This window comes from Gopherus evgoodei, chromosome 6 (assembly GCF_007399415.2).
Source record: "Gopherus evgoodei ecotype Sinaloan lineage chromosome 6, rGopEvg1_v1.p, whole genome shotgun sequence".
NCBI lineage: Eukaryota > Metazoa > Chordata > Testudines > Testudinidae > Gopherus > Gopherus evgoodei.
Genome location: NC_044327.1, coordinates 131,751,652 through 132,621,051, shown reverse-complemented (window position 1 = coordinate 132,621,051; position 869,400 = coordinate 131,751,652). Strand labels below are relative to the sequence as shown.

General features: G+C 46.7%; 11 protein-coding genes and 1 long non-coding RNA gene across 21 annotated transcripts; 7 read left to right on the top strand and 5 right to left on the bottom strand.

The window, feature by feature from the left end:
* Window positions 1–8,468: 8,468 nt before the first annotated feature.
* LOC115654057 lies at window positions 8,469–12,460 on the top strand. Its single transcript, XM_030567991.1, has 2 exons — window positions 8,469–9,440; window positions 12,377–12,460. Exons 1-2 carry the CDS (start codon window positions 8,889–8,891, stop codon window positions 12,458–12,460), a joined length of 636 nt encoding a protein of 211 aa, XP_030423851.1. The 5' UTR covers window positions 8,469–8,888.
* A 4,316-nt stretch (window positions 12,461–16,776) lies between these two features.
* DNAI1 (dynein axonemal intermediate chain 1) lies at window positions 16,777–337,964 on the bottom strand. Of its 2 annotated transcripts, none has more exons than XM_030567426.1 (20): window positions 337,858–337,964; window positions 307,664–307,738; window positions 303,948–304,046; window positions 302,019–302,099; window positions 298,758–298,884; window positions 296,075–296,154; window positions 288,321–288,446; window positions 285,691–285,750; window positions 280,831–280,965; window positions 267,809–267,893; window positions 263,728–263,845; window positions 258,457–258,500; window positions 226,848–227,095; window positions 208,650–208,739; window positions 196,115–196,202; window positions 182,135–182,214; window positions 173,601–173,749; window positions 172,670–172,769; window positions 99,306–99,491; window positions 16,777–17,092 (listed from the first exon to the last, which is right to left on the bottom strand). In XM_030567426.1, the coding sequence occupies exons 1-20, from the start codon at window positions 337,888–337,890 to the stop codon at window positions 16,988–16,990; spliced, it is 2,109 nt and encodes a 702-aa protein (XP_030423286.1). In that variant the 5' UTR covers window positions 337,891–337,964; the 3' UTR covers window positions 16,777–16,987. The 2 variants fall into 2 exon arrangements, with proteins under 2 accessions (XP_030423286.1, XP_030423287.1); XM_030567427.1 differs by lacking the exon at window positions 16,777–17,092 and adding an exon at window positions 82,012–82,223.
* Window positions 337,965–338,352: 388 nt separating this feature from the next.
* FAM219A (family with sequence similarity 219 member A) lies at window positions 338,353–494,565 on the top strand. 3 transcript variants are annotated; one of them, XM_030565817.1, is made up of 6 exons: window positions 338,353–338,424; window positions 433,952–434,051; window positions 476,137–476,239; window positions 486,718–486,798; window positions 487,212–487,266; window positions 490,829–494,565. In XM_030565817.1, exons 1-6 carry the CDS (start codon window positions 338,398–338,400, stop codon window positions 490,985–490,987), a joined length of 525 nt encoding a protein of 174 aa, XP_030421677.1. In that variant the 5' UTR covers window positions 338,353–338,397; the 3' UTR covers window positions 490,988–494,565. The 3 variants fall into 3 exon arrangements, with proteins under 3 accessions (XP_030421677.1, XP_030421676.1, XP_030421675.1); XM_030565816.1 differs by having other exon boundaries at window positions 338,359–338,457; window positions 490,832–494,565; XM_030565815.1 differs by having other exon boundaries at window positions 338,359–338,457.
* Window positions 494,566–525,937: 31,372 nt separating this feature from the next.
* Window positions 525,938–549,854, top strand: C6H9orf24 (chromosome 6 C9orf24 homolog). Its single transcript, XM_030567472.1, has 7 exons — window positions 525,938–526,072; window positions 539,558–539,705; window positions 543,072–543,184; window positions 544,413–544,488; window positions 545,446–545,659; window positions 547,776–547,865; window positions 549,699–549,854. The coding sequence occupies exons 1-7, from the start codon at window positions 525,938–525,940 to the stop codon at window positions 549,802–549,804; spliced, it is 882 nt and encodes a 293-aa protein (XP_030423332.1). The 3' UTR covers window positions 549,805–549,854.
* Window positions 549,855–566,058: 16,204 nt separating this feature from the next.
* Window positions 566,059–597,921, top strand: LOC115653648 (myogenesis-regulating glycosidase-like). Of its 3 annotated transcripts, none has more exons than XM_030567150.1 (2): window positions 566,059–566,133; window positions 593,965–597,921. In XM_030567150.1, exon 2 carries the CDS (start codon window positions 594,149–594,151, stop codon window positions 596,183–596,185), a length of 2,037 nt encoding a protein of 678 aa, XP_030423010.1. In that variant the 5' UTR covers window positions 566,059–566,133; window positions 593,965–594,148; the 3' UTR covers window positions 596,186–597,921. The 3 variants fall into 3 exon arrangements, with proteins under 3 accessions (XP_030423010.1, XP_030423011.1, XP_030423012.1); XM_030567151.1 differs by lacking the exon at window positions 566,059–566,133 and adding an exon at window positions 576,227–576,231; XM_030567152.1 differs by lacking the exon at window positions 566,059–566,133 and adding an exon at window positions 586,212–586,515.
* Window positions 597,922–613,122: 15,201 nt separating this feature from the next.
* LOC115653647 (myogenesis-regulating glycosidase-like) lies at window positions 613,123–615,662 on the bottom strand. The gene has a single exon (XM_030567149.1). It carries the CDS (start codon window positions 615,396–615,398, stop codon window positions 613,302–613,304), a length of 2,097 nt encoding a protein of 698 aa, XP_030423009.1. The 5' UTR covers window positions 615,399–615,662; the 3' UTR covers window positions 613,123–613,301.
* A 23,848-nt stretch (window positions 615,663–639,510) lies between these two features.
* LOC115653649 lies at window positions 639,511–659,315 on the top strand. 2 transcript variants are annotated; one of them, XM_030567154.1, is made up of 6 exons: window positions 639,515–639,995; window positions 651,873–652,340; window positions 656,606–656,746; window positions 657,098–657,163; window positions 657,806–657,896; window positions 658,778–659,315. In XM_030567154.1, the coding sequence occupies exons 1-6, from the start codon at window positions 639,845–639,847 to the stop codon at window positions 658,980–658,982; spliced, it is 1,122 nt and encodes a 373-aa protein (XP_030423014.1). In that variant the 5' UTR covers window positions 639,515–639,844; the 3' UTR covers window positions 658,983–659,315. The 2 variants fall into 2 exon arrangements, with proteins under 2 accessions (XP_030423015.1, XP_030423014.1); XM_030567155.1 differs by lacking the exon at window positions 657,098–657,163 and having other exon boundaries at window positions 639,511–639,995.
* Window positions 659,316–660,415: 1,100 nt separating this feature from the next.
* NUDT2 (nudix hydrolase 2) lies at window positions 660,416–673,729 on the bottom strand. Its single transcript, XM_030566151.1, has 3 exons — window positions 673,671–673,729; window positions 667,562–667,708; window positions 660,416–662,162 (listed from the first exon to the last, which is right to left on the bottom strand). Exons 2-3 carry the CDS (start codon window positions 667,692–667,694, stop codon window positions 661,849–661,851), a joined length of 447 nt encoding a protein of 148 aa, XP_030422011.1. The 5' UTR covers window positions 667,695–667,708; window positions 673,671–673,729; the 3' UTR covers window positions 660,416–661,848.
* Window positions 673,730–673,953: 224 nt separating this feature from the next.
* On the top strand, window positions 673,954–714,099 carry KIF24 (kinesin family member 24). Its single transcript, XM_030566150.1, has 13 exons — window positions 673,954–674,068; window positions 682,029–682,668; window positions 689,046–689,235; window positions 691,015–691,112; window positions 692,555–692,770; window positions 694,977–695,064; window positions 697,616–697,737; window positions 698,924–699,029; window positions 701,633–701,704; window positions 702,374–702,483; window positions 703,326–705,809; window positions 706,842–706,935; window positions 710,479–714,099. Exons 2-13 carry the CDS (start codon window positions 682,043–682,045, stop codon window positions 710,617–710,619), a joined length of 4,347 nt encoding a protein of 1,448 aa, XP_030422010.1. The 5' UTR covers window positions 673,954–674,068; window positions 682,029–682,042; the 3' UTR covers window positions 710,620–714,099.
* LOC115653224 lies at window positions 676,150–697,700 on the bottom strand. The gene is made up of 3 exons (XR_004000878.1): window positions 697,589–697,700; window positions 695,765–695,842; window positions 676,150–676,390 (listed from the first exon to the last, which is right to left on the bottom strand). It is a non-coding gene; the product is annotated as an uncharacterized LOC115653224 (long non-coding RNA).
* Window positions 714,100–724,424: 10,325 nt separating the features above from the next.
* Window positions 724,425–787,261, bottom strand: UBAP1 (ubiquitin associated protein 1). 4 transcript variants are annotated; one of them, XM_030565937.1, is made up of 9 exons: window positions 787,100–787,261; window positions 765,938–766,018; window positions 749,553–749,593; window positions 741,500–741,624; window positions 736,854–737,756; window positions 731,530–731,565; window positions 730,756–730,956; window positions 727,691–727,792; window positions 724,425–725,697 (listed from the first exon to the last, which is right to left on the bottom strand). In XM_030565937.1, the coding sequence occupies exons 3-9, from the start codon at window positions 749,584–749,586 to the stop codon at window positions 725,557–725,559; spliced, it is 1,542 nt and encodes a 513-aa protein (XP_030421797.1). In that variant the 5' UTR covers window positions 749,587–749,593; window positions 765,938–766,018; window positions 787,100–787,261; the 3' UTR covers window positions 724,425–725,556. The 4 variants fall into 4 exon arrangements, 3 of the variants coding, with proteins under 3 accessions (XP_030421797.1, XP_030421796.1, XP_030421798.1); XR_004000856.1 differs by lacking the exon at window positions 765,938–766,018 and adding an exon at window positions 727,178–727,314 and having other exon boundaries at window positions 725,616–725,697; XM_030565936.1 differs by lacking the exon at window positions 765,938–766,018.
* A 31,507-nt stretch (window positions 787,262–818,768) lies between these two features.
* Window positions 818,769–856,989, top strand: DCAF12 (DDB1 and CUL4 associated factor 12). The gene is made up of 9 exons (XM_030568065.1): window positions 818,769–819,013; window positions 821,067–821,321; window positions 831,339–831,545; window positions 833,580–833,640; window positions 840,377–840,570; window positions 841,573–841,638; window positions 842,692–842,854; window positions 845,100–845,284; window positions 847,450–856,989. The coding sequence occupies exons 1-9, from the start codon at window positions 818,933–818,935 to the stop codon at window positions 847,606–847,608; spliced, it is 1,371 nt and encodes a 456-aa protein (XP_030423925.1). The 5' UTR covers window positions 818,769–818,932; the 3' UTR covers window positions 847,609–856,989.
* Window positions 856,990–869,400: the final 12,411 nt, after the last annotated feature.

Genomic DNA, 869,400 nt, shown 5'->3' with positions numbered 1-869,400 from the left:
CATCAGGTGGTAACTGCTTCTGGGTCCCTGTGACCAGGATGGCCCTATGCCCCGTTTCCAGCCCCATGGTCAGTCTCATGCAGCCAAGCCAGGGGAGGGCAGAGCGCGAGGAGCAGACGGAAAGCGTTTCAGTGAAGACATGTTCAGTACAGGGTCTCTGCAGAGCAGGGTGGAGGCCCCTGGAATGTGCCTTTCTCCCCATTCTGCTGGGTGTATGTAACCGTCCCTGTGGCTTAGCCCATGTCTTTGGCTGGCCACATTTGGGGACATGACTTTATCCTGGGGTGGGCAAACTTTTTGGCCTCAGGGCCTCATCAGGGAATAGAAATTGTATGGTGAGCCATGAATGCTCACAGAACTGGGGTTGGGGTGCAGGAAGGGGTGAAGGATCTGGTTGGGGATGTGGGCTAGGGGGTGGGGTTGGGGATGAGGAGTTTGGGGTTTAGGAGGGTGTTCTGGGCTGAGACTGAGGGGTTCAGATGGTGGGAGGGGGATCAGGGCTGGGGTAGGAGACGCAGGAAGGGGTGCAAGTTCTGGCTAGGGGTGCAGGCTCTGGGGTTGGGCTGGAGATGAGAGGTTTGGGGTGAAGGGAGGGCTTCAGGCGAGATCGAGGGGTTTGGAGAGTGAGAGGGGGATCAGGGCTGGGGCAGGAGATTGGGGTGTGGGGAGAGACTCAGGGGGTGCAGGCTCCGAGCAATGCATACCTCAAGCAGCTCCCAGAAGCAGTGGAATGTCTCTTCTCCAGCTCCTATGCGGAGGTGTGGCCAGGCGGCTCTGCATACTGCCCCATCCATAGGCACCGCCCCTGCTGCTCCCATTGGAGCACACAGGAGCCGGAGCAGGGCCATGCCACCGCTTCCGGGAGCCATGTGGTGCAGCCCCCGACCCAGCGCCCCGGTCAGAGCAGTGCTGAGCCGCATGGTGCAGCTCGCAGGCCTGCCCATGGGCTGTAGCTTGCCTACCCCTGCTTTATCCTGTTTGGCAACATCTCACTCTGTCCTCCTTCCCTGCCCCTCCAAGTACACCCTACTCACTGACCTGCCTTGGAAGTAATGAAAATTGCATTAGCCTCCTGCTGCAGCCACTGGCTATGGCAGTGCCTGCTGCGTGGGCTGGCTCAGCTCCCCAGAGAGCGCGTGAACTCTACTCACCCCACCAGGGCGCATGGCAGGACGAGGCATGTGTACCTGCAGCGTGTGGGGATCAGTCTGAGGTGAGACCTGGGAGGAGCCCCAGCGACCTGGCTGTCTTCAGGGTGCCGATGCGCCTGATTGCCAGGGGACACGCTGCTGTGGTGATGCAGGGCTATGAGCCAGTGGGGCATTACCACCACTCCCCAGGGGGGAATGAGGGCGAGCTGGAGGGGGTGGGCTCCAGGGCCTGCCTCCCCATGTGAATTAATGTTGTTTGCCCCCAGAGCCAGGTGCATTCAAGAACCAGCAGGGAGTTGGGGCTGCAGAAGTTCCTAGCAGCAGGGCCGGCTGAGGTGGTGGGTGCTGTTGCCACGGGGCTCAGTCTGCAGGGAGTTAGCCTGACGCCTGCCAGTGTGTGTTATCCAGTGAGCCAAGCATCACTTGCCAAGTTAATGACACTGTCCTTGTCTTTACCATCCCAGGCACGAGGGTGAGACACCGGGACGCGACTCCCTCGGCATCACAGCCGGGACCGAAGCTGCTGGAGATGGGACGGTGGAAGATCTGGGAGAACCAGCCATGACTGTCCTCCAGCTCAGAGAGCAGCCCGGGAGCAACAGCAGCCGACGTCCTGCCCCGCTGCAGAGGCCAGAGCTCCATGGCTCCCGCGCCTCTTGATCTGGGCCGCTCTTCTCCACTCCCAGCTCCCTGGGACTCCAGCACCATCCGATCCTGCTGTTGCCACCGCCTGTGGCCCCAGTGCAAGTGAATCGCTTGGCGGGGGGCAGCACCGTATCACACGTGTCATGGTGAAGGAGAGGGGGGTTGGGATCTAAAGCAGCCCCCCTACTGGGAGGAGACAGAGATTGGCTACACCTTCTTCATCCCCCCCAACAGGGGAAAGCTCCTCCCCAGGTGACGACCCCTGCTAACCTCTGGAATGAGACTTGGGCTTTAGGGCAGAAAACATCTGCGGCTTGCCTGGAGCCAGGCTTTCAAGACCACTTCTAGACCTGGCCGTTCACCTCCTCCCCTGCCAATGCATTTGGGGTGGGCACAGCCGTCTCCGTCGTTGGGCCAGGGGTCTCTCCCAGAGCAGGCAGACGCCCCGGGGTCGATGGGCAGAAGGGAGGCCTGCCTTTCCCAGGGGAGTGAGCGGCCTCTCCCTTGACTGCCTCCCAGAGAGTGGCGATGGGGTCAGGGCTGTCCACCGGAGCAGTAGTTGCGATTTCCTTTAACTGCGTCATTGCTTTGCTGATCCTCATCCTCTTCCTGATTCTGTGCAAGGCCTGCAGGACCCCGTCCTGCCCCAAGAAGAGCCTGGACGCAGATGAGATGAAGAACGAGGAGAAATACCTGCTCCAGCCTTGAGTCCCTCCATGGCCCAGGACAGCTGGGGTGCTGAGGAAGGCTTGATGGCTGGTCCCCTGGGCTCTCTCCACCACCTAGCTTCTAAGCCAGACCCCCCAGAGACCCCAGGGCCTGCATTCAGGAAGCTGCGTGTCCTGCCTTGGACCTGACCGAGGAATTTGAGCGGCCAGGCCAGCTGGCATTGGTTCCCTCACAGCAGCCCACCGAGGGAGAAGGGATTGTGAGCGTGTCGGGGTGGGGGTGCCCTGATGAGGGGCCTTTGCCGAGCGGCCGCTCCGGGGGAAGTGACTCGAAATGAAGAAAAGACCTACTGGGGCTTGGGAGGGAGTGTGGGAGGCAGGCTGGGCCTTCCACCAAAGGACTCGCGCACTCGAGGCCCCTCTGCCTCAGGACCGGCTGGACTCTGTCCTTGCTGTGGTTGGAGTGAAGCTGCACCAAGGAACCCTCGTTTGTGGGGGTCTTCCAGCCCTTCCCATTGCACTGCCTGGGTTGCAAACCATCCGGATGGGCGGGGGCACTGGCAAGTGATCCTCCATGGCAGGACGCGCCCCAGGGCGAGCAGGCTCTCTCCAAAGCCTCATCTAGCTGAGAGGGAGAGCCGCCTTCAGGCTGTTTCCTGGGGTGGCGTCCTCCAAGGTGCCAGCAGCTGCAGGGACCAGCCGTAAGGCCTAGCTTCCCCAGCCCATGTGGCACTGTGAGCCCATGCTAAGCAGTCGACAGAGTCTGTGCGCTGACAAACCCTGTGTGGGCGGCCAGCCGGCAGCAGGCAGCTTTCGGTCATTAAATATAGACGAGGGAGCTGGGTGGGTTCATTTGGGGCTGTGCCTGGCTCAAAAGAGCTCTGGAGTCAGATGATTTGGGCATGATGCCCAAAGCTATTCAGGTGCCTAATTCCCACTGCAATCAATGGGATGCTGGAGCTGGAGAGAGCTGCTGGCCCCTTCCCATACCCCACTACTCCCCTCAGAACTCTCCTCGGGGTCGGAGGCAGCCCCAGTGTCACGGAGTAGCCTGCTCAGCTGTGTCCATTCCATCCCTTCTCTCAGCCCACGGAGCCAGGCACACCCAGTCACCAGCCGCAGCAGGGGTGTCTCTTCCAGCCCAACGCGCTTGCACCCAAACACCCATGGACTGTGTGCAGTCCGGGAGTTGGGCAAGCCCAGCCTGCGTCTCCCATCTCTCCTTGTTACAGTTCTGCCATTCGCACCGAACGCCATGAAATTAGCCCCTGCCCTGCTGCCAGCCTGGTGGGATTTGGCTGTTCCTGGCTGCTCCCTCGCGGCACAACCAGTCCAGGAGGGAGAGGGGAAAGCTGGCCAGGTAGCTGGGAGGAGAAGGGTGCCCCCTTTGTAGTCAGTGTCTCTGTTTCCTGCAGCTGTACGGTTGGACAAAGGCGATGAGGATTTCTGCCATGGGACTAGCTGGGAGTGTTAGTGGTGCTGGTGCCCCCTGCCGTGGGCTCTCTGTGCAGCCTGCCCTTGCCCTCCCTTTGTGGAAAGTCCCAGCCTTGCTGGGAGCAGATGTGCTGGCTGCCAGGGCATTGCTGCTGGGAGGCTCTAAGCTGCTGCTGTAAAGTGACCTTTTAGGAACATGTGGCTCCTTTTTCCCCGTCTCGGCCCTTCTGCCCCCTCTGGAGGGTTGAACCCTCAGCCCCATAGTAGGGTCTCATTAACAGCTGAGGCGTCACTTCCTAAGACCAATTTCCCACTTGCTGGGGTCCGGGTTTCCCCATAGCCCTCAGGCCTAGTGAGGTTTGCTGCAGCCTCTGAGCTTGGCTTTTTATCAGCACTCAGTGGGCTCCTGCTGCGTATTCCTGCCCGAGGTCAGGCCCCAGTGGCTGTGATATCACATGCGTCGCCTTGCCAGCCCGCTGTGATGTCACGCCCAGGCGTTTGGGTTACAGCATTAAGAGTGAACTTTTGAAAGGCGAGCATGTCCCTGCCCCGATCCGGCCAGCAGCAAGGGTAGCTGGACCATTTACCAGGTGCTTTGGATCTGGCCATGCCTGGCCTGTCCAGTTGAATGGCGACATTGTCTGTGTGTGTCTGAAATGTCCAGCTGTACTTGGACTGGCCGGCGGTGTGCACGCTGCACAACAGACATGCTGTAGCTGGACCAGCCAGCTGCCCAGCAAGCACGTTGTCTCTGGCACGCTCAGCAGCTGGGGCTCCCTGGGCACACCTGAAATGTTGGGCAGGGATCAGCCCAGCAGATCACACTGGGCCTGTCCTACCCAGCTGCTGCCAGCTTAAGCCATGTCAGCTAGAGGTGCAGCTCTGCTTTCTACCGGGGCAGGCATGGGGAACACAGCGTTACTGCAGCTCCTGGGCCAGGAGTCCTAAGAGACCAAGAAGAATACGTGAAAGGATCTTCCATTAGCAGCCAGGGGTAATGAACAGGAATTCCTGCACCTAACCATCTTGCTGATTACAGGCAATTTCCCCCAAAAGCATCAGCATTCACAGGCCAGCGTAGGCCCCCCCCCCCGGCCCCAGTGCCCACCCCATCCATCCCCTGCCCTCACTTAGCACTGTGCATTATCAGAGCCTCAGTAAATCACCTGCAACCAAGTTTACAGCCAAGCAATAGGTAGGTAGCTGCTCATCAGCCAAAGGCCTTCGCAGGGGTCTTTGGTGCAGTCATCAACTCTTCTTCCCCTGCCCGCCCCCCCCCCCCCCAGCCAGCATAGCTGTTGCAATAAGCACGTGTGTGTCGGGTCTGGGTTGTATGCCCAACGCAGCTGGGTTGCCAGCAGGGTCCCCTGGGGCTGGATCTGTGCGCCTCAGCCAGGTGGCTTTTGTTTTTTCACTTGCAAAGAGGCAATGTGACTATGTTTCCTTTTGGCTTCTCATGGTAATGACGCACCGTCAGGTGTAACGTCCCTTTGCGGTTGTGTTCTTACTAGACTAATAAAACTATCATAGTAAATAGGAAGCTGCTATGTGCTCTGCTTTGATTTGTCACTGAGCCAGATGAAATCTAGAGCCAGATTCCCAGGGGAATGTGCTCCCAAGCGCTGCAGGCAGAGGGTACAGGGCAAGGCCAGGTCAGCATGTGGTAAGCGCATGGGGTTGGGGTTTTGGCTGCATGGCTGAGGCTACACACATTGCTCGCAGTGCCAGCCTCACATATTACACTTACAGGGTGTGGCCTCCAGGAGGAATGTGAGTCTCGTTACCACAGTGATGGAGCAAGGCTCGTCTCCCTTCCATCCCAGGCTGTGACCCCGGTAGAGTCACCAGATCGCAAGAGTGAACTATCAGGACACATTGGGCGAGTGTGGGGGGAGAGCCACAGGTGCACAGCCCCAACCAGAGCCATGAGAGGGGGCGCACAGACCTAGGAAGCTACAAGAGGGGTGTACGGCCCCCGCTGCAGCCCACACCACAAGCCACGGGGCAAGGATTCCTGGCCCTAGCTCCAGCAGAAGCCATGGGGCCAGGGGCACAGGGCTCCATCTCCAGCCCCTGGCTGGAGCCGCAGGACAGGGGTGCAGGATCCTGGTTGCAAAGTCAGACACAGTTGCAGGGTCGGGGGGGGGCGCGGCGAAGGGTCCCTGTTGTAGCCCTGGCTCCAGCCCCAGCCGCATTCACAGAGGGGAAGGTCCCAGTCCTGCCTTCAGCCGTCAGTGGCTGAAGCAAACCAAGTCACAGAGGTCTGGTGTCAGTGAGTGTCACGCCCCGCCCCCGACTAAATTATAGGGTTACACTAATCCCTCCCCAACCCTAAGAGCCAGAGGGGCCTGTCGGGGGTGGGGGGTCCCAGTGGTGCCTACCTGGGGCGGCTCCCGGGAAGGATCTGGCAGGTCTCTCTGGCTCCTTGGATCAGGGGCAGCCAAGGGGTCTCCACGTGCTGCGCCTGTCAGAAGCGCGAGCTCCATGGCTCCCATGGGCTGGGAAAAGCGCCAATGGGAGCTGCCGGAGCTGCGGAGTGGGGCTTGCAGGCACTGGCAGCGTGCAGAGAGCTCCCTGCCCCCCTGCCCTGACCCAACCCTAAGAGCCAGAGGGATCTCTTGGAGGGCAAGGTGGGGGATCCTGGCGGTGCTTACCTGGGGCGGCAGGTCCCTCTGGCTCCTAGGGTAGGGATGAGTCAGGAGGGTGGCATGGGGGGGGCGAAGGGCTCTCTGCCCACTGCTGGCGCCTGCAAGCCCCATCCCCACAGCTCTGATTGGGCAGCAGGGAGCTGGTGCAGCACGTGGAGATCCCTATGCTCCTGTGCCTAGGGGCTGCCTGCACTGCAGGCTCCTGCTGGCGGGCGCACGGGAGGGCGGGAGCTGCCCCAGGAAGGCCGCCATGCCAGCACCGGGACAATGGTGGTGATGGTGAGCAGTCTGTCCCCGCTATCCAGATGCAGGGCGTCGGGACGCGAGACAAATGGGGTAAAATTGGGACTGTCCCAATAATATTGGGACGTCTGCTCGCTCTAGGCCCAAGGAAGGTGGGCTCCCAGGGTCTTTAAGCTGGGACACTGCTGCTCTAGGACTGGGCGTGCTGGGTGGCTTAGACACTGGAATGCTGCTTCCTCATCACTGCCTTAAATCTGGCTCTTAGCAAGCAGGCCAGGGTGTGAGTGGGGCTGGCAAGGAATGTGGGGTCTGGAGCGTCTGTGCTGTGGTCACCTATGGCCCCGTGCTGGGGCCCAGCCTGTAGGCTGTCCTCAGCCAGGCAAATGCATGCGGGTGTCAGCAGGGAGGGCTCAGTACCAGTCATGTAGAGGGCCTGATCCGCTCTGGTGCTGAGCGTCACTGAACTCAGTGGGGGCTGACGGTGCTCAGGCAGCAATCAGCACCCTGCCGGGTCAAGGCTAGGTTAAGGAGGGGAACAAAACCAACAGGGCTAAGCCCTGGAGTCAGCCACGGCTGAGAAAGCAGCAGCTCTAAGAGAGGCTGCAGTGGTACCAGCTTGGCGTGGAGTCGAGCTGAGTCATGCATGAGCACAGAGCTGGAGCGCCTCGGCGGTCAGCGCCCTGGGGACCAGCAGCCCAGCTCTGCAGATCAGCAGGGCTGGCTGGCAGCTGCCACTCCATTCATGGGGCACAGACAAGAGAGGGTGTGTGGGCACATGCTACTGTGCAGGGATGTGTGTGCAGCTGTGGTTGTGGGTACGCAGTCAGTGGGGTGTATGAGCATGGGGCTGACAGGAGTGCATTGACCTGACATAGGCCTGACATGAGTACATGGGGCTGACAGGATACATGGGCCTGACATGAGTACATGGGGCTGACATAGAATCATAGAATATCACGGTTGGAAGGGACCTCAGGAGGTCTCTAGTCCAACCCCCTGCTCAAAGCAGGACCAATCCCCAGCTAAATCATCCCAGTCAGGGCTTTGTCAAGCCTGACCTTAAAAACCTCTAAGGAAGGAGATTCCACCACCTCCCTAGGGAACCCATTCCAGTGCTTCACCACTCTCCTAGGGAAATAGTGTTTCCTAATATCCAACCTAGACCTCCCCCCACTGCAGCTTGAGACCATTGCTCCTTGTTCTGTCATCTCGTACCACTGAGAACAGTCTAGCTCCATCCTCTTTGGAACCCCCCTTCAGGTAGCTGAAAGCAGCTATCAAATCCCCCCTTATTCTTCTCTTCTGCAGACTAAATAATCCCAGTTCCCTCAGCCTCTCCTCATAAGTCATGTGCTCCAGCCCCCGAATCATTTTTGTTGCCCTCCACTGGCCTCTCTCCAATTTGTCCACTTCCCTTCTGTAGTGTGGGGCCCAAAACTGGACACAGTACTCCAGCTGAGGCCTCACCAATGTCAAATAGAGGGGAATGATCACGTCCCTTGATCTGCTGGCAATGCCCCTACTTATACATGGAGCTGACATGCCAATCTGGAGAAAAACAGTTCTGATAGAACAGAAACAAACACCGAACCGATGACAATATTGTCAGTGGGCTGTGGAGATTTGAAGGCAGCCTGACTGCTACATCTCTGGGCCTCATAATAAATGATTGAGGAGTTTTGATGGGCTCTCAGAGTTTAAGGCCAAGCTCTGCAGACCTCCCAAGCTCTACAGAAATGACTAGATAGCACCCCAGTAAAACTAGTGCTAATGCAATTGAGCTGTACCAGTCAGCTCATTCTAGGAAACAGGAGGGAAGTTTGGGACCCAACTTTAATAGCCAGTTACATTTGTTGGAACAAAACCCCAGTGGATCCCTTCATGGTGGATGTTCAGCAAACACTGCCCCCTCCCCCCAAACAGCACTGCTCCCCCCAAACGTCCACAGGAAGCTGGCAATCACAGCTGCAGAGCAGACCCGGCCCGGTTCCCCCGGCTAATCAACATGCAGACAGGAAGATTCTGCTTCTGGTGTTAGCTCAACCAAAGCAGCAAATAATAATCCCTCTGCCTCAAAGCAGGAGAGCAGCTAAAAGGCTATGCTAATGAAAGCCCCATCCCAGCCCACAAGTCTTTGCTCAACAGCAAAAACAAAGGAACAAAAAAACCCAGCAAGACCTTCCGAGCAGAAGAACCAACCACGGCAGGAAAAGGCACAAGGTGCCAGACACGATACAACTGAGATTCAAGCCAAGAGCAAATCCAAGCTGGGACCACGCTGGCCTGCTCCCGAGCCCGACCCAGAAGGCTCATGGCAGCTAGTACCATGCCCCCGTCATGGCAGACTCTCCCAAAGAGAAGCCGTGACCACAGACTGGACGCGGGACATTGAGCGGCACAAGGCAGGCCAAACCCAGACAATGCGCCCAAGGGCTGGAGACAGAGTGAAAAACCTGCTTACTCCAGTGTCCCACATGGGGAGGGAGGGCAGGAAAAAGATTGCATCAGCTTCTCAGACGAGTGCAGACTTTTCAGCCAACAATGAAGCCAAAGTGCCCCTGGTGAAAGGAGTGAGACAGCATCCACGGTCTCATGCTACGGTCCAGCCTTCCACTGGATCAGGCCTGGACTGCAATGACATATGGACACTGGTGAGCAAAGCCTGAGTGTACCTACTTCAGCCACACCTGAGGGCTGGGGCCCACTGACACAGTGGCAAGGCCCACAGACATGTGAGTGGAAATGACATCATGTATGGGGCAGGGGAGTGGGGAGAGGGATTGACACTGCGAACTCTCCCAGGCTTTTCAGCAGACAAAGTCGTAGCTCTGATTGGTGGCTTGTCACTGGCTGCCTTACTGTTTTTATTTGGAGCAATGGTATGCAGTAAATAGGATGAAATTCAATAAGGACAAATGCAAAGTACTTCACTTAGGCAGGAACAATCAGTTGCACACACACAAATGGGCAATGACTGCCTAGGAAGGAGCACTGCAGAAAGGGATCTGGGGGTCATAGTGGATCACAAGCTAAATATGAGTCACTGTGTAGCACTGTTGCAAAAATAGCAAATATCATTCTGGGCTGTATTAGCAGGAGTGTTGTAAGCAAGACACGAGAAGTAAATTCTTCTGCTCTACTCCGCACTGATTAGGCCTTAGCGGGAGTGTTGTGTCCAGTTCTGGATGCCACATTTCAGGAAAGATGTGAACAAATTGGAGAAAGTCCAGAGAAGAGCAACAAAAATGATGAAAGGTCTAGAAAACATGAGCTAGGAGGGAACGTTGAAAGAATTGGGTTTGTTTAGTCTGGAGAAGAGAAGACATAGGCCTGGCTACACTGGCGCTTTACAGCGCTGTAACTTTCTTGCTCAGGGGTGTGAAAAAACACCCCCCCTGAGCACTGCAAGATACAGCGCTGCAAAGCGCCAGTGTAAACAGTGCCCCAGCGTTGGGAGCGCGGCTCCCAGCTCTGTAAGCTAATCCCCACGGGGAGGTGGAGTACCTGCAGCGCTGGGAGAGCTCTCGCAGTGCTGGCGCCGCGACCACACTCACACTGCAAAACGCTGCCGTGGGAGCGCTCCCGCTGCAGCGCTTTGGAGTTTTGAGTGTAGCCAAGCCCTGAGAGGGGACATGACACCAGTTTTCAACTACATAAAGGGTTGTTACAAGGAGGAGGGAGTAAATTGCTCTCCTTAGCCTCTGGGGACAGGGCAAGAAGCAATGGGGCTTAAATTGCAGCTAGGGAGGTTTAGTTTGGACATTAGGAATTTCCTAACTGTCAGGGTGGTTAAGCACTGGAATAAATTGCCCAGGGACATTTTGAAATCTCTGTTATTGTTGATTTTTAAGAGCAGGTTAGACAAACACTTGTCAGGGATGGTCTAGATCGGGGGGGGCAATAATTTTCACAGGGGGGCCACTCCACAAATTTGGTGAGTCGTCACGGGCCACACATTTCTACTATATTAATGGAGGGGATGCGGGGTCTGGGAGGGAGTTTGGGTGCAGGAGGGAGCTCCAGGCTGCGGCAGGGGGTTGGGGTGAAGTAGAGGGGATGCGGGGTCTGGCAGGGAGTTTGGGTGCAGGAGGGAGCTCCAGGCTGGGGCAGGGGGTTGGGGTGAAGGAGAGGGGATGCGGGGTCTGGCAGGGAGTTTGGGTGCAGGAGGGAGCTCCAGGCTGGGGCAGAGGGTTGGGGTGAAGGAGAGGGGATGCGGGGTCTGGCAGGGAGTTTGGGTGCAGGAGGGAGCTCCATGCTGCGGCAGGGGGTTGGGGTGAAGGAGAGGGGATGCGGGGTCTGGCAGGGAGTTTGGGTGCAGGAGGGAGCTCCAGGCTGGGGCAGAGGGTTGGGGTGAAGGAGAGGGGATGCGGGGTCTGGCAGGGAGTTTGGGTGCAGGAGGGAGCTCCATGCTGCGGCAGGGGGTTGGGGTGAAGGAGAGGGGATGCGGGGTCTGGCAGGGAGTTTGGTGCAGGAGGGGGCTCCAGGCTGGGGCAGGGGGTTGGGGTGAAGGAGAGGGGATGCAGGGTCTGGCAGGGAGTTTGGGTGCAGGAGGGAGCTCCTGGCTGGGGCAGAGTGTTGAGGTGCAGGAGAGGGTGACGGGTGAGGGCTCTGGGAGGGAGTTTGGTGCAGGAGGGGACTCCAGACTGGGTCAGGGGGTTGGGGTGAAGGAGAGGGGATGCGGGGTCTGGCAGGGAGTTTGGGTGCAGGAGGGAGCTCCTGGCTGGGGCAGAGTGTTGAGGTGCAGGAGAGGGTGACAGGTGAGGGCTCTGGGAGGTAGTTTGGGGCAGGAGGGGGCTCTGGGCTGGGGCAGGGGATTGGAGTGCAGGAGGGGGAGCGGGGTCTGGGAGGCAGTTTGAGTGCAGGAGAGGGTTCTGACCTGGGTCAGGGGGTTGGGGTGCAGGAGGGGGTGTGAGGTGCATGATCTGGCCAGAAGGCGCTTACCACAGGTGGCTCCCGGCTGGCAGTGCATCAGGGCTCAGGCAGGCTACCTGCATGCTGTGGCCCCACGTCACTCCTGGAAGCGGCCGACTGCTGGCACCGTGGCACGTCTCTGCACGCCCCTTGGGAGGAGGAGGCAGCAGGTCTCCGTGCACTGCCCGCACTCTTAAACACCACCACCCACAGCTCCCATTGGCCTGAGCGCCTCACTGCGCCACGGGACTTTCAGCAGCCCAGAGATCGGAAGGGGGCAGCCAAAGAGCCTGGTAGGGCAGACAGAAATGTTAGATGGACTGTATCTGGCCCGCAGGCCGTATTTTCCCCACCCTTGGTCTATGTAATACTTAGTCCTGCCATGCGTGCAGGGGACGGGACTAGATGACCTCTTGAGGTCCCTTCCAGTCCTATGATTCTATATTTCTATTTGCCTGCTGTTTGATGCCCAGTACAGCTGGCGTGCCCAGCCCAGCCCAGCCCAGCCGTAGTTTGGCCAGTGCCAGGAAAGCCACCCACTACGTGGCTCTGGGTGCTGCCCTGTTTGCAGTGGGGCACTGCTGGAGCACAGAGGATGGAGGGGAGACTGGAGGTGCAGTGATTAAATACAGGCAGAAAGTCTCACTGCTCAGTGACACAGGCCCTGTCTTTTCAGGGCACCCGTGGGAAAGAACCAAGAACACTGGCAGAAGGCGCCTGCCGTGATGAAGTATTGGAGCCCTCCAGAGTGGAGACTTAGCAGGAAGCCAGAGAGCAGCCAGAGGCCAGCTAGCAGAGGACGTGAGGATGGGCTCTGAGGGACACGGGCACTGTTGGGCCAAAGCCATGGGGCAATTCTGGACTGTATGATGAGAGAAGACGACCTGGTTAAGGGGGTGATTGTCCATAGGCTAAGAGGCAGCTCTAGGCCCCTCACTCCTACGGAAAGCCAGTGACCATTTAATTCCACTGTGTGCCTTTTAAAACCCCTCCTTAAATAGAAGGGACCCTCCATCGCTGGGGATGAGGCTGCTCCTCTAGGCTGCTGGCTGAAAGACATGCCCAGTGGAAGGCTTTAAAAGGCATTTGTTTAGGTTCTCCAAAGAGCTGGGCGGAGCCGCCTGCTGTGCTTTGGTGATGCCCTGAAACGTGCAGGAACGACAAGGTCATGCATTACTCAGACCTCTCAGAGACATACTATTAAGCTGAGCTAAATAAAGCCCTGAGTGAATCAGCGCCAGTGGGTGGAGTGACATGACAAAGACCTGTTTGAGGGGTGCCTCTCTCTCTAGCCCGGGGCTGCGATCCGCAGGAGAGATTGAGTATGTGAAACCCAGGCTGGTTCAACGTGCTACTGAGCGTATGAATGGCTGAGGATCTGCAGGGATCCCAGGGACTGCGAGGAGGAAACACATCCATATCTGCCATCAACACCTTGTGCTCTTGTGGGTGGGGATTTCCTTGCTCTGTGTATTGCCAATCAGCCTTGTTCAAAGATTATTCCCACCCTTTAGGGCTCTGGTCCCCTAATGACTGGGGACTCCACCCAGTCTTAAAGATGGCCCTGAATCACCCCTGGAGCTTCGGTCCTGAGCTGAACTTTGCAGCAGAAGCGGCCTTGCAGCTAGCTGCCGTTTCCACATGCCACACCAGTGGAATCAGAGTGAGCCTGTGTCCCTGGCATAAGCTACCTCTGCTGCTTGCTGCAGCCATGCTGGTGGTGGGGAATCGGAGACAAAGCAGGATGCTTAGGTGCTGCCGGCTCTCCCCCCTCTCAGCTCTGGGGACACACTATGGTCCCAACAGCCTTTTGGATGAACTGGGCCAAATCCATCGCTGGGGTACTTCTTGAGTCAGTGGCGTTTCACTAGTGTCAAACGTGACTCTGTTCCTTTGTGTGTGTAATTGTAACAGCCGCACTGTCGGCCCCCGGAGCCTCTGTCCCAACCGGAACCCTCTCTGTCATCTGTGATTAAGATGCTCAGCTCCTCATCTGCATGGCCTTGGGTACCTGTCAGTCACTGAGGCCTGGTCAGGGGCCACGGAGTCTTTCTAAAGGGGGGGAGGGGCATGAAGCCCCTTCCCCTCTGTGGCCCCATCCCTGCCCTTCCTCTTCTCCCCAAGGCCTCAGAGGGAAGAGGAGGGAAGGGAGCCAGGCAAAAAGAGGATGGGCCAGGCCCCCTGGTCCCTCATGTTCCAGCACCCCTACAAAGGTATTTAGACTCCTAACTCCCCTTAACTTCACTGGCAGTTGGGAGCCTAAATACCTTGGAAGATCTGAGAAAGACAAGGTAGGGGAGGTGATATCTTTTATTGGATCAACTTCTGCTGGTGGGAGGCACAAGCTTCCAAGCTACACAGAACTGAGGTGTACCAAAGCTTGTCCCTTCCATCCACAGAAGTTGGTCCAATAAAACAAATTACCTCACCTCCCTTGTCTCTCTCCTGTCCTGGAACCAACACAGCTACCAGAACACTGCAAACCACAATGTGAAGGCCTGGGCCTAAGTCCCCATCTCTTTGCTCTTTCTCCTCACAGCACAGAGCCCCCGACTTGCCTCCCGGGGTGGGCACTTGAGTACTAACAATCCCAGCTGACGTCTTGCTGCATTTACTCCAGACATTTTATTTTAGCTAGAGAGAGGAGAAACCGGCACAAGCCAAGAAATAAAGCAAAGCACCTATCTGAGTCGGATCTGGGCCAAGACTGCACCAACCCTTCCTACAGTCAGCTACTGATGGTCAGATTTCGATTTGGGATTTTAAGGCTAAAAGTAGCCATTTGATCATCTGGTCTGGCTGGCTGCCTTGAGCCCAATAACTTGTGTCTCGCTAACGCATCCTCCAGAGAGGCGGCCAGGTTGGATTTAAAGACTTGAAGAGATAAGACAAGAACTAGGGGTCACCAAATGAAATTAATGGGCAGCTGGTTTAAAACAAATAAAAGGAAGTTCTTCTTCACGCAGCGCACAGTCAACCTGTGGAACTCCTTACCTGAGGAGCTTGTGAAGGCTAGGACTATAACAGCGTTTAAAAGAGAACTGGAAAAATTCATGGTGGTTAAGTCCATAAATGGCTATTAGCCAGGATGAGTAAGAAATGGTGCCCCTAGCCTCTGCTTGTCAGAGGATGGAGATGGATGGCAGGAGAGAGATCACTTGATCATTGCCTGTTAGCTTCACTCCCTCTGGGGCACCTGGCATTGGCCACTGTCGGTGGACAGATACTGGGCTAGAAGTACCTTTGGTCTGACCTGGTATGGCCGTTCTTATGTTCTTATGGAGAATCCACCACTGCTCTTGGGACCTTGTTCCAATGGGCAACCGCCCACGCTTGTTAAAAATCTTCACCTTATTTCTCATTTGGATTTCTCTGGCTTTAACTCTGAGCCATTGGTTCTGGTTCTGCTTTTCGGCACTAGATTCAAAAGCACTTTGGTGCTTGGGATTTTCTTCCCATAAAGGTACTCAAACATCTCAAGCAAGTCCTCCCTTGATCTTCCTTTTGCGCTACACGGCTTGAGCTCTTTAAGTCTCTCATCGTCCAGAATGTCTTCCAACCCTCGAATCATTTTTGTGATCTTTCTCTATTGAGCTGGTGCTGGGCCAGGATCATACCAGCCACATCAGAGGCCATGTCTGCTCCTCTCCCTCTCTGCTCCCTCTCTCCTCCAGTTCATAGCAGGATGCTAAGGAAAGAGGTGGGCTCCAAGCCCGGGTCTCTTCCCCTGTCCAGGAAGAGACCAGCACTTAGTGAAGCACAGCTCTTTGTTGGTTCCACAGACACCCCCCAGCCTCGCCCTACAACATTACTTCATGAGGGCACATGTCCAGGTGTAACACCAACAGACCCTGGTTGTCGGCAGGTGGGCTTGAACCTGAGACCTCTGGAGTTTAGTGCATGAGCCTCTACTGCATGAGCTAAAAGCCAACTGGCTCTTTCCTAAGGCTGCAGAGCACATTCTTTAATCTCTAAGTGGTCTCGATGCCACTAGATGGGACAGAGCACCACAGCCAGAAGGTGTGTGGGTTATACCGGCATCTTGGGATTTGTTCCTTCTTTCCCCAGCCCCTGGGGACACATCTGCTCTAGGTACATTCATTCTCCACTCATGGAAGCTCTTAGTGGAGAAAGGGAACAGAAGCTTTTTACTGCTGTCTTGTGAGATGATAGAGGACTATGGGGGTGTTTCCCAGTGTGGATACACCTCTAGGGTACTACTACTCCCCCTTCTGCCACCAGCAAAGGCTGTGATGCTCTGAGGCTGCACAGCCAGCCTCCTCTCCACCAGCGAAGAGCAAGCTCGTCACGTCCATCACCTGCTCAGCCACACAGCGAGGCAGCCCCTTTCTCTCCAGGAACACCAGGTCTGAGGTACTCCCTAGCTTGTGCAGCCAGCACCTCCCACCCCATGAATTCCAAGCCCTTCACCTTGCCGGCTGAGAATTCTATGCTGGAGGCTGGGCAGCCAACACCTCCCAGCCAGCCCCAGCCTGTCACCGGACACCCACAGGGTACAATCCTCCTTCCCAACCCCTCCCACGAGCAACTGCAGAGCAGTTTCCTCTTTAGCACGTGAGGCTGAGGATTGCAAAAGCCACGTGGACTCAGGCATGGATGGAAGGAACGGGCAGGTGGCCCTTGCTCCCTGCACCACTTCCCTGGCTGGAGACAGATGGCATCACCGCCAGGTCTGTGCCAGCGCATGCGGAAGATGCTGGCGTGTCTGCCAGTGAGGAAGGGCGCGTGCAGGACAGGGGGTGGAGAAGGGAGGAGCGGTTGGACAATGCCGACCCCTTTGTTGTGGTACCCCACACCTGATCCGGGAACGCTGACCCCAGTGGGGGGCAGCAGCCCACCAGGACACAGGTGTGAGATGGTGGCACAGCACTCAGGTTGGAGCTTGATCCTACAGTCCCGAAGCAGACACAGCTCTTAGCGGAGTCCTGGGGAACACTGCCTAAGGACTGCAGGATGGGGCTTTGGCTGTGTGGTATGCCACGGTCTCAGAGGGTGGCCATCTCCCCCTCCCAGCCTGCGGGTGGCACGAAGCCAGCACAGCCCAAGTGACAGTTCTGCAAACTAATGTCCTTTCAACGCGTTTATTTGGATGTGGAAGCCAGTGTTCCTGCTGCGTATGAGACAGGAGGCTCAGAGAGATGCTACCTGCATGGCAAACAGGAGCTCGTCCAAGGAGAGCCTGTTTGCAGAACCTGACAGTTCCTGGCACGTGGATGGAGAGGGGGCACTGTGCAGCTGGGAGCGGGCTGGGCTTCCTTTCTCTCTCTCACTTCTCGGGCTTGTTTGCCGGTTCCCTCACCAGGTTTAGCAGCTTGTCCAGCTTCGTGATCTCCACCTCAGGGCCCTTCTGAATCTCTTGGCCTTTCTTTTCCTAGAGAGAAAACAGCAAGTCCCAGCAGAAAAGACCACACCAACTCACCCGGGACAGTGTGCCTGGCCACTAGGGCCAGAGAGGGAGCAGGGCCTCTTGGCTTTGCTGAGCCAGGAAGTTGATCCCAGAGAATGTGACAGTGGGAAGTCTATTGAGGCTGATTGGGGGGCAGCCCCCCTCCAACATCCCCCACATCAAGCCCAAACAGCCAGGCTTTGGGTGGGTGGGGCCCTGCAGGGCTAAGGTGGGTGCTGAATCAGGCTGTGCAGTAGGGTTATTGTACCCTCATCACTGCTTAGCTAGTGCTTGAGCAGTAAGTCCACTGGCCCCAACCTGCCTCCACAGGGGCCCTGCCACCAAATCCATCTCCCTGGTTGCCCACGGTGAGCCTGGGTGCTGCTGGTCTCCACATACATGGGCGACAAATGCTGTTTGCACAGCACAGCTCCCTGGGACTCTCCGTCTGGTGCGGCCAGCAGACAGAACCGGGCAATGGTTGGCTATTCCTATGGCACATTCCAACCCAACGGCTCCAAGCCACCTTCCAAAGCTACACCTGGGGACTCGCTTCCCCAGCTGGGCTGTGCAGCTCACCCGAGCGCCGCATGACAGTTTAGGGAAGGAAGTACAAAAAATAGCGTCTCAAAGCCCTCGTCCAGACTAACCCGCGGCATCGGCGGGTTAAAATCGATTGCTCGGGGATCGATATATCGCGTCTAGTCTGGACGCGGTGTATCGATCCCCGAGCGCGCTTACATCGATTCCGGAACTCCATCAATCCGAACGGAGTTCCGGAATCGACACGGAGAGCCGCGGACATCGATGGAGCCCCGTCCAGACTGGTGAGTACCTCGATTTTAGAAATTCGACTTCAGCTACGTTATTCTCGTAGCTGAAGTTGCGTATCTAAAATCGATTTTAATTCCTAGTCTGGACGTGGCCAAACTGGAAACGGGGAAGGGGGATAGGTGGGGGACAGGTGGGGGAAGAGGGCATTGTTCAACAGAGCGTGGGCACCCGGACTGGGATCTGGTCCTGGCACCACGGCTAACGTTTTGCAGCCACACAGACCCCTTGTATCCTTCGCCCATTCCTGCCTATGTGCCTCCTGCCACACCACACTAGTGTAGGTAAGAAATACCTTCCCAATCCCCTTCCTCATTGAAAACCCTCCGGCGTGCTGCTGCCATGGGGCCGACGAGCCACGAGTGATCACACACACTCACTGCAGATCGTTAGACGGAAACGGCACGTCCCTTGTCAAAATTGAGTGACCAGGTGAGCTTATTGTTAGCCTCTTGTCTTAACCCTCCTCCTCCCCAGCGTATGTATATTGACCTGACTAATGGTGTCAGCTCTAAAATCTGTATTTGAATCTCTGCAAGGCAGAGTTTGTGTATGCGGAACGTGCCAGGCAAACTTCTGGATGTTAAAAATGATTAATAACAATTCTCTTGCATGAGGTGCCATGGAATATTTCCCTGTTGGGATGTCAGCTCATCGGAAAGACGCTACGTCCCCCACACAGCGCCCCTGAACCCCACGCCGCTGGGGTGTTGTCCGTGGCTCATGCACCAAAGCAACTTCCTGTGATTGAGATTTGCTTGCGGCTTCCCTTCCAGCTACCAACCAATACCCCCGAACATGGCTTAGCATAAGAGATTGACTGGGCTTGCAGCATGCGGGGGCTGGAGCTGCACAACAGAACTTGGCTCTACGGTGGGGCTGGCCACTTTGGACCGCCTAGCTCAGCAGTGATGGTTTGTTTCGAGCCAGCTCACTGCTGGCCCAGCAGGAATAAACAATACCCCAGCGCTTTCGCCCATGCACAGTTCCAAGGACAGTGGTGGTAGCATGTGCTCTGCCTAATGGAGCCTAAGAAAAGAAGGCGCCACCCGTACCAAGTGCTGGAGCTGTCACAATCTTCTTGATTCTAGACACAGCGGCAATTAGGAAGGAGAAGGAGCCAGCTGCCAGCTCTCCTCTCCTGTTAAAAATAAAATGCTCAGACAGGGCCATTTGCCAGTTCAAAGAAAGGCAACGTCAGTGGGGAGAAAAGGGAGCACTTACATTTTAAAAAGAGCTCTATTTGCCTGCACGTCATACACTGACGAGGGCCTGGCTGATCCGGGGAAACGACACGTGATGAGCCTAGCGCAGTCCTCTTCCATAATCCTCCCGCCCAATTGGACGTCACAGATTCCAGCTGACTCACAGAGCGAATTTACTCGATGGCATGGATTACACACTGTCAGGAGTAATTCCCTGGAACAGCAACTTAACGGGCGCCTGGGAGGTAATTTTAGCAAACGAGCAGATGCCTCTATCACTTCCCCGGTTTTGACAAAAAGATAAACATTGGGAGAGGGAGGGTGGCAGAGGAGGAGAGACGGCTCAGCGCTAAATGTCAAACTCCATTATCTCTTTTTGTGTGTGAAGAATAAATAAATTCCACAGAGTGCAGATTTTGTTTGTATTGATGGGATTTTCTGTAGTTACTGCTAGATTAGACTCCAAAGACTCCTGCGTGCTGCCTCAGGATTAAGTGTCAGTGGTGATATGTACTGAACGGAGAACAACCCACACACAGAGTGCAGGGGAAATACCATCACAGCTTTCCATCCAGGTTGCTCACGTTATTTACACTGGTGTGGTCACATGCACTATGGCTAAGGCATGTTCTATACTGGGGTAGGCAACCTATGGCACATGTGCCAAAGGCGGCATGCAAGCTGATTTTTGGTGGCACTCACACTGCTGGGTCCTGGCCATTGGTCTGGGGAGGGCTCTGCATTTTAATTTAATTTTAAATGAAGCTTCTTATACATTTTAAAAACTTTATTTACTTTACATATAACAATAGTTTAGTTATATATTATAGACTTATAGAAAGAGGCCTTCTAAAAAAGTTAAAATGTATTACTGGCATGCGAAACCTTAAATTACAGTGAATAAATGAAGACCCGGCACAGCACTTCTGAAAGGTTGCCGACCCCTGGTCTATACCATTAGGAGACATTGAGATGTTTCCGTCTCAGCAGCCAGCCATCTCCTAACACGATGCAGATAACCATATTGTTCTCGTTGGAGACAGAGAACACCTTTGCCCAGGTAGCTCACTGTGCAGAAGTAAGCAACTGCATGACCAGCAGCTGGCTCAAACTCAGCACGAGTTGTAGGGCTGAGACAAAGAGGTTGCAGAATCCAGGATGGCTCTGTGTTTTGGTGACATCCATGCACTGATGGTCAGAGTCGCACTGGTCTCTGAGCTACACCTGGCTACCCACGCTACTGCAGTAGCCAGAAATACCTTTTTCCATCTGCAGCTGCCAAGATCCCTGCCCCCTCTTTCCCACCCATAAAGATCACACCCTTATTACTGCAAATCTGGAGTAACGTTGTGCCCTCTACTTAGGGCTAATGGTGGCAGACAGAGAAAATGCAGCCGGTCAAGAACAACCCGGTCAAGCAGAACGGTTGGTGTGAAAGTTGTACATCATTCCCCACACCGGCTCCCCATTCCATGTCAGATACAGTTCATGGTCCTGGTCCTCATCTTCAAAGCTCTTAGTAAGCTAGGGCCCAATTACATGTTAGGCCATCTCACTCTCTCCATCGGCCTCAGAACACTGATCACACAGGAACAATGCAGCTGCTGGTACCCAGAACAAGGCTTGATGGAGCTGAGGACAAGCTCAGCTTGGGGAAGAGAACCCAGCTATCGAACTATACAAGGTCTTGGTCCTAGGTCATATGCATGCCACCCAGTACCCTGTTTCAAGGCTCTGGCTGACCACCTGCATCAGGTGACCAAGGATGACGTGACAGCTCAGAGACAGCATTTCCTGTAAAAGGGAGCCCACCCAGTGAGAGACACGAAGTCAGGGCCAGGTGGAAGGTTGGATAGGATACACCAGCAGGGAATAGGGGTGCAAACCTCAACTGAGAAAAGCCAGGCAGCAGGTCCTTGGTTTCAGGAAGGAACTATAGAGTGTGTGAAAATTCAGGTTGAGTTGACACTGTAGTGTTTGTAAAATACACAAAACCTAAGAGACGGAAACTGAAATTCCGCTTCCAGGACATGCTGGCTGGTGCACCAGCCCACAGGTCACATGAACCGTTAGCCTCAGGAGATCCATTAGACCGCAAGGTAAGAGGCATCTGTTTGCACCTGCTGTAGCTCAGCAGAGGTGACAGCCGTATCCACAAAATTCCAGGCTTGATCACCACTGTGTTACTGCAGTTTTATGTTTCCATAACCCCACTGATTCCAACAGCGATAGACCAAGATGGAGATGAGGGACTGCAGTGGTGAATCAGTCCCCACTCTGAAGATGGAACAGTGAACCCAGGCCTAGGTAGGCCCACAGTGAAGCTTACCATCGCCGGTACCGGGTGCCTAGACATTACAGCAATTGGTGGAAGTTAGCTTATGATGGGAGCAGCCATAATGAGTTACCTTTGCCAAGGAGGGCTTGATGGCCTGTTTATTAAGTGCAGCAAGTCCCAGCTCCAAGAATGATTCTACAGCAAACGTCGGCAAAGTACCAAGGCCTTCCCTCCCTCTGGCTCCCATGACTGCCTCCGGGGTGTTAGCTAGTGGCAGTGGGGGGAGGGGCGCATGACCAGGGAATGCATTCATGGAAAAGTCAGAGCTCATCTGCCATAGTGTCCACCAGCTGTTCCCTAAACGTGGGGGTAGGACACGAAGACCACTCCTGCCCTGCTGTTCTGAGGTCTTTCAATAGGGAAGTATTCTTTCCCTCCTTCTCCAGAAAAACTGCCTAGGGAATAGCACATGGCACTTCGTTAATAGCAGTACGGGGCCTATGACACATAGCTGAACTAATCTGATTCTGTCTAGATGACAGTGGCATGCCTGCACATGCCCACACTTTAATCAGCTCAGCAGTGCTGGATGTGAGAGCCGCAGGAAGGCACCTCATCCTCTGGGGCAAACTGAGAAAGGAAATTAACCTTTCCTAGCAACAGCAGACGAGATCCAAGCTGGCAAGGTAGTTGTTTCTCCTTTGTGCTCAGAGGCGATAAGTGAATGTGCTGCTGAAGCTGTGCTGAGGCTGAGGTTCATCTTTCACAGCCTGAAGTCTGAGACTAGCACGGGACGAAACTGTGATGCATTCTGAGACTCACAGCAAAGATCCCCGCTCTGTGCTGTCCTACCTCTTCATCATGCAAGGGCCCAGGCTGCTGCTGCTCAGTCAGCATGGCCGGGGTCCCGGGCCAACACCTTCATCACTCCAAAATGCAAACAGAAGGGAACTGATGACTGGTCATTACAGCTCTCTGCAGCTACTAGAGCAAACCCAAAGGTGAGCACCTCAGGGGGTTACTCAGCATGAGAGAAGTGACAGCTTTCCAGTAACACTGAAGGAATGAAACTATCCAACGGATCTTTTTGGAGGGGGGCAAGTCAGAGCATCCCATTATTTGTCCTTCCAAATCTGCTCCTCTGTGAACAGCACAAACAACTGGCAGATCAGGGGACAGTGTCACAGGTCTTCCGAGCTGAGGTTTATAAATGGCAGCTGTTCATTCTGTAACGTGGAACGGCCAATTCCGGGGGAGATAAGGGCCAGCTGGCTGGGCAGCATGGCTAAGGGGCGAAAGGAAGCTGATGTCAGGAGAGCACATTCAGGGGAGCGGGGATAAGGAGCAGAACAGATCCAACAGGGCCATGAAATGAAGAGCAAAAGGAGACAGTGCATTCAGCTTCCTTCCAATGGACACAGCACTCGATGCACTAAAAGGGGGTAAGAATACCTGTAACCCACACACATCTGTCCCATCTAGTGGCACCAAGACCACTTAGAGAGAGATTAATGAGTCTGCTCTACAGTCACATGGCTTTTAGCTCATGCCGTAGAGAGCCATGCACTAAGGTCCAGAGGCCCCAGGTTCGATCCCACCCACCAAAAACGGGGGGGTGTCAGCGCTACGTAGCCAGCTGGGGAAAGGCTCCTTGGCCAGGAGAAATGCAGCATGGGCAACGGTCAGGTTTTCTGTCTGGGGAGGCTGGGGGCAGCACAGACCTCCTGAACGGTGCTAATCAGAAATGCGGCTAGCAACAGGGGCAGAGTGGGAGACCCGGGCTTCTGCAGTCTCCGGAGTCGGGCCTGAACGGAGTGATTGAGCACAGCCGCCAGGCATAGGGGCAAAGGACGAGCCTCGCTGATGTCAGCCACACAATAACGGCTTGGGAGAAGTGCCCTGCTTGTGTCTGAATACCTGGTCTATTTAGTGCATTGTGGTTACTGTGAAGGTAAGAGACTGGGTCTGGGCTTTCCAGAGACCGTTAGGAAATTGCACACACAAATGCAGTAACTGCACACAACTGCAGCTCTGCAATTGACAGACATTGTCTCACACACGCCAAGACCTCTAGCAACTGCACATTTCACCTACATGTCTCACGGCAGGTTTCGATTTGTAGCAGTGTCTTTAGCCAAAAATGTCCCCATCTCTCACTGATTTGCAACCTGGGTGCTATCCTCCCGCCAGAAATGGCTGCATTTCAGTGATGAGGTGATTGCTCTACACATTCAGGATCAGATCCTTGGCTGCAGCTGAGGAGCACACAGTGCTATGGGGGAGGGGTGTGCCAAGGTGGTGCAAAGCTCACCTCTGTTCTCCCTATCCTGCTGCCACTGTGGGAAGTGTAAGTTAGAGCAGCCCTCAGACTCTAATTTATGCTGCCTACTAACAGCCCCAAGGGGCTGAAACCACAGCTCAGGATTGGAGTACTGTAGAGGCATTCAACCACACCCCCTTCCTCTGGCCACACCTCCCGCAGGCGCTGAAGATGATAATTGGAGCCTCTACGCTAACTCTCCTTTCCCAGAAGATCTCCCTTGCACTGGGGTGATTACCCCCAGGGCCAACTACACCAGCTCTCCAGTAGTACAAAGGGGTTGCACTGGAAAGTGCAAAATGCTTTGGGGTCCTTTGGGCAAACTGGTGCTATGTCAGTGTGAGACGACGGCTCTGCCCTGATGAAACAAATGAGTGCCAGGCAGAACAAATTAAAACAACCTGAACAGGCGCTGAGGAGGAGAGTTTGTTAAAAGCAACACTCAATCTCGGGGAACGAATGCTTGGCTTGTGAAATTTGTGGTGTTCTAGCTTAACCTGATAACAGATGGAGCTGGGTCTGAGCTGAATGGGAATGAATTGAATTTTCTTCACTCCAAGGAAGGACGTCTTACTTCTGCAGAATTCTTTCAAGCTGGCCTAGTTCCCAAGCCTGTGAATGGTATCACGCTCCCCTAGCCCACCCAAGAGCCAAATGGGCATTTCCCATAGTTACTATGGGGCATATCTTTGAAAGTCTATCAGAGTTAGGCACCTAAATACCTTTACAGATCTGACCCTATTTCCATTGCACACAAGCGCTGAGTCTCTGATATGCACTGTAGGAATGCACATCTCAAAGTGGGAAGGTGTCCTATGCCCTATTGACACACAGAGGGAGCAGATTCTAAAGTCTCCCCATAAATGACATTCACCCCTGTGCTGTGCTGCGTGGGCCAATTCACCACTGCAATACTTTGTCTAGGTCTAGTGCAATTTCAGAAAGGATAGTGGAAATTTGCAGAGAAGAGCCACAAAAGCTTTTTCAGGGCTGGAGAAAATGCCTTCCAGTGAGAGATCAAAAGAACTCAATCTGTTTAGCTTATCAGAAAGAAGATTGAGAGGTGCCTTGATTACAATGGGTATGTATCTTCAGGAGGAGAAAATGTCAGGCCATAAACGGCTCTTCAATCTTGTGAAGAAAGGAATAACAAGAACCCGTGGCTGGACGCTGAAGGCAGACAAGTTCAAACAGCGAAGGTGACTATTGGAGCACACTCCTAAGGGAAGTGGAGGAGTCTCTATCTCTTGAAGTCTTCAAATCCAACTGGATGCGATTCTAGAAGATGCGTTCACCAAAAACAAATAATTGGACTCAAAAATGTTCATTGAGGCTTCATGAATCACTAGTGGCTGCAGGGCAGTAGAAGGGCAGTCCTTGTGTTTGAAAATGTCTTTTCCCACTTTTCCTTCTACACACTAAGATTCTAGGGTATTTTCATCGTATTATTGATTTAATTTAGGACCCAATCCTGCATGATGCCATTACTGAGAGACTTCTCTAGAAATTCAGGGCACTCAGCACCTGGCAGATTTGGGCCCAAAGACTATAAGCTCGAGGGAGGGACCTTGGCCCAGATCCTCAAAAGTATTTAGGTGCCTAAGTACCTTTGAGGATCTGGCTCCTTGTTTGTATCCACTTGTAAAGTGAACTCGGGGCATTTTTAAATCAGCAGGTCTGGATAACTTGCATCCAAGGTTTAAAAGAGCTGGCTAAGAGCTCGCTGGCCTGTTAATGTTGATTTTCAATAAGTCTTGGAACACTGGGGAAGTTCTAGAAGAAAGCTAATGTTGTGCCAATATTTAAAAAAAGGGAAAACAGGGTGACCCAGGTAATTACAGACACATCAGTCTGACACTAATTCCAGGCAAGATAATGGAGCAGTTGATAATTAAAGGAGGACAATGTAATTCATGTCAATCAACATGTGTTTATGAAAATAGATCCTGTGAAATTAACTTGATATCTTTTTTTTTTAAATGAGATTACAAGTTTAGCTGAAAAAGGTAATAGTGTTGATGTAACAGACTTGGACTTTTGTAAAGCATTGAACTTGGTACCACATGACATTTTGATTAAAACATTAAAAAGATATAACATTAATATGGCACACTTTAAATGAATTAAAACCTGGCTAACTGAGGGGTCTCAATATATAATTATAAATGGGGAATCATCATCAAATGGGTGTTTCTAGCAGAGTCCTACAGGGATCAGTTCTTGGCCCTATGCTATTTAACATTTTTATTAATGACCTGGAAGAAAACCTAAAATCACCACTGATAAAGTTTGCAGATGACACAAGAACTGAGGGAATTGGTAAATAATGAAGAGGGCAGGTCACTGAAAGAGAACGATCTGGATCGCTTGCTAAATGTGCTTTTTAATACGTGTTGTGGAAAAATTCACCTACGCATCACTTTTAGTTCAGAGACTCAAGCCTGAGGCCCATTTATTGATAACACACCAACGCATTGGTGGTAGCAGCACTGGAACTGCTTCCCCGATGTTAAGCATGCAGCAGCTTTTAAAGCTTAAAACTGCAAACAAATTACACACAGATAGGTAATGAGTATCCATATTAGGAATTAAGTTACACACACTTAGGTAATAGCAACCTTATTAGGAATTAGAGAAGTAGGGTCTCTTGGTACTTTCCATTGTTCTTTCACAACCTCCACCCAGTATGAGTGCAATTTGAGTTATGGTCTTTTTCGGTACTTTCCACCGTGGTTATACCCTTGCCTTTTGTGGGTATTGTCTTACACAATTGTCCTTTACAGGGCACAACCACACAATCGGAGGGGGTGGGGGGAACATCTAGAATTAATTTCAGATAATTGCTTCACACAAGCAGTTATTATATTTCATAAGCAGTACACATATTTTGCAAATTGTTCTGGTTTCGAGGGCTTTCCACCAACCCAACCTTTGCCCGCCACTGTCAGGGAGCACAATTCTTAGCTTAGCTCAGGTTTTGGGCCTGCTAGCTTCAGGGAGGCCTAGACCAAGTAAGTAAAAGGCTAGATTATCAGGGCTACCTTAATTTTCCACCACATATGACTACATGCAAATGTACACATCTAGGAACAAAGAATGTAGGTCATGGAGACTCTATCCTTGGAAGCAGTGACTCTGGAAAAGATTTGGGGGTCATAGTGGATAATCAGCTGAACATGAGCTCCCAGTGTGATGCAGTGGCCGAAAGGGCTAATGTGATACATCAACAGAGGAATCTTGAGTAGGAGCAGAGAGGTTATTTTACCTATGTAGACGGCACTGGGGTGACTGCTGCTGGAATCCTGGGTCCAGTTCTGGTGCCCACAATTCAAGAGGGATGTTGATGAATTGGAGATGGGTCAGAGAAGTGCCGCGAGAATGACGAAAAGATTAGAAAACCTGCCTAAGGACTGTTCTACATCAACGCTGTAAATCAACCTAAATTACGCTACTTCAGTTATGTATGTTACATAACTTAGGTCGACTTACTGCGGTGTCTACACTGTGTCGCTCTCCCACAAATTCCCTTATTCTTCCCAGGGAGCTGGAGTACAGATGTCAATGGGAGACTGCTCTTCCATCGACTTAGTGGGTCTTCACCAGACCCACTAAATTGACACCACTGCATTGATCGCAGCAGTGCTGATTTAGCCCTAAGTGTAGACAAGCCCTTAGAGTGATAGAGTCAAGAAGCTCAGTCTATTCAGTTTAAGAGAGAGACGTGTAAGGGGTGATGATTACAGTCTAGAAGTACCTACATGGGGAACAAATATTTAATCATGGGCTCTTCAATCTCGCAGAGAAAAGTATAATACGGTCCAATGGCTGGATGTTGAAGCTAGACAAATCCAGACTGGAAATAAGGGGTACTTTTTAATGGAAAGAGTAATTAACCATTGGAACAACCTACTAAGAGTCGTGGTAGATTCTCCATCACTGGCCATTTTAAAATCAAGATTGGATGTTTTTCTAAAAGCTCTGGTCTAGGGATTATTTGGGGAAGGTTCTATGGCCTGTGTTATATGCAGGTCAGATTAGATTATCATAGTGGTCCCTTCTGGCCTTGGAGTCTATGAATCTAGAGGTAACATTTTCAGTAGTGCCTAAGTGACTAGGAAATTCAATCCTTTGAAAGCTGTGGTGGGGCGGCTGCCCCACACAGGCAGAATGGTTAAAGCCATGGGGAGGCTGTGAAGAACCAAGCCAATTAGAAGAGGGCTTACTGAGCCAGTCAATAGGGAGAAGGCTTAGTGAAGCAGCCAATGAGGGCCAGGATGGCCCATATAAGAAGGGCTGCTGAGCAGAACAGGAGTTGTCTCTCCCTGGAGGCCAAGGGAGGAGGACTGGCTGCCCTGTAGGAGGGTTGAGAGAGACAGCACCACAGGCAGAGCAGTACTGGGTAGGGTCAGGGGAGCAAGAGGGAGCTCCAGCCTGATGGCTGCCAGACTGAGGCCCTGATACAAGAGTGGAGAAGGTGCTAGGGCTGTGGGGAAGTGGCCCAGGGAAACAGATGGTGGAGTAGGAAATGGGGTAGTACGTGGCTGCTGGCTATAGGGTCCCTGGGCTGGAACCTGGAGTACTGGGCGGGCCCAGGTTCCCACCCTTTGTCCTCCCACCCTGCCACCAAGGAGAGTGGCCAGTGCATGGACTGCAGTTTGCTACTGAGGCGAGTGGCTGGACTGAGGACTGTCAGGTCCCCCAGAAGTGTGGAGAGAACCGAGTGGGGCTTTGTCCAGGAGAGGACACTGTCGTCTGGGGAGCAATGTGAGTCCTAGAGGTGGAGGCGAGGTTGATAATGGGCGAGACACCACTAGACAAGGGTGCTCTGGTGAAACGAGAGCTAATTCCCAGGACGGCCAGCAGAAGGTGCTACGGTGGTGACTTGAACCCCATCACAAAAGCCAAGGGAACTTTGTCTCCCTAAGTCATGTAGCTACTTTTGAAAATGTAGCTCTACATAAATAATACATTTCTTCACTTCCACAATTCAAGTCCTGTGTGTTTAGGTAACACAAACACTCCTATCTCCGGTTTATAGAACAGGATTTCTTGAAATATCCGGAAGAATTCATCTCAGTGCAGGTCGTGGCTCAGATGCTGTCAGATCTGATGCAATTCGAATGCTGTGCATTTTTTCTTTAATTAGATGCTTCTATTCCTTCCCCAATGGAGCTATGCTGTTTATGAGCAGTTTAGTCATAAAAAAAATAATAATTAAGTGCTGCTTAGATCCTGCGCATATTTGGTCCGAGGATCAACCACAAAGAAAATAGCAAATGTGGGTAAGCCACAGCAGAGCAATCTCACAGATCTAATCCTCACTGGGCCAGCAAGGGTGCTTTCTCATTTCAGCGGCAGAATGAAGCAGAATGTGCTAGTCTACATGGGCAGAGGTGAATGGCACCAGCTGTTACTTTCCGGACAAGTGCTCTTGTAGTCCATGCTGGCTGGATGTGAATCATTTTAACAAGAAAATAGGGAGTGGAGTGGAACCACCATTAAATATTCTACTACTCTGGTCACAAAGCACCATCATTAGAGGAGTGAAGTTCTGGAACAGCCTTCCAAGGGCAGTAGTGGGGGCAAAAGACATATCTGGCTTTAAGACTAAGCTTGATAAATTTATGGAAGGGATGGTATGATGGGATAGCTTAATTTTGGCAATTGATCTTTGATTATCAGCATGTAAGTATGCCCAGTGGTTTGTGATGGGATGTTAGATGGGATGGGATCTGAGTTACTGCAGAGAATTCTTTCCTGGGTGCTGGCTGGTGAGTCTTGCCCACACGCTCAGGGTTTAGCTGATCGCCATATTTGGGGTCGGGAAGGAATTTTCCTCCAGGGCAGATTGGCAGAGGCCCTGGAGGTTTTTCGCCTTCCTCTGCAGCATGGGGCATGGGTCACTTGCTGGTGGATTCTCTGCAGCTTGAGGTCTTCAAACCACAATTTGAAGACTTCAATAACTCAGACATAGGTTAGGGCTTTGTTATAGAAGTGGATGGTTAGGGTTCTGTGGTCTGCTTTGTGCAGGAGGTCAGACTAGATGATCATATTGGTCCCTTCTGACCCTAAAGTCTATGAGTCTATCACTTTAACACTGTATAAAATGGTTCTCACTTCCATTAGCAGCCTCCTTCTAGCAGAATATGTCCTTAAAGTGAACCATAATAGGCCTTCCCTGGCAGAGAATTTGCCTATTTAGCATTATCCAGTGTCGTCATGTGCTAATGCAATGGCATAATACTACTGTTAAGTTCATCCCCAGGTAGCTTTCCAGTGACCCAAACCCAGGGCACTGGCATACAAGTGGTGAGCTGGAGAGCTGAGCACATCAATAGCCCCAGAAGTTATGCAGAGAAGTAACAAAAAGGGAACTAATAGAGAAATCAAATGGAGAAGGGAAAGGAAAACCCCACAGAAGTGCATTCAAAGCAGAGGAACAGACAGGAATAAAATGGCATGAGATGCTGCATACTGTCAGAGGGGAGAAGCCACCATGAGGCCTGCTCCAATACGCAGGAGCGAAAGGCCGTACCTGCCGCCAAGCCCAAGCACCTCTGCTGCGTGGAAGCAGCTCCAGCTTTCGGTGGTTTCTGGTTTTGGGACCCTACCTTGAGACGCTGTGCACCTGATTTTCAGAGAGACTTAGCACTCACTGCTCCCACTGACTTCAATTGCTCAGCACCTCTGAAAATCAGGCCCTGGGTGTCTCAAGTTGGGCACGAATTTAGAGGCCACGTGGGCCCGAGTTCTGTTCAGAGGTTCACAGTGAGTTTGGGTGCAGGACAGCATCCTTCCTCCACGCTACACTCACTAGTACGGCCCAAGGGCTACAGGCCCTCTGGCTGCCCCCAGCCTCCTTTAGGCAGAGAGAGTTGTTTGGCCAATGGATCTAAATACGCACGCTGCAGGTGGAGCCCCTGGACTGCACAGCTCGGTGATGAGCAGGGCATGCAGATCTTAGTAGCCTCACTGTCCCTGTTCAGTGCAGTGCCTGCTGCAGGATGGCTGTGCATGGGATAGTGTGTGTGGGTGGGTATGGAGAGGGGCAGGACATGGACCCTGCTCAGGAAATGTGAAATTTCAAATTCAAGGTCCTCTATGGCTGGTCCCTGATCTGCCACGATCATTTCAGAGAAGCAGCTGCTTTGCAGCAGGCCAGCTGAAGAGTCAATGCACCTCTGGTAACTGTGAAGTTTAACAAACCGGCTCCTGAGCTGATGGGACTACTCAGCCTGGGATTACAGCAGACTGCTGTGGAGGCTTGCTGTGTCCTTGGGCAGCTCAGGAAAACTCAGCAAAATGAGTCGCGAATGGACTTTGTTAAAGCTTTGATGCTGCTGGCTGAGAGCCACTTTGCCTGCACCTTGAATCCCGGCCTTGTGGCAATCTGCTGCATCAGTGGATCATCCTGAAGTGTGTTCTCCTCATGACTGATTCACTAGGGGGATCTCATGTGAAGTGCAAGAAGAAATAATCTATAAACAGGCAGAAGAAGCTTAATACCCTTTTACTCTCTTGCTTTGACAAATATCAATTCTCCTCTAATTGAGATCTGCTTGTCGACGGGGTCTGCAAGCATAGGAGGGATTAGATCTGAGGTGTAAACATGGTTCCTTTCTCCCTATGGCAAAGCAAAGGAAGAGGTGTCTGAGAAGGATGCTTACAATGGAATTGGCACGTTACCCAATCCAAGAGTGAACTCAGAAGATTTGCCTGCCCAAATCCTTGTTCCAGTGAAGTCAATGGGAGTTCTGCCGTGGAATGGACTGGCTGCTCTCCTTTCAAATATTTTCAGAGTCACAGTGCAGAGGATTATTCATGTGTGCGTGCATGCCCTCGTGTATGCACTCATGTGTGCATACGTGCGTACACCTCCCCTTCCCAAGACTGATGTAGTAGTGAAGAACAAAGTGCTCAGAATGAATCTGGAAGCAGCCAAGCTGGAAGAAGCCTTCGTACATGAGATGGCTCAGAAGCACAAGCAGAAAAGCGGAGCTGCATGAATACAAAGGTCATCACGTTCATTTAATCTACGGATGAACAAGCCTTTTGAAGCTTTTCTCCAAAAGATGAAGCATATGATAGAAAGTCATGGGTTATGTGATTCCTGGATTCTAGTTATATAAGTGAGAGTCTCTCTGTCTCTCTTGCATACACAGTCCTTTCATAAGTGTTGAGAATTCAGAACTTTTGCCACAATAGACAAATAAGTCAATCTGCGAATGAAAGACATCCCTGTTTGAAACATGAAGTTTGAAACCATTTGACATTTGAAAGAATCAAATTATAAGATTTTTTCCAGTGCTTCCTCCAGATGCGAGTTAAGCTCTGGAGAGATGTAGGGACAATTTTTATTTATTGATAGAATTAATTTCTTCGCTTCTGCCTTGTCCCATCAATAAGGGTCAGCAGCACTTGTTCTTCAGCTCCAAGCACTCTTGTCAAGTTCATCTTCCAAGCTGACACCAACCTTCTTCATGCCTGCCTTCAGCATCTCAAACCACCTTCTTCCAGGTCTTCCTTGGGGTCTTTGTCACGTGACTACTAACTCTTGTACCTTCTTGCCAACATATCCCACAACTCATCATCTTACATGACCCAGCCACCTCAGCTCTTCCGTGATGCAGACTGCCTGTCATTTCACTGTGTAGCCTATCAGCTCTCATCTTACCCAGCGTCCACCTGAGCTTTTGGCAGTGCAAAGTGGTTGTTCTCTCTTCCTCTGGCCAGCACTCTGACTCCAACACCATCGTTGGCCTAATTATGATCTTCTACACTTTGCTCTTCAGTTTATGTAGCACATTCCTGCTGCAGAGAATTCCCATCAACTGCCTCCATCTACATTAAGTGCTGTTCATGCAGTTGGGTGGAATCAATTATAACCATCTAAGCAGCTCTGCTTTGTGGTAAGTGTATTCATTTGACTGAAGAACATCGCTTGGGCACTACTAGGTTAGGATGTGACTGGAAAAACAGCAATGTTTATTGCCCAAGACACAGTCAAGGCATCTCTATAAGCAACCACATTGAAGACTTGATCCAGACTCTTACGGGAATGTAATGGTTTCTCTAACCGAGCTACAGCTCGGTCTGAAATGGATCTGTAATGTTCTCCTAGTATAGCTGGAAATTCCTAGGTGACAGAAGAGCATATTCTCTTAAACTCAAGAATTCAAAGGTTAATTTTGCCCTCCTTGTTAAAAGCAATAGCAACTCCTTCATTCAGCAGTCCAAAATTGGTAGAGAATAAACGCTGGTCCACTGAGCCCCCAGGCCACCCACACAAGTATGCCTGAATCCTGACCGGGCGAGACTACCTCTATGAGTGAGAGAATGGTTCATTTTCATTGGCCATTCAGTGGAGAATTTCAGTGGCTGCCACCAACAGTCTATGTATTTGGGTTTTTATACAGTGCCTGTCACCCTGGTATCTGAGTGTTGCTGGTTTTACCACGTAGAAGCAAGGAATTGGGCTAAGACCCACCAACTCATTTCAAATAACCTGATTTTATTTACAAATTGTTCTCTTTGCTGCGTTTTATCACACATCACCATGATGCACTGTAATAAGGCAACCAATAATGAGTTATACTGAACCAGAGCCTGCAATTTAATGCCAAATAACCGGAGGGGATGCAAGCACTGAAAATCAAAACTACAATTTCCTTATCAGGAGCACGCATTACACAGGAAGAAATCTTTGCTTCTCATCCATATCCACATTTAAAAGCAGAGGCTGCTCCCTGACTGTAAATGCAATGAGGCCGATGCACGTTGGTTTGTAGTAAGTGAGCACATAACACCTGTGGTTCTCTATTTCAGTGGCTGTATCGGCTCAATACAACTCAATGAGATTCAATTTCATTTGGCCTTTGAGAAGGCGGAACTTCTTCGAGTGAAGCAGAGTCATTTGTGATTTCCTTGAATGCTAGGGCAATCATTCAGCTCTTCTGAGTTCAGTGAATGAACCACTATTTCCTCATCATGAACATTACCAGAGCAAGTGCCTCTGCTCCCTCCGCCTGCTTTTTCCTTGCTTTAATAATGGGCTTCATCACCTTGCAGCATCAGCACCAGCTGCTGACTTTGTTTGCATCCTGGCGGGTGGCGCCCCCTGCGCCCACACCATTCCTTGATCATTTGAATGGGCCGCCACAGGAGGCCGGAGTTCAACAGCCTTCACGCCTTGCAGACAAAAGGAGCAGCTGGCTTTGGGGATGCTGATCGGTTTTTGGTGTCAGGAATTATTCGGGAAATTAGGGTTGCCCACTGCAGAACGCACAACAGGACACTGGCTTTTCACACTCTTCTAACGCATGGGTGTGTATGCCAGGCATAAGTTACCAGAGTGATCAGTGCTGGTTGAAATTGCTGGGTTTCATTGCCCAGGCATCAGATGAGACATCCCTGCTCCTACAGCTTTCAAACAATGTTCACAATGGTGCAAACGAATCCAAGAGGCATTTGTATTGGCATCTTGTACCATCCATGTCTCTGACAGGAGGTCGATATGCAGTGTTGTTGTAGCCATGTTGGTCCCAGGATACTGAAGAGACAAGGTGGGTGAGGTAACAGCTGAAGTTGGTCCAATAAAAGATATTACCTCACCTGCCTTTTCTCAGCAATAAGTCTGAGCATACACGGGAAGACCCGCCACAAGGTTCTGCTTTGATAATCGGGCCTCCAAATTTACCCTAATTGTGAGGTCAGCTGTAAAAAAAGTGAGTGAAAGTTTATAAAGTGTCAAAATAACCTATAATAACAAAAGTACAAAAAAAATCATAGATGGAAAGACTGAGTGAGTCCAGACAAAATGGCCTCCCTCTGCAGTTCAAGGACTGGTAAACAAGAACAGCTGAGACCGGAGAGCAATGAACCAAAATTGGGGTGTCAGAAAGCAGATCTAACTGGTGGACAAAATAGTGGGGGACGGGCCATTCTATCCACCAGTCCCTTTTAGGGTCCTAAAAAGAAAGAAGACTTTGGAAAGGGGATGAACATTAGCAGAGGAAAAAAGCTGGCTACGAGGATGCTGGCTGACTGAACAAGAGAAGGGGAAGGAGTGAGTGCCAACCCCCCTTGGTTTTTCGGGATCTCAGGCCTTCTTCACCCTAACCCTGAGATATGCCTTGACCAGGCCACAGAGAGGGACCCAGATGACATCGCCACCTCTACTGGCTCTGGCTAAATCCCGACCAGCGGTTGGGATGTAAGACATTGTTCCCCCTTCATATGTCCTTTTCCTTCTCTACCTTATTTCCTCTCTTTCCTCTCTCGTTTTTCCTTCTGTCTAATGAGAGTCTGGCTCAGCTGCTCAAGACTGAATATTTTGCAGCACTGCTGTAAGCCTATGACCCAAACCAGACCGCCAGAAGCAACGCCCTAAGCAGCCCAATGCTGGTACAAGTTTGCCAGGTCTCAGAACGACTGATAAGGTGGTGTACTGTGCCTGTGTTTGCCCAGCATGGAGTGCGCCCGTTGTGACGTTGCACTCTATATGATTTTATGAAAGGATGCTGATGAGTATGAATATAATGTAACTGGAATATGCTTCATGCAAAAGGTCTCTTGTAAGGTATCATTACAAAGCTTATAGTCTACTGAGTGTGGTCATCCTAGTTCTAGAAACGTATCACTCTTGTAGCTGAAACTAGAAATACAAAATATAACCCTGAGGGCCTATTGTAATTATGTAAAGTGTGGGCCATTAATGGTGATTTGGAATCTTGATGGCTCCTATTAACCAGGACAATTGGTTGCAGATGGCTCTGTTTTACCTGTGAGTCTTCCTGTATATGTGTGTGCTGGCAAGTGGGTAATGAAGTCTTACAGTGACATGTGATCACGTCACCTGAACTGGAACCCATCTTTACCCTGGTGCTTTTCCACTGGGGAGGGACGACAGGGGGGACCCAAAGGGACAAAGGATTCCCACCTTATGCAAAAGATATATAAGTGGGTGGAACAGAGTAAAGCAGCAGCCCTCATGAGAAATCCCCTAGCTACCACCTGAGCTGGAACAAGGGCTGTACCAGGGGAAAGGATTGTGCCCAGACTAGGAAGGTGTCCAGTCTGTGAAAGAAACTTATTGAAACATCTCTGAGGGTGAGATTTTATCTGTATTCAGTTTTATTGCTGTATTAGACTTAGATTTGCATGTTTTATTTTATTTTACTTAGTAATTCACTTTGTTCTGTCTGCTATTACTTGGAACCATTTAAATCCTACTTTCTGTATTTAATAAAATCACTTTTTACTTATTAATTAACCCAGAGTTTGAATTCATCCCAGGGCGGCGGGGGGGGGGGCAGGTGTGCATATCTCTCTATCAGTGTTATAGAGAATGAACAATTTATGAGTTTACCCTGTATAAGCTTTCTACGGGGTAAAACGGATTTATTTGGGGTTTAGACCCCATTGGGAGATGGGCATCTGAGTGTTAAAGACAGGAACACTTCTGTAAGCTGCTTTCTGTTAAGCTTTGGGACATATGGTTCAGACCCTGGGTCTGTGTTGGAGCAGAGTGGCATGTCTGGCTCAGCAAGACAGGGTGCTGGAGTCCCAAGCTGGCAGGGAAAGCAGGGATAGAAGTAGTCTTGGCACATCAGTTGGCAGTTCCCAAGGGGGTTTCTGTGATCCAACCCGTCACACACATAAAAGTCAGCACCAATGACAGAAGCTGCATTTTCTCTCTTGGATGCTCTTTTCTGTCCCCGGGCGGGTGTGTTTGTCTTGTTTTCTCCTCTAGGAAACAGGTTGGAACGTAGCAGCAGCAGTGACAATGCCAGCACCAGCCCATCTCCGCTATCTTCTTTGCTCTTCCCCAGGAGAGTGATAACCATCTTTGGCACCATCTCAGAAACTGTCACACAAGGGGGTTTTCTCCTTCCCAAAACTCTCCAGCTAAAGGGAGAGGGAACCCTGGATGCTGTTAAAACGAAAGCCTGGCGTAATGCTTGACACTTCCACTGCTTTAATGATTTGTCCTTCTCTTATGTACCATTAACAAAGGGTTAAAAGGATGTTTCATGGTGTGTTTGTGTAGCGAGGCGGTGTGGCTCCCCTCCTCCTCAGGGAGGGTCGAGCCCCGTCAGACACCTAAGGTGGCGGGGCCACAGAGCAGTGAGCCCGCCCCTCAGAGGGTTAGGAGGCGACCCGGAAGTATAAAAGCCGGCCGTCAGCGCTCAGTTGGAGCCCAGCCGCCGGCGGGAGCAGACCTGCCAGAAGGTGCTCATGGCTGGGAAGCTGCTGAGGCCCAGGGCTGTTGCCCTGACTGGCCGGAGCTTCCCCGCGCCCGCTACGACAAGGAGCCGCCGGAGCTTCCCCGCGCCCGCTACGACGAGGAGCCGCCGGAGCTTCCCCGCGCCCGCTACGACGAGGAGCCGCCGGAGCTTCCCCGCGCCCACTACGACGAGGAGCCGCCGGAGCTTCCCCGCGCCCGCTACGACGAGGAGCCGCCGGAGCTTCCCCGCGCCCGCTACGACGAGGAGCCGCCGGAGCTTCCCCGCGCCCGCTACGACGAGGAACTGCTGGAGCTTCCCCGCGCCCGCTACGACGAGGAACTGCTGGAGCTCCTGGCTGGGAGGGGCTCATGCTACTAAACTTCCCTGGGGCTGACACCACAGATCAAGTAGACCCAGAGGGGGAGATTGGAAGTAGCCCAGGGGCAGCCGACTCCAGTCAGGCTGCAGTGTACCTGAACCCATGTGTAGGGGATCCTGGAAGATATTGTTACGGTCTAGCTAGGGCCTGCGCTTTCTCAAGGAGAGGTTATTAGCGGACATAAGTTGCTAACAGCTGCTGCTTCTAACTGGTTAAAACTGCCCTGTGTGGGAAGCCCCAGTGTTTTGGGGAACTGCAGAAAGTCCCTGGCCTGAGGCCAGGGGAGGCGGCCATTGCTGTTGGAAAGTCCCCCATTGCATATGTAGAGGCTGCTTTGCATGATATTAGCATGATGCTATAATTGCTATGGGCTGGGGCTTGCGTGTTGGACTTCGCACCTGACCGAGCTGTTCGGCGTTGGACTCCCCAAGCCAGTGGCAGCAACGCGTGGAGTCCCCATTGCGGGTGTGTCACTTAACCTTCATTAAAGCCAATTAACTCACCTCTGTGTGTGGACCTCATCCTGGCAGAGCATCCAGGCACATAACACCATGTCAGTGTGTTGAGGTCAGGAACCCCACTGACCGTTAGCGGTGACAGGCGCTACTAGGGCCCCGGGCTGGAATGCAGTGGAGTGGGTGGGCCTGCGTTCCCCCTGCCACCCGTACCCGGGTGGCAGAATCCCCCTCTCCCCGGCCTAAGGAGGCCATCAAGCCAGAACTACTGACTGCTCGACCCTGAGCCACGAGAGTCGGAGCCTTTGTACCTGTGTGTTGGGTGCCCCGCCCGAACCAAGGGCCTGGGCCCCCTTTAACTGTGCCACTGCTCGATCCTGCCCCAAAGGGCCCGAGCTGCCTGAACTATTGACTGCTCGACCCTGAGCCACGAGGGTCAGAGCCTTTGTAACTGTGTGTTGGCTGCCCCGCCCGAACCAAAGGCCTGGGCCCCCTTTAACTGTGCCACTACTTGGTCCTGCCCCAAAGGGCCCAAGCTGCATGAACTATTGACTGCTCGACCCTGAGCCACGAGGGTCGGAGCCTCTATAACTTTGTGTTTGTCGCCCCGCCCTATAGCAGAAGGCCGGACACCGAGCGATTGTGCTGCGTCGCTCAGCCCTGAAGAAAGGGGCTGACATAGACGAAGTGTATCGAGGCCGGTGTGGCTCCCCTCCTCCTCAGGGAGGGTCGAGCCCCGGCCGTACGCCTTCACAGTTTGCCACGGCGCTAAGCAGGCTGAGGTCTCTGTGTACCAAACCCCGAATCTTGTTTGACTCTGTTTAGTGTTGCACAGTTTCAGGGTCATGTCAACACTTTCAATCCTTTGGGTCCATACATTCCATCTAAATTAATGCAGCAGATCTCATCAGACTGGGTAACCAGGTAATTAATATCGATTTACTTTTAACAGTGTTCTTAGCAGTATGACATGCTCCAAGTTGAAATTACAGGGAGGAGAGTGCAAGGAAAAGCCCTTGGGAAGGGAAAGTAGGAGCAATAACATCTCTATGCAGAGTCAGAGGCTGCCACTTTTGCTCGCATTGACTTCAGCGGAGTTACACTCGGAGTGAAGTCTTACTCCGTGGGGAAAAGAGTAACAGAATCTGGCCCACAGTAACAAGGCCACAGGCTTCCTACATGAAACCCCACATTGGAATGGGGAGAGGGGCAAGTATCCGCTTGGAAACCCACCCAGGCCCAAAGGGACAAGGGCACAGAGAGTGGCTATTCCCTGGCTCCTGGCAGAGCCCTGCCCTGAGGAAGTGTGTGTGGAGGCCAGGAGGATCACACGACCAAGCTGCTTCTCTGCCCTCAAACCCTCCAGTGTAAGGTCTCCAGTTTACTACATTTTCCTCCCTTCTGCACTGTGCAGTGGAAGGCAGCATGCGTCTTTCATCCCAAAAGATTCCCAAGTGCTCTGCCAATTGCTATACAAACAATGGACTATCAATGCACTTCAACCATCGCTGAAACGCAGCCACTTATGGGGCAAAGCCCAGCAGTTGTTTTAACAGCGGATGGCACCGCTGCACAGCAGTTTAGGACAGGAAGCAAAGAATACTGCATCCAATTCAAACTACAGTGGTATCTTCGTAGGCAGAATGTAATTAACTAAGTTCCAGCCTGGCCAGACAGCAGGGCTGACATTTCTTCTCTAGCAAGAAGTGCCAAGAGGATCTATAAGAAGCACCAAGAAGTCAGGGTCTTGTACTGACATTTTCTTTGGTTCTGGGCAGCACAGGTCAGATCACTGCGCTTCGCTTGGTGTTTCAAACAAACCCAAAGATCAAGGGAAGCTTAGTCAAAACCACCTCATTTCATCTGGTTCTATATGAAACATACAAAAGGGCCCAAGGGTTGCTCACAAGCTTTGGGACTCTTAGCGAACACAGGTTGAGATTGTGTGTAATGGGGAGGACTCTGGCGTGGCTGTGGGGGTCAAACGTTGGGACAGATGATGGGGGCTTGGTTAGAGGAAGCCAGCTTCTTTATCCTTAAACCTCTTGCTTGGCTCCGAGCCTCCCGCCACACCATCCCACAAACTGAAATGTAATGGATTTAGTGGCCAGAATAGGAGCTTCCTTTCCCCAGGCTTGGTGCTTTTATTGCTGACGTAATCGCTCCCTGCGAACTGTGAAACACAAAGCAAATGTGCTTTCTCATAACGCGAAGACAATGGCATTCTACAGCAGCCCCCTCTTTCCCTTGGTGAAACAATCATAACATGCCCGATGCAAGCTCTGCATTAAGCAAAACAAAATGGAGTGATGTTTTAAAGCATTAAGGGCCTGATCCAACTTGCACCAAAGTCAATGGAAAGATCCCCAGTGATGTGGCTGGGTGTTGGATTTGGACTTAAACTCTGAGACTGTCTATTCACTTCATTCCTGGGCAAGGAGCCACGCCTCTCTCCATGAGGGGCAATGGCAAGCAGACCGCACTGCGTCCCTCTGGAGTGCCTGAAAGTAATGGAGAGACATGCAGGGTCGCTGACCGCAGAGGGTGAGACATAGAGTGACGTTTACAAAAGAGATGTCAGCACATTTACAATGGGATTTGGGAGCTGAAAGATGCAGGTAGGTGCCTAGTGGGGTTTCATAAAGGGCCTAGGCGCCTCCTATTAACTTGCAATGGGAGTGAAGCACTGAAGCTGCTTAGATGTTTTTGAAAATCCCCTAGGTGCATTTTAAGGCACCTAAATCCCTTTGTAATCCTGACCAAAATGACTTTTGAAAATAGGACTTGAGCTCTGAAGTCACTAAGGTGCTTCCCTTTGCTTGCACCCACGAGTAGTCTCTGCTCACTCCTGCCCCGGAACAACTCTCCTGGGCTCCCTGCCGTGCAGAGCTCAGGATCAAGGACCTAGAGCGCCCATAGGCGCTGCACACCTAGTCATCGGCACATGCCAACATCTGGCTTCAAAGGTTAGACAAATTAAGAGAAAGCAGATGGTTCTCTGGATATCTTCCGGAGAGAAGAGCCCATTGCTACGTGAGATCCATGGGGCAGCAATCCTGCTCGTTTAGGTACAAAGCAAGATTTTCTCTTATGCGCCATGGGAAACTGACCAAGTAGGACTCAAACGGAAGCAGCACACTCTGGATCTTTGATACAGTCCCAAACTCATGCAGTCAAGTCTCAAATGCAGTTTATGCTGCCATATTTCAGGCAAACCTGGTGCTAAAGTACTCCACAGTATGTGACACCTAGCAAAGAAAACAAGGCTGGGCAACCATCAACTCTGTTTTTATCCAGGAATGTTCTTTAGACCTTAAAGAAGCTCCAATGTGCTTATCGACAAAGGAGGAAGCCTAGAGTCAAACTAGCAGTGGTATTTGACAGCTCTGTTTCTGGCCCATAGAAAGATAGCCAATGGAATGGTGATAAGTATAGTAAAAGCTTTGTTATCTAGCATGTTGGGGGAGTGGTGGGTGCTAGTTAATCAAATATTCCAGTTAACTGAGAGTTACACTTACCAATGGAATACCAATGCTCAAAGAATTAGAATACAATAAAGTACAAAATACAGTAGTAGAGTATACAGGTATTCACCAATCCAGTAGTAGCACTGCACTGCAGAGTGGTTGGTTTCTTGACACACACAGGTGTACACAGGTAAAGTTTTCTATACAGAAGGTTATCTTATGACACTACATGTCACTAAGGACAGTGCATGACGTACACTCGGATCATTAAAAATACACATAACACAAACTATACTGAACATAATTGAATCTTTCTTTGATGATTCAGAAGGCACTTCAGGATCTTGCAGTGCCTTGAGGTCATCATGATCAATATCAATTATCATTGTAGATGTAGAAGGTGTAGGAGACTGGGCTGAATCTGTAATGATCCAATGACACACCCTGGAGGCTGCTTTTTTGAATAAATCCTTAATATCAGCTTGCTGACTTGTCTTCTGCCTCTTTCGCATAAAAGTAGAGTACAGAATGTGCAATTGCATAACATGCTGGGCAGTATACTACTCCCAGTTACTAGATTGAAGATTTGTATTGGGAGAAATCAGAAATGCCGGATAACGGAGTTTTCCTGTTGAGAAAGTAACAGATAGCACAGCTTTTACTGTAGGTAGATTTATTTTGCCACTATTTGGAAATAAATGATGCAAGAGACATTTTACTCCCATGGAATTATATCTGCAGAAAAGCCCAAAGGGATGATGGATCCTTGTGCCCTTTAGACATCCTAGTGACCACACACAGTATCTGCAGAGACACTGTCCTTCACACCAGAAGAGCCACCCATGGTGCACTGTGTGGAAGATGGCACTGATGACCTTAGCACCTTTAGTCTCACTAGCTGACCAAAAGTCACAACATTTTGAGCAGAGTAAGCAGTATTTGCCCCCATTACAGATAGGGCTACTGATGCTGAGAGGTTAAGTGGCTTACATGAGGAACCGTTACCTAGAGGTCAAGGCACAGGGCTGGAATTTGGGACTCCTGGGTTCTGTTCCCAGCTCTAACACAGACTTTGGCACTGCACATAAAAGGAGATGCTTCTTTCTCAGTATCCAGTCCTCAAAGGGGGAGGGGGGATAGGGTGAAAGCACCGTAACCACACCCAAGCTCTATATATGCCTACCCAAGGGATGGTTAACTGCCCCAGTGTCTTCAGACAGGGTAGGTCTATACTGCAGCTGCATAGACAGATTTGTGCTGGAGCACCGGCTCTCAAGCCCACCTGACCCTCTAGGCTTGAGAGCCCAAGCTCCAGCCTGAGACACAATATCTACTCTGCTATTTTTAGCCAGCTAGCTCAAGCCCTGCTAATGGGAGTCTGTCTACCTAGGCTAGGATGCTCACTCCCAGCTGCAGTGTAGATTCACCCAAACAGTGAGCCAACGTCTTCACCGGTGCATCAACATGGTCTCCAGCAGGGTTACACCGGGAGGAGTTTGGCTCAGTCTGATTTAGCACGTCTTGCTCGTCGACACTAAATAGAAACCCAGTGTGTGAATGGCAGCCAAGCAGCTGTAGTAGTAAAAATTATTGTTTATATTTTGTATAATTTGAAATAAAAAATAATAAAATAATAACTTAGCATGAATTAAATGTACAGGTCTGTCTCATCTTACGTTGGGGTTACGTTTCGCAGTCAGCGCATAAAGCGAAAATCGTGTATAGTCAAAATTACATTGAGTGTAATGGCAGGCGGAATTGCCCGCACTACAGAAACAGTATTTAAATTGTGATTTTTCTCTTGTTTTGTTTTTCTCTTGTTTTTGCCGACCGCATAAAGCTGAAATCATGCATGTTAAATGTGCCTAAGATGCGACAGACCTGTACTGATGTATGATTTGCCAGCAACTCTTTTTAAATAGCAGACAGGAACAGCCTAATGGACCATTGGTAGAGATGCATCAGCCAGAATTTCTTTGTGTCTGGAATGATTTCAAGGTAGTAACAGACCTTTGAGGGTCGCCATTTTGTTGTAGGTTTAACATTTTAAAATAAGTAAAAGACAGGGTCACCCAGAGGATTCAGGTGGTCTGGGGCAGGACCGGGTCTTCAGCAGCAATTCAGCAGAGGGAAGGACCCACTGCCGAATTGCCACTGAAGAATGAAGTGGTGGTGGTAGAGCAGCATAAGTACTGTTGATCGCGGCTTTTTTTTTTTCCACCCTTGCAGTGCTTGTACTCACTGGGCGGCACTCTGAGGCTTCGGCAGCACTTCAGCGGCGGGTCCTTCACTCCCTCCGAGCCTTCGGCTGCACTGAAGGACTCGCCACCGAAGACCCGGAGTGAGAGAAGGACTCCTCGCCAAAGTGCCGCTGAAAACCCAGAGCGGCTCGCGGGGCCTCTGCGGGTCCCCGGGCAAATTGCCCCACTTGCCCCCCCAGTGGCCCTGGTAAAAGAATGCCATAATTGTTTTCTTTTTTGCATTGTAACTTGATGTTCCTGTTCAAAATGTTCTGTGTAAATTAATTCTGTTGTGTGTGTGAATGAGGAATGTGTGTGTTAAAAAATATGTGTAAAGGCCATCGCTGAACCAGATGGTCTAGGGTGGAACCGGAAACAGACGAAAGGGCTCCAGGAGGCTGGAACACGCCCCTATTAAAATGTCAAAAATGGGCAAATTAGCAACTCTAAAAATAAAAACAGGCACCTATCAATGTGGACAAAATAGCTGTAATCAAAACCACCATAGAGTAACTCCCTAAAAAAATTTAATTAAAAAAAATTTAAAAGATTAAAAAAAAAACCTAAGCACTCGTCAAACAACAATTAATTACAGCACAATCAGGGCCGGCTCTACAGTTCTCCCAGCCCCAAGAAGCGCGCTGAATTGCCACCGCGGGTGGCGGGGGCAGTCTGTGTGCCCTTAGGGCGGCAGGCATGACTCCGGCAGCAGCAATTTGGTGGCAGCTTCTACGTTTAGTTGAAGCTCCCGTGGACGGCTAAACATAGAAGCTGCTGCCGAATTGCCGCCACTGCGGAAATGCGCCTGCTGCCCTAAGGGCACAGGGACTGCCCCCCCAACCTGCGGTGGCAATTTGGCACGCTTCTTGGGGGCAAAACAACAGGGACTGCCGCCCCTTGTAGATTGCCGCCCCAAGCACCAGCTTGGAATGCTGGTGCTTGAAGCCGGCCCTTGGCACAAGGGTACAAAACTCATTGGTCCCAGTGAAGGAAAAATCACTATATGCAGCGACTGGATATGTATCAAACCTGATTGATAAGCCCAGGCCTGATGGACTGAGCTGTGAGCATCTGAACATTGCTGTAGTACATTGTGTTACCAGGACTTCCTGGTCTATCAACAGATGCAAACTCTTTCGAGGGGAAATAGTTGCAAGAGGTAATAAAATTGGTAAAATTCGGGGGGGGGGGGGGGAATTGCTATACTGCTGCGTTGTGAGTCTGATCGCCTGAAACTGACAAGAACTCTTTGGAGAATTGCACCGGATTTCCTTACTAAGGGTAATATAAATATACTGGTAATACTGCACACTCAGCACCTCTCTTCATCAAACATTAACTAATTAACCTCACATTAACATTGTGCAAATAAGAATGATCATCTCCATTGTGCAGGGGGGGAAACAGACAGAGAGTGGCCTTGGGTGCCCAACATAGGCACCTAAACAAGTGGCTTGACTTCCAGACATGCTTAACGCTTGCTGCTCCGATTGACTTCAGAGTAAACATCAGAACCTTTGATAATCGGACCAGTAGTTTAGTGAGCAAAGTGACTAGGCCAAGGACCTAGATGCAGTAAATGTCAGAGTCTGGGATTAGAACTCAGGAGTGCTAACTGTGTGCTCAGATCATTAGGTTGTGCTGCTCTCTTTCAGCTCAGACACTACAGTGAAAGGTGCAAGCCTAAAACAGATCAATACTATTTAACCCACTGATAATTTCTCATCAGTATCAATGACGGATGAGCTACAGAAAGCACCAAACACATTCCAGAAAGAGTGATAAATGAGTCTCAAGATGTCTCTAATGAACTCTTCATTAGACAAATGCTGAGAATAAAAGATTGGTCAGATCCTGCACGCCCTCTGCCTGCACTGATCTGGCTGGCAAACAGACTAGCATTCTGCCCTGCAGGGACAGATTTGTTGGCTATACCCGTTTTTTGTTTGCAACCCAAGAGTGCACTGCCATTCCGACGACCCTACTGAATGCCAGCCCAGCAGCAACAGGTGGAGAGGAGAGCAGGAACAAGAAGCACTGAAACACGCTGAAAAGCTAACTGTATTGTGCCACCCAACCTTTCCTCCCTTGTTCTCTATTCCCAGATGAAAACTGTGTTAATATGGAGGTAAGATTGAGTTCATATAGGTAATTTAAGGGTAAAAATGGTAAAACCAGGGATGTTGTAATTATCCCCCAAGCAAGCATTATAAACCCACAAAATTCAAAGATACAGTTCATTTAAAAGGAATCCAAATGTGCTAAGGACTGGAAATGCACAGCTCAGGCACCCAAACAACCTTAACTCTGCCCTATAGTGACACTGGCCCTGTATAATAACAATGATTCTGATTTGTGCATAATAGGGTTTGTGGTCCCAAATTAAATTAAACTGATTTTTAAAGACACACTGGATATTTTCTTTTTCATGACAATGGTTCCCTAGGTTGTCAGGAGCCACCATTTTCTCTGGGGGTAGCTTGACTTCACTCCCATTGTGAACAACAGGAGACGGTGGCCATTTTGAAGGAGGGCATCTTTCCTTATGGGCAGCTTTAGCCTCACTGTCACAGAGAATGATATGAGATGGCAGCCGTTTTGAAAAAAGGCAGTTCTTTGTGGAATCCTAGACAAATTGGAGGATTGAGCCAAAAGAAATCTGATGAGGTTCAACAAGGACAAGTGCAGAGTCCTGCACTTAGGAAGGAAGAATCCCATTCACTGCTACAGGCTGGAGACCAACTGGCTAAGCAGCAGTTCTGCAGAAAAGGACCTGGGGATTACAGTTGAGGAGAAGCTGGATATGAATCAGCAGTGTGCCCTTGTTGCCAAGAAGGCTAATGGCATATTGGGCTGTATTAGTAGGAGCATTGCCAGCAGATCGAGGGAAGTGATTATTCCCCTCTGTTCAGCACTGGTGAGGCCACCCCTGGAGTACTGCATCCAGTTTTGGTCCCCCCACTACAGAAGGGATGTGGACAAATTGGAGACAGTCCAGCGGAGGGCAATAAAAATTATTAGGGAGCTGGGGCACATGACTTATGAAAAGAGGCTGAGGGAACGTAGCTCAGTGGTTTGAGCATCAGCCTGCTAAATCCAGGGTTGTGAATTCAACCCTTGAAAGGGCCATTTGGAGATTGGTCCTGCTTTGAGGAGGGGGTTGGACTAGATGATCTCTTGAAGTCCCTTCCAACCCTAATATTCTATGAACTGAGGTTATTTAGTCTGCAGAAAAGAAGGGGGGGGGTTGATACCAGCCCTTCACCTACCTGAAAGGGGGTGTTAGGATATAGATATTCAGGCCTGTCTGCAAAAGCCTATACTTTAAGAATGTAGGTGTATTCTTATCACTTAGCTAGTTATAGAGATATACAAGAAAGAATCAAAAATCACTGTCTGTGTAATGGCCTTCTCTTACTGTGACAGTCTGGGGCCTGGTTCTTCAGATAAGCAGCAAAGGCAGCCATAAACTGGGAAGTGTATGGTCACATCCTCACATTCCAAACTAGTCACATTGAAATAAGGTGCTATTGGGCTGTTAGGAACACAATCCTATCCTGCTATTCCTATCACCTCCAGAGAAAGGGTAGAGCCTAGAAGATGTAAAAGGAAACTTAGTTTGATAGCATCCTGTCTGGCAAGAACTCACTTATCGATAGCTGGGATGTGAAACCCACACTTCTGTATTGTTCTATCACTGTAGTCTCCACTTCCCTATTGTTTGTCTGTATAATCTCTGTCTGGTTCTGTGATTGTTTCTGTCTGCTGTATAATTAATTTTGTTGGGTGTAAACCAATTAAGGAGGTGGGATATAATTGGTTAAATAACCATGTTACAATATGTCAGGATTGGTTAGTTAAATTTCAGTAAAATGATTGGTTAAGGAATAGCTAAGCAGAACTCAAATTTTACTATATAATCTGCAGTCAATCAGGAAGTAAGGGGGGGGATGGGAACAGGGACTGGGGATGGGGGAACTGGGATCATGTTTTGCTAAAGGGGGAAATGGGAACAGAAATAGGGACACAGGGAAGGCTCTGTGGTGTCAGAGCTGGGAAGGGAGACACTAAGGAAGGAAGCTGGAATCGTGCTTGCTGGAAGTTCACCCCAATAAACATCGAATTGTTTGCGCCTTTGGACTTCGGGTATTGTTGCTCTTTGTTCATGCAAGAAGGACCAGGGAAGTGAGAGGGTGAAGGAATAAATCCCCTAACAGGGGGTTCCAAAGAGAATGGAGCTCAGCTGTTCTCAGTGGTGGCAGATGACAGAACAAGGAGCAATGGTCTGAAGTTGCAGTGAGGGACGTCTAGATTGGATATTAGGAAACACTTTTTCCCTAGGAGGGTGGTGAAGCACTGGAATGGGTTCCCTAGAGAGGTGGTGGAATCTCCTTCCTTAGAGGTTTTTAAAGCCCGGCTTGACAAAGCCCTGGTTGGTCCTGCTTTGAGCAGGGGGTTGGACTAGATGACCTCCTGTGGTCCCTTCCAACCCTAATTGTCCATGAGTCTATGATTCTCTGTAGAATAATATTATTTTCAACTCCTTCTGAGAGGAAATTTTCACTTATGAAGAATAATGGGGGGAAATGGCCATGAATCTTAAAATGAAAGTCTTCAAGTGAGGTTAAATTGCATGGTAAATTTGAAGAGTCTGTTATTCTGTGAATAAGAATCTGGGACAACAACAACAAAAGTCTTCCTAAATTACCGAGAGATCCCATTTTAAAATTAATTGCAATTCATACTCATGAACAGATTTAAATGTAATTTCTCAGATAATTCAGTCTGTGCTCAATGGGTGAGATGCTTGCCTCTGCTCCAGCCCCTTTATGCTGGGCAGAATCACAGAACCATAGGGTTTTGGCTGCAAGAGTCACCTATCCACCTAGGGTGAAAGGGCTAGAGTGGTGTCAAAGGGCTCTACAAGCCCTGAATCCATCTGGGGGAGGATTTCCCCAACATAGGCACTGCAGAAGACAGCCACAAGGATCCATGATCAGGAAAATGCAGAATTTGGACAAAGCTCGGAGAAAGCTGCTTGTTTCTTCTTCTTGTACCCTCTGTCCTCCCAAAAGCCAGGCAAAAACTGGCCATAACATTACAAAATTAAGCACGTAAAAGTCAGGAAGTGGCAAAATTAAAGTTGCCTCTGTCACCTTAACTCTGCCCACTTTTACACATACATTATGACACCTGACAGAAGCACACAGGACAAGAAACCAGAGAAGCACTGGTGAGTGTGGCCCTGGGAGGAAGACAACAGAGACATGGATGGCAGGAAAGCCATCTTGGATTTGTGAGCAAAGAAACTGCCTCCTGTTTGTTCCTGGTGTATTCAGGGAAACAGGACTTTGTGAATACACTTTATAAACTAACACTAAAGAAATACCTGACTCAGATCATCAACTTTCCTTCCTACAGGAAACAGCTCAGCAGGGCCCCAAATATTGGCTAACCTCTTAGGTCAAAGGGCAACAGTACGGTAGTGGACCGAAGAAGTGGACCCAGTGCCTGGAGAAATTCCTGTTTGGTTGGCTAGGAGTCCCAGATTTTATAGGTCACTATCAATGAAAGCTTCAGCAAGAAATGCCATCTGAAAACTCATCCTATATTGTGTTCATCTGGTAAATGTTTGCAAATTTCAAACTCTTACGAGATGCAGGAGTATGGAGGTATGATCGGAACTGTCTGCAGAGGAAGTCGAGACTCAGTGCTGCTGAAAAGCGGATTTACACTTTGCATTCTCAGGGTACGTCTACACTACGGGATTATTCCGATTTTACATAAACCAGTTTTATAAAACAGATTGTATAAAGTCGAGTGCACGCGGCCACACTAAGAGCATTAGTTCGGCAGTGTGCGTCCATGGTCCGAGGCTAGCGTTGATTTCTGGAGCGTTGCACTGTGGGTAGCTATTCCATAGCTATCCCATAGTTCCTGCAGTCTCCACTGCCCCTTAGAATTCTGGGTTGAGAGCCCAGTGGCTGATGGGGCAAAAATCATTGTCGCGGGTGGTTCTGGGTAAATGTCGTCATTCCTTCCTTCCTCTGGGAAAGCAACGGCAGACAATCATTTCACGCCCTTTTCCCCTGGATTGCCCTGGCAGACGCCATAGCACGGCAACCATGGAGTCCGTTCAGCTTTTTTTTTTTTTTACAGTCACCGTATGTGTACTGGATGCCGCGGACAGAGGTGATACTCCAGCGCTACACAGCAGCATTCATTTGCTTTTGCATGATAGCAGAGACGGTTATCAGTCGTTCTGTACCCTCTGCTGCCGGTGTAAATTGGCAATGAAATGACGGTTATCTGTCCTTCTGTACTGTCTGTTGCTATCATGGGTGCCCCTGGCTGAGACTGGCTGAGGGCGCAAAGGCAAAACTGGGAATGACTCCCTGAGTCAATCCCTCCTTTATGGTTTCTAAAAATAGAGTCAGTCCTGCCTAGAATGTGGGGCAAGTGTACTAGAGAACCAGTGTATCAGAGAGTACAACTGCTCCATGTCAGATCCTGCAGAAATGATAAACTACATGCCGTTCACGGGGGGTGCCCCTGCAACAACCCCACCCGTTGCTTCCCTCCTCCCCAAACCTTCCTTGGCTACCGTGGCAGTGTCCCCCCCATTTGTGTCATGAAGTTATAAAGAATGCAGGAATAAGAAACAGTGACTTGTTAGTGAGATAAAATGAGGGGGAGGCAGCCTCCTGGTGCTATGACAGTCCAGGCAGGACATTAAGCAGTGTAGGGGAGAGGAGCCCAGCATCCCGCTGCTATGACAGTCCAGGCAGTACAGAATCTTTTCTTTACACAGGAAAGGGAGGGGGCTGATGGAGCTTAGCTTCCAGTTGCTATGATGAGGACAGTTACCAGCCGTTCTGTCCCATCTACTGGGAATGACCAGGAATCATTCCTATTTTTACCCAGGCGCCCCTGGCCGACCTCACCTGAGGCCAGCCAGGAGCACTCACGGGCTGATGGTGAAGACGGCTATCAGTCCTATTGTACCGTCTGCCACTGGGGAGGGGAGAGGAGCGGATACTGCTCTTCACTGCTGCAGCATCGCGTCTACCAGCAGCATTCAGTAGACATAGGGTGACATCAAAAGAAGTCAAGAAACGATTTCTTTCCCTTTTCTTTCACGTGTGTGTGGGGGTGAAGTAAATTGACGATCTATTCCCTGAACCACACCGGACAATGTGTTTGAACCTACAGGCACTGGGAGCTCAGCCAAGAATGCAAATACTTTTCGGAGACTGCTGGGGACTGTGGGATAGCTGGAGTCCTCAGTACCCCCTCCCTCCCTCCATGAGCGTCCGTTTGAGTCTCTGGCTTCCCGTTACGCTTGTCACGCAGCACTGTGTACCTGTAGATTTTTTTTTCAAACGCTTTGGCATTTCGTCTTCTGTAACAGAGCTCTGATAGAACAGATTTGTTTCCCCATACAGTGATCAGATTCAGTATCTCCCGTACAGTCCATGCTGGAGCTCTTTTTGGATTTGGGACTGCATCGCCACCCGTGCTGATCAGAGCTCCACACTGGGCAAACAGGAAACGAAAATCAAAATTTCGCGGGGCTTTTCCTGTTTACCTGGCCACCACATCCGAGTTGAGATTGCTGTTCAGAGCGGTCATAGCAGTGCACTGTGGGATACCGCCCGGAGGCCAATACCGTCCATTTGCGGCCACACTAACCCTAATCTGATATGGTAATACCGATTTTAGCGCTACTCCTCTCGTCAGGGAGGAGTACAGAAACCGATTTAAAGAGCCCTTTATATCGATATAAAGGGCTTCGTAGTGTGGACGGGTACAGCGTTAAATCAGTTTAACGCTGCTAAAATTGGTTTAAACGCATAGTGTAGACCAAGCCTAACTAAGCAGTTCAGCTGAGATGCAGTAATTTTTAAGACAATCCAGTCGTAGGTTGCCAATCTGGCTCCATCCCAAATCTTTGTACTAAGCTCCTTGACATCCTATTTAGAAATGCATTATTAAAATCTAATTGCTCCATGCTTATATTGCATTTTTAATTTGAACAGAAACAGCTGAGAGTCTGTGGCTAATAATCAATCAATCTCTCTGGTAATGATGTGAATCTGAGGAAGGAATCGGGCATTAGGAACTTAAAAAGGCCCATCCAAAACTACTGTATGAAACCAAAGAGACAGTCTCATTAACCGTCTGGAGTGACAACAGAAAGCGGCGATGACACATTCGAGAATGGCTTTGCTGTACCGTTCTGGCTTAGCTTTGAATTGCTGACCAGACTGTTGCACCTGAATTAATTCTCTGTGTTTATTGCCGTCTCTCTGTTGTACTGAAACATAATTACTTTAGTGCCAAGGACCAGTTAAATCCATCTGCGTGGCTGGCTGTTAAAATTAATGGAGCTTCTTTTCAACAGAGTATTTCAAAATAAAGACAGGCTGCAAAGAAAACACAGTGTAGAACTCATTAAGCTTCTAAAGGCAAGTGCTTTCCCAAGATAATCTCTTCATCTCTGTGCTCCACCACTTCCACCCATGGAGCTAGCAGAAACCAGCAACACTTTATTTCAGTTCCAACAAGACAGAGGGCAGGCTAACGGAGCAGATATCTGATCATTAGCTAACTGTTACATTCATGTACAAGACAGATGCTATTAGCAGAGGTTAACAGAAGCTGGTGCATGTACGTAATAAAAGCCAGACAAAAGAACATTAGTGATGGCAAGCAAAGCACTCCCAAATCAGGCAATAGAGTTAAGGGGGAGTTGGCACCCTTAATCGCTGCCCCTTGGTGCAGTATCTTCCCAGGCCAGATCCTTAGCCAGACTGCAGAGCTTTGCATCTCCAGTGTAGTCAGGAAAGGGAGCCTAGTCAGGGGACCCCTGTCCCCCAGCTGCCGCACTGGCCCCTGGAGGCCTTTGGGAGCCAACCCAAAGACTGGAATTGGCACACAGCAGGAAAAGGAAGGTCCAAAGGGCTCCTTTGCTGCCTGCTCCTCTTGAGCTGCGCCATTTGACAGCTGCAGCTCAGCATCTAGCCCATAGTCTTTTATGACATGATCACAAGCTAGTCTTCTGCAGAGCCGCTGCTTCATTCCTGGCCCAGGAAGGAGGCCCCTAGCCAATCTTTGTTTCCGCTTGTTTGCTGTGGCCCTGTGTCTCATTTGACACACACCAGGCCAGCCCCACTCTGAGAAAGGCATTGTTCTCTCTTTCTAGACTCTTTGATGGCAATCACACTGAAGTCTCTCTGCCCCTCACAAGCCTTGATGAATGTATCCTCCAGCTCCCTGGGAGGTCGGGATGTGCCATTATCCCCATGGTGCAGATGGAGAACTGTGACCCACAGAGATCAAGCAACTTGCTCAAGATCACACACGAAATCTGAAGCACAGGAATGAACACAACCCAAGTGTCCTGGGCCACCAGTCACTGCCTTAACCGCATAACCATCCTTGCTTTTCCAGCTTTATAACTCGCTTGCTAAATACCATATAACTGCGGGCAGTGAATGAGGGGAGGATGCTGGAGAAACCAACAACCTCACCCATGACACACATCCCACTGGTGCAGTGAATGAGACAGGGTGCTCTGGAACCCAGACCCATTCATTCACAAACTGGAGCAATAGTCTAAAGTAAACAGGATGAAATTCAATAAGGACAAATGCAAAGCACTTCACTTAGGAAGAAACAATCAGCTGCGCGCGCACACACACACACACACACAATGGGAAATGACTGCCTAGGGAGGAGGACAGCGGAAAGGGATCTGGGGGTCATAGTGGATCACAAGCTAAATATGAGTCAACAGTGTAACACTTGTGTAAAAAAGCAAACATCATTCTGGGCTGAATTAGCAGGAGTGTTGTAAGCAAGACACAAGAAGTAATTCTTCCGCTCTACTCCGTGCTGATAAGGCCTCAACTGAAGTGTTGTGTCCAGTTCTGGGCGCCACATTTCAGAAAGGATATGGACAAATTGGAGAAAATCCAGAGAAGAGCAACAAAAATGATGAAAGATCTAGAAAACATGAGCTAGGAGGGAAGATTAAAAAATTGGGTTTGTTTAGTCTGGAGAAGAGAAGAATGAGAGGAGACATGAGAACATTTTTCAACGACATAAAAGGTTGTTACAAGGAGGAAGGAGAAAAATTGTTCTTAACTTCCGAGGATAGGACAAGAAGCAATGGGCTAAAATTGCAGCAAGGGCAGTTTAGGTTGGACATTAGGAAAAACTTCCTGTCAGGGTGGTTAAACATTGGAATTAATTGCCCAGGGAGACTGTGGAGTGTCCATCATTGGGGATTTTTAAGAGCAGGTTGGACAAACACCTATCAGGGATGGTCTACAAATAGTTCTGCCATGAGTGCAGAGGACTGGACTAAATCAGTGGTTATCAACCAGGTGTACATGTACCCCTGGGGGTACACAGAGGTATTCTGGGGGCAGAGCAACTCATCTGGATATTTGCCTAGTTTTCCAACAGGCTACATAAAAAGCACCAGCGAAGTCGGTACAGACTAAAATTTCCTACAGACAATGATTTGTTTATACTGCTCTATACACTGACATGTAAGTACAAAATTTATATTCCAATTGATTTATTTTATAAATCTATGGTAAAATGAGAACATAAGCAATTTTTCAGTAATAATGTGCTGTGACGCTTTTGTATTTTTATGTCTGATTTTGTAAACAAGTGGTTTTGAAGTGAGGTGAAACTTGGGGGTAACAAGACAAATCAGATACCTGAAAGGGGCACAGTAGCCTGGAAAGGTTGAGAGCCACTGGACTGATGACCTCTCGAGGTCCTTTCCAGTCCTACGATTCTACGATTACACAACCCAGTCTCATTCGCCATCCATCCTGTACACTGAATGAAGCAGAGATCCCGCAGAAAAACCAGCATGCATTGTAATGCATAGACACAAATAAGCAGAGTTAAGGTTGTACAGGCTTTAGCCGCAGTACTAGGTGCTCAGTTTCTGTGAAAATCAGGCTACTTATTTGGGTGCCTAAATATGTATTTAAGGGCCTAACTCCAGGCACCGAAATTTGAGAATGTTGGCAGTAACTTCTAGCTGTAAAATGGAGAGAATGATACTGACAGGAAAGTTGTGAGGCTAAATGACTGAACATTTCCAACTCACCCTGAGATCTTTGGATGGACGGTGCTATGGAAGTGTTAAGGAGGAGGAGTAGGAGGATGCAGGCTAAACACTTCAGTTGAGAGAGGAGAATCGATGTGGAAATACTACAGCTCATTTATAATACCTTCCCCTAAACTTTGTAAATTAAAATTCCCCTTGCGGAGAAGTTCCATAGCATCAAAGAGGGAAGTTATTTCCTTTCTACAAGATTTGTTAAATCATATAGGATGGGTCACAAGTAGGGCCCTGTTTCCGAAAGGTACGTAAGTATGTGCCTATCTTTAGTCTCATTAATTATTCCATTGATTTCAGTTTTATAGATTTTACAGCCAGAAAGCACCATTAGATTATCTGATCTGACCTCTTCATAGACTCAGAAAGGACCATTATGATCTTCTAGTCTGACCTCCTGCACAACGCAGGCCACAGAATCTCACCCACCCACTCTTGTAACAAACCGCTGACCTATGTCTGAGCTACTGAAATCCTCAACTTGTGGTTTAAAGACTTCAAGGTGCAGAGAATCCTGTGTATCCAGCCAAGGAATTTCATCCAGTTATTTCTATATTGGCCCCAGTAATGTGTGTTTGACTCAAGTGACCTTCCAGAAAGGCAGCCAGTTGACATCAGAAGATTGAGAGCTGGCGAATCCACCCCTTCCCTTGGTAGTTTGTTCCAATGGCTAATCACCCTCCCTGTTAAATGTGAATGCCAATGCTCTTTTGTTTAAAGCTAGGCATGGGCTTCAGCACCGTTTTGGATGTGGGTTTATATCCCTGCTATAATGTGGGCCACAAAACCAATATAGAGGATCATCTCCTTCCTAAGTTCCACAGGACCCTACTGACTCTATTTCTATTCAATTCTTTAGGGCTCTTCCATAATGCATAATACTTGTCCGAAATCCCAAACTGTTAGCTAAGTCTGAAAGTCTGTGAAGGAAGCAGGAAAGCATAACTGAGAAGCAGGAGATGTTTTAAGAGGTCTCAGAACAATATATTGTTCTTTTCTGCCAATGCTGAACAGACGCAGTGAGCAGTGGAAGCAAATTCTAGATACACACAAAGGTATTTAAGCAAATGACAGGACTAAAACAGCTGTTGTCTATCATAACTCAGCAGTGGAAAGTGCCAATCTAGGAAACAGGCAGAAAACTCACAAGAACTACAATGAAGGTGCATCATTATTGTAATGGAATACTTATCTGATATGTGTTATTGAAGTAACTGCCAAAGGCCCCAGGTTGGATCAGGCCCCCACTCAGCTAGGCACTGTAAAAACACACACAGGAAGACCCCAAAACATTCCCCTTCCTCTCTCATTGTTGTTCAGGGTACCTGAGGCCTCAACATGATTTAAAACATAGTTCAGTCACGTCGCCGCTACAGGACAGCAGTGCGTTTAATCGCCCTAGCTTGTTAGAACTGTGTCCTGCAATGCAGGAGCTTTTCACAGAGAAAATGGGGCCTCAGAAAGAGACATTTTTGTATCCGGATACTGAGTAGAGAAAGAAAAGACAGTTAGAGAGGAGGAATTTACCACTGAGGAACTTTAACACAAATTTAAAGCCTGCAATTATACATTCATTCAGTTCCTCCAGATAAGTTACTGTAACAGCCTATTTGCATCAAACATGCATGACTGAGTATTTAAATCTCCACATGAAAATTGCAATAATTTAGATTGGGCAAAGGAAGCTAATTTGGGAAACGCTGCTGGATTTTTTTCCAGACTATAAAATCCTTTGGTGGTTGGATCCCTGGCATAGTTACTGCTTCCTATTTTATTTTCACCACTAAGCCCTGGAGTGAGCTGAGCAGCTGGAGATCTAGCAGATGATAATACAGAGCCTCACAGGTGCTGACTTTTAGTTTTCCCTGGGGGTGCTCCACCCCTGCTCTGCCTCAAGGCCCTGCCCCGACTCTGTTCCTTCCTCAAGGCCCTGCCCTTGCTCCATCTCTTCCACCACCTCCCCTGAAACCGTGCCCTCACTTGAAACCCTCCCCCAAGGTCCTGCTTTCACTCTGCCTCTTCCTGCCCCCACTCTATTCCCTCCCCCAAGGCCCCACCTCTTCCCGTCCCCATTCCACTCCCTCCGAGGTCCTGCCCTCACTCCATCCCCTCCCTGAGGCCCCCACCCACCTGTCATTCACTGCTTTCCACCTTCCCCGAGACACCAAACAGCCATTTGGTAACAGCCGCCAATCAGCTAATTTGAAGCACTGTCAAACATCTAACTGGGCTGCTGCCAAACAGCTGATTGCCGCTGCCACCACCACAGAACAGCTGTGCCTGGTGGTGCTGAGCACCCATTTTTTTTCCCCTTGGGTGCTCCGGGACTGGAGCACCCATGGAATCGGTGGCTATGCAGAGCCTGAAACATTGCTGGTTTAGTCTGAATTCCCCTGACCAAACTGTCAGCAAATGCAATGTTCCCATACGTGATTATCTAGTGCCTCAAAGCTAGGGTGACAGCCTTATTATGAGGCAGATTCTCTCCTGTATTCTGACTCCTTTGTGCTTCTGAAACCTGATCATACCTGGTGAAAATCAGCCCAGTGTGAGGGAGTTCTCAGCTGGCTCCTATGCCATGCCCCTCACCTCCTCAGTGTAGACACTCTGAATCACAATTAGCCTACAGCAGTAATTGGGGAGATTTGCTCAAGGGCAAGGGAACCAAAGTAACTGTGACCAGGTGCCAAATTCTAGGACTATGTGTGGATGTAGAGCTATTCTGCTGACCCCCTCTGGCAACCTGACCAGGCCGAGCTCGTTCGCTTCCGCTAATGAGTTTAAAAGATTGTGACTGACTATGAGGCAGAGAAGACGATCCTGTGAGGAGAAACCACAGGAACAGCCATTTTAAGCAAACAGGGTAAAGCTGATACAAGTTAAGGGGTGTTTGGACAATAACTCGTGTGTTTTTTGTGTTGAGAACCTATTTCTCGCAACAAAGCTGGAGATACAAACTGCAGAAGGTACATATAAAGCTGCCTGATCCTCTCTTTGATGTCCTTTCAAGGATATTCCCAAGGCAGAAATAAATTCATACATTTTAAGGTCAAAGGGACCATTACAATCATAATACAGGCCAGAGACTCTCACCTAGAAAACTCATCAAGCCCATAACTTCTGTTTGCACTCCACCATGTCTTTTAGAAAACCACTGAGTCTAGATTTAAAGACTTCAAGTGATGAAGCATCCACATTCCAAAGGAAGTTGTTCCAATGATTAATAATCCTCACAGGCAAAAGTGTGTCTTATTTCAAGTGTGTATTTGTCCAGCTTCAGCTTCCACCCACTGGATCTTGTTCTGCCTTTTTCTGATATTTTAAAGGGCTATCTGCTGTCAGAAATCTCCACCTCATGTAAGCACGTATAGACAGTGATTAAGCCACCTGTCAACTTTGTCTTATAAAAACTAAATGGAAAGAGCTTATGGCCTGGTCTATACTACAAAGTTAGATTGACATGAGCTGCCTTGAGTCACTCTACTTGTATATATGTCTACACTTAATTTGTCCCCCACCCAGGTAAGCTCTCCGTTGTGTTGACATAGTAACGTCACCTCCCCAAGCAGCATTATGTCATGGTCGATGTACAGAAGTCAATGCATCATAAATATTGACACTGTATTACTTATGTTGACTCTACTAGTCCTCCAGCAGTTGTCCCACAATGCCTGACACTGACCACTCTGGTCACTATTGTGAACTCCACTGCCCAGGGGTCATGGAGATTGGAAGGCCCCTGCCCCCATTGTGGTGCTGTGTGTAAGAAATGTGACCATTTATATCACTGATAGGGAAACTGCGTAAGTCTTGTACAAAGTATCAATGGAAAAGTTATGATTTACTAAGTGTGATTATCCTGTTTATATGCATGTATACTCTTTGTCTCAGAAGTTATGAATACTGGCTATGTATTTATATCTTAAAGATGTGTTGTACATGTAGCCGTACAACAAAAAGATGCAGGCAGTGGGGCCCAGGCGGAGCTGTTTGTTCATATATACAGGGATGTCCCTTGAATCCTCCATGAAAGTTTCATCGAGATCTCTCATGGAGGGACTCTGCAATCCTCTGCTGAGGGCTTCTAGGGATAGGAGCCTTATTTCTTCCTCCGTCATAGGACACTTTCCTGCCTCACTCAGTGATAACTCCAGCAGGCCCCACTGCAGCACACAAACTAGCAGCATATGGAACTGGGCAGCTTCAGGCCACCAGAAGCAGCTGTGCTCTCTGTATCTTTGTTACCCTCAGGAGAGAGACAGCTAAAATTGCCACCACCTGTGGAAAACAGTACTAGTATTCAACCACTGCCCTATATTCCTAGTTTCATGCAATTGAGCAAACTCCCTCTGCATTTCCCTCCGTCCTTGTGGGCCACACTCACCCTGGCCAGTGCTGCAAGTGGGGCTATGCACAAGCTCTCCGAAGCAGATGTGTCAATAAGCATGCCTTGTTTGAAACTTTAGGAGCGCACAGGGAGGAAGTTCTGAAACTTAACTGTCACTTTCCGTTGTGACTAGACTGACAACGGTACCTCTGTGTGTTTTATCCATAGCTGCCACTGCTGCGGCCTGGAGGGATTCCCTATCCACAGAACACCTGAGCCAGATAAGAAAGAAGAGGACTCAGGGCGACATGTTCTGTGAAATCTTGCAAGCCAGTGCTGCATCAGACCATGATCAGAGGGCGTGGCAGATGAATCCTGCAGACTGTACAGAGAAGGAAAGAGCAGACAGGAGAAAGGTGCAGGAAAAGGAGAGGGAGATACACCAGGACATAATGGGGCTTCTCCAGCAGCAAACACAGATGCTGCGGATTCTTGCTGTCCTACAGGTTCAACAGGAAAGCATCTCCCTACATGCCCCCTCAACATTTCATGTGGTATCAGGGGCTCCATCCCTCCCGCTCCCCCTCCTTCTGAGGGGACATTAAGGGCAATCACCGCTTCACATATACGGACCTGTGAGAGCCACAGCTGATGAATGTGTAGCTAAAATGGACATGAATGTTCCTTCCCCTTCTTTAAGCTCTGTTCCATACATTTATTACGTTTTGAATATATTTGCTTTTAACTTGCACAGAATTTTTAAGTGTTTGTTGCTCAATAAAACTGTACAGTTTGGAAAATAATTCATATTTACTAGTTCCCAACATATGTTGCAGAATGCCTGGCAGTAGTTAAAGCACCCACTTGCTATCATACACTGTGGCACAACTCATAGGATCAGTGACAAACAGTGTAATAATCATAAATGTACAATGAGCAGCACAAAATTAATAGGTGCATTGCCAGCGTAATATTTATATTCATATATTCACACAATTCCTAACAGGCCCCCAAACTTCAGGACCAGGTGGAGCACACAGTATTCCATAATACATTACCGTGGCTCGCTGCTAAAGTGATCTTCCAAAGCCTCCCTGAGCTTTATAGCTCTGTGTGGAGCCAGACAGCACTTGTGTCTGGCTGTTCAAACTCAGCAAACAGCCACTCCACCTCCACCGCGGTGGCAACTTTCCCTCTCTGCTTCACAGATATTACGCAGGACACAGCAGGCAGCTATAATCATTGGGATATTTTTCTCACTGAGATCCAATCTCATGAGTGAACAATGCCAGCACCCTTTCAATCTACTAAAAACACATTCAACTGTCATTCTACACCTGCTGAGCTGGCAGCTGAATCTTTCCTTGGTGCTGTGAAGGTGGCCAGTGTACAGCTTCATGAGCCAGGGGAGTCAGGGGCAAACTGGGTCCTTCAGGAACATTATGGACATTTCAACATCGGTGGTAATACACCAGTCAGGAAAGAAGTCTCTGCTTGTAGCTTTCTGAGGAGTTCTCTGTTCTGAAAGATGCGAGTGTCGTGCATTTTCCCTGACCAGCCAACACTGATGTCAGTGGAACGTCCCTGGAGATCAGCCAACACTTGCATAACCATAGAAAAACAGCCCTTTCTGTTGATGTGGTCTGTGGCAAGGTGGGCTGGTGACAAAATAGGGATCTGTGTGCCGTCTATAGCTCCACCGCAGTTCAGGAACCGTATTGCTGCAAATCTATCCACTAGGTCATGCATGTTGCTGAGAGTCACAGTCCTGCATAGCAGGAGACGATTAATGGCCCTGCACACTTGCATGACACTGGTCCCCACAGTGGGTTTTCTGACTCCAAAATGATTTCCCACTGATTGGTAACTGTGACATTATGCCAGAAAGGGTTAAGCAACTAGCAGGCTTAATGACACAAATGCAACCTTTAAAGACATATTAGAAAAGTATGTAAATAGTAATTAGGGCCATTCCACATAGAGAGCTAAGGTCGCCATGTTAAATAGACTACAGCTTTGAAATGCAAACCTGTATTGTTAGAGAATTAGAGGTAATACCCTTTGTATGTGTTTACGTGTATCTTGTTAGATGTTAGCCATGTAAAAATACTGTTCCTGACTGTTACTATATCTATTGATTCAGAGATCAAAAGGGAATATTAACCATTAGATTAAATTTGGGTCTAATAATGTCATTGTCTACATTTCTCTTTGAAGTTTTTGTAGAAAACTATCTATGAACAGCTTAATTACCTTATGCTGATGAATGCAACTAGTTACCTGTGTATACATAGGAAATAGGTAATTCTACTTCAAAGCTACTATTCTTCACCCAAGGAATACCTGCTGTCAAGAGGCTATCGTAGCCTGCCAGAGATCTATAAAAGAACTCCAGGGCCCTGATCCTGTATCTCAGATCTGCTTAAGCTTCATTATGGAAAGTTTGAGTCGCAAGACTGAGGTCCCCAGCTCCAGACTGAGTCACCTTGATATTGGACATTGGACTATGACCTATGGAACTAAACTTGATAGAATTCTCTGCAACTCTGACGCTCACCATCTCGACTATGAAACTGACCTAAGAACTCTATTCATATCTGTATGAATAATGATCTAACCAATATTCTCTTTTCTTTTAAAATATATTTTAGTTTAGTTAATAAGAATTGGCAGTAAGCGCGTATTCAGGTAAGATCTGAGATATTCGTTGACCTGGTGGGTAATGTATCTGATCTCTTGGGATTGGTAGGACTTTTTAATATGATGAACAAGGTTTTTCATAATCATCATATTTGACCTGGCTGTCTGGGCAGGAGTCCAAGGCTGGGTTGTCTTGAGGGAGCTGTGGCTTTGGCTTCTGGGTAACCAGTAAGGTATTGTAGAAGTTGTTTTGTTTCTGGCTTGGTGAATCTAAGTGTTAGAATAATCACCAGTTTGGGGGATTGTCTGCCCCATTCTTTGAGGTCTGCCCTGATTGGGAAATCTCTGTGTGGCCCCCTGGGACTCTGGTCACAGTAGCCACCTGGCACTGCAAGTTCCACAGTGCGATCACCACTTGTTTCTCCACTGTCAGGGCAACTCTCATTCTGGAGTCCCTGTGCTGAAGGGCTGAGGCAAGCTCGGCACACAGATCCAGGAAAGTTCTGCAGCCACTGCTCATCATCCCAAGTCTGCATTACAATGCGATCCCACCACTCAGTGCTTGTTTCTTGGGCCCAGAAGCAGCACTCCTGCTTCTGCAGCTGCTCCACGAACACCACCGACAACTTTGAACTGGTTCTCGCTATGTCCCTCAGTAACTGGCCCTCTGGGTAATCGTCATGTTCCTCGCAGCACTTCAAATATTGGAGGACTGTGCATCCTGTGTTTGCAGATCTCATGATGATAGTACAGAGCTGTGCAGGCTTCGGTCAGAGATGGTAGACAGAGGCGAGTCCCGTGCAGGTTCATGGGATTTTCAAGATAGGCGTGAGAATTATGGGCTAGAGATTCCATTATGGGGATGAAAAAACTGCATGATGGGAACTTGACCCCACAGTGCCAGTCACCTCTTGAGTGACTTGTTTCTGCCCTGCTATCCATTGCCATCTGTTGGATGGTGATGAGCTGCACACTGGGATATCTACCAACGGTGCACCACACTATGCATCAGAACAAGCACTCCTGCTGAGTAGGCATAGCACCAATACAAAGAGCCATGATGTTGTGACCAGAGTCCTAGTGGGGAGCCAGCTGTGGTCACTCAATTAGGGTGAGCTGCAAAGAATGGGGCAGACAATCCCCATAGAGCTGGTGGATATTCCAATACTTAGATTCCCCGAGCCAGCATAAAACAGCTTCTTTATCACCTCACTGGTTACTCAGAAGTCATTTGCAATAATATCACAAGTGCACATTTCCAATTATTTTCAATCATGCCAAGCATTTGGTTTAGACAAATCATTCTTTAGGTCAACTTGTTCCACATCCCCTTTGAATCTTCGTAGCTTTTTCTTGACCTCAGGGTCTTCCTTAACATAGGCTTTTAGTTTAACCACTTCCTTGGGGTTTTGGTATTTTAGGGTTAACCTGTGGCTTTTATTTGCAAGGTTTCATCCTTCCCTTCCTTTCTGTCCAGTAGAGTCAAAATCTGAACTCTTTTGCTTAACAGAATCCTTTGGCTGGATGGATGTGTCCTTTTTGCTAACAGCTACAGGCAAGTCTTTCTCTCCCCAGTCAGTCAGGTAATTTGCATCAACATAGACACTAGCTTGTTTACTAGTTTTCAAATCCTCAAGCTTTACCAATTCCAAGGCTGGACTCTGTCTTAAAGAGATACCATCCATTTTCACTAGCATGTTAGACTCAAGTAGGGTGACTGGACAGCAAATGTGAAAAATCATAAGAAAAAGACCCAAAAATCAGGACTGTCCCTATAAAATCAGGACATATGGTCACCCTAGACTCAAGGTTCTTTTGTCCTTCCCTTACCAACCTCTGCTTCCACATGGAATCAGATTTCAAGTCTACTAAGAGACTATAAGTCATATGCAAAATATCTGGAGATGAGAATTTGCCTGCTCTCCCCTGCATCCTTGTAACCCAGTAACCAGTAACCCGATCTTTTCTCAGTACCTGAGTCACAGACAGCTTAAAGAATCAACATGGAGACATTCATGTTCCAACAACATTGTCTCCTCAACAAACTGGTTAAGCTTATAGAGCTGTTTAAATTCCCTAACAATCTGTATTTCATTTGAAACTTTTTCAAAGCTATCCGTACTGGTTTTTTCTAAAGCAAAGTCAGTGGATCTATACACCTCAGAAAGACTCTGGCAGTTAGGAACTCAAAAAAAGTCTCCCAAACAAACCGTTGCTTTCTCTATAAAGTGATTCGCCCTGAGTTAATTCAATTAAATCACTTCCACACCCATCAGTTGCAGCAAACTGCTTGCAAAAATTACCCTAAAGATTTCTCTTCAGGAATCTTTCTAAGCAACAACCCATTTTTCACAGAAATTCTGCCCTTACCCTTTTCATTTAGGGCTTGCTCTAAGGGAACATTTTCCTGAGCAACAACAGACTCTTTCTGGGTTTCACTTAAATCCAGAATCACCTCTGTCGCATCAGGAGGATTTTCACAAAACCCCCTTTCAGGTAAACTGCTAGACTTAATAGTCAAAAGTTTAGAAGCATTCTTTTACTTAAAAGCAGCAAAGAGTCCTGTGGCACCTTATAGACTAACAGACATTTTGGAGCATGAGCTTTCGTGGGTGAATATCATGCATCTGACCAAATGGGTATTCACCCACGAAAGCTCATGCTCCAAAACGTCTGTTAGTCTATAAGGTCCCACAGGACTCTTTGCTGCTTTTACAGATCCAGACTAACACGGCTACCCCTCTGATACTATTCTTTTCCTTGTTACAAGTTTCAACACTGTCAGCGGGCAGCGTAGTCAAATTACCTTCATCCTTTCCTTGTGCCCTGGCTATGATATCACCCTGATCAGCCAAGGTTGTCATATCTTTACCCAGCAACGTACTAGCAACAGGCAAAACAGAAGCACCAGAATCACTTTGGGAGCTATTTATGACATTGTAACTAGGTTGCATCTAGTTGCAATGTCATCATCTCTAGCAGACACAAATTGAGGAACACTTCCTTCCTGGGCTTTAGTTGTATCCAGAATCAACTCTGGGTCAACTGATAATTTTTCAACCATCGTAGGCTGACAAGCTTTTTCGTTCTGCCTTATAAACAGAAAAGATCTGGAGAAACATTCCCCTTTAAAAGGCTAACAGCTTGGGATATCCTTTCCTTTATCCCAACACACCCGGCTATTCACAGACAATTGCTTGGAGACTGGGGTAGCTCCCTTCATAGGCAAGTCATTACCCCTAACAGACACAGGAACATTTCCTCCACTGTCACAATTTTCCACACTGGTAACAGCTAAGGTGTAGGAATACCCCTGTTCCACTAACCCTGCCTTCCCAAACTGCTGAATACACAAAGCCATCAGCTCAGAAGGCTGCCTATGCACATCTAAAAACGTTCTTTACCTTTCCTTCCCTTAATAGATAAGCTGCTGTTTTCCCACAAACAGTGTCATATTACACTGAGCTACTTTAAGGACATCACTTTTACCTGGATCAGGCTTACTTTCCCAAGCTTTACTAGCCTACATTCCATTGCCCATAAAAAAATTACCCTTTTGTTCCTCAGGGTATGGCTACACTGGAGAGTTGCAGCGCTGGTGGTGGGTTTACAGAGCTGCAACTTACTCACCGTCCACACTTGCAAGGCACATACAGCACTGCATCTCCCTGGCTGCAGCGCTGGCTGTACTGCTCTGCCTGGGGAATAACGATTGCAGCACTGGTGATGCAGCGCTGCTCCGCCAGTGTGGCCACCAAAAGCGCTGTAATTGGCCTCCAAAGTATTCTGAGGTATCCCAGAATGCCTGTTCAGCCACTCTGCTCATCAGTTCGCACTCTACTGCCCTAGCCTCAGGTGACCCACCCTTTAAATGCCCTGAGAATTTTAAAAATCCCCTTCCTGTTTGCTCAGCCAGGTGTGGAGTGCAATCAATGAATCTTTCCAGGTGACCATGCCTCCACATGCCAAACGAGCCCCAGCATGGAGCAATGGCAAGTTGCTGGACCTCATCAGTTTTTGGGGGGAGGAAGCTGTGCAGTCACAGCTGTGCTCCAGCTGTAGGAATTACGATACCTATGGGCAGATCTCAAGGGCCATGCTGGAAAGGGGCCATGACCGGGACGCAGTGCAGTGCAGGGTTAAAGTGAAGGAGCTGCGGAGTGCCTATTGCAAAGCCCGCGAGGGAAACCGCCACTCCGGTGCTGCCCCCACAACTTGCCATTTTTACAAGGAGCTGGACGCGATACTTGGGGGTGACTCCACTGCCAAACCGACGACCACGATGGACACTTCAGAGTGGGGGGGGAGGAGGGGGAGGAAACCGAGAGTGAGGAAACCGAGAGTGAGGGTACTAGGGTGGCGGAGTAGACACCCCGGAGTCCCAGGAGGCATGCAGCCAGGAGCTCTTCTCAAGCCAGGAGGAAGGTAGCCAGTCGCAGCAGCCGGTACTTGGTGACGGACAAGCAGAGGAGCGGGTTCCCGGCAAGCGGCTTTTATTTTCAGGATCGAAATGTTTCAGGAGAGGAGGGGGGGTTAGGGTTGCGTGCATGCATGCCTAGATGTGGAACAGCCCATTGATGTGGTCTATCACGTCGTGGTAATCGGCCTCGGTAATCTCTTCAAAAGTGTCAGCCAGAGCGTGGGCAATGTGCTTGCACAAGTTTATAGGGAGAGCCACTGTGGTCCTTGTCCCAGTCAGGCTAACGCGTCCGCGCCACTGTGCTGCGAGGTGTGGGGGGACCATTGCTGCACACGGGCAAGCTGCATAGGGGCCAGGGCGGAATCCGCATTGCTTTAGAAGACCCTCCTGCTCTTCCCAGGTGACCCGCAGCAGCGAGATATCTTCCAGGATTATCTCCTGTGGAAAATGTTGGGAGACCGTTCAGTGTAGATGCCCCCCTGCAGCAGTTTGCTTTCCCCAACGCACAGAAACCCCTGCACATCCCTGAAGCAATCAGTCCCCCTTACTCACCATTTTGTGGCTCCTGTGGATTATGCGCGCTCTGTTTGGTATGGGAAAAGTATGCTAAAGTGAAGACTGTAAACTCCTTCACTGTGTGGGAATAACTGTCTGGGTGCGATTATAAACAATGCAGCCTCTGTTAACTGTTGCCATTTTTGCCTTTCGAAAAGTGTCCTTGACTACTCGACTGCCCGTATCATCCACTGCTCAGAGGCTACAAAACCTCAGGAAGAAGCCACAAAAAAGCAAAGAAGACATGCTGAAAGCAGTTATGGATCACTCTGCCAGAGAGAGTAAAAAGCTGCAGAACTGGAGGGAAAGGGAAATCAGGCTCCGCCAGACAAATGCAGCGGCTAAGAAGAAAAGCACAAAACAGCTGATAAGCATCCTGGCACGCCAAGCAGACTCTATCCAGTCACTCGTAGCCATGCAGGCAGAGCACTACCGTGCCGCCACCCCCCGTCCCAATGCTCTTTCCTTTGTGCCCCAATGTCAGCTCCAAACCCCCCTCCCCAGTATCCAGGTTCTTACCACCACCAGCTGCCCCCAACACCTGTACATTCACCTACCTACTACGACCCTTACCCTCTGCACTCAACCCCCATCACCATGCAGTATAGGCATCCTGAAGTGCAGCAGTCATTGCACAGCACTCCAGCCAGGACATATTCAAACCTGTGACTGTACAGTTCACCACCCCACCCTCCTGCCCTTTTAGGTTCCCAAAATGTTGTGTGTCTGTCAAGAAAGTTATTTTCTTTTCAATAAATGAATTCTTGGCTTTGAAAACAGTCTTTATTATCTCAGAAAGTGAAAGATACCATAGCCCAGGAAAGAAACAGGCACTGCAAATCATTTCAGGAAAAAGCAGATTCCTACTAACATTGTAACCACTGCACTTCACTCCCGTGCAAGGCACCAAACATTACTGTTGTTTTTCAGCCTCAAATTCCTCCCTCAAGGCATCCCTAATCCTTGCAGCCCTGTGCTGGGCCTCTCTAGTAGCCCTGCTCTCTGGCTGTGCAAATTCAGCCTCCAGGCGTTGAACCTCGGAGGTCCATTCCTGACTGAATGTTTCATCCTTCCCTTCACAAATATTATGGAGGGTACAGCACACGGATATAACCGCAGGGATGCTGCTTTCCCCCCAAGTCTAGCTTCCCATACAGAGATCGCCAGCGCCCTTTTAAACAGCCAAAAGCACACTTCACTGTCATTCGGCACCGGCTCAGCCTGTAGTTGAACCAGTCCTTGCTCTTGTCAAGCTTTCCTGTATACGGTTTCATGAGCCAAGGCATTAACAGGTAAGTGGGGTCTCCAAGGATCAGAATGGGCATTTTGATGTTCCCTACTGTGTTCTTCCGGTCTGGGAAAAAAGTCCTGGCCTGCATCTTCCTGAACAGGCCACTGTTCCAAAAGATGTGTGCATCATGCACCTTTCCATCCTAGCCTGTGTTAATGTTAACGAAAAACCCACAGTGATTCACAAGCGCCTGAAGAACCATAGAGAAATACTCCTTCCAATTAATGTACTCGGATGCTAGGTGGGGTGGTGCCAGAATAGGAATATGCGTCCCATCTATCGTCTCTCCACAGTTAGGGAAACCCATTTGTGCAAAGCCATCCAGAATGTCCTGCACGTTCCCCAGAGTCACGGTTCTTCTTAGCAGGGATGCGATTAATGGCCTTGCAAACTTGCATCAACACAATTCCAGCGGTCGACTTTCCCATTCCAAACTGGTTTGCAACCGATCGGTAGCTGTCTGGAGTTGCCAGCTTCCAGATTGCAATAGCCACCCACTTCTCCTCTGGCAGGGCAGCTCTCAATCTCATGTCCTTGTGCCGCAGGGTGGGGGCGAGCTCAGCACACAGTCCCATGAAAGTGGCTTTTCTCATCCGAAAGTTCTGCAGCCACTGCTCGTCATCCCAGGATTGCAGGACGATGTGATCCCACCACTCAGTGCTGGTTTCCCGAGCCCAAAAGCGGCGTTCCACAGTGCTGAGCATTTCCGTGACTGCCACAAGCAATTTAGTGTCATACACGTCAGGCGACTCGATATCATCGTCGGACTCCTCACTGTCACTTTGGGGCTTAAGAATAGCTCAACTGCCAAACGTGATGTGCTGGCGACACTCATCAGCAAAGTCCTCAGCAGCCCGGGCTCCATTTCCCACAGAAATCGTGCTGCACAGAAACCGTTGGGAGACTCGCAATGGCGCCAAACGTGGATGGAAAAACAGTGACTGCTGGGATGTGAAGCGATGCATCACGGGGTGTTGGGACAGGAAGCGGAATGACCTACACCCTTCCGTCCCCTTCCCACAACCCATGGCGCCAAAATGGGATGAGGTGCTCTGTGGGATAGCTGCCCATAATGCACCACTCCCAACAGCGCTGCAAATGCTGCAAATGTGGCCACACTGCAGCGCTGGTAGCTGCAATTTGCCCTAAACAGCTTTTACCATTGACTTTTACATTCTCTGCATAAGTTATGGGGTTATCTTCACCCGAGCTCACAGTAAAAACATTTACATCAGTGGGTCTCAAACTTTATTACTGGCGACCTCTTTCATATTGCAGGCCTTTGAGTGCGACCCCCACAATAAAGTAAACACGCTTTTTAATATATTTAACACCATTATAAATGCTAGAGGCAAGCAGAGTTTGGGGTGGAGGCTGACAGCTCACGACCCCCATGTAATGACCTCGCAACCCCCTCAGGGATCTCAACCCCCCGTTTGAGAACCCCTGATTTACATAAAAGGTGGCAGTGTTGGGGTAAATGTGGTTACGCACAGACAACTGCTTAGTGTCAAACATACCAACATTGTTGCAAACTGGATAGATTCTATCCCCATCTTTCTTGTTGAAAGGAACTGGTTTTTCAGGATGATTCAGTTCCTGTTGTTCCTTTATTCTCTTGAGTTGGAGCTTAAGTCCGTCCACTTTTGCCTTGGCTTCTAGTTCCTGCAATCGAATATGCGCCATTTTTTGTTCACGTTCAAAACCCAGGCGTTCTCTTTCAGTAACTTCTCCTTTCATATCAGCTATTTTTCGCTTTAGTTCCAGTTCTAGCTGCTGGTTTCTCACTGGAAGTATTTTTGCTGGGTCTGCTTCCTCATCCCTAGCAATTAACAGATTTTTCAGTTCCTGCTCTGGGGCCTTTTGCTTAAAATAAAACCTTCTCTGTAAGCACAATTCTTCCAGGCTTTTTCTGTCAGGATCTTGATCATGGGTCACTCACTGTAACTGATTTTTAACCCCTAAACTCTCCAATATCAAAAATTATTTTTTTTGACAAGCTTGTGATTCTGATCCAAACCCACAATTAACCTGTGGTAATGTGTATTCAAGCGCAACTAGGCCGCTGTGACCGGGGTCCTAGTGGGAAGCCAGCTGTGGTCACTCAATTAGGGTGAACTGCAAAGAATGGGGTAGACAATCCCCACAGAGCTGGTGAATATTCCAATACTTAGGCCTTGGCTACACTTAAGAGTTACAGCGCTGGTGGTGGCTTTACTGTGCTGTAACTCACTCCCCATCCACACTGGCAAGGCACATACAGTGCTGTATCTCCCTGGCTACAGCGCTGCTTGTAATCCACCTCGACGAGAGGAATAAAGAGAACAGCGCTGGTGCTGCAGTGCTGGGGTGCCAGTGTAAACAGTGATTAATCTTACTACACTATCACTGACCTCTGGAACCTTCCCATAACGCTTTTAAGTAAAGATAACACTCTTTGTTTTGTTGTGATGCCTCTGTTTTGTTGTGAACTCGGGGCTCCCAGAGCTGCTTATAAAAAAAAAACAACAACACAGCTCCTGTTTGCTGTGAATGAGCTCCCTTTGGAACGCCCACAGCTAGTGTTTGCTTGAAGAGAGGGGAAGGGAAGAGGCTTGAGAGAAGCAGCACAGCGTGCAGGAGGGAGGGAGGTCTGTTTCGGAGAGGCTGCTTATCTGATCCGTGAGGAAAAAATACAAAGAGGGCTATTTGCTTCAGTGAGTGAGAGAGGGGGTCAGAACTTGCAAGGCAGCTGCTGACAGAGTGTTGGCTCCAAAAATCCACTCGCTCTCTCCCCCACGCTCCGTCACACTTCACTCCCCCCTTTTGAAAAGCACATTGCAGCCACTTGAATGCTGGGATCGCTGCCCATAATGCACCGCTCCCAATGCCGCTGCAGATGCTGCAAATGTGGCCACGACAGTGCGCTGGTAACTGTCAGTGTGGACAGACTGCAGTGCTTTCCCTGCACAGCTGTACGAAGACAGGTTTAACTCCCAGCGCTGCACAGCTGCAAGTGTAGCCATACCCTCAGATTTACCAAACCAGCATAAAACAGCTTCTTTATCACCTCCCTGGTTACTCAGAAGTCCAAACACAGTTCCATTAAAGTGATCCAGCCTCAGGCCTCCGTCCAGGTACCCACGTCAAATATGATGAAAATGTCTGTAAATCTTATTTCATCATATAAAAGAAAAGGTTCTACCAGTCCCAAAGGATCGGACACATCACCTCCCAGGTTAACGAACATTTCAGATCTTACCCAAATACATGCTATCGCCTATTCTTATTAACTACACTAAAATGTATTAAAAAACAAAAGAGAGAGAGGCTGGTTAAAAGATCAATACACATACAGACATGAATTCAATTCATTGAGGTGCAGATTCACAGCAGAGATGGTGAGCTTTATAGCTGCAAAGAGTTCCTCTAGAATTCAGGTCATAGTCCAATGTCCAGATCTCATATTCAGGGTGTACCAGCATAACTGGGACCTCAGTCTTGCAACTCAAACTTCCCCCAATGAACTCTAAGCAGATCTGACGTGACAGAATCAGGACTCAAGGATCTCTTATACGAATTAACATAAGGCCATCTGCCTGTTCCATTCACAGTACATTTCAAAGAGAGATAACTACTGAGATATCTGTGTTTACAATTCATTTACATGATAGGATGTTCTTTTGACCTCTGAATTATGAGAATACAGCATAGACAGGGACTGTTGATTATATTGTCCACCCTACTTATACATATGTAAATACACAAAAACACAAACATTATCTCTCCACATGTCTTATGAGGGTTATTTATTTTGCAGGATATAATAATAAAGGGAGATATATCAATCTCCTAGAACTGGAAGGGACCTTGAAAGGTCATCAAGTCCAGCCCCCTGCCTTCATTCGCAGGACCAAGTCCTGATTTTTGCCCCACATCCCTAAGTGGCCCCCTCAAGGATTGAACTACACAACCCTGGGTTTAGGAGGCCAATGCTCAAACCACTGAGCTATCCCTCCCCCTTCTAGCCATCTGTCACAGCTGTATCTGCACAAGCGATATACTAACTGTGGCAGCTTTATGCCAACATAACTTGCATTGGCAAGTTTGTAGTGACCTAAGTCTCTCACTAAAAGGCAGGTCATCCAAGCTTCCAATCATTCCTGTAGCTCTTTTCTGAACTCTTTCCAATTTGTCAACTTCCTTTTTGCAGTGTGGACACCAGAACTGTGCACAGCATTCGAGTAACGATCTCACTAATGCCATATATAGAGGTAATACCACCTCCTTCCTCCTACGTGATGTTGCCCTGAAAATGTATCCAAGGTCCATGTTAGCCCCTATAGCTACAGCATTGCACTAGAATCTCATGTTGAGTTGCTTGACCACCATTACCCTTAACTCTTCTCCAGATTATGGCATTCCCAGATGCAACATGAGGGACAGTAAGTGTGACCTGTATTCTTTGTTTCCAGATAACCTGGCATTTGGCTGTATTAAAACAGATGTTCAAATGAGACCAGTCTTACCAAGCAAGCTGGGTCAGCCAGTATAACTGTCTTGTTCCGATCATTATTTACCTACTACCCCAATTCTTGGGTCATCTGTAAATTTTACCAGCAATGATTTTATATTTTCTTCCAGATCATTGCTAGAGATATTGAATAGCACTGGGCCCATCTAGAGCAGGTCTCTGTAGGACTCCACTAGAAACACTGTCACTAGATGAGGATTCCCCCTTTACAAATTACTTTTGAGATCTATCAGCTAAGCAGTGTTTAATCTATTTAATAGGAACTAGATCGATTATGTACAGTGCTAACGTTTTTAATACACACTTATTTTTTAAATAAGTCTCCTGGTAAGCATGTGGGACTCACTCCTGCGGCACCTCCTGCTGGTCTCTTCTGAGTATTAGCTCTGCCAGCCTTGGAGCATCCTCTGCAGGCCAGTATCCCACTGCCACTTGGCCCCCGTGTCCCTCCCTGGAGTCTGGTGCCCCATTATCTGGGGTACTGCCCCCTGACAGTACACCCCTATCCCCACCTCACCCATAGGCTACTACCAGTCACCAACTAACCCCCGCACCCTGGGGCGGACTGCACTGTCAGCCACTCATCATAGGCAAGGTTGGGTGTGGACTTGCTGCCTCTCTCTGGAATCCAGTGCCTCTATGGGGCCTTGGACAAGGCCCTGCAGCCTGTGGAGTTGTCAGCCTGGAGCTCCACAGCCCCGCTGGCCTTTCCCCAGCCCTGCCTCACTCTGAGCACCCTGAGCTTCCCAGCAGCCAGCCCCTTCTCTCTGAAGGAGGAGAGAGACTGCTGAGCTCCTGGCTCCCAGCCTCTTATATAGGGCCAGCCCAGGTCTGATTAGGGCGTGGCCCAGCTGCAGCTGCTTCTCCAGTCAGCCTAGCAGCTTTTCCCCTGCCACAGCCCTCTCCCAGGGCTGTCTTTCAACCCCTCAGGGCAGGAGCGGGTGTCCACCCCGCTACACTCCTGCATTGGAACCTCACCCAGACAATGCCCTGATGGAACCATTTTTCTAGACTATGTCTTGCCATGTATTATTATGGGACTGATTTAAGCATCAATTGTAAACTTGGGCTGAAGGTCTGTGAAGAGAGCGAGAGGACAGGAGTGAATGGAATGGTGTTAAAGAGGCCTCATGTTGGTAAATAATTCTTTCCAAAGCAGGAAAGAGTCTAGGATGGATGAGTGTTTAGGTGTCCTATAATTCCCCATATCACATAATACAAATGATTGCACTTATTTAACACCTTCCAGCCAAGGTTTTCAAAGCCCTTTACAAACAGTTTTAATTCAAGTGGAGCCATAGAGTAGTTATGCTGGTTGGCTTCCACCAGAGCATACACTTCCGTATGTTCTTAAAAGTATAAACCAGGGGTTACAATGCAGATAACCACAGTGCACTTCCTACAAACGTCAGCAGCAGAATTCCAACCCCAGAGTTGCCCAGGAAGAGGGACACCAGTCTATTGTCTCATTTAGTTTTGGGAAACGACAAGTCCCCACGAGGTAGGGATTGTTATATCCGTTTTACAGAAGAGGAAACTGAGGCACGGAGCGGTTCTGTGACTCAACCAAGGCATTGCATGGTGCGTCAGTATCAGAGTTGGGAATAGAACCCAAACCCCTGCGCTAATCATGAGGCAGTCTCCCCATTTCCTTTCTGGTCCAAAACTACACTAGCGGGAATATCCTTCTCCCTCTCCCTTGACCATCCACAGCCACAATAGAGCTGCTGCCATCACACTGCACTGGAGAGGCAGGATTGGTGGAGCCTATGCAGTGCATGTTCTTCATCCTCATTTCTCTCTACATCTCCTCCCTGGGCAACAACATCTGTCCATGTGGTTTCTGCTGTCACTCCTGTGCCCATGACTCTTCAGCTCACGTATCTGCCTTTGACCTTTCCCCTCCTGTCTGTATTTTGGGCCTCTCTCCCTGGGAGCCCTGCCACCATCTCAAGCTCAACACGGCAAAAGCCCAACAACTTTTCCCCACAAGTCTTCTCCTCTTCTGCCAGTTCTGGCAGCCAGCTGACAACCTAACTCTTGCTAGGGTGACCAGACAGCAAGTATGAAAAATCGGGATGGGGTGGGGGGTAATAAGAGCCTATATAAGAAAAAGATCCAAAAATCAGGACCGTCCCTATAAAATCAGGACATCTGGTCACCCTAAGTCTTGCTTTTGATTTCTCGCTCTCCTACTCTGCTCCACGCACATCCATTCTGCTCCCAAACACTGCCTGCTCCTTCTCCGCAATTAAACAAATCTGGCCTGTAGGGCTGTACGGAGACTCTGGCAAACCAGTAAAGTGCTTGAAACCATTATGGCTTATTAAAGGCGGCCTAGTCAGCAAGCTGTAAATTGGCCATTCAGCAATCGCAGCTAGACCAAGGCAGGAGGGGACAAGGTTTTGGGTGCCACAGAAAGGGCAACTTGACCCTGTGTCCTTCCTGATAAGAATTGTGTTGAAGTTGTTGATACATTCATTGTAAAAGAGCAGGATGTGCCTCAGGAATGTCTATTGGGGTCTCAAGGCTGCAAACTCTGGAAAAATCCACACCTGGTTAATCGATAATCAGAAGGAGCCTCTTGCTTGATTGCTGAAACTGCTTACTTAACAAGGTTTCTTTAAGGGACCTGTTATTCTATTACTAATGTATATATAAGGGGGAAAAGCTTGAGACATGTACCCAAAATCACCCGTGACAATGTTTTTGCCCCATCAGGCATTGGGAGCTTAACCCAGAATTCCAATGGGCGGTGGAGACTGCAGGAACTGTGGGATAGCTACCACAGTGCACCGCTCCCTAAGTCGATGCTAGCCATGGTAGTGAGGATGCACTCCGCCGACTTAATGCGCTTAGTGGGGACATACACAATCAACTGTATAAAATCAATTTCTAAAAATCGACTGCTATAAAATCAACCTAATTTTGTAGTGTAGACATACCCTAGGACTTGAATCTGTCCCATCTCTAATCTCCTCCCAAGGTCTGCATTACCCACGTTTGATCTGGCAGGCAGATCCACTTCAGTACTATCAGTAGGAACCGTCCTGTCTTGATACACCTCTACCTCGATATAACGCTGTCCTTGGGAGCCAAAAAATCTTACTGCATTATAGGTGAAACCGCATTATATCGAACTTGCTTTGATCCGCCGGAGTGCGCAGCCCTGCCCTCCCAGAGTGCTGCTTTACTGTGTTATATCCAAATTCGTATTCTATCGGGTCACGTTATATCGAGGTAGAGGTATATCAAGACAGGACGGTTCCTACTGATAGCACTGAAGTGGATCTGCCTGCCAGATCAAACGTGGGTAATGCAGACCTTGGGAAGAGATGAGACATGGGACAGATTCAAGTCCTAAGGTAAGTCCCAACATGACCTTATGGCTTCTGAAGTGAAAATTAAGATGCATTTGCTTACACAAGCCTTCTTGCAATAGCATCCTCCGGAATATAGCCCTGGAGATAATCAGGAGGAAAATAAGTTTAAAAACAAACCTTTCTGTGCACACCCAAGCAGTGTATTATGCATGGGAATGGAGAATACCGAACTTTGGGTGGCTTTGCTCCCCTTTATTTCTGTTCAAGCCCAGATGTCACAGTGATGGGCACGCTATCAATAGACTGAAAGCAGGAAGTACCAGAGATCCCACCAGAAAGCTTGACCTTCTGAGATTTCATTCCAATTGGTCTTACATATAAGCTCCAGACTTCAGCTGTCTCTGAGCCTCTCTCAGCTGGGAGTGGTAGCACCAGCACCCTCCCAAGCTCCCCTTGATTTCGCCCCTGCTGAGCTCTGGGCATAGACCAAAAGCTTGGGTGTGCATGCAGATCTGCTGAATCTTTCCCATTTGCCCCTTTGCAGTGAATCACCAAACATCACTCCCACATCCGGCTCCTGGGCCAGGTGCTGCTCTGACTGAAGGATGAGCAGACACGCTTTCAAGGCTGAGCTTCCACGGTAGTTTTCAGCTCAAGTACCCCAATCCCCCTTAAGCTGTGGGAGCTCTCGGCAGCGCGGTTCTTCTCCTTGAACAAGCAGTTTTAATTGAAAAGCGTTAGTCAGCACTGCCTTTCAGGCCCAGGTTCTCCTCCACTATGAACTGTAACTATGAGCCACCCAGGCTGTTATTTAATGAGGCAAAGGATTCTGAATTATTAATCCTCTCCTGCTGGAGGATCTCGCATCTGCCTGTGCCACACAAAAGGAGATCACGGGAGCTTTTCCCTGCTCAACACATTTCTTTAAAACCCCAACAAATGGGCTCTTTGGTGGAGGACGAGGGTTCTGGACCTGTGCAGGGGAGATGCTCAGCACCCTTACACCGAAGGGATTATCTTTTCAAAAGGGGTTTCCAGTGATTCCATTTTGGGGAGCCCAACTTTGGACACTTAGGCAAAAATGTTCCAACTTAGGTGCCTGAAATTAGACCTTGAAATCCAGATTTAGGCAACTAAATGTGGGCAGATTTTCAGAGGTGCTGAGCAGCCCCACGTCCCACTGAAGATCCCTGGGTCTAGCTAAGTTCTAAGCCACCTTTTCCCCTTTTCCCTGACTCTTGGCCCTTTCCACAGCTAAACTCAGAGCAGCCTCTGGCCTGCTCTAAGTTATGCCAGATGGGGCAGCCCCCTAGGAACCATTCCACTTGCTGGGATTGCTGAAGTGCACTGCACTCCAGCTCTACCCCCTCTCACACTCAGCCCAACTCAAAAGGCCCCTACATATGCAGGACGGGAGTGGGTGGCATACAGCTGGCTCCACTTGGGAATTCCCCCTACATAGGAGGACTTTACGGCTGCACTATTTAGGCAGTTCCCTCAGTTCTTTGCATTGCCTGAGCAGCACAGGGGGAATGGAACGAGGGGCCAGAATCTGCAATGGATTTTAATGGGAGTAGAGGGACCTCTGCAACTCACAGGACAGGCCCCTGTGAATGTGGCCCAAGCTGGATGCAAAGCTGTGGGGGTAACATTCATTGCTCTAAGATCAGAAAGAGGAGCTACAGAAGAACGTTTTGGAGTCTGTTGAAGTTTTACCTGAAATTCTCTCAGCAGGTGATGCAGGACGGCAGCCAGCAGCCAGTCACACTGAGACAAATGCTGCTTTATTAGTATAACGGAGTGTACCTCCAGGAAATGCTTTGTATTGCTGAGATGCATTGATCTGGCAGGCTGCTATAGAACTCCAAACTCAACGGGCAGCACCATTCACAGACCCACCTCTAATCTGCTCCAGAGGATAAAAATAATCCTTTTGCATCAGTTCCATCACTGTGATCAGCAAGACATTTTATTCATCTGTGATTCCTTCTCTCGTCTCATTTAAACAATTCCTCATTGAGCCCATCAAATTAATTTGAGCAAAAGACAATTATGTGGACAGCCTGCCAGCACAGGTGTCTTTAACAGTTTTTTCTTTGAGAGGGGACTGGTACATCTCTCTCTCTCTCTCTCACACACACACACACACACACACCCTGTGTGTGTACAATTACAGTATGAAATAAAACTTGGGGACAGACACCTGTCAGGGATGGTCTAGGTTCACAAGAGCTGACTTTCAGCTGTCTCTGGGGTGCTCCACCCCAATCTGCCCCAAGGCCCCACCCTCGCCCTGCCTCTTCCTGCCCCTGCTCAACCCCCCCCCAAGGCTCTGCCCCGCCCCTTCCTGCCCCCACCCTAACCCTCCCTTGAGCATGCCCTGCCATCGCTCTGTCTCTTCTCACCCCCCCTCCTTCCCCTCTCCCCCAGTGCCTCCTGCCCGCTGCTGAACAGCTGATTGGCAGTGGGCATAAGGCACTGGGAGGGAGGGAGAGGTGCTGATCAGCAGGGCCCACCAAACAGCTGTTTGGTGGGTGGCTAATGGATGCTGAGCACCCACTATTTTTTTCTGGCCCTGGGGCACCCACCAAGCCAGTGCCTATGTCTAGGTTTACTTGGTCCTGCCTCAGTATAGGGGATGGACCAGATGACCTCATGAGGTCCCTCCCAGGCCTACATTTCTGATTCTAAGCTGTTCAGGGTCAGGGCTGTCTGCAAATTTAGATGACTACAGGATACAGAAAACATTCAAGGGGAGTCTGGAATAACTGTCCTCTGTGGATACATACGGGGATGTGCAAACAGACACACCGCCACTGGGAAAGGGAGTTACAAATTGCATCTTCTTAAGCCGACCTGGTCTCTTGTACTCCAGAGAGGACCCAGCAGGGAAGGCTGCTGTAATCTCTTGTAGGAGCAAAGTAGGAGTCAAAGGGGCGTGCCAATTCCAAGAATCTCTCTCTGGCTTCCATTGCCAGGGGCCCTCCGCCAAGGTCTACACTAACCGGGGCGTAAGCAGACTCTGGAGTGAATCTACCCAAAGAAAGCAAGATGTGCACAACAGGGATTCATTTTGCAAAAGTTCCAGGCCAGGGAAAGCAGAAAGGCCTGAAGCGTTGCTGGCTGCCCTGCAGAAATAACTTCGCTGCCTCTGCCCTCGCTCCGGAAATCACTGCAGCTTGCTAAGGGCTTAGTGAGGAACAGCAACAATGTGACATTGAAGGTCCTTGCAAATTAAAAGACCAACCAATCGTTTATCTTCCCGGCCTGAGTAATTTCTCTAGAGAAAGTGCCTCCAGCATACAGAATAACCACAGCCTGACCAGAATTAGTTACATTTTTCTAGCTGAGGCATGTAAGCAATGGAAAATGAGGCCAAATCCTGCCCGCATATGGAAATAGCCTGCAGAATATGCCACAAGGGCAGACTCCCGGGTTTATGGCGCATGCTGCCCGCTGGAGCAGTGAGGTCCCATGCAGGATGCAGAGAGAGAGATCTCTAAAATTCAGGGGTCCATCTGGCCGTGGGGCAAATTCCCTGGATTTCTGAGCCTCGGTGCACGGGGCCAGCCCCCATCATGTTCTCCTGACTCCCCCTCCACCCTGGCAGGACACAGCTCTTGCAGAGGGCAGGCACTCAGCAGGGGTTAACAGCACTCAGCCCTGCGTGACTAACCGCTGGGTCTCCACTAGGCAGGGGCATGTGCCCGGGAGAGTGGCTCCTCCACTGGCCCCACCCCTGTACAGACAGCCATTCATCCAGCTTTCAGCCGGACAGTCCTGCTCTTCTAAAGTTTGTCTCCTGTCCGGTGGTGAGACAAAACCGGACGCAGTTCATGCCAGTGGTGGCTGGGTGGTGTGCTCTTCCAAATGGCAACCTTTGTGTGGCGTGACCTCACCTGCATGGTGCCTGCAAGGTAATGTAGGCGGGGGGTAGGGTCACACAGGTAGGGGTAGTCCCACACCATTCCCAGAAGTACCCGAACAGCCGGTGTTCTGGGGGAACCTCCCCTCACCTCATTACCTCAGTCTGTGCTCTCCTCCACCCGCAGGACAGAAGGGGAAGTGTCAGGCCCTGGGTGCTTTGGTTCCCTAGGATTCCCTTCATCACAGCCTCCCTATTTAGGGCCTGATCCTGTAGGAGCTGAGCACCCTCATGTCATACAGAAGTCACACCGAGTTGCGGGAACTCAGGACCTCACACAGTTACTGAGTTCATTGGGAATGGTGAGTACACTGCCTTTGGAAAAGTCAGGCTGTGTATTTGGGAGCCTAAAACTGGTCTTCAAAAGGGATTGTGTTACAAACAGACATATAGGGAGGTGCCATTGACTGAGTGGTCAACCAGCCCAAGCCACATCTCAGCACCATCCTTATTCAGCCAGAGTCCATCATTAAAACACACTTCAGAAGGAAAAAAACAAACCAACCCCACCAAGCAGAGACAACTCCAAGGTGCAGTAATTTCTATTTTGTTAGAAGCCTACACACGTGTTCAGTGCATGTTGATCTGAACTCTGCTACTATATTTCCATTTCTGCTCACTACTCTCAATGATCCAGTGTCAGTTCATGCTGACTTTCCAGTGTGGAATCTAAGCGATCAGCAGAGTGGAACAACTTAAAGCTGGTCATGGCTGTTAACTGTTTGATAAGACTATTACTCTGAGGAAATTAATTATAAAATGGAATTAAAATAGTCTCAATGACAATTAGTTCAACAGTCACATTATAGGCAATTAGCAATGACAGAGAAACGTCAAAAGCAGAGGGGCGGGAAATATCCACAACAGAACTGAAAAGGTTCAGAATTAGAGGGGCATGTTCTCTGTGAGGGAGAGGCTCCAGGTTGTTGCAGATGGGGAAACTGAGGCACAGAGAGGTGGAATGATTTGCCTAAAGTCACCTAACAGGGCAGCGGTGGGAATATAATCCAGGTCTCCTGAGTCCCAATCTAGTTCTCTATGCACTGGGCCACACTGTCTCCCCATGACCGTACCCATAGTTTTTGGAATTAAGAGTAGTCTCATCCCTCAACTAAATAAAATGTATGGATTGAGGGAAGTGGGGTCTCTGAGCTGCAAAGCTTTTCTCCCCCAGGTCAGTAAAGGCCACGAGTCACTGGCCCCTGACAGCTGTTCAATAGCCTATGCAGAGAGAATGGGTAGTCCCAGTGTGGTTCCCCATGGACAGGTCTCCGCATTACCATTGTCACTAACAGATGCTTGTCAATTTCTGCCCAGAGGCCCAGGACTGAATAGCCCCTCCAGAACAGGTTTGATGCACACTGGCAGGGCTGGGTTTTTTTTGACTGCAGTGTAAATATAACCATAAAATATCTGGAGAGTGGCAGTCTCCCAGAAAGAAGCTATCAGCTGAAAAACATGTTTTTATAGAGACAGGAAATCTACCCCATCAATCAAACCCTTTTTGAGCCACTGTGCAGCCTCTCTCAAATTTATACTCTACCCAAGGGATGCTCAACTCATGCATCTTGAATTTCAATACATCCCATCCCGGTTAGTGCAAGAGCGGGGTATCTATGCACATGCATAATAGTACAAACACCCTGCCCTGAAAGCCCACGTATGCCACGTATGGAACGGATAAGCCAATCTAGACTTTAATAAATCATTTTTGCTGGAGAAGAATGATGCAGAAATCCTCATGAGTTAAAATCCCCAGTCCATCTATTCCAGATTCTTGCAGCCTTTATTCACAGGTACAATGGTTTTAAAGTTATGCCACTCATACAGATTTTAGTTTGATGTACATTTTGCAGGTCATTTTCCCCCCTGCTGTTCGTTGCTCAAAGAGCAGAGATTTGTAAGGTTCTTAAGTTTTTCTGGGAATAGTTTCAGTCATGTGGATACGAATGAATCCACAGAAGGCAATGATTATAAACAGGAAAATCAAAGGATGGGAAGACACAGTGCCTATCCTGTACTGTTCCTCTCTTTCAAAATGCTAGTCATTCTCCAGCAGTACCCATTTCTCAACTGCTAACTAGCTTCCTACTGAGTGTCTGGAGAAAGGAAAGAGGCTGGCTTTTGTAAGCCAGACAGATCTGAGATCTGGCTCACATCTATCTAAAAAAAAAGTAGTTTGAAGAAATCCAGCAGGACCTCTTACTGTCTCATATTTCACTTGTGTAAGTACAGGCTTTGAGGACACAGATGGGATGGTGGGGCGGGGGAAGGGGGCAGATGGTGAAATGAGGCTGTATATACAGTTCTGCTGCCTGCAGACAAACAAACAGAGAAGGGCCATTCCAGAGGCAAAACTACCTGTGGTTTGTGAGTGTTTCCCTGGATCAGTTCACCCAGGGCTCCTAAAAAGGGTCATGGATGCCAAGTATCGGTCAAAAGGTGTGTACACAGGCTACCCACAAGGAACTGCCCTGGATGGCTCTGCACAAAGCGCCTCTTACAGCACCAGTTGAAATGCCCAGGATGCTGCGGGGCTGGTTACACTTGCCAACTGCTTTCCCAGCTCAATCTGTTAGTCCAGGAGAAAGAAGTGAAAATGAATCAGACGATGCAAAGCCAAATCCTGGCCCCACTGGAGTCAATGGGAATTTGGCCATTGACTCTAGTGGGATCACGTTTTCACCCATATCTTCTAATCAACACGTTCCAAGGGCCACATTCTGCCCTCAGTTACACCCCTGTAAAACCAGACCACCACCAAGGTCAGCGGGGCTGCTCTGCGTCTGGAGCAGTGTACAGGACAGCAGAGTTCAGTCACTGATTTTTTGTTCATATAAATAAACACAGAAATCTTTTTCTCCCCAACTCTCTTCTCCAAATTCCCTAAAGTCCTTGCATGTATTGATTGCATTTTAAGGTGAAATGGTGTTTTATTTCACAAATCTCTAATTCAGCAACAAGGACAACATTAACAAGTCAAATTTAGCCCTAATGTAACTCTACTGGGCATCAAAGGAACTCAGCATCTCCCAAAGAGCAGCACGCCGCAAGATCGGGCTCATGCTTTGGAAATAATTTATAAGAACTATTGAATTCTCCTAAAATCCAGGGAAAATGGAACCTTTCCCTGCTCAAACCACTGGGGTTTCTATTTCACATACTAAGGCACTTTGTCCAGACCACTGGGAATCTACTTCAGCTTAAAATAACCCACTAATACAGCTGATGCTGTCTCTCTCTTGACAGACCAAAAAAAAAAAGTCAACCAAACTGACACTGGACAACAAAAATAAGGTTTGAGGTGATGTGAGGCCAAGGAAGAAGAAAAAGTAAAGCAAAAAAAAGTTTTCTTCCTCCCTAAGAGCATAGATATTGCTCACTGCACCAACAGAGAGGCCTGCTTCTCCTTTAACTTCAATTGGTGCAAATCAAGGGTAACTTCACTCCAATTATGGCAAAACTGGTGTAAATGAGAGAAGAAGCCGACCTTTCAGATCTATTTTTGGCATGCTTTTAGAGGTTTTGCCTTTCTACTGCATGAAACGTTAGCTCTCTGCTGGCATCTGCCACACAGCAACATTCGATCTGGCGTCTCCTCTAGACATCTTCTATGACTGTCAGCCCTTCACCTTCGATGTTTTTCAGAATATTCATGGTGGGGGAAGGATTCAGTGGGAGCTTAGGCGGGGGGGGGAGGTTAACTGTGAGGGTTTGCATGTGACTGCCTGGTGTGGCGGCAGGGGAGGGGGGTTGTTTCCAGGGTAGCAGGTGGGAGGGGAGGAGTAGGGAGCATGGCAGGAGAGGCAGGGGCCAGGATCAGTATTTATCTTTTGCTTCAATACACCTTGATCCTCCTTCCAACCAAAGTCACTGTGTACTTATGATTCAACAACTCTTCCCACCAAAAAGGTTGACGGAGAAGTGATGATCCTTAGACACTGACAAGTTGTCCCCAAGCCAGACCTGCACGCCACGCTGCTAATGCCTTCATTCACACTAGAATTAGCAGCAGCAGAAAACAGAGACTGGTGGCGTTCCTCTCCTTCTGACAGGAGCTTAAGTCATGCTGCATCAGTAGAGAATGAAAACCACAGGAGCAGACCCAGAACCTTACAGCCAGCCAGGGATACCAGATTGGCCGTATGCTACTTTCACATGGAGAATGGTTATCGAAAGAGAGAGCTGTATGTGTCACCGAGCATAGGAAGCACAATGGTGAGAGAATGACAACAAAGTGGAATCACTCAGCAGCCTTGTGACAGCTTTTATAAAGATGTCCAGGCTCCTCACAAATGAGCAATCTGTACCAAGTATGGCCAGCTTTGGGAGGAAAAGATAGAAGTCATAATTTGGGCACTTTCTTCATCCTCAAAGAAGGCACCAGCAGCATTGTTGGAACTAGCATTTGCACATCCTTCTCTGCAGGTCCTCCTGTGGGTCTCCAAGCCACAAGTTTCCAGCACAGACTAGTCCTTAAACTGCAGATTGCTGGTTTCCAGAATACAGTGGTTGACATCTGTGACTTGTAAATTACAGCTCTGTCTTGCGACATACAAACCTCACCAGGATGGGGATTCAGTTCAGATAAATACCTAAAAGCCCAGAGGATGATCCAGACTACCAACACCTCTTGGAATCCGGAAAAGTGGACTGGAAACCTGATCTCTTGGGAAATTTCTGACATTTCTTCATTCCAGGGCAGCTGTCTTTGGTACGTACAAGTCCCCACATTACCACTGTATCTGAGCGCCTCACAACCTGTAATGTATTTATTCTCACAACAGCCCTGTGAGGTAGGGCTGTGCTATTATCCCCATTTCATGGACAGGGAATGGAGGCATAGAGAGATTAAGTGACTTGCCCAAGGTCACACAGGAAGTCTATAGCGGAGCAGGGAATGGAACCTGGATCTCCTGAGTCTCAGTCTAGCCTCGTAAACATTAGGCCATCTTTCTTCTCTAACAGGAGAGAGACAACAAAAATAAAAACCTTACGGGAGAGGGACCGGGGGACAGACGTGGAAGTCAGCCAAACATTTTCAGACCTCAAAGTAGTGAGCTCACGTTTTAGGTCAGTTTATATTTGATCCAAACCAATTTGTGTCACTACTTATTATAGGCCTGAGCATCTTCTGGGAAAGACAATGCATGATTGAAAGAACACATGACATTTGAAAGGAACATGATGTACCACTGTCCTCTGCTGCTGGAGTTCTTCCAGTCAGCTGCTATAGAGTTCTGTACATTTGGGTCACCAAGCAATCAGTCAGTGCTGAGGAGACGTAAAACTCAGCTCAGCCATGGTCATGCTAGAGAGAAATTACTGTATGGAACTCTTGAGAGAAATAAGAGTCCTGGGTAAAACTAGCAAATACAGAACTCTTGAGCAATCCAGAAAAAAAACAGCTTGAGTGAAACATACTGGAGGAAAACAATGAGAGCAACATAGCTTGATTGATGTTTAAAAGTCAATGTCCACAAAATGCATTTTCACCCAGTTCTACATGGATTGCCAAACAGAGACCCTAGGATGCTGGAGCATCTATCTAATTTATTCCAGGGCCGCCCAGAGAGGGGGGCAAGTGGGGCAATTTGCCCCAGGCCCCGGGTCCTGCAGGGGCCCACAAGAATACAGTATTCTATAGAATTGCAACTTTTTTTTATGGGAGGGGCCCCTGAAATTGCTTTGCCCCAGGCCCCCTGAATCCTCTGGGCGGCCCTGATCTTTTCCACTGCCTTTTGTGCGTGTAGCCAGCCCCAGACAGTAACGGATCGTATCTCAGGTAACAGAGAGCAGTTTTCTCTCTGCTCCTCTGGGCAGCTTTAGCAGCTTCCCAATACCTCATGTGACTCAAGAAAGGGGAAAAGAACAGAAACTATCTATTGGTTCAGAGCTCTGGCAGGTATATGTTCAACTCAGACGACCCTAGATCACTGCAAAATGTATGTGCATCTAAGGCCAGTGGCATGAAAAGTAGTTAAATTTGGGACCACATTTGCAAACTGGATAATTGAATCTGCAAATGAGCCCAGGTACTCAACTACCCAAGCTACATCTGCAACTTTTTCCTATTGGTCTGTATTATCTGCATTGTGGTACCTCTAAGGGCCTCACACCAGGCTCAGAACATCACTGCGCTATGTGCAAACACACATCAAATTCTTACCGTAGCATCAAGGGGCCAGTCATGGACCAGGCCCCCATTGTGCTATGTGCTGGACACACACAGAACAAAGAGACGGTCCCTGCTCCAAGCAGCTGACAATCTAAGTATAAGGCTCTGTCCACACTATAGCCCTCTCCTTCCCGCAGCCCTCCCCTTGCCGACAGCAGCGAGCTCCGGGGGAGGGGCCTCGCTCTCCCCCCGACAGCACACTCAACTCGCACCACTGTCACTGCACATGCTCCTAGACAGGGCCGGCTTTAGCAAGTGCAGGGCCCAATTCGTACTCGGCACTCTGGGTCTTCGGCAGCGGATCCTTCACTCGCTCTGGGTCTTTGGCGGCACTCAAGGGCCTGTCACCGAAATGCTGCCAAAGACACGGAATGAGTGAAGGGCCCGCCGCCGAAATGCTGCCGAAGACACGGAGTGAGTGAAGGGCCCGCCGCCAAAATGCTACCGAAGACCCAGAGCGCTGCCGGGTGAGTAAAAATTAAAAAGGCACTGGCACAGGGCCCGATTCTAGGGAATTGGGGGAATTGGCCTAAAGCTGGCCCTGCTCCTAGAGCCCGTCTCAGGTCCAGGAAGCCCCCCTGTCTCCCCTGTGGTAGGGGCGGGCTTGTGAGGAGGCTGCCATCACATGTGCGCTTCTCCCCCGCTGCTGCCCCTTACTGTAGCCTCACTGTGGGTGGGGGATGAGGCTGCCCCTGCCCAGCATGGGGCAGGAGCGGTGACTGTGGGTGGGGAGCTCCCCTGTGCTGGTGGAGGGTCCTGCCAGAAAAGGGAAGGGTCCATCCATCCAAGGCGGAAGGGCAGGGACACGGTCAGCCTGCCCTGACACAGGGGGAAGGGGGGGAGCTAGGACCCTGCGGTGACAGTTGATGCCAGGAGCCGGCAGAGCAAAGCACAGCACAGAGCTACAGGGGGCAGCCACCTGCTGCCCAGGGCAGGCAGGGATGCTCAGGTGAGGGGGGCAGCAGGCAGGGCCGGGGGAGAGACCCAGCCCCAAACATTGGTTGAGCTGGGCCCCCTGGGCCCTGAATATTGCTGGAGCCCGGGCACCACGGGCCCATATAACTTGCTGCCCCTGTGAGGGGATGGTTTTGCCTCTCTGGCATCCTCACCCGTTCCTACACCAAACACAGCTCAGGCAGCCAAGCTAGCCTGGCCCAATAATGTTGCTGTTAACACAGCAAAGAATCCTGTGGCACCTTATAGACTAAGAGACGTTTTGGAGCATGAGCTTTCGTGGGTGAATACCCGCTTTGTCGGATGCAGCCACTCACTAGCCAGTTGATTAGCTTGTTTCTGTCTCTTCCCTGGGAGGGAAGAATGACTTTTTGTATGTTACAGCATAAAGAATTCCAATGCTGGGAACAGGTGTCCTCCATGAGACCTCAACGCTAGACACATTAACAGTATTGCTGCTCCTTCCTCTCTGTCATCCCTCAAGGCCTGCCCAAAGAATGCAATTTCTGGAGAGGTCAGCAAACACGCTTCGCTGATTATGACTTTCCTTCCTGACTTTCCACTTGCTTTCATTTTAAAATTTTCTTTCTGCTTCTTTTATTTTCTCCAATTTGTCTGACGTGTCAGACAAAGGGCCACTTTAGGAGCTTTATGTATTTTAAAACACTACATTCTTGTGTTTATGGTGACAAAATTCTTTAATTTCTTCATCCACTAGATAGGAAAAGAAGCCAGGAATGTTCACCCAACTGAAACCACATTCTTTCAGCATTTCCCCCAAGCAAAATTCCAACCTCTCTGAGTTTAGGTCAGATTCAGAACCTGGTGAAGTGATTCTTTTCGAAGTACCAGTAAATATGTATGTGTAGCTCAGAGCCCAAAAGCCCAGTATGTCCATGACAACAAACCGCTCTTTACACTTCCTTGATATTTCACTGAGCTCCATGTCGGTGGCCTCCTGAGTCCAGGAAGATTCAATGGGAGTCTTTATTGGGAGGAGGGGCCCACTTCCACAGAGCTCTTTGCAGGATCGGGGCATTGGGCTGTATGATCTGTAAGGGGCTGTGCCCACCCATGTATTTGTACAGCACCGAGCACATTTTAGGAGCTGCTGTAATAGAAATAACATACAGCACATGGTTCACACAATGAAAAACTACTTGTCTAGTTTGCACTGGGGCAGCTAGTCTAATGGAAGATCCTCGAAAGGGCTGAACTTTCATTTTCCACAGCAATTCTCTTTAACATTGTTATGCTAATATTAGATACAGTCCTGCTTCCACTGCTGTCAATGGCAAAGTTGCCTTTGTCTTCAATGCGAAAAGATGTAAAGCATTTAGCCAGAAGATCTGTTGTGCTAAAAATCCGGTAACTATTGGCCTGATCCAAAGCCCACTGAAGTGAAAGACTCCTGATAATGTCAATGGGCTCCAGATCAGGCCTTGAAAGAATGAATCTGAGTGGGAAGGTCTCAGCATACTTAAACTTGGTCATCCAGGAAGATGCAAATATGTAAGTGATGTGAGTGAATCTAAACCAAATTCATTCCTGACATGTACATTAACCCCCACCCCCCCAGTCAGCATGGCTCGCTGCTCTCCAGGGGGAATTAAACAGAGGAATGGCCAGTGGTGGTACCCCAGGGGTTCCAGTACATCTCACAGCCTCTGTAAGCATGCTTGTTCCTTGGCCAGCACTACCCACTTTGTGGCTGCACTGGTGGCCTACTGGCTAGTTATGCTTATCCAAAGGCAAGGAGCAAACAGCTACTTTCAGGCCTGGTCTACACTACGCGTTTAAGCCGAATTCAGCAGCGTTAAACCGATTTAACCCTGCACCCGTCCACACAACGAGGCCCTTTATATCAATATAAAGGGCTCTTTAAACCGGTTTCTGTACTCCTCCTCGATGAGAGGAGTAGCGCTGAAATCGGTATTGCCCTGTCGGATTACGGTTAGTGTGGCCGCAAATCGACAGTATTGGCCTCCGGGCGGTATCCCACAGTGCATCACTGTAACCGCTCTGGACAGCAATCTGAACTCGGATGCACTGGCCAGGTAGACAGGAAAAGTCCCGCGAAATTTTGAATTTCATTTCCTGTTTGGCCAGTGTGGAGCTCTGATCAGCACGGGTGGCGATGCAGTCCCAAATCCAAAAAGAGCTCCAGCATGGGCCGTACGGGAGATACTGGATCTGACCGCTTTATGGGGAGACAAATCTGTTCTATCAGAGCTCTGTTACAGAAGACAAAATCCCAAAGCATTTGAAAAAAATCTCCAGGCTATGATACAGAGTCCACAGCACAGTGCTGTGTGACAAGCGTAAAGGAAAGCCAAAGAATCAAATGGACGCTCATGGAGGGAGGGAGGGGGTACCAAGGATGCCAGCTATCCCACAGTCCCCGCAGTCTCCAAAAAGCATTTGCATTCTTGGCTGAGCTCCCAATGCCTGTAGGGTCAAACACATTGTCCAGGGTGGTTCAGGGTATATCTCGTCAATTTACCCAGTCCCACCCCCCCGTGAAAGAAAAGGGGGAAAAAAATCATTTCTTGACTTTTTTCAGTGTCACTGTATGTCTACTGCATGCTGCTGGTAGACGAGGTGCTGTGGCACTGAACAGCAGCATCCTCTCCCCTCCCTTCCCCGGTGGCAGATGGTACAGTGCAGAAGGACTGGTAGCCGTCCTTGTCATCATCCCATGAGTGCTCCTGGCTGGCCTCAGATGAGGTCGGCCGGGGGTGCCTGAGTAAATATAGGAATGACTCCAGCTCATTCCTGGCAGATGGTACAGAACGGCTGATAACCGTCTTCACCATAGCAACTGGGGGCTGAGCTGGATCAGCCCCCCCCCATGTCTAAAGAAAAGATTCTGTACTGCCTGGACTATCATAGCAGCGGGATGCTGGGCTCCTCTCCCCTGCACCGTTTAATGTCCTGCCTGGGCTATCATAGCAGCTGAAGGCTGCCTCCCCCTCATTTTATCTCACTAAAAAGTCAGTATTTCTTATTCCTGCATTTTTTATTACTTCATCACACAAATGAGGGGACACTACCACAGTAGCCCAGGAGGGTTGGGGGAAGAGGGAAGCAACGGGTGGGGTTGTTGCAGGGGCACCCCCTAGAATTGCATGCAGCTCATCATTTCTGCGAGATCTGACATGGAGCAGCTGTGCTCTCTGGTTCTCTAGTACACTTGCCCCATATTCTAGGCAGGACTGACTCTATTTTTAGATACAACATAAAGGAGGGAATGACCCGGGGAGTCATTCCCATTTTTGTCTTTGTGTCCCCGGCCGACCTCAGCGAAGGTCAGCCAGGAGCACCCATGACAGCAGCAGACAGTACAGAACGACTGATAACCGTCATCTCATCGCCAATTTACAATGGCATGGCAGATGGTACAGAACAACTGATAACCGTCTCTGCTATCTTGCAAAGGCAAATGAATGCTGCTGTGTTGCGCTGCAGTATCGCCTCTGTCAGCGGCATCCAGTACTCATACGGTGACAGTGACAAAAGGCAAAATGGGCTCCATGGTTGCCATGCCATGGCGTCTGCCAGGGCAATCCAGGGAAACAGGGCGTGAAATGATTGTCTGCCGTTGCTTTCACGGAGGAAGGATTGAGTGAAGACATTTACCCAGAATCACCCGCGACACTTTTGCACATCATGCATTGGGATCTCAACCCAGAATTCCAATGGGCAGGGGAGACTGTGGGAAGTATGGGATAGCTACGGGATAGCTACCCACAGCGCAACGCTCCAGAAAATCGATGCTAGCCTCGGTACATGGATGCACACCACCGAATTAATGTGCTAAGTGTGGCCGCGTGCACTCGATTTTATACAATCTGTTTTACAAAACCGGTTTACGTAAAATCAGAATAATCCCATAGTGTAGACATACCCTCAGTCTGACATACCTACAATTTAGGTTAAGAAAATAAATGCAGAGAACAATAGTAGAATCACAAAAGTGTAGGACTTGAAGGGACCTTGACAGGTCATCCAGTTTAGCCCTCAGCCCTCAAGACAGGACTAAACCATCCCTGAAATGTGTTTGTCTAGCCTGCTTTTAAAAATCTCCAATGATGGAGATTCCGCAACCTCCCTGGGCAATTTATTCCAGTCCACCCTGACAGTTAGGAAAGGTTTCCTAATATCCAACCTAAACTGCCCTTGCTGCAATTTAAACCCATTGCTTCTGGTCCTATCCTCAGAGGTTAGACAGAACAATTTTTCTCCCTCCTCCTTGTAACAATCTTTTATGTATTTGAAAACTGTTATCGTGCCCTCTCAGTCTTCCCTTTTGCGCACTAAACAAACCCATTTTTTTCAATCTTCCCTCGCAGGTCATGTTTTCTAGACCTCTCATCATTTTTCTTGTTCTTCTCTGGACTTTCTCCAATTTGTCCTCATCTTTCCTGAAATGGGGGGCCCAGAACTGCACACAATACTCTAGCTGAGGTCTAATCAGCGTGGAGTAGAGTGGAAGAATTACTTCTCGGGTCTTGCTTACAACACTCCTGCTAATACATCTCAGAGTTACACTGTTGACTCATATTTAGCTTGTGATCCACCATGACCCCTAGATCCACTTCCGCAGTGCTCCTTCCTAGGCAGCCATTACCCATTTTGTATGTGTGCAATTGATAGTTCCTTCCTAAGTGGCGTATTTTGAATTTGTCCTTAGTTTGTTCAGATCATTTTGAATTTTAAGCCTATTCTCCAAAGCACTTGCAACCTCACCCCCCCACAAGCTACGTATCATCTACCAACTTTATAAGTATACTCTCTATGCCATTATCTAAATCATTTATAAAGATATTGAACAGAACCTGTTACAGGACCAGTCCCTGCAGGACCCCACTTGTCATGCCCTTCCAGCTTGACTGTGAACCACTGATAACTGCTCTCTGGGAACCAACCAGTTATGCACCCACTTTATAGTAGCTCCATCTAGGTTGTATTTCCCTAGTTTGTTTATGAGATAGTCATGCAAAACAGTATCAAAAGCCTTAGTAAAGTCAAGATACGCCACATATATCGCTTCCCCCCATCCACAAGGCTTGTTACTCTGTCAAAGAAAGCTATCCTGTTGGTTTGACATGATTTGTTCTTCACAAATCCATGTTGACTGTTACTTATCACCTTATCTTCAAGATGTCTGCAAACTGATCATGTGATTATTTGCTGCATTATCTTTCCCGGTACTGAAGTTAAATCAACTGGTTTGTAATTCCCCAGTTGTCTTTATTCCCCTTTTATAGCTGGGCACTACATTTGCCCTCTCCCATCCCTGTGGAATCTCTCCTGTCTTACATGAGTTTTCTAAGACAATCGCTAATAGCTCAGATATCTCCTCAGTCAGCTCCTTGAGTATTCTAGGATGTATTTCATCAGGCCCAGCCGACCTGAAGACCTCAAACATTTATCTAAGTAATTTTAACTTGTTCTTTCCCTTTTTTCGCCTCAGATCCTACCTCATTTTCACTCGTGTTCGCAATGTTAGACGTCTAATCACTACCAATCTTTTTGGTGAAAACTGAAACAAAAAAGGCATTTAGGACTTCTGCCATTTCCACATTTTCTGTTATTGTCTTTCTCCTCTCATTGAGTAATAGGCCTACCCTGTCCTTGGTCTTTCTTTTGCTTCTAATGTATTTGTAGACTGTTTTCTTGTTACCCAACAAAAACAAACAAAAGGAAGAATTTTTTCACACAATGCACAGTCAAGCTGTGGAACTCGTTGCCAGAGGATTTCGTTAAGGGCAAGACTATAATGGGGTTCAAAAACGAACTAGATAAATTCATGGAGGATAGGTCCATCAAGGGCTATTAGCCAGGGTGGGCAGGGATGGTGTCTTTAGCCTCTGTTTGCCAGAAGCTGGAAATGGGCGACAGGGGATGGATCACTTGATGATTCCCTGTTCTGTTCACTCCCTCTGGGGCACCTGGCATTGGCCACTGTTGGAAGACAGGATACTGGGCTAGATGGACCTTTGGTTTGACCCAGTGTGGCTGTTCTTATGTTATGTACCCTTTATCTCTCTAGCTAATTTAATCTCATTTTTTTGCCTTTGCCTTTCTTATTTTATCTCTACATGCTTGTGCTTTTATATTCATCATTCGTAATTAGACTTAGTTTCCTTTTTTGGTAGGATTCTTTTTTGATTTTCAGATAATCAAAGATGATCATCAAGTTAAGCCAGAGTGGTCTCCCCGGGAGAGCATGCAGCGTGCGCATCCCCTGGAACAGTCTGCACTGAATGCAAAATGGCCTCCTGGCCCTGCAGACAGTACAATCCTTAGCAAATTACGGTGCAGTACACAGAAAATAAACAGATTCAGTACACAGAAAATGAACAGAGCTAAGCCATATGGACAAGTCCTACAGATTTTAACAGAAAATGGTAAACCATATCATTTAACCATCTTGCGGAATGGACTAGACAATTATATCCTGCTATATATAGCTCAAAATCCTATATGAAGAATATAATTTTTATTAAATTCCATCAGTTTTGAAAGTATCTCCTACAGGACTTCACTATATTTCTACCAAACTCTCTTGGTTTCATCTCTATTTAGTTCTAGAGGGCTTTTCCACGCATGAAATACATCCCAGTGCCTCTTACTACAGACGCTGGGTGAATTGGCGTAGTGATTTTTCTAGCACACTGGATACCAGGGGCCATGCAGGCCTTTCCATACCATGGCATCCTTCATTTACACCATATGGCAAATTAAATGCTTCATGTTATAGAAGCCTGGGTACAATTTTCAAATACATCCAGGTGATTTAGGAGCTTAGGTCTAATTGAAAATCTATGAGACTTGGGCTCCTAAGTCTCTTGGATATTTTTTCAAATGGTACCCAAGTCTCATGAAAGTCACTTGTGAAAATGGGATTTAGGAGCTTTTGAAAATTTCACCCCATTGCTTACTTGTTCTGCAAAGTGCTAATAAATGGAGCTGTACTAATGTTATTGAGAGCAAAATACGGGGCAATAAATAATATTTCTCCCTGGAGGATCTCGAAGTGTTTTTCACACATGAATTAAGCTGCACACTGCTCCTGTATGTTAGTTTAAAGATAGGGAAGCCAGCAACATGAGCTTGAGTGACTCAAAGACACACAGGGAGTCAATCACAGAGCTGGGAAAAGAACCCAGGAGTCCTGACTCCTTGTCCCCTGCTCTCGTTTTAATTATTAGACAAACTGGATTAAATTCAGCACTGATGTAACACCACTGACTTCATTGAAGCTGGGCTTAATTTTGCTCTGTGTCACCCCGCTGTCTCCATCCTGTAAATCCAACTATACTATACGGCTAAAAAATCTCCCAAAACATACAAGCCCTGCCTGGAGAACAGACAGCAATGAGCCTATTTTTAGAGAAAAACAGAGATTTTGGAATGGAATATTAAGAGTTATCTGTAAAAAGAAATGGTTAGGCTGCCAATCATATCTATCAGGAGCACATGTCCCAGCTGTGTGGGAATCATAGAATCACAGGACGGGAAGAGACCTCGAGAGGTCATCTAGTCCAGTCCCCTGCACTCACGGCAGGACTAAATATTATCTAGACCAGCCCTGGCAGGTGTTTGTTCAACTTGCTCTTAAAAATCCCCAATGATGGAGATTCCACAACCTCCCTGGGCAATTTATTCCAGTGCTTAACCACGTTGACAGTTAGGAAGTTTTTCCTAATGTCCAACCTAAACCGCCTTTGCTGCAAGTTAAGCCCATTGCGTCTTGATCTATCCTCGGAGGTTAAGGAGAACAATTTTTCTCCTTCCTCCTTGTAACAACCTTTTATGTAGTTGAAAAGTGGTATCATGGCCCCTTCTCAATCTTCTCTTCTCCAGACTAAACAAATCCAAATTTTTCAGACTTCCCTCAGAGGTCATGTTTTCTAGACCTTTCATCATTTTTGTTGCTCTTCTAAATAGAAACATCAGCGCAAACCCCCTTTTGCCACCTTGCATGTGCACACAAAGACCAACGAGAGGGAGAGGGTCACCAGCATATGCACAGGAGAGCCAAAGCCAGTCGTTTCTGACAGAACAGAACAGGAAGACAAGAAACAATATCAAAATGCACGCGCTGATTTCTAGGTGAACAGATGGAAGGTCAGTGAGGCAGCCATGCCAATGCAGAAACTACAGGATGCTTTCAAAATGCAGTTACTACACGAGATGCTGGCCTCATTTGTAAATAAGTTTCAAGTAGTTTTTTCAATGGGGTTTTGAGGTAGTCATGTGCAGGGAGTGTCTGAATTAGGAGAATAAACTGAATTCAACAGAAGGACCAGAAACCAGGCACAGAGCAAGGCACTGGACTGGCAAGAAGATGGACTAGAGGCTACAGCAGATGTTTGAGGGTCAGGATTCCTCGGTTCATTTTATGGCTCTTAGCACTCTTAAAAGACCTGTTGTGATAGCAGAGATCTGCCTCAGTTGTATGCTCAATGTGCGTAAGGGTTCATAAAATGTCACAATAATCTGTAACCATGAATGTTATTAGCAAAAAGTACAAATGGGAGACAGAAGGACTGAATGGACAAAAACCTACTGATATAACTCAAGGCGCACGTTAAGATCATGTCTTGTAAACAAAGAATGTGTTTTGTCTTCTAGGAAATGGTATCAGACTACAACAGCAGCACAACCCAACAACCTGGGCTCCAGACTCTTTTCAGCTAAGCGTTTCCCTAAACAGGACAGCTATTCCCATCTCTAATACAATCAACGAGACTGGCAGACAGGCAGTTTTCCTCATTCCCTCTTCCTTTACCTACAGAGTTTTTATAAGAGCTGTTGTTAAAATAAAAGCCTTACTTAATATTTTACATTTCAAATGCTTCAGCTGTTTTCCCTTCTTTTCCTGTATTTTTAAGAAAAGATTAAAAAGATCTTTAATGGTGTGTTTCCCATGGGACACAACATAACACAAGAACTAGGGGTGCCCCAGTGAAATTAATTAGGCAGCAGCTTTCCAACAAACAAAAGGAAGTATTTCTTCACACAATGCACAGTCAACCCGCTGAACCTGTTGCCTGGGGATGCTGTGAAGGTCAAAACTATAACTTGGTTCAACAAAGAACTAGGTAAGTTCCTGGAGGATAGGCCCATCGATGGCTATTAGCCAGGATGGGCAGGGTTGCAACCCCATGCCCTGACTGCCAGAAGCTGAGAGTGGATGACAGGGAATGAATCACTTGATAATTGTCCTGTGCTGTTCATTCTCTCTGAAGAATCTGGCACCGGCCACTGTCGGCAGACAGGACACTGGGCTAGATGGACCACTGGTCTGACCCAGTGTGGCCATTCTAATGTTTTTATGACTAAGCAGGTTGAGATCTCTGCATTCCAATTGTTGAACCCTGTTTAACTGTTTCATGCTGTGCAGTGCCACATTAACACTTTTTACTCTCTAGGCCTGTTTATTTCATCAAAATTAACCCAACAGATCATTCACCTATAAATCTACAAACACTTTGCTACTATTAATTAATGATACTTCTTACGGCTCCTGTGTGAGAGGACATTTTTTGCCCATTTTACAGCCCTGAGCCCCCTCCTACACCAAAACTCCCTCCCAGAGATGGCACTCCAACCCCCTGCCCCAGCCCTGAGCCCCCTCCTGCACCCAAACTCCCTCCCAGAGCCTCCATCCTGACCCCCAGCCCTGAGCCCCTTCCTGCACCCAAACTCCCTCCCAGAGCTGGCACCCTGCACCCCCCATACACACCCTGACCCCCTGTCCCAGCCCAGAGCCCCCTCCTGCACCCAAACTCCCTCCAGGAGCTGGCACCCTGCACCCCCCACACACACCCCGACCCCCTTCCCTGAGCCCCCTCCTGCACCCTGAACTCCTCATTTGTGACCCCACCTTGGAGCCCGAACCCCCAGCCCAGAACCCATATCCCCTCCCACACCCCAACCTCCTGCCTCAGTCCAAAGCCCCTCCTCCACTCCGAACCCCTCGGCTCCACCCCACAGCCTAAAGCCCCCTGCTGCACACCAAACCCCACACGCCCAGCCCCACCCCAGAGCCTGCAGCCCAATCCCCTGCCCTAGCTCAGAGCCCCCTCCCTCACTCTGAACCCCTCATTTCTGGGCTACCCCATAGCCTGTACCCCCCAACCAGAGCCCTCACCTGCTCCTGCACACCAAACTCCTGCCCCAGCCGAGTGAAAATGAGTGAGGGAATGATGGTGGGGGAGGGCGAGCAACAGAGGGAGGGGGAATGAAGTGCGGGGGGCTCAGAGAAGGGGCAGGACAAAGGTTTCGGTTTTGTGCAATTAGAAAGTTGGTAACCCTAATCTGCAGTAGACACTGAGTGTCATTAGTGATTTTATCCTTTTAAATTAAGAACTGGCTTTAGACAGAGGACGTGATCAGCTATTGTACTTGCCTGTAAATCATGCCTGATAAATCTCTTTCCTCTTCATATTTAGAGAAACATTTCATTCAGTGTTAAATGTCCCTTCAAATCTAACAGGCCCAGTAAAGTGGCAGACAGATAGCTTAATAACATCACAGCTTATAAAAAGGAGTCCATTGCTTATGTCCTATTTCAGACTGCCTGAAAAATGGTGCTTGTCATTCCTCAGTCAGCGGTAACTGGCCATGAAATGCCACACAATCAGATTCTGCAAATGACAAACACTCAGATTTTGCAAAAGCTGATTTGGAACAAGAGAAGCAAGAAAGAAGGCAGATTTCAAAAGGCCATTTTAGATATTAATACCTGCACACAAGGACGCTGCTAGTTGCTAGCACAATCAGGCATTCGATTTCATTCCAAATTGTGCCGTAGTGTTGCTGTGCGCTGCTAAATGTCTGCCACATTTAACCCCTGAGTTGGCTGCATTGCAGTGGTATGCAAAGCAATTAAATGATTAATTTGTGCATGTGCGGACACATGCTGTTTGCTGCGTGGCCTCTGCTTGAGGGATTTCCACTAACCCACACTGCTGATGGACTGGTGGAATTTTACAACAATCTCAGAGACAATAGAAACAACGGTTTACAAATGAAGAACTAACAAATCAGCAAAGGAGGAGCCGAGGTAAAAAACTTGCTGTGAACGAGGGCTCAGAGTCTCAAAGATATTTAGATGCCTAACTCCTGGAGAAGGCAGTGGGAGTTAGGTGTCAAATACCTTTGAGGATCTGGGCCCAGATGAATTGCAGCTCACAGATGTTATGTTCTGGGGTTGTGGTTTGTCTCTCTCCGTGGTAGCATCACATATATTAGAGACACAGACACGGGGTAATGTTTACTACCAGCAGGACTGCTATTCTGCTATTTTTCTTGATGTTATGTTAGTATAGGAAGAGATTCTGATCTAATTTACACCAGTGTCCAGTGAAGTCCAGTAAAGTCAATCAAATTTATGCTCGTGAGATCAGGATGTGCCACAGACTGTCATTAGTACAATCTGTTAGTAAAATACATAAAGCCCTTTGGGACCCATATGGAAGAAAGGTGCTTTATAAATGTAAAACCATCGTCATTAAACAAGATTGCTTTCTTGAGTCTGTTTTGCAAAACCTGAGACTATGGGGAAAAACCTCCATTAAAAGAGAGACAATAGGGTTCTAGCATTGTACGGGGTTGACAGAGAAGGACTCTGCTGTATAAGACAGCCCAGGACCTGACTGGATGGATTACACACCTGGAGCCCAGGGATTTATTCTAATATGAGTTGGCAGTGTTTGCCTGCTGGACCCTGCACTATTGGCTGGTGTTGATCCAGCTGAGAAAGAGTTACTTGGGTTTTACTGGCTCATGGAGGCAGGTACTTTGTTGCCTCATCTGGATATAAGTGAGGTGGAATGGCTCTCCGGAGAGAGAGGACATAAGATTTGGGCTGTGCAGTCCTCTGGGAGGATCCCTGGGAGCAGCCATGCCTAGGCAGGATTTTATTTAGTCTCAGTTTGAGTTTTTGTGAATAAAACCAAAACCTCAGGAAGAAGATTGGTTTTGATGTGCTATGCATGTACGTGGCCTGTGTTTGGAGCACAGTGAGGAAATCACCTGCTCACATGAGATTATTTCCTTGTAAAATGAAGCCTCCTTCCAACTGTCATAAAGGGATTTGAACTCTCTTCCCCCTACAGTAACAGAGAGTAGGGACTCGACTCCCCAACCATCATTAGTTAATACTTAGCACATATATAGCATGGGAAATCTGTAGATCTCAAAGAGTTGTGCAAGAGAGGCTCAGTAACATTATCCCCATTTTACAGATGGGGAAGTTGAGGTGCAGAGAGAGGAAGTGACCTGCATGAGGACAGTGGTGTAGTGGGAAAAAAATAAGTGGGTAAACGAACCTAACCTAAATGCCATACTCCACAACCAAGAAATCTCCATTTATCAGAGATATACCATACTGCTTATCGCCACACAGCAAGGCAGTGTCAGATCTAGGACTAGACCCTATGTCTCCTGTGTCCTATGCACTGCGACATGGTGCTTTACATTTACAGGAATTAACCGCTTGCTTACCTTAGGCATCTTGCGTAGGTTGGGGGAGAGTTTCAGGCAGGTGACGTGGCCTCGGTCATCTCCGATAATGATAATGGGGTAGATGGGGTTAAACTGGACATGGGTGATTTTGTTTTTCTTCTTGGCCACAACAGGCTGGCTGCAGATAGCTTCGTATTTATTAATGCTCAGATCAAACACATGGGCCTGGGGAACAAAGGCAGCAAACACAAAAGGGATTAATTAAGCAAGAACATCCATTCTGCAAAAAACAACACGCAGAGAATCACAGAAAGACAAAGGATCTATTAGGTCCCATCTAAATCCGTCTGCTGGGGCCGAGGGTAGAATTGCTTCCTACAGTCCATTTAAAACAGGGCAAGGCCCTGGAGAATAACTTGTGCGTAGGAGCTCGGATCACTTTCTTTGGCAGACAGACCACAGATGGGGTCCTTCCCTGGAGTCCAAGGCAAAGCTCCAACTGATTTGAACGTGAGTAAGCCTGGACCTTTCACTACCAGCCTCATGGGCCTTTAATCCCCAGCTCAAATATTTGAAGTAACAAGGCAATCAGATTCTAACACAAGATCAGTACGCAGAGTGATGCACAAGCCCCGGAATGTTTTCCAATACGCTGATTATCTTTTACTGCAGTGCTTTCCAATATTTAGGGCCTTAATAACACAATAAAAAGAGATGAAACACTAATTAATAGGAAAATTATGTGAACAAGCACAGTATACTAATGAATATTTCATTGGAACTATAACTGAAATACACAATATAAAACTGTTCAAGCCCAAACCCCTAGCAGGAACTCTGTTGCTTTAGACATCACCAAACCTGCACCATTCTTAGATATTATTTGGATCGTGGTAGGGCCTAGCTGCTCCAGTCATGGACCAGGTCCCATTGTGCTTGACGCTGAACCAACACTGAACAAAATTAGTGGGTACTTAGCATCCACCCTTGTTGTGACTACCAACCTACTCCAGACAGTATAAATAGCCCGTTCCAGCATTTGCACCCTGCCTTAGCACATGGTTCTCTGTATCTGAAACCCTCGTATAATGCTCCTGTTGCACTTGTTCCTCTCAGATGGCGTACAAGAGAGCGTCCTCCCAGTGTGCTGCTCGCTAGCCTCAGGCCGACACCAAAGTTCCTGTGGACCTCTGGTGTGAGGCCAGCAAGACCTATGATTTGGGGTCCTGGATCCAAAATCCAAAGTCTTATAATGTTATTTCCATGAAGCTAGCTGGAGAAGGGATCCACTGCACTGCACCTCAGTGATGGGAGATGAGATCCCTGAACAGCCTGTGCTACTATCCGAAGGACAAGAACTCCCCGTCAGGTAACTCCCCTAGAAAGTTTCTCTTCCATGAAGAGCTGAACCAGGTGCCCAGCAGTGCACCAAGCATGGAGCTGGGTGATGTGTGTAGTGACTAAGCACTGAGGACCTGGAAGATGAGCTGAAGCCAGGACTGGCCCTGGCTATAGTGATCTCAGCTGAAGGAGGAACAGAAGCTCACCTTGTCCAGGACTCCCAGGGCCCACTTGGAGAGGAGCTGGAGAAACAGATCCGGGGAGATGTGCCAGAGGAACCAGTGTTGCCTGAGCTGATCAAGTAGCATCCTGCCATTATTGTTATAATTAGTGAGAATCTGACAACACAAGGGGCCATTGTTGCCTTTTAGGACCAACTTCTATTACTGCAGTGCAGGCTTTTTATGCAGTGCCTCCTGTAGCCTCACTTTAAGGTGGCAGAACCACTAATTTCCTCCCCCCAACACACTTTCCCAGCCATGTTGGAACAGATTATGGGTATGTTTGTGTCACACTGTGAACACCATTTTGTGACTGTCACCTTCACTTTATAGTGTAACACTTCCATCCTGAGTTAAGTCATCCAGGTGGTGTTGAAAGTTAGACTTTGTCTACACTAGCACTTTTGTTGGTAAAGTTTTTGTCGGTCCAGGGTATGAAAAAAACCATACCCCTGACCAACCTATGTTTCACCGACAAAAGCACCAGTGTGAACAGACAACATAGCGCCACTGGTTGGCAGTGATCTAATTATGATGGCAGGAGAACTCTCTCCTTTTGGCACAGAGCAGCTACACAGGAGAACTGTGCCGCTGTAAGGCCTGTAGTGTAGACAAGGCTTTAGTCTCATCTTGACAAGGGCAGTCTACAGTGGACACTCTGAGCTGGTGCTTGAGGGTGGAACGTCACAAAGGGGCTAAGAATGAGAGAACTTTCAAGGGCCATCAATGCCGAATGACTCTTCCCTACTGGAACAATGAGTTTTCTACCAGCAGGGCCTTTGTCTTTGAAAGGACTTTACACAGAAACCTGTCTGGGAGTAGAGGCTAGAACCCCCCTGGTCTAAGAACTTGGGAGGAGAACTGCAGTTTCTCTGCCTGACCACCTGTCCAAAAAAGGAGGCTTTCCTTCAGCAGGCTGCTTCTCTGAGCAAGGGGCTATTCCAACACAACTTGTAAGCAGAAATTTCTGAGGAGAGCGAAAGCAAGAGAGATTCTGCCTGGCCTATAGATGCCGACAAAACCTCAGGACTCCCGAGATGATCACACCAGAGGGGTTGCAGTCAGGACTCTTTAATGTTTTCCATAGGTCTGAAACTCTTGTGATTTAAGAGTAAAGTGTCTGCTTCTGGACTGATATAGCCTGTCTTAAATGCAGATCCTGGCATTGAAGGCTGGGGCTAGCTCCTCTGACAGTTCCAGGAAGTTGGCCTTTCTCAGGCAAAAGTTCTGGACTCACTGCTTGTCTTTCCTCATCTGTCCCACCACTCAGTGCTAATGGCTCCAGAACTGCCAGCCAGGATAGGAGATTCCTCAGCTATGAAAATCCGCATGAGCTGTCTCCACTCCTCCATCCCGATGCAGACTCTGTGATCTCCTTAGCAAAGCAAATTGCTGCCCAAAAGGCCTTCCTCCATATCTCGGACCCCATATCTCCCTCCTGTTCCCAAAATGAGAACTCCACTACGATTGATGTTTGCTACAGGTCATTATTGTGAGTGAGCTCCGTGCCTTTATGCCAGAACACAGACATAAAACTGTGGTGCAGGGTAAGGAGTTGACAGGCTAACGCCACTGTCATAACATTTTTCCCAATTTGGACCTTAGTGTCCAAAATATGGGTGTTAGCATGAAAACCTCCAAGCTTAGTTACCAGCTTGGACCTGGTAAAGCTGCCACCACCCAAAAAATTAGAGTGTTTTGGGGCACTCTGGTCCCCCCAAAAACCTTCCCTGGGGACCCCAAAAACCCAAATTCCTTGAGTCTTACAACAAAGGGGAATAAACCATTTTCCCCCCCCTTCTCCCTTCCAGGTGTTTCCTCCCTGGGTTCCTGGAGAGATGATTCACAGAGCTTGCTTCTGTGTATCTAAACAGAGGGACTCCACCCTCCCCGTTTCCAGTCCTGGAAACACAAGCACTTCCCTCTTCACCCAGAGGGTATGCAAAGTCAGGCTTAGTAAATCTAACACAAAGAGATTTCCCCCCCCGACTTCTTCCCCCCACCAATTCCCTGGTGAGCTGCAGACTCAATTCCCTGGAGTCCCCACTAAAGAAAAAACTCCAAGAAGTCTTAAAAAGAAGGCTTTATATAAAAAAGAAAGAAAAGGACATAAAAATGGTCTCTCTGTATTAAGATGACAAATACAGGGTCATTTGCTTAAGAAAAAAATGAATAAACAGCCTTATCCAAAAAGAATACAATTTAACACATTCCAGCAACTACATACATGTAAATACAAAAAATAAACAATATAAACCTTATTGCCTTACTATTTTTGTACTTACAACTTGGAAACAGAAGATTAGAAAGTTGGAGATAGAAAGATCACTCTCAGAGCCGAGAGGGTCAGACCCAAGACAAAGAACAAAGAACTCACACACAAACTTCCCTCCCCCCAGATTTGAAAAAGTCTTGTTTCCTGATTGGTCCTCTGGTCAGGTGTTTCAGGTTACTCCTTTCCAGGTGAAAGAGACATTAACCCTTAGCTATCTGTTTATGACAGCCACTTCTGCCCTCATGCCCAGAAAGGACAGATAACTTCCCCGGCAATAACCAGGGATGGATTTCACAGAGCAGCTTCCACTAGTGCAGTGCTCAGTACCAAGGGATGTGCCCGCAGAAAGCCTAGAGCCCCTGCACATGCAGTAACTCAAGTCTGGTTTGAGTTACCCTGCACCATATGGAGACTCTCACTTGAGCGAGCCTTGGATCCAGTGGAGACACTCATGTGTAGTAACTCAACTCCCCAGTGAAGACATACCCAATGAGAGACAGCCACTGCCCCAAAGAGCTTACAATCGAAATAGACTGGAGAGACAAAGGGTGGGAGGAAGAATGTACTATTTGTCCACTTTATAGATCCATAGATTCCAAGGCAAGGAGGGACCGTTGTGATCATCTAGTCCAGGGGTGGCCAAACTGCAGCTTGCGAGCCACAAGCGGCTCTTTTACAGTTAAAGTGTGCCTCATAGAGTTCCCCCAAATCCCCCCCATTCTCTGCCTATCAGACTGGTGCGGGGTAGGAAGCTCAGGGCTTCTGCCCTGCAGTGGGGTGGTGGGGCTAGGGGCTTCTGCCCAGCAGGGAAGGGGGTCTCAAGGCTTCAGCCCTGCAGGGAGTGCCTCTGGAGTTCGGGGCTTCAGCAGTAGTGGGGCAGATGCCTCCCACATGGGGCAGAAGCCCTGAGCCCCAGCTGGCACACCTGGCTCTCGAACTTTTGAAGTTTATTCTATGCAGCTTGGAGGGTCATTACATTTGGCCACCCCGATCTAGTCTGACCTCCTGTAGAACACAGGTCATAGAACTGCCCTACAATAATTCCTAGATCAGATCCTTTAAAAGAAACATCCCATCTTGATTTTAAAATGGTCAGTGATGGAAAATCCATCATGACCCTTGGTAAATTGTTCCAGTAGTTAATTCCCCTCACCATTAAATATACATCTTATTTTCAGGCTGAATTTATCTAGCTGCAACTTTTAGCCATTGGATTGTTAGGCCTTTGTCTGCTAGATTGAAGAGCCCATTATTAAATATTTGTTCCTCATGTAAGTATCACAGACTGTCATCAAATCACTCCTTAACCTTCTCTTTGTTAAGCTAAACAGATTGAGCTCCTGGAGTCTATCACTATAAGGCCTGTTTTCAAATCCTTTGACCATTTCTGTGGCTGTTCTTTGAACCTTCTTGTTTATCAACAAGCACCAGAACTGGACCCAGGACTACAGCAGCCATCACACCACTGCCAGGTACAGAGGCAAAATAACCTCTCTGCTCCTACTCGAAATTCCCCTGTTGATGAATCCCAGGATCACATTAACCCTTCAGGCCAGGGCGTGGGATGTTAAGATAGAGAGATAAAGTGATTTGCCAATGTCACACAGAACCAATCCCAGACACCTAAATGCAAACCACAACCAGTTAACTCATGGTAAAAGGTGTTAACTTGCATCTGGAATAAAGATCATGGTTAGGTCAGGATTAGCTCTCAGTGGATGAGAATTAGCTCTCATGTGGTAGCTAACTCCATCCTCTCTTCCTTACCTAGAAGAACCCTTGGCTATTTTATTTCGGCAAGTCATTAGCTTCATTTCTCCACCACCTGTGCCATAACTGTCTGAAGGAGAAGCTGGATATCATAGAGGGCAAAACCAAACCAAACCAACCTGGGGAAAGGGTGATTATTAAGAAAAGTTGGACAGAGCAGCAAGAGGGAGGGAGCTATTTGCTGGGCAAAGGACAGGAGTGGGTGATCCATGGAAAACACAAGACAGTCTGTTCTACCAGAGGGATGGATTGTACCATGAAGGCATAGGCTGTGTAGGAGTTGAGCAGAGCCACACTGTTGTAGGGAGAGTACCACTGTGTGTGAATGAACCCACTGCCACTCTCCTGGCAGGGAACAGTGGGTGCTCTCCTCTGCAGCTGGCCAGCTGTTGGATTGTGTGGGGGAGGAGGCTGTAGCCCCTCTTCCTTCTCTCCCTGCTAGGAGGGAGCAGTCCATATTCAAGTGAGCGCAGGGACTACAAAGGTGTCTGACTCCTACATATGGGGCGCAAGGGATAGAGAAGGCTGCTTAGACTCTCGCCTCAGTGGTGTACCTGTACAAAAACTAAGTGAACTCTGCCAGAAAGGGAGAAAGAGAATACAGGAAAGGTCAGATCCTACAGACGTTACTCACGCAAAGACTCCCATTGGCTGCAGTAGGAATGCTGTCTGAGCAAGGACTAAAAGCCTAGGGATTGGGCCAGAAATGTATGATGTTAATAAAGTTGACACATGTTCACTGCATAGTTAATTGCAAGATAATGTATATTTCACAGTAACTCCAGTGGGAACAATGGCGATTACTCAAAACCTGGTGTTAATTTGACATTATCTCCCAATAATTGCAATTAACTCTCATCGTCACTGTTTGTGGAGGCTAATAAAATGTGACATTCCTGCCTTATCTGTTACGGAAATGAGTGGTCTCACCATAGGCAGGATTGTTGGCTAGAATCCACTACAGTGAGACTCAGATGGTGCTTTTTATTTTTTTGCCTTAAGCAAACTAAAAAACCAAACATTTGAAGCTAAAGAACTCAGAGGGAATATAGGGGGAAACTGTGATCAAACTACAGAAGCTGTCCTGCCAGTCATATCTTGTCTACCAGCATTTAGGAGCCAGATGATCCATATATTATTTCAGCATTGTGTCACGTTCATGGGCAGAATCTGAATCTAAGAATTAAAATGCCTAAAGTCAGACTGCAGTAGAATATAAATAATTATTGCAAATGGCCTGGAAAGCTTTGTATTAACGTGCAGTATGCGCTCACCACATACATACACAAAAGATGGGCTGCGTTTTATCTATGCCTGTGATAGGTAGCTTCCCTACATTTTATATCTGAGATGGTCTAATGTTCTGCCCAGCTGCTCATCATCACTCATAGAATCATAGACATGTAGGGCTGGAAGGGACCTTGAGAAGTCATCACGTCCAGCAGACCACTGTGCTGTGGCAGGACCAAGTAAACCTAGACCATCCATGACAGGTATCTGTCCAACTTGTTATTAAAAACCTCCAATAGCAGGGATTCCACTACCTCCCTTGGAAGCCTATTCCAGAGTTTAACTCCTCTTATGGTTAGAAAGCTTTTCCTAATATCAAACCTAAATCTCCCTTGCTGCCAAGCCCCTTATTTTTTGTCCTATCTTCAGTGGACACGGGGAACAATTGATCACTGTCCTCTTTATAACAGCCCTGAACATATTGGAAGACTGTTATCAGATCCCTGCAATCTGTCTGCTTTTTAACCTTTTCTCATAGATCAGGTTTTCTAAACCTTTTATCATTTCTGTTGCTCTCCTCTGGACTCTCTCCAAATTGTCCACAACTTTCCTAAAGTACAGCACCCAGAATTGGTCACAGTATCCCAGCCAGGCCCTCATCAGTGCTGTGTAGAGTGGGACAATTACCTCCCATGTCTTACATACAACACACTTGTTAATACATCCAGAATATTTGCCTTTTTCGCAGCTGCATCATATTGTTGACCCATTCAGTTTCTGATCCACTATAACCCCCAGATCCTCTTCAGCACTACTACCACCTAGCCAGTTAATTCCCATTTTGTAGTTGTGCATTGTTTTTTCCTTCCTATGTAAAATACTTTGCATTTGTATTTATTGAACTTCATCTTGACAAATTCAAACAAATTCTCCAATTTGTCAAAGTTGTTCTGGATTCTAATCCTGTCCTCCAAAGCGCTTGCAATCCCTCCCAACTTGGTGCAAATTTTACATGCATTCCCTCTACTCCATTATCCAAGTCATTCATGAAAATATTAACTAGTACCAGACCCAGGACTGATCCCTGCCGAACCCAGCTAGGTACACCATCCCAGTTACATAGCAAACCATTGATAACTATTGTCTGAGTATGATCTTTCAAATAGTTGTGCACTCACTTTATAGTAATTTAATCTAGAACACATTTTTCTGGTATGCTTATCAGAATGTCATGTGGGACTGTCAAAAGCCTTACAAAACGCAAGACATATCAAATGTCCTGCTTCCCCCCATCTACTAGGCCAGTAATCCTGTAAATGAAGGAAATTAGATTGGTTTGGCATGAATTGTTCTTGACAAATACATTCTGACTACTCTTTATAACCTTATTTTTGTCCAGGTGCTTACAAACTTTTAAATAAATTGTTCCAGTATCTTTCCAGTTATCAAAGATAGACTGGTCTATATTTTCCCAGGTCCTCTTTGTTCCCTTTTTTAAAAATAAGTACTATGTTTGCCCCTCTCCAGTCTTCTGGGACCTCACACATCCTCCATGAATTCTCAAAGACAATTGCTAATAGTGCCAAGATTGTTTCAAGTAGCTCCTTAAATACCCTAGAATGAATTTCATCAGGCTCTGCCAACTTGAATGCATGTTTCAAAGAGACCTAATCCCTAGTGATTCATCTGTGAAGAGATGGGTCGGGGGGGGGGGGCGAGGGAGAGGGTGGTCAGGAAGTCACACAAAGATTTTGAAGCAGCAGACTGTGATAATGTCAAATGCTAATGGGAACCACTGGCAAATGTAAATGTTCCCCCCTGGCTGGGAGGTAATAGGTCTTTTCCAGCCAGTGAATAGATAGTCTAGGATGGGTAGGGGGGAGTTTCCTCATCCATAAAAGTAACTGAATTTCTGTCTCTAATTAGAGATGATGCAAGCCACAACATTCAGATGTAGACCTGGATCCACATTTTGAACAGCTCTGCCCGCCAAACTTCTGGGATGGAGTCTGCATCTAAGAGTTTGGTTCAGCCCCTTGTAAATGTGAGATTCTATCAGCAAAGTCTGGATCTGGACCCTGAGCCCCCTCTGTTACAAAGCCTGAGGATGTTCAGATCTGAGATTTAGCCCATTATAGTGATAGGAGATAGCTTCACATTTGGGTAGAGATTTTGAACCCCAACAGAATTCAGAAGTTGCTTGGATCTAGGATTTCGTTTCAGACTCATCTCTATTTCTCAGTATCAAGGAAGGACTGAAAATCCCTTCCCACTACGCATGTTTCTGAGCTGTTTGAGATTGTAGAAGAATGTGCATAGACTCTCCTTGTGCATAGACTATCAAGGACAAATTAGACCTTGAGTGCTGTATATAAGTCAGTGCTCAATATCCCCCCATCCCACATCGCAGCATAAATAAGAGCTGCTTCCCTATGTCTTCACTTTATTCCTGGAAAGGAACAGGCCCCCTGGCATATTTACCAGACACTCCATGAAAGATACATATTGAGGGTCTAATTGTTTGGCTTCTTGGCGTAATTTTTTATTAACTTAGCTATGACTCTTACCCCTGATGACACAAGCTGGAGGCTAAGTGACGTAATAATCAGGAACCATGGAAAACGATTACTGTATAAGTAGTAGTCAATTCATCTAGATCCATGGGCGGCAAGAAGGAACTAACAATAACCTTTATTTCCAATTGCAATATTTTGCATCAGCTACTTTTATAGTGCTGATAATGCATGACATTTACATAGCACTCAAGGTTCTAGTCATAACTAAGGGTACATCTACAGTACAAAATTAATTTGAAGTTATTTTATTTGAATTTCCAGAATCGAGTTCATACATTCGATGTCTTGTGTCTCCACTAAAGCGCGTGAATTCGGCGGAGTGCATCCACAGTACCGAGGCTAGCATCGAATGATGGAGCGTTGCACTGTGGTAGCTATCCCCCAGTTCCCATAGTCTCTGCTGCCCAATGGAATTGTGGGTTAAGCTCCCAGTGCATGATGGGGCAAAAACATTCTCGTGGGTTTTTCTGGGTGTGTGCCATCACTTGCTTCTCCCTCCGTGAAAGCTACGGCAGATGCCATGCTGCCAGCAGACCGTGCAGCATGGTGCACCACCTGTCTCCTGGTATGTTGAATCCACTTCGAATGTCCTCTCCTCTTTCTATCTACTCTTTCATCTAACCATTTCCCACTGTGTCTCAGCCATCGTGAACAGAGCTGCACAGCTTCCACTGCTTTCTCCAGATTGTCTGTCCTGGGCTCCCGTGGAAGCTACAGAAGGCAACAAATCCCTGCCGTTTCTCGGCCATCGTGAACAGAGCCACTTTCTCCAGATTGTCTGTCCTGGGCTCCCGTGAAAGCTCATAGACTCATAGACTTAAGGTCAGAAGGGACCATTATGATCATCTTTCCTTACCTCCTGCACAATGCAGGCCACAGAATCTCACCCACACACTCCTGTAACAAACCTCTAACCTATGTCTGAGTTACTGAAGTCCTCAAATCATGGTTTAAAGACCTCAAGGCAACAATTCCCCACCATTTCTCACCCATCGTGAACAGAGCTGCACAGCTTTCGCCAGAAACTCTGCTCTTGCCGCTTTTGCCATGTTGTCGGTCCTGGGCTCCTGTGGAAGCTACAGAAGGCAACAATTCCCTGCCGTTTCTGGGCCATCGTGAACAGAGCCGCACAGACAATCTGGAGAAAGCGGCGGAAGCTGTCCTGGGTTCCCATGGAAGCTACAAAAGACAACCATTTACTGCCTTTTATCAGCCATCTTGAACCGAACAGCTCATTTCGTGCCCTTTTTCAAGGATTACCTGTGCAGGTGCCATTGCGCAGCAAACATTGAGCCTGCTCAGATCTCTGCTGCAGTTTTGACCATTGTAAATACCTCACGCATTATCCAGCAGTATGTTCACTACCTGCAAAACTGGGCCAGGAAGCGATGACAGTGCAATTACTATACTGATGAGGACATAGACACAGACGTTCCTAGAAGCATGGCATGTGGCGATTGGGAGATCATGGTGGCATTGGGCCAGATTCATGCCGTGGAACGCCGATTCTGGGCCCAGGAAAAAAGCACAGACAAGTCCAGAAACCAAATCAAAAGTTCGCATATGCCAGCTTTCTGGTGCTTGGGCAATCCTCTGGGGTTGTGTGGGTCCCCGTAGTTTCCCCCCTTGTGTACTTGGGCGTCTGAGCTCCTTGATTTTTGTATGACACTGCTCTGTGTCCCTGGAGTAGCCGCTTTCTGTCACGGCCCTGGAGACTTTAGCGTAGATATTTGCATTCCTTTTTTTGGAACGTAGTTCTGCCATAACAGACTCATCTCCCCAGCATGCGATGAGATCCAGTACCTCCCATTCAGACCATGCTGGAGCTCGTCTGCAAATCCGGGACTGCACGATCTCTTGTGATGGTGGACTCTGCATGGTTGCCTGTGATAGTGGACTGTGCTGATGGTCACCTGTGCTGCTGGTGATCAAACAGGAAATGAAATTCAAAAGTTCCTGGTGCTTTTCCTGATCACTTGGCTAGTGCATTGGAATTGAGAGTGCTGTCCAGAGCAGTCACAAGGGAGCATCCTGGGATAGCTCCCAGAAGCCAATAATGTCAAATTGCATCCACAATACCTTTAACCTGGGATTGCGATCTTGATTTACGCGCTACTCCACTTGCCAAGGAGGAGTACAGAAATTGAATTAAAGAGCCCTTTAAATTAAAAAAAAAAAAGTTTGGTCTTGTGGACTGAATCATTTTTTTTCGAAATAACTCTGCTAATTCCAAAACAACAGGATAGTGTAGACCAAGCCTAAGACAGAGCCATCTGTAGGATGCTGTTTTGGAGCACAGAGCAATCTATAAACAAATTATTATAGATGATGTAGTCCAGTGCTTTTCAACCTTTTTTTCATTTGTAGACCTCTAAAAAAAATTGAATGGATGTGTGGACCCCTTTGGAAATCTTAGGAATAGCCTGCAGACCTCCAGGGCCAACGGACCACAGGCTGAAAACCACTAATGTAGTCACTTCAAAATGCCACCAACTGCCATGTGGTGACCCTGGAATCCCATCAGTGCCAACTGGCAGAGGGCCCATCATACTGTAACAAACATCAGGCCTGACACACTCATTGTCCCAACACACCGAGCATGAACCCAGTCTGCCCTAGACAAAGGGATCTGTATTTATCTGTCTGAGCAGCTTAGTTGCAGGCAGAGGACAATAGAAGTACATTTACATATAAGGTAAACACAGCCATCAAGCTAAATAAGAGGGAGAGAAGACCCTTTAACAATCATGCCGGGGGATAGACTCTTCACCCCAGGAAGCCTTCCTGGTTCTTGGGGCAGAGACAATGGACTTTGAGTAATATAAGGGGAGAAAAAAGACCTTTTAATAAGAGCACAGCACCCATTGAGCGTATGAAAGCTGGATCTTCTAGGCCTGAAATGCAAGAGTTTGGGGAGACTTAAAGTAAGTGAGAAATCTGTTTAAACAAAGATTGTAACTTGCTGAAATTAAGGTTTAGTCACTAGAAAGAGTGTTTGGTTTGTAACCATACCTGTCTTCTATTCGTACATACTATCACTTACATCTCATTCTTGTTTTATTAAACCATCTCAGTGCTGTGTATTAAACTGGAGGGGGAGGGTGCTGTCAGTCCTCCACTACCCAAACGCTGTGATACATGTTCTCTGTTTCTGGAGCTGTGAACTTAATAACTTCTGTGAGTGCCCAGTGAGAGGGATTGGACACAGCAGTGAGACATCGCTGGGGAACTCAGGAATTGGGGTTTGTGGTAACAGAGTTCTGACGAGTTCGCTGGCAAGACAGACAGGCTATGTGTCAGGAGCTACCACTAGCACAACTCTCATTTGCTGAGGCTGAGAGGGATAACACAGGAGCTCACAGTTCTGGATACCCAAAGCAGGATGTCACAAATGCACAAGTAAAATGCCTGGGACAAGCACTGAAAAATGTTGGAAATGTGAAGCAGGTCAAATGTAATCAAGGCTATGAACTTTCCAACTATAAAGACCAACTTCTGTGAGCTCCCAAACACAGGGCTATTTTCATTTGTCAATGTGGCTGTGGAAAAGAAAGAGCTATTTTAGTTCTTCTGCTATAAATGTCAATTGTGCATGCAGCTGGCAGTCATTCCACAGTGTGTGGTCTGAGTGGGCAGAAAGCATTTGTATTAAAATTAGATTATTTTTATCAGTATCAGCACAGAAGTCCCCAAGCATTCCCAGGGCAACCACAAAGAATACTGTCACGGATACTTCTATGGCTTCTTAAAGCTACACAGTGCTTTACAAAACACATGAGATCAGATCCTCAGCTGGTACAAATCATTAACTTGTGGAGCTGTACTGGAGTTAAAAATTTTTACACCAGCTGAGCACTTGGCCTCATGGTTTAGGCAGGTCCCTTTACCCAAGAAATTTAAGAGTCTGAACCTATAACTATGCAATGAGTTCCATTTATTATATCAATAGTTCTGTTTGCATATTGATGAGGGTTACAGGACCAGGCTACAAATTTATTTCATGAATGTAGAGAAACTCTGCATTAGCACTTAGCTATTCTCTCTAATACAAAGACAGCTGTTCTTAATCATACCAGCCAGCAGTTGGCTGCTCAAATAGTGGATGTAGCACATCGTTCTCTCATAAGCCTGAAACCAGAAACTCTAGGCCTCCTTCTGCTCTCATGCTGGTGTAAATCAGGAGTAACTCTGCTGACTTCAATGGAGTCACATAGATGTGTGTGATCAGACTCTGGCTGAAATAGTTTGTTCTGTTGTTAAAATCTATGGTTCAGTCCAAAAGTGTATCCCTGGACAGCAAAGGCATACCCCAAAGCAGTCAATAGCCATGCTCCTCTTCAAAGCAGACCAGCAGGCTGCAGCAACTACCTCAACCAACACTTTGCTGGATGTATGCTCAACAGCCTGCTCATCTCTGGTGAGGGGTAGAGTGACTGCAATTGACTATTTTATGCAAATTAGGTACACCTCTACCCCGATATAACGCAACTTGATATAATACAAATTCGGATATAGCGCAATAAAGCAGCACTCCGGGAGCGGGGCTGCATGCTCCAGCAGATCAAAGCAAGTTCAATATAACGCGGTTTCACCTATAACACGGTTAAGATTTTTTGGCTCCCGAGGACAGCATTATATCGGGGTAGAGGTGTATGATGTTTGAACTCATGACAAGTTGCCAACATGGCCCTTAACCAGGCAAAGTTTGGCTGCTACAGTGTAACCTATTACAAAAATATGAGCTACTTTCTCTTTGCCAGCAATGATAAAACTCTGCGTCCAGTGGCTTCTATAAATTGCTCAAGTACCCACTGTGCTGTCCTTAACCAGTATGAGCGCGCTGAGTCTAAATGTGGCAGTCCAGACGACTGACAGAGGAATTTCACTGTCATTTAATATTAAAAATGATGCCCACTTACCGCATAGTGAGGGCTGCCAAAGCTACAATCCATCAGTGAGGTGATAAAAGCTACCCGGACATTTTGTCAGACAGCTGTTGCTGTATCGTTTTTCAGCTGAGAACTGATGTTCGGTGTAACATTTCAGTCTGTGCAGCAGCATTGCTCTTAATACACCTGCCATCACAGAATGAGTTACACCTTCCTGTGTTCCCACTAGTCCAACTCCAGGCCTGCTTCTATCTGTGTAGGCATTAATTCCTCACTCATTACCATGGAGTGTGATCTCCAGGAACAGTTCAATATAATTATACTTATTACTCACACAGCACCTAACAGTTACTTTAACCCTCATAACTCTCCTGGAAAACAGACAACTCACACTGTTCCAATCTAACTAACAGGAAAATTGCCATACAGGGACTTTAAGTGACTTGCCCAAGGTTACAAAGTAAACCAGAGGCATAGCCATAATTAGCACTCAGGATGTCCTTAGATCCCTGTGCCATACTCAGTCCAATAACTCACACTGCCACTTGGGCATTGGAACCATATAATACCCAATTAATGAACTAAGGCCTGAAGTTCAAAAAGCCAGCATTGACTAATGGGGGTCTAATAAAAAATATTGCAATATTCTTCTGGGAATGTATTTGCAGTCTACGGACCATATTAATCCTTGATGAAACACCAATGACTTCTATGGAGTTACATCAGATGAATTTGGCTCAAGATAACAAGCAAGTACCATTCTTCTCCTGATCACACCAGTGCAAATCTGGAAGAACCTTAATAATGGATTTACACAGGTGTGACAGAGCAAAATTCAACTCTTCATGTTAACAATAACGGCAGGGGAAATAGCTATTCTCCAAGCCCAGTTACTGAATGCGCTGCTAAGGCAACTGGTCTCATGCTAAATATGGCAGATGAAAGCAGGAGAGTTTGAAGCAGAAACACAAGGGTTCTCCCCTGCCCACACCTCCCTGTGGCTGCTTTAATAGGTTAGAAATGAACACAGTCAAAATTACAGGACCACACGTGAGGGGACACAGGCATAACACAGACATAGATATAGGCAGGAGGAGGGGGAGGGATAAATCACTCAGGTGGAGTGGAGTGGAGGGGGTGAGGTAGAAGTGAGAAGGCCAGCAGAGAGGCTGGCAGGGACTAGGCTGGAAGGTGAAAACAAGGCACTTGGATTTGATACAGGAGGGGTGTCATAAACAGATAGCTAAGGGTTAATGTCTCTCTGGAAAGGAGTAACCTGAAACACCTGACCAGAGGTCCAATCAGGAAACAAGACTTTTTCAAATCTAGGGGGAGGGAAGTTTTGGGTGTGAGTTCTTTGTTCTTTGTCTTGGGTCTGACCCTCTCGGCTATGAGAGTGATTTTTCCATCTCCAGCTTTCTAATCTTCTGTTTCCAAGTTGTAAGTACAAAGATAGTAAGATAATAGGTTTATATTTTTTTTTTTGTATTTACATGTGTGTAGTTGCTGGAATGTGTTAAATTGTATTCTTTTTGGATAAGGCTGTTTATTCATTTTTTTCTTTTAAGCAAATGATCCTGTATTTGTCACCTTAATACAGAGAGACCATTTTTATGTACTTTTCTTTCTTTTTATATAAAGCTTTCTTTTTAAGACCTGTTGGAGTTTTTCTTTAGTGGGGACTCCAGGGAATTGAGTCTGCAGCTTACCAGGGAACTGGTGGGAGGAAGAAGTCAGGGGGAAAATCTCTTTCTGTTAGATTTACTAAGCCTGACTTTGCATACCCTCTGGGTGAGGGGGGGAAGAGAGATTTGTTCTCTCTCGGTATTTGTGTTTCCAGGACTGGAAACAGGGAGGGTGGAGTCCCTGAGTTTAGATTCATGGAGCTTGCTTCTGTATATCTCTCCAGGAACCCAGGGAGGGAACACCTGGAGGGGAGGAGGGGGAAGGGAAATGGTTTATTCCCCTTTGTTGTGAGACTCAAGGAATCTGAGTCTTGGGGTCCCCCAGGGAAGGTTTTGGGGAGACCACATTGAGCTAGGCACTGTATAAATCCTGGCTGGTGGCAGCGTTATCAGGTCCAAGCTGGTAACCTAGCTTGGAGGTTTTCATGCTAACACCCATATTTTGGACGCTAAGGTCCAGATCTGGGAAAAAATGTTATGACAAGGGGAAAGGCAGAAAGTGGAGGGGTCTGAACAGCAGATGAAGTGGCAAATGAGACTGGATTTTAGCAAGAGCATTTTGGATACCCAGATTTGGGGGTGGGGGTTAAGGAGGTAGCACTCTACAAAGGAGGTGAGGCAAGAGATAATCAGGGGCAGGAACAGGAACTCGGTGGTGGGAACAGTCGGAAAGGATACACTCTCTGATCACTAAGGTGGCAAGTCTGTCACGGAGGTCACAAAGGTCACGGATTCCATGACTTTCTGTGACCTTTGTGACTTCTGGAGTGGCTGGTGCTGGCTCGGGGGCTGCCAGAGGTGGACAGTCCCTGGGCCAGCAGCAGCAGTTTGGCTGTGTGGGAGGGGGCTCAGGGCTAGGAGCAGCAGGTTGGGGAGTGCGGGGGGTGCTTACCTGGGGGGGGGCTCCCTGGATCCCACTAGCATGGCCCCCACGCAGCTTCTAGGCGGTGGAGGATCTTGCCCGCACCCACAGTTCCCACCCTGCACCCTCTGCAACTCCCATTAGCTGTGATTCCTGGCCAATGGGAACTACGGCAGCCAGTGCTTGTGGCAGGAGCAGCGGAGCCCCTGTATCCACCTCCTAGGAGCTGCAGGGACATGGAGCTGGGTAGGAAGCCCCTACCAACCCCACCAAGCCTCCCCACCCCAGCACCAGTTGGGGTACCGGGCTCTCCCAGCATCAGCGGGGGTCCTGGGCCACCTCCCCTAGCACCCATGGTGCCCCCCACCCAAGTTTCAGTCACAGTGAGGATTTTACGTAAAAGACATGGATAGGTCACGGGTCATGAACTTTTGTTTACGGCTAGTGATCTGTCCATGACTTTTACTAAAAATACCTGTGACTAAAACGTAGCCTTACCAATCACTATAACAGGGTGAACCATGAGCCCCAGCAGGAGTGCTCAGCACATGCGGGAAACAGGGAGCTCAGGGCCATCTCGAATTAACACTATGAGACAACTGACAACTGTGACACTATGCCCCATATTCTTCATAGAAATACTGTTATAATATGATTTTGGAATAACTAAGATGTGGTTTATGCAAGATGGGTCATGTGAGATATCATTGAAAAGGTTATGAATTACTGAATGTGATTATCCTATTTGTATGCATGTATCATTGCTGTCTCTGAAGTTAGGCATATTAACATTGTATCAATTACAGCTCATCAGACAAAACGCAATCAGTCTGGCTCGTTAGTCAATAAACCACTAGGGAGAACAATAGGACTTTGAAGATGCCTATCTCCCACCTTCCTGAGAAGCTTCCTGGGATGCTTCTTTGACACTGCTGGGTCATGTGATCATGTCACCTGGTACTGGACTCAAATTTGGACTACTTTCGTATTTTTCTGCTACTAGGGGTTGGGGATCAAACTTGGAAACAAAGGATTCCCGCCATATGCCAATCCTATTTAAGGCTGGGGAGTGAGTTAATCAGGGTTAGCTCTTCACTGAATCCTCACCCACGCTGACTGCTGAAAACACCTAAGACTGATCTGGGGAAGGAAGGACTGGACCAAGGCTGGAAAAGGTGTCTGGTCTGTGAAGGAATACCTGAAGTTCTAAGCTGCAAGGAGGCTTGAGGGCTTGGCACAGCAGGACAGGGTGAGGGAGTCCAGGCTGGTGGAACGGGCACACTCAGTGGGACTCTAGAACATCAGATGGCACCCCAGAGGTGTGGGGGGGGTAACCCACCACAACAATAATTTGCTAACTGTCACAAAAGCTCAGATCCTGAGCTGATGTTGTGAAAGCCAAAAGTATAACTGGGTTCAAAAAGGAATTAGATAAATTCATGGAGTCCATCAATGGCTATTAGCCAATGGTAAGGGATGCAGCACCATGCTCTGGGTGTCCCTAAGCATCCGATTGCCAGAAATGGGACTGTATGACAGAGAATGGATCACTCGATGGTTCCCTGTTCTATTCATTCCCTCAGAAGCACCTGGCATTGGCCACTGTTAGAAGACAGGATACTGGGTTAGATGGACCACTGGTCTGAACCAGTATGGCCGTTCTTATGTTCTTATTGTAGCTCCACTAATTTCAGTGAAGTCGGAGGAAATATGATGATTTACATCAGCTGGGGATCTGGCCCACTGACCAGTAAGAAACACAGGGTGCTCAGCACCTGAAAAATCAGGCCACTTATTTGGACACCTAAATATGGATTTAGGACCCTAACTTTAGGCACCCAAGATACTGGCCAATAATGATAACCATGAAGGATATTGCTATTAAAGAAAATCAGATAAAATCTGTTGTGCAGACTATATCCCAAGGGGAGCCTCAAGAGTCTGGTGAATCCCAGCTGTCTGGTCAAGCAGTTCAGCACGGCATTTTGGTTTATGATCTGGAGTCTGACATCAATAACTACCACTGGGGAATCAATATATGTGGCACCAATGTGCTGAATTGTCAGGCTGGCTGACGCTTCAGACAGAGATTAGAAGTCCATCTTCAGACAGACAATAGAAGAACCGATCTCCTGAATTGTATTGATGATTCAAATCAACAAACTAGATGTATTGATGATTCACAAGATGATGTATCCCTAGCCTCTGTTTGCCAGAAGCTGGGAATGAGTGACAGGGGATGGATCACTTGATGATTCCCTGTTCTGTTCATTCCCTCTGGGGCACTTAGCACTGGCCACTGTTGGAAGACAGGAACTGGGCTACATGGACCTTTGGTCTGACCCAGTAGGGTCATTCTTACCTTCTTATGATAGAAGTAAGGCTAATTATGTCTGACTGATAGATTTTCTAGCCATGATCTGATAACCCTTATAGACTGTGTAAGTGCATATTGTATAAAAGCAATTTATTTAATTACCTCCACATTAAGTATAAAGCCTTCATGCTTGGAGGGTGCAGTAACTTCACTGCTTCATAATGTATCATTAATAAAGGATACAATTGTGCTGCACTATAGGTGCAGAAAAACATCTCACATAAAAACAAGGTGCTTAATGCCAGAATAGAGAAGGGCTGATCTGAACTCCAACTCCTCCTTGTCCACAGGCACCAACATCTGCTCCACTTATGAGTTATGAAAACTCATTTCACCCTCCAAAGCCAGCGTGGACTTCACAGTGCATCTATCAAGCCACTCTAAAAAGGGTGCTGTGTGGGTTGTCGTGTCAATGATTGCTGGGTCAAATATGCTCAGAGCTTAATATAGTTTGTTCTCACTGCCAGCCAGCTCTGCAGACTTACCCTGGCATTTGGGATCAAGAGCGGTTCTTGCCTTCTCAACTATCATCATTGGTAATAAAGATTCTGTAGACCCTATTAGCATCCACTGTCTTCCAAATCTGTCGTCAGTGACTTCTGCATAATCTCACTGCTTTTACCAGAGTTACACAAGTCTAACCACTCCTGTTAGTGATGTACAAGAGACCTGCAGAGGGAAAGGAGGGGTTGCCTCTTCTGCAGCATGAGGCACAGGTCACTTGCAGATTTAAACTAGTGTAAATGGTGGATTCTCTGTAACTTCAAGTCTTTAAATCATGATTTGAGGATGTTAGTAACTCAGCCAGAAGTTAGGGTCAATTACAGGAGCGGGTGGGTGAGGTTCTGTGGCCTGCGATGTGCAGGAGGTCAGACTAGATGATCATGTTAGTTCCTTTTGGCCTTGAAGTCTATGAGTCTAACATCCTCTGGCAAGGAGCTCCACAGGTTGACTATGTGTTGTGTGAAGAAATACTTCCTTTTGTTTGTAGTAAACCTGATGCCTATTCATTTCATCAGGTGACTGCTAGTTCTTGTGTTGTGTGAAGGAGTAAATAAAACTTCCGTATTCACTTTCTCCATACAAGTCATGATTTTATAGACCTCTATCATATCCCCCCTTCATCACCTCTTTTCCAAGATGAAAATTCCCGTCTTTTTAATTCTCACATGGAAGCTTTTCCATACCCTTAATCGTGTTGCTGCTCTTCTCTGCAACTTTTCCAATTCCAATATATCTTCAGAAATCATGCGTTTACTCTCTTTTATACCAAACATCTTCTGTTCTATTTTCAACCCTCTCACCCTCCTTTGAAGTGACTGGCATTTTCTACTACATCATAAGGCCCTGGAATTGAAAAGTGAACTCATCTTCTTTAAAGGTACATCTACACTACCCATCAGATCGGCGGGTAGCGGCGACAGATGGAAGCAAAGTCGACAGGGGAGCTGCGGCAATCGACCCCGCGCCGTGAGGGCGCGAGGTAAGTCGAACTAAGATACGTCGACTTCAGCTACGCTGTTCTCGTAGCTAAAGTTCTGTATCTTAGGTCGATCCCCCCACCCCCTGTATAGACCAGGCCTAAGAGACAGAAGGTCATGCTTTAAAAAAGCGACAGGCTTTCCCCAGTCCCTCCACTACAGAGCAATGGCGCCAAGGTTTGCTCTCACTTATACCTGTGCTTCCCTATGGACACCAATGAGGCAGCAAGGTGTAATTGAGAAAAGGGCTTGGCCCATGATCTGCAACGCACACAGCCTCTGCTGTCCTGAAGCGCAGCTCTGAGAAAAGCTGGTTTTCTTCAGGACTTGAGACCCTAAGATCGCTAACCGCGGTTTATGCAATACTTGTGCCGTCAGCTCTTCTGTCAGCTCAATAAGAGGCAAAGATAAGCAGGAGGATAAGCTATAGGAACAAAGCAGCTACCTGGTAACTTGGCAACAAAGAATGAAATCGATATAGAAATAAAAAGTGAAGACTGATTTAATACTGAGCTGCCCTTTATGTCTTGACATATCTCTTACTGCCCAGCTTCCACCACCCTTGTGGTGGATTTTTTTTTTAAATCTCCTACAGTGAATCAGAACTCTGCCAAATCCAAGGAGGATTTCAAATCAGCACAGACGGCAGATCAGAGATGCAATAAATTTAGCAACTGACTGTGCATGGAACCGCTAGACACTGTCTGACATCAGCTAGAATGCCACAGCGTCCAGAAGGCTTCAGACAAAAGCAGGACCACCTTTGGATAGAGAAATTTGCTATTGCAACTCGAGACCTTGTTATAAGCCGTTTTGTTTTCACTGGGACCATGTGGTCAGGACAGGCTGAGCAGCTTCTTATATGCTACACTAGTCAAACTTGAATATTCACTCAAAAAACCCACTGTTGAGTTAAAAATAAATGGGCCCAATCCTCAGACTCCAGGTCAGCCCCGTTCTGGAGCGCGAAGGGGCCAAAAAAGGATTGCTAAGGATTCTCCTTATGGAGGGAAATCCTCACCCAGTTAGAGCCAGCAGAGCTGGCTCTACACCCTCTGTTCCTGACCCTACAGTAGATGTGGGGGATGGAAGAGGGAGTGTCAAAGGAGGGAGATGATATGATCAGAGAGCCAATGATCCTGGGCTGGTGAAACACCCTCTAGGAGGCTGTTGTGGATGGGGTTGTACTGGGGCTGCTCTAACTTACACCAGGTGCTGATGAAACCCCAGGTTGCCCACAGGGTCAGGGAGCATGCAGGCAGCCCTGAGCCATGTTGGTCCCTCACCCCTCCCAGGTTCTGCACCAAGCACAGGTCAGAGAGACTGAGGATATGGGCAGCATGAGCAGCCGAGGTGGCTCAGGCTGCTTGCATGCTCCCCTCTTACTGATCATGTCACAAATGAAGACATTTTAAAGCTCAAGTGGGCTTTTCAGCCAGTTTGTCTTCAGAAAGTCACTCACCTGGCCAGTGAAAAAGGCTAGTGAGTTTCACTTATTTCTAGCTAGTTTTGTTTCTGGTTCTCGTGCACTCGCACAAGGCTGCAACGTCTGGGTTGCATAAACCACAGGAGATCTTAAAATCCAAACTCTTTGCACTAAAATATAAAATAAAATCCAGACGTATTTTTACGATCTTTTGTAAAGCCTTGCTTTTATGGAGCCTATATTTGAGGGTTAACTCGGCCACGTTTGTATGGCACTTGGACCCAAATCCCCAAAGGCACCTAACTCCTATTTCAAGGATTTAAATGGGACTTGGCCACCTACGTACCGTTGAGGATCTGTGCCATTGAGATCTAGCCATGAGAAGGGCCACACACTGCAAATGCTAAGCATTACTCTTAAACGGGCAGCGTTCCTTCAATTTTTGTTCAGCCTAGAGGTGGACTCGGATATCTGCACTGAATAATGCACACAGTTCACCAGCTAGAGTAAACTCAGTAAAGAATTATTAAATGCTCCTCTTCAAGCCACAGAGCAGGATTAGGAGCCCTGGGAGGAAGGACAATAGCACTGGCCTTGGTAAGGCCGCTATGAAAGCAGCAGAGGCTCGAGAAAGGAATGCTGACCCAGAGGCACCCCCAAACACCAGTTGGGCCCCTCCAAACATACAGGTTTTCTGTTTGTGTTTTAACACTATTACAAATTTAAAAAAGGAAATAAACCAACAAAATCCATACTATGGGCACATCCAGAGATGGGTTTCAACCCGGAAAAACCAGGAGAAGTTAGTGATGCCTGAGGGTATGTCTATATTGTAAAAACAAGGTGTAACTGCAGCTTGTGTAGATGTCCCCAAGCCAGCTTTAATCTAGCTAGCTTGGCTACTGGAGCAAAGTGTCAGGCTGCACATGCTTCAGCATGGGATGTACAAGCCTGCCTGGAACCATGGGTGATTACTCGCAGGGCTACCTCTGCTGTAGGATGTGCTGCTGCAGCGTCACTGCCCCAGGACTGGAGCTAGCTAGATTAAAGCTGGCTCGGGTATGTCTACATGAGCTGGAATCACACCCCTGTGAGTGCAGTATAGACATACCCTGAAACTCTGTCCTGCTCCTGCTCTGCTGCACTTCGGAGGTCTTTTGAAGCATGATTGGGCTTTGTACTCACTGGGTCTGGTCCTCACTGCATCCTCATCCTGTAACCACCTGTGCAAAACAAGGTAAAGCACCAGCATTCTGACCTGGGAGTATTTTATACCCTCTTTGCACATATGAAAGTGATGATACAAGGTAAGAGGTAGAGGAAGATCAGGCTCACGGTTCTAAGAAGCAATGTGAATTTACATGGGGGCTGAGCTGGTTAAAAGCAGAGCGCCTGATTCTGGGCTCACCTACACCAGCTTTAACCTGTGTAGCACCCTGGTGAATGCACTCCTGATTTACTCTGATGCCAATGGAGAATCGAGCCAGTTTGTCCCTTCAGACTTGGGGTTAGTCACTTAGGTCTGGTCTACGCTGTGGGGCAGTGGGGGAAAATCGATCATGCAACTTCAGCCATGAGAATAGCATAGCTGAAGTCGATGTATCTTAGATCAACTTAGAATCACTTACTTCGCGTCCTCATGGCGCGGGATTGATGACCACCACTCCCCTGTCGACTTTGCTTCCACCTCTCACCAAGCTGGAGTTCAGCAATCGACAGGAGAGCCATTGGGGATCAATTTATCGCATCTACACTACATGTGAAAAATCAATCCCAGAGAGATCGATCGCTACCCGCAGAGCCGGTGGCTGTGTTAACCAGGAGTAACTCTGCTGACGTCAGCACAGTTTCAGCTGTGTAAAAAGAGACTCTTTTGTCAGCTCTTTTAGCCCCAACACATGGTACTGAGATTCTGCCAGCTCTCAAACTAAGCTCAGGCCAGTGCTTTGATGTGAGGACCTCATGGAACAGCTGAGTGCTGCCAGGAGCAGCAGGTTTGTTATAATTTTTGGTAGTGCCCAGAACGGGTCCAAGTCCCCACCACCACCACCACCTGCCTAAGGCTCTGGGAGGGAGTTTGGGTGCGGGAGGGTACAGGCTCTTGAAGGGAGTTTGGGTGCTGTGTGCAGGCTCTGGGCTGAGGCAGGGGTTGGGGTGCAGGAGGGGGTGCGGGCTCTGGGAAGGAGTTTGGATGTGGGAGGGGTGCAGACTCTGGGAGGGAGTTTGGGTGCTGAGTGCAGGCTCTGGGCTGGGGCAGTGGGTTGGGGTGCAGGAGGGGGTGTGGAATGCAGGCTCTGGGATGGGAGTTGGGTGTGGGAGGGGGTTTGGGGTGCAGGCTCTGGGCTGGGGAAGGGGGTTGAGGTGCAGGCAGGTTGTGGGGTTCAGGCTCTGGGAGGGAGTTTGGGTGCAGGATGCAGGCTCTGGGCTGGGGCAGGGGGTTGGGAGAGGATGAGGGATGCAGTGCTTACCTTGGGCGGCTCCCAAAAGCGACCTGCATGCCCCTCTGGCAGCTCATAGATGGGGGAACAGGGGTCTCCGCGTGCCACTGCCTACAGACACCGCCCCAGCAGCTCTCATTGGCCACTGTTACCAGCCAATGGGAGCTGTGGAGTCTGCGCTCCGGGGGGAGGAGGGGCAGCGTGCAGGAGCAGCGCTCGGAGACACTGCCCCTCTCGGGGGCCGCAGGGACATGCCGGCTGCTTCCGGGAGTGGTGCAGAGCGAGGTCAGGCAGGAAGTCGCCTCAACCCTGCTGCACTGCTGGTAGTGGCAGCAGCTGGGGGGCCCCAGCCCCTTTTAAATTGCCCAGGGGCTGGGAATCGCTCTGGGAGAGGTGCACAGGGGTGACAGGTGGGGCCGGGGGAGAGACCCGGGTCCAAACATTGGTGGAGCCAGGCCCCCAGGCTGTGAATATTCCTGAAGCATGGGCATCACAGGCCCATATAACTTGCCGCCCCTGAGTGCTACAGCAAGTGATGATGGTGGTTTAGTAAGCCACACTTCTCTCTAGGCTGGATCCTGATCTCCCACCACACCACACTGTAACTCCACTGAATTCCCGTTTTACCCCTATGTAAGTGAGATTAGAATCAGACCCAGTGAGTCAGTACCAAGCCAATACCCAGCGGAGGTGCTGTCTCAACAGTCTCATTCAGACAGGATGAGGAACTGAGATCCCAACTGCTTGTATTCTTTAAAGATCCCAGGTACTTCCCCCCGCTAAGAATATGGTGGTTTATCTTGGCCAAATTCCAACCTGAGTAACTAATTTCTGCCAACCTGCTTTCTCCCTGACATTTCAAATCAATATGTGATTCCCCTTCACGTCACAGTCCTAACCTGTTGTGTTTTTGTATGCTGTTAAATAGTTGCTGTTTTCCACCCCAGAGATGGCTAGAGTCCAGTTTGGCTAAATTGATTCTTACAGGTTATCTGTAAAACAGTTTGTCACGTTTGCAACATGCTTCGGAATAAGATGTGTTACCATTAATGGTAAGTTCATATTTTTCACACATCTCTTCACGAACAGATTCCTGCTTGCCTTATAGTTCAGTACTAAACAGAGTTCGTCGCCTGTCAGCCCCCAAAGGATATGGAAGAGAAACCGATTTTCCATATACATATATATTTAAAAGTAGTCTTAGAAATATACAGGGTGTCCTTATATTTTTATTAGGGACATAATTTTGTTCTATTAGACTGTCAGGTGGGATATGCGATGAAGCAAGGATTCAAGGGAAGGAAAATGGAAGAACTGATAGGATTGAAAGGAAATCTAAGTACCTTGTTGAACCACCACTTCAAAACCTACATCGGTGCAAAATCCTTTTGACATTACTTGTGCCACTCATCATTAAAAACAGCTCATTGGGGGAAGGCTCCTTCACAAAAAATGAGGCTTCCCAGCTGCTCCTGCTAGTATCTAAACAGAGCTGTGACTGGGGATGTCTACACTGCCCACTAAGCTTGGATTCTGACACAGGTTTCAGCCCAAGTCCCCCTTCTGTCCACACACAAATCAGTCTGACTTGGGTCAAGTCCTTGGACTCTGCTAGGGGGGAGGGTGGGACAGAGCCCAAGTCTGTGACTTGGGTCCAAGCCCTGTCACTTTGCAGTATGGATGCAGTTCAAAGCACAGATAGTGGGTGTCGTGCAGTATGGATCTGCTAGTATGGCTGTGATACTTGAGTCCAGCAACTGTAAACCCAGGTTTAAACTGCACTGTGGACACTAACAGAGGCTCGGAAACACTGAATCCATAAGCCCAGGTCTCCAGACCCGGAGTACAATGCAGTGTAGACATACCATTAGCATAAAGCAAAGGGTGGCTCTTTTCAGCCCTGGTACAGCATTGTAGACTTCTGGAGGCAGATGCTGAGCTGTAGTAAACCCTGGTAACGCCACGGAAGTCAGAGCTCAGTGACTCAGCTGAGGATTTAGCATGTAACACTTCCCGGCTGCTCGCTAACCCCCTAACTTTTCATTGCATTTACAGCATTCTGACATCTTAAAGTAGTATCGTCTGTTTTACAGCCCCTTTCTGTGGCAGGGATGGGGCACTGCTTTGATGAGGTCTGCAGCAAGATTCATCAGAGCACATCAGGTGTAGACATGCAGAGCCACAGATGTTAGGCCTGGACTCTGTCTAAAGAACTAGAGTCTTCCCAGCCTCCTCCCCAAGGAGCCCGCTGCTGAGGGGGGAGAATTCTGACCACTGGGAGGGGGCCCAAAGCTTGTGGAGTCCGGAGCAGGTGCCATGATAAAAAAAGAGGGCACTGGATGCAGAGAGCTGTGTGGGTATAACCCAGGGCAGCATTAACCCAAGGGATGGAGCCTTGACCTTAATTCTCCAAGTGCCACATCCTAATCCTGAACTCATAACACTCTGCCCTGCCTCTTCATTCCGTCCGGCAAGCATGGCCTTGAGTTATCATGAGCTGCAGCCCTTAGTTTAAAAACAGGCTTGTGCTCCAAAAGCATATTGGCCTAGGGAGTCCCAGGTGGTCTCAGGGTTTGTCTTCAGCGCATTGTAAACCGGGTCTGTGGAACCCACACTTGCAGACCCCGTGTTTCCAAGCCCATGCGTAGTACATTGGGTTTAGAACTGGTGGACCCAGGTCTCACTGCCACACTACCGTGTCCATGCTGCACTGACAGTTGCCGCTCCAGAGAGTGTGCCGGGGGCTCTAGCTTGCTCAGGGCAAGGGGCTTGCCGCCGCCACCTCCCCAGCCAGGCTGTCATAGGCAGCCATCATTCACACAGCAGCGACCCTGAGCGGCCATCCTCAGCTGGCTTCATCCCTCTCTCCACCCAGGCCCGGCTGCCAGGGACAGGGGCCGAACGTGCTGGGGGGCAGGTGCAGCAGGAGGACAGAGCCCTTTATTTGTTATTATTTTCACACCCCAAAAATGTGCTGGGCCCTGCAACCCCGAGAGAGAAATAGACAGTTCCTGCCTGAAGCGGTTCCAATCTACTTTACATGGCACACGAGGAGATGGCAGACAACAAGGTAGGAAGGGGACTGAGCAAGGACGAGGGTCCCAGTGATGAGGCCAAGCACTGAGTCTGTTCTGCCACGTGCCTAATGCAAGGCTCTGCCACATCCCATGGATGTTTGTCACTGTTTTTAATTAGCTCTCTTCTGGCAAGAAGATCCAAGTGAGTTTGAGGAACCACAGGACTGGAAGAGACCTCAAGAGGTCACCTAGTCCAGTCCCCTTCACTCAAGGCAGGACTAAGCATTATCTAGACCATCCCTGACAGGTGTTTGTCTAAAGCCTCTTAAAAATCTCCACAAATTCCCTAGACAATTTATCCCAGTGCTTAATGGTCCCTGTTCAGCTAAATGGAACAGAGGTAATGGGCCTGGTGAATTCTGCATTTAGGCATACCCTGATCTGGGATGACTTAGTCCCAAACCCTGAGGTTAGGAAGTTTTTCCTAATGTTCAACCTAAACCACCCTTGCTGTAATTTAAGCCCATTGCCTCTTGTCCTGTCCTCAGAGGCTAATGAGAACAATTTTTCTCCCTCCTCCTTGTAACAATCTTTCATGTACTTGAAACCTTATTATGTCCCCTCTCAGTCTTCTCTTTTCCAGACTAAACAAAACCAGTTTTTTCATTCGTCCCTCATAGATCATGTTTTCTAGGCCTTTAAACATTTTTGTTGCTCATCTCTGGACTTTCTCCAATTTGTCCACCACTTTCCTGAAATGTGTCACCCAGAACTGGACACAATACTCCAGTTGAGGGATAATCAGCGTGGAGTAGAGAGGAAGAATTACTTTTTGTGTCTTGCTTACAACATTCCCGCTAATACATCCCAGAATTATGTTCGCTTTTTTTGCAACATATTTAGCTTGTGATCCACTATGGCCCCCAGATCCCTTGCCGCAATGCTCCTTCCTAGGCAGTCATTTCCCATTTTGTGCGTGTGCAACTGCTTGTTCCTTCCTAGAGTGGAGCACTTTGCATTTGTCCTTATTGAATTTCATCCTATTTACTTCAGACCATTTCTCCAGTTTGTTCAGATCATTATAAATTTTAATGCTATCCTGCAAAACACTTGCAACCCCTCCCAATTTGGTATCATCTGCAAACTTTATAAGTGTACTCTGTATACTGTTATCCAAATCATTGATGAAGATATTGAACAGAACTGGACCCTGGGCCAATCCCTGCAGGACCCCAGTCGAGATTCCCTTTCAGCTTGACTGTGAACCAATGACAACTCCTCTCTAGGAATGGTTTTCCAACCAGTTAGGCACCCACCTTTTAGTAGCTCCATCTAGGTAGTATTTCCCTAGTTTGTTTATAAGAAGGTCATGCAAGACAGCATCAAAAGCCTTACTAAAGTCAAGATATACCATGTCTACCACTTTCCCCCTATCCACAAAGTTTGTTACTCTGTTAAAAAAAGCTATTAGATTGGTTTGGCATGATTTGTTCTTGATAAATCCATTCTGACTGTTACTTATCTTATCATCTCCTAGGTGTTTGCAAACTGATTACTTAATTATTTGCTCTGTCATCATTCCAGGTACTGAAGTTAAGCTTGATTGAATAATTTGACTGAAGAGAGTGTGGTGGTGAGTTGAGCAGAATGGGGAGGACATACCCACTGTGATGGGAAGTACAGAAAAAGCACTAAGGCAGAAGGCGAGATCAGAACCAATGGGAGCATCAAGACTTTTCCAGAGCAGCTGGGTTCAAGATTAAAGCTGTAGGCCAAAGAGGAAAGGTGCAGGGCTTTGAACTTGGCATGTAGGGTGATAGGGAGCCAATCAATGGATTCAGAAGGCAGGATGTGTAAAGGGAAGGATAATTTTTGGTAGTAGCATTTTGGACTGACTTTTCAGCACCATGTGGGAAGATGTGTCCAAGACATATATATATATAGATTCATAGATCCCAATTTCAGAAGGGATCCCTGTGATCATCTAGTCTGACCTCCTGTATAGCACAGGCCAGAGAACTGCCCCAAAATAAATCCCAGAGCATAGAGCATCCCACCTTGCCACATATTCTCCCCTAAGCAGTGGTGAGCACCAACATCTCCTATTGAAGTGAATGAGAGTTGAGCTTGCTTGTTACCTTTCAGAATCAAGCCCAGTGTGATACTTGCATGCATAGCAGTTGCAGGATTGGGTCTAACACACCTAGTAAGTGTTTTTAAAGCTAGAAAGTTTCTGAAACCATTTACCTGATTGTAACCATGCAGGACTCACCCCTGTGGTGCCTCCTGCTGGTCTCTTCCAGGAATGAGCTCTGTCAGCCTTGGAGCACCCTCTGCAGGCCAGTGTTCCACTGCCGCTTGGCCCCCGATGTCCCTCCCTGAACTCCAGGCCCCTTTATCTGGGGTGCCGCCCCCTGACAGTAACCCCTTTCTCTCAGTGTCTCCCCTCCCCAGGGAACCCACACACACTACTCCCCGCTTCTTTTCGGACTCCTCCAGCCACAGCCTGGGGCTTTCCAGGCTGGAGTGCCCCAGCTCCTCTGCCGCGCCCCAGCCCTGGTCTGGTCTGGTCTGGTCTGGTCTGGTCTGGTCCCTGCAGCCTGGTCTGTCTCTCTCTACAGCTAGAGAAAAACTCTGTGTCTGCCCCTGGCTTCCCTGGCTTTTATAGGGCCAGCTGAGTCTGTTTGGGGCGTGGCCACAGCAGAGGCTGCCTCCCAATCAGCCCAGCCTAAGGCTCCCAGCCCCAGCCCTCTCCAAGGGCTGGCTTTTAATCCCTTTCAGGCCAGGAGCAGGTGACTACCTTGCTACACTGATAAACCTTTCATACTTCTAATCGCAGACACCAGTGTTTGCCTCTGATTAATCTTAAGTGGGTAACAGCCCCTTAAAATGGTTTCCAAAATAAATATACATGCCAGCTAGAGCCAAGTATTCATCACCATGCCCAGGAAAGGACAGGTACCATAATGGATTATAAACCTCTCCTATCAGCATCTCAGGGAAGGCTTCACTGTAAGATACACAAGGAACCTGATCTTTGAGGTTTGTTATACAAAATAATTGTTCAGTAAAGTATGTTTACAAAGGCAGAAAAGGGCAAAGTCACTTGTAAAGTGTCAGGAAGTATTAGCTGATTTTCAGAAGATTGTGTAGTTTAAAATATTTCATATCTTGAAAGGTCAATACCTTTAGAGATGGGGAAAAATGCCCTGGGAGCATCAGTATAAGAAATGTTCTTTGCAAGGCATATGCAGCAGGATGCCATTTATCCTGAGGCCATCCATATTTACAGGAAACAGGTGTAATACCACTCTGCCTTCGCTGCATTCGCATCAGGAAGTAGCTAAGGCACAAAAACATGAAAGCAAATATCCGTGCACTTAATGAATGACATTGCTTCCCTTGTCCCAAGACCTGGGTTTTGGGTTGGTGGGGTTTGTTTGTTTATCTTAATGAGATTTCTCCACTGCTTTTCAATGCAACTAGTCTTTGCTTTCTTCTCTTGGAGATTATCTAGAGTGCATGGGCTGCTAATAGTCTAACCTCTTAAAGGTCACATCATTATTTTCCATTTAGTTTCCTTTCTAATGTTAAGTTGTGAGAGTGACAAGTGCATCTTAATCTTCTTTTGCAATTAAACCTTCAGCAAGGTTGGAAGAGATCTCAAGATGATTTTTTGCAATGTGTTTCCATCTGTTCTGCTGCTACTATTGGAATTCTCAAATACTGAAATCTGGAGTTCAGATTTAAAATAAAAATATCAGTCCACATATCTGTTTAAAAGGAACCATTGTGGGCTCTTCACAGAAAATAAGCACGAACTGAAATGCAGTTACCTTGCAAAAAATGCAACACATCTAGTGTGCATGCAGTGTTGTTGTAGCTGTGGTGGTGCTAGGATATTGGAGAGACAAGGTGAGAGAGGTTATATCTTTTATTGGACCAACTTCCGTAGGTGAGAGAGACAAGCTTTCAAGCTACACAGAGCTCTTCTTCAGATCTGGGAAAGGTACTCAGTGTCACAGCTAAATACAGGACAAAAAGGGAGCTTAAGTGAATTACAGATTGTTGTAATAAGCCATAAATCCAATGTTTTTATTAAGACCATGATTTTTAGTGTCTAGCCAAGTTATGAATTTAAAGCTTCCAAGCTCATCTTTTGAAAGTGTTGTGCAGATTTCCTTTAAGGATGAGAGCTGAGAGGTCAGATGCAGAGGAATCGCTTTGTGAAAAGTGCTCACCAACACACGATAAGTTGTTTTTGTCTTGTTTTCCTGTGTGGCTTCATTCAAGAGTGTAGTGACTGTCAGGTTTCACCCACAGCTGTTTTGGGGACATTTGGACGAGGTACACCATATGTTGTGATGGGCATGCGTAGGACCCGTGATTCTTGAAAGGCATGTTGTGGGAGGTGTTAATCACTGTAGCAGTGGAGCTATATCTGCATCTGTTGTTTTGGCAGGGTCTGGCACCACTTTGAGTAGGTGCGTCCTGGTCTGTAGGGAGCTCGCTTCTGGTGATAAGCTTGGAGAGGTTGGGTGTGGGCAGGTTGGTCGCAGGCCAGAAGAGAGGGCTCAGGAGAGATTTTTCAGGATGGGGTCCCCATTGAATATGAGTTGCAGTTGTTTGCTGATACCTCATATGGGTACTAGTGTGAGGTGATAGGTGACAACTAAGGGTGTGTAGTCGGAGGGGGTTTTATTTCTGTACTGAAGCATATTCTGCCATCCAAATACCCAGAGAGAACCTGCTTCGATACAGAAATGGGGTCTGAACAGGCCACTTCACCTTGAATGGTCCCTTAATATACATGCTAACTACTTATGCTGAACTATCTGTTTGACCTTGTACTTATCTATGATACTGTGAGTACCTGAATCATAGAAGATTAGGGTTGAAAGAAACCTCAGGAGGTCATCTAATGCAACCCCCTGCTCAAAGCAGGACCAACACCGACTAAATCATCCCAGCCAGGGCTTTGTCAAGCCGGGCCTTAACAACCTCTAAGGAAGGAGATTCCACCACCTCCCTAGGTAATCCATTCCAGTGCTTCACTACCCTCCTCATGAAACAGTGTTTCCTAATATCCAGCCTAGACCTCCCCCACTGCAACTTGAGACCATTGCTCCTTGTTCTGTCATCTGCTACCATTGAGAACAGCTGAGCTCCATCCTCTTTGGAACCTCCCTTCAGGTAGTTGAAGGCTGCTATCAAACCCCCCTCACTCTTCTCTTCTGCAGAGTAAATAACCCCAGTTCCCTCAGCCTCTCCTCATAAGCCATGTGCCCCAGCCCCCTAATCATTTTTGTTGCCTTCCGCTAGACTCTCTCCAATTTGTCCACATCCCTTCTGTAGTGGGGGGCCCAAAACTGGATGCAATACTCCAGATGTGGCCTCACCAGCGCTGAATAGAGGGGAAATAATCACTTCCCTCGATCTGCTGGTAATGCTCCTACTAATATAGCCCAATAGGTTGTTAGCCTTCTTGGCAACAAGGGCACACTGCTGACTCACATCCAGTTTCTTGTCCACTGTAATCCCCAGTTCCTTTTCTTCAGAACTGCTGCTTAGCCAGTCGGTCCCCAGCCTGTAGCAGTGAATGGGATTCTTCCGTCCTAAGTGCAGGACCCTGCACCTATCCTTGTTGAACCTCATCTGATTTCTTTTGGCCCAGTCTTCCAATTTGTCAAGGTCCCTCTGGACCCTATCCCTACCCTCTAGTGTATCTACCTCTCCCCCTAGCTTAGTGTCATCTGCGAACTTGCTGAGGGTGCAATTCATCCCATCATCCAGATCATTAATGAGGATGTTGAACAAAACTGGCCCCAGGACTGACACCTGGGGCACTCCACTTGATACCGGCTGCCAACTAGACATTGAGCCTTTGATCACTACCTACTGAGCCAGACGATCTAGCCAGCTTTCTATCCACTTTATAGTCCATTCATCCAATCCATACTTTTTTTAACTTACTGGCAAGAATACTGTGGGATACTGTATCAAAAGCTTTGCTAAAGTCAAGGTATGTCATGTCCACCATTTTCCCCATATCCACAGAGCCAGTTATCTCATCACAGATGGCAATCAGGTTGGTCAGGCATGACTTGCCTTTGGTGAATCCATGTTGACTGTTCCTGATCACCTTCCTCTCCTCCAAGTGCTTCAAAATGGATTCCTTGAGGACCTGCTCCATGAATTTTCCGGGGACTGAGGTGAGGCTGACTGGTCTGTAGTTCCCCAGGTTCTCCTTCTTCCCTTTTTTAAAGATGGGCACTACATTAGCCTTTTTACAATCGTCTGGTACCTCCCCCAATCACCACAAGTTTGCAAAGATAATGGCCAACGGCTCTGCAACCACATGTCAACTCCCTCAGCACCCTCGGATGCATTGCATCCGGCCCCATGGACTTGTACATGTCCAGCTTTTCCAAATAGTCCCTAACTGTTCTTTCACCGCTGAGGGCTGCTCACCTCTCCCCATACTGTGATGCCCAATGCAGCAGTCTGGGAGCTGATCTTGTCTGTGAAGACCGAGGCCAAAAAAAGCATTGAGTACTTCAGCTTTTTCCACATCATCTGTCACTAGGTTGCCTCCCACATTCAGTAAGCATCCCACACTTTCCCTGACCTTCTTCTTGTTGCTAACACATCAGTAGAAACCCTTCTTGTTACCCTTCACATCCCTTGCTAGCTGCAACTCCAATTGTACTTTGGCCTTCCTGATTACACCCTTGCATACTCGAGCAATATTTTTATACTCTTCCCTAGGCATCTGTCCAAGTTTCCACTTCTTGTAAGCTTTCTTTTTGTGTTTAAGCTCAACAAAGATTTTTCTGTTAAGCCAAGCTGGTCGCCTGCCACATTTGCTATTCTTTCTGCACAGTGGGATGGTTTGTTCCTGTGCCCTCAATAAGACTTCTTTAAAATACAGCCAGCTCTCCTGGACTCCTTTCCCCCTCCTATTAGCTTCCCAAGGGATCCTACCCATCAGTTCCCTGAAGGAGTCAAAGTCTGCTTTTCTGAAGTTCAGGGTCCATATCCTGCTGGTCTCCTTTCTTCCTTTTGTCAGGATCCTGAACTCAAACATCTCATGATGAAGAAGAGCTCTCTGTAGTTGAACAGCTTGTCTCTTTCACTAACTGAAGTCAGTCCAATAAAAGATATCACCTCACCTACCTTCGTATACAGTGTCTCGGCCCCAGTCAAGCTCCCACACTGAACCCTCAGGCTGCTCTGTGTGGATCCCAATACTGCATGCTTTTGGCTTGCTGATTTTTAGCAGAATCAAGGCACCCCTCCTTGCTTTGGGTGTCTAGGCATAGTCTCGGAGTACAGAGCCTCATTTTAGGCCCCCTTCCTCAGAGCTGGAACCCACCAGTCCAATTGCCTAAGCCCTCACACTTGTGCTGGCTCCCCCCAGACTTACTACGAGTTTAAGCACCCAATTCCTATTCTAGTCGATAGAGATTTTTATGTTGTGCTCCTCACCATTCTATCTGAGCACCTTCCAGCAATGGATCCAGCAATGTGACTACACATCTAGCACGTGTTGTTGGCTCTCACATCCTATCTCCAGAGGAAGAACAGTGTCCAGGGGAGCATTTTGTTTTGGAATTTTCTGTTTATAACATATACATGTTGCTATGTGTTGGCAGAAATGCAGGTCAAAGAAATGCAATTTGCAGATGGAGTGGAAGATGGAGAGGTTTGGGATGGTTCTTCATTCTTGAGGAAGTTCATTCCACAGTCTCCGATCATACCCAGAGACAGTTCTGTCTCCTGCACTCATAGTGCTACAACCTTGTGGGCACTACAGTTTACAGTTTACCCTTTCAGAGACATGTGATAGTTATAGACACAGGCTTTATACAGGGTTTCTAACCTAATCACTTTATTTTAGACTGCCCAAGACATATGCAGATGTGGGCAAAATAAGAAACACCCACACACAAATCCCTGACTCAGTTTCCTCACCACTCTTAAGCATTCTTTAGGATTTGGGTCAGCATCCTTTCAGATCCCAGGACCCTCTCTGGGAGTCCACTCTTCTGAATCACAGCGTCACCCTCTGACTGCTACAGTCAGCTTTCTCTAGCTTTGGCTGGTCCCACAGTCAAGAGTTCCTTCACCCTCTAAAACCTGTCCTTTTGCTCCTTTCCCTCTTGAGCTTCTCAGACTTGGTGGTTTTAAAGGGTTGAAGCAACATCTGGTTTTGGGAAATTCTACTACTCCAACTCCCGACCCCTGCAGACACATGTGGTCAAACTGGCTTCCCTAGGCTTCAGCTGAAGCCCATTGTCCTAAGGTACTTCCATGTTAATGGGAGCAGTACATGTTAAAGATTCTCCATTGTCCCTGGTCCAGGAGGATCAGGACACCAGTCTAACAGCAGACATCTGACTCCACCTCCTGCTGATGTATTTGAAGACAATAATTTATAGATTCAACCAGAACTCAGAAGTTGTATGTAGAGCCCCCAAATCATCAAACCTAGAAAACTGATGAGGAAAAACAAAAGGAACTGAGTTCATTCAACTCCTGAGATAATTCGACAGAAACTAACTTCAGTAAGAATTGCTGGCTGCTCAGCACTTCTGAAAGTCAGGTCACTTATTTAGATACCGAAGTACTGATTTAAGAGGCTAACTCTACACAATGTTGGCCTGAATGTGTCTCTCTCTGGGATAATTTTTATTTTATTGGAATTCCACTAAGGAAACACTTGACTCATAGACTCATAGACTTTAGGACTGGAAGGGACCTCGAGAGGTCATCGAGTCCAGTCCCCTGCCTTCACGGCAGGACCAAATACTGTCTAGACCATCCCTAATAGACATTTATCTAACCTACTCTTAAATATCTCCAGAGATGGAGATTCCACAACTTCCCTAGGCAATCTATTCCAGTGTTTAACTACCCTGACAGTTAGGAACTTTTTCCTAATGTCCAACCTAAATCTCCCTTGCTGCAGTTTAAGCCCATTGCTTCTTGTTCTATCATTGGAGGCTAATGTGAACAAGTTTTCTCCCTCCTCCTGATGACACCCTTTTAGATACCTGAAAACTGCTATCATTTCCCCTCTCAGTCTTCTCTTTTCCAAACTAAACAAACCCAATTCCTTCAGCCTTCCTTCATAGGTCATGTTCTCAAGACCTTTAATCATTCTTGTTGCTCTTCTCTGGACCCTCTCCAATTTCTCCACATCTTTCTTGAAATACGGTGCCCAGAACTGGACACAATACTCCAGTTGAGGCCTAACCAGCGCAGAGTAAAGCGGAAGAATGACTTCTCGTGTCTTGTTTACAACACACCTGTTAATGCATCCCAGAATCACGTTTGCTTTTTTTGCAACAGTATCACACTGTTGACTCATATTAAGCTTGTGGTCCACTATGACCCCTAGATCTCTTTCTGCCATACTCCTTCCTAGCCAGTCTCTTCCCATTCTGTATGTGTGAAACTGACTGTTCCTTCCTAAGTGGAGTAGTCTATTTTCACAGTCCAAGCCACAGAAAATGCAAACTTGCTTTTTTAAAGTTCTTTCAGTTTTAATTAACTAAGATGCTGTCTATGACACAGCTGGGTGCCAACTCTCCTAATTTATCACAAACCTCGTGATATTTAGTGCTTTTCTTAAAGCTCCAGGAGTCATGTGATTAGAGCAAAATCTCAGCTTTCATTTAAAAAATAGTTTCTGATGCTCACGGTCGCAAAGTAAAAAGACGGTTACTCACCTTTGTAACTGTTGTTCTTCGAGATGTGTTGCTCATATCCATTCCAGTAGGTGTGCGCGCGCCGCGTGCACGTTCGTCGGAGACTTTTACCCTAGCAACACTCGGTGGGCCGGTAGGGCGCCCCCTGGAGTGGCGCTGCCATGGCGCTCGATATATACCCCTGCCGGCCCACCCGCTCCTCAGTTCCTTCTTGCCGGCTACTCCGACAGTGGGGAAGGAGGGCGGGTGTGGAATGGATATGAGCAACACATCTCGAAGAACAACAGTTACAACGGTGAGTAACCGTCTTTTCTTCTTTGAGTGCTTGCTCATATCCATTCCAGTAGGTGATTCCCAAGCCTTACCTAGGCGGTGGGGTCGGAGTGAGACATTGGAGTGTAAGATCGCTGAGCCAAAGGCGGCATCGTCTCTTGATTGCGCAAGGAGTGCATAGTGAGAAGTGAACGTATGCACTGACGACCAGGTAGCTGCGCGGCATATCTCCTGGATGGGAATGTGCGCCAGGAAGGCGGTGGAGGAGGCTTGAGCCCGGGTAGATTGAGCAGTGAGACGGCCAGTCGGGACGTGGGCCAAGTCGTAGCACGTCCGGATACAGGACGTTACCCATGATGAGAGCCTCTGAGAAGATATAGGCAGACCTTTCATACGTTCCACCACCGCTATAAATAACTGGGGCGAGCATCTGAAGGGTTTTGTCCTCTGGATGTAAAAGGCGAGGGCTTGGCGGACATCCAGGGTGTGAAGCTGTTGGTCCCTGTGTGATGCGTGCGGCTTCGGGAAGAAGACCGGTAGAAAGATATCCTGATTAATGTGGAAGGCAGAGAACACCTTGGGAAGAAAAGCCGGGTGCGGGCGTAGCTGCACCTTATCTTTGTGGAAGATTGTATATGGTGGGCCTGCCATTAAAGCACGGAGCTCCGAAACCCGCCTTGCCGATGTGATAGCTACTAGGAAGGCCGTCTTCCAAGACAGGTACAGCAACGAGCAAGTGGCTAAGGGCTCAAAGGGTGGGGCTGTGAGCCGAGTCAGAACAAGGTTGAGATCCCAGATAGGGGAAGGAGGCTTAACTGGTGGGTAGAGGTGCTCCAAGCCCTTAAGGAATCTCGAAACTATCGGGTGAGAGAAGGTGGAACTGTTCGACTCCCTTTGATGGAAGGTGGAAATGGCGGCTAAATGCACCCTTATTGAAGAGAGTGCTAAACCTTGTTCCTTGAGATACCACAAGTAGTCCAGGATAATAGGGATCGAAACGGTCTCTGGAACTAGGGAACGTGGTGTACACCAAAGAAAAACCGCTTCCACGTGGCGAGGTATGTCGTCCTCGTGGAGGGTTTCCTGCTTCCCAAAAGGACCTGTTGAACCTGGGCAGAGCAGCGGAACTCGGATTGGTTCAGCCAGACAGTAGCCACGCTGTCAGGTGCAGGGACTGCAGGTCTGTATGGTGAAGGCTGCCGAAGTCCTGCGTTATAAGATCCGGGCAGAGTGGCAGTGGTATCAGAGTTGTTAGGGATAGGTCAAGCAGGATGGGATACCAGTGCTGCTTCGGCCATGCCGGCGCGATCAGTATCAGTCTGGCCCTGTCCCTGCGGAGCTTGAGCAGGACTCTGTGGACTAGGGGAAAGTGTGGAAAGGCCTAGAGAAGATGTCCTTTCCAGGGGATCAGGAATGCGTCTGACAGAGAACCCGGGGAACGGCCCTGAAGGGAGCAGAACACCTGGCATTTCCTGTTCTCCCTGGAGGCAAATAGGTCTATTTGGGGAAAGCCCCACTTCCGGAATACAGAAAGAAGGCTGTCCGGACGGATGGACCATTCGTGGGACAGCAAGGATCTGCTCAGGCGATCTGCGAGAGAGTTCTGGACTCCTGGAATGAAGGAGGCTACGAGGTCTATCGAGCGGGCTATATAGAAGTCCCACAGTCGCATCGCCTCTTGGCAAAGGGGGGAAGACTGTGTGCCCCCTTGTTTGTTTATGTAATATATGGCCGTTGTGTTGTTCGTGAAAATCGCAACACAACGGCCCTGTAGATGGTGTTGGAAGGCCTGGCGTGCCAAGTGGACTGCTCTCAGTTCGCGAACATTGATATGCAGAGTCAGCTCTTGCAAGGACCAAAGGCCCTGGGTGTGAAGGTGCCCTAAGTGTGCACCCCAGCCCAGGGATGAAGCGTCCGTCGTTAGCGACACCGAAGGCTGTGGTGGGTGGAACAGGCGACCGGCACACACCAGCGAGGGTGTGAGCCACCAGTCGAGGGAGTCCAGGGTTTTTGTTGGGATTGTGACTATCATGTCCAGGGCATCCCTGCTCGGACAATAAACTGAAGCAAGCCAAGTCTGGAGAGGGCGCATGCGTAGTCTTGTGTGTGATAAAGAAAACTAACCCGAGGCCCAAAAGCCGGGTCTTGATCAAGCTAATAATTACATCAAGGCCATAGGCCTCAATCATACTAACATATAGAAGAGTAAGGAAAATAATCAATCACTAACTCGCCTGAGGCTCACTCTCTGATTTAATACACTATCATAACACTATTAAATGCTGCTAACACTACAATCACCACCAAATGGCTGCTAAACAATAAAAATGCTGCTATAAGGGGTTAAAACTGACATAAAATCCCTTAAATAACCCATCCATCACTGCCGGAATAGACTAACAGCTGCTAGGTCATTATAGTTTATTAAGTAGCTCATGCAAGCATAAAAGATAACCCCTAATAACTTGGCCAAAAGAACAAACGTATTTTTGGACCCAAGTTCCTCAAAATTGCTTCAGAAACAGCTGCTAAAACCGCAAGTACAAGGTAACCGGGGTGTCAAGCTCTTGGCAATAGCAAGATCTTCCTAAGAGGAAGTAGAAAGGGACAAGCTTTGCAATTTTTAGCTCTTTTTGCAATATATAAAAATAATTAATAGCAATTGTTTTGAAAAGATGTCATATGTTAACCAAATAAGGTAATGACAGCTGTGTAAGCTCATGTGATAATTTGCGGTTTTAGGCTTTATAAGCACAGGTATCACTGCTGTAAGGTAGAGCGGCTTACCCCTTGGGGACTTGTCGTCTCTCCATGCATATGCATGTATTCTCTGATTAATCAATAAAGGAGCCTCAGGCTGTCTGATCAACTCAACTCGGTGGTGGTCATTTTCCACGACATGTGCTTTGTCACGAAAGTACACGCAGCCATGTGGCCGAGTAGGGCGAGGGTGGTATGGACAGAGGTTGTTGGGAAGGCTTGTAGCCTCTGGATGAGAGAAACTATAACCTGGAACCTCTGCGGAGGTAGACTGGCCGTTGCAACATTCGAGTCCAGCATGGCCCCGATGAATTCTATTCTCTGCGTAGGAAGCAGAATGGATTTGTCTAGGTTGAGGATCAGACCTAGATGGGAGAATAGGTCCTTGATGACGTTTACGTGTGCGGTAACCTGAGCCTCAGAGGTCCCTTGAATAAGCCAGTCGTCGAGATATGGGAAAACATGAACTCGACGGCGACGGAGGTAGGTGGCGACTACTGCCATACACTTTGTGAATACTCGAAGGGCCGAGGAGAGGCCGAAGGGAAGGACTGCAAATTGGTAGTGATGACGGTTTATCACGGACGTGAAGGAACGTTCTGTGTGGGGGGTAAATTGCAATATGAAAATATGCGTCCCTCATGTCGAGAGCAGCATACCAATCTCCGGGATCCAAGGAGGGTATAATGTTTCCCAGGGATACCATGCGGAACTTGAACTTTGTGATGAACTTGTTCAGAGCTCGCAGGTCCAGGATGGGCCGGAGGCCCCCTTTCGCCTTGGGAATTAGGAAGTATCTGGAATAGAACCCTCTTCCCCTTAGGTCCTCTGGAACCTCCTCTATAGCTCCCAGCGCAAGGAGTCTCGAAACTTCCTGCAGAAGGAATTGCTCGTGAGAGGGGTCCCTGAAGAGGGACGGGGAGGGAAGGTGGGAAGGAGGGGACGAAATAAACTGAAGACGGTAGCCACACTCCACCGTGCTGAGAACCCAGCGGTCCGATGTTATCTGGGACCAAGCAGGGAAGAATGCGGCAAGGTGGTTGGCGAACTGAAAAGGATCCTGGGAGGGAATTGGTACAGTGCTCCCGAGTGCACCCTCAAAAGTTTGGCTTCGGTCCCGCTGGTGATTTGGCGGGACCGGAGTAATTACCCCCTTGCGGGCCAGACTGGCGTCTCCGGGGGTTACGGCCTCTCCTTCTGGAGAAGTCCTGTCTTGGCCGAGGTGGTGGATAGGGGCACTGAGGTTGTGGGCGGAAAGGTCGCCTCTGAGTCTGCGGCGTATGCATTCCTAGCGAACGCATGATCACGCGGTTGTCCTTTAAACTTTGGAGGCGAGGATCCGTCTTTTGAGAAAAAAGGCCCTGACCGTCAAATGGTAGGTCCTGTATAGTATATTGCAGCTCGGATGGTAGACCCAACGCTTGTAACCACGATATGCGCCTCATAGCAATCCTGGAGGCGACCGTTCGAGCTGTAGAATCAGCGGCATCTAACGAGGCCTGGAGGGAGGTCCGTGCAACTTTTTTCCCTTCTTCCAGGAGAGCCGAGAACTCCTGGAGGGAATCCTGTGGGACTAGTTCTACAAACTTCCCTACCGACTCCCATGTATTATAATTGTATCTACTCAAGAGGGCTTGCTGATTCGCCACCCTGAGCTGGAGGCCCCCCGTGGAGTAGATCTTCCTTCCCAACAAGTCCATGCATCTGGCTTCCATTGATTTAGGCGCAGGGGCTTGTTGGCCGAGGCGCTCTCGTTCGTTAACGGATTGGACTACTAACGAACAAGGGGGAGGGTGTACGTATAGGTACTCGTACCCCTTGGATGGAACCATATATTTGCGCTCTACCCCCTTGGCTGTAGGTGGAACGGATGCCGGGGTTTGCCAGATTGTATCTGCTCGAGCCTGTATGGTATGAATAAAGGGTAGGGCCACCCTTGTCAGAGCCTCCGCTGATAGGATGGTGACCACTGGGTCTTCCACCTCAGGAACTTCTTCCACAGGTAGATTTATATTAAGAGCGACCCGGCGGAGGAGGTCCTGGTGCGACCGAAGGTCAATTGGGGGCGGTCCAGATGTGGCCATCCCCGCTGCTGCCTCGTCTGGTGACGAAGAGGAAGAGAGCCCGGGTACCAATGGGTCTTGAAGCAACTCTTGGTCCTGTGGAACGTCCTGGGGTGGGTCTTGCACATCCGAGACCTGCGCCGAGAGACGTTCTGTACCCGCAGGAGGAGGTCTGCTCACCGTGGCCTCTGGCGCCCTATGTTCGGAGGGCCCCGAGCGCGGCGGTGGATGTGGGGCACCTTGGCTCTGATGGTAGGCCCAAGGAGTCCAAAAGGACCACTGATGAGGGTCCTGCTGATTGTCCGAGTCCCCATTGGATGCCGATCCGGCATGGGAGGAGACTGATGGCTGATGAGATGGCAATGGCGGGGCGGAGACCGGGAAGTGATGGTCCCTGCGTCCACTGGAACCGTTCCTACATGGTGCCGGGGAGCGATGCCGAGATCCTCGATGGTGCCGAGATTGCGACCGGGACCTGCGACCAGCACGGTGCCGGGAGGTCGACCGGTGCCGGGAGCCGTAGTGCTGCGAGTGCTGACGGGAACTGGAGCGGTGCCGGTAGTGTCTGGACGGCGACCGGGACCTCGAGCGGTACCGCAAGTACAACCGGTACCGTAACAGGGAACGGTACCGGGACTGCGAGCGGCCGCGGGATCAAGATCGATGGCGGGACTGTGAGCGTCTGTGGGACCTGGACTGGGACCAAGAGTGATGAAGTCCCATGGTACCGGGTGAAGGAGGTCTTACAAGGGCCGGCTTGCCTGCGGATTGAGGGACCCGCACCAGCGGTGCCGGGGGTCGAGGCAGCTCAGGCTCCGTTAAGGCGATCAGGTCCCGTGCCGCGGAGAATGTCTCCGGAGTGGAGGGCACGACAAGCTCAACCACAGCCCGCGCCGGGGAGCTGGTAGGCACCGGACTCGATGGCTCGTCCGAGGCCGGAGTCAACGGTGCGGCGGAAGTCGACGCCGCGGCAGACGGCAGTGCCGGGCGGTCCGTCTTTGCTAAGCGCTCTGACTGCGGTGCGGACACAGCAGCCGCAGGAGGCTTGCGCTTCTTGCTCGAAGATGACATTGAGCGGTGCCGGGTAGAAGCTGGTGCCGGAGAAGGTCAGTGACTCGGAGTCTTCGCTGCGGAGGTATGCTCCGGTGCCGAAGAAGCAGTTGATCTCGGTGCCGAAGCCGGTGTCGAGGAGTGGGGAGTCAGTGCTGTCTCCATCAGCAACTGCTTGAGGCGAACGTCCCGCTCTTTTTTAGTTCAGGGCTTAAAAACCTTACAGATCTGGCACTTATCTGTCAAATGGGCCTCGCCCAAGCACTTAAGGCAGGCTTCGTGCGGGTCACCAGTGGGCATCGGCCGACGACAGACTGTGCACGGTTTGAAGCCCGGTGAGCCGGGCATGGGCCCGGTACCGGGGTCGGGGAAGGGGTTAACCCCCAATCCCGTTGAACTATCTACAATACACAAACTCAACTACTAAATACACTAACTAACTACAATTAATCAAACTATATACAATATAAGAAAAAGATGGGTGAATTGCTAGGGAGGTGGAGAACAGCAAGCTGCGCTCCACAGTTCCAACAACCGACACGGGCGGTAAGAAGGAACTGAGGAGCGGCGGGCCGGCAGGGGTATATAACCGACGCCATGGTGTCGCCACTGCAGGGGGCGCCCTGCCGGCCCACCGAGTGTTGCTAGGGTAAAAGTCTCCGACGAACGTGCACGCAGCGCGCGCACACCTACTGGAATGGATATGAGCAAGCACTTGAAGAACTTTGAAAACATGACCTGTAAAATCTCAAAATGCAGAAAGGAAGGAAAGACTCCAAAATGTGGTGTTTTTTTTTAAAAATGTCATGATTTCCACATCAATCTCATGATTTTTCAGGGTTGTGGTTAACAAACACTATAAACATGAGGTTGTACATTCTTTCAAATACGTCAGTATCCCTTTAAGAGTACAATTAGGGACTGATTTATTTTTATTTTTATTTTTTAAAGAGCCTTCAGGAAGCCTTCAAGTTTGCAGGCACAATTATTTGGGGTGCAAAGTTGGAGGCTGTTTCTGAACATGACACCTTCAATGCCTCACTCTCTAGCTGTATGTCCTGTCATTTTGTGTATCTTGTTAACGTAGATTTCTTTCAAGTATTAATGAAGCCTCATTAGACAGCTATATAAAATTATCATCAGAAATTGAGTCGGGCTATTAAGTGGAAGGTTTCCAAAATAAAAAGATTGTAAACAATTATCTACTACACTGAAATATAAAATATAAAAGGTTAAAAAAAAAAGGCAAGCCATGATTTAGCAATGCCTAAAACACACTGTGCTCTATCAAGGCAGTGTGCTTCATGACAAAAGCAGGGTATAGGGCCTTCTAATTGCACATATCCTGGAAAATCCATGGGGACAAGGAAAAGGGGCCCCATAGATTTGTGGAGCCAGGAGTCATTCATATGGATGGTTACTTTTCAGTACTGGCAGCACTAGCAGCTTCAAATGAGATTTGGAAGGTGTTAACCATAGAAATATAGGGCTGAAAGGGGCCTTGAGAAGTCATCCAGGCCAGCCTCTGAGCTGAGGCAGGACCAAGCAAACCTAGATCATCCATGCACAGACGTTTGTGTAACCTGTTCTTAAAAACCTCCAATGGTGGGGATTCTACAGCACCCCTGGAAGCCCATTCCAGAGCTTAACTACCCTTGGAGTTAGAAGGTTATTCATAATATCTAATCTAAGTCTCCCCTGTTGCATATTAAGCCCGCTACTTCTTGTCCTGCCTTCAGGGGACATGAAGAACAACTGATCACTGTCCTCTTTATAACAGTACTTAACATAGTTGAAGACTGTTATCAGGACCCCATTCAGTCTTTACACAACCATTTTTTTAAACCTTTCCTCATAGGTTAGCTTCTCTAACTCTTTTGTCATTTTTGTTGCTCTCCTGGGGACTCTCTCCAGTTTGCCCACCTCTTTCCCAAAGTGTACATCAGCTGAGGGCTCAACAGTGCCAAACAGAGCGGGACAATTACTTCCTGATACTACATTCCTGTTAAAATGCCCCGGAATTATATTAGCCTTTTTTGCAACTGCATCACATTATTGGCTCATGCTTAATTTGTGATCCATTGTAACCCTCGAAGTCTCTTCAGCAGGACTGCCACCCAGCCAGTTATTCCCCTGTGTAGCTGTGTAGTTGATTTTTCCTTCATAAGTGTAGTACTTTGCACTTGTCTTTACTGAATTTCATCTTGTTGCTTTCAGAAAGATTCTCCAAGTTGTCAAGGCTGTTTTGAATTCAAATCCTATCCTCCAAAATGCTTGCAACCCTTTCCAGCTTGAGGTCATCTGAAAATTTTACACACATACTTGCCACTCCATTTTCCAAGACTTTAATTAAAATAATGACTAGTACTGGAACTAGGACGGACCCTGAGCGGCCGACAAGATCTGGCCCCCTGGTTTGACAGTGAACCATTGATAATTACTCTTTGAGAATGGTCTTTCATGCAGTTATGCACCTACTTTTTAGGAAATTTCAGCTAGACTACATTTCCCTAGTTTGCTTATGTCCCATGGGACTGTGTCAAAAGCCTTACTAAAATGAAGATGCATCATGGCTACAGCTGCCCCATAATCTTCTAGGTCAGTAACTCTGTCAAAGAAGGAAATTATGTTGGTTCTGCATGGTTTGTTCTTGGCAAATCCATGCTGGCTATTCCTTATTACCTTATTACTCTCTAGGTGTTTACAAATTGATTGTCAATAGTTTTTCCAGTATGTCTCCAGGTATGGAAGTTAGCATGACTAGACTATAATTCTCCAGGTCCTCTTCGTTTCCTTTTTTAAAGATAGGTACTATGTTAGACCTTTCCAGTCCTCTGGGACCACACCCATCCTCCATGAATGTCAGGAACCCAACAAGAGCAGTCAGGGCCAATGGTCTGAGCAGGGACAAACCCAAGGGTAGGAGTAACAGAGGAGTTCGTAGTTGGGTTCCAGGCCAGAGTCTTTACCAAAGGTCAGAGTTTGAGTCAGGTTTCAGGGTTCAAGTCAGGAGGCAGAGTCCAGATCAAGCCAAGGTCAAAACTAGGAATTCAGGAGCAAGGGACAGTCACAGTATTGACTAAAGATCCACACAGCTGCCTTGACACTTACTGGAGTGCCCCTTGGGTTTATATAGGGCAAGGAGCCAATCAGGAACCATGAAGCTGCTATCTGTCAAACCACTGAGGTGGAACTTCCCATGGTCTGGTGTCCACAGTGGATCACAGGAAGTAGAGCACAGACTGGCTACAGCTGTTGCTGGGTGGCAGCCTGGAGATGTCAGCTGTCTAGTAGCTTGGCAGGCCTGGGCTCTAGACCCATGGGGCCTTACGTTTTCCCCACCAGCCTATGTTTGTCAGGATGGGCTCCATGGAAGGCTGCCACAAGGTCAGGAGCATGAACTTGGGATGCGAGCTCGCAGAATTGCTCTTCTAGGCCATAGCCCTCACAGTCTACAAGGTCCCAGAGGGAGCCCCATCTGACTGAGTCCAGTATTACATGGACCTCACACTCATCATCTCCTTGCAACCACCCTGGCAGGGGTGGTGCTGGAGCCAGGTGAGTAGACGGATTGTTGATGCAGGGATGCATGAACATAATGGGTGTATTCTGAGGGATCTGAGTAACTGGAGGGTCACAGTCGTCGAATGAATTACCTGGCTGATGGAATATGGCCTGAGGTATCAGCGGACCAGTTTACAAGATGGTTGGTGGTGCAGATATTTTGGACTGAGAGTCACACTCTTCACCTAAGAGTGAATGCCGGACCCTCCTGGGGCTGGCAGTCAGCGTACTACTTGTAGTCCTCCTTGGTCTTGTCCAAATGGATCTTAAGTTCTTCTTGAGCCTCATGGATCTGCCACACCAGTCAGCGGTGACAGGATTGGTAGAGTTGACAGGTGTGGCCGGGTGGAGACAGGAGTGGAAGACACAGTTTGCCTAGAATGGACTCTGCCTAGTGGAGACATGGGCCTGGTCTACACTAGGAGGGAGGAGGGAAATCGATTTAAGATACACAACTTCAGCTACGAGAATAGCGTAGCTGAAGTCGACGTATCTTAGATCAAATAAAATTACTTACTTCGCGTCCTCGCGGCGCGCCACAGCTCCTCCGTTGACTTTGCTTCTGTCTCTCGCCGAGCTGGAGTTCAGCAGTCAACGGGAGAGCAATCGGGGATCAATTTATCGCATCTACACTACACGCGATAAATTGATCACTACCCACTGATCCGGCCATGGTCTGCACTGTTGTAAGCAAATTCTGCTTGGGGCAGGAGGCTCAACCAGTTGTCCTGGTGGAAGTCTGTGAAGCAGCGCAAGTATTGTTCTAACTCCTGATTTGCCCATTCAGGCTGACCATCAGTTTGTGGGTGATAGGCAGTCGATGTGTAAGTGTGCACTCGAGCAATTGTAGGGTTTTGTGCCAAAACTGTGACACAAACTGTGGATCTCAAACAGTTGTGACTTGTTCTGGGAGTCCATAGAGATGGATGACATGAGTCACCAGGAGCTGGGCTGTTTCTTCTGCAGAGGACAAGTGCACAGTGGGGACAAAGTGGGCCATTTTTGTCAGTTTATTGACCATGGTGAGGATTATGGGGTGGCCGTTAGATGCAGGGAGCTCAACTATCAAGTTTAGGGTAATGGCTGCCCAGGTCTGAATGAGGTCTCGGACACAGAGCAAGCCATCCTGGACCTGGTGTTGCCCCAGGCTTGCTGTCTCAAGTTCCTTGGGAACAGGCTCCTTCCCTGTAGCTAAGCGGATCAGTGACATGAGTTCTTAGGGAATTGTGGCATACAGGAATTTCCAAGGCTTAAGAATGTGTGGGGACTCAAAGTAGGGGAGCTCACGACTGGCAAGATATTCCCCTTTTCAGGAATGCATAGGCCATCTTGTTCTGGACCCCTGGATGATATCCAAGAGTGAAATTGAAGCAGAGTCAAAGTCTAATATTGAAGATAAGACAGTGGAGCTAAATCTGGCATGGAACGCTGAGTCGTGTGTGACTACATGACGTTCAGCAAATGTGCGATCAGATGTCCAAGTCGCTGCTTCACATATTTCTCTTATTGGAACGTTCTTGACAAAAACAATGGAAGTGGAAAGAGATATTGTGGAGTGAGTATGAACTCTAGAAAGAGGTTGAAGGTCAGGAGCCTGATAGCAATAGGTAATGAAGTCTGATATCCATCTAAAGATTGGGGATCCCTTAGATCCAGGGCCAACTTTAAGTTGATTCCCCCGATTCCCCGGAATCAGGCCCCGCGCCTTAGGCAACTTTTACATTTTTTTTTAAACTCAACCGATGGCAGGGGAAGTCCGCTCCAGGTCTTCAGCAGCATTTCGGTGGGGAGGGGAAAGGGAGGGGTCCACTCTGGAGCTTCGGTGGCATTTCAGTGGTGGGGGGGGTCTGCTCTGGGGCTTCGGTGGCATTTCAGTGGGGGGGGGCCCGTGCCGGGGTTTTGGCGGCATTTCAGCGGCCGGGGGGTTCTTCGGTGTCGCGGAAGACCCAGACACGACCCCTCGCCACCGAAGTGCTGCCGAAGCCCTGGACCACCGCTGGGTGTCCAAATCGGGCCCCACCCTTCATAAAGCCAGCCCTGCTTAGATCTGTCTGCAGTGGAGAAGACTGCATCTCAGTAAGCCCCTATGAATTCTAATGTTGTCCTGAGTTAAAGTGGACTTCTGGCCATTTAGTTGTAGTCCCAGCTGTAAGAATAGGTCCATGGTCTTTTGTGTGGCTCTCAAGGCATCGAAGGAATGTGCTTTGAGCAGGCAATTGTCTAGATACGGGAATATCAGAATGTCTTGTTTGTGAAGGTGTGCTGCTATCACAGAAAGGACCTTCAAGAACACTGTTGGTGCTGACAATACTCCGAATGGGAGCACCTTGTATTGAAAGTGAATCTTGGTCCAGAGTGAACCTTAGAATCCTCCTTTGGTATGGGTGTATTGTGATATGAAAGTAAGCTTCGAGAGCCGAGAATCAGTTCCCCGGGTCCAGAGATGGGATTATTGCTGCCAAAGTAACCATTTTGAAGTGTTAGAACTGCAAATCTATTGAATGGGTCTCTGACTGTCATCCTTTTTCAATATCAGAAAGTATTTGTAATAGAAGCCTTTCCCTCTGTGTGGAGTGGGAACTGGTTCTATAGCACTTAGGTTCAGAAGATCGTTTGTTTTCTGATGTAAAAGATGCTCATGAGAAGGGTCCCTGAAAAAGGTCCTATGATGGGAGCCTGGCTACCACATCCACCAGCTCTTCACTGCGGTGGGCACAGGGACAGCCACTTTGTGCTTTTGGGGCAATATGCCCTACGTGCTGGTACCCTCCCAGGAAAGTGGGGTGGGCAGATGGAGGGAGATAAAAAGGATTGAATATCCTGTGGAGATGATCTTCAATAACCACTTGTCTGTGGTGATACGCTCCCAGTTTTGACAAGAGAGAATAAGGTGGCTGCTGAATGAGTGGAGATGTTTGGATTGTTGCAGCAAACAAAAATGTGGGTGGTAACTCAGGGCCTCGACCATCACATCAGAACTGGTGTTTAGACACAGATGGCTGTGATGTTGATCATTGTGGGGCAGCTGTTCTCTGCTTCTGTAGTCATTGTCTTTTCCGTTCTTGTTCATAATGCCAGTGGGGAGAAGGCCACTGAGCAGCCTGGGATCTCGGTGACATCTTGTTGGAGTAATCTCTTTGTCTAGTCTTGCTTTCTGTTCCCCAAGCCAAATAAATCCAGTCATTTCCAGTCCTTGTCATAGGGTGTCGATTTAGCATGGTGCTGTCTGCCACATTCATTTACACTGTTGACGACAAGGGCATTTGAGGATGGGTGGGAAAATAAAAAGTGCAGGTCCTTAGAGGGAACATAATATTATTGTCCATTCTCTTGCATGTGGGAGGTATTGTGGCTGATGTCTGATAGAGAGCGCAAAGCGAGCTGATGATGAAGTATGCAGGATGTCAAGCAGCTGGTGTTGGGACTCCTTCACTTCTTCAAGCACAATTTTTAGGGAATCCATTACTCTCTTAATGAGATCTTGAAATTGATGTTGTCTGATAGGGTTGGTAGGGGAGACATAATGGTTCATCAGAAGCGGATGAAGAGATATTAGTTGTTGGAGTAATCTCTTTTTCTAGTCTCCCTTCCTGTTCCCCAAACCATCTCCTCTTGTGGATCAGGAGGTCTGGACAGAGAAGCTGAAAGAGACTGCCTTCCCCTATCCCGATGAGTGACACTAAGGGGCCTCAAGAATTAGTACCTATAGGCTGCTCATGGGTCCCAGGATGGCCACTGAGGAGGTGCAAAGAGCATGGGGGGGAGGGGGCACTGAAGGGTGTCTATGCCAACTGGTGCATGTAGACTTCGTACATGCATCTGATGAAGTGGGTATTCACCCACGAAAGCTCATGCTCCAAAACGTCTGTTAGTCTATAAGGTGCCACAGGATTCTTTGCTGCTTTTACAGATCCAGACTAACACGGCTACCCCTCTGATACTATGCCAACTGGGTGGGCTGCATCTTTCGCAGTAGTTAACTGGTTCTGTAGAGGTTTCAGGGTGACTTGCTCCTTGGTATTGGAATAGGCAACCTTCCACAGAGACTGAAGATAAATCATCATCATCATCATCATCATCAGAGATGGAGCAGTCATGGATGCTGAGGGAGACTCCTTCGGTACTCCACGTATGTCAGGGGACCGAGATGTGGCAGGTACCAAGGTCGTGTCCGTGTTGAGTAGGGACGGGTCAGACATCTCTGAGACCAGTAAGTCTTCAGAAAAATGAAATGTCTGCAATACTGGAATAAACAAGGAAGAACTAACTAAGGACAGGGAGTTGACTATTCTAATAACAACAACAAAAGAATGGGGAAAAAGTTGGAGGGGGGAAAGAAAGTGAACTAACACTATTAACTCAAAACAGAAAGTAAGATATAGATGAGGAATTCTCAAATTGAACACTGCTGAGACTCCATCTCAGGCCAAAGGTGACTGAGAAGAAACTGAGAGCGGTTTGCCCACACAGCACTATATAGCCCTGAGGCAGGGCACGAGATGGGGAGAGTGCATGTGTGGACCAACTGGACACTGCTACCTAAAATCTCCAATGTGAGGCACAGGGACGCAAATACACCTAGAGTGGAACATCCATAGGGATGCTACTCAAAGAAGAAGAAGAAGAATGAGATCCAATGTCTGGAAGCGATTAAACACTGAATCTACCAAGGGATGTGGTAGATTCTCCATCATTTGGAGTCTTTACATCAAGACCCAATGTATCTCTCAATGTATTAATATTTATGATTTGTATTACCATAGCACCTGGTAGCCCCAGTCATGTACCAGGTCCCCATTGTGCTAGGCGCTGTACAAACAGAGCAAAGAGACAGTCCCTGCCCCACGGAGCTTATGACGTAAGGATAAAACAAGAGACTACAGATGGATACAGACAGAGCAAAGCCCTAGTTTAACTAGACCAGTGTTTCCCAAAGTGTGGTATGCGTACCCCTGGTGGTACGTGAAAGGGCTTCAAGGGGTACATGGCAGAATTTTTTATTTTACTTTATCATAGGTGTTTTTTTTAGCAGCAGAAAACAATTCACTAAACTGTAATATATAAGAATGGTGTACACTTGTACAGTAGAAATACACACAGGTTTACATTGTAACTAATATGATAACGCGTTCAGTAACATCTAAGAGCACTGCAGATCCGACGCAAACCACGCGTGCACGTTACCGTGACTCGGGCAATACACTTGCCTTTGCGGCATGCGCAGAAGTCATACTGATGGATAAAACATAAAAGTGAATAACTACTAGTAGTAATCTAAAGATCATAACAAGTACATACTTGGTGTGTATTAATATACAAAATTTCTCTTTTTGTTTAACCTATTTACAATCGATCGCTGGCTAAAAACGGGAAATTTGAAACATACATAAGAAAATTATGAAGGAAATATGAATGTTAGTGATAATTATGCCGAAAAATGCAGTGATATGGCTACATCAGACAATTGTGATGACAAAATTAGTGAACTGTGTGAACCATCTGTAAGTTTATTAAATGTATCAGCTGCAAAGAAAACGAAAAAAGCCCGCAAATATGTTGAAGAATATCTTAAACTGGGATTTTCGTGGACAAGCGATGAGGTGGAGCCTGTTCCACTACGTGTGATTTGTTACGAGAGTCTCACAAATGAAAGTATGAAACCATCCAACCTAAAATGCCATTTCGATAGCAAACAAAGAATATGAGGGAAAACCTGTAGAATTCTTTGAAAATAGGAGCAAAGATCTCCAAAAGTCCCAGAAAACAATTCGTAATGTGACGGTGTCATAAACAGATAGCTAAGGGTTAACGTCTCTTTCACCTGGAAAGAAGTAATCTGAACCACCTGACCAGTGGACCAATCAGGAAACAAGACTTTTTCAAATCTGGGTGGAGGGTTTGTTGTGTGTGTGTCCTTTGTTCTTTGTCTTCTGTCTGCCTGAATCTCTCTCAGCTATGAGAAGGATTTTTCTATTTCCTGCTTTCTAATCTTCTGTTTCCAAGTTGTGAGTACAAAGTTGGTTTTTTGTTTTGTATTTACATGTCTATAGTTGCTGGAGTGCTTTGAATTGTATTCTTTTTGAATAAGGCTGTTTATTCAATATTCTTTTAAGCAATTTATCCTGCATTTGTCACCTTAATACAGAGAGACCATTTTTATGTATTTTTCTTTCTTTTTATATAAAGCTTTCTTTTTAAGACCTGTTGGAGTTTTTCTTTACTGGGGAACTCCAGGGAATTGAGTCTGTACTCACCAGGGAATTGGTGGGAGGAAGAAGTCAGGTGGGAACGGGGAGGGTGAAATCCCTCTGTTTAGATTCACGGAGCTTGCTTCGGTGTCTCTCTCCAGGAACACCTGGGGGGGGGGAGGGAAAAGGTTTATTTCTCTTTGTTGTGAGACTCAAGGGATTTGCGTCTTGGGGTCCCCAGGGAAGGTTTGGGGGGGACCAGAGTGCCCCACAACACTCTAATTTTTTGGGTGGTGGCAGCAGTACATGGTCCAAGCTGGTAACTAAGCTTGGAGGTTTTCATGCTAACCCCTATATTTTGGACGCTAAGGTCCAAATCTGGGAATAGGTTATTGACATGGTGGCAGAGGTGGGATAGAATCCAGAAGCCAGTAGGAATATTATATTTTTCTTTTCTCTGCTAGGGGCTTTTTAGCAGAGAGAAACAGTTTGGTTTTAAAAAGGAACCAGAGAGAATTTTTTTTTCTCTGCTCTCTCTGGCAGCTGTGGCTTGCATATTAAGCAAGAAACCATTAAGCTGTGACAAACAGGTCTTTTGTCGGACAATAGCACTCCCATTAGGAGTCATATACCAGCACTATATACATGCAAATAAAGTGGTTTTTCTGGTTTACCTTACATTGAAAAAATTAGCTAAAGGAAGAAAGGAAAAAAGGCACTGTTGCTAGGCAGACCCCAGGAGGCAACAGAGCCTGCAGTTCAAACAATAAACACCGGAGGGCACCCCAACACAAGAAAACAGGAACCATGCCTTCCAATACAAAAATGGAGGCTGAAGAACAAATCAAAGAAGCTGAACACAGGCGACAACTGGAAAAAAGACAAAAAGAGGTGGAGCTGAAAGACAAGGAAGAAAGCATCAAACTGACAGCCTACAAAAGAGAACAAGCAGCCAAAGAGGCAGCCCACAAAAGAAAACTAGAAGAAGAAGAGGTGGCCCACAGAAGGAAACAAGAAGAAGAAGAGGTGGCACACCGAAGGAAACAAGAAGAAGAAGACATGGCCCACTGCCGAGAAATGGAAAAACAACAAAAAGAAAGTGAAGAGAAGGAAAAACAGAGAAAACATGAACTGGACTTAGCGCAAGCTGGGCTGCATGCGCCAGCCAATCCTAACAACCCTGCGCCAGCCAATCCTAACAACCCTGCGCCAATTATGGTTCCACATCACAGGAAATTTCCCACCTACAAGGCAGGTGATGACACCGAGGCCTTCTTGGAAAATTTTGAAAGAGCCTGTCTTGGGTACCGCATCCCTGAAGACCAGTACATGGTTGAATTGAGGCCACAGCTCAGTGGACCTTTAGCAGAGGTGGCAGCTGAAATGCCTAAGGAGAACATGAACGACTATAAACTTTTTCAAACCAAGGCCAGATACAGAATGGGGATAACCCTGGATCATGCCCGTCGGCATTTCAGAACCCAAAAGTGGAAACCAGATGTGTCATTTCCCAAACACGCCTACTATGTTGGGAAAAATTATGAGGCCTGGATATCAGGACACAATGTTAAAACCTTGGAAGAACTGCACCTCCTCATACAAATGAAGCAGTTCTTGGATGGTGTTCCTGAGGACATCACACGGTACATACAAGATGGAAAACCCAAAAATCTCGCTGAGGCGGGGGAGATTGGAGCCAGATGGATGGAAGTGGCAGAAAGCAAGAAAGCTACTGTCAAGGGGAACGAATACCCCAGAGGGCACACCGAACATAAACCCTACAACCGAGGACAGCCAAAGACCCCACATACAACCCAAGGAAAGCCACAGACGCCCTATTCTTCCACCTCACCAGTCTCCAGTAACTCACCTCAACCCACTGACCCATCAGATGGAAGATGCTTTAAGTGTAATGAACTGGGACATATCAAGGCCAACTGTCCAAAGAACACCATGCGAGTGCAATTCATTAAACCACCATCACACCAAAGATCCCCAGGCCCAGATGCCTCTCAAATACCCTTGGAGCGGAGGGAAAATTTGAGAGTGGGCGGAAAGAAGGTTACTGCATGGAAAGACACGGGAGCACAAGTGTCAGCTATCCACCAATCCTTCGTAGACCCCAAATTCATCAACCCAAAGGCCCAAGTGACAATTTACCCCTTCATGTCACAAGCTGTAGACTTGCCTACAGCTGAACTGCCTGTCCAGTACAAAGGCTGGTCAGGAATGTGGACTTTTGCAGTCTATGACAATTATCCTATCCCCATGCTACTGGGGGAAGACTTGGCCAACCAGGTGAAGCGGGCCAAGAGAGTGGGAATGGTTACACGTAGCCAAACCAGGCAAGCTTCCAGACCCATTCCTGTTCCTGAGCCGTCCACAGGCACCCTGTCTGTGTTACAAGAGACCCAGACAGAGGTAGTGGACCCGGATTCCATGCCAACCACTGAAACAGCCACAGCACCTCCAGTCCCAGGCCCGGAACTGGAACAGCAACCAGCACCAGCAATTGCAACCACATCTTCAAACTCAATACCAGAGGGCACCAGTGACCCAGAACTGGCAGAAGCAACAGACAGCCATACCCAAAAGGCTCAGCCAGAGCCTGAAAGAACCTCAGGTGCACCAGCGGAGAGCGGTTCACCAGCAACGGAAACAACTCCATCACCTACATCAATTCCAGAGGGACCAAGCCCAAGTCCACAGTCTGAGGAAGAACTGGTAACCCCAGCCTCAAGGGAACAGTTCCAGACTGAGCAGAAAGCAGATGACAGCCTTCAGAAAGCTTGGGCGGCGGCACGGAGCACCCCACCGCCTCTCAGCTCTTCTAATCGATCCCGGTTTGTTATAGACCAAGGACTTTTATACAAGGAGATTCTTTCTGGTGGACACCGGGAAGAATGGCAGCCGCAAAAAACAGTTGGTGGTTCCAACTAAGTACCGGGGGAAGCTCTTAAGCTTAGCCCATGATCATCCTAGTGGCCATGCTGGGGTGAACAGAACCAAGGACCGGTTGGGGAAGTCCTTCCACTGGGAGGGGATGGGCAAGGACGTTGCCAAGTATGTTCGGTCTTGTGAGGTATGCCAAAGAGTGGGAAAACCCCAAGACCAGGTCAAGGCCCCTCTCCAGCCACTCCCCATAATTGAGGTCCCATTTCAGCGAGTAGCTGTGGATATTCTGGGTCCTTTCCCAAAAAAGACACCCAGAGGAAAGCAGTACGTACTGACTTCAGTGGACTTTGCTACCCGATGGCCGGAAGCAGTGGCTCTAGGCAACACCAGGGCTAACACTGTGTGCCTGGCCCTAACAGACATCTTTGCCAGGGTAGGTTGGCCCTCCGACATCCTTACAGATTCAGGATCTAATTTCCTGGCAGGGACCATGGAAAAATTGTGGGAAACTCATGGGGTGAACCACTTGGTTGTCACCCCGTACCACCATCAAACCAATGGCCTGGTGGAAAGGTTTAATGGAACTTTGGGGGCCATGATACATAAATTCGTCAACGAATACTCCAATAATAGGGACCTAGTGTTGCAGCAGTTGCTGTTTGCCTACAGGGCTGTACCACATCCCAGTTTAGGGTTTTCACCGTTTGAACTTGTGTATGGTCACGAGGTTAAGGGGCCATTACAGTTGGTGAAGCAGCAATGGGAGGGTTTACGCCTTCTCCAGGAACTAACATTCTGGACTTTGTAAGCAACCTACAAAGCACCCTCCGACACTCTTTAGCCCTTGCTAGAGAGAACCTAAAGGATGCTCAGGAAGAGCAAAAGGCCTGGTATGACAAACATACCAGAGAGAACGTTCCTTCACGGTAGGAGACCAGGTTATGGTCTTGAAGGCGCAACAGGCCCATAAGATGGAAGCATCATTGGAAGGGCCATTCATGGTCCAAGAGCGCCTGGGAACTGTGAACTACCTCATAGCATTTCCCAATTCCTCACTAAAGCCTAGAGTGTACCATGTTAATTCTCTCAAGCCTTTCTATTCCAGAGACTTACAGGTTTGTCAGTTTACAGTCCAGGGAGATGATGCTGAGTGGCCTGACGGTGTCTACTACGACGGGAAAAAAGACGGTGGCGAGGAAGAGGTGAACCTCTCAACCACTCTGGAACGTCTGCAGCGGCGACAAATCAAGGAGCTGTGCACTAGCTTCACCTCATTGTTCTCAGCCACCCCAGGACGAACTGAACGGGCATACCACTCCATTGACACAGGTAATGCTCACCCAATCAGAACCCCACCCTACCGGGTGTCTCTTCATGCCCAAGCTGCTATAGAACGGGAGATCCAGAACATGCTACAGATGGGTATAATCCGCTCATCTACCAGTGCATGGGCATCTCCAATGGTTCTGGTACCCAAACCAGATGGGGAAATACACTTTTGCGTGGACTACCGTAAGCTAAATGCGGTAACTCGTCCAGACAACTATCCAATGCCACGCGCCGATGAGCTATTGGAGAAGTTGGGACGTGCCCAGTTCATCTCTACAATAGACTTAACCAAGGGGTACTGGCAAGTACCGCTAAATGAACCTGCGAAGGAGAGGTCAGCATTCGTCACCCATGCGGGGGTGTATGAATTTAATGTCCTTCGTTTCGGCCTTCGAAATGCACCCGCCACCTTCCAGAGGCTGGTAGATGGTCTACTAGCAGGACTGGGAAAATATGCAGTTGCCTACCTCGATGATGTGGCCATTTTTTCAGACTCCTGGCCCGAACACCTACTACACCTGGAAAAGGTCTTTGAGTGCATCAGGCAGGCTGGACTAACTGTTAAGGCCAAAAAGTGTCAAATAGGCCAAAACAGAGTGACTTACCTGAGGCACCAGGTGGGTCGAGGAACCATAAACCCCCTACAGGCCAAGGTGGATGCTATCCAAAAGTGGCCTGTCCCAAGGTCAAAGAAACAGGTCGAATCCTTCTTAGGCTTGGCCGGGTACTACAGGCGATTTGTACCACACTACAGCCAAATCGCTGCCCCGCTGACCGACCTGACTAAAAAGACCCAGCCAAATGCAGTTAAGTGGACTGATGAGTGTCAAAAGGTCTTTACCCAACTTAAGGCAACGCTCATGTCTGACCCTGTGCTCAGGGCGCCGGATTTTGACAAGCCATTCCTATTAACCACGGATGCATCTGAGCGTGGTATAGGAGCAGTTTTCATGCAGGAAGCAACAGATCACAACTTCCATCCTGTCGTGTTTCTCAGCAAGAAACTGTCTGAGAGGGTAAGTCACTGGTCAGTCAGTGAAAAGGAATGGTTTGTTTGGTTTGTTTGTTTGAAGGACCGTGTGCTGTAGCTGGCAGTTGGAGGTGGAGCTACTAGGAAGGTTTGAAAGCTAGAAGCCTCTGGTAATTGGCTGAACCTTAACCAGTGGGCGGGGCATTCACTCAGGCCAGGGCTTCATAAAGCTGCGCACAAGCGACCAGGGAGCTTAGCGAACAGGAGCTGCTAACAGGGAGTTTTGCAAGGGAGTTTGGAAGGGGAGTAGGTAGGGAGGGGGGGTTCCTTGTCTGTCTCATTTGTGACCCTTTGGTCCCCTGAACCCATAACCTGAGCCACATCAAAAACCTTTCTGTTTACAGCAGAGAGGAGCGGACAGGGAACTGTAGACGGGAATTTGCAAGAATTTGACAGAGGGAGGCTTACAATGGTGAGGAGGACCCGCAACACCTGTGCCAGCACTGCTTCTGTCTCCTCCACCTGCGCCTGTAGCCAGACAGAGCACCAAAGCATGGATGCTTTTACCCAGATTCTGGTGTGGGCTTGCAAAGACTGTAATTTGCAATTTCCACTTACTGATATCCAGGCTGGGGGTGGCATCCAATGTGAAAGGTGCCTGCTGGTGGAATCTCTCAGGCAGCAGGTGGGAGAGCTACAGGAGGAGGTGGCCAGGCTGAGGAACATCCATGTCCATGAGCAATTCCTGGACAGTATCCATGGGGAGACAGCTGACGGTGCTGTCCCAGTTGACAGGACTACTGACACTCCAGTGGAGGAGGAGATGCCTCAGGGTGTATCTGACACACCAATGGAGGAGGAGGCTCAGGGTGGACACAGCCAGCTGGTTACTTCTAGCAGCAGGCAGTGCTCCACCGCTGCTGCGAACCCTCCTGTTGTGGTAAAAGATAACCATTATGCTCTTCTTGATACAGGAGAGAAGAAATCACCCCCAACAGTTAAGGGGGTGAAGCCTCGTACCCCTAAGGCTGGGAGGTCTGCTGCCACCACTGATAAGAAACGTAGGGTAGTGGTGGTTGGAGACTCTCTGCTGAGGGGGACGGAGACACCCATCTGTCGCCCTGACCGTTCATCCCGGGAGGTATGCTGCCTGCCAGGGGCCCGTATCCGAGATGTTACAGAGGCTTTGTCGAGAATTATCCGGCCTTCTGACTACTATCCCATGCTACTCATCCATGTGGGCACAAATGATACTGCGAGGTGCGATGCTGAGCAGATCAAGAGTGACTATAGGGCTCTGGGAGTACGGGTTAAGGAGTTTGGAGCGCAGGTGGTATTCTCTTCGATTCTTCCTGTTGAAGGTAGGGGTCCGGGCAGAAACAGATGCGTCGTGGAGGTGAATGCCTGGCTGCGAAGATGGTGTCGCCAGGAGGGCTTTGGCTTCCTCGACCACGGGATGCTATTTGAGGAAGGACTGCTAGGAACAGATGGCGTTCACCTTTCGAAGCGGGGAAAGGCCTTATTTGCGCACAGACTGGCTAACCTAGTAAGGAGGGCTTTAAACTAGGTTTGACGGGGACAGGTGAGCAAAGCCCACAGGTAAGTGGGGAACAAGACCTGGGAGATGGGTTGGAAACAGGAGGGAGCACGGGCTATAATGGCAGAGAGGAAGGAGGGTCAGGGCGAAGCTGGGAGGCAAGATCAAACCAGTATCTTAGATGCCTTTATACAAATGCAAGAAGTATGGGTAATAAGCAGGAAGAACTGGAAGTGCTAATAAATAAATACAACTATGACATTATTGGCATTACTGAAACTTGGTGGGATAATACACACGACTGGAATGTTGGTGTGGATGGGTATAGTTTGCTCAGGAAGGATAGACAGGGGAAAAAGGGAGGAGGTGTTGCCTTATATATTAAAAATGTACACACTTGGACTGAGGTGGAGATGGACATAGGAGACGGAAGTGTGGAGAGTCTCTGGGTTAGGCTAAAAGGGGTAAAAAACACAGGTGATGTCGTGCTGGGAGTCTACTACAGGCCACCTAATCAGGCGGAAGAGGTGGATGAGGCTTTTTTCAAACAACTAACAAAATCATCCAAAGCCCAAGATTTGGTGGTGATGGGGGACTTCAACTATCCAGATATATGTTGGGAAAATATCACCGCGGGGCACAGACTATCCAATAAGTTCCTGGACTGCATAGCAGACAACTTTTTATTTCAGAAAGTTGAAAAAGCTACTAGGGGGGAAGCTGTTCTAGACTTGATTTTAACCAATAGGGAGGAACTTGTTGAGAATTTAAAAGTAGAAGGAAGCTTGGGTGAAAGTGATCATGAAATCATAGAATTTGCAATTCTAAGGAAGGGTAGAAAGGAGTACAGCAAAATAGAGACAATGGATTTCAGGAAGGCGGATTTTGGTAAGCTCAGAGAGCTGATAGGCAAGGTCCCATGGGAATTAAGACTGAGGGGAAAAACAACTGAGGAAAGTTGGCAGTTTTTCAAAGGGACGCTATTAAGGGCCCAAAAGCAAGTTATTCCGATGGTTAGGAAAGATAGAAAATGTGGCAAAAGACCACCTTGGCTTACCCTTGAGATCTTGCGTGACCTACAAAATAAAAAGGTGGCATATAAAAAATGGAAACTAGGTCAGATCACGAAGGATGAATATAGGCAAATAACACAGGAATGCAGAGGCAAGATTAGAAAAGCAAAGGCACAAAATGAACTCAAACTAGCTATGGGAATAAAGGGAAACAAGAAGACTTTTTATCAATACATTAGAAGCAAGAGGAAGACTAAGGACAGGGTAGGCCCACTGCTCAATGAGGAGGGGGTAACAGTAACGGGAGACTTGGAAATGGCAGAGATGCTTAATGACTTCTTTGTTTCGGTCTTCACTGAGAAGTCTGAAGGAATGTCTAGTATAGTGAATGCTTACGGGAAGAGGGTAGGTTTAGAAGAGAAAATAAGGAAAGAGCAAGTAAAAAATCACTTAGAAAAGTTAGATGCCTGCAAGTCACCAGGGCCTGATGAAATGCATCCTAGAATACTCAAGGAGTTAATAGAGGAGGTATCTGAGCCTCTAGCTATTATCTTTGGGAAATCATGGGAGACGGGGGAGATTCCAGAAGACTGGAAGGGGGCAAATATAGTGCCCATCTATAAAAAGGGAAATAAAAACAACCCAGGAAACTACACCAGTTAGTTTAACTTCTGTGCCAGGGAAGATAATGGAGCAGGTAATCAAAGAAATCATCTGCAAACACTTGGAAGGTGGTAAGGTGATAGGCAATAGCCAGCATGGATTTGTAAAGAACAAATCGTGTCAAACTAATCTGATAACGTTCTTTGATCGGATAACGAGCCTTGTGGATAAGGGAGAAGCAGTGGATGTGATATACCTAGACTTCAGTAAGGCATTTGATACAGTTTCACATGATATTCTTATAGATAAGCTAGGAAAGTACAATTTAGATGGGGTTACTATAAGGTGGGTGCATAACTGGCTGGATAACCGTACTCAGAGAGTAGTTGTTAATGGCTCCCAATCCTGCTGGAAAGGTATAACAAGTGGGGTTCCGCAGGGGTCTGTTTTGGGACCGGTTCTGTTCAATATCTTCATCAACGATTTAGATGTTGGCATAGAAAGTACGCTTATTAAGTTTGCGGATGATACCAAACTGGGAGGGATTGCAACTGCTCTGGAGGACAGGGTCAAAATTCAAAATGATCTGGACAAATTGGAGAAATGGTCTGAGGTAAACAGGATGAAGTTCAATAAAGATAAATGCAAAGTGCTCCACTTAGGAAGGAACAATCAGTTTCACACATACAGAATGGGAAGAGACTGTCTAGGAAGGAGTATGGCAGAAAGAGATCTAGGGGTCATAGTGGACCACAAGCTTAATATGAGTGAACAGTGTGATACTGTTGCAAAAAAAGCAAACATGATTCTGGGATGCATTAACAGGTGTGTTGTAAACAAGACACGAGAAGTCATTCTTCCGCTTTACTCTGCGCTGGTTAGGCCTCAACTGGAGTATTGTGTCCAGTTCTGGGCACCGCATTTCAAGAAAGATGTGGAGAAATTGGAGAGGGTCCAGAGAAGAGCAACAAGAATGATTAAAGGTCTTGAGAACATGACCTATGAAGGAAGGCTGATGGAATTGGGTTTATTTAGTTTGGAAAAGAGAAGACTGAGAGGGGACCTGATATCAGTTTTCAGGTATCTAAAAGGGTGTCATCAGGAGGAGGGAGAAAACTTGTTCACCTTAGCCTCCAATGATAGAACAAGAAACAATGGGCTTAAACTGCAGCAAGGGAGATTTAGGTTGGACATTAGGAAAAAGTTCCTAACTGTCAGGGTAGTTAAACACTGGAATAGATTGCCTAGGGAAGTTGTGGAATCTCCATCTCTGGAGATATTTAAGAGTAGGTTAGATAAATGTTTATCAGGGATGGTCTAGACAGTATTTGGTCCTGCCATGAGGGCAGGGGACTGGACTCGATGACCTCTCGAGGTCCCTTCCAGTCCTAGAGTCTATGAGTCTATGAGAATGCTATGCCATTGTGTACGCCCTGGAAAAGCTACACCCATATGTTTGGGGACGGCGGTTCCAGCTACAAACTGACCATGCTGCACTAAAGTGGCTTCATACGGCCAAGGGGAACAACAAGAAACTTCTTCGTTGGAGGTTAGCTCTCCAAGATTTTGATTTTGAAATTCAGCACATCTCAGGAGCTTCTAACAAAGTAGCTGATGCACTCTCCCGTGAGAGTTTCCCAGAATCTAGTAGTTAAAAAGTGTTCTTAAAATGTACAAGTCTGTTAGTTATATACTTAGTGGTATATGTAAAGGTGCATGTGTTGTAGTAATCTGTTTATTTTAAAGTTCTAGAAGGAAATTGCCGCCAGTGAGCTTCCCCACTGTCTGCAATTTGGGGGGCATGTCATAAACAGATAGCTAAGGGTTAACGTCTCTTTCACCTGGAAAGAAGTAATCTGAACCACCTGACCAGAGGATCAATCAGGAAACAAGACTTTTTCAAATCTGGTTGGAGGGTTTGTTGTATGTGTGTCCTTTGTTCTTTGTCTTCTGTCTGCCTGAATCTCTCTCAGCTATGAGAAGGATTTTTCTATTTCCTGCTTTCTAATCTTCTGTTTCCAAATTGTGAGTACAAAGTTGGTTTTTTGTTTTGTATTTACATGTCTATAGTTGCTGGAGTGCTTTGAATTGTATTCTTTTTGAATAAGGCTGTATATTCAATATTCTTTTAAGCAATTGACCCTGTATTTGTCACCTTAATACAGAGAGACCATGTTTATGTATTTTTCTTTCTTTTTATATAAAGCTTTCTTTTTAAGACCTGTTGGAGTTTTTCTTTACTGGGGAACTGCAGGGAACTGAGTCTGTACTCACCAGGGAATTGGTGGGAGGAAGAAGTCAGATGGGAACTGGGAGGGTGGAATCCCTCTGTTTAGATTCACGGAGCTTGCTTCGGTGTCTCTCTCTAGGAACACCTGGGGGGGGCAGAGGGAAAAGGTTTATTTCCCTTTGTTGTGAGACTCAAGGGATTTGGGTCTTGGGGTCCCCAGGGAAGGTTTTGGGGGGACCAGAGTGCCCCAAAACACTCTAATTTTTTGGGTGGTGGCAGCAGTACCCGGTCCAAGCTGGTAACTAAGCTTGGAGGTTTTCATGCTAACCCCCATATTTTGGACGCTAAGGTCCAAATCTGGGACTAGGTTATTGACAGACGGGAGGTGAAAATATGAAAGCTTTGGAAGCTTCATACAGTGTGGCGTACTTAATTGCAAAGTCCGGAGCTGCTGAAGTGATTGGCGAGACATTAGTAAAACCTGCAGGCAAAGTAAAGGTGCAAGTGATGATTGGAGACAAGGCTAGTAAAGCTATAGATTGTGTCCCCCCCTCAAATAACACTGTTCTTCGTCGAATCACAGATATGGCCGAAAACATAAAGCAGCAATTATTGTCAAGAGTACAAAAGAGTTGCTACTATGCACTGCAAGTTGATGAATCCACCGATATTGTGAATTTAGCTAATCTTTTGTTGTTTGTCAGATATGAGCTGAATAATGAAGTCCACAATGATATTTTGTTCTGTCAACCTATGGCAACACATACAACTGGAGAAGCTATTTTTAAAGTTATTGATGACTTTGTCAAAAACAATTACTTGGGTTGGAGTTGTGTTGGAATAAGCACGGATGGCACCAGAGCCATGATTGGTTCGAAGGAAGAAGCTGTTGCACGTATTCAAGCTATTGTGCCAGAAGCAAAATCGACTGATTGCTGCATTCATAGGGAAGCTCTCGCCACCTAGAACATGCAGACAGATCTAAAGCAAGTACTGGACGAAGCTGTGAAAATAATCAGTTTTGTGACAGGCTGCCCTCTGAACGCCCGGCTGTTTTCTTAGCTTTGTGATGAGATTGGCAGTGATTACACACAACTCCTATTTCACACTGAAGTGCGTTGACTTTCACGTGGAAAAGTTCTGAATCGCCTGTTTGAGCTGCGAGAAGAACTGCAAGGTTTTTTTAGATGAAACCTTTAACCTGCGAGACCGTATACACGACTGGAAATGGCTACGCAAACTAGCATATATTGCAGATATATTTGCTCATTTAAACAACCTCAATCTATCCTTGCAAGGGAAACTTATATCCATAGTCCATGTTCAAGCAAAGTGAGTGCCATGGTCGCAAAACTGAAACTGTGGCATAAACATCTTAGTCATCGTGAACTGGATTCCTTTCCATCTCTTCATGACTTAGTAATAAACTCAACTAACGAACTTGATAGTATCAGAGAGGTAGCCGTGTTAGTATGGATCTGTAAAAGCAGCAAAGAATCCTGTGGCACCTTATAGACTAACAGACGTTTTGGAGCATGAGCTTTCATGGGTGAATACCCACTTCGTCAGATGCATGTAGTGGAAATTTCCAGGGGCAGGTACATATATGCAGGCAAGCTAGAGATAATGAGGTTAGTTCAATCAGGGAGGATGAGGCCCTGTTCTAGCAGTTGAGGTGTGAAAACCAAGGGAGGAGAAACTGGTTTTGTAGTTGGCAAGCCATTCACAGTCTTTGTTTAATCCTGAGCTGATGGTGTCAAATTTGCAGATGAACTTGATAGTGTTGTGTTGCAAATCATGAAGCAGCATTTGGAAAGCCTGCAGAAAGATCTTCGTAAGTACTTCCCTGAACTGGACAGCACCTTTGAATGGATAAGGAACCCTTTTATCAGCAATGTTCAAATATTGCCAAATAACCTTTCTGCTTCAGAAGAACAACAGCTCTTGGAGCTGGCTTCAGATAGCTTCCTGAAAACAAAATTTGAGCAAAATACCCTGAAGTCATTTTGGGTGGGGGTTAGCTCTCAATATCCAGCTCTATCGGACAAAGCTGTGAAGTATCTTCGGCCTTTTCCCACCTAGTATTTGTGTGAGATCAGATTCTCTGTGCTGGTTGGCATCAAAACAAAAAAAACAAAACTGTCTTATTGACGTGGAGCCCCATTTTCATCTTAAGATCACAAACATTGAGCCAGATATCCCCGCAATAGTGTCTGGTCAAAAGCAGTTCCATCCCCTGCACTGAATAGTTTGGTTTGTACTGAAAATTTTTCAGTAATGAAATAGTAAATATTAAAACTAGTGCCTGCTTCACTAACCTAACCAAACCAGCGTATTTTAATTTCAGAATGATACATATTCACCATATATATATATATATATATATATATATATATATATATATATATATATATATACACGCTGTTCTGCCAGACTGTTGATTTGCTTCTATTATTTTAATTTCTAGTACTATTTCTATATGTAACTATTATTTCTATTAAAAGTTTTGTTTCCACTGTATGTAATATTTTGTATTTATTTCTAAAAAACATTTAATTCAGCATGAAAGAAATTAGGAGTATGTTATAAGAATGCGGCCACCCCCCCCCACCCCAATTATCTTCACCGGAGAAGGGGTACGCCAGTAAGACAAATGTCTCAAAAAGGGTATGCAACTGTTTTAAGTTTGAGAAACACTGAACTAGATGACTGGGCTTGATGCAACAATCACTGGTGGCATTCTCTGGCCTTTTGTACTGGAGGTCAGAGAACATGATAATAAAAGTCCTTTCAGGCCTTAAAACCCAGGAGGGTGCTGGCTTCAGAAGTCACCTCAAAAGCAGCACCTCAGTGTGGTGCCACAGGACCAGTCTGTGTTCACTCAGTGGTTCACTTAGGTTATGGAGTTCAAAATGTTGCTTAATTTAACCAGGCCTCAGCCAGCAGCTCCCCTGCTTGCAGAGCTCCTTTTGACTTCAGGCTGTGGAACAACGTCAGGGATCGCATCATGTTAGAAATTCAGCTTTGTCACTCTATCAGAGACAAATCTGAATGACAATATCCACAGACCACATTTTGTAAAACACATTTTGGCTGTATGTACCAAACTGACCAACATTAAGAGAGACTCCGATGCCACACCACAGTGATGTGCATGCCATGAACAGAGAGGGCCAGATCCAACTTTGCTGAGTCATCATTTACACCAGAAGGAGTACAGAAGAACGGCCATACTGGGTCAGACCATGACTGTGGCCAGTGCCAGGTGTTTCTGAGGGAATGAACAGAACAGGGCAATTTATTGAGTGACCCATCTCCTGCCGTGCAGTCCCAGTGTCTGGAAAATGCTACGTTCTGACTGAGCAGTATTTTACATCCTCTTTCCACTGACCTCAACGGCTAGATCAGGCACAGAGCAATGGTAAATTGGGCCCATAGGATCAAAGAGTGATTCATGGGATACATTTCAGAGCTGTCATTGCTCGTTTTGGTATGGTTGAATAGATCATTTTCACAGCAGATACACACTAACTACACCAGTCAGGAGTGATCATTTGAGGCAGAGCCTGGTCTCTGTGTAGATTACTACAGTGAATTGCAATAAAGCAATAAGCCCCTGTAAGTGAATTTTGCGACGGGCCCTGGACCATTTAGTAATTAATGAGCTATGGTCAAGCTAGCTTATATCAGCAAAAATCAAAGCTGGACTGCAACCTAAGTAGTAATGATTCCCAACCCCACACATCTGGCTGCACTTCTGGGGCTGTCACTTTGTCAGATCCTCTTCACTGCATACACCCATCCCCTCCCCTACCCACTGCCATGCCCTACATACACCTTGTAAGATTAACTAGGTTCCAGCTGCCTTTATGCTGGGCCCTAAGTGCTGCACCTTCCCTTTGAAATCCCAGCCACTGTGAAAGCACCAAGAAATGCCACATGACAGTACCCTTTCCCCCACCTGCCAGCAACCTCCTACGTCTCCTTTATCACTAGCTCCTCCAGCCAGACGTACCCCTGGCTCCTGAGCTGTCAACCCAATCCTCAGATGTGCTACCGGGATTACAGAAATCTACTTGAGGCTCACAAAACCAAGACCAGCCCCAGCTAATAAGGGAGGCACATCATTTCCTGATTAGCTGGTCGAAGCGGAGAGCTTGAGACGCAGCTGAGAACCCCAAGCGCCAGTTGGACAAAGTGCAGCCTGAGGCGCACAGCTGGCTATCATTTGGCTGGGGATGGAGTCTGTACCCATGGCATGAACAGACCATCATTTTGAGTATTAAGGCTGCTGCATATTTCCTCAGAGCAAACTCCTCTGAGCAGTCGGGAACCAAGTGAAGTATTGGGGAGTGGGGGAGGGAAGAGGATGGGTACCAGGGAAGAGATGTGCATGGAGAGGTGGTTGATATGTGTATGTTCCCAAAGTCATCCTAATACTGAGGGGCAAGATAGCTCACGGTGGATGGGGAAGCCCCAGCATGTGAGCACATTGCCCCAAAAGCAGAGTGGCTGTTCCTGTGCCCCCGGCAGTGAAGAGCTGGTGGATGTGGCAGCAGGATCCCATCCTAGCACTCGCTTGATGATAATAAATATTAACACTAATAATCTGCAAATGTCACTATTTGCTTCCACACAGGATCATGGTACAGTGATCCGCTACCAATGTTATATGCTAATACAATACCTCAAAACTCACTAATATAACATAACCATCCCATTCTACACCAGGTACAGATGGATCCCCCAAGTGTCTGCTGTAACCTTTGCCTACTGCATGTTTCAAAAGATGGTTCTGTATAGGAGCAGACTGGCCCAGCGTGCTGGGGAGAACAAGAGCAACCGGCTTTTCTAATAAATGGTCTGTACAGACTAGGCATGAATGTAGGTTTAAGCTGGCTGGCTGCCGGAGTGCAATCCGACTCCAGCAGCAAGCAAGGAGCTCACTTCAGCAGGAGGTTCTGTACAGACACAAACCACATGGGGTAACACAAGTAAAAAGAGTAAGAAGCTATGGATCAGCCTAGAGCCTCAATTGTCACAACCAGGATGTGGGCAGTCAGGCTCAGTGGTCAGAGTGGGAGCCAGAAAACCAGTATCTAGGCCCAAGGGATGAGAGGCAGAAACATGAAGCAGAAGTCAGACCCAGGGTCAAGAGTCAGGAACCAAGCGGGGTTGGAGCAGGGCAAGGAGGAGGCTGGGAATGAAGCTGCAGGCATGTGCACTGAGAGGTCGGTCACTGCTGACTTCCTTGGCCTGTCAGGTGGAGTGGTCGGTCAAGCAGCCCTGCTGTGGCTCAGCTGTGCTCAGAGTCCTAGGGTGCCTGGAGTTGCAAGTCCTCTCCCGGACACTGGTAGAGACCCAGGTTCTAGATATTCTCCCCCTTCCTGCTCATAGCCTATCCCCTGAACATCTGCACCTGGGTGGGGAAAGGGAACTGGAGTTAACCCCTTGTATACTGGGAACCCTCCACCCTGGCACAAGGCTCTTACCCTGAAAGGCCTCTCCTTCCCCCTCACAGAGAAGGCTGCTTCCTCCTCCAACCACCACCAGTACCATGCATCACCAAGGATCAGGTCAGCATGTAAAGTAGGTGTATGACTGCAGTGGAGAGGCAGGTGGCTGGCTATCCATGTCTAACTTCTGGGACAGGGATCCACATGGAGGAGGTGAGTGATAGGTGGGGCAGGGATCTGGAATGGTGGCTTACACTGGGAAGGTAACTGGTTGAGGGAGGACTCTGCCGAGGCGGCGGCATGCGTTAATATAGCATTACCTATGCTCGTACCACAGCACCTTGGCCTGTGACCCAGCCAGCTCGACCCAGTCTACTGTGTTATTCCCCCACAGACAATTTCTAATTCTATCTGTGATCGAATCACTTGGCCTTCTATTCTGTTTCAGACAAGAACAATCTGCAGACTGCAGTGCCAAGAACTGCAGGCTCCACAGATTGGGTTTTGCAAATTGCTTATTGCAGTGATACAAAGCTGGCAGTAGTTTGTGCCCTGCCTGCCTGGGAACCCGATGCCACAGCCCTCCATCACATGAGTAGTTGTCTGATTGCAGTGGGATGGTCTGGGTGACTAAGTGCTGGCAGGAGTGAGCCCGTGGTCATGAAAGTGCAGCAACATATCTCAGATCGTCACATTTGCAGAGCTCTGGGAAATGAATCCACCAGGTATGGGGAGGGTGGGGGGAGGAGCAGGCAACAGGGGAAAGTCTGATGGAAAGATCTTGTGACACCAACATTTAGCTAAATATAAGGAACAACTGGCCAGCTGGTAGAGCTCTGACAGAGAATCTGACACAATCTATGAGGATTAAACCCCACTGAAGATACCATGAACAAGAAGCAGAAGGGAGCCAAGATCTGGGGTTACGCTCTGTTCCCATTAGAACACTGCCCTTGGCATATCGCTGTCACTTGGCTGCATTCATCTGGAGACATCTACATCTCATCGCTAAAGTTTACGTGGCAAAATAGCGATGCTTTGTACTCACAGGCATCAGCTGTGTATTCAGTTTGTGCCAGCATTCAGGCTGAACTATGTACCCAGAGTGGAATGCAGCCAGGCTTTCTGGGCTCACACACCTCTTGAGGGAAATGCCAGGAGATCTTTAGTAAGAGCACCATTTCCTAAGGGCTGCAGCATCTTGGGTTTTCCTTGACGGCTGCTTCAGCATGGACTATATTTGACATTCCCAAGCTTGTGAGATGCGCTAGTTCCTCAACCTCAGCTGGTACAGTGGCAGGGCTTCTAGACTTCACCGATATATAAATGAAATTGATTTTTCTTCTATCATTTAAAGGTTAAATAGCAATGAAATTACTGCTGATTCTGACTTGATGATAGCAGCCGAGAAATCATAGAACCAAGTTCTCTGCTGGTGCAATCTGATGGAGCCCAACTGACTTTCTACAGTACTCTGCCAACTGACACTAGCGGAGAATCTGGCCCACAGCTTTAAAGCAATGGGGTCTTAAAGTAATGTAGAAGCACTAATGAATGATGGCTAGCTAAGTGTTGCAGGCAGTCTGCCAGGACTGAATTAACTGTACAAGATGCTAGATGGATGGTTGGGGGCAAATACATATCTCCCATCAGCTCAACATTAGGATTATTCTAAGTACTTTGTTATCAAGTCATTATTCTTGGAGACATCCACCCCTGAGCATGATGTGAAAAATACTATATTTCATATTTAATTATAGCAAAGCTGTATTGGTCAGCTCTGGGCACATTACTATAATTGATTTTTTTGTTATTAACTTTACAGTATTTCTTCCCTGCGCCCTGGAAGCTCTGATCAATAATGATCGGATGCCAGCTGTATAAGGTTTTCCCATCTGTAGAATGGGCATAATAGCATCTACCCACAGGAGGGCTGTGAGGATTAGTTAATGAGCCAGTTTCAGATCTAATGTAAGTAGATGCAGCTCCCATGGAGGCCACTCGGTTCAGTTCAGTGGGAACAGAACTGGGTCGAGGTGGTTAGAAATTGGTCAGGAAGAAGATGTAAGAGGCAATGTACTTGTATCAATGTGGCATTCAGTAGGATTCAAAGCGAGTGAATTACATGCCCAGTTGCTGTAAGAGAAAGCAGGAAAAGTAACTGAGAGAAAGGTATAGAAGAAAGCAGTCTGCTCACCCCTCTGGTTTACCTTGCCCTGCATTATCCCCAGTGCTCAAAAGGCTCCATTCACCCCTAGATTAAGAGGGTGTTGTGACGTTGCACTCCATATGATTTTATAAAAATATGCTAATGTGTGTGAATGTAATGTAACTGGAATATGCTTCATGCAAAAAGTCTCTTGTAAGGTATCACTACAAAGTTTATAATCTACTGAGTGTGGTCATCCTATTCGTATGAAGTATCATTCTTTTATCTCAAACTAGAAATATGAAATATAACCCTGAGGGCCTATTGTAATTATGCAAAGTGTGGGCCATTAATGGTGGTTTGGAATCTTGATGGCTCCCATTACTGAGGACAATTGACTGTAGATGGCTCTGTTTACCCATAAGCTGTCCTGTGAGTCAGGCCAGGAAGAATGAAGGATTGGGGTCTCACAGGACATGTGACCATGTCACCTGGTACTGGAATCCATCTTAGACCTGGTGCTTTTCCATTTAGGAGGAGGGGTGGGGACCCAGAGAGACAAAGGATTCCCGCCTTGTGCCAAAGCTATAAAAGGGGGTGGAACAGAACAAAGGGGGCTGCAGTCATGAGAAATCCCCTGCTTTTCACCTAAGATGCCTGCTGAAACTAACAAGAACTATACCAGGGGAAAGGACTGGGAAGATTATACAGTCTGTGAAAGAAGCTTATTGGAACATTTCAGAGGGTGAGATTTTATTTGTATTCAGTTTCCTACTGTATTAGGCTTAGACTTGCATGTTTTTGTTTTATTTTGCTTGGTAACTTACTTTGTTCTGTCTGTTTTTACTTAGAACCACTTAAATCCTACTTTTTATACTTAATAAAATCACTTTGGTTTATTAATTAACCCAAAGTAATCAATACCTGGGGGAGCAAACAGCTGTGCATATCACTCTATCAGTGTTATAGAAGGTGGACAATATATGAGCTTACCCTATATAAGCTTTATACAGAGTAAAATGGATTTATTTGGGGTTTGGACCCCACTGGGAGCTGGGTGTCTGGGTGCTAGAGACAGGAGCACTTCTTAAGCTGCTTTCAGTTAAGTCTGCAGCTTTTGGGGGATGTAGTTCAGACCTGGGTCTGTGTTTGCAATTGGCTAGTGTGTCTGGCTCAACAAGACAGGGTACTGAAGTCTCAAGCTGGCAGGGAAAACGGGCTCAGACATAGTCTCAGCACTTCAGGTGGCAGTCGCAAGGGGATTTCTGTGACTCAACCCGTCACAGGTGTAATGTCCTTGACTTCAATGGGAGCTGTGATTGCTTATGCCCAGGGCTGAGTTTGGTCCCCAAAGAAGTATACCCCATGCTGATCTTGCACATCCACTGAATACCCAGGAGAGAGTGCTAGAAATGCCATGTGGTGGAGAGGGTACTCCCCTCCTGTCCATGTCAATCCGTATACACTGTATACAAAGAGAGATACATACATGCTGGTTTTATCCCAATGAGACTGGCGTGGCCATATTGAGTTATGTGCCTGATCACTAATGTCCCCCAAAGGGCCCTTGACTTTCGTTTAAGACGAACTGAGGAGTCTGCACTGCTATGCAGAAGAAACCTTGGATGTCTGCTAAAGATTTCTGGTCCAGGTGAGCGTTCTATGGAAATGGAGTTGAGGTGCCTGAGAAAGAATGAGAAGTGTTGCTGCCCCTAGCTTCTACAGCACTGTTGCTTTAAGACACCAGTGTGCTCTGGAGTTGGGGGTGGGAAGGGAGAGATTAAGCCTGCACAGGGCCAATATCCACCAAAGCGTTCCTCCTCTCCCCGGAGAGAGCCCCCTTCCATGCCAGGCCCCCCACCCCCAGACTAACTCGCACGGCAGATTCCGACTCCTCAGCCGTTGAGCTCCATCCCAAATGAAGCTGCCCAGCTCACCCCACCAGCAGCCGGCCAGCTGCTGTCAGCTCTAGTGCCACATTAGATTCCTTAATCCCCTCCCAGTTAAAATAAAGCCTCTTACCTTCCCATCTGTGGTGACCGCAGCAAAGATAGTGGAGGAGTAAGGGGCCCAGGCAACATCCCCCACAGCAGAATTCAGGTCATAGATGAACATCGGGGTCCTGGAAAGAAAGGCCTGGAGTGAAGAAGATCTTGACCGATTACATGTCACTCCCGAAGAAGACATTCAAGATGAAACACTCTGATGCTATACCCCAGGCAGCCTGTGCTGGTCAGAGCAGCTGAGCCCTCATCCATGTTGCACTGGATTGTCTCCCCGCGGGAGTTCACAGCTGACAGTGCTCTCCTTCTCTCTCCTGTGCTGCCAAGCAGCAGGGTTAGGGGATTTTGTGTTTGAGAGAATGAGGGAGCTATTGTGGGAAAGTGTGAGTGAATGTTTGAATGGGGTGAGACTAGTGGTCAGTCATCTCTTCCTGCAGTGAGTTTGCTAGTCTCTGATTGGCTTCCAGGAAGGTTGGCTAACAGTATCATTGCTACAGCAGGACACAGCGGGGATGAGAGGTCCTGGCTGCAGAGGAGAGTGGATCTCTGAGGTAGCCGGGTCCAAGGCCACACAGGGCTTTGAAACATCAGGGCAGCCACCTTGAACTGCAGTGCCCTGTTTTGACCTGGATCAAAGCCAGAGGGCTGGTACCTGGTGTAGCTCTGTTAATGTTTTCAAATCATGGACTGCAGGGCATCTCACCCTAGTCCTAGATACACGTACGTAGGCAGCAATCTAGGGCTGTACCTGCTCTTATTGAAGGAACTGCTACGCTCGGGGAAAAGCAAACAAGGAGGATAAGAGAGAGTAACAAGCAATAAATCCACCTAATGGTGAAAGTGTAACCATAGATTTTAGCAGACAAAGCTAGCTGCGTGGTGTATGTTTACACTGTGAGAGCATAAATCACACTCTCCTACTACCAAGGCCAGAACACAGCAAGACTTACTTTATGGTGTGGTCCCAGATCTTGACAGTCCAGTCAGAGCTGCAGGAAATGAAGACTTTCATGTGGTAGGGGTTCCAGCTCACTGCATCAACAGCCATGTGGTGAGCATCAAAGGTGTCCAGAAACTGGCTTGAATAGGATTTTGAACACTGCAAACGAACCAGGGACCGGCAATAAGAATCATTTGGCTGCTCTAGAAGGGTGGTTCTCCACCCTGGAGGCACCTCCCAGCTGCTTCTTTAGGGGGGTAGGAGTTCTGACCTTTTCTACAGGACCTAAGCTTCATTTAAAATGTTTCTCTCTCCTTTGGTAAGAAAAATGGAGCCCTTCTGAGTGTAACAACTTCCTGCCCTCTACCATGATTCTAGCTGTCAGGGAAGTTAACCTGAATGGGAATGCGCTGGTATTTTTTAAAACTTGAAACGTCTGCTTTGCTGGTACACTATGACAAATCCATCGAGATCAGTGTTAATATCCAAATGTGCGTGTGAGAGCAGGGTCATAACCCTCCAATCCCGGCTCTTTTACTGACAGGAGCTATGGTGCTGTAATGCACATGGAGGAAAAGGGCTCGTCTGCCTTGGGAACAGGGTTTGTGAGTAGTTCTGGGTGGGAATAAAGGTTGTGGCTAGTCCTCGGATTGTAAACATCTGGGTCTAGCAAGCCTGCCATTGATCAGTCCTCAGACTCTCCTGCTCTTTGGGGCATTCCTAGCTGGCAGCCAGACACTTTAGTATCCACTTTGCTTCTACTAACTAGTACAGAAACCCTTCCCTGCCCCATCAACGTACATTTAAACAGCATGTGGCTGCCCCCAAATTCTGTTAGTGACAGGTTCATCGTTTATTAAACCAGAGGATCAAGCCCTGGACTGGAAGTTTGAAGAGTCGGTCTTAGTCCCTGCTGTGCTATGTACACTGGGTGGTCTTGGAGAAAGTACTTAGTAATGGAACACCTAAGCGTAAATATTCAAACACAGGTGCCTGCAGTTAGGTCAATGGCAGCTGTTGGCAGTCAGCACCATCTATTGTGAGGATAGATTAGGTATGGTTTGTAAAGTGCTGTAGAAATGTGACACATTGCTAATTAGTCTGGTTATTCTTTTACTGCTAGGGATAGGTCTGGACATCACAGGAGAAAGAAGCTGGTTTTCCAAACGCCCATGGATTCAAAAAGCTAAAACGTGAAGGAATCATTTGAACAAGAACACCAGCTCCTTAACGCTACTGCCCGACGAGTGAGGACACATTTGCAAATTGCTCTTGCTGCCTTGAGCTGACACATTCACACACTGCTGACTCAGTGACTAGATCTCAGGGGGCTGATGTCAAAAGTACAAAATGATGAATTATTACATAGAACTGCCAGCTGCTTAGTACATGAAGGGCTTGCTCTGAGGTCTGTAGTGGCAATGCAAGATTACCACCCCAGGGAAAACAGAGCCACTGGCAGAAGTAGACTTTAGCTTTCAGTAACTGCTGCTGTGGGCACCGGTTCAAAGGCACCAATATATGAGGGTTATGAAGAAAATGAATCACTTAAACCAAAAAGAAAGTCCTTCACACATAGCCCTTCCTCAGAGGTGGTCGATCTTTGGGCCTGTCTGCAAGAAACAAAAAGCACTCCAAGAAACCACTGGTTGGACGGTCCCTCCCAACCACATTTCATATGGCAGAGCTTCAAATCTGGACATTCCTCCCAAAGCCCTTGTTCCCAGCATGGGCATCAGCAGCCCGAGAATCCACAGGTACAAGCATGGTTGTAATGCAATGTGCAGACCTACTGTACAACGTTGGCATGTAGACAAGCTAGACACTGCAAGAATGAGTGACACAGCCAGCCAGTTCCTGCTGGCAAGGTTCCTCATTGAGGACAGGCATGGTGAGGCCTTTGAACACACGTTGAGTGATATGGGGCGAGAGCTCTGCATGGGAGGACCTGGCTGTTTACTCACAGGCATTCTCATCAGCTATTATACTTCATGGTTACACAGACCATAAATACCAAACAACTCCAGGGGAGCAGTTATCTTGTGAATGACAGGCTGCGAAGTGCAGACGTTCTATGCTGCAGGCTCTGCTACTTTCCTAGAACTTGTCTATACTAGCAAATTGTTGGCTTCACTATGTTGCTTGGGGGTGTGAAAATCCACATTCCCCCGGGCGGTGGAGTTAAGCCAACCTCACCCCCAGTGTAGGCAGCACTAGGTCGACGGAAGAGGTGGATTATCTGCTCTGATGGGAGCACCCCTCCCGTCAGTGCAGGTAGTGTCTACACGGAAGCACTACAGGGGAGCAGCTGTGTTGCTGTAGCATTTCAAGTGTAGACAAGCCTCTAAATAGGCAGGCTGAGCTTTGGCTTTCAACATAGGCACTTTTTCTTTTCCCCAGGGGTACTCCACTACGCCTCTGCCCCAATGCCCCGCCTCCACTCCATCCTCTTGCCAAGGCCCCGCTATTTTTTCCCCCCGTGAGTGCTCCAGCCCCGGAGCACCCACAGAGTCAGCGCCTTTGGCTTTCAAAGTTAATGTTCCCACTGTCTGGTCATTTCCACGTACTCTGAGACAAAGGGCCAAATTCTGCCAGCCCCTGCACTGGGTGAACAAAAGGCTGCTGGGCACCTCTTCCCTGTTGCACCAGTGCAGGAGCTGGACACAGTACAAATCAGTACGCTCCCAAGCACTAGCTAGCATGGCTAACAGCATGACATGGCTGCAAGGAAGATGGCCCTCCCTCCTCCACCCTGCTAGCATTGCAAAACCTGTGCCGGTGAGCACATACGACACCTTTCCAAAGCAACTGTGACACTGCTGCTGTACGCTCTCCCTCAATGGGCCCTGAGCTGTTCAGCCCTAAGCTCTGCCAAGTACCCAGCAGGTGCCAGAAGTTACAACCCTGGCCAGAGATTACTTCATATTCCATCAGCAATTACACCAGCTAACGTCTTGGTTTTTAAGCTGACATTCAAAAAGAGGGGCCAGGTGCCATTTCTGTTCTGCTGCTGCTGTTTTCATGAGGAAGTGTAACTGAACCCATGCAATGTTTCACCTATTGACTATTGCTGAATTTATTTAGAACCCTCCGTTATGATAACAGCCATTGTAACCCCAATTTGCAAGTGTAGGTGCCATTGTGCAAGCAAAGTTTGCACAAGTGTTGCACACACTAAGCCTCCAACTGCATGTGGTAAAGTGCAGCATTGCTTAGCACACTGGACTAGGTTCTATTCCCAGCACTGCCTTGGTCTTTCTGTGAGGTCCTTGGAATAGCCACTCAATGGACTTCTGAGCACCAGTTTCCTCAGCTGAAAAACTGGGATAATAATATACACACACACACACAGACACTTATTTCATTAACACCTGAGATCTTTCTATGGAAACTAAACTCATCATTCTTGTCTGCATGTGAAAACACGTAACTGTATTTGCAACAAGTGTGCACATTTTGTAGGTTCAATTTAAGATCCCATGTTTGCAAATACAGGCCAGTAGGCCACCTATGAGGCTCATAATGCACATCATTACCATAAGGAATGCTGAATACATTTAGATTAGAACAGGAGGCTTGCTCAAGTGTTATGGGAATTTAATTCTTGCACTCCAAAGACTCCAATTAATCAAAATTACAAGGCTTAACTCGGTTTCTTACAAAGTCACATTCACCGTTTGGGTACTCAAACTTTTCTGCACTTCCAGCGCCTTCACATATCAGAAAAGGGACAAGATTAATTAGTATTAAATATTCGTATTGCACTTGCTCCTAAGGCACCAACCCTGACTGGAGATCCCATCGTGTTAGACCCTAGCCACACAAAAACACGGCACCTATCCCAGAGAGAGATTTCTGAATTCAGGAGAGTGATCATCATTGGGTTACCTCGGTTTATCAGTCAGTGTCATCTGAAGTTTGCTAATATGATTGTGTACAAATGCTCTCTCACTGAGCTGCTAGTTCTGCATATTGTTATATTACTGGAATTTGCTTTAATGGTACATGCTGTATCAATGCTTCGTGCTTTTTAACATTCAGTCATAACGGGGATTTGTATTTGGTTTGTTTTTTAAAGTGACTGCCGTGAAGAGACAAATAGCTCCTGGGTAATTTGAGAGGTGTGGGTAGCTACTTTATTCATCTCTCATTGAAAGTTATTGACTTGAAAGACCCTTAATGTCTCAGAATTTTAATCAACAAGAGTCTTGATCCAGGGCTGTCTGTATCCCACGGGAAATTAATATTCAGGGAAATATTTTCAGAGATTCTGTCTAGACAGAAGTTGATACAGTTTTGATCAAAGGAACAACACAGTCATTGCAGTGGGAGGCAGTTTTGAGGGTCGGTGGTGTCTTGGCCTACAAGGTTGTTTGATGGGGTATGCGAGACTGGTCTAGGTCTGTAGCATCAGGCTCATATGAGAAAGGAAAAATGCCCAAAGACAAGGCTGTCTCATTAAGACTTCAGCCTCTTTAAGAAACTCCTGTTTCTCTCAGATTTGGGTTGTTGGAAGGCTCCTTCCCGTCCTTCTAAACAAGAAACCAAGCGGTCTTGTAGCCCTGGCCCTGGCCATCACAGAGTGCAGAGCTCAGGAAGAGACAGAGCAGTCCATTCCCGAGGTTCTCCTGACCTCTCAGCCAGACTGGCTCTAGCAGGCTCTGCCTCCACTGCTCCCTGGGCCAGGAGTAGAGGGAGGAAAAGCCCATTCTCCTTCCCTCTCAGAGACCCTCCAACTGGGAGGACTCTCTCCAACTGGCAGGCAAAATAGGCTGCAGGGAAGAACCCTGCCAGACTTCTGCAGAAAATTAGCCCCTACCCCTACCTCCCTGCTCTAATGTGTGGTATATCTATCCTCTCTGACCTGGCTGCTTCTATTGGACATTCATTACAATACATGCCAGTTTTACTCTTAACTAAGATGCCAGACTCCTAGAACTTAGAGATGGAAAAGACCCATTCCCCTTGCAAGGGTAGGAAACATGGCCTGACTGTGCAAGGCACTGTATGCTCTCAGCTCCCACTGATTCCAAGGGAGTTGTGGTGCTTGGTATCTTGAGAGTTCAGATATTAATGGGGTGTGGGGTCAGGTTAGAATTCATTTCCACAACTGCATCTAGTTTAAGGTCAGAAGGGGTCATAAGATCATCTAGTCTTACCTGCTGTATATCTCAGGCTGTTAAATTTCACCCAGCTACCCCAGTATTGAGCCCAGTAACTTGTGTCTGACTAAAGCACCTCTTCTGTGGATTTTTGTTCTCAGTGTAAATCACCCTCACTGTTACAAATGTGTGCTTTATTTCCAATTTGAAAATAAAATCAGATTTCTGTCTGAAATTGATACCTACTGAAGTTACAAAGAACTTCTAGGCTGTCTGGAACAGAAAGAAATCGGCAAGTATTTCCCCTCACTCTCAAATTCACTGAGGCTGCTTATTACACATTTCAGAATCAAACACTCCTGAAAAAGGTGAAGTCTGACTGTCAACATGAAAGTTTTGAAGACGAGGAAGAGGATGATTAGACCCAAACTGAGAATGTGCGGAATCCGTTTCCTCTTCCAGAATGCTGTCCCCCATTTGCTTAGTACGTTTTTCTCCTATTTAGCTGCTGATAGATGTGCTCTCGGAAAGTTAGTAGTATTATTAAGTTGTGATGTAAAAGCAGCAAAGAGTCCTGTGGCACCTTATAGACTAACAGACATATTGGAGCATGAGCTTTCGTGGGTGAATACCCACTTCGTCGGATGCATGACGTCGGATGTAATTTCACCCATGAAAGCTCATGCTCCAATATGTCTGTTAGTCTATAAGGTGCCACAGGACTCTTTGCTGCTTTTACAGATCCAGACTAACATGGCTACCCCTCTGATAAGTTGTGATGGTAAAACAAAGAATCTATTAACACCAGCACAGGAATATTGTAGTAAGACAGCTGGCTATAGGGTTACAAGACGTTGCTATAGAATATGGAGAAGGAAAAAGAATTCATACAGGCTACAGCACTTGTTTGTAATGCTAGCTAGCAGCATTGCAGCTTGCACTAAACACATAGGCCTCAGAACTCTTCCATTTCTCCCCACACAAGTGGACAGTTATGGGTGTCTTCAGAATCCTGGTGGGTTTCTTTAATTTACTTACAGAAATGCTATGTATCAAGGTAATATAAGAAACCGTTTTTTTCAAAGAGGGCTTATAATGGAGAACAAACAGTACAAATCAAATAAGCTGCAACCATCTTGACAGCCTCAGGCAGATTAGGACTGAGAAAATTCAGATCTCATTAGAAACTGCTGAAAAAAATCGAAAAAGGTTCAGAGGTGTTTGCTGTTATTTATTATGAGCCAGATCCTGAGGTGCTAAGTTAGCTTTTTTTTTTAGTCCTTTCTCAGGCAAACTCTTTCTGAAAGGACTAAGTAAAACCCAAGCAAAGACTTCGGCTAGATCTCTCTCCTTCTCCAACTTATTCTAACTATATAACTGAAGTTTCTCTTGACACACACGTTGGCTGAGCGCTAATTCTATCCCAAGACTCGAGCTCATAATTAATGTCACTTTAAAATACTTGCTGTGAACTTGCAGAGCCTGTACAACTGCAGCTTTTCTTTCAATACACAGAGCTAAACAATTCATAAAACAGTGGGTAATATGCAAAGAGGCTGTTTTCCATTTTATGTTCATATTAATGCAGAAACAGTTTGTCCTCTATGTAAAAGGGCAGTAGACAGACCAGTATGTAATTAAGATAATGATTTCTTGGCTTCAGAAATGCTATTAACCACACTATTTTCTGAAATTCACTGTAATTGTTCTGCAGCTAAAAAATTAACATATTATCCCGCTGCCTGTTAGGAAATTTTAACCGCTTGGAAAAATAAAAGCTTTCACAAACTCACTTTTTAAAACAGTTTAACAAATAGCCTATAGGCATGTCCATCCAGAGAGGAGTTTACCCTTGATTCTTTGTTCTTGAATATTTGAAGTTACACCTTTTTTTCTAATTAACACTACGGTGGCAAAGGGAATGACGATCTCTGGACACTTGCCAACATTTCTGAGAGTTTTGCAAGAACTAACTGCCCAGACATGCTGAAGGTCGTGACCTGCTATGTCCCCATCTGCCCAAAGGCCGTGAACGTGCTCTGTCAGAGATTAGCATTGTACAGACTTTAAAGACTCCCTCCCCAAATCCAGCAAAGCAGGAAAGCACAGGTTTCAAGTGTTTTGCTAGATCAAGGCCTTAATCACAACATCTTCCCAGTGAGGCTGAGATCAATGTCCTCGTCATACAATGGGGAAACATGAGGGCCCAGACCCACAAAGGTACCTAGGTGCTGAAGACCAAGTTTTAGGCTCCACTGACACTCACAAGCCCCCCCACTCAGCTGCTACCTAACCTCACTCACCACCTAAATCTTTGCATCAAAAGTTCCCTAGGGTCCCAAGTTTCTGCCTCTGAACATGTGCACTGTTGCCTCACTCTTGGTGTCCAGGCCCTTACCGCTAGTCTAAGCCCTAGAGCGATCCATGGACCTGCCCAATTCGCGTGAGGGGTCTGTTCCAGCGGGCAGGCTCAGAGTGGAGCAACTTCAACAGGGGCGTGAGGGAGAGTCACATCAGAATATCCTCCGGCTCAGCAGAGGAGTCTGCTGAAGGTAGTGGGCTGGGAAGGAGCTTGCGGCAGCCATAGCTGTGTTCGGGACAGCTCTGCCCCACCAGCCACATACAGGCTAAAGGTTCTCACCCAAACGGAAGGCTCTGTGGCTATAATTTTAATAGATCCCAAAAGCCAGACTGAGGGAACTCTGCATATAATGGTGGGGGACAGGGAACAGACCTCCCTTTCTAAGTATCACTGGATAATGTTTCCATTTTCAAGACTCTCTACAAAAGAGAGAGCTAGAAACCCTATGATTAAAAAAAAACCAACACATTAAATTAGTCCTGCCATTTCATAGTCACGAGGGCAGGGGCTGTATTTCTCTTCATTTCTCTCTCTCCAATCCTTTTTAGTGCTGCACCTGCATTCTGGGCTGCAGTTTGTATAAAAACCCTTTCTACAAGATTCTATTGTATACAGCAGGGCTTCTCAAACAGGGGTCGCCGGTTGTGTAGGGAAAGCCCCTGGGAGAAGCTGGAAGCGGTGGCCAGTAAGTCCCTCGGCCCGTGCCGCTTCCAGCAGCTCCCATTGGCCCGGAGCAGCGATCCGCGGCCAGTGGGAGCCGTGATCGGCCGGACCTGCGGATGGGGCAGGTAAACACACCGGCCTGGCCCACCAGGGGCTTTCCCTACACAGGCAGCAACCCATTTGAGAAATCCTGCTATAAAGGTTCTTTTAGGCCCCACTTGCAACTGCCTCTGCTCAAGCATATTCCAGAGACCCACCAGAGCTTCCCATGGGCATCGGAGTCCATCCATGGAGATCTGATTGAAGGACTGAAGTTGCATTTTATTACATATTCTGGGGAAATGACTAAGACAACACCCCTATAAAATAATAAGCAGTGATGAGAAGTAAAACGGGTTTCTCTGTAATGGTTTTTACCTTGTAGATTTTCCCTTCTTCAGTGCCAACGAGAAACAAATAATCAATCTTCTTGTGAAAATCAAAGGAAGTACCACAACCTATTTGAGAGAGAGAGAGAGCTGTCAATCAGAAAGACAGACATGACATCAAGCACAGATTTCTTGGTTATTGCACAAATTCCAGCAGTGAAGGTTTTGAAAAAATAATTTTTCATATAGCTCTATTAACTGGAGCCTCCCAGTTGAATTTGGGGGCCCACTGCCGGGAGTGCTGTATAACTACGATGGTTCCTGCCCCACAGAAGTTGCAATCTGACTAGACAAAAGGTGGGAGGAGAAACAGACACACAGAGAGGGGAAGTGAGTTGGCCAAAGTCACACAGCAGGTCAGTGGCAGAACCCAAGTCTCCTGAGTCCATGTCCAGTGCACTAGCCACTATAAAATGCTGCCTTGCCAACTGGCCCCAGAAGTCAATTGGTGAAAGGATTTGAACTCATGGTCTTCAGGGCTGCAGAGCAGCAGCACACTGTGTAAGTCACCAGCTGAATCAAAAAAACCAGGTGCCTAATGTCAGGCTCTTATACAGACACCAAAAATATAGCCTCATGTTCTAAAGTGCTGAGTATCCCACAACTCCCCCCTAGAGGGCATTACTATGTACAGGATGTAACAATGCTACCTGGACACCATTAATCACATACAACTGAAAACAGAGAGACCGCTCTTCAAAAGCTCCAATTGAAAAGGAGGAAGAGCAGACACAAAACCTTAATCAGAAATATCTGCTAGATGAACTACAAAGACAACAGTTTAAGATGTGCAGTTACGGTATTGGAGCCAAAGTTTACTCCGGCATATTTCTACGGGTCAGTAACTAGGACTCATTGTCTCTCTTTCTTTGGGGTCAGACTCCAGCCAAACAATTCAAATGTTTTTAGTGAGTCTCTCACACAGTAAGTATAGGTCAGACCTCTTCCTGAAAATGCTTCCCACATCTTCTCTAAGATTTCAGTCTCTAGAACAAACTGAGCCCTCTCTTCCCTATACACTTTCAAAGATGGATGCTTCCAGGTATTCCAGGGCACAGGCACCTCTAATTTTCCCTGGGGATGCACAACCCCAGGCCCCATCCCAACTCCACCGCTTCCCCCAAACCCCACTCCACCTCTTCCGTGTCTCCACCCTAACTCTTCCCCACCTCTTTCCACCCCTTACCCCAAGCGTGCCTTGGCCACGCTCTCTTCCCTCTCTCCCAGTGCCTCCTGCACGCTGCAGAAAAGCTGTTCTGCGGCATGCAGGAGGCACTGGGAGGAAGAGGAGTTGATCAGCAGGGGCTGCCGGCGAGTGGGAGTGGTGGGGGGGAAGGAGAACAGCTTAGCTACTGGTGGGTGCTAAGCACCTGCTAATTTTTTTCCATGGGTGCTCTTGCCCTGGAGCACCCACTGATTCAGCGTCTATGTTCCAGGTCAGCATTAGATGGCAGCCTCTCCCCTCCTCAGTAGGACACTATATCAGAGATGTACTTTCCCTGTACTCCACTATGTTCCCACAGAACATCTCATCAAATTTGCCAAATCTCAGTTCTTATTTCAAGACTCTACATGGTGTAGGCCCTGGATCCCTAAATGACCTGTTCACTTGTGGAACTTCTGCTGCCCTTGGCAGCTCCAATCCAGAACAATAGAACCATCTAACTCACAGGTAAAACTGGTGTGTGCTGGAGGCAAGGTTTCTTTTCTAGAATCTGGTTCAAGGCTGTGGAATTCATTTCTGAAGGAATCTAGAACCACAAACCTCAGCACTTTCTGAGCCAAATAAAGAACTCACCAGGACCTTGTTTTCTTCCTACGAAACACATAGTGTATTCATTTAATAAGTATCTTTTAAAAAAAAACAAACAAAAAAAACCACATACACACACGTGACTTTTCCTGCTTGGGGAGGAATGGAAAGGAAAGCTCATGTGACTCATACAAGTTTCCTTGTTTATTTTTAACTCTGGAAGGCACTCAGCAAGGCAATGCGCATAGTAATAGAATCTACATGTACCAGACCTGCACTGTTTCAAGAACAGATCCTTCCCCAGGATGACCTTGAAGAAAGGAAGAGAGTAAGTCTTCTCTTTCCAGCCCCACCTTGGCATCTCTGGATCCAAGGATGTTGTGTTCTTTGTTAAAAAGAGGTTATTAGTCATAAGTGTGTAGGATTCATTGAGATCTTTCAGGCTCTGCCGCTGTAGCAGAATGCTACATCATCTTGGAAATCAATCTCACTTGAGATTTTAAACACTGGCTGTTGCATTCACTTAGATTTAAAGGAAACATCTTAAATTGTAACATAACAACAGGACCAGTGGCGGCTCCAGGCACCAGCACTCCAAGCACCTGCCTGGGGAGGCAAGCCACAGGGGGCGCCCTGCCGGTCCCTGCGAGGGTGGCAGTCAGACTGCCTTCGGCGGCTTGCCTGCGAGAGGTCCACCAGTCCCGTGGATTCAGTGGCAATTCGGCAGCAGGTACGCTGAAAGTCGCGGGACCGGCGGACCTCCCGCAGGCAAGCCACAGAAGGCAGCCTACCTGCCGTGCTTGGGGTGGCAAAAAAGCTAGAACTGCCCCTGAACAGGACCATCACAGTTGGTAGGGCTCCATTAATAATTCATACACATGTGGGAGGGAAGAGGAAGGGATCAAAATTGCACTGCAGCCTTAATTCTGCCATTTCCTAACTCTTGAGTGCTCGACTTTGTAACTTAAATAATGTTCTTTAAATGTAGTTTATGTGTAAATTCCTAGATTTTTTTTTTAATCTGGAATTCCTTCACCCCTAATGAAATTCCATCATGTAAGCATCGTATTGACACCTACTTGATATATCAGAAGGGTTGGGACCTTTAGATCCACCACAAGATTTCTGCCACTTGAGTTAACAAAGTAACTGATAGCAGTAGTAGGTTGATATCTTCTATGTGGCCCAGCCCTAGAAGGGGATGAGACGCTTAACCACTGGGTTTCACAAATATTTGTTAACAGCAGAAGGCAAGTCAGGAATATAGGGTCCCACTCCAGGATCTGAATGGGAGTGTGCTCTAAGGGGCACAGACTTTTCTACCCCACTCCATGCAATCAGTCCCTGTTCTATCTCTCTACACTGCCTTCCCCCGCCCCCTCGCCACTGGCTCCTTACCCCAGTCCATTCTGCTCACTCTGCTAGTGCCAGTCTCTACTCCTCAGGTGTATATCCCAGTCCCATTGCCCCAAAAGGTGAAGTTTCCTCTCTCCACTCTCCCAGTCTCCCTACATCCCCACTCCCAGTCTCCTTGCTCAGCCAGTCCCAGTTCTCTCCCTCATTCCCAGAGCTATTTCTCACCCCAACATGCACATTCTTTGAAAATCTGTTTCCTGGTAACCTTAACACATAATAATACAAAAGTAACATGGAACTTCACAACACATTGATTTACCTTAGATATCCTATATTGTGACTCACCATCAGTATGTATCAAAGTAATTCCCTCTCTCAAATATATTATACCCTCTACAAACTGCTAACTCTGAAAGATTCTTATATGCAGAGGGAACTTCCTTCTGCAAGCTCTGTAAGGCTATGTCTTCTCTGCCAAAAATAGGTATGTTTTTACAGCAAGACAGCTAACCCGGCTTAGCTCTTATGAGGAGAGATTAATGAGACTGGGACTTTTCAGCTTGGAAAAGAGACGACTATGGCAGGATATGAGAGAAGTCTGTAAAATCATGACTGGTGTGGAGATTCTTGATTCTACACGGTGTCCATTTTGTGTTCCTTCAAAGTAAATAAGAAGTTATTTACTCCTCATAACACAAGAACTAGGGGTCACCAAATGAAAGTAATAGGCAGCAGGTTTAAAATAAACCAAAGGAAGTATTTCTTCACACAACGCACAACCTGTGGAACTCCTTGCCAGAGGATGTTGTGAAGGCCATGTCTATAACAGGGTTCAAAAAAGAACTAGATAAATTCATGGAGAATAGGTCCATCAATGGCTATGAGCCAGGATGGGAAGGGGTGGTGTCTCTAGCCACTGTTTGCCAGGAGCTGGGAATGGGCGACTGGGGATGGATCACTTGATGATTACCTGTTCTGTTCATTCCCTTGGGGGCACCTGGCATTGGTCACTGTCAGGAGACAGGATACTGGGCTAGATGGACCTTTGGTCTGACCCAGTATGGCCATTGTTATAGACTTATAGACTCATAGACTCTAGGACTGGAAGGGACCTCAAGAGGTCATCGAGTCCAGTCCCCTGCCCTCATGGCAGGACCAAATACTGTCTAGACCATCCCTGATAGACATTTATCTAACCTACTCTTAAATATCTCCAGCGATGGAAATTCCACAACTTCCCTAGGCAATCTATTCCAGTGTTTAACTACCCTGACAGTTAGGAACTTTTTCCTAATGTCCAACCTAAATCTCCCTTGCTGCAGTTTAAGCCCATTGCTTCTTGTTCTATCATTGGAGGCTAAGGTGAACAAGTTTTCTCCCTCCTCCTGATGACACCCTTTTAGATACCTGAAAACTGCTATCAGGTCCCCTCTCAGTCTTCTCTTTTCCAAACTAAACAAACCCAATTCCTTCAGCCTTCCTTCATAGGTCATGTTCTCAAGACCTTTAATCATTCTTGTTGCTCTTCTCTGGACCCTCTCCAATTTCTCCACATCTTTCTTGAAATGCGGTGCCCAGAACTGGACACAATACTCCAGTTGAGGCCTAACCAGCGCAGAGTAAAGCGGAAGAATGACTTCTCGTGTCTTGTTTACAACACACCTGTTAATGCATCCCAGAATCATGTTTGCTTTTTTGCAACAGTATCACACTGTTCACTCATATTAAGCTTGTGGTCCACTATGACCCCTAGATCTCTTTCTGTCATACTCCTTCCTAGACAGTCTCTTCCCATTCTGTATGTGTGAAACTGATTGTTCCTTCCTAAGTGGAGCACTTTGCATTTATCTTTATTGAACTTCATCCTGTTTACCTCAGACCATTTCTCCAATTTGTCCAGATCATTTTGTTCTCTGTTCGTGTGACGGAGGCAAGGAACTGGTAGTTTATACCTCGTTGCAGCTAGTTGAGGTCAACCTTAGGTGAGAGGGAGATGGGTAACATTGTTGAGCTTGACTAGCTACATCTAGACAGAAACAACTGCAATTGGAGATGTGATTGCAGCACATGCAGGCATACCTATGCTAGCTTTGATCTGGATAGCTCAGGTGCCAAGAGCAATGAAGTCACAACACCACTGGCTTCAGCATGGGCTGCACAAGCCTGCCTGGGACCATGGATAAGTACTCAGGCAGCTAGCCTGAAGGAACTCAGACATGAAATTGCAGAACTACTAACTATAGCTTGTAACCTATCCCTGAAAACAGCCTCTGCACCAGATGACTGGAGGATAGCAAATGTAACACCAATTTTTGAAAAGGGCTCCAGAGGTATCCTGGCAATTACAAGCTAGTGAGCCTAATTTCAGTACCAGAGAATTATCAGACTGTAAAGATGCGAGATTCACCACGGTGGCACTTCCCATTGGTTATCCAGGGAAAAGACGGTTACTCACCTTTGTAACTGTTGTTCTTCGAGATGTGTTGCTCATATCCATTCCAGGTAGGTGTACGCGCCGCGCGTGCACGTCTGCCGGAAACTTTTTACCCTAGCAACTCCAGTGGGCCGGCAGGTCGCCCCCTAGAGTGGCGTCGCCATGGCGCTTGATATATACCCCTGCCGGCCCGCCCGCTCCTCAGTTCCTTCTTGCCGGCTACTCCGACAGTGGGGAAGGAGGGCGGGTGTGGAATGGATATGAGCAACACATCTCGAAAAACAACAGTTACAAAGGTGAGTAACTGTCTTTTCTTCTTCGAGTGCTTGCTCATATCCATTCCAGTTAGGTGAATCCCACGCCTTACCTAGGTGGTGGGGTCGGAGTGAGAAGTCGCGGCATGGAGCACTGCTGAGCCGAAGGCCGCGTCATCTCTGGACTGCTGGACCAGGGCGTAATGGGAAGCGAAAGTGTGGACTGATGACCAGGTCGCCGCCCTACAGATCTCTTGGATCGGCACTCGGGCAAGGAAAGCCAGTGATGACGCCTGCGCCCTGGTAGAGTGTGCAGTCACACGGCCCGTAGGGATGTGAGCCAAGTCATAACAGGTCCTGATACAGGACGTTACCCACGAGGATATCCTCTGCAAGGAAATAGGAAGGCCCTTGACACGGTCCACTATCGCCACGAAGAGTTGGGGGGACTTGCAGAATGGTTTGGTACTCTCCACATAAAATGCTAGTGCCCGACGGACATCCAGCGAGTGGAGTTGTTGCTCCCTGCGGGACGAATGGGGCTTTGGGAAAAAGACAGGAAGGAAGATCTCCTGGTTAATGTGAAAGGCTGAGACCACCTTAGGGAGAAAGGCAGGGTGCGGTCTCAGCTGCACTTTGTCCTTATGGAAGACCGTATACGGGGGGTCTATCGTGAGGGCCCGGAGTTCCGACACCCGTCTAGCTGAGGTGATGGCCACTAGAAAGGCGGTCTTCCAGGAGAGGTAGAGCAGGGAGCAAGTCACTAACGGCTCAAATGGAGGGCCCATGAGCCGAGCTAGAACGAGGTTGAGATCCCATGAAGGGGCAGGGGGACGGACCTGTGGGTAGAGACGTTCCAGCCCCTTCAGGAATCTTGCCACCATAGGGTGGGAGAAGACAGAACGGCCATCTCCTCCCGGATGAAAGGTGGAGATGGCCGCTAGGTGAACCCGAAGGGACGATATCGCCAGACCCTGGACCTTGAGGGACCAGATGTAGTTCAGAATATTGGCGATGGAAACCTCCATAGGGAGAAGACCCTTCTCCGAGCACCAGCAGGAAAAACGCTTCCACTTGGCTGAATACGTAGCTCTAGTGGAAGGCTTCTTACTGCCCAGGAGAACCTCTCAAACCGGGGTAGAGCAGCGTCACTCGGCGCTGGTCAGCCACGCAGGAGCCACGCTGTGAGATGCAGAGACCGAAGGTCCGGGTGACAGAGTCTGCCGTGGTCCTGGGTGATCAGATCCAGGTGAAGGGGCACGGGAACTGGGTTGGTTATTGAGAGGTCCAGCAACATGGGGTACCTGGGCCACACTGGGGCTATCAGAATCACGCGAGCTCTGTCCCTGCGCACCTTGAGGAGGACCTTGTGGACCAGCGGAAATGGAGGGAACGCATAAAACAGATGGGTCACCCATGGGATAAGGAAGGCGTCTGCTAATGACCCGGGCTCCCGACCCTGAAAGGAGCAGAATGCCTGGCATTTCCTGTTCTCCCTGGACGCGAAGAGGTCCATCCGGGGACGACCTTACCTCTGGAAGAGTGAGAGGGCGATGTCCGGGCGAAGGGACCACTCGTGTGAGCGGAAGGATCTGCTCAGACGATCCGCAAGTGTGTTTCGTACTCCAGGGAGGTAGGAGGCCGTGAGGTGAATGGCATGGGCTATACAAAATTCCCAGAGCTGCGTCGCCTCCTGACATAGGGGAGAGGATCTGGTGCCGCCCTGCTTGTTGATATAGTACATGGTTGTCGTGTTGTCGGTGAACACCGCGACACAGCGACCTTGAAGGTGATGGACGAACGCTTGACAAGCAAGACGGACCGCTTTCAACTCCCGTATGTTGATGTGGAGGTCCAGTTCCTGGGGGGACCACAGGCCCTGAGTCCTCAGGGTTCCGCTGTGCGCCCCCCAGCCCAGATCTGAGGCGTCCGTCGTCAGGGATGCCGAGGGTTGGGGCGGATGGAACGGGAGCCCTGCACACACGACGGACTGGTCTAGCCACCACCGGAGGGAGTCCAGTACCCCCTGGGGGATGGTGACAACTGTGTCTAACGAATGTCTGGCCGGCCGGTACTGCGCGATGAGCCAAGATTGGAGGGGCCTCATGCGGAGTCGAGCATACGCTGTCACGAACGTACAGGGCGCCATATGGCCCAGGAGGATCAGACATGTTCTTATGGAGGTCAGGGGGGCCGCCTGCAAGCGCAGAATGATGGCCGATAGCAACTGGAACCTGGGCAATGGTAGCAAGGCCCTGGCCAAGGTGGAATCCAGAACAGCCCCGATGAACTCTATCCTCTGCGTGGGGAGCAGAGTAGACTTGTCCACATTGACAATGAGGCCTAGGGCAGCAAAGAGGTTGCTGATCCTGCGGACGTGGTCGCGGACCTGCAGCTCTGATGTGCCTCGGACCAACCAGTCGTCGAGATAGGGGAACACGTGAATGCGGCTGCACCGAAGATGTGCGACGACGACTGCCATGCATTTCGTGAATACCCTTGGGGCCGTAGAAAGGCCAAATGGGAGGACCGCAAATTGATAATGCTGGCAGTCGACCACGAAGTGAAGGAAACGCCTGTGCTGTGGAAATATGGTGATATGAAAGTAAGCGTCCTGCATGTCGAGGGCGGCGTACCAGTCTCCAGGATCCAGCGATGGGATGATAGTCCCCAGGGATACCATGCGGAACTTCAACTTCACCATATGCTTGTTGAGTTCTCGCAGGTCGAGGATAGGTCTGAGGCCTCCCTTGGCCTTGGGGATAAGAAAGTAACGGGAATAAAACCCCTTGCCCTTCTCACTCTCTGGAACCTCCTCTATGGCTCCCTTGTCGAGGAGCGTCTGTACCTCCTGACGGAGGACTTGCTCATGAGAGGGGTCCCTGAAGAGGGACAAGGGTGGGAGGTAGGGGGAGGGCGATGAAAACTGCAGGCGGTAACCGGCTTGTATAGTGCATAAGACCCAGCGGTCTGATATTATTCGGGTCCACGCCTGGAGGAAAAACGAAAGGTGGTTGGAAAACTGTGGGGAAGGATCCAAAGGGGAAACTGGTACTGCGCCCTCGGGCGCACCTTCAAAATGAAGGCTTGGGTCCGGGTGGGGCCTTGGAGGTGCCTTGGTTCTGCCCCCCTTGGCCACCCGACTGTCTGCGCCTACTGTTCCTGCTCTGGCGCCTATTAAGGTCCTGCCATGGGCGGAACTGGGGATACGGCTGGCGTTGTTGCTGCTGGTTCTGCGGCCGGAAGGGTCTGCGCTGAGTCACGGGCACAAGCATCCCCAAAGAGCGCATGATGACGCGATTGTCTTTAAGGATCTTTAGCCTGGGGTCTGTCTTGTCTGAAAACAGGTCCTGGCCTTCGAAGGGGAGGTCCTGGATGGTATACTGGAGCTCTGGTGGAAGGCCAGAGACCTGAAGCCAGGATATGCAGCGCATCGTAAGCCCTGAGGCAAGGGTCCGAGCAGCCGAGTCTGCAGCGTCCAATGAGGCCTGCAGCGAGGTCCTTGCGACTTTCTTGCCCTCGTCAAGAATCGCTGCAAATTCTTGACGTGCCTCCTGCGGCAACAGCTCCTTAAACTTGTCCGCCGCTACCCAGGAGTTAAACGAGTAGCGGCTAAGGAGGGCCTGTTGGTTGGAGACCCTGAGCTGTAGCGCCCCTGCCGAATAGACTTTACGGCCTAGGAGGTCCATCCGCCTCGCCTCCTTAGATTTGGGCGCTGGGGCCTCCTGTCCATGGCGCTCCCTCTCGTTCACCAACTGTACCACGAGGGAGCACGGTGTCGGGTAGATGTGCAGGAATTCATTGCCCTTGGAGGAGGCCATGTACTTTCTCTCCACGCCTCATGCGGTAGGAGGGATGGAGGCCGGTGACTGCCAGATAGTGGTGGCGTTGGCCTGAATGGTCCTAATGAAAGGCAGGGCAACCCTGGTGGGAGCATCTGCGGAGAGGATGCTGACCACCGGATCCTCGATCTCAGCGACCTCCTCCACTTGTAAATTTAAGTTTTGCGCCATGCGCCTGAGGAGGTCCTGATGTGCCCTGAGGTCGAGAGGGGGAGGGTTGGAGGACGAGGTGCCTGCCACTGCCTCGTCAGGGGAAGATGATGAGGAGACCCCTGGCAGCAGAGCTTCCACAGGGGATTCCGTCTGGACCCGGCCCTCCGGCTGCGGAGGGAGCTCTGAGTCCTGGTGGCTGGACCTGTCCTCGCCTTCCAGAGAGGGAGGTGGGCGAGATAGCGTTGACTCTGGTGGTCTTCGGTCCGCTGCAGGCTGGGGAGAAGTATGTTGCGGACCCTGGGCTTGATGGTACGCCCAGGGAGTCCAAAACCCCCACTGCTGTGGCCCTTGGTCTTGAGGCGGCGGGTCCTGGAAGAGGGCTGCGTGTCTGTCCGGGCCCAGCGTATAAACGCTGTCCGCCTGAGAGGAGACCGATGGCTGCTTTGAAGGCCATGGAGGTGCCGAACTCGGGTGACAGGCATCCCTGAGTCCCGACGCCGACGATCCTCTCGGTGCCGAGGATCGGTACCGGGAGCCATACCGGTGCCGGGACCGGGATCGGTCTGGTACTTGGTGCCGGGATCCAGACCGGGATCTGCCTCCAGCTCGGTGCTGGGATCTGGACCGCGATCTACATCCGAAGCGGTGCCGGGATGGTGCTGGGAACCGGGACCTACCACTGACGCGGTGCCGGGAGGTCGACCGGGACCAGGACCGGGACCTGCCACCGGCTCGATGCCAGGAGTTCGACCGGGAGTTGATTGCCGACGCGAACGGCTCCTAGAGTCCCGGTGCTGGTATGGAGAAGAGCCAGACCGGGACCGTACCGACATCGACCTGAGCCGCAAGTGCAACCGGTACCACTTAGGAGAGCAGTGCGGGGACTGCGAGCGGCGCCGAGAGCATGAGCGACCACGTCGTCGGGGCCTCGAAGGCGATCGATGCCTGGATTCCGGAGACGGCGCTCTCAACGTCGGCTTGCCTCTGGAGATGACCCGCACCGGGGGTACCGGGGGTTGAGGCTGGGATGGCTCAGTCAGAGCTATCAAGTCCTGCGCCGAAGCGAAGGTCTCCGGCGTGGACGGAACTAATGGCTCGACCCCAGACCTTAAGGGGGAGCTAGGAGGAGCCGGACTCGATGGACCTTCCGGGCCTGGAGTCGACGGCAACCCTGCAGGCGGTGCCGCGGAAGAGGTAGGTGCCGGGGGCTCCATTCGAGCCTGCCGGGATGATGTCGCAAACGTCGAGCGTCTTTGATCGGATCCCGGTGCCGGGGATGGGCGGTGCCGGGGTGACTTTCCGGTGCCGGCGCGGTCCGGTGCCGGTGTAGAGGTGGCCGGCTGCGCTGACGGTACCGGATTCAGTGCCGTTTCCATCAAGAGAGTCCGCAGTCTTTGATCTCTCTCTTTCTTTGTTCGAGACTTAAAGGCCTTGCAGATGCGACACTTCTCGGCGATATGCAATTCCCCGAGGCACTTCAGGCACGCGTCATGGGGATCACTAGTTGGCATCGGCCTCTTGCAGGCCGAACACTGCTTGAAGCCCGGCAAACCAGGCATGGGCCCGGTGCCGGGCGTCGGGAAGGGCAACGGCCCAACCTGCGAATAAATTCTATAAACTATATACAATAACTACTAATTACTATACAACTCTAACTGTATATTTAAACTATTTACAACTACAACTATTGACAGTAACGAAGGAGAGCTAGGGACGTGGAGGACAGCAAGCCGCACTCCACAGTTCCAGCAACCAACACGGCGGTAAGAAGGAACTGAGGAGGGGGCAGGCCGGCAGGGGTATATATCAAGCGCCATGGCAGCGCTACTCTAGGGAGCGACCTGCTGGCCCACTAGAGTTGCTAGGGTAAAAAGTTTCCGGCAGATGTGCACGCACGGCGCGCACACCTAACTGGAATGGATATGAGCAATCACTCAAAGAAGAATTAGCTTTCCAGCCTTCGGAGCACTCCCTGTCAGCCAGTGTCCCTCCCAGATCCCAGTGCCCCTTTCTCTTGGGGGATGCCCCCTGGCAGTACCCCAACAGTTTCTGGGTTTCCCCATCCAGGGGAACCCCCACACACTATCTCCACTTCACCTCAGAATAAGGCTACTGCCAGTCACCATCTAGCCCCCACTCCCTGGGGCGGACTGCAGTTTACAAGCCACTCATCACACGCAAGGGAGGTTTGGACCTGCTGCATCCGCCTACCCTTGGACCTGCCCCTGCAACACCAGTACCTATTTGGCCTTGCACAAGGCCAGCAGCCTGGGGAGTTGCCAGGCAGGAGCTCCCCAGCTCCTCTCGCCTGTCCCCAGCCCTGCTCCACCTCAGGTAACTTGGCACGCTCCCCAGCAGCCAAGCTCATCTCCCTCCACAGCTAGAGAAGACTCTTTTTGCCTCTGGTTCACAGTCCTTTTATAAGGGCTAGCTGAGGTCTGTTTGGGGCATGGCCCCCAGCTGTGCCTGCTTCCCCAGTCAGCCTGGGAGCTGCTTGCCCCAGCCACAGCCCTCTCCTGGGCTGTTTTAAACCCCTCAGGGCAGGAGCAGGTGACCACCCTGCTACACAGACCAACACGATTTGTTGAGGAAGAGTCAACACAGCTTTTGCAAAGGGAAATCATGCCTTTGAGGGGGTCAACAAACGTGGATAAGGGTGAGCCAGTAGATATAGTGCATGTGGATTTTCAGAAAGCCTTTGAATAAGGTTCCTCACCAAAGGCTCTTAAGCTCTAAGTAGTCATGGGATAAGAGAGAGGGTCTTGTCATGGATCAGTAACTGGAAGACAGGAGACAAAGGGTCGGAATAAATGGTCAGTTTTCACAATGGAGAGAAGTAAACAGCGGGATCCCTCCAATGGATCTGTATTGGGACCTGTACTGTTTAACATATTCTTTAATGATCTGGAAAAGAGAGTGAACAGTGAAGTGTCAAAATCTGCAGATGATAAAAAAATTACTCAAGATCATTAAGTCCATATTTGATTGTAAAGAGCTACAAAGGGATCTTACAAAACTAGGGAGACTGAGCAACAAAATGGCAGATGAAATTCAATATTAATAAGTGCAAAGTAATATACATTGGAAAAAATAATCCCAACTGTACATATGTAATGATGAGTTCTAAACTAGATGTTACCGCTCAAGAAAGAGATCTTTGAGTTGCCATGGACTGTTCTCTGAAAACTTTAGCTCAATGCACAGAATAGGTCAAAAACGCTAATTGAATGTGAGGAACTATTAGGAAAGAGATAGATAGTAAAACAGAAAATATCATAATGCCACTATATAAATCCCTGGTGCACCCACACCGTGAATACTTTGTGTCCTGTTCTGATCAGCCCAACTCAAAACAAATACAGCGGAATTGGAAATGGTTCAGAGAAGGACAACAAAGATGATCAAGAGTATGGAATGGCTTTCATACAAGAAGAGAACACAATATTAGGACTGTTCATCTTACAGAAAGGGAGATATACTAGAGGTCTATGAAATCAAGAATGGTGTGGAAAAAGTGACTAGAGAATTGTTATTTACTCTGTCCCACAATACAAACATCAGGGGTCGCCTGATGAAATTAATAGACATCAGGTTTAATACAAACATTAAGAAGTACTTTTTCACACAAGGCATAGCTAACCTGCGGAACTCATTGCCTTGGTATGTAGTGAAGGCTGAAATCAAATCTGAGTTGAAAAAAAACTAGTTAAGTTACTGGAGGACAGATCCATCAACGGCAATTAATCAAGTTGAATGGGACACAACCCCAAGCTCAGGGTGACCCTAAGCTTCTGATTGCCAGAAGCCGGGAGTAGAAGACACAGAGAATCACTCAAAAAATGCCCTGTTCTGAACACGCCACATGAAGCTCTGGTACAGGCCACTGTCAGAAGACAGGATACTGGGCAAGATGGACCACTGGTCTGACCCAGGGTGGCAAGTCTTATGTTCTCATGAGCTAGCTAGATTGAAGCTAGAGTGAGTATGCCGACCCTACAATTACCCCTTCACATGCAGTAGACTTAGATCAGCTAACAGGCAAGAGGAGTAACCTTTCTTTAAGAGTCTCTCTCCCATCTCCTCACACCGGGAGAGCTCTCTGCTTTAATTTCTATGGATGGGTGATTAGAGGTTTGGTGTCACTGATTATCAGGATGGTGAGAACTTGGGCTCATACCAATTGTTTGCAGCTGCAGTCCCTCTGGCCCTTCCATCGTTGTTCCCTCTACTGACAGCTTGATGACATCTGAATGAACCAGCTCATTCTGCAGGCAGAGGAGACTTCAGATTAATAAGTGTCTTTGTGGTGACAATACAGAGACTGTCATTGCTTGGAAATAGCACGTTATCTTGACGAATTTTAAAAAGCTAAACATTAAATTACTTATCATTTTGTGCCAGCAGTCGGCAGCTTGCTAAAGCTGTGTTTTACTTACTGTGAACTTTGCTTCCCTTACCCAGGATAGAGAGTCTCTACCACTCATGGACTCTATTGGGACCTTATCACAGCTGGACACCCATGTGCACACACCCAGATTACACACAGCCTCGTTTCTTGGGTCAAAATTTTCAAACTTGGGAGAGACAACTACATCATTTAGGCACCCATTAAGTGGCCTGATTTTTTTGCAGAAATCCTGATCACCTGCAGCATTTGTTGACTTCAGTGTCTCTCAAAAACAGGCTGATGATATTTCAGGTTGGGCACGTTCCGCCCAAGCCCCACCTCCCCAATTAAAAAAGAGAGGCACTCAGTATGAGCAAAAGGTTTAGGAAATGAAAGCCTTAATCTATCTAGTCATTAAAATCTATATCCGTTTCTCCATAAGTGCCATGAGGATAATACTAATATTTACAATAGAACCTAAGAGTAACGACCACCTCAGGAATGGAGGTGTTCGTGACTCTGAAAAAAGGTTATGGGTCTTTCAAAAGTTTACAACTCGACACTGACTTAACACAGCTTTGAAACTTAACTATGCAGAAGAAAAATGCTGCTTTCCTTTTATTTTTTTAACACAGTACTGCACTGGATTTGCCTTTTCCCCCTTTTGTTTCTGCTGCTGCCTGATTGCACACTTCCAGTTCCAGATGAAGTGTGCGGTTGTCTGGTCAGTTTGTAATTCTGGGGTTTGTAACTCTGAGGTTCAATTGTACTTGGCAAGATCAACTTTTGCTTTGTGTCCCACCAGTGTAATGGGGAGTAGAACGTGGGCCATTGTTTATGTAAAACCGTATTAATACTGTAATTGTTCAAGCCTATGAATTAGCACCCTGCCACCTCGTGGTCCCTTGCCCCCGCCCCCACCCCCACCCCCACCCCCTGCTCACTCCTCTTGGCATGCAGTCGGCTGGCTGAGGGCTCCTCTTGACCTCCATCACTAGAAAGCTGTTGATGGCGGCCTGCCAGTGATGGGGGTGGAGAGATGCCCTCAGCCTGTCTCTCCAGGCCCATCTGCTTCAGGCTCCCTGGGGGTGGGGCTCGCCTCCACTGACGCTCTGCAGAAGTGGCAGGCTGGGGAAGTTGGTGGCTGTCATCCCTCCCCTGCCCCTGCAAGGAAACGCCTCCTCACCATGGGCACCATCAGGGCCAGGCAGGCAGGGATGGGTGGAACCCCGGGAGATGGAGCTGCTCTGTGCTCCTGGGCTTCAGCTGTCCTGCCTCCTAGAACTGTGCTGTGAGTGCGGATCCCTGCTCTGTGCTGGCTCAGCAGGGCCAGTGAGTGCAGAGCAGGGCAGGGTGTGGGGCAGTGGGTCTGTGAGGGGGCAGGAGGAACTGGGCAGTGGGGGAGGTTTGTGTGTGTTGGGGTACTAGGGAGTGGGGGTTCTGTTTCGGGTGCTGGGCAGCTGTGGTGAGGTTTGGACAGAGGGCGCTAGGCAGGGATGGGGGTGCAGGGTGCTGTGCATTTGTGGTGAGGGAGTCTGTGGGGCACTGGGCATACGGGGTAAGGGGATGTTGGGTGGGGGCATTGGGTGGTGAGGCATGGTCCTGCCCCTGAGGGGTAGGGGCACGCTGACAGCACAGGGCTGGGCAGGCCAGTGTGCACCGATCTGGTCACTGCCAGTTCGTAAACAGTGTCCTTGGACTGAGCGGGGCTACCCTCACCATGCCATGCCCAATTGCCCTGGCCGGCCCCTCGCTCCGGGGACAGAGCTCCCCCCACCATGCTCCACTGCCTCCATGGGGGCCCACAAATATGTTTGGCACAAGGCCCACAAAAGGTTAATCCGGCTCTGTTAGGACCTTGCCTATTTTTAAAAATGTCCCTGTTACCATCTAGGTAACATGCAGCTTAACGTCACTGTTTGAGAATCAAGTGTCAGCAACATACAGATAGGAGTTCCCCCCTCAGAAATAAATGCTACGTATATTTTTGTTTGTATTATCATAACATTTAGGAGCTCTAATAATAGACAGGACCACACTGTGTTCTGTACCAATACAGAACAAAAAGACTGCAAGCTCTTTAGGGCAGGAACAATCTGGGTATAAGAGGAGAGACAACACATGATACAGACAGACAGATGGCAGGAATACAAGGAAAGAAAAAATAATAATGAAACAATGAGATAGTGTAACAATCTGTTAGTCTATTCAGGAATTAGTGTATTTCTGCATAATGGGAACTTGTAATGAATGAGAATACATTGCAGTGGGGGGGGGGGATAAAAAGAACAAGGAATTACACATTAAATTAGTGAGCACCAAGGCCTGAGGTTGGATGTTTTCATGCAATGTTTAGATTTCATGGCCTGGGCATTTTGAGAACTACGTATTTGTCACGGAGCATGGGGGAGTCCGGCCCTGCACCCCTCTTCCTGGGACCCACAGTGACTCTTAGCCAGCCAGTAAAACAGAAGGTTTATTGGACAACAGGAACACAGGTTACAGCAGAGCTTGCAGGCACAGTCAGGACCCCTCCACCGAGTCCTTCTGGGCTTTCAGGGTGCTTGGATCCTAGCTAGGATACCCTGAATTCCGCCCACACAGCCCCAAGCCCAAACTCAATCTGCTTCCCTCCTGCCGCTCCCTTCCTTTGTTCCCCTTCCCGGGCAAAGGTGTTGACCTTTCCCCTCCCTTACCTAGCTCAGGTTACAGGCCCTGGCATCGTCCATCCCCTAAAGTCCTCCCCTGCTCTCCCACTCCCCACACAGACAGTCCCTACTGCATCACAGTATTCCTCATGGCCCTGTATCTGTACTGGTGGAAGAGATGGCTGGGTCCTGGGAGGGAAAGGTTTTTCCGTGTACATTTCAAAAGCAATACACGAAACACCAGATGAATCTTCAGAAAGCAAAGTAGTTGAAATACAAACGTGACTGGATTAACATGTCACGGGATCCTAAAAGGGCCAAGGAACCAAAAGTCTAGCTTGAGAGCAGATCTGTCCATGTGGATGTGGTCCGTGGAGAACCAGACCTTTTGTCCCACTGATCAGGTGGGCCCTTGGTATAAATACTGGTCTGCATACAGTCTGCTCTTGCTTTGAGCAGCTATTCTTTCACTTATTTCTGGGCCCAACAAATCCTCTGTACTAGACTGAGACAGCTGGGTAATTGGGGGTCATTGCAGGTGGAATCGGGGGTGATATGCATAGCTGGTAAAAAAGCTTTGATCCTACAACAATGCAGACCATGTGTCTACGCAAACTCTGTGTAAGGGAGATGTGAGGACCAATCATCCTGGTGCTGAGTGATGTAATGTCGCAGATACTGCTTGAGGATTTGGTTGGCCCTTTGACTGGGGATGGTAAGTGAAGAAAAGACATGTGCAGACCACCAGTGGGCACAAGGCCTTGCGCCAGAACCAGGCCATGAACTGACACCCTTGGTGGGAGGTGATGTGCTCTGAAAGGCTGCGGAGGCGAATGGGATCACTAATCCATAGCTGGGCTGTCTCTGCAGCAGAAAGAAGCCTGTGCAGGGCATGAAGTGGGCCATTTTGGTAAAGTAGCCCACTTCTGTCAAAACTGTTGTAAATTTGTACAGTAATTCTGGTAATTCTACAATAAGGCAGCTGCACAGGGTTTAGATGGGGTGTCCAAGGGCTGGAGGAGACTGCAGGGCTTGTGGTATGGTGTGCTGGCACAGGTGGCAATGAATGATTGTATCATGGGGAACACCATGGGCCACTAAAAAGGGTGGGATATTAATCATTCGGTCTTAAAGCCCTAAAAGTGTCCTCCTAGAGGAAAGTCGTGGCATAGCTGCAGGACTGCAACACTTGCAGGTCCCAGGGGAACATAAATGCAGTCCCTCATGTATGTGATCCCTTCCTGGGACTCATGCAGTTGCTTATTGATAATGACTTGTTCATCAGGCAGATTTCCTGAGGCAGAGTGTATCAGTATGAGCATATCCTGGTGAACAGCTAAGACGAGAAAGTTATGGGATTTGAGAATGAGGGTTGGTCCCTGGGTGGGGGCTTCTGGATTGATACCATATCTTTGGGACAGGGCATCAGCCTTGATGTGTTTGGTTTTGTGGCCATATGTGATGAAAAAAATCAAATTGTGAGGAAAAACAGGGCTCACGGAAGCTGTCGTTGGTTTAAGGCCTTCGCCTCATGGAGGTACTTTGTATTTTTGTGATCAGTGCATACCTGGACTGGGCGGTGAGCTCCTTCGAAGCAGTGACACAATTCTGCAACAGAGTTTTTTTTAATCACCAGAAGTTCCTTAGCCAGGATTTCATAGCTTAACTCTGTGGAGGTGAGCTTCAGTGCACAGGTGTAATACTTGTTTGGGACCAAATCATTTGGAGAGGACAGCCGCAGTCAACATGCTGGAAGCATCACCTTCTACAATGAAGGCTTGTATGATGTCTGGATGAGCCAATATGGGTCCAGTAGTGAAGGGAAGTTTCAGCTGATTTAATGCATGCTAGCACTGGAAGACTAATAGAATAGGGCATATTTCCAAAGGAGAGCAGTGAGGGGGCTCCATTTGTTTTGAAAAAATTGGTGTACCTCAGGAAGCGTTGGAGGTCACATACAAAGTGGGGAACTGGCCAATCATGAACAGCTTGGAGCTTGTGTGGGTCCATCTGGATCCTTTCTGGGGATAAGATAAAGCCGAAGAACTCTGTGGAGGCCTAACTGAAAGCATACTTCTTGAGCTCGTCATAAAGGCCAGGCTGCCGTAAGCAATCCAGCACCATTTCGATGGGAGTGGTATGCTGTTCTGCATCGTCAGAGAAGACCAATATGTCATCTAGGTAAACTATTATGCACTGGTCCAATATGTCTCAGAACTCATCATTTATGTTGTAAGATGGCCGAGGCATTGGTCAGCCCAAAGGGCATTACTAGATATTCATAGTTGCCATACTGGGTTTGGGACGCTGTCAAATAGCACTGACATGGTTTGGAGGAAGACTTCCCAGTTCGACAGTGCTGGGCTGTCGCATGCCTTGTAGGGGGAGGTCCAATCTAATGCTTGCCTAGACAGCAAGCTGATAAACAGAATCACCTTTCTATAAGTAGTATAGAACTGAGAATGGCATCATGAACAGCAGGTAGCACTGGTTTATAAAACCCTGGCATCGTTGGTAATTAGCATCACACTTTTCTGGTAGATGCATCGTGTAACAGGGCTGTGCAAGCCATGTCTGGAGTGCAGCTTTTTCAGCATGCAACTGTCTGACTTGCTCTAGCAACAGCTGGTTATGTGAGGTCAGCCTGATGACCTGGGCCTGCAGTGCTTGGTTGTACTATTCATGTGGGCCTCGTACTCCTGAAGGGTTAGCCTGATCCATTCTGCCATGACTGGCTCCAGGATCACTCCTGTGAGCTAAGTGGTCCATGCATACGGTCCTGACCAGAATGTTGGTGGTCTGACCTAGTGGTTGGACAAGGGGTCTGGAGACAGGCTGAGTGAGATACTAGGAGATCAGAGTTCAAGACAGGCCAGAGGTCAGACTGAGTCAGGTGTCAGGAAGGGTCAGGTTACCAGGAAATCAGAATTAGGCAGTAGCAGCATGTAGTGCAAGGGGAGCAGTCCTAAGCAGGGTGAACCTAGATGCATGGACAACTTCCTGTTCCTGTGCTTGCTTTAAATAGAAGCAAGGAACCAATCAGAACCCTCAGAGCTCCACCAATGAAATCTCAGGACTGAAGTCATAGGTTGAAGTCAAGCTTCTAGTTTTGGTGATTATTAGCCCATCATGAGGCGGCAAGTTGGAACTTACTAGCTCTTAAGCACCCTATGGATTGAGGTTTGAGATGTGTGGTCCCTAACAATACATTCCTGGGGCTTGTTTATTGCATAAGCCATTCAGAAATTCCACGGGGAAAAGGAATTGTTGACAATCGCTGTCCAATGCACTTCCAGGGATACCAGACAATAGTAGTATGTTAATTTAATAATCTCAGAGCACATGCAGTAGCTGTGGCATGTACATGGTCCTAGAGGGAGCACCTGAAAGGAGTTTCATCTGCATGAAGTGCCGCCTGATAGAGCTGCTGGAGGAAAAGGTAAGGGGACTGGAGATGCAAGTGGAGACTCTGGCTGAGTTTAGAAGGGGATTTGAGCAGATGATGGAACACAGACATGATGAGGCACAGGGGACAAGCTCAGACCAGTGGATAGAAGCAGGACCAAAGGACTCTGAGGAGGGGCTGCTGGGTGAGGAAAGTGGACGGTGGAAGCATGTGACTAGGAGAACCAGGCAGAGGAAAAGACGGGCCAGCGATGGAGAAATAGAACTCAGGAACAGGTTTGCTGAGTTGGGAAATGAAGATGGAGCACAGCAGGCTGCTGAAGGACAAAGGGCGAGGAAGAAGAGGCGAGCAGCTAGTCCTGCAGAAGGAGGGGAGGAGTCGATGGAGGCGACACCAAGTATGAGCCCTAGGAGGACTGTAAGGGCGAATACAAATCGAAAGGAATTGCGACCACCTGCTGTGGGGGATAGACCGCAGAATCGCACTGTCGCCAGGAAAAGGCAAGTCTACGTGATTGGAGACTCTTTACTGAGAAGAGTAGACAGGCCTGTAACTAGACCTGATCGGGAGAACAGAAGGGTGTGCTGTCTGCCAGGGGCTAAGATACAGGATGTGGACCTGAGGCTGAATACGATCTTAGCGGGAGCGGGAAAGAATCCGTTGATTATCCTTCATGTGGGAACGAATGATACGGCTAGTTACTCGCTGGACTGTATCAAGGAGGACTATGCCAGACTGGGGAAGAGGCTCAAAGACATCGAGGCTCAGGTGGTCTTCAGTGGGATTCTGCCGGTTCCTAGAGCGGGGCGACGAAGGAGTGACAAGATTATGGCGATCAACAGATGGCTTAGGGAGTGGTGTTATAAGGAGGGCTTTGGGATGTACGGTCACTGGGAAGCGTTTACGGATAGACGACTGTTCGCTCAGGATGGACTCCATCTAAGCAAGGAGGGAAATAGAATTCTAGGATGGAGGCTCGCCGACCTCATCAAGAGAGCTTTAAACTAGGAAGTTGGGGAAGATGGTTGGGAGATGCTCGGGAGATCTCCACGCCGGAATATAACCTGGAGAGGAAAGTAAACAAAGTGAGAGGGGATACCCTTGTGGTCCCAAGATTTGATCCAAGGAGGAACAGTGGAGTAGAAACCAGAGTAACAGGTGATGCTGGTGGTAAAAGGTCTGTGCATGACGGGGGAAAGAATGTCACTGATGCCAAACGCCGAAAATTAAAAGGTCTGTACACTAATGCGAGGAGCCTAGGTAACAAGATGGAGGAACTGGAGTTACTGGTGCAGGAAGTGAAACCGGATATTATAGGGATAACTGAAACCTGGTGGAATAGTACTCATGACTGGAGCACGGGTATTGAAGGCTATGTGCTGTTTAGAAAAGACAGGAAGAAAGGCAAAGGTGGTGGAGTAGCCTTGTACATCAATGATGAAATTAACTGTAGCGAAATAAGAAGCGATGGAATGGATAAGACAGAGTCTGTCTGGGCGAAAAATCACACTGGGTAAAAAAGCAACTAGAGCTTCCCCTGAGATAGTGCTTGGCGTGTGCTACAGACCGCCGGGATCTGATTGGGATATGGATAGAGACCTCTTTAATGTCTTTAATGAAGTAAACACAAAGGGGAAATGTGTGATTATGGGGGACTTCAACTTCCTGGATATAGACTGGAGGACGAGTACTTGCAAGAATAATAGGGGTCCGATTTTTCTGGATGTGATAGCGGATGGATTTCTTCATCAAGTAGTTGAAGTACCAACGAGAGGGGATGCCATTTTAGATTTGGTGTTGGTGAGCAGTGAGGACCTCGTAGAAGAAATGGTGGTAGGGGACAACCTTGGTTCGAGTGATCATGAGCTGATTCAGTTCAAACTAGATGGAAGGATAAACAAATGTAGATCTGGGATTAGGGTTTTTGACTTCTCGAGGGCTAATTTTAAAGAATTAAGGAAATTAGTTAGGGAAGTGGATTGGACTGAGGAATTAGTGGATTTAAATGTGGAAGAGGCCTGGAATTACTTTAAGTCGCAGCTGCGGAGACTGTCGGAAGCCTGCATCCCGAGAAAGGGGAAAAAAACCATGGGCAGGAGTTGTAGGCCAAACTGGATGAGCAAGCAACTCAGAGAGGGGATTAGACAAAAGCAGAAAGCTTACAGGGAGTGGAAGAAAGGCGGGATCAGTAAGGAAAGCTACCTTGGTGAGGTCAGAACATGTAGGGATAAAGTGAGGAAGGCTAAAAGCCGCATTGAACTGGACCTTGCAAAGGGAATCAAAACCAATAGTAAAAGGTTCTACAGCCACATAAATAAGAAGAAAACAAAGAAAGAAGAAGTGGGGCCGCTATACACTGAGGATGGAATGGAGATTAAGGATAACCTAGGCATGGCCCAACATCTAAACAAGTACTTTGCTTCAGTTTTTAATAAGACTAGTGAGGAACCTTGCGATGATGGAGGGATGATAAACGGGAATGTGGATATGGAAGTGGATATTACCGCAACTGAGGTAGAGGCCGTTCTTGAACAGCTCGATGGGACGAAGTCGGAGGGCCCGGACAATCTCCATCCGAGGATATTAAAGGAACTGGCGCGTGAAATTGCAAGCCCGTTAGCGAGAATTTTTAAGCAATCGATAAACTCGGGGGTTGTGCCGTATGACTGGAGGATTGCTAATGTAGTTCCTATTTTTAAGAAAGGGAATAAAAGTGAGCCGGGTAATTATAGGCCTGTTAGCTTGACGTCTGTAGTATGCAAGGTCTTGGAAAAAATTTTAAGGGAGAAAGTAGTTAAGGACATAGAGGTCAATGGTAATTGGGACGAATTGCAACACGGATTTAGTAAAGGTAGATCGTGTCAAACCAATCTGATCTCCTTCTTTGAGAAGGTGACGGATTACTTAGATAAAGGAAATGCGGTGGATATAATTTACCTAGATTTCAGTAAGGCGTTCGACACGGTTCCGCACGGGGAACTGTTAGTCAAATTGGAAAAGATGGGAATGAATATGAAAGTTGTAAGGTGGATAAGGAACTGGTTAAAGGGGAGACTCCAGAGGGTCGTATTGAAAGGTGAATTGTCAGGCTGGAAGGAGGTCACTAGTGGAGTCCCTCAAGGATCGGTTTTGGGACCGATCTTATTTAACGTTTTTATTACTGACCTTGGCACAAAGAGCGGGAATGTGCTAATAAAGTTTGCGGATGACACGAAGCTGGGAGGTATTGCTAACACGGAGAAGGACAGGGATACTATTCAGGAAGATCTGAACCACCTTGTAAACTGGAGTAATAGAAATAGGATGAAATACAATAGTGAAAAGTGCAAGGTTATGCACTTAGGAATTAATAATAAGAATTTTGGATATACATTGGGGGCGCATCAGGTAGAAGCGACGGAGGAGGAGAAGGACCTTGGGGTACTGGTTGATAGCAGGATGACTATGAGTCGCCAATGTGATACGGCTGTTAAAAAAGCAAATGCGATTTTGGGATGCATCAGGCGGGGTATTTCCTGCAAGGATAAGGAGGTGTTAGTACCGTTATACAAGGCGTTGGTGAGACCACATCTGGAATACTGTGTGCAGTTTTGGTGTCCCATGTTCAAGAAGGATGAATTCAAACTGGAACAGGTTCAGAGACGGGCTACAAGGATGATCCGAGGAATGGAAAAACTGCCTTATGAAAGGAGACTCAAAGAGCTTGGCTTGTTTAGCCTGGCCAAAAGAAGGCTGCGGGGGGATATGCTTGCTCTATATAAATATATCAGGGGGGCTAACGTTAGGGAGGGAGAGGAATTATTTAAGTTTAGTACTAATGTAGGCACGAGGACGAATGGGTATAAACTGGATATTAGGAAGTTTAGACTTGAAATTAGACGAAGGTTTCTAACCATTAGGGGAGTGAAGTTCTGGAACAGCCTTCCGAGGGAAGTAGTGGGGGCAAAAGACTTTTCTGGCTTCAAGACAAAGCTTGATAAGTATATGGAGGGGATGTTATGATAGGATCGTTAATTTGGGCAATTGATCTTGGATTACCACCAGATAGGTCTGCTCAATGGTCTGTGGGGAGATGTTGGATGGAATGGGAACTGAGTTACTGCAGAGAATTCCTTCTTGGGTGCTGGCTGGTGAGTCTTGCCCACATGCTCAGGGTTTAGCTGATCGCCATATTTGGGGTCGGGAAGGAATTTTCCTCCAGGGCAGATTGGCTGGGACCCTGGAGGTTTTTCGCCTTCCCCTGCAGCGTGGGGCACGGGTCGCTTGCTGGTGATTTCTCTGCAGCTTGAGGTCTTCAAACCAATTTTGAGGATTTCAATAACTCGGTCCTGGGATAGGGGTTGTTATAAAATTGGATGGGTGGGGTTCTGTGGCCTGCCTTGTGCAGGAGGTCAGACTAGATGATCAGATTGGTCCCTTCTGACCTATGAGTCTATGAGTCTACAAGCATTAGTGAAGTGAGCCTCAAATACTTCCCCTAAGGGAAGGAAGTACCATTATCCCCATTTTACAGACGAGGTGCAGAGCAGTTAAATAATGTGGACCAAGTTCACACAGGAAGTCTGTATCAGAGCTGGGAACTGAACTCCTAGTCCTGGACCTTAATCAGACTGCATCAACTAGCCAATCAGAGCTGTGCTGTCATTCCCACAACTGTTGCTTCTGGTAGGGAATGATAAGGTCCAAGCCAGTGAAACCCACTGACCTAACTGCAGACCTTTTGCACAACATTTCAGGGACAAAGCAGAGCTGCCTAGTGGCTCAGTATTCCAGAGACAGGCTAGGATTACGGGAAACACCCTCATGAAACACATGTTCTGATGGTTCATTAAGTTTGCCATAGTGATTTTGTCTATTTCTAACTGACAGTGCTATTACTGTGCCCAACTCCATCAACATGAGAGAGATGAGGCAAATAAATACCCTGAAATGGAATTCTTCTGTCAATCTACCTACCACCTGTCAGGGGGATGGATTACCTACACCAACAGGAGAACCCTTTATAAAGAAATTTCTTTGCTTCCCTGAGGATGTAGCTCTAGAGCAGGGGTCGACAACCTCTGGCACGCAGCTCGCCAGGATAAGCACCCTGGTGAGCCAGGCCAGTTTGTTTATCTGCCACGTGACCACAGTGGCCACAGTTCGCCGTCCCAGGCCAATAGGGGTGGCAGGAAGTCACAGCCAGCACATCCCTCGCCCGCACCGCTTCCCACTGCCCCCAATGGCCTGGGACAGTGAACCGCAGCCAGTGGGAGCCGCAATTGGCCGAACCTGCCAATGCAGCAGGTAAACAAACTGGCTCGGCCTGCCAGGGTGCTTACCCTGGCGAGCCGCATGCCAGAGGTTGCTGACCCTTGCTCTAGAGCTTTAAGCTTCTATGTATCTTAAGGTTATCCAGTTGATTGTGAAATAAAGGACGCTGAATTCTTCAAACAAGAAGCCATTTTTTATTTAGTGGCAACAAGAAAAGAAGGGGTATGGAGGTTTTGGGACAAACTGCCAAACCTATTTTCCTAAGTTGCACCCTCTAAAGGAAAAGTTAGTTGAATTGCTGAGCAAGTTGAAGCCTTCCCAATCACTTCCTGGATTTCACAAATCTGACCTCTTTAGTTAACCATTTCCTAAAAGGGTGATTTTTTTTGGTAGTGGAGGGAAAAATTGAAAGACGTCCATTCTACAGTCAGCTCTCTCATTAATGGTGGATGTTCTGTGCAATGAATCACACTGGATTCCGGCAACTTCAAAGCAACCTGGTGGAAGACAACTGCTCCCACTGAGAGCTCACTGATCCGCACACAGCCTGCTTACCAGTGCTGCATGCAGGACCAAGGGTTTGGTGCTCAAAGAGGTGTGGGTTGTCCCTGTTCACTTCAAGTAGTTTAACACTAAAACACAATGACAAGTTTTAAAGACTCATATTAGAACTGTTGATCATTAACAACCTCTTCTTTTCATGCCTAACTCATTATTATAACACTGTTGTTTGCAGTGTTCATGAAGCTGGGTTGGTCTCAGGACATGAAAGACAAAAGGTGGGGGAGGTAATATCTTTCCTTGGACCAACTTCTGTTGGCAAGAGAGAAGTTTTCAACCTATGCAGAGCTCTTCTTCAGGGCTGGGCCTTCCCAACAGAAGTTGAGCCAATAAAAGATATAATAATGACAGGCAAGGTGGCTGAGGTCATTACTGCACTTAATATTATTACTTTTGAACTTTGTAAATAATTTGCTTCAATTAGGCAAGGGAGAAATTATCACAACATAACATTTACCTTAACTAAAGTCCATGATACAATCCGCCCATCGGAAGAGATGGAGAAGAAGTTCAAATTATTGTCCAGGTCATCCTTCTGCCATTTGACCTAAAAAGGGCAAACACAACACTCATTGTTGGCATGGAAGCACTCAGCAGGGGATAACTACAGGGCAGTTGGTAAGATGGAGGTTTCAAACCATATGGAGATATACCTATCTCACATAACTGGATAGAACCCTGAAACGTCATTGAGTCCAGCCCCCTGCCTTCACTAGCAGGACCAAGTATTGATTTTTGTCCTAGATCCCTAAGTGGCCCCCTCAAGGACTGAACTCACAACTCTGGGTTTATCAGGCCAATGCTCAAATCACTAAGCTATCCCTCCTCCCATAAATGAATGAGTTTCCTTTCAGTTGAAGCACTCCACATTTAGCAATACCCCAACTGGCACCCCCTCTTGCAGCTGACTAGGGGCTGAAGACGTTAAAGGGAGCCTGATGGCATGGACTTTGGTCCTATTCACATTCACCTGTTTTTCCTAGACAGTTTTATAAGCAGTCAACATCATACAGTATTTCAACCTTCTTAGCCCCTCTTTCTGTCACTCTTGTGGCTAGTTCTTTCCAGCTGTGATATCAGAGGTAGATTCTAGTCATCCCAGATCAGACTTGCCACAGAAGTGAGACACAAGAGGTTCTTCCGCATACTGAAACCCTCTGCCACTCTCCCCCTCTGCAGTGCATTGACCCTGCAATCCAGTCCATGCAGACAGAGCCCTGCACTCATGTGAGGCTCTGTTGATTTCAATGGGACTCCATTTGGGCAATCTTTTACACACCCACAGAATCCAGCTGAAGTCAATGGGAGGCAAGCATCCGCCTGTACAGCTCAAACTGCAGGATGGGGGCCTAAGGGATTGGTACGAAAGTGTTGGTGTTTTAATGCTGCTTGAACAATCAGGGACTTTGCTTATAGGCTCATCAGGATATGGCCTGTGCTGTCCACGTCTCTACAGCACCTACCAGCAGCAGGTTTTGAACACGATCACAATTGTGGAAAAATTCTAGCACTAGATTCACAAAAGGAGTTAGGCACCTAACTGCCACTTCAGGTGCCTAAATCCCAGAATCAGTCCCCACAAAACCCCCTCTCAGCTGCCCCCAAACACTGTAGGTGTCTAAACTCCCTTAGTGCCTGAATGTTTGCAGTAAAGGTTCTGCAGATGCCTATGTTTCTGCTTCTGTGCAAGTACACTGAAACCCCACACCAGTCACCTGGGCAGCTAAACCGCAGAGTGATGCACAGTCCAGGAGAAGGTAGGCACGCCTCTGCTCGGCTCACCTGCTGGGCCTGGTCCAGTAGGCGTGCTCTAAACAAGCTTACCAGACTGGGTCCTGCACAAGAGCTCACAGAAAACAGCTGGAGGGGAGGAGCTTCCTCAGCACTTGTAGCCCAAGGATTGGCATCCTCACCAGCCCGTGTTCATTATTCAAATATCCCATGATGTACAAACACCACGGCTGATTTATCTGGCGCTTTCCCTTGCGTTACTGCCCTTGCTCTACCTGTACCTGGATGGGAGGACTTCAGAGCCTGGGCCCCTTTGCAAGCATTAAGTGCAAGTAAAGAAATACATTGAAGAATCAAGACATCTTTCAATGTATTGCAGGAGGGATCAGATGCCAGAGTATAAATAAATTGCTGTTGATGGACTGGCTGCAGCTCCTGTTGAAGTCAATAGGAGCATTGCAATAGATTTCAATGAAAACAGGATGGGGCCCTGTGTGGTGTCTATTGGGACATTTACACTCAAGGAATGAGATTCAGTCCTGTGCAGAGGGACCCAAGGGGCATAAGGGGTGCCTAGGCCTTGCACTAGAGGAAACTTCACCCTTCAAATAAATATATAAATAAATAAAAAGGGTAAATTCTCTCTACTACTTCAGAGCATTTATCTGCCTCCTAAGATTTGCCTTTTGAATGTGACTGCTCAGCAACAGAGATTAGAACAGGGATAAATGTTTTGAGATTTATGAGACATTTCAGTGAGACCAAAAGCACCAAGATTGATCTAATTTTCTGATCCTGAAATCCAATAAGACTGAAGAGTAAAGGATGACCTGTCACAACATCTGCCCACTTACAGTTCTGGGGGCATCGATCAGGAGAGCATGGGCACAATAACTTACAAAGACTGCTCCTATGATTTCAATGGGGTATTTGTCTCTGTCCGAGTACCACAGAAGATTTCTCTAAACATCATGCATTAAAAATTAATCGGATTATCGCAGAGCATACCAAATATTTTATCTACGACAATCTATTTGTGTGGCATCTATTTCCAAAAAGGAAGCTGTATTCTCAATATTGTAATTATGGGTACTTGGTTTTTTGGTATTGCTCCCTTGGGGAAAAAAGTGTTGATCCTATAAAAAAAAGTTGTTTGTACTGTGAAGCCCTATAGAGCATGAAAACTAAGCAAGAGACTCACTGAAGACAAATTAATCCTCTAGTGAAAAACACACTGTTCTGAGGAACTAAAAATGAAAGTTGAGGAAATCCATTTCAGCATATTTTGATATGCTCCCTATATGGCCATGACAAATGATTGAAAACGGAGTAGCAGGCTTATAACTCTTGGACCAGAAGGGCTATCGTATGAGCGGCAACTATTGCAAGTCACAGGCAGTACTTGCCAGCACTGCTCTGTTCTATCTTGCATAAATGGAATTGCACAATATGATATACCCAAAAATAAAAGTGCTAATTACGTTAGAGTCGCTTCTTTTCAATGCTATGTACCGAGAGTGCTGTTTTGCAATGCATCAAAATTGCTAAGAGCATCCATTTCAGATCCATCTACCTAGGGCAGCACATGTTGATGACAATGGTTGTCAGCGTTGGATACTCCCTTAGTCAGATCCCTTCATCTGATGCTAAGGAAGATGAGCCAGATCCATTGTCGACACTGTTACAGGAAGTGTGATTGAGAGTATGTTCTACCCGGTCTCTGTCACGCTCTCCGTAATGGTTGCTTCACGTATGCTACCTGCTAAGCTGTTCTCTGAATTAGTGAAGGGGTGGCAAGGCCAGCTGGTGGCTGACAGCTTTAAAAATCAGGCCCTAGGTATCTAAAGTTGGGCACCTAAAATGGAGATACTGCAAATTAAAGGCTTCATTTGTCTAACCCATTGAGGTAATCCTCCCACCCCTTAACTCACGTACACCTTCTTCAATCCATCTCCTCCTCAAAGGCCTGGGGAAACAGAGAAGCCTTTAAGGTTAATTGACTCAGACTGAAGTCAGGGAAGCAACATTCTGAGTCGAGTTTTTCTCATAGAAAAGACCTGCCACAATGTCACCAAAGTACTACTGCATAAACAAGAGGGCCGTTCACTCCAGAGTCTTGGTGCAGGATCACACAAGGAGAAAATGGTTTCTAAGGTAGCCAAGACAGAAAACATTTAGAATTTACAGATCAAAAACAACTTGAATTGTATCTGGATGGTGAGTACGGATACAGAGCACAGATGTGTTGTGCTCTTTACAAGGATCAGCACTAACGACTTGTCTACATGGGGCTACTCAGAAAAGTTAACCTGAATTAACTTTTCAAGTGGTTTAGTTAAACCAAATTAAGGCCACTTTAGTTCTGAAAAAGAGCACCCACATAGGGGTTGAATGAATCCGCTTTAAATTCACAGCTTTAGTTAATTCAGATTGACTTTTATCAGTGTCCCTGTGTAGACAAGCTGGTCTACACTGAAAAGTTAGGTCTACCCAGCTACACTGGCTTAATGTAGTTAAGCTACCCTAGGGCTCAGCTAAACTTGCGAGTTACAGCGCAATAAAGGAGCCCCGGGCACCATAGCTCACTCCCCGTCCACACTGGTAAGGCACGTAGAGCGCTCTGACTCCGCGGCTACAGCGCTGCTGGTACTCCATCTTGGCGAGAGGAATAACGTTTGCTGCACCTTGGCTACAACGCACGGGCGTCAGTGTGAATGAGGTGTTGCATTACTGAGCTCTGATCAGCCTCTGAAAACGTCCCATAATCCCCTTAAGTCAGGTGGCCACTCTTTCATTGTTTTGAACTCCTGTAGGAACGTGGAAATGCCCTTTCAAAGCTCCATTTCTGACAGCTGGCATGCAAGCCATTAGTGTGGAATGCTGTGTGAGAGAGAGAGGTAGAGGGGAGGGGGAGATCTGCTGCTGTCTGAACTTACAAGACAGCATGCTGACATGCTCTCAGCCCCCAAAAACCCACTTCTCCCCCCACATACACACAACACACTTCCTGTCACCCCTGCCCCCATTTGAAAAGCACATTGCAGCCACTTGCATGCTGGGATCGCTGCCCATAATGCACCGCTCCCAATGCCGCTGCAAGTGCCACAAATGTGGCCACACCAGTGCGCTGGCAGCCGTCAGTGTGGACAGACTGCAGCTCTTTCCTACTGCGCTCTCCGAAGGTGGGTTTACCTCACAGCGCTCTACATCTGCAAGTGTAGCCATGCCCTAGCTCCCAGTATAGGCAGCACTAATTTCAACGGAAGAATTCTTCCATTAACTAACTACTGCCTCTTGGGGAGGTGGCTTAACTACAGTGACAGGAAAACCCCTCCCATACTGTAGTGAGTATCTACAATGAAGTACTCCAGCGGCGCAGCTGCAGTGCTGCTGTAGTGTTTTAAGTGTAGCCATGGCCCGAGCAAGTGAGCAGCCACATTACACACTAGCTGAAGTTTCACCGAGTCTCCAGATGCAATCCTAGCCATGTGTGCACAGTACACGCTCCAATCTGGAGCTGACCAGCCGAACAATTTCCTTCCATTATTCCAAGCTGTAACCCCTTGCCCCAACCTATACAACATTGCACCGGGCCTGGTATTTGCACACTTTGAATACTCTTAGGCTGAAGTCTGCACATGAAGGGCCAAATTCTGTCCTCAGATGAGCACCAGCGCCTCCCACTGAATTTTAGAAAGCAGAATGAGGCACTTAGCTCTTTCAATTTTCCTTCATAAAACTCAATCCCTCCAACACCTTCACTGTTTTTGGCAGGGGAAGGAGGTGTTGCTGCTCCCGGAATCCCATAAACTTTTGCCAGTTTCATTTACAGCCTTCATGATACTCGAACAGAATTGCCCGTCTGTCCCCTCTTACCGGGGCTTTGGGAACATGAGATAAACTTCCTTTCATTAGCCGCATCCATGCTGGGTGTGTCATGGCAATCATTTTACTAGCACACAAGGTGTCAAGGTATGTGCTGAGAACTTAATTCCTTATATAAGGATGTGATAATGATCCAGTATTTTGGCAGCATGATAATATGCACAAAGGTTCACTTACAACATAGGTAACAAGGAAGAACCACATCTGAAGTGTTTGCACAATTTTTTGCTACTAAATACAAAAAATTTTGCCTCCCGAGCTAAAAATCACTATAATCTGCATTATGGTAGCACTTGGGAGCCCTAGTTGTGCACCAGCCGCTCACTGTGCCAGGCGCTGTAAAAAAACACATCCATGTAGCACAAATTTCATCAAGGATTTATTGCTTTTCTCCTTATTTATGAACATGGACACAAGTATTTTTACAGTAATTCATAATAGAAACAATGTCTGGTTTGGGGCAGAAAGAAGAAATGGAGAAATTTGTACTGTGACCTTTCCAAATCTTTCACCCTTTAAAAGAATTTTGTGGTTCATTTTTATATCTTTTAAAACTTTCCATTTGTCATGGTATAATTCCCCACTCTGAACCGTAGCGTCCAAAAGATGGGGTACCAGCATGAATTCCTCTAAGCTCAATTACCAGCTTAGAACCTGTAACGCTGCCACCAACCAGGAATTCCAGTGCCTGGTACTCTCTGGTCCCCCAAAACCTTGCCCGGGGACACCCAAGACCCAGACCCTCTGGATCTTAACAGAAGGAAAGTAAACCCTTTCCCTCACTGTTGCCTCTGCAAGGCTTCCCCGCCCTGGGTTACCCTGGAGGATCACTGTGATTCAAACTCCTTGAATCTTAAAACAGAGAGGAAAATTCATCTTCCCCCCTCCTGCTCTCTCCCCCTCCCAGACTTTTCCTGAGAGAGAAAGTAATCCTAACACAGTGAGAAAATTAACCTTTCTCTCCCCCTTCCCTCCTTTCTCCCCAATTCCCTGGTGGATCCAGACCCAGTCCCCTGGGATCTCACACCAGAATAAAAAAAACAAAACAATCAGGTTCTTAAACAAGAAAAGCTTGTAATTAAAGAAAGAAAAAACAGTAAAAATTATCTTTGTAAATTTAAGATGGAATATGTTACAGGGTCTTTCAGCTATAGACACTGGGAATACCCTCCCACCCTAAGTATACAAATACAAATTAAAATCCTTTCAGCAAAATACAAATTTGAACTCCTTCCAGCCAAATACACATTTGCAAACAAAGAAAACAAACATAAGCCTAACTCGCTTTATCTACCTACTACTCACTATTCTGGACATATAAGAGATTGTATCAGGGAGATTGGAGAGAAACCTGGTTGCACGTCTGGTCACTCTCAGAACCCAGAGAGAACAACCACCAAACCCTAACAGCACACACACAGACTCCCCTCCCTCAAGATTTGAAAGTATCCTGTCCCCGATTGGTCCTCTGGTCAGGTGACAGCCAGGCTCACTGATCTTCTTAACCCTTTCCAGGCAAAAGAGACATGAAGTACTTCTGTTCTATTAACTCTTAACTATCTGTTTATGACACCCTTGTTTTCAACCCAGACAGTTCGTGAGAACTTGAGAGTTATTGCCTAAAACCTGTCCGTAAATAAAACCAAAACTGAACAGGCAGCTCAAACAAATGCCAAGTTTAGAGTAACAAATAAAAATAATGCACAAGAGTCAATGAGATTTTTTAAATTATTCAGCATTAGTGAGTAAGATGTTATTGGTAACAAGCAAGGAAACGTGTTTGTTTTTTCCTTTTAATGTGCTCTTTAACCTATTTTTGTGCAATGCATAAATAGTCTGTGGAACTCATTGCCACAAGCTGCAGCTGAGGCACGAGCTTACCGAATTCCAAAAGGACTGAATATTTATACAGATAATGACAATACATAAAGTTACACTTGATGGGATAAAAGGAAAATAAAGGGTATAAACCTTCATCCTCATCAAGGTTAGCAAGTCACTTCCTCTATAAACAGATTATTCTCTAATCTATTAGAAGGATACTAGCACCTTCCTCTGAAGAAGCTGCTACTGGTTACTTCTGGAGACAGGATACCAGACTAGGTGGACCACTTGTCTGAATGGGTATGAAAATTTCTATCATCCTGACAGTGTCTCTTTACAAGAAATGGTGAGCAAGTTTAGCATTTGTTAAATGTAAGGATGTTTGCCGCTAGCTTCATTAAAACATAAATGGCCACATTTTTCCCTGGTATGTCTGACTTCAATCCTTTGCAGGCAGCCACTGTGATACTTCCCCTCCACAGTTCTGCCAATGCCTCTCAATCTCTGAGGAGAACACCTGTTATTACAGGCATGAACCCCTCTCACAGAATCTTGCGATCGTGACAAACTGTACAGCATGCCTCTTGACCTGCCAAGGCCCTAAATGGGAGACAATGTGTGACAGACACACACTGAGGAAAACAAAGATTATTCATGTAGGAAATCTAAAATGCTGTGCAATTCCTTCCTATGATATCAATAACTCTTCTCTATATGCTCAGCCTCATAAGTCTTTATTTCTGCTGTAAATAATTTTCAGCAGAAGAAGTGAGGGGGTACCAAATTTAGGTTGTTTGGGACTAAAATGAGGGACATCCCTCTCTATGAGACATATGTTACACAGTGGGTTTGGGATAAAGGAAAAGGCTGTGATGAGACCAGCTGGCTCATTTTGACTCGGAAGCTAAGGAAGGACTTTACATGGTTGTGATAGTTAATTGAAGATTTCAAATCCCACAACATTAGGTCACAATATCTCATTAAGTCACAGGGACATGGCTGGGGTGACATCATTACTTAGAATATCATCCCCACTACTACATGTGGTTTTGGAGGTAGAAACCCTGTCAGGTCATGGTACAGGCAGTACGAACAAAAGCAGATGAAATATAATGGCCAGTGTTGCCATAAGCAGGTATTGGCCATGAAACCTCTGCAAATAAAACTGACTTGAATTTATTCTCATGTCCCTAATGGAAGTCTAATATTTTGAAGCTACCTCATTCTTTGTCCCCACCTTTGGGCCTCAGAAAAGAAATAGTTTCCTAGCTTCAGAAATGGATGTTTTATCCAATTTAAAATTTGGTTTCACCTAGTATGAATTGCCTCAATCATGTTTAACCACATTGTGACTGCTTTGTTCACTCACTAGATTAGATTTCAGTAGTCTTCTTTGTACAGTAAATATGTCTTATGACTCTGAATGGAGACTGATGGAGCAATGCATATATAAATAATTAATCTGATTTACATTAAAAACTCCAAAAACATATGCAATAGAAAAATATTCCTACAGTGAAAGTCTAGATACCCTTTTAAATGCAAACGTTTTCATCTATGACATTAATCCGCAGATGAGAGAACAGATTGGCAGAGCAGAATTCTCGGATGAGCTGCCGTCGTTTATCGAAGCATACACTGATGGTTTACTGTAAAATTATGAGACATGACAGAATGGATCCACTCAGTGCATTTATAAAGTTAACATTCCCCACCTCAGTAACCATTCAATAGAGGCTGTCTGCTGTGAATGCCTCTTCCACTATGTGAACCAGTAATATTTAAATATCTGTTTATACTGTCTGCTTTAGGGAGAAAAAGCTTTAGACTCTAGAATTTACTTACCTTTCCTCTCTGCTCCTTGATAAATGTACAAACATCCAAAGGTCCCATTACTTCTCAGTCACGTGTGCTTTCTTCATCTGTCTGGCAGGTTTAATACACCCCTTTGAGCGCCAAAGGTCCAATGCTATCTACACTATGTTTAGGAACTCACTCAAATATCTTGTCCTTAACAGATGTCCTTAGCATCCATGGTTTTCCTTTTAATAAACATCCCAGATAAAGAGGGCCAGGGTGGTTCATGGGTTTGGTAAGGGGACATGAGAGCACCTGGCCTTTGGAGAGAGTGGCGAATTGGTGCAGTAGGCATGTAGGATTGCCCACAGTAATCACCACTGGGACCCCGCACACACACACCTGCACCCCAACTCCTTGGACCAGCCCAGAACCCCCTCCTACGTCCCAAACCCCTCACCCCCAGCCCCACCCCAGAGTCTGCACCCCCAGCTCAGAGTCCATAGCCCCTCCCCTAGCCCAGTGAAAGTGGAGGGAGGGGGGAATGGAACAAGTTGGGGGGATGGGGCCTCAGAGAAGGGATGGGGCATGGGCAGGGCCTCTGAGAAGGGGCAGAGCATGGGCATGAGTGTTCAGTGTGGTGTGATTAGAAAGCTGGCAACCCTAGAACCAGGAGGGAGAGATTTCCAGCATGCTGCTTTGATAATCTGAGGTACCACCTATGGAGGAGCAGAAAAGGAGCAGGAACTGAGAATGAAGAGGGACCACTGAGCTTGTGAAACTGAGATTTAGCTAAGGGAAGCAGTGGCTCAGCTATAAACAGAGCGAGACAAGGCAGATCCCACTTTCAGTTTTTCTTCCTGCTGGAATTTGGCTGTTCTGGTTTGTGAGTTCACACAGTATATTACTAAGAGCGTATTTGCTTATCCCCTCCTAGAACACAGCACTTCCTGTTGTACTGGCTTGGCTTATAGCCACGGAGCAGGAGCAGCAAGGAAACAGGAAACTAGGTTCTCACTTATTTGTCCTTATCAGTGTTTGGAATACTTATGGCACCCTAGATATGATATGCAGCTAACATCCCATACAACAGAGGCCAGCACTGCTCTTATGTATTTAACCAGCTGCAATTCCTGGCTCACACGCCCAATTCTGACTCTGCTCAATGAACAGGAGTTCCAATTTACAGGCCAAATATTAAGTTTCACCCTCTGTGTGTAGGGACTGCAAACAGCGCACAGCAAGAAGACTTGCATCCAAATCCTGGGGATGGCTGGTGCTATGGAAATCAGAGGCAGGGTCTGTAATGGTGTTTGACACAAAGCCTCCACCGTAGCAGAGCCCTACCGATTTGCAATCACCAGCGAGGGAGTGAGGTGGTTGGCCTGCCAGGTGCCGAGTCATGCCTCCTGCCCAGCACTGAGTGGAGGCGGCTCAGCACCTCACAGGATTCTGGCCTGGCAAAGGTTGTCTTGAGGTTAGAGAGAGGTTGTGGGGTGTAGCTCCACTAGCATCCACAGACTGTGTGGAGGCTTACACTAGTTGAGGATCAGGCCCAGCCAGTTCTGTTTTGTTATTGTATCTAGAAAGCACTGCATGCAGGTTGCACTCCCATCTTATTGGTAATACACACACCTGCACACTCTGGGTAAAGTTCAAACTTAACCCCTGCCTGAGGGTTCTTTTATTGTTAATTTTACGTAACAGTTTCTGCCAAAGCTTGCACTTAGCTGTGTTCCCTGCAGGATTCCTCTGTCCCTGCCTCGACTTCTCTCTCTCAGAGAAACACGAAAACTTTTTTTGCATCCTAGGTTGGTGTTTTTAAGACCCACCTGGTCTGACTGCCAGCATGACTCAGGAGAATCTCTATGCAAGATCCTAGAATCTGACCCTCTATATCCACTTCCAGAGCTTTAGATAGGAGCAGTCCTGAATTCAGGATTCCAAACATCCTTCCTTATAATCAAATGAATGAGTCGCCTCTTCCCGTTACCTTCAACTTTCAGGCTGAGATTTTCCAGCCTCTCAATCCCTGAAGAGGCTTTGCAAATCAGAGCCTCAAGAAATACTGTTACTACCACTACTAAGTGAAGGGGGAAAGCTTATGCATAGAACATGAACGTTAATAAAGAAACCCAAGTCTGAAAGAGCCACAATCCGGTAATTATCTGTACTTTAGGTCTGAGGTCAGAATGGAGAGGAAGACAAAGCAGCACAAAACAAAAATCTATTGATCTAGCAGCAGCCAGATCAGAAGGAGGACAGAAAGCCCAGCATTTGTATGCAAATACAGAGGGGAAAAAACTCATCAGAGCAGAACTCCCTTTTCAGATAAATGTTACATGATGTTCCAGGAAGGCTTCTGGTGGTTTACAAGAGAATTCAGACCTGACAGAATGTATATCCAAGTTGTGGTTTAAAAAAAAGCTATTGTATCAAGTATAAAATCTAAATCTTCAGGTGCTACGGCCTCACACTGCCTTGATAAAATACAACATCTGCGCTAAAGATCAGAGATCCTGTTCATTAACAGCAAAGACACTTAGGAGAAAAATTCTGGCACTTTACCTCATTTAAGCTTAAAGTGAAATGGGTCCAAAAGTTCCTTAAGAGAAGAAAATTTTGAAATCAAAATGCTGCAAAGATTTTCTCGAAAGGTTCTATCTATTCATGTCCAACTTTTTGTGTCATCTCTGGTTGGCTAGGACACTTCATCCCAGCACGGTGAATGATTACCTTATACTCCTTTGTCACTTCTCGGCTGGGCTATAACAATGCGATACCTGGACACAAAGCCTTCTGTGCTTAGGGAACTCCACCTGGTACAGGATGTTGCAGCGCATCTCCTCAGCAACCCAGTGAACACATCAGACCTGTCCTTTGTTCTCTACACTGGCTTCCCATAGAACACTGAATCAAGTTGAAAGTCTCAGTCCTTATCTTCAAAGTGCTCCATGTCCTAGGCTCAGGATATTTAAAAGATAGACTAAAGCGCTAGGATGGTCAACAACTTGACTCCTCTGGCCCAGCGGAATGCTCCACAACAAGGTAAAGCTCACCTGTGTGGGAGACAGAACTTTCTCAGGGACTGTGGCATCACCTCTCTGAGGAGCATCCCAACCCTACCCACCTTATGCACCAAGACCTTCATTTTCTAACATAGACATACAGGTGTGTGTGTGTGTGTGTGTGTGTGTGTGTGTGTGTGTGTGTGTGTGTGTGTGTGTGTGTGTGTGTGTGTGTGTGTGTGTGTGTACCTTCAAAACCAAAATGCTCCCCTGTACACACTTCTCTCTGTTATATAGCTAAATGCACTCAGATTCTCTGGGGGCAGTATAAGAACCTGTGAGAATAGTTGATTAGTACTGGAGGTAGCACTTACTGTTATGAGTAGTGCTGCTGTGAATGGCTTTAGTGACTCAGCCAGTTAATGGGAGAGCCAAAACTCAAACACTGTTTTCCTGACACCCAGTCTAGTCTCTTAGCTCCAAGACCATCCTCCTTTAGCACATGAATGCTCTCCTCATTCTTCAGCAGTTTTGTGCACATGCCAGACTGAGTTAAGCAAAATGTCTGTGACAGGATACAGGGGCACTACCTGGTCCCCAGTACACAAAGGGTTAACTTTAGCTTCTCTTTCCCCCTCCCTTGACTGGATGTTCAAGGCTAGGGCTGTAAGAAAAGCTACTGGAGAGAGACAAAGGGGAAAGCAGGGCTCCCAGTGGAGGCTCTGAGATGAATCCTTATCTGATGTTCTTTTTACTTATCTTACTCTGATTTGTTTATGTAGACTCTCTTCTGCTCCACAGTCCTTACCTTACTGCTGCTGGCTCTGCTCTGTCATCCCACCTGTTTACGTCCACCTATTTGCCAGCTTTAAAGCCTACCCAAGAAGTCCTGTCTGCTTGAACCCCACCTCACTGTTTTCCGGCTTTACTGATTTCAGATCTCTCAGACTCTCTCCCCTCCTCTCCAAATTACTATCTGCACAGGTCTTGCCCTCTGTGGTAAAGACCCCCTAGTAACACTAAGCTAAGTAACTCACCTTCTTGTCAATTGTTGGGAATGGGCCACATCCACCCTTATTGAATTGGCCTTATTAGCACTGATCCCCCACTTGGCAAGGCAACTCCCATCTTTTCATGTGCTGTATATTTATACATGCCTACTGTACTTTCCACTCCATGCATCTGATGAAGTAGGTTTTAGCCCATGAAAGTTTATGCCCAAATACATTTGTTAGTCTCTAAGGTGCCACAAGGACTCCTCATTGTTTTTACTAAGCTTTGGGGGTGGCAGTTAAATATATACAAAGGTTACTGTGGCTTGATGTGTCTGCAAAGTAACCAGGGAGACCCTACAAACCGCTCTATTAACTGCAAGCATGCATGGAGAGAGCTGAGACCATTCCCAGAATGCTAATCTTTATCTATTCACCTTGCTGCCAACCTTCTAACCTTTCCTTCTTCCCTTCTGTTTTCCCACCAAACTCCTCATTAGCCTGAAGCTGAAAGAGCAAACTGCTCTGCTGCTTGGGATCCTATCTCATAAACAGAAACCAGCCACAGAGGCCATTTGTCTGACTGGCTTTTAATGTGACGGATTTAGAAGGAAATTGCCAGTCATCAGAAGGGTAACGGTTACTTGGTGTGACAGTGGGTTATTGATGAAGCACCTGTCCTACTCTTAAGCACAGTTAATACAACCGGCACTAAGGAAAGCTGTTATTGTGCAGCTGTGCTCAATGGGAGGCAGGGGGAGAGGAAAAGGGGACAATGGTACATGCTGACTGTGATCCTGTTTTGTAACTGAACCAATTTATTGACATCAGTGAAATAAGAGTGAACATCTTTTTAAATGGGACTGGGAATGGCTTGGTGAGACACAAGATTCATTATAGAATCATGCAAGAACCTAGCCAGAGCATAGAAATTAGAGATGCAAAAGATCTCGTTGTCTTTGTCACTGTAGGAACTTTGGCCCAGAACGTCAAAGGTATTTAGGCACCTACTTCCTATTGATTTCAAAGAGAGCTGATGCCTAAATATCATTTAGCATCTGAACTTTTCCCTATAAGAGTCTCAAGTGTGTTTTATGTCAGAGTCCTAAAAGATGGGGCTTCCACAATTCCTATGGAGACACTACTGCACAAGCTCCTACACCTTAGAGTAAGGCCATTTCCCTGTTAAAGTACATATATTTCCCCTGAAGACTGGCTGGGCTCCTGTGGTTAGGCTGCCTCATTGAGTCCTCATCAGATTTAATATGTGAAGTAGAAAAGTGGGTTTTCTAACTGGCAGCTCTGGAAACTCAAATTGGGTCCAAAAATTAAGCTGTGTCCTGTCGACCTAGTGAGCCTGCACTGAGACATACTATAAACGCAGTTGATTGAAGCGTCCACCTTTCTGCAGCATGGGGGTCAACATTCGGCAACTGGAACTTGGTTAAAAATTGTGATGATGAGCAAAGTAGCGTCAGAGTCCAGCTCCCACAACAGCATGGGCTCTGCATTGTTACCAGGAGTAGGACTAAAATCTTGGTTCAGAGGCTAACGTGTGATTAGAGCCATACACAGGTGGTAGCTCTGCTGAGTACGAAGCTGTATTACAAGCCATTTTGCACAGCAGAAATACACTTTGCAGTTGCAAACAGCTTCTATGATCAACGTCTCTTTCACATGCTGAAGACTTCAAACTTTCAAAACCTTTTGAGCTGAACATGTCCATGAGTGATGTGTGCCTAAAGGTGACTTATTCTGGAAGGTTTGAACAAAGTCCCTTCAGCTGCTTTTCAGGGATGGGAGAGTGACAAAAACACACTTTTTACCCACTGTAAAAAATTCTAGTCATCATCTTTTTAAAAAGCCAGGGCCAAAGAAAAAACGGCTGAAGTCTGAAACTTGCCGAGGAGAGAGAGTCCTTGCCAAGGAGAACATCCTCTTGGTGGGCGACAGTACGGCCTGGGGAGGCTGCTCAGAGGACATCTGCAGAGATGGTTAGCTCAGCCTATAGAATCTGTGCCTCTTTTGCATCACAGATTTTGCATTTAGGGACCAGACTGTGGCACTTAACCCCTGGCTTCAGAAAGGGGGATGCATACTCCTTAGAGAGCTTAAGTCAAGAAAAGCCCCCTGGAACTAGCCCTGGACTGGATACAAACAAGGGTTTTGATCTTTTGGATCATTATTTCCATTTAAATGAGTTTTTCCCCTAATCCTGCTCCAAGATGCATTTTCTCTTTAGGCATCTGCCCTCCAGTCACGACTCCAGCACACGCTCTCAAGCCAAACAATAACACCAGTAAAGGTGGGTAATTAGTGGCCTTGTCCCTCCCCCACCCAACCCATTCACCTCACATAAGATGTGAGCCTCAAGGTCTAATTAACATTAAATACCATTATCAAACATGGGCAATCTTCTTCTCTCCCTTTTTAATGAAGAGACTAGCAAATTAAAGGCAAAGAACTATTTTAACCTCCTGTGAATGGGTGATTTTTGCCTTGTGTCTTAGGATAGCAGAAGTTACTGTAACATTGCAAAGTTAAAATCTCAGTGAGTCAGGAGGACGTATTAGAGTTAAAATTCCAACAGCTAGGTTAATTTGGCTGCATTACATAGATATTCTATATGTCTACAGGTATACGTGTTTTCTGTCCCTGTTTATGGTGACAAATGAGTGGCCTAATATGTTATTGGCCTTTGTGACTGAACGTGTAACCTGAACATTGCATTGCGATAAACCAGAACTTTCTTATTTATATTGGAGTAGCTAGAGCGCAATACATGGAAGAGTCTTTCTCAATATAAAGGAAGCCATTACAGTACACGCTAGAAACGTAGGGACCTGATGTTAAGAGAGCAAGTCAATATTTCGTCATCTTAAGCAATGGAGTCAGAAAATTTTAGCCATAGCTTTTTACATGTAATAATGTGATGTTAACACTGGCGTTGTTTTATGAAAATGCTTGTGATTCCTATGATAATACTAATTCCCTGAAGACTAAGTGATAAAAATGAGAGAACTTCAGACTTTCTATTCTACTCCGAAGAACATTCACTTTCTACTTCTCCCTCTATTGCTAAAATACATGCATTGTTTCAAAAAGAAAGAGCCAGGCAGCTCAGAGCAGAAGATCAGAACAACGCATCTCAATTTTTTGGCAAAATTTCCCATTACCTTTCTAATGCTTATTTAAAAGTCATGGGCCAAATTCTGCAGTCCCTGCCAAGAGTAATGCCTTGGTAAGGACTGCAGGATCTGGGCCAAATGGAGAAATAGTACCCAACCTAGCTAAAGGCTTTTTAGGGGAACACAAGCGTCCTTAAATTACACTGGCAAAATTATAGTACCTCTTAGTGCTGAATGAGGATTAAGCAACAAGTGCTTCACTCAGATCAAAGGGCACTTCATGGCTCCCTTTCTCTCCAGTGAGGAAACAACACTGCCGCTGATACATGTCTGCAGTTCAGAGTATCCCCTCACCTGTGTGCACACAATCCATTCTCCCGACAACTGTGCAACAGGCTAGCACCACACTTGTTCTTATAGTGCAGTTACTCAGCCTGTCGAGTCCTACTCTAAAAATACAGACACTCTTCCGCAGAGGGGGACATCCTGAAATGGCTCTTTGCACTTTGGAAACATGGTAACAAGAAAGCAGGCTGCTGGCATGTCTCCCCAGCCCAGGAAGGTTAGTCCAGGCCCAAAAGTCTGTACAGACCCTTCCTTCAGAGCACACTTTGTCTTCAAATACTTAACTAAGGTGTAACAAAGTTATTCCTCTGACCAAAGCAGGCAGCGGGGGCCCAGATGCCTTTTCCCTCGCCTCTTCCCCACTGCTCCAGGGCCCACCACAGGAGCCAGCTTGGTTCCTGTAGCTCTCGGCCAACTGAGTTCTCTCAGCCCTTTATAGGAAGCCTTCATCAGGAGGGATCGTGTCAATCATTCTGAGAAGTGTATTATTTTACTTTGGCCCAACTGTTGTGGTAACAGGGAGTTCCAATGGCAGCAGGAAGGAGATGGTGATGGGGAATGTTCTCCCACTCAGTCTGTGGAGTAGGTGCAATGTGGGGCCAAGCATCAATGGCAAAGGGCCCATGTAAACCGGTCCAGAGATCACTACATACATTGGCTGCAGGAACATTTTTAAGTGACCTTAAAATTCCAAACTTTCTGTATGATGCATTAACTGACATAATACACGATAATAATACATAAATGTCACTTGCTGTACAGGAAAACCATGGGAATACCCTGCAAATAGATTCCTCGCTTCTTGGACTTTATTCAACGGAAGCTGTTAATAACATGTAACCGTTACTGTGGGTTAAATTCTGTCTGGTTTATGCCAGAAAACTCAGAGCCAGCAGATTCTAGCACAGGATCAACCGCACTCATTTTGGCCCCAATAAAACATCACCCATTGTTGTAGGGCATTGCCTAAAATGAGAGGGCATGGTCTGCTTGTCGTGATCAATGACCCAGCAAAAGCCTTTATGTTCAGCCCCAATGTAGTGTATTGTTGGTCTCAGTGAGGGTACATCTACATTACAGGATAATTTCGAATTAACTTAAACCGGTTTTATTAAACAGATATTATAAAGTCGATTGTACGCGTCCACACTAGGCACATTAATTCGGCGGTGTGCGTCCCTGGTTCGAAGCTAGCATCGATTTCCGGAGCGTTGCACTGTAGGTAGCTATCACTATAACTAGCCGGCCAATAACTTCGATTTGCGGCCACATTAACCCTAAATCGATATGTTAATATCGATTTTAGCGTTACTCCTCTTGTTGGGGAGGAGTACAGAAATCGATTTTAAGAGCCCTTTAAATTGATTTAAAGTGCATTGTAGTGTGGACGGGTACAGCGTTAAATCGATTTAACGCTGTTAAAATCGGTTTAACAGCGTAGTGTGGACCAGGTCTGAGAGTCAACTGCACAACGGGCTGTCACTGGGCTGATCTTGCCAGAATACAACTGTCACTTCCTGCTGATTAATCATTCTGTACATCCTGCCCACTTCCTGGTGCCTGCCAGAATCCAGTCCTTTGCCTTTACCTTTACAGGATAAATAGCCTTACGTGCAGGATGTCAGGGTGACATCGATAATATACAAAGGAGATTGGCTGCTCCCAATAAGAGAAGTCGGTCCCTAATCTCAAATAAAGTAAAAGAAAAGTAATTATTTAATCAAAGTTTTGGTGCCTGTTCTGGCTCATTATTTCCTTCCCGTACATTGCAATAGGATTTATTATGCTCCCCGAAAGTTACCAATCAGTAGCTAGTGTTACCATGCATACAGGGCCAAAGCACACGTCCCTCCATCCCAGGCTTGTCACTGGGCTGTTTGAACTTGATCTAACTGCACATCGCTGTAGGAAAAAGGAAATGAATGACCCCTGCTGGGGCACCCACCTGCCACACGGGGTCTGTGTGTTTCCCTGACTTGGCAGAGCTCTTGTAGCCTGGCTGTGAGTGCAACTTTTTCAGGTTGTAGATGGCCACGTTGCCATCATAGAAGCCCACAGCAAGAAGATAGGGATGGTCATTGTGGATGTCGAGGCACATGATGCCGCTCTCGCTGCTGAAGATGTACTCGGGGAAGGAGGGGTTCTTCATGGTGTAGAGAAGGAGCATGCCCCGGCTCTGCTTCATGAAGTCATCTAGAGAAAGGAAGATCCACATCATGATGTGAGTGTGACGTTACAGTCCATATTCTTTATGGAAATATGCTTATGATACGGATATGGCATAACTGAGATCTATTTTATTGAAGATGGGTCTTGTAAGGTATCATCGGAAAGGTTATATTTTACTGAATGTGATTATCCAATTTGTAGGCATGTATCATTTCGTATCTACAGTTAGGAATATTAAATATGTCACAATTTAACTCATGTGTGGGAGACACCCACCAGGTAACAGTTCATCAGCCTTGATGGGCCATTAGGAAGAAACAATAAGACTTTGAAGATACTAATCTCTCTCCTTCCTGAGAGGCATCCTGGGACATAGGTGTGACACCACTAGGTCAGGTGGTCCTGTCACCTGGTACTAAACACCATCTTGAACTTCTAGTAATTTTCAACTAAAAGGAGGGGGAGGTCAAGGCTGGGGAACAAAAGATTCCCACCTTATGTAAATCTTTTTTAAGGCTGAGGAGTAAGGCAAACAGGACTTTTCCCCATTGCCTTCCTGCTCAGGAAGAAAGACTGCTGAAAATACCGGAAGAGACAAAGGAACTGAGCAGTGGGAAAGGCAAAGGCTGAGTCCAGACTAAAATAGGAGACTAGTCAGTAGAGAGAAATAACTGGAACTCTAAGCTACAGAAACTCTGCAACTTGCCTAAAACAACATTTAGGATGAGAAATTATTTGCTGAAACCAGTCTCTTTAAGATCTTAAGCTTAGTATGCATGTTTTGTTTTATTTGCTTGGTAATCTGCTTTGTTCTGTTTGCTATCCCTTATAATCACTTAAAATCTGCCTTTTATAGTTAATAAACTTGTTTTGTTTATTATTAAACCCAGTTTGTGCAATTTCTAACTGGGGGGAGGGCAAGTTGTGCATATCTTCCTCCACATTGAGGGAGGAGACAAAGTTATGAGCTTACATTGTACACATTTCTCTACAGTGCAAGACAATACTATCTTGGGTGTACCTTCCAGAGGGAAGCTGCATTTGAGTGCTGGGCGATTTCCTGGCTGTCTTCTCATAGCGAGCTGTTTGCAGTCTCTGTGACAGCTGGTGCATCCCTACCTGTGTGTGTGCACTGCCCGAGGATGGAGAGCCTAATTCAGAAAAACAGGGAGAGGGAGGCCAGGCTAGTGGAGCAGGCAGGCTCAGTGAAATCCCAGTACATCAGGTGGCATCCCAGAAGAAGGGTCTAACCCCTCACAGTGAGCACAGGCCTCCTTCCTTCCAAGTTCTGTAATCACTGATGTACACGGTACAATGGCAATCATCATCCTAGAAATAAACTCAGAACCAGAGTAGCAGAGGGATATATATCATAAAGGCATTTTAAGGGGGCCTGCCATTCTTACTGAGGGGTCCTCAGCTCTGAAGGCACTTCTTCTTTTGGTTCTCCAGAGCCTGGAGTTGGTCATGATGAAAGGCCTGTGTTTCCTCTGCTTTGTTCTAAGAGTGAGGGTTGAGTATCTGGGAGAATGAGTCTGAGCTTTCTGATCGATGTATATGGATTTTATTAACCTTGCTGAGCTCCAGTTGGATGCACTTTTAACCTCTATATAAAAGAGGAACTATATCATCTCCTTTACTCCCTGCAGTGGAAAACATTTAATAAATCATCTATAGCATCTAGCACTCAACACGTTAAAATATAAATGTAATGCCCAAGTCACTGCTGTTTCATTTCTCATTTGTTTGTTTAACCTCACATCTCTGTTTTGTAATTGCAACTTCTCTTGCCTCTAAAACTACTCTTTCCCTTCCTACCTAGTTTCTCCTTTCCATTGTGTGGTCTGATGTTAACTCCGCTCTCTTGAAATGTCTATTTCCTTCTCTTTATTAGCTTTTGGCCTCTTCTTTGCCCTTCCCTCCATGACCAGGTTGTCTGCTGCAGTTCTCTGTTTGTAAATTTAAGAGAAAATTTCCCATGCTCAATGGGAGTAGAAAAGGTGTTGCTACAGAGAAGCTCATTCTGTCTCCCATTTTTAAGAAAGGATGAATTCAAACTGGAACAGATGCAGAGAAGAGTCAGTAGGATGGTCAGAAGAATGGAGAACGTACCTTATGAGAGGAGACTTAAGGAGTTTGGCTTGTTTAGCCTAACAAAACAAGGGCTGAGGGGAGATATGATTGTTCTCTATTAATACATCAGAGAGATAAACAGCAGGGAGGGAGCAGAGTTATTTAAGTTAAGGGCCAATGTTGGCACAAGGACAAATGGATATAAACTGACCATCAATAGGTTTAGGTTTGTCTAATTTCAAAGGTTTCTAACCATCAGAGGAGTGAAGTTCTGGAACAGTGGGTGGGTGAGATTCTGTGGCCTGCGATGTGCAAACAAGATGATCACGATGGTCCCTTCTGACTGTAAAGCCTATGAGTCCATGAGCTCACCAGAGGCAAAGAAGGAGGTTTGCTATAATAATCTATTGAAACAGATTTCTCTGAGGGTGTATTAGCCATATCTACAGATATATTCTTGCTGTTGTGTGCTGTTTGGCACATGCTATATGGAGAACAAATTTTCTGTTTACAGAAAGATTTTAGTTTTTAAGCACATAACATATGCCCCACCATGGCAACGGTAAGGTCCTTTTATATTATTTCCTATCTTGCCTGATATTTTGAGTGTGTATCCCACAGATCACAGTAACTTCAGAGATCTCTCCCAGCAGGCACGGAACACTCTCCTTTCTAGCAATATAGTATTTCTGGATCTACACTCAAGCCTGTAATGAAGTTTCTCTAACAAACTACATACAAGTGTGAATACTTTTGAAGACTATCTGAAGAATAAGTGAAGCCGCCCATTCATTGATAAAACTATTACAAATAAGGGCAAGTATTGCAAATATATATTAATCTACTAAACATGCAACATTCCTTTCAATGGTGCTATACCTCAGGGAATGGTAAGCAAATGGGCTTTTTATCAGAATGGTAGCCGTGTTAGTCTGTATCCACAAAAATAACGAGGAGTCCGGTGGCACCTTAAAGACTAACAGATTTATTTGGGCATAAGCTCTTCATTTGAGCTCTCAAAACTGGAGACTCTCACACAAAACCAACCTTCCATACAAACTTCCTCGTGGCTAGACTTTACAAAAATGAGCCAAGCCATTTACAACGCACACTTTACTTCTCTACAGAGGAAAAAGGACAGTAAACTATTTAAACTCCTACATGCCACAGGAGGCTACAACTGTGGTACCCTCAACTCACCCAACAACACTGTTAATCTATCCAACCACACACTTAGCCCAGCAGAACAGTCTGTCTTATCTCAGGGACTCTCTTTCTGCCCCATCGCCCCCACGCACATGATACAATTCTGTGGGGATCTGGAGGCCTACTTTATACTTATCTACATGCCTCCAGCTTCCATCCAGGACACATCACACGATCCATTGTCTACAGCCAAGCCCTAAAATACAACTGTATTTGCTACAGTCCCTCAGACAGAGACAAATACCTGCAAGATCTTTATCAAGCATTCTTAAAACTACAGTACCCACCTGAGGAAGTGAAGAAACAGATTGACAGAGTGAGATGAGTACCCAGAAGTCACCTACTACAGGACAGGCCTAACAACGAAAATAACAGAACGCCATTGGCCATCATGTACAGACCCATCTAAAATCTCTCCAGCACATCATCAATGATCTACAACTTATCCTGGAAAATGATCCCTCACTCTCACAGATCTTCGGAGGCAGGCCAGTCCTCACTTACAGACAGCCCCACAACCTGAAGTAAATACTCACCAGCAAATACACACTACACCACAGAAACACTAACCCAGGAATCAATCCCTGTTACAAACCCCGTTGCCTACTCTGTTCCCATATCTACTCTAGCAACACCATCAGAAAATCTAACCACGAGACACAACATCAGGGGCTCATTCACCTGCACATCTACCAACGTGATATACGCCGTCCTGTGCCAGCAATGCCCCTCTGCCATGTACATTGGTCAAACCAGACAGTCTCTCGTAAAAGAATAAATGGACACAAATCAAACATCAGGAATGGTAACATACAAAAGCCCATAGGAGAACACTTCAACTTCCCTGGACATTTGATAACAAATTTTAAAGTAGCCATCCTTCAACAAAAAAATGTCAAAAGCAGACTCCAAAGAGGAACTGCAGAGCTACAATACATTTGCAAATTTAACACCACTAATTTGGGCTTGAATAGGGACTGGGAGTGGCTGGCTCACTACAAAAGCAATTTTCCCTCTCTTGGTATTGACACCTCCTCATCAATTATTGGGAGTGGACCACATCCACCCTGATTGAACTGACCTTGTCAACACAGGTTCTCCACTTGTAAGGTAACTCCCTTCTCTTTATGTATCAGTATATTTATGCCTGCATCTCTAATTTTCACTCCATGTATCTGAAGAAGGGGGGTTTTACCCATGAAAGCTTATGCCCAAACAAATCTGTTAGCCTTTAAGGCGCTACCGGATTCCTCATTGTTCAAATGTGCTTTGTTGTTTTAGAAAAAGGCAAGATTCTGACACTCTTATCGTCTAGTTTACTGGGGATTGAAAGACTGCCCTGCTGAAGCTGGCATGCGATTTGGTGCCAGTATTGAGAAGATTGTGCTCAGTGAAGGTAATGCTTCAACTCCACTCAGCAGCCTTAGAAATCTCAGACAGAAACACTAATGGATGGTAAGAAAAGCGGGTGAGATGACCTCTTTTCTCACAGAATGAGCTCTGAGTCCTTCCAACACTTATAACCTTACCTGGTCACAAGGTGATCGACTAAGAAGTCGAATGTGCTAGACAGCTTCTGAGCTCAGCTTCGTCACCCCTTGCCTTCTCCCCGAATGTGATGAATAACTGGAATGATTTCTTAAAGGTCTTTGTTCTGTACAAATAATAACTAAGAAGACCACAAAGGAAATGGTTTCTGAATTTCACCTCAGTTAGATCAATCTTCAGTAGAAACTTGGGGTGAAGAGACACTATCATATTAGCTTTATGAAAAAATTGTGAATGGAGGTAAGTCACAAAAGCCTGAATTTTACAGATATAATTGCCACCAGTGAGGCTAATTTTAAGGAAAAGTAGAGTGACGAGAACATTCCACAACTGGCTCAAATGGATGGTAAGTAAATGTAGTAAGGACTTGAACTGGATCCCACACTTCAGTAGCACAATGAACTAGTGCATATAGATGAAAAATCCTTTCAGGAGTAATATCACTGATGGGTGAGAGATGACAGAAGAATGCTAAACTGTCATAGCTACAAGGTGATACTCAACAATTAACAAAGACAACCCTGATTTCATCAGGAATATTAAATATTCCAGAATGGCTGGGACTGGGAATGTCTCAGACACTGAGCCCTACTATAAGGCCATTTTAAATCATGGCTCTTCCAAGGGGAAGGCTTGCAGAATTTCAGTATAACCCAGAAGATCAGAGTATCCAAAGTCCTGATCAGTGAAGCTCTCAAGATGCAAGCCACGAGGTGAAGCAACGCTGGGTCTGAATTAAAATCTCTCTTCCTTTCTGAGGCAGAAGGTCTGGAGACATTTATAATTGGAGATTGTTATTTTGACAGAGTAAAGTCTGAATACCATGTCTGATGGACCCGAGCCAACACTATTAGAAACATATGGATTATTCCTTGACTTGCTTTCAATACAACATGAGGCAACAACAGAAATAAAAGGAACGCATCCAGAATACCCAACTTCAATGAAGAAGGGATGTATCTGATGGGACTCCTCAATGTTTGCCTGAGCTCAGGCCAAATTTATGACCTTTGGCATAGATAGAACAAGTGTAATTGTGAATGCCATCACTTGGAAAGAGAAGATCCACTATAGAACATTTCAGATACCATTCATACTGGTCTCACACTTGACAGCTAGGAGTCTGGAAGCAGTCGCATGCACGTATCAGTGCCCAATATGAAGACTGAAGCTCTTGATGCATTGAAATCCAACTCAGTACACGGGGGCACATTCTGGTGGCTCAAAAAATAATAACTTGACAGCAACTGATGATATTACATGTCTCAATTACTTCACGGTCAGAACAACAAATCCAGAGCCCATTCCCGGAAACAAGCTAGAGTGGCACTACACTACTTCAGTTTGTGAGGTAGCCTTCATTACAAGGCACTCAGAAATAATGGTGATGGAAGACACAAGATCCTACATAGAAAATCAAAGGTGTGATGAGAGCCACTGAACCATTTAAGAGAATGGATAGAAAGAAAAGAAGAGTGATTAGGGTGTGTGATGGAGTAGGGGCTGTATGTGTAGGGAATGGGAGAGCAGGGGAGGACTTTAGGGGATGGACAATACCGGAGCCTGTAACCTGAGCTAGGTAAGGGAGGGGAAAGGTCAACACCCTTGCCCGGGAAGGGGGACAAAGGAAGGGAGTGGCAGGAGGGAGGCAGTTTGAGTTTGGGCTTGGGGCTGTGTGGGCGGAATTCAGGGTATTCTAGCTAGGATCCAAGCACCCTGAAAGCCCAGAAGGACTCGATGGAGGGGTCCTGACTGTGCCTGCAAGCTCTGCTGTAACCTGTGTTCCTGTTGTCCAATAAACCTTCTGTTTTACTGGCTGGCTAAGAGTCACTGTGGGTCCCAGGAAGAGGGGTGCAGGACTGGACTCCCCACACGCCGTGACAGGGTGTGAGTAATGTTTATCTTTCATGTTATGTTTCACTTTTAAAGAGTCTGTCTAAACCCAAGATTCTCCTGTGAAACCCTAACATTACAATCAGAATTAGCTTTCAAAAACAACTGCTGCTGCACTCTAAAACATTCATCTGTGTAGGCATTTCTAAAATGACAAGATGGGAGGTAATATGTTTATTGGACCAACTCTTGTTGGGGAGAGAGACAAGCTTTCCAGCTTACACAGAGCTCTTCCTCAGGTCTGGTAAATGTACTTAGAGATCTGAAGAAGAGCTCTGTGTAAGCACCAAAGCTTGTCTCTCTCACCAACAGTAGTTAGTCCAATAAAAAATAACATCACCTACTCTGTCTTTTTAACAGCCTGGGACCAACACTACTACAACAACACTGCATACAACATATAGGCATTTATAATGCATTCATTGCCACTGCATAGAAGTGTCCTCATAAATGCTGAGTTCTCATGAGAATCTGAACTTTTCAAAAAATGAAGTAAATCTATAGCTTTAGAGTCAAACAACTGTATGGAATTCAAACAAGCAGTCAAAGCTCTCCTTGATTCCTTGAGAAACATCTTGTGCTCATACCAATGAGCTCAATGCAATTATATCTTTTACAGACCAGGTGGGTGAGAAAATATCTTTTATTGGACCAACTTCTGTTGGTGAAAGACAAACTTTTGAGCTTCACAGAGCTCTTCTTCAACTCTGTGGAGCTTGAAAGCTTGTCTCCTTCACCTACAGAAGTTGGTTCAATAGAAGATATTACTTTACCCACCTGGTCTGCCTCATATCCTGGCACCAGCGTGGCTACACTACCACTGCCAACATTATATCTTTTAGACAGACGCCATGGTGCTTGGGGATGAATCTTGCATCAAAGCAGATTTTTTCAAAGAATGGTCTCTATTGTCCCTGAGGCAAAGAAGAGATTCCTGAATTAATAAACCAGTCATATGGTTCCTAGTGTGATAAGTACATACATCATCCCCTTTCTACGGCTCAATAATCCAGAATATTATACCTTTACATCTCACATTCTGCCTACTCTGATCCAAGACACACCATGCACCAATCATGTGAAGGCAAGAGGAAAGAAAAGCTTTCTCATCAACATGGCTCAAGAAATCTCCAGGCTACATCAAAACATTCTGGCTATTGCTGAAAATCTGCCCTTTCCAGCCTCTAAAAAGAAAACCAACACAAGGAAGCACATTCGTAAACAGTTGCCTGTGTCTGAGCTCTACAGCTGCCCATGAATATTTGACTTTTGTTGTCTGCCTTAGATGTGTTCACTCTTTGATGACTCTGTTTGCTGGTGTTTAGTCCTGCAAGCTTTGATTCTTCAAAAGCCAAGGGATTAAGCTATTGTATGTGCTTGAGAGATATGGCAAGCGGGACCCATTACTTACCAGCAGGATCAGTTCAAAAGACAGAAGTTTATGGTGCCCCTATGAATGACAGAGATTTACACTTGCCTTAAAACTACTTTGACAAAAGAAGTTAAGTGAATGCCTACGCATTTCCCCCCCAATGAACAAAACATCACATAGTGCTAGAAGCATTGTGAGTGCAGAAGGACCTAAGGAAGGAACTGGCCAACATTACCGAGTTTGCTGTAGTCCAATTGCCCTAACAGAATTGGAAAAGAATGACCCTTTCCGAAGAGTGCAGAAAGTTTGACAGTGTGCTGAGCTCATTTTCAAGGGTTGCTGAAATAATAATAATCAGCAGTTTTATAATGTTTTACAGTACTTTGAACATGAACAGACTCTAAACTAGTTAATCCCTTGAAGGGACGGTAGGTTGAGTATTATCACCTTCTTACAGATAATGAAACCGAGAAAGGAAACGTGAAGCGACTTGCACAAGACCACACAGAGAGTTAAAGGAAGAGAACTCAGCTCTCCTGAATGCTCATGCCTGTGCTCGTTCCTCCACTATGCTCTGCCTAACAGAGCATCCCAGTGATATGTGAACAAGATGGCCAGTGTCCAGGAGAGAGAGAGATTTAAACAGGAGCCACTGTTAGAACCCAATGTGTGCTTCGCCCCATCAACCAGAGCAGAAGCACTATGCCAAGGTGACGCAAGCCTTAATGGATAATTGTGGTTCCTGGATCTGTGCACATGCAGTACATACCATAGCCAAGCAAAACTAATGCCAGAATTTTCAAAAAAACTCCATACTTGGGTAATTCATAAAGTCATAGAGTTTAAGGCCAGAAGATACCATGAGATCATCTAGTCTGACTTCCTGTATAATGCAGGCCAGAGAATGTCATTGCTATCCCTGTAATGAGTCCAATAACTTGTGTTTGACGTAAGCATATCTTTCAGAAAGGCATGAAGCCTTGATCTGAAGATGTCAAGAGATGGAGAATTCACCACTTCCTTGAGTTAGTATTTCTAGTTGTTAATCAAACTCACTGCTAAAAATTTGTGTCCAACTTCTAATTTGCCTGGCTTCAGCTTCCAACCATTGGCTCTAGTTATGTCTTCCTCTGCTAAATTAAAGAACCTTTAGTACCTCCTATTTTCTCCCTGTGAAGATACTTACACATCATAATCATGTCATCTCTCAGTCTTGTCTTCTTTTTGACAAGCTAAACAGATTGAGCTCTGTAAGTCTCTCACTGTAAGGCTTTTTTTTCCAGCCCTGGAATCACAGTTGTGGCCCTTTTCTGCCCTTCTCCAATTTTCCAATATCCTTTAGAAAATGTGCACACCAGAACTGGACGCAGTATTCCAGTACTGGTCTCACTGCTAGCAAACACAAAGGTAAAATCCCCTTCCTACTCCTACTCTCTACTCCTTTGTTCATCCAACTATTGCATTGGCTCTTTTTGTCACACATCACACAGGGAGCTCATGTTAAGGTGCTCGTCCACAATGATTCCTATGTCCCTTTCAGAGTCACTGCTTTCTAGGATACAGTTCTCTATTTTGTAGGCATGAGCTTCACTCCTCGTTCCTAGATGTATACATTTGCATTTGGTGGGATTAAAACTCATTTTGTTTGAATAGGCCAAGTTTACCAAGAGATTCCGATCACTCTGTATGACCAGCCTGACATCTTTATTTACCACTCTGCCAATCTCTGTGTCATCTGCAAATTTTATAAGCAGTGATTTTTATACATACTTCCACATCACAGATAAAAATATTGAATAGCATTGGGTCCAGTACCTTGGAAAATTACTAGAAACTCCCTTCAATGGCAATTCTTTGTTGTTGAGTACTTACTGAAATCTGCCAGTTTGGACAGTGTTTAGAAGTTACTTCTCACTGTTAGAGCCCTCTGACTATGAGTGGAATTCACAGAGCACGAATACTTCCCATGATCAGAAAACGCTCACGCATTCTAGTCAGTAAAATGTGGCACTGCAAGAACTGCAAACTCTAATGCATCAAATTAATTTGCTGTAGACAAACTCTGGGTTGTTTTATATTATGCTATTCAGATGTTTGAAGATCATAATTTAGCACTCCCCCTGGGCTTTAATTCAGGTCTTTCTCATTAAATGAAAGTTATTGTCAGTGACTCTGTTTAGAAAGCACAGAACTTGTAATGGTGATGCAGGAGGGAGGGGAAATAGGAATTTGTTAGTGCTTTGGACATTTCAAAAGAGAAGAAGCTGACAGCTCACATGGCAGGATGTCATTATGCACCTCCTGAGCTCTGCCATAGACCTAATAACTCTGCCATGGGCTCTGCCACACATGGGAGGCCACCCATCTAAGTCATGTGGATCAATATATAAAACCTACTTTTAAAGAAACAAGCTGTCAAAGAACCATACTTCATACTCTAAATCAGGGGTTGGCAACCTTTCAGAAGTGCCGAGTCTTCATTTATTCACTCTAATTTAAGGTTTCGTGCACCAGTCATATATTTTAACATTTTTAGAAGGTCTCTTTTTATAACTCTATAATATATAACTAAACTATTGTTGTATGTAAAGTAAATAAGGTGTTTAAGAAGCTTTGTTTAAAATTAAATTAAAATGCCAAGCCCCCCGGACCAGTGGTCAGGACCCAGGCAGTGTGAGTGCCACTGAAAATCAGCTCGCGTGCCGCCTTTGGCACGGTGTGCCACAGGTTGCCTACTCCTGCTCTAAATGTTGGCTGGCAAATGAACATAGGAGACATTGAGCCAGCAGGGGCAAGGGAAATGAGAGATCTAGGTAATGTTTGGGTCAGCAAATATTTGTCATTGTAATCAAGAGAAGAGGTTCAGAAGTAGAGAAGAACAGAGGCAAAAAGGGCCAAAAAAGTGCATTCCTGAAAACAGTGACTGCTCTGTCGGAATGCCTGTCTTGTTCTGGAGTTACACTCCCAGGACATAAAAATGAGATCTGTGTCTAATTAGGAATCAAGGCTGAAAAACAGAAAGGGAGAAGGAATATGTTACAGGGCTGAATTTTCCAGGCTGTATGTCAGAACTGGTCTTTTTCTTAAATTGAACAGGCTTTTCTTTGGGGAGGGGGTGATAGAAATCCCTTTTTTGATCTGCTTTTTTTAAAAAGCTATTTTTAAAAACTGTTACTTTACATTAAAAATAGTAGTAGTTCCACCACCATTATGTTACGTACACACATACTATGGACATGACATTATGAACATTATCAGCTGTCAGAGAAACCGTGACCAAATGATCTCTCATTATGGACTCAGATATTACTCAGCAAAGCCAGCACAAACCGGATATGGCATGCTGTGAGCTACCTTCCCCCAAAACATCTCCTCTTCTCCCTCCTTTCTCAGCCATCATTGACAACTCTACTACCTCTATTTGCCAGAAGCTGGGAATTGGTGACAGGGGATGGGTCACTTGATGATTCTCTGCTCTGTTCAATCCCTCTGGGGCACCTGGCACTGGCCACTGTTGGAAGATAGGATACTGGGCTAGCTGGACCTTTGGTCTGGCCCAAATATGGCCATTTTTATGTTCTTGTGTTCCTTATCTCTTCTGCTATGCAAGTTTTCAACCTTGGTGTACTTTTCAACCTCTCTGTCCACTCCCATACAAGTTGTGGCCAAATGCTATCGCTTTCTGCTGTCCAACATTTCTAAAAACTCCATGCCTTCCTTTCTGTTCCTTTGGTTAAAACCCTTTTCCAAGTGGTGAAACTCTCTCATCCCAGCTGCTTCAACCTTCTCTTCTCTGGCCCCCCTCACTGCTGCAGCTCTTCTCTGAAGCCTTTCCAAAATTCTGCTCTTAAGTTCATCTTCCTAGCCCCCCACATTATCCATTTCACTTGCCTCCCTGAATCCCATTACAGACTTTCCCATCACCGTGTCCTGATTCAAGGCTCCATTCCGCCTGCATCTTTGACCTCCACTTTTATACCCTCGCAGTGCCAATATCTCGTGCCTGACCACACCTCTTTTAGACTCACCTTGCCCTGTCCTCTATGCATTCTTCCATGCTACTTTTATAGGGCAGGGACTGCATCTCACTGCATGTTCTGTACTGTGCTCCACACAGTGTCAGCACTCAAGAAATGATTACGAATAAAGCACCGCACACACTAATTGACTAATCACTAACACTCCTGTGAGGTATTATTGTTCACAGAGGGCCAACAAACACCAAGGATGGGCTCAAGGAAGGGACTTTGGCTTTGCAATCCTGAGTGTCACGGTGCCTAACTTTTAGGCACCTAGAAAAGCCAGGAACAAACCTGCAATCCAGAAAGCTGAGTTAGGCACCTGGGCCGTCCATACAATGAATGGGGAGAGACAGGTGACTAAAAATGCGATGCACAAAAGCCAGCACATTAGCTGGCAGAAGCTGCCTAAACCAGCCAATAGGCAAGGCCGACAAGAGGGATGTGTGCTAAGCCCCACCCTTCTCTCAGAGACAGGCACCTAAAACCAGGCTGCAGGGAGACTCCTTGCGCCCCTGCGGATGGGGCAGCGCGCAGAGCTGCCCGGCTGCGCCTCCACATAGGAGCTGGAGGGGGGACATGCTGCTGCTTCTGGGAGCTGCTTGAGGTAAGCAACGCCTGGAACCTGCACCCCTAACCCCACTGCACACTCAGGTAGTATCAGACCCAATTAAGGGACATCCTACACCATCAGAGTTAGACTTTTACCATTGACTACAATGGGTGCAGCATCTAGCCCAGCAAATCTCAAATGCAGCCATCTGGGGCTTTTCTTAGCCACAGCCTCCTGGGCTATAATTGGAGGGCAGAGGGGGCAAAGCAGCACCCCTTCCTCCTCCCTCATGCTCCTGGATGCACTGTCTTGGTGTTGACTGCTGGGGCTGCCAGCAGGAGTTGGGCCCTGCCCTCCTCTGGAGATACCTGGGCACAATGCTGGAAGAGCAGGCAGCTGGTGAGTTCCTCACCCTCCTGGGGGTGGGGCACGGCTCACTGAAGCTTTAGGCTTCACCCTGGGGTAATGGGCCCCAGGCTCTGGCCACACAGCTTTGGGCTCCATCCCCCCGCCACCTTCCCCAACTCCCCCACCCCCATCCAGGGTTTAATTTGGCCCCAGGTTTGCTGGGGCTGAGTAAGTCTGCTGTGAATAGTGATATTTGTATGTTTGTTAATATCACTTTTCACAACGGACTTACTAGCTAGCAATAAATAATTATAATGATCTGGACCTCTATATGTGCATATTTATTTGTTTTTCCTAAAACTAATTAAGTATTTTAGGAAAAAGTGTGAGAGCGGCCAGCAGCAAGAGCTGGTGGCTGCAGTCTGAAGCCATCAAATAATTTGTCCTGAGAACTCCATTCTAGCCCTACTCCCTGACCCCGGGATTATCACAGCAGTATTGCAATTTTATTTATTTATTTATTTATTTATTTAAGCCAATCTACAGCCATGCCAGCAGTTTAGGTAGAATTCTTGTGCAGCTTTTGACTTTATTTTTTTCCCACTTACATTAAAAAAAATACCCTAAGTAACCCTCTTATCTACCTCACAGGCCAGGTGAGGACTAAATAATATTTGCAGAGAACTTTGGAGAAATGAAGAATTAGACAAATACTAAGTATTATTATTACACATTCATAACCAGCAACTAGGCACAATGAGATGAATTAAAACTGAACTGTTGCTCCTGCCTTCCCTTATTTTACTCAGCTTAAGTTAGACTCGATAGTAGTATAATACCTGCTGGACTTGTGGGTTTCTTTCTTCAGTCATTGTTCTGAGATTTTGCTTTGAATTCTTGACTGACTAAATATTTAACAGTGCCATCAAGCGGTCAAGTGTTTGTTAGCTCCAGACTGCCTTCTAGCATACATGCTGCATTCTACAATTCCAGGTATCAGTCTGGTAGTGGTAGATACTAGATATCTACAAAAGTGCCTATCTTGTATAACCATATCTGCATGCTATTATTGCAGATGAATTCGTGCTGCCTACATTTTAAGATTTCTGATGTGTTCAAGGAACCCTGAATGAGCAGTGAGCTGATGCTCTCCAAAGTTCAAGAATCTTTAGTGTTTGTAATTTGACTTTGTGGCCTCTTGAAGGCAGATGGATGCCTGGTGACACAGCACTTCGGGGGAGAGGGGGCAGAGGGAGAGAAGGGAGGGCAGACAGGGTGGACTAGGCCCAGAGACTCTTTGATGCAGGGCTGGCTCCAGGGTTTTTGCAACCCCAAGCAGCAGGGAAAAAAAAAGAAGCTGCGTTCGCGATCGGCGGCAGCTCCACCGTGCTGCTTTCTTCCTCGATGGCAATTCGGCGGCAGGTCCTTCCCTCTGAGAAGGACCAAGGGACCCGGCACTGAATTGCTGCCGAAGAGCCCGACTTGCCACCTCCTCCCCTTGGCTGCCCCAAGCACCTGCTTGCTGAGCTGGTGCCTGGAGCCAGCCCTGCCTTGATGGAAACCTCAGAGTCCTATCAGACCCATCCCAGAAAAGGAGCAATACAGGAGTCCTCCAAGCAGCCTAGTGTGACTACAGGGGAAGCAGCTCAATCACAGAGGCTGCAGGGAGCAGCCAATCAGGGCCCAGGAGAGTCATACAAAAGGAGCTGTGAACCCAGAGACAATCCATTTCTCATTGGAGCCAGAGGAATGCAGATGGTGCTCCTGGCTGACCAAAGGAAACAGAAGCACCATGGACAGCTCAGGACTGGCGGGGACCAGGGCAGCGAGGAAGAGCTCGTGACTGGTTGCGGGCCTGAACTTAGATAAGCCCTGAGGGTAAGAGTAAAGATTTGGCAATGGGTGGGGAAGTGCCCCAGGGAACTAAAAGTAGTGTAGTTAAAGGGACATGGTGGTGTGTGGCTGCTATTCTTACGGTCGTTGGGCTGGGACCCAGAGTAGTGGGTGGGCCCAGGTTCCACCCACCCCCCCATAGGCCACTGGGGAGCTGGCTTACAGCGATAAACCCGCAGAAGGGGATTTGAACTGTTAGTGGTCCAGCTGGAGAGCTAGGGCCAGAACAGGCTAAGAGGTGAAACCGTTGCTTCCAGGGAAGAAGCCCTATGGGTATGGCCCAATACTTGGGCTAGGACTGTTTAAAGAACACAGACACATGTGACCGGAAGGGGTGCTCGTAAGAGGTGGGTACTATGCTGTTAGTGTGTTTTGAGGGATTTTTGTCAAAGAACCAGAAAACATTGACCAAAATGGAAATCTCCTGGAAAACCATTCATTTTGGTCAAAAAAGCCATTTTTCACATTTTAAAAAGTTTCAGTGAAAAATGTTGACCCGCTCTATTTGGCTGTGATGGTCATCCAAGAGACAAAGACTGCTGGGGACTGTTAGACTGAAAACCTCCATGGTTGGTCGCTGTTCCAAAGTTAATTTTTATAGGAAGTTTGTGTAAAAAATCCCATTTGCTGTTTTTGAATTTGATAAAAGTATAAAAATTCTAGACACACTTTTTAGATGCAAAATAGTTTCCACTTTGACCACACACCCATGGCTTTCAGAAAGAGACATCCTTTAAACAAGTCCATCTAATCCAGTATCCTGTCTATTACATTTCTGAAGAACTAAATGCCAAATAATAATAACCCACAACAGCCAGCAAACAGAGCTGTGAACAGGGGAGTTTAGGTGAGAGTTCTGTTGGAGGAGAAGCAGGGGTGGCTCTAGACATTTCGCCGCCCCAAGCATGGTGTCATGCCGCGGGGGGCGCTCTGCCGCTCACATGGCTCCGGTGGACCTTCCACAGGCGTGCCTGCGGAGGGTCCGCTGGTCCCGCGGCTTCAGTGGAGCCGCGGGACCAGCGGACCCTCCGCAGGCATGCCGCCGAAGGCACTCTGCCTGCCGCCCTCCCTGTGACTGGCAGAGTGCTCCCTGTGGCATGCCGCCCCAAGCACGCACTTGGCGTGCTGGGGCCTGGAGCCGCCCCTGAGGAGAAGGGAGGAGGCAAGCCCCTAGTCCTTAGGGACTGTGAATGATGTTTTTCTGTTTGTTTTGTGTTTTTTCTGTTTTGTGTATAATAACAACAGAGAGGCCTGTCACCAGAGCTGACCCAGAGAACAGAAGGTGTTCCATCTGCCGGAAGCTAAGATATGGGCTGTGGACCTGACACTGAAGAGGATCCTAATGGGAGCAGGAAAGAATCCACTGACTACCCATCACGTGGGAACAAATGACACAGCTAGATTCTCGTGGAACATATCAAGGGAGACTATGCCAGGTTGGGGAAGATGCTTAAGGAAACAGAGGCTCAGGTTGTATTCAGTGGGATTCTGCCTGTCTCTAGAGGAGGAGAACAAATGCGAGACAAGATTAAAGGACAGGTTACAAACCATAGTTAATAGTTCCACAATTTCATATTTTTGAGTTCTTTCAGAACTCTTGGATGAATGCTATCTGGTCCCAGTGCCTTGTTACTGTTAAGTTTATCAATTAATTCCAAAACCTCCTCTAGTGACACTTCAATCTGTGACAGTTCCTCAGATTGGTCACCTACAAAAGATGGCTCAGGTTTGGGAATCTCCCTAACATCCTCAGCCGCGAAGACTGAAGCAAAGAATCCATTTAGTTTCTCTGCAATGACTTTATCGTCTTTAAGTGCTCCTTTTGTATCTCGTTCATCCAGGGGCCCCTCTGGTTGTTTAGCAGGCTTCCTGCTTCTGATATACTTAAAAAACATTTTGTTATTACCTTTTGAATTTTTGGCTAGCTGTTCTTCAAACTCCTTTTTGGCTTTTTTTATTACATTTTTACACTTAATTTGGCAGTGTTTATGTTCCTTTCTATTTACCTCACTAGGATTTGACTTCCACTCTTTAAAAGATGCCTTTTTATCTCTCACTGCTTCTGACATCCTCCCCATATATCAACCCCTACAACATTCTTTGGAAAGATTTTTAAAATTTTTGACTTCTTTGGGGTATTATATATGCTGCTTTGTACCTTGCCCAGTTATCTACCTATCATCCAAGTAACAGACGGTACAACCTAACCCCCAAAGCACCCGATCCATTTTTCCAGAAATACTACTTGTGTCTTGGCTATGCCCTAGAGTAACCTCCGTACCTGAGCAACCCTGTCTGTGTTCATAGTAAGGAATTTCCCTTGTTCCTGATGATGTGCTTGGGAGAGGTCAAGGTCCGTGAACTTGAACTCTCTTGCTAGTTTAGCAAATAAATCTGAAGGTCTGAGGTTGGATATTGATCCCTCTCCAATCTGGGGTTTATAGGGACTTTATAGTCCCCACACATTCTTCTACTTCCACCATCTTTGCAGATGAACACACATCTGTGCATCACACTCATTGAACTCCACAGGGGAAGTTATTCTCTGCTTTTGCAATTCTTCTGATTGTCTTTCTACAGGTTCCCACAATGCAGAAGTGACAGGACAAGCTTCTAACAATTTGGTAACTGCATTTTCAGCCACCTGCATCTTTGCCGTTGCATATTAAATACATATGTTCATTAAATCTTCCACCAGATTCAACTCATGAAGCATGGTGCGCCAGCCTGATTTAAACTGTAGTCAATTTCTGCCAATCTGTGATGGCTCATTTCCTTCGGGCACAATAAATAGTAATGATAAGCCATTGCCTTTATAATGGACAGTGACCTGCAAGCATCCTAATGTTTTTGTCTCTCCAGAATTTCTAAAGTTTCTAGAGACTGATATTCTAGATTCTTTCAACTTTCCAAAGACTGGAAGTCTTGAAGTATTCCAGAGGGGGTCCCCGACCTAAACTGTTCATATTATAACAGTCAGCGAAGGATGAAAGCAAAACACTCCTTTGGGCATATTCTGAGGGGTCAACAGATTACTGAGTTTCCTTCCAAGCCTGGAATGGCCAGTGGCAGGCTGAGACACTGGGCTCCTAAAGTGGGGATCAGCAGAGAAAATGTTATGTTTCTGTTGAGCTGTGATGACAGACAAAGGTCAGAGCTAAACAGGTCTTGAAGATACCAAGAGCTTCAGATCTGCTGAAAACAATATATTGCACAGATTTTCTCTAGAGGTTTACAAATGCCCTCTGTTCAAATATGATCCTTGCTCACTTCCAGAAGAGAAGGCAGGGGAGGAAAGTCTTTGTAGAAAAGATTTGTTAATTTGTTTTTTTTTGTACATCTTTTCTGTACAATGCTGTATAAAATTCCTTCCTAAAATGCCCTAGAGATAATAATAAAATCTGCTGCCCCCAGAGTTTACAATCCAGTTTACTCACACACACAAATACTACAGGTAATAACAGACTGAAATCCAACATAGATTCAAGGTCAGAGGGGATCACTGTGCTATTCCATGGATTGATATTACTGTGTTAAAAACTTGCAACTTGTTTCCAGTTTGAATTTTGCTAACTTCCACTTCCAGCCACTGGATTTTGTTCTGACTTTGTCTGCTATGCTGAAGAGCTAGATATCTCCTCCCCGCATAGATAACCATAGAAAGATCAAACTACCTTTTTTTTTTTTTTTTTTTTGGATAAGCTCAACTAGATCAAGCTCTTTAAGGGTATGTCTACACTGACAAGTTTCTGTGCCACAATTTATACCACTTTTATTAAAACGCTGGAATTAAACAGCTGTTGCTTGTCCACACTGTGCTCCTTGTGACGCTGGAGCACATCCACATTAGCAGCCCTTGCAATGGCAAAGATAGCAGTGCATTGTGGTAGCTATCCCACTGTGCAACTGGCCTCAGGATGCTTTGGGAAGGGTTTGCAATGCCTCATGGGGCAGGCACAGTGTAACATGAGGCAGGTTTCCATGGGTACCCTACTACATTGCCTGCTGATTTTCAACTGAAGTGTGTGTGTGTGTGTGTGTGTGAGGGGGAAGAGTGACAGGGAGTTTGTGTATGGGGAGGAGGAGAGTGTCAGCATGCTGTCTTGTAAGTTTAGATGGTGGCAGGAAACAACCAGTCCTGGGGGAGGGGGAAACCCTGACATCAGTCCCCGCCTCCCTCCCTGGACTCTCTTCACAACTCTCCCTCTCACCCATGCCTCTGTGTTCAACAGCATGAGTGTTCCACATTAATGGTTTGCTTTGTGTCCCAGAGAAGATCAGCACAGCACACAACAGCTGTCAGAAACGGTGCTTTGAAAGGGGAGGGGTGCATGTCTCCGGGGCAGCTGAGTTCAAAACAATGAGCAGAGCAGTCACTTGAGGCATTATGGGACAGCTCTGGAGGCCAATTACAGCATAGAAAGCAATCAAGTGTCTACACTGGCAACAGAGCGCTGGAGCCTCTGCGCAACTAGCCTTACGACTCTTGTTGAGGTGGTTTATTGCAGCGCTGCAGCTGAGGAGTTTCTGCGCACAACGTGGCTTGGCAGTGTGTACACATCTGCAGTTTGAGCACAAAAAGCTGCTTTACTGCGCAGAAACTTGCCCATGTACACGAGCCCTAAGTCTCTCACTGTAAGCCAGGTTTTCCAGACCTTCAACCATTATCCTGGCTCTTCTCTGAACCACCTCCATCTTTTAACAATCTTCTCGAAGTGTGGACACCAGAGCTGGACAGAGTATTCCAGCAGTGGTCTCACCAGTGCTCTATAAAAATGCAGTATCGCCTCCCTTCTCCTGCCCAATAGTCTGCTGTTAGTCAATACATCCCATATATCATATTAGAGGCCCTTCAAGAGTAACTTGTCTTCCCCTAATGGTCTCAAGAAATCTCTTCTTACTCTTAAATATGCCAGAATCAGGGAACTACCTTAGTACGGAGGGAGCAGCAACTCATAAGTCCCTGTAATTAGTAGCTCTTAAATAAGAGCTGCAGAAGAGTAGGCCTTCCTACCAAATCATTCCTTCAAGAGGCTGCCAACACAACCAAAGCATTTAGATCAGATCCCAGCTGGCAAAAGGAGTCAGGTTTCCTGTTCTCCACGGCGGGGGGGGGCGGGGGAAAAATAAGCCAAATCTCCCAAGGGGAACAATGTCCAAAGGGAGGAGACTGGCCTGGAAAAGCAGAACTCCACATTGAGCAACCACTATGGAAAATGAGTCCTAGAAATGAGAGACCCAGAAGGATACCGGCTGAGTTTCACAGGAGCTTCCCTCACATCTATACCTCTGCAGAATCCATTGCCAAGGTAGCTCTGGAAAGAAGAGGTCCCATAAAGGCCCCTTGGCCATGAATGTGGAGTACAATTGACTCTGTCACAGACTTCCCAGGTGACCATGAGCAGGCCACCTAGTCTCTCCATGCCTCAGTTCCCCACCTGTAAAATGGGGGCGATAGAACTTCTCTACCTCATGGGAATGATGTGATACGCTGCCTGTGCAACCACAAGCCAACTCTGAAGAGCCCTCATATCCAAAGACTTTGAAGTCAGCCAGTGCAATAAACCTGCACAACTCCAGCATCAGGTTAGTGCGCAAACAAAATTAGCTTTGGTAGGAGATTTGAAGTACAGCATACATGCTGCACATTCCCCAGTTATTTCCCTCTTCACCCTTGCTTGGCCTTCACACACAGTGAACACACTCGGATGAATCCATGTTTATTATAAGGTGCCTTCATTTAGTTTCTTTGTATTTTTTTCATTGTCAAGTCCCATAGAGGGAGTAGACTGTGCTGGAACTGAACACTGGAAAGCTGACCAAGGTAAGGGAGTTTGGAGGAAGGGACTGGTCACTCAGCACACCGGAGGAGAGAGGAGGGGAAGGAAAGCAGAGGGGATGTACTTGCATGCTCCACTTTGCCACAGTATGAATCATTTTCCAATCAGCTTCTCTCACTTATATCACTGTGAGGCAAATGAATACAGCCAGTCAGCAAAGGAAAGCAACAGGCTGTAAAACTTGGCAGAAGAATTGTTGTTTTCCTCTTTGTGCTTTCATATCGGCCCTTCCCTCCACAAAACATCTAATCAGCAGACTCTGTGGTGAGGAAAATGAATGGTTTTCTTCTGGGAGCCTCCTCATGAGGCCAGTGAGCATGACGGGTTTGTTTGAAAATATTTGATTAGGAAGAGTGACTAACATTGGTATGGAGGCCTGTGGGAATTAATGTAGCCCCGCTGCCCTGTCAGGATATTTATAGTACACAGATGGGACAGTAAAATTAGCAGGGGGAGGGAGGATGTCGACCCCACACAAGGGCTGAACAGGTAGGAAGGGCCAATTAACCCTAGGACCAGCTGCACCTGGAAGAGAGTCAGGGCTGCTAAGCTCTAACTAATGAGGAAGCCCAGGAAGTGGCAAGCAAGAAGGAGCACTGTCCTCACTCCCTGGAGGGGAGGGAAGTGGACAAGAGACAAGGAGGAGTCCTCGGGAGGAGTACACCCTAGATCCTGCCTGGGAATAGAGACTCTGGCAAGAACTGAAGTGAGGGTGAAGAAACCACAGGGAACAGAGGAGGCTCCAGAGGTAACCCAGTGATGGGCCAGAAGACAGAGAAAGGGATATAGGAAGGGCAGACTGTAGTTGCTGGTTATAGGGTCACTGAGCTGGAATGTGGAGTAGTAGGCAGCCCCGGGCTCACCCTACCAGGCACTAGGGACGTGGCATAACCTGGGCAGTGGGGCAGAAGACTGCCTGAGATGGTCATCCAGTGGGACTTTGATACTAGCCCAGAAGGGGAAAAACTATAGTGACCTGGCTGGAGAGGCCCAGCCATGAAGTGGGAGCACCCTGAGTTACAAAGAGGGAGTAATTAAGAGAGAAAGAGAGAGAGAGAGATGAGGTGAGCTACCAAAGGAGGGGGTGTCATATTGGTCATGAGCTAATCCCTAGAGGATGCCATCAGGAGACACCGCAGCAGTGACTGGTAGAACCCCCGTGACTTAGCTACTTTAGCATGTGGCCCATAACTCCCTTCTCTACTGAATCTCCCCTTACAAGGTGAGCAGTGTATTACTTCAAAGCAATGGATCCAATGGGTGAATATGAGGTTCTGTAGAAGACCCTGTAGTTTACTTTGGATTTCTTGGTAGAAAACCTCCCTCACAAGGAAGAATGTACCTGAGAAGCAACTGACCAAAAGCGTCCCTCCCCCAGGTGTTTTACGCAGCAGGTCTGCATTCTCAAAAAGCATCTCTCTAGTAGGGTTTTCCCCAGAGGCTCTTTTTCCCTAGCAGGGGGATTTTGGTCCAATCTATTTGATGAGTTTTAAAGGCATATTCTACATGTCTGTGACAAGGCATAAAGGCAATCCAGCCTGTAAGGGGTTTCCGGGTTCCTGCCTGTCGCATGGCTGGTCTGGACACAGCTATAAAAGAAAAGGGGAATCTAGTGCAAAGGAGGCTACTGTGTAAAGGATGGATCCTCTCTCCTCGCAGCTGGCAGGAGCTGGAAAAGCCTCAGGCAATGACTATCCAGTCGTGAGAGTTGATTTGCTCTGGTTTTGAGTTTTGTTGCTGGAAACAAAGCAAGCCCTGAGCAAAGGGATGTGGCATGAAAGGTAGCTGGATTTGTATTGTTCCTTCCCCAGCTGGTGAGTCTGCCAACCAGCTCACAGTCTGACTTGCAGCATGTGGGTTTTTCATGAAACAAACATTTCAGCACCCAAACATTACAGCCTTGGGGGGTTGCTTTTTTTACACTCCACCCATCATAACGACGACAGAAAGACATTGTAATTAAGGGCAGGGGAGGGGCAGAGGAGTGCTGCTGGCACTGAGCAAGTAAAGTACTCGATGTGGGGTAAGGGAGAAGATGCAATGAGTCTTCTCTAGCCTTTGTGCCCCAGAGCAGAGAACAGCCGTTCTCAGGGAGGAGAGTGCAGGCCCTGCTCTGAACTACTTCAGCCACTGGTGCTGGACTCCCGAAAGGGCTGAAGTGAGTGGCAGTAGGCACTGCCATTAGAAACCTGCAGCTGGCCTGTGTCAGCTGACTCGGGTTCGAGGGCTGATTAATTGCCATGTAGACATTTGTGCTAAGGCTGGAGCCCGGGCTCTAGGAGCCTGAAAGGTGGGAGGGTCCCAGAGCTCAGGCTGCAGCGCAAATCTGAATGTCTCCATGGCAATGATACAGCCCCATACCCCGAGCCCAGTGACCCAACTCAGCTGGCAGGGTCCAGCCGCAGGTATCTAATTGCAGAATAGACCATACCCAGAGTTTTCGTGCCAATGACCCACCAATGGAATGGATACAGTGTCTATATTACCAGGCAATCTCCCATTGAAAACAATGAAGCTGGTTCTGATCTCTGTAACCCATGGGCATCAATGGAGTTACAGCAAGATAAAAGAGAGGTGGACATAAGAATCTGGCCCAAGATATTTTAGATATCATCCGTTGTCTACATCTCTCATATTGCATAGTACAGAATGCAATGTCCAGAAACACGCAGTAGGAAGAATTGTATGTGCTCTACAGGTAAGTTTCAATGTGCAGTTATCACAGTCACTTCAGAGGATCTCCAGAACAACTACTCAGCAAGTGTTCACAAACTGAAGACCATTTATTTTTTTCATTTAAGCTGAAAATAACAATTCCTCTCCATTCTCTACCAACAACTCTGCAGATCTGAATAAATATTTTGGTAAACAAAAACAGAAAAATAATCATGTTTAGCAATGGGGATTTGGGACAGTCGTGTTTTAACCGTCTCAAAAAACAGGCCTTAAAATGGGAAAAGAATGAGTCTGGTAACTCTGGAGGCAAATACAAAGCCTGGTCCCCAAATTAACTAAGATAATCTATCGGCAGTATAAAGTTGAAGCAGTTTAACGCAAAACAGCAGAACTCAGAAACTGAATTACAGCCTTAGTATTCGGCCTGGGAATACGTCCTGTCAGCTGTAATGCCATGTGCAAGAAATGATAAGAATTTGTTTCAAAGAAGAAAAGGAAATTGCAATTTTCAGAGCCTGCTGTGAAGAGTGGAAGGATCAGAGCGCTGTCAGAGGGGCCATGCACTGTGTCACATACAGGAAGGAGCTGAGTTCTACGATATGAAGCACAGATGGGGGACACCAGGGTGACTTGGGGTTTGGCTAGACAGCTCTAGAACCTTTTACAGAAAATGTTCAAATTTGCAAAGCTTTCCTCCCCTAAGCTGAACTCACTGGTTCTCAAGGGGATTTTAATGCATTCCAAACGCAGAAAACTTTGTTTAAACAAATAAAGTCATTAAGTGATAACAATAAAGTTACCAGCCACACATAGAGGCAGCTAACAGAAGAGTTTTGGAGGGTGTAGCTATGGGCTCTGTGCTATGAATCTATTAAATATCTTTGCTTATGGTACTAAAGAACTTCAAAGCAAAGGAATGAATAGTTAGGAACATAGGAATGGCCAAACTGGATCAGACCCATGGTCCATCTAGCTCAGTGGCCTGATTCTGACAATGGGCAGCACCAACTGCTTCAGAGGAAGGTCCAAGAAAGGTACCTGTGACAATGTTGCCAAGTCTTGCAATTCTATTATGAGTCTCACACTATGTGGAGTTTTTCTTAAAGTCCCAGCTCCTGGAGTCATGACTGTGGGAGCCTGCCTTGTGATTTCTGAGCCCTTGCATACACTGGCAGGCCCAGGGAAAGTTTCCTCCTAACCCCCAGTAGCCAGAGGTTGCCTTATGCCCTGAAACATGAGATTTATTACCCCTTCCAATATTCTTTTAGCAGTCACTATTCTAAGTGAGTGTTCTTGTTCTCCATATTCATGCCTAAGCACATCAGAAATGTTTACACTGGCCACAAAACAAACATTAATACACTCCTCTTATGTAGATTTCATCACAGTGCAATCATCTTAATTCTGACCCCAAAATTGTTGTTTTAATTTAAATATTTTCCTTTAAGGGATGCTGTTAAAAGGAAAATACTATCAATTAATACATTTGTCAATCAACAGAATTACTTTTTTGCGTAAAGTGCTTGTAATTGCTGTTTCCTGAGAAGAATACTGTAGATTCTGTTTCACAGAAGGAATGCATAACAGTGCTGATTTCTAGTATAGAATGTGGGCTTGTATTTGAGAGCAATCACCATGTGCAACTGAGGTGAAACCTCAACAAGCATCTCGCAGAAGATACAGAAACCCGGACCCCATATTTTATCTCACACATGCCTGTGGGTTGTTTTTCATGCCAGAGCCTCACCCTAGAATGTGTACATGACTCACACCAGTCCATGCTGATTTAGGCCAATGTACTGGATGTAACTTACACCCATCGCCTTGGTATCAGAGCACCTAAATCCATAGCATATTAAGTGCCAGACCCACGACTGAAACCCAGGTCTCTGAGGTCCACAGCCAAGACCTAGGCCTTTGGCCACAGTGCCTTCTATGTTTGCACCACTATTTATATTATCTCTGAACATAGCACCTGATCCAAAGTCCATTTGAGTCAAAAGAAATCAGCCCATTTATTTCAGTGGACTTTGGATCAGGCCCTTAGCCCTTTATGCTTTGTGGTATCTTTTCCTCCAATACAATCAGAGCCAAGGCAGATGATTTACTCTCAGTGTAGAGATAAGAAAGTATTGTCACAAAAGAAAGTAATCAATCACAAACAAACTGATTCGAAAAGCAAGGTTTTGAGTGCTAAAGCATTAGGGCTGAAAGATACCAAATTTCATTTCAAACTGATACATCTATCATGCCTCTGCAATGGGCTCATTAAGAATTCCTGCAGCACACTCCATATTTCAGGATTGAAATACAAATGCTTTCCATAGCAAAAAATAGTCCTTTCTTTCCAGGGAATTACTGCTCACCAAATTGTGGGTTTCACAAAAGGATTCACATTTAAAGTAGTTCCTGTAGCTTCAAAGATTTGGACTGAAAATGAAAGATGCAGATCACATAGTCGTATCTAAGCATGCAGAGAATCATAGAATATCAGGATTGGAAGGGACCTCAGGAGGTCATCTAGTCCCACCCCCTGCTCAAAGCAGAGCCAATCCCCAACTAAATCATCCCAGCCAGGGCTTTGTCAAGCCTGACCTTAAAAACCTCTAAGGAAGGAGATTCCACCACCTCCCTAGGGAACCCATTCCAGTGCTTCACCACCCTCCTAGTGAAAAAGTTTTTCCTAATATCCAACCTAAACCTCCCCCACTGCAACCTGAGATGCAGTAGTTATCCGAGAGGAAATCCATAGCAGAATCCAGGACCGATGACTTTGGTACAATGATCAAGATGTTTTTGAGAACAACTCCCTCACAGCAGCCACAGGTCTATAGCAATGAGAAATTAACCACAACTCTACATTGTAATCAAGGATTTTAAAGCTCTTAAATTTCAGTAGGTATTGGGCTGATTAACCACTTCAAACAGCAAGGTAGACAGTAGATCTGATTTAACCAGTCAGCTGAGTTTACCATCCACATGGCTGAACTCAGGGGTGTGATCTGTATCACACCCAACAGCAAATCTTAATGGCCCACAGGAGGCACCTCAACTAGGTGAGTGAAAAGGGAACCTTTCCTCAGCTGAGATGGCAGCAGCCATCATCTCCGCCGGTAGCTGCTCTTGGTGACCAAATACCATCAGGAAAATAATGGGAAACTTAATCCTTTCAAAATGACGGCTCTGCCACCATAAGAACATACCAGCAAGCTCTGTCTTTAATCTGATGTTCTGACAAGATTGAAATCTTTGAAATCTCACTGCTCACTTAGTTTCTGCTTGTCTTGCAACATTCCTAGTACTGCCTTGATATACAAGACATATTTCTTTCACATTTCTTTTGCCCCTTTGTCATCATTTTGTATTGTTTATTCTAATGATGCTTCTAGTTGTCTTCCACTGTTTCCTATCGCTGCTGCCGAAGACCCAGCTGAGAAAACTTTCCAATAGGCTTGTTCTTTCCTAGGAGAACACCTTGGCCCTGATCCTCATTCGTAGGCATTTAACTCCCATCGAACTCAGTGGATCTACAGGCTCTGTGAGTGAGTCTCTAGGATTCTTCCAATAGAATGGGCACCCACCAGCCAAAAAGAAGCTAGAGCTAAATGAATTATTTGTTCAAAATTATTTGTGAGAGAGAGAAGCTTTCGAGCTTACGCTCTTCTTCAGGTCTGGAAAATGTACTCAGAGCGTCACAGCTAAACACACAGTGGAACAGATTGTTTAGCTTAAGTAGTTAACACACATTTCAGGGGATTAGTCAAGGTGAACTCTGATCAGACAGGCCACTTCACCTTGACTGGTCCCTTGAAATATGTGTTAGCTACTTAAGCTAAACAATCTGTTCCACCTTGTGTTTAGCTGTGATATTGAGGGCTGCTCTACAGCAGGAAATTAAGGGCATGGCTACGCTTGCAGTAGAGCACTTTGAGTTAAACCGGACTTCAGAGAGCGCAGTAGGGAAAACACTGCAGTCTGGCCACACTGACAGCTTCAAAGCACATTGGCATGGCCACATTTGTGGCACTTGCAGCAGCATTGGGAGCAGTGCATTATGGGCAGCTATCCCAGCATGCAAGTGGTTGCAACGTGCTTTTCAAATGGGAGGGGTGGAGTGTGACAGGGAGTGTGTTGTGTGTATGTGGGGGGAGAGAGAGTGGGTTTTTGGGGGGCTGAGAGCATGTCAGCATGCTGTCTTGTAAGTTCAGACAGCAGCAGAATCCCGCCCCCCCTGCTTCTCTCTCACACACACAGCATTCCACACGAATGGTTGATTTGTCTTGGAGCAGATAAGCAGCCGGTTGTCAGAAATGGAGCTTTCAAAGGGCACTTCCGCATTCCTGCAGCGATTCAAAACCACGACAAGAGCGGTCACTTGACTTAAGGGGATTATGGTACATTTCCGGAGGCCGATCAGAGAGCAATAACCCAACACCTTGTTCACACTGACACCCGTGCATTGTAGCCAAGGTGCAGCAAACGTTATTCCTCTCACCAAGGTTCCTCTCACCAAGGTAGCCGCAGAGTCAGAGTGCTCTACGTGCCTTGCCAGTGTGGACAGGGAGTGAGCTATGGTGGCCAGGGCTCCTTTATGCGCACTAACTTGCAAGTGTAGACAAGCCCTAAGTTGATACAACTGCATCACTCGGGGATGTGAAAAATCCACCTCCTTGAGCAACACATTTAAACAAACCTAACTCCCAATGTAGACAGCACTAGGTCACTGGAAGAACACTCCCATTGACCTAACTACTGGCTCTTGGGAAGGTGGAATACCTGCACCAATGGGAGAGGTTCTCCAACCAGTATAGATAGCATCCTCGCTGAAGTGCTGCTGCAGCTGTGCCGGTGCAAAGTTTTAAGTGTAGACAAGTCCTGAGTACATTTTCCCTTCTAGTGAGAGAATGTAATGGGAGATCTCAAATCAATGAAGGCTACACTCAAAAAGACCTCAAGGGTATGTCTACATCTAAAATTTTGCAGCGCTGGTTGTTACAGCTGTATTAGTACAGCTGTATAGGGCCAGCGCTGCAGAGTGGCCACACTTACAGCAACCAGCGCTGCAAGTGGTGTTAGATGTGGCCATACTGCAGCGCTGTTGGGCGGCTTCAAGGGGGGTTCGGGGAACGCGAGAGCAAACCGGGGAAGGAGACCAGCTTCGCCGCGGTTTGCTCTCGCGTTCCCCGAACCCCCCTGCAAACCGCAGGGAAGGAGACCTGCTTGCTCGGAGGTTCGGGGAACGCGAGAGCAAACTGGGGAAGGAGACTAGCTTCGCCGCGGTTTGCTCTCGCGGTCCCCGAACAAGCAGGTCTCCTTCCCTGCGGTTTGCAGGGTGGTTCGGGGAACGCGAGAGCAACCGCGGCGAAGCTGGTCTCCTTCCCCGGTTTGCTCTCGCGTTCCCCGAACAAGCAGGTCTCCTTCCCTGCAGTTTGCAGGGTGGTTCGGGGAACGCGAGAGCAAACCGGGGAAGGAGACCAGCTTCGCCGCGGTTTGCTCTCGCGTTCCCCGAACCCCCCTGCAAACCGCAGGGAAGGAGACCTGCTTGCTCGGGGTTCGGGGAACGCGAGAGCAAACCGGGGAAGGAGACCAGCTTGATTACCAGAGGCTTCCTCAGGTATGCTGGGATACCTGCTTATTTCACGGAGGTCAAGAAAAGCGCTGGTAAGTGTCTACACTTGATTACCAGCGCTGGATCACCAGCGCTGGATCCTCTACACCCGAGACAAAATGGGAGTACGGCCAGCGCTGCAAACAGGGAGTTGCAGCGCTGGTGATGCTGCAGATGTGTACACCTCCTAAGTTGCAGCGCTGTAACCCCCTCACCAGCGCTGCAACTTTGTGATGTAGACAAGCCCCAAGACTATTGGAATATGCTGCTCAAACAGTTTCCCTTATGTTTCTACTGCCTGTCCCTCCCTCCTCACAGTTATCTCCAGACTTCTTCTCCTTGTCAGATCTGTTCCACTCCCAACAAACATTGAACTTTTTGAAACTTTGCAGAGCGAAGGGTGAACCTTTTAAGAAATATATGTTTGTTGATGATGTTTTAAAGAAAGTCACACCAGTGAACTGGTGGAAGCCACTTAAGCACCTGGATTCAGAGATTGCTGAAGTGATAATGCTGTATCTGTAATGGGACAGTGTAATTCAGGCTGATGAAGTTAGAATCCATTGTGAACATTCTTTGCTGATGAAACAGGGTTTGTTTCAGTTGGACGGACACAAATTGGTTAACCATATACGGGAGCCTTAAATTTAATATCTTATTACTACTACATTGGATTAATAAAACTGACAGAATTTGACAGTCTGATTTACTTTATGCTACTTCTGCTCTTAGTTTTAATCCTATATTGAAACCATGCTGCAAGGGAAACAAACAGACCCGCAGAGGACTTCAGAGCCAGCACTTGCGGGGTTCTGGGATACACGGCTGACCATTCTGCATTAGAAGAGCCTCCCAGGGTGATCTCCCAGAATCAGGTGTCACATGAGTCACAGATTCTCACAGACCCATGCCTCGCAGAATGATCCCAGAAAAACTAGTGTGGGGCTCCTGCTCCACCCAGGAACTGCTTCAGGGCAGTATTTCTATAGAAAGAGCTGATCCTGGCCTGTGAGCATTCCATGTGGAACAGAAGACCTGTTTGCGATAGAAAGGATTCATGTTCAAGCTGGAGGAGTGGGCGGGTGGCAGGGTGGAAGAGGACATTTATACAGAGACTTTTCAGTGGCGTCATCACCCAGCCCAGACAGGCAGTCAATTATTTTTTGGCAAGGTCCAAATTTCTTGGGCAAGGTCTAGTCAAGGTCCAGGTTCCAGAGAAAACAATAATAAATAAATGAATAAAAAGATTTGGGATCCGTTCAAAAGCATCTGGCAGTCCGGATTCGGCTCCCGTCCGCCTATTTACTAGCCAAGAGAGGCAGAGTACAAGTCAATAGAATTTCAAAATACACCTCTACCCTACTATAATGCGACCCGATATAACACAGGTTTGCGTATAGCGCGGTAGCAGCGGGGCTCCAGCAGCGCTTTAAAGGGTCCGGGGCTCTGGCTGCTGCAGGGAGCCCAGGGCCCTTTAAATCACTGCCAAAGCCCTGCTGCCGCTACCCCGGGGCTGCAGCAGTGGGGTTCGGCGGGCAATTTAAGGGGCCTGGGGCTCCCCGCAGCCAGAGCCCTGGGCTCTTCGAATCACCGCTGCAGCCCTGCCACTGCTACCCAGATATAACGGCATTTCACCTATAACGTGGTAGGGATTTTTGGCTCCCCACGACCGTGTTATATCAGGATAGAGGTGTACAGCAGAGAAGGGGTTGTTTCTTTTTCAATGACAAAGAGTTAACATGAAGGAGGAAAACCTAATCATCATGCAAGGCTGCTGATACAGATAGTGAGGTTATTCAAAGATAATAGCATGGCACTCTCAGGGAACTGTTTTGAGGGCAACACTTGTTGACAATTGCTTTCTTTTAAGCTGCTACCCTATTGTAGATATCAACTGCATGCAGCCATTTCAATTAAAACAGACTTCTATTTGGATTTGATATTCTCCTAGGGTGTTTGCAACACAAAAGTTGCAGACTGGTGCATGAGTGTGCGAGTGCATGAAAACCTGTTAATGAAACTGACTAAAGAGTCTGCTCAAACAAAAAGGAAACCGACCACCCTCCTTTTGTTGTACAAATTGAATTAAATGCAACCAATAAAAGAGCCGCAAAATGGCATGAATTTGTTTGATTTTTCTGAAAAAAATTTAGATTTGCATGATCTAAAGTGATGCTAATAACACAGGGACAAGAAAATTTGGGCCAGCATTCCAGATTTCTAACCATCATGATGGTGTGTGCAATCGTTGTAATCACATCTATAGTAGTGCAACATTTTAAAATTATATCTTATTATTTAACCTGGAAATGTCCCTTTCAGGTCGCTGAATTATATTGTTTAATTTGTAACTTACAAGAGCCATGTCCCACTGCAAATAAATCCTTGTACTTCGGATTCCTGTAACAAGAAAATAAATGTAACAGAGTATTAATTATTAATTATCTAACTCAACAGATGTGCATGGGCTTCACAGAATAAAGCCAGATTACCTGCTTAAAAGAGCCGACAGTCTACGGCTTGATCCTGCAAACACTTACACATGTGACTAAAGCTTTGCATGTACCTAATTTTTCACAGGATCAAGACCTATGTGTGGACTCAGACAACAGAGGATGATGGCAACACATGGAGTGGATAAGGAAGAGCTACGTCAAAGATGACAACATTAAAATTTCAGTCTCCAGGGCTCCCTGCCTTGTACATTTCACAATCACTGAAAATATGCTTTTTAAAAAGCCGTATATCTTAGAGGAAGAGAGAAGAAGTCTCAGTTTCCACCACTGTGGATACAGGAGCATAGCAACTGCCAAACTATATCAGAACAAGGGTCCACTCACTCACTTATCTTGTCTGGCATTGGCCAGTGAGGGGTGATTCAGAGGAAGGCACATAAGTTCCATAACATAAGATCGTTCACACAGATTTTGTCTTTGCCACTTCCCTATTTGGGCTCAGTGACTTTTATTGCCTTCTTCCAAAATTCATGATTGTATGCCAGGCTGTCATGCAAATTGGTCTCTGTACGGTCTGCTGATATCTGGTCCAAGTATTGAGTCTTTGGTCTCTCCCTTGCTCGTCTTCCATCCACAATCGTTGCAAGGGCCATCCTTCCAAAATTGCTCTCATATCTCTGCTGAACATGCCCCTGGGCACGTAGCCTAGCCTCCCTCAACTTGTTTCCAGTTAGGGCAACCCGCATTACGCACCACGCAATCTCATTTTGTTTCCTGTCACAGAGCGTCCAACCATTTGACCATCTCAACATCTTCATTTCCATGGTGGAGAGCATACTGATTTCTCTTCTCGTGGCTGGCCAAGTCTTTGTTCTGTACATTAGGATGGGTCAAATTACAGTTTGATACATTCTCCCTTTTAACTTTATTGGCACCTTTTTAATCATAGAAAACTGGGATCAGCTCCCACCATTAGCACCAGGCAGCTTTGGTACGGTGTCGGGCATCACTCAGAAGGACACCATTGTCACCAACCATTGAGCCTAGGTATTTACATTTTTTTCACCATTCTAAGCTCTCTGCCTGTAATATCCTTTATAGTGGGTCCTGCTCCTTCAGTTATCAAAGCCTCGGTCTTAGCAACATTGACTCGAATCCCAGATGCACAAAACTGTCTTGCCACTGTTCAGAGCTGGCTTGCAGGGTCTCATAATCTTCTGCACATATCACTCTGCAACCACTGAGCAATATATTCCAAGGCACCTCCCTTCATATACTCTCACTAATCACATCCAAGACATCCGCAAACAAAAAAGGGCTCAACACTGACCCCGGGTGGAAGGCAATGTTCATTAGAAATCCTCTGCTGTAGCCCCATGTGGTTTTAACGACATACATATTCCAACATATATACCTGGATAAGGATAAGACAGACCTATCCTTCCAGCACACCTCTCCATCACAAACTCCAGCGAACAAATTCTCTTGGTACACGATCATATGCCTTCTTGCAGTCTACAAAATCCATTCACTTCCACAAGGAACTTCCTGTCCCAGCTGGTGATCAGTTTATTCCCTGAAGCATGAGGACTGACCTGCCAATACTATACTTTTTGATATAGAAAGCTTTAATAACTAATCCTTCTCTGACATTTACTAAGCTATTTGCCTCAATGATGGCCATGTGGAAGTGAATTCCACAGGTTAATTTTATGTTCAGTTAAATCATATTTTCTTATTCTTTTAGTATTAGTTGACTTTTAATGCTTCTTTCTTTATCTCTCCATTTTTACTTATAATTATGACGGTAAGTGATAATTTGCACTCTTCAGGAACAAAACCCAGGATCCAGACTTCCCTGCTCTAACCATTAGATCTACTGTCACTACAAAAGGTTTGAAAAACACAAATCCATACCTGGGACATACAAGTCTTTTGTTCTCTCTTATTTAGTAGTTATTGGAGATGTATAGCAGTAATTATTACAGCACAAAATACCCATGAAAACTGTTTTTCCTCCCTATTTTGCTTCTCATTTTAGCTTTATTCTGTAATTCTCACACAACTGTCTCTCCAGTATTTTTTCTAAAATATACTTACTGCAGTGGCATGAATGAGATTAAACTAGAAACCGTTGTTTTTCCATCCTTGGGCCCTGATTCAGCAAGGTACTTAGGCATGTGTCCAACTTTATGGAAACAGTAGTCCCACTGACTTTAAGTATCTTGCTGAATCAGGGCCTTAGGCCTCGTCCACACTACAGCGTTAAATCGATTTAAACAGCGTTAAATCAATTTAACGCTGTACCCGTCCACACTACAAGGCACTTAAAATCGATTTTAAGGGGTCTTAAAATCGATTTCTGTACTCCTGCTCAACGAGAGGAGTAACCCTAAAATCGATATTACTATATCGATTTAGGGTTAGTGTGGACGGAAATCGAAGTTATTGGTCCCATTCTTTTACTGAGCTACCCAGAGTGCACCGCTCCGGAAATCGATGGTAATCTGGGACCATGGACGCACAACACCGAAGTAATGTGCCCTAGTGTGGACGCGTAAAATCGATTTTATAAAATCTGTTTTATAAAATCGATTTTATTGATTTCGATTTTACTCTGTAGTGTGGACGTGGCCTTAGACTGTGAGCTCCTCATGGGTGTTACCATAAATAATCAATAATAGATAATAAATACATAATTCTCCAATTTCTTTAATAATTCTCTCTGCCCAAGGTGTGTCAGAGATAGAAAAGACCTAATGGGACAACCTTTCCCAAATGGAAGCCCAAGATCTTGCTGCAAAAGAGTATATACTTGCAAGTGTGTACATGTAACATGGGTAGCGGGGAACCCTGAGCCCACCAGCCCTGTTCCAAGGCCCAACGCACTGTAGAAACAGGCCTGTAGGGACATGTCTCTGAGGGAGCTGGGAACTGTAGTGGATGGGGTGCGGAGAGGCAGGTCAGCTGGCAATCACATGACCAGCTCCATATTTATCAGACAAGCCATTAACTAATCTTAAGCAGTGAGGACTGAAGGAGAGCAGGGCAGATCTGATTTTCCTGAGCTCCCAAGCAGAGGGAGCGGCAGGGAGGAGAAGTCTCAGCTGAGAGGGCTGCAAAGGTCTGTGAAGTCTTAGCCGGGGGCTATATTGAAGGTAAAGCCTGGTAAAGGATTCTAAAGACTTTTGAGCACAGAGGGAGGCTATGTAGAGGCTGACACCTGTTATCAATTAAAAAGTTAAATTAGGCCTGGGGAGAAGCTGAGCATTATTGTATGTAAATAAATGAGACCCCAGACAGGGAAAGTTAATCTGAAAGTATCAGTGGTGATGTTTTGGACTGACAAAGAAGAAGGTAACCCGAGATAGCAATGCTAGATTGGGCCAGGCCCTCTGCCATGTACAACTACAACCATTACAACCATACAGATAGCTACTTAGGGCTCCGATTCAGCAAAGCATCTCTACTCAGGACCGCGCTTAAAACATGCTTAATGTACAATACGGGATTAGAAGTGCTGTCCTGGAACAGAGACAGAGGGTTGGTCTACAATACGGGATTAGAAGTGCTGTCCTGGAACAGAGACAGAGGGTTGGTCTACCCTGCAGTTAGGCACCCGCAGCTGGCTTGTGCCCGCTGACTCAGGCTTGTGGGGAGAGGGGATGGGGAGAGCTCAGGCTAAAGGGACTCTTTAACTGCAGTGGAGATCAGGGCCGGTGCAAGGAAGTTTCACACCCTAGGCGAAACTTCCAACTTGTGCCCCCCCGAGCCCTGCGGCAGCTCCCCGCCCCACCCTCCACCCTGAGACACCCCACCCCACGGCACTCCCACCCCGGGGATCTATGCAGCACCTTCCCGCCCCAGCTCACTTCTGCTCCGCATCCTCCCCGAGCACACTGCCCCTGCTCTAATTCTCCTCCCCTCTCAGGCTTGCAATGCCAAAGGCAAGTGGGAGAATTAGAGCGGGGGAAGCGTGCTCAGGGAGGATGCGGAGCAGAGGTGAGCTGGGGTGAGGAGCCCTGTGGCAGCTCCCCCCCAACCCTGAGGCACCCCGCGGCAGCTCCCCACACCCCCTGGCCCCGGGAGCCGGGCGGCACCTTCCCACCCCAGCTCACCTCTGCTCCGCGTCCTCCCCGAGCACACTGCCCCCGCTCTAATTCTCCTCTCAGGCTTGTGGCGCCAAATAGCTGATTGGCGCCGCAAGCCTGGGAGGCAGGAGAAGTGGAGCAGCGACCGCACGCTCAGGGAGGAACCGCTGTAAAAAAAAATTGGGGGCACCAATTTTTGGTGCCCCCAAATCTTGGCACCCTAGGCAACCACTTAGTTTGCCTTAATGGTAGCACTGGCTCTGGTGGAGATGTTCAGGCTCAGGCAGCAGCCTGAGCTCTGGGACCCTCCCACCTTGCAGGGTCCTATAGTCTAGGCTCCAGCTTGAGCCTGACCATCTACATCGTGACTGAACAGCTCCCTAGCCTGAGTCTGCAGAACCTGAGTCATCTGCACGGGCCAACTGTGGGTTTTTAACTGCAGTGTAGACATATCCTAAGTGTCTCACTTGTCCTTTTGCACATGCAATTACCTAATTGGAACATGCGATTGCATCAGCACTTTATCCTGCTCTTTTTTTTCTGTGCACAGACCAAAGCCTCTGCTTTCTAAAAATATACTCATTAACTCATATAATTCTTTTTCTACCTCCCCCATGGCCAGTGCAGGACTGACCCTGCCTGTATGTTCTCCAGAGATCTGTCCAATCTGGTTTTACGATTCTCCAGGGAAGGGATTCTTATTTGTTCCATTTATTTAACCTCTTTGCCCCGGTGCTCCACACTAAGTCAGCGGTGTGCTCATGTTCCACTGAAGGGCAATGGAATCCGAACATGTGCCTGGCACATTCAGTACCACAGCAGGTGCCAGCTGCCCAGAAGCACCTGTATGTTTATCCACCACCAACAAATAATCGTTGAATTGAATTATTCCAAACAAACAGTGTTCCCAGGGAAAGCATTACAATGTTTTTATACAAAATGCTGGGCTTCTTGCCATGATAACAGAGCTACACTTCCAAGTGATGACAATTCACAGGGACACTGGCTTGCAAGATTGTGTCATTTCATTCAAATCTTGCCCAAGGATTATGAGATAAAATCTGCAACAAATAAACTCACCAGCAGATGGCAGTAACTGCAAGTCTCTTGGCTTTGTCATACTGAAACTTCCACAGTGGAAGGAGAGTCCCCTCCTGGTCTCTGTATTCATCAGCGGGATCCTCAAAATATTTAAAATCTAAAAGGAGAGGAAACGAAGATCAGTGCATTCAAAAGGGGTCTGCCTGTAACCAGTGCCTGCGGGTGGAGCATGAGATCATTCCTCTCCTCTAGCTAAGGGTAGGCACCATCACAGCTCTTCAGAGCTTGTGCCAAAGGCACTTCTCACGTCTGAGATTTATTATTTGTACCCCGTAGTGCCTAGAGCCCATAAGTGAGGTCAGGGCCCCACCGTGCTAGATGCTGTACGCACACAGCAAGAGATGGTCCCTGCCCCAGAGAGCTTACACTCTAATCAGACAAGACAGATAAAGGGTAGGGTTGCCAGGCATCTGGTTTTCAACCGGAAAAGGGATCCTGGCGACTCCGGTCAGTGGCCGTTAAAAATGCAGTCGGCAGCATAGTGAGGCTAAGGCAGGTTTCTTGCCTGCCCTGGCTCTACGTGGCTCCCGGAAGCAGCTGGCACGTCCAGTTCCTAAGTGCAACGGCAGCCATGGGGGTTCCATGTGCTGCCCCTGCCTTGAGCGCCAGCTCCACAGCTCCCATTGGCTGCAGAAAGTCCAGAGAAGAGCAACAAAAATGATAAAAAGGTCTAGAAAACATGACCTATAAGGGAAGATTGAAAAAACTGTGTTTGTTTAGTCTGGAGAAGAGAAGACTGAGAGGGGACATGATACCAGTTTTCAAGTAAAGAAAAAGTTGTTACAAGGAGGAGGGGGAAAATTTGTTTTTCTTAACCTCTGGGGACAGGACAAGAAGCAATGGGCTTAAATTAAAGCAAGGGTGGCTTAGGTTGGACATTAGGAAAACCTTCCTAACTGTCAGAGTGGTTAAGCACTGGAATAAATTGCCTAGGGACACTATGGAATCTCCATCACTAGGGATTTTTAAGAGCAGGTTGGACAAACAGCTGTCAGGGATGGTCTGGATAATACTTAGTCCTGCCCTGAGTGAAGGGGACTGGACTAGTGACCTCTCGAGGTGCCTTCCAGTTCTATGATTCTATGATTCTCATCTCTCACTAAACACACAGGACTGGGCCCTTACATAACAAGCATCTTTGGGCTGTGATCTTGCCTTCCTGCATCTTGTGAAGCACTGGGCATTCCACTTGATAGTGTCAACCTGGGACTCGAGAGACCTGGATTCTACTCCTAGCTCTACCACTGGCTGACATTGGGCAAGTCGTTTCGCCTCAGCTTCCCCATCTGTAAAATGGGGATAATTATACTGCACTCCTTTGTAAAAGCATTTTGAGATCTGCTGATGACAAGTGCTGTATTAAATCTAGGTATCATTATTATATGCAGGTCACTTTGGAGGTAGGTAGACAGCAACAGTAAATTGTGGAGTTCTCTCCCAATACCTACATGCCCAGAGCTCCCCACGCCACAGGGACATGTAGGAGACCCTACAGTGGTCAGCAAGGCAGTGGACTGTGTCGCAGCCCAAAGGCCTCTGTTCTAACATGGCGTCTGTATGGCCAATTTTCGGTCATCTAGAGGTCACACTGGTACCGTGTGCAACACCGTGGTGCTGTGTCAATTTTAAGGTGCGGTCTGCAACATTAGAGTGCCGTGTGCATTTTCCTGCTTTTTTTGCCTGGTCACCTAGGGGTCAGGCTAGTGCTGTGTGCATAATACTAGCGTGCCATGAGCAAAGGGATCCAATCTGACCAATCGTAGTTCAGTTCAAATGGTCAGACTAGGGTCGTGTGCAAAACCATGCTAGTGTGCTGGGTGCAGCTTCTAGGGTGCCGTGTGCAGATTCTATCTACGTAGAGGGCGCCAGCTCAGAGCCTGGAAGGTGAAGGAGCTAGGGACCAATCAGATTGTGACAAGTGTAAAAGAGCCTTTGAATAAAACCACACCTCGCGCCAAAATCTGCAGGAGTATCCACATACTGACTGAAGGACCCGATCAGCCCTTCAGCCAGGGGTCTCCTCTGGATATAGCCAGCTCGGGACGTGACATTTATTTTTCAAAGTTATCTTCTACGGATTACGGATTCAGTATGCTTCTGGTGTCTGTACGGCTGGTCACCTGCACCTGGAATACGGTACTTGCTTTCTAATTTTCTGTGAATACTCTGTGCTTTGCTTTGCCGCTCCTCTTTTTTCCTTCCCTTATTTAGTGCAGAACTGTATATTGTTGTTATTCAGTATAAAGTGTGTGTATACAGCATATGAAAAGTTGAATTGTTGTATTAATAGCTATTGTTGGTGTATTTTATGATATTGGTTAATGTGCGCACAGTTCGTTTAATTTGGTGTATTTACCTTGATTTTTAAAGAGCAGATAATTCTGAATTATTTGGTTCCTTGTTAATGGATGTAAATAAATTGCTTCAAGTTGTGTGAATGTTCTTATTCTAATCATACTGCTAGTTGGTAAAAGTGCTCCTCCCCAGCCCAAGTTGTGATTTTCTCCCTGTTAATAAACGGCCCCGTGGTGTTTTGAATTTTCAGTCTGTCTGGCTTTAATTTTCCTCTCTCAATTAAAAAATTCACCGAACCTGCATTAGGGACGGACAGGTCGGATCCTCAGCTGTGCCTCCAAAGAAGTCAATGAAGCTCTATTGAGTTACATCAGCCGAGAATCTGGCCAACTATATTGATATCACCCTCCTGTTAGCAGCAGATCTCTTCTTTGAATCAAGACAAAATTTAACTCCACCAGAAAATGCCTCCCCAGATTCCCTGTTGTAATCTCTCTAGGGTTATGAAGATGTAACACCTGCATACTGCAATGTTTTACTTGCGGTACGAATACATACTAATCCTTGGCACTTCTGAGGTGCTTTCACACTGAGGATCTCAGGGCCTTTTACAAACTCTCACTAATTAATTTGTCCTCATAGTATCCCTGGGAGGCAGAGAAATATGACTAGCCTCACTTTCCTGATGGTGGAATTGAGGCTCTGGACAGGTAAGCGGTTTGCCCAGCATCATCTACTTATCCACCAGCAGAGCTAGAAATAGAACCCAGGAGTCCTGACTTACATCTCCCTGCCCTAACCATTAGGCATTAGAATAAAATGCTGCAGCCCTCACTTGGGGTCTCTGCCAGGGAGGTAAAGCTTTAAACTGACCTCAGGGCTCCAAAGGAGAGGCTATATGGGCTATATATAGAATCAGTAAATCCTCCATGGTCCTGGCCATAAACCTTCCCAGGCCAGTGCTATGTTGGGGACTGTGTGGGCTGGCTGTGCCCACCCCCGCGGAAGCAATACTCTGGGTGTCTTATATTGCCCTCATGCTCCCCAAGGCAGATTTTCCATTGCTGGGAAGGTTGTGTCATGGCTTCTGTCAGCTGAAGGGAGTCTGTCTAATCCTGGGCTGAATCTAGCTTGTCGATTTTAAATAAGGAGCAAGCAAAATGTTACTGGCAACCTTTGGACCACTTAAAGTGGTCACTTAGGGCAAAGGGCAGCCTATCAGAGGTGGCCTTTTGTGCAGATTTCTCTGTTACACAGACTGACATGGCTTTACGTAACATTCCATGAACTATTGCACTTTGTCATGGTGACTTGGAAAGGATCAACATTGTACAGCCAGCCGGTAGAGCAAACGGGAATTCTTCTCCGTTACATTTTTCACCAATCTTCTTCCTCTCCATGTACAGGTGATGATTCCCTGGGAGTCACTGTGCCAGGTGAGGCCACAGAGTTGATAACGGTGAGTAGCCTCTGACTTCTCTGGGGAAGTGATCAGCAACATGGTACTGATCAAGGGCTTGATGCATGGTATGGTACTGATCAAGGGCAGAATAGTCAGTTGTAACTAATTACGGCTGGGCTTTCCAATGGAGTCAGAGTGTTAGGCACCCAAATACCACTAAACAGAACTTTCCTAGACCGCTTTGAAAACCCACAACCTGAATTCTCAAAGGAGCTTTCAGCACCCTTGTCACAACGGTGTGCCGGTCTCTTCCGCACAACTGATATCTGAGTGTGAATGAAAGTCCCGCGGTGGGGGCCATACCTTGTGCAAGGTCATCAAAGGTATTCTGATTGACCATCCGCTCCACTATTTTAGCTGCCTTGGTCACCTTGGTTACATCATCACTCTGCAAAAAAGGAAAACAATGAGGAGCAATTTTACAACTAACATGCTGAAAGAAAGGGAAAGTATTTCCTATGCCGTGGTTCCCTGAAAATTAGCACAGAGCCCCCCTCTCCTGTTGGATCTCTGGTCTAAGGGTCTTCGAGGTCTCATGTGGACAAGCAAAGATCAAAGGGTTTTAAAGTCTTTCAATAAATCTCTGGGAACTCGACTTTAAGTTGTATGCAGATCAACAGTCTGATATAGCACATAGCTAACGGAGTCAGTCACGCTGTGGGGGAGATTTTCAAAGGCACAAAAGGCAGCTTTGTGTCCAATTGCCTATTGGAGTCAATGAGAACCAGGCTCTTCACTGGCTTAGCACTGTGGAAAATTCCATCCTGCAGGTGTGGTGCTACCAGTGGCACTGGAACAGGGGGGCCAGAGGGCCATGCCCCCACCCTCACTTTTAAAAGTAGAAGGCTATTCCCTCCCATTTTTTACCATCATAAGGGTGAGCAATGAGGAAAGGGGTAGGGGGGAAGAGGCAGCACAGGAGCTGGGTCTTGGGGAAAAGGGCGGTGCAGGATGGGAGCTCAGGGAGAAGGGGTGGCGGCTTGGGGGGAAGGGTCGCTGAGGGAGCAGGGGTGGTGCTGGGGGGGCGAGGCCACAGTTTGGACACTGATGGTCCCAACCACACACACTTTTAGGGACCTTCCGTCACTCCTGGGTCTACTATGTGTTGACAAACATTGATAAAGCCCTGCACAACATTAAACCCTGTGTAGACTAGGGAGGGATGTGCAGTTCTTTGGCTCTGTCCTAATGGGAATTCCAGTGATGGGCACAAATCCAAACTCCTTCCTTCCCTGAATTCTGGGGACGTCCAAACCCTACAGTTCAGGTCTGCCTCCAGGTCCCTCCCAGGGTTACACTGATATATCGAGGGGTATGTCTACACTGCACACCACTGGTAGCAGCATGTGGGGTATGCGTAGCCACACATGGCAGTGAAAAGCAGGCTGCTCCCATACTGAAGTGTGCAGCTACATCCGGCAGTGAAAGGCTCTGGCAGAGGCTGGCAGCAGGGAAAGGCTCTGGCAATGGGAGTTGGAGCCTTTAATATAATATTTTTAATTTAACAATTGGAGATATACCTGCCTCCTAGAACTAGAAGGGACCTTGGAAGGTCATTGAGACCAGCCCCCTGCCTTCACTAGCAGGACCAAGTACTGATTTTTGCCCCAGATCCCTAGGTAGCCCCCTCAAGGGCTGAACTCACAACCTGGGTTTAGTAGGCCAATGCTCAAACCACTGAGCTATCCCTCCCCACTGCCTCCCCCTGACAGATTTTTTTCGTCACTGCTGGAGTTTTGCACTGTCTGTACTCCATTCACCTAAGCAGTGCCTCGCTGTTTATACCCATGCTCGGGAGTCCTAGGGTTCTCTCATGTGTGGAGAACTCAAAGCCAGGGGCACTGAGCTTTGATATTTTGCCATTCAAAGTCCTGCATCCACACATCCTAAGTGAACCTCCATTATTATCTTTATTATTTGAATTACCAGACCCCATCAAAGCCCTGTCAACACCTCAAAGACCTCCATTGTCAGAACATGCTAGGCATTGAAGGCCAACACCAGGGCATACGCATGCTCGGCCACGAGCCTCACCATGACTTCACTCCATTTCACAGGCATACTAAGACTTGGCATTTATATAGTGCTTTATTTCATGTAAAGACACAAATTAATCCTCACAGCCTCCTGGGGAGCAACATCGCCCCCTTTTACAGATGGAGAAACAGATAGAAAGATGTATAACTTGCCAAAGGCCACACAGAAAGTCAGTGGCAGAGCCAAGAATACAACACAGGAATGCCTGGCTCCCACACCAGTGCTCCTTCCTTCAGTCTACACTATCTTCATATTGAGCATATACACCTCTACCCTGATATAACACTGTCCTCGAGAGCCAAAAAATCCTACCACGTTATAAGTGAAACCATGGCATATCGAACTTGCTTTGATCCAAGAGAATGCGCAGCCCCCTCCCACCGCAGAATGCTGCTTTACTGTGTTATATCCGAATTCATGTTATACTGAGTCAGGTTATATCGGGGTAGAGGTGTATCTAACATCAGGTATCCTACAAATGCTCAATGCTCTGCGTCCCCGACACTGCATACCAATGCTCCTAACCTTCCATCTCTGCTAGATCTCAGATATGCCTGGCCATTCTCCGACATGCCAAGGCACATACCACAGTTAGAAGTTCTGCCATTTCATACCTGAGTTCCTTCAGAACTCTTGGCTGATCCCATCTGGACCTGGTGACTTATTAGTGTTTTATCTTTTAGCTTCTCTGCAATGGCCTTATCTTCACTGAGAGCTCTGTTAGCACCTTGGTCACTGCAATGGAAGACCTGCAGCACAGCCGTGGCTGGCCTGGGTCAGCTGCTATAGGCTCACAAGGCTCAGGCTGCGGAGCTAAGAACTGAAGTGTAGATGTTGGATCCCGGGCTGGAGGCTGGGCTCTGAGACCCCACAAGTGGGGAGGGTCTCAGAGCTTGGGCTTCAGCCTGAGCCCAAACATCTACACTGCAATTTTCAGCCCCGCAGCCCAAGTCTATTGACCCAGGCCCTGAGACTCATGTTTTACTGCAGTGTAGATGTTAGCTTAGTGACGCTGCTGTCTGCTTCTCAGGCTTGCTACTTCTGGAGTACTAAAAAAATTCTCACCGTTAGTTTGTGCATCTGTAGCAAGTTACTTCTTACATTCTTTCTTGGCCTATCTTATAATACTTTTACACTTATTCTGCCAGAGTTGTGCACTTAAGACATGACTTCCCAATTTTAAAGGATACCTTTTTGCCTATAATGGCCTCCTTTACTCTGATGGCTAGCCGTGGAGGCATTCTTTTGGTCCTCTTACTTTCTTTTCTAATTTGCGGTATTTATTTAGTCTGAGCCTCTATGCAGAGGTACAGACTCACCCCTATGGCACCTCCTGCTGGTGATTTCCAGGAATTAGCTCTCCAGCCTCCAAAGCACCCTCTGCAGGCCAGTGAACTGCTACCATTTGGCCCCCCATGTCCCTCCTGGACCTGGTGCCCTGTTAGCTGGGGCGCTGCCCCCTGGCAGTAACCCCTTTCTCTCAGGGTCTCCCCTCCCTGGAAAACCCCCACCCACTAACCCCACCTGACCTCAGTATCAGGCTACTGCCACTCATCATCTAGCCCCTGCACCCTGGGGCAGACTGCAGTATCAGCCACTCATCACTGGCAAGATTGGGTTTGGACCTGCTGCCTTTGCCTATCCCTGGTCTGCCCTCTGCAACCCCCTGTGCTAGGCCACAGCCTGGGGCTTTCCAGGCTGGAGCTCCCCAGCTCCTCTGCTTTTCCCCAGCCCTGCTCCACTCAGGTACCCAGTCTCTAGCGCCCTATAGCCAGGACCACCTCCCTGTACAGGCCAAGGGAGATTGAGTGGTCTCCTCGCTCACAGGCTCTTATAGGGGCCAGCTGGGCCTGACTGGGGCTTGGCCACAGCTGAGTCTACTTTCCCCAATCAGCCCAGGCTTCTTGACAAAAGGGGGATGCAGAGTAACATGTGGCGGGGAGGAGTGGTGATACCAGCCCCATGCAGGGGGAGAGGCAGGGCTCCGGCAGGAGGTAGGCAGGGCTTGAGTGAGCAGTGACACCAGCCCCAGCCTTGTGGGGGGCAGGAAGCCATACCAGCTGCACGTGGGAAGGGGAGGGGAGCTTGGGCTAGCCCCACACATGTGGTATCCCATTTTCCCTTTGGGAAATATGGTCACCTGATTAAAGGTAAAGTTCATAGCTGCAGATCGGCACATGCCAAACTGACATTCCTCAAAGAGTGACATGCATATATGCAGCAAGACTAGATTGATAGATTCCAAGACCAGCAGGGACCATTGTGATCATCGCTTCTAATTTCCTGTAAAACACAGGCCAGAGAACTTCCTCCAAACAATTCCTAGAGCAGAGCTTTTAGAAAAATATCCAACCTTGATTTAAAAATTGCCAATGATGGAGAATCCAGATGACCCTCGGTAAATTGTTCCAATGGTTAATTACTCTCACTGTTAAAAAAGTATGCCTTATTTCCAGTCTGAATTTGTTTAGCTTCAACTTCCAGCCATTGGATCGTGTTAGACCTTTCTCTGCTTGACTGAAGAGCCCATTATTACATATTAGTTCCCCATGTAGATACTCGTACTGTAACCACGTCACCCCTTAACCTTCTGTTCGTTAAATTAATTAGATTTAGCTTTTTGAGTCTATCACTGTAAGGCAGGTTTTCTAATCCTTTATTCATTCTCATGACTCTTCTCTGAACCTTCTCCAATTTATCAACATCCTTCTTGAATTGTGGACACCAGACCTGGACCCAAGATTTAGCAGTGTTGCACAAATCCAGAGATAAAATAAGCTTTTTACTCCTACTCGAGATTCCCTATTTGCATTACCCCTTTGGCCATAGTGTCGTACTGGTACCTCATGTTCAGCTAATTATCCCCCAAATCTTTTTCAAAGTCACTGCTTCCCAGGATGGAGTCCACAATCTTAGAATCATAGAATATCAGGGTTCGAAAGAACCTCAGGAGATCATCTAGTCCAACCCCCTGCTCAAAGCAGGACCAATCCCCAACTAAATCATCCCAGCTAAGGCTTTGCCAAGCCTGACCTTAAAAACCTCTAAGGAAGGAGATTCCACCACCTCCCTAGGGAACTCATTCCAGTGCTTCACCACCCTCCTAGTGAAAAAGTTTTTCCTAATATCCAACCTAAACCTCCCCCACTGCAAGTTCTTACATCCTGTAAGCCTGGCCTACATTCTTTGTTCCAGATTTATTCATTTACATTTAACTGTATTAAAGCACACATTAGTTGCTTGCAGCCAGCTTACCTAACAATCCAGACCACTTGGTATCAGTGACCTGTCATCTTCATTATTTACCCCTTCCCCAAATGTTTATGTCATCTGCAAACTTTATCAGTGATGATTTCATGTTTTCTTCTGGGTCAGGGCTCTGGGGAAGCAAGAGGGTTTCCATGCAGTCTGTTGTCACAGTAACTAGGAGGTTCAAGATGATATGCAGAGGTCATTGAACCTGAGCTGCATCCATCCCCTGAGAGCAGTTTCCAGAGAATGTGTCTTGTGCATATTCCTTGCATTTTGCAGGGGCTCCTTTTGGAAATTTTGTCCTTACACCAAAATTTCTGATTGAAGAGGGATAAAGTACCCTGAAATTCATCTGCCAACTCAGATTTTACTTTAGAAGTATTGTCAAAGCAAGTCAGCATTAATTAAACAGAGGGAAGAAGAAATATTCGAGTAAGCAGGAAGGTTAATGTAAATCCCCTTTCCTGAACAATGGAACTGAGAGTGAAAGGAAAACTAGTTCAATTGGTTAAGGGATTCCCGAACCACAGCCCCCCTAAAATGAGCTTCTCATAATATTATCCAATTCTTATTAAAAAATTTGTGGAGGTTTGCAGCAGCAAGAGGGAAGGTGGTGAGGGGCTAGAGCACTGCAAGGAATGTGGGGGTTGGGAGGATGCAAGGGGTGGATTAGGAGACAGAGGAGTAGGGGGAGTTAGCGGAAGGGGAGAAATGGAGATGAGTGGAAGGGTAGGGGACAGAGGGGAGGGGACAGGGCTTCACGGCCTTGGCCAAAGAGAGAAGGGATCAAGGAACTGGGTGTCTGGGGCTTGGGGCCTGTCAGAGGCACATTCTCTCCTCCCTTTTTTGAGCATATTCCCTTTACTTATCTCTTTATGATACATTAAAAAGGAACCCTTAAAATGGGATTTTCCTGCTTGTACCTTAGCGATACCAACTGTGCTCTGCCCTAGGTTTTGCTGGAGGACTACTTGGAAATTTCACAGTATGTGTATTGGTATTCTCACAATTTATTAGAGGTGGGGGCAAGGCAGGGTGGTGGTGATGGATTTCTAACAAAGACTGCCTTTCTCCAAAACATGCATTAGCCATTGGAATTAAAGGTGTGTTAACAAAAATGTAAAAGGTCTGAATAAAAATCACTTCCCTTCAATTGCACCAATTTCCTTTTCTCAACTCCTGCAATGTCTTTTTTTTCACTAGCTCTCCAGTCATCATAGTGCCTGTCAACACCAAGACATTTCTCAACAATTCCCCGCCTTTGCTAACTCTTGTTCAGCTCCCACAGCATTAACAATGTCGAGAACCCAAGTTTAGACCTGCCATTGGCTGCAATCGGCATCTTGCACTGAACAAGTCTAATGGACACGGTGGTTAAAATGCTGGCAAGCTGGAGATATGATTGAAAGAAGAGAGCAATTAAACAAATTCATATGCCACCAGCGTATGAAGAACATAAGCAAGGCCATATTGGATCTTCATTGGTCTGCCAACTCTGTTAAGCTGCCTTCAGCATAGGCCAGTGTTCACTGCTTCAGAAGAATTCAATTCTTCTCCCTGTAATGTCCCTTACCACGTGAGTACTACTGTCTGAGGATAAGGAGCAATGTCTCTGCTGATCCTCACAGAGATCAGCAGGAATATGGCCCATGTTCCTCTCATCCTCACTCCTAGGCTTCTCAACTTCATGTCTGAGATTGCACTTTGAAGTGAAGATCAGCAAAGGATTCTTACTCTATTGTACCACAACAGCACCCAGGAGAGTTACACTCTCAAAGATGAATGCTAGACCGTGCCTTAAAGATGATCATCTGTTTTAATTTGGTGAGTATGAAATAGGCTGACTTTTAAAAAAATCTTTGTTTACAGGAACTGAGCATGAGCCAATTACATTCTGTCCAGAAGAAGTAGAAAAGTCATGTGTCAGTTTTTCTTATAGCCAGTTAGGTTGTAACTTTTCAGTAACACAACCATGAATAAACCCCCGTATGGCATTAATATAAATCAAAGTAAGCTGTTTTCTAATTGGGTTACTTTCTCTTTCAGGTTTGATTAATTCTGTATCTTATTAAAATTAATCTTCAATGGACTTGATAGGCCAAATTGTTTTAAAGGTCCATTTGAAATTGATTTTTCCTCTGTAAGCCACTTCGGGCCTGACTCTGACTCTAAACACAAGCTCACCAGCTAACTACATTTTTTTTTTTGAAGTATAGTATTTTACAGAACAGCAATTAGGTAAATGGAATCATACACTATGACTGGATAATGAACTAGTGCTTTGAAAATAAATGGCTTGATCTGCCATTGATATTACTTTTTGATAAATGCTTCATGTTTACATTTCAGCGGCAGGCCAGTCACAATGTATAAGTCCGCTACTTCCTTAGAAACAAGGCTTCTGCTGATGTATAATAAAAAATCCAGAACACATAAATGTCCCTGATGCCAATCCTGTAACTGCTCCACCACCACCAAATAACACATTATAGCTACAAGTCTTCCCTGCTTTCTAAGGAACTTTGAACACGTAGGCTAGCTCCACAACAGGGTTTAAGACAGCCAAGACCCTCATGCTAGCCCTGTTCCCTGCAAACATGCCATCCCAAACAAGCAAAGTGCTAAAGACAGTCACATGAACTGTTCGTTTTCACTCTCAGCTGTTTGTGTGGTGTCCTTGGTCACCTAATGAACATGAGACAGTTACTGCCACTGGGCTGGATAATGAATTCATTTTAACAGCAGAACTGAGAATAACGAGTGATTAACAAATCACTCACTTCCTGGGTTGAATGTTCAGCTGAACCATTAGCTAACATTCAGGATTTGCAAACATTTTCACAAATACCCAGCGGTCATCCAGGTGCTTCCAAATTACAGCTATGGCCCCATTAATTATAGTGAACTGAAATCAGCACTTATACGTACACAAATATTCCCAAATCCTGTTTGTTGTTGTTTTTCTTTACGTGTTTGACCAGCTCTGCTTCTGAGGAGGCTCAAAAAAACCTATTCAGGATGCATTTAGCCAGTGGTACAATACTGTACTTTACACCCCAAGGTCCAGATTCTGATACCCTTGATACTGTAACTTCAGTGGGCGTACTCATGGAGTATGGTGCTGCTCACCAGGAGTAAACATAAAAGATTCTAGTCCTGAATTATTTCATTTGATCGTTTCAGTTTGCACAGCATCAGAGTTGGCAATCAGGAAATTCTCTATGCTTTATTTTACACCTAAGAATGTGACTCTTGGCTACACTCAAGCGGCAGCACTTTGAAGTGCGAGTGTGGTCGCAGCGCCAGCTCTCCCAGTGCTGCACGTACTCCACCTCCCCATGGGGATTAGCTTGCAGTGCTGGGAGCCGCGCTCCCAGCGCTGGGGCACTGTTTACACTGGCACTTTGCAGCGCTGTAACTTGCTGCGCTCAGGGTGTGTTTTTTTTCACACCTCTGAGCGAGGAAAGTTGGCAGCGCTATAAAGCACCAGTGTAGCCAAGGCCTATGACACCCCTGCGGCTCTGAGTTCTGCAGGCTGACTGTTCTGCAGGAAGCAGCATTTCTTTTCACTTGCTCAGAACATACTGCCCTTTCAGTTTTCCAGGAGTCACCTCTGGACAGAGCTAATAGTGAAAAGCAAAAAGCCAAAGGATCATCAATATGTCAATTTAAAACTTCCCACTGTAGTCAGTGAAGCACGCAGCAGTGTGGTATAATGTAGATTCATTTCTATTTCAGTTTAATTATTTGCTTTTGGCAGTCCCATAGTTCCAAGCAAATAATGATATTGTTGATTTGAGGCCTGATTCTGCCCCACTTACTCATGCAAGTAGTCCTTACTCAAACTAAAAATCCCACATCTGAAGAAGTAAGTTTTTACCCACAAAAGCTTATGCCCAAATAAATCGGTTAGTCTTTAAGGTGCCACCGGACTCCTTGTTGTTTTGTGGATACGGACTAACACGGCTACCCCCGATGCTAAAAACCCCATGGATTTCTATGGGACAGCTCACGTACATAGGCATTGCAAAACTAGCCCCTTACACAGTACACCATAAAAGATAGGTACATGTCTAAACTGACAGCCCAATTCTGCTAGCTTTCTGCGTGAGGAACTCCTATTGTCATCAGTCTTTGATCCTGCAGGATTGGTGTGTATGTGTTTATTTACAGCACCATCAACAGTGGTGATGCTATATCAGTAATAAATAATAATAACAATACCCTCGAAATATCAAACATGTCCGATCTAGTTTCCTGGAGGACTGCTTGGTGGTCTCACAGAGCATTCACTGACAGGTCTCACACCTTAAGTCAAAACACAGAGGTGTAACGTCTTTAACAAAGGCCTTGCCTACCCTCAGAAGTTGCACCAGTTTAAGTTAAATCAGTGTCTAAACCTATTTAGTAAACCTAATGCAAAACCCTGTGTAGATGGTCTTATTTGGCTTTGAGTTTCTTACTTTGAATTAGCTTAATTCGGGGGAAGGGGGGGGGGGGAAAGGAAGCTAAACCAAAGAATCACTTTTAAATAAGAACGTCTACGCAGGAGTTTGCTACAGTTTAATCAAATGAGTTTTAAAATACACCTTTAGTTAAACTGGTGCACATTTGTGTACAGCAGTGGTCACCAACCCATAGATCGTGACTGACTGGTCAGTCCTGGAGTCTCTGCCAGTCAATCGTGATCTCTGCCCACAAGAAGTCTGGCGGTGCAGCAAGGCTAAGGCAGGCTTCCTGCCTGCCCCAGCCCCATGCTGGTCCCAGAAGCGGCCAGCACTCCCCTGTGGCCCCTGGAGAGCGGGCGGGGGGGGGCACAGGTCTCTGCACACTGCTCCTGCCTGCAAGCACCGTCACTGAAGCTCCCACTGGCTGGGAATGGGGAGCTGTGGCCAGTCGGAGCTGCGGGGGCCGTGCTTGCAGGAAGGAACAGCGCGCGGAGCCACGTGCCGGCCCCCGGAGCCACAGGGGCATACTAGCTGCTTCTGGGAGCAGTGTGGGGCCAGGGCACGCAAGAAGCCTGCCTTAGCCCTGCTGCGCCACCGAGCGGGAGTCGCCCAAGGTAAGTGCCGCCCAGTGTAAGCCTGCAACCCAACCCTCAGCCCTGACCCCCCTTCCTGGAGCCAGCACCCAACCCCCTCCCACACCTTGAACCCCCTGCCCCATCCCTGACCCTCCTCTCGGAGCCAGCACCTCGTACCCTCTCCTGCATCCCAACACTCTGCCCCAGCCCAAAGCCCCCTCTTGCACTCAAACTCCCTTCCAGAGCCCACATCCCTCACCCCCTCCTGCATCCCAACCCCCTGCCCCAGGCTCAGCCTGGACCCCCCTCCCACACTCTGACCCCCACAGCCCCAGGCCAGAGCCTGCACCCCCTCCCAAACCCCAACCCCAAAACCCATCCCAGCCTGGTGAAAGTAAGTGAGGGTGGAGGAGAGTGAGCAATGAAGGGAGGGGGAATGAAGGGAGCAGGGCAGGGTAGATCCTAGGTTGCACTTAAATTCAAAAAGTGATCTTGTGCATTAAAAGGTTGGACACCACTGGTGTACACACTTCCTCTCTCCCAAGGGTTCATGAAACATTGACATTAAATAGGTATTAACCCAAAGTTTTAAACAGTCTGATTAAAAATCCCTTCTGCTCTTGTAATACATGCAGGTTGACTGGGTCACACCTACAGGTTGATGACTTGCTATAGTTTAGCAAACAGAGATTGGTTTTATAGCTGGGGCAGTAGTAGCTCATGTGTTGAGGTACCCGGTTCAATCCTCACTGCTAACAACCCACTCAGGGGTACAGTGTATTCTCTCAAATGCTTGATTTTCACTCTCCTGACTCGCATGATGTCATCACTTCATTTGTACTCTAGCCACCAGAATCTTTCAGCCAGGATGGGACCCGAATCTCTAATGTACACACCAAGCAGAAAATCCCCTCATGCCTCCTGCCTTTTTGAGAAAAAGCTTTCAAGCTTTCTTTATGCATCATAAAGGAGAAAATATGGGCGGAACTCCAATTTTTTCTCCTTTGTAAGTCACTTCTACTGCAAAACCTACAAATAGTGGGTCAACCCAGATCATTTTCTTTCATAATACCTTTTACTCATTTCCAGATGCTTCAGTTTCTGGGTGCCCAACTTAAGACGGGTGAAAAAGACCTGAATTTCAAAGGGCGGATGCTCAGTACTTTTTGAAAATCAGGTCCTTCTCATTAGGGCATGGCTGAGAGCAAGCAGACAGATGCTTAACCCAGAGATGAATGAGATGATGATGGGTCAGGAGAAGCAGCTGGAGGAGACGGTGGAGGCAATAGGAGGCCCTTCACCTTAGGGACTATGAATGCCATTAGTTGCTAGAGTTCACAATTTAGGGGTGATTTTAGACCCCAGATCCTGTTTGACAATCATATTATAACCATAACCCAGTTAGCTTTTCACCATCTGCGTGTGGCCTGGAGGTTGGAACCTTTTATTTCAGATGCAAATCTTGCCACTGTTATCCATGCTTTTGTCACCTCAGGGTCAGGCTACTGCAGTGTGCGCTACGAGGGACACTTTAAACCACTCCAGGCAGGAGCATCGATGCAGCTACGCTGCTGTAGCACTTACGTGAAGATGCTCCTACACCAACGGGAGAGCATCTCTTGTCAGCGAAGTTAACCCTCTAGAGGCGGTAGCTATGTCGAACAGAGAAGTTTCCCACCGACTGTGTACACCGGGGGTTTGGTCAATACAACTACGTTGCTCAAGGGGGTGGATTTTTCATAGCCCTGAGTGACGTAGTTATACCAATATAAGTCTGTCATGTAGACCTGCCCTCCAATATTGAAGCTAGGCACTAGCATACTTGAGGGGCCTCCCGCTCTCCCCAAGCCATAATGGCACAGCCATCAACAGGGTTGTTTGAGCTGGATCTCCTGTTATAAAAGAGAAGGGGCAGCAGGAAGGACTTTCTCTGCGAGGGCTCCGGGATTCTGGAACTTGCTCCCTGAGATCTGAAACAGCCCAGGTGTGGCAACTCTCTGGGGATGCTGCAAAATACATCTGTCTGACCAGGTTTCAGAGAGGGCTGAGGATATGCTTCCCCTAATGATAACTGTACCGGATGGACCCTTTACAGGTAGCTGCCTGGCTGTGCTCCCATTGGAATGATCAATTTGCTACTGCTGATGAGATTTTAATCTATTGTATAATTAGTGAGTGTGCTAGAAAATTAGATTGGCTTAACTACGTCTGTCAGGGGTGTGAAAAATCTACACTCCTGAGTGGTGCAGGTAAACTGATCTAAATCTCCATGTAGACAGACTTAGCTGCCGCTTCTTGAGGAGCTGGATTACCTATGATAACAGAAGAATCCCTCCCATCGACGAAGGCAGTGTCTACACAGAAGTGCTACAGTGGCACTATAGAGTTTAGACAAGGCTTTGAGTAGGTCTCTTTTCTAGAATTCTACATTTAAATAAATAATGGAGCTCAAGTTCAATATCCCAAAACTGAGGCAGCCCAAATCAGTAGTCAGGTTTGAAAATGTAGGTGTATATTTTTAACAATACAAAAATATTAAATTAAAACACCCCAAGGATGTAACGTAACTTTAACGGACACCAGGTAGCATTTTCAAAAGCATCTGAGTGACTTCCCAAATCCCTTTAAAATGTTTTGCAAATCTCAATTAATATTTCTACTGATTTCATCCTGTTCTTCCACATTTGCATCATCGAACAACATACACAATGACGGAACTGCACAGTAACACGGAGGCACAAACCTCACTCACAGAACAGAATTCACATCAGTGTTTTGGTTGGGCATTTTTTACATTCCCATAAAGAGTACAGCAACTTGAAAATAGAAATTTCACATTATGCATATGCAAAAACAATTTCTGAATTTCTCATAGTGTCGCTATTTGCTCTCAGAGTTGGCTAACCCCCTGGCAAGTTTGAGCTGCTATCATTCAGCCAGGTTGGAGTTATAAATGTACCCTGACTGACCGCCAGCTCTGACCAGAATCATGAATTACACATATGGCAAGTACCTGAGACTCTAGAGAGGTTAACTTTCTCCCCCTCAGCTTGTCCTCTTTCTTTGCAACCAGGGTTTTTTGCTTCTCTTTCTCCTTCGACTTTTCCAGTTTCTGAAGCTCCTCCACATAGGCATCATAGATCTCCCACTGAAAGAGGCAGAACAAGAGTCAGGATTTCCTGTCTAATCTAATAGGTAACTTCATTCCACTCCAGTAAACAAGCATAGACCAGTATGTCAGACATCAACACATTCAAAAGATACCACAGTTTTTACCCCAAAAACACTTCCACTGAAATGAGTTTGAAGTCAATGGGCATTTTGCCTGTATACAGACTGCAGGATTGAGCCCCAGGATTTTTAAAGCCCGGCTTCCCCAAGCAACTAACAGAAGTTATGAGATCACAGTCCCTGGTTCTCATGGGGAACTTCAATCGCCCTGACATCTGCTGGGAGAGAAATACAGCAGTGCACAGACAATCCAGGAAGTTTTAGGAAAGCGTAGGGGACAATTTCCTGGTACAAGTGCTGGAGGAACCAACTAGGGGCAGGGTTCTTCTTGACCTGCTGCTCATAGACAGGGAAGAATTAGTAGGGGAAGCTAAAGTGGATGGGAACTTGAGAGGCAGTGACCATGAGATGGTAGAGTTCAGGATCCTGAAAGAAAGGAGAGCAGAAGAATGCGGACCCTGGACTTCAGAAAAGCAGACTTTGACTCTCTCAGGGAACTGATGGGCAGGATCCCCTGGAAGAATAACATGAAGGGGAAAGGAGTCCAGGACAGATGGCTGTATTTTAAAGAATCCTTACTGAGGCTGCAGGAACAAACCATCCCGATGGGTAGAAAGAATAGTAAATATGGCAGGCCACCAGCTTGGCTTAACAGTGAAATCCTTGCTGATCTTAAACGTGAAAAAGAAGCTTACAAGAAGTGGAAGCTTGGACAAATCACCAGGGAAGAATATAAAAATATTGCTCAGGCATGCAGGAGTGAAATCAGGAAGGCAAAATCACAATTGGAGCTGCAGCTAGCTAGGGATGTTAAGAGTAACAAAAAGGGTTTCTACAGGTACGTTAGCAAGAAAAGGAAGGTCAAGGAAAGTGTGGGCTTAATTGAACGGAGGAGGCAACCTAGTGACAGAGGATGTGGAAAAAGCTAATCTACTCAATGCTTTTTTTGCCTCAGTCTTCATGAACAAGGTCAACTCCCAGACTACTGCACTGGGCAGCACAATAAGGGGAGGAGGTGACCAGCCCTCTGTGGAGAAAGAAGTGGTTCGGGACAACTTAGAAAAGCTGGACGAGCACAAGTCCATGAGATCACATGCACCGCATCCAACGGTGCTAAAAGAGTTGGCTGATGTGATTGCAGAGCCATTGGTCATTATCTTTGAAACCTCATGGCAATCGGGGGAGGTCCCAAATGACTGGAAAAAGGCTAATGTAGTGCCCATCTTTAAAAAGGGAAGGAGGAGGATCCAGAGAACTACAGGCCAGTCAGTCTCACCTCAGTCCCTAGAAAAATCATGGAGCACATCCACAAGGAATCAATTTTGAAGCACTTCGAGGAAAGTGATCGGGAACAGTCAGCATGGATTCGTCAAGGGCAAGTCATGCCTGACTAACCTAATTGTCTTCTATGATGAGATAACTGGCTCTGTGGATAAGGGGAAAGCAGTGGACATGTTATTCCTTGACTTTAGCTACTCTTCTGATATGGTCTCCCACAGTATTCTTGCCAGCAAGTTAAAGAAGTATGGGCTGGATGAATGGACTACAAGGTGGATAGAAAGCTGGCTAGATCATCGGGCTGAACGGGTAGTGATCAATGGCTCCATGTCTAATTGGCAGATGGTATCAAGCAGAGTGCCCCAAGGGTCAGTCCTGGGGCCAGTTTTGTTCAATATCTTCATCAATTATCTGGAGGATGGCGTGGACTGCACCCTCAGCAAGTTTGCAGATGACACTAAACTGAAAGGAGTGGTAGAGAAGCTGGATATGAGTCACCAATGTGCCCTCGTTGCCAAGAAGGCTAATGGCATTTTGGGTTCTATATATAAGAGCATTGCCAGCATATTGAGGGACATGATCATTCTCCTCTATTCGGCACTGGTGAGGCCTCATCTGGAGTACTGTGTCCAGTTTTTGGCCTCACATTACAAGAAGGATGTGGAAAAATTGGAAAGAGTCCAGGGGAGGGCAACAAAAATGATTAGGCGGCTGGAGCACATGACTTATGAAGAGATGCTGAGGGAACTGGGATTATTTTGTCTGCAGAAGAGAAGAATGAGGGGGGATTTAATAGCTGCTTTCAATTACCTGAAAGGGGGTTCCAAAGAGGATAGATCTAGACTGTTCTCCATGGTAAAAGATGACAGAACAGGAATAATGGTCTCAAGTTGCAGTGGGGGAGGTTTAAGTTGGATATTAGGAAAAACTTTCTCAGTAGGAGGATGATTGAAGCACTGGAGTGGGTTACCTAGGGAGATGGTGGAATCTCCATCCTTAGAGGTTTTTAAGGTCAGGCTTGACAAAGCCCTGGCTGGGATGATTTAGTTGGGGATTGGTCCTGCTTTGAGCAGGGGGTTGGACGAGATGACCTCCTGAGGTCTCTTCCAACCCTGATAGTCTATGATTCTATGATTTCTTCTGTCACCCCAGCTTGAGATAACTCACCAGTGTTTAATAGATGGAACAAACACATTAAGCAGTTGCTTCTGAGGTAATTTATAGTGTTGCGTTAAAAAACTCAATTGTAGCTGCTTAGCAACCTTCAACTTGAAGCCTGATCCTGCAGTCTATAACCAGGTGAAACATGCAAATGGCTTCACACCTACTGTCATGCATTGCTGCCCCACAAGCCTGGAATGTCTTCTCCAGATAGATCCAGGAGGACATTTTTTTCTGCTTGGGATTATTCATGGAGTGCTGTATAGAGGCTGTGACTTTATGACCATTTGAAAGGCAAGATTCTGGCCCTGATATGCTTACAATCTAATTCAGATAGACCAAATGGATAATACTTCAAACACAAAATGAAAGAGACAACATCAGAATGAAGATGGGCAGCAGAATGTATATCAGTCAGGGGTTGTAAGGAAGAGAGGGTGCGGGGGAAGGGGAAGAAGTTGAAGGATATTCCAAATCTTTGGGGCTGTATAGAAAGTCACGTGCAGGCAAGAGCAGGAGACCAAAGGAAAGAAAGAAGAAGTGAGAAAGCGAGTAGTTCAAATCCATTTCATTTCACAAGAGGTTAGAAAAATTAAGCAGATACTTTTCCCTCCAATTTTCAGCATCTTAATCTAAAATCTCAGCTGTGGTTTGATTAATTTGACAGTTCTGTTCTCTCAATCTCCCAGGCAGTCACATTATCAGGAAATGGTCAGAAGAGAACTCCTCCAGCCTGTGACAGATGAGCACTTTGTACATCACGCTAATTATATGCTCTGCTCTCCAGTTACGGAATGATCTGGGGCCATGTTTTTCAGCATAACAAAGGTGCATTTTCCCTTCCCCATACCACACTGCTACATTAGAGGTTTTTTCAGTTAATGTAGCTAAATTAATACTTTGTCCTGTGCACTGTCATGTCTCCAGTACAATGGACAAATCAGCACAGACTGGGCCAGCTGTCAAATATCAGTAACAATCACAATAGACCATTAAGCTTCTATGAAACAATCAGTGAAACTGGCTGGATTCCATACTCCATGAAAGCATTGGTGAATTTCAGGTGTAAAAAGAGTTAGCTTAATATTTATTGTTTCGAAAGGCTTTTTAAAGAGATAGAGAAAATACCGTACAACAAATTGGGACAGCTCTTCACTTGGTGTAAACTGATGTAGTCCCATTACCTATAATGAAGCTATGTCAATTTACACAGACTGCAAATCTGGCCCACTGTGTTTTTTTACTGCATTTCTTACTGCATTTGACTCCAGGCATTACAAAAAATTGTTGCTTCCTCTCCTAGATGGCTTAGACAATGGATGGAAAAAACACACAATCTTGCACTTTGCAAATGTTTGTAAACTCCATGGAAAACTCCAGGAATAGGAAGCAAATTTTTGGCAGTTACATACACTAGATGTTCCTTTAAGACTTCCTGGAGGGGAGGTTGGCCAGGCTGGCTCATAGTTAATAAGTGGGATGATAATTAGTTGGACATAGGACCTCTGAGACTTGCTCTTCGGGAGAATAGTCCTTCACTCTTTAGGAGTAAAGCAGGGGATGAGAGCCTTGGTTAGCAGTGCCACACTTCTTTTTTCTTGTCACTTCCATATTTGGTATCAGCAACTTCTACAGCCTTCTTCCAAAACTCATAAACATATACCTGGCTGTTGTGCAAATTGGTCTCTTTAAGGTCTGCTGATATCTAGTCCACGTACCATGTCTTCCCCCTTTCCCCCCTTTCGTCATCTTCCACCTGAGATCATTGCAAGGGCCATCCTCCCAATCCAGCTCTCAGATCTCTGATAGGCACATCCACACCACCATAGCTTAACCTCTGTCAATTTGTCTTCAGTTGGGGGCAACCCGCATTAGGCCCCTTATAACCTCATTTTGTTTCCTATTACAGTGCCACACACAAGTATATTAATAATTCTATTCTGTTAGGTCTTGGTTCCAGACCTGGGCCCACCACCGTAATATCTGAGTGCCTTCCACTGTTAAAAACACATACAGGATTACTTACATCACCATGTTTTCAACCTCCAGTTCCTTATCCCATTCCCTTAAAGATACAGTAAAAACTTACAAAAAGGGAAAGGTACAAGGTGGGGGAGGTACTGTCTTTTATTGGACCAACTTGGTATCCTGGGACTGACACACATACAGCTACACTGCATACAACAAAAGGAAAAGGGTTTACCTGGTTAGCAGTGGCAGAAAAAGTTGCTCTAGGTGGAGGCTCCATTTGACATGCTCTTTCCTAAAAAATAATATAAATGAAAGTGAATCTATAAGTGACTAGAGTCGTGAAAATCCCCATCCCCTTTGGCAGAAGCTTTGTTCCCTAGAAGAGTCCAGCTGTGGAAGCAGCCTAGAGTTTTTAATTTACCAAGCAGGGGGAGTGATCATGGTGTTGCATTTGTGTAGCAACAGTCATCCAGATGGATCCCAAAGTGCTATATAAATGTTACTAAGTGATGATTCCAACACTAGAGAGAGAGCTTGGTAGAACACGGACTTTCCATTCTGTGGGAGATTCCAAGATTTTGACATCTGGTTTTGTCCCAAATTGGGATGAAAAGTCAAAATCCTGGAATTTTTCACAAAATTAAATAGTCTGAAATTTTTCATTTTGACCTTACAAATATGTTGTTAAGGTCAAAGCATTTAGAACATAACATAAGAACATTTCATTCCAACGTTCTCATTTTGACTATTATATTATATTTCATAAAAGCTGAAGTGTTTCAACTTTTGTATTTTATATTATAAATGACAAAATATGAAGTCAAAGTCAAAACAAAATAATGTGATAATTTCCCCATCAAACATTTCAATGAAATTGGTACCTTCTCACACAACATTTCAATTTCATCAGATAAACATTTTCTGGCGGAAAACTGTTCAGTCGGAAAATGTTTGAGCAACTCCATATATATATCACTTCATTGACCTCTGAGGTGCAGCAGTCTCTGGGATGGAATGTGGCACATCTTTAACAGCAACACTACACAGTGGTTTACGGGCCACATGTTGCTTTTAAATACACCCAAGCAAATCCCATTATTATCTATGGAACTCCACATATTTAGCTGAGAACAAAATTTGGTTCTAAAACAAAAAGTAAAGAATTCTGTGTTCATGTAAAACTACATGGGCATTTTAGTTCAGGAGAATACAATTACTCAAGTGAGCCAAAACACAACAGTTAATACCCCTCCTCTTTTAAAACATGTTATGAGATCTTCAATAACCACAAGTGGTCAGAGGCTTGGGTTGACATTGCTTTTAAAAGGCAGCATTTTCCAGCATCGCAGGACCCCTTAGCACTGTCCTAGAACATCAGTTCAGTACTGACTCTGAGGAAAGAGCATGATGCAAATCATCAGCACTAATTCCTCCAGCCCCCTGATTTTCCTCATTGGCTAGGCCTGGTTGGGAGACCAATGAGATCTAAAGAGAGCATACCTTAGCTGGAAAGGCTGCAGGAACTTGAACTGTGAGACTTCAGGGAAAGGGAGGGAAATTTCTCCCTGCAACAAGTATCTTGGACTCAAAAGAAAGTTTGGATTGACCTCCTCGCTGGGTCAAACACCACAGGCATAGTGATCAGCTAGGAAGGGTTCTGTGGACCATCTACACGCAAACTGGAGGTGTAATTTCCAGCTCAGGTAGACATACATATGCTAGCTGTGATTGAGCTAATGTGCTAAAAAGAGAAGTGTAGCCGCAACAGCACAGGTGGTGGGATGGGCTAACCACCCTGAGCACAGTCCCACTTGAGCATCTACTCAGGCATTTAGTGCATTCCTGCCTGCCCACCATGGCTACGGGGTTTTTTTTATTTTTATTTTTTTGCAGCTACACTTCTACTTTAGTGCACTACCAGTCAAAGTTCACATGCATACATCTATCTGAGCTGGACATACTCGTAGAGACACACCCATTGGGAAAGACTGTAGTCTCAGCACAAAAGGCATTTTGGAACCTTAGGACTAAAATCTGTATTGATCTTCTGTCATGGCAAGAGCAAACGCATGCACTGTGCAGAGAGGGGGAGAGCTGATGTAAAGCAGCAGCAGAGAACATCTATCATTATTAAGTAGCTTGCATTAGCAGAATATGTGAGCACCTCACCAACTTTAATGTATTTAGCTCCCCCAATACACCAGCGAGAAGGGAAATGCTTTTCTATTCCTAATTTACAGATGAAAATCAAGGCACAAGGTTACACAGGAAGTCTGTGGAATACAGGGGACATGAACCCAGATTTCCCAAGTCCTAGGCTAGAGCCAAAACTACTGGACCATCCTTCCTTTTCTGGTAGTAGGGAAACAAGTATAAAAATGATACACCCAAGCATGTGTGTGAGGCTGAAACTTCACTACCTAGATTTTCAAAGGCCCCAGACACCTCTGACAGAACATAAGAGAAGCCATCTGGTGAACAAGTATCTGAGGGGTAGCTGTGTTAGTCTGGATCTGTAAAAGCAGCAAAGAATCATGTGGCAACTTATAGACTAATAGACGTTTTGGACATGCATCTGACGAAGTGGGTATTCACCCACGAAAGCTCATGCTCCAAAACGTCTGTTAGTCTATTAGGTGCCACAGGATTCTTTGCTGCTTTCATCTGGTGAACTTTACTCTGTATCATCATCTTCCCCATCCCAAATGTTTTAGGTATGATTAGTTAAGGTTCTTTTCCCCACTAATATTAGCAGTGATTGCAGGAGATAACACAGACAAGCATTCTGGACTTCAGTCACAAAGGAAGGATTTTACTAACACATACTTGTGTATCACCAAAAGAGACAGCAGTGGCACATACCCTCACAGGGTCGTTGAAAGTCTGTGAAGCTCTCTCGCAAAAGTTGAACTGGTTGGTGAGCTTCTGTTCCTTCATCGAATGGGGAGGAGGTTCTTCCCCTTCACCTGCTTCTTCTGCTGATGCAGCCTAGAGAAGAATAAAGCAATGCTTAATTGAGAACTGAAGTAGATCAAAGATCTTTCTTCAACTTCAAAATGCCTATCCGTTGGACCGCTGGACTTCTGGTACTTAGCAAAGGAAACCTGTTACTCTGGGTCTAGGGCCACCATTGGTGAGATGGGTGTGGAATATGGAGATCACTCTCAGCAACTCTCTAAACAAAGAGATCCAAGTTGCAAGAATGGTTGAGTGTGGCTGTTACCACCACTAACTCATTTGGAAAAGTCCACACAATTCTCCTACCTATGGACATCTCCATGGTCCTCATGGATCTGTCAAATCTAAGGTGGGCTACTGTAATGCTCTCCTAATTAGGATCCATCTGAAACTGATCTAGAGGTTTTAACAGTTGCAGAAAGTGACTACTCACCTGCTCTTTTGAATAGAATAGAGTGAGTTGGTTACATCCCCTCCTCGTGATCTTCACTGGCTATTGGATACCCAGCGACATAATTCAAAGGCCTTTGATCTCATATATTTAGCTCTTTATAATCCTAGCTTCCTAGTATTTCCATAATTGCCTGTATCCCCCTCTCAGGCATTTAAAGTCACCTGAAATTAGTCCATTCTTGGTTCCTAGGTTCAGTACTGACTGGGCAAGGAGTGAACTTCCTACTGCATTGTCCCTCCCTCACTGGCTGCCTTTAGGTCACGCCACCAGTCTCAGTTATTTCAGCTGCCTTATGTTTGATCCTTTCACACCTTCACGCTTGCTTTTGCCTCAGTTACACTGTTTCTGTTTCTCTCATGAAGCCAGGAAACGATCCTGTTGCAGGTAGTTTACTTGATTCTTGCAGGATTTGGCCTGTATTTTATATGGCTGTCTGGTTCTTGTGTCATTTTATTTGTATTATTTTTCATTGCACAGCACTTAGATGCCTTGCAATAGGCACCTTATTAATGGATGAAACAAATAAGTATTGTAGTAGTAGAAAACAATGGCCTCCAGACTTTGCTCAGTTCTGATTCCCATCAGCAATTGGCTAGTAACCCAGGGGCCACACGTCATGTGTACGGAATGGAACTGATTATAACTGCTTTCCAGCTTGAATACAGAAGTCCTGTCCACAGAGACGTGTCCCAGCAAACCATACTTCACCTGGATGGAGCATCTGGCTCAAGATAATGCATTGCATGTGGGCATCTTTCATCTCCATGGGCAGCACCTCCATATTAAAGAAAAGACGGTTACTCACCTTTGTAACTGTTGTTCTTCGAGATGTGTTGCTCATATCCATTCCAGGTAGGTGTACGCGCCGCGTGTGCACGTCTGCCGGAAACTTTTTACCCTAGCAACTCCAGTGGGCCGGCAGGTCACCCCCTAGAGTGGCGCCACTATGGCACTAGATATATACCCCTGCCGGCCCACCCGCTCCTCAGTTCCTTCTTGCCGGCTATTCCGACAGTGGGGAAGGAGGGCGGGTGTAGAATGGATATGAGCAACACATCTCGAAGAACAACAGTTACAAAGGTGAGTAACCGTCTTTTCTTCTTCAAGTGATTGCTCATATCCATTCCAGGTAGGTGATTCCCAAGCCTTACCTAGGCGGTGGGGTCGGAGCGAGAGGTCGCGGCCTGGAGTACTGCAGAGCCAAAGGCCGCATCATCTCTGGACTGCTGAACCAGGGCATAATGGGAAGCGAATGTGTGGACCGATGACCAGGTTGCTGCCCTACAAATCTCTTGGATCGGTACGCGGGCCAGGAAAGCCAGCGATGATGCTTGTGCTCTGGTGGAGTGAGCAGTCACACGGCCCGCTGGAACGTGGGCCAGGTCGTAGCAGGTCCTGATGCAGGAGGTAACCCAGGAAGATAGCCTCTGGGAGGAAATCGGCAGCCCCTTAACCTGGTCCGCTACCGCCACAAATAACTGGGGGTCTTGTGGAAGGGTTTGGTCCTGTCCACATAAAATGCTAGCGCCTGACGTACATCTAGCGAGTGGAGCTGTTGCTCTCTGCGGGACGAATGGGGCTTTGGGAAAAAGACTGGGAGGAAAATCTCCTGATTAACATGGAAAGCTGAGACCACCTTGGGAAGAAAGGCAGGGTGAGGCCTCAGCTGTACCTTGTCTTTATGGATGATGGTATACGGCGAGTCCACTGTGAGGGCCCGCAGTTCGGACACTCGCCTAGCTGAGGTAATGGCCACTAGGAAGGCGGTCTTCCACGAGAGGTAGAGCAGGGAGCAAGTAGCTAATGGCTCGAATGGAGGGCCCATGAGCCGAGTTAGGACCAGGTTGAGGTCCCATGAAGGGGCTGGAGGGCGGATTTGTGGATAGACCCGCTCCAGTCCCTTCAGGAATCTCGCCACCATAGGGTGGGAGAAGACAGAACAACCGTCCATTCCCGGGTGAAATGCGGAGATGGCCGCTAGGTGGACCCAGAGGGACGACAACGCTAGACCCTGGGTCTTGAGGGACCAGATGTAGTCTAAAATAGTGGTGACGGAAGTCTCCATAGGGCGAAGAGCTTTCTCTGAACACCAGCAGGCAAAACGCTTCCACTTAGCTGAGTAAATCGCCCTGGTGGAAGGCTTTCTACTGCCCACGAGAACCTCCCGAACCGGGGTAGAACAGCGTAGTTCGGAGCCTATCAACCACGCAGGAGCCACACCATAAGGTGCAGAGACAGAAGGTCCGGGTGACATAGCCTGCCATGGTCCTGGGTGATCAGGTCCCAATATAGGGGCAGGGTAACTGGGTTGGCTACTGAGAGGTCCAGCAACATGGGGTACCAAAGCTGTCTGGCCCATGCTGGAGCTATGAGAATCACCCGGGCTCTGTCTCTGTGCACGTTGAGGAGAACCCTGTGTATCAGCGGGACGGGAGGGAATGCGTAACACAGGTGGGCTGTCCATGGGATCAGGAATGCATCTGCTAGAGACCCTGGTTCCCGACCCTGGAAGGAGCAGAATGCTCGACACTTTCTGTTCTGCCTGGACGTGAAGAGGTCCATCCGGGGATGACCCCACCTCTGGAAGAGTGAGAGGGCGACGTCCGGACGGAGGGACCACTCGTGCGAACGGAAGGATCCGCTCAGCCGATCCGCCAGAGTGTTCCGCACTCCCGGGAGATAGGAGGCGGAAAGGTGAACCGAATGGGCTATGCAAAACTCCCAGAGGCGCATTGCCTCGAGACACAGGGGAGAGGATCTGGTGCCGCCCTGCTTGTTGATGTAAAACATGGTCGTCGTGTTGTCGGTAAACACCGCGACACAACGACCTTGAAGGAGAGGGACAAATGCTTGACAAGCAAGGCGGACCGCTCTCAACTCTCGTATGTTGATATGGAGGTTGATCTCTTGAGGTGTCCACAAGCCCTGAGTTCTCTGGGTGCCACAGTGCGCTCCCCAGCCCAGATCTGAGGCGTCCATGGTCAGGGATGCCGAGGGTTGGGGCGGATGGAACGGGAGCCCCGAACAGACCATGGACCGGTCCAGCCACCAGCGAAGAGAGTCCAGTACCCTCTGAGGAACGGTGACGACTGTGTCCAACGAATGTCTGGCCGGCTGATACTGCGCAATGAGCCATGATTGAAGAGGCCTCATGCGGAGACGGGCATATGCCGTTACGAACGTACAGGCTGCCATGTGGCCTAGAAGGGCCAGACATGTTCGCAGAGAGGTCAGCGGGGCCACCTGCAAACGTAGAATGATGTCCGACACCGACTGGAACCTGGGGAAGGGTAGCAAGGCCCTGGCCAGGGTAGAGTCCAGAACGGCCCCGATGAACTCTATCCGCTGCGTGGGGAGCAGAGTAGACTTGTCCACATTGATGACGAGGCCCAAGGCAGCAAAGAGGGTGCTGATCCTGTCGACATGGGCGCAGACCTGCAGCTCCGATGTGCCTCGGATCAACCAGTCGTCCAGGTAGGGGAAGACGTGAATGCGGCAACGTCGAAGGTGTGCGACGATGACTGCCATGCATTTCGTAAACACCCTCGGGGCTGTAGAGAGGCCAAACGGAAGGACCACAAACTGATAATGTTGGCGGCCAACCACAAAGCAGAGAAAACGTCTTTGTTGGGGGGCAATGGAGATGTGAAAGTAAGCGTCCTGCATATCGAGGGCGGCGTACCAGTCTCCGGGATCCAGGGATGGGATGATGGTTCCAAGGGATACCATGCGGAACTTCAACTTCATGATATACTTGTTGAGTTCCCGCAGGTCGAGGATGGGCCTGAGGCCGCCCTTGGATTTGGGGATTAGAAAGTAGCGGGAATAAAATCCCTTGCCCTTCTCGTTGTCCGGAACCGCCTCTACGGCTCCCTTGACAAGGAGCGCGTGTACTTCCTGATGGAGGAATTGCTCGTGAGAGGGGTCCCTGAAGAGGGACGGGGAAGGAGGGTGGGGGGGGTGAAGAAAACTGCAGGCGATAACCGGCCTGCACCGTACGCAAGACCCAACGGTCCGACGTTATTCGGGTCCACGCCAGGAGGAAAAAAGAAAGGCGGTTGGAAAACTGCGGGGAGGGATCCGGAGGGGAAACTGGTACTGCGCCCTCGGGCGCACCTTCAAAAGGAAGGCTTAGGCCCTGGAGGGGCCTTGGCGGAGCCTTGGTTCTGCCCCGCTTGGCCACCGGACTGCCTGCGGCGGTTGTTCTTGCTGCGGCGCCTAGAGAGGTCCTGCCTCGGGTGGAACTGGGGGTACGGCCGCCGCTGCTGCTGCTGGTTTTGCTGCCGGAATGGCCTGCGCTGCGTCGCAGGCGTGTGCATGCCGAGCGACCGTATTATGACCCTGTTGTCTTTGAGGTCTTTTAGTCTCGGGTCTGTTTTATCAGAAAAATTACCCTGGCCTTCAAAGGGGAGGTCCTGGATTGTATGTTGAAGCTCTGGCGGAAGGCCAGAGACCTGCAGCCAGGAAATTCGGTGCATCGTGAGCCCCGAGGCCAGGGTCCGAGTGGCCGAATCGGCAGCATCAAGGGAGGCCTGTAGCGATGTTCTTGCTACTTTCTTGCCCTCGTCCAGGATGGTGGAAAATTCCTGGCGGGCGTCCTGAGGCAAGAGCTCCGCGAACTTCCCCGCCGCTACCCACGAGTTGAAGGAGTAGCGGCTGAGGAGGGCCTGCTGGTTTGAGACGCGGAGCTGTAGCGCCCCCGCCGAATAGACCTTGCGGCCCAGGAGGTCCATCCTTCTCGCCTCCTTCGACTTGGGCGCTAGGGCCTCTTGCCCATGGCGCTTCCTGTCGTTCACCGACTGGACCACTAACGAGCAGGGTGTCGGGTGAACATATAAGTATTCATAGCCCTTCGAGGGGGCCATATACTTTCGTTCCACCCCTCGAGCGGTAGGAGGGATGGAGGCCGGTGACTGCCAGATGTTATTGGCGTTGGCCTGGATTGTCTTTATAAAGGGCAGGGCCACTCTGGTGGGCGCATCGGCGGAAAGGATGCTCACCACCAGGTCCTCAATTTCAGACACCTCCTCCGCTTGCAAGTCCAGGTTCTGTGCCACCCGGCAGAGGAGGTCTTGGTGCGCCCTAAGATCCAGCGGGGGAGGACTGGAGGACGAGGTACCCGCCACTGCCTCATCCGGAGACGAGGACGAGGAAAACCCCGGCAACAAAGTGTCCACGGGGGGGTCCGTGTGGGGCTGCACCTCTGTCCCTGGAGGGAGCTCTGAGTCTAGGTGACTGGACCTGCCATCCGCTTCCGGAGAGTGAGGGGGTCTCGATACCTTCGCCTCTGGAGGTCTGCGTTCCCCCATAGGTCGGGGGGTAATGTGTTGCGGGCCCTGGGCCTGGGAATACGCCCAAGGGGTCCAAAACCCCCACTGCTGAGGCCCTCGCTCTTGTGGGGGAGGGTCCTGGAACAGGGCCGAGTGCGTGCCCTGGCCCATGGCATAGGCGCTGTCAGTCTGGGAAGAGACCGACGGCTCCCGAGACGGCTACAGAGGCGCTGAGCCTGATTGGCATACGACTCTGTGCGCCGAGACCGACGCTCCCCTCGGTGCCGAGGCTCGGTGCCGCGACGCACATCAGTGCCGGGATCGGGATCGGGAATGGCGTGATGACCGGTGCCGTGATCCGGATTGGGATCGGGAGCGATGTCAGTGCCGGGAGCGGGACCGCGACCCTCGATGAGTGCGGTACCGGGACGGCAGCGGAGACCGGGACCTGCCACCGGCGCGGTGCCGGGAGGTCGACCGGGAACGGGACCTACCACCGGTTCGGTGCCGGGAGGTCGACCGAGGCGCCGAACGCCGAGGTGAACGGCTCCTGGAGTCTCGGTGCCGGCGGTGAGACGAGCCCGACCGGGACCGTGCAGATGGCGATCGGTGCCGCAAGTACGACCGGTACCGCCTGGGAGAGCGGTGCCGGGACTCAGAGCGGCGCCCCGAGCACGAGTGTTCACGCCTCCGGGGTGATCGGTGCCGGGACTCAGGAGACAGCGCTTGAAGCATCAGTTTACCCCTGGAGGTTACCCGTCCCGGGGGTGCCGGCTGAGGCTGCGATGGCTCCGTCATCGCGATCAGGTCCCGAGCCGAGGCAAAGGTCTCCGGCGTAGACGGTACCCGGAGCTCGACCCCTGATCTTAAGGGGGAGCTAGGAGGGGCTGGACTCGATGGACCTTCCGGGCCCGGAGTCGACAGCAGTCCTGCAGGCGGTGCCCGGCTAGGGTAGGTGCTGGGCAGTCCACTCGGGCCTGCCTGGATGGTGTTGCAGACGTCGAGGGACGAGAGTCTGCTCCCGGTGCCGGAGATGGTCGGTGCCGGGGAGTCTTGCCGGTGCCGGCGCGGTCCGGTGCCGGAGATGGTCGGTGCCGGGGAGTCTTGCCGGTGCCGGCGCGGTCCGGTGCCGGAGTAGAACTGGCTGACTGCGCCGACGGTGCCAGAGACAGAGCCGCTTCCATAAGGAGAGCGCGGAGTCTTTGGTCTCTCTCCTTCTTCGTGCGAGGCTTAAAAGCCTTGCAAATGCGGCACTTTTCGCTGATATGCGATTCCCCCAGGCACTTAAGGCACACGTCGTGGGGATCGCTCGTAGGTATCGGCTTTTTGCATGCCAAGCACTGCTTGAAGCCCAGCGAGCCAGGCATGGGCCCGGTGCTGGATGCCGGGGAGGGCAACGGCCCACCCGCAAGCGATGTTAGACAACTATATTACAAGATTTCAACTAACTACTAACGAACAGTCTATCTACTAACTAACTATAAACTATTTACAACGAAAGACGATGAACAAATACAGGAGAGCTAGGGACGTGGAGGTCAGCAAGCCGCACTCCACAGTTCCAGCAACCGACACGGCGGTAAGAAGGAACTGAGGAGTGGGTGGGCCGGCAGGGGTATATATCTAGTGTCATAGTGGCGCCACTCTAGGGGGCGACCTGCCGGCCCACTGGAGTTGCTAGGGTAAAAAGTTTCCGGCAGACGTGCACACGCGGCGCGTACACCTACCTGGAATGGATATGAGCAATCACTTGAAGAAGAATAGTTGGCTGCAGACAACCTTGCAGAATACATGTAGGTTGCATCAGAGATAAAGTAAGCAAGCCTGGAGTTTCCTCTGGTGACGCTGCTTACGCCAAAGACACGTACAAACTGAGCTTAGAATCTAATATTTAAAATCATATTGCTAGCTCACAGTCGGCTGTGAAGCATTACCGGAATATCTTCTTTGCTTCCTTCTTCTTTAACCTCTGCCTCTTCAACTTCTATCACTGTGGACTCAACAGGAGCCAGTTCTGACAACAATATAGGTATGTTAATCATCTCTAGCTAATAGACACCTTTATGTGTTGCAGACACTTTCCATTTTCCACAATTTGAATACAAAAATACTACACCCTTTTATCTCCGAAACATTCTACAAACCCTAGCTTATTGGTCATCACAGTTCCCTGCCAGTCAAGCGAGTCAGTATTACGGTCCCCAGTTTACAGAGGACTGACCTAATGAGGTGAGTTGGCTCATTTAAAGCCACAGAGAGAGTCAGGGCCATTGCTAGAAAGAGGTTGCAGCAGTTCCAGTTCCCTGGCTGAATTCAGATCACATCTCACTTAACTCTCTGATTTGGGCTGCATCCTATTAGGAAACACTTTCTCTACATTACAGAAATGACTATGTTTAAACATGGCTGTGAAGAATGGCTGTGGCCAAATTATGTTAATATGGGTCACGTGTGGACAGGAAAAAATGTAATAAGCATGTTAGAGAAGCGTGTCTTAGTCTACGTATCTAGTTCTATCCATCTGAACTCTCACTGACTGTGGAAACCATGGTGGAGACCAAGCCTATCCATCCAACAACCTATTCCTCTTCCAAATAGACTCCTACAGCCTAATCTGACATCGCAAATGTGCTGCTACAGCTGCGGGGATGAACACACTCGTGGCATTGAAGATTCCATTTACATATAGGTTTACTCTAAATCCTGGTAGAAATTTCAACACTGATGCAAAGAAAGGAGCATAAACCCCAGAGAACCACAGGTAACCAAGAGTCTCAGGAGCTTGCAAGACAGCACCCTTGGGCCTGGCAGCTGCCACATTAGAAGGGCACATATCCATAACCAGTTCTAGTCTTTCAGTTAATTCTGACCATCAGCAGTCCTCTGTTCCATTGATCAGACAATTTTAAGAGACAGCAGAAATGTAAGGGTCTCTCTAAAAAATTCCATTGCCCAGCATGGAACATGAATGCAGAATTACTTGGTGGCATACTTTTTGAGATCCTGAATTATGGTCTCTAATTCAGTGAATGAGATTTTCAAAGCAATCTAAGGCTATGTCTACACTACAGAGTTTTGTCAACAAAAGTTATGCTTAAAGTGCTGTAATTAAACTGCTGTTGCATGTCCACACTAGGCTCCTTGGGTCAGCAGAGCACGTCCACACTAGCAGCTCTTGCATCAACACAGACAGCAGTGCACTGTGGGTAGCTATCCCACTGTGCAACTGGCCACAGGGTGCTTTTGCAATGCCTCAGGGGGCAGTTACAGCATCACATGATGCATGTTTCTCAATCCCATCATTCCATGGGCATCCTACTAGATCGCCAACTGCTTTCAACTGAAGTGTGTGTGGTGGGCAGAGTATGTGACAGGGAGTGTGGGTGAGAGGAAGAGACAGAAACACACATGTTGGGGATGTTTGTGTTGGGGTAGGGTGTGTCAGCATGCTGTCTCTTTAAGTTCAGACAGTAGCTTGAGCAGTCTCTCCACCCCCTCTCCTACCCCCCAGCAAGTGGTGGGGGAGGGAAGAGAGCAACATTCCACATTACTGGTTCTGTGATTCCCTCCCTAGTTCTCTGACAGACTCCTCAGCTACCAGGAGCAGCATCCTCAGCAGCTCTGTGAGCTCTCCATGCTGAGGAATGTCAAAGCTTCCCAGAGCTTTAAAAGGGGAAGGGCACATGCCTGTGTAGCTAGATGCAGGGCAGCAGAGTTCAAAATAGCGAGCAGACCAGTCACAGTCAGGAGCAGCGCCAGGGCTTTTGGCACCCTAGGCACAGGGCTGGCTCTAGCCATTTCGCTGCCCCAAGCATGGCGGCATGCCACGGGGGGCTCTCTGCTGCTCGCCGGTCCCGCGGCTCTGGTGGACCTGCTGCAGGCGTCCCTGTGGAGAGTCCGCTGGTCCCGCGGCCCTGGTGGACCTGCCACAGGCATCCCTGCGGATGCTCCACCGGAGCTGCGGGACCAGCGGACCCTCCGCAGGCATGCCTGCGGGAGGTCCACTGGAGCAAAATGCTGCCCCCCCAAATCCTGGTGCCCCAGGTGACCACTTAGGTCTCCTAAATGGAAGCACCGGCCCTGGTCACAGTGGGCATTGTGGGATACTGGGGGAGGCCAGTTATGAGGACATAATGAACAGCTGTGTCTACACTGACGGCTTTGCTGCTTTAAATTTGCCACAAAAAGCTTTATGCCTCTCTTTGAGGTGGTTTTATTTTGTCCGCAAAACACCAGAGTTTTGCCACCAAAAGTAGCTTCGTAGTGTGCTCACCTCCACTGTTTGGTCAGCAAACGGCAGCTTTAACAAAAAATGTGTAGTGTAAACAAGGCGTAAGGGCTTAGACACGTATCTCCTATTAATTTTAGTGGAAGATTGTGTAAATCCCCTAAAGTGTTTAGAAAAACTAAGCTCCTTGTATTAGCACACACCTGGCTTGCAGACTGTCAGAAGTGGCAAATACACAGTTTGTGTTATAAACAGTATTTCTCTGCAAAGAAGACTGCTAGCAGAAAAAAGTGCTGCTCCATTCCTGGGCCTCAGATTGCAGCGTGCTCACTGTCACATACAGAATAAACTACACCAGCACTTACTGATTCAGTCTCCCATAAACCTACCTGGTTCCAAGCCTATTTTGGCACTCTGCCGTCTGCCTTCGTCAGAGTCTCTGAGTAACAGGTTCCCATCCAAGGAGAAGTGAATGGCCAGTTGGTCCACATAGCTTATCGGCTTGTATGCTCGGTCCTGCAGAGGAAGAAGATAAAAAATCAAATCTGGACAGATTAATGATTTCATCGGGAACAATCTTTGCCTGTAGACGGTAAAGCTGACCAGGTTGTATATTGATAAAATGGGTGCATTTGTTATTCCCATTTGTCTTCACTGCAGGTTCCAAGCCAACAGGAACCTGAGACTGCTGTTTATGCCTCAAGGTATGCAGGACCACAAATAAACAATGGGGGGTCGGGGGGGGGGTGAGCAAGCAGGGGAGGGAAAAATCAGGGACATTTCAAGGAATGTTCAAATTGGAGGGATTTAGGTTTTATTCAAAAGGATCTTTCCACTGATTGCAGTGAGTTTTGGATCAAATCCATGGGCCTGTTATGCTAGTTAATCAGTGTTGCCAATTGAAACCTGTGGAGTAAATTTGGGGGACGCTATCCCTTTCAGGGTGCAGCCTGTCACCTTTTTTCCCTAACACAAACACTGTCAGTGGCTTTCATTTCCCTCATGCTCAGTTTGTAGAGTAGAACAAGATCTTCCAACTGCCAGTACAACAGGCTCAAATTAATATCTGAAGATTATGCCAAATTCTCTGCTGCTTCATAGTCAGTAACAACAGGGAACCCAAAAAAACCCCAACACCACAAGATGCATTCTTTGTTGGGGACAGATTAGTCTTCCATCACAATGTTGGGTTAGATGGTGCTGGAAATGGTAACACTTTCCCTAACACCATCACACAAAATGATTAGGACCTGTGGAAAACACACACAGGGCCTGAGTCTCCTGTCACTTACACCGGTGTAAAATTCGCGCTCTGAACGGCAACTTGTCTGACCTATGGTAGAGCATGTTCCCAAGTAAGGGCTTGTAATAAGGGCAGACACATGTGGAGCATCCTCCAGCAGCAGGCTGCAGCAGAACAGGTGCACCTGCCTCAGTTTCCCCCCCTCAGATTCACAGTAATTCTGCACTAGCTTTCTTGCCTCAGTAACGCTCCTCTCTGGGGCAAGTCTGTTACCAAAATATGTTCCAATACTCCATAATAAGAGTCCCAAACATAGTCCATTTCTCACACTCAGAGTATATAGTCCTTAAAATCCCACATCCTCTAGTCCACCAAGATAGCCCATACCACACGCCAGCATCTTCCACCACACCTGGGCTCTTCTACAGTCCTCTCTTGTCCTTTTACCAGGAAAGCCACACTAGCCCTTCCAGGTGGAGCGCGACCAGCAGGTGTGCTCCTAAGTATGCATTCAAACCCAGCCATATTTATAGCATGGTTGTTTACGAGCCAAAAGCACTCTCTATACGTAGGGTGACCAGATGTCCCAATATTATAAGGACTGTCCCAATATTCAGGCTTTTTCTTATATAGAAGCCTATTACACCCCACCTCCTATCCCGATTTTTCACACTTGCTGTTTGGTCACCCTATCTATACATCACCCAAGACTCAAATTCACCCATCAGCTTTTTACCATGTTCTTCTTGTTCCATGATGTACATTTCTTCTCTTTTCGTTTGGATCCCATATTTTAAAAGCCATGACGGCACAACCCAACCTTTACTAGGACACACTGTTCATGAATCTAGCTTTTAACAGGTTTCATATTTGCTAATGCCAAAAGCTACATTTGGTTTTGCAGAGTATTGCAGGCTATAGACATAGACATAGATATAAATATAGATATGGTGACATAAGTGAACAGAATTGCGGAAGGAGCATAATACAAGTCACTTCGAATAACTTCATATTTTATATAATATATACAATATTTATACCATGCACATAACACCTATTAACGTGGGGGTGGGGGTGTAACACATTGCTAACCTGTGCTGAAACCCCATGCTGCTGCGTCTACACTACTATTGTCACTAGATTAAAGTTAGCACAGGTATGTCTCCCCAGTCGACAATCACACTTTCATACAGAGTAGATGTACCCTAAGACTCAAACCATATAAGGCTCCTGAGATCAATATCAACACCTTAAGTGGCACCCAGAAACAATAAGAAGCCATTGCAGACTCGATGTGCTAATGTAACAATGCTCCTTAAAGCAAACACTGTTTTATTCTGCACTAACTGGACTACAGCTTCAGGGGAGGTATTATAGCCCCACATCGAGCCCACTGCAGTCATTGAGAAGGTCCTGAAGGCATGAATAACTCATCCCCCTGGGTCTGTTACACCACAGCCACAACACTGGAGCCAGTGAAATCATGCCAGTGTAATGGAGAGGAAGATGTGGCCCCATAGCCACTCCCTGGGGGCCAGATTCTCCGCTCACTAGTTAAATTTCTTTTCTTCTATAGAGTAAATATGTGGCCAAACCATCCCTGGCCCTTGCGCAGGCGCACAGGAATGAAGCCAGAGAACAAAGTGCCTTCCCAAGCCTTTGAGCTCCCTACTCAAGGGCTAGGGACAATTGAAGTACTGCAGCTGGGACACTGCGGGGACCGCTCCCTCCACGTGCCCCAGGGGGTGCAAACCACCCCAAGGAGGGAGGAGAGGAGGCATGGCCATGACTCTGCCCTCCCCTTGCAGAACCCACAGAGCTAGCTGAACATGCTGAGGGAATAGGAAGCTCCACACAGATGCAGAATGTGCATGCACCTCCTGCACTGGAAAGCTGAGGGAGGAGGGATTGGACTTCGTAAGGTACAATCCTTCCTGGAGCTTCCCCATGGGTCTCTGCAACTCAGGCTGCTGACTAATTTCCTCACTTTGGCCCTGAATTGGCATTGATTGCACAAAACATGTTTTTGAATGCTCATATATTTTCATGAGACTGGAACATGCTCTGAAGATATTGAGTTATAAATGCACTACTGACTGTAAAGAATCCTCTCTCTGCTCTCACCACCGCTGAATGAAATAATTTATCAGCTGAGGTTAGCTGCACTAATTATCGTCACTTTCAGAACTTGCTGAGTAACTGCCATCTTGTGTTTCTGCATAGTCAATTATGTTAATGTTTATAGACTTTTATCCTCTGCAAAAGCCCTTGAGGAACTGCTAGTAGCATATGGAAAATAAAGTAAATCCACACTAAAATACAAGTTATCTTGTTATAAATTAAGCTAAGCACAAATCAATAAATGGCACCCACAAGAACCTAGATTTATAGACCATTCGGCACTTACCTTAAAGCTGTATCGGACAATATTCTGGGGAGCATGTGGATTATTGGCTGTCAGGATGCGTGTAACTTCCTCTTTTAATTCCTTTGGAATGGAAAAACAGAGCCGTAAATTCAAGCCCGTTCTTAAAGCTGGAACAGTAACATATAGTATAAAAAGATCTCCAGGTTCCTCAGGCTCATTTCCATTGTGTCCAAACTGCAATGGACACCTCAGCAAAAGAACAATGGCTGTGGCAAAGTTAGTTCAGAATGTGCCAAGTTAGGGCCCCATCTGGCAACCACAACTGGGCATAATGCTTACTACCATGGGTAGCTCCATTCACTTCAAGGGGATTACTTAGAGCAAGTCTACAGTTCAAGCTGGAGGGGTCAATTCCAGCTTGAGGGGACACCTGCGCTAGCTCTGATCATTCTTGCATGCTAATCATAGAGCATAGCTACAGCAGCTATGGTGGTGGGACAGGCTAGCCGCCCAACTACATGCCTAGTGTCTTGGATGTCTACATACTCATGGCAGCTAGCCACTCCTGCTGTCCGTGCACCACCACTTTTACCATGCTAACATGAGCAGAGCTAATGGGGATATGTCTCCTCAAGCTGGAAATTACCCTTCCATCTCAAAGTGTTGGCATACCCCTAGATTCTTCAGTATTATGAGATATTATTTAGACTGTAGTACCACCCACAAAGTGGTAGGCACTTTTCATACACAAATCCTGCCTTGAAGTGCGTGCAATCCAAAACAAGTTGTAAACACTAAGCACAGTAGCCAGTGTTTGCAGCATTGGCCCCTTGGTAATAACAGCACTATTTATATAGAGAGTAGGAGGACTTGGGGTAGGGGGACAGGGAAACGACACATCTTTCTTCTGTTGACCCTATGGAGATCACAGTGCAAAGTATGAAGAACCTAAGGCTGTGTCACTTTTATATGGCCCATCCTTTGCAGCAGTGATCCCCCTTTGAGCGGAGAATCTGAAGGCAACTGTGGCCAGGGATGTTCCTGGCTCTGTGGCTCCATTGGAGCCAGAGGTGAAAGTAAGCCAGTACGGTAAGGTACAGCGTACCGGCAAAAGCCAGTTTGCCGTGCTGGACTGGACCGGCTTCTGCAGCAGTGATTTAAAGGGCCCAGGGCTCCAGCCACAGCGGGAGCCCTGGGCCCTTTAAAGCGCCGCCGGAGCTCTGGAAGCTGGGCTTGGGTGGGGATTTAAATCGCCCGATGCTCCTGCCATTGCGGGGAGCCCTGGGGACTTTAAATCCCCACCGGAGCTCTGGCAGCCGAGCTCAGGTGGGAATTTAAAGGGCCTGGAGCTAAGCGGCAGCCAGAGCCCCGGGCCCTTTAATTTGCCCCTGAGCCCCGGGGCTCCCAGCCGCCTCTGCAGCTGGTAGCTCCGGGATGATTTAAAGGCCCTGGGGCCCCCAGCCACAGCCGGAGCCCAAGGGCCCTTAAATCTTGCAAGGGCCCGCTTCTTCCGGTTGAGGCCACACCTCTTCCAGTTGAAGCCATGCCCCATCTCAGGACTCTGGTGTACCGGTAAATACTTTAAGTTACTTTCACTCCTGACTGAGGCATGCTGCCCAGGAGCAAGGCCAGAGCTGTAGGACCCTCAACACAAAAGGCCCCAGAATCCTGCTGGTCCCTGGGATGCTCAGGGCTTGTTGGTTGACCTTATGGTCTGTTCCACCAGAGGAAACCCTGTTCTACCACCCAGTGGAAGAACAGGAGAAATCTTCTCCTCAAGGACATTTTCTCTCTTCTAGCCTATTGGCTTCAGAACGTTCCTTCAGGTTATGCTCTCCAGCTCGTACTGCTGAAGGCAATTTTGTTTTAAATGGCAGAAACAGTGCACTAAAAACTCGGTGAAGTGTTTGCAAGGATTCTGCTTTTGTGTAAACAACTCATGAAAACTCCAAATACTCTTTTACTCACAGCTTCGGTCAACTCAAGTTGGTCTGGGGGTTTGAGTAGAGTTTTTGACAGAGTCCATTCATCTGCCCCCTCTCCTACTTCAGTGGATGCATCTTCATCCTAGCACAGGAGCAACAAACCCATTAATGCACTGAGATTGGGACAGTTCCAGAGGCGTGAGAGGATAGAAGTAGGAAAGCAGCTGATCCCAGTCTGACCTCTCTAAATGAAGCTTTGGCCAGTCTTAGCTAACACAGACCTTGTGGGCCTCGAAAGGTGCTGAGTTTCCATAGCTGCCACTGAATGAACCTACAATGTGCTCAGCACTTCTCAGAATCATAAGAACATAAGAGTGGCCAGACTGGGTCTGACCAAACATCCATTTAGCCCAGTATCCTGTCTTCCAACAGTGGCCAATGCCAGGTTGTTGCCCTGGATTTGAGGGGTGTATATATCCCAGAATGTGATCAAGCTAATTGCAATTATATATGTGCACTCAGCCACTACGAATTAATGAAATAGAACACCACATATTGGACGGTTAATTTGGAAACAGGCTTTCAGAAGCAAGGTCGTAACTACTGGCAGTTCTGCTAATCAGTATGGGAGGAGGGGAAGAAAAAGTAAACAATTGAGAGTGAGAAAAGATATATGGATGGACATCCTTGAGTCTAGATGACTCTGATAGTAAAAGTTAGGAAAAGCAATGCCTTAGTAGGGGTCACTATGACCTCTTTGTTTAGCGGAAGTTAGATAACAGAGTGTATTTGGGAGCAGTCCTTGGGAGCTATCCTGGGAGAGGCGTTTTCCTGACATATTTACTCCCCAGCAGGAAGGTGTTTGGCCAGCACTGACCTGTCATTGATTATTCAATACTGCCTCAGAATATAGGTAAATATCTTGGATGTTCTAAACCTATTGCTTATGTCTGTGTGTGCTTAAATCTAATAACTAATAAGTGTTAGACAAAAGCATGCTAACTTGCATTTCTCCTTGATCCAACAGAATCGCTGAGTTCCTGATGATTTATTCCTTTCACTGCCTGGAGTGAAATAGTTCAGTTGCCCCTGTTGGGGGTTCTGGTAACCCTGGGTAACAAGATGCCACAGAGGGAATGAACGGAACAGGAATCATCAAGTGATCCATCACCAGTCGCTCATTCCCAGCTTCTAGCAAACAGAGGCTAGAGACACCATCCCTGCCCATCCTGGCTAATAGCCATTGAAAGACCAAGCTGGGGGAAGAGGTAGATATGCTGGAGGGTAGGGATAGGGTCCAGAGTGACCTAGACAAATTGGAGGATTGGGCCAAAAGAAATCTGATGAGGTTCAACAAGGACAAGTGCAGAGTCCTGCACTTAGGATGGAAGAATCCCATGCACTGCTACAGGCTGGGGAATGACTGCTTAAGGTCCCAGTTCTGCAGAAAAGGACCTGGGAATTACAGTGGACGAGAAACTGGATATGAATCAGCAGTGTGCCCTTGTCGCCAAGAAGGCTCACGGCATATTGGGCGGCATTAGTAGAAGCACTGCCAGCAGATCGAGGGAAGTGATTATTCCTCTCTATTCGGCACTGGAGAGGCCACATCTGGAGTATTGCATCCAGTTTTGGAAAAAAACCCCCACTACAGAAAGGATGTGGACAAATGGGAGAAAGTCCAGCGAAGGGCAACAAAAATGATTAGGGGGCTGGGGCACGTGACTTATGAGGAGAGGCTGAGGGAACTGGGCTTGTTTAATCTGCAGAAGAGAAAAATGAGGGGGGATTTAATAGCTGCTTTCAATTACCTGAAAGGGGGTTCCAAAGAGGATGGAGCTTGGCTGTTCTCAGTGGTAGCAGATGACAGAACAAGGAGCAATGGTCTCAAGTTGCAGTGGGGGAGGTCTAGGTTGGATATTAGGAAACACTATTTCACTAGGAGGGTGGTGAAGCACTGGAATGGGTTACCTAGGGAGGTGGTGGATTCTCCATCCTTAGAGGTTTTTAAGGCCCAGCTTGACAAAGTCCTGGCTGGGATGATTTAGTTGGGGTTGGTCCTGCTTTGAGCAGGGGATTGGACTAGATGACCTCCTGAGGTCCCTTCCATCCCTCATCTTCTGTGATTCTATCCTCCATGAATTTATCTAGTTCTTTTTGAACCCTGGTCAGGCCTTTGGTTACTGTCAAAGTTGCTTATCATGTCTGAAGATCTTTTCTTTCCCTTTTCAAAACAAGAGCAACAGTTTTTTTCATTTAATCTTCACAATTTAAAAAATGACAACTCTAGTTCTCTTGCTCATATTACACTCAGTCTCTAAGAGAGCCATATGCAGAACATATTATAATGATGCTCTAAATTGAGACTGCTCAGCGGCTCAGTAAAGGACCAGTAGTTATTTCTAAAATGTTGTTACATAAGCTACACCTAGAAATTATTTCAGATATAAAGATTTAGGGATCATATTTTAGGCAGAGCAATGTTAACCGTTTTTTGGTAAAGGTCAGCAGGCGTTACACCACAGTACAGCAAACATCTGCATGGCCATGGCACAGAGAGATGCTTTCACTGGGGTACTTGATGGTGTTATTATGTTACATCACTAATAGAAAAGTGATTGCTGTAGGGATTAATTTAAATTCCTTTTCATTACCATTATACTTGCAGTGCACCAAGCCATTGATTAAAGGGTATAACAGCTTGGGGCAGTTTTTCCCCCTTAAACTGGAATGTCTAATGAGTTGAATTTAAAATAGATCAATCTTTCTTCTAAATACAGTTGTCTCAGTTCTATTAAACTACATATCTTAGTCCAGAGATATGCAACCTATGGCCTTAAAGCCATGTACAGAATCTAAACTTCTCATGCATGCCAGGTTTCTGGCACAGTGACTGCAATAACGATCATACAAATGCTGCCTGCCACACAAGGCAGCAAGGGGAGATAGCTCAGTGGTTTGAGCATTGGCCTGCTTAAACCCAGGGTTGTGAGCTCAATCCTTGAGAGGGCCGCTTAGGGATCTAGGGCAAAAATCAGTACTTGGTCCTGCTAGTGAAGGCAGGGGGCTGCCCTTGATGACCTCTCAGGGTCTCTTCCAGTTCAAGGAGATAGGTATCTCTCCTATTATTATAAGACCCTTGGATCCTGCCCCATCCTTCCAAACAGCCATGAAAATGCTTCAGTGAGACAGGAACACTCACACAAACACTGCAGTTCCGTTTGACACTGCGAGCCAAAATACAAAAACAGTGTAAGATCCTAATCATGCAGTGTTATGGTTTCTGGGGGTTGCTGCCTCAGTATAAGATTATTATTTGTACAGCACCATAAGAGTACAAAGCACTGTACAATATCTACATATGGCTAGCAATGATTGATGATAACTGTGGGTCCACTGAGGATGGCCAGGCAATGCTATGTTGGCTACATGCCATGTACCAAGGTAACTCACCGTTTGCTCATTCTAGTTTTCTTGCTTTAGTTTTAATTTCCATTTTATACTCTAATTTGCTGATGTAATTCCTTTCTTAATGAGAGTCTAGAACAACCCTGTATTGCTAAATAAATTTAAATGTCACCAGTTATACCAAGTTGGCCATTATTGAAATGGAATCTACTTTGCTTCTCATGGATGTAGAGAAATGCAGTCACTCAGAAAGTTTGGCATCAGAGGGGTAGCTCATGCTCCAAAACGTCTGTTAGTCTATAAGATGCCACAGGATTCTTAGCTGCTTTTTTAGAAAGTTGTGTCTCTTACCCGTTTTTTTGAGGTGCTTTTGGCAGTCCTTGATTGTACCGCCTTAACTGCTGGTCCTATTTGTCCACCTTGGCCCTAAAACAAATACACACAAAATGTAAAACCAATGTAGAAGTTTATAACCACTTTCCTGATATAACCAGAGCAGAATAAGAACAGAGACGAGCCCACCAAGGTTTGTTACAATAATGACTAATATTTCTATAGCATCTTCATCCAAGGGTCTCAGTACATTCTACAAACTGATTCCAAATTCTGTATATGAATCATTTCACCCCCCCATTGAAAAGTAGCCACTTCAGGACTATAACAAACCAGCAATTTAACAGCACTCAGGAACACTATGTGACAGTACAGGATAGAAACTGAACAATTCCATGTAAAATTGAAACCAAAGGAGAAATTTAAGCCTGGAGAATGTAATTATGAAATTTAGCCAGGTCACCAGTGCTGTTGTTCCTGCTCTTTCAAAAAATATGCCATAGGATCCACAATGGCCAAAAATGCCATTTTAAAAAGTATATTGAATGTATCTAGGGAACAGAACACATCCTGTTTGACAGGAAGATGGACATGATGACTTTAATATGACTTTCCCATCTCTTATATCTATAATTCCAATATTTGTTAGGCCTCTAGAATAGGAATTCTGCAGACAAATCATTTTAAATGATGACACATGTGGCACAGATTATACTAGACCAAGGTTTTCTCCTGAAACTTTCAGTGTTGTTTGCTCTTGCCACAAGATAAGACACGCTACCGACACTAGAAAGGTCTCAGGGAAGTTTATTCTGGAAAAGAGCAACTCAGAACTATAACATATGGGCAGATCTATGCATTCCTTTTGTTCAGGAAATGGGGAGTCGTGACACAGAGTCCCATTGGTGGCTCACTACTCTGTATCAGCAACTCTCAGCAGGCCGGAAAAACTTACTACACCTAACACATTACTGTCATAGTATTTATCTTTCAAGAATGTTATGAAGATATAAAATGAAAGCTGGTGACACACTGGTCATTACTATCATTGTGAAACATATGTATTAACACTATATGAGGAACTGTGGATACTCCCTGATATTCTGCTTTAAAATCTGTAACCAAGCAAAGGGAGAAACAGGTTTTCTTCCAGACAAGAGGGAGGACAGTTATCTTCCTGTCTCTAATGTAAATTGAGCATTGTGATTCTGAAGACATTGGGCAGTTCATTTTCATCCAAGATAGACAGGAGGAATAAATTAGCAAGAAAATGTGAAATCAGGATAAGATACTGGAGTCTGATCCCCGGGAGTTCATCCTGTCTCCCGTGACAAAGACGATAATCTTTCAGGAATACATGAAACAACAAAAAGACATGTTGGTTTTCCATCATTTAGGGGACAAAGAGGTCAGTGATCTTTCTATCTTTGAATGGTGGATCCCCTTCCCTGTGGGTGATGCTGAAAGGCTACTTTACGTAAGGAACTCATCTTAGTCAAGGATCATAGCCTGGTAAGTTTTAGTCACTTAAAAGCATGTTCTACTTTCATTTTATTTGGAACCATTTCTATCTCTATTATTCTTGCTTAGTATCGCTTAGATCTCAGCTTTTGGTTAATAAACTTCTCTTTCTTTTATCATAAGTATATCTCAGCACTATTATACTAAGCAAAGTGTGAATTCCTGATTAAATCAAACAAGCTGCTGTGCACATTGTCTCTTCAGAGACAGCAGACTTGGTAATTTCTGTGGTCAACCAGTGACAACGGCTGGATGCTGCAGGGAGACACTTCCAGAGAGTTTGGGAACTGAAGTACATCAAGGGTTAATCTGAGAGGCACAGTTAGAACTAGTAGACTTATGAGGAATCTGTGAGGCTGGCAAACAAACTGGAGTGACTGGGAGTTGCCATTCAGTTTAGCACCAGTGGATCCCTTTTATGCTGAGGCAGTGGGGTAATACGTTGATTTACAGTTCTGGACACCTTAATAAAGTGTCACAGGCATTTACAGTGATAACAACTTTAAATTTAATCATATTCCAAAAAAATAATTGTTTTAACTCCATTACGTGCAAAGAGGTTGAGCTACGATTGATGTGGCACCTTAACTTTCAGTTTCCTGGCTTTGGCATGATTAAGATCTCAATCATAATATGTCACTTAACAGCATATTTTACATTTAATTTTAAATTACTGGGATAATGTTCTTTTAAAAATCCCAAAGTACCATTGTCTGACTTTCCTTTTTAGCATGCCTGCCAAACGCTGATAGGATTCAAATAACTACAGATACAAAATAACTTTGCAAGTGTCCTCAGAAAATTCAGCTAACATTTTAATAAAACAAATGAATAATAATAATAAAATAATAATATCGTGCACTCACATGGCACATAGCACCTTCCACCAGCCAATCCCACAGTGATTCATGAAATATTAACTGAGTTTCACTATATCCCGTGAGATAGGAATTGTTATTATCCACTTCACATATGGACAGAACATAGAAAGGTTAAGAGGTTTCCCAAAGGTCACACACTGAAGTCAGCAGCAGAGCAGAGAAAAGAACCAAGGAATCCTGGCTCTCAGGCTTCTACTCAAACCATTAGACCAGTGGTTCCCAAACTTGTTCCGCCACTTGTGCAGGGGAAGCGCCTGGCAGGCCTGGCTGGTTTGTTTACCTGCCACATATGCAGGTTCGGCCAATCGCGGCTCCCAGTGGCCACGGTTCACTGCTCCAGGCCAATGGGAGCTGCTGGAAGCAGCGCGGGCTGAGGGACGTACTGGCTGCCACTTCCAGCAGCTCCAATTAACCTGGAGCAGTGAACTGCAGCCACTGGGAGCCACAATCGGCCGAACCTGTGGAAGCAGCAAGTAAACAAACCGGCCCGGCCTGCCAGGGACTTTCCCTGCACAAGCGGCGGAACAAGTTTGGGAACCACTGCATTAGACAATACTGCTCTTCTATACTGTTTCAATCCAGCAGCAAACTGATATAGCCATTCTATGTTAAAAGAAACACACTGAACGTTAATTTAATGTGACTTAAGCAACATTAAAAACAGATTTCCAGAGCACAATTTAATTTAGACCCAATTCAAAATCAAACTACTAACTTTAAATAGGAAACCAAGCCTACTTACCATTCCACCCTGTAAATGAGTCTGTCAATGCATTTATCTGGCAGTAAAGGCATTGACGAGGCACTTTGAAGGTAATTGTTTTTGGCAGTTGGGCGTATTTCAATTAACACAGCATAAAGCGCAATCAGTGAAAAAAATATGTAACTATATTAAAAATGAAAAGCCACACTGAAGAAAAGCAGGAATCTTGACTTCACCAGACGCAAAAAGAAACTAGAGCAAACACACTGTCCCCTTCCTGCACCCTCCCAGTCATGATTCCCCAGGTAATGAAGAGATTGCAGGACACTGGGTGATCCTACATGTCACTTGGGGGAATTAGGGATGATTTAGCAGCACAAACTTCCTTTGAAACCCATGGCCTTCTGCTAATTGAACCCTGCATATGTCAGCCTTTAACTTTTAAAAAAATAGTTACCCTCATTAGCCCCTTTGTGTTATTCTCCCATTCTCACCTCCGAGCTTTTTTCTATGAGGTTCCCTACACCTGGAATACTCTTCCTGACCTAGTCTGCTATGTTTATGGCTTCTCCTCCATTTGATCTCTCCTTAAACTCCAGGAAATTTATAAACTCTTAAAACAAGGAACCAGATTCTGGTAGCCTTACTCATGAGTAGTCCCACTGAAGCCAAGTTGACTATTCACAGAATAAGGTGCAGTACTATTATGAGTGAGGGTAGTGGAATTTGGCCCAAAGAAGCATGAGAAAAAATAAAATCTCAAAACAAAAATGGAATAACAGGAAGGGTGGAAAAATGTAACTCTATCAGCACTTTGCCTCTTCTTGAATTCCCTCTCCCTCGTTCTTTGTGTGTGTTGGCACCACAGCTCATCCCACCCTACCTATGCTCTTTCAGACAGTATCAAGATGGCTGTCCTCACCTCGGTTCAACAAAAGATCCCAGACTTTCTGGCCCATTTTAAAATGTTTCCAACCAAGCACCTCAAGGCTTTTTCCCACACTGTACCTCATGCATGGGAGGAGTTCCTTGTAATATCTTCTAAGCCATCACACTTCAAATCCTTCCTTAAAATTCTTCCCTGCTACGATGCCTACAAAAGCTCAACAGTGGGTCAGTGGCTGGTGTGCTGTCACCACTGCTCAGAATGTTGAGCAGTATTGTCCCATTGTTCCCCCACCACCGTCTGTTTGCTGTATCCACCTTTTGTCTATAATCTTATACTTAGATTGTAAGTCCCTTGGGGGAAGAGACCATCTCTTTATTATATGTTTGCACAGCAACTGGCTCAAATGGTGCCTCGCTGTGACAGATATTGCAAGAAGTTACCCTGTCTTTTACTCATATTGTATTAAGTGTATGAATGGTTTGTGTATCATTGTGGGCCAGGGACAGACAAAGGAACGACTTTTGGATAAATAGCCTAAGTTTAAACTGATTTGGGACCTTCATTCTGATTTCTGATCTAAAGACTGATATGAACTTGTAACCACAGGGAAAACCCAGTTGTGGGGTTTGAAGGACTGACACCTCCCAGAGTCCTATGTTGCAGCTGGGGGACTGATCTCTAAGCTTTTTAGCATGCGTGTAGGTTCTTTTATTGTTTTAGATGCTTTCTCTGTAATGCTTTTACCTTAAGAATAAATGGGCTTGTTTAGGAGGAGCTGGGTGGTAACTTGTAACTGCTGGCAGCACACTGGTCATAGCCCTTGGAGAGACAGCAAAGCACAGCAGACTGGCTTGCTGAGGAAATCACAGTGTAGATCAGGTAAGTGTGCAGCCTTAAAACTTCCGGTCGGAAGGGAGTAAAATGTCACTCTCTGCCCTGGAGAGGTGACAGCAGGGAGCAGAAAACTCTGAAGTATGTGTCCTCAAGCAACCACAAAGGGGGAATACAGGTGCAGCTACCCTGCTTCCTAGGCAGTCATGTCCCAGTTTGTATGTGTGCAATTGATTGTTCCTTCTTAAGTGCAGTATTTTGCATTTGTCCTCATTTAATTTCATACTATCTACTTCAGACCATTTCTCCAGTTTGTCCAGATCATTTTGCATTTTAATCCTGTCCTCCAAAGCCCTTGCAACTCCTCCCAGCTTGGTATCATCTGCAAACTTTGTAACTGTACTCTCTGTGCCATTATCTAAATCATTTATGAAGATATTGAACAGAACTGGACTCAGGACCAAACCCTGCAGGACCCCACTCAATATGCCCATCCAGCTTGACTGTAAACCACTGATAGCTACTCTCTGGGAATAGCTTTCCAACCAATTGTCCCCACCCCCTTTATAGTAGCTTCATCTAGGCTAGATTTCCCTAATTGATGAGATGGTCATGCAAGACAGTATCCAAAGCCTTACTAAAGTCAAGATTTGGTATGTGTCTATATCAAATATGTCTAAGCTCCTGTGGCCACGGTTTGCCATTCCTGGCTAATGGGCGCTGCAGGAAGCGACAGGCCACAGGGACGTGCTGGTTGCTGCTTCCTGCAGATCCCATTGGCTGGGAACGGCGAACTGCGGCCACTGGGAGCTGCAGGGGGGCAGTCATCAGCAAAATGTCTCGTGACTCGCAATCAGATCATCCTTATGGGCTGCATGCGGATTGCCCACCATTGGTCTAAACTGATTTATTTTATTTTTTTTAATTGCAGTTACCTCCCTCTTCTGTTCATTCCCTCTGAAGTATCCGGCACTAGCTACTGTTGGAAGACAGGATATTGAGCTTGATGGACCATTGGTCTGACCCAGTACTGTCTGTAGTAGAAAGAGAAAGCCGGAGACATGAGGCCTGGTATATGAGGCTTGGCATGAGGCCTAAGGCCTGAACTAAAGACAGGCCCTGCTGAGATAAAACAAAGTTAGCAAGAGTCAAGCTATGAACAAAAGTCAGGCCTTGTTACAAAGCAGATGATTGTTTGCCGGCTCACTCTCAAATACACGAACTTGTCAAGAACAGGGCTGGCATTGCAAAAACACAAGCACTCCTAGGCACTAAGTATTTATGTAAACACATTCGAGTAAGGTAATGCCAGAACACTCCAATACAAGTTTATGGTATAAACACCCTTCCCAAAGATGATACAGGGACACATTGATCACTCCTAAGGATAAGGTCGGGATGACAGGGTGATGGATAGAAATGTTTTGATTGAACCAACAGGTACAAGGTAAAGGATGGTAACTAACCACATCATAGGGGCGATACATAGCTTGTTTGTATCATTGTATAAAAGAGGAGTCACAAAGGGGGTGTCTTTGTCCAGCTGAGTGAGGAATGTAAAGTACCACCGTTCACAGAGCTGGTCCATTGTCACGGGTGTACATGTGCTAGTGTACCTGTAGACACTGATCCGGGGAACTAGTACCGTGCTTTGTCAGCAATAAATCTGGCGGAGTGCCTTCGCTACTGAATGGAGTCTGTGGTCTTCTTGGAGAATATGACTGGAGGCTGCTGTAGAGGCTATCTGGTCAGAGTCAGTGCAGCGTGCAGAGAGAACACAGAGAAAGCAGCCAACAGCTGTCAATATTGTCTTTTTTATGTTCCTATATTTTGCTTGTAAACTGTTTATTCCCACCTGCATATCACCTCTTATTGGTTATTGCTGGTGGTGGCGGCAGTGGGTAGATCATTTGCTGTGTCCTAAAAAGCAGAGATCTGCTCACAGGGGCAGCATTTGCTCAAAACCCATCACTGACTTGTGGCTCACAGGGAAGGAGGCAGCTGCACAGACCTTTCAAAAAGAAAAGCATCCACCCTTGACTTTCAAGGACAAAATCTTGCCCTGACTGTTCAAGTGAGAGGGCACAGTGATGTCATTGAAGGCCCCATCCCATCAGCCAGGGCAAGACTTCCCATAATAGCCTATGCTGGTGGGTGCACCTGATAGTTACTCTGAGGAGAACGCTTCTTGACACAGGGTAGCTCTTGCTGCTGACCCCAGCATAAAAACTAGTCCTAATCTGTAGATCACAACCCCTCGGGAGCATTGCTAACCCTTGAGCAGGGTTAAGTTCCTCCCTGTGCTGTGCCCAAGGCCTAAAAGTGGGCTGGGTTGCATGAGGTTGCAGATCCAGCCTAAAATACCAGAGAACTTGGAGTGAGGCTTAGGCAGATTGGTCATGTTGCCAGCTACTTTAAACAAGCTTGCAGGTGCTGGAAATTGCTCATGAACTAATGAAATAGCAATCAGAGGGTAATGTCAGACCCTGCCTTTCTCTGAGATTATAAAATATGCCTGTGCCCTCTCTTTAACCACCCCCCCCCCACACACACACACATACACACACTCATTCTCAAGCACTAGGTGATCAGACTTCACAATTTAGCAATCCAAATGTGCCTCCTGCTAAATTTACTTTTATCTTCCAGAGCACAGACACTATCATTCCTGCTTTCCCCGAAGCAGAGCACACAGGTTAGCATGTAATCTGACATAACAGATGAACAAAGTCATTGGTAGCTTTTGGCAAGGAGGCAGTTAAAGGGAGCTGAGGTTGACATTTCAGCAAAGCCATCTAGTAATTTCCTACTAGCATCTTATTCTTGTTTTGAATGTCAGTAGCCTCCATAGTGAAGGACTGTGTGATACAATAAGCACTGAAATAAAGCAAAGAGAGGCAAGGCCACTTCTGGTTTTCTCTGCAGCAGACATCAATTTACACACAATATGGATGTCAATTTAACAGCTATTTGCAAACTAGTTTTTTTAACTTGCTCTTTGAGAAACATTAACCTGAGTGTTCATTTTACATAACAAGAATGGCTTAGTGCATCTTTTGGGCCAACAGGCACTTCTGCAGGGAACAAAAGAAAACACGTTTGAGTGTTGCTTGTGTTTTCTGGAAAAATCCTCTTAAGTTTCTCATTGACAATTTACTTGGACAGAAAAAAACCCACTTACACATCAGTGGGCACAAGCCTGTGCCTCTAGGGTAATGAGAAACGTCTTGCTGTCCAAACTCATAAGCCTTGCCTACATTGGGACTATTACCCATTGCTGACATCAGGTGTTGACAAAAAGTGCAGCTGAACTGGTTCTGGATACAGTTTAGCTGTAAGTGCGGACAAAGAAAAACTGTCTCCAGCACTAGTTAAGAAACTGGTTAAATCCTGCTTTTAATCAAGGCCAGATCATCAACATGTATATCTGATCAGAAATGGGTGCATTTCACAGCAAAAGACAAGGCTATAGGATCAGGGCCGGCTCCAGCTTTTCTGCTGCCTCAAGCAGCGAAGCAGGAAAAAAAAAAAAAGATAAAGTCGATCAGCGGCACATCGGCGGCAGCTCAATCGTGCCGCTTCATTCTTCGGTGGCAATTCAGCGGCAGGTCCTTCGCTCCCTCTCTTCCTCTTCAGCGGCACTTCGCCGGCAGCTCAAAGAGGAAGAGAGGGACTGAGGGACCCACCACTGAATTGCCGCCGAAGACCTGGATGTGCTGCCCCTTTCCATTGGCTGCCCCAAACACCTGCTTCCTTTGCTGGTGCCTGGAGCCGGCCCTGTATAGGATGCTAGAACTACAAAGCTGAGAGGTTTCTGGATCTGGCAAAGGTCACACCAGAGTGCCTGTTAATATCCTGTCAATGAGACAAATTAGATGTCTTCAAATTGACGGAGCCTGATGAAATACATCCTAGAATACTCAAGTTGCTGACTGAGGAGATATCTAAGCCATTTGAAAAGTCTTTGAAAAGTCATGGAAGATGGGAGAGATTCCAGAGGACTGAAAAAGGACAAATATAGTGCCAATCTATAAAAAGGAGAATAGAGATAACCAAGGAATTATAGACCAGGCATCTTACCTTCAGCACACAGAAAGATAACACTGGTCTACAATTTTTGAGAAGTCATCTGCTTAAGAGATAAAATGTGATATTTATTATGTATTTTGATGTGCTGAATTCAAATATGACAATTAAAACAACTGATTGGCTACTGTTTCTAAGATATTTAAGTTTTTACATTTTATGTCTATGTATATTGTGTAGATAGTAGAGTTTTAATCATAAATTGTAAACCTAGGTCTTTTCATGTTTATGGTTGCTTTACATGATAATATTTCACCTGTCCTGTTTATGTAACACTTTAAAAATCAGCAAAAGGGTTATATAAATAAAATTTATTTTGAAACAAAAGGCAAAAAACTATTATGTACATAGTTTAGTCCTATTCAGTGTCTACTCGGCACTTCTTGGCTTGTCTCTTGTATTCATTAAATGGAGCATCTCATGTTACTGTCCAGCAATAGTCTGCAAGCATTGATGGGCTCCATTTGCCCTGATAGCCTGCCAGGAGATTCCACTGCTGTAGTCTGGAGCCCAACAGCTCTGCCTTACTCTTGGGTAGTTCCAAATCCCTGACAAGGTCATTCAGTTCACCTTGTGTTATGAGGTGTGGTTCAGAGGAGGAGGATGGGAGAAAATGTGAGTCCTGTGACATTGATGGTTCAGGACCAGAAGTTTCATCCTCTTCCTCTTCCTCGTCTGACTCAAGTGAGAATGATTCTGGTGCATCAGGAACCGGCAGTCCTTCTCCGTGGGGTACTGGGCGTATAGCTGATGGAATGTTTGGATAATGCACAGTCCACTTTTGCTTCTTTGACACACTTTTCCCAACTGGAAGCACCATGCAGAAGTAACAATTGCTGGTCTGATCTGTTGGCTCTCTCCAAATCATTGGCACTGCAAAAGGCATAGATTTCATTTTCCTGTTCAACCACTGGCGAAGATTTGTTGCACAAGTCTTGCAGCATATGTGTGGGGCCCACCTCTTGTCTTGATCTCCAATTTTGCAGCCAAAATAAAGGTGATAGGCTTCCTTAACCATAGTGGCTATACTGCGCTTTTGTGATGCAAAAGTCACTTCACCACAAACATAGCAGAAGTTATCTGCACTGTTCACACAAGTATGAGGCATCTCTGCTCACTTTGGCTAAACAGAAATGTGTCCCTTTGCAAAATCAAACACTGACAAATAAGAGAGCACGACACTGTATGATTTCTAGAGCTGATATCGGCAATTTGTTCAGCAGAGTGATGTAAGCTTCGTTATGATTGCATCATCCATGACTTCTAGGAATAACATGATACAATTCATATCATGTATGATGGAATACCAGCTTCAGATTGCATCATTCATTGTTTTGCCTAAAAAGCAAGTACTGTTCAAACCCAGTCATAGATTTATTCACAGATCCAGTTAAAGATGTATTTTAGTCATTTCTGGTTTAAATTGAGATCCCTTCCCTTTATAACTCACTTCTCCTCCGCCATTCCCAAGTCAAGGGTCGTATATACTGACCCAATAGCATATCTTGAAAACTAGAGCCAATCAACAATTTTAAGCATTATTTTCATTCTCAATGACTCAGATTTAGTAAAGTTGGACTACATTTATTTCAGAACCATTTTGGCTGTAGAGCAGTGTAATGGAGCAAATAATTAAACAATCAATTTGCAAACACCCTGAAGAAAATGAGGTGATACGTAACAGTCAACACGGATTTGTCAAGAACAAATCATCTCAAACAAACCTCATAGCTTTCTTTAACAAGATAACAAGTGTTGTGGATAGGAGAGAAGCAGTAGATGTGAGATATCTTGACTTTCATAAGGCTTTTGATGCTATCTCACATAACCTTCTCATAAACAAACTACGGAAATACAACCAAGATGGAACTAAAGCTCATCAACCACCAACTAAGTATAAAGGCCTCCTCACATCACCCACAGGTTAGCAAAGCACAACTCTACACCCCACGCCTCAGTCATGGTCCTGGGGCTCCCGCATCCACAATAAAAAACTAAAAACAATTAAAAAATAAAATCTGTCCATCAGTCGTATGAGGGAATGTGCAAACTAAGGAACAAATGGGGCATGAATGTGTAAATGAAAAAGTAAGGTGGCCTGTGACAGGGTGAACTCACTCCGCACTGGATGGGGGAAGGGTTAACTCCTCACTGTGGGTAGAGGAAGCCACGCCCTCACGTCCCTACCGGGCATGCTCCAGGTGTACCAGCAGTATAAGAAGGAGTAGCCTGGCTTAGTCTGGGCTAACCACCGGAAAGGAAGGACGCTCCTTGCTGGCTCCTGCCCAGAACCACTAGAGCCCCGGACTGCAGAAGCCAGAGGTGCCGAGACTCGCCCAGCTACTTGTGGACACCCCAGGAAGGTCCAAGCTACAGGGAGTTGCACCAGCTGAAGAACTCAGACATCCCAAAGAAGCACAGATCGAAGACTGGAGTGACAAGGTAGGAAGTACCACAGGGCGAGACGAGCCATTGTCCTGAGGTTGATCAGCGTGTTGTGGATGGATCCCCGCAGACCCAGTGGCAGACTTCCTCGCCACGGCAAGGCCCTTGAGCTGGGACCCAGTGGAGCAGGGAGGGTCCAGGTCCCCTTACCTGGCCCCCCACTCCTGGGTGATGGCCCAAATCTCCCCCCCCAAGTGGCCACCTGACCATACAGCCCCGCTCAGAGGGCAACTTTATTGACTCCGTCCACTAGGCCCCGTCCAGAGGGCTACCCTTTTGATTCTGGCCACTAGTCCATACAACTGTGCCCAGACGGTGACCCTATTGACTCCAGCCTCTAGGCCATGCAGTCCCATCCAAAGGGCTACTCTGTTGATTCTGGTTGTTGGGGCCCACAGCCACGTGCAGAAGGTGACTCTGCAGCTCCAGCCACTAAGCCATACAGCCACTCTCGCAGGGGTATCCCCCTTGATGCTGGCAACTAGGTCATACAGTCATACCCGGAGTGGTATCTCCATTGACGCAAGCCACTAGACCCGGCTGCTGACGAACCCAGTGGATCATTAATGACTTTGGCCGACAGGCCTTACTGCCCTGTAGACCCAGGGTATCTATATTGACTTTGGCCATTAGGTCTTACTGCCTTGCAAACCCCAGGGTTCCCCTATAGATTCTGGCCGCTAGGACTTACTGGCTGGGAGAGAAGGAACGTAGGTCACATGACCCTATTGCCCTGTGGAGCAAGGCGATTCCATAGATTCTGTCCAGTGGGCCTTAACGCCCTGCAGATCAGGGCATCTCTATGGACTCCTGCCTTTAGGTCTCGCGGCCTGGAGAGAGAGGGCAGCTTGAAGGATGGGGTGAACTCACCCCTCACTGGATGGGATTTCCTCCACCCCGTCACACATGGTGGAGAATGTGGGAAGCAAGCAGGGCTTGCCGAAAGGCCCATACTTAAATCCTCAGTACGGGGGAATGGGTTTTCCCTCGACAGGTAGTGGTACTTGGCTGTCCAATAAATTATCAGACTGCAAGATGGAATCAGACAAGGTTTTGAAGTGGCTCCTGGAAAGCCAGCAACAGCAAATTGCCAATAAACAACAGAAGATGATCCGTGAACTCATCACCCAGCAGCAAGCCGAGCAGGAGAGGCTCGGGGAACAGATGGCTTTATTACAACCAGGAGGCAGTCCGGCCACCAATCCAGTGGGGTCTGACGCTGGTGCCCTACCATCCAGCCTCCCACTACGACTTACCAAGTCATGAGGTTCTCTATGCTGGTCTGAGACCCTGAACCACCTCCCAGGCCCGACTCTGAGGATGACAACCACATAAGTCTCATCCCAACATGACGAAGATCCTCAGGCAGGAACCAGGTTAATGAAGGAAGGTTTGCCAGCTGGTGAGCTGTGCGAACACTGTTACGAGTGCGGTCAAGAGGGGCAATGGCGACGAGATTGCCCCTATATGGACTGTAACTATGGACAGGTGTAGGTAGCTAGCCCATAAGCCCGGAAGAAAGCACCTGGGAAACGTGGGGTCCCTGTGCATGTAAATGGCACATCCACGGTGGCCCTGATTGACTCTGGAGGTAGTCAGACTCTCATCTGGAGCGAACTGATCCCAGATCTCGAACCAGCAGGATCTCGAATTCACTTACAGTGTGTCCATGGGGATGTACACTCCTACCTGACTTCCTCGGCAGCATTAGAGATCTCTCACCAACACGCAGCCCTGCAGGTGGACGTGGCCCCTAAATTAGCCTATCCAGTTATCCTAGGACGCTATTGGCCCTGGTTCCAAGATCTTTTACAGGAATGCACCTAGCACCTGTCAACAGGAGAAAGCGATGAGACAGCGCCAAGGGGACTCCTCAGTCACAATGAGGACAAGGATCCGGGGGAAGGGCCTTCTCATAAGAGGGAACCCGGACTGTATCTCCCACTCAGACAGGCCCTTCAAAAGACAACACCCAAGTCAAACTTGAGTCTGATAGATATTTCCTTTGAGAACAACGGAAGGACCCAACACTTAGTCGAGCCTGGGAACAGGCCATAGTTAAGGACTAGAAGCAGGAGGATGCCCCCCAGACCTCCCAGCGACCACACTTTGAGATACAGTAGGACCACCTTTATTGAGTGGTTAAAGAACCCCAGATCCATGAGGTGATCCGACAACTGTTGGACCCCCGGAGGTTGCACAGGGACCTCTTACGCTGAGCCCATTCAGTACCCTGGGCCAGATACCTGGGAAGGGAAAAAACCCTCCAGAGGATAGCAAGACAGTTCTTCTGGCCAGACATTCACCAGGAAGTGAGGGATTCTTGTGACTCATGCCCAAAGTGCCAGCGGACTGGGCCAAAGGGGGTGCCGAAAGCCCAAGTCTGCCCACTCCCCGTGGTTGGGATGCCCTTCGAGGGTGTAGGGCTCGATTTGGTAGGTCCCCTAGAGAAGAGCATGTTGGGCAACTGCTATATCCTGGTTATCATGGATTATGCAACCCGATATTCCGAGGCTATCCCTTTATGGGCCGCCACAACTGCTAAAATAGCAGCAGAATTTGTGAAGGTTTTCACCCGGGTAGGAATCCCCCGCAAAATCCTAACTGATCATGGCACTGTGACCTCCCGCTTAATGGCCGAGCTGTGCCACCTCTTAGACATCCAAGCCCTCCAAACCTCTTTGTACCACCCCCAAACGGATGGTTTGGTGGAAAGGTTTAATAAGACACTAAAAAACATGCTGCGGAAATTCATGGAGGAAGATCCCTGCCACTGGGATGCCTGACTTCCTTCTCTCTTATTCGCCATACAGGAGGTACCCTAGACATCAATGGGGTTCTCTCCCTTCGAACTCCTCTATGGAAGGCAACCTCGGGGGATCCTTGACCTCCTCAGAGAGGGATGGGAAGAACAGGAGACTCGGGCGAAGGGAGCAGCCCATCATGTACTGCAGTTGCAGGAATGGTTCCAAACACTTGGGAACTTCACAAAAGAGAATCTGATGCAAGCACAGCAGGCTCAGGTGCAGCAATAGAACCAGGGGTCCCGCTTACGGAACTTTGAACCAAGAGACCCCGGGTTCTGCTCCTATTGCCCTTGGCTGAATCCAAGCTCTTGGCTAAATGGCAAGGTCGCTCATCAGGTCGGGCCGGTTGATTATGAGGTCTGACTACTGGGACGATGGCGGATGACTCGTATATATCATGTCAACCTGCTAAAGGCCTGGAAGGCTAGAGAAAGCCTACTTGTCAACCCTTATTCACCCAAGCCGAGCTGGAACCACTCATTAATGACTCTCTGGAGGCCGGACCACTGGCAATGGGAGCAGGCCTGACACCCAACACAAGCAATTGTAGGGCATACTGTGGGATTTCCCCGATGACTTATCAGCCTGTCCGTGGTGAACAGCAATTACAAGTCATTGTATTGTCACCATCCCCAGTCAGAAGGTACACAACCCCCATAGGCCCCTGCCTCAGAAGATGTGGGAGGCCACGCGGAAGGAATTAGAAACTATGTTGAACCTGAGGGTAATAGAGGAGGCGCATAGCAAATGGCAAAGCCCAATTGTCCTGGTACTGAAACCAGACAGCTCAGAGTTCTTCTGCATCTATTTCCAGAAAGTGAATGAAATCTCCCATTTTGATGCCTATCCCACGCCATCAATAGATGAATTCTTGGAATGTCTGGGGGTGGAAGGTGAGAGGGGGGCAAGTTCCTCTCAACCTTCAACCTGACTAAGGGATATTGGCAAATCCCACTGACACCGAATTCTCACCCTAAGACGGCTTTCCCAATGCCTTTTGGTTTGTATCAGTTTATCACAATGCCATTCAGGCTCCATGGAGCCACAGCAGGGCATCTCTATGGACTCCTGCCCTTAGGTCTCACTCCCTGGAGACCCAGGGCAGTTTGAACGATGGGGTAATCTCACCCCGCACTAGATGGGGTTTCCCTCACCCCTTCACATGGCCATATAACAGTGTTTAGCCCACTCGGCCATCTTCAGTCCATGCATTATGTTTTTCTGGGACGATGGGTACACATCCTCCCCATAAAAAGACAAAAAGCAGGGGAATGTAGTAGGAAGAGAGCCTGAGACATAAGCCCTTGTATCAGATGCCTGGTATGAGGCAGCTCTTGCTCACAGAATCTGCCAAGAACAGGGCTGATATTGCAAAAATACACATTCCTAAGAAGTGCTAGTCACATAATACTCATGCAAATACATCCCAGTATGAAGTGGTACCAGAACATCCCAGTATCAAGGATGGTACAAAAACATTCCCCAAGGATAACAGGAACATATTGACCCCTCCTAAAAAATAAGGTCAGGATGACATTATGTAATAAAGAGGTTTTGATTGAACCAATATGTACAAGGTAATGGGTGAGAACTAGCCATGTCAGGGGGCGGTTACTAACTATGTCAGAGGGGCAGTACATAACTTGTTTGTATCGGGGTATAAAGATGTATCTCAGAGGCAGTATCTTTGTCTAGCCTAGGGAGGAATGGAAAGTCCCGCCGTTCACTGAGCTTATCCATTGATATGGGCATACATGTATTAATGGTCCAGTAGAGTCTGTGGGATACTAATACTGTGCTTTGTTGACAATAAACCTGGCTGGGTGCCTTCGTCCCTTAACAGATCTTGTGGTGATTGGGCGGTTCACTCAAGGTCTGCTGTGCCAGCTGTCTGCGCAGGGCTGGGGCGGCACACAGAGAGAACACACACAAGCAGCCAAACATCTATCAACATCTAACCCCAGAGGCAATATATTTTTTGTCTTATTATCTATTCCTTTCTTAATGTTTCCCAACATTCTGTTTGCTTTTCAGACTGCAGCTGTACATTGAGTGGATATTTTCAGAGAATTATCCACAATGATTCCAAGATCTCTTTCTTGAGAGGTAACAGCTAATTTAGACACTATCGTTTTCTATGCATAGTTGGAGTTGTTTCCCATGTGCATTACTTTGCATTTATCAACACTGAATTTCATCAGCCATTTTGTTGCTGAGGCAATCAGTTTTGTGAGATTCCTTTGTAACTCTTTGCAGTCTGCTTTTGACTTAACTAGCTTGAGTAGTTTTGTATCATCTGCAAATTTTGCCACCTCACTGTTTTTCCAGATCATTTGTGAATATGTTGAATAGGACTGGGCCCAGTACAGTTTGAAAAGTGACCTTTTATTCCTACCCTTTGTCTTCTGTCTTTTAACCAGTTACTGATCTATGAAAGGAATTTGCCTCTTATCCCATGACAGCTTACTTTGCTTAAGAGCCTTTGGTGAGGAACCTTGTAAAAGGCTTTCTGAAAATCTAAGTACACTATATCCAATGGATCCCCCTTGTCAACATGCTTGTTGACCCCCTCAAAGAATGCTAGTAGATCGGTGAGGCATGATTTCCTTTTACAAAAAACATGTTGATTCTTCCTCCCAACAAATCATGTTAATCTACATGTCTGACAATTCTGTTCTTTAATATAGTTTCAACCAGTTTACCGATATTGAAGTCAGGCTTGATAGTCTGTAACTGCCAGGATCACCTCTGGAGACCTTTTTAAAAATTGGCATCACATTAGCCACTCCAGTCATCTGGCACAGAAGCTGATTTAAATGATAGGTTACAAACCACAGTTAGTAGTTCTGCAATTTCACATCTGAGTTACTTCAGAATTCCTGGGTGAATAATATTTGGTCCTGATTACTCATTACTATTTAGTTTATGAATTTGTTCCAAAACCTCCTCTAATGTCACCTCGATCTAGGACTGTTCCTCAGATTTGTCACTAAAAAGAATCGATCAGGTTTGGGAATCTTCCTCACATCCTCAGCCATGAAGATTGATACAAAGAATTCATTTAATTTCTCCACAGGAGCCTTATCATCCTTGAGTGCTCCTTTAGCATCTTGATCGTCCAGTGACCCCATTGGTTGTTTAGTAGTCTTCCTGCTTCTGATGTACTTTAATAATTTTTATTACTTTTTGAGTCTTTGGCTAGCTATTCTTCAAATTCTTTTTTGGCCTTCCTAATTATATTTTCACACTTCACTTGCCAGAGTTTGTGCTCCTTTCCATTTTCCTGAGTAGGCTGTAACTTCCACTTTTTAAAGGATGCTTTTTGCCTCTCACTACTTCTTTTTCTTTGTTTAGCCATCGGCTGTCAGGGATCATCTAGATAATACTTAGTCCTGCCTTAAGTTCAGGAGACTGAATCAGATGACCTCTCAAGGTCCGTTCCAGTCCTACAAGTCTATGAATGAGCAATCTAGACCTATTGTTTCATAATTTTTTAAATTATTTAATGTCAATTTTTTAAATAAACTTTTGTGAATCTGAGAAATTTGGGCCACTTTTTAAATGGATTCTGCATAGGACTCAGAGTAGAGACCCCTTGGTTCTATTCCTAGTTCTGCCACTGACTTGCATCCTTGGGCAAATCACTGGTCAAAATTTTCAAAAGTGTGCTCTAATTTTGGGTCTCTTTTGAGAAGCTTAGGGTCTGATTTTCAGAGGTACTGTGTGCTTGACACTTCTGCTGACTTCAGTTAGGGTTGTGGGTTAAGTTGGCATTAACCTTTTTGTGACTCTCTGTCCCCATCTGTAAAATGGGTTCAATATTACCTACTTTAGCTCACAAGACAGAGATGTAACAGTTTGTAAGGCACTTTGGGATCCCCTGAGGAGGTTATAGAAGTATAAAATATATTTAATTATTATTAACAAAACTGCATCAAGAGCACAACACTCTACCCATTCACAATTATTTCTAATTTTGAACACACTCATGTAAACACCCCTATTAAAGAACATACAAACAAGGAGAATGGCCTAAAGGCATTTTTAATTTGGACTCAGATCAAGTCAAATGGTTCACATTGAAGCCCGTTGCTTGTATGCCTGATGGCAAACTGGCCACTGGAATCATAATCCAATCCAAGAGAGTGGGGAAGTCCATCCAGAGCCAGAGACTCAAGGAGAAGGTGACAGAAGTGAAGTCAGAGGCAGCAGAAGAAACGACATTGATGTCAATGTTGGAGTCATCAGAATGAAGAGATAAAGGGAGAGGAAGAGCCAGGCACAAAAGTCAGAAGAAGGTAGAGCGAGGGATGGGGCCAGAAGAATGGTAGATAACTGCCACCTGCAGGGAGAAAAAAGTTGATCATGTGCCTTTTGTAAGGTGGAGCAGATATGGGAGAGTGAAGGAGGGCCTAGAAATGGCATGAGGGGAAGGAGGAAGAACCTGACAATGAAGGAGTTCATCTGAGCTGGGGGAATGGGCTGAAAAGGAAAGTGTAACAAGGACAGGGTGGTCAATGATGAAAAATCAGAGGGGTTAGGCTGGTTAAAGTGATAGAGAGATGATGGAGCTTCTGAGATGAAGGGACAGTGGTGAGTTTTCAGGAGAAGTGATGTCCACATGGAGACAGCAGATGGAATGAAGACAACATCAGGAGGCAAGACTACAGGTTAGCAGGCAGCCTTGCTTTCTGGTTAAGGGGACATGAGAGGATTTGGAGGCTCAGGACCCTGCCAATTTGTATTCAACAGAAATTGATTGACACGAACTGGGAATTAGACCTTGACCCACAACCTCATTTCACACAGGCCACCACTCTTCAGCTAGTAATTAATCTGGGTCTGTTACTGTGGTGAGTTCTGTACAGGTGTTCACCTACAAGAGCTCACTCCAGAACCATGGCTCTAGTCACTACTGACATAAGCTAGATTTGAGCCATCAAACTAGAAGATCTCTTTATTCCAGAAACAGTTATCTGAGCCATCCAGCTCCCTTACAACAAGGATGTTCCAGACAGAAACTTGTGCAATGGCCATCAAAATTCATAAGCATGCGGCCTCTATAGGACAGAATAATTATGATGCTCCTGAAGATTGCTTGAGACATCATAAAAACCAGAAGAGCTTAAGCAGTCTATGATATCCAAGAACCCCAAGATAAAATGAATTTCACTGCAGCACATCTCCTAGGCTTTTCAAACAAAATATGAATCTAAAACTGTACATTTCAAAACATTTAAAACAATAACAATATTGTGACACTGGCACACCAGGTGCTAGCTCATGCCAAGGTTCCCGGACCTCATTTAAATACTGACAAATACATAGGTGAGATCAGTCTGGCTCACCTATGTTAGTATTTTTAAAATAGATATTAGAACTCTGAATGTTTAGTGTTTAGACTTTATGGAATGCTTGTACGTTGCTCCCTGCATTAATCTCACTTATAACAGCTGTCTCATACATTATAAGGTAATATTAGAAGGTTTGCATTGCAAACCTCTGTTACTGTGTAAATCACCGAACAGGAAAGAGACATTAACTAATGAGAAATGCTGGTCTCCAACAGAAGGTGCTATGCCCTGACAGACAAGGATGGGCGGGTGTCCATCAACACCAGACAGACCACAGTGGAATGTTAATAAGTATAAAGGACTTTGTTATTTACTCTCCCCTGCCCCAAAAAGATGAGGCTTGCAGGTAAATTCCTCCCATCAGCTGAGATTGCAGCTCAAAGCAGGAGGGGTGAGGGAGGGAATAAAAACTGGTAACAAGGAAGAACTGTATCTTTATGCTGCATGGATTCTGGGGGTCAAGGATCATTAGGCATCAGCAAAAGATCTCCAGTGCTTAGCCTGGGTTAGCCGTAAAGGACATACAGAGCTTGCTTATTATAGAAGCTTCTATTATTTTTTTAAACTTAAGGTTGGAACTCATTTGTCTGTACATGTTTACCTGCTTTAACCTTCTAAATAACTATAATTTCCTTTGCCTATTAATACATCTGGATATAGTTTATTATAGATTTGGCTACAAGCATTTTATTGAGTGTGAGATCTAAAGTGCAATTGACCTGGGATAAGTGATGGGTCCTTTGGGACTGGAAGCAACCTGCGTATTGCTGTGATACTTGGTGTAAGGGATCATCTATCACACAGCTAAGCTTACCTGGGTGACAAGACTGATTGGAGTACATAAGGGGACTGTCTGTGACTGCATGTTTAAGCTGTTAGAGTGCCTGAGGAGATTAAACTTGATAATTGGCTAGTGCAGTGTAAGTATAGCACTCACAGTCAATTTGGGGTTTGTGCCTTGGTTCTTAACAGTCAGCCCTGAGGTTGATACATACACTCTTAAAACACTGCAGGACAGATTGACAAATATTTATTAGCATAACTAAACTGTTAGAAGTTATTGAAACTATTTAAATAGCAATTGTAAAAACAAAAGGAATGTAGTCACTTTCAGAGCCAGCGTTTTAACTCAGGTTTTGAAAAGTATAGTTCATCTTGGTATTATTAATAATTATTTTAATGATGACTTTAGCAAAAATATTTAAATTATCTGGGATTGAGCATGATCTTAAATTCTGAATTTTGGGATAATGAATCCCTTTAGGACTTGCTAATTACTAGTTAGTAATATTGGGAGTATTAGAAATGTCATAAATAGATATTACCTCTTACCCAGGAAGTTCCTATTTATTTGTAGTACCATAGTGCCTAGCGGTTCTAGTCACACACCAGGCTCACAATGAACTAGGCGCTGTTTAAACACAGAACAAAAAAAAATGCCCTGCTCCAAAAAGCTTACAGTCTAGGTATAAGACAAGAGACAACAGATGGACTGAGAGGAACGAACCAACAGGAGAGTACAAGGAATCAATGAGATAATACACGTCAACAGGACAGACTGGTTTCAGCACATCAGCTGCCTAACTGATGTAGGCTTCACAGCAGAGGGGAGTTTTAAGGAGAGTTTTGAAGGAGGGTAATGAGTTAGTTTTGCAGATACTTATAGGGAGTTTCTTCTATGCCTGATGAGAAGCATGGGAGAAAGCATGAAGGAGCTTGTTTGAAAATTAACAAGTGGGCAGTGGAGGCTGCTATAACATGTCACACTGGAGTCAGGAGCAAAACTCCCACTGATTTCAATAGTGCAGGTGCAGGATTTTAAGTCCCAGTCTGCACCACCCTGCATGTGGACAGGTCCCTCTGCCTCCATGGAGCCCCAATGAAGTCACTGTAACTCCACATGGGCTCAGAGTCAAGTACTGAATTGGGGCTTTAGACTATAAGTAAGGCTAAGATTTTATCACGGTTATTTTTAGTAAAAGCTGAGAACAGTTTATGGGCAATAAACAAAAACTCATGGAGCCCCTGACCTGTCTGTTACTAGTTAGCAGGGAGGGATGGAGTCCCATTTGGGAGTAAGGCGGACACTGACAGGCTGAGCCCCCACCAGGGCAGGGGTACAGCCCTGGCTCCAGCAGCCGGCACAACCGTAGGGGGCACACAGCCCCCATTCCAGAGCTGGCCACAGCTGCTGCACAGGGGTGCGAAGCCCCGACTGCAGCTCTCGCCAAACCCCAGGCAAAGCGGGGGAGGGGGTGGACACAGCCCTGGGAAGCTGCACTCTGGCCCAGCCCCTGGCGAAAGCTGCTGGGCTGGGGCTGAAGGGTCCTAGTTCCAGCCAGCTCTGTTGCAGGGCAGGGAGGCACAGTCCCACCTCCTCCTGAAGCCCTAGAAGTCACAGAGGTCTGGCAAAGTCACAGAATCAGTGACTGCCGTGACCTCCTTGACTAAATCATAGCCTTAACTACAAGTTCCTCAGGTCAGGGCTGAGTTTGGCCTCAAACCTCCAAATGCATGGTGGACCCTTGGAGACTGGGGCCCTAGTTTGTCTTGTACAGCACTGAACACATTGTCAGCATTTAAGATGAAATAGCTTCTATTACCTTTACTCACCTTGAGTAGTACCTTGCTCCAGGTAACAGTTCCATTGATTTCCATGGGACTATTCAAAGCTAAGGTACTAGTCCAACTAAATGTATCAGAATCTACTCTGAATCAGAATCTATCACGGCTACTCCTTAGATTGCTTTCTGTCTACTTGCGGGTCAGCTATTCTAGAATGAAGAGTTGGCTGGTGAAGATGAGAATAAAAACAATCTTCTCCCGGACAGCTACTGCTTAGATGGTTGCAGAGAGGGTGGAAGTTTTGCCTACATCTTGGACAGGGCAGTTCAGAGGATTTACAAATGAGGAGGTAAAGCAACACTCCAAAAGCCAGTGGTATGGAACAAACTAGAGCTGGTCTTCCCTGATTCAGCGAACGATGGGAGTGGACTGAGTGGTCTGGTGTTTTGGGAAGTATATACTTTAGGAGAGTTGATAAAACTCAGGGTATGGCTACATTTGGAATTTCAAAGCGCTGCCACGGCAGCTCTGCAGGAACGCTGCCGCGGTAGCGCTTTGAAGTGTGAGTATAGTCAGAGCGGCAGCGCTGGGAGAGAGCTCTGATTACACTGACGCTTTACAGCGCTGTATCTTGCAGCGCTCAGGGGGGTGTTTTTTCACACCTCAGTTGCAGCGCTGTAAAGTGTGAGTGTAGCCAAGCCCTCATTCTGTTGTATGTGGGCTGATTAAGTGAGCAAATGGAGTAAGAAAGATTCTCTTGTTTTGGCTTTTTTCTGTCTTACTTTAGAGAGGCAAGGTGGGTAAGGTAAAATCGTTTTGAACCAACTTTATTGGTGAGAGACAGAAGTTCTTCTTCGAGTGATTGCTCACATCCATTCCAGTTAGGTGTGCGCGCCGCGCGTGCACGTTCGTCGGAAACTTTTTACCCTAGCAACTCCAGTGGGCCGGCAGGTCGCCCCCTGGAGTGGCGCCGCCATGGCGCCCAATATATATCCCTGCCGGCCCGCCCGCTCCTCAGTTCCTTCTTACCGCCGTGTCGGTCGTTGGAACTGTGGAGCGCGGCATAGCTGTCCTCCACGTCCCTAGCTCTCCTAGTTATCTATCGTTATCTATTGTTATTCTCTAGTTCCATTACAGTTGTTAAATAGTTTGTTAAGTTGATAGTTAAGTTAATTAGTTGTAACATCCCTCCGACAGCGAAAGGAGTCGAGAGAAAGTACATGGCCCCTTCTAGGGGCTATGAATATCTACATGTTCACCCCACTCCCGGTTCACTGGTAGTGCAATCGGTGAACGATAGGGAGCGTCACGGCCAGGAGGCTCCGGCCCCCAAGTCCAGAGAGGCCAGGCGGATGGACCTCCTTGGCCGTAAGGTGTATTCGGCTGGGGCGCTGCAGCTCAGGGTCTCCAACCAGCAGGCCCTGCTGAGCAGATATGCCTTTGATTCCTGGGTGGCAGTGGACAAATTTAAGGAGCTGCTGCCACAGGATGCTCGCCAAGAGTTCACGGCCATCTTGGACGAAGGCAAGAAGGTCGCACGCACGGCCTTGCAAGCCTCCTTGGACGCTGCGGACTCGGCTGCCCGTACCCTTGCGTCAGGAGTTACGATGCGTCGCATCTCCTGGCTGCAGGTTTCCGGCCTTCCGCCGGAACTCCAGCATACTATACAAGACCTTCCTTTCGAAGGCCAGGGCCTGTTTTCTGACAAAACAGACCCCAGACTCAAGAGTCTGAAAGACAACCGAGTCGTTATGCGGTCCCTCGGGATGCACACTCCCGTGACGCAGCGTAGACTCTTCCGGCCACAACAACAACAACAACAACAACGCAGGCCGTTTTCCCAGTTCCGCCAGCGGCAGGACCTTTACAGGCGCCGCGGCAGGAACGGGAGGCGCAGGCAGTCGGGGAACCAAGGGGGACAGAACCAAGGCTCCTCAAAACCCCCGCCTGGTCCTAAGCCTTCATTTTGAAGGGGCGCTCGAGGGCGCAGTAACAGTTTCCCCTATGGATCCTTCCCCCCCGTTTTCCAACCGCCTTTCGTTTTTCCTCCCGGCGTGGTCCCAAATAACATCGGACCGCTGGGTCTTAAGCGTGGTGCAGACGGGGTACCGCCTGCAGTTTGTTTCGTTTCCTCCTTCCCGCCCTCCTTCCTCGTCCCTCTTCTGGGACCCCTCTCACGAGCAATTCCTTCGGCAGGAGGTGCAGACGCTCCTCAGCAAAGGAGCTATAGAGGCGGTTCCGGAAAACGAGAAAGGCAAGGGGTTTTATTCCCGCTACTTTCTGATCCCCAAGGCCAAGGGGGGCCTCAGGCCTATCCTCGACCTGCGAGAGCTCAACAAATACCTCGTGAAGTTGAAGTTCCGCATGGTATCCCTGGGGACCATTATTCCATCCCTGGATCCGGGAGACTGGTACGCCGCCCTCGACATGCAGGACGCGTATTTCCACATTGCCATTTGGCCGCGCCACAGACGCTTCCTCCGCTTCGTTGTGGGGGCTCGTCATTATCAATTTGCGGTCCTCCCGTTTGGCCTGTCCACGGCCCCGAGGGTGTTTACAAAATGCATGGCAGTTGTCGTGGCGCATCTTCGGCGCAACCGTGTCCACGTGTTCCCCTATCTGGACGATTGGTTGATTCGGGGCACGTCGGATCAGCAGGTGAACAGCCATGTCCGCGTGATCACCGGCATGTTTGCGAGTCTGGGCCTCTTGATAAACACAGACAAGTCCACCCTGAGGCCCACTCAGAAGGTGGAATTTATCGGGGCCGTCCTGGACGCCACTGTGGGCAGGGCCTCGCTGCCTCGGCAGCGGTTCCAGACCATGGCGGCGATCGTTCAACGCTTGCGGTCAGCCCCGTTGACGTCAGTGAGGACATGTCTAACCCTGTTAGACCACATGGCGGCGTGCACTTTTGTGACCGACTACGCTCGGCTCCGCATGAGGCCTCTCCAGCTGTGGCTTATCAGTCATTACAGGCCAAGGCAACCGTTAGACATGTTAATCACAATCCCCCAGAAGGTCTTAGATTCCCTCGGCTGGTGGTTGGACCAGTCCGTATTGTGTGCGGGTCTTCCCTTTCACCCGTCTCAGCCCTCGGTATCCCTGACAACGGATGCCTCAGATCTAGGCTGGGGGGCCCACCTAGGGACCCTGCGGACGCAGGGCCTATGGTCCCAGGAGGAGGTGGGGCTACACATCAACATGAGGGAGTTGAGAGCGGTCCGCCTTGCTTGCCAAACGTTTTGTCATCAGCTTCAGGGTCGTTGTGTAGCCGTGTTCACGGACAACACGACGACCATGTATTATATCAACAAGCAGGGCGGCACCAGGTCCTCCTCCCTGTGCCTCGAGGCGATACGACTCTGGGACTTTTGCGTAGCCCACTCCATTCACCTCAGGGCTTCCTTCCTTCCCGGAGTACGGAACACGCTGGCGGATCGATTGAGCAGATCCTTCCTGTCACACGAGTGGTCCCTTCGCCCGGACGTCGCTCTCTCCATTTTCCGGAGGTGGGGTTATCCCCGGGTGGACCTCTTTGCGTCCAAGGGGAACAGGAAGTGCCAAGCGTTCTGCTCCTTTCAGGGCAGGGAGCCGGGGTCGATAGCGGATGCCTTCCTCATCCAGTGGTCGACCCACCTGTACTATGCGTTTCCTCCGTTCCCTCTGGTTCACAAGGTCCTCCTGAAGGTGCGCAGAGACAGGGCTCGTGTGATCATGGTGGCCCCGGCATGGCCCAGACAGCACTGGTACACCATGCTGCTAGACTTGGCCGTAGCCGACCCAGTTCCCCTGCCCCTTCATCCGGACCTGATTACCCAGGACCACGGGTCTCTCTGTCACCCAGACCTGCAGTCGCTGCACCTAGCGGCGTGGCTCCTGCGTGGCTAACTGGTTCCGAGCTGCGCTGCTCCACGCCTGTGAGAGAGGTGCTCTTGAGCAGCAGGAAACCGTCCACAAGAGCCACATATTCGGCAAAATGGAAACGCTTCTCCTGTTGGTGCGTAGAGAGAAATCTCCGCCCTATGGAAGTTTCGGTATCCGAAATCTTAGACTATGTTTGGTCCCTCAAAGAACGTGGTCTGGCCTTATCGTCGTTGCGAGTCCATCTGGCAGCTATCTCCACCTTTCACCCGGGTGCGGACGGTCGCTCCGTTTTTCTCACCCGACGGTGTCGAGATTTCTTAAAGGGCTGGAACGGTTATTCCCTAACGTCCGTCCCCCTGCTCCAACCTGGGATCTTAACCTGGTGTTGTCCCGGCTCATGGGGCCCCCCCTTTGAGCCGTTAGCTACTTGCTCCCTGCTTTACCTCTCTTGGAAGGCTGCCTTTCTAGTAGCTATCACCTCAGCTAGACGGGTGTCGGAACTCCGAGCCCTTGTGGTAGACCCCCCATATACGGTCTTCCACAAAGACAAGGTACAGCTTAGACCACACCCTGCCTTTCTACCCAAGGTGGTCTCAGCCTTCCACGTCAACCAAGAGATTTTCCTCCCGGTTTTTTTCCCAAAACCTCACTCCTCAGGCAGGGAGCAGCAGCTCCACTCGCTGGATGCCCGTAGAGCTCTCGCGTTCTACATAGAGAGGACCAAACCCTTCCGCAAATCCCCCCAGCTTTTCGTGGCGGTAGCGGACCGTATGAAAGGGCTTCCTATCTCCTCCCAGAGGTTATCCTCGTGGGTTACGTCCTGTATCAGGACCTGTTATGACTTGGCCCATGTCCCTACGGGCCGTGTGACTGCGCATTCTACCAGGGCGCAGGCGTCGTCACTGGCTTTCCTTGCCCGTGTGCCCATCCAGGAAATCTGTCGGGCAGCGACCTGGTCATCGGTCCACACCTTTGCTTCCCACTACGCCCTGGTACAGCAGTCGAGAGAGGATGCGGCCTTCGGAACTGCAGTGCTCCATGCCGCGACTTCTCACTCCGACCCCACCGCCTAGGTATGGCTTGGGAGTCACCTAACTGGAATGGATGTGAGCAATCACTCGAAGAAGAAAAGACGGTTACTCACCTTTGTAACTGTTGTTCTTCGAGATGTGTTGCTCACATCCATTCCACACCCGCCCTCCTTCCCCACTGTCGGAGTAGCCGGCAAGAAGGAACTGAGGAGCGGGCGGGCCGGCAGGGATATATATTGGGCGCCATGGCGGCGCCACTCCAGGGGGCGACCTGCCGGCCCACTGGAGTTGCTAGGGTAAAAAGTTTCCGACGAACGTGCACGCGCGGCGCGCACACCTAACTGGAATGGATGTGAGCAACACATCTCGAAGAACAACAGTTACAAAGGTGAGTAACCGTCTTTTTCTGAGCTTGCACAGAGCTCTTCTTCAGGTCTGGGAAAGTTCAGTGTCACAGCTACATACAAGGTGGAACAGGTTGTTTGGCATAAGTAGTTAACTTAACAGGTATTTCAAGGGTCCATTCAAGGTGAAGTGGTCTATTAACAACTCTCCAGTCATAGTGAGAAAAGAAAGGGGGGCGGGGGAAGCAGCTTGGCAGGAGGGCATTGCTAGTGGGTTACAGATTGTTCTAATAACCCATAAATCCAGTGTCTCTATTCAGTCTGATTTTTAATATCTAGCAAAGTTATGAATTTAATTTGCGTTGTAACAGCATGGTGCAGTGATAAAGCAGTATGGCAAGAGAATGTAATGGTGCTATGATACATCACTATAATGCATCATTGTAACAGTGCAGCAGTGTAATAGCACAGTAACATGATGTGACAGTCTGGAATAGTGACTGCAAAGAACAAAGCCATGCGAGTCCCAGGATATGAGAGACAAGGCATGTGAGATAATATCTTTTATTGGACCAACTTTTGTTGGTAGAAAAGACAAGCTTTCCCAGGCCTCAAAAAGAGCTCTGCAAAGCTGGAAAGCTTGTCTCTTCTACCAACAGAAGTTGGTCTAATAAAATATATGATCTCACCTCCTTTGTCTCTGGCATGCTGGTGTCATTCTGTGGCACACAGATGTCACGATGCAGTGCACTGATGTAAATGTATGGAGCAGGATGTCATGCTTCAGCACAGTGACTTAGGCTATATCTACGCTGGAGAGTACAGCGGCACAGTTGCACTGATGCAGCTGTGTCGCTGTAAGATCTCTACTATAGCCACTCTAAAGTGACAGGAGAGAGCTTTCCTGTTGACTTAATTAATCCACCCCAACAAGTAGTGGTGGCTATATTGGTGGGAGAACCTCTCTGGTGCTTACGTTGGTGTCACTTATGTTGCTCAGGGGGTGGTTTATTCATACCCCTGAGCGATGATATAAGTTATAGCAACATAAGTGGTAGTGCAGACATAACCTTAATGTTGTGAAGCTAGAAAGTCTTTGGCCTGGGCTACACTGGCGCTTTACAGCACTGCAACTTTCTCGCTCAGGGATGTGAAAAAAACACACCCGAGTGCAGCAAGTTACAGTGCTGCAAAGCACCAGTGTAAACAGTGCCCCTGCAATGGGAGCACGGCTCCCAGCACTGCAAGCTAATCCCCATGAGGAAGTGGAGTACCTGCAGCGCTGGGAGAGCTCTCTCCCAGCACAGGTGCTGCGACCACACTCGCACTTCAAAGCGCTGCCGCGGGAGCACTCCCGCGGCAGTGCTTTGGAGTTTTGAGTGTAGCCAAGCCCTTTGTCTGATGACAACTGAGATATTAGGCCGTAGCTCTGAGATTTAATGGTGAGAAGTAATGATGTGCTGCAATGATAGACTGATAAAATGGTGTAAGTGCATGTCATGGTGATGTGACTGAACAGTGATGTCATGTGATGTAAGGTACTAATGTCATGGCATAGACCTCTGATGTCCTGCTGCGGTGTGATGATGAGGATCATGATATCGGGGACAGAGCAGGCATTTCCTGCTGCGGTGTGATGGTGAGCTGATGTCAGTAAGTGAAGAAGTGATCTCATGCTGTGGTGTGATGGTGAGGTGATGTCATGGGGCAGAGCAGTGATGTCATGCTGTGGTGTGATGGTGAGGTGATGTCATGGGGCAGAGCAGTGATGTCATGCTGCGGTGTGATGGTGAGGTGATGTCAGGGGGCAGAGCAGTGATGTCATGCTGCGGTGTGATGGTGAGGTGATGTCAGGGGGCAGAGCAGTGATGTCATGCTGCGGCGTGATGGTGAGGTGATGTCAGGGGGCAGAGCAGTGATGTCATGCTGCGGCGTGATGGTGAGGTGATGTCATGGGGCAGAGCAGTGATGTCATGCTGCGGCGTGATGGTGAGGTGATGTCAGGGGGCAGAGCAGTGATGTCATGCTGCGGCGTGATGGTGAGGTGATGTCAGGGGGCAGAGCAGTGATGTCATGCTGTGTTGTGATGGTGAGGTGATGTCATGGGGCAGAGCAGTGATGTCATGCTGCGGTGTGATGGTGAGGTGATGTCAGGGGGCAGAGCAGTGATGTCATGCTGCGGTGTGATGGTGAGGTGATGTCAGGGGGCAGAGCAGTGATGTCATGCTGCGGTGTGATGGTGAGGTGATGTCAGGGGGCAGAGCAGTGATGTCATGCTGCGGTGTGATGGTGAGGTGATGTCATGGGGCAGAGCAGTGATGTCATGCTGTGGTGTGATGGTGAGGTGATGTCATGGGGCAGAGCAGTGATGTCATGCTGTGGTGTGATGGTGAGGTGATGTCAGGGGGCTGAGCAGTGATGTCATGCTGCGGTGTGATGGTGAGGTGATGTCAGGGGGCAGAGCAGTGATGTCATGCTGCGGTGTGATGGTGAGGTGATGTCATGGGGCAGAGCAGTGATGTCATGCTGTGGTGTGATGGTGAGGTGATGTCATGGGGCAGAGCAGTGATGTCATGCTGTGGTGTGATGGTGAGGTGATGTCAGGGGGCTGAGCAGTGATGTCATGCTGCGGTGTGATGGTGTGGTGATGTCAGGGGGCTGAGAAGTGATGTCATGCTGCGGCGTGATGGTGAGGTGATGTCAGGGGGCAGAGCAGTGATGTCATGCTGCGGTGTGATGGTGAGGTGATGTCAGGGGGCAGAGCAGTGATGTCATGCTGCGGTGTGATGGTGAGGTGATGTCATGGGGCAGAGCAGTGATGTCATGCTGTGGTGTGATGGTGAGGTGATATCATGCTTTACACGGTTACCCCATGGACTGGCACTTACCTGACGGCTCTTGTACGGCACCTTAGGCGGCATGGCGGCAACTGTCCCTCCGGCTCCAAGTCTCCGACTCCTCGCTCGCTCCTTTCCCTGCTCGCAACCAGTTGCCGGAAGTTGATACTAGTATCTATGGCAACGGGCCGGAAGTGCCTCTCTGCTAATCCACATTCAGACTGGGCTGTGGTGTTTCCCCCCCGCGGAGAGAGAATGGTACGTCCCACCCCGCCGGAAGGGAAGTCCCCAACGGAGGGAGGGGCGGGGCTTTCTTCCCATCCGGGCTCTCGGGCCGGCTCATTTGCCCCGCCCCTTCATGAATAGCGCAGCAGGGCAGGGCGCGTCTCATGAATAATGCATGAGGAGGCGGGGCGGCGGGTCCCGGACCCGGAAGTGGAGCGGCTGAGTCACCCGGCAGCGCGGCTGGCTGGGATGAGGCAGCAGCAGCGGCAGCAGCGAGCGGCGGGCGCGTCCCTGCGACACTGAGGCGCCCGGCCCCGGCCCCAGCCCCGGAGCGACCCGCCCGGGCCGCCCCGCCCCGCCGGCACCATGATGGAGGAGATAGACCGGTTCCAGGTGCCCACCGTGCGCGCCGAGATGCAGCCGCTGGTGAGGGGCGGGCGGGCGGGCGGGGCCGGGGCGACCCGGGCGGGGGCTGCCGCCGCCTCACGCCTGTCCTCGGGGGCCCCGCCCTGGGCAGCCAGCGCTGTCACTCGGGGGGGGTCTAACCCCCGGGGGGGCCCTGCAGGCTGGGGGAGCCCCTTATCCTCCCCCCCCCAGAGCCTGGGCCCCCTGGAACTCAGCGGCGAAAGGGGGGGATGTGAGGGGGACGAGGGGCCACCCACCGGCATCCCCTGCGCTTCCCATTGCAGGGGTCGCAGCCAGGCCCTGCTGTCCCCGGGGGGCCGGGGCTGGGGCGCTCCGCCTGTCCCCGGGGTGGGGGGGGGCAGGGCTGCTAGCGAGACGGGATGTTTTGGGGTCCCCGGTGTCCGCCTGGCCGATGATGTCATCCCTTCGTAAGCTGCACTGGGGTGGGGGGGCGAGACAGCTGCTTGTGGGCCCGCAGGCAGCAGTGGTGGGGGCCGCTCTGGTGACGACACCTGGTTGTGCCGGTGTCTGTGTCATGATTCAACTCTCCCAAATCTCTGAGGCGTGACACTGGGGGGAGCTGGGAGCCAAGGTCTGCCCCTTGTTGTCCCTTTAGACCTGCCTCGGTTTCTGGCTGGCTTTGAGCGGAGGTAAGAGAAACCCGCCTGTTATGTAACATCAGGCGCCTGCGACTGGACCAGGACAGCCGTGGTGGTGGTACCTGAGAGCAGGAGTGGGCACTCAGGAGGCTGGTCATTGCCTGCTCTGGTAGCCGCTGGTGATTCTGGACAGGACCCGCACACTGACATTTGCAGGTGTTAGATTGTTGTGAGCATCCCACTCCTTGCTTGCTGCCCAACCTGTTAGTGAGCTGCAGATAGCTGATCACCAGGATGCTGTTTTTCATGTTACTTGTCCATCCACCTCACTGTGCTCTGAGGATAAGCCCAAATCTTAAGTGCTTAGGTGTGACTCGCAGGTTATCCCATGAGGAGCTGTTTATTTTCTCTGAGCAGGAATTGTAGTTGGTTCAGTGACTGTTTCTTACACAATAGGGATAGTTTTCCTTTCCTTGCCCCTAAATGATCATGCATCCCTATGCTTATATACTAAAGACAAAATAAGATTTATTATTTCTTTGAACTTGAATTCGATGCCTGACTTTTGCATGGATCTCGCTGTGTGCACTTGTATGTTTACGGAATGTAGAGGAGGTGTATTTCTGCCTCAAAGCACTTCGGTCACAGTAAGGAGCCTTAACTTGCTTATTCTGACTCACAGATTTTACTCAGACATATGACTTCATTTACATATATTTCTATAATATGGTATAAGGATTCTTTTCTTTAATGACTTTTTTAAAAATTAAAATGGACTTTTAACATGCTTGAGTGTTTTCTTTGCATTTAGCAGCACCACATGTGTTTTAACAGCAGCTGCAGTGTCATCCCTGGAACCAGAAATTCTAGTTATTACATGTACATCTCCTCTTACCCTCCTCCATTCAAGAGACTCTTATTATGATATACTGAAATTAATAATGTGTACAGGCATACATTTGACAGTATTTCACTACTGTTTGGCATATTGGGGTAAAGGCACAATTATGTTTAGCAGTGTCTATCTGCTTTATTTTGTTGTATACACATCTAGAATAAATCCTCTAGTATTTGGAATGATCTGACCAGATCAAAATCACTACTTTTTAAAATGTTTACGTATTCTACAAGCAGCCCATTAGGAGATCAAGATTTTGTGCATTGGATAGCTTTTCTTGCTACTTTTTTCAGTCAGCTGGTGTCACTGATACTTCTGTTGCTGTACTGAAGAGCCACAAGTAGAGAAACACACCTTAAAAGCAGAAATATGTGACTGTAAAACTGCAAAGCTTGGTAGTGGAACTTTGGGAAGGCCTGGATTAGAGCAGATGTCTTCAAACTTTCATGGAGTTGACCACATCTTACTAGACAGATGGTCTTGTGGCATATGTCCCCTCCAACATAATTGGGAAGGAAGATCAGATAACATCCCTGTGGCAGGTACAGCAATTAAATATGTTGAACAGTAAAAAGAAATAATTTACTGTGTTTTTAGCTGTCTTTCAATCTGATCAACAAGCTGGAAACAAAGTGTTGGCATGAGGTGAATAACCCATTCTCTGGACCAACTTTGATCAGTGGTCTGTCTTGGAAACCTTTAGAGTTAGATGAGCTAATGATATTGGAGACTGACAGGAACGTATCTTAAATAGGATATTTGTGTACAACAGGGCTTTGGAGCTGAGCGTGGAGCAGCTCCGGAGCAGTGGAGCTGCAGGTTTTTGCCTGGAGCTGGAGCACAGCTCCAAAGCCCTGGTATACAACACAGTTCATGGTCTGAAGCTGCAGATTATGCTCCATATTAAATTTAATAATGGTCATTCTCTGGGTAAAATTGCACTTAGGCAACTGTTTTCCTGAATAATTTAGGTACTGTACAAACACACTTGGCTTCTCTATCAAAAAATGCTTTGTTTGCATGCAGTGCATTTTTTACTGTTTGCATGGGTTTATTTCTATAGCGACTGGAAGTGAAAAATACACTTTTTTAACTCCAAAACTCAGGTGTGATTATATAAACAAAGAAAACTGAAATGATGGCTACAGCACAGTAAGACACCCAAGAGAGTTTCTGTAGACCAGGGAATACAGGCTGCCATGGTCTGATGTTTGCTTAAATGTGTGAAGTAAAACTTGCTAGTAGCTGTGGGTTTCTGAAGTGGAAGGTGATAGGGAAAGGTGTTTGGCTTGCAATGACAGTTCCTGGTCTCTCATCAAACAATTCCAAACCTGCCTTTCATTTTGTGAGCCCATCGTACAGCCTCATACTGCATTGTTTTGATGAGCAAGGCTCATTTCCTATCCTTGCTCTCCAACTGCACAGTGCAAAACACTTGAATGTATTTGCCCAGGTTTCTCTGCTGCTGGAAAGACACATTATCTCAGACACAAGCACTCTATCTTCCTCTCATTTGTGCCTGTCTCACGTTTACAGTGCTTTCATTTTCTTTGCTTAGGAGTGCTTTCTGTATGTTATGGGTGACACCCCCCGCCCCCCAGGAGCTCTAGGGATCCAGCAATACATGTTGCCTTGGTATTAAAGTGGAGACTTGCTAACCGACTGGCTCACTCAGAATTCTGATTTCCACTGGTCCAGTATGTAAAGGCCATCTCTGGTATCTGATTGCATGAGATCCCAGTATGAAATGTTTGAGAAGAGGTGGAAATAACTTAATTAAAAAAACAAGTACTTCTACAGGTCTCCTTAACAGTAGTCAATGGTGGACTTATTGGCAGGTTCATTTTAGCACTGAAGATTGTCCCATTAAAAATTTTAGTATTGAACGACTTCTTGTTTAGGGCTAAAGACACCCCACCATACTTCTGAATAATTTCTTACTGCAATCAGTATGTTACAAGATTATTCGGAAAACATAAATAATTGCTTGATGGACTTATTTACTTTTCAATGAAGGAGCCTGTATCAATGTTTGAAAGAACCAGCTTGGCCATCATCAGTGGCAGAGTGAAACTGACAAAGCTGTTCACCTGCACTCCCATCACCTTGTGCTTAGTTGCAAAATTAACACGTTTGTAAAAACTATTGGCAGTACCAGAGAAACAGTCTAAAACTTCAGCGGAGTGAGGGGGTCGGGGGTAGGGGAGGACATGGCTCTGAACGCAGAAGCTGGGATAAAGGTAGAAAAACAGACTACACACACAGTAGCTAGGAGGTTCTGTAGTGATAGGGAGTGGATAAAGGGGAGCTTGTTTCTCCCTTTCAGCACTCAGATTTGAGGCCAAGAATTTAGCAAGTTTCAAAAAGGGATTGAGCACTTATTTATATTAAGACTATCCAGAGTAATCATAATTAATTATACATTTTGGAAGAGATGTTAAACAGCATGCTTCAGGGTTTAAGCCAAGCTCTAACTGTTAGAGGCCAGGATAAGGTCTAACGTGTGGGGCAGATTACTCCACATCTGCCTATTGCAGGGCTTGCGTGCCTTCCTCTGAAGCAGCTGCTACTTGTCACTGTCAGAAAAAGGGTACTGGACCATTTGGACCTCCGGTCTGTTCCAGTGTGGAGCTGTTCCTTGGCTGAGATGGCTTAATATCTTTTTCACTTACTAGCTAGGGACTGATGAGAGAGAGCCATAGATTGCACCTTGGTTGGAATCCCAGCAGCTCAAGAGCAGACTAGCTTTCTCGCTACGGCATTACCCTTGGACATCACTGGTGGGCAAGGGCTCCCTCCTGCATTTGAATCAGTCTCTGACCACTACATGCCATTAGTTTTGTGATTCCTGGGTTACATGCCTCTTTCAGAAATAGAGACCAGGTGGGTGAAGCAATATCTTTTATTGAGCAAACTTCTGTTTAGTGAGAGACAAGCTTTCAAGCTTTACAGAGCTCTTCTTCAGGTGACCTGAAGTTCGTCCAGTAAAATATATTATCTCACCCACCTTGTCTGTTTAATATCCTGGGACTGACGTGGCTACAACACTCTTTCAGAAATATTCAGTTTCATGGCAGTGGAAGATGCTGCCCCATTTAAACAGCCCAGCAGGTTGAAGTGCTCTGCTCAATCACAGAAACAGGTGCAGAGGCAGAATTGAAATGAAACTTACGTCTATTTCTGAGTTGTGAAGAATATGTATTAAGTTTATAACAACCAACAAGCGTGCACTTTAATCTAGAAATCCATGATTAAATGGAGTCTTCCTGGCTCGTGATTTAACTCATGATTTAAATTGATTTGATTTAAATCAAATCTGCCCTGCTGTATGGTGGTAACTTTTGGCCATATCCTGTACCAAATCCAAATTGGTAAAAAGCACCACTTCTTAGTTCTTGCTTGTTCACTCTCATCTCTTGAAAAACATACAAGTAAACGAGAATCAGATGAGTGTTAGGAACAACTCAGTCCGAGAGGAGGACCTTTAGAAGAGTTTTCTTTCCTCTTCTTAGGAAACTCGTACGATAGTGGGGATGAAATCCAACTGCAGAGAATGTTTTATACTGAAATACCTTCCCTGTACCATCTAATTGTTCACATTTTTGCAGGCTGTTATATAGAAATAGGTGGGGTGCCACCTGTTTGGTTGATGCAGTATTTCAGGTGAAAATGAAATAGGGAGGGAGGAGTTGTGACCCATAAAGCAGTAGATTCTAACCCTATGCATACCCGTTCACTGCTGGATACAGTTGTTATACACTCATGACCGCACTGAACTCCTAGGATGTTTTGTTTTCTTGATCTGGCAGATAACTGCCCCCTGAGGTTTTTAAATTGGATACTGGGAGGGCTGGCGAGTCGGGGCTTGAAAGCTTTCTAAGCAGGAAGTGATCAATTCTGAAAGACCTGTCTTTTGGCTCATTGTGAACATTAAAATATTTTCTAACACGATTGACGCTGGTTCTTATATATGTTTATGGCCATGGAGGACTGCTAACATACTAAAAGCTTTTCAGAACCTTGAAGTTGTATAATTTAGTTAAAACAATTGACTTGTAGGGTCTGCATCAAGGTAAAGTATTTTCTCCAAAGGTCTTTCTTTGAGGTATGGTCACTTTCCAGAAGAGAAAATGAAGGCATAGACATGGAATGACTTGCCCAAGTTCATACAGAGAGTCAGTAGGGGAGCTGAGAAGAGAACACTGTCTGCCTGATTCCCAGCTCCACCTGCAAGGCTGCATTGCCTCTTTTAAAACAAGGAAGGTACCTTAGAACCCTGCTTCTTGTCTCTTCTCTTCAAGCAATTCACAAGGCTGATGCAGAGATTTTTTCCCCTCTCACAGCCCAGACCGTGTTGCCCCTTTGTTTGCGCATCAAAATCAAACTCGTTGTGCAAACCTTGAATGTGAGAACAACTCTGCTCATTCCTCTGCACTTGCTCTCCTCCCCCCCCCCAATTAAAAAAGAAAACAAAGAAGTTGAAGCAGAAATCTAAAATGGACCAAATTAAAAATCTGATGTACATAAACTGCCTTCTGGATCAGATGGGTAGCATATCAAGTGGGGGTATCCCGCCTCTGGCAGCGACCAATACCAGAAGTGAGCATTGAGAACCTTGACAGTAGGAGAGCTGTTTGCCTCTCTTCACTAAAAGTGTTCCTTTACTGTAGAGTTTTTGTCAAATATGCTGATTTCTGGACTTCTGAAAATCCTCTCCTTTGAGAAGACGGTTACGGTGTATTTGCAGCTCCATCTCTTCAGACTGAACCACAGAATGGCTGCCACAGTTCTACCTAAAAACTAATTCACCTTAGCTTGACAGTGTATTGGCCTGCGTCTCCAGTCTGATGTGAAATTAGGAGGCAGGTGTAGCATTTAGAGGCTTTCAGAAAAAAAAATATGGCTGTTCTTAGAAAGTTGTCTGAAGCCTTTCCAACCAGCGCACACTCCAAAACTGAAGTTGATTCTGAAGGTTAATTATCACCTGTCTGCCATGGGCTATAGTATGCTGTCTCTTGCCCGCTGACTTTCTAGCTTGACGATAGCTGGAGCTGTAACTGTAGCGCAGGGACTGAGGAACTCACACATCCATTTTGTTTTCCTGAAATAACTTCTGTTTACAGTGAAGGTTTTAAAAAATAATCAATATCTAATGCTGGTTTTGTTCTAATTATTGAGCATGTAGCTGAGAGGACCAAACCTTGCCCAGCCACGGGTTGCATTGGCAACTTGCCGCAAGCTCGAGGGCTGCACCTAATTAATATAAAATGAAATCAACTCCAGCAGTCCCTGTCTGCTGTGATCAAGGTGAGGCATTGCCTGCTGGGATCTGTGGTCACCGTGGGGAGTTGTTCATTAACAATGAGGTCAGTTGCAGGACTTGTTGCAGAACAGCAGAATTTGGCCCACAGGCTGTACCCTGGCCAGCCCTGTCATAGAATCCCAGAATGAACCCCTTTCAGAGTGCCATGCAATCAAGACCATGGGGAATCCTTCTCTCCTCTGCTCAGCATGGATGAGCGCCTTGTGAATCCTGCAGACTCTCATGACCCTGCTTGACCTGATCTACAAATCTGCAGTTCTCATCTTATAACTGCACAATACTGTTGTACACCAAGAAAAAGAATTAAGTTTTAGAATTCAAGCTAGGTACAGCGGGGAGCAATTACAATAGGGAAGAGACTGAGAGAGAACGGTGGACAATGGCCAGTAGCTTTATGAAGTATAAGCAGATGTGCAAGATGGGACTGTGTGGCAGTATTCTCAATATTGTCAAGCAAAGACGGAAGGAACTGTTAAGGGGATTGGGCAGGCTAATATTCTAGCAAGCCTGTTTCCCTTCTATAGTCCCTTCCTGCTGTTACCATATCTCTGTTCTGACGTATCTAGCAATCTCTTCACACTGTCCTACTTAGAAAGTAACTTACTGTAGATTTTGATACTGTGAAATGGTTCTGTTCCTGTTGGGTGGTGCGGGAGGAAGGAGAAGACTTCTGACCACCTGTGGTTATAAACATTTCCATGGCACTTCTCCCAAAACTGGAGATTTGTTCTGATACACTTAACACAACTTCTCTTGTGCTTTGGAGACTTTTGGCCTCTGCTGCAGAGGTGGCTGCATTTCATTTGCCAGAAACTGGGAATGGGTGACAGGGGATAGACCACCTGATGTTTACCTGTTCTGTTCATTCCCTCTGTAGCCACTGTTGGAAGACAGGATACAAGGCTAGATGGACCATTGATCTGACCCAGTATGATTGTTTTTATTCCATAACTGTAGTTTGTGATCTTTGTAGACAAGGCATTATGAAGATTCAGATTTTAAATGGTTCTCCCTGGAATCTTGTGTACCTCGACCAAAATTTATAATATGCCTTCCCCACTCTGATGCACTCACAACTGAAGGAAACAATGTGTCCCCAGTTCAAACCTCTGCAGAATGCTGACTTGTCTGGTTACCTCAACATCTCCATGATAAGTTTCTTTCACTGTTTGTAGTCATGTTCAGGTCTCTTTCCTGAGAGGTTACGATTAATGTAGAATCCAGCAATGTGTATCAGTGGTTCAGTCTATTCCTTCCAATATGAGTTACCTCATCTGTCAATTCTGAATTTCATCTATCAAATTGCCCATTCGCTTAGCTTTGTTTAGGTCCCTGAAGTTTTTCTCACTCTTTCGTGATTTTGACTAACCAATGTCACCCTACTTCTGTAAACACTTTCCCAGATCATTGACATTTATATAATACATTAATCCTAGTACAGACCCTTGTTGTGCACTGAAGTTAACCTCTTGTCATACTGAAAACTGACCAATTATTCCTGCATTTTCTTAGCCAATTTCTATTCTTTGACAGTACTTTATCTTGCCCTAGGATGACTGTTTCTAATAGTATCAGAGGGGTAGCTGTGTTAGTCTGGATCTGTTTCTAATAGCTTCTTTTTGGAAAATATAATATGCTGTCAGCCAGTTCTCTTCTGTCCACTGTTTTGTGGGCATGCTTTACAATTCGGGTAGATTAGAGAGACATCTTCCTCTACAGAAGCTGCACTAGTTTGCACTTATGATATGTTGCAATGAGTGTTCAATAAAAAGCTAATAACTGAAAGCAGAGTTGTATAAAACAATTGTTTACAGTACAAATTATTTGTTTATATAATTATGAAGTGACAAATGCAAAAGGTCAGCAGTTTCCTAGTAATGAAATAAAATTCACTGGTTTGTGATTCCCAGGATCAGCCCAGTGCTCCTATAAGACAGGTTTATCATCTTGTTTGTTCCTCTGGTAGAACAGCTGAGTTTAGTGAGACTTCATATTTTTTGTTAGCTCAGCAACTTCAGTTAAATTCCTTCAGAACTCTTGGATGTCTACCAGTTGTTGCTTTTTAACGCCCTTTGCTCTTGAAGTCAATGGGCTCTGGATCAAGTCTTAACTTATCTTTGCCATTTATACATGGGGAGAGGGAGGAGTTGGGTTCAGCATCCCTCTGGAAAAACTACAGTACTTTTCTTCTGATCTATTCAGAGATCCCCAGCAGCAATTCGAAACTGACGATTGGTGGATTTCACTACTACTGATGGAGGTTCTCACTAGCAGCCCTGAAACTGACTAGTCTTCAGAAAGTCCTTTCCAGTATAGAATATGTGCAACATTGACACCTTGCCTTTCTCTCTCTCTCCGCCCCCTCCCCCCCAGTAAAACCCCAACCAACAAAAAATTACCCTAGAATAAATTAACATTAAAGAAAAGTACAATAATTAACAAACCCTGAACTCAAACCCTACCCATGCAGAGTTTTTACACCAAAAATGGAGAAATGCCAGAAGCTCCACAAAGCACGCTGGGGACCTTGCTGCTGCTATCGATGTTTATGTGGAATGTGCTCAGATACTATGTTAATAGGTTGCAGAATAAAACCCTAGGAGTCTTTTGCTCTTCTGAGTCATACTTGGCAAAACTGTGTTGCAGCAGAGGCACTGGAAATATTTTTAGATTCAGGAGGACAATACTGCATTGACTTTCATTTGGAAGGTTTGCTTTGCATTCATATGGGGTAGGAACTTGATTTTTCTTTTTCTTCTTAAAAAGGTGAAAACCTAAATTTTGCTATGCTAGAATATGATCTCTCAGCTCTCCAGAGAAAGCTCCCAGCTCACTGTGGGTGAGTGGATTTTTCTACCCTTCAGTAAATCTGTTCCACATGGCTTTCGTACACCACCTTAGACACTTAAGGTGACCAGATGTCCCGATTTTAATAGGGACAGTCCCAATTTTGGGGTCTTTTTCTTATATAGGCTCCTATTACCTCCCACCCACATTCTGATTTTTCACACTTGCTGTCTGGTATCCCATAGACACTAGAAGTGCAAAGAAGTCCTTTCTTCCTGCATTTTGCAATATTTGTTCCCATCTTATGTTACTATGTCTGTTTTCTGCTTCTCATGTAGGATAAATTTGATGCAGGAATAGTAGCTGGCAGATTTTCAAACAGTGAGCAATCAGTGAGATGAGTATTTGTGTTGATTTATTAGTTCTCACAGATAAACCAAAGGTAGGACGATCTTTCTAATCAAAGGCTTCCTAACATTCTTAGAAATTTGTAGGAACAAATATTTGTTGTGAGGAAAGATTTTTCCCTCAGAGGTTATGGTTTTCTAGACCTTTATCATTTTTGTTTCTCTTCTCCAGTTTGTCCACATCTTTCCTGAAATGTGGCACCCAGAATGGGGGACAATACTCCAGTTGAGGCCTAATTAGCCTGGGGGGAAAAATTTCTTTTGAATTGGATGTGAATTTAATTCAAAAGAAGAGTTGACTTTCAGTTATTTAACCAGTTGATTGGGATTGTGTGTGGTCTCCCCAGACTTGCATCTTCCTTGCCTCCTAAATGAATTAATTTAAGATAGCTACTCTATTCAATTCTAATTCATATCTGGAGGAGTGAAGCTGTTGTAGGTTGTGAAAAGAAGACCCCATTATTATTTTCTACCTGGAAGGTGAGGGGGTGAAGATGCAAGGGAAAATTATTCCCTAGCCTTAAGGAACTGAGTGGCTAACGCACAGGACTGGGGGTAGAAATTGGCACTTTATTTCTTCTTCTGCCACAGACTTTCTAGGGCAGTGTTTCTCAAACTGGGGTAGGGAAAGCCCCTGGTGGGCCTGGCTGGTTTGTTTACCTGCCCCATCCGCAGGTCCAACCGATTGCAGCTCCCACTGGCCAATGCTTCGGGCCAATGGGGACTGCTGGAAGCAGCGTGGGCCAAGGGACATACTGACCGCCGCTTCCAGCAGCTCCTATCGGCCTGCAGCTGCGAATCGTGGCCACTGGGAGCCATGATCAGCGGGCCTGTGGATGGGCAGGTAAACAACCGGCCTGGCCCGCCGGGGCTTTCCCTACACAAGCGGTGACCTCAGTTTGAGAAACACTGTTCTAGGATCTTGGGTAGATCACTTCAGTCTCTCAGCCACATAAACACTCTCTTTTAGAGGCAATCTCATGTGGGATTTATAGACTCATAGACTCTAGGACTGGAAGGGACCTCGAGAGGTCATCTCATGGCAGGACCAAATACTGTCTAGACCATCCCTAATAGACATTTATCTAACCTACTCTTAAATATCTCCAGAGATGGAGATTCCACAACTTCCCTAGGCAATCCATTCCAGTGTTTAGCTACCCTGACAGTTACGAACTTTTTCCTAATGTCCAACCTAAATCTCCCTTGCTGCAGTTTAAGCCCATTGCTTCTGGTTCTTCATTGGAGGCTAAGGTGAACAAGGTTTCTCCCTCCTCCTGATGACACCCTTTTAGATACCTGAAAACTGCTATCGTGTCCCCTCTCAGTCTTCTCTTTTCCAAACTAAACAAACCCAATTCCTTCAGCCTTCCTTCATAGGTCATGTTCTCAAGACCTTTAATCATTCTTGTTGCTCTTCTCTGGACCCTCTCCAATTTCTCCACATCTTTCTTGAAATGCGGTGCCCAGAACTGGACACAATACTCCAGTTGAGGCCTAACCAGCGCAGAGTAAAGCGGAAGAATGACTTCTCATGTCTTGTTTACAGCACACCTGTTAATGCATCCCAGAATCATGTTTGCTTTTTTTGCAACAGTATCACACTGTTGACTCATATTAAGCTTGTGGTCTACTATGACCCCTAGATCTCTTTCTGCCATACTCCTTCCTAGACAGTCTCTTCCCATTCTGTATGTGTGAAACTGATTGTTCCTTCCTAAGTGGAGCACTTTGCATTTATCTTTATTGAACTTCATCCTGTTTACCTCAGACCATTTCTCCATTTTGTCCAGATCATTTTGAATTTTGACCCTGTCCTCCAAAGCAGTTGTAATCCCTCCCAGTTTGGTATCGTCCGCAAACTTAATAAGCGTACTTTCTATGCCAACATCTAAATCATTGATGAAGATATTGAACAGAATCGGTCCCAAAACAGACCCCTGCGGAACCCCACTTGTTATACCTTTCCAGCAGGATTCGGAGCCATTAACAACTACTCTCTGAGTACAGTTATCCAGCCAGTTATGCACCCACCTTATAGTAGCCCCATCTAAATTGTACTTTCCTAGTTTATCTATAAGAATATCATGCGAGACCGTATCAAATGCCTTACTAAAGTCTAGGTATATCACATCCACCGCTTCTCCCTTATCCACAAGGCTCGTTATCCTATCAAAGAACGCTATCAGATTAGTTGGACACGATTTGTTCTTTACAAATCCATGCTGGCTATTCCCTATCACCTTACCACCTTCCAAGTGTTTGCAGATGATTTCTTTGATTACCTGCTCCATTATCTTCCCTGGCACAGAAGTTAAACTAACTGGTCTGTAGTTTCCTGGGTTGTTTTTATTTCCCTTTTCATAGATGGGCACTATATTTGCCCCCTTCCAGTCTTCTGGAATCTCCCCCGTCTCTCATGATTTCCCAAAGATAATAGCTAGAGGCTCAGATACCTCTTCTATTAACTCCTTGAGTATTCTAGGATGCATTTCATCAGGCCCTGGTGACTTGCAGGCATCTAACTTTTCTAAGTGATTTTTTACTTGCTCTTTTTTTTATTTTCTCTTCTAAACCTACCCTCTTCCCGTAAGCATTCACTATACTAGACATTCCTTCAGACTTCTCAGTGAAGACCGAAACAAAGAAGTCATTAAGCATCTCTGCCATTTCCAAGTCTCCCGTTACTGTTTCCCCCTCCTCATTGAGCAGTGGGCCTACCCTGTCCTTAGTCTTCCTCTTGCTTCTAATGTATTGATAAAAAGTCTTCTTGTTTCCCTTTATTCCCATAGCTAGTTTGAGTTCATTCTGTGCTTTTTGCTTTTCTAATCTTGCCTCTGCATTCCTGTGTTATTTGCCTATATTCATCCTTCGTGATCTGACCTAGTTTCCATTTTTTATATGCCGCCTTTTTATTTTGTAGGTCACGCAAGATCTCAAGGGTAAGCCAGGGTGGTCTTTTGCCACATTTTCTATCTTTCCTAACCATCGGAATAACTTGCTTTTGGGCCCTTAATAGCGTCCCTTTGAAAAACTGCCAACTTTCCTCAGTTGTTTTTCCCCTCAGTCTTAATTCCCATGGGACCTTACCTATCAGCTCTCTTGAGGTTACCAAAATCCGCCTTCCTGAAATCCATTGTCTCTATTCTGCTGTACTCCCTTCTTCCCTTCCTTAGAATTGCAAATTCTATGATTTCATGATCACTTTCACCCAAGCGTCCTTCTACTTTCAAATTCTCAACAAGTTCCTCCCTATTTGTTAAAATCAAGTCTAGAACAGCTTTCCCCCAGTAGCTTTTTCAACTTTCTGAAATAAAAAGTTGTCTGCAATGCAGTCCAGGAACTTATTGGATAGTCTGTGCCCCGCGGTGTTATTTTCCCAACATATATCTGGATAGTTGAAGTCCTCCATCACCACCAAATCTTGGGCTTTGGATGATTTTGTTAGTTGTTTGAAAAAAGCCTCATCCACCTCTTCCACCTGATTAGGTGGCCTGTAATAGACTCCCAGCACGACATCACCTGTGTTTTTTACCCCTTTTAGCCTAACCCAGAGACTCTCCACACTTCCGTCTCCTATGTCCATCTCCACCTCAGTCCAAGTGTGTACATTTTTAATATATAAGGCAACACCTCCTCCCTTTTTCCCCTGTCTATCCTTCCTGAGCAGACTATACCCATCCACACCAACATTCCAGTCGTGTGTATTATCCCACCAAGTTTCAGTAATGCCAATAATGTCATAGTTGTATTTATTTATTAGCACTTCCAGTTCCTCCTGCTTATTACCCATACTTCTTGCATTTATATCAAGGCATCTAAGATACTGGTTTGATCTTGCCTCCCAGCTTTGCCCTGACCCTCCTTCCTCTCTGCCATTATAGCCCGTGCTCCCTCCTGTTTCCAACCCATCTCCCAGGTCTTGTTCCCCACTTACCTGTGGGCTTTGCTCACCTGTCCCCGTCGAACCTAGTTTAAAGCCCTCCTTACTAGGTTAGCCAGTCTGTGCGCAAATAAGGCCTTTCCCTTCTTCGAAAGGTGAACACCATCTGTTCCAAGCAGTCCTTCCTCGAATAGCATCCCGTGGTCGAGGAAGCCAAAGCCCTCCTGGCGACACCATCTTCGCAGCCAGGCACTCACCTCCACGATGCATCTGTCTCTGCCCGGACCCCTACCTTCAACGGGAAGAATCGAAGAGAATACCACCTGCGCTCCAAACTCCTTAACCCGTACTCCCAGAGCCCTGTAGTCACTCTTGATCTGCTCAGTGTCACACCTCGCAGTATCATTTGTGCCCACATGGATGAGTAGCATGGGGTAGTAGTCAGAAGGCCGGATAATCCTCGACAATGCCTCTGTAACATCTCGGATACGGGCCCCTGGCAGGCAGCATACCTCCCGGGATGAACGGTCAGGGCGACAGATGGGTGTTTCCGTCCCCCTCAGCAGGCTTAAATATATTGCTTGTAAAGTGGTTAGCACAATATAAATATCTAGGTAGTTAAAAATTCACCGTTTTGGGTGGTGAGGGTAATCTACATAAAAATATGCAGGGTAGGCAGGGGTACTGTGTGCCAACACTTCCTAACTTCTGAGTTCTTTGTATAACCTGCCACCACTTCCTATATAAAGCACGTGTGTGACCCATTCTGTATTCTGTGACTAACCTCTTACAGCGACATCACGAAGATATTAAGTTGGCAACTGGTAAACCTCTTGCCAGTTTCAGTTGGCCCCCAGTTCTGTGCTCAGCCTATTAGAGAGAGTCTGGGCGAAGGTCGTTAAAACTGCTTTGGATCAGCTGTTAGAGTTTTCCCCTGACATTTCCAAAGGAAGTTTTAGGTTTCTTGGCCAGATTCATGCAGTGTGTGCTTCTAAGTTCTCTTAATGTACCCTTCTCTTTTTCCTTCTTCTTTAACATCCTTGTGCTGTAAGCTGTGGCCTAGAGACACACAAGTATCTTCACTGCTTGTCAATAACTTACTTGTCAATTTTCTTAATAAAAAAAGTGTAGGGGGGAGGGGCGGGAAGGAAGTTGTGTTCCTAAATTCCCCGTCTTCCCTCAATGTACCTACCCCAAACTCTGAGCATGTTTGCCCCCACCTCATGAGTGAAACTCTAAGCCCTGAATGTGAGCTGGGTGTCGTCATCCTGGGTTCTGTGCACTTGTCTGCAATTGCCTAGCTTAGAGCTCCTGTAGCTTCCCTCTCTACCAATGGTCTAGGTTAATATGAACAGATTAACCTTTCAGTCTCTGTAGGGTTCATTCTAATCAGTCCAGTAGACTCTTGTCTTTTCTTAGAATCCTAGCAGCGTGGCAATTCATCTTGCACCTGGCATTCTGTATGTGGTGCAAATGAGAGCACAGCTTGTGCATTTCAATGTACTTTGACGCTAAAATTAGTTGCTGTGTCAGTTCTCAGGGTGCCCATGGCTGAGTGTCACCTTATTTCCCCTGCCTCCAGGAAGAGAGAGACTTGCTTGTGCTTAACTAGGTGTCATCTCCCTGACACTTCTAGTCAGTTTAGCTACCCAAATAATCTCTTCCGGGCCCTCGTCTTGCTTTGCAGTTAACAATAGGTGCACCCCAGTCCTTGAACCCACTTCAAAGCATTCTCCTGTGAAATTCCGCTGCTCCTGTCACTGGCTGTTCACAGTAATACCAGGTGAACTGTCCCCAAAGGGACAGTGCACACACCAGCTGCTTTCATTCAACTGAGGATCAGCTCCTATATGACATCACAGCATTGAGCTTTGTTTATAATGAAAATAATCATAAGTTTTTATTATCAAAGATTAAGATTCAAGAGATAATGAGTAAGGATAATAGGAACGAAAGGTTACTTATAAAACCGAAGTATAACATGCTTTCTAGAGATGATACTTAATAGACTAGCCATCTGTGTAAAACAGCAGTTCTGAAACTTCATTGCACCGTGACCCCTTCTGACAACAAAAATTACTACACAACCCCGGAATGAGGACCGATGCCTGATCCTGCCAGAGTCCCTCCACTCCAGGTTGAGGAGGCAAAGCCAAAGCTCAAGCCCCACAACTTGGGGTTGGGGGGCAAAGCCCAAGGGCTTCACTCCAGGCAGAGAGCCTGTAACCTCAGCCCTGCTACCCAGGGCTTAAGCTGAAACCTGAGTCCCACCTCCCAGGGCTGAAGCTTCCAACCCAGGCAGTGGGGCTTGGGCTTTGGCTTCGGGGCCAGGCCCCAGCAAGTCTAACACCAGCCCTGGTGACCCCATTAAAACAGGGTCATGACCCACTTCACGTTGAGAACCTCTGGTCTAAACGCATTCCTATCTCACCCAAATGTCCTTTACAGAGCCTCCAACTAGAGCAGGTTGGGATCCTGTTTTCATGAATTGTAATCACACTGCGTGATTATTTTCAAAGGTGCAATATATGAGTGTTATTTTGCCACCACCGTATATCCTCCCCTCCAAATTCATTGTTGTCCCCAGAATCCAGCTGACCACGCCCCCCTTTCTCCTGGGTTTATTCTCTGGTATGTTGACTTCATGTTGATTTCACGTCCTCCTGTTGACTTCATTGCAAACAGAGCTTCCATTGCATTAGCTTACAGTGGCTAATTTACACGTGCTCCGAGACAGACGGGGAATAGATATGGCTGTGTCTGGCAAAATCTGTGTATCACTCCTGTCTTGGATATAGACTTTAAACACGTTTTCAGTACGTATACACAACTCTTTAAATAGCATCCGTTCAAACATCTCGCAATGTCTGAGGATCAGTGTGACATAAGATTTTAGAAGAGCTTCATGTGACCTTCTTTGGACATATCCTGTGAAAGCAGTATTTTAGGTGTAGTGAGTTGCTCAGGCCTGTTGGGAGGAAAAAAAGATCAGGGTTGGTGTGGGTCCACTGCTCAATGGAGAGGTGAGCTGGTAACGGAAGATGATAGGAAGGCAGAGCTACTCAGTGCCTACTTTGCTTCAGCCTTCTCACAAAAAATAAGTCATGACTAGCAAAGTTACCATAGACAATAAAGGAGAAGAGATGCAGATCAGGATAAGTAAAGAACACGTCAGATCTTCTGACCAATTTGAATGAATTCAACTCAGCGAGGCTTGATGCTATTCACCCAAGGGTACTGAAGGAATTAGCTGAAGAAATCTCTGAGCCAATGGCAATAATATTTGCAAACTCATGGACAGCAGAAGAGGTCCTGGAAAGCTGGAGAAGGTCTAATGTATTACTCGTCTTTAAAAAGGGAGAAAAGGAGGAGCCAGGGAGCTATGGACCAGCCAGCCTGACTTTAATACCTGGGAAGCTACTGGAGCAATGCATAAAACATTCAGTTTGTGAACACCTGGAAGCTGAAGGGGTGATTATTAGCAGTCAGCATGGATTTACTAGGAACAAATTGTGCCAAATCTGCTTGATTTCCTTCGTTGACAGGATAACTGGTTTGGTGGATAGGGGGAATGCCGTGGGTGTAACATATCTGGACTTCAGCAAGGCTTTTGATGCAGTCCCCCATGAACTTCAGATAAGTTAGCGGGCTTGGCAGAACTACCATTAAGTGGATACATAACTGGCTAAATAACTGCAAACAAAGAGTAACTACTAATGGAATGATGTCAGATTGGAGGGAGGGCTCAAGTGGGGCTTCACAGGGATCAGTTCTGGGTTTGATGTTTAACATCTTTATTAATAACCCAGCTGTAGGTATAGAGAGCATACTGATCAAATTTGCAGATGACGACATATAGGTTGGGGGGTTGCCAATACTTTGGAGGATGGAGCTAAAATTCAGAGGGATCTTGATAAATAGAAGACCTGAACTACAGACAACAAAATAAAATTCAACAAAGACAAACATAAGGTGCTACACTTAGGGAGGAAAAACCAAATATGGAATGGGGTATAACTGGATTGGCAGCAGCACTGCCAAGAAGTGATCCATCACAACTCCCAGATCCTAACCTCAATATGAGTCAGCAATGCAATACTGTTGCAAAAAAACAAATGGAATTTTAGATTGTATTAACAGAGGCATAGAATGCAAGTCATGGGAGGAGATAGTACCACTCTACTCAGCACTGGTTAGGTCTCAGCTGGAGTAGTGTCCAGTTTTGGTCAATATATAGAAAGAATTGAGAGAAACTGGAAAGGATCCAGAGGTGAGCAACAAAGATGATCAAAGGGGTGGAATGCAAGCCATATGAGCAAAGGCTGAAGGAAATAGTCATGTTTTGTTTGGAAAAGAGAAAATTAAGGAAGGACATGATAGCGATCTTCAAATACTTGAAAGGCTGCCATAAAAAAGATGGAGAAAAGTTGTTCTCTCTTGCCAAAGAGAGCAGGACAAGAGGTAATGGAGTCAAACTACAGCGTGGCAGATTTAGATTATCCTGATATTTAAACTTCCTAACTGTAAGAACAGTGGAACAGATTGCCTAGGGAGGTTGTGGAAACTTCTTCACTGGAGGCTTTCAAAAGGAGACTGGATAGCCATCTGTTTTGGATGGTTTAGACACAACAAATCCTGCATCTTGGCAGCGGGTTAGACTAGATGACCCTTGTGGTCCCATCTGACCCTGTGATTGTGAGAGTTACTGTTTTACAAAACAGTGACACATTTTTCAGTTGGCATTGAGGTGCTCTTAGGGTTACAGTTACATACTTGTTAGATCCTGGCTCGTTTATCTGTATGTTCCAGCAGAGAAAATGATCATTGTTTCCTGCCCCAAGTCAACATAAGCTTCTGTATTATCATGGTGAGAGCAAGTAGATTGATCACTGGCTTCTTAACAGCTTGCTGCAGGTTTTGGAAGCGCCTATGGGACTGGGGAAGGTTACTTTTCTGTTGACCTCTCCTAGGCCTTGTTTTCTAACAAATTGTGTACTTTGTTTTTTACTATCAGTCAACTGCTTGTGAGTTTAGTCCCTTCCCCGTCTCTAAGACATCAGCAAGTGTATTAAATGATTGTCATGATGGGGCACCCCTTTTTCCATATCTGCAGGACTCTTAATGCAAGTTTAGAACGGCACTTATTCCTCCACACATCTGCTGTGCCTGTGCTGATTTTCTCAGAGTAAAAAAGTGTGTGAGTTTTCCTCTCCTGTTTTATTTTCCCCTCTCCCAACTGAATGAAATGAGCTGGGTCACCAAAAGCATGTTGGTACTTGGTAAAATGTTATGGTCTTGTCTACGCTTCAAGGGTTTGCTTGTAGAGCTGTACCAGCAAATCTCCTAGTGGAAATGGAGCTTATACTGGCAAGAGTTCTTTTACCATTATAGCTTAAACCAGTTTCCAGATTGGAACTACTATATCAGCAAAAGGACTTTTTGCCAGTAGAACTGTTTACACTAGAACTCTTGTCAATGTGAGGTGCAATTTCTATGGGTCTCAGTGGATTGAATGGCCTTCACCTCTAACGCTTTGGTGATCTACATCTCCTTGTCAAATGTGTAGTATCCCCACAGCTTTCCTCTGTGCAGTTCTGAGCACTGATCATCATCTTGCTCACTTCTGGCCATACTTTTCCCTTTCTCCCGCTACTATATCCTGAACATCTAGTTAAATCTCTTTCCTTGGAATATCCGAGGCCGCCACCACCACTTCAGTTGCAGAACAAGGCCTGACTATGTTTGCTTGAACACTGGCGTTCTTCAAAAAAATAGTTCACATGATGTTTTAGTCTTTCCAGACAAAGTCCATTTTACTCATTGCTTCAGTGCAATTTGTATCCTACAGATGTGGTTTTCAGGGCCGTTACTACCCAGTCTCAGTCATGTATTAGCACGACTGCAGCTGTATTGGTTTTCAGGACTGAAATATCCTTTTTGTGATGTGCGGCTGGAACACTGGGGTCTGAAATTTTATCCATCTCAAAATTCACCCATTGTCACCCCTAAATTAGTCTAATCTGTGGTCTTTTTGTTTAGCTTTTTATCCTCCCTGTTTCTTCTGCTTCTAAAGTCAGTTATTACAGGAACCAGGGCTTTTGGAATTTGTGCATTTCCCCAAGCATTTATTTGGAATCCATATTTTGAGACCACTTTGGCATTTTGTCAGCTAGACTGTCTGGATAGCTCTTCTAATGCATTGTGAAAACTGAAGACTCATTTGCATCCAATGCATGCTGTGAGTAAGACTTGTAGCTGCTAAAAGGTCTATAAAGGTCACCGGAAGATCTGGTTGGTCACAAGTTATTTTTTTGCAAATATCCTTTAGAACTTGACCAAGATTGGAACTTGAAACCCTACTACAAGATCAAGTAGAATGGTTGGTTGTGGCAAAGTGTCGTACTCCACAATACGCAAGTTTTTCAGGAGAAGTGCAGTGAAGTCCCATACGGTAGCTTAGCTCTTGGACTTCAGGCTTTACGTTTATAGTTCAAAGCAAACTGTGGTCTAGGGATCATTTGTGCTTTGCAGAGTTCTTGCTAGTGGTCCTGAGAGATGAAAGATCACATGGTGACTTCTCATTTTCACCTGCTTCTGTGGATTCCTGAACTCTTCAGTGAAAATAATTTCTACGTGTTGCTTTCCATGGAAGCAGTTGCTTTGAGTTACAGAAATGAGGGCAATGAATGGATCTCTGAGAATCTCTTAGAGATGAGCCATGCTGTGAAAATCAACCTCTGGCCTAAAGAAATTACTTAAGGGATGGGAGAGTGCTTGATTTGGAGTACCTCTGACTTGAATCGACACAGAACTTCTCCCTTTCTGCAGAAAGGGAGTTTTTGCATACTCCTAAGGGAATTACATTGAGCTTCTGAGAATGAGCTTGTTATAAGACTTTCACATTCACTGTCTAGAATATGAGACTTTTTAACTAAGTGTGAAAAAAGGAAGTTTCAGACAACAGTGAAATAAAAATTAGGGTCTGTTTTTGTTTTGTTTTCCTTTGTTTTTCCCTCCTCCAGACTTGCTAAGCACCTATGACTCAAGTTGAAGGCAATGGGAATTGCAAATGCTCACTCTGATTTTTCAGAAGTGCCAAGTCTGTAGTGCTGACTACTTGATAAATGCATGGGTTTGTGTAGGGGTTCTTAAACTGACAAAAGGAAGGCATATAAAGATGCGTTTTAGCAAGCAAATGGTTTTTGTTAACTGCTGAGCAGTCTGGATGTGAAATGGAAATAAAATGCCAATAGAGCCAGAGAGAATCAGGAGATGTGGGTTCTATTCCCAATGCTGTAATGGGCACATTGTGTGACTTTTGGACTAGTCACGACCATCTATATTGTAAACTCTCTGGAGCAGGTGACTGTCTTATGTGGGTTTCCCAGTGCCTCATATAATGGGGCCTCAATCCTGGCTGAGGTATCTAGGCACTACATTATTAAAACACCAATCTTCTTTGGTTAAATGTAAATGAGAATCCTTAATTTTTTAACAAGCACAACTGGTGTGATATCTAGGCCCTAAGTAAACTAAGTATTCTAAATTGCAGGAGGAGGTTTAGATTTAAAAATGTCACTGGAATTAGTTTTTTTAAAACATGAACAATTCTTCTCAGGATAGTCTTTGTAAAAACAAGTTTTACTAATCCCAAACTCTGGGTGTTAATTAAATTGAGTTGTCACCTTTAAATTCTCATTTAGAGGGAAACTCTTATTGTTAGCATGATGCAGGTGGTTGTAGGCTATTCTCCTAGGTACAGTAGAAGCGTTCACTATTAAAATTCCCAAGCCGCTCAAATTATCCAAGCAAATATCTGGCAAAAGATTTATCACGAGGTCACACTCTCTGTAAAGCACAAAGGTCCAGTCAGCTGTCACATCTGCTTAACACATGAACTGATTAGGTATTTAGTCCAGGTGTTTCACCATTCGTTTAAGAGCAGCCTTGTAAGCATATGCAGTACTGGCTTTTTCAAAGTCTTTGAAAGCACTATACAAACACTGAGTTCTGTTCTATTGATTCCTAATTTGAAGCCTTTTTAACTCCACTTTCTCTTAAACAAAAACTTGTAAGCAGACGCAGATTAACTAGGTCTGTTTTTTCCCCCCTTGTGAATAACTGGGGTAAAGTTACATGGCGTAGGCCAGGAGTTCTCCATCTTTTTTTCTTTCTGAAGATCCTCCCACCATGCTATTAAAACCTCGATGGCCCATGTGTGCCACAACAACTGTTTCTGCATATAAAAGCCAGGGCCAGTGTTAGGGGGTAGCAAGCAGTCCCGTTGCCCAGGGGCCCATGCCACAGAGGGCACCCTGAAGCTGAGTTGCTCAGGCTTCAGCTTTAGCCCCATGCAGTGGGGCTTGGGCTTTTTGCCCTGGGCCTCAGCAAGTCTAATGCCGGCAGTGCATGGCGGACGCCCTGAAACCTGCTTGTGCCCCCACAGGAGCCCTGGACTCCTGGTTGAGAACCACTGGTTTAGGCCATTGGCACCCCCTGTTTGTACCTCGTCTGATAGAGACAGCCAGTAATTCCCTGTCACAGTAATGGGCTTTGAATATATGTAAAGTCCCCAGTAGGTTCTTTTGCAATTAGTTCCAGTGGCAATAAGGCTTTCACAATGACATGCAGAGAGGCTAGGCAGCCATGGTTCATACAGTCCTATTAAGCGCTAGTCTAAGCATGACCTTCTGATGTTACACCCTTTCCAGGGTGCTATTTCCTTGGTTTTGGGGTTGTCTTGCTTTGTATTGGGTTTTTCAGACACCGATGAATTGGCCCTTGGTAGGTATGGAAATTGCATTCCAGGCTTTAATTTTAACTGACATACAATGAAACCTTTTTATTTGTCAAGGCTTAAAAGGGTGCATTGCTTTCATTATGCTAGCATAGTAATGCTGGTCTCCCTGGGCCATTACTGGGACATCCGTTCTTTTCTTTAATTCAGTTGATTGTTCACTGATAATTATCTATTAAACCCCAATACAGTTGGTCAGATTTACCAGATGGGGCAATGGCTGTTTATCAGAAATCTCGTTTTAAAGTAACTGCAATAGCCCCTTCCTGCATTTTCTCATGGCTGAGTGATTACCAAGCTATGTCTGTGTTGAGCAGAGGTCCCCAAACTGAGGGGTGCCCCCACTATAGGGGTGCAGAGGAATGTTGGGGGGGGCATGGCAGGGCCTGGGAAGCCTCCACAGGGAGCAAGACAAGAGAGCCACCCAACCCAGCTCTGTCCTGGCTCTGTCCTGGCTCTAGCCTTTCTCTCAGTCTTGGGCCCCAACCACAGCCCAGTCGCGGCTTCCACCCCAGGTCTCAGACCCAAACTAGGGAAATGTGCACTCACCTTATAATTTAATTTATACCACAGCTGTTCGGAAGACCATAATCAAAGGGTAAGTATCAATGGTTTGCTGTCAAATTGGGAGGGCATATCTAGTGAGGTCCCATAGGGTCAGTCCTGGGTCCAGTACTAGTCAATATTTTCATTAATGACTTGGATAATGCAGTAGAGAGTATGCTTATAAAATTTGCGGATGATAGCAAACTGGGAGGGATTGCAAAAACTTTGGAGGACATCTTAAATTCAAGATGACCTTGACAAATTGAAGAATTGGTCTGAATTCGACAAGATGAAATTCAACAAAGACAAGTGCAAAGTACTTCACTTAGGAAGGAATATCAAATTCACAACTACAAAATGGAGAACAACTGTCTAGGTGGTAGTATTGCTGAAAAGGATTGAGGGATTATAGTGGACCACAAACTGAATAGGAGTCAACAATATGATGCAGTTGCAAAAACAGCAAATATGATTCTGAAATGTATTAACAAGAGTGTTGTAAGACAGATATAGGAGAGAACTGTCCCTCTCTACTCAGCACTGATGAGACACCAGCTGGAATACTGTGTCCAAATCTGGGCACCACACTTAAGGACAGAGGTGAACAAACTGGAGAGAGCCCACAGGAGAGCAGTAAAAATGATCAAAGATTTAGAAAACCTGACTTACAAAGAAAGGTTAAAAAAACTGGAACCGTCAAAAGCCTTTCTGAAATCAAATATCACACCTACTGCTTCCCCCCCATTCACTAGGTCAGTAACGCTATTAAAGAAGGAAATTAAGTTGGTTTTTGCATGATTTTGTTCTTGATAAATCCATGCTGACTATTCCTTTTTACGCTATTATCCTCCAGGTGCTTACAAACTGATTGTTTAATAATATGCTCCAATATCTTTCCAGGTATTGAAGTTAGGCTGACTAGTCTATAATTCCCTGGGTCCTCCTTGTCGCCTTTTTGAAGATAGGTACTATGTTTTGCCTTTCTCCAGTCCTCTAGGACCTCTGCCGTCTTCCAAAGATCTCAAAGATCTCAAACCATGGTTGATGTCTTACAGTCTTTAAAGATCCCCTGATGCTTTTCACAAGAACAATTGTTAACCTGGTTTCTTGCCCAAACAGCTGGGTGTACCTACACTTTGCCTGTAGGTCTGGTTATACCTAAACTGCTCTGTAGTGCTGCAGTGCTTTCCCAGTTACTATGTTCCACTCCAGAGGTGATGTGTGCTTCCCTGGTGGGTGAAGATTCCTACCTGTAGTTGTGTGCTTGTAGTTGCTGCAGCATGGGAAGTCTCAATCAGGAGCATGGTCCCTTTGTGGTAGATGGCATATCCAATCCCTTGAGATCTTGCTGGGTGAAAGGCCCTATGGAAATGGAGGATAATGTCAGGACAGGTTCTGATTGCTCCAGATTGTAGTGATCACCTTGAAAATACTTGACATCTTTCTTCCTATTAATAGTAAATGGTTTTAGGAGTGGGATCATAGAACTGTGTGGTTGAGACATCTGTCTTTCTCTCCTGGCACTTCTAGACTGGTTCATTAGCACAGCAAGGTTCTGCTTGTTTGTTTGAATCTTGTCATCCTATTTGGAGTCCTTAGACTTATCCTCCCTTGCACCCGCCAAGGAACCGTTTCAGTAACTCTGCTTCCTAAAGAGCAAGACTGACAGGACTCTCTTTGGTGTTGATCCCACCCCAATTGCTAGAGGGGTCACTGTTGAGTGATGCAGGTCACTTTCTTCCCCATCTTCAGAGGAGAGCAAGAGACTAGGAAAAAGTCAAACATGAATCTTCTTCTGTGTTCGTGCGGATCATGGCTGATAGGTTTGAGGAACACCCAGCCAGTGTTCCTCGAGATCAGTGCCACACCCTTGCTAGTTTGAGAGGAATGGTAGAGATCCTTAGGTAAAAGCTACTATGATCTGTTGCCAGCATAGGAGAATTTTAATCTTGTGCCCCTTTTAGCTGGAGTTAGTACTGGTATTTGCTAGTAAAATCTTTCTTCTGTTCATGGTTTGAGAGGTCAGGTAGTGCCCTAACTACTGGACTAGCCGGGGGCTTGGGTGATGCTGGTTTGAGTTTCTGCTTAGCCGCAGAGGTCGTGTGACTTTGGCCTGGAACTATGTGCCTCAGTTCTTCCCTTCCTCACAGGGGCATTGCGTATTTATCCTCACTAGGGATTGTGATGCTTACTGTGCTATCGAAGTACTTAAAATAAATTACAGTGCAAATGGATTCTGCTAAAATGGAAACAATTTCATCCCCAAATCAACTAATCTTCTCTAGAACTCTTTAGCAAGAATCAGGGTCATTGTGGCTGCGTACCAGGAGAGACGAGGAAGACAGACAGACAGACAGTCTGAGGTGTCAGAGTGGGAGATCAGCCCTGTGAAATATGAGTAGTTTTCTGAAAGCAAGTGCAGATTCCTGCATTAAGAATTTCCAGTGAAGCAACTAGTAAGGATTCTTTCTGCTCTCCAGAAAAGCTGCCTTTTGAAGTCCACATGCCCTGCAGGGGGCTCAGGCAGAAGGTTTTTCATGTAGCTGAACTTGCAGGTACTGCTGGATCAGCAATTCTCGTTTAATGGATTTCTATCAGAGGGCAGCTTTCGCTGTACTTGAATGCCCTCTGACCCTCCTGTGCCAAAGCCAGCTGATAAGAGAAGTAAAAAGACAAATGCAATTTTGTTTGTACGTTTGCTTCAGACGCTTTCCCCTAGCTTTTTCTGCACTGGTTGCTTAATATCTTGACACATCCTATTTTCCTGTGCAAACAGCTCCCTTTTGGACTCCTGATGTCCTGCGGAGAGATAAAAATGTTAGCTTTCAGGAGCTGATATTTAGATTCGAGAAATTAAACTGCATGGAAGTGTTCAGTGCAGTGGAGTATGTGCCATTTTGTACTGCTAGGTTCCAGGTGTGCCATTTGGATAATTATCTGGGGGAACATTTTGTAGCAAAGGGGATGTTAACTGCTGACCTGTGAGGATCTCTCTCCAGTGCAAAGAAAAGCCTGCGGCACCAAGTTTTGGAGAAGGGTAAATTGACTGGGGCACATGGGGCTCGGGCTGTGGAGCTAAAAATAGCAATGTAGACATTTAGGCTGGCACCTTGGCTCTGAAACTCAGCAGGAGGAGGGTGTCAGAGCCCAGGCTCCAGCCCAAGTCCAAACCTCCCTGCTGCTATTAGTCCAATAGCCGAAACCTCGGTCAGTTGACCCAGGCTCTGAATCTTGGTGCTACAGGCTTTTCTTTGCAATGTAGATCAATCCGGTGAGCTGGTCCACCTTGGGGTTCAGTGTATGAACCCAGGTGTGAGCCTCTGGCTGCATGCCTCTCTCCTCTCTGCAAAAAGGTTTGCTGTCTTTGGCTGAAATGAAAATCTGTCCCAAGTAATTTAGCCAGAACAGAGTAGGGAAAACTCACCATGGAGAAGTCTAATCCACTGTCCTCTGCTGGGTATGTCAGACCTGCTCAAGTGTCATGAGCTTTAATCCTTACATGCTTATCCATGCTTACCCACATTTTCTTTCATGAAGTGAAAAGGATCCATAGGTTCTCTGCAGATCTGATAAAGGATAGAACTGGTACCTAAATTGCCAATCAGCCTGTTGTGCTTTAAGTGAGGATTTTAATAACTATGAAGTCTTCTAAGTCTGGTGAATTTATCCTGACTGAGGATCATGTCTCAACTAGCTGGGGAGAGGGCTTTTAAAGTGGAGGAGTGTTCCCTTTCTGCTAGTCATGGAGGCCTGGTTTGTTCCCAAAGCAGCCTGGAGACCCAGACTATCCTAATTACGATAACCATATTTCCCTATGCTGAATATGGGACACCTGGTAAAATTACTCGTATTCATGCAAGTTCAGTGGCATTCAATCAGAACTGTGCTGCCCAAATATTCTAATTAACATCAACTTGACTGAGCCCCTGTTAAAAAGAAATACTGAGCAGCTGGATTATTTTTATTTACCTTCTTATCTTTCAGGCTTTAGGATTCACACAGAGAGAGATGAGACACATACCCCACTCCCACACACACGCACACGAGGAGGGGTCACACACACTTCATACACCTCTCTCACAGAGTGGGGGTGACCTGCCAACCTGACAGACCCTGCCAGGTGCTTTCCGTCCACCATGCCTGGCTAGGCCCCTGGGGTTGACCCACCTCTCGATACCTGGCACTGTGTCATCCCAAGGCAACACATATGGCAGGACGCAAGGTCACATGCCCCCCTCAGATTTCTGCCAGGGTTCACACTAGAATGTGACCAGAAAAGCACCTTTTCCGCACTGTGCAGGAGGGAAGGGACAGGAGCTGTTTCCAGCCGTGGGGGTTGGGGGATGGATGACCTGGCCCATGTCTTTGCAGTGCTCATCTTCCCGTCCCTTCTCTCCCGCTCCCCTGTGGCTGGAAGAAGCCTGCCCCTTCCTGCCTGCACAGTGTCTAAAGGCAGCTAACAACTCCATGCTGCTGCTGGTTACCGACATAACCCAGCTGCCTCCTGTCCCCCAGCTACAGCGCAGGCAGGAAGGGGTTAAGCCCTAAGGATGCTGTCATGGTTTTTTCCCCCACTTTGAACTTTAAGGTACAAATGTGGGAACCTGCATTAACACTTGTAAGCTTAATTACTAGCTTAGATCTGGTACACTGCCACCACCCAGAATTTTAGTGTCTGGGGCACTCTCTGTACCCCCAAAACTTTCCCCTCCCTGGGCAGCCTTGAGAGGTTTCACCAATTCCCTAGTGAACACAGATCCAAACCCCTTGGATCTTAAAACAAGGAGAAATTAACCATCCCCCCCTCCTTTCCCCCCACCAATCCCTGGTGGTCCACGCCCAATCCCTTTGGATCTTAAAACAAGGAGAAATTAACCATCCCCGCCCTCCTTTCCCCCCACCAGTTCCTGGTGGTCTAGACCCAATCCCCTTGGATCTTAAAACAAGGAAAAATCAATCAGGTTTTTAAAAAGGAGAGCTTTTAATTAAAGAAAAAAAGGTAAAAATCATCTCTGTAAAATCAGGATGGAAAATACTTCACAGAGTACTCAGATTTATATAGCCCAGAGGAAACCCCCTCTAGCCTTAGGTTCAAAGTTACAGCAAGCAGAGGTAAAATCCTAACAGCAAAAAAACATTTACAAGCTGAGAAACAAAATTAAAACTAATCTGCCTTGCCTGGCTACTTACAAGTTTGAAACATAAGAGACTGATCCAGAAAGATTTGGAGAGCCTGGATGGATGTCTGGTCCCTCTTAGTCCCAAGAGCAAAGAACACACACAAAGATTTCCCTCCACCAAGATTTGAAAGTATCTTGTCCCCCTATTGGTCCTCTGGTCAGGTGTCAGCCAGGTTTACTGAGCTTCTTAATCTTTTACAGGTAAAAGAGACATTAACCCGTATCTGTTTATGATAGATGCATTGTGCACCAGGCCCAGGGAACCTGACTGCAGGGACTTCATTGAACCCAGCCAGAGTGGTGGCTCAGCAGAGGAGGGTGCTGAGGGGGTAGAGCAGCCCTACGCTCCTTGGGGGCAGGATCCAGGGCAGTGAGCGGCGGGTGAAAGGGATGCTAAATCCTTGCCCATGGGGCTTGTGGAGCCTGCAGGATCGGGGTGCGAACAGCCTGGAAATCACTTCCTCACATCACTCCAGATCTTAGCTGAGCGCAGAGAGGCTGCCCTGGGCCAGCACTGTGCAGGGCTTTGGCACATGCAGGGCTTGGCTCCTCCTGGCCAGTGTCCCAAGCCAGAGGATCTTGGGCTTTCCCAGGGCACCAGCCCAGCCAGAGGCAATGGGGGAAGGAAGGAGCCTGCCAGCCAGGCTGTTGGTGAGCTGAGGGCTCCGACCAGGGGCTGATTCTCCCCACAGCGCTGGAAGCAGAACGCGCCCTGCCGCGGGGGATCTGGAGGAGGAGTGGGGCTGGGGGATAGTGAAGGGGCAAAGCAAGAAAGGACATAGGGGCATTGCCAGCAGATCCAGGGACGTGATCATTCCCCTCTATTCAACGTTGGTGAGGCCTCATCTGGAGTACTGTGTCCAGTTTTAGGCCCCACACTACAAGGAGGATGTGGAAAAATTGGAAAGAGTCCAGCGAAGAGCAACAAAAATGATTAGGGGGCTGGAGCACATGACTTATGAGGAGAGGCTGAGGGAACTGGGATTGTTTAGTCTGCGGAAGAGAAGAATGAGGGGGGATTTGATAGCTGCTTTCAACTACCTGAGGGGGGTTCCAAAGAGGATGGAGCTAGACTGTTCAGTGGTGGCAGATGACAGAACAAGGAGTAATGGTCTCAAGTTGCAGTGGGAGAGGTTTAGGTTGGATATTAGGAAAAACTTTTTCACTAGGAGGATGTTGAAGCACTGGAATGGGTTTCCTAGGGAGGTGGTGGAATCTCCTTCCTCTAGAGGTTTTTAAGGTCAGGCTTGACAAAGCCCTGGCTGGGATGATTTAGTTGGGAATCAGTCCTGCTTTGAGCTGGGGGCTGGACTAGATACCTCCTCAGGTCCCTTCCAACCCTGATATTCTATGACAGCGAGAGGGAGAGCACGTAAAGGGCTCATGAGTGAGCAGCAGAGGCGACATGTAACTGGCTGCTGCCTGGCTCCTGCCCACGCTCACCAGCCACCACAGTTTGCAGCGTGCAGCCGGTGCCATCCAGAAATGGGACAGGGGTCTGGGCCCCGCTGGCCGAGAGTCCTCCATGCAATGGGGCCTGCGCTGACAGACCAGCAGGGGAAGCCACCAGCCTTGCACACCTACCCCCATTGTCAGCCACTGGACTCCCACACACACTCACGTCTGGTGGGCGGGGGGCTGGCAAGCAGGGATCCAGCCAGCAGTTGGACCCACCAGTGCTAATGGAGGAGAGACAGAAAATACAGGACAATTTACCTGTTTTTAAGAACAAGTCAGAACACCTGCAGGAGGGCTTAATACAGGACTGTTCCTTTGAAAACAGGACACCTGGTCACCCTAATCCTAAGGGTTCTATGGATTGTACTACTTAAAGAGACATTTTCAGGTAAAGAGGGATTCTCATCTGCCTCCCCATGCCTGGAAACTTGATCAAGATCCAGGGGTGTTTGCTGTTGGGCTGATATATACCTCTCCATCATGTAAGTTGTTCCATTTTAATAAAACAACCAGAAAAATCCTTCCATCCCTCTCTGGGAGAATGCTGAGGATCTTGTCGTTCTTCACTATTGGGCATGTGGAAAACTACAAAGGCAGCTGCCGTGACTGCTTTGCAGAGAGGAGACAGACAAGTTGTCTAGTTTCTGGCTTCATTTGTGGCGGGGGGGGCTCATTTTAGTGTGGGAGAATGGCTTTGAGAACCTTGAGCGACTTTGTCTATCAGCAGCACTATTGGGAACATTTCATTGTCTCTTTAAGTGTTCTCTATTAACTAGATCTGGTTTTTAAAGATACCCCTTGAACAGATACTTGTGCTTAAATGTCAGGTCTATGTCAGCAGAGAGTTTGTGTGTTTGGATACGCTCTCAGTTATTAATATTGATTAAAATTGCACTTTCGATTAAGCAGAGCCAGACAGCATCGCCCTCACGTTGCTATAGGCAACTAGCATTGCAAGTTCACGGAATAGTACTTAGATTCATATTTAATGTTTTCCAGTGTGTTTCTGCTAGAAACAAGGTTTCTTCCCATGGATGAAGAGCGCTTTGACAGCCCAGTAAATGTGTAGCAACACTAAAAGTCAGGAATTCAGACTTTTATTTTCAAATGATTATTTTTTATTTTGATATGATCTGAAACCCCAAATCATTTGTGGAAAACCTTTCCTCTTCCGTAAGACTTATTTCCCTTCGCTTCCTAGATTGTCGGGAGGAATACATATTAGAACATTCAGTGCTTCGTTAGCTTGTGTTACATCTGTAAGGATGAACAGTGATATGGTGCTATGGCAATGTATCTCAAACTGAATAGCTGGCCAGTGGCCTCCCTAGGCTAGTCCAAGCCTCCTTCCTTGGGGAAAAACCGACAAGCCAGCTCAGACAGAAATGAAACTAAATGAACAGACTTTTCTTGTTGACTCTTTGGAACCCAGCAAAAATAGGTCTCCCTGGAGTAGTGAAGATTCCCAGATCTCCCAACCCAAGGAAAAGTTAATCCTGCCCTGGCAACATACTTAAAATAAACTAATGTTTGTAAATAACTTTCAGATACCACAATTAGAGATGTTTTGTGCTTCAGGATTGATCCAGGGACTGGGGCTGTGATGAGATTTTTGCCTTTAAATCTCCCGTTGGTCAGGAATTAGCTAGCAGGCCTCTTGGAAAGGTCAGAACCAAGCTATTGGATTAAAACTTTCTCAAGAAGTCACTGTGGTGTCCAAACGCACTTGGATTTGAATAACCACCATCTGCTTAGTTCCTTTCTGCAAGATGAAGATTAGACACCGGTGTTAACAGGCAAGCATTACACTCCTACGTACAACTACCTGATGAGGATTGGTAAACAACTTTTCCCTTAGAGCAGGCTATAATTATTCACTTAATGGATTTAAACACTTGAAGCATCTACTATTGTCCACTATTGGATAGTCCTCATTACTGGTCCTTCCTAAAATCATCTTAGTGTTCATTCCATCCAAGCATTACACTTTTTTTAGCCATGTGGCCTAGTCCGTGAGGAAGTGTGGGAAGCATCCTGCATTGGTCATGGGGAGATAAATTAAATGCCTTAATGCAAGTAGGTCTCTTATGAATGGATTCACACCAATCCCAGTAAATTAAGAAATATATTAACTCCTAGACACTTAAATGTTTTAAGAATTTGGTGGTTCCCAGAGGGCACTTTCAGTAGATAATTGAGTTTTGGAATCTTTTTGTTCTTCCTGTAGACTCGGAGAAAACAAATGGTCTTCACTTTAGAAGTCTTCTAATCTCCATCAAGGCTGCTCCCAAACTAAACTTTAACTCAGTTTCCAAGCATCCTCTAGAGGCCACATGACTTTGGTATAGAATGTTTCTAATCTTCACTAGCCACACAAGGCAGTGTGCAATCTGTTCCCAAATTTGAGTCTGTCTCCAGTGTCTTTGGGGGAAACTGTCCCTGTAATCTCAAACCTGCAACACTCAGCCACCTCCTGTGCTCTGACCTTGCTGAAGTGGATTCTGACTAGAAAAGTTATTTCATGAAGCCATTTTGGTGGCTTTACAGGCAGGCTTTAAAAAAAGGTGATCAAGTGAGATAGAAAAAAGGATTGCTTGTAGATGGGGCAAGAGTTTGACAAACACACAGCTGAGCTGTGAGGTTTACTGTACAGTGATACATATTTTTAATTGTTTTCATGCTTCCAGTCCTAAATTTCCTTTGACACTTAAAGCTAAATGTACCTTGATGTAAGAGCAGCTCCTGCTCTAGTAACAGCTGATGTGCAGTCAGGCATTTCCGTCTCTGCATTCTTTCTGCTATTTGATTTATTTGCGCTGTGGTCCAGAGACCAAAGTTGTGCTGCAGTGTGTGCAGGATGAATATATTACATTTAAAATAGGTTTCCTTTCCTTTCTTAAAGGAAACATAATAGTTGGAATATGAGACTGCAGTCCTCAAATAGAATGGGCATGGGAATGCAAGTAACCATGCCCTCTCTGCTATTAGTGTCTTAACCATAGACACTGAGGGGCCAATCATAGATTTGTAGATTCCAAGGCCAGAAGGGACCATTGTGATAATCTAGTCTGCCCTCCTGTATCACATAGGCCAGAGAACTTCCCTGAAGTAATTCCTGTTTTGAACTAGAGTGTGAGCCACTGCAGACAGAATGACACCATGAGTGCCTGCCTCAGGGTAGACTGTCAAAAATGGGGCAGACACCCCAACCTGGTGGCATGTTCTACAATTAGATTTCACCAACCCAATAACAGATGTGCACTTCTGGATTAGTTGTAACATGGAGTCAAAGACCATCCTCTTAGACTCTCCAGTCTATCTTGCCACCCAGGCAAGTTGGACTTAGGGATAAATGGTCACTTACATCAAAAATCACAAAATATTCAAGTTGCTTCCAGTCCCAAGAGATCAGTCACTTACCCTAAATCAATTGGTACCCCAGATTTTTACACCAAAGACAATGCCTGTAGCCAATCCTGTAATAAACTATCTACATGTTTATTAACGAGGAAAAAGAAACAAGTTATTTACAGGTTAAAGCAAGCCAGGGCTGGCTCCAGCTTTTTTGCCACCCTAAGCAGCGAAGGGAGGGGGGAAAAAAAGCGATTTGAGCTGCCACCGAAGGAGGAAGAGAGGGAACAAAGACCCACCAAATTGCCGCCGAAGACCCAGACATGCCACCCCAATAACGGACGGAGTGCCGCTCCTTTCTATTGGCCGCCCCAGGCACCTGCTCCTTTGCGGGTGCCCGGAGCCTTAATTTAATTTCTCTGGCCCTGTGAGTTCAAAGAGATGAAAAATCTTCGTGAGCTATTTCCCCTCCCCCCCTTTCCAGTATTCGCACTAATGGGACGAGGCCTTCTGCATGTTCTTCTCCATGGGTGGATGGGGCAGGTAACAAAGCTTTTGTCTTACAATAGCCCACTTAATTTTTGATAGTCCTGGATTGTAAGGGAGGGAGGGATGATTCCCATGCCTGGATTTGCAAGTTCAGAGCAAACATTTTCAAAGTTGTAAAGTAAAACTTGTATATATCATGGAATACAGACATTACAAGTAAGATTAATGCATGCAGGAACTTACAAGCATTTCATAGTCTAAACACAATACATTTTTATAAGACTAATACCTATTTTGAACAAAACTGACACATCACTACAGCCATCACTACTAACCCCACACTGTAGACGCCTTTGACACATGATAACTGGAACAATGTACCAAAGGTTGTGGTGGATTCTCCATCACTGCAATCTTTAAGTCAGGATTGGATGATTTTCTAAAATACATGTTGTGAGGCTGGCAAACCAAGTGCCAGCTGTGGCCAAGGCTGTAGGTATTAGCTAAAAACTGACACACTCATAGTTGGAAACCAAACCAAGCTAATGCCTGCGGCTTAAGATGTTGGGTAATGTGTACTCTTCTCCACTGGCCTAAATGCACCAAGCTCAAAGAAGACATAGGAAGCTATGGTCCCTGTCTGCCCTAAAAAGACCACCTTATTGCCCACCTGATAACTGCTTTCACTATCTGTTGGCCTCATAAGTAATCCATAAACGTGGGGATCCATATCACTTTCCACATCCCCTTTTGATCCAGTATCCTAATACTTACGAAGGTTGGTTAGAGAGAAGCAGTTATGAAAAAAAAATTCACTTTCTGACCATCGATAGTTGTTTAATAACCTCCATATCAAATATGGTAAATGTATATGTTAAAACCAATGTTTCTAATGTTGGCACTCCTGACACAACTCCCCATTTGGAAAACAAGCTGTCGTGAGGTAAAAAGTCAGTATTGGTGACAGGATTATTCTGTCTCAGGTTGTCAGTCAAGGCCAAACTCAAGCTTCTATCGGAGCGGGAATAACCACAAAGGACATAGCCAGCTCATATGCTAGCTTCTAGTTCATTTTCTGATTGGTGTCCTGGTTCTGATCTTTAAGGACCTCAGTGGTTGAGAAACAGGTTATGTGAGATCCTTTCCATATTCAAACTGTCTAGAACACTGTGTTCAGCAGAGACTTAAGGCTTGTCTGAACAGAGTTCTTTTTGCATTAACTTTTGGATTTGGATTACAGTGCCTTGTGTCCACACAACACAATTCTTTTTTTGAATTATCTGGCCACTCTGAAAAGAGGGTTGAGTCAATTTTAAGATGTTAGGCCCAGGAAAAAGTTTGGGTGAATTCAAATGATGAATTGACTCTTCTGCCTCTACCAGTCCTACTGTTATCCTGCACTGTATTGCTTCACACATGGATTGACCTGTATGCCCTCTGTTGCTCTGGGGTCATGTTGAACTGATGTTACTTGCCTGTTTAAATGCTGACATGCCATCAGATGGGCCCATTTGCAATTACAAATCCCTGGGGTTGCATACTCTTCTCAACTCTACAGCAGCCATGCCTCATGCTTCTATGCAGAGATCATGGATTTCCTTGATCTGGACAGAGGAGATTGTCGGGTCCTGCCTTAAGAGCAGCCCACAAAATGCCAAGATATGAGTTTATATTGAGGCAAATGACAGGGTCATTCCCAGGGCACGTTCCGGGGGTATAACAAAGGAAAGAAACTCTAGCAGAATGTTAAAGCAAAAACTTGAGGACAGCAACAAGACCCTCTAGCTAGCTCCTAGCACCTGCCCCATCTATCACAAGTTGAAGTGGATTTTTGCCAGTGAGGCACCACCAAACCCTGTTGTGCTGTGTACTGCAGCCAAGAGACCACGGATCAGGACTCCTGATGAGATTTCCCTAGAAAGTCAAGATCTCCTTCCCCTGCAAAAGCCTGAGGAAGAGATGGTTCCCGAAACAAGGCAAACCTCTTTCTGCTAGTGTTGTGTGCTGTAATAGAGCACACAAAACTCGTAGAAGCTTTTTTTGTTATGGCTACCCAATGGCCACTGCCATTTTGGGCAGATGTGAACTAGGAATCTTTCAGAGCCTGCTCAGCTTTTATTAGGGTGACCAGAGAGCAAATGTGAAAAGTCGGGACAAGGGGTAGGGGGGTAATAGGAGCCTATATAAGAAAAAGACCCAAAAATTGGGACTCTCTCTGTAAAATCAGGACATCTGGTCACCCTAGCTTTTATAGCCCCCCTCCCACTCCTGCCAGGGTTAAAATGGTGTCTGTACTGAACAGCTTAAGCTCTCCAACAGCTATTTTTGTAAAACTTTCACGTCCCACAGCCATCGACCATACTGGCACCCCAGCTCCTTTTCCCATTCCCTCTCCCTCCCGACTGACTGGAACCCTTGCCAGTCAAGTGGCTTTGTCATCAGAATGTGAACTACACCATACTTACTTCTCTGAAATAGTAAAGCATTCCTTTTCCCTCCTGGTCCACCACTGCTCCCCAATTCTCCTTTCCCCTCCCTATTCCAGGCTGGTGGGGCTGCCAGGGCTAAAACCTAAACCTCTTGTAATGCAGGCATGTTTTATTGTGGTAGATACAGAAAGAACTCAATGTAAAAAGTACTTTGCTTCACAGTTTGAGCAATGCCCAGAGCTTTTCACTGCAGTTGCATGTTATGAGGTTATATTTCCCAGGGTGTGACATTTACAAATGCATAGGTTGTAAGGTACTCAGCTAGTTTTAATCACTCACCGCACTGCTAGCCTTCTGGGTTCAGAACAGTCACTCTAGAAGTCTATTAATTTTGCAATGTACTTTGTCCTGCTCTGCAGATGCATTGCGTGGCAATGCAGCCATATAGGTACCACTGCCCTTCCAGTCCTGCAGCATCTTGGGGTAGGGAATGAGGGGAAGCATTCTGGTGAACAGCATTGCTGCTGATCTTGCTGGTTAGCCCGTGGCCTTTTTGAGCAAGACCCTTCTCTGCCTCTTGATATGCCTCTGGGTAATGTCCTCTGAAGTAAGAACAACCTGCAGAAGTGCACATGCAATTACAAGCCAGTCCCCTGCTGCCCACCGCTGACCCAGAATGGTACGGGGACCCTATGCAAACGGAAACGTCTGTCTCCAAGCTCACCCCAGCCTGGGAAGAGACTGTGAGAATGGAATTCTGAAATTGAGGGGGAAAGTAACATTTTGGTATTTGTTTCCTGGAGACAGGAATTAGTACACTAATTTGTTCTATTTCTCGGCTCTGCACCTGGTGTGCTGTTGCCCTTATGGACAGGATTGTTACCAACCTCTGAATGTCTGACAGATCTCTGGGAGAAGAAAAGGAAGATAATAGATGTGGGAATCTTGCTTCTGCCTCCTGGATAAGGGAGAAGAACTCAGGAGTGGAGGAAAAGTCTCCTTGCAGAGAGAGAAGAGAGAATTGACAAGGAACCGTATTGAGGACAGTCGGGAGATGCAGAAGCAGATAGTCCTGCTAGAGAACATTGTAGTACAATTGTTTCTGCCCAGTAGCTGTACCTCCATGCCTGCCCAGCCATGTCATGCAGCCCATTGAGAGCAGTGTCTACGGGAGCATTGGTATCCTTCCCGAAGTTTCAGCCACAGGCACCTCACTCCACACCCCAAGACAGGGAGATCCATGAATACTGGAACCCCACCTTCACCCCAGCTACAAGTGATGGATTATTCTCTTGCTATTCTACACCCCACGGCAAGGACAGCAGTTAAACCCTGGCCCTACCCATGCTTGTGACCAAAATAGCACAAGTCTGTGCCTTAAGCACTTAGTACTGATGTGGCACACGTGCCTATTGTATTCCATAAAGTTCACACTGTTTTATGTGCTGGTTTATGTCCCACTGCGTTCAATAAAAGTTTTATTCTTTGCGCTATTTGGTGTTCAGTGAAGACTGTGGGCTTGTCTACATCACAAAGTTGCAGCGCTGGTGAGGGGGTTACAGCGCTGCAACTTAGGAGGTGTACACATCTGCAGGGCATCACCAGCGCTGCAACTCCCTGTTTGCAGCGCTGGCTGTACCCCCGTTTTGTCTCGGGTGTAGAGGATCCAGTGCTGGTGATCCAGCGCTGGTAATCAAGTGTAGACACTTACCAGCGCTTTTCTTGACCTCCGTGGAATAAGCAGGTATCCCAGCATACCTGAGGAAGCCTCTGGTAATCAAGCAGGTCTCCTTCCCCGGTTTGCTCTCGCGTTCCCCAGAACCCCCGAGCAAGCAGGTCTCCTTCCCTGCGGTTTGCTCTCGCGTTCCCCGAATCCCCGAGCAAGCAGGTCTCCTTCCCTGCGGTTTGCAGGGGGGTTCGGGGAACGCGAGAGCAAACCGCGGCGAAGCTGGTCTCCTTCCCTGGTTTGCTCTCGCGTTCCCCGAACCCCCCTTGAAGCCGCCCAACAGTGCTGCAGTGTGGCCACATCTAACACCACTTGCAGCGCTGGTTGCTGTAAGTGTGGCCACTCTGCAGCGCTGGCCCTATACAGCTGTACTAATACAGCTGTAACAACCAGCGCTGCAAAATTGTAGATGTAGACATACCCTGTTATTGACAAAAAGGTTCAATAGCTTCATAAAATTACATATGCAATAAACATAATACAATGCCCATTCATAAAATCATTGCCCAAAGCATCAAATTTCCATTTTATGAAATCCTTATGTAATGCACAATAAAATTTCATTTCTGGATTTTAGCTCCTAGCCTCTAAATAGAAGCACAGGGTATGCCTGAGCCTGTGGCTCTGGTTGCTTGCTGCAGTTTGCAGAGGCAGCCTCTCTGGCTGTTCATAACCTTCCAGAATTCTCTGCACCTCCACCTGCTGCCCATTGATGAAGCTCTGTCCCTTGCTTTCTCAGATTTTGTGCCAAATGCATCAAGTAACTTTCACACAAGCAGCCTCCAGCCTTGTCCTCAGGCATGTCCATCTCCCTTCCAGCCTTCCAAATACACAGTCCTTGTCACTCCGCAGCTACTCTGTGGACAAGTTGAACAGTCCTTTCTCTTATCCAAGTGGCCAGTAAAAAGGCTTCAGAAGCCAGAAAAACAGGGTAAGCCACAATGGTCATGTGAGCAGACATTCCCTTTCTCGCTGAGGAAAACAGGTCTGAATTTCTAAAGGTCTTGGCACCATGGGCCCTTTCCAGGTTACTCCACATTAATATACCACAGAGGTTGATCAGGCCTTGGAGACATGAGGAAATACCCCTTTTCTGTTGAACTCTGAGGCTTGGTGTGGGGGATATAGAAGAGGCATATGGGTCCCATCAAGGGCCCCATTACAATTTGGGAACCACAACTAGGGTGACCATATGTCCCAATTCTATAGGGACAGTCTGGATATTTGGGTCTCTTTCTTATATAGGCTCCTATTATCCCCTACCCCTTGTCCTGATTTTTCACACTTGCTGTCTGGTCACCCTAACCACAACCATGTAAATCATCGCTCACCTGTGCCTTCCCAAGCTTTCTGACACAGGACATCACCATTCTCTATAGCAGCGCACATCTGCATGATGACAATGTGCCAGTTGATATGCCAGCACCAAGATGATCTGTAACAATCAGGCACGATAAGCTTCTAGATGGTAATGGCCGCTTACTTCTCCATGCTGAGGGGAGCTCTAATGTTGGTGTTCTGCCTTGAGTGAGTTCTACACAGATCTCTATGAAAGTGGCCTTTGTCATAATCCTGCTGCCCTTGCTAGTCATCCCAAGTCTCCTATTCCCACCTTTCAGTGCTGGTTTCCCTGAGTCCAGAAACAGCTCTCCGCTGCGTGACGCTTCTCCAGGAAAAAATCCTCCACAAGTAGGTGCTCGATTTCATCCCCCTCTATCCAGATAGATTTGGTAGTGCAGCAGCTGACTCCCAAAGTCATACAGCTGCACAACTGCAAATACAGCTGCAGCAGCTTCTGTCTATTAAGTGTCAATGCATGCTGCTTTGTTCCATCCATGCTGGCTGACAAGAAAGACAAGTCATGGGAATTTTAGTTTGAAGTCCCAGAATTCCAGTGGCTTCTGATAGGTATCCCACAGTGCACTGCAAGAAAAATCCCATAATGCATAGAGCCCAGCAGTGGGACAATGACCAGGGGATACCTAGCAGGGTCCCAGAGCTTAGGTTGCAGCCAGAGCCCAAACATCTACACTGGAATTTTACAGCCCTTCAGCCCAAACCCCAAGTCAACTGACTCAGGCCAGCTGTAGGTGTTTAATTACTGTGTAGACATACTGCCAGATGGTGCCCTCATTGACCCCTATAACCTTGTTGTCTTCCAGTTATGACCACGAAATTTTCAACAGGGTTGCATAGACGTAACTGTAAGTCTGCAACACTTTTATTTCTGGTAATATATGAAAAGGAGAGAGAGCCCAGGTTCATTTTGCAGAGCTAATAGAGAAAACATTCTTAGAAAACTTAAGAACACATTTTGATCTGGGTTCACTTATTCAGTCGATGACATTTTTAGAGTAAATTTTTGAAGTAGACCCACACTTTAATTTTTGTGTGGCACATAAATACTGAAGTGAGTACCATGGATGGATTATAAATACCTTTTAGATGAACTGGAGAAAGTACTTCTTTAGCTAATCAATCCAGTTAGAATTGAGAAATGCTTGTATTACTGCTGTTTGTGCTGTGGATAAAGACATTCAGAAATCTAGGCTACCAAAATCTTGGTGGGAACACTGCAGCTATAGAGTGGAAATAAGAGGGCTGAACCAAGGAAACTTATTTTAATCTTTCAAATTCTGTGAGGAATGCACTCAAAAGTGCAGTAAGGATCACCTCTCCTAAAAGAAATCATTCAACTCACTAGCTAAATGTTAGCCACACATAACTGTTACAAGACAGTTGTAGGACTGAAGGCACCATATCCATCACTGCTTTTTCTTGAGGAAAATCAGAAGGGTTTATTTTAGGGAAGAGATCTTCTAACAGTCTGCTGGAGTATCCATTTATAACAGACACAATGAATTACCGTAACACGAACATGTGAAAAGAACCACTTGCTAGCACATTTGACTGTGCTCAAACAGCAGTCTCTCTTAAAATTATGGATCAATGTTTTTTGTCCCTTTTTGGGTCTTCTGGCCTTTCCTCTCCACCTCTAGCCTTCATCAGCTGCGACCCTGGTTCTTCCATTTAGTTACGCAGCCCCCAGTCCCACAGTATGAATGACTGATCATGGCTTCCTTAATGTTAAAGATGCAGAGAAGTTTCTGTGAAGTGGAATATGTTGCAATGGCAAACGGAGTTTTGATAGTTGGGATGTTGACAGTTTTCTCCTGCTCCCACACTCATCTTAGTTGATCAGAGACATTGACATGGGATAAAATACCCTTCTCCTTGAAGGCCTTATTTATAGCAAAAAGCTGCACTAGTGTCTCTGGTCCTTTAAAATGCCATTCGCTGTCCCCCACTACATCATTGTAGTCACTAGACGAGATAGGACTGCTAGTCAGTGCTGTCCTGCTCCATCTTCATTAGAGGTATTCAGTGTTTTGCTGCTTCTATTTCAAAGCCTAAATCAAAATAAAAATTCATTCCTGCATACAGATCTGATCCTGTGACAGTGACTGGTGATTTGTAGAATGCCCTTGTGCCCTATTTAACGTATTCAGAAACGATCAAGAAAAAAGGGTAAACAGTGAGGTGGCAAAACTTGCAGATGATACAAAGCTACTCAAGATAGTTAAGTCCCAGGCAGACTGCGAAGAGCTACAAAAGGATCTCACATAACTGAGTGACTGGGCAACAAAATGGCAGATGAAATTCAATGTTGATAAATGCAAATTAATGCACAAAATGATGGGGTCTAAATTGGCTGTTACCACTCAAGAAAGAGATCTTGGAGTCATTATGGATAGTTCTCTGAAATCATCCACTCAGTGTGCAGCGGCAGTCAAAAACATGAGCAGAATGTTGGGAATCATCAAAAAAAGCATAATAAGAAAATATCATGTTGCCTATATATAAATCTATGGTATGCCCACACCTGGAATGCTGCATACAGGTGCGGTTGCCCCATCTCAAAAAAGTTATTTGGGAATTGGAAAAGGTTCAGAAAATGGCAACAAAAATTATTAGGGGTATAGAATAGCTTCTATGAGGAGAGATTAATAAGACTGCGACTTTTCAGTTTGGAAAAGAGACAACTAAGTGGGGGAGGGGGTAAGGTAGAGGTCTATAAAATCATGAGTGGTGTAGAGAAAGTAAATAAGGAAGTGTTATGTACTCCTTCTCATAATACAAAAACAAGAGACCACCCAATGAAATTAATAGGTAGCATGTTTAAAACAAACACACAGTATTTTTTTCATGCCACACACTATCAACCTGTGGAACTCCTTGCCAGAGGGTGTTCTGAAGGCCAATACTATAACGGGGTTCAAAAGGGAGCTAGATAAATTCATAGAGGTTAGGTCCATCAGTGGCTATTAGCCAGGATGGGCAGGGATGGTGTCCCTAGTCTCTGTTTGCCAGAAGCTGGGAATGGGTGACAGGGGATAGATCACTTGATGATAACCTGTCTGTTCATTCCTTTTGGGGCACCTGCCATCAGCCACTGTCAGAGGACGGGATACTGAGCTTGATGGACCTTTGGTCTGACCCAGTATGGCCGTTCTTATGTTCAGAGACATCCATTGTCTCATTTGGTTGTGGAGGTGTATGCACTGTGACTTTAGATCGCAGTCCCCATCAGCCCTGTAACTAGGAACAGAAAGGCAGGGGATGACATTGAAGCAAAATCAGTGTAAGCATAGATCATTCAGCGTACTACTGTTGTGTAACCACTTTTAACATGTTTACCACACCAGGTATTCTCTCTACAAGCACATTCTCATACAGTAGGTAACAGAAATTTCAGCTGTTCTCCTTTGGAAATCCATTGCAAAGGCAGCTGACAGCGGTTAAAGTAGAGAAGAGGGAGGGCGTTAAAGGAGGTGGTAATGAGGCAGAATAAACCTGGTTACTGAGCTCTGCACACTATGCTTCCTCAGTTATGTAACAGATTCGGCTGCAATGCTGTGGAAGCCTGACTTGTTCAGCCACTTCTGCAAGGAAAGCAGTTCAGTGCACTGCATTTGTCCTCCTAAAGGCAGCCTGATGTCTCCCCATAGCCTAGTGAGAGCCAGGCAGACCTGATGCAAAACTGACACTGTTGCTGCTCTAGGGAACGTGTAGCTAACCACTAATCGCTGGTTTCTCTTTGTCCAGGAAGGTAGTGTTTCAGTGAAAATTGCTTTCTACCAATAATTTAGATGTCAGTTATTCTAGTGTAACACTGTCAAATATAGACTCATAGACTCATAGACTCTAGGACTGGAAGGGACCTCGAGAGGTCATCGAGTCCAGTCCCCTGCCCTCATGGCAGGACCAAATACTGTCTAAACCATCCCTAATAGACATTTATCTAACCTACTCTTAAATATCTCCAGCGATGGAGATTCCACAACTTCCCTAGGCAATCTATTCCAGTGTTTAACTACCCTGACAGTTAGGAACTTTTTCCTAATGTCCAACCTAAATCTCCCTTGCTGCAGTTTAAGCCCATTGCTTCTTGTTCTATCATTGGAGGCTAAGGTGAACAAGTTTTCTCCCTCCTCCTGATGACACCCTTTTAGATACCTGAAAACTGATATCAGGTCCCCTCTCAGTCTTCTCTTTTCCAAACTAAACAAACCCAATTCCTTCAGCCTTCCTTCATAGGTCATGTTCTCAAGACTTTTAATCATTCTTGTTGCTCTTCTCTGGACCCTCTCCAATTTCTCCACATCTTTCTTGAAATGCGGTGCCCAGAACTGGACACAATACTCCAGTTGAGGCCTAACCAGCGCAGAGTAAAGCGGAAGAATGACTTCTCGTGTCTTGTTTACAACACACCTGTTAATGCATCCCAGAATCATGTTTGCTTTTTTTGCAACAGTATCACACTGTTCACTCATATTAAGCTTGTGGTCCACTATGACCCCTAGATCTCTTTCTGCCATACTCCTTCCTAGACAGTCTCTTCCCATTCTGTATGTGTGAAACTGATTGTTCCTTCCTAAGTGGAGCACTTTGCATTTATCTTTATTGAACTTCATCCTGTTTACCTCAGACCATTTCTCCAATTTGTCCAGATCATTTTGAATTTTGACCCTGTCCTCCAGAGCAGTTGCAATCCCTCCCAGTTTGGTATCGTCCGCAAACTTAATAAGCGTACTTTCTATGCCAACATCTAAATCGTTGATGAAGATATTGAACAAAACCGGTCCCAAAACAGACCCCTGCGGAATCCCACTTGTTATACCTTTCCAGCAGGATTGGGAGCCATTAACAACTACTCTCTGAGTACGGTTATCCAGCCAGTTATGCACCCACCTTATAGTAGCCCCATCTAAATTGTACTTTCCTAGCTTATCTATAAGAATATCATGCGAAACTGTATCAAATGCCTTACTAAAGTCTAGGTATATCACATCCACCGCTTCTCCCTTATCCACAAGGCTCGTTATCCTATCAAAGAACGTTATCAGATTAGTTTGACACGATTTGTTCTTTACAAATCCATGCTGGCTATTCCCTATCACCTTACCACCTTCCAAGTGTTTGCAGATGATTTCTTTGATTACCTGCTCCATTATCTTCCCTGGCACAGAAGTTAAACTAACTGGTCTGTAGTTTCCTGGGTTGTTTTTATTTCCCTTTTTATAGATGGGCACTATATTTGCCCCCTTCCAGTCTTCTGGAATCTCCCCCGTCTCCCATGATTTCCCAAAGATAATAGCTAGAGGCTCAGATACCTCCTCTATTAACTCCTTGAGTATTCTAGGATGCATTTCATCAGGCCCTGGTGACTTGCAGGCATCTAACTTTTCTAAGTGCTTTTTTACTTGCTCTTTCCTTATTTTCTCTTCTAAACCTACCCTCTTCCCGTAAGCATTCACTATACTAGACATTCCTTCAGACTTCTCAGTGAAGACCGAAACAAAGAAGTCATTAAGCATCTTTGCCATTTCTGAGTCTCCCGTTACTGTTACCCCCTCATTGAGCAGTGGGCCTACCCTGTCCTTAGTCTTCCTCTTGCTTCTAATGTATTGATAAAAAGTCTTCTTGTTTCCCTTTATTCCCATAGCTAGTTTGAGTTCATTTTGTGCCTTTGCTTTTCTAATCTTGCCTCTGCATTCCTGTGTTATTTGCCTATATTCATCCTTCGTGATCTGACCTAGTTTCCATTTTTTATATGCCGCCTTTTTATTTTGTAGGTCACGCAAGATCTCAAGGGTAAGCCAAGGTGGTCTTTTGCCACATTTTCTATCTTTCCTAACCATCGGAATAACTTGCTTCTGGGCCCTTAATAGCGTCCCTTTGAAAAACTGCCAACTTTCCTCAGTTGTTTTTCCCCTCAGTTTTAATTCCCATGGGACCTTGCCTATCAGCTCTCTGAGCTTACCAAAATCCGCCTTCCTGAAATCCATTGTCTCTATTCTGCTGTACTCCTTTCTACCCTTCCTTAGAATTGCAAATTCTATGATTTCATGATCACTTTCACCCAAGCTTCCTTCTACGTTTAAATTCTCAACAAGTTCCTCCCTGTTGGTTAAAATCAAGTCTAGAACAGCTTCCCCCCTAGTAGCTTTATCAATTTTCTGAAATAAAAAGTTGTCTGCAATGCAGTCCAGGAACTTATTGGATAGTCTGTGCTCCGCGGTGTTATTTTCCCAACATATATCTGGATAGTTGAAGTCCCCCATCACCACCAAATCTTGGGCTTTGGATGATTTTGTTAGTTGTTTGAAAAAAGCCTCATCCACCTCTTCCGCCTGATTAGGTGGCCTGTAGTAGACTCCCAGCACGACATCACCTGTGTTTTTTACCCCTTTTAGCCTAACCCAGAGACTCTCCACCCTTCCGTCTCCTATGTCCATCTCCACCTCAGTCCAAGTGTGTACATTTTTAATATATAAGGCAACACCTCCTCCCTTTTTCCCCTGTCTATCCTTCCTGAGCAAACTATACCCATCCACACCAACATTCCAGTCGTGTGTATTATCCCACCAAGTTTCAGTAATGCCAATAATGTCATAGTTGTATTTATTTATTAGCACTTCCAGTTCTTCCTGCTTATTACCCATACTTCTTGCATTTGTATAAAGGCATCTAAGCTACTGGTTTGATCTTGCCTCCCAGCTTCGCCCTGACCCTCCTTTCTCTCTGCCATTATAGCCCGTGCTCCCTCCTGTTTCCAACCCATCTCCCAGGTCTTGTTCCCCACTTACCTGTGGGCTTTGCTCACCTGTCCCCGTCGAACCTAGTTTAAAGCCCTCCTTACTAGGTTAGCCAGTCTGTGCGCAAATAAGGCCTTTCCCCGCTTCGAAAGGTGAACGCCATCTGTTCCTAGCAGTCCTTCCTCAAATAGCATCCCGTGGTCGAGGAAGCCAAAGCCCTCCTGGCGACACCATCTTCGCAGAGGATATCAGAGGAGTCGCCGTGTTAGTCTGGATCTGTAAAAGCAGCAGAGTCCTGTGGCACCTTATAGACTAACAGACGTTTTGGAGCATGAGCTTTTGTGGGTCATGCATCTGACGAAGTGGGTATTCACCCACGAAAGCTCATGCTCCAAAATGTCTGTTAGTCTATAAGGTGCCACAGGATTCTTTGCTGCTTTTAGTGTAACACTGCGATACAATTCACACTAAACTGATTTCATGCCGGGGTAATGTACATCTGTCAAGGTTTTTTCCCCACTTTGAACTTTAGGGTTCAAGAAGTGGGGACCTGCCTGATCACTTTTAAGCTTAATTACCAGCTTAAATCTGGTACGCTGCCACCAGCCAGAATTTAGTGTCTGGCACACTTTCTGTTCCCCCAAAACCTTCCCTGGGGAACCCAGACCCAAACCCCTTGGGTCTTAAAACAAGGAGAAATTAACCATCCCCCTCCTTTTTCCCCCCAGACTCTCCCCTCCCTGGGTTGCCTTGAGAGGCTTACACAGATCCAAACTCCTTGGATCTTAAAACAAAAAGGAATTAACCATCCCTCCTCCTTTTCCCCCCACCAGTCCCTGGTTAGTTTAGACTCAGTCCCTTGGATTCTAAAACAAGGAAAAATCAATCAGGTTCTTAAAAAGAAAATTTTTACCTTTTCTTTCTTTAATTAAAAGCTATCTCTGTAAAATCAGGATGGAAAATGCTTTACAGGGTACTCAGATTCATATAGACTAGAGGGACTCCCTCTCCCCCTTCCCCCCCCCCAGCCTGAGATTCAAAGTTACAGCAAACAGAGGTAAAAATCCTTCCAGCAAAAAGACACATTTACAAGTTAAGAAAACAAACATAAGACTAATCCACCTTGCCTGGCTATTACTTACTATTTTGAAACATGAAAGACTGATTCAGAAAGATTGGGAAAGTCTGGACGTACGTCTGGTCCCTCTTAGCCGCAAGAGCGAAAAACAAACAAAACAAACAGCACAAACAAAGGCTTCCCGCCACTAAGATTTGAAAGTATCTTGTCCTCGTATTGGTCCTCTGGTCAGATGTCAGCCAGGTTCACTGAGCTTCTTAACCCTTTACAGGTAAAAGAGACATTAACCCTTAACCATCTGTTTATGACAACATCATTGCTCTCCCTAGGCCTGGTCTTATACACGCTCTGTTTAGCTCCCATGTGAAGTCAGGCTGGTGCAGAACACCCTGTGCTGATGGGAGGTGGGGGTAACTCAAGAATATTGTAGTTGGCTCATTTTTCCCAGAAGCGCTGTTTTCTACCTATGGTTATATCTCCCCTTGATCTGGCCTTGGAGAGAGGAAACATCCATCTCCCAGGAGGCATCACACTAGAGCCCAAGGTGTGTAACATCTGTTGGGCTCATACAGGGTTTGAAAAACGTACCAGACACCTACTCTCCAAAGGTCAGTACAAAAAGATTGAGAGAGAGGCAGTGCATCATGCATAGGCAACGGAGATGTGAGAAACCCAGTTGCCTGTCTGCTGCTGGGAAGGTGAAAGTGCTGTGATTTCCTATAAGGTGTTGTCCCTTTATCATGCTTAGGGGCTCCATCTAGCCAGTGACTGATAAGAAATTAATGCCTGAATTGGAGCTCCTAACCTATGTCTTGCTGGAGAGAAGCATTTATCTCTTCAAAGCCAAGCCCATATGGGTGCTCCAAAGGGAAAGATCTTAGGTAGAATATCAACCTCCCAGTCTGTGGGTCTCCTCTAGTGCCTGACAGTTGTTGAGCAGACTGCTCCTAAAGCTGCAGAGTGAAACTGATCAGGTTCCTTTCAGTTTTGCTGCTAATCATGGTGCTCTCAACAGTAACACTGAAAGGTAACCAGTGATTAATTTTACTGTGCTACAGCTGGACTAAACGTGAACAGCAGCAGCAGAGGCGTTGGGGCTCTCTGTAGACTTGGGCAGGCAGCACTGCATGAGCTCACATTCACAGGGCTTTCACTAGGGTTGTAAGAGTTAAAGCCTTCATTACCTTTTACATGACAGCTTAGATATTACAGGAAGTGATGGTGTAGACCCCTTCTCTCACTATGGAAAACTTTCTCCTGATCAGTGATGCATCAGTAAACTTCTTCCAAAGTCTTAGTCTCGTATTTAAAAAGGGTGCGAGGGCACAGAGTATCGATACCCACTGAGAGCTTGGCCTTTGCTGAGACTGCGATAAAGGGTGCTTACGTCTGTTTTCTGAGGTGTCCACCAATCCAGTTGCTAGTGGCCTGAGATTCACTAGTTCATTTTTCATAAGCTTATTTAAGTGATTACTAGTACTGCCTACAATGCAAACCAGTGACCTAAAGATGAAAGACTGTAATCTCTTTACCAAGCACCTGGGCCATCCAGACTCAAGGGTTAGTCTTGTAAAAGAAACTGGGGTTTGAGAGGTCAACTGGATGAACACAATTAATTTGAGTCGCCCCTGCGTTTTACAGATGAGCTGCTGCCCATTTAAGGGAGTCAGGACCCTTCAGGTATTGTTTTAGACAGCAAAACCTTTGGTATGGCACCAGAACACCCTGAGACACAACTACTTAAAAAAACTTCCCTCACTATTAAATAGGTAAAACTGTGACACATTTCACCTTCCGCAGGGTAGACTCTTCCTACTGGAGCTTGACGCTGCAAGAACATTGTTCTACAAGAAGAGAATTCACAAAAGGAAAAGAAGTCAAATGTGAAAGGCAAATCTGCCATGGATAGTTTAGAGTCTGGTCGCTTTCCAGTAAAATGTTTGATCTTATGTAGTCATCCTAACCAGTGCTAATGAGCCTTTTGTCTGGGAGTTTTAACTTAATTAAGAATTTGTGCTATGGTTGTGACCCGCAGGAAAACTTTCTTGGCTGTTTCCCGAGCTAGTTACATGACTTCTCTACACCAAAGAGATGCTTATCGGAGAAGGAGCTAAAAGGGGTGGGGGTGAGAGCTAGCCCTAGTATGAACTAGGTTTGCTGTTCTTTGCACTGCCACAGATGTTTTCACATGTGGCCTCTGCACAGCACTTCTGCCACCATAGAAACTCTCAGCAAGCATTCAATTGCCTGCTTCAGTATGCTGCTGCTGACATGGGCTAACAGATAACAGCATTAGGCAAGCACCAGGCAGCAATAATTTACTGGTCTGAACCAAAAAGGGGAAGTAAACTAAGGACCTGAGACAGCAGTCAGAGGCAGTTCAGAGCTTCAGTGTGGAGCAGTTTGGGGACACATGTGGCTATGACCCTGCATTTGTTCCAAGTGATGACGGGCTCACTTACATGAAGCTCGCCTTTTTCCCTCCTGGGGTGGGCAAAATGGGAAATTTCTGATGTAATCCAAAAAATCAACAGGTTAGACTGACAGATTTCTAGTCTAAAATTTAATCTCTATAATCTGATTACTGGTTTTTAGTTTCCAAAATAGCAGTTAAAACAGTGGGATTTTATTTTCACCAATAAAGGAGTTAATACTGTTGTCCTAGTAAACTTCATTTTGTCCAGTTAAATTTCTCAGACAGTTTCCTATGGATTAGATAGCACACAGTAACACACTGCAACAGTTTAAGACATGACGCACAGGCTATTTATCCAGACACAAGGTTTCCCTGCCACTGGAAAGCAGCCACCTCTCATAGAAGTGATCTCTCTCAATGGTAAAGCACACTGACATGAAAGGAACTGTATAAACGCTGGGTCACTGTTACTACTTTCAGTTAGGTGAGGTAGGTCTTTTCCACCCACCTACGGTACAGTACAGCCACATTTACTACAGCTCTCACGCAAGAGTGGAAAGTTACCAGCAGGCTCTTTATATGGATTACTCTCATAGAACCAATATCTGGCTACATTTTGGAGCCAGTGATTTGGAAATGTAGTGCAGCTCCCTGCTTTAGTGATCAGCTGTTACAGAAAAAAACTCAGAAGCCTGAATTCAGGTTCTGGCCGGTTAAAATCATGAGCATGATCATCCAGTCAGTTGCATGTGCAACTCCTGTTGAGTTCAGTCGGAATTGTATGCCTGTAACTAATATAGTGATTGGACTCCATTTTTCTTAGTTTCAGCTACAAAATCCTCCACTGTTAAAAGGGTCGGCACAAACATGGGGCAAAATTCTGATTGTGAGTGATTGTCTCGCTGTGCTGCCTAAGCAGAAATATCTGTTGCAGAATGCACATTTAGGATGAGAACTCTCCCTTCCCTTTCCCCCCTCACAAAATAAAGTGTTTTCTCAAGAGAGTCTTCATAGGCTAAAGTGAACCGATGGTGGTAACTACTGTTAGAAAACCATTGCACTGGTCTAGATGCACTGAAGTGGGCAGGCATGGGAGGAAAGAATGTAAAGGATGAGGACTAAATATGCAAAAAAAAACCCTCTATTAATTAGACTGTTAGAAAAGTGAACCTATGCCTGCCTATTAATCTGCGTTAGAATCTCAGCCTAGTTGGGAATAATGCAAAGATCACTCTCCTGCTGCAAGCAAAATGTGTGTAACTGATTCTAAAATTGGCTCATCACGAGTTTTTCATTTTCGCTTACCTGCCATTCTTTTACTCTGCCCCGGTCATGGGGATCCTAATAAAGATGCTGTTAGCTCAAAAGAAAAAGATCACACTGATGGTTCTCTTCCTCCAAAACTACCTTAACTATCTGTGGTTGCTGATCACATGGTTGCATGGCTGATGCCAACCATTGTGGGTGGGGCATATCTTTTAAAATTATTCTTGAAAACTCTTTGCAAGGCAGGGCAGTGACCTTGTCATAAATGACTTTCAAGGAATGGTTTGAGAGTTACAATGGCTCCTCACTGGGGGCCGTCAGCCAGCATAACTTTATCAGCAACCATTTATTATTAGTGTTTTAAAGTTGTATCTTCTCATATAAGATTTATAATGCACTTAGAGCCTTCGATAAGCTCAGTGAGAACCTGATTAAACTGCCTCAGAATGCCCACAGTTTTCCAGTGCAGATGGACGTAAACATGATGGCTTGATGATTCAGCACCATGGCCAGAGCAAGGAGTGGAAAATATCTTCGGGCCTGAGATGAACTGAAAGGAGGGTGTGCTAGTAGCACATCATAAAACCGGCAATGGAAGCAAAGGGCTCATAAACTAACCTACTAAAAGGAAAGATGTTATCAATTACCCCAAAATGCATGAAATCAATCCCACCATTAGCTAATTTATGATAGAAACTATTAAAGTTAATCCTTACCAAGCACTACTGCGGATAGCTCCTATTCCTAGTATGGGGAAAATGGTGGTAATCAAGGGATATGAGGAATCACTGTTGGTAAAGGCTAACTTTTTAATATGGCAACCATTACACTTGAAATAAATGCCTTTGCAAAACAGACCACTGTGACAGTCTGTATCCCTATGCTCACCCTTCTTAAAAAAAAATACTATAATAGATTTTGTACAAAGTATGCTTCTGAGGTATCATTTGAAAACTCATAATGTGCTGATCGTTATTGTCCTGGTAATGAGTGTGGCAATTTTGTATGTAAAGTTACAAGATTATATTGTGTGATGTTACTAAGACACATTCTAAATTTGGGGAGAAAGTCACAAATCAGTTCCTCAGAGACAAAAGGCAAACTGATGCCTCCCTGAGCTGTCAGCAAAATCAAATGGACTATCACCTGTCTAAGCAGCCATTCTTTGGCAGGAAAAAGGGTCTGAGTGAGAAATTTACATCTTGGCAACGAATAGCTGAAGGTTACCATCTCCACAGACTGGCTGTCTCCTGAACCTCAGCTGGAGATGATTTTCAAAGAAAGAGGGCTATAAGAAAGGAGAACAGAGGCCCCCAAATAGCGCTCCCTTCATCTCTACTCATGGCCTCAACAACAACAGAAGGAAAAGGAAATGAACAGTGACCAGGGGGAGAGTTCCTGGCTGTAAGTCTCCTAGATCATGTCATGAGAAACTTTTTGCTTTGAATTCACTTAACAAGCTAAGTTAGGTATTATTTTCCATTTTATCTTTTATTTTTTGGTAACTAATTCTGACTTTTATGCCTCACTACTTGCAAACACTTAAAATCTATCATTCTGTAGTGAATAAACTTGTTTTAGTGTTTTATCTAAGCCAGTAGGTTTAGATTGACATGGTTGGGAAACTCCATTTGAGATACCAATTTGTGCGTATCATTTTCTAGTAATGAAACAGACTTTTTATATGAGCTTGTATTTTCCAGGAGGATGCTGTGCAGTACAAGATGCACATTTTGGGGGGACGTCTGGGACTGGGAGGTGGCTGGTATTGCCCACAGGGTTATTCATGAGTGCCTGGCATAGCACTCATACAGTATAGCTGGGAGCTATTTACATGCTGGAGGCTGTGTGTGAGCAGACCAAGAGTAGTTACTCTCACAGCATAAAAGACACCCCAGGTTGGAGAACTGAGGGGATACAGCTGTCCATCAGTCCAGATTCTACCCTAGGGAATGCCACAGCCACCTGCATTAAACACTGCACCACTCATCCTTTATTTCTATTGTAAAGGATGGTCGTGATCTTCAGAGTGATGGTGACCATTTCATACTATAGTAGAATTTGTTGTACACTGTGAGTGACTTGTGCTAAGTACAAGTCATTCAGCTAATCCTCCTTCTCCTCCATAATATTGCTAGAGAAATGCTAATTGACCGTATCCCCATAGCATAGATAATGATGGCTGGCTAGCCAGTTACAATTCAGAATGTGTCCTGGGGAACATTATGTATCTAAACTCTGGGAAAAGATCTCTGAAATTCTGTCCTGTAAATAGTTACTACTGATTCCCACATTGCGGGCCATGTGACTGGTGTATGTTGCAGATGGTACAGCAGTATAATATAGGTGTGTAGAGCCGTGCATACTGGCCACACAGTTTCCAGCTTTAGCTAGTTATCTACAAGCCAGATGTTTTTAAATAGATGTTTCTGAAAAGCTGCTTAGACAAAAACAGACTCTATTCTGGAGTCTCTTCAGTCCCCAGGAAGATCCTGTTTTAGCTGGAGATGGGTGCAGTTGCTAACAGTGACTTACTCCTGTGGTGAAGACTCTGTCTCTCTTCTCTCCAACCTCACTCTTTTCTGCAGCCTGATTGGTGGGAGAATTCATAGCATTTCCTCTGTAGCTGCCCTACTTCCTCTGTTTACATTTAAACTCAGATGAATTTCATTTGTAATCTCATCTAATGGTTGGTTAAACATCTGTGATCAACTGTCTTCAAGAAGTCACCAAATTTTGTAATGCAATCTCTTTAGATGATTGCTAATTTTTTCTCAAACCATGTCAAGAAGTTTCCTTGCTTCCTCTCACAAACATGAGTGTTTCAGGTGTAAGGATTGAGATTGCTGGCTTTAAAGCCTAGTATGGTTAAACAGACCTCTTAGCTAGGAAATCTAATAGAAAAATATTTTTAAAAAGATGACAAATTATGTTTACATTTGGTTTGTTCCTTATATGGAGATGTGCATGTGTCAATGTTTAGCTCTAAAAGAATAAATGTAATCTTAGCTGTTGCATTCTTTTATCATCCTTAATTTTGCTTGGACTGTGTTAACCGTTCTTAAATGGGCAATGGCTGCTGTAGCTAGATCTGCTGAAGCAAAAAAGAGCCATCTTGAACTTTACGTGAGTGTAAATCTGAAATATCACCATTCAAGTGATGGCATTTCTCCAGATTTCCACTGGTATGACTGAGCAAAGAGGTTGATCTGTGGCCTTTCATTGTGTATTAAGCATGAAACTTCCGCACACTAAGCGTAGCTAATGAATCAGCAACTGGTGACCTATGTGTCTTTTTTAGAAAGAATATCCAAACAGCAGCCAAAAAAGTAAATCTTTGCTATAGAATCTTTTACTTTTTGGAGGGAATGGGGGGAATCTGGCTTGTGTGAATGTGTGTCGCTGTCCTGGGTTCTGTTCCCATTGCTGCATGTGCTGACATCTGCGGAGGAATGGGCTGTGTTGTGTCAGTATGGTTTCTGGTGGTGCAGCAAGAGACTTCTGCTGCAAAAGGGAGCTTCTCAAAAGAGCAGCAGCTAATTCCATTTGTTGTCAGCTTTAGGTTCATTTTTTTTAGAAGATTTGTAACTTGGCTTTTACTGCATATTTCAATGTGTTAGTGAAACACGGCCTTGAAAAGATGTTATCCAACTGCCACCAGTACAGCTTGGGGTCCTGGTAGTGAAACAGAAACTGTACTAATGTACGTGGCCAGATTTGTTTAAGAACAGATAACATCTGCCTTCTAAGGATATTATGGGATAGCTGTAGCAAGCTTGTGAACCATAAAAACAAGGTCCCCAAAGTTGGCAGACAAAAAAAATATAGTACTCAGAAAGCTCGTCATTCTGGGCCCATTGTCTCTTAACGTTCAGTTTAGATGCAGTCAGAAAAGCAGACTGTCTTAAGAGGCCTAAAACTCAGTATTCAAGACATGTCTCATCTTTCCATTTTATCCTCCCACTTATTCCCCTTCCTCTATCCTGAAACGACCAAGCAGCTAGGACCTTTCACTCGCAACCTTCTTGTCCCTTGCTTCCCCAAATGTCATTCAAAATACTCTAGAAATGAAGATCATGGGACTCAGGTGACTGATGATAGGATACAAAACCTTTCATCTCTAAGCTGCCAGTTCAGATCCAGGCTAGACTAAGAACCATTATCTTTCATGTGGACCAATTTCCAGAGGACAGGAATCCCTGTTTTTAAAAAAACAAAAAATCCCGCCCCACAACCAACCCTAAAACAGTCTTCATTCTGTCATCTTTGTGTTCCCCTGGGGACAGATTCAGGAACACTGGCAGGGAGGCAGTGTTGGAACAGTTCCAGGACAGGAAACCTGTCACTTTGTGCCAGCAATAAATTTGTTTTTCAACTTTCGCATTTGACCTGGAAGGGTTGCAGGGCTCGTCAGGGATGTCTTCCTTTTCCCACCCAGTGCTAAGAACATAGCTGTCTGTCATTTTTCCTGAGAGAAAATGGGATGGCTGCTGGCAACTCCAAATGGTCAGAAGAATCATGTTTAGTTGTGGCTTTTGAAGGACTGAGGAAGAGCCTTTCCTGGTGAGTGCCAGTCTGTGCCTCTTCTGTTGCCATTGTGGTAGGTGCTTAGCTCTTGCATATGCCTTTAATCCTGAAATCCTTTCCTCAAATCCTCTCTTCCTGTGAAGTAGGTAGAATTTCCATTTTCCTTGTGGGGAAGCTCAGGCTGATTTTCCAGGGTCACCTAGTGATCCAGTGCCAGCTGGGAATAGAACCCAAGAGTCCTCTTTGCAGTTCCCAGATCTAACCCGTAGAAACGCTACCTCAGTAAAATACCCACTTATTTATGGGCAGATCCTCTCAGGTCTAGCAGTCATCAAAACTCGGCCTAAGTGGTTTGTGTTTGTCCTGTTCTGTGTTATTGCTGTGAATTGGCTGCATTCTGTCATTTATCGTGGCTGATTTTTTACAAGCAGCACAGAATGATATAATGGGAAACTCACAAACACGTTAAAGAGAGGCCGGCTGAAATAGCAAGTGTTTCTAATTAGAAAATGAAAGCTGCCTTCCTAAGCTAAATGTGTCTTTATTATGACTTGACCAGTCTGAGAATGTACTTGCTACAATTAGGTTTTCCAATACAATAAATAGGTCTGGTTCACATTTGACCTATCAGTGGAAAATTACAGATAGCCTGAGGCAATGGCCATAATCACATAGTTCCTTGCTTGATACTGTCCATCCCGAGCAGCTAGTAATGTGTTGCTTAGCCCTTTAAAGTGGGAGTTCAGTCTATTAGAACAAGGGAAGTTTTAGTTTTTTTAAAAACTGAAAGTCCTGATTCCATTTTCCTACACGGCTTTAAGTTAAGCAGTCTGATTTAGAAGGGCAATAGTAATTTATCTCTGTCTTAGCGAGGTGCATTAGGCAATGCTTCTAAAAAGGGTTACCGTTAATTTGTTCAAGTCGAGATTTTGTCGCCTGCTGAGTAAAAGAAGTGCAGACTCTGTGTAAGGAAAAATAATGGTAGGTGCCATTTGGAGTGTTTTTCTGTTCAGTTGCTTCTAAGTTGGTGCTTGAACTCTTGCCTAATTGAAGGCAAATGTTGATGGTCTTGCTATATAACTACTCCTCTACCTCAATGTAACGCTGTCCTCAGGAGCCAAAAAATCTTACTGCGTTATAGGTGAAACTGCGTTATATCAAACTTGCTTTGATCTGCTGCAGCGCACAGCCCTGCCGCCCCCACCGCCCCGGAGCGCGGCTTTACTGCGTTATATCCAAATTCGTGTTATATTGGGTGGCGTTATTTCAGGGTAGAGATGTATGTGTATTTAATCCTAGGGATCTCCAAGTGCTTTCCAAAATTTACTGAATGTGGAAACTGAAGTGTGTGGTTACACTTTCACCCACCACTGAAACGTAGCAGTCTTTGGGGTGGAACATAGCGGCTGTTTAATTGTGCGCAGCATAGTCCCAAATTGGCACAGGAAGGAAAGAATGGTGTAGCTAGTTGGAACTACAGCAGGATGTTTAGGGATTCAGTAATAACCCAAGCTGGTAGGACATTGAAGCTAACATCTCTACTCTTGACGTGCCAAGGAATCACAAATGGTCAGAACCTTGGTTTTACAGCATCGGAAAGACTACGTCCTCCAGCACAGTGCCTCATCACTACTGGATCAGTCCTGATTCAACGGGAAAAGCTGCTACCTCCCAAATCGTTAACACACTTCTTGTATTGTTAGGTTTTGCCTACAGGTCACCCATTCAAGTACTGATCCAGCCCCACCTGCTGAGTTTGAGATTTGACTAGACCATAGTTTGCACCAATTGGCTACAGCCATTAAAGTGGACTGAAACAGGAGTGAGTGCTTTCACTGGGTCAGCCAAGGAGAGCGAGGAACTCTGAAGAGACACTGCTCATCCAAACCGAGCAATGCAGAGGGGGAGGAGGTTTTTTTATTTTAATGGCCCACCCCTCCCCCTGCTCCTCCTTCCTTTAACCTCTGTTCTCAGCCAACATTTAATAATGCAGAGCCTTAAACTCTGAATGAATCCTCTTGAAAGCATGGTTTCCTTTGGGGGTCTTCTGAGAGGAGGGATCAATAGCTTATTGTGATTCTTGTGCACTCTGTTTAGAGATCCAATAAGAATAGCACTAAATGAAAGGAAATTACTTGGATTATGAAAGACACAAGCCTCACTGGTTACATTTTGACTTGCTCTGATCTGCCTTTCTACTATGCCAAGAATGGAGCAGAAAGTATACTGACGGTATCTACCTCACTGCATTTTTCCTTTAGTTTAGAAACCATACCCTCGCCAACTCTCTCCTGGGAAGAGTGTTATTGCTTTAGGTGAGTTATTTTTGGACCAGGTTTTGTTTTGATCTTTTGGAGAACATCTGTTGAATTGTCACCCGAAGAACACAACTTAATCTTTTAACAGATGGCTCCCTGACCAAGTGGAATGCAAGTAGCATCCTCCACCCTATTCCACCTTGTTCAGCAGTTTTATATCTGGCTGTCTTCATGTGGGTTAAGTACGCCATTGTAGTTTTCATTTAATGTATTATTGTAACGTTGCCTTGGCAATTCGGCAGTTGAGGCTGAGACGCCATCTCTGTTTAATCCCCTGTCCCAGGAATAGAGAATGAAGGCTTGAACTGTTTTGATCTCAGCCCTGAAGCAGCTAGTTCTGTACAAACGATCTGGATGTAAACAAAAAGTTCTTCCAGTTGTGATCTCGTTTTCTGGTCTGTGATGTGTGCTTGGACATCTGAAAGATTCTTGCTTTAGGACTTAAAACATGTCCATTGTTGTGGATGAGGAAAGCTTTGTTTTAAAAACAAAAAACCAAAACTACCCTGGTTTTGTAAAATAAATATTTTGAAAATAAAATAGCATGTTCAGTCCACTTTACTTCCTTTGTTCCCAATTTCAGAAACTGTCTTTACACTCGTGTTTGGCAACATACACATGAGGAGCTCCTTACTAATTGCACAAGTTTATATACCTTTTAACGAGTCTGGGACTTTGAGTACTGCTGAAAATCCTTTATTTTTTTCACCTGTCAGTGATAATGGCTGTCACATGAAATGCTTTAATAAAAATTTAGAGGTAGCTACGTTCTTAAACCCCTCCCATCACCATGGTATTGGAGGTTCCTCAATGGTGTAGCAGACTCAAAGCATGATATTGTAAATGTCCACGTGCATCCTGGGATAGATAAATTATCAGTGTAGCGGGTAGGTGAAATTGAAGGGGCAATGCCTTGATACTTAAGAGAGTCATCTGAATAGCCATGATCTCAATTTAGGTTAAGCAGGTATGGGCTTGCCTGTTACTTGGAAGGGTAACCACCTGAGATTACCTGCTGCTCTAGGCTGCTTGTTCTGTGACAGTAATAGCCCTTCCTAACACTTTTGGGTGCTTTACCTTTTTAATGAAATCTCCACTTATCAGGCTCCAGAAGGCTCACTGACACACAAAGCAGCTTCTCGCCTGTAAAAGTGACTCCATAAGAAGCACTATTCCTTGGGTCTTTGGTAGAATGCATTCTTCCCAAAGAATGATCCTTCATTTTCATATTTACTCCCCATATTCTATACTGCCCAGATTAGCCTTTGCTGTTGTTTTGTGTTCTCGATAACTGCTACTCCGTAAATACATTTTAAGATGAACAGCTGTTGCTGAAAAAGATGGTAAGCACTGGACACAAAGAGGAGTTAAAGCTCTATACATTATGATCACAGAATTAGCACCACTATGGTACCAGTGCTATGGTGAACAGAGAGTAGTATTTCTGGTATACTTCTCCACAATCCCCTCTATTACACTTTTGTACACTTTAATTTTGGATTAAAAAAATTAATCCTGTACAGTAACACTCATAGGTATATGATTACTAAAATACTTATACAAGATGGCAAGGAACATCTGAATTCTGTGCCCAGTGGCTTGTTGTAGCTGAAAATCAACTTGGTCCAATACCCAGTAATTAAGCTTGCATACACTGTCCATTTGAGAGAGGGTCATTTTCCTTTTGAGAGAGGGTCATTTGCACTTCAATGCAATTGTGGGCATAGAGGCAGCAGGCTAAGCAACCTGCGTAATTCTTTTGAGGTGAAAAATTTGAGCCGAGAACACACTGACTTAAGCTGGAGTTAAGTCCGATAGCTATTTTTGAAAACAAAGAAGTAGTTACAAATTGTCTGAGTCGGGTTCCATTACAGCTGTCTGAGAATTTATTCTGAAGAAGCCCTGGGAGCAGTTGTAGTAGATGGGGCTAAAAACTGCGCTGTTTGTGCAATTTAATATCCATTTCTGCTCAAAATTATGCTGCGGAAACTTTATATAGTGTAAGAGGATAACAACTTTGTAATCCTCTGTCAGAATCTGTTAACTTTTCTTTCAAAAGGGAAGTAATCCAAAGCTTCCTGATCACGCCAAAGGGATTGGGAGGTGCAGGAAGGCCTGAGATTCATTTGTCAGAGAGCATAGATGCATATTCAGCAGTAGGCATTTTGCTTCACTTCATATGATTTTCTCGCAACCCAGAAATGAATGACTCTCTGCTTCTGTAATGCGTTTAAAGACACAGGTGATTCAGAGAACATTTACCCCTGAGAGTTTTCAGCATATATGTAACTCATTGGCTGTAGACACTTGATGAAATACCAGCTGGAATCAAATAATTGGTCTCTGCCGTATGAAAGGGTGCCCAGGCCCTGAGAACTCTCTGCAGGCTCTTTGTGCGACTTCTTGTGCCTAAGCATAATTTCAAGAGACTATACGATCAAGTAATTTTGGTCAAAAATGTAGGAATGCGTTTCTTTATTTTTATTTCAGTACAGTCATTGCCAGAGATGGAGATGAGTTTAAATTTGTGACATGTAAGCAAAGCAGTAAACAAAATATGGAGGGTCTAAAATGTTGCCAAGCTTAATAAACTCTAGTGATGGTGCTAACACAAGCAAGGGATGTAACTGTGGAATGAATTTTTCTCTTGACTGGTGAATCTTGTAAAGATTAATGGACTACCAAACATGGACAATGTGATCTGCAACAGTGAAAATAAGGGGGTTGGGAATAGGGAGAGGCAACAAGAGGAAGTGGCTGAGTGGAAAGGGAGGGGCGAATATGAAGGAGGAGTAATTAGAAAAGAGCAGAGGAGCTTAACTTTGTAATAAAATAGGTGCACCTAGCTTACAGTGTAATCCATTACAATTTGTGTCTCTAATACATTATGTGATGATACATCATGGGCAGGCCACTTGCAACCTTTTCCTCTGTCTGGTTTGGAGGTCACTGCTACACATTTAGGTGTCTTGCGTTTGTGCAGAGTGTGAGTAACGGAAGTAGATCTGCATGCACTATAGTATGTTGAAAATATGGCCTAGACTGAATGTAGATGAGTCTTTTAAAAAGTTAATTGCATCTAAGTCGACATGCTCTCTCTTTGAGCTGTAGTAGCGGGAGCAAAGATTGATGAGACTGCTTTAATGCAGCTCTTACATACAGATTATTAGGTACTGGTTAGAAAGATGCTATATCATTCAAGATTTAAGGAGCACTTTGTGAAAGTGCCTTCAATTAATAACAAATGACAAGCTTTCTTCAATGGTGGTTCTCACAATCTGCTGCAGCCAGATAACGATGATCATCATCGTTATTATCCACAGAAAAAAGAATGAGGAGTCCTTGTGGCACCTTAGAGACTAACAAATTTATTTGGGCATAAGCTTTCGTGGGCTAAAACCCACTTCATCAGATGCATGGAGTGAAACCTACAGTAAGCAGAATATATTTTCTAGAACATGAAAAGATGGGAGTGCTAGAATATATATTCTGCTTACTGTAGGTTTCACTCCATGCATCTGATGAAGTCGGTTTTAGCCCACGAAAGCTTATTCCCAAATAAATTTGTTAGTCTCTAAGGTGCTATAAGGACTCCTCATAGTCTGAATCAGCAAAAACACTCTGGTTTCAGAGTGGTAACCATCATCCACAGAGACTCCAATATATTTATTATTTTTTATTTCTTCTAGTGACTTCTGGATATTAGAGCAGGTAGCATTTCTGATTCGTGTCTCCATAACAGAGAGTGCACGTGTTCAGCTTTAAATGTTATTGCTCTAAGATTTATTCTTTTATATAACTTATTTACACATGTAACAAACCTTAAATTAGTAAGCAGTGCTGCTTGTGTCCTGCTCAAGGTGACACTTCTTCTATGCAAAGTAAACAGCACCTTTCTTTCCCATGCCTGTTGACTTAATACCAATGGGAGCCTTGGAAACCTATGGAAGGGTAGTTCAGCTAAATAGCTTGTGTCCACGGATACTTTAAAGGGGAATAATGAGCTGGAAGTGTTTCTGGGACCACCTGTAATATTAATTAATGGCTGTAAGAAGAGAGGGGTAGCAGCAGGGCTCATCGGACTCACCTTTGAGGAGTTGAAAAAGTCCTTGGTCCTCATTTACTTGAAACATCCGCTGCCTAGCAGACTGTCTATATTTCCTAACCCAGGTTCCCGTCACCATGAACGTATTGCTTGTACTGCTTTCTGCATATTAATAATTCCACAGACTATTTTTTTTAATTGAAAGCATTTTAAAGATCGAATTTATATTTTGCGGGCTGCTTTTCCTCATTGGCTTAGCACTGACAATGTGCTCAGTGCTATAAAAGATGAGCAAATATGAAGGTGGACTCTACCTTCTAAATTCTCACTCTAGCAGATAGAGTGAGAAGAAGCAGAGGAATGTGCCTTTTAGGTAATGTGTATGCCTTGCACTTTTATTTTGTGGGCAGCTCACAAAACTGGGGCTTCAGGAAGGATTAGAAACTGTCAGAATTATGACAACTTAATAAAGAAGGGGACATATTACATTGATCGAGTGTCTGTGGTATAAACTAAACATCCGGGAGCAAGTGCAGCTGGGATCCACCAGAACTCCTGTATGAGATTGTGGGTCATTATGATCGGGGAGGAAGTTCCTGGGAAAGCTAATCAACAAAGAGCATGAAGGATGCACAAGGCAGATACCTGGAGGAAGGTTTTGCTAGGAAAGGAAGAAGAGATTAAACGGAACAAGACAGTATGCCTAGCTCAGACCTTTAAAATGCCACAGGAATAATTATGATCTATGAAGCTTTTGATTTGTTTATTCAATTTTATGCTTAATATCAAACACTTGCAGGAAGGGACCATTTTTTGGTACAGTAATATGTTAAGATAAGTTCCTGTCTGCATCCTAAAAGACTTGCCCATACCGGTATTGCCCTGGCCTCTTCCTTTGTCATTCAGTGTTAAACGCATTCTGAACTATATGCATTTCCTCACCTTTTGGGGGCGAAGCCAGACTTTCAGGCACCTGCTCCCCTACTTGGTGTAAACTTTGCTTGTACCAATCAGAAACGAACACACACAGTTTTTGGGCCCCGTCCCCTATGACACTTCTATGATGTCATAGTGGGTATTTTAGGCTGGTCTGCCATGTGCAGGCAGAAGAGGAGAAAGAAAAACGAATCCTGTGTACCTTGTGCACACCCGTAACCGAGCCTGATCACCTCGAAGCCTCTCTCAGCTCACGTGTTTTAAGCAGAGTTTCTACGTTTGCCGGTCGTTATGAGTTGGTTTGTATTCGTAAGTATTGGTTATTACTAAATGCTGCATCTGTGTTTATAAATATTGTTTACTGCATCTTTGTTTATAAATATTGTTTGATAGTAAATACTTTAGCCATTGTATGTTTTAAGTTCCATTAACCCTATTAGCTAATCATACGCTGCTCCCCTACCCCTTGTAACTATCCCCAATAAAACTTTTAATTAATTAATTTTAGTGTGTGCGTGCCTGCAGTTTGCATCGTGACCCAGACCCTCCTTGCATCCCTTACCTATACAGTCTATTGCCACGTGCAGCCTGGTAAATAACAGCTCTGCATTTTTCTTTCGCCCCTAAAAGTACGTGGCAATCTACATGGCGTAACGAACAGGATGCACGGAGGTTGGGCCATGCCCGTGGCACACTGCAGATCGCGCAGATAATGAAACTGAACAGTTCCAACATTTGCAGTTTCACCTTCTTGCTAGCCAAAATTCGACTAATCCAAAAATAGAATGGATCTGTCCTCTTGGCTCGGGCAAAACTCTAAAAGGTTATATTGTACCATTAACCCTGGCAGATATGGGATGCCTCCATTGGTGCCACCTGAGCTTTAGGTGTCAGCCAGCCGATTGTTCCCTGCAGCCTCAGTGCACGGAGACTGTGGAAAATCTTGGTGCTGCAGATCCCTCTCAACTTTGGAGAGAATGTAGCCGCATTGTTAGAAAATCTGGAGGCACCGTTTCCAAATTAATTCCCCCACCTCGGGTAATACCTGCTGATCCGGCACATAAATTATTATGCCAAATGGTAAAAGAATTAAATTTGATTAAGAGAACCAAAAAATTGCGACCCGATGAATATAAATCTGAGGATGTTTCCACCGTCCTGTTTAGCATGATATGCAAGGCCCTCGAGCTGTGTTCTGTCCTCATAGACTCATAGACTAATAGGTCAGAAGGGACCAATCTGATCATCTAGTCTGACCTCCTGCACAAGGCAGGCCACAGAACCCCACCCATCCAATTTTATAACAACCCCTATCCCAGGATCGAGTTATTGAAATCTTCAAAACTGGTTTGAAGACCTCAAGCTGCAGAGAAACCACCAGCAACCACCTCCATGGAGGCACAATGTTTGCAGCTAAACAGGCAGCCCCAGGCTCTCCTAAAGGTAATAATGAGAAGAAGACAGAAAAGGTAGAGCCCATCACTACCCCCCCCCAAGTCCCTCTCAGAAAATTTTGCCACCCCCATATGAAGCTCCTAAAACTCCTCTGTATCCAGCTCTGCCAACAGCCCCAGAATTTGCAGAATCTGAAACCGTAGCAGAAGCTTTGCCTATTGCAATAACTAAAACTAAAATAGACGCACAAACAGGCAACACCGCGCAGGTTACTGAACTGCGAACACGTACTAAGGCCGAACTTAAAGAGTTTTTAAAGGAAACGCAACAAAAAGCCGACGAGGCACCTATGGTTTGGGTTGGGCGGCTAGCCGTAGAACACGGAGCAGAATTAGTGGACCGCAAGGAGGCCGGCACCTTAGCCAAAACGGCCAATTGGGCACGAGGCTTCCTGGGTCACGCTTTATTAAATAATCACATTTGGCCACTTACCACCCCGGCAGCTGCCATTTTAGCAACGAAAGGCAGTTTTAAAGGATTATATATCCCTCCGGGAACCTTAGTTACTCCACACGATCTAATATGGGCAATCGCAGGAGCTTCCATAGCCCTGTGGGATCCACTACAAAATCCACTTAATTTAACTGTTCAACAGCTATTGGTGGCCACACCCTTTATACACGTTACTGATCCCACCCAAATTCCTGTCTCAGCAGAGGCGGTTAATTTGGCATTAGAAGCTGCCCCTGGAGCTGACACCGGTGCCATGCTGCATGCGGCCGTTTGCAGACCCATCTTAACGTTATTTGAAGTGGTTAGTAAAATTAAGTTGTTACTGCCACCCCCGCCTGTTGTTCTCCCAGTTGATTCACCACCAAAAAACCCTCCAAAAAGTCAGTTTAATCCCCAAAAATATCCTGAGCGAACTAAAGCTGAACAGGCACTATTCAGCTTCCTTCTTAACAAAGGGATCCCCAAAGAAGCCCTGCGTAAAATGTCAAACCAAGAGCGGCAAAATGTAGCCGAACAGCTAGGCTGGAAAATTTGGGAGGACTATGTTAGGACAAAAAACGAATAGGGGCCGGGTGCTGCCCGGCCCAAATTAAAGATCCCACCGATGAACGCCCATACGCCACCCTGTTAGTTAACGGTGACACCCCCTCTTCCTTTTTATTAGACACTGGAGCTCAAATTAGCGTTATTGAGCCCAACATTCCCCACTGTCCTACTGGCTCCTTTATGTTTGTTCAAGGTCTCAATGTAGTACAAGAAAAACCCGTGGTTTGGGTTAAAATTGCCCACGGAAAATACCTAAGAAAAATAAAAGCCTTATTGGGATCAAAAAATCTGCTAGGTGTCTCAGATATTAAAAAATTTAAACTGCATGATCAAATTCTGCAAGCCCTCCCTATAACCATAGGCGATCATTCCCCCTATATCCCCGAAGTAGTTAACTCTCAGCCATGGAAATTTTTCCCTATTCCCACAAAATCCGAAGGGTTTCCCCTTATTGAAGCTTTGCTCACTCAGCTTCTAGAAGAAAAAAAAAATAGAAAAGGTCACTGCATCCACCTTTCTGTCCGCGGGTTGGGGTATTCCGAAGCCCGGCGATCCCTCTAAATATCGCCTTGTCATTGATTACAGACAAGCTAACAGCCGTGTAAAGCCTATCGCATTTTCCAGCTCTGCCACCATTCCCGAAATACAGCGGCAACTAAGCAATGCAAGTAATCAGTGGGCATGTACTCTTGATTTAAAAGGTATGTTTTACCAAATCCCACTCCAGGACACACAAGGAATCTTAAACTTTGCTTTTAAGGACGTCCAATATAAATGGAAAGTTTGCCCACAGGGGTTCTGTAATTCTCCTGCACTTGCATCGTCCCATCTCAATATCACATTACAAAAGGTAAAACCCCTACAGGATGTGTACGTGCTAACCTATGTAGATGACATTGTCATTTGTGGGCCCAATCCGACAGTTTGCCTAGCTCAGACCTTTAAAATGCCGCAGGAACAATTATGATCTGTGAAGCTTTTGATTTGTTTATTCAATTTTATGCTTAATATCAAACACTTGCAGGAAGGGACCATTTTTTGGTACAGTAACATAGCCCTGGAATTGCTGCTGCTGACAACTTTCTTTCCCTGCAGTGTAGTTTGAAGTATAATCATTAAATTTTCTGCTATGTGCTACTGAACGCATTTAATAGAAATGCACATGTGAAATTGACCTTACACCTTATTTCTAAATGAACTACCTCAACTCAGGAACGAGCACTTGGCTTCACTGGACAGAACTCACTGAAGTTGTCTCATCAATTTGCAGCAATGGTCAAAAAAGCAAACAGAATGTCAGGGTGATAGGAGATGGGGTGGAGAATACAGAAACTGCTATACTGTTATAGATCAATGGCGTGTTCTCATCTGGAATAACGTGTTCAGTTCTGATCACCCCATCTTAAAAAGAATATAGCAGAAAATTAGAGGGGGTTCAGAAAAATGTGATAAGGATTAGGGTCATGGAAAAATGCTCAGAGGGAGTGAAAAAATTGGATTGTTTCACTTGGCGAGGAAACGAATAAGAAGAGTCATGATAAAAGTATGCTAAAGAATGAATGGGAGAGAGAAGGTAGATCAGGAACTTCTGTATGCTCTGATTCCTAGTACAAGAAAATAGGGGCATTCAGTGAATTTGAAAGGTTGTAAATCCAAAACTGATTAAAAGAAAATCACTATAACACTCGGTTAACCTGTGGAGGTTGTTGGCACAAGATGTCATTGAAGCTCAAACGTTAGCAGGACCCAAAAAGGGATTGGACAGTTATATAGATAACAAGACTATCCAGAGTGACAGTAAATTAAAAACAGTTATGGAAGCCCTCACACTTCAGGACTTGACCCAAGCTCTAATTATTGAAGGTTAGAAGGCAGCTTTCTTTGGGGCCAGGTTATCCCATAACTGCCTGCATCTTCTCAGAAGCCTCTGGTGGCAGCCACCATTAGTGTCAGGACACAGGACTAGATGGTCTGCTGGTCTGCAGTATCGCAATTCCTGTGTTCCTGTTTCAGAGAGAAGTACATGGATTTAAATGTAAAATTTGGACAGAGCAAAGGGCAAGTGCACCAGTAAATGAAGGCAGCAGAAGGAGACATTTAATAGCTGCAGTAGTAGTAAATAGGTATATCTCTCTCACACACACACACACCCACCCACCCATGTTAAAGGAACATTAAGATGCAAAGTCATGCACTCAGAAGTTCAGAAATGTCAGAATTATGGGTTTCATAGATGTTTGCTGGCAGCAGAGGACTAGTGAGACTCAGGAATCCTAGGTTCCATTCCAGTTCTGGAGAGGAGTGTGCTCTAGTGATCATGCCCCTTCTGTCGTATCCCCACCAACCATAACTGTCCCAGTCCTGTCTCTCTTCCCCTACCTGTCATAGTTCCATTGTCCTTGCTTACCCTGGCCCAATCTCCCTCCCCTGACCCCCAATTCCAAATCTCTCATCCTCTCTCTACCAGTCCTAGTTCTCCCAACTCCTTTGTCCCCAGTCTCATTTGTCCAGCCATTCCCAGTTTCCTCCCCCTGGCTACTTATCTGATCTCTCTCTCCTCTCCCCTTCTGGCCTCTAGTTGTCTTCCCTGCCCTAGATCCTTGTCCCAGAGTCTTTTGCCCAGCCAATCCCAGTTCTCAACTTGCACTGCAGGTCTTTGTCAGATCTGTCTTCCCTCTCTCCCGTCCCATTTCCCCATCACTGATTCCCAGTCTCCTGGCCCAGCCAGTCTGTCTCTTTTCCCCTGCCCCCAACTCCCAGTCACCGTTTCTGTCTTCTAACTCACCCCCTCCAGTCCCAGTCTCACCAGGACTCCTCCTTGTCCCAGTCCACTCCTTTCCTCCCCGCGGTCTAGCTCTTATCTCTGCATTTAAGCCAGGTGGCTTCCTCCTCCACACTGCCCAGGCACCAGTAAAGCGATAATTGAGAGACAGGCTCCCTGCTGTCAGTTCTGGCCCCACCATGGCCTGGAACAGCTTATCACAGGGAAAGTTTAACTTTTCCCCTGTAGTGCTGGAATGGAGCATTCTCAGTCGCTGTTGGGATGATGCGTGCGCACTCTGGGCAGCACTAGGATCTCTGAGAGGCTGAAGCGTGCTCTGGAAGGACAAAATCTTTGGTGATTTTAGCTGTTGAGATTTAGCATGTCTCTACTGAGCAAGTGCAAACTGTTGTTTTTTTTAAAGGCTTATGGCTTGGCCAAATGTGTGCAGATTTTCAAGGGGATGGCAAAAGGCACATCCCTGACACCCAGGCTACCCACCTGCCAAATGTTGAAAGTCTTGCTCCAAGGCATGGAAGAGCTAGAACTTCTCAAAGCTCCCCAGAATCATTACCTTGAAAAATGTGGCTTTTTTCCTCTACTCTTATTCTCAGAAACTTTTCTGGTGAAACTTTCCAAAAAATTCAGCCTGAGGCAGATACCTGGCATGAAAAATTCCAGCCCATACAGTTAGTCTGGCAAGGTTATAAGCCACTGAAAGAAGCTCTTATAGTGGGAAATGTTAGGCAACCTTCATAATAGGTGGGGCTACCAGCCACATACATACATACCCATAGGTATAGTAGCACCCACAGATCCCAGTCAGGTTTATAATGCCGTATTGGAACTGCAGGAGAAACTAATTCCAAGTACACTACCAGTGGTTTGTGCTCTCATTGTAGAAGAGGCAGCAGTATAGAATTGCCATTGCAGACTGAATATAAAGAGTTAGCAAGATAGTTACCTAGTATCCTAGTGCATCCAGTCTACCCAGGGATAGTGAATTGTAATAATATCCCATTTATGTCCTATTCAACGAAAACCTGCCTTCCTCTCCCAACATAGTGACAATGGTGATCTGATTTTTTGGGAGGAGGAGGAATGCTGTGGTCTTTCTTGGCCTCCCTTGTTTCCATATTCATATAGTATATCCTTGGCTTGTTGATATTCTACTGCATTTCCATAGAGACAGTCTGGGGACAGATTATCTGATTTAGGCTGATAAAGTAGATGCACTTTCAGAATTGATGAGGAAGCTGTTTTGCTTCATATCATTGAAGCACTTGCTGCATAGTTGAATAGGTAAATTCAGCTGTTCTTGACTTGAGGTGAATTAGCTGTGACAGTGTCCGACTTCACTGGGGGAGCAAAAAGGGAAAGAAATAACTCTATGCACAAATTTTCCTTCAAAAAGATTTTTTTTCTGTAGTGCAGTAGCTAATTGCCTGAGATGGGCTGATGTTCAGAGATTCACAAATTCCAAGGCCAGAAGGGACCATTGTGATCATCTAGTCTGACCTCCTGTATAAGACAGGCCAGAGAACTGCCCCAAATAATTCCTAGAGCAGATGTTATTTTAGACAAACATCCAATCTTGATTTTAAAATGGTCAATGAGGGAGAATCTACCATGACCTTGGTAAGTTGTTCCATTTCTCTCAGCATTAAAAATTTAATTTTCCAATCGGAATTTGTCTAGCTTCAACTTCCAGCCATTGGATCATAGTATAACTTTTTCTGCTAGATTGAAGAGGCCATTACTAAATATTTGTTCCCCAGGCAGGGACTTATAGGCCATAATTGTCATCCCTAACCTTCTCTTTGTGAAACTAAATAGAATAATCTCCTTGCGTCTCTCATTATAAGCCATGTTTTCCTAATCCTTTAAGCATTCTTGTGGCTCTTCTCCAGTTTATCAACATCATTCTTCAATTGTTGACATCAGAACTGGACATGGTATTCCAGCTGCAGTCACATCAGTGCCAAATACAGAGGTAAAATATCATTTCTACTTCTATTTAGATTCCCCTGTTAATGCAGCCAAGGACTGCATTAGCCCTTTGGGCCACAGCGTTGCACAGGAGCTCATGTTCAGCTAATAATCCACCATCACCCCCAAATCTTTTTCAGAATCACTGCTTCCCAGGATGGTGTCCCCCATCCTGTAACTGTGGGTTATATTTTTTGTTCCTGGATTTAGGAACAACGAATATAGATTTGTTCCTACATTTTCATTTAGTCATATTAAGATTCACATTGTTTGTTTGCCCAGGTCCAATTTACCAAATGATCCAGATCACTCTGAATCAGTAACCTGTCCTCTTCGTTATTTACCAATTCCCCAAGTTGTTTGTCATCTGCAAACTTTATTAGTGATGATTTTAGGTTTTCTTCCAGATCATTAATAAAAATGTTAGATAGCATAGAGCTAAGAACCGGTCCCTGCAGGATCTCACTAGAAACACACCCGTTCGATGCTGATTCCCATTTATAATTTCATATTGAGACCTACCAGCTAGCCAGCTTTTAATCAGTTTAATGTGCGCCATGTTCATTTTACAGCTTTCTAGGGTTTTTAATCAAAATGTCATACAATACTAAGTCAAATACCTTACAGAAGTCTAAATATATTATGTCAACACTATTGTTTTTATCAACCAAACTTGTAATCTCACCAAAAAAAAAAAAATTAGTTTGGCAGGATCTATTTTCCACAAACCCATGTTCATGGCATTAATTAATTAAAGGAAAGTCATATAATTAATTTCCTTTAATGTCCTGTATCAGCTGCTCCATTATCTTGCCCGGGATCAGTGTGAGATTGACAGGCCTATAATTACCCAGGCCATCCTGGTTACTCTTTTTAAATGTTGGCACAACATTAGCATTGTTCCAGACTTCTGGAACTTCACTGGTGTTCCAAGACTTATTGAAAATCAACATGAATGGTCCAGTTTGTGCATCAGTCAGCTCGTTTAAAACTCTTGGATGCCAGTTACCCACACCTGCAGACTTAAAAATGTCCAACTTTAGTAGCTGCTGTTTAACATCCTTCTGAGATACTAATGGACTGTGAGAATGTTTTTATATGATATGATTATATCATCTGTTCCCCTAAATACAGAACAGAAATATTTACTGAATAATGCCTTTTCTACATTATTATTGATAATTCTACTGTTTTCATCTAGTAATAGACCAATACCATTGTTAGGATTCTTTTTGTTCCTAACACACTTTAAAAACTTCTTATGTCCTTAACTCTACTGGCTATAGATTTCACCTTGTGTCCCTTTTGCTTCCTTTATGGATTTTCTGCAGTTCTTCGCTTCTGATTTATATTTATTACTATCAATTGTTTTATATTATTTTTATAGCTGCCTTCACTTATACTTTAAACCAGGTTGTTTTTTTAACCACTATATCCTTCTTCCTCAATTGTGGGATTGTAGCTTTTGGGGCATCTAGAAAATGTTCTTAAACACATCCCAATTATAATTCACATTTTTCTGATTAAATTCTTTCTCCCAGCTGATTTGGCTCATCATTGTTTTCAGCTTTGTAAAATTGGCTCTCTTAAAGCACCAAGTATATATATATATGTGTGTATATATATATATATATATATATATATATATATATATATATATGTGTGTATATATATATATATATATATGTGTGTATATATATATATATATATGTGTGTATATATATATATATATATGTGTGTATATATATATATATATATATGTGTGTATATATATATATATATATATATATATGTGTGTATATATATATATATCTCTCTCTCTCTCTCTCTCTCTCTCTCTCTCTCTCTCTCACTGGTCTGAACTTTGTTCTGCTTGCACATTGTAAATGTGATCATGTCATGATCACTTGGTACCTAAATTACCATTCATTTTTAATTCTGTGATCCATTTGTCCTTATCTGTTAAGATGAGATCTAATACAAAATTCCTCCCTGCTGGATGCAACACTTCTTGAATTAGAAAATTGTCACCTATACATTTAGAAATTCCAAGGATGTTTTAAAAATTGATAGCTTGAGACCTCCAGCGCAAGTCATTCAACTTGAAGTCCCCCATTATCAGGCAGTATTTTTCCCTGCACATTATAATTTGGTACATAAGGAACCTGTCATTGTGTTTCTTAGTGGTCTGTAGCAGATACCAACTAATATGCAGTCTTGTGCTTTATCTGGTAAGACATTGACCCATAAGCATTCAGGATCATTTTCTTCCAAGTTATCAGTGACTCAAAAACAGATAATGCCATTTTAGACAGAGTGCCACTCTCCCGCCCATTTTGCCCACTCAGTCCTTCCTAAATAGGTGATATCCATTGATTTTTAACTTTCCAGTCATTGGAATCATCCCACCAGGTTTCAGTAATACCAACTAGATCAAATTAATTCTCACGAATGAGCTATTTCAGTTCCTCTTCTTTGTTACCCAGACTCCTAGCATTGGTGTATAGGCAATTAAAGAATTACTTCTCCATTTTCTTTGGTTCCTTGATTAATTTTGTTCTCAACGTATCTCAATTTTGTGCTGAGCATTCATATTTTCCTTCTTTTTACACTGCTTTTTTGCTTTTTGTTTGACACCCTCATCACTATTCTAACCATCCTGTGTCTGAGAAGATTGGTCCACATCATACTGAGATAGAGGCCATCCAAACTAGAAGATGGACCGATAGTCCACAAATCCAGATTCTCCACTACTTATCTAGCCATCCATTTACTTCCAGAATCTTCTGCTTTCTGACTTCCTTTGTTTGGGGGACGGTAAGGATCTCAAAGAAGATCACTTGCATGTTGTTGTTCTTCAACATGCTTCTGAGTTCCTTGAAGTCATTTACCATCTCCTAGATATCCCATGCTGTAGTGTCATTAGTGATGATATGAACCATCACCAGTGGATCCTTTCCCATTGACGTTGAAAGCCTGTGTGATCTTAGAGTGACATCTTGTGTTTTGGCTCCAGGAAGGTAGCACCATCCTGTTGTCCTCCCCATTGCAGAATGTTCTTTTGATTCTTCTGAGTACTGAATCCCCTACAAGGATCATCTGTCTTCCTTGGGTGGTTGGAGAACTTTTTGTGGACAAGCTTGATTTTCTTACAGATTGGGCTGAACTGCCATTCACAGGTATCGTACCAAACATCTTTCCATTCTGTTGGACAGAGGTGACACATGGGGAGACATGCAGGGTAACATGCCCCTTCCACCCCCCGATTTGCTGCTTGGCTTGTACTGAGCATGCTCAGTAACACTGCTGAAGCTGGCTGCCCTCACTCTACCCCTCCGCTATCGACAGGCACGAGTTTTCTCTGCCCTTGGACTAGCTGGCTCAGTGACAGGTATCTTCACAGATTCCACATTGAGGACCTAGTATCAAGTGAAAACTTCTAGCTGGGTGGAATTTCTCCCAGTCCTCTTCTCTCTCTCAGGATGGACAGGCTATGGCCACCAACTATCTCCAGCCAGGGAAAATGCCACTGTGAGCTCTTGCCTCTGGTGTTTATGAACTGCCAGGCTTCCTCTCTCCCCGAGTCCTTGATGACAGATACCTTTCTTCCTTGAATCTGAGATACTGATACTTGATCTAGTAGATGGTGCTACTGTCCTCTTACATGGTGGTCATTTTTTAAATGCCCACCTCTTGATCACTTTCCCTCTGAGATGGTCACAAGACCATGTAATGTAAAATAGAGATGCCATAGGGCATGCTAATGCTGATGTGGCAGCACATTTAGAGTAAAAACCCTATTTGGAACATTTACATCAAGCAACTTCTACTGCAGTGTTTAGGGCATATTCTGCCTTCTAGGTTTGTTACCACATGTTGTGACAGATAATGGTGCTAAAATATCTCTAAACACCCTGGAGGGACGCTGAGGAGTTGTTCATTATTCAGAGTAAAAATAATTTAAATAGAATATAGTAAAATGTTGCCCAAATTGAGGCGGGGAGGGACACGGTCCACTGCTGTCCTGCTTGTCGTTGGCAGAGATGGGTAGGGAAAAAGTAGATACTGCCTATTGCATGGATAAAAAGAAGACCTTCTCCAAGATTCTTAATTTTGCCCTTTTTTTGGAGGGTGGGTGAGAGGGAGGGAGTGCGGGAGGGAGCCTTCAACTCTATTAGACTTTTTTTAACAACCAATTCGTAAGTTGGGTTATAAAATAAGTTGTTTCCCTTTAAGCCCATTGATATATTTCCCTGATTAGTCACACAATGAGGACATTTCTAATGCATGTGTACCAGGGGAAAAGCAAGCCGAACAGCAGAGTATCAGAGGAGTATCTGTGTCACTAAGCATGCTCGTGAACCACAGACACACAGATATGGTGGAGCAATAGGAAGCACCAGGGATACACACAAGAACATGGTATCCTAAAAGCTCATTTAAATGAATTGTGCCGTCACAGTTTCTTGCAAATGTCTCGTAAGTGTTCTTGAACCGTAATGCTACGTCAACACTCACTGTAGCTTTAACCTCCCTTTCGCTCTGGTGAGTTTGCCTTGCTGCTCTGCTATTTACAGGGTTATTTCTCTCACAGGCTCGGCTAAACAGAAACCCTGTTCTTATGCATATGGAAATCTGATGATTGAACACTCCATCTCTTGGGACTGGATGCAAAGATTTTTGCAAAAGAGGAAAAAAGTGTCAGGGAATTCTACCTGATGGCTTTGTCATATGTGCTGGGGGCAAGAAACCATTAACAGAAGGCTTTGACAAGGTCGCTCACCAAAGGCTCTTAAGCAAAGTAAGCAGTCATGGGATAAGAGGGAAGGTCCTCTCCTGGATCCGTAATGGGTTAAAAGATAGAAACAAAGAGTAGGAATAAATGGTCAGTTTTCACAGTGGAGAGAGGTAAAGTGGTGTCCCCCAGTGGTCTGTACTGGGACCAGAGCTGTTCCACATATTCATAAATGACCTGGAAAAACAGGTAAACAGTGAAGTGGCAACGATTGCAGATGCTATAAAATTACTCAAGATAGCTAAGTTCAAAGCTGACTGTGAAGAGTTATAATGGGATCTCACAAAACTGGATGACTGGGCAACAAAATGGCAGATGAAATTCAACGTTGATAAATATAAAGTTATGCACATTGGAAAAACATAATTTCAACTATACATTCAAAATGATGGAGTCTGAATTAGCTGTTACCATTCATGAAAGAGATCTTGGAGTCATTGTGGATAGTTCTCTGAAAACATCTGCTCAATGTGCAGCAGCAGTCAAAAAAGCTATTGTTAGGAAACATTAGGAAGGATTAAAATAAAACAGAAAATATCATCATGCCACTACATAAATCCATGGTACACCCTCACCTTGAATACTGTCTGCGGTTCTGGTCTCACTATCTCAAAACAGATATATTACAATTGGGGGAAAAAACAGAAAAGGGCAACACAAGTGATTAGGGATATGGAACAGCTTCCATACAAGGAGAGATTAAAAAGACAGGGATTGTTCATCTAAGAAGAGGGACAACTAAGAGGTAAGGGGGGAGGATATGACAGAGGTCTATAAAATCATGAATAGTGTGGAGAAAGTGAATAAGGAAGTGTTATTTACCCCTTCACAGAAGCCAAGAACCAGGGGTCACCCAATGAAAATAGGCGCCAGGTTTAAAACAAACAAAAAGAAGTACTTCCTCACACAACACACAGTCAACCTGTGGAGCTTGTTGCCAAGGGATGTTGTGAAGGCCAAAACTATAACTAGATTCAAAAAAGAACTGGATAAGTTCATGGAGGATAGGTCCATCAATGACTTTTAGGTCAGGGATGCGACCCAGAAGCTGGGACTGGACAAAAGGATGGCTCACTTAATAATTGCCCTGTTCTGTTCATTCCCTTGAAGCGTCTGGCATTGGCCACTGTTGGAAAATGGACCATCTGGGCTAGATGGACCATTGGTCTGACCCTGTATGGCCATTATGTTCTTAAAGTCTTCATGCACTTGCTGATGTCATCTTCTGCAGAATAGTAAGCTGTCCTTCAGTGGCACTAAGGCCCTGCTCAAGGCTACCATGCCATAGACCTGAATTAGATTTCAAGATTCTGGCTCCTAAACCTTGGTCTGGGAATACTGCAGGGTGATCCGCTCACCTCCCAGTAAGAGAACAAAGGCTTCCCGTCTCCATTGTGCCACCATCAAAAGGTCATCAGTGGTATCCAAAGAATGCTTCCACCTGCATTCATGAGTAAATACCTGCAGCCTATCTGTGCAGATCTGGAAACGTGTGAGGAGGTTAACATAGGTGTTTGAGTCATGCATGGGCTTTTCTAAACTCTTGCTACGTTATCCTTGGATTTATATTCCCAAACATTTGCATTATCCCCAGAATGTGAGGGGGCAACAGGTGTTACAATAGACATCATCTGTGTGATGTTGGAGAGGCCTCATATTTTAGGGAAGGGAGCTCAAGGGGGATGTTTAGTATTTTACTTTGCCTTGAACAGTCTGAACTTAGTTTTCTGTTTGTTAAACAATCTTTATTGCAGCTGGGATTTCATTGTTACTGGAGAATCTCTAAACCTGGGTGATGGTATTCCATATTCCAAACCAACTCCTGCCACACCAGCTTGTAGTCTCCTTCCTGGCCACCGTTCTTCCAGCCAAAGTGGTCCCAACACGGCACTTAGCATCCCATTGGTACTTTTCCTTAATTGGGTGGAGGAAGTTTTGAGTAATAAAAGCACTTGTGCGCTCTTGCTTTCACCCTCCAGTAGATTGAATGTGCATCTGCAGAATTTCCAGCTTTCACCTCCATAGAAAGCAGGGCACTGTGTCCTTGTGGCTTCCCTGCCAGGTTTTGTTGTTGTTGCTTGGGGGGTGGGGTTGTTTGGATTTTTCGAGCCAATTTCATTTTAATGGTTAATGGGAAAGTGACATGACTGTCTGCTGTGCAGTGAAGTGAAACATCTCACGATATGTCTCTATGACTTCAATGGTAAGAGTGTGCAGAATCAAACTGGAAACTCTCCAAAGCAACATCTGTCTAAGCAGCAACATTAACTGGTTCCAACTGGAATCACGCCCAGTGTTTCTTAGCCAGAAGGATGGTAGGTCTAGTAGATGCCAAGCAGGTATACAATGGAGGAGAAGGATCAGGACTCGGCCAAGAACCCAGAAGTTGAACAAAATAAGTGTTATGCTTTTCACAGATGTAACCGTTACCTTCAGACCTCAAAGAGCTTGCAGAGCAAGAGACTCCTGCTCGCTGGGAATAAAGGAAAGTGGAGGATTTACGTCGGGCAGAAGAAATGCACAATAGAGGATAATTGATAGAGTAGGAGTGAACAGGAGGAACAATTAAAATAGCTTTAAAAAAAGATGTGTGTAGGTGGATTAACAATGCCGGCAGAGCAGACTAGGTGCAAGAAGCAAGACCTAATTGATCTAACAGAGAATGTGAGTTCAAAGTACAAAAGAATCAGCTGACCTTCCTTTTTAGATGGTCATGATTGTAGCTGTAAATTAAGGGATGGCCCCAGAGCTGACCTGTAATATTTGTGACATTGAGTCACTGATGGGGGTATCGGCCCACTGAAAGCGATGAATGCGAAACTGTCCATGTCTCTTCTGGTCATTTCTCTTATTACTCAAGGGAGGAAGGTAAGGTTTTGTCACACTGGATCAGCTCAGTGGTCCATCCAAAGCAGTTCTCCTACCTCTAGGGGATTGGAGAGAGCTTGTTTTAATGCAAGATAAGCCTTTTACCATTGTTTGCATTGTGTTGTGGTGTGTTTTTAATCAGAATACACCATTCCTGCAAAGTATAAAACCTGGAAGAAATGTCCTGTACAGTCCTCAGTTCCTTTCAGCCAGTATGACTAAATCCTGATCCCTCATACAAAGCCATAGCAGCCTGGTTTTATGCAGGGGGCTCTGTAGGGGGCAGGAGGGGAACAACATCAACAGAGCCACCCCATAGTGGTTACTGCAGCATTAGCTACACCTCCACCTCCACATCATTGGGCTCAGTGACCAGAGGATCTGTGCAGGGATGAAACCACTTTCCCTGCCTTTCCCCAGCCTATCTTTATAGTGCTAGGGTACAGACCTCCCTAGGTGGGGTCACCCAGTTCCTGTCCCCTGCAGTGAAGATCCCTTCACCATTTTCACAGATTTGGGATATCCCTGTGAAGAAAGGGGCAGGATATTTTTTTAAAGGATTTGCTACATGGTGACCCACCCCCTCTTTAAGGCCTCTAGGAGTCAAAATCTGATTCCTCTTTTAAAACTATAAATATCACCAGAGGCTGTTCTGTTCCATCTTACAGTTGCTGTGTCTTTAACATCAATCCTCCCAAGTTTAGTGATTCCAAAAATACATACCCCACATTAAATCTCTCACAAACTGTGTGGCTGCTGCATGGGGCACGTGGGATACGTGCTGCATAGGGCTTAGTCCACACAGAGCTGAGCATGGGAGGAAGGGTCAGGTTAGTTTTATTAGGAAATGGTTAGAGTACATGACTGTTCCTGGCTCTGGCACTAATTCGTTGCGACCAGCGCCATCCTTCCCATATGCAAAGTATGCAGCTGTGTAGGGCACTGCATGCTGCTCCAGTCCCTGCCCTGCCTCTTCCCCATGGCCCCTGCCTCTTCCTGCCCCTGCTCTGTCCAACCCCACCCCCACTCCATCCCTTCCCCAAAGCCACCGCCCCACCTCTTCCCACCCCGGCCCCACCCCTACTCCCCTGAGGACTGAAGCAGGGCCAGGTCTGCATTCCCCAGCAGCAGGAAGTGCAGCGGCCTGGCCCCAGCCGCGCCACCGGTGAGTGCTGGGGGTGTGTGGTTCCCCCTCATCCCCTAAGCCAGCCCCCCCATGGAGGCCTGGGTCCCCACACACACCCCCAGGGGGGGCTGCGTAGGGCCCCAGAATAGCTGGGGACGGCCCTGGTTGCAACCTTCGGCCTGGCACTTAGCTTGCCTCGGCATCCGTGTTTAACCATTTTTAGAATATCCTCACGAGGGTGTTGAGATTTAAAGAACAGTTGTAAAATTGTTGGAGATTCTGGAATGGAAAGGTGCTGTGATGTCAGATACTGGAGATGTTATTGTTATTACAACTGTTAGGAATTCCAAGTCAGGATTTACCACCGGAAAGAAGAGTGTGCTTCATGTCAGATGAAGGGACTTGGCTGCAGAATTAAAGGTGAAAAAGAAATATGTGGTGCTCCAACTGATACTTGTTAAGATAACAAAAAGCTTCATTGCTGAGGTTTCCCGCAGCCAGGTTTCAGTGGTTGATTTTAAATAGTTATTGCACAACAGCCGCTCTACCTTTCAGGCCTGCCAAAGCCCTGCAGGGAGCATGGTGTGGCCTTTCTCTCATTTGCAGTGTTAACGACGGCATTCAAGCCATGCCAAGTATGCGCAAATACAGCCTTTATAGATGTCTGTACTAATATTAATAACGATTGAATGTGTGTACAGGAAAATAGCCCCAAGGGCGAATGTTGTTAAATATACTCTATCAAAGTGGGGAAGAGAGGGGTAAGAGACTGCTAGCATTGCTTGTTTCTCTGAAGGGAATATGGTAGGAATTTTGTAATTGCTTCTATTTTTCTTGCTGCTTCTTTGTCCTTCACTCATTTTCCCAAGCTACTGGTATGCATGATTCAAACTCTTTTATCTTAGACATTTAAGTCATGGTAAATCATACATTGTGTTTTTAAAAAAAGTAATTCTCCCGTGTGCTACTAACATCCTTGGACTAGGAAAATGGAAAAGTTTGAAGCTGTCATTCACTTTTCACCATTCTTCTTTTTTAAATATTTTTTTAACTCATGCATTTTGCTTGGCTTGCACAGTGGAAATAAACTAATCTATAGTCACTTTCGAGATCTCATGCACTAGCCCAGAGTGGTGATTGCCATCCACACATTGCAGCAAGAGAACATCTGTCTGAATACAAATCATCTCAATATGGTCTATAAATGTATAAAACATTTTGTTACTTATCTTGTTTTAAACAAAGCAAAATGCTTACCTGCCTGTGATCTAAGCTACGCATATGGCAGGATCTCTTCTTACTGTATTCTTTTGAACACCTTTAATAAACTATTCCATTTTTGTTCCGATTATTTGGTAAGACATAATGCCTGGGTCCAACTGGCTTTTCATCCTCCAAAGATCTGTCTTCAAATACTCATTGGCTTATAATTATAAATGGGTTCGGTCTCAACTTAGACTCTGTAGTGGCTATCATAGGCCTGATTTGTTAGTTAAATGAGATCTGCTCAAGGGATGCCCAGAACTGTGGGAGCCATGTTAGAACTAAGGTTCATTGGCAGAGCTGTGTGTAGGAGGCTCTGAGAGCTGGTGGAAAGTCAGTAAACAGCTGTTATATATTGCTTTCTGAAATTTTGGCTTGTGTCACTACCGGTCAGGTTGTATTTCTGTGCGTCAGTGGCTGTGTCACCAAACTGCTGCTTATTTTTCCTGAGGTAAGGAGCGAGGAATAGATGTCATGATGGCTTTTCAGTGCATGTGTGTTGGTAAAATGTATGGATAATATATCCCTGGCTCTTCTTCCAGCTCAGGGCATGGCTACACTTACAGACGTAGAGCGCTTTGAGTTAAACCAGCCTTCGTAGAGCACAGTAGGGAAAGCGCTCCAGTCTGTCCACACTGAAAATGCACTGGCATGACCATATTTGCTGCACTTTCAGCGTCATTGGAAGTGGTGCATTATGGGCAGCTATCCCACAGAGCACCTCTTTCCATTCTGGCGCAGTGGCTTGTGGGAAGGGGGCGGGGTGTGGGGGGCATTCTGGGTCCTGTCCCAACACCTCGTGATGCATCGGTTCGCATCCCAGCAATCCTTGTGCTTCCGTCCACATTTGGCACCGTCTTTCAACGTTTTTTGTACTGCACATTCTGTCTTCCCTTTCAGTCTGTGGAAATGGAGCCTGAACCACTGAGGAATATGCTCATGAGTCTCACCAGCACGTCATGTTTGGCAGTCAAGTTACTCCTTAAGATCCAACCTGACAGTGAGGACTCCGACGATATCTACTTGCTCCCACTCTCAAAATTTCCCTTCGCTCCAAGGGTATTTGAGAGGCATCTGGGCCTGGGGATCTTTGGTGTGATGGTGGTGTAATGACTTGCACTCGGTTGGGGTTCTTTGGGCGGTTGGCCTTTATATGTCCCAGTTCATTACACTTGAAGCATCTTCCAGCTGACTGGTCACTGGGTCGATGTGGGTTACTGGAGACTGGTGAGGTGGAAGAATAGGACGTCTGTGGCTTTCCTTGGGTTGTAGGTGGGGTCTTTGGCTGCCCTCGGTTGTAGGGTTTATTGTCGGTGTGCCCTCTGGGGTATTCATTCCCCTTGACAGTAGCTTTTTTCTTTTCTGCCACTTCCATCCATTTGGTTCCAGTCTCCCCCGCCTCGATTACCGTTTTGGGTTTCCCATCTAGGATGTACCTTTCTATTTCCTCAGGAATACCATCTTAGAACTGCTTCATTTGTATCAGGAGATGCAGCTCGTCCAGATTATTAACCTTTGTTCCTGATATCCAGGCTTCATAATTCTTTGCAATGTGGTAGGCGTGTCAGGGGAATGACACATCTGGTTTCCATTTTTGGTTTCTGAACCACCGACGGGCATGTTCAGGTGTTATCCCCATTCTGTATCTGGCCTTGGTTTGAAAAAGTTTATAATCATTCATGTTCTCCTTAGGCATTTCAGCCGCCACCTCTACTAAGGGTCCACTGAGCTGTGGCCTCAGTTCTACCATGTACTGGTCTTCAGAGATGCTGTACCTAAGGCAGGCCCTTTCAAAAAATTTTTAAGAAGACCTCAGTGTCATCACCTGCCTTGTAGGTGGGAAATTTCTTGTGATGTGGAACAATCATTGGCGCAGGGTTGTTAGGACTGGCGGGAGCATCCTGCCTGGCCCGCGCCAAGTCCATTTCATGCTTTCTCTCTTTTTCCCTCTCTTCACTCTGTTTTTGTTGTTTTTCCATTTCTTGTTGGTGTTTCTCCCTCTCTCGTTGGTGGGCTGCATCTTTGGCTGCTTGCTCTCTTTTGTAGGCTGCCGGTTTGATGTTTTCTTCCCTTTCTTTCAGCTCCACCTCTTTTTCTCTTTTTTCCATTTGTCGCCTGTGGTCTGCTTCTTTGATTTGTTTCTCTGCATCCATTTTTGCCTTGGAAGTTATGATTCCTGTTTTCTTGTGTTGGGGTGCCCTCTGGTGTTTACTTCCTGAAATGCAGGTTCTCTGTTGGCTTCCTGGGGTTGCTTAGCAACAGAGTCCTTTTAACTTCCTAGCCTCTTCCAAAAGAGTTAAAAAGCAAAAGAAACTGTCTTTCCTTTACAAATGTGTTCTGGCTGGAGTGCATTGCTGACCACTTAAGGCTGCTTTGTTTAACAAACGACCATCGTTAAATCTTAATAGCCCTCCCTATGCACAGCTGGACGGAGCAAGAAAAAAAATTCTCTAGCTGCAGTTTTAAAAAAACCAAAAAACAAACCCCTTCTCTCTGCTTACAAGCAGCTAGCAGAGGAAAGAAACTTAATAATTTTACTGGCTTTTGGATTCTTATCTTTCCCACCGCTGCCACCATGTCCTAGCAGTCTTTCCCAAATCTGAACCTTAGAGTCCAGAAAATGAGATACTAGCATGAATTTCCCTAAGCTTAATTACTAGCTTAGATTTGATAGGCTGCCACCACCCAAAAATATAGTGTTTTGGGGCACTTTGACCTCCCCACCTTCCCTGGGGACCCCAAGAACCCAGATCCCTTGGGTTCTTAAAACAAGGAGAAATAAATCATTCCCCACTTCTCCCCCTCCCAGAATTTTCCTCCCTGGGCTATTCTGAGATACTGATCTAACCTCTTAAATCACCATACAGAGAAGCATCTCCCTTGCCTTCCTCAAGGAGGCAAACAGATTCAAGGAAAACAGAGAGAGATTTTATCACTCCCTATCTCCTCCACCCGTCCTGGTGAGTTGTCCCAATCCCCTGGGATAAAACAAGGGCAACAGAAAAAAAACAATCAGGTTCTCTAAAAAAAAAAAAAATAAAAAAAATCTTTTAATAAAAGAAAGGAAAAAGTAAAGAATTATCTCTGTAACTTCAAGATGTAAATATTACAGGGTCTTATAGCTTACAGACACCAGAAAGAGACTTTCCCACCAGTACCAATACAAATCAAAATATTCCCAGCAACTACACATATAAAAGTTAACCAGCCAGATCCACAATTGCAAATAGAGTTAAAACAATTAAAAAGCCTAACCCGCCTGTTTTACTTACTCTATGAAAAGAAACTTAGAGAGCCTGTAGTAATGTCTGGTCTCTCTCAGACCCTCCGAGAGAAGAACAAAGAACTCACACCCAACCTTCCCTCCACCCAGTTTTGAAAGTATTTTGTCTCCTGATTGGTCCTCTGGTCAGGTGTTTCAGGTCACTGTTTGTTAACCCTTTTATAGGTGAAAGAGACATTAACCTTTAGCTTATGACAGTGGCATTCACGGACATGCTTACCACAATGGAACGCCGCTTCTGGGCTCGGGAAACAAGCACTGGATGGTGGGGTCACATCATCCTGCAAGTCTGGGATGACAAGCAGTGGCTGCAGAACTTTCGGAAGAGAAAAGGCACTTTCATGGGACCGTGTGAGGAGCTCGCCCCCCATCCTGCGGCGCAAGGACACGAGATTGAGAGCTGCCCTGCTGGTGGAGAAGCGGGTGACTATTGCAATCTGGAAGCTGGCAACTCCAGACAGCTACCGATCAGTCGCTAACCAGTTTGGAGTAGGAAAGTTGACCATTGGAATCATGTTGATGCAAGTTTGCAGGGTCATTAATCGCATCCTGCTCAGAAGAATCATGACTCTGGGTAACGTGCATGACATTGTGGCTGGCTTTGCACATTCCAATTCTTGCACCAGCCCACCTAGCCTCCGAGTATGTTAACCAGAAGGGGTATTTCTCTATGGTTCTCCAGGTGCTTGTGGATCACTGTGGGCGTTTCATTGACATTAACGCAGGCTGGCCCAGAAAGGTGCATGATGCATGTTGTCTTTGCTTCTACGCATGCATCTTTCGGAACATTGGCCTGTTCAGGAAGCTGCAAGCTGGGACTTTTTTCCCAGATAAGATCACTATAGGGGAAGTCGAGATGCCCATTGTGATCCTTGGAGACCCCACTTACCCTTTAATGCCATGGCTCATGAAACCCTACACAGGGAGCCTTGACAGCAGCAAGGACCGGTTCAACAACAGGCTTAGCCGGTGCAGAATGACTGTGGAGTGAGCTTTTGGCTGTCTGAAGGGCCGCTGGCGCTCTCTGTATGGGAAGCTGGACCTGGCTGATGACAGCATCCCCGCGGTTATATCCGCATGCTGTACCCTCCATAATATTTGTGAAGGGAAGGGTGAAAGATTCACTCAAGCATGGAACTCGGAGGTTCAACACTGGGAGGCTGAATTTGAACAGCCAGAGAGCAGAGCTATTAGAGGGGCCCAGCGTGGGGCTGCAAGGATTAGGGATGCCTTGAGGGAGCAATTTGAGGCTGAAAGCCACCAGTAATGTCTGGTGCCCTTCACGGGAGTGAAGTGCAGTGATTCCAATGCTAGTAGGAATCTGTGTTTGCTATGCTGACTTGCAGTGCCTGTTGCTTTCCTGGACTAAGATATCATTTACTTTATGCAATAATAAAAAATGTTTTCTAAACCAAAAAATTCATTTATTGAAAAGAAACACAACTTCTTAGGAAACAGGGCAAAGGGGTGAGGTAGGGAACAGTACAGTCACAGATTTGCGTATGTCCTGTTGTCATACTCAGTGCTGTGCAGTGAGTGCTGCCCTAAATGCATGGATGGCTATAATGCATGGTGAAGGGGGGTAAGTGCAGTGGGTAAGGGTCGTAGTTTTCAGGGCTGAGTGGTGAGGCTACAGGTTTTGGAGGCAGCTGGTGGCGATAAGAACCTGGATGTTGTGGAAAGTGGGTTGGAGGTGACATGGGGGCACAAGGGAAAGAGTTCTGGGGCAAGGGCTGCAGGAGGGGCGGATGCAGTAGTGCTCCGCCTGCATGGCTACGAGCGCCTGGATCAAGTCCACTTAGTGCTCCATGATGCTTATCAGCCAATCCATGCTTTGCTGCCGCAGCTCCACACTTTTCTGCCGGTGCTCCTCGTTCTGCTGATGGATCCTCCTTTCACTGTCCCTCCACTCCTGGGCTTTTAGATTCTCGTTACGTGACTGCTGCATTACTTCATGCAGCACATCTTCTTTGCTTCTACGTGGCCTCTTCCTAATTCTTTGGAGTCTTTCAGCTGGTGATAAAACGGACGGCTGAGATCTCAAGGTTGCATCTGTAAAGGCAAAATGCAACACTTAACAGAGGCAGCATTGTTCACACCAGATAGAGCAATGATTCCCCCGTACTTAAGGGCTAGCACAGTCTACATAGTAGAATAATTTGCCAGTCCCAAAGCCAGCACACATAACCCACATGACCCCCAAAATGATGAGTAAGCATAGGGTCAAGAGGGACTGATTGTTTCACGGCTGTACTGTCCTCTGGGTTTCTGTGCCTTGGGAAGAGCCAACAGCTCCAGTGGGCCCCTCTGCTGAACACTGTCCCCACATTTTCCACAGGAGTTCATCCTGGAAGATGTCTTGCTGCTGAGGGTGACCTGGGAAGCCAGGGAGGATCTTCTACTGCAATGCGGCTTCCATCCTGGCCCATGTGCAGCTTGCCTGTGTGCAGCAATAGTCTCCCTGCCCCTCGCGGCACAGGGGCGTGGACATGTTAGCCTGACTGGGACAAGGACCACCGTGGCTCTCCCAAGAAACCTGTGCAAGCACATTGCCCAACTTCTGGATGAGACCTTTGAAGAGATCACCATGGCTGATTACCACAATGTGAGAGAGCACATCAACGCCCTATTCTACATCTAGGCATGCATGCAGCCCTAACCCTCCTCGCCCCAAGAGCCCACACTGAATAACTTCCTTCCCAAAATAAAAGTCACTTACTGGGAACCTCCTTTGGTGTTTGTCCTTCCCCAAGCACCGGGCACCACAACTGGCTACCTTCCTCCTGGCTTGAGAAAAGCTCCTGGCTGCATGCATCTCGGGATTCCAAGGTATCTTCCCCCTCCTCAGCACCCTCACTTCCGTTTTCCTCCTCCTCCTGCCTTGAACTAGGGTCTGAAGTGTCCATGGTGGTCCTCAGAGTGGAGGTGGGGGCACCCCCATGTATAGCATCCAGCTCTTTGTAGAAATGGCAGGTCACGGGGGCACCACTGGAGCAGCGGTTTGTCTCGCAGGCTTTGTGGTAGGCATTCCACAGCTTCTTTACTTTAACCCTGCACTGCAGTGTGTCCTGGTCATGGCCCTTTGCATCTTGTCCCTTGATATCTACCCGAAGGTATCGTAATTCCTACGGCTAGAGCGCAGCTGGGACTGGACCGCTTCCTCCCTACAAACACTGATGAGGTCCAGCACCTTGCCATTGCTCTATACAGAGGATCGCCTGGCATGTGGAGCATGGTCACCTAGAAAGATTCTCTGAGAGCACTCCATGCGTGGCTGAGCAAACAGGAAGGGGATTTTCAGAATTCCCAGAGAATTTAAAGGGCAGGTCTGACGGTTGGTCACCTCAGAGCAGGGCAGTAGAGTTCAAAGTAGTGACCAGAGTGGCTAGAATAGGCATTGTGGGACACTTCTGGAGGCTGATCAAAGCACATTAACAGACCAGGGCGTCCACACTGGCGCCACAGCGCTCTAGCGGGAGCGCATCAAACGTTGTTCCACTTGCTGAGGTGGAGTTCCAGGAGCGCTCTAGCCTTGGAGTCTGGGCTCTCTAGATGCCTTGCCAGTGTGGACGCATCGTGAGTTAGAGTGCACAAGGCTGTTTTAATGCTCTCTAACTCACAAGTGTGGCCATGCCCTCAGTCTCCTTGTGATTCTAGCTTGTTTGATGTCCTGTGGCAAAGCGCACCTAAAGATAACAGCCTTTCCCCTGAAAGACTGGAGGGGGCCACTGAACTGGGGAACAACGATTGAGGAAACAGGAGTAGAAGTCAGATCATAGATCTCCTTGGGATCCTAGACTGACTTGTCTTCTGATGCTTGACTATACAAGACTTTAAGCCAAGATCCCGTCTGTCTCTGTTAGGTCATCCAGGTGGGAGTTAAACACCAGTGGCACTCACCAAAAATATATTGTGACAAAGTTCCTCCTTGACCTTGGTGGGTCCTGCGCTTATTGGCGGATTTGCTCACCTCACAGATTCACCCTATGGGTCGGGAAACAGCCTGTGGTAGAAACCACAGTCCAGGTCAGTTTCTCCTGTGTTTGATCAGGAGTTGGGAGGTTTGGGGGGAACCCAGGCCTACCCGCTACTCCGGGTTCCATCCCAGGGCCCTGTGGACTGCAGCTGTCTAGAGTGCCTTCTGGAACAGCTACACAACAGCTACAACTCCCTGAGCTATTTCCCCATGACCTCCTCCCAACACCTTTGTCCTCACCACCGGACCTTCCTCCTGATGTCTGATAACACTTGTACTTCAGTCCTCCAGCAGTATGCCTACTCACTCTCAGTTCCTTGCACGCCTCTTGCTCCCAGTTCCTTGCACGCACTTCCTCTCCTCTGGCTCCCTCTGGCCTGACTGGAGTGAGCCCTTTTATAGCATCCGAGGGGCCTTAATTAGAGTCAGGTGCTTAACAGCCTCACCTGACTCTTAGCAGGTTGATTGGAGTCAGGAGTTTTCATTAGCCTGGAGCAGCCCCTGCTCTGGTCACTCAGGGAACAGAAAACTCCTTAGCCAGTATATCTCCCTTCTACTACTCTGCTATTCCCAACTGGCCTGGGTCTATCATAATATGTATGGAGGTGTAGTGGGGAGGGAGACTACTGCACCTCACTACAGGCAGACTGCAAGTAACAGTTTGTAGGGGAAACTCTGGGCAGGGCAGAGCACAAACAGTCGATAGCCCAGCACCTTCAGGCAAGGTGGGGCACTGAACAGTTTAGGGATCTGGCCAGCTGGCAGGGTACAGCAGCAAAGAAGTTTAGGGGCCCGGACACTTAGGCAGGGCAGACACCAAACAGGCAGTCCTTACTCTAGCAGATGGGTGACAAAGGCAGATGTCTGGGCTTAAAGGTGGGAAGGCTGCAACCTCAGGGCTGAGGTGGTAGGGGGAGCCGGGCCCAGCCAATTCCACCAGGTCCCTGGTCAGGTCCCTAACAGAGGCGGAGTGTTCAGCCACTGGGCCAGCGGAGAATCCCACCACAACACGCTGACTCACATTCAGGCAGCAGAACTGGACCAGAGTCTGGTTCCTCTGGGCTACTTCCTACCGCAGTCTGTGTGTAGGGCCCTGTAGTCCAAAGGTCCTCTGTCTCCTCGGCTGCTGGCAATCCCCACAGCTCCTCGTCTAATGGCAGTCCTGGCAGCTCCTCAGGGTACTTTTCTGTCTCCTCCCGCCACAGGGTGCAGCTCTACTTGGGGTCAAGTCTGGGATCCGGTTGAGATTCCAGCTCCCTGGAAGAGACATCTGCTCCCTCCAGTGCTCCAGCCCCAACTGAGCTCCAGGCACTCCTTTCATACTTCCTGTCCCACCCCAGGACTTTCAGTTGGGAAGAGAGGGCAGATTTAGCTCTGCCCACAGAGAGGAGTGTAGTGGTCCCTCACTTTCCAGCTCGGAGGGAGGCCACTCTGCCTCACCACAGAAGGTTAATGCAGGATTTGAAAAATTTGACTTTCCCAGGTTAGGCTGAAATTTTGTTTGGGTGAGTCGAGTGAGGAGCCATTGGCTCTTTCTGGAGTGGGGCAAAGAGGGAACAGTGGCTTGAGGCATTACAGAATATCCCAGGGCTGTTGTTATTTTCACAGGCTGGGAGAGGGAATGAGGAATGGAGCTGGGTACCAGAAGGATAGCAGGGGCAGCAGCAGGAGAGAGCCAAGCATTAATAGATGTATTGGGGAGATGAAGGAGCATTAATTGGGGACAGAGTTTGTTTTTTAGGAGGAAGTCAAGATGTACCAATATAAACTTAAATAAGCACAGGGAGGAGGAAGAGGCATTGCAGCATGACTGCCATCACCTGAGCTCGTAGGCTTAGCCTTAAGGCAGCTGTTGCATTTTTTTTCTCAAGCTCTGGGCTAACCCTAATGTCCTGGCCAGCGTCGCCCATTTGATATTTATACAAAAGAATTTGAAACCTGCCAGGTGGAGAAGCTCTGAAAGCTGAAGTCCTTTCTTTACCCACAGCACGGGCCTTTGCAGTTCACGCTTTCTTGACGCCACTATGCCAATACCTCCCGTGCTCTGAGGGATCGTAGTGAGGAGTGACAAGGAAGTCGCATTTCTGTGGCACGCCTGACTCTGCCGACAAGAGTGCCACTTGGTCTATTGTTTGTCTGTTCACTTCAAACCAGACAGACTGCCTGGTGTCACAGGCCACGTAGCAGGGTACAGTAACTGCTGAGTGCTGACAGGTTACAATAAATGCTGACCTGGTCTGGATTTCATTTGGTTAGAGGTGGAAGCTTGTCTCATTACCGGTCTCCCTAAACCATTCTGTTCCATGTTCCATTCTCCCTTTGCTTACCTACACATCCATCTAGCAGCTTTTGTACAAAAACAGGATGCTGGAGCTGTATAAAATCCAAGCCTCTTCTGTTTATAAGAGCATGACTGCTCCCCCTCCTGCCTAGCCAGGAAGTATTTGCTTGTGATACGTGAGTGCAGGGATAGGCAATAGGCAGACCGTGGGCCAAATCTGGGCTGCCAGATGCTTTTGAATGGACCGTAGCATCTTTTTATTTACTTCTTATTATCAGATTATTATTGTTTTTGTATTATTTTCTCTGGAGTTTGGACCTTGACAACACCTTGACCAAGAAATCTGGAGCTTGACAAAAAATAATCGATTACCCCTGCCTGAGAGTATGTGACAGTTTAATCGCTTGCTAATGGAGATTAGTGAATTGCCTATGAGTTGAGAAGCTTTTTAAAGCTAGAACTTGGCTTCACAAATTTGTGGCGTGAGTTCTTGAACCTTTTGCCTGTCACTTAAACCCATGATTGTTTCTAAGGATAAGTTGGTTTCATTTTGTTTTGTTTCTTCATTACCCTACGTGTACTCAGTGCTTCACAGAAAACAGACAGAGTTCTTATCTTTGTCCCAAAGTACTTAAAATTTAAATGGCAGACTTGACAAGCAAGCAAAGAGGTAACCTGCCTCAGGAAGAGAAGTTATTCGTTTAGACAGATGTACATCTTGGTGGGTCCGGAGTTCTTACAGTGTGAGCACTCCATTTTGTAAAACATTTGATACTGCTGTTGCAGTAACATTGTGTGATGCACGATACGTATGTGTGCGCACAGCCCAAAGAGTCTCCCTGCCCCAAAGAGCTTTCAATATAATGCTGCAGAAATTGATTTTTAGGAGGGATTTGAATGTTGCATGGGTGGGTACTTAGTAAATGAGTTTGGGAAGGGCATTCTGAGCATATGGAGCAGAGTAGCAGAAGGCACAGGTGTTCATAGGGGGGTTATTTTCTAGATCAAAAGAGCCTTGTGCAACGCAATCAGTATGGCAGAAACTCCTTTGCCCGTTGAAAGCTGAGCTGGCATAAGTGGGCACTCTGTATAGGGGGTACATACTGTTGGTTTTTTCTTTGCCATTCTGCCCATTTTTTCATTCTCTCCTAAACAGAACCAGAAGCTGATAACGTTTGCTGAATTTTCAGACTCAGTGTTTGAATGGTTTCAAAGCTAAGCAAAATGTGTTCACCTGTCCCGCCTTGTGTGTGTTTGCAGAGTGTATGAGCCCTGGAGAACAGCCTTTGGAAGCAAAGAGGCTCTCTGTTCCACTGGTCGCTCATGGAGACAAGTGTGAAATCGCTTACAATATGCTGGCAGAGTGTCTTGTATGCAAGTACATCCAGCTATTTTTAGGTGGAAACGATCTGCATGACATTAATAAGCTACTGGGTCACAACGAATCAGCCTCTGATTATCAAACTGGCATCTCTGAATTGCTGAGTAAAGTAATTTGGTAAAGCTTTGCAGATCATTCCTTTCTTTATCATTTGAGAGTGGGAGAGCTCTCCCCATCTTCTCATCAAAATCAAAAATTCCCAAGTATTCAAAATATTTACCAAAGGGAGCAGAGCGATGAAATGTTTACATTTTCAACTGCCTTAAATAGGGCTGCCTCTTAGGATTGGAGCGCGTGAGCAGACAGAGCTAAATACAGTGTTAAGTGAAATAAAACTCAAGTTAGCAGCATTCAAAGTGGACAGCTAAACATGATGGGAACTCTGTCAGCCTGATGTCCCGGTGCAGGGGCCATTCGAAGCGAGCTGGCGCTCTCTTGAAGGTGTCATGGGGTGGAGGGTAGGAGAGACATTCAGGTCTGCAGGATGTCAAGGGAGGAGGAGAGGGAAAGCAGAATGCACTTTACAAGGTATCCTAATAGCATATTAATGCCCACGGCACAGTTCTGTTGTCCCATATACAGGATTGCACAATTTGTGAGGTTCATCGATTCTTTTCTCCACCTCCCACTGAAGCATTCCATGTTGGCCACAGTAAGAGGCAGAATGTCACTTTAAATGGACCATTGGACTGATCTGATATGGCAGAGCTTGCATTCTTAATAAAGCTGGTTAAATACTGGGAGGGGAGGGAGAACCCTGATCATTCCTTAAAAACCTGAAAAAAAGGTTTGTTTCAGCCAGTCTCATTGCCCCTTCTGTATTTGCTCTCAGTGAATGTTCAAGCAATGGTTACTCACACAAAAGCTTGCAAAAATGAATTTTTAACTGTCCAGAAATGGCATATTTTGTAAGGCTAGGACAGTGCTTAGCTTAGCAAGAGGATAAGGTTCCTTATATCCCCATTGCCAGAGAAGTAAACAAATGAAACTCTCAAGAATCTGAGCCCACAATTAGAATACTGCAGTTGTGTGCCCACAATTATGTTGTGAGAGAACTTCAGATTAAACTCCGTTGCCAGCCAACAATTCTTGCCATAGCTTGACTTGTTTCACCCCAGGAATGAAGAACTAGATGGCTTGAAAATCAAAAGACTGAACGTTTTCTAAAATTCCCTGAGATGACTCCTCTAAAAGATTTGAAGCCCCTACAGTGGCTTCAAGTTTTCCTTCTGATTAGAAGTATTATGCTCATCCCAATCAGCAAACCGAAATAATATCATGTGACCTACCATCAGTTACACAGCATAGCTGTAATTTCAAAATCAGAGTATAGAATGTTTGCCTCGATCTGTAGAATTCTGTAAAAAAACAAACACTCAAAGTCCATTAGAATAGCATGTGGTAGTATTTCAATGTGCTTGCAGGTATTTCAGACTGTTTTGACTCAGTTTTCCTTAAGTTTTAAGTTTAGAGGGGAGAAGGCTGGGCATGTGCTTTGAAGCTCTTGATGTAGACAGTGACTGTTGTTCAGACAGAGAGTCCCATATCCTAAGCCTGTTCTCTTGTCAATCTACCATTGACCTACTAATCTGAAAACACTGCAAATGGAAATGTTTTCAGTCTAAACCTTAGTTTGTTCATGTTGTGAACTGACTTCTGTCATGGTATAATTCCCCACTCTGAACCTTAGCGTCCAAAAGATGGGGTACCAGCATGAATTCCTCTAAGCTCAATTACCAGCTTAGAACCTGTAGCGCTGCCACCAACCAGGAATTCCAATGCCTGGTACATTCTGGTCCCCCCCCAAAACCTTGCCCGGGGACCCCCAAGACCCAGTCCCCCTGGATCTTAACACAAGGAAAGTAAACCCTTTCCCTCACCGTTGCCTCTCCCAGGCTTCCCCTCCCTGGGTTACCCTGGAAGATCACTGTGATTCAAACTCCTTGAATCTTAAAACAGAGAGGAAAATCCACCTTCCCCCCTCCTTCTCTCTCCCCCTCCCAGACTCTTCCTGAGAGAGACAGTAATCCTAACACAGAGAGAAATTAACCTTTCTCTCCCCCTTCCCTCCTTTCTCCCCACCAATTCCCTGGTGGATCCAGACCCAGTCCCCTGGGATCTCACACCAGAATAAAAATAAAAAAAAAAAAACAATCAGGTTCTTAAACAAGAAAAGCTTTTAATTAAAGAGGGAAAAACAGTAAAAATTATCTTTGTAAATTTAAGATGGAATATGTTACAGGGTCTTTCAGCTATAGACACTGGGAATACCCTCCCACCCTAAGTATACAAGTACAAATTAAAATCCTTCCAGCCAAATACACATTTGCAAATAAAGAAAACAACCATAAGCCTAACTTGCCTTATCTACCTAGTACTCACTATTCTGGACATATAAGAGACTGTATCAGGGAGATTGGAGAGAAACCTGGTAGCACGTCTGGTCACTCTCAGAACCCAGAGAGAACAACCATCAAACACTAACAGCATACACACAAACTTCCCTCCCTCAAGGTTTGAAAGTCTCCTGCCCCCTGATTGGTCCTCTGGTCAGGTGACAGCCAGGCTAACTGAACTTGTTAACCCTTTACAGTCAAAAGAGATATGAAGTACTCCTGTTCTATTAACTCTTACTTATCTGTTTATGACAACTTCCTTTTGTGGCCCTCCCAGTTTGATGCTGGGTAGCTGATTTCCAGTGTTAGCCTTTGCTGGGGGAGGCTAAGATGCACACTTCAATGGCAAACTGGTTGTTGATTGCAAATGGGCAACTCCTGCTCCCTCAGCATGTTAATTTCTACACTGAGCAGATAAGGTGCTGCTTTTAATATAAAAAGTTTTGCTATCAGTCTCCAGCAGCTTTGCAAAGCTGGATATTTCATCAGAACCCCTGTCGTATATTCCCTTTTGCATAGGTTTTGGTGCCATTGGGATCCTGACTTCTGAAAAAGTAATCTTTGTAACCCATGTGTTCCAGTCAATGACTTGCCACACAATATGCATTGTAACATGACCAAATTAAGTGGGTAGGTGGATTTTAAAGACCAATTCTATTTTATAAAGTTATCCAGATAATCAGCCTTTCAATTGTGTTGGGAAAACAGGCCCGGACCAGTAAAGATTGTTAAAGATCTGATGTCTCTCTTCATAAGAGTAGAACTTTCAACCTTCATGTCATTCCTAAAATCCATTTGGATACTTCTGTTGGGCCTAACAAAACCGGAGACTATATTATCTTCACTACCTGTCCTAAACTGTTGTTGTGGGCTGTTAAACAGCTGCCACATTCCTTCCCAGATGTGGTGGCATTAGTGGAAGGTAAAATAAGTTTTGTGTTATACAGCTTTATTTGTAAAGTATTTTGAAATCCTTGGGTGAAAAGTACTGTAAGCATAAAATACTATTAGTAGTAAAAAGCAATGATTCCTGAGAGAACATAAATAAATAGTGTCTTGGTAAAATATTGCCAGCTTAAATTTTCTAGAAGGTTCCAGTTCTATTAAGACTGATCCTGAATGGACTGACACACTTTTATTTCATGAGTACGCTTAAATTCAGAAGGCATAACATACTCTGTGCACAGTGAGGGTGTGTATTCAGATCAGTGCTATTGACAGTGTGTAAAGGAATTGTTCACTAAAGGATCCTCTTTTATTGTTGGCAGAGTGTACCAGTCCCTTTCTTTGAACTGATAGTCTTCTTAGTTTCTTGGAAACAGATGTCCCAAAGTGCCAAATTTATGTAGGGTTTTTTGTTTCGGGGGGGGGGGGGGGGGGGTTTGGTTAAAAAAACCCTAAACTTAGTAATGCATATTTCAAGAAATGGAGAGTCTGAAAAGAACTATCTTATCTGAAATGGCATATTCCAGTATTTAGTATCCCTGGAATATTTGGATCTAATATTAAGCACATGTTTTCCCATGTAATTCTGTCTGATGTAAATTCTAATTTACAAATGTCTTCAGCTTAGTTTGTAGCTCCTAGATGGAAAGAAATGGACCTTATTAAAAGCAGTTTTTGCTACAAAGATGATTTCAATGGCTTTGAAGTTTGCAGTGAATGGATTTTAGATCTTGTGTTAGTGATGGGATTGTGGGAATTAGCAACCTGTGTGTTAGAGGGGTTAGTGGAAAAACTATACCATACAGTACCGCCTGGATTTTCTGCAAATGGGCCTGGTGGATGGGACATCAGGATTCTCTAAGAGAATTTCAGTGTTGCTTCTAGGTGCTGCAGACTGACTTACTCAATTATCTGCAAAATGGGTACAGCACAGGCAGTAAAGGCTTCTTGACACCCTGTCATGCAGGGACCAGGAGTTTAATCTCCATGTCCGTCAATCCTTGGCCTTCCTGAGGTGTGCCACCAGAGTGCTAGTCATGAATATGGATATGTCAGCTAGGAACTTGACTGAAACCACAATAGCATTCCACACAGGTCACCAAACAGCGATCAGATGGTAATGGCTGGGTTACTACCAATCTGGGCTGGATTTGAACTGGTGATGGAACAACTCTGTATTATCTTTCCAGTATCTTGGATGATCTATCATCTAAGCCTGTTGAAAACTGATTTTTTCAAATAGTGCCCTAAACTTATTAAATGGCTTCCACTGTTCTGTAGAACCTCTGGATTCAAATGATTTAAAACGCACAGCTGTGCTCTCTGTCCTACCAGACTTGGATGCTGGTGGTCTCAAGCAGCAGCAAATTAGAGAAATGATGGCATATCTGTGTTTGCTAAGCCATGTCTGATGGTTGTTTGTTTGTTTTTTTAAACAGGATCCAACAGCTGCATCTATCTCAGACAGAGACTGCGATACAAGGGAGGGAGAGACTGTAGCCATGAACTATAAACCGTCCCCACTTCAAGTGAAACTAGGTGAGTCTCTGCGTTAACACAGAATGATGATTTTTTAAAAAAGGCAAACTTGCCAAAGGAGTGCAGTGTACTATGGGATTCTCTGGTGTGACACTCATGTGTGGTGTGACACTTGGAAGGTGGTAAGCTGATAGGGAATAGCTAGCATGGATTTGTAAAGAACAAATCGTGTCAAACCAATCTGATAGCTTTCTTTGATAGGATAACGAGTCTTGTGGATAAGGGAGAAGTGATTGATGTGGTATACCTAGAGTTTAGTAAGGCATTTGATACAGTCTCGCATGATATTCTTATCGATAAACTAGGCAAATACAATTTAGATGGGGCTACTATAAGGTAGGTGCATAACTGGCTGGATAACCATACTCAGAAAGTAGTTATTAATGGTTCCCAATCCTGCTGGAAAGGTATAACAAGTGGGGTTCCGCAGGGGTCTGTTTTGGGACCGGCTCTGTTCAATATCTTCATCAACAACTTAGATATTGGCATAGAAAGTACGCTTATTAAGTTTGCAGATGATACCAAACTGGGAGGGATTGCAACTGCTTTGGAGGATAGGGTCATAATTCAAAATGATCTGGACAAATTGGAGAAATGGTCTGAGGTAAACAGGATGAAGTTTAACAAAGACAAATGCAAGGTGCTCCACTTAGGAAGGAAAAATCAGTTTCACACATACAGAATGGGAAGAGACTGTCTAGGAAGGAGTACGGCAGAAAGGGATCTAGGGGTTATAGTGGACCACAAGCTAAATATGAGTCAACAGTGTGATGCTGTTGCAAAAAAAGCAAACGTGATTCTGGGATGCATTAACAGGGGTGTTGTGAGCAAGACAGAAGAAGTCATTCTTCCACTCTACTCTGAACTGGCTAGGGTATTGTCAACTGGAGTATTGTGTCCAGTTCTGGGCACTGCATTTCAAGAAAGATGTGGAGAAATTGAAGAGGGTCCAGAGAAGAGCAACAGGAATGATCAAAGGTCTTGAGAACATGACCTATGAAGGAAGGCTGAAAGAATTGGGTTTGTTTAGTTTGGAAAAGAAAAGACAGAGGGGACATGATGATAGCCATTTTCAGGTATCTAAAAGGGTGTCGTAAGGAGGAGGGAGAAAACTTGTTCACCTTAGCCTCTAAGGATAGAACAAGAAGCAATGGGCTTAAACTGCAGCAAGAGAGGTTTAGGTTGGACGTTAGGAAAAAGTTCCTAATTGTCAGGGTAGTTAAACACTGGAATAAATTGCCTAGGGAGGTTATGGAATCTCCATCTCTGGAGATATTTAAGAGTAGGTTAGATAAATGTCTATCAGGGATGGTCTAGACAGTATTTGGTCCTGCCATGAGGGCAGGGGACTGGACTCAATGACCTCTTGAGGTCCCTTCCAGTTCTAGAATCTGTGTATCTATGTCTCTGTTATTATCCGGAGCACTCCAGTCAGTTAAGAAAACTTCTTAAACCGCTGACAAATCTGACCATGCCACAGACAACCAGTTGCTCAAGAGGGACCTCCTTTCTATTACTACACTGGTGCTTCTAAAATGGAAGCTAGGGGAGTCTCTCCCTTTCTGGAAGGTCTTCTCAAGGAGGTAGCTCAGTGGTTTGAGCATTGGCCTGCTAAACCCAAAGTTGGGAGTTCAATCCTTGAGTGGACCATTTAGGGAGCTGGGGCAAAAATATGTCTGGAGATTGGGCCTGCTTTGAGCAGGGGGTTGGACTAAGATGACCTCCTGAGGTCCCTTCCAACCCTGAGATTCTATGATTCTGTTCTATGAAAGTATGGTGTCACCTTTGTCTCTGAAGAGGTGCATCAAGATGAGATAAATATTCAGTGCTAATAAAATGCTAGGCTTATAAAAGTCATTGGGGTGAAATCCAGCTGCTGTCCTGAACTAAGCTGAGGCTTTAGCTCAGCAGTGCATTCACTTGACAAGTCTGAAGATCATACTTCTACCATAACTCTGGTGGAATTTCTCCTCAGACATAGCCCTTCACTAGTGTATATGCTGTGCCTGCTTAGTTAAGCAAGTATGTGTCTGGTGGGTTCATTCATATATGCAAACAAATGCACTGTTAAGATAAAGCATCAGCTTAATTCAAGACAGCAGCTGCATTTCATCCCCAATGACTTTCATAAGCATAGCATTTTATCAGCACTAAATACTTATCTCACCTTGATACAACTCTTCGGAGCCGAAAAGTGACACAATCCTTTCTGGTATGTCAGGAGGGAGGGACTCCCACAACTTAAGTTTGAGTATTAACTAAGCAGGCACATCGGACAGACTAATTGAGAGAGAGCTTTGAGGAGAACTTCCAACAGAGTTTTGGTAGAAATATGGTCCATCATATAGATATAAGTAGGTAGATACAGATATCAAACACACGTTTGGACTCCAATCTTTGCTTGTGGCTGTGCCAAGAATTTTAGGAGGAATGTTAATTGACATGGGGCAGAATGGGACTAATTTGATGTCTTGAGCCATTGGAGCTGTTTGTTAATGCTTGTCAGCTGCCTCTTTTAAAAACTGTCAAACTTACAAGATGTACTCACAGTTCAGTGTGGCTCCCCTCTTTTTGTTTCAACCCTCATTCCCCTGCCTCTTCTCTTGTCTCTCCTTCATTTTCTGTCTGGTGTAGGTCTTGAACTCTTCAGGGCAGCAATTGTCTTTTTAATCTTTTCAATGCTCCAGGCAAAGTTATAGTGCTATATAAATATTCAGTAGCTTTCCTCGCACAGCTATTGTATGGGCCATTGAGAGGTCAGGATTCTAATCCTACTGCGGATGTGCCAAAAGGATAGTGGCATTAACCCTTTTTTCTTTTTTTTAGCATTGTTGAAGCATAGTCAGTTGTTCTAATGTCAGACTCAGTCCCTTGATCTGACAGTAGACTAATCCATTGTCTGTTTTCTCTATGGATATTCGAACATATAGTAACCACCTGCGCATTCTGGGAATCCTGGTTCAAATGAGCTCTGTTAAAATACCAACTCAGCATGAACACAACTTTTGCTTCCAGAGCCAGCAGTGGTTGGGCATGCTGCACGGGTAATATGCTACATCTTGGGAGATGGATTGTATTGAAAATCATTAACCTGTCCAGCCACTGAATGTCCTCCATATTTGGAAGAGAGTTCCATTATGTCTTGTGACAGAAGCATGGTAGCTGGAATGTCGGTGCTCAGGAATGAGTGTTAAAAATAGGAAGAGCCTCCTGTTTGCACTGGAGTTTTTGATAATTCCTCAAAGGCAGGGGTTGGCTTGAACATAGCTGGTGCAGTAAAATGTTTAGCTTTTTCTCAAGTAAAAATACTATTGGACCATATTTTAAAAAACACACAAATGGGTTGTAGCTAGTTCCATGGAAACAATATCACTTGGTTCTGGTGACAAACCACAAGCATTTGCTTATAATTTATTACCCTGACCCTTAATGAAATTATAGCCTTGATAATACTTTAATTCTTCTATATTTGCTTGACATATATTCTGATGCTCCTGCTGTGTTTGTATCACTGTGTCAGATTGTAAATTCCTTGGGGCAAAGACTTTGCCTCTTATATGTAAATCACTTGATAATGAGGTGTTCTTCAACGCTGCTGTCAATGTATGGGCACCTAAGCATTCATAGGGCGTTTTCAGCACATCCTCACCAGAAAGTGTAACAAATGGAGCTGGTACCTCAAGCCTCTGAGAACAAGACAGGGCTTTGATAAGGTGAAAAAGGAGAACAAAGTAATCCCAAAGGGTAGATCTCGGAGTTTGCTATTCCTTGGAAGACAGCAGTTCCCTATGCGATTCCCACAAGATTCTGTATTGTTTTAATGATGCATAGGCCACCTGTTTGGCTACTTCACATTTCTTAATTCCTTTTCTGTGCTGAAAGCTTCATCAGTGTCTCAGGTTTGTCCTACCCACATTTCAGATCAAATGGTGGTGTAAATAATAGAGCATTTGTGTAAAATTTAGAAATGGAGCTAGTTATTTGAGTTCCAAGATGGAACTTTATGTAGGTGGGTGAGAAATCGCAGGAGTTTTGCTGACTCCAATACACCCTGATTTCCTTCACCCACCTGGTGGTTGTGATTTGGACCATGTAATAGGGTTTAGAAATTTATTTCACCTGCTCTCGTCCCTACCACAAGGAAGCAAAAGTAAGGTACACAGAATTTCATGCATGGCTAGGAATTCTCATCACCTCTAGGGAGTGGATGGTAATGGTCACAGTTTCAGGGCTCCTGTGCCTTGCTGTCTCTCCAAGGGCTATGACCAGAGGTACAAGTTATCACACAGCTCTTTCTCAGCAAGCACCTTTATTCTTAAGGTAAAAGCATCACAGTGAAAACTTATTTTAAAAAAAAAACTATAAAAGTTCCTGTATGCATGCTGAAAGCTTACCAGAGGCCATCAGTCTTACAAGGCCATAGTAGGCCAAAGTCTTTTCAACCCCTTCTGCAAGGGTTGGGAGCCCCCCTGGACAAAAAATTCTGTCCATTTGCTCCATTTAATCCCAGCCTTTTTATATCAAAAGTCCTTTCTTCGTCTGTTGGTCTCAGTTTGAGACAGCGTATGTGAGCCTCCCCAGGGGCGATACCTCCCAGGGATTGGTGGGGCGGTTTACAAGTTGAGTGATTCCCCATAATCACCCCCTGCGCACACACTGTTCTTAGTTTCTGGCGGAGCTGTGGCAATCCTCCCTATCTGGAGTTGCATCCATATGCTTAACACAGTATGGTCCCCAAAGATACTGCCTGCAGTTGCAGTAATGTACTACAGAACTTCTCTGCCAGCTATTGACTGTCTTCACTGAATGAAAATTACGAGTGATGACTAAACGGCTGAATCTGATCTGCTACGAGGATGTCTTGACGGTTTTTCGTGAAGCCTAGAGAGGAGACATGTATATACAAAGCTGTAGGTTCTAGAATAAGAATGAGATTTCAGTGGATGTGAAAACATATGTTCTCTGAATCAAATTTAGAAGGCAAGCTAATGGAGACTTAGCTGGTGTCATTAAGACCTTTTTTCCACTTCCCTCAGCATGTACCCTTTTCCCTTTAGACTCTCCCTCATTTAGACACTTGGCTGCAATGAGCTAAATTCAGAGATGATCCTAGTGATGGAGATCCATGTGCTCAGCGGTGCAGTCTTGAGGGGGTTTGTTTTTGTTTGGAATTTTATTGCAGGACTGCATGGTAGAAGTGACCTCAATTGCAGCAGCACTAGATAACTTATCTACTGTCCTAGTTGCAATTGTTTTCCCTCCGAGCTTAGATCTCATGCTGACATTTCTCTTAATTCTAAAACATTCAGTGGCTGATGCTAGACAGACCCAAAAGGAGAAGCGAGTGTCACAACGTAGCCTTTGATGTGAGCTACAGTAGTTCAATGATATCATCTCCTAACACAATCAGAAATGGTCCTTTCTTCTTGAAGCAAGGAGCCATCCTAGTACTAGTAACAGCAGAGCTATTGCATGAAATAATTGGGTGCTAGCACCTTCCTGCTGGCAGTTGTGTTGCAGGAGATTTCTGTTTCTGCTTTGTGAGATATTGTACGATTTACTCTTTGAGTGGGTCTACTATTGGGGAGAAAATTCTCCTTTCCTGGAGCCTGGGGGGCATTTATAAGTTAGGCATGAATGCCCCCACACTCCATCCCTGCCTTCCTGATGGCCCCCTCTCTGCCTCACTTTCCCTGACCCAAAACACAGCAGCACTGTGGGCAGGCAAGAGATATTTAACAGCTACATAGAAGGGACTTGGGGAAAAAGTGAGATTTGAAGGAGAGAAATGGGGGGAGAGGAGCTATCCTCTGACAAAATATTGATGTTGTTCTGTATTAAATGTAGTAAGCTGGTTAGATCTCTAAGGACTCTCGTCTTCTCCCACTTTCCCCTGTGCTAATCCCACCTCTCCTGAGATATTGACAAGAACTTGATGGAATTCTGCTAGAGGTGTGCTGCTGCTGCTTAAATCTGCCTGAGGGCTCACTCTTGAGTAGCAAAGGGGAACTCTTTCACGATATCCAGAGACTGCTGAGCAAGCGACAGCTGTCACACATAGGAAGTGAGAGTGGGACAAGCAGTCAAATCAGAGTTTCACCTGGCCATGGAAAAAATGGCCTGATCGTTACTGGCCCAACCTCTGCCTCTCGCTAATTGTTCATCTTTTGTTTCTGCCACTAGGTTGTTTTGTGCACAAGAGTCCTAAGATTTTATTCTGTACTACTAGGGCGGAACTCAGACTTCTGGATTCCTTACGGTCTGTCTGATTTTGTGGCTTTCTGTGTAGACGTTAATTAGGTTGTCTACATCAAAATGCAGAAAACACTTACACTTTATTTGTGCTGTCTATCATATTAACATCCGTTAGCCAACAGGTAGGATTCCTGTAAACCACAAGCAACTCTCCGGAATAAACATTATTTAGAGTATGTAGTTCTGCCAGTGATCTAAGACTAGCAGTTTAATGCAGAATTCCCATCTCAAGCCTGATGCAACATGATATTCCCCCTGATGTGGTAGCGTTAAGCGCGTCTTAGAGAGCTGGCTTTAAGGATGGATTTAGATTCCAGGCTCTGGCTTGGTGGAGAGCAGAGTTAATTGAGGAACTAATCCATTTGAGGAAAGAGGGCAGGCTGACCGCACACGCTGTGGTATTAGCTCCTACTGCCTACTTCTTGAATGACATTGATTCATGACAGATATTGCATTGCTCTGCTGCTGGGAAGGAAAGGTATAGGGAACACTAATCGATATTGGTTGAGAATGACAGAGCCTTCAGCATTCAAGATAACAAAATCTGTGCATTTCCAATCTAACCCCTGCCCTAATAGAGGATAGCCTTCCTTTCTCACTCCATGGTGTTCCTGAAACTCTTTTTTCTTTTTCAGTAGCCAGTTTAATTTTACTTTTTGAAGGAAATGCAATAGGTGTGGGATTGTTTTTAAAACAGCTCCATTGAGCAGCTACAGAGAGCATACACTAGCATAACCCCATTGCTGACAGCATTCAAGGACACAGCACTCTATGCATAGGGTCGGACATAATGACTGAGGACAGGTGTCCAAATTTTTCTCAGCTGTGGGTTGCCATGGCAGCTTGCCACAAGTTTAAGAACTGCAGCTAAATTATGCAAAATAAGGCCAACGGCTGCAGCCCTTATTTGTAATACAGAGAAACTGCAAAGCCCCCACCTGACCATTCCTTTCTCAGATCAGGAGGGAGAATTGCATGCTGGGATGTGTTGTTTGTAACAGGCACATCTGCATATTAACTATGAATCCAACTTCTTTTGTGGAGCTGAATGTGTCAGTACAACCCTGTTGTTCTTTGTCCCTTTTCCTTGATGCCTCTTTCCTGGCTTTTTATACAAAAGAACTCCGTGATCGAAATACTTCATACAGATAATAGAATAATAAGCAAAGGTTGTAAGTGGCTGAACAAATCAATACCATTAGTGTATCCTTTTGTCAGTACCTCAAATACTGTATTATTCCCAATTGTTCTTCTGAGACAGGGAGATTCATGCTAATTAGATAGAGCAGCTGTTGTTTCTGGGAACAAACTGTATAGGTGGATTCGAAGAGCACTTTTAACAAAGAAATTGCAACTCTTCTGCTGGCTCCCATGGTTCCAGCTCCATTGAGAAAACTGCAGATCTCCATATCCATAACCATTTGCATTGTGACCTCCAGTGACATCATTACTTAAAGTGCACAGAGCTATTTTCTTCCCTTGGGAGTTCCCATTTCCTTTCGGATTGTGTCTGTACTGTGTGCTGGGGGAATGAGTAATGCGGAAGCAGAAGCACAGCGGCAATATAGCACTGCTATTGATTGTCTTCATGATGATAAAAGTGCAGTCTACCACTGGAGGCCTCCTGGGGGTGAGAGGAATTTATTTAAACATAATTCCATGTGTTATTACTCCTTCCAGTTGTAACAAATTGTGCATACAATTTATTGTGGCATCCTTCTCGCAAAGTATCTCAAGACTCTTCGTGAGGAGGGGGAGAATATAAAGCTCAATAGATTTTGGGTCAGTGGGCCTCATGCAGGCAGCATGGGGGTATGATGGTAAAAAGAGGCCACTTCCAAACGTAGTGGTGATGCAAGAACTCTTGCAGCTTAGCTGGAGTTGAGAGAATGGAAGGAAGCAGTAAAGGGAAGTAAAGAGGAGGTGAGTGGAGTTTAGTGTCGGTCACAGACTCAAGTGAACAGGAAAGTTGTGAAGTGAGATTGGAAGAGAAGAGTGACTCCCTGGAGTTCTGCAAGGACCAGAGGAAGTCTGGGTTGGAGGAACAGGACAGGCAGGTGAAAGTGAGGGGCAGCTTGAGGAGAAGAGGGAGGTGCACGTGAATGTTATTATCTAGGAGTGAAGCCACTGAGGTGGATTAAAAGATTTTTAAGAAGCTAGTGAAGAGGAGGGTGCTGATATTCCTAATTATTTATATAATACTCAAAAGTGTGCTGGGCACAGGAGAAGACAGACTCAGAGAATCCCCTTTTTTACCCAAGTACTCTTAGAAATTAATCAGAGATGCCAAATGTGTATTTTTACGTAAGGAAACTAAATGAAGGGTCCATGGTTAAAGCAGAGGACAGGAAGGAGGTGTCCTAAGTGCATAATATAATTAAAATCACAGTCAAGGAGGAAACTTATCACATCTATGAAGAACGAAACACTGCAGGGAGCACTGCAGAAGTAGTGAGCAGGGATGCCAGTTATACTCGGAGTGCGGGTAATGTGGCATATTGTACCCTCATTACTTTTTTTCCATATAGTAAATGTAATATTGCTGAGACATCCTGGAGAGACCTACAGGGGGCTTCCCACCAGTTTACTTCCGCAATGACTTGGAGAGGGCAGCTCTAGCTGGGTTGATGGGAGAATTTATTTCATTCAATCCATGGCGCCTGTGCTGAGACTGCTACAAAAAAGGAGGAAGGGGAAAATTAGCGCCAATTGTTCTGGCTTCTGTGATCTGAGCTCCTTTGGAAGCGGGATCCACCAACTCATTTTGCATAGCCCATCCTTGGGGAATGTTTCACCCTTAGCCTGAATTACCCAGATGTTGTTATTTCTCTATTGTCAACTCAGTGTTCTTTCTAATGTTGTCTTAAGTAGGTGAGCTGCTCAGTAGGAGCACTCGAGGGAGGCCAGTAGAACTCTGTGTAATTAACATAAACTGGCCCCAGAACAAACCACAGCATCTGCAGACCCTCATTCAGTGCAAACATTTTCTGCATTTCATTCGTGAGATATGAGTCTTAAACTTTGTCTGTCTGACAGTTAATCAGATTTGTTCTCTTTTTCCTTCTGTACACCGCGTCTTCAATTATTAGCAGCCTGCAACCCCTCGTGGCTATTGGTGACAAAATGCTGGGCCAGCAGATAAGGATTGCATTTAGTATGGGAATAATATGCACTTGTCAAAGAAAGGAGATTGCTATTCTTGGCTTTTGACCACCGTTCCCAGGCAAAGACAATGCTGACGGTACCCTAGAAACATTCATGTTCTCCCTCTGAAATCATAGGGGATCCTCTGTACCTACCCTGGGCTGAAAAGAAGGTGTGATATAAGCCAGCTGCCATTACACAAGGTCACAGTGGCACTAACCCTTTCATACTGTGGACCACTTCTTAATTATTTATTTGTATTACAGAAGTGCCTAAGAACTGCAGTCTTTCCTTTTAGCCAGCATCTACCTCTGCTAAGCTGTCTCCAGGCCACTTTGCAGTCCTGTCCTGCCCTTCTGTGTGCTACTCACCCTCCAATCTTGGGATCAGGAAATTTTATCACTGATTTAAGAAGAAATGAAGCAGCCACGCAGGGGGCAAAAAGTGAGTTGATGGGGTGCTAGTCATTTATCCAAAGAAGCCTCTGGACACTCAAGTGTCCTGGACTAACAAAGTATCTGTCAGACATGGACAGATGCTTCACCATTGAACAGAAGCAGCTCTGAGGACCACAGTCTCAGAATTATGCCAGTGCAAGCAGTGAGCCATCTGGCTACTTCCCTCTTTCCTTTCCTACCTTGTAAACTTTTTGCAAAACTCTGTTCTCTTTCTAGCTGGCATGATTTTTTATGAAGTGAGTCTTGTTGAAAGAAAATAAAGCATTTATAGATGCCACATATTTACCAGAGACAAGATTTGTAAAAAGCGAAAATCACTGCAGTAATTGGACAGTCTCCAGTTCAGTTAATTTATTCCTCAGGTTGTTAATCGCAGCTCTCTCAAGAGGTTCCACTTACTATCTGGGTCAAGGCTGACTAGCTTGTGCCGATGGAACATGTTTGTTATGTCGTTCATAGAAATAACACATCACATGTAGGGATAATGTGAAATAGCTCCAGGTTCCTTTGTGTGCACTTGCGCGCACCCCCATTTCCAAAGGGAACAACCAGAAATGATCAAAATAAAACACGAGGCCAAAAGACAATATCATAAAGTCTTGTAATAACGGCTTCCAAACAACCAGGAGAAGTAGCTTAGTCTATTATAAGTACATGGGATCCTGCTTCATTAGCGTTTTAACCTACAGGCAGAACTTTCTGCCCAGAATCTCACTGGGCCAGATCATGGACAAGACTTTAGATGGGACTTCTATTTTGGTGTTGTGATTGACCACTGAGCAGAGGGGCACACGTGCCAAAACCAAGTGTAGCTTTCCTATGGGAAGGTTACTACTCTTGTGACAAGGCATCATACTTCTCACACTCCTAGTTCATTCTCTGTGAGGGGCCTGCCCTTTCCCAGTCAGTCTCCAACCGTACATTGCCACCTCTTCAGCATTTACTTTTCAACTAAGCCCCAAGCATTTGCACTGTGGTTTGCAAAGTGATGACTCCACAGAGCTAATGTGGACCAAGGTGGTGTTTTCAGTCTGTTCTTCCCTGCTGGATGTTTTGCAAAGGATTTAGGAAGAGCAGATGATCTTTCAGTACCTGGGCACAATGAGGTCAGTTGTTTGTTCTGGATTGCCTTGTGGTTTTTATGCAGGCCTCATGGTTTTTGACTGTTTCTTATGGCTTGAAATAATTGATTAATAGATTTAATAGTCCCTCCTGGCTTTAACAATCATCTAATCTGACCACTGCATAACACAAGCCATAGAAATTCACCTGGCAATTCCTTCATTGGTCTCTATAACATCTGGCTGAACTATAGTGTATCTCTTAGGGCTTGTCTACAGTACCGCGCGGAGTTGATTTAAGATACGCAACGTCAGTGCTATGAATAGCGTAGTTGAAGTCGATGTACTTAGATCTACTTACCACGGTGTCTTCACTGCGATATGTCGACAGCTGACGCTTTCCCATCAACTCTGCTTGTGCTTCTCATTCTCGTGGAGTACCAGAGTTGATGGGAGAGCACTCAAAGGTCGATTTATCGCATCTATACTAGACGCGATAAATTGAACCCCGCTGGGTCGATCGCTGCCTGCTGATCTGGCCAGTAGTGTAGACAAGCCCCTAGAAAATTATCCAGACTAGTTTAAAGGCTTCAGGGGAGGGAGGACCTATGTCACTTGTTGCTAAGCTGCTCACAGGTTCACTGTTAAAAACCTGTGCCTTAGTTCCAATTTGACTTCTTGTAGTTTCAACTTCCAACTATTGGCTCTCTTTATGCCCCAGTTTGCTAGGTTAAACAGCTCTGATGTCTGATATCTTCTGCCTGTGAATGTACTTACAGACTCAGTGATCCAGTCACCATTGAACCTTTGTTTTGATGAGCCAAAATAATAGATAATTTCTTTAGGCTTGTGAACAATATTTTCTGGATCTTGGGTTTTAAACAGATGTCTAGGAAAAACCCACCTGATGGACAATACTTCTCTTCCCTTCCCTCGGAACTTGGCTCAGTTATTTTAGGGTTGGAGGGAAACATATAGGTTAAGGAGCGCACTCAAAATACAAATACATCCTGTTTGGTGTCCCAGGTCATGGGAAAAATACCTGCAGTCTCCAAAACGAATCCTTTTCTCTGTCCCCATTGCTAAAACTATGATTGCATTGGTTTTTTTCTCACTACTACTGTAACCAATGCCATCTACTCCTCTCTGCCTCTAACCTGTACAAAATGGTACAATTTAAAAGCCTTCTCCTCCACTCTGCCCATGTGTTTCATTCCCATTTTCAGATCCCTTCATTGGCTCCCTCCTACTTCCCACAAGAGTAAAATTATTCATCCTTTGCTTTAAGGCTCTGCACTGCTCAATAGCTACCCACATCTCAGCCTAGTTTTTCCTCCTCCTGCCCCTCCTCTCCCAGCATTCGGCCTAGTCCTTTTTCTGTAATCTTTGTTCCCAGTCCCATTCTTAACTCTGTGCCTTTTTTTCATATTGCCTCCTACTCTGAAAACAGCCTGAATCAATATAGATTAAGCTTCTCTGGGCAGGAAATTGTCTAAACTATCTGTCTTGTGAAGCAACACTGTTCCAAGCACTATATAAATAAACCCTCTGGAATCTTCTAAAACATGCCTATTGTGTATCTAAAAAGCATCATATTTTACCTGCCCCTTTGTTTACTTCTAAGCTTGCTCTTTCCTGTTCTAAATTTGAAATCATTGCTGCCTTAACTGTACATCCTACAATAGTCTCACCCATAGCAGTGGTTTTGCTCATCTGTCTGAAATGGGCACAGTTAAGTCAGCTAGTGTTCATGTCTCGTGAAGAAATAGTACAGTTCTCCCCATCTAGCTCAGCCATCTGCAGTTCACAGAGGAAGAAGTACTTCCTGCCATGAATAAACTGTGAGCCATATTGGAAAATAGTCTTTAATCACATCAGGCATCCTGGAGCTTCCTGCTGCTGGGTACCACTTTGTTGCAAGGTAAGAGCCTCACTTCAGTGCTGGAGCTGAAGGTAGGAAGAGCTGACTTTAAATGATGGGGTTTACGTTCCAGTCAGTAGATATTGGCTTGGAATTACAAGGTGTGAGGGAAAAGCCTAAAGTACAAGCAGTTGTCCACTGTGTGGGGCTATCTGAGACATGACGTTTGACCTATTGAATGACCGCAAGATAAGAATACATCTTGTGTTCAAAGGGACACTGTCAAGTTCTAGTCACTTGAGTTCAAAAGTTAAGTTGCTTTTTAAAATTTACTATAGATATAGGAACATTCTCAATTTTAAAATCATTAATAACCACCTTTAAATGAGAGCAGATATCTCAGGATTTAAACATTCCCATGCAGTCTTGGAAACCCAATCCAACAGCACTGTGGCAGCATGTGGGAATTTGAATGTGTAACCAATAAAACAAAAGTAATATTGGCTAGTTTTAATTACGTTGTCCAAGCTGAGTGAAGTGCAAAATGGATAAAAGGTATGAACCAATAGGGTTTTTTTATATTAGGCTCCCCATAGGGAAATGGTAAAGAGTAAAGTAAAGCTTTAAAAATCCTTTCACTATAATCTTTGCTAATGCTAGTAACGTATGAGATGGCTTCTAAATATACGAATGCGGTTTGTCTTGAAAGTATAATGCCCTCTGTAAGAATTCTGAAGCAAGATTAAAGCAGGAGAGACACTACTGTAGTTTTCTTGTTGCTGACATTGGCCTTCTGTGGCTCCAACTTTCATAACTAACTGTATAAGAGAAAAATGCTTCTGTACTACAAATTGACCAGTTCAGAGAATGCACTTCGTGTGCATAAAGTCCAAACATAGCTGTAATGTCAAGGAACGCTCAAATACTTCCTTGAAGCAATTACATTTTCCGCCTGTGAGGTAATGTATGAATTTGGGAATGGAAAAAGGAGGACGAGGTCCACTTTTGGGCTAACTCTATATTTGTCACTTGTGCAGCACTATTTCTTGATGCAACTGTTACTTTTGCAGGAAGACTGTGGCAGGCAAAGCCAAAGTAGCTGATGGAAATAACAAGTGAAGAAAGGTAACGCTTCCTCTGCTGAAAGTCAGCTGTCTGCACTGTTCTGTATGCCTTGAGATTCACATTCCGAAGACTCTCATGTGGCCAAATTAAGTCTTCGCTTCTCATCCTTGTCATTTTTTATTTTAATTACTTATTTGATAATTATTCTCTATATTGAAACAATATTTCCTTTTCTAATTTTTTTTTCAGCGTTGAGATGTTAATAATGTTTGGGGCAAATTAATTTGTCACTTCTGGCTGTTGGACCCCATCCAATGAGGAGTAAATGTGATAGATTTCTCTTCCAATTCCTTAAAAGGGTCACCAGCACCAGAGATGATTCATTTGCCTGCAGCCCTAGCCTTTTGTTTCTGGGATGCCTTTACAAAATCAGTTGGCTGAAGACCATTTTTCTCTGGTAGCCGTTCATGGGAAAGGAGAAAGATCACAGATAGCATTCCCAGAAAGGCAACTGGGGAGAAGCAAGTTAATGTGGAAGCCTTTAACTGCCAGAGACCTGGTTCACGATATGGATGATAGGTGTGTTCTCTCCCCCACACAGCAGATGTGGGTCCTGGGGCCTGCAAGCTCATGGGTAGCTGCATCATAAAATGAGACAATATGGCACAACTCACTACAGTTGGGGTTCCGTGAATAGAAGCAGCTCTGGGTTGAAATTTTAGGGCCACGATGGTGCTGAATTGACAATACTACGTTGTTGGGGAACTTGGATCTTTATCTGTGTTATTCCTGCTTATAGCCAGTGCTATAGATGTTTAAAGCCCGAAGGGACCATTATCATCATCTGGTCTTGCCTGCATGTCACAGGCTGTAGAACTTCCCCTAGTAATTCCTGGATCAGGCCAAATAACTTCTTCTGCTAGAAGAGGGCCTCATCCTGCCTGATTGAACTAACCTTGTTATCTCTAGACTGATTCTCGCTTGCATAGTTATACCTGCCTCTGGAAATTTCCACTACATGCATCTGACAAAGTGAGTATTCACCCACGAAAGCTCATGCGCCAATACGTCTGTTAGTCTAGAAGGTGCCACAGGACTCTGTTGCCTTTTACAGATCCAGACTAGCACGGCTACCCCTCTGATACTTGCCAAATAACTTGTGATTGAACTACAGCATTCCTCATTTAGAAGAACATCCAATCTTGATTTAAAGATAACTAATTTCTCACTTTCGGGAGCTCTGTATTCACACAAGAAACCTGATTTAGAGATTTATAATTGGTGACAGGGTTGCTTGAGGTTACCCCCGGGTTTCCTTATTATTATTTTTATTTATTTAATTATTATTTACTGATCTGTTTTATTTTTTTATGGTTGTGCTTAGGAGCACTAGTCATGGCCCAGGACTCCATTGTGCTAGGCACGGCGGAGTTCTTTCTCCTGCAAGTTGGCTACACGCTGGACAAAACAGCCACCTTTGCTAGCAGGCTGTCAAACTTGTAGTTAGCCCACTCGTTTCCCCTACCCCAGTTAAGATCAGGGCCCCCATTCTACTGCCTGCTATGCTGCCATTGTTCTGGAAAAAACTTACAAACTAAGACACACGAGCAAATTAAGCATAGACCGGGTGAGGTAGAATTTACAAATGTACCAGGCCTTCTCTCGCTCGGTTTTGTTAGATGTGGTGGTTGCGAAGGCTTTTTAAACAGGCAGCTTTATCTATTTGTATTGGAGCACCTAGATAGCCTAAGAGGGAATTGGGGCCCATTGTGCTAGGGGGTATGTGTGTGTAATATATATATTGGAGTCTCAGCCCCAGAGACCTTTGAGTCTAAAGGAGGTGGGGAATGGGTGAATGGCAGGAAGGGGTAGTGGACAAGAAGGAATGAAGAGGAAAGGGGACAGCGTCAACTCATCACCTGTCTTGTCAGGGTCAGCTGGCAGCATCTGGAAAGCCTCCCAGCAGAGGAGAGCCTGGAGGATAAGGAGAATGAAAGGCCACTTTGTCAGTACTTCCGTGTGTGTAATAAAGAGCCTAACTATGCTCCCTCTTTTGAATGACAGCTGGGTTGCCAGCAAGCTACCGTCTGCAGCACATACTGGTCATTTCACCCCACTGGTCCCAGCCTGCTTCTCCTTCCTATTGACTTGCATTTCTTTTAGATAGGTCCAAGTCAGAGTGAAATATTTTACTTTCCAGATATTCAATACTGAATCCTTCGGTGTGGACCCTCGGCTTCCTATATGCAGTAGAAATGCTGGAGCATCGTATATAGCGCTGTGTTCTGCAGGCTGTCTGCGTGCTAAAACTCAGGCTGTAAAACTGTCCAGATTCTTCACACCAGCTTAACAAATGACTGAACAGCTCCTCAAAGTCTAACAGTTTGGGAGAAAATGAGAGAACTCCGCTAAATCCCTTTTGGAATTGGCTTTTTTCACCAGGTTAACTGGGATGATTAATTAAAAAGCAGTAAGCGTGACGGGAAATTGAACATCTTAACTTCCCCAAATGCCAATCTATTGATTGGTTTCCCTGATGCACAGTGGAAGGATTCTTATATTGTCCTGAAGAAATGCAAACTCAAGCTCAACCCTGCATTGTGTCTTTAGTTGGTTTTCAGATTTCCTTTTCTTTCTATAATGGATATTTGAAAGAGTCCCATTATGTCTTATAACACTGCTCTATAGCCAAAATGCTTCTGAAATAAATGTAGTGCAACTTTACTAATTCTGGGTCACTGAGAATGAAAATGATGCTTAAAATTGTTGATTGGCTCTAGTTTTCAAGATATGCTATTGGGTCAGTATATACGACCCTTGACTTGGGAATGGCGGAGGAGAAGTGAGTTATAAAGGGAAGGGATTTCAATTTAAACCAGAAATGACTAAAATACATCTTTGACTGGATCTATGAATAAATCTATGACTGGGTTTGGACAGTACTTGCTTTTTAGGCAAAACAATGAATGATGCAATCTGAAGCTGGTATTGCGTCATACATGATATGAATTGCATCATGTTATTCCTAGAAGTCATGGATGATGCAATCATAACGAAGCTTACATCACTCTGCTGAACAAATTGCCTATATCAGCTCTAGAAATCATACAGTGTCGTGCTCTCTTATTTGTCAGTGTTTGATTTTGCAAAGGGACACATTTCTGTTTAGCCAAAGTGAGCAGAGATGCCTCATACTTGTGTGAACAGTGCAGATAACTTCTGCTATGTTTGTGGTGAAGTGACTTTTGCATCACAAAAGCGCAGTATAGCCACTATGGTTAAGAGAGCCTATCACCTTTATTTTGGCTGCAAAATTGGAGATCAAGACAAGAGGTGGGCCCCACACATATGCTGCAACACTTGTGCAACAAATCTTGGCCAGTGGTTGAACAGGAAAATGAAATCTATGCCTTTTGCAGTGCCAATGATTTGGAGAGAGCCAACAGATCATACCAGCAATTGTTACTTCTGCATGGTGCCTCCAGCTGGGAAAGGTCTGTCAAAGAAGCAAAAGTGGACTGTGCATTATCCAAACATTCCATCAGCTATACACCCAGTACCCCACGGAGAAGGACTGCCGGTTCCTGATGCACCAGAATCATTCTCACTTGAGTCAGACGAGGAAGAGGAAGAGGATGAAACTTCTGGTCCTGAACCATCAATGTCACAGGACCCACATTTTCTCCCATCCTCCTCCTCTGAACCACACCTCCTAACACAAGGTGAACTGTATGACCTTGTCAGGGATTTGGAACTACCCAAGAGTAAGGCAGAGCTGTTGGGCTCCAGACTACAGCAGTGGAATCTCCTGGCAGGCTATCAGGGCAAATTGAGCCCAGCAATGCCTGCAGGCTATTGCTGGACAGTGACAAGAGATGCTCCATTTAATGAATACAAGAGACAAGCCAAGAAGCCCTGAGTAGACACTGAATAGGACTAAACTATGTACATAATAGATTTTTGCCTTTTGTTTCATAATCAATTTTATTTATATAACCCTTTTGCTGATTTTTAAAGTGTTACATAAGCAGGACAGGTGAAATATTATCATGTAAAGCAACCATAAACACATGAAAAGACCAAGGTTTACAATTTATGATTAAAACTCTACTATCTACACAATATACATAGACATAAAATGTAAAAACTTAAATATCTTAGAAACAGTAGCCAATCAGTTGTTTTAATTGTAATGTTTGAATTCAACACATCAAAATACATAATAAATATCACATTTTATCTCTGAAGCAGACGACTTCTCAAAAATTGTAGACCAGCGTAATCAGGCCAGCTGCCTGTCAGGCGCCCCCTCGTGGCCTAGAGTCATACTACAGTTTCCCAGCTGGACTGTTCAAAAAAATTTCAGGCTTTTTCTTGGTCAAAAAATACCCCTTTGTGGGGGCTGAGTTTAATCATCTAAAATGAACTATAAATAAAACTCAAGACACCAAAACAAAGTTCATGCATAAATCCACACAATTCAAGGTTTCTCTTCCTCCTGGCATGCCGCCTGGCCTAGAGGGCTTTGCAGTCCCTCCCTGGCTTGAGCTGGGTCTCTCTGGGTATGTCTTTCCTGCAGTTAAAAACCTGCTGCAGGCCCATACCATCTGACTCAGGTTCACAGGCTGTGGGGCTGTTTAATTGCATTGTCGACAGCTGGGTTTGGGCTAGAACCCAGGTTCCAGGGAATAAAAGTCCTCACTCCTAGTTCTCTGCCCTAACCATTATGTATGATTTTAAAACAATGGATTCTCAATTCTATTATTCCATTTTTCTCTGTAGCTTAAACCTATTACTGTTAAGATTTAACATAGAGCAACAGTGAGCAATATCTCCTTCATGTGTACAACAACACCCCCCCCCCCCCCCGATTCTTTCTAAATCCACATGCTTAAAGCTAAGTTTAGCTTTTGGATACACCTCCCATTAACTGCAGGGGAGCCCTGTGCATTCCCCAGAAGGCAGAATTTGTTCCTTTGTAAAGGTGCATTTCCTGGTTGGCTGCTTTAACCACCTGCCAGTGTCCTAAAATTCTCAGCACTCTGGGGATGTGCACAGGCACATTGCTGTCTTACACCCTTACTTTCCTTTCCAAACAGGGGCCTGTAACAGTGTTATAAAGGAACCTGCGCAAGGAAGACAAACCTGAGACAATCTCAGTGAGCTGATTTATTAGCAACAGCTACAAATTCAGTCTTAAGACAGCTGAGCGAGTACCGTACGTGCTCCCTGTGCTTCCTTGAGGCAATGAGACCTCTTTACGGGCTCCTGCACTGGTTCAGGTAGCCTTCTGAAAGTTATGTAAATCTCAGAGGTTGGTGAAGAGGGATTGCCTGCTGTAATTTAGATTGCTAAAGCACAGCTGTTAGACAAGACTAGAATAAATCCTAGACTGAACCTGGAACAGAGTCTGCTATCCACAAGTCCATGCACAACAGGTAATAAAGGATAGAGAGGGAAAGGAGGACGTGAAGAAGGTGGATGGGTGGACAGTCAAATAAGTGGCCAAACCAGCAGTTGGTGAGAGAAGAGTTCGTTGCAAAATATATTGGTCCCTTATAATTTGTTTTTTTGCACCTGCATTAGTTGCTATTCTGTAAAGTCAGTGGCTAGGATAGGAGGGGTGGATTTTAAGTCAAAATAAGTTAGAATTCATCTAACATCCCTGGAAGGTGAGAGGTCTAATACTCAATAGCTTTGAAAATTATTGTTTGGGTCCTCTGCTTAGGAATTTGGGGCAGGAGTAGGAACAAGGAGCGGTTCTCAGGGCTCCATCAGAGAAGTAGAGGTTCTCCTGCGGAAAGCAGAACACTGAGGCATAGCGAATGCCTCGGTGCAGCTCTGAGCCCAGAGGAACAAATCCTCTTTCATGCTGTTGGAGTTCTGAAAGAAGAGTAGCTTTCAGAGGGTTTTATTTTATATGTAACAAGGTTATGGAATAGTTCTAAAACTTCTCAAGTATACCACAAAACAAAAACTACAGCTCGCCAGACTTTATAGACCCTCTCTGTAGAGCAGTCTGGTGTTTGACATCACAAAACCAAGCATTCTAGGAAAGTAAGCAGATCAGGGCAACGTTTGGGACCCTAAAGTGAGTACACTATATTTATTATGCTTTCTTAGCTGAAATTGACCTGTTTATTCTTGGGTCCTAATCCTAGAGTGGAAGGGAGAGGGTCTGCCCTGCTCGGTTCTTAGTCCAGGGTGCTGGCGGGAGGGGTGGCCCCAGTGGAGTCCTATTTTATCCTCACTCCCCCCAGTGCAACAGTCCTTGCTTTGTCTGCTTCTGCTCCTGATGGCTGGAGTTATATACAATTTTATTTCACTCAGTTCATCAGGAAAAGAGTGACACAGCCTACGGCCTGGACAGTGAGCTGGGCTGTGGAGCCAGGGCTGAGCACTAAATATTGATTATGTTGGGTTTGTGTGTTAGCGTATCCACTAAGGAGAGAGAACCCTCATGTTCATTGTTGCAGTGACTCAGTCCATCTGAGAAAACCAGGGGTTGGTAGGTATTTTAGAAATTATTCCTGTCAGTGTTACTGGGATCCTGCTCTTACCCAGATGACCTGTCATGGAAAACATGTCATTTATTAGCATCTGAATTTTAAAGCATTAGTCCTGCTAAATGACTGAATCAGCACAAAGTAGCAGGGCACACGCTTCTTCAAAGGAGGGCTGTGTTTGGAAAAGGGACTGCTGAAACGTTGTGGGGGTCCGTCTTTGTTCCAACTTGATAATTCTCACGTGTGAGTGACTTTGTTCACAAGTGAAAAGCCGTTTTTCGAACTGCAGACGCTGCAAACGTCCCCTGGGATCTGAAAATCCAAGCAGTCCCCCTGCCGCTCCCTGCCATCACCAGTAAGAAAGGTTCTGCTCTCAGAACTCCACTAACAGATTTTTCAGTGCTGACGGAAGAACAGAATCCAGATCGCTCTCCCATAGGGATATTGGCTCCTGCAGGGCTAACAGGAGTAAAATCTTGCTCTTGTCTGTGAAGTGAGCAGATATGATTTGAAGGTGTGTGGGAAGTGGATACATGGAACAGAGAAATGCTGGCTTGAGTTATTTTTCTTACTCTCCAATGTTTTATCCTGCATGCTAGGCATATTGGCATTCCAGCTTGTAGCATTAGACCCACATTTTGCATCACGCTATTAAAAAAACTTGATTCTCTTCTAAATAAGAGATTTTTAATGAAATCGGATCCACAAAATTCATCTCCAACATGCGAAAATCTTTACGGACCACACCACGTCAAAAGGTTGTGAGGCTTTCAATCCTTGGGCGTTCACCAGCCTTTTAGGGAGGCTGAATTGGAGATAAGTAAAAGGTTTAGTTATTCCCTGAAGCCCATTACTGTCCTTCCATTTACCTCTCAACTGCAGCTGCTACCAGCCACGCAGGACTGTTGAAAGAGCAGAGCTTTTTCCTCCACCCTCTTCTCTGCTCTCAGATTTTCCCACTCTTCTATGAGTTCTCTGTGCTGGCATCACCAGGGGAAGCTCTTTGCCCCAGGAAATCTCAGTGTTAAGGCTATTTCAATGTGAGATTTGACGTAAGTAGAGCTGTCTGTGTTGTATTGAGGGTGTGAAAAAGGATCTGAGTCCTGAGAGAGAACTACCAAGCAGAGGGAAATATGAATGCTGTTTCATCTTCCCTGCATTTGCCTGAACTTCTACCCATGAGAAGACTGGGGCTTCTGCTCCCCCCTCTCCTGGAAAGACTGCAGCCTCTTGGGGCAGAGAGGATTAAAATTTTTATTAAACTTAATGTTTAAAATTAAATATATACAAGTTAAGAGGGAAGGTACTGTACATCTGGGGCCAGGCTTGAGTTATGAGGGATTACGGGTATCCCTTACAAGGGATCACGAGGTACATACATATCACATAACCAGCATAGACCCAGATTGGGGTGCGGGAGTTTTTAAAGTATCCGTGGATAAGTGAGTTACCGAAGTAGTCTCCAAGATGGTGGTACCTTTTCTCTCCTTTCCCAGAATAACTGGAGGTGCAATGTTTTTATAGAGGAAAAATAAGAGGGAAGGTGATACGTTAAATAAGGTAAATCTCAACAATATTAGGCCTGCCTGCTACTGGTTAGTAATGGGAAATTTTTGTCTGTAATACAAAATAACTTATAAACAATTAAAACTAACATTTTCCACAAAAAAGCTGCTCTTAAACTACTGTCTCACGTTCTTTTTTTCCCAGAGTATCTTTAAGATACCAGTTCTTGGCTCTGGATCTGTTCTTCTGTAACTTATGCTCTGCAAACTTCAGTTCTTCTCCCTCTGTCTCTGTGCCTTCACTTCCTACTCTAGTCTTATGTTCCGTACTCTGACAGTTCCTCGCATTACAGGACCATCCTTCCCCTGATCCTGCTCCCATCCATCTTTCCACACTGCCCATTGTGACTGGAAGAGCCTTCCTGCTATGGGTCCGCTTGGAAATTTTCCATCAAAAACTTTAACTGAAAATTGGGCTTTTCACTAGTAAATAAATGGTTATTGTTGAAAGTTGACAATTTTCATCAGAAAAGCTTTTTGGCCAGAACAACAAAAAGGTGAAGTTTTCCAGGAGGGTGTCAGACAATGTTCTGACCAGAAGTACCCTGGTCCTGTGTGCCCTTGCATCATTACACCCCATCAGCATTTCTTCACCACTAGCTATCTGCTTGTCAAAGCAAAGTCTCTTATAAATCCAAGTCCTATTAATATTTACATATAGAAATGTAACTTCAAGTAAAAGTGGAACCAACAAGAAACATCCCTAACTGCAGCAACTACAATCTTAGGTTCCTCTTTCTACACAGATGGTCTGTACATTCTCTTGTCTGAGTAAACCCTTCAGGTCAGGGATCAGGTCGTGTATACATCGTGCATATCGGATGCATGATGGTAACGAAACCCTGCTTGCTGACCCCTGGTGGGGAGGTGATACACAGTGACTGCTCTGCTTTCCCTTACTCTTACCACTCCGGTATATCTACCATTCCCCTCCCCCAGTTTACAAAATCCAGCAATGCACAGAACTAACCTGTGCTATTCACTGTATTCATTTGCTTGTATCTCTTAGAGCCTACGTTCTCGGGAGTGCCCGCGCAGCATCCAGGCCAGCGAGGCTGTAATCCTGACTGGGGAATTTGGGTTTTACCATAAAGGAAATGATGGTGATACCCAGGTTGATTTCCTTCTCTCCCCGCCTTGTCATAGGAACATTGCAGAAAATTCTTAGACGGGCTCTGGAAACGCAAATCCAGGTTTAATTTCTTTCCTTTTGGTGAATAGAGCCAGCCATGAGCAGGGAGGAAGAGGGTGGTAGAAATGTCAGGCTGACAGAATTTCTGCTTCGCTAGGTCGTTTAGATGAGGGCTCAGACAGGAGCCGCAGCTGGTTGCAGTGTTCTGAGGTCTCTCGTTTAATGCTGTCAGGAGCGTACATGCTGCTGGGAGGCATTTTCAGAAACCTGCTGTTTGGAGGAGGTGGACTAATGTGCCAGTCAATGAGATCTCATCAACTGTACCTGAGGCTATACACAAGAAGCTTCCCAAAGCAGGGAGCGCAGCTGTATCCTTGCAATGTAATCAGTGACTCCCTAGCAGAAGCAGAGTAACCAAACTCAGACTCTGTTTCTCCCTTTTTCCAAGTCTTCTGTCCCCTACCCAGACTTGCTTTTACAAAGCAGAGAGGATGTCAACACCAACAAAGTAGTACTACACATCCTTGCTTAGACCAGCTGCATAGCTTAGGCTTGGTCTGCACATAAAAATTAGGTTGACATAGCAACGGCACTCAGGGGTGTGAAAAGTTCACACACCTCTGCCGACCTAACCCACAGTGTAGACGCAGCTAAGTGGACAGGAGAATGCTTCCATTGACCTAGTTGCAGCTGCTCGGGGAGGTGGATAACCGCAACAATGGGAGAACTGCTTCCATTGCCATAGTAAGTATCTACACTACGGCGGCACAGCTGCAATGCCCTAGCTGTACTGCAGCAGCACCTGTACTGTAGATGTGGCTTTAGCACTGGTTCTTTTCTGTCTAGTGCGGTTAACTGCTGTGTTCAGACCTGGACAACTGCTGCTGCCACTTCGGAGCGGTTTTAGCTGGGGGCTGTACGTGATGGCCAGTGGTGGTCTGTTGTTTTCCTTGTTGGGCCTGTCCTGTAGTTAGAAGCGACAAAGAGTCCTGTGGCACCTTTTAGACTAACAAGTATCGGAGCATAAGCTTTCGTGGGTGAATACCCACTTCGTCAGATGTGCCACAGGACTCTTGGTCACTTTTTACAGATCCAGACTAACACAGCTACCCCTCTGATCCTGTAGTTAGGTGACTTCTGGGTACCCATCTCACAAGGACAGGCCCAGCAAGGAAGATAACAGAACACCACTGGCCATCACATACAGCCCCCAGCCAAAACCTCTCCAACACATCATCAACACTCTACAACCTATCCTGGAAAACAGTCCCTCACTCTCTCAGGCCTTGGGAGGCAGGCCAATCCTCACTTACAGACAGCGCCCCAACCTGAAGCAAATACTCACCAGCAATTACACACCACACCACAGAAACCCTAACCCAGGAACCAATCCCTGTAACAAACCCCGTTGCTAGGGTGACCAGATGTCCCGATTTTATAGGCACAGTCCTGATTTTTGGGTCTTTTTCTTGTATAGGCTCCTATTACCCCCCCACCCCGTCTCGATTTTTCACACTTGCTGTCTGGTCACCCTACCTGTTGCCTTCTCTGTCCCCAAATCTACTTTAGCGACACCATCAGAGGACACAACCACACCATCAGAGGGCTCATTCACCTGCATATCTACTAATGTGATATATACCATCATGTTCCAGCAATGCCCCTCTGCCATGTATATTGGCCAGATTGGACAGTCTCTACGTAAAAGGATAAATGGACACAAATCAGACATCAGGAATTGTAACATACAAAAGCCAGTAGGAGAACACTTCAATCTCCCTGGACATTCAATAACAGATTTAAAAGTAGCAATTCTTCAACCAAAAAAAACTTCAAAAACAGACTTCAAAGAGAAACTGCTGAGCTACAATTCATTTGCAAATTTAAAACCATCAATTTGGGCTTGAATGGGGACTGGGAGTGGCTGGCTCACTACAAAAGCAATTTTTCCTCTTGGTATTGACACTTCCTCATCAATTATTGGGAGTGGACCACATCCATTCTTCTAAATTGGCCTTCAACATTGGTTCTCCACTTGTAAGGTAACTCCCTTCTCTTCATGTGCCAATATATATTTATGCCTGTTTGTGTAATTTTCATTCCATGCATCTGAAGAAGTGCGTTTTTTACCCACGAAAGCTTATATCCAAATAAATCTGTTAGTCTTTAAGGTGCCACCAGCCTCCTCATCATTTTTGTGGATACAGACTAACATGGCTACCACTCTGATAATTGCTGTAGCAAGTGTCCACACCACAGCAGCGTAGCGGCAGCACCTGCTGCTTGTAGTATAGGCATAGGTTAAGCTACCGGTTTGCCCTGATTCCTCTGCAGAAAAGGAATTCTTGTGCAAGCGAGGAGGGCCGGCTGTCCAAATCAAAATCATAAAATGTATATTAAAGAGAATCTAGGCTCTTTCAGTCCGAATGCTCTGAAACCGTACTCAGGTCATCTGCGGCTGCCCTAGATAAACTGTTACTGTCTCTCCTTGTGCTCTGTAGAAAGAGATTGAGAGTGGAATGGAGGTTTCTAGCCATACCAGGCCACGTTGTACGGTAATCTGCGCCAATAAGGCCTCAGCTGGAATATTGCATCCAGTTCTGGGTGCCACATATCAGGAAAGATGTGGACAAATTGCAGAAAGTCTAGAGGGGAGCAATAGAAGTGATTAAAGGTCTGGAAAACATGATGTATGAGGAAAGATTGAAAAAATTGTGTTTGTTTAGGCTGGAGAAGAGAAGACTGAGGCCTTGTCTACGCTACAAAATTAAATCGATTTAAGTTACGTCGACATACAGCTACCACAGTAATTAAACCACTGTTGCGTGTACACACTGTGTTCCTCATGTCACCGGTTTGTGTCCACAGTAGCAGCCCTTGCATTGTCACAGAAGGCATTGCACTGATAGTAGCTATCATAATTTACAACTCGCCACCATCTAGCGCGGGGTGATTTGGGAAGGGTTTGCAGTGCCTCATGGATGAAAAAGGTATGGCTCTTGATGTACTTCATTGCAAGGTGATCGGGTGCCACAATAGGGATATGCGTGCCATAGAATCATAGAAGAATCGTAGATGATTAGGGTTGGAAGAGACCTCAGGAGGTCATCTAGTCCAGTCCCCTGCTCAAAGCAGGACCAATCCCCAACTTAATCATCCCAGCCAGGGCTTTGTCAAGCCTGACATTAAAAACCTCTAAGGAAGGAGATTCCTCCTCCTCCTCCCCAGGTAACCCATTCCAGTGCTTCACCACTCTCCTAGTGAAATAGTGTTTCCTAATATCCAACCTAGACCTCCCGCACTGCAACCTGAGACCATTGTTTCTTGTTCTGTCATCTGCCACCACTGAGAAGAGCCGAGCTCCATCCTCTTTGGAACCCCCCCTTCAGGTAGTTGAAGGCTGCTATCAAATCCGCCCCTCACTCTTCTCTTCTACAGACTAAATAACCCCAGTTCCCTCAACCTCTCTTCATAAGTCATGTGCCCGAGCCCCCTAATCATTTTTGTTGCCCAATTTTGTCTCTCCAATTTGTCCATATCCCTTCTGTAGTGGGGGGACCAAAACTGGACACAGCACTCCAGATGTGGCCTCACCAGTGCTGAATAGAGGGGAATAATCACTTCCCTCGATCTGCTGGCAATGTTCCAGCATATCTACCATTCCTCCCAGTTTAGTGTCATCTGCAAACTTGCTAAGGGTGCAATCCATGCCATCCTCCAGATCATTAATGAAGATATTGAACAAAACCAGCCCCAGGACCGACCCTTGGGGCACTCTGCTTGATACCGGGTACCTACGAGACATGGAGCCGTTGATCACAACCCGTTGAGCCCAATGATCTAGCCAGCTTTCTATCCACCTTTATAGTCCATTCATCCAGCCCATACTTCTTTAATTTGCTGGCAAGAATACTGTGGGAGACCATATCAAAAGCTTTGCTAAAGTCAAGGAACAACATGTCCACTGCTTTCCTGTCATCCACAGGGCCAGTTATCTTGTCATAGAAGGCAATTAGGGTAGTCAGGCATGACTTGCCCTTGGTAAATCCATGCTGACTTCTTCCTGATCACTTTCCTCTCCTCTAAGTGCATCAGTATTGATTCTTTGAAGACCTGCTCCATGATTTTTCCAGTTACGGAGGTGAGGCTGACTGGCCTATAGTTCCCCTTAGTGTAATACTAATAAAAATACAAGCCGTAACAATAATTGTACTAATAAAAATGTGTTGCTACATGCAACATCAAACCAAAAAAGCCAAATTACAACACTGGGTTCAAAAAGAAATAATCCTAGCTAGCAGCACTGCCATAGTAATAAATAATCATTATAAAAATAATCATATGCTTATTGTTTAAAAAGCAAATATTTGTACGTATACTGTTTGTAAGGGCTCTCGGACATCTGTATACTTGGATACTCTCTGAGATAAACAAATGTGTCCTATAAAAAATGTTTACGGTACAAACATATACATATATGCATATTATTATATTTGTATTTAAATCTATGTATACACACCAACTATCAACCTTATCCATATATTATCATTTATCACAAGTTAAATACCAGATATATATTTTATATAACTATTCAAAACAATAATCATATAATCCTTCATATATATTAGTGTATATACCTATACTATTTTATAAGCACAGTACGCTTATAATCTTGACCTAAGCCCATCTCCTCAACCACCAACTAAGTGTAAAGGCCTCCTCACGTCACCCACAGGTTATCAAAGCACAGCTCTACACCCCACACTTCAGTCCTGGGCCCGGGGCTAACATTCCCAGGTTCATTATAAAAAACTAAAAACAGTTAAAAAAATAAAATCTGTTCATCAGTAGTATGAGGGAATGTGCAAACTAAGGAACAAATGGGGCATGAATGTGTAAATGAAAAGATAAGGTGGCCACGTAACAGTGTTTAGCCCACTGGGCCATCTTCAGTCCATGCATTATGCTTTTCTGGGACGGTGGGTACACCGTCCTCCCCATAAAAAGACAAAAAGCAGGGGACTGTAGTAGGAAGAGAGCCTGAGATGTAAGCCCTTGTATCTGAGGCCTGGGCTAAAATAGTAGTAAAAGCTTTACTGATATAAAGCAAAAACAAGCTGTAAGCAAGAGGCAGGCCCTGCTCACAGAATCAGGCAAGAACAGGGCTGATATTGCAGAAATACACATTCCTAAGAAGTGCTAGGCACGGAGTACTCACGCAAACACATCCCGATATCAAGGATGATACAAAAACATTCCCCAAGGAGAACAGGAACACACTGACCCCTCCTGAAAGATAAGGTCAGGATGACAGTACGTAATAGAGATGTTTTAATCAAACCAACATGTGCACGGAGATGGTGATAACTTGCCACGTCAGGGGGCAGTAACTATGTCAGAGGGGCAGTACATAGCTTGTTTGTTTGTTTTGGGGTATAAAGCTGTATCTCCTAGGGAGTGTCTTTGTCTAGCCTAGGGAGGAACGGGAATCCCGGCATTCACTGAGCTGGTCTGTTGTTACGGGCATACGTGTATTAGTGGTCTGGTAGAGTCTGCGGCAGTGGTGGGCCACAGGTTGCCCACTACTGGTCTGCGGAATACTAGTACCGTGCTTTGTCAATAATAAATTTGGCCTGGTGCCTTCATCCCTGGATGGATCTTGTGGTCATTGGGCAGTTCGCTCAAGGTCTGTTATGCCAGCTGTCTGCGCAGGGCTGGGGCAGCACAGAGAAAACACACAACTTGCAGCCGTTTCATACAAAGGACAGCTTGCTTACTTACCAGATCAATGCTCGTGGGTCACCAATGTGGTTAGATGTTCGGCTATGTGTGTGTGTACATGAGCTGATGGGTGCCTGCAGTATTGACGCAAATGGAGTACTTTCCAGGTTCCTTCCCCTGCATCAGGTTTGCCACTACTGGACTGTTAGGAGTGGCTTGACTGCTCAGTAAAAGCAGCAAAGAGTCTTGTGGCACCTTATAGACTAAAAGACGTTTTGGAGCATGAGCTTTCGTGGGTGAATACCCACTTCGTCGGCATGCATCCGACGAAGTGGGTATTCACCCACGAAAGCTCATGCTCCAAAACTTCTGTTAATCTATAAGGTGCCACAGGACTCTTCGCTGCTTTTACAGATCCAGACTAACAGGGCTACCCCTCTGATACTTGGCTGCTCAGGAATCAAAAACAGGTCCTGGCTCCCCAGGCCACTAGATCCCTGGGTTGCCTGTCCCCCATCCTCCTCCTCTTCCTCGTCCAACACTTTAAAGTAGGGGACTGGGCTAGATGACCTATTGAGGTCCCTTCCAGTCCTACACTTCTATGATTCTATCCTCAGCTGCCCTTGTGGGTTGCCATGACCCAATGAAGTGGCTGTTGGCCTCAGCTGTCTCTCGGGGTCACCATGCCCAAATATCTGTGTGTTGCCCGCTCCATCCCTGTGTGTTACCATGCCACCCACTGCTGCCTCTTCTACCACCTCCCTGCAGCAGCCAACCACGCAATGACAAGAGGGAGAACAGCCTTAAAGAAAGGCTTGCCAAGAGTCCTTGACTCTGCACCGATCCTGTACCACAGTGCGAATCTATTACGCTAGAGTCTGTGGGACAGTAACCCTGGTGCAGTAAAATCCCCACAAAGCTAATTAATGAAGATGGAATCAGATTGGTTAATCATAAACTTATTAAATAACTGAATGGGGGCATTGATCTGTTTGTCAAAGTTACAGACAATGAAAAGCTCTCGAATGAAGAACTCAAACTGGTGATCCTGTTAAAGGAATAAGTGGACTGTGCATAAAGGCTTTGTAGCTGAGTTGCCACTGTTCCAAATTCCAAAGAATTCAGGCTACTAAGCAGAATAACAGTAACATATACCCCAGGTATTGCACATCCTGCTTTCCTGCCAAAAATCCACAGTAAACAGGCAATCCATCTTGTGAAAGGATGTTCTAGCAACTCTATTCCAGCTAGCAAAATGTCTGTAGGGCTGCACGCAAAAGCTGAGCAACAATCTTTTCCTTGCCCAGGAAAAATACAGAGGGTGTTAAAGCCTCAGGCAATCTATCTACAGGAGCTAGTTTAAAAAACCTGATAGCATTCAGCATATCATAGAATGTCAAGGTTGGAAGGAACCTCAGGGGAACATCTCCTCCAACCCCCTGCTCAAAGTGGGACCAATCCCCAGACAGATTTTTGCTCCAGATCCCTAAATGACACTCTCAAGGATTGAATTTACAACCCTGGGCTTAGCAGGCCAGTGCTGAAAGCACTGCACTATCCCCCCCTTGCCCCCCCAAGGATTGAAAAGTGAAGAGCATCCATTCAGCTGAATGCACACTAATCACTTCTGGTTGGATTATTCCATCTCCCTTCATTTGATTAAGTACAAAACGCTGTTATTTCAGTGCTAAGGTTGTGGAACACAAATCAACAGCTGATGTGGAACTCTGAGTCGAAGATGCCATTCTTACTCTTACTATTGGAGGTAAAACTCAAAGCAATGAATATTTCGTACTTTTCTATATTGTATCAGAGGCCACAAACACATCCATGATTGTCAGCTAAGCTACCCACATACTGTCTGGGCAAGACTAGGTCCGAAGTTCTGCTCCAAAAGAACCACTTTTCATTAGCTCTTAGTAGTATTGGAGCTTTTATCCTCTATTTGCTTTAGCTACTAGAGGGCAATGTAGTAACACAAGTAGTTCAGCTATTCCAGACAGCAGTGGTGCCCACTAGCCAGCAAATTAAATTTCCTCACAGCCATAATCTTTTCAGAGTAAATGAAATACAAACCTTTCGTAGATTATAAAATGTAGATTTTTTTCCCCTTATAGCGGTTGCTTAGCACATATTTTTAAACTTGTACAAGTATATAAGATTGGTTGAATGTATATATAGTGCAAACCTAGTTGCCCAAAGCTCCATTCAAACACTCTTGCTGTTGATGGGCACTATGCAGCTGAAAGCTCTGGATGTCTCCTACTACCCTTAGGGTAAGCAGGTTTTGCCTTTACAAGCATCACTTGTCCTAATAAAATACACACCGTATTAAACTTTGCTACATGCATTGCTGAGCCTAAGTATTTCTTTATAGCCCATCAGGACCTACTGTATAACTTAACTGTGACTCACCTGCTAATGTAAAATCTATATACCTGATAGATTACTGTTCCACCATCAGTGTGTATGGCACTTGAAATGAAGAGAGAGATGCTGTTATCCATAGTTAGTGTGCCTTTTTATCTGCTACGCTGCAACAGAGCTGGGCCAGACGGATTCTGTCCATAACCTTTAACTTTGAATTGAAAATGATGAGTGTGCTCTTGCAGAAATTGCTCCCAGGTGAAACTGCCGTTTCTGTTCACTTTTAAAATGTGTCAGGGAACAGAATTAGACTCTAAATTAGGGATGAGTGGTCCACTGAGTTAGGGTTATGAAACTGTTTTCATCTGGGGCTGTGCAAGTGAGAATATAAATCTTCAAAATTTTCTAACTTGATTCTTTTCATAAGACCCTTCAATAGCTAACCCAGTCCATTTCGTTTTAAAAAAATGTTCCCCTCCTGAAGGGGGATCCAATTTATTTAGTCCACAAACACATTAATACTCCTTACCAGTGGTTCCAACATTCTGGGGTCCTATTTATGAAATCCTGCACAAAATCTTTCCAGGTTTCATCTGGGCCTAGCCCTTCTCCCTGAGGATCTGTCCTCTCTTTAAAATTCCTTTCCTTCACCCCAGTTCCAAGCTGGGTACAACCCCTCCTTCCCAAAGGTCCGTCTTCCTGCTCTCCCAGCACTTCTTCCCTGGAATTGAGCAATGTCTATAGACCTTCCCCATGCTGACTTGGGGCCCTGCATAAGCCTTCTTGCTCTCTGCAGGCATCTGCTAACACCTACCTGCCACCCCTTTTCTGTCCAGGCCGCTTTCTTTTCTACAGCAGATCTGATTGGGTCACCTGGCCCACCAGTCACATGACCTTCATCCTGTCCACCTGGGGAGGTGTCATAACTTTCCTACTCAGATCTGAATCTTAGAGTTCAGAACATGAGAAGCTAGCATGAAACCTCCAAACTTAATTATCAGCTTGGATCTGATATCACTGCCACCAGCCAGAATTCCAGTGTCTGGCTCACTCTGGTCTCCCCAAAACCTTCCCTGGGGAACCCCCAAGACTCAGATTTCCTGAGTCTCACCACAAAGGGAAATAACCCACTTCCCTTCTCCCTCTTTACCTTCTCCCAGATTTCCCCGCCCTGGGTACTCTCGGAGATTCCCTGCTTCAAGTCCTTGAAACACAAGTACCGAGAGATCAAATCTCTCTCCCCCCTCACCCAGAGGGTATGCAAAGTCAGGCTTAGTAAATCTAACACAAAGAGATTTTCCCCCTCCCTTTGTTTCTTAGCCTTAACCAGTGAAAAACACTTAAACAGGTCTTAAAAAGAAAGCTTTATATAAAAAGAAAGAAAAAGACATAAAATGGTCTCTGTATCAAGGTGACAATATACAGGGTCAATTGCTTAAAAGAAAAAATGAATAAACAGCCTTATCCAAAAAGAATACAGTTTTAACACATTCCAGCAACTACACACATGTAAATACAAAAAAACAATATAAACCTATTGTCTTACTATCCTTGTACTTACAACTTGGAAACAGAAGACTAGAAAGCCTGGAGATAGAAAGATCACTCTCAGAGCCGAGAGGGTCACCGAACCAAGACAAAGAACAAAGAACTCACACCCAAACTTCCCTCCACCCAGATTTGAAAAAGTCTTGTTTCCTGATGGGTCCTCTGGTCAGGTGTTTGATTCCCTTTGTTAACCCTTTACAGGTAAAAGAACATTAACCCTTAGCTATCTGTTTATGACAGGAGGTGAGTAAAGTTTGTCAGAGGTGCACTGAGACCCATCTCCTCTTAAGGGGGCAACTACTGTGTGACACCCAGAGTATGTCTACATTGCAGCTAGATACCCGCAGCTGGCCCACCTCTCAGGGTCCCAGAACCTGAGCTCCAGCTCAGACCCGAACGTCTACACCACAATTAAACAGCCCCATAGCCTGAGCCTCGGGATCCTGAGTCAGCTGGCATGGGCCGGGTGTGGGCAGCTAACTGGAGGGTGGACGTACCCTCAGTTGCTAAAAATAAAAACCTCAATCTTAACATCAAGGAGGAAAAATAGAGAGTGACTTCCAGCAAGGTTCCTTTGTGTTTATGGGAGTGGTATTAGTGGTGCCTAGATACTAGGAACTCATGCACAGTAAAGTGTAGGGATATCTTTGCTATCTGGCAGTCAGAGAACCTGTGGTTACTAAGTTATCTCTGATACATAGTATCTTGTACCCCAGCCAGAAGTTCCTTCTTGGAACACGCACAGGAAGCCCTGAGTTTTAATCTCAGTGGAGCCACAGATACATGATGGGGCCTTGGGGAAATCAATTAACTGGTTTCCCATCAGTAAAATGTGGCTTCTAGACCCACAAGGCTGGCGAGGATTAGTTCAGGCTTGTATAGTGCTGTGAAAAAGCAAAATGCTATGTAGCTAGATATAGATGCTAAGTGTTAATTTCTTTCCTTTTATTCTCAAACATTAATAACCACAGGCTTCCCTCACCAGCTGTTCTGCTATCGTGGAATGCTTCCCTCTGCTTAGAACCTGTGTATGTTTATAAGGGCTAAACACCCCCAAGCTGTGGGGAAGTTTACTTCCCTATAGGAACTTTGCGGCTTAGTCTTATCTTCTAGATTTCACACAGGTAACTGAACCATCAGCTGGTGACCACAAATAGCTATCATTCTGAAAGGGATTCACCTCTTCCCACTAGCTGAAAGGTGAAGGGAAGTAGGAAACAGTATTATCAGGTTGGTGGTAAAAAGACCTTTCAGAAACCTCTCCCGTTCAGAATTTTGGAGGAGAGGACTCTTGGTCTATTAATTAATCTAGGATTCGCTCTGTTTCACTGGGTATGTAAAGCATAAACTTCTTGTTGCAGTAGGTTCTTAATTAAGCATCTGTGCTCCCCAGATCACAGGCCAATTCTGACTGGCAGGCCCCTTGGGTAGCTGATAGCAGCCTGAAGCTTGCTCCTGGTTATGCCAGCTGTCCGCAGTCCCAATGGGATGAAAAAACAGCCAGAGTTCAGCAGGCATAAGGAAATGTAGCTGACTTTTTCTGGAGAGATCTGGATGCATAAAACCCTGGTCCAGGAAGGACCTCTGAGTGCAGATTTATGAGCATGCTGCCACTGGTCAGTTCTCACAATTACTTTAGCTTGTTAGGTCAGAAAAACTAAGATGCTTTAGCGAAAAATTACTGAGCCAACCAATCCATCTTGGAAGCTGGATGGCTCAGTTATCTAAACCTCATTTATCTGAAGCCGCTTATCTGGAACAACAGTACTCAGGAGGTGTGAACATAACCTTGTTTCAGGTAATATTGTTTTGAATAATCAGGATTGTATTTTGCGGCATATGAATTTTAATCCATGTCCCCAAGTCCCTGGAACAGAGCTACCTGACCACAAAGAGATTTTCATTTCCAATATGTCAGTGAATGTACAATTCCTACGTCACCTGGCTTCTAACATGCAAAGGCCTAATCTTGTCTCACTTTGATGATGTGAATGCCACTCGTGTGGTTTCAATACCTTTTCAAGATCTCATCAGCAAAAGCAGTCCTTACAATTTACCATTCTGATTAGTGCTGCTACCAAACAGGCAGATTGGTTTACTCCTCTGCCATACACCCGTATTTGGTGCACATGCAAAACTCTTACTGATGTGCATATTGTAGGGTAAAATGTGCCCTAAAGACGTGACAGTCCTGGTTGAGGGAGACCCTCTGTCAGAGCTGAAAGTTAGTGAAGGTTTTCTATTGGCTGGGTGCATGCTAATGTCCCTCCACTGCATTACAGGAGGGAGGGCAATGCTGGTTCTAAAGTAGGAGGTGTAGTCAGCATTTCACTCTTTTTTCCCAATCTCGCCCAAGACTCCATTGATCATTCAGCAGAATGCAAATGGACAGAGGAATTTTATTTCCTGTGTAATTTATACAGTATTTGCTGCTTCCTCGAGAAGGTAAGAATTCATCAGGACACGCAGTCCTCATACTCAGCAATGCTCCCATCTGGGGATGGGGCCACACGGAGCCAAACGTCTCTGATCATCTCATTATATAGAATTTAGAGAGAGAACATATTATGTTGCATGCAACTAATTTCCCTTTGTCTTTCCCCGTCCTTCAAATCCTATGAACCAGTGCAGAATTGTTCCCTGTAGCAGAGCATAAACTGTCAGTAGCTAGGGTCAGTATTGTAGGACTTGGAGGAAATAATATTTGGCAAGATTTGAACCTTTAAGTGTTGCTCTTCAGCATAGCCTGAACTGATGTCCACCCTGCTTAAACTCTGCATGTTTTGCCTTATGTTTGCAAAGACAGTCCTGTAGAGCAGTGATTCTCAACTAGGGCCGCCGCTTGTTCAGGGAAAGCCCCTGGTGGGCCAGGCTGGTTTGTTTACCTGCCGCGTCTGCAGGTTTGGCCAATCCCAGTGGCCACAGTTCACTGCTCCAGGCCAATGGGAGCTGCTGGAAGCGGCATGGGCTGAGTGACATACTGGCTGCCGCTTCCCGCAGCCCCTATTGGCCTGGAGAGGCGAACCGCAGCCACTGGGAGCCACAATCGGCTGAACCTGTGGACATGGCAAGTAAACAAACTGGCCCAGCCCGCCAGGGGCTTTCCCTGAACAAGCGGCAGGCCTAGTTTAAGAACCGTTGCTGTAGAGGACTGCACCTTTTTTGAGCAGAATGCTAAGCAAACTGAATACTAACCGTAGGAAAGACATACAAAACTGATTTAATTGTAAAGTACAACAAAGCACAAACCATTTATTAGTTCAGTATTTTCATTTTAAAAAGGGCAGGAGCACATTGAAATGGGTTGTGATTTTTTTAAGACTGAAATAAATCAATGGGAATAGCTCTGAAGATTTTTTTTTAACTCCAACTTTATAAACTGGAATTTTCACCTGTTCATGATCATATGTTATATATATTTATCCCCTTTTTAATACAAGAACAAGGGAACATTCAACAAAATTGAAAGGTAACTGTTTCAAAATGACAGAAGAAAACACTGTTTTACGCAATGTGCAGTTAATCTGTGGAACTCATTGCCACAGTATTCCATTGAGGCAGTGAGCTTGGTTGGATTCAATAAAGTAGATATTTATGTGGATAATGAGAATATCCACAGTTACATTAGCGAGTGTTTTTTTAAAAAGGGACATAAACCCTGCATCTAATTGATGAGGATTTGGTAGAAACGTCCCTTGTAGACAGGTTATTCTATAATTGTCCACTGTAGGGTTTCTTGCGCCGTCCTTGAAAGCATCTGGAGCTGGCCAGATGTAAGCATTTTGGAGCAGATCCTGTCTTCCTATTTATTTTGTTCAGCTCTTAGTCTGATGGGATATGATCTTGATTGAGATATCTGGGCGCTATTGTAATATACATGAAGATCACTGGAAGGATCCTGGATTAGATGGACCACAGCTTTTATCAGTCTGGCAACTCCCATTATTCAATGCCTCTTTATGCTAACAATATTAATTGAACATCATTTAAAGCTTATATATCTGGGAGCTTCTGGGCTGGTTATCTTGTCTCCAGCAAAGTGCTTGTTAGGGTAGCATGTGGAGCAAGAAATGAAGATCTTCACCATGAGAGATGGGGAGGGGGGAGATTATGCTGAATTTCTCCCTTTCTCCATGCTGTTTGCATTATTATTGTTTGTATTGCGGTAGTGCCTGTAGGCCAGGGCTACACAGTGCTAGGCACTGCACAAACATCTCACAGGGATGGTTTCAAAGCTTGCAATCTAAACTTAAGATGATACAACTGTTGGGTGTGACACAGAGAGCGGGGGTGGGGGAGCAAAATATAACAGTGGCACTCACGGACAGCGTAGTGAGCAGCCGCAGTGCACCAGCTGGCTAGCCAGTGTCAAGTGTTAGGGCTTTAAAAGCAATAGTTGGTATATTTGTAAGTTATCCAAATTTGTCTACTGTTTGTGCAGCCCATCCTTGGTAATAAAATATCTTCATGTGATGTGAAAAGAATGAAATGCTGCAGAGACTGAAGAAACCAAATAGTGCAGTAAAGAAAGGAGAAAAGGTGAGAGCTAATGCAGTGATGTGGCGGGCCGTGTTCTTGCTTTCCTTTTCCCAGGGCTGTTCAGACCCTCTCTGTAGCGTTACAGGCAGGCAGCTCCCTCTCCTCTTTTGCACACACTGCCCTACATGTTTTCCTTTCTGTATAATGTCAGTGATTAGCATAAATGGAAGTGGTGCAGCTGAATTCCCCTGTGCACTGGGCTGGAAACATATCACTGTCTGTGTTCACTGAGCCGTCTGCCCAAACGGAAACAAAACTGCTGCTTGCATCCACTCAAGTGTGGAGCCTTGTGGGTTACACTGAACTCTACATAATCTATTAAAGATGAGATAGGAGCTTCAAAATCCTAATCGGGCATCCCCAGCAGAAAGTCCCTCAATGTTAATTGGCACAAGCAGGCTACTTCACACCCTCTCCGCTTGGCCATTCTGCTTTTCTGCAGAAGTACCTAGCTGTGGCATGAACATGGGATTGAGCAAAGTTGAGTTCTCCTCCTAGTGTAATGTGTGCATTCATATTGCACATATCTAGTCTTCCAGAGCCACTTTTTGGAAATGGGACCATAAACCTGATTGCTTTAAATGTTTACGGTTACGTGCAATTTAAATAACAAGGGTGATGACAGCTAAGTGAAGTAGAATTTAAATGACTCCTTTCAAACACTAGGTAATGGCTTCCAAGGTAGCCATTGTTTAGGTGGGATTTCATTGTTATTCTGTCCTTATTGTAAATTGTTTGTGATATCTCAGAAAAAGCTGAAGAACAGCCCAGTGTTTTCTTGTCTTCCCCAGCCCTGCAGCTTCTCTTGGGTTTCTGCGGCATAAGCTTTTTACTATTTTTTTTAACAGCAAAAACACCGACATAAAAGATTGGAAATAGGTTTCTGTAATTCGTTATTATGTTTCCTCCTTTGCGCCTTTGAAATTTCTTGAAATCCCATTTCTTTGGGATTTCTTCTTGCCTCACTGAACATAATCAGGAACTCCCATTAACTTAAATTCCCAAGTTTTCTAACACTTGAGTTGTTCAACACTTGGCAGTTTTGATGGCCTGGGCTCCTTGTGAGCTCTGATCGATTTTCCATCAAGTTGCTTTGCATCCTGAGAAGTTCATTGCATGTCCTGGGAATGCTCCGTGCAGTGTGATCAATCCTGGATGGGGTGGGAGGGAGAGCCCATGCCATCTTTTGCTACAATCCCATTAGATTTCACAAACTAAGCAGAAGCAATCTGGATGAGCCCTTGGAGGGTAAACTCAAGCAAGTAACAAGGGAGCTCAGTAAGTCGAACTCTTCCCACTGATACTGCTAAAGCCACTGCCTCCTCTGATATTAATACAGAAGCTGCCAACTCTTGGATGAAACACAAAACGTCCTTACTGGTGACTGGAGGTTTTGTGGCTCTTTAGAAGAGTTGCCTTTTTGTCTGCTGGCCAGATTCAACCGTGGGTAATCGTCCTGTGCCTACCAGAATTCACCATGCAGTTTGCTGATTATTCTGTTCTTTTCTTTCTATCTTAGACTGTTGTGTTGTGCTATTGTGCATTGTTCAACACGTCCCCTAGTCTAGTCTCAACCCTGACACACCTGGGTGAAGGTTGGCTGTGTAGAAGTGGTAGTGTAGCTGGAACACACAGTGACAGCTGCAGTTAAGGTTAGCTGCAGCCTTTGATATGGCATTCGTCACTGCAGTGACTGAGCACAAACGTTAATTAATCCATCTTCTCCCCAGCCTTTGAGATAAGGCAAAACGTGACTGCCTGTCTCACAGATGGGAACTGAGACAGAGTGATTGATCTGCCTGAGGTCACAGAGGAAGTCACCGTTAGGGCTGGAGATAGAGCCCATTCTCCATCTACCAAGCCCAGTTCCTTAACTTCAAGAGTGTCCTATCTCCCTTAGCTTGCCTCAGCATTTCCATTCTGTAGGGCCTGTTCCCATTGCTTCTTAAACTGAATTTAAACATCCTTTCAGGATGACATTTTGATGGCTGTGTCTGCCCGAGGCTGAACAGCTTCAGAAAATAGTGTACTCTAGCATAGAACAAGATTTCTGGTGGTGATGGTTGCTTTTAGGAAGTGTGACTATCAGCAGCACCACAGTGTTTTAGAGAATACTTGTGCTAATGGACTGGATGGTCTAGGACCATGGTTTTCAGAGTAATATTCTTTTACCTTTATACACAATTGTGGCTATTAAAATTGCATTGGCTGATGGTTCATGGTACTGAACTCTACTGGGCTGCTAGCAGAATTTGTTCAATAGAGGGCCTATGGCTTTGGAATTCGCACCAGTCCGGGACAATGGAGTCACCATTTGACAAACTTCACAGGATGATGCCATTTCCTGAACTGGTTTAGTTTTAGGTCACTTATTTCATCTTGCTCCTTCTTGTGGCTGCTGCTTCGTTTGGTGGCCACATCGGTGGTTCTGATCAAAACTATCCAAGGTGAGTAATTTAATTTTAATTGGTGCTTTAACAGCTTTTTGTAACTATGCATTTGTGCGTCTGTCTACACTGAACTCAGAGGTGCGACTGCAGCAAATGTAGACATACCCGAGCTAGCGGTAATCTAGCTAGCCCAACCAACCAGAGAAGTGAAGTTGCAGGAGCATAGGCTAGCCATTCAATTACATACCCAGTGTCCCGCCCGTGCCACCATGGCTTCACTGCTATGGTTATTCAAGCACTGTCATTCCCTGTTCGCATTCGGAAGCTATGTGGAGTCAGGTGCCTTTTATGAATTATGAAACCCCTTTGAGCTGCCATTACTTTTCCAGGGGTGGTATTGTCTGTATATTTGTATGCACAACCAGAGGCCTCTGTTACATTACAGAGAGGCAGTTGCCTTTTTGCAGTAAAGGTTGCAGCCAGTTTCCACCATAATGCCCTGTTGTATCCCCATATGTCTTTGGTAAGGAAAATTAATTTGACCTGAGATATACCAGATGTCTGAAGAGGAAATGACCAATCCATGTTTGAGTTACGACCAGGGCCGGTGCAACCATTTAGGCAACCTAGGCATTTACTTAGGGCACTGGGATTTGGAGGGTGCCATTTTCTTCAGTTGTGACTGCGGCGGCCGGATCTTCGGCCGCCCTGGTCACCGCTGGCATTTAGGCGGAGGGAGCTGGAGCAGGGGAGTGCGGGGAGGATCGCCTGCAGCAAGTAAGGGGGCGGGGAGGTGGCACGCAGGGGAACTCCCCGCCCCAGTTCACCCCTGCCCCACCGTCTCCTCGAGTACGCCATGGCTGCTTCACTTCTTCCGCCTAAGCTGATTGGCGCGCAAGCCTGGGAGGCAGGAGAAGTGAAGCAGCCACGGCATGCTCAGGGTGCTCGAGCTCGTGCGCGGAGCAGGGGTGAGCTGGGGCGGGCCTCAGAGTGGGGGGTGGGGAGCTGCCGCAAGGGGGGTGCCTCAGGACAGAGGCGGGGAGCACCTCAAGGCGGAGGGGGGGAGCTGCCGCCCTGGGGGGCGCCTCAGGGCGGGGGTTTGGGGTGGGGCGTGCGAGGTGGAAGTTTCGCCTAGGGTGCGAAACATCCTTGCACCAGCCCCGGTTACGGCATCATGAAAAATGACCCTGATTTGAAAGGTTCACTTCTGTCCAATGTCTGCCTCCCTCTAGCACATACCCGTGAGAATTATGGGCCCAAACCTATTTCTACAGATGTCAATGGGAGTTTAGTCACCATTGACATCAGTGGGGTAAAAATTGTGCACAGTTTGTGTATGTTCTATTCTGTATAGTTTCAGAGCCCATCGACGTTGTATCTGAATGCCTCTGTTGACTGATTCCCTGTTCGAACATACGGTTCTTCTGTTACTGAAAGCGGAACTCTTCTTTCCTCTACTGTTATCTTCAGTGTCTTTCCCACATTTCACCCACTTGTTGCCCTTTGTCTAATAGTAGATGGCTGGCTTGTTTGGGCTGAGATCATGTCTTCCTGTATGGCTGTACAGCAGCTGGTATAATGGGCTTCCATCCGTACTGGAGTCTCTTGTCACTACTGCCATAGAAATAATGCAAAGACCGTCTTAGGGACCTAGCTAACACTCCTTCTGCAAGGAGGCGAGTTTGTGGAGCTGGATTCTAATCCTAGCTCTGTAGGTGAGCAGTTTATTAGGGAGAGGTCATAGTCTCTCTCTAATTAAAGCTTATTTTGATCCCCACTTTTAATTCCAAAAAATCCTCAGGCTGTGACATTTTTAAGGTTCCATCTCAATGGTCACTTGAACCTGGAGCAAACTAAAGTACTGTTTGAAAATCATGCAAAACGCTCAAAGGATCGACATCTATAAAATTATCTAGAGAATGAAGGGTAAGGACAGAAAAGAACAGTGAGATTCTGTGTGGGAAGAATGTGACCACACCCCTGAGGCCAGATAATAAACAGACTAGAACTGAAAGGAACTTGGGAAGTAATAATCCTTCAGGTGGTGGAAACAATTAGGTTGTGGAAGTGTCTCCCAGGAAAGTGGTCAAAAACTAGATTAGACCGAGCACTAAAACCAGCACAACATCCTATGTTGGTGGCAGATTCTTTGCCACTTTCAGCCTCTGAGAGTGCTGACTTGGACCCCTTCCTGGCAGTCCCAACAGAGTCAAAGCTTTCATGGGCTAGCTGCCCCTTCCCCCACCCCAACACCAGAGTAAGGGATGAGGCATTTTATAGAGTGGGGTGGAATAGGGACAGAGCTGGCACTTTCCTTGAGCCCTCCCTGCTTTGGAGATCAAGAACTTCCCTCTCTCTGGCTTCTAATCTTTGCCACACATTTCACCAGCTCAGAATTCAGTGTCAGCGGCTGCATGGTAGCCAGGAAATTAACATGACTAACTCTGTTTTCCCCTTTGTATTCCTCATACAGAGAAGCAGCGGGAGTTAGCTCGTAAGGGGTCCCTGAAGAACGGCAACATGGGAAGCCCAGTTAATCAGCAGCCCAAGAAGAACAATGTGATGGCTCGAACAAGGTAGAGGATTTCGTAGTGTTCAAGTATGTCTGCAGTGCATCACCATCCCTGGGGACTGGGACTGTCATAATGCCAAGCTGACTCCATACAACAGTCATGATGGCTCTCTCGGGGTCTGGCATTGGGGAGGGGTGGAGTCGGAGTCAAGGAACAGCCAGGAGAGCTGCTGGGGTACCTTGGCAGACTGACTGATCTTTAGTGAAAGCAGAATTAAACCCGAGGTTCAGTCTGATCGACTGCGGCATTCCTGGTAATCCGAAACACCGTGTAATCCTGTGAATAGGAGATTGCACAGTACTGCTTCAAAAGAACACCACCCTGATTTAGAGCTTATCTCTGACTTGGCTGGTTTTAGCCCAGTCATTCTGGTGCTCTTTTTTAATTCAAATGCTTCCAAATACCGGTTGACTTAGCAAAGGCCTATGAATGGCCCGTCTGTATGTATTTTGCCATATATTTCCTCTGGGCTCTAAACAGCATGACCAAACTTTCTCAGGGCTGCTCACGCTCACAGATAACTGACAATATTTAGTTTGTGTTGCAGGTACTAGTCAACTGAAAAATAAAAGTTCATGGTTGTATGTTTTGGTGGATCCTATTTGTTTTGTCGGTCCACGGTCCAGGACAGGTGAACCTCACTCAGTGAGCATTAGTGAGTTGGAACTCCACTGCGTATCAGGGAGGGGTACAGTCATTGAGGATCAGTGAGGGAAACAGTTTGAGAACCATCACAAGGGTGGCATTTACACATAGCCAATCTTCAGTGTCGAAGTGAAGACAGCTTCAGCATGTTGGTGAAATCTAAGTGCTTATTGGCCGATGAGAACGTTGTCTAGTTCACCGTATACTGAATAGAACGGAAACTGTAGGTTAGATCCTCTCTCTGTGCTACACATCCACCTGAGGAGAGATTCTTTGATGAATCATAAACCATGCCCGAGTTCCGTCAAGTTTTGTTTGTAAGTAACTTTGATGGCTGCAGAACATATCACATTGTTTCTAGTTTATGTTTGGAAGTTCAAAACTGTAGAGAAGTCCCAGAGCCCTTCGTTGCTAGCAAGAGATGCAGCAGATGTAACTAGAGTGGAATGGAATGTAGGAAAAGTTAACTGGGGTTGTCCATATACACCCTTCATCATAGTATCTGAGCATTTCCCAAGTCAAAGCTGGATATCAGGAAAAACTGCTACTTTGAAATATTAGACTGTGGATTAGCTTCCCAAGGGATATGACGGTAGCCCTGTTGCTTGCCAAATTTTAAAAAAACACAGTGAAAATATGGAGCGTTGTAGTCAGGATTTAAACTGGAAGTGAGGAAGGTTGGATGTGGGAGGTGGCAGACATAGGGACCTATATGTAGTATTAGTGACTCATGTTGTCAGGGTGGGTGGTTGCTTCAGTGTGCAAAAAAGCTTCACATTGAGAGGGAGAGCAGCTGTTTGGGGCCAGCTACTGACAAACGCTTTGGAAGCTGTTCTAGGAAAACTGTATCCCTCTCAGACATCTGGCGCAGTGTCCTCCAGTCTGGCTAGTCTGCATCTCGCACACTGCTCCCCTTACTTCACTCTGTGGGATCTTGAGGAACAAAGCCCCAAGTTCAGCAGCCCCACCAGGGAGCCACTCCCCCACATCTCACCCTGATGACTCAAGCCCTAAGAACATAAAATGCCTATGAAATGGTTAAAGTAGCTTATTTTCGCTAAAAATTACACTGTCATGTTTGTTATGATCTTACTGCAGCCATTGCTCCGTAGCAAGTGTCTAACAATTCCGTCTAACAATTCTGCTGTGAACTTGCTTTAGTCTCAGCGGAGTGAAAACACTGAAAAAGATTATGTTGCTTTCTGCTGACTGGTGTCATTTTTTTCCCCTTTTATCAAATCTCCTGCTCCTGACCTAGTCATTTTTTTTCTCTTTTGCTTTATCCACATTATTACTTTTCACCCCTCTGGGTTTCTTATTTTTCTTAAGAATGTTATAAACATTTGATCTCACCTCACCACCATGTCTCAGCCCTTTTTTGTGGGCGAAAGAGTAATTGAGTCTTGTCAGGCCTTTGCCTCTCTGAGACTTGGCAAGGGTGCTGAGTGGTGGTTGGTTTTCCCTGTGGCAAGCTTCAGTCCACTAAGGACTGGACTGAAAATACCAGCTTGCTTAACCTAGCCCAACAAACCATCACATGGTAACAACTTAAAGTGATTTCTTTGAAACTTCGTGTCCAGTAAACAGTCTCCTGCACTGTCCAGTTCTCCTCTTTCTGTCAATATTGTTCATTCCTTTGCCTCAGTTGGACCATCTTCCACACTCTTCCTCCTGTTTTGCATGGCTTTCTTCTCTCTCTGCTCCTTCCTGAGGCTCAGTTAGACTCTCTAGTTGATTGTAGGATCAGTTACTGACCTTAAGCATCATCGCTTCTTCTACCTCCAACATTTTGTTTCAGGAGTAGAAAGGCTTCTTGTATGCTATGGAAACAGGACCTAAATTCTGCGGCAGGGCCAGGTCCCTTGTTTTCTGCAGCTCACTGGTGCGGCAGATTGGAAAATCTGCAGCAACTTTTAAGTAATTTTTTTGAATGGGGGTTCTTAATGAATTCAGTAAGAAAATGAATAATACAATCAGTGTGGGATTCCACATGCACGCTTTGATAGAAACTTGAGTGTATTTTACTCTTCCCTGCCTTTATCAATCTTCAGTACATGGCAGACATTTGTATTCCCAATGCCATACATGCTTTGTAAAATTTGGCCTGGAGGGAAGCTGGAAGGTTTGCAGCTAGGGCTTTTTGCACTGGTGGAATTAACTATCATCTTTACACTTGAATTAACCCTGCACCTCTCAAACTCTTGAAAGCTGGAAATTTCAGGAAAATTGAACTAATCTTGGGCCCCATCCAACAGTTGCACCATGTGTAGTTAAAAGCCTACCTTTCTTCATTTATACACCCTTGAGGAAACGCTGAGTTTCACCACCGAAAAGAAGCAGAACAGCTCACATCTCTATTACTGTTTCTGCCCTCTGCATACATTGCTATTGCTCCATTAGTTTAATTTGATCAGTGTTTTTTAAGATTTCCTCTTCAATTGCTTGGCTAGAAATGCCCTGTTTTTTAAATGAAAGCCGAGGTTTGTAGGGATCGGTCCTGGCTGGCAAACCACCAGAAACCGCCCCCTGCAAAACCCCCTTTTGCCTTTGCCACAGAATGCTGATTTGTCTCAGAATGCTGACTCCATATTATCACAAGATTAGGAAAATACCGCACGCTCTGCCCACATGCAATGGGTGAGGGGAAAAGGGGAAGAGAGAGTCCTCCACCAATGCGAAACAAGTAAACAAGGCTGTAAGCTATGCATGATGCTGTAACTGAAAGAATAAAAAGGTTGCCACGCCTCACGGCGGGGCGCTTTCCTGAACACACAAGCTGTCTGCGTCTGGTTCCTTCCCGCATCTGGTGACCCCGACGTGATTCCAGCCCTCCGTACCCACCGGCCGGTCGAGCCGTGGTGCACCTCAGTGCGTCTTTGCGCACTCCCTCGTGAGTATGGGGGGGGACTTGTCCGTGCAACAGAAGGCTCATGTGAAAGAGCTGGTTAAGTTACTCAAGGTAACTGGTCGCATAACAGCATCACAGCAACATGTGGAGGATTTGCTCCATGTTATAGAGGTTAAGTGCCCTTGGTACCCCGAGAAAGGATCTCTCGAGGTTTCTGACTGGCAAAATGTGGGCGAACGGCTCCTAAGGGAGCCACGAGCTCCCATCCAACACATCTTGCTGTGGCAACATTGTGCAGAGGCAATCGGGCGTTTGTGAAAGGAGGCGCCCCCGCTTGCCTCTCCCACCCCTACCCCACCTCCCTCATATGTCACGGAGGTTGAAACCCCAAGTCCTGCACCCAGGGCGACAGCCCCTAGTCTAGCCCTCTCTGAGTCCTTGCTGTCGTCGCCCCCTCCCTTTTGCCCCCTCCAGTTCCAAGCGCGGTACAGGCTGCTTTCGGCCCCAGCTGGCTGTGAAGGAAAAATATAGACAGAGGCGAAGCAAAGGAAATACAAGTTACAGAACTGAAATTACGTTTGCAAAGCTTAACTGTCCAGTAAGACCCAACAGTGTGCCTTTGTGACCCTGGAGTCGGAAGCCACAGGCAGCCGACCTGGACTGGAATCTCTGAAAAAGACGCCGCAGGAGATTCCAGGGTGTAAAAGAACAGCCCTCCCAAGAGCAGAAGCATGTTGGAAATTCTGGACAAGCTGTATACAGGATAATCTCCCTTCCACCTCTCCCCCTCCTCTGAACATTACACACAGAAGTGGCCAGTCTGGACGTACCTGTGTAAGTATGAAAAAAGCTTCGGGCTTGGGGCATTAATATTTTCCTGAGTGATGTGGGAGCGTTCCCAACACTCTCCATTGTTGTTTTATTATTTTATTAATGAAGCTTCAAAATTCAGTTATATGGTGTATTTTCTTTATCTTCCCCCAGCGATCCTGTAGTGTCAGCCTGATCACCTGACACGAGGGATAGATTGGTAACAGAAATTTGTCACAGCTTGGTGAGCAATTTAGAAGGGGGGAGCACTGCAGAATTTACACCATCTATTTGTTTTACCCTTGTTATTTTGTGTTTGCCTTGCTTGGTACTGTTGGTGCTATATGTTAAGAATTGCATAAGTAAAAGTATGCCTTAATAGGATAAGGAAATGCTATTTGGTTCTGGTTCTGTTCTGTTTAACCGGTTACTGTTGTTTTTCTGCTCTGTATACATTTGGGCGTTAGGAGTGTGGGCGGAACTGAACCTCTCGTTCGTAATTCCTTGGAGTGGAAGCCAAGAGTGCGAGGAAGCTCTGAGGTTGAATTGAGATCCTTCTGTCCCGTCCCCTGTAGCGGACAGTGTATAGAAGTGGGAAAGTCTGACTTAGACTGTAATTCCCTCTGCGCTCTGTGTAATTTCTTTTTTCTGTTTAAGTGTCAGCAGACAGATGGGTGGGTCTCTAGGTAAACTCTCTAAAGGGGTTTGGATTTTTGTTCAGGTGGCAAGCCTCATGAAGGAGAACTCGGGTAGTCTTGTGAGTAAGAAGGTTTAAGAAAAAAGACCAGGAGGGGTGGGGGCTAGTTAAAAAGCCCACCCTCCTAGCTAAACTAGTAGTGGAACAAGTTGGTGCCCATGGAAGGGACGGTTCAGCAAAAAAAGCAGGATCGGGCCCAGGCAGGCAGGCAACAGAGAGAGAAATTGAAAAGCAGGTTGAAAAACTTTACGGGTGTAGTGGAAGAAAAAAGTCAGTAAGTGTAAGCATGGGGATTTCAAATACCCAGGACTTACTTGGCATGGTGATTTAAGTTGATAAAAGTGGCTGTTGGGAGACAAGCAAGTAATTTAAGGGAGAGTAAGAAGTTAACTCTGTAGTTGCTGGAGGAAACAGCAGTTGAACTTTGTAAATATGCTAAAGAAAAGGGCTCTTGGTGTCTGCGAAATGTTTGTAAATAAATTTAGGCAAAAAAATTATTAAATTGCTATTATTTGGTTTGGCTATGAATAATTTAGTTAAATTAGCTGAAGAATGTATACAGTGTTATGTAATTGAAAACCTAGGCTGCTTATGAAACAAATATAAGAAAATATGGGGTAATTCCTCTGTTCTTGCCTGAAGTCAACAAGGGTATTTGTATATTTCAAGCGATGATTGTCTACCCAGAAGGGGTGGGTAGACCTCTGTTTTTTGTCTTTCAGATAATCAAAAAAAAACTAATGCCAGCTGAACAGCATTCAACGTATCATGCATTTACTGGCACAACAGGAATTATGTTTTGTGTTCTATGTCCTGTCTTGTGGTGTTTGTCTCGTGGCCAAAATTGTTGTGTTTAATATTTTCATAGGATAGTCTAGTTAAAATTAAATAAAAGGGTTAAATGCAGATACTTGTTTTATTCCCCTTTAAAATACAAGGTGTTTGGATAAATCAAAAAAATGTAATACACTAAAGTCTAATGCATTTGCTTAAGTAAGAAACAGAAATTGTTGTTATAATTTGCATGCCAACGGTCTTTAAAAGCAAAGACATGAAAAGTTAACCCACTCCCCATATTGTACATGGAATCTTTCTGGCTGCCTCAAATTTCTAGCCAGAGGGCTGGGGATGGTGGAAAGCCATTGGACTAGAGGTTGAATTCAATGAACTCCTCAAAGTGGGTGTGCTTGTTCTAGCTCGTTGCTCCAAAGTTCTGTAATAAGGTTATTTTAGTAAAAAAGTATGTGTGACATATATTAAATAATAACACTAATGTACTGTATAATGGCAATGTTTACGTGTTCGTTGCTGGGAAAAGGTGTATAAGTAAAAAGTAAAAGTTTCCTTTGCAGGTTAAAGGAAGCCAAAAAGGGAAAACAAAAAAAAAAAAAGAACAGAATGAGTTAACTAAAAAGAAAAAAGAAGCTAGGAGACTGTAGATAAGACACTGTCTCCATTCAAGGACACTGCTCACAGCTAAAACTTGGCTGATAACCAAGGAAAGGGGGGTGGGGCTTGAATGTGCCCAAGCAGCTATGAGATTTGCAAAACACTGCCAGGCACTAATGAAATGTGTTAAGTTTCTTTTCTCACAGGTAAAGAAGCGCTACCCAAAGACCGAATCAGCCCTTGCCTTCCCGGATGCCCTTCAATTAGCCCTGGCAGGCTTTGTGGGCTCCCTGTCCTATCATATTGAGAAAGATCCTCGCCTGCATGCCATTTGTCACATTCCCACTGTATTTTGTAATTTTTGCCAGCAAACCCCCATAATTAATGCACTTACAGTTTTTACTGATGGCAGCCCCACCCGCGGTGTGGTTTCCTGGCGTTCTAACGCACAATGGCATTCAAAATTTACTACTCCCCAAACCAGCCCTCAGCAAGCAAAACTTGCTGCTCTCTGCTTAGCTTTTTCTCACTTCCCCAATATTCCACTTAATGTTATTACAGACAGTCTTTATGTTGCAAATGTTGGCACTGCTATAGCCGGCAGTTATGTTACTCCACTCATGGAGCGGTCACTCCTTGCCCTTTTCCTTACCCTCCAGCAATTGTTACGTGCCCGGACCCATCCCTTCTTCATTGCACATATTCGTAGCCACCTTCCCCTCCCCGGAATGTTATCTGAAGGCAACACTTATGCTGATGCACAAGTGCGCATTTCCTGGGTTCACTCCCCTACCTCCAGCCACGCCTTTCATCATCAAAATGCTAAAGCGCTTGCGCACCAATTCTCCATCCCATTGGACGAAGCTAAGGCTGTTGTCCAACAATGCCCGCAGTGTTCCTCCCTTCATTCCTACCCTCCCACTGGCGTTAACCCCCGTGGCCTCGGTGCCAATCAACTTTGGCAAATGGATGTTACACGTTTTCCCCCTTTTTCCCCTTGGAGTTTTCTTCATGTTACTGTTAACACTTACTCAGGTTACCTTTGGGCCACACCCCATAAAGGACAACGTGTTCGACACGTTATCAATCACTTTGTTCGTTGCTTTTCTGTTATGGGCATCCCAGCCAAGCTCAAAACAGATAATGGGCCTGCATACTGCTCTCAACAATTTGCTGCATTTTGCTCCCGTTGGGGCGTTGTGCACACCTTTGGCATCCCCTACAACTCACAGGGCCAGGCCATTGTGGAGCGTGCCAACCGCACCTTAAAAACAGCTCTCCTCCAACAAAAAACAAAAGAGGGAATTCCGCCCACCTTGCCAGACAAGGAGGAGTGGTTAGCACACGTCTTATATACAATCAATCATTTAAATCTAGCACACGTCTTATATACAATCAATCATTTAAATCTTGTTTTTGATGGTACCCATTATGTTTCCCGCTTACAAAAACATTTTAGGTGCAAGGAGGAACTCCCCGCCCCAAAAGTGACGTATCGGCAGCTCCCCGGCACTACGTGGAGTGCCCCAGTTCCTTTGATAACCTGGGGGCGGGGATACGCGGCCGTCAGCACACCACAAGGACCGGTGTGGGTTCCAGCTCGTTACATACGTCCGTGGAAGGAGGACCCCACTTGCAACCCACAGCATGGCGTGGCACCAGAGCCTTAGCGATCCCATTCCTGATTTTAACCCGTTAATAACTACAACAGTGACTTTGTCTCAAGAGCGATACCGCGGTCCTCCCAATGCTCCAGTGACATGGGGGCAGATGAAGTCTCTCTCCCAACAGGCTGACCACCTGCTAAAGCAACAAGATAAGGAGAAGTCCCCGGAGAATTTTTTACTTGCCCTTATTGCTTGCCTAAATGCTAAATTTTGTGTGATGTTATGTATAATGCCTTGGCCACCTCCTTGGTTGACATACCTGGCTTAATAATTAGTAATAGTAAAAATTTTAATTGGTTAGCTTGCTTAGCGGTTAAAGCTCTTAATGCCACGTCTATTGCAGTGGCATTGCTTAATGAGGAACAAATGCAGTTACGTCATGGATTTTTGCAAAATAGAGCTGCTATTGATTATCTTTTGCTTCTGCATTATTATGGTTGTGAAAAAGTTAATAATATGTGTTGCTTTAATATTTCTGATCATTTTTATGCTATTGACAATCAATTAGCCATTATTAAGAATCTTACTGCTCAGATTCAAATTGACAGTGACCCCTTTTCATCCTGGTGGAACTGGCTATCTAGCTGGCTGCCGGGATGGGGTTGGCTACATCAGCTAATAACCTACGGAGGACTCTGCCTCTTATTCCTCGTGCTCACCTGCTGTGGCATTCAGTGCATTCCCTCCTTAATTTCATTGTGCACCCAAGGGTGCCCATGGTCCAAACAAAAGCCTGCCTTTTCCTTTTAAAAACAAAAGGTGGAGATGTAGGGATCGGTCCTGGCTGGCAAACCACCAGAAACCGCCCCCTGCAAAACCCCCTTTTGCCTTTGCCACAGAATGCTGATTTGTCTCAGAATGCTGACTCCATATTATCACAAGATTAGGAAAATACCGCACGCTCTGCCCACATGCAATGGGTGAGGGGAAAAGGGGAAGAGAGAGTCCTCCACCAATGCGAAACAAGTAAACAAGGCTGTAAGCTATGCATGATGCTGTAACTGAAAGAATAAAAAGGTTGCCACGCCTCACGGCGGGGCGCTTTCCTGAACACACAAGCTGTCTGCGTCTGGTTCCTTCCCGCAGAGGTTTTTGCAGTTGAGTTGTGCAGAAGAGGGGTGGGTTGTGTGTTGTATGCAGTAGGTTTCCAAGGAAATTAACCAGCTTTCTTTTCAGGAAGATCCTGAATCTATGTTCTGTTATTTAAATCTCATATTGATTAACAATATTAACTTGTATTCAGTCTTCATGCGACATCTGATGATTCCAAAAGCTACTATAAAATAACTAACTATAAAATATTCTAGTCCATTGGGGTTCTTACACTACATTCATCTCCCTGGTATCAATTTAATTATTATGCTAAAAGAAACAGTTTTAAGAAAAATCACTGTGAAAAGGAGCAGTTTCTAGGTATCTCCTTATTCCAGTTCATAGAATCATGGATTATTAGGGTTGGAAGGGACCTCAGAAGGTCATTAGTCCAACCCCCTGCTCAAAGCAGGGCCAATCCCCAACTAAATCCCCAAAGGGCCCCCTCAAGGATTGAATTCATAACCCTGGGTTTAGCAGGCCAATGCTCAAACCACTGAGCTATCCCTCCCCCCATCTTTACTCCTTTTGCTCTTCCCTCAGCATTTGGAGCAGCCTTCCACTTATCCATCAGAAACCTCTCTCCTTCAGAGCAAGCCTTAAAACCCATTCCCCACCCCCCCCAAGAGTCCATAATGTATGTCTTGCCAAACTGTTGGCCAGTATTGGATTATTGTCCTAGGACGGTTTTTGAATGTTAATATAAGAACTCTTAAACCCCTGGCAGATTTAGTACTATGAGTGGCCTGGTAAATCTCTTGGGTTTTAGCTAATGATTTCCTCATGTAAACATCTCCATTTCAGGGTGGGCAAGAGCTAAATTCCATAAAGCCAGAGATTCACCCATTTTGAAAATTAGAGGTACTCACAGCCACTGCCTCCTGAAGTCTCCTCATTATATTTGCTTATTGGCTAATGTAATCCCTTTACTACTACCAAAAAGCATTCATCCATCACAAGCAATTCTAGCGGAACACGTCCACCAGATGAAATGCTAGAAAGTACCAGCTGTATCCTTCTGTGAGGGAGGAGTGCACTTCCAAGACATGGCTAGCTCATTCGTCTGCGAAAACTGGCCTGACAGTTAACCAGAGATAAAACTTGGTTCCATTTCATTGTAAAACATGAATTCCTGGCATATAAAATATTTTTTTCTAACACTCTCAACCTAAGCAACTTCATGAACAAGACAGGATTGTTCAAAGAAAATGACTTTCTGTAGAATGCGAAAGAACGGATTCTCCGATGATCTGGCTATGTTATGACTCCGTCTCAAGTGTTAAATGGTTCTGAGTTTAATTTTGTGCTTAATGGAAAATTTTACTTCTTTCAGGCTGGTTGTTCCCAATAAAGGCTATTCATCACTAGATCAGAGCCCAGATGAAAAGCCACTGGTAGCACTGGATACGGACAGGTATGCAAAGTGTTAATTAACTGTACGATTGTATATCAGGATATTGCATTGTGTCTTGCAAGGAGTGTAGTGTTGAAACTCAGGAGTCCTGAGCTCCCAGGCTCCTGCTTGCACCACTCATACTTGTTCTTCTACCGACTTACTATAACCTTGGATAAGTCTCTTAATCTGTCTGCCTGTCTCCATAGATGTGAAATGGATATGCAACTATTCAGTTTCAGACTTTTTAAAACGGGGGCAGGTGGAGTGCTTTGAGATGTGTTGATGAAAGCTGCTACATACCTATCTAAACTTCCCTGTGCGTGGAGTTGAGATTCACGATAAGGACAAAATATAGAGAGGCAAGACGCTAGCAAGAGAACAAGTCTCTTTAACTGTTTCCTTCCCTTTGCTGTATCTTTTCTTCCCCACAGCGATGACGACTTTGACATGTCCAGATATTCCTCTTCAGGATATTCTTCAGCTGAGGTGAGTTACAATCTCTTCTGCCTGCCTTGCCATAGAGGCTAATTATTGAAGCAAGAAACTCCAAAATTGAGCTGGGCAAAGAATTTAGCAGCAGCACTTTATTCCAAGATTCTTTTTTTTTTTTTAAAGATGGCAGGTGCTTCTCCCCTAGCTGAGCTCTCTGGCTTTCTCCACTCATCCATTTGAGATAAGCATAATTTTCCCCACGGGATGTCCTCACATGTGATCTTAGCACTGCTGAAATTTTATCCCATAGCTGTCAGAATTTGCATTCCGTGCTGGCAAACCTCCATTATATGTTGCCTTGGCACAACAGATGCGAATGTGCTATATTGGAGGCCATGGCAGACTTGATAACCATCCACCTGACATGTACAAGTGCAGGAGTCCCTGGGATGCTACAGTAGTGGTTGGTCAGAGCTGTCTATATATAAAAAACGTTGACACGTGCTATGAATATCAGGGTCGCTTTGTGATCAAAACTGGGGCAAGGGAAGGTCCAAGAAGACTTGTATAGAAGTTCTTGCTGTCTCTTCCTTTGGGAAAAAACTGAGAGTTCAGTATTGTTGATTCTTCAACCTTGTTTCCTAGTACATTTCAAACATCTGTAGTGAATCAGTTGCTCAGCCACTGGTCCATATTTGCATAACCAACTAATCAAATTAAGCTTAAGCTGTTGGGCGGCCCATTTTCACATGGAGGCCACTGGAAACTGCTTCTCCTTCAATCCCTTCTTTGGCCAAACCAAAATCAAACCTCCAGGAGACAGCTGGGAGCCAGGGTCAAGTCAAGAAATCTGGAATGTATAGAGGTCCCCAAACAAAGCACGCTGTTACAGTCATGCCATCAGATCTGGTCGGCTAAGCAAGGTCAGGCCAGATCAGTATTTGAATCGGAGACCTCAGAGGAACACCTATGGACCATGGGTAGTGGTGATGATTTCAGCAGCTCTTCCTTCTGGATCAATGCTAACACAATGCCCCTGCTTGGTGTGAGGTGCTGTGCTTCTGGAGGTTCATTTTGTTTTAACAAGGTCTTGTCTACACAGGGAAGTTACTCTGGAATAAGGTAGGGTGTGAATTTAAAGCACTATAGCTGTTCTGGAATCATGTGGACACTCTTGGTTCGGAATCAGCGTGTCCACATTGGGAGCTGTTTCGATCAATTTCCCTGCGTACTCAAGATCTGAGATGTAAAACAGAAGTCTTGATCACATGTGACCATTAAAGGTCTCACAGCACTCTTTTTTCAAAGGGGTGAGGATTCAGTCCTGGTGTCCTGGCCCAATTCCAGCTCTCCTTACTGCAGATATCTCCTGAAGTTTCAATTCGATATGATATTCTTCACTTGCTGGTCTAAGTTGCAATACATTGCTTTTGCAGCAAAGAATCCTGTGGCACCTTATAGACTAACAGACGTTTTGGAGCATGAGCTTTCGTGGGTGAATACCCCCTTCATCAGATGCATGTAGTAGAAATTTCCAGGGGCAGGTATATATATGCAGGCAAGCTAGAGATAATGAGGTTAGTTCAAGCAGGGAGGATGAGGCCCTGTTCTAGTGGTTGAGGTGTGAAAACCAAAAGAGGAGAAACTGGTTTTGTAATTGGCAAGCCATTCACAGTCTTTGTTTAATCCTGAGCTGATGGTGACAAATTTGAGCTTCAGTTCATCTGCAAATTTGACACCATCAGCTCAGGATTAAACAAAGACTGTGAATGGCTTGCCAACTACAGAACCAGTTTCTCCTCCTTTGGTTTTCACACCTCAACCGCTAGAACAGGGCCTCGTCCTCCCTGATTGAACTAACCTCGTTATCTCTAGCTTGCCTGCGTATATATACCTGCCCCTGGAAATTTCCACTACATGCATCTGACGAAGTGGGTATTCACCCACGAAAGCTCATGCTCCAAAACGTCTGTTAGTCTATAAGGTGCCACAGGACTCTTTGCTGCTTTTACAGATCCAGACTAACACAGCTACCCCTCTGATACATTGCTTTTGTGCATTGTTAAAGAAGAGCTGTTTGTCCCACAACAGGGCTGCACTTGGTGATGGCTGCAGTAAACCCCTGTTCATAGGTCATGTAACTATTTGTGAAAAGTGCAGTATAAATATTGGCTCCCTATTGCTGCATGAGAAACTCAAACATACTTTTCTAAAGAGTGGTGTATTGGTGCGGCAGAACTCGCCACCTACGCATGTTGGCTTCAGGGATTCACTCTGGGTTCATACTTGGCAAGCTCTGAGCAATAAGCCTCCCTTTTTTTAATACAGAGACTTTTATTAAAAGCAGAGTTAGGAGGATAGCTCCCTCAGAAACTCTTAATTTTAATGGTACATTTTAGAATTAAACTCTGCACTAATGAACCACAGGGAGCAAACCCCTTGCAAACAGGTGGTCCAGAATTGCACTTGGTAGAGTTCTTTCCACTGGCAGCCATCCTCCCTCTCAGCCTTTTTTTTTAATTTCCTTCCTCCAAGAAAAAAAATAATGGCTTTGTGCAGCCTCAGTTAGCAGCTCTCTCATTGTGTAGAACGCCCTGCCCCTGCCATGCAGTGCCAGGCAGTCTGCCCTGGGCTGGGGCCCACCTCTGAAGTCTGAAAGTCAGGAGCTCTTCAAGCAATGCATGAGACTTGACAGGTTCACGTGGCCACCTATCACTCTGGCTATGTCTACACTACCACAGTAAGTCGACCTAAGCTACGCTACTCCAGCTGCATAGCTTAAGGCAACTTACTGCGGTGTCTGCACCACACTGGGTCAGCTGGAGACACTCTCCCGTCAACTTTCCTTACTCTTCTGGTTCGGGGTGCAGTACTGGGATTGACCGGAGAGCAATCGGTGGTCGATTTGGCGAGTCTTCACTAGACCCGCTAAATCAACCCCCGGCACATCAACTGCCGGAGCATCGATCCAGCCGTAGTGTAGACATAGCCTGCGTCTACACTACAGCTGCTGGAGTCATTTCCAGCTCAAGGGGACACATCCGCACTGGCTTTGATCACCGAGCTAGCCCACTAAAAATAACAGTGTAGTGGCGGCAGCATGGACTAGCCACCCGTGTATAATCCTGTCCAAGATCCTAGAGAACGTACTCAGGCAGCTAACCAAGCCATGCTGCTGTGGCTACACTGCTATCTTTAGCACCCTACCTCGATCAAAGCTAGTATGTGTATGTCTGCCCCAGCTGGGAACCACACCTCCCACTCCAGTGTAGGAGTACCCGGTGAGGCAGGGAAAACGAGAGGCTTTCAGCAGCATAAAAGGAGCCAGGAATTGTAACTCTTGGCAGCTGGGAAGGAAGTCTGCTTTGGTTCAGTGGTATTGGGTGGAGGGCGTTTGGAAGCGTTCCAGGCCTCTTGTTTGGGTTGAGAGGAAATTGAAAGGGAGTGGCACCTGGGGATGCAGCTGGGACTCTGGTGGGATATTTTTCTCTGCTGGGATGTTTGGCAGCTGGGAATGGAGGACAAATATGTCACGTGTTCAGGAAACATCCTCCCATTCTGCACCATTTGCTGGGGGGAGTCTCAAGTATTTGACTGTTTGTCTCTTTGTCTGCAGCAGATCAACCAAGACTTGAACATCCAGCTGCTAAAGGATGGTTATCGGTTAGATGAGATCCCAGACGACGAGGACCTCGACCTAATCCCCCCTAAATCAGTCAACCCCACCTGCATGTGCTGCCAAGCCACCTCCTCCACCGCCTGCCACATCCAGTAATGAGGACGGCAGGCTGTGATCAGTGCTTTCCACTATAACTGTAAAACTTAACAGCCATTGCTTCCTCCTATGGTAGGACGTGCACCTCTTTGTGTTCATGGAGCCAGGAGAAACCAAAACTCCATTTTATGGTTGGTTGATGAGTTATTTTAAGCTATGGTTAACAGACGTGAGCTGCTCCAAGTGCCAGGATGGAGTCTGGGCAGTTGGCTGGTCTGGAAAGCTAATGCAAATGGGTCCAGTGATCCCTGGGTCTGGGCAGGCTCTGGGTATGATTTGTAAAGTGTATGTACTGTATTGAGAAGGATCAGATGTGGCTGCAGTTAATCCTATCCGTCAACTGAGTCTAAGATGTAAGGTCGTCTTTCTAACCCGGGGAAAGGTCATTTTTTAATTCATTCACTGAAACTGATCAGTTTGTGCCAACCAAAATTGTACCTGAATAGGAACAGAGTGGAGTATTCTAGACTATGGCAGTGCTGCCGGCAAGGATCAATATAGCCTAGAAATCAGTTACACACAAACCGTACATGTAGGTGGAATTTCATTCGGGGTTAATACCAAACTTTACTTGGACTATCATGTCACAGATCTGATGTAACCGACTGTTATTTCCATTTGAGATTAGCACCAAACAGATAAAATTCCGTCCACAATCCATCCATGCCACTCCTCATTCAGTTTACTCCCAGGAGTAAACATACCACGTCCATGAATTCAGTCCAGTCGTATTTATTGGGTTTTGCCTCCAGTGTTTAAGGGGAATTTTTGAGGCCTAGCTGCTGGCAAAAATCACAGTCCTTGTCTATTTAAGTAAAAAATATGTATATACCTAGGAAGAATCATAATGATACAGTCTTAAGGTCAAAACCCAAAAAGCAAGTTGAAGAAAGCACATGGTTTTTACAGTACACAGAGGTTCATGTTATCTTGACTTTGAGCCTATTGAAGAGATTTACCAACACTGGATATCTGTGCATTTAGTGTTGCCATATATTAGCAGGATCGGGAATTTCCAGCAGCGAGAGGATTGAGCAGGTTCCCATCATGAGACGCATGAGGGAAACTGCTGTCACCCCAGCTCTGCCCTCTTCTGAGCCAACCTTAGCTGGTGTTAGGGCAGTGCTGGAAGTGAAGGAACAGTTGTGTTTGCACAATGCTGTTCGTGTTCAGGAAACATGTCTCTAAGATCAGTAGATTTACTCCATCGCCAGTTCAGGTTTGTTTTTAAGGCCAGTGAATTTCCTGAATTACGAACCATATTGGCCTCCTGATATTTCTTTTAAGCTTTTGGTGCAAAAGGTGCCCAAGAGTCAGGTGAATGTAGGGCCTGCGCTTATTATGCCATCAGATTAAATTCCTTGACATGAAGCATAACAGCATATTCTTCTGCTTCGTCAGGAGGGACAAAAACTACTAACCTTGCTTTCAGTGCTTGCTTCGGGTATTGGTGATGAAAATATTTGAGGAGAACTAAACCATTTTTCCTTTTAAACTTCTTTTGGGAATTCCTTCATAATGCAACACATATGCTTAAATTTCACCTTCCTGGATTCTAAAATCCTTGTGTAAAAGTTAGATGCAGTCAACTGAATCTTTAAAAGGACACTGTCAGCTGCTTTTAATAGCTTGAATCAGTGTTGGCTTTTACTCTGTGTATGGCAAGATGCAGCATACTCTAGTGGTTTGAGACAGGATTAGAGCACTGGGTTCTAGAGCACCACTCCACCACTCACTTGTGTGGCCTTGAGCAAATCACTCAAACTGTGTTTTCCCCCTCTGTAAAATGGCAGAATACTTACCTACCTCACAGGACATTGTGAGGATAAGTTGCCGTAGTTTATAGCACTTTACATCTATAAGTGCTAACTGCCCTTTGCAAATCCTCCAAGACTTTTGGAAACTGAATATTTCCCTATTCATCTTGCCCTTTTTAATCACTTGGCAACTATTGAGGTGGAAGTTTTCCTAAACATTTCTAGAGAAGCACAAAGCATCAGCCATCATGTGCCCGCCTCATCTATGATGCCAGCAGAAATGGTGCTCAGCTTTGGGAATAACTAGGCAGAAGAGGAGCTCCCACAAAACGATACGTGTAGAGAGAAGATGGCTTTTGATTCTTGAGAGTAATGAGTGGGGAATGTGGCCAAATTTTTTTTTAAGTCAAATTTTGTACTAAAATTATTTGACAGTGTCCCTTTAAAGGGCTGTATTAATAGAGGCTTTCAGACTGCTGACTAAAACTTTATAAACTGGGACTACATAGTATAGTATTCATACGAACACCAACATCATCATCATAGTCATCCTCTGGGACAGTTTTCATCACATCAAACACAGCTGCTCAAACTTTGCCCAGCTGGGAGCATTGCCTGTTAGGGGTCTGGTGCCCCAGAGCTCTGCACCTAGTTGGTATTTAACTACAATGGCATGGCCTGTGCCAGACTACAGGTCCCAGCATGCAAAGCCTCTATCCTTATACCAAGCGTGTCCTGGTATGCAGATCAAGATGGAGCACTCCATGCTGGGATTAATAATCTTCATAGGCTGCCCCACCATATTAAAGAAGAGACCTCACTTGCTGATGTGATGAATATTGCACCAAGTTAGCAGGAGCAAACGCTTTTATTTCTTCTGGTTTACATTTTTTTCGGCCTCCTGCCCCAAATGCATTATTTTAATAGCCCACTCCACTCCACCCCCTGCAGGCACACACCACCTTTTGGGCTGTGAAATAAACACATGCTTCCAGTTTACCCCTTTAGGATGTGGGTGAGAGAGATGCTCAGTGTTTGGGGAAGATAGGAGGGAGGTGAAGACTATGTTTAAACATTAATGACACTACAAGTACTTTCATGATATCTACAAACCATTCTCCATGACGGGCGCTTTCTGCAGTTGTAAGGAAATGCCATGCTGAGTTTGTTTCATTCCCCATTCACAGAGGGGTTTGGTTGCACAAACAGCTGTCTTAGCATGATCAGTGCAGATCCATAAAATGGAAACTTTTGGCTTCTCCTCACTCTGTGCTTTGTGTCCATGTGTTTCACCAGGGGGAAAAACTAGACGGGGTAGAAAGAAAAGCAGTTATCAATGTAGGGTTGGATTCAGGAAATGCATTGAGAAAATGCACGTGGCTATTACAGAAAGTTGACCGATAATCCTGCTCCACTATGGCTTGTCATGCAGAATATGAACTTCTTGTTGTTTTAAAAAAAAGAAAAGGACTCTGTTGGGAGGTTGGGGAGGGGTATTAATCTTAAAAATGGCTAGTTAAGCCTGGCTCTCCCTGCATGGCCTCATGTCCCAGCCTTTGATTCAGTGGATGGCTTCTCTTGCTTCATGCCAATTGAAGGAGTATATTAAACTGTACCAACAGTCCCTGGCAATGTACCTGGAGATTCTGTAGCGCTGTTTCTCAGCCCCAGGAGACGAGGAAGAAAAGGGAGGATGTCTCTCACTTTCCACTTCAGCTGGAGAACACATTTATAAAACTGCCAGAGTGTTCTCATAGAATCATAGAATATCAGGGTTGGAAGAGACCTCAGGAGGTCTTCTAGATGCCTCTAAAATCAAAGCAGGACCAATTCCCAACTAAATCATCCCAGCCAGGGCTTTGTCAAGCCTGACCTTAAAAACCTCTAAGGAAGGAGATTCAACCACCTCCCTAGGGAACCCATTCCAGTGCTTCACCACCCTCCTAGTGAAAAAGTTTTTCCTTATGTCGAACCTAAACCTCCCCCTCTGCAACTTGAGACCATTACTCCTTGTTCTGTCATCAGGTACCACAGAGAACAGTCTAGATCCATCCTCTTTGGAACCCCCTTTCAGGTAGTTGAAAGCAGCTATCAAATCCCCCCTCATTCTTCTCTTCTGCAGACTAAACATTCCCAGTTCCCTCAGCCTCTTCTCAAAAGTCATGTGCTCCAGCCCCTAATCATTTTTGTTGCCTTCCGCTGGACTCTCTCCAATTTTTCCACATCCTTGTAGTGTGGGGCCCAAAACTGGACACAGTACTCCAGTTGAGGCTTCACCAATGTCAAATAGAGGGGAATGATCACGTCCCTCAATCTGCTGGCAATGCCCCATGTCAGCAGACTGCTTGAAGCAGGGCACTTGATATCCCAATACATCCCTTATTTCAAGGTGAGTGTAGTCACACTAAGCCACGTGACGTTCTCAAGAAGAGTCTTTCTTTGTCAAAAGTTCCCTCTTCCAACCCCAAACTCTCAAGGGCCACATTACAACTCCACACAGGGCGAAGGCCTGTGTCACCATTAGCTGAAATTATCATGCAGACGCTGTTTGCCTGACAATTTGGAAAATGTTCTTATATTGACTCTTGGGCCCCACAAAGTTATGTCCACTTGATGCCTCTAAAATCAAAGCCCTTCTGTTTGATGCATATTAGGGTTCTTAATTTTAGTCATCATAAAATGATGGAATTTAATCACATCCCTTCCTGTCTGTCTGGTGTTAACTTTCATATTGACTCTAGTATGCGAGGCCTCGGCATACAGATTTGGCTCGCCATCTGGGATGAAGACTGCCCTGTTTCCAAAGATTAACACCATAAATAGTTCATTCCCCTGTACGTCCACTAATGTTATATACGCCACCATGTGCCAGCAATGCCCCTCTGCTATGTACATTGGCCAAACTGGACAGACCCTGTGTAAAAGGATAAATGGACACAAGTCAGATATTTGAAATGGAAATATACAAAAACCTGTCCAAAATATACAATATACAAAAACCTGTAGGAGAACACTTCAACCTCCCTGGCCACACAATAGCAGATATAAAGGTAGCCATCTTACAGCAAAAAAAACTTCCGGACCAGACTTCAAAGAGAAACTGCTGAACTTCGGTTCATATGCAAATTTGACAGCATCAGATCAGAATTAAAGACTGTGAATGGCTTGCCAACTACAAAAGCAGTTTCTCCTGCATTGGTGTTCACACCTCAACTGCTTGAAGAGGGCCTCAGCCTCCTTGAGTGAACTAACCTCGTTATCTCCAGCCTGATTCTTGCCTGCATATTTATACCTGCCTCTGGAAATTTCCACTACATGCATCTGACAAAGTGGGCATTCACCCACGAAAGCTCATGCTCCAAAACATCTGTTAGTCTATAAGGTGCCACAGGACTCTGTTCCTTTTTACCATAAATAGGGAATCTCTATATTTTTGCCACACTGGGATGGGCAAGTGACAGTCCCCAAGCGGCAGGAAAAAACAAGAAGCCACGATCGCGATCGGTGGCAGCTCCACTGCGCCTCTTTCTTCTTCGGCGGCAGTTCGGCTTCAGGTCCTTCCCTCCAAGAGGGACCGAGGGACCAACCACCAAAGAGCCAGACGTGCCACCCCTTCCCCTGGGCCTCCCCAACCACCTGCTTGCTGCGCTGGTGCCTGGAGCCGGCCCTGCTCACAAGCTTCTCAACCACTGCGCTAACTTAGCAATGCACACTGGATAATGGAGCAGAGGGGGCTTCCTGGTCCACTAGCCAGTAGCCCTGCTTTAGTCCTCCTGGTGCCCTTTTTCCATGTTGCAGGTACATGTACGGAACTCTTTTGAAGGAAGGAAGCTTGATGTCATCTAACTAGGCCCCTGGCCTTAAGCTTGTCTGATGAGATGTTTTCCCAGCTATGAAGCCAATCCTCAAGAAGGGAGAGCCTGCTGAGTCCTCTGACATATGTTGCTTACCGCATTACTTACCTGGATTGAATTTTAGATGTTGTATCCTTCAGCTAGGCTCTTCTCTGTAATCTGTTCCTCTGCCCTTCCTGCCAGCTTATTTATTCTATCAGACCATGTGCCTTTGGGTCTGATGTGCTACTTTGGGTGTCTTGTCTGTGCCTGCCTAGAATCTGAATAAATAGCTGGGATGGAGCAGGGGTAGCAATGAAGCAGTGTCCCCACTGACTGGACTTGCCAGAACAGGCCTGGGCTAGTCAGGCTTACTCACACGCAAGGTAGGCCATACCGCTTCTCTTCAGCTTTGGTATCTGCCCTCCAACTCCCCTATCCCAGAGGAGGTGTTGGCTTCTCTTCGGCTGCATCCCATCTTGCATCTTCATAGCTCAGTTGCTCCCAGAATCTTTGTGTTGTGGTGGTTGTGGCACCTGTTCTTAGGCCTCATTGCAGCCAGTGCAAAGGAGTCTGAGAGGTTTGATAAATAAGCTGCCTGCTTTTTATGATGGAGCAGAAACGGGGAAGAGGTTTTTGAAAGAGGACAGGACCCAGATGAACGCCAGGTGGGAGGAGAAAAGGAGGCAGTGACTGGGGGTGCTGCCAAGTGCCTTCTTAGCTTAGGGCAGGTCCTGGTTGTCCAACCTAATCTGCTTCAGTAAGGTGCCGTTACAAGCAGGATGCAAATCTTGTTTGCTGTGCTCCCACCGGAAACCAACCCGAAAGCCAACAGGGGATGAAAGATGCTAACTGCAGAAAATCCACTAATAATCTCAGTCAGCAGAGTGGTGTCCTGGTTAAAGCACATGCCTGGCCTCTGCTACACACTTGCTGTGACCTTGCCTCTGTCCAGGGCTATAATTCTGGCTCACACTGGTGAGGCTGCATTTATCATTGACAGGTGCTTTGGGATCCTTTGACGAAAGGTGCTAGAGGTGACGGGTGAATAAAATGAAAAAACTACATTTAAAACTGTCAGATTTCTTTTAAAAATCCAAATCCACAAAGAGCAGCGGTGCAGCTCCCCCTCCCTTGATGTAGTGGCGTCTGATGCTGCAACGTGCCAGAAGGCCTCAGAGTGAAGGCTAGTGGAGATAAAACCACACTGAGGAGAACCCTTTGGCAGGGGTGCCTTTCCTAGATATGCAGCAGCTGGCACTCGTGCAGCTGGCTGCCTAGGCCTTGGCTAGTGCTGCTCCAGCTGTGTGGAGTGTCTGAGCGTGTCTAAGAGCCCAGCCGCGCTGTCCATCATCAGCAGGATGAAGGCGCTGAAGAGGGCAGGTGGATGTACAGGCGTGGGAGAGAGCAAGTTGCATTAATTGACTAAATGGTGGAAATGAGCAGCTTGGCAGTGGATCTGATGTGTGAGGGAGTTTCCTTGGAACGCTTCCTGTGCAGGGTTTTCTGTGCACATAACAATTTAAGGTATAAATTAAATCTTTCCTCTCTCTCTTCGCTTTCAGGCTGTCTCTCTCTCTGGGCCCTCCTTTCCCCTACCATTCTTCCTCCAAACCCGCACTGAATATGGCTGCTACTACGCAGAATTCAATTTGCCTTGTCATCTGAGCATTGCTTGACTCAGCACACATGGGCCTTCGCCGTATGCCCAGCATTTGAATCAAAGTTAACTCGTCCTTGCTCCACCCCTGACTTCCCTTCAGAGCTGACACCAGGATTCACAAGTGCTCTTTTCTTTCTCCTGGTCTTGGCCCCTGTATAAATAGAAGAGTATATGGAGATGCCCAGGCAGTAGTTTAGATTGTTGTGACATAGGAGCCTAGTGGAAGGTAGGTTTCAGAGTAGCAGCCGTGTTAGTCTGTATCCGCAAAAAGAACAGGAGAACTTGTGGCACCTTAGAGACTAACAAATGTATTTGAGCATAAGCTTTCTTGGGCTACAGCCCACTTCATTGGACGCATAGAATGGAGGGTAGTAACTGTAAAGTCTGCTGTGGTGCGCGTGTGCTGTGGTACATTACAAGCTGTCACAGTGCTGAGTTCACAACTCTTATCAAAGTCAGTCAGTTGCTGGTGCTCAGGATTGGTCCCTTTCTGCCTGTGTGGAGAGTGTAGTGGCACTGGGAGATAGCGACTGTGCTGCTCAGCTTTGCTGAAAGCACGGCCTCTTTCTCGCTTTCACTCCACGGTTCCCTGTCTCTCAGGGTTTGCTTCAGACTTTGAACTGCATCTCATCAGACAAGCCGGCCTCTGTTACCAGAACCGTGAATGTGAGCACGGCAGGGACAGCGTTCATACCTAGACAAATCCAGACCCAGAAAGGCCGGTGACAGCCTAAAAGTGCTATGAACTGGAACAGTCTACAACAAACTAACACATAAGCATCTCAGACAGACAAGATACAGGCATCTGTTCTTTTCTGTGAGGCTCAGTGTTTACAGCTGGAAGAAGCTGGCACCTGACTCTCAGGCATTAAGCCCATTCCTTTGTGTTGTACAGGATAAGTTCCAGCGATAAATACAGTTTCCAAAAACTTTGAAACCACATCTCTGTGAGGAGTTGTGTTGCCACCTGCCCTGCGATGCTGGGTGCTTCAAAGATGTGCTGCTGCATTTGACAGCTCTGATCCCAACAGTCAGCCTACAAGCATGCAGGTCATAACCTGGCTTCCCGTGCCCAGTTACGTTTCACAGGGTGACCCCAACACCCTCCAGTCCCAAATTTTTACCCAAATCATCTACCCTGTAGTATCCACTACACCAGTGTGACAATCTGCTGAGGTCCCCAGAATTATGAGTTACTGTTTTACCCTTCTTAGCCTCCACAAGTGTGAGTCTGCCTATTGCTAAGCTTTGTAGCAACTCCTGACACCCCAGCTTGTCTGCCCTGCCAGCAAACTCTTCAGGACTCTGCCAGTCCAAACCTGGCCTTGCAGGTAACAACAGCGAACCCTGGCTCCTGAGTTCCCCAGAGACGTTCCCCTACAGTGTCCAGCCCTCTCGCTGGAGACACAGGTGTTATTGTTCATTGCTCCTTTAACGAGCAGCCCATCGATTTAACTGGGGTTTCACAAATACTCTCCTTTCAATCACAGCACTGAATTGGATTTATAGTAGAAGTAAAACACGTTTATTAAACAAAAAGTCAGGGGGTTAAGTGTTACGAGCAAGCAAAAGCAAAAATATGCTTCTGAGACTAAAACTTGACTTCAGCAAGTTACAGCCTTTCCCTAAGCAGGTTTCTCGGGGACTTCAGCTGCTTTGGTTGAAGGATCCAACATTCTGGGATGGCTTCCGGGATGGCTTCCTGTGTCTGCTGCTTTCTCCCAGAATTCATTGACCCTGTTGCAAGAGCTGGGAAGGATCCATGCTGGTCTTCCCTTCCAGTTGACTTCCCATCCCCTCGCTGATTCGAATGTAAATAGGGCTTACATTGTTTCGATTCTATAATACTTAATTTGCATTGGAGACAGGCAGAAACCTTCTCTCCTGTCTGGGAGAAAACCTTTTTCTCCCTGTGTTTGGTCCCAGACTTTAAAGGATAATGGCAATGAATATCCATAATTCCTCATGTAGTGCTAATGAATACATTTCACACTGTTATTCAGCACCAGTGTGTCACAGGCTTTCCTAAAAGACTTTGCTTGCTACACTTTTACAATACAATGATATTATACCCAATCAGTTCCTTCAATTACTTATTGTTTGAAGTTCACACACCCTGTCTTTATAGCCCCAGTTGATCTTTGAAATGTGTTCTTTGAAAAGTCAGCCCAGCCCTAGCTTCTCTCTCCTGCTGCGGTGCAGATGCCAGGCTGTCATTCCACAGTTCATTCATCCTGCTTCAAGAGGCAGGAAGGCTTCCTGGAGGGTGCTGTCTCAACCCCATGTTGAGATTGTTAACTGTCATCTTGTCGCACTTGCTCTCCTGAGGGCTTTATTTACCTTGTCTGTAAATGTCCTTTTCCTTGTCTTTAGTCACACCTTGCCTAAATTACATTGGAGACACATTCAAGCAAGTGGAACCACATTCTTTTGTCCGGAACAGGCGTGCAAACACTTCAGGCCAAATCCATGTTCAGAACGCTTTTGCAGCACAGTGTCTGTAAAGTCCTTTGTGGATTTACTGGGCATACACCACGCAGTGATTTTCAGGACCAGTGTGTTACCAGGTTGTATACTTAGATGTCACCTTTTAGATACCGTGTTACCAGGTTGTATACTTAGATGTCACCTTTTAGATACAGATTATGACAACAATGTGTTAGGTATGGTGAGTTTGTCAGGCCTGACACACACAGCTGACACAGAGTATTGAGCCACCCTTGGGCCTGGGTGTCAGCGTCTCTCCTCTGCACCCATATCTGTGGTATCTCGGAGTCTGCGACATCCATCGGACAGCAGCACCCGAACTGTGTCCAACTGAGAACGTCGCTGGCTGCTTGCTGGGAGGCCAAAGGCCTGTCAGCTGATTGGGATTAAATGAAGGAGATTGCAATGGCCTGTGCAGACTGCAGGGACCCTGCATGAGTCAAACTAAAGAGTAGCGCATTGGGCTGGAATGTTGCACTCGGGGACTTCTGGGATTTCCTGGGAGCCGAACTTTTGTATGAAAGGGAAGTTAGTCATGGGACACAGTGTAGAACACCGCGACTTTGGGATCTGCAGGTTGCTCCTTTTGGCCACCTTCCTATCAACGTGTGTTGCAGCCTTCCCCTGGCAGTTGCTCCCAGGATCTTCCAAATCCAGTGCGATTTGCCAGTAGGAGATAGTGACGGTCTGATTCCATATTTTCCTCTAGTGACGTGCCTTAGTGAAAGATGGGTTTGCGTTTGGAACAAGAGTGTCTTGCTGATTGTCCCTTGTCTGTGACGCAGCTATTTCCATAGTAACAAATTATGATCTAAGCAGTGGAATTACATCAAGCGAGGAGAAGGTATAATGCAGCTTTCATTGCAATGCAGCTGTCTCAGACATGTCACTGGAAACCACCGCAACAGGTACCAGAAAAACAAAAGCACCCAGGAGGTGCGGCAGTGAGATAAGTCCCATTCCCTGTAGGGATGTTTGTTCCCAGAGTTGCATTTTCTTCCCTGGTTACTCACTTGATTCTGCTCTTTCTTGGTATTGTGTTGTTCTGATGCCCAGACTGTATTTAACAAGAATTCCTGCTCTCTATCCAGTTACGTCAGTCCCCCTACTCCTTCCAAAAGGGTAAAGGAATCAATTTTTACCAGTTACTTTCCAACTGATGTACATATGGGCTTTTAGCATCCCCCACCTCCCAGCTGTCTCTGCTCAACCTATTGCAAATTACTTGTATTTGAAAAGCTCACACAGATAATGGCCCAGGTGCATTGACATCTAATACGTTGGGGGTGTAGTCAGTCCTGGCAGTTGGCTATACCAGGGCTAATCAAAGTGGACATTTGGCCAGAGGGAGAGCCTACAAACTAATTGATGGCAGAGTGACAGGACCCAGTTTTGATTTCTGTCCAACAAACTCAGTTGGGATGTCTCCTGTGTAATGTTTTCTGACGGTTACAATGGCTAACTGAAAATCGGTGTCTCTCGTCCATGGAGTAGGCCAGAGTCACCACTGGCTTTATAGAAGCAAAGGATCCAATCGAAATACAATGCATAAAAGGGCTTGAGTTTCAGGCTGGTGGTTCTTTCATGTCTGACTTCTCCATGTGTAAAAGAAGCACAGCATTAAAACAAACCCTGGTCACCTCTCCCATGAAAGGCCCTGCAGCCAGTTGGCTCAGCATTCAGAGTTCGTGCTCTGCATTAGATGGATCCAACCTTCAAAGTTATGACCCAGATCCAGACTTCTCAGAGTTCAGGGAGATTTGGTGTGGGCTCATGTCTATTTTCTTGTAATAAGGAATTTCTCTCTATGAAGGCGGTGGGAAAAATGGACGTTGGATTACAAGCTGTTGTCATCCTTCCTTCATGCTAAGGTTTTTCCTCTGCAGGGGAGATGTTTCCTACTCATTTTCCCCTTTCCTTTCAGCCCCAAAGGCTGAGTCATGAGAACACCCTTTGGGCAGAAGAGACGTACATCTCTCCCTTCCAAGCTGTTCATGGAGTAAATCCGAGATGTCACTAGAGTGATACAAGGAGCTTCCTCCCCTGGGCACTGTGTCGTATCCAGGACACATCCTATCCAAGCCCAGGCCTAGGCCTTGCCGGCTCATGAGCAAAGTCCCAAATGCAGGTTCCAAACAGGACTTAGCTAACATGTGCAGAGGCTTAAAGAATCAAACTAAGCAACTAATATTGGCATCTGGCTTCTACCTGACATCAAGGCCTTACATTCCTCCAGTCACAGATGAGGTTACTTTTCTGTGGCGTAGCAGCCGCAGCTCTGAAATGCTGATTTTAATTGAGACCTTAAATTAAATGCACAAAAAGCCTTTCAACTTTTAGGACGTTGCTGTGCAAATGAGGAGTGTTGCTTTCTCTTAAGCAATACTAGAGACAGATCTGAACCCAGAGCACAGGATCCAAGCCCTTTAGACTCAGAGGATGTTTGACCGCATATCTGAACTCCAGGAGTCAGGCCCACCTCTCACTGTAGTATGGGTGGTATTCACATGGATTCGTAGGTCCCATGATGGAGATGCATAGTGAATGGTCAACCAATTAGCCACTAGCTATGCTATGTCATATCCCATCTTGATGTGCCCTGCAAGGAAAGCAGACTTCCTGATAAGGTTGTTGTTTTATATTTAGAAGGCTCTCATGAAAATTCTTAAGTGTCTATAAAGGGCAAGAAGTGGAAAGTTTTTTTGCACATTTTTAACCAGTTTTACTCCTTCTGCAGGGGTTACTGAGCCTTTTAAAGAAGGAAACGAACTGCCATTTTAATAGCATTCTAAAGGATTCTGAAAGCAGAAGTCATCTTGCATGCAACGTCGTTCTGTATGGTAACATGCTACTTGCAAATCTCATTGTACATACAGTAGATGAGTCACCTTATGCTCTGTGTAGGGGTGGGGGCAGGAGATACGATGCTGACCATCATGTCAAACAGCTACAGCTTCCCCAAACCAGAGATTCAGACAAGGACGGGGGCGGGAGGGGAGCAACTGTAAAAGTATAACTAATTGTAACAGGTAAACTTTGGTATCCGTGTCCAGTGGTTAGCTCTAGATTTGCAAGCCTTGTTATGTTGCACACACCCTCCATTCACACCTGTCATCATCTTCTTCATATGAACTAGTGATGAATGACACAGATTGTTGTGTCCGAATGACTCTCAGACCAGTTCTGCCCCCTTTCCCACCCAAATCCAAGACAGCAAAGATAGCTGAGCAACAAAAAATTGTTGACCATCACTAGTTTTAGTTTATTCATTGGGTTTTTTTCTCCCCTCTATTTTTAAGCTTCTTTATCTGAACACACACATATATATAGGTGATCATACTCTTCAAATACTTTAATGGGGTTGCGCAGAAGTTGCTTGCCATCTTTCAAAAGGCCCACCGGCATCTTGCAGCCATACACCTAACTAGAAATGTATTTGGTCGATATAGGTGACATCTGGCATTGCCCTTCTTGCATACACTACAATTGACAAGGATCCACCCATAGAAGCTGGCAGAAAGTGGCTTCTGTGCCTTTTTATTTTGGGGAGGTAGAGGGGAATTTTTTTGCACTAAGATTATTTGTTAACCTCAAAATGGTCAACTTGCAGGATTTATTAATACCCAGGATTAATCCAATGTTGTGGAGTCCTACTCAGCTAGGTGTGTAGGCTTTGCAGTCATCAAAATGGCAAATACCTTGGCTGTATCTGTACAATCACAGAGTACAGTGGTTTGTAGTGATTTTTTTTTTCCTTCTGTGAAATTTAAACAGGCCTCTGCTTTCAGCTGTGTTGTGTTGATCTCCATTGTTTATGAGGATAGAAGCACAGGAGAGCTAAACTCTTTACTGTGTCTAGACCCAACCTGAAGGTAAACCTTGTGTTCTGCATTAAGAACCGTGTCAAAGCATTGCCAAGATACCAATTTGAAGTCTGAGACAGCAGAAGATGTTAGTGGGTCATTGGAATTGAGGGTTTTTTTGGATCAGTTACATGGAATTTTCTTCTCGTGGAGAGAACTCGTGATCTCTCTGTTGATCTCAGACCAAGAGATGAATTTCCATCCCAGTCTGGCTCTCGGGTGTAGTGAAATGTAGCTGAAACTGTCAAATATAAAATGGCATTAAGTATAGGGTTCAGCCTAACCAATCATTTAATTAGGAAGAAGAGATGATTTTCATAGCTTGGCCTTGTTCCACATTAAGAAACTGCTAGTCATTTGGCACAGCCAGACATATTAATGCCATGCTTCACTTGTCAATTTCGTTTCTTTCTAGTTTTGGTTTATTTCCACTCTGGACGTGTCAGCCCGTATCTTCTAAAGATTGGGTTTTAATTTTCCTTTCCTGTTCAGAACCTGTAGCACACTGGTGTATTTCCACTCCCGTCTGTGTAGAGTATTGCCTTAAACAGATCCGTTGTGTTGTGGTTTGTTTTGTTTTTTTACAGTCAGTTTTATGCATTAATTTATTTTCAAATGTGTTTTTTGGAAAACATGAAACATGTATAATATTTTTTTAACATTTCCATTGCAGTATTTATCATTGTTACTGGTTGTGTGTAGTGTAACAGAATTAACGATATTAAAAAGCATACATATGAAACCGGCGTCCTTCATTGGAAATAACCACGTAGCTGAAGTTGCATAACTTAGATCGATCTCCCCACCTCACCCAGTGTAGACCAAGGCTAAAGAAAACTCAGACCATAAAAGCTGTGGTTAGAGCATTCTCCGGAATCCTCTGTCCTTGGAGCTGTTGATGGGGTTGAAGGGAGAAGTGAACAATGGGATTGAAATGGGATTAGGTATCTAACCATGGAGATGCCCACTCACAAATTCAGCTGGTCTCCAGACTCTGGCTCAAGAAGGAATTTCCTCCAGGGATATATTGGCAGGAACTGCAGAATTTTCACTTTCTTCCAAAGCACTGAGTGAGAATCCGCCATTGGGATCCAGTGGTTCTGTCTCATGTAATCAGTTTCCTGTGTGGTTGAGGGCTTTGAGGCTGTTCAGTGCTTCCCTTCACAGGCTGTCTCTCTGGAGAAGAAAATCCACCCTGTCGTTTTCTTTTCCGCACAGACGCAATTTTTTCTTTGTGGCATTTATTAAAAAGTTTGGCCCAGCAGGGGTAGTTACTGCTCATCTATCTCATGGGCAGGATAAATTTGCTGAGGCAGCAACCATCACCTGCCACATTTCAAGCAAAATACACTGTCTCTCCCTAGAAAGGAGAGGTGGATACATTTCCTTAGTAGTCTAAGTCCTGGTTTAAAACAGCGATAAGACTAGTTATCTTTGCTTCATGTCCCGAATTGGCCCCCACTTTGGGCACAGAAATAAAACAGCTAGAACAGAGTTCATAGGCCTGATCTACAGTAGGGGGGGTATCGACCTAAAATACGCAACTTCAGCTATGAGAATAGCGTGGCTGAAGTCAACGTATCTTAGGTCAACTTACCTCGCACCCTCACGGCGCGGGGTCGACTGCCGCCGCTCCCCTGTCAACTCCGCCTCCACCTCTTGCCGCGGTGAAGTACAGGAGTCGACGGCAGAGCGATCGGGGATCGATTTATTGTGTCTATACTAGATCCCTGATAGATTGATCACTACCCGCCAATCCAGCGGGTAGTGTAGATCTACCCATAGAATCATGGAAGATTAGGGTTGGAAGAGACCTCAGGAGGTCATCTAGTCCCACCCCCTGCTCAAAGCAGGACCAACCCCAACTAAATCTTAGAGTTGCTCTAATCTCTGTTTGCAGTGTTGTTGTAGCCATGTAGGTCCCGGGATGTAGGAGAGACAGGGTTGATAGGATAGTGTCTTCCTGCCTTGTCTTTCTAAACATTGTGTAATCCAGTTGAATATACAGGTGTTCTTACGAGTCCAAAGCAGGCTAATCCCTCAGGACCTGCAGGAGGCGTCATTGTTTGCACTACTTCCAAAAACTTTTTGCACTGGGAAAGCCAAACTCTGCATCACGGAGATCATGAATATGTGACTCGCCAACACACCTGAGGCCCTAGTGGTTAGTGTCCTTTTCAGTGCCATGCAAAGACCTGGGTTTGGTTCTAAATCCTAGGGTAGAATTTTCAGAAGTGTCCAGGTCCCACTTTCAAAAGGGACCTAAACACTTAAGAGCCTAATGCTCATTGAAAGTAAATAGGATTTAGGCACTTTTGAGAATTTTACCCCTCCTCTCTTTCTTCCTACAGCCGCAGGAAATTGGAATATTGTGGAAGCATCCTTGGGCTAGTGTCAGGGTATTGTTGGGCTCTTAGATTATTCCAAGGAGTAAAATAATTTGTTTCCCTCATTAAGGTAATATTTAACCTTATTGGTATGAGAAATCCAAACTAATTTTACACCCCAGCAAACTAACAATTAACAGTCCCGTTAGCCTTTACAAATGATCAGGTCTAGCAAACTGGTGAATAACATTTGAAAGCTGTAGTTTGGAAGGGAACTAGACAGCCCACCAGTTTGTATCCAGCCCTGACTGAAAGTTCCTGCTCTCTCATGGCTATTTGAAGGCTTATGTAAAACAAATTGGTAGATCTCAGCCCATTTCCTAGATCACAGAAAGCACTATCAGAATTGTCACTAACTGACCCCCTTGTAAGCAAGGACTGAGCAGGCCACAGAGACCAACCTTCCTTCTCATCCACAAGGGTGGTCAGTCTAGGTCGGGGAAAAGGCATCTGACAGTGCAGCTGCCTGTACTATGTCCTACTGTGTGTTAAACATGACTTCAGGCTGGAGAGTTATTATTCCGGTACCTTTCACAGGCACTAAAAGTGCTTAGGATGAAATTTAGCTCAAGCACTCATTAAAATGCCATCAATTTGCATTAGCAAACTCAAGTCAGTCATCATGGATTTGTCTGAAACCTTGGTGGAAGAAGAGAGCAGCCTGAAAATTAGTCGATAATTATTGCATTTCCCTCTCAATTTCTTCTTGCTTGGATTGCTTGGTACAAACGTTTTGTTTCCACTCATTAACGGATGGTTTAGAAGCCGACAGTGATAAATGGAAGAGTTCTGCAGTTGGCCCAGCACTGGACAGGGCCAGACTAACTTCCATTAATATTGTATCAAAACCATCGACTCCAGCTTTCTCTCCAGCATCTAAAGCAAAGCATTGAGGTAAGACCCAGAGAGGATGATCTAGCTTTAACGTTAAACTTGGACTGCCTAAGAGTAAGTCACTTTCCTTCCTACAGACTCACTCTTCTTCCTCGGCTCAGGTGGACATTGGAATCTCTGTTAATTAGTTAAACACTTCGTACAGCGCTGTAGATCAACTATACTTGAGGCATACCATGGTCTGTAATGATCCGTGTGGATTAAACACGAGGTCATAAGAATGGCCCTGCTGGGTCAGGCCAAAGGGGTCATCAGCACCAAAAAGCAAAAGCTCCAATTTGACCTAAGGAAGTAACACTCTGGACTCTCCTTTTGTAGGGCTTCTCCCTTAGTTGTGGGTGCCAGCCATTTGAAAAAGATAGGATGGCACCTAGTAGGCCAGCGAGTGAGGAGACTTGCTGAGAAGATTGACACAGAGCTCACAATCTTGGGTTAGACAGGACATTGACAATGCTGACTAATAAGCAAGTGGGAATAATGCAGGTGTGTGACAGGGCTTAACCTCCATCACCTGCAACATAAGGGAAAGAACCCAGGTTAGTCATGCTTCACACCCAGGGGGTGATTAACTCATAGACTTTAAGGCCAGAAGGGACCACCGTGTGCATCTAGTCTGACCTCCTGCACATCATGGGCCACAGAACGTCACCCATCTTCTCCTAGAACTAATTGCCAGACAGAGAGGGTTCAGCTGGGAGAGACTGAAGAGGAGACAGGTCTCTCTAGCAGAGAGCAGCCCTGGGCTAGAGTTAAACAGGCAGGATATGAGGAGGGAAACACAACAGGAGCAGGTTAGGGCACCTGCCGGAGAGGCCCTGAGGTAGGGCCAACAAGGGAACTATAGTGAAGCCTAAGAGGGGTGGAAGGCTGGTATGAACTTTTATTTGCACTTGTTTGTGCTGCTCCTCAAGGGGTTCAGACTTCTATGTGATTTGGCTGGAAGGCCAAGGCACAGAACGCCCCGCGGGAGAATCAGGAGAAGACACAGGCTGAGAGAGGCCGTCGCAGGTCCAAGCGAGAGCCCTGTAGAGGGTGCCAGAGACAAAGTTCCCCCCATAACTCCGCATCTAAGCAGCGGGGGCTCCCCAGAGGTGAGGGTGTGTGCTCCCAAGGTGCAAGCAGAAGAATAGCCAGTGAGGACGTAATTTGCACCATTGGCTCGTGTGCGTGTGTATTGTCTGAGTAATAAGGCCGGAGTTGTCAATTTCAGGAGTGTGGAGAAGGTGGGAGTCAATGAGAGCACAGAGCCAGGAGAAGATGAGGGCTAGGAAGACACCTGGACAGGTATGTTTAGAAAGGGCAACTGAAATGGAACAGGAACAGGGAGGGAGGAAAGGTTGGTGGTGGCAGAGACACAAGTGGAGTGAAATATCTTTCTCCTTGGAAACCCTGCCCCCTAGCTCTGTGATGGCTGCTTAACAGACAGAAAGCTTCCGGCTCACCCCAGCAAGGAAGGAGGAAATGGCCACTAATGTATTAAGGTTTATTTCCGAAGCCAGCCCTTTGCATCGAAACGGAGGCAGCAGGCCCGTCTCAGCAGTGCGCAGGCACACACTCAAATATTCATGCCTCTGAAAGCATCCTGCAGACGCGGCTGCATCCGGCTTGAATAAAAGAATGCTGCTGATGCTTGTGCTAATCCCTGTAATTTCCATTGCAGCTGCAGCCACAAAGGCCTGTAAAGCCCGGGCACAGGAAGAACTAAGGACTGTTAATTAAATCAGGCGCAGCCTTGAGCCTAAGCAGTGCACACTACACACACACATCAGATAAATCCCGCATTGTTACATTCGGGGCGTTGCATTTTGGAGGGTCCCCTTGTCCTGGGCTCCTGTGATGACTGAGCAGGTCTTGAACTGTCCCCAAGACCAGACTGGAAGGAAACCTACGGCTTAATCCTGCTCTGTTCCTCCCTTCAGCAGAATGAAACTGACCACCCGCCCCTGTGGCTGCCAAGGCCACGCTTGGCGATAGGTGATCAATTCCACTCTTTGAACCTCCGCCTTCCTCCCTCCAGGACTGGTCTGCCTGGCCCTCACGCTGCTGGGGAGACCCGTATGTGATGTGTGCCCCACAAGGGAGGGGTACTGGGGCCAGGAGAAGGATCTGTTTAGTTGGTTTTTGTTTAGCTGTTGTGTGTAGACAGGTTTTCTCCAAATCCCTATTGTGGCGAGTCTGTTATATACTGGGAGCACAAGTGAGCAGCATATTCCTTAACAAGTTCTTGCTGTGCATCTCTGCTCCCTTCGTAACAGCAGATACATGTGTGTGTTTGGAGAGGTGGGAGTGCAAGTTTATAGGATGAGTTTTACTTTTCAACTGTTACCAGCAGACCTGCTTCTGCCCCGCTGGGGAACGGCACCAATTTACCATTGTTCCTCAAGGTCGGCAGCATTCCTGATCTGATCCCGTGGCCTCAACTAGCATCGCCAACCTTCCTCGACACCCTGGCTTTCCCTGCCCCATTCAATCCAGCTTCTGACTGTCACAATAGAGACCAGGGAGGAGCTGGAGGCTTTCAGATGAGACCAGAACTGAGGGTGGATAAGGCTGGAGGATAGAGGATGCCTGTTCCAGAGCAGCCAGTGAATGACTTGGGCCCGTGCTTAAATACTCCAGTGCCGTGGCATCAGGAATACCCACAGCAAGGCCGGTAGGTGACTGACATAGTCTTGCCCAGCTCTACATTTTCTTCTTTGTATTAGACTTGGATGAATGTGGCCAAAATGGACAAATCCACAGAGCACAAGAACACACCTATGTGGGGAGAACAAACCCTGATTCCTATTGGAAGGCCAAACTCAGCCCATGCCTTAAAAACCCAGGGAGGTTGTGGTGAGGCATCTATAGGACAGTGCTCTCTGCTGCTGAAGCAGATGGAGGGGGGAATGTATGTGTCTCTTTATTCCAGCTCTTCCTTTTCGGTAAATTTAGACCTTGACCAGCAGTCTCCGGCTGACTGTGAGCCAGAACCCGGGAAAGCAGGCCCCTTGGACACCCCGGTACATGGTGCCAATACAAGAACCTGGCCTGAGAGCAGTGTGTGCTGTGGGTCCTGGCAGTGTGTTGGCCTTGTGTGACGATGCGGTTCTGGCAGGACCCAATTGAGAGTGCCAATTCAGGACCAATTGCTCAAACAGGGCAATTACAGCCCTAAGCTGGGGTTTTTCCACCTCTAAGGCAAACCAAACCAGCCAGACAAAAATGACTTCAGTTTCACCCCACTGGCTGACCACAAGTCACACAAGCAATTTCCTTAGACACTCCTGTCTCCTAGTATCACCACCAGTGCCACCCGTCCTGGGGATGAATGGTTATGAAAACCAACACCCCAATAAAAGAAAAAGGTTCTCTCGATCCCAAAGGACCAAGCCCAGACCCAGGTCAATATACACATCAGATCTTACCCACAAATCACGCTGTTGCCAATCCTTTAGAATCTAAAATCTAAAGGTTTATTCATAAAAGGAAAAAGATAGAGATGAGAGCTAGAATTCGTTAAATGGAATCTATTACATACAGTAATGGCAAAGTTCTTAGTTCAGACTTGTAGCAGTGATGGAGTAAACTGCAGGTTCAAATCAAGTCTCTGGAGTACATCCCCCGCTGGGATGGGTCATCAGTCCTTTGTGTAGAGCTTCAGTTTGTAGCAAAGTCCCTCCAGAGGTAAGAAGCAGGATTGAAGACAAAATGGAGATGAGGCATCAGCCTTATATAAGCACTTCCAGGTGTGAGAACACTGCTTTGTTCTTACTGTGGAAAATTACAGCAAAATGGAGTCTGGAGTCACATGGGCAAGTCCCTGCGCACTTTGCTGAGTTACAAGGCATATCTGCCTCCTCTCACTGGGTCGGTTATGTAGCTGATGGTCCTTAATGGGCCATCAAGTAGGCTAAGCAGAGCTAACACCAACTTGTCTGGGGTGTTTCCCAGAACAGCAGCACCAATTTGAAACATAGACACTATACAGCCAATATTCCTAACTTCAACTACATAATGATACAGACATACAGACAGCATGATCATAATCAGTAACCCATCCCCTGGTCTTAGACACCTTACATGACCCCCTTTACATAGGATTTGGTGCCACTACAGGACCTTGGTTGCAAACCATGTTCTATATGGTCCCAGTTTATATCAATAACGTCACACCTTGGGCCTGTGTTGCCAGCTAAGGAGGCCTCCAAACATCAGTAAATGCCCAGGGGAGCCCAGGTGCAGAGTCCAAGCCCATGGCAGCAAGAGAGACTGCAAAGAGCAACCCCAGACCTGGGCATTTTAACTCATTTACAGCTCATGAAAGGAGGCTGGAGCCAAAAAAGCCCCTGAAAAGCAGCAGCATCAAGAGGCGTTGATGCCAAAATGCCACTGATTTTCAGCAGCATTTTGGCTGCGACGCCTCTTGACGTTGCCACTTCTCGGCAGCATTTCGGTGGATGCTTGTCCGCCAGCCATGGTCCTTGGTGGCTCCTCGTCTGGTGCCCGCCAGACGAAAAAGGTTGGGGACCGCTGCTCTAGCTGGTCTAGCTGCCACTAGAGGGGGACAAAGCCCCACACCACGCCAGTATGGGTTAGAAATCCACTCCAGGTCTCCCAGCACTTCTGTCTTTTAGTTGGCACTCGTTTGAGGCAGGGCCTGTCTTTCTTCTTGTGCCTCGTACAGTGCTAAGCTTCGTCTCCGTGCTTAACTAGTAACGATGACTCTTTTCTGCATGCGGAAGATACATTTGCTCGGCCTCAGAGTCCTGCCCTCTTCTTTAAGTGGGAGGGACTTTGCTGGAGGACCTGGTTAAGAATGTTGGAGGATCCTGAATGGCGATGTCACATCAGGCAGTGTGCGGAGCCATGCTGATCTGGGGGAGGATGGGAGATGCTGGTCTAAGACAGCCGGCTGCTAGACAGCTTCCATTTGGGTGCACAATAAAAATAACCAGCAACATTACACCTGAAAGAGCTACTCTCCCAACACGCAGGCAACGCTGATGAAGCTGCTGCTTTGATGAACTGGTTATGTCTTGTGGACAGATGAAAAGTGCAGCCAGAGCAAGTGATCTGTGATCTGCGGGCTGTGGGGGCATACACGTGAGTTGGGGCAAAAGAAATAAATTTAAATGTCCCAACCAAAAAACATCCTAACAGCTCTGTGCACTAACAGAGCCCCAGAGAACCCACCTCCAACTATTTTCCAGCGCGCAGCAAAGCTGCTTGGAAATACCAGTGGCGTGAAATAATCTCCAACTCTGGCTACAGCTGCAGCTCTCCTCCAATCTGTCAGCCTCAGTAGTGTGGCAGCTGCCTGACTCAGGACAGAACATGCACCTCACAAGCTGACTCCAGCCCTGCTCCGGATACCTGGCCTCACTCCGGGGCCTGCTTTCAGGGCCCTTGCTCTACTCCTGATGCATCACTCTGCCTCGGTTCCTGGTCCCCTGCCCTGCCCTGCCTCGGTTACTCATCCCTTGCCCTGCTCCTGACTTTTTTGCCTGACTGTTCCATTAACTCTACTTTGGCTGGTTCACTTGGCTCCAACTCAATGCAGCTCGACCTCAACTCTGATCTGATCCTGCAGTGTGACACTGGTGCGTACTGTTGCTTCTGGCCTTGACTGAATTCAGACCTGTTCTTGAGTCCCCTCCAATGCATGCCCCAGCCTCCACCCACGCCCCCAGAGTGGGGTCCTGGCACCCTCTGGTCCCAATGAACTGATCACTCCTGCTTTCAGTCTGGAGAGATCCCACCATTGCTCTCTGCTACCCTAAGGTCAGTAGAACAGGAGACGGCATGAGAAAGGCAGCTCCATAAAGGCAGCCTAGCAGAACATGGCCACTGTACTGTGACAGCCCCTCAGCCTGGGTCAGCCGGTGTCAGCACCGCTCCGGAGTGCACCGGGCAGTGTAGCACTGCGTCTAGGTCCGGTCACACCTGGGAGCCAGTGTTCGTGCCATCCTTTCCCGATACTTTACAGTACTGACAGTGGGAAGAGGTACCTGGGTTTTTTTATCCTCTTCAGCTTGCAAAGGATGTGAACTGATTCTGCCATCCAGCCCTTCATCTACTAGATCTCTGCAGCCCTACTATTGTCCTTCAATGCTGCTACTAGTGACAGGGGAGAAATGCATCCTGGCGGCCCTCCATCTTGGGCTGCACCCTGCAGCCTTGCATCCCACTGGAATGGGACCTGCAGATCCCTGCCCTGGACGGGGTTGGAGTGGGTTCCTTCCTGTCCTCCACTGTTCGTTCGCCCTGCCCCTGATGGGAAGGGTTGGAGTGGATCTCCCTGCAGTCCCTGCCACACATACATACACACGTCAGCAGCTTTCTGCTAACACATCAGAGGTTTAGTCACAAAACCCGAGTGGTATCACAGAAACCTAGCAACAGACTGATGTCCCTGCAGGGCAAGGAGTGGTGACAGGGCAAGTCCATTTGGAAGGAAGATCCTGCATTAGTACCGTTCGACCTCCCTCGATCTCAGCTCCCCAGAGACACAGCATCAGCCACTGAATGGCTGGGAAGGGCTCTGAATGGCCCTTGCTCCCCCCACTCCCCTCAATGCATGCTAGGTACAGGCCAGGTACAAAGCCACTCACCCGCTCTTCCCAGGAGAATGGAATAAAAAGCTAATCAGAGTTTACTGGCCCTGAGGTAGTGCTATAGCACAGTGGGCTGGAGATGTGGGAGGCTCACCGCATTGATTAAACCAGGCATTTCAGCATTGACTCCTATTCTGCCTAACTCGAAGGTGCCCGGTTTTTAGAGCTGCTCGGCGCTTCCCAAAGTAGCCTGTGATTTTGTCTGCCCCACTTTGGGGGTGCTGAGCTTTAGACATCAACGGAAGTTAGGAGCCAACATACCTTGCAGGATCGGAGTCCATCCTGGGTTGCCAGGATCCCATTGTCTCAGCGGCAGGGGCTCAGCACGTTTAACAGTTAGACCCTGGCCTTGAATGCAAGCCTGTGAGGAGATGGACCTGCACAGAGCTTGCTTACCTGCTAGCTTAACCCTCAGGCAGTCTGATGAATGCACCTGGGCCCCAGGTGAGCCCCTGGATTGGCCAAACTGCCCAATTGGTTGAGGGGATCATGCAACCTGCTTTTAAAACCAGCAGCATGGCATGGGTTGCTCAAAGCATTAGCCTGCCGCTGTGTTAGTTTCTGCTCCTGCTCCTGCCTCGGACCCAGCCTGGCTCCTGCCTCTCCTGACTCCAGATAACCGAGCTGTAGCCCTCAGCTCCAATTCCAGGCTCTGATTCTGGCATGACCTTCAGTTCTGACATTCAACCTCTGACTCCAGTTCTGACCTTCAGCTCTGACCCCTGGCTCTGGCATCCAGCCTCTAACTGCTGCTCTGACACTGGGCCTGACTGTTGAGCCAGATCACTCACATCCCACTCTCTAACAAAGCTGGAGTTGTGTTGAACCTGGTCCATATTGTAACTGGGCCGCCAACATGGTGCTGGAATGGGGCTTTATGTAATGAAAGCAAAGGGATTAGGTGAGAGACCCATGCTCCACATCCAAACTCTAGAAGGCAGGATGGATCAAATTAGCTACTGCAGTGCTCTGCTGGTTGAGCCATTTGAAAGTAGTCTGGGCCAGAGCCCTGGAGAATAAACGGTAGGAGACAACCTCATGCTAGAAGAAAGATGCACTAGATGAGCTATTAGGACTTTTTCCACTCTTCAGGTGAAGCCCTGGCCCCACTGAAATTAATGGGAGTTTTGCCATTGACTTCCATGGGGCCAGGATTTCACTCTTAACTTGTAGGATCTTTGATTAAATGACGTGTGTTTTCAATGCAAAGCATTACAATGTTTTGGTGGCTTTTAGGTCTCCAGAAGTAGCTTTCAGACTTTAGGATGAGGAAATAGTTCCTAATCTAAGGCCTCTTTCACTAGGCAAACGTTGTGTATCTGCTACGAAATACGCATATTTCCAGCTATTAATGGCTCACTCACACCAGACCCATAAGCTTTTATACTGGAGTAACGGGCTTTGTGATTACAGGTTTCCTCAGCTCTTATAAACTCCAGGCACACACAAGAACTGTTCTGGCTGACCTCAGGAAGCCTTGGGATTGAAGACATGAAGAATTTCAATCTCTTTAATGAGACTCCTACAAAAACCTGCTGTTAACATGCGATGCGCGTGTGAAGACTTGTGGCAGGTATAATGGAGCACAGAGGGCGATTGAAAATGCCTCTCAAACACCAGCCCCAGGGACGTGCAGTAGAGAAACATGAGCTGAATAATGAAGAACCTCTGAAGAACTTCTAACCAATCAGCTCCATTGACCAGCCAAGGTGCATCTTAAAATTGTGTAAACCGCACATAAGCAGCTTAACTTTCACCCGTTATTTCATTCTCACCTCTGCTGTCCAAAGCTAAACCCAGCATAAAGTGTTTGCCTCTGCCCCTGAGGGAGGCTGGGTGTGGCCCAGGACTCTGCCCAGCCCCATGTTGTATATCACATCATTCCAACAATGCCCTTCTCCTTCCTGGATTGAGAGAAACTATTTAAAGTGGCCCACCTGGGTCTAACTAGGAACCCAGGTGTGAAATTAAGCAAAGGAAAAATTAGACTCAAACATTATTATGGTGAGGGGAATGGAAGGGATGGGACCAAATTGTTTACATCTCTTAAATTTATTCTGTACAAAGCAGTGGAGAATAACCTTGTACAGAGCTGAGGGACTGGCTTGAGACATAAGAATATAAGAACGGCCATACTGGGTCAGATCAAAGGTCCATCAAGCCTAGTGTCCTGTCTTCCGACAGTGGCTTCAGAAGGTGCTTCAGATGGAATGAACAAAACAGGTAATTATCAAGTCATCTGTCCCCTGTTGCCCATTCCCAGCTTATGGCAAACAGAAGCTAAGGACACCATCTCTGCCCATCCTGGCTAATAGCCATTGATGGACCTAGCCTCCATGAATTTATCTAATTCTTTTTTGAACCGTGTAATAGTCTTGGCCTCCACAACATCCTCTGGCAAGGAGTTCCACAGGTTAACGGTGCATTGAGTGAATAATACTTCCTTATGTTTGTTTTAAACCTGCTGCCTATTAATTTTATTCAGAGGCCCCTAAGTCTTGTGTTACAAGGAGTAAATAACAGTTCCTTATTTACTTTCTCCACGCAGTCATGGTTTTATAGACCTCTGCCATATCCCCCCTTAGTCATCTCTTCCAGCCTGAAAAGTCCCATCTTATTAATCTCTCCTCATGCAGAAGCTGTTCCATGCCCCTGCTCATTTTTGTTGCCCTTTCCTGTACCTTTTCCAATTCCAGTATATCTTTTTTAGATGGGGCGACCACATCTGCACACACTTTTCAAGATGTGGACGTACCATGGATTTATATGGAGGCAACAAGATAGTTTCTGTCTTATTATCTCTCCCTTTCTTAATGATTCCCAACATTCTGTTCACTTTTTTGACAGCCAATGCACATTGAGTGGATGATTTCAGAGAACTATCCACAATGACTCCAAGATCTCTTTCTTGAGTGGTAACAGCTAATTTAGATCCCATCATTTTATATATATAGTTGGAATTATGTTTTCTAATGTGCATTATATTGTATTTATCAACATTGAAATTCATCTGCCATTTTGTTGCCGAGTCACCCAGTTTTGTGAGATCCCTTTGTAACTCTTCGCAGTCTGTCTGGAACTTAACTATCTTGAGTAGTTTTGTATCATCTGCAAATTTTGCCACCTCACTGTTTACCCCTTTTTTCAGATCATTTATGAATATGTTGAATAGGACTGGTCCCAGTACAGACCCCTGGGGGACACCACTACTTACCTCTCTCCATTCTGAAAACTGATAGTTTATTCCTACCCTTGGTTTCCTATCTTTTAACAAGTTACTGATCCATGAAAGGATCTTCCCTCTTATCCCATGACAGCTTCCTTTGCTTAAAAGCCTTTGGTGAGGGAGCTTGTCAAAGGTTTTCTGAAAATCTAGGTACATTATATGCATTGGATCACCCTTGTCCACATGTTTGTTGACCCCCTCAAAGAATTCTAGTAGATAGGTGAGGCATGATTTCCCTTTACAAAAACCATGTTGACTCTTCCCCAACAAACCATGTTCATCTATGTGTCTGATAATTCTGTTCTTTACTATAGTTTCAACCAGTTTACCAGGTACTGAAGTCAGGATTGACAGCCTGTAATTGCCAGGATCGCCTCTGGAGCTTTGTTTAAAAATTGGCGTCTCATTAGCTATCTTCTAGTCGTCTGGTACAGAAGCTGATTTAAATGATAGGTTACAAATCCCAGTTAACAATTCTGCAATTTCACATCTGAGTTCCTTCAGAACACTTGGGTGAATCCCACCTCTTCCTGGTAACTTATTACTGTTTAGTTTATTAATTTGTTCCAAAACCTCCATGTGATGGAGTAGGGACTGTCTGTGTGGGGAGTGGGAGAGCAGGGGAGGACTTTAGGGGATGGACGATGCCAGAGCCTGTAACCTGAGCTAGGTAAGGGAGGGGAAAGGTCAACACCTTTGCCCGGGAAGGGGACAAAGGAAGGGAGTGGCAGGAGGGAAGCAGTTTGAGTTTGGGCTTGGGGCTGTGTGGGCGGAATTCAGGGTATCCTAGCTAGGATCCAAGCACCCTGAAAGCCCAGAAGGACTCGGTGGAGGGGTCCTGACTGTGCCTGCAAGCTCTGCTGTAACCGGTGTTCCTGTTGTCCAATAAACCTTCTGTTTTACTGGCTGGCTGAGAGTCACTGTGGGTCCCAGGAAGAGGGGTGCAGGGCCGGACTCCCCACACTCCGTGACAACTGGTGGCAGTGGTGGGATATACTGCACCCCGTGGACGGCGCTTCCTGCAGTAAGTGACTGGGGAGCAGTAAAACGAAGGGGTGATTAACCCCTGGGAGTGTGTGCCCAGTGAGAAGGACTTTGCAGTAACAGGGTCCCCCGGGGGATTGCAGCAAGCGGTCCAAGGGTGGAGGAGTCTGCAGCTCGACCCTGGCAGAGAGGTGGTGACCTCACGAAGGGCTGGTGCACTAGGGGTCCCCCTGGAAACCGTGGGGAGCGGCGAGCGCCCCGGCCTGTGAGTGGCCAGCAGGAAGATGTATGCCAAGCGGCGCAAGTGTGACCTGGTGGAGCTGTGCAAGCAGAGGGGGTTGCGCCCGGGGAGGCTCAGCAAGGACCAGCTGATTGCCCAGCTGGAGCAGGGAGACCGCATGAATGAACGGAGCCCTGTCTCTGAGGGAAGCAGCCGAGCAGATGCAGCTCAGGCACCAGTGTCTGTCCCCGCTGGGAGCGGTCAGCTGGCGGACGAGGGCTTCCCGAGACCCCCCCTTCCTAGGCGTAGGGGAAGGGCGGGGAGGAGCCCAGTGTATACCGAGGGCACCGTGACACCCCCGGCCAGCAGGGGATCCGCCCGGCGAAGCTCACCCCCCAGCAGGGGATCCTCCCGGCAACGCTCGGCATCCGTGGAGTGGAGGCGGCTGGAATATGAAAGGGAGCTGAAATGGGAGGAGCTCGAGTTAAAGAGGCAAGAGCTGGAGGAGAAGGCGAAACAGCGTGAACATGAGGAGAACCAGCGTAAACATGAGCGGGAGGAGAAGGAGAAACAGCGTAAACATGAGCTGGACCTGGCCCGGCTGAGGAGCAGTGAGGCCCCGGCTGCGGTGAGTGAGGGGGGGCCCAAGCCTACAAAGAGCTTTGATAAGCACTTGCTGCCCCGGCGTAAGGAGGGGGAGGACATAGATACCTTCCTGACGGCCTTTGAGAATGCCTGCGAGCTGCACAGGGTTGACCCTGCAGACAGGATCGCAGTTCTCACCCCCTTACTGGACTCCACAGCCGTGGAGGTGTACAGCCGACTGAAAGGGGCGGAGGCAGGGGACTACGAACTGTTCAAACAGGCCCTGCTCCGCGAGTTTGGGCTGACTCCTGAGATGTACCGGAAAAAGTTCAGGAGCCAGCGTAAAATCCGTGAGGTCACATACCTACAACTGGTCAACCGGGCGCAGGGGTATGCCCGCAAGTGGACAGCTGGGGCCCAAACTAAAGAGGACCTGCTTGACCTATTCATACTGGAGCACCTGTACGAGCAGTGCCCGTCCGACCTGAGGCTGTGGTTGATGGACCAGAAGCCGGAGAACCCACAGCACGCAGGCCAGCTGGCTGACCAATTTGTGGACAGTCGGGCAGGGGATGGCAGGGAGGAGTCTCGAAGGAGCAGGCCTGCCTCAACGCAGAGAGAGAGTCATCCTGGGACCTCCCAAAGGGGGCCTATGGAGAACCCCCCCAAAAGGGGAACATCCAGCGGCAGGTCCCTCCGACCCACTCAAGGGGACCCACGAGATATGGGCTGCTATCGCTGTGGCCAACGAGGTCACATACGGGCCCAGTGCCCCAAGCTCAGGGACAGACCAAGCAGACCCAACCCACAGAGGGTGGACTGGGTAAAAACCCAATTGGAGGAGGGGCTACATTCCCAGGAAAGGGGGGCTGGCAACATACCACCTGTGGATGCTCCAGGCTCCGGGTTTTTGGTTTACCGGGTGGGCGCAGGGCTGCCCCTCCGGAAAGAGTGCATTGTTTCCCTGGAAGTGGATGGGAGGAAGGTCACTGGGTACTGGGACACAGGCGCAGAGGTGACGCTGGCCCGGCCCGAGGTGGTGGCCTCAGATCGGATGGTGCCCGACACCTACCTGACCCTGATGGGCGTGGGCGGGACCCCATTCAAGGTACCCGTGGCAAGGGTACACCTGAAATGGGGGGCCAAGGAGGGCCCCAAGGATGTGGGGGTACACCAATATTTGCCCACTGACGTGTTAATGGGAGGGGACCTTGAGGACTGGCCTAGTAACACCCAGAGTGCCCTGGTCGTGACTCGTAGTCAGAGTCGGCAAATGGCACTGCTCCCCGACAACGGGGAAGGTACTCGACCTGAGGTGCAGGACCCTAACTCAGGGAACGGGGAATGCCCAGGGGCACGGTGCAGAGAGGCTGCGGCCTCAGACCCAGCCAGCAAGAGAGAGCCAGTCCCCATTCCTGTCCCAGCTGCTGAGTTCCAGGCCGAGTTACAGAAAGATCCCTCCTTGCGGAAGCACCGGGACCGGGCTGACCTTAGTGCGGTACAGACCATGAGGAGAGGTTGCAAGGAGAGGTTCCTGTGGGAGAAGGGGTTCCTGTACCGAGAATGGGCTCCCCCAGGGGAAGTAGAGTCATGGGGGATCAGGAGGCAGCTGGTGGTTCCCCAGAAGTTCCGTCGCAAGCTGTTGTACCTGGCTCATGACATCCCTCTCGCAGGGCACCAGGGGATCCGGCGCACCAGGCAGAGGCTGCTACAGAACTTTTACTGGCCTGGGGTCTTTACCCATGTCCGACAGTACTGCCAATCCTGTGACCCCTGCCAGAGGGTGGGGAAGGCCCGGGACAAGGGGAAAGCGGCATTGAGGCCTTTACCCATCATAGAAGAACCTTTCCAGAAGGTGGCCATGGACATAGTGGGACCCCTCAGCAAGACGACCCGGTCAGGGAAGAAATACATCCTGGTGGTGGTGGATTTTGCCACTCGCTACCCCGAGGCGGTGGCCTTGTCCTCTATTGAAGCAGACACAGTGGCAGATGCGCTGCTGACAATTTTCAGCCGGGTGGGGTTCCCCAAGGAGGTCTTAACGGACCAGGGGTCCAACTTCATGTCGGCCCTGCTCCGGTCCTTATGGCAGAAATGTGGGGTCCAGCACAACTGGGCCTCAGCGTATCACCCCCAGTCCAACGGGCTGGTAGAAAGGTTCAACGGGACGCTGAAGATGATGCTAAAAACATTTATGAACCAGCACCCGCAGGACTGGGACAAGTACTTACCTCACCTGCTGTTTGCGTACAGGGAGGTGCCCCAGGAATCTACCGGGTTTTCACCTTTCGAACTGTTGTATGGAAGGCGGGTGAGGGGGCCCCTAGACCTGATGAGGGACGAATGGGAGGGGAAGGCCGCTCCCGAGGGAGAGTCAGTGGTGGAGTATGTCCTGACCTTCCGGGAAAGACTGGCCGAGCTCATGGGCCTGGCCAGGGAGAATCTGGCCCGAGCCCAGAGGAGGCAGAAGGTCTGGTATGACCGCACAGCACGAGCCCGTGCCTTCGCCACCGGGGATCAGGTGATGGTTCTTATCCCCGTGAGGAGAAACAAACTCCAGGCTGCCTGGGAAGGGCCCTTCAAGGTTATCAAGCAACTGAATGAGGTAAACTATGTGGTGGAGCTGTCAAACCGGGCACATCACCGTCGGGTGTACCATGTGAACATGATGAAACCATACTATGACAGGGGGAATGTGGTGTTGGCCGTGTGTGGACATTGGGAGGGGCAGGGAGATGACCCCTTAGTAGATCTATTCCCTGGGACAAAGGCTGGTTCCTCCCTGGAGGCAATTCCCCTCTCTGATCAACTGACCCCGGGCCAGCACGCTGAGATCAGGGGGGTGCTGCATTTGTACCGACAGCTGTTTTCCAACCAGCCTGGACGCACTAATTTGACTGTCCACCGGGTGGAGACCGGGTCACATCCCCCTATAAAATGCTCCCCTTTTCGGGTCACTGGGAAAACTGCCCAGGATCTTGAAAGAGAGGTCAGGGACATGCTGGCTTTGGGGGTGATCCAGCCGTCTTCCAGCCCTTGGGCCTCGCCAGTGGTGCTAGTCCCCAAAAAGGACGGGTCAATCCGGTTCTGTGTGGACTATCGAAAGCTCAATGCCATCACCGTATCTGATGCCTACCCTATGCCCAGGCCTGACGAGCTCCTAGACAAGCTGGGAGGTGCTCGGTACCTCACCACTATGGATCTTACCAAAGGCTACTGGCAAGTGCCGCTGGACGCAGATGCCAGGCTGAAATCGGCCTTTATCACCCCTCTGGGGCTCTATGAGTTTCTGACCCTGCCCTTCGGCCTCAAGGGAGCGCCGGCCACCTTCCAGCGCCTGGTGGATCAGCTACTGAGGGGGATGGAGAGTTTTGCCGTGGCGTATATTGACGACATCTGCGTCTTCAGCCAGACCTGGGAGGACCACATATCCCAGGTTAAACAAGTCCTAGACCGACTCCAAAAGGCTGGGTTAACAGTAAAGGCGGAGAAGTGCAAGGTGGGGATGGCTGAAGTATCTTACCTGGGCCATCGGGTGGGGAGCGGCTGCCTAAAGCCGGAACCAGCCAAGGTGGAGGTGATCAGAGACTGGCCTGCTCCCCAAACCAAAAAGCAGGTCCAGGCCTTTATTGGGATGGCGGGGTACTATCGAAGGTTCGTGCCCCACTTTAGTGCCATAGCCGGCCCCATCACTGAACTGTGCAAAAAGGGGAAGTCAGACAAGGTGATTTGGACTGAGCAGTGCCAGGAGGCTTTCCGGGCGCTGAAGGAGGCTCTGGTTAGTGGCCCAGTTCTGGCAAACCCAGATTTTGACAAACCCTTTATGGTGTTCACTGATGCCTCAGACACGGGACTGGGGGCAGTGTTAATGCAGGAGGATGAAAAGGGGGAGAGACACCCCATCGTGTACCTGAGTAAGAAGCTGCTACCCCGGGAACAAAGCTACGCGGCCATCGAGAAGGAATGCCTGGCCATGGTGTGGGCCCTTAAGAAGCTAGAGCCATATCTCTTTGGGCGACACTTCACCGTGTACACCGACCACTCTCCCCTGACCTGGCTGCACCAGATGAAAGGAGCCAACGCCAAGCTCCTGAGGTGGAGCCTGCTCCTGCAGGACTATGACATGGACGTGGTCCATGTGAAGGGAAGTGCCAACCTGACAGCGGATGCGTTGTCCCGGAGAGGGGACCCTGAACTTCCCCAGGTCACTGGGCAGAGTGACCCCGCTCAGTTCAGTCTCGAAGGGGGGAGAGATGTGATGGAGTAGGGACTGTCTGTGTGGGGAGTGGGAGAGCAGGGGAGGACTTTAGGGGATGGACGATGCCAGAGCCTGTAACCTGAGCTAGGTAAGGGAGGGGAAAGGTCAACACCTTTGCCCGGGAAGGGGACAAAGGAAGGGAGTGGCAGGAGGGAAGCAGTTTGAGTTTGGGCTTGGGGCTGTGTGGGCGGAATTCAGGGTATCCTAGCTAGGATCCAAGCACCCTGAAAGCCCAGAAGGACTCGGTGGAGGGGTCCTGACTGTGCCTGCAAGCTCTGCTGTAACCGGTGTTCCTGTTGTCCAATAAACCTTCTGTTTTACTGGCTGGCTGAGAGTCACTGTGGGTCCCAGGAAGAGGGGTGCAGGGCCGGACTCCCCACACTCCGTGACACTCCTCTAATGACACCTCAGTCTGGGACAGTTCCTCATATTTGTCACCTAAAAAGAATGGCTCAGGTTTAGGAATCTCCCTTACATCCTCTGCAGTGAAAGCTGAAGCAAAGAATTCATTTAGTTTCTCCGCAGTGGCCTTGTCGTCCTTGAGTGCTCCTTTAGCATCTCAATTGTCCAGTGGCCCCACTGGTTGTTTAGCAGGTTTCCAGTTTATAATGTACTTTTAAAAAAAATTGCTATTACTTTTTGAGTCTTTGACTAGCTGTTCTTCAAATTCTTTTTTGGCCTTCCTAATTATATTTTTACACTTCATTTGCCAGAGTTTATGCTCCTTTCTATTTTCCTCACTAGGATTTAACTTTCACTTTTTAAAGGATGCCTTTTTGCCTCTCGTTGTTTCTTTTACTTTGTTGTTAGCCACGGTGGCACTTTTTTGGTTCTTACTATGATTTTTAGTTTGGGGTTTACGTTTAAGATGAGCCGTTATTACTGTGTCTTTAAAAAGTTTCCATGCAGCTTGCAGGCTTTCACTTTTGGTGTTGTACCTTTTAATTTTTGTTTAACTAACCTCCTCATTTTTGTGTAGTTCCCCTTTCTGAAATTAAATGCTACGTATTGGGCCACTGTGGTGTTCTTCCCACCACAGAACTATTAAATCTAATTATGTTATGATCACTGTTACCAAGTGGTTCAGCTCTATTCATCTCTTGGACCAGATCCTGTGCTCCACTTAAGACTAAATCAAGAATTGCCTCTCCTCTGGTAGGTTCCAGGACCAGCTGCTCTAAGAAGCAGTCATTTAAGGTATCAAGAAACTTTGTCTCTGCATCCCCTCCTGAGGTGAAATGTATCCAGTCAATATGGGGAGAGTTGAAATCCCCCATTATGATTGACTTTTTTTATTTTTATAGCCTCTCTAATCTTCCCAAGCATTTCACAGTCACTATCACCATCCTGGTCAGGTGGTCGGTAATATATCCCTAATGTTCTATTCTTATTATCCGAGCATGGAATTTCTATCCAAAGAGATTCTATGGTACAGTTTGCTTCACTTATAATTTTTACTTCATTTGATTCTACGCTTTCTTCCACAAATAGTGCCCCTCTCCCACCAGCATGACCTACCCTAAGGCCCCGATCCTGCAACCTGCTCACATGGATGCAGGCTCCACCCACGCAGAGAAGTTTGCATAATCAGGACCTTAGACTGCAGACTTCTTACTGCAAGAGACATTTTCATTTATGCCTAGTGTGGGACCAAGCACATTGCTGGCATGTACCAAAAAACCTTACTAAGATAGCATTGCTCCTGCTATGGACAGGACAGCAGAAGACATACAGCAAAATGGTGTCCCCTGGAACAGAATGCCACTGGAGAATGTGGCAACCTACTGGGAAGAGGTACGTGTCCTCGGACTAGGATTTTCTAGTTCCTCGTGTTAATAGCAGCACAGCATATTACATATAGGTTGGAACTTGGAGCAAATGCAAAGGCATTGACTCTGGAGGTGATGAAATCTTCCTGCTCATTTACTGTGACATCACCTGTGATGCAAGTAGGGCTGGTGAGTGGGAGAGGCTGTCACACTCAAGGAACACACGTTAGTTTGCCACCCCAGCATGCAGAGCCCCTCTCCCTTCCCCTCCAGCCACAGACATTTGAGGGGGTGGGGACTCCTAATCTAATGACATTGAGGCACAAGACCCCTTGACAGATGAAGTTGACCCCACTGGGTGTCCCCGTGACCTGTGGAGTCGCTGAGTGTATTTGAAGAAGGATTCCCCCACACGGGTGTGTTTCAAGATGTTCCTCTTCGCCCGTAAAACCAAGACCCCCATCAGCACCTACACGGACTCCTACAGAGCGCCGAATAGCATGAGAAAAACCTTCCAGGAACCTCCGAATACTCTGTGGAAAGAAAATAAGTTTGTGACGGAGGTAAATCTCCCCCTCTCCCCCAGTAGACAGTGTTATCAGACACAGGATCTCAGCTTCTGTAGCGCTCCTAAGCTCTGCCACCATGGAGCTCCTCTGCATCTTAGCTTCTGCGGAGCCCTATAAGCCCTTCAGATGCTGATTTTCATAACATTTTGGGTGTCCTCATAAAATGTGGGTCTCCTCTTTCCACTTAGCATTTTGACTGTGCAGCCGTGCCAGCATGGTGGTAACAGTATCGGTTTAAGCTACCTATAAGTGCAGTTGGTGAACGAGAGGCAGTCTGTTGTCCTCATCTATAAATGAGTGCTGGTCACTACTGCCGTGGGAGGGAAATAATAAATGCAGCTACTGTAATGCTTAGATGGCACTTTTCATAAAAGGCCTGTATCGTTCTCTCCATTTTAAAATAGAGAGAACACAGCAAGGGGAAGTGATTTGACCAAGGTCACCCAGCAGGTCAGTGGCAGAGAAAGGAACAGAACTCATGTCTCCAGAAGCCCAGCCTATTGCCTGAGCCAGGAGGCCACATTTTCATTTGTTCATGTTCCTCTGTGCCAGAAGAGCTGCGTGCCAGTCCCAAATGGAAAGCTTTCACTAACAACAGTCTGTACTGAAGTCCTTCGGGCCAGCCATAGCTCTTAGAGGGCAGGGATATCATTGTTAGCATGGTGAAGCACCTGGCTGTAGGTGCTATAAAATAATGCACAGAGGTGGTCCATGGAGACTATAGGTCACAACATAAATTCGGCCATACTGGGTCAGACCAATAGTCTAGCTAGCCCAGGATCCTGTCACTGACAGTGGCCCGTGACAGATGCTTCAGAGGGAATGAACAAACAGGGCAGTTGCAGAGTGATCCATCCCATCGTCTACTCCCAGCTTCTGGGAGCTGGAGGTTTAGGGACAGCTGGAGCATGAGGCTGCGTCGTTGACTATCTTGGCTAATAGCCATTGATGGACTCCACACTTATTTAATTCTTTTTTGAACCCAGTTATCCTTTTGGCCTTCAAAACATCCCCGGCAACATATCCCATGCGTTGACTGTAATGGAATACGTCCTGGCCATTTAGATTTTGACGTGACATTGCATGCTGGGACCTATTGTCTCTATGGACCATAGTTTTATCCAAATTAGGTGCCAAAATTTGAGGGCAAACCAATTCTGGTTAAAGACACTCCGGAGATTGCAGACTGGACTCTTGTTGTGTCTTTCAGTGGATCCTGGTTAGTCTCCTTGGTTCTGAGGCTCTGTGCATGGCCAAGCTAGAACTGGCCTGTTGGGGGGTTCCCAGCTGTCGAGGCCTGCACAAGTCATCACAGTAATTTTGTCATTAGAGATTTTGAAACATGCCATGTGAGGTAGACCTGTGCATGAAAACCCTGCAGAACAGCCTAAACGCAAATGTCTGATGAATTTTTGCCAGCTGGTAACAATGAACATAATATACAAAAGTTCCCCTGCCCCAGGTTCAGACTGTTCTCCACAGACATGGTATCTGAGCAGCCAGCCAGCTTCTTTCTCTGTGCATGAACTTTCCACTACATCCCTCTATGCATCTGTCCTTTGGCTTGGAATATGGTACCCGGCACTCTCTGCTGTCCAGATTGTGGCAGAACTGGTGAATGACCATTAGAAAATGTTTTAGAGCTGAGGCGCAGAGCAAGAGCATCCAAAAAAGGGAGGTTAAACAATCACAGAGAGGCTCTTTTGAGGCAATGCAGGCTCAGCCTGGGCATTTAGCAGTATGGGGCATATGACACACAGCTAAGCAGCTCTGGTTCTGTATAGGGGACAGCATTGCATGCACACCCCAGCCAGCTCATTGCAACAGAAGCTCTCTGCAGGCTGAGGAGGAAAGACATGCTGTACTCCAGGAAGTGCTGCCAGAAGCAGCTAATTATTAATTATCTACTTCCCATCACCAATAATCTAATCGCTCCAATTAGTGGGAGGGAGTCATTGGTCATAAAGTGAACAGCAAAGACTGCAACAGAGAGGCTGGCTCCCAAGCGCCCGAGGCTGAGAGGTGGTGCAGCCTGCTCAGGCAGTCATGGTCAGAAAGATCCGACAAGCCATCCCCTTGGATGGACGCAGCGGTGGGGATGAGAGAGCTCCGCAGGATGCTGGGGACCTGGCAATAGAAGAAGGGGGTGTCATTTCTGTAACCCCTACTAATGCAGTGTGGTGCTCTGCCTACCTCGGGTGGCCAGGCCACATGGAGGTTTATCAGTTTGCTAGAGCCTGCCAGGGGCTAGAGCTGGGATTTTTAGCTCTAGAAGGCTCAGGTCTGATTCCTGCTGCCAACATCTTAGGCAGGGGGTCACACTATGGGGATGTGTCTAAATCAAACCTCATCTCGCCTAACGATCCGACCTCTCTCTCCAGCCAGCCTTTGTACCAGGCTGATTTACCCGCCTCTCTGCCTCCATTTAAGTGGCCGACAGTTGATGTGTTGTATTATTTCTGAATTACTGCACTTGCTATTAAATCGGTTCATGTCTGTATGCATCATAGTCCAATGTACTCACCTCCTGCCATCCTATGCCCCAGCTCACATCCTGGGCTCCTCTCACTGAGATGCCCCTGCTCACTCCTGCATGTCTCAGGCTCCAGGTGTGCCTTGGCCTCTGCTCATGCCTCCCACCGCCGTAGTCTCATAGAATCATAGAATATGAGGGTTGGAAGGGACCTCAGAAGGTATCTAGTCCAACCCCCTGCTCAAAGTAGGACCAATCCCCAACTAAATCACCCCAGCCAGGGCTTTGTCAAGCCTGACCTTAAAAACCGCTAAGGAAGGAGATTCCACCACCTCCCTAGGGAACCCATTCCAGTGCTTCAACCAGGACTGGCGCTAGAGTTTTTCACGCCCTAGGCGCACGGCCATTTCGCCGCCCTGCGCGCCGCTCCCGCGGCTCCGGTGGAGCTGCCGCAGTCATGCCTGCAAAGGGTCTGTTGGTCCGTGGCTCTGGTTGCGGCAGGCATGGTTGCGGCAGCTCCACCGGAGCCACGGACCAACAGACCCTCCGCAGGCATGACTGCAGCAGGTCCACTGGAGCTGCCTGCAGCCTCCCCCCCCCAGCAAAATGCCACCTCCCGAAAATCCTGGCGCTCTAGGCGATTGCCTAGTTCGCCTCAATGGAAGCGCCGGCCCTGGCTTCACCACCCTCCTAGTGAAATAGTGTTTCCTAATATCCAACCTAGACCTCCCCCACTGCAACTTGAGACCATTGCTCCTTGTTCTGTCATCTGCCACCACTGAGAACAGCCGAGCTCCATCCTCTTTGGAACCCCCCTTCAGGTAGTTGAAAGCAGCTATCAAATCCCCCCTCATTCTTCTCTCCTGCAGACTAAACAATCCCAGTTCCCTCAGCCTCTCCTCAAAAGTTATGTGCTCCAGCCCCTGAATTATTTTTGTTGCTCTTCGCTGGACTCTTTCTAATTTTTCCACATCCTTCTTGTAGTGTGGGGCCCAAAACTGGACACAGTACTCCAGATGAGGCCTCACCAATGCCAAATAGAGAAGAAAGATCACGTCCCTCAATCTGCTGGCAATGCCCCTACTTATATAGCTCAAAATGCCATTAGCCTTCTTGGCAACAAGGACACCCATTGACTCATATCCAGCTTCTCATCCACTGTAACCCCTAGGTCCTTTTCTGAAGAACCGCTGCCTAGCCAGTCACACCACACACCGACGGCTCCTCTGATGTGACTAAACACGGGGCCTTTCTCCCCAGCCAGCCAGGGCACGTGGGTTCACAGACACTGTGCTAGTGAGCGCCTTACACGTAATGGGGCAATGGTGAAAGATGTTATCTCAAGGGGCTCTCACAGAGCACGGTGATAGCCCCAGGTAGATGGTGAGAGAGAGACACAGCTGGAGCAATTTTGACTTGGATTTGGAGGTGGCTAGGAATCAGTGAAAGTGGCAGATGAAAAATGCCAGGCGGTAGCTCTGGGGCTGGAGCACCCACAGAAAAAAAATAGTGGGTGCTCATCACTCACTGGCAGCCCTGCCAATCACCTCCCCCCATCTTCCTCAACTCCTCCCACCTGCCCATGATCACCTGTTCAGCAGCGTGCAGGAGGCGCTGCGCAGGGAGGAGCGAGGGCGGGGTATGCTCAAGGAAGGGGGCGTAACGGGGTGGGAAGAGGCAGGTCGGGGTAGGGGGGAAGAAAGAGGCAGGCCTGGGGGGAAGGAGTAGAGTAGGGGCAGGGCCTGGGGCGGAGCAGGGGTTGAGCACCCCCCCCGGCAGATCAGAAAGTAGGCACTTCTGTGCCAAAGGGGTGCCTTTGCTATTATGGGCAATCGTTTCCCATCTGCCAAAGGACCCTGTTTTGATACAATCTACCTGCCCGAAGGGCTGGATCCACAGGGATCTCACTTTTAAATTTTAGCTACAATGTGGTTGACCCACCCGACTGTGACATCACTGGTGATGCAAGCAGGGCTGGTGACTGAGGGTGACGGTCAGATTTGGGAGAGAGACTTTTAATTTGCTACAATAGTACAGAGAGCCTTTTTCATAGTCTCACCCCTCAGCGTGGCTTGTGGTGGACTCCAGAAATTAACTTCAGGCATAAAGCCCTTGCTGGCTACTGGGGATCAGCTGAGACGTAGTTTCAACTGAAAGTGGAATCCCTTCCAGAGAGATGTTCCTCTTTGCTCATAAAACAAAGACGCCGATCAGCACCTATACAGAATCTTACCGACCGCCCTGTACCGTGAAACAGACTTACAGGGAACGTCCTTTTACGTTGTGGGAAGAAAACAAGTTTATTACAGAGGTAAATCTCCCACTTCTAAGGCTGCTAATCTACAGCCCTGTTAGCTGAAGGATGGGTTCCCGATGGTCTGTGAGCCTGGCACTCAGGGCTCGGACTGCATCAGATGACATAAACCAAAGGCCCCCAAAGTGTGGGGTGCACCTCCCTAGGGAGGGCATGGAGGAATGTTGGTGGAAGGGGGAATGGCAGGTCCAGGGCCCTGGCCAGCCCCCACAGGGGGTGGGGAGGGAGCACCACCCAGCCCCACTCCACTCCACTCCCAGCTCGGCCCCGGCCCCACACCAAGTCCTGCTCCTGGCCCCAGCCCTGCCCCCAGCCTTGGCCCCACTCCTGTCCCCAGACCCACCCCCAGCTGCGGCTCCAGCCCCCTTACCCCTGTCCATGTCCTAGGGGCAGGGATAGGGCTAAAGGAGAATGCGACGCTGAAAAATTTGGGGACCACTGACATAAGCTCCACAGCTTTGGGCTAAATTGGGAGTGGGACAGGAGACTTCCGAACATTTTGAAGGGTGCTGCAGGCCAGGGGGTTATTTTGTGATTTTTCCCTTAGCGGGAAAGTTGATGGCCAGGGTTCTTTGCTGTCTTTCCAACGAGGCTTGCAGCACAATCCCTTTACCACAGGCAGCTGTGGGGCTTTTAGATTGCAACCTCTGTGGGTCAGGGACTTTTCTTACTGTGGGCGTGTACAACTAGACACTCCTGCAAAGCGAAATATCATCATCTTCATCATACCTGTGGTGACTGAAGATCCCATGGGACAAGGCCGAAGGTATCATCCCTGACACCACAGCTATAGCCCTTCTTCCCGCTGCAGGTGGAGCCGGGATGCCGCTTGTTTTGAACTGCTGTGCAGGGCTGTTGGGTGTTGTTTAAAGGCTGCTGCTTTCAGCCCTGGCGGAAGGGGTGTCCGCTGGTGCAGTATGTCCGGTGCTTTGCAAAGATTCCCACGCCCACGCTGAGAATGTTTGGGAGGGAGAGAGGGGGAGGCGGATGCTTTGGCATGGTCGCATTTTCAGTGGCACCTGTGATTAAAGCCTGCCTGCCTTTCCACAGCCCAGGGGCTCCCTGGGAGGCAGGTTGACTCGCTTCCCCTTAAACTGGGTCACAGTTGAACTAAAAGCTATCCTCATCATCTGCTAACGGGGATGAGATTCCCGTCCTTTGTAAACCACTCTGAGATCTACTGATGAAAAATGTGCTATAGGAGCTAAGTATCATATTCTTCTTCCACTCACCAAGCCCCTCCCCTTAGGCCAAGCCACACCCTCTCCCTTCAGATTGACAGGTCTCTTTTTTCTCTCCTTCTGGGCACTGGGAGGGATCTGACCCTCTTTCACCTTCCAGTCTATTGGGGTCACCATCGTACAACAGACACACCTGTGGTCAGCTCACCCCACAGCGGGACAAACCCCAGAACCTTTGGGTCCCTTGCACCTTAGTTAAAGGAGAAGGTAGTGCTGTTTCTGGGTGGATTCACAACCCCTTGAAGCCTTTATAGACTCATAGACTCTAGGACTGGAAGGGACCTCAAGAGGTCATCGAGTCCAGTCCCCTGCCCTCATGGCAGGACCAAATACTGTCTAGACCATCCCTAATAGACATTTATCTAACCTACTCTTAAATATCTCCAGAGATGGAGATTCCACAACTTCCCTAGGCAATCTATTCCAGTGTTTAACTACCCTGACAGTTAGGAACTTTTTCCTAATGTCCAACTTAAATCTCCCTTGCTGCAGTTTAAGCCCATTGCTTCTTGTTCTACCATTGGAGGCTAAGGTGAACAAGTTTTCTCCCTCCTCCTGATGACACCCTTTTAGATACCTGAAAACTGCTATCATGTCCCCTCTCAGTCTTCTCTTTTCCAAACTAAACAAATCCAATTCCTTCAGCCTTCCTTCATAGGTCATGTTCTCAAGACCTTTAATCATTCTTGTTGCTCTTCTCTGGACCCTCTCCAGTTTCTCCACATCTTTCTTGAAATGCGGTGCCCAGAACTGGACACAATACTCCAGTTGAGGCCTAACCAGCGCAGAATAAAGCGGAAGAATGACTTCTCGTGTCTTGTTTACAACACACCTGTTAATGCATCCCAGAATCACATTTGCTTTTTTTGCAACAGTATCACACTGTTGACTCATATTAAGCTTGTGGTCCACTATGACCCCTAGATCTCTTTTTGCCATACTCCTTCCTAGACAGTCTTTTCCCATTCTGTATGTGTGAAACTGATTGTTCCTTCCTAAGTGGAACACTTTGCATTTATCTTTATTGAACTTCATCCTGTTTACCTCAGACCATTTCTCCAATTTGTCCAGATCATTTTGAATTTTGACCCTGTCCTCCAAAGCAGTTGCAATACTCTCTTGGTATCGTCCGCAAACTTAATAAGCGTACTTTCTATGCCAACATCTAAATCGTTGATGAAGATATTGAACAGAGCCGGTCCCAAAACAGACCCCTGCGGAACCCCACTTGTTATACCTTTCCAGCAGGATTGGGAGCCATTAACAACTACTCTCTGAGTACGGTTATCCAGCCAGTTACGCACCCACCTTATAGTAGTCCCATCTAATTTGTACTTTCCTAGTTTGTCTATAAGAATATCATGCGAGACCGTATCAAATGCCTTACTAAAGTCTAGGTATATCACATCCACCGCTTCTCCCTTATCCACAAGGCTCGTTATCCTATCAAAGAATGCTATCAGATTAGTTTGACACGATTTGTTCTTTACAAATCCATGCTGGCTATTCCCTATCACCTTACCACCTTCCAAGTGTTTGCAGATGATTTCTTTGATTACCTGCTCCATTATCTTCCCTGGCACAGAAGTTAAACTAACTGGTCTGTAGTTTCCTGGGTTGTTTTTATTTCCCTTTTTATAGATGGGCACTATATTTGCCCCCTTCCAGTCTTCTGGAATCTCCCCCGTCTCCCATGATTTCCCAAAGATGATAGCTAGAGGCTCAGATACCTCTTCTATTAACTCCTTGAGTATTCTAGGATGCATTTCATCAGGCCCTGGTGACTTGCAGGCATCTAACTTTTCTAAGTGATTTTTTACTTGCTCTTTTCTTATTTTCTCTTCTAAACCTACCCTCTTCCCTTAAGCATTCACTATACTAGACATTCCTTCAGACTTCTCAGTGAAGACCGAAACAAAGAAGTCATTAAGCATCTCTGCCATTTCCAAGTCTCCCGTTACTGTTTCCCCCTCCTCACCGAGCAGGGGGCCTACCGTGTCCTTGGTCTTCCTCTTGCTTCTAATATATTGATAAAAAGTCTTCTTGTTTCCCTTTATTCCCATAGCTAGTTTGAGCTCATTTTGTGCCTTTGCCTTTCTAATCTTGCCTCTGCATTCCTGTGTTATTTGCCTATATTTGTCCTTTGTAATCTGACCTAGTTTCCATTTTTTATATGACGCCTTTTTATTTTGTAGGTCACGCAAGATCTCGTGGTTAAGCCAAGGTGGTCTTTAAATCAAGACTGGGTGTCTCTTTCTAAAACACATGCTGTAGCTCAACCAGAAGTTATTGGCTTGATGTAGAAATCAATGGGGGAGAGTCTCTGGCCTGTACTATGCACAAGACCAGCCTAGATGACTCTTTGGCCTTTAAATCGATCACTCTGGTAGGGCTTCTGGCCCTGATCCTCCAAGATATTTAGGTAACTAATTCCCAGGGAGTTAAGAACCTACATATCTTTCAGGATCTGGTCCTGTATCTTCTGTGGATCTTAAGGCACAAGAAGGAACAATGGCAACATACAGGGGCCCAGTTTCATCTAGCAATCGACAGTGGAAACACACGTCTGCTGACCTCATGACTTATCCGCTGTTCCGAGTAACAGACCAGCAATTCCTCCTTTTCTTGCACGAATTCTACACAGCAGACATGGTTGACTGGCTGACTCTCTTGCCCTGAGCTTTTTATGCCTTTGTGGCCAGGCCCATCTTCGGTCCCTGGCTTGCAGGGCTATTTGCCAGGCGGGGTGGTACATGGAGGTTCTTGGTGGATTTACTGGTGGAGATCTTTGATGGGACGTGAGGTATGGTACACTGGTGTCAATGGAGAGTGTCTGTCTATTTAATAGCTGCTCTTTATTGTAAAGAGCCTAGGGTGGGAGTGCTTTATCTGACAGTACAAAGCACAATAAATAAATGCTTCTAATTGACGTCATGCTGGCCGACCCCTCCTCTGACCAGCGCTCACACACAACAGCCCTGAAAGGAAACAGAGCCACGGGGCACAGAGCAAGGAACCAGACCGAAACTGTGACAAAATGGGCAGTGGGATGCTTCTCATGGCCCCTGGGGTTAGATGTCACCTGCTGTCCCCAAGCAGAAAGCCTTTTCCATGCCCCACTCAAATGGGCCCTGCCTGACTCATCCGGCCTTCAGGAAGCACTGCAGTATCATAGCAATGCGGTCTGCTTTCTGGGGCACCTCTTACCCATAATGCTTGCTGCTGCAGAAGGAGCATGGCGGAGAGGACCTTAACTTGGAGAGATGGTTCCCCAGCCAATCTGGAAGGTCACAGCGTGGCTGGTCCTTTAACAGTCGGGTGGGTCTCTCCTTTCCCACCTGTGAAAATGGGGCATGTGAGTCAACCAGGCCCGTGGGATAGATGAGGGAGAAATCTAGGCAGGGGGAGATGGAAGTGTCTGCAGAGGTCTGCAGGGAGGTAGGAGACCTTGTGACACTGTGGGGAGACTCCAGCTAGGTAGGGCTGGGAATGGCTACGTCTCCAAGCAGGAAGGCATGGGAGAAGCAAGGGAACATCTCCAAGCAGGAAGACATGGGCGAAGGAAGCAGTGAGCCCAGGAAGGGCTGGTGTGGGAGATGAAAGAGAGCCCTGGAGGGGTGAAAGCTGAGCCCAGAGCGTGGGCAGGAGAGTGTCTGAGCTATTGAAGATGGACCAGCCCCTTTGAGAGTGGGACTGAGCCCTGTTTGAAACGGGTATTAAAACTCTGTGTTTGGTTTTGGGCTGGTGTACCCTGGAAGGGGTGGACTTTTTGTTTAAGGCTTAGCTGGGCAGGGGCAGGGGAGGGGTTATCACTGAGGGGAAACTGAGGCAGGGCTGCTGCAGGGTCACCCATGCCTTAAGGGGGCACTCTGTTGGCGACCCTCTCACAGGAAGGTTGTTTTGAAAATGTTTAACAGCCTGAGAGTCCAAAACACCAGACTGTCTGATGCATTTTCACACCTCTAGCTGAGCATTGCACAAATCCTGACCCAGAGAGAGACCTGCAAACGCCATTTGTTTCCTGTCTCTCTGACAGCCAGCAGACTTCTGAGCCCCACTTGGCGTGATTGCATGGTGGCTCTGACCCCAGATGTGTCTGAAAGCACCCAGATCTTACAACAATAACAGTAGCATTACTTCCCCGCTCCACAGCATCACCCCGACTTCCCCAAGCACTATAAACATTCATTCATTAAGCTGTGTGCTGAATTAAATGTCATCAACTTTGGTGCTAATTCTTGTATCTCCAGCCAGGCTGTATGTCTGATCCTCTGCTTTTTTGCTGTTGAATGCACAGCCAGCCAGGCATTTGGTGATCTTGCAGTGAAATTAAAGCATTTGCCATATTTGTATTCAAAATAAATCTAGGGAACTGCAGGTCACACCTCCCAGGAGCTCCCCCTCCTGATGTTCTCCAGCACTCTCATATCTCCTTGAAAGGCTGACAGCTATTTTCTGGGTTGAGGGTGTGTTTGAACTCACGTATGTGGCCACAATAGAGAGGCTGCAGCCTGCAGAAACGGGTCCTGACTTGCCTTGGCTCAGTTGTTCCCCCAACCCTGCTTTTGACTGTGCATTGCTCCTGTGTGGGATTCCCACCCTTGTTGATTTGGGAGGGGAGAGGTTTGATGGCAAGGGACTGGCAGAGGGAAGGAAAGGCTTGTATATAGACCTTGGCTATAGGATTACCCTTGTGCTTTAAGCCCTCCCACCTCTGGAGCAGGTTATCCAGGTGCGCATGAGTTCCTGCTGATGCACCCTGGTGCTGCTGCCCATCCGCATTCGCTACAGAACAAGTTGGAGATTTTCAGGTAGAGACTGGCAGTATTGTCTAGTGGGTAGAGCAGGATACTTTGAGTTAGGATGCCTGGGTTCTATTCATGGGAGCTCTCCAGCGAGCAGAGCAGGGGACTAGGCACTCAGGACAACTGGTTTCTCTAAACAGCTCGACTGCTGACTTGCTGTTTGACTTTGGGTAAGTCATTTACCCTCACTGTGCCTCAGTTTCCCATCTGTAAAGTGGGGATAATAATAATGACCTGCCTTGAGGGTTAATAAATTGCTCCCCAAAGGAAGTGGCTGCTGAGGTGTCCAGTGCTGCAGTTCAAAGGAGATTTTAAAATCACTGCAATTGTTTTTGTAAAGGTAGTGTGTTTATGTACATCCTTATTTACTGATCGGGCACTCAGCCCCGTACAAGCACTTACAGGCTAGAGGGCCTGATTGTGTTACATAAGAAAGGCCATACTGGGTCAGCCCAATGGGTCATCTAGTCCAGTATCCTGTCTTCCAACAGTGGCCAGTGTCAGGTGCTTCAGAGGGAACAAACAGAACAAGGAATCATCAAGTGATCCATCCCCTGTCACCCATTCCCAGCTTCTGTCAATCAGAGGTTTAGGGACACCCAGAGCATGGGGTTGCACCCTACCATCTTGACTAATAGCCATTAATGGGCCTGTCCTCCAGGAACTTACCTACTTCTTTTTTGAACCCTGTTATAGTTTCAGCCTTCACAGCATCCCCGGCAAGGAGTTCCACCAGCTGACTGTGCATGTGTGAAGAAATACTTCCTTTTGTTTGTTTTAAGCCTGCTGCCTATTCATTTCAGTTGGTGACCCTGGTTCTTGTGGCATGAAAAGGGGTAGGTCACACTGCCCCATCCACTTTCTCCACACCAGTCATGAGTTTAAAGATTTTTTATGTTCTGTTGAAGCCAACATTGAGTCTCCCAGTGGTGGCAGGATGGGGCCGACTGTACCCGGTCCAGACAGCGTGCAATGCAGATAAGACCCAGCCAATCCAGTTCAAACCTCCATCCCCTGGGCAGCCTGCTGTGCAGGGTGGTGTGTGTCTGTGCATGTTTTTAGCGGATTACTTTTGAAAAGCTTCAGCGAAGTGGGTTAGGAGAGATCTAAGTGTGTCACCGGGGAGTGCAACGAGGGCTCTTCCTGTGCTCGCTGCAGGGGCCTCAGTTAAACGGGCATTTCTGGGTGCTGAAGGGGGAGGACGTAGTGGTCATTTTGCGTGTTCAGTGGGTGACACACCCTTGTGGTTGCCGTGCGCCTTGGTATTTCTGAGATTACCCTGCTTACAAGGTCAGTGCTTTTATTCCTATTTATATTTCCCTGGCATGGAGAGGCCCCCTTCTGCTGAGTGCTGGCCAGAGAGACAATCCCTGCCTCAAAGAGCTCAATAAACAGGACAGACCTAAGGCAGGAAGGGAAATAGACATGAATTGGTGTGTTCATGGTACAGCTGGGATTTGAACCAGCTCTTCTAAAGCCTTATTTGGTGCCTATCCAGGTGGCCACGCTACCCTCCCTACAGAGGAGACAGCAAAGAATCCTGTGGCACCTTATAGACTAAACAGACGTTTTGGAGCATGAGCTTTCATGGGTGAATACCCACTTCGTCAGATGCATGACCCACAAAAGCTCATGCTCCAAAACGTCTGTTAGTCTATAAGGTGCCACAGGACTCTTTGCTGCCTTTACAGATCCAGACTAACACGGCGACCCCTCTGATACAGAGGAGACAGTCACAAGTTCTTACATCACGGGATGGTGAAATGGCACCAGGCTCCATTGTTACGGGACAATATTTTGATGCAGCATCATGTGCTGTGGGATGCCAAAGGCGCCCCTACAGTTCCACTGCACACACCCCAATAAGCATGAACCCACGGCCCCAAAATATCCAGAACAAGCCAGGTTAGTGGCTGAGGGTAGTGAGCTTTTAAACTCCCTCTTTGCTGGCACTGGTTCTTGTACACGTTCATGTGCGTGTGACAAATGAACAAGCACTCCTGTGTGCATGGACAGTGCCACCGGGAATCCATGAGCAAATGGTAGTGGGGCTGTTCTCTGCCCAAGTGACTATTGAGCGAGGGGTAGGACTGGAAGCTCGGAGTTTCTACATTTTAATCCTGGCACTACACTGACTCCTCCTTTGGTTTTTGGCTCCAATTCCATCACCTGCAAAAATAAAAGTAGGGAACCTCTCTCTACAAAGCACTTCGATACCCATGGATAAAAGCACCATGTTAGCCATTATTTACTTTAAAGAAGAAGAGCATTCAGATTTGCACACTGACTAGTTAACAGGTATACAACACAGTTACCGCCTACTGGCTGTAACCAGAACTGCTCAGCTGTGTGTCATAGGCCCTATATGACTAACTACTAAAGGTGATTTTCCTTTTACTCAAATGCAGAGGCTTTCTGAGAATGAGGTTTTCAGCTCTAGCCCTGATCGTGTTGTTACATTCTGTGTGGCCACGGTGATGAGCATATTAACAGCCATGACACGCCTTGATGCCCCTGGACTTTCCCCCTTCACTGCAGCCTTGCATTTAATTGGCTTTATCCCAAACATGGAGGAATTTGCAAAGGGCAAGCTGGTATCCTTGCAATGTTTAACTGACTTCGTTCCCAACTCTCTATTGCCTTTAGGGGTTAACGATGCCCAGAGTGGAAAATCAGGTGAACCAAGCTCAGCTGGAGAAGATGATTAAGCGTGCAGTGCAGGATTATTCCTATAAGAACACGATAGAACCAACAGCCTATAGGCCAGAAAAGTATTGGGTAACCAGACCCGAAGGTATTGCTGGATTGTTTAAACCACCTGCCCCACAGTTCCCTGTCCTTCTTCCAGCTCGTCCATAGCATGCTCCCATCCAGTGATGGGAACTGCACTCAGAGCCCAGGGGTGGGCCTCGGGGCGCCGAACAGGGGCAGATTGGCTGGGTCGCTGGAGGCCAGCAGGCTGCGGTACAAGCAAAAGCCGCCAGGAGCAAGCACCGTTCCCCACCCTTTGCATCCCTACCTGTTCTCCTGCAAGAAACCCTCCCCAGTCCAGTTTCCCCTCCATACAGGCCCTTCCTCCCCAATGCAGAGACCCAGACTCTCTCTCACTGCTGGGCTCCCCTGTGGTTCTCTGATGCTCTTTGAGGGAGCAGACGTGGCCGGTCTGGCTCAGCCACAGACCATTCACAAGTCAGGCCAGGATGCACCCAGCTGCCCCTGGATCCTGGGCCAGCCGGCCTCAGTGCCCAGATTCCAGGTGCAGAGGTTGGGATATTCCAAGCTGGCCAAAGGATCCAGACCTCTGGGGGTGCTTTGGAAAGTCTCGGCCCTAGAATCCAAGAACCTCAAAACCCCACCAGCCCTGCTGAAGTTGCACCAGTTCCTCTGAAGCCTCCCCCTCCCCAGGATGCATGCCCATTGCACGGTGCTCCCCTCCTCCACCCACCCCCACCTTCTGCCTCCATATTACTATGGCACACGTGGAAGCAGACAGGGAAGAGGCGCTCGCCTGGGGAAGCCAGCCGCCCAGCTGGCATGGAGTCAAGCCGGCTAGGTAAGCTCCCGTTCTCTCTGAAGAGCCCCGGGCTGGTCCACTTGTCTCTGCTCTCCTCCCAGCTGGCCCTTCGCTCTGCCACCAGGCAAGAAGGGCAAATGGGACTGTCTGTGGGCACCTGTACGCCCCACTCCTGCCACCCGAGGGGCACCAGAGAAGGGACAGCAGCCTGCATGTCCTTGAAGGGTATAACCAACAAGCAGCAGGAAAGAACTCGCTGGGGCAGTGGGTCTAACTGGGAACAATGGGATGAAATTACCTGAAGGAGATTTTAGGCTGAACAGCAGGAAAAGCCTCCAGACGGGGGGAAGTACCAGGCTGTGGAATCATCTCCCAGGGGAAGGGTGGGACCCTCATTGCCAGGGACATGTCAGCTGACCCAGGCACAGCCCCGGAGCCTAGTGTGCAGAGATAGGCTATGGCCATTTTCACTTCCTGCCCAGTCCACATTTGACCTACTAGCTTGGCAGCCAGGGCGCTGCACCCTGGCCCCTGCAGTGGGGCAGATGGGGCCTCCACCATGGGTCTGCACTTCCCTGGTTGCTATGGGTGCTGGGTCAGTACTGTCTCCCCCGGCTTGGGAGGTTCATCTTCGTCCTAGAAATGGGAAGAGAAGCTAGTGGGGAGGGAGGGAAGCTGATTTTAAAAACCCCAGCATGGTTCCTCTCTCCCTCTGGCCCTCACGGCCAGGCCAGCAACACCCCGGAGAGGTGCAGTTAATTGGCTCCCTGGTACACTCCCTGGGTTCCTCACCCCTGCTGCTGATGCACCAAAAAGGCTGTTTTAAAGCAGTTGGATCTTGCTGTTGCATCTAGGCCAAGAGTTTCCACCACAGGAGCCCAATGTTAGGCTCCTAAATCCTTATTTAAGCTCCTGATTTTCCAAAGTGCTGGGCTCCCACTGATGTCAGGTTCACACCACTAACTTACGTGCCTAAATAAGGCCCTCGGAGGCTGACTCTAGGAGCCAATTGCTGCAAATCTTCCTCCAGTTTCTCCAGCCCTGCTCACCGCATCAACCCTGGTACAGCGGCACTGTCCACTGCTGTTCTTGAAGCCTGCTGTTGAGTGGAAGGCCAACCTCACCACAGGGATACAGAGTGCGCGCCATTCAGAAGGCCACGTTTGACTCAGTTCTCGCACAGCAGTACCAGAGAGACTACGGTTATTTAGAATAAGAAATCAGTGCAGCATTAGCTGGTGCCCCACTGTCTATTTCTGTAGTGCCTTCCAGCCCCCAGTGTAATCACCCGATGCTCAAACTCTGCCCAGGACTCACTTAACCCACCACTGCAGAGCAGTCACCTCTAGTGAGGCACACAGCTATTGTGTAACAATGTACGGAGATACTAGACCACAGTGGAGGATGGGAAGTGAGGAAAAATCCACTTGACACTGAAGAGAGACTTCAGATGGGCAGAATGCATTCCCTGCGTTGTCATTTGGCCAGGACACGGGGGTTAGCATCCTTTCTCTTACAAACAGTGCCAGAGGATCTTTAAAGGCCATGAGAGGCCAGGGTCTCAGCTAGGGTGACCAGATGTCCCATTTTTATAGGGACAGTCTCGATATTTGGGGCTTTTTTTAATATGGGCTGCTATTACCCCCCACCCCCGTCCCGATTTTTCACACTTGCTTTCTGGTTACCCTAGTCTCAGCTGTATGTCGCATCCAAAAGAGGGCACCTCCAGCATCCCAGAATCCCTTGCACCATGCTGTAGAACTGATTACTGTCTAATTCAAATGAGGACAGTGGCACCTACTGAGTCACCAGCACCGGTCCTTCCCGCATTCTGAGATTCCCCGGTGCACACTTGACAGACTGGAGCCGAGTTAGTTTGGATGGCAGGGATGTTTGCCTTGGGTTTTGTTAAGGAACCCAGCAGCTTTCGCTAGCTACACGTTAATCGGTTTGTTGGGGCCTAAAGGGCTAATGTGATCCTGGGCTACATAAAGGTGAGAGCAGTGAGCAGGGGAAAGGAGGTGATTTGGCCTCTGTTTATAGCACAGGTGAGACCTGTATTGAAACAGTGGATCCAGCTCTGGTGCCCACATGGTGAAAAGGGTTTTGAAAACCCAGGCCACCCAAATGATTGGGGTGGGGGGAAGGAAGCCTGACTGTGAGAGACTGAAAGAGCTCAGTCTGCTTAGCTTATCATAAAGAAGATGAGGAGGTGACTTGATTTACTGTGTCTAAGCACCTTCACTGGGAGAAAATCCCCATCACTCAAGGGCGCTTTAATCTAGCAGAGTCAGGCAGAACCAGCAGCAGCAGCTGGAAGTTAAAGCCAGACAAATTCCAATTAGAAATGACACTTTTTAACAGTGATTGCGATTAACCATTGTAACAAACTACCAATGGTAGGGGTGGGTTCTCCATTGCTTGATGTCTTCCAGTCAAGACGGGTGTCTTTCTGGAAGGGATGCCTTAAGTTATTGGGCTCAATACCAGGGGGAACTGGGTGAAATTCTCCAGCCCATGTAATAGAGGAGGTCTGACTAGATGGTCTAAGGGTCCTTTCTGGCCTTGATGTCTAGGACTTAGCGAATCCTGTTATTGTTCCTCCCTGGTAGGAAATGTTTGTCTGTTTGTCTGTTTACATTTCAGAAAAGTACAATCCAGTTTTTGTCAGTGGAGACAAGTACGCAACGTGGAGGACAGGCCCCTACAACAGTGCAGGATGGAATAAATATACCACCTACCTCCCCAGGCTTCCAAAGGTAAATCCTGGACTCCAGAATGCACCTGCTTCTCGTCCCTATGTGGGACGCAGCAGATGACCGGGGAAGGAGCTATGTTTTCAAAGTGGCCAGTGGGATGTCAACCCATGTGTCTCCTCCTACGGCCAAACAAAAACTGTAGAGCTAGCTCCTTCTCCACGCTTTGCTTTGCAAATTTAACCTTTAATAACCCAGGTCAAAATCCATCATAATACTTCTTTGCACTTGCATAGCGCTTTCCAGCAGGGCATCTCTAACTGCTCAATACTGTGAAATGGAGTCAGTCCCCCTGCACGCTAAGCGAAGTCCTATCTTCATCTGGCTCCAGACCATCCTTCCGAAGGAAGCGCAGAGCTGATCCAGCTACAAGAAGACTTTCCCCCTCCATAGAGAGAGCTGTGTTTTCAGAGACAGGGTTCAGACACTGCAAAATCTGTAGCTAGGATCTGTGCAAAGGTGGTGGGTGTAAGAGGTCAGGGGAGACTAACCCTTCCCAACCAGCCAGCTCCCCGCATTTGGAGCATGCGCTCCACCCTGAGGCCCCACTCCCGCTTGTCCTCTTCACATCCCCACGTTGCCTGCATGGAGGCCTCGTGGGAGATGGTGAAGAGGTGCACACAAGCAGTAGGCAGTTGGCCGACTGGTGGGCAGGCGCAGGGGCCTGGGGGAGGGGGCAAAGAGGCAGAAGCAGTAGGGGGGGGGAGCCTTTGGAAGGTGCCTAAGTGGGGCCCCTGGGTGGGGCATGGGTGGGGTTTTGGAGGGAGGAGACTGATCAGGAGTGGTCCTCGGGGCAGGGCCTCAGTCCGGGCACATGCATCCTCCCCAAATGGAGGAGGCCTGCGCTGCCTATGGATCTGTGGCTGTGGCTGTGCCATTTTCATGGCACGTGTGCTGTGTAGTTCTGTGCAATAGAAACAGAAGAATATGGTCAAAGTCACTCTGGATTCGGTGGAGTCTGTGGAATGACTCAGGTGTCGGCCCAGTTCCCAGTGGCCAAGCATCCGCCACGTCAGAAAAGCCACCGGCTCACTAAACAGCATCCACGCTGGCGGTCTCAGCAGAGAGGCCAAGGAAAGGATGGCGCCTGCCCTCGCCTCCCATGGGCAAGGACAGGGCAGGGTGAGGGAAGCTTGTGCTTTTGCTGCCTGGGCTGTTCCTGAGCCAGAGACAAACGGGGCTTTGCAAGTTTTCTGGATATACATGAAGGCTCTGAAATCTTTCCTTGTAGGAAGCAGGGATGGAGACCATTCTCCGTGGGATGCCCATGGAATACCCACCGAAACCCGACCGCCTCAATAATTATGGTAATTGTACTGGGTCCTCCTATAACCTTACCTCGAGAGAGCAGGGATTCCAGGAGAGCCAGTGGGGGAGATTTTAATCCATACAGTGCCTCGCAGGCTGGAAACAGAAGGTGTCCCACAATGAGCAGCGGGTAGATATTTCCTTGGGAGATTTTGATGTGCAGCATTTCTGGGTCCCTTCAGCTGCAAAAGGCCAGGAAGCCCCTGGAGCCATTCTGGAGCATAAGCTCTGCTGTTGCTGCCTTCTGGGGCTGGGAAGGCAATGCCAGGACTTGCCAATTAACTGCCCCCAACTCAGCTACCTCCGTTCCCCTACTCACCAACCCCACAAGGCAGCTCACGGTCAGGAACCCCTGAGGTTACCAGGGTTCCTTAGGCTGTGAAGGTGCCTCCTCCCTGCAGCTGCTGGGAATGGGGCACGGTGGGGTTGGCTGATCCCCGCCGCTGGTAGCTTACGGCACTGCTGAATCTCTTCATCCTGGAGGATGCTGGGGGCTTTCTTAAAGGACCACTCCCCTTGAGAAATGTTGTGGAGGGCTTCCAACCCCTTGTGCATTGACCCACCTGCCCAGGTCACCAGCGGGGCCCTTCTGCACCAAAGCACCAACCTCTGTAGCTACAGCTAAAGAAGCAATTCAGTAGCTGGCAGCAGTAGTAGATTGTTGTCCTGCCCGCGGCCACTAGAGGGAGACGTGGCATGTGCATGCGCACAGACACACACGCACACACCCCCCCCAGCATGGGATACTTGCTCTAGCCACTAGCCCACACCCCCTCCCTTCTTCACCCCCCGTTTGGACTCTATGACTCCTTGGTTGCTGTGGTTTTGCCCTAGTTGCCATGGGCTCTGTACCCGGAACGCTTGAGGGCCAAGCTCTCCATCTAGGGCAGCGAATGTCCGGATTTCAAAGCTGCGGAGTTTCCCCTCCCCCACCCCTTTGGCTCCTCTTGTTTCAGAAAGGGAAGTGGTGGTCAACATGCTGAACAGCTTGTCCCGCAGCCAGCTCCCCTCCGTCCAGCACCGTTCCACCGTCCCCGGGAGAAAGCCCTTCCAAGGTTACTACAGCCCCTGCACCGGGCGTCACTACTGCCTGCGTGGGATGGATTACTACGTGGACGGAGCCCCCTGCAACGAGAGGCAGCTCAACCAGCTAGTGGAGAAGATTGTAAGGTTCGGAGGGTTATGCAGTGCACATAACACTTCCCTCTCGGGCGAAGAATCCAGAATCCAGAATCCAGCCCCGTCCTTCCTGCAGGACTCATGGGGGTCAGAACGTGGGCTCCGATCCTACCCATCACACCCAAAGCTCCCCTGAGAGGAAGGAGAGTTTGGCATGCAGGATCAGGCCCTCTTGTCTGGCAGATGATCATTGCGGGCAAAGGGCTGGCCCAATGCTGGGGAAAGGAAAGGCAGCATTCAGGGAAACAGGTGTTCTCAGCCCTGCCCTTTGCTATCGCCCAGGGCCCAGACAACTGAACATCATTGAAAGATGATCAGGAGAGGCCAGGTCGTGTAGGAGGGGAGGCTGAGGTGGGGATCAGTGCAGAGAAAGCAGGGCCCTTCCACGCCCCTTTGCAAAGCATTGACACCTTCCCTCCACCCCCAGGCAAACCCCCCGTCCCCTCCCATCCCGCCCCGGGGTAAGATCCCCATCTCACTCGTTCTCTCCCAGTATTGCCAGCCCCAAATGTTCAAAAATCATGAGTCAGGATCACCAAAAATCAGGAGATTGGCTTTAAAATCGTGAGATGATGTAAAAAGAATAGATTGGGTGTCCTTTTGATTTGCCTTCTGCTTTTGAGCCTTTGGGGTGCATTGGGGTCACATTTTGATGCTTTCTCCACAGCCCTTACTTTTTCTTTAAGAAAGAAGGCTGAAGTCATCCCATATACATCTGACTTCAGGAGCTGGGGCTTTAAGGAACCCAGTATTCTGAACCCAGACAAAATCATGAGAGTTGGCAACACTCTGGCACTTGTCCCCTTTCTCAGTCCGTTGTGTTTTCCATGTTTTCATTTCTCATTCCCCTTTGCCTCCCTGCTCTCTCCGCCTCTCCAACCTCACTTTCCCAGTTCTCTCCTCCTCCTTTTTCCTCCCCACTGGTGCACTGCCCCTTCCCCCCGCACAAACCCCAGTGCTCTCCTCCCTCTCCACCCAGCTGGGCCAGCAGTAGTCAGTGAGCCCAGCTGAAGCCACTAGAACTCTTTGCTTGAGTAGCCAGCAGCAGCCCTGCAGCTCCCTAGGACAGGGCTGTGAACCAGGTACATCCCCTCCAGCACTGCAGAGGTAAGGGCAGGACTGCAAAGGAGGATATATACTGTATATACACAAGCCTGGCCGAAGGCTCTGTAGCCGCAGAGGCAGTGGCAAAGGCCAGGAAGAGTCAGGGTGAGACCTTCAGCACAGGAGATTAGAACAATCCTGGCAAACACAGGCCAGGACACCCAAATATTCAGAGCTCTGGGTCCTTGTGGTGCCGCAGAGGGTGCTGGAGCAATGGGCAACGCGAAGAGGAGTTAGTCACTGAAGGGCAGGTGGAGAGGTTGCAGTAGCAGCTCTGGGTATTGTTTTGCTTTGGATCCGAGAGGCTGCACAGAGGAACCCATGCCAGGGTGTGGGCCAGGTCTGTCTCGGTGTTTATAACATGCCCATCACCCCTGGGGTCCAGCCACACAGAAATTGCAGTTTTTACTAAGCGGGTTTCTGAACCTGTTCCATGTAATCAGTGCAATTTCTGTGGGCAGATGCTCTCTCACGCAGTTTGCTCAGGTGCTGCTCCTGGGTGCAGACCATCCCGAAGCCCCAGCCCTGCCTTGCCTTCAGGGTCACAGCCTTGCTGCTGGGGAGCAGCAGGCCATCTTCTAGCCCTCTGAGGATAGCGCTGTATCCCCATGGCTGCCCACTGAAAACCCCTCCGTCTCTAGGAGCAGCACTCCTAGCATCACCTCTCTTTGTGGAGGAGAGTGCTGTAGCAGCCTTAACTCAGAGCTCAGAAGCCCAGGCATCTGGTTTTCATTGCAGTTAAAGTCTGGGTGCTCGGACCGCTAAAATCTGCCACTAGGACGTTAGTCCCTGTGCTGTGGACAGACCTCTCCCTGTTATTACTGCTCCACCCCAGAGTCCTACCACCACCACTTGCAACTCTGATGCGACCATGCCCACTTGTGGGGGGACAGGAAGGATCTTTCCTGTGTAAGCTTACTACCCACCAAAATGAGAGTGAGCAGAGATGAGTGAGCCCGGCCACCTGGTGCTAACGCTAACCATACCCTTACGTTTGTTTCAGGAATATCCCATACTGCGGTTGCAGCCGAGAGACGATGGACTATGCACCTTTGCACAGCCCGCCGCAATCTTTCCCGTATATGAACCTTAAGTAAGAAAGTTAAAGCCAGGTTCAGTGCTGGGGGAAGGGCACCGTGGCTCTAGAAAATCATGTTTTACACTGGGGAGAACAGGAACCTCACAACAGTCTTGGACTTTCCCCAGAGGCTAGACCTTCCCTCATTTGGGTTTCAGGTGAATCATGACAAATGACTGCATGTATTATGGTAGTCTCTGGAATACAGAGATTAAGTGACTTGCCAAAGGTCACGGAGCAAGTGGCAGAGTTTGCAGGGTGGGAGGAGCTTATTTTGAAGGGACAGCGCCATGCTTTTATTCATGGTACAAAATAATGAAGGACTGTAAGGGACCAAAGGAGGAGGGTTTGCTCTGCCCACCTTAGGGTCCTCGCCTGACAGCAAGAGAAGCTGTTAGCAAAAGGGTTGCAAGAGGCCACCTTGATGTAAAACAAAACCTGCAGGGGGCCAGGAGCCTTGGCTGGTGACGGGCCCGGGACCAGCAGAGCGAGTCCCGAGAACTAGAAATGTAACTAGGAGTGTTTAAAGGAAACCTAAAAATGGTTGCTTAGGTGGGTTTGTTCCCTTTTTGCTGTAACACTTTTATTATTCGTACTATACCTCACCTCCCCAGTTCCCCATCTGCAAAACAGGGGTAGCCACTGCCTGGTAGCCTTCTCGACCTGGGCAGGGTGTGAGGGTTTATTTATTAGTTAATGTTTCTGTTGTGCTTTGAAATCATAAAACCCCACATAAGTATTTGAAACTCCTGCAGACTCACAACACTACTGGGATACACTTAATGTTGTAGTTATGTTCCTGAAAAATGCAACTTTAAGCGAAACAATGTTAAGTGAATCCAATTTTAACCCTCACAACACTTTACAAGGCAGCAGGAAAGAAGGGAGGGCAGACAGAGACACACACCCTGTGTGTGAGAGAAAAAATGTGCATTTCCCCTTTAAGTAGCTGACCCCAGGCTTAAGTACACTGCCTTGTTAATTAAATCAGCTTCCTGAGACCTGAGACCCGCAGCTACTGCCTAGAAGCTCCCTCTCTGGTCTTGTGTCCCCCGCTCTATGGAAGATGGGGTAAGGGGGCACAGGAGCAGGGGGGAGGGGGAGACACCCTGACATTAGCCCCCCTCTTTCCCCCTCCCCCGTACAGCAAGCAGGAGTCTCCGGGAGCAGCTCCAAGGCAGAGGGCAGGAGCAGCACCTGGCAGTGGGGGGAGGGACAGCTGCTGCACAGGGATGTTAGGGGAGCAGGAAGCTGATAGGGGGCTGCTGGTCCACCCTGGTTCCAACCACCCACCAGCTAGCTGCAAGGGGCTGCTCTTCTTGCAAGCAATGGACAAAACAGGTGCCTGCCAAATGACATCAGAAGGGAGCATTTCACAACTTTAAACGAGCATGTTCCCTAATTGATCAGCAACTTAACATCGAAACAATGTTAACTGGGACGACTTTAAGTGACAAAAGATAGGCACCAGCGTGGGCTAGTTAGCTATGCGGACATGTATTCTCTGGGGTTTTCTCATAATGCCCGAGCACATCACATCCCTCCCACTGGCTCCCATGTGCCTTTTAGCCCCTTGTCTCTCACCTGCCACACCCATCTGCCAGAGACCCCACTGACTGGGCCACCTCCCTCCCCAAATCCCAGGACCAGGCGTTCGATATGGGGCAGAAAAACGGTGAGCACGAGGAAGCATCGCTCTGCAGTGAATCAGTAAAGAGAATGGCTCCCAAAGCTTGCCCTTTGCAATCTCCCTGGAATCTCCTAATGAGCACCAGTAGGAAGTGGATTACCAAGGACCCTCCTGCATGGGTGAGGCTAACGATCCATTGGTTTTTCCTTCTTTCCCAGGTGGGACACAAGTCACTTCCAGAAGGCCGGCGGGCCGCAGAAGGATAACTATGTCATCCATCCCGAGTTTCTGTCGGAGTCCTACCCCACTTCGCCGTGCTGGTAGAGAACAGAGTCAGGCCTCCATTAAAATGGGTCTTGTCAACCTTCGCGTGTTCGTTCCTTAGGGTGCCATCTGTGCAGGGCCAGTGCATCCACTAGGCAACCCTAGGCAGTTGCCTAGAATGGCAGGATTTGGGGGGGTGGCATTTTGCTGCCCTTGGCAGAAATTTGGTGGCGGGGGAGTCCTTCTGCTCCAGGTCTTTGGGGGAAATTCAGCGGCGAGATCTTCACTCACTCTGGGACCAGCCACTAAAGTGGCCCGGGGGATGGATAGCTTAGTGGTTTGAGCATTGGCCTACTAACCCCAGGGTTGTGAGTTCAATCCTGGAGGGGGCCACTTAGGGATCTAGGGCAAAAATCAGTACTTGGGCCTGCTAGTGAAGGCAGGGGGCTGGCCTCAATGACCTTTCAAGGTCACTTCCAGTTCTAGGAGATGGGTAGGCCTCCAATTATTATTATTATTATTATTATGTGAAGTGGAAGGACCCCCGCCGCCAAATGCTCAGAGAAGGAGCCTAGGGCAGCAAAAACCCTGGTGCTGCTCCTGCATCTGTGAAACATCCCTGCCCCTCAGCAGCAGCATCGGACAAGACGCAAAGGGATCGAAGAGGAGGGTGGAACCCTACTTTGCTGTGTAGCTGTCTTACTCTCCCCCAAGCCTCTGCATGGGTGGCAGCTTTGCTGCCCAAGATGGTTGGGCAGGAAAAAGGATTGGGAGGCGGGAGGCTCCAGCTCCCTCTGAAATCTCCTGTCAAGCCCCAGAGTTTGCAGCCTTTTTCCTTCCAGAAGAACGAGCTGCCTTTGGAGTCTGTCTTTGCCACACACTAGTTCACTAGAAGGTGGGGCTGTGGGACACAAGCCACTCCCTGCCTGCAGAGATGAGCTTCCTGACATCCCAGAGGATCTGGGAGAGAAAACTCCAGCTGCTCCCCCCCCGTCCAAGGTTGCCAAGCCAGCCTACAGCAGCTGTATTTGGTGATGGATTCTGTAATGGCTTTGTCTTATCAAGCCTTCCCTATCCTGTTGCAATTGCAGTGCTAGATACATATTGTAACAACTTGGTGGCCACCTAGTGAGAACTTCACACCCACCCCTGTGCCACACTCCATAACCACTTGGAATTTCTTGGCAACAACAAGGCTGAGAGTACAGGCCCCACGCTGCTTGAGCTGAAAGATAATCATCATGTTGGCAATATTGGGCACATGACACACAGTTGAGCAGTGCTGATTCCATTCAGAAGGGGACAGTGGTAAGTTCACAGACAGGCTTGTCACCTCATGACTGCATTTTACTTTTCACTGCTTGAATATTAGTGTAATGAGAATCGATTCAATAACAGCTATGCCAAAAGATTTACAATATGTGGTTTGTACCCAACTTGAAAAATGAGTCTCCTTGCTTGTATCTTCATTTCCCTCTTCCCACCCCCTCCCCAAACCCCAGCCTAGCAGAGCCAGTCTACATTTGATCCAGAGCTCCCTTCGTTTATTCCAAATTAGGAAGAAAAGAAAAGCTAGCTCTGGAATTATGGGCCTGTCTGAAATGGACTGGCCAGGTCTCAGCAGACGGCCCGATCCTTTGACAGGTGGATCTTGGTCTCAGAAAATAAAGATTAACTATAATGAGCCAAAGTCAACCCTGGTGTAACGTCACTGCAGGCAACAAAATTGCACTGAGGATTAGGGTGACCAGATGTCCTGATTTTATAGGGACAGTCCCAATTTTTGTGTCTTTTTCTTATATAGGCTCCTATTACCGCCCACCCCCTCTACTGATTTTTCACACTTGCTGTCTGGTCACCCTACTGAGGATAAATGTGGACCAGACTAGTGTTCGTGTTGCTGGGCTCTGTCAAAGATTGTGTACTGTTAGCTGAAATTAACCAGCTCCCTCCATTTCAGGAACAGATTAGAAAAGCGCAAGTGTGGTGCCTGTAGAAGGCTCATTTTTACCCAACTCCCCATGAGTCCTCTCCCCCCTCCCCCCAAAGTTACATACACAGTGTTACTGGCCAAGATTTGCAAAAGGAACTAATGATTCTGGTGCCGTTGCGTAGGGTGTATTCCCAGCTCTGCCACGGGCTTGCTAGCTGACCTTGGGCAAGTCACTTCTCGGCTCTGTGCCTCGGTTTCCTTATATGTAGGACAGGGATAATGGTCCCTCCTCAGTAGACCACAAAACACTTTAAGTGCTGTTTTCATTATTATGGGTGCCTCCCTTGGGACCCCCCCCCACACACTAGATTGAACTGCCATGAGGACCCATGGCATGAAGTACAAACTGCTTGATGATAATGTGAGGTTCCCCCCATTATCACAGGCTTGGGAGGGGCTCATCACAGATTGCTTCCCACACTGGATGAAAAGGAAAATCCCGTCCACTGTGTCCCTAACTGCCTTTCTCCACCCATACAGCAATCCAGATACACTCCCATTCCCCACACACCTCCAACTGGTTGCCCCCCACCACCACCAGCAGCCCCAGGCTGGTGCAGAATAGGGGGAGGTGCTTTTGGGGGCATTGCAGCTGGGAGCCATTCAATTAAGTGGCTCTGACAAAGGCCCCAGGATTGCCTGAGTCACCCTTGGCTAAACCAACCTTAACTCTGCCCCCAGAACCCCTGCCTACATCCTGCTTCTTCATACCTCACAGCCACACAGCACATAAGGACTGATGCCGCTTCCTCTGCATGAAAGACACTTACTCCAAGTCCACTGTGAGTTATGGTGGTATTAATTCCACTGAACTGAGACACACAGCCGGGGGAGCGACTTGTCCAGGAAGACAATGAATGGCACTCAGGAGTCCTGACCCCCAGCCCAGCATTCAGATCAACCTGCTGTCAGGGATGAGTAATTAAAAGGGGTGGCTAATATACCAGCTTATTAAGCACTCGATTCAGCCAGGGGCTGGTGTCACGGAGTCACCGGGCGATGCTCTGGAACTGCTCCCCACCAAGCCAGGCAGGACTTTGGGGAGCCTCCTCTCCCTTGGAGCAGACTAGTTCAGGGCAAGAAGCTCACACAGCTTCACCTCCTGGGTCTCTCCTTGGAGCATTCAGCATCCTCTGCCCCTCCGTGCACTTCCCACAGCGAGTCCACCCCAGCAGGGTCCTGGGGAAGCCACCGGGTTCTGCACCCCCACTTTGCAGTCAGACGTGACTCTCAGCCAGCCAGTAACACAGAGGTTTATTTGATGACAGGAACAGGGTCTAAAACAGAGCTTGTAGATACAGCGAACCGGACCCCTTGGCCGGGTCCATTCTGGGGGGCAGTGAACCAGACCCCCCACATCTGCACTTCACTCCTCGACCCCAGCCAGCTCCAGACAAACCACCCCTTCCAGCCCCTCCTTTCTGCTCAGCCCCTTTCCCGGGCCAGGAGGTCACCTGATCCCTTTGTCTCCAACACCTTCAGCTGGCACCTTTGCAGAGGGGGGGCCCAGTCCATCAGTTGCCAGGAGACAGAGTGTCAGGCATTTAGGTGCACTGGCCCTTTGCTCTGTCAGATACTTAAGAACTGCCATGGGGACACTGAGGCACCAACACAGTATTCAGAGCAAACATTAAGAACATTCCTAGTTCGTCACAGCTGGGCAGCCTCATCAGCCAGTGGAGTTGGGGGAAGAACGTGGAGACCTCTCAGCATAAAGTCCTTAAGGGAACATGAAAACATTAAAGGAAAGCGCAAGGCCCAGCCAGTGTTTTTATGGGCGGAGAGCACAACTCTCCTGGGGTTCCAGGCAGCTGGGGCGGGAATGAATGTGGGGAAACTGGCTAAGCCGGGGCTTTAGCACTGACACACGTCTCACAGGCCAAATGCTCTTTTGTGCCCCTGAGATGGGACCTCCACAGAGGGAACATTGTGATGAAGTGAGAGGAGCTAGCCCTTCTTGGGCTTCTGCTCCCGGGAGGTCGTGTGGAGGGCAGCCAGTGGAGTCTAAATACACTCAGCCCCTAGCATCAGGCAGAAGCCAAAGGGCAAGCAAACATGGCTGCACTCCCTCCATGCCGTGCAGGATCAGAACCAAGGCCCGCACTAGCCTTCATTATAGGGCCACACAAGGCATCTCTCCCAGCCCCTCTGATGCACTCCCAAGGGAGGGGATTCAGAAGAGCTCTACCATGCTGTTTTTTAAAGGTACATTCAGAGCCAGTGCGAGGCATAAGCCGACTAAGCAATTGCGTAGGGCCCCGGGCAGCTAAAGAAGGCCCCCTATTCGCTTTTTGTCATGTGTTGGGGGGCAAGATATTCCTGCTTAAGGCCCCCAGTTGGTTAGCCCCAGGACTAGGTACAGAGCCACCAGTTAGGGGGTTTGGAAAGTACCAGAGTAGATCTGAAGATCTCCACTGTTTGCTAATTAGACGTGAGTGGCACAGGCGGGGGTTGCTGAGCAGCAGCTGATACAAAGACAATCAGAGCATTCTTACATTAGAGTTCTGAAGCTGTGATCAGTGATAGTGGAAATACCACTTCACAGACAAAGGAGGGAACAGTGAATTGCCGGCAGAACATGAATTTTGACCTGATCGTGGTACAGTATGTTCCCCACAGTGGGTTTACCAGCCCAGGAATCTGAAGTGCTGTCTTTATCCACAGAACAGGTGCAGCACACGGAACTTCAGAGCAAGCATCTAACCCAGGGGTAGGCAACCTATGGCGCGCGTGCCGAAGACAGCACGCGAGCTGATTTTCAGTGGCACTCACACTGCCCGGGTCCTGGTCACCAGTCCGGAGGCTCTGCATTTTAACTTAATTTTAAATGAAGCTTCTTAAACTTTTTAAAAACCGTATTTACTTTATATACAACAATAGTTTAGTTATATATTATAGACTTATAGAAACAGACCTTCTAAAAATGTTAAAATGTATTACTGGCATGCGAAACCTTAAATTAGAGTGAATAAATGAAGACTTGGCACATCACGTCTGAAAGGCTGCCGACCCCTGATTAAACCCCTACCCATCCCACTGTCCATGCTGCCAGGGTCAGTCCTGATGGCTCATCTAGGGAGGAAAGATTGCCCAGTGGTTAATGTGAAAGCCTGCGACTTGGGAGATCTGAATTCAATCCCCTACTCTGTTGCAAACTGCCTGCATTATGTTGGGCAAGTCACTTACGCTCAGATTTTTAAAGGTGTTTTGCCATTGCTCCATTTAGTGTTGCAAGGTCTGAGTGACTTAGATCGCTAAGGCCCATTTTCAGAAGTGACTTAGGCTCCTGATTGCTTAAGTTGCTTTTGGAAATGGGATTTAGCTGCCTAAAGGCCTTGCAGTGCTGAGCAGTGCAACGCCTAAAATTTAAAATCTGAGCCTTTGTCTCTTGGGCCTCGGTTCCCCATAAATGAGGATCCTGTACCTCACAGGGGTATCGTAAGGAGAAATACCTTAAAGACTTGGAGGTGCAAGCAGACTCTTCTCTGTTGCAGTAAAAGAGTCACTGGCTCCCTTTGCGTAGGCTGCTGCGGACCTGGGATGCACCTGCTCTGTAACAAACCCACTGCACGTTCTGGTGATGTCAGCCTGGCACCTTTTGCAAGTAAAAGTCTCTGGGGCAGGCTGTAAAAGAACAGGCCAGGGGCACAGCACATTAACGCAGCCAGAAATAGACGTGATAATGATACCAGCCCAACAGACAATAAACACGTTCATTACTTACAGTCAGGGCTGTTTATGACTCACTCGCCTTTGCCAAGTTAGCCTCTGAGAACTGAACAACTGCACTGGACTAAGGAAAAAAGCCATTAGTTCTAACCCAAGCTCTGGAGGGCAAGGTGCAGCAGGGAATGCTTTGGTGTTATTAAACAGCTAAAATAGTAGCTACTGGAAACCTTCCCCGATCCTTTAACCAGAGAGCACCATGTAGCAGGGCAATGTAAATCACATAGGAACACATCAATACACATATGCTGTGTCTAGTGAGGCATAGAGAGCAGGAAGTATTTTGCAGCCTTTCCTGTGACAGTCCCAAGGCAAAATCTGCTTCAGAAATTTTTCGGAGGGAGTGGATCTGAGGGGCCAGCTGATCTACATCTCCCAGGATGCACCTGTCTATCATGCTCTTCATTAAGGGCCTAAACTGCAGGCTGTGGGAGTCTTTTAGCAGAGTCCAGTGGGCTTTGGGTTTGGTCCTAAAAGCTCTCCTGCCAACAGGTTCTTGATTCCAGCTTGATTCTGTAAATAACTTGCCTCATTCATCCCTCCCCTCGGACCCACGATTGACTCCCTTCCGCTTCTGTCTCGTGTCTAGCCGTCCTTACTGCAATTCAAGGATCTGGGGAATAGTGAATCATGAAGATGAGCCTGAATCCTTCCCACATCGTTAAGCATCACACAGGACCCAAACAAGGCCCCTCCAACCTGGTATCTTGGGCAGTTTGTTACATGTTCTCTGTGTTGTTCATTCCCATATGTTTTCCCTCTCTGAGGACAGTGTGATGGAGCGATTCTTTCAGTTGTCCCCGTCGGTGTGTTGCTCCAGCAGCCCAATGGAACCCCTGCCAAGGCAGACGCTCTAGCTTCAGTCTTACCACATCCCAGATACTTCCATGCTCTCTTTGGGGTAACTTTAGGGTGACCAGATGTCCCGATTTTATAGGGACAGTCCCGATTTTTGGGTCTTTTTTTTATATAAGCTCCTATTAACCCCCCTCCCCATCCCGATTTTTCACATTTGCTGTCTGGTCACCCTTTAGAGATAAGGGATTGCTGCACTCACTGATGAATCTCGGCGTTTATTTTCACTTCATTCCACTCGCCAGCTCCTATTTTCCCGAGGTGTTTGCTTTTGAAGGCGTTCAGGCGTCTGTCTGTACCAGGGGCCAGCTTGCCACAGAGCCAGTCTCCTGGCAACATGATGAGTGCTGCTGGCCCTGATGGAACTTGGCTGATGGACTGCGCTACCTGACTGGCAGGTGGAAACTTACACTCAGGAGCAGCCGCAGTCCCATGGCTGCTCAACGGGCTCCTTGTCGGCAGGTGCACTTGGTACTGTCCCTGTCTCCGCTTTCTCTAGTCCTGCTCCAGTCCTGTCCTAGCTGGACCTGTTCCTGCCCCAGCACCTGGCTCAATCCTGCCTTCTGACCCTCGGCTCTGACCCTCAGCTACACCTCCTGATCACAACCCCGGCTTTTGCTTTGGCTCCTGACTCTGACCTTCGGTTTTGCTCCAAGAATCCACCTGTGATAAATGGAAGTGGGGGAGCTCCCTTTGATGGACACCCAGCCAACCAGTTATCTATAAAGTCCCTCTTGGTGGCTGTTCTCTGCTTGCTTTACCTGTAAAGAGTCAAAAAAAAAGTCCCCAGGTAAAGGAAAGGGAGTGGGCACCTGACCAGAAGAGCCAATGGGAAGGCTAGAACTTTTAAAAATGGGGAAAAAACTTCCCCTTTGTGTGTGTTATTCTCTGGAGAGCAGAGACACAGAGCAGCAATGTGTAAGCAGCTTTAAAACCAGGTATGAAAAAGCATCAAATCATACCTCAAGCCTACTCATCTAAACCCCCAAATAGGTGAGTAAATCAGGGAATGTCTAGAAAGACACGATTTGGGTTATTTCTTTTATTTCTTATTGGCTTGTGGACTCCTCTGTGCTAACCTCAAATGCTTTTGTTTTGCTTGTAACCTTTAAGCTAAACCTCAAGAGACCTAGCTTGATGCTTAATTTTTGTAAGTGGGTTTTTTAAATCTAGTGTGACAGACCCAGGCCAGTGTGGTACAGGAGTCTGGTAGAAGGCAAATATACTGGTCACTGGGTGAGTAGTTTTCTGTTCCCTGAGTGACCAGAGCAGGGGCTGCACTAGAGTAATCAGGAACCTGCTAGAACCAATTCAGGCAGACAGGCTGATTAGATCACCTGCAGCCAATCAAGGCAGGCTAATCAGAGCACCTGGGTTTAAAAAGGAGCTCACTCCAGTCAGGTGAGGAGGAGCCAGAGGAGAGGAAGTGCGTGTGAGGAGCTGGGAGCAAGAGGCACAAGGAGCTGAGAGTGAGAGGCTGTGCTGCTGGAGGACTAAGGAGTACAAGCGTTATCAGACACCAGGAGGAAGGTCCTGTGGTGAGGATAAAGAAGGTGTTTGGAGGAGGCCATGGGGAAGTAGCCCAGGGAGTTGTAGCTGTCATGCAGCTGTTACAGGAGGCACTATAGACAGCTGCAATCCACAGGGCCCTGGGCTGGAACCCAGAGTAGAGGGTGGGCCTGGGTTCCCCCCAAACCTCCCAACTCCTGATCAGACACAGGAGAAGTTGACCCTGACTGTGGGGGAAGATTACTGAGGTGAGCAAATCTGCCAATAAGAGCAGGACCCACTGAGGTAGAGGAGGAACTTTGTCACACTAGCAAAAGCCTAAGTTCCAGATGTATTTTCTTTCTTTGTTTTTAATAAAATCTTTCATTTTTTAAGAAGAGGATTGGATTTTTGTGTCCCTAAGAGGTTTGTTCACATGTTGTTAAATTAGCTGGTGGCAACAGCTGATTTCCTTTGTTTTTCTTTCTCAGCTCTTCCCTGGAGGAGGAGGGAAAGGGCTTGAGGGTACCCCACAGGCAGGCATTCCCAAGTGCGCCTTCCTGGTTTCAAAGGGTGTTGGTTTTTTTTTGCATTTGGGTGGTGACAGCATCTATCCATCCAAGGTCAGAGAGAAGCTGTAACCCTGGGAGTTTAATACAAGCCTGGAGTGGCCAGTATTAATTTTTAGAATCCTTGCAGGCCCCTACCTTCTGCACTCAAAGTGCCAGAGCGGGAAACCAGCCTTGACACCACCCTATCTGGATTCAGCTCCAACTAATAGGCCTGACTGTTGCACCAACCATTAGGCCAAGACTGTCAGTCACTGACAGCACCTTTGGTGGCTTTCCGGCTTTCACATTTAAAGACGCATTCACTTGCTATGAAGAGTATTCATCTGACATAGCTGAAAGCGATTTGTGCATGTGCAGTTTATAGGAATAGAGCAGTATCTCTTGAGCAGACTAGTGGTGCTCACAATATGCTATGATTTAGAAGCCATCAGAAACCACCAAGGAGCCGGTGTATGTATGTTCCCAGGCCTTGGCTGTTTTGGTTATTTGGAATGCAGCCGTGTTGGTGTAGTTTCTTCATCCTGGATTTGTTGCATAAACAGCAAAAAACAAAGCAGTGTTGTAGCTTTTGTGCCTTATCGTTTTCCCTGGGCTGGGCAAAGGGCAGAGCTATATCTGTTTCCATAGGGCCTCTACATCCCAGCATAACAAAGGTGCATCCCTGCTCAGTGGTAAACAATTTTGCTACATTTGGTGCTGTGGGGCAGCCCACAGACCTGACTACAGGTCAGATTTCCATCTGCTGTGCTGCAGCCTCCGCTCCCTGCTGGAGAACATCCTATAAAGATGTTTATTCATTGTGGGTTTTCAGGGCCAGACTCCTGGCAACATCCAAGTGTTAATGTCCAGCAGGTACATTTCTAATGGCCACTGGCAGGCTTCTTCTGCATCTCCATCATGCTGCGTCCTATTGGACACCCTGTGTGAGCTATACGGGCTGTTAGCACTCGGGCAGCGTGTATGAGTGTGTGTTTACCTGGGGAGCAGGATACCCTCCTCCAGGAGCAGCTCAGGGAGACCAAACGGCAGTATGTGACTCTGCTGTGAAGCAACAGGGACAGTAAGTGTGTATCAGTGACCCTGGGAGCTCTATCCCCGCCACACCCACCTCACAGTGTGGCAGGCAGCATTATCAGCTTCTGGCCTGCTCCCACTGATGTCAATGTGAACAGAATCACAGCTTTTGGCAAAGGTTCTGATCCTGCAAGGTGCTGAAAGACCTTCATGCTCACTGAAGGCAAGATGGATCCTGGCAGCATCAGACCCTTAGACAGTCAGGTCTTCAGAGGACAGTCTTGTTACCATGCACACCTTTAGCACTACAGTCAGAACTAGTAACAACTTCCCTTGGGTGTGACCCACAGGCTGAGCCTGCTAGGTGCCCAGCACCAGCAATGCCCACATATTTTAACGGGAGTTGCAGGTGCTCTGCGCCTCTCCAGATCAGGTGCCTAATCTGCATATGTGTAATTTGCATCAATTTAAGTAAATTCACAACTATCAAAATTGCTTGTACAATGACGATGCCTATTGGCCATGAAGATCTCAGTCCTCGCCCAGGTTCCACACTTCATTAGGCAGCCACTAGCCAGGAAAACAGTCCTCCCTGGGGTGACCTGGACTGGGCTGGCTCCAGGCACCAGTAAAGCAAGCACGTGCCTGGGGCGGCACACATTAAGGGGCGGCATTCCACCCATTCTTGGGGAAGCTTTTTTTCTTTTTTTTGCTTGGGGTGGCAAAAATGGTAGAGCTGGCCCTGGACTGGACCTGGATATTGGTTTGCATTGCTGTATCACCTAGAAGACCCGGGCATGGACCAGACCCACATTATGCCAGGCCCCAAAGGGCTTTCAATTTAAGACAGGAGACAACAGAGAGATCCAGACAGACGGGGGAGAACAGGCAAAGAAGGAGACAATAGAGTCAGCACAACAGGCAGTGGTCTCAGCATTTCCTTCTGTCTCCAGGAATAGCTGGGTAGCAATTGATTGCTGATTGAACTTACCGGTCATTTACAAAACCCACAGCTGCCACTGATCAGCTCTGCCTACTCCAAGGTCAGATACAGGAAGGCTGTGGCAGAGCCAGAATTTGCCCATACAGTGCTTTAACCACAGATTACCCATCCTGTGATCACCACAGATTTGTTGCACACTCAGCTGCCCACTTCCTGTTGAGGAATCAATATTTCCATTTATAGGAATGACTGATGCCTGCAGAATGTTACAGCAAACTCCGTGCGCGCATGTTAATGTATTCAACAAGCTTGTTCTCTTACAAATTCTCTTTACGAACGCAAATAGGAACCCCTGCTCCACAGGGTCGCATGGACATGCCAGGAACCCGGGGGGGAAGAAATATTTTTAATAGTGTTCACACAATGTGTTGCCTGCACGGAAAATGGATTTAGCTATTGTGGAACTGGAACCTTGTATGAGAGGCAGCGTGGTCCAGTGGAGAGGGCAGCATGAAGCCTGTAATTGACACAAGAGTATTTTCAGGACAGTGTATCAAAAAGATATTTGTTCAAACATTTGTGCCACTACCCTCCCTACATTAAAGTCCCTCCTTCACTGCTTTGCAATGTTCAAGGAATGAACCGGTCCAATCCCTGGGCCAGATCCTCAGCTGACATAAATCAACATAGTTTCACAGAAGTCAATGGGCCAGGAGGTCTAAATTGGTGTAGCTGCTTTGGGATCACTGGGCCAGATCTTCAGCTGGTATAAATTGGCATAACTCAACTGGAGTCATTGGGCCAGATCCTCAGCTAGCCTAAAGCATCCCAGCTCCACTGACTTCGCGCCATTGACTCTGATGCTGATTGGCTAAAGATCTGACCCATTATAATGATCATTCTTCAAATCCCACTCTCGTGTATTCCCTCCTCAGGGTCCCACTGCATCCTGCCTCCTCTGTTTCTGGCTGGCAGATTGTAAGGTTTTTAGAGTAGGGACTGTCTTTATCTTTATATCATGGCCCCAGTGACATGAAGACCAATGCCTGCGCTTGCCTTTATGCACAGTATGGTTAATTCCATTGATCAGAGAGACTGTGCATGTCTTTGCAGGACTGGATCTGTGTACAGCACTGGGCACTCTGTTGGTATTCCAATAATAATAAAATAGAGGAAATCATACAACACATGCCCAGTCATTCTTAAAACTTTCCAGTTGATAAGGTCCCTGTGGGCAGACCCCTGAACCTCCATGAAACCTCCCACCACACACACCCTGCGTCAGTCTGTGTGGCTCAGGTGTTTTCCTGGGATTTGCCATATTTCCTATCCTTGGTGCAGGGAATACTGCAAATACCAGGGTGACGTGATCTAAGCCAAAACTGGAGACTGCTGCGTTGTATATGTGAGGCACCTGTATGTCCCATACTATTGGTGCAGAGCTCTGCCCATGAATCACATTGTCGGTACATCCCACGCAGCTAGCTATGAAAAAGGCACCAGTTCCACAGCGTTTCAAATGTGTTTTCAATGCAAGAAGCCTGTTGGTTTGGCTTGTCCAGGATCTGTGCACTGGCAGCCGCATTGGGATTATCTGGCACGTAAGCGGAAGTCGGGAGGGCGTTACTGTATCACCTGGAGCTCCATTTAGTCACTTGTCAGCGGCTCACCCCACAGCAGAACGGCCTTGTGGAGTGTACAGAGACATATAACAGGAGGCAGCCCTGTTGTGAAATTGGGTCTTCAGTCACTCCAGCGTATTTATACCAGGTCTGTTCCCATGCCTGTTGCTGCCCTGCCTTTCGATCTAGGTCAACTGGTTACACGGGGTAATGTTTAACTCAAGCTATCTGAGTTATTTGCACCTTTTCATCACTTCCCCAGGCCAGGGAGCAACCTCCCCTGCCTTCCTTCCTCTTTTATCGCTCCCTTCCAGACTCATCCGTATTGGATCTAGTCCTCGGGAAACAGACTGGCAGAGACATCAGTGGCTGAAGGCTGCATGTCTGTCTACAGATATGCTGACCAGGGCCACTTCTAAGCATGCTTGGTTAGGATGGTGCCTCCAAGCTTCATGTCCCTCTATCTGCACACAAGAACACTGAATTGGAAGATAGAACCAATGGAGTCCAAGCTTAAATGTGCCTTAATTTCAATACAAGGCAACATTGAGCTACAGACCCAGGCCTAGGGCACTAGGTCCTGGAGTCCTGGGATTACTTCAGAATCTCAGCTTTCCTGGGGGGCGGGGTTGGGGAACAGTTTCCAGCCCTAATGAGTGGGAGGAAATACTCAAAAATGTGATCTGGCTGCAGGGATGAAGGTAACTTAAAGGACTTACTGGTTCTCCAGAGTCCTGCGGAGGGGGAGGGGCCTCAACCGGAAGAGGCGTGGCATCTATCGGAAGAGGTGAGGCCTTTAAATCCAGGGGCTTTTAAATCAGGATTTAAAGGGCTCAGGAATTCGGCTGAAGCTAGGAGCCAGGTCCTTTAAATTAACCCCGGAGCTACCAGCTGCAGAGGCGGCTGGGAGCCGTGGGGTTTGGGCAGGGGTGAAAGTAATTTTCATTTCTTACCCATATGGTCCAATTGCAAACAACCCACCCACCTCTCCTACGTACTTCATGGATCCCTCCCATTGCATGACATAGATAGAGAAAATAAAGCTACTATTACTACTACCAGTACTGTCTGTAATAAAACTTTGCTATTGGAATAAGCCTGAAAAAGTGAAAACTCGCTGTCACATTTTTCTCTGTGCCTTCCCTCCTCCTGCTCCAGCCAGGCTGCCGATGTTAGGCTCTGCGCTTTCTCCCTGCCTGGCACTCAGCAGCTGCTGCAGAGGCTTCCCTCTAGCTTGCAGCAGGGAGACTGCCTCCTGCATAAGAATAGTTTAAACTCAGTTGTTCCCTGATGGTTCAGCCCCCAGGGTTAAGAGAGGTTTCTGGCATCTTTGTTAATTTCACTCCCAGTTGTTGGGTAGCGGGGGGGAAGCTGTGTGTGACCATGGCAGGGGCAGTTCTTTTCTGCCCCCTGGATGAGGGGATCTCCAATACTACTAAAATACAATAGTAGGGGCCGGTTGCTGGGGTCGGGGCAGTTGGCGGCAGGCTGCAGCTGCACTGTATATATGTGTATGTGTATGAATGTGTCACAAACAATGCAGCTGCAGCCTGCCACCGACCAGCAGCGACCTCAGAAACCGGCCCCTGTGGGCTGCTGCCTGCAGAGAGCCAGCAGGTGCCACTGGGCTGGGTCTGCCAAGGAGTAAGTAACCAAGGCAAAAACCACAGCCAGCCAGCCAGCCAGCCAGCCAGGGAGGGAGCCGGGGGAGAGCGGGGAGGAGGAGAGGAAGGGAAAGTCAGAGGTGAGTGAAGGACAACTGGAATAGCCTTCTTGAAATATACAAGATATTTAAAGACAGTTTTATCAATTTCAGCCTCTGCACTCTGCAGGGAGGACAAAACAAAAAGAGATCTGCCATTGCACCCACTGTCCTAAGGACATTTCAGGTGTTTAAATCAATACAGAAAGAGAGTGGATTGGAATGAAAACTACTATTTCTTTCAAAGGAGGCACAATAATTTCACTGAATATTCAGTTTTCCCCTCCAATTCCTTTGTGGTTTCGTCTATGGGGGCCATTTGCTTTCCCTGTAAATCTTTAGTTGCTTTAGCAAAATTACTTTGCCCAAAATAAATCCTAATCATCATGACACATCTTTCCACCATGTTCTCCATGTTTTTTGTGTTGTTTTTTTTAAAACAGTAACATTTCAAAGAGGATCTGCAAGCAGTTTGGACATCACAACCATGATCCTCTGCTGGGGAGGGAATGGGATAGATTTGAACTTGGAAATGGTTCCTGATTTTGATTGTGTTTAGAAGATCCCCTCATCCCGGGGGCAGAAAAGAACTGCCCCTGCCATGGTCACACGCACCCAACAACAACTGGGAGTGAAATTAACAAGGATGCCAGAAACAGCTCCTAACTCTGGGCACTGAACTGCACAGGGAACAGCTGAGTTTAAACTGTTTTATGCAGGCAGCAGCAGCAGGCATCTCAGCCAGTCTACTCCAAGCTAGAGCCTAGAGGAAAACCCCTGCTGGGGGAGTGGGGAGGAATTCAGAGCCTTGTCTGCAGCATGGCTGGAGGACAGGGAGGGAGGAGACGAGAAACCAATGTGACAGTGAGTTTTCCCCTTCCACCTGCTTTTATTAGCTCAGGATTTAAGCTGTGCAGCCAAATGCTTGTATTTGTTGTGTATATTACTAGGAGAGATCCCCTCATCCCCGGGGGCAGACAGGGACTGCCCCTGCCATGGTCAAACACACCCTCCCCTCCACCCCCTCCCCCAGCTACTGTGAGTGAAATTAACAAGGAGGCCAGAAACCTAGCCCTGGGAGCTGAACTATCAGGGAACAGCTGAGTTTAAACTATTCTTACGCAGGGAGCAGGCTTCTCTTTCCCTCCCTCAGTCAGTCTCCTTTTCTTACCGGTCCTCCGTACCAGCACCTACCAGCTTACTTTCACCTCTGTCTGGCTGTTACTGATGCTTGTGTCTGTAGAGAGCCTGGGACAATGGTTCTGGGAGGGGGAGCGTAACAGACACAGTGAAGGCTGCTGCAGTTTACAGGGAGTCAGACAGATCACCCTCAGAGGGGTGAATTGCCCCATTCATCTCTATGGGCTGATATCTCCAACGCCCATGGCTCTGGAGACCCTGCCAACCCCACCCCAACAGGTGACTCTGAGGCGAAAAGTACAGCAGCCCTCCCTGGTCAAGCAGAGTCACTTGGGCTGCTGGAGTAAGAGCTGTGAGGGTCCTTGCTGCCATTTCTGGAGAGGAGAAAGGGATCCCACGGCACTGCTGCAGCTCTTTGGGAGAAAAGGGGGAGGTCCGTGCCACCCTCCTGTGGGCTGGGCAGATGGGCCTCATATCACGGCCCTAAAATGTCCAGGGCCCAGAACGGGCGTCATCTGGCCCTGCCTGCAAATTCACTTCCCACACTCTGCTCTGCAGTGACCTCATCCTGCAGCTCTTCCACTTCCTCAACCAGACCCCGTCAAAGACTCACAACCACCTAGGCCTTTAGCTGCTACTAGAATGGCCGACTGTGTGCACCCTACCCCACCCCCTGCAGCAATGGCGGTGGCCGCCTGCTTCCAAAGCGCCTCCTGCGTGAGCTAAAGGAGAATCTCCCTTGGCTGTGAGCAGTAGAGGGCTTATGACACACAGCTGAGCAAGCTCTGCTGTCCTCCTACACAACGGCCCAGAGTACCCCCACTGCCCAGCGCTATAATCAGTTTGGCCTGGATTATTTCACTGGCCTAGCGCTGAGGGGGCTGGGACCCCCGGGGCTGCCTGATAAGCCTGGCTTGGGGCAGCTTCACTCCTCAGTGGGCTGTGGCCAGCCTGCCAAGCGGACAGAGGAGGCGAGGGACTCCACCCTGCAGGGAAGGCTCCTGCCCCAGCCCCAGGGCACTGGGCTGGCTGAAAGGCTCCGGCTCTGGGACATGGCAGCAGAAGACTGTGTCCAGCTCCGAGCACAGCGCACGCTGCAGCCCGGCCGCTTCCCAGGGCGCAGGACTACGCGCCCCAAGGCGCACCGCCCTCCCGGGCCCCTCCACTCCGGGCCTGCAAACTACATCTCCCAGCATCCCGCTGGCCCCACAGTGCCTCCCCCCACACACACACCTGAAGAGCCAATGAGGAACCAAGGAGCGCAGCCCCAAATGCCAGGCGGCGCTTCCTGCCCCAGTGACACCAGGGCGCGTTGGAGACGGTGCTGCGCCGCGGTGAGTTTCTGGGTCCGGGGGTGGCTGTGGGATCCAGGGCGCTCGCCTCTCCTAGGTCCCCTCCCTTGGCCAAAGGGGGCTGGGGAAAGGGGGAAACCCCATCCACATAAACAAGCGTCGCCCCCTCCCCGGCCACTGCTTTACCAGGCTGCGAGCCCCATCCCCGGCTGGGACAAGCCGCCTGTCGCCCCGCGCTGCCGCTTGCAGAGAGCCAGGCTGCAGGAGCTCAAGCCAGGGGTCTGTGCCATCTCCCCTCGGCGGGATCTGCCCCCCTGCCCCTCCATGTCCAGTGGGGCTAGGGTGGCACTTCTCCGGGGCTGGTTATTGCTTGCTCAGATCGAGGCGCCCTGTCTAGCTGCGTGCGTCGGAGACCTCTGCCTGCGGCCGCCTCCCCTCCAGAAATCATTGCAAAACAGACTAAATCCTGCCACTGCCCTGTAGGACTCGGGCGGGGAGTTCTGGTTCACCTCCCCGTGCGTTGTCAGCACCCTGCTGGCTGCCTGGCCGCTCCTTGGAGTTTTCTGGCTCGACCCCCGTGCACTGGAAGAAGCGGTTGGTTCTTTGGTTAATAGATAATGCACTTTACTTCTTCACGGACGAGCTTTGAATTCTGCGCCTGGGGAGTGAAGGGAGATTGGCTCCTTCACAATAGTGAATCAGAAAAATCATATGGAAAACGGTGCTTAGTAGGGTTGAGCCTGAAATAACGTCCGCTCTGGAGCTGGACTGGAGTTTACAGCTCAAACTGAGTTAGAAGATCCTCATGTGTGGGGACAATGGGATCTATAAACTAATGTAGTAACATTATTAATGGCGGGGAGCACTCATGTCATATGTCTTTTATGCAGGACTCTAGAATTAACAGCTTTTGGGCTCAGGGTTTGTCTGGACCTGTGTCTTGCCAGTTTAATTACTGTAATAACTTTTGATGGGTGGGATAGATATGCTACAGGGAAACCTCTAATACCTCAAGCCAAGCTGTCTCTTCCAGATGTGCCCTGTACCTCGCTTGTTATTAACCAGCTGTCATGCTAGGACTATAATTACGAGATAAGTGGCTATAAAACACACACATCAGCTGAAGGGTGGAAGGAGAGCAGAAACCCAGTTCACTGCCCTGCAATATACTTAATCTGGAGTTGAGAGAGTTAGCGGGATCTAGTTTGTTACTAGCTTTGCAATATTAGGGAACCCTTAATGGACCATTGAAAATACTAATGCCCGTGAGTTGCACTTGGATACCACAGAGATGGGAGCATATCTGGATAGTTGTGAGGTTCCCGTACGAAATAGCACATATGTGTGAATTTGAGGGGGGGGAGTTGAGTCTGCAATCTTGGTGTATAATCCTTCTGTTAAATGCTGGAGCTGTGCTAATTTTCCATGCAGCTATGACTGATAGCTAATCTTCTTTGGACCATAAACTCCTGAGGTCAGGGAATGTGCCCCCGCCTGTTTAGGCAGAGCAATGTGGCCTCCCAGCGCTATATATACATGTTTTGCAATTGCAACATTAGCTGGCAATGTGATTATGCAACAGTGAATGTTTGGCCTAAGAGTATCTGGCTTGTAGCTAATCACCTTGTCAGCAGGTGTAAGTGCTCCCTGGAGCTATGGAAGCTGGTGCTCTTTATGAGTCACAAGAATCTTTTTTTCCTCTTCCAATTTATTCTTCAGTTTTAAGGCTGCCTTTTTGTGCCATCTTGGCTCACAACCCAGCTCACGAGCCAGGAGACAGGTAGAAGCCAACCCAGGTCTCTAGATGAGTGGGAATAAGAGGACGGTATTCCTCATATCCACCCCAACTCCTTTATATGAGCAAGCTGCAGACCTGCCTGCGGAACTCTTTGGTGTCCCAGTGGGGATTTTAATGAGTCCTCAGCATCTCGACTGGAAGCAATGGAAGCGGTGATGCTGTGGCCATCAGGCCTTAAGCCAGTGTCCTGCCTTGCTCTTTGGGTGCGATTCATCATTCTTTGAAGCTAGAACCTTCCTGGACTTCTTGGAGACTCAGCTGCAAGAGAGCAAGACAGCACAATTCAATGTGGAAGACTCTGCTTAGGACCTGAATGAGATGCAGCATCACACCACCACCACCACCACCCCGCAATATTCATGGGGGCTTGGGTTTCAGAATTGCATGCTGCCTGCTGAGCTCTCTGGAAAACCAGGCTACTTCTCAGGTGCTGAAATGGGAGTTCTGCTCTCCTTACGTTCTGATACCAGCTCTGGAAGCTGAGAACCTTCTGAACAATCTCTTCTGGCAGTGACGCCTAATGGAGAGCAAAGCACTTCAGTGCAAATGAGACATCACTGGGAGAGAACTTGGAGCAAGACCCCTGGGAATCTCGGCTCCATGGTCATAAGTGGGCTGGCTGGGGAGATGAGATGGGAGCACTGCTGAGCTTTGTGGGTGAGGGGGTTAGGTAGGGCCGCCTCCCTCAGAAGATCAAGAATTCAGTGGGGATGGGCAAGAGCAAAGACCAGCTGGAGTGCTGGGGAAAAGAAGCTGTTGAAGAGTAGGATGGGAGAGATGGTCTTGATGGCCCTGGGCCCCATATAGCCCTAAGTCACTGTTGTTTTGCACAGGGCTAACTTCACCTACCATCAAAATGCAGCCACCTCTGAGGTGAAGCGTGGGATCGTCATAATGGTGCACAGCAACAATAAAAAAAGGAGCTGACAACAGGAAAGTGAAGGATGATCCTAGAGCCAATGAAAACTGCAGGGAGGATTTAGGGAGCCAGACTGTCATTACCAGGGCCGGCTCCAGGCACCAGCCAAGCAAGCTCGTGCTGTGGGTGGCAGATTCTAAGGGGTGGCTTCCCTCCAATCCTAGGGTGGCATGGACGCCCTTTTTTTATTCTTTTCTTTTTTTGTTCGCCGCTCTGGCTGCCCTGTAGGGGGCAGTGATGCAGAGGAGGGGAGCGCCCTGCTGGGAGCCGGCTGCGGGCTCCATCTGCCCCAGCCGGTGCCAGATCTGCAGCAAGCCCGGCAGCCTGCGTCCTTCCCTCCCCACCGACCTTCAATTCACCTGCAGGCGGGAGCGGCGGGAGCCCTCCCGGCAGGTGGCACGGCGGGAGGGGCCGAGTGGTGAGCGCCCTGGCTGAAGGAAGCCCTGGCCGCCCCCCTTTTCTCTCTCCCCCCGCTCCTTCTCCCTCCCCCCGGCTAGCCAGGTCACACACTCCACTGCCCGGGGCACATCTGCAGCGCAGGGAGTCTCGCTAGCTGAAAGTTTGCACCCTGGCTCCAGCCACCCTGCAGGGTTTCTTTGTTTGTTTGGTTTTTTTTGCTTGGGGCGGCAAAAAAGCCAGAGCTGGCCCTGATCATTACCCAAGCTGGAATTTGACCAGCACTCAAGAGTTATTACACCTTACCTTGTGGCAAAGGTTATGGGGTCAGGCTCTCTGAAACACAGCACCCCAAATGCCAGACTGGAGCACTGGGGGCAGGACTTGCCTCAAGGAAAAGATGCTCCCAGTTGAGTCACCAGCGCCATTCTTTGCAGTGCCTCTGTGTTGCTTTGGTGGTGTCCCATCCAGTCCCTCACTTGGCTTGCTCCCAGGCTAGTTGGCGATGTCAGCTGGAGCTGTCAGATGCCACATGGCTGTTGCTGAAGTTGTTTGAAGTGAAAACCAGGCGCCGGTGTTTCCTAGACAGGACTCTAGCCGCATTGTTTCATGATAAGTAACCAAGCTCCTTAGCCCAAGCATGTCTGAAGTGCAGCTCAGACAGGTTCTCAGTGTCCGAGCCTGCAGCTAGCTGTGGTCCCTTGACCAGTTAGAATGCCGGTGATGCTGCTTCCTTCTACACCAATGCCCAGAGCTCCAAGGGCAAGAACGGGCCATCCCCTAGTCCTGGGAGACAGGCTGTTTGGGGTCTTTCCCTAACCTTTGTGCCAGGCTCCTATTAGAACTGGCAACGCCAGGCCTGCGGGGCTGGGAACATCGGAAGTTGAGGAACCAGTTTGGAAGGGCTGAAGGGCAAAACTCTGCCATCTCTAAAGCAGAACTGGACTGGAGTGAGCCAGGGGATGCTATGCCAGGAGGGGTTATGCCTAGGGAAGGCACGAATGAGCATGCTAGGAAGCAGCTTCATCCCCAGAAAAACCGTGCCCTCTTCCTGCTTCCCCAGCTACTACCCAGTACGGCTCCCATATTATTATGCAGTGGTGGGGCTATAGGTACATCCCTGGCCAGACAGGCCCCTCCAGAAGCGTTGGCTGGACCGTATCCTGCAGCCTAGCTGTAGCTACTGCCTGCGTGATGCCCCTGGAGAAGGGGAGAGGGAAGGGCTGCATGCTCCACCTAGTACAGGCCTGGCCATAACTTGCCCCTAAGGCCATGTCTCACCTAGCAAAGTCTTGCCAATATAGCTACACCAGTATACAGTGAAAGCAGCAAAGTGAATACCCACTTCCTCATGCTCCAAAACGTCTGTTAGTCTATAAGGTGCCACAGGATTCTTTGCTGCTTTTACAGATCCAGACTAATACGGCTACCCTCTGATACAGTATACAGTGCACGACAACAGTAAAAATCTGGTATACTGATACCAGCAAACCTTCCCAGTGGAGACACTGCTTGTACTGGCAAACATGTGCTTTTGCTGGCATGGCTTATCCTGGTCCCCTGTGTGAAATAAGCTATCTTTTTTGCCAGTATACTGCCGCTACACTAGGACTTCTGCCGAAATAGAGGGTGTGACTTTTTGGCAACATTTCTATCAGCCATTACTGTCCTGGCAAGCTTCCAGCGTAACCCTGGTATCAGCGTCAAAGGTTTATTTAGGAGGATCATTCTCGAGAATATGTGGTGCCCGATTTGATGGCAAATTGGCAATAACAAAAGAGGCCATTATGAGGCAATGGCAGGAGATTGCAATCATTTAGTAGTGGTTTTTTGCCTTTTGGCAGAAGCTTAAAGCAGTGGTTCTCCGCAGGACCGGCGCTAGGGTTTTGAGCGCCCTAGGCGGACGGCAATTTCGCTGCCCCACGCTCTGGTCCCACGTCTCCGGTGGAGCTGCCGCAGTGTTGTCTGCGGGAGGTCCACCAGAGCCGCGCGAGCAGCCGATGGTCTGCAGGCACGACTGCGGCAGCTCCACCTGAGCCGTGGACCACCGGACCGCCCACAGGCACCACTGCGGCAGCTCCACGGCAGCTGCCTGCTGCCCCCTCCGGCAGCGCACTGACCCAGGGGACGCCCTGGACTGCGGGCTGCCACGGCGGCGCCCTGACCCAGGGGACGCCCTGGATTGCGGGCTGCCGCTGGCAGCTCAGATTCCCTCTCTGTCCCAGCAGCAGCGGCTGCTCAACCATTTTTAAAAAAAATTGAGGGGCGCTTTTTGACACCCCCAAATCTCGGCGCCCTAGGCAACCGCCTAGTCCGCCTAAATGGTTGCACCAGTCCTGGTTCTCCGACTTCTCTACTGGCGACTCCTTTCACACAGCGAGCCTCTGAGTGCGACCCCTCTTATAAATTACAAACACTTTTTATATATTTAACACCATTATAAATGCTGAAGGCAAAGCAGGGTTGGGATGAGGCTGTCAGCTTGTGACCCCTCCTCCCCCCATATAGTAACCTTGCAACCCCCTGAGGGGTCCCAAACCCCTGGCTTAAAGGGACACAGTCAGGGCCTTATAAAACCTGATCATCAATAGAAATGCTTCTGTTGAGAGTCTTAATAAATAAATAAAGGTATATGTGGAGGCAGGGGGGGAAATAACATTTCCCTGCATTATCTGCGGTTCCCTGCTAAGGCAAATGCACTAGCAATTGGCCTAAAATAGGTAAACATGACCATTTACACCAGATTTTTGTACTTCGCTCATTCTGGGTCAATGGCAGTACTGCCAACCTCAAGCATTAAAAAATTATGCAGTTTGCTTCAATATTATTATTATACTTAAAAAGTCGTCATAATTTAGGCTGTTTTACTTTCGGGTTTGAGCCTCTTGGCTCCTGTTTTCATGTTTTGCTCCGCAATCAGGAGGCTAGAACTAACTAGGTCAGTGAAATCTGAAATACTCCAATAGCATCCCTGTGGGAGATAGGGGTATAAGGAAAACCATGAGACTCCTGATAAAATGCTGGGAGTTGGCAACAACATTGCCCATGGCATTTATTGGAGAAAAGCATAATCTGTCTGTGAAATCAGTTTTAGTAACTCTGAGTGCTGTTAGGAACTCAAATAAGGAAGTCCTATATTATTTATACATTTACACCTGGCAGTTTCCCTTCAAGTTCTGCCGTTGCAGGGTTGACTCCTTGCATAGCTGATCAAGTGTCTGGGCATGACTGTAATGTAAAAGGACATCCCAAACTTGGTCAAAGCATATAATAGCCTGTATAGAGGTGCAAGCTTAGACTATAAAGTTCACATTCATTCCCATGATATGGGTGGACTTTTCTGTGGTTGTATGGAGAGAACTCTGCAGAATTTCAATATGGAGTCTGTCTGCGCAGAATTATTAGAGTGCTAGCAGAGACATGGAAGGAAAAGGCGTGTGGATGGGCCTCTGTAGGACACGGCTACTGGCTTCTGTGTCTTTATTTAACACTGAGTACGTTGTCCCTGTTTAGTAACTGGCCGACACCATGGCAAGTGCTTATTTCCCATACACCCAAAGCTGCCACGAGCTCCTTATTGCCAACCTCTGGAGCTCAAAAAATCAGGAATCGGGCTCCCAAAATCATAATTTTTTTTAAAAACACTTTTCTCTTGAGTTGCCTTCTGATTTTTTGAGCCTTTGGGGGCTTCCCCCTACCCCCCCCCCCCGCCGCATGTTTTTCTCCAAACCCAGGAGAGCCAGATTTGTTTGTGGTGGTGGTGGTTTTTTTAATGAAAACTGAGATTCTCACGTAACCACAGGACTGCAGGAGTAGGGCTTTTACCAAAAACACCCAATACCGCAAGAGCTGGCAACGCAAACTGCCATTTAGATTCTCATTATGTACAGGAAAGGAGAAGAGAATAAATCAAGCCTTCGTGGGAGTGCATGAGCCGTGTGACCTTCCGGAACATGCTGTGTCAGCTTTGCCTTGCAAAATGGCAGCGTGTCTCCAAGAAGCTGTCTGTCTGAAGAAACTTAAAGGTGCAGTACCCTGAAAATAAACTAATGTCACAATAGGCCGATGCAAAGGAACCTGTCCTCTCTTCCCAATACGTGTTCTCTGCTGGTACTGGTATCTGCTATAGGCTTGCTTGGGATTCTGCCAGTACATAGCAGTTGAGCACACCCGCTTAATCAGTGATCAGAAAGATGAGACACTGCCCAGCCCTGTGAAGTGGAATCTTAGCCAGGCTTATTTTTAAACTGGTTTAAAATATGCAGACATAGAAATGTGGAGACAGGGTCACCACTAGGCCCAGCAACTTATAGGGAGGTTTTTAAAGGGCGGGTACCAAGCTGCGTGGCTCATGCTACAGTTCCATGGGGAGAGTGAGATGTTGCCAGGACCCTTGTGGCCAAAATAGCAGTGGAGGCGGCTAGCACAGTCTGGATCCAGGTACTGCTGTGCAAGGGAGTCCAGCATGCATGCAGGAGGCGAAGTGAGGCTATGCCAGAAAGGCTGGGGCAATCTGTATGGGGCTGTGGGCTCGGGGGGCCTCTGGTATGAAAGCACCATCCGGAAAGGAGGCGTTTCTGTAGCATGCACGAAGCAGCTGCTACTTGGCTGTCACCCAGAAACCAGCATAACCACATCAGAACCACTCTCACCAGAAAATTGCTGACTCCCCTGCGGCTGCACATAGGTGCAACCGCATTGACTGTGGGGAGGGAGTGCCTGCCTCCTGCGCCTGCTTCCCGGGAGATGCCAACAGGTGCTCCATTGGCAGAAGGAGCCGTGACTTCTTTCTCCACTCCAGCAGCTGGGCATTGTGGAAAGCTGGCTTCTAAGGCACCAAGCCACCAATGAGCTAATTTGTCTGGCTTGGTGACTTTGGCAGCTGTAGGACCTGGGAGGGAGATACCATTGCACGTAAGAGAGAGATTCTGGAGGGTCCTGGACCTCCGGTACTGGACCTTTCTTCCCCACAACGTTCCTGCTGGATAGGGCATCTTGGTCAGCTGATAAACCAGGGTGCAAATATAACCTGCTGCGAATATAATCAGGATTGTTGCAGATAACTTGGAGAGGCTCTGTGCTGATCAGTCTGTGAAGTTGTAGTAGATGGTGCTTGTGGGAAATCAAAAAGTCCAAGCATGATTCACTGGCTTGATCCAAACGATTACATCTCCCTCTATTGGCTGGTGCCAGTTTGATAGTTATTCACAGTTAATGAGCTACTCCTTTACCTCAAGTGGTCGTGGCTCTTAGCTTTGAGGCTGAGGTCCTCACGTCGTCCCTGCTAACCATCATGACCCTAGCAGAGCTGAGCACGTGTGCAATCGAGAAGATCGGAATAATAGCTTACCAACTTAGAGTCCTCTTGCAAATCTGTACTTCAGCTCCCAGGCGACATTTCTCATGCATCGAATGTAGCACATTATCTCATCACTTAAGGTGAAATTCACGACTTACGTTTTGAGTGGTTAAGTGGTGTAGACTTTTCGGGGCTGGTCCTCTCCACTGGGATTCGTTTAACCTGAATTAACTGGCATTAGCTTTTACTGTTGCAAACTTCTGGACTTTTAAGAGCTGGCAATAAACTCTGTGGAGTTCACTTGCCGATGAAGCTTTGTGTAGCTTAAGTGAAACTATTGCTACACAGTCCTGGGATGGAATTCTTGCTTTCCTCTCTGGTATGTTGTGTAAAAAAAAGTTCTTTCTGTACAGAAGAGATCCCTGTCTCCTGAGCAGTTTAGACCTGATTTATCCTACCTTGCTGATAGACAAATTGCATGTTTGAAATTTCTCTTTAAAATGACCTAATTACAAAACTACTGTGAGGCTAGTGCGGCTGCTGTAGTTATTCTGGTTCCTATTAATCAAAAAACTATCAGATTTTCTGTCCTGTGAAAAAAATCTTGAGATTTCTGAATTATTTTTTGTCCCAAATACAGATGAAAAGCCAAAACTTTTCACAAAACAAAATTAGCAAAACTTTGATTTCAGTTTGAGCAAAACATTTTTGTTTGAATAAATTCAAAATGTTTCATTTCGATTTCAACCCATCTTTAAAAAATTGTATAAGTACATTTGAAACAAAACTCAAATCTTTGTCTGAAAAGGGAAAAATGAGATGTTGACACTATAAAAAAAATTGAAAAAAGTTTCACATGAAATTTTATCAGATACAATTTTGCAAAATATGTTGTCGTTTTCCAAAGAAAACTATTCTGATTAAAATTTTCCAGTGAGCTCTAGGTAGATCCCACTTCAGGCAGAAGAAATCTAGTCCAGGTCTTACCTGTGGTCAGTAGATACAAAGTGTTGGCTAAGGCTAAGATCAGACAAATATAAAGCACTCTTTGATCTGTGACAGAAATACATCAGTCAGGAAGGCTTTGTGTAGGTTTTCCTATGTGTTTGTTTTGTTTTGATCCAGTCAAAAATAAATGGGTGCTTTGCTATTGTGGGAGACTAAACTAAACTCTCTGGCAGTATCAAAGTAAACTGTGATGGCACATAAACTGCGTCCCAGTAGGCAGTATCTGACTTGTTTGCAAAAGTCTGTTCTTGTTTTCTTCCATACACAGAGCAGTGCTATACTGGGTCTAAGGGTATGTCTACATCTACAATTTTGCAGCGCTGGTTGTTACAGCTGTATTAGTACAGCTGTATAGGGCCAGCGCTGCAGAGTGGCCACACTTACAGCAACCAGCGCTGCAAGTGGTGTTAGATGTGGCCACACTGCAGCGCTGTTGGGCGGCTTCAAGGGGGGTTCGGGGAACACGAGAGCAAACCGGGGAAGGAGACCAGCTTCGCCACGGTTTGCTCTCGCGTTCCCCGAACCCCCCTGCAAACCGCAGGGAAGGAGACCTGCTTGCTCGGGGATTCGGGGAACGCGAGAGCAAACCGCAGGGAAGGAGACCTGCTTGCTCGGGGGTTCGGGGAACGCGAGAGCAAACCGCAGGGAAGGAGACCTGCTTGCTCGGGGGTTCGGGGAACGCGAGAGCAAACCGCAGGGAAGGAGACCAGCTTCGCCGCGGTTTGCTCTCGCGTTCCCCGAACCCCCCTGCAAACCGCAGGGAAGGAGACCTTCTTGCACGGGGGTTCGGGGAACGCGAGAGCAAACCGGGGAAGGAGACCAGCTTCGCCGCGGTTTGCTCTCGCGTTCCCCGAACCCCCCTGCAAACCGCAGGGAAGGAGACCTGCTTGCTCGGGAGTTCGGGGAACGCGAGAGCAAACTGCAGGGAAGGAGACCTGCTTGCACGGGGATTCGGGGAACGCGAGAGCAAACCGGGGAAGGAGACCAGCTTCGCCGCGGTTTGCTCTCGCGTTCCCCGAACCCCCCTGCAAACCGCAGGGAAGGAGACCTGCTTGCTCGGGGGTTCGGGGAACGCGAGAGCAAACCGCAGGGAAGGAGACCTGCTTGCTCGGGGGTTCGGGGAACGCGAGAGCAAACCGCAGGGAAGGAGACCTGCTTGCTCGGGGATTCGGGGAACGCGAGAGCAAACCGGGGAAGGAGACCAGCTTCGCCGCGGTTTGCTCTCGCGTTCCCCAAACCCCCCTGCAAACCGCAGGGAAGGAGACCTGCTTGCTCGGGGGTTCGGGGAACGCGAGAGCAAACCGCAGGGAAGGAGACCTGCTTGCTCGGGGGTTCGGGGAACGCGAGAGCAAACCGCAGGGAAGGAGACCTGCTTGCTCGAGGATTCGGGGAACGCGAGAGCAAACCGCAGGGAAGGAGACCTGCTTGCTCGGGGGTTCGGGGAATGCGAGAGCAAACCGGGGAAGGAGACCTGCTTGATTACCAGAGGCTTCCTCAGGTATGCTGGGATACCTACTTATTCCACGGAGGTCAAGAAAAGCGCTGGTAAGTGTCTACACTTGATTACCAGCGCTGGATCACCAGCGCTGGATCCTCTACACCCGAGACAAAACGGGAGTACGGCCAGCGCTGCAAACAGGGAGTTGCAGCGCTGGTGATGCCCTGCAGATGTGTACACCTCCTAAGTTGCAGCGCTGTAACCCCCTCACCAGCGCTGCAACTTTGTGATGTAGACAAGCCCTAAGTGGCTCTTTCGAGAATAAGGAAATGACTACTTCTGGGAAGATTATGTTCTTTTTAAATCTTCCCAGACAGAGGGGCACACAGTGTTCAAGACTCTTTAGTAGGTCACAGGTAGGGGGTAAATGGCAGTTGTGTTGCTATTTGTGGCATTCCAAAATAACGTTAGAAGCACCTGCTGTTGGATGCAAAGGCCAGAATTCTCAAAAATAGGAGGCTAACTCCAAGCTCCCAGATAGGCGGCCTACCTGGTGGGAGCTACTGGGCATTCGGCACGCTTAGAAAATCGGGATATGAGTATCTCCATTCAAGGAACTAGACAAAAGGTTACAAATGCCGGGACGCAGAGAGACTCTTGCAATGTTAAAACACGGCTTCTCCAAAACAGATGACTGTTTGTATGGGTGAGCTCCGCAAAAGCCCTCAGCGTTGGTCTGACTCTGCTCCCAGTGACGTTGATGGTAAGGCTGAGCTCCATACCCTGGGCCACTTTCATAGTGCCAGCTGTGTAGATTTCAGACTCCTCCTACAGAGGTAATGTAAGTTTTTGGCCTAACAAACACTGCTGCCGTCGGGTTTGTCTGGCCAAATCTCCCTGCATTGCATTAGGCACTTTTCCTTCGGGGGGCTACTCCATGTATGCTTTAAGCTTGTTCTGCAGGTGCCCACGTCTGGTGACAGCAAATTTAGTGTGAAGGTAATTTGGAAAATGCTGTGTAAATGCTTATGACAAATGTCTTCACCCCGGCTACCACTATTGTCCTCTCTAGTAGGTTGGAAGTGAACGGAAATATAAAGTAAGTCGCCCAGATCTGTGCTATTTTGAAAACCAGGCAAGACTGAGTTTAAACTCATCCCACCTCTTCCCCAAAAAACTCCCTGATCACAAGACACACTGTGTACAGCACATGAGCTCTCGGGCTTTGGTAGTTACATTCATGCTCTATTGCCGTCATTTGTTGCTAGTATCCCAAGGATCTATTAACAGGAGAGCTGGGTTAATATCATAAACCGACGTGGATCAGCCAAGGGCTGTGGTGGATTCTCTGTCACTGACAATTTTTAAACCAATGCTGGATGTTTTTTCTAAAAGATCTGCTCTACGAACTTTTTGGGGGAAGGTCTATGGCCTGTGTTATACAGGAGTCGGAATAGGTGATCACATGGATCCCTTCTGGCCTTGGAATCTATGAAATCCATGCCTGAAGCCTGCAAAGAGAATTACCTCTTGCATCTGCCTTGAGTGTAAGGTTTCCTTCTCTGCTTATCTCTGTTCATCTTATTGTTACCACCTTCCCCCACAGTGACTGGCCAGCCAACTGGAATTACAAGCAGCACCATACTTGGGTTAAGAGTTTGTGCGTGTGGATGGTGTGGCAGATATGGCAATATCCTGGATAAACTGTACTCAATTAAGTTTACAATAAACTCCTAAAATACTTATTTAAAAATGCAAATGTTTATATGTTACCAGGGGATTGTATGTAATTTATTTAAAGGGAAGACAGGACTAAGGTAAACCCTGGAAAGTGTAATGAGCTTCAAAGGACTCTTAAAATAACAAGCCAGACAAGACTGAACTTTCAGTGGAGTGGCTGTCCTGGGAAATACTTAGGAAAAGGAGAATGCAAATTACCCACTGTAATACTCAGAATGGCACCCTGTAACCCCCATATTCATCATGTCTATATTGTGATAGTTCATACTAAAGTATGTCATGTGAGATATCCTATGAAAGGTCATGATCTGCTGAAACTCATTGTTCTGTCTAAATATGTATATCCTTAGTGCGTATGAAGTTGAGATTTTGCTGTATGGTTGTTCCTAAAATATACTGAAAGTTCGCTAGTTACATACAAAAGACCCCACCCAGGAAGGTGCTCCATGACTATTCATCAGCAGAGGGGTTATAATCAAGGGATTTATAATTCAATGACAGCTGCCCGAGTCCACACAACAAGGGTTTATTTATTCACTGTAACTCAGCAAAGTTCACCGGGACATGTCTGGGCAAGTGTCTCTCAGGAACATGGATTGAGGATGCCACAATATAAGGAACAGCTGCAGCATGTCTTTGCCTTTCTCCTCCCCCACCTACACTGGAAGCAACTGGAATGCCAAGAAGATGAAGGTCATCTGAGGAGACTGGTCCAGGCTTAAGGGGAAACCTGTGTATTAAGAACTGTTTTAAGAACAGTTCACCAGCCACAGGCCTTGTTGGAGTGATCTTTGGTATGCTCATTACAATATCATTTTTAATGAGTTTTTTTCAGTAACGCTTTCACTTTAAGAATAAATGTACTTGCTTAGAAAGAGCTGTGTGGTAACTTATAACTCTGGCAACTGCATTGTTCTCTTACGAGGAGAAAAGTACAGCAGGCCTGCTTAGGCAATCTGATTGCGCTGGGGAATTCACAGTGCAGACAAGGAACTGCGCAGCCTAGAAATACCATGATTGATATATGCAGGTCTCCACGTAAGAGAGATGAGAGCTGGGGAGCCAGAAGCCTGAGAGTGGGTGTCCTGGCTGGACCCTGAAGGGGGAATACAGGTGCAGTTACCCTGAATTGTGACAGGTGGAACTAGAGTTAACTCTGCAGTGAAGACAGGTCATAGTTAAGGCTACATTTTAGTCTTGGGTATTTTTAATAACAGTCATGGACAGGCAGCGGTGAAAGTGAGCCAGTACCAGCCTGTATGCAGCCCACGTTAAAGTGCTGCAGTGGCCAGAGCCCCAGGCCTTTTAAAATCACCGCCAGAGCCCCGGGCAGCGGGAGCCAGGCAGCATGGATGGGTTGGCTGGGGGAGGCTGACCTCCCAGCTCCATCCCTTCAGCCCAAGGGCCCGCCCTTTCCGGGGGCCAGAGCCGGCCTCCATACCCATAGGCGCCGACTCCATGGGTGCTCCGGGACTTGGAGCACCCGTGGGGAAAAACTGATGGGTGCAGAGCACCCACTGGCAGCTCCCTCTCCCGTCCCCCACCCCACCCCAGCTCACCTCTGCCTCCATTCCGCCTCTTCCCCTGAGTGGGCCGCTGCATTCTGATTCTCCCCCCTCCCTCCCAGCACTTGCGCCGCGAAACAGCTGTTTTGCATTGGCAAGCCTGGGAGGGAGGGGGGAGACGGAGGAACGCAGCACACTTGGGGAAGAGGCGGGGCCAGGGTGGGGATTTTGGGAGGGATCCAGTTGGAGCGGGGGTGGGATTTAGGGCAGGACTGAGGGGGCCTGAGCACCCACCGGTTCCAACATAAGTTGGCACCTGTGCCCATACCCGTAAGAATTTATTACTTTCACCCCGTGGACAGGTCACTGGCAGTAAAAAAAATTCATGGTCCATGACCTATCCATGACTTTTTTACAATATATCCCTAACTAAAACTTGGGTCAGGGGGCCGCAGGTGCTCTGGGGGAGGGTGGTCTGGGGACACCACAGGTGCTGGGAGTGTGGCTCAGGGGAGCCAGGCAGCACTGCCACGTGGCCCAGGACCAGCTGGTGCTGGGGCAGGGTGGGAGCAGGCAGCGGCACGAGCCCCAGGGCCCCTGCTGGTGCTGGGAGGAGAGGGGGCTGGCAGGTTCCCTACCTGACTCCGACCGGCAAGTCTCCCTAGGCAGAGGGGCGACCCGAGGGGGGGGCTCCGTGCACTGCTCATGCCACAAACCCTGGCTCCGCAGCTCCCATTGGCTGGGAACCTCAGCCAATAGGAGCTTCAGGGGCAGCACCTGCAGACGTGGGCAAGCCCCTTGGTCCCTCAGCCCCTCTGCCTACGAGCTGCAAAGACATGCCAGTGAGAACCCCCCACTGATGTTAGTGCCACTCCTGCACCCCAACACCCTGCCCCAGCCCTGATCACCCTTCCAAACCCAAACTACTGCTGGCCCAGGGGCTACAGAAGTCACGGAAAATCACAGAATCTGTGACTTCTGTGACAGACATGCAGCCTTAGTCATAATTTGTGGGAAGCTTATGAGACAGTATAAAGTCATTAGATTTGGATAAAAAGACACACATGCACACACACACTCACCCACCCCTGGCTTTAGGCCAGTTCTCCTGAATTGGGCCCCCCCCCCGAGGGCCCCGTGCCCAAGCCCCAGTACAGTGTATGGGCAAGAGCCAGTGCGCTGTACCGGGGTGGCCTGGCTTCCCCAGGGGGCAAATTAAAGGGCCTGGGGCTCCCAGCAGGGGCTGGAGCCCCAGGCCCTTTAAATTGCCACCGGAGCCCCACTGCTGGAGCCCTAGGGTAGGGCTGCGGGGCTCTGGGGGCTATTTAAAAAGTCCGGGGCTCCCATTGCTTCTACTGCCTGGCCCTTTAAATAGCCGCTGGAGCCCCACTGCTTCCCCAGGGCCGGTGCAGTGGAAGCAGGGGAAGCCCAGGGCTGCTGCTGCTACCCCGGTGGGGGAGGGAGGAGAAGGGGGCACTCACCATGCAAGGTTGGCTGCACCCCTTGCCCTGCTCTGCCCTGCCCGCAGCCAGCTCCTGCTGCACCCTCTGCCCTGCCTGCACCAGCCCCTGCCTGCAGCCAGCCCTACACCCTCTAACCGCAGCCAGCCCATCTCCAGCCAGCTCCTGCCGTATCCCCTGCCCTTCCCGCACCAGCCCTGCACCCCCTGCCCTGTTTCCAGCCAACCCCTGCTGCACCTCCCTGCAGCCTTGCCTGAAGCCAGCCAGCCTACCCCACACACCCCATCTCCAGTCAGCCCTGCACCCCTTTCCCTGCCTGCAGCTAGATCCTACCTCCAGTAAGCCCCTGCCCTGCCCTGCAGTTCCCAGGGCAGTAACCCTGCACACCTGCTTCAATGAAGGGGGCAGGGAGCAGCTGGGACCCACACATGTGCACACTGTAGGGTGACCAGACAGCAAATGTGAAAAATCGGGACGGGGTGGGGGGTAATAGGATCCTATATAAGAAAGACCCAAAAATTGGGACTTTCCCTATAAAATCGGGACATCTGGTCACCGTAGCACACCCCAGGGAGTGGCAGGGACCCACACATGTGAAACAGAGCTCATTTCTAGTTCAGGCCCATCTTTTTAAAAAAGAACTTTAGGTAGGGTTAACATACATCTGTATTTTCCCGGACATGTCAGGCTAAATTTTAAAAATTCCTCCTGGGAAAACGAAAGGCTTTTTTTAAAATTTTTTTTTTTAAATCATCCCTGCCGGGGCCCCGCTGAAAATGTTCAAATCGGGCCTCGCACTTCCTAAAGCTGGCCCTATGTGTGTACGCACGCGCACACACACACAGCGCCCAGGGTGGGAGGATAGTTGTTTCTGCTGATGAGTGCTAGTGAACCACCCTACCAAAAGCTATTTCCAGTGGGCAAAAGCCCATCTATGCTGCTCCTGCTCATGACTCTGCTCCAGCCAGTTATGTTCTATTCAGCAGCAGCCAAGTGAGGGTTATTATAATCTCATTTTGAGGCATGGATATGCCAAGATCCTAGCGGCTTTTACTTGGCCACCAGCTTCTTGGCTTAGCCAGTGGGTGTAGGACTAGAAAGCGCAAAGCAAGAACAGGAGAGGGAGAAGAGAGGGCAAGAGACCCTTGGAAGGCAGCACAAGACGCAACAGACAAGAGAACCAGGAAAAAGAGGCCCCATAGAAACAGAGCAGCCAACTGTTTACGTGCCTAATGGTCAAGCATCTGCCTATATATTTCTCTCCCTCCCTGAGTCCCTCTGTCTTTTTGCAAATCTCATCTGAGAAGATCTTTCTGTGACCATTAAAGCTAATCAAAATGTTTTCCAGCAAAGAGGAGTTTGGGTGGGTGGAGGTTTTTTTGTTTTGTTTTTGGGGTTTTTTTAACTATATTTTATAATTTTTGTAATTAACAAAATTGGGAGTTTTCACAAGATTTCAGTTTTTGTTAAAACATTTTTTTGAAGAAAATCAAAAGGGGTGAGTTTGTTTAGTTTTGGTCAGAAAAATCCGACATTCCCCATCTCTCTTCACCCCCTGGGGGGTGGGGGCCCATGTAAAGTCAGAGAATGTTTTGTTTCCCTGACCCGGGAATAACGTTTTTCAGTTGAAAACGTTAGAAAAGACACATTTATTTTTTGGAAGTTACTTGTGGAATATACTTTCCCTTCTCCACCAGCTCTACTGAATATATGGTGTTTGGAATGATTTCTGGAGAGGTAAAGAATTAGTGTGCAGTATAAAGCACCCCCACCCGCTGCATGCTGGCCTATAGAACTGTGTTTCTGTTACTGTTTCCCTCAACAACTTCTCCCATGCAATGATTCTCTACTCATGGGTGGCGTGTTTAAGAGGCCAGGGAAGGCTAAGCCTCCCCCAAAAAAAGGCCGGCCATGCAGGGGGGAAAGGCTGCGGATGTGGTGCCGGTCACCCCTCCAGAGGCATCCTGGCCCACTGCTGCCTTTGGAGCACCAGAAGTGAAGCTCCATAGAAGTGGAGCCGGGGGCCACCAATGCCCGGATCATGCTGTTGCCTGCACTTCGCTCCGCCCCTTCCCCCAAGGCCCTGCCTGTGTCCACCTCTTCCCCTGAGGCCTCCCCCCACTCACCTGCGCTCTGCCCTGCCCCGCCCCTGCTCAGCCTTCCCCGCACTCAAGGCCCCGCCACTCGCTCCTCTCTGCCTCCCTCACCTGCCCCGTGGCTTGATAAAGGCAGGAAAAAGTGATGGGGCCATGGCCCCATGGCAGCCCCCCTGTTCCAGGAAGGAAGTGGAGAGGAGCAAGCAGCGGGAGGGGAGCCTCGAAGGAGGGGGCAGAGAAGGGGTGGGGCGAAGGGAAAAGGTGCAAACAGGAGACAGACTGAATGAGTCCAAACCAAAAGGCCTCCTGATACCTCAAGGGCTGCGTTAATATCATGCCTGGTAAACAGGAAAAGTGGAACCAGAATGTAACCAAAGTTGGTGCGTTGGAATCTAGGCCTAACGGGCAGACAAAATCATGAGGGGATGGGCTAGTCCACCTATCACTCTTTTTATGGGTCCTTTAAAGAAAGAGACTTTAGAGAAGAAAAATTGGCAAGTTTCACCATCATGGCTGCCACTCCCACCATCTCCCAGGACCCCAGACCTTCTTTGTCCTAATCCTGATAGATTCCCTGACCAGACTGAGCCAGAGAGAGGGACCCAGACATCATCGCCACCTCTACTGGCTTCATCTGAGCCCTAAACACCACTGGGGCTGAAATGGGATCAGACTGTAACAGCAACACCAGCCCATCTCAACTAACTTCTCTTTTCTCCCAACAAGGACAAGTTATGGCAATCTCTGATACATCTGAGAGCCTGTCAAACAAGGTGTTTTTTTTCGCTCCCTTTTAAAAAACTCCCCCCAACTAAAGGGAAGAGAAGTTGTTAAAATGAAAGCCTCATTCAATGCCTTACATTTCAAAGGCTTTCATTGTTCTTCTTTTCTTGATTTTTAGTAAAAGGTTAAAAGGATATTTCCTAGTGTGTTTGCTGTGGTGCTAAGCAGGAGGAGATCTCTGTGTACCAAACACCAAACCTTGTTTAACACTGTCTAATGTTGCACAGTGACTGGGTTATGTTACCACTTATTCTGTCTAAATGAATACAGCAGCTCTAACATCTTTGATGTTTACAGCAGGCTTTTGAAATTCAGCAGGGTTTTGCCCTATGAGTTCTTGTGAGTCTATTGCATAGCATCCCACCTGCTTTTCCTTAGCTCCCACGCCTACAGGGAGTTCTGCCTCCAACACAGATGCTCGGAGCTCTCCTATTTTGAGTCAAGAGGTTCCAGCCTGACCCTATGATTTTGCTTCCAAGGTGAGCCCCAGCTCTGTTGAACAAGTTGGCCCCAAGTTCCAGGGATGAAATCCTGGCCCCATTGAAATCAGCAGGAGCTTTGCCCTTAACTTTAGTGGGGACAAAATTTCATCCTAGTAATGTCGTGCTTGTGATAACTTGGATTGAGTGCATCTGCGTCGATTTTCACAGCTCACCGTGCTCTGGTCTGTGGGCATCCCATACAGATAGGCAATGAGGAATTCCTTCAGTCATCATCAGCAGTTCTGGCTTTCATTATTACCTCCTTCTCAGCCAGCCTGAAGAGAGTTGCACTTCATCAATTTGGTCCACATGTGTTTGAGGGGAGAAGTGTTGCCTAATGGCTAGAAAAAGTGCCTGTGAGCCCAGACCCCAAGTTTTATTTCCCGCTCTGCCACTGATCTGCTATGTGACTTTGAACAAGTCATTTCGCCTTCCCATGCCTCAATTTCCCCATCTTTAAAATGGGATGAACACAAACGTATCCATCTTCCAGGGAGGTAGAGACTGCAAAATGGTCAGACGACTTACCTGAGAAAAGAGAACACAGCCGCAGTCTGCAAGGACAGCCCTTAAGGAAATAGCATTTCCAACAAGAAATGAGAGTGGATAAAAAACCACTGAGGCTGGAGTTCTAACTAGTTCTGTGCTCCTGGGCTGATCCCAGCCCTCCCAAGCAGAGATTTTATAGTCTATCCCACATTGAGCTCAAGTTAACCCTTTGGGCACTAGAGACCAGGTAGTGGCCTGTCTGAGGCTGAATTTGTGTTTGTAGATTTCGGAGATGCTTAAAAGGTTTTAAAAAATGCAAAGGCTGCAGGAGGCAGTGTCACAATAGATTTTATCTATTTCCATGGCAAGCCTCCCTGCAGTTATCTAAGCCCCTCATAATTATTAATGGATTATGTGAGGTAGGGAAATTTTAGCTCTGTTTTCAGAAGGGAAACTGAGGCCCAGGGGAGCTTAAATGACTTGTCCAAGGTCACCCAGGTAGCCAGTTCAACCCGCCAAGCCTAGTTCTGTCCACTATGTTATGGTGTATGTCCCATTTCCCCCTCCTTATGGGCTGTGATCCCATCTCCTGTAACATTAGCAATGCAGTCACGCAGGCACTGCCAGCTCATGGAAAACAATAAGAACACTACTGCACAGAGATGCTGTGAGTCAGCAGCGACTGAGAGCTGAGAAGCAGCAAGAGGGAAACTGGACGATTCAGGAACTGGAGGGAACCTGAGGTTTGAGGGAAAGTGAAGGGACACGACTGCTATTCGGAGACCGAATGAAGGGAAAAAAACCTGTGAAGTCTGGACTAGACAAATCTCTTCACTCCTCAGTCAGAGAGGCCTTTAGCTTTCTAGCCTTTCAGTTGCTTTAAATAATGGGATTGTTGTGGAATTAAGGGGTGATTAGCCCATGTGAGCGATAGGTTTAATTAAGTGAGCTGTACAGCAGCCAAATTCCACAGAGCCCTGGGTTCCCTCATTCCTGGGCTCGAGGATGATGGTAAGTGGAAAGCAGCTTTGCATCATCAGGTGGTTGCACTTCAGTCTCTGCAGTTTAACCCCTGAATTGCTTATTCTGCAGGTAGTCAGGATGCGAGCCCGTTCGCTGTAGCATGCACACCTGATTAGGGCCCTACTCCTAGTGGGTCCTGGTCATTGTAGGATGAGGCCTTAGGAGAGTAACATAGGGATTTCTCTGCTCCCTCTGAAGCAGCAAATATTGCAGTGCAGAATTTATGTTCCCCACAGAATTTTATTTTTTCCCCTGCAGAATTTTCCCCCTGCAGCTCCACGCATGGCAGCCCGAGCCTGGAGGCTGACAGCGAGAGCCCCACCGTGCATGGGGCTGATAGCCCAAGCCCAGTTGCGCAGCAGAATTTTAAAATATTCTGCGCAAAAAAAATAATTTTGGGGGCATAGAATTCCTCCAGGAGTAAATCTGCTATTTCTTCCTGCTGGAGTGTTGGTTTTAGCATCAGAAGTTAGCTGCATGTGTGCTGTTGTTCATGTAAGCTCAAGGACATGCAGGGTGCTTTATAGAAGTACTTTTTTCCTAAGTGATGATAAGAATCCTGTCCGGAAGAGAATATTGTCCTAGGCCCTAATCCTACAGGCAGGCAGAAAGTTGCACACACGCGTAGTCCTATGAAGTCAATGCTAGAGAGTTATAAACATGCTTGCAAAGTCAGAGGACTAACAGACAGAGATGGAATGCAGGCGAAGTCTGAGATAAGAGATCATGGAGTTAGATATTCACGTTTCGCCACATGTTCTGTTGGTTCTAGTTTTAAGACCGAAAAGTTTGGTTTTCCAACAAGTGTTATAGCAAAGACATGGGTGTTGTGAGCAGAGGCTGAGGTGATTAGCAGGGAATGATAGTTGAAAAGAGGGATAAGATTTTTAGCAAGGCCTTGAACTAAAGCAAAGATTTCTGGTATTTTGATTGATGAGGGAAGTCAGTGTGTAGGTAGCAGCATGGAAAGTGAAACGTGAGTTTTATTAACCAGTAGAACTGGTCGTTCTATTTGTTTAAGCAAAACTGAAATTCTGTATTTTGATATAAAAATGGAAACTAAACACTTATTTGTTGGTTAAAAATGATGTTGTTTCTAAGTGGAGGAAAAGTTTACAAAAACTGTTGGGTTTCTGGTTTTGCGTTGATACCAGAAAATTTGAGGGGAGGGAGGTTCTGAAGTTTCCTGAAAAGTGAAAACCTGATCTATTAAACAGATTGTAAAAATGAGTAGTGGCTTGGTCACCACCTCCCAAAGTATTGCTTTGTCCCATGCTTTAATCTATGCACAGTAGTATAAAATGCTAGCATCATTTGCTGTGATATCAAAACTGATAATAGTGCAGACTTCACAGCAGTGGATTTCATGGAGTTTCTCACACGTCTTCCCCTTTTTAGGGTAATGATTTTGTTTGTTTAAAATTTTTGTTGTAGATTGATTTGTTTCAGGGTGTTTTTGTTGTTGAATAGGTTTATTGAATAGAAGGGGTAGGGATCAGTGTTGTAGGTGTCATACAGTGGTGGAAAAACTGTTTCAAAGAGGAAGATTTTGCAGAGTTTCCTAGAGATGGTCAGACTCTGAATTCACCTGATCTCCTCTGAAAGTTTATTCTCCAGGTTGTTCCCTGGGACTAATCCCCATCCTCTTAACTGTAACCTTTATGGGGTATGCCAGGCTATAATTAAGGCTTCGAATCTTTCATGGAGGTCACAGATTCCGTGACTTTCCAGGACTTCCGTGATTTCTGCAGCAGCTGGTGCGGCTGACCCCAGAACTACCCGAGCAGCTGGGGTGGCCCTGGGGCCAGCTGCACCCATTGCTGCTGCAGCAGCTGCAGGCAACTGGTCCCGAGCACTGCCCCAGAGCAGCAGTCTGAGAGCAGCAGTGGTGCCCCAAGCCACCCCGGCCTGGAGGAGCAGTGGCAGGGCCACAGGTCGCACCTCCCCCCAGGAGCAGCAGCATCCGGTGGAGCACCGCCCCATCAGCAGGTAAAATTTAGTTAGGCGTATTTTTAATAAAAGTCACAGACAGGTCACTGGCCCTGACTTTTTGGTTATTGACCATGACCTGTCCGTGACTTCTACTAAAAATACCCATGACTAAATCGTAGCCTTAGCTCTAATGCAGAGGAATCACACAAAGCGTTGCTTTCTTCTATCTCTGAACAAGGAGCTTTGTTAGAATAAGGAGCACAGAGGAGAGACAAGGTGTTTGAGGTACCTTTCATTGAACCAACTTCTGTAACCCATAAGGGTTACAGTTAAGAGGATGGGGATTTAGCTAACCTCCAACAAGAAGTGCTCACTCATGAAATCTGTAGCCCCTTTTTGTCCTATGACTAGGGAGGTGTTAAGTGGCCACCTCACCTAGAATGATCTCTTAGAATATGTGCTGCTGCTAAACTACCTGTTCGACCTTGTACGTGGCTGTGACACCGAGTGCCTTTCCCAGACCTGAGGAAGAGCTCTGTGTAGCTCGAAAGCTTGTCTCTCTCCCCAACAGAAGTTGGTGCAATAAAAGATATCACCTCCCCCACCTTGTCTCTCTAATATCCTGGGACCAACATGGCTACAGCACTGCACACAATGAAGGATGCAGTGTTAGCACAAGGTTATCATAGAATCATAGAATATCAGGGTTGGAAGGGACCTCAGGAGGTATCTAGTCCAACACCTGCTCAAAGCAGGACCAATTCCCAACTAAATCAACCCAGCCAGGGCTTTGTCAAGCCTGACTTTAAAAACCTCTGAGGAAGGAGATTCCACCACCTCCCCAGGGAACCCATTCCAGTGCTTCACCACTCTCTGAGTGAAAAATTTCCTAATATCCAACCTAAACCTCTCCCACTGCAGCTTGAGACCATTACTCGTTGCTCTGTCATCAGGTACCACTGCGAACAGCCGAGCTCCATCCTCTTTGGAACCCCACTTCAGGTAGTTGAAAGCAGCTATCAAATCCCCCCTCACTCTTCTCTTCTGCAGACTAAACAATTATCCTCAGGCCTGCACAACATGCGGCCCACGTGGGCTCACTGTGCGGCCCGTGGGCAAGCGGCGGGGTAGGGCTGCTAGGTTCGCCCCCTGACCGGGGAGAGGGGGCCACCCCTCAGACCGCCCTAACGGCCAGAACCACACGTGTCTCCGTCTCCCACTCCCCCCGCCTGGCGCACAGCGGGTGCATCACTTCCAGGGCCCACTGAGGCAGGAAGCGCTGGGCACAAGGCAGAGCCGGTAAGTGCCGAGCGAGGGGAGGGGCGCCCGGCCTGGGCTCAAGCCACACCTCGGGGGGGGCAGGGGAGGGGAAGCTGGGCCGAGATACCCCCCCCCGAATCCCCTCCTTTGGTTGGGGACAGGGTGGCTACTGCGCTAGTTGGTTCCATGGCGGCCTCCGTAGTGATTGGGGCGGGGCGGGGGGGATTGAACTGTCTGTGGGCAGCCAAGAAATCCCCAGGGGGAGAGAGAGGTGTGTGTGTGTGTGTGTGTGTGTGTGTGTGTGTGTGTGTGTGTTGCACCTGCCCTGCCCCAACTGCTGCCCCCTTCCCTGGTCCAGGGACCTTCCCCCTCCCCAGCCCGTCACGCTGTCTCCTGCCCCGGGTTCCCTGCGCCCCTGTGTTTGTGTGTTGGACAGTCACATCCAGTCCCTTCACACTGCCCCCCTTTCCCCTCCCCTTAATTCACAGCCCCAGAAACTCCCTTCAAACTGTTGCCCTTTTCCTCTCCCCTTATTTCATTGGGGGATGACGAGCTGAGCAGGCGGGCAGTGGCGGCGAGGCTTTATACTGGGGGGGGTGTTTCCGCGGGGCCGGGCAGCACTGGGGCGGGGGATGGTGTTTCGGGGGGGCTGGGCAGCACTGGGGGATGGTGTTTTGGGGGGGCTGGGTGGCGCGGGGGGGTGTGTTTCGGGGGGCTGGGTGGCGCTGGGGCGGGGGAGATGTTTCAACGGGGCTGGGCAGTGCTGGCAGGGGTGGGGTGTTTCGGCGAGGCCGAGGGGGTTTGGCCCCCAGCTGTTTTCTTTGGAGTAATATGGCCCTCACCGCTTTACAAGTTGTGCAGGCCTGATATAGAGCTTCTGCCTAGAATCTTGCCACATCCTCCCTGGCTTCCTGATACAGCTTTAATACATATCCTTGTAGTCAAGTGCATGCAGAATTCTTGCTTTCAATTGCAGTATTGTCACTAGGGCTTGTAATCACTGCTGTCTCTCCCTAGGTGTTGAAGGCATGCAGCGTGTAACAGAGAGGCTCCCATTATTTCCAGGAGCAAGCACTTTGAAACAAGGGAAAAAAGCAATTTCCCCTTAATCTGTTAAAAAGAAAAAATCAGCCCAAGAATCTTCATTTGCTCTTAGTGTATGGCCAACATTACCACTTCATCAGCCTCAAACATGAGAGCAGCAAATCCATACCCTCCAGTTAAGGCCCATTAGAAACCTTTCTAGTAGGCAGCAGTGTTTGCTGCAGAAGGCCTGGCATCTCTCTCTTTGCTTTAATGAGACACTGGCTCGCACAGCGTGCCATGCAGCAGCTGTGAGTGATGGGATATTAGAGTGAGAAGGTGTCAATAGGATTTGTCACATTAGAGGCCCACAATCCCAGTTCAAATGAACCTTCTGGTGGCTAAAAAGCTAATATGAGGGCTCAGACTTGTGCAATTGGCATAATAAAAATGCTGCTCACAAAGCAGCACATATAAAAGCCATAGATCCAGCCGGGGGCCATCCTGTCTGGAAACTGAACCCTTTACTCTAAATCATTCATATTAAGGCAGTACCTAGGAATCTTAATCAAGCTGCAAGGCTCCAGAGTGCTATGTATTCTACACGGGTGGCTCCAGGCCCCAGCACGCCAAGTGCGTGCCTGGGGCGGCAAGCCGTGGGGGCGATCTGCCGGTGCTGCGAGGGCGGCAGGCAGGCTGCCCTCAGTGGCTTGCCTGCGGAGGGTCTGCTGGTCCCACGGCTTTGGCGGAGGTCCGCCAAAGCCGCAGGACCAGCGGACCCTCCGCAGGCAAGCCGCGGGAGGCAGCCTGCCTGCTGTACTTTTGGGGCAGCAAAATTCCTAGAGCTGCCCCTGTTTCTACAGTTATGTAACAGTCAGCAGCAGTTCATGCCCCACAGAACTCAAGATGCATTAGACCGAATGCAAGAGATGGGTGAGAGGGAATCGGCCAACGCTTGAGTTAGCACAGTTTGTCAGCTGACAGTCCAGCCACTCTGTACAATTTGAGTGGTTCTCACTCGAGCTAGATTAACTCTGCAGTTTGTTAATTGAGTGAAGATAACTTGAGTTAATTCTGTGATGAAGATTAGACCAGGGCAGGCAAACTTTATGGCATGAGGGCCCCATCGGGGTTGCAAAACTGTATGGAGGGCCAGGTAGGGAAGGCTGTTCCTCCCCAAACAGCCAGGCCCCCACCCCCTATCTGCCCCGTCCCACTTCCCACCCTGTGACTGCCCCCTTCAGAATCCCCGACCCATCCAACCCCCCCTGCTCCTTGTCTCCTGATCGCCCCCTCCTAGGACCCCACCCCTTATTCAACCCCCCATGCTCCCTATCCCCTGACTATCCCAATCTCTATCCACACCCCAGCCCCCTGACAGGCCCCCCAGAACTCCCACGCCTATCCAACCCCACCGTTCCCCATCCCCTGACCGCCCCCTCCCCAGAACCTCCACCCCATCCAACTGCTCCCTGTCCCCTAACTGCCCCCCACGACTCCCTGCCCTTTATCCAAACACCCCCACCCCCTTACCATGCCGCTCAGAGCAGCAGAAGCTCACAGCCTTGCTGGAGCCAGCCATGCTGCCCGCACAGTGGCGTTGCTTCAGGGGGACGGGACAGCAGGGGAGGGGATGGGGGCAGCCTCCCCAGACAGGAGCTCAGGGGCCAGGCAGGATGGTCCCGCAGGCAGGATTTGGCCCGCAGGCGCAGTTTGCCCACATCTGACTTAGACATAGATAAAATTAAGTTTGATTGCTTGGAGATCTCATTCCTGGTCACTCTTCTGTGGCTGTTAATTAGCACTGCCCAATAAAGGTGTGTAAAGCTTTTCAGTTTAGCCTCTAGTGTTAGGCAAGCTAATGTCTTAATCCAGACTTTGAAAACTAGAAAGGCCTAGTGCCGTGTTTCTCTGATTACCATCTTCCCTTCAACACACATGCAGTCTGGCTACTGCTAAACGAAAATCGGAGTTTCTGTTTTACAGGAAATTCTGGTGTTTCAACATTTGTTTTAATCCCAAACTGGATGGAATCACTGAATGAAAAAAAACTGATATTTCAATGAAAAGTTCTGAATCAAAAATATTTGGTAATGTTTTGACAATTTTTGGTACAAAACATGTTGGTAACATTTTTGGTAAATGTTTTGACAGTCCCGAATCGAAAGATTGTTTTGGTCTGTTAAACAGAATGGAAATGTTCCTTTTTGAGACAGTTTGACATGAAAACTGCATCTGCCTTTGGCAGTGTCCCCAAACTTTTTATCTCGCGTTCCCCCAGGGCTGGGAAGTGTGGCCACGACTGGGGCTGGGGCCACGGCTGGGAGCAGGGTCAGGGCTGGGGGCCAGGGCTGGGGCTGGAGTTGCAGCCAGGCCAGGAACTTGAAGTTGAGGCTTAGGCCGGCCGCAGCTGGGGGTGGGGTTGGGAGCAGGCGTGGAGCTGGGGCTGCAGCTGGAAGGAAGCTGAGGCCAAGCCGGTAGCCAGGGCCACAGCCGGGTGCGGAGCTGCAGCTGGGCCGGCAGCCGGGGCTGGGCCAAGGGGCAGGGCTGGGGGCAGGGCCAGTAGCAGAGCCATAGCCAGGAGCTGGAGTCGGAGCAGAGCTGAGGGCAGAGCTGGGCTGGGTGGCGCTCCCTCCCTGCCCCTTGTGGGGGCTGGTCCAGGTCCCACTATGACTCCCTCCCCCCTGAACATTCCTCTGCACCCCCACAGTTTGGGGACCACCGCGTTAGCCAGTAGGAGCAGAAGCAACCAAAGCAGGGACCTTGGGACATTCAGCACATTTTCTAAAGTTTTACCGGGACTTCCTCTGCCCTGTGCTGACAGCCAGAGTCTTTTCACCTCTGCTTCACTCCACATGTACCCTCTTACCCTCTTCTCCCCAGCCCTGTCTCCCCTTCCCTTCAGTGTCCCCTCTCCATGCCCTTTGCTTTCCACTTAGCTGATCCCCCTCCTAGCTAAACACATACACACACTCTCACTCTGTGGCAGTAACATGCCATTTGCTTCCATCACGTTCACTCTGCCTGGATGGTTCTACTCCTCTGCCACTATGTCTCCATTTTCTGTTTATATTGTTAGCTCTTCAGGACAGGGGCTGCCTGCTACTCCATTTGTACAATGCCTGGCGCAAAAGGGCCCCATGATTGCTTGGTCTCTAAGTTCTACTGTAATATATTTGACTTAGAGAATGCTTATAGGTATTTTTCCCCCTTCTGTTTCAGACACCACTGTTCAGGGGTTGAAGGGATCTGGAGAAGAAATGCCAGCTGCATACAACACTGTTCCTTTCCTTTTTTGGAGAGCCTGACAAGAACTCTACCAAAAGAAACTAAGCGTTTTCGGCTTTGCGTAAAATCAGCTGTCTTGTTGTTGTTTAGGATTGAGAGCTTCAGAAAGAATCGCATCATGTACACGTTCCTGCCTGACAGCTTCACCCCGGGGAAGCCGAAGCCGTCCAAGGAGCTGAAGCCAATGATCGGTGCAGTCATCGTCGGGCTGATCTTGTTCATTGCGGCGGTGGTGGCTTGGTGCTACTACACGGCGTCTCTCAGGAAGGCGGAGCGGCTAAAGACGGAATTGATGGACCTGAGGAAGGATGGGTTCATCATCAAAAACAACAATGGGGAGGTGGTCTTCAGACTGGCCTTCCAGTCGGGCACCCTCGACCTGGAGTCCTGCTCGAAAGAAGGGGAAATTTTAACCTGCACCAGGTCGGACAGAGGGAAGCTGAATTTCTTCATTCAGACAGTCAAGCCCAAGGACACGGTGATGTGCTACCGCGTCCGCTGGGAGGAGTTTGTGGCGGACACGGTGGTCGAGCACACCATGTTTTGGGAGGACGCTCACTGGTACGGGGGCTGTGAAATGAGCGTCCAGCACTGGCCAATCAGACTCCCAGGGTACCAGGAGCCCATGCCGTTTGTGACGAGTGACGTGTATTCCTTCAGGGGCAGCTTTGGAGGCATCTTGGAAAGGTACTGGTTGTCCTCGAAAGCGGCAGCTATAAAGATTAACGACTCAGTGCCCTTCCACCTGGGGTTTAATGCCAGTGAACGGTCGCTCTTCTTTCAAGCCAGGTATAAAGATTCTCCCTACAAACCTCCCCTTGGGCAGCAGCCTTTCCCGGAGCTGAGCTACCGTGTCTGCGTCGGCTCGGATGTGACCTCCATTCACAAATACATGGTACGCAGGTACTTTAACAAACCTTCTAAGATCCCAGCAGAAAACGCCTTCCGGTACCCCATCTGGTCTACATGGGCTCTCTACAAAAATGATATTGACCAGGATAAGCTGTTGCGTTTTGCAGAAAAGATTAAAAAGTACCGGTTTAATTGCAGCCATATTGAAATAGACGACACCTACACACAGACTTATGGCGATTTCGACTTTGATCCGGTAAAGTTCCCTAATGTGACAGAAATGTTCAAAACGCTGAAAAAAGAGGGATTTAAAGTTACCCTGTGGACTCATCCCTTTATAAACTACAATTCTTCCAATTTTGGAGTGGGGATAGAGCGGCAGCTCTTTATCAAGGAGCCGACGGGGAAACTTCCCGCGATGGTGAAGTGGTGGAACGGCATTGGCGCCATATTGGATTTTACCAATCCCACAGCCAGGGAGTGGTTTCAGAGCCACCTGAAACAACTGCGGTCCAAGTACGGCATCGCGTCCTTTAAATTTGACGCTGGTGAAGTGAGCTACCTTCCAAAGCAGTTCAGCACCTTCAGGCCCTTGTCGGATCCCAGCGTCTGGTCCAGACGGTACACGGAAATGGCCATTCCGTTCTACGAGCTCGCTGAAGTCAGGGTCGGCTACCAGTCCCAAAACATCTCGTGCTTCTTCCGTATCATCGACCGCGACTCGGTTTGGGGCTATGAGCTTGGCCTCAAGTCCCTGATCCCTACCGTGCTCACCATTAGCATGCTGGGATACCCTTTCATTTCAGCTGACATGATTGGTGGGAATTTTTTCCCCAACAAGACAGAAGGTGCTGTTGAAATCCCGGACCAGGAGCTGTACATCCGCTGGCTGGAGCTTTCGGCCTTCATGCCCTCCATGCAGTTCTCCATACCCCCCTGGCTCTATGACAAGGAAGTGATTGAGATTGCACAGAAGTTCACAGAGCTGCATGAGTCCCTGGTTGCCCCTCTGCTGTTGGAGCTGGCTGGAGAGGTCACTGACACTGGAGACCCCATCATACGGCCCATCTGGTGGATTTCTCCCAGGGATGAATTCGCTCACAAGATTGACTCCCAGTTCCTCATTGGGGATACCCTCATGGTGGCCCCTGTCCTGGAGCTGGGCAAGCAAGAGCGAGATGTGTACCTCCCGGCTGGCAAATGGCGCAGTTACAAAGGGGAGCTGTTTGAGAAGACCCCAGTCCTGTTAACAGACTATCCCGTTGACTTGGACGAAGTTGCTTATTTCCTCTGGGTATCTTAATAGGCTCCTCCATCCACTCTAATCTTTGCGATAACCATGCCTTACTTTAGAGTCTTAAAACAAGTAACAATTCTAAATGCACAGTATGTTTCTTTGGAGGGGAGTACTGGAGGGGAATGGGAAGTAACAGGATTTTGTTTTTTAAATATCCTATATCTTGTCCATAATTGACACTCCAGTTTGGGCAGTGATGTAAATATAAATGCAGAAGGTATAATAGCATCACAGGATGCATACAGGAAGCCAAGGCCTTTTCAAATCTCTGAGCTCCAAAGGTAAAAGCACCCCTGAGTTTTTAGCTGTGCAGCATGTGGGGGTTTTTTTCATTATTTTATTTCTCCTTTAGAAATGAGGCCCCTGGGGGGCCTACAATATTTGCCCTAAACCCCCGTCTTCTAGGTGCAGCCTATGAATCCAAATCCCATAGTTCAATGCTCCATCTTGATCTCAATGAAAGGCTGCCTGCTTCAATAGGAAGCAATGCATGCTGGGGCCCGGAGTTTCTGGGCCACGCCTCTCCCCAAAGCGAGTGCTGCTGCAATCTGCTCCGTTTTAATGCAAATGAAATGCACTCTTGGAGTTGTTGCAAGTTGCCAAGATGGTCTGCAGCTGAACAAAGGGAGGACCGCCCTGATCCAAGGGTTGAAAACAATGTTGGAAGGGAACAGGGAATGATTCGAACACGGGAAGCAATGGGTTACTACAGCACAACTAGCCTTACATTTTATAATGTGGCAAATATTATTTAAAAATGACTTTTTTTAAAGAGGATAAATCTAGCTATATATTTTATTCCTTAGTCCAGCATTGGACTGGACCTCAAATGCCCAACCCCCCATCTCTCTCGAGTACCAGGCTGGCCAAGGTATTCGACTTACCTGCAAGTATTTTAACGGTATGTTACTTACCCGGGCAGGCTGCATTATTCTGTCCTAGCCTGTTGCTAATATCTGCTGGAAGGGTCTCCTCCTAGAGCACGGACTCTGCTCTTAACACTATTCCTCATAGAGCAACAACATTTGTGCTGTGTATTTTCTTTCCAGGGAGTAAAATGGGTTTCTTTGTTACACACCTATCCTGTGGATACTTCTCTTTCCCCTTTTAAAGATGTGCTTGCAGCTTGGTTATTTGTCAGAGGAATTGTCAGAAGCAAAATAACCTCTCAGAATGTGCATGTGACACTCCCCAGAGACTGCAGGTGCCTGCCCGCCGCACACAAACGGATCCACCACTTTTGCTGCCGACCAATGTATCAATATGAAAAGCAATGACGTTTGCACTGAACAGGGCTGTGCAGATGGGGCTTTTTCATTGTTTCCAAGGGAAGGTTATGGTATTCATAGTCCAGTTAAGCTAGTATTGCATGGCAGTCTCTTTTAGCTGTCTCAATTTTAGCTAAAGTTTTTTGGGCCAGTTTTTCTTTGTTTGTTGCTATTTTTAAAAAGCCCAACACTCCCTAGCTCTCGCGTAGGCACCTAAATGAAGTGGCTCAGTGGAAGCCATTGAGTGCTGAGCACACTGGAACACTTGGCCCCATGTAATTTACTGTCACTCTAGAAATAGGAAATCTGAAGTTTTGGCCCGAAGGTATAATGCAATTCTAACCTACCTGTGAGTGTGTGTTACCCTTTGTCCTCTGTACCTGAGCCAGGGCCACCCGGGAGGGGGGGCAAGTGGGACAGTTTGCCCTGGGCCCTGTAGGGGGCCCTCATGAGAATATAGTATTGCAACTTTTTTTTATGGAAGGGGCCCCTGAAATTGCTTTGCCCCAGGCCCCCTGAATCCTCTGGGCAGCCCTGACCTGAGCCACAGAGGATGTGAGTCTACCGTTGCCCCTCCTACAAAGCCTCACTCTCTATCTCAAGCTGCAGAGACTTGTGGTGTTAACTCTGGAAGTCCCCGGTTCGGTGCCTGGGGTTGGCTGAGGTAGCAGCCACTGTCGTCTTAGGGGCTTGATCTTATACCATTGAAGTCAATGGGAGTTATGCCTCTGAGTTCATTCTTAGCAGGTTTTGGCCCTGGGACTGCAAGGCAAGGATAGAGCTGAGTTGCTGCTGGTGAATGCCAGCAGCCACCCAATTCTAGTCTCCTATCAAGGAAGATGCTGGTGCAAGCGAATGCTGTGTGCTCTGTCTCTAATTCAAGTGGTTTTGTGCTCGGCCTGAGCAGGTGCTCGGCCTGAGCTCATACCGAAGGCTACATTACCAGCTTGCTCTTGCAACGTTTGGATGCCCCAGGTTAGACCCACTCCTTCGTGGTGTGACTTGAAATGTAGCCAACTGATTTCAGCACTGAAAATATGTCAAGACTATGTCTTGAGGGACTCCTGACTGTGCCTCATTTTCAACTCTTGTGGGGTTTTTCCCCTTTGGTTAGCTGTATTCATAGTTTTGGGGAAGGATTCTTGGGAGGGCGGCTTTGCTACAGCATCTGGATAAGATCAGAGATCCTGAGTACAGGGCATAAGGTCTCTGTGTACAAATTGACCACAGCAGCCTTGCACCATTAAAATTTTGATGTCTTCTAGCATGGGGTTTGGCTATATTGACTGGTGAAATGAGCCAGCCCGCCCTTTATCTGAGAGGACTGACAGACATGACAGTGCCCCTACAAAACAGCTGTTTCCTGTGCAGAAAAGCTGGGGTATGGGTGCAGGAGGAATCCTAAAGAGGGAGAACATGCCTGGCTGTGCTTTCAGTGTGAGCCTGAAGACTTCAGCTGCACAAATCTCTGTTCCAGAGGTTCCAGTTGGCTGGAGAACTCTTCCACGAAAAGTTTTCATGGGTGGTGGCAGGAAACATTTGAACCTCTCCGTAAGATTGTTGCACTTTTCGTTCCTGCCACCGTTGAAGCAATGGGGCTGCAGAAATGCAACAGAAGGTAGAACCAAGGCCTCTGTGTCGTTGGATACTTGAATTAATCACAGGCTGCTCCCAAAGGTAGGACATCCAGAAATAACTAGCAGCTGGAATTCCAAGGTGCTTTGTAACTGCCTCTTTGTTCTGTAGAGGTTTACTAGGGAGTAAGAATATGAGCAATAGTATGTCAAGTCTCTGTTTAACGGAACTGGATCCTTGTGGTTGTGCAAAGATGGTATTAGATGCTTCATTGGGCCACTGTTGTGAAGGCTACAAAGGAACTTAGCCAGAAAACTCATCACGGCTTAGATACATCCAAGTTTCCTATAGACACATCCTCCCCTTCAAAGGAAAGAATTTTATTATAGAAAGTTGAACTATTTAATTTAACTGGTTAGGAAGAAACGTTAGTAACGTGTGAGCATCCTTATTTCTCCACCAAATGCCACAGCGGCTGGGAGACAAAATGAAACAGCTGCTAGGAAACTACAGAGGAAACTGTTAAAACTGTGTCGCAGGCAGCTGGACAGCAGCACAGATATGTCCCCAGGTTCTGTGGCATCCTCCATCCTGTGTAAAACTGGTGCTGAGAGGAGCCTCAGCATTGCTATGTAGAATTCGTTTAGCAGCCGGCCTTCTCCTACCACTGCAACAAAATGGGAAGTGGCTCAGCTCCTTAATGACACTGAGCAACCTGATGGGGGCCAAAAAGGTGTTTTGTGTTGAAGTTCCACTTCCCAGCTCTGAACTAGGAGGGACTGGGAATGGATTGATTTGGATCCTCTCCGAATGCTAGAATTCTTACTGTACCACTAAAAGGGATGAAATGACCTAGATTGTTCTAGGCTTGTAAGGTGGGTAACTGCACAAAACCCAGGGTCAAGGAAATACCTGTGGTGATGGAGGTGGGTGGACTGGTTCAGATTTGCCACCCAAATGTCTGTCTAGCACTGCCTCTGGGAATGGCTAAACTGCAGCTGGGAATGATGCAGGGATGGCTCCGATTATGTTTGTAGAATTATTTTATTTGAATCCTGCACTACTGTATGGGTTTTGCACAATGCTGTAAATCTGCACATGCCTTTGCAAGTCAGCTTCTAATGTTCATTTTAACCAGTTTTCTAACTCTCTTAATTACTGAAGAAACAACGTAACTCTCCTGTTAACTGAAATAGCTTTGGGAGGATAAAGGGAATTTTAACTAGGTCCATCTGCAACACCTTTGTGGGAACAGTTGCATCAACAGTGATGAATGTAGGTTACTTTCACACCTGACGTTCTATAAAATTAAATCTGAATAACAAGCCCTTTATAACCGCTCTTTTTAAAATGTAAAAGCCTCAGAGAATCAGGCTTGTTTTCCATCCCACCTCCCTCTACTCCGCTTTAATCTCTCAGGGGTCAGGGCTTGATGTATAAATGGTCTGTCCTAAACTATAGATCTGTTTGCTTTGTCGGAGGGCTTTTTTCCTTCTTGTGAGCTCTGCAGTCAAGGAAAGATGTATGTTTAGGGCTGGTCTATAGAAGATACTTCTCCCACGGGATAAGGAGAAGTTCCATGTGCCATTTTCTTTTGGAAGATCAGCAGAGCAAAGGGAAAGAAAATTTTGCTCCCAATTTCATTGTGTGACTATGGAATAGCCCAGCTGATGATGGAATTATTCAACACTGGTGAAAGTGAGAGCAGAATGTAGCCCAGAGAATGCACCATGTCCAGGATTCAGCAAGGTATCAAAGCATGCACTCGTCTTTAATGGGACTATTTACTGGCTAAAGCTAGACCCAGGCTGAAGTACCTTGCTCAGTTGAGGACCATATTTCTGGTTAACAAAGAAGAGAGGCTATTTCTCTGATTCACAATAACGGTCCAGAAAATCATTTAGGGACCTAACCACTTGCTTATTTACAGCACAGGGTGCATTTTCTATTTTAACAGCACAGGTTTCACTTACAGCTGAGTGCTGGGAAAAAGAATGTGGCGTACATTTGGTGCAAAACAACACAATTCACTTATGCCACCAATCCAGCCCCAGTACATATGCTCCTGCTGCAATGCTGGCTGTCAAGTTTCAAAACTGATATCTACATGAAGAGTAGATGATGATGATGAAACTTTAATTTAAGAACCGTGCAGAGCTCCTTTGCTGCAAATAGTGTTTCCCTCCTGACTTTTCTTTCTTTTTTTTTGTATGAAACTTGGCCCTGCCTTGTTCCACACTAACCAAAAAGAGAGGGAAATGTTTGCATTTTGTTAACATTGATTGGGGGGAGGGAGGGTCACATGATCACTGACGTGTCATGTTTCAAACTATTCATTTTGAATAAAAGACTCTTTCAACCCCTTGACGGCCTCTTTCCTTCAGTGTGAATGGCACCATACACCAAGACCAACTGCCATTATATTGAAAAGCGTAAAGCTGCAGCCAGCTGTGTGCGTGTTACACAAACGGCCAATGCATGCTCCAGCCTGTATCTCTTTAATGGGAAGCATGGAGCTGAAAGAGATGGGCTGAGAGTGGGTAGTAAATTACAGATGGGTTTGAAGGAGGAGATGGCTGCAGAATGGATGGGTGTAATTTGGGGCTGTGTATATGGTACAGAGCTGGGAGTAAGTCCTACTCTATCTGGATCTGGTATAGCTAAACCTTCTATTAGTATTACAGGAGCACATAGCGGCCTCAAGTGAGGGGGTATTGTGCTGTTCAAATGCAGATAGTGAGAAATGGTCTCTTTCCCAAAGAACTAACAGTCTGAATGATGCAGGCACAGGGTGGGCACAGAGAGGCAAAGCGCCTTGCCCATGGTCACCCAGCAGGACAGTAGCAGAGCTGGTAACAGAATCCAGATCTCCTGAATCCTAATCCAGTGCCCTACTCCATAGCCCCAGCCAGCTCTCCTGTTATGGGCACCTCATTAACTAAACAGAAAGGAATTCAGGGCATAGCAAAGTGAAAGACAGAGGTGGCTGAATGAAACGACTCGTGAGGAAAGGTTAGAAGGGCTGAATACTTATATCTTGGCTCAGAGATGGTGACTAAAGCCTTGATTCAGCAGTTCTTGTTCCCCTGCATCGTCCAGTGACTTCAGTCAGAGCACTCCTGTGGGTGAGAGCTGCGAGGCTGGGCCCAGTGGAGGTGGGAGATGATCATCGTCGGTGAATATTTGAAGGCTGCGAAGGTTGTAGAAGAATGAGAATTGCTGAGTGTGTTACAGGGGCATCTAAGTGGAAGCAACAGGATTAGGTTAGGAAAGGGAAAACGTAGGTGGAGTACCAAGGGAAAACCTTCCTGAGGGTGAGACATAAGCTGTACAGCAGAACTAAAATTCATTTGCAAATTTAACACCATTAATTGGGGCTTGAATAAGGACTGGGAGTGGCTGGCTCATTACAAAAGCAGCTTTGCCTCTCCTGGAATTGACACCTCCTTATCTATTATTGGGAGTGGCCCACATCCACCCTGATCGAATTGGCCCTGCCAACACTGGTTGTCCACTTGTAAGGTAACTCCCTTCTCGTCACGTGTCAGTATAACAATGCCTGCATCTGTCATTTTCACTCCAGGTATCTGAAGAAGTGAGGTTTTTACCCACACAAGCTTATGCCCAAATAAATCTGTTAGTCTTTTAAGGTGCCACCGGACTCCTTGTTGTTTTTACATAAGCTATGAAACAGTCTCCCTTGGGAGGGTGTGAAAACCCCATCATGTGGGAGACTTAAAAGTAGGAAATGCCCAAGAGGGAATGATCCTCCCGTGACACCTAGAGGGGAGGGAGAGTCATCAATCAAATGTACTTATATGGCCCCTGTTACCCCAAAGGGCATCATAGCACCTGACCTAGTATTTGCCCTTTGAACACCATGACGTGGGAGGATAGTGCCATCAGCTGCAGTTTGCAGATGGGGACCCCAGGAACAGAAAGACTGAAGTGAGTCACCCGAGGTCACACAGGAAGTTTGGTGGAGCAGGGACTTGAAGCCAGGTCTCCTAGTGGGGCAGGTATCACTCCAACCACTGGACTCTAGTGGCTGGCTGGCAGAGGGCCACTTGCCATCCAAAACTTCACTGTTTCTATGGCTGAGTCGTATAGTTTGTGAGATACCTAGCCTATGGTCAAGGCCATGGCCAGAGCATGGAGGAAGACAGAGTCCATGCTGCAAGGAATTTATAAATTGACATCAAATTGACATGGACACAATCTCTTATTCAGTATTGAAATATCCGCTCCTGCATCCAATTGCCCAGCTGTGTCTCATGCCTTATACTTAAATTGTAGGTGCCTTGGGGTAGAACAGTGGGGAGCTGGGTCAATGAGTCGGGCACCTAAGAGCTGCGGTAATAATAATACACCGTACATGTGGGAAACCCAGGGGCAGGTTAAATCTTAGGGCTATTGGGTTTAGAAGGCCATTGTCTCCATTTACATCCTGATTTATTACAATCACTCACAAGGTAAAGGTCTGTGGGGCTTTGGCTAAGAAGCGACTGCCTGATTCTTCATGCTGCAGCCCATAAATGGTCTTGGGGTGTCACTCGTGGGGGGGCTGCCCCAGCTGCCCCAGCACCTCACACCCACAAACAGAGGTGTGGTGAGCGGGATGGGGCACCTGCATGAGAGTGGCCACAGGCAATATGCTGCGTAGGGAAGAGCCAGACATGATGCTGCTGGGGATGCTGGATATTTCAACAGCCATGATCACTGCCCCTTCGAAAAGGGTCCCCCTAGGCTCTGGGCACCAGCATGATGCCCGGGGGCAGTGCCCTGATTGCACACCCACCTAACCTGGGGCAGCTTTGAGCTAAAGATTCTGGATTTCAGGTCTCACCAAGGAGTCTCCAGCAGCCCTTCCCACAACTTTCCAGTGAGCGACCCAGAGGATGCAGGGGGAGGAACCCAGAGCAAGGTAAGAGAAGCAGCAGCAGTCAGAGCCTGCTCAGCCGAACTTGCTATGCTAGGAGGGGAAGCCGGGAGATAGGGAGCCTCAGCAGTACATGGAAGAGAGGATGGATGGACTAGGGGGAGGCGAAACCATAGACTCAGAGAGCAGAGGGCCATGGGGCATTGATGTGTGTGGGAGAGGGGAGGAGGTGACTGGTGTTGAGGGGACGCTGCATCTGGGAGCCCAGTTCATGCTACATGCACAATGTTATGTAAAATTCTCTTTGCTTTGTGCTGAGCCCAGATAGGCAGATCTACCTGGCCACGTCCCAATGAGCTGGCCTACTGCTCCCCCAAAATGCTGCTGCCTGCCCCCAGCATGGGTGAGTTGGAGCCACTCTCAAGGCCCAAGTCAAAGAGAATTCCTGCAGCTGTGCCTATGAACTCTGGCTGTGCGCTGACTGGCGCAACAACTGTGAGTTGTGGGGACTCGGGGTGGGGGGCATACTACAAGAACTCGTGTGTTGGACTCACGAACCTGAAGCAAAAGACACTGCCCAGCATACTCTGAGGAGTGCGTCTTGCTTATGCTTTCATGGTTATGAATACCGCTTGTGCTATTTTCTCAGATTAATACTAAGTTACTTTTATTAAAGAAACTCTTTCTACCTCCAACTCTGTGCTTGCGAGAGGGGAAGTATTGCCTCTCAGAGGTACCCAAAGGGTCGAGAGAAATTTTCCCAGGCGGGGGCCTGAGCTGGTTTGGGTTGTATTGTTGAAAAGGAACCCCCGGAGATACTGAACCTGGCCCCCCTCCTGCCCCCTCCCATTGGCAGAAGGGTTATACAGGTTTGCACATAAACCACTTTCATGTGACTGAAACAACCCCCTTGTCCTGCCCTCCCTCACCCCTTAGCATGGCCAAGCACAGCTGATACACCCTGGTGTTCCCTGCAGTTGAACAGCCTGTCCTGAGAAACACTACTGCGGGGAACGCCTCTGCTCTCAGACGCAGCTGCCTGCAGCAAAAGGGTTAAGAGAAGTATCTCTCCTCATTCCCCGATCAGGCAGTGCTGGTTGGAGGCCCTTCTTTGTCCAGTAGGTATCAAGAGCACAGGAACTATATTTAGCCCTGAGCTTCGCTCCGTTATGTAGAATTGCTTTTCTTTCATGGTCTCAGATAAAAGGCCTCGCTCGGTATTTTTCCCCACTGCTGCATGTGCTATTGGCTCAGGGTTGTTTTTAATCGCTGCCCAGAAAAAAATGCTTTGCCCTTGGCTCTGTGCTGCCCTTTCCAACCCTGACATTCAACCTGGCAGTGTTCGTACAATGCCTAGCCAGTGGGGGCTGGTCCACAGCTCCTAGACACTGCCACATCAGCATCCTCATCCCTAGCTGGCCCTTCCATCAGCGATTTGGTTCCGGGACTGCTTCCCTGCTGGCTATGGTAGAGCAATGAATGCAAAGCTTGAGTAAGGAGAGGCAGAAGCACCTTAAAAGTTGAGGGGCAGGCACAGGTGCCCAAACTGTGGCCCCGCCTCCCCATGCCATCCCTCTGGCCCCTTCCCTGTCCTCCCACTGCCCGTTCCCCCTGAGGCCCTGCCCTCGCACCACCCTTCCCCCCAAACCCCACCCCCGACTCACTCCTCTCCGCTCCCCTGCCCCCATTGCTGACCCTTACAGCCGGTTAAAAATGAGGGAGCCATGGCCCCCTGGTTCCCCCTGTTCCGGTGCCCCGGCTTAAGTTTGAGACCACTGGAAGGTGACCCCTGGGAGAGGCTGGTAGTTTGTAGGAGGACAGGAGAGAGGAGCATGGTGTATAGGGGCTGAGGGAGCCTGGTACCACAGAGATGAGCATGGGGTGGACAACAGAGAAGATTCTAAACCCAGCTATCATAGTGACTTGCTCTGGCCCCTTTAGGCCAACATTTTTGGATGCTCACACATGTGCCTGCTGCCATTTGAGTGGTGCAAGACGGCACCTCCAAGGTGACAGCTACGCACGGCCAAGATGCCGGAGTGGTGGGCAGTCCAAAGGGGTGATTTGATTTAGGAGACTGCTCTAGAGGAGAGGTGGGGCAAACTATAGTTCAGAATTGCAGTAATGCCACCCTCAAGAGAGCAAAAATCATGAGTCAGATTCTGCCAAAATCATGAGCTTGGCTCCAAAAATCATATGATTAAAAAAAAAGATATTATTATGGTTTTTGGCCTGTCCTTTGATTTTTGAATGTGTGTGTGTGTGAATTAGTGTCTACATCCGCCTATCCCCTGCTCAGCAATTAATTCTGCCTCCAGTCAATCCTGTCCCCTAGTTCCCACATCAGTGCTGCCCCCCGCAGCCCTCACCCAGCCGCCTCATCATTCTGCCCCCACATCAGTTCTGCCCATCCTCTTACTCCACATCTGCCCAGTCCCCACATCAGTTCAGCACCCCCAGCACCCCCATCAGTTGCACCTTTCCCAGCCTCACCTCTGGTCCTCCTGGGGTTCTTCACCCCACCCCCACAGGCCTGGCAGGGTTGCAATGGGGTCTCCTCTGCCCCTTCCCGGCTCAGGGGACCACTCCAAAGGCTTTTCATCCCCACTAGCCATTCCCAGGCTGGGTGCTGCAAGGCGGGGAGTAGGGTTGCCATCCTGTCCCTATTGCTCACAGGAGGAGAGCCAAAGGAGGGGGCATAACAGCTGTTGGGCTCTCTAGCTGCCTCCTCCCTAGTCCCCTCCATGAGAATGCATGGCTTTGGGCAGGGGGCGCAGGGAGAGATAGCAACTGGGTTAGATAACCAATCAGAGAGCTCCAACTCTCTCATGTCACTGAGAGACAAGACTCCAGACCCAGCCCAAATCCCACCACCAGCTGCAGAAGTTGGCAGCGATGCACAAGGCGCTGCCCCAGCTGGCCAGGCTCATCCTGGTCCAGGCATCACTAAGCCAGGAGGCTAGGGGTCAGACAGCAGCCCTCCAGCGGCTATGAGACCTGCTGCTCACACTTCAAAAGCCAGTCGCTGGGCTAAGACACCATCAAGAGGCGTGCACAGACCAACAGCCCTTGAGAGTGGCAGAATTTCTCCCGGGTTGATGAGAGCCGCATAGAGAGGAGATAGAGAGGCTGGAATGGGGTTGGGACAGTGACAGAGGGATGGGTTCATGTTCTAGGTTTTTGCAAGGAGTGGGCAGGTCAGGGCCGTCCTTAGGCATAGGCAGAATAGGCAGCCACCTAGGGCCTCACTCTGCCTGGGGGCACCACTCTGCAGGCAGCCCAGACAGTGTAGAAGCAGGGCTGCTGGGTCCTAGAGAGAGCCGAATGCAGCACAGTCTGAGGAATGGGATTGGCTGCTGGGGTCTCTAGGAAGGGGAGGGGGTGGGGGTTGGGAAAGGAGCTCACCTGTGAGTGTGACTCTTTCCCCCCGGCTGAGGTGAGGTGAGGCAGGCTCTGTGGCTCTGGAACCAGTATCCTTCGTTGTCCCCCATAACATCCATTCTTCTCCCCCCTGCCCCACGGAGCACCCCCTCCTTTCTCCCTCCTCCCCAGGAGCACCCCTCCCTCTCTCCTCCCTCCCCTCTGTCAGGGCTGGGTTGGGTGAGGTGCTGGGGGGGTATGGGGGGGGGCTGCCTGCTGAGGAATTAAAGTGAAAGTAACTCACTTCCTGGGCAGCGAGCCAGGATTGGAATGTCACACAGGGCTGGGTTGGGATTAGCCAGATGTGTGAAAAATCAGGATAGGGGATTGGGGTAGGGTGAGCAGATATCCCTATTTTATAGGGACAGTCCCAATTTTGGGGTCTTTTTCTTATATAGGTTCCTTTTACCCCCCTCCCCCGACCCCGTCCTGATTTTTCACACTTGCTGTCTGGTCACTCTAGGTGGGGGTAATTGGTGCCTATATAAGACAAAGCCCCAAATATCGGGACTGGTCCTATAAAATCAGGACATCTGGATCTGGCCACCCTAGCTGGGGAGCACCTCTCCCCAGGGCTGACAGCTGCCAGAGATCCATCTCATCTGGGGGGAGCTGCACAGGGCAGGATGAGCTGCTGTGGCTCCATAGGTGCCCTGTCCCTGAGATCAGATGCTGTGCTAACTTCACCATGGTCCGTAAGGCTGGTGGTGGTGCCCATTGGCGTGTGATTGGACCTGAGGGTTTGCTGCTGCTGTTGCCACTCTGCACCCCAAGAGGTGGATTTTGGGGTCCTGCAGTTTTCCATCTATCTCCTCCTCTACTGCAGCTGTTGGACCAGCAGGCGGGGGGGCGAGCCAAGCATGAAAGCAGTACTGTGTTGCCATTTAGATTGTCATTTAACAACTTTGTTTGCCAAAAATTCTTGCTAACAATCCTAAATCCAATTTCAATATTTTTTTAAATCAATATCTTAGCCAAAAACAGAAAATTAAGCTGTTGACAATTATTAGTGACAGGTTTGGTTTGAGGCAGGGAGTGGGCCAGTTTTCATCAGAAAAACAAAAAATGTTGGCTGACTTTCCTATAGCCTGTTACTCCTGATAAGAGCCCTCCAACAACTGTAATATGCTCATCTCCTTACTAGTGTATAAAGCAGGGGTCGGCAACCTACGGCACACATGTCAAAGGTGGCAGGTGAGCTGATTTTTGATGGTATGCAGCAGCAGGCTGAGCGGCTCAGCCCATCACTGCTCTGGGGTTCCAGCTGCTGCCCTATTGCCAGCTGGGATACCAGCCATCGGCCCCACTCAGCACCTGCTGCTGGCCTGGGGACCCCCAAGGAACCCCAGGCTGGCAGTGGGCTGAGCAGGCCAGCTGAACCACTCAACCTGCTGTCAGCCTGGGGTTCCATTCACTCAGCCGGCAGCGGGCTGAGCGGGCTGGTGGCGGGCTGAGCAGGGCCGGTGGGGGGTTGAGTGGCTAAGTCTGCTGCCAGTCTGGGGTGCCAGCAGCACTCAGCCTACTGCTACTCCAGGGTTCCGGCTGCCGGCCCCTTGCCAGTCAGGAGCTCAGCCGCCAGCCCCACTCTGCCTCCTGCCAGCCTGGGTGAGCAGAATCCCAGGCTGGTAGCAGGCTGAGGGGGTTGGCGGCCGGGATCCTGGCTGGCAGGAGTTGGTGGTCAGAACCCCAGACCAGCAGCGGGCTGAGCAGGGCCTGGGATCCTTGTCTAGGGTTCTAGCCACCAGCTCCGCTTAGCCTGCTGCCGGTTTGGGGTTTCATTTACTCAGCTGGCAGTGGCCTGAGCAGGACCGGTGGCCAAGACCTCAGATAATAACAATAGTTTATTTATATAATATAGACATAGAGAGAAACCTTCTACAAACATTAAAATGTATTACTGGCACGAGAAACCTTAAATTACAGTGAACTTGGCACACCACTTCTGAAGGAGCAGATGAGCCCATAGACGATTCAGAAAAGAAATTTGAGGTTGAATTTTTTAATGTTGTGATGGATAAAGCAGTATCTGCTGTTGATGAAAGGTTTAATACCTTGCAAGTACACCATGAACAGTTTGGGTTTTTGTATGACATAACTAAATTCAATGAAATAGGAAAACAAGAGCAACTAATGACAAAGTGCACGAACCTGGAGAGCCTCCTGAAGCACGGTGATAGTTTTGATTTAAATGGACTTGAACTGTACGAAGAATTGAGTACACTGTCATCAATGTTGCCACATGCAAAATCGGTGATGGACGTTGTACAGTTTATTCATACCTGCAAACTTGTTGATATATATCCTAATGAGTACATTGCCACTCGTATTCTACTGACAATTCCTGTAACAGTAGCATCAGGAGAACGGAGTTTCTCAAAACTAAAGCTCATTAAAAACTATCTCTGCTCTACAATGAGTCAGGAACACTTAACTGGTCTTGCTGTTCTTGCAATCGAACAAGACACAACTTTGTCTTTGTCATATGATGACATTATTACTGATTTTGCAGCCAAAAAAGCCAGAAAGATTGCTTTTAATTAAAAACAAATCTTTGTTTCAATACCTCTTCATATAAATTTCCAATAAAATTTTGATAAATTAAAAAAATTATATTATTTGCATCATTCTGTCATATCAGAATTTTTTCTATAGTGCTGCTTCTTTAGTCCTAGTCCATCAGCATTACAGTGTGCTTAATTAAGTTAAACTGGTTTTAATAACGTGAATGTGGCAAGTTTTCCAATACTGTAAGCTTATGTTTGTGTTGCTAAGAGCAGATCAGGCACAGGGGCACCAGTTTAATAATCTCGCCTAGAGCACCATAAATCCTAAGGCCAGCCCTGGGGCAGGTTGCAGGAGGCATCACCCAGGGGTTTCCTTGACCTTATGGCAGGCAGGGCAGAGCTGCCCGATAGGGTGTCCTCACTAACTAGGTCCTGCCTTTGTGAGACTGGGGAGGTGTGTTCACCCTCACAGAGGCACCAGGTGCTGCTGCTTTAAAGCCCAGAGCTCATTTCGCCAGCTGTGCTCCTCTGCCAACCACCAGTGCTGTGTGGCCCAAATGACTGAGGAATCACGCAGGAAAAGGGCTGTGCACAAGGGCGAAAGTAATTTAAAGGACTTACTGGTACGCTGGAGTCCAGGGCAGGGGGCGTGGCCTCAACCAGAAGAGGCGGGTCCTTTACATACTCAGGCCCTTTAAATCACCGACGGAGCCATGCCGCCGCTATCCCAGGGCTACGGCAGCGGGGCTCAGGCTGCAATTTAAAGGGCCCAGGACTCAGGCTGCTGTGGGGAGCCCCGCACCCTTTAAATCACCAGCCTGGGGAAGCTGCTCTGGTTGGGCACAGCACACCAGCTCTTTCTGGTACGCTGTACTGGACCAGCTTACTTTCACCTCTGGCTGTGCGGTTCATCTTTTGTTATGAGAGGAACTCTTGCCCAGTGGTTAGAGTGCTCACCTGGACTGCGGGACACCCAGCTTAGACAGTCTGGAATTAATCCATCTGTGGGATTCATATGGCCACCATCACCTTGCAACCTGTAATGCATTTATTCACAAACAGCGCCCTGCCCCATGAGGAAGGCCTGTGCTACTATACCTGTTTTATGGGGGGAAACTGAGGCACAGAGTGATTAAGGGACTTGCCCAAGGTCACTCAGGGGCTCTGTGACGGAACAGGGAATCAAACCAAGATCTTCCAAGCCCCTAGCTAATGCCCCATCCACCAAGCCCATCCTTCCTCTCCTTGTGTGACTGATAATAGCCCTGCCCTGTCTCACAGTCTGGGGGATGTGTGAGGCTGAATACACTAAGGACTGTGAGGTGCTCAGACACTGTGGTGAGAGGGCCAGATATGTACCATAGATAGATCCTGCTGTTTGTTTACCTTGTGAGTTCAAAAATCTGCATCACTTTTGTAACAAGAAATTCTACTTACTATTTTTTCAGGCATAACAAAACTGAAGCGTAAAACAGAAAAGGGGCATTACCCTGTGAGTGTATCAATGTAACCAATACCTGCGTACATTGTATGTGAAAACCTTATGGGCAGAAGCTCCAAAGGAGAAAGAGCTCTCTACTCTCTCTGGTGGTGACAAGGGAAAAGTGCTGCCATGCAAAGCTTTATCTGCCCAGGCTACCTACCCCCAAAGTGACACTAATTTGGGAGCTCACCAGAACTACACGTAAACTTGGATTTTGGGGGGTAGACACCTCCCAGAGAGGCTGGGAGAGTGGATAGAGCTTTTAGCCTTGTAGTAAGAAATAGATTTCTAAGCAAGCAGGGCTTTGCTGATGGGTTCTAAGGTTCTTGACTCCCCTCCCATGGCAGCTTAGGTGAGATATGTTGTAGATCAGGGGTCGGCAATCTCTGGCACGCGGCTCGCCAGGATAAGCACCCTGGTGGGCCGAGCCAGTTTGTTTACCTGCTGTGTCGGCAGGTTCGGCCGATCGTGACTCCCACTGGCCTCGGTTCACCGTCCCAGGCCAATGGGGGCTGTGGGAAGCAGTGCAGGCCAAGGGATATGCTGGCTGCGGCTTCCCTGCCACCCCCATTGAGCTGGGACGGTGAACCGCAGCCAGTGAGAGCCGCAGTCAGCCGACCCTGCCAACGCAGCAGGAAAACAAACTGGCCTAGCCCGCCAGGGTGCTTACCCTGGCAAGCCATGTGCCAGAGCTTACCAACCTCTGTTGTAGATGGAAGACTTTGCTGCATGAACCAGCTATTGCAAAAGGAGGTAGCAGAACTAAATGGACTCCAGGGAGGTCCTACTTACACAGCACCTTAGTAAAACTGACTCACTAAACTGGATTAAGTGCGGGGAGGACAGGTGAGAAGCTCCGTAGCTGCTGGAGACAGATCTTCTAAGAAATGCTTGGCCTACTGCTACTCGCAGAGCCAAACCATGGGGCTTGGTAGATGGGGGGATGTGGTCTGGTTGTTTCCTGTAGGATATTCTCAGTGGTGAATGGAAAGGTAGTTAAATGAGTATTGCCAAAGTTATTGGAAAGGGGGGTGGTACTTTTTAATAATAATAATTCCTGGCTCTTAGGAGTCCTGATCATTATCCCCCTTTTACAGATGGAGAACCTGAGGCAAAAGGAAGAGAAGTGACTTGTCAGGGTCACCCAGCAGGACAATGGCTCGCCCAGGAATAGAATCTAGGTCTCCTGAGTTCCAATCCAGTGCGCTATCCCATAATAGTAAAAGCTCCTATTCCACAAAGTATTTAAGCAAGGCTTAGGGATTTAATCTTTGAAGTCAATGAGATTTAAGCATGTGCTTAAGTGCATTGCTGAATTGGGGCCAAAGGTATGCTAGCTTAGTTGTACTATCTATAACAGTCACTAATATTTCCCAGTGGAGGGAAATTATTGCCACAATGTTACTGAGCACCAACATTAATTTTTGCTTGTTCTGATAAATCAGTCTGCAGCAGATTGTAACCACTCTTTGCTGCTGCATCCAACACCATCACACGTGGTGGTGGCAAGAATTTGAAGGCCCCAGTCTCTGCAGGAGTGTCACTGGTTCACTTTTAAAGGACTACGCTGCTCTGAGCAATTTCTCAGCCAATGACAAAGCAATTTTTAAATAAAATAAAGATATGGGATCAACAGAGTCAGTGTGGAATAAAGGAAGCAGTCTAATGTACCCTTTTAAAAAAGAGCATCAATGTCATATAGGCCTGGGGAAAAAACCCTAGTAGACACTGTGTTTCTTTATATGTTGTATCTATAAATAATACCACAGCCAAGACATTAAGCTTTGGAACTGGACCTTTTAAAGGCTGAAATATATACAAAGCTATGTTAATTGTTCTGTTTATTAACACACAAAAATGGTTCTGTGCAATTGGAATCATGATTATTATTTAGGACGTCACAGAGAGGCATGTTTATCTCTGGAACTCAGAGCTACCTAGTTTTTTCAATCCATCACCCATTCACAAAGCTTAAAACTGATGGCTACATTTGTTATGATACCCAAAGGAAATAAGCAACTTCTTCCAAGTCAACGGGATAGTCTGTTAACAGGACTGGGGTCTTCTCAAACAGCTCCCCTTTGTAACTGCGCCATTTGCCAGCCGGGAGGTACACATCTCGCTCTTGCTTGCCCAGCTCCAGGACAGGGGCCACCATGAGGGTATCCCCAATGAGGAACTGGGAGTCAATCTTGTGAGCGAATTCATCCCTGGGAGAAATCCACCAGATGGGCCGTATGATGGGGTCTCCCGTGTCAGTGACCTCTCCAGCCAGCTCCAACAGAAGAGGGGCAACCAGGGACTCATGCAGCTCTGTGAACTTCTGTGCAATCTCAATCACTTCCTTGTCATAGAGCCAGGGGGGTATGGAGAACTGCATGGAGGGCATGAAGGCTGAAAGCTCCAGCCAGCGGATGTACAGCTCCTGGTCCGGGATTTCAACAGCACCTTCTGTCTTGTTCGGCAGAAAGTTTCCTCCAATCATGTCAGGTAGTATGAAAGGGTATCCCAACATGCTAATGGTGAGCACGGTAGGGATCAGGGACTTGAGGCCAAGCTCATAGCCCCAAACCGAGTCGCGGTCGATGATACGGAAGAAGCACGAGATGTTTTGAGATTGGTAGCCGACCCTGACTTCGGCGAACTCGTAGAACGGAATGGCCATTTCTGTGTACCGTCTGGACCAGATGCTGGGATCCGACAAGGGCCTGAAGGTGCTGAACTGCTTTGGAAGGTAGCTCACTTCACCAGCGTCAAATTTAAAGGATGCAACGTCGTACTTGGATCGCAGTTGTTTCAGGTGGCTCTGAAACCACTCCCTGGCTGTGGGATTGGTAAAATCCAATATGGCACCAATGCCGTTCCACCACTTCACCATCGCGGGAAGTTTCCCCGTCGGCTCCTTGAGAAAGAGCTGCCGCTCTATCCCCACTCCAAAATTGGAAGAATTGTAGTTTATAAAGGGATGCATCCACAGGGTAACTTTAAATCCCTCTTTTTTCAGCGTTTTGAACATTTCTGTCACATTAGGGAACTTTACTGGATCAAAGTCGAAATCGCCATAAGTTTGTGTGTACGTGTCGTCTATTTCAATATGGCTGCAATTAAACCGGTACTTTTTAATCTTTTCTGCAAAATGCAACAGCTTATCCTGGTCAATATCTTTTTTGTACAGAGCCCATGTAGACCAGATGGGGTACCGGAAGGCGTTTTCTGCTGGGATCTTAGAAGGCTTGTTAAAGTACCTGCGTACCATGTATTTGTGAATGGAGGTCACATCCGAGCCGACGCAGACATGGTAGCTCAGCTCCGGCAAAGGCTGCTGTCCAAGGGGAGGTTTGTAGGGAGAATCCTTATACCTGGCTTGAAAGAAGAGCGACCGTTCACTGGCATTAAACCCCAGGTGGAAGGGCACTGAGTCGTTAATCTTTATAGCCGCCGCTTTTGAGGACAGCCAGTACCTTTCCAAGATGCCTCCAAAGCTGCCCCTGAAGGAATACACGTCGCTCGTCACAAACGGCATGGGCTCCTGGTACCCTGGGAGTCTGATTGGCCAGTGCTGGACGCTCATTTCACAGCCCCCGTACCAGTGAGCGTCCTCCCAAAACATGGTGTGCTCGACCACCGTGTCCGCCACAAACTCCTCCCAGCGGACGCGGTAGCACATCACCGTGTCCTTGGGCTTGACTGTCTGAATGAAGAAATTCAGCTTCCCTCTGTCCGACCTGGTGCAGGTTAAAATTTCCCCTTCTTTCGAGCAGGACTCCAGGTCGAGGGTGCCCGACTGGAAGGCCAGTCTGAAGACCACCTCCCCATTGTTGTTTTTGATGATGAACCCATCCTTCCTCAGGTCCATCAATTCCGTCTTTAGCCGCTCCGCCTTCCTGAGAGACGCCGTGTAGTAGCACCAAGCCACCACCGCCGCAATGAACAAGATCAGCCCGACGATGACTGCACCGATCATTGGCTTCAGCTCCTTGGACGGCTTCGGCTTCCCCGGAGTGAAGCTGTCAGGCAGGTGTGTTCCCATGGCATTCCCCTTTTCAGAGCTCCTGTTCTTTCTTAAACGATGAAAGGGCTGATTTTCCATGAGCCCCTGAAGCCAAAGCTTGTGGCCAGGAGCTTTGTTTCTTACTGTGTTGTTTTCCTCTGGCTCATCAAGAAGAAATACGAACTAGAGAATCAGTCAGTCGTAGTATCCCCTCCAAACCCATTCAGTCCTGCGGCACTGATCCCTGACACAGCACGGGGGTGAAACATTACAATCATCAACTAAATGAATCCAGCTAATGGACCAAATCATCCCTGTTGTAGCTCCGGTGAAGACTCCCTGTCCGTGCTGCTTTCACTTGCAGCTCTGCTCCAGTCTGGTACATTCCGTTCCCTGGCAGCTGAGCGAGGGTTATTATAATACCACTCTCTCAGCCGTGGGTATGCCAAGGTTCCCGTGAGCGCTTGGCTGCAATGTGGCTCAGCTCACCCAGGCTGGGAGGAGGGGAAGAGACAAAGCTAGAGGGCCGGGGAGAAGCAGACAGGGCTCTATGAAGAAACATGGGTAGGTAGCAGAGACTGTGAGGTCTTCTCTCACTGTTCTTTCTCAAGACTAAACGTGATTCCCAAGCCCAGATGTCTACACCATAATTAAACAGACCCTTAGCTTGAGCCTGCAAGCCCAAGTCAATTAGGGCGGGCCAGCAGCGGGGGTCTAATTGCAGTGTAGACCGGGGGTAGGCAACCTATGGCACGTGTGCCGAAGGCGGCATGCAAGCCGATTTTCAGTGGCACTCACACTGCCCGGGTCCTGGCCACCGGTCCAGGGGGCTCTGCATTTTAATTTCATTTTAAATGAAGCTTCTTAAACTTTTCAAAAACCTTATTTACTTTACATACAACAATAGTTTAGTTATATATTATAGACTTAGAGAAAAAGACCTTCTAAAAATGTTAAAATGTATTACTGGCATGCGAAACCTTAAATTAGAGTGAATAACTGAAGACTTGGCACAGCACGTCTGAAAGGCTGCCGACCCCTGGTATAGACATACTCAGTGAGGTACAGAGAAGGGAAGGGACTTAGCAAAGGACACCCGGCTGGTCACTGCAGTGCAGGTCGGATAGGAATAGACCCAGGTTTCCTAAATCCCAGTCCAGCGCTCTGACCACCAACTCACACCCTTATTTTGCTCTGGTGGAATTCTCTCAGTCAGGTGAGAGGATCTATAAAAAACAGTGGGAGTTAGGAACCTAAACACCTTTGAGGATCTGGGCCTGAGTGGTTAACTTTCACTAATCTGTGTAAAAACAAATGAGTTTTAGAAATCAGATCTATCTATCGGTTTTTAAATGTTTTGTTAAATTTCTCAATAAAGGAACAAAACAAAACAAGGCTTCCAACGAGACCTATCAGCACAGTTTGTGAAGATCTGGTTAAGATGCAAGTCCTCAGAAACATCTTGTGGGTGATAGTGGGAAAAGACAATAAGCTTGACCATCTTAGCTACGCAACAAGTGTCTCAAAGTGTTTTTCCATTGTTCTTACTGACATCAGCAGCTCAGCAGAGTAATACTAAGATGCTTGAAGGTCCATTAAAAATGCCATAAATCAGTCATTTTAATAGCCATCAGAACAGCTTCCAAGCGACCTAAATGATCTGCTGTGGCTTTAATAAGATCTCAGCAAAGAAAAGATATGTTGGCTGATCTTTGTACAGCCTTGGCTTTGCTGCCCTGAGGCCTGAAATGGAAAAAAGATCAGCACTGGGAAAAAAATAATTTCTTCTGTCTAACTGACGTGGCCCTGGAGGTAGCTGGAAATGGTGAGTGAGTGAGTTGTATTCCAGTAGCATCTGAGAGCTCCAGTCATAGTCCAGCACCCCCATTGTTCTCGGTGCTCAGGGTGACCAGATGTCCCAATTTTATAGGGACAGTCCCAATTTTGGGGTTTTTTTCTTATATGGGCTTCTATTATCCCCCACCCCTTGTCCTGATTTTTCACATTTGCTGTCTGGTCACCCTATTGGTGCTACACAAATACAAGTAACAAAAGAGGCCCTGCTCCAAAGAGTTTACAGGCTATGCATTTTCTATACGTTGAAAGTAATAAACAAGAGAAAATGGAGAGCAGGAAATAAACCCACAGGCTCAGGAGTTTTAGCACCAATCAGAGCAAGTGGGGGGACAGCGTGCCTGGGCCTGGCCAATAGGAAACACAAAACCCATCAACACTCCTCCCCTTCCAACTTCCTTGAGACTAGTGCTTCTGTTTTGCTGTTGAAAAATTCCAAAACTGGAAATTTTTATGAACATGTTTTGGATTTTTTTCCCCAGAAAAGTTTCTATCTTTTCCCCCACTGAAACAGGAAAACTAAACAAAAAATAGGTTTTTTATTTTTTATTTTTTCAGTTCATCTTTTTTTTAAAAAAGCACTTTCCCCCCGTTTTTGGTGGCAAAGTGGAAAAGGAGTGAGAAATGGGAGGCAGAAAGGAAAAAGGGGCGAAATGAAAAAATTTTTAAACTAGTTTTCAATAAAACTTTGAGTGAAAACTTGTTCCCCTTTCAAAACCTGTGGAACAAACAAATGTTTCACAATTTTCAATTATATTTTTTCCCTTCCACTTTTCAATCATCTCTTCTCACACCCCAGCCTTACGGTGCCCTCCCTCCTGGTGGGGGCAGGGGGCAAGGCACAGCCTCCTTGGGGCAGCAGGCCCCATTCTCCCTGGGGCACAATGTCACAGAAGTGCCTGCCGCATATGGCTCCACACTGCCCCCTGCAGTTCTCAGTAGCACAATTTAGTCATCAAGGCGATGGTAGGAGCTGTAGCGGGAGAGGTTCTTGAACCAGCAGCAGGATCTCTTCGAAAAGGAGGAATGTGGAAGGCAAGAGGGAGAAGCGGGCAGGGGAGTAGAGAAAAAGAGACAATGTGCCTGATTTGCCAGGCGCAACTTCATTGATCTGAACGGAGTCACTGGTTCTCCTGATTTTGCATGAGAAATGTCTGTGCTGGGAGTCTGCCTAGCACCATCCTCCACCCTCAAACCTGAGTTCTCCTGATGGGCTTTTGTTCTTTAGGACTGGCATTGGAAAAAGCAGCCTCAGCCCAGGGAGTTTGCAATTTGCCCTATTTCTGTGTCCTTGAAGCCTTCTGAAAGGCTTTCTATGCCAGCAGGGAAAGGGGTGGGGGGAGGGGGGCGGCTGCTGGAGAGCTCTGCTGGGGACAGAAAATGGGTCCATCCCTCTTCCACCCTGACAGCACCAACTATGGCATGTGACAGCCCTGACAATCTCCCCGTAGCAGCTGTGCCCATCTGTCAGCGGGGATCTGGACGCCAGCGCTCTCCGAGCTGCTGCTGTCCTGGTGTCATGGGTGGGACATCTCGGTTGGTTGGCAGATTTTTGCAGCAGCTGCCCGAATCCATCATCCAGTTCCAGGGCAGTAGAGGCAGGAAGGTGAAGGGGAGAAGGAGAGATGCTGAAGCTGGCGAGTTGGTCTCATCCATACCGAAGGGGCGAGTGCTTCAAGTGTTCTGCATAAAGGTGATGGGGGTTGGGGCAATGAGGCGCAGAGCACAGACTTGGCACCTTTCAAACCAACAGGCTGGGACAGCAGCAGCGTCAGTACCAACTATGCATGCAGCCTTCCATTCAGAATCCCAAAGGGCCTTGCAAACCTTAACCAGTTAAAGAATGGTGATGGTGAGAGGCCACTGGTTCCAATCCAACCCTGGCTAGCCAAGACCAAACAGGCAGTTGCTCTGATGGCTACTTGGCGCAAGTGAAATACATTTGGTGGGTGGTAGTCTGCCTTCCAGTCGGGAGGTGTCCAAAGCAACAAACTCATCCTTCTGGGATCACAGGCCGGCCTGGATCTTTCAGGCTTCTTCATAACCAGATTAGGTATGGAGTGCTGACTGGATAGATGGAAACATTCCACTCGGAGGTGCTATAGAAGGCTATAAGAAAACTATTGGACTGTTGGACGCTATAACAATTAATTTGCCATTTATTAAAATAGCTAGTAATCATGTGTTAGCCATTTATCAACTAGTGCTAGATGGAACCTTAATATAAAGTATGGCCGAAAGCATATATACTTTTCCACAGCGGTCTGGCATATCGGGTAGCTATGGCTGGCACGTAACTTCATGTTACAGGATTTATTATTGAAGGGATTTGGAAGCATGTTTCTTCACCAGTCTCTTTCCTGTGTGTATAGCTGACAGGATAAAATAGGTATCGGCGATCACCATGGATAGGGGGAAAAGCCAAGTTTATCGCAAGGCTACAGAGACCACGCACATCACCTGAACAAGAGATATATCATAGGGTGGATACAGATGGTGCAGTGACATTCTCAAGGACTCTCTATGATCTATAAGGATGGAGAATAAGGACGCCTGCTTCTCTGTCGATAACAATATGTAGCACTTATGGAGAGCTCTGCCATTTCAAAGCAGTGTGTGAGCATTAACTAACCATTCCCTGCAGTGTCGCCATGCAGCTACTAAGTAGCAGGGTTGTCTTTGAAGGATCTGTTCCTTTCCTACCAGAACACTGTGAAATCTCTTGTTCCTCTCAGACCTCTCTAAGAAAACTCAGTGCTGGAGACACGTGCCTGATCAACAGCACTAGAGATTCATACCTGTGTCTGTCCGGAACAGGGATAACATGGGCAGTGGCAGTGCACACTTCCACTACCTCTCTACCAATGTGCTTCACTGCTGTCTTGCAGTGATTGCTGCTATACCCAGAGGGGAAATGGGAATTCAGGCTCCCTGGACCATGCCGTCCTTGGCCTCTCTGCCCAGACTCTCAGCCAGGTGCAAATGGCCATTTGTGATGTGGATACTTAGACTGAAAACTTTATTTGCTGTAATGAGCCGTAAAACCAGTGTCCCTGTTGAGTCTGTGGTTTTTAGTGTCCAGCAGAGTTATAAATTGAAATTCCCGGGCTCATCTTTTGAAGATGTTGTGCAGGTTTCCTTTGAGGACGAGGACTGAGAGGTCAGCTATAGAGTGATCGCTTTGTGAAAAGTGTTCGCCCATGGCTGATGTGTGGTTGTTTTTGATCATTTTATTGGGTGAATTCATTTGAGAGCTTAGCAATTGTTTGGTTTCACCTACATTTAGTGCCCAGTATGAGGTACACCACATGTTGTGACAGGCCCATGTGGGATCCCTGGATCTTCAAAGGCATGTGGTGGTGATATTGATCATTGGAGCAGCAGAGATGTGTCTCTGGGGTTTGCATCTGTTGTTCCAGCAGGATCTGCTGCTGCTTTGAGTTGGTGTGTCCTGCAAATAAAGTCAGCAAATACAGAGAAAATCCCAGAACCTAGGACTCTTGTGGCAGCCCTTACAAACATCCATCCATAAGGCTAGGGTGACCAGACAGCAAATGTGAAAAATCAGGAGGGGGGTGGGAGGTTATAGAAGCCTAGATAAGAAAAAGACCCAAAAATCGGGACTGTCCTGATAAAATTGGGACATCTGGTCACCCTGCATAAGGCCATAGCCTGCTCTGGACATCAGTAAGCATCTCACAACAGTAGGCAGCAAAGAGTCCTGTGGCACCTTATAGACTAACAGACGTTTTGGAGCATGAGCTTTCGTGGGTGAATACCCACTTCATCGGATGCATGTAGTGGAAATCTCCAGGGGCAGGTATATATATGCAAGCAAGAAGCAGGCTAGAGATAACGAGGTTAGTTCAATCAGGGAGGATGAGGCCCTCTTCTAGCAGTTGAGGTGTGAAAACCAAGGGAGGAGAAACTGGTTTTGTAGTTGGCAAGCCATTCACTGTCTTTGTTTAATCCTGAGCTGATGGTGTCAAATTTGCAGATGAACTGAAGCTCAGCAGTTTCTCTTTGAAGTCTGGTCCTGAAGTTTTTTTGCTGCAGGATGGCCACCTTAAGATCTGCTATGGTGTGGCCAGGGAGGTTGAAGTGTTCTCCTACAGGTTTTTGTATATTGCCATTCCTAATGTCTGATTTGTGTCCATTTATCCTTTTCCGTAAGACTGTCCTGTTTGGCCAATGTACATAGCAGAGGGACATTGCTGGCATATGATAGCATATATTACATTGGTGGACATGCAGGTGAATGAACCGGTGATGGTGTGGCTGATCTGGTTAGGTCCTGTGATGATGTCGCTGGTGTAGATATGTGGGCAAAGTTGGCATCGAGGTTTGTTGCATGGATTGGTTTCTGGGTTAGAGTTTCTATGGTGCGGTGTGCAGTTACTGGTGAGAATATGCTTCAGGTTGGCAGGTTGGCAGTGGGCGAGGACTGGCCTGCCACCCAAGGCCTGTGAAAGTGTGGGATCTTTGTCTAGGATGGGTTGTAGATTCCTGATGATGCATTGGAGGGGTTTTAGCTGGGGACTGTATGTGATGGCCAGTGGAGTCCTGTTGGTTTCTTTCTTGGGTTTGTCTTGCAGTAGGAGGCTTCTGGGTACACGTCTGGCTCTGTTGATCTGTTTCCTTATTTCCTCATGCGGGTATTGTAGTTTTGAGAATGCTTGGTGGAGATTTTGTAGGTGTTGGTCTCTGTCTGAGGGATTAGAGCAGTGCGGTTGTACCTCAGTGCTTGGCTGTAGACAATGGATCGTGTGATGTGCCCGGGATGGAAGCTGGAGGCATGAAGGTAGGCATAGCGGTTGGTAGGTTTTCGGTACAGGATGTTGTTAATGTGACCATCGCTTATTTGCACCGTGGTGTCTAGGAAGTGGATCTCCCGTGTAGATTGGTCCAGGCTGAGGTTGATGGTGGGGTGGAAGCTGTTGAAATCGTGGTGGAATTTTTCCAGAGTCTCCTTTCCATGGGTCCAGATGATGAAGATGTCATCAGTGTAGCGTAGGTAGAGAAGGGGCATGAGTGGACGAGAGCTGAGGAAGCGTTGTTCCAGGTCAGCCATAAAAAGGTTGGCATATTGTGGGGCCATGCAGGTGCCCATAGCAGTGCCACTGATCTGGAGGTATATATTGTCATCAAATTTGAAATAGTTGTGTGTGAGGATAAAGGCACAGAGCTCAGCAGTTAGTTGTGCTGTGGCATCATCAGGGATACTGTTCCTGACAGCTTGTATTCCATCTGTGTGTGGGATGTTTGTGTAGAGAGCCTCTACATCCATGGTGGCTAGGATGGTGTTTTCTGGAAGGTCACCAATGCATTGTAGTTTCCTCAGGAAATCAGTGGTGTCACAGAGATAGCTGGGAGGGCTGGTGGCATAGGGTCGCAGTAGAGAGTCCACATATCCAGACAGTCCTTCAGTGAGAGTGCCAATGCCCAAGATGATGGGGCGTCCAGGATTTCCGGGTTTGTGGATCTCGGGTAGTAGATAGAATAACCCTGGTCGGGGCTCTGAGGGTATGTTGATTTGTTCCGGTGTTAGTGTAGGGAGTGTCCTGAGTAGATGGTGCAGTTTCTTAGTGTATTCCTCAGTGGGATCTGAGGGAAGTGTCCTGTAGAATTTGGTATTGGGGAGTTGTCTGGCGGCCTCCTTTTGGTAGTCAGACCTGTTCATGATGACAACAGCACCTTCTTTATCCGCCTCTTTGATGATAATGTCTGGGTGGTTTCTGAGGCTGTGGATGGCATTGCGTTCTGCACGACTTAGGTTATGAGGCAAGCGATGTTGTTTTTTCACAATTTCTGCCTGTGCACGTCAGCGGAAGCATTCTATGTATAGGTCCAGGCTGTCATTACAACCCTCAGGAGGAGTCCATGTGGAGTTTTTCTTCTTGTGCTGTTGGTGGGAGGGTACCTGTGTATCAGGGCACTGTTCAGTGTTGTCCTGAAAGTATTCTTTGAGTCAGAGATGGCGAAAGTAGGCTTCCAGATGGCCGCAGAACTGTATCATGTTGGTGGGGGTGGCAGGGCAGAAAGAGAGTCCCCGAGATAGGACAGACTCTTCTTCTGGGCTGAGTGTGTAGTTGGATAGATTGACGATTTTGCTAGGTGGGTTAGGGGTACCACGGTTGTGGCCCTATGTGGCAGGTAGGAGTTTACACAGCTTACAGTCCTTTTTCAGTAGGCAGTTTCACCTTGGATCGAGGGCACCACAATTAATGATTCTGCACTGAAGCTGTCGAGGTTCCATTTTTGCCGTCTCTCTAACATTCAGTAGATGGCAGCACGAGGCAAGCATTTCCACTCTGAAGTGATTTGATTTAATACTCATGGCCTGGGAGATATTTCCTGGGGTGGTAGAGGCCAATGGACAGTTTTGTGTAATGGGCTACAGACAATGACTGGCTGAACAGACATGAAGGGAAATCTGGGGGAAAAATTCCAGGCACCATCTCACTTTGAATTGTGAATGTGGCTCGGTGTAGACAGAAGGATCCCACGACGTGATCTGATTGCAGGATCAGGGCCTGGGTTTGGCAATAATTGAGTGGCGAGGAGAGGGGAAATCAAGCAGTTCCAGTTCTCTAGAGATACCACATAAAAGAAACCAAACATCTCACTCCTAAAAGAATTGTTACCTGCTCACATGTGTAGCCAGCGCCACGCTAGCACCTGGACAGTCTGGATACCTCTTCAGCCATGCAAGCCAGTAATCAGCATTGAGGGAAACAAGGCTGCACGGAATGGCTTACTGAAAAAACAATGTTCATCACCGTGTGTGTCGGGACCCTGAAATCAGACGAGGAGATGGAGCAGGAGGAACACTGGGACTGGCTGGACCAGGAGACGGGGACAAGGAGCTAGTGGGGAATAGGTGTAGAGGGGAGGAGAGACAGAGCTGACCAAGATCCAGGGTATACGGGGAGAACTGGGAATGGCTGGGCAAAAGGACCTGGACAAGGAGCCAGGGATGGAGAGTAGGAGACTGAGATTGTGCGAGGAGCCTGGAAAGAGAGACTGGGACTGGATGACAGTGGGGAGAGTAGGAGAGAGACAGATCAACCGAGGATCTGGGAGGGGGAACTGGGACTGGCTGGGCAAGAAACCTGGGATTGGGTGTGGGGAGGGGGAGAGACTGCGACTCAGTGATCTGGGAGGGGGAGACTAGGACTCCTCACCCTATATACAGTGGTTATTGTTAGGCTTCCGAATGAGAGTGAACACATATGAGGAAAATAAGAAAAATAGCAGCTGTTTATTGAAAGCTAAATTCAACTGCACAAGCAAGCTGAACAGGATTGCCCTTGCTGAGTCCCGCATGCTCAGCACAACATCCCTCTGGGGTGCTGAAACTGACAGTCACAGGAGTACGGATACTCATAGACTCATAGACTCTAGGACTGGAAGGGACCTCGAGAGGTCATCGAGTCCAGTCCCCTGCCCTCATGGCAGGACCAAATACTGTCTAGACCATCCCTGATAGACATTTATCTAACCTACTCTTAAATATCTCCAGCGATGGAGATTCCACAACTTCCCTAGGCAATCTATTCCAGTGTTTAACTACCCTGACAGTTAGGAACTTTTTCCTAATGTCCAACCTAAATCTCCCTTGCTGCAGTTTATGTTTTGCCTATGTTCCATCCTCAGCCCTGCTACTCATTCTCTGTGTTACCTTGGGCAAAGCACTTAACCCCTCAGAGCCTCAGTATTCCCATCTATAAAAGGGGTTTTAAAATAACTGTTTCCTTTACAGGGGTGTTGCAAGGTATAATTAATAAAAAATGCTTTGAGAGCCTTGTCTGAAAGGTAGTACATCATCACAAACTCACAGAACATTAGCATTGGAAGAGACCTCAGGAGGTCATCTAGTCCAATCCCCTGCTCAAACCAAGACCAACACCAACTAAATCATCCCAACCAGGGCTTTGTCAAGCCAGGCCTTAAAAACCTCTACGAATGGAGATTCCACTGCCTCCCTAGGTAACCCACTCCAGTGCTTCACCACCCTCCTAGTGAAATAGATTTTCCTAATATCCAACCTAGCCCTCCCTCACTGCAACTTGAGACCATTGCTCCTTGTTCTGTCATCTGCCACCACTGAGAACAGCCAAGCTCCATCCTCTTTGGAAACCCCCTTCATGTAGTTGAAGGCTGCTATCAAATCCCACCCCCCCTTCTCTTCTTCAGACTAAATAACGCCAGTTCCCTCAGTCTCTCCTTTTAAGTCAGGTGCCCCAATCCCTAATCATTTTCTTTGCCCTCCACTGGATTCTCTCCAATTTGTCCACATCCTTTCTGTACTGGGGGAACCAAAATGGCACACAATACTCCAGATGTGGCCTCACCAGTGCCAAATAGAGGGGAATAATCACTTCCCTCAATCTGCTGGCAATACTCCTACTAATTCAGTCCAATATGCTGTTAGCCTTCCTGGCAACAAGGACACACTGCTGACTCATATCCAGCTTCTCGTCCACTGTAATCCCCAGGTCCTTTTCTGCAGAACTGCTGCTTAGCCAGTCGGTCCCCTGCCTGTAGCAGTGCATGGGATTCTTCCTTCCTAAGTGCAGGGCTCTGCACTTGTCCTTGTTGTACCTCATCAGATTTCTTTTGGCCCAAACTTCTAATTTGTCTAGGTCATTCTGGACCCTATCCCTGCCATCCAGTGTATCTACCTCTGCCCCCCAGCTTAGGCTCTCTGATACTGCACATTTAATGGACCTCTATTATGTTCTGGCCTGTGAAGTGTCTGTAATAAATACACAATGGGCCAACTTCATCCTTCATGCAACTCCCTTGACTTCATAGATTGTTGTCATCGGTGCTGTAACTCCAGTGAAGTCAATGGAGACTGAGATTTAGCCCTAGGTTTTCTGCTTTCCAAGAGAGTTCAGTGCACTTGATCTTTTATAGCAGCTGAGAATAAGACCCGCAAAGGAATGTTAAAAGACTGGGTTTGTGCCCTTCCTTATGGTGGGTTACAAAGTGTTGCTGGCCCTTTAAAGGAGCTTGTAGTTCAGTCACAGCCAGGTCCTTGTACCCAGGACAGAGGCGTTCTGGGAAATTTCAGAGTAGCAGCCGTGTTAGTCTGTATCCACAAAAAGAACAGGAGTACTTGTAGCACCTTAGAGACTAGCAAATTTATTTCAGCATGAGCTTTCGTGAGCTACAGCCACTTCATCGGATGCATAGAATGGAATACACAGACGGAGATATTTATACATACAGAGAACATGAAAAGGTGGAAGTATGCATACCAACAGGAAGAGTCTAATCAATTGAGATGAGCTATCATCAGCAGGGCAAAAAAACTTTAGAAGTGATAATTAAGATGACCCATAGAAGGTGTGAGGAGAACGTAACATAGGGAAATAGATTCAATTAGTGTAATGACCCAGCCATTCCCAGTCTCTGTTAAGGCCTTGTAGGTGTTTATCTCTGTCTGAGGGATTGGAGCAAAAACAGTTGTATCTTAGAGCTTGGCTGTAGACAATGGATCGTGTGGTGTGTCCTGGATGGAAGCTGGAGGCATGTAGGTAAGTATAGCTGTCAGTGGGTTTCCAGTATAGGGTGGTGTTTATGTGACCATCACTTATTAGCACAGTAATGTCTAGGAAATGGACCGCTTGTGTGGATTGATCTAGGCTGAGGTTGATGGTGGGATGGAAATTGTTAAAATCATGGTAGAATTCCTCGAGGGCTTCTTTTCCATGAGTCCAGATGATGAAGAGGTCATCAATGTAGCGCAAGTAGAGTAGGGGCGTTAGGGAACGAGAGCTAAGGAAGCGTTGTTCTAAGTCAGCCATAAAGATGTTGGCATACATTGTCTACAGTCAAGCTCTAAGATACAACTGTATTTGCTCCAATCCCTCAGACAGAGATAAACACCTACTAGATATCTATCAAGCATTCTTAAAACTACAATACCCACCTGCTGAAGTAAAACAACAGATTGACAGAGCCAGAAGAGTACCCAGAAGCCACCTACTACAGGACAGGCCCAAAAGAGAAAATAACAGAACGCCACTAGCCGTCACCTACAGCCCCCAACTAAAACCTCTCCAGCGCATCATCAAAGATCTACAACCTATCCTTAAAGATGATCCCTCACTCTCACAGATCCTGGGAGACAGGCCACTCCTCGCTTATAGACAGCCTCCCAACCTGAAACAAATACTCACCAGCAGCCGCACACCATACAACATAAACACTAACCCAGGAACCTATCCTTGCAACAAAGCCCGATGCCAGCTCTGTCCATATATCAATTCAAGTGACACGATCATAGGACCTAATCACATCAGCCACGCCATCAGGGGCTCGTTCACCTGCACATCTACCAATGTGATATATGCCATCATGTGCCAGCAATGCCCCTCTGCCATGTACATTGGCCAAACCGAACAGTGTCTACGCAAAAGAATAAATGGACACAAATCTGACATCAGGAATCATAACATTCAAAAACCAGTGGGAGAACACTTCAACCTCTCTAACCACTCAGTGACAGACCTGAAGGTGGCAATTTTGCAACAAAAAAACTTAAAACACAGACTCCAAAGAGAGACTGCCGAACTCGAATTAATTTGCAAATTAGATACAATTAACTCAGGCCTAAACAGAGACTGGGAATGGTTGGGTCATCACACTAATTGAATCTATTTCTCCATGTTAAGTTCTCCTCACACCTTCTATGGGTCATCTCGATTATCGCTTCAATGGTTTTTTTTCTCCTGCTGATGATAGCTCATCTCAGTTGATTGGCCTCTTACAGTTGGCATGGCTACTCCCACCTTTTCATGTTATCTGTATGTATAAATATCTCCTGTCTGTGTGTTCCATTCTATGCATCCGAAGAAGTGAGCTGTAGCTCACGAAAGCTCATGCTGAAATAAATTTGTTAGTCTCCAAGGTGCCACAAGTACTCCCATTCTGGGAAATGTAGTTTAGCAGGACTGATGGGCGGGGCAGACCGTGGACTTGCTTCTATTGTCCCTTTAGTTTGGTGGTGGACTTTTAACAAGGCATTCCTCTGTGATCCCATTCCCGTCGGCACTTGACTGGGATAAATAATCCATTCTGGTGATACTAACTCCCATGATCCCATGGGTAAGCAGGATTGCCAAGAACCTTTGTCCTTGATCACTAGGTTACATTTGATTCCCAGGTAAGACGCACAGGAAAAATTGCATAGCATGAAGTAGCAACCTGCATGGAACTTGAAGGGAGGAGAGGAGTGAGTGAAACACTGTTGCCAGGATTAATGCCCCAAACATTGGAACAGCAGATAAAGGAGTGTGATCAATACTGTGACTCCAGACAAAATGAGACTGTAGAGAAACACTTTGGGTTTTTTTACCTAAACCCAAGAAGCAGGACAGGGAGTAGATACTCATGTTACAGAGCTGAGAACTCTGGCATCCACATATAACTTTGGTGCTAGTAAAGATTCCCTAATTAAAAACCAGATCATTTGTGAGACATATGATTCCAGCTGACAGCAAAGAGCTGTTTTTCTCAACCGTCTAACCCCTAGACTAGAGAAATGTCTCCAGATAGCAAGAGCAGCTGAACTGTCCAGAGAATAGGGTGACCAGATGTCCCAATTTTATAGGGACAGTCCCGATTTGTGGGTCTTTTTCTTATATAGGCTCCTATCACCTCCCACCCCCGTCCCGATTTTTCACACTTGCTGTCTGGTCACCCTACCAGGGAAAGGATGAAAACAATCAGAGCAGCTAGTGCAGAACAGGTAGACAGGCCCAAAGTAAAGGAACCCAGGAAGCAGGACTGAGACAGAGCAGGGAGCGGGGAACTCCAGGTGCAAACCCCATCAGACAGTTCATACAGAGGGCACTCTCTCCTAGGGCTCACTCTAAGGGTATGTCTACACTATGAAATTAAATCAATTTTATAAAAGTCGATTTTTAGAAATCTATTTTATACAGTCGATTGTGTACGTCCCCACTAAGCGCATTAAGTCAGCGGAGTGCGTTCTCACTACCGTGGCTAGCATCGACTTACGGAGCGGTGCACTGTGGGTAGCTATCCCACAGTTCCCACAGTCTCCGCCGCCCATTGGAATTCTGAGTTAAGCTCCCAATGCCTGATGGGGCAAAAACATTGTTGCGGGTGGTTTTGGGTACGTCATCAGTCGCCCCTCCCTCCGTGAAAGCAACATCTGTCAAGTATCAGAGGGGTAGCTGTGTTAGTCTGGATCTGTAAAAGCAGCAAAGAATCCTGTGGCACCTTATAGACTAACAGACGTTTTGGAGCATGAGCTTTCGTGGGTGAATACCCACTTCGTCAGATGCATCTGGCAATCGTTTTGCACCTTTTTTCCTGGGTCACCCATGCAGATGCCATACCATGGCAAGCAGGGAGCCCGCTCAGCTCACCGTCACGCACTTTAAAAGCTCGTGGGCGCTGTTTGCTGACTAGGTCAGACCTCAGTGCAACTAACATTCCCATTGTTATTGCTGCTTGCTGTGTACTCCATAATATCTGAGACGTTTATGGTGGGGTAGGAGGTTGAAGCAAATCACCTGGCATCCAATTCTGAGCAGCCAGACACCAGGGCAATTAGAAGAGCACAGCAGGGCGCGCTGCACATCAGAGAGGCTTTGAAAACCAGTTTCATGACTGGCCAGGCTACGGTGTGACAGTTGTGTGTGTTTCTCCTTGATGCAAACCTTCCCCCTTTGTTGATTTTAATTCCCTGTAGGCCAATCATCCTCCCCTCTTCGAAATAAAGTAACTATTGTTTTGAAACCATGCATTCTTTCTTTATTATTTAAAAAAAAAATGAGATTATGGACAAGGCAGCCCGAGTGAGGTGGGAGAGGAGGGAAGGACAAGGCCACATTGCTTATTTTAGCCACACCAAAAATCAAACTGTTTGAATGACAGCCTTCTGTTGCTTGGGCCATCCTCTGGAATGGAGTGGCTGGGTGCCCAGAGCCTCCCCACCCCCGCGTTCTTGGGCGTCTGGGTGAGGAGGCTATGGAACAAGAGGAGGAGGGTAGGCGGTTATACAGAGGATGCAGTGGGGTCTGTGCACTTGCTGGCTTTCCTCAGCATCACGTCCTGCCTCCGCTCTTCGCACTCATTTAATTCTTTCCTGGCCTCTGCCACTGAATGCCTCCATGCATTAAGCTGTGCCCTCTCAGTGCGGGAGGACTGCATGACCTCGGAAAACATGTTATCTGAGTGCGGTTTTTTCGCCTTCTAATCTGCGATAACCTCAGGGACGGAGATGATGGGGGAGTGTAGAAACATTCTACACTCTTATGATTCTGCGGGGGGGCTGCATGGTCACCTGTGCTGCTGAGTTCTCCACGCTGACTAAACAGGAAATTAAATTCAAAAGTTCCCAGAGCTTTTCCTGTGTATCTGGCTAGTGCATCGGCGTTCAAAGTGCTGACCAGAGCGGTCACATTGGAACACTCTGGGATAGCTCCCAGAGGCCAGTACTGTCGATTTGCATCCGCACTACCCCAAATTTGACCCAGCAAGGTCGATTTTAGTGCTAATCCCCTCGTCGGGAGAGGAGTACAGAAGTCGATTTTAAGAGCCCTTTAAGTCAATAGAACGCGGTTGGTTGTGTGGACGCATTCATTTTAAAAGCAACCTAACGTGGCTAAATTAGACCTAACCCCGTAGTGTAGATCATGCCTAAGAGTGGGAGAAATGTGGCTTCCACCACAAGAGAGGTAAAGGCACAAGGCCTGTCACCTGAGAGCATGCACTCAGAGATGAGACATAGGTGCAGCTAGCCCTACAGCCTGAGGGTATGTCTACACTACGAAATTAGGTTGATTTAATAGAAGTTGATTTTTTTAGAAATGGCTTTGATACAGTCAATTGTGTGTGTCCCCATTTAAGACCATTAAGTCGGCGGAGTGCGTCCACAGCACTGAGACTAGCGTCGACTTTCGGAGGGTTGCATTGTGGGTATCTAGCCCACAATTCCCGCAGTCTCCGCAGCCCATTGGAATTCTGGGTTGCGCTCCCAATGCCTGATGGGCATAGGCGTGCACAGCACATTTCATTAGGGTGTGCACCCAGAGAATTGTATTTATTCTTTTTTAAAGGCGAACATCATAAAGGTTGGGGTGCAGGAAGGAGTGCAGGGTGTGGGAGGGGGTGCGGTGTGCAGGAAGGGGCTCAGGGCAAGGCATTGAGGAAGAGAAGGGGTGCAGGGCATATGAGGGGGCTCAGGGAAGGGGGTTGGGGTGCAGGAGGGGTCCGGGGTGCAGGCAGGGGGCTTAGGGCAGGGAGTTGGGGTGCAGGAGGGGTGTGGCAGAGGACTCAGGACAGGGAGTTGGGGTGCAGGAGGGGTACGGGGTGCCGGCAGGGGGATCAGGCCAGGGGATTGGGGTGCAGGAGGGATGTGAGGTGCAGGTAGGTGGCTCAGGGTAGGGAGTTGGGGGGGCGGGGTGCAGGAGGGATTCAGGCTCCAGCCCGGCACCGCTTACCTGCAGTGGCGCACTCCCTGCCTGCCTGCCCTGGCCCCAAGCCGCCGTGCTCACCACGTCCCTGTGCCACCCCTGCCTGCCCTTGCCACGCCTCCAAGTACACCCCCCCGAAGCTCCCATTGGCCGCATTTCCCTGTTGGCAGCCAATGGGAGCTGCAGGGGGCGGTGCCTGGAGCAATGCACGGAGCCCTCTGTCGTCCCCCACCCCGGGGGCCCAGGGTCATGGTGCCGCATGCTGGCCACTTCTGAGACTGGTGCTGGGCCTATGCTGATGGGGCAAAAACATTGTCGTGAGTGGTCCTGGGTACATGTCATCAGGCCCCCGTCCCTCCCTCCCTCCGTGAAAGCAATGGCAAAAAATCGTTTCTCACTTTTTTTTCTGGGTTACCACAGTAAGCATGGAGCCCGCTCAGCTCACTGTCACCATACGTCTTCTAGGTGCTGCTAGTAGACGCGGTACTGCAGTGCTACACAGCAGCATCCCCTTGCCTCTGCAAGTTAGCAAAGACGGTTTTGTACCGTCTGCTGCTGTCTCCTGGTTCCTCCTGGCCAGCCTCGGTGAGGTTGGTCGGAGGTGCCTGGGCAGACATGGGTGCTCCTGGCCGGCCTCGGTGAGGTTGGTCGGGGGCGCTTGGACATAAATGGGAGTGACTCCAGGTCATTCCCTTCTTTAAGTTTCATCTAATGGAGATTCAGTCCTGCCTGGAATATCAGGCAAGCCTACCAAAGAACCAGGGAGGCAAATGGCCGCTTTGTGTCAGAGCCCCAGACATGCCGCTTCTATGATGAGCTGCATGCCATTCTAGGGGGTGCCCCTACAACTACCCCACCCCTGTGCTTCCCTCCTCCCCCACCCGTCCCGTGTTACCTTGGCAGTTATCCTCCCATTTGTGTGATGAATTAATAAAGAATGCATGAATTTGAAACAACAATGACTTAATTGCCTCTGCAAGCGGAGATCCAAAGGGGTGGGGGGAGGGCGGTTGGCTTACAAGGAAGTAGAGTGAACCAAGGGGGCAGGTTTTCATCAAGGAGAGACAAACAGAACTTTCACACCGTAGCCTGGCCAGTCATGAAACTGGTTTTCAAAGCTTCTCTGATGCGCAGGGCACTCTTCTCACCACCCTAGTGTCTGGCTGCGCTTAATCATTTAGCCTTTTAGAACGGAGTTTGGATAGCATGAATTCATCTCCCCGTACAGTGATCAAATCCAGTACCTCCTGTTCAGTCCATGCTGGAGCTCTTCTGTGATTCTGGGACTCTATGGTCACCTGTGCTGATGAGCTCTGCATGGCCACCTGTGCTGATCAGCTCGCCATGCTGGACAAACAGGAAACGAAATTCAAACGTTCGTGGGGCTTTTCCTGTCTACCTGGCCAGTGCATCTGAATTGAGAGTGCTGTCCAGAGCGGTCACAATGGAACACTCTGGGGTAGCTACCAGAGGCTAATACCGTCAAATTGCATCCACATTACCCCAAATTCAACCAAGCAGGGTAATGTGGATGCAAATGTGGATGCAGCGCTAATCCCCGTGTCGGGGAGAAGTACAGAAATCGATTTGAAGAGCCCTTTAGGTCGACAAAAATGGCTTCAGCGTGTGGACAGGTGCAGGGTTAAATCGATCTAATGCTGCTAAATTTGACCTAAACTCATAGTGTAGACCAGGGCTGAGACTAGGCACTTGGTGGACCCCGATCTAAAGCAGTATTATGGCCTTTGTCATGTGTATTGTCCCATAGCCCCAGCTGAGAATGGCCCCAGCAGTAGGGGAAAAGGGGCAGATATACCTGTATAGCCCTGTGAAAGGCTGGGAACATCTGTCTAGCTCAGTGGCTTTCAACCTCTTTTCATTTGCGTTTGCATTTTGCTAAAATATTTGAATGGCGATGTGGGACCCCCTTTGGAAATCGTAGATCTCGTCTGCAGACCCCCAGGTCGAAAACCACTGTTCTACGGTAATAACAACCTTTCACGCACCCCTTAGACACAATCAGATCCCACAGACCACAGGTTGGACACCACTGGTCTAGCTAAAGTACTTATATCCCAACCCATCCTGTTACCATCGCATCTGAACACCTCACAATCTTTAATGCATTTATCCTCGCAGCTCCAACCCTTTGAGGCAGGGAAGTGATGCTACCTGCTTTTACAGATGGGAAATGGAGGCACCAAAAAACTGACTTCCCCAAGGTGACCCAAAACAGCTGTGGCAGAGAAAGATTTAAACTCAGATCTGTGGCTAGTCCCCTAATCACTGGACCAGACTTCCCCTGAATGAGCCTATAGTAAGAGGAGGCCCTGAAACATAAACCCTTGGTTTCAGAGGCCTGGTATGAGGCCTGAGGCCTGAAATAAAGTAAGGGTTATGACTTTGCTAACATAAAGCAAAGCTAAGCTGTGAGCCAGAGGCAGGCCCTGCTCACAAAAATTGCTAAGAAGGCTGCTAATTGGATGTATACACATATCTAAAGGGTATCGAGCACTAATAGGATAAACATGGACCAGGATGGCACCAGAACAGGCCGGTACAAACACATTCCACAGAGATAATGCGGAACAGTTGACGCATCCTAAAAGACAGGCTCAAAAGGATACTATGATGGATAGACTTGTTTGTCCAAACCAACGTGTACCAGGAGTGAGGCAGCACTCCAACACGCAGAGGGGTTGCACTGCAATATGTCAGGAGTGATGTGTAATTTGTTTCTACCTGTGTATAAGAATGCACACCTGAGGAGCTGTCTTTGTGCAACCTGGGGGGCAGTGGAGTGTCCCGCCACTGACTGAGTTGTGTCCATTGTCAGGGAGCATATGTACTAGCAGAACTGTAGACATCTGATCTGGGGAGCTGGAGACTGTGCTTCGTTTGACAAAGAAGCTGGCCCAGTTGCCTTCGTATCTTATTAGAGTCTGTGGTCACTGGGGGTTCTCTCGGGGTCTGTTGTGTCAGCGATCTGCGCAGAGCCAGGGCAGTACCCAGAGGGAACGAGCACCCAGCCGACTGTTATCAACATTGGATAGAGCAGAGCACTACAATGGTGGCATCTGACAACATTGATGACCCCGACCGCTGATCTGGTGGGTAAGCGAGCTGTCCACTGTAGGAATCGCAATCTAACATGACAGAAAACCACGAGCTAAGGAACCCCCTTATCCCCTCCCTGCAAATCCCCACAGAGTTTAAAATATATAGTGGGGAAGAAACATGTAATGTAATTTGTAAGGCTAGGGCAGAGACTGTAGCTTTAAAATGTAAAATATTGCAAACTATAACCATGGCTGTTAAATGGTTAAAACGGCATGCCACAAAATTGGCAGGGCAAATAACAGTAACAAAGAAAGAGTTAAAAGAATCAAAAGAAGCTATACAACCCTGGATTTAGGGTGGCAAGCAGCCCAGAGACAATCAATCAGCACAGGAATAGAATAAAACATTGGAAACAGCTGAAAGGAACCTTCAAAAAATTGATGTAAAAATGCATCCTTTTTCATAGGGCCTGTCCAGCTTGGCCGATGTACATAGCAGAGGGGCATTGCTGGCACATGATGGCATATATCACACTGGTGGATGTGCAGGTGAATGAACCAGGGATGTTGTGGCTGATCTGGTTAGGCCCTGTGATGGTGTCGCTTGTGTAGATATGTGGGCAGGGTTGGCATCGAGGTTTGTTGCATGTAACTCTATCTCAGGAACCAATCCATGCAACAAACTGCGATGCAAACTCACAGAAACTGACAAGAAGAAGGCTGCTAGAAATACGTATTAATCACTAACAAAATGAACACAGGCCAAGACGGCACAGAACAGCTGAGTACAAACACATCCTGCACATCCCACACATATAGAGAACAGGTAGACCTAGCCTAAGGACAGTATGATGGATAGCCAATATGAAAGAACAATATGATGGATAAACAGTATGATGGATGGATAGTTTGTTCAAACCAACCTGTGTCAAGAGAAAGGCAACCCCCTAATAGAAGGGCTGTACCTCAGTACGTCCAATGATGCGTAACCTGTTTGTACCTGTGTATAAAAATACATCCCTAAGTGGACGTCTTTGTCCGGCCGAGGGGGCAGTGGAAAGTCCAGCCACTGACTGAGCTGTGTCCAATGCCGGGGGCACAAACTCGTAGTATGTCCTGTAGAGTCTATAGGAAACTATTACTGTGCTTCGTTTGCCAATCAGCCTGGCCCGGGTGCCTTCGTACCTTATCAAAGTCTGTGTCCTTGGGGGTTCTCTCGGGGTCTGCTGTGTCACAGATCTGCGCAAAGCCGGGGCAACACACAGAGGGAACACGCACGCAGCCAACTGATATCAACATTGAACAGAACAGAGCTCTACACCAGTAGAGTCTGACGACAACATATATACCCATATACACTACAAATATATACACCATATCCATATTATTCATATATATTAATTATTTTGGAGTGCCTCCAAGGTTCAATCATAATACTACATTCCTTAGTCATGGTCCTGGACCTAACATTCCCAAGCCCACTATAAGGGACTACAATCAATTAGAAAATAAAATCTGACCATCAGTCATATGAGGGAATGTACAGACTAAAGACAGATGGGGCATGAGTGTATGGATGGTAAAATAAAGTAACCACATAACAGTCTTTAGCCCACTGGGTTATCTTTAGTCCATGCATTATGCTTTTCCAGGACGATGGTTAAACATCCTCCCCATAAAAAGGCAAAAAGTGGGGGAATGTAGTAAGATGAGGTCCTGAAACATAAACCCTTGGAATCAGAGGCCCAGTATGAGGCCTGAGGCCTGAACCAAAGTAATGGTCAAGACTTTGCTAACATAAAGCAAGGTTAAGCTGTGAGCCAGAGGCAGGCCCTGCTCACAAAAATTGGCAAGGCAGCTGCTAATTGGACGTATACGCATATCTACAGGGTATCGAGCACTAATAGGATAAACATGGACCAGGATGGCACCAGAACAGGCTGATACAAACACATTCCGCAGAGATAATGCGGAACAGGCTGACCCATCTGTGATGTTATTGATATAAACTGGGACCATATAGAACATAGTTTGCAACCAAGGTCCTGTAGTGGCACCAAATCTTATGTAAAGGGGGTCATATAGGGTGTCTAAGACCAGGTTATGGGTTGATGGTTATGATTATGCTGTCTATATGTATGTATCATTTTGTAGTTGAAGTTATAAGTATCGGCTGTAAAAATGGATGCTGTAGTTCTGGGTGACACCTCAGACAAGTTGGTGTTAGCTCTGCTTAGCCTGCTTGATGACTCATTAAGGACCATCAGCTACACAATTGACCCATTGAGAGGAGGCAGATATGCCTTGTAACTCAACAGGGTGTGCAGGGACTGGCCCAAGTGACTGCAAACTCCATTTTGCTGTAATTTTCCACAGTAAGAACAAAGAAGTGTTCTTACACCTGGAAAAGCCTATACAAGGCTGATGCGTCATCTCCATCTTGTCTTCAATCCTACTTCTTACCTCTGGAGGGACTTTGCTACAAGCTGAAGCTCCACACAAAGGACTAATAACCCATCCCAGCGGGGGATGTTCTCCAGAGACTTGATTTGAACCTGCAGTTTACTCCATCACTGCTGCAAGCCTGAACTAAGAACTTTGCCATCACTGTATGTAATTGATTCCATTTAACCAATTCTAGCTCTCATCTCTACCTTTTTCCCTTTATGAATAAACCTTTAGATTTTAGATTCTAAAGGATTGGCACCAGCGTGATTTGTGGGTAAGATCTGATGTGTATATTGACCTGGGTCTGGGCTTGGTCCTTTGGGATCGAGAGAACCTTTTTCTTTTATTGGGGTGTTGGTTTTCATAACCATTCATCCCCAGGACGGGTGGCACTGGTGGTGATACTAGGAGACTGGAGTGTCTAAGGAAATTGCTTGTGTGACTTGTGGTCAGCCAGTGGGGTGAAACCGAAGTCATTTTTGTCTGGCTGGTTTGGTTTGCCTTAGATGGGGAAAAACCCCAGCCTAGGGCTGTAACTGCCCTGTTTAAGCAATTGGTTCTGAATTGGCCCTCTCAGTTGGGTCCCGCCAGAACCGCATCATCACATCATCCTAAAAGACAGGCTCAAAACGATACTATGACGGATAGATTTGTTTGTTCAAACTAACGTATACCAGGAGCAGGGGCGGCTCTAGACATTTCACCATCCCAAGCATGGCATCATGCCGTGGGGGACGCTCTGCCGGTTGCCGGTCCTGCGGCTCCAGTGGACCTCCCACAGGCATGCCTGAGGAGGGTCCTCTGGTCCCGTGACTTCCGTGGAGCCACGGGACCAGAGGACCCTCCACAGGCACTCCGCCGAAAATGGCCTGCCTGCCACCCCCCCCCCCCCCGGCAACTGGCAGAGAGCCCCCTGCGGCATGCCTCCCCAAGCACTCGCTTGGCTTGCTGGGGCCAGGAGCCGCCCCTGACCAGGATCGAGGCAGCACTCCAACATGCAGAAGGGTTGTACCTTGCTATATAGGGGGTTGCACCGCCAGGGCCGGCTTTAGGAAGTGCAAGGCCCAATTCGAACAGTTTCGATGGGCCCCGGCAGAGATGATTAAAAAAAAAAAAAAACCTCAAAATTGCTTTGACCCAGGCCCCCTGAATCCTCTGTGTGGCCCTGTCCTTCAGTGCCGCCGAAGTGCCGCCAAAGTCCCAGAGCAAGCGAAGTACCCACTGCTGAAGTGCTGCCAAAGACCTGGATTGCCACCATGTGAGTAAAAATTTAAAAGGCGCCTCTAGCCGGGGAAGGGATTCTCACTGGGCGTGGGGCCCTCTTATCGCGGGGCCCGATTCGGGGGAATTGGTGACATAGGCCTAAAGCCAGCCCTATGCCCCTCAATACGTCAGGAGTGATGTGTAATTTGTTTGTACTTGTGTATAAGAATGCACACCTGAGGAGTTGTCTTTGTGCAACCTAGGGAGCAGTGGAAAGTCCCGCCACTGACTGAGCTGTGTCAATTGTCAGGGAGCACATATGTACTAGCACAACTGTAGACATCTGATCCAGGGAGCTGGAGACTGTGCTTTGTTTGACAAAGAAGCTGGCCCAGGTGCCTTCGTATCTTATCAGAGTCTGTGGTCACTGGGGGTTCTCTCAGGGTCTGCTGTGTCAGCGATCTGTGCAGAGCCAGGGCAGCACCCAGAGGAAACACACACATGCAGCCAACTGTTATCAACATTGGATAGAGCAGAGCACCACACAGGTGGCATCTGACAACAGAGCCCTGCTACCTCCACCATCTTTCTGTTTATCTCTGGCCAAACTTATGGGAAATCTGCTGTGGTTCCATTTGCCAACAACCACTTCTGTAAAATGCTGTAACTTAGCACTTACAAAGGCCCCCTGCGATCGATCACCCCAGGCTCTGCAGGAACATGTCTCTTTAGAGCAGAGGTAGGCAGCCTATGGCACGTGTGCCAAAGGCGGCACTCAAGCTGATTTTCAGTGGCACTCGCACTGCCTGGGTCCTGGCCACCAGTCCAGGGGGCTCTGCATTTTAATTTAATTTTAAATGAAGCTTCTTAAACATTTTAAAAACTTTATTTACTTTACATACAACAATAGTTTAGTTATATATTATAGACTTATAGAAAGATCCCTTCTGAAAACATTAAAATGTATTACTGCTACGCGAAACTTTAAATTAGAGTGAATTTATGAAGATTCGGCACAGCACTTCTGAAAGGTTGCCGACCCCTGACTTCGAGACAGCAAACTCAAGCAGCCAGTGCCAGAGCCACAGTAACCTCAGTGTGCAGCGTTCAGTAACTGCCCTGAGTACCGGGAAACTGGCTATCCAGCAGCTTTGCCTGCACTTTCCCTTTCTACTCCAAAACCTATCTCTGGATCCTTGGCCAGCCCAGCCTCTTTAGTATTCTCGCCTTGTTGCCCACTAAGCAACTGCAGCTGCTAAGGAGCTGAACTTTATGGCCTCTGACTGCTTTGCTGGTGTGTTTCCCCTGGTCCGGATTGTTATACAACTTCCCATAAGGGATTTGAAATTCTAGCTGGGCGTGGGAGCAGGAGTCCCCTGACTGGAGCAGCAGGATTCTCTGGAAAGCAAGAGCGGGGCAGAGTGTGTCTGGAAGCTGGTTCTTTGCCAGTCCTACAGCGCTAAAACAGAAAGTGGGGATTTATTTTTTTTCTTTCTTTCTTCCCCTTTCGCGTTGATTTTGAATGAAAGCAAGAGTAAGAAAAACAAACCAGCTCCCACTCTCCAGTCCTGATCATTCTTTTCGGGGACTCTTCTTCCCCCTTTGTTGCTGGGAAACAATGGAGCTTTTCAAGTGGAGCCTGAGATGGATGTGCCTCCTTCCTTTGCTACAGGGTAAGTTTTTCTCCTTGGTGATTGCCAAACAAGAACCCCTTTGCCCCGTAGACCTGAGTCCAGTTTGCTGCTACTGTAGAGTCTGTATTTGTTTTATTGTAAAGCTCTAAATCCAGTAGCAGTGAAATGTGTTATTCTGCAGTGCACCTCCACATAGCATTTAACAACAGCTGGGTTTAAATACATAGAGTGACCAATTTCTAGCTGTAAGCAGACATGCAGAGCATGAGGCCAGAGAGCATTTACGATGGCATCCCAGCTGCAATGGGTATTGAGAGGCATTGCTGGCTAGTGGTTTGCAGTCAGAACTGCTCGGTTGTAATTCTGCTTCTGATCTTGGGTAACTCACTTAACTGTCTTGTGCCTCAGTTTCCCCATCTGAAAAAGTTTGTCAGAATGCAATGAATTAGTACAAGTGTTCAGGGTGTGCTAGGGAAGATGCTTAGCTGCTAGAGCCTGAAGGACTACAGCTCTCATTGCTCATGAGGGATGCTTTCATTTAATTCATTTATTTTTGAAACTGCAGACAGAAATCACAACTGTTTTCAGAGACGAACCAAACCCTTTCATCCCAGAGCTTAGAGGAGCTCAGGCATAATGAGACTCCAATGCAAGCCAGCCTGACTTTTGGTCTGCAGGACCACAGTGTCAAAGTTAGACTCAGGACTCACAGTTTGTCAGACCATTCTGTTTTATTAGCACAGCGCTCTGCTAATAACACCCAGATGATGTGAGCCCCCATGCAAGACCCAAACAGTCTTATTTATGCAGCTAAAAGGGCATGAACTAAACAAAGGGACAAAGAGAGCAAAATTGTAAAATTTCCCCGGGGCACAGCATGCATATCCTACTTCCTTACTAACTCCTATAAGGCTAATACTTCACCAATCGCCCTTAAGTGGAGCAATTGTTCTACCTTAATGTCTGCTTTCCTGACACCTGGATCGCAGCATTCTTTTCATTTCTACTTAAAGGCACATACAGCATTCTTTAATTCATTCTATTTCTTTAATATAATTCATTTCACTTTTACAGTAGCCTGCCTAACAAGGAAAGCCATACGGAAAGCTATCTGCTTAGCATGATCAGGGCTGGAATATGTCACAGTACTTTTGAGATCCTTCCCATCTGTCACTCAGAACAGCAGCAATGACCTCCAAAGGGTGCCCTGTCCCCAGGTCAGAGAGGACCACCACTGTGATGTAGGATGTGTGATGTTGGGCAGCAGTAAAGAGTTAAAATTAGGGGGAACCTTAAGCATCATGTCCCCACTCAAAAATCAGTCACTAGTAAAATGAGCAGGGACAGATACTGCTATAGATCAACTGAGGGGCTCTGGGTGATGGTGGATGAACCTCTCCAGCAGTTTGCGTAGTGCACATAGCTGTCAAACTTTGATGCCTTTTGTCCTGCATAACCCCAACCTGGATTTCCCCTTCCATCTGGGACAGGCTAAAATCCAAGACGGTTGATTTACAGCTCATGCTTTAATAGCATGGGATGTGAAGTGCGCTCTGCTTGGTGATGACTGAGAGCTCTGAAATGATAGTAACCTGAACCATTTGGAGATAAAAGACATTTTCCTATTTATCCCAGCCCGGGCTGGGTAGCCTCAGCGCGACCCCCTCGTGCTTTCACCATTTCCTATTTTCATCATAATAACAAGAAAACTCTATCCACTTTTACCCTAACACCAGCCATAAACACACATGCCCCAGTTCCAGACACATTCTCTCTAGGCCCCTGTGGTGGGACAAAAGGGAAGAATCACCGAGAGTATTGCTTTCTTCTAACACTGACCAAGGAACTTTATTGGAATAAAGAAAAACAACATGATTCCTAATGCTTCGCTCTCTCTCTCCCTCTCTCTCTCTCTCGCTGTCTGGGTATTTCACTGTAGAACAGGGGTTTGAACATTTTTCTTTTTAAGGCTATAAAAACTCCATGGCCCACCTGTCCTACAACAATTGTTTTTCTCCATATAAAATGGCTGGCGTTAAGGGGTAGGAAGCAGGGCAGTTGCCTGGGGGCCCACATCACAAGGGGCATCACAAAACTAAGTTGCTCCCGCTTCAGTTTCAGCCCTAGGCGCTGGAGCTCAGGGCCCAGGGCTGCAGACCTGTATGGTGGGGCTTCAGCTTTCTGCCCTGGGCTCTAGTGCGTCTAACGCCAGCCATGTTTGATGGACCCCCTGAAACCAGCTCATGGCCCCCCAGGGGGCCCCGGACACCTGGCTGAGAACCACTGCTATAGAGATTTTCCCTAACCCCCAATTCCTTCCTGCTGTAGCTTTTTAAAGAAACAGTACACACCCTTATGCCTCCCTAGGAGCTATCCTGACTCCTAGCTGACAGGAGAGCAATTTGGGAAGAAAGTCATCACTTAGAAAGCAAGCCCCCATTGAAGAGCTCTGCAGGGGCACCAGATTTGCTTGAACGGGCCCTGGTTTTAGGTACCCGAAACCAACACGGTAGAGAACAAAAGTAAAGTTTCTGCAGGAGAGCACAGCGCATACAGCAATGTTGTCCTAGGCTGTAGCCATCAGCAGCTGATTCTATGAGCTCTGAGCACAGCGAGTCCTTAAGAATGTAGGGCAGAGAAATCAAAAGGCATCACGGTCGTAGCGACCAGGCTACAGGTTCAGCTTGAATGAGCAAAAGTTCAAACCGTCACGCTATTTTGAATATCAGAGCATTACAACTGGTCTAAACCAGACAAATTACCCAGATTAAAGCCTCTCAAATGTTTGTAAACACTCTGCAGACACACATCCAAATGGTCTAATGAGCTTGAACAGATGATCTTTCATCAGGTTTAATCACCAGCTAAACTTAACAGGTTTGTTCTGAACCAGTTCAGCACCAGTGTGGAACAGACAAGCTGAAACAGATGAGTTAGTTCTAGGGTTACTGCCTTTGAAATGCACACACACACACACACACACACACACACAAAAATGGCCACTTCCCCCATCTTCAAAACAAGCCCACTTCAACCCCAACCACAAGGCAACTCTGCATCCTCCCGCTCCCTTCAACAGCCACTTACAGTGACTCACACCCTCTCTCACTGTTGGAGGGCCGACAGCTGCTGTACTTTGACAGTGTGGATCTACCGCTTAAACTGCGGAAATGGGAACACTGCAGCATCTTTTCTGGACACAAACTTTGAACATTAGATACCCCAGTGTAATTAGATAATAATGCAATCTTTAAACACACATAAAAAAACCCCAGCAGATTAATTTTTTTTCTGGCAACTGGCAAATCCATAAAAAAACAGGCAGGCTGGTCAGATATTGGCCAGGTGGTAACCCTAGTTAATTCTCTAAGGGCTGACAATGCCAAAATATCTCCCAGAATGCATGGTGTCTGGGAGAGAGTCAAGAATTATGAGATAGGTACCCAGAAGGTGGTGCAATTGAAAACAATCTAGGTGAACGCTTAAACTCATTCAATACAACTGGGCCAGTCCTGTAGTGTAAACAGGGCCTAAGGCTGCAGACATTCTCCTGTCCAAAGCCTCTTTCTCCCCCACCTCTAACACAGTCCTGTCCTGCTGGCATCTTGAAATCCCCCCTGCCACCGCTGCCGCCTGCAGCAGAGGAAGTGTCTTTTGTTTACCAGAACTCAGTGTGTTCAAATTCTCTGCTGGGGTGTAATCAATGGAATTATGCCAGCAGAGAATTTTGAGTCAATGTTTTTCACTGGAAATCCCCTGCAGGAGAGCTGGGGATTTGAGCCTCCTGGTCTGTGTGCAGAATTTTTCTTAAAATGACCAAACCTGTGTTTGTAATTGTGTGGATAACTCACTGCTGTTAACCAGGTTCACATGTGCCACAGGAGACCCCCTTGCCTGTGGCACGAAGGAATCTATGGTGGAGTTTTCAAAAGGGCTCCACAGTGTCCTAACTCTGCTCCTATTGAAATGAGTAGTACAGTTCCCATTGCACTTACTGTATTGAATAGCCGAAATAGTGCTCTTGAAATAACCCTTGCTGAGCTAGGCTGTTCCTTAGGGTATGTTACCACTGCATTAGAAGGTCTGACTGCCGCCCAGGGCAGCATGCCCGAGCTAGCTTTCATCTAAACACGGGTGTGAAGATACAGTGGTGTGACTTTGTGCACTATCTGCACAAGTCTGCATGGAACCCTGGGTATAGAATCATAAAACATCAAGTTTGGAAGGGGCCTCAGGTGGATAATCTTTACTTTTTTCTTTCTTTAATTAAAAGCTTTCTTTTTTAAAAGCAGCAAAGAGTCCTGTGGCACCTTATAGACTAACAGACGTTTTGGAGCACGAGCTTTCGTGGGTGAGTACCCACTTCGTCAGATGCATGTAGTGGAAATTTCCAGAGGCAGGTATATATATGCAGACAAGCTAGAGATAATGAGGTTGTTCAATCAGGGAGGATGAGGCCCTCTTCTAGCAGTTGAGGTGTGAAAACCAAGGGAGGAGAAACTGGTTCTGTAATTGGCAAGCCATTCACAGTCTTTGTTTAATCCTGAGCTGATGGTGTCAAATTTGCAGATGAACTGAAGCTCAGCAGTTTCTCTTTGAAGTCTGGTCCTGAAGTTTTTTTTGCTGCAGGATGGCTACCTTAAGGTCTGCTATAGTGTGGCCAGGGAGGTTGAAGTGTTCTCCTACAGGTTTTTGTATATTGCCATTACTAATATCTGATTTGTGTCCGTTTATCCTTTTCCGTAGCGACTGTCCAGTTTGCTGATGTACATAGCAGAGGGGCATTGCTGGCATTGCTGCCCCTCAAAACCAGTTTCTCCTCCCTTGGTTTTCACACCTCAACTGCTAGAACAGGGCCTCATCCTCCCTGATTGAACTAACCTCATTATCTCTAGCTTGTCTGCATATATATACCTGCCCCTGGAAATTTCCACTACAAGCATTTGACGAAGTGGGTATTCACCCACGAAAGCTCATGCTCCAAAACGTCTGTTAGTCTATAAGGTGCCACAGGACTCTTTGCTGCTTTTACAGATCCAGATTATCACAGCTACCCCTCTGATACTTTCTTTTTTAAGAATCTGATTGATTTTTTTTCCTTGTGTAAGACAAGGGGATTGAGTCTGAACTCACCAGGGAGTGGTGGGGGGAGAGAAGGGTGGGGGGGAAGGTTACTTCCTCTCTGTTTTAGGATCCAAGGAGTTTGCATCAGTAATCTCTCAGGGAAAGTCTGGGAGGGAGAAAGAAGGAGGGGGAATGGTTTATTCCTCTTTGTTTTAAGACCCAAGGGGTTTGGGTCTTGGGCTCCCCAGGGAAGGTTTTTGGGGGACAGAAAGTGTACCAAAACACTATATTTTTGGTTGGTGGCAGCGTTATCAGATCTAAGCTAGAAATTAAGCTTAAAAGGGTACATGCAGGTCCCTGCTTTCTGGATGCTAAAGTTCAAAGTGGAAATAATACCTTGACAGGAGGTCATCAAGTCCAACCCGCTGCTCAAAGCAGGACCAATCCCCAGACAGATTTTTATGCCAGTTCCCGAAATGGCCCCTTCAAGGATTGAACTCAAATCCCTGGGTTTAGCAGGCCAATGCTCAAACCACTGAGCTTTGCAGGGGTATGGTAAGTGCTCAGCCCTTTTGAAAATCACACCACTTATTTATCTATCTATCTATCTATGGGCTTAGGTTCCTAATTTTTGTCCACTACCTCTAGCTTTAATCTCTCTGTGCCTCACTTACCTCTCTCTCCAACAGGTGAAAACTCTTCTTACCTACCTACCTCAGTGGGGTGTTGGGTGGCCTCGCTGCCATATGCAAGCTCCAATGATATATTTGGATGTGGGGCAGCAGCTTAGCGCTATGGAGATCAGAGATGGAGCAATACGCACCTTGCCTGAACCTCCTGTTCAGTGCGTTGGAAGATGCACTCCTTAGGGTTTGTCTATGCAGCGCGGTGATGCACACTTCTCTAGAACTCATCCTTCCTGTGTGAGAGTTGCTGTGCCATGTAAACCAGCCTTAAGAGGGGACCTAATCAGGGCCAGCTCTACTGTTTTTGCCGCCCCAAGCAGCGCGCCGAATTGCCGATGCTGACGGCAGGGGCAGTGCCGTTAGGGTTGCATGCGCGTTTCTGCAGTGGCGGCAATTCGGCAGCAGCTTCTGTCTTCAGCCGGAAGACAGAAGCTGCGCCGCTGCAGACAGCTGAACATAGAAACTGCCGCCGAATTGCTGCCGCCGCAGAAATACGTGAGATGCCCTAACGGCACCCAGACTGCCCCTGCCATCCGCGTCGGCACTTTGGCGCGCTGCTTGGGGCCAAAAACACATGGACTGCCGCCCCTTGCAGATTGCCGCCCGAGGCACCTGCTTGGAATGCTTGTGCCTGGAGCTGGCCCTGGACCTAATGAAGGGATGTCAGACTCATTCTGTCCCAAGGCCTGAATTACCCTTTTGGTCAGAGGTCACAGCAGAGAGGCAGGTGGCAGCAGAAGGTGACAGACAGTCAGCTGGCGAGGTGGCCAGAGGAGAGGGACGAGCGGCGGGGCGGTCAGCCAGCACAAGTGCTCAGATTGCAGAGTGAGCAAGGTGCCTTCTTCCCCAGGTGGGAGGTGAACTCACACAGATGCACCTTTGAACCCTGGGGCCTCACTGACCCAGGACAACCACTGAGTGGGATGTGGTGCGGGGAGCAGAGGAGGGCACAGAACAAGGAATTTTTGGTTGTAGAACTCAAGAACATGAGGCAGTGCCCCACGCACTCTGGGGTGGGTGTCCTGCTCACAGTTTTAGGTTTATGAATCCTGCTAGGCATTTTCCCTAATTAACGCCAAGTTACTTCCCTCCTTTCATTAAAATATTCTTTTCTACAGTCAGACTCTGTGCTTACGGGAGGGGAAGTTTTGCCTCTCAGAGGCGCCCAGGGGTGGCGTGTAATTTTCCCAAGTTACTGGGTGGGGGGCTCGAGCCGGTTTTGTGTTGTATTGTCGAAAAGGAACCCCTAGGTATTGAACCCGGCCCGGGTTGCTGCTGGTGCCCCCTGGAAGAAGGGTTACAGGTGATAGGCTGTTTGAGCATCCACATGAGGGATGAAATTGACCTCTGTGCAGGCGACCAGTACAGGGCTTATCCACTACTTAACATCCTCAGACGAGGACTTCATCCCCACATAAAACTTGTGCTGGGCTTTGCACAGGGGCAAAATCACGGTAGAGGAGCTGTAAGAAAAATGGCCACAGACCCACCTGTCATAAGGAGCTGTCAACAGGGAATGGAAGCTCTGCCCTTGCAGCATTTTCCAGAGATGATGATAACCACAAAAGCCTTTGATGGTTATGAGTATTTAACCAGCTGCCTGCTGGGTTTTTCTTTAGAAATACTCGGTGACTGTGTGTTTCTCTCTCTTGGCTTGAAAGCATGAATGGGCAAACACATGTATTCAAACACTGTGGTGTTTACAGCCCAGCTTCCGGAGAAGGAAACAACCATACCCACTCCTTTAATTCTGGCAGGGCTTGTTAAGGGTATGCCCATATTTTAGTTCTTGACACTAGGATCTTTCCTCTCCTTTCTTACATGCTTTGACAAGCGGTGAAATAGGCACGCCGACCATTAAAGTCTCACCACTGCATCTGCATCCAGTGAAATGGACGGGGTAGATCACACTTCACAGCTATTGTTTCAGGATCTCTGCAAACTCAGATGAGTTCACTTGGGTCACATTTTGAAGCTTTTCTCCGCAACCATAATAGTTAGAGACTAACTTTTTCTTTTAAACAAAAGCTGAGATTCTGGAGAACAGCTGAAAGGTCTGTCAGGGCCTCCCCTGGCAGCTAGAGCGTCACACCTTCAAGAGGACACATCCTATGCTTTGGATAATGCTGATATGCTGCGGGGGAGGGTTACACTAAAGTACAGTTTTTCTTCGGGACTGATACTTGGAAGCTAGTGCTCTATGTTACTATATCTTCTCTCCCACTCTTTGTCTGCCACCTTATAACTAAGCATTAAAGGGTAACATCCACCCCTGTTCAGAGAGCTTGCACAAGGCCCATGTAGCACTTGTCTTATGCCCTAAAAGGGTTTGAAATCTGGCGCCACATTTCTGTGCTCTCCAATTGCTAATATTTAACTATTTCCCCTACATTATTAACCTTCAGGCTTTGAGCTTTAGGAATCTGTGTTTGCTTTTACAACCATTTGCAACAGGGCTTTCCCCTGCTGCCTTCCAAATGGAGGCACTTTGAAAACAAACAAAACCCTCCTCGCTTGGCAAACTGTCCTTGACTTCGCTGTGAGTTTTCTCTGTGTCACAACGGCTGGGGAAGGCCCAAAGAGCAGCTACCAGAAGAGCTATCCTGTAGTGCTGCCACCTTCTCACCCCTCTGCTCTTCGTGCTTCGAGTCCTTACTGAGCTCACTGCTGATTGCCAGGGGCTTGGTCCTCCGCTGATGTAACCCGTCATGACTCCCACGAAGCAGTGCTGCTGTAAACCAACCCAGGCTCTGGCCCAGTAATTGCTTGCTATCTTGGGTACCCCTACTAGCGCCAGGAGAGGGAGCTGGATTCATTCCGCCTCATGCATCAGCCATAAAATTGCCACGGCATTTCAGCTGCAATGTCTATTACCAGGTGTGATGGAAGAGGCAGAAAGACACAGGGGTAGATTCACGTCTGAGCACTGAGACAGGGGAGATGCTGTTTGTACGCCCCTATTCAGCAGCTACAGGGGGCCCAGGGCAGGCTGAGGCAACTCCAAGGGCTGCCCTAGGAGGTGCCTTTGCTTCATTGGCCTCTTTGGGGCTTTGCAAGGGTGCAAGTCCATTGCAGCCATGCCCCTCCCTTCCTCCTCCAGTCCACCTCTGCATTGGAACGCCCCTGTGATGAATATTGCAATCCCATGCAGCATGTTTGGGGACTGCATTGTATAAAGCGTATGGATCACTGTGGGCCAGGGATTGTGTGCAACTGCAGGGGGAGGGTTACCCCAGCTCCTCCAGGAACCAGAAGCAGTGGGGGGGGTGATTCAGGTAAACACCTCCAAGAGAGGCACTTCCACCCTCCATCCCCACCCCCCAGGAGGCTCATACAGACTGGCTCAAACTGGATTTTCAAAAGACCAGCAGACAAAGAGAGGGTTTTGGCTATAAAAAGGCTGGGATTAAACTGACTCAGGGCCTTCTTTCTGAGCCAGCAAACGGACAGGACCTTCTGTCCAAGGGGGCCCCCAATCTTGCGGAAGGACTGGGGAAACATTGGCCTGCTAGGGCCCCATAAGACTGTGGGGTGATTCCTATTATGCTTAGTGTGTGTTTACATCTGTTTGCTTTTGATGTTTTCTCTGTAATGCTTTTACCTTATGAATAAAGGTGCTGGCTTAGAAAGAGCTTGGTTGTAACTTGTAACTGCTGGCAATACTCGGGTCATGGTCCTCGGAGAGACAGCAATGCACCAGTGCTGGCCTTTAGGCAGACTGACTCGCTGGAGTTATGAAGTGTAAAGCAGGGAGTTGTGAAGCCTTAAAACTCCCGTCAGGAGGGAGAGAGACACTGGTCTCCAACCCAAGAGAAGTGACAGCTCAGAACTGGCAACCTTAGTGGGTGCCCTCAAGGGACCATGAAGGTGCAATACAGATGCAGTTACCCTTGACATTATGACAACACCCAGATTTGCAGCAAAGGCGGTGGAGGGCCAGTGAAGTGCCTGGGAGGGATAGAAACTTTCTGCCTTGAGGGGTATTCCCCAGGTTGAACTATGCCTGCCTGATGCCACCTTTGCACCAGCCTTACTGTCAGCCCAAGACACGTCTTTATAGAAAGGGGTTCCCCTGAACTCCGCTAGATCTCAGACACCTGAGCTGAGTCTCTCAAGGTGGAACACTGGCTTGGTCATGAGGTTACTGGGGCCACTTGTACAAGCCTGATACTATCTCAGCCAAACTGGGATTGCTGGTCACTGGGTCTTTGCTGCTGCCAGTACTTTAGGAAGGGGCTGCTGCAATTATTTCCCTCCCTGCTTAACAAAAAGGCCCAGGTCCCGGGGGTACATGTACCACTGAGAGGAGAGGTAAGTGACTGGGGAAACCTATTCATTCGTTTTCCTTTCTCATAACCAGGGAGGAAGGTTGCATCTCTGAGAAAACAAACTGATATCAAGTGCCGTTCACTGGATACGCTTACATTTTCCCCCTCAAAAAAAATTGTGGATCACAGATCGGATGTGGATATAAATTTTGTATCCGCGCAAGGCTCTAGAGATACTCACTCTGCTGTGGACCATACTGTAACCTATGGACAAACGGAGCCTTTCACTGTCTAGGCCTCTCTCCTTGTTCACCAGCATTAAGCATTTAATGTATTCATATTTCAGTGAAATAACATTTTAGAAGCTGAAAAGCAAACTCTGCCCATTCTCTTCCCAGTAGGTTCAGAAACAGCCAGAAAGTCCCTTCGTATTTTTTCCTGAATTAACGAACAATATTAGGCATGTAGTCTAGCAGGAGACTGGAGTTTCCTACAAGCAAAGCTAACAGGTCTTTAATCTATTGTTTCCTTCGCACCCTGCTGTGCCCTAAGTTTTGTTTGCTTTGTCACTCAGTCCCTTCACATACTGAGCTAGTGACTTGATGCCAATGAAAGGTATTGTCCTATGTGCCAAGAGGGGAAATTCTGCAGAGGAAGATGTTAAGATCATTATTAGGATTCCATTCTAAAGTCATCATTCAGTCTCCTTGTTCTTCACATTTCAGACTTTTTCCTTCAGGCTTTGCAGGTTTTGACTCTCGGGGTGAATGTGAGAATTTTTCACCACTGGGGGAATAGATGATCAAATCCTTAAAGTTATAAAGATTTTTTTAATGACCTAGGGGAAATGTGGTGAGAATCTGAAACATTTGTTTCCATACTTCTTTCTTCAAAACCAAATTATCATTCAAGATTTGGTAGGGACATAACATGTTTTGTGCAGCAGAAGAGACGCATCTATTAGAGATGTATGGTAGAGTGTTTAAAGGGTATTTCAGGATGCTTGTGGGTCAGATTTATGGTTGATTTTGGAATGAATACAGATGCAATCTTTTCGGTTGACTGGCTGGGATCTACCCCTTAAAGGCCCCGGAACCTTTGTTGCTCATTGCAAAAAATGATCAATACAGAAGTTCAAAAGCTAACAGTACTGTGACCCGGGCTGTCTTCCTACAGTTGCGAGAGAATTATAGAGCAGGTCTATGAACCATCACTAGGTTGGTAACTCAGTTGCCTGGGCCTTCTCGGATCTGGAACCCTGACATCTGGGCAGTGATATTGGAGGCAATAATTGTATTGTAGATTGAAAAGTTGTGAGTCGCCTTATCTAATCATTTCCAGTGTTTTTAAGGCTCGCCATTTTATTTCCATTGTTGCCATAGGAAGTAGCCACAGAGCCCAGCATAGTGATCCATAGTGAAGTACTAGGTGAGATTAACTGAGCTTGTCAACATTTTTTGAATTTCAATGAATTTTTTCATAGGAAAAACTTAATTCTGCTAGGAAAAATATCATCAGATTTTGGGAGGTTTCTCACTGGCTCTATAGCTGGCTGAAATTTTCCAGTTTTTTTAAAAATTTCATAGAAATTCAAAAAAATGGCTGTGAAATGTGTAACTTTTTTTCTGTTGGCTTTACAGATTAATGACAATATTAATACTTCTTTCCAACCTTGCTCCTTGGTACCAATGCACCACGCCTTCCTCTAAGAAATGCATCCCTAGGAAATTAAAACTTAGAGGGTTGCTATTTTTTTTTTTATATCTAGAATATGAAAATGCAGCAAGTGGTGGGCTAAGAGTCTCTTTTTTCCTAGGCATTAGCTAACGACTGATGCTCTGCAGAAGTGTTTGTCTTGTGCATGTAAAGTTCTAAACTGTGCTTTGATTGTACCGTAGTATCAGAGGGGCAAAGCTTCCTCATAAAGAACATCCGGCTGGAAAAGTGCATGCAGGTCGCTCACCAGGATAGCGACCAGATCAGCCTGGCTGCTTGCAAGCTGCATGCCCAGCAGCAGCAATGGAGGTGGGACCCCAGAACAAAGTCCATCGTCAGCCTTAAAACCAAACAGTGCCTGACCATCCAGAAGCCACAGGAGTTCGCATCAGCCTACCTGGAGCCATGTGGGGACAGGGAGCGCCAAATGTGGGCTTGCAGCAAGAAGGGACACTTGACCTTGCATGGCCTGGGCTTGCATCTCAACACGAAGCCAGGCCACAGGGTCTTTGTGTCCCGGGAGAAAGACAAGTTCAGCAAGTGGAAGACCCTGTCAGATGAAACCATCTGTGCTGTCAGCCCCACAGTGGCTACGAGGCTTGGTGACCCAATGCAGGAAGCTGTAGCTGTGTTGGGGGGGGTTCACAAAACTAAGAAGAGTAACCATTAGCAACCCAATTACTCTTTGGGATTCATCACCTAGAATCCATCTAACACCTGACTTAACAGGCTGGTAGTTCATGTAAAATCATTCTCACGCATGATTGCTCTGGCCCTGGTCTTGGGAGATGTGAGAAGCTTTAGAGACATCTCAAACTCCCTCAGCTACCATTGATTCCAGCGGCAAACGACAGGTGCTTAGCACTTCACAGGTTTGGGTCCCTATATATCAACATATAAAACTAGTGATGGGCAAACCTCAAAAGGTTTCCGACAACCCTGCTTGTCAACTCTGCCTTGCTACATAGTTTAAAACCTATTTGGGGGATGAGCATGTTATAGTTTGTAATATTCTCTGAATCGCCTGAAACTTTGGGGTTTGCTAAAAGTGGGGTGGCCGGTTCATTAAAGTCAGGCTTTCATTCATGGGATTTGAGATACTTCCTACTACTGGATGGGCCCTAAGATCTCAGACTAACTACCTCCTCTTTCATCACACTCCTACTCTGGATTGATCAGGAAAACATTTTTTTAAGTTATCTGCATTGAGAGGCTGTTTACAAAAAAGGAAAGGAAAAGAAAGCTTGATTCAATTTTCAGAGCAGTAGATTGCTGAGAATTCTTTCTCTGTTCAGTTCCAACCAGTTCACTCATCCCTGATAAAATCGCCCATCTTTCCTCACCCTTGTGATCTGCTGACCACAATCATCTAATCTGATCTTCTTATATTGCAAACCACAGCAGCCTAACCCCAGCAAGGACGGGGAAGACGTAGAAGTTGGTATTGCTCATTGTGAAGCTCTTGGGAGTACTCAGGGTTCTGAGGCACCTCACCACTACCTGCCCTTAGCGTGAAGCAGTTCTGCCTCATGCCTGCTGTGGCACAGTTCCCTAAAACCAACAGCCTTTGGCCACCGACAAGCCCTGCTTTCCAGGTCTCTGCAGGTCTCTCTGCGTAGGCTAGTGACAGACACACAGCAGCCCCTTCTATCGGCATCCCCCTCTGTAGCATCCAGCCCATCACTGGACACTCAAAGGACTTACCAGGAGAACGTAAGAACGGCCATAGTGGGTCAGACCAAAGGTCCATCAAGCCCAGTATCCTGTCCTCTGACAGAGGCCAATGGCAGGTGCCTCAAAGGAAATGAACAGGCAGGTAATCCTCAAGTGATCCATCCCATTGCCCATTCCCAGCTTCTGGCAAAGAGAGGCTAGGGACACCATTCCTGCCTATCCTGGCTAATAGCCACTGATGGACCTATCCTCCATGAATCTATCTAGCTCCCTTCTGAGTATTGGCCTTCACAACAGTCTCTGGCAAGGAGTTCCAGAGGTTGACAGTGTGTTGCTTGAAAAAAAATACTTTCTTGTGTTTGTTTTAAACTTGCTACCTATTAATTTCATTTGGTGGCCCCTTGTTGTTGTATTATGAGAAGGAGTAAATAACACTTCCTTATTTACTTTCTCTATACCACTCATGATTTTATAGACCTCTTTTCCTAGCTGAAAAGTCCCAGTCTTATTAATCTCTCCTCATACGGAAGCCATTCTATACCCCTAATCATTTTTGTTGCCCTTTTCTGAACTGTTTCCAATTCCAATATAACTTTTTTGAGATGGGGCAACCACATCTGCATGCAGTATTCAAGGGGTGGGCATACCATGCACCCCAGTGATAGGACAAATGCCTGCAGTTCTGTCTTCAGTGTTTTCCCATGCTGACATCACATTCTTATGTTAACTGAGAATGCAGATATAGCTCCCATTGTGTTTGGCTTACAATGCTTAATTTTAATTTGGAAACAGGGATAAGTGAACATGCTTTGTCTGGCAGAAAAACTTGTCTGTCAACTGTGCCTTGTTCCATAGTTTAAAACATATTTTTAGTAGGCCCACAGAACTCCTTATATAGTGTCAGTACATACATTCAGAAGCAATAATAATGACTGGTGTGTCATCAGCTTTAATTTGATACCTTACAGGACACTTTTTGGATAAATACTATGGAAGGCGTGTGTTAGGTGTAGTGAATTTTTCAGGCCTGACAAGAGTTGCTGATACAGTGTGGCTGGCATTGAGGGGCTTTTAGGGTCACACGTGATTCCAGAATTGGGAAGTAACCAATTAAAAGTCACTTCTGTTCAAAAATGAGAATAGTGCGAGGAGGTTGGTTGTTTCAGTATTGCCAACTCCAGATGTTCAAACCTCATGCTGGGCCCTCCAAAATAATGAGATCATCTTTGAAATGATATTTCAAACTGATCTTTTTGAGGATCTCCTTATTTGCCTTCCAGTTCTGGGGCCTTTAGGGTGCCTTTAGGTCACGTTTTCAAGCCTTCTTCAATCATGAGAAATTTACTTTGTTTAAAAAAAATGAAGGCTGAGGTTACATGATTCCATATAATGGAACTTTAAGACAAACACCAGAAATCAAGAGATTTGTGATGAAATCACAAGAGCTGGCAAATGGTATCGGGAGAGTTTTCTTTTTGATTTCAAATGAAGTGTAATCTACTGGCTATGAGTTCATAGCTCTGTCCCTTGTCCTACCTCAGGGAGCTGGGCAGTGCAACTCATGTGGTAGTCACAGTTAATTTCTAAGAAGGAAAAATTAGTCTAGAATACAGAGCCAGTCTGCCAAGGAGCTAGAAAAAATTTTTGGGTCCTTTGGCATCACCATTCTTACTAGAGACTGAAGACGATATGGTCTGCTGGCCTGAGTGCAGGTCTGAGAGCCAGGAACACCTGGGTTCTAAATCTGACTCTGCTCTGGTACCTTTGGGCAAGTCAGCTTCCCTGTGCTTCAATTTCCTCATCTGTAAAATGGGAGCAACACTTTTAAGTGACTGTTGCCGTCTTAATAATAAAAGTTAGAAAGGTTAGACAAACACCTATCAGGGTGGTCGAGCTAATACTTAGTCCTGCCTCAGTGCTGGGGACTGGACTAAATGACCTGCCTAGGTCCCTTCCAGTCGTACGTTTCTATGAGTCAGTGCTTTCACTAGTTCTAGTGTCTAAACTCTAAGATAGCTCCCAGCAATAGATATCGAATGGTGGTAGTGTTTCCAGGACCTTTAGTTAATTAGCCAGCTCACCATCCAATCAGATTCCTCCTTCCTTTCAGCCCATTTGGGTTATAAACTGGGAGATGGGTTCATGACAAGAACATTTCCCTTGCAAAGTTGTCTACAGACTTAAACATCTGGAGATCACATCCGTTCCCTACTCTTCAGCTCCAGGGACCACAAAAGGATTGGGACATGCAGTGAACGGTCCGGTGCTTTCTGTAAGCGACCCATGTAATGGGGTTCCCCCCCCCAATCCCTTGAGGACACTATTTCACTGTCACAAGGTTTTTCCTGATATTAAAGCTTCACTCTTCTCTCGGGTTGAGTTGCTTGGTAAATTAGTCCCTTGCTCTCCACAATCCCTTTACTTTCTCCAAGACTAAGACGTAATAGCATCACTCCTGGTTATACACACTGTGAATTCTCCAGAGAGGCTGGCATGACACCTCTGCTCCCATAGCAGCATCTAATGGAGCGATTGTATCCCAGAGGCAGGGGATCTCCTCTCCTTCTGCTACCCAATCTAGACTGATGATCAAGAACAGGGGATGGGGGCTCTCATTTGCCGCTCTCATAAAGGGTCTACCCTTGCAATGCCAAGGTCAGTATGCTAGTCATGTACCCCTAGACCATCCAAAATAACTCCCCTAGTCTTTGGGGCTTAGAGCTTTCAGATACTTAATCACCAGCATTTGATAACTGAAAAGCTTGTGCCTACTTCATTTGTCAGTAATGCTCATAACAACATATCCTATCATTTAATATCCATTTGGCCATGTCCAGTCATTTAACACGTCAGGCAGGCATGCGGGTGTATCTCAGCTCTGACTCTGCCTGCACCTTCCGTTGTGCTTCAGCTTTTAACTGTTTGTTTGGATCGTGCCCATCCTCCTTAGACCGGATGTTCCTCAGAACAGGGACCTTGTCCAACCCCCCGGGCCAAATTCTGCCCTGACCACTGGTTTGATCTTGCACGCTGCTGAGCGCTCTCAGTTTGAAATTCATGAAAATTGAGGGCCCCACTGGATCGGGCCCTTGCAAATCACGCAGTCTAAACTACCTCAGGGAGGCTGCAGGAGAAATAAGCCAGGGCAGGCTTTGTCCCAGTGTGGTTTGCTGAGGGACATGCAAGCCCATGGTGCTGTATCGTGAATAAACAATAACTGTCTGCATCTTTGTTTTCTAAGCTAAAACCATCAGTTCCTCTGCAAAGATGCACACCAGCTCCAGGGGCTCTCTGATGGAGTTGCCTGCCTCCACGTTGGCTGAGTTTAACAGCACAGTTCCTGCACCACGGAGCGACCAGATGTTTCTAGCAATGGAGGAGGGTGGGTGCTTTGCTCTCTTGAATGCACGTGTCTGAAGCGCAGCAGAGGCTGTAGTTTGGTCCCTGTCACGTCACACCGCTGTGACGCTTGTCTGGGCAGTGGGAAGCAGTGTACTGGTGTGGGGCTCTGGCTGCCCCAGATGTGCTAGAGTCAGAACGAGAGTGGTGCACAGCCATTCGTAGCACCCTAGCGCTACAGCCGGGCTCCCAAGCTCTTCCCACCCTGATAGCAAGGGGTCCTGCAAGTAACCTGTAGCCATAAAGAGAAAGGATAATGCAGTGCAATGCTCCCCCCCGTTCAGCAGTACAGCCCACTAATGTGTGCATCTCTGCTCCTTCCCCACCCCCACAGAAGTATCTGGCCAATTTAAAAATCAACCTGGACACCGAGGGAAAGGTGCTGGGGCCAGGCCTACAGGTATGTTGAAACAACCAATGAGAAAAGGGAAAAGACAGGGTGGAGCGTGGGTACCAATGTCCCTTCCTCTCCCTGCAAATAGGAAACTGATCCTGTGGGATATGCCCCCTACCCCACTTGGTGCTATCTGATGCTGATGCTGCTCAGTGCTCCAGAAAGAACTAAAGCACCCCCCTTCATCCAACTGCCTGAAGTATGCCCTGGGGGGAGAAATTCCTCCTAGGGATCAGCTGCACCCCCAGCATGGGAGTAAGAGTTACCGTGATTGAGCGCTGAATCCCACTCCACCCTGAGCTTACTGTTGATATCCAACAGTTGCTGTCCCTTGCTCCTGCTACCCTTTGCATCCCAGAACTCTGGATTGCAGGGCAGAGAATTCTGAATATTCATTACCCGCTGAGAAAGCGGGGGAACCTGCCAGGGATAGGCTGTAAAAATGCAGCCGTGAGCATATGGCAAAGCTGACCCATGACCCTATGAACAAGGAGACCACCCATAAGTCATATCCCCCACCCACATCCTCTGCTACTCTTGACGAGGCTCTAACGGTCCATTTTAGTCTGGAGCAATATGACAGAATAACACAGCAAAGTGGTTAAGTGAGGAAAATGTGTGTAATTATGCAATTTGATTCCATTTCAGCCACCAAGTGGAAGACAGCCATGCTAGTCCTCAGCCCCTTCGCATTTATACTGGGGCTGATTATACTGACACTGAATGTTCGTTACAACAAGTAAGTGGGATGAAGTTTCTCCCTTAGCTGCTTTCCTGTTGCCACAGCTGTGCAATTAAAGGCCTGAAAGCCACACGTGTACTAGCACGTGTAACCTCCAGGCCATATACAGGCTCTCACAAGTCCTGTTACTATGTTCCCACCCCCATCTCTGAAAGTTTTGTCCATGTTCTGGTCATCTCTCCCCTTTGACTATAGTAGAACCTCGGAGTTACAAACACCTCAGGAATGGAGGTTGTTCATAACTCTGAACAAAATGTTATGGCTGTCCTTTGACAAATTTACAACTGAACAGTTGACTTAATATAGCATTGAAACTTTACTGCGCAGAAGAAAAATGCTGCTTTTAACCATCTTAAATTAAATGAAACAAGCACAAAAACAGTTTCCTTCTCTTGTCAAATCTTTTTTTAAAGGGAAAGTGTAACACAGTGCTGTATTGCATTTGCTTTTTCGTTGTCTCTGCTGCTGCCTGATTGTGTACTTCTGATTCCAAATGACGTGCGTGATTGACTGGTCAGTTCGTAACTCTGAGGTTCTACCGTATAATCGTTTCCTCTCTGGCATCCTGCTGCTTCATCCCTCCTTCCCTCCAAAATGCAGCTGATAAAGTCTTCTCCCTCTTCCCTTTCAATCACATTACACCCAGAGAGGGGCCGGTCTGTGTGGGAAGCTTGCTGCCGCCCACAGCATACCTGTTCTGGGGATAAAGGATTCAGGCTCCAGGGCTGCTGATTCAGCTCTAAATTCACATGGGAAAACAAGTGACGGGCAGATGCAATTACTAAATCTGTTGAGAAGGGCATTGCCCACCTTGGATATAAATGAAATTTTAGATGAAATAACTGATTTTTTGGTCCCACTTTTTTCTGTCCTCTTAGGAAGAAGAAGCTCTCTGCTCTGAAGAGCTACCCAGAGAGCTGCAGCAGAGCTGCCTTACAGGAGCAGTCTCCATTAACGGTGACGGCAGGCAGCTGGCAAAGCAGCACGCCAGCCTCTCATTCCTCTTCCTTGCAGCACGGGGAAATACTGATTGAGTGGAAGGATGGGACCGTCACTCCCCTTTTTGATAATGCTAACTTTTAGATGGGCTACCTCACAACTAACTGAGCCCGTCTATACTATAGTGCCCTCTGATAAAATACTCCCACTGGGAACAATCTATCCTTAGTGAATTTTCTTCAGTAGCCTAATGGTTTTGACAGAAACCAGCAAACACTGTTTTACACTTGAGAACGATCACATGATGCAGCACAAAGTTATAGCAAACAGGGCAGATTGTGTTCTGTTTGTTGAGTTGCACACAGGGCCGGCTCTAACTTTTTTGCTGCCCCAAGCAAAAAAAAAAGAGCGCCGCCCCGCCGTAACCCCCACCCTGCAAGCGTTGCCGAACCCCCTCCAAGCGCTGCGCCGCCCAAGTCCCCGCCTCCCTGAGCGCCGCGCCGCCCAAGTCCCCCGCCCCCTCCCCCGAGCGCTGCGCCGCCCAAGTCTCCGCCCCCCAAGCGCCGCGCCGCCCAAGTCCCCGCCCCCTCCCCCGAGTGCCGCGCCGCCCAAGTCCCCCGCCCCCTCCCCCGAGCGCCGCGCCGCCCAAGTCCCCCGCCCCCTCCCCCGAGCGCCGCGCCGCCCAAGTCCCCCGCCCCCCTGAGCGCCGCGCCACCCAAGTCCCCCGCCCCCTCCCCCGAGCACCACCCGGTGGAAACAAAAACAGAAACAAACAAAAAAAACCCCCTCCAGTGCCGCGGGGCCGAAACAAAAACAAAAAACACCACCCGAGTGCCACCCCACCCCAAGCTGCCACCCCAAGCATGTGCTTGGTCGGCTGATGCCTCGAGCCGGCCCTGGGTGCACAGTGCTTAAACTTTCTCAAGGGTTCTGATTTATTCTGTATGGAGACCCATATGTAACCACAGAGTGCCTGGCTGGTTCCTAATGCTCCTTGCCTTTTGCTTTCCTTTGGATTCTAGCACCACTGATCACACAAGAAATGTTTATTCCTCCAAGTCAAATGAAAAGGTGAATACACAAATCCTAGTGGGGTTTGATTTGACTTCAAAGTGGAAAACTGGATCCCCTAGCCAGCTACGCACTCAAAAAAAAGCTCAGTGACTTTGGCCATAAGAGAATTTGTGACTTATCAGCTCTGCCTTCAGCAGCCAAAAACAAAATGACCATCCCTGACATTCTCCAGCCATTTGCTGAAGTTTTCCCCCCTAAAATATTAAGGAAGAACAGTTTCTTTTCTCTAAATAAACGACATTGCACGCCACCTTTCCATCCTGAACCATTGCTAACCAGCTGATGGCAGAGGAGCTGACTCAGCAAGAGTTCTATATTCCTGGTACATAACACTAATTTACAATTCCACAGCACTTTTCATTCCTCCAAACCACAAAGTACTTAATGAATGCTACATATGGAGTGCCATTAAAATGCAGCTACCAACCATGGCTTCAACGAATACAACACTTTTTGTTTTGCCAATGGCTGTTCACTACTGTTCACTGGGTAGAATGGGTTACTTGAAAATGGCTCTGTATTCTTGTTTAATATATATTCTTGCACTTAAACAAAGCAATGTTTACATGGTGTTGGTTAAGCAGAAGCTGAAAAATAACCATGAAAATATGACTGTGAAACAGCACACATTATTAGTCATTTCTCTTGCTTTACTGATTTTCTTAAAAAAATACAAAAACAACTTTGCTCTTTTATTGTTCTGCCCGTTACTAACACAACTCCCTCCCCCCGTGCTATTCATTACTCCCTGACATTTGGTTTGAATCGTTGTTCATAATAAAGTTGAGTTTAAAAAAATATCAGGAGAGTTGAAATCATTTCTCTTGCTAAGGCACAATACCCTGCTTCATCTGTGCAAATTATTCTGTAGAGATAAAATGGTCCCAATCCTACCAGGAGCTGAGAGCTCTCAATTTCTACTGATGTTAGTGGGAGCTAAAGGTGTTCAGTGGCTTAGCACCCTGGGAGATAAGGCCCACAGACAAGAATTAATTATAGCTCTCACCTCTAACGTTCTAGCTCCTGCGTACATAGCACTGCTAGCTATTGCATGGAATGCCAGATGTGCTCAATGGCAAGTGACCGCATTGCCCACTAGGGACTGCAACCCATAGGGAATATTAATACAGCTACTGGAGATTCAGCATTAGCTTAGATTTCTAGAGCAGAAGGTCCTCAGCAAAAAGTAGGCATAAACTCATTAGACCACCAAGACCGAGTGTCTAATATACCGCTGACCTTCAACGTGTGAGACACAAGACCAAAATAAGAGACAACAAAAATAGCAGAGGGGGTTGGAAATTATCAGTTAAATTTTGTTCATCTCTAACAACTTCCATCCCAAGCTCTCAAAGCACTTTGCAAACATTAAACATACAAGGTAAGGAAATACAACTCATGTTACAGTTGGCAAAGATGAAACAACTTGCCCAAGTTACCAGAAGGAGTCAGTGAAGCTGGGAATAGAGCCCAGCAGTTCTGGCTACTGCTCTTCTGTTCAAAACTCAGAATCTAATTTTTGTAATTATATTTTATTATTAAAATTCTCTGTATGCTCCCTTTCTCCATACCGTCCTTCTGGTGTCAGGAGAGGTCAAGGATTCGATTTTCAATAGGACCTGCAGCTGCTCAACACTTCTGACATTCAGGGCATAAGTGACCTGATAAAAGCAAGAAGGGGAGGGATAGTCTGTGCAGGGATTTGATCTCAGAGCTCTCTGGTTAATGCTTAGATCAGACCATGCTTCTTTATGTGAGCTAGGGTAACCTAGGGGAGTAAAAGCATAATGTAAAGCTCCACAGAAGCTCAGAGTATCTTAACCCCATACAACAGGTTGGTATAAATGTTACATTTCTGCACAACCCTCATCTTATTCTTGTTAAAAGAGCAGCCCAGGTTTCTTTAAAAAATCCCCATTTTCCCCCATGAAAGTATTTATGCTTTGGAACAGAGAAACTGATGCACAGCTCTGAGTGCTGCCTGCATCTCCTTATACTCAGCGCATTTGCAGGCCTCTTCCAGCTTCAGCCAACGAAAAGCCTGATGCTCATCTGAGAGCTTGATCTCCGTGTTACAGTCGTTCATTTCTGCCAGCCAGTAGATGACAGTTTTGGGTTTGCTTCTGACAGTGTATTGCAGTTCCTTCTTAAACCCTTCAATGAGGGTGAACTGACTGGAATTGAGTCCAGCCTCTTCCTGTGTCTCCCGCAGGGCTGTCTGCAGGTCATCTTCACCTGGATCCACATGGCCTGCCCAGGGAGGAGAGAAAAATAAGTCTCTGAGAAGAAAACTGGCTGTTTGGATTGTGTTCGTTCAATTGGCAATAGAGAAAACACATACGCAGTATCTGATTTGCCGTGAAGAACAGCTCATGTGTCCTGTTGTTTAGACCCATTTGCATTCAAGATTGCAGAACACACATTGCATTTCAAACCTATTTATGTCCATCTCAAGGGTTTTAGGATTAGGGTTCATCCCACGTATGCTGACACTGCCAATCAGCACCCAGTGCCCTATACGTGCCAGGAATGTGGTCCCAGTTATTCTCCTCCTTTCCGGTTCTGTGTTCCTGTTGGAGCCCTGCACACCTGCAAAGCCCCAGATGAAGAGACTATATTTCTGACTAAGGAGAACAGGATTAATTAATGCTGTGCCTTAAGTGGCTTAGGGCCTGACTGTCCATTTTTTAATCAAGCAAGCAAGCCCATCAAAGTCAGTGGGATGTCCCACATGAATACAAACTACTCCACAAAAGGGATGCATAAGCAGGCCCCCAGGAACCAGAATGAGGAAGTCAACAAGCCTGATGCTCATGAAGGGCAGCACCAAGCACTTGATCGTCAGTTTTCATCATTGTTTTATATCCAAACACGAAAACTGCTGAGTAGTGAATCACAGAATATCAGGGTTGGAAGGGACCTCAAGAGGTCATCAAGTCCAACCTCCTGCTCAAAGCAGGACCAACCCCCAACTAAATCATCCCAGCCAGGGCTATGTCAAGCCTGACCTTAAAAACCTCTAAGGAACCTCTCTAGGTAACCCATTCCAGTGCTTCACCACCCTCCAAGTGAAAAAGTTTTCCTAATATCCAACCTAAACCTCCCCACCGCAACTTGAGACCATTACTCCTTGTTCTGTCATCCTCTACCACTGAGAACAGCCTAGATTCATCCTCTTTGGAACCCCCCTTCAGGTAGTTGAAAGCAGCTATCAAATCCCCCCCCCACACACTCTTCTCTTCTGCAGACTAAATAAATAAAACTCGGCTTCCCGTCCTGCCCAGGGCATTTAAGCAGTCAGCCACCAAGGCTGCATCAGAGACTGGCAAAAAGGGGACTGATGAAGGAAGAAGGCTGCTATATCATCTTATGAGATGTCACAAGCCACGCTGATCTGGACAAGGTCAATACTTGGGTGAAAGACCTCTAAGGAACACTGGTTTCATGGGTCAGTAGGACATGCTCTTTCCTCTGAATCAGTAGTGAACCATTGGCCTGCTAGGGCACTGTGCGCAGGAAGTGCCATCTTTCATCCGAAATATAAAAGGGAGGTTCCTGATCATTAACAACCCCCTGGCATTTTTAATAAGAGAAAGGTGCTAGTCCGTGTCCTGGATCCAACATTGGTAGATTATGCCTACCTACATTTCCCCAGGCAGTTTGAATCAGATTTGGCATTCTTCTTCACTTCTTGTCCCAACATTTTTTGTGAGTTGATACAAAATAATTATTATTTTGTGGGAGGTTTAGGTTAGATATTAGGAAAACCTTCTTCACTAGGAGGGTGGTGAAGCACAGGGATGGGTCACCTAGGGAGGTGGTGGAATCTCCTTCCTTAGAGGTTTTTAAGGTCAGGCTTGACAAAGCCCTGGCTGGGATGATTTAGTTGGGGATTGGTCCTGCTTTGAGCAGGGGGTGGGACTAGAGACCTCCTGAGGTCCCTTCCAGCCCTGATATTCTATGATTCTATGATTATTAGTGTAGCTCTGCACTGACACACACACACACACACACACACACACACACACAATTAGTAATGTTTCTAAAGTGGTTTGGATGGAAGCTGCTGGGTAGCTGTATGACTAATATCAAATTAAAGAGACCAATATCGCTGCAATGGGATGACAGTACTGCGGCAGGCAGCAGCTTGGAGTAAAGTTATTTCTCTTTCCCTCTCCAAGCCGTCCCTCTAGCCAGCCATGTTACTATTCTAGTTCTCTCCATTCACTCTGGATTCCTCAGGATCACTATCACCATTTCAAGCAGGGATAAATATATCATTCCCAAGTTGTTTTTACTTTCCCTGAGAAAAGCCAGATTTAGTTTTCTCATGAAAATTCTAGACAGGGATATAAATAGAACAAACCAGGCAAAGGCTCAGAAAAGCACAGGCAACTGGGAGTCAAAGTAACTTTCAGAAGGAAGTATCAGAGGGTAGCCGTGTTAGTCTGGATCTGTAAAAGCAGCAAAGAATCCTGTGGCACCTTATAGACTAACAGACGTTTTGGAGCATGAGCTTTCGTGGGTGAATACATCTTGCATCTGAGGAAGTGGGTATTCACCCACGAAAGCTCATGCTCCAAAACGTCTGTTAGTCTATAAGGTGCCACAGGATTCTTTGCTGCTTTTTCAGAAGGAAAACAATATAAAGGGCTCAGTTCATTCATGGTGTAACTCGATCGGTTTCAATAGAGGGCTGTAATGGGATGTGCAGCCTCCCAGCCACCTATAGAGGGAAAGACTTATTTTATACCACTATACATAACTGCAAGTCCAGGATCAGGAAGGGCTCAAACAGGCTCCTAGTAGTGGGCATTAACTTGATAATCTGATGGCAGACATCCTCCAGAAAGACAGAGGTTGATGTACCAGCTTCTCTAATCATTTCCCTCTCCCTATCAGCACGACCTCAATTTTATTTAAGTTGAAACACTGTCTTATATAAATTTGTTGAAGCCTAAATACCATGCTAATGGGCATGTCAGTAAGCCAGATGCTCTTTATCCACCCTTCTTAAGTACCAGGGGCATATCGGCAATGACACCAACCACCCCAGCTAAGGCAACAGAGGACGGTTATGGTGAAAGTAATGGTAAGATCCCTGTGGCATTACCAGGAGTGAACATGCCTTTAGATCTGCTATAGAGACAGCTATAGGTTTTTTTGGTCCATACCTGATGATGGGAAAACACAAAGACCCAGATTCTTAAAGGGAAATCAGTGAAAGTTAGGAGCCTAATACCTTTGAGAATCTGGGCAAAAGTGCCTGTTTTGATCCCCCATCCTCCATCTGCAGCGTTCAGTGTGACTTATCACAGGGTGTTGTGCACAACACCTGCAGAGCCCAGAACTGCCCTCAAGTGGCTCTGCTCTTTTTCCCCTGAGAGCACCAGAGACACGAGAAGGATCATTCTGCCTATGTCCCAAGATCTCTGCCATGTGTACTACAAGGTTCAGCCCTCCTACCCCTCCCATTAGGTACGCATGCAAAGCGGCTATGGGGGATGTGGTATCGAAAGCATCACCTCCATGCAGTCCTGCGGTAGCATGAGGGTGAGCTTCAGATGGTACAACATGCAGTAGCCTGAGCAAGAAAGCCCAATGAGAGTACATGACACTGGGGCTCCCTGCTCTCCAATGACTCCTCATCTGAGACCTGATCCATTTCAAGGGTTAGGCAGTCATGCTATTAGGCTGTGGGAGGTCAGTTAGCTCTACATCTCTCTTTTCATCAGGTTCAGGCATCAGTGTCAGTTTTCTAAGTATTTAGCTGAATTTGGGACTCACATCAAAGGAGAGGTAGTTGATGCTGGTAGGCTAAGGAAGGCATCCGGAGAAGATGAAGCAGAGCTCTGCCTGCCTTTTGGTATTTGGAAGTACAAAGTGATACTATGCGGCTTGGGGCTGAATAAATTACTTTTAAAAGATCAAAAAACAGTTGTGGCTCAAAGTGGCTTTTCCACCCATGTGCTCTTGGCAAGATGGTTATGACTTTTTCTTTCAAATTTGGACATTGCCACGTTTATCCATGATTTCATCACCTTCAGATTTTATCAATACCAATGTGCTCTAGTTATGCCTGAAGCCCACTCAGCAACTGCAGATACTGCAGAACGCAATGGCTCCTTCACTTAGTATTCCAGGATCTGCAATGGGTACTAGTTTGTTTCCAGATAAAATCAAAGGTTGCCATAATGGTATGGACCTAAAAAGTCCTAAATGGTGTACCTCCTGGCTATCTGAGGTGCCTCTATATCCCTTTGGGATACTGTGGCAGCTAGGATCAGCTGGAACACTTGTGACTAGCGTCAGGACTTTCTTGATGAGGAACGCTCAGTCACGGAACTCTCTTTACGCCGTGGATGGTCACAGTCCAGATTTGCTGGCTTTCCGGCACACTGCAAATTCTACTTACCCAGGTTTTTGGCTCAGAGGATACGGGGAGAGCTTTGCCTACCTTCTTCTTTGTATGGGGCAGTTGCACTGAGCTTATGCTACAAGATTGTTTTGGTTAGTGCACCGTACAAAATAAATATTTATCTAGGTGTGATCAGCATGTGCGACATTGTGTCTGGGATATCCAGGAACTATCAAGATGAGTTGAGGAAGTGGGGGAAGAGAGACTAAATCTGAAAGTTAAAAGTGATTTCTGCATTGAATGCTCCCCACTGCCAGAGTCTGAGGGAGGTTCAACTAAATGCCTTCTCTGCCATTCACCGTGAGTGATGAGTAAGGCTGCGATTTAGTCACAGAGGTCAGGGCGCTCATGGATTTCGTGACCTCTGTGATTTTTTTGGCTTCAACTGTCAGCAGTTGAAGCCAGGCTGGAGGCGGGACTATGCACCCCTGCCCTGCAGCTGTGGCTAGATCTGCGGCCGTGAGCTCCTGCCCCCAGCTTGCAGCTGGGGCTGAAGTAGGGGCTGTGTGCCCCTGCCTTGTGGCTTGCAGAAGGGGCTGCGCCCCCATGCACCAAGACCAGGGCTGCAGTGAGGGTCATGTGCCCCCTTCCTCCCCGACCCTGGCTGGGGCTGAAGCTGGGACTGTATTCCTCTGCCCTGCAACTGTGGCCAGCTCCGGAGTGGAGGCTGTACGCCCCCGCTGTGGCTGCAACTGCTGGAGCATGGGCTGTGTCCCAGCTATGGCAGGGGGGCTTGGCAGTTTTCCCCCACACCCCCCAACAGGACTCCAGCTGTCATTCCTCCCCCCGACCGAGCCCTGCCCCCCCGGTTATTTTTAGTGACAGCACAAACAGGTTATGGGCTCCTGTGAAATGTTGTTTATTGCCCGTGACCTGTCCATGGCAAAAATCTTCACCTGAGTGATGAGCCTCTGTGCTACATCCCAGGGCACTGCCAGTGCCTGCCTCCCATTCAGTTATGCACATTCTACTTGCCATAGAGCCTGGGCTAATGCAAACCCAAGTCTGGCCATTGCCCAAGCTTCAATGCAGGATCAGGTGCATGCAGCTGAATAAACTGTGAGGGACACAGCTCTGGTGCTAATACAGTTAATTGTCCCAATTGCCAAAAAAGACTGGAAGCCATTAGACTATTTGCCCTTAGAGGTCTTTACATTCTACAATGCCTCTGGTTCTTGGTACAAGGAACATTAGTGCTGATCTCTGCTAGCGTTATCGGAACGAACATCACCTTTTGGCGGGGTCCAGTGATGCGTGCCATAGGATGTCTGCAGGAGAAGGTACTCGATGTTGTCATCGACTTTAGAAGAGGATCCTGCCTGTAGCCTCCTGTAGATTATCAAGCCACATGCTCTTAGAGCCATAGCCCTTCTACTACCTGTAATGAGAGCAAATACGACCGCAGAGGATGAAACATTACAAACAGAAATAGCAGCTCCGTAATGCAGCATCTATGGAGGCAACTGCACTCGAAGTGAAGTATAGGATGGGTAAAGCCCTTACTGAACCAGAAGTGAGGGGGAGAGAGCTGATTTGCTAGACAAACTGTCAATCACCCAGGCAGACAGTGCTGGGGAAGACTTCCTTTCTCTGCAGGATTCTGGATAAGGAAGCCCTCTGTAAAACTCCTGTCTCCATCTCAGCTACAGTCATAATTTTAGGACTGGTCATCTAGGGGAAGCTAGGCCTGTTATAAGAAATTGGGAGTACTCTGGATGGGTAAATGCACTGATATAGTATAGAAAGGTGTGTTTTGCTTGTTGGGTTTTTTTTCTGATTTAAAATATATTTTTGTTATTACTTTTTGTTAAACTCCTCTGAACTGGCCCCTGGTGATTTGTTTGGACAACCTTGCTATGGCGCTCTGCTAGAGTTCAGATGGACACCCCAAACTTTTCCATGATATTTATCTCCAGCATGCATGAAGACATGCACGTAACAATGTCAGTAGTTATAGTTACACCTCTGCTTATCAGGGTGAGAGCATATTCTCTTTCCTTTGCCTTGAAACCACCACGTCACGAACGACACAAAACCTGACACAAAAATCAAACAAGCTCAACTGGTTCCAGCTGTTTGAGCATGAAACCTTAGCAGTTGTTAACTACAAACCGCAAAGAATACTAGAAGAGAGAGAAGAGAATAAAACAAAGGGAAATCAATGATAAATATTCCGTTTCTAAGTCTTCTATCCTCAGAGACTGCTTACACCTTAAAACTCACGGGAAGTAGCACAGTATTAGACAAGCTATTTTCCAGATGTGATACAGCTTGCACGGGACTGGCCAGCAAGTCCGTGGTAGAAGTGTGAAAAGGGGAAGTCCAGTGGCCCAGGACCCCTGTTTCCATGGCTCTACCTACTAGGTTGTAATGTAAAAAGGCATAGTTGTATACAGAGGTGATACTGTTACCTCCATTCTACAGATGGAAAAATTAAGGCACAGAGAGGGGAAGTGACTTGTCCAGGAAGCTGTGGCAGTCCAAGGTTAGTATCAAGCTGTCCTGACTAACCAGTAGCAAGGCTGCTCCCCTACTGTTTAGTTGCTGTCAATATGCTGCAAGCTATGCCAGTATTTCCACTCATTGGTAAGGCACCTGTGGCAGGAGGGTAAGCAGCAAAGCTCTGAGATTTGTATGTATCCATTCTGGAGGAGCTGAAATCATTAGGAGTGATTCTACCTGCTCTTCAGGTCTGTAGCAATGCAAACCAATTATGTAAGATATTAGCACTATCTCCTATACATGCCTGGAAATTCCAAGCTTCAAGAGTATGGAAGCTAGACACGGGAATAACCTAGACTCTGAAGCCTGTCAACAATTCTCAGTTGCAAAGCACATCTGTGTCCAAGCAAACATGTCCAGCTGTGAGTTGTGCCTAGATAGCAGACACCAGCCCTTCTGGAAACAGGTGAAACCAGGACTAGTCCAGGTGTGTATTAACCTGCAAACATGTCCCCCACCGCCAGCTGGTTCATTCTAAATATCTACTCAGGATCTTAGCTCTTTGCACCCTATGTACATATTCATAGCTTTTAAGGCCAGAAGGAACCACTATATCATCTAGTGAGTCTGACCTCCTGTATAACACTGGCCAGAAAATCTCACCCAGCCATTTCTCCATCAAGCACACGTGGTTCTCAAGTCCCCTCTGTCATAACTTTAGTCCCAGATTTGGACCTTAGCGTCCAAAATATGGGGGTTAGCATGAAAACCTCCAAGCTTAGTTACCAGCTTGGACCTGGTACTTGCTGCCACCACCCAAAAAATTAGAGTGTTTTGGGGCACTCTGGTCCCCCTGAAAAACCTTCCCTGGGGACCCCAAGACCCAAATCCCTTGAGTCTCACAACAAAGGGAAATAATCCTTTTTCCCTTCCCCCCTCCAGGTGCTCCTGGAGAGATACACAGACACAAGCTCTGTGAATCCAAACAGAGTGACTCCCCCTCTCCGTTCCCAGTCCTGGAAACAAAAGCACTTTCCTCTTCACCCAGAGGGAATGTAAAATCAGGCTAGCAAATCCAACACACACAGATCTCCCCCTGATTTCTTCCTCCCACCAATTCCCTGGTGAGCTGCAGACCCAATTCCCTGAAGTTCCCCACTAACGAAAAACTCCAACAGGTCTTAAAAGAAAGCTTTATATAAAAAGAAAGAAAATACATACAAATGGTCTCTCTGTATTAAGGTGACAAATACAGGGTCAATTGCTTAACAGAAATATTGAATAAACAGCCTTATTCAAAAAGAATACAAATCAAAGCACTCCAGCAACTATAGACATGTAAATACCAAAGAAAAGAAACCACATAACTCACTATTTGATCTCTTTGTCCTTACACTTGGAAACAGGAGATTAGAAAACAGAAATCACTTCTCAAAGCTGAGAGAAAAGCAGGCAGACAGACAAAGACTCAGACACAAACTTCCCTCCACCCAGAGTTGAAAAAATCCGGTTTCCTGATTGGTCCTCTGGTCAGGTGCTTCAGGTGAAAGAGACATTAACCCTTAGCTATCTGTTTATGACACCCTCACCAAACTTTTCAATGACAATTTAATACTATGTCTCTTCAACCTCCCTCTCATTCCTGTATTTCTCATAGAGCCAAGAAAAAGCAGTCAGCACATGAAGTGAATAATACTTGGCATTTCAAGAGTTCATCACCTACAGATATTAACTGATCTTCCAACCCTCCATGAGTAGGGCCCTATCAAATTCACTGCCACGAAAAATGCGTCATGGACCACGAAATCTGGTCTTTTGTGTGCTTTTACCTTATATTACACAGATTCATGGGGGACCAACATTTCTCAAATTGGGAGTCCTGACCAAAAGGGAGTTGTGAGGGGTTACAAAGTTATTTGGGGGAGGTGAGGGGTCACACCGTCTTCAGAGCTGGGCGGCCGAAGATCAGTGGCTGTTGGCGGAACACCCATCTCTGAAGGCAGAGCCCTGCCAGCGGCAGCATAGAACTAAGAGTGGCAATACCATACCATGCCACTCTTACTTCTGCACTGCTGCCTCCAGTGTTGGATGGCAAGAGAGTGGCAACTGCTGACCAAGGGCCCAGCTCTGAAAGCAGCAGTGCTACCACACTATTCTTACTTCTGTGCTGCTGCTGGCGGCATCTCTGCCTTCAGAGCTGGGCCTCTTGCCAGCAGCTGCCACTCTCCGGCTGCCCAGCTCTGAATGCAGCAGCAGTGCAGAAGTAAGGGTAGCAATACCGCAACCCTCCCTACAATAACCTTTCGACCCTCCCCCCAACTCCTTTTTAGGTCAGAACTCCGACAATTACAGCACTGTGAAATTTCAGATTTAAAATATCTGAAATCATAAAATTTACAGTTTTTAAAATCCTATGACCATGAAATCAACCAAACTGGACCATGAATTTGGTAGGGCCCCATCCATGAGGTAGGTAAGTGCTTTGATTCCTGTTTAACAAAGCACAGTAGAGAGACATCACTCTTTCTGGTGGAGCTGGCTGTATCATTTGTGGGTCCCCAAAAACCCACAGGAGAATTAGGCAGGGAGCAGCCTCACCCTCTGCTACCACCAACTGCCAGCTGGCTCCTAGTATGCTGTGTTCTAACTTGGACCAAGGAGGTTATAGTGCTTGTTGGAGACACAGAGTTCAAGGCCACTTGGGTTGAGGCAGGGTATGAAACAGTGAGACATTTAGGTAGAGGTGGAGCAGCACACACTGAGAAATGGCTTGGCCTACTTGGCCAGGCCACTCCATTCAGGGAGGAATAGCATACGTGGGGAAGAGAAGGAGGAGCTGGCCTGCTGGAGGTTGAGTAGCAGATGCAGAAGGAAGAGGAGATCCAGGTTATGCAGATCAAAGCAGAGTAATAATATCTACCCCTTCTAAAGTGCTTTAACTAGCGCCAGGGTCAGCCAGGTCAGTGGCAGAGCTGGGAAGATAATTCAGTCAATGTGATCTTATTGTAATTCTTGTATTATGTGTCATGTTTTTTAAAGCCACGTGGAAACGTGAGACCCTCCATTTTCATTTAAAACTAAAAAATAAGTGTCTAATCCTCACTGTGGTGCAAAGCTTGAAAACATGACCGCTAGAGGCACAAATCCCAGAAGAGAAGTAAAAAGAACCCCAGATGTGTTGTGTTGTTAGAAATCTTGTTATGATTTTCAATCCCATAATTTTCTGGGGCCTGACTCGATTTTTGAAAACGTGGAGCTGCACTGCTAGTGTAAAAGCTGGCTGCCCCCCCCCCCCAATAGATTACAAGCGGCCAGTGGGGGTAAGGGGGAGTCAGTACTGCTCATGGAAACAGTAGCCTGAACTTTTGCACTCTCTCTTTTCCTCTGCCTCAAAGCAGGATGATCCTGCTCCAAACCAGTCAGTACTACCCAGATAACGGGAGCATGAGATTTTACACTTACCAATCAAGTATTAACACGCAAGGGTCTTTGTCTGAAAGTGTATAAAAGGTTTGTAAAATGTGTGTAAGACAGAGTCTTTTGTACCAAGGTACAGGCTCTCCTTTTTTCTGCAGAATAAAGCATTTTTCCTTATCCCTGTCAGGCTGTTAATTGGCTCTCAGCTAGGCAGACCCGATATTTCGGTAACACTAGTAATGCATGGGGACAGTAGGATGGGATGGGGTCTGTAACTCCTCGGTGAGGGCAAAGCAGCACATGCTGGGAAGAGGAGGGGTCTGGGTCGAGAGAGCAGCGCATGCACACTCGGAAACAAGGCATGTGTGCGCCCTTCAGGCTGAACCAGGGCAGCGCACTGTGCAAAGCATGTGCCGGAGAATCTCCCGTGGAGGTGGGACAGTAAACTGGGAATCGAGGGGCTGGGTCCGCCCACTCCCACAACAGTGTTAGCTCCCTCTCTCTCCCCCCCAATCAACCCCAAGGCCCTCCTCTCTCTCCCCCCCAATCAACCCCAAGGCCCCCCTCTCTCCCCCCCACTATCCCAACCAACCCCAAGGCCCCCCTCTCTCTCCCCCCAATCAACCCCAAGGCCCCCCTCACTCCCCCCCCACTATCCCAATCACTCCCAGGGCCCCCCCTCCCCTAATCAACCCCAAAGCTCCTCTCTCACCCCAATCAACCCCAGGGCCCCTCCTCTCCCCTAATCAACCCCAGGGCCCCCCTCTCTCCCCCCCACTGCCCTAATCAACCCCAAGGCCCCCCTCTCTCCCCCCCAATCAACCCCAAGGCCCCCTTCTCTCTCCCCCCACTATCCCAATGACTCCCAGGGCCCCTAATCAACCCCAGGGCCCCCCTCTCTCCCCCCCCCATCCCAATCACTCCCAGGGCCCCCCCTCCCCTAATCAACCCCAAAGCTCTTCTCTCACCCCAATCAACCCCAGGGCCCCTCCTCTCCCCTAATCAACCCCAGGGCCCCCCTCTCTCCCCTCCAATCAACCCCAGGGCCCCCCTCTCTCCCCCCCACTGCCCTAATCAACCCCAAGGCCCCCCTCTCTCCCCCCCCAATCAACCCCAAGGCCCCCTTCTCTCTCCCCCCACTATCCCAATGACTCCCAGGGCCCTCCTCTCCCCTAATCAACCCCAGGGCCCCCTCTCTCCCCTCCAATCAACCCCAGGGCCCCCCTCTCTCCCCCCCACTGCCCCAATCAAACCCAAGGCCCCCCCCTCTCCCCCCCGCCCCAATCAACCCCAAGGCCCCCCTCTCTCCCCCCCGCCCCAATTAACCCCAAGGCCCCCCTCTCTCCCACGCCAACCAACCCCAGGACCCCTCTTTCTCCCCCACAATCAGCCCCAGGGCCCCCAGTTACTCGCAGGGGTTCCACTCCCCTAACCCCGCCCTCTCCCCTAGCCGAGCCTGCCCTGCCCCACTCCCGTCTCACCTGGCTGCCAGCTCCTGCTCTTCCGGGACAAAAGGAATCAGCGCTAAGGGGCGGGGCTGATACACACTGACACCAGCCTCAGCCAATCATACATGCAGAGAAGAGCCAATGGGAGGCTCGCTTTGGGACGCTCTGGATGGGATTTGGCAGCTCGGGCGGTCCGTCACACACCTCTAGCTTTCGATTGGTCATCGGGGAAAACTCCGCCCCTTCCTTTGCGTCCCATTCGCTTGTTCCGGGCCCGGGCGGCGCCAGTCTGGGCGCGAGCGTTCGAACCGGGCAGGCGGCGTTGCTATGGGGACGCGGCCTAGTCGCGGCTGCCCGAGCCTGTGCGGGGTGGGAGTCACGAGTCAGCCGGGCTCTAGCCCCGGGGAGGGCGGGCGCGGTGCTGCTCGCAGGTAAGTAGCACGGGGGTTCATGGGGTCAGAGCGCAGCGGGGTCAGAGGGCGAGGGCACCCCAAGTGGGGGGGAGGTTAGGGTGCAGATGCCAGAAACGATGGGCCCAGTGGGCCCTGACCTGTCCTGGTCTTGGGCGTTACCATGGAGACAGCGGGACGCGGGGGGCGCTGCCCATCCCCCATCCGAGCATGGTGCAAACAAGCAGGTCAGATGCGGCCCCTTCTCTGGATAGCCCTGGCCACGGAGATGGTGGGTCGGGATGTCAGGCATGTCATGGGTGCCCCTGAGCCGGTGAATGTCACCAGCGGGTCCCACTCTGCCCCAGAGACCAGGAGGCCCAGATCTGCCCCTGCCCTTTCCCAGAACGGATGATGCCCTGGAGACTAGGAGGTGCTGCCCCATCTCAGAGCGACACAGAGTCCAAGGCCAGCGGCAGCAGCAGCAGCCACCAGACCAGCTTGTCTGACCCCTGCTTAGCACAGGCCACCCAGCTCCCGGCACTCCAAGTATCATAGCAGACAGAAAACCAGAGTATAGGAGGGACTGAGGCACAATAGCAGGGAAATGATGAAGTGAGATACACTCAGATACTCCCGGCAACTGCCTGCACCTACATGCTGCAGAGGAAGATTTGCCGGGGGGGGGGGGAACCCCAGGTCACTGCCAGTCAGACCTGGAGGAACGTCCCAACGTATGATCAGTTAGCACTGATCTGAGCACTGCCAAAAAGGTGACAAGTCCCATCATGCGTTGCCTCATTCTCATGTGAACATTGGTGCCTTAGCAGCAAAGAATCCTGTGGCACCTTATAGACTAACAGACGTTTTGGAGCATGATGACATGCATCTGAGGAAGTGGGTATTCACCCACGAAAGCTCATGCTCCAAAACGTCTGTTAGTCTATAAGGTGCCACAGGATTCTTTGCTGCTTTTACAGATCCAGACTAACACGGCTACCCTCTGATAATTGGTGCCTTATTTCACTGTGGATATTGCCTTGTGGTTGTGGAGACAGGATCTGAGCCTCACCACAGAGATGGTGGGTACCAGTGGGCACTGCCCCATCTCAGTCTGAGCTTTGCCAGGGAAGTGATAAGTTCTAGTGGATGCTCCCCATTGTCTGATTCAGTTTGAGTGTCATGAAGGATGTGATTACTGGACCCAGCTTGGAATGCTCTGCCTTGATCCTCTTGGTTACCCTGACATTGTATTGTGGCTCCTGCAATCTCCGGTGGGCTGCCACCTCCCCATATCTATTAAGAAAACCAGATTAGCTGCAATTTTCTCTACTTTATACAAATGAGGTCAGGCCCATGGATTCCTTCCTTCCTTGCTTGGTCATGTGCCTGCTCAGATTTATATTCAGCTCATTATGACAGAATGTTTATTTAGATTGTAAGCAATTTGGGGTAGGGACTGTCTCTTTCTCTTTCTTCTGTTTATACAGTGCCTGGCACAATGGAGTCCTGGGCCATGACAGGCTGTGAGGAGCCACAATAATATAAATCAAGAATAATAGCAGAGCTAATTCTTTTTGTCTCAAGCATCCGGCACATGGATATGCTGATACACACCCAGGAATCACTGAAATGCAGCCTGCTGAGGGGAACGGCCTAATAGATGTTTGAAATAGATGCTGTTCAGTTAGACAGCATATTTATAACAATTATGCTTCTTCTCACATACTCTGAAGGAGTTCACTGACATACCCAATCTATCTACTTTTATTTCCCCCCCCCCCCCCCAACTGAGTGCCTGGCACTTTCTCTTTGTGTGCACTAGCTATAGTGACCGGATCACATTCATGTACCTCTCTGAAAACCATATGCCCTCTTACCCATTCACTCTTTAAGAGCACTGTGCAATGAGATGAACTGCTCATAATTGTCCAACTGAGAGTGTCTCCATGACAGGCCCTAAATTGATTTTGATTTTTTCTTCTCCACTGAACTGGAAAATCTAAGCAATTGTTGAAATGTGGGGGCTTTTGAATTGGGGAAACTATAAATACAGAGGAAGTTGTCTGCTATGAAACTGATTCAGTAAACACATACACAGAGTGAAAAGATAACTACAAACATACAGCAACTTGCCTTTATGTAGTTACAAAATGAAACAAACATTCTAAACCATTTGGAAGCATTGCCCACGGGAGGAGCCTAGGCACAATTTTCAAATAATCAGCATCCTAATATAACCCACAGATTTTTCATTAGCATGTGGTTGAATATTAGACATTTCCCATCTCCATTCAGCTGTTGTTTTAAGCAGTTGTCAAGTATCAGCTGTGGAATGGAGTCTCTTCTGCTGAGGTCATCAGCCTATAATTAATAAGAAAGAATGATTATAATAATTAGCAGGCTTTTGTAAATTAAAAAAACCCTAATTTATTTCAAAAAAACAAAATTAGTGTTTGGTTGTGGCTTTTTAATCAGTTTCAGATCACACTTAAATTTAGTGGAAGTCTGATTACCAGATTGGGGCATGATCATTAATGTATCAGTAACATAAGAATTAGGAAACTTGGTGTATGGGGAGGATAGAAATAGTTTTTCATTGTCCAGATGCAAAATGTTTATTGAATAACATGGAAGATATATGCTCCTCTTCCAAATGCTTTTCTCATACTAGAATCTGTAAACAGTTGTCCTTTTCCAGTGTTCAGCTTTCTTCCCCATTTCTTCAAAATGGGCTTGTCTAATTCTTGCTCCAGCAACAGACAGAAGTATATAATATCAATGTGCATAAGTACATAGTGAGTAGCATGGTATAATATTGTGGCCTTATAAATGTGCCCTCTGCTCTGATAATATTTTATATTCACAAATCACGTAACTAATTTATGCAAAATTTGCTCATATTACTGTTACCCTATTCCTTCTCACACTTCTGCACCTGTTTGGTTCCCACCCCCACTGTTGCATTTTGTGTTCACTACAATTGTGAGCTCTTTGTTGGAGGGACTGTCCTTTACTATACGTCTTGTACAGTGCTTAGCACAATGGAGCCTTGCTGTGGCTGGCACCTCTAGCCACTGATGTAATGCAGATCATAATAACTGATAAAATGATAGGGAGCTACAAATGGTCGGAGAAGTGTAAAATACCTTGAAGAGTGTAATGGGATAGTGCACTTGTCCAGAAGTGCGCAAACTTTTCCAGTCATGCTCCCCCTTACCATTAATGGAATCTCTGCACACCTGACCCTCCTCTCCATTACTGGGGACGTGTCTGGGGTGAAGGCGGAGCTGGGCCTGGAAGTGGAGCAGGACTGGGGGCTGAACAGGGCAGAAGTGGAGATGGTCTGGTGGGAGAGTGAGGCTGGAAGCATGGCGCTCACTCCTCACCTTTGTGGGGGCTGGGCCAGCCACTGCCGTATACCCTCTTCAACATTCCTTTGTGCCCCCCTAGGCAAACCCCATAGTTTGGGGACCACTGCACTAACCTTTCACCTCTAGAGTCCTGAGTTCAGATTCAGCCTTGAGCTACAGCTGAAAATCAGTTTGGAATTCAAAGAAGATGGAGATAGATCTCACTCCATGAGGTCATGTAGTTTATCTCTACCCTTGAACCCAAGGCCAATGCAGAATTGTCTGGCTAGACTGGTCTCATTCTAGTCCCCGATTTATATACTTCATAAAACCACCAAGCACTTTGGCATGCTTGGCAGTCTGTGCTCAAGAGAGGTTCAGGGCTGGAGTGGTACCGTTGCAGATGACAAGTGAGATGTGTTGGTAGAACTGTGAGCTGGAGAGGTAGCATGCATAGGACTTGCCTATTCTGTCTCCCAGTTCCTCACTTTCATTAACTTGTTTTTTAAAAGTAGTTTAAAAAGCCGGGGATACTACAGTGATAGGCACCATGCAAATACATAGGTAAACAAGGTACTCATGCGTTGAAGGACATAGATCACCAACTATTAGTTAACCTGTCTGACATCAGCTAAAATCACCATGAGTAAAACATTAACAATTAAACTGTCAGTAAGATTTAGAGAGACAAGGTGGGTAATGTAATATCTTTTTTATTTGACCAATATCTGTTGGTGAGAGAGACAAGCTTTCAAGTTTACCTCACCCACCTTGTCTTTCTAATATTCTGGGACCAACATGGCTAGAACAACACTGCATACATTTAGCTTTAGAGTTAACACCCCACTGACTTGAAGGCAGACATTTCAAGCCTCCCTTACACCTGTTGATTTGAAAGGCATCATTGCATTTGTTCACATTTTTAAGGTTGTCACCACTTTATGCTTCATTTCCCCATGTCTGAAATGGGGATAAGGATACTCTGGTTAGTGAAGTACTTTGAGAGCTGTGGATGAGAAGGTCTATAAGAGCTAATTTATGATTATGGTTATTATTTTTAGAAACATTTTATAACGATGGCTCTAATTCTAGAGCACAATTTTGTGGCGAGAGGAGGATTGTTTAGAGACAAATTCCCTGGCTTCTGAAAACAAGGTTTCCATTGGCATCCACTCCTGTTGCCCAGCTTTTCTCTATCTGTATGTCTTTTTTTAGAAAAGCAAAAATCTAATACCACGCACTGGAATTCTTTTCTGATGACAAACCATTCATGGTGTGATTCTATGATTATGATGCCACCATGATATAAAATTAAGTACTGCATTACATCTCTATTTTTCTGTTGTTTTGCTTATATGTATATTAGCCATCTGTTCCAGCAAGTATAACAGCCACAAGATTGTCAGAAAATTAGTTCATAGTGTAAGAAAACATGTAGCACTTTACTCTGAGTTTTGGATATAGGTTATGATGATATTGTTATATATTCTCATAATGCTTTTCAACTTACATATATTGGTACTGAAATGGACCCAAATGGTAATTTGGCACACAGCACTCCACTGTGTGTGTATAACACTTTGGCTGAGGACATTCCAGCAAGCCTCTCTTATACCAAAATACTATGGCATTTTTAATATCCATGCACAGCAGACAGGCTCTCACTTTTTAAGATCTTGTCTGAAAGACCCCAAAATATATAAAGGAAATTGTATGGAACTCAGCTTACCTTTCATGTAAGGATAATGGGCTGAATTGTCCCTAAACCAGAGATCCTGGGTGTTTCAAATCTGAGACTTAGATGAGTCAATAGCTATCCCTCTGTCAGGTTGCATATATATTAATAACTAGGGTACTATAGGTAGCAGACTCAATATATTTCATTTTTGATATGACAGGCCTGCTTCAGTATCTTCTGTCAAAGCAACTGTGTCACTTTGCATGAGAAGAATGTGAGCATTGCAAAATGAAGCTGAATCTTTGTGCCATCCAAAGATGTGAATGGCAGCCACTGAATTGCAAAGAGTTGCAAAGCGCCCTGTGTTTCTATGAAGAACAGAAATCTAAAACAAATTTAGTGATAAATTGCTCCCTACACCTGATGTGGCTTGACCTTATAAATATGTTTTGATAGAAAACTCTACTTGCACAGAAACAGCTCCCCTTTTTCCAAATGTATTTCATAATCAAGTATTTTAACAGATCCTAGGTTTGGGGCTCAATCCTGTTCCCAGTGAAACCGGTGGAAGTTGTGCCATTGACTTCAGTGGGAGCAAGACCAGGTTTTGATATTAAAATATTGTAATGAAGTATGTTGTTTTAGATTTTTGCTTGAGAGAATATCATTGTCTGATGTGTACAAAATAAATGTACTTGCATCCTGCTGAAAACTCAGAAGACTAATGGTTATTCAATGATAGGAGAACCTGGGAAGTCTCCTTCACCAGCAGATGGCACTGGAGTTAATGTGTTTCTAGAAAACATGTAAATAACTGGGCTAGCCTCTCTCAAGAAATGAAACAAGAAAGCAATTTTCTTGAAGAATTGAATTTTGTTTGAAAATCAAAATTTGTACTCTTCTTGATGCCTACAGAAATTACATAAATTATCCTTTTTGGGGAAAGAATTCATTCAACTCTTTGTACACTTCATCATGAAATATATATAAAAAACTTAATTTCTTATAGAATCTTGGAACTTTAAAAAAAAAAATCTCATAATTTCTATACCCAGGCAAGTCTGCCTATTTTCCCTTCTTTCACTCTCCACAAAGCTGAACCCAATTCAGTTATATGGGAGTAAATAGTGTAACTGGCTTTTGTGCTGCTGTTAATGTGTTTGTGTTTAATATTATATATAATATAAACATGGTAAATATAATCTAGGGCATAATCCTGCACTAGCCAACAAGAAATGGACAACATGGAATCTAACAGATCTTTTCCATCTTGAACATCTGTGATTCTTGGTATCTGAAATTAGTTTGTCAGCCTTGCGTTCCATTTACTCTTTCCACCACACAGACACGGTCATCTGTACCAGTGAGTGGAATCCTAACTAGAGTTACTGTTTGAACATATAGGCTGGGATAATGATGGCTTAACTTTTCTCCCATTAACTTCCAAAATAGTAGAGTTAGCAGAATGCTGAGTGCTTTTAAACATTTCACCCGTACTGTATGTGGTGGCTAGACTACTGGAGCTATTGGATTTCTCACACCTTTCTCTTTTAATTCTCTGTTCTTTTTTTCCTGAGGAATTAATAATCTCAGCCACAGCTCTATCTTTACTTGGAATTTCCCACCGAAACGTTGATTAGTACTCCCCATTTAACAGTGGTTTTGCCTTCAAACTTGTTAAGTTTTATTGTTCAACCACTGGTAATTTTATTCTGGTTGATCCTTTTTTATAAATCAGACCCCTGCTCCTAAGTCTAATGTAGCTTTTAAATTTCTGTAATATCCTATTCAGTCAGCATATTATTAGACAGAAGGTATATTTTCACTAGACAGACTTAGTTTGCCATAGATTTTAATGATAGCAGGTGAAGATTTGGATTTTTTTTCCAGCAAGTTTATTTTCTTAAACAATACATTGCTGTGGAAATGAATGTAACCAGCATTACTGGGGGGGACAGCTTTTAGTAACACACAATTTCTTATTTGTTAACAGTCAGAAGTCTCCAGTCAGGAGTGAAGCCCCATTGGTTTTAGGTTCTGTACAAACATCTAGAAAGATATTTTCATATATTCGGTAGCCAAAGGATATAGGTAGTGTTAGGATTTGTTTGTCTTGTACAGTAAGTATTTCCAGCACGATTAACATCTGCCAAAATTCTTAAACATTTGCAAAATACATCATGGTAAGAAGACAAAGTTTTGAGAATTGAAAGTAATTTTCACATTTAATTACAATGCTGGATATTTTTCAGATATTTCCAGAAAACCTGAGTATGGAGTTCCAATAACTTTATACAGATTTGGAGAGGCTACAATACATTTCAGTTTATGGATAATATGTTTCTGTCAGATACGGCTGAGAAAATTCACTTGGTCCCCAGTATACACAGGAAATCTAAACTTAAAAAAGAAAACGTAACTATGCCTATGCTGCAGTGTGTGTATTCTAGATATAATACATATAATAATCCTTTGTCTTTTAGGCTTGATCTTTGAATCTGTTCTTATCCATTTCTTATAGCCATGATTAATTAACAAAAGTATCAGTAGGACCACATGCCTGGACATTAAGTTGAGCATCTAAAATTAGGCATGTTACATTCTGTAGCTGGTGGACTAGGTTTCAGTAGCCCGTGGCATTCATTGAATAGACATCACAAGCGCAGGGAGTCTGCAGCAGTAAGTGACTGTAGATATGTGTATATCTGTGTATGTTTTATTGTACGTTTTTGTATGCATAGAAATAATTTGCTTTCCCTTTATTTGGTATATTTTTTCCAGTAACTACATTTCATAATGTTAGACAGTTCAATCTATGGCAGCCTGGATTTTAACTTGTGCCTAGCCTAGTTGTAGATAGTAACATCTATAGATAGCTGGGGAAATGCTATGTTTTTTCTTTGTTACCTTTGTCAGCTATGACTGACTGTTTTGTATGGATCTAATGTTTCTTTTGTTTGATTTCTAATAGAGCTTAAATTGAAGATGGCATCGTGTCTGTACGAATGCCTTTGTGAGGCAGAACTTGAAAAATATTATCCTCAGTTTGTTGCCCTTGGCCTTCGAAAAATAGATGAACTAGCCAAGATTGCCATGAAAGATTATGCCAAACTAGGGGTCCATAACATGAATGATCGCAAGCGCCTCTTTCAACTCATTAGAATCATCAAAATTATGCAGGAAGAAGAGGAAGGAGCAGGCACAACCAAGCAAGATTTTCAACCATGTGACCTCTACATCCAACCTCAGGTGACCAGGTCAGGTCCTCGTAGACAACTGCATTTTGAGTCCCTCTTTGAGAAAAAGGATGGAACAGTTAAAGACTGTGAACTTGAATTGCAGAGTTTCTCTGATTTCTGTACTAACAAAGAGAAGGAAAGTTTGGTGGAAATGTTAGGACATGTTCTACCAGGGGACTCAGAGGACAATAAAATAACCAGAAGAGACATCCTGAATGTTCCTGGAACACGCACGCAAAATGAACTGGACTGTCCTACAATATATTCATCAAATAATATTGCTCATCTGTTGGGGGATTCTGAAGCTCCCATCATACAGAGAGTGACTCATATTTCTGGGTATAATTATGGACTACCTCATTCTTGTATCAGGTAATAACTTTTATTTCACTATGTTTGGAGTTAACTGGCACAGTTAATCACTTCTTTAGGAGCTTAAAGAGGAAGATCTTTCTTCATAGACTCTAAATTAACATTATGTGTAACTAGAATCAAACAATGCATAACGTCTAGAAGGGTGATGGAAAATCCTGTGGGGAGGGAAACATGAATTAGCACTTGGGACTTTCCAACACTGATAAAAAAGATTCAGTTGAATTCACCAACTGCTATTTACCAGAATTGACTAAGAATAAGCTTTAGGGTCTTGCAGTGCTTATGCTTTCATTTTGCCTTTGTTCTGGTCAGTTTCTCGTATTTTTCAGTATAGCCATCTTGCATAATTAAAACTTTTTTCAGAAAACATTGCACTCCAAGCTGAATGCAAACTGTCACAAGTTTTCCCCAGTAAAAGTGATACACATTACAGTGGATATAGTTTTTTAAGGGAACTCCCAAGGTATCACTTTAAAATAGAATCTGGATAAATTTAATGTTTATGAAAATTAAGAATTAAGAGTATTGGCTTAGACTGGGCAGGGTGCAGGCAAGTACTGTATAAACATCACCTGCATGGAGACCAGCTGATGAACTTCCTTGCTGAGCTGCAGCACTCCCAGGTTAATCCAGTCATGGAACTCCTATGCTGCTTTGCCAGTACACCTCCGTACAGAGTTACTGACTACCTCCATTCTGTTCCAATATAGAGCATTTCTTAAGTCTTGGGTATTTTATGATGTGCATAGATGAGACTAGAGGAAACCAACAAAGTCATTTTCATTTGTGAACTAAATCAGAATTTGAACCAGAGTCTCTAGAGGTAAAAATTTAGTGTATATAATGCCCCTGTGTTTCTCAAAGAGCATTACACTTTACTGGAAATACATTTGAAAATCTGTTAGCATTTTCGCTTAATTTGCTTGTAATATTTCCATGCACACACATCCAAATCAAAACCAAAAGCACTACATTATACAGAATGTTTCTGAAAATACCTTTATGGGCTTGGCGGAGTCTACAACGACATGATGTGTATAAACTGCCCAAGACTGAGTCGCTGTCAAAAGCTAGTTTTACAGCTGTACTGCTGGAAAATGATGTGAAACATACTTTGGCATGGAGAATTTTTAATCCACATCATATTTAAATCTTTTTTTCCTACTTATAAATGGATTTATGATAAAATTAAGTAATATTTATTATTATTGCCATTTGTATTACTGTAATATTTAGAAGCCCTAGTCAAGGATCAGGACCACATTGTACTAGGTGTTATACAAACACAGAACAAAAAGACAGTCCCTGCCTCAAAGAGTTTATAGTCTAAGACAAGAGACAACAGATGGCTATAGATAGAGGAGTCCAAGGAAACAATGAGACAGTTTGGGCCAGCATGGTGGGCACACCAGCAGCTTAAATTGTTGGAGAGTTTTAAGGAGGGAGTGAAGGTAGATAATGAGGTGGCTTCGTGAATATTTTTGGGGAGTTCCTCCAAAAGGTGAGGGGCATCACTGGAGAAAACATAAAGGTACTTGTTTGAAAATCTAATAATGGGTAATGGAGGCTGGCATCTTGGGCCAATCAAAAGTGGGAGTTTACATTTCAGTAGCGAATGAGAGAGAATAGGTTGAATGGGGCTAGGTACCAAAAGGCAAATATTACTACATTCTCAACTATCAGGAACACTGTAGAATGATGTCATAAAACTAAGCATACTGAAACATAAATAGCTCTTGTTAATGTTTTTCAATGTTTTTCTCTTGCTCATAGCAAATGATTTAATGTTAATGTTAGCAGACGGTCACTTGTAAGTTTCTTCTGCCCTTATTGCCTCTGCGAGGCTCCCAATTGCCTTTCTTCTTTTGAAAATAATATAAAATACATCTCAATGCCACCTGAGAACAGAATCATTATTGTTTAGATTTCCTATAAATCTGTCTTAAATGCCAAGTGCAGTACATGGAATTAAAACAGATACTTTCATTCAATACAAAGTATATGTAATAAAATGTCTCTCTCAACAAGACAGAACTTCTAAAAACCCCGTCTCTAACATCAATAAGGCTTCCATTAAGGCTTCGAGCATTCCTTTTCATCAATCCCTCACTAATTTTCCCTGCTTCCTCAACATCCAGAAAAAGCCTGGGAGAAGAGGTGACTCATTCATTGTGTCCTGAAAGTAACCAAATTCAGGCTCTGGTGAACTGAGCTGGGAAGTAAGTGAGAACATCTGGCCCCTGGCATCATCCTGGTTATACAGGGGGTTCCTGGTATATGTCTCCTCCTTATCCGTCCTTTCACATATCTGTTGCTCATCAATAGGGGAACATGTTCCAATTCACATCGGTTCCGATCTGCATATCCGTCGCTTCACCTTTTGCATGGCTTTTCTTTCGGTGTTTCCCCTGGCGCTCAGGAGAGGCTGGGAGGGACGGGGAGGAGCGGGGACAGGGTGCGCTCAAAGAAGGGGGCAGAACTCCGCGGGAAGAAGTGGGGCGGACCATTGTTTCTTACGGAGAAAAATACCCCGGTATCCATTGTTTCAGTGTCCATCACCTTTTTCAGAAATGCAACCCAAACATATACCAGAGACCCCCTGTATCAGGAAGGGACTTTTATCTCAAGCATGTCAGATGATCTCAACTGTAATGTTCTCTCAAGGGTGAAGAGGTTTCCATTCAAATATAGAGACTGTAATCCTTCATGTGAAGTTCTACTGAGGAAAATTGATGGGAATACACGTTTGACTAAGAGCTATAGGATCAAGCCCTGTATTTGAACGGAAACCTCTTTTCCCCTTGAGAGAACAGCTCTTAACATTTATTTCTGAGCAGTGTACTTTCAGATTAATCAAAACTGGCAATACAATAGCATTGAAATCACAAGCCTATAGTCCCAATAAAAGTGGAAGACCTGGTACAAATACCCTTGTTATACTGTTGTTTTTAATATAATGGAAGTCTAGTGCATGTTTGTCTTAAAGTTGTGCATTAAAAGATTTAGAAAGAGCTTTTAGACATCAAGACAGAAATTTTACTTTCAGGTAAGGCAAGGGTTCGATTAAAATGATAGCTACTGACAGTAATTCACATTCAGAGCCAGGTGGAAAATAATTTTTCATTTGGCTGAAGAGTGCTTGAAAAATGGAAAATTGGAAATGACACACTTTATTTTAATGACAGCATCTTCCATACATCATATGGTCAAGGTACTTTACATAGTGGGTTAATCAGCTAGAGAAGAAATTACTTAGGGCTGATCTACACTGGGGGGGATTGATCTAAGTTATGCAACTTCAGCTACGTGAATAACGTAGCTGAAGTCGACGTACTTAGATCAACTTACCGTGGTGTCTTCACCGCGGTGAGTTGACTGCTGTTGCTCCCCCTTCGACTCTGCCTGCGCCTCTTGCCGAGCTGGAGTACAGGAGTCAAGGGGAGAGCGCTCGGAGGTCAACCCTAGCTGGATCGATTGCTGCCCACCAATCTGGTGGATAGTGTAGCCATACCCTTAATGTCTCTTAGGGTGGCGGGAAGAGAGTTGAAGTAGACTTGGCAGGCTACACAACTGCTCTGATTATAGATCGTACCCCTCTCCGTCTTAGCTCTTCTTAGACTGAGCGTTTCAGGTTACAGACAATATCTCATGATCAGGTTATACAGCACCTTGCACTTTGTAGGTGCTACTGTCCTACTACAATTAATTATTATGTGATAAGAATGTACGGATCAAAGAGATACGAATTCTAGCAACAACATAGGGATGGTAATGGGCAGATTTACAGCCAAGGGAAATGTGGGAGGAAAAGATCATTCAGAATCAAGTTTGACTGAGATTTATGGCCTTTGAACAGAGCTGAGTCACCACCACATTCAGACAGTTTGTGCTAGAACAAACTGTCTGAATGTGGCAGTGGCTCAGCTCATGTGAACAAAGCCTCATCATGGATTTGGAGGTTTTGATGAACTGGATTAAAGGGAGGGGAATGATTTAAGTTAGATGTGATGCCTACAAACATTATCCATCAGAATCAGCATTTTTTTTTTAAGTTTAGAATTTGAGCAACTCTTGGTGTTTCTTCCCTCCCCCTCTCCTCCCCCCCCAGTTTAAAAGACCATCTTTGTCTCTTGAAGCGAAAGCTTTCGCCATTGAAAAGTTAGTTTCCAGAAGAGCAGCAGAGACCTATTTTGAACCTCTGCTCCACCATGGCTTTGCCAGTGTCACCCACCTTTGGGGTCACTAAGGTGGTAGAAGTGAAATGTACGCTTTAGCCATGCTTACGCTTGGCAATGCGCCATTTAACAAGTTGCTCGGCTGGTCACAGGGTTCACTGATTTTTGGTACCGGGAAAGCTATGATGGAGAAATTGGAGAGGGTCCGGAGAAGAGCAACAAGAATGATTAAAGGTCTAGACAACATGACCTATGAAGGAAGGCTGAAAGAATTGGGTTTGTTTAGTTTGGAAAAGAGAAGACTGAGAGGGGACATGATAGCAGTTTTCAGGTATCTAAAAGGGTGTCATAAGGAGGAGGGAGAAAATTTGTTCATCTTAGCCTCTAAGGATAGAACAAGAAGTTTAGGTTGGACATTAGGAAAAAGTTCCTGTCAGGGAGGTTAAACACTGGAATAAATTGCCTAGGGAGGTTGTGGAATCTCCATCTCTGGAGATATTTAAGAGTAGGTTAGATAAATGTCTATCAGGGATGGTCTAGACAGTATTTGGTCCTGCCTTGAGGGCAGGGGACTGGACTCAATGACCTCTCGAGGTCCCTTCCAGTCCTAGAATCTATGAAATCTAGGTTATACCTGGATTATGGAGTGAGACAGATGTGGGAGAAGGAGCTTCTTACCAACTAATTAGACTTCAATCTCTGAAGCACTGAGTAATAGAAAGTTATGGTGTAGCCACAAGCCGACGAAATAGAGACGCAGGCCGATGGAAAAGAGAAGGATTAGTAGGTATGTTGAAAGATATATAATGTTGGATGCCAACCACACAAAAGTTGTGTCCACAGCTGAAACTGGCAGTGAGACAAGAAAGAGTGCTAAAGGAAGAAGCTTGTGGTGTTCCACAGAGAAGGGGGTAGTGGGAAGGTGTAAGCCTCTACCCAAAATGAAAAGGAATGATTAGAAGAACAGGATTCAGGCCAGGAGAAGAGACTGCAAGAGCCACAGGTTTCTTAATGAAAGTACTCAAGAAGGACAAAGAGAGACCGATATTCATGAAAGCTGTGTGGAGATCTATTAAGAGAGCTGCGTTCATTATGAGAGGCAAAGAATATGTCATCACCTGGGGCAGGGCAATCTTATTATGAAAAAGTCCAAAGAAATTCCTGGTCAGAACAATCTCCAGAAAATGGGATCTTCCATTATTTTGGATCATCAGTTTGTGGACGCCCAAAGTTATGCTGGGTCAGCAATAGGCTCAGAATTACAAGGAAAATAGATATAAAAAAAAATCAGTGCTGTCACTTTAAAAAAAGTACCCACAAGAATTGCATCCCTGCTTTTAAGAGAAACAACAGATGCTTTCACATATATCAGTGGTCCCCAATGCGGTGCCTGCAGGTGCCAGGGCCCCCGCTAGGGCATTTATGTGCACCCACCTAGTGCCCAGCAGGGGAGAGAAGCTGCAGCCCCGTGCCTGTTGGGGACAGAGAACTCCGGGGCTGTGGGTGCCGGTGTTCTCGGTCCCTGGCAGGCATGGGGCCTCAGCTTAAGCCAGAGAGAAGCCATGGCCCCGCACCTGCCAGGGACAGAGAACTCCGGGGCTGCGGGTGCCGGTGTTTGCGGTCCCTGGCAGGCGCGGGGCTGCGGCTTCTCTCCGGCTTCTCCGAGGCTGCAGGTGCCGGTGTTCTCTGTCCCCGGCAGGTGCAGGGCCCAGCTAGTGCCCAGCAAGGGAGAGAAGCCGGGGCCCCATGCCTGCTGGGGACAGATTACTCCGAGGCTGCAGGCTGCGAGCACCAGTGTTCTCTGTCCTCCCAGCTTCTCTCCGCACTGCCCAGAACTGGCACCAAAAAAACAAACACAAAAAAACCACTTTGACGCTGCAGAATGGACGAAATGCCACCCCGTAGCATGTGCTGCCCCAGGCACGTGCTTGTTCAGCTGGTGCCTAGAGCTGGCCCTGTATGTGAGTAATTGTTGGTGCCCGCCACACTCTTCTGAAAACATGAACATGCTACTGGCCACAGAAAGTTTAGGGACGTATATAATATCCAATTCTTGGAGATCTTTCAAAATGACAGGAACAGGGCTAGCTTCACTAAACAGTAACCGCTAAAAGTTGAGTTTATAGCCAAGCCAATGGATAATTTGAATTGTCTAGCATCCTCTTTTTTTAAACACAAATTTGTGATCCTGTGTTCTAGATCTAGTACCTCTGAGAAGGAGATGCCGTGGACAGAGACTGACAAAATCCGAGTGTGTGTCAGAAAACGCCCGCTAGGCCTGAGAGAGGAGCGGCGGGGGGAAGTTAATATCATCAGAGTGGAAGATAAAGAAACTCTTCTTCTCCATGAGAAGAAGGAGGCAGTCGATCTTACCCAATACATTTTGCAGGTAATGTGAGCTTGTTTTGCTCGTAAAACCCCTTTCCATTTATAATACATAGGAATAGTGTGCTAGCTGCCTGAGTGGTGGAGCGACAGTGTAATGCATTAACAGTCAAGTGAGAGATGAAAACAGGCTTGGGTTTCAATAATGGAAATAAAAAAAGACCTTTTTTTTTTTCATATTAAACACAAAAGTCTGGGTTCTGCTCTCACTTACCCCATGTAAATCCATTGGAATTACTCTTGATTTACACCAATGTGTGAGAGGAGAAGTGAGCCCAGAATTGTAATCTCCAATAAACACCTTTTTTCTCTAAAAACTGTCATTCGCTCCCTGTCTGCCTTGCTCCTCAAAAAATGAACATGCTTTTTCTGCTACCTGGGTGCCAGAAGAGGACCCTCTGCCAAAAGCAGGGTTAGAATGCAGTTGCTTGCTGAGTTCCTTATAGCTCCTTTCCACAGGGCTTCAGTGCAGTAGTTCTATTGTAATGAGTCACACACGTCTTCTGCTTCTTTCCTAGTTTTCCCTCACACCAGAGTCAAATGCTTTTCAAAGCGCAGTTCTCATTTGGTCTTTGTTTCTAAATCCTGGGTACCTTCTGCTGCCATAGTTCAAATTCTCATTCTGACTGACAGCACCAGGAACAGAACTGATTTCTAGAGAGCAGTAAGCTATCCTGACCGAGTGTGTGTTATTTTTATAATCCGAGGACTGGCAACAACTGGACAGGGTAGTAAAATTAAGTTTGCTAACTCTCTCAGGCACCCGTTCATATAACACCTTTTGCAGTCCTATACATGCTGTAATTCCACTCCCTCAGTCGCCACGTAGCTAGCTATCTTAGGTGCTATATAAATGCCTATCACCTTGGCATCTAAATGTTGAAATAAATCTCCCCAACTAAATTATATTCTGGCAATACTGTCAAAACAAATCTTGCTATAAAGCACTGTAGTGCAGGTAGAAATATGCCATAGCCTTACTGAAACTGATTTAGATTTGCATATATGTTAGTGTGGATCATTTATGCATAATTCATGTAGTCATCAGTTCTGCAACTCTTCTATTCTAGATTGGCCAGTGCTGTTCTGTTTGTACTATACTAAAGTATAATGTTATAGATGCTGTCCTACTGGGCTCTCACTGAAGTGAGATGTGTATCTTATAAAGCTACCCCAATATGAAAAATTTAAAATCTGTAAGGGGCTGATCCAAAGTCCATTAAATCAACAAATATCTTTTTATGGACTTAAGTGGGCTTTGGATCCGGCCCTAAGTGCAGGAGTTCTTCTGCTTCTCAGCTAGTAAAATCCAGCTTTGCATGTGAATGGTTTGATCCTCTCCAGCACAAAGCATTTTAAGTGTGTGGAATAGATCACAATGGATCATGACCTGATTTTGATCCTTTCTACTATATAACCATATTGTGTTGCTGTGGGTTGGTTCATTTCAGGAATAGATTAATTTTCTTTTTAAGTTACTCTCATGCTTTTGTTTCTTGGCTGCTGTACATTCTGCTTGAAGATGATGGGGCAGACTGACACAGAATCTTAATTTTCTACTCACGTATTCTATTTCTTATTGGGTCGTGGCTGCATGCTGCTGAAAAGTGAGTTTTACTTGGTCCCTGAGGACCAGTTCCAAAGCCTCCTGAAGTCAATGGAAAGACTTCGGTTGACTTTAGTTAGCTTTGGATCAGGCCCATAGCATGTGCTACACATTATGGGGTAAAGGAGAACTGAGAGAAATTTATTTTCGTGTAAAAAAATCACATTTATTTTTCAGCATGTTTTTTATTTTGATGAAGTCTTTGGGGAGGCATGTACCAATCAGGATGTGTATATGAAGACTGCTCATCCCCTCATTCAGCACATTTTTAACGGGTAGGGAGCCATTGCTTGCATTTATTCCTTTTAGTTTTCATTATTCATGTACGACTTTGGTGTAACTTTTAAGTTTTCTCTAAAAAACATTAATTTCACCTTTTTAGCTTACCCTGTTTTTTTAAGGGAGTGTGTGTGTGTGTGTGTGTGTATACATAAAATATAGAAAAATGTCTGTGTATACAATTTTGACAAACTAAAGGCCTGACCCTGCAGTCCATATCCAGGCAAAACTCCCCTTGTAGTCAGTGGAAAATTTGTCTGCAGAAGGAATGCACAATCAGACACCAAGGATTACTGGGGAGGCAGTTTGGTCTAGCTAGAACAAGAGATTCGGTGTCAGGATTCCAGGATCCTAATTCTCTGCTTTAACAGATTTTCTTGTGATTTAGAGCTCAGTTGCTCAGTTTACCCATCTGTAAAAGAGAAATAAAACACCTTCATGGGACTGTTGTGAGAATGTTTGTAAAGCACTTTGAGATATGTATATAGTTCACACTAGTATAAAGGAATTATACACTTTATCAATAAAACTGTGGTTAATCTTTATTTTATTTACTTATTTCTGTTTAGAGAGAATTATAATATCTTCTGGTTAATGGAAAAATCAGCATGGTTTTACATGTGTAATTGTATTTGAGTACAGAGAACAGCAAGCTTGAATAGGTCATAATTTCATTTTGACCTCTTGATGGAAAGGAATTACATGTCTATACTGGAAAAGGAACAAGATGAAGCTTTCTGTTGTCAAGAAGCTCCAAGTGTCATCAGCTGGGCCAGAAATTTTATCACCAGTGTTCTCATTGTTGGGTTTACAGGAATCAGGCCCTTGGGGAAAGGGAAGGGAAATCTAAGAGGGCAGGATAACTTCCTGTGTAGTCACTGAGAATTAGTTTGCATTTTATGGACTTTGTTCATGTAAGGTTAAAGTGACACCCACAGACAAAAATACAGCAACTGAGAGTAAACTGAGGTAAGCGAACTTCAACGTGCAAAGTGTAGTGCTGGGGTTGTTACACTTTTTTCACTGAATGAACCATTTGTTAATATGGAAGTGGCTTCATGGACACCCACTCCTTGCTTTCATAATCATGCAGACTTGCTCTCCTTCAATTCACAATCAGTCCTTTCCCTCACTCATGAGCACATAACATCCCTATGGTAGCTACAATTTTTTATGTAGAAAAGTAATACCGCAAAAGTAGTTAATGCATTTTTAGCTTCTTTTAATGCACTGTGTCTCTGCCCCGCCATCCACAGAACACAGTTTGAGAATCTCTGATATAACAGATTGTATTTTTCAGGAGGCTTTGAATGGCTATGTAGGATAAAACCCCATCGCTGAGGGTCAGCAGTGTGTGTAGATATTAATATTGCAGAATCTCTTTTAATAGACCTCAATGGATCAGATGTAGTACTAAAGGTAATTTTTATCTTTACAGCGGTAATGCCACTTGCTTTGCATATGGACAGACTGGTGCTGGCAAGACTTACACTATGATAGGGAGTCACCAGAACCCAGGACTCTATGCACTGGCTGCTAAAGACATCTTTAGACAACTAGAGGCATCCCAGTCAAGGAGAGAGCTCTGTGTATGGATCAGTTTTTATGAGATCTACTGTGGACAGCTTTATGACCTGCTAAATGGAAGGAGAAGGTATTTAAATAAGAGATGTGTTGCTGTGAAAAAAGGATGATACATTAGTTTATTAGTTTCTAATAAGTGAAACTGATTTAAATGGAGCTATTTATGGAGTAAGGTATTGCTCAATGTGAGTAAACATAGTAGAATCTGGCCCTAAATTTTGTAGCATCTATAAACACTCCCCCTTTGTGTTATTTCTCCAGGAATAAAATAAAGCAAAGACAGAAGTCTGAGATTTGAGCTCTGTATTAGATACGCTCTGCCAGGCTTCACCCCTTGTGATGAATAGTGAAAAGACAGGATCATATGGCACAGTCACATTAGTTTTTCACCTTTCTTTAGCAAGGTAACCTGAGATTGAACTGGAATTTTACATGCTCTAGGAACAGTTGAGTAGGGATAGCTCAGTGGTTTGAGCATTGGCCTCCTAAACGCAGGGTTGTGAGTTCAATCCTTGAGGGGGCCACTTAGAGGGATCTGGGGCAAAATCAGTACTTGGTCCTGCTAGTGAAGGCAGGGGGCTGGACTCAATGACCTTTCAAGGTCCCTTCCAGTTCTAGGAGATAACTATATCTCATTAATTATTATTATTATTATTATTATAAGGAAAAAATGCAACCTGCTCCTCAATCCTCTCTCAATCCTGGCAGTGCAGTGGGGCCCCTGACTCCCCTAAGATGGCAGTTTACTAATCACTTTTCTGAAGAGGGTGTGACTTGGAGTGCGGACATTAATAACTCTGTAGCAAAAGTATCTAGGTCAGTACAGTGGCACTAAACCCAAGGAAAATCAAAAGAACTCAAGATGTTCCTCAGATTAAAAAACTTACCTGACCGAAAATATCTAAACACAACAAAGCAAGATAACGTTCAGTCTAAATCCTGCTGATCAATAAAACCATCCTGCCAGGCTTTTTACTTTCCTCTGGAACCAGTGGGGCTCTTGAGGGGAGCGCACTTTGAGAGCATGTTGCAATGCTTAGCAAAGAGGCTTTCTTGTGCTTAGGAGAGTCCATGCCTTATCATGAGGCAAGCATGTTTCTCTGTATTGTCTCTCCTGCAGCCCTTTTTAAAGGCCTTCTTGATATTGAGCTATAGTCGATAGGGCTGTGGAAGTTCCTTTTCCTTGGACATAAGCCAACCAGTTAGTATTACCAACTATACTGTAACATTCACTTCTCTGTAATTTGTAGCAGAGAGTCACTCGTGTACTCTGATTCTGCACGTCATCTGCTGCAGAATCCACCTATTGCCTCAGAACTATGTTCCAGAGCCTAAGCTTTCATTAAACGGATTTTTGAGCCTTTCTGGTTGTGAAGATAACCTTGAAAACATGAATTGAGTATAAGTGATGCAATGTGATCTTCCTGAGCCTGGAGACAGCCTGAAACAAAAGCTGTCAGAGGTGTGAACTCTGAAATCTAAAGACGACAATTTAAGTGCCATTATTAACTATTTGAGTGCTGATCATCTCAGCAGGAACATCCAGCTAATAAATACTTCCAGTGTCCCTTTAACAGTGAAATTTGAAAAGTACATATTATACATGACAAGTGATATATTAGTGACAACCTGAGTTGTAGCCTTGTTACTCACTCCTTGCAGTACTTCTCTATAGCAGTGGTTTTCAAACTGTGGGGCGTGCCCCCGGGAGGAACTTTCAGGGAGGCACGCATCAGGGCCGGGGCCAGCCCCCATGGCGGGCAGAGAGGGAGTGCCACACGTCCAGGTGCGCGGCAGGGAGGGAGTGCCACACTTTCAGAGCTGCTGTGCCCCCAGTCCAGCACTGACCCCAATCCTGTTCAGCCCCCAGTCCTTCTCTGCCTCCAGACCCAGCTCTGCCCTCACTTCCTGTCTGCTCCCGGCTCTAGCCACAAGTCCATTTCACCCCCTGCTCTGGCCCCAGCCCAGCTCTGCCCTCATTTCCTCTCTGCCCCCAGACCAGGTCTGACACCAGCCGCAGCACCTCTCCCATTCCCACTTCTGTGTCCCACCTCCACCTTCAGCCCAAGCTTCACTGCTGAGAAAGCCTTGGCTATGTAGTCATGGGGGGGGGGGGCGGCACGGACAGATTCTATTACTAGTAAGGTGGGGGCATGACTGAAAAAGTTTGAGCACCACTACTCTATAGCACTGAGATGTAGACAGAATCATTACTACTATATAAGACTTCCTTCAGAATGACCCTTTTCTACTAAGCCCTGTTGTTTCCTCTGCAGACTTTTTGCAAGAGAAGATAGTAAGCATGTTGTACAAATAGTTGGCCTGCGTGAGGTTCAAGTGGATACCGTAGACCTACTGTTAGAGGTAATTTGATTGTCAATGCTTATTTTTATCTTCTAAAGCCCCTGTTGCACTAACTCATCAAATAGGTTACAATGGAGTGGAGAATGTCATTTCTGGCATACGCAGGTGTTCCTGCTCCAGGTTGTATAATGTACACGTGTGCATTCCATTATGGGGCTCCAAAAGAGCCTCAGAACAACTTTGAACAGCTTGGTGGCCACAGCAGAGCATGAAGGGACACTTTCAAAACTGCCTTTAATGAATGATCTCTTGTGCCGCTCAGACAAGTTACGATGACGCACATCAAAAGCCGACTTGAAGCTGTCACTGCTACAGCCACACCTTAGGTGGGATCTTTGCCAAGAGGTTGAGTGAACCACCCAAGAAATGACAATATCTCAGCAAAACAAACCGTGAAATATCTTAGAATATAAAAAAAAGGCTATGTCCATATTTGCAGAAGAGAGGTATGAAATATTTTTGCAGTAACTTTACATCACTAAAGAGAGTTCCAAAAGAAAAACATAAGTAAACTTTACAAACGGGCATGCACTGCATTTGACAAACAAGTCAAGACATGGATGGCTGATCTGAAAAGTTTACAGTCTAAGTTGGACAGGGCACAACAAGTGAAGGCAACAAAATGTCAGAAATAGTGAGGAGTGAGGGACAGGATTACGTCAATAAGATCATGTGGCTGCTTAGTTTATTTTTCACTTACCTTCATGGTTCCAGGTTTTTCTCCAAAGAGGCCTTCTCTGGCTCCTACAGTTTTCGTTTTATCTCTTCCTTCTGTCTTCTGGGTAGTTTGATGGTTTTTGTGTAAATTTGAAAGTAAATAAAGTTGAATTAGAAATTATAAAATACTTTGGATTCGGCAGAATTATGATGGAAATAACACGTGGAGTAACAAACTGTACTGGCTGGCAGCTGCTTTTTAAAGCTAACTTTTTTCTTTTGATAAACAGCTGATACTCAGCACAAGCAGCACTTCAGTCTTCTTACTCCCTTACTTGGCTGAGTACGACATGGGCACAGTCTAGTTCTCTACTGTGTCCTGTACTGAGCAAGCTGGTCCTGAGTCCAACTGCCATCAGACTTGGATTTTGTGTTGTTTAATTTTTGCTCAGTAAGGAATTAAACTATTACCTGATAGTGTAGTTGACTTATTGTTTAAGACTTGGGACAATATTGTTCATTTATATACCACTCAACGGACACTATCTTCTGAGGTTTTGTTTTTCCATTAACTCTAAACACAGGATATGCTGGAGACATTTCTGCAAATTTGAGTGCAGATCTGCTATACAGTAGATTAATACATTCCTCTAGATTATCACATCCTGCCCACAAAAGAGTTATTACATGGTTTGTAAAAAGCAACAGAGTATCTTGTGGCACCTTAAAGACTAACAGGTGTATTGGAGCATAAGCTTTCGTGGGTGACTCTGTTGCTTTTTATAGATCCAGACTAACACGGCTACCCCTCTGATACATTACGTGGTTTTGTTCTCACAGATATCTTGGCAAAACAGCTCATATCATATTGTTCATGGGCTCTTTTGAATACAGGAAAAGCCTTTAGATTGATTTGATGCTCTTGAATAGCATGCTACCAAATGTATTAAGAGTCTTCAATGCATGCCTCATGATTATTCGTTATTTACTGATGCATTGGCCTCTCTTCACAAACTCTCCCTGAATTTAGCTCTGGTTTAACAAATATTCAGGAGCTATAGCAGCCAGCTAGATTGCTGATCAAGAGTGGACATCCAGTAGAAGGCATGAATACTGCATATTTGTATCTAAAGAGTGTCTTGATTTTGCTAGGTTAACATTTTATTGTATTCTTATTGTTTCAGAAACTATAATAGACTCTGTTTTGTTTCCTTGTGATGCCCATGGTTGGTGGACTCGCTGAAGCAATCTTTAAAAGCAGCAAAGAGTCCTGTGGCACCTTATAGACTAACAGACATATAGAAGCATAAAGGCTTTGAAAACCAGTTTCATCAAGCAATCTTGTGACTCTTCAGAGATTTGGGACAGAGACTTGACCAGAGTTGTAGCCCTGAAGGTCCCAATCTTCCACCTCACGCCTTGTTCTGTTCTTGGTAGTTAAGTCTGAGTGTAATTGATCACGTCAGCCTTGCTGCTTGTTTTGGCAATGTTTCATTTCTTCCTGGGTACAGAGATCGATGAATGGATTGGCTCTTGGCGTCACACTACATTACATGTTTCTTAGATTTCTGGCTGACTAAATCTTTTGATGAGATTAGAACATGCATGTTTAAAAAAATCATCCTGCTCATGAGTTCTCAACGGTAACCTCTGAAGCCTCATTTTGTTTTCACTTCCACCAGACATTTATTCCACGTGATTTTGTATTGTAGTAATTTAACAAATAGGAATGGAAGTTCAATACACTGACATTCTTATGGATGGTCTCACTTTATAAACTCTTTGTCAGCTGCACTGAATACCAATACGTGGGGCTCTCAATCAATATGCGATATGAATATGTGCATGTTTTGTATGTACAGTTTACCTTTGTTTTGTCCTGTTTGTTTTCCAGGTAATTTTGAAGGGTGGAAAGGAGCGTAGCACTGGGGCAACTGGAGTCAACTCAGATTCCTCCCGTTCTCATGCTATCATCCAGATTCAGATTAAAGACTCTGCAAACAGAACATTTGGGAGGTGAGGTTAGAAGCTGACTTATTGAATTTGATAGAGATATTTCAATTTCATCCTGTTGGTTTTAAATGAGACCATGCACATCTGCAATGGCAGAACAGCCATAGATGGTTAGTGAGTGGTAGTGAAGAAGGCAAGTGCAAGGACAGTCAGGATGCAAGCTGTGATTTGAAGGTGCGTTTGCTGAGCTCCTGGGCTGTGTGGAACAGTGACCCAGTACCAGAGGCCCTTACTGAATGGCCATTGGTTGCAGCAGTAAGTGGGTATCCTTCCCACCTAGTCAGAGAAAAGATGGTCAGCTGCTTATTATTATTTTGCATGTCTAAAAACGTGATAGGCACTTTCCAAACAAGTAAGATACAATCTTTATCCCAAAGAGCTTATTCTAAATGTAAGACAAGAGAGCAAGTCTGAGCAACAACTAATTGGGAGGGTGGGGGAAGGAGGAGGGCGGAAGAGTGCATAAGATTACAGAAAGAAGGATATGTGGTTATGTAGGTGTGCCAGGTTTTTAGTTACTGACGGACTGATGAAGCTGGGAGGGATGCAGGTGATCGGAGAGGTTGGGGATATTGGGGAAAAAGAGGAAGAGGGAGGGAGAAATTACAGATTGGTAGAATAGCTAACAGCCAAAGAGGAAAGTTAGGGAAGAGTATGAGAACAAATGGAGATCTTGAGGGAAGAAAGAGCAGCAGGAACGTGGCTCTGAAACCATCTGAAAATTCAGTGCATCAGTTACTTCTCTTTAATTTGCTTTATAAACTGCACTGCATTTCTATTTGGTTAGGACAGACAACACTGGAATGAAACATCTGTCTTAGCTGGAAGGAGACCCAAAAAGTTATTCTTTTTTAAGTAATCTGTGTTCTCTCTCAAATTACTGGCATTGTGATCATCTAGAGATGGGAATGTGTTACACTTGAAATAGCTGTTCCATTAAACCATGGAGCACTCTCATCACAAGTAATTAGACTTCCTGTTATGACTGTCTGTTACAGTGCCAGAATGCTCTGACTCTGTTCCAGTAGCTGCTGGTATTTCATTACTGTGATGCCTCTGAGACACTTGCATGGGTATTTCACCCTGTTTTATGGTAGTAATGTTTCATCTTTCTGCTGATGGTATTGTGCGTTGCTGCTGTCAGCTTTAAAAAAGAAGCTAAAGTAAAAGCATCTTTTGTTTTTTCTAGGATCTCTTTCATTGACTTGGCTGGCAGCGAGAGGGCAGCTGATGCCAGAGACTCAGACAAACAAACAAAAATGGAAGGAGCAGAAATAAACCAAAGCCTTTTAGCTGTAGGTTACTCACATTTGTAGGGAAGATTTTTGTAATTATTGTTCTTTAGGTTGGTTCTTAGACTGACAGTAAAAAAGAAAGTAACATGTGGTTGGATCCCAATGGAAAATACACAATGCTAAATGCTGACAATTAAATTGCTCTCTAGTCATGAACCAGATTAGAAGAAAAAGGCTTTGTGAGGAGAAACAACTTTCTAAATATATTTCTACAGCCAGATAAACAGAGCACTGAAAAGTCAGATATTTTATAGTAAGTCTATGCCACCTTTTCTATAGTAAATTCAGGCTCTCTATCTGTGAGGCTTAATGCAAGTTTGTGAAAACACTGAGATCCACTACTGAAAGGCCCTCTAGAATTGGAGAATATTTATTATTATTATGGTGATAATCTCAACTCTAATTTTGTGCATATAAACACATTCTAATACCCCAGAACAAATGGTTGAAACCATTGTTGTCCATTAGTATACCACAAAAAACTGTTTCAGGACACAGAAATCCGGCAGTTTAGATCCAAGGTTCCTACAACAACCTTATCTCCATCCACTTAAGTCATATACACAGGTAAATATTTTAAATTTCACACTGCTGTGTGATTTTTATATGGTGGAACCTATTGTAATATTTGTGTACAACACCTTTTATTTTGTTATCGGAATGCAAAATTATGCCTCTGAAAAGTGGGAGGAAAACCATTCCCCTGATTGCCTCTGTTCTCATACAGTAGAACTTCAGAGTTACGAACTGACCAGTCAACCATGTATCTCATTTGGAACCAGAAGCACCCAATCAGGCAGCAGCAGAGACAAAAGAAAAAAGGCAAATACAGTACAGTACTGTGTTAAACAAACTACTAAAAAAAAAAAAAAAGGGAAAGCAGCATTTTTCTTCTCTATAATAAAGTTTCAAAGCTGTGTTAAGTCAATGTTCAGTTGTAAACTTTTGAAAGATCAACCATAATGTTTTGTACAGAGTTACGAACAATCTCCATTCCCGATGTGTTCGTAACTCTTAGGTTCTACTGTAATTCCAAAAAATCTGGATGAATTTTTAATCATACTTTCCAGAAAGTTTTCCTTCGGGCCAGGGAAAAAGCGTGAGACTTTTCATGCTGAAAGGAAATATTATGAAGACATTTATAAGCTCATTGAAACAAGTGTTTAAAGAGAGTCAACTTGATATTAGTGAGTTTGAGAGTTTAAAGTATTTTCCTGTTAAAAGGAGTAAAGCCCGCCCATGAGTCTCTCTACCAACTTTTGTTGTTTTAGAGTTGGAATTTTTTTTCACTTCTTGCTGTGTGAATAACCCACACAAAATTGACTATGCAAGACAGTGAAACTGACTAAAGGTGCATTACAAAGCACTTTGTGAATAAATTGAAAAGAGAAACTTTTTCTTCTCTAATCTCCCCTCAAGGTGCAATCACAGGGGTCTACCATTGAACCCTACCCCAGGCACAGTTTTTACCCCAAAAAGGGAGAAATACCATAGAATTTTATGAGTAATTCACCATTGGAACAACATTGGAATCTGCTGTGGCAGATTCTCCATCACTTGAACTCTTTAAATCAAGGCTGGATATCTTTTCAAAAGATCTGCTATAGCTCAAACAGAAGTTTATGGGCTCAGTGCAAAAATTATTGGATGAGGTTCTCTGGTCGATGTTGTTAGTAGCTCAGACTAGACTATCATAATGGTCACTTTGGGCTTTAAAATTTATGACATTCACTAGAGACTTTGTTGCTATTGATTTCATGTGGAAGGTGCTCAGATACTTATGATCAGCAGTATAAAACCCTAAAATGGAGAGAGAATCTCTTTCAGTTAGAGTCCTCTTAGGTGTAATTTCTAACAATAATTAAAATACATTCAGAAAAAAATGTGATTTGAAGTGGATGGTGTCTCATTAAGAATGCAATGTCTGTCTCAAGCTAGAGTTACTACCCAGTACTGTAATCTATCTCAAGATATTTTCTCCTCTCACTAGTAATGGCTTGCCTCAATGGGCCCACAGTCCATTTCCTCCATTGTAGAAAGCATCAGAGTCTGGTATGGATTGTGACACACTTCTACTTGTGCTGGTGAAGACACATGGTAAAAAGAGAGGGACATTGGAAAATGTCAGTCTTTTAATTGGCAACGAATAAATCAAGAGGCAGATGTGTCTCCAAGATGACGTGCTGTTCTTGCTGATAATTATTAACAAGAAAATAGATCATGGGTATCTTTTTCAGGAAGGCTCACTTCCATTTAACTGCTCAAGTCCCATTGATTTTAATGGGAGTTCTATAGCTAAATCCCACTCTCCGTGTTGAAAGTGAAGCCCTAATGTTTTGTGTGTGTCCATTATTAATCTACCAAAGAGATTCTTTTGTTATGGATGGTGAAATAGTCAGGTTTTAAGACTACAAGTTTTATTGTGCATATGTTTAACTGTGGGTCTCTGGAAGCTGATAGCCTTCCCCACTCCTTGTAAGGAAGCATAGTCTAAGGATATAAGGGTGATAGGGGAAATAGTGACCTCTCATAGTTTTGGGTGCAGGTGTCTCTCCTTTTTCTAGTGTGACTGATATATTTTTTTCTCTCGCTCTCCTTTTTAGTTAAAGGAATGTATTCGGGCTCTGGATCAGGAACATGCTCATACTCCTTTCCGGCAAAGCAAATTAACTCAGGTAAAACCAAAAACCAAGCCAGTGACTGACACTGCACTGAACAGAGTCGAAATGATAGTAATAAAATGAAATAAGCCATGATTTGGTGACTATATTGTTAACCCTTCGGAGACTGGACACTTACATAGCTTCCCAGGCATGCATTCTGATCATAGAGGAAACATCAGCATTCATAGGGTTAATACCAGCTGACAGCAAAAGCTGTAAACAGTTAGTCCCCAGAGAATGGTGTGTTGGAGAGTTTACTAAACTTCAGGATAAAGTTATTTTACTCCTATGTGAAGTTCTATATGGAGAATCTTGTAGACCAATTGTTCTGAGATATTCATATGGTGGACAACCACTTAAAGAGATAGTCTAGTGATTACATTCTTTGTGGTACTATCATGCAAGCTTTAATCAGTATTAGGTTACTCTAATTGTAACATATGCTTTATTCTCCCAAACACACCAGCACTTTTGGGGAGCCCAGTAAGAAAATGGGCTTGTTTAAAGGACAGATTCAACACTTGAATTCATTTTAAATTTTACATGAAAAATCGCGGAGATAAGTTGTTTAGGTGGGAGAAGAGAGGGACACTTAGTTCTAAACTGTTTAATTGAATTGTTTAAAAGAAATACATTAGTTGCTAAGAATGTTATAAGCTATATTTTTCCTCCTCCTCCAAGGTACTAAAAGATTCTTTCATTGGAAATTCTAAGACGTGTATGATAGCTAATGTGTCACCTAGCCACATAGCTACAGAACACACCCTGAACACGTTAAGATATGCTGACAGGTAGGTGACTTAAATTTTCCATGTTGAGAGTCAAAAAGGAGTAATAGTTTGGGATGAAAATATTTAGATTGCATCAACTGGTGAGTTCACAGGGCAAAGAGCAAAAAATGCAACTTACAGCGCATAAACATAATCTTCATCTGCTGCACTATTATATTGAGGCACTTAATGCTCTAGGTCTTTTAAATTCTTCTTTCACATGATACGAACTTTAGGTCCTAACAGCTTGCAGTGATTCAGAACCTCATGGTACTCCTCGTAACAGTAAGGTTGATAACCCCAACATCCTTGACAAACTCTAGTGTTGTTTGTATTATGGTACTTCCCAGAATCTGTTAGATGCTATCCATACCTGGAGGAAGATGGATTGTGAACTCTTCGGGGCAAGGACTCAGAACACAAGCAACACAGAAAAGGGTGGAGCAGAAAGATAAAAGAGACAATCAAAAATGTTCTTGATATCAGCCATGACCAAAAGCCATGTTGTTAGTTCGTTAATTTCCTATAGACATCAAGATGGATGTGGGTCTTCAGGAGGAATTTGGAGGAGAGGAGAAGTAGATACAATTTCCTTTAGTTTAAATTGGTCAGAGATATTCTTCACTTCCTAATTTAAACTGTTGTGTATTGTTCCCTATTGAATCAGCTGCTGCAAACCTCCATAGAAGTAACTGTATTTCTGCAGCAGGTGATCCGATGCCTCCATGGATTAGCCAATGATTAAAATCCAAATTGTGACATTGAAGTCAATATTTAATGTACCAAAGTATTAGTTTGCTCTAATGAGACTGTAAATTATTTGAAAGCATTTAATTTTTCTAATGCACAATCCTTATTTACAGGGTAAAAGAACTGAAGAAAGGGATTAAATGTTGTACCCCTGTCACAGACAGACGTCGGATAGCTGGAAATGTATCTCCAAAACGGATCCAAAACTCTCCTTCCACGCACGTGGGAGATAAGAGCTCTCCAAAGAAAGTAAAACTAGGACTTCATCATCCTTTAAGTTCTTTGAGAATAAAGGCATCCCCGTCAGTGTTCCATCCAACCAATGTCCCTTTTTCCTCTACCCCAAAAGGAGCCAAGGGTCATGCCAAAAAAGGAAATCCAAGCTCACCATGGCTCAATCACACCAGTCCCATTAAAGGAATGCTAAAGATAGGGCATCCCATGAAGAAAAAGACTGATGATCTGACACTGCCGTCTGAGAAGCATCATACTGCAAAAGATTTTGTTGTCGCTACAACTGCAGTCCTAGAGACAAGAGAGAGTGGGCAAGGAGATAATTGTATTCAAGATAAACAACCTGTCAGATGCCTGAAAGTACAGACCGTGCAACCTGTACAAAAGCAGCTCATTTCCAGAAACGGCTTTTCCTTTGGAGATGGAAATCACCCATCAGACAGCAGTCAGCGCTCTGCAAATGTTTTTACCAAACAGTGCATTGAAACCTGGGCAAATCTCCCTCCACATCAGAAAGAAAGAGAACAACATTTGCGCCTTTACCACCAGCAGTTCCAGCAGCCACCTATTCTACAGCAGAAGTTGAACTATCAACCACTTGAGAGATTTTTAGCCCAATACAAGCCCCAGGAAACTGGAGTTAAACAAGACCGGACCCTTCCTCCCACGGACTTACAATGCAAAGAGGGGATGCTGCTGGAAGACCTGGACGACAGTGATTTTAGTGAAGACTCTTTCTCACCTATATCCAACCAAAGGAAAGTTAAAAGAAACACCAGTGAGAGCAGCCAACTTTCATTTTTCCTTCATCGGAGAGAACAAGAAAGTGAGGAGGAGAAAGGCCGAGAGAGACAGGGTTTATTTTTTGAACATGCAACACACACACACAAGCATGAACTTACTGACAGCTGGGACTATGGGAAGGGCTTTGCATTTCCAGAACCAGGGGAGCCCATTAGAGATGGAGAAAGCAGCAAGACTCAGTCTGACTGGAGCACAGAGGATGACTTCACTATTGATTCTTCTGTGAACAATAATACTGCAGAAAAGCCTTATTGCTTGCGGGAAGAACTTGTCAGTAACTGGAAAAACAGCAAGGATTTACCAGCTGATCATAAACAATACAAATCTGAATACAGACCTCTAGTTTATCCCGGTGAAAGCTCCACGTTCCCAGAAAAGGGGACACAAAGTCCACATGTTCCCCATGCATTGGATTCAGCGACTACAAAATGCAACAAGATCAGCCTTCCACATGCACAAAGGGAAGAATCCATCAAAGACGGACAAGCTCCAGCTGCAGGAAACTTAGAAGGGAAGAAACTAAAAAATGAAACTAGCCCCTATGGAGCTTTTAATACTTCATCAGAATTCACTTCTGAGCTGATGGCCCCTCTGACAATCTCTCTCCTTGGCAGTGAGGAGGCAGCTGATCCAGAGAACATCCTTTCTGATCAGGAAAAGGCTCTCCAAGTGAAACAGATGTTGGAAAGAAAAACCCCTAGCCCCAGCAAAAGGTTAGAGGGAGAGGCCAGGCAGTTTCTTAGAAATAAAGCCTCACCAACAGGCAGCATGCCAGAGCTGGGTGAACAAATGGACCACAGTGAAAGGAAGTCCACTCTGCAGCACTCCCCACAAACTGAGAACAAGTGGCTCTCACAGTCCTCTTGTGATGCAAAGCCGCCTTGTAGCCCTGGAGGTTCATCTCCATGGAACACACATCCAAGTTCTATTAATGGTTTATTTGTCGGAGATGAAGACTTGACAGAAGCATCAGCATCTGTCAGAGTCAAAAACCCTGGTGGAGAGAATGAAGATGAATTGTTTCTTCATAACTTAAAGTGCAGAGAATACCTGGATAACAGCAGGCAATATGATGCTGATACTGAGAATACCACTGGTAGCCTGCTGAGTGGCCCAGAAAAATCTAGCCTGGGTAAAGGACCCAATGTGGGGCCCGCGTCTCAGACTGTACATGCTGATTTGCCTGAAAAGGGTTATTTTTCATGTGCACCATCCATTCTGAATGCAGGAAGAGTGGAGGGTACAACTTCATCCCCCTCTAGAGAAAGCAGCCCACTGCAGCCCAGGTCAGAATTCAGGAGCAAGGACTTGAACCATTCTGAAGATACATTCAAGTTGTCATTCAGTGGTGAGGAAATAGGGCTGCTTAAGAATAAACTGATGCAAAGTATTTTTACACAAGACTGTTTTGATGCTGCACAACAGGATTCAAGATCCGTTACCAAAGAGATCAGATCATTAGCAAATCAAAACACTCACCCAAATCCATCCATCGTTAGCGCCCAGATTGATACGTCAGAAACATCAAACCGGCACAGAGAAGCCCTGGGAAAGGCACAGTAAGTTTGTATCTACTACACTATCTTCTGTTGTGTGAACTAGAAACACTGAACAAACACATTGTACGTTTGCTTCAATGTTTTATATAGTGCTATATGTACTATACAAACACACACACAAGCACACTTTTTTGTAGTCAAATATATAGAGAAGTAGTTAGATAACTACTGCATCCATTCAGAAACAAATATGAAACAGCCAGTCCAGCTAACCAGATAGTGAAATCAGACACCTACATTCAAGATAGATAATGGGAGGGCAGTGTCTAGCTTTTACTAACAGACATGGATCCAGATGACCTGGCTGTGACTCAACCTATTTCAGACAGAAGCAGTGCTTGCTGGCAGAGAGAAGCACCTAGAGGAATTAATAGAGGTGTCTGCACTGTGTATTGAAGGTCGTGTGCCTGACTTTCACCAACATGGTTCACAGTCTCAAGGTCCTATTGGGCAGCATTTTTGCACCTGGATTCCAGCTGGTAAGAGGCATTATGGGCCACTGTGCCATCACTGACTAGCCAAGAAGCTGTGGGCCACTCCCCACTTAGTCATCCATGGCTAGACCACTGTCTTTGGGGCTCAGATGGTAGCTGGGGTGCAGAAGGTAGCTGGTCAACCTTCTGTGTGGTGTGGTCCAGCATAAATACATAGCTTCTGTGCTAAGGTCTCTGCACTGGCTTCGTGTTTACTTCTAGACCCAGTTCAAGGTGTTGAAGACTCTTCTTTTCTTGTACCCCATCATCACAGCAAAGACCAGCTGAGAAGTGCTTGCAGCTAAAGCCTGTTTAAATACCCCAGGCCAGCTCTTCAGCTGATGTAAATTGGCATAGGCCACTGAAGTCAGTGGAGCGACATCAGTGTACACGACATGAAGATCTTGTCTGGAATGTGTTCTGTGGCAGGGCCTTCCCACCTGAAGCCCTCCATCTGTGGAATTTCCTCTCCTTAGAAGTTTGTCAGAGCCCACTAATAATCGTTACAGATGGAATGGAGGGCTATGTAACCATCATTTTTTTTTGTTATGTTAATTAGGCAGGTTGTGATTCAAGCCCATCGAGAGCAGCTGGATGAAATGGCATCCCTGTGTTTTAAGGAAGAGACCTTGATAAATCAGATGTCGGCAGCAGTAAGTGTTTCAAATGATGACTTCAGTGCTCACTGAACTTCTGTAAGAATCCTAAAGAGCATTAATCTGAATTAGTGACATCCTACCATCAATTCCTGTTTTCAGTCTCTCCCCTTTTTTGGAGCCTACCTTTATCTGAGCCCCGAGTCAGATTAATAGGAGACTGCTCAGTTCCAAGACTTCTTGTGCTTTGGCTGATCTCCACTCTGCCAGTTACTTGGCGAGAGATTTGAGAATGACATGCTGACTACAAACAGTTTAATTTAAAACATCTTTTTCTTATCTCACACCAGTCTCCAGGGATATCACAGCATTCACGTCCCGCATGAAGCTTTTGTCACTGCAGTGTGGGTAAATGACAGTCAATAGTACAGAAACATGATGTCTCCCTGTACATAGACATTAATAAAATGTCCTCACACATCAATCTCTCACCTGGGATTCCCTTACCTGTCCCACCACAGATCTGCTGATTCCTAGTTAGCAAGGCCTCGCTCTCTCAGTTCTTTCTACTGTGCCCTGCTACATCACCGCAGCTCTGGCTTGCTTCCCTCAGTCACATTACGGATTTCTTAGGACAGTGGCTCTCAACCAGAGCACATGTGCTCCTGGGGGTACGCAGAGGTCTTCCAGGGGGCACAGCAACTCATCTAGAGAGTTGCCTGGTTTTACAACAGCCTACATAAAAAGCATTAGTGAAGTCAGTACCAACTAATATTTCATACAGGCAATGATTTGTTTATACTGCACTATAGACTGAAATGTAAATACAATATTTATATTCCAACTGATTTATAATTATGTGGCAAAAATGAGGAAGTCAGCAATTTTCTAGTAATATTGTGCTGTGACACTTTAGTATGTTTGTCTGATTTTGTAAGCAGGTAGCTTTTAAGTGAGGTGAAACTTGGAGGTATGCAAGACAGATCGGACTCCTGAAAGGGATACAGTAGTCTGGAAAGGCTGAGAGCCACTGCCTTAGAATATCCTTGTCACAGTTCAGGGCAGCTGCCCCTGTATCCCCCTTTAGGGTCCAGGCAGGGTTCCCACTCTGGGCTCCTCTCCTATCCCCTCTCTGGGGTGGAGACCCATGTGTCTCTTCCTCCAGATCAGGGTATTTCCAGGCAGCACAGTTCCCAGACTATGGTGTGATATCCCCAGCAAAAGACAGACTCCCAAAGCAGGCCTGCTTCACTTCTCTCCTCAGAGAGAGTAAACAGTGTAATTGACCACAGGTAAGTTACCACCCAGCTCATTCTACAAAAACACATTGTTCCTTAGGGTAAAAGCATTACAGAGAAAAGATATTAAAACAATAAAAGAACCTGCATGTATGCTAATAAGCTTACCAGAGATCACCCTGGCTGCAACCAGGATTCAAGGTGGTGATCAGTCCTCCAAGCTCCACCCAAGGGGTTTTCTGTGGTCGCAGGTTCATCACAGCTTTCGCTCAGAACAAGCACACGTATTAGTTATACAGTTTGTCTTTGAACTTCCCTAATGTAACGGGTGAGCAGCAGCAACCCCCACCCCCTCCATCCCTGCAAAGCTTCAGAGGTTGAGTCCATAGGGGGGAGTCTGCAATCCCCTTCTCCTAGGTAGTTCCTAGGAATTCCACTTCTCAAAGATTGTCCCAAACGATCAGTCATGTCTGCTGCATTGTTCAGCATAGTCTTTTGAAGCTCCCAACACTTCCCAGAGATTGCATGAATCTTGGCTTCCTCCTGAAGAAGTTCCACACAGTCCCACAATAATCCATACTCCTTTGCATTTGTAATACAATGAACTCCGACAATACGTAGACTTAATTCAATACGGTTTAACTTCAGTCAGTCAGTTTTGTCCAGGGTATCACAGGAAATTGAATAACTGTCACAATCCGCACCGTGGGTTTTAGTCCCATTACCTTGTGCAGGCATCTGCACAGCCCCATGTGCACCATTACCAGCCAGGTTATCCTCTTCTATTGCTTGTAAAAGCACATCGTTCTCAGCTGGTTTTGTAACCAGGCCCTCTGCTCCTCTCAACCCAGAATTGTTTTACTTTACATTTCCCAGATCGCAGTCTTGCTGCCTTTTCAGCTCAGCGTCTGTATCACTGACGCTAAGCTCCCCTTCTGCATCATCTATGGTCAAAGGCATTTTCATTCCAAACAGCTTCAAACTTCAAGTATGGCTGTAGGGACTCTTGCCTCAGAAAATTCAGAAGGGGAACCACCATGTGGCAAGTCTACCAAGCTTTCCAGCTGCCAGCACTGGTGCTGCTTTACTGAATAACGTACCAGGGATGTTCAGTAAGGGGCTCGACAAGTGCCATCCTAATACTCCATTTGTTTAGCCAGAGGCTGCTCTCCTTTTTTGAATAGTTCAGTTTTTCCTCCTGAATTTCTGTCATTCACTGGAAAGGACTTGGAAAATATATTCACCTGCTCCCTATGGGCAGGAAAGTCTTTCTGTGGCATTGGTATGTTACCCTGAAAAACAGGTTTTGGGGTGCTCTTAGAATAGCCCACCTATTGCCCCCTTAATCTCTCTTCCCTTGGGCCTGGGTCCTGAAGGTAGCTTAGGAAGTACATGGAAGACACAGATACAGCCTTCCAATACAGTGATTGACACAGGCAGTGTTCTGTCCATAATAAAACACCAAATAATAATCCCTAATACAATAATCATCTAAAAAACACAAATCCCCTTCTAACAAGTTGTAGAGCATCCAAACTGCATAACACACAGTTCAACTGATTCTAAGTGATTGTGCTCTGTAACCAATCGCTGACGGCAGTTCCTACATTTAAATGTATGTTGGGATTGAATCAGAGCTTCCTTACCAAAACCACAAATTCCTACCGTGAGAGCTAACGGACTCCGTTCAGTTCTTAGTATACAGGTATCAATAGCACCAGCCTATCTCCACCACCTTCCCTGCCCTCCCAAAAAATCACATGGACTGGCCCAAGTGAGGGGGGCCTAGGACTTGAATGGGAAGTGGAGGCTGTCCCAGTGCTGATTCCCACCACGTCAGGCCTGAGGTGCATGGACAGGAAGGGGCTTGCACTGCAGCTTTCCTGTAGATTGGAGAGAAGAGGGTGGGACAGCTGAACTGGAGAATGGCAAGAGCAGAGCCCATTTCAAATGTGCTTTTCTTACTACTGTATCTGGCACCGAATAAATACCATAGTTATGTAGGCCTGTTACCATCCCGATGTATGGTCCAGCCCCTGTTGCCAGCATTAACTTCACTGGAAGACAAGAGTACAGGGGGATCAGTAGGGAGGCAGACTGTTAATAAACCAGTTAGCCCCAGTAGCCAGGGTCCCGAGACTCTTGCAAAAAGAGCTGTGCTGTTTTTCAAGGTCAGGCCTTTAACAAGAGAACATTGAGTGCTCTGATGACAATGGAAGTAGAATGCAATACGTACTTGTATTTACTGCTTCAGAAGAGCAGCTCTTTTCCTCATGCCTCAGCCTCTGCGTGCTAGTTATTCCCCCTTCGCCCCATCCTCCACCGTCCAGCATTAATTTTATTGATTTGTCTTCCACTCCAGGATTTTGAAAATTATGTGACCAGACTGGACGAAATCCTGATGCTGAAATCAAAGTGTATCCAAAGCATGCGAGCCCAACTGCAGCTCTATTTAGCCTGTCCCGAGACTGACGCTACCCTGCAAAGAACTACAACACCTTAGTCCGCTTCAGATTGCATTCATCCCTCACAGACTAGTTACGGCAACAAATGCTCACTATTTCCCTACCTATGGGGGTTAGGTTCCCCTGCAGCAAGGGAGGTGGCTAGTGTAAAGTTTGGTGTTTACGATTAACATATATTTTAGATAATGGCTGAGAGAAATTTAAATAAATGAGAAATCTTTATAGATCTGGTTTGAAGCCAGGGGCGCTCTAGTCCCAGGTCCACCCTTATAATAGGAAATCATATGCTCTGAAGCAATAATTCTGTAGCCTTTAAATGCACCATGCAAACAGCAGGAGTCCCCGGCTGTGGTTTTTGTACTCGCTCCTCTCGTTAAAGGCACTTGTGTGCTGCTGAGAAACTGACGCAGCCAGGAAAACATTCTGAAACCAGAGAAGTCTGTGAAAAGAAATATTCCAGACTTACAAAACTGTTTTAAGAAGCGAGTGAGGAAATGGAGGGGAACAGCTGTTGCTGGAATAAAATAACCAGGCAGGTGTTTAATGAAAGTCTAGTTAGAGCCAGACTGGTGTATACTTTCAGAAGAACCAAGGAGGTAGCTACAGTCATTCTGTGCCTTATACTAACATTGCAGAGCTAGTACAGAATGCTTTACGTGGACAATAAATGACTTATTAGAAGGCTCATGTGCAAGAGAACTTGCACTGAAAATTCACATGCTGCTGCCTGTATTGATTTTACATTGGTGACAGTTAATCAGAGAATCTTGGCCTAGTGGCAGGTGGGATGGCTGTGGGTCTGTCCACTGCTGCAGCATATGCAATAGTACAGTTCTCCCAGTCAGATCAAACTGCAGAACTGATTTTCCCCCTCAGAGCCAGCTGCAAAATATCACCAGCTTGTTGTGTTTGGGTTTAGACACTCATTAGCCTCACTAGTTCCTGAAGTTAGCTGCTGAATCCCACACCTCAGAGCCATCAACCGGATCCCTCCACAGATGCATTGGACAGGTCTCTTACGTCCCATGTTTGCTCCACAAAGGAGTATACCAGCTTAAGCCATAAGTGACCTTGAAGAATGTGCGGCTCAGATCATGTACTCCAGAAACTGAACACATTCTAAAATCTGTTCTCAGAGGAATCTGAGTTTATAAAGAACTTAGACATAGGGGATCAAAATCTTGGAGTTAATCATAAATATCAGGAGTGAAATAACAGTGTGTCCTCTGAGAATCTGAATTTCCAGTCTGCAACCGTAACTGCACTGTAGCCTGGGCTTGTGACAGGCAGTAGTAAGTAACCTTTCAGCTAGACAGACCTACAGTGTAAGCCAGTGGCTTGGGGCTTTGCAAAGGTAACATCGCTGTGCCAATGCGCCTAGAAACTTTACATATAAAACAAATACTCAGGAACAGATTTCTAAGGCAAGAAATATGCAAAGCAACCTTACATTCAGAAGTGATCTTTCAAAGTTCTCTGACTTCCTTTGTTGTCAGGTCTGCCTCTTGCAACCAGCTGGCTTATCTCTGGGAAACAGAGGATTTATTCCAACATGTGAAGAGTTAAGGTTTTTCATGTATTCAGATGACAAACCAGCATCAAGTCACAGTTGAAACCAGCAGCTCCAGGAAGCCAGCCAGGTTGCCTTTGCCTCTTAGAAAGCAGCTTTCACTGCTCAGGGAAATGAGGCCTTCAGACATGGAGAGAAAAAGTACCTGTCTTATATCCTTTAAGCATGATACCTTGGCATGTACCAAGGCAGACATGTTTGATAGTCAAGAAGAAAAACACGGAGGAATATGGATTTCGTTACACTAGTCCCTAGGCGGGGTGGGTGGTTCTAATTACTGAATGGTAAGAGGAGAAGTGACAGTGAGTTTCTTTTGGAATTTTCCTTTCAAATACATGATTGTTGGAAAGCCCCTTCCCCTCCCCTCCATCCCTTGCGAGTCCGGAGTGCTCAGAGAGGGGCCAAGATACACCAGTCAATCACTGAATGTTCCAGGCCTGCAAGCAGACAGATACTGACATTTACAATAGTGTCCATAGCAATTTCTTAGCATGTTTGCAGAAGACAAAGCTTGGTGGAGGAGTGCTGTGGATAGCACGAAGGTTAGGCAGGAGCTGGGGAAAGGAAGTTGGAGGGGAGTGTGTGCAGCGGTCACAGGAAGAGGAGAGGGTTCCTCTGAGCAGATGCTTATATACAGAGCAGGAAATGAGCACCTGCCAAGGCGAAGACTAGAAGCAAGTGGCAGGACTCGGTGTCTTTAAATTTGGGTAGCAGCGGGGCCCCAAAGGCACGCAGGCAGGCACAGTTGAGTAATAAAGCCTCCACGTACCAGGGAGAAGAATTTTAAAGAAAGGTTCAGCAAAGCAAAAGCCTGAAAGTTCACCAGGAGAAGGGTTAGAAACGTTCCTACGGGGTTATTTAAAATGGCCATTTCTAAGCAGGTGGCTGGCAAAGACCCATTTGTGACACCAGTTGCATGCCAAACCCATTGATCTTACCTCACCAGTTTTCCAGACTGTATCAGTGACAATATGGATGAGCGACCCAGCCATCCATCCAGGAGGTGGGAGTCAGTTTGGATACAGGGTTGCTGCACCTTAGCTGAACCACCATGGAAGCCTTAAATGTTCTGTCTCAGTGCTCAGTCTTCAGTGCTGTATGAAAGGGATTAGAACTGGCACAGTTCAGCCTAGCAAACACATTTCACAAGGAGAGTTCACTGAGCAGAGCGTGAGTCTCCCTGTACATTTTAAGTTAAAAGAGCACCCAAAAACTTGAAACCTAGGCACTTTTTAAAAAGGAGTTAACTCCTATCAGGTACTACATGTGTCCTTGAGTTGTGGCGGCACAGTCCAATTTTCCACTTAATGGTTTTCTCGCCTGTTACTGTGTAAGAGACTCTCATATACAGGAGAGGAAATGAAGGCACCAAGCCTGGAAACACTTGCACGCATTAACGTTAAGCACAGCAATCGTGTATTACAGGCCCACTTGTTTGGAGAATTGGATTCTGAGTATAGAGAGGAAACAGTAATATTGACTACACAAGCTGCTGTCGAATGCACTAACAATATTTCTCCCCTCCAGTCTTTCAGTTCTGTTACTTGGATGTTACTTTAATTCGTGTGCAAGTTGGCGTCCTTTACAGGTATGCGCTTGCTGTCTATTACAGTGAAGTCTGAGTGAGATGGTTTTCATTTCAGGTTGATAAATGGGGTGTGTACTGTTTATAAACCAACCTGGTTGTATGAAGAGCCTGACCATGTAAAATCACGTAAACTAAGAACTAACATGAATTCACTTTTGAATTTGAGTGCTGTGAGTGGATGCTAGTGTGCATGGCCGCCTTTTGTGTTGCTTAAACTTACTGTATTTAAATTAAAATTCTATTGACCACAAAAGGCTCTTGTACACTTTGTCCACAATTAAATGTATTTTTGAGCTCTAATCCAAGTTAGATTGTAAAAGATACCACTCAACGGGGCAGAAGTATAAAGACCACGTCCCCACACACAAGCCCAGCACTTCCATTGACATCTTGGTTCAGAAGCATCATGCCAGTAACTTGGCCATGACTGATCATTTTATTTTTTTTTTAAATAAGTTGCAGCCTGCAGCACCTCCCATCAGAAGATCTTGCACTGTTACAATGAGTACAGTGACAGGGAGAGATGACTGACCACACCAGAAACCTGTGGCAGAAAAAAGAATAGAAACAGGTTTTGAAGTTTAAAAATGGACCCTGGTGTAACAAGTGCCAGGATAGGCTGGCACTGGCAGCCTGGTGCCTGTGCGCTCCATGGACAAACGGAGGACGCTGAGGCAGAGTGAGAGTCAGTTAATTATTTAAAATGTTCACCTTATTTCCCGTCTGAATTTGTCTAGCTTCAACTTCCAGCCATTGGTTGGTGTTAGACCTTTCTCTGCCAGACTGAAGAGCTCGTTATTAAATATTTGTTCCCCAGGCAGATACTTCTAGACTATAAACAAGTCACGCTTTAACCTTCTCTTTGTTAAGCTAAACTGATAGACCCAAAGATCTCAATCACTGTAAGGCAGGTTTTCTAATCCTTTAATCATTCTCATGGCTCTTCTCTGAACCCTCTGCAATTTATCAACACCCTTCTTGAACTGTGGGCACCAGAACCAATCCCTGTGGAACCCCATTGGAACAGATCCGCTAGAGAATTCCCCATTTACAACTGCACTTTGAGAGCTATCAGTTTAATATGTGCCCTGTTCATTTTATATCATTTTTGGTTTTTAATCAAAATAATAGTGAGTAAGGTGTAAATACAGGGGTGTATTCTGTCATAGTGTCCAACATTAAACAACTTTAAAAACATGGTTCAGGGTTTTGTGTACAGAGAACTCACCCTGCTTAGTACCATGGAAAACATATCCCTAAACATCCTCGGGAGGAGGGATAGCTCAGTGGTTTGAACATTGGCCTGCTAAACCCAGGGTGGTGAGTTCAATCCCTGAGGGGGCCACTTAGGGATCTGGGGCAAAAGTCAGTACTTGGTCCTGCTAGTGAAGGCAGGGGGCTGGACTTGATGATCTTGAAAGGTCTCTTCCAGCTCTATGAGCTAGGTATATATCTTGGAGCAATAGGTCAAATGCCCTACAGAAGTCTAAGTATATTACATCAACATGATCTTTTTGTCAATCAAATGTATACACTCACCAAAAAAAGATAGTTTGACAGGCTCTGTTTTCCATAAACCCATGTTGATTTGTATGAATTACAATATCCTCCTTTAGTTCATTATTAAATCCCAGATCAGCCACTCCATTATCTTGCCAGGGATCCATGACAGATCTATAATTCCTGCATCATCCCATTTTCCCTTTTTAAAAATTGGCACATTAGTTTTCTTCTAGTCTTCTGGAACTTCTCAAGTTCTTCCTCAGAAAAATCAACATTAACTGTTCAGCAAGCTCCTCAGCCAGCATCCTCTTTTAACACGCTTGGATGTAAATTATCTGGACCTGCTGATTGAAAAATATCTAACTTTAATAGCTTCTGTTTAACATACTAGTGGAATGGAAAGAGTTATCGCCCTATGAGACTGAATCGTCTTTTTCCCCAAATACAAAACAGAAATATTTATTGAACACCTCTGCCTTATTATTGATAATTCTACCATTTCCATCTAGTAATTGACTAAATACCACTGTCAGTATTTTTTGTTCCTAATGTATTTTAAAAGCTCATTGTTCTTACCGCTGCTGGCCATACATTTCTCCTTGTGTCCCTTAGCTTCCCTTTATCAATTTTCTACAGTTCCTAACTTTTGATTTATATTCATTACTCTCCACTTCCCCTTTCTACCATTTGTTTTACATAACATAATTTAACCACCACTGCCTTTTCCCTAGATTATGGCTTTTGGGGCATCTCAGACATTCATAAATGATTCCCAATGATCATTTGCATTTTTCTGATTAAATTATTCCCGCCAGCTGATTCGGCTCCTAATTGTTTTCATCTTTGTGAAATTAGCCCGATTAAAGCATCAAGTATATATAATTACTAGTCTGGACTTTATTCTGCTTGAATATTATAAATGTGATCAAATAATGATTACTTGTTCCTAAGCTACCATTAACCTTTACTTCTGAGATTATGCCTCTGTTTAGACAAGCTCTAATCTATAACTTCCCTGCGTTGCCTGTAACACTTTTTGAGTTAGGAAACTGATATAATGTTTAGAAATTCCAAGGCTGCTTTAGGCCTGGCAGTATGAGAACTCTAGCATGTCACTCTGAAGCCCCTCATGATAAGATGGTTACTCACCTTTGTAACTGTTGTTCTTTGAGATGTGTTGCTCACATCCATTCCAGTTAGGGGTGCGCGCCGCGCGTGCACGTTCGTCGGAAGATTTTTACCCTAGCAACACTCAGTGGGTCATCTGGGTCGCCCCCTGGAGTGGCGCCATTATGGCGCCGGATATATACCCCTGCCGGCCCAACAGCCCTTCAGTTCCTTCCTGCCGGCTACTCCGACAGTGGGGAAGAGGGCAGGTGTGGAATGGATATGAGCAACACCTCTCGAAGAACAATAGTTACAAAGGTGAGTAACCGTCTTTTCTTCTTCAAATGCTTGCTCATATCCATTCCAGTTAGGTGTTTCCCAAGCGTACTTACCTAGGCGGTGGGGTCGGAGTGAGATGTTGCAGAACGCAAAACTGCTGAGCCAAAGGCTGCATCATCTCTGGACTGTTGAACCAAAGCATAATGTGAGGCAAAGGTGCGAATCCATGACCAGGTAGCTGCCTGACATATTTCCTGGATGGGAACATGGGCCAGGAAGGCGGCAAATGAAGCTTGAGCCCGAGTAGAATGGGTGGTGAGGTGGCTAGCCGGAACGTGAGCCAAATCACAGCATGTATGGATGCAGGATGTTACCCAAGATGAAATTCGTTGGGATGAGACCAGTAGGCCTTTCATCCGGTCTGCCACAGCTACAAAGAGCTGAGGTGACCTTCGGAAGGGTTTGGTTCTCTCGATACAAAAGGCGAGAGCCCTGCGAACGTCTAGGGTGTGCAGCTGTTGTTCCCGACGCGATGGGTGTGGCTTTGGGAAAAAGACTGCGAGGAAGATGTTTTGATTGACATGAAAGGCAGACAGCACCTTAGGGAGGAAGGAGGGGTGTGGTCGCAGCTGTACCTTGTCCTTATGGAACACCATATACGGGGGGTCCGCTGCCAAGGCCCAAAGCTCAGATACTCGTCTTGCCGAAGTAACAGCGACGAGGAAGGCTGTCTTCCAGGAAAGGTACAGCAGCGAGCAGGTGGCCAGTGGTTCGAAAGGAGCACCCATAAGCTTGGCTAGCACCAGGATGAGATCCCAGGTAGGGGTTGGGCGTCTGACTTGAGGGTACAAACGTTCCAATCCCTTGAGGAACCTTGAAACTATGGAGTGAGAGAAGATTGATCGGCCATTTTCTCCTGGGTGGAAGGCAGAGATGGCTGCCAGATGCACCTTTATGGAAGAGACCGCTAGGTCCTGTTCTTTCAGGGACCAGAGGTAGTCCAGGACAGTAGGATCGGACACCTGCCTGGGGACTGAGTTACGCTGAGTGCACCAGCAGCAGAAACGCTTCCACTTGGCCAGACATGTCATCCTAGTAGGAGGCTTCCTACTGCCCAAGAGCACCTGTTGGACCAAGGCAGAGCAACGCAACTCAGATTGGCTCAACCATGCAGCAAGATGAAGAGACTGCAGGTCCAGATGGTGAAGCCTGCCGAAGTCCTGTGTTATGAGATCTGGCCAGAGTGGCAGGGGAATCAGGTCTGCCACTGAGAGGTTGAACAACATGGTGTACCAGTGCTGCCTCGGCCACGCTGGAGCAATCAAGATCAGGTGGGCGCTGTCCCTGCAGAGCTTGAGTAGGACTCTGAACAAGCGGAAACGGTGGGAAGGCATAGTGTAGGTGCCTCTTCCACGGGATCAGGAATGTGTCTGAGAGGGAGCCTGGGGAGCATCCCTGGAAGGAGCAGAACACATGGCATTTCCTGTTCTCTCGGGAGGCAAAGAGGTCTACGTGGGGAAACCCCCACTTCTGGAAAACAGAATGGATGACGTCCGGACGAATCGACCACTCGCGAGACAAGAAGGATCTGCTGAGGTGATCCGCCAGAGTGTTCTGGACTCCTGGGAGAAAAGACGCTACCAAATCGATCGAGTGGGCTATGCAGAAGTCCCAGAGGTGGACGGCTTCTTGACAAAGGAGGGAGGAGCGTGCTCCGCCCTGCTTGTTTATGTAAAACATGGCCATTATGTTGTCCGCGAACACTGATACACAACGGCCTTGGAGATGGTCTCGAAACACCTGGCACGCTAGACGGACTGCTCTCAGCTCCCGCACATTGATGTGTAAGGCCAGTTCTTGGGGCGACCAGAGGCCTTGAGGGCGAAGGCCCTCAAGGTGGGCACCCCAACCCAGAGATGAAGCATCCATGGTTAGGGCCATCGAGGGTTGCGGCGGGTGGAATGGCATCCCTGCACAGACTAGAGTGGGGTTTAGCCACCGGGTTAGGGAGCCCAGAACCTTCCAGGGAATAGTGAGCACCAATAGTGATTGGTATATTGAAGCAAGCCAGGCTTGGAAGGGATGGAGGAGTAGCCTCGCGTGCTTGGTCACGAAGGTGCAGGAGGCCATGTGACTACTAGGCTGAGGCAGGTGCGCACTGACGTCATCGGGAAGGTTTGAAGACCTCGAATAATTGAAGCCATTGCTTGAAAACGCGACTGCGGGAGGCAGGCTCTGGCCAGATTGGAGTCCAGAACCACTCCGATGAAGTCTATTCTCTGCGTGGGTGTCAGAGTAGACTTCTCTGTGTTGATCATCAGGCATAGGCTCCCGAAGAGGTCTTTGACAATGCGCAGGTGCTGCGACACTTGTATGGCCTCGAATGAGCCAGTCGTCGAGATACGGGAAGACGTGTACCCGACGACGCTGGAGGGAGGTGGCGACTACAGCCACACATTTTGTGAACACACGCAGAGCCATAGACAGGCCAGACGGAAGTACAGTGAACTGAAAGTGTTGATGGTTGAGCACAAAAAGGAGGTATCGTCTGTGTGGAGGGTAAATTGCAATGTGGAAATATGCGTCCTTCATATCGAGGGCGGCATACCAGTCTCCCGGATCCAGGGACGGGATAATGGTCCCCAGAGTTACCATGCGGGACTTCAGCTTTATCATGAATTTGTTGAGTTCTCGCAGGTCTAGGATTGGTTGTAGACCTCTCTTTGCCTTTGGGATTAGGAAGTAGCGAAAATAAAACCACTTGCCCCTCATGTCTTTTGGCACCTCCTCTATGGCTCCCATGGCTAGGAGTGACTGGACCTCTTGTAAGAGGAATTGCTCGTGAGAGGGGTCCCTGAAGAGGAACGGGGAGGGAAGGCGGGGTTGAAACAAACTGGAGATGGTATCTCACTTCCACCATGTGCAGGACCCAACAATCTGAAGTTAGCTGGGACCAGGCAGGGAGGAATTGGGAGAGGCAGTTGAAAAAGGGAGGAGAAGGATCCAGTAGAGCAACTGATGGGCCGCCTTCGGGCGTCCCATCAAAAGTTCTGCTTGGGCCCTGCTGGTGGTTTAGGGGGCACCTGATTTTGGCCTCCTTGAGGGCTAGACTGCCTCCGACAATTACCTCTACCACGCCTTCTGCTAAAGTCCTGTCGCGGCCTAGGCGGGGCATAAGGACGGTGTGGCTGGGGCCGAAAGGTCCTGCGTTGGGTCACTGGCGTGTGCATACCCAGCGAGCGCATTATAACACGATTGTCCTTCAGACTTTGCAATCTGGGATCAGTCTTATTTGAGAACAGGCCCTGGCCTTCGAAGGGCAAATCCTGAATAGTTTGTTGTAATTTGAGGGAAGGCCTGATACCTGGAGCCAGGAGATACGCCTCATCGTCACTCCTGAAGCCAGAGTTCTGGCTGCAGAGTCCGCTGCATCCAGAGAGGCTTGGAGGGAGGTTCTTGTTACCTTTTTACCCTCCTCAAGTAGGAGGGTAAATTCTTGACGGGACTCTTGGGGAAGAGGCTCCATAAACTTCCCCAAGGACACCCACGTTAAAGTTATATCTACTTAGGAGGGCTTGTTGGTTTGCCACCCTAAGTTGGAGGCCCCCAGCCGAGTATATTTTGCGGCCTAGGAGGTCCGTGCGCCTAGCCTCCTTTGTCTTAGGAGCCGGGGCTTGCTGGCCATGATGCTTTCGTTCACCGATGGCATCACTAAAGAGCAAGGAAGTGGGTGAATGGAGAGATATTCATACCCCTTTGAGGGGACATATATTTTCTCTCTACTCTCCTTGCTGTAGATGGAATCGAGGCTGGGGATTGCCAAAATGGTGTCTGCATTAGCCTGTATGGTGCAGATAAACGGAAGAGCCACTCTAGCAGGTGCATCAGCCGATAAGATGTCCACGACAGGGTCCTCTATTTCAGGGACCTCCTCCACCCGTAAGTTCATATTCTGAGCCACTTGTCTCAAAAGGTCTTGATGGGCCCTGAGATCCATTGGTGGAGGGCCTGAGGAGGATGTTCCCACCACAGCCTCGTCAGGCGAGAAGGAGGAGGAGAGGCCCGAGACCAGGGGGTCCTGTGGGTGCTCCTGTACTTGCGGAGCGTCATCTGCATCAGGTGGAACCTGGGTGTCTGCAGATGGTATCGGAGCCTCATCCGTGCCCGTAGGGACAGGGGCGGCTTACTATCGCCTCTGGTACCTGGTGTTCTGATGGGACCGACTGTGGAGCCACTGATGGAACACCTTGGGCTTGGTGGTATGCCCACAGTGTCCAAAAGGATCAGTGATGAGGCCCTTGCTCGTGGCTCTGGCTCTCTGGAAATATATGGCTGGGGACGTCAGTCAAGCTCCTGAGGATAGGAAGCGCTACCAGCCTGCGATGACACTGATGTGTGTCTCGATGGCCACGGCGGTGCCGATAGACCCTGAGAGGGCGCCACTGTTCTGGATGCTCGATCCCGGGGCGGTACCGGGGAGTGGTACCGGGAGCTAGAACGGTGCCACGAGCGAGACCGGGACTTTGTACCGCAGCGGTGCCGGGAGGCCGACCGGGATCTCGAGTCCCTTCGTCTGGAGCGACTGCAGGATACACGATGCCGAGAGCGAAGCCGTGAGTCGGATCGGTACTGGAAGTATCTGGCCGGCAAATGAGATGTCGAACGGTGCCGCGAGTGTGACCATTACCGCAATGGAGAGCGGTGCCGGGACTGCGAGCGGCGCCAGGAGCGGGAACAGCGTGATTGAGAGCGTCTGTGAGACCGTGATCTTGAACGACGTCCATTGGACCAACGGAAGGTGGCCTTACTAGGGCTGGTTTCCCAATGGATTGTATGACCCGCACCAGCAATGCCGGGGGTTGAGGCCGTGTCGACTCCGTCATGGCGATGAGCTCCCTTGCCGTGGAGAAGGTCTCCGGTGTAGAAGGGAGGGCAAGCTCAACCACAGCATGAGCCAGGGAGCTGTCAGGCACCGGACTCAACGGCCCTTGTGGGACCGGAATCGACGGTGCCGCGCTCGGTGGAGCCGCAGTCGGCGGTGCCACAGTCGATGGTGCTACAGCAGATGATGGTGCCGGATGAACCGTCTTTGAAGAGCACTCCGTCTGTGGAGCTGAAGCAGCTGGAGCGCCATGTTGCTTCCTGGGTCTCGGGGACAGGGAGCGGTGCCAAGCAGATGTCGGTGCTGGTAAGGGTCGGTGCTGGGGCTCCTCGGTACTGGAGCGGTGCGGGGCCAAGGGGTGCTCCTTACAGAAGCAGTCTGTTGGGTGCTCGGTACCGACACTGCAGGACTAAGTGCCGACGCCATGAGGAGCTGTTTCAGTTGCAAATCCCGCTCCTTGGTTTAAACGACTTGCAGATGCGGCACTTATCGGTAAGGTGGGATTCCCCTAGGCACTTGAGGCAGGAGTCGTGGGGATCCCCTACTGGCATCGGCTTCTGGCACGCCGAGCATGGTTTGAATCCCGGTGCCTTGGCCATGGGCCCACACCGGGGTGGAGGAAAGGGGCTAATCCCCAATCCCCCCTTAAACTATATACACTAACTAACTAATACAAACTATAACTACAAGAACTCGAACTGTACACACAATAAACAGCAAAGAACTACGAGTCGCTAGGGACGTGGAGATCAGCAAAGCTGCGCTCCACAGTTCCAACGACCGTCACGGGCGGTAAGAAGGAACTGAAGGGCCGTTGGGTCGGCAGGGGTAAATATCAGGTGCCATAATGGCGCCACTCCAGGGGGCAACCCAGCCGACCCGCTGAGTGTTGCTAGGGTAAAAATCTTCCGACGAACATGCACACAGTGTGCACACACCTAATTGGAATCGATATGAGCAAGTACTCGAAGAACTCACAGGTTTTTTTTTCCCCCTACACATTGGCTAAGGAAGCAGCCATCTTATTCCCTAGTGCGAGTTGTAATCTGTAGGAAACAACTACTACTCCAGCTTGTGCTTTAGCTGTCAGCACATTGATCCATAGACATTCAAGATCATTTTCTTGAGTTATCAGTGACTCGGAAACAGGTACATCCCTTTTGGACAAAGTGATCCCTTCCCTTTTGCCCATTTGGTCCTTCCTAAATAGGTTAACCACTAATATTCCAGTTGTGTAAATCATCCCAGTAGCTTTATGTCAAATCTCATTTATGCTCATAAACAAGCACTTCCTATTCCTGTTACCCAGGCTTCTAGCATTAGTGTGCAGGCAATTCAGGAATTTCGTCTCTTCAGGGCCTTTGGTTTCTTGACTAATTTTGTTCTCAGCATCTCCATTTTGTGCTAAATGAGTGCTCATATCTTCCCTCTTTTTACCCTCCTCTCCAGTTATTAGTTTAACCCCCTCCTGAATACTGTAGCCAACCTATTCTCAAGGAGATTGGTCCCTACTACACAGAGAACAGGCAACAGACCCCTCTTAGGGCCAAACTGCTGCTTTGAACTGTCCTACACTGGCCTCTCTGAAACAGATCTGCTTTCGGAGGATATTCACCTGGACACAACAATGGGCAAATATTCCTCGGGGACCTTTCATACCGATATTAGTTGAGAAAAATACAACTCAGGGAAAAGGTGTGTAGATGTAAGTGTGCCATGTTGTTCACCTACCATTGGTTTCCCATTCCCTACCAGCAGCGGGAGACAGCCAGGGCCCTGTGAATTTCTGGGCTGTGGACTCTGTTTCTTGCCTCAGAGTTGTGCTTCAAAACCTGAGTGGGTTTTTTTTTGTTTTTTAAAGTTACTGTTTCTAGCCCTCGCAGTTGGGTTGCTTCCACGTTTTCATTGTTCTCTGCCTCAGACAATATCTCTGTAGGCTGCAAACTGCCCCATTAATTTAAACGGGTTAATTCTGAAATCTAAAGATGTCAACTGAAGCGTGTCACATTGATCATTTTGCTGCTGATTGTTTTAGAAAAAAAATCCCCCAGATGTGCTTATGCCAGTCCCAAACTTCCCGAGATGAGGAATAAGTACCGGCCTATTGCACTGACTGTATTAACTTGTATATAGTCCACCCTTAAGGTAAAAGTGAAGGTGCCAGAGAATTTCCACCCTGCTGCACCAAGTACTACAGAATTCAGAGACCCTGCTACGTAATTTAGGACCAGCTGGCTGGGGAAGACATTGGTTGGGGTCTTCCATGACAATTTTTGTTTAACAACCTGAAGCAGGCTGGCTCTGTATATGCCCACTGGTAAGTGTCTCCATAGCTTGTCTCACCAGCTGGAAAGTGATATTGAAACTGCTGTGAGAGTTAGCATGAAGCAGCTATCAGCTCCAGGGTAAATCGGAGCCACAGCAGGTTAGTTTGTGCTTGGATACTCAAACAAGTGCTGACATATTTGCTCTCCAAGAAGACTTTAAAAAAATAAAATGTGCTGAGACAGAACCATAAGGAGGTGAATTTGCATAAAAGGAGGTGTGATTAAAGGAGGCTATGCATCTCTGGCAATGCATTTCATGCCCTTTCTGAGGGGGGTTCCTTCCTCGACAGAGATTTTTCATGGGGAAAAAATCAACTTTCAGAAGGAAGGAGCAAATAACACAGACAAGTGAGAGTCTCTGTAACAGTGACATTTTAAAAACTGTTCTGATAGTTCCTTGCAAGTTGTGTCCAGCTCTGTCAAATAGACACAATACAAGCATGGAGCATCGGCATGGCAGGAATTGCCTGGGTTTGGAGGACCTACTAGGTGGGCCTGATTATGATTACACCTCTCCTCCCAATTGTAACAGGAGTTCTCCTTCTCAACTGAAACCAGAGCGCAAGAGAGAAACGGGACACTGGGAATTCCATTTTAGAGTTTTATTAGTTGTTTTCTACAGAATCAAAATATTTAGCAAATGAAAGATTCATCAAGAAACTGCTTGTATTTTATGCATTTAGATCTTTAACAATGTACAACATAATACACTTTGAACTATCAAAACCAAACAAAAAAACTGATGTCCATTACTAGATGTTATTGAATATGTAACTAAAGCAGTTTGGGGGGAAATGGAACTAATGCAGTGAGTATATTGTTTGCATTTAAAGAAAGTGCTTGAAAGAGAACCCCCCTGCTTCACAATGAATATCATTTAAAACAGACCATCAACTGATTTCCTAAGAGGGCATTTGTTTAAATAACCTGTAAACCTGGAGGGGAGAGATTGCAGAGGCCCAGCTCTGACCTCTTCAGTTCAAGGACCAGTCACTGGCTGTGAGTCCAGCTAGAGTTCAGAGCTTACCTGTTGTGAAAAGACTCTGTTTACACACCACTCAAGCACTGGACACCTATGCCCGGAAGAAGTGTGTGGCAGAAGGGCCAAAAACGAGAGGGAAAGGAACGGCTTCTCTCTTTATGCATAGAGACAGGTTAGAAACCAGTGTTCCACTAAGTTACAGACTAATTCTCAACCCAATAAAAATTAAAATCCATTGCACTAAACGTCAGCTTCAGTTACTCTGAACTGTGATACAGCCAGTGTTTCAGTAGAAGCTGACACCATGAAAGCAGCTTCAAAGGACCAGAGCATTCTTGTTTCAAAACCAACTTTGCATTCCTCTGTCCAAGTCCAGTGCAACAGCGAGGAAAAAAAAAAAAAATACTTCCAGCTTTGTCTATGTACAATTCCAGTAGAAGTCAGGCAGTCTAAATTCTTCATGGCCAAACCAGAAAAGGGAACCTAGGAAAGGGCACTTTCAAAATTTAATTTAAGGAAGGAAGTTACCTCCTCTCAATGGGAAGAGCGTGCTGGAGTGACGCACGCAGATGGGCTCGCTCAGTCGCCTTCTCCAATGTACACAAAATGCAGGGCTTCTTCCCAAAGAGAGAGCATGTCACACTCTTCGGCTGTGAAGGTGGCAGAGGTCTGGTCACACGGGCAGGCTGCCTTCCCCTGGAGGCACTCTCCATTATACTCCAAGAACCCCTGCATCTTCAGCTGGCTCCAGCACGGGCCATTAGATCTTCCAAAGCATTGTCCTGGTCATTGTTATGTAATAATAAGACCTCCTTAATGTCTTTCAGTTCAAAGCCCATTTCCTTAAATTTACTCATGAGCTGGAGAAGTTCTGTTGTCTAGAAGAGAGAGACACATTCAGGGTTTGAGAAGGGGAAGGTTCCAGGGAAGGCTCAGCTTTGATTCAGGGGATGCTGACAGGGGGCTGGGAAGGCAATGCAGGGCTGGTCTCTTGCCACTGGCCAGAATGGGGGCTGCTCAGTTAATGGCCAAAACTCCCAGATGCCCGAGACAAACCAGTTCAACCGCACTTGTTTAACGGATGCACACTTAGCGGCATGGCCGCCATTCAGCTGTGCTCATTATTCACCTTCAAAACCCTCCTTTGCAATCCCTACAAGAAGCTGCACCATGGTTAGACGGCTGGTGTCAGAGACCACTGCCCGCATGTTGACCTACGCTGCTCATTGTTTCCTTGTACTCCTGCATCAGTCTCAACTCACACTCAGACTGCTAGCTCTTTCAGCCAGGCCTGTGCTCATACAACATCTAACACAAGGGGGGGGCAATCTAGGATGAGGGTTCCTAGGCATTGTGGTGGTCCTATTACTACTAAGGAAACTGGCAGGCAATGAAGCTTGGGCTGCAGTGTGTCTCTTATGCATCATTAGCTTCTGTTGCGTGAATTAACCATTCTAGGCTAAAGACCATCACTGGGGCCTACACAGTCTCCATTGAGAGTTAGGGATCAGTCCCCAACATGCTCTTCACTGAGGCCACCCAGAGCCTGATGGTTTCATGGGCCTTTCCCAAGGATGAGACAGAACCAGTCTGAACTCTGCACTGGCCATGTAGGCCAAAGCCTGCCCTTTCAGTTTCTGCTGCATCTCAAAGTTGTATCAATTTGAAGTCGTGACCATGCTTGTTAGAAGCTAAAGGCTCCCGAGGCTGAGTCTGGGAACTGTACAAGTGCCCTTGCTATCACATGGCTCTTGGTGGGATCAACTCAGTTTCCAGCAGACAGGTGTCCACCAACAGCACCATGAGAACTGGGAGCCCTGAGTCTCAGCAGACACCCTCAGGGCTGACAGAAGGAGGAGACATCGGAATTGTGAATTCACAGAAAGCTGTTTCATTTGCAGCTCACATCCCTAACAAGTCCCCTGGCTTCCCCCTCTCCCATTAAACTTGTGTAGCTTTTCCCAGAGTGGGTGTCACCTAAGGACAGGCTATTTCCTGGGTTTGGCTGAGGCTGGTTCTGTTGCCAGGTTTACAGGAGGGGCTGGGTGCAGATTCCTTCCTGCAGCCAAGTCCACGCCACTCCACCTCTGCCATGCCAGGAGCTGCCCCTTGTGCTTACCTGACCCTCCCTCTGCCAAGTCCCATTCCCATCCTGAGCCCAGGAAAGAGCAGGGGAGTTGGCATGTACCAGCAGCACAAGTTAAAGCTGAGGAGCAGCGACTATGTGGAACAGATGGGTGGGGTGAGGCTGGCTATCTAGTCTTGCTGTCAAAGCCGTAAGTCAGGAGATGGCTCATTTTAAAGAGAAAATGGTAGAGTAAATGGGGCACAGGGCACAAGCTGAGGGCACAGCCTCACCCTTGAAGTGTTCAGGACACGAGCCCCAGGACCTCAGTGCACTGTTTGGAGCGTGAATGCAATGATCCTTAGTGTCCGGGAGATTAAACACCAACCCTTCTTACAGTCAGCTTCCCAGCCTCACAGGAGCCAAGGCTCTGGCATTAAAACAAAATCAGAGTTTAAAATAATGTACTGCTGCTGAAATCAGTCCTTTGTGACATCAGCTGCAGCAAGCAGTTGGTGCCATAAACGGATGCAGGACTTCAAGCAAGGCAGCTGGAGCAGATGAGACCTCAAGGCAGGTCTCCCGTTTTCATGCAAATGTTGCAGTAGCAAAACTACTGAAAGTGGCTGACATTTGGAAGTGGAGGAAACAATTCTGTAATTGGAACAGAACCGCTCCCAAGTAAGTGGTTTCTCAATGGCCGAACAGGCATTCGCTCGACTTCCACCGCGAGAGATGCTCTCTGAAAGTCAGTGAAACAACACAGCAAAGCACCTCCCCTTGGCATGTAACCAGGACAGCCTCACCTTCTCCTCTGAACACTGGTACATTTCCAGAGCTGCTTCGACAAGGAGAGGATCGAAGCCCTTCTCACAAAGCTGGCTGTGTGCAAACAGATAATCGAGAACCTGTGGGGGGAAAATTAGATAAGAAAGTAACTCACCACTCGGCTACTCACCCCACTTGCCCCACAGCCCATTGACAAGGCTTCACTAACTGCTTAGAGAAAATCCTTCTTGTCGCGACTAACAGGTTCTCAGCACGGGAACTCGTTCAGAGAAGCTGAACTAAACTCTTTTGGCCTTTCATTCTCTCCCTCCGTGAGCTTTGGTTTTCACTTTCAGCCAGAAGCAGTCTACAAATCAAGGCTGGCCATTCTTTTGCTCTTCAATACTGATGAAATCTCTGCCATCAAGGCCTTTTTTCAGAAGTGACTAGTACTCCTACACAGCAACCATTTTTAACACCCTGCTGAGGGTTCAATGATCAAGATGAAAAGTCTCTTGAACCCTGGCTTCCCCACAGACTTCAGGGAGCTGATCCAGTCTGAAAGCTGTCGCACCTTTTGAGATCAATTCAGCTTACTGGATGCTCTGCTAAGATAGAGCCAAATTCATGGCCCATTTTGGTCAATTTCACGAGCATAGGATTTTAAAAATAGTAAATTTCATTATTTCAGCTCTTTAAATCTGCAATTTGAGGATATTGTAACTGTAGGGGTCCTGACCCAATAGGGAGTTGTGGGGGAGGTAATTGTAGAGAGGAGGGGATCATGGTACTGCTACCCTTACTTCTATGCTGCTGCTGGTGGTGGCGCTGCCTTCAGAGCTGGGCAGCCAGAGGGCAGCAGCTGCTGGCCAGGGGCCCAGTTCTCAAGGCAGAGCCGCTGCCAGCAGCAGCACAGAAGGAAGGATGACAGGGGATGGATCACTTGATGGTAACCTGTCTGCTCATTCCCTTCGGGGCACCTGCCATTGGCCACTGTCAGAGGACGGGATACTGGGCTGGATGGACCATTGGTCTGACCCAGTGTGGCCGTTTTATGGTATTGCCACCCTTGCTTCTGTGCTGCTGCCTGCAGAACTGGGCCCTCGGCCAGCCGCCGCCACTCTCCAGCCGCCCAGCTCTGAAGTTGGACTTTTCCTAACTTGGCACCTTATGCAGAGTCTCCAGAAGTTACACACACCACGACTGCCAGCTCTGTGCTGCTCCTCCAGACTAGCGGCTCCCAACATTTCCAGATGCCTGCACCTGATTCAGGAGTCTGCTCTGTCCTGCGCACCCCCAAGTTCCACCTCACTTAAAACCACTGGCATACAAAAATCAGCCATAAAAACACAGCCGTGTCACAGCACGTTATTCTGGGAAATTGCTGACTCTCTCATTTTTACCATATAATTATAAAACAAGCCATTTGGAATACAAATGCTGTACTTCTCTACTTCAGTATACAGAGCAGTAGAAACCAGGCACTGTATGAAATTTTAATTTAACTGACTTCGCTAGTGCTTTTTATGTAGCCTGTTGTAAAACTAGGCGAATACCTGTACGAGTTGCTGCACCCCCTGGAAAATTCATGCGTACCCCTAGGGGAATGCCTGCCCCTGGTTGAGAATCACGGCTCTAGAGTACAAAGAGGCTTTACATTTGCTATTGGCTGGAAAGATGAGGAATCACTCAAGCAGCCAAGACAAAGTATCCTTTCTACTAACTGATGGGGCACTAAACCCATCCCCCTCTGGGCTCCTGGTGGCCAGGGGATGCTCTGAGGAGGGCACAAAGTAACTGTAAGAATAAGGAAAATTTAGCAACATTCTTCCCCTATTTGTTTGGGCAGAAACATTTTCTGGGTCTGAAGCTGATCCAACAGACTCATAATTGCCACTTCACTATGCAATAAAGTGAGCTCTGTGACGACCTTTCTGAGGCCATACGCGGCAGTGACTGAAGAACGCCACACTCTCCAAAGAGCCAGCTGCTGCATCGCTGCTAAAGCTAGCATGTGTCATTTGCACCCTATCAAACCCTTTGGGGCCAAGGCTAAGTTCCCTCTAAGCTGCACGGCCACACAGCCGCATAGCAGCCTATTAAGCGCCGTGCAGGTGCTCAGGGCTGCAGCAGGGAGATTTGCCTCTCCCCATCAGCTCCAGCCCAGACCTGGACCTGCTGCGGTAGGGGAAGAGGTGCCTATAATGCGGCCCCAGCCCCAGCCTGGACCTGCCACAGCCGGGAAAGAGATGCTTATCCCATGACCCCAGCTCCAGAGTTCCTGAGGTGGGGAGAGGCACCTACCCCCCACATCCCAGGTGCGGCTGCGGGGGAGGAGCGGGCGGGGGAAAGAAGAGAAGCACTCTCCCCCCACCATAGCCCAAGGGCAGCCTGCACCCCAAACCCCTCATCCCCAGCCCCACCCTTGAGCCTGCACCCCAAACTTCCGCCCCAGTCCTGCCACATGAATTTTGTTATGTGCACCAACATGGAGATGATGTGTCACACAGGGTCGCACACACAGGCTGTCACACACCTCCATATTGGGGCACGTAACAAAATTCATTCCGCACATGCGTGGGAAAAATTAGAGGGAATATTGGGCCCAAATCTCCCAAATAGTGAGCCTGCAAAAAAGCCCTCAGGCACCTGTAACTGCAGTTGGCCCAGTTGTGTGGCTTTCACCACCATTGTATCTGAGCAAGAAGAAGGTCCATGCTGAAGTTCCTCACCTGAAGTCTAGATCTCCAAGCCCAGCATCTCTCCCCCCAAAGGAGGAAAGGCCACGAGTGGCTGAGGTTCTCCAATCTCGTAACAGTGGGCAGGAAGCATTTCTAGGCTGGTGCTGACCTAAGGAATGTTTCACACCTGAAGCTGCCACTCGCCGCAGCCAATGGACGCACTTTCCTTGTAACCAGCTCACCTGGTACTAGTGACACCCACACTTCACCACCAAAATTCATTCCCTGTTCATCTGCAAATTACGGAAAACTCCAGACCTCCATTAGGTCCTAAGTGTTTTGGTTTTTGTAAGGCCATGGTTTCACACTACTGACAGATGGCTGCAGCTTTGGAGCTCCCACTCCTTTGCAAGAGCTTTTACCTGTTCTATATTCTGTCCTTTCTTCTTCATGGCTGTCATGACGTCTTCATAAGAGTATCCCATGTTGACGACTGTTTCCACACATTGCCTCTCACTGGCAGACAGGACCTGCAGCACGTCTGAGTACGTGGGGCCGCTTGACCATTTAGTGCAGCTGGTATTACTGGGCACTTTAGACACTGCGAAGTTTTGGTGCATTACCTAGGAATGGAAAGCCAAGCAGAAATGAGTGGTGATACATCTCTATCCCAGCACCAGGTCTTTCCCCTCTGTGGCTAGTGTGGGACTACTCCTTACAGGACTCTGAAGGAGTTATCTGATCTCGTTTGAAATTCATGAAGCAGGGCTTCCCACACTTCCTTTGGGAGACCAATCACTGTTGGGATGAAACTGAACAGTGGCGTACAAAAACATTCCCTCCACTCCCAATGATCTCTTCTAGGATCACCCTAGGCAGTTCCTCACTTGATAGCCCCTTCTACTTTGAAAGGTACTAGAACTACGTTTGCTAATTTAGCCGAGCTCTGTCATCATGAGATGACAGCCAGCTAGAGAGATTAGGTAACAAAAAGAGCATTTATGGAATAAGCAGAAGCAACTCCAGGCCCTCAGAAGGTACAGATGACCACACCCAGGTGCTGACCACTTTAACTGTCAGTACACTCATAGGAGCCATTCATTGCTTCCTTCACACAAAAGAACATTACCAATGTATGGGTAATTTAAGAATGGACTATGCAACATGCTATTTTACGTAGGTATTTGGGGACTTACCATAGGGAACTCTGATTCCTTGTAGTCTGGCTGTACCTGTAAAAACAGTAGATTAATGAGAAGATTGAAGAGATGTCTACTATACTGGCAAACAACGTTTCTAGTGAGAGAGGGGGCCTGGAAGGACAGAATCAGGAAAGATGGGTAGAGGAGCAACAATTGCCATACTGCGTCGGACCAATGGTCCATCTAGTACACACCTGCCACTGATAACAAAATGAAGACATCCTGTAGTAGAGAATTACAGAACAGCCTGCCTATAAAAGAGGTTTCTTCCCAACCTGTCAGTCAGCAGATGGCCCAAAGAGGAAGGATTTATAGCCCTTCTAGGAATAATTCTAAAACATTTTAATCTAATGTAATTGTGGATGCTAATTATCCATGTAAATGTCCAATAGATTGCTGAAGCCTACTAAACTCTTGACCTGAGTGATGGCATGCAACAGAGTTCCACAAACTGATTTTGTGCTAGGTAAAAGTATTTCCCTTTATCAGTTTAAGGCCGATAGATTTAACTGAATGTCCCTTTGCGTTTGTACTATGAATAAAGTAAAATGGACACCCAGCAATTTACCTCCTCTCACCCATTCAGCACTCTGTGTCTCTTTCATCCCCCCACTTACTGGTCTTCTCAAACTAAACTAGCCCATTATTTCTACTCTCTAGGCCTCTAGCTACTTCCGTGGCCCATTTTGGTATCCCTTCCGCTATATTCTTTTCTGAGGTGTCTACAACTGACTACAGTATTCCAGGTGAGAGCATAACATTGATATTTACATGACAGAATTTCAGTATTTTCTACCTATCGCATTCTTGATACATTCAAACAAGGCCTGCTTTTTTCACTACCCTTTCACCTATCGACATACACTTTGTCTAGAAGCTGGGAGGTGGGAAGGGCTCACTGTTAACCTTTTGCCATGTTGAAAATTGGCCATTTATTCCTACTCTGTTTTGTCTCTGAGCAGTTTCTAATCCTCCCATCCCAGGCTCCAGAAAGCAGCTTTGGGTTCTCCCGTGACTGTTTAAAATGCCCACTGGATCTTGAGTTTACCTGTTATCTAGATTAAAATTCTAAGTTCAGGAGCATACGTGTATCAAATACTGGAAGCTGATCAGCTGCGTATCTCTAGCCCAGTTAAAGATTTGCTCCCCTTCACATGTGCAGCAGAAAGGTGTTGCTTACCCACTACTAAATCAGCATAGGCCACCATCCAGCTAACTGGAATTCGGGCCCACTCCGATTTATTCCAGGCTGGACCAACTTTGCCCAACCATGGAAACTTGCCAGGAGCCTGAGGGCCCCATCTATTTGAACAGAAAGGTGCAGGCTGCACTTATCCATGGAGAGAAGCCTTCAGACTACACATCCCAGCATGCAATGCTTCATTGCAATACAATAGCTCAAAAGTTGGTTGCCAGAACTTTACAGGCTTGATGTATGAAGTGAGCACGCTCTCAAAACTCACCAGCACCATTTTCAATCTTACAAAAACATAAGTTGCCTATTTACGTGGGTTTTTTTTGTGGGTGTGAGAGCAGGACATGGGTTATAACTGGATCTAAGAGGAAGTCATCATCTGAGTTCCTTCTTCAGAAAGCTCTCCCCCCACAGCTTCCCCTGAACAGATGGCTAAGAGCCATCTGGAGAAATGTAAGTATAGAGATTTGCTTGGCTAGGGAAAGTGTTGTATACTAGCATACCGCATTCTCCATAGCCCTTACTACTGTGCTGAAACCACTGATGGTCCTGGACTGCATATGGTCCACACGCCAGCCAGATCTGGCTTACCTAAAAGCGTTTAGATAAGAAAGCCAATGAGCAGCACCTAACTCATTGAGGTAGTTCTGTTTCATTTCACTTCACTTGTTCCATATCAGCTATTCCAGCCTCGCCCCAAGAGAATGTGACTTTACAGTTATTCATAGTTGATATCAATTCAGTGCTGGCGGGACAGTAAGTGGATTCTCTTCTGGGAGCAGACACTTGTTACAGAAGGCTCACGTATTCGGATTCTGATTTGTCCCAGGATGTCTGATTTCTGTGGGGCAACAGTAGGTTAAGTTAATTAAATGGTACATCCCAGAGCTGCTTAATCTTTGGGGGAGGCAGGAGACATAAGAGGCCAGTTGCTCCTCATCATCCGCCTCCCCAAAAATATTCCCAACCAAAGGAGGAAATTAAAACTCCAGAGGAAACTAGTGAGAAAGGAACAAGTGAACTCGTTTTTCGCAAAGCGAAAACCATTCACCACGCTCACTAACCTGCACTTCTATAAACCACAAGCCTCTGTTGAATGTACATGTAAGATTGTGGCTTAGCACCTGCCTTGTGCATGCTTTGACAATACTGTTGCCTTATACCGGACAGGCCAGAAACCACAACAAAGATCAGATAGGAAGTCCACCGAAAGCGTTGAGTGACATCAAAAATTCAGTATATAATTGTAACAATAGCCCAACTGTCAATACTCACATCCTAAGCAGCACCAGGTAGAAACAGCACCCACCGCAAAATGAAGCCTGCAGTTCATTTGTCAACACTACACCCAGATCCATTTAATTTCAATCCATTAGTTCTCACAGGCAGTTTTTCTATTTGTCTTCTTGCCTACTTTGTGTAAACTGAATTGTGAAGATCACCAATTGCCAGACACTGTGTATGACATACAGCATGGCAGAGGCCAAGAAGTTCAGCACCTAAAGATCTAAACTCAGAAGAGGAAGAGGAAGCCACTTTTACAACAAAAGGCAACTTGTGTAGTTTCAGGTAAGTCCCAGTTTAAAATGACCAGTATTCTTACGCAACCACCACAAAAATCTAGTCTGTATCGGCAGTTATTAAAACATTAACAAGTAACTCAAAAACCAAATCACCAAAGCCTCTCTCAACTACAGGAAAAGAAGTTGTAATGGGACACCAAGACACACGTGGATGATCATGACACTTCCCAAATGGGGCAGACAGCCCGTCTGAGGACGGACAGGAAGAGGCTCTGTATGGACATTTTACCCCAGATGTCATGAGCTGCTCTTAATAGACTAAACCTTCAAAACTACCTCAGATGATCCCGGCTTTCATCCGTACAACCATGATCTTCTGAACAAGAGTATATTTCCCAAGTCCTTAAGACTACAACATGGGAATCCAAAAAACCCTCAAGCTTATTGTTAAGACTCCTAGAAATTCGAGACAGGAGAGCCCAGTTATGTCAGTGTACCTATTTCTTAGCTCTAAAATATTGTTCCAACAGCATTGTCCAGTCTAGCGTTAAGTGTCTCAACTAAGGAGACGTCCATCCCCTTCCTCGGGAAACACATCTCAAGTGTGGGAAGCTTTCTTGCAATTCAATCTAATTGTTGAGCAATTTCCTTCATGTGCGTCCACAAGTCCTTATCCTCCCTGAAACATCCCAAAGAATGCCTGCCTCCTTGGGGCTTGCAAGGGTTTCTCTAGTGTAGATGGGCCCAGCGACGGTCACATCTCACCAACTCTAGTTGCTCAGCAGAGCTATTTAGATTTTCATCTCTCTCTTCTCAAGCTCTTTACAGCCACAGGATATTCTGCCTGAGACATGTGTGAAGATAAAGCTATCACAGCCACCCGATTTGATGAATGATGCTCTCTAATAAGAAACAATTTTCAGAGCAATGACTGCTCACTGATGGGTTGGACATATTTTCTTTTCCTGCTGCGTTCTGGATTAACAGTGCTAATCCTCTGCACAATGCTATTTTTATTGCTAAAGATAAAACTCATCACTTTTGCTCTGCTCCAATGACGAGCTAATTTTCCAAAATGCTGGGTTTCCGTATTAGCACTATGCGTGCCTATGCCTGCTAACTTATTGATGGACTTTGGTTTCAAGGCTGTATGAACTGACTCTGGTAGAATGATCACCAAAAGGCAGGTATTCCTCAAGGGCTCTCTATCTCTTTGTTTGGACGTGTGCTAGGTCATTTGCTTTCTGAACTCCAGTGTCACGTAGCAATCTACAAAGCCTTTGAGTGGAGAATGTATTCCAGTGTTACCACAGCACCAAGATGTAATGTTTTATATGGAACACAAGGGGGGTCTCCCCGCACCCTACCTTCAAACTCTTCCCTGCAATAGCTAGGGTTGAGATTTTCAGAGCCAAGTATGGGGTCTGAATGTCCAATTTCCATTCGTTTCAATGGGAACTGGATGTTCAAATCCCTTCAGTTCTTTGAGAAAAGTTCAGCCTATATTTTGAAGGGAAAAGGAACAGATGGAGTAAGCAAAGTTTGCTTCTTCCCTTCAAGCTATGCTGGACTGAAATGGTCTCTGATCTCTAGGCCAGAGCCAAATGTTTAGAAGCATTTACTAGTCATGACAAAGTTGATCTAGAACTCAGAGCACAGAAAACATCTAACTTATTTCCAAGCACTTTTTCAGACCATTTTTGTAACTGTACAGCAGCCGATTTTACAGTCCTGGTGGTTTGAGACTGATCTGTAGAACTGTCAAAAGGACCTCAGAGCAGCAAGGCACTTTCGGCCCAGGTTCAGGCCTGAGAAAAGCAGGTACCAGATTTCAGACAAGGGTCATTTTCACTCAAATAAAAGCCCCCTTATGTGTTTGGTGGGGATGCTGGAGGGAAGAGAATTAAAAGGAGTAGCTGCTAGTGCACAGTTTATTGTGCAGGTCAGAACTGAAGCACACAGCTCTACAAGGGAAGTGGGGATATTTGCACTACCACGGTCTGCATCAGTCTCTTGAGTTATAAGCCGTATCACTTTTTGCAACTTAATAAAGTCATCTCAAAGTGTCCTGCGTGGAGTTGCCATGTCTCACTACTGACCATCCTCGGACATTCCTAACACAAGCATTTCAACAGAATGTTTGCATAAAGCATTTGATTAAATCCATCATGGTAGTTTAGAAATGAATGTCTCAGTTTGGGGTGAACAGCCAGAATGTATGAGAGTATAGCAGCAAAAAAAATCTTACCAGAGCCTGAAACCCAACGTGTCCAAGATCTCTTACCACAAATACCTCTAGCAACTTGCCAGGAGCCAGAGAACACCTCATGGTCTAAAGTGAATTAGACTACAGCTGTCTACATCCAACCCAGCGATATGTGATCCTCTGAGACTAACTCCCAGCATCCAATGTTTCATCTTTAGCTGATCAGTTTTCCATTTAGATCAAGATGGAGCAATGCACGAGGGGACACGTATAGTCAGCAGCCCACATCCGAGTAGTAAATCAAAGGAAGCTACAGGATACATTTTAGAAATATGAGTCACATTCACCTTCTCCTTGAACACCCCAAACCTATTTTAACCTGTTGAATCCTTACCTTCGTTGCTGTGTTTTGAGATGATTGTTCTTCTGTACAAGGTGTTGACACAGATAGGGAAGGCAGCCTGGATGAAGAGGATAATGTCGACATCTCCATTCCACTGTCCACATGTAAAGCAGAAAGTCCAACAACATGGTGTCCGTTGAGTTTGCCAGCCTTACTCAGAGAGCAGGCCTGTGAAGAGCTGAGGAAAGTGCCGTTGTGGAGACAGGTAGCGCTATGAAAAGTGCTTGTGAGCTTTGACATTTTCTGATCGCTCTCATCCGAGTCAAGTTTGGGAAAGGAGAGAGATTTGATATTGCTCACTGACGTGATGGGGGAGAGGGACACTCTGGAAGACAGGGACATCTTTTCACAGTTTTCCAACTGTGGTAAAGTGATAAAGCCATTGGGTTTGTGAAGGGGCTTGAAGTCCAAGGTAGCCCTTTCTATGGATGCCAGAACTTCCTGATCTTGTAACACAGACTCCGGCCCTACTTTGGGCAAGTTATTCTCCAACAGTTGGGTGACATTTGGCCCAGTCGTACCAAGAATATTTTTCAGTTCTTCTTTTTCATCAATAGTTTTTAACTCCAGATTGTCAAATGGGTCTTCTTCACATTCAAAATCTGCTGGGTTGAAGTCTGCCTTCGGGTAAGGTGGACTAAGGACCTTTTGCTTTATGGCACTGCTGTTGGCAGGGGTGGGAGTAAGAATGTTATTGTGCTGTAGACTAGCGAGAATAGGGTTAATGGGAAGTGGCACAGCCTCCGAGAAGCCCATTTTGCTGTTGTCATCTGAAGCAGCCCTGGAATTAGCTATTGCTTGTGCAGCCTTTCGCTCTGCTTCTCTCTGAGCTGCTTGGATTTTTTTGATGTCTTCCGCCCACTCGATAGTTCTCTTTTCCAGGGAGAAGTCATACTGTAAGAAGAAATGAGATTCAAGGGTAAGGAGCATAGTCCACTACTTTATGACGGCAACATCATCCTATACGTAGCAAGGAACGTGGAGTAACAACTTAGGTATATTGCCCACGGGGTGAGGATGATTTCTCTTAACTAATATCTCTGTTGCTCACCTACAGACAAGAAGATGATGTTCTTTGTGCCTCTAGAAATGACTCCTTTCTGACAAAAAAAATTACTACATGACCCCAGGAAGGGGGACCAGAGCCTGAGCCTGCCCTGGGAAGGGGGGCCAGCGCCAAAGCCCAGACCCCACCACGCCAGGTGGGCGGGCCAAAGCCTTAGCACAAGGGCTTCAGACCCAAGTGCGGGGTTTGTAACCCTGAGCCCCACCACAAGGGCTGAAATCCTCAGGCTTAGGCTTCGGCGCTGGGCAGTGGGGCTTTGGCCCTGGCCCTGGGGCTCGGGCCCTAGCAAGTCTAACACCAGCCCTGGCGACTCCATTAAAAAGGGGTCTTGATCCACTTTGGGGTTCCCATCCACAGTCTGAGAACCGCTGCTCTAGAAGCGAACCTTGGCTATATGCCAATGGATCTCTTGTATTCCTCCTTTCCACGTGATTTTGCTTAAAAAACTGTTATGAAGATTAACAACATACCCCAGCATCCATCTCCCACAGAAGAGAGCATGCGTAGCATAGAAATCAAGCACACTACTCAATGGTAGACCTCTGCTATGATCTAGCTTCAGGATTTGCTGCTAGGCTGTAATTTTCCCTATTGATGAACTGGTCACAAGCCACACAAGAATAGAGTAGATTCTGGATTACTGCAGCACTGGAAAGATCATGAAATTTTTTACCTCTCTTCAGAAGAGGTTAAAGCCCAACCAGAGTTTAGTACCCAACAGAAAGAAGAGGCACTAACCTAAGTACTGCCCATGCAAGAACCTGGCAAAGGAGTCATAAGACTGAGATATTAGCCTCCAGCTTAGAAGCAGATCTGTGTCGCTATTGCCAGCACGACAGGGGCCCCTGAGCTTTTTCACATTTTAATATGAGCTCTTCCAAGGAAGTGCAAGCATAAGGATCAACTCTTACATAGCCCGCTGTGGCCGAATGTCCCTCCTCATAGTCACACACCACGTAACACTGCAATCATCTTTCTGCAAGGCACACCTTGTGAGGCATCATTTGAAAACTAATAAGCTTGCTGGTCAGTGTCATGCTGAAATGTACGTAGCAACGTGATCTGTGAAGTTATCAACACAAGCTGAAATGATGACTGAAATGTGTTTACCAGGCAAGTCTGAGGAGAGGGCAAACCTGGTTCTCAAAGACAAAAGACAAGCTGGCACCTCTAGCCAAGTGTCAAACTTGACTGGCAATCACCGGTCAAGCGGCCATTCTTTGGCAGTGAAGGGGGGCTGGAACAGATTGAAACTCTGTGCCTCCAACCTCATACCCGAAAGGAACTTTAATGGGATAACCCTCAGGAAAATGCATTTCAAAGGGTGGCTGGACTATGAATTGAGGGACAAAAAACACCCCCGACTCTCTTTCCCCTCCTTGCCCCATTCCACCCAGGAAGATAAAGGAACCAGCTTTTGGACTTCGTGTGAGATCTTGACTTGAAAATTTGATCAGTAATATTGCTGTGAACCTGTGGTAAGGATTTTACCTTGAACCAAGTCTAGTTTGTTAAGTTTACTTACTAAAAAGCATTTTTCTCTGCTTCTTGTGTACCCATTTCTGACTTTAATGCCTTATAATTGTACTCACTTAAAATCTCTTTGTAATTAAATAAACTTGTTTTACTCAATCAAAACCAATCCAGTGTTGTGTTTCAATTGAACTGTTGGGTAACTCCAATTAAAGTCGCAAACTGTTGTACACTGACCCCTTGCAGTGTCAGTGGACCTCTAATATCCCAACTCTGCAAGAGAGTGCTGGGCAGTGCGGAACACACCTTTCTGGGGAAAACCCAGGACTGCAAGTGTGTTGGGGTCACCCTGCAGGTCGTAACCAAGGCTGCTGGAAGCCAGAGCGGGGCTGCTGTGTAGCTGACAGGCTGCTGGGGTCAGAGTTGGTGGACCATGGCTGTGACTATATGCAGACACTCAGCATGTGACCTGCATGCTATTTGTCAGAGGCCCAGCTTGGGAGTTACAGCAGCACCCAAGGCTGCAGGATGGGTTGTGTCAAAACCCCTCTCCGGTCTGGACTGCACCCCAGAATACAAGACCTGCCTATAGCCAGTTTGCAGGACAAGAGAATTTACCGTTGCACAAGTGACAGAACAGACCACAGCCAAAATTACTTAACGTGCTAATGCTTTATAAGAGCAGACAGCGGTATGTTCTGAGAACACAGGCAAAGGGCAGACACTTCACAAAGCGGCCTTGGCCCTTACACGCGCTACAACATTTGACATGCTGAAAGCAGACAAGCCTGGCACCAGCAAGCTGGACTGTCTTCTGCTGCAGATCTCAAAGGAAGCAGTGTGCCATGACACACGAGCCGCTCCTTGACTTCACTGTGTGTGTCACTGGCTTGGAGGGGAAGGAAAAGGAGAGTTACGCTACGTCCCACGCTAGCCATTTAGTGTTAAAATAGACCTCGAACACATCAGATCAATTCCTTATAGAAAGTAAACTATGAAATCAAAAGACTTAACTATTAATTTGATTGGCTCTGTGGCCATGACCCAAAATCCGTATTCCAGGGAACTCTGTGGAAACATCACATGGCATAAAGAACACCAAGCCACTTTACTGAGACCTGCCATTCTCTCTGCATAAGGATTGGCAGTTAACAGGACCTTGGCTCCTAATTTAAACTTCTAAGTTAGCGTGGTTGGATTCCTAGTACCAATTTTCAAATGATAAGCATGCAAGGATTTTTTAAAAGTTAGTCTGTTTAATCCATCGATTTCAAACTAATCAAAAAATTAAGACAACTTAAGACCACGTGTCTGGAAAAGAGTGGAGAGATTTATTTGCCAAGTTACATAACCTGGCCATGTGGCTGGGTAAATAAATTGTGTTCCTTTGTACTTCTCAGTGACAAGAGCTAGAAGTGTAACTCTCCACCCAATAAAAAGCAGGACAGGGGAAGTCAGAAGCCATATAACATCATAAATATGCACCAAAGATTTTGTGCTACTTTTTACACAATTATAAAAAAAATTAAATGCATTTGGCAGCAAAAAAATAAATCCACTAAGTCCAGACAACAAGGATTTTGTTAGAGTGCTATAGCGCCTATATTTGAATTTTCCACTCTTGTTAAAACAAAAAAAATCCAGACTTGTAAGTGAAAACTGCCGATGCGTAACATAGTCAGGGATAAAAGGAGCAGAGCTGAGGTTGTCATTGGAATCTGGACTCTGGATTTCCTGACTTTCCCACTAAAAAGTTCTATTTAAGTATATGTTTACAACTTGAACTGTATCAAAGCTCTCCTTCAGAATTTCCTGGACTTTTAGTCCTTTTTGATAAATGATGACATGTAAAGCATTCATGACGAGCACTGTAAAACTTGCAATTACAGCAGGAACATAAAAATTGCCGTATGTGTCTGTACAGCCTAGAATCCTGTGTAGGACAGTGACTGGAACCAGATCTTTCGGAACAGGGTGCAGGAAAATGGGCCATTGTAGAACTAGGATAGCTCTAGCAAACATTTATGTAAGACCTAAATCTGGATATTTTAAATGTATGACAAAAATTAACAACAAAGAGAACAAACTACCCACTCACCTGGACTTCTCTGACAAGCTGGGGAGAGTCAGGCAAGCAGAAACCAATGGGTAAGCCAACCTTGGCTGGTGTTTTGAATTTGTCTCCAATCTTAAATGGGATGTCATCAAGGTAACTGAAAGGCCCTAAGATCAAAAGGAGAAGTTACACCAGAGACTTGACTGTATTATGCATTCCTGTTAGATTTACATTTCCATATTTGAAAGCTATTTGATCTTTGCTAACCTGCCTGCACAAAAATGAAAATAGCCAGAAAAAGCACACACACAGAGCATGCTTGAGTTTGCTGCCCCACTTTTATTCAAAATATTTTGTTCAACCTTTTAGCCATTTGAAAATTGTGCGGATTTGGTATCAGATTTCTGGTCAGATCATCAAGTAAGTTTCCCTGCACTAGTTTCTTTTGCCTTTAGCCATGTGTACATATAATGGGGTGATCACCCGCTCCTACCTGGAAGGGCTTAAAACAGCCCTGAGGAAGGGGCAAAACTGGGCTGACTGGCAGAGCAGCCGCAGCTGGGGCCACGCCCCAAACGGAGCACAGCTGGCCCTTATAAAAAGTCTGTGAGCCAGGGGCTGAAGAAGTCTCTCTGCAGGCTGGGAGAGAGCAGGGCCTGGCTGCCTGCAAAAGGGTACGGGGAGGGGAGCGGGGCGGGGCTGGGTGGGATCCAGGGGAGCTCCAGACTGGCAACTCCACAAGCTGCAGGGTCTGGTCCAAGGCCCAGAGAGGTACTGGATAGGCAGAGAAAGGCAGCAAGTCTGAACTCCCTTGCCTATGATGAATGGCTTTTACACTGCAGTCTTCCCCAGGGAGCAGGGGCTTGGTGATGACTGGCAGTAGCCCAGACTGAGGCAAGGTGGGGATTAGAGGGTTGGGGGTTTCCCAGAGAGGGGAGACTCAGAGACTGGTGGGGCTATTGCCAGGGGGCAGCTCCTGGGTAAAGGGGCACTGGGGTCCGGGAGGGACATAGGGGCCAGCTACAAGCAGGACACCGGCCTGCAGAGGGCACCCAGGCTGGAAAAGAGCTAATTCCCTGAGATGACCAGCAGGAGGCGCAGCAGGGGTGAGTCTCGCACGTTTACAGTACACTTAAAAGTTATGATGACATAGGTACGTCAGTCGGTGGTGTGAAACAATCACACTCCTGACCAATACAGTTATACCAACAAAACTCCAGTGTAGATACTGCTATGTTGACACAGCTAACATTTGTCCAAGGGGTGTTCCTATACTAACAGAAAAACTTCTGTTGGTGTTAGTTGTGTCTATACTTGGGGACGATGCTGGCATAGCCTCCGCAGGGTAGACATACCTTTAAAGATGTGTCTACACACAAATCCTTATTTCCAGTTGAAGATGTGTGATATTTTGATAAAATAAAAACCTTAATTGCAAGTCGTTATTCCAGAAAGATTTAAAAAACAGCCTCAGGGTGAGGGTGGCTGTAGTTAAATAAAACTCAATCTGTGGCTGAAGGAAGGGGCGGGAGCAAATCTTGTCTAAGAACATGTCCAGAGTTAGGTCTGTAGTGTGATGCTCTTAAAACAAAAAGTACAATAGCCCAGAAGAACTACACTGAAACTCTTATACACGTCACTTCGCCTTAGTGAGAGTCTACAGTGACTCATCTTTAGTTTAGGGAGCCCAGCTTCTGTACCAATCTAATTTCACTTCCTGGGTCAATCAGCTGGTATACTGTGACCTCTGCTTATCACGCTCATCACGCACATCTCACTGTTACCGTGTCCCCCTCGTCCCCCCACAATCTGTCTGTTTTATCCATCTGTGATCTAGTCTTATACTTGGATTCAAGACTGTTTGGGGCAGGGACCATCTACGTGTTCTATGTCTGTACAGTGCTCGGCGTAGCTGGGCTACCAGAATACAATAAACACCAACTACCATCTGCAGTTTTCTGACAGCACCGTCAGCTGGGAGGGGCAAAAGCTACTAAGTGGCACTTTGTTTGAAAGTGATATTAACCCCACTCCTATACCAGTGTTCAATGATCAGTTCATCTGCACGTTGACTGTTGAGGTTGGAATATTATAGAAAATGCAGCTACAGAGTACGCCACCACCTTACAGGAGAGGTCAAGTTCAGTAATTAACCTCTTTTCACAGCCTGAGCAATCTCCCTCTGACCAAATTTCAAACTTAAATGGCTATTCATAAATACCTCTTGTGCCCCTCTATTGCTGAATCATCTACAAGAATGCAGCCAGGCACTTTAATGAAGGGCAGGTTTTCAAAAACAGGAAACACCCTATCACCTGGGGGCCGAAGAATTTCCGCCAGCCCAAGCGATGACAGCAGTGCAGTATGTGGCACATCAGCCTGCTCTCAGACTCGTGCTAGAAAGAGTGTGTCCTTTCAGCTTTGAATCCCTGGCACTGACTATTCTAGAGCTGATCTTGTTTCTCACCATGACCATGAACTGAAGAAGTCTCTCAGAGAATTTAACAGTATTTTTATTCATTGAGCCACCGGCAGAGATAGCAACATATTCTGTGACTGCTGAACAGCACTGCAATTTCAGTGTTTGGAGGGGACCGTGGCCATTTCTGCAACAAGGCATCTAGCTTCAGGATTTGTGTATTGGAACTGGGAAACTAACAACTCCAAAGTGTTAAGTTTATGCAGAGATAGTGACCATAGAGTGCCCACCAATGGGAATGGGAATCACAACCCATCTGAACTAGACTAGACTCCCTTTGACTGTATGGGAGGTGGTATCTTTTATTGGACCAACTTCTGTTGGTTAGAGAGACAAGCTTTTGCAGAGCACTTCTTGGGGTCTGGGAAACATAAGCTTGGTCTACATTGACGTAAGGCAGCTTACAGCGACCTAACTCTAAGTGTCTACACTACAGCTCCCACTGATGTAAGTCATCCTCTACCCCGATAATCGCTACGCCTCTCGTGGAAGTGGAGCGCTTGGGCTGATGTAGTTAGGTCAATGCAGTGTCAGTGTAGTCACTGCGTTGCTGATAACGACGACTGCTGCTGCCTTTCAGAAACCATCCCACAGTGCCCTACACTGACAGTGCAGTTGGTGTAAGTGCTCCTGGTGAGGACGTGCACTGCCAACACAAGGAGCATAGTGTGGACAATTTAATCACTGTGCTGGCTGTTTGTCGATGAAACTCAGGTCAACTTAATTTTGTAGTGTAGACTTGCCTGTACTCAGCATCACAGCTAAATACAAGGTGGAACAGATTGTTTCGTATAAGTAGTTAACATATTTCAAGGGACCAGTCAAGGTGAAGTGGCCTCCAATCACAGAGGGGAAAAAGGGACGGGGAGGAGAGGCAACAGGTGGAGGCGGGACAGGACGAGAGAGGGAGGTTGTTTTTAGTGGGTTATCGATTGTTCTAATAAGCCATAAATCCAGAATCTCTGTTCAGTCCATGAGTTTTAGTATCTAGCAAAGTTATAAATTTAAGTTCCCAGGGTCATTTTTTGAAAGCATTGTGCGGGTTTCCTTTGAGGCTGATGACTGATGGATCACTCTATACCTGGTTTCATTGTGAAAAGTGGTCACCTACAGGCGACAGGCTGTTTTTGTCTTATTTTCCTGTGAGAGTTCATTCGAGAGCAGAGCAACTGTCTGGTTTCACCCGCATAGTTGCAATTGGAGCATTTAGTGCACTGCCTGTGCCATAGGCACTGACTCTGGGTGTTCCAGGGCTCGAGCACCCACGGAAAAAAATTAACAGGTGCTTAGCATCCACTGACAGCCAGCTCCCCCCTCTTCCCCAGCATTTCCTGTCCGCCGGTGGCCCTGCCAATCAACTCCTCCTCCTCCCTCCCAGCGCCTCCTGTCCACCATGGATCAGCTGTTACATAGAGTGCAGGAGCTTCTCAGCGGAGGTGGAAAGAGCAGGGACGGGGTGCACTCAAGGGAGGGGACAGAGCGGGGATGGGCAGAGGCGGGATGCAGTGGAGTGGGGGCAGGAACAGACAGGATGAGGTGCAGGCTTGGCGGAAGAGGTGGAGTGGGGGCGAGGCCTGAGCAGGTATTGAGAAGCCCCAGGCAAAAGAAAAAAGCCAGTGGCTATAGCCTGTGCTACACCACATGTTGTGACAGGCATGAGCAGGAGTGTGATTAGTCCTCTCTGCCTTGTCTTATCTCAACACCAGGTAGGGAGAGATTAAGAGTTACATGGCATTAAAAATAATCTTGAGCTAAAGACATCACATACAGCACTAAGGCAAAGGGATGGTACAGTCAAAGACTGGCTTTCAACTCAGGAACTCGCTCATTGCTAGTTTCACCTTAGCAGTCAGCGTGTGATATGTTACAAATATTACTGGGAAATGATTTTTAGTTTCTTCCCAGTATACCGATTTTTCGACTCTGTGACGACCACTGTAACCTTGCATTTACCGAGAGTCTGCCATAGACATGGGAAATGTATTCTCTCTCTCGGGGTAGCCTTTCCAGGACATTTCATGATGGGTTTATAGATTTCTTTTTGTGAGGGACAAAGAAGAGAAAAACCTCAAAGGTACATTTGATTTGTTTTACCTGGGTCAAGGATTTTCCTTTGTATCAGAACATGGTTAGAGTCCTGCCCAGAATGTGATTTAAGAAAATGGCTTTTTTTTTTTTTTTGCAGAGGGCTGAACATGCCCATTCCCCGGAAACGATTTTAAAAAGCAGATTCTTCAAAGCAGAGAGCAAAAAGAAATTAGATTTTGATACAGATGTAGGCGTGGCTATTGCTCAGTGTTCACCCACAGCAGCATGCACACATGAGTTTGTTACAACTCACATTAAGTAACAAGATGAGATTTAATACGTGGCTACTTGGAATTTGGACTTTCTTTAAGCAATTATTATAGCAGACCCAGGAAGTGCAGAAAAACATGCACCCACCTGCTTTATTCAAACCATCCTTTCTGCCTCGGCCAAGACCAATGAAAGAGCCACTATCACTGTGTATCGCTGTTTATGATCTGGCCTGATACCCATATGCCTCAGGCACATCGCCAGGAGACACTGGCCTCCACAGTCTGGCAGCTTGATTAGTGAAGTTGTAAAGAGGTCACCACTGATGTCTGGAATCAGTTCAAAACAGTAAGGAAGGTAACTTTACCCCCTCCACCCAGTGTGACTGCTAAAATGGGGTCTGACCGGAACTACCCCTCACCCAGCACTCCCTGGAACCAGAACTGTGCAGTGAAGACCCCCATACACACACACACACTCGCTCACTCTCTCTCTCTCTCTGGGCACTAGGATCTAGGTGGTGTCTCCTCTCCCCCTCATGTAGCCTTGGGGGAAAACGTGCAGAGAACAGCCAGCCAGAGACTCCAGCTGGTAGGAACCAGCAGGGACCTATGGATAGTCTAGTCAAAACTGCAGAATGTTCTCTGACTGTCACTGGCTGATTGACTGTTTTCTCCAACCCTTTCTCTCTATCAGCGTCTTCACCCTAGCTTTACTCCTGCCCATCCCCTCACCCCCTTCCCTTTTCTTAGCTGATCCCCTCCTTGCTGCCACCACATTGTTCACCCTGCTTGCATGTGATACCCTTTCCCCGATCAAGTGTCGGTCTATTTAGATTGTTAGGTCTTCTGAGAAGGGACTGCCTGGTACTCTACACAGCGCCTGGCATGATGGGGCCCCATTCTTGGTTGGCCCTTCGCACTACCCTTAGACACACGAGAAATAATTAGAGTAGTTTTCAGACATCACCTGAGGAAGTGGCAGCAGCAACTTTCAACCTGGTGGCAACGATTAGCACGGCATTAGCAGAACATCACACGCTGCCCTTGGGAACCTTCACTTCACCCTTTCAACACACCTGCAGAACGCTACATTTCCAGCACTGCCATCCACTCAGCTTGCAAGTCTCCAGCTTTCAGCTCTTCAACCACCACACTGCACCGAGTTATGTGCTCAGAGAAGCCTGCTGGAGCATTCTCCTTCTGAAGGATGAATTCAGAAGGCGGCTTCCTCCAAGCTCCAGTTATAACCCAGGCCCCATTCCCATACGCCTTTCGTAACAGCCTCATGTAAATTCCCAGAGACAGTGAGTATGGGGAGTGTGTTCATCTGAAGAGTCAACTCTGTACAGTTTCCGAAGCCTGCTGTACATGCTAAGCTGCAACTGCTTGCTGGGTAGATGTTTTGTAGTAAGCGGCAATTATAGGGCCAGTGTCACCTATTTGTTCTCTTGGACGCTGGGAGGTGACTGAAAAGAATTTTCCCCACTAATCCCCCAAGAGATGACAAAAGAAAAGTTGTGCCCATCCCTCCCCAGGGAGTTTAAGTTGGCACAGCAATAACCTTAGTGTTAGAATGGCCAATATCAGCAGAAACACAGAGGGCCTCAGAACAGGATATTTCAATTAACTACCGATGTTGCAGAGCCATTTCTTTTGTTCTTGTTATTTTGAACACATGGGGTGTCCCCCAGACTGTAACAATTAGAGCCCAGAACTGTAAGACCTATGACTCCAAATGCAATATTAATTCTGCGCTGCACACACACTTAGATAATTTCTTCACATCTTAGCTCACATTCAACAGTAACAGCAATTAAACAGAACATGGTCCAGCTAACTTTGCTCCTGGAACTCTGACAAGACATTAAAAATTAAATACCATTTCTTACCTATTTTCACACTTTTGATTAAAGACAATATTTACAGTTTAAAAGAACAGGAGTACTTATGCCCACGAAAGCTTATGCTCAAATTTGTTCGTCTCTAAGGTGCCACAAGTACTCCTGTTCTTTTTGCGGATACAGAATAACACAGCTTCTACTCCAAAACCTGTCATTTTACAGTCTACTTTCAGTATTTATTATGTTTTCATTTTCCAGTTCCTAGGCTAGTCAGTCTGACTTTATAGTCCTTTCCCTGCTAATGTCACTTTCTGGTTTCTTTATACTAAGACAATGAGAAAGTGTAAAGGTCAAATTAATGTTACAGATGTTTCCAAGCCTTCATCTCCCCCACGGTGGAGTGCTCTAGTGTCATCTTGCTCACCTGATGCATTATCTGGAAAGAAGGGACTCTGCACTCTATGAAAAGGAAGAAGTCTGCATGGACACTAGCTTTAGCTCAGGCTGGTACTGGTAATTTCACATTCTTGATTACACATATAATTGCAATATTTGAGTTTCTCACCCTCCCGTTCCACAACTTTAGGCCCAACTCCAGCAAACTTAGCTTTACACAATGGACTTCAGTGAGATTACTCGTGTATAAAATTAAGCACATACTTAAATGTGTGCAGGACCAGGACCTTACAGAAAATGTGTTTCTTCTCCTCCTCCACTTACCTGAATGTAAGTTACTTAAATGGATTTAGTTCAAACATTATTTGAAATAAATTAATCACAGGGCAGACACCAAGCATGAGCAGTTTCAGTCATAAGGAGACTTTATGAAGTTATAAATGAGGAAAAACAGTTTAAAATTAAAGTGAAGTTGCAACCTTCACTATATAGAGTTTGCTTGTGCAAACAATATTCCGCTGGCCTACTATTGGTTTAATTTCATATGCACATGAATACACCAAGCTAGGGATTTTCTCGTTTCATGGTTGAAGTGTTCTTAATGCCATGAGTGAAAGATACCAGACTGAAGTCCCCTGTTTAGAGAGAGAACAGGCACAGGCGTAAGCAAGAGCAGTGTAAGTTTCCTCATCACTGCCCACCAACGCTCTGTCCAGGCCTGACACGGAAGGACAGACAAAGCAGACTAATCTCCGTTGAGCACTCAAGCCACAGCCTTTGTGCTGACTGCCAGTCAATGCCAAGAGCGGAGGTTTCTGAGGTGCACACGTCCACTGAAAACCTGGACTGAGACCAGGCTCACTTCACATAGGTCAATCAACAGCCAACAGAAAATGGCTACTTTTGGTCAATAGCAGGATGGTGAAAGGCCCTAGAGTCTCCTATTAATCCCAAGAGCCACCCAATCCCATTCTATTATTAGATGAAATAAAAATCTATATTAGAGGCAACACAACGTTTTACGGGGAGTTTCCTCATATTAATATCTTCCCAGTACAAAAATACTGCACTTCACTTACCATGAAAGTCGGATCCCGACTTCTTAGAAGCCATTTAGAATCTGAAAGACAGTTTAGAAGCATTAATAATCTTTCACATATGTTAAATTGTATAATACTATAAGCTTCTATTTTGCCTCCCACCCAAGGATCTCAGGACACTTTGCAAACATTTGTTCAAATTTAGCCTAATGCCCCCGAGATGTGAGTAAACAAACCCATTTTATAGTCTGGGAAACAGAACCAGATTGTTAAGTATTTATTTAGCGTGTGCACAGTCGTCTAGCCAACCGATGGCATCTTCAGTGGCGTGATGCAGTTCTTCTAGGCCATCGCTGAACCTAGTCAGCAGGCATTCATCGACAACGTGCATCATCTGTGTTGTGCTGCAGCTGCACAAAGGGCTGTCACGAAGGCCCCAGCGATACTGGTTGGCTGCACAGAGACCTTACCCGGTTCGGAACATGTTCAACAGGGACCACTGGCGATGGGGCAGGTCAAAAGCAGGCTGGCAAACTGTTACTTAAAACCTGCCCAAAGTCACACAATCAGGAAGAAACTAGGTACCCTGACTGTGTTTGAAGCACAAGAGCAACCTTCCTCTCCAGCTGGTATTAAAATATTAAACATGTTTACCCTACAGGGGGTGAGGGGGAACCCCGAAGCAGATATAGCTCATTTGTGTCCAAAACCCTATTTTCACTGATACACTCAGAAAGTAAGAGCCCCTTGTAGGAACCGAGTTAAGAGATGCAGAGAATTATGCAGAAGCCAGCAGTGAAACTGACATTTGTCCATGTGTACTTCCCACTACCCAGCAGGCAGAAAACAACATAGTGTAGATTCCATAAACATCATGTATTATTTGGTAACTCAGAACATTTTAACAGACAAACTCTCTTTAGTAAATGTTAAGAAACCCTCTGCAGAAGTTGGGACACAAGTCAAAGTGAATACAATGTGCCTAAGATATGCACAGATCTACTAGCAGTCCCTGGACCATACCACCTGTGGACAAGCACAACAGAGTCTGTAACTGACTAAACAAGCACAATATGCCTCTGTTTTCTCTAATTATTAAGTTTACAGCGTCAAGGTTATTAGACCTAGAGGCCTTTGGCTGTAGTTTCATCAGGAAGGTCTTTATTTTGATGATTACAGAGGGAAGGGAAGGAGTCTGCTCTGGTGACCGGAGGAAGAGGATGGATTCAGAACTCCCAGATTTTATTAGCTTTGCCAATGACTTGCTCTCTGACTAGATTTGTATCTTAACACTGGTGGCCAAGGCAGGCCACTTTCAGCAAAGCAGCAGGCAGCTCAGCACTACCCATCCTAATTCAAGGTTTGTTTCTCAAATGCAGCTCGCAGTTTACCTAGAACACTTCCTGCCCTGATAACTCTCAGTATTAAAAAGCCTGAATGAGTGTCCAGCTAGCCCGGTGTAGGAAAAGTAGATGATGGTTTCAAACAATATAATCACGCTCATATTTTAATTAATATGATTTTAAACAGCACTTAACACCTAATGCAGACAGGATTTAGATCCTAGAGTCTCAGACTATGCATGAATCAAGGTCAGCATGCATTCTTCTTAACACAGTCTGGCCCCACCTACACTAGTAGCAAAGAAATCTCACCCTCACTAGGGCAGACCTACTGTCGACACCCACTTCACACAGGCCAACTTCCTAGGAGAATGAGCCTAACAGACTGCATCATTAGGAAGTTCCCCCCTAAAAATGTTCCTTTTCTTAATTTAATCCTACTATTCCTGGTCAGACCACATTTATGGCACCCAAGGATTCTTCTCCTTCCTTAATGCCTACACCCTTCATACCTATGTACAGTAACATTCTCCCGCTGCCTCCCCCACCCCGCAATCACCCCAAAATGGCATTGATTGACCAAGCTCACTCTTATTCGGTCTTTCTTCAAACCAATCTCCTTGGATTCCCTTCAATATGTCTACCTCCGATCAATGAGAGGACCACATTTGAACAGAGCATTTTAGGTGTAACATTACATGAACCAGAGAAAGGAAAAGAGCCACCTACCCTGATCCACAAGTAACGCACATGAAAACAACTACAGGTTTCTGGTGGGGTTTTGGGGGTTGAGGGAGGGGAACAGAAAGCATTGCCTACCAGTCCATGGAGTAAGTCTCCTAGCTTGCACCCTCCCTCCTAAAAAAAGCTATAATTGCACTGCAGTGTTCCTTGCCATTGAAAGTAACAAGACAGCTGAGCATTGTTTGGTACAAATTCAATGTAGTGAATGTTCTAAGTGTAACTTTAGCGCCTCTCTTCCTGCTATTACACTTTCCCTCCAAACTTTACTCCACTTTCTCTTGCTTTTCATTCCTCTACTAAGTCCCGGTGCAGCTCTTCCTGCATTTCCTTCTCCTTCCCCTCCTCCCATACCATCCCCTCACACCCAGAACACAGGACTAAACCTAGTAGCCGAAGGGATGAAATATAGGTACCACCCCCATCCCACTCCTGGCACTGTCCAGGGGACATACCCAGGTAAGAAACCAATCTACCCCAACCTACTGCCCCTGGACCAGGTTCAGGATTACCAACTTTCATAGCCACATCCAGCTTAGATGAGTTTGATCGCCCACAAACTCCTTTGCTGAATGGAAGAAAGAACATGCTAGTCCCTCTGCACCCCAGCCTACAGACACGTCAACTGCCCACAAGCAAGTTAGGAGTTTCTACAACTTTACCTTTCACTGGCTGCTACTCTTCCCCTCTCCCCCCACCCCCAACCTCCTTTTTGGGTGTTTCTCCTCTGTGAATAGCTCCAGGGGTGTCCTCTGCTACTACGACTACGAGCTTTGACAGTCAGCAGCCGAACTACAGTCTATTTCATGCAAGCCAGAGGGCTCTGAACAGCAGTTTTGAGCATGCTCCGGCATGCAAAGTACTGTGTTTGAGCCATCTGAGACTCAGGAAGAGGGCAGTGCCTCAGTTTACATTCAATTCTCATTTGGAATGTTTCCTTTGCAGTTATAAGGGCTAGAAATGTAATGCACACTCTGGGCAAGTTTCCTACTCACCATGGGCAAAGGATTCTTCAAGATCTGTCTTTAGTATTGCTCTACAGTCCTCTATCCCCCATTCCTTCCTGATTCCATATGCAAGAGCTTTTGGGAAGGAGCAGTGCCCTTTATGACTCTCTGGAATCTGTCCAAGGGGAAAGGACTGGGAAGATTTTAGCGCAGGTCGCCAGTATACAATCATTGACAATGATAAAGGCAGAGAGATCCAGTAGCAACTGCATGAATGTGAGACTTTATTCTGTGCTCTTAAGGTCCCCCATCACCACCCCCAGATCTGTCTGTGCGCCATGTCCCAACATGAAACTGTAGTAGCAGGATTTTATGTTTGTATTTTGTATGATTTAGAATGAAGGATAAAGAATAAGGAGATAATAACGTAGCATGTATTGAATGTACTGGTGGTGTATGATTTGACCATATCCTGCCAGCTACCCTTTTTGAATAGCAGAATAGCCTAATGGGCCATTTGGTAAAGATGCATCAGCCGGAATCTGTGTCTGAGCTAATTTCAAGGCAGTAACAGACATTAAGATCATTACTTTGTGGTGCATTAAGCATTTTAAAATAAGTAAAAGAATGCCATGATTGTTTTCTTGTGCATTGCAATTTGATGTTTCTGTTTAAAACGTTCTGTGTAAGTTAATTCTGTTGTGTGCATGAATGAGGAATGTACGTGTAAAGAAAACTGTGAAGGCCATTTGCTGAGCCAGATGTACAAGGGAGGAACTGGAGACAGACACAAGGGCGCCAGGAGACTGCAACACGCCCCTATTGAAATGTAAGAGGAGGGCAGACTGATGACTAAAGATGAGACAGGCACCTATCAATAGGGACAAGATAGCTGTAATAAAGAATGAGTAGGACAATTTAAGAAAACAAGCACTTAGTCAAACCACAATTGATAACAGCATGACGGGTGCAAAACTCATTGGTCCCAATGAAGGAAAAAATCACTATATAAACAGGCTGCCTTGCCATGAAACTTTGGGTTCGTTCTGCCAAGACTTCTCCGGAGCATTGCGTCATGACCGACGGAACCTGGCTCCTCCCTACTGGTGATCAATCTAGCAGTCCACTAAATTGATCCGGCCTCTGGACTGGTAACTAACATCAACTGGCAGGACAGTGTGGGTGTGGTGTGATTGAAGGCATATGCTAATTGTTGTATCTTCAATAAACGCAGTGTATTGCCTTTTCCCCTGAAAAAAATCCCATGTGCTTCTTATAAGCATAACAAAACAACTGTCCAGAGTCTAGCAAGCCTTCCCAGAGCACTATGGGCTGAATGTAGGCCGTGAGCAATGAGTCATGTGAGATAACTCAGAATCTATTTTTAACTCAACCAGGTGTCATTCTGCTGATGCTTTCTGTAATACACCTCTAGGCTTGTTTAGTTCACAATTTCTGTATGATTTCCAAAAAACACTAAACTAAACACTACTGGCTTTGGGATAGGGGATACCCCTGAAGAGGGAACAAAGAAAGTACTTTAGCTTCTCAAGGGATGCAGAGAAAAGAGTACACGATCGCAGGCACTAAGTCTGCAGCCCAAATAATGCAAAGAAAGGGAATCAAGGACCAAGCAACCTATGGATTACCTGGCACAGTTGCACTATTTAACTGCCAGCGTAAACGGGACTTAAACCGGCCCCAATTCAACAAAGAAAGGAATTAGATAGTAGATCACACACTATTAAAAGAGACTATGCCTTTTAGACACTAAGGGCTTGTCTACACTACTGGCCAGATCGATGGGCAGTAATCGATCCAATGGGGGTCAATTTATCGCATCTAGTACAGACACGATAAATCGACCACTGATTGCCCTAGCGTTGACTCCATTACTCCACCTCAATGAGAAGCACAAGGGGAATCGATGGGAGAGCATCTCCAGTCAACACACCGCAATGAAGACACCGTGATAGGCAGATCTAAGTACGTCGACTTCAGCTACGTTTTTCATGTAGCTGAAGTTGTGTAACTTAGATCGATCATCCCCTGGAGTGTAGACCAGCCCTCAATCATAGCGTTGGGCAATAACTGAAGATATAATTAACATGCAATGACTAAGCAAAGGAAGATTTGGGGAAAGTCAACTTGATATTTATTACAAGAAAAAGCCAACATGAGTTCACATGTAGGTAGAGACCATATCTGATTCCATTGTCCTCACCCTTCATATGTCACTAGCCTTGATTGTAAGATCTCTGGGACAAGCACTGTGTGTACCTCTAATTTCAGCACCTAGCCCAATGAGGTCCAACTCAAAACAAGAACCTTTGGACACTACCATGGGTTATTACAAATCCTACATTCCTTACTATGATCATGTCTCTATTTACCAGCTAACACTGGAGATCTGTCAGAAATAAAGTTTTAAAAAGATACCTTAAATGGGAAGAGAAAAAAACCATTTTCAAACTTCAGTGAGCAAAGGGGAGGGATTGCTCTGCGACTCCAAAGGGAATTATCTAGAGTAAACTCGCACCCTACGCTATTGGCTGCATATCAGAGTACCAGAAGCAGCTTAATCTTTCCTGCTGCAGCAGAAAGACAGATTGCAAAGGTTTGGCCCTGAAACAGAAGAGATTGTAGGTTATTATATTACTATAATCCTTATGAACCCGATCAGACTGTGCAAAGAACAGGCTATGCGTTAGTGTTATACACAGGAATCTGCACTAGCTAAGCACTGCCAGTGAATAGGACTCTTGAACTTGGTCCAGGAACACCAAAGGTTAGTTGGATATATCTTACAAAATAAAGATGTGAAAGCCCAACACCAAAAGACTTCAATGATACTAATAGGTATCAACCAGGAATCAAAGTCATGCCAGAAGAATACAATTTAGGCTGTCTTCACTGCCCAAAAAGGTGTGTTCTTCCCATGGGATAATTAATGCATGTTACCCATCTCACTGTAAAATCGGAGTAGTCACAGGGCACGCTGCAGTGTGCTGCATGCTCTCAGGGAGGTTAATACTATACTCGCCACCCCCCACCCCAAGCCCCTCTAGCAATCTCACAGTAAATACTACAATGCCTTGCCTCCATTGGGATTTTACAGCAGTATAGTTACCCCACAGTAAACACACACTTATTTGCTTTGGGGGCTTGTCTACATTTGAAAGATCATTCAGATTAAGGTAGGGTGTGAATCTGAATTTGCAAGCCCTTAGCTGTGCATACAACAAACACTGGAATAGCAGGAGAATGCAGGACAGGGAACTTCTTGCATAGGAGGGGTTGGCTGTTTGTGGATTAGCATGCACATTACAGGCTCCTTTTCGAAAGAGGTTTCATTTTGAAAACCTCCTCTTCCACCATTCTGCAATCAGATGGTGGCAGAGGGCAATTTCCTACAATGTCCTGGACAAACCTTATTGAGTTACATTAAACTTTATCAAATTAAATGTAGTATCTTTGGTTCCATTATATTCAAAATACAATTATAAGTAACTTTTCCAGGAAACTGACTAACGTGAACCTTGGAGAAATGTTAGAAACTTCAAAGAACAGTTTGGGACAATACGTGTTTAGTGGGTTTCCTAGGAGGTACTTGGGAGGCCTTTTGAAGCTAAGCCCTGGGAAGAAAAAAAAAAAACCAACACATTATCTACTGACTACCTGAAAACTCAAGCTCAAAGACCTCTGAACTATATAAAAGGAGGGACTGAACTTTTCATGAGTGTGCTAGTTCTGAACGGAGATTGTTGTGAACTTTTGACCATAGAAGAGACCCTTTTGTGGGGTCTGAGGACTGATCACCAGTTAGAGCCCTTGCTTGAATTAGGGTGACCTCTGGCAAGTTTGTTAGCAGGTTCTTTCACTGTGTTTTAATGTATTTTCTCTATAATGTTTTTACCCTAAAAATAAATAAACTTGCAGAGAAACAGCTGAGTGGTAGCTTAACTGTGGGCAGTTACACTGTTAGGGTATGGCTACACTTGCAGCTGTGCAGCGCTGGGAGTTACAGCTGTCTTTGTACAGCTGTGTAGGGAAAGCGCTGCAGTCTGTCCACACTGACAGCTACCAGCGCTGCAGTGTGGCCACATTTGCAGCATTTGCAGCGCTTTTGGGAGTGGCTGAACTGGCATTCTGGGATACCTCCGAATACCTCTGGAGGCCAATTACAGCGCTTTTGGTGGCCACACTGGCGGAGCTGCGCTGCATTACCAGCGCTGCAATCGTTATACCCCAGGCAGAGCAGGAGTACAGCCAGCGCTGCAGCCAGGGAGATGCAGCGCTGTATGTGCCTTGCAAGTGTGGACGGTGAGTAAGTTGCAGCGCTGTAAACCCACCACCAGCGCTGCAAATCTCCAGTGTAGCCAAGCCCTTAGTCTCTGAACAGAAAGCAAGCAGGTCTGTCTAGGCCAGTGGTTCCCAAACTTCAACAACCTGTGAACCCCTTTCACTAAAATATCAAGTTTCACAAACTCTGTCCTAAAAAATTAGTATTTCCAGGGATTGTCTCCTTTACCAGAGGATAAATCAGAAAAGCAGTGATCTTGGAAATATAAAATTTGTTTTTATGACATGCTTATTACACACTATTATTTATCATTACAGTATTTTTATTACACTATGAAAATGGCAACATTCTTCCAAGATCTCACTGTCGTAGCTTGTATCACTTTGAATAAGTCTGTTATAAGACAAGGCTTCTATGTTTCATCAAGGAGTATCAGATGTGAAACAGCATTAAGGTATTTAAGAAGCCAACTCAAAGAGTTCCTTCTACGCCAGCATTCAGGTCTTGAGCAGTCCAGGCAAACAACACATGTTACAACAAAGCTTAAACTTGTTCTTCATAATTTTACTAGCTGCCTATTTAATTTTAAAAACAGCAAAAAATATCCACCTCTTCCTATTTCTTATAAGGAGTCCTGAAGTTTAAATCTCCTCACTGTGATAGAGAGGCTCGCTTTGATCTGCTGAGCCCTTGGAAGTCCAAGGGCTCTGGGCTATTGGCCCCATGCTGCCCGGGGTCCCTAGGGAGAGCTCTGTCCACCATTATGGAATTTTTCCCCCCCAAGAGCCCCCTTTAACATTTCGTGAACCCCAGTTTGTGAACCACTGGTCTAGGCAGTCTGTCTTTTGCTGCGGATAACAGAGAGGGCAGAGAACTGCTCAGCCTGGAGAAACCCCGGTCAGAAGTGAGGAGACGGCTAAAGGAGCCAGAAATCTAGAGTGGGTGCCCTTGCTGGATCACAACGGGGAAATATGTGTGTGCTTGCCCTGAACTGTGATCCTCTGACAGTCTGTACACAGACTATTTCCATGTGTGCTGGTTCTCCTCTACCAGGGTGGGCTTTGGGTGGCTGCAGCTAGTTTGTCACGCCTTTTTTTTGTTTGTTTGTTTTTAAGTCAGAGAAGCTCTCCATACTCTGCCATCTTTATAGCTGTTGACATTAACACCGTTCCCAACCCTGCAATGAGCTTCACAAAAGCAGATCCTGCAACCACAGGAGCAGTCTCAATAACTAATAAAAGTTAGTCCCTCATTATTGTCCACCTGCCCGGAGCTCACTGCAGGAGCTGAGCCCTTATAAGCTTTTCCTCATTAGGTAAGTACGGTTCCTCTCTATTCTACTTTCAGCTTAGCTATCACTAGTAGCTCATTCACCAAGTTCTCTCTGCAAGCAAGTAAATATGCCAAGCCAAAGGCCTTCTGAAATAAGAACTAGGAAGTCTGCTTTCAAGCTGCTTCCCCTCCAGGGTCCATCAAGGTTGGAAAGGAGAGCGCTGCACAACCACAGAGGCAAAGACATTAGCAGCCTCTTCTGCTAACTTTAGGCTTCATTAGGTCCACTCCCTCTCAGACAGAGGGTCAGATGGCACAGAAGGGGCCAGGTCGATGGGTGTGAAGGTGCAGCCAAGGGACACAGACATTCTCACCAGTGGGTTAGAAGGGCATTAGACTACTGCTAACATTATGGGGGGAGTTTACTCTTCATTTGTATACATATTCTGTGACTGTATTTTCCCGAGTTTATGACCGTGTTCCCTGTCACCTAACAAAGGCTCTCTTATTTGAACACAGTCTGAGAGTTTGGGAGTGCAGGAGTTCTACCCATTAAGGGCACCAGGGAGGGAATATTTACTTTTCTCGGGTATCAGAGTGGGCTTCAGCCAGTTTAGTTATATGTCAAGAGGGAGCCTAGATCTATTTTTGCTGCCACTCACCACCTGGCAGAAGGGCTACAGATGTCTAGACTCCAGACCACAGGAGCCCTTTGAAGCGACTCTCCTGCTAAGAAAATATATCTTGCCTCATTTCTTCTGTTGCAATCAACAAACTTTCAGGCGTGATGGGCATCCACCACACCCAGTTCAGAGCCAGCTCCTCTTTGATTTCCAAACAATAAGGACACTTAGAATAAAGTCCTTGATCCTGCAATTTACAGTGTGTGCTAGGCCTACTACACACACACGTAGGTGCAGGTCCCACTAAAGTCAACAGATTCAGTAGCCTTCCCAAACACTGGAAGTGGCCAGTCGAGGCCTCAATTATATAAGGGGTCATTTGTTTGTCATTTATATTGCATCAATTAACTACTTGGCCCTGCCTCAGCACAGGGTGCTGGATTTGATGACCTATCAAGGTCCCTCCAGTCCTGCACTTCTATAAGTGATTTGATTCAAATATGCAATTTCTGACACTAATGCTACAGGAGGTATTTTAGTAGCAGCCAAAGACCATAATGGGCATCAGAGCTCTGCTGTGCGAGGCTATCAACGCGCACAGATATAGGTACAAACCCTGTCTTGAAGATCTTACAACCTACAAATTTTAGATTGAAATCTCTTACTACTGGTAAGTGTTAAAGCTTTGTTACAGGATTCAGATATTAATTTGGAAGTTTAAAGCATAATAAAACCAAGGCTGGCCAGAGAAATAACCAATGTACAAAGCACAGACTCAATTACCAGTCTATAGTCACTTCTGCTTCCATGCAGGTGACATTTCCCAAAAGTCTGAAGCAACGAATCCAGCCTTGTACTTCTAATATAACTCCGCAGACACCAACTGCATTCACATAACTGCTGTCGGTATTCCTCTTTCATGAAAGGAGGTTTTACTGAACTACCCTCAATAATGATTTTGATACCTAATGTCATTCGAAAACTGGATTTATGTCAAGTTACAACCACATCCTCCTGAGCTGTAGCAGTTGCTCTTTCACCAAGCTTGGCAGAAAGGGAGGTCTGAGGCAGACCCATTCTAATCACTTCAAGTGCCACTGCAAGGTTTGAAATCTGTAAGACAAACACCAAGATATTCCTTGTTTCAGGGCTGAGAAATATGCACTAGCTCCCATTTCAGCTCAACTACACATATAGAGTTTGAAAGTCCCTCTGTGAAATTATAACAGTATGGCTACTAGCTAAGGATTTAATAAGAAGCCCCACAATGTGATGTGACTCAACTAAGGGAAAACATTGTACTAACAGCAGAATCTGATGAAAGCCACATTGCCAGTGCAGAAAGTTTATACTGAAGGATCCATGTAACATCATGTGACTGTCTAAATCACAGGATGTGAAAGAAGTCTGGATGGAGAGACCATAACCAGTGGTGTTAAGGGCAACAGTTTAAAGACTCCAAATTTATCTCAAATCATTCTGCCTTTTTTTTTTGTGGAAGGGATTGAGGGCTAGAGGGCTGGAACAAAGAGCTAAGAGCTTCCCTAAAATAACACCAAATTTGGGGGGGGTGGGGGTGGGGGTGGAGAGAAAGAAAGAAAGCAAATCCCAAAACAAAAACATATTAAGGAAACAGTACTATGTGTCTCCCAGGGGTTACTGGATGGTGTGAAAATATGGTTTAATGAACCCAGTAATATTCACTAAAAGCTTCTCATGCCAATATTACCGTACAGCATGTCACTAGCAGTGGCAAAGCTTCAGCAACTGCACCGTTTAGAGAGATCAATCTCTTTCCAACACTCCCCACCTTTTTATTCTAAAGAAAGCGTACGAAGCATGTTATTATATTGCCTCTTTGTGCCTCCTTCTAAACGAACACCATACGTCAAAGGGAGTTAAACCTGAAAGCAGGCCAAAAGGAAGTAGCAATACCAAGGCCTGTAAGAATAGTTATTAAAGACACTAGATTTAAGAGCAAATCTCATAAGTGGTGGTGGCTCTGGACTTTCAAGCCCCTTCTTAGGCCTTGGCTACACTGGCGCTTTCCAGCGCTGCAACTTTCTCACTCAGGGGTGTGAAAAAACACACTCCTGAGCGCAGCAAGTTACAGTGCTGCAAAGCGCCAGTGTAAACAGTGCCCTAGCGCTGGGAGCGCGGCTCCCAGCGCTGCAAGCTAATCCCCACGGGGAGGTGGAGTACGTGCAGAGCTGGGAGAGCTCTCTCTCAGCACTGGCGCTGTGACCACATTCGCACTTCAAAGCGCTCCCACGGCAGAGCTTTGAAGTTGCAAGTGTAGTCATACCCTTAGTGGGAAACACGGCAGCCAAACAGCAGCTTACCTTTATAATCCCAGTACAACCAAGACACATTTGGCCTTTACATCCCAAATCAAAGTACACTACATTTCCCATTACATTAATTTATCTTTATGCAATGGAAACAAAATAAAGACTGATGAGGTAGTAGGTGAGTCTACTGGTTTTTCCATTGTTGAACAATCCATCAACTATATGAGTCAGACCTCAGTGGTTCACCCAAAAGAGCCACAGCAGTGTGAATCAGAGTGGATACAAACCAATGCTTTAAACAAACAAAAAAAATTGGATTTTTTTTTATTTAAATCAGATTTTTTTGATAGAAGTGGTTTTTGAGGAAAAAACCTGTGTAAAGTTGGTTTTAATTAAGATCTATTATAGCTTAAAGATATCTCATCATGGAATAGGGATTGTAAAGTCTAATTCAACAGCATAAGACAATATATTCGTGTAACGTTTAAGAAAAGTTTTGTAAATGAGTTCCAATAGTTCATGGATTAGGGACCCAATCTTATGGAGTTCCAGGGGCTTCTGTATAGATTATTTCAGTTCATTTTTCTATCTACCCAATGGGACTCAGTGCTCAGTCTAGAAGATACCATCAGAGATGCTTAGTTCTGCTGTTCTCAAACTATGGATTTGTGGCTCCAGAAGTAAACTGTTAACAGCAAAAATGTTACATTAGAAAGAACGAAAGAAAGAAAGAAAGAAAGAACGAAAGGTGAGAAAGAACAGACCTCAACTCTATTGTCCCTCTGAAAATCTGCGTACACATCCCTTACCTCTCTCTAAACGCAAAGCTTCAAAAAGTTCAATGAATAGAAGATTGTTGGGGGTGGAAAATATCTGGACAAGGAGAAGTCTAGAGGTAAATGTGAGAAGTGAGGGACATATGCTGGTTTTGTTAAAATATTAGGTTTGCTGTTGAAGAAAAAATCCAGAATACTTAACGTTGTTGTTTTAGTTAAATAAAACAATTTAATTGTCTGTCTGGTGATGTTCTCCTCGTAATACAACATAGCAAGAAAATCCTCCAAATATTAATAATTAACCTATTGAATTGGAGATATTTCACCTCCCAATGACTTCATAAATATCTGCTTCAATTACCTTTGGTAAATGAAATAACCAAACAATCATTCATTTTCTGATATAGCTGTAAAACTAATCTGAAAAGTTTTCAAAATAAATCACGATTTAAAAGTGTATAGTGTGTACCTTCTAAAAATGTAACTTACATCTCTCTCTGACTTGTGAAGAATCCGTATTAAGGTTATACCAACCAACAAGAATGCTCTTTTAGGTAGAAATCCATGATTAAATCGAGTCTCCCTGACTAGTGATTTAAATCAAATCCACCTTGGTGTGAATTTACTGTTTTCACACACACATACACTATTCTCATAGCATGGTGATTGACCAAGTATTATTTTATCAACTACAACTGGTTAGCAACATAGTAACATATGGGTGAGAGCTGTGGCGGAGGCAGGCCCATGCATACTTCCTCTTCAGCTTGAGGCCATCTTTGGAGACATGGCAGTGTAAATTGCATAAAGAATGAGACAGCAAAAACAGTGGGTCAGTGAAGCAGTGCAAGAGCAGAAAAGCAGCCTGTTTAAAACGAGGCCGTTACAACAAAAAATGGAATTCATAATGAGTATCAGTAGCACCGGAGATTACATCCTCCCGCAGGATATATGGAGTAGTCGAGCCACGCTGGACTTCCAAACCCTCAACAAACCAGCGAGGGCACAGTGCAGCAGTCAGAGCACAGGATTGAGAGGAGGTGCAAGTTCTATTACCACTTCTGCCACAGACTCTATATTGCATAGGGCAAGTCATTTACAGTTAATCTAAAAAAAAGGGGGGGGGGCAGGAAATGGGGTTATGCCTTTTCTGGCTTCTTTAGGGTGCATAATGTGGGCTTTATGGCCACCACAAGAATGTTTCCCTGAATGTGTTTTACATGACAAATGCAAGCCTTATTTACTCTGTTCTTCCCGGGACACTCTACAATCGGGGAGCTAGTCAATTTATAGCATAATATATCAAGCAAGTGAAATCTGATTGAGAAGGGAAGTGATATGTATTCAGCCTGTTTACACTTTATTTGGCATCTATTTAATTTATACATTCTATAAACAGCTGGAAGAGAAGATCCACCATCATTACCTCTTCAATTAAGGGCTGGGAAAAGCTCATGACACATGTCTGGGACCTCTAAGCCCTCTAGCAAAGCCAGGGAAGATGAGACTTGAAATTCCTGATATTTATGAAGTAAAACAATCATTTCTGAAGACCTTTCCAGGCCTGCCTTGTTCTAGAAAAGGAAAGGGGAAAACATGCACTTTGGTCCCCTTTGCAAGTTATGTTTAACTTCTATTTTCATTTGGCCTTCTGTAAAATGCGGAAAATACCAATTCCAAATAGCTCAGAGATCCTCAGATGAAGAGCTCTAAATGCCTATCATCAAATGATTTCATTTACTGTTTCAGCTGTAGTTTGTCCCATGACAGAACCATACCACTGAGAAAGAGAACCAGGAAGTTTTGAGAGTGTCTTCTTGAGCCGGGCCTGGCTCTAGGCAGCATTATTAACTTCTCCCCTTAACACATTAAAATTTAACCTAATTTTTTTTTTTTAAAAAAAGGAAAGCACTATCGAGCCTTCTCTGGTCTATTTAACCATCACATATGGAAGAGCTGCTAACAATACGATGAAGTGAAACAAATTACAACTTGATTTTATTCTATTCTTCTGGCCAAGTTGGTTGAAAAATACTAGGTCATTCTGCACATTTGACAAAGATCTAGAAACCAAGTCAGCATGTGATTAGAATTCTGCTCCAGTTGTTGCATACTGGGAGAGATGCCCGACAGGCAGAAAGTTTACCTGGATGTACACAGATATTAGGCACACAGGAGATTCTGCACAGTGTTTTCCCAAAGGCACCCCAGACACCATTTCTCTAAATCAGCTTTTGGGACTGCCCCATAATACTACTTTGGTGTCTCTAATCCATAAATTCTAGGTAAAAGTGAGTGAAAAATCCTATGCTAGTTAGGATTTCCTTATGCCTGTTGAGTTGAGGTTATCGGAAGGTTTGGCACAGAAATGATTTGGAATTAGTTAATACCTTTTGTTCTGTTACCTAGAAGCAAATTCTGAGTTTCTGGATAACAAATCCCAGTCCCACCGATTTTATTAAAGATAGTTTGAGATAGCAGTTCGGAACTTATTTCATTTAACATTAAACCTTACGAAAAAACCGATGATGATGATCTTCGGTTACATGCCGATGATCAGAGATTTAAATGACACTGTTAACTAACATCACAAGTTCAGTAGAGGTTTAACACACCGTGATGTTATACAAACTCCCTCCATGCCATGGAAAGAAACCCATCTATAATGGCATTCACTTAACTGTAAGCAACAGTCGCTTTTTTCTTTTTCATGTCACTTATTTGGAGGCTTTTGTATTTATAGTAGCTGCTATGGTTTTTAACAAGTGTTTTTGTCAGTCTTATCAGTTGCCAATATTTATTGGATTCTGATTTTGTTTAATAAAATTGTCTTTAAAAAATGCAGAAAAATTTGCAGAGAGATGCAGCAGATTTTAGCCTTTATGCTAAGCAGGTCAAATATCAGTCACTGTTTCATAACTGTGAAATCAGATTCCGCATACATGGGACATTAAACACTGTCCCTATTATTCTTGGGCAGCTTTATTTGAATTATAAATGTATTCATTTGTGTTTATACATAGTCACATGCATTGCCCTCTTTATCATATGCTTAACCTTCCCCAGTAGGGCAGAACTTGTTTCAAATCAGTTTCACAGAGATGTCAAATATAGGAACTTCCTCCTGCCCCATCTGCTTCCACTCTAGACCACCATGATTTCTCCAGCCACCCTGTACAGCCTCTGGCAACACCATATTTCCCAAAAGTGCTACTTTTACCCCTAGACTCTAATACGCTGAAGCCCCCACCATTTTCCTCTAAGACATCTCAGATCTATCAGCCATGGCAACACAGCCCTGAAGCACTTTAAATATGCAGATCAATTAACTGCAAAATTTCCACCAAATTCCAACGCATCTGGGAGCTCATAACTGATACTGAAGTCAGTAATAAATCTCTATATTTAGTGTGCCATTGACATCTCTTGATGACAGCTACATTAACAGGGAAACTTTCCCAGTAGGGACTGGAGCCTATATTATTCTCTTCTGAACCATGCCTCATATTAAATATATGAAACTGGAAGGTCCAAGAGAAAAACACCTGGGCTGAAGAATCATGGAATTGATTGAATGAAATGTGATTTTTGACTGAGCAACACAAACATCTTGAATCTGACACAAAGTTTTTTAGGAAACTTAATCTTGTATTCTATTAAGCACCCCAATTTGCTAACAAATTTGCTATTCCAGTCAAGTTCGAAGTGGACAAAAAGGCGGCTTAGAATGCAAGCCTCAATTCAATCTTAGTACTATGGAGTTGTGACCAGCTTGTCCACAATACCATTTGATTTTAATTTAGTCAACTAACTGTTCCAATAGTCAAAAACAAATGATTTTTTGCTCAGTCTGAGTAAGTTTAAATGCTAGTTCACTCTTTTCTATTTAGTAATCAGGCACTGTACCCCTCACGGGCATTCAAGCACCTAAAACATCAAAAATCTGTCCTGATACAAACCCTGTGGTCAGGCTGAGAAGAGAGAATGGTAAGTCTGGGTCTTAGGAAAGAGTCTATGCAGAAATACCTGCAAGGTGAAGAGAGTTTGACCTTCCTGTGGCACAGCTTCTAGTAAATGTTCTCTCAATATAAATTCTGCCAAGGATGTCTTAAGGGAAACAGTACTCACTTTAGGTACTGTTTAAAAGTCCAACGAGCTGTGGTGTCAGCAGAAACATTTCTTCCCCGCATGTAATACTCAGCAAAGAAACTGTAGAGCCAAAAGACAAGTTCTAAATTACAACCTAAAAAAACAAGCCAAAATTATACCTACGGTCCTACGTACAACTGGGACTAAAACAGAATCAGGAACCTTGTTTAATCTCTGAACACAGTGTCAGCTAAATCTGTTTCTAAGTTTGTCCAACCAGTCCAGACTGGGCTGAACAGGGAGTTATTTTAGCATTTTGTTTTGTTTTTTTTAATTACAATTTACAGAAGAAGAAAGCTAGGTGTGGGTCAGTGCACAGTGGCTAGCCAAACTGTGTTAGATAGGTTTCACAGGGACCTTGTTTTCAAAAATTTAACCAAGGGTCAATGGGTACAAAGCAGCCACGTTCTCATTGGTTACCCTGTTATTATCCTTTAGGGGAAACTAAAACTGCAACCAGTGGACTGAATCTACAGGATTCTGGTTACTGTGGAACTAGACAAGCATAAGGAAATCCTACCAAGTGTACCCTTCCCTAAAGGTGCTTCAGTTAAATGTCTGGGGGGCTATCAGCTGCAAAGGGCCCCTAATTCTGTTTTAGCCACACAGTAAATGAGTCCCATAAAGAAAACCTATAGAGCAAGGGTGGCCAAACTATGGCTCTTTTAGAGTTAAAGTGTGGCTTGTGGATCTTCTCTCCCCCCACCCGCCCCATCCTATGCCTACCAGACCGGCGGGAGGGAGGGGAGCTCAGGGCTTCTGCCCTGCTCCAGGGTGGTGGAGTTTGGGGCTTATGCCAGAGACGACTGGTGCCTGCTGTGAGTGGGGGAGGGTGTCACAATTTAAAGATTCAGCCCCCACCCTACTCCCAACAACTTGAGGGGCTGGTGTGCATGACACCGGAAGCAGCTCTGGAATGCAGTGTTCAGTCGTCAGGGAGCTCCTCTGGGCAGCTCCTTCACTCCTGCCTGGCTGAGGAACCTTGAACTCCAAAGCGTGCTGCTTGCCTGGAGCTAGAATTCAGGATGTAACAGAGTGTCTGCCAAGACTGATCAAGCCCTTGGACTGCTACCCTTTCCTACTTCTCCACATGGACACCAATGATGCTGCCAAGAACGACCGTGAGCAGATCACTGCAGACAACATGGCTCTGGGAAGAAGAATAAAGGAGTTTGAAGAGCAAGTCGTGTTCTTGTCCATCTTCCCTGTTGAAGGAAAAGGCCCAGGTGGGGACCATTGAATTGTGGAGGTAAATGCATGGTTACGCAGGCAGTGTTGGAGAGAGGGCTTTGAATTCTTCAACCAAGGGATGTTGTTCCAGGAAAGGATTGCTAGGAAGACATGGGATCCACCTAACGAAGAGAGGGAAGAGCATCTACGCAGGTAGGCTTGCTAACCTAGTGAGGAGGGCTTTAAACTAGGTCCGCTGGGGGATGGAGACCTAAGCCTGGAGGTAAGTGGGGAAGTAGGATAGCAAGAGGAAACACAAGAAGAAGGGTGCAACAGGGGAGGCCTCCTGATTCATACTGAGAAAGTAGGGCAATCGGCTAGTTATCTTAGGTGCCTGCCTGTACATGAACACAAGAAGCCTGGGAAACAAGTAGGAAGAATTGGAAGTCCTGGCACAGGCGAGGAACTATGATGTGATTGGAATAATAGAGACTTGGTGGGGTAACTCAGATGACTGAAGCACTGTCATAAATGGGTATAAACTGTTCAGGAAGGACAGGTGGGGGACAAAAGGTGGAGGAGTTGCACTGTATGTAAGAGAACAATACGATTGCTCAGAGCTCCACTATGAAACTAGAGAAAAGCCTGTTAAGAGTCTCTGGATTAAGTTTAGAGGCAAGAGCAAAAAGGTTGATGTCGTGGTCAGCATCTACTATAGACCACCAGACAAGGAGGAGATAGATAGATGAGACTTTCTTCGGACAACTAACAGAAATTTCCAGAACGCAGGCCTTGGTTCTAATGGGAGACTTCAATCATCCTGACATCTGCTGCTAGAGCAATACAGCAATGCAAAGACAATCCAGGGAGTTTTTGGAGAGTGTTGGGGAGGTGAAAGTGCTGGAGGAACCAACTAGGAGCCAGGCTCCTCTTGACCTGCTGCTCACAAACAGGGAAGAATTGGTAGTGAAAGTAAAAGTGGGTGGCAACCTGGGCAGCAGTTACCATGAGATGGTCAAGTTCAGGATCCTGACAAAAGGAAGAAAGGAGAGCAGCAGAATATGGACCCTGGACTTCAGAAATGCAGACTGACTCCGTCAGGGAACTGATGGCCAGGATCCCCTGGGAGGCTAATATGAGGGGGAAAGGAGTCCAGGAGAGGTGGCTGTATTTCTGAGGGCACAGGAACAAACCATCCCGACGTGCAGAAAGAATAGCAAACATGGCAGGCGACCAGGTTGGCTTAACAGAGAAATCTTCGGTGAGCTTAAACACAAAAAGGAAGCTTACAAGTGGAAACTTAGACAGATGACTAGGGAGGAGTATAAAAATATTGCTCAAGCATCAGTAAGACCAAAGCACAACTGGAGTTGCAGCCAGCAAGGGATATGAAGGGTAACAAAAAGGGTTTCTACAGGTATGTTAGCAACAAGAAGGTGGTCAGGGAAAGTGTGGGACCCTTACTGAATGGGGGAGGCAACCTATTGACAGAATGTGGAAAAAGCTGAAGTACTCAATACTTTTTTCTGCCTCGGTCTTCACAGTTCACAGACAAGGTCAGCTTCCAGACTGCTGCACTGGGCAGCACAGTATGGGGAGGAGGTGAGCAGTCCTCAGTGGTAAAAGAGCAGGTTAAGGACTATTTAGAAAAGCTGGACATGTACAAATCCCTGGGGCCGACTGCAATGAATCTGAGGTGCTGAGGGAGTTGGCTCATGTGACCGCAGAGCCATTGGCCATTATCTTTGAAAACTCATGGTGATCAGAGGAGGTCCTCCGATGATCGGAAAAAAGCAAACATAAATGCCCATCTTTTAGAAAGGAAAGGAGGAGAATCCGGGGAACTACACACTGGTCAGCTTCACCTCAGTCCCTGAAACGATCATGGACCAGGTCCTCAAGAAATCCATTTTGAAGCACGTGGAGGAGAGGAAGGTGATCAGGAACAGTCAGCATGGATTCACCAAGGGCAAGTCATGCCTGACCAACCTGATTGCCTTCTATGATGAGACAACTGGCTCTGTGGATATGGGGAAAGCAGTGGATGTGATATATCTTGACTTTAGCTAAGCTTTAGCTCCCACAGTACTCTTGTGAGCAAGTTAAAAAACTACTGATTGGATGAATGGACTACAAGGTGGACAGAAAGCTGGTTAGATCTGTGCACTCAGTGGGTAGTGATCAATGGCTCGATGTCTAGTTGACAGCCAAGTATCAAGCAGAGAGCCCCAGGGCTCTGTCCTGGGGCCAGTTTTGTTCAATATCTTCATTAATTATCTGGATGATGGGAGGGATTGTACCCTCAGCAAGTCTGCAGATTACATTAACCCGGGGGAAGAGGTAGATACGCTGGAGTGTAGGGATAAGATATACAGGGACCTACACAAATTGGAGGATTAGGCTAAAAGAAATCTGATGAGGTTCAACAAGGACAAGTGCAGAGTTCTCCACCTGGGATGGAAGAATCCTATGCACTGCTACAGGGTGGGGACTGACTGGCTAAGTGGCAGGTCTGCAGAAAAGGACCTGGGGATTACAGTGGACGAGAAGCTGGATATGAGTCAGCAGTGTGCCTTTGTTGCCAAGAAGGCTGGCAGCATTAGTAGGTGCATTTCCAGCAGATGGAGGGAAGTGATTATTCCCCTCTATTTGGCACTGGTGAGGCCACATCTGGAATATTGCAGCCAGTTTTGGGCCGCCCACTACAGAAAGGATGTGGACAAATTGGAGAGAGTCCAGCAGAATACAGAAAGGGATTTATTCTTCAGAATCCCTTTACTGTCATGTTCTGCAGCAGGATGCAGCCCTACCACAGACCACTCTACAAATAGAAGAAATACAGCTCATATAGCAAATCCGATGACAACATCTTGTGGATCCAGAAAGAGGAAGATAAAGGCAACACCACCCTCATTCTGCAGTCAAACAATGAGGTTTATGTGAACTGCTGCACTTACACTAGCTAAGAAAAATTCATGAGTGTGATCAACCCCACCTCTTCAGGGCATGAGCAAACCAACTGCCTACTGTTAGGAAGCAGTGTCCCTCCATGGCAGGCAATTGCAAAACTGGCAATTATGGACTGCCTTTTTTGTTAAGTTTGTTTCTGTAACAGACAAGGCCCAACTCTTCTCCTGAAGTACCTGATATTAGCTACTGTCAGAGACTGGATACCCGAATAGATGGATCCTAGTCTTGATCCTGTATGACAATGCCTATGTTCCAACAGTGGTACTCTGAGTGTAATTATTTCTATTATTTAAAGCACCTACCAAGTTTTCTGTTTGTTCATTCAGAATCACATGAAAGAGAAATGGAAGAGATCTCTTGATGACCAGGTGTAGGATGTACATCAGCACTTCACCAAACTGACTCAGAATGGATCTGATTTAAATTCATGTACAGAAAAACACATGAAACTATGCAAGACTGAAGGTGACAGACACACAGAATTACAAATCTACCTGAGCCCAACCCCGTAATGTATGAATTAGCATTCCCTGGACAAATGGCAATTTCACACTCATGAGTGGGGGAGCAATAAGGGGAAGGAAAAGCACATCCAGAAAACAAGCTGCTTCTAAATAAACATTAGGAAAAAACCCCACCAGCTTCATATACCATTGCAGAAGAAAGTGGTTTTTCATGGTTGCATATACTTCCTTAACCATCCTCAGAGCAGAGAATTATCTTGCCACAGTTCCGTAATAAATAAGAATAGCAGCACCTAGCTCTTATACTGCCCTTTTCTTCAATAGGTGTCAAAATGCTTTACAAAGGAAGGAAGAATCATTATCCCCATTTTACAAATGAGGAAGCTGAAGCAGAGGTGCAATGACTTGCCCAAGGTCATCCAATAGGACAGTGGCAGAGCGGAGAACAGAATCCAGTTCTCCCAAGTTTCAGCCCAGCGTTTACACTGAGCATTTTATGAAAGTCTCCCAGCTTTAATCTCACACTGGTGCAGCTCAATTTTATCTTTGCCTTCCACCCCTTTCTTCCAACTGAACACACACAATTTTTCCCTCTTTTATATGTTAAGAAAGCATTCATTGCCAGTTTATTCTCCCAGCCTTTTGACATGAAACTAAATTTTGTTAAAGGAACAGCAATTCATCAATTAGTCCATTGTCTTCATACAGGCTGGCAATTCTGCACTTTTTGCCTACATCACCTTCAGTTGCCCAGCAATACACAGCGCATACTAACATTTCTCTCTGCACATTAACAGTTACTGCTACAGTTTCAAGAAAGCAGCCACCACAGAAATGTTTAGGGCAGGCAATGCTATAACAAACCATAGCTACTAGTTTTATAAATAAGAGAAGTCTCAATAAATATAGTTGCCTCTTTTTCTTCTGACCCAATTGCACCAGCCCCAATCCAATTACAAAATGAAACTAAGACTGGAGTTAAACTGCTGGTTGTAACAGCTGTGCCTGTAGATAGCACCACTGGGAAAACCAACAGACAGCGACTTCACATGCCTGAGTGCAGTGTGCACAGCTGCTTGTCATTACTGCAAGGGAGAAGTGAGGCAAACTAACCCTTGGAGAATATGACAAGTCCCTGAACACTAGATTCCCTCCCTCCATCACCTAGGAACCATTCCAGTCTGCCTTCCTTCCCCAGCATGTCTGACCAAGCCAGCTTACTTCAGGAAATAAATCCGGTGCTACCTAGTGACAACAAACTGTCACATTTGTGTGTCAATAGTCTGGGTAAAAGAAGAATATGCACTACAGGGCTCCTCCATGAAGGTATAAGAATGATCAACTGTCCTTGCTTCAAATTCCAAGGGAAACTAGGAGACCGCCAGTTCCCTTCGCAATACTACCCTGAATACTGCCCCGCTCACCGCCCTCAGTATTAAAATCACAGGAGTTTTCATTAATAAAACGTTTCTCCAGAGTGCATTTGAAGTCTTCCTTCGGACTGATACCACAATACAGCCAGCACCTCCCGAAAGGAAATACAATGTTCAGAACCTGTACACTGTGATGTGGAACCTCAGTGCAAAGAAAGGGAAGTTACAGAGCAAGGGTATGTCTGTATTACAAAAAAAGAACCGGTGGCACCAAGTCTGAGCCCAGACTGACTTCGGCTCGTGCCACAGGGCTAAAAACAACAGTGCAGATGTTTCCGCTCAGGCTGGAAGCTGGGCTCCTGCCCCACCACCAGGTTCAAACCATAGGCTCCAGCCTCAGTGGGAACAGCTATGCTGCTATCTTTAGCCCTCTAGCACAAGCCTAAAGCAGCTCTCCAGACCCGCTGCCAAAGGGTATTTTTTGGCAGTATAGGTGTACCCTGAGAGAAGGCAGTTCATCTAAGTGGAGAAGCAGTGTCTCCATTGGTTAGAATGGGCACGAGCATTTCTCAATTCTTTATGCAGCTCTTGTCTCACTGTGTGACCATGGGCAACTCACAACTATCTAAATATTTACACCCCAATGAGTGTGGTATCTGAGCACTCACAGCTTCGCAATCTTGCACTACCTTGGCGGGGACAGCTCAGTGGTTTGAGCACTGGCCTGCTAACCCCAGGGTTGTGAGCTCAATCCTTGAGGGGGCCACTTAGAGGGATCTGGGGCAAAATCAGCACTTGGTCCTGCTAGTGAAGGCAGGGGGCTGGACTCGATGACCTTTCAGGGTCCCTTCCAGTTCTATAAGAAGGGCATATATTATTATTATTACCCTGTTTTTAAAAAGGAGATAATACATCCCAGGGTCACAAGGCTACAGTCAGGACTTTGTCAAGTTTGGGATCTTCAGAGGGAAGATACTACATAAACTGGAAGTCTGGGCCCACACTACACTTCTCGAGCTATTACTTCGCAATATCACTCAGCTATGACTAAAGCAAAACTTAAGAGCAGTATAGTTATAAATTAACAGAAACTTTGGACCTCTTCTCTTCCCAACACAAAAATCAGTTTAACTGCTCATAATCATTAGTGCCAGAGCACAGGATAAATGTTTGCAATAACAAGCAAGAGGATATCAACATGATACAAGTGTCAACCCATCTCCTACACCCAGGGAGAAAGCTTTGGGGTTCAGGTTAGCTAAGTGAATTGGAGCCTCACCTGTCCTAGGACACCATTCATATGTAGTGATTCAGTTGTTCCCATCCGATAGTTTAGCGACTCATGTGAGCAGACTGTTTCTGTCAGGTTATAAGTACTGGAAGACTAGGAGGTGGCAAGCCCCAAAATAAAGAGAGACTGAATACAGTGAGTTGCTCTTGTCAGCTATTTCTTGGCCCATGACTGTTTTACAAAGACCTATTCCAGACAAAGAGAGTTCTGTGGCTACTTCCCTAGTCTCATGATTCTGCAATGAACTCAGGACAAAAAGCCTTTATAAAAATCTCTTTCCAGACAGTCACCTGCTAAATGAGAAAAAAAGAGCTTCACTCAGCAGAGTATGAGAGTGAGCCATTTAAATATAGCAATGTGGTTACTTGTAAAATGACTGCAGAACCGTAAATCCGAAGAGCTTTCTATCTGTTAAGTACGCTATATCCCTGTCAATAATGTTAATTAGTAACTCAAGTCCAGTCTTGTGAGGAGCTTACATCACAATGATATGCAAAAACCTGAACTATCATGGAGAGAAGCAAAACTTTAAGGACACAGTAACCACTGAGAAAGGAATACAAAAAGGGCGGTTCTATCACCTTCCCTTCCCCCTCTTTTTTGTTTTTAAAACAAACACTCTTTTTAACTGATGTTTCCATGAGGGATATATGGGAGATTTAATTTTTTCTATGTTTAATTATACAGTAGAACCTCAGAGTTACGAACAACAGAATTACTAACTAACCAGTCAACCAGACACCTCATTTGGAACTGGAAGTACACAATCAGGCAGCGGCAGAGCCCAAAATAAAACAAACAAACAAAGCAAATACAAGCAGCAAAGAGTCCTGTGGCACCTTACAGACTAACAGTATATAAAGCAAATCCAGTGCAGTACTGTGTTAGACTTAAACTGCTAAAAGTAAAGGGAAAGCAGCATTTTTATTCCTCATCGTCAAGTTTCAAAGCTGTGTTGTCAATATTCAGTTGTAAACTTTTGAAAGATCAGCGATAATGTTTTGTTCAGAGTTACTAATAATCTCTATTCCCGAGGTATTTATAACTGAGGTCCTACTGTAATTTTGTTTAGCAATAATGAATAATAGTAATGTCTTTCTTATATAGCACTTTTTATCAGTAGATCTCAAAGCACTTCACACACTTAAATATATGTATCCCTCCAACACCCCTGTGAGGTAGGGAAGCATTATTATGCCCATTTTACAGACTGGGAACTGAAGCACAAAGAGGCTAGATAATTTGCCCAGGGCACACAGGAAGTCCACAGCAGAGCAGAGAACAGGATGTGGGAGACCCAGGTTCAAAGTCAGTGCTCTAAAGCTTAATTAGAAACTAAGATGCCAGATACCCTTTTCCTAGGTTACATAGAGCACAGCACAATTGGATCCATTTTCCACACAATCAACTCAATGTGTTCCATTAAAGGTAACTTTCTCACTCTCACAAATTCCCATCTCTACCAAATTGTATATACTATACTAATACTTCCATTTCAGCTTGTCTTTGTACAGAAATATAATGCACTGCATGACAACAAAATTCATGATATCCAGGTAGCACCTAGTTGTTCTGCTAGAGTGAAAGGAAACCTATATCCCAAGTCATATATAGGATTCTTTTAAATGGTGCTTAACAAGAAGTTAAAGATTTTATTAAGATTTTTATTTTAAGGAGTTTAGTGTCGGTGAAAAATGCCAAACTTAAAGCCTAAGAATCCTGTGCTCTGTCCATACACCGGAGAGCTAATTCCCCAGACAACCAGCAGGAGGCACCACAGCAGTGAGTCTTCGCTCGTTACAGTGGGGCATTGTGGGATGGCTCCTGAAAGCCAGTAACAGTTGACTTAAGCAACGGAGCGTCTACACTGACACTGCATTGACCTTGATTCTCACTACTTGCGGAGATAGGGTTATTAAGTAGGTATAGTGGGGCAGTTATGCCAGCATGAGCAAAATTCAAGCATAGACAGTTCCATAGTTACGTTGACGTAAGTTGCCTTGCAACGAACTAACTCTGTAGTGCAGACCAGAGCGAAGTCTCCACAGACATTTCAATCTGTGGCCTCTTGAGATCATCAGTAAGTGCGGCCAACTGTAGAAATGGATTGTATACATCTGTCCATTCAGACTGGACTTAACCAAACTGACTTCACACAGGCTACCAGACAGCCACTGTATGGGAAGAGAAGGTGGGTGAGGCAATAGCTTTTATTGGATCTACTTCTGTTGGTGAGAGAGAAGTTTTTGAGCTACACAGAGCTCTTCTTCAGAGACTTTTCAGTTAAACCGTGCTCCTCTTCTTCAGAGACTTGAAGAAGAGCACGATTCAACTTAAAAGCTTGTGTCTGTCACCAACCGCAGTTGGTCCAATAACAGACAGTACCTCACCCACCTTGTCTAATATCCTGAGACCAATATGGCTACAGCACTGCAAACATTGTATGGAATGAATTCAGGTGCCTATAAACATAGGCTGGACTTTAACTAGCAGTTAAAAGCTCCTGATCCCATTACCAGCCTCTGAACTATCCAGCACTACCAGCCAAATAGCTTTTTAAGTACAGTTCATGTTCAGCCTGTTTTCTAACAGCAGAAGCAATGATGATTGCAGGGGTGATATTCATATCCTCCTCGCTATTGATCTTCCCAGTTACACTATTACTTCTATGATGTCAGAGTTGCTGATAGGACAGCTAAAAATGTAAGGCATTAGTCACAAATTTCTGTTCTAACCCTAATCATAAAGCAGCTGATGAAACACAGCATTTCAAGACTCCTGTATTTTATAAGTTTACACAAGTTTAAGGATCCTGAATAAAGCCTGCAGCTTCTTTAAGGAAAACAGCAGACTCAACTCAAGCTACATAGTGTAAAGGCAGTCCTTTTAAAACACACAAAGATCATGGAAAATAGGCTCTCTCAGATAATCTAGCATATATGGAAATACCCAACAGAGGCAAAGATTTAGAACAACTCAAATCTGATCTCTCCTACTTTAAAAAGGCAAAAAACAACCGACACTGACTTATCTGAACAGACCCTCTTGTCTCAAGAATGCCAGTCAGAGAACACTTCAACCTCCCTGGTCACTCAATTACAGACCTAAAAGTCGCAATTATTCAACAAAAAAACTTCAAAAAACAGACTCCAATGAGAAACTGCAGAACTAGAACTAATTTGCATACTGGACACTGTTAAATTAGACTTGAATAGACTGGGAATGGATGAGTCATTACATAAACTAAAAACTATTTCCCCATGTTAATTTTCCCCCTACTCACACCTTCTTGTCAACTGTTTGAAATGGACCATCCTGATTATCAATACAAAAGTTCTTTTTCTCCTGCTGATAATAGCCCACCTTAATCAATTAGTCTCATTAGAACTGGTATGGCAACACCCATTTTTTCATGGTGAGTGTGTAATCTTCCTACTGTGTTTTCCACTGCATGCATCTGATGAAGTGGGCTTTAGCCCACAAAAGCTTATGCTCAGATAAATTTGTTAGTCTCTAAGGTGCCAAAAGTACTCCTCGTTCTTTTTACTACAGACTCAAACACTGCATACTCAGACCATACCAAAGGACCTTGGCACTAAGCAATGCAACAACATACCATAGAGGATTAGCCCCCGTGGTGATTAACATGGAGGTACTGTGTGCTCAATTTTGTATCAATCAACTGCAATCCCAGCACCAGATAACAGAGCATGCTCCGTAAAACCAATGGTTTTTCCTTTCTAGGGCATCAGGGATAGGTAAATATAAAGCAAAGAGATTAGAAACCGAACGGTTCTGTCGTGACGCGGAGAAGCTCTTGTAAAGCAAAACAGCTTTTATTGTTCTCAAATATTGTTCTCTTTTCCTACAAATCTCTCCTTAAATACATTTTTTCACAGAGCTTTTCTATGATGGCCCCTCCAGAAATTCTCTAACACATCACACATACTGGGTTGAATTGTTCTGTCTGTGCCTTAACAAGACTAAGGCCAGGTCCAGACTAGAGCTTTAAATCGATTTTAAGAGCTTTAAATCGATTTTAAGCTGTAACCGTCCACACTACAGAGTGCATAAAATCGATTTTAAGGGTCCCTAAAATCGATTTTGGAACTCCATCAAAACGAGAGGAGTAACCCCAAAATCGATTTTTTAAAATCGATTTTATGATAGTGTGGACGGCCATCGAAGTTAATGGCCTCCGGGACATATCCCACAGTGCTCTAGTGGCCGCTCTACACAGGTAAAGGTACTCTTCTGCTGGCCAGGTAAACAGGAAAAGCCCCGGGAACTTTGAAATTCCATTTCCTGCTTGCACAGCGTGGAGCTCTCAGCAGCAGAGAGAACAATGCAGTCTCCTGAAAATAGGAAAAGAGCTCCAGCATGGAGCACACAGGAGTTACAGGATCTGATAGCTGTATGGGGAGAAGAGTCGGTGCTTTCAGAACTGCGCTCGAGCAGAAGAAATGAGAAAACCTTTGAAAAAATTTCTAATGCCATGCGGGAGAGGGGACATACCAGGGACTCGTTACAGTGCCGAGTGAAAGTGAAAGAGCTCAGACAGGCGTATCAGAAGACCAAAGCAGCAAAGGGCAGGTCAGGCTCTGCCCCCAAAACATGCCGGTTCTACGACGAGCTTAACGCAATATTGGGGAACAGCGCAACGACGAACCCCCCCTTGTCTGTTGATTCAGAGGTGGGCGTCGTGATTCCTGCAACTACAGAAGATTTATTTGATGGCGATGATCAGGATGATGAGGACCAAGAGGAGGAGGCTCCAGCAGAGAGCACAGAGCATTTTATCCCCCCAAACAGCCAGGATCTTTTCCTCACCCTTACTGAGGTTCCCTGCCAGCCATCTCAAGGCAGTACTCCAGAAAATGAAGCTGAGGGACCGTCCTCTGGTGAGTGTAATTTTTCTTACGTTTCCTAAAACACTGACCCATGAGGTGGTTTTTAGAAAAGTCTCCATCCTGCTTGTTCGGGGAATGCGAGAGCAAAGCAGGGAAGGAGAGCAGCCTTGCCGCGGTTTGCTCTCCCGTTCCACGAACCACCCAGCAAACCGCAGGCAAGGAGACCTGCTTGTTCGGGGAATGCGAGAGCAAAGCAGGGAAGGAGAGCAGCCTCGCCGCGGTTTGCTCTCCGGTTCCCCGAACCAACCAGCAAACCGCAGGCAAGGAGACCTGCTTGTTCGGGGAATGCGAGAGCAAAGCAGGGAAGGAGAGCAGCCTCGCCGCGGTTTGCTCTCCGGTTCCCCGAACCAACCAGCAAACCGCAGGCAAGGAGACCTGCTTGTTCGGGGAATGCAAGAGCAAAGCAGGGAAGGAGAGCAGCCTCGCCGCGGTTTGCTCTCCCGTTCCACGAACCACCCAGCAAACCGCAGGCAAGGAGACCTGCTTGTTCGGGGAATGCGAGAGCAAAGCAGGGAAGGAGAGCAGCCTCGCCGCGGTTTGCTCTCCCGTTCCACGAACCACCCAGCAAACCGCAGGCAAGGAGACCTGCTTGTTCGGGGAAGGCGAGAGCAAAGCAGGGAAGGAGAGCAGCCTTGCCGCGGTTTGCTCTCCCGTTCCACGAACCACCCAGCAAACCGCAGGCAAGGAGACCTGCTTGTTCGGGGAAGGCGAGAGCAAAGCAGGGAAGGAGAGCAGCCTTGCCGCGGTTTGCTCTCCCGTTCCACGAACCACCCAGCAAACCGCAGGCAAGGAGACCTGCTTGTTCGGGGAATGCGAGAGCAAAGCAGGGAAGGAGAGCAGCTTGATTACCAGTACAATCTACTACAGGGATTACTAGCCATTATTAACTTCCCATTTCTCCGGACAAGGTCTGTGTGCTTCCCTGACCTGCGTCTGAGCAGAACTCTCTGTCCTCAGCCACAAGCAATAAGTATTAAAGGAATCCTAAGGTGACCTTGTGGTAAAGTAAAATGTTCAAGGTTCGGTAACAGGCACAGGTCAGTGAGGAGAAAGACTGTATGAATGGTTGTGTGAAATGTGTCTCATGATTCTTTTATCACTCTTTCCAAACCCCACCCCCCCACACACAGCTGCACATTTCTCCAGCCTCCCTCTCGCTTCTCATCCACGTGGGGGGGGTATCATAAGAAGATTGAGGAAAAGGAGGACGCGTGAGGACATGTTCACCGAAATTATGGCAGTGACCCGTACAGAGAGAGCTCAGCAGGGAGACTGGAAGCAATTGGTCGCAAAGTACAGGGAGGCTGCCAGTCAACGCGAAGACAGGAGGGACCAACGCGAAGACAGGAGGGACGCCAAAAATGATGTCAGGTGGCAGGAAGATCAGCGCTGGCGAGCAGCAACTCTGGATCTTCTTCGTGATCAGACTGACATCCTCCGTGATATGCTGCAAGAGCTCCGTGGTTTCAGAATGCCCCTACAGCCCGTGTATAACCTCCCTCAGTACTCACCCTGTCCCACACCTTCCAGAACCAGGCGTGTAAGAACGCGTGGGGGAAGGCTCTCTACACCAGCCCCCTCCACTGCTGCGGACACTCCAACCAGAAGGCTTTCATTAGATTGAAAAGCCCTTTGTGTCCTGTTTTTTCCCTCCTCTAATGATCCAAACTTCTCCCATGGCACCTTTGCCTATTTTTACTCTCAGGTCATGCTATTAAGGAAGTGTGACTGTAGTTTGGTAATGAACTGAAGCAAGCAGCTTTGGAAAGCTGCACGGAAGCTAGTTATCAGCATCAGGATTTGACAATTGGGGATATGGGTAATAAAGGGAAAACAAAGAAAGCAGCCATACCGTACCCTGGTCCATGAGAATTCTTGTTCTGTCTACTCTGATGCACTTTCTTCTTTCAAACCTCCCTCCCCCTTCCTCCAAACCTCCCTCGCTCCGTCCCCCATAGAGCGCTGAGTTATGAAATTTCAAGCACAGTATTGTAACAACAAGCATGATGCTTGATTGATGAAACGATCTGTTTTTAAATAAAGAACACAATTCTTGTAACACATAGTAATAACTTTATTTTCAATAAAAAAGCAGTTAAGGAAGGTTGCAGGTCCTGTGCCTAGCAGCAGACGGAAGCAGCTAATGGTGGAGGTAGGTAATAATTGGGAAATACAGAATTATATGTTTTCCAATGGACAGCTCTCGCAAGTAAACTAAGCAAGCAATTGAGGAATGCTGCAGGCAAAGTATCTTGCAGCAGCAACACCGCATAGACGGGGAGGGCAGCAATCAATTGAAAGGAAAATCAGCAGTCAAACTGTACCCTGGCCCATGAGGAAGCTACTTTTCAGTGCTTCTCTGATGCGCACAGCATCCTGGTGAGATCTTCTAATTGCCCTGGTGTCCGGCTGCGCATAATCAGCGGCCAGGTGGTTTACCTCAGTCTCCCACCCCGCTATAAAGGCCTCCCCCTTGCTCTCACAGAGATTGTGGAGCACACAGCAAGCAGCAATGACAAAGGGGATATTGGTTTGGCTAAGATCTGAGCGAGTGAGAAGCGTTCGCCATCTCGCCTTAAGCCTGCCAAATGCACATTCTACCACCATTCTGCACTTGCTCAGCCTGTAATTAAACAACTCCTGAGCACTGTCAAGGCTGCCTGTGTATGGCTTCATTAGCCAGGGCATCAAGGGGTAGGCTGGGTCCCCAAGGATAACTATAGGCATTTGGACATCTCCAACTGTTATTCTCTGATCAGGGAAGTAGGTCCCTTGCTGCAGCCGTTTAAACAGTGTAGTGCTCCTGAAGACACGTGCGTCGTGAACCCTTCCTGGCCATCCCACGTGGATGTTGGTGAAACGTCCCTTGTGATCCACCAGGGCTTGCAGAACCATCGAAAAGTACCCCTTGCGGTTAATGTACTGGGCACCCTGGTGTTCCGGTGCCAAAATAGGGATGTGGGTTCCATCTATGGCCCCCCCACAGTTAGGGAATCCCATTGCAGCAAAGCCATCCACAATGGCCTGCACGTTTCCCAGAGTCACAACCTTTCGAAGCAGCAGCTTAATGATTGCTTTGGATACTTCCAGCACAGCAGCCCCAACAGTAGATTTGCCCACTCCAAATTGATTCCCGACTGACCGGTAGCTGTCTGGCGTTGCAAGCTTCCATATGGCTATTGCCACTCGCTTTTCCACTGTGAGGGCTGGTCTCATCCTGGTGTTATGCCGCTTCAGGACAGGAGAAAGCGAGTCACAAAGTTCAAAGAAAGTGCTCTTACGCATGCGAAAGTTCCGCAGCCACTGCGAATCGTCCCACACCTGCAGGACTATGCGGTCCCACCAGTCAGTGCTTGTTTCCCGTGCCCAAAAGTGGCGCGGAACGGGTAGAACCTCACCCATAACCGTCAGGAGCTCCAACGTGCAGGGGCCCGGGGTGTCAGAAAACTCGTTCTCCAGTTCGTCATCGCTGTCGTCCCCACATTCAAGCATTCTCTCTTGCACTTCTGCATCATGGGTCAGCAGTGATAGAACGAGAATGCGTGAATTATTTACAGCATTCGCGATCAAGGACAAGAGCAGACCTGGATCCATGCTTGCTGCAAAATGGCGTTTCCCTCACTGCAGCCAGTAAAAACAGCGCGAACTGACTGTGTGCCGTTTACAGGAAGGGGGGGGGGCTGTACCCAGAACCACCCAGGACGGGGACTTTGATCCCATCATGCACTGGGCTAGTAACCCATAATTCCAAAGGGCAGGGACCCGTGCAGGAACTGTGGGATAGGTACCCAGAGTGCAACGCTCAGGGAAAACATGGACGCCAGGGAACATGGACGCTCAACATCGATGTAAGTAGCCCTAGTGTGGACGCGCAAAATCGATTTTATAAAGCCTGCTTTATAAAATCGATTTTAATAACATCGATTTTACCCTGTAGTGTGGACGTGGGCTAAGATCTTTAGGGCAGGGACCTTGTGAAACAGTATCAGATGGTCAAGGCTATGGAAACTCATCTAAGAGGTCACAAGACAGGGACTGTTTACCTAACAAACAATGAAAAAGGGAGGACACGTTAAGTGTATATAAAATGATGAATGGGCTAGAGAAGGAAGTTTGCAAGGTTCTGTTCTCCTTGTCTCATAACTAGGCTTGGCAGAATTTGATATTTATTATAATTGACAGATATTGATTCTCATTTTTAAAGTATTCTTTTCTATTTTTATCAATTTAAATGTTCATAGTTGTAGGAAACTATAGGGGAAAATAGAGAATGGAGGAGGTTGCACAAAAACGTAATGACAGTAGATGCTGAGATCCAAAAAGTTAAAGCTTTATAACTATTAAAACACGAAGGTCAGTATCATATGTCAAAAAATACAAACTCAGTATCTTTAAATCAAACGCTAAGTTGTCAAGCACCATTTTTCTTACTTTATCTGTAAATTCTGATTGTCAATAAACACATTTTTCATTAGTTCATGTGCAGACAAATTGATGTTTACCAATAATTACTAGTAAAAATCTAATCCTTCCGAGGCTACTCACAGCACAAAGGAGCAATCAATTAAATTAAAAAGATGAGGAATTAAAACCTGATAAGGAAATATTTTGCAAAACATGTATTTTTTTCCCCTCACATGTGCAGTTTAAGTGACTCTGGAACTCACTGCCACAGGAAATTGTTGAGGTCAAGAGCTTACGTTTCGAAAGAGGACTGGATATTATAGGACTATCAAGAGTTATAATTAATGATAAATTTTGTGAAGGAGATATTAACCTCACGCTTCAGAATTTAAGCCATTCTCTAACCATTAGAGATCAGAATGAGACCTATTGTGGGGGCTGATTACTCCATCCCCCTACTGTCAGGTTCTTGCACCTGCCTCTAAATCATATGGTGGACAGAATACTAGACTAGAGGGACTTGGATCTGGTCCAGTATGGTAATTCCTGTGTTCCAAGCTACAAACTCTAACTCTTGATTAATAGCAAGTCCTTTCGGCACCATATCTTGGATGATTATGACTAGAGCTGGGCCATCTCATGAAGATTTTGAGATTTCTATTTTTTCCTGCTCCTCCTTGGAACAAAACAAATGCTTCTCCACAAAAAACAGAGAGCCACCTCAGAACAGCCAACGGCCTGGCAGTTGGGGAACTTCTCTGTGATATAGGAGGCCAAGGGTTCAAGTCCCCCACTCTGCCATTCTTCTATATATCCCAGACAAGTCTCAATCTCTTATTGAAAATGTCCCACTTTGTATAAATAAATATACATAGGAGTAGGAGCTTGAACCCAGGTTTCCCACATCCCAGGTAAGTATACTAACCACTGGACTGTTATCTATTCTTCATTTGTCTCACTCTTGGTTTGACCAGAAATTCCACTGTGGACCTAAGAAACTTTTCCCAACAAAACTTTTGCTGAAACTAGTACATTCCCACAAAAAGTTCTGGTTTTGATGAACTGGCGGTGTTTTATGGAAAATTATTCCTGACATGCTCTAATTATGTCTTCTTCCACAAGGTCTTTAAAGGTACAATCACAGTTTCTAAAAATCCAGAAGATTTTTCTGCCCCTCTAGCTACAAGATCACCGTTTTCTTTCGAGGAAAAAAGTTTGAGTACCTTAACAGTATGCAATTCAATTTTTTTTATATAGATTTAAATTAAAGATCAAATCTAATTTTACGTCATATTAAAAGGAAAACTGACAAATTATTTCTTTCTCTGTCTTAGTAACATTACCTGAAATTTCTGGAGGAAAAAACCCCTAATTTAATTTCCTCCTTTATGTTTATTTTTTGTGTTTCGCTGGAGTTCAGATATTATTAAATCTGGACACTTTCTCTTTTGTTTCCAGTCACTTTCACTTTAGGACACATGAATCAGTACAATGCTGATTATAAATATCACCAACGAATGTTTACACGCGAACAAAAACCAGTATCATTAGCATTTTAAAACCCTGCCTAATGTTTATATTAATTAGACATCTTTTAAACAAATCCTCAACTTTGGGATTCCTGACAGCGTTTTAACTTTTGGCAATATTCACTTGTTAGCTATGAAATACAGCACAAGAGAAATGCCATTTAAACTGTAGGTACAACTTTTATACCCAATCCAGGACTGAGAGTTAGGAGAACTAGGTTTTATTTGTCTTAACTTCTGTGTCTGTTTTACCCATCTGTACCAAAGAGGCATTACCTATCATATGGGATGATTTCTGCAAGGTTTAGTTAGCAGACATAAATGGTCCAAGATCCCTCTTTGGGAGACCTATAGAACTAAATATATTTAGTTGTGCGTTTACTTGCCATTTCTGTGAGGTAACAATTTTTCATACGTAAGTGCACCACAGGGTACTTTCAAAAGCAGTTTCCAGACATCTTACAACTTAAAATGTGACATGGAAAGACAACATTTAAATACAGATCACCCCACTCACACTAACACCTCCCATTCAACTCCTTCCAAATGGGAAAAATGCCCATCAAAATCCATATAGCTATCACCTTATCCTCCTTCCAATCCCTCCATAAGACTAATCTCTGCTACGATGCCTAGAAACCATTACCATCTGACAACGGCTAAGCAGTGGACAAGCCAGGTATACTGCCTATTTTGTAATACTCACACCTGTTTTAATGTTGCTTGTTCTCTATCACCCAGTTTATCTGTTCCATCCACCTGCTACGTCTTGTTACAAACCTAGACTGTGAGCTCATCGGAGCACAGACTGCCATTTAGGAACTTGGTCCGGGCTAGCTTACCCAATTGTTCTAATAACCATAAAGATTTTAAAGGTGGCAGTCAGCACCTAGGTATCGTTCATCAATTCACAGCTGAACAACAGAGGGAGACAACACTGTTCTCGGCCTTACAGCACAGCCTCCTTTTGCTGAAATGCCTCAAGGACATTAAGAGCCTTCTCTTAGGCAGAATGAAGAAAAACCTGTGATTAGGGAAGCAACTCACACTGGGTGAAGCGACTGTGACTCAGGAAAGGGAAGTTTCACTTGACTACACTAAACAGTGTCAGAACCGGGAGAGTCCAACAAGGTGAGTCGCTGACTGCAGACCATCCTGGAAGACCAGGGCAGAGAAAATGGCAGCAGGCTTGAAAACAAAGAAGTGGAAGTGGAGAAGGGTCCCCTCCAGCCATGCACAGTTGGAAAGTGTGGTAGCCATTGAGAGCCAAAAGTGTGCCTTCCACAGGGGAGGAAGAAATAAATCCTTCTGTTTCCCAGGATTGGAACATCAGGGCCCTCACTGTCTGCCAAGAGGGGAAATCAGTCCCCAGCATTATAGGGGCAGAGAAACAGGAGAATGTGTGTATAACTCATACTCCCTTACTAAAGCCGTGAGGGGGCTGCATCTGGTATAGATTGGTATGTGTAGTAAGGAAAAATCAAAGAGGCTTCCCACAAAGTATAGGGGGCAGGGGAAAACTAGGGCCGCCTGGGAGGGCTAACAAGACCCTGCTGAAGATAGGGAGGAGGAGTCAGGGTGCAGGGGAAGTAGGAGAGTAAGAGAGGCCTTGCACTCTAGATACAGAGGAGATGTGGGGTGCATGAGGAGAATGGGGGGAGGGGTTACAGAGGATTGGGGGCGGGAGGGAGATCGGGTGGCACAGAGGCTCCCCGCTCAGGATCTTGGGGGTGGGGGAAGGAAGCCGGGGGCGGGGGGTGGAGAAACAGAGGATCCCCGCTCAGGATCACAGGGGAGGGGGGACAGGGACAGCTCAGGATTAGGGGGAGGGAAGGAAGGTGAGCTGGGGGGACCAGAGGATCCCTCATCAGGATCGGTGGGGGGGGGAGACGACCAGAGGCTCCCCGCTCAGGCTTGGCGGGGGGGGGGGGGGGGTCGGAGTCGACCAGAGGCTCCCTGCTCAGGATGGGGGGGGGAAGACGACCAGAGGCTCCCCGCTCAGGATCGGGGGGGGGGGGGAGACGACCAGAGGCTCCCCGCTCAGGATCGGGGGGGGGGGGGAGACGACCAGAGGCTCCCCGCTCAGGATCGGGGGGGGGAGGGGAGGGGAGAGGCTCCCCGCTCAGGATCGGTGGGGGAGGGGGGACAGGGACAGCTCAGGATTAGGGGGAGGGAAGGAAGGTGAGCTGGGGGGAACAGAGGCTCCCTCATCAGGATCGGCGGGGGGGGGGGGGGAGACGACCAGAGGCTCCCCGCTCAGGCTTGGCGGGGGGGGGGGTGGGCGCAGTCGACCAGAGGCTCCCTGCTCAGGATCGGGGGGGGGGGGGAGACGACCAGAGGCTCCCCGCTCAGGATCGCGGGGGGGGGGGGGGAGACGACCAGAGGCTCCCCGCTCAGGATCGGGGGGGGGGGGGGGAGACGACCAGAGGCTCCCCGCTCAGGATCGGCGGGGGGAGGGGAGGGGGGAGGACAGAGGCTCCCCGCTCAGGATAGGTGGGGGGGGGGGGGGGGGGGAGAGACGACCAGAGGCCCCCCCGCTCAGGATCGGCGGGTGGGGGGCAGGGACAGAGGCTCCCCGCTCAGGATCGGAGGGGGGGGGCAGGGGCAGAGGCGCCCCGCTCAGGATCGGCGGGGCGGGGGGGGCGCGGGGGCAGGGGCGCCCCGCTCAGGATCGGCGGGGCGGGGGGGGCGCGGGGGCAGGGGCGCCCCGCTCAGGATCGGGGGGGGGGCGCGGGGGGCAGGGGCGCCCCGCTCAGGATCGGCGGGGGGGGCGCGGGGGGCAGGGGCGCCCCGCTCAGGATCGGCGGGGGGGGCGGGGGGGCGCCCCGCTCAGGATCGGCGGTGGGGGCGGGGGCAGAGGCGCCCCGCTCCGGATCGGCGGGGGGGGGCGGGGACAGGGGCGCCCCGCTCAGGATCGGCGGTGGGGGCGGGGGCAGAGGCGCACCGCTCAGGATGGGCGGGGGGGGCGGGGACAGGGGCGCACCGCTCAGGATCGGCGGGACACGGAACTCCCCAGGGCCCCGCACTCACCTGAGCAGCGCCCCCGGTCCCGCGTACGGCTCCGGTTGTAGCTCTCAGCCTCGCCCCGCCCCTAGGAAGCCCGAGCGGCGTCTCCACCTCCAGAGCCGCGACGGAGTGACGCCATCTTGTGTCTCTGACCTCGCAGCTCCCCTCCCTTCCCCCACGGCGACGTGCTGCGTACCCACGCCAGACGCCTCACCTCGCCGGCCAATCGGAGGAGGGGTCGCGCGATGACATCTGCCCTCTCGAATAGGAGTGGGAAGATGGTGCTTCGGGGGCGGGACTTGGAGTTGACTCCGCCCCCAGGGCGAGAGCCAAGGGCGGGGCCACTGGCGCTGCTGAGGTCGGAGGCAAATATCTACGACGCCCCCCACCGTGAGCGGGAGCCGCTGTTGGCCCCTCCCATTAGCTCCAGTCCAGCCCCGTGCTGAGGAGGGAGCCCCCGTGTCCCTCCCATGGGGAGGGGGGTGTCAGCCCTCCTGCCCCACCGGCATGGGAGCATGGGGGGCATTGCGGGCTAGTGCATGTCCCAGCTCTGCCACTGGCCTGCTGGGGTAAGCAGCTGCCTGTTCTGTGCCTCAGTTTCCCCTCTGTAAATCAGGGGTGATGATACTGACCCCTCTGGAGCTGCGGCAAGATCCATAACTGGAAAAGGATTAGGGCAGAGCTAGGGATTAGTGCCCCACCCTGTGGCTGGAGAAAGGGGTGCCTCAGATGCCTCTTTCCGGGTCTGAGTCACAGCCCCCATTATCACAGTATGTGAGCACCTCCCAGTCTGTAATGTGTTTATCCGCCCTGCTCCCCTGGAAGGTAGATTGTCCCTCGTACAGATCATAAGAACGGCCGTACCGGGTCAGACCAAAGGTCCATCTAGCCCAGTATCTGTCTACTGACAGTGGCCAGTGCCAGGTGCCCCAGAGGGAGTGAACCTAACAGGCAATGATCAAGTGATCTCTCTCCTGCCATCCATCTCCACCCTCTGATGAACAGAGGCTAGGGACACCATTCCTTACCCATCCTGGCTAATAGCCATCTATGGACTTAGCCACCATAAATTTATCTAGTTCCCTTTTAAATGTTGCGGCATTGAGGCAGAGATGCGGCATTGAGGCAGAGAAATTAAACGATTTATACATGGTCCTCAGAGTAATATTTTGAACATTTTGTTAATATTTCCGAAACAAAACTGTAGAATAGAAACTGGGAGACCTTTCGCGATACCCTATATTCAGGGACGTGCACATTCATTTTGCCCCCCTGAGGACAAGGGTTCTCAGTAGGCCCAAAACTCTCACTACCTAGACTAAAATGGGCTCTAAATTAATGTTGACCACAAAAAGTCTGTGGAAGAGCAAGGAGTCAAACCCAGGTCTCCGGCTAGCGCCTCAATCCTTCCTCTGCACATGGCTGGCAGGCGGGGGGAGACTATAATTCTTCTCCTCCTACTCCTACTCTAAGGTGTTTCTGTCTGTCTATTTACAGTGGAAAATGTCTTCCTTGGCATTCGCTTCCTCCTGCACCCTTGTGCCCAAGTTTTCTCTTTTTATAAGACCAAAGGAAAAAAAAAGACTATCTTTTAAATCAATAAAAGAATAAGCTATCTGACTTCACCTGACTCCAGGCAGCAGAAAATTTCAAGAGCAAAGGAACTGTCCTCTTTGCAGTCTTCTTGAATAAGACCCATATCTGCCGTCTCTATTCTGTGCAATGTCATTTTCAAAGTTGCTGTACGGAAAGGCCTGAGATTCTGGAGACAGGTCTGACAGCGTAAGAAATCCCATGCAAGCCCAAGGCTTGGTGGAACACAGGTCTCACAAGCCTGGTTAGGTGGTCACCATCCATCCAAAAGAGACATTTAGACATTTGGATTTCTGCCATTTAATACTGTAATTTTCACCTTCATAAGTAACCTAGGGAAAAACATATAAGCTCATACATTTCAGGTATTAGTGCAATATAACCAATACAAAATATTCTACATATCCTTTCAATACCCTAGAACAAGAGGACTTGCCAAGAAGATGGAGTTGGTCAAAACTATCACTAAGGCTCTGATCCTGCAATGAGATCCATAAATACGACTCCTGATTTTAGCAGGGCTCTGTCCTGACACAAGTTCTATCCACATAGAATTTGGGCCAAAATATTGCAAGTTTGAGTGGGTGTGGATGTATGCAGTGTTGTTGTAGCCATGTCAGTCCCATTATATTAGAAATACAAGGTGGGTGAGGTTATCTTTTATTGGACTAAGTTCTATTGGTGAGAGAGATAAGCTTTTGAGCTTACACAGAGCTCTTCAAGTCTGGGAAACGTACAGAGAGTATAACAACTAAATACAAAACAGAACAGATTGTTTAGCATGTGATAACACATATTGGACCTGGATTGTGAATGAAGGAAGAAGTGGTGGGGTGTAATGTCTATGGACAGATTCTCCAACAAGAGATCAGTCAGATACTTTAAGTAGCTAGCTATAAAGGGATATGTGTAGAATGAAGAATGTGTATCTGCCTCTGAAGGTAGATGATCTGCTAATATACCCCTCATGCCACAAAAGCACAGTGGTGTCAACTCACTTTCTCTAGCCTGGCCCTCAGGCCTGTGATGTAATGGACCTTTTGTCTCTCTCCCTTACTGCAGTCATTGTGGCTGCCAGAATAATGTCTGTCCCTGCCTTCCAGGCAGACCTGCAGCAAGTGTAAGTATTAAAAAAAAAAAAAAAAAAAAAGGAAAGACAGGAGGAAAGCAGCCAGGCTGCAGCCTCTCCTGCCTGAAATGGGCAAGGAGACAATATCTTACAAGGTGATTTATCGTATATAAAAGGAAAGCAGTGGGTTTAGGATTTGTATTATAAATTCAGCAGAACCTCAGAAATGTTCATGTCCCATATAATCTATACACAAAATGCAAGTAGTATCTCCCCACTTCTCAGCAGAGAAATAATAGCAAAGTGCCATAGTGAGGTTTCATATCAGAATCAGAAGCCAGAGGTGAAAAAACAAGATTAAAGTAGGGTGATGGTTGCATTAGGATAGCTGACTTTATTTATAACAACAAAAATGCACATTTATATTAAATTATAAATATTTGACTGTGTCTCCCCTCACTTTTCATGTAACTTGTCGTCTTAGGCTCTGTGATGGGGTGTCCACCCCACCCAAGGCTTGGAGGGCTTAAGATGACTAATTAACTGTCCAGGCTGCACCTGCAGAAGTGGGGAAGGGGGGATTTAATTAGAAAAGTTTCAGCTGGGCAGGAACGGGCAGGGCCTATATAAGTCAGGAATCTGACAACAGAAAAGATAGCCATTAGGAGGTAACACTAGCAGTGAGTGCACCTAATACAGGCCTGAAAAGATTTGTGTATATGCTAAGTTTTAAGCATGTGAATAGTCCCCTTGAAGCTAAGTGGTCTCACTGAATACACAAAGACAGAGAGTTAAGGTTTCTGTATTCTCCTCATCTCTGCCACTGAGTGACCCTGGGGAAGTCACATTGCCTATATGTACTGCAATTTCCCCATCTTGTAAAACTGACCTGTCTCCAAAGGAGTACTAGCATGAATTTATTGTTATTAGATAGGAGGTAACAGGATGAATAAAAAAACCCACTCAGTTCATGTGCTTACATCTACCAAAATTTCACTCATGGAATTACTTAAAATTTGGCAGTTCCGAATATGTGCCCACAGATTAGACACAATGGGCCAGACCTTTGGCTGGTGTACGTCAGCATTGATCCAACAGATTCTTATAGATTATATATGTACAGCAAAATATGCATCCTCCTGGGAAAAGTTGGCAGGTTGTCTGTGGGCGAGGAATCCTGTGGCACCTTATAGACTAACAGACGTTTTGGAGCATGAGCATGAAATCCATTAGCATGAAATCCATCAACCTCATGAAGAGACTTGCAGAAACTTGCACAAATACAGACAGATATCATCTTTCTTTCCAAATGCAAATGGATGGACATCATACCAAATGGACTAAAGGTAAAAAATCCACTGCTATCTAAATATTACACAGACCACAGTGAGAGATGATGCCATACTTTATCAAAGAAACTGAGGAACCACCTGATCAGCATCCTATACAGCAAACAGGAAAACATCTAAAAAGAGCTCTCCAACTAGAGACTTTCATTAATAACCAAACTTCCATACAAACGGACTTCACTAAAATAAGACAGGAGATCTACATTACTCACTTCATCTCTCTACAAAGGAAAAAGGACAGTAAGCTGTCTAAACTCCTACCTGCCACATGGGGCCACAACCGTGGTACCCCTAACCCACCCAGCAATATTGTCAATCTATCCAACTACACACTCAGCCCAGAAGAAAAGTCTGTCCTATCTCGAGGACTCCCTTTCTGCCCTGCCACCCCCACCAACATGATACAGTTCTGCGGCGATCTGGAAGCCTACTTTCACCGTCTCCGACTCAAAGAATACTTTCAGGACAACACTGAACAGTGCCCTGATACACAGATACCCTCCCACCAACAGCACAGAAGAAGAACTCCACATGGACTCCTCCTGAGGGTCAAAATAACAGTCTGGACCTATACATTGAATGCTTCCGCTGATGTGCACAGGCAGAAATTGTGGAAAAACATCACTTGCCTCATAACCTAAGTTGTGCAGAACGCAATACCATCCACAGCCTCAGAAACCACCCTGACATTATCATCAAAGAGGCTGATAAAGGAGGTGCTGTTGTCATCATGAACAGGTTTGACTACCAAAAGAAGGCCACCAGACAACTCTCCAATACCAAATTCTACAGGCCACTTCCCTCAGATCCCACTGAGAAATACACTAAGAAACTGCACCATCTACTCAGGACACTCCCTACACTAACACCGGAACAAATCAACATACCCTCAGAACCCCAACCAGTGTTATTCTATCTACTACCCAAGATCCACAAACCTGGAAATCCTGGACGCCCCATCATCTCGGGCATCGGCACTCTCACTGAAGGACTGTCTGGATATGGGGACTCTCTACTGCGACCCTATGCCACCAGCACTCCCAGTTATCTCTGTGACACCACTGATTTCCTGAGGAAACTACAATGCATTGGTGACCTTCCAGAAAACACCATCCTAGCCACCAGGGATGTAGAGGCGCTCTACACAAGCATCCCACACATAGATGGAATACAAGCTGTCAGGAACACTATAGACTCATAGACTCATAGACTCTAGGACTGGAAGGGACCTCGAGAGGTCATCGAGTCCAGTCCCCTGCCCTCATGGCAGGACCAAATACTGTCTAGACCATCCCTAATAGACATTTATCTAACCTACTCTTAAATATCTCCAGAGATGGAGATTCCACAACTTCCCTAGGCAATCTATTCCAGTGTTTAACTACCTTGACATTTAGGAACTTTTTCCTAATGTCCAACCTAAATCTCCCTTGCTGCAGTTTAAGCCCATTGCTTCTTGTTCTGTCATTGGAGGCTAAGGTGAACAAGTTTTCTCCCTCTTCCTGATGACACCCTTTTAGATACCTGAAAACTGCTATCATGTCCCCTCTCAGTCTTCTCTTTTCCAAACTAAACAAACCCAATTCCTTCAGCCTTCCTTCATAGGTCATGTTCTCAAGACCTTTAATCATTCTTGTTGCTCTTCTCTGGACCCTCTCCAATTTCTCCACATCTTTCCTGAAATGCGGTGCCCAGAACTGGACACAATACTCCAGTTGAGGCCTAACCAGCGCAGAGTAAAGTGGAAGAATGACCTCTCGTGTCTTGTTTACAACACACCTGTTAATGCATCCCAGAATCACGTTTGCTTTTTTTGCAACAGTATCACACTGTTGACTCATATTAAGCTTGTGGTCTACTATGACCCCTAAATCTCTTTCTGCCATACTCCTTCCTAGACAGTCTCTTCCCATTCTGTATGTGTGAAACTGATTGTTCCTTCCTAGGTGGAGCACTTTGCATTTATCTTTATTGAATTTCATCCTGTTTACCTCAGACCATTTCTCCAATTTGTCCAGATCATTTTGAATTTTGACCCTGTCCTCCAAAGCAGTTGCAATCCCTCTCAGTTTGGTATTGTCCGCAAACTTAATAAGCGTACTTTCTGTGCCAACATCTAAATCGTTGATGAAGATATTGAACAGAACCGGTCCCAAAACAGACCCTTGCGGAACTCCACTTGTTATACCTTTCCAGCAGGATTGGGAGCCATTAACAACTACTCTCTGAGTACGGTTATCCAGCCAGTTATGCACCCACCTTATAGTAGCCCCATCTAAATTGTACTTTCCTAGTTTATCTATAAGAATGTAATGCGAGACTGTATCAAATGCCTTACTAAAGTCTAGGTATATCACATCCACCGCTTCTCCCTTATCCACAAGGCTCGTTATCCTATCAAAGAACGCTATCAGATTAGTTTGACAATCCCTGATGATGCCACAGCACAACTGGCTGCTGAGCTCTGTGCCTTTATCCTCACACACAACTATTTCAAATTTGATGACAATATATATCTCCAGATCAGTGGCACCGCTATGGGCACCTGCATGGCCCCACAATATGCCAATATTTTTACGGCCGACCTGGAACAACGCTTCCTTAGCTCTCGTCCACTCATGCCCCTTCTCTGCCTACGCTACATTGATGACATCTTCATCATCTGGACCCATGGGAAGGAGACTCTGGAAAAATTCCACCATGATTTCAACTCCACCCCATCATCAACTTCAGCCTGGACCAATCTACACAGGAGGTCCACTTCCTAGACACCACGGTGCAAATAAGTGATGGTCACATTAACACCACCCTATACCGAAAACCTACCCACCACTATGCCTACCTTCATGCCTCCAGTTTCCATCCCGGGCACATCACACAATCCATTGTCTACAGCTAAACACTGAGGTACAACCGCATCTGCTCTAACCCCTCAGACAGAGACCAACACCTACAAAATCTCCACCAAGCATTCTCAAAACTACAATACCCGCACGAGGAAATAAGGAAACAGATCAGCAGAGCCAGACGTGTACCCAGAAGCCTCCTACTGCAAGATAAACCCAAGAAAGAAACCAACAGGACTCCACTGGCCATCACATACAGTCCCCAGCTAAAACCCCTCCAATGCATCATCAGGGATCTACAACCCATCCTGGACAATGATCCCACACTTTCACAGGCCTTGGGTAGCAGGCCAGTCACCAGTAACTGCACACCGCTCAGGAACCAATCCATGCAACAAACCTCGATGCCAACTCTGCCCACGTATCTACACCAGCGACAACATCACAGGACCTAACCAGATCAGCCACACCATCACCGGTTCATTCACCTGCACGTCCACCAATGTAATATATGCTATCATATGCCAGCAATGTCCCTCTGCTATGTACATCGGCCAAACAGGACAGTCTCTACGGAAAAGGATAAATGGACACAAATCAGATATTAGGAAGGGCAATATACAAAAACCTGTAGGAGAACACTTCAACCTCCCTGGCCACACTAGAGCAGACCTTAAGGTGGCCATCCTGCAGCAAAAAAATTTCAGGCAACTACAAAACCAGTTTCTTCTCCCTTGGTTTTCACACCTCAGCTGCTAGAACAGGGCCTCATCCTCCCTGATTGAACTAACCTCGTTATCTCTAGCTTGCTTGCATATATATACCTGCCCCTGGAAATGTCCACTACATGCATCTGAGGAAGTGGGTATTCACCCACGAAAGCTCATGCTCCAAAACGTCTGTTAGTCTATAAAGTGCCACAGGATTCCTCACCCACAGACAACCTGCCAACCTGACAGATCCAGACTAACACAGCTACCCCTCTGATACATGACTCCTGGGAAAGTTGCATGTATAATGTATTGCTCCCTACATTTATAACTAAATAAAAGTGTAGTGTAATAAAAGACTGTTATCCACAGCTTCTGTTTTACTAACATTCCATATCAGAGGTAAGTTAACTGCTTATTGCAGAACTAGGATCACTTACAAAAAACTACTATTTTTCACATATTGTGACTGTGACAAGCCAGGCATGTCTGGGGCCCATGGTGGGGGAAACTTACCCAACTAGTTACTGTTATTGGGAGCTGCAGAGTAACCTTTTCAGTCTACAGAGGCTGAGCTATGATGACTTTGCAAACACTCTCCCTTCTCTGTTACCTCACTCTTCCCCAATGCAATCAGGATAGCTGGATGAGATTGTCAGATCTCTGGGGGGACCGTGTCTGGAGTGACCAAATATTCCTTGGGGAATGGGATGCAGCAGCCAGGCTATCCCAAAGGGTGCCACAAACAGGGTGCAGCATTCAGAAGGGTTGGGTGGGGTCCTGTCATAACCTTAGTCCCAGATTTGGACCTTAGCGTCCAAAATATGGGGGTTAGCATGAAAACCTCCAAGCTTAGCTACCAGCTTGGACCTGGTACTTGCTGCCACCACCCAAAAAATTAGAGTGTTTTAGGGCACTCTGGTCCCCCTGAAAAACCTTCCCTGGGGACCCCAAGACCCAAATCCCTTGAGTCTCACAACAAAGGGAAATAATCCTTTTTCCCTTCCTCCCTCCAGGTGCTCCTGGAGAGATACACAGACACAAGCTCTGTGAAACTACACAGAGTGACTCCCCCTCTCTGTTCCCAGTCCTGGAAACAAAAAGTACTTTCCTATTCCCCCAGAGGGAATGCAAAATCAGGCTAGCAAATTCAACACACACACAGATCTCCCCCCTGATTTCTTCCTCCCACCAATTCCCTGGTGAGTACAGACTCAATTTTCCTGAAATTTCCCAGTAAAGAAAACTTCAACAGGTCTTAAAAGAAAGCTTTATATAAAAAGAAAGAAAAATACATACAAATGGTCTCTCTGTATTAAGGTGATGAAATACAGGGTCAATTGCTTAAAAGAATATTGAATAAACAGCCTTATTCAAAAAGAATACAAATCAAAGCACTCCAGCACTTATATTCATGCAAATACCAAAGAAAAGAAACCATATAACTTACTATCTGATCTCTTTGTCCTTACACTTAGAAACAGAAGACTAGAAAGCAGAACTACTTCTCCAAAGCTCAGAGAAAGCAGGCAGACAGAAAACAAAGACTCAGACACAAACTTCCCTCCACCCAGAGTTGAAAAAATCCGGTTTCCTGATTGGTCCTCTGGTCAGGTGCTTCAGGTGAAAGAGACATTAACCCTTAGCTATCACCCTTAGCTATCTGTTTATGACACGCCCCCCAAATTGCAGACAGTGGGGAAGCTCACTGGCGGCGATTTCCTTCTAGAACTTGAAAATAAACAGGTTAATACAACACATGCACCTTTACATATACTATTAAGTATATAACTAACAGACTTTTACATTTTAAGAACACTTTTTAACTACTGGATTCTGGGAAACTCTCACGGGAGAGTGCATCAGCAACTTTGTTAGAAGCTCCTGTGATGTGTTGAATTTCAAAATCAAAATCTTGGAGAGCTAAACTCCAACAAAGAAGTTTCTTGTTGTTCCCCTTGGCAGTATGAAGCCACTTTAGTGCAGCATGGTCAGTTTGTAGTTGGAACCGCCGTCCCCAAACATATGGGCGTAGCTTTTCCAGGGCGTACACAATGGCATAGCATTCCTTTTCACTGACTGACCAGTGACTTTCCCTCTCAGACAGTTTCTTGCTGAGAAACACGACAGGATGGAAGTTGTGATCTGTTGCTTCCTGCATGAGCACTGCTCCTATACCACGCTCAGATGCATCCGTGGTTACTAGGAATGGCTTGTCAAAGTCCGGGGCCCTGAGCACAGGGTCAGACATGAGCATCGCCTTAAGCTGGGTAAAGGCCTTTTGACACTCATCAGTCCACTTAACTGCATTTGGCTGGGTCTTTTTGGTCAGGTCGGTCAATGGGGCAGCGATTTGGCTGTAGTGTGGTACAAATCGTCTGTAGTATCCGGCCAAGCCTAAGAAGGATTGGACCTGTTTCTTTGACCTTGGGACAGGCCACTTTTGGATAGCATCCACCTTGGCCTGTAGGGGGTTTATGGTTCCTCGACCCACCTGGTGCCGTAGGAAAGTCACTCTGTTTTGGCCTACTTGACACTTTTTGGCCTTAACAGTTAGTCCGGCCTGCCTGATGTGCTCAAAGACCTTTTCCAGGTGTAGTAGGTGTTCGGGCCAGGAGTCTGAAAAAATGGCCACATCATCGAGGTAGGCAACTGCAAATTCTCCCAGTCCAGCTAGTAGACCATCTACCAGCCTCTGGAAGGTGGCGGGTGCATTTCGAAGGCCGAAAGGAAGGACATTGAATTCATACACCCCCGCATGGGTGACGAATGCTGACCTCTCCTTGGCAGGTTCATCTAGCGGTACTTGCCAGTACCCCTTGGTTAAATCTATTGCAGAGATGAACTGGGCACGTCCCAACTTCTCCAATAGCTCATCAGTGCGTGGCATTGGATAGTTGTCCGGACGAGTTACCGCATTTAGCTTACGGTAGTCCACGCAAAAGCGTATTTCCCCATCTGGTTTGGGTACCAGAACCACTGGAGATGCCCATGCACTGGTAGATGAGCGGATTATACCCATCTGTAGCATGTTCTGGATCTCCCGTTCTATAGCAGCTTGGGCATGAGGAGACACCCGGTAGGGTGGGGTTCTGATTGGGTGAGCATTACCTGTATCAATGGAGTGGTATGCCCGCTCAGTTCGTCCTGGGGTGGCTGAGAACAATGGGGCGAAGCTAGTGCACAGCTCCTTGATTTGTCGCCGCTGCAGACATTCCAGGGTGGTTGAGAGGTTCACCTCTTCCACGCCACTGTCTTTTTTTCCGTCATAGTAGACACCGTCAGGCCACTCAGCATCATCTCCCTGGACTGTAAACTGACAAACCTGTAAGTCTCTGGAATAAAAAGGCTTGAGAGAATTAACATGGTACACTTTAGGCTTTAGTGAGGAATTGGGAAATGCTATGAGATAGTTTACAGTTCCCAGGCGCTCTTGGACCGTGAATGGCCCTTCCCATGATGCTTCCATCTTATGGGCCTGTTGCGCCTTCAAGACCATAACCTGGTCTCCTACCTTGAAGGAACGTTCTCTGGCATGTCTGTCATACCAGGCCTTTTGCTCTTCTTGAGCATCCTTTAGGTTCTCCCTAGCAAGGGCTAAAGAGTGTTGGAGGGTGCTTTGTAGGTTGCTTACAAAGTCCAGAATGTTAGTTCCTGGAGAAGGCGTAAACCCCTCCCATTGCTGCTTCACCAACTGTAATGGCCCCTTAACCTCGTGACCATACACAAGTTCGAATGGTGAAAACCCTAAACTGGGATGTGGTACAGCCCTGTAGGCAAACAGCAACTGCTGCAACACTAGGTCCCAATTATTGGAGAATTCGTTGATGAATTTTCGTATCATGGCCCCCAAAGTTCCATTGAACCTTTCCACCAGGCCATTGGTTTGATGGTGGTACGGGGTGGCAACCAAGTGATTCACCCCATGAGTTTCCCACAGTTTTTCCATGGTCCCTGCTAGGAAATTAGACCCTGAATCTGTAAGGATGTCGGAGGGCCAACCTACCCTGGCAAAGATGTCTGTTAAGGCCAGGCACACAGTGTTAGCCCTGGTGTTGCCTAGAGCGACTGCTTCTGGCCATCGGGTAGCAAAGTCCACTAAAGTCAGTACGTACTGCTTTCCTCTGGGCGTCTTTTTTGGGAAAGGGCCCAGAATATCCACAGCTACTCGCTGAAATGGGACCTCAATTATGGGGAGTGGCTGGAGAGGGGCCTTGACTTGGTCTTGAGGCTTTCCCACTCTTTGGCATACCTCACAAGACCGGACATACTTGGCAACGTCCTTGCCCATCCCCTCCCAGTGGAAGGACTTCCCCAACCGGTCCTTGGTTCTGTTCACCCCAGCATGGCCACTGCCATGATCATGGGCTAAGCTTAAGAGCTTCCCCCGGTACTTAGTTGGAACCACCAACTGTTTTTGCGGCTGCCATTCTTCCCGGTGTCCACCAGAAAGAATCTCCTTGTATAAAAGTCCTTGGTCTATAACCAACCGGGATCGATTAGAAGAGCTGAGAGGCGGTGGGGTGCTTCGTGCCGCCGCCCAAGCTTTCTGAAGGCTGTCATCTGCTTCCTGCTCAGTCTGGAACTGTTCCCTTGAGGCTGGGGTCACCAGTTCTTCCTCAGACTGTGGACTTGGGCTTGGTCCCTCTGGAAGCAATGTAGGTGATGGGGTTGTTTCCGTTGCTGGTGAACCGCTCTCCGCTGGTGCACCTGAGGGTATTTCAGGCTCTGGCTGAGCCTTTTGCGTATGGCTGTCTGTTGCTTCTGCCAGTTCTGGCTCGCTGGCGCCCTCTGGCGTTGAGTTTGAAGATGGGTTTTCACTTGCTGGTGCTGGTTGCTGTTCCAGTTCTGGGCCTGGGACTGGAGGTGTTGTGGCTGTTTCAATGGTTGGCATGGAATCCGGATCCACTACCTCTGTCTGGGTCTCTGGTAACACAGACGGGGCCTCTGTGGACGGTTCAGGAACAGGAATGGGTCTGGGAGCTTGCCTGGTTTGGCTACGTGTAACCATTCCCACTCTCTTGGCCCGCCTCACCTGGTTGGCCAAGTCTTCCCCCAGTAGCATGGGGATAGGATAATTGTCATAGACTGCAAAAGTCCACATTCCTGACCAGCCTTTGTACTGGACAGGCAGTTGAGCTGTAGGCAAGTCTACAGCTTGTGACATGAAGGGGTAAATTGTAACTTTGGCCTTTGGGTTGATGAATTTGGGGTCTACGAAGGATTGGTGGATAGCTGACACTTGTGCCCCCGTGTCTCTCCACGCAGTAACCTTCTTTCCGCCTACTCTCAAATTTTCCCTTCGCTCCAAGGGTATTTGAGAGGCACCTGGGCCTGGGGATCTTTGGTGTGATGGTGGTGTAATGAATTGCACTCGCATGGTGTTCTTTGGACAGTTGGCCTTGATATGTCCCAGTTCATTACACTTAAAGCATCTTCCATCGGATGGGTCACTGGGCCGAGGTGAGTTACTGGAGACTGGTGAGGTGGAAGGGTAGGGTGTCTGTGGCTTTACTGGGGTGGTATGTGGGGTCTTTGGCTGTCCTCGGTTGTAGGGTTTATGGTCTGTGTGCCCCCTGGGGTAATCGTTCCCCTTGACAGTAGCTTTCTTGCTTTCTGCCAGTTTCATCCATTTGGCTCCAATCTCCCCCGCCTCAGCGAGATCTTTGGGTTTTCCATCTTGTATGTACCGTGTGATGTCTTCAGGAACACCATCCAAGAACTGCTCCATTTGTATGAGGAGGTGCAGTTCTTCCAAGGTTTGAACGTTGTTTCCTGTTATCCAGGCCTCATAGTTTTTTGCAATGTAGTAGGCGTGTTTGGGAAATGACACCTCGGGTTTCCACTTTTGGGTTCTGAAGCGCCGACGGGCATGATCTGGGGTTATCCCCATTCTGTATCTGGCCTTGGTTTGAAAAAGTTTATAGTCATTCATTTGCTGCTTAGGCATTTCGGCTGCCACCTCTGCTAAAGGTCCACTGAGTTGTGGCCTTAATTCTACCATGTACTGGTCTTCGGGGATGCTGTACCCAAGACAGGCTCTTTCAAAATTTTCCAAGAAGGCCTCGGGGTCATCACCTGCCTTGTAGGTGGGAAATTTTCTGTGCTGTGGAGCAATAATTGGCGCCGGGTTGTTAGGGTTGGCTGGCACATGCAGCCCAGCTTTTGCCAACTCCAGTTCATGTTTTCTCTGTTTTTCCTTCTCTTCATTCTCTTTTTGTTGTTTTTCCATTTCTTTTTGGTGTTTTTCCATGACTCGGCGGTGGGCCAACTCTTCTTCTGCTTTTTTCCTTTGGTAGGCCACCTCTTCTTCTTCTAGTTTTCTTTTGTGTGCTGCCTCTTTGGCTGCCTGTTCTCTTTGGAAGGCTGCCAGTTTGATGCTTTCTTCCTTTTCTTTCATCTCCATCTGTCGCCTGTGTTCAGCTTCTTTGAATTGCCCTTCAGCCTCAATTTTTGCCTTAGAAGTCATGGTTCCTGTTTTCTTGTGTTGGGGTGCCCTCCGGTGTTTATCTTCAGAACTGCAGGTTCTGTTGCCTCCTGAAGTCTGCCTAGCAACAGTGCCTTTAGCTAATCTTCAATGTTAAGTAAACCTGAAAAACCACTTTATTTGCATTTATATAGTGCTGGTAATGACTCTCAATGGGAGTGCTATTGTGTGACAAAAGATTCGTAATAGCACCTTAACGACTTCTTGCTTAACATGCAAGCCACAAACTGTCAGAGAGAGCAGAAAAAAAAATTCTCTCTGGTTCCCTTTTAAAACCAAACTTTTTCTCTCTGCTAAAAAGCCCTTAGCAGAGAAAAGAAAAATATAATATTCCTACTGGCTTCTGGATTCTGTCTATCATCCCACCAACTGCCACTCATGTCATAACCTTAGTCCCAGATTTGGACCTTAGCGTCCAAAATATGGGGGTTAGCATGAAAACCTCCAAGTTTAGCTACCAGCTTGGACCTGGTACTTGCTGCCACCACCCAAAAAATTAGAGTGTTTTGGGGCACTCTGGTCCCCCTGAAAAACCTTCCCTGGGGACCCCAAGACCCAAATCCCTTGAGTCTCACAACAAAGGGAAATAATCCTTTTTCCCTTCCCCCCTCCAGGTGCTCCTGGAGAGATACACAGACACAAGCTCTGTGAAACTACACAGAGTGACTCCCCCTCTCTGTTCCCAGTCCTGAAAACAAAAAGTACTTTCCTATTCCCCCAGAGGGAATGCAAAATCAGGCTAGCAAATTCAACACACACACAGATCTCCCCCCTGATTTCTTCCTCCCACCAATTCCCTGGTGAGTACAGACTCAATTTTCCTGAAATTTCCCAGTAAAGAAAACTTCAACAGGTCTTAAAAGAAAGCTTTATATAAAAAGAAAGAAAAATACATACAAATGGTCTCTCTGTATTAAGGTGATGAAATACAGGGTCAATTGCTTAAAAGAATATTGAATAAACAGCCTTATTCAAAAAGAATACAAATCAAAGCACTCCAGCACTTATATTCATGCAAATACCAAAGAAAAGAAACCATATAACTTACTATCTGATCTCTTTGTCCTTACACTTAGAAACAGAAGACTAGAAAGCAGAACTACTTCTCCAAAGCTCAGAGAAAGCAGGCAGACAGAAAACAAAGACTCAGACACAAACTTCCCTTCACCCAGAGTTGAAAAAATCCGGTTTCCTGATTGGTCCTCTGGTCAGGTGCTTCAGGTGAAAGAGACATTAACCCTTAGCTATCACCCTTAGCTATCTGTTTATGACAGGTCCTCCCAGGCAGGGGGTGCAGCATTCAGAAGGATGAGCTGTCCCAGTGGCTCTCCTGAGGGCAGAGAGATCAGAGGATTCTCGGGGTGGGACACAGCATGCAGAAGAGGTGAGAATCTGCATTCAGAGGGATTGCAGGTCTGCGATTGGACACCTCCAGGGGGCACCGTCTTCGGAAGGCACTGGACTGTTTTGAGGTGTCTCCCCGGAACTGGAACACAACATTCAGAGGGATTGGGGTATCTTTGTATTGAGAGAGGAGTTCCTAGGCTCAAAGGAGTTGAGGTGTTTTACCCTTGTTTTACTCTCATATCATTAAACTGCTAATTGTGGTCCAGGGTTTGCATAAAGTTAAGGCAGGCCCAACCCCATTACAAACCAACACCATAATACCATTGTAACCATTTACTAAACACACTCCAAAAGAAGGGGGGAAACAATAAGTTAAGTAAAAACTTAATTTTAACTGTTCCCCTTGTTTTGGTGAAAAGAGCACTTTAAAGTGAACATTCCTGCTTGACAGTCCTTTATATGACGTCAAAGGTCCTTATTAGGGCAAAGAGGGTCAGTTTTAGATGGTAACACGTACATTACTCTTGTTGAAGTCCCATCCTGTTTCTTTTTAAGATAAAGCAAGAAGAGCAGACGCAAAAGGGGGAGAGAAAGAACAGCAGGAGAGAGTCATTCTAGTTGTATGAACCATAAGCGCTGACTTTCCCTTTTTTCCATGGGTGATCAACCCCCTTCTGCCCCCGGTCCCAACCCCACTCCACACCTTCCATGAGGATCCACCCCTGCCCCACTCCCATTCCAACCCTTTCCCCAAAGTCCCGTCCCAACTCTGCCCCCTCCCTGCCCATATTCCAACTCCTTCCCCAAATCCCCAGCTCCGCCTCTTCCCTGCCTCAGCCCCTGAGCGCGCCATTCTCGGTCTTCCCCCTCCTTCCCGGAGCATGCTAACACTGCCAAACAGCTGTTTGGTGGTGGGCAGGCAGGAAGTGCTGGGAGGTAGGCAGAGGAGCAAGGACACGATGTGCCCAGGAAAGGAGGAGGTGGGGCAAAGGGTGAGAGGAGCTTGGCTAATTTTTCAGCCCCAGAGCACCCACGGAGTCAGCACTTATGGTATGAACAACAGAAAAAGTGCATGCATCTCCAAGCATAAAACTGTTCTGGGACTATAGAGATAAGGGATGGGATTATCAAAGGAGCCAGGCAACAACTCTCCCTGAAAGTCAATGGAGGTTGGGTGCCTCATTCTCTTGTGAAAACACCAAATGAAATTGCTACATGTGATGGGATTCTGTACAAAGTACTTTCTGTCCAAACTGCATAGAATAATGTTGAAAATACTAGATGTAATCCATAGTGTGCATGGGAGTATTGAGAAGTGTAAGAACAGAGCTTGCGTTGTCTTTTTCACGCCAGGCATGAATGCTGCTATGTGAGAAGAGGCATCTAAGTATGAAATCTGCAATAAACACAGGAAATAATGGAAAAGAACCCCTGAAATCACATGAGATTTCTGAACACTTTTGGGTCAAGGTGGGCACCAGTCTATTTAAAATAAACAAGGACCATTACCTATTATTGGTATACTGTTATTCACATGTAACCATTGTACAACATAATGAGTAGCAATGTAAAACTACAGTATAAATTGCAATTTGCTTGCCATGGGATTCTAAATGAGTTAATAACAGATAATGTCCTGCAATTCATGAGCATCACATTTCTGCAATCCCCTGGGCATGCTCATGCACCCCCCTCCGGCCCATGGGCTGGAGACAGGATCCAGGCTGCCAGGGCTCCTCTATGCATTGGCCTGTTGGACTTTTCCCAGTGCCAGCTGGGACTCTCACACCAGAAAGCTGGTGCAGGGCTCAGGTGCACGTGTGTCCCCGATCCAGGCAGCATCTGGAGAGGAAGGGTGGGGCAGTGGCTGGTGTACCAGCAGGGTTCAGTTCCCCGCTCTGCCATAGACTTCCAATGTGACCTTGGGAAAGTCCCTGTGCCTCCCCATGCGTCTGCTCCCCGTCTGTGCAATGGGGTTTGTAGCATGGCCCTGCCTCACGTTGTGAGGATAAATACAGGAATGACTGTGCAGGACTCAGATTCTACGTTGAGGAGCCATCTGGGTGCCCAGGACAGCCAGTACCTTGGTGTCTCCCAGGGGTTTATGGGACAGCTGCAGAGCTGGCAGAGATGGGCGTGTGAGGTCACCCCAGTGTCCTCCATGGCGTCAGAGGGAGGCTGCCTCTGGGACAGCACACAGCTGGCCAGGGTGTGGGGCATATGGTGTGTGCCTTGCATTCACAGGCTGTGTGCCACTGGCCACAAGATCCACTGGGATCTTTCTCTGGTCTGACCCCTGTAGAGCGCAGGCCAAAGGACGACCCTGAGTAAATTCCTGCTTCCAGGCCAGTAGCGGTGTCTGAACTGCAGCCTGTCATTTGGAAAGCAGCCAAATTTGGGTTAAAAATTGCTGGTGATGGAGAATCCACTGTGATCCTAGGTCAGTTGCTCCAGTGGCTAATGTGAAAGTAGAATGAATTATATTGTGAAAACAGAAAGGATTAAAGAAATGCTGTCTGTACCTTTAAGCAAAACTGTTGGATTGCTGCAATCCAGGTGTCAGGAATACAGACATTAACATAGAACAATTGCACCGTTTAAGGGCAATTGGTGAAGTATTAGCCTATGGCCTGGTCTACACTATGCGTTTAAACCAATTTTAGCACCGTTAAACCGATTTAATGCTGTACCCGTCCACACTACAAGGCCCTTTATATTGATATAAAGGGCTCTTTATATCGGTTTCTGTACTCCTCCCCAACAAGAGGAGTAGCGCTAAAATCGGTATTACCATATCAGATTAGGGTTAGTGTGGCTGCAAATCGACGGTATTGGCCTCCGGGCGGTATCCCACAGTGCACCACTGTGACCGCTCTGGACAGCAATCTCAACTTGGATGCAGTGGCCACATAAACAGGAAAAGCCCCGTGAAATTTTGATTTTCATTTCCTGTTTGCCCAGCATGGAGCTCTGATCAGCACGGGTGGCAACGCAGTCCCAAATCCAAAAAGAGCTCCAGCATGGACCGTACGGGAGATACTGGATCTGATCGCTGTATGGGGGAACAAATCTGTTCTATCAGAGCTCCGTTACAGAAGACGAAATGCCAAAGTGTTTGAAAAAAAAAAATCTACAGGCTACACAGTGCTGCGTGACAAGCGTAACGGGAAGCCAGAGACTCAAATGGACGCTCATGGAGGGAGGGAAGGGGTACTGAGGACTCCAGCTATCCCACAGTCCCCAGCAGTCTCCGAAAAGTATTTGCATTCTTGGCTGAGCTTCCAGTGCCTGTAGGTTCAAACACATTGTCCGGCGTGGTTCAGGGAATAGATCGTCAATTTACTCCCCACCCCCCACGTGAAAGAAAAGGGAAAGAAATCGTTTCTTCTTTCAATGTCACCCTACATCTACCGAATGCTGCTGGTAGACGCGATGCTGCAGCAGTGAAGAGCAGTATCCGCTCCTCTCCCCTCCCTGGTGGCAGACGGTACATGCTTGATTGCTGAATACCCCTGGCTGGCCTCAGGGGCGCCTGGGTAAAAATAGGAATGATTCCTGGTCATTCCCAGTAGATGGGACAGAACGGCTGGTAACCGTCCTCATCATAGCAACTGGGGGCTGAGCTCCATCAGCCCCCTCCCTTTCCTGTGTAAAGAAAAGATTCTGTCCTGCCTGGACTCAGGGCCGGTGCAAGGATATTTTGTGCCCTAGGCGAAACTTCCATCTTGCAGCCCCCTACCCCCCCAAAAATATCACATACATTATACACAATACACGGTCACAGAGTAACATGTTATAATTTAGAATTTATGTTTCTGCGCTTTAAGTTTAGCAAATTTAGAAACAAGTTCCTCCAAGTCAATGCTGTGAGCAATGTCATGTTCTATTGAGAAGGTAGATAGCCCAACAAGTCTTTGTTGCAACATTGATGTTCACATGTATGTTTTTATCAACTTGAGCTTGGAGAAGCTTCGCTCACCACTGGCCACAGAAACTGGGAGAGTCAAGAGGATGCGAAGAGCAATAACTGTGTTAGGGACACTATCTGTCAGCTGGGGGTCAGGGCTGTGGGGAGGATGGGGTCAGGGAATTTCCAGCTCAGAGAGACTGGGCTCGAAGCTGGGGGTCAGGGCTGTGGGGGGGATGGGGTGAGGGGGTTTCCAGCTCAGAGGGACTGGGCTCGGAGCTGGGGGTCAGGGCTGTGGGGGGGATGGGGTCAGGGGGGTGCCTGGGGGCACTGGGGCAGCTCAGCTCTGCAGGCTGCTGTTCTCTCCAGCTGTCCAGGCACAAGGGGAGCAGCAGCAGGGACCAGCCAAGGACCAAGGGGGCAGGAGCATAGGCACTTGAGGCCAAGCTGTGGGGAAGCACTTGCTTACCTTGCCCAACGCATGAGCATTGGGGTCCTCTTTCTTCCTTCACTCCACCAGACCATGGCTGAGGCTCTTTTCTTCTCCATGCCCCTCACTGGGGCTGACGTGGAGGCTGAGCCAGGGGGCAGCCCCCGCTTTCCTCCAGAAGCCCTGGTATTGGGCTGCCCTCGCAGGGCTCCTGCTACATGCCCTAAGCAGAGCTGCGCAGCTCTGCCCAGCTGCCGGTGCCCCCGCCAGCAACGAGAAAAATGGCATAGGCTGGAGCCCCTGCTCTGGGAGGGAGAGGGATTCTGAGCCTCTGCCTGCAGCCCAGGGATTCCCCTGGGTCAGTGCGCCGCGGGCAGCCTGAACCTCTGGGCTACCACGGTGGCGCCCTGACCCGGGGGAGGCCCTGGGCTGCGGGCTGCTGTGGCGGCGCCCTGACTCAGGGGGGCCCTGGGCTGCCAGCTGCCCGCTGACCCATGGGAGCCCCTGGGCTGCTGGCTGCCGCGGTGGCGCCCTAACCTAGGGGACCCCCTGGGCTGCCGGCTGCCATGGTGCCGCCCTGACCTAGGGGGGGCTCTGGGCTGCCGGCTGCCGCAGCAGTGCCCTGACCCAGGGGACCCCCTGGGCTGCCGGTGGCTGCTGCCACCTGCAGCTCAGACTCCCTTTCTGTCCCAGCAGCAGCAGCTGCTCAACCATTTAAAAAAAAATTTGGAGGCGCCACTTTTTGGCGCCCCCAAATCTTGGTGCTCTAGGCAACCGCCTCGTCCACCTAAATGGTTGCACCAGCCCTGCCTGGACTACCATAGCAGCGGCATGCTGGGCTCCTCTCCCCTACACCGCTTAATGTCCTGCCTGGACTGTCATAGCACCGGGAGGCTGCCTCCCCCTCATTTTATCTCACTAACAAGTCACTGTTTCTTATTCTTGCATTCTTTATAACTTCATGACATAAATGGGGGGGACACTGCCACGGTAGCCCAGGAAGGCTGGGGGAAGAGGGAAGCAACGGGTGGGGTTGTTGCAGGGGCACCCCCCCGTGAATGGCATGTAGTTTATCATTTCTGCAGGATCTGACACGGAGCAGCTGTGCTCTCTGATACACTGGTTCTCTAGTACACTTGCCCCATATTCTAGGCAGGACTGACTCTATTTTTAGAAACCATAAAGGAGGGAGTGACTCAGGGAGTCATTCCCAGTTTTGCCTTTGCGCCCCCAGCCGATCTCAGCCGGGGCACCCATGATAGCAGCAGACAGTACAGAAGGACAGATAACCGTCATTTCATTGCCAGTTTACACCGGCAGCCTACGGTACAGAACAACTGATAACTGTCTCTGCTATCATGCAAAACAAATGAATGCTGCTGTGTAGTGCTGGAGTATCACCTCTGTCCGCGGCATCCAGTACACATACGGTGACTGTAAAAAAAAAAAAAAAAAAAGCTGAACGGGCTCCATGGTTGCCGTGCTATGGCGTCTGCCAGGGCAATCCAGGGGAAAAGGGCGTGAAATGATTGTCTGCCGTTGCTTTCCCAGCGGAAGGAATGACTGATGACATTTACCCAGAACCACCTGCGACAATGATTTTTGCCTCATCTGCCACTGGGCTCCCAACCCAGAATTCTAAGGGGTGGGGGAGACTGCGGGAACTATGGGATAGCTACGGAATAGCTACCCACAGTGCAACGTTCCGGAAATAGACGCTAGCCTCTGACCATGGACGCACACCGCCAAATTAATGTGCTTAGTGTGACCGCGTGCACTCGACTTTATACAATCTGTTTTATAAAACCGGTTTATGTAAAATCGGAATAATCCCGTAGTGTAGATGTACCCTCAGATTGATAAGAGTTAATAGGGAAGTACGATATGCATGCTGTGCCCCAGGTGAATTTTACTGTTTTGCTTTCTTTGTCCCTTTGTCTAATTCCCGCTCTTTTATCTGTATAAATAAGACTGTTTGGGTCTTGCATGGCCACTCACATTATCTGGGTGTTATTGGTGGAGAGCTGCGCTAATAAAACAGAGCGGTCTGACAAATTGTGAGTCCTGATTCTAACGTTGACACTAACAACCCTCCCTGTTAAAAACATCGTCCTTATTTCCAGTCTGAATGTGTCTAGGTTCAGTTTCCAGCCCCTGGGTCTTGTTCTCTCTTTGTCTGCTAGATTGGAGAGCCCTCTGTAATCCAGTTTCTGTTCCCCATGTCGGTACTTATAGTCTGGTACTTTTAACCTTCTCTTTGTCAAGCTAAATAGATTCAGCTCTGTGAGTCTCTCACTCTAAGGCAGGTTTCCAATCCTTTGATCATTCTCGTGGCTCTTCTCTGACCCCTCTCCAATTTATCAATATCCTTCTGGAATTATGGGCACCAGACCTGGACCCAGGATTCCAGCAGCAGTTGCACCAGTGCTAAATATGGAGGTAAAATAAACTCTCTGCTCCTACTCGAGATTTCCCTGCTGATGCATCCAAGGACTGTGTAAACTCTTTTGGCTACAACATCACTCTGGTAGCTCCTGTTCAGCTGATCGATTCTCCACCATGACTCTTCGCTCTCCTGCTGACATAGCACTGTCCACGCCAGTGCTTGGGTCAGTGTAACTTACATTGCTCAAACCACAGTTTGAGGACTTCAATAACTCAGACATAGGTCAGGGGTTTGTTACAGGAGTGTGTGGGTGAGATTCTGTGGCCTGCATTGTGCAGGAGGTCAGACTAGATGTTCATAATGGTCCCTTCTGACCTTAAAGTCTATGAGTTCAAGCCCTTACTCCACCCAGTGTTTACTGTACAGAGCTAAATGGATTAGCAGAAAAGTCTGCAGGAACAGCAAAGAAATGGATTTTATAAAAACCTTAGTGGATTTAACACACCAGACAATTTTTAAATAGGATCACCAATTCAGAGGCTTATGGGCAGAAAGGCAACAAACTTACATCTAATATGCTCCTTGAGGAAAAGACAACCCTGAAATAGTTACAAAAGAGCTTAACACCATGAAAATTGAACAGAAGAAAGGTGCTTTAACCCTGTCTTGGGCTATAGATACACTAGGAAAATAGGTTTGTTTTTTACAATTAGAGAGCTGACACTTGATAATCTAACACTTTATTAATGATGGGTCTGTGAACCCACCTATTATAAAGGTTGTCCAATACTTTCCATTATAGGATCTTGTTCCATTTCTTATAACATGCCAAACTTTAACCACTCAGGCTGAATTTTTCCATGCTGGGTGTGCACCTCAGGCTGCACCTTTTTGGAAATGCCCAGCCATTTCTGAGAATGAGGCTAGAGAACAGTACATTGTCATGGCCATGTTAAAAAGTTCTAGTGCCCCCTTGTTTTGAACTATGGACTTGAAATTTGTCAGGAGGTTGGCCTCTTGTGTCAGGGATGTAACTTTTGCCTGCCCAATGAAAAGCCACCCAAATTATAAGCCTCTGAAAAAATCATAGAGATTTATTTTAGCAACTAAAATCTCTGAAGCTTTTGTCCTCAGTGATCATTCTTGAGCTTCTCACAGCTCCTGTGTGTGAACAGACACCAAGTGCACCATCCCCACAAAGTGACGTAGCATGGTAGCTGAGCATGCTATCTCCAGCCCAGGATTACAAGGGCAAAGCAGGACTCTCCCTCTAATGGTTGCTGCCAGTTGCTCCCGACAAGGGTTGAGCTGGCCATGGGAACTGGAAGCAGGGAGCCTGTCTCTCCTGTGCTGCCACTGTGACCACTCTCTTGACACCAAGGCAGTATGGAGAAGGAAGACATGATTCAAATACACAGAGGGTACAAGCTGGACAGGGCAATGGGAAAGGAGTAGATTGGGACAAGGAGTCTTGTGAGACTGGGAATGTGGGGAAAATAAACTGTGACTGAGACTGGCTGGGCAAAGAGACTGGACTGGGAGGTCAGGGGAGGAGAGGCTGGGACTAGGAGCCAGGGAGGAGGGAAGGTTGGGATGGGCAGGGCAAGGAGACTGGAAAAAGGAGCTGCAAGGGGGGAGCGGGGGGAGACTCGGACTGGGAACTTGTGTGGGGCAGAGGAGTCAGTAGGCTGTGGGGGAACACAGGTTGGTCAAGGAACTCAGGGGAAGGAGGGAGTCTGTGACTGACAGGTCAAGGAGACTGGAACTAGGAATCAGTTGGGGATGGGATGGATGGATGCAGGAGACTTGTCTGACAAGGAGCTAAGGTATAGGGGGAGAACTGGGACTGGCTGGGCAGACACTTGGATAATTTAGATTATAAACTGTTTGGGGCAGTCTGAGTAGGTGAATTCCTGCCTAGCGGTTTCTCTCTGGGGCAGGAGACCCACCTAGCAGTACGGGTAGAGGAACCTAGGCCTTCCCACTCCATGGGGTGCCAACCCAGGGGCCCTCTTGAACACCGTAAGGAAGGTGTCTACTACCGGCAATCCAGCTAACACTTTCCAGGTTCTCTTTGTACCACTCTGTCCTTCCTCAGGGTGCATTATGGCTGGCGGCTGTCCTTGGAAACCCAGCCCAAGGTTCTCTGCAGGCTAGGAATCCTGGCTTCATGCTGCAGTCCTCCTGCAGGAGATACCCTCCTGGCCTAGTCCCTCTACAGCTGTGAATGCAGGTCTGTCTCTCTCTACCTGCCTCACAGCTGTGCTGAAGAAACACCCTTTTAAATCCTTCCTCCAACTGGAACATGCCAGCAGCCCTGCTAGGGCAGGGCTTTCCAAACTTAAAGATGTTTCTGAGCCCGTCTCTCCAGTGTGGGGTTTGTCCGTGCCATCATACACACACACATCCTTAAGACCAGTGTTGGAGTGTCTGAGTCCAGGCTTTGCTGTGTCCTGTGTTCCGATATTTGTTCCCTGGTCTGTGGGCCATCTGGATGGCATAAGGTTTGCATGGCCAAATACCATCTCATAATCCAGGGGTTGGTGTCTTTCCTGGTATTTAGCTAGTGGAGGGGTGCATGATCAGTTATAAGAGGAAGGGGTTTCACAGTAGGTAATAATATCATAACGCTTCTATGACTCACTTTACTGCCCAGGTCTCTTTCTCTTTAGTCAAGTAGGCCCTCCCTCATAGAAATGGCTTCTGCTGATTGATATAGGGTACTAGATGCTTTCCTCCCATCAAAGTCTTGGGACAACACTGCCACTACCCCCACATCGGAAGCATGTGTGTGGAGTATGAACTGTCATGTGACATCAGGGTGGAAGAGGGCTGGTTCTTTGCTTAAAAAGTCTTTCAAGGTCCCAAAGGCTTTGTCAGAGACCTTGGACCAGGTGACCCTATTGAAGCTAGAGTGCTACTCTCATGGGAAGCTGGATATGAATAATCTATAGTTGGGATTGCAACCCTCCAGGATTGTCCTGGAGTCTCCAGTAATTAAAGATTAATCTTTAATTAAAGATTATGTCATGTGATGAAACCTCAAGGAATACGTCCAACCAAAATTGGCAACCCAAAAATTACCTATCTTGTTTCTTGGTCGGCAGAATAAGGTCATCATTCAAGACCTGGACCTTCCCAATCAGAGGTCTAAGTTTTCTGTTTCTGATAGTATATCCCAAGTACATTACCTCAGGAAACTTAGGGTGACCAGATAGAAAGTGCAAAAAATTGGCATGGAGGTGGGGGGTAATTGGGACATCTGGTCACCCTAAGGAAACCCCAAATGGCACTTGGCCAGGTTTGCAATAAGGATGGCTTCCTCAAGGGCCATAAGACTGTCAATATATGCTTGAAGTGTTTTTCCCACTCACAACTGTAAAAGACTATATTGTGTATGTAGGCTGCTGCATACTGACTGTGTGGTCACAGGACTGTGTCCATCAGTCACTGGAAGGTGGCCAGGGCCCCACAAAGGCTGAAGGGCATGGTCTTGAAATGGTACAGGCCAAAAGGTGTTGTCAAGACCATTGTTTCTCCAGATCCCTTTGTTAAGGGATCTACCAAGTAGCACTTGGTCAGATCTAAAGTTGAGATATACTTTCCAGACCCTAATCACGCCAACAATTTGTCAACCTTTGGCATGGGATATGTGTCAAACATGGTTATTGTTCTGTACTTATGTACTATATATGGACTGGCTACACAGCTTGTTTATACACACCAGATGTGTTTGTCAATCCTCAAATTTCCACCAGGTTTGGCTGAGGTTCATTTAAATAAGATATTTTGCATATAGTGCCACCTATTGGCTGGACATCTCCCCTTTTAAGTTCTACATTCCTACCATTTACAATATTTATAACTATCATATTGTCTTTGAAAGTTCAGTACGTATCAGTCTGTTAAGTGTCTCTGAACTATATTGGTTTTCAAGTTACACAACCCAAACATGTAACTACTTGGTCATCTGGCTGTTCATTAGTTGCAACAATTGGCTGTGTTGGTTTGGAATCATTATTATTCTTGTTCTCCATCTGCATTTGCAGAGTTTGCTCTGCTGATTGTTCTTTCTGAGGGAAAAAAACCTATAGATGTCAGTGGTTTCTGTTGAACTCTCCACTGTCAATCCCGATCATGTATGACCTGGATGCTGAATTCCTTTTCTTTATGACAACTGGAGTTGTGGATCCTTTTTCTCCATCCAATTTAACACGAACACAGTCACCAGTTTCTAGACCTGGCAGTTCTCTGAGTGACCATGGTTGTAAAAGTGTTCATAAGCTCTTTTAGCCTTTTTATCTCATTTGGCTACTGTCTGGCCACTCTGGAGATAGATTCTTTTCCAGAGCTGGAACAGCAGTTCGGAGTTGTTTTACCATCAGGAGTTGTGCTGGTCATGGACAGTGGGTGAAGCCCCCCTTTGGGGAGGCTATCCCCTGGTTCTACCCCTTGCACCAGCATGCCCCTCCCCTGCAGCCAGAGCCCCGAGACCCCTTGCTCCCCTCCGTGGACAGAGCCCCAAGACCTCCTCCTCCCCTCTGCAGCTAGAGTCCTGAGACCCCCTGTGCCCCTCCTTGGCCAAAGCCCCGAGACCCCACCTCCCCCAGAGGAACCCTGTGTCCAACCCCCCACCCCCATGGCCAGAGAAGCCCCGGGCCAGGCAGAGCCCTGAGCCCCTCCCTCCCTCCAACCTGCCCAGAGGAGCCCTGGGCTGGCCAGAGCCCTGGGCCAGCCGGAGCTGTCCATTTCTACCCATTTCAGTGCACAAATGTAGTCTCTCATAGCTACCCATACTCTGACCTGTGAGAATCCCTATTGGTTTATGTGAAGCTGTAGTTGTCCTGGTGGTCCCTCAGACCTGGAGGGAAGTGGTAGGAGAAAGAAGGTGGCCCATGATGCTATGTAGTATGTTGGGAGGTGTAGGGAGCTGCTAATATGGAGTTCTCTAAGGATTGCAAAGAATCGGAAGTCTGGGCTGTTTGGACTTGTAGGTCAATCTGGGTCTGCAGCATTTGGGTTTGCCACCTGAGATGACCCATTATGTCCTGGTGCATCTCCCTCTCCTTTTGATAGGACTCCAGGGTGAGATGGGAGAATCAGAGTGGAGCATAAATTGGGGTCAGATGGGAGGATCATGCTGGAGATAAATGGGAGGGTTGCACTGGGGAGGAAATGGAGGCAGATGGGGGAGTGATATTGAGGGACAGATGGAGCAAAAGAGGTCACACCTGGGAGACAGACGGGGAGGTCATGCTGGGTGCAGACAAGGCAGAAAGGGATCACAACGAGAAGTAGATGAGGTAGAAAGGGGGATAACCCTGGGGGGGTGAGGACAGGGGGAATCATGCTGAGAGGTAGATGGGCAAATGGGGGGAATCTGGGGGGGGAGATGAGGGGGTCACGCCAAGGGGCAGAAGGGGGGGAATCATCCTGGGAGGGATGACAGAGCTTCACACTGAGGGGTAGATAGACAGAAGGGGCGGATCACCCTGGTGGGGGAGACCGGAGGTCACACTGAGGGGCAGATTGGGGATCGCATGGGGGGGTCACACCAAGGGGTGGATGGGCAGAAGGGGGATCACCCAGGAATGGTGACATGTGGGTCATGCTGAGAGGTAGATGGGCAGGAGGGGAGAAGATGGGGGGTGTGTGACACAGAGACAGAGGAGCAGACGGGGGATCACCCAGGAATGGTGAAGACGTGTGGGTCATGCTGAGAGGTAGATGGGCAGGAGGGGAGAAGATGGGGGGGGTGACACAGAGACAGAGGAGCAGACGGGGGATCACCCAGGAATGGTGACGACATGTGGGTCATGCTGAGAGGTAGATGGGCAGGAGGGGAGAAGATGGGGGTGTGTGTGTGTGACAGAGACAGAGGAGCAGACGGGGGATCACCCAGGAATGGTGACGACACGTGGGTCATGCTGAGAGGTAGATGGGCAGGAGGGGAGAAGATGGGGGGGGTGTGACACAGAGACAGAGGAGCAGACGGGGGATCACCCAGGAATGGTGACGACATGTGGGTCATGCTGAGAGGTAGATGGGCAGGAGGGGAGAAGATGGGGGGGGGTGTGTGACAGAGACAGAGGAGCAGACGGGGGATCACCCAGGAATGGTGAAGACGTGTGGGTCATGCTGAGAGGTAGATGGGCAGGAGGGGAGAAGATGGGGGGGGTGACACAGAGACAGAGGAGCAGACGGGGGATCACCCAGGAATGGTGAAGACGTGTGGGTCATGCTGAGAGGTAGATGGGCAGGAGGGGAGAAGATGGGGGGGGTGACACAGAGACAGAGGAGCAGACGGGGGATCACCCAGGAATGGTGACGACATGTGGGTCATGCTGAGAGGTAGATGGGCAGGAGGGGAGAAGATGGGGGGGGTGACACAGAGACAGAGGAGCAGACGGGGGATCACCCAGGAATGGTGACGACATGTGGGTCATGCTGAGAGGTAGATGGGCAGGAGGGGAGAAGATGGGGGGGGTGTGACGGAGGAGCAGACGGGGGATCACCCAGGAATGGTGACATGTGGGTCATGCTGAGAGGTAGATGGGCAGGAGGGGAGAAGATGGGGGGGGGTGACACAGAGACAGAGGAGCAGACGGGGGATCACCCAGGAATGGTGACGACATGTGGGTCATGCTGAGAGGTAGATGGGCAGGAGGGGAGAAGATGGGGGGGGTGTGACGGAGGAGCAGACGGGGGATCACCCAGGAATGGTGAAGACATGTGGGTCATGCTGAGAGGTAGATGGGCAGGAGGGGAGAAGATGGGGGGGGTGTGACACAGAGACAGAGGAGCAGACGGGGGATCACCCAGGAATGGTGACGACATGTGGGTCATGCTGAGAGGTAGATGGGCAGGAGGGGAGAAGATGGGGGGGGTGACACAGAGACAGAGGAGCAGACGGGGGATCACCCAGGAATGGTGACGACATGTGGGTCATGCTGAGAGGTAGATGGGCAGGAGGGGAGAAGATGGGGGGGGTGACACAGAGACAGAGGAGCAGACGGGGGATCACCCAGGAATGGTGACGACATGTGGGTCATGCTGAGAGGTAGATGGGCAGGAGGGGAGAAGATGGGGGGGGTGACACAGAGACAGAGGAGCAGACGGGGGATCACCCAGGAATGGTGACGACATGTGGGTCATGCTGAGAGGTAGATGGGCAGGAGGGGAGAAGATGGGGGGGGGTGTGACGGAGGAGCAGACGGGGGATCACCCAGGAATGGTGACATGTGGGTCATGCTGAGAGGTAGATGGGCAGGAGGGGAGAAGATGGGGGGGGGTGACACAGAGACAGAGGAGCAGACGGGGGATCACCCAGGAATGGAGACGACATGTGGGTCATGCTGAGAGGTAGATGGGCAGGAGGGGAGAAGATGGGGGGGTGTGACGGAGGAGCAGACGGGGGATCACCCAGGAATGGTGAAGACATGTGGGTCATGCTGAGGTAGATGGGCAGGAGGGGAGAAGATGGGGGGGGTGTGACAGAGACAGAGGAGCAGACGGGGGATCACCCAGGAATGGTGAAGACATGTGGGTCATGCTGAGAGGTAGATGGGCAGGAGGGGAGAAGATGGGGGGGGTGTGACACAGAGACAGAGGAGCAGACGGGGGATCACCCAGGAATGGTGACGACATGTGGGTCATGCTGAGAGGTAGATGGGCAGGAGGGGAGAAGATGGGGGGGGGTGACACAGAGACAGAGGAGCAGACGGGGGATCACCCAGGAATGGTGACGACATGTGGGTCATGCTGAGAGGTAGATGGGCAGGAGGGGAGAAGATGGGGGGGGTGACACAGAGACAGAGGAGCAGACGGGGGATCACCCAGGAATGGTGACGACATGTGGGTCATGCTGAGAGGTAGATGGGCAGGAGGGGAGAAGATGGGGGGGTGTGACGGAGGAGCAGACGGGGGATCACCCAGGAATGGTGACATGTGGGTCATGCTGAGAGGTAGATGGGCAGGAGGGGAGAAGATGGGGGGGGTGACACAGAGACAGAGGAGCAGACGGGGGATCACCCAGGAATGGAGACGACATGTGGGTCATGCTGAGAGGTAGATGGGCAGGAGGGGAGAAGATGGGGGGGTGTGACGGAGGAGCAGACGGGGGATCACCCAGGAATGGTGAAGACATGTGGGTCATGCTGAGGTAGATGGGCAGGAGGGGAGAAGATGGGGGGGGTGTGACAGAGACAGAGGAGCAGACGGGGGATCACCCAGGAATGGTGAAGACATGTGGGTCATGCTGAGAGGTAGATGGGCAGGAGGGGAGAAGATGGGGGGGGGGTGACACAGAGACAGAGGAGCAGACGGGGGATCACCCAGGAATGGTGACGACATGTGGGTCATGCTGAGAGGTAGATGGGCAGGAGGGGAGAAGATGGGGGGGGTGACACAGAGACAGAGGAGCAGACGGGGGATCACCCAGGAATGGTGAAGACATGTGGGTCATGCTGAGAGGTAGATGGGCAGGAGGGGAGAAGATGGGGGGGGTGTGACGGAGGAGCAGACGGGGGATCACCCAGGAATGGTGACATGTGGGTCATGCTGAGAGGTAGATGGGCAGGAGGGGAGAAGATGGGGGGGGGTGACACAGAGACAGAGGAGCAGACGGGGGATCACCCAGGAATGGAGACGACATGTGGGTCATGCTGAGAGGTAGATGGGCAGGAGGGGAGAAGATGGGGGGGGTGTGACGGAGGAGCAGACGGGGGATCACCCAGGAATGGTGAAGACATGTGGGTCATGCTGAGGTAGATGGGCAGGAGGGGAGAAGATGGGGGGGGTGTGACAGAGACAGAGGAGCAGACGGGGGATCACCCAGGAATGGTGAAGACATGTGGGTCATGCTGAGAGGTAGATGGGCAGGAGGGGAGAAGATGGGGGGGGTGTGACACAGAGACAGAGGAGCAGACGGGGGATCACCCAGGAATGGTGACGACATGTGGGTCATGCTGAGAGGTAGATGGGCAGGAGGGGAGAAGATGGGGGGGGTGACACAGAGACAGAGGAGCAGACGGGGGATCACCCAGGAATGGTGACGACATGTGGGTCATGCTGAGAGGTAGATGGGCAGGAGGGGAGAAGATGGGGGGGGTGACACAGAGACAGAGGAGCAGACGGGGGATCACCCAGGAATGGTGAAGACATGTGGGTCATGCTGAGGTAGATGGGCAGGAGGGGAGAAGATGGGGGGGGTGTGACGGAGGAGCAGACGGGGGATCACCCTGGGACAGAAGACCAGGGTCACAGCCAGGGGCAGAGGAGACAGTAGAGGCAGATCCCGTGCAGGGGCAGACAGGGCGAGGGCGGGGGGGTCAGGCCGAGGGGCAGATCACGCCCCGCGGTGCGTTCCCTGTGGTCCTTGCAGGCCGAACACCAGCCCTCTGAGGCGGGACGGGGCCTGAGGTGGGCTGAGTCGTTCACGTCCGCCCCGTTCTCCTAGCAACCACGCAGGGCGGGGCGGGGCGCTGCGCATCGGGCGCCCATCTCCGCACTGCCCATCCTCCGCGGTTGCTAGGAAACCGCGCGACGGGAGCTCTGCCGTAAACCTGTCGTTGGGGCGTAAAATGCCGTGAAGCCCGGCCGGCTGGGCCTGCGGGCTGTGAGAGTGACCGGGCCCAGCTCCCCCGCACTTATATGCCCCGTCCCCTGGCGGCCGCCTCCCCCTCCTGCTCCATGTGGGGCCCGGGCCGAGGCCTCGGTGTCTCCCCCGCCTACTATGGCCAGGAAAACAGTTAGCAGGAAGCGGAAAGCGGCGGCTGCCACTGCGGCGGCGCCCGGAGGGCTCCGGGGGGAGCAGGTAACGGGGGGAGGGGCGCGGCCGGGGGTCGAGCAGGTAACGGGGGGAGGGGGCGCGGCCGGGGGGGGGAGCAGGTAACGGGGGGAGGGGGCGCGGCCGGGGGGGGAGCAGGTAACGGGGGGAGGGGGCGCGGCCGGGGGGGGGGGAGAAGGTAACGGGGAGAGGGGCGCGGCCGGGGGGGGGAGCAGGTAACGGGGGGAGGGGGCGCGGCCGGGGGGGCGAGCAGGTAACGGGGGGAGGGGGCGCGGCCGGGGGGGCGAGCAGGTAACGGGGGGAGGGGGCGCGGCCGGCGGGGGCGAGCAGGTAACGGGGGGAGGGGGCGAGCAGGTAACGGGGGGAGGGGCCGCGGCCGGCGGGGGCGAGCAGGTAACGGGGGGGCGGGCCCCGGCCGGCGGGGGCGAGCAGGTAACGGGGGGAGGGGGCGCGGCCGGCGGGGGCGAGCAGGTAACGGGGGGAGGGGGCGAGCAGGTAACGGGGGGAGGGGCCGCGGCCGGCGGGGGCGAGCAGGTAACGGGGGGAGGGGCCGCGGCCGGCGGGGGCGAGCAGGTAACGGGGGGGCGGGCCCCGGCCGGGGGGGGCGAGCAGGTAACGGCGGGGGGGAGGGTAGCCGGGGAGCCCTACAAGGGCCCAGCTCATGGGGACGTGAAGCGGCTCTGCTTGCGGAGCAGCTAATCAAGCCCTCTCCCCACTCATCCGCTCCCGGAAACCGGGGGACGCTGCGAGGGGAGAGCTGGGTCCAGGGGACAGGTAATTTGTGGGGGTGTCCGAAGTTGGTTGCTCGGGTAGGAGGGAAAGGGGAGGGCCGGGTCAGCCCCAAGGGAGGCTCTGGAGGGTGCAGGTAACGGCGGGAGCCCGGCGTGGGTGTCGGCGCTAGGGAAAGGGGAGGGGGGGCCCGGGGACGGAGCCGGGGCGGACAGGAGTAGGTTCCCCCCGCCCCCGGGCCGATGGAGGCTCGAGGGGAGACTAGGTAGGTAGTGGGGGAAACAGGTACCGGGGGCGGGCGCTAATCGACCCCGCGGCCCAGGCCTGGTAAGCGGGGGAGTCGGGATGGGGAGTAACCGAGGGGATGAGCCAGTTCCGTCCCGGCCGGCCAGCCTCCTGCCGCTCGCTCGGCTGCCGCCCCCGGGGGCTTTGTCCGCCCAGGCTTGGGTCCTGGGTCACCTGCCATCCGCCCCCGGGGAGAGGCTGGCACCTGGCTAGTCTGCTACGGGGGTGCCAGAGGGGAGCCGTAGTGTCAGCTGGCTGGGGTGTCCGGGCGGGCCCCAGGAGAGCAGGGTGCCGGGGGGCCTCATCCCCGCATCCTGGCTGCTCCCGAGCAGGGCTCCGGCTGCGGCCCGTGTTTTGGTTCGATCGTTCGAACCCTGTAACCGACTCGCACTCGGGCTGGGGCGGAGGGAGGCGGGCGCTGCTGCTGCTCCTGTGTAGGAAACTCACTAGTCTGGGTCCTGATAAACCCACCCATCCCTCCTCTTCGGTCACTGGCAAGCCAGTAGGGCTAGATGCTCCGGGGTGATTGTAAACGGAGTGGGAGGAGGTGCTTTGGAGCTCAGGTTACTACCCAGGTCGGTATTGAACCAGGCTATGCACTTTTAAAAAACTCTCCCCCTTTGTGTTTGAATCAGGAAGCTATTTTCTGGAACACTTCCACCCCCCCCCCCCCCAGCTTTCTGGGTTTGATACATGTCTGTTGAAATTGACGTAATTAGAACTCTCATTAAAGTATCTTGACCTGGGATACTTTCAGTTGTTTGAAAGTGCTTTGCGATTTCCTGTTGCTCATAGGCATCTTTTAAATTTCATCGAAACAGCAGCACACTGCAGTCAGAATTGGTGTACAGCATCCCTGCGGTGACAGTTGCCTGACAAATATGTATTTTAAAATTCTTAATATGGCCGAAGTTTATGCTGGGATGGGTTTAACCCTCTTGTATAGTATTTTAGGGTAGGTTACAAGATTTCATTTGTTCATTGATAATTTCCTCTTTAATACAGATCCATAAATTATTTTAAATCTACTGTGACTACAGCATTGAATTTTGATTGTCATTCACAGTATGGCTGGGATCACTCAGCTCACAAAAGGAAAAGACTCCCCCCAGTAAAAAAGTCTCTGGTGTACTATCTGAAAGGCAGAGAGGTTCGGCTGCAGAATGAATCGAGCTACCACCGTTTGTTGCATGGATATGCAGCACAGCAACTTCCCAGTCTGCTGAAAGAGAGAGAATTTCATCTTGGGACCCTTAATAAAGTTTTTGCGTCTCAATGGTTGAACCACCGACAAGTGGTGTGTGGGACAAAATGCAACACAGTAAGTGTGACTTATTTGTTTTTTCCTCTGATAATTACAGCTACTATTTTTATGCCTGGCCTATGTATAGATCCAGCCTCTTTCCTTTCTATCAGAGGAGTTTACTACTTTTCTTGTTGGAAAAACGATGGCACAGTTGAGTCTTGGTTTTTGTTGTGAGGATGGCAAGATTTGATCATTATTGGCTTTTATGGAAGGTAGCTATAGAGGTGTAGACCGGTTTAGTAACTAAGGCTAATAATAAAATAAGGCTCCGTTACTCATTCTTGTACACGTTGCTCTCTGTGTACCATATTCTGTAAGTGCTTTTAAAAGGGCACTATGAAGATAAAAATCATACACCTAAATGCAAAATTTTCTCAATTTTATGGTCCTAAATTGCTAAACTCAATTTTAAATATCCATTTTTTCCCATTTTGGTTTACTTTTGTTAATGTCATTCCATTTGGGCATGTGAACTAGATTTAATTTAATTTGTTTCTGGGGAAGCTAAACATTTTCAGGTTCTTAGTGCAGCAGTGTTTGGATTTCAAACACCTCAGAGAATATTCAAGTGAATGTTTTAAATAAATAAAAACAAACATTTCTATTTCTGTTGGATGAAATCCTGGCTCCATTGAAGTCATTGCAAAAGTCCATTGACTAAAATGGGGCCAGGGTTGCACATATCAAGCTACATGAAGCTTGATGGAGAAATAAATGTTGTTGGCCTTACACTAAGTTGAGGGGACTGATAAAAAGAGACACAGAATCCTGTGGCACCTTATAGACTAACAGACATTTTGGAGCATGAGCTTTCGTGGGTGAATACCCACTTCCTCAGATGCATGTAGTGGAAATATCCAGGGGCAGGTATATATATGCTAGCAAGCAAGCTAGAGATAATGAGGTCAGTTCAATCAGGGAGGATGAGGCCCTGTTCTAGCAGTATAAAAAGAGAGTATGTGCTGGAGCAAACTGATAAATGACACAGCACCAAGTCACCTAGACTACATGGTATATGAGAAGCTGATTTAACTTAAACATTTTGCAAAATGTGAGGAAATTCCATTTAGCTGTAATAAACTGGTAGAAATGGTATTTTCTTATTTAATTAAAAAAAAGTGTAACTGCTGTTGTAGTGATGGCTACAACAAAAATGACTGAACTTAGAAAACTTGGCATGTAATATCTCTTAATGAGAACTACTGCCTAGCTCAGGGGTTGGCAGCCTTTCAGAAGTGGTGTGCCGAGTCTTCGTTTATTCACTCTAAGTTAAGGTTTTGTGTGCCAGTAATACATTTTAACATTTTTAGAAGGTCTCCTTCTGGAAGTCTACAATATATAACTGAACTATTGTTGTATGTAAAGTAAATAAGGTTTTTAAAATGTTTAAGAAGCTTCATTTAAAATTAAATTAAAATGCAGAGTGCCCTGGACCAGTGGCCAGGACCCGGGTAGTGTGAGTGCCGCTGAAAATCAGCTCAAGTGCCGCCTTTGGCGCCGCCTTTGTGCTGCCATTGGCACCTGTTGCCTGCACCTGGCCTAGCTGTTTAAATTAAAATAGCTACATCATTTAAACAACTCTTGAGAAGAGTTTAACAACACCTTGTCTTCTCTCCACTTACATTCTTCCTGCTCTGGGACTGCTGCTGGGACAGTTTACATGAGGGAGACTTAGCGAAACACAATAAATGCTTAGAAAATCTGTTTGTTTGTCCTTGCATGAGAACTGTAGGCCTTACGGGGCTGCAGTGGTTTATGCTTCTTTCTGCGCTTTTTATCTGTACATTACAAAGGTTCAAATGGGCTGCTACCTTGTTAACAGAGTCTTGTGGAAAACCACTCAACTTCATCCTTTTCTCCTGTATGTGCTGCAAATGGTGTGACCCAGTTATTAAATGTAAATATTTATAGGCTAATAGTTCTAAGTCTAAAACAGTAAACTGTTCAAATGAGAAATTTTGTTTGGAGATGTATTGTTTTCTTAAACTTAGAGGTAGCATTGTGTTTTGCATTCTGTTTCAGTTCTGCAGCAAACCACATTGATTTCCATTTATCAAAGCATTAATCTACTGAATACTTCTTCCCCCTTCCTTCTGTCCACCAAAATAAACTCCAGAAAAATATTTTTTCCACTGATTTTTTTCACCTGTTTTTGTTGTGGTAATGAAGGGCCCTAACAATGCTGTGCTGAAGTAGTTGCTACCTTGCCAGCTCACAAACAGCCTTCCAGTATGCAAGCCACACCATGTCTGTGTGTAACTGTAGCCTGCTAGCCACACTTGGGTTACACCCTAGCTCCAATCAGTCTTGGTTGGACTGCAGGGTGATCCCAATATGCCCCGTCTTGGATTTTCCCAAAGAAATGTCTGTCCTGTACTTCCCAGCCCTCTCCTGGACAATAAAAATATTAGATCCACTATTTCTTTAAAAGAATAATATGCACACAACTTGTCAGACCAAATGGAGTTACCCAGACACTTCAGTTTAAACACAATGGATTAGATAAAACAACAAAGCAAGTTTATCAACTACAAAGATTTTAAGTGAGTACAAGTAATGAGGCATTAAAGTAAAAAAAAAAATTACAAGAAAAATAAAGATAAGACATTTACTAAGATTCAACTTAAGAAACTTTGCTTGAATCTGAAATAGTTAACATATACTTTCAGCTGTCTTACTGACCAAACCCTGTAGGTCAGGGCCCTTTCTCCCACAGTTGAACAGATGTTTCCTTTGTCTCTTTAGGTGCAGTGAATGTGATGGGTAGGGAGAGAGAGAAGGATCCCTTGGGGTGTGTACTCCTTTTTATAGTTTCAGTCCACTTCTTGAAAAACATTTCCAACTGTGCACCAGAAGACAAAGTCTATGCAGAAGGATGGTCCCTGCTGCTTTTTTTTTCTCACTTGTTTGAACTTTCTTTGTTTCCCTTTCTACTTAATGACACTCTGTTTTACTGCTTGCATGCAAATGAAGTGGAGCACATACCTCTTTGTTTCAGACAGAACTGTTTGCCAGCTTCTGTTTAGGAAGGGCTGTGGGGTTTGAAATGTGGTGTTAATGCCATATGAGGGTATCTTGTAATTTCAGTGTTGCCACTCATTTTACCAGAACAGTGAGCAGCAAATAATGAGTTTTCAAATGATACCTCACATGGCATACTTTGTACAAAAACTATTACAATAGTGTGTAGGGTGTGAACAAAGGGCTGTATTCTGTCACAAGCCCTGTCCCTTGATTGGGGTCTCTAGTGCCACTGCAGTACACATAACCAAATAGAGCTAGCAACTGCTCCTCACCCCCAAACTTAGAGACCTTTACATGTCTGTCAAAGGATGTTTTAAGGCCTATACAACAGTATCTAAATATCAATGATTGGTACCAGATGTTTAGGCAGAGGAGCAGAGATGGATATGATTGCAAACAAACTAGAGAGAAACTTCAGTGCTGTGTGGAAGATGACTAGATTTGGTGCTTGGAAACAACATTGTGGTACCAGAAACGGGGCTGGAATGTCTGAACTTTAGTGTGTTTGAGGGGTCTCTCTTTAATCTTCATAGCTCTGGGGGAAAGATTTTTTTTACTAAGTCCCAACCCCCAAAATGAGTTGATCACTCTGCAACTTTAGGTTCAAATCATCTACTGTTCTTTTTTGTAATAAAAGTTCAGGAGACCTCCTGTTAGCTCAAACAGGAAAATATTAGAGCTGTGATGTCACTCCACTTACCTAATGGTCTTGCTTGTCAGTTGCTTCCTGTCTAGCAGGGGGAGGCAGCACTCCTTGCTCTTACATTTCTTCTTTCACCCTGTCAGGATTGATAGCTACGTTTGGGCTTAGAACCTCAAGTTTTCCTTTTATTGGCTGTTGTTTCTGACATGGCTTTTCAAAGGGATGAGTGGTTTGCTTGCTAATGCCAGTTAGACAGCCTTTCTCCCCCCATGTGATTGTTGTGTTGTGTTCAGAGGCTCAGCTGTCCCGCTGCAAGTTACCAGCCCTTGTTTGTGTTTGAATATTTGTAGGCTAAGCAGGAGGCTGTATGTCAGCACCGGGCCCAGTCTCCTTTGCACTTAAGGAGATCAGCAGACTAGTCCCATGTGATCAGTCCTGGGTTTGTGCCAGAGCTGACCAGGTGGTGATCATATGTAAGAGCACTTTTTCTTCCTCTTAAATGACAAGACAATCATGAAGAACACAACAGGCTCCTGACACTGCAGCACTTTGCTGCTAGAGAAGGTCCATGGTAATTCTCCCCCTTGTCTGGATGCAGGCTCTGATAGCCCCTGAGGGAAAGCATGGCTTAATATTTCCTTTGCAAGCCAATGTACTTTCCACTCTACCTCTTAGGGTATGTCTATGCTGTAATTAAACACCCATGGCTGGTCCATGTTCGCTGACTCGGCCTTGTAGGATTTGGGGCCACAGGACTATTTAATTGTGGTGTAGACATTTGGGCTGACCCCTTCTCTCCCCTCCCACGCAGGGTCCCAAACATCTACACCACAGTTAAACATCTCCAGAGTCTGAGTCCTGCGAGCCTGTGTCATCTGACACAGACCAGCCATGGCTGTTTAATTGCAGTGTAGACATACCCTGTGTGTCTAAAATGGAGGATATAGGAGTTGGGTGTTCTTCCCTGGTATCAGGGTTTCAGTCTCTTCTCTTGAAAGCCTACATTTAAAGTTTGTAACCCTGAAGGTGCAGCCTCCTGAACAGACTAAATCTGACTTGGTGCAAATGAGCTTCTAAAGGAGACCAGTTCTTTCAGTTGCATGTTGATAAATAGGTGAGCAATTTTTTGTTCCCATAGGTAGTTGCTGTTCTGCCACTTGCTGCGTGATGGCATTCATATACGTTAATGTTTTTCTTCAAATTCTGTTTTGGCATTTCTCAGGAGATATGTGCTGGGGTGTCAAAATTGATGCCCATAGGTAGGTTCAGTCTCTTCCCTCTGCATCCTTTGCAATCTGTTTAAAAATACTAACTGTCTTGACAGCCTCTTGGAATTAAACACAATGGAAGAGGCACACGAGAAACTGACAAACTAGGCTTCAGCGAGGAGCAAATAGAACAATAACCCTCTTTTCTCATTGACAAGTGTCACCCCAACTGGAAAACAGTTTGTAATTAAAATTGCTGAGTGTCTTAGGGAAACCATCTTGGTGTAATGTGACATTTGGTCTCTGGTACTAAGGGCTAGTATTCAAGTTTGCAAGCAGGCTTATATTCTGCTGTTGTAATTTCTATCTTGGTTCTTATTGTGTCCATCACATGGCATAGAACTGATGGCCTCTTTCTGCCCCTTATGCATGAACTGATCCATAAGGCCAGTACTCTCTCTTCACATCTATCCCTTAAGAAGCACCAGTACTGTGATACTGATAAGTGGGTTTTATGCTGGAGGTACTGAGATTTATGCTTATTCCAATCTCTTTTGTGAGGGAGCCCTACCAGTTTAGAGCTTGAACTTTTCATAAAGAAATATTACTGTTTAAAGAGTGAAGATTAATGCATAACCTACTGTAAACAACTTTCCATTCTGGTTTGACAAACTGCTGTCAACTCTGTGACCTTACTTTTCAGCAAGACAGTCCTGGTCAACAATAAACTCAAATGCTGACACAAATAACCAAAATACAGTTTAGTTTATACAGAATTAGCAATGTTACGTCCTGCAAGAGTTTGAAAGAATTGCTGTGCAAAAGGAGTAAAGTATAATGTGCTTATTTGTCACACAAGGAAAGTCAGCATGCAGGCACAAATCTGGTACCATATAAATTTAAGTTTGTGCCCACTTACGGCGTTTACAGAAAGTACACTATACTAGAGGGTCACACGTCTTATTGAGTGTATAGTTTAGCCTGCATAAGCAATGAGAGCAGCATATTAAGCTCTTGCCGGTAGTGCATATGTAGCTGCAGTATGCCAGAGAGATGTCTTTAGCAGTAAATGAGCTCTCTGCAGTTTGTCGTCAGTGGAAATCAGACTTCACTACTTTTCACTTTTCATCAAAAGCAATAGTTTTGCCTATTGATGCATAGAGCATTCCCTGGAATTTTGGAATTTATCAGATGGAGTATTCTAAATGTATCATGTTGCAGACAGAGAAATGCCACTGAGTTTGTAGGACTTTGCTTTGTCCAGCCAAACATTTTTGGTTACAAAAGATATAATGAGGCATGCAAGTCATGTGGCTGTGTGTACTGTACTGATGAGTTTGGCTTTCCTCCTTGCGGTCTCTGAAAGGCTGGTAAAGAAGCAAAATGGAACTGACAGAAGAACTTGCAAACTGATTAAAGTACTTTGAGAGGACGGATGGATTGTGTGGTAAAAGCACTGGCCTGTGTCTCTGGAGATTCGGGTTCAACTTCTGTCTCTGCCAAAGGCACTTAATTGCCGTCTGCCTCAATTTTCCCACTGCAAAGTGGAGATAATTTTTTGGTATGGTCTAGTTTGATTGTAAGCTCTGTGAGGCAGGAACTGTCTCCTAAGTACATGTATATCACCTACTACAATGGGGCCCTGATTGCTGCTAGGGTTTGTAGGTGCTACTGTAATACAAATTCTAAAGAATGTATAAAGTTAGTAATCAAAGAAGGTACTGTACAACAAGATGGGTCAAATGTAGCCATAGCTAGAGCACTGCAAATCTGCACATATCCACAGACCATGTTTGTGGATCCCAGATTGAATGCGGATAGAAATTTTGTATCCGTGCAGGGCTTCAGCCATAGTATCCATAAGATAAAAGGGTATGGCTATGGCAACTGTAAATCCCAGCATTCTATGTTTACATTGACCCAGGCATTCTCTTGATCCTTGAGCAACATAGATATCGCAGCATATACCTCTGATTCAGAATCATAGAAGCTAGAGATGGGAAAAGTCTGTTCGGTCATCCAGTTGGTTTCTGTGCTAGTACAAGATTGTTCCCCACTGGCCATCTTGAGTCTGCTCCATTTGATACAAATTAGGTGTGATCCTTTGGTTCCTGGTTATTGCCAAAGCATTCTTTTGACTGGTTAAAGCTTAGGTGCCATGTTAGTGCATATTGACAATTGATAAAAATCACTCTTTGCTGCTAGTTAATACATTTATGAAAAAAGTTAAAGAATAAACAAATCTACATAACTAACCATTCAGATATAGGCAGCTATCCAGTGCTTAGCATGTCAGCATAAGCTTGCCCCATGAGCTGTGTTTTTTGAGCGCAGACCAGGATGAAAGTTCCACCCAAAGGTGAGTTATTGAGGGAGGGGTTCTCATTCTCATTTGAGATGGGGAGGTGAGAAGGGAAACCCCCTAGGGTTTTGTAGTGTAGTCATTCCAGAACTTTCGTAACCATCATAGAGACCAGACTGCTATAGACACCTGGGAAAGCATTTGCATTCATACTTTTATTTTCAGTCACAGTGATGTCCTGGGTTTGTTTGGGACATTTAACAAATGCTGGGGAATAGGGTATTTCTGACTTAAGATTTAGATGCCATAACTTGCTGGGTTTTAAAAAAAACTATTGATTTTAAAGCAACCAAATATTTCACACTTCTGAATGCATGAATTGATAACAGGATCATGTTTTCTGCCTTCCTGCTTCTTGCACTGTTGGACAGCATGGCAGCTGTCTTACTGGCTGTGTTAAAGCCAGTTCAATAGACATGTCAGTAGCTGCATTTAGTCTCCTGTTAGTTCCTTCCAGTCCTACGCTTCTGTGATTCTTACTAGATCATGAGCAAATGTAGTGAAACCAGAAAGACCTGTAGGCAATCGATAGTGCAAATTGAAAATCGGCCACAGCTTCCCCTTTTTCACACCTGCTGCCCCATGATGGTCTGTTACTGTGCTAAACTCAAGCTATTCTGGTTATTTTATTCTTTGCCTTAATTATTTTTAGATCATTCAAAAATGTTAGGTACCTCACAGAAACAGTCCCTGCCTCTAAGAGTTTATAGTCTACCTACAATTTAGGTCCGAATCCTTAACACAGCTAAATATCTCTGTTATAACTGCAGTGGAATTTAAGAAAACAGTGACATGCAGTAGAAGTAAGAGATTTCATCTGCAGTCTGTTGGGGAGGGAGAAAGAGAACCGGAAACACAGAACAGGACTGACAAAACAGGCTGGCACAGAAGGAGAGCAGAGTACTGTCACAGGCTCATAGCATGAGCAACAAATTGAAACTTAAAATGTGTTAGTTTGGTTGCTTGCTGTAGGTGAATGCTATTAAGCATGGAAGACCAAAAAAATTAAAGCAGAAGGATTGGATGTCAATGAACCTTGACATTGTTTGTCTGAGTCCCCTTTTATGTGCGTCTCTAGTTTCTTAACCCTCTTGTAGATATTTGGTGGGACCCTAATGGTTCACACTTCTGAATGCATGAATTGATAAAAGGATATGGCTGTGGCAACTGTAAATCCCAGCCTTCTATGTTTACATTGACCCAGGCATTCTCTTGATCCTTGAGCAACATAGATATCGCAGCCTATACCTCTGATTCAGAATCATAGAAGCTAGAGATGGGAAGATTTTTAGACTTTCACCTACAGTGTTAAATGCCTGCCCTGGGTGCCCAATGCAGCTTGTATGATGTATTGATGTGATACATATGGCATATTCAGATTCTACAGATTCAAAGGTTTTATTTTTTAAAGACTTTTCTAACACACACACAGTTGTGAAGAAAACCTTCCAAACATTAACCAGGTGTAACTAATGCAATGCTGTTTTCCTCAGTCTGCAGACATTCTGACTCAATTAATCTGAGTGGAGTGAACTGCCCTGTCTCTCATTAATCCCACTAGAATGTTAGCCTCCAAGCCTAGTGATGGCACTTGCACATGGTTGCACTACTTACTTAATTGCTGATGTGTGAAATAAAGAAGAGGGTGGGAACTGGGAGTTCCTGCTGGGACAAAGTAGGACATGAATGAGAGGGGGGAGACAATACTTTGGGGGAAGGGAAGAAATAGTCCTAGTCCTAGGGAGAGTGGTGCTGAATGTGGTTGTAAATACTGAACAAGATGCGATGTCCAGATATTCTGTAAGGCTGTATTCTACTTGGATTTCTGTGCAAACTCCCATTGGTAACAGTGGGACCGTTGTTGTGTATTGAAAGTGGTATGCAGTCCTAGATTCTCATATCATAAACAAAAATGGACTTCATCCCAGTCCACAGGGCGAGTTGGACTTCTCTGGCTTACACAGACATGTGGGATAGCAACTGTAAGATCTACAGTTACATTAAATGTTATGGGTTTAACTCAATATTTATCATTTGATGCTTATTAGGAATGGAAAAGAATTACTAGCTTTCTGAGGCAACTGACAAAGAAATGATACATAAATATAAACTGCATTCTAAGCACCAGAAACTCTTCTGCTGACCCCATTATAGAAGTGTCTGGCAAAGTGAAAATTTCAGAACATTTTCCCTGTTCTTTTCCCATTTCATTAATTCAGCTTCTTAAAAGCCTTTGATACTAAGGGTATGTTAAGAGAAATGCTACAAGTGTGATTAAAAGGGACAGTTAACTTGGGCTTGCAGGACTCGGGCTAAGGGGCTGTTGAATTGCAGTGTAGATGTTCAGGCAGTCTGCAGCCCAAGACCTGAAAGTCTGCTCTGCAATTCAGCAGCCCTTTAGCCTGAGCCAGCTGGCATATGGGTCAGGTGCGGGTGTCTAATTGCAGTGTAGACATATCCTAAGTGTACTATCTTTGGATTTAAAGAAACAGTCAACTTACCACTTTTGTCTTGAGTGCTGGATTTCTGTTCTTAAAGGTAACACTTAAGAAGTTACCTTAAAATCTGTTGCTAAAAAATTAGCTCTGTCCCTTTTAATCACGCTTGTAGCATTTCTTTGAACATACATTTTTGTGGCTTAGCTTTGAATTTAAGCACCATTATGAGAATCGACAATGCCATAACTCTGATAGAGAGTGGATCAGTGACCTGCCATTTTGTTTCTCTTCAAACTTATGATGTGAATTTAGTTCAATGGCTCTGTCTCTGCAACTTCACGTACATCTGTCTTTCAGCTGTTTGTGGTAGATGTCCAGACTGGTCAAATTACGAAGATTCCTATTCTGAAAGACCGAGAACCTGATATGGTAAACCAGCAGGGCTGTGGGATTCATGCAATTGAGCTAAACCCTTCGAGGACGCTCTTGGCTACAGGAGGAGACAATCCAAATAGCCTTGCGATTTATCGTCTGCCTACACTTGATCCCGTCTGTGTGGGAGATGTAAGTTAACATATATATTGGCACGGTACAGAGTCACTCAGTAGGTCAGGGGTGGGCAAACTATGGGCCATGGGCAGGATCCGGCCCCTCAGGGCCTTGGATCTGGCCCACAGGATTGCCAGCCCCATGGCGCTGCCCCGCTGCCACAAGCGGCCAGCACCACGTCCTTGTGGCCCCTGAAGGATGTGGGGGGCAGAGGGATCTGCACGCTGCCCTCACCTGTGGGTTCCACACCCAGAGCTCCCATTGGCTGTGGTTCCCCATTGCAGGTAAGCAGTGTTGGGTCAGACCCTGCACTCCTGCTGCACCCCAATCCCCTGCCCTGATTCCCACTCCTGCACCTTGAACCCCTCCTGCACCCCTGCCATGAGCCCCCTCCTGCACATCACACCCCTTCTCTGCCCCAACTCCTTGCCCTGAGCTCCTTCCTACACACCACACTCCCTCTTGCACCTCAGCCCCCTGCCCCAGCCCTACATTCATGGCCCTGCGTGCAATTTCCCCACCCAGATGTGGCCCTCGGGCCAAAAAGTTTGCCCACCGCTGCAGTAGGTATTACAATGAAGTGTCCAAGATCAGAAATCTCACTTCATGCAGAATTGAAGTGTCAGGGAAGTGTCAGGGTGAATGCACTGGAGATATGGACACACATCCCTGTTTAATGTGGTCTGTGCACGTCTTTAAAAATATTCCTTTTAGTCTGGAAGAGTGAACAGGCAAACAGTACAAGGGATGAGTTAACTCTACTGATCCTGGGGTTTTGATTCTGTCTTTAATGAGCAATCTTCTTGCAAAGGCTTCACTGCAGAAAGAGCTTCTTTGTAAGCCACATCCCCTAACAGACCCAGTCTGGAGACAAGTGTTACCCTTCAGTTAGAAATTAGCAACATCCTAAGCTGCTAACGGAAAACTAAAAATTCACACACAGTAAACTGAGGCATAAACTGGGCTGTTTTAGCATACAAACTATATTGTGAGATGATACTGTGTGGGGGTTAATGCATCATTCTGTAAGCCAGTGTGACTTGCACGTGGATTCTGAGGACAGAATTGGGCTCTGTGGGTTAGTTCTAACTCTGTAGCTCTTGCCTGCATATGATGTAAACTGTACCGTGCTCCATTAAAAAAAATAAAAATAAAAAAATCTTAGGGCCTTTTTATAAAAGTTTCTTAAACAAAGTTTAAGTGAGTGTTTTCTTGGAAGCTTTGTTCTTGGGCAGGACCTTCACATGAGCATCCGTGAGTCACAGCAGCTGAGCTCATAATGTCTGTGGTAGCTGTTTTAGAATGATAGGCTACTCTGCAGATGGTTGACTTCTAAGGTTTATAGGACATCACTTCCTATTCAATTACATAGTACTGTGACTCAACCTCTCTTATGCAGAATTACTCCTATTGAAATGAAAAGAGAGCATCAGGCCCACAGTTCTCTGTGAACAGACTACAGTGGCATCCCTTGAGTTATCTAGCTTTACTATATGGGTAGTTATTGTGTACAGAACACCCATATTTCCAGCCTGACCTATTTTTCCAGAGCTTCAGTGTCATGGAATGTAAATACACAACTATTTTTAATAGCTTCTTAATATAAAATTTAGAACATGATTAATTACATCAATAGTAGTGGTGCGTATGAGAAAATACACAGGAAATGTGATTGTTTAATAAGGGATGTATCTATCTAAGTGCAACAGCTGATTCTTTAAACGTCATTCAGTTCCAAAATTTAAGTTTGATCTTCATCATGAGGCTTCTTTACTCACCACTGATGTTAAAGGGCTACTATCTCTATTTGAAATCTATTTCAAAAAGTAAGATAAAAGTAGATTCAGGTAATAAACTAAAATTTACAAGTTTTGTGGTGTTGCCATCACAATTGTCTAATTTTTAATAGGCTTTCCTTTTGTTGCTGTACCTTGAACAGGGAGTTTGGTTTTTTGTAAACTGTACAACTAGTTGTGCATTTGCTAGCAGTTATGTAAAATATACACACTGATAAATATGACAGGCTGATTTGTCCTTTTTTCTCTTCAGGATGGACACAAAGACTGGATATTTTCTATTGCCTGGATCAGTGATACTATGGCTGTTTCTGGTAAGTTTATCTTCACATACACCTTGTAGAGAGTGGTTGTTTAATGTCTATGACTGAAGGAAAGACTCCAAAGTACTACTGGGTAAGTACATGATGTCTGACGAGGTGATCAGAGTCCCAGGAAGATGTATTTGATGGAGGAACAATAGAGGACAATTTTTTTTCATGATGCTTCCAATTTAAAACCTGTGAAACAAAGACACAATCTACACTTGAAATATAATCATGGTAGCACCAACCTGTCTGATATAGCTAGGAGCATCCTTTTTCTAATGCATTTTGTTTGTAGTGTGGATGGTCCAACATGGCTGTAGAACTGCTATACTGGCCACACTACAAACAAAAAGCCTTATTAGAACATGGGCACCTTTAACCATGACAGCAAGAGAGAGTCTTGTGGCACCTTAAAGACTAACAGATGTATTGGAGCATGAGCTTTCGTGGGTGAATACCCACTTCATCACACACAATCTCCAATACATCTGTTAGTCTTTAAGGTGCCACAGGACTTCGTTGCTTTTTACAGATACAGACTAACACGGCTACCCCTCTGATACTTCTAACCATGAGGGACAGCCCTGAATTGACATGATTCAACCTGAAGTGTAGTGGGAGCCTAAATGTTGTGTGTATAATTGCATGTGGATGTCTCTCAACCAGGTCTGCATCTAAACTCTTTAGAGACAGCAAAAGTCTTTACGTGCAATGAAATAATTAAATGGTGTTTTAAAAAGAACCTCAAAACTCCACACCCATGTAGTTATACTGAGTGCCTTTAAATCCCACTAACCTAGTTCTTAGGTGCATCAGGAAGAGAATGTATCCCACTGGGGAAAGTTTCTGCATATCCATGCTTATTGTAGAAGTTGTCATTGGAAAACTGAATAAAGTAAAGCAAATCTTGATTGTGGAGGTGGTAAGTCTCCAGGAACATGTTCTCTTCAACACTGAACAATGAGGTTCAGTACTTGATTTTGCTTCTTCAGTAGGTAAGGTTTAATATCATTTAGAAAATCTCTTTGTCGTCATTAGATATTGGATACCATTTATCTGTATGTAGAGAGGGAGATTTGGGCTCGACTGTGGGTGCAGCTCCATCCAAAACCACCTGCAGCTTCAGTGGTGCTTCTCAAAGCTGCTTATTTTCAATCTTGAGTCAACTCTGAACAGCGTTGGTCTTGCAGGATGAGTCCTGCTTTCACACTTTTTTAGCTGATTATAACTTTCCTTTACTATTGGTCTCAGCCTTCAGTGAGCCTAGATTGCGGGGTAGGGGAGAGGAGAGTAGCCACAGAATGGGAAGGAAGAGTCTCAAGAAAAGCAAGCTAGTAAAGTTGGAGAAAAGAACAGATATTACTGAGAACGTTTGGTGGAGAGAGAGGGCTGGTCCACACTACGGGGGGAAATCGATCTTAGATACGCAACTTCAGCTACGTGAATAACATAGCTGAAGTCGAATATCTAAGATCGGATTACTCACCCGTCCTCACCGCGCTGGATTGATGTTCGTGGCTCTCCCTGTCGATTCCACAACTCTGTTGGGGTTGATGGAGTTCCGGAATCGATATAAGCGCGCTCGGGGATCGATAGATGAGACGTGATATAGATGTGATATATTGATCCCCGAGCAATCGATTTTAACCCGCCGATACGGCGGGTAGTCTGGACGTAGCCAGAGAGAAGGGAACAGCAGAGCAACAGGAAACCTAGTACATGATTGTTTTACCTTGTTTGTTACCCCCACATAGCTTCATTGTTGTGCATTCAGGGGAAGTGAGCTTGCCACATCACTTATACCATGTGATGCTTCAGCTTGGCTCTTTGGCATGTGGCCATTGGGCATATAGGTTCTGCTGTCTGGACATGTCACTAAGGCAACAAACAAATCCACGCATAAATACTATATTTAAAATTTTAGTCAGCTTGCCAAGTATGTTCTGGAGGGTTTGTTTACCTGTGGGTCCTGGTGCAGAAAATGCCAAGGACAAAACGATGCAGAAGGAGAATTAATAAACCCTACAAATATGAAACTAATTATATGTTGCCATAAGTCGAGAAGCAGAAATATTTGAAATAAAGCTGGGAGAGGAGTTACCACATGCCTCTCTGTAGGTGAGAAACTGAAGGCAGAATTTCACCCCACCTTCTGGGAGGCAGGTTAAACATCTTTCCCTCTCAGGGAAAGGCGCTATTGGTCCCACTGCAGGTCAGGTCAGATTGCCAGTCGCTTCGCCCAGTTTGGGAGTAGAGGCCTGCCAGCCTCTGATGTCTCATGTGAACACTCCGGGGAGGCCTTTTTATATCCTGCTCCAGAGAGGGCTGGAGGGTTGAATTTCCGTGTCACTTTAGATAAACACCAGCAGTAACGACGCAAGAGTCAACCTCTGCCCAAGTGTGTGGAGTGTCTTATTCAAGGAGTTCATAGACAAAACTAAATCTCTTTTGACCTAAAGCAGTTTTGAAGGAAGAATAAGTCTCCCATTATAGGCGAACAATAGGCTGTTCCTTGGTAAGAGCTTCTGATAGGATGAATAATTCTCTAGATGATGCTTATAAGCCTAGGGTGACAAATGGAATTCTCCCCTTGGCTTCAGGGCTAACCAGTTCCACAAGATACAGTGACGCGTTTCTCTGCTAGCAGTAGTAAAAAGAGCAGCTTCTTTTTAAAGTGTATCAGTGTGTTTAGAAATTAATGGGGGTGCTACTGAATTGTAAATCTCCATAGCAAACAAGATTATGCTTCATTTAAAAGCCATGACCGTATAAATTAATTGAGTGGTAGAACACGTATCATAAAATGTGACTGGGGAGCCCTTCGCTGTGATTGTCGGCAATGAGCATTAGTGGGAGCTGGTGGAATTTATTGGACGGTAAAAGACGAAATATGCTGAGCCAATGATGTCATGCCGGGATACTGCCATGTCTGGATGACCCAGAATCCAGTTTATACTTTAAAAATGAAAGAGTGTACACCAAAGGCTATAATTTTGAAGAGTATTGAGTCTTACTTGCTCTTCAGCTTCAAAGGGACACTTGCATGAACAGAGCCCTTTGTAAGCCACACATTCACAGAGGGCACAGAAATCATGAAAATACACCCCATCCCCACACTGTGATCTTTGACATTTAAAAAAAAAAGGAAAACATCTGCAAGTTTATAATATAAAAAATTACTTAATCAGTTTTAAGGATGGAATGAATTTTATTAAATGTACTTGTAAACTTCATTCCATGCAAACTGTGAAATTTCAGACTTTACCGTTAATGCTCTTATGAATTTTCTTAAACATTTATATTGCCCTACACATGAACACTGTGCAGGAATTATTATCCATATTGTAGAGGCAAGGAAGGAGAGGTACACATGGCAAAACTGAGGCATAGATGGAAGTGAGTTGTCCAAGGGCCAGAGGGATTGGGTCTCAGGGCTGGAAATAAGAACTCAGTTCCTTGCTCCCAGACCCATACTCACTGTGCTCCTCTAGTGTCAGCGTGGACTAATTTAAATCAAGGTGACTTTAAATCATTGTTTAAATGACTATTTAAATTATCAAGTGGAAAGCCTCTATTTAAATCATCAGTTTTAATTAATTTTTCCATTTGTGCTTGTTTTCTAAAGAGAGGTGCATTCTCATTGGTTGGTATGACCATTAAATATGTGGATTTCCAAGTCAATAGAGCCTTTATGCTAATTTGGTATATCTTTTTGCTACTTAGGAGGGTGCACTGTAATGTAATACATTTATATAAGCAATTGTATAGCTTAGTATTTTCAGATTCTTAATTGTACATTTTTAGTATGTACATTACTCCACCCATCAAGACTTAATTAATTTTTTTTCCTGTCAAGGTTTATTGCACATAGTTCAATTTCCTTCTCCTACAGTGTGTCCAGCAGTGTCTGCTCTGTGGGAGTGGGGCTGGTCATAATAATTGAACCATGTGAATGCAATATGTGTTCTCAACAAGAAAAAAAGGGGAGAAGTTGCTACATAAATAACGTAGCAACTTTCACCTGTGGAGTTTAGCTGGTCCTGATCACAAACTCACCCATAAGTTTTACTGGATGATGAAGAGTCTTTCCGATATAAGTAACTTACTGTGTGATGTAGTTGAGTTGCAGCACTGCTGATGACACCAGCAGTTGACTCTGAAGTTGCAGACATTGCAGATGATGGACATCCATGACCTTTAATGTGTAAGCTGGGCCCTAAAACAAAATGGTAAACACAAGTTACACTCTCACTGTTACTCAGTGCACTGCCTTAAAAAAAAAAATTAGGAAGGTTATAAATGAAAGATTCCTCCTGCTGCAGCTGTTTGTACCACTGTTGAAATTATATAATTTATTCTAAACCCAGTTTTGTAGGGAAAATAATTAAATTGTAAGGATTATCTAAATCTGTTTAAACACTTATCTCTGGCAATATACCAAACAGCTTGAAAAACTTTTTTTAAATGTTAAAATTCATATATGCCTAATCACCTGGATCGATCGATCTTCAGCTGTTAAGCCTGCGCCGATCACAACACATCCGCTATTCTTCTCGCATTCTTGCCTGCCTTCTCCATGTTCCTCTGAAACATTTAATGTCATCTTCCCATCCTCTTGGAGGCCGACCAGGTGGTCTTTTCTGTTCTCGGGAGTACCACTCAGTAATGACTGCGGTCCACCTATTGTCCGTGAATCGTGCTATGTGGCCCACCCATCATATCTTATTATATCTGCTTTCCACTACAATATATTTCATTCCGCTGTATTCTCTAATCATTTCATTTGGGATACGATCCAGAAGGGAAATTCCCAACATAGCTCGTTCCATTGCCCGTTCAGTTACCGACAGCCGCTGTTCTTCTCTGTTCGTCAGTGCTCACGTTTCACTGCCATACAGCATGGCTGGCAGCACTGCTGAATTGAAGATATTTGTATGTGTGGTCTTGTCGTGTGGTTTTTTTCCCCCTTTGAGGATGTCCTTGATGGAATTAGACGCACTCCATCCTGCTCAAATCCTTCGGGAGAGTTCTCCATTCATGTCTTGGCCCAAATATACGTACTGTTCCACTTCAATTTCTTCTCCTGTTACCATTATTTGGGCTTTTCGTAAGACATCTGATTGCATGTATTTCGTTTTGCAATGGTTCATTTTCAGACTGAACTGACTGCTTTTCTTGTCGAGTCTTCATAGCAGTTGGTTGGTGCTTTGAGCAATTAGTGCGATGTCATCTGCGAATCTGAGAGGAGATAATCGTTCTCCATTTATATTAACACCACTCCTCCAATTGATCTTGTTCATAACCATTTCAAGGCAGGCAGTAAATACAATTTCACTGAAACTATCTCCTTGCTTTACGCCTTTCTCGACTGGGATGCTGAGGGGAGTGTCAAGGCCTAGTAAAACTTTAAAAAAGGAAATATTCCTATATGATTGGTTTACAACTTGCAGCCCTGGCAGTTTTTCCCTAGTTCCCGAGTGCTACAGGCTGCACTCTGAAGAATGCTGTCCCTTCTTCCCAAAGTGTTTTGCTTTGACACTGTTGCTCCTTTCTGGTTGTGTACTCTGGTCCTTCTTCCTTGTTACATAACTCCCTCTCCTTCTCCTCCCCCTGCATTGCCCTCAGAAATACACAGTAACAGCAAACTAAGATTTCTGTTTGTGTAACCCACACGCCTTTTGCATTGCAGTATTTTATTTGTTTAGAAGCTGAAGGAGGCAGTTGAGAAATTTAATGGATTTCTGTTTGCGTGTAGTGCAAGGAGACAGGACAAGGTGACCATTTACTTGATGTGCCAAGAAGGCAAGGGCTTGATAGTTAGTGGGCGGATCTGTTTTTTTCCAGGAGCTGGAGAGAGAGTTTCCATGGTGGGTGGAGTCATAGATAGTCCTAATTTGAGAACTCAGCCAATCTGATCTTAGGTAGGGAGAAGCTGTAAAATAGGAATATGGCACCACCCTGATGGGCTCAGGCAATGATTATGATTAGATGTATGATGGTGTCTCCTAGAGTCCTAGGTTGGGTCCCAACACCTGTGATGACTTTGCCAGTCTCTTGTGCCCAGTGGCACAGCCTCTGCGCCCCACACAGGATCACTCTTAATACAGTATATGACCTATTGTGCCCCCTGTTTGGGGGGAGGGATAGCTCAGTGGTTTGAGCATTGGCCTGCTAAACCCAGGGTTGTAAGTTCAATCCTTGAGGGGGCCATTTAGGGATCTGGGGCAAAAATCTGTCTGGGGATTAGTCCTGCTTTGAGCAGGGGGTTGGATTAGATGACCTCCTGAGGTTCCTTCCAACCCTGATATCTATGAACCCCATTTGAAAATGCACCTTTAGTTAAACCAGTGCAACTATGTAGACTAGACCTTGCTGTTCCAGCCACCTCTAAGCTGCTGCTAGTTGAGTGTTCTCTGAAGATGATAGCTCCAGTTTGATGCTCCTGTTTGCTGCTTGTAGATCTCAGAATAGCTTGATTTGATTTAGCTGCTTTAAAATGTATGTAGCCATTGGCAAGTTTTAATGAGCCCAATTATCTTTCTAAATTGGACTGCTTTCAGATATCATACTTTTATTAGTCTTTATTAATACTGAAAGATCAACAATATGTTCAGTTAGATTAAACTAACAGCACTTTATTCTTCCTTTGTCAGGGCCATGGCTTACTTGCTTGACTGAAGTTACATCTTCAATAGGGAAATTTTGCGTGCCTAACACATGCTGCTATGTCCTTTCTATTCAGGTTCCCGGGATGGCTCGATGGGTCTCTGGGAAGTGACAGAAGAGGTGTTGACTAAAAGTGATGCCAGGCACAACCTCTCTCGAGTCCCTGTCTATGCTCACATAACACACAGGGCACTGAAAGATATCCCCAAGGAGAACACCAATCCAGACAACTGTAAAGTCCGAGCACTGGCATTCAACAATAAGAACAAGGTCAGTAAGAGGGAAACAGGGAACCTGAGAGGAGTGAAAAATGGTAACTTTTCCGTTTGTACACCTGGATACAAAATTAGACTGGAATCACTTAACTGAATCTGCATTATATTTTGCTTGCAGATTCTTTTGTCTTCCCCTTCTCTGATATTGTTCTTTTGTCTCTGCCATTAACAAACAGATAGGGACTGGAGCAAACATAAAATGTATTTCTGGAAGGAAGAGTTTTCCTGTGAGTTTCCTGGTTTTAAGCTTTTTGGCCTATGGAATGTGTCTATATAATGAATACAGTAGGCAAAATACTAGACGAGTTGGGACCATGCTCACTGGTGGTAACCCTTTCCCCACTCTTAACTGGTGTACAAATGGTTATTACTGATCAGTGCATGTCTGCCAGTGGCCAGCTAATGCACATTCAAGTGATTTGACTCCTAAGACATAACAGTGGACAACTCAACATTTTTTGTTGGCTGAGCTTGTCTTTTTGGTATTTGTAAAAATGTGAAAATGTATCTTAGAAACTAAATACCAATTGTAAGGGAGGAGGATATGGCTTCTAAAAGACTGTCTCTAGTGTGATGCAAGACTTTAAGTTTTTGTTAAAATGCATATATGCAATCTTACTTAATATTTATTGCCTCGTGTTGCTTTAGGTGCTGGTGCTGAGAATTGCCAATGCTAACTCATAGTGCATTTTCTAAGGGTTGCTCACTTGATTGAACAAGGGTTTTGTATTGGTTAAGCTACTGTTTGGTTGTACGCTTTCCATTTCACTTCTGGTCTTTCCCCACTATACCCTTCATGCTCTTGTGTTCTGCTGAAATCAATGTGCAATTAAGACTTACCTTGTACAGATTCATCAACAGTTCCAGGTAGCATTCATCTATAAGTTGAACTCAAGTCATTAAAGTAGCCTTTAAACAGCTGCTTGGCACTGAAATTTATTTGTACAAATGTATATCATATGGAAGCTGTTTTTTTTTTTTTTTTTTTTCCTTCTAGGAGCTAGGAGCTGTGTCCCTGGATGGATACTTTCATCTTTGGAAAGCAGAGCACACGCTATCAAAGGTTGCCATTCTTGTGTATTTATGCTAAATTTCAGTAGTTAACCTATCAGTTAAGGCTGCTTCCTACTCTGTCAGTTTCCTTAGAATGCATCTGAATAGACTCCAGCAATATCTGTAAGACACTTGCCCAAAACCTTGATCTGAAGGTTGAAAAGTTTCATAGCAAAGATAATGTTTATGAAGTTAGAGCGCTCGACATGTGAGTACTTATTTCCCTTTTGAGAGATGGAAGCTCCTCATTTCTTACTAATCTTGGACAAATTAGGAGCTTTCCCTTGTCTTGTTCTAGTGTTAGTTATATTCAGGGAAGTTGCCTTGGTTTAACTTAGGCTTGATCTACATTTATAATTTATACCAGCACAGCTGTGTTGGCTAAGAGTGTGGAAAAAATCCTAGCCAACGAAGCTGTGCTGGCAAAACCCTTGGTGTAAATGCAACTATGCTGACAAAGTGCTGCTTTTGACATATAGCTAATGTTGTTCAGGGAGGTGGTATTACTGTGCTGGCTGAACTCTTCTGCCGGTGTATGCTGCATCCACAATAAGGGGCTATGCCAAAATAGATCCTGTAGTGTAGACATGGTGGTAAGATGTACTTTCACACTGGTTTAGACTGGTGCAAACTGCTGTTGCTGCTTGGTTAGGTTTAAACTAGGCTTACTTCAATTTAGGTTAAGTTAATAAGGAACAGATTTAAACAAAGTTGAAGCAATAGTGTCTACACAGGGAATTGTACCAGTTTAACTAAGCCTGTTTAAAACCAGTCTTTAGCTAAACCAGTACCATTTCTACATGTGGGCATGGTCTAAATGCCTGTCTCTCTCCCTTCCCCTCTCTCCAGGAGCTGCAGTTTCCAGCTTTTCTCCATCCAGTGGGATTATCTTCTCTCTTTGCCCTATAGATCAAATAGTTACCTTCTTCCAGAAGTTTCCAAGTCCATGTTACTGCTTAAGTATAGTTTCCTCAAATATGGTTTCAGGGATGTTTAGATTTTGTTCAATCACTCCTCTCCCCCCCACCTTTTTCAGTTGACTTCTCTCTCCATTTATTTCCAGCTACTTTCCACCAAGTTGCCATACTGCAGGGAGAATGTGTGTCTGGCCTATGGTCAGGAGTGGTCAGTGTATGCAGTAGGATCTCAGGCACATGTCTCCTTTCTGGATCCAAGGCAACCTTCCCACAATGTTAAATCCGTCTGTTCCAGAGAACGAGGCAGTGGTAAGAAAACTTGGAAGTGAAGTTTCAAATTGTTGATCTTTCCAAAAAGGTAACAGTCAGGGCTGCAATAAAATACAGTAGGCTAGTAAATATCAAGGCTTTTCCTGTGAACTTCCCAGATCAGTAGTAATATATGTAAACTTAAACTTTGCACTAATATTTCCCACACAAAACAGATTAAAACAGTGTCTCTGAAGCTAAGGGAGAGAGGCAATCACCTCGCTCTTTAATCAGGTCAAATTAAAATTTATCTGTTTAGACTTTGTCACGCTTAAAGGGGATGCTTGTTAATAATAATGCAGTAGATTGCAAATATATTGGATTTTCAGTAACTATTGGTACTCTGTTTACTTCTTGCATTTGTGTGTGCTGTTTAGTCACCTTCATGCCCTGTCCTACATTACTGAGTTTCAACTCTGCAACGGAATGGTTTTTTAGAATTTTAAAGCCATGAAGGAAACATTTTCTACGGTTTAAACTTTTTATAAAATCTTGTTCTTACAAAATTTAAGTTGAGCCAAATGTAAATAATCTAACTGTAAACTTCTGTACTGTTCTGGGTTATTCACAGTGAAGAAAACGTTAGGTACCCAGGTTTGAAAGTTAATGCCTAAATCCATATTCAGGCACCTGGATAAGCAGCCGTATTTTCAAAGATGCTAAACATCTGTAGCACCAATTAATTTCAGTGGGGTTTGTGGACGCCTAACACCTTTGAAAATAGGCCATTTTAATTGAGTTGAATCCTACACTAACTGTGGGTTTAATTTTAGGCACCCAGGCTTGAAAATATTGGCCAACAGCTCTTTGCTGCTGAATGTTCCCCTTATGAACCAATTTGAAGTGCCATTTTCCAAAGTGTGCTCTAAAACAGCCTCCTGATAAACTGGGAGAATCAGTGCAGTACTAATGATCTTGTGATTGGAGAAAGATAAAAGCTATAAATGCAGGAATTGGTTTGGAGACCATATGTCCTCTGCATGCATTCATCTTCACTTACTCCCCTTATGTGAGCACTCGGATGGATTGCTCTTCAAGAGCAGCTTCAGAGTAACAGAAATAAAAGGGCACTCCCCTGTGCTATTTTTCTAGTCCAAGTGATTGATCTCTTACTGACTATACTAGCCTCTGCTGCCTTATACAGAGTCCAGACCCACTTGCACACTGAATTGCCAAACCCAAATCTTTGTAACCTGTAAAACAGATGCCTATAACTTGCTCTGACATATTGTCATAGTCTCCTTAGCTAACTATAGGCTATTCTTTCGTACATGTCATTTTTAGCGCCTTTCTCCCATTATTGCACAAATTCTTGTTTTTAATTCCACTTGGTTAGGATGAATTAAATTAGACTGCAGTTTGGCATAGCTGGATGGGAGCAAGCATATTTACACTCAACTTTCACTTCCATTTTGAATGTTTAATTTTCTTATTTTAAACAAAGTGTAGCATGCTTTATAAGCTTCTTGTATCGTACCAAGAAGGTGGCAGAAACTGTTTTTGGATCCTCACTGGTTTATTGGGTTTCTTTTTGTGGATCTACAAAACAGTCTTTATACAGCAAATAGTGAAGTGATGACTGGACCTTAATAACAAAGTAATGCTACATAATTTTGTTTGGGTAAATTCTCTCCCCAAAGCAGATCAGTTTAAATGACCCTTAGTTCAGGGCACAAACCTAGATTATTTTTTTTAAGTGATGTTTGGAACACAGGGAGATGAGTCTTAAAGGACAGTCTCCTTCCTAGTGATTACTACATCTGCATATGATATCCCTCACAGTCATCATGGGACTGCTCTTGCTGCCACTGAAATGAAGGAAGTCTTTCCATATTGTTTACTTGTGCTCCCCCTGTCTGTACCTGCCTCTCTGGTTCAGGTCTTACACTTAGATTATAAGCCCTTGGGGGCAGAGCCCATCTTTTGGTTCTGTTTGTTGTCTAGCACAAGGGTGCCCTGCTCTGAGTGGGGCTCCTTGGCGCGCTACTCCGATATAAATAAATAATGGGAGCTGGATCGGATCCTTTGTGGGGAGAGGGAAAGATATTTGCAATAGCAGCTGTGATTTCTGTAACATAAATAGAACTGACTTGTGCTGTCTTACAGTTAAAGGGAAACGAAATAATCTGCCTACTATTACATTCTTGTAACAGGGAAAAAACCCCTAAAGCAGCACCCACCACTGCATAGCCAGAGCATGCATCTCCTCTTGAATGTGATTGTAACATTCCTTTCTCTTTGACAGGAATTCGGTCAGTGAGCTTTTATGAGCACATTATCACAGTGGGAACAGGGCAGGGTTCCTTGTTGTTTTATGACATCCGAGCCCAAAGGTTCCTGGATGAAAAGCCCAATCACACCTGCCGTGGACAAAAACAGAAACTCGGAGGAAGTGAAATTTTAAAGTTGACGACCGGGAAAGGCTGGCTTGTGAGTAGCTTGCAGCTGTTGAAGCTCTTCTATATAGGGGTGCTACAGGGCTGGCAGACGAGTTAATTCTGTGATTTTTGGGAACTAGAAGTGTCAGATGAGCTTCACTAAAACCCTCACTGGTGACTGAAATCCCTTTAGCCTTTCCTCAGAAATAACGACCTGTTAGGAACACTTCTCTAACTTGTTGCAGTTCTTAGCAAATGGCACTTTATATTTTCAATGTATTGTATTGCACTGTTGTAAACCCCCCACTCTGAACCTTAGCGTCCAAAAGATGGGGTACCAGCATGAATTCCTCTAAGCTCAATTACCAGCTTAGAACTTGTAGCGCTGCCACCAACCAGGAATTCCAGTGCCTGGTACACTCTGGTCCCCCCAAAACCTTGCCTGGGGACCCCGCAAGACCCAGTCCCTCTGGATCTTAACACAAGGAAAGTAAACCATTTCCCCCATCGTTGCCTCTCCCAGGCTTCCCCTCCCTGGGTTACCCTGGAAGATCACTGTGATTCAAACTCCTTGAATCTTTAAACAGAGAGGAAAATCCACCTTCCCCCCTCCTTCTCTCTCCCCCTCCCAGACTCTCCCTGAGAAGTAATCCGAACACAGAGAGAAAATTAACCTTTTTCTTCTCCTTCTCTCCTTTCTCCCCACCAATTCCCTGGTGGATCCAGACCCAGTCCCCTGGGGTCTCACCAGAATAAAAAAACAATCAGGTTCTTAAACTCGCCTTATCACCTAGTACTTCTTATTTTGAATCTATAAGAACCTGTATCAGGGAGATTGGAGAGAAACCTGGTTGCACGTCTGGTCACTCTCAGAACCCAGAGAGAACAACAACCAAACACTAACAGCACGCACAAAAACTTCCCTCCCTCAAGATTTGAAAGTATCCTGTCCCCTGATTGGTCCTCTGGTCAGGTGACAGCCAGGCTCACTGATCTTGTTAACCCTTTACAGGCAAAAGAAACATGAAGTACTCCTGTTCTATTAACCCTTAACTATTTGTTTATGACAACTGTAAATCTAAGATACATTCTGTACCCTGAAGAACTTACAATCCTAGACCAGGCAGAGGGAAAGGATGGTGCAAAGAAATATAGCACATACTAGTAAGAATTAACATTTGATTTCAGCCTAACTCCTATTCTTCAGTTGCTCATAACTGTCCCTCACTTACAAGTACTCTCTTTATGAAAGCTCAAGCACAATGTGGTGAGCCAGTTTTGAATTACTCAATCTTGACAAAACATTCTCCTAGCAAAACTGTTGCATAACTGCTACTGAATGACAAACTTCATACTCTATTTTGTAGTTCTCATTGAAATCTCAGAAACAGACCTCTATGTTGAGCATTGGTACAGCAATGTTAGTTACACACACTTAAAGCAGATTTTATGTGGTCATATTTGTGTGGCTATTTGTTTGTGGTCTAGAAAACTTAGTCCTGGGGGCCTAGGTTAGATATCTGCATTCAGGAGGGATCAAGATAAGAGCTGCAATGAAAAAAGTGGAACAAGTCGAGACACAGACAGCATTTTTTCCAAAGCCGTAATCTCTCTTTTATACTTGTCAAATAACGTATTATACTCTAACTGCATTATACCCTTACATACGGCGTACCTGCTGCATACACCAGGCTGTGCTGTTGCTTAATAAAACATGATCTAACCTGATGATTTGAGACCAGAAATACACAGTATTGGTGGAATTGTATAGGGTTTTCAGACTCGCTCCTGTTTGATTAGTACATCTACCCTTTTCAAACTGTGCAGGGGCAGGGACCATCATCTGTATGGGGAGGGGGGGAACCCTGATCCTTGCTTGAGGTTCTTAGGTGCTACCATAATATAAATTATTCAGTACAAAGTAATAGACTCTCTCAGTTCTAGTTATTAAATTAAGTCTGAGTGATTTATAAATGAGATTTCCAACCTTATTTTCCTCCCCTCCCCCCAGTGTTCTTTCTGAGGAAATTTGGGCCATCAAATAGACTGCGGGATGTTCCTGGTGTCTCCCAGTTCTAGCCTATCTGCATAAACCCCAGGGATCATTAATGCAAAAAGCCTCTCTTCAGGCTGTGAAGACTAAATTTTGCTTTTGTGAAACAAGCTCTCCTCTTTTGCTCATTTGCAGCGATACTGATTTGAACTTTCCTTTAACAGAATCATGATGAAACCTGGAGGAATTACTTTTCTGACATTAACTTCTTCGCAAATGCTGTTTACACCCACTGCTATGACTCGTCTGGAACGAAACTCTTTGTGGCAGGAGGTCCCCTTCCATCAGGACTCCATGGGAATTACGCTGGTCTCTGGAGCTAATGAGAACTCTTCCCAAATGCCCATCTTGACGCTGATTTCCACCTTCTTTCCTTTTTTAACAAAGAAATTGTGTGATGACATTGTTTTCTGGTTTAAATGCAAGTTATTTTTGGCAGAGTTTTTTTCTGTTGGTCTTCAACAGTTTTGTACGTCTTTTTTTGAACCAGATTTTGCTTTAACTTCCTTGATCCTTTATATGAAGGGTTTTTTTAAAATCCCATTTTATTGTATTTACTCCAAGTGACTCTTCCCCGTATAGGCTAACTCAGCCATATGCCCCCTACTTTGCTGTGCGGTAGGATTCCTTTCTTATAGAGTGGTTGCTGCCAGGCTTTCTGTGAAAGTCCAGGGGCTGTGTGTATGCAGGTACTTTGTGTCGGTTACGTTACCTGGAGTGAGGACTACTTGTAATTAAAAATATTAAAAATATTTATGAGATAAGCTACTCCTTTATCTGCAGAGCATGGCTCAGGCCTAGCTTGATTTTTTTTAAAGTACAAGTCTAATGACACTGTATGCGTAAAGGAAAATGTATCAAAACCATGTGCATTGGAACCCAGGAACAGAGCACCACCAGTAACATCTTACCTAGCCCAGAGTGTAGCAAGGACCCCCAAGCCTGGCATCCCAACAGTGCATGAGAAAAATGACTGTCTCTTGTTACCCCTTCTCTCTCTATCCTGAGTGTCAGTTGGAAAGGTTGTTGGACCTTCAGAGTAGGCTGTCTGTACTGCAGTGGGGGTATTGTGTGACATGACAGCTGTTAGGATGGTGGACTGCCCCCGATTGGGGCACTAAGGGAAATGGCATCCCAGGAGGAGATGGATTTGCATGGTGGCTAACCTAATTCAATCTGATTAACTTCCAGAGTAGCTGGGGGTCCTCTGGGTGGCTGGGGCTGGATGGCAGGGAGGAGCCAGGACTCCAGATACCTGGAGTCTGCCTAAAGACACACGCACCTCTTTCATGCTGGAGACTTCTCCCTCCTTCCCCCCCGTAACATTTCCCCTCTTGCAGTTCTCCCACCAACAGTGAGTAATGTTGGCAGGAATGGTTTTTGCTAGCCAGTTACTGCTATTAAAGTTGATGGGCAGGGAGATGTTATGCTAATATGTTCATATTTTTTTTCCTCCTGACCTTTGGAAGGAGGGTGGCATATGCAGTTAGTTGTTGCTATTAGCAAATACAGTTGTCTTCCTCTTTAATGACTGTAGGCTTCATTTTCTAATGCAGGTTTGAAACTTACGAGGTAGCTAGACTTCGTGTTCAACTCATCATGTTAAGAAAAGCACAGGCTGTCACTTGGATTTTATAGGAGACTCTCTCCCTCTCTCCCCCCCACCCCCCGAGCACCTAGCTTATTGTTAAGTCCTGCTTTGGACTTCACCGGGAGCTGTGAGTGCAGGATGACAGTCTGGATACGCTTCGCAAACAAAATATAGGCTCAGTCATGGAGGGATTGTGCATTTCTGACGAGAAAAGATGATCTTGTGGCTAAAGCACAGTGTTAAGCATTAGACTGGTTCTCTTCCTGGCTGTAGCTGCTGTTGCCCTGTCACTTCATGTCTCTGTGCCTCACTGTGCAGATCTGTAACATGCACACATGGCACCTGAGGCTTAATTTCTAACTTGAGATTATCAGACAAAAGACATGGTAGAAGTGCAGGCTTTCCCCCCACATTCTGATTGCATGTCAGGGTTAAGGAAAGGGTTGTCCCATATGCACACTGGGATTTGAAGTATAGGCCTGACTTGATCACTTTGCAAACCAAGCAATTTTACTGCTGCATTCCAAACTTCTGCTAGTGGGTTGGTTGCTTAAAATCTGCATCAAACCAAAATTGAAAAATAAATATGGTTTTATTACGCCGTTTCCAAGTAGTAGCTGTTAAATGATAGGGCTGTAAATGAAGTAGTTCTCTCAGAACTTCCGTTGTTAAACGAATGTAAAGATTCTAAGTATTTTTTATACTGTCACCAGTCACAGTTCCATGATGGGAACATGTTGCTTTTGGGGTTTCTTTTATGAATGTTTGGCAGGGCAGAGATGTAGCATTTCACTCTGCTCAGAAATATGCAAAGGAAAATATTTAATCTACATGAAATATGGTGACATTTCATCTCTGTGAAGGAGTAGTCTTAAATCCAGTCTAAGATCACTCTCTCTTCTGCTGAGATGTTCTGCGTTCTCTTGGGGTGGATTTTATTCCCAGGCAGGTCCTGTTGTTTGGGGTCAGATTTGCAAAGGCACTGAGCACTCAGCTCCAGCTGACATCTCTGAGAGCAGAGCTCAGCTGTGTTAAAGTTGGGTCCACAGTGTTTAATACCATTTTAAATACTTTTTTTTTAATGCTGAAGGAAGCCTTTTGGTCTTGAAATCTAACTCCCTTTATAGTTAATCTTGTTAATTTAAAACTCATTTGTTTGTAACTTGGAGTCTTTGGGGAAATTGTTCTCTCCAGGTGATTTGAGCATTGTCCAATGTAGATGTGTTTGGTGTTAGGGGGACACCAATTTAAAATTAGTCAATTTCATTGTGAGGGGAGGGGGACGTGGAGATGTAGTTTCAAGTACTGCATTTGCTCCTGAGCCTTCTGCCAGTGTGTTGTATTCCTATTGGTGACTGTTTCCTGTTTTGGGGGGGGAACTTTTTCCCTTGCATGGAAAGCCCACACAAACAAGGTAAATGGAATATACATCCAGTGCTGTCCAATGCAAAAAGAAAACTGGGAAATACTTTAATCTTAGTAATCATGTGTTGCTTTTAACAGTAATAGATTATAAAGTTTCAGACCAGTGTTTTAAGTAGCTGTCCCTTCAAGATGGGATGCCTTACTGTGATGTGATCCTGAGTATCCGTAGTCAAGTATTTCTTTTGATCCATTGAGCAGTTATGGAAACAGAGGCTGGGAGGGGAAGTGACTTGCCAAATGTCTCTCAGTAAATCAGAAGTAGAAACAGGAAAAGAACCTAGGTTTCCTGATTTCTAGTCTATGCCTGTTCCATTGCACTATGCTCCCTAGACTATACAGTTTTAGATTTAAAATTGAAATACCAAAACATGGCAGGGGGGATAGTAGCATGTGGGGATCCAAATATGGGTCACTGGTTTGCTGGTACAGCAGTGGGGAGGCTGTGAGCCCAGCCATGGAAGTTGGTGTGAAGGCAAAGCTCCTATCTCTCAAGCAACAGTAGAGAAACGTTATTGGGGGTGAATATGGCCTGACTAGATTTCGATAGCTTTAAAATAGGGTACGGAAACCCAGTGGTGGTCTCACTTTGTTTGTAGACTAGCAATTTTTCCAAGTGCTCAAAGTCAGATATCTTAATGACCTTTTTTTCCCCTTCCTCAGAGTTGCTTTGAGGGAAAATAAGGTTCTTAAGGATCATTCAGACAGACCTGCATTTTTCTGATATTTGATATTATATTAACATGGTATCCTATTTGCATTGTAATGTCTCAAGCGGTTTATTTGATCATCCAGCACTTTTCATAAGGCTGCTGTGCAAAGCATGGCATCCTTGAAGCATCATATGATTGTTCTAATGTAGCAGATGAATTATTTAACAGTGATGGACCCACTAGTAGCCAACTCATGGGTACTGACTGGCAACTCTACAGCAACTAGCCAGTGTGTTCATGATGAGAGAGAACCCATTTCCATTTTCTTCCTAAACTGTCCAGCTATTTCCACTATCAAATTCAGCGTTATTCCCCAGGCCATTTTTCTATTAACCCCTCCAACCTTAGTCCATCATCTCACAGTCTGTCCTGCCAGCCAAGGAAGCTTGACACAGCTCTCTGCAGCATCACTCTGAGGGAGCTAGCTGAGCATGTTACCACCCCAGCTCAGGAGAGCCACAGACCAAGCACAAGTTTCATTGAGATTCATAGTTTGTGTTATTCCTGGGCCAGTTCCAGTAGTCCCAAAGAGAGTACATTTCTAAGCTATTTAAAAAACCCACCTGAGACTGGTCTAATTCAACACCCATTGAAGTCAATGCAAAAATACATTATCATAATAATCCTTGACGGGTAGTTTTCATACCTTCAGGAGTGAGTCACTTCCATCCAAACCTTGCTCACTGAGGTGCTGCTCTTGTGAGAAGTTTGTAGCTGCAAAGTCCCAGAGAAGATGTGTATTTTTCAGCCCTCCCTCTTTGCAGTGGTATCGAAGTTCTGAGAGTGACTCATCCCAAATTGCATCTCCATCTGACAATGTTCCATCTGTTGTCAAAAGCAACTGCAGGTCTTTTAAAACAGATGAATTTATTTTTTTCAGATTGTCTTGTGGATTTGACAGCAGTTCATGGAGTGTTGGTTTCACTGTGGCATTGGTGGTCAGTTGCATCACTCCTATGCCCTAATCTTGGGGGAGAGGGGAAAGTATTCACACTCTGCTCTGCTCTAGGGGCAGTTTGTGCATGCTGTTCTCCTGGGTCTGCAAGTAGTAGCATAAGGGGCAGGCAGGAGTGTGCACAGAAAGGAGGGCAGGTTTGGTGTTCCTCTCAGAACCACCCAGAAGTTCTATTTAAAGGAGAAACTTGATTTTTGTTAGTTTAAAAAAAAACAAAAATCTTTGGTTGATATTGGCCCTTTATGTGGAATCTATTCTGGCTGTTTTCCATGTGCTTTAATTTATTGCTTGGGAATTAGGTAATTCTTGTAGCTGCATCTGTGCTGGGTCTCCTCATCAAAATTGGATACTTAAAAATCCTGTAGTAGATACTTAAAAAAACAAAAAAACCCACAGTGTTTTCAAGAGTTGTCTGAGTGGAACCTGGTCTGTTTTGTCCCTAGACTCCAGAGGCCTTCAGAAGCCATTTTTCAACCAACTCTCTTCTAGCTGCATGCTGGGACCTGTAGTTCCTGCAGCCCATTCATATGTAAAACGTAAAACAAAAGTACTGTGGCTGGCTGAGTTGTAGGCTGCATCTGACCATCTGGGTAAACGGTATTGACCGTATACAAATTGCCACAGTAATGGACTGAAATAAAATATGGGTCTATGTAAAACACTTGGAGACATGTACAGTATCCTGTCTGTACCCCTTCAAACACTGTTTATCTTCTCTCAAAACTAAAATCTTGGAGATAGCTCATGATTTTTAGAATCTGCTTTTCTATAGATTTCCTTAATTAGAAGGGAAATTTCAGGTGCTGAATCTTAAATCTCATTAAACTTGTACTTTTTTGTTTATCTGCTCACCTGGTTTCCTCTCCTATTATGGCCTCCTGCAGTCTCAGGGTATATAAATCACTATGATTCATCCAAATAACAAAAAGGACCAATCAGAGGGTAACGTGCCTTTCTCTTATGGTACCTTGATCTTTGCAAAGTTATCTGGCGGAAACTCATCATTGTCTTTTTCTAAGACGTAAACAGTGAAGTTGCAACAAGTTTGTATTGTTAGTTGTGACTTTTTTTCATTTGACATTCAAGAATATGGGATAGACACAAATCAAATGCACTGATTTTTGTCTTGGGATGAGTCCTTGTACAGACATCAGTGTTTACATGTTTGGTAATATGTACATAAGATGCTGGATCTTCTCCCCTTCCTAGGATATATGTGTCAATATATATGATGCACAAACTACACAGGATGTTTAAAATATGTGGGGATCACAACTTGTGACTTGGGGTTAGGATGTCTTAAAGTGAACTGTAGTTCTTTTAAAATGTTTTTCCACGTAGACTACGCTTCATAGACTTAAACATCCAGTGCATTGAAAATATCATGACTTCTGTCACGTGCCTACTTCTGTTTTAAGTTCAGGACCCAATGTTTCTTTGGCATATGTTGCTATTGTGTGCATGCATGCACAAAAAAATTTTCGGTATAGTTTATAGCCTCAACTATTTTGATACAGTGCAGAATCTTGAACTTGCACGGAAGCAGTTAAGCAAAGGGAGTAGAGGTCTTTCAAATGTTCTGTAGTTCATGTGTTTAACTTGAGGGCTAAATGTTTAAAACTGTCCATGCAATTTGCAAATTAAACAATGGAAAGTTGCAGATTGCATGCAGAAACCAACTGGTTTGTATATGCAGCGCAGTGTCTAGAAAGTTATCCCGTAAACAGCTGTTCTTCTCTGAAAAGTGACTTCAAAAATAAAAAGGCTTTGTGGGCTTGGTTCTGTTTCTCAGTGACTTCCAATGTGCTGAATCTGAATACAAAAATTACTTTCCTAACTGCCCTGCAAATTCAATATGATCTGAAGTTCAAGCTGGGTTTATTCTCGAGTATCACCAATCCCACTGCCTTCAGTGAGCTTGTAAATGAGTCACTGATTGGAACTTTAGCACAATATTCCTCTGGCTCAGTAGAACTGGATTCAGTCACTCTCTCTTTTCCGTTAGCCCTACAAAGCCAACACAACTGTGTCAATGTATGGTCATTAGTCTGTGGATATAATGGCACATTCCTAAAACGGAGTAACCTAGAGATCTTATTTAGTGTAGCGTTTGGCCCTACTTATCCTCATTAGATCCTACTGAGCAGACCTAATCTGACTTGTTTTCTGGTTTGTAATCTTTAATGGTTTAACTTTTTTCTCCATTCTTTCCAGTTCATCTTTAAGAATAAATTCCAAGTTCTTGTCTGGTCTGAAAAAATTCAAATAGTTTGTACTGGAAGTTGTACAAAAATATTGGTGGCCCTTGGGTAGAAAGACCACTCTGTGCTCCATCATAAACCTGTTGCTACCTACCTGCATGTGAAATGACAATTCCTGCTTTTTTGTTAACCACTACAGAAGCTGAAATGCTAACATCCAGATTTCATAACGCGGTGGTCAGTAAGGTGGGAAGTGACGCCCACTGCCTGCAATCTTAACAGCAGGGGAATAGCTAACAATATTGTCATTCCACTTCAGAGTTAACACCCCATTGGAATACTGGGGGGCTACATCACACTTCCAGGCTGATTGCTGGTTCCTTCTGGTTACAGCACAGGGCTTTCTTTACAATTGTAATGGCTACAATTACTTTATTAAAGGCAGTTTCCTGCAGTAATTAATGGGGGGGAGACACTGTTGCTGGACCATATGGTTAAGTGGCAGACACATATATTGCACAGTTTGTCCAAGGTGAATTCCACAGGCCTGTTACTTTAGAAGACAAGCAGCTATTTTAATACACTTGAACAATGGAGGCCTAGGGGTTCGGCTGCAGATCTTCATCATCCCTTATCTGACAGTCAATTACGGCTGGAGCTTGCCTGTGGAAACGGCTGGTCTTCTATCTTCAGAGATGCCATGTGAAGATAGTGCAGGAAAGCACCTGTTTCTTCTTTGATTGTCATCACCCTGCCACCCACCCCTTCCTCCCCAGGCTCCTACTGCACTTGAGCTTTCCAGGATTTTTCCTGACTTAGGAAATGGCTTCATTTCTGGGGTGCTGAGGGGCAGCACTCTTCCCACTGCTGGCGGGCCATAGTGAAGAGGGCCCTTGTTTGTGGCTTCCCCCTTTTGGCTCTACCTATTGATCCCGCATTACCTGTGGGTGCAGGGGGTGTAGAATTCCGGTTGAGACTTGCTGCTTCCCCAGGATTCACAGAACGCAGCGGGCACTGATCCCCTTGCTCCATTTTCCTGCTCACAAAACAGCCTGCAGCAGGCTCTGTCCCTCTTGTTCTTTCACAAGCTTTGTCTCCATCATTCAGCCTTTTGTCCCAGTCGCTCTTCTGTGGAGTCCAGCATGTTCCATCGTGGCTTGCTAACTTGGGCTCCTGTTCAGCAAATCCCCGGGGCATGTGCTTACATCCTGCTGAAGCTGATGAGACTTAAGCACCTACTTCAAGCCCTTATGTACTTTACTGGATCAGAACTTCTACAGTTTGATTCCCTCCTTTCTCTTCCTCTCCCTTCCCCAGCCCTGGATATTTCCCTAAATTGGTCTCCTCTGATCTGGAGGGCTGTGCTCCCCACTCATTCCTGCTCTGTAAACCAATTAATTCCTGCACTACTGGCTATCTAAATCTGGTGGTTTTTACTTTCCACCTTCTTGTTCTGGGGATCACTGCACATGTACAATCTCTACTGATTCCCATCCTCAGCTCTCCTGACATGCTTTTGGGACCTACCCTGTGAGGCATTGAGGTTACACTTTTCCATTGTGTGCAGAAGAAAACAAGCCGGAGGAGAGGGGGGAGACAGGCTTTGTATGCAGAGAACTGGAAAGGTACCTCTAGTTCAAGTAGATGAGGGAGCAGTTTAAATTCATCTCAATGGAATTAGAACAGAGTTCCTGACTTTTTTGTTTTAAATCACTTCCACTGGAGGTTCATAGATTCCAAATTCATTGAATGTTGCAATGTACATCAAGGTTATTTTTGATCAATGCAAAATGTGCCTCTTGGATTTCCTTAGGTATAATGTAAAGGTCGGCCTGTTTCACTTTGTCTTCAATGCAAGGAGTTTAACTGAAGACTGATTTTAATATGTGATTCCTGCTATTCAATGCTAACATCCATAGAGCAATCCTCACTGGTCTTTCTTGAGCAGCATGCAGTGCTCCCTCGCTGTTTGAATGCAAAAAAGGGGCTATCAATAACAAATGGAATCTGCTGGGCTTTCCTTGTGTTAAGGAGATGGTTTAAGTTAAGGTTCCATGTGTTTTTATTAATTTTAAATCCACTGCAGTTACTCTACAGATCCAGCACCGCTTTCTTTCTCTACTTTAATGTGGGATCGCAAAAATATGAATCCAGCAACATGTGATCCCAGCTGGCTTGCTTGCATATTTCTTTTTTGTGGGATGAGGTGTTTTTTCTTGTGTGGAAGAATTCAAACTGGCTGCAAAGATTTGGTGACTGTCCCACATCAGCTTCCTAAATGCAGTTGAGTGTTTTAGACTTCTCTTCAGAATAAAAGAGGAGAGCTGGTGAAGATGGGCTGTTAACTGTGACTGCTTTAGGTCATCAGTGTGTTGCCTGATCATATGGACAGCATAATGAAGTTTGGTTTGCAAGCTGACTGTCTTGTATCGATCAAGGAACAAAACTCTTAATTCCTGGTTTGGGGAGATTTGTTTGCAGATTTATTTCCAAATCAAATAGTGATGATTTTCAATTTCACATTAACCGGGTTACTGTGTCCACATGCCAGAAAGATGTTGCTCTTGGAAAAAGCATGTTAGTGTATGTGGCAATGACCAATGCACTTTTTAATACATAGATCTGTACATTCTCATCCGAGTGTTAACCATTCTGTAGTCTGACAAATAGATCTTTTACTACTGCCCTGTTATATAGAATAATTGTAACTAACTGCAGTTTTTTTCCACTACTTGAAGTTGTGTGAACTGAAATTGGTGAACAAAAGTATTTGTGCATCTTAATATGGATATCTCTAAATAAAATGTATTTGTATAGTGTTAGTTAGTGGTGTCCTTTACTATTTAACCCCACTACTATACATAAACCCAGGGGCAATCATGCTTAGCTGTATTAACAACCTGCTAGGAGCCAGAAGTAGTGCTTTACTGCTGTATATAGCCTAGTATAAATGCCTAATAGCTATTAGTGCCATACTGGGAATCTAACTTCAGACCTACTGTCTTGGTCATGCTCCTTTTAAACAGGAGGACTCCTTGCTGGCCTGTCTTGTTCAAGGGGAAATAAATCTGAACTGCTTGTGGCATTTTAATGACTGTATAGTGAAGAACATAATCTCAAGAACACTACAGAGCAGTCCTCTTGTCCCCTCCTCACAGCCAGAATCTATCCCATGCCCTGTGTGGCCCCAGCAGCAGAGTAGTTTGTTTCACAAGGAAATTGTCCTAAAGGCAGTAATACTGTAGGTATACTTTAGACTTCCATGCTGTCTTATTGAAGGGTCTCAAAGACCTTCATAAACATGACGTCGTTATGCTCCTGCTGTCCCACCCTCTTGAGGCAGGCATAATCTTCATTTTAACCACTGTTTTGCCTTCACTACCTCGAGACGTCTTCAGGGTGATAGTGAGAATGTAAGAGAGGGCCCTTAAGATCTGTGGCAGGTCTGGCACACCACTCCCAGGCTTGCTTGTGCTACTAGATACTATTCAGCATATGGCTCATTATTTCTGTGCACAGGAGACAGTTTGCATCTACACACTCATGGCACTCGTTTTCTCATTCCGTTTCCCTTCCCACAGTGAAGTGGGTTTTTTTTGTTGTAACCGCTTCTCTCTCTGTTTCCCTACCTATCCCAAAAGATTTGAGACCACTCCTGGCTGAGGAGGGTGGGATGCTGTTTCTTGCAGAGCCCATCAATCCCCACCAACTCTGCGGACGGAGTTTCCCAGGTGACTTGTGCAGAAGAAATGTCTCCTAAGATTTAATATATAGGAACAAAGCCCTGCACCTTGACGAAGCTCCTAGCTAGTTCAGAACACAGCTGCTTGCGGACTCAGCAACACGGGTGCCCAGGAATCGCTTTCCCTGAGAGATTGCCCTCTGCATTGGCTCCCCCTTGAACAGACTCCAGTTCAAAATCATGACCTTTACTTTTTTTTTTTTCCTTTTTGTCCAAGGTGCTCTATGGACTGGACCCCAGTTTCCAGAGAACCTCTCTCTGACCACTGCAATTGTGCTGTGCTGGGACACTAAAATGATCAATGGGGGATGCTTGTGAGCACAGATAAAACTCTCTGCAGGAGTTAGGCCTATACTACAGAGATCACTGCCATGACTGCTACCCGCCTGCTTTCCTGCAGTGGTAACACTTCTGTTCCATAAACCCCCATGTCCCTCTGAACTGTTGCTCTCAGGGGAGGCAGAGGGAGAGCATTGTCACTTTCACCTGTGGGAGCTCTGATGATGAAGACCAAGAACCTAGTACATCTGTACTGCGCTTTGAAGGGACAAACCCAGGGCTCGTGCCCACAGTTAGTTTGCTTCCTCCCACTATTGAGTCTTTTACCTCCCTACTGCTCCTAGGCCAGGTATGGCAGGGCTGCCTCTAAAGTACAGTGTTGCTTATGTTTTACATTTTCCAGCCGCAGCTTATTTTTGAGTGTAATGTGGTGTCTTGTCTCTGCCAGTTGGTGGTGCTGTTACACAGATAAGAATCGCAGTGGAACAGTGCCCAGGGCGCTCGCACATGGAAAAAGCTACTGCCCACTCCAAGATGCCAGATCAGACCCAGTTTAGTTTGCTCTGCCTGGGCCGAGCTCCACGTTTCCTGAGTGGTTGTGTGCATTTCCCAGCTGAGCTTATTGTAACTGTATGGAGCCTGTGTGCTGCATTTTGAGGGCAATGGTCCACTCCACCCTCTGCTGGGAAAGGGGAGCAGTTACATCTTCAAATTTTAAATACAGCCCAGAGTAAAATATGGACTGGGAAAACCTGTCTCAGAGAGGGTGACCAGATGTCCCGATTTTATAGGGATAGTCCTGATATTTGAGGCTGTTTCTTATATAGGCTCCTATTGCCCCCATCCCGATTTTTCACATTTGCTGTCTGGTCACCCTAGTTCTCAGATAATGGGGCTGCTTCCTCCTGAGGAGAGAGGAGTCTTTTCTCAGCCAGCCTTCCAACTCAGTGACATAGACACCGAATCTGGGGGTGCTCCAGCCCTGCTTAGCACCCACCAACAGACCCACCACGCCCCCGTTCAGCTCTTCTTCTGCCTTCCGGCACCTCCCGCCTGCTCCAATCAGCTCAGTTCAGTGGTGAGCAGAGGCACTGAAGGGGAGGGGGAGCAGCAGGGATAGGGTGTGCGTGGGGGAGGAGGGAGATCTGGGTGGGAAGAAGTGGGGTGGGGGATTGGGAGAAGGGCCTGGGGCAGAGTAGGGGTTGAGCACCCCCAGGGCAAGGAGGAAGCCAGTACTTGTGATCAGTACCTCAACCTTGGGAGGGGAGCTGGTCAGATGTGACCAATCCCTAAACTTGGGTTGTCTCTGAGTGCCCTCTGCAATTGATAAAGAATTAAATGATAGGAATATGCCAGTCACCATAGTTTTATGGAAAACAGATCTTGTCAAAACTGATTCAATTCGTTAGGCGATTATAGCTTTTCCTGCTAATAGTAATGGTATAGATATTGTACATTTAGACCTTTCTAAGGCATTTGACTTAGTGCAACATGACATTCTGATTTAAAAATTAGCACTTGACATATGAATAGACCACACGTTAAACAAATTAAGAACTGGTAAGGGACAGATCTCAAACTCTAGTTTTCAATGGGGAATCGTTATTGAATGGGTGTGTTTCTAGTGGGGTTCAAGGAGGATTGGTACTAGGCCTAACACTATTCAACATTTTTCATTAGTAAGCTGGAAGTAAATATAAAATCACTGCTGTTAAAATTGGCAGATGGCACAAAGGTTGGTAGAGCAGTAAATGATGATGAGGATGGAGAGGTCATACAGAGCAATCTGAAGCAGTTAGTAAAGTGGGCTCATTCAAAGCCAAATGCAAGGTCACTGCATCTACGCACAAGCAGGGCCGGCGCTTCCATTTAGGCAGCCTAGGCAATCGCCTAGGGCGCCAGGATTATTGGGGGGCGGCATTTTGCTGGGGGAGGCGTGGCAGGCAGCTCCGCTGGACCTGCCGCAGTCATGCCTGCAGAGGGTCCCCGGGTCCTGCAGCTCTGGTGGACCTCCCGCAGGCATGGCTGCGGCAGATCCAGCGGAGCCGCAGACCTTTTCCGCAGGCACGAAAGCGGCAGGTCCACCGGAGCCGCAGGACCAGCGCACGAGGTGGCAAAATGGTTGCGCGACTAGGGCACTAAAAACACTAGTGCCAGTCCTGCGCACAAGGACTGCAGGCACTAACTGACAGAAGGGATGGACCATGTATCCTGGAAAGCAGAGAGTCTGGAAAAGCTTTAGCAATCATCATGGAAAAGGAACTGACCATGAGCTGCCAGTATGACAATGTGGCAAAAAGAGCCTATGTGATCCTTGGATGTATTACTTGCATTATCGTAGCACCCACAAGCCATTGTCAGAGCAGGGTGATATATAGATGGGAGGAGTGAGTAGGAGCAGACAGGTGATTTTACTTCTGTATAAGGCACTGGTCGGACTGGTGCCCACAGTATTAAAAGGATGTCAAAATGTTGCAGAGGGTGCAAAGAGACATGTGATTTGGGGGTCTGGAGAAAATGCCTTACAGGAAGAGATGTAAAGAGATGCATCTCTTTAGTTTATCAAAAAGAAGACTGAGATGGGACTTGACTGCAGTGGGAAAGTGTCTTTACAGAGAGACAATACTGGCTACTAAAGGGCTCAAAGACAGAACAAGACTGATGTCTGGAAGCTGAAGACAAATTTAGACTGGAAGTAAGACATTTTTAGCAGTGAAAGTGATTAACCATTGGAACAAACTACCAAGGGCAGTGGAGGATTCTCTTGTCTCTTGATGTCTTCAGACGGAACTGGCTGCCTTTTTATTCATAGATTCATAGACTCTAGGATTGGAAGGGACCTCGAGAGGTCATCGAGTCCAGTCCCCTGCCCTCATGGCAGGACCAAATACTGTCTAGACCATCCCTAATAGACATTTATCTTACCTACTCTTAAATATCTCCAGAGATGGAGATTCCACAACTTCCCTAGGCAATCTATTCCAGTGTTTAACTACCCTGACAGTTAGAAACTTTTTCCTAATGTCCAACCTAGATCTCCCTTGCTGCAGTTTAAGCCCATTGCTTCTTGTTCTATCATTGGAGGACTAAGGTGAACAAGTTTTCTCCCTCCTCCTGATGACACCCTTTAAGATACCTGAAAACTGCTATCATGTCCCCTCTCAGTCTTCTCTTTTCCAAACTAAACAAACCCAATTCCTTCAGCCTTCCTTCATAGGTCATGTTCTCAAGACCTTTAATCATTCTTGTTGCTCTTCTCTGTACCCTCTCCAATTTCTCCACATCTTTCTTGAAATGCGGTGCCCAGAAATGGACACAATACTCCAGCTGAGGCCTAACCAGCACAGAATAAAGCGGAAGAATGACTTCTCGTGTCTTGTTTACAACACACCTGTTAATACATCCCAGAATCACGTTTGCTTTTTTTTGCAACAGTATCACACTGTTGACTCATATTAAGCTTGTGGTCTACTATGACCCCTAGATCTCTTTCTGCCATACTCCTTCCTAGACAGTCTCTTTCCATTCTGTATGTGTGAAACTGATTGTTCCTTCCTAGGTGGAGCACTTTGCATTTATCTTTATTTAATTTCATCCTGTTTACCTCAGACTATTTCTCCAATTTGTCCAGTTCATTTTGAATTTTGACCCTGTCCTCCAAAGCAGTTGCAATCCCTCCCAGTTTGGTATCGTCCGCAAACTTAATAAGCGTACTTTCTATGCCAACATCTAAATCGTTGATGAAGATATTGAACAGAACCGGTCCCAAAACAGACCCCTGCGGAACCCCACTTGTTATACCTTTCCAGCAGGATTGGGAGCCATTAACAACTACTCTCTGAGTACGGTTATCCAGCCAGTTATGCACCCACCTTATAGTAGACCCATCTAAATTGTACTTTCCTAGTTTATCTATAAGAATATCATGCGAGACCGTATCAAATGCCTTACTAAAGTCTAGGTATATCACATCCACTGCTTCTCCCTTATCCACAAGGCTCGTTATCCTATCAAAGAACGTTATCAGATTAGTTTGACACGATTTGTTCTTTACAAATCCATGCTGGCTATTCCCTATCACCTTACCACCTTCCACGTGTTTGCAGATGATTTCTTTAATTACCTGCTCCATTATCTTCCCTGGCACAGAAGTTAAACTAACTGGTCTGTAGTTTCCTGGGTTGTTTTTATTTCCCTTTTTATAGATGGGCACTATATTTGCCCCCTTCCAGTCTTCTGGAATCTCCCCCGTCTCCCATGATTTCCCAAAGATAATAGCTAGAGGCTCAGATACCTCTTCTATTAACTCCTTGAGTATTCTAGGATGCATTTCATCAGGCCCTGGTGACTTGCAGGCATCTAACTTTTCTAAGTGATTTTTTACTTGCTCTTTTTTAATTTTATCTTCTAAACCTACCCTCTTCCCGTAAGCATTCACTATACTAGACATTCCTTCAGACTTCTCAGTGAAGACCGAAACAAAGAAGTCATTAAGCATCTCTGCCATTTCCAAGTCTCCCGTTACTGTTACCCCCTCCTCACTGAGCAGAGGGCCTACCCTGTCCGTGGTCTTCCTCTTGCTTCTAATGTATTGATAAAAAGTCTTCTTGTTTCCCTTTATTCCCATAGCTAGTTTGAGTTCATTTTGTGCCTTTGCCTTTCTAATCTTGCCTCTGCATTCCTGTGTTATTTGCCTATATTCCTCCTTTGTAATCTGACCTAGTTTCCATTTTTTATATGACACCTTTTTATTTTGTAGGTCACGCAAGATCTCGTGGTTAAGCCAAGGTGGTCTTTTGCCACATTTTCTATCTTTCCTAACCATCGAAATAGCTTGCTTTTGGGCCCTTAATAGTGTTGCTTTGAAAAACTGCCAACTCTCCTCAGTTGTTTTTCCCCTCAGTCTTGATTCCCATGGGACCTTACCTATTAGCTCTCTGAGTTTACCAAAATCCACCTTCCTGAAATCCATTGTCTCTATTCTGCTGTACTCCCTTCTACCCTTCCTTAGAATTGCAAACTCTATGATTTCATGATCACTTTCACATTTTTCAGTATTTTGGAAGATACTTTAGCCAAACACAAGTTATTGGGCTCAATGGAGGGGTGAGTGAGTGAAATGTAATGGCCTGTGATTTACAGGAGGTCAGACTAGATGATCTAATCGTCCCTTTTGGCCTTAAACTCTATTAATCGCCTCTACCCTAGGCATGTTTGCCAGTACAGCTATATGAGCAAACCTCTTAAGTGTAGACAAGGTCAAGTGTAGACAAGTCTGGGCTCCACCCCAAGATTTTAGCTTTAGCAGTTAAGCACATGTTAAAGACATAGCCCAGATCCGCAGTGCTATTTAGGCTCTCAATTTCTATTGATTGCAATGGGAGTTGGGCCTGGATCCACAAAGGTATTTAGGTGCCTATGTGCCTTATTTCCACCTATGACTTTTAGAACATTTCAGCTAACCTCCCACCTAGTCTAGCCTAAAGGCCTAGTCTAAACTTGAACTGTTTCCAGGGGGAGTTTCAGCCTGAGTTCATGCATTAGTGACCCCATTAATGTGCATGAGAGTATCATCTGTTGGCATAACCCCCTTATATCACTGATGTCCAAACTTTTATTTGTGCCGCCAACTGCACCTAAGTTACCCAAAGCTCTTACAAACAGCGTGGAATCTGAAGGGCAGTCACATTTTTTTGATCACACATCATCGTTACAGCATCTGTGGCTGGAACTGTGCTGTGTTGGCTATGCAGCACTAACAGAAGTGAAATATAGGGAAAACGTATTATCCCTGAAGCCAGCTGGTCAGAGTGTGATGTACACATCCATTATTTACATTATCGCTTTGCTGACCCTACCTTTGAATCTAGTTCTGAATTATAAAGCACTGTGGAAGATACATGAAGGAACAGTCCTGAGCCAAGGGAGGATAAGCTAGACAATCCAGTAGGTCAGAACACAGGAATTGCCAGAATGGATCAAAGCACTGGTCCATTTAGTCTGGGATGCTCTCTTCAGTAACATGTACCTGATGCTTCAGAGTGAAACGCATGAATCCCCAGCATGAGCAATAATAGATGTCTTTGCTATCATTTTAAATATCTCTTTTGAAAGACTTTGCAATGAAGTATTTGCTGTTTCCTCCTTTGTATTTATTACATGTGCAGCTTAAAAAAACCCACCAAGCTTTCTGGCTTGGTCTCCTCTTTTTTTCGCTCTTGCTCCCCCAGCTCATAGTCTGACCTCTTGTATGAAAACCTAAGTCAGTCTGTGTATCATTACAGGAATGGGGGCTGCACCCTCAGACTGTAGCATCCTCTAAAACTTCAGTCTTTGTTGCTGTGCACTGCATGGCAAATAGCCATCTTCGTTAGCATCGGATTGCCAAATGACGATTAAAGAATGCTAATAATACTCATTAATTGTGCACAGATTAGGGAGCGCAAAGTGGTGTGTCATGGAGCTTGTGAAACTCTTTAGAGCTATAATTATTTCCCCTCCTCTATAATAACAAAACAAAATATCAGTGGCTGGCGTGAGAAAAGCAACTTTACCTGCTCACTGTTTCATTTCAATTTAGCTAGCAGAAAGGGCCTTTTAGAGAGGGAGCTTTCACTGTCCCTGACTAGTGTGAATGGTCCGGGCACCTGTCCAGCAGAAGGTATGTGAATGCTGCATTAAAAAGCTGTGTTCTTAACTTGGGTTAAAACAGCAGTGAAGACATGGCAACTGGGCTTTTAACTCCGGGTAGCAGCTCAGTTTAAAGCCTACAGGGCAGCCTGGAGTTGAACTCAAGCTGCTAACCCAAATTACAAAGCAAGCTGCCCGCTCTTTACTGTGATTGTAGCTGAGTTAGTCAGCATGGGTTAAGTTAGAGTTAAGACTGCACCTTTTTATTTGCAGTAATATAAATCAGGATCAATCCAGATTTATTGAAGTGGTGGAATCTCCTTCCTTAGGGCTTGGCGACACTGGAGAGTTGCAGCGCTGGTGGTGGGTTTACAGCGCTGCAACTTACTCGCCGTCCACACTTGCAAGGCACATGCATCTCCCTGGCTGCAGCGCTGGCTGTACTCCTGCTCTGCCTGGGGTATAAGGATTGCAGCGCTGGTGATGCAGCGCTGCTCCGCCAGTGTGGCCACCAAAAGCGCTGTAATTGGCCTCCGAGGTATTCGGAGGTATCCCAGAATGCCTGTTCAGCCACTCCGCTGTTTTGTTGTGAACTCCGGGCTCCAGGAGCTGCTTATCTAAAAAACAAACACAGCTTGTTTGCTTGAGCAGAGGCCGGCAGGGGCATTCCTTTGGAATGTTCACAGTTTGCTTGAGGAGAGAAGCAACATGGCGGGGGGGGGGGTCTGTTTTGGAGCAGCTGTTTATCTGGTCTGAAGGCTATTTGCATTTAGTGAATAAGAGAGGGGTGGGGGAAGGGGTCGAAACTTTTAAAATGATTGAAGGTTGGTGCTGTGTATCTTTCAGTCCTGAGAAGTTGCAAGGCAGGGAGCTGACACAGTGTCAGCTCCAAAAATCCACTCTCTCTGTCTCCCCTATGCTCCCTGTCACACTCCACGCCACCGCCCTCTTTTGAAAAGCACGTTGCAGCCACTTGAACGCTGGGATAGCTGCCCATAATGCACCACTCCCAACAGCGCTGCAAATGTGGCCACACTGCAGCGCTGGTAGCTGTCAGTGTGGCCACACTGCAGCAGCTTTCCCTGCACAGCTGTACGAAGACAGCTGTAACTCCCAGCGCTGCACAGCTGGAACTGTAGCCATACCCTTAGAGGCTTTTAAGGTCAGGCTTGACAAAGCCCTGGCTGGGATGATTTAGTTGGGGATTAATCCTGCTTTGAGCAGGGGCTTGGACTAGATGACCTCTTGAGGTCCCTTCCAACCCTGATAGTCTATGATTCAGACCTCCAGTGGTTAAAATGTCTTTCTTGTTGCGTGTGACAGAATGATTTTTTTTTTCATATTTTGGATTAATACTTTGTGTGCCTTGGTTTTCCCTCTGTGCTGCATGGTTAAATGGGGGTGGGAAAGGTTGTTTACTATTTGCAGAGATCCAGGTGTGACTGATGCCTGGCTGTCTGGGGCCTGGGCCCATGTCCATGAAGAGTCTGAAAAAGACAATGGCCACTTTATGGGGCACTAGCAATTAACGACCCTGGATGGCCTGTCCCCTCAGGAAGCCCGCCAGTTGTGATCAGCTGGAGAACAAAGGGATAAGGAGGATGGCCAGGCAGCCATGTTTTTCAGGAACAAGAACAAAGGAATAAAGAGGGGCCCTTTGGGGTTGTTAAGCGTTGGCTGTTCAAGGAGAAGTTGTGGGACTGGGACTACAGAGGGGTCAGAGGGGGCTCTGGACTGACACAGGTGGACTATGCTATGACTTTGTTCTCTGTCTTAACTAAGGGGTTTCTGTGCTGTGTTCCAGACACCTAATAAACCCATCGGCTTTTACACCACTGGCTGAGTCATTCCAGCTTAAGTACATTGGGAGTGCATTGTTCCCTTTGGGTGTGTAAGTGTCCACTTCAAGTGGACTCGCTGAGGGGAGCTCACAGCGTAAAGCAGGGGTGTTGAAGGCGCCAAAGTTCAGTCCCAGAAGATGGTGAAGCCAAGGGGCTTACCCAAGTGATAGTGTAACACTGAGGGGGCTGACACACTGAAAGCGTCCTCCCAGGGACTGTTCCAGACCCATTCAAGAGCATCAGTCCTGTGGATCCATGTCACTAACCAAGGATGTTATAGGGTGGTGTATCCTCAAACGCTGGCCACGTAAGTGCATATCAGAAGCCCTCTGCTCATCTGGTGAATGTAGGAAAGGAGGAGGTGGAGGCAAGTGAGGTGGGACCACAGAAAGGGGCAGAGAATGGCGGGGAGAGACAGCAACCATTCCTAGACCAGTATGGGGTTTTGTCATCACCTACCCTGTTAGTCTGGGAGTCTCTACACTGTGCAGCTTTGGTTGAGAGCCTGACACCAGCCCAGTTCCTCCTTGCAGAGTGACACCACGAGTACCCTCCCAGTCCCGCATTCTTCCCCAAAACGTCTTTCTCTGCACTACTCAGTCCCACTTACTGAAAACCCCACAAAACCTTATCAAGTCCACTGCTCCTCTCAAGAGACAGCACACCACAGCTTATCAACTACGTCTGACAAACCCTCCACTTCAATCGAAGCACTGCATTGGTTTACGGTAAAAGTAAAAAGTTTGTGAAGAAAGGGACAGGGGTTGAAGTGACACCAAGCACAAGGAATAAGGGTAGAAATGGTTACAAACTAATACAAGTAAAAATACACTTTTAAAACTAAAACTCAACAAACTAGACTTTTGTTCAAAGAGGTTTTTCTCACCATAGTAATTCTTCCAGCCTGGCGGGGCTGTTCTTTAACCAGGCCCCAACACATGCTGCTCAAGGTGCTTGGTTTAACTCCTCAGGTAAGATGGATTGGCAGGAGCTGCACAGCAAAGCGTGAGAGGAGATAACTAGAGCTGGGCTTTGGGAAGAGGTGTGCCTGTCCTCAAGGATGAAACGAGGTGACTGAATGGCTGGAAGGAAGGGAGGAGAGGGGTAGAGATTTTCAGCCTGTCCTTCCTCCTGTTAGAAGTCTCTCCTCTGACTGTGACTGCTATTCCACAGTCAGGCCAACTCCCTCCTTGAATTCTTCAGCTCTGCCCCGCTCCTTGCTGTCAGGTAGGAGCACAGGTAGGAGAATTCTACAACCTGCCTTCAGCTTTCTACATAGTAATCCAAGACCTATGCACCCCATGTGTAGCTGAGTCAGGCCCATCTCTGAGCATGGCTTATGTGTGAGAACTAGAAAAAGGAGACTTATCGTATATTGCCTTAGGACAGTTTGGCCTAGCAGTAGTCTGCTCTGCTCTAGGCAGTTAAGATGTAAATGCTGAGGCCTCTAGGAGAAGTAGAAGAGAGGGAAGTGGAGGACTGAAGCCCAGAACTTCAGCCTGTTGAGATAAAGGATCATCTGCAATTACTGGATGTGGGGGAAACACATGAAACCTAATTTTCAGAACGCACACTATATATGTACATCTGTCAGTTTGGACGAGCCCCCCGCTGGAAGAAAATATCAACCTTAGAACAAGAAATAATGCTCCTGAACTGGAACACTTGGCCCAAACTGCTGCTGTGGCTAGCCCTACAGGAAATGAGCTGTGTTTTTTTGAATCTCTATACTTCTTCCAGCGTTCCACTGTGCCGTCAGACCACAGGCTGTGTAGGGGGGTTGGGTCTCTGGCTCCTAGCACCATTCTCAGCCTGTCAAAGATGGCTGAACTGGTGAACTGGGCTCCTTCGTTAATAGTTTGAGCCGGAGAAGTGCTTTCCACCTGCAACTCCCCTTGACTTCAACTGAAGTTGTGGGTGCTCCACACCACTCAGGATCAGGCCGTAAAGCATTACAACTGACTCTCTTGGAGTGGATGTAACTATTCACTCAATATTATCGGTGGGCAGGAACTTTGATGCAGGATTTTCAGGCCTCTTCTCCTCCCAAACTGTAAAGGTTAGGGGGAAGACTCGTATTTACATGTCTGCACTCTTATTCCTTCACAGCATGCCTACGCTGAGACTGCCTGTTTCTCTCTGGCAAGGGTCAGTGAACACGATGATATAGTCGGATCCAAATTTAACCTCTACTTTCTATAAATTTCTAGCTATGCTTCATTGTTCTGTATTGTAGTACACACTGTGTGACTATTTCAGGTCCATTCCTGTAACATATCTGGCACATGGATACAGGTAAAACTCAAAGCCCACTACTTTGGTCAAAATGAATAAATCTCTGGTTCTTTTGCCCTGAGGATCCCTATAGTAGCAGACTCCTAAGAGGCTGGGAAAGAATCCCTCTTATGCTAGATGTTCCAAAAGTTGGTTGTAGGCTAGGCGGTATGCAATCCCTTCTCTAGGCACCGAGTATGTGATGAATGCCCTAAAGGGTTCAAAGTCTACGTGGAACTCAACCAGAGCTGCATCTTGTCACCACTACTTGTTACTTCATTGAAATACTGATTTTGGCTAAGAGCTGAGAGATCTTGGAAATGGCAGTTTACATCTGACATGAAGGAGATATGGACATACCAGAAGCTGCTCAGCAGCTCTCCGAACAACTTCACAAAGCAGTACACGTTGAGTAATGTGGTGGAGAGACGTGAGCCTTATGAGACTCCAAAGGGGAGGCATTTAGA

Coding starts and splice junctions, on each gene's coding strand:
- LOC115654057 (XM_030567991.1), top strand. CDS start 8,889: ATGCTAATGAAAGCCCCATCCCAGCCCACAAGTCTTTGCTCAACAGCA. Junction 9,441..12,376: donor GCAATGACATATGGACACTG/GTGAGCAAAGCC, acceptor CTGTCTTTTCAG/GGCACCCGTGGGAAAGAACC.
- DNAI1 (XM_030567426.1), bottom strand. CDS start 337,890: ATGCCGCCTAAGGTGCCGTACAAGAGCCGTCAG. Junction 285,751..288,320: donor CTTTCAACGACCCTGTGAGG/GTATGTGCCACT, acceptor ATTATTTTTTAG/GAAAGAGCATGTCAAATGGA. Junction 17,093..99,305: donor ACCTACGCAAGATGCCTAAG/GTAAGCAAGCGG, acceptor TTTTCTCTCTAG/GAAAAGAAAGGCCAAGAGAT.
- FAM219A (XM_030565815.1), top strand. CDS start 338,398: ATGATGGAGGAGATAGACCGGTTCCAGGTGCCCACCGTGCGCGCCGAG. Junction 338,458..433,951: donor GCGCCGAGATGCAGCCGCTG/GTGAGGGGCGGG, acceptor TTTTTTAAACAG/GATCCAACAGCTGCATCTAT. Junction 476,240..486,717: donor AATGTGATGGCTCGAACAAG/GTAGAGGATTTC, acceptor TACTTCTTTCAG/GCTGGTTGTTCCCAATAAAG.
- C6H9orf24 (XM_030567472.1), top strand. CDS start 525,938: ATGTTCCTCTTCGCCCGTAAAACCAAGACCCCCATCAGCACCTACACG. Junction 526,073..539,557: donor AAAATAAGTTTGTGACGGAG/GTAAATCTCCCC, acceptor TATTGCCTTTAG/GGGTTAACGATGCCCAGAGT. Junction 539,706..543,071: donor TTGGGTAACCAGACCCGAAG/GTATTGCTGGAT, acceptor TTTACATTTCAG/AAAAGTACAATCCAGTTTTT.
- LOC115653648 (XM_030567150.1), top strand. CDS start 594,149: ATGTACACGTTCCTGCCTGACAGCTTCACCCCGGGGAAGCCGAAGCCG.
- LOC115653647 (XM_030567149.1), bottom strand. CDS start 615,398: ATGGAAAATCAGCCCTTTCATCGTTTAAGAAAGAACAGGAGCTCTGAA.
- LOC115653649 (XM_030567154.1), top strand. CDS start 639,845: ATGAAAGCAAGAGTAAGAAAAACAAACCAGCTCCCACTCTCCAGTCCT. Junction 639,996..651,872: donor CCTCCTTCCTTTGCTACAGG/GTAAGTTTTTCT, acceptor ATTGTACCGTAG/TATCAGAGGGGCAAAGCTTC. Junction 657,164..657,805: donor TGCTGGGGCCAGGCCTACAG/GTATGTTGAAAC, acceptor ATTCCATTTCAG/CCACCAAGTGGAAGACAGCC.
- NUDT2 (XM_030566151.1), bottom strand. CDS start 667,694: ATGGCTCTAAGAGCATGTGGCTTGATAATCTACAGGAGGCTACAGGCA. Junction 662,163..667,561: donor TCACTGGACCCCGCCAAAAG/GTGATGTTCGTT, acceptor CTCCCTGGGCAG/GCCATGTGGATCCAGGTGAA.
- KIF24 (XM_030566150.1), top strand. CDS start 682,043: ATGGCATCGTGTCTGTACGAATGCCTTTGTGAGGCAGAACTTGAAAAA. Junction 682,669..689,045: donor CTACCTCATTCTTGTATCAG/GTAATAACTTTT, acceptor CCTGTGTTCTAG/ATCTAGTACCTCTGAGAAGG. Junction 689,236..691,014: donor TTACCCAATACATTTTGCAG/GTAATGTGAGCT, acceptor TTTATTTTTCAG/CATGTTTTTTATTTTGATGA.
- UBAP1 (XM_030565937.1), bottom strand. CDS start 749,586: ATGGCTTCTAAGAAGTCGGGATCCGACTTTCATG. Junction 741,625..749,552: donor GTCGGGATCCGACTTTCATG/GTAAGTGAAGTG, acceptor TTTTGATCTTAG/GGCCTTTCAGTTACCTTGAT. Junction 725,698..727,690: donor ACCAGTGTTCAGAGGAGAAG/GTGAGGCTGTCC, acceptor TCTCTCTTCTAG/ACAACAGAACTTCTCCAGCT.
- DCAF12 (XM_030568065.1), top strand. CDS start 818,933: ATGGCCAGGAAAACAGTTAGCAGGAAGCGGAAAGCGGCGGCTGCCACT. Junction 833,641..840,376: donor TGATACTATGGCTGTTTCTG/GTAAGTTTATCT, acceptor CTTTCTATTCAG/GTTCCCGGGATGGCTCGATG. Junction 841,639..842,691: donor CAGAGCACACGCTATCAAAG/GTTGCCATTCTT, acceptor ATTTATTTCCAG/CTACTTTCCACCAAGTTGCC.